The sequence below is a fragment of the Megalobrama amblycephala genome, unplaced genomic scaffold, assembly GCF_018812025.1.
Source record: "Megalobrama amblycephala isolate DHTTF-2021 unplaced genomic scaffold, ASM1881202v1 scaffold199, whole genome shotgun sequence".
NCBI classification, from domain to species: Eukaryota; Metazoa; Chordata; class Actinopteri; order Cypriniformes; family Xenocyprididae; genus Megalobrama; species Megalobrama amblycephala.
In genome coordinates this window covers 426,613-1,418,209 of record NW_025953336.1, presented here as the reverse complement: position 1 = coordinate 1,418,209, position 991,597 = coordinate 426,613, and the positions used below count along the sequence as shown (strand labels likewise).

At 39.0% G+C, this 991,597-nt stretch overlaps 7 protein-coding genes, 1 long non-coding RNA gene and 1 pseudogene across 31 annotated transcripts; 2 read left to right on the top strand and 7 right to left on the bottom strand.

Moving 5' to 3' along the window:
• Positions 1–24,499: 24,499 nt before the first annotated feature.
• Positions 24,500–27,352, bottom strand: LOC125260908. The gene has a single exon (XM_048179411.1). The coding sequence runs from the start codon at positions 27,350–27,352 to the stop codon at positions 24,500–24,502; it is 2,853 nt and encodes a 950-aa protein (XP_048035368.1).
• Positions 27,353–70,569: 43,217 nt separating this feature from the next.
• On the bottom strand, positions 70,570–73,372 carry LOC125260907 (annotated as a pseudogene).
• A 29,159-nt stretch (positions 73,373–102,531) lies between these two features.
• On the top strand, positions 102,532–597,390 carry LOC125260924 (neurexin-3b). Of its 21 annotated transcripts, none has more exons than XR_007183155.1 (25): positions 102,532–103,139; positions 106,386–107,475; positions 114,298–114,315; positions 116,362–116,391; positions 118,281–118,292; positions 214,243–214,544; positions 219,620–219,643; positions 220,923–221,084; positions 262,156–262,594; positions 264,620–265,003; positions 304,665–304,868; positions 307,055–307,081; positions 314,727–314,846; positions 314,957–315,338; positions 318,186–318,376; positions 318,475–318,648; positions 319,138–319,164; positions 320,825–320,944; positions 480,986–481,167; positions 534,187–534,358; positions 553,735–553,824; positions 554,936–555,246; positions 584,082–584,160; positions 592,501–593,117; positions 594,375–594,513. XR_007183155.1 is itself a non-coding variant. In XM_048179441.1 (24 exons), exons 2-24 carry the CDS (start codon positions 106,779–106,781, stop codon positions 595,343–595,345), a joined length of 4,782 nt encoding a protein of 1,593 aa, XP_048035398.1. In that variant the 5' UTR covers positions 102,722–103,139; positions 106,386–106,778; the 3' UTR covers positions 595,346–597,390. The 21 variants fall into 21 exon arrangements, 17 of the variants coding, with proteins under 17 accessions (XP_048035398.1, XP_048035401.1, XP_048035399.1 ...); XR_007183154.1 differs by having other exon boundaries at positions 584,079–584,160; XR_007183156.1 differs by lacking the exon at positions 319,138–319,164.
• LOC125260925 lies at positions 143,493–146,246 on the bottom strand. Of its 2 annotated transcripts, XM_048179449.1 has the most exons (4): positions 145,681–146,246; positions 145,109–145,189; positions 144,820–144,900; positions 143,493–144,080 (listed from the first exon to the last, which is right to left on the bottom strand). In XM_048179449.1, exons 1-4 carry the CDS (start codon positions 145,797–145,799, stop codon positions 143,744–143,746), a joined length of 618 nt encoding a protein of 205 aa, XP_048035406.1. In that variant the 5' UTR covers positions 145,800–146,246; the 3' UTR covers positions 143,493–143,743. The 2 variants fall into 2 exon arrangements, with proteins under 2 accessions (XP_048035406.1, XP_048035407.1); XM_048179450.1 differs by lacking the exon at positions 144,820–144,900 and having other exon boundaries at positions 145,681–146,244.
• A 91,037-nt stretch (positions 597,391–688,427) lies between the features above and the next one.
• LOC125260920 (centrosomal protein of 128 kDa-like) lies at positions 688,428–795,325 on the bottom strand. Of its 2 annotated transcripts, XM_048179424.1 has the most exons (8): positions 794,546–795,325; positions 790,134–790,325; positions 743,218–743,267; positions 703,944–703,967; positions 702,202–702,279; positions 702,009–702,122; positions 690,978–691,086; positions 688,428–688,564 (listed from the first exon to the last, which is right to left on the bottom strand). In XM_048179424.1, exons 3-8 carry the CDS (start codon positions 743,230–743,232, stop codon positions 688,464–688,466), a joined length of 441 nt encoding a protein of 146 aa, XP_048035381.1. In that variant the 5' UTR covers positions 743,233–743,267; positions 790,134–790,325; positions 794,546–795,325; the 3' UTR covers positions 688,428–688,463. The 2 variants fall into 2 exon arrangements, with proteins under 2 accessions (XP_048035381.1, XP_048035382.1); XM_048179425.1 differs by lacking the exon at positions 703,944–703,967 and having other exon boundaries at positions 794,546–795,324.
• A 95,657-nt stretch (positions 795,326–890,982) lies between these two features.
• LOC125260923 lies at positions 890,983–893,185 on the top strand. The gene is made up of 4 exons (XR_007183153.1): positions 890,983–891,094; positions 891,752–891,812; positions 892,123–892,221; positions 892,702–893,185. It is a non-coding gene; the product is annotated as an uncharacterized LOC125260923 (long non-coding RNA).
• A 17,185-nt stretch (positions 893,186–910,370) lies between these two features.
• Positions 910,371–916,265, bottom strand: LOC125260918 (tumor necrosis factor receptor superfamily member 14-like). Its single transcript, XM_048179422.1, has 10 exons — positions 916,114–916,265; positions 914,234–914,792; positions 913,984–914,109; positions 913,720–913,887; positions 913,504–913,591; positions 913,234–913,421; positions 913,048–913,133; positions 912,495–912,535; positions 912,303–912,387; positions 910,371–910,940 (listed from the first exon to the last, which is right to left on the bottom strand). Exons 2-10 carry the CDS (start codon positions 914,415–914,417, stop codon positions 910,893–910,895), a joined length of 1,014 nt encoding a protein of 337 aa, XP_048035379.1. The 5' UTR covers positions 914,418–914,792; positions 916,114–916,265; the 3' UTR covers positions 910,371–910,892.
• A 12,286-nt stretch (positions 916,266–928,551) lies between these two features.
• LOC125260917 (tumor necrosis factor receptor superfamily member 14-like) lies at positions 928,552–940,635 on the bottom strand. 2 transcript variants are annotated; one of them, XM_048179420.1, is made up of 10 exons: positions 937,588–940,635; positions 937,210–937,299; positions 935,012–935,137; positions 934,753–934,908; positions 934,567–934,645; positions 929,678–929,736; positions 929,459–929,584; positions 929,207–929,362; positions 929,006–929,093; positions 928,552–928,911 (listed from the first exon to the last, which is right to left on the bottom strand). In XM_048179420.1, exons 1-10 carry the CDS (start codon positions 937,634–937,636, stop codon positions 928,815–928,817), a joined length of 1,026 nt encoding a protein of 341 aa, XP_048035377.1. In that variant the 5' UTR covers positions 937,637–940,635; the 3' UTR covers positions 928,552–928,814. The 2 variants fall into 2 exon arrangements, with proteins under 2 accessions (XP_048035377.1, XP_048035378.1); XM_048179421.1 differs by lacking the exon at positions 937,588–940,635 and adding an exon at positions 937,407–937,581.
• Positions 940,636–940,939: 304 nt separating this feature from the next.
• On the bottom strand, positions 940,940–943,100 carry LOC125260919 (tumor necrosis factor receptor superfamily member 14-like). The gene is made up of 6 exons (XM_048179423.1): positions 942,891–943,100; positions 942,579–942,707; positions 942,333–942,482; positions 941,626–941,713; positions 941,361–941,543; positions 940,940–941,275 (listed from the first exon to the last, which is right to left on the bottom strand). Exons 1-6 carry the CDS (start codon positions 943,015–943,017, stop codon positions 941,260–941,262), a joined length of 693 nt encoding a protein of 230 aa, XP_048035380.1. The 5' UTR covers positions 943,018–943,100; the 3' UTR covers positions 940,940–941,259.
• Between the last annotated feature and the right edge of the window lie 48,497 nt (positions 943,101–991,597).

Genomic DNA, 991,597 nt, shown 5'->3' with positions numbered 1-991,597 from the left:
TCCTCCTAGGCCGTTACTCCAATTTTCATGAAAATTGAACCAGACATCTTCAGACCATGCTGACAAAAAGTTATGGAATTCAAGTCGATTCCTTAAACCGTTTTCGTAAAACACGCGAACGAATTTTACGTAGTGCTTGCAAAAATAGACATAAGGCTGTATCTGCGCAACGCTTTATCGTATTCAGACCAATCTTGGTACATGTCATCACAAGCATGACCTGAGGCATCATGCAGTGTTTCGGCACAGCGCCACCTACTGGTGCGGAGATATGAAAAATGGCTATTTTTGCTTATAACTTCTGACAGGTTTGTCCAAAATCATAATTTGGTCTCGTTGGATTCGGGGCATCATGCAGAGTCGAATAATATCCAATTTTATATATATTTTATATAATATGGATGTAGTGTCCGTGACGTCACCCATAGAGTTCTGAACAGCAGTTTTGACGCGTAAATGAGGCCATCTTAGCTGCACGTGACCGCACGTCACTCACGGATAACTGAAAATGGGCAAAGAGGCGGGATGTAGTTGGAGCCCATGCGACTTGTTGCTGAAACCACGCCCGCCTAGCATATCTATCTTAGATACTATCTAAAATATTAATAAAGATAACATACCATTAGAAAGTGCTAAAGTTTTACTGTCAATCTACAGTGATTTTTAAGATAACGTTATAACGTTAGATGCTCTAACACCAGTAGGCTAATTAATTTGTGCGGGGTGTGCAAATAACAAAAAATCAACTGGGACTTCATACCTTTAATGAAAAAGAGATCGCGAGATGAATCCAATCCGTTGCACTTGGATAAAATGTCCATTTCAAAACATAAAAAAAATACTTTTTGTTCATGAAAGCGTTAAATCCATGAAATCTTTATATATTATCCATCGTTTGCATTACATATCTAAGGAATGATTTGCTCTCCATCATCGTTCTTCAAGAAAGGATGCAATCTGAGCATCGTTTATAATGTAAAACTCTATACGTACAGTACCAGATATCTGTATAACTCTCAATGTTCTCTCAAACTAATGAGCACGTGTCCAAAGTATAATTTTTCAAAATAGTGCAGCAGTTTTAGTTATAATATCCAAGCAGTGCTGTCGGAGTTGTATATCCTCCTGGTATTGTCATTGTAGTAAATCTCAGGAACAAAACTTTTAGCCAATGCCACGACGATCCAACAACGTGTGTTCCGCATGCGAGCACATGTACACAGACTGACATCTTTTTCAAGTATGCAGCAAGCCATATATTGTATAAAATAATCCAGAACAAAGGCACAAATACGGCTGAGATGCCAAACTCAGCGGCTGGAATTAGCTGAGGTAACATGACGGCTCACAGACAGCAGCGCCAATCCACCTGTCACTCAAGTGACCACGCCCTTAATTATGCAGAACTTTAAGGCTTAATATAATTTAAACGGATGAGTTATAAAAAAATTCACCCCCCTCAGAGTGGTCATGAAAGGCAAAATTAGCAGTATAGACCAAAACACAATTTGAACCAGTGTAAACATGTTTTTTTCTGCTATAAACTTGGCTTTTTTAACATGATGGTCAATGAGATTCTGCTCCCTTTTGCAGCCTGTCCCTAGCGGCCAGTCGATGAATCGCAGTTTAAGTTACTTCCGTATTGGCTTCACGAGAAACTGGGGGAGGTTGCCGCTTGGTCAAGACGAATCGATTGCACCCTATGACGTCATTTTCCGTCATGAAAATTTTTCCGCCATTTTGAATTTTCTGAAAAACCTACTTTTTCGAACTCCTCCTAGGCTGTTACTCCGATTTTCACGAAAATTGAACCAGATCATCTTCAGACCATGTCGACAAAAAGTTATGGAATTCAAGTCGATTCCTCAAACCGTTTTCGTAAAACATGCGAACAAATTTTACGTAGTGCTTGCGAAAATAGATGTAAGGCTGTATCTCCGCAACGCTTTATCATATTCAGACCAAACTTGGTACATGTCATCACAAGCATGACCTGAGACATCATGCAGCGTTTCGGCACAGCGCCACCTACTGGTGCGGAGATATGAAAAATGGCTATTTTTGCTTATAACTTCTGATGGTTTTGTCCGAAAATCATAAATTTGGTCTCGTTGGATTCGGGGCATCATGCCGAGTCGACTGATATCCAATTTTCCCATATTGGCCATTTTGTCCGTCGGCCATTTTGAATTTTGTGCAAAAATGCTGTATTTTATGAACGCATTAGCGTATCTTTATGAAACTCGGTATGGGTCATCAGCACAATGCCCTGAAGGAGCCTGAGAAGTTTCGGCACTGCGCCACCTTGTGGTCAAAAGTTATAACAAAATTTACAAAAATGCTAATAACTTTTGACTATTTTAACCGATTGTAATGAAACTGGTCTCAGTTGATTCCTTGGGTCATGCTGAGAACATAGATATCAAATTTGCCATAGTCAGCTGAACTTCCTGTCCGCCATATTGTTTTTCTTTAAAAACCTACTTTTTCGAACTCCTCCTAGACCGTTGCTCCGATTTTCACCAAAATCGAACCGTATCATCTTCAGACCATGCCGACAAAAAGTTATGGATTTCAAGTAGATACGTCAAACCATTTTCATATACCGGAGCAACGAATTTGAGGCATGATGCAAAACCCAGTCTTGAAGCTGTATCTCTACAATGCTTTGACATATTGACACCAAACTTTGCAAGTATCATTGCCACCTCAATCTGACCATACCACATTAATTTGGTCACAGCGCCACCTATTGTTGGAATGTGATGAACCAGTAAATACTCATTTTTGATCATTATTCAGCTCTTTTGCCTAAAATGATCTCAAAAAGTTTTTAATTACTCACTGTTGCAGGTGGTCTGATGCGCACAGTCATGTTGGCTGGCTTATTGTGCCGCTTTTGTGCTTGGCCCCGTAAATGCTGCTTGCACCAAAAAAAAAAAAAAAACTTTTTCACGATTAATAGTAACCACTGTAAAAGCAGTTCAAAACAATTTGCCTCTTATAACATTAGTGTGACTTTACAAAAATAAAACAACATAGATATAAGAACATAAATATTTTTACAGCATTTAACACATTTTTTTTAACATTATTGAATTTAATATTTTAATTTTCACAAGCTGTTTTTAGCTGTATTTTGAACAATTATTCTGCATTTTAGACTCATTTTAAGCACAAAGTACGTGTATTATTTTATTTTATTTTATATTTATTCATATCTGAGTGTACTTCACCACGTAGCTAAGACGTGTGTGTGGAAATTGCTGCGTTGTGACGGAATTATGTGGACGTTTAAAATTGTGCAAAACATCTCGCACCCTGTTGAGGCCCTGTTATAAAACATACAAAACAGTATGAATAGTTAGTATGTTACTAACCTTGAAACTAACCTTTTTATTTTGATATTTGACGATAATGGCGCTTTGCTCTGTTCCAGATCCAGATTACGTTACTCATGAAGTAGCGGCGCGCGCGCGACCAAGTATAGCTGCACAGCCCCCTCTGTTGGTTAGCATGATCACTATACAATTTCTCCAGCAGGCTGCTGTATGCTCGTCGGGCTTTTTGCAATGTATATGCGGGTTGGTTTGAACTCTATGGTTTGAACGAGCTGTTAAACGGGGACATTTCAGGGGACAGAACACCAAAAACCGGTCTGGTCACCCTATTTTTGAAACAGTTCTGACCAAGTCCAACTCCGCTCCACATTTGGATTGACAGCCGTCACAACCTACTAGTGACCGTGTTTACTCCTTTCTTTTCAACCATTGGATAGAATAAAAAAAAACGGCTGTTGGGATGTTACTTCTGTTGAAGCGCTGGTAGGTGAAAAACTACGCTGTAAACAATAATAAATTTAATGCTTCCTTAAAAAGTCAAAATAACGCATGCACGTTTTCTTAATATTATAATTAAAAACCAACAGACTGATGAAAATGCGGGACATTTTCTCAATATGCGATGTGCGGGACAAGGAGTCAAAATGCTGTGCGGTACAACGCAAAGCGGGACGGGTGGTCACTAGTGTGTGGATCTGTGAATTGTGTGTAGTGTTTTGACAAAATGACCCTTGTTTTTAAAATTGTGCTTAAGCAATCGTAAAAAAAAACTGTAACATACATAGCTTAAGGATCAGAATATCAAAAAACAACATCCCACATAGCAAACAGACTTGGCTCAAATGTGGCCTCATAATGGCACTGCTGGCGTGTTGCCGGCACTGGCATGCATCATGTCAGCCAACCGTGGGCCATGTGTGGCAATGATGGCACTGCATGCATGACGGCAGACAACATTTGGGCCGATTGTGGATGTGAGGTGTGTGGCCCAGATCAGTGTAACGATTATGGGCCATACTCTGTGTACTGCATGCGTGACGGCAGACAACATTTGGGCCGATTGTGGATGAGAGATGTGTGGCCCAGATCAGTGTAACGATTATGGGCCATACTCTGTGTACTGCATGCATGACGGCAGACAACATTTGGGCCGATTGTGGATGTGAGGTGTGTGGCCCAGATCCGTGTAGCGATTATGTGCCATACTCTGTGTACTGGACAATTGTAAGTATTTAGGCCTGCTATATTCAAGGCAAGATTCCTCTCTCCTCTCTCTGAAACAGATGTAATGATTTTAATAATTAATAATATTAATTGACTTATATATATATGAGTCATTTGAAAAAAAAAATTCCAGATTTAAAAATGATACAAACAAAATATGATAACAAAAAATATATTTTCCTAACAAGATAGTTATTTTATATATATATATATATATATATATATATATATATATATATATATATATATATATATTTCCCCTACATAACAGTTTATTTAAAAATATATGTAAAGTTATAGTTACAACTGGGCGGTCAACTATTGTTTATTTTGGCGCGATCTCCACGGTAACACCAGCTTTTCTGGTTGGTGGATGAGGTTCACGTGATGCGTCGGTTGAAATTTCTCCCACTGAAGGTGAAGACGTCTGTCGGACAACAGCTGTTCTAGGTAAGTGAAGTTATGTTGTGTACGACCTAACATTAGATGTTATGTTAGATGTTTTGAATCAATATTTGGCCTTTTGGAAAGAATTGAACTTAAAAAAATTTACAAAAAAGCCGCCAAATGCGGTTAAAACTCGCAGATTATTTTGGTTATTATGATTAATGAATTCCATCACTCGTAACAGCTATCTTTAAAAATAGAATAACAACCCATTTTTGGCGCTTTTTGAAATACATGAAACTCGGATGCCACTTAGTTCTTTATTGAAGAACTGCCCCTTGAACTTGAGAACCCAGATATGAGGATTGACGCGACCGGGGTGAGATAGACCGGCCTGCGGGATGTCCGAGGCGCGGTGCTTCCTGTCCAGTGTGCAGAACAATGTAGCCCACTGTTGTTAAAAAATCACAGCAAAATCAGCAACAGTAATTGACTTTTTTAACTGAAAGTGATTCAAAGGTTGTACAATCAGATTTAATTATATCTAAATCTAATCTCTGACTTTGTGATACCTCCCTGAAATGACTTTTTGCAGGTTGGGATGTCTGTAATCAGGATAGGTCTATGTCTGATGTTTTTGTTTTAGCTAGTAGACATTCTTAAAACAATAAGAAAGCAATTTGTTATTTCGTAAGCATTTTGCATCAGTCATGTAGAATCAAATCTGGAATAATCATTGTGTCACATAAACAAAGACATGTTTTTGGTATTTGTAGGAGGTCATTGTTAGTTTACATTAACCTATGCAATAAGTAACTGTTTAAGACAGACCAGTACATTTTGAAATTAAATGCACTTTTTTTGAGGTGGAAATAAGATGTTATGCTTTGAATGCGTTACATTATCAGTACTTCAACAGTGCATTGGTTACTCTGTTTACACCACAGTTTCCATATCTCAACATTTTTAAGGTTTTTGTTTGCTAAAATGGTCTTATTTGTCATAATACTGTTGTCAAACTCTGACAAGCCAGTTAGTCATTCAATAGTGCCATATTATTGGCAATCATTTCCTGTAAAAAACACCAAAGCAACCTTATTTTTCATTTGTTACCTACATTTATTTACAGTAGATGGATGAATGTTTGTATATGTATTTATTAATTTTGTATTATTATTTTGTCTTTTAGCTGCTGTGAGGAAAAAATTGTCTGACACCACAAGACTAAATAGTCTGCTCCTGATAGAGATGGAATAAGGTCGAGAGCACTTGTGGAGAAATGAGGGGCTGCAGAGCTGTACTTCACTTCCTGAGGACAGTCCTAAATAGGATCACGTTCTCCCTCACACATACAAACATTCTGATGTGTAAATTTGTTTTAAGTATTTTTTTTTTTAATTTGCTCTATATTTGTTGAGAGTAAAATTACATTATAATATCTTTACATTTCAGTGCTAGATTCATTCATATATTCATGAGGTGGTAATAAGATATGCTTTGATTGTACTAAATAAAATAGCCTTCACACAGTTACACAATTCTGAATGTGGTTATTATTATTATTATTATTATTGGCTTGTGCAATATTGTTAAATAAACTAATTTTGAGAATTGAATTTTCTTGTGACTCATTTGTTCACATGGTTTGGGTAAGATTAGGCTGGGTTATGGCTCATTTTTGGGGTTTCTGGTTAAAGGGTGGTGGTGATATGGTTAACATATGGCTGAGAATTGGTACCAATAATAAAACCTGTATTGGCCCACTTCAGGGCCAGTTAAGGGTGATTAACTGGCTGAGATTCGGGCCGGTTATGGCCCATGTGTGACCCCTGTCTTTAATCCAGTTCTGGGCCACTTCAGGGCCGTCATTCTTTGCGGTACTTGGGCCGAGGGAAACGTGATCGTGTGGCCCGGAGCTGGGCCAGAAAACATTTGCTATGTGGGATATGGTTCTGAAACAACATGAGGGTGAAGAAATATACTACAGTATATAATATAAATATAGCCTACTATGTTATAAATATAGTATAAATATGCACTTGACCTTATCAATAAGGAAAGTATATATTTGCAAAAGCCAAACTGTTTTTTAGAACTTTGTTTTATTTCATTGTCTTTTGCTGAACTAGCCCTAACCAACTTCACCAAGATGATCCACCGTGTTGTCTAGCTGATCAACCAGCTATAAACCATAGTGTATGTTTAGAGGACAATGATTTACTAAAAATGGAAAAGTTTTTCCTTTGCTTTTTTCACATTCAGACAACAATGTTGTCAAAATGATCTCGTTCACACAGATCTGTGAAATGACCAAAAATGCTGCTAGGCCAGAAGCTGGCGATGTTACTTTGTAAAGAAACACTACACGCCTATACACTGAACACATAATGAACATGTAACATGTGCATGACATCAACATTTTCACAAATTCACATTTTTGTAGTTTGCACAGAGATGATAATGGGATCGATTTCAAAAGCTTGCACTTTGAGTTACTATTTGCAGGCCCCCAAAACACCATTGTCATGTAAATGAATGGCCAAAGGCATAAAGTTTTCAGTTTTTGTTGAAAACGGTGTCGTGTAAACAGCCCTTTAATCTGAATCAGCTTAATGTTCACCCAAAAATAAAAATTGTGGCATAATTAACTCATGTCATTCCGAACCTGATCAAAATATCTGTGTGTGCGAACAGGTGTAGAAGAATGTGTCGATTGTGCCCCAGGGTCCAGTTCTGCATATCTGCATATGCTTTAAATGAAAACAAAAGCATACTCAACTCCCCCGGATGTATGACAAAAGATGTGTGAAACTGCTCAGGGGTGACAACAGAGAAATGAAAACCATGAAATATTCATGCCTCCCATTTTATCTAATATCACAGGACAATTAGCAGTCTCTCTGCCCACATTGATTTCCTTCAGAACAGAGAGGAAAAACAAATCTGAAAGTCCAGTCATCAGCACAGGAAATGACTCTCTCTATTATGGCCAAAATGGGTGATAGCAAACACTGATACAGTAAACAACATCTGGCATGAAACATTTTAAGACCTATTTTCCTGACAACACTTCAGCTATCCATCGAAAGTTATTGACTTTCAATGTTTGACAAAAGCCAGAACCTCCATGTTGTCTGGTTATTATTTGTTGCCTTTGTATGAGTTTATGCCCTTATGAATGTAAATTAATCTCCTTTTATTATTTTTTTATAACTAAAACAATGCCAACATAAAGTCTTAATTATTCTTAAAAGTACATTATTTTTGTATATATTTATGTGTGCAAATACTTCAAGAAACACTATAAAGTAAGCAATGTATGTTGTTTAAACATTTTTGGCGTAATGGTGACACACATAAACAGCTGATCTTAGCGAAATGGTTTCTGTGCTTGAGGTTAGTAAAAGACCTCCCTCTGTACTCCACCCTCTTCATGTATTCTCTTCCTTGGCTTTGATGTGGAACCTCAAAGAGGGACTTCAAAGCCTCTTCTAAGGAAAGGGAAGAATGTTTATGTGAAGAAAATGTCAATACATGGAGTCCATTGGCACAATCAAATTACTTATCACAACTAATAAGCTTGTGGAGATAGCAGCGCCAGCATTTCATGAACAGGATGATATGATCTGTGTTGCACTCAAGAGCTGATCAGGAATGTTGTTTGCAAAGGATCAGGTGTAAGCTGTGAGATGTGCTGGAGTATTCCAGGGAAGCAAAGGTAAGAAACAGAGAGAGACAGAGATATAACACAGAGAGATTGTGTTGGTTATACTTTTTATTGACCAGCACCTACCCAAGGACGTAGTAAATTAACCAGTACCCATACAACCCAATAAAATAATAAAACTACTAACCCAAACTATATCTGAACTTGCTCTATTACACTGCACATTAGAAAAAAAATACATAATGTAATGCTACATCTGAAGATGTATTTTGGTGCTTGTCTCACTCTTTCTCTTATCTTTCTCGCTTTTAGATGACTCTGCCCTAATTGGACATACGAAGGTGCACACGCTGATTCAAAGGTGCACACGCTGATTTTCCGTCTTTGTCAGTCTTTCTGACTTCTAGCTTCATACCTTGTTCACTTCTTCGGCTGTACAGGTACTGATTCTCTGGTTTGATAATAAGTGTGTTCTATTGTCTAATTTTTAATTTAGATCTTTGTATCACAAAACAAAACTTGGAAGGGGAACATATTATTGGATACCTGCAGTGCTGAGAGTTTAGAATGCTTCCAGATTTATAGATATTCTTGCACACTTCTTAACATATTAACTTAGTAGTGACTTGACTGAGTTTGGTTTCTCATTAGACCAGTGCTAACTTGATTTACATTTCCTGAGAAAACATAATATGGCCTAATATGAAGGTGCTTAAAAATAGTTTGTCAATATAAGCAGTTAAGTTTTTGGTTTTTGTTTTTCTTGAAATATAGCCATTCACCTGTCATAACTAATTTGCTCTTGCCTCCATTCTGCTGATTGATGCTCGCCTGCACTGCACCTGGCTCCGGCACATTTCTTGCGACCTGTCACCTTCTTAAATTTTATTTTCTGTCATTCAAATGATCTTTCTCATCTTATTTGAAACCCACAGAAACCAAAATAATGCAGCCAAGAGTCAGAGGGGTTGGTCTCCCTCCTAAGCACTGACTGTTCTTCTCAATCTGTCAAAAAGAGCTTGTTAAGTCTGCTTATGTCCACCTATAGTTTATATATCTTAGTCAGAATTGTGAAGCCCCTGTTTTATACTTTTTTTTATTCTCGGAAAAAAAGACTAACCAAAGCACTGGATTTGTTGTTGATCAATGGGAGCTTAATGGCTTCATTACTTCTACAACGATTCTACACCCTCTTCATGTGTGGTCTGCATAGGGCAATGACACCATCCCACACCTCTTCACCAATGGTCTGTGAAACTTTCTTCTTCTTCTCCTTTTCTAGACCATTTGCACTTCTGTTGCCAAGAATGCACACATTCAACATCAACCAAAAATATAGAATCAACACAGGTGGACTGAATTATAAAAACGAGGTTTTAGATCAGTTGGTTATGTCCATGTTGAATAGAAAAAATTCAGACAGATTCTCTGTTCTAAAAGCACATTAACTATGGACCACAGTTAAACTATACATGTAAGTACTATAGAAACCTTTCATTATGACAAGTACAAAATAGAATCAAGAGCTTTAAAGCTTAGGCCTCCATGAATTATGGATAAAGCTGCAGTTTTTCTCCTGTGTAAAATCTGTTGAGTTCTAATGATAATTTATTTTAAGTTGCTGGCACTTTTGTTTCAAGTTGTTGGCTTTCAGGGTGAAAAAAAGAGATGACAATACCATAATCTTTAGGAGGCTGATGAAAGAAAACTTTCTGCTAGGGAGCCCTAACGATCTACCTACTGTCAGAATATTTTACAATTTTTTACGATTGCTTACACACAAATATTAAAAGTAACACACAGTTACTGAAACTCTACACTCAAGAAGCAAAACCTCAGCCCAGATCTGCACAACTATAAGCACATTCGCAGCCTCACACTTTTTGCAAAACACCACACACATTGTTTTGCACAACACTAAAAACACTTCTCTACATTAGACACAGAAATCTAACATAATGTCACTTTTTTGCCATTTCAAGACACTGCTTTCCAAAATACCACCCCTATAAACCAATGGATCAAACATGACCGTCAGGTCTGCAGACACTTAGGTGCTTAACTGTAAACTCAACAATCAGGTGCAAGTATTATAAAAAGGCAAAAGGTGAGTTTATGTGTCTTCAACAAAATGGAAGGCAATGTTGCAGTAAGAGGGAGAAGGAGAAACATCATTGGCCACAGAGCTATTTTGAATGTCCCGGGACAATGTGGTGTTAACATCACAATATATGTTGCAATCACGCAGAAGTGGTCCTCCACCATGCCAACTTAGGCCCTTACAACACGGCCCACATATTCACATTTCAGAAAGACTACACAAAATCATCACAGCAGAAGACCAAATGGATGCAGAGCAGATAAGATTCATTGTCATATGGGACAATATAAATTTCCACCTATCTGCTCTGCTCTGGTCCAAAACTGGTTTCATTAGCGTCCACAATTTTCACTCCAATACCTCCTACCATACTGTCCCTTCCTTAAACCCATTGAGGAGGGTTTTTTTTTGTTTGTTTTTGGCATGGAAGGTTTACACTCTCCAGATATGCCTCATTCAAGCCATGGAGAAGGCCTGACCTAATTGATGCAGGGTCTGTGCAAGGATGGATTCACCTTTCAAGAAGATTCTTCCCTCGCTGTCTTGCATGAGAGGACATCACCTGTGATGTGGATGAAGTGTATGGCCAGATCCAGCTAGGCCAGAGATGATGCTTAGGTGTTTTTTATTGCCTAAATTATTACATTATTTGCTAACTGCATTCTTTAAATTGTAATGTTGACATGCATTCTCTGTAAAGCTGCATTGAAATGATATGTATCGTGAAAAGCGCTATACAAATAAATGTGAATTGAATTGAACTGAATTTTCCTCTTTTTTTTCATTTAAAATCATGCTTTTGCTTTGTTTCCACAAATGTTTTTGTTCATGTAATATATTGTATTTAGAATATGTTCTGATTTTCAGTGCAAAATGTAACCTATGGAAAGGCATGGATGTATAGAATGATTTTACAATGTGCTGAGAAATATATATATATATTTTTTTTATCAATGTGCAGTACTGATCTTGTGTGTTTTTGTCAATATATTCATGTACTTTACTCTAACAATATCTCTGAAAAAAATCAAACAGACTATATCATTAGAAAAGTATAAAAGTTACAAGATTGAGCACAGCAGTGTGTAAATGAATCAAACAGAATCAGAATGTATGAACCATGTGTGTTCCATATGGTGTCAAAGTTTGGTTTTGTTAAATTAATGTAAAGTTTTGAATGAAGTGTTTCATTTTGCAAAAGTACTGAGGTGTTCTGCTACTTGTGTGTGTGGATCTGTGAATTGTGTGTAGTGTTTTGACAAAATGAGCCTTGTTTTTAAAATTGTGCTTAAGCAATCGTAAAAAACTGTAACTTATCTCTATATACTGATGTTTTTTGTTGTAAGTCACATATGCATTTCAGCTTAAATTCAATGATTTACTGTCTTTATGTCTTTATGTTATAATATTGATGTAAGCAGTCATAATTTTGCTATTGTTATGCTGTCCCCACATATTTGACTAATACAGGTGATTCCAAAAAAGTCTGCACTAACATTGTCTTCCCATCAAAGGCCGTTCATGCTACACACCATATTGTGAGTCTCTTAACCCTTGTGAAGCATCTTCACAGGTAACCCATGTGAAGCAGACTTTTAAAAAGAGTTCTTATTATGGAAATAACTTTAAAAAATACATGAACTTTACTAAAAGGGATAGTTCACCCAAAAATTAAAATTATCCCATGATTTACCTCAAGCCATCCTAGGTGTATATAAATATCTTCTTTCAGACGAACACAATTAGAGATATATTTAAAAATATCCTTAGTCCTCCAAAGTCCTCTAATGGTTGTGAATGGGAGCCGTGTTTTGAAGTAAAAAATAATGCATCCATCCATAACAAAAAATAGATCCATATGACTCCAGGGGGTTAATAAAGGCCTTCTGAAGAAAATCGATGCGTTTTTGTAAGAAAAATATCCATATTTAAAACTTTATAAATTCAAATAGTAGCTTCCGGTGGACGACCATACGCAGAACGGCAAGTCGATTTGTGGCGGAAGAGTTATCCTTTGACCTGATGCAAAACATAATGACAAATGCGGCCGCACAGAGGATAGAGCAAAACAAATCACCAGTCACGGATTGTAAGTCTAAAACGATAATTTTTAAAGAGAAATTTCAGAGTATTTCGATATAAGATGAGAGGAGCTTAAATTTGTTGCACAGCCTTATTTGTTTGAACCGCGAGAGGCGTCTAAGCTTACAATACTCCTACATTCTGCGTCATACATGTCGTCAGAGGATTACTCATTCTGATTACAGTCGTCTGTCGGAAGCTAGTTATTTGCATTTATAAAGTTTTAAATATGGATATTTTTCTTACAAAAATGCATTGCTTTGCTTCAGAAGGATTCATTTTTTTATGGATGGATGCATTATTTTTGGCTTCAAAATGCAAAAATATGCATTATTTTTGGCTTCAAAACGCCCCCCCCCTCCCCTTCACAAATAAACATTGAAGGACTAAGGATATTTTTAAATATATCTCTGATTGTGTTAGTCTGAAAGAAGATCAGGATGGCTTGACCTAGGATGGGCTTGAGGGTGAGTAAATCATGGAATTATTTTCATTTTTGGGTGAACTATCCCGTTAATTCATTAATCAGAGTTTCTTGTTAGTAAATAGTAATTACTAAAATGTTATAGTAATTACTACAATGCATTACTATAATGCATTAGTAATAGTAATTACTATAATGCATTACTCATTTGTTCTTGTGTAGTTATTTATCAATGACTGAACAGTATTCTAAGGTGTTACCAAAAAAAAATAACTTTAAGTAGATTTTTTACTTTAAGTAGACATTTACTGTATGGTCCAGCTCAAGTGCAATGTTCTAGAGTTAAAAGGCAAAGCAGTACCTTTAACAATGAGGTGAATTGCTCTCTTAATTGAAAGACATGAGCTGCTTTTCAAGGGAGAGACAAAAAAGAATTTCACCATGTTCTTCTGTTGTTTGTAGATGGTTCATCCTATGAGTTCAGGTGAGTGGATGTTAATATTGACTCAGTGTGAGGTGGGGAACTTTGGTGTCAGGGAGATGTGTCAGCAAACACTGGCCAATACATAATCGCCACCAGGCCATAAAACAGGATCAGGACAGGATCAGCATTGATCGGCAGCTTAATCGCAGTGTTCTGAGAGATAGAGATTGTGTGTGTGTGTGTGTGTGTGTGTGTGTGTGTGTGTGTGTGTGTGAGAGAGAGAGAGAGAGAGAGAGAGAGAGAGAGAGAGAGATGCCCCATCAAGTGTAAGTGGGTCATACACTCTGATTTATCTTCTCAAACCCAAAATACACCATACACCATATCATGATACTCCTTGATACAAATAACAGCAGCTCCAGTAACCCCCAATTTAAGTCACACATCAAAAAAAATAGGCCACAGTGGCCGAGTTTTTACACATGCTATTTCTGAATCACTCTCTGCCCTATGATCATGAAGTTTGCCTGCCAAATGACTAAAATACATAGTGACCTGCATGATTCAGGGTTTTTTAATTTATGAAATTTGGCACATGCAGAAACACATTCCCAATCCTGGTATTTGCATGCAAATACCAAGAAAAATTAACCGGCTTATTTAGCTGGTCATAACGTGAGTAATATATAACTTTGCACAGAGTTGGTAAGTTATTCTGTCTTACCAGTCGCATGTTGCCTTATTGTGGTTTTACTTCCTATATCATTGTGATAAAAGTGTTAAAAATACTTATGTAAATTTGGTTGGGTTGCTTAAACCAGTGGTTCTCAACTCATGACCCCAAAATGGCTCACAAGTCTGTAAGCAATGATAATTAATAGTCTAAAATGTGTTTTTCAGCTATTTAATCCTGACAGTCAGGATGGAAAATAAATTTGATCATCAACTTTACATCCTCGAAAAACATGAACAAAACTACATAAAGCAAATGATAATATACGTTGCTTATGCTGGTTATTAATAAAATGGTCTGTTTTTATTTAGCTATGTAATGTTAAAAAGGTTTCATATGCCTATCCAGTTCATAGTAACTATAATAAATGTAAGTTTATATAATTTTAATCTAATTTTATTTACATTTGTACAATAATCAATTTTGGTGATCTGGTTCCTGAATCATAGCCAGTTTAAAAAGGGTTTACATATTTACTTTTGCTGTCTGCTGGTCTGCTAAATGTTCATTTTAAGTGTATTTTTTTGCAAGCACAGATTTTTAATATTCCTGTTCTTTCAGTGCTTCAGAGGTAAAATTTTTGTCCGTGGTAATCAACAACATGCTAAAAATGCAACACATGAACATTAGGTAAATAACCTGATACACATTGCTCTAACAGCTTTGATACCAACTTTGTTGAACTCCTGATTCCCCATTCTACAAAAACTTAAGACAGCATGTATCTTTATGAACCCCAAACCACTAAATAAAAATCCCTGAAATGGAAGAAGCTAGAGTAACTGTGAGGTTTACTTCTTGTTATTATTATTATAGAAGCTCACATACCCATTTCTGAGCATGACCTTTATTTAGGTAATGCTGAGAAATTGGCACAAAGGGATTCATGAGGAAAGGTGCCATCACTAACAGGGACAAGGATTGCTTCTACTGGTTATCATTTGAAGGTCAGTGCTAATTTGAGCTCTTCTGATGGAGGGTGTGTGATGGACAGACTGAGGTAGAGGTATAGTGTGAACAAGAGAGCAGAGTAATTGCAGAAGGCATGTAGAGGTACTGATAAAAAGGATGAAGCCTTTCTCCTCTCGCTGTTGACTTTCATTAGTCCTGTCTTTTCTTAATGCCTCAGCTCTGTCTTTATGACCAGCTGAAGATGAGGTGTTTTGTTAGTCTGGCTATCACCAGACCAAGCTCAATTTAAAATTGAACATTGGTCTGGGGAGTTTGCTATGTATTTCCTACTGCACAAGAGGCGTGATCAACGAGCATTAGTCACGCAATTGGATAGTCCTTCAACCAATCAGATCAACGATCCGGGTGACATACTTTGTAGAGCGATGCGAAAACTCCAGACAGGTTTTTACCGTGTGTCTCAATCAGCTCCCTAATTCAGTAGTCAGGGCACTGATCAGGATAATCAGCCACATTCACTTTCATGATATACTGATTCACGACCTAGGGAACTAGGGAGCTGATTGAGATGCAGGTTTAGTTTGTATTGGTTTGTAGCATTGATCCGTGGTTTGCAGAAGCAGCAATGGCACTGAGCGATTTTTGCAGGTTGTGCAAAAAAAACATGAAAGTGATCGGTATTTACACCCACTCGAGCGATTTGTTTGCTAAATTAAAGAAGTCATTCAGCATCGTCGAGAGGTTAAAAGGCGACTCTGATACTGTTCTGGTTCAGTGTAAATGAACGCGGAATATAGCCGCCCTAAACTACGTCATTGTCATAACAACCAAAAAGAATTCCAGTCAGCTCAGGCGGCGCGAGATTCAAGAAGCAGGGAGAGGAAACAGATAGAGCAAATAATAAAAATATTGTCTACCATCAAGGGGCATTGAAGTAAAAGAGTCCAGGGGTGTATTCTAGAAAGCAGGGTTAACTTACTGTCACATATACCCTGAACTCTCGGTTGATTAACCCAAAACTTGCTTACTCGTGGTATGCTGGTTCCAAAAATGCGTCCGGGAGTAAGTTCAGCCAACCCAGAGTATGTTCCCGGTTAACACACAAGACATTCTCAACAGAGCGACGAATTGATGATTCACCATGAAAACAAACACTAAGAAAAAGCGCACCATTCTACTTCATTCTTCTTCTATTGTTTAATGGCGATTTACATAACCTACTTGGTGCACATCACCACCTATTGGGTGGTTATGCAATCATTTTTTATTCTTAATATTGTTTGATGCTAATTATTAAATAAGATATCACATATATGATATGTATTTTATTATAGAAATTATAGCATAGAAAGTGTCCTGTTATAAAGGATAAAAAGCAGATCCATGTGTGAGATGACAATAAAATACATTCATATATTAGAATTGAATAAACAGTTATATAATGTATAATATAACATTGTGTATATAACTGTAACTATATAACAAATTTAGATACATTAATATAACCATATTGATAATATAACATGCATCTGAATTCCTCTTAAACTAACTAACCCTTTAACATAACCTGCTCCGGAGCAGGTTATGTTCAGAGAGCAAGTTGCTATGGTTACTTACATACCCTAAAAGTTACCTCCGTTTTTGGAACCGAAAGTTGAGGTTATCTGCTTACTTACTCTTAAACATACCCAGGTATGTCACATAACCTGCTTTCTGGAATACCCCTGGAGTACCCCTGTACTCACATCGTGAAGCAAACCACCAAAATAACAGCAGAGAATCGTTCGTGTGTCATCAATCGCCGTTTGTAATCTTCCTATGAAGAGACTGTCGGATCAACGCTCTGCTACATTTCTCTCAGATAAGGTAAATGCTTAACACAATCGGCGTTCACTGTGATTGTGCATTGTTATTTTGGAGTGACGGTCGTGCGAGAGACGGGTAGATCCGATAGAATTTGAAAGCTGCTTGCCGTCGCTTCTCTATTGTCATTGTGTTATACCCATAGACATCTATGGTTATACCCGCCAATAGCGAGAAAGGTTGGATAAGCCAGTCTGTGATTGGTTCCCGCAAAAGTGTAACAGCGCAGCAGAAATGAATGCACGGGTTTCCAGACTGAGTTGCTGAGCGAAATCAAATCGCCGGCAGATCAGGACAGGGTTTACCCAGACTAAGTGTTTTGTGAACCGCATGAGCAAACAGCATTCACACAAACCAAACAGCCTGAACTCTGACATCAAACAGTGTATTTAAGCATTACAGTACAAAATTATATTATGGAAATAAAAACATTATTATATATTTTACATATATTTTCCACTTAAAAACAAATCAGTGCGTTACTTGTTTGTTTGTAATTATTTGTGAAATTTACCAGCAATTTCTGAGTGAAAATTGTTTCAAAAGTAAATTCTACCTTTTTTTAAGTGTAATACTTACTGTTCATACATCATTAAAAAGTATTATGCATTAAAAACAAAGCAAAATTGGGTGCTTTAATGTATTTTACTCTTTTGAGAATGAGTGATTTCTACCTATGGAGCCATATGACATGCAGGGGAAAAAAATAGTAGCTAAATCATGTGCACGCTTTACGTAATTGTTCCCTTGATTTATAAATCGTGCACATTATTTATTTTCGTTCCCTCGATTTACTAAATTGTGTGCATGTTTTACTAAGTCGTGCATGATTTACTTTTTTTTTCCTGTTTGTCATGTGCAGGGCTCAGTATCTACCACAGCATTTTAGACAAACATCTATTTTATTTTTTAGAAATAGTATTTAAAACAAATTTGATTCCTGTCATAATCTGTGTGTTTAGTTTCATTTTCATGTTTTCTCATCAATCACATGTTTCTGTTTGTTCTATTTTCTTGCCACTATCTGTTTCCATGTACATTCATTAACAATCACACCTGTTTGTATTAGCCTGGGTATTTAAGTTCTTCTTTAGTTCTCTGTCATTGTCCGGTATTGTTTGTGTGTGCGTGTTACATACGCTGTTATTGCCTTTGCTGTCTTGGATTATCCTTTGTTTATTAAACTGAACTTTGATTATTATTTATCTTCATCTTCCTTGGACCTAATACATAACAGAATTCCAGACCTGAATATAAAGATGGAATTTGCTGCAGTATTTTCTGCCCTCACCCAGGAAGGACTTTCTTTCATTGAATATTCGTTTCAATTTTGCCAGTTGCCCAGCGGATTACCTTCCATGATGAGACTCTAAAGTCTTTGTTTTGGATAGGGGCATATTACAACCACCTAGTAGACCTCCCAGACATTAAAGGGGACATGGAGGGAAGCTGTCCTCAAATGTCTGGTGAGCATTTACCCCCAACTGGAACTATCTGCCACGCAGCCAAGCCAAGAGCAAGACCCAGCACCCACGCTAAAGCCAGAAGCCACCATATCATCTGTCCCAGTAGGAGTATTGTTAAAGCTGGGCATTGATGAGTGGCTGATTGACTGGTAAAAGGAGATAGAGCTATCCCACCCTGCCCACCCACAAACATATTTTACTCCCAGTTCCTTCCTGTAGAGGTGTATGTTCATCACAGCTGGTCCTGTCTAGCACAAAGCCTCTGTCATTGGCCTATATGGAGATTGTGTTGTCATCACCAATCACACTCAACCTCTCTCTCACCTATTCTTCAACATCCAGCCAGTCCTTCAGCCCTGTCCTCACTGGTTCCTTTCAGCCCCTCATCTTTTACTGACACATTGCTGTGAGTTAAAGCCTCAGGTCCTGCGGTTGCTAGCTTCGGCAAGTAAAGTCCCCCGGCTTCACATCCAGCCACTGATGCCATCACTCCACCACAGCCTATCAACCTGTCGGCTCCCCTTTGGCTCATCCCTCCCTTGTTTCCACCAGAGACCTTTGGCCTTACGGCTTCACTGGGCTCCCTCATCCTGCCGGCTCCACCTTGGTTAGCCGTCACCCTGCCTACATCATGGACCTATGAACCTTCCACTCTTTCCACCCATTCGTCTTCAGCAGGCTCCTAGGTTCTCTGTCACACCGGCTCTACCGCAGTCCTCAGGCACACTGTCATCCTCGTACGCTCATAACCACGGCTCCGCCCAGGTCTCCAGTGCCATTGGAGTCGCTCAGTCCCATCTGGTCTTGGTCTGCTCCCTGGGCTCCACTACCATCGGATCAATTGCTGTCAGTTGTCACCCTGGTGTTGTCAGCCAAGATTCCACCATGGCTTTTTTTTTTTCTTTTTAATCCTAACCCCCGCACACCCAAGTTATGTGCCTGTTCTTATTAAAGTAGGAAGTGTGTCATGATGGAACAGTTTCCTCTAGACAGCCATGCATATCCTCTAAAGCACACAGGTCAACCGTATGCTCAAAGATACTAACATAGTCACTTCTTAAGTGATTCATGTACAGTTTGCACATTGGCACCAAATGATTTCTTACAATACCTGTGCCTGACACTCAGGCTCTGTTCACAGTATCACTTTGTAGGTAGCATGGTAACATCAAACTTTATTTGAATTAACTGCTTTAGAAGGAATCTATGTAGGTAGAACACACACACACACACACAAAAAGCTTAGGCTTGGGACAGAACTTGTATGTGTGAACTCACCCGATTCCTTAAATCCACAACTATTTTAGAGAAATACTAAAGCACACATTTAGTAGATTTTACAGAGGAGGCCGCACACATACATACATATGAGGTGAGAAGCTATGGATATGGAATTACAGTTTTTTACGATTGCTTAAGCACAATTTTAAAAACAAGGCTCATTTTGTCAAAACTACACACAATTCACAGATCCACACACACAAGTAGCAGAACACCTCAGTTATTTTGCAAAATGAAACACTTCATTCAAAACTTTACATTAAAGGGTTAGTTCACCCAAAAATGAAAATTCTGTCATTTATTACTTACCCTCATGCCTTTCCACACCCGTAAGGCCTTCGTTAATCTTCGGAACACAAATTAAGATATTTTAGTTGAAATCCAATGGCTCTGTGAGGCCTTCATAGGGAGCAATGACATTTCCTCTCTCAAGATCCATGAAGGTACTAAAAACATATTTAAATCAGTTTATGTGAGTACAGTGCTTCAATATTAATATTATAAAGTGATGAGAATATTTTTGGAGCGCCAAAAAAAACAAAATAATGACTTATTTAGTGATGGCCGATTTCAAAACAATGCTTCAGGAAGCATTGGAGCACAAATGAATCAGTGTATCGAATCTGCTATTCGGAGTGCCAAAGTCACGTGATTTCAGCCGTTGGCCGTTTGACGCGCGATCTGAATCATGATTCAATACACTGATTCATTGTGCTCCGATGCTTCATGAAGCAGTGTTTTGAAATCGGCCATCACTAAATAAGTCGTTATTTTGGTTTTTTTTGGCGCTACAAAAATATTCTTATCGCTTTATAATATTACAGTTTTTTCTGATTGCTTAAGCACATTTTTTGTAACTACTGGCTATTTTTGCAAAACTCTACACACAAATAAGAAAACCTTTCACCCAATTATCAAAACATTGTAGTTCTCTTGCAAAAGCGAACACAGCTAGATTAACTCTTCACACCTTCGTAAAAATGGTGTTTTCGTATCAAACAGTAAACACAAGCCATCATCTACTAAGCACACAATGTGCCAACTACACACTGATGGTATGAATACAAAACACATCTGGCATTTGCTTTCTCTGTGTACAGATGTCAATTTGAGGTCATACTTTTGTCATAGTGTCATGTAAACATACAAGGATCCAAACTTCAAGTATTGGTGTTTATTCACACTCATCAAAACCAAGACAAAGTCAGAACACAAAATAGTAATTTCACAAAAAAAAGAAAAAAAAAAAAGACAATCAGCCTACATCATGTCGTCTTTCTGGGTCCGGCCACAAAATTTCGTCCACATCGCATGCGATATCCTCCAGTCCAAGGCACCGGGGAAAATATCTCCTTGAATGCCGTATCCAGGCCTGACATGATGCCTGGTCAATATCTCCACATGCCTCCTCCATTGCCTGTAAAAGGGCTACCTGTTGATGAGGATGACGGTCGTACACTTTCCAGCACCAGGCAGAGAAGAACTCCTCGATGGGATTTAAGAATGGAGAGTATGGAGGGAGGTTGAGTGCCATGAAGGATGGGTGGTCTGTAAACCAGTTGCGGACCAAAGCAGCCCTATGGAAACTAACATTGTCCCATATGATGACATATCGGGTATGCTCTGGTCTCTGAACAGTGAGCATGTCATGTAAGGTGTCCAGGAATGCAATAATGTGTGCAGTGTTGTATGGGCCTATGGTTGCATGATGGTGAACAACACCATTTTGGCTTATAGCTGCACACATGGTTATGTTACCACCACGTTGTCCTGGGACATTGATGATGGCACGGTGTCCAATAATGTTCCTGCCACGTCTCCTGGTTTTACTGAGGTTAAAACCGGCCTCATCTACAAAAAGTAGCTCATGTCCCATGGCATCTGCTTCTAGTTCCATCACTCTCTGGACAAGACAAAACAAATGCAACACATCAGGCCCATGCACAGCACTACAGTATGCACTTCCAAATTCAGAACCAATGACACTATAACTTACCTGCACATAGTCATATCGCAGTTGCTTTACAGTTTCTGTGTTTCTCTCGAAAGGAACTCTGTAAATTTGCTTCATTCTTATTCTGTGGCGCGCAAGTACACGACTTAGTGCAGAAATGCTTACACTGTGTATATTTTGAAAGATGGTGTCATTATCAATTATGCGCTGCTGTATTTCGCGCAGTCTTATTGCATTATTGGCAATCACCATGTTCACTATATGGGTCTCTTGCTCTGGAGTGAACATTCTTCCTCTGCCCCCAACATGTGGACGTCTAGCAATTCTGTAAAGTAACAATTTCAGTATTTTTGCATGTATGGTACTGTTGTGTTTCTCATTAGAGTATGGCAGTGCTACAAAGTACTTACCGATTCTCATTTCGAAATGTCCTAATGATGCTTGCCACAGTTGTAGCGGCTTAAATTAGGCTGAACCCGTTGGCCAGCTTCCCTCAGGGTCATCCCATGGTTGATGACATGGTCCACTATTGTAGCTCTGATGTCATCAGTTATTCTATTTCTTACTCTTCTTACCCTTCCTCTTTCCCCTCCTCATCCTCTTCTTGCTCCTTGTCCTCTTCCTCTAACTTCCTCTAACCCTCTTGCTTCTTCACCTCCACGTCCTCTTCCTCCAACTTCTTCACCTCCACATCCTCTCCCTCGGCCTCCTCGGCCTCCTCTGATTCTCACTCTTCTCACTCTTACTGCTCCTTCCATTGTACTCCACACAGACAGCTTACCTGTGGCTTATTTATAGTGCTTAGGCTGATTGCAAAGTGAACTAATTATCTAAAACAGTTTTCACATGTGAAAGTGTGCCAGACAGTTGGCAAAATAGTGTTAATGATAGCCATACATGTGTATAATTTTGCTAGGAGTGTGTTGGAAATTTGGTAATTGAGTGTAAGAAGTGAGTTGTGTTTAAAGTTCTGCAAAAAGAGTGTTGTGCAGTGAATTGTGCCTACAGTTTTGCAAAGTGTGTGTTACAAAATTGCAAACTGAGTGCAAAGCAGTGTTTGTGCTTTTAGTTTTGCAAACTCAGTGAGTGGTTTTGCTATACGTATTAATAGTTTTAGAAATTGTGCTACAAGAATCACGATTAGCGCTTAAGCATTCAGAACTCTGTACTCACACAAATCAAACAACACTTCACCGAGTTTTCATTTTTGGGTGATCTAACCCATTAACTTAACAAAACGTCTCGGGTTACGTCTGTAACCCTGGTTCCCTGAATAAGGGAACGAGACGCTGCGTAAGCGCTTTGGGAACGCCTCTGCGTGTTACGTCTTGAAGCACTCGTGAAATCGAACCAATAGTGTGACGGGACGTCAGAGCGGGTGACGTCACGGACCAGGAAACTATAAAGCACCCTTGAGAACAAAGAACGCCAGCTTCTGAAATAGGGATGAAGCAGACGCTCACAGGCGTGCTGGGAGTATGGCTAAGCTACGCAGCGTCTCGTTCCCTTATTCAGGGAACCAGGGTTACAGACGTAACCCGAGACGTTCCCTTTCATGGGAACATCGACGCTGCGTAAGCGCTTTGGGAACGCTATCCCAACTAGGCCATAAGACCAAATGCATGTCTGTTATCTTTCAGGACGACAATACTGAGGACCCTGGAGTGGAGCCCAAATCAAGGTTATAAAACCTAATAAAGGTATGCTGAGACGACCACCCAGCAGCCTCACATATGTCATTGAGGGGAACCCCCGACACCAAAGCCTTTGAGGCAGCCATACCCCTGGTGGAATGTGCCCGGACAGCCAACGGAGAAGGCTGCCCGGAAGACTCGTAGGCAAGCGAGATGGCCTCGACCACCCACTTACTCATTCTCTGCTTGGACGCCGGACCTCCTTTGTTAGGAGATCCGTAACATACAAATAATTGTTCAGATTTTCGCCACAGGGCAGCTCTGTGGACGTAAGCGTCTAAAGCCCTCACTGGGCAGAGCAGATTTAGTGTTTCCTGATCCGCATTTGCAAAAGGTGGAGGACAAAAGGCCTGCAGCACAATCGGCCCCGGGACACTTGTAGGGACCTTGGGAATATACCCAGGTCTAGGATGCAGAAAAGCTTTGACCATTCCAGGTGCAAAGTCTAGACATGAAGGAGCAACGGATAATGCTTGTAAATCTCCAATTCTTTTGAGAGATGTTATGGCCAGAAGAAATATGGTTTTCAAAGTGAGAAACTTCTCAGACACTTTCTCCAAAGGTTCAAAGGGAGCCGCAGCTAACCCTTCCAACACAATGGCAAGGTCCCAGGACGGAGTTTTTGTGCGTACCACAGGCCTCAGCCTCTGAGTACCACGGAGAAAACGTATGACTAAAGGGTTTCTACCCACAGAAACGCCTTCTATTTTAGCGTGATAAGCAGAAATCGCTGCAATATATACCTTCAATGTAGAAGGGGTTAAACCATCCGAGAATTTTCCCTGGAGAAATTGCAGTACATGACTGATGGAGGAGTGGAACGGATCCACCTGTAGTCGGCTACACCAAGTAGCAAACAGCTTCCACTTATACGCATAAAGTTTTCTCGTGGATGGAGCTCTGGAGTGGAGAATGGTCTCTACAACCTCGGTTGAGAGACCGGATTCTATGAGCTCGGCCCCCTCAGGGGCCAGGCCCACAGTTTCCATATCTCCGGGCGGGGGTGAACTATTGAGCCGCCTGCTTGAGACAGAAGGTCCTGCCTGATCGGAATCTCCATGGGGGAGCCTTCTAAGAGGGATACTAGATCCGTGAACCATATCCGGGTCGGCCAGAACGGGGCTACCAATATTAGACGGACCCCGTCCCGTCGAACCCTCTCCAGAACTCCGGGGAGCAGAGCGATCGGGGGAAAAGCGTACAGACGCAGCCTCGGCCACGTCTGTACCATAGCATCCAGCCCCAGAGGGGCTGGATGGGTCAAAGAATACCACAACGGGCAATGAGACGTCTCTTTCGAGGCAAACAGGTCGACTTCTGCGCGACCGAAATTCTTCCATATCAGCTCCACCACCTCGGGGTGGAGCCTCCATTCCCCGGGCCTCGGCCCCTGCCTCGACAGGATGTCTGCCCCCACATTTTGATGTCCCGGGATATAAGCTGCTCTCAGAGAGAGAAATTTCCCCTGGGACCATAGGAGGATCTGATGTGATAATTTGCACAACTGGCGAGACCTCAGACCCCCCTGATGGTTGATATAGGAGACCACCGACATGTTGTCTGTACGAACTAACACGTGATGGCCCCTCAGGTCTGGGAGGAAGTATTTGAGTGCTCGAAATACCGCCATCATCTCCAGCTGATTTATATGCCAGGAACGATGATGGTCCCCCCAAAGACCCTGAGCTGAGCGACCACTCATGATCGCCCCCCAGCCTGTGAGAGACGCATCCGTCGTTAGCATTTTGCGACGACAAGGAGCCCCCAACACAGGACCTTGGGACAGAAACCAGGGTTTCTTCCATACTGCCAAGGCGCGAAGGCATCGCCGCGTGACCTTGATTGTGCGAAAAGGATTTCCCCTCGGAGAAAACCCCCTGGTTCTGAGCCACCACTGCAACGGTCTCATGTGCAGCAGACCAAAAGGTATCACGTTGGAAGCGGCTGCCATCAGACCTAACAGTTTCTGAAACTGTTTTACAGTGAGTGACTGGCCTAATTTCACCCCTTTCACGGTTGAGAGAATAGAATTCACCCGGGCAGGAGACAGATGTGCCTGCATCGTCGTGGAATTCCAAACTACCCCTAGATAGCTGGTAGTTTGAGCTGGAAGAAGCACACTCTTCTTGGTATTGAGTCTCAACCCTAACCTTCTCATGTGTGACAGAACTACATCTCGATGTTGAACTGCCTGTTGCTCTGATTGAGCCAGAATCAACCAGTCGTCGATATAATTCAGCACGCGGATGCCCTGGAGTCTCAGCGGAGCCAGAGCCGCATCCACGCACTTTGTGAAGGTGCGGGGTGAAAGAGATAGGCCGAACGGAAGAACCTTGTATTGGTAAGCTTCGCCCCCGAAAGCGAACCTGAGGAACTTCCAATGTGAAGGATGGATTGACACATGAAAGTACGCGTCTTTCAGATCTATTGTCACGAACCAGTCCTCGGACCTGATCTGTGTGGTGATCTGTCTGAGTGTAAGCATCTTGAACTTGAGCTTTTGTACTGAGCGATTTAACATGCGTAAATCTAGAATAGGACGCAATCCTCCATCCTTCTTCGGAACTATGAAGTAGCGGCTGTAAAACCCTGACTGTTTGCCGGGAGGAGGAACCCTCTCTATAGCTCCTTTTTGCAAAAGTGTCATAACTTCTTGTTCCATGACCAGAGACTGCTGGGGGCCCACCACTGTAGGGAGGACCCCGTTGAACTGGGGCGGGCGAGACCCGAATTGTATTTTGTAACCCTTTTCTATCATCTGCAGTACCCACTGAGAAATATTGGGAAGACGTTTCCACTCTTCCAGAAATTCTACTAAGGGAACCAACCTCTCGAGGCTGGTCTCTGGTGTTTTTTGAGCACTTGGCTCGACGCCCTGGAGCGGCGCACCGGCAGGGAGGAGTCGAATCAAGCGCTGACCGGCCCTCCTCAGAGGGTCGGTGGGGACCGCTGCGCCCCGTAACGCACGAGACGGCGGGGTTGGCAGAACGGCCCCCTGAGGGCGCCGAAGAGGGGTTAGTATTATAGATTTTAATTTTACAAGACCCTCTCCGGAGGGGGCTGCCCTCAGAAGTCCTGAACCCCTGACGTCAGGACTTCTTCGAAGCCTTCCTCGCGATAATGACAGTCCGCAGATCTGTCTTACCCCTGGAAGGCTTCGCTTGCGTTGCCCTCCCCGGTCCCCAAGATCTTTGCGGGGGAGCACGGGTGGCAACACTTTGTTTCTGTTGCGCTCTATGCGCAGTAGAGGAGCTTGTAGATGGCCGAGGCTGCTCCCGCTCAGCAGCCTCGGCAGAGCGGCGAGGGAGGAACTTTTGGAAGGCCGCCGACTGTCTTTTTGCCTCCTGGAACCTCTCGACGACAGATGTAACGAGTCGCCGAAGAGGCCCAGGGGAGACACAGGTGCATCCAGAAGCACAGACTTATCTCGCTCTTTTATATCTGATAAGTTGAGCCATAAATGTCTCTCCGTGGCCACCAGGGCTGCCATAGAGCGGCCTATTGATTTTGCCGTCTCCTTGGTGGCCCGGAGAGATAAGTCGGTAGCCTTCCTGAGCTCTTGGATAGTTTCAAAAGTCGCCTCGCCACTCTCGTCTATCTCCCCCAGCAGGTCGGCTTGATATGCCTGGAGGATGGCCATAGTGTGGAGACATGAGGCCGCCTGACCTGCTGAGGCATAAGCCCTGCCCACCAGCGCTGATGTTGTACGCAGGGGTCTGGTGGGCAAAGTCGGGGATTTTAGGGACGATGCTGTCTCAGGCGAGAGATAGCTCGCGAGCGTCTCCTCGACCTGAGGCATCGCCCCATAACCGTGCTGTTTACCTCCTACTATATTACTATATAGAGTGGTTTGTGGGTTGTAAACACGAAATTGTGCTGGCTTGTGCCACGATCTCGACACCTCGGTGTGGAGATCATGGAAAAACGGCAATCCCCGGGGCTGAGGCTGTGATCGGGCGGGGAGAAAGCGCTCATCCAGTTTGCTTTTTGTGTTTGCGCTTCTGGTCTTTCTTCTGGCCATTCAATTTTTTTAACTTTGCCACCGCCCGAGTCACAACATCTAAAAGCTCCTCATGAGCTGGAGATGAGGATGGCGGGTCCTCCTCTCCAGCCCCGACGCTCGCTACATCCATCTCCTCGGAGCTGGATAAGTGAAGCGCCGGTGCAGGTGTCTCTACCCTGGGGGAAGAAACCGCAGCGCGTGCTTCCGCAGCCAGGGGAGAGACACTGGGGTCTGGCGGGTGAAGGGCCGAGATAGGGCAGGACCCGTCTCTAGCCCCTCCGCCAGATCCATCTGTGAACCCCAGGACCGAAGCCGCCGCTGTGCCTCGGCAGCAGCGGGACCCGAACCCTGGGGGAACACTCGCCGCGGCGCCCTCTTTATGCTTGTCAAAGAACGCGCGGCGTGAGCGGAGTGTACGGAGCGTCAGTTTTTCACAATGTACACAGACAGCTCCCTCGAGAGCTGCCTGTGCATGCTCCACTCCCAAACAAGCAACGCACATCTCGTGTGTATCCCCGCCCGTGATGAAGCGAGGGCAGGGATGAACGCACTTAACAAACTGTTGCTTGCTTGAACTCGCCATTGTGTCTCACAATATATATATATATATTATATGTGCTTTGGTGACTAAAATACTCTTGTCCTCAGACGAAGAGATATTTTGTTTGCTGTGTAGATATATAAAGGGACAGACAACACCAAATAAGACACACGATAACACAGAGCGCTGCTGAAGACACAGAAGCTGGCGTTCTTTGTTCTCAGGGGTGCTTTATAGTTTCCTGGTCCGTGACGTCACCCGCTCTGACGTCCCGTCACACTATTGGTTCGATTTCACGAGTGCTTCAAGACGTAACACGCAGAGGCGTTCCCAAAGCGCTTACGCAGCGTCGATGTTCCCATGAAAGGGAACCCAACTTTGACACCGTATGGAACACACATGGTTCATATATTCTGATTCTGTTTGATTCATTTACACACTGCTGTGCTCAACCTTAAACACTTGTAACTTTTATACTTTTCTAATGATATAGATTGGGTTTTATTTTTTTCAGAGATATTGTTAGAGTAATGCACATGAATATATTAGCAAAAAAACAAACAAACAAAAAAACACACAAGATCAGTACTGCATATTGATGAAAATATTTATCTCTCACCACATTGTAAAACCATTCAATACATCAATGCCTTTCCAAAGGTTACATTTTGCACTGAAAATCAGAACATATTCTAAATACATTATAGTACACAAACAAAAACTCTTTGGAGACAAAGCAAAAGCATTATTTTAAATAAAAAATAGAAAAAACACCTAAGCATCATCTCTTGGCCTAGCTGGATCTGGCCATAGCACTTCATCCACATCACAGGCGTTGTCCTCTCACGTAAGACAGTGAGGGAAGAATCTTCTTGAATGGCGAATCCATATTTGCACAGGCCCTGCATCAATTAGGTCACACCTTCTCCATGGCTTGAATGAGGCACATAGGGCTGGAGATTGTAAACCTTCCATGCCAAAAAACAAAACTCCTCAGTGGGTTTAAGGGACAGTATATCCATTTGGTCTTCGTCTGTGACGATTTTGTGCAGTCTGTCTAAAATGTCAATATGTGGCCGTGTTGTAAGGGCCTAAGTGGGCATGCTGGTGGAGGACCACATTCTGCGTGATTGCAACATTCATTGTGATGTTACCACCACGTTGTCCCGGGATATTCAAAATAGCTCTGTCTGTGGCCATGCAACATTGCCTTCCATTTTGTTGAAGATACATAAACTCACCTTTTTTCTTTTTATAGTACTTGCACCTGTTTGTTGAGTTTAAAGTTAAGCACCTAAGTGTCTGCACACCTGACGGCTTTGTTTGATCAATTGGTTTATATGGGTGGTATTTTGGACAGCAGTGTCTTGAAATGGCAAAGAAGTGACATTATGTTAGATTTCTGTGTCTAATGTAGAGAAGTGTGTTTAGTGTTGTGCAAAACAATGTGTGTAGTGTTTTGCAAAAAAGTGTGAGTCTGAGAATGTGCTTATAGTTGTGCAAATCTGGGCTAAGGTTTTGCTCCCTGAGTGTAAGGTTTCAGTAACTGTGTGTTATTTTTAATTTTTTGTGTGTAAGCAATCGTAAAAAACTGTAACACTACAATACTACTAAAATACAGAGTTAACATGTTAAATTATGTATGACTTTCCAAATTATGTAATACTTTGAAGTCCACAAACACTTCCTTTTTCCTGTCTTGTCATTAATAGTGTGGGTCTATGTATTAAAAAAAGATAATTAAGAGACACACAAAGGCAACAAGGGGTGGCATAATGGCTTTCCAAACCACAGAGAACAACTCCTGCTAAACAGACATAATGACATCAGAGCAGATATAATGACATATTTATGACACCACTTATTATTCTCACAACTCTGTATGCCACTTACTCTGTTTTTACTGGCACTCAGTGGCTCCCTGCAGCTCCAAACACTGCAAGAACAACTTCGGAGCGACCCTGTGGTGAGCAATGTGCAGCTTTCATTACCAGATCAAGAGTTGTTCTGTCACTGAGGTACATTACCTCACAGAACTTGACAGACACACTCAGAGATTGAAGATAGTTTTGATTGGATCTTAGAGTTTGACCATTTATTACTTACAAAAGCCAATGATATGGGCAGATCTGGCTAGCTCAGAAATGACTCACCTGAATCAATATGTGGCAGAGGCCTGATGAATGCATGATGCAATGACAGGTCAACTAACAGAATGAAGATATTGTGAATTATTAAATTAACCATGAATTATTAAATTAAGTAGTGACAATAGTGAAAATAAGCTTTTGCTCTATATCTCTCCTTTTTATCTTTATATCTTTTTTGTTGTTGTTGAAAAGTCATATTTCTTTGACTGTGTGTTATAATTTCAGTTGATATCAGACATCCTGAAAAACAATGTTAGTGGTATATTGTAATATAATGGAATATTCGTTTTATATAATGAAATATGGAATGGAATATAATACAAAATATATAATGGAATATAATATATAATATATAATGGAAGTAATTTGAAGAAATTAAACAGCTAAAGGTAGATTTTAGGAAAAATAAATCCATGCATCATAAAAAATAAATAAATAAATAAAGCACATTTTCTTCAATAATTTCAACAGAAAAAAAATTATACTGCATATGAGTTTGGAATGACATGAGGGTGAGTAAATAATGTCACAAATACTACTAAAATACACAGATTACTCCATTCTTCTTTGTGACATAGTACTCAAAACATGACTATGAAAATACAAATAAAAATATGTGAGGCAGATACAGAGATGCTCTTCTGAGACACTCTTCATAGCGGCCCAGTTCACATTTGACCACAACCTTACTTATTAGCTGAAGAGACCCTCAATAACACGGCAGGCAAGCAGCTGTTGTTCCGGACAGCAAGGGAGTTAATCAATTAAATGCTGCCCTCAAGAAAAATCTCAAGTGTAAATAGTGTACATTTAGCAATTGTGTATGGGAGCTAATGCAACTATAAACACACCTTCTGTTAAATTCCATTGCACTCTGACTAGTTCCTAGTTCATCATTATAGCAATGCCTTGCATAATCGAAGAACGAACTGGTGTGGCTGGTAAACACCTTCAAAATTCCATTGGTCCGTGGCAATTTTGTGCAATAGGTAGGTGTGGCTCTGAGGCTCTGCCTTCATAGATATGGAATCTTCTCACTTTTGTTCAGTCCATCGAGGTCAGACATCCGCAAGTAAAAACATAAACACACTGGAGAGCTGCTTTATAGTAGAAATTGAAGTTGTAATTCTAATTGAAATGACACTGACACTGGTTTTTTCATGTTTAATACTGTAAATCTGCTTGCTTTAAAGCAATCTATTGTATAAAGTACTTTATAAATAATGATGTAACGACTTGACTGGAGTGCTGAATTGAAGAGCTTGTTCAAACATATTGCTATGAAAAGATTTCAATTTTCTCACTACTGGCATTTTTATTTACAGTACACTGTTATTTACAATAACATTTTACCCCTAAGTGAAATAAAAAAGAACTTCACGGGGAATATATCAGGGCCTTTAGTTTCTTTACAGTGACACGCTTGAGTTTTTGATGCCTCTGGAGTGAGAACGGGTTGTTTAATTCTTTGCTTGTTGTGCAAAATGTGACCTTTGTCACATGAAAAAAAACAAACAAACAAACAAACAAAAAAAAACAGCAAAACTTGACACAACGACATCTTTCTGGATATTAGAACCGCATGCTGTGCCATAGACCAAAAATGTTAAAATAGCATAGATGGAATCCAAGATCATGTCCTTTGTGAAACTTGCTAACCTTATAAGTGACTGACATAACTCATTTAAAACACTGCTAAAGTAGCAACTCTGTCTGAAAATCAAATAACAATACTCACATTAAGACCATGTGAGACTCTCAATTCAGAATTGATCCCCATACAGTATCATGCTGCTATAAGCTAACAGAGGGTTACACTTTATTTTGAAGGTGCCCTTTAGACATTCTGTTGACTAAGTAATGTTGTACCTACATGTCAATTAACTCTCATTTGAGTATCAGCTGAGGCTTCATAAACTAGGGGTAGGGTTAGTAGAATAGCGGGTTAGGCACAGTAGAATAAGTTGACATGTACTGGCAAAGTTACCTATAAAATGTCTGTTGGGGGAGCATCAAAATAAAGTGTTAGTAGATATTAACCAGACAGTCTACTGACACTCTACTAATAGCTATTTAGAGTTAGTTGACATGTAGTTGCAACATTACTTACTGTCACAGTTCCCATCTGCTCTGGACTCCATTTCCCATAATCCTCCATGGCAATCACCTGCACTCACTCCACCACTCAATCATCACTCACACCTGCAAGCCATCCACTCATCACCACTTCTATACTTATGCGCACCACTCACCTCCCTTAGTTGTCTGTTCTCGTTTGTACAAGGGCTTAGTTACTTATTTCTCATTTCTCCTAAGATACGCACTGTCTCCACTCTTGTGTGTTTCCCTCGTCCTCCTGTGGCTTTGTTTATGTGTATGTCTCATGATTACCAGGATTCCTCCATCCAGCTCTACAACCTTCTTCATTCCACGATCTCCACTCCTACAAGACAAAGGACTGTTTCAGTATTCATATTATCATCCGTAAAAGACTCATTCTGCTATCCACTTACCTGCACTACTGTTTTTATCTGCTGTATGTTTAATAAATACCACCTACCTGCCTTCCTGCTGTCTCCCGACTCCTCTGTCCGTAACACTTACTGTATACTCAACAGAATGTCTATAGGGGATGTCTAAACCTAATAGCAATGTGCTACCCTAACAGGCATTAAAAATATATAACACAAAAAAGTATATTTTATTTGCATGAAATATTTTGATACATTTTGGTTGTATTCATACATTTACATTCTGTTCACTATCTTAGTTTAGCTTTTTTCAGAGAGCTCGTCATAATGCATTCTGAAATGGCATTCTCTGCAAAGGATAATACAATGCTGTCTGTCTCATAGGCAGCTCACTAGACATTGTAAAAGAGTTGCTGAATCATATCTTACTAGACTACATTTTATTTTTTAGTAAGGTTATAGGTAATTGGTTTTGTTGCAGGTTTTGTGGTATCGTTAAGTTTATGGGTGCGTTAAGAGGTAAGGAAAGGGTCAACAGTCTGTAATTAGATGGTATTTCTAATATGCGTACAATGTAAAAACATGTGTATGTTCACAATTAGTGCATTGTATCAAATGATTAATTTAAATGTTAGTACATAGTAGTTAAAGAGACTTAATACAAAGTAGGACCCATATTGCAATATATATATATATATATATATATATATATATGTGTGTGTGTGTGTGTGTGTGTGTGTGTGTGTGTGTGTGTGTGTGTGTGTGTGTTCTGTAATTATGTTCCACTACAAAGATATTCACACATTTTCACATAGTTTCCTTCTAGTTGTAAAACTAGTTATTTTTCCTTTTCTTCTCCCTCTGACATCTCTGCCGATCGATTTATCAGTCATAAGTGTTTTATGCCCTGTTTTTGTTCATGTGAATGCCAGTTCACAACCAAAGGGCTGATCTCACAGCTAACTGCCTGAGGTAAGGGATCCCTACTGAGAATTTCTCCATTATGTCTCTCTGAGGAGAAGCTAAGAGAGAATTTATTGCTCTGTGGATGTTTGTTGAAGTCAGTATAGACACTGTGGAAAACTGTGGATATCTGTTGCCGAATTAAACCTAAATCAACATGAAATGTGGAAGATGACTGGTGCACTTGGTGACTATACCTTTTAGCTACAAAGCTCTGTTTTTAAAGGGGATCATTTCTGGACTTTCTGACCACTCACATTTACACATCAAGGATAAATATTTGATTATCAGAAACCACTCACGGTTGTTGTTATAAGGAGAAAGTAGGATAGATGCTGCTATTGCTAAACGTCTCAGGTAAAGCATGTAACCATGGTTCCCTGAGAGGGGAATGAGATGCTGCATCGTGATTACGACACTTTGGGGAATCCCTTCAGCGTAAGCTCTCCTGAAGGCATGTGCAACTAGTCCAATTCTGATTGGTGCAACGTCATCCCATGACGTGTGCCAGCGGAACACAACATGGAAGCTATAAAGGGAGCCAGTAATACAGCTGTTTCAGCCTACTGATCTAAAGCAAGCCACTTTCAGGCATGCAGAAAGTAAGGCAAGGGGACGCAGCATCTCGTTCCCCTCTCAAGGAAACCATGGTTTTATGCGAAACCTGAGACATTCCCTTTTGAGGGAACTCGCTCTGAGTCCTGATTATGACACTTTGGGGAATGAAATACCCACGTCGCTATGCTGACGGTAATGCCTGTCCTGGTGTGAAGCCATGAAGGCACAGCTCAGGACATGAGCATCTGGTACCCCGGCATGGGCGGCAGGTCCAGGCTATAGAACCTAATGAAGGTATGTGGGGAGGACCATTCCACAGCATCACAAATGTCTTAGAGGAATGTACCCAACAATAGAGCTGTAGAAGATGCCATACTTTGTGTGGAATGTGCTTTGAGAGGCAGATGTGAAGGCAGCTCGCGCACCTTGTATGTTTGGTAGCCAGGCAGCCCTTCTTAGGGGGCCCGAAGCATACCAGCAGTTGATTGGATTTTCTCCACTGAAAGGTTTTCCTCACATATATCTCAAGGACCCTGACATGGGCAGAGTAATTGTAGCTTCTCACGATTAGCTGACACTTGAGGAGGATGAAAGGCCTGAAGGACTATTGGCCGGGCCACATTAGTGAGTACTTTAGGCACATAATCCTGTCTCAGGTGCAAAATAGCTTTGACACCACCGAGAGCAAACTCCAAGCAGGAGGGAGCAACTGACAGTGCTTGTAAGTCCCCAACTCTTTTGAGGAATGTAAACGCTAGTAGAAACACCATCTTTAAAGCGATACATTTGTCAGAAGCCATGTCCAATGGCTCAAATGGGTGTCAAGGATAACCCTTCTAAAACTACCGTCAGGTCCCAAGCTGGAATCCTGACTTGAGCCATAGGCCTCATCCTCAGGGTTCCACAGAGGAAACGAGTAACAAGATGGTGTCTCCCCAGAGATGCACCATCTAAAGGCAAATGGAAGGCAGATATGGCCTCCATGTACACCTTGGAGTGGAAAAGCGGTCTTGGAGGAACTCCAGCATTGAAGCCACTGTGCACTTGATTGGGTCATATTGATGCCTCCTACACCATATAGTAAATACTCTCCAATTCAAAGCATAAATTTTCCTTGTGGACAGAGCTCTAGAGTTTAGTATGGTCTCTACTACCTCAATAGAGAGACCTGCATCTAGGAACTGATCCCCCTCAGGGGCCAGACCCACAATTTCCCCATCTCCGGCCGAGGGTGAAATATTGAGCCCCTAGCCTGTGTTAGGAGGTCCCTCCTGACCGGGAATTTCCCATGGGAGGCCGTCCAGGAGGGCTACCAGGTCTGAAAACCAAACTTGGGCCAGCCAGAATGGAGCTAGGACATGGTGGCCTCTGAGGTCTGGGAGAAAATGCCTCAGGGCTAGCAATACAGCTAACATCTCTAGGCAGTTTATGTGCCAAGAGAGATGATGTTTGCTCCACAGACCCCGGGTTGAGCAGCTGCTATGAGCCTCTAATAGTCTCTGAAACTGTTTTACAGTGATGAACTGGCCTAGCTTGATTCTGGACACCATCGCCAAAATCAACTCAATATGTGCGGGAGACAATTGTGCCCACAGTGCCCACATTCATGACCGAGTCCCATATGATTACTAAATATGTCGTCCTCTGGACAGGAAAAAGAATGCTTTTTTTCACATTGATTCTCAACCCCAGGCATTTCAAATGGTGCCGCCATCTCTTAACCCCCTGGGGTCTGAGTGATTCTGGGGCCCTTGAGATGTTTTGACATGCCTTGACATTTGTGCTTATTTCAGCTACTTATAACATACTATTGACCAACATGTAATTTTGCTGTATTCAGCACAAACTCTGCTAACAATAATATGTGAGCAAAATAGATATACATGTTTGCATTTTTTTGAAAATAAAGATTATGCATGGTTAGTAAGATTTGGAGGGAAAAATGTCCTTGCAATAAGGCCATAAAACATATACTGAATAGTTATTCACAAGACTTTTGAGTTATCAAGCTTGTAGAATTTTTATTACACAATTATGTAAAAATTATTCTGAACACTTCAACACAAACAACAATATAATGATTTAAATTTTGTAAGTCCGTTTTTGTGTCAGCACTGCTGTATGTGTGGGAATGTTGATGGCCATGAATATTTATGTGATTCACACCAGAGTAGACAAAAGACACTCCCCCAGTGGCTAATGCCCATCACAAAGTGGAATGCTTTGAGGCAGCCTGAACAAAGATTGTGAGGAGATTTAAAGATTTGGTAACACTTTATTTTAAGGGTCCAGAATAATGCATTAGTTAAGCATTAATTAATGATGAACTTGTTCACAATTATGCATTAGTTAAGCATGGACACAATAGTAATAGTAATTAATGATTAACTTTACACATAGTAAGGCATATTAGCCATTATTTACAAATTATTAAACATTTGAAAGATACACATTTATGCTATAAATAAACAAAAATAACCTAGTAATGTACAGTACACTGTACAGAGTATATACAGTAAATGCCTTTTAGTCATTATCTAAAACTTAATAAACCATATTATTATTATTATTATTATTATTTTATATTATTTTTGTGTAGTGATGTAATTATATTTCTGTGCCATTCTATTAAGTTAACTGAACAATAAACTAGTAATTATGCTTAATTACTGATGATTTTCAGTTATAAATTGCAAAAATATTATAATAAAGACAATTTGACCCCCAAAGTGAAAGGTATATCCACATTAACTATGGCACTTATTGAGTGATATTCAAGTTTATTGACCAGAATAAGCCAATAATTAAGGCTAAACGGCCAATTACTAAGACAATTTTACCCCATATTGTAAAGTAAAAGTTATATCCTCAATTAAGGCACTTACTGAATGGTTATATAAGTATTATAAGTATTATGTGTTATATAAGTATTAATACATAACTTTTACAGACACAAAACATTATTATTATTTTTTTTTTTGTACATTTGGATAAATGGTGAAATATACAACATGGACGTATTGGCAACATTTAAACGTAAATATATTATGCTTTTACAGCAGAAATACTTAAAATATTTATGAATCTTTTATATCATAAAGATATCTGTATAATTTCCCTTTTACCGTTTTATGGATGAATGTTATATCCCTAAACCCAAACATAACCATTTTATAGAGAATATAAAATGAATGTAATGGACATTAATATTTAGGAAAATGACAATTTTAGTAACACTATATTGCATTAAAAGGATATTTTGAGCCACTAAATCCACTCAAACCTCTAAACCTACCCATAACCATTTCTTAAAAATATGTAGTTATAAAGAAAAACATAACAGAAAAGTGTAACTTAATCACAATAACTTCTTTATTAAGAAAATGTCAAAAGCGATACCAGTACTAATCTGAATGACGATGTGTTGCAGTCCTCTCTGGTGATATAATAGTTTTGTATCAGGTACAAGCAGAATTAAGTTATTAATCCACAAAAATGGTATTCCGCTTCACTTCACTTCACTTCACTTCACTTCACGGCGTGTCGCAATCTGTGACGAAGCAGGCGAGAGCCAATGAGCGTTGATATCACTGCCTTAAAACGTGTCATGTCAAGCTTTTTGAGGCGGCAATTTTTGAATTCATAACGATCGCTGGATTTGTTTATGGTCACTGTTGAGGATGGAGATGAAGATCGGTGGATAAAGAATTAAGTTTGGATCTGTTCCTCGCAGTCGTATGGATTATAAAGATGTGGATTAAAGCGGATTAAATTGACGTCTTTTGTGAATTTATGTTGCGTATGTTTTGGTGTATTTTCTAGTCCTGTGTTTGAGAAAATGCCTTTTGTGTCCCATGGCGAACAAAATAAATATTACATGATAAATAATGGTTAGATGATTACAGAAATGTTATTCATTTTAAGGTTTTAAAGTGTAGTTTTGTTTAACGTAATTCTTTGAAATGAGCTTGCAGTGAAAGTCACGAACAGAATAAAAATGGTTTTACATTTAATCATTTTTAGTCAATATTGTACGTTTCAGTGTATAAAAAGTAAATGTACATGTTGTAGAACCACACTTTGCGTAAAAATACATTCTCGTGCGATCACGTTGCAGAGTAACTAAAACCAATAGTGTAAATAAGAACCTATCTCTAGAATAAGGGATCAAATTGCCTTTATTAGTACTGTATTAATGGCAATTTAGCCATAATTATTGGCATATTCTGCTCAATAAACTTGAATATCACTCAATAAGCGCTATGATTAATGAGGATTTAGCTTTCACTTTAGAATAGGGGGTCAAATTGCCTTTATTAGTACTGTATTAATGGCAATTTAGCCATAATTATTGGCTTATTCTCGTTAATAAAATTGAATATCACTCAATAAGTGCCATAATTAATGATGATTTAGCTTTCACTTTAGAATAGGGGGTCAAATTGCCTTTATTAGTACTGTATTAGTGGGAGTTTAGCCTTAATTATTGGCTTATTCTGCTCAATATACTTGAATATCACTCAATAAGTGCCATAATTAATGTGGATATACCTTTCACTTTGGGGGTCAAATTGTCTTTATTATACTATTTTAGCTATTTATTACTGAAAACCATCAGTAATTAAACATAATTACTAGTTTATTGTTCAGTTAACTTAATAGAATGGCACAGAAATATAATTACATCACTACACAAAAATAATATATGGTTTATTGAGTTGACTAAAAGGCGTTTACTGTACATTCAGTTAATTCAGCTAGTATGGTGCACCCAGTGCACAAAAGAAATCCTGCCAATCAGAATCACATCCACAAAAATCACTGCAAATAATGACCAGAAATAGTGACACAGCAATAAATGACAACCCGTATTGAAGTGAAGCCTGTGCAACCCAGCACCAGCCCGCTCCCAAGGAACACTCAGCTCCTGCAAAACACAAAAAAAGAGAAGGGAAAATCACTTTAGAAGACAAACCAAACCAACATAAATAAACAAATAAACAAACAGTCAAAATCAATGTACTAAACAAATATAAACAAAACCAAGAAAACTTGCAATACTCAAACAGACAAATAAGTTTACAAATGAAAATACAAATTAAAGACAAAACAAACAACGTCAACTGAAGACATAACTGAACATTGCATGCCTGGCATTTCCATGGTATAAATTGCTTTTACCATGCACTGCTTTGCAGTGCACACAGCTCCAACAACCAACCATCGCAACATTCCTGCCATCGTAGGTCAGCTCATCTCCTGGAACTGGTACATGGTCACTACTGGTCCGTTTTGGTGCTGCTTTCTGTGACGCGCCACTTTGTGACACATGTGACACAGCAGAGCTCAGTTGTGGTCAAGTTTCACGTGCAGGCAGGAATCGCAGAGTCTGTGGAAACATGTCAACATCAGTCTTCCATGACAGAGTGGACTGCCTGTTGCTTGCCTGCTTGTTTGCCTTGGATCTCTTCCGAACAGGTGCTTGGAAATTTTCATTGTTGCATCTGTAAAGAAAAGAAAAAAAAGCATGAGCATACTGAAAACACAATCAAAGAAACTGTTATTATCATCTCATTATTATCATTATTTCAAAACTGAGTGAAATATATCACAAATATGTTTAGAGAGTATCACATTACAAACGTTTACATTTGAGCATATATACACAAACATTTGTAAGTGACATTGTAAGGCAATATTTCCCATAAGCTAGCCAAAACTAGCTAAAATATAGTCTGAAAATTCATGTGTTTTATATTATCACCATGCACAACAAAGACAACAGTTTTTGTAATGCCATACAGGTACATATACATTTTGAATTGAGATGATGTTTACAGTTACATCTGTAAAATATTACATCTGTGCAGTTACTCATGCTGATAACACAAATCACATATACTTTTGTATTATGACAATGTAAACACAATTACATCTGTAAAATATTACGTATGTGCACTACATACATACATTGTCCAAAGTAAACGGATGGGCAATTAGTGGGTATGGATGCACAATGTATATCTGCTGACAATGGGCCATAGGACAGACATTGGCTGTAGGCTGCGAGTACCTATCTGTTGATGGGGCAAATAGACCGCACGTATTTAGTACATTTCAAACATTTACACCTGTATTCACAAACATCTGTACATTAGGCATAAGGCCCTATTTTAGCATTATCAGCAGTGTCATAGGCTAACCCAAATCGAACATTTATATATAAAAATATAAAGTCTACACAGTATCACATTTTACCATAAGCTAAAATATATTTGCTCTGAATCACATTATATTACCTAAGCAGATATTCGCAAACAAGCTACATTAGGCACAAGTCAGTATTTTAGCTGCAGTGTCATAAGCTAACCAAAACTGAACGAAATATATTACAAATACGTTTAGATATTTGTAAGGGACCTTGTAAAACAATATTTCCCGTAAGATGACAAAAAGCAAGCCCAAACTAGGAAAAATATAGTATGAAAATGCATACCAGTTTTATATTTTCAGAAAAAGAATTATATAACACTAAACGAATTATCCCGAACTATATATCCTCGTCAGTGGTCAATTCGCTGTTCGAAATGCAACCGTTCATCATCTCAATCTTCGTCAGAGGAAAAGGTGAATTCTTCCTCGCTGTCCAGAATCATCTGAAGGGCCTATTTACCGGAGTAGCGTGCCATCCTCAAAATGTGACAAACATTCAGTGAATCGTCTCGGTTACGTATGTAACCCTCGTTCCCTGAAGGAGGGAATGGAGACGTACGTCAGTAGTGACCGGCGAATTGGGGATATTGCTAGAGAACCCTATCAGCTTCGAGTGAACTAAAACAAGCCAATGGAATTGGCGTGCGATATTTGCATAATGCGCACCGCCTCCGACAGGTGTATATAAATAGGAAGCAGATGCAGTCGCACTCTGTTTTTCGCTGAGGAGACAACTGGTGTCCGCACAACAGCGAGGGTACAGAAACTGTGGCGACGAGACGTACGTCTCCGTTCCCTCCTTCAGGGAACGAGGGTTACATACGTAACCGAGACTTTCCCTTTCAGTCGGTCACGTTCGACGTACGTCAGTAGTGACGACGAATTGGGATCCCAACTAAAGCGCCACAGTTACGAAACCCCTTCCAGTGCCCAGCGCAAGCCCTGGCCACCCATCGCACCAACTGGGACGGTGAAGGGTCGAGCTTACGCTGAGAGAGTTTACTGCTGTCTTACCGAATACCCACTAAGTAAACTAAACTACACTGGGGAAGCGAACCCGTAGGGGACGCTGCGGAGGCCACTACCTACCCAATGGGGGAGGAATTTATGTGGAGAAAACACATATGGATTGGCCCGTGGGGCAGTACACATATGGAGTCCCTGGGATGGCTCCACCTGGGTAGGGGGAGACACATCTGACAGGTGACAGCAGAGCTGGCTCTGCTAAGGGAAAGACACGGACTCGCTGTGTCTACCGGCTAGTGGAAGCGAGTACACGGGAAGATACCGGCTCTACACCTAGGCTATAGAATCTAGCGAACGTGTTAGGTGTCGCCCAGCCCGCAGCTCTACAGATATCTGTCAGCGAGGTGCCATGAGCCAACGCCCAGGAAGAGGCCACTCCTCTGGTGGAGTGGGCTCTCAACCCAAGTGGACAAGGCACGCCTTGGGATTCGTACGCCAAGGCGATGGCATCCACTATCCAGTGGGCCATCCTCTGCTTGGAGACAGCCTTTCCCTTCTGCTGGCCTCCGTAACAGACGAAGAGCTGATCTGAGGTCCTGAAGCTTCGCGTTCTGTCCACGTACACACGCAGAGCGCGGACAGGACAGAGCAAAGCTAGGGCTGGGTCTGCCGCCTCCGAGGCAGCGCTTGCAGGTTCACTACCTGATCTCGGAAGGGAGTGGTAGGAACCTTGGGCACATATCCGGGCCGGGGTCTCAGGATGACGTGAGAGTCACCGGGCCCGAACTCTATGCACGATTCGTCGACCGAAAATGCGTGCAGATCCCCTACCCTCTTAAGCGAAGCCGATGCAACCAGGAGGACGGTCTTGAGAGACAGTACTTTTAACTCAACTGACTGCAGAGGCTCGAAGGGATGACCTCGGAGAGATGTAAGAACCAGGGTCAGATCCCAACAGGGTATGGAGGAAGGGCGAGAAGGATTCAGTCTCCTCGCCCCCCTCAGGAACCTGACCATCAGATTGTGTTTCCCCAGGGACTTACCCTCAACTGCATGGTGATGTGCAGCGATAGCGGCAACATACACCTTGAGGGTGGAGGGAGACAGCCTTCGCTCCAAGCCCTCTTGCAGGAAGGAATGCACGGATCTGACCGAGCATGATCGGGGGTCCTCTCGGTGAGAGGAGCACCATTCAACGAATAGGTTCCACTTCAGCGCGTAGAGGCTCCTCGTGGAAGGAGCCTAGCGGAAGTGATGGTGTCTACGACCGCTTGCGGGAGATCACTCAGAACCTCCGCATCCCGTCCAGGGATCACACGTGGAGGTTCCACAGGTCGGGACGCGGGTGCCATAGGGTGCCCCGTCTCTGAGTCAGGAAGTCCTTCCTCAGAGGAATCGGCCAAGGAGGGGCTGTCGTGAGGAGCATCAGGTCCGAAAATCAGGTCCGAGTGGGCCAATACGGAGCCACTAACAAGACCTGCTCCTCATCCTCCCTGACCTTGCACAGGAGCTGTGCGAGAAGGCTCACTGGGGGAAACGCATATTTGCGCAGACCCGGGGGCCAGCTGTGTGCCAGGGCATCCGTGCCGAGCGTGCCGCCGGTCAGGGAATAGAACCACTGGCAGTGGGCAGTTTCTGGGGAGGCAAACAGGTCTACCTGGGCCTCGCCGAAGTGCTGCCAAATCAGCTGGACCGCCTGGGGATGGAGCCGCCATTCGCCCACAAGTGGAGGCTGTCGTGACAGCTCGTCGGCTGCACGGTTGAGCACACCTGGGACATGAATGGCACGAAGCGACCTCAGATGCTTCTGACTCCATAACAAGAGATGGCGGGCGAGTTGCGACATGCGATGGGAGCGTAGACCACCTTGATGGTTGATGTACGCAACGGCAGCAGTGCTGTCCGAGCGGACCAGTACGTGCTTGTCTGACAGCAGCTCCTTGAAGTGGCCCAGTGCAAGACGTACTGCTAGCAACTCCAGGCAATTGATATGCCAATGCAGTTGAGGCCCCGTCCACAGACCCGACACTGCATGCCCGTTGTACGTGGCCCACCATCCGGTGGCAGAGGCATCTGTGGAGACCACAGTGTGCCTGGACACCTGTTCCAGGGGCACTCCTGCCCGCAGGAACGAGGGGTCTGACCACCAGATGAGTGTGCGACGGCAGCTCGGTGTCACAGGGACACGGAGCGTACCGCGCTGCCACACCCATTTCGGGACCCGGCCGCGAAGCCAGTGTTGAAGCGGCCTCATATGGAGCAATCCGAGCGGCGTGACCGCGGCTGCAGATGCCATATGCCCCAGGAGCCTCTGAAAAAGTTTCAGTGGGGCCGCTGTCCTGCGCTTGAACATACTCAGGCAGGTCAACACCGACTGGACGCACTCCTCGGTGAGGCGCGCAGTCCGGGCGACCGAGTCTAGCTCGAGACATCCTTCGCCAGGAGGACAGCAATCTCCGCCCGGAGAACAGGTGCATTGTCCAACGACACCTGAGTGAAGTGGACACCCCTGAAAACCGGGGGACGCCGGGCGAACTGAATCGCATAGCCGAGTCTGATGGTGCGAATGAGCCAGCGGGACGGGCTGGGAAGCGCAGTCCATGCTTCCAGACACCGAGCCAACGGGACCAAAGGCACCACAGACGCACCGGGGGTGGGGCAGCGAGGCAGAGTACGGGGACCCGACTCGGACGGGATGGGAGCGGCCTGGAGTGTGGTCAGACTCTGCGAGTGCGTATGGGAGACGGCGCACAGGGCGTGGCCTGCATCATCACACTGCCACCTGCTGGCGAAAGTGAGAGGGGGCTGACAGGCGCGCCCTCTTGTGACCTGGAGGTTGGGGAAACTGCTCTTTTTGTGAGGAAGTGGGTACCGCTGGTCTCCGGAGAGCCAGCGGCGGCAGCTGGACAGACATACACACAAATTCCCCCCGGCCCTCCTCCGGGGGTGGGAGAGATGATGGGAAACTCTCCCGAAGAGCAGGACCCTTCCCCTCCAGGTCACCCGTCTCAGGATCGAGACTTCCTCGACCGCTTACCACCTGGCTTGGTTGAGACGGGCTGGGCACCACGTCCGCAACCGGCACTCTGCTGCTTGGCTGGTGTAGGCTGCTGCTTTGCCGGCTTAGCAGAGGTGGAGGACAATGCGGACAGGCGCCCTCGGCGACGAGCGGGCTGAGGCTGAGCCGACGGCGGCAGGGTGGAGGCAGCAGCGGACCGACGGGGCATGACGTGTTTGATGGCCTCAGCCTGCTTCTGTGCGGCGGAGAACTGTTGGGCGAAGCTCTCCACCGCGTCGCCGAAAAGGCCGACCGGGGACACGGGGGAGTCCAGGAACCGATGTTTGTCGGTTTCCCTCATGTCCGCCAGGGTCAGCCAGAGGTGGCGCTGCTGGACTACTAACGTAGACATCGCATGACCAACAGAACGTGCTGTCACCTTCGTCGCACGGAGGGCGAGGTCGGTGGCAGCACGCAGCTCCCCAAGCAACTGTTGGTCAAGCCCACCCTGTGGCATTTCCGATAGCGCTTTTGCCTGGTAAACCTGCAAAAGGGCCATGGCATGCAGGGCGGAGGCAGCTTGTCCACAGGCTCTGTAAGCTTTCTCTGTCAGTCCTGACGAGAATTTACAGGCCCGGGACGGGAGACGCGGTTCACCGCGCCAGCCGGTGGCCGTTGGACACAGCTGCATCGCAACGGACCACTCGACTGGGGGAAGCCGATCGTATCCCTTAGCCTCTCCGCCGTCCAGGAAGGTGAAGGCGGATGAGGGTCCAGACTTGGCACGAGCGCTATACGGCGTTCGCCAAAATCTGGTCACCTTATCGTGCACCTCCGGGAAGAAAGGCATTGGAGCGGGACGCTGGGTTTGACCAGCGCGACCCGCTCTGAGGTACCAATCATCCAGCCGAGAAAGCCTGGGACAGGGTGGAGGGTTCCACACGAGCCCGACGCTCTCGACTGCCCGGGAAAGCACAGCTGTCAACTCGGGATCAGACTCGGGCGGCACTACAGTCCCAGAGGGAGGCAGCGGAGCCGAATCCTCATCTCCCGAGGACTCCTGCTCACCTTCCGATGCTGAGATCGACATCTGATCCGCAGCAGGTGCACCAAAGGAAACAGCTGGACAGTCCGTAGAGGGCCCAGCGGAAACCGATGGCAGCACAATGGGTTGCAGTGCTGATGAGGCGGCAGGGGCCCGAGGAGCGGTGCTCGGCGGGGAAGCCCTAACCGTGATCCTCAGATCACCCTGCCTATGCACCGCCGAACCGTCATTCCGACCGGAGCCGGAAAAAATGGCCGAACGGGGCATAGGGGAGGGGACCCCCGCTCCCTGAGATTTCAGGAAGGAGAGTCTCAATCTCAGCACTGCGATAGTCATATTCCCACAGTGGGAACATGAACCATCCACAAAAGCTGCTTCAGCGTGCTGAACGCCCAAACACGTGATGCAGCGATTGTGCCCGTCAGCTGGGACCAGGGAACAACCGCACCCAGTAACGCACAGACGAAATGACATACTGTCAGGGTTCATCTGTGAAGCTCTTTTAGAAAGGGAAGAGTCAGCTCTGTCGTGCTGAAGCACACAGGGAGTGACGCGATGTGTTCGGGTACACCACTCCCCAAACACACCAAGAGGAACCGGCCCAAATCGCAACAAACTGCGTTTTAAATGGGAAATTCACTTTTGCTGTGAAAACAGCAGTTGAGAGCTTTAAGCTCAGGTTCCTCAGGAAGCTCGCGACCTTGCTGTTGTGCCTTGATGCCAACACAAAAAAGACGCTGAATCTTAGGCTCTTTTAGTTTCACTTTAGTGAAGTCTGAAGCAGGACACCAATGTTTGGCTCCAAAGCGAAAGACAGAGTGCGATTGCATCTGCTTCCTATTTATATACACCTGTCGGAGGCGGTGCGCATTATGCAAATATCGCACGCCAATTCCATTGGCTTGTTTTAGTTCACTCGAAGCTGATAGGGCTCTCTAGCGATATCCCCAATTCGTTGGTCACTACTGACGTACGTCGAACGTGACCGACTGAAAGGGAACTGATGTTTTCATGGCATTGACCGAGGGGCATGTGCGATGCATACAAACTATTTGCCATGTGAACGGCGTGGAGGGTGTGGCAGTCTCAGCTCATTACAGATAATGAAGTGAGAAGGAAAAGAAGGAACTTCTCCTTGGTTTCTAATGAATTACATAAAGTGAGAAACTGAGCACCCTCCTCCTCCATTAGGAAGCTTTGAGGAAGCGCATCTCATTAGAGAAGAGTGGATGCGAGTTCAGGGCCTAGCAGACATGTTTTGGAACAGGTGGAAACATGAATAACTCCAAACATTACAGCTTCGGCACAAATGGCAAAGAAAGAGGCCGAATCTCCAAGAAGGAGACATGGTTCTCTTGAAAGACAATCAAGCTAAGAGAAATCAATGGCCTAAAGGCATCATCACAAAAACCTTTCCAGGAGAAAATGTATTAGTTTGGAAAGTTCATGTGGAAATTGTCAAGGATGGAACCAGAAAGACCTTTTCTCAGCCTGTTACAGAAGTGGTTTTGCTTTTTTCTCCAAATACTGATTCCGTTAATTAGTGTGGGCTCTTTAAAGACCCCAAGTGGGGAGTGTCATGCCGCTTGAGGAAAAAAAAGTATTTTTATTTTGTTTCAGCAGTACAGCGTGATCCATTTATCTTTGTAACTATAGTGACGTAATACCAGCGCACATAATGAATCAGGAAGTAGATCGCCATGCAGTAGTCAGTTGCAGCAGTGTGCGCGCTCTACCAGTCATCCTTTTCTCAGGCGATCGCTTTTTCCTCTTCCCTTTTTTTTGCTAAAGCAACGTCTGTGAGTATTTCTTATCATGTAATATTAGGATAGTGCCTATTTTCATCTTTTGTAAGATTTTTGAAACAGCTAATTTAGGTTTATGTTTATCACTGCCGATTGTTTACTAGCTCGATTGCGTTTATCATATAGAGAATACGAACCGACGTCACGCCTCGTTGCATGCCGGGGTGGCGCCGCCATTTTGACAGGATCGCCCTCTATTACTCGTACTGAAATTAATATGGATTCTTGCTTACCTTTTGTTTTGTTTCTGCCATTAAGTGGAACGTTAACATTTTTAATGGTATCGTTTGCAGGGAATAGAAGCTATTTTATCGCATCGCATGATCATTTTATTTATTTATTTTTTTCACTTAAGTTTTGTAGAATTTCGTTTACAATGTTGATCTGTTTACCGTGTCACACGCTGGACGCTCACCGCTGCTTCAGCCATCGTATGAATATCCAAATAAATCTATGTGATCAACACACTGAAAAAAGTCGATCATTTATTTGTTGGAAACGTTTAAATGGTGCTTAAACGAGCATATTGAGTAGGCCTACAACTTGTCATTGTAATTCCCCTTTTCCATGATTACAGATGAGGAGAATCAGAGATTATGGGTCAAATTCAGCGGACAGACGGACACGAACACACTGTATTTTTATATTTATTTTAACAAATGACAACCACACTAAGCAATTTCCTACCTTTATAAAACTGTTATGAAAAAAATGTATAAAATGTTTACATTTTAAGTGATACTGAAAGTTTATATTTTGGTCTCATCCGTTTTTCTGCATGTGCTTTATTTGTAAATAGAATTTGGTATCTTTAGTATCAGTCTAAGTGCATTAAGCGTTTTCTTGAGAGGACATGAGAGGAAACCGTTTAAGATATAAACGTGTTGCGTTCATATTTTGGGCTCATTTGCGTATCTCCACACAGTATGCTTTAATAAATTTGTACAGAACTGTTTGTTTGTCACATGAAGCGTTTTTCTTGTTAAGCATTTGAATGTCCCCGTCAAGTTCTGCTTATTCACGAGCGCAGTGAGAGTCAGACTTGCAAAGGTAATGTTAATTATTAAACCAAACGAAATCAAAACGTTCAAAAACACTTAGCAATGAGATTCTTTTATTGAGTGATAAGCAGTGGGTTTAATCAGTGCAATTATGAATAGATTTGCCATCCGGCGTCTTCTCGTCATCTCCTCGACCTGCTTCCCTTGCTGTTTTTACACGTAGAAAAGGCGAAAAAATGTTTTTCACTGTCTTGTTTTCTCTCAGAACGATGATCTGAGTTACTATCACAATTATCGATGCAGCATTAATGACATACAATGGTGACATTTTTCACAATCATGACAGAAAACAAATTACTGCACTAAACTCACTAATGGAAAGGCTGCGCGATCCTATCAAGATGGCGGATAAACAAAGAAGTTACCCAGAACTCAATGCGGCGTGACGTCAGATTCGTATTCTCTATAGATCACCGCTGTGTAGATAATCCGTGCTGTTTTCTGTGTCACTTTGTATTTGGATTTAATATTAATATATATCTGATTTGTATTGTATTACAGTTTTACAATATTCCCATTAAACTTTATGGAAATTAATCATCTTTGTCCTGGAGTTTTTTGGGAGTGTTTAAGCTGAATGGAGCATAGTCCATGACACATCCCATCAGGGGTGTCAAACTCATTTTCACTGAGCGCTACTTCAGCATTATGGCTGCCCTCAGCCGGTTGGCTGCATGAACATACAGCTGCTTCATGGGGCTCACAGGTGGAGCTCGCTGCCAAGTTTGAGAGAGGTGTTACGGTGTTTCTTGACATCATCGGATCCAGGAGCGAGTGCTCTTCTGGCTGAGAGTCCCCGAGAGCAGGAGGTGGCTATGGAAGAGGAAGAAGGGGCTGAGGTTGCTTCTTTTTCTTCCAAGCTCCCCTGTCCAGCATATGCCGAATTACTGGAGGTTGTGGAGCGCGCCGCCGGCAGGCTGCAGCTGCCGTGGGAGCACATAAGGAAAGAGCCCGCTCGCGGCAGGCTGGACGAACGGTTTCTTTCCGATCACAACCCCGTAATTCCAGTGAGCCTTCCATTCCTTCCGGACCTGCATACTGAGGTTAAGAAGGCATGGAAGAACCCGTATTCGGCCAGAATTCATCTGCATCAGCGGGGTAATTTCGCTGATGTGGAGGGATTGGGCCAGTACATGTATGTGTCGATGCCTCCCATTGACGAGATGTTCGCGAACTATCTCGCCACGGGCAGCGCACCGACACTTAAAGCTCCGGTTCTGCTGTCCAGACCCCTTAAAATGACACCTTGTTTGAACGGCAGAGCACATGCTGCTGCAGGCCAGGCTGGTGCTGCTTTACACACTATGGCGGTGTTACAAGCATACCAGGCTGACCTGCTGAAGGACCTAGATCAGGGGCAAGGTTTGTCCCCTGAAGCGGTGGCTGAGTTGCGCCAGACCACAGATCTCGCTCTCCGGGCCACCAAGCAGACGGCCGGCTCAATTGGTAGATCGATGGCGGCTATGGTGGCCACGGAGAGGCATCTGTGGTTGAACATGGCAGACATCGGGGAGAAAGAGAAGGGCTCTCTCCTCGATGCCCCGGTCTCGCCATCTGAGCTTTTCGGCGGCTCCGTTGAGGCGGTAGTCGGAAAGTTCAGGGAAGCAAGGGCGCGCTCAGCAGCATTTAAGAAATGCATTCCACTCAGGTCCAATTCTGGGCCCAGACAGCCGGGAGGCTCTGGCCCGCCTCAAGCCGAGGCTCAGAGGCAGGGCCAGAGATCCAGTGTTTGCCGCTCGAGCGCCTCCTCCACCACGGAGTAAGTCGCAGAAGCGGCGGGATGCAAAGAGAAGGAGAGGTGATCTAAGAGAGGTAATCGATCGCCGGCGCGATCAGCGCCGCTGATTGATCCCCTCTCTTGGTGAGGGGAATTTTCATTAAAAAATTTCCTTCGCCCCTTCTCTTTGTCCTCCCGGGATACGTTTTTAACTGTGCATGTTCAGGATTAACACCTTTGAACAGTCAGGCCGGTGGCCGGCCTATGATAAAATTTTTTCTGAAGGCCCGCCTTCTGGCTTGATAGTAAAAAGGTTCGGTAGGTTTACAGAACCAGGGATATGACCATGGTTACATACGTAACCTGAGACAATTTACTCAAAATAACAACAATACGGGTTGTCTTAGTTCACAACAATATTGGTTTGAATTTTGATTCTGTTAAGAATCAAGTTTGTAGCAAGGTTTCTGCCAGTTCCTGTTCTCTTTATTGTAAGTCAAATGAGCCAGATTACTGAGACTCTCACCTTTTGTCTTTAATGGCTCTTGGAGCCTGTGTCCCATTCTTTGAATAGTTATGCTGATTGGATTAGGACTTGCAACACTCTAGAGTTTGGGGTGGGTTCCTATACCTGGATACTTCTATTACATTCTTTTTTTAATGTCGTCTACCAGGTACTTTGTCTCCATTTCTAAGCACTACCCCCTAAAATGTATTTAAACTACAATGTACACTGCCTTCCCTGCTGAAAAATCCAGCTAAAACCAACCTAAGCTGGTTGGCTGGTCTTAGCTGGTTTAAGCTGGAAGTAGCTGGTTTTAGCTGGTCTCCCAGCCTGGGTTAGGTGGTGTTCAGCTGGTTTAAGCTGGTCTCCCAACCTCTTAGCAAACCAAAACTCCTCTAAAGCCAGCTATGACCATGCTGGGAGACCAGCTAAAACCAGCCTGACCAGCTTAGGCTGGTTTTAGCTGGATTTTTCAGCAGGGTTAGTTGGACTTGATGACTGCAGCTACCAACAACACATGTTCTCAATAAAGATTCCTGCTGAAGATACTAGCAAGTCTCCTGGTCTTCGCTTCTGAATTTCCAGCAGTCGTCAGATAGCGGATGAACACAATTCCTGAAATATTTACGTGCTATACTGCCTTAACAAATCACAACAAACAAACCGCTCCTGAAGACAAGAAAGAGGATGATGTGTACTACAGGCTCCCTATTTATACTTGGTTGCAGCAGTAGTGACATCAAGGGCTGTCGCCAGCCAATGTCATTGTTGTGTTTGGACATGTGCTTCAGACACCGGCATGCTGACGGCATTCTCCATTAGCATCCTAGGATGCAGTGCAAGTTCCCATTCGAAAGGTAAATTTATGATTTAAAGGAAAAGTATGTGGTTTTTTTTTTTTTTTTTTTTTTTTTTTTTTCTGTAAATGTTATATCTGAATACCTGTGGATAAACAGGCTGGAATAATACACAGGTTTTTGCAGTGAAATACTCTGCACAAATGTGGCACAACTGTTTAGTGAATTTGCCCACACAAGAATTGGTGAAATTATAAAAAATGCGTAACACAAAAGAAGAATATGGCAGAGAAAAAGGAGAGAGAACTAGCTTGACTTGTTCATATTCCAATATGTTATCCACCTCTTTCCCAAAAGTCTATCATGACACTGGAAAATGTATCCAAGCAGATGGTCATATCATGTCCAATATCTGTGGTCCAAACTATTTAAAAGGACACAGACAGAGAGAGAGAGAGAGAGAGAGAGAGAGAGAGAGAGAGAGCTACCTGAGAGAGTGGTCATGCTCCACTTGAGCTCTTAAAATGTAACAATTTTTTAATCTCTAGAAAGAACCAAACTCAACAAAACCTACATTAATTTGAAGATAAAAACAAAGAACCACAGGATAACTGTGAATCAGTTATTTTTTCACAAATTTTTTCACTACATATCGAATATGAGAAACTAAGGAGCAGCAGTACCCTGAGCATCGAAGAGGACAGCAAAACCACACAGAAGAAATCATCTCAACTTCAAACAACAACAAACAGGCAAGACAGTTAACACCTTCAAGTACATTATTTTCAACACTAGAAAATAATTTGATAAGAAAGAGACAAGTAATCTTTGACTAGAGCTAAGTTAGCAACATAGCAGTGAGTGAGTGACAGCAGAGGCAGTTGCAAATGGAGAGAACAGAGGCAGCGCCCCTCCCCCGAACCATCACTTACCCACAGAAGATAAAGACTGCAAAAGACAAGAAAACATATAAACACAATCTACTCAAGAAAAACCCAAAGACTTTAATGGCTGACTATTTTCAAAAAGGAGACAAAAACACCATCACAAATTTACTGCTCTATACAGAACACTGCAATGCTTGGCACACAGTCATCTGCAAATACTACAAAAATTTCAAAAAACACGGCATCTGTAATGGGAGACAAATTCAAATTCATGAAGAAGAAGGAGAAGGAGACACCAGCAAAGCATTTCTGACTGTAAATATATACCACAATGGAACCATAATGTTTCAAGGTAATGAAGTATGTCTTAGCTCTGTCCAGGCAAACTTTAACAGCCTCAAAGCACTGGCAGAGAGTGAGAAACAGACAGAGAAAGCAGACAGCCATGTTAAGCTCAAGAGCTCAGGGGCGGAGCTAGAGGAGGAGGAGCCCATGCTAGACTGTGACACACAGCTGGAGCAGTCGGTCACGCAGATCCGGAGCAGTCTGTCCTTACAGGAGGTGGAACTGGTGGAACTCAGAGAACTGGTACTCTCGCAGACAACATCCAGTGAGCGCATTCAACACCTGGAAAACAAACTCCATCAGCTCACAAGAGAATTTAAAGCTAGTGTTGAGGAGCTGAGAGGAGAAATAAAGCAGCTGCAGCAAGACAGAGAGGCCCTGAACAGTGAGCTGAAAAGTGTCAGAGAGGAGCTGATCTATCGAGAAAGAAAAATGCAAAGCCTGAGAGAACAGACAGAAACCACCTCACAGCCTAGCCCGAATGCCACCCAGACACCAGCAGACCCACCCCTGACTCCTGAGACAAACACACCAACACCACAGACAGACGCTCACACCCAAGATCAAGACAGCACACCTAGTCAAATCCATGCAGAAATAGTTATCTTAATGGACTCAAATGGCAAATTCATAAATGAAAAACAGCTCTTTCCCAACCACAAAACTTTAAAACTTTGGTGCCCAAACACAGAGAGTGCCCTTCAACAACTCGACAAAGAAAAACTTGGTGATCCCAGCCACATCATCATACATGTTGGAACAAATGACCTGAGGACACAACAGGAACGAGTGGCACAGTCAGTTACACAAGTGGCAATTAAAGCGACACAGACTTTCACAACATCAAAAATAATCATCTCCACCATCCTACCCAGAACCGATTTCCACCCCCGCACAATACAGAGAGTCAACACAGACATCTCACGTGGATGTGCTGGATTGCCAAACGTTCATCTGGCACATCACCCTACACTGGACATTCACAATCTCCATGACCATGTCCACCTTCGTAAAGACAATGTGAATGTGTTTGCTAAAAATCTTAAACATGTTGCCCTTGCCAGAACCGCTGGCTGTCCTTCAATGAGTAACAGAGAATCCAACAACTCTCAACCACAGAGACGCTTCATCCCCGCACCAGCACACGGCGTCTTCCCCCCGCATCCAGTCGAGCCGTATACTGCAGCACCCTGGAGACACCGTCAATGGCACCGTCGGCCTGCCCCGCTGTACCCATATCCTGAACTCCAACGCCCACGCTTCCTGCCTCCACACCCACATTCCATACAGGAACATCCTGCACCCCATCACCGTCAGCATCAGCAACACCAGGACCTTGTGCCGCCATACCAGCAGCGGAAGAAACAGCCAAGACCCAGAGAAACCCCAACGATGGGTGACAACACCTCAACAGCGCAGAAGCCATCAGCCCCACAACCAAATGTCCACAGACCCGAGCAGCAGGAGCAGCTGAGCTACGCCACCGCTCTAAAAGGCCCGAACGACACCCACAGCACCAGTCTGAGAGAGATCAAGGACATGCTCAACTTAATCTGCACACGGCTGATGGAGTAGTAGTGAGTAAAAAAAAAAAAAAAAAAATAGCCTATGTATGCTTATAGCCTACATGTATGCACAAAGATTTTCAGCTGGTTCAAGTTGAGTTGGTTCTATTCTAGAGGAATGTTAAAATTGTTTATTGATCACATGAAACCACTGACAATCACACTGTGGAACATCCAGGGAATTAACTCATCAAGTTTTGGATGTAAAGTCAAAACCCTGGATTTTAAGAAAAGTGTTTTAGACATAGACATAATAATATTACAGGAAACATGGCGCAGAACTGATGAGGTCACTCTTTGTCCCCCAGGATATCGGGAAATATCCATATCATCCCAAAAATATGAAAAAATTACACGTGGGAGAGATTCAGGGGGCATCATAATCTGGCACAAGCTTGAAATAGAATATATTCAAATAATCAAAAAAGATAAATCTCATATCTGGCTCAAAATCAATAAGCAGTTTAGTCAAACTACAAAAGATATATTCTTATGTGCTATTTATATTCCTCCCTCTGAATCTCCTTACTATAATGAAAACATCTTTGAGACCCTCCACAATCAAATCAACCACTTCCAGGCCCAGGGAAGTGTGTTAATCTGTGGGGATCTCAATGCAAGAACGGGATCCCTACTCGACTACACCACAGACAACGGGAATAATTATATATTTGGACAGAGCTTTCAACAAAACAACATACATTTTTCAAGGACTAACTCTGATTCCCAAATAAATAAAAGCGGGAGGCTTCTACTTGAGCTCTGCCGAAGCCTCGGTCTGTACCTCGTCAATGGCAGGGTGAGAGGGGATTCTCTTGGGAGATACACCTATAGTTCATTTCATGGTTGCTCAACAGTTGACTACATGATCACAGATTTAGATCTATTCTCTTTCAGAGCCTTCACGGTCAAACCACTAACACCCCTATCAGATCACAGCCAAATTACTGTGTATCTAAAAAGGACAGAAAATACTAACATACATGCACAACCCAGTAAGCTGTATAACATTACAAAAAATTACAGATGGGTCCAAAACATCACAGAAAAATACCTGACTGCATTTGACCACCCCCAAGTGTGCTTATTAATGGATAACTTTATAGAAAATATTTATCCTCATAATGAAGATGGCATAAATATGGCTGTAGAAAACATAAATTACATATTTGATTATTTAGCAACAGTATCTAATCTTAAAACAACTAAGAAATCTCATAAGCAAAAAGAAAAAAATGAAAAATGGTTTGATTTGGATTGTAAAAAAATAAAGAAAAATTTGAGACAGCTTGCAAATCAAAAACACCGACAACCAGACGATTCAGACTTACGTCTTCATTATTGTGAGGAGCTTAAAAAATATAAAAACACACTCAGAAAAAAGAAAGAACAGTACATCCAAAATCAGCTCAAAACTATTGAAGAATCGATCCATTCAAACAGTTTTTGGGACAACTGGAATCTCCTGAATAAAAAGAATCATGAACAAATAACTATTCAAGATGGTGACACATGGAGAAACCACTTTGAACAACTTTATAGCAAATTAAACATGAATATAGAACAAACACAGATATATGAAAAATTAAATCATATAGAAAATATAATTGGCAAATACCAAAATCCACTAGATTACCCAATCACTGAAAAAGAGCTGATGGATAAAATACAGGCCCTGCCAACAAAAAAGGCAAGTGGACCTGACGGCATCCTAAACTAAATGATTAAAAATACAAATCACAAATTCAGATTGGCCATAATGAAACTGTTCAACTTGGTTCTGAGTGTTGGTCATTTCCCTGACACCTGGAATAGAGGACTCATAACGCCCATATTCAAGAGTGGAGACAAATCAGACCCAAACAATTACAGGGGCATCTGTGTGAGCAGTAGTCTGGGGAAGCTGTTCTGCAGTATCATCAACACAAGACTCATACACTTCCTTACAGAGCACAATGTCCTGAGCAAAAGTCAGATTGGATTCTTACCAAATTATAGAACATCAGACCATATTTTCACCCTACACACCCTGATCGACAAATATATTAACCAGAACAAAACCAAAATTTTTGCTTGCTTTGTAGATTTCCAGAAGGCCTTTGATTCAATTTGGCATGAAGGTCTTCTGTCTAAACTTCTAGAATCAGGTATTGGGGGAAAAACATACAACATTATTAAAACAATGTACTCAAACAATCAATGCGCTATTAAAATTGGCAATAAACAAACAGAGTTCTTCACTCAAGGGCGGGGCGTGAGACAGGGCTGCCCACTCTCACCGACCCTCTTCAATATATACATTAATGAATTGGCGAAACAACTAGAACAATCAGCAGCACCTGGCCTCACACTACATGACTCCAACATAAAATTCCTCCTGTATGCAGATGATCTGGTCCTGCTGTCTCCAACAGAAGAGGGTCTACAGCAGAACCTGGACATCCTGCATCAGTTCTGTCAGACCTGGGCCCTGACTATTAACCCTACTAAAACAAAAATTCTAACATTTCAGAAAAGACCTAGATGTCAGGGAAAGAAACACAATTTCACCCTTGGTATGAAAACAATTGATCATGCCACAAGCTACACATACCTCTGGCTGAAAATAAGTGCAACTGGAAAGCTAAATTTGGCCGTGAATTAACTGAAAGAGAAAGCAAGAAGGGCCTTCTATGCCATCAAAAAATCAATCCAAATTGAAATACCAATTAGAATCTGGCTCAAAATATTCCAATCAGTCATAGAACCAATTGCACTATATGGCAGTGAAGTTTGGGGTCCTCTCCTGAACCACGAATTTGACAAATGGGACAAAACCCCAACAGAAGCCCTGCATGCCGAGTTCTGTAAGAGTATCCTGAGAGTACAGAGGAACACACCGAACAACGCATGCAGGGCAGAATTAGGCCAATACCCTCTATTAATCCACATTGAGAAACGAGCCATCAAATTTTGGAAACATCTAAAAATGAGTGACCCCAACTCTTATCATTCTAAAGCCCTTAAAAACCATGAAATGAACATTGAAAAAAGCCCCCTGATTCAGATGGTCCTGAGGCTGCAAAAACAAACTAACACAACTGACAACAGCCAGCCTCAGGACACTGACACTCTCATCCACAGAATTCGGCCCAACCAAATTACAAAAGCACAAAAAGACAATTACCTGACCTATTGGACTGAAACAACAGAAAAACAAAGTAAACTTGAATGTTATTTGGCCCTAAATAGAGACTACACCACAGCAGAATATCTGAGTACAGTGAAAGACTGTAAATTAAGAAGAAAAATGACGAGGTACAGACTCTGACTGTAGAGACGGGCAGATACAGACAGAACTGGCTGCCCAGAGAGAGCCGCATCTGCCCGTACTGTGACCTGGGAGAAGTGGAGACAGAGCAACACTTCCTCACCAGTTGCCCTAACTATGATGAAATCAGAAAGACATTTTATCCAAAATTTGCAATACTTTGCCCTAACTTCATAAAAGTAAACAATAAAACACAACTTCAACATTTATTAGGTGAAAAAAGAGACTGTATCCTACTAGCAGCAAGATACATTGATACCTGTCACAAAAAGAGGGAGGAGTCGACTAATCAGTAATGCGCTCACACAAACACACACAAACACACACACACACACACACACAATTCTAAATTGTTCGATTGATTAATTGTTCTGCTTTTTATGTTTTATGTTTCTATATGTACATATGATTCACTATATGTTGATGATAGAAATGCTTTGGCAATACTTTGTAACAATTGTCATGCCAATAAAGCACTTTGAATTGAATTGAATTGAATTGAGAGAGAGAGAGAGAGAGATGGATACAGAGACCAAGATGGTGCCAAACGGTTTCTGGATCAAACTGTTACGTTGCCCCTTAGAAGGAGGAAAGAGATTACAGTCTGATCTCAAATTATGCAGACAGACCTTGTCCCAAATTGTGTACTTGATGTGCAGTCTTGTGTATTTCATGGATACATGCACGCAAATTTCACATAACTGTAGACTGACATTTGTTTTCAAAAGAGTGTAGCTGCTGTGTGCCCTCGAGGCCCACTTTTGTTGAGTCTGCACTTGTATAGGCACAGTGGCTTTGTCAGTCAGTGTGACAATCACCCTGTTGCCTTTATGCTTACTTTTTATTAAAATCATATGTTTTCATATTAATCAAATCATACAAATATATAAAATATAATACATAAAATATTTATACTTTTTTATAAGATCAGCTTGTAGGCTTCTTTGGGAAGACTAGTCTTACAAGTTAGTCATCTTTTTTCTTTAAGAATGTTTATAACTTTTTAAGTCAGTTACATAAACACGTAAATGGATCTATACCGAAAAGTAAGACTGATTACCCCAACACTGTGTCATGATTACGACACTTTGGGAAAGCCCTTCAGTGTAACCCCTAAATAACTGCTGTTGGTCATACTAGTTCTAAAGACACAGTCTTTACATAATGGCTATGTTTATGCAACTGGCTCCTGCTTACACTGTGTGTTCAACAGAAGTTTCTTATCTCATGGGTTTTTATCTCTCCTCACATTCAATTTTAATACAGTTTTTGCTTGTTAGGCATAGTAAGTCAAATCAAGTTTATTTGTATAGTCCCTTTAACACATACCAGTAGTGCAGAAGATAAAATTTACACCTCCAGCTATTTCAACGCTGCATGTTCTCTAGTCTCCGTACTGTGAAGTCGCTCATGTTGTGGCTCTAATGTTAATGGTAGACTGCACGTCAGGACATATCTTCAGAAAATGTGATCATAGGTTGATAAAAATGTCTAATATTGCAATGTGTAATATAAACTAAGATATTGTAATTTGTTCAGGATTGTTTTTTTTCTTGTCACTAAAAAAGTAACATTCTGCTGTTTGGAGATTGTTGCTATAAAAACTACAGCAGTGCTAATGCATTTAACAGAACATTATGCAGAGGGAACTCTATAATATGAATGTGTGTCAGTGCTAAACTGCTCATTATATCATACAATCAACAAGAAGTATCAATGAATGAAGCCAACTCATTGTGACTGCAAGAGTTTTCACGCATCATTTTATTATATTGGTGTATGTGTTTGCAGAAAAATCATGTAGAAAAGTAAAAATATTCCATAAATTATCTGTCCTGTCTTGCCTGCACTCAAGCGTAACGTGACATTGTGATGTGGGAGCTTCACTGACACAGTCTTCACCCCCATTTGTTGTAGCTCCCAAAAGTTGCTTTTCATTTGCGTAAAAGTTAAACATTTCTCAATTTTGTTGCTAGCTCTCAATTTAAAGTGAATGGGATCATCAGGTTTTGTTTCTGCGTAATGTTGGCGGTGTGAACTGGGCTTAAGTCCACACACAACACACAATACTTTTTTTTGCACAACCACTCACAAAGACTATCGTGTTAGGTCTGGCTATGCAAGACCAGTGAGACAGTAAGTGTTACCCAGCCCAAGTCTTTTAATCTGATCTTATCCTGATTTCCCAGAGGCTTATAAGCCACTGCCCCCCGTCACCTACACACCAACACACAATATCTGATCTTTCAGCAGCACCATGACTTTCTGTCTAATTCCAGTAGTAAGAAAATTAGAGCCATGAACACACTCTTATCTTTTACCTTGCAAAACAGCAATTCACAATGAAATTAATTTCTATTCTAGTTCAGTGTTTAATGGGTAGTGGTGTTATTTAATGTTGATGGTGTTATCAAAAGGCATGATCTGGAATTAGATTTTCCCAAGTGAAGGTGGCCAACAAATGTTAGACAAAGTTCGATTGGTCTATGAGAAACAGGCCAACATTTTAATAGGGCACTCACGCAGATAATTGTAGGATGTTTGAATAATAATGTTAATAAGTAATAATGTAGCTGTTTCTCATGATACTGTAGAGTTGCCTTGCCACCCATCCTCAAATACTAAAGGATCATCCTGTATTGAAAAAAAAAGTATGAGTGATGACTGAAAAGCAGCACTGACATTTGTAAATGGCCAAGGGTCCTATATTTATAGCACTGGGGAAAGATACTTTTAACAGTAATGCGTTAGAAAATTGTGTTAGCAGTAAAGATACATACTGAATTACACGTTGTGGAAATTATGCATGAAAACTTCCAATGAAGTTGGGCTGGAATGCATTTACAAAAATATGCATGGCACAATTGTAACAAATAATTAGCCTCATAGTGCAACTTTTTGAAGGCATTTACCTTAAACTGGTATTGCTATGAAATGTTGCTGCTGTCACTTTTTTTGGCAATCAGTGCTGAGGTGGGAGCTTTCATTACACATGCTGAGAGGTTTTGCCAGCCATCTGATTTTAAGACTGTATGTGGAATAGTACAGGTCTGTTTCTACAAGGGTGCTAAGTAGTAAAACAAGATTAAGAAAGAAACACTTGGCAAAATTGCTTTGACAAGCTTCATATTTTCTTTTTTACCTTGAATAATGACACTCAATTCCAACAGCTGCTGCATTAGCCCTTACAATAGGAGTTCCCAACTAAAGCCTCAGGTGTAGAGGAGGGTAAAGGTGTACAGAAGTTCATCAGTCATCATCTGAAAGCAAGCACAATTGACAGGTTATTGGACAGACCTGGCTTTTACACAGTTTCTACAGTTGACCCATTAGCAGCCACTTACTCTTAGAGAGCTGCCACATTTCTCAAGCTCATACTCAAAGATAAAGACTTGAGCTTCTGGATCTTCACCTACAGCTGTACAGCCTCCTAAAGTGAGGAATGAAGGATTCACCAGCTGACCAGTACCAAAGAAATCCTTCTTAACCTCAACATGCACAAAGTTCTCTCCACATTGTGCTGCAACACCTCGCAATAGCTACACGCATAGATAGATAGATACATACACTCAGCTCAAAAGGCACATCTGGCTGTTGGGATCCTTCTGGCATTACTGGAAAACACCATGTCAGAGGCACGGTGAGACCCTACATTAGTTGTTTGGTATTCCCAAGCTCTTGAAGAAGCTTCTATGGATCAGCCCCAACAGAGCTCATTGTAGGCCTAAAAGATGCTGATGCCTGTGGATATTGGACAGCTTGCTGAGGAGCTAAAACTGGTGGCTTTTGTTGCTGGAATCTTACTGGATCCTGGCCTCGTTGAAAACCTGACCACTATGCCAAACACAAATCAGTTGCTGTAAACAGCAACAATCCAACACAACTGAAAACCACCAGCTCCATTGCTGAAAAACTTTGAAACCTCCAGAATACTTATTGGTTTTCTGATGTGCCTTTTTCAAGAGCAGGAAATTAAAGAGACTCCACCCCTTTTGACAAACTTAATGATTTTCCAGACTTGTTTCATTAAAAGCATTGTACACCCCAAAAGAGTACCTATCCAGGGGCATATTCTTCGTACGTCGCTAACTCACTTAGCTGGATTATGACTGATGGCGATTTGGCTTATGATCTTGGATTGTTCGGTTCTTCGACGCTCATCCTGGACTTGCTGTCATAGCAACAGGTCCGAAAGCTCAAACCTGCTCGGGAGCAGGCTTATTTCATGTAAACAGGATTAGATTGCATCTTTTTAAGCGGAGGTGATGCTTAAAGTCTGTCCCAGCCACTGCTACTTTCCCACAAGAGTACCCTAATGTAAACCAGGGACAATAATAATGATTTAAAAATAAATTTGCAAATAATAGCCTACTATAATGCCGTGTAGTGTCATAATATAGACACCGACAGTTTTACTCTTTGAGAGATTCATTCGTGAGGGAATAATTACGTAATAATTTTTATTGGAGTCTTACACACATGATGTACAGATGTCTATGCCGTACATTCATTTGTGAATTTGAACCGCGACAGATATTATGGGAGTGGCTTGATGAAGCACAGGAGATGCAGATAACTTGATCTTGACCCTTAAGAAACTTTAATTAATGCTGTCAAATATGCTTCAAAGGTAAATTAGTTGCTAATTACAACATTGAAATAAAAAATTGCCTGTACAAATACTAGAAATTGTGAATATAGCCTAAATAATTGGGTAATCATGTAAAAAAAATAGTGCACATTTCATTTATCTATTAATTATCTATTATAACATTTATGTCGTTCTTCTGTCATTTAATCGCTTGGCTGTTTCCTTATAAATGTCTAGAAATTCGTCAAGTTTTTAGTCAGGTGTCTTTTCTCATTCTATGATGTCATTACGTTGCCGTCTTGACTCCAGCCAATCACTGCATTGCTGATCGTGGTTTCGTGTATCAATACATCTGCCCTTTTCATGGAACATGAGAACACGCAGTAATCTTAGACAACTTAATCCAGATATTTTAATCCAATCTGCTAATTCGTTTGAAGAACCAAATTAGCCAGAGTTCAGTTATCACGATTAGAAGATCTGGCATCTGTCAAATCATCTCAGATGTATTAAGCAAGGTACGAAGAATATGCCCCAGGTATACAACCTATCCTATCAAGCAGTGACCCAGCACAGTACACAAAACTTTATTTTACAAAAGTAAACAAACATTGTCTTCAATTCAGACTAATATCACAGTGAACTGCAGTGTTCCAGTGATATGCAAAATAAGTGTTTGGTTTCTAAATATCTCTTGAATGTTCATGCTCTTGGTAGCCAGTAATTTACTACACAATTTGCACTGTACATTGTGGTTGGTACATACTCTGAGAATCTCTGCCTTAATTTGTGTCCCAAATCCATTTTATTGTATGTTGAAATGAGCATCCCATATTCCAGGATGGTCTACTATTTCTGGGGGTATTCAAAGTGCTGATCATCTTGCAGTGTGGAGGAGGATTTTTATATACTTTGTTTCCAAAATACAAACACAAATGCTAAGAACTAAACATGGAGGTGTGCATGAGAGAAATACCCTGAGAGATACCCACACTCACAGGGAAGTTCACGAGTGCATGTCTAAAACTGGAGTGGAACGCAGCCTTTGTACTTGACCACTTGTCTACTTACATGATGTATTTCCTGTATTTGGCTCAAGTGTTCAAGTGGGCGTGAAGACTGCAAGTGTGTGTAGAACTTTTGATTAGCCGATGGAACACACTTATAGTCTTGGAAAAACTGCAAGCGTTTACAGAGGTTTTTTTTTTTTTTTGTTATTATTATTTTTATTTTCAATTCTTTGCATTTTAAAATACACTTCTAAATATCTGTTCAGATGTCGCTATGTAACTAACAGAAGACACAATTTTAAAATTGCTTCAAGTGATAAAAAGCAGTTGCAAATGATAGTTTGGCTGTTTTACTACCAAATTATATGTAATATATAATTTAACTTACAGCCGAATGTTTTTCTTGACATCTCGCGATTTCAGGACATGCGAGTTGCCAAACATAATGCAATGATGGGATACGCTTAGCCTTGAATACCACTCAGAAGTGGTATTAAAGATAGTGTGTGTTTAGTGTGCGTTAAGGGCACTGCACTTGGGCATTTTTAAGACATGGGACAGTCTTGCACACTTACTTCCTGTTGCATGCATGCGCTCTCAAGAGGCCAAGACTGCAAGTGTGGGTATTTGGACAGGGCAATAGCGTTTCATTACTTATAATTAAAAAAAAAAAAAAAAAAAAAAAAAAAAAACTTGAATGCTGAAAAAAGAAAAATACTTCATTCTTGCTGTATGGTCAGACAAAGATAATAAAATTTTGATGTAATGGAAGTGGTGACAGATCTTTTCTTGCATATTGTGAAATACAATCTTGGTTCAATCCATAAGTTGCCATTCATCAGATCTGAATACCAGCTTGCAGTCCATTGTAAGAAAGGTGCAAGGTTGAAGTGGACTAAATGATCGGAGTAGTCACAAGAGAGAAATCTTTTGTTTCACTCATAGATCAAGTAATATATATATATATATATATATATATATATATATATATATATACACATACACACACACATAAGCAGGTTACACAGAACAAAGCTAGACAAGAGACATAGAGACAGAGCGCATTTATGTTAATCTGAAAGCCACGCCCACCGGGGGGAAAACAATCCAACCGTCTCCATTGAGTTTGTATTGCGTGAGGCTGCCTCCTTGTCTTTTCTGACTTATTACAAAAAACAGAACAATGTCTAAAAGCTGCTGTGTGACAAGGTGTACAACAAACTTAAAAAACCCAGAAATAAGTTTTTATAAGCTGTCGACCCCCAAAAACGAATGTTTAAGGACATAAAAGTGGATACAGGCAGTGAGACAGAGAGCAACGGGTCATATTACTATAAGAAATGCATTGGAGGGGAACGTAATCGGCGACAGGTGAAATAATTCTTTGACATGGTAAAAAATAATGAATGGTTTGTTTTTGTTGGTTTATTTAGCATATGTTGTCGCCGAATACGACCCCTCCAGTGTATTTCTTAAAGTAATTATGACCATTTGCGCTCTGTCTCACTGCCTGTATCCACTTTTATGTCCTTAAACATTCATTTTTTGTGATCGACAGCTTATAAAAACTTATTTCTGGGTTTTTTAGCTTGTTAGCTGTGCACCTTGTCACACAGCAGCTTTTAGACATTGTTCTGTTTTTTGTAATAAGTCAGAAAACACAAAGAGGCAGCCTCACGCAATACAAAGTCAATGGAGACGGTTGGATTGTTTTCCCCCCCGGTGGGCGTGGTCTTCAGACTATGACGCGTTGCACTCTGTCTCTATTGGTGACATGAGGGCTACTAATACACAAGACTAATGATAAAACAAGGTACCTGTGAACACAATCAGGACAGTGAACAAATGAGAAAACAGAACTGACAATCACCTGACTTGAACAACCAATGAGAACATAGGTGTGTTTGACATCGGCTGCAGCTGGATGCAACCGATCGGCGAGAGTAGTGGCGTCAAAGAATATACACTAACAAGAAGCAAAACTTACAGTGCGTTCCAAACGGGATATATCGCCCTCCGAAGGGCACTTCGGAGTGAAAATAATCATGGCCGCCATATTGAAGGGTCGTTCCAAACCGAAGTGCTCAAAACTGGCAACTTCAAAGGGCCCTTCGGAATTAAGGATTTCGAAGGGAACAACTGATGGACACTTCGGGCCCCCATGATCCTTTGCACAGGGAAGTTTGACGTCACAGAATGGGTACAGGAGGCTCAGAGTTCGATTAACTATAAAGGTATGTATAATATTTTATACATATTTTAAATATATCATATTTTTCTGTACTACTGTAGCCTAATATTTATATGAGTTAGATTTGGTACATTATTATGGTCAAAACGACTTTCTACTTCAACAAAAATACTTTACAGCTCCCTTTATCAGTCCATTCAAATGTTTAAAATACATAAATACAATATAGCCTACATGCGATAAACCTAAAATAAATAAATAAATAAATAAACTAACGTTAAATAAAGGCCGCAGCTTGCACAATCTACTCCTCTTTGATTGTCTTGTTAAGATGACGCAGAAGTGCGTTCCAAAAGAAGAGATTTTTTGATCCCTTCACCCTTCATCCCTTCGAAGCTCTCACTCCGGAGGGTAAACCCTTTGAAGGGATTAGGGCATAGGGATGAGCCCTTCTGAATGGAACGCAGGGACTATAGAACGTTCCATTGCAACACCGGCGCCTAGCGGCTGCCCTGCGTTTCCGCCATTTTGGGGTGAAAGAGTCGGCAGTCCATTACTTTCTATGGCAATATCAGCTGCTTTGTTAAAAAAAAAAAAAAAAAAAAAAAAAAACGTAGGTTACATTAAAGCTGAAATCCAACCTGAATGATGATAACACAGAATAAAATACTATCACTAGTGATCATCAAATCCTTTTTACAGTTTATTTTACACACTTTGTGTTTTAGTCTTCCACTTTTTTCACAAAACCTTTCTAGAAACCCAGTCAGTTTGGGTTAAAATTCTTTAAAAGGCTTATAATACCAACATATGAAATGAAATTAAGGACATGCATCAGAAAAATTGGGAATGTTGGACAATAAATATATGAATATAACAGCTTGATTTTGCAGTGTTGTCTAATGTCCATTGAAGCAAAGTGTCCAAAAGTGTGAATTATGTGATAATGGATACAGCAATGCATCATGTATTATAAGATCATTATGTTTGTAGCGTGATCCATTAAAACGTACAGCCCATTTCAATTCAGACCTAGATATTATCACTATTACTCCACTAGGTCTAAAATATATTGTTCGCTGCAAACATGATGATCTTAAATTTATTAATTATAAACTTATTATTAATAAATGTGTAAAGTTGCATAAAATGGAAATACTCAAAGTAGGCTAACTACGTTACCTCAGATGGTTGAATGGTTGGATTCCACAACTGGTAAAATAAAACATAAGACAATACAACATTTACTGTAGGAGCCATAGAATTTACTGGTGACTTAATTAAAAAAAAAAAAAAAAAAAAAAACCTATTGCGCTTCTGATTTGGCAGTGAAATTCGCCGATTTTGGGTAAGATGTGAAGGATTCTGGTCCAGTTAGTAATTTTCAGCCCATAACGGCAGCCGCGCTACCGGAGCGCCATATAGTGGCTGTTACCCAAAAAGGATAAAAGTGTCGCCTCTTGGGTTCTAAGCTCAGATGGAAATTAGACAACACTGCAAAATCAAGCTGTTATATTCATATATTTATTGTCCAACATTCAGTTTTTCTGATGCATGTCCTTAATTTAATATGTTGGTATTAATTCAGTGTTTATTATGCTAATACTTAAACTTCAAAGAATTTAACCCAAACTGACTGGGTTTCTAGAGAGCAAGGTTGTGTGAAAAAAAAAAATGGAAGTCTTAAAGTGTGTAAAATAAACTGTAAAAAGGATTTGACGATCACTGGTGATAGTATTTGTATTCTGTGTTGTCATCATTCAGGTTTGATTTCAGCTTTAAATGTACTTTATTAAAGCAGCTGATATTGCCATAGAAAGCGAGTCGGCAGCCCACTAGTTTCACCCCAAAATGGCGGAAACACAGGGCTGCTGCTGGGCGCCGGTGTTTTAATAGAACATTCTATTGACTGTCGCTTCTTGTTATTCTTTGGTGGAAACTAAAGTTTTCAGAATACAAAACACATGATCGTTGTCATGCAGTGAATCCGGCCAATCATGGAACAGCTGTGTCGTCATCAGAACTCGCGCAGCTACTTGAGAAACTGCTGTCTCAAGTCGGACAAAATTTAACCAGCATGCACTGCTTCAACTCAGCCTGCCGATAGGTCTGTGCAGCGCTGTATGAAGTCGAACAATATGGAGCCCTGCACATGACATGCAAGAAGTTGAATCGTGCGCACAATTTACCATTTCATTCCCTCAATTTATAAATCATGCTCATGATTTATAAATAAAGGGAACAAAATAGTAAATTGTGCGCACGTTTTAGTAAATCGAGGGAATGAATAAATCGTGCGCATGATTTAAATAAATATATTTATTTAAATAATAAGATTTAAATAAATTGTGCGCCTACTATTTTTCCCCTGCATGTCATGTCCAGGGCATGTCATGTCCAGAACAAGCCTCATGACACAAGGGGAGCACAAGACAGGAAACCAGGGTTCTAAATTAACACCCGCCAACCCGCAAGTTGACCATGGCAACATACAAAGAGCGTGCTCTGTGTGAAGCAGGCTGTACAAGCATAAAACATAACGCCTCAGCCGAATGCGTAACGTTAGTGTGGTAAATTGCTGAAAATAATGAATGTTGTGTCACTTTAATATTACTTTGTTTTTTTTGTTGTTTGTTTTTTTAAGATACAGATGCTCCAACACCAGTAATTAATTTGTGTGGGGTGTGTAAATAACACGTAAAATCAAACGGGATTTCATACCTTTATAATGAAATGGAGATCGTGAGATGAATCCAATCTGTGGCACTGGGTAAGATATCCATGAGTGTCCATTGAAAAAAAAAAAAAAAAAAAAACACAGTACTTTGTCCACAAAAGTATTAAATCCATGAAATATTGATATTATCCATTGTTTGCATCACATTTCTTCGGAATGCTCTCCATCATCGTTCAAGAAATGATGCAATCTGAGCAGCGTTTATGATGTAAAACTGTATACGTAACGTTATATCTGTATATCTCTCAAATGTTCCCTCAAACCAAACGAGCATGTGTCCAAAGTATAATTTTTCAAAATAGTGCAGTAGTTTTAGTTATAATATCCAAGCAGTGCTGTCAGAGTTTTATATCCTCCTGCTATTGTCATTGTAGTAAATCTCAGGAACAAAACTTTTAGCCAATGCCACGATCCTGACAACGTGTGTTCTGTTTATCTGCATGCAAGCAGAGCTACACAGACGGACATCAGTCTCGACTATAATGCAGCAAGCCATATTTTATAATTGTATAAAATAATCGGGGGAAAAAAAAAAAAAAAAAAAAAAAAAAAAAAAAAAAAAGCACAAATACTACGGCTGAGATGCCAAATTCAGCGGCTGAAATTAGCTGCTGAGGTTACATGATGGCTCACAGACAGCAGCGGCAAACTACCTGTCACTCAAGTGACCACGCCCTTAATTATGCAGAACTTTAAGGCTAAATATAATTTAAATAGATGAGTTATAAAAAAAAAAAAAAAAAAAAAAAAAAAAAAAAATTCAACCCCCTCAGAGTTGTCATGAAGGGCAAAAATTAGCTGTATTAAAACCACAAATTGAACCAGACTGTAAACATTTTTTTCTGCTGTAAACTTGGCCATTTTAACATGGGACTCAATGAGATTCTGCCCTCTTCTGCAGCCTGTCCCTACCCAGATAGCACACGTACGATTGCAAGTCGTCTGTTAAAGATTACTTAATCTGGAAAGCATCTGCTGTTTACAAACATCTGATAGAAGTCTTTAAGATGTCAGTTTTACATACATTCTAAATCATATACATCTTAAAGACATCTTCTGAACATCTATTTGACATCTGATAGGAAATGTCCTATTGCAGATGAGCAAACACTCAAAAAAACAAAACAAAAAAAAACAAAACAAAAAAACACATCTTCCAAACATAAACACATCAAATAGAACATCTCAGAGATGTACGTGTGCCATCAGGAGTAGCGGCCAGTTGATGAATTCGCAGTTTAGGTCACTTCCATATTGGCTTCATGAGAGACTGGAGGAGGTTGCCACTTGGTCACAAAAACCTGATACCAAACACGAGAGATGCCTGAACTTTGCTATGGTTTCCAAGCGGTCAATCATCGCATTTTCGAGAGAGAGTCGTGTTCTGTACACACATAATGATAATTTAGGGGATTCACTCCTGAAACTTACAGTGTGTAGCTACGTGGCTGTGCGCAAACATGGAACAAAAGGAACAGAGGGTGGCTCAGATTCTGATGGCACCTCTGAAAAGGAAGAGCTCTGAAGACATATGATTCAAATGATAGATCAAATGTTTGCACTTTCTTGCCAACAACGTTAAGTGATCAAATGCATTCAGTGGCACTCAATTTCTATCACCAAGAAAAAAAAAAAAAAAAAAAACCCCCCCCCTAGTAGAAATTCTGATTGGCTGCTATTTTAGAAAGTATATAACTGAATCGAATCACTGGACTGACTCACTGTTGTCTTCTGTAGAGCTGCTTATTTGCTGAATTGACTTCAGATCTAATGAAAAGCTGAATGACACTTTAGAGCTGCTTTACAGCAGAATTGAATACATTTTGCATCATTGATCAGTTTAGTCACTGTAAAGCTGCTTTTAAATGGTTTGTAAAAAGTGAATTTAACAAAAATGCATGTTAAAGATTAGGACATAACCACACTAACTATTGGTCAAGTATTACTTCCCATAACAGATGTTCTACAAACTATAATGTAAATTTGCAAGTATGTCAACTCTAACAGTCTACCAAAACTCAAACTTCGTTGACATGTTGCAGAGTTACAAATGAGTCTGGAGTGGACTCAATTTTACGTTGACATCTGCCCAACTTTGCATTTACAGAAGAACTCATTCTCACCTGCATGAGAAACGTTTGAATAGGAAGTCAGGATTTTCAGTGAACAGAGACTTCATTTTGGTTGTGCTTCATTACCTACAAATAGGTCCATACCATTTAACCACACTTTAAAAAAAAAAAAAAAAAAAAAAAAAATCCAGTTCAATTAACTAAACATCAGGCACATAATCGCCAAGTGTCAGTGCAAGCATAAGATCATAGCCATAAATAAAGTATCAAACACTGTCCTCTAGAAAGAACACAAGACATGCCTCAGTATTCATTCCAGTTTTTATTACACTTATTGTAAATCAGAGACTACAATGGGGCCAATTGTTGCTTTCCCTTCTGAAACAAGGCCTTGGAGAGAGGAGGGGAAGAGTTTAGGCACTTATGGTTGCTTTGTACACAGAGGGTGGGAAAAAAAAAAAAAAAAAAAAAAAAAAAAAAAAAAGGATAATAAAAGTAATAATTATATATCTATCCTATCCATCTCCACCTGAATCAGACAGTGCACGTCCTTTCCGGCTGAAGGCCACATGTTGAGTCACAGCACATGCACATCTGGTCATTGTCATCTGCAGAAACCCACCTATAAAAAGGGCAAAGAAACGGTTACTCATTCTGACTACATCTTATCTGCTGGCCACTTATTCCACATACCCATTGGCAAAAGAGCAAGCCTTGTTCTCTGGACTTATGGGGTTTGAAGCCATAACTGCCCTCAAAGAACATGTGATGTATACCTACAAAAAAGGTTTTTAAACTCAAATACATGGGACAAATATTCAGTTTTTACAGAGACAGCACCATTACATACCAAACCACTATTTGCTTGCTGGAATCTGAAAGACTCCAAGCGAAAGTGTAGTTTGTCGTTCTGAACTCGGCGCACAAAACTAGAAGTAGATCCTGTAAGCTTTGCATCAACCAGGCACCTGAGGCAGAAAAAAACACTTAAGGTTCTGGTCACACATGGGAGTTCAATGAGCCAATCCTTACTAACCCATGGTTCTCAATAAAGGAATATCTTGGAGCTGCAGTCACATCAGGGACTGCAGTAGCCACACAACCATCTACAAAGATCCGCAGAGGAACATGGTTGTATTGCCTCACAGAAGCTTCAAGATTCAGGAGTTGCCCTAAGTAGTACTGATTGGATGGCCTCTCAAACATCCAGTCATCTGTAAGGGAGCCAAAGAGAAGACAAAAGGTCAGTGACATTTCACAGCCAGTTTTACAAAGTGCATTTATGTTTTAAAAAAAAAAGGATATATATATATATATATATATATATATACCATCTCATGAGCTTTAGGGAGAACATTAAAACTTCCTCTGCAACTTCTGTAGCAGCAAAGGGAACCCAATTGGGCCTCAAAACACTACTGCTAACATTGTGCAACCTAAACAGGAATAAAACAAGGTTCAGTAACCTGTATTGAAGCCACTTTTTATTAGCATTTCATTCATTCATTCAATTATTAATTTACCTTGAATAGTGGCACTCAATTTGAACAGCTGCTGCATCAGATCTTACAATGGGAGTTCCTACTAAAGCCTCAGGAGTGTACAGGAGGGTGAATTTATACACCAACTCATTACCAGTCATCTGGAATCAGAACATTAAAGGTCCCGTTCTTCGTGATCCCATGTTTCAAACTTTAGTTAGTGTGTAATGTTGTTGTTAGAGTATAAATAAAATCTGTAAAATGTTAAAGCTCAAAGTTCAATGCCAAGCGAGATATTTTATTTAACAGAAGTCGCCTACGTCGAACGGCCAGTTTGGACTACATCCCTCTACTTCTTTAATGACATCACTAAAACAGTTTGACTAACCTCCGCCCACAGGAATACACGAGTTGCGTTTGTAGAGTGTGTTTGTCCCCATGTCGTCGAAACGCTGTTATTTTCATCCTGCAGTCCAATCACCGGGTCTGATTCCGGCTCAAATTGATAGGGTAAAATTAAAGACATGTTTACAATAACACTGAGCGCGTGCATCTCCACGTTATGGTAAGAGGCGTGACTTTTCCGGGCACGGTGCGCTCAGAGCTGTCGAATCACAACACAGGAACCGCTGGCACAATCAGAACTCGTTACGTATTTCTGAAGGAGGGACTTCATAGAACAAGGAAGTCATCAGCCCGTTTTTATGACAGTGGAAACAGCGGTATACAGATAAGTAAATTATGTGAAAAATACTGTGTTTTTTTCCACACGAAACATGAACACATGTTATATTGCACACTATAAACACAATCAAAGCTTCAAAAAACCACGAAAAACGAGACCTTTAAGAACTAGTTTATGCAGTAACCCAGCTTTTACCCTCAATTACTAGTTAACGAGACCCATAAGCAGCCACTTACCATCAGAGAGCTGCCACATGCCTGGAGCTCATACTCAAAGATAAGGACTTGAGCTCCTGGATCCTCTCCAACAGCTGCACAACCTCCTAAAGTGAAGGAGGAAGGATTTACCAGTTGACCAGTCCCAAAGAAATCCTTCTTAACTTCCACATACACAGAGCACTCCCCACATTGTACTGCAATACTCTGAGCAGGGGTAGGTACATGCAACACAAAAGGCACATCTGGCTGTTGGGGTTCTTCTGGAACTACAGGAAAATGCCAGGTCAAAGGTGCCAAAGGAGCCTCCATTAGTTGTTTAGACTGACTACTTCCAGGTTCTTGAAGCTTCCATGGATTTAACCCAGCAGGGCTCATCACAGGTCTCAGCAACCCCAGAGAAGCTGATAACTGCGAAGCTCGGTCAACTTGCTGAGGAGCTAAAACTGGTGATTGTTGTTGTTGGAATCTTAATGGATCCTGGCCTTGTTGAAATCCTGACCATTGTGCTAAACACAAGCCAACTGCAGAAAGCAGCAACAATCCAACACTGATGAAATCCATTAATCCCGTTATCATTAAACCTTGAGAACCACAGAATGTCTGTAGTGCTCCTATACTGTGCCTTCTTTCTAGAACAGGTAAATTGCAGTGGCACCACCCCCTTTTGACAAGCTTAATGGTTCTCCAGACTTGTTGCATTAATCACTTCTTCTGACACAAAGGCTGCATCCGAAACTGCATACTCACTGAGTAGGTACTTAATTTCAATAAGTGCTTACTTAACGAGCGCTAAAAACAAAAAGTTACTATAGGCCTATAGCCTTATCACGTTAAATATGAATGCGATCCAGACATCGGCTGTGTTCCACTCCAGTTTTAGGCTGCGTTCCACTCCAGTTTTAGACACGCACTCGGCAAACTTCCCTAAACACTTCCCCTCGGGGGAATCCCTGCCGCCATTTTGAAGTGCGTTCCACTTCATGAAGTGGACAAGGGAAGTTTATATGAACAGACCCTCGCTCCCTCGATTTTGACTGAGGAAGCGAGTCTACTTCATATGTACACTTTAGGCAGCTATATAACCCACAATGCAACACAATTATGACATCACCGCATATAACGTTTAATTTACTCCACCACAAACAACTCTATGATATATTAATTATTTTTTAAAACACACATATATACATATAGAATGCTGTATTAAACTATTTTTTAAGGGGACAATATAAATAACAAATCAGCTCCATTGCGAATTCCAAGTGATCAAGGGCTTAGGACATTCCAGTTTAGCCCATTGCAAGGGTTCCGCCAGTAGTGGGCACTCGTGCAACGTAAGCAATGACGTACATCCGAGTCAACGAGACCAAGTGAAGTTAGCGAGGAAAGGGCATTTAAAAAGCGAACTGGAATGCAGCCTTAGACACACTCACGAACTTCCCTAAACACTTCCCCTTGGGGGGATCCACGTCGCCATCTTGAAGTGCGTTCCACTGCATGAAGTGGATGAGGGATGTTTATATGGACAGACCCTCGTCCCCTTGATTTTGACCGAGGGAGCGAGTCTACTCCGATGTACACTTCAATTCAATACAATTCAACTTGATTGTGACGTTACAGCAGATCGTGCTTAACTGAAGTGTATGATATACTAATTATATTTAGAAATAATCACATAATAGTGTATAATATACCTGTATTAATTGCTGAGATTTAATCACATAATACATGTAGCTACCTTATGTTCACAGTCAAAGTTTATACTATTGATTTTTTTTTTTTTTTCGTTTGTGTAATTTTATTTTTCTCCAACAGCTCATATACCTATAGGACTTTAATATATTTTCTCTAACAACTTAAATGCAAATAGAATAGTGCATTAAACAAATTCATAAGTACAAAAGGGGTTTAAATAATAAATCAGCCATAGTTAATTCTAAGTGATCAAGAGCTTAGTGCGTTCCGTTTAAACCTTATGCACGAGTTCCGCCAGTAGTGGGCACTCATGCGACGTAAGCAATGACGCACATCCAAGTCCACAAGACAGAGGGAAGTTAGCGAGTTAAGGGCATAAAAATTTGGAGTGGAACGTAGCCATCATCAGCCATGTTGACGTAACAACTTAAAAGATATGAGTCATATGACACAGGTTTAATTCATCTATCTGTAAATATATTAATATTTATTAAACTTGTTCATTTTGTGGTCTTGTTGAAGAAACAGCCGCCAATTTATTTTGTGATTGTAGTATAACCAATAAATTTGTGGTTTAAATTAAGTTCTTATAATTTTAACCCTACTTATCTGACCCCCAGTTTTATCTTTAAAGATATTATTTTTTATTACGAAAACCCAAAATCGTGATCTCTTGAATATGTTGTTATTTTCTTTATTTTATATGCAAATTTTATATGCAAATCCACAAGCAAAAGTGGCTTAAATCTCCTTTATGTTTTCCTCTTTTTCTTGTTAAATTTAACACTCGTTTCATCCCTCAGGCTTATAAATAACAAAAAAAAAAATTCTTTTTATTCATTATGATGAATTATTCAAAGACATTTAACCTTGTGATTGTTTTTTTTTTTCTGTGTATATAATCTCATACTATGATGTACGCAAACCCATGATATTTATGTTTGACAGGTTTGACAGGTTGATCAGTAACTTGACAACCCTACCTAGTACGGTTTTCCTCAGCATTTGCAATGTTTGAACAAAGGAGGCATCGGGGAGCTGCTCGAAGATCTTGCCTTTGGAGAAGACTGTTGATTTTATACTCTAAAAATGTAAGTATCACTACTTAAAAATCAAAATGACCCCAGAATGAATTGCATTGCTAGCCCACCCCAACACTTAAAAAATGCTAACCCTTAAAAAATAATGATAAATGCTGACCATGAATACACACTAGTAAAATGCAGGTGAATACATTTAAATTTTTAGTCAAGCAATGAATTAAAGGTACAATATGTAATATTTTTGCAGTAAAATATCCAAAAACCACTAGGCCACTGTGATATATTTTGTTCACTTGAGTACTTATCCCCAATATCCCAAATGTTCCCAACTATTTGTAAATCGTGAGAAAATTGCAATTTTAACCAAGGCTCTGGGACGTGTGAGGAGTCGCCTGTCAATTGCGTCTTTTAACCGTGTTAACCCTCGGTCTGCCTCAGTTTCCAGTTTTATTTTGAAGAAACCATGGAAACACCAAAGACGCTTTAATATATTACACGTTTTAATAGACAAGGGAACAACTGTTTTGGTATATTTATAGACAGAAAACTAATTGTTGTTATATAGCTCAACACATTTAGTCTTATTGTTTAAATCTAATTTTCTTGATTTTTTTGCGAGTACCATGCTTTACCATGCCTCAGAGAAAAACACTATTTTGTAAAGTAGCTAACATAGCATAATCAGATGCAGCTTTATTTTTAGTAACTAATACAGAATTTTCTCCATTATACATTTTAAAATGAATTGCATGCCATTTATTAACACAAGCCATCCAGCATTTAATAAGATATTCTAAAATCAATCTAGCTTACTTCAGTGTGTCTCTAACAAGTGTTACACGGCAGCCACCGAGCGAACGCTCAGAGTAATGCTATAACAAAATTTTCAACACATTCAAATGTATCTAATATGATAAACAGAGCTGTGTTACCTCATGCTCATGACCGGAATAGCGGAAGCGGCGCCGGCGACTGTGTCATAATAAAAGTTCTGCTGCTCGTGAGGCATGTGTTGCGCAATCGTTCCAGCGGCCTCGTTCAGCTCCCACAACACTCAGTCATGCTCTGCTTCATACTACAGTAATTTTAATATTCGTTAAAAAGTGGAACACACTTCAAAAAAGGGGAAGTGCTTAGGGAAGTTCGCGAGTGCATGTCTAAAAGTGGAGTGGAATGCAGCCCTGGTAAGCAGAAGGTTGCTGGTTTGATCTTCGAGGCCTTCATCACCAGTGTGTCCTTGAGCAAGCCACTTTACTCCAGGTTGCTCCAGGGGAATTGTCCCTGTAATTAGTGCACTTTAAGTCGCACTGGATGAAAGCATCTGCCAAATGCATAAATGTAAATGTGATTTTTGTCCTTGTTAAATCCTTTATCGTTAGTGTCTCGGGCATAAATGCTCAATATAAAGAAGTATAAAGAAATTAAGCTGCTTATTTCTTAAAGTTCACTTTTTCAAGGTACTACTTTAATATAAATGCATACATACATTTCATACAATTTCTATTTGGGGGCATAAAGGGTTAGTTCACCCAAACATATAAATTCAGTTATTATTTACTTGCCTTCACGCTGTTCAATCTCTGTTTTTTTGGGGGGTTTTTTCTGAACACAAAAGGTAATTTTGGTCAAGTTTCTGTTCTTCTGTTCCAGGTTTGCTGGTTTCTGTTCATACAATATCAGTCAATGGACTGACTTCCAGAAGCTTCATGACATTATGTGGTGATACTTTTGATGCTTCTGAAAGGCTCCATTGTATGAACAGAAACCAGCAGAACAAGCTTGACCAAAATCACTTCTATTGGTCTTTTTCTAGATGCTCTCGCTGACTCTTGGCTCACTGAGGATGAAGAGACCACAGCATATATACCACAACAATGTTTTTTTCTCATCACACACTAAAGCCCCTCAATGATAATCCACTGCCATATGAGCTCCTGTGCTGTTGTGTTTTTACAGACTTTGCCAACTGCCAAACAAAAAACACTTACATCTTCTACACTTAAAACAGCTTGAAAAAATGTCCACAGCGTGCTATTAAAGGTCCATGAGTTGCAGCCTTTAATATCCCATCACTGTGGCAAAAATGAATTAGGGAAGTTAATGTGATTTTTGCATTAGCAGATTAGAAACGTCTTTCATGCTCTCATTCCCATATTAGACCACAGCTAAGCCCGAATAGCTTTCTCTTTGTGCTTAACCTCATAATGTCAAGAGGACCAAACTCACTTTGAATGTGGGGGGACATGTCTTTTTTTCCTTAATAAAAAAGTTTGGAAAAGGAGATGAGGAACATCTCATGCTGGTTTGATGTCATATTGCTGTGTGTTTGAGTGCTCAAGTTCAGCAGTGTCCACATTAACTGTCATCTTTTTTGAATGGTAAGTGTTGCTTGAGCTTTTCAGTTAAACCATATGTTTTCCATGGATTCTAGAAAATTCCATATGCATGAAACACAAGTGTCATTGTGGAAAACTGCTCTTGCTTAATTGAAATAAAAGTATTCAAACTAAGCTACTGTCACATATAGTCCAATGGAGACAAAGATGATTATAAAAATAACACAAGGTTTAATAAATAACTCAGAATAGAATGGCAACATGCAAGACAGTGTGCATAGCACAAAGAACTGAGAACTGAAAAGACTGCATACATGGTATACGAGGGTAAAATGACAACCACCTGTGCAAATCAAATCACCATGACAACTGATAAGTGGCGGGAAAACTAGACAAAGGAAACTAATGAAGACACACTAAAAGTACATGAAAATGAAACTAAGAGAAAAATAACTGAATGTCTGTGATATCTACCATGTAAAACTGTGACCTAATTGGTAGAGTTATAGTATGCACTACTCTGCTAGTGATATGAAAGTACACACTTTTTAGTGTGTGGTAAATACCTTTGATATGGCCCCTTGTCACATGCCTATTTATCTTTGCATATAAAAGCTACCATTTAGCCATTTTATAATTTTGCAGCATTATTACTCACTTCATATGTGAAAAGGTTAGATAACTATAACAGAGGTATTTTACATGTGGAACTTATACCACAACAGTCTGTTTTATTTTGTGAAAACTAATGATGTGAAACTACAGTATATCTTGTCTTTTGATGCATGCATGCAAGAACCATTGAGTGGACTTCACAGAAAAATAAATTAAACATGTTTTTGATTGAATGACACCTAGCAGGCAGCTAAAACACTTTAGCAGCCAGCAAGAACACATTATCATTGCCTATTAACCAGTCAGAAGTTAGAAGAATCACTAGGAACTCCTAGTAACTGGTCAAAATACTCCAATAATGAACCAGAACAGCACATCTAACCTTAACTAGGCCTTATAGGTCTAATGAGTGTCTAATGAAAATGGGATAAGCTCTGATCTAATGGAGTCTGATCAGTTCTAATGATATTTGAAGAGGTCTAAAACTAGCCTGATCAGGTCTAATGGGGTCTCATGTGGTTTCATCAAGCCTGACACAGCAACACCGGCTCAACCACTGACAATAGTTTGAGGCAGTACAATTACTGTTTTTTTCTATGCCATTTAGTGAGTTTAATCTGTACAGTATATATCATCACTACTATGCAGCTGTAGCTGCAGTATAGCTGGAAAACAGAATCTGCTTTCTTTTCCATTTTCACTTATTTTTTTTCAGGCACCCAGAGGAGGTCACTGGGTAACTGGGCTGGTTATTGGCCTGTCCAAACACAGGCCAAGTTAGATGAAGCTGAATGCATCAAGTCAACAACTGATTTTGCTCCTGCAAACCAGCACCTGACCTCTGAGCCAATACAACTCTCACAGGGGAACTCTTTAATCATGGCTTTCTTTCTACACTCAGTTCAACAGAGATTAGATGACCAAATCAATTAGGAGCTGAACAAGAATGTGATGGCCAGGAAGAGAGAACATCAGAAAGAATCCTGGTGAATCACACAGCAGATCAAATGCTGCCACCCTCTCACAGAGACCTAATGACTGTGTGACAGAGGGGAGAGAAAAATGTAACTAATACAAATTTTCTCCCTAGTAAACCCTGGTCAGAGAATAAGAAACCATGGCAAGGAAGGAGAGAAACCAAGGTATGTGTTGAACTAAAGATTTTTGCACAAACTATCCTTCAACAAACACCTTCATTTCCTGAAAAGTCTGTATCGCACTGGATAAAATTCCACTGAAAAAAACCTCCATGGTCTACTCCAAGAGAGGCTTGCTTATTTTTTTTATATATATATTTTTAAAAAACATTGCCCTGTCCGAGACTGCAATTACAGACCGGTGGCAAAAAGCCATCCCTCCATGCTTTTCATTAGCTTCACTCTCACCCTCAGTCCCTGCAACTCTAATACACTCACTCGTGGAGACAGGCTTAAGGAAAGCTCTATCTTAGCCTTTGACTGTCGTCCCCTTCCCAGCATTGATTGATCTGTCTTTGGGCAAGCCACGCTAGCTGTACATCCAAATCTAAAAGCAAACATTAACAGCTGTCCTCACCGCCTGGCCCCTTTTCAATGTTGTGCGGCGAGATCATTTGTCACCGGAACAGAGTAATAATGTGTTTGCCGGCACAGGGCAAGGTTGCTTCTGCATACTGCATTATAACAGAGAGAGATTGTTCCCCAGAGACAAGCATGAGAATATAAATGATCAGATCCTGATGATGGTGATGGCTCGGTTCATGATTTTCCCTTCTGGGTTTCTCAGGATGCAATTGTGCTGGACATTTGCTCTATTATATAAAGATGTTTCTTCGAAAGAGGGTGCTTTGTTTTTGTGGCATAATAAAGACGCAAAAGAACCATCTTGGCTTTTGTGGAGATGTTAGCCTGAGGCATTTCACAGTACAGGAGATCTTTCACAAGGATATGATTGAACTTGAGTAATTTGGTCATGCTATTTTCCTTCACTTTCTTTTGCAATTGTGGAGACATTTTTCACTTCACCTCCATTGAATAAACATTTGTGGGACAATGTTGATTACCACAAAAATTTTTATTGCTGCTAACTCCTGACAGATACCGCAGTTTGTGTTTTTATGTGTTAACTCAGTATTACAGGTTTAAAAACTATGGTAACTTTTTATTGTGTTAGCTAATGCTTTTGTCTTGTATTGTGTTAATGATGAACTAAATCCCATGAAAATCATCTTCTGAAGTCTATTGCGTGCTGCTATTGCAGATATATATATTCATACATGCACTCAAAAAAATGAATTGTTGGATTTACTTAAAAAATAAGTGTCAAGTGGTTCCACGCAACAATATTGAGTAATTTGTACAAAAAACTATTTAGTTGAATGAACAAAAGAATTCAAGTAAAGCTGACAAAATTTCTTTGAGTAAATACAAAACATTTGAATGTCACTGTTACATAATATTTATATGTGCAGTTTACTTAATAATGTTATGTTGATTTTATGAATAATCATTTAAATAAATAGAATACAACATATCAGAATGCAGTACCTCACCCCAAAATGCACTCAAAAAATAACTAATTGAACATACTCAATTGAATTGAGCGCAGGAGTTTCATCCTATAAACATGCGTATATGAGCACGCACAGCCTAAACACAGGTGACACCCTTCTGCATGATGGTAACCACAAAATTCAAAAACATTACAGAAACTACTCTAAATGTCCAACATAACTGAACATTAAACACTAACATAAACTAACAACATCTTTCCCTTTACTGAAAAACACATAAAATAACACTTTAATCCTTAAAATTACTCTCCTAATGCAGTCCCTTGCAAAGCATGCTGGGAACTACGGATCCACTGCACAGTTAGTTATGTCAACAATAATGTGTGCGTTTCACACAGCAATGTTAAGTTGACTGAACAAACACTTACTAAGTAAAGCTGACAATACTCAATTTTAGTAGAAACAACACAGTTAAATTACATTCATGTAGTTACATGAGTTTTTGTTAGTAATGTGAACAAGGGTGGTTTGAGTGAAACTAACAACAGTGAAAGTTCATTTTTTTGAGTGTGCGTATAGCTGTGGTTGCAGACACATAGTATACTTGCTCTCGAGTGTTGACAGACTGTTCCAATATGCGGATGGCTTACATACTATACAATACATACAATATTCTTGCAATACCAGAGGCTGTTTCAGGACTGCATTTCTAGGACCACATTTCTAGAACCCTCGTTTTTTGTATGTACTAGCAGTTTATACTTTTAGAGCACTTTTTCAGGAATGATTTAGTTGTTTAATCTTTTAAATTTCTAACAAAGTGCAGTAAACGGTAAAACTGTTTGCTGTAGTGTGTTTATTAGTAGGTTAGTAAATGTAAAAAAAAAAAAAAAAAAAAAGGATAACAAATACCTGTTTACAATATCAATCCCCATAAATGTACTGTTCCCTTTCGAAAGGGAACTCGCGCTGTGTCCCCTAGGGGTTGCTATTGGGAATGCCTCTGGCATGTGTCTGAAGCTTGAGTCTAAACACAACAATGAACTTGGGTGTGTCTCAATCAGCTCCTTAGTTCAGTAGTCAGGACACTATCAGGGAGTCAGCCATTTTAAGGGCTGTCTCAATCGCAAAATCCTTCCAGGGAACTAAAACGTTCGCTCCCTAACAATTCCCGCAATGCATTGTGAAAACCAGGGAGCATCGATGCTCACTATGCTCCCTTAATGGAAGTTCTGAAGCGTGAAACTTAAATCACGTGAGCCAACTCACTACACATAACGATGTGCGATAGGCATTTTTAAAAATACAAACCTTTATTTTATTACATTTCAGCATAAACATACATCACTAGACAGGTAATGAACATAATCTAGCTAACATTTATAATTTATTATATGGCTGAAATTTTGCATGTATAATGTATATTTATCATAATGTACTTTAAATAACATTACAAGTAATGTCAGAAAGATATCAGATCTGCTGTTGTTCATAATACCAGTAGTGATTGTACAATGAGGACGTTGTCACGTTGCCGGTAAATCATAAGTTTCCCAATGTGTAGTGAACCAGCATCCTTTACTGTCCTTACCAGTGCCCGGATTTGTGTACATAATATACTGATTCACGAGATCGGGAGCTAGAGAGCTGATTGAGACACACCCCTTGACATTGGCAGGTGGCAGCCTATGATGTCACCACAGGTGCGACCGTGAGTATAAAAGGACACCTGGAAATAAAGTCATCCTCTTTCTTGTCTTCAGGATACCAGTTTGTTTGAACGTGTGTTTATTCAAGACAAATCTAGGATTATGGCAAGCGATAGCGCTAAGTCTTTCAGGCTATGTGTTCCTCCATGTCAACTTCATCTGATACCAGATGACATGCACCATATGTGTGTTATGCGCATGAGTGAGAAGCATGCATGCTCAGCCCTTGAGGGGGCTGTTTGCGTGCATTTTGAGCACCTTCCTGTAGTGATTAGCAGGCAGGCATGAGGGCAGACACCCACCATTACATCAATAGTCCCCTTTCATCTGCCATAATGGACATAAACTTGCACCTCCAAGAGAAGATCCACAAACAAAGAAATAGATGGACTAGTAGATCAGACTGCAAAGACAATCACCCTGACCATTTGTGCAAGGGAAGAATGATGACATTTGCATGTCACTGAGCAGATTAATCATATCACCATTTTCCCCATTGTTCACCCTAGTCCCTCAGTCCTAAAGGCCCCAGTATACTTCAAACGAAATCGAAGAAAGAACTGATGTGACGTCATTTCGAACAAAACGAAAACGAAGTTCGTTTTGTGTTCTTTTTGGAAGTTCGAAACAGCTTGCCAAAGCGAACTATCAGGAAAAGTTCGCTCCAGCAGCAAAACACCTTTGTACTACCATTGGTCAGTGACGATAACGTAACAGGAGGTGTGCGCTGAGGCTCCGCCTTCATTCACGTGGACCGCGTCTCTGACTCATTTGATCTGTAGGGTTTGTTGAGGTAAGATCTCCGCGGGTGAAAACATGAACAGACTAGATAGCTGCTTTATAGTACAAAATGAAGTTGTGCTTGTAAAAAAAATGAGGCACTAACACTGTTTTTCATGTTTGATACTGTAAAGCTGCTTGATTTTAAGCAATACATTGAATAAAGTGCTATATGAAGACGTGACATGACTGGAGTGCTACTTTGCAGAGCTCGTGCTAACATACCCATGTTGTTATGATTAGACGCTTTTCTTATGCTTTCTATAATAAATGCTTACTGTTTTCTCATTTTTGTTGTGTTTATTTTGTTACTGAGAAGAAAGTGCACGGCACATATTTACATATTCATCTAAACGTTGCTCTTAGCAGTGTGGGCGGTGTCAGATGTTCGTTTACAGTATATCGCTGGTCACGCATTTCGAACTTCATTTTACCCCTAAACGAAGAACGAAAAAGAAGTTCGTTTGAAGTATACCGGAGCCTTAAGACCTGAGGTGTGAACTAACTTCCACTCACCAAACAGGTTTGCCATGTGGCTTGGAGCCACAAAGGACCCATATTGGACACACAATGGCCAAAATGGAGCAAATCTTCTCCATTTCTATTAACAGATCTCTATATATTTAATGAGTGCTGTTTGTGTACATGCAAAATATACAAACTTACCTATTAAGGCATACATGAATGCATAGGTAAAAGTTCAATATAACTCAATGATGTTTGGTCTTTATGTTTTCAGCACGATGCCTAGGTTAATCTGAAATTGGTTAGGAAAGTAAATTATGCATAGGAAAAAACCTTAAGGACATTGTCCTAAACATGAACTTTAAGCTATGCAAATAAACCTCATGCAGTGGCCACCTCTGACAGCATCAGCCAATCAAAACACTGGATCTGAAAGGTGCCAATTTGCATCTCCCTCCTTCTCAGGACAGATTAAAAGGCTTTTCTATGAGACAGAGAATTGTTCCAGTTGGGTTGCTGCAGTTACCTGTTCTGGTTCTAGTCTCCAGTTCCTGTTCCAGTCCTGGTTCAAGGTTCCGGTCCCAAGATATGCTAAGCTAAGTCCAACACTACAGAGTTGTGAAGTTGCTCTCTCAAGACTCTGAAGCTCTAAAGAGAAAAACAAGGAAGTTCTGAAAGATGTGAATTTGAGGAGTTTGAAAACTCCAACGGAGACAACGACTACAAGCTTAGCCCCCCATCTTCAAATTATCTTCTGCACCAACTTCAAAATCCTCTCATCAGAGATCCTCCAGATCTGCATGTTCCAGACTGCCTGGATCTGCACTGACTTCAGAATCTAAAGATCCTTCCATCTGTGTGTTCCAGAGAATAAGGATCATCTGCACAGACATCAGAACCTTCAAGGCTTCTTCTTCTGCGTGTTCCAGGAAAAGGACCTTCTCTGTGCTCCAGGAGTTCAACGTACACAAATACTTTATGTTCAAGGCTGTGAAACGAATTCCAACTCCTTTCTTCCCACTGCAACGCTGCCCAGCTCAACAAGTGGAAGACGTCACTGCTCGGATTCTGCACAACCAGGCAGATATAAATATCACTTACCAAACCTCTTTCTAGAGACCTTGGCATTAGTGTATATTGTCAGTATATGATTATCTAATTTGCATCTTGCATAGCTGATAGTTAATAATAAATAATCTCTCGGTTTATTTGTTGAATTCAGAGTAAGGTTTACCTTATTTCTTCTAGAGAAACTACAGTTTATCTTTCCATAAGATTAACTGCCATAGTAACATCCAACACATTCACTTGCATTTATCAATCTTTATTGCACCTTGTCCATTCAGTAGTTGTTAGTTACTTTTGTCTATCCTTTTGTTAATAAAATACATTTATGACACTTGTGTCTTCCTTGTGTTGATAATAGAGTAAGAGGCTCTACAAGTTAACGATATCTCACAAATCATTCAGATTGCTCAGTTGACGAACTTTCTCCAATTTATACAGGTGCTGGTCATATAATTAGAATATCATCAAAAAGTTGATTTATTTCACTAATTCCATTCAAAAAGTGAAACTTGTATATTATATTCATTCATTACACACAGACTGATATACAAACCCGATTCCAAAAAAGTTGGGACACTGTACAAATTGTGAATAAAAAAGCAATGCAATAATTTACAAATCTTACAAAACTTATATTTTATTCACAATAGAATATAGATAACATATAAAATGTTGAAAGTGAGACATTTTCAAATGTCATGCCAAATATTGGCTCATTTTGGATTTCATGAGAGCTACACATTCCAAAAAAGTTGGGACAGGAAAAGTTAAGAGGCTGGAAAAGTTAAATGTACATATAAGGAATAGCTGGAGGACCAATTTGCAACTTATTAGGTCAAATGGCAACATGATTGGGTATAAAAAGAGCCTCTCAGAGTGGCAGTGTCTTTCAGAAGTCAAGATGGGCAGAGGATCACCAATTCCCCCAATGCTGTGGTGAAAAATAGTGGAGCAATATCAGAAAGGAGTTTCTCAGAGAAAAATTGCAAAGAGTTTGAAGTTATCATCATCTACAGTGCATAATATCATCCAAAGATTCAGAGAATCTGGAACAATTTCTGTGCGTAAGGGTCAAGGCCGGAAAACCATACTGGATGCCCGTGATCTTCGGGCCCTTAGACGGCACTGCATCACATACAGGAATGCTACTGTAATGGAAATCACAACATGGGCTCAGGAATACTTCCAGAAAACATTGTCGGTGAACACAATCCACCGTGCCATTCGCCGTTGCCGGCTAAACCTCTATAGGTCAAAAAAGAAGCCATATCTAAACATGATCCAGAAGCCTAGGCGTTTTCTCTGGGCCAAGGCTCATTTAAAATGCACTGTGGCAAAGTGGAAAACTGTTCTGTGGTCAGACAAATCAAAATTTGAAGTTCTTTTTGGAAAACTGGGACACCATGTCATCCGGACTAAAGAGGACAAGGACAACCCAAGTTGTTATCAGCGTTCAGTTCAGAAGCCTGCATCTCTGATGCTATGGGGTTGCATGAGTGCGTGTGGCATGGGCAGCTTACACATCTGGAAAGGCACCATCAATGCTGAAAGGTATATCCAAGTTCTAGAACAACATATGCTCTCATCCAGACGTCGTTTCTTTCAGGGAAGGCCTTGTATTTTCCAACATGACAATGCCAGACCATATACTGCAACAATTACAACATCATGGCTGCGTAGAAGAAGGATCCGGGTACTGAAATGGCCAGCCTGCAGTCCAGATCTTTCACCCATAGAAAACATTTGGCGCAGCATAAAGAGGAAGATGCGACAAAGAAGACCTAAGACAATTGAGCAACTAGAAGCCTGTATTAGACAAGAATGGGACAACATTCCTATTCCTAAACTTGTGCAACTTGTCTCCTCAGTCCCCAGACGTTTGCAGACTGTTATAAAATGAAGAGGGGATGCCACACAGTGGTAAACATGGCCTTGTCCTAACTTTTTTGAGATGTGTTGATGCCATATTTTTCACTTAAAATGATACATTTTCTCAGTTTAAACATTTGATATGTCATCTATGTTGTATTCTGAATAAAATATTGAAATTTGAAACTTCCAAATCATTGCATTCTGTTTTTATTCACAATTCGTACAGTGTCCCAACTTTTTTTGGAATCAGGTTTGTATTTCAAATGTTTGTTTCTTTTAATTTTGATGATTATAACTAACAACTAAGGAAAATCCCAAATTCAGTATCTCAGAAAATTAGAATATTACTTAAGACCAATACAAAGAAAGGATTTTTAGAAATCTTGGCCAACTGAAAAGTATGAACATGAAAAGTATGAGCATGTACAGCACTCAATACTTAGTTGGGGCTCCTTTTGCCTGAATTACTGCAGCAATGTGGTGCGGCATGGAGTCGATCAGTCTGTGGCACTGCTCAGGTGTTATGAGAGCCCAGGTTGCTCTGATAGTGGCCTTCAGCTCTTCTGCATTCATTGTTGGGTCTGGCATATCACATCTTCCTCTTCACAATACCCAATAGATTTTCTATGGGGTTAAGGTCAGACGAGTTTGCTGGCCAATTAAGAACAGGGATACCATGGTCCTTAAACCAGGTACTGGTAGCTTTGGCACTGTGTGCAGGTGCCAAGTCCTGTTGGAAAATGAAATCTGCATCTCCATAAAGTTGGTCAGCAGCAGGAAGCATGAAGTGCTCTAAAACTTCCTGGTATACGGCTGCGTTGACCTTGGACCTTAGAAAACACAGTGGACCAACACCAGCAGATGACATGGCACCCCAAACCATCACTGACTGTGGAAACTTTACACTGGACCTCAAGCAACGTGGATTGTGTGCCTCTCCTCTCTTCCTCCAGACTCTGGGACCCTGATTTCCAAAGGAAATGCAAAATTTACTTTCATCAGAGAACATAACTTTGGACCACTCAGCAGCAGTCCAGTCCTTTTTGACTTTAGCCCAGGCGAGACGCTTCTGATGCTGTCTGTTGTTCAAGAGTGGCTTGACACGAGGAATGCGACAGCTGAAACCCATGTCTTGCATACATCTGTGCGTAGTGATTCTTGAAGCACTGACTCCAGCTGCAGTCCACTCTTTGTGAATCTCCCCCACATTTTTGAATGGGTTTTGTTTCACAATCCTCTCAAGGGTGCGGTTATCCCTATTGCTTGTACACTTTTTTTCTACCACATCTTTTCCTTCCTTTCGCCTAAGTAATAAGTACTGAGTAATATTAATTAACTACATGTACTTACTATAGAGCTACAATTAGGGTTAGGGTTTGGTTTATGGTTAGTTACCTGTAATTATGCATAATTTACTGTTATTACATAGTAAGTACATGTAGTAAAGTGTAATAAGTCACCTTAAAATAAAGTGTTACCGAATAGCAGCATCATGCTGTATTGATAGCAGTGTTTTTATTTTTTAGCGTTGCTTGGCCTTCTCTCGCTAGGGTGATATTTTTCTGAGGTCTACACTCCCTCAGGGCTCAGTTTGAATATGGAGTGCAAGTTGTAGGCTCTCTGTGGGTGCTCCTTGCAGGATATCCTGAGCTTTTGGGCATTGTTAGGTCTCCTCTCGATTTAGTGAGTTGTCATTTGAGGCCTCCGCTCCTAGAGCTCGGTTATGTTTGCTAAGTTGTTAGGCTCTCTCTGGGCCTCCTTGGCTACTACGGGTGTCGTCTGGCCTCCTCCCGCTAGCAAGAGTTATATTTAGGTCTCCGCACTTCAGGGCTCCACCAGGGTAACAGATTGAGCTGAAGGCTCTCTGTGAGCCTCCTTGCAAGTTTTCCTGAGTGTGTAACATTGCTAGGCCTCCTCTCGATAAGGGAGTTGTTATGCTGAGGCCTCTGCTCCCAGAGCTCGGCGATTATTTGCTAAGTCGTTAGGCTCTCTGTGAGCCTCCTTGGCTAATAAGAGCATCATCAGGCCTCCTCTTGTTTGAGTGTTTTCTTATTAAGGACTCTGCTCTCTGAGCTCCGCAAGGATAGCAGTTTGAGTTGAAGGTTGTCTGTGAGCCTCCCCATATGATATCCTGAGTATGCGATGTTGTTAGGCATCCTCTCGATAGGTGAGTCGTTATGGTGAGGTGTCTGCTCCTAGGGCTTGTTTATTTTTTGGCTAAGTCATCAGGCTCTCTGTGAGCCTCACTGGTTAACGTGAGCATCGTCAGGCCCCCTCTCATTTGATAAAGTTGTTTTATCAAGGCATCCGTTCTCTAGAGCTCTGCCAGGTTAGCATTTTCGGGTCGCAGGCTCCCTGTGAGCCTTCTCGTGGGATATCCTGAGTGTGGAACATTGTTAAGGCCTCCTTCTCGATAAGGGAGCCATTATGATGAGGCCTCCACTCCTAGAGCTTGGCTATTATTGCCAAGTCTATTATTTGCTAAGTTGTCAGGCTCTCTTTGAGCCTCCTTGGCTAATATGAGTGTCGTCAGGCCTCCTCTCATTTTTGAGAGTCACCTTTATTGAGGCCTCTGCTCTCTAGGGTTCTGCCTGGATATCAGTTGCAAGTTGCAGGCTCTCTTTGAGCCTCCTTGCAAGCTTTTCCTGAGTGTGGAGCATCGTTAGGCCTCCTCTCGATAGGAGAGTCATTATGTTGAGACCTCCACTCCTAGAGCTTGGCTATTGTCATCTAAGTCATCAGGCTCTCTATGAGCCTCCTTGGCTAATCTGAGCATCGTTAGGCCACCTCTCGTTTAAGAGAGTTGTTTTATTGAGGCCTCCACTCTCTGAGCTCCGCCAGGTTAACAATTATGAGTTGTAGGCTCTCTTTGAGCCTCCTCGTTGGATATCTTGTGTGTGGTATGTTGTTAAGACCTCTTCTCGATAGGAGAGTCGTTATGCTGAGGCCTCCGCTCCTAGAGCTCAGCTAAGTTGCCAGGCTCTTTGTGAGCCTCTTTGGCTAATATGAGCGTCGTCAGGCTTCTTCTCGTTTGAGAGGTTAACCTTTTTTTTTTTGAGGCCTCTGCTCACTAGAGCTCCGCCTGGATATCAGTTGCGGGTTGTAGGCTCTCTGTGAGCCTCTTTGCAGGTTTTCCTGAGTGTGGATGTTAGGCCTCCTCTTGACAGGAGAGTCGTTATGCTGAGGCCTCTGCTCTTAGAGCTCGGCTTTTATTAAGTTGTCAGGCTCTTTCTGAGCCTCCTTGGCTATTTTGAGCTTTGCCAGGCCTTCTCTCATTTTAGAGAGTTGCCCTCTCTGAGGCTTCCGCTCTCTAGAGCTTTGCTGGTGTAATGACTGAAACAAATCAGACACAATTATTTGTTAGTTCACCAATAGTTTTAAGCTCACTCTGGGATTTGACTGTCCCCATCCCCCCGAGAAGTTTATTGCACTGAGGAATGTGCTTCCACATTGAGAGCAGAGAAGAGACACAGGAAATCTGCATCTTCCCTGCATTTTCCACACAGAACAAAGACGTTACTGCATTAACTCTATAAATGAACAGGCATATTCCCAGGAAATGGTATCTATTATTACTGTGTTGTATTGCAGTCATTGTATTTACATGTTTTATGATTTTCAAGTTATATGACATTTAAGGTAACTTCAATCATGCCATGTTTAGTGTCTATACGTTCGTAGCATGAAGATTTAAATGCTTGTGTATGCGGTATGTCCATACCTGTGCAACACATCAGTATTACAAGAATCTTTAATAGTTCTGATTCAAGAACTCAGCTTGTTAATCTTTCTGGGTTGTAAAAGCCCTGACAGGAGGGGTGTTGCCACCCGGAATTACAACATCTTCATTGGTCGGTCAACAACTGAGAGGTGTGACTTTGACCAGAGGTTAAAAACCAGCGAACAGTGCCACTCCCTCTCTTCTTCCTTGCTTCTGGACAACCAAACAGGTCTCCTTGCAGCCGGCCTCTCTAGGCCCGGCCCGCAAGGCTGGTAGGCCCCCGGCCTACAACACCAGCCATGTGCTCATCACCCAACAGACTGGCAACAACTTCAGATGATAACCTCAAGATTTATCCTCAACCTGCAGATCCAACGCTCCTCAGCCTAAGGGCACATTGCAAGTATCGTACATTTTAATGCTAAACAACAATTAAGTATTGATTTGTAAGACTTACCTTGCTATTGCTAAAAGAAACTGATGAGTCCTTTCCAGATTGTCTTTGACATTTCCTATAGCTCTGGTAACAGTACCTCTTCTGGTTCAACCCTATCATTACTCATTCTTACCTACAGTTCGTATGTGTGTGTGACCTTTGTTGTATGTTATGTGTTTGTTAGTTTAGTTATGTGTTTGTGAGTTAGTTAATAAAGATTGTGCACAATACATGTTTGGTTCTGACTCCGTCTGCTAATAAACTGCCCCTTAAATGATTTAGACCCCAACCTATGCTCTAAGTAGCACGGTGCGATAAGAATGTTATTTTTCCATAACCTGGAAATGAACATTTCTTAGAATTATTAAACAATCAACACTAAGTGTCCCCTGGACAACAGGTTAATTGATTGTAATATTAAGATTAATGTAGCTATATCCAGTAAATCTGATTAACAGATTTACATATTCATAATTAATCATAATTAATAAATAATATTGAGGTATGAATAATTATTAATATTTCCCCTTTGAGTTAATTCGCTACACTGGATATTAGTTACGGGTTGCAGGCTGTCTTTGCCACTAGGAGACCACTGACAGTTGTCATTCACTATTGCATTAATTAGAAAGCCTGGCTTATTAACTGGCTCATTTTTAGGGGTGGGAATCGGAGGGTACCTCACGATACGATACGATCATGATAAATGGCTCACGATAACGATAATATCGCGAGTCAGCGATTCTGCGATAATCGATATATCGCTAGACAATCCTATAATGATACATCGCGATATTGGTCTTAATATGAAAACAAAATGCACGTGAAAAGGTTAAGTGCAGGTTAACGGATAAATCCGATCTTATATGTACATTTAATAGAATTCACGTCACCGAAAGCAAGAAATATGAGGTGCATTTTATTGACCATCAGTTAATTTCAAAATCAAAGACTGCAATAGGAGAGAGCGGCAACAGCACTGGTATAAGGTCTCATTACTTTTAATGAAGATAATTGTGTGTTATGCGTCTGCGACTTACTTTCACTTTCATATGCGGCAGTTTGCGCGTCAGCTTGCTGAAGAGATCTGCGGCGATGTGTGATGCAGTAGCGTTGTCATATCTGACTCTCACATGTTTCAGTTTTAGTATTTTGGGAGAAGTAAAATTTACATATGTAGTTTCAACAACCAGATGCATTTAGACTGAGCATAGACAGTTTTGACTGGAATGCGTCCCAGACCATCTCCTGAAGTGGTTTGAGCGATCGGATTTAAATCCGTCTCAAATGCGTATTTAGGCATTTAGGCATTTAGACCTGGTCTTTTCACGATCGGATAGCTATCCGATCAGAGAAAATGCATGAAGTCACCAGGTGCAAACAGACCCTTTGACGTTCTTCAAGCGCTTAGATATACACGGGAGCGTTCGAAAGCAGGCGTCTATCAGAGGATCCCTAATATATGCTTTCAAACGCTCCCGTGTATATCTAAGCGCTCGGTGAAGAACGTCAAAGATGTCTACGACTGTCACATCAATGGTATAAAAGTGCGTCAAGACTTTGAACTTAAACGTGGCTGGGGCATCTATTTTACTCACACTGCTGTCCGCCATCCTGTTAATAACCTCTTTTTCTTAGGCTAGTTAACTTAAGTTCACGCTTCCCTCATTCATGTGTCGAGCGCCGCCTTGAAGTAGGACGCTTTGAGCAAAGAAATCTATATATAGCGCTTTATTTTTTTTTATTAAAATATCGATATTTGGCGCAGCGATTCGATTCTCGTATCGCACAGAGAAGGATGACGATATATCGCCATATCGATATTTTGTCCCACCCCTACTCATTTTAAAACAAAGTATTTTTCTAAAAAGCCATTGGCTTGGGAACATGAGAGATGTAGCCATATGCAGTTACTAGACTGTCTCATTCTAGAGTTTACTGCTGAGGAGGACTCTAACCTACAAGCCTCCGAAGGACTCCAGAAGCCTCACAAGGATGCAGACTTCTGACTGAGAAGCACCCTATGTGTTTCCACCTTTTTCCTGAATGGGGAAGTCTCATCTGACTCATAGCTTAATTATCCTTTACGTTTACGGTCTCCAGTGTTTCTACTCAAATTAGCATATTTTCCAAGCTGATAATGTAACATTAAACCTATGAAAATGGTTTAAAAAGCACATGGCTCCATAGTACCATCACTTTACAGTGCCTCATCCGTCAAAGTTTAATGAATGCATATGACATGAAGCTGCCCAAAGTTAGCTACACTGAAAACAGATGGGTGGTCATATACTGTACATACAGCTCCCAATTAGGTGAAGTTCAGGGATTTTTGTCCTCAAAATGATAAGAGCTCATATACCTTTTATTTTAACTGAAGTGCTGCAAGCCAAGCACATTTTCTTATGGCATAAAATGAAAGGCATATGGCGTCGTATATAGACTTTCTTTTCAGATTTGCTTGGTGCTAAAAACGCATACTTTCTGGGAATTTCTTCAGTTTATTGGTAGTGTTGTGGCAATCAACAACAGAACATCTTACCTGCACTCATTTTTAATTTTTTAGTTATGTTCAAAAAGTTTGTGTTTAATTAATTAATTCACTCTTTTTACCCCGTTTTAACAATGAATTCCTATGGAGACCAGAACAGGACAGCATCCAAACAGAAGTTAGAATCCATCATGGCGGCACTAATCGTTTGCTCAGGAAAAAGGTAGATACAGTATGAAGTGTGCTGGGGCTGGGTCCGAAAATTGCATAATCTCTTGAGAAGGTACTTATTTTGAATAAGTAATTACTAAAAAGTAAAAGTACATTCTATATAGTATAAGTGTTTGTAGTATGAATATAATCTGTAATATACTACATTTGCCATGCTGTCATTAGCCTATCATGTGATCTACCAGTGTCAGTTGCATTTCTTCACTGCCATATAAAGCCCAAAGTATACTTCGGCTGTCCAAACACCCCGTCCATGTGCAGCCCAAATTTTGAGACCACGTATGTGCAAGCAGGACAGAAGAGTCCACTAGGTGGCAATATGCACAGTACTGAGCACAGTGTGCAGTCGTTGAAGAAGAGTGTGGAAAGAGCAATTCAAAAACAAGACAAGTAAACTTAAAGCGGGAACACACCAAGCTGACGGTCGGCCGTCAGGCAGTTTTTGTTCGTCAGCCGACTAAGTTTTCTCAGTGTGTTCCGCACCGTCGGCTGAAGTTGGTCCTCGTCGGCTTTTTTCAGCTGATTTGAAATGTTGAATCGGCGTCGGAGCTCGTCGGTCTGTCGGGCCATCTGATAATTCTGATTGGCTGTTCAGATACTGCCACCTGCTGGTTCAGAAAGGCATTTCATCTCATGCAGGCACAGAACTGACGTGCTACTTGGCCGTCGGCTGTCTAGCATTGGTTTGGTGTGTCAGGGCGACTTTGGACACAGACGCTGCCGACGTGAGCCAACCCTGCAGTCTGCTTTCATCGCCACTAGTTTGTCGGCGTCGACTTGGTGTGTTCCGGCCTTTAGAATAGCATATCCTTCTCCGTTGTTTCTTGTTCTCTTTGGTGTATCTTCTGAACTATGTTGCAGTGGTGGATGCACTATTTTTCTTCTTTGATCCTGCCCAGCTTATGTCTAGTTGATGACACGATGTCTATTAAATATAGAAAAAAAATTGTACTGCGCATGTGTCGAACTTGGTCATCCACGCGTATCCGTGGTTGAGTATACTGTAAAAAGATGCATGGACATGACTGTGAAGTATACCTGGGCCTTAAATCTTCTCCCACGGCCTTATGGGATAGTAAAGTGTCCATTGTATGCACTCCTCTGAATGTGGATGGAAGTAATACTCTTATACTGTGAATTCAGACATACTTCTTTTGTCACATATAGCTTTTTTTCCTCCCAAGGCATATAACTGTTCCTAGATTTTTTGAGGCCCCATAATTTATTGGTGTGTGTGTATATATATATATATATATATATATATATATATATATATATATATACTTGTTATGCTTTTAGTATGATATTGTACAGCACAGTGGTCAACTACTGTTGTTTTTATTGTGCTTTATAAATAAATTTTGATTTGATTAGATTTTTGCCAACTATATAGTAGTCTAATGTGATTGTCAGTTTTATTTATATAGCACCATTAAACACAACCAGGGTTGACCAATGTACATAATAAAACAGAACACTTAGACAAAACAATATCATTAAAATACAGTGCAATAGGCATGTAGTAAGGGAGTATGCGACCTTTGTATAAATATCTCTATGGTTTCTGCGACACTAGCGGCACCTAGTGGAATTACAAAAATAAAGCATATTTTCAAATAACATTTTAATTCACGCATGGCGGTTCCCCCAACTCAAACATCACTCAAACATACAGCTCTTACGGGTGCTTGTGAAATCATGTCTCAACAGGTAAAAGTAGGCTTTTTTCAATAAAAATACATATTTTGAATACTTTTAGCTGTGTTGCTATGCGTTATGAGTTGGCAATTGAGTAAGGCTAACACTGTCTAAAGGGAACGCTAGCGTCTAGCTTAAAATAAACCAATCTAACGCAGCTGTATCTGCCTCGGGCGCATTTTTGATAGAACTGTTTGAGGCTACTTGGGTAAAGTTGGTTTTATATTCACACATTCGGACATCCGTATTCAATAGCCTTGTTAATCACACTACATTGGACATTCAGTGGACATTCACAAGTAAATATGCCATTAAAACAATACTTGCCTATTTTGATCGACTGGGAAAAATGTTGTAAGTTGACAATCGTTGGTTGTCAATATCATGTCGCTGCTTAAAATTCGCAAACATTAATTTATTGCACATTTATTGGAAAGTCTGAATTTATCAGAAGTCCGAAGTGAGTGCTGTCTACACTGGACACATCAAAGTAAACAGTATAAAGTGGTACATTTGTTTTCTGACCGGGTGCATGATGATGGTGTATGGTATTGAAGCCTAGATGAACACTTTACAGTTGGTTTTATGACTGTAAATTATTCCCTTCAAATGTTATTGAGCTTTAAATTATGGCATATTTATATATGAGCCAATATACAGACTTGGGTAAAGTTGGACTTCTGATAAATTCCGACTTTCCAATAAATGTGCAATAAATTAATGTTTGCGAATTTTAAGCAGCGACATGATATTGACAACCAACGATTGTCAAATTACAACATTTTTCACAGTCGATCAAAATAGGCAAGTATTGTTTTAATGGCATATTTACTTGTGAATGTCCACTGAATGTCCAATGTAGTGTGATTAACAAGGCTATTGAATACGGATGTCCGAATGTGCGAATATAAAACCAACTTTACCCAAGTAATATACAGTAGTGAAAAATAGCCATTTTTACCTATGATTTGACAGTTTATTTGAATAAATATCAAAAATATAAAAGGTGTACATCATAGCTGACACCTAGATGAACACTTTACAGTTGGTTTTATGGCTGCAAATTATTCCCTTCAAAAGTTATTGAAGTTAGAAACGTGCATACCAATGACGAATGTTACTTTAGAGACGGTCCCTAAATTTGCGAATATCAAACGTCCAACGTCAAACCAACTTTATGCCAGCATGCCACGTTCGCTTTGACGTGTTTAAACTTTGAAGGTCTAATCGCAGTGAATGTAGTCAGGTACACAGCGTATTGAATTTAACACTGATGAAAAACGAGGCTGTGATAGACTTACAGCCCAGCTAACAGGGAACTTTCTCAGAACTTTGGCGAACGTTTGCTAGAACGTTCTGGCAATTAAGGATCTCTCAAAGTTATGAACAAAAATTCTTCCAGTAACGTCAGTAGAATGTTTCTTCAATGTTATCTGGTCTTTAACCCTTTGATGCGCAAGCTATGAAAACCCCTTCTAATGCGCAACATGGGTCAAAAATGACCCGTATTCATTTCCTATGTAATTTCAATCATGGCTGAGTGTTTCTTTGCTGAATCTTTGAAAGAAATGTATTTTATCATTCATTTATTTCAGGTATTCCTTAAATATCTTGTTTTGGATTGTCAAAAATCATTATGTTCATTTTTTCTTTCTTACTTTATAAACAAACACAGTTTTTGTATGTCTACATCAATTTTACACACATGGGTCAAAAATGACCCGTATTCATTTCCTATGTTATTTCAATCATAACTGAGTGTTTCTTCGCTGAATCTTTGAAAGAAATGTAATTTGTCATTTATTTATTCCAGGTATTCCTTAAATATCTTGTTTTTGATTTTCACAAATCATAACTTTTGTATTTCTACATCAATTTTACACACATGGGTCAAAAATGACCCATATTAGAAACCTTTGCAAATTTTCGCAAGTAGGAATATATTTACTGCAGACAACTATTCATCCGCCACACATTTCACATCTCAACATGGCTGCTTTTGTATATTTGATGGATGAAAGTCATATTATATTTCATATAATAGGCTATATATTATATTTCATAATCTTTATTTTTTGTCATAAACCAATGCTACTGGTCACCTTTTACATCTATCAGTGTTCCTAAAAAGTAACAGTTTTGAACAAGGTTTCTGTCCAACAGTGAAAATATATAATAAGTGTATTTGAATTAGAATATTTGAATATTCTTGTGCTTTTGATTTTCTTTATCTAGAGTGTTAGCGGCTGGTCCTCAACAGAACTGAGGTGGATGATGACATCACTGTAAAAAAAAGCTGAAAGTATACTTTGCGCACAGTCAAACGCAATTTAAATGTGTATGTGCAGGTTGCACATACACAGTTACAGAAATCTGGTGGAAATTATAAAAAGTTACAAAAATCTGTATGCTGACCCTCACGTACGCATAAAAAGTGAAGTATACTTTGGCCTTTAGAAAGATAATGACACAAAAAAAAATTTCATTCAAAAAGAAAGGAAATATTTAAATAAGGATTTGTTTGAGTAATACCTGGAATAATGAATGATGAAATTAATTTATTGTAATATATGAGATATAGAAAATAATAACTCATTCAGGTCACTTTAGACTCATGTTGTATATGTCCAAAACTGTTACTTTGCAGGAACACTGACAGATTTAAAGGGTGACCAATTGCATTGATTTATGACAAAAAATAAAAAATTATGAAAAATATAGCCTAATATATTAAATATAATAAGACTTACATCCATCAAATATACAAAGGTAGCCTTGTTAAGATGTGAAATGTGTGGCAGATGAACAGTTGTCTGCAGTAAATATGTTCCTACTTGCAAAAATTTGCAAATATTAAAGATTTCTATATGGGTCATTTTTGACCCATGTGTGTAAAATTGATGTAGAAACTGCGTTTGTTTATAAAGTAAGAAATAAAAAATGAACAATTATTTGTAGAAAATCAAAAACAAGATATTTAATGAATACCTGGAATAAATAAATGACAAAATACATTTCTTTCAAAGATTCAGCGAAGAAACACTCAGTCATGACTGAAATACCATAGAAAATGAATACGGGTCATTTTTGACCCATGTGTGTAAAATTGATGTAGACATACAAAAACTGTGTTTGTTTATAAAGTAAAAAAGAAAAAATGAACATAATGATTTTTGACAATCAAAAACAAGATATTTAAGGAATACCTGGAATAAATGAATGATAAAATACATTTCTTTTATAGATTTAGCAAAGAAACACTCAACCATGATTGAAATTACATAGGAAATGAATACGGGTCATTTTTGACCCATGTTGCGCTTTAGAAGGGTAGTGATAGAAAAATGATTTTTATTCAAAAAGTAAGAGAAAAAAAATTAAAATGAGGATTTGTGATGATCAAAAAGAAGTTAATTGAGGAATACCTGGAATACTGAATGATGAAATTAATTTCTTGCAAAGATATAGAAAATAAAAACTCAGCCAGGTCATTTTTGACCCATGTTATGCATCAAAGGGTTAATAATGTTCTCAAAAGGTTAGCACAAAAACGTTATACATTCATTGTTTGTAGAATTTTTTTTTTAAATGTTTTTTTTTTTTTTATTTATTTATTTTTTTATAAATGTTCTCATAATGTTTGGAGTAAACATTCTTAGAAAAACATTCTTGGAACATCCTTTAAACATTTAAAATTACAACTAACTTTAAATGTTCTTTTAAAAGAACATCATTGGAAAGTGGGAAAGTTTTTTCCCATAGTTATAGTTCCTAACTTTACTCTTAAATTTATCTAAAAGTTATGCAAGGTGTTAGAATTAAACACTTTCAAAAGCAATGTTCATGAAGTCACCATATATTGTATTTGATTAATGTTCTCATAATGTTGGCAGAAAACATTCTTTGAACAACATTCTTCAAATGTCCTTTAAATATTGAGGATCACTAACTTTCTGGCTTAAAAATGGCTAAACGTTGGATGCCTACATATCCCCCATGTTTCATGAACACCACTCAGTGTGACCATTAGTGATGACACCTAGGGGGTATTCCAGAAAGCAGGTTATGCGACTTACCTTGGTAAGTTTACTCAGGTGGATAACCTCAAATTTCAGGCTTCCAAAACCTGAGATAACTTTCAGGGTAAGTAGCCATAGCAACCTATTCTCTGACCATAACCTTCTCCAGAGGAGGTTCTGTTGTTCCAGGATTAGTTTACTTGTTTACGTCAGAGGTATTCAGTGCATGAGAGCCCTAGGCTACAGTGGGCATTACAGATTTTGCACTATATATAAACGTTTATTATTATTATTAATTTTGAAACAGTTGTGCACATTTTTTTTCTGGTATTCTTTGATGAATAAGAAGAACAGCATTTATCTGAAATAGAAAGATTTTGTAACATTGTAAATGTTTTTATCACTTTTGATAAAATTGAATGCATCCTTGCTGAATAAAAGTGGGGTGGGGGGTGTGTAGGATAATATTTTATTCTCATTAAGCCATCAAAACAATTAGAGGTATAACTATATCATGCTGTGTGTAATATAATAACCTGCACAGTTTGCCAATGTTAATTTTAATTCATTGGATATTTTTTATCAATGCATATTCATTTTTTTTCAAACTGCTCTTTTGCTGTACCAGAGTGAAAAATAATATTGTAGTAGAGACTGTCTGTCCTGCCTTGAAGACATTCTCTTCATGTGTCAGGAATGTGGCTGTCTTACAAGGTCTCCCAGGGGGCTCCTCCACCTGCCTTGGCTGAAGGATGTTCCTCCTAATTATGACAGAGGTGTCGCAGGCCGCGGGGCTGAGAGCATTAACTTCACACACTGTGGGGAAAAAAAAGAGTCAAGAAACAGTTTCTGTAAGGATGTTCTTCTTTAAATTTGTGTGGTTGGATGGAGGCAGGAGAAATGTCAGGAAAGAAGAAGATTGTGGTGGATTTAGGTGAAAGGTTGGTGAGGCACTTTTTGTGGGACTTTCTCTGATTTGTATAGAGCTACATTTGGACATTTCTAAGTAATTCAAGTAGATGTTCTGGTGGTGACAGGAAGCTTGTTAGACTGACCTACCGTTTACAGTACTAACATGAACCAGTTAATGGGTTCATTTTTGATGAAGCATTAGCAGCTGGGCTTGAAGACAGTTTGGAACTAGTTGAGTGAAATAGTTTTGATTCGCAGCATGTTTTTATGTGTTTCTGTAATGTTTGGGGGTGTTCTAAAAGCAATGTAGTTAGACAAGCTCTGTGGGATAATGAATTGCAGCAGATGGTGTCCTGGAAAGTGTATAGGTGTCTTTGGAGAGGTGTTGTTGAAGAAAGATGAACAATGCTGTCTCTGTATCACTGGAAAAGAAGATCTCCATCTGCACAAGCCTTAAAAAACAAAAGATGTTTCCTTTGCTGACATTCACTCAAAGTTGCCGAGTGCCATGTGTGCTGGTGAGGTGTGAGGCACTTGTATGGAAGTTTGTTAACAAAGCACCAGGAAAGAGCTTGTAAATCATATGGGCTGGGGATGGCTAACCATTCATTTAATTTTGACTTAAGTACTGTACATACAGACTGAGGATGTCATGAAGATGCTTCATCTTCATTAGTTCTGTTTGTAAAGCTTTCCAGAAAGAGGATACAATTTATTGTCCTATTCATTTTTATAGTTACTAATCCCATGTTTTTTAATCCAAAATAAATTTAAAGGGATAGTTCATCCAAAAATGAAAATTCTGTCATTATACTTACCCTCATGTCATTCCAAACCCATAAGACTTTTGTTCATCTTCGGAACACAAATTTCTGACAAACTTTCTGTCCCTCCATAGACAGCTATGCAACTACCACTTTGTCGCTTCAAAAAGTTCATAAAGAGATTGTAAAACTAACCCATATGAATTGAGTTGTTTAGTCCAAATTTTCTGAAGAGACTTGATCACTTTAAGAGATGAACAGATTGAATTTAGGCTTTTATTCACATAAACATGATCAGCGAACATAAACAGAAGCTCAACCGAATCTGCTTGACGTGCGAGAACAAACTTCTTGCGGAAGCTCAAACGTGCTGCGTAACAGATGAGAATGAACCTCATTGGTTCTCGCATACGTCAAGCAAACATGCTTGAGCTTCCGTTTACCACAACTGATGTGTGCAGTGATGAATATTTATATGTGAATATATGCCTAAATATTAACGACGCGCCTATAGACTGAACATGTAATATGCATGTGCATGATGCACCATTTTCAGAAATTCTCATTTTTGCAGTTTACACAGAGAATTTGCACTTTGAAACCAGTTTTCAAAAGTTAGCATTTTCTGGATGCCATTGTCGTGTAAATGAATGGCCAAAACACATAAAAAGCTTTCTGTTTTTAGTTGATAAAGGTGTTGTGTTAATTTAGGATAAATTTGCTAGCCTGTTATTTAATTCTGACTATATTTTATTTATATTATACCTTTTTAAATGATACCATACAAAGATTCTCTGACACTTTCTTAATAATAATAATAATAATAATAATAATAATATTTATTTTGATGTTTATTTGGTAAGAATTATCTATCATATATGGTTAATACTTGCACAAAGCTAAACAGAATATTCCATGCTGGTCAGAAAAAAAGAAAAGAAATAAAACTAATACAAAAATTAAACAAGCACACTTTAGGTTAAACACAAGTTAGAGACATTTGTGATAAAACACTGTTTAAAAAGCAACAGTGCTTTCTGTTGTCAAATGTTATTGGAACAAGTTCATGTGATGAACTAGACCTGTGATTTCCCTGCTAAGACACCTGTGTAAATTTGAGGATAACTGATTTTATAATTTCACTAAAAAACACCTTAGTATGTTACAAGTGTTGTAATGTCTTACTTTGGACCCATATTAATGCTAAAGGTGGCATCTGCTTTTAAATGTTTTTGGATTTAATGCCAGGGCTGTAGAGTACTGAAGATCCCAAAAACTAGGCTATTTACTATTACCGTACTCTGAAGCAAGGCACTTAAAGTTTCTCACCACTGCAAATCATTTTGGTTAAAAGCCCTAATAAATTAAATATTTCATACAGTTACATAATTTAGCGATCATTTGATTTCTTTAAATATGCCCACATCAATTCCCTCCTATTTTCTACTGGTATAAAAAAAGTTTATTATAAGTTTATTTATTAATTTATTATTGTTATTGTTATGTTTTTGTGCGGTGTTTCCTGCGTGCATTTGCATTGTCTTGTATTCCCAGGACTCTCACATTGCCTCATTAAGCCGCGTCAGTGATCTTTTCATTAACTTTTCCATCTAATGAGGCGGTGAGAACTACCTCGTATGTCACTACTACTAGCTTTGATCTGAACGTCAACAGACAGGAGTGAGTAGATTTTTGAGTGATGTAAACAGCAGCAGTACGCATGCTAATGACAGTAATGTGTCAAGTAACGGTCGATCAGTGTCTAGGTTTTTTTTTTTATGAATGTAAATCCCTTTAAACGTAAATGTAAATTATTTTTAGGAAACTGTCAATAATTGTGAGTTTAGTATCTGGGCAGTTCAAAAACTATGTCTATTCAGCACCATGGAGACTTCCCCAAATACTTCCAGTCTTCCAGAAAACTCGACGCTTTTTTCCACACAGCCGCTCACATCCGGGACTTTGGTCATTTCGTGTAAGTGCAGATGATAGATCTCTGAGGAAGTATGATATGAAATTTAGGATTAAAAATGGATATTGACCCATGTAAAGATACCCGAAGGGGATTCCTGACAGAAACCGCCGTATTTGTCTTGATACGTCTTTAAATGGCGTGTTTAATATAAGTAGTAGGCGGAGCCGCGAAGCTCGCGAGCTCAGGACAGGCTCGAGCACCTCAGTCGAGCGGAGGAGAGCGAGCACGGGATGCGCGGATTATCCCACTACACTGGATTTGACCTCAGCATCACTCCATCCGCGCTCCATCACTCACAATGTGGATTTAACGTTTTTTCGAAAAATATTCTTGAATAAATCGGATTCTCTATCGGTGGAGTACAGTCTTCATCATATAAGGTAAAGCAGAACTACTTTAAGAGATTCAGATAGTTTCACAAATGCGTTTAGATATTAACTTACAGCATATAACGTTATATTATATTTCTGCTATTTGTGTATTCATAAACACATTTATTTTCCTTGTATTCTTCCTGAGATAGCTATATTCTTCTAATGCAAATTTGAAGATACATTTTTACAGCATGAAAGAAATAGACACTATTTATTTTATCCTGTAATTCCCATGTCCTAAACATTTCTGAAATAATTAAGGGATGTTTGAGATTTGCTGTCATTGCTTAGAGAGGAGACTGAAGGATACATGCAGCGGTCTGAACATGATCCCCCCCCCCCCCTCTCTCTCTCTCTCTCTCTCTCTCTCTCTCTCTCTCTCCCTTCCCGTCTTAGTTAATAGTGCAAAACTTTCATGGCCCTTATGAATGGTAATTTCATTTTTTCCCCCTCCATGTAGCCTATAAAGATGGTATATAACTCCAGCTTAACACTTTAATAGGCAGGAATATGAAAATACCTTAAACAAACTGATTGACTGGGGCACAATAATACGATTTCATTTTCTTTCTTCAATATATTGCTTATATTTCCAATTTCATGGTTTTTATCTCCCATGTAAATAACGTGTGAAAGATGTATACATCAGAGTGAAGGACAGCAGCCTTCCGATGATATGCTGCCATGTAACTTTTACATAAAGATGGCAAGGTTTGGTAAGTCATTTTACCTGAAAATTTCTTACATGGAACAGGGAAAAAGATGTTTGCCAGAATGTCTGAGCTGATCTATTGGAAAGCTGGAAGGAAATGTGGCCTGTCAAGAAAAACAAAACAAAACAAAACAAAACTGTAAAGCATCATAAAAGTAGTTCATAAGACCGGTGCACTATATTACATTTTTTTGGCCATATGTTAGCTGCATAGCAGTCTTTTTCATTGTGTGGAAAAGACCAGCATCAACATTCTGCTATAAATAACTGCTTTAGTGTTAGGTTTAGTCAGGTTTTGAAAAACAGGAGTGATGACAGAATATTTTTTTGGGTAAACTATTCCTTTAATTGGGAATCCCATCTGAAACAATGTGTGATGAATAATTTCTGTTCCTGAACTCCTGTGCTGCTGCACATTACTGTTACACTGCAGGTTTCTACAGCTTGCATTTGTTGTTCTTTGTGAATGCTTGTCAGGAGGCATTGGATGACTTTTTTGAAATTCAGATTTTGAGATTTTTAAAGACATTTGCTGGAGAAACCCAGCTGAGATTGATACGACATTGGAGAAAGCACATATAGAGACATAATCAGCATATTTATTTGTTGTTTCCTGTACCCCGCATCTTGGCCTTGCTCTCATAAAACATGCTGGAAATGACTGTATATCATTCAAGGCAGATGGAAGACTTTTCCTCTGATAGTTATGTGTAAGCTTTTCATGTTCTTTTGCCTTTTGGGAACCAAATGCAACACTTATTCTGTTTGAGTGAATATTCTATGGATTCCGGAACATATTAAATGGGATGTATTTGCTTATTCTCCAAAATTCTGTACAAATATTTTTTGAACAAGAATCCTCATAGACTGCTAGTTTGGAGAGTTCTGATCAGATCTGTATCATTTGTAACACAATAGTCTGTATTATGTTTGTAATAAATCCTCCGTGTGATTGCTGCCAGACCAATGGCAGTTGTCATGTGCTGTGTGTGACGATCGGGTTTCAGGCCAGCCCGTTTGCAGTAAAGCAAATTTAACAGGAAGTCCTTCTGAAAACCTGTTCTCCATGATGCCTTACCTATTAGTGTGGCATGCATGGTAAATGTCTTGACCGTGGCCTCTGCGTTCTGCTCGGCTCACCCTTTTCACCTTTCTTCTCAAATCTTGTGAAGCGCTCATTCTCTATTGAAACACAGACAAGACCCACTATCGCTCAAGGGATGGTCCACGCATCGGTGTTGGTATCAGTTGCTTTAATTCAATAGCTGGCTGCCAGGGAGAGATTAACTATTCAGGGCAGGTAGTTAAAGGGGCTATTGTGTTGCACTGCTGTGGAACAGCTACGATTGGGGAGGCTTTTGTCTCTTGGGGCGCCATGCCAAAGCAACAGCCAGGGCAGGGAGGGATGGAATTCTACACACACGTACAGTATCTCTCCAACAGACATCTGTCAACTGTCGTAAACAGCAAATATTTGACCATGGCTTTTATGAGTACTTGTATTTGCCAAAATGCAAATGCAGTTTTAAATATGAAATACTGTACAGTTGTGATTGTTTTATTTTTGTTATGAAATAGTTGTGCAAGCTTTATTTTGGTGTAAAAGGCTTTACTATTGGCCCTGTTCAAAAATATCTGTTCAACACACTATCAATATGCATTTTTACTGTGAAGTATGTGTTTTCAAATGGAATTGCTAAAATAATGACAAACTAAAAAGGTTTTCCTATCACTCCATTTGCCATTGGTCAAACAAACACATGAAAGTGACATGAAAAAAAAAAAAAGTTGGACTCAAATGGTTTTCAGGAGAACTTATAATCCTTCTAAAAAACCTTCTTTAATTATGGTCTCTGAACACTAAGGTAAAAAAACAAACAAACAAACAAACAAAAAAAAACTTCACTTTACTGGCTGTGACATCCCTTATTAAAATATAAAGATATATTTTTATGTATAAAGGCCCATTTATAATGTGGAAAAAAAATATTAAGTGTAATATTATAAAGATAATGTTGTTTCACAAAAAAATATGCAAATAGTTTTTTGTCATTGTTCAAAAACTGTCAGTTGAATAAATTAATCATAATTAAACAAAACTTAGACAAACCCTCTCTTTGTCTGAGTAAATATGTAGGTGTAAGGGAATACAAAGGTGCCCACTGCATGGTCACCATGATTTTGCCAAGTAAGGCATGTTCCTGGATCTACATATTTTGTTGATCCTGGAACAGTATTCTTGTCCAAAAATTTAGTCCTAACCCTATCCTAGGGTCTAAACCTATAAACTACCCATAGTACCCCTAAAATCAGAGGGCAATAATATGTGAATAACACTGATGTAGACTGGCTGTAAGCCTAAACTTGACATAAACTGTAAACTTGTCCCTCAAATCAGATGGGTTGATTAAAATGTTGTACTTTTCAACAAAGATGTTGTACTTGGAAAATGTTCATGTTCACTCCTACGGTCTGTGGTATATTTGTCTGTAATGTATATATTGAACCTAATGAAAAGGTCATTTTTTTTCTCTTCACAGATCAGGCAAAAAGGCCCAATGTGGCCATTATCATGTGGCGATATAATAGAATCAGAACCAATATGGAGCATCTCTGTATTAATCCAGGAAGTCGACTCAAGGGAGCATCATCTGTAAAGCCTCTCTAATAGATAAAGTGAAGGTGAGCAGTTGTCCAATTCTAATCTGAAGGCTGTTCGGTCTGTTTGGAATTCATCCTGGTACCCCTGAACAGGATTTGGGATAGCATGTGTCAAGAGCCTCAGTGGCTTCATTTTCTTTGCCCATATGGTTATCACCTAAAGGATTTGATGTTTCTTCAGTGACCTTCATGTAATTTGCCAGAAAATATAACTGAGGAATTTTATTTTGTTCACTACAAGAGGATCCCTTGTAGCATAATTACTGGTTACCATGCCTCCCCTTTGCCGGCCTCATTGTGTAGTATTGCTGCTCAGCACCTTCTTTAGTCTTGGTTTGGGCCTGGAATTCACAGGCTTAGAGGGTCAGTGGGCACGTTACCTTCGCTGGGACGCCAGCACCAGAAGTGACCTCAGCTTTCAATTCAAAACAGCTATATCAGACGCTCTGGTTCTCTACTTTGACGATGGAGGATATTGTGACTTCCTGCTCCTGGGTATTGAGGAAGGCAAGCTAAAGTTGCATTTTAGCGTGGACTGTGCAGAAACCACTATAACCTCCGGCAAAATGGTAAACGACAGTCGCTGGCACTTTGCTACCATCAGCAGGCACAACTTGCGAACAGCATTGGTACTGGATGGAGAATCCCAGATGGATGAAGTGAGACCACAGAGGCAGTTTATGAAGATTGTCAGTGACCTGTATCTCGGAGGTGTGCCTCAAGACATTCGGACAACTGCCCTAACACTACCAGCGGTTAAGGAGATGCCACCGTTTAAGGGGATTATTACAGACCTGGGTTATGGGAATCAGGTTCCAACACGCCTGGGAAGCCAAAAGGTCCGGTTAGAGATGGAAGGCTTGTGTACGGAGAACCCCTGTGAAAATGGAGGCATTTGCAGCATGGCTGACGGTGAAGCTTACTGTGACTGCTCCAAAACAGGATATGTAGGTCGTTACTGCAATGAAGGTAAGGATGATTCTCCTCAAACATTTGCCTTTGATTTTCAACACAAGTCAAGGCAATAGTTGGATGTAGTTTATTTCAGTGAGCTATTTACAAGAAAACCTAAGTAAAAGATTAAAAAATAATAATAATAATAATTAAAAAAAACTCAAGTCAACATGACATGACAAGACATGCTCTGACTCTGAAATGACTTTTTTTTTTTTGCTGATGTCACTTACTGTTAACCATATAGACCATGAAGAAAGCTAACCAATACCGAAATAGCTATGTATTCACTGTTTTATTGAGACTGAAGTCCAGATTCTGTCCATTCTGCAAAAAATGTATTGGTAATGAGTATTTTAGTCTATTTTTCCAGTTAAAATATTTTTGAAAAATCCTTGAAACAAGATACATTTGCTTGAGAAGCAACACTTTTCAGAGAATGTATCTAATACAAGTCTATTTTGTCTTGGCAGATTGACACTGGCAATTTTTTTTCACTTGTTTTAAATAAAAACAAGTGAAACAACATGCCAGAGCAGTAACACCTTGTCTACACCAGATGCGACCGTTGTTGTCTCGCACAGCAACAGCTAAAAGCTGTCTACACTGAACGCGACAAACCGGCCGGACTACATCAGTAATAGAACGGGGAATCCGTTTACTGTTGAGAATTTGTATGTAGACAATAACACTTATTATAATGGGTTCTATTGTCTTTTTGCGTGACGCGCCGCGCCGTTCGCGTCCGGTGTAGACATGGTGTAAGATAAAACACAGTTATATACAAGATTCAACATATGAAATTAAGTCTTAATATCGTATGCAGTGTTGCCTTTCAAGTAAATTTATCTTAATTTTTTTAACTTGTTTTTCAGGAAAAAAAAAAGAAGTAATTTTTGCAGTTCAAAAGTTTTTTTTGATCGCTCATCAAATTTCACTGGAACATTGCATTATGAAAGTTAAATGAGTCTTGAATGCTATGTCATGTTGACTTTCACATTGCCTGTTTGAAATGCTGTTTAATATATAATGTCATTCACCCCACCTCACACACCTCCAATCACCCTTACAAAGTGCATTTTAGCATAATTTCTCTCATTCATCTGTGAAATTATCATTGAAACTGTACTTATTGTACAAATGCTGCTAAGTATAACCTTTTCACTTAACGATGATATATGCAGTGGACCCAAAGAGTATTTAGACACTTTGAATGAATAAAACGTGATTTTTCTTTTAAAGATAGTATACACACACTTTCAAGTGAAACATAAAAAAAACAAACAAACAACAACAACAACAACAAAACAAACAAACAAACAATAAAATAAAAAAAAAAGTTCCCAGGACACCTGTTTGAACATCCAGTAAAATATTTAGAAAAGTGAAGTTAGCAGAAGATGCCAGTTGTTCTAATGCAATGAAATGCATACATTTTTAAGAGTAGTTTAAGTGTCCAGATAGTCTTTGGGGTCAGTAATTCAATTAAAGGTGTTGACTTTCAGTTTTTTTATTACATTTAATAATAATAATAATAATAATAATAATAATGTTTTGATTTTCAGCATTTATTTTGCTTGATATGATAAGTGATTGAGTGACAGTTTATGTCAGCAATGATTTCAATGATGTTACATATATTTTGTTCATTCCAAACCTTTTCAGGGATATCCATCTTTGGTTTTTATTGTTTTATATGATCATTGTTATAGGTAAAATGATACTTTTTTCCATTAAATATCCAGATCCTGCACGTTACAGACAATGGAAGGTACACCACAATTTCAAGAGTTGAATCTTTTGAACTGAGATTAGGATTTCTATTACCTTAAAAGAGCAATTTCTTGATTTTAGACAGTCACTTTCAACTGCACTTTAGTGTTGAGACCTATTTGGGATTACTCTCACTGAAGACTCTCCAGCAGGTTTTAAAATATAAGTCTCAAAACTGATTATACTTTCCGAATGCACACTGAATTGCCAAGAGACTTGGTGCTTTGGTTATGAGAGATTACTCTTTTCGTGTTGTGCCCTGTGTATAGTCTATAATTCCACAAGCATCTCAATTTATTCAGGGCATGGATATAAAGGCATCCAGTCAGGCAGGGAATCAGTAGACCCAAACCTGAATGCCTGACTTATTGCATTTCGTGATCAAACCCAAGCCCTTTAGACTGATCACACCAGCCCTGTGCCTCAGTGCTCCTTTATAAAGATTAAGAGATAGTCCTCAGTGGCAGCGACAGGAGATTAGGCTGTATGATCAGATCACCTTTGGATCAGTAGGGGCGCTCAGGGCTGGAGGGCCAGTGAAGGATGTTTCTGCATCTCTGGCCTTCTGGCGACCAGCAGGCCTAAAAAAGTGCCCTTAATGAGGAGCCAGTCAGCAGCTGCTCAAGGGAAAACTGATGTGATAAATGTAGAGCTAGTGGACCTCTACTCTCAGAGCAAAGGTTTTGCTCAGCCCATCCTATGCTTTGACCGCAGGCATGGCTGTCAGGGCCATCACGGCCTGTCTTGGCTTCATCAGGCCCCAGTCGTGTTCACAGATTATGGACGTGTCTGATAACGGATTGCACTGCTGAGCTGTGGGAGCGTTCTGTAATTAGGGGTGGAACGAAAGAGAAATGGCTAATTCGCTGGTGGGCAATGGGGGCAAATGATGGGCTTAAACTTGGACTGACACGCTCTCAGCACCCCATAGCATGGCTGTGTTTAGGGTCAATTCACTATTTGGGGGAATTCACTAAGAACACATTTATAACATTTATTTGTGTATTCTATCTGTGTTTTTAGCACTCGATTCACTAAAGAAATTATGCAAATCACATAATTGTGCAAACATGGCCAAAAATGAATTCCCTAGTTTGCAAGCCTGTTCTAAGAGCTAATTTGTGGAGGATATAGCAGACTATGCCCATTCTCTTAAAATGTGCTTGATTTTTATTTTTTATTACAGTATATGAAATTGTATATAACATCATATTAAAACTGACTTTTTACCATGACTTCATCATTTAGTTTTGCTACTTTTCAAATTCATTTTATGTATTATTGTTTTACCCTAGTCTCAGTGCCAGACCGTCAGTTGTAGAATATGAAAATCTGTTATAAATTTTTTTAAAACTATACTATTCTAAACAAAGACTCAAGTAAGCATAAACCATTTCAATATTTATTGTGTGAAAATATCTTTTTCAAAAATGATGACAGTTCCATTTGGTAAATACCACTGAACCGTTTGCCCTTGGTAAAGTGTATTCGTTTACTAAGGAGACAAGATACTGATCAAGATACTGTAAATATCACTGAATATTTTATTGTGTGCCATTTTTCCAATCAAGCTGTAATTACTAATATATAAAATAATAATTTTACCAATTATGCAAAAAGTGAAAATATTGTGTGTATTAAAGATACATTAAATTGTACAGTTGCTATAGTGTGAAATAGTAGTAGGTAGGGTGTTAGTAGGACGAAAGGGGCGGCCATTTGATCAAAAAATGTAATTTCCTCCATTTTTAAATTTTTTTATTTAATCCACAGAATAGCTTTTGAGATGTGGTGGAAATGACACTGTGGTGGGAATTTTCATGGGTTTCGAATGAATGAATGAATGAATGAATGAATGAATGAATGAATAGAAACAAACAAGCAAACAAATAAATAAATAATGAGAGTGGGTTAGGACTGCCCTTAGCTGAAGAAACAACATAAGGCATGTTTGTACTAAAAAGAATCAGAATAACTTAATACAGATAATCAAGATGCAATATTTAATCATGTTTGAAACTGGACTGCCGATCTGTTTAGTGAATTCTTATTTTACTGCTGGTGCAATTTAACAAATACAATATGTACCAAAATAACAAATGTGAGCTGAGAAAGTGTTTAATGTTTGCCCTTGGTAACGAACAGAATAGGCAATCTGTCCAACCTGCACTTGTTTTACATGCAAACAGGCAGAAACATGGCAACAGGCTTGCAAAGACCCTCAGAGCATGCAGATGGCACAGGAAAGCAGACCGCATACCTCAGCGTGTATGAAAGTGCTAGACGGGCCACACCACCTCAGCAGGCGCACAACTGCCTGAATTATTATGTAGAAATTGGTTATAAACTGCAGGCAGATTAAAACAGTATGCGTGTAGACGTAAAACACATGTTCAGTCTGCACTGACGATGTGGATCAGAGGGTATCATTGGCAAACTGTGCCACAGCATTTAGTTATTGAGATCACAGAGACCACATTACATACACAAACACTTTATTGTGAATTCCAGCAACAAAATATTAAATCCTGTGATTTTTCTGTGCGTCACATTTTAGATGCATCCATTAGCTTTCCATCTGTTTAATCTCTGTTAGTTTATTTGCAAGACACTGCATTAAAAAGAAGTGTAGTCACTCAGTAATGATGCTTTAATTATTAAGAGACTCAATGAAAAAGAACAATTTTCCTGTGATTAGCTGCACCTTATTTTCTTCACTTACGAGCTGCACATTTTAACCTAGCCTTTTACAAGATAAAAAGCAATTAATGCCGGAAAAAAAGTCAAAACAATCCCTGTGGGCTTAGCTGTGAGGATTAATAAATATACATGGAAATATGACAGTTACTATAATCTTACTACAAAAGTAGGTCAATAAAAAAAAGTGGAAAAGAACTAGTATCCAGATTCAGACACACAGGGCATTTGTGTCTCTTGACCCAATGCAGGCAAATGTTGGGATGAAATGTTTGGGGATGAAAAATAGAGCAAAGGATTAAAGCTGAGCAGCATGTCATCAAGAGGGATATGGTCACGTGAAGGCGATAAACCCTCTTTCTCTCTCTCTCTCTCAAATGCTTCAAGTAACCAGCCAAAGTGACACTGTCTGGAAATCCGATTCTGCACTCTTCTGTGTTTTTATTTAACAGTGGAGGCAGGGGTATTGTTCTAAGAGGCAGCCATTTTGTTGATAAATGAGGCAGTGTTGTAGTCAAGACCAGTTTATTCAAGTCAGAGACCAAGACATGAGTAGGTTGACCAAGTCAAGACTGATACCAGAATAGGGTTGAGTGAGTCTAGTCAAATCAGGTCTAAATGATTCAGACAGTGAAATTATGCTTTCCTCTGGGATGAATCAAGCCTGGTTTTGCGTCAGTGTCATGTGAACCTCTGCAGCTCACACATGGTTTGCTCCAGCCCAGAGATACGATAGCACAGAGCAGATCGTATGCACAGACCACAAAAAGTATTTTTGTTGTAGTACTCATGACTTTAGTCTGAGTCAAGTCAAAAGGCTCCTGAGTCCATGACAAGAACAGGACAATGAAAATATGGTCTTGTACTCAGATTTGTGTACTACAATACTGAAGAAAAGAAAGATAAGCTAGTTAAGAAGTATAGTGGGGCCACCAGCAGCCAGCATCCTAAACACATTATACTGTATGCTGGTCGATTCAACTTTGCAATTAAACTCAGACATGAAACATCAGACTGTCTCTATCGATTAAATTTACCAAAAGTGCTATAAGCCAAGAAACCCAGCGAATCCTAAAAGCTTGACAAGTGTGCCCTAAAAGCCTATTGTAAATGCAATAAGCCAGGCAGACCAGCAATTATTGAAAAAATAAACTGATCATCCTCTGGTTCCAACCCTGAAAGTACGACAGGAAAGAGACAAAACTCTGGAAAACTGACTCAAGCTAACAGATGGAGATATCTGATGTTGTGTGGCCTTCAGAAAATCCATATGATTTTTTTTTCCCAGCCAGAAAGGAAGGAGGGAATGTTAACTAGGGTGCACGTTGTACAATTTATTTATTTTTTTTGCCATGGTTTTGCCTTCTGAGATGGCAAATTTTGTGAATCAAAAAATATTTCTTTCCTCATTTGGTAAAATTATCAGTCTTTGATTGCTTAGTGTGACATGCTCAATGATGGCCGATTAATTTTTTTTTGTCGAATTACCTCTGATGAAGCAGGGACAGGCATGCCATGTTACTTTAAAATGTTTGTGCGACTGCTAACTTGTCTATATGATATTCAACATTTAGCTCAGCTTGCAGTACATGCTGCTCGCAACATCAAGGTTATGGATTTAATTTCCAAGGAATGTTACCAGAGAACTTGTGGTTTTATCTGCAGCTTTAAAAATATATATTTTAGTTATTTCTTTGATTTAAATTGGTTTGTCAGATTTTATTTAATTACTGGTGATTCATATAAGCTTTACGATCTCAAATGTCTGGTTTAAGGTTTTACAGTATGTGATTATTTGGTTGAACTGTGCTGTTCTCCTCTTGCAATCAGTGTGCATTCATTTAAACTGCTTTATTCAGAAACATGAAACAACTTTGGATGATTTGCTTGGATAGCTGTATACACGAGTCTTCATTGAGAGTAATTCTTTGTGTCCACAGCGTGTCCAGAAATCCACAAACCTCACAACCTCGTAAATCCACGTGGTCCACATCGGACAGCTGGTTTAGTAACCTGCTTGGATTTATGGTCTCATCCAGAGTATGTGAGGAACACTGTTGCATTCTGGCACTAGATACAATATTTCTGCAGCAATATTCTCAATGTGATGGAGTGATTTTAAACAATAACGTCAATCTGTTTCTCTCAAAAATGGAACAGATATTATGCACTTTTTGTTCCACAGGATTTTTTTTGTTGTTGTAATAGGCATGCACAGGGACAGTCCTGATCCCTTGCATGACAAACAAGTTTGTTTATATTTCAAAAAAGAAATTTTTGCATGACAGCCTCCATGCAAAGTCAAAGGCGTGTCTAACAGTTGAACTTTCTCTGTCTTCCTTCCCCTTTGTGCCGTCTTCTCAAAAGCTGTCAACAAAACTCCCGGTAAGTGAGTCTTAGGCTGTGCAAACTCAGCACATATTGTATGAACTTGGGTAAAAGCCAGATGAAGAGAATTAAAATAATGTTCTATTCACTTAATAGTCACTTTCACACATAAAGCCATACAATTGCATAAAACAGGACTCCAAATACTTTGTGCATGTACCCCACTTACCCTAGCACACAGTTAATTTAAATGTTTTCCTCTGTTAATAATTTTTCGGTAAGCTGTATCAGTGCATTAATTTAATAAATGTTAAAATGTATTAACATTAATACCAATAATAAAAATAATAAAATTACAAAAAACAAACAAACAAACAAACAAACAAACAAAAAAATTTAAATTTATTAATGAATTACCAAAAAATAATAAAATAAAAATACAGCCACATAAATTATTATGGACATTACTTTTGGCTATGAACTTTAAATTGCACTGAATTATAACTTGCTTGTGTGTAGATTACACTGGTCATTTCCTCCCGGCTTGCAATTCTCCTGACAGACGATCATAGTGTTTGTTGTCATGTTGTACTTCAGCACAGTGCTGGCAGTGAACATAATCCTTGTTTGTTGTGAAATACTCCCACACCTCATTAAGTTGAGCTCATTCCATTTTTACAAGCCAAGGCTCTGTGTCGTGGAGGTGACTATGCATACATAATCTATGCATGCTCTCTAGAAATCCATCAGAGTATTTAAAACAATTAATCAATCACCTATTAATAATCATCAATACCCCTGCTTCTACTAGAAAAATGGGAGAGCACAATTTATTTGGAGCTGAATGCACAAGTTTGCAGATTTTTGTGGCTAAATTGTTATGATAAAAGGAAATGACTTGGACTTACAGCATTAGCTCCTTCAGAACTTTGTGATTGAAAAGTTGGAAAGCTAGCACAATACTTGAATATAAATGTATATTTACACATTTAAATTTCTGGCAAAGGCTGTATGTGTGAAAGTGTCAGATTACACAATCTGCTTATATTACAATAACGTATTACTATTAGGGCTGTCAATTATATAAAAATAACCAAATTGATTACATTATGTTGATTAATCAAAATGAATAATAAAAAAAAAAAAAATCACATACTGTACACTACCATTCAAACGTTTGGGGTCAGTTAAGATTTTTTAATACATTATTCAACAAGGATGCATTAAATTGATCCAAAGTGACAGTAAAGCCTTTCAAATTGTTACAAAAAAGAAAGTATCACAGTTTCCACATTAATATGAAACAGCACAACTGTTTTCAACGTTGATAATAATAAGAAATGTTACAAGCGCACCAATCAGCATATTAGATTATGAAGATATTAGAAGGATCATGTGACACTGAAGACTGGAGTAATGGCTGCTAAGAATTTAGCTTTGTCATCACAGGGATAAATTACAATTAAATTATTAAAATATATATATAATATATATATAAAACAACTGTTTTACATTTTTAATAATGTTTCACAGTAATTATTTATACTTATTTTTGATCAAATAAAATTTGCAGACTTGTTGAGAACAAGAGGCTTCTTTCAAAAACTTAAAAACATCTTACCGTTCTGTGCTCTGTCCAGCTGTTTTGAACAACAGAATGACAAAAATTTGGTTCACATTTAGATTATATTTCAAGTTTAAATGGCTCCAATGGCTGTACAATTCCTTATTCTAGAATTTACATACAGCTCAGTGGGCATGATTAAATACTTTGAATGTTGCAAGTATATATATATATTTTTATTATTGGTATATATATATATATATATATATATATATATATATATATATATTGTACTAAATTAATTGACAGCCCTAATTAATGTTAGCACAGTTGTCCTGGATTAGGGAGTTAGAAATGTTGTTGTCAATTTCTCTTTCTGTATGAAGCTTTTTTTAATTGCTGAAAGCTTCAGCTTTAGTGTGATAGCCATGGTTTGTCTGTCACCAAACTATGAGCGGTCTCAATACCTGAACAGTATTGGTATTGGTGTTCTCAAGTTTTCTTTCTTTCTCTGTCTATCGCTCATTTTCTTCCCCAAGGGTTCGCGCATATGGTGAAGTCTCCACAAGGTATGCTCTATTATTGCACATTTTCCAATGTGTTTACATTGTTTTTGCGACTTCTCTTGCACGTGCATGCAGCTCCCTGCACTGATTGGCTCTGCCCTCGTGACTGCATGATTATTGTCCTCTTGCCTGAATTATGTAATTTCTCTCTGTGATACTGTGGTGAACTGACAGGTTAGGAGTGCGGTTTTCTCAGGGTTGACTCCCCCCATGATGTCATAGCAAGTTACATTCTCTCTCATACGTTAGACTACTGCAGTGCCAACTGACCCATAATGTACAATCACTGATCTGCCCTTCATTTTACTTAGATATCATTCATAGACTTGCAGAATTACTATGCAGTTATAAATAATATATCCCTGAGCTAAACGGAACAGCTCTTTCTAAATGAACCATGCTGAAAGGAAGCAAAAGGGCATATTAATAGAATGATTCCTTTTTAAATAGTTTGAAAGATTTTTCTTTTTAAATGTGTGGTATAGGAAGATCTGCCATGATGGTTTTGTCCCGAATTCTGGGCTTCTACCAACTTTTAAATACTGAAAGAAGGTTCAGAAAATGTTGGTTGTCAACATGTGAAGGTCAAACTAAATATTATAGCTATATAAACATTTATATTATTATTTAATATGAAATATTATATTATAGTTTTTTATAATATTATTTAATATAAATTAAAAGTATTTTGTCTCATTTTGCAGTCCTGTTACTGAAATTAATGTTCAAATACAATTTAAAAATCTGATTTGTGATTTTGTTATATTCTGGGATTAAACCTAAAATTCAAATGCAACTTTAAAAGAAAACACTAAAATCTGTCAGAATGGATAACAGGGTTGCACATAGCATGTTAGCAAATTTAAACTAAATTTAAGGTGTCACTCAGTAGGAGCTTTCTTTCTGCCTAAATGTTGGTTTATAGTTATTAAAAAAAACCAACAAAAAAAAACGTTTGATCTATTTTCTTACAAAAGTTCTGGCAGTGGCAACAAATAGTCAAGTTTGATGAATGTAGTCAACACTACAATTTGTAGAAACAAATAAATGAGATTTATGGAATGAGATTATTTACTTGTCTTCCTGCCATGCTGTTGAAAGGCTCCAAATTGATGTTACTTGTTGGCTGTCATGATTTTAAGCAATGTCCAATAGAAAATAATGTGGTAACAGGGTTGCAGGCAAAATTTGAAGCACAGCTAAATATTATGTTTTTGGTTATTAAAATTTGTCCTTATAAAAATAGACAAATTATGTATAAAAAAAAAGAAAAAGAAAAACTGTATTTTCTCTCTCTCTCTTAAAAAGCCTATTCATGGCAAATCCCACCTACTAATTAAGGTCACTTGGCACAGAAATGTACAATTCTTGGGTGCGTCATGCTTGTGGTGGGTTCTCAGTGGAGATGGACAGCCACTCAGACATGAATCCATTATATGTCCTTCATTCAAGCACTCGTGTCCTGACATGAAAGCCTTTGAACCGGTTAGTCCTTATAGAGAAAGATACATCTAAATATATGAATCAACATATGCCTGTCTTCCAGACCAGAAATACAAAATAGTGCCAAACTCTGTCCCTGAGCATCTGTTAGTTTGAGAAACACTAGCACGTTTTTCCCCCACCTCAGTTCAAGTCATATGGATGGGGTAACAATTATATCCATATTAATTCTGCAATACAGGGAATTCTACGGCAAATCAAGTCAGATAATGCAGTCTGAATGCTCTCATTATTCTAAAGTGCATGTAAATCTGTCCAGAATATGTATGTGTGCACAACTCTCATCCTACAATTTACTGTCCCTGTCTCTCTCTTTCCCACTGTCCTTCTTGTTGACATCACCCTTCCTGTTTGTCTCTGTGGAACCTCTTCAACCAACCCCTATGTAGGCAGAAACAAAGGTATTGCATGCTTTCCCTATTATATTAGTAGGCCTTATTAGCCACTGCAGATTAGCATTACCTTCTGCAGTATATGATAGTTAAGTTAGTGAGTCTTTGGGATACGGGATCTTCTTGTCCAGACAGCCCAGCCATGAATGCTGATTATGAAACCAAGTTTTGCGGTCAAAATAGATGAATCATCTTATTTACGGTGATATGGAGATGTATTGGTGGTGTCTTTCTGGAGCTTGTTGATTTATTTAAATTATGCTTTCCATTTCTAAGTCATATAATGTTGCAGTGTCTCATGTTTCTGAGGTTCTTGTGTTGCTGAGTGCATGAACAGGCTGGATTTTGAAGCTGTGTATCTGTATAAGTATATCATTCAGAGAGGGCTTGTGTTTTGGGCTGAGTCAGTGACTCCAGGGACAGGTTGAGTGTATTACTATGCCACCGCATATTTATGCTTTAAAACCAGAGACGCTGAGACAGAACCTTTCATATAAATTGACCTCTTGGATCTCTTTTCTGTTGTCTTTAACTTTTTCTTCACTTTTAGTTATGACTTTGTGATTTGAGCAAATTCTTGTGGCATTGTGTTGTGTCTACACAATACAAAACAAAACTATTTTTTTCCCTTTAAAATCGATAGATTTCTACACTTTTCTACATGGTCTCCATGTCAAAAATGAAATAAGAATTTAACATTATGATATTAAAAATATACAAAATCATTTAATCAATCAATATTGTCACTAGCACATTGATGGTAAAAAATTCGAAATTGTGGTTTTATATATTTTATTTTAAAATTAAGATGCTAGACGTTCTGACCCCCTAAATCTACAGTTATTAATATTAAGATTTATTTGTGAAATGATTTTGCTGTTCTGAAATAGTTTGCCAATGGATTGCTGTTGAAAATAAAATAGGATTGCATTTTCATTTTACATAAGGGCCCCATTTTAACGATCGAGCGCATGGTCTAAAGCGCTAGCGCAAGTGCACTTAGGATGCGTCTGAATCCACTTTTGCTAGTTTAACAACAGGAAAAATGGTCCCATGCCCAGCGCATGGTCTAAAAGGGTTGTCCCTCTAAATGAATAAATAAATAAATTCTCTAAATGAGTAATGGGTGTGTTTTGGGCGTTATGGCAATAAACCAATCAGATTCTCATCTCCCATTCCCTTTAAAAAACAGTTGTGCTCACGCCATGGCAGATTCGCCATTTACATGGCAGAATTTGTAAGAAATTTGAACGCTTCTCTAGCGAGGAAACAGATCTGCTCATGCGCGAGGTTAAAGTGCGCAAGCAGACTACGGTACAAGCCAGATTCCACCAAAGAATTTTTATCTTTATGCACACAATAATAATCTTTTACATTGTAATCCTTTTATTTTTAATATTTGGCATGTTTGTGTTCTGCTGCGTGTCACTGGCTATGTTTACATGCACCAATTTTCGTCAGTCCGAATGAATCGAATCCGATTGCAGATCTGTTTACCTGTACTCTAAACATTGTAATCTGATTCAAATATTCGTTTATATGTGTTTTATATACATTCCGATCAAAACTTTTGCGCACGCGCTCTGCATATGTGATGTCATATCAATCACACTTGCGGTAACCCGGGTTGCGTCTGTTAACAAATGATGATCATGTATCGACGATAACCAGAGATATTGTCAAAAGCATCAAATCTTGGCAATATTAAGAGGATTTGGTATTTCCAATTAATGTAGGGCTGTTACATTCTTCTAGTCTATTATTATAACTATTAGGTTCGGCTTCTTTTATTATTAAATTAATATTATACTACGTGCTGTGAGGATAATAAAAGATTAGCCTATTAGCTATCTTTGAAAATGTTTTAAACATTTTTTAGGTCTAATATACGATGAATTATAGGCCTATAGCTAATTAAAATTATTAAGAGTGTAGGCTATAATATTTCCTAATACCGCAGTCATCAATGAAAATTAAGTGCAGCTTTACTTAAAGCACCGACTTTAAAAAACCAACCTGTTTAACACAAAATACTATTATTCTCATTTGTTTCACAAGCTTATATGTACTGCCACAAGAGAAATAATGGAATGAATTAAGACAGTTATATACTATAACAGTTATCAGCATATTATGTTGAAATCGTCTCTGAGTTTTGTCACTTTTTACTTTCGCTTTGAATACTGACTTAGGTTGAGACTTTTTCACCAGCATAAGTCTCGCTCAAAGTTTGCACGTTGCTTCTTGTGTAATATCCATTGGCTCCCCTTCAATGTTTTAAAACGGAAAGATTTCCAATATTATTTCCAATATTCCAATAAAGATGTATGCCAACAGACAGTGGCGTATGTATCCCTTCGTACGCCACTGTCTGTTGGCATACATCTTTACAACTAAAGACATGAACGTGAACTTGCGCACTGCATAATGCGTGTCAACATTGCATTGCGCATGTGCCCCAGAGACTTCTGAATACGATTGAGAAAGTAGTCGGATTCAAGCGTTTACAATGGTCATTTTTTGCTGTTGGATCGGAAGAGAAAAGGAATAAACCACCCCTTCCAATCCGATCGAAATTTCATTCGGATTGAGCTCAATCGGATCGATTAAGGTGTTTACATGAACGTTTTTGAATCCGTTTTTGAATGCCAACAATGCACCTGAACACACCCTATTTTCAGACCAACACGCCCATGCTGTTTAAACAACGTAGCACTGTACATGAAAATGATAACTGTGTTGGGCTGAAACTAGCAACAAACATTTGTGCCACATTGCGCCGGGTGTATGAAAGTACAGCTGCAAGCTTACAGCTGATTGGCTAGTCAATATTCTGAGATGACACATCAAGTGTTGTTGTGACACCACTGTAGACACATTTTCTGTCCTCTCTTATTTTCAATAAAAGTGAAAGAAGAGTATATATAGTATAAAGAGACCTAAACATTTACATAAATGAACAAATTATACTTTGCTAGCAACCCCACACATAGCAGATAATGGAAGAGACCGCTAACAGTAACAGTTCTTTTATGTACTGGAGGAGGGAAATGAAATCAGCACCTCACCAACCCTCTACTTATGTTTTAGTGAGATGAGAAGAAGTTATTAGCTTAGGCTAATGGCTGAGGATCAGTGTGCTTGTGCTGGGGATGATGAAATTACTGGTGGCTGAAGGTCATCCAAATGGCTTCTGCTAAGAGCTAATCTAGAGCCTTCACAAGACTGGACTAAAGTCAGAAGTGACTGGGGCTGGGTGGGTTAGCTTGCTACTGCAGTGTGAGAGATATGCTATGCGACTAGCTGTCTTTGAGGAGTGATTAGAAGAGTCAGGAGAAGTTCAGCTCTGGTTTAGATAATCTCTGCTTGGAGCTTTAGAGTTTCTCTCTTTGGCCCCAGTCCTTAGCGCTCACTCTAATTATCCCCTGAAAATTTCTGCCTCTGAACAAAGACTTTCTCATTTTCTCTCTCTCTCTTCCTCTCTGTGCATTTCAGTGCTCTAGATTTCTGGGTGGATTCATCCAAAAATCCCCATCTTGTAGGACTGTGATACATTAGATGCATGCACATGCACACACTTTGAACCATATGTCCCAAAAGACAAGCAGACACTCTGAATTACCTTGTAACAAAATGGTATATCATAGCATATAGTATGCAGTTTACAGTAACATATGGCAATAGTACAGTACCATATGGCAATAGTACTGCCTAAATAGTAGATTGCATAAATAGTAATAGTACATAGTGTACAGTATAATATAATTTGTAGTATACTATGTACTGTATAGTAAACAAAATACAGTTTAGTCTAGGCTGTACTATACTAGGCTGTAACAATTGTTTTGATAGTCAATTAATTTGACAATTATTTCTTTGATAAGCCCATTTTTATTTTCTATATTTTATTTTAAAAAAATAAAATGTTATTCCACATCCTGCCCAATGTTGTCTTCCAAACAAAGTGCAAACTGGCGACTTTTTCCAAATGACTATTAACTGATAATCAAATTCAACAAAATTAACTGATAATCAAATTCATTGTCGATTATTTTGATTATAGATTATTATCAATTAGTTGTTGCAGCCCTTTTATGCAGTGCATAGTAAACAGTGCAGTGTATACAGTGTATAATATATAGTATAGGGACGCACCGGATGTTCGGTAACCGAAATTATTCTGCTGAAAATAGCAAAAAAAAGCACTTTCAGTGTTCGACTGAAGAAGTGAAAAGGCCGAATAAATGGTGTTTTTGATGATACGATTAAATTGCAATCAGAGTGAAAGGCATCATTTATGTTGTTCGGAATACATTGGGGTTATATTTTAAAAAATATGAAACTCACTGACAGAAGGCTACTTTCAATTTCAAATGCTCATGTGTGCTTTGTGAAGAGTTCTTGCTCTGTGTGTGACTCCATTTAAGTGGTTAAATATACTTGCTTTTAAAAATGGTTTTATGATGCAAAATTAATGTAAACACAGTCAGTTATGTTAAGGGATTAAACAGATAGGACAAACCACATCTTATATTTCAAAAGAGATCTATGCACTAGTGTGAATGCAGCTTACTTCCCACTGTTTATGATGTCATCAGTAATAATCAAACAACAGTAAAGATGAGAAAGAGAAAAATCACTCACAGCTCTTAAATGGAAAACGTTCAGATACTCTTAAATACTGAAGGCACTCTTTGTTTATTGCTTGTAATATTGTTTCTTTATTTCTCTTTATTATTTACTTGCTTTTATGTTTTGAAGCTATATTAGTTTATATATTTAAAAATTCCTAACATACAATTGTTTTTATGTAATTTTTTTTTAATTTGTAATTATTTTTAAAAAGTACTTTTAATTACATATGTAATTTAATAAAATTTAAAAAAGAATCGTTTTGGAATCAGACCGTGACTCCCAGAATCGGATCGGAATGTGAGGTGTCTAAAGATTCCCACCCCTTCTACACTACATTCTTTCAGTATAGTTATAGGCTTAATATAGCTATTGAAGAAGGGGGGCTCAAAGATGGCCAAATAAAGATATTATAAACTAATTTATTTATGTTAAGTGAATTGTGCTTTGTTGGTATAATGTCTGCTGGAATGTAAAAAAAAAATTTCAGTGTTAAATATTTTTAAATTATAGTTTTGTAATTTAATTTTTTCTTTTAAAAGCAAGACAAAATAGTAAAAAGCATATTTTGACTTTAATTTATGCAATGGTGAAAAAATTGGCTAAATAGAAAAAAAAAAAAAAAAATGTTGGCCAATTGTTTCATTATATTTGGCTTTAGCCTTGGCCAAGAAAGGGCTTTTCACACTTGAAATAGTTAACCCTGAGTTATTCTAAAAACCAGGTAAATAGAATCCTGGATTATCTTTATTCACGTTTCACACTGCTCATTCTATACCTATACTAAACAGTTAATCCTGGACATTCCTAAACCCTGGGTTAAAGTCCTTATTTGCATATTTGTGGTGTCAGTGTTACTGACTGGACAAACGCAGCACGTGACCTGTTTACATAAAGGCCCTAGCATTACTTATCCTCATTGATGACTGTACTGTCAAGTTTTTTTCTGAATAAACTTTTCAAACTTTAAAGGTAAGAATGACCATTTCTTCTTCACTGCAATTGTCATGTTTTCCATTGCCATTTGACATTTTTCCTATCATAAGCAGAAATGACTGTTTATATACATTGCGTAGTGTTTCCGTGACTGCCCGAAGTGCGTGAATATAAGGCACGCGATTGGTTGTCGGTTGCTAAGCATCTAGTTGTAACATTCTAACACTGCATCATTTCACACTGTACAAGTTTGGCACTGCAATGTGTAGTTAACACTGCAAAAGCAGTGCTAACCCTTTCATAACCCCAGGTAAAAGGCGGTGAAAATTTATGAAAAGCCATACATTTTCATTTTGGTGTATCCCTAATATAGTAGTGTTGAATACAAAAAACACTGAAATTCTATTTATACAAATATTATCAAATTAAATAAAAACTGTGACATATTTCAAGAATTTCTCTCTTTCTCTCTTTTTTACTTTTCTGAACTTATAGTTTTGCTCTAATAATTTCCAAATCAAATTTTGCTAATTTCTATGTTAATATTCAGTAATAATGTAAAGAAAAAATACAAGTAGTAGAAACATCAAGCACTAGAATAACTAGAATAAAGACAAATTCATTTAAAGTTTATTAGTTATCTAACAGAAGCATTGAATATTCAAGTAAAGATTAAGAATTGCAGAAGTGCACAAAGACAACATTATATTAAAAGTAATTACCATAATTAGTTTTACAGTATTTAGCTCAAACAGGAGATGGTTTGAATACAGTGACTGCACTTAGTTGTAGAAAAGTGTCGGTTCTACTGATTCTGTAAAGTGACTGGTATTGTTTTTTTGTTTTTGTTTTTTTTTAAATATCAACTTATGACCGAATCAAGTTTTGACATCCCTAGTAGGGTGACCAGACGTCCCGAAAAATTCGGGACAGTCCCGAAATCTAAACTGTTGTCCCGAATCCCGAATTGTCCCGAAAATTATACTAAAGCAAAATCTTGAGTAGTTATTTTCTGATAAACATTAAAAACTGTCTGCGGAGGTTTGTCCTGCAACCGGCCCCCGCCGGCTGCTCATTGGCTGCAGCATCTTTTTTCTAAGTTCTAAAAAATTACCGTAGGCGGCTAGGGAAAAGACAGGAGTGCTGGAAACAGTGAAAACCTCTGCGAAATATACTGACGTCGGGCCTCCACAACCTAGGTAGGCTATAGCTGTGTGAATTAAAAGTTTTATTGTCTCTATTCATTTATCTAATTAATCTATATGCACAAAGACAATACGACCTTTTTGTCCCATTTTGTTTTAAGCCTTGATGAAGAGAGCGCAAGTTGCTGCAGCCGCGAGGAGGACAGTGATGCACGCGTAAAGGAGTGATTGATTGCTCGCGACACTGTGTACAAAAAAATACTTCAATACACAATTATTTCGTTATTTTCGTTTAAGCTTATTAGCGTTAGGCTATACAGAAAGGTCTGATTAGTTACTTACAACAGTCATTGTTTTGTTTTTTTTCACAATGACATTTGAGTGAATGATTTTAATGTGCTTTTTTTGTGGCAGACTAAAGACTAATGACAGACTGTTGATCTTTGAATAAAAATATGTTTGGTTCAGGTTTGAAATTCATTATCTTTTATTATAGGCTACGCAGTCTAATATCATAGAAGCCCCCCATCCCGTCACCCCAGACCCCCACCCCCCCGTCCGAATTTCAGCCAATCTCATCTGGTCACCCTAATCCCTAGTAAAGTATAGTGTATATAGTAGGGGTGTGACGAGACGGGTATCTCACGAGACGAGACAAGACTCGAGATTGAGTTCACGAGACGAGACGAGACAAGATTTTTACACACTATTTTTAAGAAATTCTCAATGGCGAAATACATGACTAGAAAAAATATTCTGCAGGTGTATTTGAAATGTTTTAACTAATCATCTTATAATGAATGTCATTCAGTTCTACTTTCTGAGTATGAATTATCATATGCAGTAAAAGACAACAGTACTCAAGCACTGTAAAAGGTTTTGCCACTAACTCAACGGACTGACTTCTCTTCTGTATTTCAGTCTCTTCAGACCTTACTGTACATGATTTATGAGCTTCTATAACTTTTGACCTCCTAACTGAACTCCTTTCCACAAACTGATCATAGAAATAAACAGTATAAATAAAAATGTTAACACTTTACAATAAGGTCTCATTTATTAACATTAATGTATTAACCAACATCAACTTACAATGAGCAATATCTCTGCTACAATATTTATTAATCTTTGTTTATGTTAGTTAATAAAAATAGTCATTCATTGTTAGTTCATGATAGTTCACAGTGCATTAACTAATGTTAACAAATGAAACCTTACTGTTTGTGCTTAATAAGATTAAGAGAATTTTATTCTTATCTGTTATTCATTTTTATGGTAACACTTTGCAAGTTGAAACCATAATCGCACCCTCTCAATATTCAAAGTGCAAGTAAGACCAACTTTTTCTTTGATACAGAGTTAAGAGATGGTTACAACTACACTGCCCAGCCTAAAATAGCTTTCATATTGAGATATTTGCATGCATCAGGGAGCCGCTTTCAAAATGCGGGGTATTGAAATCGCGTTTGAATGCGCGCGCGCGTTTACTTTCACTTACAGCGATCGCGCTTACTCTTTAAATATGGAGTGGCGGCGACCGTTATCCAACTTAATTAAGTGTTTTTTTATTTAAACACAAAGCAAAAGGACAGTGGAGGCGTAATGTAAACGTAGCAGTGGCATATTCTTTCCTAATCATCCTAACACTCTGTCATGGCAACATCACGAGACTACTTTTCACCTAGACGAGAAATCTCGTCACACTTTAGTCTCGCGAGATCTCGTGACACGAGATCTCGTCACACCCCTAGTATATAGTATATGTGCGGTATATAGTATATACCATAGTTTGTAGCATGTTTTATCTGTGCTCTCGTGGGGTGTAGTAAGCCATTATGTTTTTCCATATGTTAATTTTTACAGCGATGGCTTTTGGCCCTGTGGACATTAACTAAATTCATCTCTGTCTCATTGTGCTAGTGTGCGTCAGTGGCAGTGCTTATGTAACATGGCTAGCACTCAGAGACACAATATGCCCTTAGCAACCTGTAACATTACAGACACTCATAAACCACAATAAAATAAATAAATAAATAAATAAAATGTATATTGTATTGTGCATTCACACATGGAATGTTTAATTGCACAATGTTATCTCAGCCTCATTTGATGGGGTTGTTTGTGTTTGTGTTTAGTATTTCTAGTTGTGTGTAGCATCAAGTCACATGGCAACACATCAAGCCTTGTAAATGAAGTAGTTTCTCATCATAGACACTGGTTAGAATGGATCAGATGGAGCAGTGTCAGATGTGATCCTCAACACGATTGCTCATTTCAATGGGCTTCTCAATGCACAAATCCAGAGCACATGATACTGTAACACCAACATCCAGACAAATAACGCTCTCATCAGTAAAAACTACAAAGATACCAGTCTCATCCAATCAGTGCATGAAACCACAGATATTCTCTGTTAATAATTGTAACAAAGACATCATTTAGAAAACCAATCCTCTCTTAATAGTTCTTTTGGCATCAGTTCCTCCTACTTCACTTTTGGTCTCTCTAACACTCATTTTTCAGTCTCACTCCTCTCTTGTTTCTCATTTCATCGCCATGCTCTGCTCAGTCACTGTCTTGTCCAGCACTGGGATTTCTCCAGTTATTGATTTCTCGTTCACTCAGCTAATGCACTTTCTCCCTCTCATGAACATCTCTTTAACATCACTCAACTATCAGTCGAATTTTCTTTTCATCCTTTTCCTCTTTTCTCCCTCAGTATTTTTTTTCCTGGTGCATTTGTTTTCTCTTAGTGATTTCATTAGATAAAATTCGAAGTTTGATATCGACTAGCAAGTAGAAAATCATGGTTTGTTGGTTTGTCTTAAAGGTGATAAATTCTAAATTTGTAATTTTGTTTTACAAAAATGTTCTATCCCAATTCAATATGCAGAAACAACTATTAAAGGTGCCCTCGAATGAAAAATTGAACTTATCTTGGCATAGTTAAATAACAAGAGTTCAGTACATGGAAATGACATACAGTGAGTCTCAAACTCCATTGTTTCCTCCTTCTTATATAAATCTCATTTGTTTAAAAGACTGTTACGTAACAGTCGGGGTGTACGCCCCCAATATTTGCATATGCCAGCCCACGTTTCCAACATTATAAAAGGCATTAGACAAGGGCAGCCAGTATTAATGTCTGGATGTGCACAACCAAATCATCAGACTAGGTAAGCAAGCAAGAACAATAGCGAAAAATGGCAGATGGAGCAATAATAACTGACATGATCCATGATAACATGATATTTTTAGTGATATTTGTAAACTGTCTTTCTAAATGTTTCGTTAGCATGTTGCTAATGTACTGTTAAATGTGGTTAAAGTTACCATCGGTTATTACTGTATTCACGGAGACAAGAGAGCCGTCGCTATTTTCATTTTTAAACACTTGCAGTCTGTATAATGCATAAACACAACTTCATTCTTTATAAATCTCTCCAACAGTGTAGCATTACCCGTTAGCCACGGAGCACTGTCAAACTCATTCAAAATCAGAAGTAAACAATATAACAGTATACAATACTCACATAATCTGATGCATGCATGCCGCATGCATGACGAACACTTTGTAAAGATCCATTTTGAGGGTTATATTAGCTGTGTAAACTTTGTTAAGGCACTGTTCAAGGCAAGCGCGAGCTCTGTGGGCGGAGAGCATGGGATTTAAAGGGTTCCGCAGCATAAAATCGGCGCGTTTATAATGATGCCCCAAAATAGGCAGTTAAAAAAATTAATAAAAAAAAATCTATGGGGTATTTTGAGCTGAAACTTCACAGACACATTCAGGGGACACCTTAGACTTATATTACATCTTTTAAAAACATAATCTAGGGCACCTTTAAGTTAATTCCCCTGAAATGTGTGAAAGCGTCTTTGGTTATTCGAGACATTGCCTCAATAGCAGTAAATTTCACTAGCCAATAGCGATCAAGCTATACTTTGGATGGGCCCATGGCCTATATAGAGAGTGGGCCTTTGAAAACTTTCAGCATTATGGCCCAATCCCTTGAAGATGGATCTGGAGGATCCGGAGGATGTAATCTCCTAGAACCCTTTAGATTCTTAATTTTTACCAAAAGAGCAGCCAGCTATCAGAGCCTGATGAGCATTGTTTCTCTGACCTCACTGGAGGAAAAGCATATTTGCGCACCGTCGGCCACTTGTATGCCAACCTCAAGGGGTCTTGTGTCTTTGCATAGAACATTTGGCTGTGAGAATTCTCCGCAAACAGGTGCACCTCTGCCTGCCCAAAAATGTACCAAGTCATCTGTACCATCTTGGGATGCAGCTCCCATTCCCCCAGTACTAGTGAATGCAACCTGACCCCCTTGGCGATTTATGTATGCTACCACCACCGTGTTGTCCATATGAAAGCATTGTGGACTTTTGGTAGAAACAATCGATATGTTGATAAAAAACAGTACAATCCATTGAACGAATTGACCCTTCGCCGGGAGTTTGATTGACAAGCGATCTAACCAATCAGAACGCCGAATCCGCCATTTTGTCCGACAGAGCAGTCAGGAGTTAGAAGATTAACCTCGGTGGACTTAAATTTGAAAAATGGTGTGTATTTACGTCTTTCCGCATTTGAAACAACATTCCTTATCATGTTCATTCATGTTTATTTGATGCTGTAAATTAACAAGTTGGAAGATATGATCGATTCACAACCCGCTTGAGCTGAGGAGCTACAGCAATCTGTCACGACACATTAAAGAGCCACAAAACGGTTTTTATTGTTCGAATTTCTTAAAAAAATTACACCATTTGAAAGCTGGGACTTTGTTTAATATCATAAGTAACCTGCTCTGTCTTGTCTGTTGAAGTGTTGTCAGTGTTTTCTTTGCTCCGCGATGTGTTATTCACTGCGTGTGGCGTGACAGCGCCACGGCTTGTCGGACAAAGCAACAGTCAAAAATTAAACATGGGCGCTACACTGACTAAGGTCTGTTGGATCACTGGATGGGACCTTTGCATGAAAACACTCATGAAGAGAAGCAAACACACAAATTTGCATTTTTGAAGCAAACACAACTTCATGAGTTAATTTGCACTTGAAATTGAAATAAATCTTTTCTTTTCTTCTGAACATGGAAGGTATAGGGGCTGTTGTGTAATCCTCTTCGGCGGCATCATGTCACACTCATTAAAGGATTAGTTCACTTACAAATAACATTTTCTTGATAATTTACTCACCCCCATGTCATCCAAGATGTCCTATGTCCTTCTTTCTTCAGTCGAAAAGAAATGAAGGTTTTTGATGAAAACATTCCAGGATTATTCTCCTTATAGTGGACTTCAATGGCCTCCAAACGGTTGAAGGCTAAAATTACAGTTTCAGTGCAGCTTCAAAGGCTTTAAACGATACCAGACGAGGAATAATGGTCTTATCTAGCGAAATGATTGGTCATTTTCTAAAAAAATGTAAATGTATACGCTTTATATATACAAATGATCGCCTTCCAAGTGCTTCCGCCAAAACCGCACTTTTGTATTCTTCAAAAAGCTTACGCTGTATGTCCTATGCCTTCCCTATGCTACTTACGGAATGAACGCAGCGCCAGTTCCATTTTTTCCGTAAGTAGAATACAGAGGTGGAAGTAATGAATTACAACTACTCACGTTACTGTAATTAAGTAGCTTTTTCGGGTTTTTGTACTTTTTTGAGTACATTTTTAAATCTGTAATTTTACTTGTACTTAAGTACAAATTAAGCTTAGAAATCTACTTTGCTACTTGTACAATCACATTCCGTTACTGAGTATGCCAACAATTTGAATATTCAAACCTTTGACCAGCATATTGGTAGCCAATAAAGAAATCCGAACATAAACGGACCAATGAAAACCCTGATATTTTACCAGCGGCGCGTTCTCATTCTCTCATCTCCCCGACAGCGAGTTTGACACACACCCGCCTCCTCCTGTCACTCACACGTTTCAGTTACAGAGCCTGAATGTCAGTGCGAGATTGCAAGGTATTGCGTACAATTTTAATCATACCCGCAGGTTTCTATGGCGTATATTAATTATAAATGTCGAGAGCGCATTATTGTAACGCGCAGAAAGCGACGCGAGCTCTCAAATATACAAGTGAACTGCCTCTCCTCTCACTCAGATATTGAGTGCGCTTTGTCAAGATTGTGTAGTGTGCAATCGTGAATCTCTCCATGCTCTTAAATTAAACGTTGTCAAAAGTTATCAATCAGAATAATCCTGACCAATGAAAATGCTACAGGAAATCTTATAAGTGTAATGCACCAGAAAGTCTCTCAACAATCAAAGGTGGATCTTTAATTTCTTTACAATGTAAATATATGTTTCAGAATGGGGCATTTGTATGATTTGTACATAAAAATAACCTAGTCTGTGTAACTGCATCACTATATTGTATAGACATTACAGGTCAAACCCCTCTGATGTTATTTTTAAATAAACAACATAATATATGGTTCTTAAAGGGTTAGTTCACAGAACACAAATTAAGATATTTTTGATGAAATCCAAGAACTTTCTGACCCCAGACTGATATGCAATTTCAACTTTCAAGGCCCAGAAATTTAGTAAAGACATAGTTAAAATAGCCCATGTGACTACCAGTGGTTCAACCTTAATTGTTATGAAGTGACAAGAATACTTTTTCTGTGCAAAAAACAAAAATAACAACTTCATTTCAACAATTTCCTTCACTCTCTAATGCTGTTCATGTGAGCACCATGACACATGCGTGTGATGCTGACACAGAATCCGGCCAATAATGAGCTGACGTTCTAATGTAGAACCTGGAAGCGCTGCACTGTGTTTACTAAGTGAACAGCATCAGAGACTGACATGGAAGAGAAGAAATTGTTGAATAAAGTCGTTTTTTTGTTGTTGTTGGTTTTTTTTTGTGCACAAAAAGTATTCTCGTTGCTCCATAACGTTAAGGTTGAACCACTGGAGTCACATGGACTATTTTAACAATGTCTTTACTACCTTTCTGGAATTTGAATGTTGCTGTCTATGGAGGGTCAGAAAGCTCTCTGATTTCATCAAATATATCTTAATTTGTGTTCTGATGTGGAACAACATGAGGGTGAGAAATTAATGACAGAATTTTCATTTTTCGGTGAACTAACCCTTTAACATACACAACATTTTTTGTTCTTATTTTATTACTGGCTGTTTACTTGTATTTTTTGTAAATTTAATTCAGTTTGAAATCAAGCTTTCTTGTGCTGCTTGTGAAGCTAGTGCAACAAAGTTACCCTATTGTAAAGACACATACACAGAGTGAGCAAATATTTATGTGAGATTGGAAACTGTAACTGTGTAATGGAAACTGATCAGTGTTTAAATATGCAAATAAAAGCCTAAATTAAAATCTGTTCATCGTATAAAGCGGATAGGTCTCTTCAGAAGACCTGAATGAGACCGCTCCATTCAAATTGATTACTGCTACGAGGCTTTTGCTTTTTGAAGCTTGACAATAATGATTGCCTTGACAAAATGGATGGACAAAAAAGTTAGATATTAAAATATCTACGGTATACAGTATGTGGTGGTTTCCCCCATGGTATTTAAAATGATACTGAATATTGATGATTTTCAAGGTATTGTATTGAAGTTAGAAATTCCAATATTGTGACCACTAATTCATGCACTTCATCAATAAGGTGAAAGTGCTTTGTTTAAAGTAGCTATTTTCTACTTAGATCTATGATTTGATTGAATATTTTTTGATAATTTATTAAATATCGCCGGCTAATTAGTAATTAGTAATTTTAGTACTTTGAGTAGTTTTTGAGAAGAGTAATTTGTACTTTTACTTGAGTAACTTTTTTGACACACTATTCTTACTTGTAATTGAGTATTATTTCAGCAATGTAACAGTACTTGTACTTAAGTACAAATTTTCAGTACTCTTTCCACCACTGGTAGAATAGGGAAGGCGTAGGACATACAGCGTAAGCTTTTTGAAGAAAACGAAAGTGCGGTTTTGGCGGAAACACTTGGAAAGGCGATCATTTGTCTATATAAAGCATATATATTTACATTTTTTTAGAAAATGACTGATGGTTTTGCTAGATAAGACACTTATTCCTCCTCTGGTATCGTTTAAAGCCTTTGAAGCTGCACTGAAACTGTAATTTTGAACTTCAACCGTTTGGAGGCCATTGAAGTCCACTATAAGGAGAATAATCCTGGAATGTTTTCATCAAAAACCTTAATTTCTTTTTGACTGAAGAAAGAAGGACATGGACATCTTGGATGACATGGGGGTTGAGTAAATTATCAGGAAAATTTTATTTGAAAGTAAACTAATCCTTTGATGTCTGTCCGCACTTATTTTACGTGATATAGTGGTTTCTCATCACAACTGATTTGGTAGTTAGCAAATATAAAAAAAAACAAAAAAACAAAACAAAACAAAAAAAAAACAAGTCTTACAGTGCACAGTTCACATTTTCGTCGAGCTGCATCTCTGACGGATCCGTGACTATCATGTCCCGCCGGCAGCCGAACCACAGACAGTATAGTGTTATTGAATGTGTTTCATGTTATCCTTTATTCATTAATTCTGTTCATTTATGAGTTATGAGTTTATTTCTATTTCGTGCCGATTCACTGATAGTGTGAGGATGTATATGACGTCATGAGCATGTAGTTGAGTGAACTTGAATGTACACACATAGCCTGAATGAAATTGGAGTATTTACATTACCAACACATAATTCAAAACTGTTTTGAAAAGTGTGAGACTGTATGCATATTTGTTAATGTATTTGTATTCATCAATGTTGAAACTGATTTGCGTAAAAACAACGGAGAAGAAGCATCGCATGTGGACGTTTATTTATTTAATATCATTATTTACAGGAGTATTACAATGTTGAACTTTATCATATCGCCGGGATGATAATCCTCCGGTCTAAACTGAATGTGTTTTTCAAAGCAGATGCAGAAGTGAAGTCCTGTCTCTTCACCTGCACAAAACGCATTCAGGCACAGAAGACAGCACCGTCCTTTTTCTTGTTAGGCAACCTGTGGACTCAATGTCCTGACAGGCTGGAGTTTGTGAAATCTCCACAAACGCAGTAATTTACAATGACGGTGATAAATTGAAATACAAAAACTACCAAAAACACACTGACTCACGGCCGCTCCTACTGAATACTGCACTGAGTCAACGCAGAGCCTGGCAAACAACTCCCTCCCGTGACATAAAATGACGCTATGTTAACAAACAAACAAACAAACAAACAAAAAAACGTTTTTTTTACAGTCAAATAAATCTACTAAATGTGTGTCCTGTAAAACATTTTTTAATGTATTAATTTTTCATATGGTATTTTCATACAAGGTTATATATTCATTTCGAAAAAAAAATAAAAAAAATAACCTGCAATATGCTCTTTAATAACTGATTTTGTAGTTTGATTTTTCATGTGAGCTTTTTGTTTTTCTATGCTTCTTCTTTTTTTTTTTGTTTTTTTTAAACCTACATTAAAACCTGTAGACATCACTTTTGGCCACTACTGTAGGTCATGGGCACACCCAAATTGGCATGCTTGAATGCTATAGGCTAGTGAATTTCTTTGTGCATCTCAGCTGGCCCAAAAACATTAGCTCAACCAATGGTATGATTTTGGAGCATGATTAACTGTTTAGCTGGGAAACCTGTTTGAAACATTATTGTTTCAAGTACATTTGGTAATTCTAATGGTGTAGATATTAAATATGTACCTGTAAACTAAAGGATATTTGCTATTTTAGAAAATGATTCTTCAATATGCCAAGAAGTCAAGAAGTCTTTATACACCTGAGAAATTATATGTACACCTACATTTGCTCAACAATTCGCGTCATGTGAGATGTGTACTATATCAATAGGCAAGCCAAAGAGGAGGGCTGAACTGTTGAGCATGCAAATGCACTTGCACTGGCTCCGATATTATGCAGATGAGATGCTAATGAAGGCACTGGCCCACAGTGCACTGCTGCTCAGGGAAGATAATCAAACGCTGATCAGCACACAGCAGAACTCTCATTGGACCCCAATCACCACCTGTGCAGCTCTACAATGTTACATTCCCCTCTCTGCCGTAACCTTTAACACATATGAACAACTCAAGACAAAGGACACATGTTTATGTATGAGGAACAGGATTTGTTTGTTTCATGAATATTGGACAGAAAGTTGTATGCTTATCCCAACCAACTGATTTATCTGATTGGTCAGTTATTTTAAAATTGACATTGACCCGCTGTGGTTCACATTAAAGAGGAACAATGTTTAACATGGCACTGCTTCTTAAAAACAAGTTGCACAGGATATGGGATGCTAAAGAAACAGTGAAACATGTTGTAAATGGCATACTTCTTCCAAAATTAAAAATGTAACAGCTAATTTTCATCAGTTATTTCGTCTATGAAACGTTACATTTCTTACAGATTTCTGCTTGTTTTAAATCAGATACAGATAAAGTAGCACTGTTTTTGAATGCATCAGCGACAGAACAATTAAGTGTGTGAATTAATCCTACCAATGTAGCATCTCTTCGTTAATAGTGAAGCTGTTGGTTCAAAAGCACAAAGAAATATATGCTATGACGGTAACACTTTACAATAAGGTTCATTAGTTAACTACATTAGATAGCATGAACTAATAATGAACTGCACTTATACAGCATTTATTAATCTTTGTTATTATTAATTTCAACATTTACTAATACATTATTAAAATCTTGTTAATTAATGCACTGTGAACTAACATGAACAAACAATGAACAACTGTATTTTCATTAACTAACATTAATGAAGATGAGTAAATACACTAACAAATGTATTGCTCATGGTTAGTTCATGTTAGTTAATACATTAATGTTTAACTAATGAAACTTATTGTAAAGTGTTACCGCTATAACTTTAAGTTTCTAACGTGTTTTCTTATTGGTAAATCACAGGACAGTGTTGACACAATTTCTTGCTCCTGTTTGCAATCTTCATTTTATATATGAGCTAGGGTTAGGCGATGTCCCCTAAATTGGCAGTTGACGATGTTTACAGTAAAACATTGCGATGGACGATGATATTGTCGGGTGGGGTGGGGACGGTATCATTTTAATTATTTTTAATTTAAATACATATAAGTACAAACAAAACAATACATTTAGAGTTTGTAAAATACACACTGATGTAGGCTATATAGAAGAGGCAATAACAATTCTTGCCATTATAATTAGAGGACACGTTTTATTCATATCAGATACACATTGTGTAAGTAACTTTACAGTTTACTTTATTCTTCCCCAGTTCACCGCTTACTTACTTTGGGAGAATTGGATGAATTCACATGTTGTAAATCCAACAGAACCTGCAGCACAAACTAACATGGCGGCGCCCATAACGTGTATAGCTCAACTAACGCGATTATTATAAAGGTGCTCATATTTGACAATCGGAATATCAGATGTTATAGTTAACAAATTTGTGAATATTTTGAATAAAAAAGGAAAACTGAAATAAGAGCAGATCATCAGTCATACAGCGCTGCGGTGTGTGACATGACAAGCAATGACGCGTCACCATGGAAACAATAAAGTGATACGTTCTAAATAACGGTCGCCAGAATATTTTAAACTTGCGTGCGAAAGGGTTATGTCTCTCCATCGTGATGTCAGTCAGCTATCATATGGTCCATCGGCACAACCCTAAAATGAGCTACTGCATGTGCTTAACAGCATCCTCAAAACATCCTCAAAATGTTGCAGGTAAAATGTTCTAGCTTTGATAACGTGTCACATTACAAAAATATTTTGTCATCTCGGGCTCATATTTCATTATATCTCATTTTGTCATCTCAGGCAAAAAATATCCTCATAACATTTTCCTAATGAGGCTTTTTTGTGACATTTTCCTAATGTGGCTTCTTCCTTTTTGTTATTATAGAACATTTTATCAAATGTGTCTTATAAAACATTCCGTCATCTCAGGCCTCAGTGACATCCTCAAAACATTTTTCTAATGTAGCTGTGAGAATGTTCTTACTTTATTATAGTACGTTGTGTCAATGTTTTATTGAGAACATTGTATAATCTGTTATCTCAGCAGCATCCTCAAAACATCCTCAAAATGTTGCAGGAAAAATGTTGTATCTTAGTTTGCATTATTTGAACTAATACATTACATTCAAATGTTTTCTTTAAGACTAAAGCCTGTGCACACACTTAAAGGTGATAGAGAGGATTTTTTCGTCGACTGAGAATCCAAAGACTGTTACTGAGTTTTTGAAATGAGCGCATGCGTAAGAACAACCCCCCTCCTTCACTGCTCATTTCAAAGGAACGCCTCCCAAAACGCGTCCACGAGTATTGGAACACGAGTGTTTACCATCGGCATTCGCTGTGTCGTGTTTTTTGGATTCATTATGTCGGACTCACCACAGGTAACTCATGATCTGCACTTCGTTATTCCTGTCTCCTGACAAAAACATTGCATGCGGCGCCTGTAGAGTGTGGAAAGTTACTGGAGTGCGCAGCCGCGCTCGTCTTTCACAAGGAACGTCATGGCGGTGATTGACAAGCCAGAGGGCCAATCCGCGCACGTCTCTCACAAGGAACGTCACGGCAGTGATTGACAAGCCAGAGGGCCAATCGTTTACGCGATGATCGCGTAAAAGATTGGCTGATGTTTTTAAGGCCCTACCTCGTGCACAGATGATGTATATTAATATTATTACTTTCAGTGCACCTAATAAATAGTCTTTTATCAGTTAGTAAAGACAGTTTCAAGTAATATTGCAAAAATGTATAAATACAAAACATCCTCTTTAGCACCTTTAACGATTGTAAATGGCCGATTATGAATGTAAATTGATACTTATGACTGATCGCTCTCAAACGCGTCCAGTCAGAGCCAGTTGCGTTCAGTCTGCGATTACAGTCGGTGTTCAAATGTAAGTATTGTGTAAGTATGTCCATGCAAATGTCCATGTGTAAGTATTTAAATCGGCTTCAAGTCACAGGAAACAATAGCGTGTATGTTGAGCACAGTCTTAGAATGTTTTAGCTAGTCGTTAAATGTGTGCCCGGCTTAACTTGCAGGGAATGTTAGCCAAAGTTCTGAGAACATTCCCTTCTAGCTTATAAGTTAAAGCTTTAAATTCTACAAGTTTGAATTGAGTTCTAATATAGAATTTACTTTTTAAATTATTGCCTAATCTAACTTATTCAATGTAGAAATTATTTTTTTTCTGTAATATTTACTTCACCACATAAGTTTTATCAGTACATTTGTAAATATCTCATATTATTATTTGTGAATTTTATTAATTTATTTGCATATATTAATCTACTAATTTGTGAATTTGATTATTTTTTGTGAATCTGTTTACATTTATTTGTGAATCTCAATCTATATATTTGGAATAATGCAACAATTCTAACCCCATATTTGAAGTGTGCATGTGATAGACACTGTACTATCTGGTCAAACTAAAGTACTCATATAATTGTAAATGGTGGAAAACAGCTAATGTTATGACTGATGTCATAGGCCACATGCCACAATGATTAATGTTCTTCATTAAATACATTACATATCCTATAATGGGCATTTGCATTGCTCTCTTTCCTAACTCCGTTGTCTAAAGACGTCAGGCAGAAAGCGTTTCAAATAGGACAGTTTTCTAAAGTCAGCCCCTGATACTTTTTTCCTTTTTTTTTTTCTTTTAAAGAGTCTAGTCAGTCACAGTCACAGAGACATGTATATTCAGAAAACAGTGACATATACATATAGACTTATTTTAGTAGTATCTGTCAGGTATAGGGACATTTTTGCTCTCACACCGTGTCTAAACCGGACGCAAACGCAAAAAGACAATAGAGCCCATTGTAATCAGTGATGTTGTCTACACTGAATGCGGCACAATGCAAACAACAAATTTCTGACAGTAAACTGATGCCTCGTTCTATTTATGATGTACTGACATGAAGGCACAAATGCTTTTCAATGGGCGCTTTGTCGCATTCAGTGTAGACAGGTTTTAGCTGTTGCGACACTGGCAACAACACGTTCAGTGGTGTTACAGAAACCTTAAGCAACATCATACAAGGTGTTTAGTACATCAGTATTGACTTCAAGAGTGCTATTGTATTCATATAGCTGTTCTTAAAAAAATATCAATTACAACACATTTCAGACACAAGTTTGGCTAGATTTTTTGTTTATTTTTGCTCTGTCAGCAAAATAGTTTGTTTACAGTGCAGTGCAGGGACACAAAGGGATTCCTTATGTCAAGATATTTTTCTTCTCCTTGTTATTTGTGTGTGTTTGAACATCTCATGCCTGCATGATTGTCCTGCTCTCCTCAGAGGATCAGAGGAACCTGATCATTGCAGTGTGTCATTAGGGCCTGTCACTGTAACCACACCAAACTGTTCCTCCTTGTGGGAGTCCTGACAGAAATTCAAAGCTTCATAATTAGTTTTTGAATGAGAACGGCAGTGGTGTGGAAATATGCTGAGTTAATCATCCTGTCTTATTCTGCTCAATAAAGTGTAGGTTTACTCTGAGTAAGCTAGAGGGAAGGTTTCTTCATCCTCTTGTCCTTGAAGGTTGTTGAAGAGTATAGATTTTTGTAAAAAAGTGAAAAAAAAAAAAAAGCAAATATGTATTTTAATGTTTATGAGAATGGCAGCAGTTGCTTATACACTGGATTTACATAAGTGGTCCAAACAGCTCAGCAGAGTGCAATGAATTATGGAAAATTGTGCACAACAATTATCAAGGAGTGCATTCCAAATGGCATAAATAATGCCTACGCAGAACAATCATGGCAACCTTTTTTTTGCTGCTTCTTTTTTCTTTTTTTTGGACTGGTGTTGGTTTACTAAAAATTAATTTCATCTGTTATTCCATTGAAGAAGTTGTTAAGGTGTTAATCCATTATCCCACAAATGGGCAATCTGAACATGAATAAATAACAAAATCAATTTCTTGTATTTTCCAACACATTAGTCCTCAAATAATATATTTTTTTCTTCAAAATATTACATATATTTTCATGCTGCTAAGTACACATTGCAAAGTTTCAGGAGTGACAATCATATTAAAATGCAGGATTGAATCTAAAATTGCGATGCTTGAAACGGAAAGGATGCTACAGTGACCTGTCATGTCACATTTAAGAGCATCATTTAATGTTTGAATTTCGTGATAAAATGGAGAGAATTTGAAAGCTGGGACTTTCTTTCTTATCACAAGTAACAAAGCACAAAGCTTTGTGTTTATTGGATGAAAGCAGTGCTACAAGTAATGTTAGGGAAAAACCGCAGACCTAGCTTAAACCCTGGGTGATTCATGGGGTCAAACAGGGCCTGCTTTAATGTCGCTATTTTTTTTAAACTGTTAATGCGTTAATGTCGCATTAACTAGCTCTAAATTCAACACAAGAGATTTTCTTCACACACAGTATGGGTTGCAGTCTGAACATGTTTTTCCGCCCCCCTTTTGACTGCGAGGATATAATTGGCCCTTATCATTGGCTGTTTTTAAACAATCGGGTGACTTCTATTGGACCAATACCGCTTTTTGGCCAATACATAGGTGTATCTCTAGTTAATATACCTACTTTAACTACCAAAACCTTTTTACCTTAAAATGTACCGATAACCACCACAATAATACAGGTGGCACAATAGAAAGCCACGCAATGAATCAGAGTTAATCGTAAGCGGCCTGTTCATAAAACATGGCCAATACTCATATACAGACAGTGATCGGGGTCATACATACAAGCACAAAATACCATCAGGGTAACACACAACACTAAACTAATAAGAATAAAAAAATAAAATAAATATAAAGCAATAAAGTAGGGATGTGATTGTGAGAACATTTTCCCACTGGTTAAACGACATGTGACAACACCGGTAATACCGGGGGACGGGGCCTCCACCTCTTTTTTTTTTTTTTTTAAATCGCTTATGAATGCCAGTGTGACCATGTGCATTTTACTTTCACTATCAAATTAGCGGCAATTGCTGGAATAGTGAGTTATTTTTCTTACTGAAAAACAGAACAACAAAACAGTGCAATGACAAACTTGCTTATATTAAGCATAGAACATTTATTAACAAAACAATTAAGAATACACCATGCTAGGCGTAATATAAAATAACAAATAGGCTAACTTACACAACATTTATATAAAAAACTGAAAATCAAACCGTGGAAACTGTGGAACCAAACAAATAAGGAACAGAACATTTACAGTGTCCTCCACAAATACTGGCACCCTTAGTAAATATGAGCAAAGGCGACTGTGAAAATAAATCTGCATTGTTTATCTTTTTGATCTTTCATTCAAAAAATTCACAAAATTCTAACCTTTCATTTAAGTAAAACAATTGAAAATGGGTGGAAAAGCTCATTATGAAATAAATGTTTTTCTCTAGTTCATGTTGGCCACAATTATTGGCACCCAATTATTGCAATGTCCTTTTCCCAAGATAACAGCTCTGAGTCTTCTTCTATAATGCCTGATGAGTTTGGAGAACACCTGAGGAGAGAGAGACCATTCCTCCATACAGAATCTCTCCAGATCCTTCAGATTCCAGCTCCATGTTGGTGCTTCTTCTCTTCAGTTCACTCCACTCATTTTCTTTAGGGTTCAGGTCAGGGAACTGGGATGGCCATGGCAGAAGCTTCATTTCGTGCTCAGTGACACATTTTTGTGTTGGTTTTGATGTTTGTTTTGGATCATTGTCCTGATGGCCGATCCAAGCACTGCCCATTATTGGATTTCTAGCAGAAGTGGTCAGGTTTTGATTTTTTATCTGTTAGTATTTGATAGAATCCATGATGCCATGTATCTGAACAAGATGTCCAGGACCTCCAGCAGAAAAATAGGCCCACATCATTAAAGATCCAGCAGCATATTTAACCGTGGGCATGGGGTACTTTTTTATCCATGTGTGCACCAAACCCATCTGGTGGGTTTGCTGTCAAAAAGCAATTTTTTTTAGTTTCATCTTACCACAGAAGCCGGTCCCATTTGAAGTTTAGTCTTGTCTGACAACTGAATATGCTGGAGTTTGTTTTTGGATGAGCAAAGGATTTTGGATTTTTCTTGAAACCCTCCCGAACAACTTGTGGGGATGTACGTGCTGTTTGGTAATTTTTTTTAGGCTTTCTGAGACTCAAGACTCAACAAATTTCTGCAGTTCTCCAGCTGTGATCCTTGAAGAGTCTTTGGCCATTCAAACTTTCCTCCTCACCGCACATTAGGACAATTTAGACACACATCCTCTTCCAGGCAGATTTGTAACATCTTTAGTTAATTGAAACTTCTTAATTATTTCCCTGATGGTGGAAATGGGGGATTTTCAATGCATTAGCTTTTTTCTTATACCCATTTTCTATTTTGTGAAGCTCAACGATCTTTTGCTGCACATCAGAACTATATTATTTGTTTTTTCTCATTGTGATGAATGATTAAGGGGATTTGGGCTTTGTGTTTACACGTATTTGTACTCCTGTGGAACAGGAAGTCATGGCTGCACAATTTCATGCTCCTAGTCACTGTGCTAAAAAATGTAAATGTGAATGGGAATATACTTCAGAGATATTTTACTCAGAAGAATTTCTAGGGATGCCAATAATTGTGGCAAACATGTATTGGAGAAAAACACTTATTTCATAATGAGCTTTTTCCCTCATTTTCAATTCTTTTCCTTCAATGAAAGGTTAGAATTTTGTGAATTTTTTGAATGAAAGATCAAAAAGATAAACAATGCAGATTTTTTTCACAGCCACCTTTGCTCATATTTACTAAGGGTGCCAATATTTGTGGAGGGCACTGTAAGTTCTTTAGTCAAGAGAAGTGAGTAATTCTCTCTCTTACCTTTGTTCTTTGATTAACATGACACTAAGTTAACAGTAATGGCACTTTAACCCTCTGGAGTCTGAGGCTGATTTTGGGCCCTGGAGAAGTTTTGACATGCTCTGACATTTGTGCTTTTATCAGTTGATTATAAACATATTAATGACAAAAGTGTCATTTACACTGTATTCAGCACAAACTAGGCTACCATAATATGTGAGGAACATGTATGTACATGTTTGTGTTTTTAAAGGAATAATGTTTATGCGTGGTTATTGAAAAAACAAAAAAAAAAAGTAACTGAAACAATACCTCAAAATGCATACTAAATGTTTTTTCACAAGACTTTTGAGAATTGTATATTTTAGTGTAGAGTTTTTGCTTCAAAATGATGTGGAAATGATCCTCCCTACTCTGACACATAAAACATTGTATTGATTTTAAATTTCTAAGACACTTTTGTTTAGCTAGGCCATATGCGAAGAGGTGTGACTCTTCATGAATAATGAAGTGATTTACACCTGGGGAGATTAAGACCCTGCCCCTAATGAGCCGCATAATGAGCCATTCAGTCAGGAATGTGACTGAGTCAACTAAGAAAATGCAAAGACAAGACATATCATTGTTTTTTTTCTTTTTTATTTAAAATAAAGTTAACAATATAATCCACATATAAACTAGGGTCAAAGGCACATTTTGTGTATACAGGCAAATAAAGGTAAGGTTTATAAAAAAAGCCCACTTTTACACCCTATACATAACCTGCTTGATCACATATAGATAATCTTTGCAGCCCAATGGTCAGTGAGAGGTGGTGAACAGAGAATCTGAACAGTCACACATCTGTGTGCCATTTTTGAAAACAGTTCCTTTTCAACTGAAGACACAAGTAAATGTCACATGCCTGGCATTTCCAAGGTGTGTCTTGCCTTTTACCAAGCTGTACTTTGCAAAGCATGCAGTTCCGACGACCAGCGGTGGCATTATTCCTTGCATTTTGAACATTTTGAAGAGACTCTTAGGAGTGTGTTCATCAGCAGGACGCAGCTGTGGTCCAGGTTCCCGTGCAGGTAGGAATCTCAGAGTCTGTGGAACCATGTCAGTGTCATTATCTGTTTTCCATGACAGAGCTGAATGCCTGTTGCTTGTCTGAATGTTTTTCTTGGCCTTTTTTGCAAGGGGTTTTGGAGCACTCTCATTAGGGCTATAGCTGGAGAAAAAAACAGTGAGATGGTTATTACACAAGGAGCTATACTATTTGCATCATCAATAACTAATACTAATATAATGTTTATTATTGTATATATTAACATTACCAAGCACTAATGCTAATATTGTGCACGCATAAGAAAGAAAGCCATACAGACACATATATACATACACTACCGTTCAAAAGTTTGGGATCACTAAGATTTTTAATGTTTTTAAAAGAAGTTTCGTCTGCTCACCAAGGCTACATTTATTTAATTAAAAATACAGTAAAAACAGGAATATTGTGAAATATTATTCCAATTTAAAATAACTGTGTACTATTTAAATATATTTCACAAAGTCATTTATTCTTGTGATGTCAAAGCTGAATATTCACCATCATTACTCCAGTCTTCAGTGTCACATGATCCTTCAGAAATCATTCTAATATGATGATTTGCAGCTCAAGAAACATTTCTGAACAATTGTAAACAATAAATGTCTCTTGAGTAGCAAATCCTCATATTAGAATGATTTCTGAAGGATCATGTGACACTGTAGACTAAATAGTACACAGTTATTTTAAATTGGAATAATATTTCACAATATTACTGTTTTTACTGTATTTTTAATTGAATAAATGTAGCCTTGGTGAGCAGATGAAACTTATTTTAAAAACATAAAAAATCTTAGTGATCCCAAACTTTTGAACGGTAGTGTACATAGGCCTACCATATAGTGGGTGAACATGTACTTACTCTTTCTCATTATCGCCTGTGTTGCTGGGTGCCCTCTTAGTGGGAATTGCAGGTGAATGTGAGAGTGATGGATCCACATTTCTAAAACAAAACAAAAAAACTGTTATTATTAGCATATAAGATACTACTCTCATACCATTACCTATGCATAACGGACAGGAAAGTAACAGGTATACAAGCATGCTGTATATGTCTGTCAACTGGCCATTACCGGACAAAGTGTGCGAATGTGTAAACGTTACAGTCTGCTATATCAGTTTGCACATATAGTGGGTAAACGTGTACTTACTCTTTCTCATTATCGCCTGTGTTGCTGCGTGCCCTCTTAGTGAGAATTGCAGGTGAATGCGAGAGTGATGGATCCACATTTCTAAAACAAAACAAAAAAACTGTTGTTATTATTAGCATATAAGATACTACTCTCATACCATTAGCTATGCATAACTGACAGGAAATTAACAGGTATACAAGCATGCTGTATATGTCTGTCAATTGGCCATTACCGGACAAAGTGTGCGAATGTGTAAACGTTACAGTCTGCTATATCAGTTAGCACATTTAGTGAATAGCAACACGTTCGCGCATTTCACAACCAAGCATATTTTAGCACATTCACGTCTATCATAATATGCTATTCAACTGCATGCAGTTAATCGATCTAACGCGTGTATCCAACGTATCTATGCATATTAATAACAAGTCGAATATCAACAGAAAAGCATTCTATTTATAAGCATTTTTATGAGATAAAGTTATATAGAGTTATATAGATAGGCCTAGATGTAAATATAAGACAAATATATATGTACGCTTATATAGAAAAAACACGTCAAATAATTTAAGTAAAACTAAATCACTTACTCATCAGAAACTGTATCTTCAGCTGGATCAAGTCGCTCTTCAAAATGCAGACGTTCATCGTCAGAGTCGTGTTCTTCTTCCGAGGAAAAAGTGAACTCTTCCTCACTGTCCAGGACCATCTGAAGAGGCTGCTCACCTGAGTAGTGATGCTTTTTAAGACGCTGTTAGGGGCGTTTACAGTTTGCATAGATCGCCTCAGCACATTATCTTATGAATAGAGCGCTCTGCGCGTGGGCGGGCACACATTAAAGATAATTAGGTAAGACAGGAGAAACAGTACCTCTCTTTACTTTTATACTGATTACATAAAGGGAGAATATTTTTTTTAGAATTTATTTGTTTCGTTTAAAAGTAGACACTTAAAGCTTTGCAAAGACATATCTCTCATGTCCATGTAGCATGTATAAGCCGTCTATTTTAGTTACTTTTAGTGACCTTTTAGAATGATGTTTGCAGAGACGGAGATGGCAGGACAGCACACCCTGTATATTTTATTTATTTTTAAAAAGCACAAAGTTTTATTTTGATTGTGAGTGTACACAAAAAAAGAAGACATTCTATAGTTTCATTTGATATATTACTTATGTCTCTATGATAAAAAATGACGGAGTATTTTAAGTCTTTTGCTGCAATGTGAAAAAAAAACTGCAAAACGCGCCGGCGCGTTTTTAGACCTCTGAGTATTTTGAGTCTCTTTCACACTGGTAAGAAAAAAGCCGTGGTGGTATCGCCGGCGATACCTCAGACCTCAGAGTGTTAAAGAATATATAGCTCGGATCTCACGTTGCCGAGGCAGCGCGTAGATTAAGTCTGCAAGAATGAATATACGGCTCGGGTCTTGCGTTTGCCAAGGCTGCGCATAGATCACGTGTCCGTAATTATATATGTATTTATATATTGAGGGATCTGAGTAGATGGGAGTTTCCCTTTCTCTCTTTCCCTAAAATAACTTGCGAATTATTACGAGCTATAACCTTTTAGCCAGAACTGGCTGCATTTAATTTGAGGATTAAATTAAATATTGAATACATTAAATTCTGAAGAATTTAAAAGAAAATAAAGGAGACCGTTCTGCCAACCCTGCCACCTCGTGTGCTTCAGGGCGCAGTGGTTTTCAGTGTTCCTCCAAAAGAGAGGAGGATTGTAGAGCGGTCAGTTCAGATGTCCCCTGCCGGTTTGCCATTTCAGGGCACTGGTCTGACCGTTCATCCAAAGAAAGTGTCGCCACCTGTGCTCCCCCGCAGAAAGCTTGGGGACAGGGACAGGCAACACAGCTGAAGTCTTTTTGAGGTAACACAGATCTGCAGACTGTAATTATCACCAAGAAGGCTTCGAAGAGGTCCTGATGCCAGTGACGCGGGACATTGGAGGACAGCCCCCTCCAGAGAGGGTTGGGTATTAAAATACTTGGTACCCATCCCTCTTTGGGGCTGTTCTGCTAACCCTGCCACCCAGTGTGCATCAGAGCGCAGCGGTCTCCACCGACCCTCCGAGGAGGGCCGGTCATCACTTGATTCGTCTTCTGCCAGTGTGCCGCTTCAGAACGTCGAATCAAGTGCTCAAAAAAACACCAGAGGCCAGTCTCGAGAGACTGGTTCCCTCAGTAGATTTTATGGCAGAATGGAAACTTCTACCGAATATATCGAATTGGGTGCTGCTCATCATAGAAAAGGGTTACAGAATTCAGTTCGGGTCTTGCCCGCCCAGATTCAACGGGGTCCTTCCCACTTCCCACAGCTCTGGTTATGGAACAAGAGGTTATGACGCTCTTGCAAAAAGGAGCTATAGAAAGGGTTCCTCCTCCCAGCAAGCTGTCAGGCTTTTACAGCCGTTACTTCATTGTTCCAAAGAAGGATGGAGGACTACGTCCTATCATAGATTTACATGTGCTAAAACGCTCCATACAAAAGCTCAAATTCAAGATGCTTACACTCAAACAGATTATCCCACAGATCAAGTCCGAGGACTGGTTTGTGGTGATATACCTGAAAGATGCGTACTTTCATGTGTCCGTCCATCCTCATCATAAGAAGTTCCTCAGGTTTGCTTTCGGGGGCGAAGCTTACCAATATGGGCTTCTTTCTTTTGGCCTATCACCCTGCACATTCATGAAGTGCGTGGATGCAGATCTGGCTCCGTTGAGACTCCAGGGCATCTGCGTACTGAATTATATTGATGATTGGTTGATCCTAGCTCAATCAGAGCAACTGGCAGTCCAGCATCGAGATGCTGTTCTGTCCCACATGAAAAGGCTTGGGCTGAGGCTCAATGCCAAAAGAGTGTGCTAATTCCAGCTCAGACTACCACTTATCTAGGTGTAGTCTGGGACTCCACCACGATGCAGGCACATCTGTCCCTCGCTCGTGTGAGTTCCATTCTCGTAGCCGTGAAGGGGGTGAAATTAGGCCAGTCACTCACTGTAAAACAGTTCCAGAAACTGTTGGGTCTGATGGCAGCTGTGTCCAACGTCATACCTTTTGGCCTTCTGCACATGAGACCCTTACAGTGGTGGCTCAGGACCAGGGGGTTTTCTCTGAGGGGAAATCCTTTTCGCATGATCAAAGTCACGGGGCGATGCCTTCGTGCTCTCGTCATGTGGAAAAATCCCTGGTTCCTGTCCCAGGGACCCGTGTTGGGGGCTTCTGGTTATTGTGTAATGCTTACGACAGATGCTTCCCTCATGGGCTGGGGGGCGATCATGAGTGGTCGCTCAGCTCAGGGTGTACACATAAATCGGCTGGAGATGATGGCGGTGTTTCTAGCATTGAAACACTTCCTCCCAGACCTGAGAGACCACCATGTGTTGGTCCGCATGGACAACATGTCAGTGGTCTCATACATAAACCATCAGGGGGGTCTGCGGTCTCGCCAACTATATTACTTGGCCCATCGGTTCCTCCTATGGTCCCAGGGGAAGCTGCTCTCACTGAAGGCAGCTTACATCCCAGGGTATCAAAATGTGGGAGCAGACGCCCTGTTGAGGCAGGGGCCGAGGCCCGGGGAATGGAGACTCCACCCAGAAGTGGTGATTCTCATATGTAAAAATTTCGGTCAAGCGGAAGTCGACCTATTTGCTTTGGGAGAGTCAACCCAGTGTCCACTCTGGTACTCCCTAACACATCCAGCACCTCTGGGTCTGGATGCCATGGTGCAGACATGGCCGAGGCTAAGTCTGTACACATTTCCCCCGTTCGCTCTGCTCCCGGGAGTTCTGGAGAAAATACGCCAGGAAGGGGCCAGCCTGATATTGGTAACCCCATACTGGCCAACCAGAATATGGTTTTCGGACCTAGTGTCCCTCTTACACGGCTCCCCAATGGAGCTTCCTCTCAGACAGGACCTCCTGTCTCAAGCGGGCGGCACGATAATACATCCTTGCCCAGAACTATGGAAGCTATGGGCCTGGCCTCCTGAGGGGGCCAGGTTCATAGATGCTGGTCTCCCAATTGAGGTTGTGGAAACCATCCTTAACTCCAGAGCTCCCTCCATGAGGAAGCTGTAATTCCTATAAATGGAATATATTTGCTACTTGGTGTAGACAAAATAATTCGGACCATGTCCACTCTTCTGTTAGCTTCGTGCTACGATTCCTCCAAGAGAAATTCTCGGAGGGTTTATCTCCTTCAACCTTGAAGGTCTATGTTGCGGCTATCTCAGCCTATCATGCTCCTCTTGAGGGAGATTCCTCAGTAGGACGAGACCCCCTCGTTACACGCTTCCTCCGTGGCACACTGAGGTTGAGGCCTCCGGTGCGTACAAGAACTCCGGCCTGGGACTTGGCCATGGTATTGCAAGGGTTAGCCGAGGCTCCCTTCAAACCACTAGAGGAGGTTCCAGAAAAGTTTCTCACTCTAAAGACTGTCTTCCTACTTGCTATCACTTCTCTGAAGAGGATAGGAGATCTACAAGCACTTTCAGTTGCTCCATCTTATCTCGAATTTGCTCCAGGAATGGTGAAAGCATTCCTTCATGCTAGACCTGGCTATGTGCCAAAGGTCCCCACCAATGTCCCAGGTCCGATTGTACTTCAGGCCTTTTATCCTCCTCCTTTTGAATCTTTGGATCAGGAAAAACTTAATCTGCTCTGCCCAGTGAGGGCTTTGGATGCGTATGTCCACAGAGCTGCCCTGTGGCAAAAATCAGATCAATTATTTGTCTGTTATTGGTCCCATAAGAAAGGGGGCCCAGCATCTAAGCAGAGGATGAGCAAGTGGGTGGTCGAGGCCATCTCACTTGCATATGAAGCGGCAGGACAGCCTTCTCCATTGGCTATCCGCGCCCATTCTACCAGGGGTATGGCGGCATCAAAGGCTTTGATGTCTGGAATTTCCATTGATGATATATGTGATGCAGCTGGATGGTCATGCCAGCACACGTTTATCAGGTTTTACAACCTTGATGGTGGCTCCACTCCGGGGTCGTCTGTCTTGTGAAGCTAACATAAAGCAAGTACTTGACGTTACGGCGTAGTTGGGATTGCGTTCTCAATGCGTCATGACGCAGCGTCGACAGTTCCCACGAAAGGGAACGTCTCAGGTTACAGATGTAACCCTGGTTCCCTGAGTAGGGAACGAGACGCTGCGTCGCCTTGCCGTACCCCCAGCATACTTGCGAGCGCTTACTTCAGACTTATTTCAGAAGCTAGCGTTCTCTGAATCCCGGTATGCTTTATAGTTTCCTGGTCTGTGACGTCACCCGCCTCTGACGTCTCGCTACACGATTGGTTAGATACAAGAGTGCTTCAACGACGTAATCACGCAGAAGGTTCCCAATGCGTCATGACGCAGCGTCTCGTTCCCTACTCAGGGAACCAGGGTTACATCTGTAACCTGAGACGTTTTGGCATAATTTGTGTATGTTATGGTTCGTTCAAGCGTGGAAGACAACTCGATACTGGCGCGCGTTGTGTGTGTTACATAGGCAGGACATTCACAGACTACTCTTTTGTCTTATCATGCTTGAATGGTTTAAAAGCATTTGCATGAATTGGAGCTTGATTATATATCGCAGAAAAACGGATACTGCGTTAATTGTGTAAATTGCGTATTTTTACCGCGTTAAACTGAACAAAATTGCCGCAGTGGGCAAATGATGAAACCTGTGTTGCGACAACCTTGCAACCTACCGTAGCAAGCCTAGAATAAAGATTAACTAAATAACATAAAATGTAACACAAAACATACTCATGTACATTACTGTTAACAAAAATGAATAAGAAATGAAAATATTTATATGTGATGTGTAAGGTGGGGACTGAGAATGGCCTTCTTTTTTACTGTAAATTATATGGTAATTCATAGTTTTTACTTACAAAAACCATAACTTTGACATTATTTTAAAGTAAAATTACATATAATGTGATGTTAAACCATTTACAGTTTTCCACCGTGTATGGTACACTAATTTACAATTAACCAGTTAACATGTTTTTACTATTTTCAACTTCTACATCCTCAACCATCTGATGCTCTTGCTGTGGAAAGCCATTGGAGGGAATATGCCATAGGCATGAACACTCGTGTTTCCATGCACCCATGTTTATGTAGATTTTTAAAATTGACCTGCATTGAATTTATTTGAGAAAATTTCCTTCAGAAAAATGCTACTTCCATCATAGCCATGTGTTGTGTGTGTCTCTGAACATCTGTTCTTAAACCTAATCAATATTCTGCTCAAGCATGACAATGCTTCCATGGCAACTCCAGGCATAACGGCCCTGGGGCCATGACTAGGAAGTGACATTTCAGCAGAGCCTTCAACTCGCATACAGAAACTTTACACACCTAACTGTACATTTATCACACTCTATGTGTGCCTGTGTATGAGTGTGTGTGTGTTACTGTGTCTATGTATATGTGTGTGTGCTTGTGTGACTCTGATTTCACAGATCAGCGGTGAGATCCCGGCACTCCCAATGTTGTGGCCTTCGTGTGTAATTGGCACACTTCATCATGGCCGTAAGTCAGGAGGAATCAGCATCATATTAGACCTCCTCCCCTCGACGGAGTTATGATGTTCATTAGCAAACCCCAGGCACCGCAGAAATCCAATACTGTGTTTATCCACTATATCATGTTATACACTCCTGCATGCTAACAAATTTTTAATACCAACTAATGCCACGATTTTGATTTGTATGAGTCAATTTCTCATGACATATCAGTGCATTGATATATCTATCTCCTTGTCAAATTACCAAATACTGCTAATTTGAGATTGTTACTATGAATGCAATTGCAATCTACATTATCTTAATTTACTGCTATGCACTTGGCTTAACAAGCTTAAAGGTGCTATAGACAATTTCCATCATTTTGCTAACTTCAGCCACACACACCCTCTCCAAACCCCACATAGCCAGCCCAATTTTAGCAAACCCAAACATATTGAGTTAATCTTTTAAAAATACCCCACAAAACCTCTGCATGCTTTTTAATTATTTTTTTTTTTTTTTTTTTATGTTGTTTAATTTTTTTTTAGGTTTTAACAGTAGCAGTAAACATCTACCTCCGGTTTCACAGACAAGGCTTAAGCCTAGTCCCAGACTAAATGCATGTTTGAGCTGTTTTTACTGAAAGCAACTTGCACTGATATATCTTAAAATATGTCAGTGCCATTGTTTTGTCTCAAGATGCACACCAGTAGTGTTTTTTCTAAAGCATGATTATAAAAGCTACTTAAATGTCCTTCTTAAATTGAACTAAGGCTTAATCCTTGCTTAATCTAAGCCCTGTCTGTGAAACCAGGCCTACTAAGTCTACTATGCCAATAAAACAATGAACCTGAGGAAATGTCAGGTAACATGTCCTGTAGCTACAGTAGAATGAGGCAGAGAGTGCTACATCGGAGTTAGGAGCTCAAGGACGTCACCCCTCTGGCAACTGCGGTTTAAGGTTATCAAAAGGGGCCGTGACTCAGCGGCTCCTAAGGAATAATTTCCATCTGAATTGTTCTTAGCCGAGCATGCTGCAGAGAGCAAATGGGTAATTGACATGAAATTTCAAGCATTTTCTGTGTGATATGATATAAATCATCTCAATTTTAAACAATAACAATAAAAAAATGTGCACAGGGGCACCTTCTGTTACAATCCGTGTTGCTGAAGCAGGGATGAGTCATAAACAGACTTCTATGCAAATAGGAACTTTATTCAACAAGGGAACAGAACAGCAAACACGTTTAACCAAACTACAAACAACAAGAACGGACAGGGAGTGCAAGGAGTGAGTCCAACATAAAGGGTGTGTTGATGACGATGGACAGGTGCAGGGAATCCAGGGAGAACGGGAAAGCTGATGAGGGAAGTGAGTTCAGATGAGGAACAGGGAGGAACATGGGAAATGGAGTCCGGGACAGGCGTGGTTGTAACATTACCTCCCCTTCCCCGGTAGGTGCGTCCTCGTGCCCTGGAGACCTACACGCAGGTGCAGGGGGAGGTGCAGACAGGTACGGAGGTCTCCAGGGCGGGTCTAGGAGCTCGAGCAGTCACGGGTCAGGGGCCTCGGGATGCCATGATGGGTCAGGGGCCTCGGGATGCCATGGTGGGTCAGGGGCCGTGGGAGGCTGGAGCGGGCTCGTTGGCGGCTGGAGCTACTGGCTCCTTCCAAAAATCTATGAGCCAGTGATCATAGTCACGCTGGGGAGGTTGAGGACAGCTTTTGCCACACACCGGAGGCTCTGGCAGCTCGGCGACAAGCTTCACTGGAGGCTTGGGCAGCTCAGCGGCAGGCTTCACTGGAGGTTTGGGCCGCTTGGCGGCAGGCTTCACTGGAGGCTTTGCGGCAGGGGCCTCGGGATGCCTCAGCTTAGGGACAGGCAGGACAAAAGGGGCAGACCCACTGGGAGGATACGTGGAGGAAACCGGCTATGGTTGAACTGACCAGGCCGTGTGCTTTTCTGAGGAGACTGGACGAGGAAGACATGTTCGCTTTTGAACTTCTTCAATTTCGAACTTGGAACCATTTAAAAAAAGATGTCCTGCTAAGAGCACGCGCTAAGAGGGGCATCTGGCCAGTTCAACAAATGAGAGAGCTCAGAAAATTCCTCCACGGACCTCTCCAGCAGGCGACTAAGAAGAATCCCATTTGTAGAAGTCCTTTCGGTTTGATCCGTTCTTCTGTTCCAATCCGTGTTGCTGAAGCAGGGATGAGTCAGAAACTGACTTCTACGCAAATAGGAACTTTATTCAAAAAGGGAACAGAACAGCGAACACATTTAACCAAACTACAAACAGCAAGAACGTACAGGGAGTGCAAGGAGTGAGTCCAACATAAAGGGTGTGCTGATGACGATGGACAGGTGCAGGGAATCCAGGGAGAGCGGGAAAGCTGATGAGGGAAGTGAGTTCAGGTGAGGAACAGGGAGGAACATGGGAAATGGAGTCCGGGACAGGTGTGTTTGTAACACCTGCAGGATTTTATCTCAGGGTACGCACAGAACTAGCAACTTTTTTTTTTGCTGTCCGCAAAAAGCGATTAAATCAATTATTGCGTTGGTGGGAACGATCTAATGCTGTACAAATCTCTTTCCTGTTCCCCACTTAGAACATCTGATGCACGTAACTGCACTCTGATGCTTGTGTAGATAGATGCTTTGTGAATTTTTTGTTTTGTTTTTTTTTACGTTATTTCTGAGTGGCTTTGTCCTGAAATGTGTGTATTGTTTTCAGAGAAACGTGATTAACGAAAAACGAATCCTCACTTTCTTTCCAGTCCTGTGAATACTTCACTTTGTATGAACCAAGACCACTACTGTATGGAAGTTCAAGTCCATTTTACTAACATTTTAAATATATAAGCCTGTAGCCTATATTATATTATCATATATTGTCATATAAATAGTATAAAAACAATAAAATAACAGCACAATTTACTTGCCTCAAACAACTCAGTTGATATTATTAGTATTATTATAATTATTGTTTTTGTTGATCCTTTTAATTTATTGCCACAATTTAATATGTGATTTATATTATCAGAAAACTAAACACATTTAGGGTCATCAGGCTTTTATTTGTGCTTAATGGATAAAACAACGGAGCTGCGCACTCAGGTTTATGGCTGCTGTAAATTTTACCTGCCACAGGATGGCACAGTTTTCAACACTCTTGATTTGAAACTTTTTACGGAACGGAAGAAAAGCTTCAAAGTTTTAAGAGGCTTCATTTCTCCATTCCTACTCAATAGTTTTAGGCCTTTTGCAAAAGTTTCAATTGAATTTAACTGTTTTAGAGAGCGTTTACTCATTTGGAGCCCGTTTTTAAACATTAACTATCTGTAATTGTCATTGTTCATGTGTGGAAAAAGTGACAAAACTAAACTAGTTTACTAGTAAAAACTAGTAAAACTATAACTAAAATCAGATTTCTTTTCACCCATATCCCCCTTGCCCACCCATTCATGCACATACACACAAACACACACCTTTATTTATTCTCATTTTCTCTTGCTTTCTTAATATGACATGAGTGTATGCAGATAGATTTTAATAATCAATTTAAAAATTATGTAAACAAATAAAAATGGCATTAATTAGCCCCCTCTCATGGTACATACGGCTGCAGGCGCCACTGCATGTGCACTAGGTATTTTTTTAATCTGATTGAGTCGGCTTCAAAGGTTTACATATTATTTTCATTTTTTAACACATTATTTAAAGGTACACTATGCAACTTTTGGCCACTCTAGTTGTTAAAAAAAAAAAAAAAAACTGCATGCATTTTGCGGAAGCATTTTGGTTGTGCATCGGCTTTGTGTGACTGTACGGATGAATATGGTTCTTTCTGAAAAGAGAGACAGTGAGATTATTCTACTGCTCATAAAATATCCACTACTAGGATTAAGAGATATAACCAGTTTAGATGGTTAACAGACATTTTTTGTTATACTGGTTGAAAGTCTCCTCGTATACGTCCTCAGACTCTGAATAATGTGTGTCCATGTCAACAGTATCAACACCGAAATGAATCAGCAGTCAGGTACAAGCTCTCTAAGTTGTTTACATTCATTATGATTGTAATGTTATGTGCTTTGAGACATGAGGCAGTTTAACACCATCTCTTGTGACGCTTTGCCGAAAACAGCTGTGTTTGTGTGCCTTCATGGTGTTTTGGAGGAGGCGTGGCTTTGAGACGCTCTGAAGGGAGGGTGGGATGTTATGATTTGAAAGCTCACTATTGCTAGCCTCTCCGAAAATGTCCTATTGTACCTTTAATAGACACGGTACTTCCTTGAATTCTAGCACAGCACTACAAAAACCAGTGAAATGGCCCTTCACAATAGATAATGCTTTACAATGAACTCTATTAGAGAGCTACATGTGGTAATGTATCTGTTCAACAAAATACCATACTTAATACCACACCATACATACAAAATACCATACCATACTGTTGAGTAATAAAAACACCATCTCTATGATGCGTTTAAAATGTTTCAAATCCCCCAGTTCTCGCCATCTCCGAAAAGCCAAGCCAATGTTGATTCTTGTTTTATTACAAGCTCTGTTTCGTTCTCTTTTGCCAGCAGACTCTCTTCTGTTCGGCGTCTTTTTTTTTTTTTAAAACTGGTGATTCCCCGGAGTTCAATTATAAGCATCTAAATTATGCTGCTGTGCTGCTCCCATACCATACATGCGTCAAATTAGTCGGAGCAACTTTTTACTATTTACGGATATGACAAAACATGCAAGGGTGAGTGACGTATGTTTGCAATTTACTGTGAAAACCATCCCGTCATGTCTAAAATATAAACACTTATAATAGGTTTATCATAGTGAATCAGGGTAAGACAAAAACATGTTCTGGAAGAAGGATTGATGATGTTTTGACTCATTATTTAAATTTAGTTAATTGTGAACAAAAAAAAAATTACATAGTGTACCTTTAAAGTGACAGTTTTGTCATCATTTACTCAACCTCATGTCATTCCAAACCCATAAGACTTTCATTCAATGAAGAGACTTAATTGTATGATGAACAGATTTAATTTAGGCTTTTACATATAAACATTGATCAACACACATTAAATATGGTAAACAGAAGCTCAAACGTGCATCAAGCAAGCACATTTGAGATACTGCGAGAACCATTGAGGACTTGTTCTTGTGCAACCATGAAGGCTTTTAGTCCAGGTGAGCTATCACTTGGATTATTTACACATTATTATGATGCCAAGTATTAAAAAAATCTATACTTTTGGGAACTACTCTATTTTCTCATTAGTATTTAGTAGTAGACTATGTACAGATATGGAAAGTTTAACCATAGTGATAACTGATCATTTTTTTTACGTTATGGACAATAATAGATATGATTTTTTTTTTTTTTTTTTTTTTTTTTAAAGATATTTTGACAATAAATTGATTAGTACTTTTTAGGGCTGCACAATAATGACAAAAATCATAATTGTCAATTATTCCCTTGAAATTGTAATTGCGATTATTAATTACAATTATCACAATTACATTGAATGATGTTTTGAATGGCTTTGGGATTAGGTAAGGTCCTGTGAGCGTTAACTTCTGGCTCAGTCTTAAATTAATGATGAAGTGCATGTCGCTAACATTAACCGACCCACAATCTGATCCATAGACAAACTTGGAAGTAACCTAGAGGAAAGGCTTTCTTGCCATTTCAACTCAGTAAACTGCAGAGGAGCTTACCTCTTGGGGATCAAGGAGAATGAGAAATCCTTTCTTTTTGACTAGCCAGTCTCGCCTTTGAGCCTCTTTGGCACCTCCGTTGAGATTTTGGTCGAGAGGTTCAAGGAGGCGAGAGCACAGTCTGCTGCCTTCAGGGGGGTTATCCCTTGCAAGGTTGAGTCCACATCCTCGACCTCCTCTTAGCCTTTTGATCAATCTTCAGGAAGTTCCTGGAGACAGGAGCAGATGGCTAGTGTGGCTGCTTATGAAATGCCACCCTGGCAAAAAGAGGAGGCAGGACCTCAGGGAAGAGAGTTACTAGAAAGTGCTCTGAAAGGGTGGCTGAGTAGTAATTCAGCATTTTTTCCCACTCACGACTCCTCTAAGGAGGATTTCTTTGGGTTTAGGTGAGGTCCTGTGAGTGTTAACTTCTGACTGAGTCTTGAATTAATGATGAAGTGCATGTTGCTAAAATTAACCGACCCACAATCTGATCCATAGACAAACCTAGAAATTAGCATTACTTAAGGTAACTGCTTTATGTGTTGATCACGGTGAGATGATGCAACCTCTTGTGAGTTCAGTTTCCTTTATTAGTCACTGGCTCGATAAGGTGAAAGGTCATGGTGAACATGAAAGGTCATGATTACAGCTTTGCGAAGCCACTTAATCTCTTGCCAGTGCATGTAGCACCCATCACTATTGAACAATGACAATTTATCTCCCATCCCTATGTTTGGAGGTAGGGGGATCACTCTTGGAAGCGCTCGACTCTTACATAGTCATCAAAAGAACATTGAGTGAGTGCTTGGGTCAATTAGTGCTTGGGTCATTTATTTACATAAATTTGTAAATATTGTAAAAGTTGATGTAAATAAGTTGATTTCTTTAACTCAGAACTGTGTCACGTTGTTCTCAGTTCATGCCCTGTACTTATTCACCCTCCTTTTCAAGGAGATTAAGTAGTAGGCTTCCCCCTGATATGGGCAGCATTAGTGAAGTTGTAGCCTGGAGGCTAATTGCTCTGGCCCTTTGTAGGCTTCTTTTTTATCGGCCCTCGAAACACCCCTTAGAGTAGAACAGAATGAATGGAATCAAATGGATAACTAATATGATTCATTTGGTTTTGTTTATTCCCTCTCCAATTAATGTTGGAGTTTAAATTAGGGATGTTGTTTCTCTTTGGAAGAAATACTCGTCTTGGTCCCTCCTTGTTATCAGGCCACTGATTGTGGACCTTAGAGTGTGTTTGTAAAGATAAGGTTGAGCTGTTCTTCACAGTCATGACAGGTTCTTAAAGTAGAATATAAGCTCCCCTGTGATCCCATCGGGTTTTGAGTCCGGGTGTTATAGTTTTTATCCATGGTAGTCAGTGCCTTACTCTTGTGTCCCTGAGGCTCCCCCTTGTAAGGGCAGCAATTAAGGTTGTAGCCTGTGGGCTAGTCAGCAGACTCTCTTTCTCATCCCTTAGGGTAGAGTGGGAAGAATGGAACCAGTTCCTCTTTCCCTAGCTTGGAGTAAAGATTGGCTCCCCCTTGGAAGAACGGCAATATTAATACTACTAAACTATTACTGAGGTTGTAAGCATCCCTAAGGAAAAATGTTAACCCTATTATGATGCTGTTCTGGCATTAGCTTAGGATGGAGCAGGGTTAACAGGACTGTGTATACTCAGTTCCGTCTTTCTCCCCATTAACAGTTGGGTTCTGAGGTAGTGCCTCACGTTCCCCTATAGCGGGTATTGTTCATGACTCCAGTGGACCTATGCTCGAAATACCTGGCAAGTATGGCAGTTGGCTTACGGTGTCCCATCTTGTTATAGCAGCACTCAATCGATTAGTGCTTAAGGTCTCTGAGTGGGTCCCCGAGACACAGGGTTGAGCTCTCTCTCCTATAGCTAGGGTAGATAATGTTGTTCTACTTAACAAAACCTGCAGTTTACTGAGTTGAAATGGCAAGAAAGCCTTTCCTCTAGGTTACGCTCCACCAGTCATGCTGAGGGCATTCCCCCATAGCATCAACTCCAGATGCCGTGTCTCCTTCCCCTTCTCAGGAAACCATGGTTACAGTCATAAGATGTTTTTGGTGTCATAACCTTATTTATAAAGGTTACATGGGTAAAAAACGCAGAAAACAATAACCAGGCCTATTTTATTTGATTTATTTATCACTTTTTTTGTGGTTGTGGCTCAACGCTAAGGATTTTTTCTACTGGCCTGGTGGGGCCAAATTTTTACTTGCCTGTCCAAATTTTTCACAGGCCAGTGGGAAAAAAAATATTTTGCGTTGAGCCCTAAGGTGTTTCTGTTTGTGTGTTTTTTCATGACACAGCTGTCATATAATTTATCCTGTGGACATACTGACTGATGTAAACCAACAATACAGAGCAGGAGAAACATAAAACCATCTGATGGTTATAGAATGAGTGGACTTAGAAGCGTAAAAATTACTGTATTGCTTAGACATTCACATTTGTATTCATGATTGTTACTGTTCCTCTTAATAACAGTGCCAGGGTCATTCATACTGTGCTCACTGAGAAATTTTTATGTCTCTTTCATATATATTGTAATATATTGGATGAAAGAAAGAAAGAAAGAAAGAAAGAAAGAAAGAAAAAGAAAAGACAAATTTATCATTTTCTGCAGTGATTCTATTTTTTCTTTATAATTGTGTTATGAATAAATATTGCATGATGTAATGAGCTGACATTTGATTGACTTATGTGATGCTGCTTGTCACATTGGGGGGAAATCCTAAGTGACAGACGCACCAGGTCTTGCCCTCAGGCTCAAAGACCTAAAGTAATTGGAGTTGGTTTAATGGCAGAATGAGGCCATTGTAGTGGAACCATAACCTACTGAACCCAGTGTGGAAGATGAGTACAACCAGCCCCCCAAAAAAAAAGATCTGAACAGATGGAATCCTTCAGCAGAATATTATATATTCCAGAGGGACCATTTTGGAGGTTACACAGATAAATGACTCCATTAGCATGTTTGGTAGAGGTAATAGCTGTGACCTTTTAAGATCACCTTATCATATTTTTAAAAAAGGAGCCTGCTTGAATGACTTTGATACCTTTGACTTTCATCTCACATGAGCTCATGCCATTTTGTGTGCATTATGATGCAGCTTAGAAAGATCTACTGTACACATGTACGCAGCAGGGTTTCCTGCTAAGTGTGTGTTTACATGTATTTGTGCATTAATAAAGTGCTCTGCTTATTAAATAGGTTGAACTCTTAGTAAACATTCATTGTGTGTGCATGATTGCTCGTTGGTAATGCAACACACAGCTGTGTGTTGTGGCAGATTACTGCGTATCTGGAGAGTTGCAGATCTTGAATTTCTCATGTTCATCTGTAATTGAGTCATTCTCTTTGAGCACTCGTGTCTCACTCCAGCAGACAGCCGTCTGAAGGTGACTGTGTGCTAATGGTGGCCAGTATCTATGGCAGCGTCTACTTCCTTCAACAATGCATCATTACAAATGTGGGTTTGAGAAAATGGGTGTGTTTGCAACAAAATGGAATTAGAAGTAAAAATCAAATTAATCAAAATTGAACAATTTTAACACTATTCAAAATATTCAATATCATATGATGCAGCCTTATAGGATACAGTTGTATGTTCACATAGAGTTCACTGTTTGAATGTTCTTATTTATGTTCAAGATTTGAGGTAAATTATCCATTGTCACTTTCACTGTCAAAATAATGCAGAAATGATATTCAAATGCAAATTAAACAATTTTTGCAAAAAATGCACAAGTAAAAGAGAAAATTGAGTTGTCGGTCATGACGTCGCAAAAATAGAAACCATTCCAAAAATAGAATCCCCTTGTTGCTCATTGTGTATCGCTTATTTGGCTGGTTAGGACAAAAGGCTCTGATTATCATGGAAAATATACCTTTTATTATGGGTTGCATCTGGTTACGACAAGGTGTGATTTTTTTCTTTTATTGTGAAATTCGTTTCAGAATCGCCCATCCCTAAATACCAGCTGACTATGATTGGTAATTTTTAAATGTGACTCAGATGGTTGGTGCCACATCCACGGTGTTGACATTGTTATTTGACCTCTGATGCCAGCTATGTAGCTGTTACTGCACTGTGACCCCATGGGATAGTAAAGTGTCCTTTCATTCAGAATGCCAGTGGAAGCAGTAGGTCATTAGCCTTTAAAGGGATAGTTCCAAAAATGAAAAATTCTGTCATCATTTACTCACCCTTGTGCTGTTTCAAAATCGCATGACTTTCTTTCCTCTGTAGAACATAAACAAGATATTTTGAGAAATGTCTGTTTTTTTTTTCCTTTCTCTTTTTGTCGATACAATGGAAGTCGGTTTTAACCAAAATGATTTGGTTACCACTATTCTTCAAAATATCTTCTTTTGTGTTCTACAGAAGAAAGAAAAACGGTAACACTTTATAATAACTGCACACTATGAAGCATTAATTAAGCATTAGTTAATAGTTAATTCATCACTTATAAAGCATTAATAGACATTAGTAAGTGGTTTATAAATACAGCTATAATTGCTTTATTCTTGATTTATAAGCATATCTATAATGTGTTTAATAATTGTATTTTCATACTTTATTAATAATCAATTTATCATTTCTAAATTAAGTATTACATTATTTACAAACCAGTTATATGGGAGTTGTCAGTAGTTCATTTAGTAAGTGTAAGCAAATGATTAATAAACTATTTAAACATTCATTTATACATCTTATTATTTAGACACGTAGTAATAGTTACTTTTCCTACTACTATTCCTACTACAATTCATGATTAATTCAGGTAGTTATAAAACATTTAGAAGTAGTCAGTTAACTATTTTTGTGAGCTCATCTAAAGTGAGGACTGTTTATGCTTTGTAAAGCTTTTATAAATGAGATTTAAAGGTTCAGTGATCTTCTGCACTGCTGTTCTCTAATGTTTTAAAGTTAGTACCGAGGTAGTTTTGACACTAGGAATATGTTAATAAAACATTTATTAACACACTAAGTAACTAATACTATATGTCTAAATAATAAGATGCATAAATGTACATTTAAATATTTTATTAATCATTTACTTACACTTCCTAAATGATCTTATGAACCACTGACAACTCCTAAATAACTGGTTTGTGAATAATGTAATACATAATTTAGAAATGATAAATTGATCATTAATAAAGTATGAAAAAACAATTATTAAACTCATTATAGATATGCTTATAAATCAAGAACAAAGCATTTATAGCTGTATTTATAAATGGCTTACTAATGTCTATTAATGTTTTATAAAAGATGAATTGACTATTTACTAATGCTTAACTAATGCTTCATAGCGTGAGTTATTCTAAAGTGTTACCAGAAAAACATACAATTTTAAAACAAAATGAGGGTGAGTAATTTATCACGTAATTTTCATTTTTTAGTGAACTAAGTACCTAACCTACCTAACTTTTACTGGCAATGTGCTGGTTCAAAAGCTAGACAGGCACTATAAACATTTCTGGGCCAGCAGGGAAATTCATACTGTTAAAAACTGGTCTTTTCAGCATGGTTGAACTGTGTGATACATCTCTTTTGTTCCAAAAATAGTGAGTTCACTGTGCATGGGGCAGTTTTCAGCAGAATGTTCAAGAAAACATGGGTTTAGGCTCCTTTATGTGAATAATGAGGTATTACATGTTTGTGGTTTGAATGTTGCCAGTTTTCCATGCTGGCTTGCTCATTCCCACTGGGGTTATACGGGTCAGTGTTAGACCTGCTTTGGGCTAGCAATGACATCACTGTGTTTTCTGCAGGGAGAACTAGATCTACTGCATAGATAACTCAACACAGATGCAGCTCTCTCTCGATCAACCCAACCCCCCCCAGTCCTTATTCCCCTCTGAATGGTCAAAAGCTTGTCAACCATGTTTCAGTTCCTTTTGTCCATTTTTTAAGCTTATACTCCATGATCTTTACAGTACACACCAGGAGTGAGAATGCTGACATGGACGTATACAGTTTTAACCCCCCTTTTAACCCTTAATTTTCACCCTTGGAAACACATTTAAGTATGCCACGAAAGTACCAAACATTCTAGAAACACATTAAATCATGCAACACTTTGCTAAGTGCTAAAGTATGCGATTAACGCCACAAAACAGGAAGTTGTTGTAACTCAGGCATACAGTGTCCAATCTGCTCCAAACTTCAAGTGTTTGATAATAGTTCTGGTCTGAAGACATCTACATGACAATATTCAGTTGTAGTCAAAGAGCCATCTGCTGGCAGCAGGTAGTGTGCCACATAAAAATGACTTTGCCATATTTTTTCCTAAATTTACCCACTTAAACGTGTATCGCCCACTGTTCACTGTTTTCCTAAGGCCACCAGGTGGCGGTGAGCCTGGGTGCAACAGCCCTTTCAACACTGCTTGCAGCTTTAATTATGATTATTACTATTATTGTTATCAATTCTGTCATGACAACTCTCTAAATATTTGGCATGGTAATGGATATGACCATGTTAATGTATTTGGTCTTGTTGAAATAGATCTGCTACACTGCTGCTGTTATCGCCTGTATATATCTATACACGTGGAGTTGGGGGAGGTGGAGGTTTTCTGAAAGTGTGCTGCAAATTGCTACAGCAAACGCTGACCAGGTATTTTTAAGTTGAGAAGCAAGCTCATTGGCTGCTGATGCAGAAGGAATTGATCAACTGTGTCCTATAGAGAACGTTGTGATTGCTAGCAGATTGAGTTAAGGTCCTATCAGCTTGCGCCATCTAGAGTTTTATGACAGAACTTTGCATTTGCATTTCATGCTCTAGCTTGTTTCCTAACCTAGCTTTCTACTAAACGGAGAATGACATTTAACAACTCGTTAGCTAATGTTGTGCTAGTTTGTTTGGGAGGCTCAAACAAACACTGGAAATACTGTTTCGAAAACACCATGGAGCTACAGTGTTCACACTTTTCTGTGAAAAGAAACCTATGAATGCCTTCATACCTCTCTCTGCATATTATTATTTATTTAAAAATATTATTATTATTATTATTGTTATTTAAATAACATACTTCCCCTTTATGTAGGCGATAATAGTCTGCATTGTGGACTTTACTTTATAAATTCTCTCTGTGCAAGACTACAGTTCTTCTAACCCAAACAAGAGGGTTATAGTGTACATAAAGTTGAACTGCCACATTAGCTGAGACTACAGCCTCAAATTAGCACATGCTAATGCTTAACTAACGAGTGCACACTTTTGTCTAAGCAGCATTGAGCAAATGATAAGTGAACAATAGATTCACATTAATACATTTTCTGCTTGATGGCTTCTGCTGGTGTCTCTTATTCGGCAAAGCACGTTTTCAAACATTCTGTCCTATCTGGTGACATTAAGAAGAAGCTACTCGCTAACTTTTTTTTTTTTTTTTTCTTCATTTGGCTCATGACTGATTTGGCTCATTAAAGAAAGAGAGTGGGAATTAATTAATGTCATTAAATGAGGCATGCTGAACCCTCCACGAGCTGTGAAGTGAAGTGTGGAAGTGGAGAGCAAGAAATGGAAAAATTAAAGAAACTGATGAGTAGATTGTTATTTCCATAATTCTTATCATTATTATTAGTATGATCCCGGCTATGACATTTCTGACTGAACCAATGTTTTTATGTTACAAAATCTCTGTATTATATAAAATGGATAGAGTACTGTATTTTTGGAAATCTACTGTACACTGAAACAGTTTTTTCACTGTGTAGGCATGTGTCAAGATTAGAAATTAGAAGTTAAAGGTCATTTATCTTTCTTTTCTCTGAATATCTCTCTGTCATACTCTTACAGCCTAAAACGCAAAAGACAGCATGTTTTCTTCAACAATTAGTTTGCCTACCTACAGTGAAATCAAAACAGAACACAACTGACCCTTCGCCAGGAGTTTGATTGACAGGCTATCTAACCATTCATAATGCAGAATCCGCCATTTTGTCCGACAAAGCAGTCAGGGTAGTTAGTAAATTAACGTTGGTGGACTTGAACTTGAAAAATGGTGTGTACTGACATTTATTTAATGCTATAAATGAACTAGTAGGAAGAGATGATCGCTTCATGAGCCGCTTAACTCCCTCGGGTCGGCGGTCACGCCGGCGTGATCACCGCGGTTTTTTTCTTACCAGTGTGAAAGAGACTCAAAATACTCTGTCAATGTTGCACATACAATTAAGAGCTATACACCATTTTAATCTGTGGAATATCTTCTTTTATTTGTGTTTTTACAGAGTAAAAACAAAATGTTGTGCTTTTTGTAAAATAAAGAAAACTAACATGATGCATGATCTCTCGTCTCCCTCTGAACGAAGTCCAATCTGATAGTTCTCAGAAAATGAACTGTAACTTAGTGAATACTAATCACAAAAAAATATATACTTGTGTCTAAAAAAACGTTGAAATGTCAAGTTTTAAATCGTGTAAGTCAAATCGAAAACAAACCTTCTGTGTTTATGTAATCTGTATGAAAAGAGAGCCATGTCAGAAGTCCTTGATTCAGCTCATTGTCCGCTAATGCGGCCACGCCCACGGAGGGAGCGCTATTCAGAGGCAAATTCAGTCAATACATGCATTCATCGTCTCAATCGTGTATTTATTGTCTTGAAAACTGTTTTGAATAGCCATAGTTAGCAACCTCTGGCCTCTGTTAGTTCAGTTATTTCCTGGATTGCCTATTCTTCTTTAGCATTGGCATTTGTGGACTAAAAGTGCACAGAGCGCCCTCCGGCTGCAAGTATGAATTGTAAACACAGTATCCAGCATTCACAGTGATGACAATAAATAATGAATAAATACTCCTCTGTATAGAAAATTGACATAAACATGAGAATCCATCAATATTTCTCCAAATGTGCATGCTTTTAAGCTAAAAGCCTATATGAAATGCCATAGAGATAACATAACTGTTCAGACACTTTGTATCATAGAAATGCATTATATTTTAATAATAGAATACCATTATTTTAAATTGTAATAATATTTCACAGTATTGCTGTTTTTTCTGTATGTTTGATTTACATTATGATGAGCTTGAGACATGATCAACAGAGGGTTTTTTCACAGCCTATCTGACTGAAAGGCCTCATTATTTATGCAGGTCATTAGAGCTCTTTATCTGATTCTTTTGTCTTCTCAGGTGAGAATCATCCATTATTCATGATTATTCACGCCTCCACGCATACTGTGTTTCTTGACCAAAGATGTTTTAGAAAATTTAAATCTCTCTATTGTTTTATATGAAGGAGTAGGAATGATAATTTTTACATAATTTTGAAGCAAAAACTCTAATCTACAACCTCCAATACCCAGAAGTCTTGTGAGCACAGATTTAATATATATTTTTAGCTTTATTTCAGTGACTTAAGTTTTTTGTTTTCTCAATAACCACGCATAAACGTTATTCCTTCAAAAATACAAACATGTACATACATGTTCCTTACATATTATTGTAGCCTAGTTTGTGCTGAATACAGTGTAATGACACTTTTTCCATTAATATGTTTATGAACAACTGAAAAAAGCACAAATGTCAGGGCATGTCAAAACTTCTCCAGGCCCCAAATCAGCCTCAGACCCCTGAGGGTTAAACTGAGGCACTACAGCGTTCTGTCATGATACATTAAAGAGTCACAAAATGGTATTTGTTTAAATTTCTTTAAAAATTACAACATTTGAGACTTTGTTTCATATCGGAAGTAACCTGCTCTGTCTTGTCTGTCGACGCATTGTCAGTGTCCTCTCTTTACTCAGCGATGTATTTTTCACTGCGTGAGAACATGATGTGTGGCGTGAGAGCGGCATGGCTTGTCTGACGTGGCACAGTAACTAAAGGAGGAGGGTCTTTGCGAACGGTCAATTACAGCCAATCAGAAAATATTTTATGTTTAAAGTTATGTGAAGTGAAATTTTGGGCCAGTTAGACTCTACTGTAGAATGGGCTACCTAGTGCGATGCAGAAGCAAAATAAATAGATAAATATATAAAAATGTCCCATCTCTCATCACTTGAACAGGAATACTAATAGATAGCTTTCTTCAGGTATTATGTATCTTACACATGTCCCAGCATGCATTATTTCCCATCAGCTATTTTCTTTAATTTCGAAATGTCCACATTATTGAAGTTAAATCCATTATGAGTACTGTTTCATGTTTAAAAGTAGAACTAAAGTAGAACTATAAAGTATTTTGTATTGAATAGGTGAGATTGTTTGCCAAAGTGAAGATTAATAAAAGAAAGAAAGAAAGAAAGAAAGAAAGAAAGAAAGAAAAAAGAAAGAAAGAAAGAAAGAAAGAAAGAAAGAAAGCACTCTGACTTGAACCTGGGGGCAAAGTCACTCAAGAACATCCCCAGCAATTCAGCTGACCTGCTTTCTCGCCTTTCTTTTTTCTCCTTACCCGGAGTGGCATTTCATTTAGTCTCCATCATTCTTCTTTTCTTTTTTGGCCTTGTCCAGGAAGAACTGGGTTTCTCGTCCCCCTCCCTTCCTCTCTTCCTCCCGCTCTCCCTCCCTCTCCCTTCCTCTCTCCCTTCCTCTTTCCCTTCCTCTCTCCCTCCCTCTCTCTCCCTTCCTCTCTCTCCCTTCCTCTCTCCCTCTCTTCCTCTCTACCTGCCTCCCTCTCTCTCTCTCTCTCTCTCTCTCTCTCTCTCTCTCATCTGTTTCTCCACTAACTTTCTCCTGCTCCCTAATCATTAAACCTCTAAGGGAAAATCCACTAAGAATGAATTGCACCTGCTGATAGCGTCATTTATTTACGCACACTGCCTGCATTATTGCACGCGATTCATTAAATGAATTATGCAAATCAGGTAACGGTACAAAAATGCCTCCGAAATCGTGCAGAATCTGTCTGCACGGAAAATTTACCATCTTGCAGACTGATTTTAGATTCTGGTTGCCCCTTTCTACCCAAGAGTTAAAATTAAAACAGAGAGTAACAGAGAGTTCTCTCCTTCTAAATGTTTTTTTTTTTTTTTTCAATGCTAGGTACACACTCTCCATTTTCTTCCTTTTTCCATTTAAAGATGGGTGACAACCAACGTTAAAGTGCAATATATATATATATATATATATATATATATATATATATATATATATATATATATATATATATATATATATATCAATCATCCCTTTGATTCCAGATTCTCTAAAATAAAGTATACAACTACACCATATGCTCCTTTTCATCATTTGATTATTTCACGAAATACTGCTGCCATGATCAATAGAAAACATAAATTCTTTTAAGTAGAACTCCGTTACTACAAGCTTTTGTGACCAGTAATAGAACAGTTAATTGCGCAAAGCAAAGGTTACTGAATTTTGTGAATAAGGCTCAATCTATACTCAGCCTCATTTGCATAGAATGAAGATGTGTTTGCACTTTAATTCTGAAGAAATACAGCAACTGTTTAGCATTTTTTTTCTCTTTCCTGCTATTTTGCTACCCCCTCCATCTGTCTTCGCCTCTCTCTGTCCCCTTTTTCATCTTTCTCTGAGTGATGGGTCAGCTTGTGTTCTGTACACTCACAGGGCTCTCCAGTGACTTGCTCAGAGTTTGCAGTCGACTGTTGATTATAGCTTTCATTTAAGAAATGCAAAGCTTTAAATAAATATAGAAACATGAGATGCGTTTGAAAAAAGAAACAAATCTCCCCTCATGGAAAAAAGGTGGTTATCTGCTTTTAACCAGTTGTAGCTTTGATTAATCACTGTGTTTACCCTCGGCTGTCCTCTCTGTCTTCCCAAGATGCACCACAGCTGGTTTCCGTCGCCTCTGCATGATTCATCCCTTATCTTGGAGAAAGGAAAGGAAAGCATGTGGAACTGTTTGATTCCTTGCTCCTAGAAGGCCTGGTTCTTTTTAAAAGTAGACACATATTTTGTCAATTTCCATTGTAGTGACTCAAAAAACATTATTTATTTTTTCCAGAAATGATACGCAATGTGAAAACATCTATAATACACAAGTGAGCTCTGTCTGTATCAGAAAGGACATGTGTGTTAGTACATGAACAGATATTCGTTTATCCATTAAACTAAGACCCACCTTCTCCTCACCTTTGGAATTTTTTAAAAAAATTTTGTCTTTAGTACCTTTCTGGATCTTGACAGTGGTGATTATATTGCTGTCTATGGACTAGGGCTGCAACAAACGATTATTTTGATAATCGATTAATCTATCGATTATTAGAACGATTAATCGACTAATACGATTATTGCCTGATTAATCAGTAAGCTTTGTTGATTATTCTACTTTAGCAATTAGTTAAAATATTGAGTTATACTGTCTAACTAGTAAATAAAACAAGGAAATCACTTCAGCTTTTGAAAGTGTATTTTTAATGATTTTCAAGCCAACTGATGACCAATATCCTTCAGGTTTTCTTTCCCCCTCAGAAGCATCAATAGTCCAACTGTTACAATGACTGGTACTGTGTTTTTAAGTCTGGGAATTGTAATAACTTTTTAATAACAGTAAAAAATATATGTAATTATGTGGTGTTGTTTTTTTTTAAAAAAATATACACTACCGTTCAAACGTTTGGGGCAGTAAGATTTTGTTAATGTTTTAAAAGAAGATCTTCTGCTCACCAAGCCTGCATTTATTTGATTAAAAATACAAATAAAAAAAAATAATATTGTGAAATATTATTACAATTTAAAACATCTGTTTTCTATTTCGTATACAGTAAAGAATTTATTCCTGGATCAAAGGAATTTTCAGCATCAACTCCAGTCTTCATGTCACATGATCCTTCAGATCACTAATATGATGTTTGATTCAAGAAACATTTATGATTATTATCAATGTTGAAAACAGTTATTTCATTTTTTATGATGCTATGGTGAATAGAAAGTCCAAAAGAACAGCATTTGTCTGAAATCTAAATCTTTTGTAACATTAAACACTACCGTTCAAAAGTTTGGGGTCAGTAAGAATTTTAATTTGATTTTTGGGGAATAGAAATAAATTAATCAATACTTTTATTCACAAGGATGAGTTAAATTGATCAAAATTACAGTAAAGACAATTATAATGTTATAAAATATTCTATTTTAATTAATCACAGGAATAAATTACACTTTACTGTATATTGACTAGAAAAGCGGTTTTAAATTGTAAAAATTTCACAATATTACTGTTTTTTTTTTTTTTAATCAAATAAATGCAGGCTTGGTGAGCAGAAGATACTTCTTTTAAAACATTAAAAAAATCTTATGACCCCAAACTTTTGAACAGTAGTGTGTGTGTGTGTATATATATATATATATATATATATATATATATATATATATATACACACACACACACACACACTATGAATTTATGTCATTAAATGGCATCCTGAGGTAATGTTACATTTTGTGTGATATATTTGTTTGCAAGTTTTATTGAGTTCTTTCTACGGTTAAAACTCTGATTAGATGATTCATTAGAGATGTCATTTGTATCAGAAACTTTTTGATGTTTATTCACGTTTATTTTGCGCTGTAATAGAGAGGAATAGGTTCACATGCCGCTTAGCGATCTGCCGCTCCACGTTAAACAGCGTCACAACCACAGATAGTTTGAATCCCGTAGTAAAATTGACAGAATTTAAAAGCTGAGACTTAGTTTTATATCAAAAGTACCTGATCTGTCTTACTGTCGGACCGTTGTCTGTGTCTTCTTTGCTCTGCGATGCATCTTTCACTGTGTGGGACGTGTGGCATGAGAACAGTGAGTTTGAATGAGAGCTGGTGGCCCTCATGACAGTATTCTGTAGTTATGCTAAACGTTATGTTTGTTATGTTTATGCTATGTTAATTCCCACATTTACGGGTTCGACTTCGTTTGCACTTTACTCCAAACCGCTGACTTCTTTTTTGGATCTGTCCGGGAGGGCTGCATTACAGTATTTCTACAGGCCTCACTGGTTACACCGCGTTATTGAGGCCCTTCAAATAGGTAATATAAGTGGACTATTGACAACAAAAATATTTTCGACAATTTTTTATTGCGTTGTCGATATGTGACTAATCGTTTCAGCCCTACTATGGACCAATCATATACCTCTTGAATTACATCACATTACATGTCTTAATTTGTGTTCCGAAGATGAACAAAGGTCTTATGGTCTTACATTTTTGATTGAACTAACCCTTTAAAACTCATTTCTTCAGAATAGCTTATCTTTTATGATTACTGTGTGCACTCAAATCTAGCACTTTTTGTTTTTGTTATTATAGCTGTCATGTTTGTAATTGTTGATTTCCCCTTATTTATGGTTTATTGGCATTTTTATTTACTGTTATTTATTATTTTAATATTGTTATTGTTGCTACTTCTTAATGTATGGTGACCTTGAGTGATTTGAAAGGTGCATTAAATAAAATGTATTGTTATTATTATTATTAACAGGAGAATTTAAGTATTGAAATATATAGAACATTAAATTCATAACAAGCAATTCACACTTATGATATGTCTAAGTAAAATAAGTTTATTTCAGAAAGACAGGGAAAATAAAGTGGCAGGAGTAGCTGTGTAGTGTGACAAAAATAGGAACTGAGTGGCTGTCAATGTGAACCTTGTATAGCACCACAACATGCTGTATCAGTCATTAATTTAGACAGCTTCATTGATTATAATTGAGCTGGTTCGGTGTGATCTAGTTTTGTTTTGCATTATTCTGGCAGACTGAGTTTGAAAACTTTATGCAGTGAGGACATTATCTCACCCTATCTGCCTTCTGATGTTAGCAGTTTCTGGTTTGAGACCAGACAGTTTAAGGGGCAGGTACAGAGCCAAATCTTCTGGCCCAGAACTGCATTTTCTTTGGGAGAAATGCATAAAGCAGGGCCAAATTGACCACTGGCTCTGGCACTATTACGTATGTTGCAGTGCTCATAAGACATGAATTACCAACTGCATTTTTAACTTTAATATATTTACTTTACATATAAAGTTAAATAGCTTGCAAATAGCCCAAAGAATGTTTGCAAGGCCAGTAGCCAGTTTGCTAAAAGGAACAAAAAATGTTTACAGTAATGCACTTACTGCACCTACTGTAGCAGTCCGGCACCGTGTATGGCACCTTGAAGAAAAACAAAATTTTAAATAATCCATCAGCTGTGGTGTAACCATAAGACCTTAAAAACTATTAGGGCATGAAGTTGGTCTGATAAAACACTTACCAACTTTGTGCAAAGTTATATCAAATTACTCATATCACAGCTATTCAAAGAGCAAATTTTGCTTGGTACTTGCGTGAGAATTTCTGGAAAGGAAATTTAAGACACATGACATAACTTATTTAAAGTTATTGTTCATATAGGGCTGAGTTGTCCTACATGAATTATGTTGGTAATGCATACCTTCAGCAACTAGAAATTCTTCTGCTTAGAAAAGGACAATAAGACAATGTGGACAATTTGTATTTGCTTTAAAGTCACCATGAAATCAAAATGGAAAATTCTTTTTCTTTTTTAAGGAATATTGCTGTTTATTATAAATTATATATCTGTGAACATCATTATTGTTTTTTTAAATGTATTTGCCCTTGTAATCTTTCAAAATCCTTGTAATCTAATCAAAATACCCCATCCCCATAAACGACATCTCTGATGAAGTGTTTATTGGTGGCCTACATTTTTTTCTTGTTTGAGAAGGTGTTTCACTCGTATATACATCACAATAGGGAAGAAAAGACTATTGCAAATTTTGTTTCATGCTGACATTAATATAAATAAAATGCTTTACTTTTCTGCTTTTAAACCCTCTAGAATGCTTGTCTGCTGCATACTTGAATAGATCTTAATTTATATTCAACATAATATTACTTTATTTTTTAATGATTAGGTGCCTAAAGTCATGCAATTTTGAATTCCTCAATAGTTATTCTGTTTTTATACACTTGTTTTGTTCCTACTGGTTGACCTTCACATGTGAAGACATGTCAAATACCAGACTTATTGTTCTCTGGTCCAATGGCAGAACAAAGAACACACTGTGGGAATTTGAACTCTCCAAAAACACCCTCACACTTTGATCTCATCTCAGTTCCCTCACACCTCTGCTGACGCTACAGTCCTGTGGAGTTCACAATCTTTCTCTCTCTGGCATTTTAGGTGTGTTTAATCACAATATATTCCGCCCTAGAGATATTTTGAGAACACATATGCTGTGTTAAGGTATGTGCATTTTTAAAAAGAACTGATATATCTGACATAGATTTCACCATAATATCATCATAATATCATCATATCATATCAAAAGGAATTCAACATCATATCATAAGGAATTCAATTTTCCTTTGATCAACTGAGATAAAAGATTTCAATGTACTATGCATACTATAACTTCCTCTCTTTATCATTTATCGTTTAATTTATTTATTAAAACTATATAATAATTTAAAAATAATATTAAAACTTAGAATTTTATAAAACTAAGCTGCAAAAATTGTTGAAATCTTTTACAACCCCATAACATCAACACATTACTGCACACATGTACACATCAACAATACCTTTTCAATATTCAGCCCACCCAGTAATGATGAGGTTGAAAATATATGTATTTTTTCACTTGAAGAGGTTGGAAATATATGTATTTTTTTTTTTCACTTTATATTTGACATAGCAGAAATCATACAACTTTGTGTTTACTGAAGGCAAAACAAACAAATAAACAAAAAAACTAAATTATGACCATTAACTAACATTAATGGTCATCAGAAAGAAAATTAGGCTATATTGGGTATGTTTTGGGTACAATTGCTATTCAAAGTGTTTGCTTGCTTGCTGAATTGCCGTGCACATATACACATCAACAATACCTTTTCAATATTTCAATATTTAGCCCAGTTATCAGTTATCACTGTAAAGCTAATTTGACACAATCTGCATTGTAAAAAGCACTATATAAATAAAGGTGACTTGAATGAATGAATGAATGAATGAATGAATATCTTGTATATATAAAAGTCAAGTACAAAAAAATCATACTAAGACAATGCTTGAAAGATGTATAATGAAATAAGTCAATTAAATCATTGCTGTATTGTACTGAATTGCCGTATTTGGATTGCTTTGCTTTAACAGCAGAATACTTTTGAAATGTACATCATGTTGAAAGGATGCTTGATTTAATGCATTCTTAGAGTAAAACTCTAAGAGTAAGATGCCCAATCATACTCTTACTTAGAGTAAGAGTATGATTGGGCATCAAAACTCAAACTCTTTCTCTTGTAGTGGTCTCTGCGTGAAACTCCCTTTTCACCCCTACATTCTGATGTTGTCAGGTAGCAGGTGGGAGAAATGTATTTGTGAGCTGAACTCAGCAGCAGGGCTTTGAACAACACAGCGGGCTCTGCCACAAACATCGCCACTAGTTGGGAGGGAAGATCCATTGTTGTGTTTTATTTTCCTTGTCAGAGTTGTGACAGGTGTGTTTATGTATCTGAGGCCGTAGCAATGCGTTCTGACAGACAAACGGGGGTGTTATCTGCTGTTGTCACACCTGATGGTCGCGACCAAGGCAGAGCCCGGTGGGTTTCATAAAATATATTTTCAATCGGCTGTCATGATGGGAGTCTCAGAGAGTGAAGGTTGTAGGATCTAAGTTCAGCTTTACTTGTTTTAATAAAAAAATAAATAAATAAAAATAAATAAATCCAAAGCTTGACAACAGCTAACAAAACAACAACAACAAAAAACAATAAGGCAGGAACCACATCCCAGCAAACATAACATCTAAACAAGGTCTTGACTAAAACAAGAAACAAGTGCTTTAAAATAAGAGCTTTAAAAGAAAAAAAAATACAGGGGCAGATTTTCTATGAATGATTTTCGCATGGTTTCCATGCACAAGTACATAAATACTAATACAGTTTGACATTTGCCTCACATAACCAGCTTCATGTGTGTGGCTTTTTCTGATGTAGCAGACTTGCTCAGTAGCTCACCTGGTTGATCATTGCACTTGCAGTGCAGAGTGCCTGGGTTTGAGTCCCATAAAACACGAAAATGGCACGGTTGCTTCAGAAAATGTATTTTTATCTCACGTTTGCTCAGAGGTGGGTAGAGTATCCAAAAACTGTACTCAAGTACACACTGTACAAGTACTTATAGAAATTAAAAGTAAAAGTGAAAGTAATAATCTTAATAGTTACTTGAGTAAGAATAAAAAATTATCCAATGAAAAAACTACTCAAGTGTGTTTATGTATATGTATATTTATATATAATTAGATATCTTTGCAACAAACACAGAACTCTTTACAAGCATTAGCTATTTCTAAGCATCTGTAGCCCAAATATCATTGCATGTACTTTGCTTTGTATAATAATAACGTATACAGCTATATTTGAAAGAAGAAAGACAGAAAATTCTTTACATGTGCTTGCGCTCATAAACGCTGAACATCTGAACACAAACAATGGTCAATACATTGATGGATCTTCTTCCGTCTGTTCTCTAAAATGTAATCAAATGTATATTTCTACAGCCACGTGTAAACTGGTAGCTTATTTAGTGTATAAATTAAGATATATATCAAAAAAAAGGTAAAACATGTAGTGTAATAATCTGTTTGGTTGTAAAATGTAGGCTGTTGGCTGTAGGCTATGAATTGAAATCAAATGAAATCGATACCTGTGGAATTGTTCACAGACAGCATATGCAGTTCAACTAATAAAGATCTTCATTGCTGGCAAATAGGATGCATTTGCTTTTAATTGACTGTAGGTCCACTGCCACTTTCATCCAACGCTCCAAATTAGAAACTGCTTCAGATGATTCAGTGTGTGCAGTGAACTGAACAAATCATTCAAACTGATTCACAAACCAATTTAGACAGTTTTGCTAAATTGTTTGATCAAGACTTTGAACAGAATCGACTCAAAAGAGTGATTCATTTGTGAATGGGGCATCGTTCATGAAAAAGAGACAGCGCGCTTGGAATAACCTATGCATTTCTTAACATGTAAAGTATTGCATTAAAATGAGGAAAAAAAGAGGAACATCGCCCAATGTAGTGAAGTAAAAGTACAGAATTTTCATTAGAAATGTACTCAAGTTAAAGTAAAAGTACCCACATTTAGAAATACTCAAGTAAATGTAACAAAGTAAATGTACTTTGTTACTACCCACCTCTGCGTTTGCTTTTGTTAAAATTATCAGTTAGGTTTAGGATTTAGTGTAGGTGGTACATTATTGAAATGAGAGGACATGGAAACACTTGATCGGATTTAAAACCGAAATTGGAAAGGACTGCGCATTTGCAATGACGTAGAAATAGCGTAATGATGTATAATGCACGGACAGAGCTGTATTTGTTGCTAAATAAAATGACTGTCATGTTATTTTAAAATTCTACTACCCATTAGTCCTCACTTCATACTCTCATCCACAGACACATTATTTTGGGGCGCAAGAAGGGGTGTTTTTACTGATTAATAAATATAAGCAGCATAGCACAATGGTTCATGTGCTCGTCGTTTCCTAATCAGCACCCGAAATAGATAAATATTAAGTCTGCTCGTTAAAACAAGGAAACAAAGCAATGTAGGAGAATATTACGTGCAAACAGCAGGAAACGCTGTATATTCGTGCAGTGTGCACTTGTCAAGAAATCAATTCTTATTAGAAGCTTGTGTCATATAAACTCACACATCAACCCAATCACTTTATTTAGCATTCATGTAAACACTACAGTCGGATTCATCAGTCCGATTGAAACAAAAGGTGTGCATGTAAACATAGCTAGTGAGGTCTGGCTCCCAAATCAGTGTTCAGCAGGTTTTACTATATTAGAAAAGGACATTTTGGACCTCACAAGCATTGTCAAACCTGTACATGCACACACACACACACACACACACACACACACACACACACACACACACACTGAGGTTTGTTTTGCTATCAAAGTGAGGACATTCCATAGGCGTAATGGTTTTTATACTGTACAAACTGTACATTCTATCCCCCTACACTACCCCTACTCCTAAACCTACCCATCACAGAGAACATTCAGCATTTTTACATTTTAATAAAACATTGTTTAGTATATCTTTAAAGCTATTTTAAATATGAGGACTCATGAAATGTCCTCATATTTCATTTTTACGCCGTAATACCAGTTGTAATACAAATTTGTGTCCTCATAAATCACAAAACACACACACACACACACACACACACACACACACACACACACACACACACAGCTAACGTGAATGAAGTGTGACTTTATCTGATGGCACCTGAAGTGGCCAGTGCCAAGTCTAATCAGCAAGGAGAATTTATTCCACCTTCTCAACACTACAAATTTAGAAAAAGGGAAATGTCGCCCTTATTCTGACAAAGGCATAATTCATTTCAGATTGCTTAAACCAAATTACATTCCACATATTTCAACATACTGTTTGCTGACTGTCTAAGGAAGTGGATTGCCCAATAAAACCTTGATTGTTTTTAAGATGGTTTCAAATTGTGCATATATCATCTATTCAAAATACTGGACATTTATGTGCCTGGAAGTGTGTTTCGCTGAATTGAATGGAAATAAATGCACGTAGTGAGTGCAGAATGCATCAGTAGATTTAACTCAAGGTCATATTTGAGTAACCAGTGCCAATTTTTTTTGCGACCATTTGAGAAGATGAAGCCAATATTAGTGTCGAACATCGCTGCAGAATGAATGTAGATTTAAGTTTAAGTAATTTAGGCATTTGAAAACTTATCAGTGCAAATTAAAATACTAAATATAAATATTATAAAAAAAGTGTAGAAAGATAATTTTTAGTAACGTTTTCTTTTGGGTGCCTGCTTTTTTTCCCTCCCACTGTGCCATTTACATCATGTTTTTGCAGGTGTCTTTCCATACAGGCATTATGCATTGAGGGCATGACACATGATGCATGATATATCAAAATAAGCATTCCATTATTTTTAATCTTTTTTTCCAGTGAGGTAAATTATTGAATATGTAAGGATGGATGGATGGATGGAGAAGCAGACAGAAGAAACGTAAACCAGTAAAAATCATTATCATGATCAAGACATCATCAGACTCTTTTCTGTCTCAGTGTGGTAGCACACTGGTTCACTAGCTTAGCATACAATCATAAATTCATGATTGTGCTGTCAGCAGGGATATGTGACGTGATGCCCAGTCAAACCTTCATCAGTGGATCTGGCTGCATGGCGAGAGGAGTTTCATTGCTCCAAACCCCAAGCAATGCTTCAGTGCCAGAACACATTAGCACTCTGTCATTCATCTTCTGTACCAGCACTGCGCCCATATCAGAGAAGCAGTGTTTTCTGCAAGACTCATCTGTATGCACCAATTGATCTGATTTCAGTTTGATGATCGTACATTAAGCAATGTTTTATCTTAAGACTATTTAAGGGTCAAATCTTAAAACGGTCTCTAATCTTTGTAATGTAAATGAGTAGCAGATCAAGTAGTAGGGTCAAAGTAGGATTAAAAAAAAAAAAAAAAAAAAAAAAAATAAATATATATATATATATATATATATATATATATATATATATATATATATATATATATATATATATATAGAACTGTAATTTTTTTTAAGAAGTCTTTTTTGCTCACCATGGCTTCATTTGATCCAAAATACAGCAAAAACAGTAATATTGTGAAATATTTTTACAATTTAAAATAACTGTTTTCTATTTGAATATATTTTAAAAGTGCAATTTATTTCTGTGTTGGCAAAGCTGAATTTTCAGCATCATTACTCCAGTCTTCAGTGTCACATGATCCTTCAGAAATCATTCTAATATGCCGATTTGCTGCTCAAGAAACATTTATATTATTATTATAAATGTTGAAAACAGTTTTTTTCAGGATTGTTTGATGAATAGAAAGTTCTAAATAACAGCATTTATCTGAAATATAAAGCTTTTGCAACATTATAAATGTCTATATTGTCACTTTTAATCAATTTAATGCATCCTTGCTGAATAAAAGTATTAATTTCTTTCATGTCTTTCAAAAACAAAAAAAAACAAACAAACAAACAAACAAAAAAAAAACTCTTACTGACCCTACATTTTTGAATGGTATAATGTTACAAATACTTTCTATTTCAGATAAATACAAGATTTTTGAATTTCTTTGATTTTAATCACTCGTCTGCTAAACAATTCTGTTTATTTATGGTCCTGATTATTATTCATGACGATTTAAATCACACATGTATACACTGTAAAGTTTCAGGAGTGACAATGACATTTAAATGCAGGGATGAATTCCCTTAAATTATTGTTCTGTGTGTGTACGGAACATGTTTCTTTCCGAAAACTGCGATAATTTACATAGTTGTATCTATAGCAAAGTTTTTCCATCAGTTATTTCCCACAGTTTAACCCGTTTGGTATCCGATAATTTTGACTAAGTAATATTAGCAACCACAGACTCATTATATCCTGCTATTTTAACTTAACCATCGCTGACAGAGGTGCTTGTTTATGTTTGGAAGACTTACTTGCAAATCGCTCTCTTGCATTGTTGCCAAGTCCACTTATTGTAACTGTCTTATTTGGACTTATCTCAAAAAGCTAGCCACTTAATAATGAGAGTTAATAAACTGGTCAGTTGCAGGTCGCCATATTTTGGTCTTTATTCCAAAATACGACATTTGTACTTGTTTAAGTTTAGGCTCATTTTGTTTGCTGTATTATATTAAACCCTGTATATATATATTAAACCCTACGGATTAAGAATGGGATGTCATTAAAGTTCATGTGCATGTAAAGGCAGGTGTCCCAAAACTTTTGGCAATATACTGTATATATACAGCACAGGCTGTACTATTTGAATTCATAATTGGTTGACTGCCCAATTTAAATCTTAAACAGAACGATAACATTTATTAACTGGTTAATGGTCATTTCAAATAAGCATTTCTGTTCAGAACATTTAAACTTGGTTTCTTTTTCATTTTTAGGGGCCAAGCACCGAAGGTGCGTAGGCACCTATTGTAATCGTTAGATTTATTTTTACTTTTGATTCTTCTTCTTCTTCTTCTTCTTCTTCCGCTCTTGAGTCTATGGCAGCCCATAGAACCGTATGGTAAAAAGTTGTGAAATTTGGCACACAATTAGAGGACAGTCTGAACTGTGTCCATAGCAAATTTGGAGTCTCTAACTCAATCCCTCTAGCGCCACCAGCTGTCCAAAGTTGCGCTCATGTTTATGTTAATAACTTTTGAACCATAAGGGTTAGAAACAAAATTATTTTTCCTCTGATTCCTTGGGTCATGACGAATTGAACCCTATGACGTCATTTTCCGGCATGAAAATTTTTCCGCCATTTTTAATTTTCTGAAAAAACTACTTTTTCGAACTCCTCCTAACCGTTACTCTGATTTTCACGAAAATTGAACCAGATCATCTTCAGACCATGCCGACAAAAAGTTATGGAATTCAAGTCGATTCCTCTAACCATTTTCAAAAAACATGCGAACAAATTGTACGTAGTGCTTGCAAAAATAGACGTAAGGCTGTACCTCTGCAACGCTTTATCGTATTCAGACCAAACTTGGTACATGTCATCACAAGCATGACCTAAGGGAACATGCAGCGTTTCGGCACTGCGCCACCTACTGGTGTGGAGATATGAAAAATGGCTCTTTTTGCTTATAACTTCTGATGGGTTTGTCCAAAAATGATAAAATTTGGTCTCGTTGGATTCGGGACCTCATGCCGAATCAAAGTGATATCCAATTCTTTCATATCGGCCATTTTGGACCGTCAGGCATTTTGAATTTTATGCTAAAATGCTGTAATTTACGAACGCAATAGCGTATCGTAATGAAATTCGGTATGCGTCTTTGGCACCATACCCTGACAATACTCAAAAAGTTGTGGTCAAAAGTTATAACAACATTTACAAAAATGCTAATAACTTTTGACAGTATTAACCAATTGTAATGGAACTGGTCTCAGTAGATTCCTTGGGTCATGCTGAGAACATAGATATCAAATTTGCCATAGTTCGGCTGAACTTCCTGTCCGCCATATTGTTTTTCTTTAAAACCTACTTTTTCAAACTCCTCCTAGACCGTTGTTCCAATTTTCAAAAAAATCGAACCGTATCATCTTCAGACCATGCCGACAAAAAGTTATGAATTTCAAGTTGATACGTCAAACCGTTTTCGTATACCGGAGCAAAGAATTTGAGGCATGATGCAAAAACGACTCTTGAACCTGTATCTTCTGCAATGCTTTGATATATTGACACCAAACTTTGCAAGTGTCATTGTCACCTCACTCTGACCATACCACATTAATTTGGTCACAGCGCCACCTATTGGTCGAAAGTGATGAACCAGTAAATCATTTTCAGTAAATCATCAGCTCTTTTGCCTAAAATGATCTTAATTGGTCTTTAATTGCTCACTGTTGCAGTTGGTCTGATGCTCCCAGCCATGTTGGCTGGCTTCTTGTGCCGTTTTTGTGGTTGGCCCCGTAATTGCTGCTTGCAGCTATATTTGTTTATGTACCTGTTAAAATTTCGTTCGTTTCCAGTTTTTGTTCCTTGAACCGGTTCAGAGCCCTTTAATTTAGATTGCACTGTTTGATCTTAAAGGTGCCCTAGAATCAAAAATTGAATTTATATTGGCATAGTTAAATAACAAGAGTTCAGTACATGGAAAAGACATACATTGAGTTTCAAACCCCATTGCTTCCTCCTTCTTATATAAATCTCATTTGTTTAAAAGACTTCCGGAAAACACGCGGATCTCAACATAACACCAACTGTTACGTAACAGTCGGGATCATTAATATGTATGACCCCAATATTTGCATATATGCCAGCCCATGTTCAAGGCATTAGACAAGGAAAGGCAGTATTAACTCCCTGAGGTCTGAAAACGCGCCGGCGTGTTTTGCAGGATTTTTTTCACATTGCAGCAAAACAGACTTAAAATACTCCATCATTTCTTGTCATAGAGACATAAGTAATATATCAATTGAAACTATAGAATGTCTTATTTTATTTGTGTACACTCAGAGTAAAAACACAATGTTGTGCTTTTTGTAAAATAAAGAAAACTAACATGATGCGTGATCTCTCCTCTCCCTCTGAACGAAGTCCAATCTGATAGTTCTCAGAAAATGAATTGTAACTTATGAATACTAATGACAAAAAAAATGACACTTACGTCTAAAGAAACGTTGAAATGTCAGGTTTTAAATCGTGTAAGTCAAATCGAAAACAAACATTCTGTGTTTATGTAATCTGTATGAAAAGAGAGCCATGTCAGAAGTCTGTGATTCAGCTCATTATCCGCTAATGCGGCCACGACCACGGAGCCAGCGCTATTCAGACGCAAATTCAGAGGCAATACATGCATTCATCGTCTCAATCATGTATTTATTGTCTTGAAAAGTGTTTATTTGGATGTTAAAGCAATGGTTAGCGATCTCTAGAAGACATGCCGTTAGTTCCTAGTTCCTTTTCTTCTTTATATGAATTTGTGGCCTAAAGGTGTACAGAGAGCGCCCTCCGGCTGCAAGTATGAATTGAAAAGACCATTCCTGAAATGTCCTCTTCTTCTTTAGAATAATTTGTGGACTAAAGGTTGTACAGAGAGCGCCCTCCGGCTGCAAGTATGAATTGAAAAAACAGTATCCAGCACTCATAGTGATGACAATAAATATTACTTCTCAGTATAGAAAATTGACATAAATATATAAGAATCCATCAATATTTCTCCAAATGTGCATGCTTTTAAGCTAAAAGCCTATATGAAATGCCATTAGAGGTAACATAATTGTTCAGACACTTTGCATCACAGAAATACATTTTATTTTAAAGAATATAATAGAATACCATTATTTTAAATTGTAATAATATTTCACGGTATTGCTGTTTATTGATGAGCTGAGACATTATTACAGAGGTTTTTTTTCACAGCCTACCTGACTGAAAGGCCTCATTAATATGCAAGTCATTTCAGGTCATTATTATGTGATTCTTTTGTCTTCTCAGGTGTAAATGGGCCATTATTCATGCAGATTCACGCCTCCACGCATACTGTGTTTCTTGACAAAAAGTGTCTTACAAAAACTAAATCAATATATTGTTTTATATGAAGGAGTAGGCAGCATAATTTTTACATAATTCTGAAGCAAAAACTCTAGTCTACAACCTCCAATACCCAAAAGTCTTGTGAACACAGATTTAATATACTTTTTTTGGCCTTATTTCAGTGACTTAAGTTTTTTGTTTTTTCAATAACCACGCATAAACATTATTCCTTCAAAAATACAAACATGTACATACATGTTCCTCACATATTATTGTAGCCTAGTTTGTGCTGAATACAGTGTAATGACACTTTTGTCATTTATATGTTTATGAACAACTGAAAAAAGCACAAATGTCAGGGCATGTCAAAACTTCTCCAAGCCCCAAATCAGCCTCAGACTCCAGAGGGTTAAAGGATTAGTCCACTTTTAAATAAACTTTTCCTGATAATTTACTCACCCCCATGTCAGCCAAGATGTCCATGTCTTTCTTTCTTCAGTTGAAAAGAAATTAAAGTTTTTGATGAAAACATTCCAGGATTATTCTCCTTATAGTAGACTTGAATGGGCACCAAACAGTTGAAGGTCATAATTAGTTTCACTGCAGCTTCAAATTGTTCAAAACGATCCCAGATGAGAAATAAGGGTCTTATCTAGTTAAACCATCGCTCATTTTCTGAAAAAAATGTGAAAATTATATAAGTTTTAACCTTAAATGCTCATCTTGAACTAGCTCTCTTCTTCTTCTCCTCTATTAGAATTCCAGCAGTGTAGACACTGCTAAACGTATTACTGCCCTCCACAGGCCAAAGTTTGAACTAATTTTTATATGCAATATGCTAGTTCAATAGTATATAAAAATTGGTTCAAACTTTGGCCTGTGGAGGGCAGTATTACACTTAGCAGTGTCTACACTGCTGGAATTCTAATAGAGGAGAAGAAGAAGAGAGCTAGTTCAAGATGAGCATTTAAGGTTAAAACTTAAATAATTTTCAATTTTTTCAGAAAATGAGTGATGGTTTCACTAGATAAGAACCTTATTTCTCATCTGGGATCATGTTGAACAATTTAAAGCTGCAGTGAAACTAATTTTGACCTTCAACTGTTTGGTTCCCATTGAAGTCTACTATAAGGAGAATAATCCTGGAATGTTTTCATCAAAAACTTTAATTTCTTTTCGACTGAAGAAAGAAAGACATGGACATCTTGGATGACATGGGGTTGAGTAAATTATCAGGAAAAGTTTATTTAAAAGTGGACTAATCCTTTAACGTCTGGATCTGTGCACAGACAAGGTAAGCCAGCAAGAACAACAGCGAAAAATGGCAGATGGAGCAACAATAACTGACATGATCCATGATATCATGATATTTTTAGTGATATTTGTAAATTGTCTTTCTAAATGTTTCATTAGCATGTTGAACTGTTAAATGTGGTTAAAGTTACCATCGTTTCTTACTGTATTCACGGAGACAAGAGAGCCGTTGCTATTTTAATTTTTAAACATGTGCAGTCTGTATAATGCATAAACACAACTTCATTCTTTATAAATCTCTCCAACAGTGTAGAATTAGCCGTTAGCCACAGAGCATAGCCTCAAACTCATACAAAATCAAACGTAAACATCAAAATAAATACTTTACTCACATAATTCGAAGCATGCATACAGCATGCATGACGAACATCCTGTAAAGATCCATTTGAGGAGTTATATTAGCTGTGTGAACTTTGTAAATGCACTGTAATATAGTCGAGAGCTCGTGTGGCAGGGAGCACGTCATTTAAAGGGGCGGCGCTGCCAAAATCAGTGTATAGTTAATGATGCCCCAAAATAGGCAGTTAAAAAAATTAATTAAAAAAAATCTATGGGGTATTTTGAGCTGAAACTTCACAGACACATTCAGGAGACTCCTTAGACTTATATTACATCTTGTGAAAAAGCATTCTTGGGCACCTTTAAAGGAATAGTTCACCCAAAAATGAAAAAAATTGTCATCATTTACTCACCCTCAAGTTATTCCAAACCTTTATGAATTTCTTTTTTTCTGCTGAACACAAAAAATATTTTTTGAGAAATGTTGGTAACCAAAGAATTGATGGACCCCATTGACTTTGAAAACAATCGGTTACCCATATTCTTTCGAAGTATCTTCTTTTGTGTTCAGCAGAAAAAAGTTCATACAGGTTTGGAACAACTTGAGGGTAAAAAAATTAATTCTTGGGTGAACTATCCCTTTAAGACAAATGTAGCTATTTAGTCATTAGCTCTTAAAGTAATGCATAGTTGCCTAATATGATGTTTGTCTTCAAGTGATTCACTAGCAACCTTCAAATTCATGAGCAGAAGTTCTGTTGACACACCATGAATTTCAGTTTATCCTATTATTGGTTGATTCTTAACTTTTTGCCTCATGTAACTAACAGTAAAAATAAGCTTTCATTGACATTTATTTAATATGATTGATTTTATCTGACGTGTACACAGAGGCGCACTGTTTAGTCAGGTTTGTGTTGAAGAGCTGATAAGTCATTTTTTCGTAAAATGTCCTTTTTTAAAAATATATAAATGCAAATATCATCATATGTGTCCAAAATAATGAAGTTTGTTGAGTAAATGATGAGTTGTATTGATACAATTCAATAAATCTGCTGTTTTATTCCAACGGTTACTCCTGGTCAGAGGTTTTCTTAAAAATGTAGCATACAGTTGAGTTTAAATTTTAATGTTACAACACAGAAATATTTAGTAGTGCATAAGTTTTAACTTGGTGCACCTTTATGTCACAACCAGGCTAAGCTAGTGCAGTAAATTTTGATCTTGACACATTGTAGCTATGTTCTTTATATGGTTGACACAGATTTGAATATGTGTCCTCTTTTAGTTTTTCTGCTTTCTCGCCAATAATTTTCTCTTTTGCATCTATCCAATAAAGAAGGAAAAGCCATAAAAATTGTATGCCTTGTGGTGAGGTAAGTGCAGTTTAGTGTGTCTATAAAGCATCTGACATCATGTGTTGGAAATGTTCCTGACATGGAGGAAAAAGCCTTTCTCTCAGCCTCTCTTTCTCTCTCTCTCTCTCTCTCTCTCTCTCTCTCCCTTTCTCTCGCTCATTCACTTTCTGTCTAAATGGAAAGCTGTGTCATTTTCATTAGGAACCTCCTACAACAGATGGATTAAATGCTCTCCCTCCATTTCGCTGCATCACAGCTGGGAAGGCTTTCCAGAGCACTCACTAATTATCTGATGAGACTGAGTCGTTTCCACACTGGCATGCCATCAAAGGCAGTCATGTAGGTAGAACATACTAAGTAAAGAACTTCAGAAATGTCTGTTTTATAACATCAAACATCATGGAAACTCAATATTGGTTTACAAGGAATACAATGTATATTTAGCACCTATATGTTCAGAGCTCTTCGGTATTGACTTAAATGCATATATGAGATCAGCCTTACTCTCGTCTGCAACGAGTAAGATTTAGTAAGGATGTAAGTACATCAGGTGCACAACAGGGGAACTGTCCATGGTGCTGAGCCATGGAGGCATTTCCAGATCAATGCCGCTGTCCTTGGTGCTGAATCAGAGAGCTCTGGAGATCCCTTATACTTTTACCATTTTAGTGCACAGTAATGTATCCATATGTATGGTGTAATCAAGTGCCTGGATTGCAGTTATGGAGTGATGCTGTACAGTTAAAGTAAAACATGCCAAATTGTGGAAGTCTGCAGTATTCTACACAAGCTAGCCTTTAGAAGTGGCCCGCAAGATGGAGATTTATACAGTACATCCCCAGTTTGATCTTAAAAACTGCAAAACTAATGTATATATTTTCAAAACTAGTGGTGGATTGCATGAATGGCGTCGTCAGTCGTCAAAACGTGCAAAAGTCATCTATAATTACACTGATTTTGGGCTCCTCAGACTGCACTTGAATGTTTTTCTTAGGAAATGTTTACTTAAGTCTTCTGCTTTAAAAACAGCTAAATGGAGTGCTTGTCTGAGAGGGTTTTACTTGGCTTTAGCTGTATTTAGCTTTGCGTTAATGTCTCTATGTAGCCTCTCTCACTCACAGGAGGAAGATGGACTTCCTCTAAGGGCTGCACTGGCCTGAATAAGATTCCTCCTCCTGCAGCAGTGGTGCTTCAGATAAATATGGGGTGTGGATGTACTTTCTAGTGACTGCAGTTTGATTCTGTGTCCAATGATGGTTTGACGTGGTGTAATCCTCTTTTCTTGATCTCTCCTCTCCATCTGCTTGATCCCCACACCCAACCCCCATCACTCCCATCCTCTCTTACTTCATCCCCATCTCACCCCATCCGATTACACTGTGAATCCTGTCCCTGTGCTCATCAGTGCCGTACACAGTAATCACTTGACCACAGTCCTAACAGTCCTCCACTTCCCTGTCCACCAGCCAACATTCATAGTGTGTTTGAGTGTTTTGTGGGGTGTGCATTAAAAAAGTAGAGGCCTGGGCCACTCATGTTCTTAATCCCATGAAGATTGTTATTCCTATGTTAATCTCACTGCAGCCCGGCTGGATGACCTCCTTCCTAGCACACATAGGCTACAGCCAAATTCCCGTATTTTGTGAGCATGTACGGAATTACATGATAAACTTACTTCTTCACTGTTGATAAAGTACATTCTTTTGATATGCAGTGGTGTAAATGCATTCCCAGATATTCTACATCTGTAATCTTGGCATTGTCCTTTGACCCATGTGATCTTTGACCTACTGTATGATGTACTAAACAATTGCAAAATGCTTTCACTACCCATTTCTCTGCAATTTGTATTTTTTAAGCTTTTTGATTCTGATGGCTTCTGATTTCCCATGGCCTCATGAGATTGCAAAGAGTCCACTCATTCCACCCTTCAGAATCTCAGCGGTATGTAATTTGGGTACACCGTAAAAAAAAAATCCCAGTAAAATTTACGGTAAAAAAACGGCAGCTGTGGTTGCCAGAACTTTACCGTAAAAAATACAGTAGCAACGTAAAAAAAAAATTGTTAAATTTACGGTAAAATAACGTATTTCATTAACTTATATAATGTTAATTTATCAACCTAATGAAGTACTAATTTCTGTTTTGTACCTTTATAATACACTGACAGTCACCAAACACAATGGTGATAAGAGTCACATGATGAATCAAAGTTCATCACAAGCAGATTTTCCACAAGTTGAGAAGGACAACACTAACATATAGAAGGTGCACACAGTGTCATTCACACACACACTAAACATCATCATGGTAACATGCATTACATTTTAAAAATGCAATAAACATTAATTTAACAACATTAGATGTAACATAAAACCCTAATGTACATAACTGATTAGAAAAAATGAGAAAAACTAAGAAGAAACAGAGTTATTTCAACGAAAATATATCAAATGTGAAGTGTCATGCAGGGAATTGTGGGAATGTAAATTTTACAATGAATTGTTATTTTTCACTTCCAAAAACTGAATTTAACGGTATTTTACTGTAAAATTACATTAAATGTACCATTAGATCTATTACAGTTATTCACCGTATATAGTATGGAAACTTTCTGTAAACCAATTGACAGTTTTTCACCGCAGCATTTTTACAGCCTTTTACTGTTAAAATCATGGTAATTTTTTACAGTGTATTGTTAGCTTAGTATATCATGAATACTGAGAATTTAGACATCCTACTCATTTGACATACTGCTTTTTGCATACTGTTCAACAGGGAAGCAATGTTGCAGTACTTGAGATTAAAGTCTGTCTTGAGCCTGAGTCCAAGACCATATTTTCTTTGTCTTGGTCTTGTCATGGACTTGGGAGCATTTAGTCTTGACTCAGACTCCGCCCTCTTCAGGTCTGTTTTGGCTCGGACTTAACCCTCTTCTGGTCTCTACGTTGACTCAGACTCATCCTGCTCAGATTACAGCCTGTGCTCAAACGAGCTGTTCTCAACTACAGCACTGCATATCAACACTGCGTATTCATGCAACAATAGTTTTTTTTTGTTTGTTTTTTTGTTTGTTTGTTTGTTTTTTTTAAGATTATGGGAAACAGTATATGGACTGGAACAAAAGAGGTCACAATAGTCTACTATTATTACATTATTTACACCTGACTGTACCTGTATCTGGCATGCTAGCATGGAGTCAGTTGCTAGCTTTTGAATTCTTTCGTTTGTCAATCTGTATGCATTTTGTAGCTTTAATTATGCATGTGCTGGAGGAAACAACTTCACATACATCAGTTTTGTAAAATTGGAAATGAAAGGGATGGGGGTGTTACACAGGGCCAGAGGCAAATGGTTCCTTCCGTTAATACTCTGGCAGCTTGCCAGCAGAGTAAACACCAGTGCAGTACGCAGTGATAACCGCAGTGCCTGGGACACAGGAAAGGTGGCGTTTTACATAAAACACATGCCTTGCCTTAAGCAGCACCGCTGAATTCAGGTCAGTTCTCAGCTCGGTTCTCACCTGGAAACATTTGCTAAATGATCAACAGCTGTGCTGTCAATGCTGTTTTTGCAAGATGCCCAGCCAATGTGTGGACATGTACAAATAACGCATTACTCCACACATTTCAGCATTTATATTGCTAATGCACATTTTGCACAAAATTGTGTTAGGCTGTTCCATGGAGATATTCACCTCCCTCGTCCCCTGACTGATGCTGTGGGGGCACTAAGCAGGATTAGAGATGATTGAAATGCTGACGTGAGAGCATCTCTAATGAAGATTTGTCCTCCAGGAAAACAAGGGAAAAGAAGAAAGTTTAAAACAGTCATTCTTAACTGATGCTACCCAGAAACTAACCAAATAGCTAATAGGCTTATCAGCTTTTAAAGGGAGGAGAGAACACTTTGTATGTCTTGTGTTGATTTTAAAGGTCATCTGGTCATCAAATCAAACTCATTACCATTTTGGAGCAAATACACTGGCCACTTGGGAGAAGCTTTGCAGATTAGGAACTGTAGATGCTTATGTGGACATGTTATGTGGCCACAGTTCTCCTGGATTTAGTTTGTCTCAGTTTCATCTGTTTCTTCATGTAATCACAGACGGATTTGATGATGGTGAGATCAGATCACTGTGTGGAGCACCGGCTGTTGTCAGACTCCTTGTATATTCAAAAATCTCACTGGATTATTACAATTAATGGCAAAATGAATGTTTGAAAATGTGAATGGATATTTCCTATTGACACACTACAGCAAAATATATAAATAACTGGCTTAAAACCTTTTTTGGGGGGGGGGGAAAATACTGACATGCCTAAAAATACTGACATGCCTAAGACTTTTGCACAGTACTGTATATATATATATATATATATATATATATATATATATATATATATATATATATACACTGCCCAGCCATTGTCAAGATTCACCAGGGTTAAAATTGTGAAAGAATGGTTCAGAGAGCATGAAGAATAATTTTCACACATGAATTAGCACCTCTGAGTCCAGACCTTAATTTCATTGAAAGTCTTTTGGGATGTGCTGGAGTAGACTTTACAGAGTGCTCACCTCTTGCATTGTCAATACAAGATCTTGACCAAAAATTGCACCTCTTGATGGAAATAGCATCACAACATTTATTCCCATCGAGAAGTGCATCATTTTTTGTCAAGATCTTGTGTTGACATTGTAAGAGGTGAGCACTCTGTGAAGTCTTCTCCAGCACATCCCAAAAACTTACATTGAGGTTAAGGTCAGTGCCAATTCATGTGTGAAAATAATTCCTCCTAACAATTCTTTCACAATTTGAGCCTGATGAATCTTGACATTGGCATCCTGGAATATGCCCATGATACATCTTAATACATGGAGTGTGTAGCTTTTCATTTCTTAAACAACCATCTTTTAGGGTTAAAAGAACCATTACCAAACATATAACATGCTAGAAAAATAATAATTTTCTTTGACTCTTAAGTATTTGCCTATTAAAATCCAACAGCGACTTTTTTTTTGGCCGGGCATATATATATATATATATATATATATATATATATATTAGGGCTGTCAAAATAACACGTTAATTTCGATTAATCCATTCCGTATTGACCTTTGAACCTAATGTCCAATTCGCGACCTAATGACTCATTTGAACAGATTCATTTTAATGAATCATGACAACAACTGATCTGTCCACACGGTCTACAATGAATCATTTACTCGAACAACTCTGAAATGAGAACATAAGTGTGCTTAACCCATTTAGCAAGAGTGGTTAGTAAAATTAGCCTCAATAATCCACAATATTTTCAGGTTATTTAAATGACAATGTGTAGTAAATTTGGCCTACCTATAAAATCAGTTAGTTTAGACTGGAGTGAGGTGAACCCAGAACAAAGCAAGTTGTTGTTAGCTAGGTGCATTCAATTGTATATGGTAGAAAATTATATTATTAGTTAATATAACTTCTAAATGCTACTTTTTAATACTTTTCAGGTTTAGCAAAAAGCATCTTCTCTTACAAAGCTATAAAATTACTTTTTTTTTGCAAAGAGGGCAAGAAAGAAGGTCCTCGCTGACATTCTCTACAGTCATCTTTATGAGCCCATGCACACATAACTGCATTGTGTATCATTATAGACCATTGTCCACACATATATTGTAGTACTGCTCAACATGTTGAAGATTTATTACCGTATTGCTCAAATCCTCATCACTATAACTCACCTCCTAGTCTCAGTGCTCCGATTTCCCCCTAGCAGAGCAAAGAGATAAAACAGAATAGGTTTCTGGGTATGCTCAAAACTGCATATTGTGCATTTTATCCATTCTGTTTTCTCTTTTCAACAGAATGTTTTTGAAGCTGGGGTAGAGAATGAACCAGAGAGAGTGTGATTCAGAGGAAAGAGAAAAAGGCAGCGGGCCTCTGGGGCTGATGGGAATATTCATCTGAATGTTTCAAGTTTGCTGATTAACAAATATTTGACTTTTTTTCCCTCTTTGTCTTTCCTCCTTTGAGGCATTTGCTCAGTCTGTTTGTTCAGGCAAACACTCAGATTAAGACCATGATGGAAATGAACAGGCTCTGGAATATCTTGTATTGGCTCAGTGTGACACAGGGATGGAGACTAAACTAGTTTTCACTAAGGACACTTCATATCCAAAATACAACATTGTGAAACCTACCAAGGAAGTTTTCAGTTTAGAACTTTAGAAAGAAAGGTTTTCTCCAGATGGTTTGTTAAAGGCTTTTATGGTGCATGATCCACTGGATCTATATTCTCTCCCAGGTTTATCAATAAAATATAGTGAGAGAGGCCCCTGGTGAGACAAGTAGATGTCAGTAGCACTCTGTGCGGAGAACTCTTGGCTTTCTCTTATCCTTCTCTGAGAAGGAATTTGGTAAACTTGAGCATGTGTCATAGTAGACGATTATGTGAAAGATGAAAGGAAACCTCTGCAAAAATGGCAGCCATTCTCAGCCTCACTAGGAATGGAATCCAGTGGACAAAAGGTACTTTTGGCCCTAGTTATTATCAAATGCTAATGTGCCTGGACCTACAGTTCACAATTCATTAGCATGATGTACTACAATGTATGTACACAATTGTACACATTAATTGTGCATTAATGTACACTAAAATGTACACAATTCATCAGCATAATGTAAGAAAAAAAATCACTATATTTATTTAAATAATATTTTAATTAAAATGAGCTGTAAATGCCTAGATCCCCTTGGAAACAGACCGGGAAAATGTAAGTCCATTTCATGCTGTTAAGAACCTCCGAAAATCAGTCACTGGTGAAACATCTACTGTAAAATAATGCCATAATGTAAAACATGTTGTGAATGTCATTTCATATTGTCTTTAAATCAGCCAAATGTCAGCGACTTTATAACTCAGTCTCCATTTTTAGCTTCTACATAAAGCATGTAATGATATTAAATAGGACATAAATGGAGCTGGTTGATCATAAAATGTGACCTTAGCAGCGTGCAGTGGCTCTAAATCACTCAATGGTTCTCTGCGTTCAAAGATGAATTTTGAATGGAAATTCTGCTATGGAATAATGAGCTGTTCACTTCCTCTGTGCTCTGCTGCTGTACTGTAACAAGAAGTGGCATTTTCTCAAACTCCTGTCTATATGTTAACTCTGCTGTCAGAAGGACTCACCCTGTGAGCTACCAACAGCTGTTGGCATTGTCTGTGTTTGTGTGGAGGTTTTCTTGAGGTCATATCCTTAGCATTGAGGTCACACACTACTACTCTTTTGCTGGACTTCATTATTATCTTTCAGTGTGTCTCAGTGCACAGTTCTCCAGAGCTCTCTCTTCCTTGGTGTGTAATTGGGTGTGTATGTGTTGGTGAGAAGTGTTGTAGCTATATTTCCTCTTTCAGCCAGTTGAAATTACATTTGATGAGATATCCTGCAGTCTGTCAAACTAAACTCTAAAACAGTTTTTAAGGAATACTTCAAACACACACAAATTAAATTTCTGTTATCGTTGCCCACCCTCAAAAAATAAATAAATAAAAATAAACGCCTTCTCTTTTCCATATTATAAAAGTGGTGGGAATTGGGGCTGTCAAGTTAAAAAATAACAAAATAAAATTATCATAAAACAATTTTTTGAAGACATATGATAGCTTTTTTTTGTGAGGAATTGACCAAAATTTAGTTTATACTGTTATTCACTGAAAAGTGTTTTGTAGCTCACAAATCCACTATGGTACCATTAGACACTGTGCCAGTTCTGACACCATTGATTACACTGTCTGTGTTCCAAAATCTACACTCTAAGGCCGGTTTTACACCACACACATAAACAGAGCGTATTTTTTTTGGCGATTGTTTCGGCGCTGAGTCTATTTTTGCTGCACCGGTCATACTGAATTAAAGCCACAGTGCATTATTCTTGATCAAAACTGACCCAGTTAACATGATTAACACAATCACCATATGACATTCAGCGCTGTGAAAAAAAATAAAATACAAGAAAACATCACTGTAAGGAGTTTTTACCCAAACTTCAAGTGATTAAATCTAGAGGCATATCTTAACTTTAAAATTACTTTTATCATGTAAACTACCTATATACAGCATGCTATATGCATATGTGTGTGGGACAGAGGGGAACATGGACACATCGCAGCAGAGTACGCTGCCCATCATAAATCAAAGCACATGGCAGACAGTGGTTGGAGGAGAACACCAGAAAATGTGAGAGAATGTATGATACTCTTCTTTGCAGTACACTAGCCGCAGTTCAGCTGTGCGTGACAAACGTTACTAGTGTGAAAGCACAATGGGCGCGTGCTGCTCCCGCTCTGCATATGCACAGCTTCTCCGCTGCCTGATTGCACATCCAGTGTGAAACGGGCGTAAGAAAGGCCTGTGCACAATGTACTGTGTTAATATGATTTAATTTTAATTTAATTTTTTTCATAGGTATTTTACTCATATTTTGAATTGCACATTTCACTGGGTTGTGCTTAAGGTTAAGAGAAATGTTCGTAAACTTAACGGAAAAGGTACTGGTACTCTTACAGTGTACATGTAATGTGCAAGCTTACTGACTATACTGTCTAGGCACTTGTGTTCCAAGGCAATGGAACCTCAAATGGAAAAGGAAAAACAGATGCGCTCCAGCTTTCAAGAAAACCTTCTTGGCCTCCCAACCTTACGGCAAAATCACTTGACTCCGCTAGCTGCTCCACATCCACTTCACACCACTCGCATATATTTATTTGATCATTGAACATAAACAGAAGCTCAACTGTACTTACTTGACGCGCATGAACAAACCTCATCGGTTCTCGCAGAAGCTCTAATGTGCTGGCGTAAAACACAAGAATGAACCTCAAGCAAGCATACTTGAGCTTCTGTTTACCAAAATTGAATGATGTAAATATTGTTTGCTGATCAGTGTTTTTTTGTTAATAAAAGCGTAAATTAAATCTGTTCATCATATAAAGCATTTGCGTCTCTTCTGAAGACTTGGATTAAACTGCTCGATTCATATGGATTTATTTTACAATTTCTTCATGAACGTTTTAAAGCGTCAGAATGTTGGGTGAATAGACTTGAGACTGGAGAGACATCTCAGATTTCATTAAAAATGTATTTATTTGTGTTCCGAAGATAAAATAAAGTCTTATGGGTTTTGAACAACACAAGGGTGAGTAAATGATGACATAATTTCCATGTTTCAGTATACTAACTGTTTAAGTGCCTCCTGTCTTTCCGGGCAGCTATTTTGGACATCCTAGAAGACCAAGTCCTATCTACTTGAATGGGGAATCCTGAAATCTCATAAACTGCTGCCGGAACTCACATTTACATAACTTATGTTATTTCAGATCAGCAACAAAATCTGACATGAACTGTCTCATAAATGTCATTTCTTATGTTCAAATAGTGTTAAAAACAAAACAAAAAAAAAACAGTCCTAAGCATGCATCTCAGAATGCTGACTGTTTCTATAGCAACTGGAGCTACTAGCAGCAGCTGCAGTGATGTGATGACTTAACTAATCATATACAGCAATAGGTAGTGAATACTACACTGCTGTCACTTTAATACACAGATCTATTATATACATACAATTTATTTCCTGCTGTTTACATTCATAGACATAACCGTTTGTGTTTATGTGTTTAAAGGTCCTATGCATTCAGCGTGAGACTCACGCAATTGACCCAATTCTCATGCTCTCACGCCACACCCCCATATTCTCACGCAGACTCGTGCAGCAGTGAGGAAAAAAAATCGCGCCGCATGATCTCGCAAAGCAACGCGCAGAGAGACCAGACAGACAGTGTAGTGAGTTTTTTTGTGACAACTGTGAGGGAAATACACAATTTATTCCCATAAACTGTGTAGTCAGCCGTTCTCCCTCCCTTCTGCACCGTGTGAATTGTGAACGCAGGCAGGTCAGTCAGTTACAGGGCGCTCCGTGTCTCCGTCCAGTTTAGGCTAGTAACTAATAGGCGTAATATGCTGTTATATAGTTTATAGGGGTGTGACGAGCAGGACAAAATTGTGACGAGATTTCTCGTCGAGGCGAAAAGTATAGTCTCGTGATGTTGCCATGACAGAGTGTTAGGATGATTAGGAAAGAATATGCCACCGCTACGTTTATATTATGCCTCAACTGTAGTTTTGCTATGTATTTAAATTAAAAAAACATTTAATTCAGTTGTATAACGGTCGCCGCCGCTCCATATTTACAGAGTTACGCGCGATCACGAAAGTGAAAGTAAACGCGAGCGCGCATTCAAACGCGTTTTCAATACCCCGCATTTTGAAAGCGGCTCCCTGATAAATGCAAATATCTCTCAATATGAAAGCTATTTTAGGCTGGGCTGTGTAGTTGTAACCATCTCTTAGCTCTGTATGAAAGAAAAATTTGGTCTTATTTGCACTTTGAATATTAAGAGAGTGCGATTATGGTTGCACTTATTGTAAAGTGTTACCATAAAAACGAATAACAGTTTTCTCTTAATCTTATTAAGTACAAACAATAAGGTTTCATTTGTTAACATTAGTTAATGCACTGTGGACTATCATGAACTAGCAATGAATGACTATTTTTATTAACTAACATTAACAAAGATTAATAAATACTGTAGCAAAGATATTGCTCATTGTTAGTTGATGTTGGTTATTAATACATTAATGTTAATAAATTAAACCTTATTGTAAAGTGTAACCATTTTTATTTATACTGTTTTTATTTCTATGATGTTTGTGGAAAGGAGTTCAGTTAGGAGGTCAAAGGTTGTAGAAGCTCATAAATCATGTACAGTAAGATCTAAGAGACTGAAATCATACAGAAGAGAAGTCAGTCAGTTGAGTTAGTGGCAAAACCTTTTACAGTACTTGAGTATTGTTGTTTTTTTACTGCATATGATGATTCATACTCAGAAAGTAGAACTGAAATTACATTCATTACAAGATGATTAGTTAAAACATTTCAAATACACCTGCAGACTATTTTTTCTAGTCATGTATTTCGCCATCTCGTCTCATCTCGTGAGATACCTGTTTCGTCACACCCCTAATAGTTTATATAGAATTAAGTTAGCATTAGCAGAGTTGTTTGTTTTGCAGCACTGAGCAGTTATTTTACATAACTTTATCATAAAAATACAGTACAAAAGCAAGCCACGCCCCTCCATAAGCCCCTCCCCCGTAACCAAAGCCCCACCCCCAAAATCTCACTCTAAGCTGAACTCAAAAGTTGGCAGCCCTGCTTTTATATATGCCTAAGTGGTCCCTAGTACTGTATCTGAAGTCTCTTTCCCGAAATTCAGCCTTGGTGCAGAATTTCAGCCACTACAAGCCAGTCCCACAATGAGCTTTCCTCAGGACGTGCTGTTTCTGGGTCTGTAGCTTTAAATTGTAATGAGGAGGAGAGAGGCGGGCCAGGTGGAGGGTGGGTGTGGCCTTAACCAGCTTGCAGCCACGGTACCATGCGCTAATGTTGACAGTGGATGTATCGCAATGGCTCGTAGACATGCAGTCGTTCAAGTTTTCAGTTTGACCCAGAATCTGATCCGGATGAAGTTGCAACTCAACGGCTACAGCAGGACATCTCCGAATGGTTAGTTTAAAACATTGTGTCTGGATACGGTACTTTAGTTGGTTTATGTATGCTGTTACAGTTATTATCGTGTAGCTAATGCTAGCCTACATTGTTGGCTCTTCATGTTGCTCTGATTTGCTATTGTATATATATATATATATATATATATATATATATATATATATATAATTATCAGCTATAGACACTAACCAGCGCAACTAAATTAGTCCTCTGCCATTATTACAAATACCTTTTCGGATTGATGCCGTTGTGGAAAATGTGCAACCATGCCAACATCATTTATCTGTTTACATATTTTATATTTCATAAATCTTAAAAGTTTTTACAATCTTTTTACAATTACATCAAGCTCTGCAATCTGGAAATGTGTATATTGCGTGCACCATAACAGCAGAACGGTTTCAAACAACAAAGAAATGTACAACACTCGCATTACAGCGTGTGTATTCACACACACACTTGATGCTGTCTACCTTTACATTAGCGACAGTAACTGGGCTGTATTGGCCCACGTTGAGGAAACAGTGGTCGGTGAAATGTGTGGTGCAGACATACAAAACTATGGGAAGTTGTATCGGCGTATTACCAGAGAAAATAAAATTATTCCTGTTCATTTGTACATCCAAACACTGAGCAACTGCCATGATTAGCTCGTTTACAAGGCATGATGTGTCTCTTGAGGAAAAAAAAAATATTGTGCTTGAATCTCACGGTAGTAGCTCATTTTCTCATGGGCGGGCAAAGCAGAGAAAGGGGAGGTAACCTTTCTCCTTATGACGACATATGGGGAAGAATACAGATTGGGTCGTCTGAGCTTTCATTTTCTCAAACGCGAAGCAAAACACCCAGTGCTCGGTTTACACCCATCGCCTTTTCTAGCCACTGGGGGACCATATGCAGGCTATGGGAACTCCATGTTAATGTAAAAATCCTCATAAAGTGAAATTTTCATGCCATGGGACCTTTAACTTTGTGTGGTTTTGACATAACCTTGTGTGTATATGACAGTTTAAGAGCAATAAGACGTGAAAGAAAACAGATGTTTTGTTACTTTTTGGCAAAATATCCAAGGCACAAGCTGTAAATGCACAGCACTGTTCTGGATAGGGGGCGTAAAGATACATGCACGAAAACAGCATGTTTTTCCTTCCACTCAAAAATTCCCATTTACGACATGGTATAATAAATGATCTGTGGGGTATTTTGAGCTGAAACTTCACAGACACCTGAGACTTATATTACATCTAGTAAAAGTGGCAATTAGGTCCCATTTAAAAGTGAAGCATAATTAAAACATTTCAGTATTAAATTACTTTTGCTGTCTCATTTTGAAGGCTGTGCCTTCTAGAGGTTGCATTTGCCGGCCGCATACATCATTGAGGCTGACTCTTTTCAGAAAAGCAACCATTATAATTCCTTAAAGTAACTTTAGGAATATAGTTATTTACACCTCAAGAGAAATAAGCAGTCAATTTTTACAATGTTCTTTTCTGTATGCTCTCTATACTGTATGCTTTTAAAAATGAGACACCACCTTTTTTTAGTCAACGAAAAGTCATCTACTTATTTCCAAAAAAAGTTGTTCTGTTTGTTTGAGCATTAGAACACCCCAGCACAACAATAGCAAATGGCATGTTTTTGGGGCAGATGTGTTTATCTGACCAGATGGGAAAGTGTTTGGGAAACCTTTCTGAATCAGTGATTAATTTTGGTGATTCTAGCGGCACAGAAATTGACACAATTCACCTTTTATTATTCATGCATACGTACATATATGACAACATACATAAATAAATAAATAAATAAATAAAAGCTCTATAAGATAAAGCATGAGTGAAACAGCATGCATTGAACAAGTGGGCCAAGCAAAAATCTTGTAGGATCTTCTCTAAATCTGAATCTGCTGCACACTATTCTTCATTTCTGTATACTCCTCTAAATTTAGAAACCTGGCTGAGAGAGAGACAAGCCACACAATGCAGGGCTCTTCTGCCATTGTAGAGCCCGGAGGTCACTGCACCCTTTTCAGAAACATGGGGGCAGATACAGCCCACTCCTCATTTGCCATTTGCCTCTTGGAAAGAAGAGGGCAGAGTCACTTGTGAACAGCGTGCTAGTCCTCCAGCACTCCGACCTGAGAACAGCTGTGTGTGTACCTCCATATACATCAAATCATTGGTGCAATCGCTTGTGCATGTGAAATGAATACTAAATGCTAATCTTTTTGTCAGATGATCACAAACATTGCACTTTGACTCTCCATATGTACAATACAAACCACAAAAATAGTGAAGAAAAGTAGAGGTATTCTGCTTGTGCTATAGTAGGACTGTATAGTATATTGTATAACACATTATTTTATTATATATTTTATTTTTTATTATTAAAAGCAGTTTAATATGCTCTGCTGCCTGGATTACTGACTTTGAATGGTCAGTCATGACATTCATTGGTCAAATATTTATAAATAATGACTGTTACTCCTTTGTCATTATCAGATAGCTTGAAATAAATACATATGCCAGGACTGATTTTCTTATACACAATATATATATACAAAAATTATTCAGACGCTAGATATAATTTTATGTTTTTTTTTTATAGCAAAATAGGATAAGCAAAATAAGGTAAACTGTGACATATTATACCCAAAAAATCTTCATACAGTGGACTACCAGTAAAATTGATAAAAATGTGGGACCAGAAATTATTCAGATACTTTGACTTGACCATGTTATTTGACATGATTAAGATTTTTTTTTTTTCTGACACTGTTTAACTCTGAGACCTTGTCATGTTTTATTACCATTTTTATTACCAGAAATTGTTAAAGCACTTTTTTAGTCATAGTCATCATAAAGATCCCTATGAATCCCTTTAGTAAACATGTTTATGGAGAAAAAAACCTCTGAACTTTTCGGTCAGCAGCTGAGATCTATAAAGGGATAATTCAAAAAATGTTTTGACACCTGAAGGAGCATCATACAATAAGATTTCAGCTAGAATATATCATGCAGCACAATAATCATATTTGATGTTTAGCATACATTTATGTTGACTGGATTTTAAGCTAATTAGATTTCACAGTGTTTGAAGATAACCAGCCTAACACAGTAGAAATACTATAGAAACCAATTTATCAACAAAATGTTATTTTGCTGGTTTAAAACTAATTTTTACATTTCATTAAGAAATTATATAGTATGTTTAATAAGCAATGTTCCTGGAGACAGTTTAAGGACCCCCCAATGTAGCTGATTTCAGGTTTTACTATCCGTTTCACTATCCGTACTATCCGTTTTACTATCCGTACTATCCATTTAAGGACCCCCCCAGTGTAGCTGATTTCAGGTTTTACTATCCGTTTTGCCAGCTGTTTGCCACCTGATGTCACCTGTTGGAGTTTGGGTTTCTTGCCGCTGTCGCCATTGGCTTGCTTAGTTGGGGACACTTGACATTTGACTTGACATTTGATATTCAACAGTGCTTTGATCTGCCTGCATTGACACTATTCTTTAAGAGCTGCTGTGCAGCCAATATTATATACCAGTTAATCAATGTAAAGATGCTTTGACACAATCTGCATTGTAAAAAGCGCTATATAAATAAAGGTGACTTGACTTGGGTATATTGGGTTCCAAAAATGTTCCTCTCACACACAAGCTCTTCAGTTCTTATCTTTTACTGAGAAGCACCACTGTCATATTTCCACATCTGCATTAGCGTGCACACATGGACACACACACACACACACACACACACACACACACACATACACACACACACACACACACACACACACACAACACACACACACACACACAGAGAGTGTTGTGGCCATTGGCGACAACTAGTTCCAGCTGGATTCAAAGCTGCTACGATTTGTCTTTGGAAACACAGCTGTAGATTTTTACGATTCTTCTCTTTAACATTCTTTTACATTCTGGCCTTACTGTTTCTCCTTCCCTGTCACTAACTCTCAGACCGTCAGCTATAATAAAATGAAACCTGAAGTGAGCATGAAAGAGTCTGCTGAGCTTTAGTTGTTGGTGTTTGTTGTTTGCTCTGCTCACCCATGTGTGCGGGAATGTTGCAACGTGAATTTGGACACAGTTTTGGATCAACAGCAAACCTGTTTCTGGCCTGCAATTAAAATGCTGTTAAACTGAGCCTGTTGCATCATATAGCATGCATGTTACATAACACCCAGGTTTGGGAATTTTGGGAAAAATCATATTTCCTGGCAGATAAAATGCTAAACACTGCAGTCTTGATATGTCTTTGTACGTTGCTGATGTACACGTTTTTATGCCAAACCTAAACATGGTTTTGCTATGATGTATGATCTTGTTGTTGCAAATTCTTCTGGTTTATATTGTCATCTTTTTGTGGGAAAAAAAAAAAAATATATATATATATTATATATATATATATATATATATATATATATATATATATATATATATATATATATATATATATATATATTTATAAATACATTTGCTATCACAGAAGAATAAGATGCAATTCAGTGATGCAACACTTGTTGGGTTCGTTGCATTTACTTTTCTGATGTAAAAACACACCATCTTAATGTTCAGACTGAAAGCATCAGTATGGTCTGAGCTTCAGTAAAGTGAAATTTTCATTTTTCATGAAAGTTTATTATCTGCATGTGTTTTAAAGCTATATCAGTTTAAACTTATAATTTATCATTTTCTGAGCGCACACATCTGAATCACATGCACAGAAAGCTGGCTATCAGACGGCACATCTCATGAGTAAGAAATTAACTTCTCTTTCATGTTTTATTGGGCTTAAACTGTCAAATACACAGAAGGTTGTCAAAAACACACAATGTTCACATAAACACAGTTGGTTATGTCTGTGAACGTAAACAGCAGGGACAGAAATCACATTATGTTCAAACACCATGTAAAAGTTAATTTTGCATAATAAGTCCCCTTTAAGCTCTTTATTCTTCCATATGTTCCAGAGCAAAGAAAAAAAAAATGTAATTCCTTCCAGCTTTCAGTATATTTATATGTGATGTCGGCAGATAACCGATATGGTTAAATGTGTTTTCTTTACATTCAGCAAAATTCTAACAAAAACAAAAGTGAAGTTTGAAGTTTATCCAGGAAAAAAAGAAGGGAAAAAAAACAAACAAACAAACAAAAAACACTGATTCAAGATTATGTTGTATCTTCTTAAAGATGACCTACTATGTAAAATTCACTTTTACATGGTGTTTGAACAAAGGTGTCAGCAACACAACCATAATGGTAGAAATCCACCTACTCTTTTTTTTAATATTTATTCCCCAAAAATCATAAACAGTGTCTCAAAATGACTCGTTTGCATTTCCTATATTGTGATGTCACAATGTAACAGGGTCCACCCAAAACTGATGACGGAATCTGCCCTATTAGTTAAGAATCATTAGCTCCTCCCCTGAGTGAGCTGTAGTCCATCATGTATGAACATCTAGTTGAAACCAAAGACCTTGAAAGGGACTTTGGTGGAAACACAAGAAAGTCTCAGCTACATGATAAACAATCTTAATTTTCTGTTGTTGACTGTATCAATGAACACAGAACGCATTTTTGCATTCCACTACGCAAATATATAGGATACTATGCAAATATTACTACTAAAGGATACTTTTCCTTTGCTTTTCTATGTAAACGTGCAAGACATAGGGTGCATTCAGGTTGATTGGGACACTTTTTCCCAGTCATCTCAATGGCAAAAAGTGTCCCAATCAACCTGAATTCATCCTATATGTTTGACCTTTGTGCTCGCGTCATTAAACAGCATTCTAAAAATACAGTGCTCAAGTTAAAGAATAGGAGAAAAAACGCAAGGTCCATCTAGAGCCTTCACATAGAAAATAATGGAAAAGCAGGGCAGCAGAATGCAAAAAAAGATAGTTTTTTCTAGCTCCATTATTTTTAATTTTTGATTTCTCCATTCTAAACGTTTTGCCAGTTTTGTGTTCAATAGATATTTTATTTTACTGGCAATTAACACAAACATACTGCACAAAGCTTACAAATGGTCGACTATTTCAAACCAATGCAAAGTTTTAGCGTCATATCTCACAAGAGCACACACCAGAATAAGTGATGTGATTGATGCACAATGCAAGTTAGCTATTATATGGGGCTTTTGTCACAGATTTAAAACATGAAAGGGTGACAAGCTTCCGAATTTGGCTTTAGTCGTGTCCTTGTCAGTACATGGAAGTGTTTGGATGGAAGGAGACAGGACAAAAACAAAGGGGCTGCTAGGATAGACACCGCTCACGTCTCTGCCTCGGTGTTGACAGCAGAGATAATGGCCAATAAGGCAGAGCGCAGTTCTAGATGAGTGATTGGCTCTCAGTACTGTCAGTCATGCTCCAGGGAGCTCTGCTTCACCATCAAGGCCAGGAGGGGGAGGGGTGTGGGGTTGATGGGGTGGGGGTTTGTGTCTGGGGGCAGAGACAGTCAGAGAAGGAGAGCTAGAAGCTGCAGGGAAGGTTTGGTCTGATGCAGTGGCATGAGATGGACTTCTGCATAATCCAGTGTAAATGCATGTTCCATTTGTTGTTTACATGGTTATTCCTAACATCTGAGCATTTCAAGCTCATGTTTGTGAGTCAGCCAGTTCTACTACTTCTACCACAGGCAATGCGCCAAATGACTCTTACCGAGAGCAGGCGGCACTGAATGAGTTGAAAGGAACTGTTCACACAAGATGCATTCTTGCATTCAAAAACAGCTAGAGGAGCAGAGCAGAATGGAACAAAGTATGTGTGTTAAGATGTGCTTTTAACTCTTTTTTAATTTGACAGTTGCAGTAAAAAAAAGACTCAACTGATGATACCATGAAGTAGATGCTGTGCACAAATATTTCTAAAGGCCTGTACACACCGGGACGAATATCGCACGTGTTTATTGCTAGCGTTTTTCGAGACGTTTTTTGTGTTCATACCCAAGCGATTTTCACTGGTGATGTGCAGAGTGGACGTGCAAATTCACTCCCTGACAGTATGTGGCGCTTGTGCTTAACGGTAGTGCAAATAAACGTATTTATGATATATAAATCTTCATTTATGATATATAAAATAAAATGTTAAAGAAGAAAAAAATGCAGATATAAAATGGCACACACATATATATATATATATATATATATATATATATATATATATATATATATATATATATATATATATACTTATGTCTACTTTCTCTTCGTCGTCTTGGTATCAATGTGTGCTCGGCAAGACCGTTTTGTGCTTGAGCACCACCAAGTCGTGTTTTACTGTAACTTCAGGAGCTCCAGGCACGTGAACAAAAGCACCACTCTCATTGGTCAGTCAGTTTTTTACGCGGCACATCAAACCAAAAAAACGAACCCGAGGCGTTTTTTAAAAAATGACGCTTTTACACCTGCCTGTTTTTCGTGTGCACACTCACATTGGCGCCCTTTGTTTAGTCACGAGGTGTTAAATGTCAGTGATAATCGCTCGCGATATTCGTCCCGGTGTGTACAGGCCTTAACAGTAATGCTGTCTTCGAAGTTCAGAGCGATGATCATCCTGCTAGTCCAAGAACTGCTTGCATGGAAGCACATCATTTTCTCCTAAGCTTTTCTTATCAAGGATTATTTATTTATTTGAGGAAATAAATGCCACTGGTCTGATGTTGTAGAGTTAAATTTAGGAATTTTTGCAGGAGGCAGTGACTTCTTTTGCAGCCTGAAATAGCATTGCATTGGTTGCGGACTCTCGTTCTGGTAGAATTTTAATTTGACTTTACAAAATATGCTAGCATTATCAGCCCTCTTGACCTTAAGTATTATTTTACAGCGACACTAAGTGGGAAAACTATGGTTTGGACTGAACATGATACATTATGTAAGAGTGACTACAGATTCATCTTTCGCATGAATTGCTGCTACTACACATTCATGTTTCAACGCTTTCCTACTTTAGAGTATTCTGTTCGAGGTTTGGTCATCACTGAATCCTAAGGATAGTGTGTTAACGGCCTGAAATCGGTAATCGCTTTGCTATCAGTCTTACACCGAGCTTGACCGTCCCTGCATGACACCCAGCTCTCTGCATCACTGCCTCTTTCGATAGGATTAGACTCCAGGGACCCTTGCACACCCCCACCCTTCCCCTGTCAGACGTACGTTCATCATTCACCCTGCAAACCACCACCCCCAACACCTGTCGAATGGCAGAGCTCAGCTGGACAGGTGGGCTGCCTGCCTCTAACCAACCAAATGACAGTGGGGTGATGAGCTATCAGACCGAAATGCTGCACTAAATGAACCACTGCAATAATATGACATCAGAGCTTATCACCATAAAGAGCATCTCTCTGACATTGTTTGTCTGCTTAAAGGGGAAGCATGTATTCTTTTTTTTTTCTTTCAAGTTTCACCCAAAAGTGAAAATCACTGACTCAGTCTCAAATCAATCCAAGCCGGTTTGGCTTTCTTTTATCCATGGAAAAAGAATACCTTTTTATTTTTTAGATTGTGCTTGTTGCTGTTTTCCATTAAATTGCAATGAATGGGCACTAAAGCTTTCAAGCTTCAGAAAAAGAAAAAGTATCATTAAAGGATCCTTAAAGTATAAGTCATTCATAAGACTTGTGCACGTAGTCTTCTCAAGCCACATGATAGCTATTTTTGTGAGAAACAAACTGAAATATCAATATTTTTGGTCCTTCTATGCAACCATGCATTTCTGTACCTCAAGCAGTGTGTTTCAATTCCCAGGGAATGCATAAACTGATTAAATGTATATCTTGAATGCAGTGTAAGTTTATTTGGATAAAAGCATAAACCAGATGCAATGTTATATTGTTGCAAAATGATGATTTAATAAAATTCTGATTATTAACTAGATTTAAAACTAGATTTATGTAGAATATTTTATATATTATATATTATGTTTAATAGAGTATGTCATTTTAAATGCAGACCCCAAAGACCTCCCACCCACAGTTCTCATGTATTCTCACACTAAGTGGAACCCTTCACACAACACCAGAGATGTTACCAGTTTGTTTATGGTTGAATTTGACAGAACAAATCACAGCCAACATCATTTCTTCCTGCCTCTACACATCTCGTTTTGTAGGCTGCATTAGCTGGCAGGTTGTACCATCATCCTTGAGACCTGCCCACTCTCATTCACAGCACACCATTTCTGCACATGACTGATTCTAAGCTCGCTTTTTCCGGTCCTGATTCATCAGCATGTAGGAGGCTTCCAAAATCGCTTCCCACTCTTAAGTTCTGCTCCGGCATTGTCGTGCAGAAATTAGCCTTCTATTTTTAGCCTGATATCTGCAGTGCTTGTGTTAGAGGATGCTGGATGCAGTTTGGAGGCACAGTGGGGCACGTTACACCGCTGGCTGCTGCCACTGCGGATTCTTCACGCCACATTACCGAAGCCAGTAGCGGGCCTGCTTCCTAGATGACTAAATATGAAGTAGCATTAAGGGTGCGAAAACAACCCTCCAACAGACTGAAAACACATCCAGACAAAGAGGACATATAGTGTCTAGATTCAAATGGTGACCCCTTTTGGATGGAAAGTGCATTTTGTACAGATTGCCAATAGATGTATCTGTTGAAGCCACAAGATTTCAGCAATAGCTGAATAACTACAGTGTGCATAATATTTTTAATTTAAATGTATTCCTGTTTAATGTTGTCACGGTACCAACATTTTCAGTAGTCTTACCAATACCAATCAAATTTAGTGGTTCTCAGTAACAATTTCAGTACCAGAGCCAAATTTTATTTGGGACCCGCTGGTAGACGCTGCTTTCAAACGCTCTTGTTCGTGTTTGTTTGAGTGTCAAAGTTGCCTATTTACAGCATGCTTTTACAAGTGTTGAGCACTGTAGCCAATGCTCAACACTTGAATTGAATTAAAGACTTTGAATTAAAGATTTTATCCCATTTTGTCTCATCCATTGGTTATCACTGTCAACCATCTCAGTATCTGATTCAATTGCAAATTTTAATGCAGTTGTCAGTCCAGAAACTTGTATAAAACAATGTAGTTAGCAGCATAAAAACTAAACTTGCATTAAGTTTGTGAATGGGTAATAAACAGAAAGCAAGAGGAGAGCCTCCCTTTATAATAATTAAGGCTGTCAATAGCCCCCTTCATACAGCAATCCTAGTAAATTACCATAAAAATACCAGAATGACTTTACCAGTAAATACACAAATATGCTGTTCACACAAGCAATGGCATACTGGCTTTTTACTGTTAAGAGACCATTCACACATCAGCACCAAAATACCGGTAAATTCTGTGATGTCAGTCATTGGAAATGATCTTTAAATGCTGTGTCATTGTCTTCATTCACTCACATGAGGACAAGCACTTTAGTTTAACTTCTGTTCAATTTGAGTGACAGGCATGAGGTGATTATCAAACAAAATACATTTTTGCTCTTAAAAATACAAGACATGCATAATAGTATCCAACTGCAAAGAAAAGAAGGCTGTGTCTGGCTGGGTCAGAACTGATTTACCAGTATTTTTGGAAAAGGTCCTATTCACACATGATCTTATACAGGTGATTTACCGGTAATTTACCAGTAAAGACTGTATGTGTGAAAGGGGCTAATCTCTAAAGCACAAGAACTCTGAACTCTGAACTCTGAAGCACAAGAACTCTGAACTCACTGAATTCTGCTCTCTCTCAAAAACTTCTGTTATAATAAAAAGCTGCCTCAATTGCACAAACCCGATTCCAAAAAAGTTGGGACACTGTACAAATTGTGAATAAAAGCAGAATGCAATGATGTGGGCATTTCAAATTACAATATTTTATTCAGAATACAACATAGATGACATATCAAATGTTTAAACTGAGAAAATGTATCATTTTAAGGGAAAAATAAGTTAATTTTAAATTTCATGGCATCAACACATCTCAAAAACATTGGGACAAGGCCATGTTTACCACTGTGTGGCATCCCCTCTTCTTTTTAAAACAGTCTGCAAACGTCTGGGGACTGAGGAGACAAGTTGCTCAAGTTTAGGAATAGGAATGTTGTCCAATTCTTGTCTAATACAGGCTTCTAGTTGCTCAATTGTCTTAGGTCTTCTTTGTCGCATCTTCCTCTTTATGATGCGCCAAATGTTTTCTATGGGTGAAAGATCTGGACTGCAGGCTGGCCATTTCAGTACCCAGATCCTTCTTCTACGCAGCCATGATGTTGTAATTGATGCAGTATGTGGTCTGGCATTGTCATGTTGGAAATGGGAGCATATGTCTGGATGGGAGCATATGTTGTTCTAGAACTTGGATATACCTTTCAGCATTGATGGTGCCTTTCCAGATGTGTAAGCTGCCCATGGCACACACACTCATGCAACCCCATACCATCAAAGATGCAGGCTTCTGAACTGAGTGCTGATAACAACTTGGGTTGTCCTCCTTGTCCTCTTTTGTCCGAATGACATGGTGTCCCAGTTTTCCAAAAAGAACTTCAAATTTTCATTCGTCTGACCCCAGAACAGTTTTCCACTTTGCCACAGTCCATTTTAAATGAGCCTTGACCCAGAGAAAACGCCTGCGCTTCTGGATCATGTTTAGATATTGCTTCTTTTTTGACCTATAGAGTTTTAGCCGGCAACGGCGAATGACACGGTGGATTGTGTTCACCGACAATGTTTTCTGGAAGTATTCCTGAGCCCAGGTTGTGATTTCCATTACAGTAGCATTCCTGTATGTGATGTAGTGCCGTCTAAGGGCCCAAAGATCATGGGCATCCAGTATGGTTTTCCGACCTTGACCCTTACGCACAGAGATTGTTCCAGATTCTCTGAATCTTTGGATGATATTATGCACTGTAGATGATGATAACTTCAAACTCTTTGCAATTTTTCTCTGAGAAACTCCTTTCTGATATTGCTCCACTATTTTTCACCACAGCATTGGGGGAATTGGTGATCCTCTGCCCATCTTCACTTCTGAGAGACACTGCCGCTCTGAGAGGCTCTTTTTATACCCAATCATGTTGCCAATTGACCTAATAAGTTTCAAATTGGTCCTCCAGCTGTTCCTTATATGTATATTTAACTTTTCTGGCCTGTCCCAACTTTTTTGTAATGTGTAGCTCTCATGAAATCCAAAATGAGGTAATATTTGGCATGACATTTCAAAATGTCTCACTTTCAACATTTGATATGTTATCTATATTCTATTATGAATAAAATACAAGTTTATGAGATTTGTAAATTAATGCATTCCATTTTTATTCACAATTTGTACAGTGTCCCAACTTTTTTGGAATCGGGTTTGTACAATGAAACTCTTATTTACATTGTGTTTACACCTTGTTGGTTATAATGAAAGGATTCGTGAGCATGCAGCTCGTGTTGAACAAAACAAAACCTTGTGCGTTTTTTTTTTTAGCAGCGTTAAGTGGATTCTGACTTACTGAATTAAACTTACTGAATAGCACCTCTAATTGGTCATTGCATTCACACACTCAACAGATATGATTTTGATTGGCTACAATGCTCAACACTTGTAAAAACATGCTGTAAATAGACAACTTTGACACTCAAACAAACACGAATGAGAGCGTTTGAAAGCGGGTCCCAAATATACCCGGTACTTGGTACTGGTAATTTTTTTTGTTTTTTTTTGTCAAATGTACCGGAAGTACCGGTACATTTGACAACTCTATCCATGTGATGGCAAAGCTAAATATTCAGCAGCCATTACTTCATTCTTTTGTGTTACATGGTATAACAATATCCTCAATAATAATATGCTGATTTGGTGCTCAAAAAACATTTCTTATTTCTTTTTGTGAAACACTTCCACAGTCTGGAAACAAAGCCATTAAAAATCTGGTCACTGTTACATTTTTGTTGAGATGTCAGAGGAAGAAATCAAGCAGCTTATTTTTGGAGTGGAGTTTTTGACACTTTTGTGTCAAAACAAAGGTGAGATTACTGCAAGAGGAAAGGAAGCATGAGAAATGTTGCAAGCTTGATTCAAACTTTCATTAGTCACTAAAGCTTAACAGCTTAGAAACGTGTACTTTCCACTAGGCCACAAATCAAATACACAAGCAATTAATTTGGCCTCAATATTCGAGGTTTGTCAGGGTGAAAGAGCTCTCCTTGGTGGTAGCAGGGTCATCCCTCTGCAAGGAATGGCTTTAGTGCTGCCAAGCCAAATGTCAGAACTGATGCGGATCAGGGACATGAAAACGAGGTAGCTAATTGCCTCCATTGGATTTTAAAATCAAAGCGTGGTACACTGAGTTGCAAATGGAGCTGTAGAGAAATTTAAACTTCCCCAGTGAGTGACAATCAATGTAAAATGAACAGAATGCAAAGCAAGCACTGTTTCTTTCTCTTCCACTTTAGCAGATCATTATTCTATTTCAAATACTGCAGGAATGTGTTGCTCTGGCTAGTGAGAAAATTCAACATTGATTTACTGCATCAATAAGCTGATTGCATCCATTAATTTCAACAGGTAATAAAGCTAAAATTTGCTTTGCCACTCTGTTCTGTAAAACATTGCCATGATTTAAAAAAAAAAAGAAAGAAACTGTTTATGTAGAATAATAGTGTAAATATTTCTGTTTGAAATCACTGTTGTGGAGATTAGTGTTCCTTTTGGCTGTTAACTAATTTACTTTTATTTTTTTTCCCAGCCAGTGTTACAGAACACAGTCTATTATTTAAAACATTTTCAATACATAATATTGTTATATTTTTCATTAAATAAGGAATTGAATGCTTTGCAAATGATTGCATGAACACACCAATGATTAAAAAAAAACAACAAAAAAAAACCTCTAGTTACAGATTTCTATACATTATATACTGTCTAAAATTGCTGATTAATTTGTAAGCCATGATTCCCATCTGCATGCTGACGTATCTCAATGGAAATAACTTGTGTAAGAGCTCTCAGAGTAAGTGACATCGGATCAGGCCCTCTGAAGATAACCCTGATAAGACTGAGTTGAGATGTAACTGTGATACAGCATTGCTGGAGAGACGCTGTCCCTCCTAAAGACCCTGTGAGATCACATGAGATCAGACGTTAATAGAGACTGCTGTGGAAAAACAGCAAGTTACTGATACCTGTGTTGACCCATCAAAGCTGTGGGAAATCTAACATCACCTTATGAGAATATATGAGTGTTTATTTTAGCATCTCTGAGTGCAGTCTGAGCAAATATGAGAGAATTAATTTCCCATAACACCTCCAAATCAATAAGTTATTACTTTTAATATTTATTTTGTGCAACCTTGCATCTCCTGTATGCAGTAATAATTAAATAAAATAATAATACCATTTCCAAGATATTGGGAATCCATTTATGGGCCTATTTGTAATGTACCACCTCAGAGGAAATATCCCTGATGTCTGTTTGTGTGTTTGTTGCTATGTACCTGCAATTTTATAAGGTATTTGTTAGCTTTTTAACTCAGTGAAAGTAGTTTCATGGACCAACAAATTTGACCATGCGACTGATTACTTTATTATGCCACAGAAAGGGGTGAACTAGGGGTGAACTTTATGGAATTGCGCTCTCACTCCAATTTGTCCTGTTTAGTAAATCTAGCCCTTAATGTCAAAAATCAGTCACTGGTGAAAAATGTACTATAATATAATGATTAAAAAAAATGGACTATTGACCTGAATGTTCTTTCACAAAGTTTTTTTAAATTCATAATCAAGGACAGTTTTAACAATTTTTAAAACATTTTAACAATTGTCCAATTTGTCAAGTGATTCAGTATGTTGGATACTGTAGGCAAATTATCTAATATTTGACAGCAATTATGCAAATAAGTGTGTTTGTTTAATGCCATAAGTGCTTGTGAATGTTAACTGTAATTCTCCCTTGTGAAACAATTTAATTTATAATGTTAATTTTTCAGCATTGCAAATAATCTCAGAATATGCAGACTTCATACTTCATTTTGTGGTAATGATCACTAGTCCATTTTTGAATTTGATTGATTGTGCAGCCCTACTTTTGATTTAACAATCCAATATTTGTCAAATTCAGTGACATTCCACTTTATTCAATACATTCTGCATTCTGGGTTGATGACTGAATTCCGTGATTCCCTGTTTTCATAGAGCCCTAGGTTGTGCAGTACAGTGATTTTACTGAAGGTTAAAGGTTATTCTTAGGCTTAATACAAAGGGAGTGTGAATTTGTGGTGACATCCAATCCAAATTTAAAATCTATTATTTAATTGTTCCTTGACATTGATTTGCATATACTTAGGCGTCAAAAAACATCCTTCACAATAAGCTTCTCTTGCCCTCTCCTCTCCATCTCAGTTTTATCTTAAGATTTCTATTTCCTTTTCTTTTCTCTCTCTGTCTCTGTCACTCCCACAACCCTCTCTTACTCCTCTGCTTGCTTCCCATCCTGTTTTCACTTGTTCTCTCTCCTCCCTTTCCTTTCTGTCCCTGTAATTTGCTCAGAGGGGAGCTGACAGTGAGTTCTGATACATCCTTTGGCAAGCTGAAATTCTAGGGGAAGAGAACAGTTAGCATGAAAGAAACAAGCCCTCACAGATTTATGAAGACATTCGCCATTGTTCTTCCTTTACTGCAGGGTAATTTGCAAATAGCAATGTCACACTTCAAATGTTGGATACGGAAACAAGAGTCCTCTGCCAAGAGGCACTAGGATTCAAATCATGAAAAAGAACTAGAGGCCCCATCAGCAAGACATTTGGAGATGGAATGTAAGGAAAAGTTCCAGAAAGGTTGTCTCTTAAAGGGTCATCAAACACATCAATGCAGCACTCTTCAATTCCTTAATTCAGACAAGATGTGAGGTGAAAGCGAAGGGTATTTGGTAAGGTTCTCCAACTTACTGCTTCACCTTAGTGCTCTGACAAAGCTCCCAAAATCCCACTCTGTCTCCCTCTACCTCAGAAAGCCACTTCATGGAAATCTTGGTTTTAACACTGACATAACTTTCTCAGAATGATCATTTGTATTGTTTATTGTAATTGTAATCACTATTGTTTATTGCATCTTTTATATTTATGATGGTTCTTTTTTCTGAATGACTAATTCAATGACTGTTCCACCTCTTGACAAGATCAACATCCCTGTTAATTTCACAGATGTACCCAATCAACATTGAATTACTGAAAACAAATTAACTTTTTTTTGTTTGTTTTTTTGTTTTGTTTTCTTGCTTGTTTTCAGCACGCGAGGAGAATGTGGCGACTTTCCGGGGTTCAGAATACTTCTGCTATGACTTGTCACAGAATCCCATCCAGAGTAGCAGTGATGAGATCACTCTGTCCTTCAAAACTTGGCAACGCAACGGTCTCATCCTCCACACGGGCAAGTCAGCTGACTATGTTAACCTAGCGCTGAAGGACGGCGCCGTTTCATTGGTCATCAACCTGGGCTCAGGGGCCTTCGAGGCTATCGTTGAGCCTGTCAATGGAAAGTTCAATGACAACGCCTGGCATGACATCAAAGTGACACGCAACCTGAGACAGGTAATCACGAGACGACGGCCATTCTTGAGACTACTCACAGCTAGCTGGAGAACTAGTTCATGTTTTAGCTCAAATGTATTGATGTTGCATTTAGTTTGAAATCAGATAATCCTTTTGGAACTGTCTCTACTTAATTAAGACTGAATAAGTAGTTTCCTAGTTTCCTTCTTCTTTTCTTCCTGTGTTTTAAAATCTTGAAGTTTTTTATCTCTGTTACTTGACATGGTTTAACACTTAAAGGGGACATCGGATGCAAAATTCACTTTTACATGGTATTTGAAATTAAATGTGTGTTGGCAATGTGTCTACACAACCACCCTATAACGATAAAAATCCACACAGTGCTTTTTTTTAATCCCCACAAATCATAAGCACTTTGTCAGATCAAGTCATTCTCAGGTTCTTGCCAAAGTGACGTCATTTTGCACAGGCCCCTCCCACGACTCTTGACGGACACTGCCGTTTTAGCATAGACCCGCCCTGAGTGAGCTGTAAACAGTCCGCCATTGTTTTGACGCCGTGCAGGTGTAGACAAGAATGTCTCCTAAACGACTGAGGTGTTTTGTTGTTGAATATAAGAATGAACATAGCAGTCGTCTTTTACTCTCGACAGCTGAGCCGCTAAGGACGCAGTTGATTAATTTTGTTTTTGAAGGGAATACGCCCTCCCGATCTACCTATATGTGTTTATGTTTGCGCGAATCACTTTACACCAGACAGCTTTCTGAACGAGGGACAGTACAAAGCAGGTTTTCCTAAAAAAACTTCAACTCCAGAAGACGTGAGTATAGTTTTTTTTTTCTTTTTTTTTTTTATCTTTGCACATCGCCTTTCCTCATAATGTGCTAGTTTGCAAGTTCCACGACGAATGCAGTTAAAGTTAAAGGCCAGTTCACACAGCACAGATAAACGCCAACAAACACCAACAAACACATCTGTTGGAGTTTGCTGGATCAGGGCGCAGCCTCCGAAATGAGACGCAGCTAGTGTGATACCCCTGTCGGCATCTGTTGCCGTTGGTCGGAGTTTGTTTTCACCTGACTGAACATGTTTAAACAGTGTTTGTTGGGTCGTGGAATGTCTGAGCAGGGTGGTAATATTTTTTAACAAACTCTGACATAATCTTACCTGGCCACGAACTGTTGCCATGACGATGAGGCAAGTCCCTTGCAAAGACTGCTGTTTGATCGTACCGGTGCCTCACACACACACAACAAAGCACTGCAAACGTGTCATCGCAGCTTGTTCGTTATCAAAGTAAAAGTCGACATATGTGTCATTTCTTTTAGAACCTTCTCACCGTAATTCATAACTGCACGTTAATAATGAACAATGCATTAAGGTGATTGTCCTATTACAAACTGTGTACATTTTATGTAAAGTTAACATGGTAACACTACAGTAAGGTTACCTTTGTAGAGGGTTTATAAAGGTGTTGGTTAAAGGTGCCCTCGAATGAAAAATTGAATTTATCTTGGCATAGTTGAATAACAAGAGTTCAGTCATGGAAAAGACGTCAGTGAGTTTCAAACCCCATTGCTTCCTCTTTCTTATGTAAATCTCATTTGTTTAAAAGACTTCCGGAAAACACGTGGATCTCAACTTAACACCGACTGTTACGTAACAGTCGGGATCATTAATATGTACGCCCCCAATATTTGCATATATGCCAGCCCATGTGCGAGCATTAGACAAGGAAAGACTGTATTAACGTCTGGATCTGTGCACAGACAAGGTAAGCAAGCAAGAACAACAGCGAAAAATGGCAGATGGAGCAATAATAACTGACATGATCCATGATAGCATGATATTTTTAGTGATATTTGTAAATTTCTAGCTAAATGTTTCGTTAGCATGTTGTAATTCTGTTAAATGTGGTTAAAGTTACCATCGTTTCTTACTGTATTCACGGAGAAAAGACCAGTCGCTATTTTCATTTTTAAACACTTGCAGTCTGTATAATTCATAAATACAACTTCATTCTTTATAAATCTCTCCAACAGTGTAGCATTAGCCGTTAGCCACAGAGCATAGCCTCAAACTCATAGAGAATCAAATGTAAACATCAAAATATTACAATGATTCGATGTATGCACACAGCATGCATGACGAACATTTAAAGATCCATTTGAGGGTAATTAGCTGTTGAACTTTGTAATGCACTGTAATATAGTCGAGAGCTCGTGTGTCAGGGAGCAGGATTTAAAGGGGCGGCGCACTGAAAAAATCAGTGTATAGTTAATGATGTCCCAAAATAGGCAGTTAAAAAAATTCATTAAAAAAAATCTATGGGGTATTTTGGTGAAACTTCACAGACACATCAGGAGAACCTTAGACTTATATTACATCTTGTGAAAAAGCATTCTTGGGCACCTTTAATGACTAACAAGTAATTTTCAAATGTATTTTAATCGTTTTTGAGCATTTGTAACTGCATAAATAAGAATGGTGAGCTCAATACCTGCCAAATAGTGTTTACAGCCTGTCCACGGAAGATAGGGGTGGGGTGAACAATAGCTCATTATCAGTTAAAGGGACATGCACCAAAATGGCTCGCTGTGAACAGCTGTTTTTGACAAGGTAAAAAGAGTGTTTTTTTTTACACAACCATTAAGAAATTTTAATCAAAGTATGTTATAGACTTTTCATGAAGACCCTAAAGAATCACACCAACTTGTGGAAAATTGGCATCCGATGTCCCATTTAAGAAAACTCAGAAAACTCAAAGCTTGACTTCAAATCCTTTCAGTCTATGCTCTGAAGCTCTACAAGTGTCAGCAAACTTTCAAAGTTTTAGCTTAGAAATCACCTTGAAACTCTTTAGACAGTGGTCGACACTTAGTTTTGATACATTTACACATTGAACGCAGCTACAAATAGCTTTGCAGTGAATCTTAAATACATTTCTTCACTCAAGAGACTATAAGCCTCACTTATAAAGACACACCTAATCATTTTAAATATGAACATACAAGAATTTCAATTTGAAATATGTCCATAAAACTTAAAAAAAAAAAAAAGAGCTTTTAGTTTTAGTTTCAACTGGCCACTTAGGACACAATGTAATACACGCTCATTCTTTTAATGCTATTCCCTTCTGCAAAGTATTTCTAATATTATACAAAAATCATCCTCATCATTGCTCTTAAAATGTTTGAGCAGAATCAAAGATGCTTTACAGTGTGGCCTTCTCATTCCAAACATCCATTTTATTGGACATATTTGTTGTCAATGTTCTTGCCAGTTATGTTGTCAGAACAACGTCTATGGTTTTACACAGCTCATAGTTCATATTGTTTGGCCATTTGATGAAATTATTTTGGTCATCTTACAAATAAAATCAGAAACGGTACTCAGGGAGTAGCATTTTATACATTGCATGTTAACATAATAACTAATGAAAATAAATAGTAATAATTAGGGTATTAAATGTACATATAATAATACTAGAATTATTGTTTTAACATTTAATATTTTTAATAACTTAACAATGTTAGGTAAGTTTTCCTTTTTAAAATAAATAGCCTTTTTAAGTCAGATTTGTTTCTGACTTCCATGTTTCTGAAATCCATGGAATTTTGGATGGAATTGGATAGTATGTGAGTTTTATAAGTGAGGCCCCTAGTGTTCTCTTGTACATGAAGCCTTTGATAAATCAACATCAGTAAGAGTGTTTGTATCTGCTGGCCAGCTGTATGTTCATGGATTCAGTGCGAGTCATCAGTGAGATCATGCTTGATTTGTCTGGCTGACCTTAAACTTCACTGACAGGTGAGGCAGATATATATGGAGTGCAAATATGATGAGGGCTTGACAAGTAAGTGTTTTTTTTTTTTTTTTTTCATGTCACTACTTTGTTCAGACTGGTAAAAGATATAGCACAACCCTCGTGGGATGTTTTCAGACTAGTGTACGAGCTGACAGACTGAAGGATCTCTCTCTCTCTCTCTCTTTCTATATATATATATATATATATATATATATATATATATATATAAATTCATTGTTGCTGTTTTAAAAACTGGTGAGGACAGTAGAGAGAGTGCACTTACATTCTGGTTTTGGTATCACTAAATGGTGCACCCTTTAATCATGAATGTTATTTAGATTATATGTTAAATTATCTGATTTCACTGTCAAGAAAAAAAGTGTTCACTTTTTTTTGTAAATTAATTTTGTAAATGTATTAGAAATGGAAAAATGTAATGTAACTAACTGTTTGACAAAGCAAAGTAGACAAATAGACAAATAGAAAATCAAATATAAACAGTAACATTATAATTAGAGATTATTTTCAAACAATCTCAATACTCAGAGTTAGTGTGTTTTGAAGTTCTTCTTACATAGCGATTTGAGGGAGCAATCATTCTTCCAGATCACTTTGAGGATTAAGTTACAAAATATTTATTTTGATAAACTTTATCTCTGCTTCAGCTACTGTCGGCCCAATTTGTTTGAATTTTGTGTTGCGATTTCATTAGAATCTATAGCGAGCCAAAAATAAATAAATAAATAAATATTACGGACATCGGACAGATTCTTGGAGATGCATTTTCAAAAGTTAAACTATATTTCTCTTGAAATACCAACTTAAAAAGTTAACAATCATGGTGTAATCCTCAAAAAACCCATGACGCAATGGCGTGCAAGACTAAAGGTGTAGAGTGGCTTTTATCATGCTAAGCGTATAACAGCTAAAGGAGAGCACACCATCAGCATGCTAATTAAAGCTCTGCCACTAAAAATTAGTCAACAATCTACCTAACTAATTGTCTAGTCACTTCTTTGATGACTACTCATAAAGTCAACCATCGTGACACATCTCTATTGGCCACTTGTGTGCTCTCATTATATTCCTCCTTTTTTCTCTCATCTTGGGAAGAGACAGTTTTTTGAGACTAACAATATTCATTCATGGGATCATTTTTATTACTAACCTGGTTTCTAACCAAACTAATGTACTAACACCCTGAATCTTCATCATTAATTTCTTTCTCTTTAATTTCGTCCATTTATTAACAACCGTTCTGTTCACTATTGTTTTGATTTCCTTTCTTCCCCCTTCTTCCTGAAAGCACTCAGGCATTGGACACGCTATGGTAAACAAACTACATTGTCTGGTAGATATCATTCTTATTGTCCTTTTTTTGGTTTGCCGTGTGTCCCTCTCCCTTTCTTTCTTTTTCTTTGAGTTTCATTCTAGACACTCTTTTCAAAAAATGAGGAAATGGGTTTGTATTACCAGGACTTTTCACATTTACCCCTTTCCCCCCTTCTCCTCTCAAACTTCCCTCCCTTCTTTTACAGTTTTTTATTTATTTATTTGTTTATTTTTTTATCAGGCTGGCTTTTACGTCCTCACGTTAACGTTACGTAGAGATTCACATCCTCACTGGGACGCTCACAGGAACTAGTAAAGTGTTTTTTTCTCCCCACACCAAGCCTCCACATTTTTTGCGAGGACTGTCGGCAATAACTGACAGAGGATTTCCAAGAATGTCCACAAGGGAAATTTCCACCTTGCAGAGCCTCCCAAAAAGAAACAAACACACAAGAGAAACCTAAGAACTCTGGGAACTCTGGCAGTTGATACCTACATACCACTCATGGCATGTCCTCATCTCCACCATCACATTCAGCCTCATCTATCACCACAACTAACACTACATTCAATTTATCACTCCACTTCCACCAAAGTCCCCTGCGTGTGTATTCTGCATGTTGTTTTCTGTGCCGTGTGTCTTGTTGCATGGCCTTCCTGCTTCTTTTTTTTTTAAGTTCTGCATGGGTGCTTGCTGATTGGCTGTTGTGGCTTTGCTCCTCCCCCTTTCCACTGAACCAATTAATCACTTATCCTTCTCATGTTTATTCAGTATGATCTCTTGAAAAAGGATAAAATTTGATTTTCCCAGTGGTTAATGCCTTCCTTTAATGCATGCATTTTCCAGTTTCGGTATGTGTCTGAATGTGTGTTTATGTGTATGATTGAACATGTGATACAAAGTAGTTTATCCCCCCAAAAGTAAAACAAGTACAAATAATTTGTCCTTGGTTTTAACATTTACTAACCCTAAATTAGTAATATTCCAAACCAGATAAGAATTCATTTTCTTAACCCATCAAAGATGAAGAAAATATTCATCAGCAATATTTTCTTTACCTGTCCCGTGAACCTATACTAAACTATCACCAATAAAGCTTAACCAGACCAATGGACCAGAGGATTAGCAGTAAGCAGCCCATAATGAGGGCAAATCCGAACAGGATAGACAATAACAAACAATAAAATATCTTGAGAAAGGTTATCGCTCAGGTTAAAAACACATCTTCAAATGAGTTTCTAATTTGTTGTCTTTCTATATTGTCATCATTTAACAGGTTACTATATCAGTGGATGGTATACTGACCACCACAGGATACACTCAGGAGGATTACACTATGCTGGGCTCAGATGATTTCTTCTATGTGGGGGGAAGCCCAAGCACCGCCGACTTGCCTGGATCTCCCGTCAGCAATAATTTCATGGGCTGCCTGAAAGAGGTGGGTCCTATAAGATATGCATAATTGTGAGTGCACGAACGCACATATGCACACTGTATAAATGACATCATAAAAAAGCCTTTCGGGATGTTATTGCCTTTATTTTGATACAGAGGCCCTAAAAAGTTTTTGTACTTTATTTCATTTCATTAGACAAGAAAATATCAAACATGGCTTCTGCATGCAAATTATGCTTTTTATAGGTTGAAATTAACTAAACCCTTAGAACTTCAAAAAGATGTATAATTTGTTAAATGTGACCTATTATGCCCCTTTTACAAGTTGTAATATAAGTCTCAGGTGTCCCCAGAAAGTGTCTGTGAAGTTTCAGCTCAAAATACCCCATGGATTTTCTAATTGGATTTTTTTAAAGGTGCTAACGAGGATGTTTTGTTTTATACATTTTTGCAACATTACTTTAAACTGTCTTTACTAACTGATAAAAGACTATTTATTAGGTGCACTGAAAGGAATAATATTAACCCTCTGGAGTCTGAGGCTGATTTGGGGCCTGGAGAAGTTTTGACATGCCCTGACATTTGTGCTTTTTTCAGTTGTTCATAAACATATTAATGGAAAAAGTGTCATTACACTGTATTCAGCACAAACTAGGCTACAATAATATGTGAGGAACTTGTATGTACATGTTTGTGTTTTTGAAGGAATAACATTTATGCGTGGTTATTGAAAAAAAAAAAACTTAAGTCACTGAAATAAGGCCAAAAAAAGTATAGTAAATCTGTGTTTACAATACTTTAGGGTATTGGAGGTTGTAGACTAGAGTTTTTGCTTCAAATTATGTAAAAATTATGCTGCCTACTCCTTCATATAAAACAATATATTGATTTAGTTTTTGTAAGACACTTTTTGCCAAGAAACACAGTATGCGTGGAGGCGTGAATCACCACTGAATAATGGGCCATTCTCACCTGAGAAGACAAAAGAATTGCATAGTAATGAGCTGAAATGACTTGCATATTAATGAGGCATTTCAGTCAGGTAGGCTGTGAAAAAAACCTTCTGTGATGTCTCAAGCTCATCATGATATATGAAACATACAGAAAAATATTATTACAATATAAAGTAATGGTTTTATATTATACTTAAAAATATAATGTATTTCTGTGATGCAAAGAGTCTGAATATAGGCTTTTAGTTTAAAAGCATGCACATTTGGAGAAATATTGGATTCTCATATGCTTATGTCAATTTTCTTTACAGAGGAGTTATATTTATTTAATATTCATTGTCATTACTATGAGCGCTGGGGTTTTCAATTCATACTTGAAGTCGGAGGGCGCTCTCTGTGCATTTTTAGTCCACAAATTCATCTAAAAGAAGAAGAGGCTATTCCATGAATGGAGTTTCCAATTCATACTGCAGCCGGAGGGCGCTAAAGAAACAAAAACTCATCTAAAATTCATCTATAGAAGAAAAGGAAACAAGAACTAACTGCATGTCTTCTAGAGCTCGCTAACCATGACTTTTACATCCAGATAAACACTTTTCAAGACAATAAATACACGATTGAGACGATGAATGCATGTATTGCCTCTGAATTTGCGTCTGAATAGCGCTGGCTCCGTGGGCGTGGCCGCATTAGCAGATAATGAGTTGAATCACGGACTTCTGACATGGCTCTCTTTTCATACAGATTACATAAACACAGAAGGTTTGTTTTCTGTTTGACTTACATGATTTAAAACCTGACATCTTAACGTTTTTTTAGACATAAGTGTAATTTTTCTGTGATTAGTATTCACTAAGTTCATTTTCTGAGAACTATCAGATTGGACTTCGTTCAGAGGGAGAGGAGAGATCACGCATCATGTTAGTTTTCTTTATTTTACAAAAAGCACAACATTTTGTTTTTACTCTGAGTGTATACAAATAAAAGAAGATATTCTATAGTTTCAATTGATATATTACTTATGTCTCTATGACAAAAAATGACGGAGTATTTTAAGTCTGTTTTGCTGCAATGTGAAGAAAAACCTGCAAAACACGCCGGCGCGTTTTCAGACCTCAGAGAGTTAATATACATAATCTGTGCACGAGGTAGGGCCTTAAAAACATCAGCCAATCGTTTACGCGATCATCGCGTAAACGATTGGCCCTCTGGCTTGTCAATCACTGCCATTACGTTCCTTGTGAAAGACGTGCGCGGATTGGCCCTCTGGATTGTCAATCACTGCCATGACGTTACTTGTGCGAGACGTGCGAGACGCGCACGGCTGCGCGCTCCAGTAACTTTCCACACTCTACAGGCGCCGCATGCAATGTTTTTGTCAGGAGACAGGAGTAACAACTGCAGATTATGAGTTACCTGCGGTGAGTCCGACATAATGAATCCACTAACACGACACAGCGAATGCCGGTGGTAAACACTCGTGTTCCAATACTCGTGCACGAGTTTTGGGAGGCGTTCCCTCGAAATGAGCTGTGAAGGAGGGGGGTTGTTCTTATGCATGCGCTCATTTCAAAAACTCACTAACAGTCTTTGGTTTCTCAGTCGACGAAAAGATCCTCTTTAGCACCTTTAACTGCCTATTTTTGGGTGGGAGAAAAAATGTGCTTTTTTGGTGGGTGTACCTTTAAATGCAAATGAGCTTGTGCTCCCGCCCCCAAGCCTGCGATTCCAATACACTAAGGCATAAATAAACAGGAGAAGTTTACACAGCAAATATAACTCAAAATGGATCATTACAAACTGTTTGTGATGCAGCATATCAGATCACGTAGGTATGGCATGTATTTTGTGAATGTTTGCTAATTTTTGATTCTAAATGTGTTTGATAGCTTACTGTATGGCTAATGTGGCTAAAGATACACACTGTTGAAGAGACTCAATAAGAATGGAGATGCGTTTATGAATTATACAGACTTCAAGTGTTTTCGGGTTAAAAATGAAAATGACATGGCTCTGATCTCCATGAATACAGTAAGAAGGTAACTTTAGCCATATTTAACAGTACATTAGCAATGTGTTAAAAAAAAAAAAAAAATTCAGAAAGACAATTCAGAAAGACATCACAAAATATATATGAAATTGGATCATGAACAGTTGGTATCGATCCATCTTTGAGAATCAACTTCTGTGCAAATCCTGTGTGCAAAGCAGTTTGGTGAAAAATGACTTGCACATACTGGTATATTAATTTATTTAGACACATTCCCTTCATAAATAAAATTACACCACTGCATCCTTAGTGGCTCAGATGCCAGGAGTTTATGGAGAGACTCATATGTTTACTATTATAGCCGTTAACAAATCAGTGATAATGTTTACATAGCTGAGACATACAGTATCACAAGCTCAGGGACAGTCATTCTTGAGTGCTGCTGTCCTGCAGAGTTTTGCTCCGACCCAACTCACCTTCCTTCACGTAGCTTTAGTAATCCGGAAGGCATTCAAGTGTGTTTGATCAGGGTGTAGCTAAACAGTGCAGGACAGCTGCACTCCAGGACCAGTTACTGGTATACATGTATACCGTTGTCACTTGCGAAAATCAAAATGGTGGCGCCATGGGTGGAAATATACAGATTAAGGGGCGGTAATATTATAAGATCCCTTTCCTATGTCACAAGGGGAGCGGAAATCTGAACGGCTTATTTTTTCACATACTTGCTGAGAAATGCTAACCAAAACAAAGTCACTTGACTATTTTTATTAACTAACATAAACAAAGATTAATAAATATGTGCTTTTTCATGTATGTTGGTTTCAGTTAATAAATTAGATGGTTAACATTTTTATTTATACTCTTTTTATTTCTAGAGTTTGTGGAAAGGAGCAGTTAGGACAGGGGCTCATAAACATATACAGTAAGGTCTGAAGAATGAAATATACAGAAGAGAAGCACAGTTGAGTTTTGGCAAAACCTTTTACATTGAATTGTCTTTTACTGCAAGATAATTCATACTCAGAAAGAGATCAAATGACATTCATACAAGATATGTTAAAACATTTCAAATACACCCAGAATATTTTTTCTTTAATTTCGCCATTGAGGATTCTAAAAATAGTGTGTAAAAATCTTGTCTCGTCTCGTCTTTGAACTCAATTAGACGTCTCGTCTCATGAGATACCTGTCTCGTCACACCCCTAATGATAGATATCTTGTACTCTCCCAGAAGGAAGCTGTCCATAAAATGTCCTGTACACAAGCTAACTCAGGAACAGCATTATAAATAAATCTTAATCTTAACCACTCCTAATTTCATCCATTTTTACCATGGTAAACAAAGTGAGCCTCGCTTTCTTTCTTTGTGTGTGCCTTTGGGTGGGCAAGTCAAACCCGAGATTGGGACAGTGCGTCTCAAGAGGTTAAAGGGATACTTCAGGATTTAGCATTAAGCTTTGTATTAGTAGAATACAAAGTCTGCCGGCTGGATATTATTTTATGTTTTATTATTACTTTACTTTCGTTTTGTTCTTTGTTTATTTTGAATTAAAGTTTTGTTGAACGTTCGCCTGGTTCCCGCCTCCTTCTTCCCACATTTACGAACTGTGTTACATTGGTGCCGAAACCCGGGAGAAAGGAGGGACATGCTGTCGGAGAGCCCTCGCTGCTGAGGGGGATCGCGGTGCTGCGGAGTTCGGGCAGCGCGGGAGTGTGAAGACCGCGAGAGGCTGCCCGAGGCGGTGGTGCTGGAGCCTAGTGACAGGTGGGACAGAGAGCTCGAGGCCGTGCCCCTGGGACGAGGTGGGGTGGCTGCCATCCAAGAGGGAGCGGAGGAGTCGCCGCCATTCGCCGTGGGCCTGGAGCCTGCTGCCGTCCGCCATAAAGGGGAGGAGCAGGGAACGGGGGACTCGCTGCCGGCTGCCCTCAGTCGGAGGAGCCATCGCCGGCCGCCAGGAGGCGGTCGAGGATCGGGCCGTCCACCGAGTGTCCAGTGCCACCGCATGGCACCGCGAAGAAGAGCCTCTTGGCAGGCTGAGGACCGAGCGGCAGTGTGTCGGGGAACCGGACCAAGAAATTTTTTTTTTTCCTTTCTCCCCTCTCTCGTCCTGTCGCTCCCCTTGGTTCCGTCTCCTTTCTCTCGTCTCGTCTGTCCTTACCCCCAGGTGCTGCGGCCGCCGAGACAGGCCCCGGGGGGAGTAAGCGCAGTCGCGGGAGTACCCCCGGCCTGCGAGGGGCGATGGGGGTATGTGACGAGCAGGGCGGGCGAGAGCCGTGAGGGAACGGCACGAGGCCGGTGACGCGAGTGATAATGAGCATCACCTGCGAGGCGCGCCGGCCTCGAGTCTCTCACGGAGGAGCTCCGGAGGCATAAAAGGAGGAGCGACGTCAGTAAAGGACAAGAGAGGACCAGGCCTGGACATTATTTTATGTTTTATTATGTTTGTGTGGCCGGCAGACGTCCGCGAGGGTCTGCCGGCATTACTTTCGTTTTGTTCTTTGTTTATTTTGAATTAAAGTTTTGTTGAACGTTCGCCGGTTCCCGCCTCCTTTTTCCCACATTTACGAACTGTGTTACAGCAATGTTTATGAAGAAAAATATGCCTGCTTTGCCTGTTGCACAATGATTTTTAATATAACTGTGAAGTAGTGAAGACAGACACTGTGGGTTCTGTAATAGGGTCAAGCGTTCTATTTTATATAAAAATTGAATATGATATAGGAATAGCGAGAGACATGTTTTCGTTTTAAATGTTTTTAACCTCTTTGAACTGTTAAATTGGCATGCAATTGTAAAAATGCTTATTGGTGGTGCTGTGAGATACAATGCAGCAGTCCACGACTATAGCTGTATGTATAGCAAGTGTCACAGATGGAATACAAGAACATTGGAATACACAAGAAAGGATTTTATACACTACATGACTTTAAATCTTGAATAAAAATATGTACCACATTGCTAGGAGATGCATGACAAATGAAAACAAACATGGATGTACAGGAGCTGTCTGCAGTAGTTATTGTAGTGTCTCTTTGTTAGTAACGAAAAAAACAAGTCACGTTTGGATGCACCCTTGGGTCAGTAGATGCAGTGAGTAAGGTCTGTACAGATTACAACTGGATGTTATTAGGAGGTTAGTGGTGTTAAGTAAGTTAACTAGAAGCAAAAAAAAATCAGAGACTGTGCCCATTATACATATATGTGATTTTCTGACACCGACTGCTGAAACTCTGCAGACTGACTCTGACTTTAGGCAACTAGTGCCAACTTGTCCAAGACTGCATATGGGTAAAGGTCATGTAAAGTATAACAGCCTTAAGTCAACAGACTCACAAACTTGACAGAAAAATAGATTTATTTTAACTGCAGGCAAGTTATAGGCTTATTTTCAGTGAAATAAAATAATAATAATAATAATAATAATAATAATAATAATAAAAAAAAATACAATAATAAAACAATCCATTGATTTCTAAAGCCACTTTGGTAATTAAGTTTCCTCTGGTCCTTTCCTCTGCCACAATAATGCAATGTCGTTGAATTATCTTAATTTGGGGGCTTTTCAGAAAATATTAATTGTGATTAATTTTGTAATTAATCAGCATATCATAATTAATAATCTCTTGACAGCCTTAACAAAAAGATTTGATTGCTGTATAATCTTATGTCAGGCGAAGGGCATGTAGCTCAAAACGCCATATGTGTTATAGGTCAGTTAGCGCATTAAATGTTTTAGGGAGAAACAGTGTGCCAACTTTTGGCACTTTTGAATGATTTATATTTTGGACCTGATTCTAATTAAAACAAAATCTTTATTAAAAAATCACTATACTACATAAAAAGAAATCTGATCTGCACGTGTAGAAATCACATGACTACTACTCCACATAGTATGCTTGCCAGACCATATGGTATTCCTCTCTGAGTTACTTCCTGTATTTTTTAATCTTACAGTTATGTGATGCATTTCTTGTCTCAAATTTCTTACAATGTATAAATTTGTGAACTGCCAGTGTTAATTTTTATATATATTTATTTCTATATATATTTATTTTATATTATACAATACAATATGAACCTGTACAAGTGGATGTTTTTTTTTTTTTTTCTTCTCCTTGACCTTTTACTATTCCTGTTGCCTAATCATAGAATAACAAAAAAACACTCTGATGTGCCAAGCCATCAGAACCGAACCAAACCGGAAACTGTTAAAAAGCCGAGGCATGTATTGAACGGTGGGCTAACTGTATTGTTGCATCCCTATTTAGACTCATGGTCTGTATGTACTATGGTGTCTTTTTTTGTTGCTAGAGTTGCCAATTACTGTTTTTATTTACTGACTTTCGCCGTTGGCACCATCATTAGATGTAATTACAAAAAACTGTAGAACCCACTGTAGTCATCAGGGCCAAATAGCTGTTTCATGCAGTAAACATCCTTCCTCTGCTAAAAAGACATTCACGGCTGCTTTCATGGAGTTTACCACCTCCAGAAGTAGATTCCATTAGGAGTTGCCAGCACATTGAAATGCACATACACAAACAGACACTAACATCTCACAGTACCCGACATATACGGGTGGTCTATAATAACCATCATAATGAAAGGTCACCTTGTCTCTGCTGTTTAATCTGCCACTGGTTTCTCCTCTGCTCTCTCTCTCTATCCCCAGTCCAGCTATTAATATCAGTTACGTAGCTGCGGATGCCTGTGTGCCTGTCCCTGCCACATTCTGAGACTCAGTCTGTGCCAACAGTGATGAAAGACTTGCAGAGTTAGAATTACCCAAGGAGTACTAAAAAGGGCAGGCACTTTATTTCAGTTAAAGCTAGGGCGAGTGTAGCAAAGCGTCCTCTGAGATAGGGATCATCCCTCATTTACACACTCCATTTTATGACAATGATGATGAAGGGTCTAAACTTTTTGGCTGAATGTTATATGTGCCACAAAAAATTCTGTGATTCACTGTAAGGCCCATAATACAGAAAAATCCCAACTATAATATTGTATCTTTTTAGCCCCTTCATCTGATTTGTGCCCCCTGAATTTGTCTACTCTACACTCCCAAAAGGCAATCAATTTGAACCCTTTGTAGCCTACGACAACATCGGTATCATTTTTCCTGTTAAATTCAAACATGCTTTCGTGCTTTGGTTGGCGCTGAGCCAGAGATGGACGCGCTCAGTGCTGTTCATATCACAACTATTCAGTGTTTTCAACCACATAAAGTTTATTTTAAGTTTCAGACATTTAAATAGACATTTAATAGGCTACTAGCCAAAAATACTTTTTGTTAAATAATCCTTTCTTCAATTAAAATTTGACGTGTTTTATATCAGCTACACATTGTGTAGTTAACTATGAAGCTTACTCTGTTCTTTTTCCATTTCACAGGTCCCTTACTTAATTAGTGAATTTCGGTGATGTTAATTCAACAGATCCGATTCTCTGAACTGCGGTGGCAACACCCATCATGCAATATAGATCAATTGACATGATATAAAAGACAAAACACATTCAAATATTTGACAGTATGTGCCAATTTATGTTTATGCTGGTTGGTGCCCACACTCCATAACCGAGCGGGCACATAATATCTGAGCCAGAGTAAAGCCATGAGGACACTATATTTGAGAGCACCCAAGTTTTGTGAAAAGATTTGTGCTGCACACTGATGCGCTCTCGCGGTAATGTATTTGACTGATGCGCACGCTACATGTGTTGTTAAAAAGCTGCCATAGAATCTGCTTCAAGTGAACTATAAAAATGAGAAGAAAGTTGCATCTGAAAGCTGCAGTCATTTTTTATTGGTTAAAATAAATGGAGAAAGTCTCATGTTTTTCCATGGGTGCTCAGTGCCTATAATATAGTTGATGATAGGCTATAGTTATGTTACAGGTGCTGCTATAAAGACGAGGCGAGTACGGAAATCCACATCGTAACAGGCTTTGTTAGCAATCCAGGAATATCAAACAGCATAACACACATTAAACAACATCAAGAACGGACAAGGAGTGCAGGGAGTGGGTCCAACTTAAAGGGAGTGCTGACGAGGACAACAGGTGCTGGGAATCTGGGGAGATGGCGGGAAGACTGATGAGGGAAGTGCAGACAGGTGTGCAGAACAGGAGGATTCTGGGAAACGGAGTTCGGGACAGGTGTGGATGTGACAGGATGTGTGCGGGGGTGCAGACGGGTGCGGAGGTTTCCAGGGCGGACCTCGGGCCGTCACAGCGGGTCAGGAGTCCTGGGTGGCAACGGCAGGTCTCCAGCAGGTCTCCAGTCCCACCCACATATTGCCCACCCACAGGTACACTCCCCCCCACAAAAAAAAAATTCTTCGGGAGACTCAGGGGGGGCTGGATGGTGCTCGTGGCATGGTGTGGTCCCGTGGGCTGGGGTGGGCTCGGCTCGGCGTGGAGCAGGCTCGGCTCGGCGTGGCGCGGGCTCGGCGAAGGCTGGACTTAGGTCAAGGGGACTGGGAAAACTCAGGAGACTGGGGCTGCACGGAGGCAGAAAACTCAGAAGACTGGGGCTGCACGGAGGCAGAAAACTCAGGAGACTGTGGTTGCTTGGCGGCCTTCTTTTTCCTCTCAGGCCGTCTGGGCCCAGCGGAGGATCTTACTTCGGCCATTCTGGGGTTTGGGTCCGGCAGGACACTAGGAGAATGCCCACTGGAGGGGTAGGCGGAGGAAAGTGGAGATTGGCGAACTGGCCAGGCCACCTGTGTTTCTGGAGAGACTGGACGAGGATCACACGATTTATCAAGAACTTCCTCAATAACAAACTCAGAAAGAAACAAAATCAGATTAATAGCATCGACTAGGGAAAAATAACAGGCAGGTTCTTTAAAACTTATCCTGTCCTCATCCAACCCCGCCCGAAAACAGGCATTCAAACATGCATCTGGCCAATTCTCTAAATAAGCAAGCTCGACAAATTCCTCCACATACCTCTCCAGCGAACGACCGTCCTGCCGGAACCCACAGAGGCGATCCAAAGCTGTTGATGGCTTGGGAGGTACGGGAGACACAGGGAGGGACCTCAGCAATGAAGAATAAGCCCATCCTCTCTATGTGGAATTCCAGCGGTTTTGGTCCGTTCTTCTGTTACGGGTGCTGCTGTAAAGACGAGGTGAGTACGGAAATCCACAGTGTAACAGGCTTTATTAGCAATCCAGGAATATCAAACAGCATAACACACATTAAACAACATCAAGAACGGACAAGGAGTGCAGGGAGTGAGTCCAACTTAAAGGGAGATTCTGGGAAACGGAGTTCGGGACAGGCGTGGATGTGACAAGTTAACAAGTTTGTGAAAAATTTTTATAAAAAAGGAAAAACGAAATAAAAGTGATACATCTGTCATACAGCGCTATTGTGTGTGTGACAATTCGCCATGGAAATAAGGTGATACATAGAATTTACATATTAGGTTTTCCATATCTCAAATATATGAAGCACAAATCAAGCCACATTTATTTATGAAGTGCTTTAATACAGATTGGTTCAAAGTAGCTTTGCAGTTATAAACAGAAACTTAACTGATAAAGCTGCCAAATTCTTCTGTTACAAAACAATTTCAATTCAATTTCAGCTTTAAAGCAGCTCTACAGAAGACAATACTGTCATTATTCAGCTCAATTTAGTTCAGTGTGGATTCAATTTAGTTCAGCAACAGTATCAATTTTACAAAGTTCATCAGTTATTTATCAATAAACTAAAGCAGCTCTACAGAAGATAGCTCAAGTCAGTTCACTGTTGATTCAGTTCAATAACAGTGCAAAGTTAATTCAATTATGAAACAAGTTCAGTTATTATAAGTAGCTCTACAGAAGATTAAAGCTGAAAAGTGACGCTATTGTCAGTTCGATGTTGATTCAGTTCAGTTCAATAACATTGTAAATGTTGCATAACTCATCCCACACTTGTATTTGCACTATAGCAGGGGTCTCAATTCCTGGAGGGCAACAGCTGTGCACGGTTTGCTCCAACTCTAATCAAACACACCTGATAAAGCTAAACAGGTTCTTTAGGTTCTTCAGAAACTTCCAAGCAGGTGTGAGTTGGAGCTGGTTGGAGCTAAACTGTGCAGAGCTGGTGCCCTCCAGGAATTGAGTTTGAGACCACTGCACTATAGTCATGTATACAGTGGGTACGGAAAGTATTCAGACCCCCTTAATTTTTTCACTCTTTGTTATATTGCAGCCATTTGCTAAAATCATTTAAGTTCATTTTTTTCCTCATTAAATGTACACACAGCACCCCATATTGACAGAAAAACAGAATTGTTGACATTTTTGCAGATTTATTAAAAAAAGAAAAACTGAAATATCACATGGTCCTAAGTATTCAGACCCTTTGCTCAGTATTTAGTATAAGCACCCTTTTGATCTAATACAGCCATGAGTTTTTTTGGGAAAGATGCAACAAGTTTTTCACACCTGGATTTGGGGATCCTCTCCAGTTCTGTCAGGTTGGATGGTAAATGTTGGTGGACAGCCATTTTTAGGTCTCTCCAGAGATGCTCAATTGGCCATTCAAGAACAGTCACAGAGTTGTTGTGAAGCCACTCCTTTGTTATTTTAGCTGTGTGCTTAGGGTCATTGTCTTGTTGGAAGGTAAACCTCATTTGCTCTGACATGCACTGTGAGCTGTAAGGTCTTATATAGACAGGTGTGTGGCTTTCCTAATCAAGTCCAATCAGTATAATCTGTAGCGATTCTGTACAGTTATTAATCAATTTATGGGTTAGATATATGAATATAATAAATCATAAAGCTTTATGATTAATTATGATGCATATACCGACCCAAGGGGGAATTAAACATATATTGTGAATTAATTACAACAAATTATAATCAATTACATATATGATTAGTTCTGGTTTAATAACTATTTAGAGAAACTATTGGTTTGTCCAGCAAACCGTTAGCTCCTCACAGAATATTATCAAAAGGAAGGTTTTTCTCTGGCCACGAGAAAGACTTCCTATTCTAGCATCCAAACGTAAAGCAAGGATAGGATCGAAACATTAAAGTGACCTGGTTTTTGTTGAATGAGCAAAAGAAAAATCGAACATGGATATAATGTATTTAATATATGAAAACTACTAGTACAGAGGTTATACGGCAATACACAGGACAGATACATATATACAGAAGTGAAAGTAAAGAAAGGGAAAGAGAGAAGAGAGGTGGCAAACTTACTAACAGTCCTTTGCTAACAGTCCTTGAGAGCCAGCACAGAAATCAGTTTCATTATCTAAGATTCAGAAAGAGTACTTGCATCAGTTTGCTTGCTGAGTTTCGGTTCAGTGCTGCTGCAGTTCATTGGCTTCTTCCGTTTCCGTCGGAGGGTTTGAACTGAGGACGTGAAAGTTAGATTCGCCGGAGAGATGGTGGTTCCGAAAGAGGAGTGCGATGGAAGCGCGTCGCCGTGACGTCCGGGAGAGACGTGCGTGAGTGGGCGAGGGATGATTCAGGGCAATCGGGAGAACACACAGAAAAGTTGTGTGTTGGTGCTTTTATGGAAAACCAAGCTAACACACCCCGGGTTGGAACGGCCAATAGATGCGTAGCACTGTTTGGCGAGCAAAGTTTCTTTGTCTTGTCTTGTGGCTTGATTTGCATAATTTATGAGGTTGGATCAGAGTACATTTTTCTTTGAAGTGCCATTAAAAATAGCACAATACATTTTACAGGTATGTGAGGTGCATTATCGAATAAGGCGTGAGGGGAGCTTTACATAGACACCAAGCTTGTTATGTAAGAAATGCATATAAAAGAAGTTATGGTTTACAGACAAATTTATCATTAGAAATTACACTAACACAACTACAATCCTAGCTAAGCTTATACAGTGGGGATAGCTATATGCAATTTGACATACAACGGCGGTCACATTTAGCATAATTACATTTTACACATAAGTCTTCAATGCATGTTGGTGTGTCTTTGTGTGTCTGTGTGTGTGTGTGGTGTGTGTGTTGGAATGTGATCTGTCCAATGAGGGGCCCTTTGAGTCCCAAGAGCTAGCAAATGGGGTTCTCTGTTTTACCTCAAAGGGTCCACGGAAGTGTCAAAGGTGCTCGTCTTTCGCAGAACCGGCCGGAGCCGATGTGAGATTTACAACACAGTCCAGCATGTTAAAAGCATTCTGAAGATTCCAGATTTTATTGACTGTCCTGATAAGTGTGCATATGTTACAAATCAAGCACAGCTGGACTCAAATAAAGGTGTAGAACCATCTCAAGGATGATCAGAAGAAATGGATAGCACCTGAGTTAAATATGAGTATCACAGCAAAGGGTCTGAATATTAGGACCATGTGATATTTCAGTTTTTCTTTTTTAATAAATTGCAAAAAGTCAACAATTCTGTGTTTTTCTGTCAATATGGGGTCTGTGTGTACATTAATGAGGAAAAAAATGATCTTAAATGATTTTAGCAAATGGCTGCAATATAACAAAGAGTGAAAAATTTAAGGGGGTCTGAATACTTTCCATACCCACTATATGTTCGGCATTGTTTTTTGTGGTTAACTTCTTCACAGTCTGTTGATTTCCTTAAAGAAGTTGCTTATCTGGGATGAACATGATAATTTCAAGAACCCCCAGCCAAAGATAACATAGCAGAGGTTATTTACATAAAATCTTATGCATGACTTCTGTATTTAGTCTGGTCCTTAACTTATGTATCTTACTCTGGTTTTATTTGAATTACATGAGGTTGACCTTTCACAGTTCATTTTGATTTACGGGGTATTTTGGAGTGAATTTATCTGGCATAACTAATACCACAAAAAATAAACAAACAAAAAAATATCTGACTTAAGCCATTCAGTGGGACCTTTTTTTTAGAAACCAAATAGGTTGTTGAAGAGAGGTGTGCTAGGAAAGGAGCTGACAAGATTACCTATTAGGGATGTACCGATGCATTGCGAGTCGCTTGGAAATCGAGGAAAATATGTGACGATTCAAGTCAGTTGAGATGTTAAACGAATCGCGATACACATTTTAAACAGCAGGAGCACCGTCGCTGATGCTGATAACTGTGACGTCGCTTTACAGGCATGAGGGCAGCAAGCAAGCAGGGCGCCAAGTGTAGCAGCGGTAAGCACTGTTGTTGATAGCGACCCATCCTTATTCAAATGCAGAGTTGGTGCCATTTACAAAGACTGAAAATTAAAGCGTTGAAGTGCAGATACCACAAGATAATGTTAATATACTGTACACTAATAGCATAACAGGCCGCTATATATGCATATAATGCGGGGGAACTGAGCAGATGGGAGAGTCCCTTTCTCTCTTGTTCCTATGATCACGTGCATAGGAACTGTGTGTTTGCAAGCTATGATTTTGGTTCTTTGTTGAAACTGCTCTATATGAAAATGACTATATTCAGCCTTTCGTCCAGACTGTTTTTACTTGGTCTGCATTCATCTTTCCCTGCGATTGCAATCAGTCGTCCTGTCCCTGCAGCTGAAAAACACCCCACAGTCACCACACTGCCACCACCATGCTTCACTGTTGGGACTGTATTGGACAGGTGATGAGCAGTGCCTTATATCTCCACACATACCACTTAGAATTAAGGCCACAATGTTCTATCTTGGTCTCATCAGACCAGATAATCTTATTTCTCACCATCTTGGAGTCCTTCAGGTGTTTTTTAGCAAACTAGCCATCTGAAGGCTTTCATGTGTCTTGCACTGAGGAGAGGCTTCCGTCGGGCCACTCTGCCATAAAACCCCGACTGGTGGAGGGCTGCAGTGATGGTTGACTTTCTGCAACTTTCTCCCATCTCCCGACTGCATCTCTGGAGCTCAGCCACAGTGATCTTTGGGTTCTTCTTTACCTCTCTCACCAAGGCTCTTCTCCCCCGATAGCTCAGTTTGGCTCGGACGACCAGCTCTAGAGAAGGGATTTCTGGTCATCCCAAACGTCTTCCATTTAAGAATTATGGAGGCCACTGTGCTCTTAGGAACCTTAAGTGCAGCAGAAATTTTTTGTATCTCCATGGCCAGATGGTTCTTCACATGTCTTTGTGCCCTTGACAATGACTTATTCAACGATCGTGGGTGCAAGGTTGTAAGCGAATTAACTCAAAGGGGAAATATTAATAATTATTCATAACTCAATATGATTTATTAATTATGATTAATTATGAATATGTAAATCTGTTAATCAGATTTACTGGATATAGCTACATTAATCTTAATATTACAATCAATTAACCTGTTGTCCAGGGAACACTTAGTGTTGATTGTTTAATAATTCTAAGAAATGTTCATTTCCTGATTCAGACAGTGGGCAAGCTAAGTTCTCTGAGCTGGTGCTGCAGGAATCGAGGCATTCCAGTGCCTTGACGGTTGTGTCACCTGTCACCATAAAGTCAGAGACGTTTGCTGGTGGCAAGGTTCAGGTCTTTGGGCTTGCTCAGCAGGTGTCGAGGTATCAGGTGCCTTGACAGTGTGTCACCTGTCATTTGGACACCCGTGAAGCAGGTGGTTGCAGGAAGAGGTTATGGAAGTTGTAGTGTGAAGAGTGTTTAGGACTGATTTGGGATTGATGACAGAATGGAGTCTGAAGTTTGTTGTGTCCCGCTGCTCTTGTGGCAGCGCCGACTTGAGCAGGTCTGAGTGGTGTTGTGTGAGTGGTCAGAAAGTTTGTATTTCTGAGCACTCCTCAGGTAAGTGCTGTTCAGGGAGCTCTCTTACTAGTGTTAGAAGCTCCTACAGGTTTGATGCAGGCATTTCCAGTTGCCCTTGAGCAGCCTCTGGGTGGCTGCTGTGTAATGGACGAGGAGGTTGTTGCTGGAAGTCTCTGAATGTCACTTCATGTGCCATTTCAGGGTTCATCTGAATTAATCCTTCTCCTCCTGCGACTGCAGAGGATTTCAGGAAATGAGCAGGTAAGGGGTCCAGTAGAAGGCTTTGGCTACTGGAGGCTCTCCTGCTGATTCCATGTGGGTGAGAGCGATGTCTCTCCTGCCGTGGTTCTTTCTGCTGCGGGTAAGAGTGTCTCAAGTTCTCTTTGGGTCATGTCAAGTTCATCTTTGGTGTTGTCAAGCTGCTTGGTCAGAGCTTCGGTCCCAGATCTGGACACATCCAGGTGATATTTACAGGCCCTGATTCTGGCGTTCAGAATTTGCTGTTTTTAACAGTGACTCTTTCTGGAAAAAGTTCCTTTTCCTTTTTTTTCCAGGTACTCTCTGGCTGTCTTTTAAGCTGTCAGAGCATTTTGAAGTCTGTGGATTTTCTCCTGTGACTCCACTCTGCCAGGGACATTGTCTCTGTCCCCCCCCCCCCTCCTTTCTAGCTGGTCTATGCAGCTTTTAGCATGTGTCAGCTCCTTGTGAGATCCTGCTATCTGGAATTTGAGGTCGTTTACCTCCTGTTTCAAACATGTGAGGTTGTTGGGCCAGGAAGAAGTTGGCTTCAGCCAGATCTTTTGATCATACCTCGGGTTGGACTAATCTGCCTTTACTTCGCTCCCATCGTTGTCCAGTTGCTTTTGGCTCTGGTGCTGCAAGTGATCAGCAGCCCTGGTTAGGAGGGTGTTCCTCACGACACTTAGCCAGTCCTTTAGTCTGCCATCTGGGCAGTTAGGCTGAGCATTCTGCAACATTTTGGCACACTTGTGGTGAGAGTAAGGGCAAGGGACTAATATAAGATCAAACAGAGTTTGGAGCTGAAGGCACAGTGTGCAGCTAGGTGTATAAAATACAGCTAGGTTAATAAATGACTTAAGATGGTTCTTAATGTCAAATTATTTATCAGAACTTACTGATGGCTCACAACAGGCTCGACCTCTGAATCGAATGGAAGAGAGAAAGGGAGAGGAAGAGGAGAGCTTTCCTATTGGATTGTGTTCATTAGTGGTGCTCAAAATTATGCCATAGCAATCGTTCAGATTACTTTTGTAACTGGCTCATAAAATTGAAGCAACTGTTGTAAATTAACAAAATCAAGAAGAAAAGTATGTCTAGATACATGTGGTCCTATTGGGGAAATTAAACCACACGAGGAGAAAGGAAAATGTAAATAAATCACATAGATGAAGGAAATAATACTAATAAAAACTTAATAGCTGATGGCTATTATGATTACAAATCAATAAAAAGATTTAAAGAAGTGATTAATACAGCAGAATGACCACCAATTGGGAATAGTCAATAGCACTAGTGATTAACAGCCGCAGCATGTTCAGAACCAAACCATTTGTGTTTTGAAGTTTAGTTTAGCGTGCTATTGACAAGTCTCAATAACTCCTAGAATTCTTTAACTAAACAGTTTACATGTAATTAAATTTAGATTTAATTACCCTAGTAAATGCAGATTTAGCTGAACAGTGTTCAGGGAGAAATGCACCTAAGTGCAGATGAAATTAGCTGAGAAGAATTCAAGGTAAGGGAAGTGAAAGGTCAGGAAACCAGGAATGTGGTTAAAGGAATTTGGTTTAGATCAATTCACACTGCATACATACAAGCTGTAGTTAAAGGCTTCAAGTAAATAGTGCTAACCGTTACTATAGTAGTTTAGTTAGCCACCTTAGCTGGAGGGCCGCTAGGTCGCATTAGCTTAGCCTCCCTAGCCTGGTTTGTTTACAATATGATGTCACAAGGTGTCAAGTTAGTACTTCCTTTGACAAGTTGTTGTCATGATAAGCAGTGCATGTCCGAGCAATTCTACAGTTCGTGAAGAATGTCTGTCATTTGAAACGAGTTACGCATCAAGTTAAAATAGAGTGCTTATACTTCAATAATTCAACCTTAAATTCAGTCAGATGCAAAGTATGGTTTGACATTTGTAAATTTTACTCATGTAAAATTCTTCTCTCTACCTGAAACATCTTTTGACTTAATTTAATTTAAAGTCTCGTCTTGTGAATAGATACTGATGTTTCTATTGGCCAATGAAACATAGTATTGATCACCCGGTGGTTATGCTTGTAGATGCAGCTAAAGTTTAGATGAATGAATCTCTCTGACTGTAGTTTCTAAGGCCTTTGCTCTGTAGAAAGGATGCCGACACCTAAATCTACATTCATATAACACTGTACTGAGATTTTTCATCAGAAACAGGTTTAGCAATTCTGCAACTGATATTTCTTCAACCAAAGTAGAATAATTACTGGTACAGTTTACATGCTGCTGAGCTGAGATTCCTTCGTCAAAACAGACTTATGCTCTAATACTGAAATGAGGTTTTCTTCGCTAAAATCAGATTAACTTTACACTTATACCATTTGACCTATTCAAATGTGGCAAGACTCTCTCTGTTACAGCAGAGGTGTCAATTCAAGCTATAGTTTTATCTGCATCTAGCAAGCCAGAACCACCGATCTACATGCGAATCGAACGTTGTGTCAAATGTCATTTCGGAGCTATACATTATTAAACACTCTTTTATTTGGACGGGGGTTTAAGCGAGTGGCGTTAGGCCGTGCTAGCTTAACCAGTTCAATCTAGTGTCATAGTGCCGTAGCTGGAGTTACCATTTCCTTTGACAAGTCGTTGTCATGGAAATCAATGTATCGTGTGCTTTATGCATTATGCTAACAAGGAACCTTTGTAAAAGCTATGTGGAAGGCACTGTGTTTGCAGTTCAAAGTCATTGGGGTCTTGAGAACCCCTTTTGAGGGGCCTTGTGTGTTACAGGCCTTCTGCTTTAGGTCACATGAATGGCATTGTGTGAGGGCAGGTGGTGCTGCCCAAAAAGGTGACTAACTGGTTTAGGAGGGAAAGGTCTTGTTGGTGTTGGTGCTGTGGTCTTCTAAGCTGCAGGCTCTGGCCCCTCCCCCCTTTGTGTAGGGCTGGGGGAGCTTTTGCTGTTGCTGCTGCTGTGAAGTCCATCAGGTTGCAGGTTCCTTGTGTGGTCCATTTGCAGTTGTTCGGACTGTTTCAGTTCTTTTCGGACCACAATGTGTTTGTCTCTCACACTGCTGAATTGTGGAGTCAGTGGTTGACTTTCAGTTCTGCATGCGGATGGCCTTCAAGGGCCTTAGCTTTAGTGTCTCTTTAAATTCAAACAGTTCCTTACGTTCTTTAAATGGAAAAGTTCAACAACTGTCCGAGCTTCCTGAAGAGTGGTGACCTCCCTCAGTTGCTCTACTCTGTCATGGTCCTTGCCTCTGTCCTGTGCCTTCTCACGCTGAGTGGGTTGGTTCTCTGTGGAACTCAGTGATTTGCAGCGTTCGTTCAATTACCTCCTGTTGGAAGCCCATATGAGCATGGGCTAAGGAGAGGATGAAGCTCTTTGTGGCTCAGGCCAGGTGTCCAGTGTCCGCTGGTGCTGCCGATCTCGCTGTCCCTTGCTCTGCTGTTGCAGGTTGTTGACTGCTTTAGCTGAAGGGCAACCATCACATTGTTCCGCTTGGTCTCCAGGGGGTCCTGGATGGCAGGGCTGGATGTCCGGGGCAGACTGACACACTTTGGGGACATGAGAGAGAGGTGGCACAGGCAAATGCAAGTTCGTACAGCTATGTGGGCCATGTAGGGAGTGAATGGCTGAAGTGGGGGAAGCCGATATGAGACTAAGGGGTTTAACTATCTTGGATGACAGCTGTAAGCTGTGTTGACTGATGACGGGGCTGGTACACGTCATTAAACTATTACTCAGAATACTGATGGTTCCTTTCCAGAAATTATCACCTTAAGGTAAATGAATAGAACAAACTGGTAGAAGAGAGAGAGAAAAAAAAAATGAAATAAGAAAAGGGAAAGGAATGAAAGGAAAGAGGTTTTTACCTATTTAGTTTTGCTAGGAAATATGGTTAAGCAGGTGTCACTGGTTCAAGTAATGACCTAATCTCTAGGCTAACAGAGAAACGCCAGATGCCTTGAGGTCAGAGGAAAAGAAACACGGGAACACGGGAGTTTCTAGTCCTTTCCGGAGCCAAAAGTGCACTGGACGGCGGCCGTACTTCATGTACTTGGCACTAAGGAGTGAGGAGGGTAGCTAAGAGATAGACATTAGGATAGTAATAACATATAACTCATTATGCCTCATTAAGGAAACAACAGTTTCTAGAACTACTGTAATCCTATAAAAAGAGGGAAGATGGTGAAATAACAAAAAAAAAAAAAAAAAATAGGGTAAAAACAGAAGATCCTTTTAGCTCTAGGGAACCTAAAGGGAAGGTGAATACCCAAATTGATTTAATTAAATGCTACGTTTAATTAAAACCAACTTGGCCGAATAGAGATATTCAGGCTTAAGCAAAAGAAGAATGAAATAAAATGACACATAGAGGAGGAATAAAGTCGAAATAAAAATGAACTTAGAATTTCCTTATAGATTTAGAAATCTAAAAGGAAAGGTAAATAGACAAAATTGATTTAATTAAATTTTCAAATTTAACTAAATTCAACTTGGCTGCATAGGGATAGTCAGGTGAATGAAGTATTAGAATGAAGTGGAAACAAAATAGAGGGATAGGGTAAAAAAATAAAAATAAATAAAGAGTAAACTTGGAGCTCTAGGAGATTGGAAACTGAACAAATTGATTTTAATTAAATTTAAATTTTATTTAAATTCAACTTGACTGGATAGAGATACTCAGACTTAACACAGTGAGTGACACCACACACACACACACACATGGTTTAAACCAGAGATGGGCGCCTTTGAGGCGTGCCTTGTGAAGCTTCGGACGCCTGTGAATCATTTGTCTTGAACCAGTGATTCGGAGCGTGTGTCGAACTGCTAGTCATGTGATTTCAGTAAACGGGGCTTCATGATGCGTCATAGCGGTTTCAAAGTGATTTGAAATGTCTATGGTTCATCTCTAAGTCCCATGAACCCATGTCTATACCTGATTTGTATATGAAATGTGTTTATCACATTTAAATGACGCATTTGACAACGAGAAGAGACAAATTGTCATGGTATAGTCCAGTTTTCATTAACAAGCTCTACAGTTTACTGAAATATCATGTCTTAACAGAAACCTCATGTTTAAGGATATTAGATGATTCGTTGATCAATTTTAATTGATTACAACTTCAATAAAACATTTGTGAATGGTTTATTAAAGATGTCTCTTTAAGTCGTAGCGCTTACTGTTCTGACTCGCAATTGGCGGTTCAGTGAATCGTTTGTGACTCAATTGATTCATTTGATTCCGAGCTTCACAACGCTTTGTGTTCCCATCAACAGTTCAAATCAAAATCCCTCCTGAAAGGGATCCCAAAGTCTATAAAGTCTTCGGCTTGAATGCTTCACGCTCATACGTGTCTAGGTGCTAGCAGGGTGCTAGTAGCTTTTAGTCGAGAAAAAGGGTTTTAATTTGTAGGGTATACGTGTAGGGTTTCCCTTGAGCTAGGCTACACGCGGTTTGTTGTTTGCACAACAGTCTGTGAGGTGGGTGCTGTTATCAGACTTTCAGAGGTGTCTGTTCTCCACGCTCTGTTGTCATGCGTTGCCAGGAGACCAATGCCAGCCTGCAACACGATCAGAATAGAGCAGAATTCTAACCGTGCTGCAAGCCCGCATTGAGAACTCCAGTGTGGTGATGCATAACTCACAAATCACAACAACACATCACTTCACAGAGAGTGGCGAATTGCTAGTTAGCTAAGCTAGAATTTACACCACAAATTTGTTGCGTGTGTTTCATATGTGCGGTCCAGCGCATTAATATAAATACAGTGACGTAACGAATAGTAAAAAGGCCTTTAATCAGTGAATGGGGAGTCTCGCCCAGAACACCATTACAAACTCTGTAGTGAGATTTCTTCATCACACAGGTAAATTTATGCTGCTTAATCTGGAATTCCGTCATCAGAAAAAGGCTTATGCATTTACCGCTGAAAGTGGGGATTTCTTCGCCCAAGATCAGGGTAGTTTATTTGTTCGTGCTGCTAATCTGAGATTCGATCGTCAGAAAGACTTATGCATTTAAAGCTGAAAGTGGGGGTTTCTTTGCCCAAGTTCAGGTAATTTTTTTCTAATACACTTTGTATGCGCTGCTAATCTGCGATTCCGTCATCAGAAAAGTCTTACACTCGTTTAGCAAATTAAATTATGATTTCTTCGATAATTTCAGGTTAGCTTCTTCGTACAATTTAAATATGCATTATAGCATCAAGGAACGTTCTGCTGTTCAAGGGAATGCGCATTCAAGCCCCAGTTTTGCTGATTTTATCAGAAATTTGTATGTGCATGTATAAGATGTCAATAAAGATTATCAAAACACATGATTGATTACTGGTCCATCTGCAAACAATTGCTTAAAATTATGCCCGCATTCTCCACCAAATATGTAGCGAATTAACTCAAAGGGGAAATATTAATAATTATTCATAACTCAATATGATTTATTAATTATGATTAATTATGAATATGTAAATCTGTTAATCAGATTTACTGGATATAGCTACATTAATCTTAATATTACAATCAATTAACCTGTTGTCCAGGGAACACTTAGTGTTGATTGTTTAATAATTCTAAGAAATGTTCATCTCCAGGTTATGGAAAAATAACATTCTTATTGCACCGTGCTACCTAGAGCATAGGTTCGGGATCTAAATCACTTCAGAGGCAATTTATCAGCAGACGGAGTCAGAACCAAACATGTATTGTGCACAATCTTTATTAACTAACTAACAAACACATAACATACAACAAAGGTCACACACATACGTATTGTAGGTAAGAATGAGTAATGATATAGTTGAACCGGAGGAGATACTGTTACTAGAGCTATAGGAAAAAGTCAAAGACAATCTGGAAAGGAATCATCAGTTTCTTTTAGCCATAGCAAAGGTAAGTCTTACAAATCAATACTAAATCGCTGTTTAGTGTTAAAATGTACGATACTTGCACAATGCCTTTAGGCTGAGGAGCGTTGGATCGGCAGGTTGAGGAGAGATCTTGAGGATTCTGTCTGAAGTTGTTGTCAGTCTTTTCTATGTTTTCTGTGTTGAGCACATGGCTGGGTTGTAGGCCGAGGGGGCAGGCAGTTTATGGCAGTTACCTGTCATAAAACTTAAAAATCATAAAACATGTAAATACAATGCCTGCAATACAACACAGTAATAATAGATACCATTTCCTGGGAATATGCCTGTTCATTTATAGAATTAATGCAGTAACGTCTTTGTTCTGTGTGGAAAATGCAGGGAAGATGCAGATTTCCTGTGTCTCTTCTCTGCTTTCAATGTGGCAGCACATTCCTCGGTGCAATAAACTTGTAATTGAGAACTTCTCGGGGGATGGGGACAGTCAAATCCCAGAGTGAGCTTAAAACTATTGGTGAACTAACAAATAATTGTGTCTGATTTGTCTCAGTCATTACAAAGGGCATGTGGTTATATGATGATGACCCAGTTGGAAGAGATGCTTGTGGGCTATCTCTCCTGGGAGCTCATCATCACTTAAAAAGTCAGCACTCCCCTCCAAGCTGTACAGAGCAACATTCATGCTGGTAGGGAAGGTGTTTCAGTCATCGAGTCATGCTGGTGCTGCTCTGAATACTATGGCAGGTTCACCAAGCTAACCTGCTGGAAAAAAACAAAAAAAACAAAAAAAAAAAACGGCATCCTCACAACACCACTGTTCCTTCCCCACCACCTACAGTGTTTTTGGGGGTTTCCAGAGTCCATCTTAAGCACCCTGAGTGATATTATGCTAGGTCATGAAATTACTTTCCATCACTTTCAAGGAGTTCAAGGTCTTATGGCAACTGTGTCCATGGTGATACCTTTGGGACTTCTGCACGTGAGACCGTTTCAGCTGTGGCTCAGAACCAAGGGATTTCATCTAAAGGCTAATCCCCAGAGGCAAATAAGGGTAAGGGCACATGCCAAATGCTTTGTGCCCTTTCTAAAATCAATGTTTATGGTAAGTGCATGCCCTGAGCACTTTGTGCACTTTCTAAAGTCCATGTTTATGGTAAGGGCATGCGCTGAGTGTTTCATGCCCTTTCTATATGATTGCAACCATGGGTCCCTCTCTAGGAGAGTTTTTCCATTGTTCATGACAATAGACACTTCACTCACTCCCATGACATAGTGGTTCAAAGCAAGGGATTAATCACTTTTAAAATCCATGTTTTTGGTAAGGGTATGCGCAGAGTGCTTCGTACTCTTTCTAAAAATCATGTTTAAGGTAAAGGCACACTAGCCCACCCGCTTCATTCGTGGAGCTAGGAGACTGAGACCACCTGTCAGAATGAAAGTTCTCTCATGGGATTTAGCTGTGGTCCTTGAGGGGCTAGTCAGCAACCCCTTTGAACCACTAAAGTCAGTGCCGGTCAAGCTTCTGACCCTAAAGATGGTTTTCCTTGTGGCTATCTCATCACTAAAGAGGTTTGGGGATTTTCAAGCTCTGTCTGTTTCGCCATCCTGCCATCCCGCATCCTGCATCCTGCTTTTTGCACCCTCACCCTGACTATCTTCCAAAAGTTCCATATTCAACCATACATCCAGTCATCCTCGAAGCCTTCTGTCCTCCGCCATTCACTTCACCGAAGCAGGAGAGACTCCACTTACTGTGTCAAGTTTGTGCTCTTCAGATTTACGTCCACCACAATAGCCAGTGGCGTGAGTCAGAGCACTGAGGGCATGTTCAGGACGTTCTTCAAACAAAATGACCTGATGAGCACACTTGTCACACGTCTATTTATAGCCTCTGACGTGCACATTCTAATAATGTTGTAGTGATTTTGGATTAGCCTCACACAAGCTCACCACAAATGTAGTTATTTATGGTCTTAAATATTTATATTAATATTGAGTCAGATGATTCCTTCCAATATTTCGGGGCACCAGCAAGGAATCTCACCTTTACAATAAAGAACAATCATGGAAGATTGTTGACTGAATTAGAATTTTATAAATTGGAGGAAGTTTATCATCTGACCAATCTGAAGGATTTAGTGAGATTCGGGCGAGCTTGTAGAGCCTCTGATTATCAACACAAGAATGACACAGTTTGCAATAAAAATGAATTTATTAACAAAAAGATAAAGAGTAAAATATCACACTCACTAAATACTACAAAGGAAAATTACTAAACTACTAAGAAAATTGAATCAATAAACAAACAGAAACTACAAACTACAACACAAATGGATGTTTAACAAAATTGAATGCTAACTAGATGAGCAACAGACTGGACAAAGCAATGAATGGGTAATTAGAAGTCTATGGGGGGGAGTCAATTGTGGTCTTTCTGGATGCTGGTATGAAATAGTAAACAAGCATTTACTATGAATACAGATAACGTGTCTAATGTATCTATCTGTGTATGCTGATAAATGGTCTCTACACAAATAGCAATCTCATATAGCAACAACCTAAGGCCAAAGCCAAGGCCTTTGGGAAAAGGTTTGGTTAGCTTATGTTTACGTTTCACTTGGTCAGGTGATCAGTCCACGAATGGGAAACTTCGTCCACTGGTATCCTTCCGTGTGTAGTGGGAGACTGGATTGCTTTCCAGCAGTTGCAGAGCTGCACTAAGTGCTGGAGGTCTTTGTGTAATCCAGAGAACTGTAGGTCAGATGGTGGTCGGTCTGCAGGATCTTCTGTAGGTTGGAGGTACTTAAGTTATGCAGGTCAGGATCCAAAGTCCTCTGCAGAAGCAGTTGGACTGCTGGAAGGTCTGTGCAGTGAAAGGTTTACTCGCAAGAGTATAACCTTGGTCGTGCTTTTGTTCTTCCCTCGTCAGGTCAGAAACTCAGAACAAGGGTTTGTTCACTTGGGAAAGCTTTTATTCCTTCCCGTTGGGTACTAATCCCCACCTTTCCTGCTGTGGTGATGTGATTGAGTCATAGCATTTAAGGTGTCTGCCCATCACACACACATTCTGATCCTGTGAAACTTGTGGCTTTGTCCCAAAATACACAGTTAAATAAAACGGTGTCTTTAAGACCTTGAAAATGCTTTATTCATTTTCCAAACATTTCTTAAAGTCCTTGTGGCAGTGTTCTGTACTCAAAGTCCAAACTTGATGTGAATTGGTTGAGGTATCACATTTTTGTCTCAGTGGGTGCGCTTGCATTGTCTTTTATTCCAGGTGCGGTTTCCACTGTGTGTGCACAGTTTCCTGGATGAGTAAAAAGACGTATAGGACATGTTCCTTGCAATATTCCTGTCCATTTCTGGTGGTGGTTTCAAGCCAGTATGTTTAGAAATTGTCTTTCTCTTGAGGCCTTTCTTTGTTCTTGCTGTGCTCTAGCCAGAACCAGTTTGGTAGCTCTAGGAGTCCATGGCCATTCACACCTCGGACTCAGGCATGGAGGGCTGAGGTGAACAGAGGCAATTCGTGATGAGATTAGCCTTTGATCAATGGGCCGTTGATGTCATCTTTCTTGCCCTGCACCTTTGGCAGTCCTGATTACAATGGTCATTTTGATGGTCCCATCACACCCTGTTATCTTAAGCATGGTGGGACAAAAGGATTCTTGTTTTGACGTGTGAACTTCTGTTGTGAAGCTCTGGTGCCATCATGTCTGCTGTTCACTACAACGTCATCATCAGATAATATTTACGCCAAATTCTTTGGCGTGTTTGCCACACGTTTTCACAACAAAGATGTTTTGCCAATAGCGCTTAATCAAGTGCAGCATCTTGTTCCCACTTTTTCAAGGAACAGGGTTACAGTCAAGTAACCCAAAATGTTTTCAGTCATGGAAAGTTAATTCTGGTCCGCCTCATCTAGAGAAAAACAGAGGATGTATTCCACAGAATGAAGGAGAAAGCTGTACATGTGCATGTATTGTATTTATTGTATTTATTTTACTCTCTCTAAATGTGTACATACAGTTTTGATAACACTTTACAATAAGGTTCATTAGTTAAATACTTTAGTTAACATGAACTAAGTATGAACAATAGTTTTACAGCAATTAGTCTAATTAATGTTAACCCTCTGGGGTCTGAGGATTTTTGGGGCCCTGGAGAAGTTTTGACATGCCCTGACATTTGTGCTTTTTTCAGTTGTTCATAAACATATAAATGACAAAAGTGTCATTACACTGTATTCAGCACAAACTAGGCTACAATAATATGTGAGGAACATGTATGTACATGTTTGTATTTTTGAAGGAATAACGTTTATGTGTGGTTATTGAAAAAACAAAAAAACTTAAGTCACTGAAATAAAGCCAAAAAATATATATTAAATCTGTGTTCACAAGACTTCTGGGTATTGGAGGTTGTAGACTAGAGTTTTTGCTTCAGAATGATGTAAAAATTATGCTGACTACTCCTTCATATAAAACAATAGAGAGATTTAAATTTTGTAAGACACTTTTTGTCAAAAAACACAGTATGCGTGGAGGTGTGAATCATCATGAATAATGGGTGATTCTCACCTGAGAAGACAAAAGAATCGCATAACAATGACCTGAAATGACTTGCATAATAATGAGCTCTTTCAGTCAGGTAGGCTGTGAAAAAACCCTCTGTTGATCATGTCTCAAGCAATCATGGTGTAAATCAAACATACAGAAAAAACAGCAATACTGCAAAATATTATTACAATTTAAAATAATAGCTATTATATACTTTAAAATATAATGTATTTCTGTGATGCAAAGTGTCTGAATAATCATGCTACCTATGTGGCATTTCATATAGCCTTTTAGCTTAAAAGCATGCACATTTTGAGAAATATTGATGGATTCTCATATGTTTATGTCAATTTTCTATACAGAGGAGTAATATTTATTCAATATTTATTGTCATCACTATGAACGCTGGATACTGTGTTTTCAATTCATACTTACAGCCAGAGGGCGCTCTGTACACCTTTAGTCCACAAATTCATCTAAAGAAGGACAACCATGTGACTCACCAGGAACTAACAGAGGCCAAAGATCGCTATAACATCCAGATAAACACTTTTCAAGACAATAAATACACGACTGAGATGATGAATGCATGTATTGACTGAATTTGCGTCTGAATAGCGCTGGCTCCGTGGGCGTGGCCGCATTAGCGGATAATGAGCTGAATCACGGACTTCTGACATGGCTCTCTTTTCATACAGATTACATAAACACAGAATGTTTGTTTTCGATTTGACTTGCACGATTTAAAACCTGACATTTCAATGTTTTTTTAGACAGAAGTCTCATTTTTTTGTGATTAGTATTCACTAAGTTACAGTTCATTTTCTGAGAACTATCAGATTGGACTTCGTTCAGAGGGAGACGAGAGATCACGCATCATGTTAGTTTTCTTTATTTTACAAAAAGCACAACATTTTGTTTTTACTCTGAGTGTACACAAATAAAAGAAGATATTCCACAGATTAAAATGGTGTATAGCTCTTAATTGTATGTGCAACATTGACGGAGTATTTTGAGTCTCTTTCACACTGGTAAGAAAAAAAACCGAGGTGGTATCGCCGGCATGACCGCTGACCCGAGGGAGTTAATGTCAGCATTTACTAATACATTATTGAAATCAAAAGTTGCAATTGTTAATATTACTTTAAAACACTGTGAACTAACATGAACAAACAATGTGTTACATTCACGCCTGTCCTGGACTCCAGTTCCCATGATCCTCCTTGTTTGCACACCTGTTTGCACTTCTCTCATCAGCCTTCCCGCTATTCCTGGATTCCCTGCACCTGTTGTCATCGTCAGCACTCCCTTTAAGTTGGACTCACTCCCTGCACTCCCAGTCCGTTCTTGATGTTATCTGTTCTTTATATACCTGGTTTATGTGTTTGCTGTTCTGCTTACTTGCTTAATAAATGCCCTACGTTTGTGGAAGTCCGTTATCTGCCTAATCCTTGCTTCAGCAACGCATCTGTAACAGAAGAACTGACCTAACCAAAGGACTTCAACAAGCTGGAATATGGGCATTTTCCTTGTCCCTGTGCCCAAAGAGAACTGCCAGCACCTGCCTCCCAGTGAAAAATATGCCTCAGCGGTGGATCGCCTGTGGGGTTTTCGGCAAGACGGTCGCCCGCTGGAGAGGTATGTGGAGGAGTTTTCTGAGCTTGCTTGCTTGGTGAACTGGCCAGATGCCCCGTTAAATGCTTGTTTTCTGGCGGGGCTGGACAAGGACACGATTCGTTTTAGTGAACCTGCATGTTTTTTTTTCCCTAGTCGAGACTATTAATCTGATTCTCTTTCTGAATGGCTCTGATTTTGAGATTGAAGAGGTTAAAAAAGAATTGTGTTCTCCTCGTCCAGTCCCCACAGAAATATGGGCGGCCTGGCCAGTTCGCCAACCGCCAGTTATCTCCACCTACCCCTCCAGTGGGTTTTCCCGGGTGGTCCTGCCTGACCCAAACCCCAAGCCGGCCAAAGAAATCCACTGCTAGGCCCAGACGGCCAAAAAAAGTCTCCAGCGAATTCTGCCTCCAAGCAGCCCCAGTCTCCAGCGTTTTCTGTCTCTGCGCAGCCCAAGTCTCCAGCGAATTCTGCTTCCGGGCAGCCCCAGTCCCCAGAGAATTCTGTCTCAGAGCAACTCAACTCAAGCAACTCAGTTCCCCAGTGAGCGAAGGAAATGGCTGGCTAATAGATTTCTGGACAGAGCCAGCCTTCGCTGAGCCCGCTCCGGCCTTCGCCGAGCCCTAAAAATAGTTGTATTTTTATTAACCCTCAGGGGTCTGAGGATTTTTGGGGCCCTGGAGAAGTTTTGACATGCCCTGACATTTGTGCTTTTTTCAGTTGTTCATAAACATATTAATGACAAAAGTGTCATTACACTGTATTCAGCACAAACTAGGCTACAATAATATGTGAGGAACATGTATGTACATGTTTGTGTTTTTGAAGGAATAACGTTTATGCGTGGTTATTGAAAAAACAAAAAACTTAAGTCACTGAAATAAAGCCAAAAAAATATATTAAAACTGTGTTCACAAGGATTCTGGGTATTGGAGGTTGTAGACTAGAGTTTTTGCTTCAGAATGAAGTAAAAATTATCCTTCCTACTCCTTCATATAAAACAATAGAGAGATTTAAATTTTCTAAGACACTTTTGGTCAAGAAACACAGTATGCATGGAGGCGTGAATCCTCGTGTATAATGGGTGATTCTCACCTGAGAAGACAAAAGAATTGAATAATAATGACCTGAAATGACTTGCATATTAATGAGGCCTTTCAGTCAGGTAGGCTGTGAAAAAACCCTCTGTGATCATGCTGATAACAGGATTAAAGTCCACTCAGGACAAAAAAAACATGATTTTTGTGATCTCATGCATGCACGTATTATTGCACATGATATGAAGAAAATTTTGTATAGGCCTATGTTAAATTACACTACCAGTCAAAAGATTGAACACATTGCCATTATAATGTTTTTAAAAGAAGTCTCAAGTCTCTAACCAAATAATGGTTTTCTATTTTAATATACTTTAAAATATAATGTATTTCTGTGATGCAAAGCGTCTGAACATTCCTACCTCTAGGGCATTTCATATAGGCTACTATATTTGTTATATTATAGAGCCTAAATGTTGATGTGCAGCTGACAAACTATACATCATTAAAAAGATCTAAGACTCAAGCTTCACATTTTGACTCTTAAAATCTTATATTGACCATAATTTCTTAATATGCTTAAAAGCATACACATTTGGAGAAATATTGATGGATTCTCATATGTTTATATCAATTTCTATACAGAGGAGTAATATTTATTATTCTATATTTATTGTCATCATTATGAGCGCTGGATGCTGTGTTTTTAATTCATACTTGAGCCGGAGGGCGCTCTGCCCCTTTTGTCCACAAATGCCTCAGTAAAAGAAGAGGCATATCATGTGACAATCAAGGAACTAACAGAGGCAAGAGATCGCTAAATATGGCTATTCAAAACACTTTTGAAGACAATAAATACACGATTGAGACGATGAATGCATGTATTGACTGAATTTGCGTCTGAATAGCGCTCGCTCTGTGGGCGTGGTCGCATTAGCGGATAATGAGCTGAATCACAGACTTCTGACATGGCTCTCTTTTCATACAGATTACATAAACACAGAAGGTTTGTTTTCGATTTGACTTACATGTTTTAAAACCTGACATCTTAACGTTTTTTTAGACATAAGTGTAATTTTTTTTGTCATTAGTATTCACTAAGTTACAGTTCATTTTCTAAGAACTATCAGATTGGACTTCGTTCAGAGGGAGACGAGAGATCACGCATCATGTTAGTTTTCTTTATTTTACAAAAAGCACAATATTTTGTGTACACAAATGAAAAAAGATATTCCACAGATTAAAATGGTGCATAACTCTTAATTGTATGTGCAACATTGACGGAGTATTTTGAGTCTCTTTCACACTGATAAGAAAAAAAACCACGGTGGTATTTCCGGCGATACCCTCAGACCTCAGAGTGTTAAAAAATCCAGTAACATTTTACAGTAAGGTGTCATTTGTTGAATATATTAACTAACATGAATTACCAATGAGCAATACATTTACTGCAGTATTTATTAATCTTTGTTAATGTTAGTTAATAACGTAGATTATTATAGCATATTTTTATAAATGTGTTAAAAAGTAATTATTGAAAGTGTAAAGATACAAATTATAGCAAATATTAAAATCTTGCTTTTATAATGGCGGGAAACCTCTGTCACTGTTGTACTTAGATTTTTACTTTTTATTTCTGCAGCCTCTTGACCAGACAGACACAGCAGGAGCTGAGCTGAAACAAACCTCCTCCCAAGAAAACAGCATTGGAAGATTTAATTGGGGGGGACTTTTTTGAGATTAGTTCTAAAATTTCAATTTAATTTTGTTATTTGACCCAAGATATTTCAATTTCACAAAGAAATATACAGCAATTTTGTCTTAGAAATAATAATAGCACACTTTTTCAGTTATAATTTGTCTTAAATTTCATTTCGTAAAAAAAAAAAAAAGTGAGAAAATTATATTGTGAAACCAGTACCGTGAATCGTATCACATCGTGAGTTGAGTGAATCGTTACATCCCTATTACCTATTGGATAAAATAGGTAAAGAAAAATTAAAGTATGTACTGACATTGAAGGAGAATTCATATTTAAAGAAAGCAACCATCCAGAACTTCCTATTAACTATCTATAACTCCCAAAAACATCCACAAAAAATCAAGATTACATAAAAAAAACTATTGTACTAAAGAACTATTGTAATCTCGCCCTCCTGGTGCATGCAGGGTAAATTTTGCTGCATGCAAAAAGCAGGAGTTGAAAGCAGAGTTTCAGAGGCTGTTCATATTTTCTTGGCAAATTGTTATTTAGCTGTTTCTGCCCTGAGCGTGATGCACTCATGGCCTTTGTGTGGTCATGTGACTCAGTGGTCATGTGACAGCAGACAGTGGAGAACAGGAAGTCTGGGGTGATGATTATTGGCTCTGGGGCAGCCGCATTGGATTGTGTTTCTTGTGGCCGCCGATGTTGTATGCACATTTGACAACAGGAGTTTCACAATCTCTATGACACCAAGGGCCCTATAATACACCCGGCGCAATGTGTTTGCTAGTTTGCGTCCGGCGCCGTTCGCGTTTTCCCGTTCAGCGCCATGTCCTTAAATTAGTAAATGCATTTGCGCCAGTTAGTGCGCCCATGGGCGTGCTGGTCTAAAAAAGAGGTGTGTTCAGGCGCATTGCTATTTTAAGGAGCTGAAAATAGACTGCGCTATAGACCAACTCAAGCCTGGTTTAAAGTCTAAAGTCAATGGCGCAATATTTTTTTGTTAGAGCGCGTTGGTAGAAACTGCACCTCTGGGCGCGTCCACAGCGGCGTTGATTTGCATTATTAAAAACAAACACAACAGGAGTTTCACAATCTCTATGACACCAAATATGACATTTGTTTTTGCATTGATCATTTTAGAGTTTCTCTGGAGGCAATGGCATTTTGTACTGCATCACACAATAAATATAGGAAATTCAATCTTCAGTTCTCTACATTCATAAATAATTGCAGTTTGCTATTGCTACATGTTCCTTTTTTACAGAAGTTAACGAAAGTGCACCAAGGGCTTTTCAATATTTCTGTTTTAGAGAATGAATTACAGGAAGCATAGAGGGGGAAAAAAGAACTTTGTACAAATGAATCTTAGTTTGAGCTAAACCTGACTTTTAAATAGCATCCCAATAATAAACAGCCTAAACAATGCTAAATATACTGATGAATATACTGACACCAAGAATGATAATAATAACTATGTTAGTGCTGATACGAACAGTCTCTTTATTCCAGGTGTGTACTTCATTCATGTTCTGTGAACATAATTGGAGTGCACATTTTAAAATAGGAAGGATTTTGATGGACTATAAAGGTTGGTTGGTTTTTCAAATCGTTTAAGTCTCTGAGTTGACACCATCTTTGAAAAGACAGTCCAATGATGATATAAGTTTTATTACTTGCTCTCCCTGTCACTTCCCTTTATGCTTGTAAGCTTTCCTCTGAACAGGGTTTCTTTGTTGTGACAACAGATCATTCCTCAAATGGTTTCCTTTTTGAATGATCCATTATGTAAATGTTGCTCATTAGTTATGGCTACAAGCTATCAGCTTCCGCTATTAACACACTTCCGAAGATCCATGCATGCTCTGTAATACATGGACCTTCTTTTCTTTGTTTACAGATGTGACATAACCATACAAAGGCGAATGACGTAAAACTGACACTTCCCACAATATCCAATCTGACAGCTCAAATTATAAATATTTATTATAAGCTTACGGTTATAAGTCAAGAAGATTTGATCACTGATTTTTGTTCACTAAGATCTGTGATGCACTGATTAAAAGGATAGGACTAGTTAATAACAATAACAATTTACTATTAAACTGTATATAATTGTGTGTGTGTGTCTGTGTTACGGTACACAGGAGGCAGACACAGATGTAACAGGTAACGGTTGTTTTATTGACCACAGTAGAGGAGAGGAACACACACAGGTGAGTGAACTGGTTGTAGATAGGTTTGAGCAGGTAGTATGAGGTATAGTTACTGTCCTTTCTATTGCAGGTAGATACACGCTGGAGCTTGGAGATCGCTGGAGAACTTGGGAGCTGACTGAAACACACCCACACAGCAGACGAGGCACACAGAGGGAAGGAGACACGCTGGAGACAGGTGAGTATACGAAGAGGAGTCCTTGAGGTAAGCATAACAGTGAGTATATGCGAACGAGACCGGACATAGAGTGCTGTGTGAGTGTGTGCTTTATGGTGCTGTTGATGAGTGGAGTGATGAGGTGCAGGTGGCGGTGATCAGTACTCTGGAGACAGCGTGCGTTGTGATTGGGTGATGTTGGAACCTGATGTGTCTGTGACAGTACCCCCCCCCTCCACGGCCCGCTCCAGAGGGCCGAGGACCCCGACGCCGTGGTGGTCGTCCTCTTCCCCGCAGTGCCGGTTTCTCAGGGTGACTGTCGTGGAATGTCTGGAGTAAGCTGGGGTCTAAGATGTCGTTCCTTGGGACCCAGGAGCGCTCCTTGGGGCCGTATCCTTCCCAATCCACTAGATATTCCAGCTGACCACCACGACGCCGGGAGTCCAAGATCTCACGAACCTCATACGCGGCTCCGTCCTCCAGGATGAGTGGAAGGGGGGGTTCGGCGGGAGCCACATCAGGTCCTGTGGGAAGAACAGAAGGGTGGTGAGCTTTCAGCAGTGACACGTGGAAAGTGGGGTGTATACGATACCCTTGTGGAAGACGGAGTTGATAGGTGACTGGGTTGACCTGCTTGACAATGGGAATGGGCCAATGAACCTGGGACTCAGCTTTCTGCAGGGCAGACGCAGTCTGATGTCCCGGGTGGATAGCCAAACCATCTGACCAGGCTGGAAGACTGGGGTGTTGGAACGTCGGAGGTCGGCTACCATCCTGCGTCTGCGCAGGGCTCGTTGCAGTTGATGGTGTGCTGAGTCCCAGACCCTCTCGCTCTCTCGGAACCAGTAATCCACTGCCGGAACGTTGGAGGGTTCCCCATCCCAGGGGAACAGTGGGGGTTGGTAGCCGAGTACGCACTGGAACGGTGTGAGCCCTGTAGTTGACTGCCGGAGAGAGTTTTGGGCGTACTCGGCCCAACCCAGGAACTGGTTCCAAGAGTCCTGGTGGTCATGACAGAAGGTACGGAGGAAGCGGCCAATCTCCTGCACTTTCCTTTCCGTCTGCCCGTTCGACTGCGGGTGGTATCCGGAAGTCAGGCTGACGGCCACACCTAGGAGGGAGTAGAACGACTTCCATACTCTGGATATGAACTGGGGTCCTCGGTCGGAGACTATATCTTCTGGTATTCCGAAGTATCTGAAGACTTGGTTGAAGAGTATTTCGGCGGTCTCCATGGCAGTGGGTAATCCTGGAAGTGGAATCAGACGGCATGATTTCGAGAAGCGATCCACAACAACTAGGATGGTGGTATTTCCTTCTGAGACAGGGAGATCAGTAATGAAATCCACTCCTAGGTGTGACCATGGGCGATCTGGAACAGGCAGCGGAAGGAGTTTCCCAGCTGGCAGATGACGAGGAGACTTGGAGATGGCACACTCCTGACAGCCCTGCACGTACCTTCTGACATCTGAAGCCATCCCTGGCCACCAGAAGCGTTCTTTTAGCAACGAGAGGGTTTCATTGACCCCCGGGTGACCAGAGCCAAGCGACGTGTGAGCCGAGTGAATGGTGGGAGTGCGTCGTGTCCGTGGAATGTACAGCAAGCCAGGTGGACAGCCCGGTGGAGGATTCGTGGAGGCATTGGAGGAGGGGATGGTCTCTTCTGACCAGGTAATTGGGCTCACGATGAGAGAGCTCGGGATGATGGGTTCAGGTTCTTCGGTCTTTTCCTCAGGAGCATGGAGACGGGAGAGAGCATCTGCCTTCACGTTTTTGGTACCTGGGCGGTAGGAGATGGTGGAATTAAAGCGGGAGAAGAACATGGCCCAGCGAGCTTGTCTAGGGTTCAGTCTCTTTGCTGACCGAAGATATTCAAGGTTTTTATGGTCTGTCAGTACCAGGAACGCGTGCTTGGCTCCCTCCAGCCAATGCCTCCACTCTTCCAAGGCAAGCTTCACAGCAAGAAGTTCCCTGTCACCGATGGAGTAGTTGACTTCCGCCGGGCTGAACTTGCGGGAGAAGAAGGCGCATGGATGGAGTCTACTTGGGGTCCCCTGCTGCTGCGACAACACCGCTCCCACTCCAGTTGTCGAGGCGTCCACTTCGACGACAAATTGTTTCTCTGGGTCTGGATGTACGAGTAAGGGAGCAGTGGTGAAGGCTTCCTTTAGTTGGTTAAAGGCGTTGGTGGCTGCTGGGTTCCAGGACAGAGACTTGGGCTTATTACGGAGCAGGCTGGTAAGTGGATGGGTGATGGAACTGTAACCTTTGATGAACCGTCTGTAAAAGTTGGAGAATCCGAGGAAGCGCTGGAGTTCTTTTATGGTGGTGGGTTCTGGCCAGTTGGTGATGGACTCCACCTTCCTCTCATCCATCCGGATGCCACTGTGGTCTATGTTGTAACCCAGGAAAGAGACGGAAGATTGGTGGAATGAGCACTTCTCTGCTTTGAGGAACAGGTTGTACTGACGAAGACGGGTGAGGACCTCCGCAACGTGTTGGCGATGTTCGGCCTGGCTCCGGGAGTATATGAGTATGTCGTCGATGTAGACTAGGACAAAGCGGTGGAGAAACTCCCGGAGCACCTCATGTATGAAATCCTGGAATACGGAGGGGCGTTGACCAGTCCATACTGCATAACCAGATATTCGTAGTGGCCAGTAGGGTGATGAAGGCGGTCTTCCACTCGTCCCCTTCACGTATCCGGATGAGGTTGTACGCGCTGCGGAGGTCCAGCTTCGTAAACACAGTGGCACCACGGAGATGTTCCAGGGCCGCTGGGACGAGAGGAAGGGGATACCTGAACTTTACTGTGATTTTGTTGAGTGAGCGATAATCAATGCATGGCCGCAAGCCTCCGTCCTTTTTAGCCACGAAGAAGAAACTGGAAGCAGCAGGGGAAGTAGACGGCCTGATGTAACCTTGGGCGAGGGCTTCCTTGATGTAATCCTCCATGGCCTTCTCCTCCGGGATGGAAAGAGGGTATATCTTACCCTTTGGCACTGGTTCACCCGGAAGCAGGTCGATGGCACAGTCCCATGGCCGGTGTGGAGGCAGCTTGGAAGCCCGTTGCGGGCAGAAGACATCGCTGAAGGGGGCGTAACACTTGGGAATGTCGACGGAGCGTTGTTCGACTGGACTTTCGATGGACGTGGCGCAGAGAGAGAGGTCAGGCGAAGGAGATGGTGGAACAGGAAGTTCAGCCAGACAGCGAGTGAAGCATGTGTCGCCCCACTTCAGGATTTCGCCCGTCTTCCAGGAGATGGTGGGGTTGTGCTGCTCCAACCAGGGGCGCCCCAGAACCACGTCAGCGGTGGAGTCCTCCAGAACCAGCATATGTGCCTCTTCTCGGTGTAGTAAACCAACTTGAAGTGTTACTGGTCCAGCCACGGTGCGGACGAGCTTACGGCTCAGGGGTCTGCCGGTTATTGAGCTGATCTTGTAGATGGTCGGAGACGGAGTGGTCTTGAGACGTAGTTGGCAACAGATGGCGCCGGAGACGAAGTTGCCGGCTGACCCCGAGTCGATGAGCGCGACCACTGAAAGGGAGACAGTAGCGGCAGTAAGATTGACGACAGTAGTGAGTGGTTTCATTTTATGAGTAGCAGGAATAATAGCACTCACCAGGGGTCGTGGCGGTCGTGTGGGGCATGCTGCAATCACATGCCCAGGGTCTCCACAGTAGAGACAGAAATGAAGGGTCAGCCGGCGGCGGCATTCTTCAGAAGATAGACGAGAGTTTTCCACTTCAATGGGTTCTTGGGCTGGTTCTGGAGTGCTGACGGGTTCGGATCGGCAGAGGAGCACGTTGGAGAGGGACTGGTCCTGGTGCTCTTGGATGCACGCTTGCATGCGAGTGGCGCAGCGAATGGAGAGCTGGATGAACTTTTCAAGGCTGATGGAGTCCGCACCCGAGGTTCTAATCCTTGACGATAAGTTGTTATCAGGGCTTGTTCATTCCATCCGCTGAGTGCTGCAAGCGTTCTGAATTGCAAAGCATAATCGTAAATGGACATTGATCCTTGTTTTAAATTATAAAGTTTCTCACCAGCTGAAGAATCCGTGATCAGTTTCCCGAACACCTCCCGGAAGTGGGAAATAAACGCAGAGTAGGATTGGGTTACAGCGCCCCGCTGGGACCAGATGGAGTCGGCCCATTTTAATGCTTTGCCGCTGAGCTGAGAAATGATGAACGCTATCTTGGATGTGTCACTCGGGTACAGGTGCGGCTGCATCTCCAGGACCAGTGTGCATTGCAGCAGGAATCCGCTGCAATCCTCCGCCGATCCTGAGAAGGGCGCCGGTTTGGCCATGGGACTGGCGTACAGTGGTAACGAAGGAGGACTGTTGACATTGTCGGTGGTGTTCGCTGGTGCAGGTGAAGGGACAGTGACTGGAGATGGCGGTGGTGGATTGATGGTTAATGTGCGCCGAAGCGCATCCACAAGTTCCTGAAAGGGATCCGGCTGGCTCATACTGGGTCTGCGGTGTTGGTCCAGTCTTCTGTTACGGTACACAGGAGGCAGACACGGATGTAACAGGTAACGGTTGTTTTATTGACCACAGTAGAGCAGAGGAACACACAGGTGAGTGAACTGGTTGTAGATAGGTTTGAGCAGGTAGTATGAGGTATAGTTACTGTCCTTTCTATTGCAGGTAGATACACGCTGGAGCTTGGAGATCACTGGAGAACTTGGGAGCTGACTGAAACACACCCACACAGCAGACAAGGCACACAGAGGGAAGGAGACACGCTGGAGACAGGTGAGTATACGAAGAGGAGTCCTTGAGGTAAGCATAACAGTGAGTATATGCGAACGAGACCAGACATAGAGTGCTGTGTGAGTGTGTGCTTTATGGTGCTGTTGATGAGTGGAGTGATGAGGTGCAGGTGGCGGTGATCAGTACTCTGGAGACAGCGTGCGTTGTGATTTGGTGATGTTGGAACCTGACGTGTCTGTGACAGTCTGTATATATATATATATATATATATATATATATATATATACACACACACACAACAGATAATTACAGTATGATTACAGTATGTTAACATGGTTGTTTTTAGAAATGTCAGTACTTATACTAAATTCATTATGCAATTTTGTTTATTATATTCTAAAATGCTCTATATTCACAGTTACATTGTAACAACTTTTTTCTCTTCTGAAATATTGGTTTTCTTCATTGACCCATCTCTCCACCTCCCCTCCATCTGTGTCAGTGGCCGCTTCTCCCTACATGTCTACATGTTTCTATTTGTGCACTAATTCCAAGGCCTAATGCAGCAGCCAGATGCCCTATTACACGCTAAGACACTGAGCCCAGATAGGGTCCGCACCCCACTCCCAGTGCCGATCAATACTTTGCAGCCCCCTGCTCACAGAGGGAGAGAGTCAAGACAGAGAGCCTATAGAGTCGTTAAAGGCCAGTTTGATTATAAATGGCACTCTGGGGACAGAGGAGGGCCCCAAGATAAGGTGATAAAACCGAGAGTGTAGCTTTAGATAATGTATCTGAGTCTGTGCACTGCCCTGCCCACACCATCTCTCTACACATTATTTTCCATTATACTGCTATCGATCGGCTACAGGTAATGGCCATTGGAATCATAACCCGAGGCATAACTAGATTCCAGTGCAGGAGAAGTTGATTGGAGGAAAGTAACCGAAGCGCTGAGGAAACGTTTTCTGGGTTTTTGCTTTGAAGAGGGTTTGTGCTTTTGTTTCACCAGGGACCGTAGAAAGAACAGATAAGGTTTATACTACAGTATATATTAACGCTAAAAACTATCTCTCTATTGAGAAAATCAATAGGATTGTTTACTTCTGGAAACCTCCTGCTCTATTGGCACATCTTTGTAACACAGATGATTAGGAAGCGTAGGATAATTGGAATTGATGGTAGTTTGGTGCCATATAAGAGGTAGAAAAAAAATTTGATAATTGTTAGTGTTGCTGAAATAAAGATCTCCTCCCAGAGTTCATCTCTCTCTCTCTCTCTCTCTCTCTCTCTCTCTGAATCACTGCAGTTAGTAGCGCAGGGCACCTGTGTTGATTTACTGTCAAATCTTTCAGGATTATCTGTAATCCTGGAGCTTCAAAATCTGTTTGCTGACAGCTGTGTTCTCTAACAGAACTGCTGTTTGCTGTGCACATAGTGTCCTATATAGCAGTAAGAGCTCTTTCTTTAAGGAGGAAAAGAAAAAGAAAAAAAGCCTTTTAATTTTCCGCTTGAGTGAATTTCAATTTACAGTTCTTCTTGGTTTGTATTGTGTTGTATGGCTATAATGCATAGCTGACTCTATATATAAGTCTTTGCCTTGGTAAATAGGCACAATATCACAGCACATCCTTTGAATGTCTTTTAATGTATTCTAGTGTATCAGGGGATTTTGCTCTTCAATAGCTGTTATTTTTACCAATAGGTCCAGGGCATATACTGTAATTTAAAAACAGGACATTTCTTTTTATGTGAAATGATACTTGTCCCCCCACAAGCATTTTACAAACACATTTACAATATTTCAAATTATGTTGCTTTACCAACATTTTAACATTTAACATTTATTTATTTATTTTTACTATTGATGTATATTTTGATATGCTTGGATAATTATTTACATTATATATATCAGTTACTCCAAAATTCCATGTATTTGGACGTTTAGGTCTTGCATAATGCATAAAGTACTAATATATATATAAGCCCTTTTCTTTTGTGAACTTTACTTAACTTTTTTTTTTTCTTCTAATGACTTCTGGTGTCAAATTTAATTTTTAATGGATTTAGTATTTACTGCTCAGGTTTAGTAACCATAGGTGTAGTTCATATTAACTATGGACATATTTCACTAACATTTGACATACATAAAGCGTCTCAGTACTACAACCTGTTAAATATTTTGCTGAATAAATGTGTATTGTTCTTTAAAATAAATTAATTTGATTTATTGTTTTATAAATTAAATACATTCATATATTGTGTAGCTTAATACATATAAAATAGTATGATGTGAGTGTGTTGTTCAGTGTAATCACATGAAAAAAAGGGACATTTTAGAAGTTGCTCTAGTTTTCAGGTTGTCCAAGATCCAATCACATTTGCCCATAATGTTTTTCTTGAATTCTAGGTGGTCTACAAAAACAACGACATACGACTGGAACTCTCTCGTCTGGCCCGCATTGCAGACCCTAAAATGAAGCTACAAGGGGATGTGGTGTTTAAATGTGAGAATGTCCCCACCTTAGACCCCATCTCCTTTGAGACGCCAGAATCCTTCCTCGGCCTGCCCAAGTGGAACACAAAGCGTGTGGGGTCTATTTCCTTTGACTTTCGCACCTCAGAGCCCAATGGACTAATCCTCTTCACACAAGGTAAGCCCCAGGACAAGAAGGATTCTCGTAGCCAGAGGAGCAACAAAGTGGACTTCTTCGCTGTGGAACTTCTAGATGGAAATCTTTATCTTCTGCTTGACATGGGATCAGGAACGATTAAAGTCAAAGCCACGCAGAGTAAGGTCAATGACGGAGTTTGGCACCACGTGGACATTCAGAGAGATGGAAGATCTGGTGAGTAGATTAATTTTCTTCAGAACTTCAGGGATTTTAAATATAAAGGGTGCTTCTGCACAAAGAAATTGGGTCTGCATGATGCTTAATGATTTTGCTTACTAATATATTGTTTTTTTATGATTTATTTGTGTATTATTATTTTGAAGTTGTTTTCTAAAAGCAATAAGTCTCAAGTCTACTTTATTTATAGAGCCCTTTCCAAAGGACTGTACAGCAACACATCAAACAAGAATAGGAAGAGAAAAAAAAAAAAAAATGGTACTTATAGGTACTTATAGATACAATTAAGTTGTGTTGAGCTAACTTAACAAATTTAAGTTCCATGCACTATTGCTGGTTAGTATGACACATGAACTTAAGTCTCATCATCATTCATTTCATTCATCATTATGTGCAATATATAGAATGAACAAATAAGAAGAGACTGGTGTCAGCGCTGACATTAGTAGAGTTATTACTCACTAGTTGAAGCAACTAACTATTACTACACTATTACTATCCTATAGCTGCACAGCCTAAGCACAAGAGCCACTATTCAGTGCAGTGGTAACCACAACATTCAAAAGCATTACCGAAACTGAACATTAAACACTAACATGTCTTTCCCTTTATTGAAAAACACATAAATATTTAATCTGTAAATTTACTCTCAGATGAACCACCAATTAGTCAACAAAAATGAGGCATGTAATCCCAACACGAATTGATTAAACAAACTTCAGTTTTTAATATATTAGGTGGATTGAACACAATGAAATTAAGATATTACAGAATGTTTAAAATCATGTTACTTTAGCTCATTTTAATTAACCTCTGAACAAGAGGCGAAAATCAAAACAACAGTCTACAAAAACAACATCATACGATTGGTACTTTCTTGTCTGGCCTGCATCGCAGACATTTTTTTGTTTTTTTTGTTTTTTTTGAGTGTAACACCTTTTAGACATTGACAATATTTTTGGAGCTTAAAAACGTTTCTTTGGCAACAGACTGTCCAATTTTTAAAAAGTGTAACTTATGCGAAGTTGTGAAAAGAAGTCTGAATTGGCAACACATTCTCAGTTAAAAGAAGTCAGTAAGCACTTTTATACACAGAGCTGTTATTAGAGTTGATTCCAAATCATTTTCACAGTAGACAAAGAAATGCTCTCTCAAAGACTTAAATAAAAAGTCATTATAAATGTATGGATATGTATAGTATATGGATATATAGTTAATATTATTACTATTAGAAGCTGTTCAGTAGAAGATTAGCAGAATTAGAGCTTTTGGCATTGTGTTGTCAAAAATATCATATCAGAGAACGGACACTTTTCCACATTAAAGTCACAAGAGGGTGGCTCTTATTTTTTGCCTCTGGTCATTTTATACTAAGCAGTCTAAAAGTCTGAGACAACACTGAAAACCTGGGATTTATTTAATTTAAACTTGGAAATGAACAGAAAGCTTTTAGGTTCTGAAACATTTCGATCAAATAAAAGTTATGTTGTAGAATGATGATAAAATATTTTAGATTCTGCACTTTAATAGTTTTTTCCTGACCCTACTGTATATCTATTTAGAGATGGCAATTTGGCTCCTTGTCTGATTAATAGCCGTCATGGAAGTCCCTAGAAACTTGTATTTCTCAGCAACAAAGGGCTGAGGCAGATATATAGACATGTGGGTGTTGAGAGACCAAGAATACTTGCATAATACAGACCAGTGGAAGAACTCAGAATGCCCCCTCAATCTGCCACTACCTCCACACTGGACTATATTGATGTTTCTATTTTGAAATTCCTGCCTGCCTGTATCCTTTAGTGCATCAGTGTGTCAGAACACCTTAACTCACATACATACACAAACATGCACATATCTGTCTATATCTATATTTATTACACTGTTCTCTGGAATACTCTGTATAGTTAGCAGCATTGTGTGGTCAGATATTTTTATAATAAGCATGAAATGTCTCTGCTGCTGCCTTCTTTGGCTGAGCTTATTTTGTCATTTTTGACAGCCTGTTTTTGTTTTGAACAGGTATCATCTCTGTGAACAGCCGTCGGACTCCATTCACCGCAAGCGGAGAGAATGAGATTCTAGACCTGGAGGGTGACCTGTATCTTGGAGGTCTCCCAGACAACCGTGTTGGCCTGGTTCTTCCCACCGAACTGTGGACCGCTATGCTGAACTATGGCTATGTGGGCTGCATCCGTGATCTCTTCATAGATGGACGCAGTAAAGACATTCGTCAGATTGCAGAGGCCCAGAACGGAGTCGGAATCAAGTCGTCCTGCAGCAAAGTAACAGGCAAACAGTGCGACAGCAACCCCTGCAAAAACAACGGAATCTGCAAAGAGGGCTGGAATCGCTTCATCTGTGACTGCACCGGAACCGGATACTGGGAGCGAACCTGTGAGAGAGGTGAGTCATGCCATTGTTGAGAGCAGGGTAGTCTTGCGTAGCCTGAATTTTAGCCTGCCATTTGGCTGTAGGGGGCTTATGGGCTTACCCTCAGAGGCTGAGACTAAGAGTATGGTAGCAAGTGAACAATATAACCTGCAATCTTTAATGTAATGCAATCTGCATGCAATCACATCTACAACATGGCACAAGCTGGTTGGCCTCTGATGATTCTGCAGCCAGTGTGATTGCTTGCTCAAAATTGAAATTGTCTGGTTCAGTGTTCGCTGTAAGCTGGTCCTGCAGTGGACATTCAGAGTTCCTCTGAAACCCTCTACCTCCACCAGCTCTACCTGTCTAGATCTGCTATGGGATTTATGTATGACTATTGATACAGCAGCATACCTTGCATGCTTACAGCAGTGTGTCTGTGTATCTATTGAAAGTCCATATTCGCTCTGCAATAGCAGCAGCAGTGTATCAGATCTATTCCACCAAGACCAAACACATTAACATACATCAACATTAGCATTGACTAAATCTAAATCTATTCAGATAGTTGTCATGATTGAATATTATGTCATTTAACCATAAAATTATCTGAAAGCATAAAATAATCATTATCCATTAATGAGACTGGAAGGAAAATATGCATCATCCATTGAATTTGGAACTGGCACAAGGTGGTCATTGATGCGACTAGTCTCAGAATGCCCAAAAATAAATTGTCTTACTGTTGCTAAGTTAACATTTACAGGTATACATTTGTTAGCAAGTGTCTGTTTAGCAGCAGATGAAAATACACTACACACTTGCCCCTACACCCTTATTCAATATTCCCTACGTTAGTCCACTAATACAGTCCACTTGAAAGAGTGAATGAAAACTAGTGAACAAATTCAGTCACTTAGAGGGGCTGACACTTTTTTTGTAGTTTTTTTGTAGTTGTGCTTGTTGTGTTAATTATAAAACTAAACCAAAAAGCTGACAAGTGTACATTTTTATCCTGTTTGCATAACCAAAATTAAACATTTTAATTAAAAAAAAAAAAGGAACTTAATGTACACCCATATAATTTCTCTCTGAATGCTATCTTCTGGTGAGAATTTATTCAATATAACCCTCATTGTGCATTACAGGGATTCTTTAGCCATTAAGTGTACACTGGTTGTACACTCATTATCGCAATGCATCATGGGGTTGAATGAATACACTCAATAAAGTCTACCATAGTTGCGGACACCAAGACAAATGGCTGTCCCCTCAAATAGTGCACTATATAAAAGTATTGTGGGTTTTGGTATTCAAACAACCACTTTTGGTGGATATGTTTGAGCATGTGGAAACAGTCGTTATATAATATGTAGAATAAAAACTGTTTTGTGCAGTGACCCAAAACATTTTGCACATGCAGGCCACACTAAAAAATAAATGAATTTAAAACAAAATTAAAAAAAATAAATAAATAACCATTTAAACACCATTTTGATATTACAAGGGAAGGATGTTTTCCTTGGTGAATTTGTCAGCTATAACATAGACAAACTGTATGCCATACACTGCCATACTCTGATTAAGCACTACACTTCAAGTAACATTAAAGGGTTCATTTATCTGTTCTGGATATGTACAGTGACTGTTTTAAACAATTTAATGGTATTTTTTGCAGATATCTATATGAAATTCTCAGTACGGTTACTAAGGAAAGGACTGTTTATTGTTTTTGTTGTTGTTGTTGTTGTTGTATATATATATCGTAGTTAACTGGACACATTTATAACTATTGCTCACACTGTTAGTTCATGCACAGACACACTCAGTCAGTCTCCTCTGACATACAGAAGGTTGAATTATGATTATGATAGAAGGTTGAATTATGAAAAAAAAAACAATGTAGTGGACAACAATCAGTGGACACACTCACACAGTTGGGTTGTTACAAATATGTTATTCAGGAGTTTGCTCTACAGGGTAACATAGTTGATATTTTCACTAGTTTTACTCATAATTTCAATGTCAGGCTTTGTCTGGCCAAACAAATGTTATTTTATATTTAATATATAGTTGAATTGAAATCATAGAAATATTTCAAACCATTACATTGTACCCAACATAGTAGACTATTATACTCATTGACAAATGTTACTGTAGAAAAAATGTTGAAATGAATGAGAGGACTTTAACAATTATGTCTTCAAAATGTCTAACACAAACGATTTTTTTAAGGGTGGCTTAAGTGTACCCCAAGATACTCCAAAACCCCTGTAATTAACACATCATAAACATTTCTTGCCAGTATATCCGTCTTTCTCTAGAATGGAGGTTATTTCAGTGTTCAAGAGAATCAAATGATCAATACCATCTCACTTTTCAAGAACACAGTTGCCTAAATTCAAAGCACACAAACCTAAGTTCTTTAGAACAAATGAGGGTTAAGGCTCAATCTCATTGAGATCAGCTTCTCCTACACAACATGCTTTTGGATTTTATATCTGAAATGACAGCTGAGAGAATAGATGAGCCTTTGGCTGTACAGACATTGAGTGGACAGCAGTTTCTGCTTTACAGCTGAGTAGGAGATTTTATATTTTTTGTGTAACATCTCTCGGGAGGTTTAATAGGATTTCTCTTTCACTTCTAGTGACTGTCTCTCTGCGCTTTTCGCTCTGGACTATCCAAAAGTTAAATTGAACAAGGCTTGGAGCAAGAAAATGTTCCCATGGTGTTCAGAATTAGGAGCAAGCTCGCATTAAGTTTTTATGACAGTTTGTAGATAGCTGCTCCTCAGGCTATTTGGGGATGCAATCTTTACCCAGCATGGGTGGATTGCCTCTTTTTTATTCTACAAAGAATTTTCAAGGTTTAGCAGATGGTTCAGGCTCAGTTGTGGAAACCACAGAAGCCACAAAAAAATGATGAACTTCAGATTTTGTATTTATTTTTTAAATCCAGGCAACATAGTAATGTATAATGTAAAAGTTAGCATAAGTAGTATGTTTTTGTTTTTGTTGTTGATGATGTTGTTGTTTTTCACCTATGGACACTTTTGGTTCTGTTGATGTTTAGAAAATAATCACATTTTTACACCCACAGAATAGATAAATTTGTTCACTGACAATGACTAACAGTGGACATGCATTTCACCAAATAATTCTGTAATTGTCATTTTTCTGAACCACAAAGAGTACCACATCTTCTTTGCCCTGCTAATAGCTAAAAAGTTGATATCACTAAACGCAGGGCTCAGGAGAACAGGAAAATTGGTGAAGCAAACCATAAACACAAAAACAGATAACCAGGAGCCAGGGGATCTGAGGATCAGTGCGGAGCTGAGGGCTCGGGAGAGCCAAGGTGGAGCTAGAGGGAGCAAGTGCGATGGAGGAGCCCGGTGGAGCTGAAGGGGTGGTGGGACCACAGCTGCAGGTCCAGAAGTCCACAGTGAAACCAGGGTAATGTCAAACCAAGGCGGAGATGGTAGGACGAGGGACCCCGGTTGAGCCGAAGGGATGATAGGCCACGGTGGAGCCAAGGGAGTGAGCAGCCAACTCCAAAGACTTGGGAGCTCTGGGACCACTGGACTTTGAGCTCTGGGACCACTAGGTCCTTTGCCACCTCACCCACTATGAAGGGGGATCTGCTTAATTGTAGAGTTCCCACTGTATAAACTCACAAAGTGTCCCAAAGCATCAAAGAGCATCAAAGGGCAGTCCTGCTTTGATGCCTTCATTCAGTGTAGCTCTGTAAAAGGCTATTAGTGATCTTTCAGGGTATCGAACCTATGGGAGCAACCCTCCTGGGTGACGAGGAGGAGAGGTACTGTTGGCAGATCCATATGTGTAAGTCTGTTCTTGTGTCAGGGTTAGTTTCCACAAAGGTGAGGATAAAAAAGAGGATCTTGATCAGCACAGAAGATCTTCATTTAAGCTAAACAAACCAAAGTTGATATCACTAAATGTGGGGCTCAGGAGAGCAGGAACATAGGTGAAGCAAACCATAAACAAAACAACAAGAACGGACAAACGTGGCAACAAATGAACAAAGAAAAACAAGCAATGAAACTAAATATCAAGAGCTAAACTAAAAGTGACAATACTGGGTTGGAACGGCATATGGTTGAGTAAATAATGGCACTTTTTTTAAAGGCTTTTACAGAAATCCACAGCACTCTGAAAGCAGTGTGGAAGGGTGGTGCATTAAAAATGCATTGCAATAATGAAGCACAGAAGCAGCGGTTCCTAAATGTAAAGAGGAATCTCTCGGGCAGTGGTTTGCTACAGAGGGAGAGCACGCTGTCTCATCCTGTTAACCTTGCCTGAGTCCTGAAGAGCACTCTATTTTTGAAACACTCGGAGGCCTCTCTGTGCGTGTATGTGTGTGTCTGTGTGCATGTGTGTGTGTGTGTGCGCATGTGCATGTGCGTGTGTGAGTGAGTGTGTGTGTGTGTGTGTGTGTGTGTGTGTGTGTGTGTGTGTGTGTGTGTGTGTGTGTGTGTATGTAGATGTGTTAACATGCCTCTTGCGCTGCTGTCTCCGCCATTCCACCTGCAGTCAAGAACACGCAGTCACATGTTAATGCCAAACCCCCACCGCCTCCTCTCCCAACCACTGGAGCCTCTCTTGTTTAAGGGCCCTGCAGGAATTGTTTTGGGGCTGCTTTGTGAGTCTGTGGCCTGAGGCCGACAGATGTGAACTGGAAGTGTCACACTTGTATTTCCAAGTTCATTTGCTGTGGGCTCAAATAGCGTTTTGCTATAGTATGGTGATAGTTTGACTTTATGAAGGTTTTTAATGTTATAAGGTACTCATACTCCTATTTTCACTGCCATGAGACCTGACTTAATTAATGAATCTCAAATCATAATTTTTGTGACTATTCCATATCTCTCAAGTTTGAAGTCATGACAGTCTTAACAGTCTCTACATTATATGTTAGTGTACTCTTGAAAGTTGACAACATAAGCTTTAGCAGAAAATTTACAGAGAGCAAAAATATTATTTGCTCATCATGAGTATGTCTTAAATTCTTATCCTGTAACATTTTCTCTATAATGAGCAATAGGAAGTATAACAAATCAATGCTCACAGCTATGATGTAAATGAAATGTCTTGTTGCAATAGTAAATAGACCAACAGCAGAAAACTTTTTCACACACATGCTTGGACAGACATTCTCTCCTGATTATTCATTGTACCCCAAAGCTGGATTCATAAAATAGTCATGGTTGGATCAGGGTATGCTTGGTCTGAAAAGAGTAGACAAGTTGCATAATGTTCAATTGAAAATATGCAGAAATATGCATTTAAATGTATATCCCATTCATGTGAATTCATAGAATAAAGTCTGTGTGCAAAATTCAGTTTTATGCTATACTGTTGGAGTATGTAGTCTGGTTTTGTGTGTCAATGTGTGAAAAAAAGTGGTGAACTTATTATCATTCTTATGAATGAAATTCTTAACATTCTTAACATGAAATTCTTCACAGCTGGCAAAGTGGGCTTTTAATAAACTTGGCTATTAGACAGTAGAAAATCAGGGGAAATATTGAAATCGGAGATACCTGACTAGAGAAAACAGCAAAAAAAGGCTGCTGTCTTTTGCCAAATAGGTAGGAAAACGTCTCGGGATACACATGTAACCATGGTTCCCTGAGAAGGGAACGAGACACTGTGTCGTGTGATGGAACTTTAGGGAATGCCTTCAGCATGGCAATGCCTGAAGCACGTGTGCAACTAATCCAACTTGCTGTGCAACTTGGTGCTGCATCATCCTGTGGTTTATGATGGCGTAATGCGGAAGCTACAAAGGGAGCCAGCAACACAGCAGCATCAGCTTCTGATAGACTGAAGCAAGCCACTCCCAGGCATGTAGGAAGTATGGCAAATGGATGCAGCATCTCATTGCCTTCTCAGGGATCCATGGTTACATGCATAACCTGAGATGTTCCCTTTTAAGGTAACTTGCGCTGCATCGTATGACGGGGAAGAAATACCCATTTTGCTATGCTGACAAATGCCTGCCGTAGTGTGAAGCTGCTTAGGCACAACTCAGGACACCTGAGACCCCAGAGTTGCTGACAGGTCCAGGCTATAAAACCTTATAAAGGTGTGGGCGGAGGACCACCCTGCAGCATCAAATACATCTTGGAGGGATGCCCTTGACAGTTAAGCTTTAGATGATGCCATACTCTGTGTGGAATGTGCTCTGACTAGAAGAGGCGAAGGCAGACCGAGTAACTGTAGCTTCTCCTTTTACGTTCACACATTAGGAAGGTGAAAGGAGACTATCCTCCAAAAAAAAAACAAAAAAACAACAACCCTATAGGTCGTTTTTCAACCACCTTATTACGACCTATTTACGTTTTAAAGTCATGCACCCTCTATCTGGTGTAAAATAAATGACAGTGTCGTGTTAACGTCTGTCGTCATGAAATGACGTATTACTGTCGTTACTAATCAAAATGCGTGTTCATTTAAATGCAATGTGTGGACTTTTTACACCATTTGTCCTATTTCCATTTAGCAAAACTCATTTTTTTATTAATGACTACACCCACCCCTAAACCTACCCTCAGTAATTTATAGTGCATATGCACTTTATGAGCACATGCGTTCCCTGGGATCGAAATCACAATTGCATGGTCACATGATTGCATATTGTTTTATATTGCAATGCTCTGCCAATTGAGCTACTCGAAACCCAAAATATGACACAGATAAAAGGGAACAATGCATTAAAATGAAAGTGTCCTGTTGTCGATAGGAGCGCAACTTTAGCAAACACTCATATGGGTCGTATTTCATTAATTAAAATGAAAGAGTCCTGTTGTCGATAGGGGCGCAACTTTAGTAAACGCTCCTATGGGTCGTATTTCAGGAAAGTGACAAACGACCTATATAGGCGTATTGGTTGGAGAACATGTTGGATGAAAGGCCTGAAGGACTATGGGCTGGGCTGCATTAGTTGGTACTTAAGGTATATAACCCAGGCTTTGGTGAAGAATAGCTTTCACCTTACCTGGAGCAAATTCCAGACAAGAGGATTCAACTGACAGAGCCTGTAAATCTAAAAGTGAGCACCAGCAAGAACGCCATTTTTAGAGTAAGAGTCCAAGGACTCAAAGGGTGTCAGGGACAACCCTTCTAGTACCACGTCTAGATCCCATGCCAGGATTCTAACCAGAGCCGCAGGCCTCATCCTCAGAGTACCATGAAGGAAACTTGTTTCCAGGTGATGCTTCCCCAGAGATCCACCACCTAATGGCAAGTGGAAGGCAGATATGTCTGCCAAGTACACCTTAAGTGTGTATGGGGAAAGACCAGCAGAGAAAATATTTGAGAACTTAAGGTTTTTTCAAGAATTGCACTTTCTAGAACAATCTTACAAACTTCAAATTTATCTTAAGGATTTCTAAACTTCTTTCTTATAAAGAATTTTGTGAATCTGGCCCCAGACTTGTAACATCTTCTTATGCCATTCTCAACATATTTTCTGTCCTCTCTATTGTGTGTCTGTGTTCGATAAAAAGGAAAAAAAAAAAAAGTATTTTTTGTTACTTTGAAGTCCAAATATGTACAGGAATCCCTTCAAAAAATGGGAGGATACCTCATGATTGTGTTCTCCATATTTCCACTTTTAGTGTTTCATTTGTTTGTTTTAACTGTGTGATGAGTCAAAATTATTTTGTGTGGTAATTGACAGCAAGCTACAGATGTTTATAGAGCTTATTTTTATTTAACACAGAGAATTCCTTTAAGAAAACCCTGAGGTTAGCAGAAATTGAGCATCAGTAATAGTGATGCTAGTGGAGCACTACTAATAATTCCAATGCGCTCAGTTTGTAAAAATGCTGTTGATTGTACTTATGTTGTATTTAACCTGGAACATTTTTGTATTGATTTAACATGAAAAATATGTTCACATCATTGAGTAATCACAGCAGCATGCTGAGAAATTGCTTTCCCCAGGTTATATAGATATATCTCTGAACTATCAGATTAGATTTGTGTTTATTACTTTGCTCTGATAGCAAATAAGGGCATCCAATGACTAATATTAAAGGTGCCCTCGAATGAAAAATTGAATTTATCTTGCCATAGTTAAATAACAAGAGTTCAGTACATGGAAATGACATACAGTGAGTCTCAAACTCCATTGTTTCCTCCTTCTTATATAAATCTCATTTGTTTAAAAGGCCTCCGACGAACAGGCGAATCTCAACATAACACCGACTGTTACGTAACAGTCGGGGTATACGCCCCCAATATTTGCATATGCCAGCCCACGGTCCCAACATTATCATTATGAAAGGCATTAGACAAGGGCAAAACGTCTGGATCAACGTCTGAATCAACAGACTAGGTAAGCAAGCAAAAACAACAGCGAAAAATGGCAGATGGAGCAATAATAACTGACATGATCCATGATATCATGATATTTTTAGTGATATTTGTAAATTGTCTTTCTAAATGTTTCGTTAGCATGTTGCTAATGTACTGTTAAATGTGGTTAAAGTTACCATCGTTTCTTACTGTATTCACGGAGACAAGAGCCGTCGCTATTTTCATTTTTAAACACTTGCAGTCTGTATAATGCATAAACACAACTTCATTCTTTATAAATCTCTCCAACAGTGTGTAATGTTTGCTTTAGCCACGCAGCATAGCCTCAAACTCATTCAGAATCAATGTAAACAATATAACAGTATACAATACTCACATAATCCGACGCATGCATGCCGCATGCATGACGAACACTTTGTAAAGATCCATTTTGAGGGTTATATTAGCTGTGTAAACTTTGTTAAGGCACTGTTTAAGGCAAGCACGAGCTCTGTGGGCGGAGAGCATGGGATTTAAAGGGGCCACAGCATAAATCGGCGCGTTTATAATGATGCCCCAAAATAGGCAGTTAAAAAAATTAATAAAAAAAAATCTATGGGGTATTTTGAGCTGAAACTTCACAGACACATTCAAGGGACACCTTAGACTTATATTACATCTTTTAAAAACATAATCTAGGGCACCTTTAATGAACAGCATACACTAAACACTACAGCATCTTAAATTATGAATTTAATTATTCGATTAGGCCATGGAAATATGCAAATACCTGCCTTAACAGCTTCTTTATCATTGGGAATAAATTGTGAATTTATTATTGGACATATTAGAAAAAGTTGCTTTTGGAATAGCTGGAAGAGGGAACTTAAGGTAAACCATAAAAAAATGTTTTCACATTTTCTCAGCAAAAATAGCCCTAGTCTCTCTCTCTCTCTCTCTCTCTCTCTCTCTCTCTCTCTCTCTCCCTCTCCCACACACACAAATACACTCTCCTGTGTAAGGAGAGGTGTGAGCATTCGTCTTCTCCTCAGGCTGACAAACACCTTCATTGTGACACTGATCTTAGAAGACATCCACACTGACACTGCAAAGTTTTATCTCTTCCTCTCTGTCTCCTTCACTCCTTTCTTTGTATCACCTATTATTATTCAGTTTTATTATTCAGCTGTAGCATACATCATTAGAAGACAATGTGTGCTGTTGTTTACTTTTAAATGATATAGTTTTTAATAACTATATCTTAAAATACATTACCTCTATAGTTTACCTTAAAGTGGCTATCATTCACTAAGATTGGGTTGCACCTGTTGGTTTTATGTGTTTAATTGCATGTGTTTTAGTGTGTGATTCAATAAAGCAATTTAAAAAAAAAAAAAAAGGTGCTGAATGCAGTTTGCAGGGTGCAATTCCCCATCTTGCAGGGCTGTTCTGAGTTCTAGGTTATGAGGCATGAAACAGACTACCAAGATCTGCTATACTTTATTAAAACTGTGCAGCATCAATCCACCACTGCAATCTAGAATCCTGAATAATAGGGCTGGGTAAAAAAATGTATTGTTTTCTCGATTTTAATTGATTCTCATTTTTACGAACCGATATCGATTCCTAAATCCCAAGAATCAATTAGTCCATCCTGTTTTCAGTTGATGAATAAACAGAACATTGTAGCGCTCCAATAAATCACAATAAACTTTGTGCATTGTTACTTTTGACATGAAACAAAGACTCTGATTTCAAATTCTGTCCATTTTATTGTGAAATTCAAAAAATAAGTACTGTTTTGGCGTCAATGCGAAGCGCGCATGAACTGACCATCTCCTCCACTTTAATACCAGTTACAGCACAAAATAAATATGAATGAACATGTAAAGGTATGTTAAAAGATAGAGTACAACTTACCGAAATCCGTATCATGTCTCATGTAATCACTCAATCAGTGTTTCAACTGCTGAAAGACGTCAATAAAACAGCTTAAAATGTGTCATATTTAAGGAATAAGGAAAACCATATTCAGTGACCACAAACTCGTTAGTCAGCTAGAAAAATTTACTTTAGAGTGGATAATTTTGCTAAATATACACTGTTACATATTCATTATAATGTTTAATGTTCTTCAATATTTAATACACATTTAAATTAATCCGTCAAGTTTTTATGAAGTTTTTATGACAGCCACCATTTAAAATGTTTACATTGGAGTAGAAATATAATTATGTGATTGTAAAGTATTAGTATTGTAACTTTATTATTATAAAAACTTCCTTGAGTGTAATGTAAGTACAAATCAGTTCATTTTAACCTTCAATATTATATACTGTAGTAATGTAGTACCAACTGACTTAATGTTTACAGTAGTTTAGCATTATTTGAGATATTTTTTTTTTCCTTGAGAAAATTTGTCATGTACTGTACCTGATATATATATATATATATATGTACCTGATATATATATATATACAAAGTAATCAATATTAAATCGAACTGAATTGAATCGGAATCTAATCGAATCGAAAGCTGATCATGAAACTTGTGTCAATACCTAGCCCTACTGAATAGACTTAAAAGTCCAATAGACTACACTGTGCATTTTAAAATATGATCAGATAAGAATCCAGTGCATATACTGTAGAATCTAGTTAAACTGGTTTGCAAGTGGTTAGTGAATAAAAACGCTTTTCCACCGTCTAACTGAATGGTACTAAGAACAGTAAGGAACAGTTCCAGTTATATTTCCACTTGTGCTTGGTTTGGCACGGCATGATTACAAACTGCTCCCGGCCCAGAATTCTCAGCACGGTTGGCTAAAATGGTGCTGAACCATGGTGGTAGAATGTGTGTGTGATGTCACCACTCAGGATTGGTCACTTGTCTGTTGCCTGGCTATAGTTTCTCTGTAGCTGGCCAAGGTTGCTATTTAATCAAAGTAAACAAGTTAATAAAAAATAAAATAAATATCTTATTATCCTCCATATCTACATCTCATACTGTCCGTAAATGTCTGTAAACTGTGTTACCAAGGCAATGACTGATGCATTTGTATTACATTCCAAAGAGTTCAGTTATCAGCCCCACAGTGGAAAATGAAACCATATCTGAACCGACTGGGCCAGATTGGCACGGAATGGAATGGTTTAGCAATGAGTAATTTATTTATTTTGTTTATTATTTCATTTAAAAATAAATAAATAAATAAATAAATAAAAATAAAGTGCAATAATGCTATTATTAATTATTTAGTTTTTTATAGTTATTTAAACTATATTTAATGGGTTACACTATGTGCAGTGTGAGCACCAATCCAAATCTCCAAGTGCTCTCATAAGGACAAGAATAAAAAAAAACTTATGTGTACCCCTGGTTATATAAGTAAATCTATCATATGTTAGGGATCTTTAGATATTTTAGTGGAAAACAAGACAAAAATAATTATTACGAAAAGTATTCTTTCCATAAATTGCTGGGGTGGACAGGAGAGGGAGCTTTGCATTGTGACCATTATGTCTGCATAGTATATCGACATTTTTTCTTAAGAAGAGCAAGACACATACTGTTTTCCACAATATGACCTCTTTAAGTCATCGTATTTCATAAAAAAATAATATAAAATTCTAGACCACTAGTCTAGAATAATGATGAAATCTAGCTAACAGCTCAATATTTGGATGCTCATTTATCTTCTATCTGCTGTTCAGGTAGAGCACATGAATAATAGTTCAAAAGACGACCCTTTATTCTAGGTTGACGAATGTGGTAAGATCAGCACAGCAGAGTCTGAGCTGTAAAGCAGAGCTTCTTATTTGAATCAAGGGCAGAGATGCAGTTATCTGGGATGAAAAATGCAAAGGCCAGCACATTTGCAAACAAAAAGCCTAATCTTCATTCACCGCCATTTGGCTTTTGTTCCACATGTCATCTACTATACAAAAATTCTACATAGCGCTAAAAGTGAACAAAGAAGAATAATGAAACTGGTATCTACAATGTTATCGGCTCAATTGTATGCACTTGTCATTGAGGATTTAGATAATAAATCTTTTAGCATTTTTTAAACCTCATGGGGAATAATTCACACTATTGATAATGTTGCCATCATATACACACCATCATGTCTTTTCAAACCCTGATGACACAAAATTGCTATTTCTTGTCCTTCACAACAGCTTTCAAATATCATTTACAATCATGCACATTGAAATACGACATGTGATTTCAGTGTCATCACAATTTACGTTATATCTGGTGCAATGCATTTTGAGTTTGTTTTAATTAAACAGGACCACTTTGACATTTTCAACATTCTCCTTTTGTGTTCCACAATAGAAAGTACACAAACTCAGATATACAGCATGTGCTAGCTTGGGATAGGAATCTGGTTCAAGATTGATTAATGTTTCTTTTTTTTGTAATTTTGAGAAAGAACAAGTAGAGAATGTTTGAAAAACAATTCTTATTCACTTGGCAGCCTTGTCAAATAATCATGAGAACAGAACAGCTTGTGTTTAATTTGTCTGTGAGGCATTTCATGTGGAAAAAAGTGTCTTTCCACTGCAGAAGGTGTTTTTACAGACTTTAATTGTGTCACCATGAATCACACACTCACACGCAATGTTTGATTCTCTTGCACAACAGACAGTCAGTGTCATCTTATTGTCATGACACCAGCAAAGAGTAAGGTGGCTCCAAGAGTGTTATCATGAAAATGTCTGTTGGGGAGCATCAAAATAAAGTGTAAGCAGATATAAGTCAGACAGTCTACTAATACTCTAAAGCCCTATTCGGACGGGATTAGTTTTACGTGGGGAGGTGGGGTAAAGTAATTTTACCTCAGGATGTCTGTAATAATAATTGGCCAATTCGCACGGGACAAGACATCTCAGTAAAACTAGCAGAAGTGGGAGGGGTAACTCGATTTATGCACCGCCGTCACCTCCCTGCCGTCATGTGGGTATACGTTGCTTCCTGATACAATGTGCGAAAACACATATACTCTAAATATATAAACTATAAATAAAAGTTAGGTCCGATTTATTAATTAAATTCTGATTGGATTATGATGGTAATAGGCACTTAGCTAAAGATAAAATTAGTTTTGTGCCTCTGACAATTTTCTTTTTGCTCTGAATGGTATGTAGAAAATACTAGAGGTTCGCCACAGACTTGTCCCACCACCTACAACACATGAATGAATGAAGTGCTTCCATGCTTGAAAAATGCACAGAAAACTACTTTTAAACAGGAAATTATGGAATTTTACCGTACATATTTACAGCAGGTCTATTCGAACGGGATTAGTATTACCTGAGGTAATTTTCCGGACCTTTTTACAGAAGGTAAAAGTCACCGTAATCTTTACTGACATTGTCCGTAATGATTACCGAGATGGCACATTCGGACGGGACTAAAATCGCTGAGAAGCTCTGGTAATAATTACTTTACCCCCACCTCCCCATGTAAAACTAATCCCGTCCGAATAGGGCTTAATACTCCTTATTTATAAATATTAAAATTGTGGCGTGTGTGTGTGTGTGTGTGTGTGTGTGTGTGTGTGTGTGTGTGTGTGTGTGTGTGTGTGTGTGTATTAACTGTTTTTCATGTCGGTCCAACCAAATTGTCATATGCATATACTGTAGCTGTACCACCTGACATGAAAAGTATACCAGCCTACCAATACTTGAAATTAGCAGTTTTTACCAGTATTTGAGATAGATCTACAAACCTTTTCACTCTGCCACAAGGAACAGTTTGGGACCTTTGGATGATGCATTATGTTTACTATTACCTTGTCAATTCATAATAAAAGAGCCATGTTTGCCATTGTGCTACCTTGACATTTGAGAATATACAAATTGCTGGACAAAACTACTGATATTTATAAAATGTGTTTATACGAAAGGTTTTAAACCTAAAATGATGCCATAGTATTTAATTTTTTTATTATTTTTTATTGTTAAGAAACCATTTCAAACAGTTTAAACATTTTAAACTTTGTTCATTTGTTCGGACAGTTGCACCACTTGATATTTTTGGGGTTTAACAAAAGATAAAATTAAATGTATTATTTAAATTTACTAAAAATGAATTTAAACTAAATAGGTTTTATGGAATAAAGTGATATTGTAACGCTTGGAATCAAAACGACAGGGTGGTAGATCCAAATGCAAGCTTTATTAAAAGAGCGTAGTCAAACAGGCAGGAGATCAAACACCAGCAAACAGGATCAGGAAAGGCAAGGCAAAGAGTAGTCTAAAAAACAGGCAAAGGTCAAGGCAGGCAGCAAACAATCATAATCAAGGAAACAGTCCAAAGTCAAAAACACAGGCAAGGCAAGGAACACACAGACAAGGTCAATTACAAGGCGCAATGCAGGGCTAAACAATACTCAGTGTGTAAAGGGTCACTGATACCCCCTTTCCACCAGCACGAACCGGGTGCTAGTTCAGAGCTAGTGCTAGTGCCAGTTCAGAGTTGGTTCAACTGACGAGCCTTCTAAGAACCAGTTTGCCTTTCCACAGGCTAGAGAGCCACCACAGAGCCAGGTCTTGCGTCACTGTATACGTCTCATATTTCACAGCATATTTGAGATGCATCGGCTTCTCGCATAACGATCAGTGCATGACATCAAAGCTCCGCGAGAACGATCCAAAAGCACAAGGAGTCGTATGCTCTACAAACACTCCCGCGGATCCGCGGCACCCGCCGAATCGGTCCGTGCTGCCCCGGTGCATCTCGAACAAGCCTTCTATCAACAATCGCGGATGTTTCACTACTGTTAATGCTCATGGTTTTGCGAACCTACATCGGCATCCAAACACGGCTCGCCGTAATTTGTATATAGACGGAGATTACAAATGAGCTGCTATTAGCTCGATTAGCTGCTATTTCAAACATGGCGGTCACAAGTTTCTTGTTGGTCACGGTAACCCTGCCCCCAGCCCCTGACGCAAGCAGTTCTTACTTCTAGCCCAGCAATGTTTTGGTGCTACTTACGAACCACTTTTCCTGGTTCGGAGCTGGTGCTTTGTGTGTCGAAAGACAAAGAACTGATTTGAAACTAGACTCTGGCTCCGAACCAGCCCTCAAACTGCCTTGGAGGAAAAGGGGTATGATAGCAAACAGGTGTGATTATGTGAATGGTTCCTAGATGGGGAATTGTGGGAAATGTAGTCCAGAGTTATGTGTGACTGTGTGTGCGCCATGAAAAGGTCACAATGGTGAACCGGTGACCTCTGGTGGGGAGTAGAAGGAAACAGCAGGCGCATGATACGTGACAGATATATGTCATGAATTTATTAAATTATTTTAAAAGGAAATAATGCACTTGGACACAAAAATATGCCATTCATGTCATTGACCTATATACACTAACCACATGATTTTTTATTTTTATTTTTTTTGCTTTTATGCTAAAGCAATAACCCCCAAGAAGCCGTGGTGTACAGTGAATTTATAACAGCTAAGGGGTGTTGTTAGGCATGATGTGGAGTGGAATTTATTGCTTTTATAAAATGGTAACCACACAATACAACTATTAAAGCCAAAAAAATATGTATCAATGCAACTTTCATAAAGTAAAATCATTAAAAGCCTTCCTTCCCCTGGAAAAATAGTCACTGGCCATGAACAGCAACAGAAGTTACATATATTACGCCATTAGATGGCGGAAATTATTGTCTTTATGAGCAAGTCACTCAGATGCAAAGACTTTTATATTGAAACTTGTTGTAAACACGGAACAAGACACAAATGACAAATGCTTTGACTAGCACTGTCAGTGTCAACAGGGCATGAGAAAACCCATTAAATGTTAAAAGGACAAGATCACAGTGGACATTCAAACGGATTGTTTATTATGAACATAGGACTGACCTGAAGGAAAATGCTAAATCTGAATGCAGGTAATACACTGGTCACTCGATATTTCTCTCACAATACTCTTCTACATAATGCAGTAAGCTTCAATGAACAAAATCAAAATAGAACAAACATATGTTTACATTACTAAGAGTGGTTGCTAAGACAGACGCAGCAACATACACGCACTCAGTGGCGCATCAACAGAGGGTATGCATTGACGTCACTTTCTCACCAGAACATGCTCTCTCAGCTGGACTGAGTGGCAAAAGAGCCTGCTGCATGACTGGATTTAATAGGGGAAACTGTGAAAACGCAAGTAAAACACAATAACACTAAAGGTTGGGCTCAGTAGTGTTCCTTACAACTTGTCCAAGAAACCTAATCCATGAATATTGACATGAAGCCAGGAATCGTGTTTCTTGACATTTAGATGTGCCTGATTTTGACGCCGGGGAAATACATAACGCAAATCTGCCTGTGAACGCTTTTTATAAATACAATATAGGTCTAAATCCGAGTGATCACTTATATCAGTGTTATATATATTATATATATATCATCATATAGTCTAGTCCTAAAACTTGTATAGTTTTTGTCAGTGTTTATTTAAAAACACCCAATAATGCAGAATATAAGATGGTAAACATTTAATTGATGAATTGTCAATACAATATATAACAATCAGTGTTCGGGAAAGTTACTTTTAAAAGTAATGCATTACAATATTGCGTTACTCCCTAAAAGTAACTAATTGCATTACTTAGTTACTTTTTTTATGAAAAGCAATGCGTTACATTACTTTTGCATTACTTTTTCTCAAGCTGGGCTTGCTTCTTTGTTTTTTAATGACAACAACAACAAAACCTCTATTTTTGTCAAATGTTAAGGCCCTTTCACACCAAAAGTGAAAAGAATAAGCCTCAGGCTGAAGGAAATGCATATTTACGTCTGTACAGTAGAGGGCGCAGCTCAAACAAACCTTTTATCTGGATTAAAGAACAATAAGATACAGGAGAAGGAAGTTCAACACTCTAATGCCAAGTTTACACTACAGGATTTTAAACCCGATTTGCAAGTTGATCGGGGTAAATCAGTGCGTGATCGGCGTTCGCCAATCTTTATGTGTGAACTACTCAACGACACATCAAGGCTCGCTGACGCGTCGCCGACACATCGCAGACTCCAGACAAATATCTAGCATGCTAAATATCTGGAGCTGTCGCCCGACTTGATATCCTGTGGTGTCACGTGTCGCAGAATTGCAAAGGAAAAATAAAGTAAAGAAAGTATTGAGTGGAAAAAAAAAAGTTTTGCAAACAAAAATAATAAATTGCAAAATAAAATAACGTAGTGCAAAAATAAAAATATAATCAATTACAAAAATCAATGACAGCTGTAATCCTATTTTGTCTTTGCCACATATTTTTCATGCTCAAACCTACTAAATCATTTGCAACGCTCATTTTATTCTGCGTTTCAGTCAAGCGTGCGCTCACGATACTGGTTTTCCTTTGCGTTGCACTTTCTGCGCAGTTTTCTTTATGGCACTGGTTTGATGTGGGGGTGGAGTCAAGAAATGGGGGCACACCCCCGAGAAACACGTCATCGGCAGGAGACGCAGATCGCAACAGAACAGATCAAGCATAGAGACAGAGTGCATTTTTGTTAGAATCTGAATCAGTGCCATAAAGATAACCGCGCAGAAAAGTGTAGCGCAATTTATTATTTTATTTTGCAATTTATTATTTTTGTTTGCAAAACGTATTTTTTTCCGCTCAATACTTTATTTTTCCTTTGCAATTCTTTATTTTTGTTTGCAAAACATTTTTTTATTGCTCAATTCTTTTTTTTTTTTTTTTTTTTTGCAAAACTTCATTTTTGTGCAAAACTTTAAGGCATTAATTTGACTCCATAGAAACTTTCTAAAATAACAGTCACTTTAACACTTGCTTAGTAATGACGGCGCAGGAGAAGGCGGCAAAATGCATAATGCTGCTCTCGTCATTTTTCTATTTTTGTTTTGAACCGTTGGTTTTGTTCATAACGGCACTTCGCGTCTATCTGCCGCGAATATAGAACGCTGACCACCCCAGACCACCCTTTTTAAGTGGACTCGGGTGCGCGCCCGAGTTCAGAAGACAGTGGCTGTTTCTTAATATGCGTTCTTAAAGGGAACCCCTGGTGTTAAGACTTGTATGGCTTAATATAACGTAAATGATGTCTCTTACTGAAAAATGTAGTAGAAAACCCATGAAAGATTTGCGTTATTTAAAAAAATCCATGACATATTTGGACCAATTTGGACAATGGGCGGCACCATTTTGTTTGCGTTCTATGTCAATGACATCAAATGGTTGCTCTCGGTGAGCTACTGACACTGTCCTATTGCTATTTTTAACGCAACACAACTCGGAAGATAATATACGATGCCACATTGTGCAACTGGTTGTAATTTTCAGTCGATGAGCCACAAGAAAATCGATGTAAGTCTTTACTGCTTTACTAGCATTAGGAGGAGAAAAGAATGGGAAGTTGTGCAGAATGTGGACGAATAATAAAACGTTCTAAAGATCTGCGTCTTTGTTCTCTTCACAAGCCCTGTTCCCTTTGAGGCTTTTAGAAGACCACAGCTAAAGAGCTTACAGTTGCCAATGGATATAAGTGTATAATGCTTTAACCAAATGCCGCACCTGTCGTGGACACTGACGAAGGTAAGCCTATAAACACATCTCGATTGAGACAGACTGCCTCAAAGCGTGTGTGTACTTTGATGCACAAGATATCTGTGATCGCATAAAACAGTAGCATCTTCTCAGCATGTTTGTGTGTAATGCATTCAGGTGATCAGACGATTTTAACACGTCAATCATACAACAGTATTTTGAATAGCCACAGAGACATTACACAGCTTCGATGTTTTCATCCTCACTAAATTTGCGATCTGGCTCAAATTGAAAAGGCTGATCATGTTTTAAAAGGAACCCTGTGGATATTAAGACCTGTATGCATTACTAGATTACCGTTGGAACAAAACATACATATAAAAAGCCTCAGTCATCAGGGAAAAAGTGAAGAGAACAAAAACGTGGTTCTTTAGGAAGTTTTACTCGTCCACATTCTTCACAACTTCCCATTATTTTCTCCTCTTTTCACTAGTAAAGACTTAACATCGCTTCTCTTGTGGCTCATCAACTGCAAATTACAACCAAAAGCTGCACAATGTGGCATCGTATATTATCTTCCGAGTTGTGTTGCGGTAGAAATAGCAATAGGACAGTGTCAGTAGCTCACCGAGAGCAACCATTTGACGTCATTCGACATAGAATGCAAACAAAATGGCGCTGCCCATTGTCCAAATCGGTCCAAATATGTCATGGATTTTTTAAATAACGTAAATCTTTCATGGGTTTTCTACTGCTACTACTATATTTCAGTAAGAGACATTATTTACGTTATATTAAGCCATACAAGTCTTAACACCCGGGGTTCCCTTTAAGTGGTCTTGCATCCTTGTGTTCTCGCTATATGTCATCATCAACCGTCAAAGTGCAATTCCAATACTCAAGAACGCAAGAACAGAGGACGCATGAAAGTACCTGGATGTGTTCTTGATATCGAGGATGCATCGAATGCAGATTTGAGAGAATCGAACCATTAAAAATCCCAGAAGACGCAGTGGGCGGTCGACATACGGAAGCCTGCAAGCTTTAAAGTTTTCATTCTCACTTATGAGATTCCCGCTACAAGCTCGCAAATACGTGATGACTTGTGAATGTAAACATTTGTCAGTTTGTTTTGCTTAATTTTAATAAAGTGATAACCTGAAGAAAGCCTGCAGTATTTTTATTGGCATATTAAAAATAATCTTAACATTCGACAAAGCATGTGTAGCACAAAGGCTACTCACTTTCATAAATGCACGCGGTAAAAAAAAAATATGTAACATTATATGAAAACAATGTCTATAATAATATGATATAAGTCTTTTAATAGGATATTACATTTGTTTGTGATGTTATGTTGCATTTATTGTGCGTTAGCCGCTACTATAATATGCTGTGACGGTCAAGATCGCAGCACATCTCAATTCTCACAAGGATGCGTTCTGTGTCCTTGCGTCCTTCCGAAGTTCGTTCTTTCAAGGTCGCTTGGCGAGACCGGACTCCGTGAGAATGCAAGTCCATTCTCTGCGTTCTTGGAATTGAGAAATAGCCAGTGTTCACATCATCCAAACATACCGAACTCTGATGTCAATCGAACCCGGGTATGCACCAAAAGTGCTAATGTGAAAGCACCCTAAATCTAATCTAAAGTCATTTTTGCTTGTTAGTATTGTTGAATTAGATCATTGAAGGTCAGCAGCAAAGACATTGTTTAATAAAATGAAATTAAATACATAAAGTTTATTTGTGTAATTTAATATAGTTCATTATTACAGGTTTGCATAAAATTCTGAGATTGCATTTCACTGTTTTATTATTTTGAGGAATACTGAATGTTTTTGTGCAAGTGAGATGAGTAAATGTTCACATTTAGTCTAGAACTACAATAACCAGCATGTTCACACAGCACACACAATGCCTCTGCAGTCTGCACTTACTTCCAGTTTCTCTCAACATGGGGACAGGAGAGCTGTCAATAAATGTGAAAAAGTAACTTGCGTTACTCATTTGAAAAAGTAACTTAGATATTTTGTTGTAAATTGGAAAAGTAATGCTTTGCTTTACTGGTTACTTGAAAAAGTAATTTGATTACATAACTCAAGTTACTTGTAATGCGTTGTAACACTGATAACAATACAATGTATAGAGTATGGTTTTACTCCAAAATCCAACATTTTGACACAAAATGATAACTGCAAATCCACTTTTCTCTGCCTGGAGTCCAGTTATTTCTGTGAATTGCAGCGATCCATTTGCTTCTTTTTTCTGTAGCTTTCTGCAGTCTGTGAAAATATACCTTCGATTTCTTGTCAAATCTATTTGTACAGTCAATCACAAAGCTCTTTCCAGTTTTAGATGTGTTTTGTGTGTTTTTCATGGCATTCACTCTGAAAAACAATGCTGCCACTCAGTCTTTTTGGCACTCAGTGGGCAGTCACCACAGTCACAACGTCCGACAGTGACGTCACGTGCATGCCCTCTATATTTATGTAATGTGGTCAGCTGTATGTTTTCAGGAATTTTACAACGGCTTTGAACATGGCTCAACCAATCAGAATCAAGGACCCGAACTATCCATTTTATAATATTATTTATTTGAATACTGTAAAAACAGTAATATTGTGAACTATTAAACAGTAAACAGCAATATTACAGTTAAAAAACTTTTTTCCATTATAATATATTTTAAAATGTAATTTACTCCTGTGATGACAAAGCTGAATTTTCAGCATTATTACTCCAGTCTTCAGTGTCACATGATCCTTCAGAAATCATTCAATTTAAAAGAATACAGTTCTTTTAAATTGTAATAATAGTTCACAAAATTACTGTATTTTTTTATCAATCAAATGCAACAACTTATTTTAGAAACATTAAAGGTGCCCTAGATTATGTTTTTAAAAGATGTAATATAAGTCTAAGGTGTCCCCTGAATGTGTCTGTGAAGTTTCAGATCAAAATACCCCATAGATTTTTTTTTTATTAATTTTTTTTAACTGCCTATTTTGGGGCATCATTATAAACACGCCAATTTTATGCTGCGGCCCCTTTAAATCCCGTGGTCCACGCCCACAGAGCTCGCGCTTGCCTTGAACAGTGTCTTAACAAAGTTTACACAGCCAATATAACCCTCAAAATGTATCTTTACAAAGTGTCCGTCATGCATGCGGCATGCATGCGTCGGATTATGTGAGTATTGTATACTGTTATATTGTTTACTTCTGATTTTGAATTAGTTTGATAGTGCTCCGTGGCTAACGGGTAATGCTACACTGTTGGAGAGATTTATAAAGAATGAAGTTGTGTTTATGCATTGTACAGACTGCAAGTGTTTAAAAATGAAAATAGCGACGGCACTCTTGTCTCCGTGAATACAGTAATAACCGATGGTAACTTTAACCACATTTAACAGTACATTAGCAACATGCTAACGAAACATTTAGAAAGACAGTTTACAAATATCACTAAAAATATCATGTTATCATGGATCATGTCACTTATTATTGCTCCATCTGCCATTTTTCGCTATTGTTCTTGCTTGCTTACCTAGTCTGATGATTTGGTTGTGCACATCCAGACGTTAATACTGGCTGCCCTTGTCTAATGCCTTTTATAATGTTGGAAACGTGGGCTGGCATATGCAAATATTGGGGGCATACACCCCGACTATTACGTAACAGTCGGTGTTATGTTGAGATTCGCCTGTTCTTCTGAGGTCTTTTGACAAATGAGATTTATATAAGAAGGAGGAAACAATGGAGTTTGAGACTCACTGTATGTCATTTCCATGTACTGAACTCTTGTTATTTAACAATGCCAAGATAAATTCGAGGGCACCTTTAAAAATCTTATTTATTTCACATTTCTGATCTATAGTGACCTATAGTAAACTAAAGTTTCTAAAGGAAGTTTCTAAAGGAAGTTTTTTTTCAGGTTTTGTCGCCAAAATATAACTGTTTAACTGTTTCAACTTTTCGTTTCATTTATTTTTTTTATGTTTTTATTTATTTATTTTTTTAATGTGGTTTGTTAAGATTGCAAATTGAGTTTCTGTGATTCGATTGGCTAGAGTTGGCCAAGTTTCATGCCATCTTAAAAAAGTGGTACAATATGTTGAAAAAAAGTGACTTTTGACACATATACATTGGACAAATGTGAATTTAAAAAATGAGACAGACCATCATCATGAAGACCACGAGACATCATTTAGTCCTTTTTAAGGCTGTTCCTTGGGGACCTCAAAATGGAAATTTTTCAGGTTTGACTGCTGACTGAGTACTATCCTGACACACACATTAGTATTTCTGTTAAGGTAGGGGACTTTCCATTGTTGTTTTTGAATCTTTCTGTATTTTTACAATTTAATTGTAATATGTTTATTATGCTGTTTTCCCCATGACCCCATTTATTCCTCCCTGCAACATAGGTGATAGCATGTTTTACTATTATTTTAAGGACAGCTGTTCAAAATCTGACCCACACATGTACACATGTTCCTTCACATGGCTGAGGAAAAGCAAGTCATGTGGTGAAATTGACAAAGCTCCAGAGCAGAATGTAAAGAGAGAGAGACCGCGAGAGAGAGAGACAGGAGATGTGCATGGCAGGGTTATGGTAACAGACCTTGTATTAAGATTTCTCTCATACCTACACAAACACACTCATGCGTGGACACACTCTCACAAATATCTGCCCTCAGTCAGTCTCTCGCTCTCTATGTCACTCTCTCTCTCTCTCTCTCTCTCTCTCTCATCTTCAAACAGCTCTGGAAGTATTCAAATTCTCTGGCCAGTCTTCTTCTGCCCTCTACTGTTCACAGCCAAGACAGCCAGTGTGTGTTTTTTTTTTTTTTTTTTTTTTTTTTTTTTTTTAATCAATCGGGACTGCATTTTAAAATCACTGTCTTTTATAGTCTTTGGGCATTTTCCATTGGGCTGGTTGTCCACCTAGAAAGTGGACTTCATAGAGTATTTGACCTTCCTAGGTTATGTTCATTTGACCATTCCAATGTGTGTATATTAGACTGGGGAATGAAAAGCATTTCTACACCATGACCTTCAGATTTCTTTGATGCATATTGTTTCTTAAAAGGAGAATGCTTGCGACAATATATATGTGACACCCTGCTAATTTATCCTAATCATGCATGTTTCCAGAAATGTTTGTTGTTTGGAAAAGAACAGAGCATGTTTTAGAATTTACTGTTGTTTGGATGGATGGATGGATGGATGGATGGATGGATGGATGGATGGATGGATGGATGGATGGATGGATGGATGGATTGTAGATATCCATTTGGCTCTGTAAAGCTCTGGATGTGTCACATGACCTGTATTACATGCAGCATGCAGGCGCTACTGTATGCTGCCAATTAGTTCTTGTTTTTTGTCCTTGTTCTTGTTTTATTTGTTTGTCTTATTTTATTTTATAAAATCATTTATATACTATTATAGCTTTTGATAATATTTTGAATTATAATTTAATTGTATTTTTTATATATATTACTTTTATTTTCACTTTAATTTTAGTTTTAAAAGTTTTAGTAATTGGTTGTATGTTTTTGTCATTTTTATTGCTGTTTATATAGATTTTAGTAATTTTCATTTATTAATTTGAGTTAACTAAGTTTTAATTATTTTAGTACTTCAAGTTAAACTAAACAAAAAAAAGAGAAATGTTGTCTTGGCAAATAGCTTAAATTAAATATTTAAAGTTTTTTTTATTATTATTATTCATTTATTAACTGTTTTATATTTATATTTATTTATTTTTCATTATTTATATGTGTTAAGTTATTGTTTTATGTATTGCATGTCCTATGATTATTTATGTATTTTGGTGATTTATGTCTTTTTTTTAAGGGTGTCTTGAAATGATTTAAAGAATAAATTACATATAATTACACAAATTATTAACATACAGTACAATATATGTGACCCGTGCTGGCAAAATGAGTCGGAATGCGCACAGGCTAATTACGAGCTACAGGCAAAACAAGTGAAAAATTTCAGTTTTGGTCAAATTTGATAAAAATTTAGTTAATTAAGCCCTCGTCTAGCGATCCCAATGGTCCAAATAGCAATTAAACATCTAAAAGTATTTTTATTTGTATGTTTTCTGGGAGGAGTACATTTCCTTTGTCCATGAAAAATGCCATTTTTCTCTGGTCAGTTCTCCATGACTGGCTCTTCCTTTCAGCACAAGTTTGGTATCGTTTCAAAGCGCAAGCATTGCAACTTTGTGAATATTCATAGTGAATTCTTGATGGCATGAGTCTGAACAAATGAAATATGATTTTCAAACTCATGCTGGATGTAAACTAAACAATCTTACTCGCACTGACTGACACATCCTGAAGCATGCACACAAAGATGCCTCTCAGACAGAGCTCGATCCCGATATACATTACAGTATTTCAAAATATCTGTCTTGGCAAATATTCACACAAACATTATCTGTTATATCTTAAATGAATGTTTGGTTCCTGTTGGGGAAAAACATCTGATGTGTAACATTATATTACAGTAGGTCTTGTTAATCAAAAATTGTGGTATCATGGAAAAAAAAATGTTGAATCCTATAGATATTTGGTTTTGGCTTGGTGCGTGCCAAATTTGGTGTTATTACCAGGGATTTTAAGGTATAGTTGGTAGGTGAATTTGTTTTGGAACCTTCAGAAGACTTTAACTCAATTTCTCTCAAAATTGACTTTGCTGACTCTATCGACTTCAAACAGGTGTAGCTCATTCATTTTTTTTTTTCTGATTCCAACAAATTGTACATCATATTAAAGTGTTTTTTAAAATAGTTAATGTGAAAATAATACTGTAAGTAATTTTTTATCATAATGATCACATATTTATTTATTTTATATGCATGTATTATGTTCAGGTATTTGCTATTTATCGGTTGTTGAAATACTCCACTGTCACGGAGGAGACTGTCTTTGTATAACCTGTTAACACTGATTGTGCTCTATACAGTGGAGCATCGTAGCACTCATTCTAATAACCTCCCCCTCCCGTCTTCATTGGCAATTTGGTTGGTAATTATGTAAAGTGCTGCTGACTTCCATTTCCAGCAAGCCCTTTTGAAAATGCACATCTCCTCATTACCATTCAAAATGAGCTTTGGAGCTGTTGATATCTCCCCAAAACACATCCAGCTGTGCTGTGCAATATTTGTGTGTGTGTGTGTTTTAGTAGCGCACACACACACACATACACTCAAATCACACACATTTGTGGTGTGGAAGACAGCATCCTAGTGATAGTGTCTGCTCAGTTTGCTTTGAGAAAGGCTGTTTAAGATCAGAGTGAGAGAGCTAGTAGTTCAAGACAGGGGGTTAATAACGCTCTTCATTAATGCTTAGAGCTCCCATGAGGTGTGTAACAGCAACAACAGGGAAGCCAGTTTTCTAATATGTGATGAACGGATCATTATATTTGTGAATTAATGCATACTAATAGAGCTGCTTGAACACAACCCTGTTGTTCTCACACTGTGTCAACATGAACAGAGCTAAATTAGTTATATGTAAGGGATACTGATTTTCCCTGAAGTGTTGGATATTAAATAATAAAAAACCTTTTCACCATTAAATATTTCAGAACTTAAAAAGATAGTAGTTCAAACAAGCCTATGTGTGTATATATATATATATAGTTTAACTAGATTCTACAGTATATGCACTGGATTCTTGTCTGATCATATTTTAAAATGCACAGTGTAGTCTATTGGACCTTCAAGTCTATTCAGTAGGGCTGGGTATTGACACAAGTTTCATGATCAGCTTTCGATTCGATTAGATTCCGATTCAATTCAGCTCGATTTAATATTGATTACTTTGTGTGTGTGTGTGTATATATATATATATATATATATATATATATATATATATATATATATATATATATATATATATATATATATATATATACACAGTGCTGGGTAGTAACAGATTACATGTAATCTGGATTACGTAATCAGATTCCAAAAATCAAGTACTTGTAATTAGAGTAAACTACTTTTTAAAATACTCGTAATCAGACTACAGTTACTTTTTTATGGATTAAATGACTACATATTATTTACACAATGGCAGTAAGTTGTTTACAATTCATTGATTCTCCTAATTTTTCATTTTTTTCGTAATAAACCTGCTGCTTATATACGTTTGTGATTATTTGAGTTTTGGTGAAGGGGAAATATAGATTAAATATATAATAATAATAATAATAATATATGAAATATAGATGAAATATTTGATGTAGCAGTGATATTGCTGTGAATTTCAAGTTTTTCGATATTTGTTTTTGTAATGTTGCTGTTTTCTAAATTTTCTTAATTTTAAGTAAATATGTTTTAAAATCATAAGATGTGATTTTATTCAGTGTTACTATCATCAAACACTAACAGGTACATTAGTGTTAGTATTTTGAAGTATTAACTGTCCATAAATTACACTTTAAAAAGGACATCGGATGCAAAATTCACTTTTACTTGGTCTTTGGACATAAATGTGTGTTGGCAGTGTGTCTACACCACCCTATAATGATAAAAATCCACCTAGTGCTTTTTTTTTTTTTTTTTTTTGAATCCCCACAAATCATAAGCACTTTGTCAGATCAAGCCGTTCACAGATTCTTGGCAAAGTACGTAAATTTGCACAGGCCCCTCCCACGACTCTTGATGGACACTGCCGTTTTAGCATAGACCCACCCTGAGTGAGCTGTAAACAGTCCGCCTTTGTTTCGATGCCGCGCCGGTGTAGACAAGAATGTCTCCAAAGCAACTGAGGCGTTTTTGTTATTGGATATAAGAATGAACATAGCAGTTGTCCTTTACTCTCAACATCTGAGCCACTGAAGACGCAGTGGATTAATTTTGTTTTTGAAGGGAATGCGCCACCAGATCTTCCTATATGCGTTTATGTCTGCGCTAAAAAATTTATGTTTTGCTAAAAAGTTCCTGAAGGATGGATCAGTACCTCCAGAAGACGTGATTAACGTTATACGTTGTAGGTTTTTTTATGAATCTTTGCAAATCGCCTTTCCTAATAATGTGCTAGTTAACAAGTTCCACGATGAATGCGGCTAAAGTTAAAGGCCAGTTCACACCGCCAAATGCCAACAAACACATCTGTTGTAGTCTGTTGGATCAGGAAGCAGCCTCCGAAATGAGACGCAGCTAGTGTGATACCCCTGTCGCCGTCTGTTGCCATTGGTCGGAGTTTGTTTCCACCCAACTGAACATGTTAAATCGCCATTTGTTGGGTCGGGCAATGTCTGTGGTATGATTTTCCAACAAACGACAACAAACTCTGACGTAATCTGACCTGGCCACTAACCTTTGCCATGACGATGAGGCAAGTCCCTTGCAAAGACTGCTGTTTATTCGTGCTGGCGCCTCACGCACATACAACAAAGCATTGCAAACGTGACATTGCAGCTTGTTTATTATCAAAATACAGCCAAACAAACATATGTCGTCATTTCTATTTAGAAGCTTCTCACTGTAATTCATAACTGCATGTTTATAATGAACAATGCATTAAGGTGATTGTCTTATTACAAACTGTGTACATTTTATGTAAAGATAGCATGGTAACACTAAAATAAGGTTTATAAAGGTGTTAGTCAATGACTAACAAGTCATTTTCAAATGTATTTTAATCATTTTTGAGCATTTATAACTGCATAAATAAGAATGTTGAGTTCAATGCAATACCTGCCAAATAGTGTTTATAGCCCACCCATGGAAGATAGGGGTGGGGTAAACAATAGCTCATTATCATTTAAATTTAGGGACATGCACCGAAAGGCTCACTGTGAACAGAGCTGTTTATGACAAGGTAAAAAGGGTGTTTTTTACATAACCATTAAGAAATTGTAATCAAAGTATGTTATAGACTTTTCATGAAGACCCTAAAGAATCATGCTAACTTGTGGAAAATAGAGGGTATGCATCGACATCACTTTCCCGCCGGAACGCGCTCCCTCAGCTGGACTGAGTGGCAAAAGAACCTGCTGCATGACTGGATTTAATAGGGGAAACTGTGAAAACGTGAGTAAATCAAACAATTTCACTAAAGGTTGGGCTCGAAAGTGTTCCTTACAACTTGTCAAATAAACCTAATCCATGGATGCTGACATGCAGCCAGGAGTCGTGTTTCCTGACATTTATATGTGCCTGATTTCGACGCCGGGGAAATACATAAAGCAAATCTGCCTGTGAATATTTTATATAACTACAATATAGGTAGGTTTAAATCCGAGTAATCACTTATATCAATGTTATATATATATATCGTCATATTGTCCAGCCCCTAAAAAAATATAGTTTTTGTCAGAGTTTATTTAAAAACACCCAATTATGCAGAATATAAGATGGTAAATATTTAATTGATGAGTTGTCAACACAATATATAGCAAAACAACATATACGGTATGATTTTAGCTCAAAATCCAACATTTTGACACAAAATGATAACTGCAAATCCATGTTTCTCTGCCTGGAGTCCAGCTGTTTCTGTGAATTGCAGTGATCCATTTGCTTCTTCTTTCTGTAGCTTTCGGCAGTCTTTAAATATATACTTCAGGTTTTGTGTCAAAGCTATTTGTACAGTCAATCACAAAGCTCTTTCCTGTTTTGGATGAGTTTTGTGTGTTTTTCGCTGCATTCACGCTGAAAACCAATGATGCCGCTCAGTCTTTTGCCACTCAGGGGGAGTGACCGCAGTCATAATGGTCGACGGTGACGTCACGTGCATACCCTCTATTGGCATCCGATGTCCCCTTTAAAAAGAATCTGTTGAGGCTCTTGTTGGTGAATAGAATATATTTTTTGGAATATATTGTTTCTTCATATCTGTCAAAAAAGTACAAGATTATCCTACAATATATGTGTACAATATATGTAATTTGTAAAATATGTATATATATATATATATATATATATATATATATATACAGTCCAAAAGTTTGGAACCACTAAGATTTTTAATGTTTTTAAAAGAAGTTTCGTCTGCTCACCAAGCTGTATACAAGGGGCAAGGGGCAAATTTTAAAAATAAAAAGTTATCGCAATTTCTAAAATATACACTGCGTTCCAAATTATTATGCAAGTGACATATCAGTAAGATTTCAGTACAATAAACATTCAGATTTTAGTGTTTCTAAGAAAATGTTTGTTTGTTTATTTATCCATATCTTTTTAGATAACTGGTATCAATCTCAGACAAAATAATTTGCCAGGTCAGTGGAAACCCTACTTAGAGGTTGTTCCACATTATTAAGCAAGTCACAGTTCTCATGCAGTTTCGTCTGCTCACCAAGGCTACATTTATTTAATTAAAAATACAGTAAAAAACAGTAATATTGTGAAATATTATTACAATTTAAAATAACTGTGTACTATTTAAATATATTTGACAAAGTAATTTATTCCTGTGATGCAAAGCTGAATTTTCAGCATCATTACTCCAGTCTTCAGTGTCACATGATCCTTCAGAAATCATTCTAATATGCTGATTTGCTGCTCAATAGACATTTATGATTATTTTCAATGTTGAAAACAGTTGTGTACTTTTTTTTTCAGGATTCCTTGATGAATAGAAAGTTCAAAAGAACAGCATTTATCTGAAATACAAAGCTTCTGTAGCATTATACACTACCGTTCAAAAGTTTGGGGTCAGTAAGAATTTTTATTTAAATTTTTTTGAAAAGAAATTAAAGAAATGAATACTTTTATTCAGCAAGGATGCATTAAATCAATCAAAAGTGGCAGTAAAGACATTTATAATGTTACAAAAGATTAGATTTCAGATAAACACTGTTCTTTTGAACTTTCTATTCATCAAATAATCCTGAAAAAAAATATTGTACACAAATATTTTGTACAATTGTACACATTAAATGTTTCTTGAGCAGCAGATCAGCATATTAGAATGATTTCTGAAGGATCATGTGACACTGAAGACTGGAGTAATGATGCTGAAAATTCAGCTTTGCCATCACAGGAATAAATTACTTTGTGAAATATATTCAAATAGAAAACAGTTATTTTAAATTGAAATAATATTTCACAATATTACTGTTTTTACTGTATTTTTAATTAAATAAATGTAGCCTTGGTGAGCAGACGAAACTTCTTTTAAAAACATTAAAAATCTTAGTGGTTCCAAACTTTTGGACTGTACTATATATATATATATATATATATATATATATATATATATATATATATATATATATATATATATATATATATATATATATATTTATTTCTTGGTTACAATTTAATATATAATTCAATTTAATACAACTTACTACAATTTAAGCTGTATACAAGGGGCAAGGGGCAAATTTTAAAAATAAAAAGTTATCGCAATTTCTAAAATATACACTGCTTTCCAAATTATTATGCAAGTGACATATCAGTAAGATTTCAGTACAATAAACATACAGATTTTAGTGTTTCTAAGAAAATGTTTGTTTGTTTATTTATCCATATCTTTTTAGATAACTGGTATCAATCTCAGACAAAATAATTTGCCAGGTCAGTGGAAACCCTACTTAGAGGTTGTTCCACATTATTAAGCAAGTCACAGTTCTCATGCAATATAGGGAGGAAGAAAGATCTTTCTGAAGATGAAAAGCATGAAATGGTGCAATGTTGTGCAAAAGGCATGAAAACAACTAATATCGTGTGAAAACTGAATGGAGATTATCGAATTATCATAAAATCTGTGAGTGATTTAGAGCACAGTAGAACTCGGTCAGATAAAGGCTTATTAATGAAAGTTCCTGTCAAAAAGCGTACTTGCATTAAAAGGGCAGCTATAAAAAAGCCAGTGTTGAGCAGCAAACAGGTATTTGAAGCTGCTGGTGTCTCTGGAGTCTTGAGAATCTCTCCATGCAGGCTGGCAGTTGTGCGTAAAATTGCATTTCAGCCACCCCTAACCAAACCTCACAAAAAGAAACATTTACAGTGGGTTTAGAAATACATGAAGACTCATTTTTAAATAGTTTTATTTACTGACGAATGCCGTACTACAATGGATGATCTAAATGGATGGATTTCTGGATGGTTGGTGAATGGCCACCACGTTCCAACAAGACTGTGACGTCAGCAAGGAGCTGGCAGGTGATGATTTGTGCTGGATTATTGGGAAGTGAGATGGAGGGTATTTAAATGACTTTTGCAAGATATGTGGAGTTCATAACTGGCCATTTTCAGCTATGGTATAAAAAGGAGGATAGTGCCTTCTGAAATGCAATGCACTATGCACTATTCCCATGCTGCAAAAAAACACCACAGCAATAAAACTGTTTGAAAATGTATTTCTACACCCACTGTAAATGTTTTTCTTTGTGAGGTTTGGTTAGTGGTGGCTAAAATTGCATCTTTACGCACAACTGCCAGCCTTAAGCATGGAGAGCTTCTTAAGACTCCAGAGAGACACCAGCAGCTTCAAATACCTGTTTGCTGCACAACATTTGTTTTATTATAGCTGCCCTTTTAATACAATTATTTTATTTTGTCAGGAACTTTCATTAATAAGCCTTTATTTTACCGAGTTCTGCTGTGCTCTAAATCACTAACAAATCTTATGATAATTTGATAATCTCCATTCAGTTTTGACACAATATTAGTTGTTTTCATGCCTTTTGCACAACTTTGCACCATTTCATGCTTTTCATTTCAGAAAGATCTTTCTTCCTCTCCATATTGCATGAGAACTGTGACTTGCTTAATAATGTGGAACAACCTCTAAGTAGGGTTTCCATTTACCTAAGTAGACCTGGCAAATTATTTTGTCTGAGATTGATACCAGTTATCTAAAAAGACATGGATAAACAAACAAACATTTTCTTAGAAAAACTAAAATCTGAATGTTTATTGTACTGAAATTTTACTGATATGTCACTTGCATAATAATTTGGAATGCAGTGTAAAAACTAGAAGATAACACTTTAGTAAGCTAGCTTGACTGTCTTGAGAGGGTGGCTTATCTGCATTTTCTGTCCAAAGTAGTGTACATTCACCGGCAACTTTATTAGGTGCACCTGTTCAACTGCTCTTTAATGCAAATATCTAATCAGCCAGTCACATGGCAACAACTCAAAGCATGTAGGAATGTAGACATTGATCATCTGAGGTGTGTCTCAATCAGCTCCTTAGCTCCCATGCTTGTGGATCAGTGTATTGTGTTCACAAATTCGGGCACTGGTAAGGACATTAAGGATGCTGGCTCACTACACATTGGGACACTGATGGCTCTATTTCAGCGTCCTCATTGTACAACATCACTACTGGTATTTATGGACAACAACAGAGCTGATATCTTTCTGACATTACTTGTACATTATGATAAATACTTACATTATGATAAATACTTTGCTTGGTACATTTACTTGCAAGATTTCAGCCGTGAAAAATTGTTAGCTAAATTATGTTCATTACCTGTCTATGTATGTTTATGCTGAAATATAATAAAATAATGGTTTGTATTTTTAAAATCATATATCTCGTGTCGTTGAATAGCGATTTGGATTTGGCTCTGTGGGCAAAAATGCCTTGTTGATGTCAGAGGTCAGAGGAAAATGGCCAGACGAGTTTGAGCTGAAAGGCAACAGTAACTCAAATAACCACTTGTTAAAACTGAGGTCTGCAGAAAAGCATCTCTGAATGCAGATGGGCTACAGCAGCAGAAGACCACACCGAGCGCCACTTCTGTCACTTAAGAACAGGAAACTGAGGCTACAGTTCGTACAGGCTCACCAAAATTGGACAATATAAGATTGGAAAAACATTACTGATGAGTCACGAATTCTGCTGCAACATTCAGATGGAAGGGTCAGAATTTGGTGTAATCAACCTGAATCCATGAATCCATTCTGCCCTGTATCAATGGTTCAGGCTGTTGTTGGTGGTGTAAATGCCAAAGTCTACCTGAGTATTGTTGCTGAGCATGTCCATCCCTTTGTCTGACCACAGTGTACCCATCTTCTGATGGCTACTTCCAGAAGATTATCGTGCCATGTCACAAAGCTCAAATCATCTTACACTGGTTTCTTGAACATGACAATGAGTTCACTATGCTCAAATGGCCTCCGTAATGACCAGATTTCAATCCAATAGAGCACCTTTGAGATGTGGTGGAACAGGAGATTCAGAAATCTGCAGCAATTGTGTGATGCTCTTATGTCAATTATGGACCAAAATCTCTGAGGAATGTTTCCAGCACCTTGTTGAATATGCCACAAAATATTAAGGCAGTTCTGAAGGCAAAAGGGGGTCCAACCTGGTACAAGCAAGGTGTATCTAATAAAGTGGCCGGTGAGTGTATATGTATATCCAAAATTTCAACTCCATGACAATGAACTGTTGACTTTTGCATGCTACCCATTCCAGGATGCAAAGTAGGGACATTGCATAATAATAGTAACAATAGTTTTGCAATTCTGTGGTGTTGACACTAGTGCTGCAGAAATCATACTCCTTTACACCTTTCAGTTCAGCCAAAAATGGAAATTCTGTCATCATCTACTTATCCTCTGGTTATTTCAAACCTGTATTATTTTCTTCTGTGAAACACAAAAGAAAACCAGTGGGGTACAAAACATTATTGACATCTTTCAAAATACTTTCTTTTTTTCCACAGAAGAATACAAGGTTTAGACATGAGAGTGAGTAAATGTTGACAGAATTTCACTTTTTTGGGGGTGAACTATCCCTTTTAAATGATATTTAACCAGCAAAATTTCTGTAATGGCTCGTAGCAGATGAACACATTTAGCCTAAAGTACTGATGTTTTAATATTGATAATGTCACATTCCTCTCCTTGTTGCGCCGCCAGCCTGACTAATGTTGTTTAAGGTGTCCTATCACATATTACATGACAGCTGTACATGCGTGTAATGCACATTATTTTCCGCACAATGACTCATGCGTTAAATGCAGACTCCTCCATCATTACACAAAGGCATTCAGTTCTTTTTTCAGCCAAAGGCCCATTCTTCTTTCTTCACCACTAAAACTCAAGGCAGGTATTTCACGGCTGGTTGCCTTTTTTAATCCATTTTCCCCGAATCCCTTCTCAGCTCTGTGCTGTAGCGTTTTGTCCGGTTATAGGGATGAAAATGAGCGACTGTTAAAAATGTTCCTTGAGTGTGTGTGGAGCGCCTCTGTGGTCTGAGCAGGAACTTTGTGTGATAGAGCAGATAGTAAAAAAAAAATAAAATAAACAAGATTAGAATACAATAGATTGTGGATTAGAGGTGACAGTGTTTCATTAAGATCTATCTGTAGTTTTTATACTGTGACAGGTAGGAATATCAGGAAAAAGAAGATTTCAAATTATGCAGTATATTTATTCCACTACAGCACTAGTAAATGAAGATTGGAGGGGTTGTTGTGTATGTCTGTGTGTATGTGCATGTGTGTGTAAGGCATTTACACGGATTTCAAGGGTAAGAATCAAAGCATAAGAATAAAAATAACTTTTACTCATGTCAAATAAAAATAATTTATGAATACATAAGAGAATTTACAAAAAATGTATTTCAATATGTTGTTTTATTCAACAATAATAAATAATAAACAATAAATATAGCTGCAGCTCATTGGGCCAGTGTGCGTTGCTTCTCACGGAAGGACAGACAGAGGACAGGTTTAACTTGGTAGCAAGGAGTCTTTTTTTTTTTTTTTATATAAATAAGGTCATAATTTATTTTTTCACGACAATTTTCCACCCATTTTTGATCCTTAAAATGAAACAATTTTTGTGTTATATAACTTACAATCTATTGTTGAAATTTACTCTGACTTATTTTCATTACAAAAACAATTAAACACATTGATAAGCATGTTTTCACATCAAAACGTTTGTACACCAAGTTGGTGTAAACAACAAATCATTTATTGGAATTTGATATTTTGAACTCAAGTGTGAAAGACTTCATAGAAAAGCACTGTTCCCTTTCGAAAGGGAACTCAACGCTGCGTATAACACGCTAGAGGAACGCCTCCGCGTGAACTGGCAACAGCCCATGATATCATCACAATTCGACCTGATACTGATAGTAAGGGGTGCCCAGATAACATGTCATCCTCTAATCGTCTTCAGGGACTGTCTTGTGTGAAGCACTATCTGGTAAAATGAAATGCACAGAGAGGATTATTAAGTCTGTGGATCCGTGTCCTCGCTATCTGACACTAGATCACACACACGAGCTGTGCGTTCTCTGTCTGGGGAAGGGCACACATGGTAAGTTCTCGAGGGAGCTGCCTATGCAAACTGTGAGTGCCTTCCTTTAAGAATGCTCCGTTGTTCTCTGGGTCTCTTCCCGAGGAAAGAGAGTTCAGCATCTGGTCTTGGTGGTTCGGTCCCACTTATGCTAAGGCAGGGCGGAGACTCAGATCACAGGACTCGCAGATGGAGCGCGGCGGACAGTTTGAGAGGGCGTGACCGCTCACGCTGTTTGGCGGCTCGCGAGAGTGAGCTGCTGGGAGAAGATGCATTGTCTTCTGCATCCTCAGGTCCAGCTGTGAGTGCACTTCCAGCCGAGCAGGAGATGGCTGAGGAGGATAGAGAGAGTGAGTTCACTGAATCCTCTCAGTCACCCGGTCCCACGTACGCTGAGCTGATTATGGAACGCGCTGCCGGTAGACTACAGTTGCCATGGCAGCGCATTAGGAGAGAGACCGCGCGCATTCACAAAGAATGACGATCAGTTTCTCTCTGGCCATAATCCTACAGCTCAAGTGAGCTTTCCATTCCTTCCTGACCTGCATATTGAGGTTGAGGCGGTATGGTAGAACCCAATTCCTAAAAACAAAAAAGAAACCCTTTTTTAGGCTTAATAAGGGTGAAAGACCTTCACGTTTTCCATGGTGTTAGGTCGCCACCCTGTGGCCGCAGGTCGAACTGTTTTAGGTCTGTTTACTATTAAAATACTAATTTCATTTAGACCACTGTTCCCTGTGTAGGGTTTGTGAAAGGAATATGGGTATGTGTCAATGCTTCCGGCTAATAATAATAATAATAATAATAATACATATTATTACTCAGCACTTTTCTTGCAAAAAATTAATTAAGGGAGCAGGACATTGACACTGAAAGCTCAGACTCTGCCATCTAAGCCTCTTATCTCTCTTAGATGGCAGGGCATTCGCAGCAGCGGGTCAAGCTGGTGCTGCTCTGCACACAATGGCTGTGTGGCGGATGCACCAGGCTGAAATGCTGAGTGACTTAGACCAGCGGCATTCAAGACGTGCATGCTGCTAGGTCTGAGTCCTCAACCAGACAGGTTGGGCCTTGCCCGTCTCGACCCAAGGGCCGTGGATGGGACCAGAAGGCTCCGTTCTTCAACCCCAGGCGCCTCTTACTTCAGGCCTGTGGCTGTTGCCTTTGGCTTAGACAGTGAGAAGATCCTTTCAAGCTTGTAAGGGTGGAGGACACCATGTTTCTATGGACGCCACCCTGTGGCCGCAGGTGGAACGGTTACCAGGTCTTGTATCTATATGAAATACTAATGTATTTCTTTAGACCACTGTTCCCTGTGTAGGATATGCTTGGGCATTCATCTAAATTAGGAAGGAAGTTTTATTTTATCTTTGTAAAAATAAAAACGTTTTTTTTTTTATATATATATATATATATATATATATATATATATATATATATATATATATATATATATATAATAGCTGGCCTAGGAATTTTCGGGCAGTCTGCTGTGCATTTCTGCCTTTGGTGCATCACTAGCGCTGGCCTGCTCTCAGTGAGAGTTGTTTGGCCAAGGCCCGCCCCCTCCTGCAGTGGGGTTCTTTAATGCAGTCTGGTGTAGAGGCAGAATAGGCGGTTTAGGCCTTTTTCTTTGCAAATAGAAATATTTACTCTTTGTTTTGGCCCTGCTTTTCAGAAGCTAGTTACTGTTAGACCCTAGCTTAACTCTTCTAAGCCCACTGAACTGACATTCAAGCGTTGGGTTGATCTTGTGTGGCCGTTTCTAGAAAACAGGCCCCCATTCCCCTAGGGCTAGAAACTGTTTCTGTCGTGTTTGGAGTCGCTATGGTATGCCTTCACCCTGTAGCACTCTCAGGGTCATGTGAACCATACTCCTTTGTTAAATACAAGGTTTTATATGAGTCTTTCCCTTATAGCTCTGATTTTTGTCTGCCCTTCACCGTTCAGGTTGAGCAGTATTTGACCTTCGTTTCAGGCTGGTCATTTAGTACGCTCCCTTGTAGCCCGAGCATTGCCACGAGCTGACGCCTGTGTTCGTCTGGAGTAGTTGGCCCAAATGGGCCTACTGCAGGGCATCTGGCGTATGTTGAACTCCCTTCGCTTAGAGGGTAAAAGGTGCTTTTTACTGAGTGCACTGCTTGTGTGCAATGTGTTAGGTTCCAGGCTTAAGTGCTGTTTATTCACTATCTTTGCTATTAGACTTGCTATAGAGCAGTAGGCTTTACATACCTCCCTTCAGTGTTAGTCCCCTCCATGTTGGGCTCCTAGCAGCCAGCATTTGTGCTGTCAGGTAGTGGCCTTAGCAATCCTTAGCAGTCCCCAGTAGTGTTTGCCCCAGTAGTGTTAAGTAGACTTGCCGCTGGTTGTGGCCTCAGCAGGCCCCTGCAGGCGAGTCCCCTATGGGTATTTAGAGCAACGTTTTGCTATCAGGTTGTTGGCCTTAGACGTGCCTCCCTGGAGATGTGCTCCATCAATGTTGCTGCATTTAGCCATGTTGAAGTGGCTGCCAGGTAGCTGGCCATAGCAGGCCACCTTGGAGGCTAGTTCCTAGCAGTATGGGTTCTCTTGTAGAAGCGCGTAGGTTTGCTTTCAGATAGTAGGCCTTAGCAGGCCTCTCTATGGCGAGCCCCCTGGCGCGCATTCCCCTCACGGGGGTCCCCAATTTTTAGAGTGCACGGCCTCCTTAGCACCTTGAAACATAGGTGCTTTGTAGATCCTAGGATTGAGCAGATATACTCCCCTCGATTGCAAGGGTTGATAGCGTTTTGCTGAGTCCTGCTCTCCAGGATGCCCGTCTCTAAGATCCAGTCTGAGTTGGTTACAGCCCTTTCACAGTCCCTCTTTCTGGATGTCTCTTCATGTGACTTCTGCATCGGAGACTCTGTTTCTGTAGAAACAGACAGGTGGTAGGCAGATTAAGTTACTAGTACAGCTAGTAACTGGGTCAGCCTCCCTGGCGGTATTCAGGGTGACCGTGTCCCCTGAGAAGTTCCCTTAGAGGAACCCCTTCTGTTTGAAGTAAAATGTTGTGGAGAAGAGGGCATGCGCCGAGTGCTTCATGACGTTTCTAATTCCATGTGTATGGTAAGAGCATGCGCAGAGTGCTTTGTGCTCTTTTTAAAATCCATATGTGTGGTGAGAGCACACGCTGAATGCTTGTGTGCCCTTTCTAATCTGTTGGTTCCAGGCCTTTGTGCGGCCCCTTTTAGGCCTATAGCTGAGGATTTGACGGCTGGGAGCGCTGTCACTGACAGCCCAGATGTGACCCGTGGACGACAAGGGGATCCCGTGGATGATAAGTGGATGACATGTTATCTGGGCACCCCTTATATACTATCAGGTCACATTGTGATGATGTCATGGGCTGTTGCCGGTCAATATGATATTGTCGAGATTGGATATGTGTTTCAGACACCGGTTCACGCGGAGGCATTCCCCTAGCGTGTTTTACGCAGCATCTCATTGAGCATATTTGAATTGACTTGGTGTGAATAAAGTCCAGTTAAAGTACTCTTTGTGAGGTCCTTCATTTTTATTTATTATTATTTTCATGTGTTTGTTTTCTCCACAGAGGCATCTATCCTAAGCTATGATGGCAGTATGTATATGAAGGTGGTGATGCCGACGGTAATACATACAGAAGCAGAGGATGTGTCTCTGCGGTTTATGTCGCAGCGTGCCTTTGGCCTGTTGATGGCTGCCACATCACGTGAGTCCGCAGACACACTACGACTAGAGCTGGACAGCGGCCGTGTCAAACTAACCGTCAATTTAGGTATTGTATACTGCTATATTTGACATTCTCTCTCTGTACCATTCTCTCTTCCTCAGTCGTCCGTTATTTATTATATTTGCAAGTTACTGGATGTTATCATCTCTCTAACACTACAACTAAACTGTTATTGTTTTGTTGATCTGCATGGATTGCTTCTGTTTGTTTTTCATTCTTTTGCTTTGTCTGCGGGTGATGTGGACAGACGAGCTCTCTCATCACTGTCTCACGTAACCTCTGACCTCATGATCGAAGCAACACATCTGCGCCAGTCATTCTCATACACATGCTCATTGATTTACTTGGATTGGAGAAATAATGGTTTAAAAAGTCAGACTAATTTGATTATTTAAAATCGCATGTAATAAAATCAGCATTTATATTAGGACTGGGTGGTATAGCTACACTCTATTACTCTATCTACTCTATCTGTCTGTCTATATATTTGTCATTATAACAATATATCGTAATAAACAACAAAATTTACCTATATGCATTTGGGTCGAAAAGTCTAAGGAATTATTGTATTTTGCTTTTTTCGAATGATCAACAAAGCAATTTGATTACAAAGTTCTTTGTGAACTTTTTTTTTGGGGGGGGGGGCAATGATCATGTCATGGATGATTCATGATCCATGACAATGAATAATGTCTAACCTCTATCAGCAATTTTACTACTGAGCTTTATATAAGAGAAGATTATTCTAAAATCTCAGTCTTGACACAAGGAGTGGATGCGAAGCCGGCCTGTTGGCACAGACAAGAAATTGAATGACTAAATAAAAAAACATTGTAAAGCCATAGCGTTTATATATTTTTTTAATTAAATACTGTATATTTAAATACTGTATATCACCCAGCCCTAAATGATATGCTTTGGACAGGACTGTCTCTTTGTGATACTTTTATATATTTGTGTCTGCTGTTTTCTTAGGGTAAGTTGGTTTTAACAGATGCATATCTTATGTATAACAATTTTTGTCATGTTATCAGGAATATATGTACCCATTCCCATCCCTCGTTCTTAACGGCATTTATCATGCCTTGTTTAAAGATGGTACTCACCCCTTCAACGGCCTTTAGCCTGCGGCCCTGTAAGCAAACAGCCCGAGACCAGAGCATCCAGCACACCTGCAGCCTGCACACCTGCACAAAACACACACACACACACACACACACACACACACACACACACACACACACACACACACACACACACACACACACACACACACACACACACACAGTCATTTCTACTAACATCCACCCATTTGCACACCATGTCTCAAGAAAGGGCCAGATTATCCATGTCTTAAATATTTTGCAACATCAAAATTAATAGTAAATTCAATAGTAAATTCGATTCATTCAATTAGTTTCAATTTCAATGCTAAAATTTGTCATTTTCCATTCATGCATTTAGCTTAAATCTCAACCAGAACATTCAGTATCCTTTGCACTAGTTTAGTATGTTGTACTAATTGAAATGACTGTCTGTTATTTATTTATTTATTTTATTTTATTTTTTTATGAAGAACATGCTACAAGTTTGTGTGGCGCTGGTGCTTTTTGGACCGAGGCTGTTTGCTCCCACTTTTCTGTTGCGGTTGACGGCACATGATTAAAAATAGCCATATGGATTCCATCCCGGATAACGGTTTCAATTATTGTAAAAAAAAAAAAAAATGTCACATTCTTACAGTTTGTGACCAGTAATTTGGATGATAATTAACAAAAAGAAAGATAAAGAATACCCAGGTTGATGAATCCATTTGGCTTAGAGCAGGCAGCCATTTTAAATGGATTACTATATATATTAAGATCTGGCCTGGATGCTCAAAATGGGAGACAAAAAGAACAATATTTAGATATAGCCGAAATATTTTTGTAGCAATCATCTTTAAGAATGGTTTACTTATAGCTGTGTCTGCATGTTAAACTGGTATAGGAGAAAAGTATTTTAATAATAATAATATAAACATACACATTTAACATAGATACTTTGGATCAAATTGGCAAAAATGAGTTATATAAAAAAATTCAGAATGCTCAAACGGCTGTTGGAAATTGTCCAAAATGGCCGCTGCTTCATGTGCTCGTCCCCGGAAGGTGGTCTTTCTGTTGTTGGATGTCTGCAGCTATATCCTTGAAGGACGCGATTTCATCTGTCACTTGTTCTTCCCCATCTAGACTGTGGCAGGATAAACTGTAACACCAGTAAGTCTTTACTCAGTTTGTTCTACATACTCTTTTCTTACCCTGTTGGATTTTTTTTTTTTTTTTTTTTTTTTTTTAGATGAATGCTATAAGAAACACAGTCCTTAAGGTCCGTTCACACCAATAACGATAACTATAAAGATGACTATAATGATAACTATATTTGCGTTCACACCAACGAACCATAAGCTGTGGTTTCAAAGTCTGTACAACATGTCATTGAACATATTTTTGCTGTTCTTGTTGCATTTACACGGCTTTAACCAGCAGATTTAATCAGCATGCTATGTTTTGAGTATACTCTAATTTTATGTTACACTGTTTGCTAGTCTGGCATAATGATCTCATCTCTGTTAATAAAAAAAAATGTTCAGAAAGAGATCCCAACGTTATATTTCTCTATATCATTAGCGTTATAGCTGTGGTGTGATGTCTGCTATTTTATTTAGAACGATTTTAGGACCATATTTGTACCGTTATTTTTATAGTTATTGTTGTTGGTGTGAAAGCTAATGAAATTATGTGTGGAGTTTATTTCCCATTTCCGGTCAAAGTATTAGCAAATGTTTTAAACAGTGGTGCTAACCTACCCTTCCACTTAAAAGTTTGGACTCAATCTTAGTCATTCTTTATTATCTATCACTTTATTACCATAGTTTAGATAAATTGTAATGTCATCAAAGCTATGGTTTAACACTAATAGAAGTATGGCAAAGAGTTAAATAAATCAAAACTATCTTATATTTTAATTTCTTCAGTCAGCTTCACCGCGTAAAGTTTCTTGAAATTTTAACTTTCAGTTTTAGTGTCTTAAGGTGTTTCTGAAATGGCTCCCACTCACTGAGGCGCTATATAAAATGATGTATACTTGTTAATGTGTTTATTCAGATTTTAATTATATTTAATGATTATGAACACAGCTAGTAATCTGTGAAGCATGACAAACCAAATTAATATTTATTAATATATACAATCAGTGAAACCAAAAAGCTGGCATGGAGGTATGTATAATTACAATATAAAGTCATTATGATTTTAAAGCCTAAGCCTTTAGATAATAGGGTTTTTAAGGATATGAGAAAGATAAATTTATAAAGTCCAAACTTTTGATTGGTAGTGTACATCTTCGTCCATGTTTTATGCTGTTAAATTGTTAATATTTAATGCAGTTTTAAAGATTTTTTTATTGCTCTTCTGGAAAATATAACTGCTCTTACTCATCTAAAAGTCTCTGGTTCCTCATTCTCTTCTTTAGCAGAGATTTGTGAGTTTTTTTGTTTGTTTGATTGTTTGTTTGTTTGTTTTCCTGCTGTGACAATAGAGCAATGTGACAATTTTCTCCATAAAGAAATTAATTTTAATCAAATTAATACAAACCTACCATAAGCTCTGAGGTTTTGTACAAAGTATATATAAACATGTATTGATTTCAGCTTCAACAATTCAGCAATCAGATTATTGTTTACATTGAAACGGTAAAAAAATGTGGCTCAGCTGTGATGGTTTACTTCCATAAAGCGTTGAAAAATGCATAATCAAGTTAGTATTTCTACCCCCTTAATCAATCACTTAATTAGTCAATAGTTTTTATAGCAATCTTTCAAATAAATATTAAATTTTACTGTCTCATTATATATATATATATATATATATATATATATATATATATATATATATATATATTATGTACAATCTTGTACCTTTGACTTTTCTTATTTTCAAAAGCTTTATTTAATTGTATTTATTTATTTTCTAATCAAATGTTGTAACGGTTATTTTTGGAGCTGCTTAGTTTGGTTAATGACATGACACAACTGTTGTTTTCTCTCTCTCTCTCTCTCTCTCTCTCTCTCTCTGTGAAAATTTGAAAAATGCTTCCAGAATCAAGGAAGCAATATGTGGGCAGTCATTGTAGCACTCCACTAAACAACAGTTTGATAGTTTGTGTTCTGTTTGAATCAAAATAGTCTTCCTCAAGGGGTGCCCCCTTGAGTAAGACTATTTTGCTTCAAACATTTGATTGTGGCCTCAGAGCATCAAATCTTTCATTGAATTGCATCCAAATCACAAGACGTCTCGTTGAAGACATTTGTGAACTATTAAAGGATTAGTTCACTTGAGAATTAAAATTTCCTGACAATTTACTCACCCCCCATGTCATCCAAGATGTTTGTCTTTCTCAGTGTTGGGGAGTAGTTAACTACATGTAGCGGCGCTACTAGTTTAACTACATTTTTCAGTAGCTTGTATGTAGTTCAGCTACTTTTAAAACAGTGTAGCTTTTCCAGTAGTTAACTAAATTTTCCAGCAAGTAGCGGTGTAGCATGACCAAAAGCTACTAGCTACTTTCCGTTTTGCGTTCTGACGAGCCTGCTATGCATTGAAGCAGCACAGCGTCTTCAGATCATGAACTAAAATTGTGTGTTACCGCCATCTATTGTTATATCACGCATCTTGCGGCTTTACAGTTCAACAAGAAGAGATCACCTGATGATTATGTGAGGACAGGAGTGGGTTTACACTTCACACAAATCAATTAGTAAAGGTTATGCCTAATTTATAAACAAATGATTAAAACGCTGTCTGTGTCGAAAACTTCAAGCACATACAGGTGAATATAATAGCCTTTTTAAATTGATTGTCCTGCTTTATTCGCAGTCTATATCAAATGTATGCGAACTATTTCATTACAGTGGTGACCCACCATAGTCTAATCTGTCCCATCATAATGAATCTAAGATCACTAACGCTGTGTTTTGCGTCATTGCATTCGTCAAGTTGATCAGAAAACAAAAATGCGAGCCTAGTGCGCTTATCACACAACAAAGGCTGATCTAATAAAATCGGTTGCGCGGGTTTCAGAATGATGTTCACGCAAGAAGCACATGATTCGCGTCTCAAAGCTTCATCACTGCATGTGCTGTGAGTTTAACATGCATTTTTCTGTCCAATTTAAGTTGCATATATTTTATTCTTTCATGGGTGCAGGTCCGGTACCAGAATCAAATCACTGAGGGTGCTCCTGAAATTAGTCAGGATGCTATAGTAAAGTGCAGATGTAATGTGTAAACAACGGCTCCACCATAACAAGAATAGCAATGTACAGTGAGATTTTTTAAGTCATTAATTTTACAAATAATTGGAATAGAATTTTAAAAATATTGAGAATTGAACAAATATTTTTCTTGTTCTGTGCATTGCTTATTGTTATTATTATTATTTAATATTTTTGTCCCATTTTGTGGTTATGGTAGTAATTTTGAGCGTGAAATCCTGCATTTGTATGTACTGTATTTATATCACTTCTGAAACTGCAGAGTGCAATTAATCATCGGTCCTCTTATAGCATGAAAAACAAAACTTGTATTAAAATTCTGAATGTATTATAAAGCGTGCAAAGAGTGCTTCCTTTATAATCACTAAAAACGTCATAACTCAGTTATAGCTGTCTACACTGCACAATAAAGCATGCAAACTCAGTGCTGAATAAAAACTCCTGGCATGTCTTTCCAGTGATTCTAACTAACTTAAACATCCCTGATTGGCCACTGCATTCAAGAGATCAACAGTTGTGTCTTTGATTGGCTATGTTGCTCACCGCTGCAAAATCGTGTTGTAAATAGAAACATTTGAAATTCTCCAGAGCGCAAACACAAATACGCACTGGAGCATTTTCCAAATCTGTTTCGCCAATATGATATTCTTACAGTATCATCTGAGGGTGCTCTTGCTTTTGCTTGCATTTGAGGGTGCTTAGGTGCGTAGAACCGGGCCTGCATTGGTGTGACATTTGTAGCAGTTTTGCACTTGGACAGTCAGAGATAAAGGCTACATTTGTGTATTGTATCTTTTGATATACACAACAAAATAAAACGGTACACTTTGAAATAATAATTGCAGTGCATTGCGTTGTTTTAAACCCCAAACATTTACTTAAACAAACATTCTTCACTAACAGTTAAAAAAATCAAAGTAGTTTCAATGTACCCACATGGAAAAAACCTATATAAACATATATGTTTCAATATAGGTTTTGATATAGGTTTTACATATATGTGACATATATAAAATTGGCCGTTTTCCTATATTATATGTACATATATGTACACATATATGCACACATATGTACACATATATGTACACATATATGTACACATATATGTACACATATATATATATACACATATATGTACATATATGTACACATAATATAGGAAAACGGCCAATTTTATATATGTCACATATATTAAAAACCTATATCAAACCTATATTGAAACATATATGTTTATATAGGTTTTTTCCATGTGGGACCAATTTCACGTGTTCGTGTAGCGGTGTGTTTTCTGCGTTGTGTCGTAATCAAAGACAGACTGCGAAAAATCTTGCCATCAGGTCCTCACTTTATTCTGTATAACACAAATGGCAATATATGAGAACTTGTGCAGCATACAAACAGCATGCGGCAGCAACGCACAACGCTGAGAAAGAGAGATATTAAAAGTAACTTAAGTAAAGAAAAATAATCAACGAAACATCTGAATGTACATCACAGAGGGGTTTTGGATTACAATCATACAAATATATCATGTGAATTCAGCTGTTACATGAAACATGGCCTTAATTGAATCACCGCAAAAACTTTGTGCGACCTACCGCTGTGATGTCTCATGCAGACTGGGAAGCAGCAAAGTGCGTCAACACCCCAAGTCAGCATGGCGGCAGGAAACCCCAAATATGGTCATGGCAAGTGGAATCACAAAATAATTGTCTAAATACATAACTGCTACATTCGCACATACATAAGTTCTTGTATAATTTTTTTTCGTTAATTCTTAGTTTTTGCCTTGATAATAGAAAATATGAGCTAGGCATCATGTATGACAGTCAAAAATGAGATATGAGCTACAAAATGACCAGATCCTGCCATTAGCTATATAGAAGACATATCTTGTATGTATAGGGCATATATATGGATATGAAGAAGCAATACAGGAGACCTATATTTCCTGTATATGCACATATATGCACCTCAATTTTGCCTATATGTGGCATATATACATATATATGCAGTATATATACGCATATATGCAGCATATATATAGCATATATGCAGTATATATGCGCATATATGCAGCATATATATTATCATATATGTGCATATATGCAGCATATATGTACATATACACTGCATATAGGTTTCATATATGCGCATATATCCACATATAGGTTCTTTCCATGTGGGTAGCTAGCTACTTTTTGTTAGTAACTTGTAGTGTAGCTAACTACTTTTTCAGAAGAGTAGCTTGACTGTAGTTTAACTACTTTAATTTATAAGTAGCTTGTAGTTCGTCAAACTACAGTTTCAGAGTAGCTTCCCCAACACTTGTCTTTCTTTCTTCAGTCAAAAAGAAATTAAGGTTTTTGAGGAAAACATTCCAGGATTTTTCTCCATGTAGTGGACTTCAACAGTTACCAGCAGGTTGAAGGTCCAAATTGCAGTTTCAATGCAGCTTCAAAGGGCTCTACTCAATCCCAGCCGAGGCAATAAGTGTCTTATCTAGTGAAATGATCGGTTCATTTTCTAAACAAATACAACAACAACAACAAAAAAACAGTATACTTTTTACCCACAAACGCTCGACTTGCTCTGCGATGCGGCACGCATTACGTAATCACGTTGGAAAGGTCACCATCAAGTCTTTACAAAGCAATCGTGCAAAGACTAAGTCAAATGACCTTTACAAAAAAATGTAAAACAATGATGTTGGATGATTTTGAAGTTGGTGGAGAAAATGAGATGGAGTTTTTCACCCTACCATGGTACTTCTGCCTTCATCACTTGTGACCTTTCCAACATACGTAATGCGTAGTGCATTGCAGAGCAAGTTCAAGACAAGCATTTGTGGCTAAAGAGTATACAATTTTTGTTTTTGTTTTTTTTTTAGAAAATGACTGATCGTTTTGCTAGATAAGACCCTTATTCTTCAGCTGGGATTGTGTAGAGCCCTTTGAAGCTGCACTGAAACTACAATTTGGACCTTCAACCCGTTGGTAACTGTTGAAGTCCACTATATGGAGAAAAATGAATTTTTTCCTCAAAAACCTTAATTTCTTTTCGACTGAAGACAGAAAGACATAAACATTTTGGATGACACGGGGGTGAGTAAATTATCAGGAAATTTTAATTCTGAAGTGAACTAATCCTTTAAGTATGATGGTTTAAATCAAAAGCCTACTTGACATTTAAATGGACGTCAGTCCCAGAAATCTATACATTAAAATAAATATATATATTAAAAAATCATCCAGAAATTACAAACAACTATGATTGTCCCATCAATGAAAATCGTTAGAAAAGTAGCAGGTAGCACCGCATGACCCTGCTGTCAGTTGACAAGTCTGTTGACATGACACAGGGAAGAGTTAAAATAGGACAATTGTAATTTAGATCCATCATACCTGATCGGAACACAAGACTTGGAGCCTGTTTATACAAAGGGATGTATGTTGTTAACATGATAATAATTGAAATATATTTAACACAATTAAATACATTTTACATGATTATATTTATTTAACACAGAGATACCTAATTTATTGAAATAAAAGTAGCAGCACAGGTGTCTGTCTTCAAAACACACACCAAATACGGCTGTGGCTGAAGGGTAAATGTAGACTTTGTATTTGTAGACTTTGACTTTGTATCTCTATAAATGACAGAGAGAGGTAAATTTGTTAAATTAAAGTAATTTGCTGTCTTAGTGTAATTTAATTAGTGTCAAGTGTTACATCACCATCAACCTTAAATGAACTTAAATTAAAAAAAAAAAAAAAAAAAAAAAACCCTTCAGGCCTCTAAACTTCAGGCCATTTAGAGAGTCATCTACTGTATTTAGAGCTTGTTTGAGTCAATTAAAGGTTTTTGTTTGTTAAGCATGTTCTTCAATTAAAACAGAGTGGCTGAAAAGAACATGGTAATTCAGTGCTGATTAACCATTTTAATTCTACAATGCATTTAGAGGGGCAATTTTCCTCATGCGTTGTTGTGTGTTGAAGACTAAAGACTCAATATGAGCAGCCTATGCTAATGGTGCCAATAAATCAGTACAACAATCAGTGCTTTAGACTAATTCTAATCTTTTCTTTATTAGTTAATTTGTATGAGTGCACCCTTAAAAAATTATGTTTGGAGTTGATTACTAGCGTACTAGTATACTTGTTTATATATGCTTCTGTAGAAGCCATATATAGCACATACCGTATAGAGCATATAGCATCACAGATTACTAGCATACTAGTATTACTTAACATTTCTGCAGTATGAATATGATGTTGTACACATACCTCAGCAATACTTTAATTTTGTTTCACGTTTTGGCCTTTTTCTGAGTAACAGCAGTTTAAATAGTTGATTAAATACTAGGAACTGAATTGTTGGCTCTTTCTCAATGTACCACAATTAAAAAATTTTTGTGGTCTATCATCCATATGACAGAAGTTTGACAATGCAAACCAAAAGATTTTTTTTCCCTCACATACGAGTGTGTGACCTTTACACACGGTATGCTTATTAAAATTGTAAGAAGCCAGAAATTTGATTTGCAGTTCTAATGTGTGTAAACTAACTGGCACACATCATTCTCAGGTAAAGGACCAGAGACATTGTATGCTGGCCAGAAAGTGAACGACAATGATTGGCACTCGGTCAGAGTGATGCGCCGTGGTAAAAACCTCAGACTCATGGTGGATGATGATGTGGCAGAAGGTACGAAAGCAGTATAAACTTTACAGACCATAAGCATCTGCCCCCTATATAATGCATTAATCCAACACTTACTAATCACTTTACCAAGACCCTGAACTCTTCTTTCACAGGTCAGATGAATGGTGACCACACTCGGCTGGAGTTCAGTAACATTGAGACCGGAATTCTGACAGAACGGCGCTTTGCCTCTACGGCTCCATCCAACTTCATTGGTCACTTGCAAGGACTGAAATTCAACGGCCTCCTCTACATTGACATGTGCAAGAATGGGGACATCGAATTCTGTGAGCTAAATGCTCGTTTCGGCATGCGTTCCATCGTGGCCGATCCTGTTACCTTCAAGACCAAAGGAAGCTATCTGGGTCTTGCTACGCTCCAGGCATATAGCACCATGCACCTCTTCTTTCAGTTCAAAACCACCTCGGGTGACGGATTCATTCTCTTCAACAGTGGAGATGGGAATGATTTTATTGCAGTGGAGCTTGTCAAAGGGTGAGTGGAAGAAGAGGGTTCAAAGTACAAAATTTCCAGAGTACCCAGTTTTTACTTGCTGTCTATTTTGTTGAGGTTAACAGGTAAGGCTGGGAATCGATCCCATAAAGAATCCATTCTGAGGAGTTGGGAGTAACTCAGGCCGAGGCATGTCCACCGTGACATGGCTAAAAGTGTGTTCATAATCTCAATCTAGATGATCAAACAACTACATAGCCCAGAAGACTTTGAACAGTTAATGTTGAGGAATTTGATTCATCTCAATGATGCAAATCTTTTGAATATGTTCACTGAAAAGATTTGTTCATATTCGTTGGCTGATTAATTAATTGAGTTTTGCTGTAATTTACATCATTACACAAGTAGGTGGAACAGCTAGGAGTGGGTATTTTGTTTCATCTTAGTGAAACAAGACTTTTAAATCTGTCCAACAAACAGATTTGTTCACACCAATAAGTGGCGACCAGTGAGTGAGAGAGTCATAATATTGATGACAAAAAAGATGACCAAAACGCCATAACAGCACTGATTTAAAACACCCAGAACAATTTGTGCCAGGAACTTTTTTTCCCTCTAGACCCGCTGCTGTCTGTGTTTCCATTGCGGTCTAAAGTACCGTGAAGATTAGGCAAATTAGTCCGGTGAGGTAGGACTGCGTGTGACTTTCCAGCTACCGCTGGATTTCATCTTCTGCATATAAGCTTAATAAAGACTGAACCTCATCATCGGTTGATTCAAATTCCATTGTTGATTCGAATAGCAAACAAATCTTACTGCATGCACCACAACAGACTTTTAAAAATGGTGGTTAAAATAAAATGCTGCATGTAGTCAACCAATCTTACTGTTGCGTGAACTCAACCAATCAGCATCTTTAGCACCCAAGTCCCACCCCCAAAAGTTCCTCAAAAGTTCCTCAAATTTGAAAAAGTACTACCTCTCAAGTAGGGACTTTCCAAGGGGGAAATTTTTACCCGGAACTTCATTTAGACCCTGGTCCCTGCAGTCGAAACACACAGAGTCCCTAGTTCCTGGGAAAAGTTCCTGCAGTGGAAATGCAGCTATGGATTTAAAAAACAATTGATCAACATGACTCTTGTGTCTTTGAAACAACAGTTAAAGGTGATAGAGAGGATTTTTTCGTCGACTGAGAATCCAAAGACTGTTACTGAGTTTTTGAAATGAGCACATGCGTAAGAACAACCCCCCTCCTTCACAATACATTTCAAAGGAACGCCTCCCAAAACTCGTTAACACTCGTATTGGAACACGAGTGTTTACCACCTGCATTCGCTGTGTCGTGTTTTTTGGATTCATTATGTCGGACTCACTGCAGGTAACTCATAATCTGCAGTTGTTACTCCTGTCTCCTGACAAAAACATTGCATGCGGCGCCTGTAGAGTGTGGAAAGTTACTGGAGAGCGCAGCCGCGCCTCGTCTCTCAAAAGGAACGCCACGGCAGTGATTGACAAGCCAGAGGGCCAATCCGTGCACGTCTCTCACAAGGAACGTCACGGCAGTGATTGACAAGCCCGAGGGCCAATCGTTTACGCGATGATCGCATAAACGATTGGCTGATGTTTTTAAGGCCCTACCTCGTCGTATATTAATATTTTACAGTGCACCTAATAAATAGTCTTTTATCAGTTAGTAAAGACAGTTTCAAGTAATATTGCAAAAATGTATAAAACAAAACATCCTCTTTAGCACCTTTAAGTGAACACAAGATCACCATGCAAATGTTATATTACAGAGGATTTCACCTTATCTTCCAGAGGGTTCTCAGACTTGTAATATAATATGTCAAAAAATCCTAAAATTGACATTAAAACTGATGAAAAATAACTGAAAACAGAATCGATTCCAAAAAGTTTGAAATCAGCCAACCCCATTAAGATGTACTTTCAGCATAAATACTACTAGAAACAGAGGTCTCAAAATGATATTTATCTATTACTGTTACCACATAGGTTATAATGTTATCCTTAAAATGTAATCATTAGACCAAGTTGTAATGCGGAAAGAATCATCAAAAAGTAAAATTTACCTACATAATCTACATAAAATTAAATTGTCTTAGTTTGTTATCTCTCCTAATTTTCACGATTCAGCAGCAAACATTCTGAAGAAAAATAACTTTGATTTGTTTTGATAATCCTTCATCAAAATGTACTCAATTTTTATGCTAACTTTTTTTTTGTTGATATAAACAGGACTGTGCAGCATAAGAAAATAATGTTGACCCAATAAAATCAAGCCCACTTTGTTTAATCAAATCAAGGTTGGATAAAATCGATTGCCACCCTCCATTATTTCCTGCTAAATATTTCACTTTGTTGTCTTCAGTGTAAGACGCTGTATAAGGCTGACACAATTCTTCCACAACAGACCATTTACCTATAGTAAATATTCTGTTATTAGCACTGCATGCTTAGTATAAAATAAAGTTATATAATAATAATAATAATAATAATAATAATAATAATAATACAACCAAATACTTGCTAGATAGGAGCACATTGGTGAATGTAGAATGGTAAGCCTTTTCAATCCAAATGCTTGATCCACGTCATCTGTGACCTATCCTCTAGCTGAACATAAACCCTCTTCCTCTTTAAAACAAGTGTCCACTCTCATGGTCATCTAATAGAGAGTCTCTCAGTTGATCATCTGAGTTTGCTTCAGTGTGTACTTGGGCTGAGTGTTCTTCAGTGAAGTGCACTTGGATGGATTTGGGACATGGAGCTCAGTGTTTATGTTTGTGTGTGTGTGTGTGTGTGTGTGTGTGTGTGTGTGTGTGTGTGTGTGTGTGTGTGTGTGTGTGTGTGTATGTGTGTGTTTGTCAGGTATATCCACTATGTGTTTGACTTGGGAAATGGGCCGAGTCTTCTGAAGGGGAACAGCGACAGTCCTCTTAACGACAACCAGTGGCACAATGTGGTGATCACTCGAGATGCCAGCAACACACACACGTTAAAGGTGGATGCCAAGTCTGTCAGCCAGGTGGTCAACGGAGCAAAAAATCTGGACCTGAAAGGTCAGCCACACAGATTCGCTTGACATTTTTGATTGTACATTTGACATTTTATATATATCAAAACATGGATTAGCATTATATTGTTTCACTCTTTACAGGTGATCTGTTTGTGGCTGGTTTGGGGCCCAACATGTACCAGAACCTGCCAAAGCTGGTGGTGTCTCGTGAGGGTTTCCAGGGCTGTTTAGCTTCCATGGATCTCAACGGCCGTCTGCCTGACCTCATCAATGATGCTTTGTTTCGCAGCGGGCAGATCGAACGTGGTTGCGAAGGTATATGTGATTCATCACACCTCAGCGTCTACCAATCCCTGACACATTGCAGTTTAAACCATTAAATTCATACCTGATTTAACCACTACACCTGTTATTTTTGTCTTTCTAAATCTTTATATTTTAATTATATTTTAATCAGAAATTTGCAATGTATTGATTGTTTTATTGAACTTCTGTTGTTTTGCTGAGATGCTGAGAGCCTCTGTAACCACTAGATGGCGCCTTAACCAAAGGCCTGTTAACAGCATTTACCAGTAATGTATGATGTAGATCCAGAATCTTTTTATTAAAGACTCGAAAGAGGGACTTTTGTTTAACAGTAGAATAAAATTTAATGATCATCATTATCCTTGCCTTACTAAAATTATCACCCATGTTACTCTCTCATTATCCTTCACACATTTGTCCTCTCTCTTGGCTGACCTTGCTCCACTAACTAACCCTTTTTTAATGTCCAATTCTTTCTGAAATTTCCTGCTAACAAAGTTGGTTTCACCAAAGCTGACCTGCAAGGTAGAGGGTTTGACCTTTTCACCTCATTCACATACACCTGGCTGAAAGTTGCACTGAGCTTAAACATTAATATTTCTCCACAAAACAAATACTAAAATATCGGAACATTATCGATCTATCTATAGATCGCATTAAAATTCTAAAATGTTGTAGCATTTTATACATTTATTTTGTCACTGACCCATTCAGTAGCTGAGGTGAACTAAGAATAAATCCAAACCCTATAAATATCCTCCTTAAAAGAACATTCCAGCTCAAAGCTTCCCACTGAAGGCACATCAAACTCGAGACATTGTCTAGTGTCTTGCTGTTCTACAGCAATTGGCCACAATTCTCTCCCTTACTGAAGCATTTTAATGGATGTTTTGGCAATTACTCATTTATATTGTGTTGAGAGCATCCAAGAGTGGTTCAGTAGGGGAATCATTAGAGGCGGAAACCAGCAAGAGAAAAGAAAGAATTCCTCCTTTGCTTCCTCGACTCAATAAAAGCACTTTCAGCCGGAGATTTGCATACGTCCGCACTCAGGGCTTTGCTCTTGTTTTGAATGCATGTCTTTCTGTTTGGTTTCTTTTGTTGGTGATCTGAGCTGCTGGAATTGACATGTCAATATGGTTTGATTAAATCTGGATAGAGTATAAACAAAATTGTTTACATTCCCCCTGTAATTGTCTATAATGGAGTGTGGAATGTGAACACATTTTGGGGAGTGAACTGTGCATAGATGGTCTATTCACATTGCATAACACTTTTTATTTTTTAGCTGTTTTTTCAGCATTACTGTTTTTGTGTCTTTAAATTGATTTTGTATGGATTTGTCTGTTTGATATGAGATATATCAGAGATATTCTTCACTGCTAAAAAACATTTTCTTAATCAGTTTTTTTTTTTTTTTTCAAACTTGAAACATAACTTCTTTCGACTTATGGCTTTGAGTAAGTTGTATTTCTAGGTTGCTCTGGTACATGTATCATGTTGTATTTTAATGGGGGGAAAAAGATATTTTGCAAAAACTATTTCCATTTCACCATATTTCTGTCATGGTGGGATCAGGCAAGAAAATGAGGCAAGGCGAATCTGATTGCAGATAGGGGCTGTATGTCAGGAGTGGGTAGAAGCCATGCTGCTCTGCAAAACAATAGTAATAACAAACGCCAGTGCCTTATTGAAAGTAATTATACCACACACTGTATTACATACATTCCTAACCCTAGTTAATTATTATTACTCAGTACTTAAATGTATAATTACACTGTAACACCTTAGTATAAAGTGTAACTGATTTACTGTATCTTAGCAATAAATAGATAAATAAAATATTTGCCAATGATGCAAGAAAAAAGTGCAAATACCTCTGCTGCCTAAATAAATTTATCTGGCTTTGGGGGAATTTAAATATTTTTAATCGAGAAACAAGACCAACATACTGATTTTTTTTTTTTTTTTTTTTTTTTTGCTTGTCTGAATGTTTCACTACTACTACAGTGTCATTCAGTATTCAGGACGAATATGATAGCATTAATTTGTTTACCCATCATTGATGCTGACCCGTGAATGACCTTGCATGCATGCTGGTTTTGCTGTGCTGCCTGTGACAGAGATGCCTGTTGAAATCTGTCATTGCTATTGACTCACGCTGTTCCTGTCTCCTCCATGTCAGGGCCCAGCACTACATGCCAGGAGGATTCATGCGCCAACATGGGCGTGTGCATCCAGCAGTGGGAAAACTTCACCTGCGACTGCTCTATGACCTCTTACTCTGGCACCCAGTGCAACGATCGTGAGTGACCTGATTACACTTTTCTTTTGCTGATTGGAACATCGAATGCATTTTGGATATTGCTTTGTCTTTAAGTTAATTGGATTCGGTGGTAGAGGGATGCTTTGAACAAGTTTGGTTATTGGTTGTCAGAAATATCTGATTTTCACGACACGACTTTTGCGGGCAGAAAAATTCACAATAACAATATTACCACAGTATCTGTAGCAATTTTGAATAATCATTTTAACTTCTTTTATTTTATTTATTTATTTTTATTTTTTACATTGAGTTCTGATTGGTTATCGTTAAGACAGCATGCTGTCCAGACTGGAGAACTAAAGTAAAACTATGGCTTTGAATGTGCACAGTGATGTCTAGAATTACTTTGATAATGAAAACAGTTAAAGGTTCAGTAAGCGATTTCAGAGAAATGCTGTTGAAAGTGGATTGGACCAAGCACAACACTTGTAGCCAATCAGCAGTAGTGGGCGTAAACACTCATGATGGGGGAGGAGAGAGAGTGAGCAAGAGGGAGATTTGAAGAAAGACTGTAGAAAGAGAGGTGACTGAGAGACCTTAAAAAAGAGAAAGGGTAATTAGAATATCACTGAAAAAAAAAGGGCTACTATGATCAGGCAAGAGCTTTAGGATCTGCGTTAATATTAGAAAAGCTTTCCAGTGCTGGAGAGACCTAAGCGGGAAGGCCTGAAAATGGAAGCAGAGTTTATGTTGTTTCTGCTCCATACATGAGTAACAATGGCTTTGCTATGTTTCACAGAACCAAGATATGCTGTTGTTTTAATATTAGCTATAGTAACAGGACAGTTTTGAGTATCATTGTTTAATTGGAGCTGGTGTGCTGCTGCTTGTATATACTCTTGTGCACTTTTTTTTTTCTTTTTTCTTCCTTGTCAGTCATTCATCACCTTAGCTTTATTTTTCATGAAGCTTTATTTTGCTTTTATTTTATTTTTATATTATGATAAAGAGACATCCACTCTTGCATTGCGTGTTTGTGCATTTTGGTGGTGAAGCAATGAAGGGAGGGGTGTGTTTGTTTGGGTTGATTTCAAATATCAATGTTTCTCAGAAAGTGCAAGTGCACCTTTAAGTGCAGTTTTGTAGCGCCAAACTCTCACATACCTGTACATAACATTATAATGAGAACACTATTGTAATAACTTGTTCTTTGTGCTTTAGTTTAGCTATGGGAGGAACACATTCTTGACAGGAATTAAACATTCTGACTAGCACGGTCACGTTGACTTTTTTGCGTGCTTTTGTGCAGATGCTTATGTTATTGTGTTTTATCCCAAAATTCTGTAGGTTCAGTCCTTTTTAGTGTTGCTAAATGTCTAATGAACCACTTAATGAGATTTAAACAAGTAGGATCAGTTACTGTCTGTACATCCTTTGTAGTTCCTGGAACAACACTTGGAACATGCAACCAATTATCGCCCTCTATTTTTAAGGGGGTGTGGTTACGGTAAGGGCTGTGACTGGCTAATATAAATATTGCCCTAGGAACAACAATGATGCTGGTTCAGGAAAATGTCCTACTTTTGTAAAAGTGGTTTTGGGTAAGTGAAGGATAGTAGAATGACAGTGAGGAATGTGTGGTGCATCTATTCAGTCAGCAGACAGATTAATAGGCTGTGAGCAGTTGTAATGAGGTGCAGTAAATGTTCAAATGTCAAATTAGCCCAACAGCCTCTCAAACATGGCAAAACATACATAGAAATCCTTCTCCTCTAACTCTGGCTCCCTTTTTTATTTCTTCCTCTCTTTCTCCATTAATGAAGAATAAGCTGGCGTCTGTTTCTTTAATGATGTCTTCCATGTTTAACCTCCGGCAGTTATACGCCGTTTCATCACTCTGACATTTCTAATCATAGAGGCAAATTCAATTTCACCCCTCAAATGGGCTCTTGAGCTTGCAAGACAATTCTATGTAGGGTCACGGCAGTTACAGTGAGTGCCACAGCCTTTTAGGCTCATAATGTTAAAGACACAATCATTCATAAGTGAAAAGTGTGTATTCTTGGAAAAACACATTAATAAGAAATTAAATATATACTTTCTTGCCAGGTGGCAATTGCTGTTTTTAGAGTGTATTTGTATGTGCATATCTATTGTATCCATAATTAAGCTTGGCTAATTCGTCTTTTAATTATCCATACTTAATGAAGCATAATCAAGCTCCTTTGTTCTGGAACAATGAAGAATTATTTTTTGGTGAAATTCTGCACTTCAAAAAAATCTTTGTTTTTGTTTCCTCACTAATTCTCACCTTATTTATTTATTTTTAAAAGAAAAAAAAAATGCCAGTGCAATAAAAAAAAATCTTATTTTTAGATGTATTTTTTACTGGAAAACAAGACAAAAAATATTGATTTGGAAAAAAAGATTTTTCTATGTGGCTCCATTCAGAATTTAATACTAGGATACTACTTTCTGAATACTGAACAATGTACACTGTATACTGCATACTATTTTACATACACTTATTCCACAATTAACATTTTATGCTAAATTAATTCAAATTTGTGTAAAAAAATTCACTTAAATTCCAGACTTTTCCCAAATCTAGACAAGAGTAATGGGTAAACAGAGAGAGGAAAAAAAAAAAAAAAAAAAAAAAAACCTCAGCTGTAATTGTTATTGGTTCATTTGTCACACCGGCGATAGAAGAGTGCATTGCATTGAGAGTCTGTGCAGTGTGCTTTTTAGAATTGTGCATTGTGGCAAATGTAGCAGATCATCTGTATTTTATGCATACAGTATACTGTACCCACTTTACATAATTTAAATATCATAAGTTGGTATAGCTGTATGTTGTATGCTATTCCAAACATATCATATAGATGGCAGCAATGCGCCTGTCAAGCTGACACCAGCGTGCAGTGCAGGATCAAACTGGAACACAATCCCCAGAGCATGCAATCAGTTCTGCTTGTATTTTCATCACTGTCTTCATCTTTTGCCAAACACATGTTCACAGACACATGCACAAACACATGCACACACTCACACACACACCACACGTCAAAAGCTCCTCCTCTCTCTTCTGACATAAACAGTCCAAATTGTAAGTGGGCATGATGTCTTTACTCTGTTTGACATCCAGAAAAACAATGTCACACCATAGCACCGCCAATGACTGGCACGCTCCACAGCAGAACAGGGGCCAGCGATGTTTGTGGCCAGAGAAAGCGCAACCCTGCGTGAGGGTGATTCTAATTAGCGGGTGTAGTTGCCCTGTGTGCTTCTGGGAGAAAGAGCACATGGAGCAGCCTTTAATAACTCAAATCTGACTCAGTCCAACAGACAGACAGCCTAAATTAATCAGGTAGACAGACAGGCAGTGAGAGTGAGAGAGAGCGAAAATTAGAACATTGTGTGTATGGTTAAAAATGGTGGATACGGTCTGTAACCTAGATTTCAGCTGCAGGTTTTAAAGCATTTTGTTGAGAAGCTTTTTTTTTTTTTTCTTTCTTTCTTTTTCCGTGTTCATAAATCCTTCTATTGTGTTACGCTGAAGTCGGAGAGAATAGAAGGTGAATACGGCAGCGTATTCATCACGCTAGCCAAGCAACACAACAGAACGCTCAGCTAAGCTCAGGCAGACATCTCAGCCTCCAGGGCACCATCTTCAGCCAACTCAACACCTATATATGAAGACCACAATATTCCTGCAACACCCTGCATAGCATTTCGCAAACAAAAGTTTATGCTTAGCCACAGTGCGCGTGCTAATAAGCTAAATTTGCTAACAGTGTGTTTCATTCCAAAAGAAATATTAGATTCATTGTTTTGTTCTACAGTGAACTCCTCCCCCTTCCAGCTTTATCATTATCCCAGCTTTTAATTTATCCCAAGGACGTTTGAGCTATAGGCTCAATCCAGAACACTGACCGAGGCAATTACTCAACTTGCGTAATTGAATTAGCACATTCTATCCGCTATTTGCCTGTCTCCTCTCGCAGAGGTCGCAGTTTATTGTTTATGGGTAGTTTCAGAGGCATTCTGCATACACACACTCACATACACAACAAATCATAGAAATATAGGGAGAGTGAATCAGTCGGCATTGTAATCGTTCAGAGCAATTTGCAATGAATCTCATTGTCAGGCTGTAATCCTGCTGACAGTCCAAATGTACTTGATCGATTTCCTTCGAAAAATACTGTTTGCTTTAGTGCTTGTTATTACACAAAATCAAATTCTACAATAATAAACACTCAGTTTAAGAAAAAAAAAAAAAATTCCTCAAACGTATGTTCACATGTTTTATCTCTATATTAACAAATTTGAAATAAAATGGGAACCCTCCTAACAGCTACTGTATAAACACAGTTCTATCCATAAACCACATTTCAGGGTTATTATACTAAAATTACATTTAATTGTAGAAATAATACTACTATTATTACAGTTTGTAATAATAATCAGCAAAAATATTTTTTTTATACTCCTCAGGCACTCATCATAGAGCGGGAGATCTGGTTAAGTGGAATGCTAACAACACTGGATATAAAAGGGATACTCCTCAAAAAAATAAAAAATAAAAAATCGAATCATTCATCCTAAAGCAAGTCCTGATGTATATCACTTTATTTCTTCAGTGGAACATTTTTTTGAAAAATAATCTATCTCTGTGAGTCCATAAAATGCAAGTGGATGGAACTCTCAAAGTTGATGCTTCAAAATCCATGCAAAATGAACATCACGGTAATCCATACGACCCTAGTTGATGAATCAATGTGTTCTGATGTGAAACAGTTGGTCAAAAGCGATGGTTTATAGTTTAAAAGGGCCATCTGATTCATTTGTGATCATGAAACAACAATGGAAGCTCACCTGTGCACTTCCGTTGGCACTCCACGATTGGAACTCTTCATTATAAATTGGGGTCTAGTACATTCAGATGTGAAACCAATAGGAAGGGGAGTGTCTCGCCATTTGGGGTCCATGGAAGTCTAGGGCTCGGGGGCCCGGTCGGTAATCTTGCCCTGCCAGCAAGCTTTAATAATGTGATGTATTTCATTTGTAGATGCTGTGATGGTTTGAGCTATGCTCCCCAGACTCATTTAAGTTTAGACTCAGCATCTGCTGTTGCGCTAAGGTGTGATGGAGATGTCCAACACCTCATTATTCACGATTGAGCTGTGGTTGAGAAACGCCCCTGAAAGAGCTACCCAAGGCCCTCTCTCTCTTCTGCGTCTCAAGCGAAATAAGGGCAACACATTTTTATGGCTGGACATTTATAACCCTCAGCATATGTACCTGAGAGTCCCTCCTCTCCTTCCAGCACATGAATAATGCATTAGGTTCCTACATAAAACATGCCGGTGGAATGCGGGTGAAGGCAAACAGGTGTTCATGTGCCCCTGTTCTCTGGGATCCTGTTCTGGTTCAGTGTCAGTCACAGATGGGAAGGAAACCATGCCAGCTTGCTTCAGTCAAGAGATTTTGCTTTTCTATGGCTATGTTTCTGGAAGAGATCCTCCTCACCACATCGTCATGGAAAAGAGGGCCTCATCTTGCCACAAGGAAATGCAATATTATATCTGAGAGGCACTGCTTTCATGGTGCAGGCAGAAGCTCTTGTGCTTTGATGCTAAATGACAGATAGCGTAGCACTTTGCGGCGAGTGAGGCTTCTTGTTGGGGCTCTAGGGAGAGCAGCGTTACCCCATCAAACAGATGCTATTACACCCACGCGCAAGCTTGCGAGGACGTAGATGTCTCTATTAAAACTAAATGTTTCAGACGTGATGTGTAACAAAGTGCAGACTCACCGTTGATCACTGGAGGAAAGGAATGTTCTTCCCTCTAATGCCGTTGTTCATTTTCTAGTGCCATGATATGGAAAGGATTGTAGGAATAATTCAGCCAAAAATGAACATTCTTTCATTATTTACTCAGTCATGTCATTGAAACCCAGATGCCTTTTATTTATTCACTGAAACACAAAAGTAGAAAATTTTAAAGAATCTTCTCAGACCCCTTTAACATTCAAAATTCATAGTGAACGCATCTGTAAAGAGGACAAAAATACCATACACTGCAAAAAATTATTTGCAAAATTCTTGCAAAAAGACATTATTATTTTTTTCCCCTTGCTCAAAGCTACTGCATGGATTCAGAAGATTTTTAATTCAGCACGCAAGTTGTATGTGCTACTTTTATAATAATTGTTCGGCGTTGTCAGATTTGTGCATCAGTATGTTCGTATGGAAAGATTTTTTTTTTTAAGTTATACTTCTACTGAAAAAAAATAATAAATAACAGATGGGTTTGTAACAACATGGAGGTGAGTAAATAATGACATAATTGTTAGTTTTGTGGATTCTCGAGATGAAGTTCTAGAGGGCTTTAACATTACAGCTCTCGTGGAAGAATGGGAGAGTTCAGAGCACTGCTGATATTCCTGTTTGAAGATTATTTTCTTCATACCGGAAGCCTGACCTCAGCGTTACCTACATTTAGAACAGAGATAACGCTTACAGACGCTCACCTCTAAACCAGCAGACTCAGTGAATGAGACATTTGTGGCTGTGTGTAGAGATAAGAGCAGCTCTGCTGCTGAAAGTCTGCAGAGGCTTGAGAAGAAGGAAAATGATTGAATCAGTCACATTACGAAAATGTAAGAGCGGCGAACATCCATCTGCACTCTACAGCCTCATGACCTTGAAGCAATGAGGAGGTTATTGGTTCTGGTGTTTACAGACAAAAATACTGGCATCCATTAACACAGTTCCTGCATTCCATGGTTCTGCAGAATTTAGTATCGAAGAACTATCTTCCTTTCACTGAGTGTACATTTGAATTGATTTGTGCATGTTGAATTTGAATTGGAGTGACAGGAAATGGAATACTGATTTGCAGTTCAAAAACATTCAACAGAGTCACACAACAAAGAAATTCCATTATTCCAAAACAAGTTTTACGACAAACCATCTATAATTATCATTAGTTTTGATTAGGGCTGGAACGATGCATCAACTTAATCTATACATTTTTAGGGATATGTCACGATTTTCGAATATTCGATTAGTTGATTTAATTAGAAAATCGAATAGATTGTGCGATTATCGTCTTTAACCCTTTCACACGTAAGTTTTAAATATTCTGGCTGACCCCCCCAGCGTGAGTTTTTTGAAGCGACCGTTATTTAGAACGTATCACTTTATGGTTTCCATGGTGACGCGTCATTGCTTTTTATGTGACACACCGCAGCACTGTATGAATGATAATCTGCTTTCATTTAATTTTTCCTTTATTCAAAATATTCATAAATTTGTTGACTATAGCATGAAATATCTAATATTCCGATTGACAAATATGTGCAAGTGGATGTGTTTTGCAGTTTAAACACCTTTATAACGATCATGTTAGTTGAGCCATATGCGTGATGGGCGCCGCCATGTTAGTTTGCGCCGCACAGAGAATCGGATCTGTTGGATTTACAACCCGTGAATTTATCCACTTCTCCCGAAATACATGAAAGTAAGTGAGTCGGTGAACTGGGGAAGAATAGAGTAAGCTTTAAAGTTACTTTCACAATGTGTATCTGATATGAATAAAACGTGTTGTCTAATTATAATGGAAAGGGTTGTTATTTCCGCTTCTATAGACATCATTGTGTATTTTACAAACTCTAAATATATTGTTTTGTTAGTACTCGTGTGTATTTAAATGTCTGAAACCTACAATAAACATTATTTGGTTGAAAACACTGCATATATGTAATATATGAAAAGCGCTGCGCGCGTCCGTCTCTGGTTTAGCGCCAGCCAAAGCGCGCACGCACATTTGAATTTGGCAGTTGATCACGCGATGCACTGAACGTTCTAATCACACCGGTGTGATCGTACGCTCCTGGGGCCAGACAAGACTGATCACACCGGTGTGATCGTACGTGTTAAAGGGTTAAAAAAAATCCCCCGTTTTCGGTGCTGATACGGTGGTGAGATGTTCATGTAACCAGGGGGTGGTGCACGCTGCCAATAACGCACCTAAAAGCTGTCAATCAACTCTCAGACAACAGAAGGACACATTGACTCACACGCACACTGTAGACTTGTGTGGCATATAACAGACATTAAAATTAATGTTCACATAAGTGCCGTCATTAAGGCTTTTCACAATATGTTATAACGCATTTAGGCAGCCTAAAATCATTATGGCTTGAGATAGGCTTGCTGCGATAGTCTGTGTTCCCAGTATTCAGCCACAACACCGGTATCATCACTTGCCCACCACGGCACCACCCCCACTTGCCCACCGGCACCATCGTTTTTATTTTTTATAGTAATAAAAATAATTTATTTCAGTTAGAGAACAGACACTACAGTTGAAAACTAAATGTGTCTACTCAATTTAGCGTGAGCCGAAGGAGAGTCGCAGCACAGAGCAGCAGCAGGAGTCAGATTTCACTTCACTGCACCTATTTCACCTCACTCTTGACTGACAAGACGATGGCGAAAGATTTGGTTTCAAAGCAAAATGAAAAAAACGTCCATTTAAGCGGGTTTGTCATTGTACTGTTTTGTTGTTGTGTTTTTCATTAAAAATAACAATGAACCCAGCATTCATGCAATCGCTGGTCCCAAATTGATGCTAATTTGAGTGAAAGTAAAATGCTCACTTCCGCACGGCCATTCATAATGGTCCACTGGTGCAGATGAGTGTTTTCAGTTCATTCCTATGGAAGCTCAACTTCTATAGGACTTAATTGAAAATTAAATTGAAAATGCTCGCTCTGCTCCACACCATTATGAATGGCCGTGAAAAAAGACTGAAAGCGTGAATGGTCTCTCTCCCTCTCTCTCTCTCCTTTCATGTGTGTGTGTAGCCTATACATGCGTGTGTACATGCGTGTGAGCATGCGGAGGAGGGATGCGATTTTCGAATAATAATCGAATAATTCCCAGCGATCATCAGATATTATTTTTGATTGAAATGCCCATCCCTATTAATTTTATGTTTGTCTCTAATCCCCTGTCATGTTTCACATAAAACAAAACTCTAGAGCAGATGTTAATGGCTAGCATGGCAGCATCGCTTAAAACAGTTGTGTTCATACAGCATTTTGTTTTTCTATGAGCATGACAACGGCATTCTGTAACCGAACTGACACCTGCACATTTTCAGGACTCATAACCGCGTTCTCATCAAACCTGCGCTGAATGAACAGAACTGCACTGGACAAGTCTGCCATGTCATATAATGTGAGAGCCACAGTGAACAGTATAATCATGACGGGTATATACTCATGGAGACGGAGAAATGATCATCTGCAGATCCACCAGAGCTGCAGTGGGTGTGACCTGTGAGGTGTGTACCTCAAACGTACTCTCTGCACTTGGCTACTAGGCCTTTTGGTTGTTTAAAATATCTAATGGATGACCTCATGCCTCGATTGGAATTGCTTATTTAATAATGCAGTTTCAATTGTGATAAAACTTCCTGATGTTATGGATATTGCCATTTTTGATACTGTCGCTGAATGCAGTTGTGAGTCCTGAAAATGTACAGGCTCCTATTAAGCGGCGCTGCCATACTCGGCGTTAGCATCTACTCTAGAGTTGACAGGGGATTATGGATGAACATAAACAGTGCGTAATCAACGTAATCAATTATGTCAACGTGTCGCTCCAGCCCTAATTTAGACTAAAGGATTAGTTCACTTTAAAATGAAAATTAACCCACGATTTACTTACCCTCAAGCCATCCTAGGCATTCTTCTTTCTGATGAACATAATCAGAGTTATACTAATAAATATCCTGACAAGTCCAAGTTTCATAATGGCAGTGAACAGGGCCAACGAGTTTGAAGCTGAAGAAAGTGCCTCCATCCATCATAAACATACTCCACATGTCGCGTCAGTTATGCTTTTTTTGTAAGTTGAATGCGGAAGGCTGTCTGGTGGAAGCTAGATAATTTACTTTCTAGCTTGTTATAAAGTTATAATATCCTAAAGCCCGTCCCGCATGTTGACGGGATTGGATGCAATTTCAAACCTCGTTTTTGAGACTTTGGTTCACTGCAGTTTTAAGAAAATACTCAGCTATGGTGTTCACTGATGAATTTGCACATAGTTTGTCTTAAAGGCACAGTATGTTTTTTTTTTTGTTTTTTTTTCGCCACTAGGGGTCACTAAACTCTTCAAAACAATAACAAAGGTGTAGATTGATGACGCAGTGAATGAGCGTGGACCCATGGAACTTGTTGTCATTATGATGGATCTAATAATGTTTATGGCGAAATAATGTTTATGGATGAGTGAATGCATTCATGTTTTTAACATGACTGTGGTATAAAGCAGGGAGTGGCCGAGAATCGCGGGCGCGATTGCTAATGAGAGACAGATATCAGTGCCACACGTGAGTCCCAGGGGATATAAAGGGATGAGGACATTTCATTCTACCGAACTACTCGCAAAGCTGAAATACTACTAATATAGGTCAGTTTACTTGATGACTTAAAATTGTTAGGTAACGCGGCACTGTTTCACTTGATATTGATATACGATATTGATCCTCGTTTTATTTCTCCTTTTGTCCTAAAGTTTGCTTGCCATGGTCCATAATGTTTGACCGAAACAACAACAACAACAGCATGTCGCTAGACTGCAGCTGTCCCATCTGTTGCCATGGTTACTATGCAGTACAAGGAAACCAGGGATAACGCAGATATTTCATCATTGACAGGCGACAAGTGACAAGGGAGGATCGGGCACTATTTAAAATTGTGAATTTTTTCTGTCTTTACAAATTCTTGGAAATATTTAGGATAATGTAAGTACACAGCTGAACGAAATATATAACACTGTGCAAGTGGTTTTTGGATATTTTAATATAAAAATCTTACATATTGTGCCTTTAAAGCATAGACACGGACATATAAACAACATTAAAAAATTAATTTTCATTAATTCTTCTTTTCTTTAGTTTCTTTAATTCTACTTTCTTAAATTACAATTCTATATCATCTGTTATCTCATTTTAGGAATTGAAGGCATTGGCATTTCAATTCTGAATGGCACGTAACCCTGCTGTTTGATTAATAAACTGAACTCTGCCTTTAAAAAAAATTCTTTTGTTATTTCCACACTGCCTTTACCAGTTTCTAAAATTTCTGGAATCTGGTGTAAGTCTCTAAAGATAGTTGGTAAGATAGTTGAAGAAGTTGTGAAGGTTTTGCATGAAGATCGCGTCACACGCTTTGCATTGATTCTATTGATCGTGGCCGCAGTCCAGAGACGGTATACTTTTTTTTATGTATGTCCATCAGTTCTAGACCTCTCACGAGGATGCTCAAAATATAATTGGCTCTCACATATGAAATAACTTTTGCCACAATGGTTTTAATGAATGTCCCCTCAAGTTTAACAAGTTGCAGATGGTTTGAAATCAATAAGCATCTTCTTATTTCCTCAAGGCCTTTTTTTCTGAACTGATGTACTTAAAATGCATGGACCTGGGGTTTGAGCAGAGAAGGAAAGCAAAATGTTTGTCATTGAAGAGAACATTTTATTATGCCGCTCAATTTCTCAAACTATTTAATGCATTCCTTCTTTTCCTCTAGTGCCAATATATATACAGGTATCAGAAATGTTGAACAGGCTTTGTTGTCCTGCTCTGCTGAGATTTCTGCCTACCTGTACTGTAATAAGCTGTTAAACTACTCAACCAAAAATACTCGGTTACACATAATCCTTAATACTGTGTGCAGAATGTACTGCTATTACCATTTGAGAACATAGAAATGTAATTTAAGTGTCTGGCATCATGAGCATTACGTTTTTAAAGTCAATGCAAGTTTTAAATTGATAGACCAATCAGATTAAACTGGAGACATATTGCAAAGTTCTTTTGCGTTGCTGTTTGTTTGGTTGTTTGTTTTCACCCGAAAAAAAAAAAAAAAAAAAAAAAAAAAAAATGCAAACTTGTCTAAAAAAAAAAAAAAAAAAAAAAAATGTGCTGAACACAATTTGCACATCACTTTTCCCCATCTTGCATCCTGGTTTGAGTGCTGGTTGTGGAGGATGCAGTGGCATTTAGCAGTTTGTCATACTTTACTGAGACTATCCCACCTGTGTATCACATGGTTTCTAGAATTCTGCAATTGTCACTTTTAAGTAAAAATTGTCATTGCACCAATGGACACTGACCAACGGCAACAGGCATTTCATCGGGTTTTGTTGGATCACTGAGTCACCTACCGTGTCTGTTGGTATTGGTTGGTGCTGGTTGGTGCTTGTTTTCCTGCCATGGAATGCATGAGAAGTGACGTATAATCTGGTGATTGTCTGCGATGATCAGCATCTGTCGGTCCAGAATGAACTGGCCTTAAGATCATGCCTATGACAAATGGCTTTATAGCTGTGTGATTCCAACAACCTTATCAGAGCACACTGTGTCTGCTGCTAACAGGTCCAGGAGTGATATTTTCTCAGTTCTCAGAACTTACATTGTTACTAAGCTTGAAATTTGCTTTTTTCCTTCTTTTTTTGTTTCTTATATTTATTTATTTATTTATTTATTTATTTTTTGCTCTACAAGTCATTGTTAAATTGAATCAGTTTCTATTTAGCTGTAGATCATTTATCATGGCAGAATACCTAGAATGAAAGTTTGTTTGAATTTCTCATGTTCTCAGGAAGTTTGAGTTAAGTTTGGGTTATGATGTTTATCAGCTCTGTTCAGTGTCAGATTGAAACCTGGGATTTACAAGAAACTGCTTGAGGCATTTCTGAGTTCCTTAAGATGAACCCTTCAGAGAGAATACATTTATTAGGGCTGGGTTGATAATAACACATCCCATCCAATTATCACAATAAGCTTTGTACTTTGTTACTTTTCATATGAAACCAAGTCTCATCTTCCAACTTACGTAAATTTTATCAGGAAATTCAAACAATTAATACAGTTTTTACGCTCTTTGTGACAGATCACTGTAGCCACATCAGTTCAAGTGGCAGCATGGAGTGCACATGAACAGGGCATTTCTTTCTCTTTACTACTAGGTATGGCACAAAATAAACATAAATGAACATCAGAAGGTATGTTGCAAGAAACAGTACAACATATTGAAACCTAATATGTCTCATGTAATCGCTTAATCTGTGTTTCCACTAATTACTCCGCTTCACGTTGTGGCCGCATTACCACCTCAGGTGTGCATTATTTTCTAATAATTCGCCCCGTCGTCAGTTATTCCTTACATATAAAATAAATACAGTAGCAAATGAATTTGGACTTGTTCATTTTAATTTTTAATCTTATAGTATTGTACCAACTGACTGAGTTTAATTAAAGTTTAAAAGATAAATTGGCATGTACTGTACCTGTATACATGTTCAAACTAATTGAAATCAAATTAAGAGCTAAATAAAGAACTAAATAGAAAAAAAAAAAAGTAATTAAACTGCAGGTGTAACATCATTTGCACATTTTCCCTTCTGTAATCTTTATTAGTGGTTTAATTTCATATGGCTATTTTTTTCTTTATATTAGTTATGTTTTTTCTGTGTTTTCTGAGCTTATCAACTCTTTTCACTCCTGGATGAAATGCCTCTAATAGACTGCAACTCTGTTGTAACCTTTCCAATGAATATAATACTCAGGAAGCAAACTAGGCCACTGATGTCATTTAGATTAAGGCTGAGCCCAAGAATGTTGTTATTGCATTCAGTGGGTGACAAGGGACCCAATTACCAGACAGGACTGATGCCTCCAGGGTCTGCCTTTTGAAATTGTTTCGCATGTATGTGAGAGCGGATGGAGAGCTTTTGACTGGGATAAATACGGGGGTCAAAGACGGCAGGACGCAGTAGTGAAAATGTCCAAGCAATTTACACAAATTTGATCAAATATGAGCCACTTTGTGACATGCCTTGATCATAGAATTTTAAATGGTATTTGGTGAGATAATGGAGTGTTTGGCCCAATAAGTAAGGTGCTTTTTTGTGTTTGTTGATGTAAAAATTATTGTATGCAGTTTTCATAGTAGTCAGTAGTCAGCTTTTCTGTGCTATTATATAGGTGTTAGTTATAAAAGATCACCAAAAAATTAACATTCTGTCATCATTTACTCATCCTCATAGAATTCCATGTCGTGTATGATTTCTTGGAAAACAAAAGGAGATATTTAGCAGACTGTTCAAGCTGTTCTTTTCAATTTGTTAAAAGCATCCAGATCACTGGCTGTCAAGTTCCATAAATGACCAAAATGCACCATAATTCATGTGCACCATAAAGTTCATGTGACTTTATTCCTAGTCATCTGAAGCTGTGCTATAGTTTTATTTGGAACAGACTGAAATTAAAGCCATTATTAAATGATTATCTTCTACTCAGTTGCAGTACTAAAATCTCACATTTTCATATATACAAATACTGTATGCACAGCATTGATGTCAAATGGTATTGGCTTTTGCATTTTGTGACCAATCACAACACAGCAAGTTTGAATATGTGGAAGTGCAAAGAGAAATGAGAGCTACAGTATGGCAAGGTAGTCATTAAGTAGCAGGTAAAGATGTTCAATGAATAACTACTTCAATTCAGGTCTGAATTGAAAAATTTCCTTTGTGCAAATCAAATAGAATTATTTTATTCTTGCAGAGATCATGTTTTAATGGTCAATTGTAATGTATATTTTTTATGTTGCTGCGCATGTATGTACACTGCTGTCTACAAAAACCAACTGCCTTTAAGACAATGAAGTAAAAAGTAAAGGTGTTTTCTTCTTCTTAAAGCTGTATTTTTTCAGAAAACTTGGAATGATTCATAAGAACTTATTTTATGGTGCTTTTCATCCTATTTGGAGCTTGACAGCCCCTGGTTCTTTTTTTTTTTTTTTTTTTATACAAAATTCTGCAGTCAAGTGTATCAAAATCTTAGTTTTTACTAGGGCTGGGTAAAAAATATTCGATTTCTCGATTTTAATCGATTCTCATTTTTACAAACCGATTTTGATTCTTAAATCCCAAGAATCGATTAGTCTAGTCTGTTTTCAGTTGATGAATGAGCAGAATATGTAGCACCTCCCATCCAATAAATCGCAATAATCTTTGTGCTTTGTTACTTTTGATATGAAGCAAAGTCTACAGATTTCAAATGACGTCCATCTTATTATGAGATTCAAAAAATAAATACCGTTTTGGCGCTGTTTAATGTGACGTGAACAGATTGCTGCAGCGCCTCAGTTAAAGAGAAGCGGCAGCACGGAGCGCATGTGAACATCCTCTCCTCCGCTTTAATACCATTTACAGTGCAAAATAAACATGACTAAACATCTGAAGGCATGTTATACAGTACAACTTACCGAAATCCGTGTCATGTCTCCTGTAATAGCTCAATCAAGTGTTTCAACCGCGGAAAGACGTCAATAAAACAGCTTGTAAGCAATGTCACATAACGTCACAATTACCTCAGAAAAAAACATATTCAGTGACCATAAACTCATTAGTCAGCTAGAAAAGTGTACTCTAGAAAGCAACATTCTGATAAATATAGCTATGCACCGTTACATATTCATTATAATTTTTAATGTTCTTCAATATTTAATGCATGTTTAAATATATCAGTTATGACAGCTGCGGTTTAAATGTTTATATTTCAAAAAAACAACAACAAAAAAAAACAAATTGGAGTAGAAATATGATTTTGTAATTCTGAACTTTATTTATAATAAAAACGTCATTGAGTGTAATTTAAGTGTTTGTATATAAATAAGGTAATTTAACCTTCAATATTATTATAGTTAGTACCAACTGACTCCCATGTGTAGTTTACAGCATTAGTTGAGAGATTTTTTTCCTCTAGAAAATTTGCAATATACTTTAACTGAAATACTACATCCAAAATAACCGATATCAAATCAAATCGAATCGAATCGAAATTGAAATCGTAATCGAATCGAATCGAATCGAAAGCATGTGAATAGTAATCTAATCGAATCGTGAAAATTGTGTCAATACCCAGCCATAGTTTTTACCATCAACATCAATTGACAATCAGGTCACATGGCCCTTAGGCTATAAATACAGAAAACATATCAAGCAGTTCCACAAAGCAGCATGTTTCCCTTTCTTTTGTTTCCAGTAAACCTGTTCATCCCATTGACGTCACCATTCTTTAGAATCTTTTGTACAGTTCTTTGGAGTGAAACAAATCTCATCTCTGTCCCAAGGCACTTGCTCTAGGTGGATGTTCTGAATGGCTTTGTCTCTGATCTTTCTCAGCCAATTACACAGATGCTGCATCCTCTCACCGGGGTCTTGGCAACAGCCTCACTCCCCGTCCTGATCATGCTTCGTGATTGGTTTGTCTTTAAATGGGGGGCACTCATAACTGCACCTTCACTGTCACAGGCATCTGGTTTGCTTCCATTCAGTAGCTTTGTGTACTCCCTGTACTTCAACTCAATGCTGTTGTAATCATATATGGTGACAAAAGACTGAGATGTGTACTGGCTGGATGGCAGGGACTGCGGAAGGGTCTTACGAACATGCCAGGTTGGTGCCACACCATCTGTCCTGCTGTTGGCTGTCAGCGTTTGGCTTGCGGTGGTCCCTCATTCGTCAGGCCCTCCCCACTGCAGCAGCACGGCAGGACTTAAGTGGTGCCCTCGGCTGCCCCTCACTCAGCCTGCGAGGCCAGAAATCGGAGTGATTTATTACTCGGTTCATTGTCTAATGGCTGCACTCGGTGAAGACAATGCTGGCTAATGATTCTTGTAAAATTAGCTGAGCCTCACAAGAGGTGAAGAAAGAGATGTGTGTTAGGTTTTGTGTTAGTTTGAGACAGATCTTTCATCCTCACTTTAAAAAGATGATGGAATAAATAAAGGAAATGTCTTTGTTTGGCTCAGCACCATTTGGCATCACACCAACAACCGTTGGGGTTATTTTAGTTTCTCCTGCTGTTTAGATGAAACAAATGGACACTGAAGCTCTGGTTTAATATTGTTATTTTAGTTATGGAGTCAAAAGCTGGCTGTGCACTTTCTGTTGTCCTTTATATGATTGCTGCTTGTCAGATTGTATGATTCATTTTGAGGAGTACTGAACCTGTTTTTGTGCAAGTGAGATTAGTAAAGGCATGCTCACATTTAGTCTAGAACTGCAATAACCAATCTTGTTTACACAGCGCACACAACATCTACTTATAAGTAACTCAGATATTTTGTTGTACATTTAAAAGTAATCCGCTACTTTACTAGTTACTTGGAAAAAGTAATTTGATTATGTAACTTGCGTTACTAGACTGGTTGGTAGTGTAGTTTGAGTTCTATTGTGTTATCGGTACGTAAAATACCAACGTGATCTCATGAGAATACGTGTGTATTTTTACGTAAAGTTTGGTTCTACCACACGTACATTTACATACATTTTCATACACACAAAAAATATTGATATAGCACCAAAATGTAAAAATACTTGCATATTAACAGCAATAAAATGTAAATCATTTAAGTGTGAATGTGTATGAATTCCCATATATTAATATTAAAATTGTGGCATTAATGTTTTAAATCTGTTGTGTCATATCAATACATGTTTTTAGTCGAATTTATTGAATGCAGTTTACTCATCTGCTTAATATGAAATAACATTTCTGTTTTCTGTTTCTGAAATAACTTGTGCTGCAAACTCGTTTCGGGGGATTACATTGTTAAACAAGACTATACTTTGAAACCTTAAATTGAATAAAATGCTCATTGGTTCTCACTTGCTTCATCACAGATTGTGACACGCCGTGTTTCAGTGGATTGACATTTGAAATGAGTGTGTGCCTTTACGGAGAGAAGTTGGATTCATATTTTCATGGATTAATAAGTTAAATTCTGCTCTGTACCCTATAAAAAACTATTGCCACCAGAGAGGACTGCGACTGCAACTCATCATCATTTGAACTACTTTTGACATTTTCGTAATAAATAAATTATTGTGATTACACTTGTTTGTCTGTTATTCTTTTATTTATAACAGTATAGTTTTAAGAAATGGTTATGGGTAGGTTTAGGGGTAGGTGTAGGATTAGTGGATTTTTATATTTTTTACTAAAATTGTCATTTTCCTACACATTTCTGTCCATTATGTTTTATTCTTTTAACATTCTGACATCATCATTGACAGGCGAATCAGACATTATTGATTTCCACACAGTAAAAATATCCCATTAAATTTACTGGAAAAACAAAAAACAAAAAAAAAACTGGCAGCTGTGGTTGCCAGAAATTTCAACAATGTTTGCAAAATGCCTGTATGTTTTACAACTTAAAACCATATATGCATCAAAACTTTTTACAAAAAAAAAATATATTTTTTACTTATTTTACAAAGAAATTGGATGGTGTTTACTTCCAAAAATCATAAATTTGGAATAATTTTATAGTAAAATTGCATATAATACAATGTTAAACCATTTATACTTTTTTACTGTATATGGTAAGGTACTGTAATATACAGTTAACCAATTAACAGGTTTTACTTCTGTAAAAACTACAGACCACTTTGATGTCATAGGAACTGGTATTGTCAAAATTTAGTCAGCTTGTGTAAAGTGCAACCATGGCTGTCATTTTTCCTTTACAAAGAAAAACATTTTACAATCTGCAAATTTGTGGCAAAATCCTATGGTGTGCATTTGTCTTCAGTCAGTTTTTGCTTTACCAGGATCATTCCTATTGTGACTTCTTTGCAAGCGAGTTCTAAAAGATGGAAAGGTGAACAGACGTCTTCAGCTCATAATAATGATTATTTCATGAGCTTAAGGTTTCAATTATCCATTATCATTTCTGCAGAAGGAACACTTAGAGTAATAGAGCTATGTTTAGCCATGCAATGGTTGGTATAATTCTTATGGGAACTTAAATTAAAGTGCATAAACTCCCTTATGACATTTTTCATTTAAAGGGGAGATACAAAAGCTAAGCTATAAGCGTTTGTGTGTTTTGCTTTGAGGGCCCTCCTCAATTTTTGGGGGGAAACGCATCGTTGTCAAAGCGTCTGTGTGTTGTGATAAAGTTTAAATTTTTTATAAGGGATTTGTATTTCCATTTTCCGTGTTGTGTCTATATCCATTCTGCTTGACACATGGGATTCTCCAGGATGTAAGGCGCCTGTACATGATCATGTGAAGTGACTCTCTATCTAGTGGCTTGTGATTGATGTCATCACTGCTATGTGATGTTTGATCTACGATGGCAACAGGACCATATCTTATGAGCCTGATGGGAAGGTGTTGAGCAGCTCTGAGGATAGGACTACAGATTGATGGTGCTGAGGCAGATGAATCATATCAGAAGGGACCATGAGTCCTTGTCAGTTTAGTCAGGAGACCAAAACCAGTACATTTCCCCTCACCACAGATGATTGCAAAGTCCAATACATTCGTCCAGTGAGATGTTGTTTAAGTCTAGGTGTTATAGGTAAATTTGTGGTAAAAGTAAAGCATTTGCACAAAATACTGCTTTAATCTGACATACTCCATATTTACAGTGGTCGCTATATAATTTGACGATAAATTGTCAATACATATGATAAATTGACAGTATATATATATATATATATATATATATATATATATATATATATACTGTAAAAAATGAATGTGATTTTAACTGTAAAATATTGCAAAAAAAAAAAAAAATTGTTAATAGGTTAACAGGAAGTTCCCGTACTATATACAGGGAAAAACTGGAAAGCCTCTTACCAGATATTTTATGTAATTTTACAGTAAAATGCTGTTCATTTTTTACAATTTTTTGAAGTTTCTTAATAGTTTTTGTTATTTGTTACGTATTAGGGTTTTATGTTACATCTTCTGTTGTTTCATGAATGTTTATTGCATTATGTAAGGTGTTGTGGGTTACCATGATGGTGTTTTGCATTTGCGTGAATGACTCTTTGCACCTTCTACATATTAGTATATACTTCAGCTTGTGGAAAAGCTACTTGTGATGAACTATGATTCTTCATGTGGCTTTCTCTTTCACCACCTGCATTATTATGGTGGTTGTCAGTATATGTTAAAGGTACAAAACAGATTATGATAGCAGTGCACACTGTTGAATTTACTGGTTTACATTAAAATTTTCTTGTTTGTAAATTACAATTTTATACTGTAAAATTTAGTTTGTTCTATAAATGTGTTTACAGTTTCTCTGTATTTTTTACAAATATTATTATGGCAACCACAGCTGCCAAAATTATTTTGTGAAAGCAAGTTTTTTTTTTTTTTTAAACTGTCTGTGTGTGTGTGTATATATATATATATATATATATATATATATATATATATATATATATATATATACAGGGCTTGACATTAACACCCGCCAACCCGCCAAATGCCACTTTGGCGGGTTGAATATAATTTCAGCCTACAGCCAAATGAAAAGTAGCCAAGCGCGTCGTATCACAAAATTACAATTCATTCACAATTCTTTATCGATTAACTTGCGGTTATGAAGGTGGATAGGCGGAATCGTGCTAAATGACACAACAGAAGCGCTCGCGTGCATGATTCAGTTCTCCTTGCCCCTGAATACACGCACACACAGATGTCAAAATGCGTTGTGTGGAGTATCTCGCGTGAATACAGTCGGCTATGGCTTACGGCTAAGTGGACGTAAACAGGTGGGTAAAAACTGGATATGTGTCAGTATATGATGTCCATGCATTCAGCAGCCCCCAAATAAATACCCCTCTGTCATTAATGTTAATCAAACATCAAAAAAATGTTAAATACATGTATACATGTATGCTAAATAAACATATCTGATTTTTTTTTTTTTTTTTTTTTTAATTACTATTTGTAATTTGCTTCTTTGTTCTTTTATATAGCCTAACAAAAATAACTGTATACCTCATGTATAGTCTTGATTTGGGTGGTCAATTTGCATTTATAAGTTTGAAAGGGTTTTAAATCTTGTAAATCAAGTAAAATGACTCAAAATCAAGTAATTTAAGCATGCCAGAGTCAACTTTAATCATATAAAATGTAATTTCCCAACAGCAAAATTGTGGCAAGTGAAAATGCTGAGTGGCTAGTAACTTTGGAAAACCACTAGCCACATTGGCTGGTGAGCAAAAAAGTTAACGTCAAGCCCTGTATATATATATATATATATATATATTATTGCCAAAAGTTTTGGGACGCCTGCTGTTACATGCACATGAACTTTAATGAATCCCATTCTTAATCTGTAGGATTTAATATGGAGTTGGCCCACCCTTTGCAGCTATAACAGCTTCAACTCTTCTGGGAAGGCTTTCCACAAGGTTTAGGATTGTGTTTATGGGAATTTCTGACCATTCTTCTAGAAGCGCATTTGTGAGGTCAGGCAGTGATGTTGGCGAGAAGGCCTGGCTCGCAGTCTCTGCTCTAATTCATCCTAGTGTTCTATCGGGTTGAGGTCAGGACTCTGTGCAGACCAGTCAAGTTCCTCCACACCAAACTTGCTCATCCATGTCTTTATGGACCTTGCTTTGTGCATGAAGGGGCCATCCCTAAACTGTTCCCACAAATTTGGGAGCATGAAGCATTAAGAGTTCCTTTCACTGGAATTAAGGGGCCAAGCCCAAACCTTGAAAAACAACCCCACACCATAATCCCCCCTCAACCAAACTTTACACTTGGCACAGTGCAGTCAGGCAAGTACTGTTCTCCTGGCAACCGCCAAACCCAGACTCGTTCATCGGATTGCCAGACAGAGAAGCGTCACTCCAGAGAACACGTCTCCACTGCTCTAGAGTCCAGTGGCGACGTGCTTTACACCACTTCATCCGACGCTTTGCATTGCACTTGGTGATGTAAGGCTTGGATGCAGCTGCTCGGCCATGGAAACCTATTCCATGAAGCTCTCTACGCACTGTTCTTGAGCTAATCTGAAGGCCACACAAAGTTTGGAGGTCTGTAGCTATTGACTCTGCAGAAAGTTGGCGACTTCTGCGCACTGTGTGCCTCAGCATGCTCTGACCCCTCTCTGTGATTTTACGTGGCCTACCACTTCGTGGTTGAGTTGCTATTGTTCCCAATTGCTTCCATTTTGTTATAATACCACTGGAACATTTGACCGTGGAATATTTAGTAGTTAGGACATTTCACAAATTGACTTATTGCATAGGTGGCAACCTATCACGATACCACGCTTGAATTCACTGGGCTCCTGAAAGCGACCCATTCTTTCACAAATGTTTGTAGAAGCAGTCTGCATGTCTAGGTGCTTGATTTTATACACCTGTTGCTATGGACGTGATTGGAACAGCTGAATTCAATGATTTGGAGGGGTGTCCCATTACTTTTGGCAATATAGTGTGTGTGTGTGTGTGTGTGTGTGTGTGTGTGTGTATATATATATATATATATATATATATATATATATATATATATATATATATATATATATATATATATATATATATGTACTATAGTGCCGTAGTTACATTGTAATTACTCAAATAAGTACTGAGTATTATTAATTAGTACTACATGTACTTACTATAGTGTTACACTTAGGGTCAGGGTTTAGTTTGGTTTGGTTTAGTGTTACGGCACTGTAAAATAAAGTGTTAACACCTTACATACTTTACACCTTACACCTTTGCTTTGCACAATCTGTTTTGTACATTTACATATATTACATTTGGCAGACACTGTTATCCAAAGCAACATACATTGCATTCAAGGTACACATTTTACAGGTTCTTGCTTTCCCTGGGAATTGAACCCATTACCTTGGCATTACTAGCACAATGCTCTACTGTCTGAGGTACAGGAAGGCATTGTATAAAGTACTATATAAATAAATGCAACTTAACCTGATAGCACTAGTTCTCTATGACAGAGAGACATCTATACGATGTTGCAAAGCATTTTTCCCTTAGCTGCTAGAGTATACCACTAGTTGACTTTTGATTTCTGCAGTATTAAAAATAGATGGCTAGACCACATCAGAGTTTATTGTCTTTCAATGTTTACAGAGACTGTTGGCAGCAATAAATGAACTCTCGGAGACAAACCAAGGAATAAGTCAAAGAGTAACAAACCATTGCATTCAGTTCCTGTTTGCCACGTGAAGAAAGAAAGAAAGAAAGAAAGAAAGAAAGAAAGAAAGAAAGAAAGAAAGAAAGAAATCACATCTATGTCAGCGTACCCAAATATTATTGCTGTGAAGAGGTCAGGGATAAACAAACCGTATCTTTACACTCGATTGGTGGCTGATTTGTTTGTTGTGGTTTAGTCTGCATTTGTTGGCTTGTGTCCTCAGGGCAGAGGAGAATGTTCTTGGTATTATGCAGACTGTGGTTTTGATTTAATTCACAGCAGGGCTGTCAGACTGATATGTCGGGTACAGGATTTGGGGGTGGGGGGTATGCTGCTCTGGGTTGCGATCACCTCCAAAATAATGAGCTCAGAGTCAGAGATTGAGATGAAGCTAGATGTAGGATGCTTGCCCATTATATCAGTCCTACTAATGTACATTTTTACATTTCTCTGGCATCAGCATATTAGAATCATTTCATATCAGAAGGATCACGTGACACTGAAGACTGGAGTAATGGTGTTACTGTATTTACTGTTTACTGTATATTTGATGAAATACCTTTGATACCTTAAACACACGCACACACACATTATTACTATGTTTTTTGAAAGACATCTAATATACATCAAAGGTATTTGATCAAAAATACAGTAAAAACAACAAAATTCAGAGGGAACATCGGTTCACATCCTTGATCACATATTTGGATCTGCACGTGTGTCATTGTAACGGATGGGACAGGACAACGGAGTTGGAGATTCACGTGCAGGCTTTATTAATATGAGCGTAGTCGTACAGGCAGAGGTAAAACACCAGCAAACAGATACAAGAGGGCAAGGCAAAAGAGTGATACACAGGCAGAGGTCAAGGCAGGCAGCAAACGATCATCATACAAGGAATCAGTCCAGGGTCAAAAACACAGGCTAGGCAGAACAAGGAACAGACGGAAGTACACGGAAAACAAGGCAGAAACAAAGGCTCAATACTCAGCCATGTATGTGTGTTTGAGTGCAGTTTATAAAGGGTCACTGATGGGAAACAGGTATGAGTGCATGATTGGTTCCTAGGTGAGGAATTGTGGGAAATGGAGTCCATATAATGAAAATAGAGCACAGACCCAGGGCACATGTAACAGAGCCCCAGGGCAGGGCAGACAAGGAACTCATGGATGATCTCTGTGGTCGTATCCAGGCAGACAGGAAGTTCATAGCTTACGAGGCTGGGTTCTGGGATCGCGGCAAACTCTGGATTGGACTCATAGGTTGAAGCAGACTCAGGAGAGAACCCATGGGCTGGATCGGGCTCTGGAGCGGGCTCTGGAACGGACTCACGGGCTGGAGTGGGCTCTGGAGCAGACTCACGGGCTGGAGCGGGCTCTGGAGCGGACTCATGGGCTGGAGTGGGCTCTGGGACTGGAGTTGATGTGTGCGTAGCCCACACACACTAAATGGCAGTGGCCATAATGGCCAACGCTGCAATCTCTGAGGGCTCAGTCGTGGCAGCCATCTTGGCTGAGGGCTCTGGAAGCTCTGATGAGATGTGACGAGGCTCTGGAATGGCAGGAAAGTATAGCACAGGGCTAGCAATCCTCAGAACTGGGCATGTTGGTGATTGTGACGAGCCAAGCTCCATGGCCACTGGAGCTTGGCGTGTACTGCAAATCACCAAAACATTTTTAGGGGAGACTTCCTCAACTTCCTACGGAGCCCCTAAAGGGACCTTTGCAAAAATAAAAAAATGACGGAGTATCGCGTGCTCACGAGATACTTTCGCGTGCGCACGAGAAACTTTCGCGTGCTCACGAGAAACTTTCGCGTGCGCACGAGAAACTTTCGCGTGCTCACGAGATACTTTCGCGTGCGCACGAGAAATGTATTGCGTGCGCACGAGATACTTTCGCGTGCGCACAAGAAACTTATGTCGTGCGCACGCGTTACAATTTCCGGTTTGTGTATACTATAACCTACTTCATTTGTGCGTCACTGCCTATGAAGAATGCCAGAGTATGGATGCACATAAACTAATAAAGATCATGAAAATTAAAGAGAAAATGAGAGTGGATGCACATGAACTAATACAGCTGTATTTGCTCAAATCTGGCTTTCTTAGACCAGATCGTCTAGGATGAATCCAGTTAATTATTCGTTTTAATTAAACACGTGCCTTCCTTATATCTAAAGTGCTTTATGTCAATGGCTCTGCTCGCAATAAGCGCTGTTAGAATTGAATGGAGAAAATAAGCATGCCTCTGCCACCTGTAAGGATGCGTTAAATCCGACAAAGTGGTGTTAATAAAGGGCCGTTTGATCTTGTGAAATATGAAATTTTAGTACGCCTACATTGTACAGTTCCAGTACTTTTACATGGGAAAATATAAATATGGCCTACTGCCCCAACGAAATACAAAGTTTCATCATTTTTACTGTACCAATGTTTTTTCATGAACCATTAAACGTGGCATTATGACAGTGCTCACTGAGCCCATTTCCCAGCGCGATTCTTGGATGCCACAAATGGACATAAGTCCTTGAAAAATGACGCACTTCCCTAACGAAAGCCACATTTTGAGCACTTTTTACTGTATCAGCCTTATTTTTTTTTTTTTTTTTTAACTTGGCAAAAAGAACAATGCACACAACTATTCATATCTGGCCGTCACAGAGAATGCTTTAAAGCAGACAGACTTATAAGACCGTGATATAAACTGCCCTACGAAAGCCACATTTCAGCAAATAGATCGTTATTAATTTATGCACATCCATACTCGCATTTTCTGCATAATTTGAGCAAATAGATCTTTATTAATTCATACTCGCATTTTCTTTATAATTTTGAGCAAATAGATCTTTATTAATTCATCCATACTCGCATTTTCTTTATAATTTTGAGCAAATAGATCTTTATTAGTTTATGCATATCCATACTCGCATTTTCTGCATATTTTTGAGCAAACAGATCGTTAATAATTCATGCGCGTCCATACCATCTTCTTCTTTATAATTTTGAGCAAATAGATCTTTATTTAGCCTATTCATGCATACTCGCATTTTCTGCACAATTTTGAGCAAATAGATCGTTATTAATTTATGCACATCCATAGTCGCATTTTCTTCATAATTTTGAGCAAATAGATCATTATTAATTAATTCATAGGCTACTCGCATTTTCAATTTTGAGCAAATATATTTTTATCAATGTAGCCTATGCATATCCATTCTAGCATTTTCTGCATAATTTTGAGCAAATAGATCATTATTAAAGAAGAAAATAGTATGGACACGCGTTAATTATTAAAGATCCATCAAACATATGCAGAAAATGCGAGTATGGATGTGCATAAATTAATAACGATCTATTTGCTGAAATGTGGCTTTCGTAGGGCAGTTTATATCACGGCCTTAAGTCTGTCTGCTTTAAAGCATTCTCTGTGACGGCCGGGATATGAATAGTTGTGTGCATTGTTCTTTTTGCCAAGTTAAAAAAATAAATAAGGCTGATACAGTAAAAAGTGCTCAAAATGTGGCTTTCGTTAGGGAAGTGCGTCATTTTTCAAGGACTTATGTCCATTTGTGGCAACCAAGAATCGCGCTGGGAAATGGGCTCAGTGTGCATAATGCCACGTTTAATGGTTCATGAAAAAACATTGGTACAGTAAAAATGATGAACCTTTATATTTCGTTAGGGCAGTAGGCCATATTTATATTTTCCCATGTAAAAGTACTGGAACTGTAAAATGTAGGCGTACTAAAATTTCATATTTCACAAGATCAAACGGCCCTTTATTAAACCACTTTGTCGGATTTAACGCATCCTTACAGGTGGCAGAGACATGCTTATTTTCTCTATTCAATTCTAACAGCGCTTATTGCGAGCAGAGCCATTGACATAAAGCACTTTAGATATAAGGAAGGCACGTGTTTAATTAAAACGAATAATTAACTGGATTCATCCTAGACGATCTGGTCTAAGAAAGCCAGATTTTGAGCAAATACAGCTGTATTAGTTCATGTGCATCCACTCTCATTTTCTCTTTAATTTTCATGATCTTTATTAGTTGATGTGCATCCATACTCTGGCATTCTTCATAGGCAGTGACGCACAAATGAAGTAGGTTATAGTATACACAAACCGGAAATTGTAACGCGTGCGCACGACATAAGTATCTCGTGCGCACGCAATACATTTCTCGTGCGCACGCGAAAGTTTCTCGTGAGCACGCGAAAGTATCTCGTGAGCACGCGAAAGTATCTCGTGCGCACGCGAAAGTTTCTCGTGAGCACGCGAAAGTATCTCGTGCGCACGCGAAACTCCGTCATTTTTTTATTTTTGCAAAGGTCCCTTTAGGGGCTCCGTAACTTCCCCAACAGTGAAGGAGGAACCAGCTAATAATAGAGCATAGTCCATGTATTGGACAACGGAGTTGGAGATCCACGTGCAGGCTTTATTAATATGAGCGTAGTTGTACAGGCAGAGGTCAAACACCAGCAAACAGATAGAAGAGGGTAAGGCAAAAGAGTGATCCAAAACACAGGCAGAGGTCAAGACAGGCAGCAAATGATCATCATACAAGGAATCAGTCCAGGGTCAAAAACACAGGCTAGGCAGAACAAGGAACAGACGGAAATACACGGGAAAACAAGGCAGAAACAAAGGCTAAACAATACTCAGCCATGTATGTGTGTTTGAGTGCAGTTTATAAAGATTCACTGATGGGAAACAGGTGTGAGTGCATGATTGGTTCCTAGGTGAGGAATTCTGGGAAATGGAGTCCATATAATGAAAATAGAGCACAGACCCAGGGCATATGTAACAGTCATGTCAAATGCATCATTGTTTTCAAATCACTTGTTTTACAGTACATCACTTTTGATGTATCTGCCTGGTCTTACTGTTTATAAGTAGGTATTAGTATGTAACATACATGTGCATGTTAATGTATCATAATAAATAAGCTAATGACATCCAATGTTTTAGATACCAGTAAAATTTAACAATTCTCCATTCCATTTCCGATACCACAGCTAAAACTACTAATATAAATTAAAAGATTATTAAAGACAAGTAAACAGTCATTAATAAAAAAGAAAAAAATATTTAAACCACAAGCAATAGCACAAATAAATAAAAGTGCACATGCTGACAAAGATGAAGACTACTGGTACTCTATACTCTGGAGTGATGAGACCAAGATAAATGTTTTTGGTTGGATTCAAAACTGTATGGTGTCGCAAATGTGAGGAATACAAAGGAAAATGCATGGTGCCTACAGTGAAACATGGTGGTGGCAGTGTTCTTATGTGGGGCTGCATGAGTGCTGCTGGTGTCGGAGAGATGCATTTCATTGATGGCATCATGAATTCACAGATGTACTGCTCTATACTGAAAGATAAGGTGCTACCATCACTCCGACAATGATCCTAAACACACATCAAAGGCCACTGTTGGATTTCTGAAGAAGAATAGGGTGAAAGTGATTCATTGGCTCCTGATCTGAACCCATGCACCTAAGGGAAATTCTGAATAGACAAGTTGAGCATCACTCTCCATCCAGCATCCAGGTTCTACATCAGAACGCTATCTCATTATTGGCCTGCTCCTGTGTCAGCGTCACACGCATGTGTCGTGCTGCTCATGTGAACAGCTTCGGCCAATACTGAGCCGCCATTCAGACGAGGAACCTGGAAGCACTGGACATAAAGAGCATAGCAGAATGACACAGAACAGAAGTTATTGTTGAATTAAGTCGTTATTTTTTTGTTTGTTTGTTTTTGTGCACAAAAAGTATTCTCGTCACTTCATAACATTAAGGTTGAACCACTTTGACTGTTTTAACAATGTCTTTAGTACCTTTCTGGACCTTGAAAGTGTTGGTTAAGTTGCTGTCTATTGAGAAGTCAGACAGCTGTCGGATTTCATCAAATATATCTTAATTTGTGTTCCGAAGATGAACAAAGGTCTTACAGGTGTGGAATGACATGAGGGCGAGTAATTAATGACAGAATTTTCATTTTTGGGTGAACTAACCGTTTAAGGACAACAATTAATTGTGTTCAACCGGTTTACAGCAAAGATGGCACAAAGGATGCTGAAATTAAGAAAACAGACCAAAAAAAAAAAAATCAATAAACAGCAAATATTTTTAAATTAAAAGTTATTAGTATTTGCATCCACATTATTCATTTCACTTATTTTATAATGAAACAAACGGGGAATTTTGAAACACTGTCGAAACGGTGACTAACATAAAACAACCCCCGGGAGCATCTATGAGTTAAGATCACACAAAACTTGTGTTAAATAAAGTGATTAAAAGAATTCAACAACGAAACATCATAAATATAGGCTATGACATACCAAATCAGATCAAGCACATTAAAACATCCTGCGTGACCGTGCAAGTTCTCGTCGCCATTTCCTCAATGTTCCCTTAATTTAGTAAATCTTGTCCACATTGTACTATTTTGTTCACTTGTTTCGATTTAAATAAGGCAACGGATTATTGTAATTTACAACGTAGTCACGATTTAGTAAATTAAGGGAACTATTTAATAAATGGTTTGCACAATGTAGCAAATGAATGAGAGAATGAATTCTATTGTGCACTATTTAACATTACTTAAAATGAGGAAATGAAAACCTGTTCACGTAACATTATTGTTAATTCATGGCCGCAAAATAACAAATATTAAACAAAAAGATCACGATTTAAGTAACCTATTCAATGTTTTAGCCATATATATGTAAAACTTAAAGTTTAAAACTTAAAAAAAAAAACACTATAGGCTATGGCTAACTTTTTATGAAGCTAACTCGTCATTAAGAACACTAAACTTCAAATGTACAGAATTTAATGATGACAACACAATCATCGAATGAAATTACGTTTACTGAATAAATTATAATGTAGTTATATTAATATAATGCAGGTTCTACTGTTGCTTACTTGGCAAGAGCAGGAGTTTGGAGAAGCCCTCCATGATTGCATGTTTTCTTCTTTCCATGCATGTGCAGATTCCTTGCTTCAAGACAGTGTACATTTTACAGGATTTTTTTTTTTTTTTTAATTTGCTTCAAGTACTTTATTAATTCAGGTAAATACCAGTCAAATTTACTTGTCCGTTGGATGTCTAATATTTGCAAGTAAAAATTGAGTATGTGTTTAGATTTTATTTAATATTCTAGAGTTTTCATTTTTATAAGATTATTCTTAGCAAAAGATGCTTGATTTTTCCTGTTTTATTTACTTAGCCATAAAATCATTCTTTACATTATGCATTAATAAACAAAGGAGTCTATATAATCTACATATACATTACTGAGTGGTTCAATATGAGCAGTTTCACTTTGATCCTTCTCTTTTCATCCTGTATCCTAAGAGTGCAGTTGACGGGTTTTTATGCAGTTGAGATGTTGCATTAAAGCTCTTGAAGGGCAATCTGTATATTTTGATTGAAGTCATTGTCCTTCTGTTATATGAAATTGCCACTTGGATTAACAAAACCACACTTTTCCTGAGCTGCTGTGATGATCAAGATAACTCAGGTTTGTTTTGAGATGTGAAAATGGCAATACAGTGTCCCCTAAATTCAGTCCTAAACTACATAAACAATAGCATACTACTTGCATTACATAATTTAGTATTAAATTAAAACACCATAAATCATTTATTAAACAAAACTAACCTGCTAAAATTGAAAACTTAAAGTTTGTAATACATTATACAACTTTTACACAAATGTTTGCTCTGATATGTGGTTTGGCAAATTATTTGCCAGAAGTCAGTCATTGAGATAAAACTTGAAATTGTGAGTTATAAAGTCAGAATTGTGAGATATAAACTTGCAATTCTGACAAATAAAGTCTCAATTCTGAGAAATAAAGTCAGAATGGTGATATAAATTTGCTGATCTGACTTTTTTTCTAAAAATTGCAAGATTGTTTATATCTTGCAATTCTGACTTTTTTCTCACAATTATGACTATTTCTCAGAATTACAAGTTTGTATCTCACAATTCTGACTTTATAATTCACAATTGCGAGTTTATATCTTGCATATCTATGGAAAAAAAAATCAGAAATGCAAGTGAATTGTGAGATAAAAAGTCACAATAACCTTTTGTATTGTTTTTTGTTTCTTTTTTTTATTCCGTGGCAGAAACAAGCTTCCATAGTTTAGTGACTTTTCCTTATTGTGTAAATCTTACATGCAGTAAATCAGGTGTTGTCATATCATTTATCGTGTCTTCAGACCAGTTTCCTGCTGGTGTGGCAAACAATTTGTTGTGGTTTGCTCTGTATTTTTCAAGCTGAATGCATTTTGTGGTTGTATCTGTTTTTCAGACCCCAGAAAAGGAAAGAAAATGGCTTTGACTCTAGTGTGAACTTTTGCAGTAATGGCCGCTTCTGTGCTGCAGTGAAGCAGTTTTAAATTGTAGGAACTTTAATGGGGTGGTCACGGCATACCAGGCTGTTATACACCATAATTTTCACTAAAGCCGCAGGCAGGTGTGTGAGCGAGGTCTAATTATGAACAGGGGGCAAAGCGAACAACTACCTGTCCATTTCTTATCACAATAATGATTATGGATGACATGACCTCAAGTATAAAACTGCTTAGTTATTGAATTTTTCATTTTATTTTTTTTAGAGTGAGATTTAACTAGTTTGACACAAAACAACATTTTAAAAATGGTTCCAAAAAATTAGAACATGAGAAAAAAACAAACAAAAAAAAAAAAAACATGTTTTGTCTGTTACTATCCAATCTAACTGTAAAACAGGTGCATATAAATAAGAAATCATTGTCTTTGTCAGGTTTGGTCGAAGGGATTATGAGGACTCAGTGTGGGCTCAATAGGCCTTATTATAATTCAAAAATACAATAAAACAAGAACCAGAAGTACCCCAAAGGGGAAAACACAGGATCCACTGACACAAGGAAAGGCAAGTCAGGGATGGGCTGGATGCAGTGGGGGACACTAAAACATGCGGGAACATCAGATGACAATCTGGCACAAGACAGAGAACACAGGGATAATAAATAGGGAAGCAAACAAGGAGGATAATGAGGGAGGACAGGTGGGGTAAATGGACTAATAATCAGACATGTTCACACAAACATATCGATATGACACAAGCCTCATGCTACACCAAACACGACAACACAAGAACACCTGGCCACCGAGATCGGAAGTCAGGTGCTCAACAAAAACATACAAGACCTGACAAGAGCAGTGTTGGGTGTACTCTAATTGTATTATTTTTACCCTCAAAAAGGTAAGGAATAACTCATAATATTTTTTCTGTAATTCAATTACATTTACTTCTGATATAATTGCATTTAAAACTTTGTAAACTACAGAACAATTCTATATAAAACAACAGTGGAGTTAACATTAAAATTTAACGTCTAATGTTAAAATGTATGTTTTTAATGTAACCTTGTCTCTTTAAATACTTTGGTCAATTCAAGGCAATTTTATGTTATTTATTTAAAAGAATTAAAAGAGCAGTTTCATGTTTCTCCTTGTATTGTTCAGCTGGTCAAGCCTGATATGGGATTTAAAAAAGTGATTAGTAGCAAGTAATGCAATACTTTTTAGAGAGAGTAATCAATACAGTAATCAAATTACATTGTTGAAGATGTAATTAGTAGCTAGTAATTACTTTTTTTAGAGTAACTTACCCAACACTGAGCACATGGTGAGGGAATGACCACTCAACACTCATACTCACAAAAAAAGACAAAACACGGAGCAGGAATGTCTAGACCCCGACGCTGAACCGAAACCAAAACAGACATGATCCGGACACCATACCCCACACACACAATACCTAACGTAGATGAGAGGACATCACTTGAGCACACTCAAAGCTGTACCCTCACACGAGCACAAGACGGTACATGAGTGTGTAGTGATTTTGGACTAGCCTCACTCGAGGGTGCCACAAATTTAGTGGTTTATGATCTTAAATATTAATATTAATATTTTGTATTAATATTAAGTCAGATGATTCCTTCCAATATTTTCGGGGCACCAGCCAAGTCTCACCTTGACAGTAAAAAACAATCATGGAAGATTGTTGGTTAAATTACAATTATATAAATTGGAGGAAGTTCATCATCTGACCAATCTGAAGGATTTGTGAGATACCGTTAACTTGTAGAGCCTCTTACTGTATTATCAACACAAGGAAGACACAAGTGTAATAAATGGATTTTATTAACAAAAGTATAGACAAGAGTAACTAACAGCTACTGAATATATAAAGTGAAAAAAGTTTAATAAATGCAAGTGAATGAGTAGGATGTTACTATGGCAGTTACTAAAATATTACAAGTTAATTTTATGGAAAGATATAGTTTCTCTAGAAGAAATTCTGATTCTTATTCTGATTTCAACAAATAAACCGAGAGATTATTTGTTATTAACTGATATCAGCTATGCAAAATCTAATGCAAATTAGATAATCATATACTGACAATATACACTAATGCCAAGGTCTCTAGAAAGAGGTTTGGTAAGTGATATTTATGTCTGCCTGGTCGTCCTGAATCCGAGCAGGGATGTCTTCCACTTGTTGAGCTTGGCAGCGTTGCAGTGGGAAGAAAGGAGTTGAAAATCCGTTTCACAGACTTAAACACGAAGTACTTGTGAAAGTTGAACTCCTAGAGTACAGAGAAGGTCCTTTTCCTGGAACGAAGAAGAAGACTTGAAGAAGCCTTGAAGGTTCTGATGTCTCTGCTGACAATCCTTATTCTCTGGAACACGCAGACGGAAGGATCTTAAGATTCTAAAGTCAGTGTAGATCCGGGCAGTCTGGAACACGCAGATCTGGAGGATCTCTGATGAGAGGATTTTGAAGTTGGTACAGAAGATATCTTGAAGATGGGAGGCTAAGCTTGTAGTCGTTGTGCGTTGTCTCCACTGAAGTTTTCAAACTCCCCAAATTCACTTCTTGCAGAACTTCCTTGTTTCTCTCTTTAGAACTTCAGAGTCTTGAGAGAGCAACTTCACAACTCTATAGAGTTGGACTTAGCTTAGCATATCTTGGGACCGGAACCTTGAACCAGGACTGGAACAGGAACTGGAGCCTGGAACCAGAACGGGAAACTGCAGCAACCCAACTGGAACAATTCTCTGTCTCAGAAACAAGTCTTTTAACTCCCTGAGGTCTGAAAACGCGCCGGCGCGTTTTGCAGGATTTTTTTCACATTGCAGCAAAACAGACTTAAAATACTCCGTCATTTCTTGTCATAGAGACATAAGTAATATATCAATTGAAACTATAGAATGTCTTCTTTTATTTGTGTACACTCAGAGTAAAAACACAATATTGTGCTTTTTGTAAAATAAAGAAAACTAACATGATGCGTGATCTCTCCTCTCCCTCTGAACGAAGTGCGGTCCAATCTGATAGTTCTCAGAAAATGAACTGTAACTTATGTTGAATACTAATGACAAAAAAATGACACTTGCATCTAAAGAAACGTTGAAATGTCAGGTTTTAAATCGTGCAAGTCAAATCGAAAACAAACGTTCTGTGTTTATGTAATCTGTATGAAAAGAGAGCCATGTCGTGTGAGTGGAAGTAGGAGAAGTCTGTGATTCAGCTCATTATCCGCTAATGCGGCCACGCCCATGGAGCCAGCGCTATTCAGACGCAAATTCAGAGGCAATACATGCATTCATCGTCTCAATCGTGTATTTATTGTCTTGAAAAGTGTTTATTTGGATGTTAAAGCAATGGTTAGATCATCTGGTTGGAATGAAAGGAAGAGTTGTGTGTCTCTAGAAGAAACCATGTGCCTGAATGATGACCAAGTGATGTAGTGTGGAGAAGAGGAGGGGTAGTTCCAGTTGATAGTTCCTTTCCAGGCAACCCTGAAAGACCTTCTTTATCAAACCAGAGAATGACCTGTGATTGACGAGAGGGTGGACAGGAGGTGGCCTAAAGGTGTACAGATTTGGAATTAGCTTTTGCAATCCCAGGGATTCAGTGACGACAGCTGCAGTCTCAGTATGAACTCTTGAAATTGAGACCATTCCTGAGAGGAAAGAAATGTGAAAACAACCTCAAGTGTTTTTCTATGAATTCTTTAGAATAATTTGTGGACTAAAGGTGTATAGAGAGCGCCCTCCGGCTGCAAGTATGAATTGAAAAAACAGTATCCAGCACTCATAGTGATGACAATAAATATTACTTCTCAGTATAGAAAATTGACATAAATATATAAGAATTCATCAATATTTCTCCAAATGTGCATGCTTTTAAGCTAAAAGCCTATATGAAATGCCATAGAGGTAACATAATTGTTCAGACACTTTGCATCACAGAAATACATTTTATTTTAAAGAATATAATAGAATACCATTATTTTAAATTGTAATAATATTTCACAGTATTGCTGTTTATGATGAGCTGAGACATTATTACAGAGTTTTTTTTCACAGCCTACCTGACTGAAAGGCCTCATTAATATGCAAGTCATTTCAGGTCATTATTATGTGATTCTTTTGTCTTCTCAGGTGCAAATGGCCCATTATTCATGCAGATTCACGCCTCCACGCATACTGTGTTTCTTGACAAAAAGTGTCTTACAAAAACTAAATCAATATATTGTTTTATATGAAGGAGTAGGCATTATAATTTTTACATAATTCTGAAGCAAAAACTCTAGTCTACAACCTCCAATACCCAAAAGTCTTGTGAACACAGATTTAATATACTTTTTTTGGCCTTATTTCAGTGACTTAAGTTTTTTGTTTTTTCAATAACCACGCATAAACATTATTCCTTCAAAAATACAAACATGTACATACATGTTCCTCACATATTATTGTAGCCTAGTTTGTGCTGAATACAGTGTAATGACACTTTTGTCATTTATATGTTTATGAACAACTGAAAAAAGCACAAATGTCAGGGCATGTCAAAACTTCTCCAAGCCCCAAATCAGCCTCAGACTCCAGAGGGTTAACCTGTCCCAAGAGGGAGGGAAAAGCAAATTGGCACCTTTCAGATCCAGTGTTTTGATTGGCTGATGCTGTCAGAGGTGTCCACTGGATGGCCCCCTTCTTGCATGAGGTTCAATTGCATAGCTTAGAGTTCATGTTTAGAACAATGTCCTTAAGGTTTTTCATATGCATAATTAACTTTTCAAACCAATTTCAGATTAACCTAGGCATTGTGCTGAAAACATAAATACCAAACATCGAGTTTTATTGAACTTTTACCTATGCATTAATTTATACCTTAATAGGTAAGTTTGTATATTTTGCATGTACACAAACAGCAGTCATTAAGTAAATAGAGTTCTGTTAATAGAAATGGAGAAGATTTGCTTCATTTTGTCCACTGTGTGTCAGTTTGTGTCCTTTGAGACTTCAAACCACATGGCAAAACCTGTCTGGTGAGTGGAAGTTAGTTCACACCTTGATCTCTGGACTGAGAGACTTGGGTGAACAATGGGGGAAAATTGTGATAGGATTAGCCTGCTTAATGACATGCTAATGTCATCATTCTTCCTTTGAATTGCTTATCTGCTAGCCTATCTATTTCCTTGTTTGCTTCTCTTGGAGGTGCGAGTTTTGGAGTCCTGTGCTTTTCATCATGGCAGATGAGGTGATGAGGGGAGTCTTCCCTCATGTCTGCCTGTGATCACTCAAGTGTTAGGGTTCTGTCACCAAACTAAGAATGTAGACCAGGGGTCCTTTGAGACTGGAGAAGTTTTTCAAGCCACATGGTCATTACAAAACCTGTCAATAATATGTGGTGAGTGGATGCGTGGTTAGAAAAAACAAAAAACTTAGTCACTTAAGGCCAAAAAAAGTATAGTAAACTGTGTTTACAATACTTTAGGGTATTGGAGGTTGTTGAGTTTTTCTCAAAATTATGTAAAAATTATGCTGCCTACTCCTTCATATAAAACAATATATTGATTTAGTTTTTGTGACTTTTTTGCCAAGAAACACAGTATGCGTGGAGGGTGAATCAACTGAATAATGGCCATTCTCACCTGGGACAAAAAATGCATGTAATGATGAAAGACTTGCATATTAGCATTTCAGTCAGGTGCTTGAAAAAACCTTCTGTGATGTCTCAAGCTCACATGATATATGAAACATACAGAAAAATATTATTACAAATAAAGTAATTATAATCTAATAAGTAATTATATGTTTTTATTATCTTTAAAATATAATGTATTCTGTGATGCAAAGAGTCTGAATATAGGCTTTTAGTTTAAAGCATGCACATTTGGAGAAAATGGCTTATCTTATGTCAATTTTCTATACAGAGGAGTTATATTTATGTAATATTAGCATTACTATCTGTTTCCTTCGGAGGGCGCTCTTTGCATTTTTAGTTCACAAATTCTTAAAAGAAGGAGCTATTCCATGAATGGAGTTTCCAATTCATACTGCAGCCGGAGGGCGCTAAAGAAACAAAACTCATCTAAAATTCATCTATAGAAGAAAAGAAAACAGGAACTAACTGCATGTCTTCTAGAGCTCGCTAACCATGACTTTTACATCCAGATAAACACTTTTCAAGACAATAAATACACGATTGAGACGATGAATGCATGTATTGCCTCTGAATTTGCGTCTGAATAGCGCTGGCTCCGTGGGCGTGGCCGCATTAGCAGATAATGAGCTGAATCACGGACTTCTGACATGGCTCTCTTTTCATACAGATTACATAAACACAGAAGGTTTGTTTTCGATTTGACTTACATGATTTAAAACCTGACATCTTAACGTTTTTTTAGACATAAGTGTAATTTTTCTGTGATTAGTATTCACTAAGTTACAGTTCATTTTCTGAGAACTATCAGATTGGACTTGTTCAGAGGGAGAGGAGAAATCACGCATCATGTTAGTTTTCTTTATTTTACAAAAAGCACAACATTTTGTTTTTACTCTGAGTGTATACAAATAAAGAAGATATTCTATAGTTTCAATTTATATATTACTTATGTCTCTATGACAAAAAATGACGGAGTATTTTAAGTCTGTTTTGCTGCAATGTGAAAAAAACCCTGCAAAACGCGCCGGCGCGTTTTCAGACCTCAGAGTGTTAACTCTGGCCCTTAAGGTCCATTCCTGCAGAGTTTTGCTCCAACCTTAATCAAACACACCTGAACAATCTAATGAAAGTCTTCAGGATTACTAGAAAGTTACAGGCAGATAAGTTTGATCAGGGCTGGAGCTAAATTCTGCAGGAAAGTGGACCTCAAGGGCCATAGTTGAGAACCCCTCGTCTATAGGTGCGTTCACGCCATGTTATAATTATTCGTAATTACAAGATTAACAACTTGTAAAAAGTATTCACTTCTTCGTACAATCTCATAATTACAACTTGTAAACTGGGAATTATCTGAGAGCTTCAACTTGTACCACGTGACCCCTGTACCACCTGATCAACATGAACAGCTCCAAGAAGAACATCACGTGTTATCATCTCATAATAGACCTTTATCACACTTCCTGTTTACAGTTAGTGAAGCAGTGTATTCCTACTTCCGGTACTACCGCAACACAATCAAAACTAATGGCTGAATCCTCTCACTGGTGTTACTGCAGCGATCCGGCTGCTCTAATTTTAAACAACGACACCCTTACCTCAGATTTCAATGATTTCCTGACACAATAAAGGAAAGCATGGGTGAGATTGGTACAGCGGGATGAAGGTACTTCTTTTAAAATAATATGCGGCAATATATTTGTGTGTAGTAGGCCTATGTATTTCCAAACTGAGGATGTTTACATCTCATATGTTCTACCTACTGAAATGTTCCTATAAATATATTTCCCTTCCAAATGCGCAGTCTGAATAATAAATTCATTTATTTCCCAACGAAATGTAACCAGTCACGGTCCATTGCTTGTCTTCTCATTAAGTGTTTTCTCTTACTGATCATATTTCATACCTGTTGAATTTACATTTTTATATTAATTTGACTGATAAACACCCTTACGAAAATTAACCATGGTTTCATTATAGTAAAAATGTAGTAACAATGTTTTTTTTTTTTTTTTTTTTTTTTTTTCGTGGATTGTTTACCATTTGTATTACAGTTTTACTACAAATACCATGGTTAAACTAGCGAAACCATTGTTGATTTGTGGTTACTATGGTTTAACTAAAAGTAAACCATGTTTTTTGTTTTTTTTTTTCTTTGGTTTTATTTGTAGTAAAACCATGGTTCATTTTCATAAGAGCAGTATTAAAATTAATGAATGAATGCACAGTAACTGCCTTAAAGAAATTTTATGATCTTATATATTTAATTAATCTTAATCTTAATTAATCAGCACGACTGATTTATATAGAAAGAATTTTGGCATAACATGTGTGAATTGTGTGAAATGATTGTCAATGAAAAATGACAGAATAATGCCATAAAATATTTAATACAAACAAATAAATTTGTTCATTTTGATCTCATTCATCAGGTCTCACACTCACTGCAGAGTCACGGCCATTAGTTTAGACCATAGACTATAAAAAAAGATGAGCACAGGTAGTCTATTATTATTATTATTATTATTATTATTATTATTATTATTATTATTATTTATAGGGGTGTCCTCGACTACGGATTTACATAGTCGAATCCGATTCGAATCAGATCGCCTATATTCGACTGAAAGTCGAATCATAAAGGGGGGGGGGGTGTCTTGAAAAACAGCAGTCCACTAGAGAGCGCGCACGGACTCACTTTGAAAGGTTCGCGCGCTGAACTGTGCACGAGATGGAGCGGGACACGGAAAATGAAGTAAGGCCTGGCTATAGTCATAGGCGTAATTTGCGGGTGGGACGAGTGGGACATGTCCCCACCACTTTTTGAAATGGTCGATATTGTCCCCACCACTTTTTGAAACATCTCGCGGCATCTCGCGGATATCTAATACAAAAGAAACACCTCTAGTTGATTATCAATTTGTGTTAATAATAGGCGATCTGGCGCTGGGATGTGTTGTTTTTGAAATCATGTTGAGTGCTCGTTGTCGCTGTTATCAGAGGCGCAATAATGTTCTCTTGGCGCTCGTGCACACTGCGCAGTGTTCACACGGACGAGCGCTTCAATCTAACGCTTAACTGTTGCAGAGACTCTCTATTCATTACGTTGAATCACAAAACAAAATACACATAAACGTGTCCCTGCTCTTGATATACAATCACTGACGAACATCTTTGGTTTTAATGAGAAAAAAAAAAAAAAAAAAAAAAAAATCATACATGGTTGGATTCGAACCCAGAATCTCTTGCATGCTAAACGAAAATTATGCCTCCAGTCCATTAGGACAATCTATTGTCAATAGCGGATCCACGTATTTATTAACTAATACATACTCTCGAGACATATTGTATTATAGCAGATGTAAGGAAGAAAACTTTTTAAAACAAAGTTACGCCACTGGCTATAGTCTATCTGCGGCTTAAGACAACTTTTATTTTCTTTCACACACAGCACAGAGAAACATCTTATAAACCAACCAAACTGCCTGTCAAGTGATAGACGAAACTGACAATGATTTTATATTTTTAAACAAATGAAAGCCAATCTGGATAAACATTCACAGCCACGATGTACAGAACACTCTCAAAGACATAGAAGAAAATGAATAAAAACATTTTGGATCAATAAACTTTAAAATATATATATATTAATAACTGCAGAAAGGCCACACTTCAGATAGATATATTTCATATGTCGGCAAATCAAATTACATCAGCTAAATTGTCTGTGCGAGCAAGCTTTAACTAATCTACAGCGCAACATTGATGCACCAAAAACCAAAAAAAAAAATGTATTAATTTAATTTAAAAAAATTAGCCTCTCTCTCTCTCTCTCTCTCTCTCTCTATATATATATATATATATATATATATATATATATATATATATATTTGTTTTTTATCAAACAATAATTTACAGAATTGAATTAGAACAGAATATACCGTTCTAATAAATGAAAATAGCCTAATTAAAAAACTGAAATATGATCAAGTCAAACTGTAAAATGCCTGAAGTGCAGGGGAACATATATTCAAAACAGTGATCAATAAATAAATTAAAATTAAAGAAATTATTAAAACAACGAAAGTATAGCTAGAATTGTCAACTTGTCTTTTTAACTGCAGAGACAATGAAGCTAAACTGGAGTGGCAGACTTTTTAGCTAAACATTAACAAAATCCAAAAATCAAATTACAAGCGGCTGAAATAGTTTGAAATCACTTGTAGCTACCCTACCTGATTGAGAGACAAAAATTCAGTCTTTCACACGATCTGCCTGTGTCCTTTTGAGTCTTTTCAAATAGCGCGCTAGTCAGCTCGTTGGCCAGCGGTCCGTGTACCTTCGTATAATTTGTTTTTTTTGTTTTTGTCTTCTAAACGGAAAAACGAAGAAAGCATTCATTTATCACATATTCGACCCTCCTCGTGAGCATAAATAAACAAATCTCGAGTCGTTTTTTTCATATTTTTATTTTCGTTTTAATCACACTTTGTTCTAATCCACCAAAAGGAAAAACAATAAAACCAAAATGGATAAACGGCTTGAATATTCGATTTCTACATGGGCGGGAATAAAACGCCCCTTTCCGCTGATTGGTCAACCAAAGATCAAGCCGCGCCATCAGTTCTCAGCTCCAGAATCAGAGCAGAGCAGAATTGATTCAAGGGTCAAGTCATCTTCATTTATATAGCGCTTCTTACAATACAGATTGTTTCAAAGCAGCTTCACAGTGATAATAGGAAATTAATAGACAGCGTTTGTTTTGGCTTTACAGCAGCTATTAAGTCTATCGAGCTAAAGTTTTTGATTGAATCACTTTCGTTGTAAGAATCAATAATTATTAACTTAAATGACGCTTAAATGACACATTTTTAACTGAAAACAGAACAGAAACAGAAACTTTTAATGCGTCTTGCCATTCATTACGTGTTTAAGGGTAGACTATAACATTTTGAACAATAAAGCCAGAGATGAATATATATTTTTATATTTATTGCCATCTATTACCATCAAAAAATTAATTAGTAAAATAAGCTATATTTAAAATAGCTATATCTTATTAAAGGCATGCCATTTTTAATTTTAAATCTTAAATTTAGTCAATACATTTATATTTTTACATTATTTTGTTTCAACCAAAGGAATCTTGTGCTGCAGAGGTGGCAATGAAGTTGCTTTTAGATGTATTTACACAATTAATGCTGCTTAGAGAGGTCTGTAAATACATTCACACAGCAGAGCAAATACATAATGTAATTACATTAATTTTATGTTTTTATAAAAATGATTTACAAAAATAAATAAATTACAAGATGAAACGAATATAAAATATCGCCAGTAGGTGGCAGCAAGTCACTGTGTTAATGAACGAGTGATTTTATTCAATCGATTCGCTCGAAACGCTGATTCATTCAGTAATGAAAGGCTGTATGGCTGGTGAATCACTCAACCGATTTGTTCAAAGACTCGGATTCATTCACGAATTTACTACTATAGGCTACTCTGTGCACCTAATGTTGCGAGTCGCACAATGATCTGTGACTTTGCTTTAGAAATTTAGCTGGCAGAAAAAATAAAACATTGTTTTGAGGGACATACTCAGTGTTAATGAAATAAACTCGGTGTATTGCTCAAAACAACAGTCAGGACCGCTGATCTGCACTTCACTACAATGTAACATTCCCTCTGCGCTGTTTGTCGTGCATTTTTGGTGCACAGATTTCAAGAGTTGATCAGCTAAATAAAACAGGCGGTGTGCCAATTAGGGGTAGTTGTGACAGCAGATGCAATGTAAATAAATTAATATTTAATATGATAAACTAACTCCACCGCACGCAAATGTATGCGCAGGCAGAAGAAAGCTATGTCTAGTCTGTAGGGTTTGTGTCGAGCCATTCATTAATCTGGTTGTTTGAGGAGAAATAGACCTAGATGAAATGTCCGATACATTCTCTCCGAGCTGTCCAGCGCGCCGCGTTGCTCCAGCAGAGATTTTTAGAGTTGGTCAGCTAAATAAAACAGCGGTGTGCCAAATACATAGGCTAGGAGTAGTTGTGAGAGCAGATGCCACGTAAATTAATATTTAATATGATAAATCTGCCAAATATTAATATTTAAATTCACGCGAATGAATAGCTTATAAGAAAGCTCTGTCTAGGCTCTGCCCCGGCACGGGTTGTGTCGAGCTATTTATTAGTCTGGCTGTTTGATGAGAACTAGATGAAATGTAGTTGCAATAAACTCTGTAATAATCCGTACAAATGTATCGGATATATAGTCTACTGTTGCGCGGAGCTGATTTTGGAGCTGAGAGCTGATGGCGCGGCTTGATCTTTGGTTGACCAATCAGCGGAAGAGGGGCGACATTAAAATCGAATATTCCCGTTTTTCCACATGATAGAAATCGAATATTCAAGCCGTTTATCCATTTTGGTTTTATTGTTTTTCCTTTTGGTGGATTAGAACAAAGTGTGATTAAAACGAAAATAAAAATGTGAAAAAAACGACTCGAGATTTGTTTATTTATGCTCACGAGGAGGGTCGAATATGTGATAAATGAATGCTTTCTTTGTTTTTCCGTTTAGAAGACAAAAACGAAAAAACAAATTATACGAAGGTACACGGACCGCCAGCAGAAGCGCGTGTTTGTCGTTGTTGAGTTCTAGGACAAGAGCTGTTGGCACAACTTGCATACGTTTTTTGATCATCTTTTACCATTTCAAAGTGCATCCAAGTGTACACTTTATCCCAGACATTGTTGAAGATTTAATCCCTGCCGTAAAGATGCTCATCTGCCGGTAACGGATCATGGAAGTGAAACTTAAATCGGTCACAGGTTGGATTTATTCACGCACATTAAAAATATTTATTAAAAGCTTCTTTCTTTTCACATTTTTATTTATAGTATTAACATAATAGGCTGTATATTAACCTATTGGGAAAGAACCGGTATGTCTATGTAAAATCAATCTCTTCTCATAACACCTCTGGGACGATTCGACTGTGAGATTGGTAGTCGAATCAGGCTCCTCCTATCGAAGATTCGAATTGTCGACTATTCAGGGTCACCCCTAATTATTTATAATATAAACCATATTTTTACATTTTGTTATTTACATTTATTGCTTCTTTCAAGGCATTTCAAAGCAATAGGATAAATAAATGAATAGAGATAGACTCTGAACACTGCCAAAAGACTAAAAAATGAAAAGATGCCTCATGTCTCAACACAATAATAATTATGTAAGCCATGACCTCAAGTACAAAACCACTCAGTTTAATTTTTGTAACTAGTCTGCTGTGCAACTTCACTTTTAAAAAGATGTGCACATGGAGACAGAACCACATAAGTGAAAATTAATATTCTCTGTCGATCTGCCATATGTAATGGGACCTTATGTTTTGCACCGTGGCTGTTGACATAGATGATTGCGTGGGCGGCAATGCATTTTCTCTCATAATTACTTTTTGCATATCACTCTTGTCTATTGTCAACTTCAATAAGAGTTCTTGGTGTGTTTGTGTGGATGTGAATACTTGTGAAAGTGAAAAATGTGGCTATCATATGCATTGAAAGCCGAGATGTGACAAATACTCCCTGCTCTCTGTGGCTCATTTTCTGTGTGAAGATCAGATGGACTGTCCACACATAAATAACATATGCTGGGCTCAAGTGCTCATGTGATTGGCACATTGAGTTGGTTTCTCCCTATGGAGCTTGTGCATATAATGTACAGTAGTAGACATGGCTAGAAGCCCCATAGTATTGTATTATAACAACCTCTGAACATACATTTTATAAGTAAAATATCTAGCTTCCGCCAGACCATCCGTATTCAACTAACAAAGAAAGTATAAACTGGCATTGCATTAGTTGAGCTTTTTCCATAAGTTGAATAGGGAAGGTGTAGGACATAGCGTAAGCTTTTTGAACTGCGAGAGTTTTATACTTTCTTCATAAGTTGAATACGGAAGGCGGTCTGGCTGAACTGGTCATAACTATGTAAATATGTGTGTTTTTTTTTTTTGTTTTTTTGTTTTTTACACAAATGCATTGCTTTGCTTCAGAAGGACTTTATTAACCTCCCCGGAGATGTGTGAAGTACATTTATGTTGGATGGATGTGGATGGAAGCACTTTCTTCAGTTCATACTCATTGGTATTGCTCACTGCCATTATAAAGCTATTTATAAATATAAAGGATATTTATTAATATATCTCCGATTGTGTTCATCAGAAGAAGAAACTCATATATGCCTGCGTAGGATGGCTTGAGGGTGGGTCAAGCCTGGGGTAATTTTAATTTGAAAGTGAACTAATCCTTTTAGCAACTTTGTGAATATCAATAATTTAAATGCACTTGTATGTTGTTATGTGGCAATAGTTTTGCAATGCTTTTTTGTCTCAGGGCCTGCAAGCAAAAATGGTGCAAGTTTTATTAATTTCTGTGAATGAGTTCAAACTATCTTTTTTTCCTTGTATTAATTTATTGAAAGATCACTGTGAAACACAAGCTTTGTTTAACTAGATTTTTACTGTATTTTATTTAGGGATGACCCTGAATAGTCGACGATTCGAAGCTTCAATAGGAGGAGCCTGATTCGACTACCAATCTCACAGTCAAATCTTCACAGAGGTGTTATGAGACGAGATATGGGGGTGCTCAATCTGATTTTACATAGACTTACCGGTTTTCTCCCAATAGGTTAATATACAGCATATTATGATAATGCTGTAAATAAAAATGTGAAAAGAAAGAAGCTTTTAATAAATATTTCTAATGTGCGTGAATAAATCCAACCACCCCTGTGACTGTGTTTCACTTTCCATGATCCGTGACCGACAGAGGAGCATCTTGGCGGCAGGGATTAAATCTTTAACAATGTCTGGGATAAGAAAATCTAAAGTGTAGAATTGGATGCACTTTGAAATGGTAAAAGACTATCCAAAAAACATAAGATGCAAGTTGTGCCAACAGCTCATGTCCTACCGCTCAACAACAACAAACACTGCAGCGCGCTTCTGCCGGCCAACGTTTAAGGAGCTGACTAGCGCGCTATTTGAAAAGACTCAAACGGACACAGGCAAATCGTGTGAAAGACTGGATTTTTCTCTCTCAATCAGGTAGGGTACAAGTGATCTCAAAACATTTTAGCCAGTTCTAATTTAATTCTTGGATGCTGTGAATGTTTAGCTAAAAACACTGCCACTCCAGTTTAGCATTTATTGACAATTCTAGCTATACTTTCATTACTTTAATAATTTCTTTAACTTTAATTTATTTATTGATCACTCTGGTTTATCTAATTTAACTATTTGTGGCTAAATGTGTTTTGAATATATGTTCCCCTGCACTTTAGGCATTTTGCACTTGTGACTTGATTATGACTTTCATTTTTTAAAGTATTTTTATTTATTAGAACGGTTTATTCTTTTCTAATTCAATTCTGTAAATCATTTTTTTTTATTGTTTTTCGGTGCATCAATGTTGCGCTGTAGATTAGTTAAAGCTTGCTCGCACAGGCAATTTAGATAATTTAATTTGATTTGCCGACATATGAAATGCATATCTATCTTCAGTGTGGCCTTTCTGCAGTTATATATATATATATATATATATATATATATATATATATATATATATATATATATATATATATATTTAGGTTTATTAATCCAAAATGTTTTTATTCATTTTTTTCTATATCTTTGTGTGGTGTTCTGTACATCGAAAGTTCATCCACATTGCCTTTCATTTTAGTTTAAAAAAGATAAATAGTCATTGTCAGTTTCGTCTATCACTTGTCAGGTAGTTTGGTCGCTTTATTAGAAAATTGTTTCTCTGTGTTGTGTGTGAGGAAAATAAAAATAAAAAGTTGTCGTAATGCCCGGGTATTGCTTCATTTTCCGCATCTCGTGCACAGTTGAGCCGTCTTTCAAAGGTAACTTCTTTGACCCCCCCCCCTCCCCCCCCCCACCACCACCACCATCTTCATCGAATTAGGCGCTCTGATTTGACTATGTAAATCCGTAATCAGGGACACCCCTAATTTTATTTTACAGTAAATAATAAATTCCTTTTTATACATTTTACTTTTAGACTTTTGGATAACATTTTGGAAAATTTCTTAATGGACTTTTTTTTTTTTCTTTTCTTTTCTTTTTTTTTACTGGTTTATTTTCGACAAACTGATTTAATGAAATAATCCACTTTCCAATGCTATGTAAGAGCTGCTCAGCGTGTTTTACTTGTATCTCCATTTGTTCATCCTGGTCTTGTGTCATTCACAAGGGTCTAGTACAGAGAGGATATAAACTGCAAACCGGTAAGCTGCAAACCAACTTTAATTGAGCTCATTGATTGATTAAGAAGGTTTATAGTGGCAATTTTCTGCCTTGGTTAAACAGATGTATCATAATGAAGTAATGTGATGGACTCCCAGTGGCACATTAGTGAAAACGCTGCTAATCTCTGAAAGATGGCAAGAAGAAAGCGTTTTAAAAATAAGCAGGAGGGACACCCTCTTTCCTAGCTCTGGGACACTGAGCTTAGCTCTGTTTTGGTGCTGGAAGTGCAAAGAAAGCACCTAATGCTGTCTGAAAAACTAAATACTGCACTTAGCCAACTTGCTCATGCATATATTCTGCCTAATGACAAATAAAGATCTCTTGTCTGGGCAGTTTGGCATCCTCAGATAACAAGATGAACTCTACTTTCAGGTTATATGGCATGAGACCAATGCCACGTGTTCACTAGAACCACACAGCAATCTCATTTCAATCAAACTACACCATTCCTTGTCCACTTCACATGCACCACTTTCCAAGGTGAACATGTCCTCATTCACAATGACAGATGGAGCAAAGGTACAATTTAAAAGACAAATGATGCCTTCGTTAATGTATGAGTGCTGCCCTAAAGCCCAGTGAAAAATGCAGAGCTCTTAAGACCTGAAATCAGGCTCTGCAAAAAATCAGACAAATCTGAGGTTTGTTTTTTTTTTTTTTTTATTTTATTATTATTATTAAGAAAAGCTGAATGCAGAAGACACGGTTAATCTAGTATGTGATTGTGGAATTATTGTGGATTGTTTGTTGTTGTTGTTGTTGTTAAGAAGTTTATAAAAAAAAAAATAGTTTCTGTAACATTTAGGGCTGGGCGATATATCGCATGCGATTGTCACGCGCATTTCGTCAGTAAAGCCGGTTCCCTGATTACCGCGAAATCGCCATCACCTGCTTTCAAATGGAGCGGCATTTAATAGACAGAGCCGTAGTTCACTGACAAGCTACGCAATATCGCGTTCATATCGAAGGCGATTCATCTGCAATAATGAACGCGATATTGCGTAGATTGTCAGTGAACTACGGCTCTGTCTATTAAATGCCGCTCCATTTGAAAGCAGGTGATGGCGATTTCGCGGTAATCAGGGAACCGGCTTTACTGACGAAATGCGCGTGACAATCGCATGCGATATATCGCCCAGCCCTAGTAACATTACCGATTTTAGCAGAATGATCACACTGCTCTTTATAAATACTCTACTATATATCTCCAAAAATAGTAGTAAAAAAAAAAAAGTTGCATTGCAAGTCAAATGAACTTCTCATTTATGGACTGTTTTTGCTTTTGAGTAAACTAACCCTTCAAATGTTGGTCTGTTCCTCACACAAAGTTATATGATTTGAGAATATAGGGCACCAGTCATATGGAATACTTCTATTGAAATCTTTTCATCATATTTTGGCACTAGCTAGCACATTCACTTGCATAAGCATAAGGCATTTTGTCTCCAGATCTGTGGATTTCTATGGACTAGGGATTGTGCTTGAAGACCCGACTTCAGGTTGGTACAGCAACATATTCTAGGAAAGTTTGTTCGAGGCAACATCTTACAGCTACAAATATAGTTATGACTACTGGAGTGATGTGAAGCAGCAGATTTTTTTAGTCTGCCAATTATCTGTGTAGTGCCTGGTAGAGAATGGTACTAACAACTCCAAGGTCATGATTCATTCCCAGGGAACTCAAACACAAATATTATCATAAACAAGTGCTGTTTAGATACTGTATGACATGATCAAACTGACTGTATCAGTAAGTATTATGAGAGTAAAACTGTTCAACCCCAAGGCTTTTCTCTTTGTTCTCTATTTCGTTTGTATCAGGTCTTACTCTGCAGGTTTATCGCAAATTCAGCATGAAGCCAGAATCATGTTTTGTTAAATAAAGATTTGTTTTCCCTACGGTTAGAGGACGGTTCATAATAACAGCACAAGTACTCCAACAGCTATGAATAATGCCATGATGGCACACTTTTTTTTTCTTTTTTTTTTTTGGTCCTTAAATAACATACCTTACCTCGTACCAATATCTTTTACAGATTCCATTTAGGGAAGCTCTCAGGCCTGGCCTCTTGACTAATTTCCCTCATTAAAATCCTTGTGTTTCAGAGAATTCATGAAAGGATGTAAAATCTTGCTAGTCTTTAAATTTTACCCCCCTGCTGCTCAGAAGGGGGAAAAAAATCCCCTTTGATGTGAGGGAAAGAGGCAGATCCCACAATTTCTATTTAATTATTTTATTTGTTATCTATCTGTGCTTTGTGGTTTTCCTCGCCTTCAGCAATATTAACATGTCAGGGTTTTTTTCAGCATCTGTTGCTGTTCATCCGTATTTGATCTTACAAAATGAAGTTAACGACATTTAATTAAGCTGAGTTGCTCAGTTCAAACATTAATCAGAAAACATTGTTTAGCTACAGTATGTAAGTGATACCAGTACACACATCAACTGTGTGTGTGTGTGTGTGTGTGTGTGTGTGTGTGTGTGTGTGTGTGTGTGTACGTACGTGTGTATGTGTGCACATGCGCATGTTACCCAGCCCTTGTGATTGCGCTGTTCTGTTGTTCTTTTAGATGCAAAATTTATTTGGCTCCTCATTTACATCAGTGATTTTTAACTAGTTTTACTTCTGGATCCAAATTTTGAATTGGACATTAAGTGGCGAAAAGCAACACAAATGTATTTGTATTTTAACAATGAAAAATTATTACCTTTTATATTTGGTTTTGTGCTCTCAGCAGACTATAATTCACTCCACAAAATGTGGTGTTGGTGTGTAAAAAAAACAAACAAACAAAACCATGTTTATCCTGTATTTAGTTGCTCCGTTCTCTTTTTCCTCTGAATATTTTTCTTAAGGATTTCGAGATTGAGGGCATGATATGCAATCTGTCCATGTTGGCATCTGTATAATTTGGTTCTTCCAACTGACAGATGAATTTATGCCAAAACAGAAAAACTGATTAGATGCAGAGCCTTCAGCAAAAGAAGTGTTTTCTAAACAAAATTGACAATATGACCTGAGAATATAGTGCACGAGTCATATGGACCACTTTTATGGATTTTTTTTGTTTTCTTCTTTTTCATTTTTGAAGCTATACTGTCTCCATTCACTTAGCCTAAAGGATAAGGCATTTTGTCTCCATATCTGGGGATAAACCCATTTTCCTATCCTAAGGTGGATGATTATATGGTTAGTTGCATTGTATTATTTACATTCAGCGTTATTTTTACCCTGCTGTCAGTGACCCTATCAGAACAGATCTCATGGATACCAGCTGAAAACCACTACTCCATATCCCACATGGATTACCCATCGTTATGAACCTGACTCTGATAGCGTGCATCAAGCGGCATGGCTGTGATGTGTCCCAGTCATCCCTTTGTAAGCAGTGGCCTTGGGAAGAGCCTGTAGGACAAAAGAAGTTTCTGCTGGTGGGCATCAGTGTTCCTGGCACAGGTATCTCTGGGTGACTGCAAGCCTATTTTCCACATGGCTGATTGAGGTTACAATCCTGCAGAGCTCTCACACAAATGATTGATTTCTCTAAACTCTGCAGTAGAATTGTAATTGTCATGCACGCTGCTTAGCTTTATTATTATCCTCATGTCTGCATAACAAACTCAACCAGGTCGATCAGCTTGTTGGGCTCAGAAAGTACATTATCACTAGAATGCAGACAGAACTGATGTAAGCCTAATGCAAAGACATTAAGTACAAATGCATTGAAGAAAAAAAAAAAACATTGTTCATAAAAGAACTATCAAATTTGTAGGTCAATTGCTTTTCACCAATGTTCTACATTGGGTTCTCATTTTAAATGCAGATTTCTTTTTGGACAAGTCAAGTCACCTATATTTATATAGCGCTTTTTACAATGTAGATTGTGTCAAAGCAGCTTTACATTGATAACTGGTATATATTTTTGGCTGCACAGCAGCTCTTAAAGAATAGTGTCAATGTAGGCAGATCAAAGCACTGTTGAATATCAAATGTCAAGTCAAATGTCAAGTGTTCCCAACTAAGCAAGCCAATGGTATTCAAATCATTCAGTTAACCCACTGAGTTTAACTTGTATTTGTGTTCCATTGATTTTGCTTGCAGCCGTACTGCTCCTATTATATTTAATTCCATTTCCCACAATGCTATATTGTTCACCTTGGAAAACCTCCCAAACTTTATGTACCGCTACATACCATTATTTCCTCTGTCTAGATAATTAGGGAGCTCGAGTCTCTGTGGTGTTGTAGCGGACGATGTGGATGGTTTTGAGCTGTGGCTCTTTATCAGTGTGAAGCAGCCTCAATCAACACATTGCCCTTGCTGTTTATATTGGGCTATCGCCGTGTGCAGGAATACATCAGCACTCCAGAGTTGAAGAGTTCACATATACACTTGGGAATTACCTCTATTTGGTTACCGAGAATGTTCCAACTGCACAATCGGCTAAATTCAACCCTCTTGCTGGCTTTTCAGTTGCAGATGTATGGTCTAAGTATAGGGGTTGGCTTTTAGAACAGGAATGTGAAATACGCCTTATGCAGATGGGTTGCACAAATCAGCATGAAGAGACTGTATAAAAATACAGAGATAATCATGAGCTAATGAAACAGTAATAAATGTGAATTTAATAATTACAATTTTCAGAGCGAGTCAGATTGAAATGTCTGTGAATTTATTTTATAAAATTACATATGTGTAATTTTCAATCATAAAAACATTAAACATAAAACAAATCTAAATTTATTGTATCACTGCATGCTCCATGAAAGAACAAACTTGCTATATATCCATATTGTTGTTGTTGTAAATTTTCCCCCTTACAATATATGATCAAGTTTTAGAGCGATATTCAGCTCTGTTTCCATAGAGAGTCCAAACTGTGGAAAGGTTCAACCTGTTTGGATGCTCATATAAGAGCAGCGTGTTGGTATTGGCAGTGAAATTGCAGAGACAATAGCAGAGAGAGATGTGTGTTCTAATGAACTCTGAAGAGCCCTATTGCTAACACGGTTGCCTTTCCCACCATTTGTTTTCATTTGACAAAGGTCCTCAGTTTGTGTTTGTGTATGCGTGTTTGCTTTCTTAGTTTGCTCTTGTTGAACCTTCGATCACTTCTGTAGAACAGAAAACAAACACTCTTTATTTCCCCAAAGTCCATTTGTTTGAGTGCACCACACTGCAGCAGGCAATCACTACTTCCCCTTTACTGTCATCATATGCATTAGACCTATGGATGGGCCCTTTACTGGATCTTGTGATACTTTCATGTCTATTTTCATGGCTTCGCTCATAAATTATTGAAAGAATACGCAAGAACCAACATACATTTTTTTTTTGAATGTCTAATACAATGGAAAATATCTGTGAGGACACTGTGTGTGCTCTAACAGGGCAGTATGAAAAGGTCAGGTTGTTCCGTCTCTCTAAATGAACAGCTGCACATGGAACCTGACTATGGCTCAGGGCTGTGGAAGTACAGTGTGTCCCAGCAGAACCTGTGGACCTGTGTCAGTTCTCCTTGAGGGATGGCTCTGTTTATACCATTTGACTATAATGTGGGATGCATGCATTTCTTGACTGTAATGGCGCACTCCCCCTTATTTATGTGACAAAGATCTGGTGTGAGTCCTAACAAATGAGGGTGTTGACAATAATGCCATCACTGTCAGCATTATCGTCCCGACTGCCCATAATTCCTCCTGCCACAGTGTGCTTCTGTGAGATCCACATGAGCGACTTTATTGGCATGGCAAGAGCTTGTTCATTTCATGGACGGGAAATCTTTAATTTGACTTGCATTTCCTGTCTGGGCTATTTATCCCTTCTGTCTGTCTGGACACACTTTGCAGCCTCTATCTCCAGATCGATAGCTGATCAACTGTCGACCCTCCTTCCTTGCAGGTCTCTTCTAGGACTCCTACTTTGTGACTGTACCTCAAAAACATTTCCCAATCTAAAAACCATTTGCATTTATGCATTTGGAACACATTTTAATTCAAATATCATATTGTAGAATCTGACAAGCAACATTTGTAATACTCAGAAAAACTGCAGTGTTCACCAGGCTTTAGAGTACATTACATATGAAAGGGATAGTTTACTCAAAAATGAAAAAATTTGTCATCAGTTACTCACCCTTATTTCATTCCAATCCCATAAGACTTCCGTTCAACTTCGCAAATTCCACAAATGAATATATTTTTAATGAAACCCAAGAGATTTCTGTCCTTCCATTGAAAGACCATTACAAAAAAAATTTGCCACTTCAAAACTTTCATAAAGACATTGTAAAAGTAATCTAAATGAATCAAGCGACTTAATCCAGGTCTTCTGAAGAGATTTAATTTAGGATTTTCATATATAAACATTGATTAGCACACATACATAGAACACATCAAATATGGTAAATGGAAGCTCAACCATACTTGCTTGACTCACTCCTTTATTCTTTGAGAGTCAAAACCACAATCTGCTAGCACCATGCTCTGTCAATTAAGCTACAGGGGGAAAAATACCACAGAGATCATGTGTCATTTGAATGTGCAACTTTTTGTGTTGAGCTGAGGCATGTCTGTTTTTCATGTTTGAAGTGAGTTAGAGTTATTAGATAGAGGAAGTAAACAACAGTAAAATATCAACACCTAATCAGCTCCCAGCTGTGAGGTAATTCTACTGCAACCAAGACAGATCATCACATGACATTTTTAATTATTCTATGCCTTGCTTTTATAGCACATATAAAGCTCCTTTGTGTCACATGGCTTATATTGCTGCTCATATCCATCTACCAGACACTGTAATTAGTAGCGATGATGAAGTCTGGTCTGATACAAATATTACAAATCTATGTAGGAAAAAATTTGTAAAGGTTGCTGATAGTTGTATATGCTAAGTAAATTTAGATGTCATATATGGATAATATACAGTCAGCCATTATTGGAAAAAAAAAAAAAAAAAAAAAAAACTGTGATCAGGATTAATCTCAAAGGAGTGAAAGAGTTTATATTGTGATCATGGCCACGTACACACTGCAACTAAATTTGGTTGTCAGTTCACCTTGTAAGGGTACACAGGTAAATGTAGCTCAAATGGAATTATTAATTTTTTTTATTTTTTTTACGACCAAGCAATTATTTTTTTTTTTTTTTCCTCTGTAAAAATATATGGATGGGCTACTGGTAGTTGCTACCACCAGGGACTAATTACTGAAGTTCATCTACCAAACCTTATCACTTTAAATTGCCGCTAGAGTATGGCAAAATTTTAGGCAGAGTATTATATAGAAAGCAATTAATAGTCTTGCATGAATAGAAAGAGTATTAAATATTGACAAGATTACAGATATTAAAAATGTATAAAAATCTGCCTTAATTGGAATGATAATGATGTACTGTCCTTAATAGTTTGGGTCCTATTTAGTACAGATCTTCTGTGACCTTCTGAGTTTTCCTCATAGGTATTTGGTGTTATGAAATTGATTTCAGTCGTAAACCCTCTGATCTTTTTTAAGCATCAGCAGAAAACATTATTATTGTCAGAATTGTCTCATGCTGTTCAGGATGATGGTCGTTATGTCAGTGAGCAGCAGTCATGTCAGGCTGAATTTTGATTCTCTGCAGGTCTCAAGACCCCTGGCCTTTATCTGGGCGTGCGGGTGGGCGGAGAGTGACCTCGCTCAATACGGTATTGATTTCCTCGTTTAGGTTCATAGCTGGAGTCTAACAATGAAGTGGAATGGCTCAAGGCTTCATCTTAATACACAGCCAAAAGACAGAAAATGAAATGGAACTTTGAATGCTGTCAGGGCTCGTGCAGTGGTTATAGTCTGCCGTAAGCCCTTGTTTGCAGCACAAATGGTGTGTTTGATGTCAGGGGACATCACAGTCGAAGACTTTCAGAACTTTGAACAAGAGCTTTCAGTGAATGTTAATTCTACAGACACACATATTTTTGATCGGGAATGCAGTATATTGTTAAAAGTGGTTGTCACATACCAGAATGGAGTCAGACTGAATGCATGTTAAAATAAATGGCTAATAAAGAGCTAATTGACTATTGTTTAACATTATCCAATCATTTTTGCAGCCTAAGTGATGTTAGCCGAAAAGGAAAGTCATTTAATAGAAAGAACACAATGGCTCAGTATTTCAGCACACGTGTCCTAATTGCTACATCACCAGCAGTTTTTTTTTTTCTTTTTTCTTTTCTCCTGTTGAGGTTTCATTACTGCTTTTAGCCTGCCATTTAGTGGAGCCTGTCACTTTTCAGAGTAAAGCCAGTGGGTTGTATGGTGGTTGACATATGTGAATTGCCTTATTAGATGTGTCATACTGCTTTCCATACTTCCAACACATTTATGATGTATATGAAGGTAATACAGTTCATGTGAAACCTGATCATACTTAATGGTGATGATGGTGATGTCACTGATGTATTCTGTATGTTTTGTGTATGGTGTAAGTGGTATTGTGGTTCAAGCTTAAGTCTGATAACTTGAAGGTTGCTTATTTGTGTCCATTGTAAGTGAATTCCAATTTTCTGGGGGATACATAAAGGAGCATTATGTAATATTGAGAGCAAGTGGTTGAAATGGGTACTGTAGTCCAAATTCAAAATATTGGAGAGAGTGTTTTTTCCGCCCCTTCCTCCGCAGACTCGACGCCCACTCGGGTTGCCAGATTTAGGACACACAACGAGATGGTCCTCACTGCAGAAAACGAGATCCAGGGGGTGGGATTGGATCTAGATCCAACTCCTCCCATTTTACATATCCCTTAACCTACCCGTCTCTGTCCCCTGGATCTTGTGAGTTCTGCAGTGAAGGGGCTACTGCACACAACAGGAATGATCGCAATTGACGATGGAAGGCGACAAGCCATACACTGTAAACTGATGAATTGATTTATCCACATTGTAGTGATTTTGGATTAGCCTCACATGATTGTGGTCTTTCTGGATTCTGGTATGGAATAGTAAATAAGCATTTACTATTAATACAGATAACATGTCTAAGGTATCTATCTGTGTATGCTGACCCTAGATAAACAGTCTCTATACAAATAGCAATCTCATATAGCAACAACCTAATGTCAAGGCCTTTGGGACAAGGTTTGTTTAGCTTATATTTTTGTTTCACTTGAAATTAGTCCAGGAATGGGAAACATTGTCCACTGGTATCCTTCCGTGTGCAGTGGGAGACTAGATTGCTTTCCAACAGTTGCAGAGCTGCACTGAGTGCCGGAGGTCTTTGTGTAATCCAGAGAACTGTAGGTCAGATAGTGGTCGGTCCGCAGGATCTTATGTAGGTTGGAGGTACTTGAGTTATGTAGGTCAGGAGCCAAAGTCCTCTGCAGAAGCAGTTGGGCTGCTTGAATGTCTGTGCGGTTTACTCGCAAGAGTATCACCTTGGTTGTGCTGTTGCTCTTCCCTTGTCCGGTCAGAAACTCAGAACGAGGGTTTGTTCACTTGGGAAAGCTTTTATTCCTTCCTGTTGGGGAGGGGATTACAAATCCCCGCCTTTCCTGATGTGGTGATGTGATTTGGTCACAGCATTCCAGGTGTCCGTCCCTTAACACGCCCACCTTTCATCCTGTGGAACTTGTTGTATTGTCCCAAAAATACACAGTTAAATAAAACAATGTCTTTAAGACTTTGGAAATGTTTTATTTATTTTTCAATCCTTTCCCAAAGTCCTTGTGGCAGTGTTGTGAACTCGTAGAGTCCAGACTTGATGTGAATTGGTTGAAGTATCACATTTCTATCTCAATGGGTGTGATTGCATTGGCTTTTATTCCAGGTGCAGTTTCCAGTGAGTGTGCACTGTTTCCTGGATGAGTAACAAGATGTATAGGACAGGTTCCTTACAATATTCCAGTCCATTTTTGTGGTTTCAAGCCAGTATGTATAGAAATTGTCTTTCTTTTGGAGCATTTCTTTGTTCTTGCTGTGCTCAGCCAGAACCGGTTTGGCAGCTCTAGGAGTCCATGGTCATTCACACCTTGGACTCAGGCATGGAGGGCTGAGGTGAACAAAGGCAACTCGTGATGAGATTAGCCTATGATCAATGGGCCGTTTATGTCATCTTTCTGTTCTCAACCTTTGGCAGTCCTGATTACAAAAGTAGTTGTCGTTGAGGGTCCTATCACACTCTTTTGTATTAATCAAAGTGGGACAAAAGGATGTCTGTTGTGAAGCTCTGGTGCCATCATGTCTGCTGTTCACTACAACATTTTAATATGCCATCTGGTTGGGGTGGGCGATATGACTTAGATCACGATATAAGTACGATAATAAAATATATCACAATATAGTTATTTTTACTTTAAATAGTTTTTTTTTTTTTTAATAATTTTTTCCCCATAATTTTCATAACTTCATAATTCTTATCACCATTTTCAATGTCATTTAACAAAATGAATACTAGTCTAAAAAAACTCTTAAACTTAACTGAAGAAAAGTAAACAGTGATAAAGAAAGGACAAAAAAATAAACTACAATACAACAAAAACACAATTGAAATAGACTTACCTGAACTTCAAGCACTAGAAATACTACATAAAATGTATAAAGTAATCAAATGTATAAAAAACAATGCAGTGTTTACTGTGAAAATTAAATATACATTTATTCTTATTAAAGTTACAAAAGCAAACAGTGAGAGATTTTTTTTTTATTAGCATTAATAATGCCAGCAGGTAAATTTGGATGCTGTCCCTTATCAACTGCACCGATTCATTATACTCATGCCTTGTCTTTCTCAACTGTACCTTCACTTAAGACATAAATGGCTCTGTTTACTTGCAAATACATTGTCACTTTGACACAAGGTTATTTTCGTAAACGAAAACTGAAACTAAGACTAAAACTATCAGTTAAAAAACATTTTCGTTAACTGAAATAAAATGTAAAATTCATAATAAATGAAAAACTAAAACTAAACGAAACTAGCAACAGTTATTGAAAAACTAACTGAAATAAAATAATAATTATCAAAAATAAGTATTTGTTTTCGTAATTAATAAGCTCTCATCCCGTGGCGGAAAATCTGACGTGGTTTAAAACCAAACAGGCTGTATAATACATTTACATGTAGATGGCGCTTTATGCATGTGAGATTAGCTGAGGCTGATAGCAACATCAGTTAACTGATAAATATGACAGACATGAATAATGGCAGGGGGTAGGAAACGACAGAGCCCTGTTTGGGACTATTTCGAATTTAATTCCGAAACAGGAAAAAGCAAATGCATTGTCACGCTGAATAATACACTTTGAGGTGTTGAAATGAAGGGGAAAAATCCCACAAACCTTAAAGTACATTTGCAAACCAACCATCGTGAAGAATACAAACTCCTTCATGGCGAAAGATTCGGAAAGGAAGACTACCATCGGTAATGATAAAATCAACCAGGGTCACATACACACACACTCAAAAAGATTTAATCTTTAATATGTATGTTTGTTCATATGCATGTTCATCATGTATTATGTAAATTTAAGGTGCATTTGTTTGGTTCTTTTTTGCATCTCAAACCCTTGTTAATTTTTATCGAGAGTTAACTGTAAACTGTGCAAACATTACATTTTGCTGAAAATAAATGTCTTGCTTTGCTTTCTTTGGTCGACACTGGAAGTGTTCTGTTAGCTGCTAAACTATAATTACTAAAACTATAACTGAAACTAAATGAAATAAAAACTAAATAGAAATGTGTTTGCAAAATAAAAACTAAACTAAAACTAACAAAACCATTCATGAAACTAACTAAAACTAAACTTAAATTTAAAGCAAAATTGAAAACGATATTAAAATAAAAACTAATTTAAAAAAGCAAAACTATAATAACCTTGCTTTGACACATAAATATGTGTATTTAACCGTTGAAGCCCAATTAGTCTGCAAAAAGCACTCAGTTCAGTCCTCATGCACTCTATGAGCTGCGGCTTTATGTCGCACATCTCTCAGACAGCACTGAGAAACAGTCTCTCAGAGAGTGCGCGCATACTGAAATGAGTTGTCTTTCGCTGCTAATTGTGCTTCACCATGCTTCACCTAAAACCAATTGATTTTAAACCACAATGCAAACAAAAAGATGCATGCAATCAATAAGCTTTCTTGACCATGCAGCACAGCAAACGTCACGTGAGCGTAACCGCGATAGAGACAATAGTCCAAAATCTCTACTGGTTTATCATGTCTACCGGTATATCGCCTGACATTCCAACAAAGCAAATAGTAGAATCAAAGAAGAATAACTGGCTGTAACATTGTTTTTTTGGAGAAACAAGTATGTAAACTGAGCATGTTTCTTAAATATCTGCAAACATATTATTGTATTGTTATGCTTTAGTTAAGTCAAAAAAATAACATCATGAGAATGTCAGTTTGTAAACCCGTTGTGTAGGCTGATATCTGTGTATATCTTTTTAACAACTGACAATGCAAGTTCACTTGTAGATTATATTTCATAATTGATGAGCTTCAGTGATTTTGAAGCTTCATAAATAAACATTTTAAACATAATTTAAAAAAAAAAAAAAAAAAAAAAAAAAAAAATTCACTTTAAGAATATTAATGATAATGCTAAATGAATAGCATAACCAGTATACTATGAGATCACATTTCTGGTTTGGTTGATGTTGGGTACTGTTGGGTACAAGACAAAAAGTCTGCACTAAGGAGTGTGCCATCAGCCATTAAACATTGCTGTGCCCTTGAGCAAGACACCTAACCTCAGGTTACTCCAGCATAGCTGAACCTCTGTACTAGAAGTTACTTTGGATAAAAGTGTCTGCTAAATGACTACATACAGAAGTCTACAAATCACCACATCCATGTATTTATCCAAACTATTTCATGGGTCACAAAGTTGCTTTACTGCACCTGCCACTGGCCTTGACTGCCAACGAAAAGACTAAGTCAAATGACAAAGTTGAAAGCATTCTGTAGATTTCAAAAGAGTTCTCGGAAAAGCTGTTATAATGAGTGCAGAAGCATAATAACACCTTTCATAGGCCCAAGTCTGCTGTTTGAACTGAGAATAAACCACCTGTTGTGAGGCACATGGTTTCATATATTCTGAGCTCACGCCATGGCACGAGTGCAGACACATTCACATCTTTTCTTTTTCTTTTTTTTTTCTTCAAGCTTTTTCCAGTGTTTTTATGAGTTCTCAGCTCAGAGCTTGTTAGCTTTGGGCGATAAGCTATGCTCCTTTACTTGCTACATTTGCCATAAATTTACTTGCTTCATTTGCCAAGTGTATTTGAGGTCTGAGGAGGTATCTCTTACAACAATATTCTTCATGAATCTGCTTTAATTTTCTTCTTGAGCTCCTTATTACTTTCACCTTCTCTCTTGATCTGTCAGTGCGACGGACCACTGCATGCAGTCAAACAGGCTTCCATCTTGGGTAAAATGGTGCCAGTGTGGTTTTAAAAGCCCAGCTCTGTTTTAAGCTCATAAAATGTGTTAAAAGATAAAAGATGTTCTAGCCTGAACTTGATTCTGTGGATGGGCACCACCAGGGAATGCACTTAGCCCTGCAAGTCTCTTCACTTCGTTTTACAAACTCTGTTAAATTATTGACCACCCTATATACTCCCATATACACCCATTCTCCAGTAATAGTTTAGGAGTTATGCAGGACAGCCTGGATGATGATGGTGTATTGTGAATAGTGTATCCTGCAATGACCCTTCATCCCCTCCATCAACCACATATCACAAAATGTACGCCTTGTATATTTTATCTCTATTTCTGGTGGGTCTTTTGTAATGGGATTATTCCACAGGATTTCCAGGGATGAGGAATGGCTTTCAGCTTTCAAAGGCATCAAATGCTTGATGGAAGCCACCTGACATGAAAGAGGGTGGGCGGGGGATTGTTTTTTGTGAGTATACCATGGAGATCTGTTTAATATTTGCATTAGCCAGTGTTAGTTGTCACCTTCCTTTCCCTAACCAAAAGAGAGAGGCTGAAAGCATCGCCCACGTAGGTCGATAAAAGCCCATAATTACTCTTCTTTCCATATGCATGAGGCATCTACATGCAAAATGTCAGCGATGCAGGGTCCCCCACACCACCCCTTCAACCACCTACTGCTCCAAACTGAGACAGTACAGGTGAGCAATGCTCATAGTGAGCATTCAAAACTGCTGTCAGAAGATGACGTGTTTAAGGTGCCACTAGGAATTGAAGACACCTTTACATTCAATAAATTTCAAAAGGGTAAAGAAGGGAGTGACTTATTCATTTACAGAACGCAACATCGTCAGTGACCTGTGCTCTTTTAGAATCATTGCTTATTACTCTCAAACATTTTAAGAGGGCTAAGAGCATTTTTCCTGGAACAGACAAAAATGACCCGTTTTTTTTTTTTTTTTTTTCTTTTTTTTTTTTTTTGGTTAATGCACTCATAATGAGTCTGAGGACTAATCACTCTGATTCACTCTGCACTAACCATTCCCAGAGATTCATCATCGAAAACCATGACAGTTCTCATCTCACTAGTAAAATCACCTCTGGTTGAGGTAATCAAAAGAAGCCTGCGAATCACAGAGAGCAAATGGGGCCTTTTCAATTTGCACTTCTTCTGTACCAACGGCATGCCGTAATATTGTATGAGAATGAGGATGGAGTTGCCTCCGGGAAGTGCCAGCCACCCCACTGAGCAGGTGTCTTCGAAACCAGTCTCTCCCTGATAGATTCAGTCATTGATGTTAAACATAGTAACACAGAGGGGATCTTAACTAAGATTAGTTTTTTTCATGAATGTGGGATCCATTACAGAGAAGTTTAACTAGTCCTTTAACTTCAAAGTAAGTGTGGTAATGACCTTTGTCTTTCAAAAATTGATATCTTTCACACAGTATATTATTGCCCCATTGTATCTCTGAAAGTGTCTGGTTGTTCTATTGGCTCTGCATCTCTTCTGCATCTTATTAAATCTTTGGAATGTAAAGCTGGAACTCTGTCCTCAAACCGGTACCTCATCAGGCACAATCTGAACAAACACTAAGATCTAACACTGAGCAATTTTACAGTCTAAAGAGAGGTAATTTTCCTCCAGTGAAGTGCCAGTCAGACTTGACCCAGGTCCAAACTTGTGTGCAGCAGGGAAGTAAATGTGGGTAATTACCATACCCAAGCTTTGGCCGGTATTTCTGTGTCCAAATGCTGTGTTCTCAGTCTGATCCTTCTCTGCAACTTTGAGATTAAGGGTTTATAATGCCATCATTTTCACCAATTATTAAAAGCTCAAAAACTGGCTGTAGTAAAGTGTGACATGTATCTGAGACTGTATTTTGAGCTGTGGCTTTGCACAGCATTGGGTGTCAAAAAAAACAAAACGACAAAAAAAGTAAAAATAGTATTAAAAATAATTTGTGATTATTATCAATGTTGAAATCAATTGTGTACATTTTTTTCAGGATTCTTTGATGAATAGAAAGAAAAAAAAAAAAAAAAAAACAGAATTTATCTGAAATAGAAAGCTTTTGTAACATTATACACCACCGTTCTAAAGTTTGGAGTCAGTAAGATATTTATTTATTTATTTTTATTTTTTATTTCTTTGAAATAAATTAATAATTTTATTCAGCAAGAATGCATTAAATTGATCAAAAGTGACAGTAAAGGACATTTATTATGTTACAAAAGCTTTCTATTTCAGATATATGCTGTTCTTTTGAAGTTTCTATTTATCAAGAATCCTGAAAAAAAATTGTACACAACTGTTTTCAACATCGATAATAATAAGAAATGTTTCTTGAGCAGCAAATGAGCATATTAGAATGATTTCTGAAGGATCAGTTGACACTGAAGACTGGAGTAATAATGCTGAAAATTCAGCTTTGTCATCACAGTAATAAATTGACATTTTTAAATATATTTGAATAGATAACAGTTATTTTAAATTGTAATAATATTTTACAACATTCATGTTTTTGCTGTATTTTTGATCAAATAAATGCAGCCTTGGTGAAAAGAGACTTCTTTTAAAAATATTAAAAAATATTACAGATCCCAAATGTCACAGTTCCCTCGTCTCCTGGACTCCATTTCCCACAATCCTCCTGTTCTCCACACCTGCACTCACTTCCCTCGTCTTCTCCCCATCATCACCGATCATCATCACCTGGACTTCCTCGTTAGCACTCCCTTTATATTGGACTCACTCCCTTCACTCCTTGTTTGTTCTGAATGTTAGTTTATGTGTGTATTGTGTTTGACTCTCCTTTGTGTTATTAAATACTCTGTTTGTGGATATCCGTGTACGGCTCATCTCTCCAGCACCATACACCTGTAACACCAAACTTATATATAGGTGAATTGCAAAATTGCCTTTTACTAAATGAACAATTACTAAACAAATTTAAAGCTGTAAGCAGCGATGAAAGGGCCCTTGCCACCTGGGCTTACCGCCAGCCATAGTCATTTAAGCAGATAAATAGAGAAGCAATATGGCAAAGTCATTTTGATGCACCACAGTTCTGAAGTGAATATTTGCCATGTAGATGTCTTCAGGCCAGGACTATTATCAAACATATGAAGTTTGGAGTAGATAGGACATTGTATGCCTGAGTTACAACAACTTCCTGTTTCGTGGTGTTAATCACACACATTAGTGTTGCATGATTTAACGTGTTTCTAAGCATGTTTGGTACTTTGTGGCATATTGAAATGTGTTTCTGGAATTAGTGAATTACAGTGCAAAGCATGCCATTTCCTGTTGCCAGCAGGTGGCGCTATGACTAACTGAATATTGGCATATAGATGTCTTTAGGCCAGGACTCGTATCACACATGTGAAGTTTGGGGCAGATCGGACACTGTATGCCTGAGTTACAACAGCTTCCTCTTTCATGGCTTAACATCAGACTTTGTCAGGCCGCCACGTACACGCCCTTCAACGAAAACTCAAGATCTTTGCAAGTTAACATCGCTAAGGCCTTAAGATTAGATGGACCAAATATGGTTGTTGATCTGGTTAAATCTCTATGAGGAGTTAATCACAGTGTAAAACATGTAATTTCCTGTTGGCGCTATGACTGTAACTGAACATTGGCATGTAGATGTCTTCATGCCAGGACTCTTATCAAACATGTGAAGTCTGGGGCAGAATGGACACTGCATGCCTGAGTTACAACAACTTCCTGTTTTTATGGCGAAACATCAAACTTTGTCAGGCTGCCATGGACACACCCTTCAGCGATCTTCACAATTTAACGTCACAATTTTAGATCTTCAAAATTTAACATCGCAAAGGCCTTAAAGTACAATGTGTGGAAATGGCAAAAACTGCACAAATTAAAAATATCTCACTTTCTGTCGGGTTTACAGATTTTAGATGGGGACTTTTTTGTAGGTATTGGGCTGTTGCATCTGTCTACCAAATTTCATACTTGTATGTGAAACATAGCGTGAAGGGCTAGCTTAATTTAAATTTTGTAGGTGGTGCTATTGAGCCATTTTGCCAGACCTAATTCTGAAACCCATATCAGACGTAAATTTTCACCACTTCTGATGTGTGTGCAAAGCATAGACTGTAAAAAAAAGATGGACGACGCGACGCCGCTTCCTTCCATTGTATTGAACTGAAGCCAAAATGGGCTGATGAATGGGCGCTGACACGTTACGCAATACGTCAAAAAAAAAAAAAGTTTGGAGCCTGGGCATGCGCAGAAGGAATCGTCAGTGGAGCCGGAGGTGGAGTCGCGATATCAAACTTCCGCCCAGACGACTGCGTCATCATTCATGTATTTTAAATAGACTATAAAAATTATACACAATTTAAAAGTCTACCTATAAAATAATAGGCTATTCTGTTTCTAGAGCAATAATATTTTTGAAACAGCAAATTCAGTAGATAAAATCAATATAATATGCCACTAGAAACAACTCTAAATCGTCAGAAACGGTCCTGCCATTTTAAATCAAGTTCAACTAACGTTACAGGAGATCGATTGCTGTAATTAGAGTAAGCTATCATTAGTTTTGTCCTGCTAATTATTATTTTATACCTATAAAAATAATAAGTAACTGCCAGATAACGATCACCTGCTTTTTCCCGACATGATTAACATTAGGTGCGTTATCTTAACTAATAACATTTATTAATTAGCTTATAACGCCCACATTTGATGTTACAGAAAAAAAGTTCAGTGATCCGTCAGATCCTGTAGGTCGGTTATTACAGTTTACTGCTGAACAACTCATTTTGTTGGTGTTAAATAACAAAGAAATCGAAAATTAACAGTTAATACATCTTCAATCTCCCCTCAAAGTTCCGACAGTCCTCAGACAAGCTGTCAATCAACTTCGAATCATGACGACACGCCCCGTTTTTATAGCATCAAATTGCTAGCTAAAATCTAAATCATCACAAAAACGAACAATTGAATATATATCAGTGTGATAACAACTACCTTAAATGACCAAAACCATCTTTCAGAAAGTCTTATTTGAAGCAGAATTTATTTTTAAGTTTTCACTGAAGCCTCATTCGACTGCATTGAGAGGGCGGGGTTTATGACCTGTACTGCATCCAGCCTCCAGGGGGCGATCAAAGAGCCCGTGGCTTCACTTTTCAGAACGTATGAGACACACCCGGTGCAAAGTTTCATGAATTTTCGAGCATGTTTAGGCCCTCAAAAAATGCAATTCATTTTGGAGAAGAAGAATAATTGACTGAGCAATTACAATAGGGTCCTAACTACAAAATGCTGTTGTTTCAAATAGATATTTATAGATATTTCTAGCTGCTGTGTGCGGGACACACTTAACATCTCAGCAAGGGTCCAAAATAAAAACTCTCCAAGTGCTAAATGTGGGTAAAAATCTGCATGGGCTAGTATACGAAATGGTTTTAGTCTCCAATTGGTGCGATTTTGAAATCTTAAAGTCCCTGTAAAGTCATTTTAAAATATGTGTTCTGAGTTTGTCACACCACAGAAAAATGTGTTATTAACCACCCAGCCAAATTTGAATGATTAAAAAAATCTGCAAGTAAATGAAATAAGTTATCAAAATCTCGAAAAAAATAGGCAGCACTCTCTGTTCTCAAACGCTGGGGGCGTGTCCGCTGTCGGCGCTGAAACCACGCCCACTCGCGAGAGCTGCCGTCTCAACTTACTTGTCTAATGAGTCAAACATACTGATTGCATATAAACAAAAGAATCACGTTAGAGGGTTGCACTTTTTAGTAGAGTTACTGTGGACTACCTACTAATTATAACATAAGCACACACGACAACTTACACTCATTGGGCACGTACTGCCTGGACTGTTGTCGAGTCGACAAATGACGGTTGCCGCGAGACGGGAGGATGAAGGCCGGGACGGGAGAGACTCTGTCCGGCCCCATATATCATCGGTTATCGTCGGGACGGTAAGAAGGCCGAGGCGGGAGGGGGGGCCGAGGTCTGTTCAGTCACATTCACCAAAAACAGCGGATTATCTGTGAATCCCAGCTGTCTGATGAAAGTTTGTAAAATTATCCGGTGTAGAACGATCACTTTAGAATCCTTCATATCATCGTTTTAGGAAATTTAAATAAGGAGACCGAGCATATTGTATATTATAACAACCATGTAATATGCATTTGCGTGACGAAGGCATTACTAGCTAAATGTGGACTGTAATGACACTCGAGATTGAGCGACTGAACCGCTGTAGAGTTAGAGGCGGCGCCACGCTCGGTGCGTCATCGACAGTTATATAGTGTTAGGGGAAGGGGCTATGCTCGGGGGACGATGTGCGTCATCAGACCCCCGTTATAGCTCCGCCCAAAAAATCCTAAACAGAGACTTGGTGAAAAACTATTTTACGCTCTAACTTCACAATTAAGCATTACACAATTCACAGACTTTGTAATGTGTTTTAGCAATACATTTGTAACATTTATAAAGCGTTTAGAAAGAATTCTGAGAATTGACTTTACAGGGACTTTAAGGGCTGTGATTTAATAACATAAATTTATAATCTGACACACTGCATGTTTCAGAGTGAAGCAAAGCACTGAATTGTTTTACACAGGGGCAGCTCAGTCTTTTTTTTATTATTATTATTACTATTGTTGTTGTTGTTGTTGTTGTTAAATACTAATTTTTGCCATACAAGAAAGGGGATGGTTCAGATTTTACTCATTTTTTTGTCCTTAGCTGATCATCACATGCATGATAATTATAATAAAAATATAAAAAATATATTGTAAATTATGGTATGCTTGTCATATATTATGAATATTCAATATATTGCCCAACTCTAGTGATAGTTTGATCATTCCTGAATGGTTTTTCACATGTTTGAGACAGATGGACAAAATGTAAGGTAACCAGAAATGTCTGACCTCAAGTAAAACAATGTTCACAGGTTTTTAATAGATATATTAACAGGTCTTTTAGCATCTTGCATGTTGACGACTTTATGATTGTTAGTCAGAGGTGAAAGCAGGTCATCTGTAATCGTTGCACATGATTCAGAGAGCTCAATTAAAGGTTCAAACAAAGGCGATGACTGTCAGCCTGCTGTGCGTCAAGACCAAGCACAGCCTGTGGTTATTTCCTTGTCTCATCAACAGCTCTCTTTCCCATTCACCTGTGGAGCTCCAAATCAGGAACCTCGTGCAAATGAGCCACAGAATCTTTCAACCTTGAGAACTTATAGTCTATACAGCACACATAACCCATAAATCACAGCACTCTGATTGAGAAAGAGGTGTCAACAGCAGGAGTCTGGGCTGACTGCATCTCTGCTTATGCTGGAAATGGAAACCTCTGGGTATAAGGGGGGGTGGGGGTGAAATTATGAGAGACAAAATCTAGCAGGGTGTTTCCTGCAGTTTGGATGCCTGTCTCACTGTCTCATGTGCTGATTGGGGTTTGACTGAATTAATGTGGGTGTTCATAAAAGGCTCTATATTGGGTATGATTTGATTTGGACAGGCTTTGTTTATCATTCACATCAAGATGTCTAATAGAAATTCAGATAATTACATCTTTCTTTGGAGTATACAAGCATTTTTGGATTATATATACTATGTAGGAAGATGTTCTTTATTAATGCCAGAGGGGATATTCAGAGGAAATTTCAGATGTAAATACAGTATTAATCATTTTGATCAACACAAACCGTGTGCTTTAATTTCAACATACATTTGCTTTTTAATTATATACAGTTTCACACTTGCTTAGTCCTGATTTCAAGCATGGGGCCTGTAATCTTCTACTAAAGCATGTCAGCAAAAATAAAAATAAACAAAACAAAAATAAAAAAACTTAATCTGTATTTTTTCTTGTTTTCCAAAATATATAAATATTCTTAAAGCAAGATAACAATTATAATAAGCAAAATTGAAATGATAAAATATGAAGAGGATATATGAATTTGCAAATATTTTTTTTGTTTTGTTTTGATATATTCTATTTAAAAGGTCTTAAAATCTTATGCAGTTTTGCATCTCAAGTAAATTAATCTTGTTTTACGAAGAACTGAAAAACAATATCAAAACACTGATTAAGGAAAAACATGTTTTGCCATGTGGCCCCTATTTCAGAAATAAGCCTTGTTATCTTAAAAAAAAAATCAACAAGCATATGCAAACTCATCTGGAAATCATTTCTCAACAATTACGCAACCAGTTAATAAAAACGTCACGTGCCATGATCTATAGAGAGAATTGCTAATTACTGTGTAGTGGGACGTGCAGTGCTCTGTATGTGAAGCAGCTATGATGCACTGTGAGCGCTGCAGGCATATTGAAGCACAGTTCATCTCCTTTAGTTTCTCGATTCTCCACATCGGCTGACTGTTGTTCACAGCTCTTGCCTGTTTAAAGCTCTCCCTCCACGACTATGGAGTCATCACAGTCCAGTGGAGACATGTATGTGCTACATTTACACAATAGGCAAAATAAATGGGAACCCATTTGAGACCCCATTATGGCCCTTGTGGGGCTGGTTATTTTCCAGAGAGCTGTTTGTGATGTAATGGCTCTGAATGGAGACAGCTGCGCATTCACAGTAGCTCTACAGCATGTGGATAGTGGCACAATCGATTCAAATCTCTGTTCTTTTCTAGAATGATGCCTGGAGCCGCTCACATTTCACTGTGCAAGTTCTATTGTGTTCGCAACACGATAGGTGAACAATAGGGGTGTGTGGTATGAATTATTTTATCTCACAGAAATTATATATACATATATCAATATACTTTGTGATTTTGATGGCTCGTAATATATTTGTTTTGGTGGCTTAACGTGGGAAATCACTCACATGTGAAGTTTTGCTTTGTTTGCTTGCATTTTTAAAATTAATTGTGGGAACACTTCACAATAAGGTCTCATATGTTAACATTAGTTAATGTATTAACTAACATAAACTAACAATGAGCAATACATTTGTTACAGTATTTACAGCTGTTCATTATTTGTTTGTGTTAGTTCACAGTAATTTTAATAATGTATTAGTATAAGTTGAAATGAACATTAACTAAGATTAATAAATGCTGTAGAAGTATTGTTAAATCTTAGTTCATGTTAACTAAAGTAGTTAACCAATGTTAACTAATGAAACCTTATTGTGAAGTGTTACATTATAGTAATTGTATTTACCCAGCAAATTCAATTTTTACTTGCATGCAGGTGAAATTCAATGAAAAGTAAATGGCTTTAATAACTACGTTTTCTAATTTTTGCATATAATTTGAAGAGTGGTCTTATTTCTGCCTCCTGTTACATTAAAATAAAAATCCAAACCATCCACCACATGACAGAAGTAGCGAGGGGTCATGACATTAATTATTTTATTATTTTAATATGTTCCTTGAGGTTCACTTATAATGTTCTTTGTACAAAAAAATGCATATGCAGAAAAAAAAATATGACCCTTTGTTTGAAATGATCCTTTAATGCTTGTCAGTAAATGGCCACTGTTATGATTGGCTAAAGACATTGCATAGATAACTGTATCAAAGTCCCATCGCTATTGCTTGTGATTAAGTGTTTTGAAAACTTTCCCCATATGAAAGTCATTTACAGACCGAGCATTATGAAATTGTTTACTTACAGTTTGTGATGCAGTTGCTGTCAGATCCATTACAGTTGGCTGCTTCATCTTTCAAAAAAAAGTTTCTTTGCGAACTCTCTGTGCCATATTTACAAAACAATCTGCAGTCAAATGTTCTGAACTCACATATAATCCTCTGATGCTATTCAGGACGCCATTAAATAAACCATCCACTTGTTCCTGATGCTGGGATCATTCTGAAATCCGTACAGAGACGCAAGCAATTTGTTTATTGTTCATTTGTCCTGTTGTCGACCAACTCAAGTGCGTTAAGAGCGTCACAGAAACTGAACATGATCTGTATACTGTATCCAGTGTAGACCACGTCAGTGATTATAGTCTATTTGCTTTTGACACGACACTCGCATCTGGTGTTAACAGGTGTCAGATACTAAGTGACTGAACGATAGTGGGCGGGGCCTATAGTGCAATGATGTATAATTATTCAGCAGGAGGCAGTCTTATGCAATTTGCCCATGTGACGTCACAGATCCTACAATATCCAAAGAGCTTTCTTTTTTTTCTTTTTTTTTTTTTTTTTTTGGGGAGCTTGATTAAATAAATGTTCTGTTTATAATGAGGAGGATGTTTTAAGCAACTTGCAGAATGTTTAATGGTACAAAGACCTCAAGGAAAAATTGATTTCTAATGTTGTGACCCCTTTAATCATATTTTCTTCTTCGTCTGTTTTACTATAATTTACTCTACAGTACATTTCTCTGGGAATTTGATTTGGAGTTTATTCATATCCAACTATCAGTATCACAATTTTTCAACAATGTTTCATTTTCTGAAAACAATGTGGTACTGTACAGTATTATTGTTGTGTTCTGCATACTCATGTATGTATTACACTAGTGTTATGTAGTAAATTTCAAAATTTTCTGAAAGAAAAAAATCTCATTCATTGTATTGAGAGCCATGGTTATATCGATATGTGTTTTTAATGAGTGTTCAGTGTATATTTTATGGTTTAATTAGACTGAATTAGACTATATATGATACAGTTTTTTACAACTGGAAAATGTGCTATAGGTTACAGGAAATGTATTTTAGCAATTGAGAAAAAAATAATATCAATTTGATGTGGGTTAAAAGCATTTTTAAGACATGCATTTACCTTTAGGCTAAAATCATTAGTGCTAAATGAAGAGTGAGAGTTTTAAATTCCCTGTTTTTCATTAAGTTTGGTATTAACAGTATTGGCCACTAACATCTAGTGAAAGACTGATGGCATATAAAATAAGTTATTACGGGAAATGCAAAAGCCGGATGTGTAGCCTCTATGTGTGTGCACACAAGCAGTCGAGTGTGTCTTCACACCTTTATGATGTCCACATCTGTCTCCTCTTGTCTCTTGTTGTAGTCTTTTTTCAAAGGTGGGAATGCAAGCATTCATCCATAAGTGATGTCTGTGATGCATTTTTAATCCTCCAAACACACATTCCTCTTTCAATTGCTTCTGTCAGTTTTGATTTTATGAATCATTCATATTTAATGCTGTTAGCCAAGCTGTAGTATCAGATAGTGGCCACCCTCCTTCACAAACCATACAGCATTAGATCAGTCTATTACAAACACAACGTGAGACTACGGTAAAAATGCTGCCAACAAATCATTACCAGTAAACACAACAGTGGTGGTCGCTGTCCATGGTGCTGAACATTGAAGCAGTCAAAGATCTGATTCACACACAGAGATGAGTTCTGTGTAATTGTTAATGCATACTACTCCTTAAATATAAAGCAGATGTAGTATAGCTTTTAATAAAAGATTTAATTTTTCATTATAATTTACTCACTTTTTATATACACATCACATGGAAACCTTGATTGCAGTGGTCGACCAAAATAATGTAGATATTTGGCTGATATTTGGAATTTTTGTAATTGGCAGCATCAGCACATACAGGACTTTTATTTTGACAGCAATGAAAACGTCAACACCTGTAAATGGTGCTTTCGCGGCAAACTCATTTCATATGACTACATAATGTTAAACAAGACTAAATCCTTAAAATTAATAACATTTCTGTATTCATTTAACCATTATTTATCATGTAAAATTTATTTTGTTTGCTCTGGGGCACAAAAGGCATTTTCTCAGTATAGGCATATGATGTGACTGACATTAGAACCATAAAATACACCAAAAATGCTACATAAATTCACAAAATGATATCATGAATTATTCTTGTTTCTTTATATTTATTTTTATTATTATTACAAATGGCATTACATAAACAGAAACACTGCATAGCATTTAAAAACTTTGGTGTAACTGTGGAACATGAAACAAACACATGTATTTCCTGTATTTAACACTGTACATTAACACTACACTAAAGGTCGGTGTGCCCCTCTGTGCCTTCGCTGTGCGACTGGACCATTGTGAGGTTTTTTTTTTGTTTGTTTGTTTTTTTTTTATTGCAGAAAGAAAGAAGTGTAATAAGGCAATACATAAGCTTAAGAAAATCCAATAGAGCGGAGCACAACAAAATATAAGAGTAAAATGAGGGAGAAAGAAGAAAGAAGAAAAGAAAAAAAAAATTACACATCAGGGTCTTCTAGTTTAAATTTCCTCAATAAGCTAAGTAGTTTTCTTCCTGTTATGCATTTTAACAACCTTAAAGATTTACAGTATAACCAGAATTCTTTTTGAAAGACAGAAAATAATGGTTTTGTCGTAAGGTACTTAAGGCACATTTGTGAATGAAAAATTTACCCAAAATAAGAAAATTATTTAGCAAAAACTGAATATTTATATCTTCCATAATAATACCAAAAATGATACCATTTTTAGAAAACTGAGAATTCACCTTAATAGGAACTTTAAGCCACTCATACATATCAGACCAAAACGCTCTACTAAATATGCATTCAAAGAAAAGATGTACAGTCGTTTCAATGTCAGAATTACAGAAAGTAAAATTATTGTGGTCAATATTAAATCTATGTCTAAGAAATTCTGACGATGGATAGATATCATTACAAATTTTAAAGTGTACTTCCTTGGCTTTGGGAGGTATGGGAAAAGAGAGATATAAAGTTCTTAATTTATGAATGGAGCTCTTGGGAAAAATTTGAGTTACGTTATTTCGGCTGGCTTGATTTGGAAATTTATCTTGGGTTAATAAAGTTCTGATTAATTTATTTGGCAAGCTACTTGTAAAAAAATCTTGGCCATTTATTTTTAAAGATGGTAAATGCAGAGCTTGAGTTAGATTGGGCACGGTGTGACTAACCATCTGTACAAAGGCCTTTGGAATGCAGTTCAACACCATATTAAATTGTTTGTAATCACAATAAAAGTTATATGTTTCACAAAAAAGTTTTGTGATTCATAAAACAACCTTCCTTATCCAACAGGTGAACAGCAGACCAAATACCTCTCTCCTACCATTCTCTCAAAAAGAGTGACTTGTTCCTAAATAAAATATACCTATTATTCCAAATTGGTGAATTGTGGGGGGGAAGTTACGTTTATAAATCAACTTCCAGTATAAAATAACCTGTTTATGAAATTCTGACAGTTTAGGAGGGAGTTTTGGTATTGAAAAATCACAACATAATAAAAATTCTATCCCACCAACATTTTTAAAGATATTCCTAGGAGTGCAAAACCAGAAACTATTGTTATTTATTAGAAAGCTTTTTTTTTTGCCAATTAACCTTGAACGTACCACTCATGCAATCAAAATCTATGGCCTGTAAACCCCCTTCTTTGTAATCTTTCACTATTGTTGCTTTTTTTAATATAATGAGCTTTTCTTTTCCAAATATAGTTGAAGTTCATCTGATTAATTAACTTAATTTTCTTATCAGAAATAGGAAGGGATCCTGCAGGGTAAATGCATCTAGACAATGACTCAACTTTGGTCAATAAAATTCGACCAAATATAGAAATGTCTCTCTGCATCCATCTATCCAATCGTGTCTTACATTCAGCTATTCTATTAGATATATTTAATGCTTCACATTCCACTTTATCTTTGGTAATTACAATCCCAAAATATTTAGTCCTAGATTTAATTGGTACATTGTGAATTTGTGTAAGATGAGATTCTTTCAATGTCATTATTTCACATTTACTTAAATTAAGACACAGACCCGAGGCATTAGACAATTGGCCGTTAGACCGTCAGAACCAGGAGATTTGTTAGAAGATAAAGACTGCAAAGCCTCCTCTAAATCCTGTAATGAAATTTTTGCTTCACAAGTGTCTTTAAATTCCACACTAATTTGTGGAATAAATGGTTTAATATTATCAAAAAAAGCGTCTGCATTAATTTTAGAAAATGTCGATTTATATAAATTACTATAAAATAGAAAAACGTTTCTTGCTATATCCTTTGCGTTGGACGATTCATTGCCATCAATAATTAAAGAACGTATGTTATTTTTTTCCTGTCTACTCTTTTCCAATCCACAGAAGTATGCCGAATTTCTCTCCCCTTCCTCTATCCATTTGGCCCTTGAGCGAATGTAAGCGCCTTTTGCCTTTTGAACATAAACGTTGTCAAGTTTAGATTGTAAAAGTAAAAATTTCGCTCTCTCCGAATCATCAGAATGACTGTTACAGCATTCACTTATTTCTCTTATCAGATTGACTTCTTCTAAATGGGATGTTTTTTTAAGTTTTTTGGCAAAAGAAATAGAAAAATTATAAACTCTAAATTTCAAATATTCCCATTTACTGATATTTGAGGAAAATGAACAATCACCAATAACATCTGCAATAAGAGATTTAATACCCTGACAGAAGGCCTCAGATCTAAGAAGACTGGCGTTAAATTTCCAATATCCCTTATTACGACGCCGTACAGTTTAAATTTACTTTAAACTTAGACTTTAAATTTAAACCAATCATACAGTGATCAGAAAATGGTGCGGGGGATATAAAGCAACCAGAAATATTTTCTTTAACATGACATGAGATAAGCCAAATATCCAATCTTGATTTACTTGTTCCATCTGGTTTTGACCAAGAATACTGACATAAATTGGGGTATAAATCTCTCCAAGGATCAAACAGACCAAATGAACAGCAGAAATTAAATAGTACAGGATTGTAGTGATGAGTATTAAATTTAGAAGGAAAACGGTCCAACCAATCATCCTGAACCATGTTAAAATCCCCTCCTAATATAACATTATCCGTCGAATATGCACGTTTCAGGCCCCTTATCATTTAAGATATTTCCGATATCAATTCCCTATTTTGATGATTATTATTATGACCATATATATATTCCCTATTATAATAAACAGGTCATCAAGAGTAAGAACACATATAAGCAAATGGCCAGTATTGCTGCTTTTGTGTGCAATTATTTTCCCAGGATAATTATGAAACAAAATTGCAACTCCTGCAGAACGATTTTTACCGTGATCAAATAAAATATTGTCCCCCCACTGATTAATCCAAAATTTCTCATCTAAATTACTCGAATGAGTTTCTTGTAACATAAAACAGTGTGCCTTTTTACTTTTGTAAAAAAAAAAGAGAGAGAGCTTTGCGTTTTATATTATCTCTAAGACCCCTAACATTAAAGGATGAAAAACAAAAATCAGTTTTTAAATTGAAAATTTGAACAAAAACAGAGTTAAGAACCAATAAACCTTGCTGTGAAAGTAGTGATTTACGTCCCTAAATAAACATTAAATTGTCCTTCTTATGTCCATTCAGTGTCAGACCGCATACCATTTAAGTAGCAGAAATTCTTTTCCCATTGACGAAGCCATATGGACCCCTGAAATAGGCTTGATGACCTGCTTCTCTTGCCTGCTTTATCTGCGGCCACAGTAGTTCTCTAGCCTCCCTGTCCGCTGGTAAGATGTGCTCGGCGAAGCTGATGTTCAAGTCTGTGCAGACTGAAGAATTCTTTGTAAGGTGCCAGAATTCATCTCTATAATGTCTCATGGTGAACTGGATGATCACCTGTCGGTTGTGCCCTGCCTCCTTCTTTCCCACGCGATGTACTGAATCCACCATACTCTCCAATTTTGTAGACCATTGTGGATTGATCTTCGCCATGATCGCAAGTACCTCGTCCCTTGTTCTTTCTTCAGTTTTCTCTTTTAGGCCCCGGAGCTTGAGATTCCAAACTTCATTTATAACGCTCCAACTCCTGAACCCGCTCCTTCAACTCCGCATTTTCCTTCGTCATCTTAGACATTTCTTTTCCGAGGTTACTGGACGCAGATTTGCAGTCCTTGATCTCTTTTGCGTTAAATTCCATGCCTTTTGACAGTTCTGTGATCATAACCGTGTTCTGCTTAACCCTCTACCGCACGCATTATGATAAATTTATAAAAAAAAATATTTGACTCTTTTTCTTTTCTTAGAATGGCTTAACTTGAAGTGCTGTAAAAAAAAAAAAAAAATTTGGAAAAAAATATTATTTTAAGGTACTTTATGATATGTTGCCGTATGGCAACAACGCGCAATAGTGGAAATAACTTAAAATAAGTGTAAGTGTATATAGTTAATATTTTTCCTCAGAAATGTTGTTTGTATTGAATAAATTGGTGCTATTATAAGCTTTAGCAGTAAATATAAACAACATCTTATACTTATTTTCCAACATCTTGAGCTTTTATTTATGGAATTTATTATTTTGCTGAATAATGCTTTATATTCTTTAAATTTCATTAAATTTTTCGTGAATATTATTTAAATTGCAAATTTAGACAGTTAAAAACAAATTTAATACTGTTCATCATGTATCATAAAACACTGACATAAAACCAAAAACATTGCAGTTCATGAAAATTCAACATTACGCAATCTTATGAGAGGAAGATTATGAACATGAACCCCCCATAATCCTTCACCTTTTTTCTGTATGAAAGTTTTTTCAGAGGTGAGACACATGTACACATCACATTTGGTGCACTTCACCCTAACAATACACTTACATCCACTTGCACCTGCCTTTTTGAGACACTATGGTAGGCCAGTGGTAGGTCTGGGCCAGTATACTGGCTGTGGTGGCAGGTCTCCGATGTTGATTTAATCCATAATATAAATGCCATGGCAGTCCTTGACATACGACTAATCAACATTATATCACTAGCATTAATGTTGTTATTGTTACAGCTTAACAGACTGCAGCTGGCCTTTGCTAGATATCTAATCTATTATAATAATGCCATTCCATTATTGCGCAGTGTTGCCATATGGCAACACAGACATTTTATCGATTTACCAAAAATTAATTTCATAATTTTTTTTTTTTTTTTGAGTGGTGAATATGTTATAACTTACCTGAGATGATGTTAACAATTTTTTTGTGAATGTGACATGGGCGGGTCCTTGTTTGTTACTGACGTTTTAATTTGCTTTCAGCAACTACATACAAGAGACGGCAGTCTGTCAGAAAATTGCGCCACAGAAAAAAATTGCATGTCATGTGACTTAACCAAAGCACATCATTGGCTAACGTCTCGGTTACAAAGGTAACCCTCGTTCCCTGAAGGAGGGAACGGAGACGTACGTCGGACAGACCGACGAATAGGAATCTCGCCAGAGAGGCCAATCTACTTCGAGTGTAACTAAACGAGCCAATGCACATTGGCATGCAATCATCTGCATCAGCTGCTCGCCTCGCAGCGCGGGTATATAATGAGCAGCAGGTGCGTTGCATCTTCAGGTTTTCGCTGAGGAGCCGAACCAAGCAGGCGGCAGCACAGCAGGACAACAACTGTGGCGACGGGACGTACGTCTCCGTTCCCTCCTTCAGGGAACGAGGGTTACCTTTGTAACCGAGACGTTCCCATTCAGTCGGTCACGTTCGACGTACGTCGGACAGACCGACGAATAGGAATCCCTACCAAAGCGCCACAGGAGCTGCCCTCCTCCAGCGCTCTGTTGTAAGCCACCTGAACCCCCTTGCCTGCGGACGGTGGGACAGGGCTAACACACAGAGAGGGTCGATCACTGTTGTTCCCAAACCCATTCAGTGAGACTATTGGATAACGCTGGGAAAGCGTAACCTTTCGTTGAAAGGAACGCTGCGGAAGCCACATCCTTCCCCGAAGGAGTTATGTGGAGAAGTACATATGGACTAACCCTGTAGGGCTGTGCTACATATGGAAGAACTGGGGTGACTCCAACTCGGTAGAGATGGGTTCTCCCAGAGGGAAAGACACGGGCTTCGTTTAGGAGCAACCGTGGAGAAGCCATATGGGATCCCCGTAGGGTCACACATATGGAACCCAGCCTAAATCCGGTTCTCAAGGATTCAACGGAGTATAGGCCTGGCGCCGGACGCTCCGCCACGTCGGCTGCCGAAGGGTAACCGGAGGACTCAACAGGGTCTGCCCGTAGGGACTCTCTGGAGCAAAAAAGCGCACGCAGCGCAGCAAGCCGACACTAAGCCGGGGCCTCTCCGTGCCTCTGACCTGAGGCGAGAACACGGGAGGAGACCGGCTCGACACGAAGGCTATAGTATCTAGCGAACGTGTTAGGTGTCGCCCAGCCCGCAGCTCTACAAATGTCTGTTAGCGAGGCGCCACGAGCCAGCGCCCAGGAAGATGCTACACCTCTCGTGGAGTGAGCATGCAACCTGAGCGGGCAGGGCACGCCCTGAGCTTGGTAAGCCAGGGTGATGGCATCCACTATCCAGTGGGCCATCCTCTGCTTGGAGACAGCCTTTCCCTTCTGCTGGCCTCCGTAACAGACAAAGAGCTGGTCTGAGGTCCTGAAGCTTCGAGTTCTGTCTATGTACAGTCGCAAGGCGCGGACTGGACAGAGCAAAGCCAGGGCTGGGTCTGCCTCCTCCGAGGGCAGCGCTTGCAGGCTCACCACCTGGTCCCTGAAGGGAGTGGTAGGAACCTTGGGCACATAGCCAGGCCGGGGTCTCAGTACCACGTGGCTGTCACCCGGCCCGAACTCTAGGCACGATTCGTCGACCGAAAATGACTGCAGGTCCCCTACCCTCTTGATAGAGGCCAATGCAACCAGCAGCAAAGTCTTCATAGACAGAATCTTTAAATCTGCCGACTGCAAAGGCTCAAAGGGAGCAATCTGGAGTGCTCTTAGCACCAGAGCGAGGTCCCAAGAGGGTATGGAGGGGGGACGAGGAGGATTTAACCGTCTCGCCCCCCTAAGGAACCTGACGACCAGGTCGTGCTGACCAACAGATTTGCCATCTATGTGGTCGTGGTAAGCGGAGATAGCAGCAGAATGGACTTTGAGGGTGGAGGGGGACAGCCTACGCTCCAACCCTTGCTGCAAGAAGGAAAGCACGACACCGATCGAGCATCTTCGGGGGTCTTCTCGGCGAGAAGAGCACCACTCGACGAACAGGTTCCACTTCGAGGCATAGGCACGTCTCGTAGACAATGCACGAGCCGAAGTGATGGTGTTAAGTACCTCGGGGGGTAAGTCACCTAGAACCTCCGCGTCCCGTCCAGGGACCAGACATGGAGTTTCCAGAGGTCTGGACGCGGGTGCCAAAGAGTGCCCCGTCTCTGAGAAAGAAGGTCCTTCCTCAGAGGAATGGGCCAGGGAGGGGCTGTCGCGAGGAGTGAGAGTTCTGGGAACCAGGTCCGGTTGGGCCAGTAGGGCGCAACTAACAAGACCTGCTCCTCGTCCTCCCTGACTTTGCACAGGGTCTGTGCAAGTAGGCTCACTGGGGGAAACGCATATTTGCGCAGGCCCCGGGGCCAGCTGTGTGCCAGTGCATCTGTCCCGAGTGTTCCCCGGTCAGAGAGTAAAACAACTGGCAGTGGGAGGTTTCTGGTGAGGCAAACAGGTCTACCTGAGCCTCTCCGAACTCTCTCCAGATCAGCTGAACCACCTGGGGGTGGAGTCGCCACTCTCCTGGCAGCGCAGCTCGTGATAGCTCGTCGGCCACACGGTTGAGCACACCGGGAACATGAATGGCGCGAAGCGACCTCAGATGCTTCCGACTCCACAGGAGGAGATGGCGGGCGAGTTGCGACATGCGACGGGAGCGTAGACCACCTTGATGGTTGATGTACGCAACGGTCGCAGTGTTGTCCGTACGGACCAGTACATGCTTGCCCCGTAGCAGGCCTTTGAGGCGGCCCAGAGCAAGACGTACTGCCAGCAACTCGAGGCAGTTGATGTGCCAATGCAGATGGGGTCCCGTCCAAACCCCTGACACTGCATGCCCGTTGTACGTGGCACCCCAGCCGGTGGCAGAAGCATCTGTGAACACCACAGCATGCCGGGACACCTGTTCTAGGGGCACTCCTGCCCGGAGAAACAAGGGGTCCGACCACGGACTGAAGGTTCGGCGGCACTCCTGAGTGATTGGCACCCGGAACGTGCCGCGTTGCCACGCCCATCTCGGGACTCGGCCGTGAAGCCAGTGCTGAAGCGGTCTCATATGAAGCAGACCGAGCGGTGTTACAGCCGCAGCAGCCGCCATATGCCCCAGGAGCCTCTGAAAGAACTTCAGTGGGACCGCTGTCCTGCCATTGAATGTATTCAGGCAGTTCAACACCGACCGAGCACGTTCCTCTGTGAGGCGTGCTATCTGCTCGACCGAATCCAACTCCATACCGAGAAAAGAGATCCTCTGCACCGGGGCGAGTTTGCTCTTTTCCCAGTTGACCTGAAGCCCCAACTGGCTGAGGTGTCTGAGCACCAAATCCCTGTGTTCGCACAACTGATCCCGGGACTGTGCTAGAATGAGCCAGTCGTCGAGATAGTTGAGGATGCGAACACCCTGTTCTCTCATGGGAACAAGGGCTCCCTCCACGACTTTGGTGAAGACGCGGGGAGACAGGGCCAGCCCGAAGGGTAGGACTCTGTACTGATATGCCTGACCTTCGAACGCGAACCGCAGGAAAGGCCTGTGCCGCGGAAGGATCGAGACATGAAAGTACGCGTCCTTCAGGTCGATCGCTGCAAACCAATCCCGGGGACGGATGCATTCGAAAATGCGTTTCTGCGTGAGCATCTTGAACGGTAGCTTGTGAAGGCTCCGATTCAAGACTCGCAGATCCAGGATCGGTCGTAACCCGCCGCTTTTCTTGGGTACAATGAAGTAGGGACTGTAGAACCCTGACCTCATATCGGCTGGAGGGACCGGCTCTATCGCATCCTTCGCCAGTAGGACTGCGATCTCCGCACGCAAGACAGGGGCATCGACATCTTTCACTACAGTGAAGTGGACGCCCCTGAACCTGGGGGGACGCCGGGCGAACTGAATCGCGTAGCCGAGCCTGATGGTCCGAATGAGCCAGCGGGACGGACTGGGGAGCGCTAACCAGGCTCCCAGAGACCGCACCAGCGGGACCAGAGGAACCACAGGCGCACCCGCAGCGGGGCAGCGAGGTGGAACGCAGGGACGCGGCCCGGGAGGCTCTCTCTGCGAGGCGGCCCGAAGCGGCGTCACAGTGTGCTGTGCAACACTTACCTGCTTCCACGGGTGGACAGAGGGAGCAGTCGAGGCTTTGACTGCCTGCTGCTCGCTGCTGTCCGCTGGCGACAGAAGAGGGGGATGAGAGTGGTGAGGTTCTTGCCCTCCCACTGCTCTCCGAGCCCTCTTCGGACCCGGAGATAGAGGAAACTGCTCTTTTATTGAGAATTTGGGTACCGCTGGCTGCTGGGCCAGCGGCGGAACAAAAACAGAAGGAAACAAAAGATTCTCCACCCGGCCCTCCTCCGGGGGAAGGAGCGGTGCGGTCACCACCTCCTGTAGAGCAGTCCCCTCCATCTCCGGGTCGCCCGTCCTAGGGCCGCTTGGACTTGGCCTTGCCACCCTTCTTCTTGGGGGGTGGCGGGACGGGCTGGGCGCTCCGACCGCGACCGGCTCCACGGCGCCGCTTAGCTGGAGGCTGCTGCTGCTGGGGCGCGGGAGCGGGGGCGGCCGCAGGGGGGCGCCCTCGGCGACGGGCAGTCTGAGGTGCTGCGGGCGGTGGTGGAGCAGCAGCTGACCGCCTCGGCAGGATGTGACTGATGGCCTCAGACTGCTTTTGTACAGTCGAGAACTGTTGGGCAAAGTTCTCGACCGCGTCGCCGAACAGGCCGGTCTGGGACACGGGGGAATTAAGAAACCTGACCTTGTCGGTATCCCTCATGTCCGCGAGACACAGCCAGAGATGGCGCTCCTGGACCACAAGTGTGGACATCGCACGACCCACTGACCGCGCCGTAACCTTCGTCGCACGAAGCGCGAGGTCCGTCGCGGCACGAAGTTCCTGAAGAACTTGTGGGTCATGACCACCCTCGTGCAGATCCCTCAGTGCCTTGGCCTGATGGACCTGCAACAACGCCATAGCGTGTAGGGCAGAGGCAGCTTCCCCACAGGCCTGGTAAGCCTTGCCGGTAAGATCCGACGAGTGCTTACAGGCCCGGGAAGGGAGAGACGGCTCCCCCGCCAGGTGGAGTTAGGGCACAGTTGCATAGCAACGGCCCGTTCCACAGGGGGTATGCGCGTATAACCCTTCGCTGCCCCGCCGTCAAGGGTGGTGAGGGAGGAGGACCCACCGACACGGTTTCGGGCAGTAAAAGGTGCCGTCCACGTGCCAGTGAGCTCTTCATGCACCTCCGGGAAGAAAGGCACTGGGGTGGGGGGCTGAGAACCAGCCCTTGCCACCCCGAGATACCAATCGTCCAACCTCGAGGGTTCGGGACACGGTGGAGGATTCCACACGAGCCCGACCCTGTTGGCGGCCCGGGAAAGCATAGCCATCATTTCCGGGTCTGAATCGGGCACAGTTGTCACTCCCGAGGGAGGCAGCTGCGCCGAATCGTCATCCCCAGAAGCGTCAGGCTCACCCTCCGATGCAGCGATCGACATCCGGTCGTCTTGGGGAGCTCCGAAGGATACGGATGGTACACACCTCTGGGGTGGTCCACCGCGCTCCCCCGGCAGCTCTACTGGCTGCGGAGTGCAGGAGGGATGAGGGTTCCTAGGGGGTTGGTTCCCCGAAGGAAACGCGCTCACCGTGATCCTCAGGTCACCAGTGCCGCCGCCCGCAGCAACCCTCTGAGGAGGATTGGAACGAGGCAGCGGCACTGGGACTCCGCCCCTTTGCAGGAACTGGAGTCTAGACCGCAACTCCGAGACGGTCATCTTCCCACAATGGGTACATGACTCGTCCACAAACGCCGCCTCAGCGTGCCTTAAGCCCAAGCACGCGATACAGCGTTGGTGACCATCCCGAGGCGCCAGGCAACGACCGCATCCAGCAGCACACAAGTAGAACGACATCTTTAAAAAGACGCGAACTACTCGTGTAAGCTCTTTCAGGGACTAACTCTCTCAGTGCCGAAGCACGCAGGGGAAAGCCGCTGCAGCACAGACAGGGAATGTGCAGCCTGTCGTGTGCACTCTCTTTGCAGACGCTGCTCTTACCAGCTGTAAGAACAGCCTTTTAGCGCTCTTAAAGCGCACCGTCACCAGCCGTGAAAACGGCCTTCACGCTGATACACAGCTTTTTTTGCTCAAATAAAAAAGGCAAAAACGAAAGCAAAGAAGAAAAAATCGGCCCCGCTGCTGTGCTGTTCCTCCTGCACCGGACGAGAAGAGCAGTCAGAGAGAGAGCTGGCTCGTTGAAGTCCGTCTTCAAACACTCGCTCGTAGAAACCACCGTGTTTGCTCAGTAGTTCGGCTCCGAAGCGAAAAGCTGAAGATGCAACGCACCTGCTGCTCATTATATACCCGCGCTGCGAGGCGAGCAGCTGATGCAGATGATTGCATGCCAATGTGCATTGGCTCGTTTAGTTACACTCGAAGTAGATTGGCCTCTCTGGCGAGATTCCTATTCGTCGGTCTGTCCGACGTACGTCGAACGTGACCGACTGAATGGGAAACTAAGGTCTTCTCTTACCAACAAAAAAAAAAAAAACGAGAATGTTCTGTTAAAGAGATAGTGGCAAGGAAATGAACACAAAGTGTATGTTGCCATATGGCAACACTATGCGGTAGAGGGTTAAGTTGCGTCCCAAAACACTCCATCATGGCGGTGAGGTTATTTATCGCGTCGAGAATTACGGCGTTGGAAACCTCAGGTTGGGTGTCCCCTTTTACTCTTTTTTGAGGTACAGGGATTTTAGTAGGTGTAGATTCCATCGGTCTCCTTACACTCACTTTTTGCGTTTCCATCATCTCTTCATTGGCAGGAGCAGCGTAGTCATGAGACAACGGGTGTACACCCAGAGAAGCATCACCTGCAGCAGCTGTTTTTGGTTTCGGCATTTTTTCACACAAAAATATTTAACAAAAACAAGTTCTTCCTTTTTCTTACACCTTCAGCGGTCGAATAACTAAATAAAATAAACAAGAAGGGTAAGTAATGTGAAAATCTGGGACTAAAGATCAGAGACACAGCAAAGTACGTGTGCTCAGTTTCTTAGGTAAAAATTGCACATGATCGCCCTCCCATTTCAAAACTTGAATGCAATGAGTTTGTAAACACAACTTCAGAATTGGGAATTATCACATTTCTGATAGCACGTGAAGGCAGCATTAATGTGCTGAGTAACGTAGCTAATTCCTCCCACCGTGTCCAAATTTAAAATCAGTGCAACACACTTTGCAAAAGGCGTGGGCATTATCACTTCGAGATATGAATTCACTTTGACATAAGAAATTAAAATCTTCGGTTTGCTGGAGCACCACACAAGTCTTCTTCTCCCACTTCTAGCAGTGATGCTTGCCTTGATTCAACTTCCTGCGTCGACTGCGCAGATATCAACAGTGCACCGGGGTTGTAGGTTGCCAGGTTGATGTCACAAATGGGTTGGAATTTGTATGTGTCGATTGCACGAGTAGAATGCGTTTCATACAAAATCTGGCAACTGGACAACCTTGGAATAATATATTTATGTGATTATTCATCATATAACGAGGTTTGGGCCATACATATTATGGAAGTTTCCCTGGAGAAATAGTAAAACGGGAGATGGGTGTGAAATACGGGAGACTCCCGGCAAAAACGTGAGTGTTGACAGGTACTGTATGTTCGTCACAGATTGCGACATGCTGTGTTTTGGGTGGTGTCCATTTGAATGAGAAATGCAAGACAAGATTTTAAGCAATTTATAATTTAAATTCTGCTCTGTGCATTATACAAAACTGTGATATACCTCCAGAGAGGACTGCAAATGCAACACATGGTCATTTGGACTACTTTTGGTACTTTTGACTTTTTTGCAATAAAGAAATTATTACACTTTTCTGTCTTATGTTTTTTTTCTTTTTAAATTGTACATAATTTTAGGATATGATTATGGGTAGGTTTAGAGGTAGGAGTGATTAAGGATTAGTGGCTCAAAATATCTTTTTAAAGCTATACTGTTAATATTAGGGATGTCCAGATCCGATCAGGTGATCGGAAATCGGGCCCGATCACGTGGTTTCAGACTCGATCGGAATCGGACGTTACCTCCCGATCAGGACTCGGTAACACATCTATAGTTATGCGGTGGCACAGAGTTAGACCCTTTTGACTCCACACAGAAACAGCAACGCGTGCGGCATGACAATACTTTGATGCAGAGACGCTATTGGTTAAATGCCGGCCGGCAAAGTAGAACACAGAAGCAGCTGGAAGCGGAAAGCGCGAGTATGTCTGCGGTCTGGAGTAGGCCAGTAGGGTGACCACCTGGCTATTGATCTTTGCAGGACAGTCGATGTGACTTTGTGGGACAATGCGGGACACGTGAGACAGATAAATTTACTACTATTACGCAATGTAAATAGTGATTACACTTGTTGGCAAACTTGGCATATGCGCCGATTAATGTTTCTGCCGGTGGGTTCTATATGTTGCGCTTATGGCAACATTAAATCCTGGAGAGAAGAAAATTCTAGATTCACGGCTGCACATGCAGGAGGACAAAGTCTGAGCGCGCAGATGTAATATCTGAGGAAGAGCGCGGGCGCGTCCAGTTTTGTCAAAGGAAACTGCCTGTGAGCGGAGAGATTGCTCGCGCATTTGATGCGCTCTCGTGATACAATAATGCGCTCTCGACATTTTTCATTATAATAACGCCTAGAACCCGCATTAAATGAACTATAAACGTGAGTAGAATGTCGTGTCTGAACGTCGCAATTTTGTATTGGTTAAAATAAATGGAGAATATCTCGTTTTTCCTTAGGTGCAGTGCAGCTCGACCATTTCCGTGTGTGGCGCTTGATCGCCGCCGTTCGTTGGAAATATTTGCCATCAGAATGGATGATTACATGCTTTAAATCATCGATTTAGGCAGCTTTGAGCAGCTCTTGAGGTTCTTATATCATATGTGAGATGGAATCCTTGCTGGTGTAGTTGTGTTTACCGACTTTGATGAGGCCCGCTCTTATCCCTTTGCGCTGTCCACTCATTTGATGTCCACTCTCTCTATGATTGCATTGGTTATTTTCACAGCTAGAATATGACGGCTGCACAAATAGATTTTTAAATGCCAGTCACAGTTTTTATTATATTTTTACTGTTGTATTGTAATTTCAGGTAAAAAAAAAAAAAAAAAAGAAAAAAAAAAATTACAGACATAAAGAAATGCGGGACACTATTAGTCTTGCGGGACGCGGGACAAAGCTCCCAATTCGGGAGTGTTCCGCAAAATGGCGGTAGTCTGGAGAATAAGGTGAATTAAATAAAAAATAAGGAAATCCTGGATCTGTTTTTTCTCTCTTCTTTATCTTTTTTTATGTATTATACAAGTATCGGATCGGGACTCGGTATCGGTCAAAATCAAATGACTCGGACTCGGACTGGAGGGCAAAAAAAACCTGATCGGGACATCCCTAGTTAATATTGCCATTTTCCTATACATTTCTGTAGATTACGTTTTATATATTCTGTTTTTGTTATGTTCGGATTTGTGGGTAGGGTTAAGGGATATAAAATGTATCTACAAATTGGTAAAAGGGCAATTATACAAATATCTTTATGATATAAATATTCGTAAATATTAGTTTTTTTTTTTAGCTGTAAATATGTAATAATGTTTATGTTTATGTTTAAATGCTGTCAATATGTCCATATTCAGCATCTTTTCAAATGTACAAAAGTGGATGTTTTGTATGTGTAAATACATATTAATACATAAATATTAACCATTCTGCAGTGCCACTTCAATTCAAATTTACACTTGTGAACTGAAGATTTTTTATTTTTTAATTTTAAATTTTAAATTTTGCAAAACCATGATATGCTCTCTCTCTCTCTCTCTCTCTCTCTCTCTCTCTCTCTCTCTCTCTCTCTCTCTCTCTCACACACACACACACACACACACACACACACACGGGTTGGTTTTGCTATCTTAGTGAGGACATTCCATAGGTGTAATGGTTTTTATACTGTACAAAATGTACATTCTTTCCCCCTACACTACCCCTGCTCCTACACCTACCCATCACAGAAAACATTTTGGTAACACCTTCTATGAAGACCATGCTTATAATGATTTATAGCCACATTTATATTTATTTATAAGTAAGTATTACTGTTCTATAAATATATTTATAAAGACTCATTAAGATTTATACTGCATTATAAGAACAGTTAAATATACATTTATATTATTTTTATAATTACTTATAAGCCATGCATTTGCTTTTTCAATGTGCATGCCCATAAGCCATTATACACTGATTTATAAATGATCACAAAATAGTTCCAGAGACACTTGATTGCTGTATCAACAAGTTATTATGTCTTCAATGGCTAAAATTTGCATTAGAGGAATTGAATGGTAATTTTGATTTGTTAAAATCTATATCTCCTCAGCCATTTGCATGGTATTGCTTATAGCAGTTTGGAATTATACTTTAAAAATATTGTTGCAGTGTTTTGCTAGTATGTAACATTAAAAAAAAAAAAAAAAAGATACTTTTGTTCAACTGTTTGTATTAATGAGTTCCTATTTTAAATGTAAAATGAGCACATATCCGTGATTTCTTAACATTTGATTTAGGAAAATTGCATCCTATGTTTTCACTTTACTTAAAGCCAACAATGATGCATTTATAGAGATTAGTAACTATTATTACTCACAATAAGTATTTATAAGAACACAACACGGCTATTAATAACAATATATTCACTAATTTGACAAATAAATCTGAATAAAAAGTCATTTTAACTTTAATATAACATTATAGCAATGCAAGCTGCATCTTTATAAATACATTCATGGAACCATACGATGGGCTAATTAATACTTATAAATCAGTGTATAATGAATTATGAACATGCATTGAAAAGGAAAATGCATGACTTATAAGTAATTATAAAAATAATATAAATGTAACTATAACTGTTCTTATAATGTGGTATAGGTCTTAATAAGTCTTTATAAATAGGTTTATAAAATTGTAATACTTGCTTATAAATAAGTATAAATGGAGCTATGATCCATTATAAGCATGGTCTTCATAGAAAGTGTTACCAACATTTTTAATAAAACATTGTTTAGTATGTTTTTAAAGCTATTTAAAATGCTATTTAAAAAGGTCTTGAAATGTCCTCATATTTCACGTTTATGTCATAATACCAGTGTAATACCCATGTCATTATACAAATTTGTGTCCTCATAAATCACAAACACACACACACACACACACACTCACTCACTCATAGAAACATGATTACAGTATGGATTCTGTCAGAATTAATTTCATCTTTCTTTAACAGTGTCAATTCTATCATATCAGCAAACTGATTCTTATACTATTGTTCTCGCTCACTCTATCATACACAGAGCTTTTTATCAACACCCATTGGCTCTGCCATGTTCCTTCTCTCTCTCTCTGTCTCTCTCTGCATCTGTCATTTTCCCAGTTAAAAGGGCTGTGTGTTAGTAAAGCTAAAATGCAGTGAGCCAAAACCGTAAGGATTAGCAGTGTGGATATAAAGTGTGCTCTGATGATAAAGTGATGTGTTTGTGAGTGTACAGAGCTTGTGATTGCTGGAGATAGTTGCCTTGAAGCCAACTTAAAAGAACCCTTCAAGTGATGTTTACATTGCTCCTTTCTGTACTACTGTTTTCAGAGAGGACACAGTGGATTTTTTTAAACATTTTATAAGCTTCCTGGGTATGTTTTTTTGTTTTTTTTTTTTTTTTTTTTCTTCTGATAATTCTATTGAAATGTGATTCTAGTGGTAAAGCATTGCAAAAAAAAAAAAAAAAAAAAAAAAACCTAAAAAAATAAAGCCAATTACGATTGCTAAATCTGCAGTTTGCTTTGTAAATGTACTTTGTAAATATTAAAGTCAACATGGATGTGAAGCATGAACAGCTCAAAGAGAAATCTCTCTGCCTCTCTGTGAGCTATTCCAGATCACTGATCAGCATCCCAGGTGATTTTAGAACCGTTTTAATAGTTTATTTGATGTTTGTTTATTTACAATTTGATTGAGTCTTTTCACCCACTTTGTTGATTAGGTTCATTCAAGCATTTCAGATTTAGGCAGGATTGTGAGCTGAATCATAAAAATGATTGTAAACTACAATTTAAACTGGCTTAGCTGTGTTATTTTGTTGTTATTCTTTTTGTACACAAGTTATGTTCTGTTCAACTTTTGAGGTGTCTGCAGGATACTTTTTCGTGGTTTAATGACAGAATTTGGTTGCAATTAAATTTTGTCAAAATAATTTTGTACACATAACAAACGAGTTCTTTGAATTTCTGAAATTGTTGAGAGGAGTAGGCACTTACACAACAAACTGTCTCAATCATTCATTCTATAATGCTAAATTCACTGTTTAAAGTATAATTTGAAAATGTAAAATTCCAGTTAAGCAAAACATGGTAGCTGTGTTGTGGGGATTGGTTTCTAAATTGTTCAGGGCAGCGTTTCCCAAAAACATTGTAAGCTTAAGTTGATCGTAGCTCCATTGCCACCAATCAAGCTATGATCAACTTAGGCTTACGATGCTTTTGGGAAACCCTACCCAGTTTGTTTTAGGGCAGGGGTGTCCAAACCTGCTCCTGGTGGGCCACTGTCCTGCAGTGTTTAGCTCTAACATATTATGGTAGCCTAGTTCATGCTGAATATAGTGTAATGACACTTTTGCCAAAAATCCTCAGACCCCAGAGGGTTAAACACTGTGAACACACAAACACAAGTTATTCAAGGCCTTCAGACTCACTAGAAACTTCCAGGCAAGTGTGTTGGAGCTGGTTGGAGCTAAGATCTGTTGGACGCTCCTTCCAGGAGTAGGTTTGGACACCCCTGGTTTAGGGTGTTTATAAGTTAGGCTGTGGACATGGATAAATCAGAAAACATTGGTGTCATCTTACCTAAATAGATATACTGCATAAGATGCTACACATTTCCTTCACAAAAACCTGCACAAAAATGAACAACGTCTTACATACTGACAGACATCACATTTATTGTGCATGAATGCAAATTGAGGGCTGAGAGACTTTTCAGCTGGGAGTCAAAATGAATTGGCAGGATATGGTTTTGCTCTGAGACTCTACTGAGATTGATTTTTATTTAACACCAGTGCTTTAAGCAGTCCTCAAAGCCACAGGAAGAGGGACCCTCACTGCCACCGGTGAAACACACTAATGGCACACTATCTTCAGAGTCAGGAATCAGCTGTTCTCTCTCGTTATGGAAAAAGGCAGGATTGAGTTTTTGTTTGTTCCCAAGAAGACCTAATGAGCCATCTGGAGAAAATGAGCCTTGTTTACAAATGTTATTATAAATATTGTGACTTCTACCAGAAAGAAAGAAAGAAAGAAAGAAAGAAAGAAAGAAAGAAAGAAAGAAAGAAAGAAAAGAAATCTGCAAGCTCTGTTTGAGTGCAGTGAAATCTTAAAAGTGCATGGAAAGGTTGGAGATTTAACCTTCTCTTTTATGGCCTTTTTTTCACTAAGTAAAACCAAATGGATTAGATAGGAGTGATATGCAGTTCAGAAAGGCATTTACACGCAGATGAATAGACTGCTAACTGATTTTTACACCATCAACAGACTAAATTCATGACTGTCTTGAAGATATTGTGTGAAGAGATATGACAGGAGAAAAGAAGAGGGAGATTAGGGGGAAACATGAAGAGAGGAGAGAAAAGGAGAGACATGAGGAGAGAAGGAGAGGCGAGACACAAGGGGAGATGAGACGAGAGGACATGAGGAGAGATATGAGGGGAGTAGAAGAATGAGGAGAGAAGGGGAGAGAAGTGAGGAGGGAAATGAGAGAGGATAGGTGAGGTATACAGACAGGTTAGTAAAAGATAGATATGATTACATGAGATAAGTGTGGAGAGGAGACAAGAGACATGATGGGATGTGAAGAGAAGAGAGGCGTGAGGGAGAGAGAATCAGAGAGATGAGTGGAGGAGAGGAGAGGAGAGGGGAGATAAGTAGAGAATGAGAGGAGAAACATAAGGAGAGGAGATAGAAGTGATATGAGAATAAGAGAAAAGGAAAAAGCATAAGATGTAATGTTGATGTCATGTAATGCTATGTTGGTCTGAAGTACCCATGAAACAGTAGTGAAACAGGTCTGGAGCAATCCTGCAGTGTTAGTCTCATTAAGGCAGACCACATCCTTCCCTCCTGTGAACAAAATGAATTTCTCATTACCAGACTGCTGAAGGTGAATTATGAAGAAGGTTTGGGAGCACGAGGACCATTTAAATGGTTGGGCAGTGAGTAATCATGTGCTTCAGATGTTTTTAATCAATTAGTGAATACCTGACAGTGTTTGCAGGTGTTTTATGGAATTTGTTCTCAAATTAATTTTAAAATCAGAGTTTAACAGACCAAACACATTCCAATTAATAAGTGATAATTATAAATAAATTAGTTCAAGTAATTTAAATCAATCAAGGTTATACTGAGAGGTATATCAGTTTGCAAGCCAAAAATATGCCAAGGTTGTTATATAGAGCTTTGGCAAAATTTTGCATGAACAAAATAAGAAAGCTATTTGAGATGAGATTAGGTTAAAGACACCCGGTTTTTGTGTTGTTGTAAGCGGATTCTTGTTTTCGAGTGACGGGTCACTGTGACCTCATCTGGACTCTCCGTGGAGCTCTGGGCTGCATTCATTTCCTCTCCAGTTCTGTTGCTCATGTTACATGAGCACAATGAGTAAACAAGACTAATCTCCATCACACACACACCGAAAAGAGGCTAAAATCTCTTGTGATGAGCCGCCAAATAGAGGATGTTCATCGATGTTTAGAGTGTGGGAGGTGGCAGATTGAAATTATGAGTTAGATATGTTTTCGGTTTAGTAATTTTACACAATTCAGTTTGGTAAAATCCACATTCAAATAGTTTTCCCATGGAAAAGTCTGTTTTGGGGGTCATTTTCTGTGTCCATGGATTGTGAATTGTTAGGAAGTAACAAATTGTTGGAGTGGAAGTAATAATTGTTCATCACATGTTGAACTCATAATCAAACCAAATGTTTTACAATATGTATATAGTGGGAATATATACCACCAAATTTGGCACAAACCAAGTCAAAACCCATATCTAGGGGGGGGGGGGGGTATGTATACAACTTTTTTTTTTTTCATGATTCCACAATTGTTTCATTACCATTAATGAAATAGACAGCCTATTTATTAAGACCTACTGTACCACACAGATCTAATATGTTACACATCATACTAATGTACACATCGAAAGCGTGCGCACAGAAAGCTGCGTCACAGACAGTGTGAATACTGAATTGAGTTCTCTTTCGTTGCTTCTTGTGCTTGAATGGACAAATTCACACAAAATGCCTATCTTGGTGACTATCTTAGTATCTTAGTAAACACAGTCGTTTATGGCTTAAGTGAACGTAAATAGTTAAGAAATAAAACGCATGTGTACATCAGTATATTGGATCTGTGCAGCTCCTAAAGGGACAGCAGCCTAATATTCCTGCTGTGCTGCTGTCTGTGTTTTAATGCTAATCAAACAAAAAAGACAGAAAAAAATCACTCACTTCTCTTGATTAAATAAATGGCATAATAGGTCCCTTTAATCTATTTTTTTTTTTTCTCTTAAATATTTCAAAATAATAAAAAAAGACCTGCTGTTTGACTGATTTGTTGACAGTGAAAGCATAATTTCATTTTGAAATAATTTTATGAGAAATGTTTGAGTTTCTGTTGAAATGTTTGGATTGTGCTTTGGTGCCTTGGAAAATCTGAGCACTCATTTTAATAAGAAATTGTTTTCTTTCTTAAGTTTTAACAGTTATGGGAGCAATCATACATAAACTTTGTTTCTATATATAACAGCAACATTTATTTCTTGATGAAATCTACATTGGATTTAATGCAACAAATCCATTTGTTGTCTCTGTATGGTGGCATTTTAATTCCATAAAAGATCGGCAAGTATGAAATATTACCCATGAATGAATATACTGTCATAATGTTTTAATGAAAAGTTATATTTGACAAGTAACAGATGTAAATGTGTCTAGGAAAAAATATACTTATATTATGTTTGTTGTTGTTGTTGTTTTTGTTGTTTTTTATTATATTGTGTCTTTTTTTGTTTTTTATTATATTATGAAAACTGAAAACATCTATAGGGATGTTTTTTGTGTTGCTGTTTCTTTTGGAGAGATATTCTGCATTTAAATCTCCCTTTGAAGTTATTATTATGATGTACTATGTGTTCAAGTTAGTTTTGTCATAAAAATGGATGTATCAGACAATTTCATTTTTTTATTATTTATTTATTTTTTTCCTAAATTTTTCTCTTTTCCTCTTACTGACATGCACAGCATTTTCACGATACTGCAAGAAAAGCAAAACATGCACTTTAGGTGTGGATTAATGCTTTATATGTGTATTTTATCATTCTTTGTCATTCTTGTCACCAGGAATGATGTGATGAAATATAGTGGAAATGTAGTTTGATCGTACAAGCCTGTCAGCTTCTAAACGGACTAAATTAGTTGTTTCTCAACTCTTAAATATAATGATACCTCTATGACCTAAAAGCAGCATCTTGTGCTAAAGCCACAACATTTGTTTGCATCTGTATCTGTTTGTATAAGCTCAAGATTGGTGAAACAGTATATGTGAGAATCTCTCTCACCATCACTGTGGGCTTTCAGCCCCATCCGAAACATGTAGCAGATCTCCCAGCTCAGATGACATCCTTATCACCAACCTGCTGCAAGAAATCTGATTCTATCACTGCCTGAAAGGCATCTCTCGCTTTCACCCGGGTTCTCTCACTTTCCTTGCACTCTATTCCTCGCTCTCACATTCTTCTTCGCTCGCTGGCTTCCTCCTGCTGTCGTTTGCAGCTCCCTCTCTCGTGCGTTCTCTCCTCCTCGTGACTCGAAGGCAGCTCACTCCTCTGCAGAGGCAGCCAGCCCTCCTGATTTGCTCGGTGCTGTGGAGCGATTTGCATAGGGCTGGCCCACATCTGAGCAACTCCCGCCTCCTCTTCCACATCCATCCCATCGTCTCCGCTTACTTTCACCTGAGTCAAGCCTCCCCCATCCATCCCCCTTCGCTCCTTTCTCTCTCTTCTCTGCCAGCTTCTGTCTCCATCCTCTCTGCTGGAGAGTCTCTGTTCTGTTTCTCTTTCTTTCTCAGTGAGTGTTGGAGGGGGGGGCTCGGATCTCAGGCAAGACTTTTGGTTCATTAGCTGTGTGAGCAGACACAGTGGTGGAGAGAGCGCCTCTTTGCCTCAGTTGGGGAGAAGAAGGGCAGCACCATTCGGAGTGTGTGGTCGTGAAACAGATGCTCCAAAGCAGTGGCGCAGGTTGCCGGTCGCCACCCGTTGACTTCCTGCATCGCTCTTTCTGCTCCAGAGGTGAGCTGGGTCAACCAGGGATACACGGTGCTCTGATTCTGCCTCTCAGAGGAGCAGCTGATAAATAACATCTGCTGGAACTGAGGAATAACTATTTTTGCAAACTCTCTAAGGGCCCCCATTTCTTCGGCAGCGGAAAAAGAGGATTTTGCTTTGGATTTTCATCAAAGAGAGTGCTTGCGTTCCCTACCATGGGATCTTAACGGACACCAGGTCCTGCTCACCTGTTTCTCTTTCCATTTCACCTGCTGAAAGCTGTCCACTCCTGCAGCAAGGAGGGGGCGATAACCATGCGCCCCCACTCTGAGACCCGATACTCCCTGTGGCTTGCCCGCGTGCTGCCCCTGGCTGTAGGGTGCGTGTTTGGCACCGCATGGGGCTCAAACCCTGATAACACCATCATCCTCTCATCCTCCACGTTCTCACATTCTGAGACCCAGCACCACCATCATCCGGCAGGAGCCCGGCATCACCCGCCACCCGTTGCTATATACCGCTCCCCCGCCCCCCTACGAGGTGGCCATGGTGAGTTTCTCCATTTGTCCACATGCTTAGAGGTGTTTCAGTCAGCTGACTAAAGTCACAGAAACTGAATACTGAGAAAATTGCTGCTTTCCGTCATTTCTTTTACATTCAGTGCAAAAATTTTAAAGTGTGCATAATCCTGAACAATTAGCTTTGCTGGCTAATCAGTTTACTTAGTAAAGAACTTTAAGGTTTCCTTGTTTGCATATCGTGTGAGAGTGTGAATGTTTTCAAGTGTCAGTGCATCCGGGTGTGCATAAATTTATAATTGAAGTGCAAATGGCACTGGTCATTGAGCTTGACTCCATTTATGTAGTTCAGAGAGGTTTTTTTTTTTTTTTTTTTTTCTTTTTTTCCCCTCTACTCCTATCGGCAGTGCTACAGCAGATGGGGGTGACAGGAGGAGAGAGTGTGTGCATCACTAATCTGATTCTGTCAGGTCGTCACCGCTCACACACTCACACACTCACACATTCCAGACCTAATGAGATTCTACCCCTCTGTCCCTGTCCTTCTCTCTCCATCTGTATGTGTATGGATTATGATTTCCGTTGCCCAAAAAGATATAACATTATCTCTGCATAATTTTATGTGTTTTATGGAAGTGTTTCTAAGTTGCCTTGATCTGGGTGTCTTGTGGACTTTTTTTTTTTTTCTTTGACACAAGGGGCATTACATTACTTCTTAGTTTTAGAACGTTTTTAAACATTTTCCTCATCTTTTTGACTTAATGAGCCCCCCTCAAACATTCAGATGGCCCTGGTGGCCACACTTCTTTAAAGTCAACAGACGGATCTGTGACACTGTCTGAAATCCTTGTAGATGTGTCCTGTGTCATCTGATCATGTGCAGATATGGTTTCAGGGTGATGAGGGAAGAACACATTGCACATCATTAGGTTATCATTAGAAACTGAAATAATTAATAATTGAATTATAAAAAGAAAATAGAAGAAAACAAATAGCAGTGGTTGAAAAACATCCTAAAGGAAAATAAGATATGTTTGTAACTAATGTGTAATTTTTCTTTCCAATTTCAATGTTTTCTCGTATCCCGGTTTAATATGCAAAGGCAACTAAAAGTGAATTAGGCTTATTTTTCCAAAAAATTGTTAGCACTCTGGTGCAATAAAAACAATGTGGTGTTTTTATTTATTTATTTATTTATTTATAGTTATTTATTCGCTTTGACTTGTGTGCCTACTAGTGACAAGTGACTAGTTGTCACATATCACATAAAAACTATGCAGCTGAACTGATATAAGTATGTGCACATAAAATAAAAAAAAACTAAACACTTAGGGTTAGTTCACCCAAAAATGAAAATTCTGTCATTTATTACTCACCCTCATGCCGTTCCACACCCATAAAACCTTCGTTAATCTTCGGAATGCAAAGTAAGATATTTTTGTTGAAATCCGATGGCTCCGTGAGGCCTGCATATCCAGTAATGACATTTCCTCTCTCAAGATCCATAAAGGTACTTAAAACGTATTTAAATCAGTTCATGTGAGTACAGTGGTTCAATATTATTATTATAAAGCGACAAGAATATTTTTGGTGCGCCAAAAAAACAAAATAATGACTTATATAGTGATGCCCGATTTCAAAACACTGCTTCAGGTTGCTTCGGAGCATTATGAATCTGCGTGTCAAATCAGCATGTCAAATCAGCGTGTTGAATCAGCGGTTCGGAGCGTCAATCAAAGTCACGTCATTTCAGCAGTTTGGCGGTTTGACACGCGATCCGAATCATGATTCGATACGCTGATTCATAACGCTTCCGAAGCTTCCTGAAGCAGTGTTTTGAAATCGGCCATCACTATGTAAGTCGTTACTTTGGGGGTTTTTTGGCGCACCAAAAATATTTTCGTCACTTTATAATATTAATATTGAACCACTGTACTCACATGAACTAATTTAAATATGTTTTTAGTACATTAATGGATCTTGAGAGAGGAAATGTCATTGCTGGCTATGGAGGCGTCACTGAGCCATCGGATTTCAACAAAAATATCTTAATTTGTGTTCCGAAAATTAACGAAGGTCTTGCGGGTGTGGAACAGCATGAGGGTGAGTAATAAATGACATTATTTTCATTTTTGGGTGAACTAACCCTTTAATGACAAATCTCTTTCTGAAATAAACCAAAACCATAAAACAGAAATTCAAAATTCTTTAGAAAAGGTTTATAAAACACAAAATGACTGCGATATGCAAAACTCTAAACCTTGGTCCGAGCAAGGATAGTCTTTGTGTACATGTGTTTTGAAGAATGGAGGCTTAGATTACTCAGCTGTGTTGGAGATAACTGAAATTCAGTGAAGCAACAGTGATTGGGATTGAGGAAAGGAAACGGTTCTTTCTCTCTTCCTCTTTCACTTCCCTGTTTGAAGACCTCCTCTGTCCTCTGGGATGGGATGCTGAGCTCTGCCAGGGTTGAAAATGAAAAAGACACTGTCAGGAGACAGACCCACTACACATAAACACACACACACAAAAAGAGAAAGGGAGTCACTGGCTGTTCTGTCACTCGCTACCTTTGGAAAGATACAAAGTATACCTCTCTAAAGAGCACAACTTCTATATAGATGGTGCAAAAATAGATAATAAATAAATTAAAATTCTTATTCAGTTTTTGTCTCTGTTTTTCAGTAAAGAAAATATAAACATACCTGTTAAAGTATGTAGTAGCAAAGCAAAGTAGTGAAATTACATCAGTTACTGAGGCTTGAGTTGTCTATTTTTCTCAACCTATACTTTAAGCATAAGTCCAGCAAAATTTTGTGAGTTATGCATAGACTTTAGTTTGTGCTTACAAAACAAACAAAAATAAATAAATAAATAAATAAATAAATAAATAGTTATTATATATATATATATATATATATATATATATATATATATATGCAATTTAACAAGTCAATTAAAGATTATATTTTCTAAAAACAGCTCTTACTTTTCTTACAGTTTTGCATCTCAAGAAAATGTACTGTATGTTGTATTAAAGGGGACCTATTATGCCCCTTTTTACATTATGTAATATAAGTCTCAGATGTCCCCAGAATTCCACCAGAAAGTTTAAGCTCAAAATACCCCACAGATCATTTATCTTGTAAATGCCCATTTTAAGTGTAAGCAAAAACATTCTGTTTTGAGGCATGTTTCTTTAAATGCAAATGAGCTATTGCTCCCCACCCCTGTTTCCAGAAGATGGTGAATCCTGTACAGCTTGTGCCTCTTATACTCTGCCAAAAACTAACAAAACATCTGTTTGGTTTTAATTATCATCTCTATCATGGCCATGCTCACGTGACATTGCAGTTCTTCGTCATCATGAAAGTTAATTATTTGCACACATTTTAAAGCCATAACAGTTTAAACTTCTGATATATGGTTTCTGAGCACACACATCCGAAGCACTCACACTGAAAGCTGACTGTCAGACGGCATGTCCTGTTAGTATTAAACTGATTTCTCTTAAACGTCTTATTGCAGTTAAACTGTCAAATACACACAAGGTTACTGTATGTCAAATATTATATATTCTATAAAAAAAGGAGTGGTTGGATTTTTACCATTATAGGCTGGTTGTTTACACACACTGTGGACACACATCTTGTCATGCATGGTTGCATGATGCAACACACAATGATGAAGTTTGAAGATAAACACAGTCTTTAATAATACTCCACAAGGTAATATAACAGCAGGCAACATTCATAGATGAGACCAGACAATGAATGCTGAAAACACAAAGTACGTAAGTACTAAGGCAAATAAGGTTAATTAAAGATACACAGCTGAACTGAAATAACTATCTGTAACCATGACAAGTAAAGAGTGGTAGGAAATCTAAACAATAGAAAACATAAACAAAATAAAAGTCCATGAAAATGAAACTAAATGACACAACTAATTATCCATTAAACATCTATGATCAAACACCTTAAAGTGTAAAGTGAATTTTGTATTTCCTATTAAAAAAGCCTAGCTGGGGCATACCAAAGGATTGTATTTTTTGTAAGATTTTAATTTTTTTTTTTTGTCTTTTAGAACATGGTCACATGTTGATGTATTCAAAGCTACAAGACAGACTAAAGACTTTTTGTTTTTTGCAGCATCTTTAAGGATGTTTATGTATTTTTAGTAAAAAAAAAATAAAAAAAATATTAATAAAGGAAACTGCACTAGATTGTCTGATTGTCCGTAATTTTAGCCATTTGTATCAGTGAGTCCTGCTGGTATAACCCATGTTTTGTTTTGTTTTGTTTGTTTTGTTTTGTTTTTTACCTTTTTCTTACCTTTTGGTTTCAGTAATATTTTCTATTATATCTTGTTATTATATTGCCTTTTTACAGCTGAAAATATGCAGAAACAAGCTGCTTTGTATTAAACTGGAAGGGCAGTTAAACGCAAACAAACTCCATGATTTGAATTTCTCATTGGGAGACAGAGCACACACTCTCTCTCTCTCTCTCTCTCTCTCTCTCTCTCTCTCTCCATTGCTATACCCTCCATTTTGGCCTTAGACAGCAAATCAATGGCCGCCTTTGTTTTTGCTGCTTAATTATGGAGGTTATTTTAGTTTTTTGCTGTCGTCCTCTCTCCCTAATTCAGTCTTTATCTCAGCATAGACAGACCTGAGCACAGCTGCCCGCCTGCATGATGAGAACGCAGCTAATGAAGAAACACAAGTCAAACCAGGGCTTCCATTTCCTGTCTGTTCATCTCTCTTTCTCTCTCTCTCTCTCTCGCTCTCTCTCATTTAGACCACTACCGTTGGGTAATTCTTGTTTTTGCATCTTGGAAAATAACTGTCAGATAGCGGTTTGGCAGTCACTCATTTCCTTGGACATCAGAGTCATCGCTAACTAATTGTCATTACGATCCCATGTAATTATGCAGATAGAGCTGAAAAGAGAATAGCCAAAAATGTCTCATAATTATCTGAAAAGTGATGTTTATTCATTAGAACACACCCCTGCTGATCACTGCCCCATCCGTGATGCAAATTCTGTCTTGGATGTTCAAAAATCCCTTACACCCTGCAGAAATACGTCCCGCTTCCTACTCTATCCATGCAGCTGATCAAATGCCTTCACATTGAACGCTTTTATGGAAAACTATTTAAGGCTCAGCAAAGAAACTGAGAACTGAAAGATCAGACTAGAGAGCTTTCAAAAACTTTTCTTCTGCTTCAGCTGTGACCTTGTCAGGAACTCATGAGCTTTATTCATGCTAACACTACATTTTCATTGCATCGGTTCAGATAGCAAATACGTTATGCTGCCAGGATTATCCTCGGTGTTGTGACATCAAAAACGTTACATCCTGAAATGCTGTGTTTATATAGTACAGTATTAGATGACATGCCTATAAATCATGGGCAAGTGCATCTGAAAGAAATGAGAGAAATTATACTCGTGTTTGTTTTTAGTAGCACCTAAGGGACTATATGTTATCATTTAAAACTGGCCCATGTCTGAGTAAGGCCATGGGTTGCTGCAGGATCTGGCTTACTGTCCACTTAGGTTAGTAAGAAGTTTGGAGTGAAAGGAGCCATCAGGTGCAGCAAAAATGCAGTTCATATTGTGTGTAGTTCTTGTAATACAAATCCATTTACTTCAAAAGACACAAGATGACTGTCCGCTCATTCATGAATGGTGTGTGTCGTCTCACATAGCCAGACTTTTGAACATCAGTCTGTTCCAAAGAGTCTGTTCCGCATCTTGTCTGCAAATTATTCTGGCCAAGAACCACCCACTTAAAAAGGTAGATCTGAGTGACATGTTCAACCAGCAATGCTCGAAATCGCGACCATTTTGGTCACATATGCACCCTAAATGTAATGTGTGTGACCTTAAAATATATTTTGGAGCATTTGTGCGAGTGCAAATAATTGTTGAGATGCGACCTGTTTTTATTTCTCTAAAAAATATTTGCTAATTACTGTACAGTATGTGCCTGCTGTAAGCTGATACAGTAACCGGCCCACCGTTCTATCACATAACCAATTAAACTTTACGTTCTTAAGTTTAAAGCAGATTTCAGGTCGGTTAATATTAGCCGTCAATCACTCCCTTTCACTGCGCTCCATTGTCACATGACAGGGAGCTAACTAGCGTGCAAAATGTAGGTTGCGCTGATGAGGCTCGTAGCCTCTCAAGGAGAAATCAAAACAAATGAGCACACCACACACAAAGAAACTCAGTTAACGTACTGCGGTAAAATTCAAAATGTGGAGTTTTTATATTTATAACATATGATACAGTTAAGCAACATTACATGACCAATAGAGCTTTCCTGAATACCATCATGATTGAAAATGTGACACTGAATAAACAAATAGTTAAAATTAAATCACTTACATTCTGGATGCAGTATTGACTGTTTTGGCAGCAAAAATAGTTCCAAACAAAGATCACAGCAGAACCATAGCGCATCTTATGGAAACACTTGGCTGTGTTAGTCTGAATGATTCAGTGTTTTGAAAGAATCCGTTGAGTCAAAGATTCAATGGCCTATTCATAAACAACTGCCTCATTCTTGAATGAATCAGCCGTTTGAATGAATTGTTTGAATGAATGACTCAATGACTCACTCATTAAGACCACCTACTGGTGGTTTAGTGTCATGTTTAAAAGTATCATTCTTTCCATCATTTCTTATTTGTATATTAAAAAAAAAAAAAAAAAAAAAAACATAACATTCTCATAACATTATTTAATGCAGTTGTAATTTTTCAGTGTAAATTATGTATTTAATTGGTAACAGCCCTATAGTCTCTTATTATTCTAATTTAATTTATTGATCAAATGTAAGAATTTAAAATGAAAGATGAAGCATACATTTAATAAGATTAGGAAAAAAAAATGCCCTTGGGGTAAATATCACAAATATGCAGATTTAAATATGTCAAAGCTAGATATTGCTTTTGTACTTCTAAATTTAGAGAGTCACGGTTAATTTTCTGGGAATAAAAATGTCTCCATTGTGGGCCAGTTCAACTATCACACATTTTACAACCATGGATTTACATGTAATGGTAATTGATGATTATGTTTGGTCAGTGTATTTGTACTCGAAATTAGGCAGTGTTAATGTTGAAAAAATTTGCCACATTTGCTTTGAGGAAATTGGCAGGAGGAAGATGGGCATCACATATTGTGGAATTGAAAAGCTGAAAGCAGTTTCATACATACAGTATATACTGTATGTACTGAGAAACATGACCATATCATTCACCTTACAACTTAGCAAATGTTTGTATACAAACACTGTTTGATTAAGCCATATGGGAAAAAAAAAAAAAAAAAAAAAAAAAAAATATATATATATATATATATATATATATATATACAGTACAGTCCAAAAGTTTGGAACCACTAAGATTTTTAATGTTTTTAAAAGAAGTTTCATCTGCTCACCAAGGCTACATTTATTTAATTAAAAATACAGTAAAAAACAGTAATATTGTGAAATATTATTACAATTTAAAATAACTGTGTACTATTTAAATATATTTGACAAAGTAATTTATTCCTGTGATGCAAAGCTGAATTTTCAGCATCGTTACTCCAGTCTTCAGTGTCACATGATCCTTCAGAAATCATTCTAATATGCTGATTTGCTGCTCAATAAACATTTATGATTATTTTCAATGTTGAAAACAGTTGTGTACTTTTTTTTCAGGATTCCTTGATGAATAGAAAGTTCAAAAGAACAGCATTTATCTGAAATACAAAGCTTCTGTAGCATTATACACTACCGTTCAAAAGTTTGGGGTCAGTAAGAATTTTTATTTTTATTTTTTTGAAAAGAAATTAAAGAAATGAATACTTTTATTCAGCAAGGATGCATTAAATCAATCAAAAGTGTCAGTAAAGACATTTATAATTAATTTCAGATAAACACTGTTCTTTTGAACTTTCTATTCATCAAATAATCCTGAAAAAAAAAAAAAAAAATTACACAAATATTTTGTACAATTGTACACATTAAATGTTTCTTGAGCAGCAGATCAGCATATTAGAATGATTTCTGAAGGATCATGTGACACTGAAGACTGGAGTAATGATGCTGAAAATTCAGCTTTATCACAGGAATAAATTACTTTGTGAAATATATTCAAATAGAAAACAGTTATTTTAAATTGTAATAATATTTCACAATATGACTGTTTTTTACTGTATTTTTAATTAAATAAATGTAGCCTTGGTGAGCAGACGAAACTTCTTTTAAAAACATAAAAAATCTTAGTGGTTCCAAACTTTTGGACTGTACTGTATATATATATATATATATATATATATATATATATATGTGTGTGTGTGTGTGTGTGTGTGTGTGTGTGTGTGTGTTTGTTTGTTATATATTTCTATTCCATTTAGTTTTTTTAGTATATCAAGTTAAGTTAATCTAAAATGAAAAGGAGAAATGCTTCCTTGGTAACTAGATGAAATAAAATATTTTTATTTATTTATTTATTTATTTTCAGTTAACATATTTTTTTAAGCAACATGTTTTTATGGTTTTAGATTAGATAACTATAATAACATTGGTGGAAATCGATTTTCATTGCAGGTATAAAAAACACTCCAACAGTTAGGAGCCGCTTGACTTCTGCCTGTAGAACAAGTAGTTTTGAGACCCTTGTTTTAAAGATTTGATGCCACAGACCTTGGCAAATTCAGTAACTAGTTCTTCCTTTGAACATTGTAAATAAATACAACCTAGTTTTTGGGTTGACTGATAAAATGCTGTGACAAACTGTGTAGCAGTCAGCAAGTCAGATTGGAACATATTCTTATACATTACACATTTCTTTCCTTTTTTCTGTGCAGTATACATCAGATGATCCATGAACACTCTGTGGGAATGTATTCTGATACCGAGGCTAAGGAGGGTAATAAACTCAAAAGTGTGATATGACCTATTCAGTATAATCACAAGTGATGCCCCATATTTAGTTGATGGTGTTTCTTTTGGTGCTAATTTGGTTGCTAGGTCTGTCAAGTGCATTTAAAATGTTAATTTGTCTTTTGTTACTGATCATTATGACCACTTGTGATATTATTATTATTAGGGCTGCCCCCAACTAAAGATTTTTCTAGCCGACTATTAGTCATTCATTTAAGCCATTAGTCGACTAGTCGCACGTTTATATTAATTTAATTACTTAAATATATACTGAGGAGAATGGTATATATATATATATATATATATATATATATATATATATATATATATATATATATATATATGCAATATAGCCTATTCCATGCTCAAGTGCATGCATAAAGCTTGCTGCAAAGAACCAGAAAAAGTAATGATTATGAATGCATTGGGAAAAAAAATAAATTTGGATGACTAATCACTATGTACGAAATACACTGGTTAAGTGCAGCACCTTTTAAATCTGAGTGTGGAGTTCTGCTATCTGTAGAGTAAAAGATTGATTTAGTTCCTTGATAGCTGCCAATAGAAAACAATATGGTTGTCAATGTGTAGATAATTAGCAAGGGTACACTAGTGTGGTGTTGTGACCATTCTCTGCTCATTAGCTGCCCTGATCGTTAGCTGGTCATTAGAAAAAAACTGTTTCTCATCAGTTTTCTTGAAAGGTGTATTTAAGGTTTACTCTGGCTGAGTAACTTCATAGACCTTTATTGTATTTTCTTGTTCAATATTAAGATGTATTAGGGGTTTTGTGATGAAGCCAGGTTCACACGTGACTTCATTACTGATTTCAAGTGATGTGACTTTATCATGTTCCCCAGCAAGTATTTCCTTCCATCAGACTGTTGGTAATTCTCTCATGTCTACTTGAGGCCTAGCCGAAATGGCTAATACGGTTGCTAAAATGTAGTGTGAAGATATTGAGGTGGGATTTGGTGGGTTCCCACAGGAAACACGAGGCGGGCATCTAAGAGGGGGTGCAAAGCTGCTGTAAAAATAATAAAAATAATGTAGCAACCTCAGAAAGTAACAGTTTCTAAACCAGTAAGCCACTTCTTGGTTGCCATAGAAATGAAGGTTTTACCTATATTGTCCATTAAGGCTTGTAGTCAGGCTTTTGCAAAATATACTTGATTATTTACTTATACTTGAGTAAGTATAGTGTGTATGTGGCTTGTAGTCATGTCTTCAAGGGCTGTCGCTAGGAGGGTGAAAGGTGGTGACATTTCTAGGTGCACCTGGGCCCCACGATTTCAACCCCCACAGATGCCCACATGTGATTTCAAGGGGTCCCGCAGCAACAACCTGCACCGGGGTCCTGGATACCCCAGCTGCAGCACTAATGTCTTGAATCATGCAGTTATCTACTTTGGATAAGAAAGCCCTGAATAAAACTGTAAAATTAATTGAATAATTCAACTCTTATATAGAGTTTAATCAGGCAAAATGTGATTTTATGGAAGTGGAACTATAAGAGTTTATTTAATTCTGATTACTCAACATTATGGAATTTGATTAAATGACTACATGCAGAGAACCTATGAGGATGGATCATAACAAGCTTTAGGATGCCTTCAACATATGGTTGAAACAAACCCTTCATGATTTTTGTGAAATGCAACCCTCTGAGTCCTGCCTGGTATTGTCAGAGTTAACACACTTTTTGAATGCGTTAGATGAACATTACCCCTGCCACAGAATACTGATTGCAATAACGGCCCCAATTAATACATGTCACAGAAGCATTCCTTGTAATTATAGATTTCCATCATGATGGTGGTCTAAATTTAGAGCCAGTGGTGTGGTGAACTAGCTGGACTCAGGGAATCGTGCCCAGCGTGCATTATTAACTGCTCAGAAGTGTTCGAAGAAGAGCAACAAGGAAGGTTAAAGGCCATAGATGAAGATCCCTATTGAGACTGCTCCTCTCTTGACCTTTGCCTATATCCCCTCTAGTGTAACTCTACAGCAGAGGCTAAATGTTGTTCTCTAATTATTCCTCTGTGCTCCACTTGTCATCCAGCCTTCCCCCGGACTACGAAAACCTTACCTTATTCATTCCACTTTCATGGAACCCAGTATTCCACCATGATTTTCTACCTCTGGATGAATTTCTCTCAGAAGCACAGAAATGTAGCTAATGGTTTGTGTTGTACTAAACAAACAACAACAAAAAAGAACACAAAATTAAATTTGTTTCATGGGTTGTTGTTGGACATCATTATTATTTATTCCTCTAGATTGAAAAAATAAAATGTGTAATAAAAACTACAACCTGCACAGCCAAGGCATTTGCATCCTCTTCCATGAACACCATCAATCCTGAAAATGCACTAGCTCTGTGTATTGTCTCACTGTCTTCTACTTTCTTCTATGCTCCAGCTTGTACTTTTCTTAGCAGTTTTAGAACTTTGTGTTGCAGCATCTCTCATGTTAAAGGATTAGTTCACTTTCAAATTAAAATTAGCCCAAGATTTGCTCACCCTCAAGCCATCCTAGGTGTATATGACTTTCTTCTTTCTGATGTACATAATTGGAGAAATATTAATAAATATCCTGACGCATCCGAGCTTTATAATGGCAGTGAACGGACCGATGAGTATGAGCTGAAGAAAGTGCTTCCATCCTCATCCATCCATCATAAATCTCTATTCCACATGCCTCCAGGTGGTTAATGAAGGCCTTCTAAAGTGATGTGTTTGTGTAAAAAAAAACTTTTTCGTAAGTTGAATGTGGAAGGTGTAGGGCATAATGTAAGCTTTGTTATCTGCAAGAGTTTTACACTTTCTTCGTTCGTTGAATACGGAAGGTGGTCTGGCAGAAGCTAGATATTTCACTTCATAACTTGTTTAAATGTGGATTTTTTTTTTATTTTTTTTTACACAAACGCATTGCTTCACTTCAGAAGGCCTTTATTAATCCCTGGAGCACACGTTTATGATGGATGAATGTGGATGGAAGCACTTTCTTCAGCTCATACTCATTGGTCCCATTCACTGCCATTATAAAGCTCGGATGCGTCAGGATATGTATTAATATTTTTCTGATTATGTTCATCAGAAAGAAGAAAGTCCTATACACCTAGGATGGCTTGAAGGTGAGTAAAGCTTGGGATAATTTTCATTTTAAAGTGAACTAATCCTTAAAAGATGAATGGCTTTAGCTGTATTCCTCATTTGTAAGTCACCATTTGAATAAAAACATCTGCTAAATGAATACATGCAAATGTATAAATTAGCAGATCACACTAGCTGTTTTCAAAGTTTTGATGCTAACATCAACATGTGTGCTTTGCAATATCTTGTAAGGATCTCCTCTGTCCATCCACCTTTCTTCTGTTCCATAAAGGAAAACATCTGTCATGATGATTAATTCTGAGGCGTTCTTTGAGAAGAATGTGGTAGCAATAGCATGACAGTCTTGTTAGGGAAGCTGGAGGATTGGGTCATTGTGGAGGTCAGTTTGGGTCGGCACTGTCTCCTCAGTGAGCTCAGCCCAGTGAAGAGGAAACGATTCCAGAGATGGTTCTGGGCTAGGATGTGAGTCACACACTCAAACTGCTGTCTTGTCCGTTTAGCGCTGTGAGCTGTATAATATTATCTGTGACTGACCTCCTCACTAACCACTCCCATCCTTCCATCCATGTCTTCATCCCTTCTTTCTTATGCTCTTTGTATCATAGTGATGGTACACTTGGGTGTTTTTTATTGTTGCCATAAACCTCCTTGTAATCTCTTTTGAGCAGACACATGCAAACAATTCACCCAAATGCCTGCGTATATATTAAACCCCAGACTGGCCCACAAGCCACGTCAATGCATAGCAGGGTTGAGCAAAATTCAGAATTTCAGTTTGTGAGTGTAAATTTAAATTGAATTGGCCAGACACCTCTAAAGATGTTGAACTGGAATTGGAATCAAATGACCAGAAGAATTTAGAAGAAAAAGAAGAATTTACTGAATTTCTTTTCAAAGAAATTTAGCAGCCACAGAGCAAAGGAATTTCAGTGATGAAGCTTTATGACAAAACATATCATTATATCAATTACATCATTCATTTTGACTAATTATGTGCTAAATTAGAATTAGAAGTTCAGAGTTGACGTTCTTTTATCATTTTCCATGAAATTAGTTAATTTAAAGAAAGAAATGAATAAAAATATCTATATGTGACATTTCAAATATTGATACTAAAATATTAATATCATCAGTAACACTTTACAATAACATGTGCTTAAGATGTTGTTTAACATTAGTTTATTCCTTATGTATCATGAACAATGCACGGTACTTTTTTTATTTTTATTTTTTTTGACAAAATATTGTATCAATTAATGTTAATGTTAATTTGTAAATGTGCATTGTTTATTGTTAGTTCATGTTTAAAATGAAAAAAAAAAAAAAAAAAAAACATTTTACTGCCTGTTCACACCAACACTAATGTTCATCACAAAACACACACACACACACACACACACACACACAAAATCATTTTCGGATGCGTTTTTTCATGGAGAAGAAAGGAAATCAAACTATTTTTATTTGTTTTCAGGTAAATATTCAGATAATTTTATTCGCTGTAGTGATAATTAAACAACACCAAATACAGAATACAGAGAGAAGAGAGTCATTTTCAGATTCTTCCTGTGTTATTCATATATAATTATAAATCGGTTAGCAAAACAGTCTGTAAGTGAGCGAACTACCACCAAGTCATAGTTTTATGTAACAGCATCTCTTTGTATGTTACCAAAAGTGCAATTGTAACAATTGGGGTGGGGGGTGACTTTTTTTTTTCCTCGACAGTGCAGTGGAAAAGGGATTAAAATACCCCTCTGTAAAAAAAATAAAAAATAAAAAAAAATACATTGATGCCATGCGAATGCTCATATCGGTCTGAATAGATGCATTAACAGGTGATCATTTAAATTAAAATGATTATTGCTCCAAATATCCATACTGAATATTTGTCTTGATCACTTCGTACCGTGCCCTGGTCTGCTTGAAGCTCGGGCACGGTTGCATTGGACTATTTTTTTGGGGCGCAACTATCATCATTACGACATTACGACAACAGACATCTTCTATTATCTACTACTTTCAATTAATTTAATTAATTTCTAACATCTTCTATTACTACTACTTTTCAATTACTTTAATTAATTTGACTTTATTTGGGTTTATATTGGATCTGGTTCTCACCTTATTGATGAACAGGAATTGTAGTTTGCGAGTAAAGCTGCAAATTCCTCCATCAACTTCAGCTGTCTAATAATAATATTCTGATACGTGCAGCAAAATTAAGTGAAAATCGCTGCGCTGCATAAGTGATCAATCTATTAGGCAGTCTATTAGCGAAAGTGCTTTCCTTCCTGTTTTCTTCCAAACAGAAAGCTGCATCATAATGACGCAAGCGTGCTGCTCCAAACCAGAACATTAAGTGTAATCTGAGTGCAGGCCAGTGGGGGAGTGAGCAGAGGGGACAATCCTGCTTGAGCTTGGTACAAGGCAACCGTGTCTATTGAGATGTCAATTGCCTAAATGATTAAACGGCCCTAAATAAATACTGTAAAGTATTTCTTATTGTGTATTGTCAACCTGCCATTAGTAGCTAGTGAATTTGAAAGGTTTCAGATGGGTTCATCAAAAGGCTTATATGTGCAGTTTATTTTCTCTTTAAGACATGAACGCTGAGTAATCTGGCCTCAGACTGTGAAGGAATTAGTGTTAGGACATTCAGAAGACATGGCGTCACTCCCTGCAATTTCCATGTCACCAAATGCAGTGTGGGAGGGACGATGGCTCTGTGTGCACCCACACAAATCCATAATGACATTTAAATCCAATATTTTGCACACACTTGCATAAACACAATTGGGATCCTTACTGGAACAGAAGAAGCTTTAGTGTATGACAGCCATTCATGTTTAAGAAATGCTCTTGTCTTGCATCTCTTGTGGATCGGTGTGTAGCAGAGCATCTCCGAGTTCTTCAGAATTTTAACAGCTGTAAAGGGACACAAGAGTCTTTTCTTGACTGCTGAGCAAAAGATTGTGGATTCTCTGAAAAATGAATGTTGAGACTTATAAGTACAATTTTTAAAGAGCCAATGTTAGACTACTGAGCTCTCGGAGGAGAATAAAGCATTCAAGGCCTGATCGATGGGCTGGATCCATGATGAGAAGCAAGTATTCTGGAGATCATAGATTATTCTGAGGCATATTGATCTGCCAGTGGTGAGGAGATCACATTTAGACTCACATGAACACAGGTGCGCTCACACATGCTCCCTGAGTAATGGTGGCGATGGCACAGCAGCAGATACAAACAGTTTTAATAAGAGCGGACCTGTTGGAACTGCTGGCATTAATGTAGCTTAGTGTAAGATGTTCTGAAAAGTTGTATGGACTATGTACTGTGTTTCGGTAAATAATGATCTTAAAACTGCTGCTTTTTAGAAGTTAAATAAAATTATAAATAATATAATATAATATAATATAATATAATATAATATAATATAATATAATATAATATAATATAATATAATATAATATAATATAGAAAATGTAAATAAATACATATCATTTATGTTGGGCAGAAACCTTCTATCTCCAAAATTGCTACTTTTCCATTCAGAAAATGGAAAAAAACACTGTATTTTTAAATAATTAAACACTACATTGTTAAAGTGGATATTATGGTTATATATATATATATATATATATATATATAAATTGCATGTTATTTTTTATTTAGTACTTTCCTGACTAAGCTATGTCACATAACAGATGGTTCACAAGACAAACAAAAAAAATAGCTGAATTTATTAAAATGACCTAGTTCAAAAGTTTACATACCCTTGATTCTTATTACTGTGTGTCGTACCTGGATGATCCACGACTGGTTGTTTGTTTTGTGATGGCTGTTCATGAGTCCCTTGTTTGTCCTGAGCAGTTAAACTGCACACCATTCTTCAGAAAAATCCTTCAGGTCCTGCAGATTCTTTGATTTTCCAGCATCTTTTGCAAATTTGAACCCTTTCCAGCAGTGAATGTATGATTTTGAAGTCCATCTTTTCACACTGAAGACAACTGAGGGACTGCAAACATTCTGCAAACATTCACTGATGCTCCAGAAGGAAACACGATGGGGATTTAAATTTTTTGAATTGGATGAACAGGATAAATAGTACTTTTTTTTGTCTTCTGGGAAACATGTAAGCATCTTCTGTAGTTTCCGAAGGGCAATACTAAATGAAAAAAATATGATCTTTAAACAAAATAAGAAAAACTTGCACATCATTTTCTTATTCAAAACTGAAATGACCATCCGATTTCAGAGAAGTGCATTGCATTGTTTTCATCATTGTTTTTCTGTCATTTGGCCAATTTTTTTTTACTGTCTTTAAGACAGTATTGGCTATGACAATAAATAAATGCTAAACACAATAAATGCTAAATACTCTTCTCCGCTCTTTATATACAGGTGCTGGTCATATAATTAGAATATCATCAAAATGTTGATTTATTTCACTAATTCCATTCAAAAAGTGAAACTTGTATATTATATTCATTCATTACACACAGACTGGTATATTTCAAATGTTTATTTCTTTTCATTTTGATGATTATAACTGACAACTAAGGAAAAACCCAAATTCAGTATCTCAGAAAATTAGAATATTATTTAAGACCAATACAAAGAAAGAATTTTTAGAAATCTTGGCCAACTGAAAAGTATGAACATGAAAAGTATGAGCATGTACAGCACTCAATACTTAGTTGGGGCTCCTTTTGCCTGAATTACTGCAGCAATGTGGCGTCGATCAGTCTGTGGCACTGTTCAGGTGTTATGAGAGCCCAGGTTGCTCTGATAGTGTTCTTCAGCTCTTCTGCATTGTTGGGTCTGGCATATCGCATCTTCCTCTTCACAATACCCCACAGATTTTCTATAGGGTTAAGGTCAGCCGAGTTTGCTGGCCAATTAAGAACAGGGATACCATGGTCCTTAAACCAGGTACTGGTAGCTTTGGCACTGTGTGGAGGTGCCAAGTCCTGTTGGAAAATGAAATCTGCATCTCCATAAAGTTGGTCAGCAGCAGGAAGCATGAAGTGCTCTAAAACTTCCTGGCACCAGGTGTCTTCAATATTGAACCTTTTCACAGTATTCTAATTTTCTGAGATACTGAATTTGGGATTTTCCTTAGTTGTCAGTTATAATCATCAAAATTAAAAGAAATAAACATTTGAAATATATCAGTCTGTGTGTAATGAATGAATATAATATACAAGTTTCACTTTTTGAATGGAATTAGTGAAATAAATCAACTTTTTGATGAAATTCTAATTATATGACCAACACCTGTACATAAAACATTAGCCTTTATGTATATCTTTATATGTATCTTGAGTAAAGAAAACACTTTACTTAATCAAACAACCAATTCTTTATTTACCCTTGCACTGCAAACAAGCAGAGACCATCCAAACTGCATGTGGCACTTCATTTACGACAGAGGTGCGTTGAGTCGTGAGGTTTTACAGACAGTTTTTTGAGGATCCAGTGGAATTACGAAGTTTAGTCTCAAGCTCTTTTTAATACTTTTCATTGGTTAAATATTTGCAAAACACACAGACAGACATATAGGGTGACCAGTAGTAATGATTTATGAAAAAATTAAAAATGACAAAATATGGAGATACGAGTTTTACACCTGACAGCGACGATATACTGATGTCAAACTTACTGTATTTCAGTACCAAGTCAATACCAAAACTGTAAAAATTTAACGATACCAGTCTTTCTGCAGTAGTAGTAGTACAGAGTACAGACTCGATTCGGTACCCGCTGATAGGTGGCTGCTTTCAAATCCTCTTGTGCGTACTTGTGCGTGTGTTCTGTGAAAAACATTTGCTGTATGAGGCATTGCTCGACAGCACACAAGTTCTAAAATGCACTTTTTAGTTCAAATGTTTTTGGAGAGACGTTCATGTAAACAAAGTCGGTTATAATGTTAAAGTGCATGTAAACAGACAGCACTGAAAATCTGATATCTGATCTGCCACAGTAATATTCTATTAAAGAACTGGGCTGAAAGAAAATGCTCTGAACTGAGATTCATGACACACAATGGCCATTATGCACACTAAAAATCTTACAATGCTTGTACATCTAAAATATACTCTTATTTCTTTGTACTTGGGAACAGGGGAGGTTTTATTTGTTGGTTAATAAATTGTATTACTCATTACTTGAAAAAGGAATCTGATTATGTACGACCATGTACTGTATATGTGTGTGTGTTCGTCCTCTGCAGTGATGAAAGGGATTTGGATGGGTTTTCTGTAAGTAAATGTGATGCAGTCTGCTTCTGTTTGTCCCACTCTAAGAGCCAACGGCCACTGTCTCTCACAACAGAAGGCTCTCTGTACGTCTATATGGCTTTAAGCACAAACTGAATGCATGCAGAACATGTGCGTGAAAATATGCACACGCAGACGCTCATGCATTGTATGTGTGCACTGTTACACTCAAACCCTCACACACATGCACAGCTAATAGGAAGAGTGATGCATTGCCCCTGACAGATCTTTCCACGCTGTACCAGAATAGCTCCAAACATCTCTGAGCATCTATTCCAATGTTTTCCCAACACGTGCTTTGAATATCATATCAAAAAGCACTCTCTCTCGCACACAACTGAGGAGGGGGTTTGTATTGGACGAGTGGCTCTTTATGCTCATTGAATCCAGATTTGATTCTGAAATCATTCTGCCATGCTAATAGCCACTCAAAACAGGGAGGGTGTATTCTGACTTGGTTATATTTCAGTGAAAACTACCTCAGCTCAGTGCTGTCAAGTCTTTTATTATATGTGCTGTGTAAAAAATCCTATGGCGTGAACAGAAAACAGAAAGCATTGACACCAAACTTTAGTGTAGTAGTAGATTGAAACTCGGCAGCTAATTTGCTAATGCCACAGGTCTGCCATTGTGGACCATAGCATTGTTGTAAACGACTGTGCTTGCATGCAATTTCCAGATGGCCTGTCGCTGGTTTGAAGCTATGCTGGTTTGAAATGTGGGGGCGAGAGAGTGTGAGGGGAAGGGACAGCAAAAGGGGAGACAGTTCATTTGGAACACATGGGCCTATCAGAGCTCAGCGCCTGGCTCACTCTAACCCTGCTAGCAAGAGGGAGTGGGGGGGCATTGTGCCTAAACACCAACTATGATCTCAACTTTGACGTGATGATTTTCAGCGAGGCAGAAGGCGAACGGAACTGCCTGTCACCCACCACACAACTCACAGAAAGCCCACACAGCCTCCTGTTTTGAACATTCTCATCTGAATCTTTTTGGTTTGAAGGTTTTAGGTGAAGTTGAGGGTTGGATATATACTGATCTACTTACCTAATCAATTGCTTAAAGGTGCAGTAAGCAATTTCTAAGAAATTTGAAATCAAGTGAGTCAAACACACCCTTCCCTTCATTTCTCCACCCCCAAAATGCACGAGCACTCAATGCAAGAGAGGATGTCTCTTTCTGTAACGTAGCGGGACTGAGGCAGAGATCATATAAGCTTTTAAATGAGCATTGAAGGCTGGGTCGATCAGGGGCAAACAGGAACTAAGGAACAGGCAGAAACGAGTCAGGGTAACAGTAGACACCGGATATCTTCCAGAACTTACAGGGCATCAGGACAGGCAGCAACGGGTTAAACAGGAACAGGCAAGATCAAACACAGGCAGACAGGGAACAAGGAAACGCTCAGAAATGACCCTGGGTAAGCAAATGCACTGGTGGTGTGAGTGTGAGTCCTTTATAGCTGATAATGACTGCAGCTGGGTATGGTGAAGTGTGGTGTGCAGGGTGTATGTGGCAACAGGTGAAGGTGGATGTCATGTGATTCAGGGGGGATGATGGGAAATGTAGTCCGGAACTGACAGGATTCGTGACACTTTATTATACAGTGCATTCGGAAAGTATTCACAGCACTTCAATTGATGTTCAATTTGTTACAGCCTTATTCCATAATGGATTAAATTCATTATTTTCAAAATTCTACAAACAATACCTCATAAGAACAACGTGAAAGAAGTTGGTTTGAAATCTTTGCAAATTTATTAAAAAAAATAAAATAAATAAACACGTACATAAGTATTCACAGCCTTTGCTCAATACTTTGTTGAAGCACCTTTGGCACCAATTACAGCCTCAAGTCTTTTTGAGGATGATGCTACAAGCTTGGCACACCTATTTTTGGGCAGTTTCTCCCATTCTTCTTTGCAGGACCTCTCAAGCTCCATCAGGTTGGATGGGGAGCATTGGTGCACAGCCAGTTTCAGATCTCTCCAGAGATGTTCAATGTCAGAGATGTTCAAGTCTGGGCTCTGGCTGGGCCACTCAAGGACATTCACAGAGTTGTCCCATAGCCACTTCTTTGCTGGCTGTGTGCTTAGGGTCGTTGTCCTGTTGGAAGATGAACCTTCGCCCCAGTGCTCTCTGGAGCAGGTTTTCATCAAGGATGTCTCTGTACATTACTGCATTCATCTTTCCCTCGATCCAGACTAGTCTCCCAGTTCTTGCCACTGAAAAACATCCACACAGCATGATGCTGCCACCACCATGCTTCACTGTAGGGATGGTATTGGCCATGCGATGAGCGTTGGCTGGTTTCCACCAGACATGACGCTTGCTATTCAGGCCAAAGAGTTCAATCTTTCATCAGACCAGAGAATTTTGTTTATCCTGCTCTGAGAGTCCTTCAGGTGCCTTTTGGCAAACTCCAGGCAGGCTTTCATGTGCCTTTTACTGATTGGTGGAGTGCTGCAGAGATGGTTGTTCTTCGGGAAGGTTCTCCTCTCTCCACAGAGCTCTCTCAGAGTGACCACCGGGTTCTTGGTCACCTCCTTGACTAAGGCCCTTCTCCCCTGATCGCTCAGTTTGGTCGGGCGGTCCGCTCTAGGAAGAGTCCTGGTGGTTCCAAACTTCTTCTATTTACAGATAATGGAGGCCACTGTGCTCATTGGGACCTTCAATGCTGCAGAAATACTTCTGTACCCTTCCTCAGATCTGTGCCTAGATACAATCCTGTCTCGGAGGTCTACAGACAATTGCTTGGACTTCATGGCTTGGTTTGTGTTCTGACATGCACTGTTAACTGTGGGACCTTATATAGACAGGTGTGTGCCTTTCCAAATCATGTCCAATCAACTGAATTTACCACAGGTGGATTCCAATCAAGAAGAAACGTCTCAAGGATGATCAGTGGAAACAGGATGCACCTGAGCTCAATTTTGAGTGTCATGGCAAAGGCTGTGAATACTTATGTACATGTGATTTTTTTTTTGTTTGTTTGTTTGTTTGTTTGTTTTTTATTTTTAATAATTTTGCAAAGATTTCAAACAAACTTCTTTCACTTTGTCATTATGGGGTATTATTTGTAGAATTTTGAGGAAAATAATTAATTTAATCAATTTTGGAATAAGGCAACAAAATGTGGAAAAAGTAAAGTGCTGTGAATACTTTCCAGATGCACTGTAGCTGAATAGCAAAAATAGCTAAATAATGCTTGGCCAAAAATTAAGCTAACTACAAGGAAAAACAAAATATGAACATACAGTACAAAAGAGTATACAAGCAAGAGTTGGTTGTTAGTTGCCAGGAGCACACCACTTTTAACAGTGTTTCTTAGAAATCGTTTACTGCACCTTTAAATAATTGATGGTGGGGAGACACCATGATCCAGAAGTAGTTCATGCCCCAAATGCCTTCTTTCTTTCTTTTTTTTCAACATTGAGAATCAGTTGCATAATGTCTGGTAGTGGGGGACTGTTTTTGCTATCTCCCCTGATATATGGATGTAATAAAAATTCAGGTCCAAATTCTGCCATCTGCTACTGCTTATAGACTTTTAATGGGGAAGTTTATGGTTGACATTCAGTGTTGGTATTTCCTGCACATGAACAAGCAATAATTTAACCCCAGGTTTCTTCAGGGGAATTGTGCCTGCATTAAGTTCATAACACAATTTTGTTGCAAGATTGTCTGAAAGTTGCACAACCGTATTCTACAAGCCCTGGTCATGTGACAATAAATACAGGTTTATTTTGTTTAGCAATTTAGTGCCAGATTAAAATATTAGTACAGTCAGTCCAAAAGTTTGGAACCACTGATTTTTAATGTTTTTAAAAGAAGTTTCGTCTGCTCACCAAGGCTCATTTATTTAATTAAAAATACTAAAAAACAGTAATATTGTGAAATATTATTACAATTTAAAATAACTGTTTTCATGAATATATTTCACAAAGTAATTTATTCCTGTGAGCAATAATTTCAGCACCAACTCCAGTCTTCGGTCACATGATCCTTCAGAAATCTTCTAATATGCTGATCTGCTGCTCAAGAAAATTTAATGTGCAATTGTACAAAATATTTGTGTACAATATTTTTTTTTTCAGGATTATTTGATGAATAGAAAGTTCAAAAGAACAGTGTTTATAACACTTTTGTAAATTTAAATGTCTTTTGCACTTTTGAGATTTAATGCATCCTTGCTTAAAAGTATTAATTTCTTTAATTTCTTTTCAAAAAAATAAAAATAAAAATTCTTACTGACCCCAAACTTTTGAACGGTAGTATAATTACAGAAGCTTTGTATTTCAGATAAATGCTGCTTTTGAACTTTCTATTCTCAAGGAATCCTGGAAAAAGCCCAAATGTTTTCAACATTGAAAATAATCATAAAGCCATGTGACAATAAATACAGGTTTTAATGATTTTGAAGGATTTGACACTAGCTGGAGTAAATGCTGAAAATTAGCTTTGCCAGGAATAAATTACTTTGTCAAATTAAAATATTACACAGTTATTTTAAATTGTAATAATATTTCACAATATTATTGTTTTTTCTGTATTTTTAATTAAATAAATATATATATATATATATATATATATATATATTAGGGGTGTGACGAGACAGGTATCTCACAAGACGAGACGAGACGAGACTCGAGATTGAGTTCATGAGACAAGACAAGATTTTTACACACTATTTTTAAGAATTCCTCAATGGCGAAATACATGACTAGAAAAAATATTCTGCAGGTGTATTTGAAATGTTTTAACTAATCATCTTGTAATGAATGTCATTTCAGTTCTACTTTCTGAGTATGAATTATCATATGCGGTAAAAGACAACAAGTACTGTCTACTCAAGTACTGTAAAAGGTTTTGCCACTAACTCAGACTGACTTCTCTTCTGTATGATTTCAGTCTCTTTAGACCTTGCTGTACATGATTTATGAGCTTCTACAACTTTTGACCTCCTAACTGAACTCCTTTCCACAAACTGATCATAGAAATAAAAAGAGTATAAATAAAAATGTTAACACTTTACAATAAGGTCTCATTTATTAACATTAATGTATTAACCAACATCAACTAACAATGAGCAATATATTTGCTACAGTATTTATTAATCTTTGTTTATGTTAGTTAATAAAAATAGTCATTCATTGTTAGTTCATGATAGTTCACAGTGCATTAACTAATGTTAACAAATGAAACCTTATTCTTTGTGCTTAATAAGATTAAGAGAAAACTCTTATTAATTTTTTATGGTAACACTTTACAATAAGTGCAACCATTATCGCACTCTCTCAATATTCAAAGTGCAAATAAGACCACATTTTTCTTTGATACAGAGCTAAGAGATGGTTACAACTACACTGCCCAGCCTAAGATAGCTTTCATATTGGAAGATATTTGCATTCATCAGGGAGCCGCTTTCAAAATGCGGGGTATTGAAATCGCATTTGAATGCGCCCTTGCGTTTACTTTCACTTTCAGCGATCGCGCGTACTCTGTAAATTTGGAGTGCCGGTGACCGTTATCCAACTGAATTAAATGTTTTTTATTTAAATACAAAGCAAAACGACAGTGGAGACGTAAATGTAAACATAGCGGTGGCATATTCTTTCCTAATCATCCTAACCACTCTGGCATGGCAATATCACGAGACTACTTTTTGCCTCGACGTGAAATCTTGTCACATTTTAGTCTCGCGAGGTCTTGTGACAAACCCGATTCCAAAAAAATTGGGACACTGTACAAATTGTGAATAAAAAAGGAATGCAATAATTTACAAATCTCATAAACTTATATTTTATTCACAATAGAATACAGATAACATAGCAAATGTTGAAAGTGAGACATTTTGAAATGTCATGCCAAATATTGGCTCATTTTGGATTTCATGAGAGCTACACATTCCAAAAAAGTTGGGACAGGTAGCAATAAGAGGCCGGAAAAGTTAAATGTACATATAAGGAACAGCTGGAGGACCAATTTGCAACTTATTAGGTCAATTGGCAACATGATTGGGTATAAAAAGAGCCTCTCAGTGTGGCAGTGTCTCTCAGAAGTCAAGATGGGCAGAGGATCACCAATTCCCCCAATGCTGTGGTGAAAAATAGTGGAGCAATATCAGAAAGGAATTTCTCAGAGAAAAATTGCAAACAGTTTGAAGTTATCATAATCTACAGTGCATAATATCATCCAAAGATTCAGAGAATCTGGAACAATCTCTGTGCGTAAGGGTCAACGCCGGAAAACCATACTGGATGCCCGTGATCTTCGGGCCCTTAGACGGCACTGCATCACATACAGGAATGCTACTGTAATGGAAATCACAACATGGGCTCAGGAATACTTCCAGAAAACATTGTCGGTGAACACAATCCACCGTGTTATTCGCCGTTGCTGGCTAAAACTCTATAGGTCAAAAAAGAGGCCATATCTAAACATGATCCAGAAGCACAGGAGTTTTCTCTGGGCCAAGGCTCATTTAAAATGGACTGTGGCAAAGTGGAAAACTATTCTGTGGTCAGATGAATCAAAATTTGAAGTTCTTTTTGAAAACTGGGATGCCATGTCATCCCGACTAAAGAGGACCAGGACAACCCAAGTTGTTATCAGCGCTCAGTTCAGAAGCCTGCATCTCTGATGGTATGGGGTTGCATGAGTGCGTGTGGCATGGGCAGCTTACACATCTGGAACGGCACCATCAATGCTGAAAGGTATATCCAAGTTCTAGAACAACATATGCTCCCATCCAGACGTCATCTCTTTCAGGGAAGACCTTGCATTTTCCAACATGACAATGCCAGGCCACATACTGCATCAATTACAACATCATGGCTGCATAGAAGAAGGATCCGGGTACTAAAATGGCCAGCCTGCAGTCCAGATCTTTCACCCATAGAAAACATTTGGCACATCATAAAGAGGAAGATGCGACAAAGAAGACCTAAGACAGTTGAGCAACTAGAAGCCTGTATTAGACAAGAATGGGACAACATTCCTATTCCTAAACTTGAGCAACTTGTCTCCTCAGTCCTCAGACGTTTGCAGACTGTTATAAAAAGAAGAGGGGATGCCACACAGTGGTAAACATGGCCTTGTCCCAACTTTTTTGAGATGTGTTGATGCCATGAAATTTAAAGTCAACTTATTTTTCCCTTAAAATGATACATTTTCTCAGTTTAAACATTTGATATGTCATCTATGTTGTATTCTGAATAAAATATTGAAATTTGAAACTTCTAATATATATTTTAAAGAAATTAATACTTTTATTCAGCAAGGATACATTGCATTGAAAAAAAAAAGTGACAGTAAAAACATTTAAAGACATTTCAAAAGATTTCTGTTTTAAATAAATGCTGTTCTTTTGAACTTTCTATTCATCAAAGAACCCTGGAAAAAATGTATCATGCTTTCCACAAAAATATGAATGTTTTCAACATTGATTATATAAATATATATATATATATATATATATATATATATATATATATACATACATACATGTGCATCTCAGTAAATTAGAATGTCATGGAAAAGTTCATTTATTTCAGTAATTCAGCTCAAATTGTGGAACTCTTATATTTAATAAATTAAATGCACACAGACTGAAGTATTTTAAGTCTTTGGTTCTGTTAATTGTAATGATTTTGGCTCTCATTTTACAAAAACCAACCAATTCACTATCTCAATAAATTATAATACTTCATAAGATCAATAAAAAAAGGATATTTTAAACAGAAATGTCAGGCTTCTGAAGAGTATGTTAATTTCTATGCACTCAATACTTGGTTAGGCCTCCTTTTGCATGAATTACTGCATCAATGCGGTGTGGCATGGAGGCAATCAGCCTGTGGCACTGCTCAGGTGTAATGGAAGCAGCTTTGGTACCTTTTGCAGTCTGGGCAGGTGCCAAGTCCTGCTGGAAAATGAAATCAGCGTCTCCATGAAGCTTGTCAGCAGAAGGATGCATGAAGTGCTCTAAAATTTCCTGGTAGATAGCTGTGTTGACTGTGGAAACTTCACAATGGACTTCAAGCAACATGGTTTCTGTGCTTCTCCACTCTTCCTCCAGACTCTGGGACCTTGATTTCGAAATGAAAAGTAAGCTCCATATATGGTGATTTCGGGGAGGAGACAGGGTGGAGATGCACGTACACACAATCTTCCGCTGACTGGGATTTATAAAGGGATTTGTGCGCAGGTTCTGGCGTACGCATGGTTTTATAAATCTGATTTTTTTTTTGTGCGTACGCAGAATCTAGCTTTTGCACGTACGTACACTTTTAGTAGGGATCCTACGCACAGTTTTATAAATGAGACCCCAGTTCTTTTTCTCCTTAGCCAAGGTAAGACGCTTATGATGTTGTCTTTGGTTCAGAAGTGGCTTGGTACATGGAATATGACAGTTGTAGCCCATTTCCTGAAGACGTCTGTGTGCGGTGGCTCTTGATGCACTGACTCAAGCTTCAATCCACTCCTTTTGAAGCTCTCCTAAGTTCTTAAATCGGCTTCGCCTGACAATCTTCTCAAGCCTGCGGCCATTCCTTTCGCTTGTACACCATATATATATATATATGTGTGTGTGTGTGTGTATATATGTGTGTATATATGTGTGTATATATATATATATATATATATATATATATATATATATATATATGGGAGGTGAAAAAAGAAGAAGAGGAGAGCATAGATATAAATCGCCCTTTAAATAGCTAGGGGATCGATTACAAACGCAACGGTGTTTACAATCGATCACCCATTACTCTCGCTTCTTCCTCCTCCCGTCTGTCTGGCTCAGATCCAAATCTGAACGGCTAGGGGTTTTTCCATGCCCTCCCGATCTCAAACGCGGAGATCGGGAGAGAATGGAAAGTCTATGGGAGCTGCAACATTCATGGACAGAAAGGAACCGTTCGTCGAGCCGTCTGTGCGCGGACCCTTTCTTAACATGCCCTCACGGCAGCTGCAGCCCGCCGAAAAGCACTACACTTTTTCCTTCCAGTCAACTTTCCATGAATATGTTTTGGCACAGCATTCTGCGAACAGCCAGCTCTTTCAGCAATGACCCTCTGTGGCTTACCCTCATTGTAAACAGTCTTGATGATTGTCTTCTTGACAACTGTCAAGTCAGCAGACTTCCCCATGACTGCTGTTAGGATTACTGACCTAAATCAAGTATTTATACCCTGAGAATGGTAATTTAATAGAACTTGAAACTAAATATTGTAATAATTTTAGATACTGATTTATTTATTTATTTTTTTTTTTTTTTTTTTTTTTTTGATGAGCAGCAAGCTCTAGAATATATTGAAGTTTTACTTTTTGAATTAAATTACAGAAAAAGAAAAAAAAAAACTTTTTCATGATATTCTAATTTATTGAGATGCACCTGTGTATATATAATTAAGTTAAAATTAAAACAGAAACAACAGGAAATTAGACAGCTTAAATGCGACGTCATGACAGCTACTGCATGTTCATAAACACAACATTCTAACTGATGCATCTAATCATGGCAATACAACAAAGGCTGATAGGGTAAGTATCCAGTCAGCACAATTTAGTCAACTTATTAATGCTGAAGCACAAAATGAATCCAAACCACTGTGGAAGAATTATTGGAGCGGCCATAAATTAATGAGTTAACTTACTTATGTGATTACTCTCCATTATCCTACTATAACATTATTTTTCCTAAACCAGTGCCCACATAGAAAACAAGCATGTACACGCTAATGATAAAAACTTCTTTTTTTTTGTTTTGTTTTTTGAGGGTGCTGTTAATGGGGTTTGGTGCATGTGTAGCAGTAAAACATGTTTCCATTTTCATAAATGAAGTCCAATTAGTATTTGTCTTGTTCCCAATAAATATATCTAAAAAAAATCTAAGAACCTTAATGTAATAAGCCTTTTTGGCACTAAACATGTATTGAATTAGTTTTTTGGCTTTTTTGTGTTTTAAACTTCAAACATTAGATTTACCACGGATATAGCACATCTGTGTATTCTGCTTTGTTTATAGAGCTGTGTCCATTGAAGTTACTTATCACTTTGCTTTCGGGATGTTAAGATTAAAAAAAGTACTAATTATGAAAATATTTTTTAAGTGTTTAAGTGGGTAGTCTGTTCTGCAGCCCTTGTTAAAGATCATTAAATTGATTTTTTCTCTATGACTTATGTCCTTGTGGAAACCTATGCCTTTCATCTCTCTTCTTGAGTTTCTCATTCACTCACTTTTGGGTTTTGGAGAGCAGGGACAGACAGAGGACATAAAATGTCCTCTTCTTAGTTATCCTGCTCCTCACCCCATAGGAAGGATCTTTCACGGCTCAAGACGCCACACTGTCTCCCCTAATGACACTGTCACTCTTGTTCAATGCTGTCTGCCAACTCAGAAACTCAAACCTTCAAGATTCAGACAGGCTAGGGCAGCCCACAGGTTAATATGTCCTCACTGTAGACAACTAATTTTCAGAAACATTATCTTAAAGCCTAAAGGAACGTTACAGATAGCTTCCAGTATAGTAGAGTGTACATGACAACTATAACACATGTAATGGATCAACGTCTGTGTTTATAAACCTATACTTTCCCTCTAAATTTAGGTTAAGGGAGTGTTATGGTTTGCCCAATGATTATTTAGTAGTATTTTTTTTTTCCCTAGCACCAAGAGTTGATCTAGGAACATAGACCAAAAACCATTGCATATACGGTAATTGTCTTTTCCCAGGCAAGCGGGCTGTTTGAAGTTACAGTGTGGTTTAGTGTGTGCTAGAGATGGCTGTTGAAGGGAGGTAGTGATCTGTCTTCATTCTGCGAACAGCAGCAAGGACTCACAGCATGCGATTGGACTTAATGAGTTACGGTATTCCTTAATCAGAGAGTTATTGGATGGTGCGTTGGTGTGCAGAAGAGGTAACCAGTTAAGTGATAATTTTCACACTTGTAAATACTCTTGAAGTGATTTATCTTTTGTCTTTTTGTATTGGTCCTTCCTTCCTTCCTTCCTTCCTTCCTTCCTTCCTGAACATATATTTTACACAAAATATACTTATTCAAAATGCACTAGAAAAACTACATTGAAAATCATTATCTATAATTGTAATTATAAATATATCTACGGACACGAGGGGTTGCTAAGATTTCTATTAATTAGCCAAGTGGGCACAGTTATCATCCAGTGATACTGATGTTTTCAAAAAGCCCAGAAGTCAGCCGATATGACAGTCTGTCATTAGTTCCCTCTTTTTTTTCTGTCGCTATCTACAGTACATATACCCTTGTTCTCAACCCAACAGGTACTCCCTAATGAGACTAGTGAGCCTGCAGGACGTTGTAGGACATTAGAGGAGAATACTGAATACTGACTGCTAAGGGCTGTGTGCTTAAACTGACATGTTCTTTGGGGAATGGCCTCTTAAAGGTGACCACTCCAATGAGGGAATAGGCCCAAGGACACATATGGCACATATAACAGGTCCAATATAACTGTTGCCAGGCCTGAAGGGCACTTGGGAAATACACCAGAAATTGAGAGAGAGAAAGAAAAAGAGGGACCCTTCATCATGATCATCTCATGATCTCATCTTAACAGAAACTAGTACAAATATGAAATATTAAAATATGAATAATTTCCCTTATGCATCTTATCCAGAAAACCCTTTTTGCAGCCTTCACTGTCAAAATCTGTACATTTTTAATTATTGTCACACTCATTCATTTCATTTGCACTCTGTATGTCACTGTTGTCGTCTCCTGTTCCTGTCATCTCACTTCTCAGCTCTTCATTAATTCTTAACATGTTGTCATACTTAAAAAGTTAAATCCAGTATTCAAGTAGGTAAAACATTTGGTTATTGACTGTTCATGTTTTTGAATCATTCATGCATTATGCAGTAGCTTTTAAGCTCATAACATGGAAAAAAAAATGCTTATGATAATTAAGGTATTTTCTTTACTATTTTTCTTTTCTATATGCTATTATTTCAGAAGTATCCTCTGGCCAAGTTCACTGAAACATTAGTTACTCAACTGGAAGAAAATTAACAGGATCATAATGATTTCTATAATTTGATGAAACTGGGCTTTTGATGATGTTTGTGCTGTTGTTGGATATCACTTCCTTGTCATTAAGCAACTTTTGTTAGTTGTGTTGTGAAGTGATTTTCTAAAATCACCCCTGTGTTCTCTTAATTGTGGCAGTTTAAAAAAGGCAAACTAATTCATATATTTTCCATCTTTGAAAAGTCTGAGTTTATAATGGGGACAAATAATGGGGAAAAGAAAATATACTGCATAAGAGGAATGACCTTTTTACATTTTTTTAATAGGCTGTTTTGTAGCTAATCATGAGTGTCTGGCTGCTTGTCCACGAGAGGGGAGTCATAAGCTGATAAAGCTGATAGCTTTAGGGGACAATTTGCATTAGTAATGACAGTTAAACGTGCCATTTGAATCCATAGACACAGTCTTTGACTCCTGGATCACAGGTGTGTGCTTCCATATCTGCATTCATAGCTGCAGGCAGACCTCAATCACTTTACCCCATGTCCCCATTTTACAAAAGGCTTATAAATCATACAGAATGAGTTTTTTGAGAAAGTAAAAATGTGCACAGTTTTTCTGTGATGGGTAGGTTTAGCTGTAGGGTTGGTGTAGGGCGATAGAAAATACGGTTTGTACAGTATAAAAACCATTATGCCTATGGAATGTCCCCACAATTCACAAAAACAAACCTGTGTGTGTGTGTGTATGTGTGTTAATTTTATGGATTTTCTACACGTGGGTTAGGAAGAGTTGTCAAATGCCTTTCATCAGATAGAATTAACTTCTTCAAATGGAGGTAAATTGCACCCTTGGGAGGTTTCAGACAATATTTGAGACATTAGATCAGCTTTTTTTTTTCCTTCATTATCTTTTTTTTTTTAATCTGTATTTTTGTGTTTTCCAGTTTTATATATACAGCAAAAATCATATACTGTGTACATCCGTCTTTAATTTCAACATTTATTCTCCTTATCCAGTCCTATGCAAAGCATACTGGGATCTAGAAATTCACTACCAAATTTCAGTTTTTTTTTATTTCTACTTATCAAGACAATTTCATTACGTTACTACAACTTAGTTTAAAAAAAAAAAAAATGTTTAAAGTACACACAATATTAAGCTAATGTAATGATCAATATTATTATGTTAACAGAACTCAACAAAATAATGTTTGCAACTTAAAAGTTTTAATTAAATCAGTAATTAGAACTTTTAACTTGCAATCATTTATTTAAATTGTGGTGACATGTCTCCTGAAGTACTTTTTAAAGTGTAGGCTCCAGCATCCCCACGACCCTACATAGCAAGTTCCTTATGCAAAACTTAAAAGCGTGTCTCCAACTGCACCCTAACCCTCCCTCAAAAGTGCACTCCAAGACAGCTTTTTAGCAAACTGCCGTGCTTTCTGTCCTCCAGTACACGGTTGAATGACACATTCCTAAATAAAGCCTAATTTGTATACATAGTTTGAGCCTGTCCTCTTGAGTGCACTGCCACTCAGAGCTCCATTCAGAATCCAGAATCCTGATTAAAGCACTGTAGTCCGGAGATACTAGCGCTGATGCTAATCCCCAGCCTCATCCTGCCAATCAAGATAGCGGCCATCCCTGTACGCCAAATGATTTATTGATTTTTTTTCAAGAAGCCAAAATTATTCTTTTATACCTTACCGTCAGTAGAAACATGGGTTTGATGCTGTTCGAAGTGTTTTAGAGCAATCACCTAAAGAAAGAGGAAGAAGAGGGGTTTTTTGTTAGGTTCCAGTCTATTTTATTGTTGTGCCTGAGGAAACTAAATGCAATGTCAAAGCTAATGTAGCGTGAAGTATTTTGTAGGAGAGAATAGAGTTAGACAAGCGCAAAGTAGGAATTAAAAGACAAGCTCAGTCTATTCTCTTGTATCATATGGCTCTAGTAATTGTTTTTGTTATCAAAGTCTTGTCAATTTACTCCCTGTCATATCCATAGTCGAACTAGAGAATTAATTTGGACCCTCAAAACCCATCCTTTAGCCAGCAGTGGCAACCATCTTATGACGAGATGAGCAAACTGTTTTATTTTTTATTTTTATAAGCTAAACAATTTTTGTTTTAAACCTTAATATGAGCAAAAGGATATAGTCTTTATAACCTTTCTCTAGCAGACGTAGTTCTTTGAAGAGGTTAATTGCTTTGTATTACCAAAGTGATATTTTATACCGATGACTGTTTAATTAAAAAGGCCACATGTGAAGGTTTGTCAATGCATATTACAGGTAAGATAAAACAGTTTGGTTCTAGAAAAGTATAATACCAGTCCTTATATTTTATAATATGGTTGAATCCTGTCTTACTGATCCTGACTGCACATGAATTTGTAGCATTTTGCCACAATAAACTGCTATTTGTTAGGAAAAGTAGCATTGGTTTGAAAACAACTGAACTAGAAAAAAATACTAACTTTAGTTAGTTACACCCCCACACAGCTGTGCACATCTGCAGTAGTCCTCAGCTGAGTGGTTTTCTTTGTTCTAGTTTGAAGGCTGTATTTTAATTATATATTTTAATGTATTACTGAGTAAAATATAAACAACAGTAACAAAAATGTCAGACTTGATTTAAAAAAAAAAAAAAGTAAGTGGTTTTGTCAAGTGAAAAAGAAAGTTTTTTTTTTTTTTTTTTTTTTTTTAATAACTGAATAAATCAAGCATTCTGTATTAGTTCAGGCAGACCTTGTAGTCAAGCTCCGCTATCAGCTGACATCAGCTGATTGGCAAATTCCAACCCCACCCATATCAGCTGATCCGATTCCTATGCACTCAATTGGAAACTCTCAAACAGGGCGCATTACTTAAACACAGCTTCAGTCTGTCTGCTTGGCTGCTTCCACTGCATGCTGCTTTGCAATCCACCTCCTCCCCCAGCTCCTCCTTAAACTTGTGTTTAACTTAATCAGTGTCATTCTGTTGTCATTGATGCATGCTCTGTTCTCAATAGGGGGATTTGCGCTGCTCCCCCAGTTTAAAAAATGGGAGGTTGTCCCCAGAAGCTGCTGCTGTTCCCTGTCTTAGCTTTTCATGGAGCTCATGAAAAGGACGGGGAATTTAGAACAGAGCCATACTGCCAAATGTAACTTTAGCAGAATATGCCAATAAAAGTTGTCAAAAAAGTTTGTCTATGGTATTTTTTGACTTAAGTGGTCCTGACTGAACTAGAATATGGTCCACATTAGGTGGTTTTCCCAATGCATTCTTAAAGGGTCTGTATGAATATATAAGACTCTTCATGTATTAATCGCCTTTTGTATTGCCAATGTGTGAACAGTTGGTAACAAAACCTTAAAAAAAAAATAATAATAATAAAATAAAAAAGAGACTTTCCCCAATGTCCTGTAGCCTGTAGAAGCCTGTAGACTGATTTTATATGAAGTACTCAGGTCGGTTTCACCAGAAAAATCTAAAATATGTGACGAACACACTCTCCTGAAAGCCTTTCTTCCTTTCAGTTACACATGAAACAATTGCTTAGTCAGGATAATGCCAAAAGAGCTATTCTGTACTTTAATGTCAATGTGTCATGCTAAACTATAGTCTCAACATACCCAGATCTATAGTCTATAGTCTCCAATATATTTTATAATCAAACTATAATAACAGTGCAATTTGTATTACCTCATCTGTCAACATGATGCCAGTGAATTGCAGAACTGGTGCAAACATATACACATCGCAATAATCAGATGCTTTCTTAAGTGCTGTTTTCTCACCTCTGTCATTTTTGATGTGGGTTTATTTTGTTATTGAGAGGAAAGCATGCAACACATATTTATATATTAGTTTAAATGTGGCTCTCAGCAGTATTTCCAATGTTTTACTTACGAAGAATGAAAAAGAACTTTGTAAGAATATTGTGGCCTTGAATCACATTCAGTCTCTTGTACGTTATGTGCACATTAGTTTGAGCATGAGCAATAAGCTGCTGGATGCAGTTCATTTAACGGCCACCAGTGTTACTAATAACAAGGGTTTCTGAATTCTACATATAGCCCCTTTTAAGATAATATTTCCAAGGTACCATGCCCTAAAAAACACAGTAATACCATATTACATGTTCTTGTGGTGTTTCTATTTAGAGGCAAAAAAACATTCCATACTTGACTCAAAATTGCTCTAGAGATGCAATTCAGTATTAACATGTATTATCATCGCCTCCTATAGATTTGTTCAGGCATTAGTAAAGTGATCCATCTTCCTGTCAGAGGCTGTTAGTCTCTTTGGCTGAGGACTGTCATGAAATCAGCCCTTCTGCTTCACTCCTCCATAAATTTGACTTGTGAGAAAACACTGTGATGTTGACATGCTTTGGCATGACAGTTTGAAATGCAAATTTGAACTTCCCTCAAAGGTATACTTTGTTGTCCTGTTTCCTGAAGTTGTTTGTCTAAAGTATAAACGTTTGCTTGTTTAGTGCGTTACGTTTGTTAATCAACAGCTCTAACAGTTACATGAGTGTCTTTTTGAAAGAATGCTGACATAAAATTGTGCATTGAGGCTTTCTTATTCTGTTTTTAAATAGCTTATTGGTGTTTAGTGAAATATGTGCTGTTGAAAGGTGTTAGATTGCACCTAGATGATTAAAAAAATCTTGTATTTCCCAATAGACTCTATTCTAGAATAATAAAAAAAATCATTCATACTAATGTGGCCATTTCAGCCTGTCTCTTTGTTGTAGTCCATGACTGACTGATGTAAAAAAAGATTAGCTGTTGCAAGTTTAATCTCAATAATAGCAAATCCCATTTGGCCTGTCATATTTTTCAGACTTGGTTCGAAGTAAAGGAGGTATTCCAAAACAGCTCGAGAAACATTTGACTGAAAAAAATGAGTTTGTGCTTCTGAATAAATGTGTTAAGGAAAAGTACACTTTTCATTTGTATTCTTTGAATAGCTCATTGGCATGTGTGTGCTGTAGGCAATAAGGTGTGCTGGCTGAATTGAAGGGATTGTGTTACTTTGCATGGCAGGTGTTTGCTTGTGGCATCTCTCACCTTGTGTTTCGCTAACACATAATGCCAGTTCTTCCACTGCCTTTTATGCAGCTCCTGAAAGCCTCTGTTCTCTGCCTGAAATTTTTCATCAGTTCAGCTAAGCACATCTTCAAAGAAAGTGTAGAGAAAGAAAAAAACGAATCTGGATGTGAATGAGCAAGCAAATACCATGTCATCTATACAAAAGACAGAGAAGGGTTGAAGAAAACTTCTGGTTTCACAATAAAAATGCAACATCTAAGCTTACACGCCCACACATTTAAAAGACATCACTGTTTAGCTGTTAAAGCACTCATCCCAAGGCAAGGTAACAATGCTATCAGGACACAGCAGACAGCCATGGGTGGGATTTCCTATAGATGTCCAAATACAAATAGTCCCAAATTCTTTCTAAATAAAATCATCAAACATCAACATGGCCGATCACCCAAATATGAAAATCTGGTAACACTTTAGATTAGGGAACACTATAGTTACTATATTAGCATGCATGTTACTAGCATACTGGATGTTTATTAGTACTTGTAAAACCAATAGTAATGCCTTTTTCTACATGACCATATTCTACATCCCTTATCCCACCCAATACCTAAACATAACCACTACAATATCAACCTTACTTACTATCAATAAAGAGTAATTAGGAGTTTATTGAGGTAAAACTCCTAGTTAATAGTGAATATGCATTCCCTAATCTAAAGTGTTACCAAAAATCCAGTCATTATTCACTCATTAACCTGTCTTGTAAAACCTGTACAACTAAGATTTAAAGGGGACATCAGATGCAAAATTCACTTTTACATGGTGTTTGGACATAAATGTGTGTTGGCAGTGTGTCTACACAGCCTCCCTATCAATGTTCCCTCTAAGCTGCGCGCGTGCGCGGCCGGGCACTTCTGAAGCCACGGCCGCGCAGAAGAAATAATTGCCGCGCAGAGAACAGACATGAAAATGATTGTAGTATTTTAAATGAGAAATAATTGCAGTGCTCTGGACAACCGCTATATAGTTATTGTCGCTATAGAGTTGGAACCGGTGAATGCGGTTTACAGGTTTCATAGAAAGAGAACAATTGAGCGCGTGTGAGCTGGCTGGCCCTGAGCCAAATCAGTCGCGGTAAGAATATTGTCATGTTTGCAGAATAAATGAAACGAAAAGAAATTGAAATAAAACGTCATGTTTTAATGAAAAGAATAAATGTAGCTTGCAAACATCAGTACCTCATATAGACAGGGAGAGATAACTATAAATGAGTTAACGATTTAGCTATCAGTTTAAATGCTTCAGTTTGTTTTCACTATATAAAATAAAACAAATGGAAGCATTTAATCTGATGTAATACTTATATCAGATAAAGTGAAACTAATAAAAAATTGATCTCACAAGGGATTGTTTAGGGCTCCTTGCCACGAAAGAATCTTAACCTCCTGAAATAAAACTGTCATGTTTTAATGAAAAACATGTGGAATTACACTGTTTAACACCACAGGTGTAGCTTGTAAACTCAAAATACCATATTATATTATTATAAGTACTGTCCTGCAGGAGGACAGAAATTATTTTTTTAATAGAATTTCTTGGTAAAGTTTAAATACAGCAAGAAAAAATTCAAGTTTGTGCTTAATTTGTGGTGGTTTTCAAACATATTATTTAATAAATCACTAAGTTACATCAAGGGTCAAATAAAATAGAAAAGGCACATTCAAGTTAAATGTTACAGTTGCATGATAAAACCATTTTTGTGTGTGTGTGTGTGTGTGTGTGTGTGTGTGTGTGTGTGTGTGTGTGTGTGTGTTTTATTTCATTGTACAGGTCTGATATAAAGTATGTTTTTGCTCAGGTGGCCAAAATGTGCGCTCAACAGAGAAAAGTTTTGCTCAGCGAGAAAAAAAATTAGAGGGAACATTGCTCCCTATAATGATAAAAATCCACCTAGTGCTCTTTTTTTTTTAATCCCCGCAAATCATAAGCACTTTGTCAGATCAAGCCATTCACAGATTCTAGGCAAAGTGACGTAAATTTGCACAGGCCCCTCCCACGACTTTTGACGGACATTGCCATTTTAGCATAGACCCGCCCTGAGTGATCTGTAAACAGCCTGCCATTGTTTCGACGCCGTGCAGGTGTAGACAAAAATGTCTCCAAAGCAACTGAGGCGTTTTGTTATTGGATTGAACATAGCAGTCATCCTTTACTCTCGACATCTGAGCCGCTGAAGATGCAGTGGATTCATTTTGCTTTTGAAGGGAATGCGCCCCCGGATCTACCTCTATGCGTTTATGTCTGCGCTATAAAGTTTATGTTTTGCTAAAGAGTTCCTGAAGGATGGATCAGTACCTCCAGAAGACGTGAGTAAGGTTATAAGTTTTTTTATGAATATTTGCAAATCACCTTTCCTAATAATGTGCTAGTTAGCAAGTTCCACAACGAATGCCACTAAAGTTAAAGGCCAGTTCACACCGCACAGATAAACGGCAACAAACACATCTGTTGGAGTTTTTTGGATCAGGACGCAGCCTCCGAAATGAGACGCAGCTAGTGGGATACCCCTGTCGGCGTCTTGTTGCTGTTGGTCGGAGTTTGTTTTCACCCGACTGAACATGTTTAACCGCCGTTTGTTGGGTTGGGTAATGTCTCAGCAGTGTGGTATGATTTTCCAACAAACGACAACAAACTCTGACATAATCTGACCTGGCCACGAACCGTTGCCATGATGATGAGGCCAAAGACTGCTGTTTGATTGTGCTGGCGCCTGACGCACACACAACAAAGCACTAAAAACATGACATCGCAGCTTGTTCATTATCAAAATAATACAGTCGAACAAACATATATATGTCGTAATTTCTATTTAGAACCTTCTCGCTGTAATTCATACTGCACGTTTATAATGAACAATGCATTGACAAGGTGATTGTCTTATTACAAACTGTGTACATTTTATGTAAATATAGTATGGTAACACTACAATAAGGTTTATATAGGTGTTAGTTAATGACTAACATGACTAACATATGACTAACATATGACCAATAGTGTTTACAGCCCACCCATGGAAGATAGGGGTGGGGTGAACAGTAGCTCATTTTCATTTAAAGGGACATGCACCGAAACGTCTCACTGTGAACAGAGCTGTTTTTGACAAGATAAAAGGGGTGTTTTTTTTTGTTTGTTTTTGTTTTTTACACAACCATTAAGAAATTTTAATCAAAGTATGTTGTAGACTTTTCATGAAGACCCTAAAGAATCATACTAACGTGTGGAAAATTGGCATCCGATGTCCCTTTTAAGAATCTGGCTGCTCTTTTCCATTTAATGACAGCATAGCTTCAAAAGAACTATAAAAGCATGTTTCAAATAGTCCATATGAATTGCCCATCATGTCCCGAATCACCTGAAGCTGTTTGTGTGAGTAACAGACAGAAATCATTGTTCACTGAAAATGTTCCCCTCTATCATAGCTGTCATTCATACTTATTCATACTTGTCACATTGAGAGCAGTCACAAGATAAGCAATGCCAGTGGCAACAAACATTTGTATAAGTACACAAATGAGATTTGAATTTGAGACTAAGTATCAGTTCATATTTATGCTTTGGTTTTCTTGGTTCTTTTGGTCTGGACCAAAAAAGAAAACACATTTAGTCCTGGTTCGCTTAGTGTTATTTTAACTGTCATTTTAACTGTCATTCTGTCCTTTTCAGGGTCGCATCTTGTGACATCACATCCTGTTTTTGGTTTGTTTAGATATCTTTGGTCTGTGTTCCATTCATATTTCAGTCAAATCACACCAGAGTTCTTGTAGGGTCTCGGTCCGCTTGTTTGGTGTGCACCAAAGTTCAGATGGCAGCTTTCATGCTTATTAAAATGAACCGCTCTAATAGAGCAATCACCCCAGAGTTTGTTTTAAATGAACCAAACCTACCAAGTGTGAACATACCCTAAGATTGCTTTTATTGTATGGAAAAGATACTTCCAAGGAAGAAACTCAATAGGCTTTGGAGCAGGGTGAATAAATTGTCAAAATTTTCATTTAACCAGCAAGAATACCTTTGTCGACCAGCTACCCCCACCAGCTGCCCCCCCCCCCCCCCCCCCCCCAATCTTCTGCAAATTATCTCTCAATTCTAAACATCTTTCCCTTCCTTACTTTTATCATCACTGTCACGCGCCATATCAATCTATCAGCTGCTTTTAGGAATTCTGTAAATTATATCTGTTCAGCAGAGACCTCCCATCGATTCTTCTCCACCTCTCATCTGTTTTGCAGACGGGGAGCAGGTCAGCATTCGTGAGACTCGTTAAGCATTTCTCTCTTGTTGATAAGGATTGAAAACAGATAGCAGACAGACTTTTGCAGGCCAGTTCATGGGCTTACAAAGGAGATGAATCACCTGTCCTCGCTTCTCACTTCTTTCTTTTTGTTTACACCTCAGAGTGTCCCAGGAGAGAGTCGAGATAGGCAATGATATCTCAAGGAGGATACTCTGGGATGAGGTTGGATAGCTGTAGCCTGGGGTGAAAATACTGTATGCAGTTCAGTGTTAATTTTGGCAGCCATTTTTGATTTAGTCTTAGTCTTTATCTTCAGACGAAAATGCTCTTTAGGCTTAGTCACATTTTAGTCATTTTTTGTCATTCATATTTTAGTCTAGTTTTAGTTGATGAAAAGTCATCGAATTTTTGTCAAGTTTCAGTCATTACTTTTAGTCAAACTACAGGTACCAACAGGTACCAACATTAATTTTGATAGCTATTTTATATGTAGACAAAATAGTCATAATAATTTTTTCTCTTTAGACCACTTAATTTAATCTTATGAAAAATTGGAATCAAGGTAACAGGCTGTATTGACATTGCACTCTTAGCAGTAGCACTTGTGCAATTCTACATATCCCTTTTCAGTGGTTCTCAAACTTTTAGAGTGTCGTACCCCCTGAGGAATTTTAACATCCTTCTGCGTACCCCCTCTCTTTCCCACTTAGAATGCAGTTACACCTTTTCCATTAAGGGACAATATTTGCCCTCTTAAATCAATGTTTCTAGTGCATTTTTACCTTTATAAATACCTTTTATAAAATAATGCTTTAAAAAAAATCAATAAATACAATGAAGATGAAAACTTCTAGGTTACTATTGTAACCCCCGTTCCCTGAAGAAGGGAACGGAGACGTTACGTCAATACTGACGTAATGGGGTCTCGCTTGGGAGCCCAATCACCTCCAAGTGGTACAAAACGAGCCAATGGGAATTGGCCAGTGAGATTTACATGCCGGACCACACCCCCGGCATCCGGGTATAAATAGGACCGGCCTTACTCACTTCTAATCATATTTTGCTGAGGAGCCGAGCCAGGGCACCCAGCCATTCAGTGGTGACTCAGGGCTATGGCAAGGGGACGTAACATCTCCGTTCCCTCCTTCAGGGAACAGAGGTTACAATAGTAACCTAGACGTTCCCATTCAGTCAGTCACGTTCAACGTTACGTCGATACTGATGTAATGGGGTCCAATGGAAAACGCCATAGCAACTGTGCCACATTACGTGTGTTAGGGAAGCAGATGCTGGCAAGCCGTAGCGTGCCCAAATGCAAGTGCTACCACAGAGTCGTAAACCTCCAGCGTCCTGAGTAAGCCAGAGGAGGTCTTCCATTTTAGTGGGATGGAGAGGACAGGGCGTTACTCAGGGGATGGTCGAAGCTGCTGTTCCTTACCCCTGGGGAAGAGTGCTTTGGGACTCGATTTTCTGCCATGACCAAAACGCCAGGAAAGCATTCCCAGTCCAAAGGAGGGGAAAGCTACGGAGACGTGGGGAAGACACATATGGGGCAGTAATGACCCGAGGGGCAGTAATGCATATGGAAGATCCCTGATATAGGTCCTACCTACAGGGAAGAACTCTATCGCTCAGAGAAAGGGCAGGGCAGAGCCGCCCAGGGAAACCATACCGTGGACAGACACATATGGGATTACCCGAGGAGAATCACATCATATGGACATCTAGCCCAGTATAAGGGTTGACCAACCGGGCATTCACAGGAGTACTGGACCTGGTGTTGGACACCTCCGCTGCGTCTGACTGCCACAGGATGCAGGAGGAACTCCACAGGGTCCACCATGTGGGGAACTGAACTGAGGAGCAGGAAAAGTGCTCGCATTCCCTCATCCAAGGGAAATGGCACAAGCAAGCGAAAACCCATGGCTATCTACGTGTAGACAGCACACGGGAGGACACCGGGTCCACTCTGAGATTATAAAATCTTGCAAATGTGTTTGGTATCGCCCAGCCTGCAGCTCTGCAGATATCTGCTACAGAGGCGCTGTGCCCCAACACCCAGGAGGAAGCAACACCCCGAGTGGAGTGAGCTCGCAACCCAAGGGGGCACGGCTTGTCTTGGGACTGGTACGCCAAGGCGATGGCATCCACTATCCAGTTGGCCAACCTCTGTTTGGAGACAGCCTTTCCCTTCTGCTGACCTCCAAAGCAAAAAAAAAAAAAAAAGAGCTGCTCAGAGCTTCTGAAGCTCTGTGTGCGGTCCACGTAAACGCGCAAGGCATGAACGGGACACATCAACGCTAGGGCCTAGCCCTAGTGTTATGTGTCCCGTTCATGCCTTCCTCCTCCAGGGGAAGTGCTTGCAAGTTCACCACCTGGTCCCAGAAGGGAGTGGTGGGAACTTTGGGCACATATCCAAGCTGGGGTCGCAGGATAACGTGAGAGGAAGCCGGCCTGAATTCTAGGCACGATTCGCTGATGGAAATGCTTGCAGGTCCCCAACCCTCTTAAAGGAAGCGAGCGCAGTCAGGAGCACTGTCTTTAATGACAGATGTTTTAGCTCGACTGACTCAAGGGGCTTGAAAGGAGCTCTCTGTAGACCCGCCAGAGCAACAGAGAGGTCCCAAGAGGGAATGAGGCAAGGCCTAGAAGGGTTTAACCTCCTGGCACCTCTGAGGAACCTGATGATTAGGTCATACTTTTTAGTGACCTGTCGTCGACCACATCGTGATGTGCTGTGATGGTGGCCACATATACCTTCAAGGTGGAGCGGGACAGCCTCTGCTCAAAGCCATCTTGAAGGAAGGAAAGCACAGAGCTGACCAGGCAATTTTGGGGGTCTTCCCGGCCAGTGCATCCGTGTCAAGGGTCCCCTCGGTCAGGGAGTAACTGGCAGTGAGCGGATTCGTGGGAGGCAACAGGTATACCTGTGCGTCCCCGAATGGGCTCCAAGTCAGCTGGACTACCTGGGGATGGAGTCTCTATTCCCCCGGGAACGTGAGCTGTCGTGAAAGCGCGTTGGCTGCACGATTGGTCGCCCGGAATATAAATGTTGCGACATGCGACAAGAGCGTAGACCATCCTGGTGGTTGATGTAGGCTACGGTCAATGTGTTGTCTGTCCGGACCAGTACATGCTTGCTGTGCAGCAGCAGTCGAAACTGGTGTGGGGCAAGGAGTACTGCTAGCAACTTGAGGCAGTTGACATGCCAGTGTCATTGGGGTCCTGTCCAGGAGCCCGACGCAGCATGCCCACTGCATACGGCAGCCCAGCTGGTGGTGGAGGCATCTATTGTGACAACAACATACCTGGAAACTTGTACTAGGGGCACTCCGGCCCATAGAAAAGCAAGGACCGACCATGGGCTGAATGTACAGCGACAACTCAGAGTGATGATCACACGGAGCGTGCCCTGGCGCCATGCCCACCTCAGGACTCTGTTGTGTAGCCAGTGCGGAAGCGGTCTCATATGCAGCAATCTGAGTGGCGTGACTGTGGCTGCGGATGTCATATGCCCCAGGAGCCTCTGAATAACTTCAGTGGAACCACTGTTGTCTGCGAGAACGTATTTAGGCAGTTCAGCACCGACTGTGCATGCTCGCTGGCAAGACGCACAGTCACACTGACCGAGTCCGTCTCCACACTGAGAAAAGGGGTGCTCTGCACAGAGAAGAGCTTGCTCTTTTCCCAGTTGACCCGAAACCCCAGAAGGGCCGCTTACGGAAGCCTGTAAGGGGCCCGATTCAAGACACGCAAATTCAAGACCGGCCATAAACCACTGCTATCTTGGGTACGATGAAGGACGCTTGCTGTATAACCTTCATCTCGGCTGGAGGGACAGGCTTTATTGCATCCTTTGCCAGCTGGAATGCAATCTCCACTCACAGGACAGGGGTGTGCTTGTCTGCCATGAGGCGAACTGAATCACGCAGCCAAGTCTGACTGTCCTAATGGGCCAGCAGGATGTGCTGGGAAGCTCTAGTGAGGCTCCCAAGGTCCGTATAAGTGGCACCAAAGGGACAACAGATGTACCCGTGGGGGGCAGCGAGGGTGCTTGGGCCTAATTCGGGAAGCACAGTGTCCCAAAGTAGAGGCAGTGAGTGTGGTGCACCTGGTTTTATGGGTCCCATGAGGGACTGGCTAGGGAGGCGTGAGGAAGCAGCGTGTCCTTAAATATCCTGCCTGTGGCAAAAAAACGGGCTGGGAAGGAGGAACCAGAGTGTCGCTCACTGCCCACGCACACCCTGCATGGGCAGTGTTCTTGGCGAGATGTTCTTGGCGAGAAGCAGAATGTCTGCTTTTGCAGAATGTCTGCTTCTGCAGAATGTCTGCTCCTACAGAATGTCTGCTTCTGCACTGTCGGGAACTGCTGTGCAATCCCCGCCAGTGTCGCCAAAGAGATCACCTTGTGAGACAGGAGCGTCTAGAAAGTGCACTTTGTTTCCATCTCGCAAGCCAAGCAAGGTTTAGCCAGAGATGGCGTTCCTGGACCACCAAGGTGTACATCGTCTGGCCGAGGGCCCATGCTGCAACTTCTCTCACCCAGAGGGCAAGGTCAGTCAGCATGCACGGGTCCTGCATCAACCCCGGCTCAGAACTACCCTCGTGCGTTGCCTTGGCCAGCAGGATGACCATAACATGCAAGAAGGTGGCGGTCTGTCCAGCAGCACTGTGAGGCTTAACAGCTAGAGCTGTCATCACCTCACAGGCACTGGATGGGAGACACAGGTGATTCCACCAGGTGGCAGCACTTTGCAGGCATTAAATGTACCGCAGTTGCACAGTCCACCTGAGGAACCCCCATGAACCCCCTGACCGCCCTAGAGACAAGGGTAGTGAGAGAGGAAAAACTTTGAACAGATTTTGGCACTAATGTGCCTCCATACTGCCAAAGCTCTTCATGTACTTCCGGGAAGTAAGGCATGGGGGCGGGGCGGGGCGAGGCAATCTTTTATGTCGCGCTCTGAGCCCAGAACCAATCATCCAGCCACATTCGTTCAGAATGAGTCTAAGTGCGCGGCGGCCCGGGAAAGCATGGCTGTCAACTCTGAATCCAATTCAGCACGAGCAAACACCGCTGAAGCAGGAAGCTCAGCTTCATCTTCCTCTCCAGAGAATGATAGCCTTCTCACTGATGCAGCTATCGACATATGATCCTCATCCGGAGATGAAGCTGAGCAGACAAGCAGCAGAACACACAAGCAGCTGGGTTGCAGTGGCAACACGCATTGTCAGCAGGCAGCTCACCAGCACATGACACGCTGAGGAGCGGGAGATCTGCAGGGGTTTTCCCGGCGGAAAGCTCTTGCTGTAACCCTCCGTCTCCCAAAGTGTTGAACAGACCCGTAATTTGTTATTTTAAGGTGGAGGAGAATAAAACGAATGGCAAAACTCAGCATTTTGTTTGAGAGCCACTGCTGCATATCAGCCTACAATTTGGTCGCAGATTTAGTCAGAAAACGAGCAGCGCAATATAGACCAGACTGAATGACACTTTAATTTTAGTAGAAAATATCAAATGAAGATTGCTGAACTCCAGCTTACTGTTTTCAGATCATCCGAGCATGTGTGCTTGGCTGCCAGATTGCAAAGATTAAGCAAAAGCTCTGATTGGGGGTTTAAATTCTGGAAACCTGGCAACCGTAAGCATCAACACTTCGTAAAAACAGTCTGTAATGTTTTGTCTCCTTTATTCGACAAAAACAAAACATGATTTCAAAAGAGTGATTTTGGTAAAGTTTTTAGTCTTTTAGCCACATTTCAGTCTTGTCTTTTTTCATCAATGATTTGCATGTGTTGATTTAGTCACAGTTATCATTTAATGACATTGGTGTCTCTCATCATCTAGTCTTAGTCATGGGAAAAAAGGTCATCAACGAACATTTTTCGTCATAGTTTTCGTTAACGAAATTAACACTGATGCATTTAAAGGGTTAGTTCACCCAAAAATTAAATTTAATTTATTAATTCAATTTAAATAATTTAATAAATTACCCTCATGTTGTTCCACACTTGTAAGACCTTCGTTCATCTTCAGAACATAAATTAAGATATTTTGATGAAATCCAAGAGGTTTATTTTTTTCATCCTCGATTGAAAGCAATGAAATTACCATCATTCAAGGTTCAGAAAAGTTGTAAAAACATTGTTAAAATAGTCAATGTGACTACAGTGGTTCAACCTTAATATTATGAAGTGACGAGAATATTTTTTGTGTGCAATCTAAAAGGGGACATAATGGACCAAGTTTTCAAAGACTGTTCTGTTGTCTGCCCACACCAAGATGTGAAAATGCTGTGCAATGTGGCACAATCACATCAAGAAAAAATAGGTAATGTTTAACTCCCTGAGGTCTGAAAACGCGCCGGCGCATTTTGCAGGATTTTTTTCACATTGCAGCAAAACAGACTTAAAATACTCTGTCATTTCTTGTCATAGAGACATAAGTAATATATCAATTGAAACTATAGAATGTCTTCTTTTATTTGTGTACACTCAGAGTAAAAACACAATGTTGTGCTTTTTGTAAAATAAAGAAAACTAACATGATGCGTGATCTCTCCTCTCCCTCTGAACGAAGTCCAATCTGATAGTTCTCAGAAAATGAACTGTAACTTATGAATACTAATGACAAAAAAAATGACACTTACGTCTAAAGAAACGTTGAAATGTCAGGTTTTAAATCGTGCAAGTCAAATTCAAAAACAAACATTCTGTGTTTATGTAATCTGTATGAAAAGAGAGCCATGTCAGAAGTCTGTGATTCAGCTAATTATCCGCTAATGTGGCCACGCCCACGAAGCCAGCGCTATTCAGAGGCAAATTTAGAGGCAATACATGCATTCATCGTCTCAATCGTGTATTTATTGTCTTGAAAAGTGTTTATTTGGATGTTAAAGCAATGGTTAGCGATCTCTAGAAGATATGCCGTTAGTTCCTAGTTCCTTTTCTTCTTTATATGAATTTGTGGCCTAAAGGTGTACAGAGAGCGCCCTCCGGCTGCAAGTATGAATTGAAAACACCATTCCTGAAATGTCCTCTTCTTCTTTAGAATAATTTGTGGACTAAAGGTGTACAGAGAGCGCCCTTCGGCTGCAAGTATGAATTGAAAACACAGTAACCAGCACTCATAGTGATGACAATAAATATTACTTCTCAAGTATAGAAAATTGACATAAATATATAAGAATCAATCAATATTTCTCCAAATGTGCAAGCTTTTAAGCTAAAAGCCTATATGAAATGCCATAGTGGTAACATAATTGTTCAGACACTTTGCATTACAGAAATACATTATATTTTAAAGAATATAATAGAATACCATTATTTTCAATTGTAATAATATTTCACAGTATTGCTGTTTATGATGAGCTGAGACATTATTACAGAGGGTTTTTTTCACAGCCTACCTGACTGAAAGGCCTCATTAATATGCAAGTCATTTCAGGTCATTATTATGTGATTCTTTTGTCTTCTCAGGTGTAAATGGCCCATTATTCATGCAAATTCACGCCTCCATGCATACTGTGTTTCTTGACAAAAAGTGTCTTACAAAAACTAAATCAATATATTGTTTTATATGAAGGATTAGGCAGCATAATTTTTACATAATTCTGAAGCAAAAACTCTAGTCTACAACCTCCAATACCCAAAAGTCTTGTGAACACAGATTTAATATACTTTTTTTGGCCATATTTCAGTGACTTAAGTTTTTTTGTTTTTTCAATAACCATGCATAAACATTATTCCTTCAAAAATACAAACATGTACATACATGTTCCTCACATATTATTGTAGCCTAGTTTGTGCTGAATACAGTGCAATGACACTTTTGTCATTTATATGTTTATGAACAACTGAAAAAAGCACAAATGTCAGGGCATGTCAAAACTTCTCCAAGCCCCAAATCAGCCTCAGACTCCAGAGGGTTAATATACAGTACTGTGCAAAAGTCTTAGGCACGTCAGTATTTTCAAAAAAAAAAAAAAAAAAAAAAAAAAAGGTTTTAAGCTAATTATTGGTATATTTTGATGTAGTGTGTCAGTAGGAAATATTAGTTCACATTTCCAAATATTCATATTGCCATTAATTGTAATAATCCAGTGAGATTTTTGAATACACAAGGAGTCTGACAACATCTGGTGCTCCACACAGAGATTTGATCTCATCATCAATGAGACTATCATCGAATCTGTCTGTGATTACATGAAGAAACAGAGACAGACTAAATCCAGAAGAACTGTAGCCGTGTCTCCAAGACGCTTGAAGAAACCTTCTTGCAAAGCTACCTGAAAAATGATGCCCAAGTGTACCTGGACAAAAGCTGTTTTAAATGCAAAGGGTGGTCACACCAAATATTGATTTTAAATAAAATCCATTTATGACAGTATTTTTTAAAGCATCCTCACTTTACAGCATTTGTGCCTAAAACTTTTCACAATACTGTATCTTTGCAGGACATTTTTTTCAAGCGTTTTGGAGACGCAGCCACAGTTCTTCTGGATTTAGTTTGTCTAATTTTTATCTGTTTCTTCATGTAATCACAGACAGATTTGATGATGGTGAGATCAGATCTCTGTGTGGAGCACTGGCTATTTACTCCTTTTGTATTCAAAAATCTCACTGGATTATTACAATTAATGGCAAAATGAATGTTTGGAAATGTGAACTGATATTTCAAATTCAAAATATATACAGGTGCTGGTCATATAATTAGAATATCATCAAAAAGTTGATTTATTTCACTAATTCCATTCAAAAAGTGAAACTTGTATATTATTATATTCATTCATTACACACAGACTGATATATTTCAAATGTTTATTTCTTTTAATTTTGATGATTATAACTGACAACTAAGGAAAATCCCAAATTCAGTATCTCAGAAAATTAGAATATAGTGAAAAGGTTCAATATTGAAGACACTCTAATCAGCTAATTAACTCAAAACACCTGCAAAGGCCTTTAAATGGTCTCTCAGTCTAGTTCTGTAGGCTACACAATCATGGGGAAGACTACTGACTTGACAGTGTCCAAAAGACAACCATTGACACCTTGCACAAGGAGGGCAAGACACAAAAGGTCATTGCAAAAGAGGCTGGCTGTTCACAGAGCTCTGTGTCCAAGCACATTAATAGAGAGGCGAAGGGAAGGAAAAGATGTGGTAGAAAAACGTGTACAAGCAATAGGGATAACCGCACCCTGGAGAAGATTGTGAAACAAAACCCATTCAAAAATGTGGGGGAGATTCACAAAGAGTGGACTGCAGCTGGAGTCAGTGCTTCAAGAACCACTACGCACAGACGTATGCAAGACATGGGTTTCAGCTGTCGCATTCCTTGTGTCAAGCCACTCTTGAACAACAGACAGCGTCAGAAGCGTCTCGCCTGGGCTAAAGACAAAAAGGACTAGACTGCTGCTGAGTGGTCCAATGTTATGTTCTCTGATAAAATTTTGCATTTCCTTTGGAAATTAGGGTCCCAGAGTCTGGAGCAAGAGAGGAGAGGCACAAAATCCACGTTGCAGGACTTGGCACCTGCATACAGTGCCAAAGCTACCAGTATCTGGTTTAAGGACCATGGTATCCCTGTTCTTAATTGGCCAGCAAACTCGCCTGACCTTAACCCCATAGTAAATCTATGGGGTATTGTGAAGAAGAAGATGCGATATGCCAGACCCAACAATGCAGAAGAGCTGAAGGCCACTATCAGAGCAACCTGGGCTCTCATAACACCTGAGCAGTGCCACAGACTGATCGACTCCATGCCGCATTGCTGCAGTAATTCAGGCAAAAGGAGCCCCAACTAAGTATTTGAGTGCTGTACATGCTCATACTTTTCATATTCATACTTTTCAGTTGGCCAAGATTTCTAAAAATTGGTCTTAAGTAATATTCTAATTTTCTGAGATACTGAATTTGGGATTTTCCTTAGTTGTCAGTTATAATCATCAAAATTAAAAGAAATAAACATTTAAAATATATCACTTCTGTGTGTAATGAATGAATATAATAACCAAGTTTCACTTTTTGAATGGAATTAGTGAAATAAATCAACTTTTTGATGATATTCTAATTATATGATCAGCACCTGTAAATAACTGGCTAAATAAAACATTTTTTGGGGGGTGAAAATACTGACATGCCTAAGACTTTTGCACAGTACTGTATACTTATGAGAAGTAAGATTTTGGACCAACAAAGTTTTACAGTATTATCTTTGTAATGTTGCATAAATACAAAGTTCTGTCATGAAACTCTAGATGGTGCAGGGTGATAGCTCCTTAACTCAATCTGCTTGCAATCACATCATTCCCTATGGGGGACACCTGATTGGTTCCCTCTGTATCAGTGGGCAAGGAGCTTGCTGCTTAACTTTCAAATTATTTGTTAGCATTTGCTGTTGCAGTTGCAGCACACTTTCAGAAACCCCCCACCTTCCCCAGCTCCACCTGTATAGATCTGCTATATTCGTACAGCAGCAGCATGTCTTACTTGCTCACAGCAGCATTGTGTATTAGCAGTTTGTGCATTGGCAGCAGAAAGTCCTGTACTTACAACAAATTTGTATTGGCCTGCTCTGGTCACGTGAGCAGCATTATGGATGCGTGTGATGCTGACGCAGGAGCCGGCCAATACTGAGCCACATCGCACAGCAATTTCACATTTTGGTGTGGCCAGACAACAGACCAGTCTTTGAAAACTTGGTTAGGACACGGTTTAAGGTCAGTTTCTGTGTTCATCTGTGTATACATGGATTCATGTTCATGTGTGGGGTCCACCGTGTCCCCTTTTACATGTTAGGTGATGATTGTGTTTATTCAGGACACACACCAGCCTATAAATCATTCACAGAGGGTTGAATAGAGGTAGAGGCCATGTCCCTCGATTTCTGCCCGTGTCCTCCTGCCACAGATCAGAGTTTGTGGAAATTCACTCACTCTCACCCTGCAACAAATTCATCATCTCCCTGAGTGCTCTTGGATAAATAGAGGACGCTCAAGTGCCCCTAGGTTTGTTAAATTGCACATGTTCAGCAAGAAGGCATCAAAGCGTGTGGACAGAACAGGACTTGTGGAGATCATACAGAAAAAGTTCAAGCCGCAGCTTCACAGCCTCACCGAGAACATTAATACAGCCTGTTTTTAACCAGAGTAATAATTCTTGTTCTTGACAGGTCTTGTGGGTGCATTACTCATAAAAATATGTTTTTTTTTTTTTTCTCCTCTATAATGAATACAGTAATCGGCCGCCATGTTTTCATACCTGTATATTGTTTAAATAACCTTCATTTTTTAATATGGAGTGACATAGTTACTGCAACCTTTTTTGGATCAAGAAAATTATTTTCTCCTGTAATGGCAGCCTTGGTATTGAAATGCCACTCTTGTTTTTTTTTTTTTTTTTTTTTTAAACCTCTGGTTTTTCTCACCACATATTATGTTTACAATGTTTTATTAGCTGTAAATATCCTAACAGCATCAACACGGCTGAGCAAACTGTGTCCTAGCATGACAGACAGTGCTGACAGAGCCACGCACTTATGTAAGATCGAAAAGCTCTAGAAAAAAATAGCGTCATTGTTCAGCTTAAATAAGTTACGTATTGATCCATTCCGTTGTAAAAATAATTAGTTGTTAATTTAGTTCATTTATTTATTCAGCGGCTCTGGAGAAAACAGTGATGTCATCGTTTAGCATGCAATGGTTTTAATGCAGGCAGATCAAAAACATTGTTGGATATCAAGTGTCCCCAACTACGAAAGCCAGAGGCGACAGTGGCAAGGAACCCAACTTTAACAGGTGACAAAAACAGAGAAAAAAACCTTGGTGGAAAACCAGGCACAGTCGGGGCCCAGTTCTCCTCTGGCCAACAAATGAACAGTGCGTGATTATGATTCAAGCATCATTACTGGTCAGAAGTCAGATTGGGGTCAGAACAGTCAAAATATTTAAGCCAGTTGCATCTGGTTGAAGATTGGATTCATCGCACCAGTATGGTGATGGGTTTGTTGAGATGTGTTTTTAGTCTAGATTTAAACCGACAGTGTGTCTGCTTCACTAACAATGCTAGGAAGACTGTTCTAAAGTTTAGGTGCAAAATAGGAACAGGATCTGATTTTGATATTCTAGGTATTATCAACTGGCCAGAGTTTTGAGATTGCAATAGGCATGAAGGACTATAATGCGTTAAGAGCTCATTTAAGTACTGGGGAGCTAAACCATTTAGTGCTTTGTAAGCAATTAGCAAGATTTTAAAATGTATACAATGTTTAATTGGGAGCCAATGCAGTGTTGACAGAACGAGGCTAATATGGTCATAATTCCCGTTTCTAGTAAGAACTCTAGCTGCTGCGTTTTGGACCAGCCGAAGGATTTTTAATAAGCGTGCAGGGCAACCACCCAGTAGAGCATTACAATAATCTAACCTTGAGCTCATGAACGCATGAACTAACTGTCCCGAATTTATCATTGAGAGCATATGTCGTAGTTTATATATATTTTTAAGATGGAAGAATACTGTTACAGTTGTAGCTCCAGGGAAGACACGGAAGGCAGGTTCAAGGAAGATAACGTAGTTTAATCACAAGGAATAAGCAAGTAGCATAAACACATGTAACATACAACAATACTGGACCCTAGACTGAAGACAGGGGGGAACTTAAATACACAATACCAATGACAAATAGCTGTGGGTGTAATCAGTGTCCATGGTGAGTGATGAGTGGCGGGAACAGAACACAAAGGAGCACGTGACAGTCAATGACAACCAGGACGAGACGGTGTATGTAACATTAGCTCCCCCCTCCAGCAAGGCGCGTCCTCCCGCCGTGGAGGAACATCATAGGGGTGGCCGGAGGGGGCTCTGGAGGTGGACGGAGTGATGAAGGGAGGATGACGATCCCCTGGCGGTGTAGGTGGATGACCACTGGCACAGACCCAGAGCTCCCCAGATCCAACAGTCCACGGCCGAGTAGATGAAGGGCGGAGTCCAGATGCTGTAGAGCGGACTGACGGCATCTGGGGGACGACCGGAGGAGACTCGGCAGGTGGATTCTGGGGCGCAGACGGAGAGCTGGTGAACTCCCGTGACGTCGCTGGCCTAGGAGACCACGGCGATGTACAGGCGACGATCAGCGGAGGTGGAGCTGGAGATCCCGAGTGCTGCGGTGACGTCGGCTCGATGAGGACAGAGGCGACTCCGAGGGGAAGGAGGAGCCCTCTGTAGCCGAAGGGGTGGAGGGACGGAGTGTTAACGACGTCTCGTAAGTCCGTTGCGGAAGAGGAGGGACGAGTGACCAAGGGGGAGCCGGCCGGACGAGGGAGACTGGAGGAGCCTGTCAGTCGGAGGGTTTCTGGCGGAACCGTAGATGGGTGGAGCCTGGACGGAGCCAGCAGGTCGACGGGCCGAGATGGAGCGACGAGGCGGCTGGAGGTGAAGCCAACGGAACCTCTGGCCTACGTGCTGCTGGTGGGAGTATGACCTGCGGCTCGACGTCACAAGGGTTCCCCAGAGACAGCCGCAGGGCAGATGATATCCAGCAGCGATGTTGTAGGAGGACTGGCTGAGCGAGGTGTTAACTGCATTGGTAGAGAATCTGTAAATAATACACAGTTCATAGTATTGTCTCTGTTAAGTAACGAAGATGAACATGACGGGTGGGTTTGGGTGGGAGTCGACTCATCGCTAAAGTCAATCAGCCAGTCCTCCCTCTCCGTAGTAGTTTCTCCCTCATCCGCAGATTTCGTGGGCTCACACCCCTGGTCAGACGTCAGGTGGAGTTCCACTTCCTGGGCGCGGGTCACCTCTGTCCTCGGGGGTCTTGGGATTTGGCTGACCTGTAGCTGCCGGTGGTAACTCTCTGTCTGCAGGGCGCTCGCACGAGTACTCCGCGGTCCGTGGGGAGGATACAGGCTCTGGGTCTGGCTGTGCTCTGGATCGTGGACGAACACTCTCCAGACACCTGATGGTATATTCCATCCAGTTGAGTCCGGAGGTGTCTGGGAGGTCCACGGGACAATGGTAGTTGGCCCCGATCCAGTACAACGACTTCAGGGTTTCGTCATCGTAGGGGCAGGCGAGTGCAACACTGATGAATTTTTTCATGAACAGACAAAAATCGTGGCTCTCCTGAGCCACAAACGCAAACATGTCGCTATGATCCATTTTCGGTTACGGTCCGGTATTCTGTTACAATTGTAGCTCCAGGGAAAACGAGGAAGGCAGGTTCAAGGAAGATAACATAGTTTAATCACAAGGAATAGGCAAGTAGCATAAACACATGTAACATACAACAATACCGGACGCTAGACTGAAGACAGGGGTGAACTTAAATACACAATACCAATGACAAACAGCTGTGGGTGTAATCAGTGTCCATGGTGAGTGATGAGCAGCGGGAACAGAACACAAAGGAGCACGTGACAGTCAATGACAACCAGGACGAGACAGTGTATGTAACAAATACGGTTTTACAGATGTTAGAAATGTGAATTTCAAATGAAAGATTGGTATCAAAGAAGCACACCCAGGTTCCTAACTGACGACGAAGACTTAGACAAAGACAAGTGTTAGAGTATTCAGTTATCAAGAACTATAATTAGAATCTCTGTTTTTTCTGAATTCCGTAGTAGGAGTGTAATGTCAAGATTCTTATCCGGTTCAGTGTATTCATTGATGGCAGATTTCCATGGCAACGGCATAAGTTTCTCTATTGATATTGATTTTATTCAACAGTTCAATAAATAAGTTAATATTGTGTTATATTTTAGACACAATATTTTCTATTTTTGCTCAAATTTTCCCATGATTACCTGTAAGGTCAGAGCAGAACTGTTGTGCATCTCCGAACAACACACAGAGGTGTTTCATTTCTGAATGTATCCGCATTTTGAACAAATTAATGGGGTGAACAAATGATTCAATGGCCCATTCATAAAGAGAGCCATTTACTTAATTCCTGAATGAATCAGCGTTTTAATTAATTAATTGGGTGAACCAACAAGTCAATGGTCCATTCATAAAGAGAGCCATTTACTTTCATTTACATTTACATTCCTGAATAGGGTTGGCAATTATAAGAAATTTTCCGGTTCTGATTCTGGTTCTGCTTAACGATTCTGGTTCCGATTCCGGTTCAATTAAAATGATTAAACAACCAATAAAAAATAGTAGTAAGGGAAAAAATGCACAATACTCAACTCAAACAGTCCTTTTTGTGATTATTATATTTGTAAAATGAGTTTAACAGAAGGCTAATCTCAACAAATTCGCTACACATTACTTTACAATAAGGTTCATTAGTTAACATTAGTTAACTACATTAACATGAACTAATAATGAACTGCATTTCTACAGCATTTATTAATCTTTGTTAATGTTAATTTCAACATTTACTGATACATTAAAATGAAGAGTTATATTTGTTAACATTACTTAATGTGTGATTTGTGATTAATTAGATTAGTTAATCGGCACATAATGTAATCACTTGACAGCCCCATATATACGGTAAAAAGTTTGGACACATTACTATTTTTAATGTTTTCTGTATTTTGGTTTATTTTTAATCTCTTATGCTCATCAAGCCTGAATTTATTTGATCAAAAATACAGAAAAAAACAGTAATATTGTGAAATATTATTAGAATTTAAAATAATAGTTTTCTATTTTAATATTCTTTAAAATATAGTTTATTTCTGTGATGCAAAGTTGAATGTCTTCAGTGTCACATTATCCTTCAGAAATCATTCTGATATGCTGATTTGATACCCAGTTTATAAAAAATAAAAATAAAAAAAACAACAACTTTACTTTCATTTGAAAATGTATTAATTTGTTGATGTACATTTTAGAATATAAAATTAAGATATTTTTTGAATAAAGTCAGAAGTTTTAATTGGCACTTTGGCACCAGTTAAGACCGCATGTGTTCCAAATAAGCCCATATCATGATTGATTCACAAAATATGCAAATTTATTGATTTTAAAGGAATAGTTTGGAAATTATTCCATTATAACTCACCCTCAAGCCATCCTAGGTGTATATGACTATCTTCTTTCAGACGAACATAATCGGAGATATATTTAAAAATATGCTTAGTCCTCCAAGGTTTATAATGGTTGTGAGTGGTAATCCAAATTCTGAAGTAAAAAAATTGCATCCATCCAAAAAAAAAAAAAAAAAAAAAAAAACATATGACTCCAGGGGGTTAATAAAGGTGTTCTGAAGTGAATTGATGTGTTTGTGTGAGACAAGTATCCTTATTTAAAACTTTATAAAGTAAAATAACAAGCTTCCAGAGTGACAGCCATACGCATTTTGACGTACGTCCAAAAAGCGTTAACTTCCGCAATGTAGTACACAATGCCATGACGTGGCAACAAATTACTATTAAAAATGTATCTATCACTGAATCATTCATTATAAGCTCACTTGAGGGTGAGTAAATCATGGGATAATTTTCATTTTTGGGTGAACTAACATTTTGGAACAACTCCCATACTCTGGACTCTCCTAGTGGGCCCCCCATGCCCGGAGTATGGAGCCTCAAAGTTTGTAATTAGAGGGATTCCTCACTGAAACACATAAGTTGGGCTTAAATGGTTCCACGGTGAGTAATGGTGAAAAAATACAATGTTTTCCTTTAAAAATGTAAGATATATTTACAAAGATAAAAATTATTTAAGTAAAATGTGTACTAAGCATCATAGTAATTTTCAGTGTGAAAATTGAACATTGAGAAATGTTTAAAAAAATTCATTCAATGTTAGCTTGTGTTGGTTATAGTTTGCATGTGTTTTGTGGTACTGTACCATTTAAGCCCATCTTTTTAAAAAAAAAGTTAATTTCTGAAAATAATCTGCTCTACAAAAGCAGAGTTGAAAGTGGCCTTAAAGAGTTGAAGCTGGCCTTAAAGGGTACATTGGCTTAATGGGTACACTTAGCCTATATCTTTACCATTATGTTTATAGTCATCATTCTTGGTGTTAACGGGCCTTAATTCTAGTGTAACTGTTATGCAATGTATACAGTATACAATGATAATTGTATCAAACAGTGGTATGCTAGATTGTTTATGATGTTGCATATTTAATTTACTTAGTGTTGTTTAGCTATTATCTTAAAAACATACGATGCATTGGAGGGAACCTAATGGTTAATATTGCTTCTGGTTCATTTGTCAACCTGGCAACAGGAGCCTATTGAATTGTGGGATACAATGAGCTTTAGCTGTGTTCTGCGCAGATTGACAATTATAGTAGTTCATCCAGGTATTTCCTATACACAGAAAATTCACATACTGCACATAGTATACATACTGCATACTGCTTTTCTTAAATAGTAGATAGTATGCCATTGTGATCATAAAGTTTCAATGATCAAGTTTCATATGTGAACAACTCTTGTGCCACTTTTATTGGATTGATTTTCACATATCTGTTTTACCATTACCTGTATGTATCATAGTATACAGTGCATAGTCTTTCTTTTTTCTAGATAACATATTCATATGGCATATACGTAATGAAGTTATTTCTTTATACCAGCCTTCTGTACCTATTTTTCTCAAGCACACAGTCTGTTCAGTGCTGGAAGGCATCGGAATGCCAAGCAGCAGCAGTGTCTCCCCCGAGATGACTGAATTATGAATGAGACTTCACTTGCAGCCATCTTTGGATGGGTTATTCTCTCTAATGGTGCGTCCTCTGTCTCCAAGGGTCACCATGTATTCTGATGCACCAACACACCTCTACTGCAATGTTTTAGGTCCATGGTACCTTATAAATGTGTGTTTGGGCGATGTGATGGTGTTTCTGATTGAGCTATAGAATTACTTTAGATTTACACTTTTGTGGAATTTATTCAAATATTTTCAAAATTCAAAATTTTTATGTAAACCTTGGTATTCAGCTTGTGTCTATTCTTCCTTTGTAACTCTTTCTTTTTAATGCTTATTGATTGAATCTCGGGAAAGGCCATATTTCACACCACCATCAAAAGGACAAAAATAAGAAATTATATTTTGCATGAAGAAAATGTAGCCTTTAAGATTATATATATATAATGACATGGGTATGACATGGGTATGACATATGTATTACAAGGAGAGGGTGACTTATGAGGACATTACCTCATGTCCCCATTATTCAAAAGGCTTATAAATCATACAGAATGAGTTTTTGTGAGAAAGTAAAAATGTGCACAGTTTTCTGTGATGGGTAGGTTAAGGTGTACGGGGAGTGTAGAGTGATAGAAAATATGGTTTGTACAGTATAAAAACAAACGTGTGTGTGTGTGTGTGTGTGTGTGTGTAATAAGCACATTTCTCTTCCCAACTGTCTGAAGCCTACTGTCATCTCATTTCTGTTATATATTATTATTTTTGTGTATAATATATTATATAATTGTTAACTACATCATGGTAGCAGTTGTACATAATTTCAATAATGGGTGTCCAATCAATAAATATATGTATCATGTTGTAGATACAGGCTGACTCTACATCGTGACACTGCTTATTTAAAGCAGGACATTGCCAAAGGCCATTCAGTGTCACGTGAAAGCAGCAACTCTCATTGAAAAGATCACTTTCAGAGATCGTGTTTAGCATGTTTAGCTATACTTGTGAGGACCAAATGTCCCCACAAGGATAGTAAAACTTGAGATTCCCTGCTTTGTAGGGACTTTTTGCTGATCCTCGCATAGGAAAATTGATTAATAAACACAATAAAATGTGGTGTGTGTGTGTGTGTGTGTGTGTGTGTGTGTGTGTGTGTGTGTGTGTGTGTGTGTGTGTGTGTGCGTGCGTGCGTGCGTGTGTGTGTGTGTGAATTGGGCTGCACTTGGGCTTGTCTGACTTTAAAGAAGTCTTTGAGCAAACCTTTGTGCTGCTGCAGATTTGGTGCAGGCAAGCAGGCAGCCTTCATGGAGCTCTTAATCTTTTGTTCACACACACACACACAAATACACACACAGAACTTCCTCTTTTTGTTGGACTGATAGCAAATCAAGCTGTTCTTGAAATGCTCTGAGGTTCTCTCTTCTTTGATTTAACTAGTTGGGGGTTAACTGTCAATGGCTCTGTTCCAAAACCTAGTAAGCTGCCTTACTGTCTGTTGCTTTCTATGGCAGCATCTTAACTGAAATGCAGGGGTGGAAAGAGCATTTATATCATGATGTATGAAAAAAAAAAAAAAAAATTAAATCAGTCAAAAGGCCTTAAAAACCACTGAGCAAGCTGTTGTTGCACATAAAATATCAATGTTCAGAACAGTGCAAAGAATGAAAAACCTTTAAAAAACTCATATGAGAGTTCAGCATCACACATCAGAGATGGGTTAAAAAAGAGAGATTAAAAACAGCCTTTGGAAAATATTACTCTGTTGTTTTGGAATCTGTTGATAGTGTAAGGGAAAAGATGTTTCACAGGCTTTAATCTGCAAACTGTTTAAACCTCAAATAGAACTAGAGCATATATATATATATATATATATATATATATATATATATATATATATATATATATATATATATATATATATATATATATATATATATATATATAAATATATTGGCTGGTGGTTAAACCTCCCCACCCAAAAATCACATGCACTACTCACACACCTCTTTCTGAGGAATTAAAACCAACCAACCATCTCTGTCAAAACAAATTTTTAATTTATTTGCTAAGATTTAAACTGCCAGACTTAAGAGAAGGCTATTTTCATAATCAATGGCAAAATATTATTATAAATTAGGTTAGTGGATAATTCAGCAGCCAAAGTTATTCTAGAAAAATCATGAGTGCACAATAATTTTATAAAAATCTGCTGCTTGCTGCTGACTTTGTACGGACAGTTGACTTTGCAGGGACAGATGCAAAATCCAAACATGTAACCAATGTGTGTGCTAATGAATCTATGCTTTCATGTGTTGTTTACATGTTTGCCTTCATAATGAGAGGGATGTTTTTTTTTCTGACTCCGTGTCATGCATTCACAGAGATTAAACTTTCGAATTGATAGTTGGCATGGGATATGAGCCAAGAGACCGCTCCACCAACTACACTGGCAGAAGTGCACTTTCTTCCTAAAGCAAGACATGTTAGGCTTGCTTTGTTACACATCTACACTCTTAACCTTGGCTGCATTGTGCAGAACCACACTTTTAATCAAAGAGAGTGCAGTCTGATGGAATGATAGGTGAATAGAGAATGTCAAGATTTCAAATGCATATAGGGCGGTAAAGCCAGATGTATTTTCGTCTTTTACTTTTGTCTGTCTTTTACAATTATTTTTTGTAAAATCCAGGCAGACTGTGCAACATCAACAGTTGTTATTGTCAGATCCTAACTTTTGGTCATGGCCAATTTTATGCCATCAGTCCATGTCACATACTGACATCCAGTGCAAATAAAAACAAACCCTTCATTTGCCAGTAGTTTCTCCTCCTGTAATCCAAGCTGGGGCTAACAAATTGATTGGTTGTAGTTTGTGCATTGTCAGCCCCATTTGGTCCTCCCATAAGACTACACTTTTCCACATGGACTGTTTGGTAATAGTTCACTATATAGTCTGCACGAGTACTGTCTTGGCGAAATGGTGCATTGAGGGTGCATAATGACCACAAAGAGAGTGCTTGTGAAGGCTACAAGACCATATCAAGTGCATTATTTGAGGCTATGTAATTTTTGCTGTGTTACTACTGGTTCTTTACTTGAATTTTGTAGAAATAGTGGCTGTTTTGCTTTACATTAAGTTAAAACGTTGACAAGGAACTAATTTTGTATCAGATGTAAAAAGTATTTGTGTATTTGGTTAAGACTGTAACTAAAGTCCTCTTTTAACTGAATCATGGAAATGCTAAAAAGCACAGATGCAGCACCCAGTTAAAGCAATATTTAGTCCAGCATGTTTGTTAACAGCATGTTCTTAGTTACCTTTATGTGTCAAACATAAAAAAAGGCTTTTCCGCACACACTTTATTTTTGTGTATCAGTATATTGAACTGAAAATGTTTGCCGCACATCACCCTTTATCAGCGCATTTCTGTAATGAAGTTTTTTAATGAAGTTTTCACCGGCCTGAAATTCCATTAAGGAGACAGAAACTGTGGTGCGTATTTCTCCAGAAGATGCAATTTGCCCATAATGAATTCATGCATAAAACACCAGACTTTCAAAGGCTTTCAGTATTCATTAAAAACAGTCCATTTGTGGCATAATTATAATCTCTCTACTTTTAGCCTTTTTCTTAACGCCAATGCCTAAATGCAAAACACTCCCTCACTCTATCAATGCTGCAAGTAACTCTCAGCCTAACCGCCAATTCGGCACCATTTAAATTAACGTGTGCAATCGCTTAAAGCCCTGATGCGATTAAATTTGGTAAATAGCTTTTTTTTGTGTGTCAGGCATTCGCTAAGCCTACTCGTGCAAGGTCCATTAGAAACCTACTGTTGTAAGGACTGAATGGTGTCTCTTGTTACTTAGCAAATCCACTGAGTGGGATAATTGGCTCCCTGGGGTGCAGTGTGGATGCAGTATTTCATGGCATCCCACAGCACTAAGAAGACATGGTATGTGAGGACAACTCCCTGAAGACTGAGCTCAGATCTGTGTCCATCCTCACGAGTACTACGATTGGAGACAGTGAAGAATTCTGTGTGAGATCCTGTGGTTTATTTCCCCATGGGTCAGGATTTTACTCTGTGCCTAAAGCATTTAATTTATCTAATAAAATAGAGTGTTGACCTAACGTAGACATATTAGATTGGTACAAGGTAGGTTGACCCAGCACAAGTCTGATATGTATGCGATGCATTCTCTTTCATCTCACTCCCATATGTCTCTCTATCTCCTGGGACTCAACCCCATCCGCTTGGCATGATGTCTCTTCCCTTTAAGGAATATCAACCAGCTGGGTCCTCAAGCCCAGATGTGCAAATGAGATGTTACAGTCTTAATAACAAATGAATGGTGGAGAAAACGCCAACGATGGCAATAAAACTACCCGTGCACCTGCGGTCTTGTTCCTTCTGCACAATGCCCAAAAACTGCACAAACATGTTCATTCCTCCTTGATCTCAATTGCTTTGTTCAAAAACCTATTAAGCTGCCTACAGAGGCAACATTTTAAGACTGTTCCAAAAGATAGGCATTTCTATGAATGTATCTCTGAAGGGAACTGACTCTCTGAAAAGTTTCAATGGCATTTTCTTTTCGTCCTACATTTGTGTTAATGCCTATGCTGCTTACAGTGGTATATATATAAGCGCAACACTGCTTTGTGTACCACTGTATTTATGCTTTTTCTGTAAGTGTCACCTACTGTCAGAGAGTTCATTTGCATTGTCATTCAGCCTGTCTGCCATTTTTGTTCAAACCAATTATATATGTAATACCTAATAATTTCTGATTTCTGACTAATTTTATACATTTTTTGTTTGTTTTTGTCAACACTTGTATTATTTGAATTGTAAAGTTGTTTAAATTGTCATTTTTACAGTCATTTTACAGTTGTTAGGATGTTAAAGAGCTTGGCACAGGCTATTTAAGACAGGATTGACTTTGACTCCATAACAAATGCTAGACTAAGACTAACAAACTGCGTGTGGCACTTCGTTCACAATGGAGGCAGGTGGCATTGTGAGGTTTGACTGACAGTTTGACTATCCAATGGAGATAAAAGGTTCAGTCACAAGGTCTTTTTAATATGTTTCATTGGCTAAATATTTGCAAAACCCACTGATTTATGAAAAAAATGTCAAAATATTGAGATTACAAGGTTTCTGCCTGATATTTAAAATTTTTTGTTAATTAATAATGATAATGAAAACATTGTATGCGAGCATTGGCACATGCCTAGAATTCCTATGCATACATCCGACCCTGCCTGGAATAGATTTCAGAAGATTTTGATTTTTTAATAGTTCTAGACCTCAGAGACCTGGACATAATTGATTGCATGCTTGTCCAGACATTAGTAAATGGTTCTGATTTGAGAGGGGTAATTACTGTGATTCAAAGGAACTTTTTGGAGTTTTGCCACTCTTTTTATCTTATGCTATGGGTGTGATATGAAAGCATAATGATCCTACTTCTTGAAAGGGCAACGTCCAGCTTATTTTCTTTGCCCTTTTGTGTTTGTCAAATTACACTTGGAAAAGGTTGTTTGATTTTATTTATCTGCCTGCTTTTGTTCTCTAGTTGCAGGTTCATGTATATTGGATGAGGATTGCAAGTCTTTTTTTTTTCTTTTTCTTTTTTTTTTTTTTTTGGGCAACTTAAAGCTCTTCCCTGTATAGAACCCTGTTTAAGAGGCTTGAGGGCCAAGCATTGATCCCAGAGCTCAGCTCAAGCACTGGACACTCCAGCCAAGGTCTAAGAGTCACCATGAAAATCAGGTCACTAAAACTTGCATAAAAAGACGTTGACTTGTTGGAGGTTTCACAGCGATCTCAGGCCAACTTCTAATAAATTCTGCATGAACCACAATGATAAAACAAGGGCCTGATCCTAGACCAGCGTACCATCTGAATCATTCACTATAGGGTTCTTAAAATCCATCATGTTATCTGTAAAGCTGAGGATTTATCTATATGTATTTTATAAAAGCAATTATAGTTCTGGAATACTGATATTCAGTATTCAGATTTCCCTGAATACTTAAACACTACATGCATTTTACAGTAATCTAACAAATTACAAGAAATAAGACAAATAAAACAAACAATCAGTACTGAACTGTATAAACTTTGTGTCACGGGTGCACAAGAACAAGATGCAAAAGATCCAATTGCAGCATTTATTTGGGCAATCCACAATCGTAAATCCAAAACAGGCGAGGGGTCAAAATCCAGATAATCCAGATAATCCAGTCCACAAAACAACAAGCCAGAGAAACAAAACAGAGCACGTAACAAATACAACAAACCACAACCAAGGACAGACACAACTGAGTATAAGTAGACAGACACTAATGATGAAACACAAAACAGCTGAGTGCAATGAGTGGGAAAATGAGTCCAGGGGTGAGTATGGGAATTGTAGTCCAAGGGGTGAAAACAAGAGTCCAGGATGGAGTGCCCTCTAGTGGCTGACTAGGGCACTCTCACTAGTGATCATGACACTTTGTCTTCATGTTCAATTGTAGTAAAGCTACTAAAATTATCCAGCCAAGGCCAGTGAATGGTTTTCTTTTCCTTGTCAATACTGTTCTTCGATAAATATTAACAACATAATAGCCTTTTAGAGTGCATTTACACTGTAAAATCTAATGCACAGATCTGATATTTTGACACATTCAATTTTATGTCTACCATCTGTTTATATTTGCTGAAGACAAACTGACTGTATTTACATTAATACTTTGCCAAGACAGGCATTTTGACCACTCAAGCTTGTAGCTGCATTATCGTAAACTCTTCGTAAGCTTTTTTGCTGTCTGCTGCCTTTTAGTCAGACAGCCCTTGGGTACTGACTTGAGTTGGAATTCTGTACTAACAATACTGCTTAAAGACAGATATTGGTACTTTTCGCATCATACCATTAACAGCTGGATGTTGCATTGTAAATTAATCTGCTGATCCCTCACACATCTTATTCCTTCCTGCAGCTGGAGCAACGTACATCTTTGGAAAGGGTGGAGGACTTATCACGTACACATGGCCCAATAATGAGAGGCCCAGCACTCGAACCGATAGATTGGCGGTTGGCTTCAGCACCACTATCAAGGACGGGATTCTGGTCCGCATTGACAGCGCCCCCAGACTAGGAGACTACATCATGCTCCATATCGTAAGTCCAGTCTCGCATAATGTTTAGCAGTTATAATGGGTAGCAGAGAGGCCATTATACTATAGAGCTGACTATCACCACTGCCACACTACATTATACACACTGAGAAAGTGTGAATAAATTGCCGAGCAATTTGATCACTACATAAACTGTGTATCTAATATTTTTGTTTAATCTAAGCAATTACGTGATAAGCCAATTAATTAACTGAATTAAAAGCACATACCCATATTTGTTGAGAAGAGCTCTCAAATGAAGATATTTCAAAGATATTATATTCTTGTGACAGATGAATACACTGAATATATATTACAAATTGTGTCATTAGAAGTCTAGTCCACAAATTTACATGAATGCTGTCATGAATTGTCTTGTTCACTGTTGAGGTGAATTATAACTAGATACATTCTTTATAATAAGATCTTGCTTTTGGTTTATTATTGTGACCTCAAAGACAACAAAGTCAGGCGGTAATGTCATATTGCTGGAATCCACAGAAGTGTTTATAGAGGATTCTGCTGATGCAAGAAAATGGTGATAATGTCTGAAAGAAAGCCAGACATCAACAGATTGAAAGTCTTTTTCTCTTTAATGTCTCTGTGGAGAGGTAATGTGCTTGCACACCATCTGTTCCATGAAACAGCAACCAAGACATCTCAATTTTGAGAGGAAGTGAGAGAAGTCACTAAGATAAGAGACATGTTTTTGACCCCCTGAGAACGGATGGCCCTCATGGTGTGATTCGAGTTGAAATGCTGCTGTTGAATTAGTAAGACATCTGCTAAAGCAGTGGTTCTCAACTGGTTTGAGAACTGAACATCAAATGATGCCCCAATACCGTTCTAAAACATAATGCATATGTAAATTAGTTTGGGTTGAAATCTTTTCTTTTCCCAATTTTCTCTTTCCTTTTAAAAGTTGTTAAGCCTATTTATTTTACTATCATAAAAGCTAAAAGGGTGATGCATTTTAATTTTGCATTTGGGAGCAATTCAACTAATTAAAAAGAAAAGTAGTAAAACTACCAACTTAACTGTATTTTTTTTTAAATAGTGTGACGGTTTATATGTTCAAAACAATATGGATTCACAGATTCATTTTAGCCCCTGTGTGGAACTTATATCTTTAGCAAAATATTAAATTCAGCTGTTTATCACTATGTTTTTGATTATTTTCAGATTAGGGTGTTTCTAGTTTTATTACTTTAGTTAGTGAAAATGTACTGAATTTTATCGATTAACTCTATAACCCTTATTTGGATCCTTATTGATTTTGTTCCAGATAAATATTTATTTTAAACATAAATAATGTTATCAGATATTTATTTTTTATTTATCTGATATTTTATATTTAAAAGATATTGCCCCTTAAATTGTCCCAATGTCGATATCTACTTTATCTTGGAGAGTTACTAATTGTAGTTTAAAAGATTCAAAGTAGCTTTTCCAACATTGGCATTTATCATTGTTGTGTACCTAGCAGATCTATGGCCCATTTTTGAATCCTGACCCACCACTGTGCTGAAGGTTAGAGTGACCCTCTACACATGCTTGTTTGTGAAGTGTATGTTGTTTTGAGTCTTGAGATCGATTCTAAGTTCATCCAAGTGGAAATTATAATCGGGTTATCGTAGCTCATACTGTTTTCCAGCCCAAATGATGAAGAAACTGCCTAATAACATCTTCAAATCCCACTCAACAACGCACAGCAGGAAAGACAACACTCAATATCCCATCAATTCAGTTAGAAGGGATTCTGATTGGACCAGAACTATGAGCCTATGTGAACCATGAGACTACACACACATCTAGACACACAAACACACTCTAAAGATTAACAACATCCCACTGTGAGGCTTCAGTGCAAATTAACTTACTGGCTTTAGACTGAGAAGATGTGGGAAACAACATAGTGAGCTTTCTTTGTCAGCTAATTCCTCTAACCAAACAACGGTATCTCAGTTGAATGATCATTGGAGCATTGAGATTAATCTTTTACCTGTTGAATTCACAGCCTGGATATTACAGGAAGTCACGGTGATGATGCAAATAAGTTTTTCTTTCTTTCTTTCTTTCTTTCTTTCTTTCTTTCTTTCTTTCTTTCTTTCTTTCTTTCTTTCTTTTTGTGCTTTAGCCAAGAACAAATTGTGAAGTTTTGGGAGTTGAGGCTACGTTTATTTGCAGGACTGAATCCCCATTTTGTGTTTGTATGGAATTAAGCAGTTTTTTTCCCCCCTTTAACCAGTATTTTGTACCATTTGTCAGTAATATAGCTTTTTTTTTTTAATCAGGACTTGTTTTCAGAGAATATATCTTGAATTAAATTTCAAATTCTCACCCTATTTGCAGATCTTTTTGTTGTTGTTGTTGTTACAATCATTACAACATTTTGGTGTCTTTTAGGTTTAAACAAAAAATGTGGATGGAAATAGTTTTTATTTTACACCAAACTAACATTAACAATCAGTCATGCAGCAATTAGTTATTTAGTAAAACACAGTGAGTTTTGTATATGCTCTGTTAGCTGCTTCTTGTAAACAACATGCACACTATTGATCAAAATGTGTGGGTTGCCCCGAGACAGGAGGGCTGGAACAACTAAAGTTAGTTAAAAAAGTGAGGCAGATCAAAATTTGCACTTACAGATTTTATTTGAATTTGGTTGTCTGAACCTTTTTTGAGGAATAAATAAATAACTGATAATTTCTGCGTACAGAAATATGACAGAAGAATGACAGTCATATTTAGCTGCAGTGAGTATGTGACCTTCATTTTTTTGTTTCCCATATTTTCCTGTGCAATTACTCAATCAATATTCTCCCTAAACAAAGCGAGGGTGGTGTTGCTTATTGTTAGAGTCAGGATTTTAATTTACTCGTATTCCCTACTTTTTCATTGCCAGATCTCAGAGGAAAATCAAGTCTTAATGAGTTGTTCCATTGCTGGGGTAATGAGGTGTTGAAAGAGATTAAATTCCAAGTCAATTTATCAGTTTCTGTAAACAGGAATATTATCAAATATCTGATTTCAATCTGATTTATTTTAGAATAGAGCATTTTTGACACCACATTAGCTGCCATTACTGTGCGGTACGAGTCCCAGTACCCTCCCAGAGGGTATTAATATATTAATATTAATATAATATCAATATTATTGATACTGTTATCAATTGATACTATATTTTTTTAACATTTTAGGAGTAAAATGTACATATGTGGTTTCAACAACCATATGCATTTACACTTGTCCAGTTTCATTTGAAATGCTTCTCAAATTGCCTTCTGAGGTGGTTTGAGAGATCCGTCTCCAAAGAGTTTTGGAGGGCATTTACACCTGGTCTGTTCATGTTTGGATAGATATCAGATGTAAACAGGATGTAAAAAGAGATTCATTGTGCAGTGTAGACAACTTCATTGATTATAATGGAACTTTGTGAGATTGTGATGAACAGAGATGAGTGACAGCTTTTTAGTAATTACAAAGGGAGTGGCCTTTGAGGCACTTTCTAGGCTAATTAATTCAGAATTTGAATAAAAGTTTTGTTTTTTATGCTGCTAAGAGGGCCAATGTCCAATTACATGCTGCAGAGTTTCGGAAGTGACATCCACATATAAATGTGATTGTCTCTCAAAATTGCAATGATTGGCATAGTGATAACAGGACAAACATATCTCAAAATTGATACGCATTAAGATATGTAAATTGAGTCTAATAGATTAAAAGAAAAATATTAGATTTTCTTATCAATATTTTTGAAAATCTATTCCAATCATTTGTAAAAAAAAAAAAATAAAACTAAAAAAAAAAAATAATAATAATAATGACTTGTAAATAATCTTAAATGTCTCACTGTACATTGCTATTCTTGTTATGGTGGAGCAGTTGCTTACATCTGCACATTACTAGAGCACCCTCACTAATTTCAGAAGTACCCTCAATGATTTGATTCTGGAACTGGGCCTGTGAGGTACTCTCAACATGGCACAAAAAGTTGCCCAAAAAAAAAAAAAGAATGTGTTGGCAGGGTTTCTAAAAACATTGTCTATCAACTGATAGTTAAAGGTTGAGTAAGTAATTTTTCAAAAACACTGTTTGGAAGTTAGTCGGGCCAACACCAACAACAAACATGTAACCAATCAGCATTAGGGGGTGAATAATGGTCGAGGAGACAGAATGAGCAAGAGGGAGATTTGAAAAAAAAAAAGAAAAACGCAGAAAGAGAGATGAGACAATACAAAAGAGCTCAAAAGAATATCATTGGAATGAAGGTTTATGACTGGGCAAGCACTTTATGACCCATGTTAATATTAGAAAAGCTTTCCAGTGCTGGAGAAAGCTAATCGGGAAAACCTGAAAACAGACGCAGAGGCTGCTTTGATATCACTTCACATGTGAGTAACACTGGGTTTGAGTGTCATTGATTGTCTGGAGCTGCTGTGCTTTTGGCGACTAACAAGAAACTCTTGTTTGTTTTTACTCTTGTGTACTGAAGGGTTATTTTTGTGCTTCCTTGTCGTTCATTCATCATCTGCGCTTTTTTTTTCCGCAAAGCATTTTGGTGTGCGTCAGCTGTGAAAAGCAGACATCCACTCTTGCATTGCATGTGTAACAGTGTTCAGATAGTGAGAGTTGTGCAGGTAAACCACTGCGCAGTGAGGCCAGCTAGAGAATACAGTGTTTAGCATCATTGTTAGTGCACTGGCCTCGCATGCCAGCAGTGAAAGGGCCAGGGTTCGAGACAGACTTGGAGCAGAGTGGTTAGGATTGGAGGGTGAGTTTTGGAGGCGGAGCAATGAAGAGAGGGGTGAGTTTGTTTGGGTTGATTTCAGATATCAACAATGTCCAGCAATGTTTTTGAAAAACTACTTACCCCACCTTTAAAGCCTCTGTGTTATGTAACATTATTTGAATATTATTCAACAGCTCCCAACAGGGGCTGACTGCCCATGCTCACCAGCCAAACCCTGACCTCTTGTTTCCGAATAATAGTGAATGTTTTCCTGGAGGGGTTAATGGACAATAATCACAACCCTTTTACCAGTGAGATGACATGGACACAGAGAACTCTACAGCACGAGTAATCAGCATATGTACAGAGGAACACTGAGCTTTTAACATATCTCAGAGACACAATGAACCTTTTTTAACTGTCTGATCTTGTCCACTTTAATTCAAACTTTAGATGTGACAAAACAGGTAAAAGTGAAAGATACTGAACAGAGAGCAGCTGAAAAAGTGAAGTCAGACAAACGGTACTCCATCTAAATGTATCACCTTGAAAAAAGTGATATTCTCTCTCACTCTCACCTGCCAGTGTATTTCAGTATTTGATGATTTCTGCTGTGAAAAACTGCTTTTCCATGTGTTTGAGAAGAAACCACTCTCTGTGTGTTTTACACATTGAAGAGAATAAAGGAAGTGGATAATATTGTTGTCTTGTGAAAGGAAATACAGAGGGTATTGTGGTCCTGATAGCCATTGTTTGCGGGTAAGGCTTATTATAACGTACATCTATACATTAACTTCTGGATTGTTTATGATCATGTCTGGATAGGTTGGCTTTATTTCAGTACTGCAAAGTTTGCTTCTAAGAAACTGTTTTTTCTAAGAATCTATTCTTAAGAACTTTTCTCTAAAACTCTACAGGAATATCCTTAATAAATTTAAGCAAATATATCTGTTAGTTCTAGTCCTCTAATCTGATCGACCAATCAGCATTCCAACAGTACTGTGATTTGTGTGTGTTTGTTGCATTCCAGACCTGAGTGTATGTGAGTAGTGCAGAATGAAAACGGGGGCTGTCATTCAAACAGTGTCATTTATCCACAGCTGTTTTTTGTTCTTCCTGGCAATTGCTTTATTAAATGTTATTTTCATAATAATACTGTAGAAAGATTAATATTTTTATTTTATTTTAGATTATTTTAATTAATCTTATTTTATCGACTTGCTGCCCAAGTTAATGCCGAAAAACTGGCGGATACCATATTAATGTAGTATGATTGTAGTATGGGTGGTTGGGGGGTGGTTTTAAAGGAATTAAATAATTATTAAGTATTAAAAGGATTAAGGGAATAAATAAAGGTAAAAAATTTTAAAATAAGTTCTACTGCAGCTGTGAAGTAATCAACTGAAACTATTTGCAAATAATATTTTATTTTAAAATATGCACACATTCACTCTTACTCTTACTCTTACTCTCACTTCATTCATATCTGATATGTCAAAAACTCAAAATGTTTCTTGTCTTGTCACATTCAGTTATGAGTTACATGAATCAAATATAAATTATACCATATTTTACATTCAAAACAGTTATGCAATTTCTCATCAGGCCATCTCACTCATTTTGACTTTGATGAGCACTGTTAGACAGCTGAGACAGAGCAACCTTTTAAAAACTTTTAAAACTTGTTGTCATCCAAATACAAACAGAGCTGTGCAAAATGCTATACTCTACATTGCATACAGTTATATGTATCATAACTTCTACATTTAAAATGTATGATGAACGATTACTATACAAAGAGTCAAAAGCACATATTAGCCCTACCTAATGCAGAGGAAGCTGCCTCTTTTCCGAGTTGCGTAGATGTTGATAGTGGAAGAATCAGAGTTAGAGCTTTCTCTCCATTAGTTGTGGCTTTATTTTAAAAAATGATGAATAAATATCCATTTAGTTTAGTTAGCCTGCTATTTAGCATAAGCCTCAACTGTAGTGGGAACAGAACGAGAATACATAAGACAAATAAAATGAGAAAATTTACAATCACAATTTTTTACAACCAATTAACAGATTTTTACTGTAGGATTTTTTAAAGTGTATTATTGTGGAAACTATGGCTACTTTTACTATTTTTATTGGAAAATATTGTAATTATGAGATAATTACTGAAACCATTTACTATACAATCAAAGCATTATCTTTGTCCAAATATCTTTTAACAGCTTGATAACATATTGATCTTGAGTTAAGCAACAGCTATAAAAATTTACATAAACAAGAGACATTTGCCAGCTCCTTGAGACCTGAAACTCTTTGCAAGTGTGTCATGGAAATTCCAGAACCCAGAATCTGACACTCCAAACATGTGCGAGTGGTGAGGAGAGATGTGGCCTGTCAATCATATGCTAGAGCCCTGACGGCTGCTAAAATCAATGCAAACACTCAGAATGAAGAGAGTAGAGTGAGAAAGGAAAGAAAGATTGGATAAAGACAGACAAGTGGTGGCATTTAATCAGCTGTTTTCCATGGATCTGCATGGCCACACCTTTCCAACCTTGATGTATATTTCATGGATTAAGTTAAAAAAGGAAACACAACAGTCTTGTTTTCAGTCTTTGACATCTTTTCTATCTGGGATAAGCATGTTTTTCCTCTGATTGTTTCTTGTTCATAGCTCAGTGTGAGATGGTATACTGTGACTGTGTTTGCGGATGTGTATGCATGAGTATTGGTGTGTGTATGGGAGGGCAAGAGTCAAAACGGATGCAGATAGTTTATGCAGAAGAGGGAAAAAAATATTTAATATGACCTTGAAGAAATTCAGTACTACTTGTGTGTATTTTTTATTTATTTGTGTATTATTTTTTTCTTTCATCCATCTTTCCAAAACAAGCTTAGTGGCTTTTAATAAATCGATATCAAAACTGAAATAAAACTGACTCTCACTCACAAATTGATTTAATTTCAGTATCAAATCAGCTTCTTTTACCTTGTATAATTATTTTTCCCATTATATTCTATACTAACTAAACTAAATGGACACTTGACATTTGATATTCAATAGTATTCTTGACATTTATTCAACAGTGCTTTGATCTGCCTGCATTGACACTATTATTTAAGAGCTGCTGAGCAGCCAAATTATGTACCAGTTATCAATGTAAAGCTGCTTTGACACAATCTGCATTGTAAAAAGCGCTATATAAATAAAGGTGACTTGACTTGACTATTCAGAACAACTTTTTTTCCAGCTAATGAATGATAAAAACATTGACAGTCAATCAGAATCCGTCCTGCTTTAAAGAGCTTGAGCATTTAAAGCGGTAAACTATCACAAAACTCATGCTTAGAATAGACAGAACAATATGATCTGCTGGTGTGGACGCTATAGTTATCTTCATAGTTATCTATATAGTTATCGTTCTGGGTGTGAATGGGCATTTATAGTACTTCAACTGAAATGTAATTAGATTACAGTAACTAATTACTTTGTGATCCATTACACTGCTCTCAACCATCAAAAAAAGTGTCAAAGAGCTTGTTCATGTGATAAACCTCAAAAGTTCGAAAAATAAATCATTTAGAAGAAGAGAAAAAAGCCATATTGTCAGCAGGGAGAGAGATGGACTCCCAATGAATGTATTCATTTAGGATTAAGCACCTGCTGTTCTAGAACAGCAAGAAGTTTCTTTCTTTCTTTCCAACAAAATGAAGCAGAGAAAACTGGCAAAGCAAATGCTTTGGAGTTCAGTTGAAAACATCATAAAGGTTGTCCTTTTAATTTTGTCCTCATCTTCTAGACAAATCTTACCATTTTAAAACATAACAGACTTTCTCGGGTGTAAAATTCAGAATGTCATCTTTGTGGCAAGAACTTTTTCTGAACCACAGTACACTGTGCACCGTACATTTTTATCATTTAAATCTTAAAGTACTAAGCAGGCTATCAATGTTTATTTTAGACATTTTTGGTTTGGTTGGTCTCTATGGACTATGATATCATATTATTTTAAATAATTGGTTTCTAGTTTCCAAACTTTTCATATCAAATGAGTAACACAGAGAAGCTTTTGAACATTGAAGAGTAAGCAAAAGAAATTAGGAAATTACTGGTAAATATACTTAGACCATTTCTGTGTTTTTCCTCAGAGACGTGTAACAGACTCTTCACCATAGATCACATAAGAAAACTAGGAAAGGGTGTCAATGCCAATGCTTTGAATAAAACATCTATACTCTTCGATACCAAGTGTGTGGGAGAGGAGAAATTAAAGCTTATGCATTAATTCTGGTGGGAAGTATCATCCATTAATTTATTCATATCCAATCATAGCGCATGTTGTATTTAAAGATGACTGAACTGAAGGATGTGGATATTTGTCATTGTTTCGGTGTACTTCGAAATGTACATGATAATTCTGTGAGAAGAATGTCTGCATATATTTCGTAAAATAGAACTGCCAAAGTTAACCCATTAACTTCTGAGAATGATTATATAACTGATTATAATGATTGTATAACACTAATAAATTCAATTAACACTCATTTAAAGATCATTCAAATATTTATTCAATTCATTTAAAGATTTAATTCAATTTAATGTCATAATGCATTCATTTTGTTCTATGTGTTTTTATGAATCAAATCTAATCATTTTTTGCAACAATAAAGTTATTTGCTGTCTTTTTGTAAGATTAAACTATTAACTATTACAGTTAATATAAAACAAGTATGAAACACACAAAAAATAACAGCATACACATTTGGAACAACATGAGAGTCAGTAAATCAGAAATTTTAGGTGTTTTTTCGGTCCCACTTTATATTAAGTGGCCTTAACTACTATGTACTTACATCAAAAACTAAGTACAATGTACTTATTGGGTTCATATTGAATTACAAAACACTTTTGCTGCTATTGAGGTGGATACGGGTAAGGTTAGGGAAAGCTTTGGTGGTATGGGTAGGTTTAAGGGTAGGGGTAAGGTGTAAGAGATGGGTCAACAGTGTAATTATAAATGTAATTACAGAAATTAATTACAGATGTAATTACATGCAGGTGTTTTTAAAATATAAGTACAATGTAAAAACATGTATGTACACAATAAGTGCATTGTATCAAATGATTAATTTAAATGTAAGTACACAGTAGTTAAGGCCACTTAATATAAAGTGGGTCCGTTTTTTCCCCTGCAGTTAAGTGAGTGGAATTTGCTGTCGTAAATATACCACAGGGGATAGCTGTACAAAACAAAACATTTGTTGACAAGCTAAATGATTTCAAAAGCCAGGAATAACCATGTTGACTGATATGGTGTGTAATGTTACAACCATAACAAAAAGAATGTTTAGTTTTGCTGAAATAAACATTTTCACATATAAATTAGGGCTTTTCACACTTGAAATAGGTAACCATGGGTCATTGTAAACCACGGGTAATCCTTGTAAGGTCAATTTAGCTCAAAGAGAATTATTAAATAATTTATAGGGAATTTTGAAAGAGTCACTTATTTTACGATCGGGTAAATGAATCGTCCAAGCGTTCATTTGAACGGGCCGCAACACCAACTCTGCAGCGGATATGAATATCCAAACTATATTGAAAACACTATTTATTAGCATGGTAACCTAGATCGGCAGCTTATGACATTAAATTCGTAAGCACATAACACAAGACACTTCTCTTTAAAATATAAATGAGACTGTATTGATTATTCTAACACATAAACACACGACACATTCACTCAAGTTGCAGAAAGAAAGAGAGGAAAGAAAGACTTTTAAGAGAGTGAAATGATGAAATCCCAAGTTTCTAGCAATGTATGCACTTCATAAGACCTGATCTGAACGAACCATCAATCATTAATTTAACCCTTCTATCGCTTCTTATGCAGGGTTATTAGACTTTATATCAATGCACCAGTTCAGCTAGAATCTGGAGATATACTTGCATCTGTTGTTTGTGTTTTTAAATGGGGATTCCCTTTGTCGGCGTCTTTGGCTTGGAGAAGGGGTTCCCGGATTCATCTTTTCATGTCTGGATTGACGTTTTCTTGGGAAACCAATCACATGGGTGTGTTGGTGGATGAGTGGAGTCTCCCTTGTGGCTGAAGTTTTTTCAAAGACTGTAGAGTCGTTTATTAAACTTTGCGGCAAAACTTAACTTAGAATACAAGACTCTTAACAGAAAAGAAAGGAAACTAAGTAAAAGAAAGAAAAGTAAGTGACACAAGAATATTTAGATGTCTTGAATGAAGCCTTTTGTTCTTAACCCATTTTCATCTCCCAAATCTGTCTTTGTCGTCTTCTTGTCTTGTCTCGTTTTTGTCTTCCTATCTTTGTCTCGTCTGATTCTTTGTTCGTGTCCTGAATTTTTAAACTGAGGTGTTTGTTCAACCTCTTTGAGGAGTTCTGACCAATTAGGTATTGTCTTTGATTCAGAGGTGACTTTTCTCCTCCTCTCACCATAAATTACATGTTATCACCTGGTCTCTTAACTTTCCTGCTCTTAGCAGAGAGTACAAAGAGTACAGTTTAGACATGATTTCTATGAAAGGAATGCGATACATTTTACACAGATTTCATTCAAGCCAATATTTGAATTATGAACAGAGATTTACACTCATATGAAACAAGGCACACTTTCAATCAACCATTCAATAGTTATAGCAATTACATGAGTTGTGAGTGTTTTAAGCATAACTGGTCACATGTATAGGTTGCAAACATGATATAGAATTGTGCAACTGAACGATGTTTGATTACAAGTCCATCTAGAAATGTTTTGGAATGATTTGATGTAGTTATAAATAATATATAATATATAAAAATATATATAAAAACTGTCTGTGTGGGTTTTCCTGTGGATTTCAACTCTGTTTCACTCAGAGGTCACTCAGAATAAGAAGGTCTGTCTTATTTCTCTGTTTCAGAAGATCAAAAGACTCTGGCATTAACCCATGGTTTTCCTTAGCTAGGAAGCGTGCATGGCCATAAAGTACTTAGCTGGGGGGTTCCTTGACTAAATGGCATCCCAAATGGAATATCCTCTGATTAAGGTTCCTGAGTGTTGATTCAGAATTCTATGGAATATTCTGTTTGAACGAATCATCTACAACAGGGGTTCTCAAACTTTTTTCCCAGTGGGCCGCACAGTGGTCCAAGTGCAAGTCTCATGGTCCGCATATAATTTACATATGACGTCACCAATGCAAACCAATCAGATTTAATGTTATGGTATTAGCAGATAATACTATTATTATACCAAGATGTTGCACATAATAAATGACAAATAAAAACTAACTTACTGACATTAGCTTTACAATAATAATCAGTAATGCTCAATGAACACACAAACTGTATATACAATCACTTTAAGTTGATATTTAATTCTGTATGACTTTATGACTCTCTTTAACATCATCGCAATAGTCACCAAACAATCACATAAATGCCTTAATAAGCAAATGTTACTTATTGTCTTTTTACAAACAACACTGAGCGCACTGTAGGCTAATTATAATGACGATATCAAGCATTCTGTCATGTCGCAATCCCTCGTGCATCATTGGATCCGCGCGCGCGCGCAGAGTTGGGCTCATCCAGTCGCGGGTGCGCTGATGCGGTTATTTTACTGATTTAAAATACATCAAACAAACACATCGAATTCACAGTTCAGTCTTTTGAAATTGTAGGTTTTGCTTGTCAAGTACTTTACTACAGAGCAAACAGGAAGGCTGCCCATCTCGCTCATTAGGCCTAACAGCAAACTGATTCCATTCTTCTTACCTTTACTGCTGATGTTGCGACTCTTCTTGTTTGCATGTGTTCCTTCATTTTATCTTCCACATTTAGTTTTTCTCCTTTAATAACAAATTTGACCATTTTGAGGCTTAAATTTACAAAATTAATGGCTACTGTTTGAATTCTTCCTAAGTGCGCACTTGTTTCGTTAACTACATTGCCTGATGTCTGAAAATAATAAATGCTCACCAAAATTATTTTATATGACAAATAAAGCATTATAGCTCATTTATATTTTTTTTAATTCACTTTAATTTAAATTTTAAAACAAAAATAAATTGTATGCTAATTTTTTTTTTATTATTATTATTATTGTGGTCGGCATATCGCGGGCCGCATTTACATTTGTGCCGGGCCGCAGGTTGAGAACCACTACTCCACACCCATTCAAACGCTTACTGTGCGTGAAGTGTCGCGTCGCGCGACTCGCGCCCATCTACAAGATTCATTTGTGTCTGGTTCACCCTGTCACAGATCCCTTGTTCCCCAGACTCCATTTCCCATATTCCTCCCGTTTCCACACCTGCACTCACTTCCCTCGTCTTCTCCCCATCAGCACTCATCATCTTCACCTGGACTCAATCATCATCACTGCCTTTATAATGAACTCACTTCCTTCACTCCCGGTCCGTTCTCTGTTGTGTTATGTTTGTGTTTGGTGTTCCCTGCCTTTGGTTTATTAAAGTAATTCATGTTATTGTGGAAATCCGTGTCTGCCTCATCTCCACACCAGCAACCGTAACAGAAGAATGGACCTTTAAACTTCTGGATTTCCACAAAAAAAATGGATTCATTCATTGTCTCCCAGGCTCCAACTTCTCCCATGCCTCCCACACCAATGACGGCTGCAGAGAGACTCATCGGGCTTCTGCAGTTTGGACTTTCACTGGAGAGGTATGTGGAGGAGTTCATTGAGCTAGCTTATTTGACTAACTGGCCAGACGCTCATTTGATCGCCCTGTTTCTGGACGGGCTGAATGACAACACTATCCGTTTAGATGAACCTGACTATCGTTTTTCCTTAAACTAAACTATCAATTTAATTTTGTGTTTAAATGACTCCAAATTCCTTGTTGAAGAGGTTCAGGATAAGTGTTTGTCCCGTCCAGTCCCTCCAGAAACGCGGTTGGCCAGGCCAGTTAGTCAGCCTCTGTCTTCCTCCGCATACCCCTCCAGTGAACTCCTTATCTGTTCTACGCTGGACCCACACTCCTCCGCTGGGTCCAGAAAGCGGAGGAGGAAGAAAGCAGCCCCAGCCTTTCACGAACCTGCCGCTCCAGCCCTCTCCGAGGAAGCTCCAGCCTCACACGAGCCGCCAAGTGATGCGGCTTGGTTGATAGACTTTTGGTCCGAGCCCATAGCTCCAGTCTCCGCCGAGCCAGTATCTCCAGTCTCAGCCGCCGAGCCAGTATCTCCAGTCTCAGCCGCCGAGCCAGTATCTCCAGTCTCAGCCGCCGAGCCAGCCGCTCCAGCCGCCGCCGAGCCAGCCGCTCCAGCCGCCGCCGAGCCAGCCGCTCCAGCCGCCGCCGAGCCAGCCGCTCCAGCCGCCGCCGAGCCAGCCGCTCCAGCCGCCGCCGAGCCAGCCGCTCCAGCCGCCGCCGAGCCAGCCGCTCCAGCCGCCGCCGAGCCAGCCGCTCCAGCCGCCGCCGAGCCAGCCGCTCCAGCCTGTCACGAGCCCGCTCCAGCCTGTCACGAGCCCGCTCCAGCTATAAACTTTGAACTTTGTGTTTCCCCGCTGGTCTCCAGCCCTAAAACTGTGTTCCCTCCCTGCCTCCCTCTCCCACCTCCTCTCATTTGTGTCCACACTTCACCTCCACCTCAAGCCTCCTCGACCAGGACTCCAACTCGGTCCTCTGGTCGATTACCTCCACCTTGGCTCCAACCTCCCTCGTCTCCACCATGGCCCATCAGTCCACCAGTCTCACCAGACTCCATCCTTCCTCCGGTCGCACATTGGTCCCTCATCAGCCTGCCCTCACCTCAGGACTGCACTCCTCCGTCTCCGCTCCGTCCCTCCGTCCCTCGGTTTCTGTTGGCCTCTTCACTCCCTCCTGTGCTCCCTTTGTTGTTTGTCGTCCTGTCTCTACTGCGGCCTTCTGGAGCCCCGCCTGCGCTTCGGTCGGCGGAGCCGCTGGTTCCGCCATCTCCCGTCGGACCTTCAGCGCCGCCTGGGCTCGACGGCATTACGGCTTCGCCTGAAGCTCTGGACCCGCCATGGCAGCCCGCTGCACCTGACCCTCCATGGCTCATGGACCCGCCCTGGAGACCTCCACTCCAGTCCACTCCTCTCCCTGCACCGGCATGAGGTCTCCAGGGTGCCCACCCCCCTCCCGGTTGTTCCATCTACGGGGTAATGTCACAGATCCCTTGTTCCCCAGACTCCATTTCCCATATTCCTCCTGTTTCCACACCTGCACTCACTTCCCTCGTCTTCTCCCCATCAGCACTCATCATCTTCACCTGGACTCAATCATCATCACTGCCTTTATAATGGACTCACTCCCTTCACTCCCGGTCCGTTCTCTGTGTTATGTTTGTGTTTGGTGTTCCCTGCCTTTGGTTTATTAAAGTAATTCATGCTATTGTGGAAATCCGTGTCTGCCTCATCTCCACACCAGCAATCGTAACACACCCTCAAATCCTACATCCTGTGTTATCTTGCTTCACGTTTCACATTGCTCATAATTTACATGGTGGTTAACAATTAATCCTGGCTATTCATAGGCTGCCATTTCATACAGTACATTCTTATTCTTATTTGCATTGTCAGTTGTTACTGATTGAGCGAATGCTGCATGTGACTTGTTGACATTTTTCCCCTCAAACGCTGAAATTACTGTTTATACAATGCACTGTGTTTCCTGTGACTGTCCAAAGCACATGAATATGCTATTAATGCTATGGGTTGTCAGTTGCTAAGCATCTAGTCATAACATTCTAACACCACATGGTTTCAGACTGTTCAAGTTTGGCACCTGTAATGCAGGGTTAAAATAGCTTTCATAACCCTGGGTAGAAAGCAGTGCTAACTCTGCTTTTAATTTTCCCCGCTTCTAAAAGTGTGAAACATTCCTTTACCCAGGGTTAAAAGCGGGTTTAAATGTGTATGTGTGTAATCAAATGTTGGTCACACAATAGGCCACATTGCACATAATATACAATAGACAGTATATACTATTACAAGCTAGCAGAGAAAGGTTTGTAAGGTTGCAAATTTTCAAAGTTTACATGCCATGAGATGTATTTATTTGCATGCTATCCTGAGATGGGACTGTTAGATGAATTTTGGTATCCTGCACAAAATTCCTGTACAAAACGCTGGAAGATTAGGAATGACACCATGCCATCTTTAATAACACTGGCAGGGAGGTCCACTCAGCTCAGATGTACTTTTTTTCCTGTTAGCCAAGAATCGACTACAACCAACATCAAGACAGTATAAACCTCACTTGTCATTTTCACTTTCACAGCTCTTTTTAGATTCCTCCTTAAATGTTCTCTTCAGTCTCTTAGCCATAATGTCCATACTGATAATACTCCTTTGCTAAAGCTATGTTGGTGGGATGTATTGTGTGGTGTTCTGCCATAAAGCATTCCACCCTTTTTGTGGAATTTCGTACACGCTCACCAAACTTACTCTGATACTCCCAGAACAGATATTTGGGGGAGCATGGGAAAAGAAATAGAAGCAATTCGCCTTATCTGAAGTCAGTGTACCATCAGAATGATATTGAGACCTATATTTCAAGGTAAAAAGAAAAATTGCATACAGTTGCTTTAATATATTGCAACATTTAACTTAACATTTAACATGCAAAGAAAGTAATGTCTTCAAGTAGGGCTGGGCAATATGTAAAAATATCTCATAGATAATCACCTTGAAAAATATTGCAATATCCGATTTTATCATCTACCTGAGTGCTACACAACAAATGTATCATTTTTTTATTCAGCCATCTTTCTGTACAGTACGTTCCTGGAGTTCTCTCATACACAGATCTCCTCATTGATTTTGACAGTTAAGTGCAGTGCCAAGAAATAATCTTGACATCTTAGAGTGTCATTCAACTAAATTCCCTGTGCAATGCATTCTGGGCCCAAGCAGCAGCCGTCAGTCACTCCACACGACTTTGCACATACCTGCCATACGTGCCTGAGAGCTTCTCTTAAAATTCACTGGAGTACCATCAACATAGGACTCATTAAGGCCCACAGTCCACTCAGAGCTTTCAGTACCTTCATGTCTCCACAGACTAGTGGAAGAACTGCCTGTCACAGTTGCTTCTATTCTCTTCTGTAGGGCTGTGTTTGCCTTGAAGAGGCTTTTGTGTATTGTCTAACTGTAGGCTGACATAAGCCCTGTGGATGTAGCCTTTGAGATGCTACAAACAGACGGTATGGCAGGGGCTGGAGGAGGTTAATGTTGATCAGAACAGGTTTGTATGTGTTTTGTGAGGGGGTTTCTGGGTCCACTAAGGGACAAACGTGACCTATGTGACTAGATTCTCTTTCTCAGACAGAGAATCTGTTAACTAAAAATCAGTTCTTAATCAGTATTTTTGTTTTGTTCTTCTGTGTACAAAAAAAAAAAAAAAAAAAAAATCTTCAAAAGCAAGTTCCATTTAATTGAAAAGCAAAATATTTCCGAGTCATGTGAGATGTGAGGAATTCGTTTTCCCATGGGGTAGAAAAACTTCTACAAAGCATTCATTTATGGAGAAGGGGGGAAAACAATGTTTCTGTCATCTTTATTAACACATTTTTCAAATCATCCATGTAGCAATAAGCCTCACACTTTTTTTCTTATAGAGGCGTGAGATCAAGATATCACAACTGTGCATGTGTGATCACTCCTTTTTTCCTATTTTTAACTGCATTAGAAAGGAGAATTATTCAGTATTGTCTATAATAACCCCAGTTATAAAGCATTTCTGTATATAGCAAGAAATTATCATTCTAAAGGCATATGCTCTTTCTTTTAAAAAAAAAAAAAAAATACTAACAACTGATACCACGCAGCATGTACAGCAAACAGAGCACAATGGAGATATCAGAGAAGGATGTCTTTAAAGTAAATGTATCTAATTAACAGAATATTAAACAAATTAAATATAGACCCCTTAAAAGTTTGTAAACATTGCAACGTTTCCTGGTGGGCGGGGCTTAGCTGGAGGCAAAAAGAGATGCTGGACTCGATGTTGACAAGCGTAAGCTTAAGCTAGCATGTTTTAGGAGGGATTTATTAAACATAGATGCAGAAGAAGGATCAGAACTGTCCGAATATGTACAGTCACTGACTCTGCGGGACCGTGACAGCTATTTTTGTAAATTAACTTAAGTTTTGGATATTTCCTAGACAACATATGAATTACTTTCGGGTGGTTCAGGGAATTTTGTCAAGGCTTATTGTCTAATGTAACCTAACGCTGGGCTAACTATGATTATGGCTAGCAATGTGGATTATTTTAAGAGACCATTCAAAGGATGGCACACACATCTATCGCTGTATGTTTGTTTAACATTTAAGCTAGCTAGTGCGCTGAAAGTTGGCGACTTTTCACCTATAAAACAGAAACTTGCTGATTTGTACTAGATAAAACCAACACACCATTACATATGCATCGATTATTTTACCTGATATGAAGTGTGCACTGCAAATACCAGTATTATTTATGATCGTCTCCGTCCAGTCTGTACGCCGTATTGCTTTCAACCACAATTATCTTTTTGATTTCTGTGAAGGAAAAGGATGTCTGCCGGGATCTGGTAAAACTTTAGTTTTGAACCAAAATTCCTGTTCCTTCTATTCTGGCAGCCAAAAACACAACAAGACGACATTTTAAAGTCAAAACCTCAAACTTTTAGCGCGCCCGCTATTAGTTCTTTTTTATGTTTTGCCTCCAGCTAGAGCGGTGACGTCACAGTGACGTAGGCGATTAAGGGGTCTATTCAGCGAGAGAGAACTTCTGTTGCGTGCTCTTGATTGCTGATCGTTCACTCAGCACACACATCATTTGGATTGAAACTAAATCGTACGTGCAAGTAAAAACATGAACTGTTACATGATTTACGTATAATGCGTGGTTCCCTACATTATTACAGGAAGGCAGTACAGTAATCAAGTTTTTTTTTTAAACATTTTTTTTTAAGCGCATGCCTAGAAAGCTGCCTCTCAGAGTGCGCAAATAACCTATTAAATCAACTTATCTTTCATGTCTTGCGCTTGAACTGACAAATTCATGCAAAATTATGTCAAAAAGCCCGTATAGGCAAGTATCCTTGTGAAATATAGCCGGTTATGTCTTAAGTGAATGTAAACAGTAAACAGTAAAAAGAAAATGCATATGTAACAGTATGTTGTATACGTGCAGTTCTTAAAGTGACAGCAGCTACATCTACTGTTGTCTTTGTTTTAAGTCTAACAATGAAAACAAAGAGAAAATCAATCACTGCTCGTGACTGAAAGACTTTTGTAACTTTAATAATGATTTATCTAAATTTATTTTATACATTGAAGTCTATGCAGTATTATTTTACATTTGATTACTTTATTCAATTTCTGTACCTGAAAATTGTGATATTTCACTGGTATCTCATTGAGCCCTGCTGGAGCAGCTCTAAATATCCAAAGTGCTATTGAATTAAAGATAAAATATGATAGAGCAAAAATATGAACAGTGAAAGGAATAGTAGCTTCTACAATACATTTAACAGGCATAATGTACTATGTAATGGCATAATGTAAGCATGAAAATAACTGAAGGTAATATTAATGCAGTGAAAATACAAGTTGGTGTACTCAATATTGGCATGTGCTAAAAATTAAAGTATTATATCAAACTCGTTCTGTAAAAAGTGGTATTGGTGCATCCCTAGTGCACACATATGTGTTATTCTGTGAAATAATCACATGATTTGCACTTGCTGCTACAACGGTTACAGTTATATGTAGGGTTAGGGTTATGGGTCATTGCAGAACTCCAAATAAACAGTGTGTGAATATTTCATGACATATTGATCGAGGGTTCCTATAAAAAAAGTGTTTCTACTCACTGAATTTGAAATGTGTTCAGCTTTATTTAGGGAATTACGAAAAGAAATGACAATAATCTTTTTAAAAATCATCTGTCACATATACATATGAAGGTGCTTTTAACTGTGTAGGCCTACAGTAGAACAGTTGACCCACTCGGTCGCTCTTTGATGCTCTCTGATCTTCTGGCTTCATAGTCGTTGGATGGCTGGAGATATGTGTGTGCTTCTAATATGCAAGTCAAGTTTCTAAGACAGCTTGTTTTTCAAATGTCCAGCACACCAAAGAACTAGGTCACTCACAATGATCGTACTGTAATGCTATTCCAAACAAGGAGACAGGCGACCTAGATTCGACTCGCTATTTATCCTGCCATTTTACCTATTTTCATTCTCTCTCTTTTTTCCTATTGGAAAGATCCTTCTTAATCCATCTCACGGAGAGAACATATGGCTGGTTGGCCACATGTCACATCCTGTCTCCTCTGATGCAGAGCCAGGGGGTGTTTTTTTTTTTTTTTTTTTTTTTTAGGGTGGACTGCATTAAAAATTGTTCTAGGCTGTTTCACAGCATGGGGTCCTTCCATATTGCAAATAGTCAACCGTTTGTTTGTTTTTATCTTTAGATGGTTTCTGTCTGTTACCTTGGATTTTAATCATTGCTTTATTTGGGATTCGTTTTCATCTTTTGCCATTGATCATTGCTAAAAACTAGAAGAGGATTCATTGATTAGTGAGAGACATATTGGCAATGCTCATCAACGCAGCAGGGAAGGCAGTTACACGCAGAGCAAGATGAGGTCTTCATAAGGTAATGGTCTCTTACAGTGAAAACGTATTTGATGTGGGCATGCTCTAGAGACTCTGATATGAGAAATAAACGTGCATTAGTGTGCTATGACCCAAGACAAAGAGACCACCACAAATCACAGGAGGACTTCTCCATGAAAGATTTCTCATCTTGTTTAGACAGCAAGGAACCATTTATCTCGAAGACTGGTTTTCACAGCACTTTCACCATTACATTACTGCCCTTTTCTAAGATTTGTTTATTTCACTGGAGTTTAATTCAGATTAGTGCTGGCCAGACTGCTGCCTGTGTCTGCAGTCTTTTGATGCTTTGGCAAGCAAATCTGGGACTGTTGGGGAGTGTGAAAAGGCTCCGTTTTGTGCCTCATCAGCACGCCTGACGTCTTACTAAGACTCCATAGCTGGAAAACATTCTTACAATGCAACGGCAGGTTTCAGGTACTCTCCTGCCAAGGATCAGTCTCATTTTTGGACTGAAAATTTGCTGTACTCTGCTGAAAAGGCTATTTTAGACCGTATGAATTTCTATGCTAGGTCAAGAAAGTTTCATGTTGGTCTTGATGGGTTACCTGCTAGACAAGCATCAAACCCAAACTAACCAGCATATGTTGCTCTGTGCTTTCTGAAAGAACCTCAGATACTTTGATCTCTTGAGATACAAAAAATCCAAATGCAATGTATTAAATAAAATACAGGCATCTGTCTTCACACCCCTGCAAAGTGAAGATGCAAGAAAGCTTCTTTCTCTCCTCTCCTTCATTTGTTCCTTTTCCCCCACTTCCTTCCCTTAACTCAGTTCACTCAAAATGGTTTTATGTAAAATACAATGTTACGTGTGAATGCAAGTGATTTTCACGTTTGGTATCATTTGATTTGTCTCAATGTGACTGATACAATGGTCTCATAGAAGCAGACTAAATTATACCGTTTTGTTTCGAATATAAATCTGTTTGTTTTTTTTTTTCTTGGAAATACATCTGAAAAAATAAAATGGGGTTGTCTTATATTCAGGGTCTTGACCAGGGGTGGCTAACATCTGTCCTGGACATCCACAAGTCCTACAGAGTTCAGCTCCAACCCTAATCAAACACACCTGCACAAGGTAATCAAGGTAATGAAGGGTTGCTAGAAAGCTATAGGCAGGAGAATTTTTTATCAGTGTTGGAGCTATTCTCTGCAGGACTGAGGCTAAGGAGTGCCAAATACGTGTAAAACGAGTGTGCCCCCCAGGACTGATAAACAGGGTGGAGGCATCAAACATTAAGCAGCCAAGAAATACAGTGTGTCAGAGTGTAATGTTAGAAGATGGCGAGCCCAAAAATGCTAACAGTCAAAGAAAAGCTTACTGTGGTCCTAAAAGAAAAAGGGATGTCATAAAATAAAGATAAAGAGTTTAGGGATATTTTGCCTACTAAAGAGGATGTGCCCTTTCCCGGGTCTTTTTTATTTATTTTTTTTTTCTTATTCCCCAACAGGGTGTGAACCCCCCAGGTCTAAGACCCTAATTAATACAAATTCCAATTGGTACAGTAGTTCAAGTCTCCATTTGGAGAAAGTTCTGATTACAGGCTGCAAAAGTCTCAGGGATTCTGTAGCCAGATGGCCGTGTAGTTTTGAGTGTATCCCATATCTTCCGCATATCTTTCTGATGTCAGCTATGCACTTTTTACTCTTTTGCATTTGATGTTTTGTATTGGTTATCTCCGAAATTGATTGATTATGTCATTGGCATAATCTACCTCTACCTGACTAATAAATTGTCTAAAAATGTATTGATTAATGCAGCTTGTCTATCTTATTACTTTGAGTAATGATCAAGGATGGAGCATGACTTTTGTTTACAAAGTCTAATGCATTATCAGCTATCCACGTTTGTGCTCGGCTAACATGGGAGTTTACAACATACAAAACAAACTTCTTTTTTTTCCTCTGCGTTTTTATTATTACAGTAGAGTGGAGCTCTATCTGTATTGTAATAGGATGTGTAGTGAACAGCACATTCTAGGGCCCAGTTTATGACCGGGCCCCTCTCTGTCGTAACAGCGGACAAAGGTTTGCTACATTTTGATTGGATCTTGGTGGCCTAACACAAACAAACTGTCCAACGCCATCAGATAAAGATATAAGGACAACATCCAGACCTCTCTTAGAGGGCAAGAAGAAGACCTCTTGTACCAAGCCTGACAAGGACGGGACTTCTCATTGGTCCACAGGCAGTTTCTGCCCTTCACCCATCTAGAGACTACCTCCTAAGGTTGGCCTCAGACCCGCCATAAAAATACCTCAGGACCTTAGCAGCAATGGGTGAAACAAAGAGAGATCACAAAAATCCATCCAAATCCATTCAAAACTATGTTTGAAAACCTTGGAACTGATTCAAACTACACATCTATTTCATACTTGTTCACAGAAATAAGTATTCTCAGTGACAGCTATTTGTAGTGCAACATCTGATACAAATTCAGCTGTTAATGTACAATTGAATGACAGTTCAATCTTTTTCCATCATGTTTAGTCTCTATTTGTTTAGAATATTGCCAAAGGTATTCTGGTGGTGGTTTGGAAAGTGAGAAATGCATTGGTAAACTTTAAAGACACTGTAAAGACTTTCAACTTTGTGCTTTATGCAAATGAGTTCCACAGGAGAAAGAAGGGTGGGTCACACTCTGTGTGTCCCCTCTGATGCCAGCAGCCAATCACAGCACTCGAATGGAGAAGCGCCAAATTGCAATCTCCTCCTCATCGGAAAGGGATAAAGGTACCCTTTCAATAGACACTCCTTGTTCTGAGTCCTGGCTTGCGAAGCTGAGACACAACAGATACATCGTTCTGAGTCTGTCCTGCCCGAGGATAGACATTAACAGATACACCGTTCTGAGTCTGTCCTGCACGGGGACAGACATTAACAGACACAACACCGTTCTGAGCCTCTGGTCCATCCGGAAGAGACAACAACAGATCCCATGATCTGAGTCTACAGCTTGTGAGGCAGCAACAGAGACGACCACGTTCTAAGCCTCCAGCTTGTGCTGAAAGAGACATCAACAAACACTACGTTCAGAGTTTCCGTCCAGCAAGACAGTGACAACATCTGCAACAAGGTTAAGCTCAGGAGAGCAAACCTTCACTCCAAGGTACCTTCGTCTGCGTGTTCCAGATTGTTAAGGACCTTCTGCACCTACACCAGGGCCTCATCTGTGTGTTCCAGATTTTAGGACCCTTTGGAGCTCCAGGAGATCAGCATCCCACAGAGCTTCGTGTTCAAGACTGTTGAAACAGATTCTGGCTCCTCTCCCCACTGCACTGTCACCCAGCACAACCAGTGGAAGACATCACCGTCATCGGACTCGACCAAGTGGAACGTAAATATCACTTAACCAAACCTCTTTCCAGAGACCTTGGCATTGTTGTATATTATCAGTATATAATTTCCTAATTTCTATTAGATGTAATATAGCTGATGTTAGTTAATAACAAATAATCTTTTGTTTATTTGTTTCGTGCATAATAAGGTTCTCCACCTTATTATTTTCAGAGAAACAGTTTATCTTTCGATAAGATATCGTAACTCTTCCATAGCCACACCCAACTTAATCACTTGTATTCTATGTAGCTTATACACTTTATTCCTTTATCATTCATGGTATTCATTTAGTAGTTGTGTTAGTTATTCTTGTTTATCTTTTTGTTAATAAAATGTATTTTATTACACATGTGTCTTCCTTGTGCTGATAATACAGAAGAGGTTCTAGCAAGTTAGCAATCTCACCAATCTTTCAGATAAATCAGCTGACCACTTTACATTAATTCTAAATGAATGAAAGCCCCTGTTGGGAGTGTTCTCATACTGCCAAGGTAACAGACCTTTACTGGTGCCCTGAACTAGGGAAAAAGGGGAAAGTGGTCGTCTGATGTACTCATAACCACACCTTAAGAGACGTGTGATCCAAAAATCACAATGTCAGCGGTGACATGAGTACCAATCCCTAGTTTACTTTGTGTCCTTTGATGGACAAAGTAAAAATCACTACAGATGTTAAAATGCTAGTCCGCGCTAACTAGTTGAAGTATTCTCTCTGTAAACTTTATAATGTCAAACAATGGTATAGCCATTTTTCTTTGTTAATAGTTATGACGAAAAAGTCTGTACACATCTGGCCTAAATGTTTATCTTATGTTAGAGGTTTTCAGCTTCGCTTGGCATTCTGAGTTCCCACAGGTGCACTTACATAAAGTATTACATTGACACTGCTATCACATCTTATTAATAACTAAGGTGACACTTACCATATAGAAATGTCGTACTCCAGTCGTGATTGTGAATCAGTTTCTGGTTGATCGACTACTTCAGACGTTTCATCGTTGGACTCGGGCTTGAATTGATACAGTAAAATCAATGCTATCTTTTCTGTCCATACATTGTATACAATGTCTTGTGAATTGATAGCTGTCATTCAGTTATGGAAATGGGTGCGCGGTGCGTGCAGTAGACCAATCACAAAGGATTGGGCCATCTGACCAATCAGAGCAGTGTAGGCTCACGGAAAGGAGGGGTTTAGAGAGACTGATTCTTTGAACTGCTTCTAACGAATCGTTTACAAAAGGTGAAATTAAATATATATTATGAGAAAACGAAAGTGTTTTTTGACCTTGCATGCATGTAAACCTGTTGTAGGAGGCTCCCAAAACAATTGTTTACAAAAGGTGAAATTAAATATATATTATGAGAAAACGAAAGTGTTTTTTGACCTTGCATGCATGTAAACCTGTTGTAGGAGGCTCCCAAAACAATATTAGGAACCTTAAAAAAGGCATAATAGGGGCACTTTAATATATTTTAGCCCTCTAGAAATGTTTGCTTTATGAGTCATGACAATAAACTAGTAACTGTCTGCTCTCAAACAAGACCACACTTATGCTTGTGATGCAAAGGCTTCATGAACTGTATCTATTTTAGTTTGGGTTTGCCAGGTTTGACAATCCATGTTTTCCACATAGTTGTCCATGGGAAAATACTTTTCATAGTCTTCTTAATATTTTTATTCATATGCACCAATGTTTCAGTTCATGTTTATATTTATTTATTTTTGGATTGTGGCATAAACAGATCAAAAAAGTAAAAATTAATTTATTGAAACACAATACATTTCAAAAACAGTTTAAACTGATTCACTCAAATTAATTAAACTTACTTGTTGAAAGTGAAAGTGAAAAGTGAAAGTGACATGTGAAGGCCAAGTAACCCATACTCGGATTGTGTCCTCTGCATTTAACCCATCCTAGTTAGTGCACACACATTAGGACATTACTTGTTACTCTTTTGTTGATATATAGGAAATTTGAGGTGAGAGAAAAATAAATAAATAAATAAATAAATAAATAAATAAAAACTTTTTGGTCATTGTATTGAAGTGAAGGAATTGCTTGAAGTCTAACTTCCATTTATTTTTCCTTTCTTTTTGATTTGCCCGTCACTGCCTCTACATACCATACCATACTTTTCTGTAGTAGCAGGTTGTCTCTAGAATCACTCCAGATTTACTCTTAATATTTATTTGATATTCTTCATTTAATTTTCAGGAGTAGGTGATGGTAAATCTATTTCCCTTTCGATATTTCACTCGTACTGCGTATGGGGGAAAAGTCTCCCTTTTTCCCCGCCACTGAAGCCTTTTCAATAACGCAGTGTAACTGCACCGTCATTGGTTCACTCATAGACAAGTTGTTGAACCAATGGCGGCGCGGCTCAGCTGCGCGGCCTATGAGAAGAGAGCGCGTGCACATTCCCGCCAAAAGTGCTATATAAGCGAGCGAATCGCCATAGGCCATCAGTCCTTTCTCCTTCAGCGACGACTGAACTTCTCTTCGCTGATCCTCGCCGAAGCCTGCTCGCCGGGAAAGAAGCTCGCCGCCTGAGAAGACGCTTCGCCGCCGTTGACAAGGCCCTGCAGCGGACCCAGCCGACTCGCCGGATCCCCGCAGCGCCCGCGCCCTCGCCGACTGCCGCCTTCGCCTTAATGTCTATCCCCGCCTCTTCATTTTGCTCGCTGGATCTGAAAGACGCTTACTTTCACATCCAGATAGCCCCCCATCACAGGCGATTCTTGAGATTCGCATTCGAGGGTGTGGCTTATCAGTACACGGTCCTCCCCTTCGGGCTCTCCCTGGCCCCCCGCACTTTCACGGTGTGCATGAATGCGGCTCTTTCCCCTCTGAGACAGATGGGAATACGAGTTTTGAATTACCTCGACGACTGGCTCATCCTGGCCAGCTCGCGTTCGGAACTAGAACACCACAGATCCATGCTCCTCAGCCACTTACAGTGCCTGGGTCTCAGGGTCAACCTAGCCAAGAGCTCACTACTCCCCACCCAACGAATTTCGTTCCTGGGTGCAGTGTTCGACTCGGTCCGCATGACAGCCGTAGTCTCACCAGAGCGCGCTCTGGCTATTCAGCAGCTCGCGGCTTCCGTCAAGAACAAGGCCTACCTCCCTCTGAAGCTCTTCCAGAGGTTGCTAGGGCTCATGGCTTCTGCCTCCCCAGTGCTCCAGCTCGGCCTGCTTCGCATGCGGCCCCTGCAGTTCTGGCTGAAAACCCGGGTCCCTCCTTACGCTTGGCGTCACGGGCGCCTTCGCCTCAAGGTCAATCAGGCCTGTTTGATGGCTCTGAAACCTTGGATGAACCCTACGTGGTTCACTCTAGGAGTACCCCTACAGGCAGTAACACGAAGGACGGTTCTCTCGACAGACGCATCCAACTCAGGTTGGGGTGCCCTGTGCGAGGGCAGCCCGGCTTTCGGCTCGTGGACACACGAGGAAAGCCACCTTCACATCAACTGCCTCGAATTATTGGCAGTGATACGAGCCTTCCAAGCCTTCCATTCTCGTCTGACGGATCGCCACGTCCTAGTCCAATCGGACAATATGACAGTGGTCTCATATATAAATCGCCAGGGGGTCTTTCGTCCAGCCGCTTATGCGCTCTGGCGAAACGCCTTCTGGAATGGGCTTCCCCAAGTGTTCGCTCACTCAAAGCGACTCATATACCTGGGAAAAGCAATCTGGGAGCAGACATGCTGTCTCGGAACAACATCCCCTTGGACGGGTGGATGCTCCACCCCCAGACTGTTCAAACCATATGGGAGTTCTTCGGGAAAGCAGAGGTGGACCTCTTTGCCTCAGGAGACAACTCTCATTGCCCAACTTATTTCTCCAAGAAGGACGACGCATTGGCCCACATCTGGCCCAATACCCTTCTTTACGCCTTTCCTCCGATCGCCCTGATCCCTCAGGTCATCAGACGGATCAGAGAGGACAGACACAAAGTTCTGTTGGTGGCCCCACTCTGGAGGAGCCAGGTTTGGACCTCGGAGCTGTTTCGGCTTTCCACGAAAGCCCCATGGCCAATTCCCCTGAGACGGGATCTCCTCTCTCAGGCGAACAGAACAATCTGGCACCCACAGCCAGAGCTTTGGGCTCTACATCTGTGATCCTCGACGGGAGCCGTCTGACCTCCCCAGGAATGTGCTAGATACCATTTCACAGGCAAGAGCTCCGTCCACGAGACGTCTCTACGCCCAGAAGTGGTTGGTCTTTGCTAGCTGGTGTTCTACACGCAGCATAGACCCGGAGGAATGCGGAGTATCTTCCATACTAACTTTCCTCCAAGAGCCACTGGACTCGGGGCGAGCCCCTTCCACGCTCAAGGTTTACGTAACAGCCATTGCAGCGTTTCACTCGCCCATTGCTGGACAATCTGTAGGGCGGAACGACTTGATTATTAAGTTTCTGAGGGGTTCTAGGCGATTGCATCCTCCTCGTCCCCTCACCGTTCCTCCCTGGGACCTCTCTTTGGTCCTCAGGGCTCTTAAAGGTCCTCCTTTTGAGCCATTAAGTCTAGCAGGCCTCAAGCCCTTAACGTTTAAAACCGCTCTGCTACTTGCATTGGCATCAGTTAAACGCGTTGGCGATCTGCAGGCACTCTCTGTGAGCCCTGCATGCCTTGAATTCGGGCCTAACGACTCTACGGTCGTGCTTAAACCCAGGGTTGGCTACGTTCCCAAGGTGCTCTCTACGGCGTTCAGAGCACAAGTGATCTCACTCTCTGCGCTCCCCCGTTCATCGGACGAGCCAGAGCTAGAATCACTATGCCCCGTTAGGGCTTTGCGCGTCTACATCGAGCGATCACAGCCCTTCCGGGAATCTGATCAGCTATTCGTTTGTTTTGGTGGCCGCACCAAAGGGTCTCCGGTCTCGAAACAGCGTCTATCACGATGGATCGTTGACGCCATAGCCCTTTCTTACTCCTCTGCAGGCGCTACATGCCCCATTGGAGTTAGAGCCCATTCCACTAGAGGCATGGCTTCATCATGGGCCTGGTCCAGTGGAGTCTCTATCAAAGACATTTGTGAGGCGGCCGGCTGGTCCTCGCCGTCCACTTTCGTCAGATTCTACCAGTTGGACGTTCCGACCTTGCATGCTCGGGTCCTTTCAGTGTAAAATTGCGGCCCCTTAATATTCCGCTTTTTGCACATCACAAACTCAGGAATTCTCTCCTCCGTAGTGTAACAGGGTACGACGGCTTCGGCCTTCACTTGTCCTCGGCCCCTTCTGCCGCCTGCTCAAGTTCTGTCGTTCCCCAGCCGTGGCACGGCGCGGTTGAATTCGTTCCCCCATACTCAGTACGAGTGAAATATCGAAAGGGAACGTACTCGGTTACTAACGTAACCTCGGTTACTTGCCGTGCCACGAGGCTGCGGCTTAGGTCGTCGCTTCAGTCGATATGGCCTGATGGCCTATGGCGATTCGCTCGCTTATATAGCACATTACCCCGCCCCTTTTTGGCGGGATGTGCACGCGCTCTCTTTCTAGGCCGCGCAGCTGAGCCGCGCCGCCATGGTTCAACAACTTGTCTATGAGTGAACCAATAACGGGAGTACACTGGTTATTGAAAAGGCTTTTCCCCCATACGCAGTACTCGTTCCATATCTCAGGGAACCGAGGTTACCGTAGTAACCGAGTACATTATGCTTTCTGCCAGAAAAGAAGGCAAAACTTAGAGCTCTAACATCTGTTTCTATGGCAACTCAAAGATATCTGTCCATCATCTGAGCTTGCTGAACTTTACACAGCATTTGTAACAAGCCGTAGGTTATTGGTTTAGGGTGGATTATGCATCCACTTTGTTTATACTTATTTTTGTAGGCTCCACCTCAGGATCACTACTGCAGACTTGAGTTCCAAATGACATAATTGGCAACAACCATTTCTGAGATATTTTGGCTTCTTTTTTCTACACTGGAAGGAAGTGGAAATGTGTTGTCCATTTTTTTTTTTTTTTTTTTTTTTTTTTTTTTTTTTTTTTTTTTCTTTCTTTCTTTCTTTTGCTGTCTATGCTCAAAAACATATTACTCCTGAAAGAAAACAGCTAAAACCAGCATAAGCTGGTCTGGTCTTGTCTTGTCTGGTTTGCTGGCTTTAGTGAAGTTTTGGGCACTTGTCAGCTGGTTAGACTAGCTTGCCTCCTAGCTAAACCAGCTGTACCAGTTAGCATATCTACAACTTCCATATTATTGTGTGACTTACAATAGTTTGAGTCTTACAGTAGTATGCTTCCAAAATCCATTATAACTACAATATATAGCAAATGTCTGCTTTAAATGCTTTACTGGACTGTTTACTCCTCATTTGAAAAAAAGAAGAAAAAAAAAGGAAAAAAAAGAAACAAGAATTGATTTCTGTCTGATCAATTTATTTAGTACAGTTTTAACTCAAGACCAAATTGAAATTACTTTAATTGGTAAGCACATTTAAATTAAATATTAAGGATTCCAATTTGATTGTGAATTTGATTGTGAAGCTGTTTAAATCCCTAATAGACTTTCATAGCACTGTACTACCCAGTGAATTTCCCATTTACTTTTTACTTTTTCTTTTTTAAATGAAACCTGTCTGAGCAGGACTGTTTCTTGTTTTAAACATAAATGTAACAAAATGTCGTAAGGTTTATGCTTAAAACAATTCAATGAGAAAAATAAACTTTATTCAAGTTAATATTTTCTTATTGTACATATTTTATCTATAGTAGTTTATCCTGTTTAAAAATGTTTAGATATGTTTACTGAAAAACAAGTATCCCATTGTCACGATCCCTGTGTTGTCTTGTGTTTTGTAGGACTTTTATGTTGAAGTGTTATCTTGGTTTTATTTGTTTCAATCTTTATTTCCTGTGTTTTGGTTCCTGTTTTGCCTCATACCTTGTGTGTCATTATAGTTACCCTCATTAGTTACCATGACATCATATCACCAACACCTGTCCCTTATCAGCCCATTGTTAATGTCTATTTAAACCTTTACGCTTCAGTTGTTGTTGGTTGGTTGTTGCTCTTGTGAGTGTGTTCTTGCCGTTGCTCTCGTCTGCTGTCTGTGGATTACTCCTGTTTATGGATTACCTTTTTATTATTAAACATTGGTGCTTGCATTTGGATTCTCACTCTGTCTCATGTCTGCGCAATCATAACACCCATGAAGCAGCCTTGTGTGTCAAAATCCAGTTGCTCTTAGAGACTGTTCCAAATATTACACTCAGGTCCCAGCCACAGTAAAGATTATAACCTCTTAGCATATCATTTTTTTTTATATAACAGTTCTCATTTTTGTTGTTCTTTATTATCCTTTAGTCAGCATGCTATATAATACAGAAGTGCCTACAATGCTGTTAGCTTTGAAAGTGACCGGGTTGTTGACATTACAGTGATTGATTTGTATTGAGAGAGACAGAGACAATGGCCATGTCAACTAAAATCTCACTGAAGGTCATGACTGCTCTATTGCTGTGGCCCTCTTCTCAGTAGGAAGCCAAATCATAGTCTATTCACACTTAAGTGTGTTACAGGCAGCTCATAAATCATTGCTGCATACATGGCTTGATTTGTTGAGAGGGTAATTGAAATTACTGCTATGTCCCTAGAGAATGCAGAGGGCATCAGTGTGTTAGTTATACTTCAGAGAAGCTGTAATGCAGAATCTAGTGTTTCCTTATCATCCGTGGAGGTGCTGGCCCCTTACTGAACCTTATAGGAGCACAGCAGAAAATTTAGGAGCACACCTTAAATTGACCTGCAGCGCAGTTATTCACATTTCCCCCCGATTTTGGCTGTATTACTGACAAATGCCTTGGTAATAAATAGATTTAACTTACAGAAATTACAATGTGCAGTTTTATTTTAAGTTTTCAAGGCTCCAGATTAACATTTGTGGACAGCATTATCAATCATAATGACTAGGCTAAATAATAATTCAAAAGCAAAACGATTGAAAATATATACTAGGGAGTGGAAATGGCAGCCACATACTGGTTACAATGGTAATTTAATGTATGTTTTTATTTTTAAATAAGTGTGAGTTTTCCTACATATTGAAACTTTTAGTTTTATAAATGGGGGTAATCTATGAAGGATGAACAAATAATGTTTTGGTCATCACATTAAAAATAACATTTAAATATAATAATATTAGTGTTTTGAAGTGCTGGGAAAAGATGTGTGAAGTACTTGAAAGCATTTTACTATTCCTGCCAAAATTCCATGGTTACAGTTGTTGTTATACTACATTACATGGAAAATGTTGTTCATTTGTGGACTGAAAGCCCTCTATAAATTGTTCATTCATGCACAATGTTTCATGTTTCCACGTCAGCGCTGTTAGATCTTAAATCTATGGTTAATAACGGAGAACTCTGTGCCCAATTTGAATGCTTCTCACTAACGTTAGATCTCGCAGCGATGTTTATAATTCTGTGGCGAATTCAAATGTTCAAACAGTGTCACGTGATCAAGATCAGCTCACGCTGCACTGTTATTGGTCTGTGAAGCACAAATGAGTAGCGCAGTTTTGTTCCGCTTTCTTCACTGACGTTGGTCCAAACTGATAAACGGTCCGTAAAGCACAAATAAGTAGTGAAAGTTTCGTTCTGCTTTCATTAAGTTTGCCATTTGATGTTGGCCAACATTATGGTGGTCGCGCCAGAGCGAGTGCTAACAAAATTTTGATCGCACTGGCAGGAAAAATGGTTGCAAAATGCGACCATTTAGTCACAGTCTGGAGCCCTGGCAGGAAAGAATCTGCAGTCATTATCTCATAGTGTCTTTAAGCAAGAAAAAGATGAAAGTAATACTCTGGTTAGCTTTGCAGCATGCTAAAAATTAGAAACATTTCCAGGAGTCTTCCTGTTTGCATGCAGAGGGAACAACAGGCAGTGCAAGGTAAATATTTAATAACTCTGACCCAGAGAAAAAAAAAAAAAGATCAAAGTGAAGATTGGGTGTTTGACTTTGAGCAAAGAGTGAGTCAAAGCCGTTACTCTCCACAATCAGTTTGCATCTGCTCCTCTTTTCCTCATGCAAAGATCTAGAGGCTAATTTTGGGTGACACTCCTATAAGGCATGTAATATATATCCTATAAATTACATTTATTTAAGCAAATAAGACTGTTTTCACACTGAAGTGAAAGTGCCTTCAAATGCCATTTTTGTAGAGTCTCTATTATAAGAAATGAAGGATTGCATATTGCCGTCAACATTTAGACTCTGCATAAATCTTTCTTTGTCCGTCTCCATTCTTTTAGGGGTTGATTTAATGAAGGCCTAGTATGAATATGTATTGACATTTTTTCTCCTTAGCATGACTCAGAGTATATGGTATGGAGTATCTGCCTAGCAGCACTTCTCCTGAAATTAGTAATACAGATATCACACAGACTGTTTGAGGCTGAGGAAGTTTGAGAAAGTGTATAATGAATGGAGAGGGAATTAGTTTCACATAATTTATTACTTAATTAGCTTATTGCTAGCATATATTCAAAAAGACATGCATCATTACACTTTATTACAAACTTAAACATAATTTTCCCAAATTAATGTGCAAATTATAGTTGTTTTGAAATGTTACACTTATCTTTTATCTGTGAATTTTAACAGGGAAAAAAAATATATTTTTCTGCCTCAAAATATTTTTTTTTTTATTATGTAAATTCTTTATATTTGTACACAGAAATGTACAACTTCTATGGTCACCTCAGAAGGATGATGGTCACGTATGGCATAACCTGATATTGCTGAGTTCAACATGTTCCTGGGTCAACATTTTTGTTGATCCTGGAACAACATTCAAATCAACCAATCAGATTTGAGGGACAAGTTTACAGATTATGTCAAGTTTAGGCTTAAAATTATGAATTGGTGCTTCTAAATCAAGTGTTATTCATCTATCATTTCCCTCTGATTTTTGGAATAACTTTTGGGTAGGGTTAAGTTTAGGGGTAGGAATAGGGTTAAGACTAAATTTTCAGACTAGAATGTTGTCCCAGGATCAACAAAATATGTTGACCCAGGAACGCATCTAACTCAGCAATATCAGGACGTGCGTCATGTATGATAGGGATTTAATCTCTGTTTATAAGTGTTTAAACTAACAGTGTCAACTCTCCCCTGTCTCGACTATTTCTTCTTTTCTTTAAAGGGTGAATGAGCTAAATTTTGAAAGAATAAAATATAGATTAATATGGCATTCAAAAATATATTGAAATCTATTGTTGGTGTGCGTTATGTAGTGTCTCTGCTTTGAGACACATTTATACTCATTATCAACGTTTATGCAAATGTCTCTGCTTCAAATATTCAGAAATGTTTCTATTCCATTCACGCTGTAATATTAATGTTGGAATTAACTGTGCAGGAGGGTCTTGACAGGGTCATCACTTTCCCTAATGATGGGGACCCTCTAGACTTCCAAATGCTACAAATGTTCCCTGCCACCCTCCAAATATCACAAAATCACTCTAGTGTTTCACGGCCGACTGGCAGAGAAGGCCCTGATTCAGACGAGAGGCCATTAATCTCATTCAATCGATTCATCCCCTGCATGTGCCGTGATATCGTTTTGATGAGCCCTAACCTCATGCTAAATTTAGCCCTTAGGTCATGTAGATAGCCTATGTAAATCTATACACAAAGGTTAGTTATGTATTTGATACTGGATGCCCTCATCAAAGGTCACATGGTTGTTTCCACAAAGAAAATATATTTCCTTATATATGAACGATCAGTATGATTTACTGTATACTGAAAATATAAAGAATAATATATTGTGTTAATATATTACAACATATTGAATAAGGAATTGCTGCTTTTCATGTATTGAAAAATATGACAATATAATTACTTGTTATATTTCTGTAATTCCTTATATATGAACGATCATTATATTAAATTATTTAATGTATATTGAAAATATAGAGAGTTATATATTGTGTTAATATTTTTTGATAAAAATATCTGAACATAAGCCAACACCATTGACATTTTACAAAAAAAAAAAAAAAATTATTCAGTGTCTGAATTGTAAATGTGTTAAGGGTAAGGGTAAAGCAAATAGAGGGTATGCACATGACGTCGCCATCAACCGTTATGACTGCAGGTACACCCACTGAGTGGCAAAAGACTGAGTGGCACCATTGGTTTTCAGTGTGAATGCCGCGAAAAACACACAAAACACATCCAAAACGCGAAAGAGCTTTGCGATTGACTGTACAAATAGCTTTGACACAAAATCTGAGTTATATTTTTTACAGACTGCCAAAAGCTACAGAAAAAAAACAAACAAATGGATCACTGCAATTCACAGAAACAACTGGACTCCAGGCAGAGAAACATTGATTTGCAGTTATCATTTTGTGTCAAAACATTGGATTTTGGGGTAAAATCATACCTTATATATTGTATTGTTATATATTGTGTTCAACTCATCAATTAAATATTTACCATCTTATATTCTGCATTATTGGGTGTTTTTAAACACTGACAAAAACTAAACAAGTTTTAGGGCTGGACGATATGACAATATATATATAACATTGATATAAGTGATCACTCCTATTTAGATCTATATAAATACATATAAATGTCAGGAACATAAACACGATTCCTGGCTGCATGTTAATATCCATGGATTTGGTTTCTTTGACATGTTATAAGGAACACTTTCGAGCCCAACCTTTAGTGTAATTGCTTGTTTTACTCGCGTTTTACTCGCGTCATGCAGCAGGTTCTTTTGCCACTCAGTCCAGCTGAGGGAGCGTGTTCTGGCGGGAAAGTAACATCAATGCATACACTTTATAGTTAAAGTTATAAATATAAGGTATTGCCATCACACATACATTACTGGAAAGATAATTAGCACTCACAGAACATTTCTTAGTCAATCAAATTCAAAGAACGGAACTATCTGTTGTTTATATTGTAGTGATTTTTACTCCATTCACCTGTGACGTAGTGATTTTTGATCATGTGTCACTTAAGGTGTGGTTATGAGTGTATCAGATGACCCCTCCCCCTTTTGTAATACGGGGCACCAGTTAAGAATAGGCTACTATCTTAACAATTTAAGAACACTCCAAAAGAGCTGTTCAATAATTCAGAATTAATATAAAATGGAGGGAGTCGGTCAACTGATTTATCTGAAGGATTTGTGAGTCTGGTCAACTAGTAGAATCTTTGATCATCAACACAAGGAAGACACAGTTATAATAAAATCAATGAAATTTATTAACAATAAACATGCAAGAGTAAATACCACAACGATTAATAATAATGAATATGCACTTCTAAAAGATAGTAAAATAATAATCAAAGGAGAATACTGAATTAAATCAAAGAAACAAATAAATGAAGTGAACACAGAATGGATAAATGCAATGCTGTTGAACTGAATGTAGGATGGAAGAGAATCGTATGGGAATGCTTATGGGAGCCACCTACTGGCTCTGGTAAAATGGTGATAAATAATTGCTTATTTATCATTCAACAAATAATATCCCTATTATTTGTAACAAACTGACCTCAAATAACTGTTATCTAAACAGGTTAGAAAAACATATGCTGCATGTATAAACTAATGCCAAGGTCCCTAGAGAAGAGGTTTGGTAAGTTTATATTTACGTTCCACACAGTCGGGTGATCAATCCGGTAGCAGAGACGTCTTCCACTGATGATGCAGGCTGCGTGCAGTGGGAGGGCGCGGAGTTGCGATCCAGTAAGTCGTGCCACGCTGGGCTGGAGGATGCTGAACTTCGGTTGCACCAAGAGGGTCCTTTAGGATGGACTGGGCAGCTGGGTCAGATGAATCTTCACAGGTTCCTTTGCAGGCTGGCTGCGTCGCTGAGGAGCCGTGTGGTAACAGCAATGTCTGCCGATGCAGAGGTCCCTTGTGGACTGGGCTGCCCTGCTGTAGGAGCCGTAAGAGTCAGATGAAGTCCCTCAACGCTGGGGCCCTTTTGCAGCTAGAGTGCAGCTGGAAGCAATGAAAAAGGTTTTGTAGTTTCTTTCCTCGTCAAGTCAGAAACTCAGGACGTGGAGTGTCTGTTAATGTCTCCTTCCCCGTCGAGTTGGAAATGCAGAACAAGGGTGTGTCTACCCAGGGGACATATTTATCCCTTTTTGATGAGGAGGGGATTGAAATGTGGCGCCTTGCCGATCCTGGAGTGTAATTGGCTACTGTTATCTGAAGGAGCCCCGGTGTTGCCCACCCTAGTGTGGAACTCATTTGCATAGCATAAAGTACAGTGTTAAATTAGTGTCTTTAACATTTTACCCATGCATTATTTCTTTACCAAACCTCTTTCAAATTATTAAAGGCATCGTAGGGAACAGATAGACACCAAACACGATATGAAATGGTTAAATCATCGTCCATGCATCTGTTTATCTGTTAACAGGTCTGTCCCATGACCTGTTGGTTTAGCAGTCAGTAACCATTAACATAAACTGTGCTTTGCATGAAGATGGAGTGGATGTGAAGCAGTTTAGATCAAATTAAGGCCTCCAAACATAGGTATGAATGGATTTAGATAGATCTCTGTGGCCTTTCTTTATTTCAGTCACTGCTGCTCCAACCAGGAGGTCCTGAAGGAATTGCCTAAACCTTAGGAATGAGTTTGGTGGTTAGAGTCAATGTGTCGTCCAATGAGAAGTCCTCTCCTTGGTTTTGGTGGGTGCAGAAGGTCCCCCTTCCTGTTCTGGAAGAGGTGTCTGGTAGTTGTCCCAACATCTTATCTGATGTTGCTGAACATTTGTTTATGTTCATTCACCAAAGATCCAATCACGGTGTGGCACATCTTCTTACACACCAGCAGTTAGAGAGGGGCCCTGTCATAAACTGGTCCCTGGAATGCCATCTTGACTGGTGTTCACAACAATATGTATCCTTTTTTTGTATGTGTGGTTTTGGTTGTTTCTACACTTTTTTCCCTATTAATGTAATGTTAGTATTTTAAATTTCAGTTTTAAAGTTATTGATGAATCATGATTTGTTCATGAAAACGTTTGTATGCAGATCTTACACACAAATTATGCACAGTTATTGAATGACAACCACTGACCTTATGTGAGATTGGTCTGGCGTCTGTTATTATTTCAAAGTACCTATGATAATTCTGTAATAGAACACAATGGAACTTTTTGAACACTTTCAGACAGCAGCTTTTTTTCCAGTATGTTTGACATCAGATTTTGGTTGGTGTATGCTATTTTTTTCTAGTGCACACCAAGAAAGATTGGATTGCTTTCAGTCCAGAATTATTTGCTGAAAGGAAAATATATTGATTACAGTTAATTTGCCTATTATAGCATAATGCATTGTTCATTGCTGCTTGTCTCTGCAGAAATTACCTTTGGCCAGCTTGCATTTTTTGCATTCTTTGTACCTGTGGCAGGTCGACACAAGTGCTGATCTGTGTATGTCAAGATTTTGTAATAAAATAATTTAATTACAAAAAAAGGGGAGGGAGGGGGGGATTTTGAAATCAGTAACTATTCCTGAGTTGTTATCTAGCTACAGTGGTCAACAACTGTCACTAGAACTGCACTAGAATGCTGATGTTGCAAACGTCCCACAGTTCTGAGCCAAATGATTCAATGTGAATGCAGAACTGCAGGGGGGAATCAAACTGTGTTTCGGACAAAGCAATTGAAAAGACTCTAATTATAACATAAACATTTGCTGTAAAAAGATTGAAGGCTATTGTTTGCCCTCTGTTTTGTTTTCACTGATGATGCTGGATGCATATGGTTCAGTCCCTTGCCAAGGGATCAAGGTACTGTGCTCCTGTCTGCAGGCTGCCTCAGCGATAGAGGCTTTCTGGGAGTGATTTGATGCCTGGGGCTGATTTTTTTGTTGGAGCCATTGATCGGAGGGACAGAATTGGATTGTGTAGCTTATTACTGGTGTCAGTGAACATTACATGGGGGAGAGATAGAGCCCTTCTTCATCGGTTCAGGCTCCTGCTGCAACTCAAATTACTTTTATCACTCTTGGCTACCCTGGTACCACCCACGGTGGAGAAACACCAGACATTATGCTCTCTGTCGCAGTGAAATTCTGCAATAACTTTCTAAATGTTTGCCGCCACCTGTGAGACATCAGGTATTATATTAGAGAAAGCGCAACATTCAACAAGTATCAGAATGAAAAAAGCAATATAAGGGGTCCTATCATACACCCAGCGCAATGTGGCACCAGGCGCGACGCAAGAGTTTTTTGCTAGTTTCAGCCTGACGCAGTTATCATTTTCACATCCTGCACCACATTGTTTAAATAGCAAATGCATCTTCACCCATTTGTGTGCCCATGGGCATGTTGGTCTGAAAACGAGGTGTGTTCAGGTGCATTGTTGTCACGTTGCTATTAATTAAATGTTTATTTATACACTTATTAACATTTGTATAGTCTTACCCATAGATATATATACATAGATGCTTCATTAGCGGCTGTTTCTATGGGCTGCTATACGTAACCCATCCGCCATATTGGAACGGACAAAGCCAATCCATGAACATTCAAGAGCCATGTGTCTGCAACCTTAGTTAGACACAGGTATGAATATCAATATCTGCAATATACTTCAGCAGATGATTTTGCTAAACTAACAAATAAAACAAGATGTAGGAGTTAGCTAACACAACATTAAAAAGTAAAATTAAAAACATTACATAATACCATAGTAAAAACCTGTAATATTGAGTTAATACATAAAAACACAAACCAACACATTCTCACCTGTGAAAGGTCCCATTTCCTCTGGAATTTAAATCTTGACGGTTTCACAGCCAGAATCTGTGCAATGTTGTGGCATCATTGATTCTTACTGTGAGTGCTGACACACTGACTGCTTCAATATGGCAGGCATGCCGATGTGTCGGTCGAATGTGGCATTTACATATACATATCTATGGTCTTACCTAGGATTTTTTTTTTTCTTCATGGAGCTCACCACAAGGCTTCTGTGTAAAGGATGCAATATAGGCTGCCTTAATTTGGCAAAACAAGGTATCCAAGGAGGCAGCATAATTACATTTCTTTCCTTTTTGTCTAGAGTGTGCTTATGATGGTTTAAAATGCTGCCTCAGTAGTCAGCTCTCTAGGTTTTAAAACTGAGCAAATGTTGCTTCCGGTAGAGACAGAATCGGTGAGCTAGACAGAGATGCCGGTCTTCAGAGAAATTTGTACTGAAGCTTCCTGACTCACTTCTATTTGTTATCATTTCTGCCCTCACCATGGAAACTGTCTGAACTAGGATATAATAATCAGATGGTCCTGCCCATCCAGCTGTTACTTTATAGGAATTTGCAAAGTTGTGCCATGCAAAGTGCAGCTACAATCAGAGAGCTTAAACAGACTCTTAGATCAGATTACTATACTGCACTGCTTTTCTTGAGTCCAATGAAGAGTGCAAACAGCGCATATTAATGCATCGTTCTTCAGCTTTTGGTCTACCTTCACTAAATTAACATTCATGATACACCTCTCATTAAAATCATCCAATGCACCTCCACGTTAATTGTCAATTGCCCTCATCGGCAGGTCTTAGGTTACATTCACTGAAAGTGGAGCATGCTGGGAGTCTTGGGAAGCCCTCAGAAAACATTGAGGAACAGTGAAAGCTGAAGCATGTGGTGGCAGCACATCCATGTATTTATTTACTTTCCCTTTTGTTTGAAAAATGTCTTCCTTCGTGCCATGCCTTGAGGACAGGTAATTACACCTTCAAGAGTCCTGGTGGGGATTAAAACAAATGACATAAGAAAGGAAATGCACTCCATTGAGTCTGGCATGCCTTGAAACCCTTTTGTGATGGCTATGTGAACATGAATTTGTAACAGTGAAACTGACTTTGCGGATAGTGCCAGTAGACTGTTCAAAAGAAAACAAGGAATGTTGTTTTAAGCCGGGGACACACTTGTAACACTTATGAATGTAAATTGATACTTATGACTGATCGCGCTCAAACGCATCCAGTCAGAGCCACTTGCGTTCCGTCGGCGATTACAGTAAGTGTTCAAATTCCGTGTGTAAGTACTTAAATCTGCTTTAGTCGCAGGAAACAATCACTGTGTGTTGAGCTCAGTCTTAGAATGTTTTAGCTAGTCATTAAATGTGTGCCCGGCTTTAGTTCTCCATCAGGGAGTTATGAAGAGTCCCCAAATGAGAACCATATGGGATACATATGTGATATGTTTGTGAATTTGCAGTAGGTCGGTACGAAGCACATTAGTCATCGTTATGTGCATGCCCCACATTCCTGTTGGCAGCTCATTCTTATCAGCTGGATTTAAAAAATGCACCAGTCTTGGCATCCAAATCCATTTGTGTGCTCTCATTGAAAGCATCTTTGAGGAGGTTTCTAAAAGTGGATCACTTTAACATGCAAATGTTTCCTGTTAATTAAGCTAGCACCTTCATCCTTTTTAGGGATGCTTGATACCATTTTTTGTCTGATACCAATACCGCAGTCTTGAGTATCTGCAGATACAGATGCCAGTCCAAAACCAGTACTGTTTTTTATTAATCATTTTAGAAATTGACATGTGAAGGCCAAGTATGGTAACCCATACTCGGAATTTATCCTCTGCATTTAACCCATCCAAGTTAGTGCACACATATTAGGAGTAAGTAGTGAACACACACACTACAAACCTTGGACACACCCACCTGGAGCAGTGGGCAGCCATTTTTGCTGTGGCGCCCAGGGAGCGATTGGGGATTAATGTGCCTTGACTACAAAATAATTCATTATAAATAATAAGAAATACACACACACACACACACACACACACACAAACACACACACACATATATATTCAAATGCAGAGTGGCACAAAAGCATTTATGTGCATCCCGGTACCACAATTATGCAAACAACATGGAGTCACGGCCCGCCTCTCTACACAATAAAAAGTTCATAGGAGTTAGAGAACAAAGAGAAGAGATACTGTGTGCATCAGCGCAACAAAGTGTATTGCATCTGTCCAAAAATTTACTGAGCCTTTTTCATCAGAGTTTTAAATTCAATTTACTGTGTAAATCACAAGTTTTATTAAGTCCTATACGCCACTGGTCTAATCTAACAGATACCTTGTAATCGATTACCACGCCATTCAGAATCACCAATAAACTCCAAAATACACAAAAATACAGTCCTTTTAAAACCTTTATTTTCAGATTATGTATAATGTCCGTGTACTTTTGCGTCCATTCGTTTTTCCTTTTTTAAACAAGAAATGAAATATGGAAAATACGGTTTCTTTGTTTTATATTTTAACACTGATGAATAGAATTAGCAGATACAAGCTAATTTTCTTTATGCAAGATTATTTTGTTAAAAATTAAATATAAATGATATACAACTTATTTAATATGTAAAAATGCTAAATTTAATTTAGTGTTTTGTGTCATACACACAGACGCTAAAACGCCCTCTAGTGCCTTTTCCTCTGACGTCAATAGAATGACTCACTTCAAGAGCCTGCCTAAATTCAATTCAATTCAATTCACATTTATTTGTATAGCGCTTTTCACGATACATATCATTTCAAAGCAGCTTTACAGAGAATGCATGTCAACATTACAATTTAAAGAATGCAGTTAGCAAATAATGTAATAATTTAGGCAATTAATTTACAATCACTGTTAGCAGTTTAACTGAACGTAGAAGCAATGAGCTCCTGAAAAATGAATTACATTAACAATAATTAGGATATAGAAATTGTGCAATGTGCATGTTGATCCAGATGATTGCGTCTTCTGAAGTCCTCCCAGGAGTTGGCGCTGTCTCTTCATAGGTGTTGGTCATCTGAGGTCTTCTTAAGAGGCTGGATCCAAACTGAAGCTGAAGTCCTCTCTAGTCACCTCGGGACGGGTGTCCCAAGGCAAAACAGAAAAGCAAATGGAGAATAATTAGCATAGCTGCTGTTCATAACATTAAGCAAAGATAGTCATGTGCAATTGATCTGATATGAGATGCATTATGTGAATGCTTGGCTAAAGAGATGTGTCTTTAATCTAGATTTAACCTAGGTGAGCGAGTCTGAGCCCCGAACATTATCAGGAAGGCTATTCCAGAGTTTCGGAGCCAAATGTGAAAATGCTCTCCCTCCTTTAGTGGACTTAGCTATCCTAGGTACAAGTCTAGAGTTTTGTGATCTTAAAGAGCGTGAAGGATTGTTGGGTGATAGAAGATCGGTTAAGTACACAGGAGCTAAACCATTTAGAGCCTTATAGGTCATTAGCAATACTTTATAATCAATACGGAACTTAATAGGTAACTAGTGTAGAGATGATAAAATTGGTGTTATATGATCATATTTTCTTGACCTGGTAAGAACTCTAGCAGCTGCATTTTGTACTAATTGTAACTTATTTATTGAGGAAGCAGGACAACCAGCTAATAATGCATTACAGTAATCTAGTCGAGACGTCATGAAAGCATGAACTAACTTTTCTGCATCAGAAATAGATAACATATTCCGAATCTTAGCAATGTTTCTGAGGTGGAAGAAGGCTGTTTTTGTAACATATGAAATATGATTTTCAAAGGACAAGTTGCTGTCTAATATAACACCCAGGTCTTTAACTGTCGATGATGGAGTAACAGTACATCCTTCTAAATGCAGATTGTAGTCTGAGAGATTCTGTGTACAGGTTTTTGGCCCAATAAGTAATACTTCAGTCTTATCTGAATTTAATAGAAGAAAATTACTAGTCATCCAATGTTTTACTTCTTTAATACATTCTGTCAGATTGGATAATTTAGAGATTTCATCTGGTTGTGTTGAAATATATAACTGAGTATCATCGGCATAGCAGTGGAAACTAATTCCATGTTTTCTTATAATATTGCCGAGTGACAGCATGTAGATTGAAAATAGCATAGGGCCTAACACTGATCCTTGCGGCACTCCATAGTTTACTATCGTGATCTTAGATTTTTCCCCGTTTATATAAACAAAATTGTGAAGGTCTGATAGGTACGATCTAAACCACCGCAATGCCTGGCCCTGAATACCAGTGTAATTTTGTAGTAGATCTAGGAGTATTTTATGATCTATAGTGTCGAACGCAGCACTAAGATCAAGTAACACTAGTATTGAGACACAGCCCTGGTCAGAAGCTAGAAGTAAGTCGTTTGTAATTTTAACGAGCGCAGTTTCTGTGCTATGATGAGATCTGAATCCTGACTGAAATTTTTCATAGATAACGTTTTTTTGCAAGAAGGAGCATAATTGGACCGACACTACTTTTTCTAGTATTTTAGACATAAATTGAAGATTTGAGATGGGTCTGTAATTTGCTAATACGTTTGGATCTAATTGTGGTTTCTTAATGAGAGGCTTAATAACTGCTAGCTTGAACAGTTGTGGGACATGACCTAGAGATAAAGACGAGTTGATAATATTGAGAAGAGGCTCTTCTGCTACAGGTAACAATTCTTTCAGTAGTTTAGTGGGTATTGGATCTAGTAAACATGTTGTTGGTTTAGACGCAGTGATAAGTTTATTTAGCTCTTCCTTTCCTATAGTTGTAAAGCACTGCAACTGTTCTTGAGGGGCGATAATTGAGGCTGAATCATAAAAATCTGTTAAAGGTTGTACATTTACAATTGTATTTCTGATACTTTCGATTTTCTCAGTAAAGAAATTCATAAAGTCATCACTACTAAATTGTAATGAAATGTTTTGTTCTGGTGATGTCTGTTTATTTGTTAATCTAGCCACTGTACTAAACAAGAACCGTGGATTGTTTTGGTTATTTTCTATGAATTTGCGGAGATGCTCGGCCCTGGCTACTTTTAGAGTCTTTTTATAATGAGACGAACTTTCTTTCCACGCGATTCTGAAGACCTCTAAACAAGTTTGTCTCCATTTGCGTTCTAGATTGCGAGTTTCTTTTTTGATAGCGCGAGTAATACTGTTGTACCAAGGTACAGTATTTTTCTCTCTAACCTTGTTTAATCTCATCGGTGCAACAGTATCTAATGTACTAGTGAAAATGGTGCACATGCTGCTAGTCATTTTCTCGAGATCATTTGTGTGTTTAGGTACGATGAGCAGCTGAGACAGATCAGGCAGGTTATTTGTGAATTTATCTATAGTTGTCAAGTCAAGTCAAGTCAAATTTATTTATATAGCGCTTTTTACAATTGGTAATTGTTTCAAAGCAGCTTTACATATAAGAAGCACAGAAAAAAGAGAAGTGGTTAAAAATAAGCTGTACAAGCAAGCGTGGTAATATGTAACATATACAAGATGGTGCTACATTAAGCCAATGTCGGCTGACTCCCAGGGGTGGAAAAAACCCCCTAGGAGAAAAACCCAGCGTGCTAACACTGGGAAAAAAGTCCTAGGAGGGAAAAAAAAACCCTTGTAAGATATATATAATATATGTAAATGGATATGGAGATCAAAATCTGAATTATACATTTTTATTATAGAGATTAAAAATAGATTATATATAAATATATGTAAGCGGATACGGAGATTTAAAAATAGATGCAGCCAGAACTCGATCTGTAGGCCCTTTGTCTCCTGGGCTACGTTGTAGTCAGGTCCAGACACAGGTTCTCCATCTGATCTGGATCCAGCACCCGGCAAACCTCAGGATAAGCAGAGAGACTGATATTAGCGTAGATGCCATTCTTATTCTGATGTACAGGTATATCTAGTGTTATAGGAAATGTTCTCGGTTCCGGCCGACCTAATTATTGCAGCGTAACAATCCTTTAACGGATTTGAAAAAATGTTAATGTATTGATAATGTGTTATGTGTATGCAAGAGCAAAGAGATGTGTTTTTAGTCTAGATTTAAACTGACAGAGTGTGTCTGCTTCCCGAACAATGCTAGGAAGATTGTTCCAGAGTTTAGGTGCTAAATAGGAAAAGGATCTGCCGCCTTCAGTTGATTTTGATATTCTGGGTATTATCAACTGGCCTGAATTCTGAGATCGCAATAGACGTGAAGGACTATAATGCACCAAGAGCTCGCTTAGATATTGGGGAGCTAAACCATTTAGAGCTTTATAAGTAAGTAGCAAGATTTTAAAATCTATACGATGTTTAATAGGGAGCCAATGTAATGTTGACAGAACTGGGCTAATATGGTCATACTTTCTGGTTCTAGTAAGAACTCTAGCTGCCGCATTTTGGACCAACTGTAGTCTGTTTAAAAGCCGAGCAGAACAACCACCCAGTAGAGCGTTACAGTAATCTAGTCTTGAGGTCATGAATGCATGAACCAACTGTTCCGCATTTGTCATTGAGAGCATATGTCGTAATTTAGATATATTTTTTAGATGGAAGAAGGCGGTTTTACAGATACTAGAAACATGACTTTCAAATGAAAGATTGGTATCAAAGAGCACACCCAGGTTTCTAACTGAGGACGAAGATTTAATGGAGCACCCGTCAAGTGTTAGAGAGTATTCAAGGTTTTTTCGTGAGGAAGTTTTTGGTCCAAAGATTAGGATATCAGTTTTTTCTGAATTTAATAATAAGAAATTTCTTGTCATCCAGTTTTTAATGTCAGCTATGCATTCTGTTAGTTTTGTGAATTTGTAGGTTTCGTCAGGGCGCGAGGAAATATAGAGCTGAGTATCGTCAGCGTAGCAGTGAAAACTAACACCATGCTTCCTAATTATCTCTCCTAAGGGAGATAATACAGAGTGAAAAGTACAGAGTGAAAAGCAACGGTCCTAGTACTGAGCCTTGTGGTACTCCATATTGAACTTGTGATCGATACGACATCTCTTCATTAACTACTACAGACTGATAACGGTCAGATAAGTATGATTTGAACCATGCCAAAGCAATTCCACTAATGCCAACATAGTTTTCAAGTCTTTTTAAAAGAATGTTGTGATCGATAGTGTCAAAAGCAGCACTGAGATCTAATAACACTAATAGAGAAATACAGCCACGATCGGATGATAAGAGTAGATCGTTTGTAACTCTAACGAGAGCAGTCTCAGTACTATGGTATGGTCTAAATCCTGACTGGAAATCCTTACAGATTCCATTTCTTTCTAAAAAGGAGCACAGTTGTGTTGAAACTGCCTTTTCTAGTATCTTTGACAGAAAAGGTAGATTCGAGATTGGCCTGTAATTTACTAAATCTCTCGGATCTAGTTGAGGTTTTTTAATAAGAGGTTTAATAATAGCCTGCTTAAAAGTTTTTGGCACGTATCCTAGTGTTAAAGATGAATTAATTATATCAAGAAGTGGACCTACGACCTCTGGAAGCATTTCTTTCAGTAGTTTAGTCGGCATTGGGTCTAACATACATGTTGTTGATTTTGATGATTTGATAAGTTTAGATAATTCTTCCTCTCCTATAGCGGTGAATGATTCTAGTTTTACCTCAGGGACACTACAGTGCACTGTCTGAAGCGAAACTGTAGACGGTTGCATGTTTATAAATTCAATTTCAACAGCATCAATATCAATTCCATGCGACAGTATTAGATCTAAGTTATGATTACGACAATGAGTGGGTCCTGACACGTGTTGTCTAACTCCAATAGAGTTTAAAATGTCTGCAAATTCCAATCCAAATGCGTCTTTATTATTATCTACATGGATATTAAAATCACCAACAACAAGGACTTTATCCGCAGCCAGTACTAACTCTGATAGAAAATCAGCAAATTCTTTGATAAAGTCAGTATGGTGCCCTGGTGGCCTGTATACAGTAGCCAGCACAAATGTCAACTTACATAATGTTACATAAAGCACCATCACTTCAAAGGAATTATATTTGAAATTCTTTTGAATGATTCTGAATATATTACTATAAATTACAGCAACACCTCCCCCTTTGCCTTTCTGTCGAGGATTGTGTTGATAGTCATAACCTTGAGGACTAGACTCATTTAAAATAATGTAATCGTCTGGTTTTAGCCAGGTTTCTATCTAACACAGCAAGTTTAGTTTATTGTCTGTGATAATTTCATTTACAATAAGTGCTTTTGAAGAAATAGATCTAATATTCAGTAACCCAAGCTTTATCATTTGTTTATCTGATTTATCTGTGATTTTCATTTTTTGAACATCAATTAAATTTTTACCCTTAAAAGGTTTCGGAAGTTTTTTGTATTTACTAGTTCGAGGTACAGACACAGTCTCTATGTGATAATATCTAGGTGAAAGAGTTTCTATGTGCTGTGAATTATCTGAGTTCTGTGACGTGAGGCGGTTAGCAGACGGTCGGTTTAGCCAGTTTGTCTGCGTCCTGATCTGGGCCCTGGTTTGTCATGTTTCAGCTCTAAGACTATTTGCCAAATTTCTAGATAGAAGAGCAGCACCATCCCGGGAGGGATGAATACCATCTCTTTTCAACAGATCAGGTCTGCCCCAAAAGCTTTTCCAATTGTCTATGAAACCTATATTATTCTGCGGACACCACTTAGACAGCCAGCCATTGAGTGATGATAACCTGCTAACTATCTCATCACTCCGACGAACAGGAAGAGGGCCAGAACAAATTACTTCTGCTGACATTGAATTTGCGAGTTCACACACCTCTTTAATGTTAATTTTAGTGATCTCCGACTGGCGAAGTCGAACATCATTTGTGCGACGTGGATAATGATTTTAGAATATTTACATTTAGCATTAGCCAGCACTTTTAAATTTGCTTTGATGTCAGGTGCTCTGGCCCCGGCAAACATGTGACTATGGTGGCTGGTGTCTCTATTTTCACGTTCCGTGTAATAGAATCGCCAATAACTAGGGCACTTTCAACAGGATTCTCAGTGGGTGCGTCACTGAGTGGGGAGAACCTGTTTGATATTCTAATCGGAACGGAAGAGTGGTGTTTGTTCTTGCCACTATGCCGCCTCACAGTCACCCAGTTAGCCTGCTGCGTGGCTTCTACAACCGGAACCGAATGTGCAGTGTTTACTAGGCTAGTCGCATCCAAAGCAGTATCTAAGGCCCTTTCATTATCACTATCCTCAATTAAAGTTTGGATGCGTGTCTCTAATTCTGAGATTCTCTCTGTCAGCCTGACAATATCCCTGCATTTATCACATGTGTAAGTCTCACTGCTGACAGAAAGAGCTAAGCTGTACATGTTGCATTTAATACACATGATAATCATCGGACATGACTGACCGTGTTTTTGTAGAGTAGTCTGACTCCCCTCGCCGTCCGAAAAACTGCATCGCACACGGGACTCGCTAGCTGGATGTCTCGGTCGCTTGCAGGTGCCTGGGGCAAGGGTGATGTGCGGGACGCTGTACCTCACGGTGGATCTATGAATGCCGGGCAGCAAAGTCTCCACAGCTTCCCGATCTGGCGAGGACAGATCAGAATAACATACATCGGATAAATCCGCCATTAGATCGACAAGGAAGGTTAGTTTAGAGGAAAAAAAAAAAAATAGACGGTAGCTAGCAGGCTAGCGGGCTATGGCTGACACTAGGTGATTGTCGGGAGAATTGTTCTGCCTAGTCGATATTGCGGAGCAATTTGACAAATATCATCAGTATGCAGTACGCATGTTACAAGGTAGTGATCAGAGACGTCATCACTTTGCGGTAGAATTTCTATATCGGTTGGATTGATTCCATGTGATATAATTAAATCTAGTGTATGATTAAAACGGTGAGTGGGTCCAGTGACGTTTTGTTTGACCCCAAATGAGTTTAGTAAATCAGTAAACGCAAGCCCCTAACGTATCATTTGTATTGTCAACATGAATGTTAAAATCTCCAACAATCAGCGCTTTATCAACGTTGATCAATAGGTCTGAGAGAAAGTCTGAAAACTCTTTTAGGAAATCAGCATAAGGCCCTGGAGGTCTATAAACGGTAGCTAGAGCAAGAGATAGTAGCGACTTTTTACTTATATCTGAGAGTGTAATATTTAGCATAAGAATTTCAAATGAATTAAACCTATAGTTTGTTCTCTGAGTAACATTAAGATTACCTCTATAGATTGTTGCAACACCACCGCCACGGCCAATCAGACAGCATTTATTTTTATAACAGTAGCCAGGTGGACAAGACTCATTAAGACCGAAATAATCATTTGGTTTAAGCCATGTTTCAGTAAGGCAAATTTAAATCAAGACTATTATCTGTGATCATTTCATTTATAATAACCCGCCTTAGGTGTCAGTGATCTAATGTTTAGTAGCCCTAGATTTAGAAATTGTTTTTGTTCAGTAATTTTGCGAATTTCTGGTTTGATCATGATCAGATTTTTTCTAGATCCTTTATTTTTATTGTTAGACCTCACTATTCGGGGAATAGACACAGTTTCTATAGACTGTACTACACTCACATTTCTATCAATTAAGTGGGCAGAACACAGACTGTGATTTGAGGTTTGACTTACTAGTCATACGGTGCGAAGCATCTTGGAGATGTTCTCCGACAGAAGATCAGCTCCGATTCTGCTGGGGTGCAGGCCATCAGCACGGAAGAGCCTAGGACGCTCCCAGAAAAGATTCCAGTTATTTATAAAGAGCAGCTTCTGTTCATTACACCAAGACATCAACCATTCATTTAAAGCAAATAATCTATTGAACCTTTCATGTCCTCGTCGGTACGGTCGGAAGCGGTCCGGACACGATGATCCTCGTCGCGGGCGATGTGGCTCGTACCGTCTCGATCAGGCTCCTGAAGTCCTGCTTCAGCACCTCCGTCTGCCGCAGCCTGGTGTTCGTTCACCCCCGCGTGCAGCACTACAGCTCCGATGGTCTCAGCAGCGTTAGAGGATCGCGGGAACCTGCACAGCGACATCGAGAACACGAGCACCAGGAAAACAGTGACTGCGCACCTTACCTTTGGCTGTGGTAGCGTGGACGTGGCGGACAATGGAGTCTCCGATGACCACGGCGTTGCGTTCCGCCTCGCGAAGAGGGGAGAAGCGGTTACGTGTCGAGACCTCGAAGATCGGGGGCGGCGGAGGAGGAGAGGTCCTGGTCCGAGGCCTGGCTCGCGTCTTCCGCTGCTGAAGCACCCAAGGTCCCTGGTGAGACGGCGCCGGAGTGAACGAGGGCTGGGATGAACGCGTTCTGGGAGCTCGGGCCCTGTGCAGAGAAACACACGGTGTAGAGGAAGCAGGAGTGTTAATATCGCGCTGTAAACTTACCGAGGAGCGGTGAGCGTCAGCACGGGAAGTTTCCAGCCCTGTCTGCCGCTCGCGTAGCTCGGCCTGCTTCTCGAGAAGGGTCCGGATCTGTCGCTCCACGTCCTCCAGTTCCAACTGCACCGCATGCAGCTCAAACGTGTCCTCACCTGCACACAAAGGTAGAGAAGCATCCGATGCACTCGCCATTAGAATAGATGAACAGTAATATAGTGAGAGAAGAGTACAAACGCTAGTGTGCCACGCCGCTATTGCTAACGGGCTAAAGCTAATAGCGAATGTTCGGGAAGTCAGATAAAACTAGCGATATCAAGGTAATCCGAGTGTTTTTTATATAAAATATTGTTGGGGATGTGTTCCCCCGCCGAAAAAGAAAGAGTGATATGTTATAAGTTTGATTTTAAGAGACAAAAACAAGCAATTAGGAATCAGCTCGACGGAGCTCTAGCTCAAACAGTGCGGCAGCAACAAACATGTGTTTGATTGAGTTTAAGTGACACTGATTAATTTTCATTTGTTAAATTACTATTACTATTATTATTATTTTTACATTTATATTTTAACCTAAACATTACATTTCTCAACCTTATAGCCACTTGTTTAGTGCTCTAACAATTATCGAGTTCCCGCTTGTGGTCTCAATCCTGTCATTTTGCTTTTTACTCTGTTTTATATGAATAAAGGCCAAAACGAATATAAATTACTGTGACTTTTAATTATAGTCTTATAGTCTGGCTCTGTTAGGTGTTTTATATTGTTTTATATTGAAAAATTATTTGGGATTAGGAGTCACTTTATAGCTATGCTATGCTGTTCAAATTGAAAATACACCAACATTTGTTATGATGACAAAATTATACCCCAATATGTGATTTTCATGAAGACAAAATTCCCATGCCCCATCCCTCCTCAGTGGAGGTGTGACATGAAATATTTCTCAATTCTCATTGAAAGCAATGCGTTACAGCCGCGCCACTGGACATTAACGCTTTACGTGGCATAATCTACTAAAACAACAACCATTTTCTTGTCATCAACAGCATCTGCTAAGACAACGGCAACGTAAACAAAGTGGAAGGACAATATTTTAATGTTAAGCGTTTATAACAGTTTTCTATAGCCTAACGCTGAACATTGAAAACGTGTTGCCTTCATATTCTGCCTGACCTGCTTGTCTGCATATCTTCATTGGTCATTTAATATCAGTGTCTTAATGCATTAAGCGTTTTCTTCATAACTGTGTTTTATTTTCAAGGAAAATGCTTAACGTGTTATTGTGTTCATAGTGGGCTGCTTATAAGGTGAAGTGAATTTGCTCCTCCAATATCACCCACATTAAGCCACATTAAGCATTTTTCATGTTAAGCACTTAGAATGTTGTTTGCCACCAGTATAGCACTCTCTTGGAGGTGTGGCAGTATCGGACCCCTCGAGTGAGAATGGGGTGGAAATCAAGTCAAGTATTATCATGTTTCAGAGACTTGGCTCTTGAAAGAGTGGGAGAAACAGCAATTTTACAAAAGGAGACTTGTAAATTGACATTTCTTCGACTTTAATATGTCCTTTTTTAATTTTGGTTGTAAAGATGCAAAACATAATAAACAAAAATCTGAAAAGAAGTCAATATTTATTTTGTGAACATGAAATTTGTGTATTCGGTTTTAATTTAAATTTTGGTATTCACCATAGCATGTAAAAATACAACAACCGTTCGTTTTTTGTTTTTCTTGACGTGGTTTAAAAACAAAAAAGGAATGGATGCAAAAGTACACGGACCGTATAATAATGGGAAAATTGTCTTGTAGAGTGTTTTATCATGCTAACATGTAAATGAATGAGACATGCTGTTTGAAGATGCTGAATGGAAAATGACACACACATATATATATATATATATATATATATATATATATATATATATATATATATATATATATATATATTATTTTACTTTAATTTGTCCTTTTTTGAGCCTGAGAGTAACAACCATGGGTAACGCACAGTATCGAATTTGGATCAGTCTTATCTAACCAATACCTGATCCATCAAAAAGGTTTCAGACAAATATCGATACTCAGTATCAGATCAGTGCATCCCTAATCCTTTTACGCTAAGTTAAATCGGCCGTTTGGTGTTGCTAGACTGACAAGATTGGGTTGTTTCTATTCCAGGAAGAAGGCAAGGTGGGTGTAACGTTCAACATCGGTACAGTGGACATCAGTGTCAAAGAGATGACTACAGAAGTCAACGATGGAAAATATCATGTGGTGCGCTTCACAAGGAATGGGGGAAACGCCACCTTACAGGTGGACAACTGGCCGATCAACGAACACTTTCCATCAGGTAACACCTGCTTATTAACCACAGTGAAGTTTCTTAAAGGGAAGCTAGTTTTTAATGTTAAATCCACTGGATACCACATGCTCTCAAGAAAATCAAGGGTTGTAAGGCAAGGAACAACATAATTTTCATGCCAAATTAATTTATAATCTGCATTTTTCAAGGCATGTGAATTTTCAGAAATGGGAACAGGTGTTCATAATTATAACACTGATCTCCATTCTGCTGAGGGAAAGGCACAGAGAAAGAAGAGAAATGACACTGCAAAGAAGAAAGCAAATGCCACTTAACTCGATTGACTTGGCTTGCGTTACTTTCTTAATTGTCCTCTGTAACATTCATATGTGGAAGTAATCAAGCCTGGGCACCTGGCCTATGCACAATGGCAGGCCAAGCCGTTGCCTTTGTCCCCGCGATTAGCACCATGACATCTGGCCAGCTGCTTTTGAGAGGTTTTGAAAGGCAGAGGAAAAGAGCAGGGCACAGGTTTAAGGCAGTATTGTGGCAGCTACAGCAGCTGTGAGAGAATGAGCCCCAGACCTCTGTATATCTGTGACTCTCAGACTTAGGAAGCCAGTAATGATGGATGAATACAAATGAGTTCATCAAATGCAGCAGAGGTTTGTTATAGAGGCTCAAGCTACATGGAGAAATAGGGCGTGCTGAAATACTGCCCTCAAACGCTATCGAAAAAAAACCTCTCAAAAACCCTTCACACTCAATTAATTTGGGTTCTGTGTCCTCCACTTTGATGTCTCTGTTGCTTCGGCACCCTCCGTGGGATATCTGGCCCCTGCACTTCTCGTCCAATTAGAGAGCAGCTCTCGTCAGGGTTACTCAAACTGTATTCAATAGCAGGTCTTTCTAAAGAGAGATAACCTTAAAATGGCCAATATGCAGGCAGAGGGGACAGGCAGAAGGACATAGGCTAATGCTGCAACAACATTAGCTCACTATTCAAGCTGGATCTGTTATGGACACTGACAAAGAGCCAGAGATAGCATGCCATTTCCCTAACAGACTATTAGCCACACTTATATATAACACCTGAAATGTCCTAAATGGCCAAACTCAATACATGTAATTTGTGTACATGTATAAATAAGCCTGCACAGCGGCTGAAGGTGTGTAGTGGCTTCTGCTGAAGCTCTTGCATCATTCAGTCTCAAATTAGTCTGAGACATGATGTAATGATATAATGATGTAGTCTATGTGAAACATTCATTCAGTAGACATTCCTTGTGGCAGTAGCAGTATTTTAAATGATGGGATATTTTTACACAGAATTGAGGATCTCTACAGAATCGCTTTGAGATATGGTGTTTACTTTGTATATTTTCATAACCTTGTTGATATAAGAATGTTCAATGAACAATACAGTATATCAAACAAGATATAAACGAGGATAGATCACCATATTAACAAGACTTGTCAAACAGAAAAACACCCTGCAAGGAACAATAGTCTAATAGTCTAAGTCTGATAGTCTTTCAATCAATTTGCCTTTAATACATCTGTCTGTTGGTGTGTTTGTTCCTTCCATCCATGATACATCTATCCTTCTGATAAGCTAGCTAGTATGCTACATTGTTAGCATCACTATGATGTATGTCTAATTCACCCTGCATTTATTATCCACTTGTCCAGTTTATCTAAATACCATGACATAAAAAAAAAATCATTCTAAATATACAGTGGGTACGGAAAGTATTCAGACCCCCTCAAATTTTTCACTCTTTGTTATATTGCAGCCATTTGCTAAAATCATTTAAGTTCTTTTTTTTTCCTCATTAATGTACACACAGCACCCCATATTTACAGAAAAACACAGAATTGTTGACATTTTTGCAGATTTATTAAAAAAGAAAAACTGAAATATCACATGGTCCTAAGTATTCAGACTCTTTGCTGTGACACTCATATATTTAACTCATATATGTAACTCAGGTGCTGTCCATTTCTTCTGATCATCCTTGAGATGGTTCTACACCTTCATTTGAGTCCATCTGTGTTTGATTATACTGATTGGACTTGATTAGGAAAGCCACACACCTGTCTATATAAGACCTTACAGTTCACCATGCATGTCAGAGCAAATGAGAATCATGAGGTCAAAGGAACTGCCTGAAGAGCTCAGAGACAGAATTGTGGTAAGGCACAGATCTGGCCAAGGTCACAAAAAAAAAAATCTGCTGCACTTAAGGTTCCTAAGAGCACAGTGGCCTCCATAATCCTTAAATGGAAGACGTTTGGGACGACCAGAACCCTTCCTAGAGCTGGTCGTCCGGCCAAACTGAGCTATCTGGGGCGAAGAGCCTTGGTGAGAGAGGTAAAGAAGAACCCAAAGATCACTGTGGCTGAGCTCCAGAGATGCAGTCGGGAGATGGGAGAAAGTTGTAGAAAGTCAACCATCACTGCAGCCCTCCACCAGTCAGGGCTTTATGGCAGAGTGGCCCGACGGAAGCCTCTCCTCAGTGCAAGACACATAAAAGCCCGCATGGAGTTTGCTAAAAAATACCTGAAGGACTCCAAGATGGTGAGAAATAAGATTCTCTGGTCTGATGAGACCAAGATAGAACTTTTTGGCCTTAATTCTAAGCGGTATGTGTGGAGAAAACCAGGCACTGCTCATCACCTGTCCAATACAGTCCCAACAGTGAAGCATGGTGGTGGCAGCATCATGCTGTGGGGATGTTTTTCAGCTGCAGGGACAGGACGACTGGTTGCAATCGAGGGAAAGATGAATGCGGCCAAGTACAGGGATATCCTGGACGAAAACCTTCTCCAGAGTGCTCAGGACCTCAGACTGGGCCGAAGGTTTACCTTCCAACAAGACAATGACCCTAAGCACACAGCTAAAATAACGAAGGAGTGGCTTCACAACAACTCCGTGACTGTTCTTGAATGGCCCAGCCAGAGCCCTGACTTAAACCCAATTGAGCATCTCTGGAGAGACCTAAAAATGGCTGTCCACCAACGTTTACCATCCAACCTGACAGAACTGGAGAGGATCTGCAAGGAGGAATGGCAGAGGATGCCCAAATCCAGGTGTGAAAAACTTGTTGCATCTTTCCCAAAAAGACTCATGGCTGTATTAGATCAAAACGGTGCTTCTACTAAATACTGAGCAAAGGGTCTGAATACTTAGGACCATGTGGTATTTCAGTTTTTCTTTTTTAATAAATCTGCAAAAATGTCAACAATTCTGTGTTTTTCTGTCAATATGGGGTGCTGTGTGTACATTAATGAGGGAAAAAAAAAATGAACTTGGTAACACTTTAGAATAACTCACGCTATGAAGCATTAGTTAAGCATTAGTAAATAGTTAATTCATCATTTATAAAACATTAATAGACATTAGTAAGCCATTTATAAATACAGCTATAAATGCTTTGTTCTTGATTTATAAGCATATCTATAATGTGTTTAATAATTGTATTTTCATACTTTATTAATGATCAATTTATCATTTCTAAATTATGTATTACATTATTCACAAACCAGTAATTTAGGAGTTGTCAGTGGTTCATAAGATCATTTAGGAAGTGTAAGTAAATGATTAATAAAATATTTAAATGTACATTTATGCATCTTATTATTTAGACATATAGTATTAGTTACTCAGTGTGTTAATAAATGCTTTATTAACATATTCCTAGTGTCAAAACTACCTCAGTACTAACTTTAAAACATTAGAGAACAGCAGTGCAGAAGATCACTGAACCTTTAAATCTCATTTATAAAAGCTTTACAAAGCATAAATAGTCCTCACTTTAGATGAGCTCACAAAAATAGTTAACTGACTACTTCTAAATGTTTTATAACTACCTGAATTAATCATGAATTGCAGTAGGAATATGTGTTAATAAAACATTTACTAACACACTAAGTAACTATTACTATGTGTCTAAATAATAAGATGTATAAATGAATGTTTAAATAGTTTATTAATCATTTACTTACACTTACTAAATGAACTACTGACAACTCCTAAATAACTGGTTTGTAAATAATGTAATACTTAATTTAGAAATGATAAATTGATTATTAATAAAGTATGAAAATACAATTATTAAACACATTATAGATATGCTTATAAATCAAGAATAAAGCAATTATAGCTGTATTTATAAACTACTTACTAATGTCTATTAATGCTTTATAAGTGATGAAATAACTATTAACTAATGCTTAACTAATGCTTCATAGTGTGCAGTTATTATAAAGTGTTACCATGAACTTAAATGATTTTAGCAAATGGCTGCAATATAACAAAGAGTGAAAAAATTAAGGGGGTCTGAATACTTTCCGTACCAACTGTATATATTTTTTTGTAAATAAATAAATTATAATAATAAACATTTGGAAAGTCCAGGAATGTCATTGTCAAAATGAATCATCAACTTGAGTGTACTGTATTGCTGGATACATTTAGTTGAGTACCATAAGATTTTAGTTATTCCATTCAGTTATTCCATAAATAATAAAAAATGCATATTGTACAAAGTGTACAGACTGAAAAAGTTATTTATTTATTTGTTTCTCTCATTATTTCAAAAACTTTGGGTGAAATTAACCACCTCTCATCTGCAGTGGAATTCTGTTTAAAAAAAAAAAAAAAAGTTAACAACAACTAAGTTGTGCTGATAGATCAAGACCTATTGCTCCCCTGAATTTAATCAATAATGTTATATATTGGCCTCAATTAAACCCCACAGCTTTGAATCAGACAAGTACTCAATATTAAAAGGCCAATACATTTTTCTCAGAATTTCATGAAAGCTTTGCCTCTGATTTAGTCTTTTTGTGGAGCTCCTTGACTCCCTCCAGCCATCATTCAATTGCAGATTTTGTAATTCTCTGTCTCTTTTTTATACACATTATCACAGTTAACAAATTTAATATTGCACTTTTGTCACATAGAAATGCATTTTGGCAGTAAAGCACTGATTTTCATGCCGTTTAGTAAATAATGCTATTAAATTCTGTCATCATTTACTCACTCTCATGTCGTTCCAAACCTGTATGACTTCCTCTCTTCTGTAAAACACGAAAGATATTCGAAAGAATGTTGTCAACCAAACCGTTTTGGTTAGACTACCCTTGACTCCAATTATTTTCTTTTTTATGTTACACAGAAAGACAGTAATTCATGTTTATAATGACATTAGGGTGAGTAAATGATGACATTTTGGGTTGAACTACCCCTTTATAACAATAAGATTTTTAAAGAGTAAACACCTTATTTATGTAAGACACTGATATCTATCTTTCATGATGCTCTTATTGAAATAACATTTTACTTCAATTAAAATTCATAAGAACTATTAAAAATATCATAAATCATATTTAAAGAAAAGAAAAAAATCTTTGTCCTTATTTCATGGGATCCAGGCTTTAAAGCTGTTTTGTTAAATTATCCTTTAAAGGGACAGTTCACCCAAAAATGAAAATTTGATGTTTATCTGCTTACCCCCAGGGCAACCAAGATGTAGCTGACTTTGTTTCTTCAGTAGAACACAAATGATTTTTAACTCCAACCGCTGCCGTCTGTCAGCTGTATAATGCATGTCAATGGGAATTCCATCTATAAGAGTCAAAAAAATATGCACAGATAAATCCAAATGAAACCCTGCGGCTCGTGACGACACATTGATGTCCTAAGACACGAAACGATCGGTTTGTGTGAGAAATCGAACAGTATTTTCGCGCTTTGCTTCAATGAGTGCGAGAGATCACATCCGTTGTCAGAGCGCGTTCAGACCTCACTAACCAGATGCGCAGGGCAGTTGGACATAGTGGTGTTTTAGAGGTAAAAATAATTATATAAATACTGTTCGGTTTCTCGCACAAACCGATCGTTCCGTGTCTTAGGACATCAATGTGTCGTCACGAGCCACAGGGTTTCATTTGGATTTGTCTGTGCATATTTTTTTGACTCTTATAGATGGAATTCCCATTGACATGCATTATACAGCTGACAGACAGCAACGGTTGGAGTTAAAAATCATCATTTGTGTTCTACTGAAGAAACAAAATCACCTACATTTTGGATGCCCTGGGGGTAAGCAAATAATATAATGTAATTTTTAAAATTTTTAAATTTTATAATTTAATATAAGTAGGCCTAATAATAGAAGCATTTTTAATAAATATATTTCTGCCAAAACACCATATTTCTTCACTCTTAGTAGCTGCAAGGTAAATTACTATAAAGGTGGTGGTGTTGGATTGACAAGCTTGTAGTTGTGTGTATTGGCGTTTTCCAATTTACCTCATTTACATGGTCGTGGCTGTTTTCAGCTAGATTCACCACCGAACCTGTAATGTTCCCATATCACACTACTGTTTTAAACAGAATTCTGAGACAAATCTGAATGGATCAAGGCACCAAGCGATTTGCGCTGGTTATCACTTCATAGGGCGGCAGTGCATGTTCGTCAGCGGTGAGCAGGTATTTGCCTTTTGCAGTTTCCCATGCGCTCCAATTAAAAACAAAAAACAGTGCGGGGGGGGGTGGGGGGCTCTCTCTTACTTTGGCCTGTCAATTCAGAAGACAAACCAATGGGCTGCTGTCACTGCGTGATTCACCAGTCCATGGCAAAAAAATAAATAAATAAATATTTATCGACCCCAAAGTGCTTTGGCCCACCGGGAAAATGCCCGGTATGCCCGATTACCAGTCCAGCCCTGCACATTATACACATACACACATTGAAACACTTGTAATATGCAGGACATTCAATGTTTTTAATTTGACAATTATTGATTTCAGTTCCTCTATTAAAGGCTGTGCCATCTCTTGAGTAATTACAAGCTAGGATTCAGACTCATCGACTGAATAGCACTTGAAATGCTTCACGCCAGTGATGCTTTGCGGTCTTGCCTCGCTCAATATCTGTTACCAGATCCACACAGCTGTGTTGCCATTGCATGGTGTTAGAATATCCAGGGTACCCATGATCACTGAGCTTATTCATATGTTTTAATCAAGCGTGATGGGCAAAGCAATTTTCGTTGCACACTGAATGCAAGGCAAAAAGAAGAAATTTAACATTTAATTTTCCCAGCCAGCATTTTTTTTTTTTTTAAGTTGCCAGTCAGTGGCAGCATTTTTTATTGTTTTCACAAAACTTTCATGGCCCAGTATATTTTGTTGTATGGATATCTAAACATACAATATATCAAAAGAGAGAGCAGAGCCTCTAAACAGCAACAACAACAACAAACTTTTTTTTAATTTTTTTATTCATTCTTAATCGCAGTCAGTGGTTAATCATGTCTTTAAAACAGTGTTAAGGTGCTGTAAACGTGCTGTATACTACTACATGAAATCAGGACAACAGTGTTTAATTAAAAGATTTTTTACAGGTCACTCATACACACTGCAGAGTTTACTTGAGTGAGATTAGCATTTTCCATCCATGTGATTTCAGAATAATATTCTTCAATTGCTGGCATTGCAGGGTTGAAAACATGCCTTCAGTGGATGGACTATGGCCATTGTTTGTCTTTTTACTCTGAAGAAACAGATGGCAGAAGAGCTAATTGAAGGGCAGCAACAGGCTCAAGCTCTCCTGGGAGAAGTTGGGAACTTTTTCCCTTCTTCAGTATCTCCATTACCTTTCCATCAGGGCAGACTATCAGTAATCCCTTGATTGTACAGTATATTTAAAAGGTGATGCTGCAATTGATGCTTTACTACTTGTCGGTATTTTTAAATGTAATCTTCCTCACACTAAAGACACAATATTAAAAACAAATTGATAAATCATTCTTATAAATGATCAGTGAGAACATGCCAGTTATGTATCTGTAATTGTAAAAACTGAGGAAGAACATTTAATAGATCCTTCTAGACATCTTCATCACTATTATGAGTACTGCATTCTCTGAACAAATGACAGGCAATATTTTAACACATTTCTTCTTTGAATTTTCAGTTTACATCATTGTCTTTTGTTTAACCGAATATTTGTCACATTCATGATCAGGCGACTGAAGTTTTTTTGAGTTTTTTCTCATAAATAATGTGAAGAAATTTACACACATATACCTCACACATTGGTTCACCTTTTCTTTTTAAACTGGAAAAATTAAATAGTTCAAAAAACAATTATTTGTATATGTATAACAATTTTCCCATAATAATAAACATAATGGGTATTATTGTTATTTGTTGATGTGCAACCTGTACATATCTGTTAACATTTAGGGAGTAAACAGGGCTCTAAACTATCATATGAGAGCAGTGGCACAAACTGTACGGATGGTGGTACCAGCACCTGATTTGGTAGTACCGGGGGAGGGAGAGGGGACAGAAAATAATAATAATAACATTATTACAATTGTATCTCACAAATAAGTGCAGTTGCTAATAATATTACATAAGTTGTCTTATTGAAATGGATATTTGACAGTAGAGCACTGAGTTTGAGTTGGAATACAGATGTAAAATAACAGTAACCTCAAAGAAGTGTAAAAAAAAACACATTGGTAACACTTTATAATAACGTTCAGTTATAAGTCATTTATGAATTATTAGTTAATGATTAACAAATCATTTACAAAACATGAATAAACATTTATAAATGATTGATAAGTGATATACTAATATTTTAGGAATGTTTTATAAATTCAGTTATAAGTCATTTATAAATTATTTGTTAATTATGAACAAATCATTTACAAAACATGGCTATACGTTCATAAATGATTAATAAATGATATGTTAACATTTTATGAATGTTTTATTAGTTCAGTTATGAGACACTTATAAGTTATTAGTTAATGATGAACAAATCATTTACAAAACATTACAATATACGTTCATACATGATTAACAAGTGTTATGCTAACAATTTACAAATGTGTTGTAAGTTATCTTAAATAAATCAAACAGATCATTATGGTTTATAAGTTATTAGTCAAGACATTATTTATAACTTATAATAACTGAAGTATTTATGACAAAATTGTTTTAGTATCATTATCTCAATAAACAATTGTCAATCATGAACAAATGAAGAACAAACCATTAGTAAATGCTCAGTATATGATTTATTGATGAAGTTGTAAGCTGGTCTGTGTTCAAAAGCACAAACATGCAGGTATGCTAAAGCACTATTTTTAAGAAGAGTAATTTATTTGTTTTGAAGTGGATAAACATTTATAAATGCCTTACAGTCAGGTGATTCCAGTGGATTATATTAAGTCCTTTCACTCATCAGCACAGACTTGTGTTTTGTGTGGAGTGTGTGGGGTCTAGTGATGAAGTCAACCTCTGATCCAGATTTACCTTTCACTGAAGCTCACATCAGGTGCACAGAGTTAAACACTCCATGTGTGTCAGAGAAGACAGCTGTCTATACCCTCACCAGTCAGCACTTACACTGCTGTACACACTACAAAGTGTTCAACATCTGTTATAGATGATGTGTAAACGCATGAATAAATCATTTACAAAGCTTTCTGCATCCCCTATTCTAAAGTGTAAACTACTCATCACTTATAAATGTGTTACACATCATTTGCAGATGTTCCTGTTACATTATCATCTCACTCCATCACTTTACCCAAGCCTAAAATGTACATTATTTAAAAAATAAAAAAAAATAAAAAAATCAACACTCTGCCACCGTTTAACCAGCACTTAATCATTACATTTTTATCTTGCTTTTCATGGAACAGCTCCTCACCATAACATGAAAATGCAACATAAACTGATAATAAACGTAGTCCATTATTTCGGGCATTATTTTGAAGTCTTCAGACGTCGTACGATGCCATCGTGTGAGGAACAGATTCTTATAACGTGATATAACCATTATACATTAATAATCGTATCAATCCGCCGTTTCATAACTTTCAAATTAAAATTGGCGCGTCTGCGGCAGTAACGTCAAACCTCGCTCCTTATTGGCTGTCACATGTGATTTGCGACTACCATAGAGTGTTTGTGACATGCCGAATTTGAGTTGCTGTGTTGAGTTAGATCAGCGCGATGCTTAAAAGGATGGAAATGCAGATCAGAGGAATGTTTTCAGCGATTAAACACTTTAATTTCATTCTGTTACTCACACAAAATTATGATTTGCTGTCATTTCGCTGGTAATGTAGCACACGCGTCGTTTTGTCTGTTCTGTATACTGCTTTTTGTAATGTTTTAAATAAATTATTGTGACTAACGTGCATTTATCTGCCTGTTACACTAATGTTACGTATATTGTCAAAATGGTTATGCTTAAGGTAATAGGGTGGAGTAGGGAGCTTAAAATTATACTTTTTATACAACAGTATATCAACTAAGATAACAGTCACTGTAAATATATCTGTATTGCGTTTTTATTTTTGTGAAGTGGCTAAAAAGTGGTCATGTTTAGGTATAAGGGGTGAGTTAGGGGCTCAAAGTAAAATATAGTATATAGTAATAGTAAAATATATTTGCATAAAATATCATATTTTTTATATAAAAATATATAATTTAAATATCGGGATTCGTATAGATTTTTATATCCTGTAACTGAAAGATATACTTTGCATATGGCAAATAAATGGTAAATTTACAAATTGCAGTTTGTACATAATTTATAAAGAAGGTCTGCAAATGATATGTAACACATTTATAAGTGATGAATAGTTTACACTTTAGAATAGGGTATGCAGAAAGTGCTATAAATGACTTGTATACATATACAAATAATTTGTAACAGGTAAGAAAGGTCTACAAATGATATGTAAGACATTTATAAGTGATAAATAGTTTACACTTTAGAATAGGGTATGCAGAAAGTGTTATAAATTACTTGTATACATATACATATAATTTATAACAGGTAAGAAAGGTCTATAAATGATATGTAACACATTTACAAGTGAAGAATAGTTTACACTTTAGAATAGGGGATGCAGAAAGCTTTGTAAATGATTTATTCATGCGTTTACACATCATCTATAACAGGTGTTTGAACACTTTGTAGTGTGTACAGCAGTGTAAGTGCTGACTGGTGAGGGTATAGAGAGCTGTCTTCTCTGACACACATGGAGTGTTTAACTCTGTGCACCTGATGTGAGCTTCAGTGAAAGGTAAATCTGGATCAGAGGTTGACTTCATCACTAGACCCCATACACTCCACACAAAACACAAGTCTGTGCTGATGAGTGAAAGGATTTAATATAATCGACTAGAATCACCTGACTGTAAGGTATTTATAAACGTTTATCCACTTAAAAACAAATAAATTACTCTTCTTAAAAATAGTGCTTTAACATACCTGCATGTTTGTGCTTTTGAACACAGACCAGCTTACAACTTCATCAATAAATCATATACTGATCATTTACTAATGATAATTTACTAATAATCATTAACTAATAAATTATAAATGACTTATAGCCAAATTAATAAAACATTCATAAAATGTTAGTATATCACTTATTAATCATATATGAATGTATATTCATGTTTTGTAAATGATTTGTTGAACATTATATAATAATTTATAAATGACCTATAACGGAATTAATAAAGCATTCATAAAATATTAACATATCACTTATCAATCATTTATAAACATATAATCATGTTTTGTAAATGATTAGTTCACCATTAACTAATAATTTACAAGTGACTTATAACTGAACATTATTATAAAGTGTTACCCACACTTTGTATTTGCTTATTAAATTTCACCATTGTAGATCATTGTAGATGTTGTTTACATTTGTAGATCATGGTAACCACAAGTAAAACCATCCATAGCTCATCAGTCTGACTGTAAAAAAATAACATTATGGCTTAGTTATGAAACTAGGGTATTTGTTATGAAAAACAGTACCCTAAACAAAGTATGAATATAAATGCAGAAAAAAACAACTAAAAACTGCCACTTCTTAAAAATTATTGTAATGTTCCATTACTCCTGTAATACATTTAATACAATAATACATGACTATATTAAAGGAGTCATGAATTGAGAAATCAGCTTTTCCTTGAGCTTTTGATATATAAGAGGTCATCATACTATAAGAATATCCTGTAAGTTTCAGAACTGAAAACTTCCTTGTTAGTCCAATAAAAGCTTTTATTGACACCAGGCCCATCGAACGCCTCCGCAGAAGAAATCAACGCCTACTTCATCATTGCAACGTTAGCTCCGCCCACTGGTGTGTTAATGAAGAGAGGAGAGAATAGCGATACAGGGAAAGAATAACATTACCTTTCAAAGGATCCTAATGCTAGGAATATGGTTATTTATTTTCAACAATGTGAATGTCTCAGTTTTATTTATTTGTATTCACGATTTCACTGTTGATCCTTTGATAAATCAATCGCATTTCAGCAAATAGACTTTTACAATATGGACTCGACAGTAATGCCACAACATGCAAGTAACTGTGTTCATTTTAATGCCTGATTTGATAAGTAGCCTAATGATTTATGTACAGTCAAATGTTCTTTGTCAATGTGTCAGAGTAAATCAAACCAGTGACTATGGTCAATTTCACATTGTTTCTCTTAGTAGGATGAAAATAATCTGTTATTTAAACAGTGATTAAATGATATAAAGAAAGCAATCAAAGAACGTTCCCTTTACAATTGCTGGAGCTGTCAATCAAACATTGAGTTGCAATGATGAGATCACTGCTTTCATGCACTCAACAACATGTCTGTGATTGTCTACTGTGTTCTAATGCCATAGATATTAATGTAATGCAACACTTTTCATGATTAGTTAAACTTGAGAGATGTAATAGTAAAAACGTGCTAAAAATGTTTTTGAGAGAGTACTACTTGGCTATTTCAGATGAAAGATGAAGACTCACAGCATACACGCTCCTTAAAACAGAGCGTTCAGATAAGAGGGCTAAAATCAGGGTAGTAAAAATGCCTTTTATTTCTAAATTATGATGATTTTTTATATAAAAAGTATACTAACATTATAAGTGCACCCCAGGAACATTATAAAACAATAAAACAATGCAGTTCATGACCTCTTTAATATAATAACATTCAATATGATGTAATATCATGATTACAATTAGTGAAGCTACAATAAATCCATGGTAAATGTTGTGGTTTGTGGATTAAAAAGCCTTCTGACTGGATCATTCATGGTGCAGTGCTCCTGTTTTCCATGTTAATGTTGTTGAGAATGTCACTGCTTTTATGGCTTTAAACTAGTTTATATCACAGATATAAACAATTCAAGTGATTCAAGTCCTTCTCACTAGATCTCGCACCGCCGTTGTTGTACCGAAATTTTACTCCCTGTGACTCTCCTGCTTCTGATTGTTTCATTTAGTGGGGAGGCTGCAACCTGAGTGGTCCCAATTTCTAAAATCCTCTGTGTTTTAAAAACTAAACAATAAGCTTATATTCAAGCATAGCATCATTGTGTCAAAGTGGGTTTTCCTTCCACAGATGCATTATTATCCAGTTAGTTAGCAGCACTGGGGCCAGTTGCATAAATATAGCCATTATGTTAAAACTGTGTCTTAAGAAGTAGTCTGACCAACTAGCAGTTAGTTAGGGGTAATCAGTCTTACATTTCAGAATCAAATTAGACCTATGTATCTGACTTAAAAATATATATATATATATATATATATATATATATATATATATATATATATATATATATATATATATATATATATATATAAATGGAAGACTAACTAGCAGTTTATGCATCTGGCCTCTGGTGTTGATAAGGAATCTTGCTTGTGGATATAGTGAGATCCACAAGATGAACAATACCTTTATGAATAATAGCAGATGATAAAAGAAAAGCAAGACACATTGTCACTTTTTTCAGTGTGCTAGCAGTATAAACATTAAAAAATAACCCTATGTTTTAGGTTTAACTGGTTAGACTGGTTAACTTGTAACTACACCATCTCATTCCAAAATGCATCTATCAACAGTTCAAATCATGTACATGCATGGGTCTTGTAGCTGAGGAACTGCCTTTGAGATGACTGAGAATGCTAACAGATAGCTTTTTCCAGACATGAAATGTTGATAAGCTGTGTCCTCGCCTTATCTAGACCAACATGGAAACATCTATCATCATCATCAGACTATCATATGACCAAATATATATTTGTTCACTGGAAGCAATGCAGCATTGAGCAGATGAGTAACATACACAGATATCTATGATCTGTTGATGAGCAGCAATAGAAAATGCATAGCAAATACCTACATCACATTGAGACAAATCACATTGTTGAACAGAGGAACAAAATCTTATCTGCACTGTTACTGGCACAAATCTGGAGATATAGGTTAAAAAAAGAGCCACACAGTCTCCTGTGTCCCCAAGAGAACAGTGGCGAGAGAACTTTCTTTAGCCATTCAGTGGAGACAAAGATACATCCTATGAACAGCACAGCACCTCCAAACAGAACACACATTATTCTGACATGTGTCCAGAGAGACCCTCATAGCCAAGTTTAGATTGTGTTCCAATGAGGAACAGAAACTTCTCACTTCTTCACCATGGGCCATGATGAACTGGCAACAGAGCTTGTTCGCACATTGTTTGTATGCTTTTAGCATCTGCTGACGGCCCCCTACCACAAATCTCTGGCACTTAAAGAGGACTTACTGACACCACGCCAACATTTGTTTTGACTAAAGCGGTGCCATCTGAAGGGGGTGATTCAGATACTGTTCTAGCGGGAAACCTACAAAATGTGCTGATGGAGAGGAGGAAACAGACACCATTGGCTTGTTAGACATTTCTCACAGATTAGAGCTCTTCTGTTACTCATATATATATATATATATATATATATATATATATATATATATATATATATATATATATATGTATATTGTTTGTGGGGTGTAGTTTTGTAAAGATTTGGCCTATTAAACAATGGGTTGTCCACAAGCTGCTGTATGACCATTGTGCATCTGAGGAGATTACTACAGAGGAATTCTCTCTCTAACAAGGTTGGCTTTTGATATATATATATATATATATATATATATATATATATATATATATAAAAGAACATTTACTAAATGACTAAAAACTAAATGATTTTTTTATTATTGAGATTTTTTGTATTTTGTATTTGACAATATTTTCGTAAAAATTAAGCTCTAACCCCTTAGCATTCCTGTCAAATTTGCCTAAAACGCATAAAAAAGGCATACCCAAAGTAAATTGCATGCTTTTCTTGAACCATGTGGAGTTTACAGTTACATGAAAAAGAATCTGAATCTGTGAAATTGCAAAATCTGTGAAAATGTGAATAATTTTAACAAAATAAGAGAGATCATACAAAATGCATGCTATTTTTTATTCTGTTCTGAGTAAGACATTTAACATTAGAAATGTTTACATATAGTCCACAAAAAAAAAAAAAAGAAAAAAAAAAAAAGAAAGCTGAATTTATTAAAATAACCCCTTTCAAAAGTTTGGGAACCATTGGTTCTTAATAATGTGTGTGGTTATCTGGACAATCTACGACTGTTTTTTTGTTTTGTGATGGTTGTTCATGAGTCCCTTGTTTGTCCTGAGCAGTTTAACTGAGCACTGTTCTTCAGAAAAATCATCCAGGTCCTGCAATTCTTCAGTTTTCCAGCATCTTTTGCATATTTGAACCCTTTCCAGCAGTGACTGTATGATTTTGAGATCCATCTTTTCACACTGAGGACAATTGAGGGACTCAAACACAACTATTAAAAAAGGTTCAAACATTCACTGATGCTCCAGAAGGAAACACGATGCATTAAGACCCGTGTAGCATCTAGACCAATCAGACACACAATTATTCATTATATTTAATGAATTATCCAGAAACTCACTCTATCAAAGTTCTGTGAACCCATCCCCCTAAAACTGCAACTAGCATCCCAAACGTAGCTAACACACAGGCAGAACTAGGTGTCCTGTTACAGGACACAGGAAAACTGATAAGAACCTTTTACAATCAGAAAGAATTTTGCAGAATTTTGAATTTTGAAGGACAAATAAACCCTCTTAATCCTATATATTCTATATATAATCACTTGAGATATGTATAAACATTTATCCAATTTTCCCATCTCATGACTTTCCTTTTATAGGCTTTATTCTATGTATTAATTCTCTCTTTTGAAATATTTTGGTATTAATGTTCCAGAGTTGCAAATTTATAGTTAACTGAAATCACATGGGTAGCATGTGTGGTATCTACGGACTCCAACTTTCGTTTCCTATTTGGTAATTTATGTTACATGTTACTAACTCTGTGACACATTAGTATTATGAGAATCTAGAAGGTTCTTCTCTCATTCATCCAATCCAGTGTTTTATGCTAATATCCTGCCAAAGGACAAAGACTCATAAAGTTCCCTCCAAGGGGACAACTCCTTATTAACTCAGACACCTCAAGAGGGTGTGATCTTCACCCCTTAAAATCACTGATCACCAGATCAAACCTCTCTTCTTCTTTTTTCCTGTACTGAAAATGTTGATGTGAAGATGATGCTAAGAAGCTAGAAGCTTCTAAGGAACCCCAAGCTTGTGCCAAGCTTTGGCCTAGACCTTCTATTCACCAAAAATCCTCTGAATCCAACTGGTTCTCTTTCATCAAGACAATATCAGCAAAGATTCAACAGGAGCCTCCACAAATTGCATCCAGACAGTTTTAATTCAAATTGGAGAGACATACTAATATCAAACTTAGTCTCATTATTTGATACACTGAGTATCCTTACCCCTTTTAAAGAAGGGCCTGTTAAAACTGAACTGATGGTTTGCTCAAGGCTGTTGATCTGCTGAATTTCAAACAATGCTGTAACTTCATGCTTCCTGTACTCTGCTTTAGCTCTCTCTTTCCCTTGGTAAACTGTATGCATGTATGTGTGTGAATGGTAGAGTAGTTAAGTGTTTAGTCTAGTTAATAGTCCCTATTCATGCAGATCCTGACTACATGTTCTGAGTAGTACTGTACAATAAGATTGTTATTTCCTATAACCTGGAAATGAACATTTATTTGAATTAATAAACAATTAACACTGTGTGTTCATTGGACAATAGGTTAATTGGTTGTAATATTAATTTTATTACATTAAGTTAATTTTATTAACTGATCCAAATATTTATAATTTATAAGACGTCACACCAGTTTGTTCTTTGATTTCACTTGAAGTATATCAGGGCTTTAAGTAGGGTGGTGTTGAGTATAGCCAGACTATAGCGATTCTCATTGAACATTTTCTGGAGGTTAGAAAGCTCTGCAAAGATCATCATAATATGTATTCACATTAACATGAGAAATAGTGAGTTCTGGCAAAGCATCTGTTTTCTAAAATGAATGTCCAAACCCTCAAGCTCTTCTGGATCTCTCTAGCATGTAGGCCTCCATCCAGGAAAGCCACTCCAGCCCCAGGCTTGCATGCGCTGCCCGTCTGGATCAAAGGCATCGGCAGCCCTGGAAGCTACTTATTACCCCCCACCCTCACCCCTTTACCTCACCCACATCCCCCCTGCTCAGCCAGCAGTAACCAGCTCACTTTGAAGCCCATTTTTTGCCTATGTAAAAAGTAAAGCACAAGAATAGCAGGGCCTTGAATCGCCACTGGCCACGTCCATTTCACATCCCTGTCACTGTAGAACCTTTGTGTTTCTGAATAGCCCTCCTATTCTATGCACCTTTTTTCTTTTTCTGAACTTCTAAGAATGTATGCTTTGACTGAGCACTCAGTAGCTTTAGCTAAGTGAGATGTGTTGAGTAACTTTGCTCTTTTGAAATCCTTTTTGCATTTTTTCTCTTCGGCTGTAGTGTTAGTTCTTTCTTTCTTTCTTTCTTTCTTTCTTTCTTTCTTTCTTTCTTTCTTTCTTTCTTTCTTTCTTTCTTTCTTTCTTTCTTTCTTTTCTCCCATTACAACATCTTCAGAGAATTGCTGTAAAGTATATTTTATCCCAAGCTAGATATATGAGGAAATGCATAGGAACTCAAATGAAACTTCTGTCATCATATACTTACTATCATGTTGTGTTTGATGAATGTTCATGCTGCTCTTTTTTCATACATTGAGACTGAGTGGGTACAGATTCTGTTGAGTTTTTAAAATGACAAAAAAGCACCATAAAAATATTACAAAAATGCTCCAAATGACTTTTTATTTAACTTATTATTGTACTATAGTTTAGAGCATGGAAAAGAATAGCATGAACATTCTTCGGAATATACCTGTTCACTGAAGAAAGAAAATCAAATGGGTTTGAACTACATGATGACAGGGGTGAACTATTCCTGTAATAATATTCCCTGTTATATTGGGATTGGTAACACCTTATTTCAGTGGTCCACTTTAGACATTCTACTAACTGTAAGTAACTTTGCAACTACATGCCAACTAACTCATTAGAGTATCAGTAGACTGTCTGCTTAATATCTTTTAACGCTTTATTTTGATGCACTCCGACAAACATTCTACTGACTATAAGTAACTTTGCAATTACGTAAAATTGTTCTACTAAGAAAAACATACCATTTCATTCATTATGGCCAACTTTTATTCAACAAGTGCTTGAAATATTAAAGCTCCAACATTTATTTATTATTTCAATTAACTGGTTGACATTTTTCCAACATTTCATGAACTGGTTGCAGCATGAGTTTAGAGCAGCTGGGCATGACATAAGCACACCAAAGATGGCAGATGTTAGATTGCCTCTTACAGCACTAACACTTCATTTAAGTCAGAGAAAGAAATATAACAAAGTCCAAATAATGGCAGAATATTCAAGCGGCACAGTGCCTCTGAGGGCTTCCAGGGACCCTGCAGCAGCAGGCCTCACACCATGCTATAATGATCTCATCTGTATGCAGTGCCTTCCTCAAATCTGTGTCATCACAAGCCTTATTTCCCAGCAGGTTTAGAGCTTCTACACATTATCTCTTTTCATTTATGTCACTCTCTCTTTCTCATTCACTGCTTCTCTCTCTTTCTCTTACAAATAGTTTGTAAAGTGTTCCTTGGCCCCTTGAAATGTAACAGCATGTGATGTCCAGTGGGAAAAGAGTTACACCTCATTTTAAGGATTGCTGAGCAGGAGATCACCTGTTACAGAGGCTCAGTGAGAATACTGTTTGAAATGAATTGCTTGTATGTGTCTCACTTTAACAGGTTGTCTATATGTTGTCACAAAGTCTGAATGTGATGCGTGATTCTTGTTCCAAATAATTATATGTGTTAAACTGTTTATGAGTTGGTTATTTGATAAAAGTGCTTTATAATCTTACAACTGAATTTAACGTTACAAATGAAACCTAAACAAAACCTAAATAATTTTAAACACGGCTAAACCTTCTTAAACAGTGTATAAATGTGCAATGTGCTAAGATGTCTTTCAAACTTTTAAACTTTAAAGGCAACAGCGACATTGAGCGTTATCAAATGGCTAATAAGAAAATCCCGTTCAAATATACCCGGCCGGTCGAAGATTGGCTACATGAGAAAGGTAACCCTCACAAGACCCTCAGTGTTTTTTTTTTTTTTTTTCGTTGATTTTAATTTGCGTTCATATGCTCCTTGTCATGCCGTTTCGTTATATTTTTGTCCAACCAGGTCTGATCAGTCTTTGCTTAGCCTTTTGCCACTAATTAACCTAAAATGTTCATAATTTACTTCCCTTCCCATTATGTAATATTTTCATTGAGTATTTTTTATTTTTTATTTTTTTTATGTGAATTGTGATCCTCTTTTGTTATTTCCATCAGATCATTGACCAGTTAAAGGGACTGGTAACCAAGAATAACACTGCATAAGTTCATAGTTCCTAGACTCCAACTAAACTAGAACTCAATACAAGTCATGATCTTAGTTTTTTTTTTTTTACTTTTCATTGGAATGATCTTCCATAGCTCTAGTGGTAGTGTTTGAATAGGCCAAAAACCCAACCCTTAATGCAGTACGTTTCTTAAGACAACTAATTGGCGCTGAAATAATAGTGAAACGCCACTTTGCTGACTCAAGTGCTAACACAGTTTTATGTTTGAAGCCGGTGATGAAATCGACCGACACCTCTTCACAGTTTCATTCAAAAACAGGATGAAAGGGCAGGGTGACCATTTATCAAATTTACCATTAAAGTCCTCTGGATTATTAAATGCGTTTAAAGGTCATTGCCTAAACTACATAAGATTATTATAAAGTCCCTTTAACACTGTCTAAAGCCACTTTGAAATCCCATTAGTGGTTCTACATGCATGAATCAACATGATATTCCTTTGAAATGTATGAGATGAGCTTTCTTCCTTTGCCCACTGTAATATAGAATTGTAAATGTGTAATAGCTTTAATTGGCCTGCATTTCTATTTCTAACCATATGAAAAGCCATTTGGAATTTGCCCCAAAACATTTGCATGAGAAGCAACTCACAGTGAAGACAATAAAGAACTGCTGTAAAAAAAAAAAAAAAAAAAAAATGCTAATTTTTATTTTTAATGCAATGCTTGGATTTTAAAGCTCAAGTGTTAACAATAAAGTTAATCAATTAGCTAAATATAAAAATACAATAAGTGACATAAACCATCCTAACTGTGTCTTCCTTCACTGGTCTTCCCCTCAGGTCGTCAGCTGACCATTTTTAACACCCAAGCCACCATCTCAATAGGCGGTAATGACCGCAAGCGGCCATATCAAGGCCAGCTCTCTGGTCTCTATTATAATGGCCTGAAGGTTCTCAACATGGCAGCTGAAGGTCATGTTAACATCAAGATAAATGGCAGTGTGAGACTGGTAGGCGATGTACCTACCAGCAGAAGCCCCTCACGCACCACCACCTCCATGCCCCCGGAGATGTCCACCACCTTCATTGAGACCACCACCACACTGTCAACCACCACTACCCGCAAGCAGCGCTCACCACCCACCATTCAGGTAGGAATCAGGATTGTTAGATTTTCTCCATTTATTCTCCTTGAACTAGGGCTGTAGCTTGAGTTCACGGAGCCTGTGGACAATATTATAGAACTAGCCAAATACACAATTTTTTTTGTGCATTTATGTCTCCATGTATCCACTTGATGTCACATGCCACAACTTGGTACCATAAATTCTTAGACTTAAGAAATGAGGAGACCTCAGTTCTCGTGCCTAAACCTTTAACTACTGTCCTCTTAGTATTAAAGGCGAAGTATATAAGATATTTTTATGTTAAAATGCATTCTCTTAACCAAGTTTATTGTTCATTGACCACTATTAATTTTGCATTCATGGTTTATCTTCGCCAAAAGTGTAAACATTGAGCCCCCCCCCCCCCCCCCCCCCCCCACCCATTTAAACATTGAGAATACATGCATTACATGGGAAAAGAAATTTAGCTTCAGCTGCAGGAGTGCAAGACAAATTTTGCTGCATTTAGACCTTCAAAGATTAAACAGGTCATGAACATTTTTTTCATGAACATTTTTTTTTTTTTTTTCATTTTTGCAGCCCAGCTGAGGGGAAGATTATTAGTGAATAACATCTTAAATGTTGGTATGATCCTTACACAAAGCTATCATTTTGTTTTAGAAAATACTGAATCTATGTTTGATCATTGTATGCAACTTTTTGTCCGTTTTGGAGCTTGCCGTTATAAATCACCCATCCAGTTTTGGAAAAGAGTTCAGTTCTACCTAATATCTCATTTTATGTTTCTTAGAAGAAAAAAAAATAAGGGGTTGGAACGATATAATGGTGAGTGTCTGATGACAATCTTCCCTAGGGGTGATCATAGCATCTCTGTCTGTATGTGCTGTTCAGATGCCTTGTGCATTCTGTTGACTACCAGAATGATTTCTTTAACACATTCTGACGTGAGGCCAATGAATGTCTGATTGTGCTGACCATTTTATTGATGCTAGAGGAAAAATTGAAGCAGCAGTCTTCGTATTAAAGCCATAACTCTCCCTAGGGCATCGCTCAGCGACAGGCAAAGAAGACTTATTCTCTCCTCACCCTTAAACAGATCAACCAGAATAAACCTCTCATAGCGCTGATAACCTCTGGCAACCCACCCATTGATAAGAGCCTTCAAACTCACATCAGCGAGCGCCGACTGCAGCGTGACTTCATCAGTACGGTGGCAACCACATTTTTTGTGGATTCCATGTTCTCTCTTGATAAGTACTCCAGTTTCCCCCACAATCCCTTCAAACTCGGGTTAGGTGAACATGCAGTAGGTGTGAGTGAGAGTGTGAATTTGTGTGCCTGTCTGTGTGTTTTAGCCCTGCAATGTACTGGCCACCTGTCCAGGGTGTTTTCCTGCTTTTGGCCAGAGATGCTGGGATAGGATCCAACACTCCCACGACCCTACATAGCAGAAGCAATATAGAGAATCAATGAATGGATGGATATTAATACAGTCTGTACTTTCACCATGTAAGGCATGCTCCTGAATTAACATCCTTGTTACTCCTGGAATGGGGTATCTATAAGACACTCTCACATTAATAGCAAAATTACAGATCCGGGTTTCAGCCACAAACATCCTTAATACTGTATAGTAAGTCAAAATACATCTAGAACAATGTTCTCTCTCCAGCAAGATCTCCATTTTGAGTGTGTTGTAAGTATATATATATATATTTTTAAGAATAGCTCTCCCAGGTCAATTTTCAGGGTCTCAGGCAGTTTGATTCATGCTGTGCCCACAAATTAATTTTCCATAGGTCTCACTTTTAGTACTCCCTTGCTGCCTGTCAGCATAGACAGCAAAAGAAGTACCTGTAGAAGCTGACAGGTTTTCCATCCCCTGTGGGTCCCAGGCTGTGATTGATGTTGGGTTGTTCTGAGTGGTTTGGGGTCCAGCGCCTGCACTATTTTAGCACAGCCCTTTGACTCCCCACCCTTGCAGGCCACCCCAGGGTCCTGAGAAGTAAGAGGTGTGCGATCATATTTTATCCATAGACGGAGTAAGCTGATCCAGGCAGGGGCAGTAGAGCAATCTCACACTTAATTAATGATGGGACTCCTGAGACAGTAGTTGCCTCACACTTGATCTCTGGTAGAGGAGGGGGACTCTAGTGAGGGTGTGCATCCATTCGTCTCCAGCGAGGGCTGTTCACTGTGCCCCGGGCTGCTGTCTGTTCAATGATGCTTCTACACACTAGGGAACAACAGAAACAAGAGGCATTATAGCAGTGCTGACATAACTGAAGAGCACACTGAGCAGATACACACACAACCAGACATTGTCTAGTAGTGGTAGCTGTTTTTTCAGAGTAGGTGCAATCAGCGCCCTTGACGGAGCCATAATAGGAGCATCAATATGAATAGCTGCAAGCAGTTGTGCAGCATACTCTGTTTTTGTAGAAGTAGTTAGGTTTTAAGCATTTTACTCAACCTGGATGTCTCAGGGACACACTTACCTGAAAGTAGAGGGCACATTCCCTCTGTTAGCTCTACTTCATCATGGTTCTTGTCCTGCAAATCTAGTGCATTAGCTCACTTGTGACACATGACCCCTTGTCAGGAGTGAACATCAATGCTGCTTTGGTACTGAGGTGTGAGTTTTTTTTTTCGGCACCCATGTTAACAGATGAGAGCATTCACACCGCCCGCAGAGGCTGCGCGGCAGCGCGTAGCAGGAGCAGAGCAGAAGCAGCAGTGCCGCGGTCGTTTCGGCGCTGGGTCTTTTTTTGCTGCGCTGCTAACGCACAATTGAAGTGAAAGACCTTTGATGGACAAAATAAATATGATTTCACACAAAAAGTGCTCAAAATGCACAGAGTAATCATATCTAGTCTGTTTTAACAAGAATTGCAGCATATCAGGAAAGAAAATTAATATTAAAAAATATTTATAGAAGATTTACTCATTTAAACTTTTTTTTATTATTCAGTTTGGGTTAAAGTATGGTGTATTAAAAAACAAAAAATCTAAAGTAAACTAGCCAGAAAATATGAGATATAAACATTATTTTAGTTATTACACAGATAGCTATATAGGCTCTAGCATACCCAAATCAAACCCGAGTTTGCTGGCTTTTTCGCTGAGTTTGCTGTCTTGTAGACGTGCACGCAGCAGATGATGTAAAACACAAAGCTTACCTCATTCGTGTGCAGTAATGGATAACACAAGGCTTTTATTTATTTATTTTTATTTATTTTACGTTTATTTGCGAGTGTTGTACACTTCCCCATGTTAACAAACTTTCAAAACTAACAAGTTTATAAATGTCCAACTTATAAAAACAAATTTATAGCTGTCTTTGTAAAGAAATGCTCACTTTATATGCAGCTTGGAGCCGCTGCTGTGACGCTGTACAAACGCTTCCAGTGTGAATACTCGCGCATCTCTGCAGCTGCAGTTCACGCTCATGTGCCGCTGACACTTGCGGTGTGAAATCACCGTGAGGGCACATACTGTATAGACTAGAGAAAGCTCTGATGGAGCATTTGATGGATAGTAAAGAGCAAGATCCATCTTTGGGATGTGGAAACAGGGAGTACAGTGAATTGGATTGCTGAAAGCTCTACTGAACCTGCTTCTCTGAGATCCTCATCCATCAATGGATGTCTATGTCTGAGTTTGTTAAAGCAAAAGTTGCAAACATCAGAAAGCCACACCTTGTGTTTTGTTATCTTTGTAGCACACTGTTCTCATTGAAATCAGTGGATTTGTGGGATTCTATGACACAGCGTAATCTCTGGCATGTAGGCACCCTTGATCATTGCAATCGGACACCTGCAGACAGTTATGAAACACATGATGGTCTTTATCTGGTGTTGCATTATGCCAGATTCCAGCTCTAAGCATTCAATTTGTTTAGCTGTTTACGTCACCTATCATCATCCGCCTCCAAAGTGAATGACTAATTCCAGTGATTTCAGCTACATGCTGTTTTAACGATGTGTGAGTCACGGCTAAACCTGCAAGCCTCACCAGCATTAGATGCGTTAGATGACTACTCCATCACCACTGCATCAAATACATGCCTGTTGAGGATGTAGTCATTATCTGATTGTGCAAGTCTTGCACTTACAGGAGAGTAGCACTGGGAATTTTCATTTTCAGAATGGAAGACTGCGACTTACACTTAATTACTATAGTTAATGTAGCTGGCTGGATACGGCCTGATTGTTTGCTGTTTAAGTGTGGGCGAGAAAAGGGAAAGAAAGAAAGATGGAAAAAAGCAAAAGAGAGGCAAATTGTTGAGTATATAATGATGAAGGAGATGGAAAAAAGAGGAAAATAATGTGAAAATAGAAACAAAGCATACTCACACACTCTCTCACAGATGTATTTTGGGGTTGTCCAGTGTCAAGCCAGTGGCTCAGCTATTTTTCTAAATAGTGTAGCTTTTTCTGTAACAAGCTTTGTTCCAGCTCTGCCATGAGCTAATTCAAACATGCTTGCCTAAACAATCCACTCTGTATCTTTTTAAAGTCAGAGAATCTGTTTAAATTCTAGTGAATCCATTGGGACGGTTCATGTAAAACGAACAGATTTTTAAAAATGGTTCAGCAAATTGAGCTCTTGTATGGCATTGTTTTTTTTTTTTGGAATATTTTATTAAATGGTATCATCTACAATCATGTTAACTCATATTGAATTTAATGTAATAATATTGTTGGATAATTATGTATTTTAAAAGATATTGTTCCTGTAATTTCAACTTCAACTTTTATTTATTTATATAGCACATTTATATATAGCACAATGTGGTTGCCCAAAGTGCTTCACAGTAATAATTAAAACATATAAAAAGATTTCTCATGCCTAGCAAATGAAGGCATGGCTATACACTCTTAGACACACACCCTCACATAACTATACAGTCAGATCAGTATAGAAGAAAATGAAAAAGAGAAAAAAGTTCTATGTAGTTAAAAACTTCAGTGTAGTTAGCTAATATTTTAGTAGCTAATAGTGAAGCTACATACTTTTTAAAACAATTGTTTACTGTTGTTTAATTATAAATCTGTGACTTAACACACATTTTAGTTTTTTCAGAATTAGTCTTTTGTTTGACACTCAATATTGACTCCCATCATCAAATGGGATCATCAAGCCCCACAAAATGCTGAATCGGAATTTGAATAGGAATGACAGGCATATTTGTATCCCCGCCCACAGACAGTCGAATTGACAGTTATTGTAAGGGTAGGTTTATCACATTGTATTGTATTATGTCTACTCTTTAAACAGCATTATGGTAAAAATGGAACACTATGGCTTTCTTACCTGTAAGCAATGGCATTTTGCTTCCGAAGGGTTGGGCGGAACTGACAGAACGGCAGTTTCTTTTCGTTTTTTTTCCCCTCCGTTTGGCCTAAAACACTGTTTTTGTGGTCATCCAGTTTGAAATGTTAACTACAAACACAGAGGTTTTTCAGATTATCCTTTGCGGTGTTCTCTCCATATTTCTTTGCAGCCTTTAGCCAGTGCCTACAACGCACTGGATCCTTCACTAGAAACTGAGAATAACTCACTCCTGCTAAACGTTTACTCTTTGAATTCTTGTACAAGGGAACAATACAAGTCAATCACATTTTGACTAAAATTTTGCGAAGAAGTATTATATTTTATGCAATATAATATACATACTGTATGTTTTCAGTGGTGTATAAAACCCTACACATAATGAACCATTACGTTTTTATTACCTTAGAATGAGCCATTTCTATCTACATACACCGCCATTTTGTGCCGGCATGTTTCATCACTATGTTGGTCTTCTTCTTCGATGGTGTTTTTAAAAGCAGCTTACATTGTCACTACGTTGAATACATGTGAAGACGAAGTAATAGTAGTAGTAATCATCTGGCTTATTAGAAGCAGAGGCCGTTCTTTGTTAGAAGTAAGAAGAAACCTCATTGCTTGACTGGCTACACTCTGCTGTCTCAGATGACTACATCTTTGTCCTGTGTTGGCCACCGTAGCTTCTCTATGTACTTCGAAAGGAAGGGGTGAGCGGTGGACTGAGCAATTCACAACCTCACCGCTAAATGCCACTAAAATGTACACACTGCACCTTTAAGTTTTGCCGCAAAATTCATCACCGATTCTACAGTCTTTGTCAGCCTCAAAACTTCAAACTTCAAACAGGGAGACTCCACATCCATTCATCCACCGTGATTGGCTTCCCAAAAAAAACTACGATGAGACAACAAATCTAAGAATCTGGGAAATCCCTCTCAAGCAAGGACCACAAGGGGAATCCCCATTCAAAGACACCAACAACACATGCAAGTAATGCCTCTTTGATGAACTGGTGCATTGATATAAAATTTAATAACCCTGCGTAAGAAACAATAGAAGGGTTAGATTAATGATTGATGGCTCATTCAGGTCAGGTTTTACAAAGTGCATACATTGCTAACTTGGGATTTCATCTTTTCAATCTCTTAAAACACATTCTTTTCTCACTTTCTTTCTTTCTGCAACTCATATGAATGTGTGTGTGCATGTATTTGTGTTAGATCTTAGTTTTATGTGTTAGAACAAAACTGGATAATTAATTTGCTCGGTCGTAAAATAAGTGACTTATTCCCTATAAATTACTTAATAATTCCCTTTGAGCTAAATTGACCTGTTTCCCTTACATCACTATGCTTTTTGAAGAGCTGCAGTATGTACATGGCCAAAGAATACTGAGTTGTAAACTGTGAATTGGCATAAATTATGCTAAGATTATAGCTGGTACTTTACACAGGTACATTAGATCAGTTTAATGGCCCATGAATTTGCCTGCATGATGAAACCCTATAGTGGGGGTTTCACAGACAACTTCCACTTCAGAGCATTCTCATTCCTCTGTGATTCTTGTGCCATTTTATGATCTCAGGATGTAGCTGGTTCATAGGAACTCATTCCCACTACAAAACCCGTTTGTTGTCCCTGAAGCCAGAACCTCACTGCTCTATGCCTCTGCAGTGGCTGCCTGCAGATAGGCTCAGTGCGCGTGTACATTAGTATCATGTAAAGGTCAGCAGCAACAAGGTACTTGTTTGCGTGGCAATTTCACTTCACTCTCCTTTCCTCATGCTGCACACAGAGAGATCTATCATGGTGCCTTGTGGTGGCTTGGTGGTCCCAATTATGTGAAGGTGGCAGATTGTTGGGGGGGCTTCTAGGGTGAAGGGCTCATTAGAAACAAGCATGCATGCAGGTGATGTAGGTGAACATGTGGCCTAGTGAAGCTGCAATCCCCTGCTCTGCATGAGTGTACACAACCGCTTCAATCTATCTCAGCTCCCCTGACACATTAATGACATTAATGAAAGATGTTACAAAAACAAATACTGACCCACAACACGAAGTCCAGTATAACAGTTTGTGTATAATGTATTGTGGAAGCTACTTTGATACTGTAGTTTTTCAAACTTTTAATTAAAGTTGTTAACTGTCAAGCTACCCTTTTATAAATGTAATCTAAACTAGAATCTACTAATAAAAAGTATAATTTGAACCTGGTCGTTCACATCTCCGAGTTGAAAAAAATCTCAAGAAATGGGCATGTAAAGCTGTGGAAAAGTGGGAGAGTAGAAGGTGGGAAAAAGGGAGACAACAACCAATAAAACACAGACCTACAACACACTCATTACACAGACATGAATATTAAAATATGACCACGGAGAAAAAACACAAACAGTTTTAAAAATATAACCCTATATGACAAGAAAAACCCCCAAGAACAAGGGAGAAACACATTTGAAAGTTATGAATCATATTTTCATTTAATTTACAAGCACTACAGTCAAAGGGCACGTGTCAGTTTAAAACAGAAAGAATAAAGGCATAGTTACTTTTGTCCGTTGTTCTTTGAAATTTGAATCATTGTCTTCTGTGTATCAGAATAATTCCAAATGTCATTGCGTTCATGATCAGACGTACGGCTGTATCAATGTCCTTATTTGCACATTTATTTCAGTTGAAGAATATGTGATTAAATATATGCCTATACATGGTACAGGTTCATGTTTAGAGCACTAGAGTATGTGAAATATGTCCATAAAAACTTACTCCAGTCCAGTGTTGGGGAAAGTTACTTTTAAAAGTAATGCATTACAATATTGCGTTACTCCCTAAAAAAGTAACTAAATGCGTTACTTCTTTACTTTTTATGAAAAGTAATGCGTTATATTACTTTTGCGTTACTTTTTCTCACCGGGGCTGGGCTTGCTTGTTTGTTTTTTAATAACAACAAAAAAAGTTATATTTTTTGGCAAAAAGGCCCTTTCACACCAAAAGTGAAATGAATAAGCCTCAGGCTGAAGGAAATGCATATTTACACCTGTACAGTAGAGGGCGCAGCTCAAACAAACCTTTCAGCTGTGCTGCCATTCTGGATTAAAGAAGAATAGATACAGGAGAAGGAAGTTCTAGTTCTTATTTCTAAATCTAATCTAAAGTATTTTTGCTTATTAATTGGTTGAATTAGGTATATTGAAGGTCAGCAGTAAAGACATTGGTTAATAATTTAGATTAAATACATAAAGTATATTTGTGTAATTTAATATAGTTTATTATTACAGGTTTGCAGAAATTCTGAGATTGCATTTCACTGTTTTTATTCATTTTGAGGAATACTGAATGTTTTCGTGCAACTGAGATGAGTAAATGCATGTTCACATTTAGTCTAAAACTACAATAACCATCATGCTTACACAGCGCACACAACATCCTCTGCACTTTGTTTCTCTCAATATGGGGACAGGAGATCTGTCAGTCATTAACTGTGAAAAGTAACTTGCGTTACTTATTTGAAAAAGTAACTTAGATATTTTGTTGTAAATTGAAAAAGTAATGCGTTACTTTACTAGTTACTTGAAAAAGTAATCTGATTACGTAACTCAAGTTACTTGTAATGCGTTACCCCCCAACACTGCTCCAGTCTGCATATGATTTTTGATCCGCGTCATGAGCATTGTTAAACTCATCTCGGCGTTCCTCACAGAAACCGTTCTCATGCACGCTCCGCATGTTGTTACATGTTGTTTGAATTCTCTGCTGTAATGCGATCTAATACAGCAGAGTGAAAGAGTTAAAAGAGTTCATTCTCATGAATAAATGCAGAGAAGCACTTAGAACTGGAGGACGTAGAATCGTGCCTCTCCAGCTCCAGCAGCCAATCACACGCTCCGGAGGCACACTTCTACATCAGATTCCATGATTTCCGTAGATTCTGCTTCAACAAATGCTTTTCAACCCGGAAGAATGAAATTGCTCAGAAAAATTAAAAAAAAAAACACATTTCCACTTGATGTGTTGATTAAATTAATGTTTAAATTTAGTGTTTTCAGTGATGTGCAGCCTCCACATATCTGTTCACATCTCAGAAATGTGTTTTGGGGGTTTCATGACCCTTTAATATTTATTTATAAAGCTGTTCCTGAGCAGTACAACCCAAAAGTTTGCTTGTGGACAGCTTTCTGGGAGACAGCAGGCTATACAAAGACAACTTACCACTGTGACACGTTTTGCAAGTTGGTTCCTATCGATCAGCTTGATCATCCATATTTTCAGAATCTGTGTGTTTACAAATGCTTTAGAAGGTTTGAAAGCTAAAGCTCGCAATTACGGTTAGGGGCGTTACATTTATGACACACGCTTGAGCTTTTAGGCCAATCACAATGCACTGTGTCAGCTGGCCAATCAGAGCACTCTGAGCTTTTTCGGAAGGATGGGCTTTGTAGAAATCAGTGCGTTTCAGACAGAATGGGAATTTAATGGGCAATAATATACAATATGGGCATTTTTTTTTTACATTTTTTTTATCATTAATATTGACAAGTGTCCGTCAGTTTTAGTATGGGCCTTTTTGTGGCCTCAGTTGGAGTAGATGTGATTGGCAGCCGTGGAAGGATGAATCTCACATTGTGCTCTTTGAAAGCCCCTTTGAGCTCTGACTCCCTGCAAGATCAGTATTCAAATCAGCACTGCTCACATTTAGCCACTCTAGCCAGTGAGACGATGACAGCAAGTATATAAGCAAAGGGTAAACACACTGCCATCTCTTTCTGATGCTGTAATGAACCTCAAGAGTGATTTATTATCTGAACGCAGCTGCTGTCTGGACAATGGTTCGGAAACTTGCGGATGTCAGCTTCAATCAGTTAATGGAAGAGAGAGTTTTTTTCAACTAAAAGAGCATTTACGTTCATGTTTGGATTTACAGGTTGTGTAGGAAGATTAGATTTTGGTTGAAAAATTATGGCTCTAAAAACAAGACTAGCATGGTCTACTTATATGATTTGAAAATTGAAAATTTCATTGATTGGAAAAGAGCATTTCAGACATTCTGCATTTTCTTGTCTTTTGTGTCCCTGAAAAGAAAGTGATATAGGTTTAGAATGATATGAGGTTGAGTAAATAGTAAACTATTCATTTGAAGTCATCTCTACAATGACTTTAGCAGTTGATTTTTTCTGAGTGTTCCACATCTTCTCGTCCTTCTATTTTGTGTCTCAAATCTCAAATTTATTATCTAGAGTTCAGTGTCAGCAGAGAAATCTGTCCAATCTCTTCTTCTGGGATAACGGACTTCTCTATAATCCTTGTGAATCACAATCCTCTGTGTCCTCTGCCCCTCTCGGCCCTTTCTCTGTCCTGTGGGTCTCCGTCCAGACTTCCCTTTGCATCTCTATTACACACAGAGCCACACACAGTAACTGGATGCTTCATTTTTTCCCGTCCTGATCTAGGGCTGTAATTGAAACATCCTGTTGGGCTCGTGTCGCTCTCTAATTTTAGACAGCGGAGTCTCAGCGCGACAAGGGTAGTTTCTGTAGGACTGTTTGTCACCACTTCTCTGATGACCTTGCACACTGCGGCAGGGGAGTGATTAAAGATCAAGGCCAAAGACCATTTCCTTTGCCCTGGAAGATAAATGGCCCTGTTTGAAACTGCCTGCAACGACTTGGAACAATTAGAGTGTGCTGAGGGGATGCAGGCGTGTACTGTGTATGAAAGAAGGTACACAAATACACTTAAAATCAATTTTATTTTTCTTTCACTTTTGCACTCCACTACCTAGGTGGAATTAATGATATCCTGGTCATGTTATTAAACAATGAACATGAGTGCACAAGCATTGCACAACACAGTGTCATTACAATTATTTTACATTTTTGGCAAATTGATATGAAGTTGTACAACTTAATTTATATTTTTTCATGTGTAACAGCATTAGAAAATATTCTGTTTGCCTAAGGGGTAAGAAAATAAGCTACAATATATTTTGCTGTTTTGTTTCTTATGTTTTTATGGAGTGGAATTTCATGAATTCCCCCACCTAGAGTAGTACTATGGAAACTGCAAGTATTATTTTTCTCTGGCTCTTCCATCCAGAAAATAGAAAATAATGTTGACTTTAGAAGACGAATGCATCATGACCACACTCCACAAATATCAATTATTAGATCTTATCCAGGCAAAAAAATATGTTTAGGGTTGAGGAATGAAGAATGAATTCTGCAATGCCCCTGATTTATTTTCATTTATTTACTTTTATCAAGTGCACACTGTTTCGTTGGAACCAGAGAACATTGTTTAGGCTCCTCAAGGATACGATACAATGCTTCATCATGTCTACTATGCAGTGTTATATATTCCAAACTCCTGTAGGACACTCAGTGAAGGTGACATTAGCCAGAACAACAATGCATATCATTCTGATCTTGCTTTTTCTTCTGACCGTCCCAGAAGACAGGTTTGAGCAGAAAGAATTGTGGCAGGCCTTTGACAGGGATACAGCCTGATGCCATTGATTCTTTGTAATACAAGCTTTTCTTGTGTCCGTCTGTCAAAGCCAAGATCTGACATGATAATGCAGATCAGAAGTGACCCGATCGAAACAAGTGCTTCCGGCGCTGAGATCGCTATCTTGTTGAGAATTACAGAGCAGTAGAGTGAGAATGGATATTTGTTTCTGAAAGTTTTCAGATTGTAGAGGTAAAAGTGAACATTTGAAACAGATGCTCTGTAGCCTGAATGAGTCGAGGAAACGAGGCACAAGAGTGTCTGTCTATTCACAATGCTATATCCTCCACCCACTCATCATCCTGGGCTTTGGCTTCTAGTAGACACAGGCATTAAAGAAATAGCTGAATATTGTTGACGCACTGATGACACTGTACTCACCAGGGTGCTCCTATTACAGGCCATTACAGCTATTGACATAACCTCTTTGCCATGGCGTTACACAAACTCTATCACTTCGGCACCGCTCCGAACATTCTAGAACACCTTGAGTCTAGTCCCTCACGACTTCATCAGCTCTGCGAGAGAATGGGGAAATGCATGGAGAATGATTTCCACACAAGAAAGGGAATATTCTGCTCCCAAAATAAGTTTTTGTATGGCATGGAGATTTTGTGACAAAATTGGATTAGCCAGCTGTGAAATCGTTTTTTGTAAAATATGCCAGCTAGGGACTGTAGATTTGATGTTCACTGCGAAAACAGACTCATCATTGTCAAACATGCTGTAAATTCTGTGTAACTCCCTGACACCTTCCCATTTCATTTCCGTTTTGTAAGAATTTTGTTGTAAATGTGAGCAATGCAGATGTTGTCTGGAGGTAGTCTGAACTAAGTTTGCCTCATGCCCATGAAGCGTTCCCTTTACATTTGAATGCAAAACTCTGCAGGTTCACTTTCTTTTGACATTGTCTAATTATTCCAAATGTGCATTAGAACATGTAATGACATTGGGACTATTTATATCTTATGTTATAGTATAATCAATTCAATTCAATTCACATTTATTTGTAGAGCACTTTTCACGATACATATTCGTTTCAAAGCAGCTTTACAGAGAACAACATTACAATTTAAAGAATGCAGTTAGCAAATAATGTAATAATTTAGGCAATTAATTTACAATCACTGTTAGCAGTTTACCTGAAGGTAGAAGCAATGAGCTCCTGGAAAAATGAATTACATATTAAAAATAATTAGGATATATAGAAATTTGGGAATGTGCATGTTGATCCGGATGATTGCGTCTTCTGAAGTCCTCGCAGGAGTTGGCGCCGTCTCTTCATAGGTGTTGGTCATCTGAGGTCTTCTTAAGAGGCTGGATCCAAACTGAAGCTGATGTCCTCTCTAGACGGGTGTCCCGAGGTAAAACAGAAAAGCAAATGGAGAATAATTTGTGTAACTGCTGTTCATAACATTAAGCAAAGACAGTCATATGCAATTGATCTGGTATGAGATGCATTATGTGAATGCTTGGCTAAAGAGATGCGTCTTTAATCTAGATTTAAACTGGGTGAGCGAGTCTGAGCCCCTAACATTATCAGGAAGGCTATTCCAGAGTTTCGGAGCCAAATGTGAAAATGCTCTCCCTCCTTTAGTGCACTTAGATATCCTAGGTACAACCAGAAGTCTAGAGTTTTGTGATCTTAAAGAGCGTGTGTTACAACAGAGACACGGAGGCAGACGTAAAAGCAATACAGGTAGGTTTATTGTTGAAACAGCAGAGCAAATGGTTATGGAGCAGTGAATAAGCAGTTCTTGAAAGATGAAGAGAGTGTGATACTGTCCTTATGATGTGTTTCAGATGCGGATGGAGTTCGGCGTTGGAGGATGATGGTGGAGACACTCACACACACAGGCAGGTAGGCACACGAGGAGAACAGGAGACGAAGGAGATGGAGGAGACGACTGGAACAGGTAAGTATGGCGTTTGGAGTCCTTAAGGTAAGCATACATAGGTTGTAGTGCAAACGAGACCGGACAGTGAGTGTGTGTGAGTGTGGGGTTTAAATGCTGGTGGTGATGATGGTGTTGATGGTCTTCAGGTGGCGGTGATTAGTACGCTGGTGATTGAGTGCGTGGGTAAGGGAGTGAGGTGGAACCTGACGTGTCTGTGACAGTACCCCCCCTCCCACGGCCCGCTCCTGAGGGCCGAGGACCCCGACGTCGTGGTGGTTGTCCTCTAGGGCATGGGGCAGGTCTGTCCGGGTGGTTGGTGTGGAAAGTCTGTAACAGATTAGGATCAAGGATATCATTCTTGGGGACCCATGAGCGTTCCTTGGGGCCGTAGCCTTCCCAATCAACCAGGTATTCCAGTTGACCACCACGGTGCCGGGAATCCAGAATCTTGTGAACTACGTATGCAGTGCCATCATCCAGGATGAGTGGAAGGGGGGGCTCGACGGCTGCCACGTCAGGTTCTGTGGAGGGAAGAACAGAAGGGTGGTGAGGCTTTAGTAGTGATACGTGGAATGTGGGATGAATTCTACTGTACTGTGCTTGAAGTTGGAGACGGTAAGTGACGGGGTTGATCTGTCGGACGATGGTGAACGGGCCAATGAAGCGGGGACTCAGCTTCTTGCAGGGCAGAAGCATCCTGATGTCCCTGGTGGACAGCCAGACCTTCTGCCCCGGTTGGTAGACTGGAGCGTCGGAGCGCCGAAGGTCAGCTGTCATTTTGCGTCTGCGCAGGGCTCTCTGCAGTTGGTGGTGAGCCGAGTCCCAAACCCTCTCGCTCTCCCGGAACCAGTAGTCGACTGCTGGAACGTTGGAGGGTTACCCATCAGACTCGGGGAGATCAGTGACAAAGTCCACTCCCAGGTGTGACCAGGGTCTCTCAGGAACGGGCAGAGGATTGAGCTTGCCGGTGGGAAGATGGCGTGGGCTCTTGGAGATGGCGCACTCCCTGCAGCCCTGCACGTACCTTCTGACGTCGTTGGCCATGTTGGGCCACCAGAAGCGTTGTTTGAGCAACGAGAGGGTCTCATTGACCCCCGGGTGGCCAGTGCCAAGTAAAGAGTGAGCATTGTGCAGAAGTGGAGTGCGTCGTGCCCGTGTGACGTATTGCAAGCCTTGGGGGCAACCCGGCGGAGTGCGTGAGGAGGCATTGGAGGAGGGTATGGTTTCTTCAGACCACTGGATGGGGCTTACGAAGACTGACTCTGGGAGAATGGTATCTGGGGTTTCAGGCTTTTCGTCTGGGGCATGGAGACGAGACAGGGCATCAGCTTTCGTGTTCTTTGAACCAGGGCGGTAGGATATGGAGAAATTGAATCTTGAGAAGAACATGGCCCAGCGAGCTTGGCGAGGGTTGAGTCTCTTGGCAGCCTTTAGATACTCAAGGTTCTTATGATCAGTGAGAACTTGGAATGGGTGGTTAGCCCCCTCCAACCAATGCCTCCACTCTTCAAGGGCAAGCTTGACGGCCAGGAGTTCGCGGTCACCGATGTCGTAGTTGACCTCCGCCGGGTTGAGCTTGCGGGAGAAGAAGGCACATGGATGGAATCTACTTGGTGTCCCCTGCTGCTGAGAGAGGACCGCTCCCACTCCGGTGGTGGAGGCGTCCACTTCCACGACGAAAGGTAGGTCAGGGTTAGGGTGGACGAGGAGGGAGTATTCGTAGTGGCCGGTGGGCGTGACGAAGGCGGTCTTCCACTCGTCCCCCTCACGTATCCGGATGAGGTTATACGCGCTGCGGAGGTCCAACTTGGTGAACACAGTGGCACCGCGGAGATGTTCCAGGGCCGCTGGGACGAGGGGAAGTGGGTAGCGGAACTTGACTGTGATTTTGTTCAGGGCACGGTAATCTATGCAGGGCCGCAAGCCTCCGTCCTTCTTAGCCACAAAAAAGAAACTTGAAGCAGCAGGGGAAGTAGATGGGCGGATGTAACCTTGACTAAGGGCCTCTTTGATGTATTCCTCCATGGCCTTCTCCTCCGGTAATGACAGGGGGTAGATGCGTCCCCTGGGCACTGGCTCACCCGGTAACAGATCGATGGCACAGTCCCATGGCCGGTGTGGAGGTAGCTTGGAGGCGCGTTGCGGGCAGAAGACGTCACTGAAGGGGCCGTAGTCCGGGGGAACATCCACGGAGCGCTTCTCTACAGGGCTTTCGATGGACGTGGCATTGATGGAGAGAGTCTTGGAGAGTGGAGAGTTCGGAACAGGAAGTACCGGGAAGCAGTCGAGGAAGCAGTGGTCGCCCCACTTCAGGACTTCGCCCGTGCGCCAGGAGATGGTGGGATTGTGTTGCTCAAGCCAGGGGCGCCCTAGAACCACGTCAGCGGTGGACTCCTCCAGAACCAGCAGATGAATGTCTTCAGTATGAAGAATTCCCACACGAAGTTGAAGTGGTCCCACACAGTGACGGATGGTCTTACGGCTCAGGGGTTTGCCCGTGATGGAGTGGATTTGATAGTTAGTCGGAGACAGGGAGGTCTTGAGCTTGAGTTGTCGACAGAGGGCGCCGGAGATGAAGTTTCCTGCTGACCCTGAGTCGAGGAGCGCCACCACTGGAACAGAGGCATTTGCAGCAGTAAGGTTTACAATAGTAGTGAGTGGTTTCATTTTCTGAATGGAGGGAATTATCGCACTCACCACGGGCCGAGGAGGACGGATTGGGCATGCGGAGATGACATGCCCCGGAGATCCACAATACAGGCATAAATTCAGGGTCAGCCTTCTCTGTCTTTCCGTTGTTGTGAGACGTGAATGGTCAACTTGCATAGGCTCGCTGGCTGGTTCTGGAGAGCTGACGGGTTCGGACCGACGGAGGAGGATGTTGGAGAGTGACTGGCCCTGGTGCTCGAGGAGACACGACTGCATACGAGAACCCACGCGGATGGCGAGTTGGATGAAGCGTTCGAGTCCTATGGAGTCCTCGTATGCAGCGAGATGCAGCCGCACATTAGGCTCCAGTCCTTGACGAAAGGTGGTGATGAGGGCTTGTTCATTCCATCCGCTGGTGGCGGCTAGCGTTCTAAACTGCAAGGCATATTCGTTGACAGAGTTATTTCCTTGTTTTAGATTATAAAGTTTCTCACCAGTCGATGAATCCGAGAGAGGTTTTCCGAAGACCTCACGGAAGTGAGAGACGAATGCCAGATATGATTTCACCACAGAGCCTTTCTGAGTCCACAGCGAATCAGCCCATTGGAGGGCCTTACCTTGCAGTTGTGAGATGAACGCGATTTTAGCCGTGTCGGTAGGGTAGAGGTGCGGCTGCATCTCCAGGACCAGTTCGCATTGGAGAAGAAATCCGCTGCATTCCTCTGCCGATCCTGAGTAGGGCGCCGGTTTGGCCATGGGACTGGCGGTGAACGCTGGTGAAGGAGCGGTGACGGTGGGTGCGGAAGCTGCAGCGTTGATGGAAGACGGTGAGGGTGGTTGTGGGGTGAGTGTGCTCGGCGCAATGCGTCCATGAGCTCTTGAAAAGGGTCGTTGGTGCTCATGCTGTTGACTGTTGGTATGGTCCGGTCTTCTGTTACAACAGAGACACGGAGGCAGACGTAAAAGCAATACAGGTAGGTTTATTGTTGAAACAGCAGAGCAAATGGTTATGGAGCAGTGAATAAGCAGTTCTTGAAAGATGAAGAGAGTGTGATACTGTCCTTATGATGTGTTTCAGATGCGGATGGAGTTCGGCGTTGGAGGATGATGGTGGAGACACTCACACACACAGGCAGGTAGGCACACGAGGAGAACAGGAGACGAAGGAGATGGAGGAGACGACTGGAACAGGTAAGTATGGCGTTTGGAGTCCTTAAGGTAAGCATACATAGGTTGTAGTGCAAACGAGACCGGACAGTGAGTGTGTGTGAGTGTGGGGTTTAAATGCTGGTGGTGATGATGGTGTTGATGGTCTTCAGGTGGCGGTGATTAGTACGCTGGTGATTGAGTGCGTGGGTAAGGGAGTGAGGTGGAACCTGACGTGTCTGTGACAGCGTGAAGGATTGTAGGGCAATAGAAGATTGGTTAAGTACACAGGAGCTAAACCATTTAGAGCCTTATAGGTCATTAGCAATACTTTATAATCGATATGGAACTTAATGGGTAACCAGTTTAGAGATGATAAAATTGGTGATATATGATCATATTTTCTTGACCTGGTAAGAACTCTAGCAGCTGCATTTTGTACTAATTGTAGCTTATTTATTGAGGAAGCAGGACAACCAGCTAATAAACCATTACAGTAATCTAGTCGAGATGTCATGAAAGCATGAACTAACTTTTCTGCAAATAGATAACATATTCCGTATCTTAGCAATGTTTCTGAGGTGGAAGAAGGCTGTTTTTGTAACATATGAAATATGGTTTTCAAAGGACAAGTTGCTGTCTAATATAACACCCAGGTCTTTAACTGTCGAGGATGGAGTAGTACATCCTTCTAAATGCAGATTGTAGTCTGAAAGATTCTGTGTACAGGTTTTTGGTCCAATAAGTAATACTTCAGTCTTATCTGAATTTAATAGAAGAAAATTATTAGCCATCCAATGTTTTACTTCTTCAACACACTCTGTCAAATTGGATAATTTAGAGATTTCATCTGGTTGTGTTGAAATATATCATCGGCATAGCAGTGGAAACTAATTCCACGTTTTCTTATAATATTGCAGAGTGGCAGCATGTATATTGAAAATAGCAGAGGGCCTAACACAGATCCTTGCAGCACTCCATAGTTTACTATCGTTATCTTAGATTTTTCCCTGTTTAAATAAACAAAATTGTGACCGTCTGATAGGTCTGATAGGTCTAATACGACCTAAACCACCATAATGCCTGGCCTTGTATACCAGTATAATTTTGTAGTCGGTCTAGTATTTTATGATCTATAGTGTCAAACGCAGCACTGAGATCAAGTAATACTAGTATTGAGATACAGCCTTGGTCAGAAGCTAGAAGTAAGTCGTTTGTAATTTTAACGAGCGCAGTTTCTGTGCTATGATGAGATCTGAATCCTGACTGAAATTTTTCATAGATAGCGTTTTTTTGCAAGAAGGAGCACAATTGGACCGACACCACTTTTTCTAGTATTTTGGACATAAATTGAAGATTTGAAATGGGTCTGTAATTTGCCAATACATTTGGATCTAATTGTTGGCGTGACCACCGCGTTTTTTTTCTAACCAGTGTGAAAGAGACTCAAAATACTCTGATAATGTTGCACATACAATTAAGAGCTATACACCATTTTAATCTGTGGAATATCTTCTTTTATTTGTGTACACTCAGAGTAAAAACAAAATGTTGTGCTTTTTGTAAAATAAAGAAAACTAACATGATGCGTGATCTCTCGTCTCCCTCTGAACGAACTCCAATCTGATAGTTCTCAGAAAATGAACTGTAACTTAGTGAATACTAATCACAAAAAAATTAGACGTATGTCTAAAAAAATGTTGAAATGTCAGGTTTTAAATCGTGTAAGTCAAATCGAAAACAAATATTCTCTGTTTATGTAATCTGTATGAAAAGAGAGCCATGTCAGAAATCCGTGATTCAGCTCATTATCCGCTAATGCGGCCACGCCCACGGAGCCAGCGCTATTCAGAGGCAAATACTGAGGCAATGCATGCATTAATCGCCTCAATCGTGTATTTATTGTCTTGAAAAGTGTTTATCTGGATGATATAGCGATCTCTGGCCTCTGTTAGTTCCTGGAGAGTCACATGGTTGTCCTTCTTTAGATTAATTTGTGGACTAAAGGTGCACAGAGCGCCCTCCGGCTGCAAGTATGAATTGAAAACACAGTATCCAGCGCTCATAGTGATGACAATAAATATTACTCCTGTGTATAGAAAATTGACATAAACATGAGAATCCATCAATATTTCTCAAAACGTGCATGCTTTTAAGCTAAAAGCCTATATGAAATGCCATAGAGGTAACATAATTGTTCAGACACTTTGCATCACAGAAATACATTATATTTTAAAGAATATAATAAAATACCATTATTTTAAATTGTAATAATATTTCACAGTGTTGCTGTTTTTTCTGTATGTTTGATATACACCATGAGCTTGAGACATGATCAATGTCTCACAGGTTTTTTCACAGCCTACCTGACTGAAAGGCCTCATTATTATGCAAGTCATTTCAGGTCATTATTATGCGATTATTTTGTCTTCTCATGTGAGAATCACCCATTATTCATGATTATTCATGCCTCCACGCATACTGTGTTTCTTGACAAAAAGTGTCTTACAAAATTTAAATCTCTCTATTGTTTTATATGAAGGAGTAGGCAGAATAATTTTTACATCATTCTGAAGCAAAAACTCTAGTCTACAACCTCCAATACCCAGAAGTCTTGTGAACACAGATTTAATATATAATTTTTGGCTTTATTTCAGTGACTGAAGTTTTTTGTTTTTTCAATAACCACGCATAAACGTTATTCCTTCAAAAACACAAACATGTACATACATGTTCCTCACATATTATTGTAGTCTAGTTTGTGCTGAATACAGTGTAATGACACTTTTTCCATTAATATGTTTATGAACAACTGAAAAAAGCACAAATGTCAGGGCATGTCAAAACTTCTCCAGGGCCCCAAAAATCCTCAGTAATCCTCACCCCTGAGGGTTAATAACTGCTAGCTTTAACAAAATAACTAGGTCTTGGGACATGACCTAGAGATAAAGACAAGTTGATAATATTGAGAAGAGGCTTTTCTGCTACAGGTAACAATTCTTTCAGTAGTTTAGTGGGGTATTCGATCTAATAAACATGTTGTTGGTTTAGATGCAGTGTCATTATTATTCAATTCTTTTGTCTTCTAAGAATCACCCATTTTATTTAGCTCTTAGAAAATTTAAATTCCTATTGTTTTATATGTCCTATAGCAAAAACTTGTCTACAACCTCCAATACCCAGAAATGCACTGCATAAACATTATTCCTTCAAAAACACAAACAACTGTTCTTGAGGGGCGATAATTGAGGCTGAATCATAAAACTCTCCAGAGGGTTAAAGGTTGTACATTTACAATTGTATTTCTGTAACTTTCGATTTTCTCAGTAAAGAAATTCATAAAGTCATCACTACTAAACTGCAATGAAATGTTTTGTTCTGGTGATGTCTGTTTATTTGTTAATCTAGCCACTGTACTAAACAAGAACCTTGGATTGTTTTGGTTATTATCTATAAGTTTGCGGAGATGCTCGGCCCAGGCTGCTTTTAGAGTCTTTCTATAACGGGACGAGCTGTCTTTCCACGCAATTCTGAAGACCTCCAAACGAGTTTGTCTCCATTTGTGTTCTAGATTACAAGTTTCTCTTTTGATAGCATGAAGTAATACTGTTGTACCAAGGTACAGTATTTTTCTCTCTAACCTTTTTAAATCTCATTGGTGCAACAGTACTAGTGCTAGTGCAATGTACTAGTGAAAATGGTGCACATGCTGCTAGTCATTTTCTCGAGATCATTTGTGTGTTTAGGTACGGTGAGCAGCTGAGACAGATCAGGCAGTTTATTTGTGAATTTATCTATAGTTGTCGGGAGAATTGTTCAGCCTAGTCGATATTGTGGCGCAATTTGACAAATATCATCATGGCAGTAGGCAAGTTACAAGGTAGTGATCAGAGACATCATCACTTTGCAGTAGAATTTCTATATCGGTAGGATTGATTCCATGTGATATAATTAAATCTAGTGTATGAGTAAAACGATGAGTGGGTCCAGTGACGTTTTGTTTGACCCCAAAGGAGTTTAGTAAATCTGTAAACGCAGCCCCTAATGCAAAAATCTCCAACAATCAGCGCTTTATCAACGTTGACCAATAGGTCTGAGAGAAAGTCTGCAAACTCTTTTAGGAAATCAGCATAAGGCCCTGGAGGTCTATAAACGGTAGCCAAAGCAATAGATAATAGCGACTTTTTACTTATATCTGAGAGTGTAACATTTAGCATAAGAATTTCAAATGAATTAAATCTGTAGTTTGTTTTTTGAGTAACGTTAAGAATATCTTTATAGATTGTTGCTACACCACCGCCTCAGCCAATCAGACAGCATTTATTTTTATAACAGTAGCCAGGTGGACAAGACTCATTAAGACCGAAATAATCATTTGGTTTAAGCCATGTTTCAGTAAGGCAAATTACATCAAGACTATTATCTGTGATCATTTTATTTATAATTACCGCCTTAGGTGTAAGTGATCTAATGTTTAGTAGCCCTAGCTTTAGAAATTGTTTTTTTTTTTTTTTCAGTAATTTTGTGAATTTCTGGTTTGATCACGATCAGATTTTTTCTAGATCCTTTATTTTTATTGTTAAACCTCACTATTCAGGGAATAGACACAGTTTCTATAGACTGCACTACACTCACATTTCTATCAATTAAGTGGGCAGAACACAGACTGTGATTAGAGGTTTGACTTACTATTCATATGGTGTGAAGCGTCTTGGAGATGTTCTCTGACAGAAGATCAGCTTCGATACTGTTGGGGTGCAGGCCATCAGCACGGAAGAGCCTAGGTCGCTCCCAGAAAAGATTCCAATTATTTATAAAGAGCAGCTTCTGTTCATTACACCAAGACATTAAACATTCATTTAAAGCAAATAATCTATTGAACCTTTCATGTCCTCGTCGGTACGTTGGAAGCGGTCCGGACACAATGATCCTCGTTGTGGGTGATGTGGCTCGCACTGTCTCGATCAGGCTCCTGAAGTCCTGCTTCAGCACCTCCGTCCAGGGGCGGACTGGCCATCTGTGTGATCTGGAAAATCACAGAACGGCCGGTACTTCAGGACGGCCGGCAGGCCGGCCCACCACCCGTCACGCACGCAGTCATCACCTGTTTTTTTCCCCCACTAATCTGTTTCACACTCCAGTACTGTAGGTGGCAGCAATGCACCTTTAAGTTGGATGCCAGCTGCACTGGCCGTGGCCGCCAAGTTAGGAAAAGAAGAAGTGGAAGAGTAGGAAGAAACCAACAGCAAAGACGTTAGATAGAAGATGCATAGAAACAAACAAACAATATGCATAACGCGGCCGCTGGTAAAAAACGGAAAGAAAAGGGTGGGGCTGAGAAGGCGAGAGAAAAAAATTGCGGAATTTAGATACTGAAGCCGCTATATGAGTATTCAAGTTAATCTAGAATAATATGCTTTTAACACAACATCTAGTCAACATCAGTGCTATGCTATAATTTGGATGGTATAGTATCATGAGCCACAATTAAAGTCTTGTGACACTCATGCCAGGCGTTATTGTTGTTGTTGTTGTCGAGTTTCCGCGCGCCGATTGCTTTGGGCCGGGCCTAGTCAAAGTCCAGGGCCGTTTTTTAGTCCCAGTCCGTCCCTGCCTCCGTCTGCCGCAGCCTGGTGTCGTTCACCCCTGTGTGCAGCACTACAGCTCCGATGTTCTCAGCGCCATTCAGGATCGCGGGTACCTGTACAGCAACATCGAGAACACGAGCACCAGGAAAACAGTGACTGCGCACCTTACCTTTGGCTGTGGTAGCGTGGACGTGACGGACGATGGAGTCTCCAATGATCACGGCATCGCATTCTGCCTCGCGAAGAGGGGAGAAGCGGTACCTCGTCAGGACCTCGAAGACCGGGGGCAGCGGAGAAGGAGAGGTCCTGGTCCGAGGCCTAGCTCACGTCTTCCGCTGCTGAAGAACCCAAGGTCCCTGGTGAGACAGCGCCGGAGTGAATGAGGGCTGGGATGAACGCGTTTTGGGTGCTCGGGCCCTGTGCAGAGAAACACACAGCACAGAGGAAACAGGAGTGTTAATATCGCGCTGCAAACTTACCGTGGATTGGTGAGCGTCAGCACGGGATGTTTCCAGTGCTGTTTGCCGCTCACGTAGCTTGGCCTGCTTCTCGAGAAGGGTCTGGATCTGTCATTCCATGGCCTCCAGTTCCAACTGCACTGCATGTAGCTCAAATGTGTCCTCACCTGCACACAAAGGTAGAGAAACATCCGATACACTCGCCATTAGAATAGATGAACAATAATATAGTGAGAGAAGAGTACAAATGCTAGTGTGACCACGCCGCTACTGCTAGCGGGCTAAAGCTAGTAGCGAACCCTGACAGCAACATAGTGTCGGGCCAGATCTGGCCCACATCTGGTCCACGTGTAATCCACATGTACCAGATGTGGGCCGGATCTGGGCAACACTATCTGGCCCACATCTGGTACATTAATGTTCGGGAAGTTGGATAAAAACTAGCGATATCAAGGCAATCCGAGTGTTTTTTATATAAAATAATGTTGGGGATGTGTTACCCCACCGTAAAAGAAAGAGTGATAGGTTATAAGTTTGATTTTAAGAGACAAAAACAAGCAATTAGGAATCAGCTTGACAGAGCTCTAGCTCAAACAGTGCGACTGCAACAAACAGGAAGTGACGTATCATGTGACAACAACACCAACTAGTGCTGCATTTCTAGCACTAGTATTATTAGTATTAATAATAGTATTAATAATAGTATTAATAATAGTATTAATAATATAAAATAATAGTATTATTTTATTTTATTATTTTATTTATATATGAATTATTACTCAATACCAATACTCACCATAATGTCTTGAAACTTGTGACGATGAATACCTGTATTCTCTTGGGAATGCATCCACATTTGAATTCTCCATTCCAACGGTTTTCCTCAGGAGCATTTTGCACACACGTATACAGTTTTTTGGATGTAGGACGTTTTCATGTTTTCACGTTCAGATTGACTGAACACAATGAAATATGTTCGGTGAATATACATTTTTAATTTTAAGTGAAGTCCTTAAGCATTGATTACCACAATTTTTTTTTTATAGTGTTGAGTAGTATTTTCTTTGGATAGATTTACTCCTACTCAAGTAATTATTAACATTATTATTTTACTTCTACTTGAGTAATTATTTCCATACAGTAAGTATGAGTACTTTTATGATGGACAGAGTTGCTGCATCTGTTTTAAATCAATGACTTATGACGTTACCATTCCAGTTAGGTTGCAGATGTCTGTTCTGCTAGCTAAACTGTAAACTTACACATTAACTCAAAATTGTTTTTAATCAATTATTGTTAAGTGTTCTCCTTAGCCAATCTGGAATTGGCTTTGTATTGCTCTCATATTTTAGCTGTGGTCACAGACAGTAGATGGGACATTAGTGGCATCTCTATGGGGCTCTAGCAGAAAACTATTTCAGAGCTGTTATGGTCTGGTCTGGACTAGCCTGTCCTCTGACACCACTTCTGCAGCTGGTCATGCACAAACACATCTGTCAAGTCTCTTCTGTCTTTTCACACTCCGGGAAACTGTAGTGAACAGCAGTGAGGAATTGTAGGGGGTCAGGACCCTCTGGTCTTGAGGAGGTCCATCAATGCCACATCTTCTGGTAATGTGACTGCAGCACGTCTATATTACAGTAACTGTCACTTGGCTGGATCAGTCTGCTGTTATCCAGCACCATTATAACAGCACCATGACAGTTTATTTGAGAATGAATTTCCATGCTGGTCCTGGCTGATCTGCAAACCTGCAAAACATAGCAGGTGAAGCTCACTGATCAGCACAATCATCTGCTGAAAAAAAGTTTTTTTTTTAAATAAATACTGGTCAAACACTAGCCCTAACATCAGACCGAAATCAGTTATTTTTGACACAAAAGATGTCACCTTAAATTCCTACCTTAAATTCTAGCCTTATGTGCTTGAACACACTGCAAAAACTACAGCTGACAGCCAACTAGCATTTGCATTCTGCAGGAAATAATCGTCTATATCAGCAGGTATCAATAGTCTATATTCATCTTTCAAAAAGGGAAATGAAACTAGGAATGCCGATATGCAAACTGTAAACAAAGCAGCGCTTGCTTGACATTTTGAAAATAAATCATGCTGATCACTTTCATCATTCCAGGCTGCTCATGTTGTTATGAAAGTATTAGCGTATTGGAATGCTCATGTAAGATGATGTAAAATTTGAACAGTCTTCTGTCTGTGCCGTCTTGACTTCATCGCTTTCATCACTTTAGCTTTTATTCTTGTGCACTGACTCATTCGCTTAAATGAACAGCCAATCAAAGTGACCTTCTCTCACCAACGGCCCTGACACCAATTCAACATGCTGAATCGGGTGAACTCCCATTGACGTGAGCCCGACTAGAGCTGATGCATATTACACACTGCAAAACCAAGCACGACAGACGCTCACCGACAGCCAACCATCGGCTTGGTGTGTCATGGCCATAAAACAACTCAAACTTAATCATAAACCTTATCTTTACATAGTTTTACGAAAACTCACCCAACCTCCAACCCTAAATTCTAACCACTACTCCCAATAGTCCTTCTAGTCCAAACTACCAATCTCTATGATCAATCCAGATCCTGAGGCCAGATTCATGAAACATTCTTAAGAATAAAATTCTTCTTGACTGCTATATTATGGAAGCCCCAAAACTCATGGTAGGGAAAAAAAGAAAACTTGGTGGTGAGGGGGAAAAAAAGAAAACTTATCTCAAACAGAACATAATGATGACCGTGACAATGTCGTAATAATGAGATATGTCGAAATAACGACTTATGTCTAAATAACAACTTATTTCGTAATAACAAGTTAATATCTCAAAATAACTTAATGGGCCCTATAATACACCCGGCGCAATGCGACGCAAGGCGCAGCGCAAGTGTGTTTGCTAGTTTGCGTCCGGCGCCGTTCGCGTTTTCCCGTTCAGCGCCACGTCCTTAAATTAGTAAATGCATTTGCGCCAGTTAGTGCGCCCATGGGCGTGCTGGTCTAAAAAAGAGGTGTGTTCAGGCGCATTGCCGGCGCATTGCTATTTTAAGGAGCTGAAAATATACTGCGCCATAGACCAACTCAAACCTGGTCTAAAGTCTAAAGTCAATGGCGCAATATTTTTTTGTTAGAGCGTGTTGGTAGAAACTGCGCCTCTGTCCACAGTGCGCGTTGACTTTGCTTATTACACACAGGGATGCGCATCACACAAACATGCCAAATATTAAAAACAAATGGATTACAGTGTAAAAGAATATTATTGTGTAGGCTACATAAATATAAAAATGTAATGATGAATAGTCATTGCGTATATTAGAATTAGGCTACCTATTTTCAATTCAGCCTATTACTACTTATAATGATGAACGAAATTGGCTAATTAATTGAAAAATCGTGCCAATACACACACATATATATTAACTGACTCATCGCGTGTACGCCATGTAAATAGCAATCCGCCATGGCCCGAGCGCATCTCGCTCTTAAAGGGAATGGAAGATGACACTCTGATTGGTTTATTGAATGTTACGCCCATTACTCATTAAGAGAATAGGGACAACCCATTTCAAAAATGCGCCCCGGCGCACGGACCGTTTTTCCGTCGTTAATATAGCAAAAGTGGATTTGGACACGCCCTGAGTGCACCTGCGCCGTGCGCTTTACACTTTGCGTTTAGATCGTTAAAATAGGGCCCTTTATCTCAAAATAACGACTTAATATCTCAAAATAACGAGATAAGTTTTCTTTTTTATTTCCGCCCCACCATAAGTTTTCCTTTTCTTTTCTTTTTTTTTTCCACCATGCGGTTCAGGGCTTCCATACTATATTTTTCTTGTTTTCTAACTTACACAATAAAGTTACATATTTTGTATTCCCAAAAATGTTTTTCAAGAATGTTCTTATCTTTTTTTTCTTAAGATTGTTCTAAAGACAAATATTTTCAATTTCTGAAATTAATGTTCTTAAAAATTATCATAAATAATCTCTTAAAGATAGGATAACCTCCAACTGGTCTTAAAATCCAAAAGTTGTTCAATGAATTTATTGGCTTATTTCAAATATTTTACAGATATGAGTACCTGAGTAATCTGAAGTGACACCAATGATCGATAATGTTAACAATGATCAGCCATGAATATGCGTGATCTGACTTTTTGCTGAAATAGCAAAGCCTGTTTTCTTGTTTTAAAAAAATAAAATAAAATAATTCCTTAAGAAAATATTTGTGAAGTTCTTAAGAATTTCTGACAAATATTCTTACAACCTTTTAGAATTTATCTTAAGAAATGTCTTAACTTCTTAAGAAAATTTTCATGAATCCAGCCCCAGATCCAGTCCCAGTGTTTTGATTAGAATGCAAAGTTCAGAAACTTAAGCCTAATTCTTACCCTAAAATATAATTGATTGGTATTAATGTAATCCCACCATGGATATATCACATTAAGATGATAAGATGACGGGGACTCTCGCATACCAGCATCCCAAACAATATATTTTGGTGGTCAGTTATTGTGGTAGCCTATTTTTAGCAGCCTGGACTTACTGCCTTACTTATTTAAATGATTGTATACTCTATCAATGAAGAGAGTTTAAGATAATAATCTGTGCTAATTCCATTGAAAGTGTCTCTCACTCCAACTATGAGCACATTTCTACAAATGTACTTCTCCAGACAACATCCTCTCCCTAGTACATAGGTGCTCCTCCAAGGCTCCAGCCAAATTCTGTTTCATTAGCCTGTCAAACTCAATAATAGTTAAAGCTTGTCCTCTCACCCGGCACTGCAAACTCAATCAGTGCTATGATTTCATAACCCTTGCTTTGTGACAGGGCTTATTTTATAGAGGCACCGATCCACTCTGATTAACAGGCTGTGCGTGCATGTAGGGTGAAATACAACACTGCCAGAGTGTCTGGGCTGGGAGAGAGCGAGAAGGTGGGAACAAGTGTGTTCATATATCAGAATTGTGGGATAGAGGAAGGTGCTGATGGGCCAGCAGAAGGCAAGCGTCCAGAGACAGTGAATATCTGTGACAGCCCTCGAGAAGCTGGAGATGGTAGACGATGTATGAAGAGTCAGCCACCATAAATAAACCCAAATAGAAAAACAAACCTGACATTTCAGTCCCCAGTCTGCTGCCCTTGAGAAATAGAGGATACAAGTAAAATATAACTGCTTGCTCCATGATCCTTTTTGTGTTGGTAGATTTGGCTTCACTTAAATGTTTGTTCTGTTTGTTTTGTCTTCACATGCCTCTGGCTGATCCAGCAGACAACGGATGACATTGTGTCCTCCGCAGAATGTTCCAGCGATGACGAGGATCTGGAGGAGTGTGACGGGGGACACACAGGTGGGATGGGTGTGTTATGGTTGTGCTTGCTTAAACTTGGTCTCTCACTCTCTTATATTTGAGTTCTCCCTCTCAAAGCATCACCCCATGAGAACCCAGTGTAACTTCAAAAGTGGCACTAAAAGCCATTTTGTTCAAGCTCAAAGAGAAAAGGAATCAAAAGAATATATCTATTGAGATATTCAGTGGTCCCAGAAAGTATTTGGATGCTTTAAGTCACATTAAATGTCTGTATGTTGAATTGATTTGAATATAAAATATCAAAGCAAATGGCATCTGCAAACAAATGATGCTAGATCTTTTCTTAGGACAAACTTCTCTTTTTTACTGCTTTTTTTGTGATAACTTTTAAGAAAAAGTCACTTAAATCCAACACATTAACTGTAGGCATGTTCTACTAACATCTCAGAAAGTCTATGTTATTTATTTGCATTTAATTGAGGCTGTCATTAAAATGTTTGTATGATACATGAAATGCTGATTAATTATCAAATGAATCACTGTGAATTGCATATATTAATGTTGTAGGCAGATATATATTGCATAAATAAATATATAAATATTTGCTCCCAAGTTATGATATTTTAGAGAAATTACATTATTGTGGCAGATGAAAGAACAAAAGAATGTATTTGAACAAAGATAAATGTGTTCAGTTTTTAAAAATTTTTTTTCTGTGTATGTGTACTAAATTTTACCAAACTAACTTTAAATTGACAGTCTTAGTTTATTTCAGACTGTATATCTATTGTTTTGTCATTTTGAAAAACATTACTGTTTGCTTGAAAAGTGTTATTCTTTAAATATATGTTACTTGCTTTGATATTTTGTAATCTATTGTGCAGTGACATTCATACATTTTAAGGTGTGACTTAAGTGTCTAAATACTTTTCGGGACCACTGTTGTATTGAATCCAGAATAGTCTGTGGACTGATTTCTCTGAATTTTTTCAAATGATATCATAATGGAATGAAAAGGGTCAGGAAGCATTGGTCTGTTTCAGAGTTACACTTGATTATGGGGCCGAACGTCACTAACATGGTTCTGTGTTTATACTAATTTTGTCCTCTCAGCAATTAACAGAGAGCCAAACTTTACAAAAAAGTACAAAATTAGTATCAAACTCCATGTAGTTCACTCTGATGCTTCAAAATGTATCAGTCCTGTACACAATGGATTTCTTGCAGTGAGTGTGTGTGTGTGTGTGTGTGTGTGTGTGTGTCTTTAACAGATGATACATTTTGAGATGTTTACAAATCAAATGAGAATAATGCTTTCAGCATAGAGATTTCTGATGTGTATCGGACTAACTGCAACAGAAACAACTCCTCCTTCCTGTTTGTTCCTTTGTTTCCTCACATTGAAGGCTTGCCTTAAAACATCTAATAGAGAACAGATATCTTCGAATTTCTGTGCTCACCTTTCTCCACATATAGTTTCAGTTTCCTCAAGGTTAAACAAACATTTTGCGCAGTATGAGTTTAACATATTAATTGATATGGTTTTGAAGAACTTGGGATTCACTATATCAAACTTCTACTGTCAGCCATCACAGTACATGAAACCCTGTTGATTATAGTGCTTACAAGGCCATTATGAATGCAAGGATAGTTTAGTTTATAAAAGTTCAGTGGTCTGCCTGCTGCCCTGTGATCACTGTGATTTTACCAAGTAAGAAATGTTCCTGGATCAACATATTTTGTTTATCCTGGAACAAAATGATTGTCCGAAAATTTAGGCCTAACCCTATCCCTACCCCTAAACTTAACCCTGCCCATAACTTATCCCTAAAATCAGAGAGAAATGATGGGTGAATAGTACTGATGTAGAAGCACCTAACCCTGGTTGTAAGCCTAAACTTGACATTACAATCAGATTTTATGGACAAGTTTACAGTTAATGTTGTTCCAGTGTATTTGGTAAAATCACATTCACCCTCCTGTATTGGTAACTCTCAAACGAAGGTGGACATGATTTCACCAAGTACAACATGTTCCTGGACTGATATTTTGGAACAACATTCCAACCAACCAATCAGATTTGAGGGATAAGTTTGCAGTTTGTCAAGATAAGGCTTACAGCCAGGGTTAGGTAACTTCTACATCAGTGTTATTTCCTGCTGATTTTAGGGATAAATTATGGATAGGGTTATGTTTAAGGTTAGGGATACGGTTAGGACTACATTTTCAGACAAGAATGTTGTTCCTGGATCAACAAAATATGTTGTGAACATATAAATATGAACAAGTCTTACTTGGCAAAATCATAGTGACCCTCAACCAAAAGGCCTTTAATTGCTTCAAAATGCCTTTGGAACACTAATTAAGGGCCTTGAATTTACCTCAAACTACACCCTGCATTAAACAAAGCATATGCCCTGCTTTGACCAGTTTTTTTAACCTCCCACTCCCAAATACACCAATTAAAACCGTGTATTGTTTGTTTGTATTTTCACTATCTATTGAGTCATAAAAACAACCTCTAGCAAAAGCAATGTTTTGTTATCATCGTTTTTAAAATGTGTCATACCTGTTTACCTGGCAGGCTAGGATCCATATGGTCCGTCATTACCTTTGACTTTACAGATGGCCCCTATTTATTTGTTTGTTAATTTTACAGCACATTTCTCTCAAACTTGCAAGGTCACTCTGCTCATTATACAAAGATTTACTCTGTGCAAGTTTTAAAACCTGATGGCAGACAGTTGTGCTTCAGATGAATTCTCCCTATCTCCATTAAATCTAATACCAGCCCCAAGTCCTCTCAAATTCAGTGGCAACAGGAAGTATGCTAAGGGACAGTTCCAGTGTTACCTTTCATCTTTTCTCATCTGACATTCGATATGAGTACACTTAGCCACAAACCACCACACTCATACAATTTCATGTTGACACAGAAATTCACATCATCAGTCTGACCTTCGCTTCAGGTTTCGTGGACAGTTTGCATGATACTTTTCTGTTCTGTTTCTGTTTTGGTTGAACCTTTTTTTTCATGTAGAAAAACATCTTCCTACTGTATCCGCTCTTTGACATTACATTCATGTGGTTTTGGTTTATTTGTTGTATTTTCCAACCTTTTTTCTTTTTTTTCCCCCCTTTTGGGGGGCTTTTTCTTTGATGTCCTCATCCTTCCATTTTCCAGGATTAAAGTTGATCCTCTTGTTTCATCTCATCTTTTGCCGCATGGAATTTTGGTGGTTGAAAAAAAAAAAAAAAACTTAATGATTCTCTTCCTCATTTTTGTTATGTTTTATGCCATTAGGTTTAAAAATAAACATTCCCACATACTATACAACAGGAAATAAAAGGCAACAAAATCTTTTCTTGCCATCATATATTTTATTTATTATTTTTGCCTTGTTTAGGCAACCCCATTCTGTCTCAAGAAAGTTGTGTGTGAAAGAATGACCCCCCACCCCCACCACCATCCCTGATCTCATCTTTATTTCTGTGCCTTTCTGCATAGACATGTCTGTTTGAATGCAGATGGCATAAAAAGACTTTTATTGCCACAAAGTATATCTGTTTTTCTATTCTATTTGTTGCTACTGATCAGTCGCGTTTGTGGCATGCATTGATTGCAAACTAACCAATCCCCAGTGGGAGATCTCCATCATGACCCTTGCATGGAATTTATTGGCTCCATCTTGCGTGCTTCTCCACCCATGAGTTTGCTAACTGGCTGACCGTGTGTGCTGACGTGCATATCATCTGTCTATGTACTGATGTCTTTGTCTTGAGTGTTCTGTCTGTTTGATGTCTTGCTGATGTCGTTTCTTGTATTTTTGCACAGTGTTCTGTGAAACTATTGAACACTTTTGAACTGATGGGAATTCCACAAAAAGGCAAATGAAACATTTATGTAATGAACAGGGGTTACAATGGAATTACATGGTGAAACCTAAAATCTTGTGGCGATTCTAATGTTCTAGGCAAGGCTTGTCATGACATAATGATAAATGATAAAAAAAAATTTTTTTGTTTTTTAAATGGAGCATAATAGCCAGGGCTTGTCTGAATGTTTAAATGAAAACAGTGTATAGAAATCAACTCAGGCTCATTGGAAAAACATTCCTGTGGCAACATTTCTGCAACTATATTGCATTGCTTCTTCCACTTCTCACTACACATTCAAAGTGAATTATCCAGTGAGTGACATAATCATGTTTTATGTAGTTGTATGTGAAACAGATGAATGTAAATGTACGCTGGTGTACGTATCGTGGCAGTTTGGAAATTAAATATCCGGTGAGTGGCTCTACAAGATTAAGGACATGAAACTGACCCTAAACCCTAAACTTAACCAACAGTTTTAACAAAAGCAGACATGAGGTAAAAACACATTTGCTGAAGCAACCATCATAACTTGTGTTTCACGGAACTCGTACTCAATGTCAGAAAAGCAATACATATAAAACTGATTATGTAATGCAAATGTCTAAATGTATTAGTTTACAGATCATGCAATTTCATAATAGTATTGTGCAAGAAACCATGTAAAGTCTTTAGAGTAGAGGCACATTTTTACATTGAGCCTATGTTGATAGAAATTATAGTTCTCTCCACATATTAGACTGGGATAGAAACATATTTTAACTTCCACAATTCAGCATTAAGGTATCCAATAAATAATGACATTCATGTTCTGACTAAATTATAGGAGTGAACTTTGCCTAAAGACTAGGGGGGGGGAGGGTGTTAGTGAGGCCAGCAGGGGGTGCTCACCCTGTGGTCTGTGTGGGTCCTAACACCCCAGTATAGTGATGGAGACACTATACTGTCAAAAAGCACCGTCCTTCGGATGAGACGTTAAACCGAGGTCCTGACTCTCTGTGGTCATTAAAAATCCCAGGATGTCCTTCGAAAAGAGTAGGGGTGTAACCCCGAAATCCTGGCCAAATTTGCCCATTGGCCTCTGTCCATCATGGCCTTCTAATCATCCCCATACACTGATTGGCTTCATCACTCTGTCTCCTCTCCACCCATAAGCTGGTGTGCGGTGGGCGTTCTGGCGCAATATGGCTGCCGTCGTATCATCCAGGTGGATGCTTCACATTGGTGGTGGTTGAGGAAATTCCACCTTCAATATGTAAAGCGCTTTGAGTGCCCAGAAAAGCGCTATATAAATGTAAGAAATTATTAATTAATTATTATCACTTCGAATCAGTTAAAGGTTGTTTAGTTGACACATTTAGCTTAATGGCCATACAACAAATTGTGTAACAAGCAGTGGTCACATGCCTCTGGCTGAGGATACCAGTTTAACACTTTGGGTCACATAGAGATATTATGAAATATATGAAGAAGTAGCAGCAATCTGTGACACTCCAAGCCAAAATATCCCTTAGAGAGACACTTATGCCCGGTTCAGACTACACAATTTTAACCCGATTTTGCCATGATCTGCTTGACGTAGGGTGTCGTGGGGATTTGTAAATGACAATGGACGTCGGGACGCAAGATTCGATCATTTCAGCTAGTGTAGTGTGTCATAGTGGACGACAACTGATGCCACGTCTTGCATGGCTTCACGACGTTACGACAGAAAGACTAGCATGTTTAATTTTTTTCAGTCTTCCACGACGAGTTCCGTCACATGTAACACTGGCCAATAGGAGTGCAGAAGCCCTTCCTACATGCTTTCAAACATGCCAAAACGAAAGAGAGACAATGGTATCGTTACTGCTAGGTGGAATGACACAACAAGATTTTAGTAGTCAAAATCGTATAATCTGACACAGTGACTATCGTAACCAACAAAAATATTGTGTAGTCTGAACCTGGCATTAAAAAGACAAACAAGAGGAAACAAAACTCCAGACATCCCTACTGGGAAGGCCAAACTAAATGACCCCACACTAAGCCCCAGCTTAAAAACATAAATTACGAAAAGTAATTACAAAAAGTATGATAAAAAAAAAAACAGTTGTAATCATTATTAAATTAGTTGACTGCCAATTTATGAGCACTACTGTGTTTACTGTTTACACAATTTAAAATCTAAATTCATACATCATTAACTGTAATCAAGGAGGGCGGAGCTCAGCACTGGGTCATTTGCCCAATCCAAGTGCAATTTGATACTTTAAGGAAGTATCATAAAGGTCATTTTTTGGATCTCAAAATGCCCTGCTGCTGTAAAAACAACCCCTCAGCAGTTACTCAGCCTTCTCATTTTTCACGTTTTTCAGTTCTCATACTGCTGATGAGTTATCAGAGGCTGAGGTGAGAAAACCACAATAGTCGCAGGCAGGGCACAATGCATGGCTGACACAAAAGGATTTGACTGTGGTGTGCTTTCTGAACCAAGGGGGTCAGCTCACACATACTCTTTTTTTTTTAGTGGATGAGGCAGGTTTAGCCCCACACACCTGCGGCATTCATCGCTGTTTGGCTAGACTCAGCGAATACAAGATGGTCATGGAGTTTAGGCACGGATATCTGTTCCAAGGCTGCTTGGATTTGGTTGGGGGCACAAGAGAGAGAGCACTACTGTGAATGTCAGCTGTTATGGTTATTTTGCATCCCCTCCGCTCTAAAATATCTGAAATTCTATGGTGGCGACGTTTTTAGAGAGCATTAACAGCTGAGAAAGAGGGTGGCCCTTCGCATTTGTTTACAAGAATTAATTCCTGTAAGAAAATGCAGAGAATGCTACAATCTAGCTCAGCTGGAGGCTTAATGCAGTGTGGAAGTGTCTGCTATGTAATGGAGCATAGCCCAAAGAACATTTCCTCCTATCTCTGCTCTGCAAAACAAATACAGTCCCCCTAAGACAAGCACAAAATGTTTGTGCTGAATTAAAACACTATGAAAATTATCATTGCTTGTTGAAGTGCTAATGTTAGATTAAAGTATTTACTGAGACATGTCGGGGTCCTCTGTGGCACTGTCTTTGTGCATTTGGTTTTAGTAGATGCCTTCATCTTGATTGAATCTGATGTAGCTAATAAATTCACCCATTTAGCTCAGGACACACTAGGGAATCCAGTGAAACTTGATAAACAAAGCTGTGATAAGGCAACCTTTTTGCTAATTGCTATACTAGTTTCAATTGTTAAACTAATTTATATTAGGTTTTCATAGGTTTAATAAAAATTGTCCACTTGTTTTCAGTCATTAAATTGTATGCCACCCTGCTCACCAGATAATCATTAACGGTATCAACCATTGAAAAACCCATGCTGCTCATCCACATAAGATAATAATCTCTCTCATGTCCTACATACAAACAAAACATGTTTCATCACAGAGATGTTTTCTGTCTTCTGTCTTGTAAGAATGCTACTTTGTGGAATTCCCAGTCTTTGCTGTCATTTATGTTGAGCGAACGGCTGTTGGTTATGCAATGATTTCTGCAGAATATTTATGTTCTTAATTGGGTTAATGCATTCAGAATGAATGTTATGTTCAAATGGTCAAAAGATCAATGAGGTCTTTATCTCCATATTTAGATTGACATTTGGTTGGTTCACCTGTTTTATTCGATTTTGTATCCCACAGCCTTTAGCCCATGGGTTTCTCAATATCTTGTAACCCTGTTCTCAGCCCTCCTGATCCCAGCTTGCAGTGCTGTGATTCTACTTACCCTAAATGCAACTTGTTAAAAAGCATGATTTCACCTTACAGTTAAAATCTGAGAGAAAAAAAAAAAAAGAAGAAAAAGTGATTTTCCTCCTTTTCCTGAAATACATCCCTGCTTTGTGCTGTCAAGCTACTAACAAGAGATTTACAAAAGAAAACTAATAATGGTATTATTAGTTGTGAAGGTGGTGACGGTACATTGTCCCTCCTCTGTTTGGCTTCACTATGTGCTTTCTGATTATTTTAATTTTGATAGTGTGAGAGAATTTTAATTTCAGTTATTCCTATATGTTTTTATTGCTTTTTTTGTTTATACATGTATACATATATATTGTCTGGTTTGTGTATATTTATATATGTATTTATATTTATATGTGTATATTTATATATGTTCTATATTGATTCTTGTTTAGTTTTTTCTTGATTAGCTTGATCAGTTTGAGAACTTTGATACAGCCAGACGTATTTATATATACACATAATTTTTATCAAGCAGAAAAAGAACAAAATGCTAATAATTCCTCACCACTATCTACTCCAAACATTCAAAGTCAGTTAAAATTTTGGTCATAATTTTTCCCAGTGGAAATCTGACTTCTGAATTGTTGAAATCTAAATTCCGAAATTGAAACTTAATTGGACAGAAGTTGCAGCTTAGGGTCTGTATGAGTGTCAGTCTTGAGAGTTCTATATGATCTGGTAGATGGGCATGTATATGCTCATTGTTTGTATATCCCCATCCCTTCCTTACAGCCCAAAGCTCTATTGCCGCCCGACCGCTTCGTACCGCCCTTACATGGACATGGCAACTGACGTACACGTTCACTTCCATCTATGTCATTTCCTACCTAGTCTGTTCATAGGCCCCTCCCTCCTTCCCTCCCTCCTCTCCTCCCTCCTCTCTCTCCCTCCCTCCTCTTTCTCTCTCTCTCTCTCTCTCTCTCTCTCTCTCTCGACCCTCCCTATCTCCTTTTAGCAATGGTACAGTATGTACAGTCATTATATCGTTTAAGAATTCATGTTAAAAAAAGAACAAAGAAAATATGTATCTGTAGATACTTCAAAGCAAAATTATCTTTAAAAAGAAAATGTACAGTTTTCTTTTGTAGAGAAAATGATTTATTTATCAAAAGAAAGAACAAATGAGCAGAATGGTGAAGTTATTTTTCATGTCATGGTGTGAATGTATGTGTCGTTGCCTCCCTGTATCATCTTGTCTAAGAAAAAATAATATATATAAAATTAGAGGATAAATTGATTGCATAATTAAATTTTTACAGATTAACCATACTTATCCCCAAGCATTCTTACACAACTTTCTTTTGTAAATTTTTTTCTTCCTGCCAAAATCATGCGGGCAATTTGTTGATGTAAGTCACAGAACTGTTGGTATGCTTCCACCTTTTGATGAATTGTTTAATAGGCTTATTATTTTCTCTTTTTTATGTGCTTACTACTCTCTTTTTGACTCTGTACATTTGGTTTGCGAATGTTTCTAGTGCTTTGCTCTAACCATTAACCAGTTGTTTGCATTGCTTTTCATTTTTCTTTCCTCTCCTTTTAATTTCATTTGGTCTGTTGTTTAAGACCTGTGTTGCCTTATAGTGCCCTATGTTTGTAATCAGCAAAGCCACCTTGGCGTAAGTTTGAACAGATTCAATCAACATCTGGATGTATCCCTTGTAACAATAAAAAAGGACAGGACAAATTTCTGTGTAAATATTGGCTTTATTCAGTAAATCATTCAAAAATCCATTAATCAAATGAGCTTAATGCAAAAGTTTACTTAAGAATGGGTTTTACATTCTGTTTTTTCATGAAACCCAATGTGTGTATGTAATGTTTTCAACAATTAAAATGTCATCCTCAACTTGAGCGATAAGAAACGTATAACCTATAGTATGACATGAAGTGTTCACATATGAGAAGAAACATTCAGGTGTTGTTGAACTGTCATGCGACCTGTGCCATTGTGGCAATTTCATAAGAACTGTCAAAAGGCAATTGGCTTTCATCTCAAGTGTGACAGACTTGAAAGTGAAAAGTAATTAAGTGATTTTCTCTACAGTCTTGATAAGCCGCTCAGAAAATTAGAAATCTCAGTACAATAATGGTATTTTTTGGGAGTGTTCCATATATTACACTCTTCGTTGGTCTTAGGTTCATTGATCAAACAGGATGCTTAGACATAAATTTCCTAAATGAATTCACAACGTGAGCAGTCACGCAAAACGGATCGGCTCAGTTTTGTACTCTCACCTCTCTACACATCTCAAGATGTAACAAAATTAAAGACTATGTTCACTAGTTTCACTTGTTTCAGGTGCTCTAAGTTGCAGGGGCGCAACAATTGCGCAATAGGTGTTCTATGTAGAGGTCAGTTAAATATGCCAAAAAGAAAGCTCAAGACCCTGCATGTCCCTACAAGCCTTTTGATACATTTACCTCGCATTTTCACATTTCTGTTCTTTTTTTCTGTTCTTTCTTGATTGTTTTAACCATTGATTTTGATGGGTGTTTTTTGTCATGTTTCTTTCCAAATATTCTTGCTCTGCTTTAATTGGTTATGTTTGCAAGCAGCCAAAATATGAATGGACACTAATTTCCTTTCTTCTTCTTCTTCCCAGGAGGGGAGTTAGTCATCCCTGTTCTAGTTGAGGATCCCATAGACATCCCCCCTATTTCCACTCGAGCCCCTTTCATCCCCCTTCCCCCGACCCTTCACCCCGTCCTCACCATTATTAAGACCACCAAAGAGTCCCTGTCAATTGCCACCGAGGCGGGGGTACCTTGCTTGTCGGACCAAGGCAGCGATGATTGTGATGATGATGATGATGATGATGATGGTGATGATGATGATGGTGATGGCTTGGTGATATCGGGGTTTGGCTCTGGGGAGGCCTTCGACTCTAGCCTCCCCCCTACTGACGATGAAGATTTTTACACCACCTTCTCCCTGGTAACAGATAAGATCTTGACCACGTCGACTTACGAAGGTGGCTACAAAGCTCTCGCACCCAAGTGGGAAGTAAAGGACTTTAAACCTAGCAAGGCCTCTGAGGTGGGCAGGACTACGGCCATCCCGCCTCTGCCTGACCTCAGGAGCTCAGCAGTGTCACCCGTCACACCCGAGACCGCTCCTAAAATCCCAGCCGGGAAAATGAACAACCGTGAGATCAAACCCCAACCGGACATAGTGCTGCTACCACTCCCCACATCTTTCGACATGGACGGCACCAAACCAAGGGGGCCGTACATCACCCAGCCCATGTTGCGCACCATCCCCAGTGCCCTGCCCACCCAGCCAGGTATCAGGAGAGTGCCCCCTGGTGCCTCAGAGGTAATACGTGAGTCCAGCAGCACCACGGGCATGGTGGTTGGTATTGTCTCTGCTGCCGCCCTATGCATCCTCATCCTTCTCTATGCCATGTACAAATACAGGAACAGGGACGAGGGCTCCTATCAGGTAGATGAAACACGGAACTACATTAGCAATTCGGCACAGAATAATGGCACGGTAGTAAAAGACAAGCAGTCCAGCACTAAGAGTGCCAGCAACAAGAGACCCAAAGACAAGGACAAGGAATACTATGTTTAAAACAAAATCCAAATGACAAAAAACAGAGACAGAACAACATCTGAAAGAAAAAAAAAACTTGAACAGGAAACAGTGATTTTACACAAAAAGTCCTTTAAAAACTCAAACTCATTGAGTCATAATGAACCCATTTCCAAGTTCTGTGATTTGAAGCACACTTAAGCATACGGTAAGTGTAGGGAGAAGGCAAATAGGACTCTGAGGACCTTGATACCTTATTTTCTGTCTGGTTGTGGGACAATGCCAGTGTAAAATATCTCATTGTTACATTGTTATCCCTCAAGTGACTTTCTAAGGTACAAAATCATTGGTGTAAAAAAAAAAGAAAAAAGAGGAAAGGAAAAAAAAAAAAAGCAACCCTTGTCCATTGTAACCTTGTACAAATCAACGATGATCATGGGTAAGGGTCATGATTTTGGGTATGCATGTGATGTGTGTGATGTAGTACTGATATCTTTGCAAAGAGGAGAACTAGAGGATGTTTTGAAGATGCAAAGTGGGAAATTTTGCCATAAAACAGTACTTTTCTAACCCAAGCAGGAGAAGAAATGTTTCATTAAACATTTTATTATTATTATTATTATTATTATTAACATGCTCATTTTTCCTTTGTTTCTGCTTTTATTTCTCATCCTTTTCTCTTCCAGTGTCTTTCAAGTGCTAACTTGCTTTAATATTCATATTCTGATTGAGCTCTGCCATGTATAAACTGATTCATCTGAAAAGCATCCATCTATTACAAATGGAAAACAAGACATTCTACATTAAATTCCAGATTCCCCTTTCAGTTTTGACTTCTTAAGTCATTTGCTACACACATGCCTCAAATATGGAGCAACTGTGAGCAAAGCAATGTGTTGTCTGAAGGAGCGCTGAAATATGATTTGCGGAAGACAAATTCATTGTGAATGAGTGTATATTTCATGTTGTCACAGTCAACTGTGTCAAACAATAAATATGTTTACATATTTTATTACATCATAGATGTGGTACTTTGTAGCTCATTATTGTACATAACAGTTGATTTCAGATTAAATTTTCATACTCTGTACTAATTGAACAAACATCTAGTTTACTGTAGCTCATATAGTGTCCAAATGTCCAAATGTCTGAGCCCACATTGAAAATCTAACATTCAAAACGTAATATAAGTACGATATGATGTAACAGTGAAGAAGAAATAGTTAAGGTTCTGCATTAATTTCTAAGTTGCTAATTAATGAGCTACTTTGTCCAATTCCAAATCCGACAAAGGGTCCGATTTTCTTGCTTCTATTGATGTACACAAATTATGCTGGATAACATGGATGAGCTGGTCAAACTTGTGGAGTCCATGCTGTTATCAGTAAAGCAAAAGGGGGACATACCAAAAGCTAAGACAAGTAACTCTTGTCAACTCTTGACTAATTCTAACGTTTTTACTCAAATTACCTATGATGTATTTTATGACAAAAAAAAACAAACAGATGCAGCACAGATGCATTTTAACTCTGTGGTCTCAGGGGTTTGGACCCCACGCTATATGCATAAAGTGTTATGAAAATGATATTCTGTCTTGATGGTGTTACTGAGTCAGATGTGTGAGAAGACGTCAACTGGTAGAAAACACCCTCCGCATAATCAAGGCTCCATGTTACTGGTTATTTTACAACTGGTTCTTGTATTTATTTAAACAAGATTACAAGAGCTCATATAATAAAGGTGGATGATAGATTGGATTCATACTGCCACCACATTTCCGGAGTTCATTATTGTTGGTTGTTTGTTTGTTTGTTTGTTTGTTTTTGTTTTTGTCTGTGTCTCATTCTGTGTATTTATTATGTTCACCATGTTGCACTGTGTTGTGAAATTATTACCATTCATGTTGGCAATTGTTGGAATTCCTCATCTTTTGCTCATGTATATTCATTCTTTGTTTTTTCATCACATCACAGCACTAAGATTTGTCTGCAGTCATTTTGATTTTGTATTTTTTCAGTTCATCAGTTATTGTTTTCACTCTTGATAGCTATATCCAGCAATAAAATGTTCCCAGTTGTTTTCAATGCTAGTGTGAAATTTTCTGTTTCTTATCCCACATTTCTGACACACCACTGTTGTAATTAGGTAATTTGCGATGTTATTAACCAGAGTTTGAGTAAATATTTAGCAGCTTTGTCATGAGCCATCAGAAATTGTTAATGTGATTCCAAGTTTTTTAAAAATTGTGCTTATTAGTTGAATTCCTGGAGAGATATCCTACCTAAAATCTTGAGAAGAGATCTATCAATCTTTTGTTGTTACCATGAAAACAGAAATCACATCGAAAGAGCTCAGCAGTGACCGCCAACTCCCATAAAGCATTGCGAATGACACACTTGTGTTGAGAATGTGTGTCTTTATGTTTGAAAATTTTGCAAAAACCTTAAATATGTTGTATGTGGTCAATAGTTTTGTATTAGACCATAATTTCTGATTCAATTACACCATTTGCAATGCTTCATGAGTAGTGAGTAATGTGTCTCGCACTATAATTCATAATCATATCTTGTTCTTTCTTAATTCATGTCTTGATTCTTAAATACATTTATGATTGCAATATTTATGGTTGAATAAATTGTAGAATTTCTACATACTGAAAAAATCCTATGGAGAAAACAAATGGCAAATAAGGCAGCTAAAAAGTGGATACTGTTTCCTGTCAGAGCAGAGCTTCTATAATTATAAAGGTAGTAGTATCATAAAACTGACTTTGGTCATTGAGAGAAGAGTAAAAAGTAGTGATCTCTCTGCATTAACAGGTTAAGTAACTTTAATTCCATTACTCATACCACAGGTCAGCCCAATAGTCAGTAATACAATCAGTGTCTATATTAGAGATTCAAGGTCTATTGTAAGCCTACGTGACTTTGAAAAAAAAAGAAGAAAAAAAAAAAAAACATTAACAGATTGCACACTATCATTTAGAAGTCTAAAACTTTCCAAGTGGAAATGCGGCATTGGACAATTATATTCTTCTTCCTTTCATTATCTCCTGATTCATTTGACAGTCCCTCTGCATTATTAAATGATACATGGCTGGTGCATCATGTGAACTCAGTTATATCTGATCAGTGTTGTGGCTAATGTTGATGAATGAAATGAGAGCATGCAATCATCTTTCCTCATCATACTGCAGCTGGAGCCCAAATGGAGCATTTGATGAGCTCTCTTCGGCACTAATAAACGTCCGTTTCACAAGCGCTGGCCAAATTGGGGAAGTCTGCAATTATGAGCACTAAGCAATGACATTTCAGGCTGATGAGTTTAACTAGAGAAATAGTTCATCCCCAGAATGTAAATACTGTTATTTAATCACCCTCGTGTTGTTCCAAACCTTAGTGCTGCTATTTTTTTTATGTGATACATAAATACATTTGACGAGCACTATAGTGTATATTTCAATTGTTGTAAACGCATATGATAGTAGGACTGGACATTTTTGTCATTTTTTTTCTTTTGGGTTTATTAATATACTATTAATATAATCACTATTCATGGAAAAAAATTTTATGTAATTTTGAGTGTTTTAGTAGCTGTTTAAGCTGTGTGAGATGAATCTAGAGTGGATAATCAGAAGTAAACTGAATCGCTTGTTAGCAGGTTAATTAACTCTAAAATGGTAACCAATCACATCCTATATCTGATTAATCTGATTATATATACAAATATATACGACATAAACATAATATTACAACTTACATTGGCACAAAAGGATGAAAATGCACAAGTGAACTTGACCATAGTCAGAATGTTTAACTCCAGTTTTGGATGTGCTCGTCCTGTAACGAGCGAAAACACAAGCAATGAAAGCACAAAGAATTTACAACATTCAGTTACTCTTTATTTCAACTGTTCCCTTCAGACATTCTGCTGACTACAGGTAACGTTGCATCTACATGTCAGCTTACTCTCAGAGTGTAAGTTGAGTATTAGTAGACTGTTAGGGGTAGGGGTAGTAGAATAAGGGGTTAGGAATAGTAGATTAATTTGACATTTACAAAGTTACTGAAAAGTTGCAGAATGTCTGTTGGGGAGCATCAGTGTAATTGGCAGATATTAAGCAGACAGTCTTATTCTAATGAGAGTTAGATGACTTGTAGGTGCAACTTATTAATAGAGTAGATAATTAATAGGAATGTCTAAAGAGGACCATTAAAATAAAGTGTTACCCAACATTATTACAATAGTGTTCTAAGATTGGGTAAAAATTTCACATACAAAACTGCAACAATTTCCATACCTCAATTCTCAAATGATTAAAAATTGTAATAAAAGGAAAGGTGATGTGACACAGTGGTAAACATAGCTCTGTCCCAACTTTTCTGGAGTGTGTTGCAGCCATCAAAATCAAAATTTGTTAATACTTAGAAAAGATTTCCAGTGTTTTCACTGAACAACTTTATTGTACTTTGTTTCTACTTTTGTCAGTTAAATAGAGGTTAACAATCCAATTAACAAATCACAGATTCATGATTTTATTGCATTTTACAAAATGTCCCAACTTTTCTGGAAATGGGGTTTGTATTAATTTTCCATAAATATGCCTATGTTAAGTACATCATTCATAAATCAGAGTTCGTATAACAGGTACACCTGTCATGTCACTGTTATTTTTCTGCATAGACCACGCTGTTTTTCCCTTCATTGCTTGAAAAACAAATCCTCGTCTCCCAAAAATGTCTTATTTCCCTCATGAGGATGTGTTAGAGAAAAAGCGAGGAGCAGAATGACTCCAAGTCATCATCAGAATCATAACGATGCTTGTTCTGTATGGGCAGACGCCATTAGTGGAATATGTATTGAGACAATCGATTGTTTTTGGAGACTAATGCTGTCTTTTGCATGAACGATTGGCCACCGATGTGATAATAGTTTACGTATAGCCTCCAAGCGATTGCCTTTGGAGGCCAATTGCTGTCTGAATCAATCATCAATATAGTAGTATTGTTTACAATAGCCTAGCGATGTAGCATCTGTTTATATGTATGGATACATTATATGTATGATTGTTCTATGAACGACAATCATACTTTCCGTGTATGGAGACAAAAACTGTTTAAAGGTTGTAAAAAGGTCTCTCTTTTTCTTTCTTTCTTTCTTTTGTATACAGCTAGGTTTTGTGTAAATTTAGTAATGAAAACACTAAAATCATGTGCACAGATTTAACAGGGTTTTTTTATATATATATATATATATATTTTTTTTTTTTTTTTTTTTTTGAAAAAGGCTAGTGGAGAAAAAACCTTGCAGGAACCAATTTTTTTGATATTTCATTCCTCAAACATGAAACATAACTTCTTAAGACTTGTGGCTTTGGGCCCAGTATATTTCTAGCTTTCGCAGGCATCTTTATCATTATTATTTTGTTAATGATAAAAAGGTGGTATGCAAAAAAACATTTTCATTCCATTCAAACTTCAACTTCAGTCTAACTTTTTATTTTATTTATTTATTTATTTTTGTAATATTATTTCATAATAAATATTTAGAAATGGAAATGGAATGAACAGACTTGTTTATTCGTTTTTCCATTTATTTTATCAAACAAAAAATGAGATTTTGGCTCAATTTCTAATGTTTTGTTCTTGGTTTACAAATCGGTTTAAATCGCTTTGATATTTCACTCGCACATGTGGGCAGCGCTGAAACGGCCCTTTCATCTTTTGTCTTCGGTATGGCCTTAATTCTGTCATGCAGAATAAGAGTCGGTACCGCACACTGTCAAATCTCACTTTAATAAGCATTTGTCACCACATGAACCACAACTCACTGACATTTGAAGCAGAAATATGTTGCTGGGTACATAATTAGTGCTGCTGCGAAGCTTTGCCTCTAACAACACTTGAGAGATGGCAAGCCGTACAGTAGCCATACAGGCCTATGCTGACACAGAGTTTGGTGTATGAAATATTAACGTATGATTTTTGTAGTAGATCCTAGCTGTGTTTCCGTCTCCCACTGATACATGCAAATGAAAATAGCTGCGTCTCTCTGGCTGAAAGTAAATATTTTTTTCTGTATTAAAATATTTACTTTTGGATATTAATCCAGAAGACCTTGCTTAGCTGGTTCAGGTGTGCTTATTGAGTTGGAGCTAACCTTTGCAGGACATTGACCCTCCAGGAGCAAAACACCCCTGACGGGCCCATTCACATTAATTGAAAGGTATTTATCAACGCCACTGAACCACTGCAGAGATTCTCCTCAGATCACAATTCATATATTGCTATTTTTATTGAATGTATTTCTAATCCAAAGTAAACTATTAACACAACATTATATATATATATATATATATATATATATATATATATATATATAAACAACTATTTACACTGTATTCTAGTCTGTAACTTTAACAGTACAGCTCCTATTCATGGCCTATAATACGGTTACTCTCCAGCCTGCTAATTTTGCCAGGTATTCAGTAGCCTACAAGTTCACTGATTCAATTATCTGTTTTTTCTATCGCATTGTTTTCGTGTGAAATGAGTACACAACGCTTACATTCATACTTTTAAATTTCACAATTATTTATTCAGGTCTCTCTCTCTCTCTCTCTCTCTCTCTCTCTCTCTCTCTCTCTCTCTCTCTCTCTCTCTCTCTCTCACACACACACACACACACACACACACCTATAGTGACCATTTTATAAAATGTGTGGGAAATGTTACGTTATCATGGTCATGATTATTATTAATGTTTACATCCTTGTTGCTCATAAAGTAATTATACGGTAATGTTACGTTTATTCAAAGAGACCTATTTTCAAAGAATTTATCAAAGGGACACATTTTTTAATCAAAGGACCTACTTCAAAAATCATACGTCTTAAATATAGAAATAACATAGGCTATAATACACCAAACTCTGTGTCAGCATACTGTATGGCTTGCAATCTCTCAAGTGTCGTACTCGTGTCACAGCAGCACTAATTATGTTTCCAGTAACATAATTCTTCAAATGTCAGTGAGTGTTGGTTCGCGTGGCGACAAAATAGCCGTAGTTTTGTTTAGTTCTCCGGTCCGGATGCCAGGCTGTCCTACCACTAACCAATCAGTCATTTTTAAGATAATTCATTGATGTCACTTCTGAATGGCTTCTTGAGTTCTTGGGACTGCTCTGTGTGATTATAGCTTTGTGTAACAGATAAGTTGTAACTGTGTGGCTTCAAAAGCCCATGCTAGTGTCCTATAGACCAGGGGTTCCCAAACACATTCCTGGAGCCTCCCCAACACTGCATGTTTTCCATATCTTCTTAATCAAGCACACCTGATTCAGATCAACAGCTCCAAGACCTAAAATGGGTGTGTCAGACAAAGGAGACATACAAAATGTGCAGTGTGGGAAGGCTCCAGGAATGTGTTTGGGAACCCCTGCTATAGACCATGGGTTTTCAAACTTTTTAATGTCAAGGGACATTAAATTAATTAATGAACCATTCATTTTAATATAATGAGTGGAAAAAAGATACACTGTTAACTTGAGCACTGTTAACTTGAGAAACATTTTCAACATTTTCACTTTTTATAAGAAATATAATTCCAAAGCATTGATCATTGTAAGTTTTTGAGGTTTTTGTAAAGTATTACATAGTAATAACTCAAGTGTTACATCCTACATGAAAAGTGCTCAAGTGCTACATCCTTCTGAAAGAACTAATAATTATTTGGATCAGTATTCTAAAGTGAATATCACAATAACTCCCCAGTAATGACTGAAGTCTTTGTAAGCTTTTGAGGTTTTTGTAAGGTTTTGGATAGTAATTTATTTCTGTTTAATTTGGTAACACTTGAATCATTACTATTGGGTTACGATTATCTTTTCTTTAGAATTCTGATCCAAATAATTAGTAATTCCTTTAGATTTATGTAGTAACACTTGAGTCATTGCTATCCAAAACCTTACAAAAAAACTTCAAAAGCTTACAATGATTTCAGTCATTACTAGAGAGTATTCATGCTTTTCACTTTAGAATACTGATACAAATAATTAGTAATTCCTTCTGAAGGATTTTGTAATACTTGGGTCATTACTAGTGGGTTACCATGATCTTCACTTTAGAATTAATTATACATTATGCATTATTCTCATTAATTATGAACCTGTATATAGTAGTCGGTATAGTATAGTAGAGGTATGAAAAAATAGTAGTTACTTACAATATTAGCTAATAGTAAACTACCTCATTCAGAGTTCTTGTTTGCTAATTGTAGTTACTAGAATGTTAATTTGTGTTACTCTTTTGTTCCTGTGTAGTTATTCATTAATGATAGAACAGTAAAGTGTAACCCAATTTTGTCTTGTCTAGAAGAAGAAAAAAAAAAACCTTGCAATTCCAATCCCCTGTTCCCCATGTTCAGACAAGCATTATCTGGGAACAAGCTAATCAAAGCTAACAGCTAAAATATGGAACTGACCTAGAAAAAGGTCGAAACATGAACTGGGATATTTACCACCCCTAGCTTTTGAGATAACCAGCAGTTACTGGATGATTTTATTGCATACAGATGCTAAACTGAAGGGATATTTCACTCAAAAATGAGAAAAAAAACAACAACAAAAAAAAACTTGGATGTTTTTTTTTGCCTGTGTGGAACATAAAATGGGATATTTAGAAGAATACAAAAACTCCATTATGATTCATATATACCAGCAAAACAAATGTACACATTACAGTTTCCCACCTTTTTGCTTTAATCATTTGAGAATGTTTCCAAGAGCATTTTGAGACCATTTGTGTTCAATATCACAAATTTGTTTATTTTATTAGTGACCTATAGAAACATCTATTATTTTCTTCCATCTTTTTGAATTCTAAATTTTTCAGTGTGATCTTAGATTCTACTGTGTTAATGCAGTAGATTGTCATAAAAATATAGACTAAATTTGCATCTTGGCATCGTCCCTTTTTCTTTCATGAAACAATAAAAAGAGTGAAAGGGATGTGGAGAAGATGGAGAAAAATATAGCAATTCAAGGACTTGCCTTGGCACAGCTCTGGAACTGACAGTGATGTATTTTGTCCGGGAGGCTGGGATTTTGCATTCTGTAGTGTGATTGGATCCAATGAGAATCCCAATGAAGCTGCGAGCATTGCAGCTGAACACTCCCCTGGTGCTGAAATCAGTCCCTGTTGATTTCGTCTCAGGCGACGGAAATGCATTATCACAGCAGGAGCCCACTGTAATAATGTATCCACCCACCCACCAGCATCAGCCTTTATACAGCTGCTATACAGCTACAAGCACAGCACAGTACTCTATATCAATCTAACTACATGAACAATATGGAGATCTTTCAAAATAAAGGTTTGAGTACAACTGTTACAGCAGAATAAGGAGTTTATTTGTTTGAGTCTGAGTATGCATGTTTGTGTACAAAGGAAAAAAAAGACTGAAGTCTCTGGGATAGTCCCAGTTGAGTGAGCCAAAACTGACAACTGGAACGACCTAAATACAGTGAGCAAATCTAAAGACACAGTGAGAGGCCGTTTTATCATTCATGCTTTAGTGACTTGAATATGACTCCACTGTATGTCGCTGAATCATATTTGAATACATTTGGTTAAACTTTCTTTTCAACCAGCATCCACTCAGTGTTGCAATTCTTCCATAGCATGAAGGATGGGGACAATGGTTGATATTAGCCTGACATGAAAATCAAAAATATAAAAAAATATTTGGGCACTCTCTTCTAATGAACAAGTTTAATAGCACTTTTATTTCAGCTACACCGATTAACTATCAGGTACATAAAATCAGGCATGCTGCCATGTAGTCTCCTTAGACATATCTGGTAGAATATGATCCTTATTAGTTCCAGCAGGCAACTGTACACCAAGTCCATCACATACATTAAGAAGCATGCATACCACCGTCTTCCTCGTGAGCACTATTCTGACCTAAAATGACAAATGGGACACTCTAGAGTCGTGGATATACATACACGGCAGCCATTGTAGGTCCGCAAGACTGCAAGTACACATAAAGGGCAAGAAGGGCAAGAAGAAGACCCAAGTACCAGGCCCAGGAAGGAGAGGACTTCTCATTGGTCCACATACTCAAAGGAACATTGTCAAAGGTATTCTGGTGGTGTTTTAGGAAGTTAATAAGGCATAGGTAAAAACTTTAAAGACACTGTTCTGTGTGCTTTAGACTATGCAAATGAGTTCCATGGGGAGAAAGCAGGGTGGGCCACATTCTGACGTCAACAGCAAATCAAAGAAGTAAAATGGAAAAACATCTCATCCTCATCAGAAAAAGATAAAGGTATGCTTTTAGCAGATGCTCCTCATTTTGAATCTCCGTCCAGAGAGACAATAACAGAAATACAACCACATTCTGAGTCTCCAGCTTGCAAGGGAATAGGACGCTAACAGACATGATGAGTATCCGGTCTGTGAAGGGCATGAAGAAAGGTAACTTTTAACTGTTCTGAAAGTTTATCTAAAGAGTGATTACAGTGAGTGACGTTGATTACAGCGGCCAAAGAAAAACTAATTTTAAAAAGTTAAGGGTCAAGAGCCCAATTAAAGCAAACACTATATAACAATAAAACATCAATATCGAAACCTCTGTTAATTCTCGATAAGAACCTCTGTAGACATATGACATAAATAAAGTCAAACTGGTTTTGAAGTGAATCTGGTAATGATGTGTTTAATCATCCTCTGCTGAGATCTTGAGAGATTTAATGTCTTTTATCTTCGTTGATTTCATCTAATGTACAATTTTGGCCACAATTTGGCCGTCCTGAGACAAATTTTGTAAATCCTAAAAGATTCCTCTGATCCTAGGCCAAAATCTGAAGTCTTTGTTTGCTAGTTTGACATGCTCACCGACAACCGATTAATGACCATTACAATAAAATTTTACTCCCAATGAAATTCTGGCAATGTTCTAATTAGAAGATTAAAAACACAGTCCTGCAGTGTGACTTCTACGACAACGTCAAATCAAAAACCAAAAGTAGCACAGAACCTGATGAGGAAATTAGGGAAACAACAAAAACCACCATTTGCTCACATCTTATTTTTTTCCACCCATTTTCTCTTTTTAAGAAATGCCATGATCAAAATGAACAGCAAGTGTTCATCACTAATGCTCATTCACTTAATCATCTCATTAACTTCAGCACTTGTTGTGTTATTTTAACACTCTATAGTTTGGACACATATAACACATCACTGTGGTTTTAAAAAGGTTTAAAGATGTAAGATGAAAAAACAGTGAATGTTTTTTTTTTTTTAAATAATAAACTAAATTAATTTACAGCAACAAACTGAAGAAAAACAGCAGTTTACTGTAAAATAAAGAAAAAGAAACCAATGCACTGTAAAAACCTAACAGTCAAATTTATGAAACACGAAAATAACGAAACACGTTAATTTAACTGAATTATAAGTGAAAGTTAATTGAAAAAAGTTATGCAAGTCAATAACTGATAAGGAGAGTAAATGTTGAACTGAAGTGTTATTTTATGTTTTAGCACAAGATATAGGCTAGAGATCTGTTTAGTGTTTATTGTTCTGTTGGGATTTAACATGTTTCTGTTGTCTGAGTTTTGTGGGGTACTTCAGTTGTGCTGAAGAGTAGAGCCTGCGCTTCAATCCAGGATGAGCAGAAAAACACTGATGTTATGCTGTATGTTGTTTTATTTAAAGTTAGTAACTGTGTAGTTGCTGATGCATGCAGTGATTATCTCTTTGCTAAGTACATTAGCACATGCATGTGTGCTATTGCTATGAATGCACCAAATATAAATTTTGTTCCTTTTTTTCCCCTTTGTAATTGTAGCATGTGCAAATATAAGATTATATAAACCATAAAGTCATAACCAGAGGGTTAAAGTTTTTTTTTTTTTTTTTTTTTTTTAATAAAATTAAAATACTGATTTGTTTTCTATAAAATTTACTTTAACATTTTGTATTTTGAAGTGATTTCATTGCTAGTACTAAACAATATTTATCTCTAAATTATGCACCATTTTTTTCTAAAAAATATATACATTTTATAGAGGTCATATGCACTGACATCAATTTCCCACTGGAACATGCATTCCTCAGTCGGACTGAGTGGAAAAACATCCTGCAAACTGGCTGGCTGTAGTAGGGAAAACACAACAAAAATGGGAGTAAACAAACTATTACCTGCCTAAATTAAACACAGTTCGACTCGAGACAACTTACCCTAAAACATGTAGCCAGGAATCGGGTTTCCAGACATTTATATGTACCTGATTTATAAAAAGCCTAAAGGTATAAAAAAGCTATAATAATATAGCTTTAATAGCTACATCTAAATACAGAGGATCACTTATATCATTGTTGTATAGATCTGGACATTGTTGCCCAGACCTAAAACATGTTAAAGCACTACAGGCATTATGCATTATGACTTTGTTTTTTTACTATTGCAGTATTTAATTTGAAAATAGAGCATTTTAAATACAATGAATGAAGGCAGATTATTGCTGGAAATAAGGAAAATCAAATGTAATTCCATGGTGTAACCACCTGTATAACCCTAATGTAAATATAAGCAACTGGGGATTGCCCAACCCTGTAATTTCAGGCATAATTACTTTTATTAGGTTTTGCATTTGTATAAATATTTAAAAATTATCAAAGTCATTTGTCAAAATGTAGTTTTTTTTTTTTGTTTTTTTTTTCTTTGGCTAACACTTTATTTTGATGTGCCCTTTTGAATATTCTGTTGACTAACTGTGCGACTACATGTCAACTAAATAGAGTATTAGTAGACTGTCTGCTTAATATCTGCTCTTTATTGTGATTGTCACCCAACAGAAATTCTACTGACTATGAACTTTGCAAGTACATCAACTTATTATAACCTTATAACAGTCTACTAATAGTCTAACACTCTAACGAGAGTTAGTAGACATGTAGATGAAAAGTTGCTTAAAGCCAACAGAAACCCCTTTTTTATGTTGAAGTATCAGGTTTTTGCATTGATTAGTCAAACTAGAACATAGCAACCAAAATAGAACAAGGTACTGTTCTGTTTCTATTTGCTGCATGGACTTTTTTATGAGTTTTTTTTTCCAACTGCTTACACACAAATTCCTTATTTGTCACACAATTTCTGAATCCTGACACTTAAACAACAGAACCACACACCAAATCTGCAAAACCATACACCTATTCTCAGCCTTCGACTCAGTTTTCAAATACATACAACTTTTTGCAAAACACAACACACAATTCTCTAAGTAACACACAAAAATATAACAGGGAGTATCTTGATTTCCTTTTTCAAACACAGTTATTGTTTCTGTCCAACTACACATGGTTGATGTATTTCTTTTCTTTTGTACTACTGTAATACTGTATTCACAACCACAAATGCTTACATTAAAAAAATAAATAGTTTGGTTTCAATCTTGCTTTCGTGTTGCTTTCGTGTTGCTTTCCGTGTGTAACTGGCCTAATTCTGGCTACTGCCCAGTCTGCGTTGTGTGATAGAAGACAAGGAGACAACTGGAAGTGCTGCTGCTGCGGTGGAGTTTATTCTGGCTCTCTGGATGGATTAAAGAGCAGAGTATGAGAGATACAGCCTGTCTGTGATTTTTACCTCCTCTCAGCGCGCTCAACGCGGTCTCAGCAAACAGTACAGTGATAACAAAATGCACAAAACACACTCAAAAAAATGAATAATGGCATAATTTAAAGTTATGTATTTACAGCCTTCTGACTTTATTTAAATAATATATTTTTTTTTAATTATATGTAGTCAAAATGCTTAGAATCAATGTAAATGTGTTAACTGTGAAAACTATTCAATTTAATCTGTTAAATGTTATGTGTATGGTATAAATATAAGTAGCTGTGGAACAAGCCAGATCCAATTAGTTAAGCAGTATGAGATTTGATCGCATGCCATTTTCCGGAAATTGAATCGTTTACAACCGGAAGTTAAGTCGATCCAACAGGTTGCGGTATTGCATACCTGCAAAGAGCAGCAACAGAAGAGTCATCATTCACATCTCTTCAACATCGAGAACAGATTGCAAGGTAAATTACATCTATATTCATCCTATTCATTTTGTTACATGTTACATGTGTATGTAAAATGTGGTATTAGTATTGTTGATGTTATACTACTATTATTGTGATTTGTCATATTTCTGTTTAGTCCATAAAAACTAATTTCAACTGCTTAACTTTTTTTTCAGAATTACACGTATTACGAAAAATATGTAATTTTATTTTTTGAGTTACAGTATTTCACAATTGCTAAAACACATTTCTTGAAACCATCACTCATTTTCTCAAAACATTAAACACAAATCCAATCTTCAAACTAATTTCACAAAACCTCTGACTCTTATGGCAAAATCAAACAAAGCTTTCAGATCATACACACCTTAAACAATATATAAACACTACAGATCATTCATTAGACACTACATTAAAAAATGGAAAACACAACATCCAGAACATGAGGTTACAGAAAAAAAGTATATTGTAACACAGTAAACACATTTTGCCATTACATAAAATGTATAGAAATCACAAGTAATGTGAATTTAAAGTATACTGTATGTACTGCAAGTACAGTATTATATTCAATATTATATAGTATTGAATGTCTTTATATTCAATACTTACATACTGAAAACATACAGCAGTCTAAATGCAAATGACTAAAAGGTCAAAGAAAACTCTAAATGAAAAGCATGATACAGTACACACACACACACACACACACACACACACAAAAAAACAAAGTTCAGAGTCAGTGAGAGATTCATTCTGCTTCAGCATCACGTCTTCATGTGGGGTCCGGCCTAAATCAAGTTAAGTCACCTTTATTTCAATTGCAATTTATACTACACAGATACTAGTCTAGTCTAGTCTAGTCTAATATAGTATAATATAGTATAGTATAGTATAGTATAGTATAGTATAGTATAGTATAGTATAGTCAAAGCAGCTTTACAGTGATAACAGCTACATGATGATCAGTAATGCAAAGAGGGTTCATTTTGGCTGTACAGCTCTAAAAGAAAATAGTGTCATTGTTCAGCTGAAGTCAGTTCAGTGTTGATTCACTTACATTGTAAAGACCATCAATTATTATGTAAATTACTGTAATTATTTTCCTCTATAAAGCAGTTCTGCAGAAAACAGTGATGTCATCATCTAGGCTAGCTTAGTTCAGTTCTCATCCTATAATGTCAGTACTGTCAGATCAATAATATTGTTGAATATTATTGAATATTGTTGAGGACATTTTCCACATCACAGGCAATGTCGTCTCTTGCCAGGCAAAGGGAAAAACCTGTGCCGGATCCAGCCTTGACAGCCTTGTCTCCACACCCCTTGCTCTTTCTCCTCATCATCCTCTTACACATACTCTTCCTCCTCTACTTTTCAGATTGTTTCCATTTATTGTTGGTATCATCATTCAGCACCTGTGTCACCTGTGCACTCTGAACTGACCTATATTTTATACAGTTGATTTGATCACATTAGAAATAAGTGTGAATAATTTTGAGTCATTGTGTTTAAAGGATGACAACTGTGTTGTAGTTGTGTTTAACTTTTGCCACATGTATTTACCATTTTGCAACACAGTGCAAAATGTGTTTTAGTGAGTAAGAATGTGTTTAGAGTTTTGCAAAAAGAGTGGATGAGATTTGCAAACAGTGTCTTAACTACCTGAACTTGTTTAAGGTTTTGCCTACAAAGTGACTGATTCGACAAATGGGTTTAGGCCACTGAGCATTGGGTTCAGTGAATGGGGTTTAGTGTTTTAGCAATTGTGAAATGCTGTAATATAAATTTCCATATTTTCCTAAAAATGTTTTCTGAGAAATTACGCACGTGTATTTGGTAATCCGACAGCAAACAGTTGTTACACGTGAGGTAACTTGGGAACACTCTCTTCAATTTTTTTGAGTGTTTTGTGCAAGAGTGACGATGTAAAGGTATATGGCTACAGAAAAATATTAGAGCCACTTCTACAAGACCTTTGTGATTTGGAAGAACATGGTGTGTTCATCACAAAACTTGGCAGGTTTGTCAAAGGAACGGTCCATAGTGTTGTAGCAGATAATTTGGGAGTCCACGGATTGGCTGGTTTTGTGGAGAGCTTTTCCGGACAGTATGTTTGTCGATTTTGTACCGCTCAGAAAAAAGAAATTCAGATGAAGGACGTTCAGTAAGATGATTTTTTTGCTGCGAACAAAAGAACTGCACGAAGCACATGTAAAGTCTGCAAACGAAACTGACAAGTTGCTTTGGAGTAAAAAGAGCTTGTGTTTTGACAGAAAATCTCCACCACTTTCCTGTTTGCACAGGCTACCCCCCAGACATCGTCCACGATTTATTTGAGGGTATTGTTCCTCATGAACTGGCAATAGGTATCACTGTGTTGAAAATCCAGGTTCCCCATCCACCCCAAAGGCTATCGAGCCAGCCAAACCAAGATTCATCTCTCTTTGGCTCTGGGATGGATTCCCTCATGTGATTGATGATGTTCGTGATGTTGTCTGAATTGTCTGGAATGTAAAAACAACAAGATACATCCAACATTCGGCAAACTCCTCCCCTTTCCGAGGTGAGAATATCCAAAACTAGTCTGTTCTGAATGACTGCTTCTCTCATTTTCTTCAATTCATCTGAAATGATTCCTAATGCGTGGGCGGTATCATTCTCCAATGATAAAACCTGCCATTCTAAGCCATTGATCTTATTCAAAGCAATTGTGGTCCCTACTCCAGTAAAGAAACCTGCCAAAGACCATCCTACATTTTCCCATAGTGTTGTCCATGGACTAGAGATCTTGTATCCCTTATATCGATCGGGCATATTATTTACATTTCGTTTCTTTCGATGTGGTATAATTTTGTTATCGGTATCAATATTCTTTCTGGTCATTACTGTAGTTCCCATAGAAAGCAATGCTGGATAACAGCATTCATGCCAATTTCCCTCATCTAAATGATAGTACGCCATTCCTCCACAGGTCCAAATCATTCCTGGGGCACTATCGAGGGATGAGAACGGGCATTCAAAACTTTCCATAGTTTGATTATGATACTTAATGCTACAGTTATTTTTATTCATAGCTGTTTGATTTACTGTTATGGTATTCTTACAATCTGACGTTCCTACATAATGCTTGCCTTTATTTGAACAAATACACAAATCTGCGTGATGTGATTGCACATGAAAAGCTGGTCCCTCAAATGGAAGACCTGTATATGAGCAGTTAAAGTCTTTGAGAGAGGATGTTACAGTTTTATTAGCTCGTAGATTATCCGTCATCTGTACTATAATAGACATTTGTCGTGGCATGTCACATTTATTTTTCTCAAGATGTACTATTTCTGAGGTTATTGGGTACGTTTTCCATGCTGAATGTAGTTGCATACAAATCCAACATTCTCCGTCTATCTCATTCTTTAAAGCACCTCGTTGTAAAAGCGCTAATGCACATGCGTAATTTCCTTCACATCTGGCTTTAGCTGCCCTAACTTTCTTAATAGCATCACTCAAATCTTTTGCTGTCTTTTGCTGACATATCCGGTAATAAATCATTAGAAGTTGGGGATAACCCTGTTATCACGTCCTTAATTGTCATGTCTGCTTCCTGTTGAATTACTTTAATACGAACTTCCTGGTAACCATCTTTACCTGTTCTAGCCCATCCACAGTAATATGTTCCTGCATCAGAAGGCTGTACGTTAGGTATTGTAATATTCAGTACCAATGAACGCCTTTTTTTTCCATCTCTCCATACTACTCCTATCTGGTCCACTAACTTTGCGTTTGCTTTGAATCGTCCTTTAATTCCCCACTCATCTGGTCCAACATACGCTTTTATCTCTGACCAACTACATGACCCAGTACAAAGGTATAGACCGCTACCATACAGATTTCGTATCAATTTTGAATTAAGGCCCATCGCCCCCAGATGAGCAGATATAGGGTCACACACAAAGCTTTCATCCCTTCCTTGTCTTAAAGTTACTACAAGTGGGTTGGTATATGGTAGATTTCTTGACCTTAATTCTCTTTTATGAGGAATTGTGTCATTGTGTTTGATTTTCTCTACTCCCTTCAAAAAGATCACTGACACAATTATTGCTGTTATTGTCACGAGGATACATGTTGTTCCTCTTAGCCCACACATACCTTGCCATCTAAATGGATGCCAAGGCCTCTGTACTGATTCTACTCTTCTAGACATAAGAATTTAAAATGGGCTTCAATTAATGATTTCCAAACTTTATCTATCTTATACACAATCAATTTTCCCTCCGGATGCGCTTCTTTTGGTTTGATTATATGTACTAGAGCAGTATTTGGAGGCCTTGCTAGTAATCTGTCCTGCAATAAGTGCCACGTATCTCTTGCATTAATCGGTGGACATGCATATATTGTAATTCTACCAAGGATGACGTTTTCAATGGGTAACTCAAAGTTAGATAATGTTTCAGATGCTATTTCAACCCACGTTTCTCCTTGTACTATTGTCCACTCATGCAACAGGTCCAATAAAGACATTAATTTGCTTCTTGTTTATACACTTCGAATGTTCCGTATTTTAATGTGAACAGATATAGCACAGTTCTGTTTGGAAATGGTCTCTCAAGAATTATCTCTTCCAATCTTGGTTCTTCCTCTAGGGAGCGCTTAGCTAAGTGAACAATATTTTCGTTGAACGCTGCAACAGCTTCTGCAACTGAACACTGTGTAAACCCCTCTAGAGGTAGTATATCCATTAATAAAATTTGGCCCTTAGTGCATACAGGGGTGTGTAAGGAGTTAACACTGTTTGGCTCAATGGGCCATCTATCTTCCAGCTTTGGCTAACCCCCACCTCACTATTAGAGGTAGTTCCTTCCTCAGCTTAACCAGTGTTTTGCTCCTCCCTGTTAGGCAGTAAGGTGAATCCCCTTTTGAGATTCTATTCTAAATTGGAGCTTGCCTGCTCTCCTGGAGGACAGTGCTTTATTCTCGATGCGTGTATCCACTGTGGTTGGTAGTCTGTCAGAACTTCTGTCCTCGTTACAGCGATCACCGTAGCAGGTCCAAGATACCTTGGCTCTCCCACCTTCGTCGGTTTCAAGCTTTTGATCAGCACACTCTCTCCTGGAACAAAAGGGTGAGTAGGCTTTTCTGAGGGAAGAGGAAGACACAGAGAAACATCAGCACATATAGAATTCAGCTTCTCGATGAGGGAAGTTACGTAGTCCTCCTGTATCACCTCCAGATCACCTAGGGAAGTAATGCCTGCGCGGCCTTTGACCCATGGGGTCGGGAAAGGCCTACCCATTAGTATTTCAAACGGCGATAATTTAGTAGTGGAAGATGGAGTCATTCTTATTTCTGTCAATACCATGGGTAGTAAATCTAGCCATTTCTTTCCGGTATCTATGCAGGCTTTCGTGAGCCGCCTTTTTATCGTTTGATGAAGACGTTCGATGTTTGAGGAAGATTGTGGGTGAAAGGGGATGTGAAACTGCCAGGCAATTGATAATGCCTTGGCCAAGAGCTGCGTTACCTTTGACATAAATGGCGTCCCATTATCACTTTCAATAGTGGTAGGTATACCAAATCAAGGAATTATTTCTTTGGTTAGAATCTTTACCACAGTTTTAGCATCTTCTTTTGCACATGGAAATGCTTCTGGCCACTTTGAAAATCGGTCCACAATTACCAAAAGATTTCAGATTACCTATTGGCGGCATGTGTGTAAAGTCAATCTGCACATTCTGAAACGGTGCTTGCGGATGCGGCAGTGCATCATGTTTAACTGGTCTGTGCTGATTTACTTTTGCGCATGTAAGACATGCATCTAACACGAGCTTCGCAGTTTTGTGTACATCTGCAATACAATACAATTGATTGATTACTTGTACTACTTTTGCACAGCTTGTATGTGACAGACCATGGTAGTGCCTGATGAGGATTATTAATCCTAACTTTGGAAGCGCTATTCTTCCCTTTTCGTCTCTCAAGATCCCATCTTTATCTGGGGCACATCCGTGTTTTCCCCAATGCTCCAAGTCAGCCTGTGTTGGTTGACTCTGCAGGATCTTAATGTCAATGTCAGGTTGACGCATAGTTATATGCGTAGCCATAGTTACCTGACTCTGATTACCCACAACAAATGTCGATTTGATTTGGGCCTTTGCCGCTTCCTTGGCGGCTTCGTCTGCGTTTCGGTTTCCCACCGCTTGTTCGTCATTCCCTACCGTGTGACTTTTTACCTTTACTATGGCCACTTCGGAGGGTAACTGTACTGCCTTAGTCAATTGTCCTATTAGGTTAGAGTGAGCTATGGGTTTGCCATCTGCTGTTTTAAAGTCTCTAGCTTCCCAGGTTTTAGCAAAATGATGCACCACCCCCCATGCATACTTTGAATCAGTGTAAATAGTTACACGTTTTCCTGCCATCAGTTCACATGCTCGAATTAATGCTACTAATTCAGCAGCTTGGGCCGAATTATAATCCAAGGCGAAAGCCTCTATTACCTCTCCAGTGTCTGACACCACAGCATAGCCACAAAGGTAGACGCCATCAGAGGGTTTTGAACATGACCCATCAATATAAATATTCTCCCCCCATCCAGGGGCGTATCCAAAAGATCGGCCCTGGAAGAACATGAGGAAGTCATTTCAATGATACAATCATGATCTGTCACATTATCTACCATGTCAGCCATACCTAGAACGCCTAATAGCGCAGGGTTGATGGATGCTGTTGGCTTAATAGTGAGGTTTTTAGTAGCCAGCAGGATTGCCTCATAGCCTGAGCGTCGTTGCGCTGTCATATGCTGTGTTTGCATATTATGTAAAATAGCTCCTACCCGATGAGAGGTATAAAGGATCAGCGGATGCGATAAAACCATTCTTTCTGCCATCTGTACAACCAGAGCAGCCGCAGCCACAGCACGAAGACATGCTGGCATACCTGATGCTATATTATCTAGTTTCTTAGATTGGTATGCTAATGTTCTATACGTGGAGCCATGCTGTTGCAACAGGACGCCAAGAGCCACCCCTTCCGCCTCGCGGACATGCAAATGAAAATCTCGAGAATAGTCTGGAAGGCCCAACGCGGGTGCCGTAGTGATGGCTTGTTTCAAGGCAGTAAAATGTAGCTCTGCCTCATCAGTCCATTTCAAAAAAGTACTTGGGGAGCTTTGTGGTCAATCAGGTTTCGCAAATGCCTATCATGTATGGCACAATCAGGTATCCAGGATCTACAATAGTTCACTAACCCCAGAAAACTTTGAAGCTGCTGTACAGTTCGAGGGGACTTCATTTTTCTGATCATCTGGACCCTATCAGTCGAGATAGCTCTCAAACCTGGCATTATGATGTGTCCCAAGTATGTCACCTTAGACTTGACCCACTGAAGCTTTTCTCTTGAGGCCTTGAATCCAGCTTGGGCGAGCACATTGCAGACGATGGAGGCCTTTTCACAGTCCTCTTTTGTCTCCCCGGAAACCAGGATGTCATCTGCGTATTGAAGCACACAAACTGTAGAAGGCAAATCAGTCATTTTAGCTAAAGTTCTTTGCACTGCTGCCGAGAAAACGGCGGGCAATCAATGAAACCCTGAGCAAGGTGTGTCCACGTCAGCTGTTTACCCTGAAATGTAAAAGCTAAAATGGGCTGAGTATCTGGATGTACAGGTACAGAGAAGAATGCTGCGCAAAGATCAATAACCGTGAAATATTTGTGCGTACACGGAATAGGTTAACAACAGTTGGAATGTCAGGGACGATCGGTGCCAACGGTGTTATCAATTGATTTATAGCTCTTAAGTCTTGGGTCAAGCGCCAGGTTTTTCCATCGGCCTTGACCACTGGATTCACAGGTGTATTGTACGGCGAATGTATTGGTACGAGGACACCCTGCTGGACAAAATTATCAATTAATGGTTTGATACCAAGTTCTTTGTCTTTATACAAAGGATACTGTTTAATATAGACTGGTTTGTTAGTCTTCAATTTAGCTTTATAAGGTTCCATGTCTATGAAACCTGTGTCGTCTTTGTATTGTGACCACAATGATGGGTTAATCATGTGATGTACCATCTCAGGTGTGTCAGGCTGTGGTGAGGCAGACTGTGGTTCACTGGGCTCTTCCCATGTAGGCAAAGGATTCACTGAGACCTGCAAACTAGACTGGAAGGAAAACACAACTTGTTTATCAGTAAATTTAATATCCATGTTGAGTCTGTGCATGATATCGCGTCCCAGCAGATTGATTGGGGCGTTTGGGATTATGGTAAATTTATGGAAAAATGGTTTAATTCCAGGAGCTCTTACTTCCAAAGGAGGCGTTACGGGGCATGCAATGTCAGTTCCTGATATACCCACAGAGTTAACTACTTTATTAGAAATTGGACCCTCATAGTGTGTGGAGGTCATTGATGTCACATCTGCTCCAGAATCCAAAAGGAACGTTTGTGGCTGACCATGCACCATCAATGTAATATAAGGTAAATCTTCACTATGATTTGAAAACGTTAAAGTCATCATTGATAGATCGGAACTGACAGAACTCTGTGGGCAACCCTATTGGTTATTGCGCCACGTGGTAGGATACGTGGCTTCTGGTTTATTTCTCTGTTGCTGTGGCTTTGCCCATGGCTTCATCTTTTGTTGACCTTTCCATGCCCTACAATCACGGCGTACATGGCCCTCTCGCCCACAATAATAACAAACTATTACTGAATTTCTTTGTTGGGCTGAGGGTTGTCTTACTTCTGCTTTTTGGTCATGAACTTTCACTTGAGGCCTCTGCTCTGCAAACATTGCGGTCTCAGTTTTAACTGTGAAACCTCCAGACGAGTCTAGTTCCCTAATTTGCTGTCCCAATGCATCTATTTCCATATTGAACAGTGTAACACAGTTAAGTTCGTAGTGGGGGAAGGAAGAGGACAGGGTCGACGAGCAACTGCTGACTGAGACTTTTATTAGCTTTCAACAAAGTTCAACAGAAAGACTGTGCAGCGCACAACAACGAAAATAAACAATCCACAATGGGCTTCACTCCAGGTTCGGTATACACCATCCACAAAGGGCTTCACTCCAGGTTTGGTATACACAATCCACAAGGGCTTCACTCCAGATAACTCGACACGACTCAGTCAGCAGTTCCCCTCTCTCTCACACACTCCTGCTTCTCACGGCGTTTTATCCTGTCTCCGCGCCAATCACTGGAATGAGAAACAGGTGTTCGTGATTTGTATTCAACCCACTCACTTACCACGCGTCTCCCGCTATTCTCTCCGGTTGCAGACCTTGCTGAACCACGCCCCCCTCGCCACATACCCCCACCGCCCGACTCAGGCCGGGGAGCCGTCCGGCCTGCAGCCTCCACGAGGTGGGCCGGGCGGACGAGACCTGGGAAGAGGGACAGGTCTAGAGAGAGAGGGGGACAAAAGAGAGGGAGAGAGAGAGGCAGCTGGAAGGGGCTCGCCGACCCCTTGGCACGCCACCATGTGGTCCTGTAAAAAAAGGCTGTAGAGCCAGATACCAACGAGTGATCCGCGCGTTGGTATCCTTCATGCGATGGAGCCACTGCAGGGGAGCGTGGTCCGAACAGAGAGTGAATTCCCGACCCAGGAGATAATAGCGGAGGGTGAGGACAGCCCACCTGATAGCCAAACACTCTTTTTCTACGGTACTGTACTTAGCCTCTCTCTTAGAGAGCTTACGGCTAATGTACAGTACCGGCCGCTCCTCACCCTCTACCTCCTGAGACAGGACAGCACCCAGCCCTCTGTCCGACGCGTCAGTCTGCAACAGAAAAGGGAGAGAAAAGTCAGGAGAGTGAAGCAATGGCCCGCCACATAGAGCAGCCTTCACCTGGGTAAAGGCCTGCTGGCACAGCTCCGTCCACTGGACCGTATCTGGAGCATCCTTTTTAAAAAAAGGCTGTAGAGCCAGATACCAACGAGTGATCCGCGCGTTGGTATCCTTCATGCGATGGAGCCACTGCAGGGGAGCGTGGTCCGAACAGAGAGTGAATTCCCGTCCCAGGAGATAATAGCGGAGGGTGAGGACAGCCCACCTGATAGCCAAACACTCTTTTTCTACGGTACTGTACTTAGCCTCTCTCTTAGAGAGCTTACGGCTAATGTACAGTACCGGCCGCTCCTCACCCTCTACCTCCTGGGACAGGACAGCACCCAGCCCTCTGTCCGACGCGTCAGTCTGCAACAGAAAAGGGAGAGAAAAGTCAGGAGAGTGAAGCAATGGCCCGCCACATAGAGCAGCCTTCACCTGGGTAAAGGCCTGCTGGCACAGCTCCGTCCACTGGACCGTATCTGGAGCATCCTTTTTAGTTAGATCAGTCAACGAGCTGGTGAGGGCCGAATAATTAGGTACAAACCTTCTATAATATCCCGCCAGCCCGAGGAACTGTCTAACCTCCTTTTTGGTCTTGGGGCGCGGACAGGTCGCAATCGCTGCTGTCTTGTCAATTTGGGGACGCACCTGCCCATGCCCCAAGTGGAAGCCCAGATACCTTACCTCCACGCGCCCAATTGCACACTTCTTCGGGTTGGCCGTGAGCCCGGCTCCCCTCAGCGATCTCAGGACGGCCCTCACATGCTGCATATGCCGCTCCCAATCATTACTATAGATAATAATATCATCTAGATAGGCAGCGGCATACGCAGCATGGGACCGGAGAATCTTATCCATGAGTCGCTGAAAGGTAGCCGGCGCCCCGAACAGCCCGAACGGAAGCGTAACGAATTGGTGTAATCCAAACGGCGTCGTGAAAGCTGTCTTTTCTTTGGATAAAGGCGACAAGGGGATCTGCCAGTACCCTTTCGTTAAGTCCAGTGTCGAATAAAATCGAGCCGCACCTAGCCGGTCAAGCAATTCGTCCACCCGCGGCATTGGATACGCGTCGAATTTCGACACTGCATTCACCCTGCGATAGTCCACGCAGAAACGGACCGAGCCGTCGGTCTTGGGGACCAAAACTATCGGGCTCGCCCAGTTACTGCTGGACTCTTCTATTACTCCCATTTTCAGCATTGCTTCTAATTCGTCCTGAACTACCTTTTTTTTGTGTTCAGGTAACCTGTACGGCCGGCTGCGAACAACCACGCCCGGCTCCGTCTCGACGTGGTGCTGAATGAGGTTGGTACGTCCCGGCAGGGGAGAAAACACGTCTGCAAATTCTGTTTGCAATTTCGATAAATCAGTGAGCTGGGAGGGCGAGAGGTGATCTCCTCCCGGGACCAGAGCGAAGGATTGCGTTTTTATATTCGCCTCTGGCCCGAGATCATCCTCTCCGCTAATCACCGTCGCCAGCATCACTGATTCTGCCTCATTCCATTTTTTCAGGAGGTTGAGGTGATAAATTTGACGTGCCCCCCTCCTGTCGGACCGTACCACCTCATAATCGAGCTCGCCCACTTGCCGTGTGACCTCAAAGGGTCCTTGCCACTTTGCAAGTAATTTCGAATTTGAAGTAGGGAGCAATACAAGCACTTTCTCTCCCGGTGCAAATTTGCGTAAATTAGACCGTCTGTTATACAGTTGGCTCTGTCTGTGCTGGGCTTGTAACAAATTCTCCATTGATAGCCGCCCCAAAGTGTGGAGTTTTGTTCTCAAGTCCAGCACATACTGAATTTCGTTCTTGGCTTGAGATGGTCCGTCCTCCCAAGCCTCCCTCAGGACATCCAGCACCCCACGGGGCTGGCGTCCAAAGAGAAGCTCGAAGGGGGAAAACCCCGTGGAGGCTTGCGGGACTTCTCGCACTGCGAATAACAGAGGTTCTAACCACTTATCCCAATTTTTGGCGTCCTCTTGAACGAACTTACGAATCATGGATTTAAGCGTGCGATTAAAACGTTCGACCAGCCCGTCCGTTTGTGGGTGAAAGACGCTGGTACGAACCGATTTAATGCCCAATAATTCGTACAGTTTGCGTAATGTGCGTGACATAAACACCGTGCCTTGATCAGTGAGGATTTCTTTTGGAATCCCCACCCGGGAGATTAAACGAAACAGTGCATCCGCAACACTCTTAGCGGAAATGTTGCGGAGAGCCACTGCTTCAGGATATCGCGTTGCATAATCAACAATGACTAATGCAAAGCGATGTCCTCTGGCTGATCGTTCTAATGGCCCGATGAGGTCCATACCAATTCTCTCGAAGGGAACCTCTATTAATGGAAGTGGGCGCAATGGCGCTTTTGGGGTGGCCGGTGGGTTTACCAACTGGCACTCACGACAAGACGCGCACCACCTGCGTACATTCTCGTGAATGCCCGGCCAGAAAAACCGGGTCATGAGACGATTTAGTGTCGCCGCCTGTCCCAAATGCCCTGCCATCGGATTAGAATGAGCCGCGTGGAAAAGCATTTCCCTGCGGCTCTTTGGCACTAACAACTGGGTTGTATCTTCTTTTGTTTGAGTGTCTTGGGTCACTCGATACAACCTATCTTTTATGACCGCGAAATATGGATAAACAAGCGGACGTCCAGGCTGGAGAGGCTGACCATCAATTACGCAGACCCTTTCAAACGCATGCTTTAGCGTCTCATCGTGAGACTGCTCCAGGGGGAAATCATCGCGTTCCGGAAGAATTAGTCTTCCGGCTTCACTCAGTTCCCCTGCAGCAGAGCTCTCCGGTCTCTGATCAGTCTCTCCTACCTGCACGCGCGCCTGTTTACCCCGCGTTTCTTTCCCCCAAGAGGCATCCGAGCATAAACATCCCAACAATTGTTTGAACGCAGGCCAATCCGTTCCCAAAATTATCGGATGCCGGAGGTGCGGGTTAACTGCCACCTCAACACTATGCTTTTGTCCCCTAAATTTAATGATGACGGGCAAAAGAGGATATCTCACCACATCCCCGTGCACGCACCGAACCCCAACCATGCGGCCTGTATCCAACGCCCCAGATGAAATCAGGCTTTGATGAACAGAGGTTTGGTTGCAGCCCGAGTCCACCAAAGCCTGATAGGTACCCCCCTTGATACTCACAGGTATTTGGTACCCGCCAGCTTGACCAGGGGCGGCCTGTGGATCGTCGGGGACCCGGATCATTGTCCCGACCTCCATAACCGGACATTTATCCACAAAATGATCCGGATCCCCACACCGCCAACAGGCCGGCCCAGACCTGCCCGCCGCTCCAGTGGCAGAGAGTGGGCTGAATGGTTGGCGCGGAGAAAGGGGAGAAGCAGGAGTGGGGTCCGTCCCGGCAGCAGAGAATCCCGCCCCCCTGGGCGGGGCTCTGGGTCCGTAGGAAGGTGCCTGTCCAGTTCCGCCCCGCCCTCGGGGCGGAACACGAGGTGGGCCGGGCGGACGAGACCTGGGAAGAGGGACAGGTCTAGAGAGAGAGGGGGACAAAAGAGATGGAGAGAGAGGCAGCTGGAAGGGGTTCGCCGCCCCCTTGGCACGCCACCATGTGGTCCTCCACCAATTGGATGGCTGAGTCCAGCGACGTGGGGCGGTGGCACTGGACCCACTCGGCAGTTTTTTTCGGGAGCCGAGTGATGAACTGCTCCAGCACCACGCGATCGATGACCAGGTCCACGTCGCTTCCCTCAGCCAGCAACCATTTGCGGCACGAGTCCCGGAGCTGTTGGGCCATCATAAAGGGCCGGCCGGACTCACCCAGGTCGAGGGAGCGGAAGCGCTGTCGGTGCTGCTCCGGGGTCCGACCGACCCGCTGGATGATGGCCCGCCGTAGGTCGTCATAGACCAGGAGGTTCTGGACTGGGAGCTGCTGTGCCGCCACCTGCGCTTCTCCTGAGAGGAGCGGGACCAGCCTCATAGACCACTGGTCCCGCGGCCATAAACACGCTTCGGCGGATCTTTCGAAGAGCTCAAGAAAAACTTCTGGGTCGTCCAGTGGGCCCATCTTGTTGAGGGGCAGGTGGACAGGCACAGCTGGCTGCTCGATGGGCTGCCGGGGAACCTCCCGGTCAATCCAGCTCCGGAACGCCTCACGGTCCTCCTGCTGGGTCTGTAAGATGGCTTGAAAGCAGCGCTCTTGGTCGCTTCGTAGCTCCAGCAGGGCCTGTTGTTGTTCGCGGTGCAGGACCGCGAGGGACGCGATGATGTCCGCAAATGGGGTGGAGGACGATGCTTGCATGGCGACGTGCTCCCATCTTCCTTCCCGGGTTTCGGCACCAGTGTAACACAGTTAAGTTCGTAGTGGGGGAAGGAAGAGGACAGGGTCGACGAGCAACTGCTGACTGAGACTTTTATTAGCTTTCAACAAAGTTCAACAGAAAGACTGTGCAGCGCACAACAACGAAAATAAACAATCCACAACGGGCTTCACTCCAGGTTCGGTATACACCATCCACAAAGGGCTTCACTCCAGGTTTGGTATACACAATCCACAAGGGCTTCACTCCAGATAACTCGACACGACTCAGTCAGCAGTTCCCCTCTCTCTCACACACTCCTGCTTCTCACGGCGTTTTATCCTGTCTCCGCGCCAATCACTGGAATGAGAAACAGGTGTTCGTGATTTGTATTCAACCCACTCACTTACCACGCGTCTCCCGCTATTCTCTCCGGTTGCAGACCTCGCTGAACCACGCCCCCCTCGCCACAAACAGATTAGTTGTTGTAATTCTGATCAGTTGGGCTTGTTTGCTTTGCATATTGTTCAAGAAAGTATTTGTGAACAAAGCCTTCATTTCATTATTTATTGGAAGTTTGGATTCTTCCACCCATGCCTTCTTAAACCGCATGTAAAAGTCTGAAGCAGACTCTCTCGGCTTCTGCTTAGTATTAGCAGCAAAGGATAAATCTTGCCTTGCACCTATGCGCTTGTCTAAGAAAGCTCTTAGCTCTTTGAAAAAGATATCGTGATTTTCAGGCTCTTCCCAGAAATAAACATGGGGTGAGGCAGCTGTGCCCGAGCCGGTTGGTTTATCATTGTCACGTTTTAGAGTTGGACATTCATCCATTAACAATGCCTCAGTGACATCTTCTTGCAATGTTCTCAACAAAACTGCTCTGTAATCTGCCCCTGTAAGGTGAGCATATTTTGTATGCGTTTGCAGAACAGTCACAAATTTACTAGGATTCTGAGGAGAAGGCAGGCTTTTGCATATTGACTCCATATCAGACATTTTTAATGGTTTCATAGATATTGCATTTCCAGCTCTAAGCCACACCATTGCATTCTGACTGGGCGCCTCAGTTTCGCTTCCCCTTTTTACAACTTTCGAATCATTCTGCAACTTTTTTGGTTTTATCACAGAAGGTGCAGATGGTTCAATACCCATACAATAGGGTGGGGGATTTTCTGCTACGAGTGCTTTTTTCTGGGCTACATAAGCAGCTATCTGTCTCTTTTCTGGCCCCTAATCCCAAATTTTCTTTATTTATAATCCCATTGCGGGTCCCCCCATCCCTCCTTCACTAAACGTTTAGCCAATTGCATATTTTCTTCTGTAAACGAACTCTCTCGGGGTATGATACTTCAATTTGTGGTTTCATTTGTTCTGACCACCCTGCCATATTACTGACATATGGTTCAGTGTAAAATCCCTGATTGTTTCTAAACATGAATTCAACTGGCGTTTCATTAAGTAGTGGTCTAGAAACTGAACCCCCCCATCTTCCACTTCAATGTGTTAATAATTGATTTCAGCGTTAGTAAGCGTGCGCAAATTTCTGTACTCAACTGCCCAACCTTCAACCGCTTTACATGTATCGTATCTGTGACATGGGTGATGGTCCTATGTTAGGCTCACACAAGACTTTTCGTCCTGATTGCCTCTATATTCACCTTCTTTTGTTTGGGTGTTTTTAATCTAATTTTGGGCTCTCGCCAAATTAGTCCGGCTCTCGCCAAACTGAATTCGGGTCGCCCCTAAAACACCTTCTTTTTTATGTCACGATATATCAACATGCAATAGCGACTGAAATTATTTTCATGCTCAATTTCTGAACCTCAATTGCTTTACATGTATCGTATTTGTGACGTGGGTGATGGTCCTAGGTTAGGCTCACACAAGACTTTTCGTCCTGATCACCTCTATATCACCTTCTTTTTTTTGGGTGTTTTAATCTAATTTTGGGCTCTCGCCAAATTAGTCCGGCTCTCGCCAAACTGAATTCGGGTCGCCCCTAAAACACCTTCTTTTTTTTTTTTTTTATGTCACAATATATCAACATGCAATAGCAATTGAAATTATTTTCATCAATATGAAATATTAAAAGTTTTTTTTTTAATGAACTAATATACGCCGCCGTGATCCGAAGTACAGTGTGATCAGTACTGCACTTCCAACCACCCTAAGTTAATAGCTTAATCAAAGCTACTGTTGCCAGCCGTAGTGTAACAACAATGGAAAATAAATTCCACGAACAATTGGTGATTCAACCCAATCACTCTTACGCTAATAGTTAATTAAAACTACTGTTGCCAGCCATAGTGTAACAACAATGGATATATTCCACTAGCTACTAGTGATTACAAAAAAAACCTCTCGTATTTCCACGAGATGTTATAATAGGATCCTACAGCGGTAAGTGCATACTTCATTTAAGAAATATCCAAAAAACACTTACCCCCTTTTCCGTAGGTCCTCCGATCCCTGGCGCGCTTTTCTCTTTTCCCAGTTCTTCAGGGAGAATCCCCCCGTTTCGCGGACGAGCCCCCAAACTGTCAGATAAAATAATTTGAAGATCAAATATTTAGAGAAAATGTTTTAGGTTGAGCAATTCGGCACAGAAAAGCAGGTACCAGGATGCCAAAAAATGAGACAGACTCAGAGTGCAGTTCAATCATTTGGCACACACTTTATTGTCCAGAGTTGCATTATATAATTAAAATATAAGAAGTGAAACTAGCAGTTCAGTGACTGAAGTACATAAAAGGAATATAAGGTCACTCATTACTATGACGTGAGGCCTGCATCTCTTTAAGGTGTACAGAGAAAGATCACATGATGAAAAGGGCACAGGATGTTTCTAGAATCTCACAATGAATTAAAACTGAGGTAACGCAGGGCTGTTTCACTGGGCACTCATATTAAATTGCATTTGAGTGTTAAAGTTGCAGACTGCTATTCTATTAGTCTGTTGACTGTAAGCTAGATCAACAGTATGATATTCTAACATTCCATCGTGTTGAGCTCATGCATAACATCAATTCTCTCGTGTACTTTTGCTCACCTGTCTATTAATGTGCCAGAGCGGCTCTGTCAAGTCGAAGTTCGTCGCAAAGCTGTCCCATTTCATAAATGCCATGCTGATGTTCATCCTCGCTCCAATTCTCTTATTCCAGTTTGCTCGCCATGTTCCATAGTGTTGGATGAAACGGCGTACCACTAGACATTACGCAGCTGTCAATATGTTTTCACGGTTACAATCAAAGACTATAGAATAACACAAGACGTGTCACTCTTTATTGTTGAATGGGAGAAAGTGTAACTTGCAATATGGCTGTATATGTCCCGCCTTCTAAATAAGAGCCAATAGTCGATTGGTAAAGCCACCGCGTCATTGCGTTGCCATTAGAAGCTTCGGTTTCTATAGAAACAGTCAGACGCGCGCCTCCGAAATGAGGCACGAGACGCGCATATTGGTATGCCCTTCGGAGAATTTGATGTTCCCCATTCAAAGAGATAGGAGTGCCACTTGCACGCCCGAGAGGCATTTCAAGATGGCCGCCGAGTGAAATGTCTCGTCTTAAAGGGACTTTTGTTACTATGCAGTACAAGAAGACCGGGATAAGGCAGTATTGCAGTTATTATTGGGTATTTTAAATTTGTGACTTTCTCTGAATATTCAAATCTTGGTAACATTTAGGATAATGTATGTACCAATTTACATAAAGTGTTCAATGGGGGTTCAATGCAAGTCTCTGAAGCTGCAAAGTCATTTCTTCTTTGTACTTTGTTGTTTAACCCTTGTGCATTGTTCAAATTTACTACCCTTTCGTTATGTTCGTGGATGAAAACATCCACTAAATTAAACTGCTGTAAACATGTATCAGATAAATATTTTTTTTTCACATTTTTTTGCATAAATCTGTTAATCAACCTCAGTCCTGATCAAAACTACTAAATGTTTGAAAAAAACATTTACTGTTTTATTGCCAAGTTTATGAAGTGATGTCACTGATTTGGGAAAAAAAAAACACACAAAATTACTTATTTTTAATATAAAAAATGATTGTGGACTGGATTTTTTTTTTACCTTTTATCACAGTCTTGGACATGTGAAAGATTAGTAACAACATTGATTTTGATGCATTGTTAGTTTTTGTGCAGCATCAGATTTTAATTTTTTCTCCCTCATTTACTGTTCGTGGCTGTTTTTGCCCCATTGACTTCCATTATAATGACATTTTTTGATTGCAAAGCCATGACACCATATAATCATGCATTCTTGATTGATGGTGGTTTTCCCTGTTGGGAAGAGGTAAAATTTCTCATTTTTACAGTTGATTACCAGGTGGCACCATTAACCCTTTATATAGGCTTGTGCAAAAAAAATGCTTAGTTTCTGGCTTTTATATGGAGTTATATGGAGTATAACGGTATATTATAGTATGTGTGTGCGTGTGAGAGAGAGAGTAAGACCTTTGCACACTTACCTTGATGCGTCTGAGAAAATCTAAATATGCACCTCAGCTCTCAGAACTACATGGAGTAAACAAAAACAAAGTAAGTGTATTTATGCACCTGCTGCCTTTTGATGGTGAGAAGTACAGACTAAACAAAAACAAGGTAAGTGGATTTAAACACTTGCATGCCATCCTGCTCCGTGACTCCAGGGCCGACGCATTAAGGCAGGAACACACCAAGCCAACGTCAACGAACTAGTCGGCAGGGTCTGGGTCCAAAGTTGCCGTGCCAAGTAGCATGTCCGTTCTGCGCCTGCATAAAATGAAATGCCTTTCCATACCAGTAGGTGGCAGTAGCTGAACAGCCAATCAGAATGATCAGATGGCCCAACGGACAACGAGCTCCGACGCCAATTCAACATGTCGAATCGGCCAAAAAAAGCTGACGAGGACTTCAGCACAACTTCACAGTGAGGAACACACTGAGAAAACTTAGTCGGCCAAGGAACAAAAACTGCCCGACAGCCGACTGTCGGCTTGGTGTGTTCCTGCCTTTATGCGATCACAAGGGTCCAGAACATGGATTCTGTGTTCAATCTGTTTTTTACAGATTTACAGTTTCATACAGATTATGATTGATCTCATTGTCAGCATGACCAACCTCCATGGGCGCAGCACCTTGAGAAACTGCACTTTGGAAACTGCACAGTTGTTGCACTTTGGTTTCATAATAAATTATGTTCATAAATCTGATGCAGACTAGATTTTTTACAGAAAAAAATGGAAAAGTGTATCACTGAAGGATTTTAAGGTTTTAAACTGGCTTTACCATCAAGAAAAGACAAGCATTTCACACATAGGCCATCCATACTTCTCACCATCAAAATGCAGCAGGTGCATAAATACGCTTACTTTGTTTTTGTTTACTCCATGTAATTCTGAGAGCTGAGGTGCATATTTTGATTTTATTCAGACGCATCAAGGTAAGTGCGTAAAGGTCTTACTCTCTCTCTCTCACACACACACACACACTATAATATACCATTATACTCCATATAAAAGCCAGAAACTAAGCTTTTATTTTTGCACAAGCCTATCTAAAGGGTTAATGGTGCCACCTGGTGATCAACTGTAAAAATGAGAAATTTTACATCTTCCCAACAGGGAAAACCACCATCAATCAAGAATGCATGGCTTTGCAATCAAAAAATGTCGTTATAATGGAAGTCAATGGGGCAAAAACAGCCACGAACAGTAAATGAGGGAGAAAAAATTAAAATCTGATGCTGCACAAAAACTAACAATGCATCAAAACCAATGTTGTTACTAATCTTTCACATGTCCAAGACTGTGATAAAAGGTAAAAAAAAATCCAGTCCACAATCACTTTTTATATTGAAAATAAGTAATTTTGTGTGTTTTTTTTCCCCCCCAAATCAGTGACATCATTTCATAAACTTGGCAATAAAAGAGTAAAAATCCTGGATTTTTTTCAAACATTTAGTAGTTTTGATCAGGACTGAGGTTGATTAACACATTTATGCAAAAAAAAAAAATGAAAAAAAATATTTATCTGATACATTTTTACAGCAGTTTAATTTAGTGGATGTTTTCATCCACGAACATAACGAAAGGGTAGTAAATTTGCCCACAGTGTATTTTTGAGGTTTTGAAAATTTTCAAAGCATTTTCCCAAAATATGTATCAAAAAATAAGATTTGTCACCAAAAATGATTCCATTTGCTGAAACACAGAGAAAGTTGTGGCCAAATTAAGACTCAAAAACACACCATAGTGGATGAAAATATCCCCAACAACACATAAGGGTTAACATGCCATGACACAGACAGCAGCAAGCCTGCTGTAAGTTAAGATCAAATGCGTGGATCCCCTATAACAGCACTTCTACCAGAAAGACTCGGGAAGCAAAGAAATACGATGAATGAGATTTATTTGACAGTAATGAATGAATAATCAATGATGAATGATTAAGTTCTTTGGCGTAGGCCCCGTCCATATGCACAATCCGGAGGGTAGCAGACGTTAGCTGGTCCTGCCTTTAGATGAAGGCAGGGGCGGAGCCTACCCCAAAAGAACTGTATGAAAGGAAATACGCACCAGTTGGAGGATTCCGTTGATGGCGTTCCTAAATATTACCAAAGAGAAAGAGATGATGAATGCGCAGACATTGAAAATGTTGAATCATTAAAGAGAAAAATCATTATGCCTTAGCTCTAATGATGTGAAGATTCAGAGTAGGTCGTAACCTTACCACGTTAGGCCGAGCATGAAAGGCCACGTAGGCCGTAACCTTGCCACGTTAGGCCGAGCATGAAAGGCCGCGTAGGCCGTAACCTTGCCACGTTAGGCCAAGCATGAAGCCGCGTAGGCCGTAACCTTGCCACGTTAGGCCGAGCATGAAAGCTAAAAGACATAGAATACAGTGGGAGAAGCCCGAGAGGCCAGCGTGACGAGCCGCGTAGGTCGTGTATGATAGCCACGATAAGCAAACGTGAGGAGAAGACAGAGTAGATGCCCTGAAAAGCGATATAGATGCAGATAGTAAGATAGAACTGCCACCATTAAGAGTGTCTCTTGACAGTACACTTACCATAGTTGATTTAATTATAGGATTTTAGTAGGGGTGACCCTGAATAGTCGACGATTCGAATCTTCGATAGGAGGAGCCTGATTCGACTACCAATCTCACAGTCGAATCGTCGCAGAGGTGTTATGAGACCAGATATGGGGGCGCTCAATATCTGATTTTACATAGACATACTGGTTCTTTCCCATTAGGTTAATATACAGCCTATTATGTTAATACTATAAATAAAAATGTGAAAAGAAAGAAGCTTTTAATAAATATTTTTAATGTGCGTGAATAAATACAACCTGTGACCGATTTAAGTTTCACTTCTATGATCCGTGACCGGCAGATGAGCATCTTTACGGCAGGGATTAAATCTTCAACAATGTCTGGGATAAAGTGTACAATTGGATGCACTTTGAAATGGTAAAAGATGATCAAAAAAACGTATGATGCAAGTTGTGCCAACAGCTCATGTCCTAGAACTCAACAACAACAAACACTGCGGCGCGCTTCTGCCGGCCAACGAGCTGACTATAACGCGCTATTTGAAAAGACTCAAAAGGACACCGGCAGATCGCGTGAAAGACTGGATTTTTGTCTCTCAGTCAGGTAGGGTAGCTACAAGTGATTTCAAACTATTTCAGCCGGATGTAATGTGATTTTTGGATTCTGTTAATGTTTAGCTAAAAAGACTGCCACTCCAGTTTAGCGTTTATTGTCTCTGCAGTTAAAAAGGCAAGTTGACAATTCTAGCTTTCGTTATTTTAATAATATATTTAATTTTAATTTATTTATTGATCACTCTGGGTTACCTAATTTAACTATTTCTGGCTTGTGTTTTGAATATAGGCCTATGTTCCCCTTCACTTCATGCTTTTTGCAGTTTGACTTGATCATATTTCATTTTTTTAAATAGGCTATTTTCATTTATTAGAAAGGTATATTCTGTTCTAATTCAATTCTGTAAATTAATGTTTGATAAAAAAAATATATTTTTTAAATTCAATTAATTATTATTTTTTTTTTTTTTTTTTTTTTTGGTGCATCAATGTTGCGCTGTAGATTAGTTAAAGCTTGCTCGCAAAGACAATTTAGCCGATGTAATTTGATTTGCCGACATATGAAATGTATGGCCTTTCTGCAGTTATTATTTAAAGTTTATTGATCCAAAATGTTTTTATTCGTTTTCTTCTATATCTTTGAGAGTGTTCTGCACATCGTGGCTGTGAATGTTTATCCGCATTGCCTTTCATTTGTTTAAAAAAGAAAAAATCATTGTCAGTTTCGTCTATCACTTGACAGGCAGTTTGGTCGGTTTATTAGAAAGATGTTTCTCTGTGCTGTGTGTGAAAGAAAATAAAAGTTGTCTTAAGCCGCGGGTAGACTACAGCCAGGCCTTACTTCATTTTCCGTGTCCCGCTCCATCTCGTGCACAGTTCAGCGCGCGAACCTTTCAAAGTCCGTGCGCACTCCCCCCAATTATGATTCGACTATCAGTCGAATATAGGCTATCGGATTCGAATCGGATTCGATTATGTAAATCCATAGTCGAGGACACCCCTAGATTTTAGAAATGCTGTAACCTTACCTGATTCTTTAAGAAATAACTTGGCAATCCTAGATTCATCATAATTGTACATTGGTAATGTGAATGTGTTTAAATGCTGATGATCAGAATTAGGCATGTTAGTCTGAGACATTAGAGACTAAGTATGTGGACCATGTTCCATAGATTTAGTGGTTTGATCATGAGTATATGGAAGTCATAGCGAGTGATATTGAATCATATGAAAACACCACCACCAGTAGTTTGCCTAAGGAACGTACCTTTGATTTTACTTGAGAGCGCTTGCTGAGCATTTCTGATGGTTTGAGCATCACATCTTATGTAGGATTCATATGCTGAAGAAGACCATCTGCCCAGGAGTTTGATTGAGGATGGAGGAATCCCTCGTTCGGCTGCCGTAGTAGCCGCGCCGATCCTAAATGAATGTCCGGTATACAGATGAGTTGGTAGCTTGCAATTCTGTAGAACAGTCACTAGATGGGTTCTAAACCAGTCTCTTGATATAGGAGATCTGTTGGGAAGTATAAAAAGTGCAGAATTGTACGAAGTGCAGGGACGAGCTTTGAGATAACAAACCATGGATTTGAAGGGGCAGTAATTATTGTTAATCCTTGATATGGTTACAGTTAGACCGGAGCTTAAGACGTCGGTCTTCGAATGCTTCAGTAAAATGGTATAGTAATTGGGTGAAAAGCTTAAATCAGAGAACGTCAAGTCTCGAGTAGGATCAAATTTATTGGATTCTGTAGTGAATTCGCCTGGGCGCAAAAAACCATAAAAAGCTGTAAGAAACATGGCTTCTAAGAGAAGGTTAATATAAGCGGAAAATGAGCCGTGACGCAGGTAATCAACTAACCTTTCTAATATAGGCATAGTGATAGGGAGGCGTTGGTCGGGAATTCTATGCGCTGCTTTCGTAAAGCCTTTAAGTAATAGCCGTATAGAAGGAAATGAGAAAAAACTGGGAAAAACAGGATCGTGAAGTCTGGCATGAAATTGAATACCAGCGAGCAGTTTACGTATAGTAGGGATCTTCAAGTTGCGTGAATGAAAGTGGTGAACTAGAAAGGCGCAAACTGTAGGAACTAAAATCGGAAATAGACAAATCTTATACGCACAGCAAAACATGATAAACGAGAACCAAGCATGGGTGTAAGCTTTAAGGGTAGAAGTGGCAAGGCCCTTAGTCATATAATATTCAGCTGAAGTAATCAGATTATTAAACGAAGTGTTTAGTCCAGAAGAATTTCTGAAAACGTCGGGCACGGTGTTGGATCCGCGTTGGCCGCTGGGCAGAGATGTCTGAAAGCCTGAAAACGAAAGCGAGAGAGTGAGTCAGCAATTCCATTAAAATGTCCAGGAATATGGACAGCTTTAATGATAAAACTATGAATCACCGACTGCCAAATAATTCTCCTTATGACTGACATGATTTCCGGACGGGGAGATCTTCCTTTATTTATTATAGCGACAGCTGCTTCATTATCGCAAAACATAGTAATGCGTTTACGAGACCAAGCTGAACCCCAGAGAACGCTAGCTACCGCGATAGGATATAGTTCGTAGAGCACGGAAGAAGCGGAGCCTGAATCGAGAGTTGAAAACTGCACTGGCCATGTTTCTGCAAACCAGGAACCTTGAAAATATCCCCCAAAACCTATAGAAGGAGCGGCGTCAGTAAATAGATCCATAGCTATAGACGATTCTGAAACGTTGTTATAGAAGAATGAAATGCCGTTCCAGCTGTTAAGCAGTTCGTTCCAGAACCTGAGATCAGACACGCACCCTGCGTCTAAGACGACAGTATCGCTTAAGTTGACCACAGAGTGAGCTAGAATAAGCAGACGGGAAATAAATGCTCTCCCTTGCGGAATAATGCTCATAGCAAAGTTAAAGTTCCCGAGGAGAGAGAGCATGTCACGTTTAGAGACGGAACGCGAAGAGATAAAAGATTGAGTGAATTCTCGAATTCTGATAAGTTTCTCGTCAGGCAGAGAAGCTTGCATCTTGACTGAATCAAGTAAAATGCCGAGAAACTCCAGAGAGGTAGATGGACCTAGAGTTTTCTCTTTAGAAAGAGGAACACCAACGTCGGTGAAGATCTGTTTTAGCGTTTCTAAAATAGATGTTTGATGAGACGGGAAATCGATCAGTAGAAAATCATCGAGCAAATGCAAGACAAATGGAAGCTTGCACACATTCAAAAGAATCCAACATAGAGCTTCTGAAATGCAATTGAAGATATGCAGACTGCTCTTACACCCAAATGTGAGCCTGACAGCGAAATAAAATTTTGAATCCCATTTGACGCCAAAGAGGGGCCAATCTGATGGGTGAATAGGTATGATTTTAAAGGCATCCGTGATATCAGCCTTGGCGAGCCAGGCGCCGTGGCCTGCGAGCTTAATTAGTTGAATGGCGTTATCAACTGAAGCGTAGTAGAGAGAAAAAGGTTCTGAAGGGATGCATTCGTTGACGCTTGCAATCGTATTAGAATGAGGCGAAGACATATCAAATATTAAACGCTTTTTCCCGGAGTATTTACGAGTAGCAATGCCCAGGGAATTTACGCGAAAGGGAGAAAAAGGAGGAGAAGAGAATGGTCCGATAACGTATCCTTTATTGACTTCTTTCTCGAGCAAAACAGAAACCACGTCTGGTTCGGATAATGCCGATTGCAAGTTTTTTGCGACATATGAGGTGGAGAGAGGAGAAAGGCTGCCTACCCGAAACCCTTGGGAAAGCCCAGTGATTAAATAATCTACGAATAGGGAATCGGGATGAGAAGAGAGAAGATCGGAGAGATTTTGAATGTCAATAGGAGTAGAAGGATGTCCTTTCAGAATCGTTTCTGAGGAATGGGTTTCTTTAGGTTCGTAGCTCTCAGACGTCTTGGACAGACGTATTTTGGGTGTGGATCCTTGCAGATACTACAAACGTGTGAAAATTTACATTTAGAAAATGTACAGACAGCTTCATTAAAATTATTACAGAGAGGAATGCCATTGAAAATTTCAATAGGGCGACCTTTAACATCAACATTAGCGCTTACTGTTTCAGCACCGCGGACAGCACTCGTGGCGTTACTAACGAGAACCTTAGGACAGAAAGATGCAGCATGTCCATGAGAGCTGCATACTGAGCATGTCAGAGTTTTTTGGCCACCAAAGTGACGAATCAACAGTTCTGTGTCAGTAATAGACCAGTCTAGCCTCGTGTTGGAAAGCGTGATGAAGGAAGCCGATTTTGCAGAGAAAGATCTGTGGTATTCGTAGAATAAAGTTCCTCCATATCTTTGATTCAGATCTGCCATCATGGCTAGGTAGAGATCGAATTCTTCCCGGCGATCGGGAAAAGCTTGGCAGAGGACGTCTCTGTAAATGCCGAAGGCGATGACGAATTCAGAGAATGAGAGATTGTTTTGTAATCTGGGATCGGATGACTTTAAGAAAACTGCCACGTCGCCGCAGTCCACCATTTTGCGATCAGCCGCGTGTGAGGGAAGCAGCAAGGTAGCTAAATTAATGTCCTTACCTTGAATGATGTTTGAACGTAGCAGAGGAGATACGGAAACTGCTGCCGGTGCAATGAAGCGCCTACCGAAAGTTTGCGCTGGCACAGCAGTAGAGAGGTTGAACTGCGTAGACGTAGATGGTCCTAATCCATGATTCTGAGCCGTAGGAAGAGCCGCTGTAGTCGTAGCGAAGGATGTGGAAGGAACAGCTTGGAATTCGCATGGATCGAACAGTGAAATACCGGCCGAGGAGGCGCCAGGAGGACAGCCGGGAGCGCATAAAGCAGATGCGCTTTCTAAATTTTTTAACCTGGAATCTAGGCTTTTAACAGTCTCTGAAAGGCCATGGATGGCCTGGATAAGTTGGCTGTTAGGATCTATCGATTTTTGAGGAGGAGACGAAGGAATAGCCGCAGAAGATTTGGGTCTTTTAGCAGCTCTGGGAGACGCCGACTTGGCTGTACGTTTCTTACCAGCTAGCTTGGGCTGAGCAGACAGTGTTGGAGATGTCGGAAGGGGATCCGCAGGTGTAGCTGAAGAGCTGCCCAGGGTATTAGAAGCCAAAAGAATCAGATCGTCTCTCGACAGGTTGCTGGTGAGAGGAATGCCTTGGGCCTCTAGTGAGCTAATAATTCTTTCTGAAGGCCACTGAACCCACGGATAGTCGCGACTCTGGATACGAGAGCTGCGCCGTACAGCCGTTGGAGAGGGCGCAACTACATCTTCTTCTGAGTCTGTAAGATCAAAATCAACAATTGATTTTTGTGTCATTGTAGTTAGCGGATGAAACGCGAACACGTTAATGCCGACGTAGGTATCTGCGAACATAATAGTAGGTGGGACCGGAACTTATATACTCAGTGACGTGTAGTAATTGGTTAGATAATGAGCAATGACGTGCATTAGAGTCTTCCGGGTAGAACTTCCGCTAAACGCTCCCATTTCTCAAAGTCCGGACCCGGAGGGAATTCAATCTGGACCCGCCTCCATTTCGTATTTCAACAGCAGTAATTGTGTGTAAGGGATTAAAAGTCTGGATTTCCTACTTTGATAAACGCATGTCAAATCATTTGTTTAGTGTTTTATGTCTTTTTGGCGGCCCGTGATATGCCGACCACAATAAAAAAGTAATATATTGTGTCATGCATCATCGAACATCAGCGTCACTGTGCTTCGTAGGCTACTCTGCACCTGCCTGGTCATAAGCATTTCACTGTGCTCATTGTGCCTCTTCTGTGCAGGGCACTTCCGAGTAACTTATCTCTTTACTAAGGTATTGAATGACGATGCTCGTGGTGTTATACTTTTGCAAAGGTTTGCTAGCTCCAGCCAGGTTCAGCCAGCTAAGGTTAGCTAGTAGAGCATTATCAAGCAAAGCACTTCCCTTTTGCAAGGGCATTGTACGTCAAGGTTTCTCAATCTTTATCTGCCCCATGTATTAAGTATTCTTGTACTTATGTCATGCTGATCTGGTTAATTTCTTTGGGGGTTCTTTTAGCAGGTTCTGACAATTGGACAAACTTTTCTCTGCTTGGTTCTATCTAGCAGTGAGCGGGAGTCACACCTAAGCATATTGAATGAGTCTTTCCTATAGAAAATATATATACCTTTTCATTATTTACTTAAAATAATTTAAATGCTCATTCACTCATAATAATCAAGTTGTGTCAATTTTTGCTTGCTAGCTATTACCGGTGGTGTCATTGTTTTCTACTTTATCTTCAGCTTTGGTCTTCACACATGCATACCTTTCATATCACTGGCTTATCGTGACCTTTAATCGGTATTCATAATGGGCCTTTCACGGGGGGGTGCATATTAGTGCATATTAGTAAAGGCAGGAGCAGGAAAAAAAAACTGTTCAGTGTTCTGGGGAGACCTTTAGGAGACCTTTTCACCAGCATCTGAATCAAATAAGGAAGAAAGATAAGAGACAGAATTAAAGCAACATTCATTTTTATGACAAGCTTCCAAATGTTTTTCCAGTATAGACAGAGGAGGGTAAACCCATCACCATCACAAGGTGACAAGTGACAACAATACAAAAACGTGCCAAGATACAATCCTATGCAATACAATGACATATTTTGACCTAAAAGGCTACTGTTTCCTAAAAGTGACACATTTACACCCCTGTTGACAATCCACCAATGTTCAAAATCAATCAAACTTCATCTTAGACAAATGTGGTCTTACATAACTAGTTTTCTTACCTTCAGGTTTCTTCTTGAACTTGTATTTCTTGTTGGAGCGTACAGCATTGAGGAGAACCTTCTCTTGCACTACATAAGTGTAGAAGTCCTTGCAGCTGAATGTGAAGTTGCTCTTCACCTGGATTTCTGATTTGATGAGGTTTACCGAACATCTGTTCCTTGTGTCCGTCCAGCATCCTGTCATCAGTGAAAAGACCCTCTCCACCGAAGCATTGGTGATTGGTACACTCAAGAGGAAAGAAGCTAATGCTGTCATGTTTGGTGTATGTGTGCTTGAGTAAGGTGGCCCACTTCTCCACGACTGGAGCTCCAGACTGCATGATGGCCTGTTGGTGTGGCAGAATGACACAATACTCATCATATAGCGCATCCATGTCCAAATTCTTGCTAAGCTGCAGGACCTCTACAGCTTCACAGAGATGGGAGAAATTGAATGGGCTCTTTAGTGCCAGGCTAGCCACTTTCTTCTGGTAGTTGGAGTCTGAGAAGTCATAGCGCTGCTCCAGGTAGGTGAGAGAGGACTGGTAGAAGTTGCACATGTCCTCTCTGAGCACAGCTGCCTGTCTGTCTGGAAACTGCTGGAGGAGTACACCCGTCTAGGCCCCAAAGAAACCATCACTCTGTCGTTGCTGTAGCTTGGTTTTTAGGGTGAACATCATATCGTAGAGCTCACAGACAGTCCCATCTTCTCGCTCCAGCACCAGCACAGTGTCATGGAAAATCTTAAGCGCATTGCTGAGGAAGGACAGGTAAACCTAAAAGAAGTAAGGAGAGTCAATAATCCTGTGTGCTGGCACTGTTTGCATTATCATCATTTCTCTAATCCCTGTTTCATGTAATAATATTTAGATTAAAAAAAAAAGTTGAGTGCAATTAAAATTAATTACCTGTAGATCAAGGGGGTTGCCCTCACCATCCTGGTCATCCTTGAACAGCTGCCATAGTGACTTTGGGCACTGGTCCTCTCCCAATGAGAGAAAGTAGGTCTTGATAGGAGCCCAGCTGTCGTGAAGCCTCTTCACTGCAGGCCACAAGCTCAGCCATCTTGTGGGCACATGTCTAAGCAGGGACTGGTACTCTATCTCCACAAAGGTGTGAATTGACTTAAGTTCCTCAATGCGTTTGGCAGATGAGAAGTGGCTAAAGGTCTTGTTGACGACATTTTCGATGTTGATATTTAGCCGATCTCCTGCGTATTTTGCACTGTTGTGAATGATGTGGGCCACACAGTTTGCCTTCAAAATGCAATTGTTGTTCTCTTTCAGTTTCTGGAAGACAGAGTTGTATCTCCCGTAATTCAGACTAGCTTTGTCAGCAGAATACGCAGATATCATGTCTAGTCCCAGTCCGTTTTCCTCCAGCTTGATGACTATCTGGTTGTGGATCGCGGCAGATGTTTCATCACTGTCATCATAGAAATCAAGGACCTTCGTCTGTACTCTGTACAAGTCTGGCGTCCAGTAACGCACTGACAGTGGGAAGAGCTTGGTGGTCCTATGATTGGAGGCATCTGAAGCCACTGAGAAGAATGGTGTGTGGGCTGTGGAGACACACACACAGATGGGATGAACTTAAAAGAGATTCTCTAAAAACAGATTATTATAAAAAATACAAGATACTGCTTTACTGTTTTGATCATTATTGATTTTATATAAATATTATCTATAGAAATATTTATACCTTTTCAAAAATTATAGTTGCTTTTGTTTGTTTGGGAGATAAACGAATAGTGAAATGTTGCTCACAATCATGTAAGGATACACAGAGCCTGGTTTCACGAAGGCATGGATGAGCAGCATTATGTTAGTTAATGTTAGCTACTGATGCAATTTCAGTGAACTGAAGGAAAAGTTGACTTTTAACATACCAGTAGAAGAAGATGATTAGCTAACATTAGCTAGCTAACGTTAGACAAATAGCTAACACACAACAATGTTACATTCATGAACATAACTTTAACTTTACCTTTGGTTGTTGCCTCTCGTTGCTCATTCAGTGGTCTTCTGAGGACTTTTAAGCAATCTTCGACGGAGACAGGGGCAAGCACATCCGTGACAATGGCTTCTGCCTTCGTCCAACCACAGGCCATCCTCTTGGCAATGTCCGAGTCCGGATAAATCGTTGGGGCTAGCTTTGTGCCACAATCTCCTGCTCGATATGATGTAGCGTGTTGGACAGTGTGATACACACTCGTCACCTCTGCAGCAGTCACTTTGTCAGCTAGAATGTCGTTTTTAGGTCGGAGGAAAGCATCCATTGATTTGGATGTCTCTTTCTGTTGGACACGTTTCTTGTGAGTCTCTGTGAGTCTGTGTCGTTTGACATCGTATTCCCCTCCATGTCCGATTGAGAAGGATGTTTTGCAAAGGTCACAAAAAGCCCTCTCGGTATCCCCCTCAACACCTTTCAGCCACAAATATTCATTTTCCCAGTTTTTATTGTAGCCACACCTTCTCTTTTTAATTGATGATGGCGGTGCCTCAGACTTTTTTCGAATTGGAAAGCGCGCATCTAAAAGTTCCTTCCCATTGTGTCTGGTATGCACGTGCGTGCGCTGTCATGACAACCATGAAAAAGTTGACGACAACCTAGTCATCAGTTCAACTGAGGGGTGGGTGTGGCAACAGTAGCGTGCTGAACTGTCAAGTAATGTTCGTTTGACTGCCTGGGGCTCGAGGATATAGAGCGACCAACTTTTTTTTTTTTTTTTTTTTTTGAGCAAGCATTGATTATGTGTGACACGGTCTCAATTTGCGGGACGCATGAATTGGGCTTCAAACGCTGTGCGCGCACGCGCTACGCGGGATGGGTGGTCACCCTACCCTATACTCACTTGGGGTCAAGCGAACTGCTAACTCTATGGACCATGGTCCTCATATGCAGTCTTCTAGTATCACAGACTAACGTGTCTTTCTGACCATTAGCATTAAATCAGTATTCACATCACTGGTATTCTTTTGTGTTTAATGTTTATAACAAGCATTGGGTGAGGTTACAGCTTATCATAAAATCCTATATTTAAATCTTCTGTGGTAAGTATACTATTGAGATAAACTACCCGTAACGGCATCAGTTTCTATTCATCTATATGGCTTGCTTTATTCAGCTCATCAGGGCATCTCATTCATCCACCCTGTCTTCCCCGCATCTTATATGATCTACATGGCAAGGTTATATGCTGGTCTATCAGCCTAATTGGCTTTCATGCTCGACCTTATGTGGCAATATTACGGCCTATGCGGCAATCTTCACATCCTTAAAGCTATGGCAGAACGAAAAGCTATTATATTATTCTTTCTGTTAATGATTCAACATTCATTAAGTCTGTGCATTCATCACCTCTTTCTTTTTGGTAATATTTAGGAACGCATTCAAAGAATCCTTCGACTGGTGCGCATTTTCTTAATTCTCAGTTCTTTTGGGGGTAGGCTCCGCCCCTGCCTTCATCTTAAGGCAGGATCTGCAAACGTCTGCTACCCTCTGAATTGTACTATGGACGGGGCCTACACCAAAGAACTTTACATTTTCATTGATATTTACATTCATACTGTTGAATAAATCGTATTCAAACGTTTCTTTGCTTCCCGAGTCTTTCTGGTAGAACTGGAATTTAATACATTTGTTTCCATTTCTTGTAGGGGTCTTGGTACCAGAGAATGAGCTTGCTTGGCAAGTGTTGTTAGATCTAAAGGAAATTGTGGAATTAGCTGTGGCACCTGTTCATACTGATGAGACAGTTGCCTATCTTGATGTGAAGGTGTCTGAACACAGACAGAGACTACTCGAGCTTAACCCAGACATAAAGCTTTTACCCAAACACCACTATCTTGAACATTATGCACACCTAATTAGGTGTTTTGGGCCACTTGTATGTCTATGGACAATGCGGTTCAAAGCTAAACATAGCTTCTTTTTTTTTTAAACAAGTTGCTCGACACACAAACAATTTTAGCAATATTGCACTCACATTGGCAGTGAAACACCAGCAATTCATCAGTTACCACATACATTCCTCTAGTCTCAGTACATCTGATTTGGTAGTTACAAATGTCTCCACAGTGCAAGTTGATGTGTTGAATAAAGAAGTTGTATTGGCTCTCAGGCAGAAGTATTCAGATATCAGTGAAGTTAATCTTGCAAAAAGTTTCACTGCAAGCGGAATAAACTACCACAATGGAATGATTGTTGCATGTGGTTCAACTTCTGGAATGCCTGAATTTGCAGAAGTTCTCCAAATGTGCATAAGGGGAGATGAGCTAAGTTTCATTGTTCGTTTATTGTGTGCTTGGTATCAGGACCACTTGAGAGCCTTTGAGTTGACTTCTTCACCAGGGAAAAAAGTTGCCCTGGTTCATCTTGAGGAACTGGCAGATTTTTATCCACTTGTGGCCTACACAGTTGGTTCCAAACATTTGGTAATCCTAACATCGTTGTTAAAGGTAAGATTTGTATGTACTTTCAGTGCTTTGAAAAAAGAAAAAAAAATGTTTAGTGACTTTACCATGTAAACTTTTTATTTATTATATTTCCTACCCTTTTTTGGGCCTGCCTTGTAGATCAATAAAGCAGGATGACAGCACCAGTTATCTTCAGAGTCCTTTTTGGATGTGAAGATGATGCACGAAAACTAACCATTTCATCCGGAATGCTGACATCTGTGGATCACTTGGCTCTTGAAATTAGTCTTTGGAGTAACCGAGCCATTTAGGCTTCAATACAAAGATGCAGAGTTTGGAAACAAATTTATGAACCTCTCATCAATTTCAGACATTCAAGATCGCAGTACTTTGAAAGTAGTATACTTGCCTTGTGAGTATACCAGCTCTGTAATACCTCCAGCTCCACCCACTACAGATACCTTCTCCACAATCCTAGTGACTCACAATCCTAGTGACCTTTCCACCAGCACGAACCAGGTGCTAGTTCAGAGCTAGTGCTAGTGCCAGTTCGGAGTTGGTTCAAGTGACGAGCCTTCTAAGAACCGGTTTGCCTTTCCACAGGCTAGAGAGCAGCACAGAGCCAGGTCACTGTATACGTCTCATATTTCGCAGCAAAGCTAGCGCCGCAGCGCCAAACACAAATACACCAGGCTCGTTTGAGATGCATCGGCTTCTCGCAAAGCGATCGGCACATGACATCAAAGCTCCACGAGAACGATCCAAAAGTACAAGGAGTCGTATGCTCTACAAACGCTCCCGAGGACCCACAGCACCCGCCAAATCGGTCCGCGCTGCTCCGATGCATCTCGAACAAGCCTTCTATCAACAATCGCGGATGTTTCACTACTGTTGATGCTCATGGCTTTGCGAACCTACATTGGCATCCAAACACGGCTCGTCGTAATTTGTATATAGACGGAGATTACGATCGAGCTGCTATTAGCTCGATTAGCTGCTATTTCAAAAATGGCGGTCACAAGTTTCTTGTTGGTCACGGTAACCCTGCCCCCAGCCCCTGAAGCAAGCGGTTCTTACTTCTAGCCCAGCAATGTTTTGGTGCTACTTACGAACCACTTTTTCTGGTTCGGAGCTGGTGCTTTGTGTGTCGAAATACAAAGAACTGATTTGAAACTAGACTCTGGCTCCGAACCAGCACTCAAACTGCCTTGGTGGAAAAGGGGTATACCAGCTCCTCGCAGCAAGAACCAAATGATGCGGCATCTGTTAGCTCCTGTAGCAGCAACGATTCCGTTCTGTTGTCATCTCCTGAGTCCCCGTCTTGCACTTGGCCTAAGGTCTTTGGGTCGCTTTTCATATTGTGCTGAGATACAGCTTCAGAATGGAAATGATGAATTCCATGCAAATGGAACTCTGCTATCTCTTACCCCAAAACTCAGATCCGATATACTTGAAGGCCTTGTGAAAGAAATAATTAAGTACACAGCGTATCCAAAGGATGATCAATTTGAGAAAGTAGCTGAGGCCCTAATACAAACCCATCCATGTTTGCGTGAGAAAGGAACACGCACTGGGTGGCAGAGATGGGCACTCAAGTTAGGGACTCGGACTCGAGTCGCACTTGAGTCGCATTTTTACAGACTTCAGACTCGGACACGGACTCGACCTGAAATGACTTCAGACTTGACTCGACTCGGCACAAAAGACTCGGAATATTTTAAAAACGACTCTTCTTTAAGTCTTAAAAAAAACCTCTAAGTCTTTTACCCTTAACTACATATAATAAAGAATTTGTGTTGTTTAAATAGTTTTATAATATCTGCGTCACATATAGGCTATTTCCTTATGTGTTATGGTAGATCGGACTCTTGTCATAGAATTTGATTACGTATGTGCGTGCGCATAAACTCCGAAATGTCTTAAGAGTCCCATGAAACATGATGGGAGCCACCATGCCATATGTTCTTTCATTTGTTTATTATCACGTCAGATCAGCTAGATGCACAGAATTTGGAAAAAAACAATTAAAGACACCGGAACAACATCATCAAATTTTATGAGACATCGCATCCACAAGGTTAGTCACATTAACTCACGCAGCTAGCTATTATACTGTGGTGTAGCTGCATGGCTAATTTGAATTGCCAGCCTGTTAAAATATGAACAAAAAAAATCTAGACTTTAAATCTAGCACTACATTTTATTAATCTTTTCGTATTATATGCAGCTTTTCTCTTTCTTACAGTTTTTTACAATCTTTAGGACACATTTCTCAATACTTAGGCCACTTTTTCAAAACTCTTCACACAGTTCTCCTAACCAACTTTCAGCTTGGCAAAGCAGTTCGTTTCACATTCAAAATGCACTACAACTATCAAAACACTTTATTCAGGTCTCAAATCAACTCATTCTTCCAGAACACTAGCAAAGTTTGACAGCCAACAAACACACTTTGTCACCCACAAAACAATGACCTAAAAAACACTAACAACATGTAGCATTATACAATGTTTTCTTGTGTAAACACATCTCTGTTTATAATTCACTGCAATATATGTTACTGGAATGAATCAGACATGATGCAGAATTCGTCAATATTTTCTCTCTCTTACTCTAACAATAGATGCCACTGTAGAGTGTTGCAGATTTGGCTGCACTCTCTGACCAGCCTCTCTCATTGAGAGACCATGATTTACAGTTTTTCCTCAATCGATTTGGTACATTTCTCCAAACTCAGGTAACAGCTCTCAAAACAGTTAACACAGCAAACTAAACACACTCTTATGCTGGCAAAACCGTTAAGTATTCACTGCACAATGAAACACAGCATTTTATTCTAGTAATGCATTTATTAAAATTCAATATTAACATCAAAACTAAAAGTGTGTTCTCTGTTGATTTTATAACAAATTCAGCTGAAGATACACAAAGAAATAAATGAAAATACATGTTTTTCATTAAGTTCTTTAATGAGGAGTTCAGGTGTATAACAATAAGTTGTCACCCCACACACACAAAAATATATATATTATGCAAATAAGTACATAGGTAAATAAAAAAAATAAAGTGATAAATTTACTGCATTCATTGAATCAATTTTATTGATCATGCCTCTCAATTACATCTGGCCAGAGAATTTCATCAACATCACAGAAAATATTTTCACGAGTCATGCATCGTGGGAAAAAAAACGTCTTGAATGCTGAATCCATCCTTGACATGCTTGTGCCCCAATATCTCCACAGGCCTCTTCCATCACTTGAAGAAGACTTACTTGGTTGTAAGGGTTGCGATCATGTACTTTCCATCTCCAAGAGGAGAAGAATTCCTCAATTGGATTCAGGAAAGGAGAATATGGTGGAAGAAACACCATCCTGAATTGTGGGTGATTCTCAAACCACTCTCGCACTAGTGCTGAATGGTGGAATTGGACATTGTCCCAAACAACTACAAAATTCCGCACCATTTGCTCCTGATCACCCTGCGGAAAGAGGATTTCATTGAGGAGGTTTAAAAAATGTAGGAGCCTTGCTGTGTTGTATGGTCCCAAGACACCATTGTGTGCCACAACACCAGTTGTAGAAATTGCTGCACAGAGAGTGATGTTGCCTCCTCGTTGTCCAGGGACATTGACTGTAGCACGATGGCCAATCACATTTCTCCCTCTTCTCCTTTTTTTTTGAAGATTGAAGCCTGCTTCATCAATATACAGGTACTCATAATGAGTTGCACTGCTATCCAACTCCAAGATTCTCTAGAGTAAAAAGAACACAAGGTAAAATATAGTAAATTTGTGTTTTACAGTAATGGCATTGATTGCAGTCAATACTACTGTGAAATTGTTGCTAAAGATTGAGTTCACACTTTGAAGCAGCAGTATACATAGATATGCCTAAATCTTTTCACATATAGTAGCATGGAATAGTTTATGGACACATACTTAAAATTCAGGAAAAATATATCTTTGAGTTGACAGTAAAATTGCAGTAATCGGGTTGCACATACTTGAACAAACTGGAATCGCAACTCCTTCACTCTAATGGAGTTCCTCTCAAAGGGCACTTTGTATACTTGCTTCATTTAGATAGCATTTCTTCTTAGAACACGGTCAATTGTGGAGAGACTGCATTGGTGGATATTGTGGAACAGTTGATTGTCCTGTGTTATTCTTTGCTGAATTTCTTTGAGGCGGAGGGTGTTGTTCTGGACCACCATGTCAACAATGGCATGCTCTTGTTCAACTGAAAAAAGTCTTGTTCGTCCACCTGAATGTTCTCTAACTTCAATTCTGAAAAAGGTTTGGACAAGCAGGAACATTTACTGTAGCGATCTAGACCTATGTCAAACAAGACTACATGGACTCTCATTGTAAAAGTAGAATGATATAGTTACTTACCGGTTTTCCCTCTGAAATGTACGGATAATTGAAGCCACTGTGGATCTGTTTATATTGGCTGAACTCTCTGGCCAGCTTCTCTCAGTGAGAGACCATGATTTATGACATGGTCAATAAGTGTGGCTCTGATTTCATTTGAAACACGCGTGTACCCTACCCTCATTCTATCTCTCCTCCCTCCTCTTACACCTTGGCCTCCTCTTCCTCCCTGTCCACCTCTTCTTATATTTTCTCTTTCCACTATACCATTGCCCTCCAATCTATCCATCTCTTCAATCTCTTCTCCTCTTCCTACATCCTCAGCTCTTCAGCTCTTCCTCCTACATCTTCAGCTCTTCCTTCTCTTTCTCTTTCTCTATCTCCTCTTCCTCTTCTCCCTCTACCCTGGCCACCACCTCTCACTCTTAAACCTCTTCTGTTTCCACTGCTCATACTTCTTTTTTTTGTCTTACTGTATCTCCTCATTTGTCTTCTTTGTTCTTCTTCTCTTCCCCTTTTGTAGTTGTTGTAATTACGTAAGACAGCTGTGTGAACAATTAGGAAATTGGCTTTTTCTGTGTTGAGTGGATTACTAACTCATCAGATAACAATTTGCCGTTAATTGAAGACACAAGGTGTGCAACTGACTATTTTACAATTCACAGAGTTTTGTTTGCTGTGCTTTGAAAATGGTACAAAAATGCTTGTGATCTTTGTGAAGAACAATGAAAAAGTTACAAATGTTTTTCCTGATATATTAAAGATTTGGTTGGCTGTATGAACTGCTGTGATGAAATTTGGGATTTTTGTGCACAGTGTTTTGAGAAAATTATGCTTTTGATTTGTGATTTGTATGAAATGAAGGAGAATTTACTATCTGTTTAGGACAATTACAAAGTGTACTGATCACTGTGTTAACTGTTTTGAGAGCTGTTACCTGAGTTTGGAGAAATGTACCAAATCGATTGAGAAAAACTGTACTACATGATCAATTACAGTAGCTCTGATCTCATCTGAGACTGTACAGCTCTTGATCTTCCTCTTCTTCTTCTTCTTCTTCTTCTTCTTCTTCCACCACGCATACGTATTCCTCGCCCCTTCCCAGCCACTCTTCTTCCTCTTTCAGCCACTTCTCTATTTCTGGCGGGGTCATGTTTACATCACAATACAAAACTATTCAGCAGTTGTCTCCTTTTGTAATGAAACTGAAAGAGTAACACCTGTGTAGATGTTCATCTACAATGAGAATCAGCTGTGGCTGGTCCAATTGTCCAATTGTTTTTATAGAATTTAATTTTAAGATTTAAAATATATTTCATTAAAATATTACTGTAGAAATGTAGCAAATTGCTGTCTTACTCAGTTTTGTATTATGTTATTGTTTTGAACATAAGTTTAACAGTTTTGAAAACAGTATGTAAGCATGTGCAAATTGGCCTGTACATACAAAGAGTTTTGGCAGTTGTTGTGTCTGAGTGAGAAAAGAATTCATGAAATTTGAGAGATGTAGTCATTGAATGCATTTTGTGCCAAAGCAATGATAACTGATCCTCAGTTTAGCCCACATAGACTTCTGTTGTGCTCACTGTGTGAAGAGTTTTGCAAAAGTTACCTAAGTATTGAGAAATGTGTCCTAGCTTCTGTAAAAAACTGTAATGTGTGTCCATAAGAGAGAGAGATATAAAGAGATGTTAATCAATTTATTACTTAAAGCTCATATTTTAACGTATCATAATCCGCATGTGTAGAGTTCCCTTTCGATACTTCACTCGTACTGCGTATGGGGAAAAGTCTCCCTTTTTCCCCGTCACTGAAGCCTTTTTCAATAACGCAGTGTAACTGCACCGTCATTGGTTCACTCATGAGAAGTTGTTGAACCAATGACGGCGCGGCATAGCTGCGCGGCCTATGGCGACAAAGCGCGCGAATATTCCCGCCGAAAGGGGCGTGGTTTAGTGCTATATAAGCCGGCGTTTCGCCATAGGATTTCAGTCCTTTCTCCTTCAGCGACGACTACACATCTCTTTGCTGATCTCCGTGCTGAAGCCGAAGAAGCTCGCCGCCTGGAAGAAGCAGCTCTCGCCGCCATTGAAGAGGCCCCGCAGCGGACCCAGCTGAGCCGCCGGACGACGACAGCGTCGGCGCCCTCGTGGACTTCTGCCCCGAGCGCCGTCTTCTAGACGCCCGCCGCCTGCTTCCTGTTCCGGCCGCCGTCTCAGCCGTCTCCTGCCGCCATCCGGCACCCCCTTTGAGAGCATTTTCCTCGCGGTTCAATACTGCTCTACGAGCATTTTCCTAGCGGATTCGTCCGCTCTAAAAGAGCTTCCGCTGCCCTCGCCGCTCTAAAAGAGCCCCCCAATCGCCGTTTTCATGGCGCTGGCGTTGTTTCAAATGCCGCGTCACTTCTGTGACACCTGCAGAGCCCCTCTGCAGGACAACGATGGACACGAGGAGTGCGTTGGATGCCTGGGTAAGCCCCATGCGGAAGCCGCGCTCACCGACGCCTCATGCCCGCACTGCGAGTGCATGAGTCTGGCCTCTCTGCGCTCGCGGGTTGCTTTCTTTACTGGAGGCAGTCCCGCCGCTCGCGCCCTCCCGTCCCCTTCCCGCCGCGAGCCTGCGAGGAAGAGACAGCGGGGTAGAGCGACCCAGCGCCCGGAGTTGAGCGAGCTCACGTCGGCCCAGCCCCCGCGTGCCTCGCCCTCTCCCACCAGAGAGCAGTCGCCCGTCAGATTTTCTCACCCTGAGCAGCGTCCCTCAGCAGATGCAAGTGACCTCGTCTCATTCGGTGGATCGGATGAAGAGCCGCTAGACGACTCCATGTCTCTCGCGGCTTCTGAAGCAGAAGGCTGGGCTGGCGAGTCGGACGACCCCGCCCCCCCGCCTCCGCTGGAGCCCATTCAACACGGCTCGGGTATGGACGCCGAACTTTTCCGCGTTCTCTCAAAAGCTGTGGAAGAGCTAGAGCTGGATGAGCCACCTGGATGAGTGGTTCCTGCCGGGAAGACGCCAGGCCCCTCGCCAACGTGCTGCCCCGTTCTTCCCCGAGGTACACGAGGAGCTGACAAAGTCATGGCGCGCCCCCTACTCTGCCCGCCTGCACACCACGCAACGTTCAGCCCTCACGACTGTGGATGGCACTGAAGAAAAGGGTTACGAGCACCTGCCGCCCCTGGATGAAGCAGTGGCAGCTCACCTCTGTCCTCCCGCGGCTGTGGGCTGGAAAACAAAGAGGGCCCTTCCTTCAAAGCCCTGCAGGACTACCTCCACCCTGGCTTCGCGAGCCTACGCCTCCGCAGGCCAAGCTGCCTCGCGCTCCACACCATGGCCATATTTCAAGTGTTTCAAGCCAAGCTTCTCCGCTCAATGGACGAGTCCGGCTTTGATGCACCCGCCTTCAGGGACCTCCGCAGCGCCACTGACCTAGCCCTGCGAGCCACGAAGGCCACAGCCCAGGCCATTGGAAGGTCCATGGCCAGCCTGGTGGTTTTAGAGCGCCACTTATGGCTCAACTTGACCGAGATCAAGGACGCAGATAAGATGGCCTTTTTAGATGCCCCTGTCTCGCCTTCCGGTCTCTTTGGGCCAGCAGTAGAGGGTTTCACCGAGCGATTCACCGCAGCGCAGAAGTCGTCTCAGGCCATGAGACACTTCCTGCCGAAACGCTCCAGCTCCGCATCTGCTTCAAGCCGACCCAGGCCTGCGCCGGCTCAGCAGAGCAGCACCCCCAAAGGAGCACCGCCAGCGCTCTCGCTCTGCCAAACGCTCCTTCCCGAGACGCCAGGGACCCCGGCCCAAGATTGCGCTGGACCCTGTAACGCCTAAGTCATCCTGATCTAAGAGGAAGGAAGAGGACGGGGGAATGTCTCGCTGCGGCCGGACCACCCCCAAAGCTCCTTTGTGCAGTTTCCCCTCCGCCTCGTTCACATCCGGGCGTGGGAATGATGCTCAGTGTTGCAGATGGGCCCACAAATGTTGCGTCCACACAAACCACTGTTCTCACGGCGAACACATTTTTACCTTTTCTAATAAAGGGCAAATTTCCTCTTCCACTCCCCTCGGTGTACAGCCCCCCCCTCAGGCGGGCCGTCAGCCGATGTCATTCAACCTCTTGCCACCCGGGTCGAGGCTTGGCGGGCCATCCCTGGGCTGTCGAAGTGGGTTCTAGGGATCGTAAGTCAGGGCTACTCGCTCCAGTTCGCCCGAAGACCCCCACGCTTTGGCGGGGTGCTTCAAACTTCGGTGATTTCGGACGACGCTCACGTTCTCCGAACCAAAGTCTTGGCGCTGCTCAGGAAAGGGGCTATAGAAATAGTCTCTCCTCCAGAGAGCGAGTCGGGCTTTTACAGCCGTTACTTTCTGGTCCCCAAGAAAGATGGCGGTCTCAGACCCATCTTAGACCTCAGGATCTTGAACCGCTCCCTCATGAGACGGAAGTTCAAGATGCTGACGCTGAAACAGATCCTCGCACAAATTTGTCACGAGGACTGGTTCTGCTCACTGGATCTGAAGGACGCTTACTTTCACATCCAGATAGCCCCCCACCACAGGCAATTCTTGAGATTCGCCTTCGAGGGTGTGGCTTACCAATACACGGTCCTACCCTTCGGGCTGTCCCTGGCTCCTCGCACTTTTACCAAGTGCATGAATGCGGCTCTTTCCCCACTCAGACAGATGGGAATCCGTGTTCTGAATTATCTCGACGATTGGCTCATTCTGGCCCACTCGCGAGCAGAGCTAGAACTTCACAGATCTGTGCTCCTCAGCCATCTAAAATGCCTGGGACTCAGGGTCAACCTGTCCAAGAGCTCGCTGCTTCCCAGCCAACATATTTCGTTCCTGGGAGCGGTTTTCGACTCTGTCCGCATGACGGCAGTAGTCTCGCCAGAGCGCACTCTGGCCATTCAGCAGCTCGCGGCTTCCGTCACAAACAAAGCCTACCTTCCTCTGAAGCTCTTCCAGAGGTTATTATGGCTGATGGCTTCCGCCTCCCCAGTTCTACAGCTCGGCCTTCTTCGGATGCGGCCTCTGCAGTACTGGCTGAAGTTTCGGGTCCCCCCCCACGCCTGGCGGCATGGCCGCTTCTGTTTCAAGGTCAATCAGGCCTGTCTATCAGCCCTGAAGCCTTGGTTGAACCCCGAGTGGTTCAAGCGTGGCATACCCCTTCAGGCGGCGTCGCGAAGGACGGTGCTCCCGACAGACGCATCCAACTCGGGTTGGGGCGCTCTTTGCGAGGGCAGACCGGCCTTCGGCTCGTGGTCACACGAGGAGAGCCATCTTCATATCAACTGCCTCGAGATGCTGGCAGTGATACGTGCCCTTCACTTCTTTCAGGCTCACCTGACGGGACGCCACGTCCTAGTCCAATCGGACAGCATGACAGTGGTGTCGTACATAAATCACCAGGGAGGTCTTTCGTCCAGCCGCTTATGCACGCTGGCGAAGCGTCTTCTGGAATGGGCTCTACCCAGGTTTCTATCGCTCAGGGCGACACACATTCCTGGAAAAAACAATCTGGGAGCAGACATGCTGTCTCGGAGCAATGTCCCCTCAGACGAGTGGACGCTCCACCCCCAGACGGTGGATTCTTCGGGAAGGCAGAGGTCGACCTCTTCGCCTCAGAAGACAATTCTCATTGCCCAACTTATTTCTCGAAGAAGGACGACGCGCTGGCCCACCATTGGCCCAGCACCCTTCTTTACGCGTTTCCCCCGATCGCTCTGATTCCTCAGGTTATCAGACGAATCAGGGAAGACAAGCACAGAGTCCTCCTGGTGGCCCCGCTCTGGAGGAGCCAGGTTTGGTCCTCAGAGCTGTTCAGGCTCTCCACGAGAGCCCCGTGGCCCATTCCTCTGAGACGGGACCTCCTCTCTCAGGCGAACAGGACGATTTGGCACCCACAGCCAGAACTTTGGGCTCTGCACTTATGGTCCCTCGACGGGAGCCAGTTAACCTCCCCGGGGACGTGCTGAACACCATCTCTCAGGCGAGAGCTCCGTCTACGAGACTTCTCTATGCCCAGAAATGGTCGATCTCCGATACTGTCCTTTCTCCAAGAGCGTTTGAATTCAGGGCGAGCCCCTTCAACGCTCAAAGTTTACGTAGCAGCCATCGCAGCGTTTCACTCTCCTATCGCTGGCCAGTCGGTGAGGAGAAACGGCCTAGTGGTCCGTTTCTTGAGGGGTGCTAGGCGATTGAATCCTCCTCGCCCCCTCACTGTTCCCACCTGGGACCTATCTATGGTCTTTAGGGCTCTCAAAGGACCTCCCTTTGAGCCGCTGTGCTCAGCTGACCTCAGGCCCCTGACGCTTAAGACCGCTCTGCTACTGGCTTTAGCATCGGTAAAACGTGTCGGCAATCTGCAGGCCCTCTCTGTGAGCCCTGCTTGCCTTGAGTTTGGGCCCAACGACTCTAAAGTCGTATTGAAACCCAGGCATGGCTACATCCCCAAGGTGCTCTCGACCCCGTTCAGAGCACAGGTCATCTCCCTCTCTGCGCTCCCTGTCTCGTCAGAGGAGCAAGAGCTGGAGTTGCTCTGCCCCGTTAGGGCATTGAAAACTTACGTAGAGCGATCACAGCCTTTTCGGCTATCGGATCAGCTCTTTGTTTGCTTTGGTGGCCGCACCAAAGGGTCTCCGGTCTCAAAGCAACGCCTCTCGCGTTGGATTGTCGACGCCATAGCTCTTTGTTACTCCTCCATGGGCTTGGAATGCCCCATAGGAGTTAGAGCTCACTCCACTAGAGGAATGGCCTCTTCTTGGGCCTGGTCCAGTGGAGTTTCTATCAAAGACATCTGTGAGGCGGCCGGCTGGTTCTCGCTGTCCACCTTTGTCAGATTTTACCAGTTGGATGTTCCGACTTTACAAGCTCGGGTCCTTTCGGTGTGATGCAGCGGCCTCTTCGAGCTCCGCCTCAAACCGGTTCAGGAGTGATCTCCTCTTGTAGTGTAACTAAGGGTTCGACGGCTTCGGCCTTCTTACTAGTTTCGCAGTACTCATTCCGTATCTCAGGGAACCGAGGTTACGTTAGTAACCGAGTACGTTTTCTATCGACATTTTTAAACATTCCGAGGTTTGTTATTTTCTGATAATGACTGTTGTCAATAACAATGAAGCTGTATAACAAACCGTGACTCACTGGCGCCATCTTGCGTCCACTTAGCGACTATTGAAAATGACTACTCGTGTTGCCAAGACGACTGTTTTGTACATTGCAATGGATTATAAAGTAACAAGCTGGATGTACATTATCCCTTACATTATGAGAATTATGATTATGAGAATTTTTTTTTTTTTTTTTTAATGACTCGAGACTCGACTCGGACTCATGACAAAAGACTCCAGACTTGACTCAGACTCCAATGATAAAGACTTCAGACTTGACTCGGACTCCAATGATAAAGACTTCAGACTTGACTCGGACTCCAGCTTAAAGACTTAAGACTTGACTCGGACTCCAGATAAAAGACTCGTGAACATCTCTGCTGGGTGGTGTGGATGGAAGCACTACATTAAAATCAAGATGATGAACTTCCGCACCAAACTCGGCCGAGCTGGACACCCAGAAGTCACCGTCAACTCGCTTAAAAACAAGCAGAAAGGTCAGGGGAAGCCAGGTTAATTTCTGTCCAAAACATCCAAGTGGTGAAACCACAGAGAGCCTGGAGGTGGAAAGGGTTGCTCTATTGAGTGAGATTAAAAAAAAAGAATAACGAGAGGGTGATTAAGGAAAAGATGCATCGGACCTTCTCATACCGGCGACAAGAAATTCTTCAGGAACCAATGATAATAGAGGTCCGAAATCGATGGCCTGCACTGTTTCAAATTGGAGAAGCAAGTGTAGGAAATTATTTGTTTCAAATACAGATGCAAATTCATAGTTGCTAAAATTGTTTAAAGTGAACTAGATTTTGTTCGTTTGGGTTTTTTAATGTGTGTTTTCAGGTGAACTTGGAGTTTATGCGCATCACTACTGTTCCTCTGATCTCCAAGTTTATTGGTCAGCTTGACAAATGCTCTGATGATCTGGTAAAGGTTTTCCGTCACAAGGGAGGATGTGCAGGACAAAAAATCCATACCATAATGGCACTGACAGCTCAAGTAAGTGTGTTTTTAATGTATTATACATTCCATTGATTACTCTTCCTTGACAGGACTTCAGAAACCCCCATCACTCTTGTTCAAACGGAGATATATGTTCCTCCATTGACAGTCGACACAACTACCACTTAGATTCTTCAAAAAGTTTATAAATATTGTTTATAAATATTAGAGCATAAACTATAGGAATTGAAATGTTTAGTCCAAATTTCTATAGAGACTTGTTTGCTTTATAAGATAAACATTGAATTTAAAGGGTTAGTTCACCTAAAAATTCTGTCATTAATTACTCTCCCTCATGTCGTTCCACACCTGTAAGACCTTCGTTCAACTTCAGAACACAAATTAAGATATTTTAGTTGAAATCCGATGGCTCCGTGAGGCCTCCATAGGGAGCAATGACATTTCCTCTCTCAAGATCCATAAAGGTACTAAAAACACATTTAAATCAGTTCATGTAAGTACATTGGTTCAATATTATATTATAAAGCGACGAGAATATTTTTGGTGTGCCAAAAAAAAAAAAAAAAAAAAAGACTTGTAAGCTTTGGAGCGTTATGAATCAGTGTGTCAAATCAGCTGTTCAGAGCACCACAGACACGTGATTTCAGCAGTTTGGCTGTTTGACACGATCTGAATCATGATTCAACACAAAAGATTCATAACGCTCCAAAGCTTCCTGAAGCAGTGTTTTGAAATCGGGCATCACTAAATAAGTCGTTATTTTGTTTTTTTTACCACAACAAAAATATTCTCGTCACTTTATAATATTAATATTGAACCACTGTACTATTGATGTTAATATTGAACCACTGTACATTAATGGATCTTGAGAGAGGAAATGTCATTGCTGGCTATGAAGGCTTCAGTGAGCAATCGGATTTCAACAAAAATATCTTAATTTGTGTTCTGAAGATTACGGAAGGTCTTCCGGGTGTGAAACGGCATGAGGGTAAGTAATAAATGACAGAATTTTCATTTTTGGGTGAACTAACCCTTTAAGCTTTTACTTATATTTTAAAATTCATAAATTAAAGCAAATTAAATTGAAGCAAAAATTTAAAACGTGTATTAATACATGCTTGATGTGCAAGAAAAACTTCCTTTAATGTGTGTTAGACAGCACATTTGAGCGTCCTCGTGTTGTCAAAATGGACTAAACCGCTGTCATTAGTTTTACAATCTCTTTATGCAAACTTTGGAGTTTTAAAGTGGTAATTGCATAGTGTCAATGGATAGAATTCTTTCAAATCCCATTTAAAATGCCCACATTTGTGACTCTACCTGGGAAACCCATCTAAAGTAAAAAAAAAAAAAAAATTAAAGAATGTTGAAATGTGAAAATATAACCTTGATGTGTTAAATATTGACTGAGTAAGGTCATGTCATAAATTGAAATTATAGTGAAATTAATAAGTTAAGTCAAACTTTGATCGTTACCTCAGAATTAGAATTTTACACTTCAGCTTGGATTTCACAGACAGGGTGACACTTGTGTTCTGAAGAAGAACATTATGATCTCATTTAAAATCTCTGTTTAGAATAAGTCAAAGTATTTTCTGGGGTTAAACATGCTTTAAAATTCAGCCTTACTTAAATATTTTTTTATTTAATTTAATTTTAATTATTTTATGCTTGTTTGAGAATGAAGACAAACGTCAAGCGTGACTGTGTTCTGAGGTGTCTGAGCGTGTATCTCAATGAAGACTTGGAGACACTCATCAAAGAATATGTGGTAAGTGTATGTCTGGCTACACACAATCCATGTGCACTATGTGAACATTTATATGTAAGGGATAATGTACAGGCATACGGCTGTTATTGCAGATTAATTATTGTTTCGCAATAACGGCTGTATGCCGGTACATTATCCCGCTTATTACACAGCTATTTACCTCATAATTAAGTTATTGAACAAGAAATATTGTTTTGAAATATTTTATTAGCACATTTTTAATGAATGCATACCTTCGGCGAGGTAAACTTGTTTACTTTCTTCTTTACTTTTGTTTTCACGGTAAGACACAACGTTTACATGACACGAACACGCAATTTGGTTTAATTATTTGTAAATATAATATCAAACATGCTTTTAAAAGACATTTATTTTTTGTGAAATGTTATACTGTGCCTGTCAAAATGATTTGCAGAATCTGGGTTATCGTGTGTTATTAGTTCAGAGCGGTTGTTATCGGTGAATAACACACCCAATGAGAATCAAGCATTCCAGAAGGCCGTGTAATAAATATAAATAAATAAATATGTATTTATTATTTTGAAATATATTATAAATATATTACACGACGATCAGAAATGTTTGTTTTGACTGACGCAGTTTAACAAATTAAATATAAACATGCTTAATTTATAATGTGTATGAGTGTAACGATGGCAGACTCAGGCAGGGGATCCAAATGCAGCGTTTTATTAAAGGTAGACGTGGTCGTCCAGGCAGGGTCAAAACAGGAACAAACGGGAACAGTAAGGAACAGGCAGAGTCGTAGTCAGGGTACAGGCAGTAGATCAAGGCAGGCAGTAATGGATTTTAGCCCCGATCGCCGACAGGTAAACGGACAAATGAATCAGGCAAGGTGCTCGTTCATCAATCACAGACAGACAAATGCCGACGAGTAACAGATATTTGGCAAAATATCTGTGTCGGCGAAAACAGTGTGGAGACTGAAAACTCACGATCAGATGGTGTGAATGACCACAATATCAGAGTCCTTTATAAACATTACAATTTTATCATACAGAAGCAAAGCACAAACATTTGCTTGACCATCAACAGCAGCACATTGAATGATTTTGCTGCAGCTGGGTGTGGTGATTAGTGAGGAGTGTGTGCATATTCTTCTTTTCTTTATGGCTGCAAATAGCGCACAGGGAATGTGCTTCTTGCAACATTTTTAATAATAATTCCACCGGTTCTCAATCAGCTCTCTAGTGTGGAGTGAACATTCACTTTCATTATATACTGTGACTGGCTAGGGAGCTGAGGGAGTCTCACGTGAGAACTCTGGTCTTGCGCGCGTTGTTTCCTTGTCATGTCTCGCGTGTTTGGTTGTGAAACGTAGTTTGCGTGCCAGACAGAGTGGGCGATTCTTCCTATTGTAAAGTCATGCAGTGTGAAAACTTCTGTGTAGTACAGTATGAACATAGCCGACTGAATGCTGGCCAGGGCAGTGTGAGTGACAGGAGCAGACGGTGGGTCGTAAACGGGAATCGGCAAGATTACAATGAGTGTTTACAAATGATTATCAGGTTTGTGGGTGTGGTGATTAGTGAGGAGTGTGTGCTGGCTTTTTAAGTTGGTGTGGAGTGAACATGTGACTGTCAGGGAGGAATTGTGGGAAGTTTAGAACTGATCGTTAAGGTGTTTAAATTATTATCAGGTTTGTCTTTTTTAAGTCATATCTTGTTTTAGAACTGAAAGGAAATGGGGTTTTCTTTTTCATGTTTTCTTTGAACATTGCTTGGTGTACAGAGGCATTGTTATGCTGGGATAAAAATGGCCCTTCCCAAAGTTTTGCTATAAAATAAGAAGTTCGCAATTCTATAGAATATTATGTATTGTAACATTAAGTTCTGTGCTCATGGAAATGACTATAGTCAAACTTTTTTTTTTTTTTTTTTTTTTCTCCATATATGTATAAAATGCAGAGAGAGATGGAGAGTATATGAAAGTTTGAAAACGTGTCTTTAATATGTTTGCCTGGTGTCATAACTCATTGTCTTTGTTTCTTCTCCAGGACTGTGAAAGTGAAGAGGCCGAATCTGGGATTGCACAGACAACAATGGGCATCTATGTTATTCGGGGCGAGGGGGCTGATCCCGGAGATGATCCTGCAGACGTTGGTGTGGTTCCCAAAGGTTTGGCAGTCCTCCAAAACCTGCAGAGCATCACACATGGATGTGTGATGCTTTTGGGACTAATTTATGCCCTTAATCTTAATTACCAAAAAGACCTCAAATGCACATTTGAAGCATTCCAGAAACTTTTCATGGAGCTGGATTCAGCCAAGCTTTCACCCAAAGTCCAGGCACTCAAGATTAAGATGCTTCAGTACTCCCCAAGTAGGGTTTGAGTTTTCTATTTACCTGAGTGAACATTGTTTACCTCAAGTTTAACATGCATGCAAGTTGTAACATGCATGCAAGTAAGTGTGCTAGTCCTGAGTATCTGGATTTTTGGCAAGTTTTGAAGTTCCTGTATGATGGATGTTTATGTATGCCCAACATGTAAACATGCTTGCCCTAACAATATGCCCTAACCAATCAGCCAACTTTTTGTGACTCCGTTTAAAAAAATGCATGTCAGATTTTTAAAATTGTCAGGTGTGATAAAACTGTTTTATACTGTTTTGAAAGGGTTCTTAAGACATTTATATATATATATATATATATATATATATATATATATATTATATATGTATATACCTTTGATACTATGGTGGTGCACTCATACTCAGACTTTTTCTTGACTGCCACCATTTCACTTCAAATTTCACAGATTTGTCCAAATGTTAGTAATACTGTTGTCATTGGCTCATATGTAACTTGATTTTTCTGTTTACACAAGTGCCCAAAGACAATGATTGGAACTACAGTGTTAAAAGTGGTGGTGCATTTAAGCTTGTTGTAATATGTAATATGTCTTACACATTTGAATCACAAAGTTTATTACTTGAGGTAAAAATATATAATCCAAATGGATGGAAATTTTATATGCAATCAAAATACATAAATCTTAATTGTTAGAGACAAATATTTTTTTGAGTGCATATGAATGACATTAAGTGCAAAATTAATCGTTACAAACATTCAAAATAAACTCCTGCAGCTAGTTTTCAATCAATTATAAATTGGAAAAAGAACAAATTAATACAAAATGAATACATTGGAAAATAAGAACAAATGTAAATCGTACCTAAATGGATTAAAGAGCAGAGTATGAGAAATACAGTTTGTCTGTGATTTTTACCTGCACAAATTAAAGGCAGTTTTTTAATTCGTTAAAATCACCACGTTCTGTTGGCGCGCACACACATACTCAAACCATTGTACTCGGTAATAAACTATTAAATCCAATCCAATCATACGTAAAACATTTCTTAATACATTTATAACACTGTGAACAATTATATTAATGCATATTATTGACTTAATTAAACTTTTAGAACTTTTATATTGAGAGAGCAACGCTAACCGCTTACCTCCTCTCAGCGCGCTCAACGCGGTCTGATGACACAGCGCGGGCTGAACGGAAATGACGTCACCATGAAACAGAAATATAAAACTTTTTCCAAAAATAGCAAAAATAAGATGCAAAACAAAATGATGAGGTTTTCGTGGACAAATTAATACTAAGTAAATAAATAAAAATTGAAAGACAGGATGATTAGTGAAATACATTAATATTACAAGTACATACTCATGAACATCCGTCACACGTGCATTTTTCAACATCTCTCTGCCAATTACTTTCAGTCTTGTACAGAAATGTACATAGGAGCTCATGAAAGAAGAGCTTTAGGTTTTGAATAACTGTGTATACATATGATATATCCAAAAATAGAATATTATGGCAAAGGTGTTTGCAACGTAAGGCAATGTTTGTTTTTGAGATATGTTTGTGATATTTTGACTTTAAAAGTCATAATTATGAGATAAAAAGTCGAAATGATGACTTACTAAATCGAAATTATGACTTACTATGTCACTCTGTCGTGTCGGGTCGCATCAGATCAATGAGCATCAAGTCATAATTTTGACATAGTTATGATAAAAAGTCGAAATTATGACATACTAAGTCAAAATTTTAACATACAGTACTATGACTTTTAAAGTCATAATTATGATAAAAAGTCAAAATTATAACATACTAAGTCGAAATGATTACATAACTAAGTCAAAATTATGACTTGCTGCTCATTGATCTGATGCAACCCGCACTGTAAAAAGTGAATATGGGTGTAAGTTGGATTGCTATAACTGTTTTATTCGAATTTCTTTGTCAAGTCAAGTCACCTTTATTTATATAGCGCTTTTTATAATGCAGATTGTGTCAAAGCAGCTTTACATTGATAACTGGTACATAATTTGGCTGCACAGCAGCTCTTAAATAATAGTGTCAATGCAGGCAGATCAGAAGCACTGTTGAATAAATGTCAAGAATACTATTGAATATCAAATGTCAAGTGTCCCCAACTAAGCAAGCCAAAGGCAACAGCGGCAAGGAACCCAAAATCCATCAGGTGACATCAGGTGGCAAACAAGTGGCAAATAGGTGTTAAAATGGAGAAAAAAAAAACCTTGGGAGAAACCAGGCTTAGTCGGGGGGCCAGTTCTCCTCTGGCGAACAGTGCTTTGTTACAATCAGGTTGCTATCATAAGTCTGATAGGATCGCAACAATCAAAGTATTTATTTCAGTTCCATCCAGTTGAGGATTGTATTCATCACGCCGGTATGGACGGTCTGTTGAGGAACTGTGGCACTGGCTGTCGTGTTGATGATGTCTTCACAATGGATGATCTAGTTGACTCGATCTCTGCTGATACTTCAGGGCTGCGTTGTGGTCGTGTCAAGGCGCAGGTCCTTGGTCTCAGCTGGATACGGCCCAGATCCAGTTGACTACAGTAAACCTCGGGATAAACAGAAAGACTAATATTAGCGTAGATGCCATTCTTTTTCTGATGTAACGAGTACATCTGGTGTTATAGGAAGTGTTCCCGGTTCCGGCTGACCTAATTTATGCAGCCTAATAATCCTTTAATGGATTTGAAAATATAAATTGATAATGTGTTATGTGTATGCCAGGTTAAAGAGATGTGTTTTTAGTCTAGATTTAAACTGACAGAGTGTGTCTGCTTCCCGAACAATGCTAGGAAGATTGTTCCAGAGTTTAGGTGCCAAATAGGAGAAGGATCTACCGCCTGCAGTTGATTTTGATATTCTAGGTATTATCAGCTGGCCTGAATTCTGAGATCGCAAAAAACGTGAAGGACTGTAATGTATTAAGAGCTCACTTAGGTACTGGGGAGCTAAACCATTTAGTGATTTGTAAGTAATTAGCAAGATTTTAAAATCTATACGATGTTTAACAGGAAGCCAATGCAGTGATGACAGAACTGGGCTAATATGGTCATACTTCCTAGTACTAGTAAGAACTCTAGCTGCTGCATTTTGTACGAGCTGTAGTTTATTTATCAAGCGGGAGGAACAACCACCCAGTAGAGCGTTACAGTAATCTAGCCTTGAGGTCATGAACGCATGAACTAACTGTTCTGCATTCTTCATTGAGAGCATATGTCATAGTTTAGATATATTTTTCAGATGGAAGAATGCAGTTTTACAGATGCTAGTAACTTGGCCTTCAAATGAAAGATTGGTATCAAAGAGCACACCTCTTTGTCTTCCTGCTTTCCAAATTGTAATGCATTATTGTACACTCTTTCAACTTAAACACAGAAATTCACAACTACTCAAATGTCTCACTTTCAGCCAACGTATAATTTCAATTTAAGGACCCCACGTCAGACGTTTTTTCTGACGTCATGACGCACGAGCCTGTCCTGAAAATTTTGAGTGGACCGCCATCCCCCCCCCCCCATGAACATGTGTTTTATTTTTTTATGAGTTAATTAACGTAGTTTGTGAACATGAATACTAACAAAATCATGAGTAACCGAATTTTTTAATTTGCGCGGCCTTACGTTTACAGTATACAGGTTAGCGCAAACTGAATATTTTCTATACAAGATGTTCAGTTTTGACCTTGGGAGTATGTTTATAAATCATTTAAAAATAAATACCTCCTTTACTGTGTATGCAGCGCGTGATATTTGAAATGCTGCGGGCGGGACGCTCGAGGCTGAGGGGATTCTCGCATTACAATTACTGAGTTTAGTTTTTAAAGTAATGTTTGTCAGTTCTTTTATTTGTCTTTGTCACGTTTGTTTTAATGTATTTAGTTTGGACCTTGGGAGTAAGTTTATAAATCGTTAAAATAAATGCCGTGTATGCAGCGCGTGATATTTAAAATGCTGTGGGCAGGAAGTGCGCGGGGAGTGGGAGAAAACATTCATGTCGAGGCTGAGGGAATTCTCGCATTATAATATTGAGATTAGTTTTTAAAGTAATGTTTGTCTGTTCTTTTATTTGTCTGGGTCACGTCAGTTCTGCCTCTGCGTTATTGCGTCGTGAAGCACATGTGTAAACTGTCCAATAGCGTGACGGAACGTCATAGGTGGGTGAAGTCACAGATCCAAGCTATAGAACCTGACAATGGTGTGAGGTGAGGACCACCCTGCTGCATTGCAAATGTCCTGCAGGGAGACCCCAGAGATCAAAGCTTTAGAAGTAGCCATACTCCTGCTTGAATGAGCTCGGACAGCCAAAGGAGCATCTAACGCCCGAACAGGGCAGAGCAGATTGAGTTTTTTCCTGATCTGGAGTAAACAATGGTGAATGGCAGAAAGCCTGCAGCATAATAGGACATGCAATATTAGTAGGAACCTTGGGCATGTAACCTGGTCTTGGGTGAAGAAAGGCTTTAACCATGCCTGGAGCAAATTCCAGACATGATGGAGCAACCGAAAGGGCCTGTAAGTCTCCAAATCTCTGAAGAGACGAAATGGCCAGAAGAAAGGTTAAAAACCTGGAGTGAGGAACTTTTCAGGAACCTCTTCCAAGGGTTTGAAAGGAGCCAGGGTCAGACCCTCTAGTTAGTACAATGGCTAGCTCCCAAGCCAGTGTTCTCATGCGCTGAACAGGCCCTAGCCTCAACGTGCCACAAAGAAATCATGTAACCAACGGATTCCTCCCAACAGATGTAAGAGGATAATCCAGTGGAGAAGTGTTCTTTCAAGAACTCAAAGTGCAAACAGCCGGGTCTAAATGTCGTTCTTCACACCATGAAGAAAATAATCTCCACTTAATGCCGTACAATCTCCTCGTGGAAGGAGCTCTGGATTGGAGAATGGTCTCCACCACCTCAGTGGAGAATCCAGAATCTATGAGCTGAGCCCCCTCAGGGGCCAGGGGCCAAGCCCCACAGCTTCCACAACTCCGGGTGAGGGTGCAATATCGTACCTCCTGCCTGACTGGAATCTCCAGTCAGAAGGGACACCAAGTCTAGAAGGGACACCAAGTCCGAAAACCATATTCTGGTTGGCCAGAATAGGGCTATAAGCAACAGCCGAAACCTATCCCGGCAAACCCTCTCCAGAACTCCTGGGAGCAGAGCGATCGGGGGAAATGCGTACAGACGCCACCACGGCCATGTCTGTACCATAGCATCCAGCCCCAGCGGAGCTGGATGAGTGAGGGAGAACCATAACTGACAATAAGTTGTTTCCCGAGATGCAAACCGGTCTACTTCTGCACAACCGAAAAAGGAGCTCCACAACCTCGGGGTGGAGTCTCCACTCCCCGGGCCTCGCCCCCTGCCTCGACAGGACGTCTGTTCCCTGATTCTGAGACCAAGGAATCTAAGCTGCCCTCAGAGAGAGCAGCTTCCCCTGGGCCCAGAGGAGGATCTGATGGGCCAGCTTGCATAGGTGACGTGACCTCAGACCCCCCTGATGGTTGATATAAGAGACCACCGACGTGTTGTCAATATGGACCAACACGTGATGGCCCCTCAGGTCTGGGAGGAAGTGTTTGAGAGCTCAAAACACCGCCATCATTTCCAGACGATTTATGTGCCAGGAAAGTAGATGGTCCTGCTACAGACCCCGAGCTGAGCGACCACTCATGTTCACTCCCCAACCCGTGAGGGAAGCATCCATCGTTAGTATTACACGATGACAAGGAGCTTCCCAACACACGCCCTTGGGAGAGGGAACCAAGGCTTTTTTAACATGACTAAGGCACAAAGGCATCGCCGCGTGACTTTGATCATGCGAAAACGATTTCTCCTCAGGGAGAACCCCTTGGTCCTGAGCAACCACTGTAAAGGTCTCAATGTACAGTAGGCCAAAAGGTATCACGTTGGACGCTGCTGCCATGAGACCTAACAGTCTCTGAAACTGTTTTACAGTGAGTGACTGGCCTAGTTTTACCGCATTCACAGCTGAGAGAACTGAAGCATATGTGCAGGCAAAAGCTGAGCCCGCATGTTTTTCTAGTCCCACACCACGCCTAGAAAAGTGGTCGTCTGAGATGGGATGAGCACACTCTTTTTGGCGTTGAGCCTGAACCCCAACCTTCTCATATGGGCAAGAACTACATCTCGATGTTGAACCGCCATGCTCTCAGATTGAGCTAGAATCAACCAATCGTCTATATAATTTAGTATGCAAATGCCCTGGAGTCTCAGAGGAGCCAGTGCTGCATCCACACACTTCGTGAAGGTGCGGGGAGATACAGTGCCTTGCAAAAGTATTCACACATACTGAACTTTTCCACATTTTGACACGTTACAACCACAAACAAAAATTTATTTTATTGGGATTTTATGTGATGGACCAACACAAAGTGGCACATAATTGTGAAGTAGAAGGAATATGATAAATGGTGTCCAAAATTTTTTACAAATAAATATCTGAAAAGTGTGGCGTGCATTTGTATTCAGCCCCTGAGTCAATACTTTGTAGAACCACCTTTCGCTGCAATTACAGATGCAAGTCTTTTGAGGTGTCTCTACCAGCTTTGCACATCTAGAGAGTGAAATTTTTGCCCGTTCTTCTCTGCAAAAGGGTTAGGATTGGATTGAGAGCGTCTGTGAACAGTCTCGCCACAGATTTTCAATTGAATTTAGGTCTGGACTTTGACAGGGCCATTCCAACACATGAATATGCTTTGATCTAATCCATTCCATTGTAGCTCTGGCTGTATGTTTAGGGCCGTTGTCCTGCTGGAAGGTGAACCTCTGCCCCAGTCTCAAGTCTTTTGCAGACTCTAACAGGTTTTCATCTAAGATTGCCCTGTATTTGACTCCATCCATCTTCCTATCAACTCTGATAAGCTTCCCTGCCCCTGCTGAAGAAAAGCATCCCCACAACATGATACTGCCACCACCATGTTTCACAGTGGGGATGTTGTGTTCAGGGTGATGTGTAGTGTTAGGTTTCCGCCACACATAGCATTTTACATTTAGGCCAAAAAGTTCAATTTTGGTCTCATATGACTAGAGCACCTTCTTCCACATGTTTGCTGTGTCCCCCACATGGCTTGTTGCAAACTGCAAAAAGGGACTTCTTATGGCTTTCTTTCAACAATGGCTTTCTTCTTGCCACTCTTCCATAAAGGCCAGATTTGTGGAGTACATGACTAATAGTTGTCCTGTGGACAGATTCTCCCACCTGAGCCGTGGATCTCTGCAGCTCCTCCAGTGTTACCATGGGCCTCTTGGCTGCTTCTCTGATTAATGCTCCCCTTGCCCGGCCTGTCAGTTTAGGTGGACGGCCATGTCTTGGTAGGTTTGCATTTGTGCCATACTCTTTCCACTTTTGGATTATGGATTGTACAGTGCTCCGTGAGATGTTCAATGCTTGGGATATTGATTTATAACCTAACTCTGCTTTAAACTTCTCCACAACTTTATCCCTGACCTGTCCGGTGTGTTCTTTGGTCTTCATTATGCTGTTTGTTCACTACTGTTCTCTTACAAACCTCTGAGAGCTCCACAGAACAGCTGTATTTATATTTAGATTAAATTACACACAGGTGGACTCTATATACTAATTAGGTGACTTTTCAAGGCAATTGGTTCCTCTGGATGTTAGTTAGGGGCATCAGAGTAAAGGGGGCTGAATACAAATGCACGCCACACTTTTCAGATATTTGTAAAAAAATTTGGACACCATTTATCATTTTCCTTCCACTTCACAATTATGTGTCACTTTGTGTTGGTCTATCACATAAAATCCCAATAAAATACATTATTGTTTGTGGCTGTAACGTGTCAAAATGTGGAAAAGTTCAGTGGGTATGAATACTTTTGCACGGCACTGTAAACCTAGGCTGAACGGAAGAACCCGATATTGGTATGCTTCGCCCCTGAAAGCAAACCTCAGGAACTTCCTGTGTTGAGGATGGATAGATACATGGAAGTATGTGTCCTTGAGATCGATCGTCACAAACCAATCCTTGAACTGGATTTGTGACACAATCTGTTTGAGTGTAAGCATATTGAACTTCAATTTCTGCACTGTGTGATTCAGAACACGCAGATCTAAGATGGGATGCAACCCTCCATCCTTCTTTGGAACAATGAAGTATCGGCTATAAAACCCTGAAAGCTTGTTGGTCGGGGACACCTGTTCTATAGCCCCTTTTTTCAAGAAAGTCAGAACTTTTTGTTTCATAACCAGAGACTGCTCTGGGTTTACTATAGTAGATAGAACCCCATTGAATCTGGGTTCCCTGAACTGTATTCTTTAACCCTTTTCTATAATATGCAGCACCCATTGAGATATATTGGGCAGATATTTCCATTCCGCCAGAAAATCTACTAAGGGAACTCTGGTGTTGGTTGTGCGATCAGACCAGTGCCCTGAAACGGTGAAGTGGCAGGAAGCAACTGAACTGACCGCTCCACGACCCTCCTCGGAGGATTGCTGGAGGCCTCTATGCCCTGAAGCACACGAGGTGGCAGGGTTGGCAGAACGGCCCCCTGAGGGCACCGAAGAGAAGTGGGCACTGTGTAATGAGGTGAACTCCGTTTCTCCCCAGAGGGGACCACCCTCAGAAGCTTGACACCACTGGTGTTAGGACTTCTTCGTCGAAGACTTCCTGGAGTTATTGACAGTCCTCAGATCTGCCCTTTTCTCCAGAGCCTTCGGTTGCGGTTGAGACCCCCAATCACCTTGTTTTTGTGGCGGAGCCCGAGTGGCGACGCTGAGCTTTTGTAGAGCTCTGTGAGAGGAGCTGGTACTCGGCTGAGGCTGCTCCCGCCCAACAGCCTCAGAGACATGAAATCGGTGAGGAAGTATTTTCTGGAAAGCCGCTGCTTGCTTCTTTGCCTCCTGAAACCTGTCGACAACAGCTTGTGACAGCGTCACTGAACAGGCGAAAGCGGGGCATTTAAAAGGAAGCTCTTATCTTTCTCCTTTACTCCAGAAAGATTTAGCCATAAATGCCTCTCAGTGGCCACCAGGGCTGCCATAGAATGGCCGACTGACTTGGCCATCTCCTTAGTGGCCCTGAGAGACAGATCTGTGGCATGACGCAGTTCGCGAAGTGCGTCAGCGGTAACTTCTCCACCCTCATCAATCTCTTTGAGCAGGTCAGCCTGGTATGCTTGCATGATAGCCATGGTGTGCAAGCATGCCGCGGCTTGAACTGATGCAGAGTACGCTTTGCCCACCAGTGCTGAAGTGGTCTTTAGAGGCTTGGTGGGAAGTGTCAGGGATTTAAGTGACGATGCAGCCTCAGGGGAGAGGTAGCTCGCGAGCGTCTCTTCACCCCTGGGGATCGCCGTATAGCCATAGTGTTTCAGCCTCCTTCAGCTTCTAACAAGAATGTTAGAATTGTTAGAAGTGTGAGGGCTGAAAACACGATATGATGCAGGCTTATTCCATGACCTCGACACCTCAGTGTGGAGGTCGGGAAAGAATGGCAATCCCCGACATGGAGGCTGTGATCTGGATGGTAAAAATCTTTCATCCAGCAAACTTTTAGATCTTTCCTCTTGTTTCTCGGCTGGCCAGTTGATATTCAATTTGGCAACAGCACGAGTCACAACCTCCATAAGCTTCTTATATGTAGGTGTGTGAGGTGCCGAGTCCTCAGGATCGATACTCACAATATCCACCTCCTCAGAGCTGGACATGTGAAGTTCCGGTGCCTCACCCCAGAGTAGCGATTAATCAGTTATTAATCAATTTATGGGTGGAATATGAATATAATAATTCATAAAGCTTTATGAATTATTATGCACATACCAACCCAAGGGGGAATTAACCATATATGGTGAATTAATTACAATGACTTGTAATCAATTATATATATGATTAGTCCTGGTTTAATAATTATTTAGAGAAACTGTTCGTTTGTCCGGCAAACTATAGCTCCTCAGAATGTTGTAGGGACTCGTTCGACAGACGTTACCAAATGGCTTTATCAGCCAGAGGCATGATTGAACAAAGCTTCATTTGGTCCAAAAGATCAATTTCCTGACAGGAAACACCTAGCCTTAACAGAAGTGATGACGTGACTTCTTTTAACAAAGGACTCTGTCTAAAGGACTTCTTAGCTCATCAGCAATAAACTAATCAGAACCTATCACGTGGGTCTGATCACATTAAATCTATTGATTCTCTCACAAAACCCTCTTGTATTATCGGACGGAACAGGAAAACACCCATCAACGGATTTAAAGACGAATCTGTCCTATCTATACCTCCTTTGTGTTGAGCAATCCATTTTGACCCGGTCACTTGTGACTCCGGTCGCTGTTCAATGACTTTTTGCTTACAGACTCAATCTTGAATTTCAAATGGACCATCATTAAGAGATCATTTTAAACTATATACAGAATAATACATGCCATGATGTAATTACTAACATGTCTATTCAATGTATTCAATATGTGGGTTTTCTTCAAATGCATTATTGTAATCATTGTTTTAATTAGGTCAGTCTAGTAATATGTGGGTAAGAAGTGTGTCATGTTTGAGTTCTAAATGCAGAATTTATAGTTCTCTGTAATTCTGTGTGAATGAAATATTGAAATTTGGTACCAGAAAAATATTAAGAAACGTTATAAAGTTGTTAATAAAACAGGAGAATGTTCCACAGATATCACGCGATGTGATCAATAGACAATAGACGAGGCGTGTCTAATCTCCGTAGCAACGTCTCATTGGAGGATCGCATCTGAAGGATGGAGCCAAATTGCTCCTTTAAAACTATGCTTTCCCAATAGCTGGTAGTCAGAAATCGGTCAAAGGTCGGTCAGAAGTCGGACTGAAGCACAGTCGTTGAAGCCCAGTAGCCGAAGCACCGCTACTTTGACCACGGCGGAAAAGTCGCATGGGTCATTAAGAACTGATTGACCGGGGCTGATTTTCCATCTAACAGTCGCCGACTTCATCCACGAGCCGCGCAGCTGACCATTCAACAGCCGTCACATCCAGACTCCAAAACACTCTGTGAAACATCTGACCAAAGTCTCCAAAGAAGAAAACTGCTCAGAACAGCGCGTTTCACCAGCCGGCAACCACTTTAAAGCTTCCGCGCAACCCACGAAGGGCTTTCCCGAGAAGACATCACCTGAAAGACAGCCAATCCAGAACGGGGCTCCGCTGCACACGAGTCGCAGAACAACCCGATTACCTCAGCTGTCAGAGCAAACGCAGGTACAAGCAAACTTCTCTCTCTTGCTGGAAACTGGTGAAACTCCTTTAAACCTAAAGAATCAAGCCAAAGCTCTGCTTTTGTGATTTTCCTCAGGTTGCGATGTTTAGTTAGTATTTGGGACTTTCTTCATAACTCATATCAACTCCATGAATATGTGTGTGTGTGTGTGTGTGCGTATGAATGTGTGTGTGTGTTTAGCCTTAGTTTCCTGTAACCATTAGAAGTAGTCAATAAAGCTTGTTTTGATTTTCACATATACGAGTTTCTTGTGCTGTGTATCAAATTACTGTCTTAAACTCAAAGATAAGTTACCTCTTGCTTATAATAATATAATAATTTTAATCATAATAATCATAATAAAATATTGTTACTGTTGGCCGCAGAATAATATTTTATCCAGAATTGGTAAAATACTTTAACCTCAGTTTTCGCTGGACGAATAATTGATGAAGTGTTAAATATTAATTCTGAATCATTTACAGTGAATCGTTTACAGTTGATTCAATTCTTATTCCCTGTAACACTTAAATTGAGCTAATAAATGACCTAAGGTCCTTACAATGTTATTAAAAGGAAGGTCTGTTCTCTGGCCAAGAGAAAGACTTCCTATTCTAGCATCCAAATGTAAAGCAAGGATATAGGATCGAAACGTTAAAGTGACCGGGTTTTTGTTGAAATGAGCAAGTGAACAAAAAGCATGGATATGATGTGTTTAATATACGGAACGGGTAATACAAAGGTTATACGGATAAATGTACACAAGTAGATACAGATACATACAGAGTGAAAGTAAAAGTCAGAAAGAGAGATGATCAAAGAATGGCCAATTCCAACAGATAACCTTGAAGAGCCAGCAAGGAAACCCAGTATTTAAACAAATTTCAGAGAAATTATAATACTTGCTTATGGTTCAAGTCGGGGTGCTGCAGAGTTTCAATGCGCCTGGCTTGGTTGGTCCTTTCCGAGAGGGTTTCTCCGGCAGGGTTTTCAAACGAGGTTCAACTGGAAGTAAGATGACTGGAAGATAAAAAAGAGAGTCCGTCTCTACGGCAGGAACTTGTGCAGGAAAACTTGTGCCCAAAAGACACGTGTCGTGGTGTTTTAAAGACAACAGACCAGAACGCCTTCTTGATAACGTCCTCCAATGATAGCGTTGCAATTTGGCTGTTTTCCACATCCCTTTGTCCTGTCTCCCGGATTAAATGTCAAATCGGTGCATTTTCTTCATAGTACTATTAAACATTGAACGATGCATTTGACAGAAATGTAACGTACATGAGTGAATAGCTCGGACTCACAGCTTTACGGAGAGATCAAACTCGACAGGTGTCGCTCATCACATAAAGAAGATACACTTTATAATCTACTACTATCGTTTAACATGAAAACTAACCTACTACAGTCAATTCTACGATTCTACACTAGTAACACATACATGCAACAAGCACTACAATGGCAGATACATTCATATTTGCAGGTATAATATTTGTGCGTACAGTCTTTTATGTAGGTCTTTTGTATGTGTGTGTGTGTCTGTGGGTGCGTGCGTGTATTTTCATTTTTATGACCGTTTGGAATTCGGGCCTGTCTCCTAGAAACCCGATCCGTGGTGTTTGCATCTCCTTTGAAGTCGCAGAGGAGAGGTTTGGGACTTATCGAAATAGTCATAAAAAGGAGTCTCGTGATCCATTAGTGTCTGCCGGGCCGGAATCGATGTAAGATTTACAAACCAAAGTTTCCGTGAATTGAGACTTAAACACAGTTTATGGTGGGACCTGCTCATCCTTGAGACTGTGCAGACCCTACACTAGGGGGAAGAAACCGCAGAGCATGCTACCACCTGGGAAAAGGCACTGGACCTGGCAGGTGAGGGCAGAGAAAGGGCGATGCCCGTCTCTAACCCCTCTGCCAGATCCATCTGCGAACCCCATGATCTGAGCCGCTGCTCTGCCTCAGCAGAAACAGGACCAAACCACAAGAAACGTGAGCCGAAGCACCCTCCTCGAAGAGCGCCCGACGGGAGCGGAGAGTTCTGTGCTCACAAGCAATGCTCACAAGCAACCCCCTCGAGGACTGCCTGGGCATGCTCCACTCCCAAAAAAACAACGCAGAGCTCGTGTGTATTCCCACCCGTGATGTAACGAGGGCAGGTAGAAGCACACCATCTGAACTGCTGTCTGCTCGCCTTAATGATTATATATATTGTGTGACAGACAACAATAACTATGACAAGGACAGATACACAGAGCGTTTGCTGAAGACACAGAAGATAGCGTTCTTTGTTCTGGGAATGCTTTATAGTTTCCTGGTCTGTGACATCACCTGCCTATGACATTCCGTCATGCTATTAGACAGTTTACACGTGCTTCACGACACAATCATGCAGAGGCATTCCCACCATGTCCCGACGCAGCTCGAGTTCCCATGAAAGGGAACAACGGAGCTGCGTACTCGGGTTTATGGCTGCTGTAAATTTTGCCTGCCACAAGATGGCACTGTTTTCGACACTCTTAATGCTCTGAAACTTTTTGCAAAACATTCAGAGATATAGAAATATTTAAGAGGCTTCATTTCTCCATCCCTAGGCTACTCAATAGTTTTAGGCCTTTTGCAAATGTTTCAATCAAGTTTAGCTGTTTTAGAGAGCGTTTAAACATTTTGAGCCTGTAAACATTTACTATCTGAAATGTCATTTTTCATGTGTGGAAAAAGCAACGAAACTAAACTATCCAACCAGATTTCTTTTCACCCATATACCTCACGCCCACCCATGCACGCACATAAACACATTTGACTTTACAACACACAAACGCACACCTTAATTTATTCTCATTAGGGCCCGAGCACCGATGGTGTGAGGAACCTATTATAATTGCTTGGTCAATTATTCTTTCTCTCCAAAATGAATCACATTTTTGAGGGCCTAAACATGCTCGAAAACTCATGAAACTTTGCACACGCATCAGAAGTGGTGAAAATTTACATCTAATATGGGTTTCAGAATTAGGTGTGGCAAAATGGCTCGATAGTGCCACCTACAAAATTTCAATTAAGGGCCCTTCATGCTACGTTTCACGTACAGGTATGAAATTCGGTAGACAGATGTAACAGTACCTACAAAAAAGATACCTACAATACCTACAAAAAAGACTGACTAGAATATTGTAAAAAGGTTCAATACTGAAGATACCTGGTGCCACACTCTAATCAGCTAATTAACTCAAAACACCTGCAAAGGTCTTTAAATGGTCTCTCAGTCTAGTTCTGTAGGCTACACAATCACGGGGAAGACTGCTGACTTGACAGTTGTCCAAAAGATGACCATTGACACCTTGCACAAGGAGGGCAAGACACAAAAGGTCATTGCAAAAGAGGCTGGCTGTTCACAGAGCTCTATGTCCAAGTACATTAATAGAGAGGCGAAGGGAAGGAAAAGATGTGGTAGAAAAAAGTGTACAAGCAATAGGGATAACCACACCCTGGAGAGGATTGTGAAACAAAACCCATTCAAAAATGTTGGGGAGATTCACAAAGAGTGGACTGCAGCTGGAGTCAGTGCTTCAAGAACCACTACGCATAGACGTATGCAAGACATGGGTTTCAGCTGTCGCATTTCTTGTGTCAAGCCACTCTTGAACAACAGACAGCGTCAGAAGCATCTCACCTGGGCTAAAGACAAAAAGGACTGGACTGCTGCTGAGTGGTCCAAAGTTATGTTCTCTGATGAAAGTAAATTTTGCATTTCCTTTGGAAATCAGGGTCCCAGAGTCTGGAGGAAGAGAGGAGAGGCACACAATCCACGTTGCTTGAGGTCCAGTGTAAAGTTTCCACAGTCAGTGATGGTTTGGGGTGCCATGTCATCTGCTGGTGTTGGTTGACTGTGTTTTCTGAGGTCCAAGGTCAACGCAGCCTTATACCAGGAAGTTTTAGAGCACTTCATGCTTCCTGCTGCTGACCAACCTTATGGAGATGCAGATTTCATTTTCCAACAGGACTTGGCACCTGCACACAGTGCCAAAGCTACCAGTACCTGGTTTAAGGACCATGGTATCCCTGTTCTTAATTGGCCAGCAAACTTGCCTGACCTTAACCTCATAGAAAATCTATGGGGTATTGTGAAGAGGAAGATGCGATATGCCAGATCCAACAATGCAGAAGAGCTGAAGGCCACTATCAGAGCAACCTAGGCTCTCATAACACCTGAGCAGTGCCACAGACTGATAGACTCCATGCCACACCGCATTGCTGCAGTAATTCAGGCAAAAGGAGCCCCAACTAAGTATTGAGTGCTGTACATGCTCATACTTTTCATGTTCATACTTTTCAGTAGGTCAAGATTTCTAAAAATCCTTTCTTTGTATTCTGAGATACTGAATTTGGGATTTTCCTTAGTTGTCAGTTATAATCATCAAAATTAAAAGAAATAAACATTTGAAATATATCAGTCTGTGTGTAATCAATGAATATAATATACAAGTTTCACTTTTTTAATGGAATTAGTAAAATAAATCAACTTTTTGATGATATTCTAATTATATGACCAGCACCTGTATGATATAACCATGACATTGGTCCGAGGTTTGGAGTTGTTTAATGAAAGCTGCCACCTCATACAGCCACATCCGTGTTGTTCTTTCTGCGCCAAAGCTTGTTAGGGCCCGAGCACCAAAGCTGCGAGGACCGTATTTTAAGTACTCAGCCAATTATTCTTCTCCGAAATGAATCGCATTTTTGAGGGCCTAAACATGCTCAAAAACTCATTAAACTTTGCACACACGTCAGAAGTGGTGAAAATTTACATCTGATATGGGTTTCAGAATTAGGTGTGGCAAAATGACTCGATAGCACCAACTAAAAAATTTCAATTAAGTGCCCTTGGCGCTACGTTTCATGTACAGATATGAAATTCAGTAGACACATGTAACAGCCCAATCCCTACAAAAAAGCCCCTGGGTGCAAAATCTGTATAACCCAACAGGAAGTCAGATATTTTGAATTTTCTCTGAAAAATTTTGGCAGTTTTTGCCATTTCCACATGTTGTACTTTAGCGAACTCCTCCTAGAGCTTTAATCAGATCAACATCATATTTAGTCAGTCTAATCTAAAGGCCTTTGAGACGTTAAATTGTGAAGATCTTGAGTTTTTGCTGAAGGCCGTGTCCGTGGCGGCCTGGCAAAGTTTGATGTTTCGCCATGAAACAGGAAGTTGTTGTAATTCGGGCATACAATGTCCGATCTGTCCGAAACTTCACATGTTTTATTACAGTCCTGACCTGAAGACATCTACATGGCAATATTTAGTTATAGTCATAGCGCCACCTGCAGGCAACAGGAAATTACATGTTTTACACTTCTCATAAAGATTTAACCAGATCAACATCATATTTGGTCAGACTAATCTAAAGGCCTTAGCGATATTAAACTGCAAAGATCTTGAGTTTTCGTTGAAGGGCGTGTCCGTGGCAATTGACAAAGTCTGATGTTTCACCACAAAAGGGGAATCACATTTTTGAGAGCCTAAACATGCTCGAAAACTTATGAAACTTTGTAGATGCATCAGAAGTGGTGAAAAATTACGTCTGATATGGGTTTCAGAATTAGATGTGGCGAAAATGGCTCGATAGCACCACATACAAAATTTCAATTAAGTGCCCTTGATGCTAGATTTCACGTACAAGTATGAAATCCGGTACACACATCTAACAGCCTAATACCTACCAACAGGAAGTCAGAGATTTTGAATTAACTTTGCAAAATTTGTGCAATTTTTGCCATTTCCAGACATTGTACTTTAACAAACTCCATTTAATCAGATCAAGGTCATATTTGGTTAGTCTAATCTAAAGGCCTTTGCAATGTTATATTGCGAAGATCAAGAGTTTTCACTGAAGTTTTCACTGTCCGTGGCAGCCTGACAGAGTTCAATGTTTCGCCATGAAACAGGAAGTTGTTGTAACTCATGTAAGGTCTGCACAGGATCAAAAATTAGCAGGCCAACTATAAACTGTGTTTAAGTTTTAACTCCTTGAACTTTTGTTTGTAAATCTCACATTGGCTCCGGCCTGGCGGACATTAACAGCCCACTTGACACATTTTATGGCCGTATAGATGGATTCCCGACTCTCTCCCTTGTGACATCAAATGATCGTGGTCAACTCGGATTGAATTACTGCAAGCCATGTGACTGCATTAACCCTCTGGAGTCTGAGGCTGATTTGGGGCTAGGAGAAGTTTTGATATGCCCTGACATTTGTGCTTTTTTCAGTTGTTCATAAACATATAAATGACAAAAGTGTCATTACACTGTATTCAGCACAAACTAGGCTACAATAATATGTGAGGAACATGTATGTACATGTTTGTATTTTTGAAGGAATAATGTTTATGCGTGGTTATTGAAAAAAACAAAAAACTTAAGTCACTGAAATAAGGCCAAAAAAAGTATATTAAATCTGTGTTCACAAGACTTTTGGGTATTGGAGGTTGTAGACTAGAGTTTTTGCTTCAGAATTATGTAAAAATTATGCTGCCTACTCCTTCATATAAAACAATATATTGATTTAGTTTTTGTAAGACACTTTTTGTCAAGAAACACAGTATGCGTGGAGGCGTGAATCTGCATGAATAATGGGCCATTTACACCTGAGAAGACAAAAGAATCACATAATAATGACCTGAAATGACTTGCATATTAATGAGGCCTTTCAGTCAGGTAGGCTGTGAAAAAAAACCTCTGTAATAATGTCTCAGCTCATCATAAACAGCAATACTGTGAAATATTATTACAATTTAAAATAATGGTATTCTGTTATATTCTTTAAAATAAAATGTATTTCTGTGATGCAAAGTGTCTGAACAATTATGTTACCTCTATGGCATTTCATATAGGCTTTTAGCTTAAAAGCATGCACACTTGGAGAAATATTGATGGATTCTTATATATTTATGTCAATTTTCTATACTGAGAAGTAATATTTATTGTCATCACTATGAGTGCTGGATACTGTTTTTTCAATTCATACTTGCAGCCGGAGGGCGCTCTCTGTACACCTTTAGGCCACAAATTCATATAAAGAAGAAAAGGAACTAGAAACTAACGGCATGTCTTCTAGAGATCGCTAACCATTGCTTTAACATCCAAATAAACACTTTTCAAGACAATAAATACACGATTGAGACGAATGCATGTATTGCCTCTGAATTTGTGTCTGAATAGCGCTGGCTCCGTGGGCGTGGCCGCATTAGCGGATAATGAGCTGAATCACAGACTTCTGACATGGCTCTCTTTTCATACAGATTACATAAACACAGAATGTTTGTTTTCGATTTGACTTGCACGATTTAAAACCTGACAATTTCAACGTTTCTTTAGACGTAAGTGTCATTTTTTTTGTCATTAGTATTCATAAGTTACAGTTCATTTTCTGAGAACTATCAGATTGGACTTCGTTCAGAGGGAGAGGAGAGATCACGCATCATGTTAGTTTTCTTTATTTTACAAAAAGCACAACATTGTGTTTTTACTCTGAGTGTACACAAATAAAAGAAGACATTCTATAGTTTCAATTGATATATTACTTATGTCTCTATGACAAGAAATGACGGAGTATTTTAAGTCTGTTTTGCTGCAATGTGAAAAAAATCCTGCAAAACGCGCCGGCGCATTTTCAGACCTCAGGGAGTTAAAGATGACAAACTCCAATACATGTACACACACACAGAGACACACACACAAACACACATGGAGATTGTATGTACAAAATATGACTGTGCCAAAGTATACCTGTCGTTGTATTTCAAGGGCATGTATGTATCCCTAGTGTATAAGCTTAGCTATGACTGTAGTGGTGTTAGTTTTATTCTAAACGATAAAATTCTAGTATAAACTGTATCTTCCCTTTTATGTTTTTGCCACCTGACAAGTTTGGTTTCTTTGTTAAGCTCTCTTTATGCCTTATTCGACAATGTATGTCACATTACTGTAAAATGAATTGTTCTATTTTTAATGGTACTTCGGAGAAAATACACTCCGAATCTGACACTTCATAATTCATGCAAATGAAGTCATAAATGGAGACAAAGAAAAAGTTTGCCCGCCAAGATTGCACCCCTATCATTGGCTGTTTCACCCAAGGAGGTGTGTTGGCTTGTTTTTCCATAAAAGACAACCACACGCATTTTTCCTTTGTCTCTCGATTGTCTCTGAATTGTCCCTCACCCTCTCACGCACGTCTCTCCCACATGTCTCGGCAACCACGCTTCCATCACACGCTCTCCTTCATCGGGACGACCATCTTCTTGGCACAAGTTTTTCTTTTGTCAAGCCTTCGTCATCCTAGGAGACGGACTCTCTCTTCTTTATTTTCCGGTTATCTTACTTTCAAGTTAAACCTTGCTTTGGAAAACCCGCCAGAGAACGCCCTCTTGAAAAGGACCAATCGCTCCAAGCCAAGCGCGCTGAAACTCTACGGAAAGGCAGTAACTACAGCACTCTGAACTTATGCAAGTAACAACCTTTTAAAATTTGTGTAAAACTGAGTTTCCTTGCTGGCTCTCAAAGGTTAACTGTTTGTAATTTGCCACTCCTTTGATCACCTGTTTTCTTTACTTTCGTTTTCCATATATGTGTATTCTTAGTGTATATTTAGCCTATGTATTCGTAGTTATATATAATAAATACATTACATTCTTGCTCGATTGTTTCTGCTGCTCATTCAGAATACCAAGTCACTTCTGCGTTTCGTTTCTGCAACACTGCTTTACGCTTTGATGCTATAATAGGAATTTATTCTCGTGGCCAGAGAATAATTTTTTTTTCATAATAGTCTATGAGAAAACCCATAGTTTGCTGGACAAGCTAGGATAGTTTTTCTGAAACAACTATTAAACTAGAACTAATCATATAGGTAATTAATTACAATCCGTTGTAATTAATTCACAATATATGTGCATAATTCCCTCTTTGGGTGATCTATATTATAATTAGTCATAATGCAATATGATTTATTATATTCATATATTTCAGCCATGAATTGATTAAATACCTGTGAGACATTACACTCGGGCATACAATGTCGGATCTGCCCCAAACTTCACGTTTTATTAGAGTCCTGGCCTGAAGACATCTACATGGCAATATTCAGTTACAGTCATAGTGCACCTGTGGGTAACAGGAAATGACATGTTTTACACTGTGATTAACTCCTCATAGACATTTAAACAGAACCACATCATATATGGTCAGTCTAATCTTGATGCCTTAGCCATGTTAAATTGCAAAGATCTTGAGTTTTCTTTGAAGGGCGTGTACGTGGTGGCCTGACAAAGTCTGATGTTTCGTCATGAAACAGGAAGTTGTTGTAACTCAGGCATACAATGTCCGATCTGCCCCAAACTTCACGTGTGTGATAAAAGTCCTGGCCTGAAGACATCTATATGCCAATATTCAGTTCATAGCACCACCTGCTGGCAACAGAAAATGGCATGCTTTACACTGTAATTCACTCCCAAAAACACATTTCAATATGCACCACCTGTTGGCAGCAGGAAGTGTGGCACTTTGAAATGACTTTGTCATATTTCCATTGTATTTACTCACTCACATGCATGTAGCTCACTGTTCACTGTTTTCCTGAGGCCAATGGGTGATGGTGAGCCCGTGTGCGAGGGCCCTTTCATCATTGCTTGCAGCTTTAATTCTTTCTTAAAATCAATTCAAAAGCGTGTTTGCTCAGAGCTATGCCGTTCCGCTAATAAGGCAAGAATTTCATCATTAGTAAAACCACGTTTAAAATATTATTTATAGTGTTCACAATTCATCCTGTCGTGTCGAGTCGCGTCAGATCAATGAGCAGCAAGTCATAAATTCAATTTAGTTATGACATAATTTCAATTTTTAAAGTCACAATTTTGATTTTTTAATCTCATAATTTCGACATAGTATGTCAATTTCGACTTGGTAAGTCATAATTTCGATTTAGTAAATTTCGATTTAGTAAGTCATAATTTTGACTTTTTATCATAATTATGACTTTTAAAGTTTTTTCTTATGTGGCGGAAATGGGCTTCCATAGATTTGTGCGTAAAGTTTTGGGGAAAAAAAAAAAAAAAAAAGGCAAACAAAAAAAATGTGTAAGCAGCTGAAAAAAACTGTAACAAGAGAGATATGCTGCTTATAAATAGGCCAACGTTTAAGAGTGAAAGTATGGTGTTAAATTCCCCCCAATAGTATTGAGGTCACAGATCAAAAAATAATAAGCGTGAATCAAAAATTTAAAAACACATGTAAAAATATATAGCACAAACTTAAAAAAATAATGCAAAATGATCAGAATGGCAAAGAATGTGGTCACGGATCAAAATATAATAAGCGTGAATCGAAAACTTAAAGCATGAATCAAAACTTGTGTTAATGTATTCTTAAAAGTTATTTTTCTTGCTTTCATTACTCTGTACTTTGTGCTCTCTTCTTTCCATGTTCCGTTCTTGCTTTTCCAAATGTTGCAGTTCAAGTTTCATGTAAATTAGGCCAGGCTTAAGCGTCGCTATTGGTCCACTAGTTCTAGATTAACATCTCCTCCTCTAGCCACTCAATTGAAGAGAGGGAGATGACATCACTTCAATGCGACTCATTGCTACTGATGCTCACACTCATATACAGGGGAAGATAACCATCACAGCTGGCAATTTCCGATCTGGGGTAAAATCTTTCTGTGGCAGTACACCATTATACTGTATGTGCCTGCAACTTGACCAGTCACTGCTATATACGTCAATCTTTTATTGTTAAATTCACCATCGTAACGACAACTTGTCACAGTTATGTCTGACGAATCCATCACTGTTATATTCACTTTTAATGCACATACCACTGGACCTGGCACTGCGAAATGCAACTGCCACTATGCAGCGGCCTCACAACGTCACTCTTATGTGTGCCTAGGCTTGTCTATACCTGTTATATTACAGTTAGATATTTTTAGTATTCATACAATAATAATAATAATATATGCTTGCTTGTTGTCTCTTCAATTCCTGTTTTTTGCACAAGAGAATATAACATATGAAACCTACCTTACTAATATATTTGCTCATGAATTACAGTAAAAGTAAGATATGCCATCACAATTGTTTAGATCATTGAATATTGCTCGTAATTGTAAACTGCCTGCATATTTTGTCATGTATTGTTTTCCTGTAAACAGATTTATAGATTTTGTCTTCCATGTACAGTATGTCATTGACAAGGCTGTTGGTTTATGAATTATATCACATTTTAGCACTGAGATTATAAAATTATAAAGTTAAGCGTGTTAAGAGTTAAGAGAGTTTTCCCCAATATTACAGTGAATACAAATGTTTATTGAGCTGTTGCATAAATCAATATAGCAATAAGTTAAATTTGAGTGTGTTTTGCACTATTTTGATGAAAGGAGTATCAAACAAAGCCACAGCAGAACAGCGTTACTCATCTCTGAGCAACACAGCAGTATTTCGTTAATGAATTCCTGATTTGAATGAGACCTTTAAATGAATGACTCACTCGTAAAGACAGTAACTTGCTGTCACCTACTGGCCATTTACATTCATATTTCTATAACATGGATGGGCAATGTCGGTCCTGGAGTGCAGAGTTTAGCTTCAACCCTAATCAAACACACCTGAACTAGCTAATTAGTTTCTTCAGGATTATTAATACTCTAGACGGGTGATTATTATTATTTTTTTTTTTAATCGGGGTTGGAGCTAAACTCTGCAGGACAGCAGCACTCCAGAACTGATGTTGCCTATCCCTGATCTATAATTTTGTATCCACCTGGTTTCTGTACCATCTCCTCTGTAACACTATTGTAGTCAACGCAGAAATGATACATTCAGTCTTAGAATTAATTTACCAGGTTCCCTTTCGAAAGGGAACTTCAACTCTGCGCTGATTGCGCTTTGGGGAACGTCACGTGACCCAGGTGTCTGAGAGCAACTATCCAACAACTCCAATCCCTATTGGCCGGCGACAGCCTATGACGTCATACGGCGCGACCCGGATGTATAAAGGGAGCGCCTGGAGAGACCTGTCCTGTTCTGTCTGATTACGACTATACCAACTCCGGTAGGGTTTTTTTTATATGCCTTAACGTTCAAGAGGATGTGTTTATTCGTGTCCCTGGGTTTGACACTTATATTCACTTTTTCTGGGTGTTTTTCTGTCTGGAGAGGAGCGAGCATACACAGTGCTTGAGGGCGCTGTCTGTGTTTGTCTGTTGTTTACTGTGAGCATCTCCCTTTTCGGGACGCTCCGTTCTCGTTTGACACTCTTCCCGAGGGAAGAGGTGTCTGCATCTGTGCCTTATGGTACTGGCCCCGTTTGCTGAGGCAATACGGTGGCTGCGATCATAGGGCTCGCAGATGAGTTCGTTGGGAAGTTTGAGAAAGTTGTCTCTCTCTCTCTCGGCTTCCCTGCGGCTGACGGGGATGACTGGGTGACGATGACGTTTCTGTTTGACGTCATCGCGTCCAGCGCGAGCACTCTTCTGGCTGTGTGCGGAGCTGCTGTGTGTTTGGGACGCGCTTCTCGGCGGGCTGCAGCTGCCGTGAGAGCGCGTTAAGAAAGGGGCTGCGCGCGGATGGCTCGACGAGTGGTTCCTTTCTGTCCATTAATGCAGCGGTTTCCATGACTTTCCATTCCCTTCTGATCTCCTCGTTTGAGATCGGGAGGGCATGGAAAAACCCCTAGCCGTCCAGATTTGTATCTGAACCCAGACAGACGGGAGGAGGAAGAAGCAAGAGTGAGGTGGGTGATCGATTGTAAACACTGTTGCGTTTGTAATCGATTCCCCAGCTACATAGGGCGATTTATATCTACCCTCTCCTCTTCTTCTTCCGCCTCCTGTGTGTGTATATATATATATATATATATATATATATATATATATATATATATATGTATGTTTATATGCATATGTATATATATATATATAAACATATTCATGCTCAGATGCTTCTGGTCAGACTGATGGCTGGGCCCATAGTGATTATTCATGTCAGCCCGCTGTTTCTGTTTGATAGTAAGAGGATCTTTTAGGCTTAAAAGAGCCTTGGATTCCATCCTTTTTATGTAAAAAAAGGAGCATTAGGAGTCTTTGGTCTTTGAGCCGCAGGGGGGTCTATATTTTATGTGTTTAAAATAAGACCTTATTTTCCTGTATAGTTTTCTGGGCATGCAGTCAGGAAAAAGTAGGGGTTTTTGGGCAAACTGAAGTTGATAGGCTGGCTAGTGTGCAGGCCACAAAATGGCTGCCTCTTAGCCGTCTGTTGTTTAGAAGTAGCTTAACTCGTCACTTCAGTTATTATGCATGTTTAGGTCGGCCTTAATTGGCCGCCTGACATTGTTTGCTTGTGAGCTTCGCTTTCTTTCTCTTTCCATGAGATTTGAAGGTGAAGCCCAGGCTTCACTAGGCTTGTGGCCCTGTAAGAAGGCCCGTAGCTTAGCGGCCAGGCTAAAGCTAGGTTAGGTGTGTTATTTGCGTATAACCCTATGTATACTATCCCTTGTCAGGTTGTATAGTTCCTAGTTCTGGTCTCCTCCCGAGGGAGTATGTCAGGCCGTATGCCCATTATCCCCTTGCTATGTAGGTGCAATTGTTGAGTTTAAACAGCTAGGTTGTAGACTGTTTTTTAGACTCCCTGATGCTGTTATCTCAGGTGGTAGGCCCTTATCTTTGCGTAGATAACTCATGCTGTGTGTGCAAGGCCCCACTTTCTAGAACTGTTATGCTAGGGAAAATGGGTTTTTTCCTCTGAGCCACTTGTTTCTCTAATCAAGTTTGAGTTGACGTTGCTAGGGTTTAGCATTCATCCTCTATGGCTCAGTACAGATATGAGAATCTGTATGGAGAGAATTATTTTCCTCTTTGAAAACAGCATATACATCAAAGCGCTGCATTGCTTTGAAGTTCTAGACTTTTGCCCTACATCGTATGTGAGCTTACTTATGCTGCCACAGGTTAGCACCTGTTCCCATAATAGCAGGCTTTTTTATGTAGCCGCTATGGGAGACACTGGTGACCTATATTCCCCATTAGTAGGTTTATTGGTGTTAGTGAGTGCATCACCTGTTGGATTGCATACTCAGGGTAGTATAGAACCACTTTTTGAGAAAAGCTGGTTTGTATTAGCTCCCTTTTTGTGATCTTAACAGCTATTATTGCTATATTGCATATAACTTTGATTGTAGGCTCTTATGGTTAATTAGCCTCCTTCTAGTTAGCAATTGTTTTTATAACAAGTGCTGTTAGCTGATCATAGTTTGCTCACATAGTTTACAGCATTTCACGGGCTGAAGCCACGTGTCATTAGAATGGTAGGCCCCAACAGGCCCCTTTTCTAGTTCACATGCTGGCACAGTCTGTGTTTCATTTCAACAGTTGCTGAACGCCACTTGTCGCTGAGATTGTAGGCCCCACTAGGCCTCCTTTTTAGTTGATTTGTTGGCAGGATGCTTTGAAAAAAACCTGACCACCTTAAAAGGCCACGCCCCACCTCGACGGATAGGCCCTAATCAGGCCTGTTCACGTTGGGTGGCAGCGTTCTATGTATTTCTTCTGAGGAAGTTTCAATGTTAAATACATGGCTTTTGGGTGGACTGGTTATGGCAGCCGCTTGCTGATGCCATATGTTTACTAAGGTAGGCCTCTTCTCGGCCTCTGGTGTAGCATTCGGAGTTCAGCTGCGTACTCTTCTCGCTGTGAGAATTTATGGTGCTTTTCCGAGTACTTGAGTGGCTAGCCACTCAGGATGTATGCTGTGGTTAAACCTTACTGAGGTTTGGTTTGAACTGCATCCGTCTCCCTGAGCCTGATCTTACGCTAGTTGAGCTAATAGCCACCTAGAGGTCTAAGGTGGATCTATTCATGCTCCTAGAAATGGCCACTGGATTTATGCCATATGTCTAAAGGTTGCTAGGCCCTATGGGCCGCCCTTTTTCAACATAGTGGTATATGTTGATGTGTATTTCTCTCTGAGAACCTTTATATACACTTCTGGTTGGCCAGGTGCCCAGATGATATTTAACCTCCTTGGTGTTGGTTATTTATCGTTCTTCGGTGCCTAAGAACACTGCCACGAGCTGATGCCCACGTGTCTGTTGAGGTGATAGGCCCGCACGGGCCTTCCTCGACTATGTGTCGGCGTATGTCGACTATGTGTCGGCGTAAGGTGCTTTTACTGAGTACACTGCTCGTTGGATTGTGTTGGGTAGATTATCATACGGGCGCTTTGCAGTCTCCCATGCTGCCGTTGAAGTTGCCTGTCTGCTGCAGCCAGGCAGGTGTTCAGGGTGGCCCATTCAGGCCACTTTTTGAATATACTTCTGTTTCACATATAGTTACTTATCATGCTGTAGGCTCCTCTTTGGCCTCCATGAGTACGTGCCCATTGCATGGTCTACCTGTTAGGTGAGCTTTGTACTTCCCCTTTGGGGTTATGTTGTAATAGTGCTTAGCTCCCTAAGCTGATCATGGTGGTAGGCCTTATCAGGCCTCCTCCTAAGATTCAGCCCCAGGCTGGTTTGTGCTCCCCTGTATCAGGGTTCTCTAGCGCACAGCCTCCTCAGTGCGTTAATTAAGCACTGAGTAGATCCTAGGATGAGTGGATTATCTCCCCTCAATAGGAGGGTTCATAGCACTCAGCTGAGTTCTGCTCTCCAGGATGCCCATCTCTACGCGTGGGTCTGAGTTGCTTCTGCCTTTCTGCAGTCACTCTTACCTGCTCTCTTCTATGAAGAATGCGTTATGGAGATTCTGTACTCAGACAGGGTTGGCCAAGAACTAAGTTTGTCCTATGACAGACCAGGTCGGCCTCCCTGGTGGCATTAGGGGTAACTTCGTTCCCCTCTAGTGACTGGACGGGGTTCCCTTTGGTTCCCTGGCCTCATTCCCTTAAAGAAACCACTTTGTCTGTGGAAAAGTTGGTTTCAGATGCCTCTAGCGGCCTTAGTAGGCCTTCTATCTCTGGAAGGCCTCTGTTGGCTCAGCTTGGGCTGTTGGCCATAGGGAATGCTGTCACTGACAGCCTGGTGTGACCCGAGGGTGAGTTGCTAAGCGTTTCCTTCGAAACTGCTTGACGTTTGTCAGCCATATTATTTGGCATGCACTCTCCTCAAGCATGGCGGCGTGGGTATATCGTTCCCCAAAGCGCAATCAGCGCAGAGTTGAAGTTTCCTTTCGAAAGGGAACGTCTCAGGTTACGTATGTAACCATGGTTCCCTGAGAACAGGGAACGAGACTCTGCGCTTTCCTGCCATGCTTCGGGTTGCCTGCCTGCAGAACAGTCCCTCAAGACGATAGATGTCTTCTGTCTCTCCAGGCGCTCCCTTTATACGTCCGGGTCGCGCCGTATGACGTCATAGGCTGTCGCCGGCCAATAGGGATTGGAGTTGTTGGATAGTTGCTCTCAGACACCTGGGTCATGTGACGTTCCCCAAAGCGCAATCAGCGCAGAGTCTCGTTCCCTGTTCTCAGGGAACCATGGTTACATACGTAAACTGAGACGTTACCTATAATCGTTTAAGAACAACAATTAAGAAATATATTAGCTACAGTAGCCTTAGCACATTAGCATCATGAGCCAAGTAATATTTTAACACCAAATACCATATACCATACCACATTATGAACATAAAGATTAACAATCATAACAAGCCTGCACATTAAAAGAGTATCTCATGTTTCTCAAAAAGAGGAATTATTTGTCCATAGTTCAGATAACTTTACAGCTTGAAAGTCCTTGTAAAGTTTCAAATTAAACGGTTATCTTCCCCTGTATGAGTGTGAGCATCAGTATCCATGAGTCGCATTGAAGTGATGTCATCTCCCTCTCTTCGATTGATTGGCTAATGGAGGAGCTGTCAATAGTCTGGGCCAATAGTGTGGACCAATAGTGAAGCTTAAGCCTGGCCTAATTTATATGAAACTCAAACTGCAACATTTGGAATAGCAAGAACGGAACATGGAAAGAGCAAAGAGAAAAACAGCACAAGTGTACAAAAGAGTAAAATATGAGCAGAAAATGTAAGAGAGCACAAAGTAGAGAGTAATAAAAGCAAGGAAAACAACTTTTAAGAACACAAACACAAGTTTAAGATTTGTGCAATATCATTTTTAATGTGTTTAAAGTTTTGATTCATGCTTGTTATTTTTTTAAATGCGCTTTTAATTTTTTCTATGTTCTTTGCCATTCTGATCATTTTGCATTTTTTTGTGCTATATACTGTAAGTTTGTGCTATATATTTTTACATGTGTTTTTACATTTTTGAGTCATGCTTATTATTTTTTGATATGTGACCGCAATACTATTGGCAGGAATTTAACCCCATATAAAGTACTGTTCTATACATTTAACAAACATAGTAGTTAGTAGATTTTATACACATATGCTCACACAACCTCTAGTCTTGGACCAGACTGAATTGTCTTTCAAATGCGAATCCACCTATAGATTGCCCTCTGCATTAAACAGGGAGGAGCTATGTTTTGCACTAAAGACATTAAGGAATCAATCACTGTATGTCCCACATTAATTCAGTTTTTTTTTTTTTTTTTTTAATTATTATGAGTGTGTTGTATGTCGCAAAGTGAGAGAACACTCCCACTTTCTACACCTTTTTTAAAGGCTTGAATGACCACCACTAAATTAAAAGGAAACAAGATATTATTTTCTATTTCATTCTGCAAATGTTGTAACTTTATAGTTTTGAATGCAATAATATGTCCTGTGCACTCAATTTTGCATTCTTGAGGCAAATGATTATAAAGGAGTTTTGTAGCTGTATGGTTATCATATTTTAATTTGTTTTACATTCATTCAAATATGAGTCTCGTATATTCAGATTCAGACTTAGAAGTTTAAAAAAAAAATCATTCACTACATTAATCAAAAGGTATAAAATACAAAAATATATCAAGCAAGACACTGTAATTTAGCACAGAATTGATATATAAATTGATGCATAAAAACTTAAATAGTAGGAAAAAAACTCATTTTATGTTACTAAGGAAATATTACAACATTAAATATTCAAAATGAGATATTTTAAAAATATATTCAGTAGAATAATATAGATTAGTTTTCTTTAATACCACATAGGTTTATCATATTCTAATCATCTGATGAAAATATCTGACAATGAGTTAAGGGTTAAATCAAAGTTATTGATACATTAAAAACAAAGACATACAGAAACAAAGCTAAGCACTACTTGATCAGTATAATTAACTGTAACCAGACTGTCGTACAGGCACTAAATAGGACCTGTGTAATGACACAGTATTAGTGTTTGTATAGTGCACTCATGTTCTACATTGAAGTAATCTGATCAGTCAAAACATAAGGGATCTGGTGGGAATCAGAGGTATTCATGAGTTTTTATCGTGAGTTTGTCATTACTGCCAAAAGTTTCCAGCTGTAGAGAACAGCACTACATGCTTGTGTGTTCAGAGCTTGCTCCATTGATGGTAGAAAAGTGCTCTTGGGTCAGACTGGATTCCATATCTTGGACTGCAAGAGGTTTCTGTGGCGCTTTAAACAGAAAACAAAAGAAACCTGGATGTAAGCGCAGAGACAGGTATTGATATGGCACGACAAACAGTGGGGCTATGTTTATATACATTAGAATATTAGTATACAGAACACAGCCATATTCTGAAAAAGCCACATCCATCATTCAGGCATATTGCGCCTTTCTAAAAGGGGTTTTACTCTGAACTAGTTCAGATACACTGAAAACTATAATAATCTTTCAATGACTTTCATCCAGCATTTATCATCATATTTAGGTAATTTTGCTAGGCAACACCTAACCATATATAACGCATCTTGATTATTTGCTTATTCTGAAAATGAGCATCAAATTTTTCCAGGGGTGGCAAACTCCGGTCCTGGAGAGCCACAGTCCTGCAGAATTCAGCTCCAACCCTGATAAAAACTCACCTGCCTGTAGCTTTCTAGTAACCCTTCAGACCTTGATTAGCTTGTTCAGGTATGTTTGATTAGGGTTGGAGCTCTGCAGGACTGTGGCTCTTGAGGACCGACGTTCATTACATTTGACCGACCCCTGTTTTAGACTGTTGGAGAAGACAGGATTGATATGTTCTATCCTAACAATTATTGCTATTAAGCATTTTGCATTAGTTGCAGTAGTTTGTGAAACAGACACAGTCTTTATGCTAAAATAGCTAGGTGATATGCATTATTAATTTGAGCAACTTAAGCAGCTAGCAGACAGTTGGTTATACCAGTCTGTTTGGTCCCTGTTAGTCATACACTAACACTAAGAAGATGAAGATTCCTTTCGTTTTAAATGTTTCCTTTGTTTGCCTAAAGGCTGCCATGTCACCGCCTTCAAAAACTCTCCATCCAAGTCCTTTCAGAAACATGTTTTAGGAATAATCTTGTCAAATAAACACAATGTAGAAATCTTTCTTTTCTAGTATAATTTCGACTTTAAAAAGAGCTTTGTAACTATTAAACAATAATTTCAATGCATTCAAGGTAGTTGTATGCTAGCATGTCGGATGGAGCATCACTGACTAGCTTAAACCACCATGATGGCACAGCGTGCATTCAATAATACAATGCAACAATAATAAAACATTGCATTGACATAAAATTTTTTAATTTACTTTTGATACTTAAATACTTTTAAAAGCAAGTACTTATGTACTTATACTTAAGTAAAAATCTGTCTTTACAACTTGTAACAGTAGTATTTCACCAGTAGTACCAGTCATCTATACTTTCAGTCCACATCTGCTCTTTAGCAGGTCAGGTCTTCCAAACATTAAAACTTGTTATCATAAATGTATCTATATTTACATAGATCTTTGAGTGTAGAAAGAACAAAATGCATGTTGTTGCCCCTTAACCTGCAATGTACCGCCGGTGAGCAATTGTTTTTTTATATGAATTTTTCAATTCATCTTCATATACTGTTTCTGAAGTGAACCTTAAGATTGGACCTCGGATATCTGTTTTCCAATCAATACATTATAGAGGGGAAAAAGCATAAAAAAGCCAACATTTGGAATCTTGTTTGTAATCATTTTAATCAGGTAAACCAGGGGTTCTCAACTCTGGCCCTTGAGGTCAAATTTCCTGCAAAGTTTAGCTCCAACCATAATGAAACACATCTGAAAAAGCTAATCAAGGTCTAATCAAGGCAGATAAGTGAGGTTAATCAAGGTGGGAACTAAACACTGTGTGAAAGTGGACCTCGAGGGCCAGAGTTGAGAACCCCTGCAGTAAACTCTGGGAAAATCCAGCTCACACTACAGGACTGTTAGACTACCTGAATTGCTGTGGTGCTCACGCTTGCACAACATGGTTTCTTATCTGTTGCTGTCTTGTCATAGCAGTGTGCAGACTACACAACACTAATGAGGTGCACAAACTACAAGACATTTGGTCAAGAGGCAGTTCCAACCAAGAGCGAAAAAAAAAAAAAACATTTCCTCTCATAAATTCAAGCAAGAAATTCATGCAAGTGATTTTTCCGTTTATACTATCTGTACTGTGTTTGGTTGGATTAGTTCCACCTTGTCCTTGCATTGCACACACTAAAAGATCATGTGGTGATAATATCAAACAGGTAGCATCTGGGACTGTGTCTGTCTGGGATGGCAAAATCCATCCAAAAGTTGTGTATTGTGAGCTTGCCTTAAGCGAATGCATTCAAACTGTCCAAATGAAAGGAAATTAGGACTTTGTAGTCTAGGACTTTGTGGTCTAACAATATTCAAATTATTTAAGAAAATGAGTAATTAAAACAATCTGATATAATATTTAAAAGCTATCATTTAGGCCTAAACCATAAATTATCAGACTAGTGTTTTTGTCTATCATTTTTTAGCAACAATCACAGAACATGAATTTTACAACTTTTAACTGCAACATGCAGGAGTCCCACAAATGGGTCCAGTGCTCTTGTACTCACAGGTATGGGTAGACAGAGAGGATCTAGTCAGAAAGTTGCTCTGACTGAGCAGAGATGATGTGAGACCAGTCAGCTGGAGACTCCGACAGGTAGCATCCAACTTCTCATCCTACAATTTACAGCAAGAGATCAGTCTAAGCGATTGAAGAGTTAAGTCTAAGATTTAAAGCTGTAAAGTCACCATCTCTGTTTGAAACCTGCAATTGCAGTTATATGCGGAATTATTATCATTACGTGCGTTGTGCATCGGCATGGCTCGTCAGTGCAGATGAATCTAATGTTTGGTGTCAGTCGGTGTCATCGGTGTGGATACTGTACTTCGGAAACACAGATTCTACGTCTTGGAAGTATGACCAAAATAAGAATTTTCACTGGAAAATGTTATCTGAACAAGTAACATGTCTGCCACTTTTGTTCTGACGAACTGAGGAAAAAAGCATTAGGCCTACAATAAACCGTGCTGCCAATCGTGATTAAATCTAACGATCGCTTAGCTTGGATCATGTCAAACTGTGCAAATTATTAGTATTGTTATACTTTGTTCTCAAATTGTTAATGTTAACAACATCAGCATTGCATGAATATGTGTATTTAGTGTGTATTAGCGTTACCTGTAGATTTCAATTTCTGTAGATTTCAATTTCACTCCGCAGTCTGACATCTTTTGCTTTTGACTATGGGTGAATCTCCAGTTGTCACTGATGATTGTCATTTCGATCTTTCTGGATTACCATAAATATGATAAGTTTAATTATTTCAGCTGCTGTGAGAAAAGGCTATAAATGATCTGCTACAAGCAGCATCCTCATATGATGTGACGTAATGACGCAAAGACAAACGGCTACATACTTGAATTTTCCACGGAAACCCACCAGTACCGCTCTTATTATAAAACATTATTACAAGCTTACCGTTGTGAATCGAGCTAAGGTAAGGAGATAGTTTTGAACACAGGCTGGTTATGTACTTGCTCAAAAATTGATTTTGGATCATTTTTAACCAAAAAAAGTTACGGGCTGCAGCTTTAAGATCCAATCTTAAACAGTAGGAAAAGTGACTTGGACTGTTCCCTCTAATTTTGTTGTTGCTGAGTGGATCAATTTCTAATGAGTAAACCATTCTTTATAGAGAAATTCTATAAAAATTAATAACCATAAATTATTTTGTCCTATAATGACAAAGCTCAATTAACTGGCAATATTGTGACAATAGTCAAGTCACCTTTATTTATATAGTACTTTATACAATATATTGATTCAAAGCAGCTTTACAGTAATACTCAAGATAATTAATGATCAATGATGCAAACAGAATTCAATTCTGCTGTAGCTCTAAAAGACATTGTTCAGTAGAAGTCATTTCAGTGTTTATTCAGTTCTATAACTGTGTAAAGTTAGTGACGTATGGCGGGGTGTCCAAACTTTTTTAAAAGGGGGCCAGATTCGATGTTGTGGACATAGCTGGGGGCCGGTTCCTTTTTTATATATATATATATATATATATATATATATATATATATATATATATATATATATATATATATATACAGGTTTTGTTTCTTGACAAAAACCAAAGATTTGACAAAAGCTTCGCTGACAGTAGAGTAGCTTGAGATAGGACACAGATGTAAATTTAATGCACAAACAATATCTGTAAAACTTTTAACAACCTCGTTTTTTAAAGGGTCATGAAACCCCAAAACACTTTTTTTGAGATGTTAACAGATATGTATAGGCTGCACATCATTGAAAACACTAAAGGTACTCATTAATGTTATTCATAAGTGAAATATAGTTATTTTTGCTTTTTTCAGAGCGATTTCTGTCTTCCGGTTTGAAAAGCTGAGTCGGAGCAACGTCACAAAATCTGACGTAATCGTGTACTTTCGGCCCAAGTATGGGCATGGTCGAATATGCTGACGTAGACCGTTTCGAGCGATTCTCGATATATATTCATGACATAAAGCTCATTTAATCCAATCACTGCGCTGTAGTATGCATAAGATTATAATTGCGGTATTATGCATGAGGAAGTATCACTTCTCTCGCCTCGGTCTATTGTCATTCAGAGACATATCGTTGGTGTTCGTTTCCTCAGTGCTACAACACAATGTGTTTTCCTGAGACATGACCAGAGCAGAGGTTTGTGTGCATGTGGATTGTTTTGCTGTAATCTACCAGCACAAATGGAAAATATGTTCGCGTGAGATCGCATTACAGCAGAGAATTCAAATGTCACAAAAGTGCGGCTCATTGACCTCTGCCTGCTCTAGCTGCATTCAAACACGCGAGCCGTAGGCTATGTTTCCCTCAGCACAGCAGTACATGAGTGTTGTTTGTATTTTGCCCACGATGCAGTCAGAGCTGGAGTTTGAATACGAACACATGAAAAATATGACTGTTATGATATACACGCGGAGCGCGCATATGATCAGTTTCAGCGCAGAGCTCCACTTTGTGTTTAGCAACACTAGCCACGAGGCACATAGCTCATACAGAATAAAGTATCTGTGTTTAAAGTTTTTATTTCACACATTCTCCTGCACCAAACATTAACCAGCACGGTATAGTTATGCACCCATATTTCATCAAGTCTTCTTCAAATGAATTATATGTGCAAACTGGACACTGATACAGTGGTGTAACCTATCTGAACGCGACGACATGCTTATTTTAATAGACAAAAGACTGATTTTGAGAATGCAGTGCTCGTAAACGTAATCAAAGTAGCCTATTATTAGCCCTATTAAATACAAACCCGATTCCCAAAAAGTTGGTACACTGTACAAATTGTGAATAAAAAAGGAATGCAATAATTTACAAATATCATAAACTTATATTTTATTCACAATAGAATATAGATAACATATCAAATGTTGAAAGTGAGACATTTTGAAATGTCATGCCAAATATTGGCTCATTTTGGATTTCAGGAGAGCTACACATTCCAAAAAAGTTGGGACAGGTCGGAAAAGTTAAATGTACATATAAGGAACATCTGGAGGACCAATTTGCAACTTATTAGGTCAATTGGCAACATGATTGGGTATAAAAAGAGCCTCTCAGAGTGGCAGCGTCTCTCAGAAGTCAAGAGAGGCAGAGGATCACTAATTCCCCCAATGCTGCAGCGAAAAATAGTGGAGCAATATCAGAAAGGAGTTTCTCAGAGAAAAATTGCAAAGAGTTTGAAGTTATCATCATCAACAGTGCATAATATCATCCAAAGATTCAGAGAATCTCTGTGCGTAAGGGTCAAGGCCAGAAAACCATACTGGATGCCTGTGATCTTCGGGCCCTTAGATGGCACTGCATCATATACAGGAATGCTACTGTAATGGAAATCACAACATGGGCTCAGGAAAACTTCCAGAAAACATTGTTGGTGAACACAATCCACCGTGCCATTCGCCGTTGCCAGCTAAAATTCTATAGGTCAAAAAAGAAGCCATATCTAAACATGATCCAGAAGCTCAGGCATTTTCTCTGGGCCAAGGCTCATTTAAAATGGACTGTGGCAAAGTGGAAAAATGTTCTGTGGTCAGAGGAATCAAAATTTGAAGTTCTTTTTGGAAAACTGGGACGGCATGACATCCGGACTAAAGAGGACAAGGACAACCCAAGTTGTTATCAGCGCTCAGTTCAGAAGCCTGCATCTCTGATGGTATGGGGTTGCATGAGTGCATGTGGCATGGGCAGCTTACACATCTGAAAAGGCACCATCAATGCTGAAAGGTATATCCAAGTTCTAGAACAACATATGCTCCCATCCAGACGTCGTTTCTTTCAGGGAAGACCTTGCATTTTCCAACATGACAATGCCAGGCCACATACTGCATCAATTACAACATCATGGCTGCGTAGAAGAAGCATCCGGGTACTGAAATGGCCAGCCTGCAGTCCAGATCTTTCACCCATAGAAAACATTTGGCGCATCATAAAGAGGAAGATGCGACAATGAAGACCTAAGACAGTTGAGCAACTAGAAGCCTGTATTAGACAAGAATGGGATAACATTCCTATTCCTAAACTTGAGCAACTTGTCTCCTCAGTCCCCAGACGTTTGCAGACTGTTATAAAAAGAAGAGGGGATGCCACACAGTGGTAAACATGGCCTTGTCCCAACTTTTTTGAGATGTGTTGATGCCATGAAATTTAAAATCAACTTATTTTTCCCTTAAAATGATGCATTTTCTCAGTTTAAACATTTGATATGTCATCTATGTTGTATTCTGAATAAAATATTGAAATTTGAAACTTCCACATCATTGCATTCTGTTTTTATTCACAATTTGTACAGTGTCCCAACATTTTTGGAATCGGGTTTGTATTTTTTCGCATTTCTCCCTTGTGCTTGGGAGTTTGTTATCATTTTCTCCGTGCTCATATATTAATATTCATTATTCTGTATAATGAGAGTGTTCTATGTCTGTGCTTCATTGGTTGTTCTCTCCCCTCTTCTCCCCCTCTACACTCCCACTTTTCCAGAGCTTTACACGCCCATTTTAACAGACTTTTTTGAGCTTTGAGGTGTGAACGACCAGGGTAAAATGGGGGTTTCATGACCCTTTAAAGCATGAAATTTAAATATTATTACTGAATCGGAACACTATTCTTATTTAAATTAACAAGTACTCTATTTAGATCACTGCAGGTAAAACCACACATGGCACCTCACTACATGGTAAAAAGTAAAATTATTGTTTCTATATCTAGAATGGATTTATGGTATTTAGTCTATAAATACATTTAATATAAATACAAACTGCAAATTTATGAAAAAAAAATTGTCTGTAATATGGCCTCTGGTGTGGAGGAACTTGACTGGCCTGCACGAGTCCTGACCTCAACCCGATAGAACACCTTTGGGATGAATTAGAGCGGAGACTGCGAGCCAGGCCTTCTCACCAACATCAGTGCCTGACCTCACAAATGCGCTTCTAGAAGAATGGTCAAAAATTCCCATAAACACACTCCTAAACCTTGTGGAAAGCCTTCCCAGAAGAGCTGAGACTGTTATAGCTGCAAAGGGTGGGTCAACTCCATATTAAACCCTATGGATTAAGAATGGGATGTCATTATAGTTCATGTGCACGTAAAGGCAGGTGTCCCAAAACCTTTGGTAATATAGTGTACCACGGTTACAGTTAGTTACCATAGTAAATCCATGATAAAAGTTGGTGAATTGTTGGTTGAAAAGTATTCTAACTGGATGTTTCTCCTGATTTGCACATTAGTGTTGTTGATTAATTCAGCACTGATTCAGCTGGCTTTAAACAAAATTAATGAGAGATTTGCAGCTTGTACCGGATACCTCTACGCCAAACTCAAACACTTCTCACTGGCTGTTTAGTGATCGTGTGATCGAGACACTCAACAAGTAAACACATTTGTGAGCCGCACGCTGCGCAGTGCACACAAGCGCTGTTTTGTTCCGCTTTTGGCACGTTAATATTTCCCTGGCCTAAAATCTAGTACTGCCACCTTGTGCCGACATTGTGAAACTGCACGATTTATAAATTATGCATGGCAGGCCACATATAATATATTTTAATAGACAAGCTGCGGGCAGTTTGAAATTCATCCCCGGGCCGCATTTGGCCCGCGGGCCATACTTTGGACACACCTGACGTATGGAATGAGTTCAATTCAGCTATAAAGCAGCTCCGGAGAAAACAGTGATGTTATCATCCAGCACAGCTCAGTTCTCATCCAATATTGTCAATGCATTCAGTCAATAATATTGCAGAATATCAAGTGTGCCCAACTAAGCAAGCCAAAGGCGACAATGGCAAGGAACTCAAACTCTATCAGGTAACAAAAACTTGGGAGAAACCAGGCTCAGTCGGGGGACCAGTCCTCCTCTGGCCAAACAACAAAAACACTCTAGCTTGTGTGATACTGCTTAAATTTATATATAGACAATATTTAAGCTAACTGGTACCATGGTAATAGCTCATTTATACTGGTAATTTATTAAAGGGATAGTTCACCCAAAAATGAAAATTATCCCATGATTTACTCATCCTCAAGCCATCCTAGGTGTATATGACTATCTTCTTTCAGAAAATCACAATCTGAGATATATTTAAATATATCCTTAGTCCTCCAAGGTTTATAATGGTTGTGAATGGGGGGCAGCGTTTTGAAGCCAAAAATAATGCTCCCTCTGAACGAACTCCAATCTGATAGTTCTCAGAAAATGAACTGTAACTTAGTGAATACTAATGACAAAAAAATTAAACTTATGTCTAAAGAAACATTGAAATGTCAGGTTTTAAATTGTGCAAGTCAAATCGAAAACAAACATTTTGTGTTTATGTAATCTGTATGAAAAGAGAACAATGTCAGAAGTCAGTGATTCAGCTCATTATCCGCTAATGCGGCCACGCCCACAGAAAGAGCGCTATTCAGAGGCAAATTCAGAAGCAATACATGCATTCATCGTCTCAATCGTGTATTTATTATCTTGAAAAGTGTTTATTTGGATGTTAAAGCCATGGTTAGCGAGCTTTAGAAGACATGCAGTTAGTTCCTGGTTCTTCTTCTTCTTTATATGAATTTGTGGCCCTTAGGTGCACAGAGAGCGCCTTCCGGCTGCAAGTATGAATTAAAAACACAGTATCCAGCACTCATAGTGATATTATATAGAATAAATATTGAATAAATATTACTCCTCTGTATAGAAATTTGACATAAACATATAAGAATCCATCAATATTTCTCCAAATGTGCATTCTTTTAAGCTAAAAGCCTATATGAAATGCCATAGAGGTAACATAATTGTTCAGACACTTTGCATCACAGAAATACATTTTATTTTAAAGAATATAATAGAATACCATTATTTTAAATTGTAATAATATTTCACAGTATTGCTGTTTATGATGAGCTGAGACATTATTACAGAGGGTTTTTTCACACCCTACCTGACTGAAAGGCCTCATTAATATGCAAGTCATTTCAGGTCATTATTATGTGATTCTTTTGTCTTCTCAGGTGTAAATGGCCCATTATTCATGCAGATTCACGCCTCCACGCATACTGTGTTTCTTGACAAAAAGTGACTTACAAAAACTAAATCAATATATTGTTTTATATGAAGGAGTAGGCAGCATAATTTTTACATAATTCTGAAGCAAAAACTCTAGTCTACAACCTCCAATACCCAGAAGTCTTATGAACACAGATTTAATATACTTTTTTGGCCTTATTTCAGTGACTTAAGTTTTTTTGTTTTTTCAATAACCACGCATAAACGTTATTCCTTCAAAAACACAAACATGTACATACATGTTCCTCACATATTATGGTAGCCTAGTTTGTGTTGAATACAGTGTAATGACACTTATGTCATTAATGTGTTCATGAACAAATGAAAAAAGCACAAATGTCAGGGCATGTCAAAACTTCTCCAGGCCCCAAATCAGCCTCAGACTCCAGAGGGTTAAATTATCACTATTAAATGGATCAATGATCATCTTCGTCGTTCATCTCATCATCAATCTCCAACTCATCCTCTTCTCCCTCATCATCATCACTGACAACACCAGCAGCAAACAGGACGATGAGAGATGGTGGCATAATTGGTTCACAAGACCAGACAGGCTCCAAAATCCCTTCGTCTCTTCTCCCACCGCTGACCTCGTCATAAGGTTTACTCCACCAGAAGGTAGGCTCAACTCCACCAGAAGGTAGGCTCAACAAACTTGTAACAGGCCACTCTATTGTTCACCTGCTGAAAGTGGGGGAAAAGTGAGTCTTGGCAGGGGGGCAGGCGAGAAAAATCGACTCTTAACTTAATGCTGAGGGTCTCTTCTTCTCCCACAATCTTCTTGAGCATCTTGCTCCTGACCTGGTTGACTGATGTCTCACGTGCTTGACTGTACATCATGCACGTGAAGACTTCCAGCTCCCCTTGCCTTTGAAGTCTCTGGTACAGTCCTCACCACTAACTACATAGTAGCCAAGCAGGATGCTGCAGTACAGTTGTCCAAGAGAGGTGGCCAGCTCCGTGACATTGGCCAGTTGACAGTGGCTGCCCATGCCATTGTCAAGGAAGATGAAGAGGTTGATTGTGTCAGCATGATGCAGAAGGATGAAGATGATGTCGGTGTCCTGGGCCCTCACTACAGCCAACTTGAAGCCCAGCTTGATGGTATGATGCAGGTAGAGCATGTCCTGCTGTCAGAATATGAAAAAGTGGGTTCATTTCTCTTTGTATGTTGTGTGGTTCATGAGTTATAATTTTTTTTGCCATTTGCGATGACATCGCTTCAAGATGGCTGCTAAACGAACCCTATGGGACAATAATTGACCTTGGCAACATCAAAAATTCTTAACTAGACACCATTAGGGTCCCAAAAAAATCAAGATTCAAAAAAATGCCAAAGGGGTACAATGGGAACCTATTTCTCCTGCTAGACTAATCCTTTGACCTGACGCAACGTAATGATAAACGTGGAGGCGCAGAGGATAGAGCAAAACAAATCACCAGTTACGGATTATAAGTCTAAAATGATAATTTTTAAAAATAAATGTCGGAGGATTTCGATATAAGAGAGGAGGAGCTAAAATTTGTTGCACAGCCCTATTTGTTTGAACCGCAAGAGGCGTCTAAGCTTAAAGGGTTAGTTTATTACTTACCCTCATGCCGTTCCACACCCATAAGACCTTCGTTAATCTTCGGAACACAAATTAAGATATTTTAGTTGAAATCCGATTAGGGCTGTGACGGTGGCAAATTTTTACTACCGCGGTGGTAAATCACCAACAACCGGCAGTGTTGTGGTGGTGGGGTCCGAAGGGGGGGCCGGGTTTGTTTACACACACACACACATATATATATATATTGTGTTAGACTTGCTTTTCGCCATCATTTTGATGGACAGGATCGTAAAAAAAAATCCATCATAATCAATATTACCTGTCATTTTAATTTTTATATTTTAATGATAAGACATTTTATTCACGAACTTACAGGATAAGCAAATAGGCATAGGCTTGCATTTATTTATACTATGAAAAGAAAGTTGATCAAAGACAAGCTGCGTCACTTTCAGTTTTCATCTTGAACTCTTGTCACGGATTGTGAGTGAATGCAATCATCCTTTCCTCTTTACTACTGTACAGAACGAAATAAACATGAATGAAAATAAAAAAATATGTAAAGATACAGTAGCTTACCGAAATCTGTATTCACGTCAGTCAGTCAATGTTGCCAACAATGTCACCTAACATTATACCTCAGAAAAGCCATTCGTTGACCATAAACTTATAGTCAGCAAGAAAAATAAAAAAACTTAAGTAAACATGCATAAGTAACTTAATCATCATACAATTTACTTAAACTGGGTGCTCGTCTGTGTGTAATCAAGCGCATCATTTTCATTTTATTCTGGAGACTGAACTCGCGCTCTGCTGCCACACTGGAGTGCACTCACCACCTACTGGACAGGGGTGGGAATTACAATAAGCTTACATAAAAACTACATAATCTGTCACAATGACGGACGGGCTGCAGATTTTTTCCGTCACTGCTAAACAAATTCCATCAAAGACGGAAAATTTTCAGTTAACGCGATCTCTGAGATATATAAATTTATTTATAAATATAAAATTTATTTATAAAATTTATTTATAATTTATAAATATACAGCTTTCCTGTAGCTCAATGGTTAGAGCATGGCACTAGCAATGGCAAGGTCATGGGTTCGATCCCAGGGATTGCACATACTCGGATACAAATGTATAGCATAATGCAATGTAAGTCGCTTTGGATAAAAGCGTCTGCCAAATGCATAAATGTAAATGTAAAATATAAATATATATTATATATGACGTCACACTACTGCCGGTGACACTCCACGACCGCGGTGGCAACTTCACCACCGCGGTGGCGCGGTTGTCATGCCTACCGTCACAGCCCTAAATCCGATGGCTCCGTGAGGCCTGCATAGGGAGCAATGACACTTCCTCGCTCAAGATCCATAAAGGTACTAAAAACATATTTAAATCAGTTCATGTGAGTACAGTAGTTCAATATTAATATTATAAAGCGTTGAGAATATTTTTGGAGTGCCAAAAAAAACCAAAATAACGACTTATTTAGCGATGGCCGTTCAAAACACTGCTTCAGGAAGCATTGGAGCACAAATTAATCAGTTTATCGAATCTGCTGTTCGGAGCGCCAAAGTCACGTGAATTCAGCCATTGGCAGTTTGACACGCAATCTGAATCATGATTCGATACAATGATTAATTTGTGCTCCGAATCTTCCTGAAGCATTGTTTTGAAATCGGCCATCACTAAATAAGTCGTTATTCTGTTTTTGTTTTTTGGCGCACCAAAAATATTCTCGTCGCTTTATAATATTAATATTGAACCACTGTACTCACATGAACTGATTTAAATATGTTTTTAGTACCTTTATGGATCTTGAGAGAGGAAGTGTCATTGCTCCCTATGGAGGCCTCGGATTTCAACTAAAATATCTTAATTTGTTTCAAAGATTAAAGAAGGTTTTTACGGGTGTGGAACGGCATGAGGGTAAGTAATGAATGACAGAATTTTCATTTTTGGGTGAACTAACCCTTTAAAATACTCCTACATCCTGCATCATAAATTGCTTCAAAGGATTGCTCATTTGGTGCAAGTCGACTTGCGCATTTCTATGCACGGTCGTCCGCCGGAAGCTAGTTATTTGAATTTATGAAGTTTTAAATATGGATATTTTTCTTACAAAATGCATTGCTTTGCTTCAGATAATGTTTATTAACCCACTGAAGTCGTATGGATTACTTTTATTATAGATGGATGCATTATTTTTGGCTTCAAAACATGGCCCCCTATTCACAACTATTATAAACCTTGAAGGACTAAGGATATTTTTAAATATATCTCCAATTGTTTTCGTCTGAAAGAAGATAGTCATATACACCTAGGATGGCTTGAGGTGGAGTAAATCATGGGATAATGTTCATTTTTGGGTGAACTATCCCTTTAAGTCCATGGCATGAGCACTGTGTTTCCATACCCTGTATTCCTGAATCCTCCTCTTGGATTCCTCAAGCTGATGCTGGAGGTCCCCAACTATCTCCTTATATTTGGCATAACGTTGTTCCATCATTTCTCTCTGCCTCTGTGACTCCTGAAACCACATAAGCCAACCAAGATATCTGCCTCAGAGGAAAGTCAAATCTTGACCAAATCATCACCTATGATCCAACCTCAAAATCCTTGAAGTTTTCCAGCAGACTGAGTTTCTCAGGAACTGACTCCAGATGATCCAAGGCCAGCCTTGTACTCTGAAAAAAAAGAATGGTGTTGTTAACCCTAGAAATAATCTGCAGTTTATATTCATTTCATCTTAGTTCTACCCTATTGCTGTGAGTCAACTGAATGAGTGCATCTCCCAGAAGAGGCAAGGGTCAATTCTTGTCACCAGCGTGTTGTTGTGCCAAGCAGTAATGATGGAAATAGATGGAACTGTGAGTAAAGGCTGAAGGTTTTCAGGAGCTAATTAAATGTCCATCAGCCAGCCGTAGCACATAATGATGATTGATGTGGTAGGTGTCAGATAGCTTATTTTTCAAACTGTATAAATACTGCTGAGTCGATACAGGCGTCAATACTTTTAACAAATGATTTGTAGTAATGATTTGTAATTCAGACATTTAACAGAAATCGTTATGCTTTTGCAAATAGTGTACCAAGGTGTGGAACATTTCAGAAATTTGGTTTGTGATAATTTTCAAAAAAAAAGTTTAATAAAAAAAGCAACATTTTGAGCAAAAAGCTGAGAAAATCACACGCTTTTGACAAAGACTACATCTGGATCGGATTCAGAATGATGATCAAAACATAGACAGTAGATTGAGTCCATCAACACCCCCAAAGCTTCTATAGCTCATCCTTGGTCAACGTTTCAATCAGTAACATTAAGCAGTTTTGATTTATATGCTGTTTAATGTTGGTGATTGCGTTTTTTTACATATGCATATGATTACATATGATATCACTTGTTTCTGCATCTTCTTCGGATGCGTTTTGATCAGGAGATTCAGTACTCTTTCAGAAGATGTGTGATAGCGTCCCCTAGCGTATTACAATGAAAACATGGAAAGCCAGAAAATCTCATTAATGGCAGGGAAGTGTTTGCTCATAAAAGACTAGATAGCTCGTCAATGGCAGGGAAAGTGTTAAGCACCCTTTGTAAGTTGTTTTGGATAGGAGTCTATCAAGCTTGGCACATCCTGACTTGAGAATATTTTCCCACTCTTTTTTTGCAAAAATGTTCCAGATCTGTTAAACTGCGAGGGCATCTCTTGTGCATGGCCCTCTTCAGGTCCCCCACAGATTTTCTATATGATTCAGGTCTTGACTCTATCTGGGCAAATGCCCCAATGCCAATTATTTCTAAGGGTCCCCCTTTTCAGTTCTTTCCCTTAGCGCAAAGTGTAAGTTATGATGATCGTGAATATTCAAACCATTCTCTAGGCTTTTTACAGTGCGCTTAACCCTGGGTTATCGTCGTTCTAAACACTACTAGCCAGTTTATGTGCGACACCTGTGGCCAGCCATGTGCTTCGAGGATCGGCCTCTATTCACATCGTTAGGACGCACCAACAACAATTGTGACAAGATCTGTCGACAGCTCAGGCCAACACTATTTCTGAGCTTGATGATTAGTTCAATTTTTACATTTTTATGCTTTTCAGTGGCATTGCATATGTTTTCATTTTTACATTAAATATGCCAAAGTTCTGATATGATTGATCTTTGTTTTAATGAAACAACACAGGAATTCAAAGATGGAATTCAAACTCCTTTTACAGCATCTTAGAAAGAAAAACCACAGACATTTAAAGGACAAAAACATCCGTCTGGAACATCTGTATAAGCCATCAATTAAAAACAGTGCAAGTGGAAAATGACAGATTTATTAAAACACTATGGGGGCGTTCCTTACCATTTCAAGATCTACAACTCGGCCCTGAAAAAAAAAAAAAAAAGAGAGAAACAGAAATAATTTTGACTGGACACAGGAAGTTTCGTTTCAGAGATTCCTAGCAATTTTTATTCCACCAGTCAAAAGCAGCATCTGGGAAAATCTTAGGCCAAGTGTAATTACTGACGCTGTGTCCTATTTTCTGGCAGTATGCTGCTGGTTTCTTCTGAGTCCCATTCAGGGGACTGATTCATAATGGACGTAGGATAGCAGGTGCATCTGTAGCACTGTAGATGTTCCAGATCCCAGTGGGTTTGGTTTGAAAGCATGCAGACAACCAAGGGTAAGATGATGTTATTACATGGCTGCCACATGCAGGACAACTGACGTGCATGCAGGATTACATAAAGGTTAAGATTGTAACCACTACATTTACATTCATTTGGCAGACGCTTTTATCCAAAGCTACTTACAAGTGAGGAATACAACAAGTGAGTCATCATGACGAGGCAAATAGACACAAGAAGTGCTCACAATACAAGTTTTAGGCAGTGCTCAGAGTATCATAAACTACAATAGAGAGGGAATAAAAACTAACTACACTAACTACAGAGGACAAAGTGTGTGTGTGTGTGTGTGTGTGTGTGTGTGTGTGTGTGTGTGTGTGTGTGTGTGTACTTGTCTACCTATCTAACAGGGGACATTGGTGTCGTAACACATTCACGAACAGGGGACCACCGAGCAAAGAGGGGACATTTTTCAGGTCCCCACTTGGTCATGCTTTAAATCATGTTAAAATCAAGTAAAAAACACTCTGGTGAATTTTTTTTTTCATTTTTTACCAAGTGGGGACCTACAGGTGTGTGTGTGTTTAAGCCCATACTCAGCAGCACCCCTGTAGGCTGGAGCAGGAACTGCAGTGGCCCATAAACACACGTCATTCACACTCCTTCTATTTGAATGGCTTGCTGTCCTAGAGAGGGTCTGAGACTGTAAGCTGCCGTTTAACAGGCTGCTTAAGGAACTGATTCTTGAGATACAGAACAAAACATTGTTTAGAAGGTAGTTGTTATTATTTAATACATTACTTTTTTATTTGCTGTATACTGTGTTTACTGACATTATATACTTTATTATTGATTCTATTATATACTACAAAAAATCTATCAAAAAATATCAGGTGAAGATTCAAAATTTTATATCAGCTGATTTAATCAACTTATGCGAACTGAATGTCTTTTTTTACACAGGCACTTTAGTTGAACCAACTGAAGATTTTTAATAAAACAGTCAACCTAAAATTTTGAACTTTGACCTTGACTTAGAAGTCTTTTAAGTGTGTTTTAAGTGTCTGGGTTTGTATGGATAGCATTATTATTATATATTATATTTAGTTATATGGAGTACAACAGTAAACAGTAAGTATGAACAGTATGAAATATTGATAATTGCACTTTACCATCTAACAGGGGACCAGTGTCCTTTTGTGTAGTGAAATCACTACTGCACATGCAAATGCTGCTGCTGCTTAACTTTAGCATGAACACTTTTGCTTGTGTGGAGATGGGCATTGAATGATGAATAAAAATAATAACATCTAAATTAACATATTTTGTTCAAGTCAAAAATATTATTTAACATTAATGAACCAAACTAAATACATCAGTTTATACCAACAAAACTAAGTTTTGTTTTAAATCAAGAAGAAATTGCTCTTTAAAGGTCCCGTTTTACGTGGTTTTTTGAAGCTTTGATTGTGTTTATAGTGTGCAATATAACATGTGTTCATGTTTCGCGTGTAAAAAAACACAGTATTTTTCACATAATTTACTTATCTGTATACCGCTGTTTCCACTGTCATAAAAACGGGCTGATGACTTCCTTGTTTTATGAAGTCCCTCCTTCAGAAATACGTAACGAGTTCTGATTGTGCCAGCGGTTCCTGTGTTGTGATTCGACAGCAGCTTAGCGCTCCTTGCCCGGAAAGGTCACGCCTCTTACCATAACGTGGAGATGCACGTGCTTACCCTATCAATTTGAGCCGGAATCAGACCCGGTGATTGGACTGCGGGATGAAAATAACAGCGTTTCGACGACATGGCGACAAACACACTCTACAAACGCAACTCTTGTGTATTCCTGTGGGCGGAGGTTAGTCAAAAAACTGTTTTAGTGATGTCATTAAAGAAGGAAGTAGAGGAATGTAGTCCAAACTGGCCGTTCGATGTAGGCGACTTCTGTTAAATAAAATATCTTGCCTGGCATTGAACTTTGAGCTTTAAAATTTTACAGATTTTATTTATACTCTAACAACAACATTACACACTAACTAAAGTTTGAAACATGGGATCACGAAGAAACGGGACCTTTAAGGTAACAATTGCAGGTCATCACTTTATACAGTGAATATTGATTTGATTAAACAAAATTCCTTTAGTCCCCCTGTTAGATGGTAAATTGCCAGATCTGTTTGGTTGCTTTGCCATTTCTTACCATCACAAACACACTGTAAAGATTTTGGAGGTCAGATCTCAAAATCTTATGTTGACTTGCCACAAAATTGTCAGTTATCTCAATTAAATTATGTGAACAATGTCGTTTAACACTGGCACATTAGTTGAACTAACTGAAGTTTTTTCAATGCAACAATCAACATAAAACTGAGTTCTGACCTTTTTTTTTATGGCAAGAACTGGTGTTTTATTTTTATTATGAATATTACTGTTACAATCAGAGCTAATCAGATTACAAAATATTGCTAAATGTAAAGGCAACCAAACAGGTGTCAAACATTACCATCTAACAGGGGACCAGTGTCCTTTTGTGTAATGATATTACTATAGCATGCACGTTGCTGCTGCTTATCTTTACCATGTACACTTTAAAATGGGCACGGAACGGTGAATAAAAAAATATGGTAACCTGTTATTGGCAAATTAACTAATTTTGTTAAGTCAGTTATTAAAATTTGCTGAACCAACCTGAATACATTAATTTATAACAACAAAACCAAGTTTTATTGGTTAAATCAAGCAGAAATAGCTCTTTAATATAACAATTGCAGGTGATCACTTTATACAGTGAATATTGATATGATTAAACAAAATGCCTTTGGACCCCTGTTAGATTGTAAATTGTAAATTGATCTGTTTCATTGCTTTGGCATTTTATGCCATCACAAATACTCTGTAAAGATTTTGGAGTTCAGATTTCAACATTTTTTTGATAATTGAAATATATGAAGTATGGATGTTCATTTTGGATGTTTTTTTCCTGACTGACAGCCGATGCCTTTTAACTGACCATTATCTGTTGAACCGAAAAGCTTAGAAGGTTAAATTAGAATTAAATTATAATGGATAAGTGTCTGTGACCCATTAAAATACCATAAGTTTAGTGTTACATGTGCAAACAGCAGCATAAAGCAGCACATTTTATCTTTCTTTTTTTATAAAATAGCATATTGTTTGGTGTTCATTTGTAAATGATACATATTTTACATTTCTGAATGTTAAAATAACATTCACAACTTATCTTTTTTTTCCTCTTAAAAAAGTAGCATATTACTTTAAAAATTACTTTTTTTCAATGAAATCAACATAAAACTGAGTTTTGATCCAAAATAAAGGCAAGGATATAAAGGTTGTAAAGGCAACCAAACAGGTGTTGCACTTTACCATCTAACAGGGGACCAGTGTCCTTTTGTGTAGTGAAATCACTATAACATGCACGTGCTGCTGCTTCTGAACTTTACCATGTACACTTTAACTTGTGTGGAATTGGGCATAGAATTATGAATAAAAAATGATAACCTAAAAAGGTAAACTAACTCATTTTGTTCAAGTCAAAATATTATTTAACAACAATAAACCAACTGTGGTCAATAAATGTACATACATCAGTATATACCAACAAAACAAAGTTTTATGGGTTAAATCAAGCAGAAATAACACTTTAAGGTAACAATTGCAGGTCATCCCTTTATATAATGAACAGTCATTCTGTTAAACAAATTGACTCTGTCAAGGTGCGTTCACACCGGACGCGAATGAAGCGGTAAACGCGAGTGATTTACATGTTAAGTCAATGCAAAGACGCGAATTGACATCCTGCGGCGCGAATGACGCGGCGCGAATGAGCGATTCGGGCGTTTGCGCGCTTAACGCGTGATTCGCGCAAATCGCAAGTTGAAAAATCTGAACTTTGGCGAATTTCCGCGTCCGCGTTAACCAATCAGGAACTTGCTCTAGTAGTGACGTGAAGTAGCGAGTGTCATGATCACCAGTGAGAGTGCCCTATCAGCCACTAGAGGGCACTCCATCCCGGACTCTTATTTCCACCTGTTTCATACACTACATATCCCATAACACACTGCCTGGACTCGTCATCACTTCATTGCACCCAGCTGGACTGTATTATGTTATTAGTGTCTGTCTATTTATACTGAGTTGTGTCTGTCCTTGGTTGTGGTTCGTTGTTTAATGTTACGTGCACTTTAGTTCTCTGGCTTTCTGTTTTATGGACTGTTTTTGTGGAGTTTTACCTTTGCCCGTGTCTTGGATTATGTGTTTGGAGTTCCCTTTAATAAACATCGCGCACTTGGATCTTAACATCTTGTTTCTGTGTGCAGCCGTGACAGCGAGCTGAGGCAGAAATTCGAAACAACAATGGAGGACAAAATCATTGTCGCTGTACATCTTCATACATTTATAGAAACAGAAATAAAAAGGATCGTGTTTGAAAGAAAGTGAGTGAGGAGGTCGGACAATCTGATAAGTTGTAAAAAACGGTCTTTACTCAATTTGAGCTATATATATATACATATTAAGACTACAAGCCAACTAAAGACGACCAATTGAGCTTATTCGCTGTAATTTACAATTATTTCCCCACTGACAAGTTGTGTATATTCAGAGGAAGTGTGCAGAAAGCAGTGGGAGAGTCTGGGACACATAAAGGAGCGGGAGAGGCCCTCTCATGACGTGAATTCGCGTCTGTTGTGAAAGGATTTTCACGCGCGAATGAAGCGAGCAAACTCAAAATGTTCAAGTGTCCAACTACGCGCGAATAGCGCGATTTATTTGCGCAAGTCGCGTCTGGTGTGAACGCAGCATCAGAGTCCCCTGTTAGATGGTAAAGTGCGATGGTTGCTTTGTCATTTCTTGCCATCACAAACACACTGTAAATATTTTGGAGGTCAGGGGCCATATTCACAAAACATCTTAAGGCTAAAAGTAGCTCCTAACTTGCATATTTGGGAGAAACTCTTAAAAATAATGGGTGTGTCAGTCCTAATTTTAGGAGTCCTACATTTTTGCTCTAAGAGTATTTCACAAATTATTTTATCGCTAAAACTAGCTCCTAAATCTCTGAAACGTTAGAAGTAGTCAAGAGGACTCCTAAATCACTAAGACCAAATCACGAGCAGTCCTAATCCACCCAAAGACACTGAACACCATTGAGGCAATAGCGATAGAGCCTTGGGTGCTGAACCTTCATTAATGCAATATATTTTGATTTATATATTTGAATCTACAACGAGATGGCAAAAAAAAAAAAAAAAAAACTTTAACAAATAAATAAATATTTGGTTTTGATGAGTTCACACTTACAAATGATTGAATAGAGTAATAAAATATATAATAAGCATATTTGGTGTACTGTCCAAGCAAGGGGATTGAGGGCTTCGAAGTTCTCTAAACCCAGAGTCCTCCCCGTATCCCCAGCCGAGAGTGAGGAACGGGGTGGCGGAGGGATGCAAAAAAATGACGAAGTAACTACAGGCAAGTCGGCTCTTGTCTGTGTATATATTCCTCCTCTCAAGCTGATTAGAAAGACCGTTTGCATGTGTTCCTCCCAAACTTTGTTTATAAAACATAAAATTTGTCACTTGAATTCTGCATTCTCTTGAGATGAAGACATCCAAGAGGGGGACAATTAACTGTATATACTAGCTTAAATAGTGACACTTAGTCTACATTTTAAAACCTTTATGGCAACAATATGGCAAAATTTTATTTTAACTATGGCAACATTTTTATTAAAAAATATTGATATGAATAGGGTAACATTTGTATTTTAAAACCTTTATTTTAATATGGAACCATGGCACCTTATTCTACAATATTCCTATGATTAAATCGTGACTCCTCCCCCATCAGCCAATCACTGTGTTTACTCCATAGCAAGAGGTCAACCCTGCCCTTACTCTTAGCTTAAGACTTCAGTCTATTCCTTAGTAAAAGTTGGTCTCAGCAGCTTTGTGAATAGGTTTTAAGAGAAAACTCTTAGCTAAGGACTTTTACTGCTATTTAGGAGAACTCTTAGTGGTAAGATAAAATGTTTTGTGAATACGGCCCCAGATCTCCAAATTTTATATTGACTTGCTGCATTGCTGCAAAATTGTCAGTTGGCTCAATTAACTTTTAGTTTCAGATCAACTTTAAAATTTTAATTTAAGTTGAGCCAACTGTTTAAGACTTAGTCAAGTCAAGTCAAATTTATTTATATAGCGCTTTTTACAATTGGTAAATGTTTCAAAGCAGCTTTACATATTAGGAGCACAGAAAAAGAGAAATGGTTAAAAATAAGCTGTACAAGCAAGCGTGGTAATATGTAATATATACAAGATGGTGCTACATTAAGCCAATGTCGGCTGACTCCCAGGGGTGGAAAAAAAAACCCTAGGAGAAAAACCCAGCGTGCTAGCACTGGGAAAAAAGTCATAGGAGGGAAAAAACCCCTTGGAAGATATATATAATATATGTAAATGGATATGGAGATCAAAATCTGAATTATACATTTTTATTATGGAGATTAAAAATAGATTATATATAAATATATGTAAGCGGATACGGAGATTTAAAAATCTGAATTATAGATGCAGCCAGAACTGGATCTGTAGGCCCATTGTCTCCTGGGCTACGTTGTAGTCAGGTCCAGACACAGGTTCTCCATCTGATCTGGATACGGCCTGGATCCAGCACCCGGCAAACCTCAGGATAAGCAGAGAGACTGATATTAGCGTAGATGTCATTCTTATTCTGATGTACAGGTATATCTAGTGTTATAGGAAATGTTCTCGGTTCCGGCCGACCTAATTATTGCAGCGTAACAATCCTTTAACGGATTTGAAAAATGTTAATGTATTGACAATGTGTTATGTGTATGCAAGAGCAAAGAGATGTGTTTTTAGTCTAGATTTAAACTGACAGAGTGTGTCTGCTTCCCGAACAATGCTAGGAAGATTGTTCCAGAGTTTAGGTGCTAAATAGGAAAAGGATCTGCCGCCTTCAGTTGATTTTGATATTCTGGGTATTATCAACTGGCCTGAATTCTGAGATCGCAATAGACGTGAAGGACTATAATGCACCAAGAGCTCGCTTAGATATTGGGGAGCTAAACCATTTAGAGCTTTATAAGTAAGTAGCAAGATTTTAAAGTCTATACGATGTTTAATAGGGAGCCAATGTAATGTTGACAGAACTGGGCTAATATGGTCATACTTTCTGGTTCTAGTAAGAACTCTAGCTGCCGCATTTTGGACCAACTGTAGTCTGTTTAAAAGCCGAGCAGAACAACCACCCAGTAGAGCGTTACAGTAATCTAGTCTTGAGGTCATGAATGCATGAACCAACTGTTCCGCATTTGTCATTGAGAGCATATGTCGTAATTTAGATATATTTTTTAGATGGAAGAAGACTTAGATGCAATAATCAACATAAAATTTAGAATTTCGATTTTTAAACAGTAGGCTTTATGTATTGTCTGGTTTTATGACAACTAGATTAAATATTATCAGAATATCACTGAGGACATGAGTACATTATCACTGATGTTCAGCAACATCTAATTGTTTTGATAGTATTTTGATAGATAATTTTTTAGATTCTGAAAATATATATCAATATGATATTACTAAAGAAATATAGCAAATTGATGTCTTATTTAATGTAATATTATGTTCGGGTTTGAACTTAAGTTGAACAGTTTTGAAAAAAAGCATGTCCGTATAGACAAGGCCTAATATTAATACTTGCCCAACCGCCAAATGAGAGTAAAAATTGGTGTTGGCGAGCATATAAAACGGTGTCACATGCCAGTTGGCTGGTAGCATGAATTCTAACAAAGCATGAACATGAACAAACATAAACAACGATTGGGACAGTTGACGGGTCAGCGCTGCATCATCAAGAGAGTTTAAACCTTGACCATTTAAATATTCAAGTGCAGGAAGGCACAAAAGGGAGCTCATTTCGTGAGCCGAGAGGAAAGTTTTGTGTGCGGAAACAAGCGCATGCCCAAAAATCAACATCTCTTGACAGCCCACAAATATTTAACTGAGCTGTCTTGCATGACATTTTGCTCTTAAGTGGACAGATTAATAAAACAATATGTCAAAAAATAGCGAGTATCCCAGTAAACATAGTTGGTTAGGTCTTGATACACAGTATCAGTATATTAGATCCATGCATTGTCTGTGTTTTTAATGTTAATCAAACAACAAAGGCAAAAGAAAATTATCCCTCTCTTCTGTTGACTGAATAACTTTTGTAACTTTAATAAGTATTCATTAATAAGGATGTTTAATTTACAGTGAAGTCTATGCAGTGTTATATTACATTTCCTTACTTTATTTAATTCCTGTATCTGAAAACTACTGTTAGACCTACCTGAAAAAACCTGAAAATGACGATTCATTTTATTTGTATCATTTGGATAATAATTTTATTACTGACTGTTTACTTGCCTTTAATAATGTTTTACATTTAAATCAGTTAGGCTTGTGGTTTTAGATGTGGTCTTGAAATTGAAATAGAGAATTTTGAATCTTCACTGGTATCTAAAATGTTGGTGTCATAACTGCTTGTTTTGGCAAAAACAGATTCATGGCCAGAAAAAAAAACAAACAAACAAAAAAAAAAAACATTTATGGTTAGAACATTTTCTTAAGTCACTGTCTATACACAAGGGGAAACCTAGGAGGAACAATTTTGCTGTAACATCATGTAAAAAATTGCAGTGAATTCTGAACAGCAGAAAAAAGCAAACAAATATTGTATAATGCCTGTTGATAGTGTTTTATGAGTGACAAAGTGTGTTTGTTGGGTGAAACCTTTGCTAGTGTTCTTGAAAAATGACTTGATTTGAGAAATTAATTATGTGTTTTGGTAGTTTTAGTGCATTTTGAATATGAAATTAATTGCTGTGAAGCTAAAAAGTTGGTTTGATGTACTGGGTGAATAAGACACTACACTATTTAATCTCTATAATAAAAATGTATAATTCAGTTTTGTTATATCATTTACATATATTATATATATCTTCCAAGGGGTTTTTTCCCTCCTATGCTTTTTTCCCAGTGTTAGCACGCTGGGTTTTTCTCCTAGGGGGTTTTTTCCACCCCTGGGAGTAAGCCGACATTGGCTTAATGTAGCACCATCTTGTATATGTTACATATTACCACGCTTGTTTGTACAGCTTATTTTTAACCACTTCCCTTTTTTCTGTGCTTCTAATATGTAAAGCTGCTTTGAAACAATTACCAATTGTAAAAGCGCTATATAAATAAATTTGATTGACTACAAATTCTGTAGTGTTACAGTGCTGCATAAATGGCAGGTTTCAAGGTTTTTTATGAAAAGCAGACATGATAGCATAGATCATTTTTGAAAAAGCTCCAAATCAACTTAAATTTTTGGATACAGTGAGAAATTCACACAGACAAAACTAAAAACTTAATGAGTCAAACAAACTCTTTTTGTTTAAGAGACCATTTAAAACTGTAGTCTAAAAATTGAATGATTTGGCCATAACTCATTATCCTTGATATTTTAACATAGGTAATTTCATGTGTATTCAGGATTGGGTTTGGACTGTGTAGAGTGCACTACCCCTGCTGCCCCAGCTACCCCCACTACCCTGCTGCCCCAGCTACCCCCACTACCCCGCTTTATATTTCAATACACTAAGGCTTCAAAAAGGCCAGTTTATCACAGGTGAGGTACAGACAAACGAGCTCACTAACTACCAATACTGTTACCAATGTCTAAGAATCTGTGGATCAAATAAACAAGAGAAGATGCTGGGATTTACCCAAATTAAATTAAAACAGTTTTTACCACCACTAGGACACATTTCTTTCAGCTTCACAACAGTTAATCTCACATTCAAAATGCACTAAAACTACTAAAATACTTAATTTATGTGTCAAATCATGTCATTCTTCACAAAACTAGAAAAGGTTTTCCCCCAACAAATACACTTTGTCACTTTGTCAAAAAACAGGAGCATTACACAATGTTTTCTTTTGTAAAATTTCTTTACAAAACAAGAATGACACTGTTTACTGTTTATAATTCACTGCAGTTTGTTACATGACAAATAACTTTTTGTCCTGTAACATACAATTCATTTCTCACTTAGACACAAACATCACCAAAGCTTCATGTTCTATACAGGCCAATTTACACTAAACATTGAGAAATGCATCCTAGTGTGGGTAAACTGTTTTTTAATTTAAATTGGGCACCTATTATGCCCCTTTTTACAAGATGTAATATTGGTCTTGGGTGTCCCCAGAATGTATTTGTGAAGTTTCAGCACAAAATACCCACAGTTAATTTATTATAACCATTTGAAAATGTAATTTTGGGGGCCTGTTTTAAAAAGAGCTGTTTTGGTGTGTACCACCTTAAATATAAATTAGCTGCATATCCCCGCCCTGCCTTTGGATGAGGGCGTAACTTGCATACCTATGGCAATAAACTGTCGGTAGAAGCAGAATGGCTGAGAGTGAGAGACCCGCTGTTTTGTATGGCATTCAGCCATACATGTTTGAACCGGAATCAGACCCAGATGATGAAGAGACTCCGGCAGAAGAAACACAATTGAGAATGGAGCAGGACGTCTCTGAATGGTTATTTGATACATTTATGTACTTATAGAGTTTTAATCGCGTCCCCTTTGCAATTATGGACGTGCAACACACACACACACACACTGTGTGATAACGTTCGCGCAATTTTTTGAAACTACAAACACAGTGATAACGTTTGGTAAGTAAACATACACAGTTTTTAATACAATATCTTTAAAAAATATATATATACGTGTGGATACACACTATACAAACAAGGTTTAAATTATATACACAGACATTCTACGACGACGACAACAACTTTAGACGCATTTGTTATTGAATTGGCTGACATCGACTGAAATGACTATTTGCTCACAAAACATTAAATACACTTACTTCTTCTGGAGGTGACGTTGGATCGCGAACAGTAGGCAACGATCCACACTTGAGGATTAACTTTGAAGCAAGACCTGCTTTGAATTGACCCTCCTTCTCAAAACAGTCAGTCAAAAAATGATTCGCGCAAACATAAACGTATTTTGGAATTTTGAGTGGCGCCTTTCCTTCGTACATAAAAACCATCCACTGCGTTTTCAGTGGCTCTGATGTCGGAAGTAAGTGAAAACTACTATGTTCATTATTACATCCCACAACAGAACACTTATGTTTCTTAGGAGACATTACCGGCTGTCGTTGAAACAATGGAGGATGGTTGACAGATCACCGAGGTCGGGGTCTATGCCAAAACCAGATTGTCAATCAAACCACGTGGGTGGGGCTTAGCGCAATTCTACGTCACAGTGAGAGCAATCTTAGAACAGGGCGTTCTGAGACAGTGCTTATGAATTATTGAGATTGTAAAAAAAACCACTGGGTGGATTTTTCTCATTCTAGGGTGGTTTTGCTCACACACTGCCAACACACATTTATGGTCAAACACCATGTAAAAGTGAATTTTGCATAATAGGTGCCCTTTAAATTGGGTAAATCCCAGAATCTTCTCTAGTTTATTTTGAAGTTCCACAGATTCTTAGACATTGGTAACAGTATTTGTAGTTAGTAAGCTCTTTTGGCCTGCACCTCACCTGTGACAAAACTGGTTTTTGAAGCCTATTGAAATGTAAATTATCAGCGGGGGTTGTGCCACAAGCTCAATTCTAAATACACATGAAATTACGTATGTGTTACGGTACACAGGAGTCAGACACAGATGTAAACAGGTAATGGTTGTTTATTGACACCAGTTGAGCAGAATGCAGTGAACAGGTAAGCAGTGATGAATAAGTAGATGGATGTATGAGTTGAATGGAGATAGTTACTGTCCTTTCCTTTTCAGATATGGATATCCGTGAACATGCTGGAGCTGGAGATTGCTGGAGACGGGTAGAGCACTCACACACAGGAGACGAGACACACAGAGGGAAGGAGACACGCTGGAGACAAGTAAGTATGGAGCGGGGAGTCCTTGAGGTAAGCATTAACGTGAGTATCTGCAAACGAGACCGGACATGGAGTGCTATGTGTGTGTGTGCTCTTTGTAGTGCTGTTGATTGGTGCAATGATGAGGTGCAGGTGGCGGTGATCAGTACTCTGGGGATGGAGTGCGCTGTGATTGGTGGATGTTGGAACCTGACGTGTCTGTGACAGTACCCCCCCCCCTCCACGGCCCGCTCCTGAGGGCCGAGGACCCCGACGCCGTGGTGGTCGTCCTCTTCCCTGCGGTGCCGGTCTATCAGGGTGACTGTCGTGGAAAGTTTGAAGTAGGTTGGGATCAAGGATGTCGTTTCTTGGAACCCAGGAGCGTTCCTCAGGGCCATAGCCTTCCCAATCGACCAAGTACTCCAGCTGACCACCACGACGCCGGGAGTCCAAGATCTCGCGGACCTCGTATGCTGCACTGTCTTCCAGGATGAGTGGAAGGGGGGGTTCGGCGGGAGTCACGTCAGGTCCTGTGGAGAGAACAGAAGGGTGATAAGGCTTGAGGAGTGAGACGTGGAAAGTTGGGTGAATACGATACCCTTGTGGAAGTTGGAGTTGGTATGTGACCGGGTTGATCTGCTTGACAATGGGAAATGGGCCAATGAACCTGGGACTCAGCTTCTTGCAGGGCAGACGCAGTCTGATGTCCCGTGTCGACAGCCATACCTTCTGTCCGGGCTGGAAGACGGGTGTTGGAGCGCCGCAGGTCCGCTGTCATCCTGCGTCTGCGCAGGGCTCGTTGCAACTGGTGGTGAGCTGAGTCCCAGACCCTCTCGCTCTCTCGGAACCAGTAATCCACTGCCGGAACGTTAGATGGTTCCCCGGTCCAGGGGAACAGTGGGGGTTGGTAGCCGAGTACGCACTGGAATGGAGTGAGTCCTGTAGTCGACTGCCGGAGAGAGTTCTGGGCGTACTCTGCCCATCCCAAAAACTGGTTCCAAGAGTCCTGGTGGTCATGACAGAAGGTACGGAGGAAGCGGCCGATCTCCTGGACCTTCCTTTCCGTCTGCCTGTTCGACTGCGGATGGTACCCCGATGTTAGGCTGACGGCCACACCTAGGAGTGAGTGGAAGGCTTTCCATACTCTAGAGATGAATTGGGGTCCTCTGTCCGATACAATGTCCTCTGGTATTCCGAAATAGGTTGGTTGAAGAGCATTTCTGCCGTTTCCATGGCAGTGGGCAATCTTCTTAGTGGAATGAGACGGCAAGATTTGGAGAAACGATCTATGATGACTAGGATGCAGGTATTTCCATCAGAAGCAGGAAGGTCTGTTATGAAATCCACCCCTAGGTGTGACCAAGGTTGGTTGGGAACGGGCAGAGGAAGGAGTTTCCCAGCTGGCAGATGACGTGGACTTTTGGAGATGGCGCACTCCCGACAGCCCTGCACGTACCTTCTGACATCGGCTGCCATCCCTGGCCACCAGAAGCGTTCTTTCAGCAACGAGAGGGTTTCATTGACCCCCGGGTGACCAGTGCCTAGTGACGTGTGAGCTGAGTGGATGGTTGGAGTGCGTCGTGTCCGGCTGATGTAAAGCAAGCCAGGTGGACAGCCCGGTGGAGGGTTCGTGGAGGCATTGGAGGAGGGAATGGTCTCTTCTGACCAAGTGATGGGGCTTACAATGAGTGAGCTCGGGATGATTGGCTCAGGTTCTTCCGTTTTCTCTTCAGGAGCATGGAGACGGGAGAAAGCATCCGCTTTTATATTCTTTGAACCAGGTCAATAGGAAATGGTGTAGTTGAACCGAGAGAAGAACATGGCCCAACGAGCTTGTCTTGGATTCAACCTTTTGGCAGCACGGATATATTCTAGGTTTTTATGATCTGTAAGGACCAGGAACGCATGTTTGGCTCCCTCCAGCCAATGCCTCCACTCTTCCAGAGCAAGCTTCACAGCGAGGAGTTGCCTGTCACCGATGTCGTAGTTGACTTCCGCCGGGCTGAGCTTGCGGGAGAAGGCGGCGCATGGATGGAGTCTACTTGGCGTCCCCTGCTGCTGTGACAACACCGCTCCCACTCCGGTGGTAGAGGCGTCCACCTCTACGATGAAGGGCAGCTCTGGAAAGGGTCAGGCTGGCTCATACTGGGTCTGCGGTGTTGGTCCGGTCTTCTTTTACGGTACACAGGAGTCAGACACAGATGTAAACAGGTAATGGTTGTTTATTGACACCAGTTGAGCAGAATGCAGTGAACAGGTAAGCAGTGATGAATAAGTAGATGGATGTATGAGTTGAATGGAGATAGTTACTGTCCTTTCCTTTTCAGATATGGATATCCGTGAACACGCTGTAGCTGGAGATCGCTGGAGACGGGTAGAGCACTCACACACAGGAGACGAGGCACACAGAGGGAAGGAGACACGCTGGAGACAAGTAAGTATGGAGCGGGGAGTCCTTGAGGAGTCCTTGAGTGCGCTGTGATTGGTGGATGTTGGAACCTGACGTGTCTGTGACAGTATGTTAGAATATCAAGGATAATAATGAGCTATGGCCAAATCATCCAATCTTTAGACCACGATTTTAAATAATATCTTAAACAAAAAGAGTTTGTTTAACTCATTAAGTCAGCATTTTCACTAGCCATAATTTTGCTGTTGGGAAATTACATTTTATATGATTAAAGTTGACTTTGGCATGCTAAAATTACTTGATTTTGAAACCCTTTCAAACTTTCAAATGCAGATTAACCACCTAAATCAAGACTAGGCGTACATGGTATATCAGCTGGTATGTACGGGTGGGCAAGGGGTGGGTAATATGACCATAATATGATAAATTTTATAATTGTAGAAGTTATTTTTATTAGGCTCTACAAAAAAGAACTAATAAGCAATTTAGCAAATTACAAATACAAAAGTAAATTAAATAGCCTAAACTCTTTTTTCAGATACAGTAGGTTTATTTAATATTTATTTATCTTCTGTTGTTTGATTAACATTAATGACATACAAGTATTTAATTGGGCTGCTGAATGCATGTACATAATATACTGACACATATCCATACTCCGACATTTTGACATCTGTGTGTGCGTGTATTTGACTACTCTGGTCTTACCCGCCACAGCTGAAATCTACCCGCATTTGGCGGGTGGCGGGTTAATGTCAAGCCCTGGTTCTAGCAATTGTTAAAAAAAAACTATAATGGTCACAGACACATATCTATTATAATTTAATTCTAATATAACATTCTAATCTTGTCAGTTAATGGATAATAATTGGGTAACAAGCATCACCGGGGGGGGGATTGCAAAATGAACATCCATACTTCATATATTTCAATTAAGTCAACATAACATTTTGAGATCTGACCTCCAAAATCTTTACAGTGCATTTGTGACAAATCAGCCAAACAGGTGTCGCAGTTTACCATCTAACAGGGGACTCTGACAGTCATTTTGAGATTCACAGAATAACTATTCACTATATAAAGTGGTAATATGTTTGAACAGAAAGGCCTTAAAAACTGCTAGATCTGCCTATTTTTCAATACTTTTAGAAGAAAATAAACATAACCCTAGGTATTTATTTGATACAGTGGCTAAATTAACAATAAATAAAGCTTCAACTTCTGATGTTCCCAAAGAGCATAGCAGTAATGACTTTATGAACTTCTTTACTTGCAAGAATGATAATATTAGAGAGAAAATTATAACCATGCAACCGTCTACTACAGTATTGTGTCAGACAGTGCATTGTAGTGTCCCTGAAGAAAAATTCAATTCATTTTCTGCTTTATGAGAGGAAGAATTGTCTAAACTTGTTAAATCATCAAAATCAACAACATGTGTGTTAGACCCTATACCGACTAAGCTATTGAAAGAGATGCTTCCAGAGGTCATAGATCCTCTTCTTAATATTGTTAATTCATCTTTATCACTAGGATACGTACCAAAAACTTTTAAGCTGACTGTTATTAAACCTCTTATTAAAAAACCACAACTTGATCCTAGAGAATTAGTCAATGACAGGCCGATTTCAAATCTCACTTTTCTGTTAAAAATACTAGAAAAGGCAGTTTCATCACAACTATGTTCCCTTTTAGAAAGAAATAGTATCTGTGAGGATTTCCAGTCAGGATTTAGACTGTACAATAGTACTGAGACTGCTCTCATGTAGGGAAAACACCCTAGGAAGTAAAATTAGCTCAAATTAAATATTTATAGGGAATTATAAAGAGTTGTTTAGATTACGACCGAGCAACTGATTCGTCCAGCGTTCATTTGCTCGAGCCGTAATAAGCTCTTGTAACGGATATAAATATCCAACACTCGTGAAAACCCTGATTAAAGCAGGTAGCTTGATCACAGTTTAAGACATTAAATCATAAAGCACATAATACAAGACACTTTCTTTTAAAATCTACAAGAGATTTTATTTATTCTAACACAAACTAATCTAACACAAAGGCACGCACATACACACACACACACACACACACACATTCATACGCGTTGCAGTAAGAAGGAAATGAGAGAGAAAGATCTCTCTTTTGAAAGAGAGAGAGAGAGAGAGAGGAGAGAGAGAGTGATCTGATTAACCGAATTCCTATCAATGCATTTCAAAGACCAGAACGAACCATGAATCATTCATTTAAATGCACCAGTTCAGTTTTCATCTGGAGGTACTTGCTTGCGTTGACTTAAAGGTGAATTTCCCTCGTCGTGCAGAGGAGGGTTTCCCAAGTCGATGATTGGTCCAGATCAGGTCCGTGTGGGACAATGAAACGAAGTCTCTTTGTCGCTGGAGTTGAAGCGGCAAAAGTCGTTGGTTGAACTTTGCGGCGAAACTAAGGACATAAGACTTTCAGCGGTAAAGGAAAATTAAGTAAAGAAAAGAAAAGTGAGTGAAGGTCGGATGGCTTGAATGAGCGGCTTGTCTGTTCTTCTTGTCACTCCATTGTTCTTGGTACTTGTCTTGGCTTCTTTTCCCAGAACAGAACCAACTCCCTGTTCGTTTACTAACCAACTTCTCCCCCTCACTATCTTGCAATATGATCATTTAAACTTAGTTGTTTGTCACACCTCTGAGGAGTCCTGGCCAATCAGACATTGTCCTGTTTCAAGCGGGCCTTCCTCTGCCCCCAATAAAACATAAGTGTTACATCCTGTTTCTGCTTCAGCAGAGTGTCATTTTAACATAATTTCTATTAAATGGAATACAATACATTTTAAACAGATTTCATTCAAGTCAGGATATAGGAAAGGGGGAAAGAATCAAATTAAGTCCAAATAAGGCATACTTTCAGCCATTCAGTCAAGAGTTAAAACATTTACATGAATTGTGAGTGTTCTAAAGCCTAACTGTTTACAGGTAGTACTTGTGGACACATAATGCAAAATGTATGTAGTTAAAAGATGTTTGATAAGTACGTTAAAATTGTTGGAACAATTTTGAAGCAGTTTATTTGTTCAACAGTCTCTTTGGCTTTCCTGTGAAGTAAGGAAACAAAAGGGTCTGGATTGTCTCTCTGTCTTCTTGGGTGACCCTTTGGTATGTCGCTTCTTCTACTATCAGGAAGCATGTGTCGTAAAAGTAATCAGCCTGGCTTTATCTGCAGACGGGCCGGAGCCGGAACCTCAATTCTGAATTAGAATTATGTTTTGAAAGAATCATCTGAATGATTCATTTGTCTGGTTCGTCCACAGTTCCTACACTCATTAGAGTTACTAATGATTTGCTCTTATCATCAGATCGTGGTTGTATCTCTCTATTAGTGTTGGATCTTAGTGCTGCATTTGACACTATTGATCACAATATTCTTCTAAATAGACTTGAAAGCTATGTTGGCATTAGTGGAATTGCATTGGCATGGTTCAATTCATACTTATCTGACCGTTATCAGTTTGTAGTAGTAAACGATGAGATGCCATATCAATCACAAGTTAAATATGGAGTACCGCAAGGCTCAGTACTAGGACCGTTGCTTTTCAGTCTGTACATGCTACCCTTGGGAGATATCATTAGGAAGCATGGCGTTAGTTTTCATTGTTACGCTGATGATACTCAGCTCTATATTTCTTCACGCCCTGACAAAACTTACCAATTCGCTAAATTAACAGAATGTATAGCTGATATAAAAAACTGGATGACCAGTAATTTCCTACTACTAAATTCAGAAAAAACAGAGATTCTAATTTTTGGACCGAAAACTACTTCACGCAATAACCTAGAATACTGTCTAACACTTGATGGCTGCTCTGTTAAGTCTTCGTCATCAGTTAGGAACCTGGGTGTGCTCTTTGATACCAATCTTTCATTTGAAGGCCATGTTACTAGCATCTGCAAAACCGCATTCTTCTATCTTAAAAATATATCTAAACTACGACATATGCTCTCAATGAAAAACGCAGAACAGTTAGTTCATGCGTTCATGACCTCAAGGCTAGATTACTGTAACGCTCTACTGGGTGGTTGTTCCTCCCGCTTGATAAATAAACTACAGTTCGTACAAAATGCAGCAGCTAGAGTTCTTACTAGAACTAGGAAGTATGACCATATTAGCCCAGTTCTGCCATCACTGCATTGGCTTCCTGTTAAACATCGTGTAGATTTTAAAATCTTGCTAATCACTTACAAAGCACTAAATGGTTTAGCTCCCCAGTACCTGAGTGAGCTCTTAAATCATTATAATCCTTCATGTTTATTGCGATCTCAGAATTCAGGCCAGCTGATAATACCTAGAATATCAAAATCAACCGCAGGCGGTAGATCCTTCTCCTATTTAGCACCCAAACTCTGGAACGATCTTCCTAGCATTGTTCGGGATGCAGACACACTCTGTCAGTTTAAATCTAGACTAAAAACACATCTCTTTAACCTGGCATACACATAACACATTATCAATTTATATTTTCAAATCCGTTAAAGGATTATTAGGCTGCATAAATTAGGTCAGCCGGAACTGGGAACACTTCCTATAACACCAGATGTACTCGTTACATCAGAAAAAGAATGGCATCTACGCTAATACTAGTCTTTCTGTTTATCCCGAGGTTTACTGTAGTCAACCGGATCCGGGCCGTATCCAGCTGAGACCAAGGACCTGCGCCTTGACACGACCACAACGCAGCCCTGAAGTATCAGCAGAGATCGAGTCAACTAGATTATCCATTGTGAAGACATCATCAACACGACAGCCAGTGCCACAGTTCCTCAACAAACCGACCATACCGGCGTGATGAATACGATCCTCAATTGGACACGACCACAACGCAGCCCTGAAGTATCAGCAGAGATCGAGTCAACTAGATCATCCATTGTGAAGTCCTCATCGACATGACAGCCAGTAGCACAGTTCCTCAACAAACCGTCCAACTGGCGTGATGAATACGATCCTCAACTGGATGGAACTGAAATAAATACTTTGATTGTTGCAATCCTATCAGACTTATGATAGCAACCTGATTCGTAACAAAGCACTGTTCGCCAGAGGAGAACTGGCCCCCCGACTAAGCCTGGTTTCTCCCAAGTTTTTTTTTTTTTTCTCCATTTTAACACCTATTTGCCACTTGTTTGCCACCTGATGTCACCTGTTGGAGTTTGGGTTCCTTGCCGCTGTCGACTTTGGCTTGCTTAGTTGGGGACACTTGACATTTGACTTGACATTTGATATTCAACAGTTTTCTTGACATTTATTCAACAGTGCTTTGATCTGCCTGCATTGACACTATTCTTGAAGAGCTGCTGTGCAGCAAAAATTATGTACCTGTTATCAATGTAAAGCTGCTTTGACACAATCTGCATTGTAAAAAGCGTTATATAAATAGAGGTGACTTGACTTGACTTGACTCTGATGCCAGCAGCCAATCACCGCACTCGAATGAAGAAGCACCAAAATGCAATCTCCTCCTCATCGGAAAGGGATAAAGGTACCCTTTCAACAGACACTCCTTGTTCTGAGTCTCCCATCGGGTGAGACACAACAGATACACGGTTCTGGGTCCCAACTCTGTAAGGAGTGAGACATTAACAGATATTGTTCTGAGTCTCCCATCGGGTGAGACATAACAGATATACCGTTCTGAGTCCCGGCTTGCGAAGGGAGAAGACATAACAGATATACTGTTCTGAGCCTCTGGTCCATCCAGAAAAGACAACAACAGATCCCGTGATCTGAGCCTACAGCTTGTGAGGCAGCAATAGAGATGACCACGTTCTGAGCCTCTAGCTTGTGAGGAAAGAGACATCAACAAACACTACGTTCAGAGTTTCCGTCCAGCGAGACAGTAACGACATCTGCAAAAGGTTAAGCTCAGGAGAGCAAACCTTCACTTCAAGGTACCTTCGTCTGCGTGTTCCAGATTGTTAAGGACCTTCTGCACCTATACCAGGGCCTTATCTGCGTGTTCCAGATTTTAGGACCCTTTGGTGCTCCAGGAGATCAGCATCCCACAGAACTTCATGTTCAAGACTGTTGAAACAGATTCTGGCTCCTCTCCCCACTGCATTGTCACCCAGCACAACCAGTAGAAGACGTCATTGTCATTGGACTCAACCAAGTGGAATGTAAATATCACTTATCCAAACCTCTTTCCAGAGACCTTGGCATTGTTGTATTTTATCAGTATATAATTTCCTAATTTACGTTAGATGTAATATAGCTGATGTTAGTTAATAACAAATAATCTCTCGTTTATTTGTTTGGTGCATAATAAGGTTCTCCACCTTATTATTTTTAGAGAAACAGTTTATCTTTCCCTAAGATAACGTAACTCTTCCATAGCCACACTCAACATAATCACTTGTATTCTACGTATCTTATGCACTTTATTCTTTTATCATTCATGGTATTCATTTAGTAGTTGTGTTAGTTATTCTTGTTTATCTTTTTGTTAATAAAATTTATTTTATTACTGTAATGATACAAGATATCCAGGACACAAGAGGGCGCTGTTGTATAATGGAGGTTCATAGACTAGTAGTGGGCTGTGTGGATGTATTTGGTTAATGGATTAAAGCATTACAGTCTAGCATCCGATGGAGTAAGTCTCATTCACATTACATGGTGTCAGAACGGACAAATCCTCGCCAAAATGGAAGCACTAAAAGCACCAGACCCACTGAGATTGGATGGAAATATCGCAGACAATTGGAAGAAATGGAAACAAAAATTCGAACTTTACATGACCGCTACAGGCATTGAAGGAAAAGCTCAAAAAGTACAAAGCAGCACGTTACTACACGTCATCGGGGATGAGGCTCTAGAAATTTACAACACTTTTGAATTCACGCAGCAGGAGGACAGATTAAAACTCAAGGTACTACTAGACAAATTCGAGGAACATTTTACCCCACACAGGAATGTAACGTTTGAGAGACATGTGTTCAACACACGTGTTCAGGCTCCCGGTGAAAACATAGACCAGTTCGTTACTGATTTAAGAACAAAGGCCAGGTCATGTGAGTACGGAGATTTATGTGACAGTCTAATAAAAGACCGAATAGTCGTGGGAATAAGGGATGACCAAATAAGAGCCAAGTTGTTGAGAACAATGGATTTAGATCTGCCCAAGGCTGTGTCTATATGTCGCGCTGCGGAGGCGAGCCGCACGCAAATGGACAAATTGCAAACAGCACAAGCCGAGTGCGCTGTCAATGAAGTTAAAAGGGAGCGTGCAAAAAAATCTCAAATGTCATGTGTCACGTCACGCAGGCAAAACATGATACAGGACTGTAAATACTGTGGCAGAGACCACCAGAGGCGGAAATGTCCCGCCTATGGAGAAAAATGAATCACTTTTCAAGCAAGTGCATGTCCAAAACATTGTCATATGCAACAAAAAAGCCAATACACATGGTAGAAGAACATTCTGACTCAGATTCAGAAGAAATGTTTATAGACACATGGTAAAATCAAATTATGGCGAAGACTGGAAAGTAGACCTCATAATAAATGACAGGAAAATAAGATTTAAAATAGACACAGGAGCGCAATGCAATATCATACCAGAATCAATCCACAGACAGACTGGTGCACAACTTGGGAAGTCTAAAGCAAAGTTAGTGACTTATGGAGGGCAATGTTTAAAGCCAATAGGAAAATGCCTGTTGCTGACAGAATACAAAAAAAGATTCCATCATGTTGAATTCCAAGTTATAAATCAGAGTGCAACACCACTGCTAGGACTAACAACCTGTGTTCGCCTTGGGCTCATAAAACGCATCAGTGAGGTAAAGACATGGCCAAGTCAAGACATACAGGAGAAGTATGCAGATGTATTTGATGGACTGGGCTGTTTTGAAGGAGAACAGCACATCAAGATTAGAGCGGACGCACAACCCATCATCCATGCTCCAAGAAAGGTCCCCGTGGCCTTGAGAGACAAAGTAAAGGCAGAACTTAGAAGAATGGAAAACCTGGACGTCATTGAAAAAGTAACAGAACCCAGGCAGTGGGTAAGCAGCATGGTCACGGTATGGCAACCAGAAAAACAGAAGATCCGGATATGCATGGACCCCAAGGACTTGAATGCTGCTATCGAAAGGGAACACTACCCCATGATGACAATCGAAGAAGTGATGGCTCGGATGGCAGGAGCTAAAGTGTTCAGCACACTAGATGCTCAATGTGGATACTGGCAGGTCAAGTTGGATAAAAAAAAGTTCAGAGCTGTGCACTTTTAACACCCCATTCGGTCGCTACGCATACAAAAGGCTACCCTTCGGAATAAATACAGCTGGAGAAATATTTCAAAGACTCATGACTGAAATGTTCGAGGACATGGAAGGAGTAGAGGTAATAGTTGACGACATCCTTGTATGGGGGGAAAACGAAGAGCAGCACAACCAGAGGCTGAAAAGGGTGCTGGAGCGAATGAGAGAAAAGAACATAAAACTCAACTCAGGAAAATGCACATTCACTGCACAAGAAGTCAAATACATGGGACACATCCTAACAGCTGAAGGAATTAAGCCAGACCCCGAGAAAGTAGAGGCAGTCAGGAAAATGCAAAAACCCACTAACAAGACTGAGTTACAGATATATTTAGGGATGGTAACATACCTAGGGAAGTTCATACCGCAGCTATCCACCGTAACTGCCCCACTCCGCATCCTGTTAGAGAAGACCACAGAATGGAGCTGGATGGAGGAACAAGACAAGAGTTTTGAGAAGCTGCAAAAGATGGTCACAGAAGCTCCAGTACTAAAATACTACGACGCATCAAAACCAGTTAAACTGAGCACGGATGCCTCCAGTTGTGGAATAGGAGCTGTGCTTTTTCAAGATGAGTGTCCCATAGCTTACGCATCAAAAGCCTTTACCGACACACAAAAAAGATATGCACAAATAGAAAAGGAGTTGGCCGCCATCATGTTTGGATGCGACAAGTTCTACCAGTATCTGTTCGGATGGGAGTTCGAAGTTGAAACAGACCACAAACCTTTGGAACCATAATGAAAAAACCATTGGCCGAGACCCCACTAAGACTTCAGAAAATGCTCCTCAGGCTCCAGAAATACAACATGACTGTGAAATACAAAAAAGGAAAGGAACTTTACGTGGCTGATGCCCTGAGCAGAAACTTTCTAAAGGACACAGACGAAAATGAAGATAAAGATGATATACAAGTGTGTGCAGTGATGTGTTTACCCATAGCAGCCGCCAGACTCCAGGAAATACTCACAGAAACTGAGAAGGATTCAACCCTCACAGCAGTAAAAAAGTTCATCCTCCAGGGCTGGCCAGATAAAAGATCAGAAACACCGGACGAGACCAAAGTGTACTGGGACTACAAGAGTGAAATGACAGTAGAAGATGGGCTGATATTCAAAGGCAACAAATTAGTGATACCAAACACCCTGAGAAGGATGATGCTGAAAAAAGTGCACTCCAGCCACCAAGGGATCGAAAAAACGAGGAGACTAGCAAGAGATGTAATATTCTGGCCGGGGATGCAAGCTCAGATAGCTGACACAGTCTCAAGATGTGCTATATGCAACACTTACAGAAAGCAGAATAGAAAGGAGCCCATGATTGGACATGACATACCGGAAAGGCCATGGCAAAAAGTAGCTACTGATATTTTCGAACTCGATGGAGAACACTATCTCGTCCTGATTGACTACTATTCGAACTTTATCGAATTAAGCAAGCTAAACACCATAACAAGCCAAGCAGTCATAAAAATCTGCAAACAGCAGTTCTCCCGGCATGGCATACTCGATGAAGTTTGCTCTGACAACGGCACACAGTATTCCTCCACCGAATTTAGGACGTTCAGTGAAGAGTACGGATTCAATCATGTCACATCATCTCCCACATACCCCCAATCCATCGGGAAAGCTGAAAAGGGAGTACAGATAGCAAAAAGCCTTCTCAAGAAAGCCAAGGCTGACAAACGAGACCCTCACCTCGCACTCCTGGACTATCGAAATACCCCCCTGGATGGACTACCCTCACCTGCACAGCTGCTTATGGGCCGCAGAACAAAGACAAGACTGCCCACAACACAAGCACTGCTCCAACCTAGAACAATAGAAGGGGTGCAGGATAGAATGAAGGTCAACCAAGACAGAGAGAAACACTACTATGACAGAGGATCACGCGTGCTGCCAGCCCTTAGCCCAGGAGACACCGTGAGGTTAAGGGAGGGCAAGCAGTGGAGACCGGCTAAAGTAGTAAAACCAACACCTGAGCCACGGTCATACCTAGTGGAAGCAGATGGACAGCAATACAGGCGAAATAGAAGAGAGCTCATCAAAACAGAGGAAGACACCCCAGCATGTACAGAGGGGAAAGAAGAGAACACTGAGAAAAAAGAAAGACGATACACATTCAGAAAACCCAAACCAAAAGAAAGACTGAACTTGTAACAGAGAGAATGAACTTAACTGAAATACAAATACTTGAGAACAGGTTTAACTCATAACATTTGTTATCCCCTTACAGGTTACCTATGAACGTTCTTACTTAAATAATGCCTTCCTGAATGTTTCATTTATAAACGTTTTTCCTATACAGGAGGTAGTTACAGAAAGCATCCTGACTTTTAAATGCTGCCATTTTAAGTTCAACCTTATGCAGTACTGTTGCCCTATATCTCTGTTAAATCACTTTAGAAAAGGGGAGATGTAATGATACAAGATATCCAGGACACAAGAGGGCACTGTTGTATAATGGAGGTTCATAGACTAGTAGTGGGCTGTGTGGATGTATTTGGTTAATGGATTAAAGCATTACAGTCTAGCATCCGATGGAGTAAGTCTCATTCACATTACAATTACACTTGTGTCTTCCTTGTGCTGATAATACAGAAGAGGTTCTACAAGTTAGCAATATTACCAATCTTTCAGATAAATCAGCTGACCACTTTACATTAATTCTAAATGAATGAAAGCCCCTGTTGGGAGTGTTCTCATACTGTGTTCTCATACTGGGGGGGGGAACGTGTGATCCAAAAATCACAACGTCAGCGGTGACGTGAGTACCAATCCCTATTTTACTTCGCGTCCTTGAATGGACAAAGTAAAAATCACTACATAATCATCGTACAGATTTTAAAATCTTGCTAATTACTTACAAAGAACTTAATGGTTTAGCTCCCCAGTACCTAAGCGAGCTCTTAAATCATTATAATCCTTCACGTTTATTGTGATCTCAGAATTCAGGCCAGCTGATAATACCTAGAATATCAAAATCAACCGTAGGCGGTAGATCCTTCTCCTATTTGGCACCCAAACTCTGGAACAATCTTCCTAGCATTGTTCGGGAAGCAGACACAATCTGTCAGTTTAAATCTAGACTAAAAACACATCTCTTGGCTCACCTGGCATACACATAACACATTATCAATTTATATTTTCAAATCCGTTAAAGGATTATTAGGCTGCATAAATTAGGTCAGCCGGAACCGGGAACACTTCCTATAACACCAGATGTACTTGTTACATCAGAAAAAGAATGGCATCTACGCTAATATTAGTCTTTCTGTTTATCCCGAGGTTTACCGTAGTCAACTGGATCCGGGCCGTATCCAGCTGAGACCAAGGACCTGTGCCGTGACACGACCACAACGCAGCCCTGAAGTTCAGCAGAGATCGAGTCGATTAGATCATCCATTGTGAAGACATCATCAACACGACAGCCAGTGCCACAGTTCCTCAACAGACCGACCATACCGGCGTGATGAATACGATCCTCAACTGGACACGACCACAACGCAGCCCTGAAGTATCAGCAGAGATCGAGTCAACTAGATCATCCATTGTGAAGGCCTCATCGACACGACAGCCAGTGCCACAGTTCCTCAACAAACCGTCCACACCGGCGTGATGAATACGATCCTCAATTGGACACGACCACAACGCAGCCCTGAAGTATCAGCAGAGATCGAGTCAACTAGATCATCCACTGTGAAGGCCTCATCGACACGACAGCCAGTAGCACAGTTCCTCAACAAACCGTCCATACCAGCGTGATGAATACGATCCTCAACTGGATGGAACTGAAATAAATACTTTGATTGTTGCGATCCTATCAGACTTATGATAGCAACCTGGGGCCGTATTCACAAAACATTTTATCTTACCACTAAGAGTTCTCCTAAATAGCAGTAAAAGTTCTTAGCTAAGAGTTTTCTCTTAAAACCTATTCACAAAGCTGCTGAGACAAACTTTTACTAAGGAATAGACTGAAGTCTTAAGCTAAGAGTAAGGGCGGGGTTGACCTCGTTGCTATGGAGTATACACACAGTGATTGGCTGATGGGGGAGGAGTCAGCGAATTTAATCATAGGAATATTGTAGAATGAGGTGTCATGTTTCCATATTAAAATAAAGGTTTTAAAATACAAATGTTGCCCTATTTCAAATAAATATTTTTTAATAAAAATGTTGCCATAGTCAAAATAAAATGTTGCCATATTGTTGCCATAAAGGTTTTAAAATGTAGGCTAAGTGTCACTAATTAAACTAGTATATACAGTTAATTGTCCACCTCTTGGATGTCTTCCATGTCAAGGGAATGCAGAATTCAAGCGACAAATTATATTATATTATTTTATATATATATATATATATATATATATATATATATATATATATATATATATATATTTTTTTTTACCCTATTCAATCATTTGTAAGTGTGAATTCATGAAAACCACTGCCACAGGTAATTGGACAATATTTATTTATTTGTTAAAGATTTATTTTTGGCGTCTCATCGTAGATTCAGATCTATAAATCAAAATGTATTGCATTTATGAAGAAAAGGTTCAGCACCCAAGGCTCTATCGCTATTGCCTCAATGGTGTTCAGTGTCTTTAGGTGGATTAGGACTGTTTGTGATTTGGTCTTAGTGACTTAGGAGTCCTCTTGACTACTCCTAATGTTTCACCAGATTTAGGAGCTAGTTTTAACGCTAAAATGCTTTGTGAAGTACTCTTAGAGCAAAAATGTAGGACTCCTAAAATTAGGACTGACACGCCCATTATTTTTAAGAGTTTCTCCTAAATCGGCAAGTTAGGAGCTACTTTTAGCCTTAACATGTTTTGTGAATATGGCCCCTGATTCGTAACAAAGCACTGTTCGCCAGAGGAGAACTGGCCCCCCGACTAAGCCTGGTTTCTCCCAAGGTTTTTTTTCTCCATTTAACACCTATTTGCCACTTGTTTGCCACCTGATGTCACCTGTTGGAGTTTGGGTTCCTTGCCGCTGTCGCCTTTGGCTTGCTTAGTTGGGGACACTTGACATTTGACTTGACATTTGATATTCAACAGTATTCTTGACATTTATTCAACAGTGCTTTGATCTGCCTGCATTGACACTATTCTTTAAGAATTATGTACCAGTTATCAATGTAAAGCTGCTTTGACACAATCTGCATTGTAAAAAGCACTATATAAATAAAGGTGACTTGACTTGACAATGTTTTGGTCTAGTTTGTCAACGCCATTCATTTCATTATTGTATTCCACAATGCATGCTGGTTTTTGCTTTGCAACTTTTTCTTGGTGGCCTCTCTGCCAAACCTCAACACGTTCCATGTTGTTCTGATGGAATGTTGTAACCATTTTCACTGTTTGTTTGTCTCTCCATGCCAAGACCATCACATTTTCGTTGTGACGCATGATTGTTTCCCCAATCCTAAGGTCAGCATTTCTGACATCTTGAATGACCAGCGGTTCACCTCTGTTTTTTCTAATTGTACCACATACATGGGTTTTCACATCAAGTAGGCGCTCACAGTTGTACAGTTGTATAGGTTGTCCATAAACAATCTGTAGCCATGACCTGCTAGGCGATCAAGAAGAGAGACATCCGTGTCTCCCAGGGTAGCGCTTTCCCCACAATAGGGCTTCATGTTAAAACAGTAGCCTGTATGAGAATCACAAGAGATGTAGGATTTTACTCCATATTTGATGGGTTTCTGGGGATTGTACACCCTGAAAGCTAGGCGCCCACGCCACATAAACATCCCCTCATCAATGCAAATGTTTGACTTGGCTGATACATTTCGCGGAATTTGGACACAAGGTGATCCAAGACAGGGCGGATTTTGTACAGCCTGTCAGTACAATTGTCTGGCCTTGTTGTATTATCATTGAAGTGAAGAAATTTCCATATGATTTCAAACCTGTTGCGAGGCATGACCTTGTTGAAGTAGGGGGTAGCTAACATGTCATCCTGTACACCAGTACATTTCAAGTTCAGGCTTTTATGAATGATACCAGTGAGAAAAAGGAGTCCCATGAAAGTTTTCATTTCTGAAACTGTGACAGGCTTCCATGCATGACATTTAGCATGTTTTGAAGTGTCATCCATAGCCTGAATACACTGATCTGCATACAGGTTGGTCTGATCAACAATGTTCTGAATCAGTACATCAGAAATGAACAACTCAGTAAAGTCTACCGGCTGTTCTGACTCAAGAGCAGCAGCATCACCAATAGGCCCAGGATTCTCAGTGAAGGGAATGTTTTTTGGCTGCCAGTTAATTTCATGCCACTCAGGATCATCAGGTTCAGTATCTTCAGCTGGATGGTTCACAGTGGCCCTTGTTAGGTCACAACAGGCTATTTGTTATAACTTTGATTATGGCTTACAGCTTATGAAAACCTTTTCACAATATTCTAATTTAGAATTTGGGGTTTACATAAGCTGTAAGCCATAATCATCAACATTATAACAAATAAAGGCTTGAAATATCTCACTTTGCATGTAATGAGTCAATATAATATATTAGTTTCACCTTTTAAGTTAAATTACTGAAATAAATGAACTTTTGCATGATATTCTAATTTTTCGAGTTTCACCTGTAAATACATATTACAATGTTGTAAATGTGCACAAAGAGAGAAACAATTTGGCCATTACATGCTCATATTTATGCACACAGCCACACATAAATACATGCACACTCACAACACAAATATTATAGTGGTATATATATATATATATATATATATATATATATATATATATATATATATATATATATATATATAAAATGAATATGTAATGTTTATGAATATGTAAATATGTAAATCTGTTAATCAGATTTACTGGATATAGCTATAATATTACAATCAATTAACCTGTTGTCCAGGGAACAATCCGTGTTGATTGTTTAATAATTCTAAGAAATGTTCATTTCCAGGTTATGGAAAAATAACATTCTTATCGCACCGTGCTACTTAGAGCATAGGTTCGGGATCTAAATCACTTCAGAGGCAATTTATCAGCAGACAGAGTCAGAACCAAACATGTATTGTGCACAATCTTTATTAACTAAATCACAAACACATAACTAAACTAACAAACACATAACATACAACAAAGGTCACACACACATACGTATTGTAGGTAAATGAATGAGTAATGATATAGTTGAACCGGAGGAGGTACTGTTACTAGAGCTATAGGAAAAAGTCAAAGACAGTCTGGAAAGGAATCATCAGTTTCTTCCGCAATTGCAAAGGTAAGTCTTACAAATTAATACTAAATCGCTGTTTAGTGTTAAAATGTACGATACTTGCAAGATGCCCTTAGGCTGAGGAGCATCGGCTCTGCCATCTGAGGAGAGATCTTGAGGATTCAGTCCGAAGTTGTTGCCAGTCTTTTCATGTTGGATGATGAGCACATGGCTAGTTTGTAGGCCGAGGGCGGCAGGCCTTGCAGGCCGGCTGCAAGGAGACCCGTTCGGTCGTCCTCTTAAGGTTGATGCAGCCAATGAAGGTGTTGTATTTCCAGGTGACAACACACCTCCTGTCAGGGCTTTAATGACCAAGAAAGATTAACAAGCTGAGTTCCTGAATAAGAACTATTAAAGAGTCTTGTAATACTGATGTGTTGCACAGGTATGGACATAACATAAATTACCAAATAGGAATCGAAAGTTGGAGTCTGTAGATACCAAACATGCTACCCATGTGATTCCAGTTAACTATACATTGCAGCTCTGGAATATTAATACCAAACTAGTTCAAAAGAGAAAATGAATACACAGAATAAAGCCCATGAAAAAAAAGTCATGAGATGGGAAACTTGGATACATGTTTATACATTTCCCAATTGGTTATATAGAGAATACATAGAATTAAAGGTGGTACAGAGGATGTTTTGTTTTATACATTTTTGCAATATTACTTGAAACTGTCTTTACTAACTGATAAAAGATTTATATTTATTAGGTGCACTGAAAGGAATATTATTAATATACATCATCTGTGCATGAGGTAGGGCCTTAAAAACATCAGCCAATCGTTTACGCGATGATCACGAAACGATGGCCCTCTGGCTTGTCAATCACTGCCATTGTGAGAGACGTGCGCGGATTGGCCCTCTGGCTTGTCAATCACTGCCATGACATTCCTTGTGAGAGACGCGTGGCTGTGCGCTCTAGTAACTTTCCACACTCTACAGGCGCTGCATGCAATGTTTTTGTCAGGAGACAGGAGTAACAACTGCAGATTATGAGTTACCTGCGGTGAGTCCGACATAATGAATTCAGTGTGTGCGTGGCTTAATGATTGTAAGGCCGATTATGAATGTAAATTGATACTTATGACTGATCGCGCTCAAACGCGTCCAGTCAGAGCCAGTTGCGTTCAGTCTGAGATTACAGTCGGTGTTCAAATTCCATGTGAAAGAATATATATCTGCTTCAGGAGCAGGAAACAATCGCTGTATGTTGAGCACAGTCAGAATGTTTTAGCTAGTCGTTAAATGTGTGCCCGGCTTAATAACACAGCGAATGCCGGTGGTAAACAAACACTCGTGCATGAGTTTTGGGAGGCGTTCACTTGAAATGAGCTGTGAAGGAGGGGGTTGTTCTTCCGCATGCGCTCATTTAAAAAACTCAGTCAACGAAAACATCCTCTGTACCACCTTTAAGAGAGTTTATTTGTCCTTCTCAGAAAGAATGAGTCACTAGTCTCTATAGCATTCTTTCTGATCATAAAAGTACCATATATCTGTAACAGGACACCTAGTTGTGCCTGTGTGCTAGCTACATTTGGGATGTTGGTTGCAGTTTTAGGGGGATGGGTTCACAGAGCTTTGATAGAGTAAGTTTATGGGTAATTCCTTAAATATAATGAGTAATTTTGTGTGCCTGATTAGTCCAGATGCTACATATATATATATATATATATATATATATATTATCCAACATTGTGCATTACATGTGCATAGAACACTTTATCATATATTTTCTTATCTTGTCTTACCTCTACGCGTTCTGCCACCTGGGAACGACGAATGAGATCTTGGCTTTGAATGCGTCCACTCACTGTCCAAAGTATCACAGTCTGAACTGTCACTGTCCACTCTTCGACACACAGGTGAACTTTGTCTTTGTCCAGATCAACGGGTGAACAATCTATCTGCTGCTCGTCCATGACTAGAACTTTCTGTGACAACATGTGCATCTCTCTCACTGACTACTTTGTCCCGATCGGATTCAGAATGATCAAATAAGGAGTGATCGGACTCCGAGTCCATCAACACCTCCAGTACTTGATTGCTCGATTGCTCCTGTCTGCCTCTCTGCCTCGCTGCTCAGTGTTTTGTATCTCCGTATAGCTTTGTTTTCTCTTACTTTTATTGAATCTCGTACTTTTTGTTGCTTATATTATCATTACTTTATATATATATATACACTATTGCCCACCACATTAATCTGACGTCGCCAGCTTGTAATCTTTGTAATCTAAATCGCTGTTACAACGCGTTTGCATCTCGCTAGCTTGTTTAACTTGTCATCAGTCTCACACGCTTCTCTTCCAACGCGTTCATCAAACAGCTGTGGCAACTCGGATCAGTCTACAAACACGGTGAGTTATGTCATCCTTTCCCAGTGTTATATCGTGTTCCATCTGTCACATGTTTAGCATAGCCCTCTCTGTCAGCGATGAGGGATTTACATGTCATAAATGTAGGGACAATAGTCAGGCTGACAGAGAGAATCTCAGAATTAGAGACACGCATCCAAACTTTAATCGAGGATAGTAAGAATGCAGGGGCTTCAGATACTGTTTTGGATGCGACTAGCTTAGTGAACTCTGTACATTGTTCGGTTCCGGCTGTAGAGCCCGCGCAGCAGGGCACTTGGGTAACGGTGAGGCGGCCTAGCCGCGGAAAACACCACTCTTCCGTTCCATTAAGAACATCAAACAGGTTCTCCCCACTCAGTGACGCACCCACTGAGAATCCTGTTGAAAGTGCCCTAGTAATTGGCGATTCTATTACACGGAACGTGAAAATAGAGACACCAGCCACCATAGTCACATGTTTGCCGGGAGCCAGAGCACCTGACATCAAAGCAAATTTAAAAGTGCTGGCGAATGCTAATCGTAAATATTCTAAAATTATTATTCACGTCGGCACAAACGATGTTCGACTTCGCCAGTCGGAGATCACTAAAATTAACATTAAAGAGGTGTGTGAACTCGCAAGTACAATGTCAGGAGAAGTAATTTGCTCTGGTCCCCTTCCTGTTCGTCGGAGTGATGAAGATAGTTAGCAGATTATCATCACTCAATGGCTGGCTGTCTAAGTGGTGTCCGCAGAATAATATAGGTTTCATAGATAATTGGAAAAGTTTTTGGGGCAGACCTGACCTGTTGAAAAGAGATGGTATTCATCCCTCCCGGGATGGTGCTGCTCTTCTCTCTAGTAATATGGCACATAGTCTTAGAGCTGAAACATGACAAACTACGGCCCAGGTCAGGAAGCAGACAGACTGGCTAAACCGACCGTCTGCTAGCTGCCTCACGTTACAGAAGTCAGATAAATCCCAACACATAGAAACTCTTACACCTAGATATTATCACATAGAGACTGTGTCTGTACCCCGAAATTAATAAAAACAAAAAACTTCCATAACCCATGTTAATGGAAAAAAATTTGGTTACACTTTATTTTAATGTGTCCCTATTACAGTGTAATTATACATTTAAGTACTGAGTAATAATAATTAACTACATGTACTTACTATAGGGTTAGGGTAATTAGGGGTTGATTTATAGTCAGTTACATGTAATTATGCCTAATTTATAGTTAATAAATAGTAAATACATGTAACAAGGTGTAACAAGGACACATTAAAATAAAGTGTTACCAAAAATTTAATTGATGTTCAACAAATAAAAAATCGAGATAATAATGATAAACAAATGATAAAGCTTGGATTGTTAAATATTAGATCACTTTCTTCAAAAGCACTTATTGTAAATGATATTATCACAGACAATAATCTAGATGTGCTGTGTTTGACAGAAACCTGGCTAAAACCGGACGATTACATTACTTTAAATGAGTCTAGCCCTCAAGGTTATGATTATCGACACAATCCTTCGACAGAAAGGCAAAGGGGGAGGTGTTGCTGTAATTTATAGTAATATTTACAGTATTAGTCAAAAGTCTTTCAAATATAATTCCTTCGAAGTGATGGTGCTTTAACGTAACATTATGTAAGTTGACATTTGTGTTGGCTACTGTATACAGGCCACCAGGACACCATACAGACTTTATTAAAGAATTTGCTGATTTTCTATCAGAGTTAGTACTAGCTGCAGATAAAGTCCTTGTTGTTGGTGATTTTAATATCCATGTAGATAATAAAAAAGACTCATTGGGATTGGCATTTATGGACATTCTAAATTCTATTGGTGTTAGACAACACGTGTCAGGACCCACTCATTGTCGTAATCATACTTTAGATCTAATATTGTCACATGGAATCGATATTGACGCCGTTGAAATTCTGCAGCAGAGTGACGACATCTCAGATCATTATCTAGTCTCGTGTATACTACATTTAGTTAAAGAGGCTAAACTGCCTCCCTGCCATAAATATGGTAGAACCATCACTTCTACCACTAAAGATCGCTTTATAAATAACCTTCCTGATCAGTTTCATCGCCTTAGCATACCAGACAGCTTAGAAGACCTCGATGTTGTAACAGAAACTATTGCCTCTGTCTTTTCCAGCACATTAGATTCAGTCGCTTCCTTTACGTTTAAAAAAGATTAAGGAATTTAATCCAATGCCATGGTACAATGAGCACACTCGGGCCCTAAAAACTGCAGCCAGAAAAATGGAGCGTAGCTGGAAGAAAACAAAACTATTAGTATTTCGCATTTCGTGGAGAGAGAAAATGATTGAGTACAGAAAGGCCTTAAAAACTGCCAGATCTGCCTATTTTTCAAAACTCTTAGAAGAAAATAAACACAACCCTAGGTATTTATTTGATACAGTGGCTAAATTAACAAGAAATACAGCTTCAACTTCTGATGTTCCCAAAGAGCACAGCAGTAATGACTTTATGAACTTCTTTACTTGCAAGATTGATAATATTAGAGACAAAATTATAACCATGCAACCGTCTACTACAGTATCGTGTCAGACATTGCATTGTAGTGTCCCTGAGGAAAAATTCATTTCATTTACTGCTTTAGGAGAGGAAGAATTGTCTAAACTTGTTAAATCATCAAAATCAACAACATGTATGTTAGACCCTGTACCAACTAAGCTATTGAAAGAGATGCTTCCAGAAGTCATAGATCCCCTTCTTAATATTGTTAATTCATCTTTGTCATTAGGATACGTACCAAAAACTTTTAAGCTGGCTATTATTAAACCTCTTATTAAAAAACCACAACTAGATCCTAAAGAATTAGTCAATTACAGGCCGTTCTCAAATCTTACTTTTCTGTCAAAAATACTAGAAAAGGCAGTTTCATCGCAACTATGTTCCTTTTTAGAAAGAAATAATATCTGTGAGGATTTCCAGTCGGGATTTAGACCGTACCATAGTACTGAGACTGCTCTCATTAGAGTTACTAATGATTTGCTCTTATCATCAGATCGTGGTTGTATCTCTCTATTAGTGTTACTGGATCTTAGTGCTGCATTTGACACTATCGATCACAATATTCTCTTAAATAGACTTGAAAATTATGTTGGCATTAGTGGAATTGCATTGGCATGGTTCAAATCATACTTATCTGACCGTTATCAGTTTGTAGTAGTAAACGATGAGATATCATATCGATCACAAGTTAAATATGGAGTACCGCAAGGCTCAGTACTAGGACCATTGCTTTTCACTCTGTACATGCTACCCTTGGGAGATATCATTAGGAAGCATGGTGTTAGTTTTCATTGTTACGCTGATGATACTCAGCTCTATATTTCTTCACGCCCTGACGAAACTTACCAATTCACAAAATTAACAGAATGCATAGCTGATATAAAAAAACTGGTTGACCAGTAATTTCCTACTACTAAATTCAGAAAAAAACAGAGATTGTAATTTTTGGACCAAAAACTTCTTCACATAATAACCTAGAATACTGTCTAACACTTGATGGCTGCTCTGTTAAGTCTTCGTCGTCAGCTAGGAACCTGGGTGTGCTCTTTGATACCAATCTTTCATTTGAAGGCCATGTTACTAGCATCTGTAAAACCGCTTTCTTCCATCTTAAAAATATATCTAAACTACGACATATGCTCTCAATGAAGAATGCAGAACAGTTAGTTCATGCGTTCATGACCTCAAGGTTAGATTACTGTAACGCTCTACTGGGTGGTTGTTCCTCCCGCTTGATAAATAAACTACAGCTCGTACAAAATGCAGCAGCTAGAGTCCTTACTAGAACTAGGAAGTATGACCATATTAGCCCAGTTCTGTCATCACTGCATTGGCTTCCTGTTAAACATCGTATAGATTTTAAAATCTTGTTAATTACTTACAAAGCACTAAATGGTTTAGCTCCCCAGTACCTAAGCGAGCTCCTAATGCATTATAGTCCTTCACGTTTATTGCGATCTCAGAATTCAGGCCAGCTGATAATACCTAGAATATCAAAATCAACTGCAGGCGGTAGATCCTTCTCCTATTTGGCACCTAAACTGTGGAACAATCTTCCTAGCATTGTTCGGGATGCAGACACACTCTGTCAGTTTAAATCTAGACTAAAAACGCATCTCTTTAACCTGGCATACACATAACACATTATATATTTATATTTTCAAATCCATTAAAGGATTATTAGGCTGCATAAATTAGGTCAGCCGGAACCGGGAACACTTCCTATAACACCAGATGTACTTGTTACATCAGAAAAAGAATGGCATCTACGCTAATATTAGTCTTTCTGTTTATCCCGAGGTTTACTGTAGTCAACCGGATTCGGGGCCGTTTCCAGATGAGACAGAGGACCGGTGCCTTGACACGACCACAACGCAGCCCTGTATCAGCAGAGATCGAGTCGACTAGATCATCCATTGTGAAGACATCATCAACACGACAGCCAGTGCCACAGTTTCCTCAAAATTATAATCACGATTATTAATCATGTTTATTCTATCAAAAGAGTAATGTAACTATGGCTATTTTGCAAGTTCTTTACCAACCTACACTTCACCCAAAAGGCCTGTAGGTGGCACAAAGACTTAAATTTAACCAACTATGATAACTTCGTTAGATGGTAAATCAATACAAAACATGGTTTTGGTGAGCGCTTTGTAATATGTATTCACATTATATTTTAAAGCAACACAATTCGTTTGCAATAAGACAAACCAGATTCAAATTGCCCGGCAAATTCGTAAAGCAAAGAAAAATCATTGAAAAAATAGCTGATCAACATTATGAAAACTGGTAAAACCTTTAGGAACTTCAAAAGATAAAACAGCGAAATTCCTAATATTACTTCCAATATTTCCAAATTATGTTCATTTTCATAGAGCGGGACAATATCGTGACGATTATTTAAAATCAATCGAGAGAAGCAGATATGGTTATCGTGATAAAATACGATTAATCGTGCAGCCCTAATTTAATTTAATTTGACTTGACATTTGATATTCAACAGTATCCTTGACATTTATTCAACAGTGCTTTTGATCTGCCTGCATTGACACTATTCTTTAAAAGGAAAAAATATATACCAATTATCAATGTAAAGCTGCTTTGAAACAATCTGCATTGTAAAAAGCGCTATATAAATGAAGGTGACTTGACTTGACTTGATCAGCCGTATACCTCTTCATTTGTCCGTCAGATATTTTGACCTACATTCTCGCTACTCCGTTCATGTTTGAGCCGATCGCAGTCGGTTTCTTTGATCAAAAAGTTCCGTACTCTTTCAGAGCATGCGCATGGGTCTTCCTTACCGTATACCACCTAAAACACGGATACCCGGAAAATTCCGTGTTTGGCGGGGAAGCGTTTTTTAATAAAACCCGGAAAATTCCGTGTTTGGCGGGGAAAGAGTTAAAAGAAAATTTTGTATGTCATTTTGTTTCTTCAAAATGACCAGAAACACTGGTCCCCTCTTGGCCAGTATAGAGTGATAGTCCCCTGTTAGGCGTGTATGTGTGTGTGTGTGTGTTCCTGGTAAACCTTATGTTGTGGGGTTAACCCTATGTAATGTCCCCACAAGGATGGCAATACCAGAAATCTTTGTCCTAGTGGGGACATTTTTGGTACCCCTGAGGGAAACAGCTTATAAATCAAACTAAATGATGTTTTTTGCCAATGTAAAAAAAGCAGAAAGTTTTCTGTGATGGGTAGGTGTAGGGTTAGGTGATATAATATACAGTTTGTACAGTATGAAAATCATTGTTTCTATGGAAAGTGCACATAAAACATGGAAACCCAATGTGTGTGTGTGTATGTGTGTGTGTGTGTGTGTGTGTGTGTGTGTGTGTGTGTGTGTGTGTGTGTGTGTGTACGTATGTATCTAAGGTTCTGTTTACACTTCATATTAAGATACGCTTTGGTCGATCGGATCACAAATAAACAACACTAAATACAAGAGTAAACGGGGTCTAAAATGTTTTGAATTGTCCACTTTTGACCATTTCCAGAGGCAGTCGAAAACGCATTTATGGTCAAATGTGTTCAAACAGCCACAAAAGAACACCTACTCTCTTCCTACTTACCTTACGCGTAAGCATTATGGGAAGTAGGCTAGACCGATTTAAACCTTGTCAGCTGAAGACCCAAGTTTAGTTTGAAGACAAAACATATCAAGCACAATGTACTCTCAGCATTCCTGATTTCTAATGCGCACTCACCACGTTTAGTGTGGTCTTGTGGCTGTCAGAGCAGAAACAAAAGCTGATGCTCTCAGTTTGTTTTTCCATTGTCTCCGGGCACATTCATATGTAAATTTCACACACTTATTTAATCTATTAGATTAAAAAAAAAAAAAAAATTATATATATATATATATATATATATATATATATATATATATATATATATATATATATATATATATATATATATATATTCACTCACCCATAGACCGTCCCCTTTGAAGAAATCAGGACAGAAGTGGTTGAAAGTGAACAAAAGACACAGATTAAAACACCAGGTGTTAACTGGTATATGTCTCCCTCATCTACTTGTAATCTGATCGACCAAAACACAAATTACACACCAGGTGTAAACAGGGCCTAAGAGTGCAATATTCATACAAACTCTTTTACACTGACCTGAAGATTTCTCATCTCTTCTTCTTTCTTGCGACCATTTTCAAGAAGACCTGGAAGACAATATTAATAATTGATATTGAAAAGTCATCAAATAAATCATTCAATAATGGTCTTATCTAGCAAAACGATCGGTCATTTTTGAAAAAAATGTAAATGTATATGCTTTATATAAACAATTGATCGCCTTCCAAGTGGTTTTTCGAAAATGACCGATCGTTTTCGCTAGATAAGACCCTTATTAATTGTCTGGTATTGTTTAAAGCCCTTTGAAGCTGCACTGAAACTAATTTTGACCTTCAACCATTTGGAGGCCATTGAAGTCCACTATAGAAGAATAATCCTGGAATGTTTTCATCAAAAACCTTAATTTCTTTTCGACTCAATAAAGAAGGACATGGACATCTTGGATGACATGGGGGTGAGTAAATTATCAGGAAAAATTTTTTTTGAAAGTGAACTAATCCATTAAGTCCTGTAAGTTGTGAGGTGGGGCCTCCTTGGATCGAACTTGTTTGTTCAGCACATTCCACAGATGCTTGATTGGATTGAGATCTGGGGAATTTGGAGGCCAAGTCAACACCTCAAACTTGTTGTTGTGCTCCTCAAACCATTCCTGTACCATTTTTTGCTTTGTGGCAGGGCGCATTATCATGCTGAAAGAGGTCACAGCCACCAGGGAATACTGTTTCCATGAAAGGGTCTACATCAGGGCTCGTCAACTGGCGGCCCGCCAATCATATTCATCTGGCCCGCAGCACCCCAATCTCCCTCCTCCTCTTTTCTTGGCGGTGCAGCTAAATTTGGTTAGATACGTGGCCGCAGTTGCGCATTATATTATGTGTTCCGTATTTCTGTTGACGGAACCAGCGATATCAGTCATTCGTGAATTAATCATTCTTCTGTCTCGATTCTTTTCTGTGAATTGGCTAAACGCGCTTGCATAACAATCTGAATAGATTTGGATTCATTCGGACCACTCTGTCACTGAATCATCTGAGGTGATTTCTCGGTCAGACAAATACAGAACAAATAGCGCTGTTTTCATGTTTTTCACTAGTTTACTTTGAACTACGCAGCACGGCCCAGTGGATAACGGAACGAAAGCTTAAAGGAGCTGCATTTATTCCCAGTAATTATTAATTATTAATTATTATTATTATTCCATCATTATTAAACAGCGTTGTGACATCTAGTGAGAAATGCTTCAATTCGACACACACCTCTCATATACAAACTACAAATCACTTGATGATTAAACTAGTTTTAAATCGAATGAAACAGCCTCAACATTCCCAACAAGACTGATGAGGAAAACAGGAGAAATGTACCATGAATGAAGATAAGAATTTTAAATCCCAAAATCATCCACACAAACTTTTACCATGAATAAACTATAGTAAATTACCATGGTTTGTGGAAATATTTATATTGAAAACTATGTTATAGCCATTTATATTGCAATATATTTATTAGGTGGGTAGGGGAATATATAATTCATGTCTTTGTTAAGGTGTATTTCACCTGTGTTTAGGTGTTTTTATTGACTTATATAACATATCATAATATAATATCATTTGACAGTGGTAGTGAGTAGCCATGTATGGTCTTACATCACAGTTGTCTTCACCCCAACACCCCCCCTAAACTAATATATATACACACACACACACAAATTGGCCCTACATATACATATATATATATATATATATATAGAAGATGGGTCGTGCATGGATGCTTCCAGCATGACAATGACCCAAAACATACCACCAAGAAAACAAAGTGTATGTGTGTGTGTGTGTGTGTGGCTCAAGAAGCAAATTAAGGTCATGGAGTGGCCTAGCCAGATCACCAGACTTGTGGAGGGAGCTGAAACATTGAAGGGTGTACTCACACTAGATGATCTGAACCATGCCCGAGTGTGTTTGACCCACAAAGTCTGGTTCGTTTGACTACTGTGATTGCTCCGTACCGTGCCCGGGTGCAGTTCGTTTAACCTTCCCTGGCCTGCTTGGAAGAAGTGGGCCAGAGCACGGTTAATTAATTTAAAGGTGCCCTAGAATTAAATATTGAATTTATATTGGCATAGTTGAATAACAAGAGTTCAGTACATGGAAAAGACATACACTGAGTTTCAAACTCCATTGTTTCCTCCTTCTTATATAAATCTCATTTGTTTAAAAGACCTCCGAATAACAGGCGAATCTCAACTTAACACCGACTGTTACGTAACAGTCGGGGTGTACGCTCCCAATATTTGCATATGCCAGCCCATGTTCAAGCCATTAGACAAGGGCAGAACGTCTGGATGTGCACAGCTGAATCATCAGACTAGGTAAGCAAGCAAGAACAATAGTGAAAAATGGCAGATGGAGCAATAATAACTGACATGATCCATGATAACATGATATTTTTAGTGATATTTGTGAATTGTCTTTCTAAATGTTTTGTTAGCATTTTGCTAATGTACTGTTAAATGTGGTTTAAGTTACCATAGTTTCTTACTGTATTCACGGAGACAAGAGAGCCATCACTATTTTCATTTTTAAACACTTGCAGTCTGTATAATGCATAAACACAACTTCATTCTTTGTAAATCTCTCCAACAGTGTGTAATGTTAGCTTTAGCCACACAGCATAGCCTCAAACTCATTCAGAATCAAATGTAATGCATCCAAATAAATACTATACTTACATGATCCGATGTATGCAAGCAGCATGCATGACGAACATCTTGTAAAGATCCATTTTGAGGGTTATATTAGCTGTGTAAACTGTGTTTATGCTGTTCAAGGCAAGCACAAGCTCTGGGGGAGGGGGAGCACGAGAATTAAAGGGGCCGCAACCTATATATCGGTGCATAGTTAATGATGCCCCAAAATAGGCATTTAAAAAAATTAATTAAAAAAAATCTATGGGGTTTTTGAGCTGAAACTTCACAAACACATTCAGGGGACACCTTAGACTTATATTACATCTTTTAAAAAGACGTTCTAGGGCACCTTTAATGTTGCAGTCCGTAAGTTTTGCCTCTTTGTCACCATCTCTGTTTGAAACCTGCAATTGCAGTTGTTTGCGGAATTATCATCTTTACACGGGTTGTGCCTCGGCGCGACTCCTCAGCGCGGATGAATCTAACGTTTGCTGTCAGTCACCACAATGGTGTGGATACTGTACTGCGGAATCACAGATTGTAGTCTTAAAGTATGACCAAAGTAAGAATTTTCATCGAAAAATGTAAATTGAACAAGTAACATGTCTGCCACTTTTGTTCTGACCAGCTGAGGGGAAAAAAAGCATTACAGTAAATCGCGCTGCCAATGGTGATTAAATCTAACGGTTGCTTAGCTTGGATCACGTCAAACTGTGCAATTATTATTATTGTTACACTTTGTTCTCAAATTGTTAAATGTTAACAACATCAGCATTATGCAGATTTAGTGTGTATTAGCATTACCTGTAGATTTCAATTTCTGTACAGTCTAATCTCTAACGTTAATTTGTCATACCATACAATCCGCCATCAAAATGATACGTTTTTAATTATTGCAGCTGCTGTGAGAAAAGGCTATAAATGATCCGCTTCACATGCGATATAGCCTACTAGCTGGGACTATTTCTTTATGTAAACAGATGTGACGCAATGACACAAAGACAAACGGCGACATGCTTGAATTTCCCACGAAAACCCACCAGTACCACCCGAATTATAAAACATTATTACAAGCTTACCATTTTGAATTGGGCTAAGGTAAGGAGATAGTTTTAAACACTGGCTGGTTAATGTACTGGGTCAAAAATTGATTTTGGATAATTTTTAACCAAAAAAGTTACGGACAGCAGCTTTAATTAAATTAAGAATATTTACGTTTATAATGAGTTTGGTTCTCAACTTATTGATCAACAGGAATTGTAGTTTGTGAGTAAAGCTGAAAATTCCCCATCAACATCAGATGCCTCCGTAATAATTTTCTGATACGTGCAGCATAATCAGGTGAAAATCGCTGCACGCATAAATGATAAATCTATTAGGCAGTCTATTAGCGAAAGTGCTTTTCTTTCTGTTTTCTTCACAACATTAAGTTGCATCGTAAATGACATAAGTGTGTTCCAGCCTGAAATGTTAAGTGCAATGTGTGTGCAGACCAGCGGGGGAGTGAGGGAAATCACGCCAGGGCATGGTACAAGGAAACTGTGCCTAGTGTAAGTACACCCTGAGTTGCCAAGCGACAGCTAAAAACCTTAAATATTGAGAGAGGGTCTGTAAAGAGGAGTGGACCAAAATCCCCCCAGAGATGTGTACAAACTTGGTGACCAACTACAAGAAACGTCTTACCTCTGTGCTTGCCAAAAAGGGTTTCTCCACCAAGTACTAAGTCATGTTTTGCTTGGTGATCAAATACTTATTTCACTCACTGAAATGCAAATCATTTTATAAACATTTATACAATGTGTTTTTTCTGAATTTTTTGGTTGATTTTCTGTCTCTATCCATTAAAATGAACCTACTATAAACTGTTGATTTGAACTGTTGTCACACGCAGTTGGCGTAGTGAACGCAGAGCAGGCTTCCTGTTCCGTGTTTCCGTTTCCAGCTCCTGTGTCAGCATTACGTGCATGCAGGGTGCGATTTGTGAAAAAAACAGAGGGTGGGATGATTTGAAAAGTTTCACATGTGCATTTTAAGACGTTTTAAGGGCAACAAATTGGATAACAATAGCTTTAAATCCATGTCAACAAATACATACATGCATGCACAGTTTTGAGGCAGCTTTATTCGCATGTTTGGTAATTTCATGACTTCATTTACCTCAGAATAATGATGGTGCGTGCCCGTAGTTTCTTTTGCGCTTTATTTAAGCTATAATAAAGTAATTTGCATTGCGCGCAGACGCATTTGCGTGAGCAATTCTTGAGTGCACTCTGCGAGCACAGTAGGTTATAACGGCTGATTGGAGTTTTACTGACATAGCCTGACAACATCTCATCTGACCGCAATTCACTGTTGTTCAACTGAAGCTCCCTCATTGTCACCTGCACCTTTTCTGCACTTGTTTGACTAGCGCCTGGCGCTGAGGTGAGGTTGCGTGACTGAAAAGTGTCCGTTTGTTGTGGTCATAAAGAGACAGCTCTATATAAACACAGCGTTTCACTTTGCAATGTTTTAAAAAATATTTTTAATTTTGGTATTTTATATGCTCTGTTGGTGGTTTGTGGAGTAGCATCACCCGGGGGCGATATATTTTTTTACAAATTGCACACTGCATACATGCGTCGTGCTGCTCACCTGTACAGTGTCAGCCCGTACTGAGCCGGCTTTTGGACGTAAACACAGAAGCCTGCACTGCGTTCTAGTGTTGGGCGATATGCTCAATTTTCATATTGTCCAATCGTCAGCCTGTTTGATCGGCGATACACGATATTATCGTGCGCTCGTGCAGTTACATAGGCTATGCAGTGCGCATTTTGACTGAACATTTCAAGAAAGAGTCGGAGTTTGTGACTGTGAGAAAAGCTTGTGCTGTCTGAGTGCGCTAGTCTATCACACATGCACTTCAATAATCCCAAAGAAGGAAAGTTAATGTGTTTACATGCCGTGAGAAACTGGGGTAAGGGGCAAAAAAAATCTAGCTGTGTCAATCAGTTTATGATGTTAAACGGATAATGAAAGTGAAAGCAAAACTTTTGGCATCTGTTGCTACATTAAAGGCGCATTCTCTCAGAGACGACAAGATGAATCTACCTCAGTGCTGACAATGGTATTCTATATCTTAGTTTACTGGCTTAATATTTCTCTTATAGGCTATTTCTCGCTGACCATAGCCTACATTAATGACAGTGAAAAATGAGAAGAATCAATATTTCTTGTTAAACGACATTTTTTTAAGGCGTTGTTTGAAGCTGCTTTTGATTTTCACAGACAGCAGATTTGCTGTGTTCGAACCTAAAGACTGTTAGCTAAGCCTATAGCCTATAATTTTAGTGATAATATAAATAATAATAATTTGTAATTGTATTGTTATTAGTGTTATTAATGTCATTAAATATTTTGTGAATATGCTATGGAAACAAAAAATGCTGGCAAACAGAAATGCCGTTTTCATCTTGGCTTAAACAAGAATGATGCGTCTCTTTTATAACAAGCACGATTGCCTTGCAATTCAGTTTTGATGTGGAATGTAGTTTTGTAGTATGTTTTAAAAATGGTTTTCATTGAGGAATCTTCAATATGCACGTGTTGGTGTCGCAAGTGTGATTATGTGGTGATGTCATTATAAAATTAGGCAAGGCAGATGAATTGTAGGTCCTAATGTTTATTTAATAATAATAATAATAATAATAATAATAATAATAGCCCTATGATAGTAACAATAATACTAATAATATAGATTAATGGGAAAATGACCCATTATCATCTTGATATCATCAAAGGCATCAGCCCTCAGCGAAATGTCTGACTATCATCGATACACAATACTATCGTCTATTGGCACAACCCTACTGCATTCACTACGTCAACTGCATATGACAACAGTTCAAATTGTTTAATAAAGTCGTTATTTTTGTTTTGTTTTTGTGCACAAAAAGTATTGTCGTCACTCCGTAACATTAAGGTTGAACCACTGTAGTCACGTTGACTATTTTAACGTGGTCTTTAATACCTTTCTGGACCTCAAAAGGTGCAATGATGTTGCTGCCTATGTGTGGTTCAGAAACCCTCAGATTTCATCAAAAAAATCTAAATTTGTGTTCCGAAGATGAACGAAGGTCTTACGGGTCTGGGACGACATGAGGGTAAGTACTTAAAGGGATAGTTCATCTTCTTTCAGACAAACACAATCAAAGACATTTAATATCCTTGCTCTCCAAAGATATATAATGGTAGAGAATGGGGGACCTGTTTTGAAGACAAAAATAAATGCATCCATCCATCATAAATATAATCCATACAGCTCCAGGGGGCTAATAAAGGCCTTCTGAAGTGAAGCGATGAGTTTTTGTAAGAAAAATATCCATATTTAAAGGGGACCTATTATGCAAAATTCACTTTTGCATGGTGTTTGGACATAAATGTGTGTTGGCAGTGTGTGTACACAACCACCCCATAATGGTAAAAATCCAACCATTCCTTTTTTTTTTAATCCCTATGAATTATAGGCAGTGACTCAGAGCAAGCCGTTTGCAGGTTCCTGGCAATGTGACGTCACATTAGCCACAGGCCCCGTCCATGAATGTTGACAGACACTGCCTTTTTAACATAGAACCGCCCTGAGCAAGTTCACAGCGAGTTGTACATTGTCTGCCATTTCTGCACTGACAAAAATGTCTCCCAAGTGTTTTAGGTGTTCTGTAGATGGATAGATTAATCCACATAGCTCTCTCAATTTACTCCCTAAATCTGAGCCACTGAAGACAAGGTGGATTAATTTTGTTTTCAAAGAAAATGCTCCCTCAACTTCACCTCAATTCGTTTATGTCTGCGCGAATCATTTCACACCGGACTGCTTTGTGAACGAATTTCAATACAAAGGGACAATACAAAACAGAGCTTGTGCTAAAAATTTGTTACTCAAGGATAGATCAGTAAACTGTTTGTGATCCAGCTTACAGTCTCCAGAGTGATACTGGATACGGCAGTAATGAAGGTGAGAGCACTTTATTACAGTTCATCGGAGTTGATTTATGGATATAAAGTTTACCAGTTTATTAAGCACCACCCGAAAAGGTGGTCTTTATATATTTGTTTACTGTTAGTTGTAAAGAGTGTTTCTGTGTACTTCACTATGTATGTTGATGATAATGCAAGGGAGAGAGAGAGAGGAGAGAGAGAGAGAGAGAGAGAGAGAGAGAGAGAGAGTTTATGGATAATATTTTAATGCACACTTGCACTGTGTTTTATTAAGCTCCTACAGAGATTTTCTAGAGTGAAAACAAACGCTTCATATTTTGTGTGAAGTACAATAAATGTTATAAAATTCATCGGTAAACACACTTGTACTAATATAGTGGATAAAAACAAGAAAACAATATAAGTTATAACCATAATTAAAGCTGCAAGCAGCGATGAAAGGGCCCTCGCACCTGGGCTCACTGCCACCCGTTGGCCTTAGGTAAACAGTGGGCTACATGCATGTAAGCGAATAAATACAAGGGAGATATGGCAAAGTCATTTCAAAGTGCCACACTTCCTGCTGCCAACAGGTGGCGCTTTGAATGTAACTGAATATTGCCATGTAGATGACTTCAGGCTAGGACTGTTATCAAACATGTGAAGTTTGGAGCAGATCAGACATTGTATGCCTGAGTTACAACTTCCTGTTTCGTGGCATTAATCGCATACATTAGCACTTAGCCAAGTGTTGCATGATTTAACATGTTTCTAATATGTTTGGATATTCGTGGCATATTGAAATGTGTTTCTGGGAGTGAATTACAGTGTAAAGCATGCCATTTCCTGTTGCCAGCAGGTGGCTCTATGACTAACTAAATATTGGCATATAGATGTCTTTATGCCAGGACTCTTATCACACATGTGAAGTTTGGGGCAGATCGGACATTGTATGCCCGAGTTACAACAGCTTCATCGTTCAGGGCGAAATATCAGACTTTGTCAGGCCGCCATGGACACACCGTTTAACGAAAAATTTAGATCTTCGCAATTTAACATAGCTAAGGCCTTAAGATTAGACTGACCAAATATGATGTGGTTCTGTTTAAATGTCTATGAGGAGTTAATCACAGTGTAAAACATGTCATTTCTTGTTGCCCGCAGGTGGCACTATGCCTATAACTACATATTCCCATGTAGATGTCTTCAGGCCAGGATTCTAATAAAACATGTGAAGTTTGGGGCAGATCGTACATTGTATGCCCGAGTTACAACAACTTCCTGTTTCATGGCAAAACATCGAATTTTGTCAGGCCACCATGGACACGCCCATGGACACGACCAAATATGACCTTGATCCGATTAAAGCTCTGAGAGGAGTTCGCTAAAGTAGAACGTGTGGAAATGGCAAAAACTGCCAAAATTTTGTAGAGAAAATTCAAAATATCTGACTTCCTGTTGGGTTTACAGATTTTGCACCCAGTAATTTTTTTGTAGGTATTGGGATGTTACATCTGTCTACCGAATTTCATACCTGTAAGGGAAACGTAGCACGAAGGGCACTTAAAGGAAATTTTGTAGGTGGCGCTATTGAGCCATTTTGCCACACCTAATTCTAAAACCCATATCAGACGTACATTTTCACCACTTCTGACGCATGTGCAAAGGATCATGAGTTTTCGAGCATGTTTAAGCCCTCAAAAATGCGATTCATTTCGGAGAAGAAGAATAAATATAGCTGTGAGCAGTGATGGTGGGCCCAAGCCCGGTGGCACTGCCACCCCGGTGGATTCAGGGCAACTGTGCACAGCGGGCAATAGGCATTTAAAATGGTTAAACATCAAAGGACTATGTCAAATTCACTCCACATTTACTGCACTACAAGGTGGCACTATAGAGCCCCTCCTCCGTGCCCATTTTCAAAGGACTACATGTGTATGTTTTAACATTATTCTGATGAAGTTTGAAGCAAATCGGGTAAAAATAACAGGGTGATCTCAATGTATGCTGAAAGTGACACACTTTCTACTGCCAGTTGGTGGTGCTATAACTTTGAATCACAATAGTCACATCCATGTGATCAGCCTTGCAGAATGAACACAGTGTCGAAGAGTCATCAAAATCAATTAATGTATGCAGAAGTTATAACACTTTGTTTCCCTTTATGTGCCATAAATTTGTTGCTTCGCCACGGCCAAACCGTTTGAGATATTCAAAATCCGTTTGCAATTAAACAACTTCAATGTATTAGCACCAAGTTAAAAAATTTTGCTGTAAATTGTATAAACCCTGTAGGAGTAGTAGTATAAAATTAATAGCCTGTTTTTTCAAAAAATTAACATTCAGACCAAATTGGCTGACTTCCTGTTGGTCGGAGCTAATGAATGTAAATTAGAAAATTGTCCGGCTTGATGAGAACAATATGTGTACCGAGTTTGGTGACTGTAGGAAAAACTTACCCCCCCACTTTTGTCAAAAGGTGGCGCTACTGAGCCCCTGCACCATGCTCATGTCTATGGCTTTGTCCATGTCTACTGGTTGACAATATTGATGTGTGTGTTGTAGCGAAAATTAACTCAAAGGGGAAATATTAATAATTATTCATAACTCATTATGATTATTAATTATGATTAATTATGAATATGCAAATCCGTTAATCAGATGAACTGGACGTAGCTACATTAAAATTAACATTACAATCAGTTAACCTGTTCGTCCAGTGAACGCTCAGTGTTGATTGTTTATTAATTCTAAGAAATGTCAATTTCCAAGTTATGGAAAAATAATATTTCTTATTGTACTGTACTACTCAGAGCACGTAGTCCGGATCTATCACTTAAGAGGCAATTCATTAGCAGACGGAGTCAGAACCAAACGTGTATTGTGCACAATCTTTATTAACTAACTCACAAACACATAACTAAACTAACAAACACATAACATAACATACATAAAGGGTCACACACACACACACACACACACACACACACACACACACACACACGCAAGTCAGAATGAGTAATGATAGTGTTGAACCGGAAGAGATGCTGTTACTAGAGCTACATGAAATGTCAAAGGCAATCTGGAAAGGAATCATCAGTTTCTTCAGCAATAGCAAGGTAAGTCTTACAAATTAATACTAACTCGCTGTTTAGTGTTAAAATGTACGATACTTGCAAGATGCCCTTAGGCTGAGGAGCATCGGCTCTGCCATCTGAGGAGAGATCTTGGGTGATTCAGTCCGAAGTTATTGCCAGTTTTTCCATGTTGGATGAGGAGCACATGGCTCGTTTGTAGGCCGAGGCCTACAGGCCTTGCAGGCCTGGCCTAGGCCGGCCGCAAGGAGATCGATTCGGTCGTTCAGAAGCAAGGAGAAAAAAAAGGGGAGTGGCACTGTTCGTTGGTTTTTAACCTCTGGTCAAAGTCACACCTCTCAGTTGTTGACCGGACCAATGAAAATGTTGTAATTCTGGGTGGCAACACCCCTCCTGTCAGGGCTTTTACAACCCAGAAAGATTAACAAGCTGAGTTCTTGAATCAGAACTATTAAAGATTCTTTTAATACTGATGTGTTGCACAGGTATGGATGTACCGCATACACAAGCATTTAAATCTTCCCGCTACGAACGTATAGACACTAAACATGGCATGATTGAAGTTACCGTGCAGGTCATAACATTTAACAATCATCAAACATGTAAATACAATGAGTACAATACAACATCAGTAATAATGGATACCATTTCCTGAGAAGGATTTATTTATAGCACAGTCTGTCTATACATTAATGCCATAGAGTCTGTGTTCTGTGTGGAAAATGCAGGGAAGATGCAGATTTTCTGTGTCTCTACTCTGTTCTCCATGCGGCAACCGCATTCCTCGGTGCAATAAACTTGTAACTGAAAACTTCCCGGGGGATGGGGACAGACTCCAGAGTGAGCTTAAAACTATTGGTTAACTAACCAATAATTGTGTCTGATTTGCCTCAGTCATTACAGTGTCGAGTTTCATACAATTTGAAGCATGTTAAAAGCCTCAAAAACACTCAAGAATATTATTAAAGTTTGATGTGTTGCCATGGCAACAATATTTAAAATATCAAAAATCCTGTCACAGGTCTACATCTGCTGTGTATTGACATTGCACTGATGAAGTTTGAAGCAAATCAGGTAAAAATAACAGAGTGAACTCAATGCATTTTGAAAGTGGCACACTTCTTGCTGCCAGTTGGTGGCGCTATAACTTTGACTCACAATAGTCACATCCATGTGATCAGACTCCTATAACCAACACACAGCTGAAGTTTCATAAACATCAATCAGTGTATTCAGACATTATAACACATTTCCTGTTTCTCTTTTCTCGCCATAAATTCGTTGCCTCGCCACGGCCAAACCGTTCGAGATGTAAAAAATCCGCTGGAAATTTTTCATTATCAGTGTCTTGACTTCATGCTGACCGAGTTTGGTGGTGATCGGATTAATTGCCTAGGAGGAGTATATCAAATTCCAGAGCATGCATTTTTCAAACAACCCTTAATAGCTGACTTCCTGTTGGGGTGGCGTTTAACTTAGAGCATGAAAGTTGTTCGGCCTGATGAGGTCTATATGTGTACCGAGTTTCATACTAATACATGCAAGTGTGTTCAATATATGGACGAAGTTTTCGGACTTTTTTCAAGGGGGCGCTCTCGAGCCCCCCTGCCACGCCCGGGTACCAGCTTCTGCCCGGGTACCAGCTTCTGCCCGGCCCCGATGGCCGCAGATTCCAATGTGTGTGGCAACTGTGCACAGCAGGCAATAGGCAGTTAAAACGGTTAAACATCGAAGGACTATGTCAAATTCACTCTACATTTACTGCACTATAAGGTGGTGCTATTGAGCCCCTCTTCCCTGCCCGATTCTAAGGCTTTGCCCATGTCTACTGGCTAACAATCCTGATGTGTGTGTTGAGTTTCAAACAATTTGAAGCATGCTAAGAGTCTCAAAAGCATCCAAAACAAATATTAAACTTTGATGAGTTGCCAAGGCAACTGTGTTTGAGATATCACAATTCTTTTCAAAGGTCTACTGTACATCTGCCATGTTTTGACATTATTCAAATGAAGTTTGAAGCAAATCAGGTAAAAATAAGATGGTGATCTCAAAAGCATGCTGAAAGTAACACATTTCCTGTTGCCAGTTGGTGGCGCTATAACTTTGACTCACAATAGTCACATCCATGTAATCAGCCTTGTACAACGAAGACACAGCCGAAGTTTCATCAAAATCGGTTAAAGTATGCAGAAGTTATAACACTTTGTTTCCCTTTTCCTGCTATAAATTCGTTGCCTCACCATAGCCAAACCGTTTGAGATATCCAAAATCCGTTTGCAATTAAACAACTTCAATGTGTTAGCACCAAGTAAAAAAAGTTTGGTGTAAATTGTATAAACCCTGTTGGAGTAGTAGTATTAAATTCAAAGCCTGTTTTTTCAAAAAATTTACATTCAAACCAAAATAGCTGACTTCCTGTTGGTTGGAGCTAATGAATGTAAATTAGAAAATTGTCCGGCTTGATGAGGACAATATGTGTACCGAGTTTGGTGACTGTAGGAAAAACTACCCCCCCACTTTTGTCAAAAGGTGGCGCTACTGAGCCCCTCCACCACGCCCATTTCTATGGCTTTGTCCATGTCTACTGGTTGACAATATTAATGTGTGTGTCGAGTTTCATGCAATTTGAAGGATGTTAAGAGCCTCAAAAACACTCAAGAATATTATTTAAGTTTGATCTGTTGCCATGGCAACAATATTTAAAATATCAAGAATCCTGTCACAGGTCTACATCTGCTGTGTATTGACATTACACTGATGAAGTTTGAAGCAAATCAGGTAAACATAACAGAGTGAACTCAATGCATTTTGAAAGTGACACACTTCTTGCTGCCAGTTGGTGGCGCTATAACTTTGACTCACAATAGTCACATCCATGTGATCAGACTCCTATAACGAACACACCGCTGAAGTTTCATAAACATCAATGTATGCAGAAGTTATAACACACTTCCTGTTTCCCTTTTCTCACCATAAATTCGTTGCCTCGCCACGGCCAAATCGTTCGAGATATCAAAAATCCGCTGGCAATTTTTCATCATCAATGTCTTGACTTCATGCTGACCGAGTTTGGTGGTGATCGGATTAATCGCCTAGGAGGAGTATATCAAATTCCAGAGCATGTGTTTTTCAAACAACCGTAATAGCTTACTTCCTGTTGAGGTGACGTATAACTTAGAGTACGAAAGTTGTTTGGCCCGATGATGTCTATATGTGTACTGAGTTTTATACTTATATGTGCAAGCGTGTTTGATATATAGACCAAAATTTCGGACCCTGTTCAAGGGGGCGCTGTCGAGCCCTCCTGCCACGCCCGGGTACCAGCTTCTGCCCGGCCCTGATGGCCGCGGGTTCCAATGTATGGGCAAAGTTTCATGAGTTTTCGAGCATGGTAAGGGCCCCAAAAATGCCCGAATAGTCGGAAAAAAATAATAATAAATATAGCTGCGAGCAGCGATGACGGGCCAAAGCCCGGTGGCACCGCAACCCCTGTGGCTTCAGGGCAACTGTGCATGGCGGGCAATGGGCATTTAAAACAGTTAAGCATAAAAGGACTGTCAAATTCACTCCACATTTACTGCACTACAAGGTAGCGCCATAGAGCCCCTCCTCCCTGCCCGTTTCTAAGGCTTTGCCCATGTCTACTGGCTAACAATCCTGATGTGCGTGTAGAGTTTCAAACAATTTGAAGCATGCTAAGAGTCTCAAAAGCATTCAAAACCAATATAAAAGTTTGACGCGTTGCCAAGGCAACTGTGTTTGAGATATCACAATTCTTTTCAAAGGTCTACATCTGACATGTTTTGACATTATTTAAATGAAGTTTGAAGCAAATAGGGTAAACATAAGATGGTGATCTCAAAGCATGATGAAAGTAACACATTTCCTGCTGCCAGTTGGTGGCGCTATAACTTTGACTCACAATAGTCACATGTATGTGATCAGCCTTGTAGAACGAAGACACAGCCGAAGATTCATCAAAATCAATTAATGTATGCAGAAGTTATAACACTTTGTTTCCCTTTTCTTGCTATTAATTCGTTGCCTCGCCACGGCCAAACCATTTGAGATATCCAAAATCCGTTTGCAATTAAACAACTTCAATGTATTAGCACCAAGTAAAAAAAGTTTGGTGTAAATTGTATAAACCCTGTTGGAGTAGTAGTATTAAATTCAAAGCCTGTTTTTTCAAAAAATTAACATTCAAACCAAAATAGCTGACTTCCTGTTGGTTGGAGCTAATGAATGTAAATTAGAAAATTGTCCGGCTTGATGAGAACAATATGTGTACCGAGTTTGGTGACTGTAGGAAAAACTAACCCCCCCACTTTTGTCAAAAGGTGGCGCTACTGAGCCCCTCCACCACGCCCACTTCTATGGCTTTGTCCATGTCTACTGGTTGACAATATTGATGTGTGTATCGAGTTTCATGCAATTTGAAGGATGTTAAGAGCCTCAAAAACACTCAAGAATATTATTAAAGTTTGATGTGTTGCCATGGCAACAATATTTAAAATATCAAGAATCCTGTCACAGGTCTACATCTGCTGTGTATTGCCATTACACTGATGAAGTTTGAAGCAAATCAGGTAAACATAACAGAGTGAACTCAATGCATTTTGAAAGTGACACACTTCTTGCTGCCAGTTGGTGGCGCTATAACTTTGACTCACAATATGTCACGGAATAATAAGGCGGATGCAGATGCAAGTACAATCTCATTTATTGAGCTTCACTCCAGACAGGAAAAACACAAGACACAATGGGTTGGCAGCAGGAGAGTGGTGATCACAGGGACTTCGATGGGCCGTGAAGCAGATGAGATGAGATGGTGAAACGGGTCCGTGGTAGTGCAGATCAGTGGAAGTCTGGGGTGAGTGTAATCCAGCGTGGGTGCGTGAGAACAGGAACACGAAGACACGAAGAACTCCAATCACAGGCAAACTCACGAGGAACACGAGGGGAAAACACACGCGGGACTCCAAACAACGATCTGACAACAAGAGACGAAAGACAGGGCATTAAGTAGGCTGAAGGTAATGAGAAACAGCTGCCGCTGATCAGACAATCAGCGGCGACGCCCACACGAACAGATTACGTGACAAACCACACGCACACCAGACAACAGAATGAGACAGCGGATCAGCAACCGTGACAGTACCCCCCCTCCTAAGAACGCCTCACGGCGTTCCCAGGAGCACCTACCTGTCGATTGTAATCATCGATAAGGGTGTGATCCAGAATGTCCCTAGCAGGAACCCAACTTCTCTCCTCCGGACCGTAACCTTCCCAGTCCACCAAGTACTGGAATCCGCGTCCCTCCTTCTCGAGTCCAGAATACGATTAACCGAATAAGCGGGTTCCCCGTCTACGAGTCGCGGTGGTGGGGGAACCGGGGTCGGCGGATTAAAGTGTGAATGAAACACAGGTTTAATTTTGGACACATGGAAAGCGGGATGAATTCTCCTGTACGCTGGAGGAAGTTTGAGGCGGACTGCCACCGGGCTAATGATCTTGGTGACAGGAAATGGGCCAATAAATTTAGGAGCAAGTTTATTAGAGACGGAGCGGAGAGGAATGTTCTTGGTAGAAAGCCACACTTTTTGACCCACGACGTATACGGGAGGCCTCGACCGGTGGCGATCGGTCTTAGCCTTGGTGCGCGCCCCACCTGGAGTAGAGTCTCGCGGGCTCTACTCCAGGTGCGGCGGCACCTCTGGACGAAGGCGTGAGCGGAGGGGACCGCGACTTCGGACTCCATACTGGGAAAAATAGGTGGCTGGTAACCTAAACTACATTTGAACGGCGAGAGGCCCGTGGAAGACACTGGTAACGAATTATGTGCGTACTCAATCATAGAGAGTTGTTGGCTCCAGGAGGAAGGATTCTTGGAGACCAAACATCGCAACGCTCTTTCCAGATCTTGGTTGGCTCTCTCGGTTTGACCATTGCTCTGAGGATGAAACCCCGAGGAAAGACTGACCGTCGCCCCCAGCAACTTACAAAATTCTTGCCAAAATTTGGACACAAATTGGGGACCCCTGTCGGAGACCACATCCATCGGGAGGCCATGTAACCGAAAGACCTGGTCTACGACAGTTACCGCTGTCTCCTTAGCAGAGGGTAATTTGGGCAAAGGGATGAAATGAGTCGCCTTCGAGAATCGGTCCACTACGGTCAAAACGACCGTGTTACCCTGGGAGGGTGGGAGGGCGGTGACAAAATCTAGCGAAATGTGGGACCAGGGTCTCGAAGGGACAGACAGCGGTTGGAGTAACCCATCTGGAGGTCGATTGGAAGTCTTACCAGTGGCGCAAACCGAGCAAGCCAAAACAAAACTGCGAACGTCACAAGCCATGGCAGGCCACCAGAATCGTTGCTTGACCAGAAAAATGGTACGATGAACCCCTGGATGACAAGCCACGTTGGAACAATGCCCCCACTTGATAACATTGGACCTTAACTCCTCCGGCACAAACAACCGATTCGGTGGACACCCGGTCGGAGGCGTTACCCCTTCTAAGGCCGATTTGACCTTCGACTCGATCTCCCATGTCAGAGTGGAGACCACTAATGTCTCGGGAAAAATGCACTCGGGAGTAGACGGGCGTTCGGATGGATCAAAAATACGAGATAAAGAATCGGGTTTGATGTTTTTTGAACCCGGGCGGTACGAGAGAGAAAAGTCAAAACGTCCGAAAAAGAGTGCCCACCGAGCCTGCCTGGAGTTGAGTCTTTTGGCAGATCTGATATATTCTAAGTTCTTGTGATCAGTCCAAACGATAAAAGGTACCCCCGAACCTTCCAACCAATGACGCCATTCTTCCAACGCTAACTTGACTGCCAGCAACTCTGTTACCAATGTCGTAATTGCGTTCGGCTGGGGATAAGCGATGAGAATAAAACGCGCAAGGGTGTATCTTATCGTCTGTGGAAGAACGCTGAGATAGAACTGCACCTACCCCCACCTCTGACGCATCGACCTCCACCACGAACTGACGTGTGGAATCAGGGGCAATCAGAATGGGAGCCGAAACAAAGCGGCCTTTCAGTTTGGAGAACGCAGCCTGGGCTGCGTCGGACCACCTGAACGGCGTTCTGGGGGAGGTCAAGGCGGTCAGAGGCGCGGCTAGTTGGCTGAAATTGCGAATAAAACGCCGGTAGAAATTGGCAAACCCCAGGAACCTCTGTAGGGCCTTACGGGAATCTGGAGTTGGCCAATCCACCACAGCCTTAACCTTGTCAGGGTCCATGCAAACTCCCACAGACGAGACGATGTACCCTAAAAAAGAAACAGACTGTGCATGAAAATCGCATTTCTCCGCCTTGACAAAAAGCCCATTCTCTAGCAGTCGTTGAAGCACTCGCCTGACATGTTGAACATGTTCCTGGAGAGACGAGGAAAAAATCAATATGTCGTCCAGGTAGACATATATGAACTGGTCAACCATATCTCTCAACACGTCATTGACGAGTGCTTGGAAGACCGCCGGGGAGTTGGACAGCCCGAAGGGCATGACCAAGTATTCAAAATGCCCCCTAGGGGTGTTGAAGGCGGTCTTCCATTCATCCCCCTTCCTGATGCGGACCAAATGATAAGCGTTACGTAAATCCAGTTTCGTGAAAACGGATGCTCCCTGCAACCTCTCGAAGGCTGAAGACATCAACGGCAAAGGGTATGTATTCTTTACCGTGATGTTATTCAGCCCTCGGTAGTCAATACAAGGTCGCAAGGAACCATCCTTCTTCCCCACAAAAAAGAACCCCGCCCCCGCTGGAGAAGAGGAAGGACGGATGAACCCTGCTGCTAGAGAATCAGAAATGTATTTCTCCATGGCCTCCCTCTCAGGAACAGAAAGAGAGTATAACTTGCCTTTAGGCGGAGACTTACCGGGCACTAAATCTATAGCACAGTCATAGGGACGATGCGGAGGGAGAGAAGCAGCCCGGGACTTACTGAACACCTCCTTCAGGTCCAGGTACTCCACAGGCACGTTTGACAAATCCGCTGCCTTCTCCTGTAACACAGAAACAGAAACAGACGGACAAGCAGACAAGACAAGACAAGACTCATGACACTGAGTGCTCCATTCCCGGATAGTGTGCTGTCGCCAGTCCACCCTGGGATTGTGCTGGGTAAGCCACGGGTGTCCGAGAACAATGGGTGCTAGTGGTGAGTCCATGAGAAGAAAATGAATGCGTTCAGTGTGGTTGCCGGAAGTGACCATGGTTATCTTCTCGGTGGAGAACGAAATGTCCGGGAGACTCTGGCCGTTGAGTGCATTGACAGTAATCTGTTTGGTGAGTGGAACAGTGGATAAATGAAGCTTGAGTGCAAACTGAGTGTCCATTAAATTACCTTCTGCTCCTGAATCCAGCAAGGCTTGACAGGTGACTGAGTGATTGGCCCATCTAAGTCTTACCGGAAGGAGAGTGGATGGAGAGGACTTTTCCGCGGAGATCCCGCCCGATAGTAGCCTCGTCTTTACTACCGGGCTCGGTCTTTTACCGGGCACGCATTCAGGAAGTGCCCGGAACCACCGCAGTAAATACACAGTCCTTGGGACCTCCGCCGCTCTCTCTCCTCCCGGGAAAGCCGAGCTCTCCCAACCTGCATGGGCTCCGGATCGAAAGCGGGGCTGACCGTGTCTCTCACGCCGCCTGTCAGAACCTCCGAGCCCCTAGCTCCACCGTCCGGCCGGGAGAGGCGCTCTAAACGATTGAGCCGGGAATCCACCCGTAACGCCAGTTCGATGAGGCCGTTGAGACCCGGTGGTAGGTCCAAAGCGTAGATCTCTTTGTGGACACGGTCAGCCAGCCCATGCAGGAAGACGTCCCACTACGCCTCCTCGTTCCATCGGCACTCCGCCGCGAGGGTGCGGAACTCAATGGAATACTCGGCCACAGTGCGACGACCCTGTTTGAGTTCCGTGAGTTGGCGAGCCGCTTCCTTTCCCGCGACCGCACGGTCGAAGACCCTCTTCATTTCCGCGGCGAGTGCCTGGAACGAGGAACAGCAAGGATCCCGGTTCTCCCACACCGCCGTTCCCCATAAGGCTGCCTGTCCCGTGAGCAGGGTGAGCACGAATGCCACCTTGGTCTCCTCTCTCTCAAAGGTGCGAGGCTGAAGAGAGAAATGCATGGAACAACGATTAAGAAAGGCTCTGCAGAAATTCGGCTCACCCGAGTATGGTTGAGGGACAGGCAGTCGAGGCTCAGGATGGTCTCCTCGATCCGGTGGTGAGGGGGGAACCGGCGGCGCGGGTGGCGCAGTGGGATTGCGTAGTTCTTGTAGCTGCTGAGAGAGCTCGGACACCTGTGTCACCAGGGCTTGTACAGCCCGGCCGGTGGATGAGATACTCTCCTGCTGCTGATCCATCCTTGAAATACTGTGGTTGATGAATTCAGTCAGCGCCGCTGAACTTGCTGCATCCATGATGGTCAGATCGTTCTGTCACGGAATAATAAGGCGGATGCAGATGCAAGTACAATCTCATTTATTGAGCTTCACTCCAGACAGGAAAAACACAAGACACAATGGGTTGGCAGCAGGAGAGTGGTGATCACAGGGACTTCGATGGGCCGTGAAGCAGATGAGATGAGATGGTGAAACGGGTCCGTGGTAGTGCAGATCAGTGGAAGTCCGGGGTGAGTGTAATCCAGCGTGGGTGCGTGAGAACAGGAACACGAAGACACGAAGAACTCCAATCACAGGCAAACTCACGAGGAACACGAGGGGAAAACACACGCGGGACTCCAAACAACGATCTGACAACAAGAGACGAAAGACAGGGCATTAAGTAGGCTGAAGGTAATGAGAAACAGCTGCCCACACGAACAGATTACGTGACAAACCACACGCACACCAGACAACAGAATGAGACAGCGGATCAGCAACCGTGACACAATAGTCACATCCATGTGATCAGACTCCTATAACGAACACACATCTGAAGTTTCATAAACATCAATCAATGTATGCAGAAGTTATAACACACTTCCTGTTTCCCTTTTCTCGCCATAAATTCGTTGCCTCGCCACGGCCAAACCGTTCGAGATATCAAAAATCCGCTGGCAATTTTTCATCATCAATGTCTTGACTTCATGCTGACCGAGTTTGGTGGTGATCGGATTAATCGCCTAGGAGGAGTATATCAAATTCCAGAGCATGTGTTTTTCAAACAACCCGTAATAGCTTACTTCCTGTTGAGGTGACATATAACTTAGAGTACGAAAGTTGTTTGGCCCGATGAGGTCTATATGTGTACTGAGTTTTATACTTATATGTGCAAGCGTGTTTGATATATAGACCAAAATTTCGGACCCTGTTCAAGGGGGCACTGTCGAGCCCTCCTGCCACGCCCGGGTACCAGCTTCTGCCCGGCCCTGATGGCCGCGGGTTCCAATGTATGTGCAAAGTTTCATGAGTTTTCGAGCATGGTAAGGGCCCCAAAAATGCCCGAATAGTCGGGAAAAAAAAATAATAATAATAAATATAGCTGCGAGCAGCGATGACGGGCCAAAGCCCGGTGGCACCGCCACCCCGGTGGCTTCAGGTCAGCTGTGCACGGCGGGCAATGTGCATTTAAAACGATTAAACATAAAAGGACTATGTCAATTTCAAACCACATTTACTGCAGCGGCTGATGCTCCTATGATGACAAACCACAAAAGCCACATGCATGAGATCGTTTAAATTTAGATGACTTTCATGTCACAGAATGTTATAAGTCTATTTCAAATGAGTGCAGAATATCATCATAATCTGAAATGTCTGGGTTTTTTCTCATTGCGAGTTCAGGCTGCATGATTTTAGCCCCGATTTTAGCTCGCAGACAGGTTTTGTGAAATCGCAGACAAATGCCCGAAATCACAGGCAAATTAGTGCTCTGTTATGCGAGTGCTCTGTCACAGTCTCTCCAACTATTTCCTCCTCCATATTCTTCTTTTATTTTTCTTGTTTTCGCTGCAAATCAGCACACAGGCCATTCGTATTGCAAGCTTCTTGCGGGTTACCGTTTTTAATAATAAACCCAGTCTCACTTGAGAACTCCGGTCTTGCATACGTGATATTGTGTTGTTTCCTTGTCACATCTCCCGTGTGTTTGGTTGTGACACGTAGTTTGAGTGCCAGACAGATGTGTCGGCGATTCTTCCTATTCTAAATTCATGCAGTGTGAAACCTTCTGTCGCCGATCCATCATGCATTTTGAACACAACAGCGACTGAATCGAAAGCGAAAGTAATGCAGTGTGAAAAGGACAGTGACCAGACTACTTTGAAAATCATGCAGTCTGAAGTCGGCTTCAGACAACCCCTATAAAAATTCTAGACCAAATTATATACTGTTATTTGTGCAAACTCCACAATGCTCTGAAATAACTAATCCAGCCATAATGTGAATGTCTGTGATTGCTGATGTTGTATAATCCTCACACTTCTATTCATGTGTTTTTTGACCTCCATGAGCTGTTGTTTGTGCACCAATCTTATGCACCAAAAGCATGCATTCATTTAATTTTAATATGTGTGGTATAAGATAAAAAATAAAATGGAAAAATAATAAATAATAAATAGAGCCAAATCACAGAACCTCCAAAGACAATTTTAATGTCAGTCTCAGGTATTAATAAGGTTCATGTCTTGAATTTTCTGCTCACTTATGCAAGTTTATTTTAAACAGCCACTTTCATAATCATGTGAAATTTTACTGAAACAGGGTTTTTTAATAAATTTGAATTATATCAGTAAATAAATAATTCAAAAATTCTCATTGTAATTGTCAAAAAATAAATAACTCAATATTTAGAAAAAAATAAGACTGTAAAGCACACATATGCATACACAGAGAGAGAAAAAGATATATATAGACAGTGTGACACACACATAGACCCACACACAGACAAAAAATGTTTGGTCTGAATGGAATAAACTCCCTAGAAGTAGTAGTTTAAAATTCAGAGCCTGTTTAGTCAAAAAATCCACATTCAAACCAAAATAGCAGACTTCCTGTTGGTCGGAGCTAATGACTGTAAATTAGAAAATTATCCGGCTTAATGAGAACAATAAGTGTACCGAGTTTGGTGACTGTAGGTTAAACTAACCCCCCCACTTTTGTCAAAAGGTGGCGCTATAGAGGCCCTGCTCCCCGCCCGTTTCTACGGTTTTGCCCATGTCTGCTGGTTGATATCTCTGATGTGTGCATTGAGTTTCATGCAATTTGAAGCATGTTAAGAGTCTCAAAAGCTTCCAAAACTAATATTAAAGTTTGATGCGTTGCCATGGCAACAGTGTTTGTGATATCACTATTCTTTTCAAAGGTCTACATTCACCATGTCTTGACATTATTCTGGTGAAGTTTGAAGCAAATTGGATAAAAATAAGATGGTGATCTCAAAGCATTTTGAAAGTGACACACTTCTTGCTATCAGTTGGTGGCGCTATAACTTTGACTCACAATAGTCACATCCATGTGATCGGACTACTACAACCAACACACTCGTGAAGTTTCATAAAGATCAATCAATGTATGCAGAAGTTATAACACACTTCCTGTTTCCCTTTTCTCGCCATAAATTTGTTGCCTCGCCACAGCCAAACCATTCGAGATATCAAAAATCTGCTGGCAATTTTTCATCATCAATGTCTTTACTGCATGCTGACCGAGTTTGGTGGTGATCGGATGTATCGCCTAGGAGGAGTATATCAAATTCCAGAGCATGCGTTTTTCAAACAACCCATAATAGCTGACTTCCTGTTGAGGTGACATATAACTTTGAGTAAGAAAGTTGTTCGGCCCGATGAGGTCTATATGTGTACCGAGTTTTAGACTTATATGTGCAAGCGTGTTTGATATATGGACCAAGTTTTCGGGCGCAATTCAAGGGGGCGCTGTCGAGCCCCCCTGGCACGCCCGGGTACCAGCTTCTGTCCGGCTGTCATGGCCGCGGGTTCTGACCCGTGTGCAAAATTTCAAGAGTTTTTGAGCATGTTAAGGGCCCCAAAAACCCCAAAAACTTAGAAAAAAAAATAAAAAAATAATAATAAATATAGCTGCGAGCAGCGATGACGGGCCAAAGCCCGGTGGCACCGCCACCCTGGTGGCTTCAGGTCAACTGTGCACAGTGGGCAATGGGCATTTAAAACGGTTAAACATAAAAGTACTATGTCAATATCACACCACATTTACTGCAGCAGCTTTTACTTCAAACTTCAGCCATGTTTTTAGTGTTTTTGGTCCAAACAGCATATTATTAACTTTTAACCATTTCAACTACCAGAAGACTGCTATTACACTACAATTGTCCACTATAGATCAAGTTTTAGAATAACAAATATTTTCGTACATATATTTCCCTCTCAGCTTGCCTCCTTTAAGATGACAAATACATGATTTTTTTTTTTTTTACTCCTACTGCTACTACCTTATTAAATTTATACACATATTTCTTTCAAACCATATTAAGGCTATGCACTATAAGTAAATGTTGTGTTATACCAAACTATTATTTTAACATTGATTATATCATAATATTTACAAATAAATAACTACACACAAAATATTGCATTGTACCCTAAACAATGCAGTTTTATTTTCCAAGTTTTAAAGTTCATTAAAACTCATACAATGAAAACATAGAATCAATCCACTTTAATCAGTGCCTAACACAGCTATTTTGTCATTCGAACTTAAAAAAAACAAAAACAAAGACTAACAGTTTTCTTATCTTTTTACTGATCTGAAGTATAGTACCTTCATTTTGAATTCATCCAGGTTCAATTACTAAACATACAATCGTAATTTAATTTAAATCAAACAATGAGTGCAAAATATCATCCTAATCTGCCATGTCTGTGTTTTTTCTCAGACAAACCCTAAAAAAATTCTAGAGCAAATTACATACTGTTATTTGTGCAAACTCCACCGTGCTCTGAGAAATCTAATTTAGCCTTAATGCGAATGTCTGTGATTGCTGATGTTGTATCCACCTTATTCCAACGCCCCACGACGCTTTGCACGAATTATGGGAGTAATTTCCGTTAAACTGTAAACAGTCAGTGATAGATACTATGATCTTTTTAAACTGGGTACAATAAGATGACATTATTCTACTCACCCTTCAACCAATGAACAATAAATGGACATTTAAAAGTGTGAAAGCATCAACAACGTAATTTCAACAAGCCATGTAAAGGTGTGATTTTTTCCACAGCAGCAACAGATGGGTTGAACATATGCTATAGTGATATATATATGCATTATGTAATACATTGCCTTAATAAAAAAGGTATATATATAGGTACTATTTCAAAGTGATTTCCATTTTAATAAATTGTATTTACCTGTGAAACAACCCTGGAAAGAGACGTGAGGCTTTGAGGAGATTCTTTGTGCATTCCAGTGAATTATTAATGGGATGTATTGTAAATTATATAGAGAGAACAGACCACAAATGTATAGTATATGCTGTCCTTTTTCATACTATTACAGCAGTATGCAAAGAGACAAAATAAAATATTCTGGAGAATAGAAAGCAGCTGCTGAAAAGAGCTCTTGCCATAGATATTTTTGTTATAACATATTACAATACCAAGCGTTATGTCATTCTCATGATGTCTGAAAATAAAACATGAAAGAAATTGACAGCTGATTCAGTCAAGCTGATAGATAAGCTTTAATTGTAGGGCAACCATATGATTTGAAACGATAAGTTTCAGTTTTTTTGAATGGAAGTTCACCAAACCGGAAGTGGAACCCGTAATTTGAAACGCAGTAGGCTAGTCAGGAATAAGGCTAGTCAATAATCCTCACACTTTATGTTTTTGACCTCCCTGAGCTGTTGTTTGTGCCCCAATCTTATGCACCAAAAGCATGCTTTTGCAGTGTGTTTTTATATTTGAATTAACCCTAATTATCAAATTAATAATGTAATAATATGTTGTCAGTGGCCTACAAATGAACTGGCCTGATTAGCTGCTTCAGATGTGTTTGAGTAAGGGTTGGGAATAAACTCTTAAGCACAGTGAGTCTGCAATAAAAGGGTTAAATAACTGGCTGTAAAACTCTCTCTGTCTCTCACTTTCACTCACTCACACACACACACACACACACACACACACACACACACACACACACACACACGCACACACACACGCACACACACACGCACACACACACACACACACACACACACACAGAGGGTGGGGGTAGGGGGACTGAGACCCTACATCTAAGAGAGCTTAAGAAAAATCCACATTTAAACCAAAATATCTGACTTCCTGTTGGTCAGAGCTAATGACTGTAAATGAGAAAGTTGTCCAGTTTAATGAGAACAATAAGTTTGGTGACTGTAGGTTAAACTAAACCCCCCACTTTTGACAAAAGGTGGCGCTGCAGAGCCCCTGCTCACCGCCCGTTTCTAAGGCTTTGTCCATATCTACTGTATGACAATAATGATATGTGTGTCGAGTTTCATCCAATTTGAAGCATGTTAACGGCTTCAAAAACGCCCAAGAATATTATAAAAGTTTGACGTGTTGCCAAGGCAACTATGTTTGAGATATCACAATTCTTTTCAAAGGTCTACATCTGCCATGTTTTGACATTATTGTGGTGAAGTTTGAAGCAAATCGGATAAAAATAAGATGGTGATCTCAAAGCATTTTGAAAGTGACACGCTTCCTGCTGCCAGTTGGTGGCAGTATAACTTTGACTCACAATAGTCACATCCATGTGATCGGACTATTACAACCAACACACTTGTGAAGTTTCATAAAGATCAATCAATGTATGCAGAAGTTATAACACATTTCCTGTTTCCCTTTTCTCGCCATAAATTCGTTGCCTCGCCACAGCCAAACCGTTCGAGATATCAAAAATCCGCTGGCAATTTTTCATCATCAATGTCTTGACTTCATGCTGACCGAGTTTGGTGGTGATCGGATTAATTGCCTAGGAGGAGTATATCAAATTCCAGAGCATGCGTTTTTCAAACAACCCATAATAGCTGACTTCCTGTTGAGGTGACGTATAACTTAGAGTACGAAAGTTGTTCGGCCTGATAAAGTCTATATGTGTACCGAGTTTTATACTTGTATGTGCAAGCGTGTTTGATATATAGACCACATTTTCTGACTCAATTCAAGGGGACGCTGTCGAGCCCCTCTGCCACGCCCGGATACCAGCTTTTCTCCGGCTGTAATGGCCGCGGGTTCTGACCCGTGTGCAAAATTTCAAGAGTTTTTGAGCATGTTAAGGGCCCCAAAAACCCCAAAAACTTAGAAAAAAAAAAAATAATAAATATAGCTGCGAGCAGCGATGACGGGCCAAAGCCCGGTGGCACCGCCACCCCTGTGGCTTCAGGGCAACTGTGCATGGCGGGCAATGGGCATTTAAAACAGTTAAGCATAAAAGCACTGTCAAATTCACTCCACATTTACTGCACTACAAGGTAGCGCTATAGAGCCCCTCCTCCCTGCCCGTTTCTAAGGCTTTGCCCATGTCTACTGGCTAACAATCCTGATGTGTGTGTGGAGTTTCAAACAATTTGAAGCATGCTAAGAGTCTCAAAAGCATTCAAAACTAATATAAAAGTTTGATGCGTTGCCAAGGCAACTGTGTTTGAGATATCACAATTCTTTTCAAAGGTCTACATCTGACATGTTTTGACATTATTTAAATGAAGTTTGAAGCAAATAGGGTAAACATAAGATGGTGATCTCAAAGCATGCTGAAAGTAACACATTTCCTGCTGCCAGTTGGTGGCGCTATAACTTTGACTCACAATAGTCACATCTATGTGATCAGCCTTGTAGAACCAAGACACAGCCGAAGATTCATCAAAATCAATTAATGTATGCAGAAGTTATAACACTTTGTTTCCCTTTTCTTGCTATTAATTCGTTGCCTCGCCACGGCCAAACCATTTGAGATATCCAAAATCCATTTGCAATTAAACAACTTCAATGTATTAGCACCAAGTAAAAAAAGTTTGGTGTAAATTGTATAAACCCTGTTGGAGTAGTAGTATTAAATTCAAAGCCTGTTTTTTCAAAAAAATAACATTCAAACCAAAATAGCTGACTTCCTGTTGGTTGGAGCTAATGAATGTAAATTAGAAAATTGTCCGGCTTGATGAGAACAATATGTGTACTGAGTTTGGTGACTGTAGGAAAAACTAACCCCCCCACTTTTGTCAAAAGGTGGCGCTACTGAGCCCCTCCACCACGCCCATTTCTATGGCTTTGTCCATGTCTACTGGTTGACAATATTGATGTGTGTATCGAGTTTCATGCAATTTGAAGGATGTTAAGAGCCTCAAAAACACTCAAGAATATTATTAAAGTTTGATGTGTTGCCATGGCAACAATATTTAAAATATCAAGAATCCTGTCACAGGTCTACATCTGCTGTGTATTGACATTACACTGATGAAGTTTGAAGCAAATCAGGTAGACATAACAGAGTGAACTCAATGCATTTTGAAAGTGACACACTTCTTGCTGCCAGTTGGTGGCGCTATAACTTTGACTCACAATAGTCACATCCATGTGATCAGACTCCTATAACGAACACACCGCTGAAGTTTCATAAACATCAATCAATGTATGCAGAAGTTATAACACACTTCCTGTTTCCCTTTTCTCGCCATAAATTCGTTGCCTCGCCACGGCCAAACCGTTCGAGATATCAAAAATCCGCTGGCAATTTTTCATCATCAATGTCTTGACTTCATGGTGACCGAGTTTGGTGGTGATCGGATTAATCGCCTAGGAGGAGTATATCAAATTCCAGAGCATGTGTTTTTCAAACAACCCGTAATAGCTTACTTCCTGTTGAGGTAACGTATAACTTAGAGTACGAAAGTTGTTTGGCCCGATGATGTCTATATGTGTACTGAGTTTTATACTTATATGTGCAAGCGTGTTTGATATATAGACCAAAATTTCGGACCCTGTTCAAGGGGGCGCTGTCGAGCCCTCCTGCCACGCCCGGGTACCAGCTTCTGCCCGGCCCTGATGGCCGCGGGTTCCAATGTATGTGCAAAGTTTCATGAGTTTTCGAGCATGGTAAGGGCCCCAAAAATGCCCGAATAGTCGGAAAAAAAAAAAAATAATAATAATAATCCTAAAGAAAACAATAGGGCCTTCAGCCCCTTGGGCTTTGGCCCTAATAATCCTAAAGAAAACAAAAGGGCCTTCAGCCCCTTACAGGGCTTTGGCCCTAATAATAATAATCCTAAAGAAAACAATAGGGCCTTCAGCCCCTTACAGGGCTTTGGCCCTAATAATAATCCTAAAGAAAACAATAGGGCCTTCAGCCCCTTGGGCTTTGGCCCTAATAATAATCCTAAAGAAAACAATAGGGCCTTCAGCCCCTTACAGGGCTTTGGCCCTAATAATCCTAAAGAAAACAATAGGGCCTTCAGCCCCTTACAGGGCTTTGGCCCTAATAATAATAATAATAATCCTAAAGAAAACAATAGGGCCTTCAGCCCCTTACAGGGCTTTGGCCCTAATAATCCTAAAGAAAACAATAGGGCCTTCAGCCCCTTACAGGGCTTTGGCCCTAATAATCCTAAAGAAAACAATAGGGCCTTCAGCCCCTTACAGGGCTTTGGCCCTAATAATCCTAAAGAAAACAATAGGGCCTTCAGCCCCTTACAGGGCTTTGGCCCTAATAATTAAAGCTGCAAGCAGCGATGAAAGGGCCCTCGCACCCGGGCTCACCGCCACCCATTGGCCTTAGGAAAACAGTGAAAAGTGGGCGACATGCATGTAAGCGAGTGAATACAGGAGAATTATGCCAAAGTCATTTCGAAATGCCACACTTCCTGTGGCCAACAGGTGGCGCTTTGACCATCACTGAATATTGCCATGTTGATGTCTTCAGGCAAGGACTATCATCGAACATGTGAAGTTTGAAACAGATCGGACATTGTATGAGTTATGAGTTACAACAACTTCCTGTTTCTTTCGTGGCGTTATTTGCAAACATTAGCACTCAGCCAAGTGTTGCATAATTTAATGTGTTTCTAGCATATTTGGTACTTCGTGGCATAATGAAACGTGAATCTGGTAGTGAATTACAGTGTAAAGCATGCCATTTCCTGTTGCCAGCAGGTGGCGCTATGGCTAACTGAATATTGTCATATAGATGTCTTTAGGCCAGGACTCTTATCACACATGTGAAGTTTGGAGCAGATCGGACATTGTATGCTTGAGTTACAACAGCTTCATCATTCATGGCGAAACATCAGAATTTGTCAGTCCACCACAGACATGCCCTTCAACGAAAACTCAAGATCTTTGATATTTAACATCTCAAAGGCCTTTAGATTAGACTGACCAAATATGATGTTGATCTGATTAAAGCTCTAGGAGGAGTTCGTTAATGTACAACATGTGGAAATGGCAAAAACTGCCAAAATTTTGTAGAGAAAATTCAAAATATCTCACTTCCTGTTGGGTTTACAAACTTTGCACCCAGAGGCTTTTTTGAAGGTATTGGGCTGTTACATCTGTCTACCGAATTTCATAACTGTACGTGAAACATAGCACGAAGGGCGCTTAATTGAAATTTTGTAGGTGGCGCTATCGAGCCATTTTGCCACACCTAATTCTGAAACCCATATCAGATGTAAATTTTCACCACTTCTGACGCGTGTGCAAAGTTTCATGAGTTTTTGAGAACGTTTAGGCCCTCAAAATTGTGATTCATTTTGGAGAAGAAGAATAAGTGGCTGAGCAATTCCAATAGGGTCCTCACACCATCGGTGCTCGGGCCCTAATAATCCTAAAGAAAACAATAGGGCCTTCAGCCCCTTGGGCTTTGGCCCTAATAATAATCCTAAAGAAAACAATAGGGCCTTCAGCCCCTTGGGCTTTGGCCCTAATAATAATAATCCTAAAGAAAACAATAGGGCCTTCGGCCCCTTGGGCTTTGGCCCTAATAATAATAATAATAATCCTAAAGAAAACAATAGGGCCTTCAGCCGTTGGCTTTGGCCCTAATAATAATCCTAAAGAAAACAATAGGGCCTTCAGCCCCTTGGGCTTTGGCCCTAATAATAATAATAATCCTTAGAAGAATAAGAGGGCCCTTCGCCATTTCATTGGCTTGGGCCCTAATAATCCTTAGAAGAACAAGAGGGCCCTTCGCCATTTCATTGGCTTGGGCCCTAAATAATCCTTAGGGGATCAAGAGGGTCCTGCGCGAATTTTCGCTTGGGCCCTAATAAGAAACGGAGCAATTCCAATAGGGTCCTCACACCATCGGTGCTCGGGCCCTAATAAACGGAGCAATTCCAATAGGGTCTTCACACCATCGATGCTTGGGCCATAATAATCCTAAAGAAAACAAAAGGGCCTTCAGCCCTTTACAGGGCTTTGGCCCTAATAAATAATCCTAAAGAAAACAAAAGATTTTGATGAATTTAGATGAATTTCATGTCATAAGTCATTTTCAGATGAGTGCAGAATATCATTCTAATCTGCCATATCTATGTTTTTCTCAGACAACCTCCATAAAAATTCCAGAGCAAATTATATACTGTTATTTGTTTAAACACCACAGTGCTCTGAGAAATCTAATCCAGTCTAATGTGAATGTCTGTGATTGCTGATGTTGTATAATCCTAACACTTCTCTTCATGTGTTTTTAGACCTCCTTGAACTATCGTTTGTGCACCAATCTTACGCACCAAAAGCATGCTTTCAGTTAATTTCAATATGTGTGGTATAAGATGAAAATAATAAATAAAAAATTAATTAATAGAGCCAAATCACAGAATTTAATATCAGTCTCAGGTAGTCTCAGGTAGTAGTAAGGTACATGTCTAGATTTTTCTGCTCACTTATGCAAGATTATTTTAAACAGCCACTTTTATAAAATCAAGTGAATTTTACTTAAATAGTGATTTTTTAATAAATTTGAATTATATCAATAAATAATTAATTTAAAGTCATGCGTTGTACATAATGTTTGCAAACACAGCACGACTTTCTATAACACCCATGTCGAGAAAACACACACTATCCTTTGTAAAAACAAAACAAAACAAAACAAAGATTTAAGTCTTGTATGTTGTAAATCAAATGACATTTGAAAAGTAGTCCTGTCCAAATAGTGATATAATGTCATGGTTCAATTTCAAATGAGTGTGAAGTTATCATTTGCAGTTCAATATTTCTATAAGTTCATCAAAAAATGGGTAAACACACACACATACACACGCAGGTTTGTATTTCTGTCTTGGTGAGGACATTGCATAGACTTCCGTTGATTTTAAATCAGGTCAATGATATTTTCTATCACCTAACCCAATCCCTACTCCTAAACCAGTCAAATGTCCTCACTAGTGGGTTGTGAAAGTATTCCACAAAATAAGTGAGGACATTTGGTCCTCACAAGTATAGTCAAAACAAGTACAGAGAGGGACACAGACAGAGACCCACACACACACACACACACACACACACACACACTCTCACACACACAACAAGAGTCAGACTGAGGGAGTAAGGAGGGAGTGAGGGGCGAGGGGGAGGTGGAGGGGGGGTACCACAGAGAGGGAGAGAGAGGGTGAAAAAATTCACATTCAAACCAAAATATTGGACTTCCTGTTGGTCAGAGCTAATGACTTTAAATTAGAAAGTTGTCCGGCTTAATGAGATCAATGTGTGTACCGAGTTAGGTGACTGTAGGTTAAGCTAACCCCCCACTTTTTTCAAAAGGTGGCGCTATAAAGGCCCTCCTTCCTGCCCGTTTTTGAGGCTTTGCCCATGTCTACTGGATGACAATCCTGACATATCAGTCGAGTTTCTTGCAATTTGAAGCATGCTAAGTGTCTCAAACCCATCCAAAACAAATATTGAAGTTTGATCTATTGCTATGGCAACAGTGTTTGAAAAATATTAAAAATCTTTTTACAGGTCTTCATTCGTTATGTCTTCACATTATTCTAATGAAGTTTGAAGCAAATTCGGTAAAAATTAGAGGGTGATCTTAAAGCATTTTGAAAATAACACACTTCCTGCTGCCAGTTGATGGCGCTATAACTTTGATTCACAATAGTCACCTCCATGTGATCGGCTTCCTTCAATAAGCACACAGCTGAAGTTTCATAAACATCAATCAATCAATGTATGCAGAGGTTATAACACATTATAACACATTTCCTGTTTACCTTTTCTCGCCATAAATTTGTTGCCTCGCCACGATCAACCCGTTTGAGATATCAAAAATCCGCTCGCAATTTTACATCCTCAATGTCTTGACTTCATTCTGACTGAGTTTGGTGGTGATCGGATTAATCGCCTAGGAGGAGTATATCAAATTCCAGAGCGTGCGTTTTTCAAACAACCCATAATAGCCGACTTCCTGTTGAGCCGGTGGATAACTTGGAGCATGAAAGTTGTTCAGCCCAATGAGGTCTATATGAGTACAGAGTTTCATACAAATACATGCAAGTGTGTTTGATATATGGACCAAGTTTTAGGACACCATTCAAGGGGGCACTATCGAGCCCCCCACCACGCCCAGGTCCCATCCTTTGCGGCATCCTAATGGCCGCAGATTCCAATGTGTGTGCCAATTTTCAAGAGTTTTTGAGCACGTTAAGGCCCCCAAAAAGCCCCGGATGACGGAAAAAACAACAACAATTCTCCTTAGAAAAACAAAAGGGCCCGTTCGCCATTCCAATAGGGTCCTCACACCATCGATGCTTGGGCCCTAATAAACGGAGCAATTCCAATAGGGTCCTCACACCATCAGGTGCTCTGGGCCCTAATAATAATAATCCTAAAGAAAACAAAAAGGGCTTTACAGGGCTAAAGGGCTCTTACAGGGCTTTGGCCCTAATAAGGTCCTCACACCATCGGTGCTCGGGCCCTAATTAAACTAAACTATACCTGTTCTATCTCCATGCAGCATATATTCGCAGTTTCTGTGTCCTGACTGACTTCTGACACTGGAGAAACGAGCTCTTGAAGCTCCGCCCTCTTAGACCAAGCGCAGCAGCTCATTTGCATTTAAAGGGCACACACAGAAATGGCGTGTTTTTGCTCAACCCCAAAAAGTGGCAATTTTAACATGCTATAAAATATTATCTGTGGGGTATTTTGAGCTAAAACTTCACATACACACTCTGGGGACATCAGACTTATTTTACATCTTGTAAAAGGGGCATAATAGGTCCCCTTTAAAACTTTATAATCTAAAATAACTAGCTTATACAGATGGCACTCAACCAGAATGTGTTTTTTGTTGCCGCGGGTACCATCGCGGTTTGTGAAATTCATTTCTGCTCTTGACCGCTAAGTGGTGCTATAACCATAGATTTTCAGGTTATGGAGTGGACGTATCACAGCTCATTTTCACGAGCAGCAGTCAACTGCACCATGTGGAGATTTAAAAAAAAAATACTATCAATACGATTTTTAAAAATCACATGCCCACAACGTAGTAAATGTAAGCATGCGTGTATACATTTGCTGTTTAGAATGAATTCAAGTCAAGTCATCTTCATATATATATAACGCTTTTCACAATACAGATTGTTACACAGCAGCTTCACAGTGATAATAAGAAAAATTTATTGACAGACTGTTTTGGCATTTCAGCAGCTCTAAGAAAATATTATTATCGAGCTAAAGTAGGTTTTTGATTTAATCACTTCAGTTGTATAAATTGTTAATTATTAACTTAGGGGCCACTTAAATGACACCTTTTCTACTGAAAACCAAAGACCTTTAATGCATACTTGCCGTTCATTTACGTGTTTAGTCTATAGGTTTGAGCGTTTAAATGTGTATGTGTGCAGATGCTTGGTCTTTTTTACAAAGTGATATTGCCAAATTTCTGGTCCGCATAATGCAGCAAATTGACACTTAAGGGCTGCGTTTTTGTTGTGTCTAAGCGCAGGACCTTCATCTCAACTGGATACGGCCTCTGGCAGACTACAGCAAACCTCGGGATAAACAGAGAGAGAGACTAATATTAGCGTAGACGCCATTCTTCTTATGATGTAGCGAGTACATCAGGTGTTATGGGAAGTGTTCCCGGTTCTGGCTGACCTAATTTATGCATCCTAACAATTTACATGATTTGAATTATAGAAGTAGATAGTAGGGCTGGGCGATATATCGCATGCGATTCTCACGCGCATTTCGTCAGTAAAGCCGGTTCCCCGATTACCGCTAAATCGCCATCACCTGCTTTAAAATGGAGCGCCTTTTAATAGACAGAGCCGTAATTCACGGACAAGCCACGCAAAATCGCGTTCAGTATCGAAGATGAATCGACTTCGATAATGAACCCGATTTTGCGTGGCTTGTCTGTAAACTACGGCTCTGTCTATTAAATGGCGCTCCATTTTAAAGCAGGTGATGGCGATTTAGCGGTAATCAGGGAACCGGCTTTACTGACGAAATGCGCGTGAGAATCGCATGCGATATATCGCCCAGCCCTAGTAGATAGTGTGTTATGTGTATGCCAGGTTAAAGAGATGTGTTTTTAGTCTAGATTAAAACTGACAGAGTTTGTCTGCTTCCCAAACAATGCTAGGAAGACTGTTCCAAAATGTAGGTGCTAAAAACAAAAAGGATCTACTTTACTTGTAATATGACTAGCAGCTAATCATGTGTTGCTAATGTTACACACACCGTTCCTGTTCTTCATCTCAGAGTGAGACAGCTGCCTTCTGACAATCAGTATCCTTAGAAACGCTTTGAACAACTCAGAACGTCAGTGGAGAAAGGCATATAGTTCATCATAACATCGTAATAGACTCGCTATATTGCTAAATCTAGACAATTTTTCATATCAACAGAAAATATACCAGGACAACCTGGCTTCTCTCGAGACTTTCCTGATTCAGAGCATCTTAAAGCATATTAAAAACACTACATAGACATATAAACAACATTAAAAACTAGATTTTCGCCACAGGGGTCTTTAACAAGTTTAGACAATTCTTCCTCTCTTATAGCAGCGAATGAATGGAATTTTTCCTCAGGGATACTACAATACACTGTCTGACGCGATACTGTAGACGGTTGCATGGTTATAATTTTCTCTCTAATATTGTCAATCTTGCAAGTAAAGAAGTTCAAAAAGTCATTACTGCTGTGCTGTTTGGAAACATCAGAAGTTGAAACTTTATTTCTCATTAATTTAGCCACTGTATCAAATAAATACTTAGGGTTGTGTCTATTTTCTTCTAAAAGATTTGAAAAATAAGCAGATCTAGCAGTTGTTAAGGCCTTTCTGTACTCAATCATTCTCTCTAGTTTTGATTCATTCCTGCTGCACTCCATTTTTCTGGCTGCTCTCTTAAGGGCCCGAGTGTGCTCGTTGGACCACGGCGTTGGACTAATTTCCTTAATCTTCTTTAAGCACACAGGAGCAACTGAGTCTAGAGTGCTGGAAAAGAGAGAGTCAATAGTTTCTGCCTTGGCTAAATGTAGTATACACGAGACTAGATAATGATCAGAGATGTCATTGCTCTGCTGCAGAATTTCAACGGCATCAATATCGATTCCGTATGACAATATTAGTTCTAAATTATGATTACGACGATGAGTGGATCCTGACATGTGTTGTCTAACTCCAATAGAGTTTAGAATGTCTGTAAATGCTAATCCCAATGTGTCTTTTTCATTATCTACATGGATATTAAAATCACCAACAATAAGGACTTTATCCGCAGCCAGTACTAACTCTGATAGAAAATTAGCAAAATCTTTGATAAAGTCTGTATGGTGCCCTGGTGGCCTGTATATAGTAGCCAGCACAAATGTCAAATAGAATTTGTCACTTACATTACATAATGTTACATAAAGCACCATCACTTCAAAGAAACTATATTTGAAAGACTTTTGAGTAATACTGAAGATATTACTATAAAATACAGCAACACATACCCCTTTGCCTTTCCAACGCGGTTAGTGTTGATAATAGTAACCTTGAAGGCTACACTCATTTAAAGTAATGTAATTGTCTGGTTTTAGCCAGGTTTATCACAGCAGGTATCACAGCAAATCTAGATTATTGTCTGTGATATTATCATTTACAATAAGTGCTTTTGAAGAAAGGGATCTAATATTCAGCTTTATAGTTTGTTTATCAGTATTATCTCTGTATTTTATTTGTTGAACATCAATTAAATTTTTACCCTTAAATGGGTTTGGAAGTTTTTTGTATTTACCAATTTGAGGTACAGACACAGTCTCTATGTGATAATATCTAGGTGAAAGATTCTCTATGTGTTGCAACTTAACTGACTTCTGTGACGTGAGACAGCTAGAATACAAAATCTTATTCTTATGACATTTTACGTTTGTACTGCCAAATAAGTTGCTGTGTACAAATATAACAGTGCAAAATAATAATAGTTCAGGCAACAAGGTAAGAACATAAGTTTTTATTTTCGTCTCTCGCCGACACGCTGGATCTCTTTCAGCAGGTTTCTTTGTCTCTCTTGCTAATATGCGATTTACACCTTTTGTCCTGCACCCCCACCATGAAGCTACCAAATTCTCCCAACCCCCATATCTGAGCATCTGAGGCTGACTAAAAACAAGAGAAGTCGCAAAAGAACAATTCAGACTTAAAATGCTAGACATTAGCCTAATATTTTAAAGAGTATAGATAATGAAGAAATTAGCCTAAAACATTTACATGTCATAGTATTTTTGTCATAAATGTTTATTAATTGTTGATACATTAGATTTCCCCACTGTGGAGAAGGCTCTGTGTGATGTTTTGGAAGAGGATATACTAATTGACGAAATAGCTGGTGCGATTGCTGCCTTGAAAACAGGCAAGGCCCCAGGTCCTGATGGTTTCCCATCTGACTTGTATAAAGCATTCTCCAAATTATTATGTCCGTTGTTGCTTTCCCCCCAAGACTGTAGATCTTTTCGTCCAATATCACTTTTAAACTGTGATTACAAGATACTAGCAAAAATATCATCTATTCGGCTTGACAAAACTAAGCATAAAGTAATTTCACCTGATCAAACTGGTTTTGTTCGAGACAGACACTCTTTTTTTTTAATATTCAACATCTTTTTAATATTTTGTACTCACCTCACTCCAGTAATGCTGAAGTCGTGGTCTCACTGGATGCTGAGAAAGCGTTTGACCACATCGAGTGCAACTATTTGATAAATGTTTTGGAGAGGTTTGGGTTTGGTTTAAAATTCATCTCTTGGATAAAACTTCTTTATGCCACTCCCAAAGCATCTGTACGCTCAAATAATATTATTTCAGATTCTTTTCCATTGTGTCGGGGCACAAGGCAGGGGTGTCCCCTTTCCCCCTTTTTATTTGCCATTGCCATTGAACCCTTGGCAATTGCACTACGTGCTGACTCAGAGGTGAAGGGTATTTTCCGTGATGGTCTAGAACAGAAGGTTTCTTTATATGCTGACGATCTTATTTTATTTATATCCAACCCTCTAGTGTCAATTCCTCGAGTACTTTTAATATTGGACTTATTTAGTACTTTTTCGGGTTATAAGCTGAATTTTTCTAAGAGTGAATTATTTGCAGTGAATTCTGCCACATTAAGTATTTCATATTCAAATTTCCAATTCAGAGTTGTCAGTAATCAATTTAGGTATTTGGGTGTCCAAGTGACACGTAGACATACTGACTTATTTAAAGCCAGTTTTAGTCCGTTATTAGATCTAACAAAATCTTTGTTTCTATCATGGAAACCCCTTCCTCTCTCACTGATGTAAATGTAAATGTGGTTAAAATGAACATTCTTCCCAAATTCTTGTATTTATTTCAATGTTTGCCCATATTTATTCCCAAGTCATTTTTCTCCTGTTTGGAAAAAACTATCTCTTCTTTTATTTGGAATAATAAGCCTAGGCAAATAAGTCTAAAGCATCTTATTAAGGAGGTGGGAGGTTTGGCATTGCCTAACTTTCAGACGTACTACTGGGCAGCCAACTTTAGAAACTTATTGTACTGGGTACAACATGATTTGCAATCATGTAAACCCCTCTGGGTCGAAATAGAGGCTTTATGTTGTTCCCCAGCCACATTAACATCTTTGCTCTGTTCACCTATACCCTCTACCCATAGCATCCTGATTAAGAATCCAATTGTTAATCATTCTCTGAGGATTTGGACTCAGTTTTGCAGCGTTCTAAAGCTGAAGTGTCCTTCTTCAGTTGCACCCATTGCCAGTAATGTTTCCTTTCCACCCTCACTTTTTGATGGAGCTTTCAATATTTGCAAGTCACATGGTCTTGTCACGATTGACCAACTATTTATAGATAATAATTTTGCTTCGTTTGACCAACTTAAAAAAAAAAAAAAATTCTCTTGCCTAATTCACACTTGTTCCGGTATTTTCAAGCTCGGAGCTTTGCCTGTAAACATTTTCCAGACTTCCCCTCCGCCCCTCCTAGTGGTGTCTTGGAGTGTATTTTAGACCAGCATAGATGAATAAGGGGGGCTATCTCAAAGATTTACAGTACCATAAATAACAAACAAACTCCATCTAGTAGGCCATTAAAATCTCTCTGGGAGGGGGACTTGAGTATTATTTTAGAAAATGAAACTTGGGATTTAATTTTAAAAAGGATACATACTTCTTCAGTTAGCTCTAGACATAAGCTTATCCAATTTAAGGTGGTACATCGTATTCATTGGTCTAAGGTGCAACTCTGTAAAATATTTCCTGATGTTGACCCCTCCTGTCCACGCTGCAGTGTAGAGCCAGCCTCTCTGTTTCATTCATTTTGGGCTTGTTCTAAGTTATTAAGGTTTTGGGGAAGAATTTTTAGATGTTTTTCAGACATTTTTACCACAGTAATAGACCCCAACCCTTTAACAGCTTTATTTGGGATTCTTCCGGATAATGTTAAACTGACAACTTTAGAGATGGATAATATTGCACTTTGTACACTGTTGGCTAGAAGATTTGCCATCTCCTCCAACCTATCGTCAGTGGGTTTTTGACCTACTTTTTGCCCTTAAACTTGAAAACATTACATTTGAAATTAGAATGAAACCCGATCTTTTCAAAAAATCTTGGAGCCCGTTCTTAGATTATTTTAAGGAGACAAGCTCTGTCTAAAAAATGTTTATTTTTATTTATTTTGCCCCCTTCTTTGTTTATTTAGATGATTATATGTGTATATGCGTATATTATACTGTGATTGTTTAAATGTATGTGAGCATTTACTTTGCTTGTTCATTTTTTGTTTTTTTTTTACTTTGTTTTTTTTTCACTTGCTTAACTCTGTAATATTTTAATGCTTGTACTGTGCCTTGAGATGTTTCTTTTAAAAAAAAAAAAAAATAATAATAATAATAATAAAATAACAATAAAAAAACCCTTTGTTTATATATGCTTATATGCCTGAGTCACTTGCAATAAATTTGATTGCAATAAATAACTTAATAGCAAAAAAAAAGTTTATTAATTGTTAAATATTTCATTATTCAATGATTGAACAATTCAAACAGAATCTGATGCATTGCTTGATAAGATTTAGCCTACTCCATTTTACTATGCCAGCTTTTCCCAAACAAAACGAAATGGTACAGACCCACTCATGTTCTTTGTCACCAGGCTGCAGACACTTCACACATTCGCCATGAACAACATTTTCAACCCAATAATTAGCCTAAATTAGCCAAGTCGTGTTTTAAAAAAAGCTTTGTGGATAACGAACCCTTAAAGTTAATATACATATAATATATATATATATATATATATATATATATATATATATATATATATATATATATATATATATATATATATATATATATATACACACATGGCCAACATTTGACTCTCGAGTTAGGAGTAGGAAAGACATATATTTTTTTTTTTTTTTGCAGGTACAAAACGTCTTTTTGTACCTGCATCAGCAAATTAGTTTTAAGCAATCAGAAGTTTTAAGCAAACAAGTTTAAGTTGCTTGTTGTTTGTTTACTCATTTATTTAATAATTCACTTTATTTTATTATCACGTGAAATGACGCAGACTATATGTGAATCAGTGTCCATCATTTTGCGAGCACCTGGTGATAAAGAAAAGTCGCAATATTGAAAATATTTCCATTTTAAAGGTGAGCCAGTTGATATCACACAAACAGTGTGCAAATTTTGCATGAGAGTTATGAGGGTGAAGAAGTCTCACACGCCAGTCAATTATTCACTACAGAACAGTAGCGGCTTCTGGCCATAAATATAGGTAAGGCAGATTCCGGGTCTTCGCACTAGTTTATGATAACCATTTTGTAAGCTTTAAATTCTAATCGGTGAACACATCAGACACACTTTTGGCAGAATTCGAATGTCCTTGCGTTGTTCAACCTGAGGGTGGCGCTCTAATGACGATTGACAGACTTTAGTACACACAACACACAGAATCTTAGAATTGTAGTATTTATTGCTTCCGAACTTTTGTTTTAGAATATTGTTTTAGAATAGTTATGTAGGAATTCGAGGGAGGAAAAAAGTCACGTCTATTTTCAGAACAAACATAAACAACAGAACTACTATAAAAGCTATTAACATGAGCACGTTTAAATTTAAAGGATTTATAATCTCATTAATTTGATACGCCACTCCACATAGGAAGAACAGACATGCCAAACAGTTACTGACCTGATGCAGACACATATCTGAAGTGGACTGATATCATCTTGGTCTGGAGCAAGGTGTACGTGAGGTGTGTTTACTTAACGTGGAAATAAGTGGGGCAGCCAGAAAACTGCCCCAATGGCTCTCTATGGGTGTGTCTCAATCAGTTCCCTAGCTCCCGAGCTCGTGAATCAGTATATTGTGTACACGAATTCGGGCACTGATAAGGACAGTGAAGGACGCTGATTCACTACACATTGGGACACTTACGACTTTATTTCTGGTGGTGACAACGTCCTCATTGAACAACAACATTGTACAACAACAGCAGAGATTATATCTTTCTGATATTACTTGTAATGTTATTTAAAGTACATTATGATTAATTATTTGCTTGGTACATATACGTGCAACATTTCAGCCGTGAATAAATTATAAATGTTTGCTAGATTATGTTCATTACCTGTCTAGCGATGTATGTTTATGCTCAAATATAATAAAGTAATGGTTTGTATTTTTAAAAACATCTATCGCGTATCGTTATGTGTAGTGAGTTGGCTCACAAGATTCAAGTTTCGTGCTTCAGAACTTCCGTTAAGGGAGCATAGTGAGCATCGATGCTCCCTGGTTTTCACGGTGCACTGTGGGACTTTTTAGAGAGCAAACGTTTCAGTGCCCTGGAAGGATTCTGCGATTGAGACAGCCCTTAAAATGGCCAACTCCCTGTTCAGTGCGGTGACTACTGAACTAGTGAGCTGATTAAGACACACCCTATGAGAGGGTGCTGCAGTTCCATTTTTCACCACATATTTACATAGGAAAGTTGTGTGGCACGTGACCCCACTTAGTATCATGAATAAATGCCTGCCGAATCCGTGTGCTACATTTTAATATATCCTGCTCACTTTACGACTTAAAATAGTCTAGAAAATCTGAAAAATATTTGCTTGCAGAATGCTGAACACATCTTATAATTTATTATTAATTCAGTGAATATAGCGGTATATGTTAGGATGAATATTTTGGTGAGGCTCTGCCCCCACTTGTCCATACAGATGAGCTGCGGCTGCTACAGAAACTGAAAGTAAAAACTGACTGTGCTTTTGGCATCTGTTGAAGCATTAACGGCGCATATTCTCTTAGAGACGATGAAGTTTATTCTCTTAAAGTCCCCGTGGAACCGGAAGCTGCAAACGACTTTTCTCCAGTGTTGTGACGTATTTCCAAGTGAAACGGAATATTGAATAGAGGTCAGGGTTTTACTTTAGCACTCCTCCTCTCCATCTCTCGCTCATAGCAGACTAATGGATGGAGGGGAGTGGTTTAAGCATTTTCAACCCAAGCCGTTAAACTGACGTCATCAGAGAAGGAACGCCATTCTAGACCGTAAGCATTTTTTTAGATTTTGATTAAAGATTACCACGACAAACATTTTTTTTCTGTGTATTTAACTTGCACGGATTAATTGCTCACCACAAGACTAGTAATATACAAAGTAAATAGGGTCAATTTTGATTTCATGACAACTTTAATATATCTCTTGTGGTCCATAGTGAGAAAAAAATTAGTATTTTTCATGAATCGAAAAGCATTTAGCGTTAAACAAGTTGTTTTTTAAATGAGGAGTAAGCTACAGTATCTAACTAATCTTTTATTATCCTCACTCACAGCGCATTGGTTATGCTGTGATGCGCTATGATATTGCAGAGCAAATGAATTGCAATATTAATTTAATAATAAAAGTAGCATAATAATAAGAAGAATAATTTAATAGCCCTGCGTGCCCGTCCGCTATACGCCACTGTGAGGGGGTAAGCGGTGTTCAGGCACGGCATCAAAACGATTACCTGTTTTATCCAAATCCACATGCATGGACGTTCAATGTTCAGTACTGCAATGTCTCCTGTCTCATGCGGTTTCTCATGTGTTTTTTAGTTGGTGGAAGCAAGAAACGTTTACTAGACTGTGTGGATTAGCTTCGGCTCTCTGAGCAGTGGCCGCGTTTTTTGTGACCATGGGCGGTGCACGTGTGTATGCGCTGAATGCGTCTTTCCGCGCTCACGTGCAAAGGAGTATCTTTGAAAGGCTTGTGCGCTCAATTGTGCACTAGACGGAGCAGTAACCGGGAAATGATGTATACCCGGCCTTAACTGCTCCAAACTGTAGTGGACTGGAGCTGATGGCTCACATTGGGAAAAATATTGGGGGGGGGGCCCTCTTGCCCCCCTAATGTCGCCCATGTATATATATATATATATATATATATATATATATATATATATATATATATATATATATATATATATATATATATATATATATATATATATATATATATATATATATATATATATATATATATATAAAAATGTAAATCCAGTCTGTTGGATAATATTTGAAGAGTTTGGTTCCAAAACGCAATAACTCCATTTTGATTAATTTGAGTAAAAAGGTGCTCTTTACCAAGAAAGTGGCAAGATGAAAACCACTATTTTCGGTTTCAAACATTCACATAGCATATTTTGGTTATAAAAACATTAAAAATTCAAATCTACATTTTGATTTTAAAAAGTTTATTATAAAAATTATTTTTTTTTCCCAAAATGCAATAAATCCATTACAATTTTTTTTCAAAATGCAATTAATCCATCAATATAAAAGTTATTTTTCAAATTGAAAATACTCAAGAAAGTAAGTTGATTCACATATATGACAGAGTCTAAACTTTGCCAATATTTATCTTATATACAGGCATTTTACTAAAAATACATTCAGGCGTTGCTCCCAAAATGAATTCAACGGGTCATCTTGTTAATGTTATAAATTATTTGTCATTACCAATTAAAGAGTATCTGGCGCCACCGCACGGTTAATTAAACACATTAGCCGAGTACATAGGTATTAAAAACGGCTTTTTAAAAAAGCCTTCAATGTTTACAGTGGGTGGAATGGTGCACTGTGATTGGTTAAGCGGATATATCGTGTTCTGCAGAAAAAGAAGACTGGCGTTTGTTGCGTTTTGGAAAGAAAGGGAGAAAACATAACAGAATAACACGACGGATATCGCATTTTGCGCAAAATTAATGACTTTTCAATACCGACCAGATACAATACTGATTTTGGAGGAAACTCAATTTTTTTGAAAATGGCTTTTATCGCGTTTTGGAACCAAACTCTTCATTTGTTGCTTGGTGTGAAATGGAAATATATGCTAATTTTATAGCCTGTAACTTCGCAATAATAATAATCAGCTCATTGCACATAATTTGTTGAGGAAATTTCTGGCACTGACTGTGAGATATGATGTTTTGTGGTATATTTTTTATGTTTATTAAAGTGCAAGAGGGCCATTCAAATCTTGATCAGAGATCGCGCTGCATTTTGTGGAAAACAGCAGATTTTTTTGCTAATAACACAGTTTATGTTTTATGGGGAAAACCTAACACAACATAAAATAATTATTTATAATAAAACTCAACTGAAATTTTCACTGTAATACATCTTTTTGAATTCGTTCTGAATTATAGACCAAAGCACTTTCATATTATTAACGTCTTTAATGAGGTTACTGCATCATCTTAATTTTACATTGCAGATACAGGGAATACAAACACTGATCTCTCTATTCAAACCTGCAATAATTCATAAGTTTAATTGTCCCAGGACTTTATGTAGACCCGTGTTGAAAAGGCCAATTTACAGAGCCCCGCGCTGACATGCGGGAAAAAAAAAAAAAACTGCATGCTTTAGGCCAGTGGTTCCCAAACTGGGGGTACGTGAGGTGACAAAAGGGGGTACGTGAACAAAATGCTGAGTAGTTAATTTAATTCTACCTTAAAATAATATTAAAATCGAGCATATATTTCTAACTGCCAAAATGTCGTAAATCCAGTAAATTTAGTCAAATGACCTCATTATTTGCAGTCAAAAATGACTGTATCCACACAAGCAGCATGCATATGACAGATTGCGTGCAGTCTTGCTGCCTTAAATCGTGCTAAATTACTGTCGTTCTCGACAATGCACCTTTGTAAAAGTGGGGATTCAGCACATACTCGCATGAAGAACAAATAGACACAGATAATGGATTAATTTCGATTTAAGACTCTAACTTTCTCCGATACAAAAACATACCTTGTGTGAGTTCTTGTATTTAATGATGATAATGAGCAAGAACGCAATTGTTCCCAAATATCCACATGATTGCAAGCGTGACATTATTATACAACAGGCCAAAAAATAAAACGTACATTTTAAACACAGTACTGTCAGTATTTACTCTATTTTGCAATGAAATAATAGTTCTGACGAAAACCACAGCAGAACCACAACACACGTCTGTGTTTCGCGAACAATTCTGCGGCTTTGAACGAATCGCGAGAGTCAATGATTCATTCACAGTCACTTGCTTTGTTACTGATGAATGACTCAATGACTCACTCATAAAAACAGTGACTTGCTGCCACCTACTGGCAGTTTTAGTTTAATATTTAAAAGTTTTACTTAGTTTTACCATCATTGCATATTTCTCTATTGAACATTATTTATTTTATAAAGTTATTCATAAAGCTAAAAAAAATTTGGAAACTCTGGAAAATCAACTGGAAAATCAATTTAGGGGGCAAATATTGTCGCTTAATGGTAAAGGTGTGACTGCAGTTGAAGTGGAAGAGAGGGGGTACACAGAAGGATGGTAATCCCTTCAGGGGGTACTCCAAGCTAAAAAGTTTGGGAACCACTGTTTTAGGCTATTAATCATTCGAAACATGCAATTTTTTATTGGGTTATTTCTTCCCTGTGTTTTAACTTGCACTGTAGTTAAATTGTGGCTACCTTTTAGAACTTTTTTTTTTTTTTTTTTTTCTTCATTTTTCAAATCATAAGAACGAATTAATAGCCTAACAATGTTCTCACATTTTTAGTAGGTCACAAAGAATCATTTTAATAAAAAGTGATCAACAGGTCCTTAATTCATTTACAAAGGAACTATTTAATAAAAAGTGATCATCAATTTCTTAATTTATGGACACTTTATTTTTCTGCATGTTATGCGCAGAGCTCTGTTTTGTACAGGAATAAATGTTTCAATGTGCATGCCTGACCTGTTGAAATACATCAGTGAATTATTAAATGTAGTTTCAAGCGTTTGTCTGCCGTCACTGTAATATTTCACTGTAACAATAGGCTATTCAAATAGCTGAAACATATGCCAAGATTAAATGTAATATAATTATAATTATTATTATTATTATTATTATTATTATTATTACTACCAGTAATTTATTTCATTATTTTATCTTCATTTAAAAGTACAAATGTCACAGCAGCCTTACACAATGGTGCAAACCGCACCTTTGCGCTGTCATGTGGTAATTTCGCGACAAGTGTCACATGTCACTGGGTTGCATTTAACGCTGCGGCCTCGAATGTGGTTGCCATTGCCGGAAATGACTGCCAGTATAAAGTCAGCTAGTATATACAGTACAGCTTATGCAGCAGAATAATGGGATATGATTTCACATTACTACCTGTGCTGAAGTGTCAGGCCCAATAAGTTCTGATCTAGTTATCACTTTTCTCTAAGGTGAGTTAGTACCTCTTTTCTCTGATTGGATGTCTTTGAGGAGCCGATCCTGCAGGGTAATGCGGTTCAGGAGGCTCTTCAGTTCTGAGTCTTGCTTTGCTTCAGTGCTTTCATCTGCTCCTTGTGCTGCTGCAGTGTCCTCCTTAACCTCCTCTCACTGGATTCACGCTCATGCACCTCCTCGCACAGCCACTGGAGCTTTGTCTGAACAAACACAGAACACAATAAATATACACATCTGCAACACAATAATATGTATTCACAAGAAATGTAAGAACTTATGAAATAGGAGTGTGTCTCTGCAACTTCCTTATGATACACATCACGACTCATGATATAATAACTACTTGTCATAAAAACAAACCCTCTGGTCCTCTTCGGTCAAAAATGCCCAAAAAATTTATATTTTGAAATTTATTTATTTTTTTGCTTCATCGGAATGGGTGGACACTTGGTGACTATTGTCGCATTAGCTATGTGAACACTCAAAAAAATCATAGACATGATTCGGATATGTTAATGGGTTGGGAAAAAAATAGTCACACTTGGCTTCTTCACAGTCAAAAATGGCTGAGATATGAAATGAATGTGAAATACAAAAAAAAAAAATGAAAACTCTTTTGGTGGTACAAACTACAAATCAGCAACTGTGCAGAAAAAAGTGCACAGCAATGAAGCGGTGACACTTTAAAATGTCAAGAGTGCAAAATAGACACATCCACACATGGCACTAATCTACCTTTAAAAAACTGGATTTTAAATGCCTTGGGCCCTATTTTAATGATCTAAGCGCATGGTCTGAAGTGCATGGCGCGGGTGCACGTAGGGCATGTCTGAATCCTCTTTTGCTAGTTTAATGTTGGAAAAAATGGTTGGCGCATGGTCCAAAAGGGTTGTACCTAGTCTCTTAATGAGTCATGGGTGTGTTGTGGTGTAACGTGCAATAAACCAATCAGAGTCTCATCTCCTATTCCCTTTAAAAGACAGGTGCGCTTGCACCATAGCAGATTCACTATTTACATGGCGGAATTTGCAAGCAGAAAGACTGAATGCTTCTCCAGAAACTAATCCTTTTATTTTTAATATTTAAAAATGTTTGTGTGCTGCAGTGTGTCCCTGTGTGTGCAACAAGCAGAGTGTACATGTGTTGTGCACCCACCTACAGGCACATATTACTAACACGCCCTTTAAATAAATAAAAACAAATTATAAAAAATAAAAAAATACTGCACCATTGACTTTAGACCAGGTTTTTGTTGGTCAGTGTTTTTCATTTGCTTTAAAATAGCAATGCAACTGAACACACCTCATTTTCAGACCAGCACGCCCATGGGCGGACAGATGGGTGCGAGTGCATTTGCTGTTTAAACAACCTGGGTGCTGGACATGAAAATGATAACTGTGTCGGGCTGAAACTATAAAAAAACACTTGCGTCGTGCCTGGCGTTGCATTACGCTGAGTGCATGATAGGGCCCCTTGACTCTATTTTAACATGGAATACTGTTTTAATTGAAAAATAATTTTAAAATATATTGTATTGGTGTATTATTTTCAATGGGGAAAATATCTAATAAACATTGTATAAATATTGCATAGTATCATAAAATCAGTGCTGTCACGATTCCTCGATTAAATTTATAGTACTCAGTTTACACATGTAGAGTAATCGGCAAAATACTGGAAGAGGCAATTTCCACGGACGAGAATCCATGAACTGCATTATTAGACCGTTTTCTAAGGCTGCACGATATTTTAAAACCATTTAAAACCATACTATAGCCTAGTGCTATTGTGAATTCACAAAGGATGCAATTCAATTGAATAAATATATGCCCTGCAGATTTAATATATATGCATGTAACAAAGTTTGTAGATAAGGAAGGAGGAGGCAGGAACCGGCGGACGTTAAACATAACTAATTCAAAATAAACAAATACAAAACGAAAGTAATGCCGGCAGACCCTCGCGGACGTCTGCCGGCCACACAAATATAATAAAACATAAAATAATATCCAGGCCTGGTCCTCTCTCGTCCTTCTCTGTCGTCGCTCCTCGTTTTATGCTTCCGGAGCTCCTCCTTGAGAGACTCAAGGTCGGTGCGCCTCGCAGGTGGAGCTCATTATCTCTCGCGTCACCGGCCTCGCGCCATTCCCTCACGGCTCACACCCGCCCTGCTTGCCACAATGCGTTTTAATAATATACATGCGTGTAGGTTACGTGTGTCTCAGAGCGGCTCTGTTCACAGTAAATGCTGCTCCACACGAACTGTTATCATTTACATCTGGGAAGCGTCTCAAACTCCATCTCTGCATGCTGCGAGTTTGGGTTGCTAATAACATTCATCTGGGAACGCAATGTGTGCCATTTCATCAGATTTGTTAGGTAAATTATTTATAAACCTACGCCAACACAAGAGAATACATCAATGTTTTTAAACATGTTCATCGCGATTTCAAAATAAAAGTTTAATCCCTCTCTCTGAGTTTGCATGTTTTGATGTCCACATGCCGAGCTTGAAGTGGAAAAATAAAAGATGTTCTTGTTCAAGAAATTGCAGTGGCTGTAGCATTTTTATCGTAAAGAAGTGGCTAAATATTAAAGATTAAGTAAACATTTGAATTAAATATCATTTGGTCATTATTAAACAAGAATTTGATCTGCTGTAAAGTGTAACAACACCAGGCCGATGGCTCCCTCTGCAGGCATTTGTTATAATACATGATGTACATACCATGATTGTTTATATTATGTATATTATGTATTTTAACAGTGTTGTTCAATAAAACTATATAATTACTTGCTTTTGGTACTTTATTTGAACCAAATATTATTGCCTCATTTTTGTAAAATATGTATTTTAAGTCATTTTAAAGGCTTACCACAAAAATATCCAATTACTTGATTAATCGTCAAAATAATTGTCCGATTACTCGATTACCAAAATAATCATTAGTGACAGCCTTGCATAAAATACCTTCACATTTTTAAAATAATAATCAAAAAATATTATTGAACAAAAATATATTAAATTGGTTTTCCTGAAAAACAAAAGTTACATTTCAAGGCTTTGGTCATTTTTGACCGTGAAGGAGCCAAGTGTGACCCCAAAACGAAGAGGACCAGAGGTTTAAGAATGTATGCTTATTAAGATTACCTGTGTGATTAATTCAACTGTATGAAATATGATCAACAACTATTATAAAGATAAAAATACTATTTTTAATCAATATAAAATTAAACTGGAATTAAAATGTTGTAGTAAATGCATTAAATATTCATTACAACTCAATAAAATTCAATAAAAATGATTTATTGTAGCTTTCATATTTTCAATCAATGTTGGATGGTCTCATGTTAATGTCTCAAGTCTGACTTCCCCTCCACTACCCAATTAGACAGGGTGTTAAACAGGGTGTCTGAATGACATGTATAACAGCCAACACCAGCATTTTCCTATAAATTGTCATTGTAGACAGAAGGAACAATTAATTGGGCTGTTATACGGGATAATATCTATAACTAATGCTGAAACAAAATTAAAGCTAAACTTTTTTTTTTTTTTTTTTTTTTACTAATTTTACAAATATACACAGAAACAAGTTTTATAATTCTATTGGCAGAACTATATCGACCCTGATGCACACAAACATTAATTAAATGTTAATATTAAATCATAAATATTTATATTTAATAATAAATTAAAATGGATTTATAAAAAATATGACTGTACTCAGAGTATGACTGTATTAGCACTTCAGTACTCAGAAAAACCACAAACTGCCCACTAACAAGACTTTAAAGACCCCATGAAATCAACATTTGTGGCATGTGAATTAGCTTTAAAATCATCTATTAGCATACTCCTAATGTCCGCAGCATTGACTTCTAGCAGCTGTACACAACTGTAAAACTTACAGTTTTTCATTCATTAAAATGGACCAAAAATTCTCCATGAACTCTACATTTTTGTCTAATAAAATGCTCTCTAGAATGAGAATGTCCCTCCATTTACTGTCTAGAAATAGCAAGTGGCAAACAATGTTTTACAACTGTGATGTACACTAAATGCTAAAGCAGGGCCTTTGATAATGTATCATTTTTCAATAAAACATATGTCAAGACAGGAAGGAAAACTCTGCTTGTCATTGCTTGTCTGCAAGCCATTTCATGGGGTCTTTAAATGTGTTGATGTATACATCAGACACACCACTACAAACAAAAAGCAACAACCAACTACACATGCATTTAAATGTGTTAAAATACACATTTTGGAAATAAAACCTGATAAAACATGACATTAAATCCCTGAGAGCTGGCGGATGTTTCCATCAGTCTATCTGAGACAGTAAAAAACAACAGCTGTGTTAAGATGAATGACATCAGCTAGAGAAATGATCATCAAAAGACGGGCTCAACAATATACCTTAACCTCAGCAAGCCAGCGATGGGAATCCTTTTGCATTCCTGGAGTCAGGGTAATGGCCTACAACACAAAATACACACGTGGCATTATGTTATGTTAGCTGTTTTGCTATACAAATTATGCATGAAAGCCATAAAACCAGAAACTCCCATATAATGAGACATTATGTAAAATTGCACATCTCTAAGGAGATTGAGAAGGAAAAATATTCTGAATTTTTCAGGGTGAGCTTTTTCTGATGCATTCTAAGATGGTGACAGTCTACTGGAGGATCATAAACTTCCCAGATCTTGGGTTCCATGGGAAAACCCCACCGCACAGATGAATCACTTTGCGAAACAAAAATAAGCAGATTTACAAATTTCTCATTTACAGCGATGTTGTACACCTCCAGAACGAGCGATCACAGGAGGGGGCTCTGTCACCTTTATAAAAAAAAAATAATAATAAAAAAAAGGCAAGTATGTGGAGGTGTTCCCTCGACAGCTCACACCTGTCACTATCAACAACGTTTGAACATCGCCATGCTGCTTTAGACTGCTGACATAAACACATGATGGGGGAAGGAGGCCATTTTGTCACTTTTTTTTTTAAATCAACGGGGGCTGCCAGCAGAAGATAAAAAGGTGTGAACGGTGCAAAGGAATGCTAAAGACTGGAACATGGACGTTGACAGCTCGAGCTGAGAGCAAAGAAAAGTGTACTTAAAAAAGCTTTGAGAAACAAGTACAGACAACCTGCAAGAAGCAGGGAGTGACTTCACAACTCAGAGAGGAGACTTCTGTTCATGTGGGGGGGGGGACACTTAGCATTAGCACTATCAGAGCTCATCTTTATTAATATATACACACAAAATTGGATCTTCAGTGGTTCTTTGGGGTAGGTGAGGTGCTATATAGCACCACTGCCATACAAAGAAACCATTAAGTCCATGTATAGTTCTTTAAAGGTTCTCTAACTCTCTTAACTCGATCAATCACAACACACTAGTCTAGCCGACCAATCAAGAGCACATTCCGGGTCAAGAACGCTGTTGTCTGTGCTGCCGCTTTGCACCTGGACTATTTTTATGTTTTTGCTACATATTTTTCCACTGTTCTGTTTGGATTATTTTTGTCAGTATTTTGTCTGGATTACTCAATTTCTCACTATTGATCTTTGAACTGGACTATTGTCATTATCAAACTCCTGTTGTCTATGAGCCTGATACCCTTCCGTGCATTTGGACTAATCATAGATTGTCGTCCATGCCCAGACAAGCACCCGCCGGCAATAATATACATCGCTCTTTAATTTATCTCACTGATGCCCAGCAACGTACTGTAACTTGAATTCCCTGCATCGTCATTTTGCGCTTCTGAACTGTCGATCAATATCGGACAAAGCCCCTTATCTCAATGAAATTATCAATGACAATAAGCTTGACATTTTTCTTCTCACTGAAACTTGGCAAGTTCCAGATGATTTTCTGCAGTTGAATCTTCTTGCACCTGAGGGATATAAGTATCTGTCCAGACCTCGTCTGCATGGTAAAGGGGGTGGTCTCGCTGTCATTTACCAGGACAATCTCTGACTCACGCAACTTAATTTTCATGATGCCAATTCATTTGAATATATGGTATTGAAGGCTGACTCTCTTATAATTATTTGGCTCTATCGTCCTCCTAAAGCCCTGTCCAACTTTTTTTCTGAACTCAGTGAACTGTTAACCCTTGCCTGTTCATTGTCATTTCCCATTCTCCTGCTTGGTGACTTCAATATTCATGCCGATACTGTTTGCTCTAACACTAATCAATTAATGTCTGTTTTTGAATGTTTTAATCTGACTCAGCATGTTCATTTTCCTACCCATACTCGTGGTCATATCCTTGATCTGATATGTACATCAAGGGTTGATATCTGTTCCATCTCTTCTTCGACACTGGTATCTCTGATCACAAACTTCTTGATTTTAGCTTAAGTCTGCCTATGCATAAAACTTAAAACTGTTATTTCATACCACAATCTGAAAGCTATTGATACTGCATCATTCTGTAGCTCTATTGTTTCTTCGAACCTTTCAGATGTCTTTGATATTTCTTCTCCCTCCATGATATTATCTAATTATCACTCCATAATTTCTGAAATCTTACAGCAGCATGCTCCTATTAAGAGGAGAAGTGTCCCACTCTTCTCCTTGTATTCCCCTGAGCTCCATATTCTCAAGGCTACTGGCAGACGGCTTGAGCGTCTCTACAGAAAAAAAAACGGTCTTACTGTACATTATTTAGCCTTTCTTGATCATCTCAAAAAGTACAAATCTGCTCTCATGTCAGCTCGCTCTAGTTTTGTCTCTGCCACAATTAATAAATCAAGTAACAGGCCAAAAGCATTATTCAATAAAATAAATAAGCTTGCTAAACCTCCACCTCAAGACTCCCTAGCTTCTAATGAGCTTTGCTGTTCTTTTATGGATTATTTGCTTGAAAAGACTGATGCTGTCCACCAATGCTTCTCTGCTGATACAAAGCTCAACTATCCACCAAATCTATCCAGTCAAACTCTGTCTTGTTTTTCTTTGACAACCCCATCTTCTGTCTCTAAGTTAATCTTGAAATCCAACTCTTCTTCCTGTCAACTTGATCCTACTCCAACTTCTCTCCTGAAACTTTGCCATTCTTCCATCTCTGCACCTATCTCTCACTTCATCAATACATCTCTTACCACTGCTTCAGTTCCTCTGCCACTCAAAACTGCTGCAGTTACCCGTTCTCAAGAAACCCAACCTCGACCCCTCTGTTCTATCTAATTATCGTCCTATTTCAAATTTACCCTTCATAGCTAAATTACTGGAAAGCACTGTTGCCTCCCAACTCCAGTCTTTTCTAGTTGAAAATAATCTCTTCGATCCCTTTCAATCTGGTTTTCGGCCCCTCCATAGTACTGTGTAGGGCATTGCTCGACAGAACTTACCAATGACTTTATCAATGAACAGCATGATTGAACAAAGCTTCATTTGGTCCAAAAGATCCATTTCCTGACAGGAAACGCCTAGCCTTAACAGAAGTGATGACGTGACTTCTTTTAACAAAGGACTCTGTCTAAAGGACTTCTTAGCTCATCAGCAATAAACTAATCAGAACCCATCACATGGATTTGATCACATTAAATCTATTGATTCTCTCACAAAACCCTCTTGTATTATCGGACGGAACAGGAAAATACCCATCAACGGATTTAAAGACGAATCTGTCCTATCAATACCTCCCTTGTGTTGACCGTCCATCGTGACCCGGTCACTCGTGACTCCGGTCAAAGTTTAAACTATGCTTAAGGACTCAATCTTGAATCTCAAAAGGGACAATTGTCGATTACTTAACGTATTAACTATATACAGAATAATACATGCCATGATGTAATTACTAACATGTCTATTCAATGTATTCAATATGTGGGTTTTCTTCAAATGCATTATTGTAATCATTGTTTTAATTAGGTCAGTCTAGTAATATGTGTGTACGAAGTGTGTCATGTTTGAGCTCTAAATGCAGAATTTATAATTCTGTGTAATTCTGTGTGAATGAAACATTGAAATTCAGTATCAGGAAAATATTAAGAAACTTTATAAAGTTGTTAATAAAACAGGAGAATGTTCTGCAGATATCACACGATGTGATCAATAGACAATAGACGAGGCGTGTCTAATCTCCGTAGCAACGTCTCATTGGAGGATCGCTCCCTTAAAACTATGCTGTCCGAACAAGCTAATGTCAGAAGCTGGAAGTCCGAAGTCAGTCAGAAGTCGGTCAGAGATCGCTCGAAATCGGTCAGAAGCCGGACTGAAGCACCGCTACTTTGACCACGGCGGAAAAGTCGCATGGGTCATTGATAACTGATTGACCGGGGCTGATTTTCCATCTAACACCCGACTTCAACCACGAGCTGCGCCGCTGATCATTCGACAGCCGTCACATCCAGACTCCAAAACACTTCGTGAAATATCTGACCAAAGTCTCCCAAGAAGAGAGCCGCTCAAGCCAGACGCTCAGCCAGCAGCATCCTTCAAAGCTTCCGCGCAACCCACAGGGCTTTCCCGAGAAGACGTCACCTGAAAGACAGCCAATCCAGAACGGGATTCCGCTGTACACGAGTCACGGAACAACCCGATTACCTCAGCTGTCACAGCAAACGCAGGTACAAGCAAACTTCTCTCTCTCTTGCTGGAAACTGGTGAAACTCCTTTAAACCTAAAGAATCAAGCCAAAGCTCTGCTTTTGTGATTTTCCTCAGGTTATGAGTTAAGTTAGCACTGAACTTGGGACTTTTCATAACTCATCAACTCCGCGAATGTGTGTGCATGTATGTATGTGTGTGTGTGTGTGTGTGTGTGTGTTTAGCCTTAGTTTCCTGTAATCATCAGAAGTAGTCAATAAATCTTGTTTTGATTTTCACATATACGAGTTTCTTGTGCTGTGTGTCAAATTACTGCCTTAAACGTAAAAGATCAAGTTACCTCTTGCTTATAATATAATAATTACAATAATAACAATAATCATAATAAAATATTGTTACTGTTGGCCGCAGAATAATATTTTATCCAGAATTGGTAAAATACTCTAACCTCAATTTTCGCTGGACGAATAATTGATGAAGTGTTAAATATTAATCCTGAATCATTTACAGTGAATCATTTACAGTTGATTCAATTCTTATTCCCTGTAACAATTAAATTGAGCTAATAAATAGGCTAAGTCCTTACAACTGAAACTGCACTTGTAAAGGTAGTGAATGATCTACTGCTTTCTGGTGACTCTGGTTCTGTCTATACTTCTGCTACTTGACCTCAGCTCTGCCTTCGATACAGTCTCCCATGAATTACTTGTTTCTCATCTCTGATTTGGGTATTTCTGGTTCTGCTCTTTCTTGGTTTTCTTCCTATCTCTCTGACAGACAATTTTACACCTCAGTTAAGGACTTTCGATTACCTACTGTCCCCCTGAAGCAAGGTGTTCCCCAGGGATCCGTTCTCGGGCCTTTATTATTTATAATTTACATCATACCACTTGGTCAGATTTTACAACGTCATGGTCTCAACTATCATTTTTACGCTGATGACATTCAATTATACTCAATCTGTACACCTACTCTACCTCCCCAAACAGACAAAATCGCTGCTTGTGTGAAAGACATAAAAGACTGGCTTAATTCAAATTTTCTGAAACTCAACATGGACAAAACTGAGATTATTTTCATTGGAACTCCTTCACTTACCAGCAATATTTCTACCAATTTCACCTGTTCTCACGTCAAAACATCCAATACTTTTAAAAATTTAGGTGTAATCATTGACTCCACCCTTTCCTTTCAGTTTCATATTACCTCTATTACCAAATCTGCATTCTTTCATCTACATCACATTGCTCAACTCTGTCCCTTCATCAGTACCAAAGATGCTGAAACTGTCATCCATGCATTTGTCTCATCATGCCTTGATTACTGTAATGCCCTTTTCAATGGTCTACCTGCCAGCTCCATTTCCAGATTACAATACATTCAAAACTCTGCTGCTAGAATACTCACCCATACCAAGTGTTCTGCTCACATCACCCCAGTTTTGTATGATCTCCACTGGCTTCCAGTTGCCTACCGTATTAAATTCAAAATTCTCCGGCTCAATTTTAAATCTTTGCATGGCTTGGCTTCCCCTTATCTTTGTAATATGCTCGTCCCCTACACTCCGATTCGCTCACTATGTTCCTCTGACTCTGGCCTTCTCGTTGTCCCTCGGCATCGCCTCTCTTCAATGGGGGGCAGATCATTCAGTACTATTGCACCCAAACTCTGGAATTCTCTCCCCCGCTCACTCTGTGGTGTTAATAATATCTCTGAATTTAAATCATTACTAAAACTCACCTGTTTTCTGAATGTTATACCTCCTGATTTAATTAATTGTTTAAATTGCATTATTACTAATATTTCTCTGAATGTTATGTTACGTCTCTTAAGTCCTGTTTTGTATTTTTGAACTTGACTATTTTTCTGTACACTTCCCTGTCCATTATTGTTTCTCATCACTGTCTACTCCTATTATCTCTTCCTTGTTTTACACTGTAAAGCGTCCTTGAGCTCTGGAAAGGGGCTGAATAATAAAACGTATTATTATTATCTTAGTCTCTTAGTTTAGTTGGGGAAAAGGTTAAAAAATTACATTAAAATACACTGTAAAAAAAAAACAACAACAACAACAACAACAGTAAAATGCATGGAAGAACAGGGTGCCAAACGTTTACCTTTAATGAAATAACAGTTAAAGATAGTTAAAAAAGAAATGGTCAATGACAGGCAGAAGTGTCTGCCAAACAAAAACTAAAATTAAGGTAAAATGTCCTAATTTTTAATGTTTTACAAGAAACAGTAACTTTACAAGTATTTCCTGGATTAATACTGTGAAACATTCTCTGTAAAACTCTTGCGGTTAACCATTAGCTCACAAGAGCACACATGCATGAGCTAATGTAACTGCAGCATATCACTGCAGCATAACATCAACATTTCTTCTTCTTGTGGACTGAAGCACAGACTCTACTCTTCAGCACAATGGTAACCTCAAATAAAAATGGTGCTAAATAGTACTAAAAGTGGTTCATTTGCTTGTAATCATGTGCTATACAGCACCTATCTTTAAAGGTTCTATACACCACCTTTGTCAAATGGTGCTATGTAGAACCATAAGAGTCTCATGTGGGGGCTCTGGAATATTTCCGTATAGGGGGCCTTGGGGGCAAAATGGTTGAGAACCACATTATCTTCAGGAAATACACTGTACACTAGGGCTGCACGGTTATGACAAAAATCATAACTGTCGATTATTCCCTTGAAATTGTAATTGCGATTATTAATGACGATTATCACAATTTACATTGAATGATGTTTTGAATAGCTTTATATCATTGTTTGGACGAATAATCATGTTTTGCTTGGTCTGTTCAAAGTCACGCTGGATTTTCTCCTCAGCGTAAGGTTGAGAGGTCCATCTATCACTCTTTTCCATGTTTGTAGAGTTAGTTTGTGGAGTAAATATATAGGCTGGTGTTGTCACAATACTGGAATTTCTAACTTCGATATGATAAAAAACAATGTGTATACTATCATATATTATATTACACACAGCACAAGGAAGCTTGATTTCAAATGGTAAATTGAATTTAAAAAAGACAAGTAAACAGTAATAAAATAAGAACAAATGAACAAATTACTAACTATAGCACAAATACAATAGAATAAAGATAGAAATTAAATAGACTGCTTTCTATTTTCAGGTAGGTCTAACTGTAGTAATCAGGTAAGAAACTGAATAAAAAAACAAAGATAGGCTAATCAAATGTAAAATAACATTGAATAATCTTCATTATAAAAATTAAATACAGATTAATCAATTAAAGTTACAGAAGTTAATCAGTCAAGAGCAGTAAGTGATTTTCTCTTTGTCTTTTGATTAACAATAACAACATAGAGAGCGTCACGTTTATTCGGCTACTGTCCCTTTAAGACCTGACGAACGCACGGACACATCCGTCCTGAACTGTTTTACATTAATACTCACCAAGATGGGCATTGTGATATTGTTTCTGACTGAGTGTATTTGACCATTAATAAACCGCGAAAAGGAGGTTATTTTGGCACTTGTATGTCAAAGGCGACTTTATTATGTGTCTGCGCTGTGAATGAGAGGAGGCTCGTGCATCTCAACTCGCTGTCAGAGAGGAGAGCAAGCACGCGCAGCTGGTATCGGTGTATCGATACTGCAAAAAGGAGTATTGGTATCGTTTCAGATATTTCAGTATCGATACATATCGAAATATCAATATTTTTGACAACACTAGGCTGTGTACACGGCTTTTTAAAAATGGCGGGTCCTGGTGTTTCCCATCAGCGTACACCTACGTCACTGGTAGCTTCTTTTATGCTGGGTTAGACCCTTATTCTGAAGTAGTCGTGATTCGCCTCTCACAACGTAACATGCTCAAAACACGCAGAATAATGTAAGTGGATATTTTTCCTTGTAATCGCACCTTTGAACGATTATGAAATCGTGGCATCCGTAATTGTAATCGCGATTAGAAATTCGATTAATTGTGCAGCCCTACTGTACACTGTAAAAAATAAAATAAATAACATTTTTTTTCAGGTTGTTTTATTTTAAATTGTTGTCAAAACTCTGTGAAACCATCTCTAAATGAACAACTCTGCTGTTATTTTATGTATTATGACATTAATGAAAAATTACAGTAATTCACATTTTTTTATTCCGAAAAAAATACTGTATTTGTTTACAGTATTTTTCTGTTTTCCTAAATTCCATACAAATCTATATAAAATTACAAAAATAATCTGTAATTAATACAATAATAAAAACAGATTATAAAATTGTCAAATGACTGGCAGCAACAGGTGCCAAACTGCACCAAAAAATTAAAGTAAAATCTCCTTATTTAAATGAGCTGTCTCATGACTGGCAGCAACATAATATTAAACACTAACAGATCTCTAGATCTCAGCATCTTCACTTATTACATTTGACTATTTCTCTCATATGAAACTTCTTAATGAGAATTAAAAGAGGTTTAGATGTTGATGTTTTATTGAAAAGAATAATGTTTAAAGTCACCATTATGTAGGTAAGTGTTTGCTTTAGTTGGGCTCTTGACCCTTCACTTTTTAACATTAGTTTTTCTCTGGCTGCTGTACTTGTGTTTTTCTTAGCACATTTGTTACAGCAAAAGTTGCTAGAAAAATTCTGATCAGATGATGTTGTTTACTTATTGATGATTATACAATCATCATCTCATGTCCTGATTCATTGATCTCATCCATAGTCTAGTCTCTAATTCATTATATAGAAAAACGCTTAAAGCTGTGTCTTTTAGACTCACACAAACATCGAGAATCAGCATATGAACCTCACAAATGGTGACAATCAACAAAAAGCTTTTTTTGTGACTTCAGTAGCTTGTTTTGTGACATTCAGAATTGATCTGAATATTTTTTGACTGTCACCATTGTTGAGATTCATACACTGAATCTTGAATTTTGTGTGAGTGTACATGATCCTGTCCAAATAATTTCTGCATAATGACTTAAACCTGAGGTCTGAAGGTATCGCCTGCGATACCACCGTGGTTTTTTTCTTATCAGTGTGAAAGAGACTCAAAATACTCCGTCAATGTTGCACATACAATTAAGAGTTATACACCATTTTAATCTGTGGAATATCTTCTTTCATTTGTGTACACTCAGAGTAAAAACAAAATGTTGTGCTTTTTGTAAAATAAAGAAAACTAACATGATGCGTGATCTCTCGTCTCCCTCTGAACGAAGTCCAATCTGATAGTTCTTAGAAAATGAACTGTAACTTAGTGAATACTAATGACAAAAAAATTACACTTATGTCTAAAAAAACGTTAAGATGTCAGGTTTTAAATCGTGTAAGTCAAATCGAAAACAAACCTTCTGTGTTTATGTAATCTGTATGAAAAGAGAGCCATGTCAGAAGTCTGTGATTCAGCTCATTATCCGCTAATGCGGCCACACCCACGGAGCCAGCGCTATTCAGACGTAAATTCAGAGGCAATACATGCATTCATCGTCTCAATCGTGTATTTATTGTCTTGAAAAGTGTTTTGAATAGCCATATTTAGCGATCTCTTGCCTCTGTTAGTTCCTTGATTGTCAATGATTTGCCTCTTCTTTTACTGAGGCATTTGTGGACAAAAGGGGCAGAGTGCCCTCCGGCTGAAGTATGAATTAAAAACAAGCATCCAGCGCTCATAATAATGAAATAAATATAGAATAATACTATTACTCCTCTGTATAGAAAATTGATATAAACATATGAGAATCCATAAATTTCTCCAAATGTGTATGCTTTTAAGCATATTAAGAAATTATGGTCAATATAAGATTTTAAGAGTCAAAATGTGAAGCTTGAGTTTTAGATCTTTTTAATGATGTATAGTTTGTCAACTGCACATCAACATTTAAGCCTATAATATAACAAATATAGTAGCCTATATGAAATGCCCTAGAGGTAGGAATGTTCAGACGCTTTGCATCACAGAAATCATTATATTTTAAAGATATTAAAATAGAAAACCATTATTTGGTTAGAGACTTGAGACTTCTTTTAAAAACATTATAATGGCAATTTTCAATCTTTGACTGGTAGTGTAATTTAACATACGCCTATACACAATTTTCTTCATATCATGTGCAATAATACGTGCATGCATGAGATCACAAAAATCATGTTTTTTTTTGTCCTGAGTGGACTTTAATCCTGTTATCAGCATGATCACAGAGGGTTTTTTCACAGCCTACCTGACTGAAAGGCTATTAATATGCAAGTCATTTCAGGTCTATTATTCAATTCTTTTGTCTTCTCAGGTGAGAATCACCCATTATACATGAGGATTCACGCCCCCATGCATACTGTGTTTCTTGACCAAAAGTGTCTTAGAAAATTTAAATCTCTCTATTGTTTTATATGAAGGAGTAGGCAGCATAATTTTTACATAATTCTGAAGCAAAAACTCTAGTCTACAACCTCCAATACCCAGAAGTCTTATGAACACAGATTTAATATACTTTTTTTGCCTTATTTCAGTGACTTAGTTTTTTGTTTTTTCAATAACCACGCATAAACATTATTCCTTCAAAAATACAAACATGTACGTACATTTCCTCACATATTATTGTAGCCTAGTTTGTGCTGAATACAGTGTAATGACACTTTTGTCATTTATATGTTTATGAACAACTGAAAAAAGCACAAATGTCAGGGCATGTCAAAACTTCTCCAAGCCCCAAATCAGCCTCAGACTCCAGAGGGTTAAACCTTTGAAAATATCAAATCAGGACAGGATTTTATGCAGTATAATAGGGGTACAAACAAGTGAAATTAATCAATCCAAATACTATATTCAGAGCAGGGTTTCCGTTGTCCGGTAATTACCGGACATTGGCCGGGAAAAAAATTAAATGTCCGACAAAATGAAATCTCTCCGGTCAGATTAAAACTGCCTAATAATCCCGGCCCCGCCCCCCTAACACAATCTGAATCGACCGTTTGAAAGTTTTTAAACAACATCGCATGTTGCTTTTCAAATAAAGCGCACGCCTAACGGCTATAATATAGACCTAAACCACGAACTATTGAGAGACGTTTCAAATATGGCCAGGCCCAGGCAGACTAGCCTTAAAAGTTTTTTTCAGAGGCCAGACGCGAAGGAGGATACTGAATCAGGAACGCCTGAAGCCTCAGATGTCCAGAGCCAGACAGCTCCGCCACCACCGGAGAAAAAGCCGAAGTGTAGGGCGTATCGGTCGGAATGGAGTGACAAGTTCCCATGGCTAAGATGTGAGGTAGTTAATGGTAACGGAAAAATTTTCTGTTCGCGCTGCGAAAAGGCAGGACGACGCAACGGATTCACAAGAGGGTCGAATAATTTGAGAATGTCTGCTCTCATTGAACATAGTCAGAGCAATGACCATGTTAAAACCATAGTAAAAAACAATTGGTTGATTGACGCCAATCGGACGTTCATGTTTTTTTTTTCGTCTATTTGAAAGTTAGGCTAATAAACATGTTGCATATACGGCCTGATTATGTCATTTTTTAAGTTACATAAACTGCTTTCAGTTTTCCTCAACTTGACTAATTAAGAGGCGATATTTGACCGGCATATCATCAAAATGTCCGGAAAACGAAACCTCTGCCGGTCACTTTGACCGGCACCATTTTTTTCTAGCGGAAACTCTGATTCAGAGATTAGACTCTGAATGAGATCAGTGAATCAGGTCACTCCATGATGACTGAATCATCATCAATAAGTAACCAACTTCAACAAGCCAGAATTTCTCTTGCATCTTTTGCTACAACAAATATGCTTTAGAAACACACAGCGACAGCAGCTAGAGAAAAAAATATGTTAAAAAGTCAAGGGTCAAGAGACCAACTAAATCAAACACTGACCTCTATAACTGTGACTTCAAACTTTATTATTTTCAATAAAACATCAACATCTAAACCTCTGTTAATTCTCATTAAGAAGTTTTGTATGAGAGAAAGATGCTGAGATCTAGAGAGGTCTATTAATGTTTCATATTCTGTTGCTGCCAGTTATGTGTTTTTAGCTTTTAAATAAGGATAAAGAATTTTTTTTTTTTTTTTTTACAGTGAAGGTGTTTGATCATAATAACTCAGGAAATAATTGTAAAATAACAATGTGTTTAGGGCTGTGACGGTATGGGATTTTTCTTACCGCGGTGAAGACGCAACATATCACCGTGGTTTGGCGGTTAATCGCAACCCCCCTCCCCCGACCTCCGTGGAAATATAATGACTTAAGAACGCATGCAGCTTGTAAATGAACATGGAAATAATGCAGTCGGTCTTCTTTATTATTTAAACGGAAAATTATATTAACAATAATAAAATAAAATTACATTTGTTTCAACTTTGTTTTTTCGATGTCTTTTGAGTTTAATAGGAAATATGGAACAGTTTTTCACCATTTAACAGCAAATTACCATTACTATTATTTAACTTAACAAGGCTACATTTACAACAACATTTTAAAGTGGAACATAAAAGATGCTTTTTTTTTCTTATTTGGGGTTTTTCAAAGTGCAACATAAGGGAACATCAGGAACATCATTCTTAAACTACTGGGCCGCTTAAGTGAATCGGCAAGTCCTGCTGCTTTATTTTTTGGTCTTGAAGTTAACTTAGAATTTAGACAGGCTAAAATATATTGTTAGACCAAAAATATCTTATCAATTAATTAAGTAATAAAGACATGTAATAAAGTAATAAAGAAATTTAATAAAAACAGAAAGACGTCTATTGCTTCAGCCTTATTCAAAGGCCGTAGAAACATGGATTCATTCCTCATGACAGCTGAAACAACTTAAAATAGGTCTTCCGTCATTTTTGGCGATAGCCTACAGATTAGTGCAAGACTACAAATGGACTACTTTTTTAAAATTTTATTTTATATTTACGCTCACAATAACAACAACACCTTGTAGGCTACTTTTGTAAAATAGATTAAATAAAAACAGGGTGCGCTTTCAGCTGTCTCTCTGCAAGAATCTTTCTGAAACGTCTCAAAAATTAATTTAAACTCTGCGAATAACTGTACCTAAAAGAAAGAAACATCTCCATTTGATAAGAAATTTGTAGGTCTGTATTAAATAAGAGGCAATCTATCCGCTGGAATGTGTTGTTTCTGAAATCATGGCCAGTGCTCGTTGCGGCTGTTATCCGTTCTCTTGGCGCTCCTTTGGTAAATCAGCCTAAATATTTATTCCTGCCGGTATTTTAGTCTGCGATATCAAAATCACTAAACATTATATAGGCCTATCATATAGGCTAGGCTATAATATTATTCGATAATAACATCAAATAAATAAATGCAATGATAATTCACCACATGATTCACTGTTAAATCAGTTTTTGTAAACTGTGAGGCAGATGGACTCAGGTGCACAACAAATTTTAACACATGACATCACTGCTTGTGGGAGGGGCCCCATCTCATTCTTTGCGGTACGCCACTGGATATAGGCTATATATAAAAGCTGTTTTAAAGCATTTGCTGTATGGATTAAAAAATAGGCTAGTAAATATATTCATATATCAGACAAAATTGCGTTGCAGCAAATCCTTTAAATTTTAAGGTAGGCCTATTCAGAACAGAGCAACATAATTATCAGAATATATAAGCAGCTATACGATTATAGGACAAAGTTTTACATATATGCATGCCATTATAAGTTGTGTTTTATTTTTTTAATTGTATCAAATTATAAAATAAAACGCAAATTTTAATCGGGCCTGTTTTAGGCCTTTCCTTATTTTTATATTTTAGACATCCATCAATTATGGTTATGAAAAAAAAAAAAATGACTGGCCATCTCCTCATTGAATGTGCCTTTAGAGAGAAATGCACGGATTACATAATGAAAGAGTTTCTATTTTCGATTTGAATTATTTCGTTTTAAAGTAGTAATTTAAAGCTTTCTATATATATTCGTCATGCCTGTGTGAAGCGCCCCTGTTCAAGCCAGAGACGGCAGAAAAGCACAACGTTTTGTTGATATTGTGAGTGTACACGAACAAAAGTAGACCTTTACAGTTTGGAATGACGTATTACTCTTACCTTTACGAGCAAAAATGAATGCCTATTTTAAGATGTTTCCACTGTTAAAAAAAAATGCAAGAGATCTCGCTAACGCCTCCATGTCCTGCAGAGCCCGCTTCAGCTTCACTCCGTACAAACGATTGGATATGCGTCTAAGAGCGCACATTTATTTAGGTTAAACATTTAAACTAACATTGTGATATGCTTGAACTGTTTTATATCTATAGATTATATTTTAGACAAGTCCTTATGATTTGAGAAGGCTAAATTTATTAAAACATAGGCTATGATCAACTCATTGTCTGCCGCTGGCCGCTTGGCCATTAGCCTACTTAAAAAAAAAAAAAAAAACTTACATTTAACTAACAAAAAAATGCTCCAAACGTTTTTGTAAATTAATTTTATAAAGAAAATAAACGAAATATAACCATTTTTACATTACATACAAAACTGAACTATTTTAATAGCTGAAACAGTAGTATATAAGCTGTTTTGGGAGAAGGGAAAAAAAAGACTGGATAGGGCCTATATTGAGGCCCGTGCAGGGCGCTAATCTACTTCATCCAACGCTGTTTTGTTCTCTGTTATTTTCATCTGTGAGCATGCTCTTGATATATGCATTTCACAATTTTGTTGAGTTTAAAACGTTTGACAAATTCGTTCTGCTCTTGCTGTTCGTTCGGCAGATACCCCCCACCACCTTGCAAAAAAAAAAAAAAAAAAAAAAAAAAAACACAGAGGAAATACTGCAGACGCTGCCGGGACGGAAGACAGTAAATTGGCAAACAATGACAAATTGTTTATACTTCATATAACACACCATATGCATTCCTGTAACTTTCACTAGCAAATAATAAAAAGGAAAAAAAAAAGAGTGCGGTGATGACGGTGATGACCTAAACACCGCGGTCGACATCTTATTACCGCGGTTATGCGGTAATGTGGTTATCGTCACAGCCCTAAATGTGTTCAGCTTATTTATGGAGATTTTACTTTAATTTGATGTTGTTTGTTTGCCAGTCGTTGCTGCCAGTCATTTGACCATTTTATCATATAACTGTTTTGTTATTTTATTAACTACACATTATTTTTCTAATTTTAAATACATTTGTATATAATTTAGGAAAACAGAAAATACTGTATAAAAATTGTGAATTACTGTAATTTGTCATAATACTTAAAATAACAACGGAGTAGTTAATTTAGTTTTACTTAGTTTTGACTACAATTTATTTAGTTATTTTTTTTTGTTTTGTTTTGTTTTTTTTACACAGTGTACAGTGTATTTCCTGAAGATAACATGGTTCTCAACATTTTTGCCCTCAAGGCCCCCCATAAGGAAATATTCCAGGGCCCCCACATGAGACTCAGTTCATTTCTCTGAGAGAAATGGTTCTACATAGCACCATTTGACAAATGTGTTGTTACTGTATAGAAACTTTAAAAATAGGTGCTATATAGCACTTAAAGGTGCTAAAGAGATTCTTTTTGACGACTGAGTTTTTGAAATGAGCGCATGGGTAAGAACAACCCCCCTCCTTCACAGCTCATTTAGAGGGAACGCCTCCCAAAACTTGTGCACGAGTATCGGAACACGAGTGTTTACCACCGGCATTCGCTGTGTTATTAAGCCGGGCACACATTTAATGACTAGCTAAAACATTCTGACCATGCTCAAAATACAGCGATTGTTTCCTGCTCCTGAAGCAGATTTATATACTTTCATTATATAAGTGTGTGCGCGACCTAAAGCCGTGGATTCATTATGTCGGACTCACCGCAGGTAACTCATAATCTGCAGTTGTTACTCCTGTCTCCTGACAAAAACATTGCATGCAGCGCCTGTGGAGTGTGGAAAGTTACTGGAGCGTGCAGCTGTGTGTCTCTCACATGGATCGTCATGGCAGTGATTGACAAGCCAGAGGGCCAATCCGCGCACGTCTCTCTCAAGGAACGTCATGGCAGTGATTGACAAGCCAGAGGGCCAATCGTTTACACGATGATCGCGTAAACGATTGGCTGATGTTTTTAAGGCCCTACCTCGTGCACAGATGATGTATATTAATATTATTACTTTCAGTGCACCTAATAAATAGTCTTTTATCAGTAAAGACAGTTTCAAGTAATATTGCAAAAATGTATAAAACAAAACATCCTCTTTAGCACCTTTAAAGTGGTTCCCCTATGATTTCAAGCCAATGAACCACTTTTAGTGCTATTTAGCACCACTTTTGTTTAGAGTGAAGATAAATCAAACAAGGTTTGATTTGTAGCTCTTTAAAATTGATTTGTAATCTTTAAGTAAAATAATTTATTGTTCAGGAGGAACACCAGTCAATTAGAAACTGCCATTAAGTTAAGGGTCAATAGCAGAGAACTATGGCACCACTGACATCATAGGGCACATGCCAACATGGCGTTTGTAGTAGAGATGCACCGATTGGTCGGCCAAGGATCGGAATCGGCCGATTTTCCTCATGATTGGCCCGGATCGGTGATCGGCCGATCAGTCTCACTTCTTACCGATTCCGAGCCGATCCGTTTTGTTACCAGCGGCACAGGCAATAACGTCAAATGCGCGTTCTCGCTCTCTTCTCTGTCAAGGTGAAGTGACACACATTTGCGCGGGCGCCTCTTCTCTCTCACTCACCTCATTCGCTCTGGTTAAATAGTGCTTACTAATTCCTGCAGGTTTACACCGAAAGCACGCGCACCACTGATCTATATTAGTGAAGCGAACAAGCTACGCTCAGTCTCAAACAGAGATAGAAGTCAAACAGACTCACAAGCAATGTTCCCACTGTTGCCAACTATTTTCAAAGGAAAGTATCTAAAGCCTGCCCAAAAAGTCGCTAAATGTCGCTAGATGACGTCATGCGTAAATTAGCATATTCGTGACGTCATCACGTCTGTTGCATTCTGCCACCTAATGTGTTTTCTCTCCTAATCCGTGCTCACATACTGTATTTTAATACAATATAATATAATATAGCCGAATGTCAAATAAAGCTGTTGTCATTTCCTATATATATATATATATATATATATATATATATATATATATATATATATATATATATATATATGTTTATTTTGTTTATTTATTAAATGTTTATTTTTTTGTCCGGCAACAGAACGAGTATGATATAATGAATGACATTTTTATATATTTGTAAATTACACAAATTCAGAGAGTTCAGAAACTGGATGAACTAAGGCTCTGTGATAGTGAGTAATATAAGTGATAAACACGCAAGAAAAATGGAAATCAAAACCATCAAACTAAATTCTTTAATTATAAAACAAAGGATCAGAAATAGTGTTTGGTCCGTGCAACACTGTGTGCTCATGTGTAGCTCGCTCATTCACGTCTGTCAGCGTGCACTCGTGCACAGAAAGGGAGAGAGGTGTGACGGCAGCGGGAAAGCAAGTGCTGGTGACATTTGAAAAGTTACTGAGGTTTGTCCAAAAAGTCGCTAGATTTGTCGCTAGGCGCTTTTTTGAAAAATAGTCGCTAAAGGGGTCTGAAAAGTCGCTAAATCTAGCGACAAAGTTGCTAAGTTGGCAACACTGAATGTTCCCTCTAAGCTGCGCGCGTACACGGCCATGCAGAAAGAATAAATGCCGCGCAGAGAACAGACATGAAATCATGTGTGGGAAAATCCATTTGATTGTAGTTTAAATGAGAAATAATTGCAGTGCTCTGGTCAACCGCTATAGAGTTATTGTCGCTATAGAGTTAGAATGCGGTTTACAGATTTTATAGAAAGAGAACGATGTGAGCGCGTGTGAGCAGGCCTGAGCCAAATCAGTCGTGGTAAGCAGAGGCGCCGTTGGCACGGGGGACAGGGGGGTCAGGACCCCCGCAGTTTTGAAAAGATAGAAGTCGACCCCCGCACTTTTGATAAGGGCTGCTTCAATTAGTCACACTATATCATCTTTTAGCTTAGGATATTTTCTTTCAAATGGTCTGAAATTTTCTTTCAGACCATTTTCACGTTTCTGTGAGCTTCCGTTTGTAAATAATCAGCTGTTTTGTCGCGGATGTGAACAGGAAATGCGCTCTCGAACGGAGAAACACATGATCTCCAAACCATCGATCAAAGCGTGCTAATGTTTTAGGACAGGTCGATGGTATATAAATCATGCCCGAACGTTAGCGTTTGTCAATCAAGCCAAACCGTCCATTCAGAAACCAAGAGATTTGACACTTAAGGTAAGGAGGCTGATCTCTCAGGTTGACGCGCGAGCTGGCTTGACTGAAGTTTTCGTGAGGATTTATAGTTTATGGACTGTTTTGATTTCGGTAATTACATCTTGAAAGGCAAAAGCATTGATGGCATCTATAAAAGAGATATCTGAAATAGAAACGAAAGTGATATTGCCTCATCCAGTGGAGGACGCACGAGAGGAGATCTGTGCGTTTAACTGGTATGTGTATACTGTAATACTTAATTTGCAATGCTTATTAGTGGAGTGCACTTTGATCGTGAAAGTGAAAGTGCCTTTTGCGGTCGCATCGCGGTGCTCCCGTGTTCCCGATGTGAACGTGAGCTCCAGTCCATTACAATTTAGAGCAGTTAAGGCCCGGGTATACTTCATTTCCCGCGTTCCGTTCAGTCTCGTGCGCGCCTTTCAGAGAAACTCCTTTGCCCATGAGCACGGAAAGACCATGGGAAAGACGCGTTCCTTATGTGCACTGCCCGTTGTCATTTGTCATAACAAAACCTTGAAATTCTACATATGGCACATTTATGTTCGCAAACAAAAACAAATACTCAACAACAAATATTTGAGCAAAATGTATATTTTAGTCAGAATTATTGCGCTCCGTCTGTTTGGCGCGCATGCGCACGGCAGTGCTCGTTCACGGAAGTTTGTGCTTCCGCTCCTGTCTCCTGGACAGCAAAATGGAAATATTTTCTCGACTTTCTAACATTTACAGATGGAGAAAATGTCTGTAAAATGTAAGTTATGCACTGAGGAAATTATTGGATGTCACTTTAGCTTAAAGATTATAAACAGAGACGTTTCCACCAATCGCTGCACAAGTTAAGGTTACGTATGATGACGAAAGCACGTTAGTGCTAGCCCTCCCGGAACCCATAGAGATTGCATTGCAGTGCCTGCAGTTTGAAAAAAAAAGTTTTTTGAATAGAAGTCTATGGGAGCACTCTGGGCAAATCTTGGCCAGACTGAAATCGCCCAAAAAAGAGGCGGTATTCCACAGAGAGCGTGACTCAATGCTGATTGGACTATAGCCTATATCCAGAGGCAGAACAAACAGCCTAGCAGTGACAGCTAGTGTAAAACTGTGGTTGAAAAAAAATCTGTCCCTTTCTCACTTTGGTGGTGCGTCGTCCTATTGCCCTAATGAAGAAACCGCCCCTGGTTAAATAGCTAAGAAAGTGAACCCATGTTGTGTGTAACGGTCAGTGTTGGGGTAGTAACTCAAAAAATGCAATTAGTTACTAGTTACTTCTGTAAATTGTAATGAGATTACTTTACTAGTTACTGCATTTGAAAAGTAACTTCACTACTTATTACTTTACTTTTTCTTAATTTACCGTGTAGATACATGGACAAACATCATAGCCCTATCATCACTTAATCTTTCTGCATAGAGTTTATTGTATAAATATTGAACCATATGAAAGAACAATAACCCCGTCTGCACAAAGAAATATGCCTCACCGTAAACAACAGAAATAAAGAAGGCTATGGTGGGGTCATTTTAAAATGGTGTCAACACACAAGTTTCAAAACACAGGCTTTGAATCGCTAATTCAAAAGTGAAAGTATAATGCTCATGGACGCACGGGCATTCATAACGGCACCGCGCCAGTGGACACGCACGGTTATGAACGACCGTGAATGCATTTTAATGATGGGTTCATTAATGATGAGTTTATTATTATTCTTATTAAAAAAACAACAACAACAAAACAATACAATCAATGACAAACTCGCTTAAATAGGTGCTCAGTCAAAGGTGAGGCGAAATGGGCAAAGTTAGGTGCGACTCTCGTTCAGCCCTCTTTGAATTGAGCAGACGCGTTCAGTTCTGTAACTGAATGGTCACATGCAAAATAAAGAAATAAAATATTAAGTTTTGTTAACCAAATTTAGATTTTTTTATTTGAATATTATTTAGTCTATTTGTTTGATTTGTAATGATTTAATTATAATTTAATTAATTGCTTGTCATCAACTTGCAATTCCCTTGCGAACCCCCGTTTGGGAAACCCTGTTTTTTTAGAACATTATTTACATTCATTCTGGCGACGCGTCATGCAGCCAAGCTACAGGTATCGCGTTTATTTTGTTTTTCCTTTTAAAAATATTCACACTTGTTAACTAGGCTATATCATGAATTATATGATATTTTCCGATTGTCATATATGTGGAAGTGAATGCGTTTTGTTTAAACACCTATAATGATCATGTTAGTTGATAAAACAGAGTATCTGTCGCAGGCCCGGTACTAGGCTTGTTGGACTAGGGGGGCAATCACAAATTTTGGTAGGGCAGCACATATTTTTTTTTTCTTCTTCTTCTTCTTCTTCTTCTTCTTCTTCCGCTCTTGAAGTCTATGGCAGCCCACAGAACCGCTTGCGGGAAAGTTATGAAATTTGGCACACAGTTAGAGGACAGTCTGAGCTATGTCCGTAGCAAATTTGGAGTCTCTAACTCAATCCCTCTAGCGCCACCAGCTGTCCAAAGTTGCACTTATGTTTATGTTAATAACTTTTGAACCATAAGGGCTAGAAACAAAATTCTTTTTTCGAATGCACCCTATGACGTCATTTTCCGTCATGAAAATTTTTCCGCCATTTTGAATTTTCTGAAAAACTTACTTTTTCAAACTCCTCCTAGGCCGTTACTCCAATTTTCACGAAAATTGAACCAGATCATCTTCAGACCATGCCGACAAAAAGTTATGGAATTCAAGTTGATTCCTCAAACTGTTTTCGAAAAACACGCAAACGAATTGTATGTAGTGCTTGCGAAAATAGACATAAGGCTGTATCTCCGCAACGCTTTATCGTATTCAGACCAAACTTGGTACATGTCATCACAAGCATGACTTGAGGCAACATGCAGCGTTTCGGCACAGTGCCACCTAGTGGTGCGGAGATATGAAAAATTGATATTTTTGCGTATAACTTCTGATGGGTTTGTCCAAAAATCAAAAATTTGGACTCGTTGGATTCGGGGCATCATGTCGAGTCCCCCAATTTTCCCGTATCAGACATTTTGGCTGTCGGCCATTTTGAATTTTGTGCTAAAATGCTGTATTTTACGAACGCATTGGCGTATCTTTACAAAATTTGGTATGGGTCATCAGCACAATGCCCTGAAGGAGTCTAAGAAGTTTCGGACCAGCGCCACCTCGTGGTCAAAAGTTATAATAAAATTTACAAAAATGCTAATAACTTTTGTCTATATTAACCGATTGTAATGAAACTGGTCTCAGTAGATTCCGTGAGTCATGCTGAGAACATTGATATCAAATTTGCCATAGTTAGCTGAACTTCCTGTCCGCTGTATTGTTTTTCTTTAAAAACCTACTTTTTCGAACTCCTCCTAGACCGTTGCTCTGATTTTCACCAAAATTGAACCGTATCATCTTCAGACCATGCCGACAAAAAGTTATGGATTTCAAGTCGATAAGTCAAACCGTTTTCGTATACCGGAGCAAAGAATTTGAGGCATGATGCAAAAATTACTCTTGAAGCTGTATCTCTACAATGCTTTGACATATTCAGACCAAACTTGGTACCTGTCATTGTCACAAGCATGACCTGAGGCAACATGCAGCGTTTCGGCGCAGCGCCACCTACTGGTGCGGAGATATGAAAAATGGCTATTTTTGCTTATAACTTCTGACACATGGGTTTGGCCGTTTGAACTTAATGGCAAAAGAAATACTGCTTCATGTCCGATTCTTTTAAGAAGCCCATAGGTTCATGAACTATACTAACACATGAACTATATACTATATGAGCATAAAGCAAATACTGGCTAAACTAGCTATGTACATCATTTGTTTTACTTTTACTATTTCACAGAACAAGTCTTCTGCTTCTCATGGCAAAAAGGTCTACAAATTTCTCCATATCCAAGTTGTTAGTAATTGTTTTTTCATGGGCCAAAATGACTAAGTTCTCTTTCTCTTATGTAGCATTGTGCGTCTGAAAGGAGTTAGAATCCTTGCCAGCGTAGAGAAGGACCTCTCACATGACGCAGAGGACACTCCAATCACTAAAGCTGTTACATACAATCTATGCAACTCAGGAAATGCTTCCTTGTACCCCTGCATGTGTTTGCACATTGCTGAAAGGTCGGATTTAGTGGAAAACTGTCTCAGCAACATGGGTTTGGCAATACACATTTCATTTCTGAGACCCTCTCTTTCACTACCAGCAAGAAGCTGGAGTGGGCTGAGCGTACCCAAATCTAGAAAAGATGCAGACTGTGGGAGAAGTGAGTTTACCGCCTTTATCAATTCAAGATTCTTTACTGAGAATCTACTTTACATCTCAGCAATAGCTCTGTCCAGAATATGCAGCAATGATCTTTTCAGGGGCATACTTGGATCATTAGAGGAATCTAAATCAGTGTGACCAACAGAGGTGAGGACAACGCTGTCTGACAGGTGTTTGTTAACTGTTCTTTTTCTTTTTTGGCCAGGGATATCTGCTGTCATTTCAAACTGATCCCATGATGGATCTGCTCGCATGTCTTTTAAAGCCTGCAAGCAAGCACTGATGACTTCACTTGCTGTACACAGATTTACAGTGTTACCTTGCAACATAGCATTTGCAGGTTTTAAGACTCCAAGTATTTTCACAAGGAAATGGCCAATGTCAAAGAAGTTATGTGTTCTAATCTGCACCATCAAACCAGATGCTTCTGTTCTGATATCCATTGGTGCAGTACTACTGTGTGAAACTTCAGAGAGAATGGCCAAAATATCCTCTTTATTGTCTACAAGGCACTTTGTCACATCATAGTGGCTTGTCCACCTAATTTCCAGCAGCCTTTTAAGGCAAGGGACATCATAGTTGTGTATGACATACTGGCGATGGAAAAGTGAGTGAAGTGCTGAAGACAAATCAAAAAATTTTCTTGCACAAGTTTCTGCTTGAATGGCATGCACCACTGCTAAGTGAAGCTGGTGGTTGTAGCAGTGTATGTACGGTATTTCTCTACCAAGTTTCTTTTGAATCAGAGCTTGCACCCCACCTCTGATACCACTCATGACAGAGGCACCATCATAGCACTGACTGATGATCTTGTCAGTACCATAGCCTTGATCATCTAGGGCTGTAAGAATTTGTGAGGTAATGTACTGTGCATCCAACTGTTTAAGATCAAGAAGGCCAATCAGGTGTTCCTCTGGAACTGAGTTACACACAAACCTTATCATTAATGACAGGTTCTCCACATTACACCTATCTCGAGTTCCGTCACTTTTTATACAGAATTCTGGTCTGTCTGCGCTTTCATATTGTCGTTTTACCTCATTCAGCACACACTGTGCTAAAGTGTCAATTATTTCATTTTGCATGTGGTTAGAAGTGTATTTAGCATTTTGAGGTATACTTCTTGCAATTTCGGCCAATTTTGTGTCTTTGTTCAAGGTATACTCAAAAAGTTTAAGGAAAAGCCCAGTGCTATGATCTGCATTGTTAGATTCACAAAGGGTCCCTTCAGAACTCCCACGAAATGCAAGCTCGTTGACAGAAAGGAACCGCACAACTTCAGCCAATGACTTGACATAATAGCGGTTTTTCTCCACATGTGATTGCCCTAATAGACTGGATATAGTTTCACCACTGGCCTTTCTGCTCTCATACTCAGCCCATGATTTTGCAGCAAGTATGTGTCCATGGCAGGATGCATGCTTTTGAAACCCCTTATCTTTCTCCAGTGCTGACTTCCAATTTGTGTATCCACGACGAGTGAAAACGAGGTCTTTGTCATTTCCCATTCCAAATATGCGACAAGGGAAACAAAAGCATGCATCCAGCTTCACAGAATATTCCAGCCAAGGCCTTGAATGATACCAGCCTGAATTAAAAGATCTGGCAATGCTACCAAACATGCGTTTTGGGTAAGAGTTTAACACTGGCTGTGTTGGTACAGTATCTTTCAGCCCATAGCTAACGTCATCGACCCATTCATTTTGCGCACGCGCAGGCTGCACACTAGCGATCGGTTCAGACGTGCTTGAAGTCGGAGAACCTTCTAAATGAGATTCAGCAGGCACAGCTGTAGCATGACGCAAGCTGTGCTCCGATTCCGAAGAAGCAGCCCCTACGCTATCAGTGCTTTCTGCAGGTTTTTTTAGAGGTATTAAAAATTTTCGCATGGTCACGAGTGAAGAAAAGAGTGAATGACAGATGGTGTGCTAGCTAGCCTAGCTAAGCTAGCACAGATTTGAAGCAAGCTGTGCACTTCAATCAGGCAGAACAAAAAAATAAATAAAACGAAATAAGCAAATAAAGATGTATTCTGAGATTTATTTAAGAAGCTGTATACAATAAGAATAAATGAGAACAAGAGAGAGTACGCTATCTGAGAGCGGCTGCTAATGAGAGCTCCAGAGAGAATATCCAAGAGCGATCAAACCGTTATGACAAATATAAATGCGTCGCGATGGTTAATTGGTCGAACTGACCAATTACAATTTAGTAGGCTCGAGCTCCATTTCCTGATTGGCTAAACATTCTGTTTAAAAAAAAACGACTGAGTTTCAAAAAATGCAGTGTCATTTATTCACTTTTTTTTTTTTAGTCTTTGTCAGAGCCATTGAAAAACAAACAGTTTATTTATTTATTTATTTATTTATTTGCTTATTTATTTATGGTTTATTTATTTATTTATGCTAAAAGGTCACCTTTATTTTTTATAGTTTTATATATTTTATTGTTTGGTCAAATAAACTAACGTCTAACGTCATATTTAAATTTGTCATAACGGGATGGATATATAGGCTACAATTGCTTTTACAATGCATAATGCTGATGTGACCAATTTTGTATTTATGCATAAACAAAAAAGAAAATGTAATTATAATAGGCCTAGTTGGTAATAATGTAGTATTTTATTAAAATATATTTAAAACGTTGCATCCTCTTTTGCAAAGCACATGCGTTTTAAGTTTCTTTTTCAGTTTTTATTGTAAATGCATGAATGGGAAAATAAAGAAAATGTTTTATAAAATAGGCCTATATTGTACATAATAATGTAGTGTTTTATGTAAATACATTTCTCTTATCATATATTAATAAAACGTTGCGTCGCGTGTCTTTTGCAAAGCACTTGCATTCGATCTTTCTTTTTCGGTTTTTACTGAAAGAACATGCATGAATGAGAAAATAAAGTGCGGGATGTGTTTTATGTTAAAAAGATTTATTTTTTTTATCTCAATGTGTCGCTTACTGACACTTCGCATTCGCAAAGCCTACGGCATGTGATCTCGAATTCAGGTCTGTCTTTATTTGCGAATTGCATTTGTCAGATAGGCCTACACTGCACACAGTATTATTTCAAAATATCCGTCTTTCTTTGCGAGCATTCGCGTATGCATACAAGGAAATAAATCTGTTGTGTTAATCTGTGAATTAGGTCTTAATATAGCTAATTATTATTAAGCCTGATATATGCACTGTTAATTTAATTATAGCTTCTTTCTTATAGTCACTTATACTGTTTGTTATTCGCATCTTTGTTCTTTTTTTTAACAAAAAGAACTATATTTTGAGTAATAGGCTAATTATAATTAATAAAGGTTTGGAGGAAAATGCATCGTGATTCATCAAGAACCGCCTTGTGGCTAACAATTATAGGCCTAATTTGTACTGGCTATTGCTTAGTAGTCTATGTGAATTATTTATGGACATAATGTACGAATTATTCATTGTTATGGAAATTACTGAGGAAAATGTTCGCTGACAGCTATCTCAGCATGCAGAAAATATGACGGCTCATCGTGATATTTTTTAGGCTACTTGCTTGAAGATTAGGTGTGCACTGACGTGTTTTCTGATTAATGTTCGTTACTTCCCAGTTCGCATGTTTTTGGATTTTAAGTCCATTTTTATGAGATTAAATATCATTATAAACATAATATTCACTTTTTTTTTCTGTGAATAAAGTGGCCTATCCTTAATCAATAGATAAGATGTTTTTAATGTTTATGTAGGCCTATTGATTTTTATTGTTGGCTGCACATTTTTGGGGGGGCACAAGGAAATTCTGGGGGGGCAATGCCCCCGTTCATNTTCTTCTTCTTCCACTTTTTTTTCTGCGCGCTACTCCTCCCGCAGTTTTTGTCCTAGACCCATGAATGAGGTGTCAAATCGACCGGCTCATTGAGGAGAGGTGTGCTATGACTTTTATAAGCGATCGGACCAACGATGTTCGCACAGCGGACGAAAAAGCGGCCAAAAAAGTCCCATTGACTTACATTGAAAAATTCAAATTCACGAACATTCCGTCTCTCTCAACTGTCACTTTCTCACACACACTCACACACGCAGGCCCTTAGAAGCCTTTCTCTCTCAGACACAGACACTCATTTTCTTCCACTTTTATTTCTGCGCGCTACTCCTCCCGCAGCGTTTGTCCTAGACCCATGAATGAGGTGTCAAATCGACCGGCTCATTGAGGAGAGGTGTGCTATGACTTTTATAAGCGATCGGACCAACGATGTTCGCACAGGGGGCGAAAAAGCGGCCAAAAAAGTCCATTGACTTTCAATGGCGGAATCTTCAGAAATTTGAATTTCAACTGTCACTTTCTCACACACACTCACACACGCAGGCCCTTAGAAGCCTTTCTCTCTCAGTCACAGACACTCATTTTCTTCCACTTTTATTTCTGCGCGCTACTCCTCCCGCAGCGTTTGTCCTAGACCCACAAATGAGGTGTCAAATCGACCGGCTTATTGAGGAGTGGTGTGCTATGACTTTTATAAGCGATCGGGTGTACGATGTTCGTCCAGCGGGCGAAAAAGTAGCGAAAAAATCCCATAGACTTTGCATTGCGACAAATTTTGACGAGTCATAGCTCCTAACGAGGATTTCGTAGAAACATGTAATTTACCACGTTTGAAGAGGCTGACAGCCTCTGTCAGACCATATCTCAAAATAGGGTCTAAGTTGTACCCCTGGGGCACAGGGGCTGCCCAAAGTTGCCCCATAGACATACTATGGTGAAGCCGTGCCCATGAAACAGTGTGTTTTTCCTACTATGGGAAATTACATAGGGATTTTGTATTGAACATAACTCTGGATCACAATGTCATAGAGACAAGGGGGTGGGCCCATTTTACTCAGGCAACCAATCAGTCTCTCAGGATTATTGTGAAGCAATCAAGCCACGCCCTAGCAACCATATAGAGCACCATAGCAACAAGTTCCATAGACTTCCATTGAAAAAGATCAAATGAATATCTTTGGATAGAAGTGTCATAGAAATATGAGGTTGGGCTCATTTGACTCGGGGCATCAAACGGCCAATCACGAATCACCTTCAAGACTTCATAGCCACGCCATAGCAACCATTTAGAGCACCCTAGCAACCCAAAGCATAGAGGGATTTCTTCAAATCTGAATATCATAGAGGCATGGGGGTTGGTTTATATCATTCATACTGGCAAGCAGCCTTTGGTGTATCATCATTGGTAGCTGCCAAGCCACTCCCTAGCAACCAAACAGAGTACCCTAGCAACCGTTTTGCAACACCTATATCTCTGCGTCAGAACATCGTACAGACATGAGGGTTGGTTTATATTGTCAAGCAGCCTTTGTAGTTTCATCATTGGTAGCTGCCAAACCACTCCCTAGCAACCAAACAGAGTACCCTAGCAACCGTTTAGCGAGATCTCTATCTCTGCATCAGAGCATCGTAAAGACATGGCGGTTGGCTCTTTTGACTCATGCTAGCAAACTGGACTTCCAACATGCTACACATGCTAGCAGTGAATAGCTATATGCTAATAGTGATTAGCTAAGTGCTAAAGTGGGCTGAGAACATGCCAGGAACTCTATAGAAACTCCATAGTAACTATCTGTTACAACTACCAACCACCTAGTAACACCATAGCAACCACCCAGGTTACCATAGCAACCACCTAGCAACCATCCAGAAAACCCTGGACCAACCAATTACAGCACCCTAGCAACCGAGCGGCGAATTTTGCCACTGCAAGCACCATTCACATTTTCTTCAGGAAATGTACATTCTAGTATTGTAATTACTATTCACCTGAACAAAACTTTGGCGCGTAACTCGTCCCGCACCGTTTGTCGTAGACCCACGAATGAGGTGTCAAATCGACCGGCTTATTGAGGAGAGGTGTGCTATGACTTTTCTAAGCGATCGGGTGTACGATGTTCGCACAGCGTACGAAAAAACGTCTGTAAAAACTCCCATAGACTTAACATGGGGGCCAAATCTGTGAGATCATATCTTTGGTTTAGAAGGTCATAGAGACTTGGGGCTGGGCTCTTTTGATTCAGCCAGCCAATAAGTAGTGACACAGCAACTTCATAGCCACGCCCTAGCAACCAATTACAGCACCCTAGCAACCGGGTGCCGAATTTTGCCACTGCAAGCACCATTCACATTTTCTTCAGGAAATGTACATTCTAGTTATTATTATTATTCTTCTTACTTGAATTTCCAAGACTAACTCCTCCTAGAGCTTTAACTCCACAAACTCCAAACTCGGACTAGACCTTCAAACTGTTCTGACTTAGTGTGCTATATCTTTTCAGACTGATCCGACTTACGGTTTTCCTAAAAATGCTGATTAAACCTGGAAAAAACTCCCATTGACTTTCATTGAACTGCCTTGGCTGATCTGAACATTCCGTCCAACTGTCAAAATTCAAATTCAAACGCACAGACTCAATTTAACTGCCATTCCTATTTCTAAGCCATTTAAACTCATTCAAACTCATTCAAACTCATTCTATCTATCTATCTATCTATCTATCTATCTATCTATCTATCTATCTATCTATCAAACTAAATCTATCTATCTATCTATCTATCAAACTTAATCTATCTATCTATCTAACTCATTCAAACTCATCTATCTATCTATCTATCTATCTATCTATCTATCTATCTATCTATCAAACTAAATCTATCTATCTATCTATCTATCTATGTATCTATCAAACTAAATCTATCTATCTATCTATCTATCAAACTTTATCTATCTATCTATCTATCTATCTATCTATCTATCTATCTATCTATCTATCTAACTCATTCAAACTCATGTATCTATCTATCTATCTATCACTGGTAGCTGCCAAGTCACTCCCTAGCAACCAAACAGAGTACCCTAGCAACCATTTTGGAAAATCTATATCTCTGCATCAGAACATCGTACAGACATGGGGGTTGGTTTGTATTGTCAAGCAGCCTTTGGAGTATCATCATTGGTAGCTGCCAAGCCACTCCCTAGCAACAAACAGAGTACCCTAGCAACCGTATTGCAAAATCTATATCTCTGCATCAGAACATCGTACAGACATGGGGGTTGGTTTATATTGTCAAGCAGCCTTTGGAGTATCATCATTGGTAGCTGCCAAGCCACTCCCTAACAACCAAACAGAGTACCCTAGCAACCGTTTTGCAAAATCTATATCTCTGCATCAGAACATCGTACAGACATGTTGGTTGGTTTATATTGTCAAGTAGCCTTTGGAGTATCATCATTGGTAGCTGCCAAGCAACTCCCTAGCAACCAAACAGAGTACCCTAGCAACCGTTTTGCAAATTCTATATCTCTGCATCAGAACATCGTACAGACATGGGGGTTGTTTTATATTGTCAAGCAGCCTCTGGAGTATCATCATTGGTAGCTGCCAAGCCACTCCCTAGCAACCAAACAGAGTACCCTAGCAACCGTTTTGCAAAATCTATATCTCTGCATCAGAACATCTAGCAATCTGGACTTCCAACATGCTACACATGCTAACAGTGAATAGCTACATGCTAATAGTGATTAGCTAAGTGTTAAACTGGGCTAAGAACATGCTAACAACTCTATAAAAACTTGATAGTAACCATCTGTGACAACTACTAACCACTTAGCAACATCATAGCAACCACCCAGGTTACCATAGCAACTGCCTAACAACCACCCTGAGTACCCTAGAAACCGCATAGCAACACCCTAGCAACCACCCCAAGTACCCTAGCAACCGCATAGCAACACCATAGCAACCACCCTGAGTAGCCTAGCAACCGCATAGCAAAATCTTAGCAACCACCCCGAGTACCCTAGCAACTGCATAGCAACACCCTAGCAACCACCCCAAGTACCCTAGCAACCGCATAGCAACACCATAGCAACCACCCCGAGTAGCCTAGCAACCGCATAGCAACATCTTAGCAACCACCCCGAGTACCCTAGCAACCGTATAACAACACCCTAGCAACCACCCCAAGTACCCTAGCAACCACCCAGAACACCTTAGCAACCGCATAGCAACACTTTAGCAACCACCCTGAGTACCCTAGCAACTGCATAGCAACACCCTAGCAACCATGGAGATTACCCTAGCAACCACATAGCAACACCCTAGCAACCACTCAGAACACCTTAGCAACCGTATAGCAACCACTCTGAGAACCCTAGCAACCGCATAGCAACACCCTAGCAACCACCCTGAGTACCCTAGCAACTGCATAGCAACACCATAACAACCACCCTGAGTACCCTAGCAACCGCATAGCAACACCCTAGCAACCACCCCAAATACCCTTTGGAGTATCATCACTGGTAGCTGCCAAGCCACTCCCTAGCAACCAGAGTACCCTAGCAACCGTATTGCAAAATCTATATCTCTGCATCAGAACATCGTAAAGACATGGGGGTTGGTTTATATTGTCAAGGAGCCTTTGGAGTATCATCACTGGTAGCTGCCAAGCCACTCCCTAGCAACCAAATAGAGTACCCTAGCAACCATATTGCAAAATCTATATCTCTGCATCAGAACATCGTAAAGACATGGGGGTTGGTTTATATTGTCAAGGAGCCTTTGGAGTATCATCACTGGTAGCTGCCAAGCCACTCCCTAGCAACCAAACAGAGTACCCTAGCAACCGTTTTGCAAAATCTATATCTCTGCATCAGAACATCGTACAGACATGGGGGTTGGTTTATATTGTCAAGCAGCCTTTGGAGTATCATCATTGGTAGCTGCCAAGCCACTCCCTAGCAACCAAACAGAGTACCCTAGCAACCGTTTTGCAAGATCTATATCTCTGCATCAGAACATCGTAGAGACATGGCGGTTGGCTATTTTGACTCATGCTAGCAATCTGGACTTTCAACATGCTAGCAGTGAATAGCTACATGCTAATAGTGATTAGCTAAGTGCTAAAGTGGGCTAAGATCATGCTAATAACTCTATAAAAACTCCATAGTATCCATCTGTGACAACTATCTATCTATCTATCTACTAAACTTAAACTTTCAAACTTCAAACTTTTAAAACTTTTTCAAGCCAACTTAAAGTTTGTCTTGACGAACTTTTTTATCTAGTTCATGCATGTATCTTTATCAAAATGTCAATAACTTTAAGCAGTACTGTGCTACGTGGATATTTACATTCCGTGATATAAAAAAAATCAAGCAATAAATGAGTCATTTTATATCGTCACATCGTCATAGCGCTCAGCCCTAGCTGACAGTACTAAAACATAACAAAACACAGTAACAGAATATGTAATCGCGATTAGCATCTCACTTTAATGCACTATATCTACATATAACAGCAGAAAAAGTAACGTTATATTACCTTCTGCCGTTTGCAATATGTCCGTTAGCCACTGGTAAATGTCTTGTGCTTGTATTCACTTTTTTCGTTCTCAGTTGACATCCCACAACCCATATTCTCACAAAATAAGAATTTTGCAGTCAGATGCAAAATAATCCATGTAAAAGCCATTACTAGTTCACCGAACGAAGCAGTAACGTCACTGCAGATCAGAAGCGGAACAACAACCGCCGCGACACACTCCAATGGAACGGATGCATGTTCAAACAGAAGGCGCGCGCAGTTGTCATTGGCCAGATTCCTGGATGACTTTCAGATTAACCAATCATGCTCAAAGAAACTCGGAGAGATAACAAAGAGTGCTGCAACATAGAAAAAAAACAAAACAAAATTAAAAAAACAAAGATTGCAAATGTGTATATTTAATTTTTATTTGTAGGCTGTACATTTAATTAATTGGTCAAATGGTGTTTTCACATATGCTTACAGGGTTAGTTGCTTCTGTGCTATTCACTATTCACTTTTCATTTTCTTATGAATTTGGGGTTAGGGGAAGAGTATGTGTACATGTATGTCTATACTTGTCTATAATTGTTTGTCTATAATTGTGTCTATACATTTACATTCACATGACCAATAATGACCCTTTTGCATTTTAACAAATCCCTGCTTTAGAACCACTCTTATGCCTAAATGCAGCTGTCCACAACTGTGACATTTTCTGTATTTGCCCCTTTAAACTGCAGTGTCCACTGTCCATAGTAACACTCATTGTAAACACTGCAACAATTGCCGACAACTTACAACATTTGTCTGCAGACTTTTATTTAAAGGTGACGTAGAACGTCTTTTTAAAAGATGTAATATAAGTCTAAGGTGTCCCACATATTGTGCCTTTAACTGGTTGCAAGTTGTTAATTTACAGATATTGTTTGTAATTTTACATGAATGTGTATGTAATTTAAGAAAACAGAAAAATACTGTGTAAATAATACAATAATTTTCCCGTATTAAAAACTGAAAATTGCTGTAATTTGTCATTAACGATATAATTCGTACAATAATAGCCAAGTTGTTAATTTACAGATATTGTTTGTAATTTTACATGGATTTGTATGTAATTTAAGAAAACAGAAAAAATACTGTATAAATAATACAGTAATTTCCCATAATAAAAAATGAGAATTACTGTAAGTTGTTAATTTACAGATGTTGTTTGTAATTTTACATGAATTTGTATGTAATTTAAGAAAACAGAAAAAAATACTGTATAAATAATAAGGTAATTTTCCCATATTAAAAACTGAGAATTACTGTAATTTGTCATTAATGATATAATCCAAAAAATAATAGTCAAATTATTAATTTACAGATATTGTTTGTAATTTTACATGAATTTGTATGTAATTTAAGAAAACAGAAAAATACTGTATAAAAAAATAGTTATTTTCCTGTATAAAAACTGAGAATTACTGTAATTTGTCATTAATGATATAATCCATGAAATTACAGTCAAATTGTTAATTTACAGATATTGTTTGTAATTTTACATAGTTTTAAACATAATTTAAAATTACAGAAAAATACTTAAAAAATTTAGAGTAATTTTCCATAAAATTAGGATTTTTTTAGTTTGGTCTCATTAATAAAAAAAATTGTTTTTGCTATTATATTACTCATTATTAAAGAACATATATAATATTACTGATGCTACCACCTTGTCATTAAGGAATGTAGTTCAACTAATGACTTTTTTGAAAAATGGGGTTTCAATTTATTCCAAGGTGTCATTGTTACAGTGTATTTATACATTTAAGTACTGAGTAATATTAAGTAACTACTTGTACTTACTATAGGGTTAGGTTTGATTTAGGGTTAGTTTCATGTAATTATGCATAATTTATAGTTACATGTAGTAGTTACTATAGTAACTACACTTAACATGTAACAAGGGCACTATGAAAATAAAGTGTTACCAATAATGATATAAGTGAAATATATAAGTAGATTAATTGACTCTGAATGAATGCAATTTTCAATAATTTATTTGTCCATCATCAATTATTCCTTATTAAGCACACTGTCCAACACATATTTAACACATTTATTTTAAAAGGTTCATTAGCATTAGGGAGCAACAATAACTTAAGATAAAGGGTAAATATGTAGAAAAGAAAATAGTTCTGTACAGGCTCATCAATCTGTGCCGCAGGTTTTATTTATAGGGTTGCTCACCACAAAAAGAAGATAATCCCCTTAGATTTGTGTATCAGTAGCATGGAGCACCTCTTCAATGGAGGAAGACCGCCAAGGGACCAAACGGGCCTCACAGGCCTCTCAGTAGCTTGCGTCTTAGTAGGGTACAACCACGTTCCCCTCTGAGATGGGGCATGGAGAGCAGAATATTGCACACACAGTGTGAGAACAGTGTGTTCTTCAAGGGGATTGTGGGAGAATGTGTGTGCATTGAGATGAGTTTGGGGCGTCAAACAGCCGTGCTGGCTTTTTCAGTTAAGAATTTGGTGAATCAACTCGCGCCTGGTTTGTTAGCTGTGTCTGTCATAATAATAATGTGAATAACGACAATAGCAAAAGTGCATCACTATTTGTTCTCGTTGTAAAGAACTGACCAGGGACAGGAACAACGAGACTTGCTTAATCGCTCAATGGGAAGTGAGCTAGTGTGTAGCTTTTTGACAAAGACTGACAGACGTGTAAGCACCCCTCTGTTTTCAGATGCCCAAGAGATTGTGCTACAAAAGAACCTAAAGATGTCCAGGTTAGGAAACAAACAACATCATGACCACACCTCCCCTTCCTTAGCTGGCTCCCAGTGTTGGCAGGAGCCGTCGTTGGGCACTCTACCCCATGCCTCGCACAGTAGGGGTCAACGTTAAGAGGGGCTGGGTACAGCACGAATAAATGCGCCTCTCAGTGTCGGCTGCCAATCACCTTTGTGTGCTGATTATCGATAGCCTGAAAGGTCGTTAAGGGGATTTACATCACATTTTGCACCACTTCCGCAGTCTTCTCAAGAAACGTGTGCAGCCTTCGCAATATTTTACTGTCATCAAGTTGAGTTTCACCCACAGCTCAAAACCTATTCATTTGCACTGCATAACGAATTGCGATTTGAGCACAATGCTTAAAAAAGTACTGGGCCCATAAAATGTTTCTCTTAAAGGGTAGCATTGTGAAAAATCTTGATTTCATTGATATTTTGGAATAAAAAATCAGCATCAACTTTCAGCAGGCATGAAAACGGGTCAGGGGTGAAAAAGGTGAGAAGGATATTACCCCTCTAGGGGGTCTGGGGGAAAAAAAATATTCCATATTTGAAAGCATCAATCTGATGCATTTTGAGATGCTTTTTTTGCCAACCTGGAGAGAGCTGGAGAAACTTCAGCCATGAGTCAAAAATTATTATGGCCTCCTTACTAAGTATTATGAAGGGGGATCTCTTTTTAATGATAGGCTTTATGCATCTGTCAATCATCCCACCTTGCTATTCGGAGGAAGAACCTAGCGCTATGATTGGTTGAACTCTTCTTCTTTTGCTGTTGCTTGATTTGAGGACTGCGCGTGCACAGAGGCGTCACCAGGTTTTTGCGTAGTTTAGAGTGACAAATCGTACCAGCATATTTTGAAGTCAAAATGCATATCCGCTATGCAAATTGCGTACAGGTTGGCAGGTCTGCTTATTGGTAGAACGGTGGACCACTTTAACTTCCTTGTCAGTCCCCTCACCTCAAAATCTACCTCCTCAAAAACGGTAGTGTTAGCTAATAATTTTCCACCGGAGCTTTAGCTAGCTGGCTAACGTTGCGTTCTCTCCTGCTGTGTTCAGTGACTCAATTCATCAAGCTGTAGTTAACGTTATCTAAGTCAACAGAGCTCCTGGGTAACTTAACTTAGATATACCAGAAAATATTAAAATTATTGAAACTATCCAGGGCCGGATTGGGACTCATTTTCAGCCCTGGAGTTTCATGCCTTAGACTGGCCCACTTTAATTCATGACTGACTATATTAAAATAATGTAATTAAAACCTCAGTATATAAGTCTGCAATAGTGCACTGTTCTCTACAACTTTGTAAATAATTGTATTTTTTCAAAAATATCTCCAAATACCCATGATAGTACAAATGATAGTACAAAAAATGCTAAAATTTGATATAGAGTTATTTTTATAGTTATAATAATGATTTTATAATGTGAACCATTGATTAATTCACTAGTCATGTGGCTGTAGTTAAAATTTCATGTTATTTTAATTTTAATTTAATTAAGTGTTTGCTTTCCAGTAGATGGCAGTAATCGTCCACTAAATCCAGACACATTTTTCAAGTCTATCACTATGAATTAAATTTAGAAATGTAGATCTTTATTAAAGTGGATTTAACATAAAATTTTGCTATTTTATATAAATGTATATACTTAAATTATTACAAATTGAGACAAATAAATAAAACAAAATACCATAAATCCTACAAAATTGCACAACTTTACAGTAAAATATTAAAGTAGGCCATTACGTTTGTTTAAAAAAAAGTTACATGTTACAAAATCACATTTTACTATCTGGTTAAGCTAGTTGGACAGAAAAATGAATATTGTTGGCCAATGTGTAATAGCATAGCAAGCAACATAACATAAGTGACAGGCCATATTTTATTATTTGCCTACTATTATTACGATATGAGTAAGCTGCATACATGCCTTTATCTTTTGCATGTTTTCCCCTCTTCCTTTTTATTTATTTACGTTACTTAAATCGGCCTCCGGTGGCTTAGACCTTTTGTCTTACCATAATTTAGTGTTGATTTAGAACTTGTCCCGCTGTCCCTACAGACGTCACCTCATCCCTTCTTCTCGTATACTTTTGAGTGAGTTGTCTTCTCCGAGCGCACACTCCGAGTCCCTCCAGACCAGGTTAATTTACCCACCGAGTGACACAATAATCATTGATGTTGCGTGCAAATGAGCGGTAAAGACCCGATCGCGCATTCGTTTGTTTGTTTTTTCTTGCCCCGTGCCGCCCTGGGCCATCCAGGCCTAAATCCGTCAATGAATGTTTTTTAGGAAAAAGTTAGGCTACTCAGCTTAGTACATTTGGCCGCGTCCACAGTTTCTAGAGCATCCATATTTCAACCCAGTGCCATGACAACACCGGCCCTCGCGGCCAAATAAACTGATCGGCCCACCGGGAATTCTCCCGGTGCTCCAGATTAGCCAATCCGGGCCTGAAACCATCACTCACCAAATTCAGTCAGGTAAATCGCCGAGGCCAGGAGTGCTTTCAGCTTCTGATGGTGGTCTGCACTGGTGATGCAAGGCCCTTCGCGTTAATATTTCCATGCACTCGCGCTCTCTTCTGGCACGTGCACATGTTCGCAATTCACTGAATATGAATACCCCTCCCCCCAAAAAATTTCTCATCGAATCTACACGATTCACGTAGGTCACCTATTTTGGTTTCAAAACGGCAAATTTTGCCAAAAGGTGAGGGATTTTCATATACGTTTCAGAACTCCAAACTTCCTCACAAATCCAAGACCTTTCTTTGAAACTAACCTAAAACATGTCTTGTTACAACCATGTCACAATCAATAATACATAAACATCACTCACATTTGATTGACACCTATTTAGGGTTCAGCCACTTGGCCCATGCAGTCATGGTGAGGTAATAAGGAGGAAGTAAGGAGGACGTTTATTGAATGTATTTCCTGGTTAAAGGTGCCCTAGAATCAAAAATTGAATTTACCTCAGCATAGTTGAATAACAAGAGTTCAGTACATGGAAATGACATACAGTGAGTCTCAAACACCATTGTTTCCTCCTTCTTATAATAATCTCATTTGTTTAAAAGACCTCCGAAGAACAGGCGAATCTCAACATAACACCGACTGTTACGTAACAGTCGGGATCATTAATATGTACACCCCCAATATTTGCATATGCCAGCCCATGTTCAAGACATTAGACAAGGGCAGCCAGTATTAACGTCTGGATGTGCACAGCTGAATCATCAGACTAGGTAAGCAAGCAAGAACAATAGTGAAAAATGGCAGATGGAGCAATAATAACTGACATGATCCATGATAACATGATATTTTTAGTGATATTTGTAAATTGTCTTTCTAAATGTTTCATTAGCATGTTGCTAATGTACTGTTAATTGTGGTTAAAGACAATAGAGACAAGACTGTCGTTATTTTCATTTTTTAAACACTTGCAGTCTGTATAATTCACAAACACATCTTCATTCTTTATAAATCTCTCCAACAGTGTGTAATGTTAGTTTTAGCCACAGAGCATACTATCAAACTCATTCAGAATCAAATGTAAACATCCAAATAAACACTGTACTTATGCGATTAGACATGCTGCATGACGAACACTTTGTAAAGATTCATTTTGAGGGTTATATTAGCTGTGTGAACTTTGTTTACGCTGTTTAAGGCAAGCGTGTGCTCCAGGGGTGGGGAGCATGAGAATTTAAAGGGGCCTCAGCATGAATCGGCACATATTTAATGATGCCCCAAAATAGGCAGTTAAAAAAATGAATAAAAAAAAAAATCTATGGGGTATTTTGAGCTGAAACTTCACAGACACATTCAGGGGACACCTTTTTTTTTTAAATGAAACTTTCATTTATACTAGATTCCCTACATGTAAAGTAAAACATTTCAAAAGGTTTTTTTTTTTTTAATTTGTTGATTAGAGCGTACAGCTAATGAAAGTCCAAAATCCAGTATCTCAAAATATTAGAATATTTACATTTGAGTTTCATTAAATGACCATCCCTACAGCATAAATTCTGGGTATCTCTTGTTCTTTGAAACCACACTAATGGGGAAGACTGCTGACTTGGCATTGGTCCAGGAGACAATCATTGACACCCTCCACAAAGAGAGTAAGTCACAGATGGTCATTCCTGAATGTGGTGGCTGTTTACAGAGTGATGTATCAAAGCATATTAAATGCAAAGTTGACTAGAAGGAAGAAATTGGGTAGGCAAAGTTGCACAAGCAACAGGGATGACCGCAAGCTTGAGAATACTGTCAAGTAAAACCTATTCAAACACTTGGGAGAGCTTCACAATGAGTCGAATGAAGCTGGAGTCAGCGCATCAAGAGTCACCACACTCAGACATCTTCAGGAAAAGGACTACCAAGCCACTTCTGAAACAGAAAAAACGTCAGAAGCATCTTACCTGGGCTAAGGAGAAAAAGAACTGGACAGTGAACAGTGGTCGAAAGTCCTCTTTTCAGATAAAAGTAAATTTTGCATTTCATGTTGAAATCATGGTCCCAGAGTCTGAAGGAAGACTGGAGAGGCACAGAATCCAAGCTGCTTGAAGTCTAGTGGGAAGTTTCTGATGTCAGTAATGATTTGGGGGGGCCGTGACGTCTGCTGGTGTTGGTCCATTGTGTTTTATCAAGTGCAAAGTCAATGCAGCCATCTTCCAGGAGATTTTGGAGCACTTTATGCTTCCATCTGCTGACAAGCTTTATGGAGATGCTGATTTCCTTTTCCAGCAGGACTTTAGCACCTGCCCACAGTGGAAAAACCACTTCCAAGTGGTTTGCTGACCATGATATTACTGTGCTTTATTGGCCAGCCAACATGCCTGACCCTGAATCTATGGGATATTTTCAAGAGAAAGATGAGAAACAGTCGATCCAACAATATACAGATGATCTGAAGGCTCAGTAGTGCCTCAGCAGTGCCAAAGGCTGATCACTTCCATGCCACACTTCACTGATGCTGTAATTTGTGCTAGGAGCAAGTCATTTGCTGTATTATGTGCTGCCGACCAAGTATTGAGTTTACAAATGAACATACTTTAAAGAACTTGAACTTTTCTGTTTTGAAAATCCATTTTTTGATTGATCTTAGGAAATATTCTAATATTTTGAGATACTGGATTTTGGACTTTCATGAGCTGTACGCTCTAATCATCAAAATTAAAAAAAAAAAAAAACTTTTGAAATGTTTTACTTTACATGTAGGGAATCTAGAATATATGAAAGTTTCATTTTTAAAAATAATTTACAATAAAAAAATGAACTTTTTCACAATATTCTAATTATATGACCAGCACCTGTATATTACATCTTTTGAAAACACGTTCAAAAAGCAACTTTTAAGGGGTAGCACTTTAACAAACCCATGTTACATTTTCTACCAGGGTTATTTTCTACATGTCATTATGTCCTTTTGGAAATTGTAATTTTGTCTGGTATATTTTGCAGATGTGGCTTAACCAAGCCAAGCCAAGCCAAGCCAAAAAAAAAAAAAAAAAAAAATCTATATTTTAAAGGCATTGTTCACTCCAACATGAAAATTCTGTCATAATTTACTAATAATTTACATAATTCCTCAAACCTATATAACTTACTTTCTTTTGTTCAACATAAAGATATTCTGAGAAATGTAAAAGTTTACATACCCCTTGCAGAATCTGCAAAATGTTAATTATTTTAATAAAATAAGAGGGATCATACAAAATGCATGTTAATTTTTATTTAGTACTGTCCTGAATAAGATATTTTAGATAAAAGGTTTTTATACATAGTCCATACAAGACAAAAAATTAGCAGCATCTTTTGCATATTTGAACACTTTACAGCAGTGACTGTATGATTTTGAGATCCATTACAAGTATTACAAAAGGTTCAACCATTCACTGATGGTTCAGAAGGAAACATGATGCATTAGGAACCGGGGGTGTAAACTTTATGAATTTGAAGATCAAGGTAAATTTGACTTAATTTGTCTTCTGGGAGACACGTAAGTATCTTCTGTAGTTTCCGAAGGGCAGTGCTAGTATCATTTACATTTTATCGATACCGATACTGATACTGCTTATCAATACCGGAACTAATCGATACTACTATCTATAATTTGGTGCAAAAAGACATGATGTGAAAAGATGTTGAAAATTTAAAGTTTTTACTTATGAATTTTAGTACTGCAGTTTACAAATGCCTTTAAGCAAACAGGAAAAGGCACATAACAAAGCACAATTTTAAAATAAAAAGGCCCTTCAAAGAGAGGGTGTCACATGTCTGTCTGTTCTTGCACCATGTTCTGTTTGTCACATGTTCTCCTTTGTTCAGTTTCCCACCTTTAGTTTGTTTCCTTGGTTACTCATTTGATTAGTGTCTTTAGTTCAGCTGTGTCTCATTTCTTAGTCTCGTTAACTCCTGTTTGCTGTGTTCATAAGCCCTCAGTTTCTGTCTGTTCTTGGTCCAGTCACTGTTAACCTGATGTTTGATTTATCATTAAACCTTTGTGTTCTATTTGAAACCTGCTCTCCTGCCTTCTTCCTCCTATGGTCACATACCGTGACAGATGACTGGACCTCAACAAAATACCACCATTCTGGATGACGACTGCCTGTGGGGTCTGAGGCAGAATGGCTGCCCATTGGAGAGGTATGTGGAGGAGTTTCGGGTGAGCTGGCCTGACGCCTCTCTTGTTGTGTGTTTTCGCTTGGGCCTGGATGAGGATACTATTCGCTATAGCGAACCTGCTTATTTTTTCTCTCTAGTCGAGTCTATCAATCTCATTCTCTATTTAAATGGTTCTAATTTTGAAGTTGAAGAAGTTAAAGAAAGAAAGTATCTTTCTCATCCAGTCCCATCGAGGACACACATGGCGTCAGCAGCTCACCCAAAGCCAGTTCCCTCCAATGGATCCGTCCATTTCTGTCCATCCCAGAGCCTCTTCGCAAGATGGCCGCCCTCCCAGAGCCTCGTCGCAAGATGGCTGCCGCTATGCCTAGGCCCTCGGTCAAGATGGCTGCCGCCACGCCTGAGTCCTCACCAGAATCTGTGGAGGAACAATGGCTGATTGACTTCTGGTCAGAACTTGTACTAGCCCCTGAATCCGTTCCAGTGTCTTCTCCAGCCCCTGAATCCGCTCCAGTCCTTGAACTCAGCCCAGTGCATGCTTCTATACCAGAGAGCATTGTAGTGCCCCTAATAACACTAGCAATTGTGTGTGTTTGGGCCACCCACACAACGGCTCCTGCCCCTGAGCACAGATGGCTCTGGTCCCCGAGTCCGCTTCAGACTCAGCTCCCCTCCCCGAGTCCGCTCCAGACTCGGCTCCTGTCCCCGAGTCCCCTGGCTCCTTCCAAGGAATTTTTTTTAGCAACTTTTACACAAGTCAAATACAATGTTTTCTTTGAAGCCTCTTTGAAACCATGTATCTCTGGAGTCCTGAAAGAGAGGATCGATTCCTCTTGTGGTTCTTCTTCCACCAAAGCTGAAACTTTAAGTTCAGGAAAAATCTCCTCCTTAATCTTCTTCTCTTCCTCATTCAAATCTTCTTCTCTTGACTTTTGACGATAAACAGAAGGAAAAAATGAGGAAAATCTCATCCATTACATGTTTCATAAATCCGACGGACTTGATTACAGTCCGACTACACAATTCCTCTGGGCTTTTCCACTCATCACAATTTTTAAAGTCCATTATCCTTGTGCATCCAGCTTTTGCCATTGCTTTCTGAAGGCTTTTTGAATTAAGCACCTTTACTTGAAGTAATGGATCATTAAAAAAAAGAGGTTCTTCGTTGATCCAGGATTCAGAATAAGACAGGTCTCTCTTCACTTGAAAATCTGAAGTCCATGTTCCCAACATTGTTTTATAAAAAGCAGATGTGCCTTTTAAGTCCATTTCTGTTAAATTAATTAAAAACAAATGTAAATCATTTTTAAAAAACATCAACTTTGTGCAACAGGGTTTTAGCGGTATCAGTCCAGCACCTGTTTGAGTACTGCAACTTTTGTGCTGCCTGCAGCCTGAAAGTCTTAATTCTGATTTTGATATCTATTAATCCCTGTCCACCTTCATTTACTGGTAAAAAAAGAATAGCTGTTTTAGTCCAGTGTTGTCCAGTCCAAAAAAAAATTCACTAATCTTCTTTGTAATTCATGAACGATATCATCTGGTGGGTCCAGGACATTGATTTTGTGCCACAGTGCCGAAGCTGCTAGATTATTTGTGACCAAAACTCCTCCCCTATAGGATAGCTGTGGTAGCACCCATGACCATTTAGACAACCGGCTACACATCTTCTCCACCATTCCTTCCCAATTTTTCATCTTAAATGTTTCAGTCCCTAAATAAACCTATAAACATTTCAACCCCTCTTGACTCCACTTAACACCAACTGGGAGCACTGGTGGATTATTATTAACCATTTGTCCACAATAAAAACCTTCACACTTTTCCCAGTTCACTCTTGCTGTTGATGCATTTTCATAGATTTTCAAAGTTCTTTTAATACAGACACATCTCTCAGCTCCTTAATAAAAATTGAAACATCATCAGCATATGCAACAAACTTAATAGGCCTTTCAACAGAAACCCCTTGTAATGTTTTCTTTAACTTACAAAGTAGGGGTTCAATGGCCAATGAATACAACATCCCTGATAACGGGAAACCCTGTCTAATTCTTCTCAACACTGGAATAGGCCGACTAAGCCCACCTCTCACTTTCAAAATTGCAGAAGCATCATTGTACATTTTAATCCATAAAATAAAACTTCGACCAACCCCAAAAGCTTCAAGCGTTTTAAACAAATAAAAATGACTAACTCTAGCAAACGCTTTTTCTTGATCGATTGCAAAAATGCCAACTTTTTCACCATTCAAACTTGCAATGTATATTATGTCTCTTACAAGAAACAGATTGTCCACTATTGTTCTGTTAGGGATACAATATGTTTGATATTCATGAGTCAGTGCATAAAACAGCCACAGGTCTGTTGTGAACACCAGTCAAGATGGCATTCCAGGGACCAGTTTACGACAGGGCCCCTCCCTAACTGCTGGTGTGTAGGAAGATGTGCCACACCGTGATTGGATCTTTGGTGAATGAACATTAATAAATGTTCAGCAACATCAGATAAGATGTTGGGACAACTACCAGACACCTCTTCCAGAACAGGAAGGGGGGCCTTCTGCACCCACCAAAACCAAGGAGAAGACTTCTCATTGGACGACACATTGACTCTAACCATTAAACTCATTCCTAAGGTTTAGGCAAGGACTGCCATAAAAATTCCTTCAGGACCTCCTGGATGGAGCAGCAGAGACTGAAATAAATAGAGGCCACAGAGATCTATCTAAATCCATTCATACCTATGTTTGGAGGCCTTAATTTGATCTAAACTGCATCACATCCACTCCATCTTCATGCAAAGCACAGTTTATGTTAATGGTTACTGACTGCTAAAACAACAGGTCATGGGACAGACCTGTTGACAGATAAACAAATGCATGGATGATGATTTAACCATTTCATATCGTGTTTGGTGTCTATCTGTTCCCTACGATGCCTTTAATAATTTGAAAGAGGTTTGGTAAAGAAATAATGCATGGGTAAAATGTTAAAGACACTATTTTAACACTGTACTTTATGCTATGCAAATGAGTTCCACACTAGGGTGGGCAACACCGGGGCTGCTTCAGATAACAGTAGCCAATCACACTCCAGGATCGGCAAGGCACCACATTTCAATCTCCTCCTCATCAGAAAGGGATAAATATGTCCCCTGGGTAGACACACCCTTGTTCTGCGTTTCCAACTCGACGGGGAAGGAGACATTAACAGACACTCCACGTCCTGAGTTTCTGACCTGACGAGGAAAGAAACTACAAGACGGTTAAGGTGAAGCTTTTGCGAGCAAAACCCTTTTTATTGCTTCCAGCTGCACTCTAGCTGCAAAAGGGCCCCAGCATTGAGGGACTTCATCTGACCCTTACCGCTCCTACAGCAGCGCAGCCCAGTCCGCAAAGGACCTCTGCATCGGCAGACATTGCCTGTACCACACGGCTCCTCAGCGACGCAGCCAGCCTGCAAAGGAACCTGTGAAGATTCATCTGACCCAGCTGCCCAGTCCATCCTAAAGGACCTTCTTGGCGCAACCGAAGTTCAGCATCCTCCAGCCCAGTGTGGCACGACTACTGGATCGCAACTCCGCGCCCTCCCACTGCACGCAGCCTGCATCATCAGTGGAAGACGTCTCCGCTACCGGACTGATCACCCGACTGTGTGGAACGTAAATATAAACTTACCAAACCTCTTTTCTAGAGACCTTGGCATTAGTTTATACATGCAGCATATGTTTTTCTAACCTGTTTAGATAACAGTTATTTGAGGTCAGTTTGTTACAAATAATAGGGATATTATTTGTTGAATGATAAATAAGCAATTATTTATCACCATTTTACCAGAGCCATTAGGTGGCTTCCATAAGAAGCATTCCCATACACTTCTCTTCCATTCTACATTCAGTTCAACAGCATTGCATTTATCCATTCTGTGTTCACTTCATTTATTTGTTTCTTTAATTTAATACAGAATTCTCCTTTGATTATTATTTTACTATCTCTTAGAAGTGCATATTCATTATTTCATTATTAATCGTTGTGGTATTTACTCTTGCATGTTTATTGTTAATAAATTTAATTGATTTTATTATAACTGTGTCTTCCTTGTGTTGATGATCAAAGATTCTACTAGTTGACCAGACTCACCAATCCTTCAGATAAATCAGTTGACCGACTCCCTCCATTTTATATTGATTCTGAATTATTGAACAGCCCTTTTGGAGTGTTCTTAAATTGTTAAGATAGTATTCTTAACTGGTGCCCCGTATTACAAAAGGTGGAGGGGTCATCTGATACACTCATAACCACACCTTAAGTGACACATGATCAAAAATCACTACGTCACAGGTGAATGGAGTAAAAATCACTACAGGTTTTCAGCGTACCAAGATCACCTTTTTTGGGTAATAAAGAAAAAAACGCTCTTTTACAACTAGTAGGCAATTCATTTTTTGATAACAATAATTAAAAACTTCATAAAAGTTACGTGACGACAATGTGATACCAATGTGGATACAAAAGGTATCACATTGGACGCAGCTGCCATCAGACCTAACAGTCTCTGAAACTGTTTCACAGTGAGTGACTGGCCTAGCTTCAGCTTGTTTACGGCTGTGAGAATCGCCTCTATGCGAGCCGGAGATAGACGTGCTTGCATCTGAGCTGGAGATAGTACACTTTTCTTTGCGTTTAGCCGTAACCCCAGACACTTCATGTGGGCGAGAACAGCATCTCAATGCTGAACCACCAACTTCTTTGACTGTGCCAGGATGAGCCAGTCATCTATGTAATTCAACACATGGATGCCCTGGAGTCGCAACGGAGCCAAAGCTGCATCCATGCATTTTGTGAAGGTGCAGGGTGATAAAGCTAGGCCGAAGGGAAGAACCCGATATTAGTACGCTTCGCCCCTGAAAGCAAACCTCAGGAACTTTCTGTGTTGAGGAAGGATGGATATATGAAAGTATCCGTCTTTCAGATCTATCATGACAAACCAGTCCTCGGACCTGATTTGTTACACAATTTGTTTCAGAGTTAGCATTCTGAACTTGAGCTTCTTGACAGAGCGATTTAGTAGGCGCAGATCTAGAATAGGACGCAACCCTCCATCCTTTTTCGGAACTATGAAGTACCGACTGTAAAACCCCGACTTCCTGCTGGGAGAAGGAACCCTTTCTATAGCGTCTTTTCGCAAGAGAGTCTGTACTTCTTGTTCCATAACCAGAGCCTGCTCGGGGCTCACCTCGGTAAACAAAACCCCATTGAACCTGGTTGGTCGCAACCCAAACTGAATTCTGTACCCAAATTCTACTGTGTGCAGGTATCATTGAGATATGTTTGACAGAAGTTTCCATGCTGCCAAAAAATCAGGGAATCAGTCTGTGACCAGCCCGGTGCCCTGAAACGGCGAACCGGCAGGGAGCAACTGAACTGGCCACTTTTGAGTGGAGCGAACATCCCGGCTCCACTACGTTGCCGGGTGGACACTGAGATATGTGTTTGCTGAGAACCGCTGCACCCTGAAGCACACGAGGTGGCAGGGTTGGCAGAACAGCCCCCTGAGGGCACCGAGGGGAGATAATTGTAATTAGGTGGGAACCGGCTCGCCCCGGAGGGGACTGCCCTCAAAAGAGACCGACACCACTGACGTCAGGACTTCTTTCCCGAAGCCTTCCGCTGGATGATGACAGTCCTCAGGAAGGATCCTTGGAAGGCTTCAGTTGTGAGCGCTGCCCCTCCCCCCATTCTCTCTGTGGGGGAGCACGGGAAGCAACGCTCACTTTCTGTTGCGCCCTGTGCGAGGAGCTCGTACTCAGCTGGGGCTGCTCCCACCCAGCAGCCACTGAAACCTGAGAGCAATAGGGAAGAAACTTTCGGAACGCCACCGTCTACTTCTTGGCTTCCTGAAACCTCAACGACTGTATTTACTGAGTCGCCAAAGAGGCCAGGCGGCCAAAGCGGGGCATCCAAAGGGAAGGATCTGTCTCATTCCTTCAAATCAGTGAGGTTGAGCCACAAGTGCCTCTCCGTAGCTACCATAGACCGCCCAATTGACTTGGTGGTCTCCTTGGTAGCGTGGAGAGACAGATCTGTAGCTCAGTGAACGCCTTGCGACTAACTTCCCCACCCTCATCAAGGTCTTTGAGCAGGTCGGCTTGGTATGCTTGTAGAATAGACATTGTGTGCAAGCATGCAGCCACCTGACCTGCTGCCGAGTACGCTTTACCCACTAAAGCGAAGGATGTTCTGAATGGCTTTGTGTGTAGAATGGCTTTTAGGGAAGATTCAGACTCAGGGGAGAGATAGCTTGCTAGCGTCTCTTCCACCCGAGGCATCTCCCCATAACCATGCCTTTTTAGTCCCATGAAGTTACTGTAATTAGATATTTGGGGACTAAAGACCCAATAGGAGGCGGGTCTATTCCACGACCTTGACACCTTGGTATGGAGGTCGGAAAAAAAGGCAAGCCCTGGTGTGGAGGTTGTGATCGGGATGGAAGGAAGCGCTCATCTAACAGACTGGACTGACAGGCTTCCTGCTTTTCAGCTGGCCACCTTATGTTCAATCTGGCAACAGCTCTAGTTACAACCTCCACTAGCTTCTCATAAGCTTGTGTGTGAGGTGGTGAGTCCTCAACTTCCCAAGGATCGATGCTAACAATGTCTAGTTCCTCAGAACTAGATCGCTGCAGCACCGGCGCTTCACCAGGGGCAGAGGAAACCGTAGAGTGACAGTCTTTTGTATCTTAAATCACAGAAGCCAAAAACTTTTTCCCAAACACCCTTCACAATGAGTTTACTCACAAAGCTTTGATCCTTTAGAAAATCCACCATGGCCTTGTTCATCCTGGATGTGGATACAATATTTTCAAATCCTGTTTGTTCTCCAATTGCCACAAGCACGTCCTGGACCATCACACCGGCGTCCGGCACACACCTGACTCCATGGCGGAGCGGAGACCTCCATCCCAGCCCTCCGCCACGAGGCCAAAAACTTTTACCTGGTGACTATTACTCTTCAAAACCACTAATATATTCTAAGTAAAACTTTTAACTCTACATAAACAATTAGAAAGAAGAAAAACTAAATAAATAAATAAACGAGAATAGTAAGAAAACTACCCCCAGAAATGCTCCTCTCACTCCTGAGATGCTCACATTCCCCAAACTCCCAGCATGCACCAAGAGAGAGAGAGAGAGAGTTTTCAACACACTTTATTTAAATCATAACAAATTCATCAGAACAAATCTTATCAAAAAAAAAAAAAAAAAGTACAGAAGTACAAAAGACTAAAAAAATTATTGCAATAAGGTAGTAAAGATCAGCACTTCTTCTACAACTTTACAAATAGCTTCATTAAAACACCATTTTATAAAACTTAAAATCAAGCATAACCCCTAGCTTTTACCAGATTTTTAAAAACAATAACCACATGTTGTCCTTCTCTATCCTCTACTTTATTTTTCCTGGTTACGTAAACAGCAAATTTGGACTGTCCAATTAAAAAATTCAACAATTGACTTTTTATTCTTTGCGCCACACTATACCTGGGGCCAAGAATAAAAATCTCAGAAAAAAACTCTCCCCAAAATTCATGAAAAGGACATCAAGAACACAAAACAAATCATACAATCTTGAACATTCTAAAAAACAGTGAAAAACTGTCTCCCTCATTTTACAAAAAGGACAATCACTTGATATATTATGATTAATAACACTCACAAAAGCATTTACAGCAACTGTGCCATGCAAAACTCTCCACTGAATATCACCTGTGCGCTTTTCAATTGGTGGTTTATATAAAACTCTCCAGACAGGTTTAACTTCACCATCACTTCACTATGTTCTTCTTCTGTGAGTTTCTGTTTAAAAATGCCCAGAAATTTTTCCACTTGCCGTACCGACCGCACACCTAAATGTGAGGCCAAGGACTGAGCATTATTTAAACCAGGTCCAGCAACATCCAACAAATGATGCAGTTTTAATGTCTTAGTGGAAACTAAGCAATGAAGCAGTCCAGGTGTAGCTTCATAAGTAACATCAAGCCGAGCTCCATGTACAAGAGGTTCCTCCAAAAGCCAGTACAACGGGGATGTCACCTCCAACCTCCGCTTTTCAAGTAAGTCCCAAACTTTAAAAAGTCCCTTATAAAAAGGAGTAAGTCCGTTGCACTGCAGCTTGCTCGAGTCCATCAAAAACAGAGCAGAGTTCAAACCCAGTCTCCCAGCTTGATTAAAAATAACATCTGCCACTTTTCTCCAGACTAAATCCTCAGGTCCTGTGAGGTACCTTTGAATAAAAAGAAGTCGAAAAGCTGCCCCTCTTCTGGGCAAATGGATAAGTCCTTGTCCTCCTTCATCCCTGGATAAAAAAAGTATGCTCTGAGGTATCCAATGAAAGGTGCTCCAAAAAAAGTCGACCAAAGTGGCTTGAATTTTACTCAAAAGTCCATTCAGAGGATCAACGCAGGCCAAACGGTGCCATAAAGCCGAAGCCACCAGGTTATTAATTATTATAACCCTCCCTCTAAAAGACATTTTTGGCAAAAGCCATTTCCATTTTTCCAGTCGCCCTTTTACCTTTTCTAGAACTCCTTCCCAGTTTTTGCTTAACACAGAATCATTGCCAATATATATTCCTAAATATTTTAACCCATCCCTTTTCCAGGATAAACCACCTGGTAGTTTAGGAAGACCATGGGACCATTTACCACTTGCTATGGCTTCACTTTTTGACCACTTGACCTTGGCAGAGGAAATTATACCAAAATTATTAAAAATCTCTTTTAGAAGATCAATGTCACTTTGCCCTTTAACCAGAACAGTAATATCATCCGCATAAGCAGACAGCTTAAAATTTGCTCCAGATCAAGGTATGGTCCAACCTTGAATGCTTCCTCTGATCTTTACCAATAAAGGTTCAATGGCAAGAGCATCTAACATTCCAGAAAGTGCACAACCTTGTCGAATACCTCTCTGAATTTTAAAAGGAGCACTCAGACTACCATTAATTTTCAGTACACTCTCAACATCCTGGTACAAAACCCTAATCATAGCAATAAAACCAGAGCTGAACCCGAACTCCTCTAACGTACGCCAGAGATAACTGTGCTCAACCCGGTCAAATGCCTTTTCCTGATCTAGAGAAATGAGACCAGGTCTATGTCCAATAGTCTAGAGACTTCCAAAATATCTCGAATTAAATAAATATTATCAAAAATAGACCTGTTAGGCACACAGTAAGTTTGATCATGATGAATGACCTGTCCAACTACCTTCCTCAACCTAATGGCCAAAGCTTTAGAAAAGAGCTTTAAATCAGAGCACAAAAGTGAAACAGGGCGCCAGTTCTTTATTTCCTTTATATCACCTTTCTTGGGTAACAGGGTAATGACTGCCCTCCTGCAGCTCAAAGGTAGCAACCCTCCGGCCAGACTATCATTGAGCACTAGTGTTGTCACGGTACCAAAATTCCAGTAGTCGGTACCGATACCATTAAAATTTTACGATTATTGGTACCAATTTCGGTTCCACAGCAAAATCTGTTGGAACTATTTTATTATATAGCCAATTTTAAAAACATTAAATATGATTTGGAGCATGTGTGTATGTTTGTGTGTGTATAGGCTGCCTCAATGAAATAAATTTTGAAATATAAAATAAATAAAAAAATAAAAAAATAAATGCTCAAACATCCATTTTGTACTGTTGAAAAAATGAGCATATGCTGGTATGTAGCTCGTATGCTGGTTTGAGCTAGTGTATGCTGGTCAAGTGCTGGTCCATGCTGGTCCTAAACTGGTCCTGGACCAGCATAATCCAGCTCAAACCAGCATACCAGCTTCAAAACCTACCTTACCAGCAGAGATGTATAAAGTACTAGAGACCCAGACTTGAGTAAAAGTACAAGTGCTCTATCAAAAAAGTGACTTGAGTAAAAGTTGAAGTGCTCTTTAAGCACCACACTTAAGTAGAAGTACTAAAGTATTCGAAATTTTTTGTACTTAAGTATTGCAAGTAGTTTATTTTAAAATTTACTACTCAAGTACTGAAAGTAAAAGTACAAGTATTGAGTGCGTGAAGACCACTTGAGATGCAGACAAGTTGAGATGCTTTGTTTGTTGTCAGCACTTTGATTTCATTACCAAAAAGTTTATTTTGACTAATAGTTCTACCATATACAATTGAATAAAATTAACAGCTAGCTAACAACAACTTGCTTTGCACTTTTTTTCTGTTTTCACCTCACTCCAGTCTAAACTAGGCTAAACTACCGCTCTTACTAAAAAAAAAAAAAATGGGGTAAGCACACTTAAATTCTCATTTCAAGAGGTGTTCTAAGTAAATGATTTGTTTGTAACACTTTATAATATGGTTTGATTTGTTAACATTACATTAGTTAATGTATTAGACTAATAACCAACATGAACTAACCATGATCAATACATTTGTTACTGTATTTATTAATCTTTGTTAATCTTAGTTAATAAAAATACAGCTGTTCATTGTTTGTATATGTTACTTCACAGTGCACATTAACTATGTAAACAAATAGAGAGCAATTTGAGAGCAAGACAGCGCTCGTGTTGTTTTAGTGAAGTTCCTAAACGTAATTTAGGGAGGAGCGAGCCCATCTAATCTTCCAATCAACAGCCAGAGTATATAAGCAGCTGCTTACCTCTCTTCAGTCTCAGCTGTTTCAGCATCCGGTAGTACCGTACTGAACGATGTCCGACACCACGGAAATTCCACCATCCCCCTTCAGACGACGAACTTTCCCCGTGACACCAACAGTCACATCTCGCGTAAGATCGGATCTCACAGATCCAAACACGGATGCTCTTTCTGAGCGCTCATACAGACCACGCTGCGGATAACCACTCTCTCCTCCACGCTCAGGATCGCCCGTTTAACTGCGCCTCATCAGTCTTCTTCACAGACTTCATCTCTTCATTCTACCGCCGTTAATACACTGATTCTACCCATTTCAAAAGGTCCGCCAACAGCCTACGTCAAGTCCTCTCCAGCTCTGGAATTAATTTCTCCCGCAGATCATCAAAAGCTAAACTCTACGATCTTCTTTAGTTCTAACAACAGTTCCAGGATGCCAACAAACACTTCAGCATCATAAAAGCAAGACTCAGAAGTTTCTCTTCCGACCTGATGTCCTGAACATAAACATTTACAGCACGCTAATCCATAGTCCGTTGCCGCCGCACGCACTTCCTCGTCCGCCGTTTTTTCCGCCCGATCAACAACAGCGGCCGCAAAAACAGTCCCGCTTTTCCAGCTCTTCCCATACGCAGCTCCACTCCTCAGGCAAGAACTATCCAAACTTACTCCTGTCTACCGCACTTTACTTCCTTCTATGGATTATGAAATTAAGCCTCTTGAATCTTGAAGCTTTTAAAAATAAATAAATAAATTTACAGCAGCCATAAACCAGCCAGTGCAGCTAAAGAATATAGATGTACAGCTCAGTCATTCCATTAAGCAAATAAAAGCCTGGCAATGTTAAACGTGTAGTTTTCTGATAATATAATTTCCATACTAATGTGTTGCAATAAATTAAATATAACAATAATAATAATACTAACAGAGTTTGATGCAAGTAAATCATGCTCTAATTATGATAGGGTTCTATACTGTCTTTATGGCAGAATGTACGATCATGTAATATAATATATAGATTAGTAAATGGACTTTAAATTCCATAAACCTGTAGAGTAGTGGTCTGGGTTCAACATTCTGAAATGCACAGCATTCATGTGACTGGAAAGATAGTTGAGACGTCCTTCATTTATCACCGCTCCTCTGAAAACATGCATTCATTATAATTGAGCCGTGTATTCGATATGAGATTTGAAGCTTCAGTTTCATATGTAACATCACTAATTCCTTCTGCTTTTTCAGTTCTTTTTCAATCTTCTTCATGATAAACCCATGCGCCAGGATGCCCTCGCAGATGGTTACTTCTCGCTCACCCAGAAAGCGGATCCTAGCGTGAGGCTGCCTCCGCTAGTCGTCCCTCACCCTCTATCCGTTTACAACTTGCCTCATTCCTCTCCTCCCTTCTGTTCCCCGCTTGCCAGCCCATTCTCTCGCAACAGCAGTCCCTCTTCCTCCTTTGGAGCAGTCATTTTTATATCTACCTCAAGCTTTGCAGCTAAGTGAGCAGCCTCTCTCTTCTTCAATCATTATTTCCCGGTTAGTTAGTGAAATGGACACCATCCAGACAATTTCCAAACAGTTCTTTTTTCAGGCCTGACAGAACATTTCAGCCGCAGTCTGGAAAGTATACCTGACTCCAGCTTGATCTGCAATAACTTATCCGATATAGGACCCGATATAGTGGAAGGCCTCATCAAAAAGAACTAGATTCCGGATTCATGATCCGTCCCTTTTGATTCTCCACCTTATTCCGCATAAGCCCAATTGGAGTAACCAAATTAGATGAATTCTCCACCACCACAACATAGACCAAGCAATCATTCTCATAAACCTGTATCCCATAGTAGTAACAGCCAATCTGTGGGGTTCCGAAATGTTAATTGCCCCTTAGAATTTCCGCCTGTTACCAGTTCATCATCATAGATGAACATATCCCAGGTCACCAAAATAAAATCACAGATGTTTTATCTTCTTTTTCAAATTTAGAACATTGGCTCTTGAAGCAGACTCCAATCAACTTCAATTCCTCCTGATTCAGAACTCTCATTCGTCTGGTCCATTTCCTCAAGACATCTTCATACCACATCCTCAAATACCATACTGCAAGCCGTTTCTCCCAGAACACTCCAATCCTACTGGACAGCTTGGAGTTCCTTCCTTCCACAGAGCTTTCCAGGAGTTTTCCCTCCTTTCAATATCCTTCATCTCTTACCTCCATCATACCAATTTAATTCAGGAACAATCAAAATCTACCTCAGTGGCATACATTGCTCTCCAAGTTCATCCATGGCCAACAGTGCCCCGACTCTTCAAGTCCCCAGATATCCCTCCTCATCAGAGGTTTACAAAACCAATCCCCCTCAGCCAAACACCAGACAACCTTTTAACCATCCATTTTTCTTATCTTTCTGCATAGGTGCAGCCATCACAGCAGCCCAGAGGGGCCTATCCGAACACCAAATTAAAATGATCGGTCGATGCCACGCCTTTAAAACAACATATGTTCGATCAGTTCTACATCACAAACACTAGCATCTTTCTGAGTCTGGACCGCTTCTCCCTACTATTTTTGCATCTCCCCGCTTACCAAGCCCCGCAGGGCTCATATTCATCTGGATGCAGTGAGAGCTCTCCCTTTTCGTATGTGTGTTAGCTACCACTCCTGGAGTGGGCTTTCCCATTCGAATTGCTGTGTGGGCTCCCCGTCCAGATACTGTGCAGGCTCTCCCGTTCGACTTGCAGTGTGGGCTCTCCCGTTCGACTTGCAGAGTGAGCTTCCAGTTTATTTTATCGGGGGCTCTCTCCTTCGAAACGCAGTGGGAGCTCTCCCGGTCGAATCGCAGTGTGAGCTTCCGTTCAGGCACCGTGGGGGCTCTCCCTTTCTGAATCGCAGTGTGATTCTTCATGTTCTTAACCATGGAGGCTCTCCCGTTCGGATCGCAGTGTGGGCCCTCCTATCTGAACAAGCGGACTGGAGGTACCAAGGATCGTATGTCCCATAAGGATCGCAGTGGGCCCTCATGTCCTTATGTGATCCAAACCACCTTGGAAGGACGGTAGCTCTGCGTTTTATCTATATACCGTAGGCTCCCTTTTTCTGCGGCAGGCAGGTTCGCTCTGGATATCAGTGGCCCGTTTTCCCTTTAGGGACGAGGACCTCCTTCCCCTCTGTTGGCAGCTGGGGGCCCCATGTACTTCTGAATTCATGGGCCCCCATGTTGCAGACGTTGCGGCGGGACGTTCTCCAACCACGTACTCAAACCTCCAGTCCCAAAAAACACTCCCGCAGGAGTAATTTTAGAAGTCACTGCCGCAGCAGTGCAGCGGCGAGATGCATCCTAGTCAAACTCACACAGCAGCAATAAACGCAAGCTCCCGACAGAGTTCTTTAAATAATAATTTTGCCGCAGCAGAAGCCTGCTCATAGCTCCACATGGTGGACATAGTAGGGCAACGCGTTCCAGCCCAGATCCCACAGGAGCCTCATTAAATATCACTGCTGCAGCAGTGTTCATTCATGACTTCAGGCCAATTAATCGCAACCTCCTTGTGTTCCGGCATAGGAAACACTAATGCCACTCGACACCTCAACTCTATTCTTCATATCGCTTTAATCTTTTGCTCCTTTTGGGGGGGGTAACAAGCATTAAGTATCTGAGTATCCCATATACTTTAAATCCTTAAGCATTTTCAACCATGCTAAATCCAACTTGCTGTCCCAAATTTATTCTGCAATTTTTGGGGGGTGTATCAGAGCTCGAGTTGAAGATGCTTCATCGAGCCCCTCCTCAGTGGACAGCAAGCCAAATTAGCTAACCTAATACCCTAAAGATTATATGGGCAAACGAACTCGTTAAGTGAAGTTCCTAAACGTAATTTAGGGAGGAGCGAGCCCATCTAATCTTCCAATCAACAGCCAGAGTATATAAGCAGCTGCTTACCTCTCTTCAGTCTCAGCTGTTTCAGCATCCCTCCACCTCCCCAAACTCCACCTTCATTTCAGGTACCTTGCCCTATATAATCATATCCTATATTTATTCACTGGGGGGGTGTATCAGAGCTCGAGTTGAAGATGCTTCATCGAGCCCCTCCTCAGTGGACAGCAAGCCAAATTAGCTAACCTAATACCCTAAAGATTATATGGGCAAACGAACTCGTTAAAGACGGTGAATGCGCGCGCGCGGCCGGGACTCGCTCGCTCGCGCTCTCCCTCTCTCGCTGCTCGTATATGCGCCCTGACTAGGGTTGGTCTCCTTCCTCACTCTCACAGCCACGATCACTTGAAGTTGAAGGGGTGAAAGGTAGTGGTTTTTGGTTCGTCTTTGGTTGATCTTTTTAGCTGATCAAAAGGCAGAACCCAGCTAACAAAAAAAGGTCCCCAGAACGTCCCCTGAATGGCCTCTGTGAACGTCCCCCGAACGTCCATGTGTAGGGTCCTCTGGCTGTCCCGGGGACGTCCGCAAAGACGTCCTCCGGACGTTCACGGGGACGTTCACAGGACGTTCAGCGGCCATTCGGGACGTTTAGGGGACTTTCGATTAAGTCCTCTTATTGTCTTTTTATTTTACTTCTAGGTTAACAAAAGAACACAAACACGTTGTAAGGAGAAAAATACATTTATTTATTTATTTATAATAAATTATCAGTTTCATAATTGTTGTGCTCTTTCCGTGTGTGTGTGTGTTATGCAGTTGTGCAAGCGCGTCTCTCGTTGTCAGCTGTGGTAGTCCGATGGCAGTTTTTTCGATGGCTTCTAACCTAAAACGACAAAATGAACACATTCAATAATGTTTCAGGTATCGTTTGTCTATTAACAATGACAATTTGGATTCGTGAGACCAAGATTAGCGCACATTTGAAGATAGGCCGTAACGGTCAGCCGCGACGGACAACAACTTCAGCAAACGTTTGTAAATGTAATCTTGTCATATAATTTAAACTTTACAAGATAAACAGTGGTTATGGTAGCTAATGTCTGCTAAACTAAAATTTAAAATACCTTTTCGACCGACGAAAGAGAAAACTCAAGGCCTCATCTGAGAAAATCACCGGCAGGACCGTTAACTCTCGACGCAGCTGAGCGTTGCCATGGATACATGCGCGTAACCTAAAGAATGACGTCACTCGATCGTCACTTGCTTGTATCTCACAGTGTGGCTATATTACACTTTTTGCCACATGCTATACCTTTCTTAAGTGTAAAAAGTAAAGTAATTTTTTTTATTAGTAACTCTTCTTTAATAAAACCATGTTTGACAGGTATTTATGGGTATAGGAATTGTCTTACCTGTGTTATTTTCCAGTTTCTTTGCCAGCAAAATGCTTTTCCATTCTTCATCTTTTCTTTGGCTGCATTCATTGAAGTCAATAACATTATTTTAGAGCTCCATGGGATTAAATTTTCTTCATGCATGTGAATACATAATAAATTGTATAGGCTATCTTATATTCAGTAGCCTACTATTGGGGGGCATCATGATTTTGATGTTTAAAATGATAACTGCTGAAAGCACACATGATCTGATGACATCTTTAATTAGTTAGTAGGTTGAAGTTACTCCATTATTTTTTCCCATAGGCTAACATGAAAGTTGTTCATTTTTAATATTTACTTCATTTTACAATGAATGGGTCATTCTACAGAAAAGTCCACTTTTCTGTCCCTTTACAGAAATATTACACTTAAACACTTTAGGATTACAATTTTTTTTATATTTTAATATGAAACAATATTTGAACAATTAAACCTTCTTGCGCATCAATGTGGCAATATTTGTTTTTTAATTATAATAATTCCAAACACCACAGAAGTGCTCGTCCCCACAGTCATGTGGGAAAGTGCTTTATTTTGAGCTCAGAAACAGGGTTTAAATACAATAATGTATGCATAACTGTCAAATATATTATGTAAATGACATTAAAAAAAACAAATGCTGAATAAATATTATAAAATATATATATAAAAAAAACCTGGTGTTGTGTCACTGGTGTTACCTTTAACAAAAATCTCTTATTTTGAAATAAAAATCACCCTGTTGACATCAATTGACTACCTTCTTCCTATTTCCTGAAGATCCATGAAGAAAGACACATGGAAAGTCCACTATCTCTTTTCAGTTATCAGAAATTTTAATTAGAAAATCATAATTTCATATGAAGCTTTTAGTTGAAGTCACTGGTGTGACCTACTTTATTATTAGGGAATTTTAAAAAACTAGAATACAAATGGATTAAACTACTTAATTTAGTGAATATACCATGATTGACAACATGTGGATTGATACCTTGCAGCAGCCATAAAATGCATTTTTCATGAAAAATGTCACTGGTGTTACTGTCAGTTGTTTATAGAAAAAAACTTTATTCAAATTTATTTAGTTATTTTGCATAAAATAGCACTAAATAATGTGATTCTAACTTTTTTTCCCCGTTGTTAATCCTCCTTCAGATATGGCTCATATGGCTAAATTGAGGGTATTTGGCTAAACCGAGAAGCTGAGAAGCAGCGACTTTACGGACAGCGTATTTTACAGACATTTTTAAAATGTTGTTTATGATCTTTTACTGACTGCTTTCACTAAGTGTCAATGAAAAGTCTTTGATTGTATAAAAAAATTTAAAAATTTAGTCTCCTCTACTTGATTATAGTTGAAGAATAAGTATGCTATCTTTGGTCCTATGTATCTGTCACTGGTGATTCATTGTGTCACTGGTGTTACTGTTTTTTGTCTGTCTCATTAAATAAAATGTGTCATATGTGACATGATAATAATTTTACATTCATTGAATTCTGCTACACTCAAGAATTAAGATGTAAAGGATTGCATTACTTGTTTATAACTGTTTTTCAAATATTTTCATTGTTATAGCAAATACATGCATAATTAAATTAGCATAATTCAATCACTTTTAACTAAACTGATTAAAAAAAAAAAAAATTCATTATCTTTTTTTCTGTAACTCTGACTGCATGTGCTGAAAAAAATTGAGAAATATCATTTCATAATTTTTTTTAAAATGCCAGAGAAGTATGGTAACACCAGTGACAAAAAAATGGTACATGCTGTCTTTAAATGCACAAAATAATAATAATAAAAAAAATCATAAAGCTGTCATTTGTATTCATAAAGTCAATGTTTAATATAATAATGTGGTCTAAGATTAAACGTTAGAAAAAGAAATACATTTTAAGACATTTTGTCATACCAAAAGTGGACTTTTCTGTAGAATGACCCGAATTCAAATAGACCTACTATTTTAACTTGAAGTAAAACCATAATATCAACCTGCACAACAAAACAATCATGGTTTCTGTAAATCCATTATCATGTTTAAAGGGATTTTTAAGGAACACAACCGCCTTTAAATCCAGTAGGTTTAGTTTAATTTGCCCTTTGTCTGAGTTTCAAGGTGTCAGGTCTGTTGATAAAAGGCAACGCTGTTTTTTTTTTTTTTTTTACAAGTGTTGTTATGGAAATACCAGATGAGGGACGTCAGTAGGACCTTCGCAAACTGGCAAGGACTTGAATGTCCTCCGAACGTCCGTTAGCGAACGTTCAAAGCGGACCAAACGCGGACGTCCCCCAGCGAACGTTAAAAAGCGGACCAAACGCGGACGTCCCCCGAACGTCCGGCAGCGAACGTTAAAAAGCGGACCAAACGCGGACGTCCCCCGAACGTCCGCCAGCGAACGTTAAAAAGCGGACCAAACGCGGACGTCCTCCGAACGTCCGTCAGCGAACGTTACGAAGCGGACCTCCTGCGACCTTAACGGACGTTCACAACGTCCGGGGGACGTCCCTTGTTTGCTGGGTAAACGTCGACGCGAGTCTGCTCCAGCTAAGTTACAAAAACATGACAACAGAACCTACAACTAACGCTAATTTGGTTCATACTTTTAAATTACATGCACTATCATATAAAAAACATCAAATTGATAAAGTTTGACATTTAAACACTTACCGCTGTCTGAATCCACCGAATGGGACCACGTAGATCAGAGAGCTCTGATGACGCTCTGATGACGCTGCCGCAGTTGCCACTCAAAAAAGTAAAAAAAGACGGCATTCACAGTAGTTTCTTGTAAAAGCCCCGCGCCTGCATTATTTTCACAGTAAAAGTCTAAATACGGTATTATATTGTGAATTATCACAGTTAAAGCCTGTGAAGTGGTAATAATGTAATTAACTGTGAAATATTACAGTTATATCTTGTGAAATCCTGGAAAAATTTTACAGTGTAATTTCAAAGAACAGACTTTCAAAAATAATCTCCCAAAGTTTCGTAGTCCAGATAATTGAGTAAAGGTATTTAAATGGCTATTAAATTTGACATGGTTTTACTAAATTCGCTGGAAATGAACTTCTCAACTCCTCTCGTCACTTATGAGCATTTCCCAGTATCCCCTGAAACGTCATTATCTCTGCTCTACAAATATGGTGTTACACGTTGTATAGAACCAATCAAAAAGCTTAGAAATGTAAACATACTGACCTAAATGCTGATTTTTAACAATGGGAAGCCCCGTTTCGACTGACAGGCACGCGATCGGTCCAGCCATCCTCCTGTCAGACTAGCGCGCCTTATAAAATAAAACTCCCATTTGCGTGTCTCTCTTTAAAAGCCAATAAAAATTGAATCCATATAGGTAGCACAAAAATTCTTTTTGCATACAAAACCAAAGACTTTAAACTTTCATATCAAGCCTCCAACATGCTTCTGTTGTTGTTTTCACCCTCTAATGAGTCTGAGTAATATGCGTTTACAACAAAAATAGCACAGCAGCTAACTGAATACAAGTATGTATATTTCACATGCTCATAACTTCATGAAAAATGCACAGATCATAAAAATGGCACATCAATATTTAAAGCAGACTCTCAAGATTAAAACGAATCCAAAATCAATATAATATATTGCGTTGATCACAAGATATTACTCACGAAATTATTTAACATACTTGGCTAAAAACATGTCTCTCATCTCTCCGGGATGCAGTGTATCCAATGTTCCCGGACCCATCCATGTTTGTTTTCCAACGTGGAATAACACATAATAGATATCATTTTAAAGCTTAGAATCTCATCTTTTTAATGCATCTAACCATTTTGAAAAACTCCTAAGGAGTGCTGAGAAGCACCTCTAAACCGGAGTTTACCGCCCGTTGGCGCCACCTGGCTGCGGAAAAAATTAACAACAGTTTTTCAAACTATTCTTTATGCTATCACCACGAAATTTGAACCAGATGCAGCACACATATAGGAGAGCATCACCAAAAAAAGAATTTTTTAGCGATCTTATTGTGTTCCTGAGTTATTCCATGTCAAATAAAAAAAAGAAAAATTATTTTAAAAAAAGTATATATATTTGTGTCTTTTATCAGCTGTTTCTCAGCAAGACAATTTCCAAATGTAATGTAATTTATATTTTCTTAAAATTTAAAATGTTTTCTATCAAATGATACCTACCTTTTGACTCTCCTTGCTAGAGTTTTGGAGTTATGAGTCTTTACTTTTGTGTGTGTCGCTCAGGAAAAAAAAAAAAAAAAAAAAAACTAAAAAAGCCTTCAGGTCTTAAAGTGTTAATTCAAATAAATACTTTCAAATAATTTGAGCTTCAGCCTGGTTTAGCATTTATATATATAAAAATGTCTTTGGTCATATTAAGCTGTAAAATAAATAGTTTATCCCTTTTAATGCAATGGATTTTGAAAGATATCAACAAAAAAAAAAACGGGCAAAAAACTTTAAAAGCATTTTTCTCAGGTTTTCAATTTGAAAAAGAGGGCAGACGACCATAATTCAAATGGGTATATCTTTAAAACTATTCAAGGTATGACTTTGACTAGGATATCATTTTAAAGCTTATTGTCTCATCTTTCCACTGATACCAAAATCTCAATTTTGAAATTTGGGTCACTGTGACTCATTTTGCTGGATCAGGTCACATATGGTTAAATATATAATATTTTTAATATAGTATTTAATAAGAATTGACTGCACATTTTTATTACTTTCTTGTAGGGAGATTTATCCTCCACCTTGTGAACAGGTCTCCCTCTTTCCCAATCATGAGGATAGTTGAATATCTAAGAAGAGTTCTTTCTTCTTCAACCTTCAACTTTCAACTACTCAATGATCAAGATCATCACTGTGTGTTTCAACAGCTGAAAACGTGCTACGTTGAGCGCCAGTCGTCATCCTAACATCAAGCTCCACTCGTCATCACGACGGTAATCCCCAAAACTCCAACAGAACAAAAATTTTTCTAAATCTTAAACAATAACAATGATTCATTTTTAACAGTAGGCATATTTTAAAATCCATAGTTTGATAGCATATTTAAATTCATGACATTTCAACAGCTAGTAATAATAATAATACATTTCTATTGTAAGAACAGCTATTGTGGTGATGCGAGTTACGTTGTCACAGGTGAAGATAATGAGGAAATTAAATTGCTACATTATGAGACACAATTGTTCTGATCCTTCAAAAGTGGACAAAAAAGCATATTCAAGACAAGGGGGTAAAATGACAATCAAAATAAATCTATTTCGACTGTCACTTGAAGTGAAATGTGAAATGTGTTGCGGTATTACATGAATGCTCACGTACTATGCGTTGATCATTACAACCAATCGCACTGTTGAGCTCAGAAGGCAATAACCAATCAGATGAGTTTAGATTAGTTACCGGTGAAGAAATTTTTTTTTACTGATATCGAGGGAGTTTTTGTCACTTTCGCGCCATGTGCTCAGTCAGTGACGCAGGACTTTCTGAGGGGAATTTCAGTCAGTGTGTGACGCACTCTAAATAGGCTACTGCGCGTGGAAAAGTGCAGATACAATGCAAGTAAGATATTAAATTATAATCCTTTAGTCTTTTATGCTATTAAAATAACAATGTCTTGATTTTCTCATGCATAAAATGTAACTAATTAATAAACGTTCTTCTCTGTGCGGTATACAACCTTTTCCTCCCCACACAAAAACGCTTAATGTACTTTTTTAATCGACATTATTACAATATCACGAGTAAAAATCGACATTAATGATGTTTTACAGTTAAAAGGCAAAAAGTTGCTGTCATGCATGTAGATGAAGTATGCATCATCTTTTGTCAAATTCTTACATGTAATCAATAACTAAATTAAATGAGTAACAAGACAAAATAACTGCCAAAAAAAATAGCTGATGAATTAACTATCAAAATTCATCTTTGCAATGCTGAGGAAATGGATGCATCTGAAATATCATTGTTTAATGCAGCTCACAGGGGATCAACAATGACTTAATTAATAGCTAATTAATAAAGTACATAAATAATGCTTTGTTTTAAACATAAAACGTTGAATATTTATTTTAAATTCAAAATTTCTAACAATACTTTAAATGTGAAATTAAAACCGCCACTAGGTGGCAGCAAGTCACCTTTATTGAGTGAGTCATTGAGATTCAACAGATTCAATTTGGCTTGTTCATTCAGGAACGAAGCGTTAATGTACAGCGAGTCATCAACCGATTCGTTCTGATAGACTGACAGACAGATAGTACAAGTTATTTATATATAATTGTATGTTACACTAACAGCCTCAATGATTCTTTTTTTTTATTATTAGTGAGCATATTTTAAAATCTTAATCATAACATAGCAACAACTCGTAATAATAATATTGTAAGACTGGTGATGTCACAGTTACCAGGTGAAGGTGATGAGGAAATTAAATTGCTACATTTGAAGACACAATTGCACTGCTTCCTCCAAAATGGGAAGAAGAAAAAAAAATCAGAGGTCTTGAAGGTACGGTTACAATTGAAGTGAAATGTGAAAATAATTTTAAATGTGGCATTCAAGATTCATACTTTTTTTTGTGTGTGTTAAGCATTACAACCAATCACACACATCTCTGTTGAGCTCCGGATGCAATAACCAATCAGATGCGTTTAGATTAGTTACCGGTGAAGAAAAAAAAAGCTAATATCGCGAGAGTTTTTGTCGCGTTCGCACCATGTGCTCAGTCAGTGACGCAGGTCTTTCTGAGCAGAGTTTTTGTGTGACGCACTCTGAAAACTGAATGCAGGTAAGATGCAAGTAGGCTAAGCTATTACAATTATTACAATATCACGAGTAACATTACGATATTATTGATGTTTAATGATGATTAATGATGTTATGAGGCAAAAGGTTGCTGTCATTACAGCTTCAACCTTTGTGGGAAAGTTGTCTGCTAGACGCATCATCATTTTTGTCAAATTCTTACATTTAATCAATAAATTAAATGAGTAACAAGACAAAATAACTGACGAAAAATAGCTGACGAGTTAACTATCAAAATTCATCTTTGCAATGCTAAGGATCAGATGCATCTGAAATATCATTGTTTAATGCTGCACACAGGGGATCAACAATGACTTAATTAACAGCTAATTAATAAAGGGCATAAATAATGTTTTGTTTTAAAACGTTGAATATATATTTGTTTATTTTATTTTAAATTCAAAATTGATACTACTTTAAATGTGAAATTAAAACCGCCACTAGGTGGCAGCAAGTCACCTTTATCGAGTGAGTCATTGAGATTCAACAGATTAATTTGGCTTGTTCATTCAGGAACGAAGCTTTAATGTACAGCGAGTCATCAACCAATTCGTTCTGATAGATGTATAGAATAGAATATTATTTCATTACTGGATGCATCAGTGTTCTTGAAATAATTTCTTGAATAAATGATTTAATGACAAATACATTTCAGTCACTTGTCGCCGCCTGCCGACGAAACAATGTAATCCGTAAATGCATGGATTTCTTAAAAGGTATACCTTTATATGGTATACCAGATTATAATTTACTCTATTTTGATCACTACTGTATACATAACTGTTAATATCCGAACTATAAAGTTTTATGTTAATATTTTTGCGGTGATTTCAATATAAGTAAAACTTAAATGAGACTTTGAAACTTTGTGGTTGAAAACACTGTATGTGCAGCCGTTTTATACCTATACATGACAACTTTTCTATCAAGTCAAACTTTGAGGTTGATCAACATGCAAGGAAACCGATGGTGCAACGCAACTTGATATTCTCTAACAATAATAATAATAATAATAATATAATGAAAGTAAAACATTTAAGGCTGTTTATAGCACAAAAAAAAAGATTGTATCACATGGTAATTGTATGGGGGGAAAGGTGTAAATGATAATATGTGTATATTTTTTATGAAAAAAAAAAAAATATGTATATATATGTAATGTCTGTACATCGATTGTGTGTATGTGTATATATATATATATATATATATATATATATATATATATATATATATATATATATATATATATATATATATATATAACAAACAACTTGTCTTTGAGGTGTGGCCATCTGTGTCCCTCTGGCGTGATGAGGCCCTGCTCGAGTGGAGTTTGGAACTCAGACCTGCTGCCAAATACTGAATACATCAAAAACTGCAGATAGGATGTAAGTAAGATATTAACTTATAATAGCTTTGTTTTTCATGCTACTAAAATAACAGTGTCTTTATTTTCTGATGTGTAAAAACCAATTAACTTATTCATAAATGGTTCTTGACTTGGCATGCATGATACAACATTTAATGTATTCTTTTAATCGATATTAATCATTACAATATCATGATCAACAATCAGAAATAATGTTTTTTTATTATTATTATTATTATTATTATTATTATTATTATTTCAGCCCTACTCTATAATGATTGAATTCCATTTTTTCATATATGTAATTTGATATACTTTGTGTAAACTATTTTGATTTGGTTAAATGTAACTATTTGACAAAGTTTGGTAATCATAAGAATTGCCCTTTATACAGGAAAATTTGCCCTTGACAATCAATAACCTAAATTGGACTTTTAAATGGCACCTGTTTTCACCAGGTCTTCGTTTCGTTTTGGTTAAGTTGACAAATTATTAAAAAAAAAGAGAAAGTTTCAAATACTCTTTTAAAAAAAAAAAAAAAAAAAAAAAAAAAAAGTGTATGTACATCCCAGCAAACAAGGGACGTCCCCCGGACGTTGTGAACGTCCGTTAAGGTCCGCGTTTGGTCCGCTTTGTAACGTTCGCTGACGGACGTTCGGGGGACGTCCGCGTTTGGTCCGCTTTTTAACGTCCGCTGGCGGACGTTCGGGGGACGTCCGCGTTTGGTCCGCTTTTTAACGTTCGCTGGCAGACGTTCGCCGGACGTTCGGGGGACGTCCGCGTTTGGTCCGCTTTGTAACGTTCGCTGACGGACGTTCGGAGGACATTCAAGTCCTTGCCAGTTTGCGAAAGTCCTACTGACGTCCCTCATCTGGTATTTCCATAACAACACTTGTAAAAAAAAACAGCGTTGCCTTTTATCAACAGACCTTACACCTTGAAACTCAGACAAAGGGCAAATGAAACTAAACCTACTGGATTTAAAGGAGGTTGTGTTCCTTAAAAATCCCTTTAAACATGATAATGGATTTACAGAAACCATGATTGTTTTGTTGTGCAGGTTGATATTATGGTTTTACTTCAAGTAAAAATAGTAGTTGAATTCGGGTCATTCTACAGAAAAGTCCACTTTTGGTATGACAAAATGTCTTAAAATGTATTTCTTTTTCTAACGTTTAAACTTAGACCACATTATTATATTACACATTGACTTTATGAATACAAATGACAGCTTTATGATTTATTATTATTATTATTATTATTTTGTGCATTTAAAGACAGCATGTACCATTTTTTTGTCACTGGTGTTACCATACTTCTCTGGCATTTTAAACATTTTTATGAAATGACATTTCTCAATTTTTTTTCAGCACATGCAGTCAGAGTTACAGAAAAAAAGATAATGAAAAAAATAAGGAGATTATGTGTTTTTTTTTTTTTCAATCAGGTTAGTTAAAAGTGATTGAATTATGCTAATTTAATTATGCATGTATTTGCTATAACAATGGAAATATTTGAAAAACAGTTATAAACAAGTAATGCAATCCTTTACATCTTAATTCTTGAGTTTAGCAGAATTCAATGAATGTAAAAGTATTATCATGTCACATATGACACATTTTATTTAATGAGACAGACAAAAAACAGTAACAACAGTGACACAATGAATCACCAGTGACCAGTGTTGGGGAAAGTTACTTTTAAAAGTAATGCATTACAATATTGCGTTACTCCCTAAAAAAGTAACTAATTACGTTACTTCGTTACTTTTTATGAAAAGTAATGCGTTACTTTACTTTTGCGTTACTTTTTCTCACCGGGGCTGGGCTTGCTTGTTTGTTTGTTTTTTAATAACAACAAAAAAGTTCTATTTTTGGCAAAAAAGGCCCTTTCACACCAAAAGTGAAATCAATAAGCCTCAGGCTGAAGGAAAAGCATATTTACACCTGTACAGTAGAGGGCGCAGCTCAAACAAACCTTTCAGATGTGCTGCCGTTCTGGATTTAAGAAGAATAGGATACAGGAGAAGGAAGTTCTAGTTCTTATTTCTAAATCTAATCTAAAGTATTTCTGCTTATTAGTATGGCTGAATTAGATATATTGAAGGTCAGCAGCAGAGACATTGGTTAATAATTGAGATTAAATACATAAGGTATATTTGTGTAATTTAATATAGTGAATTATTACAGGTTTGCAAAAATTCTGAGATTGCATTTCACTGTTTTTATTCATTTTGAGGAATACTGAATGTTTTTGTGCAAGTGAGATGAGTAAATGCATGTTCACATTTAGTCTAGAACTACAATAACCATCATGCTTACACAGCGCACACAATATCTCTGCACTTTATTTCTCACAACATGGGGACAACATGTCAGTCAATAAATGTGAAAAAGTAACTTGCGTTACTCATTTGAAAAAGTAACTTAGATATTTTGTTGTAAATTGAAAAAGTAATGCGTTACTTTACTAGTTACTTGAAAAAGTAATCTGATTACGTAACTCAAGTTACTTGTAATGCGTTACCCCCAACACTGCCAGTGACAGATACATACACTCTAAAAAATGCTGGGTTGTTTCAACCCAAGTTTGGGTAAAAAATGGACAAACCCAACCATTGGGTTAAATTTTTAAATGCATTTTGTAACCCAACGGTTGGGTTTGTCCATATTTGACCCAAATTTGGGTTGAAACAACCCAGCATTTTTTAGAGTGTAGGACCAAAGATAGCCTACTTATTCTTCAACTATAATCAAGGAGAGGAGAAAATTTTTTATACAATCAAAGACTTTTCATTGACACTTAGTGAAAGCAGTCAGTAAAAGATCATAAACAACATTTTAAAAATGTCTGTAAAATACGCTGTCCGTAAAGTCGCTGCTTCTCAGCTTCTCAGTTTAGCCAAATACCCTCAATTTAGCCATATCTGACCAAAGGAGGATTAACAATAGGAAAAAAAGTTAGAATCACATTATTTAGTGCTATTTTATGCAAAATAACTAAATAAATAGCTTTGAATAAAGTTTTTTTTTTTTCTATAAACAACACCAGTGACAGTAACACCAGTGACATTTTTCATGAAAAATGCATTTTATGGCTGCTGCAAGGTATCAATCCACATGTTGTCAATCATGGTATATTCACTAAATTAAGTAGTTTAATCCATTTGTATTCTAGTTTTTTAAAATTCCCTAATAATAAAGTAGGTCACACCAGTGACTTCAACTAAAAGCTTTATATGAAATTATGATTTTCTAATTAAAATTTCTGATAACTGAAAAGAGATAGTGGACTTTCCATGTGTCTTTCTTCATGGATCTTCAGGAAATAGGAAGAAGGTAGTCAACTTGATGTCAACAGTGTGATTTTTATTTCAAAATAAGAGATTTTTGTTAAAGGTAACACCAGTGACACAACACCAGGGTTTTTTTTATATATATATATTTTATAATATTTATTCAGCATTTGTTTTTGTTTTTTTTATGTCATTTACATAATATATTTGACAGTTATGCATACATTATTGTATTTAAACCCTGTTTCTGAGCTCAAAATAAAGCACTTTCCCACATGACTGTGGGGACGAGCACTTCTGTGCTGTTTGGAATTTTTATAATTAAAAAACAAATACTGCCACATTGATGCGCAAGAAGGTTTAATTGTTCAAATATTGTTTCATATTAAAATATAAAAAAAAATTGTTTTCAATATAAAAAAGTGTTTTCAAGTGTAATATTTCTGTAAAGGGACAGAAAAGTTGACTTTTCTGTAGAATGACCCATTCATTGTAAAATGAAGTAAATATTAAAAATGAACAACTTTCATGTTAGCCTATGGGAAAAAATAATGGAGTAACTTCAAGTCAAATTTATTTATATAGCGCTTTTACAATTGGTAATTGTTTCAAAGCAGCTTTACATATTAGAAGCACAGAAAAAAAGGGAAGTGGTTAAAAATAAGCTGTACAAACAAGCGTGGTAATATGTAACATATACAAGATGGTGCTACATTAAGCCAATGTCGGCTGACTCCCAGGGGTGGAAAAAACCCCCTAGGAGAAAACCCAGCGTGGGAAAAAAGTCCTAGGAGGGAAAAAACCCCTTGGAAGATATATATAATATATGTAAATGGATATGGAGATCAAAATCTGAATTATACATTTTTATTATAGAGATTAAAAATAGATTATATATATATATTTGTAAGCGGATACGGGGATTTAAAAATCTATGCAGCCAGAACTGGATCTGTAGGCCCATTGTCTCCTGGGCTGCGTTGTAGTCAGGTCCAGACACAGGTTCTCCATCTGATCTGGATACGGCCTGGATCCAGCACCCGGAAAACCTCGGATAAGCAGAGAGACAGATATTAGCGTAGATGCCATTCTTATTCTGATGTACAGGTATATCTAGTGTTATAGGAAATGTTCTCGGTTCCGGCCGACCTAATTATTGCAGCGTAACAATCCTTTAACGGATTTGAAAAATGTTAATGTATTGATAATGTGTTATGTGTATGCAAGAGCAAAGAGATGTGTTTTTAGTCTAGATTTAAACTGACAGAGTGTGTCTGCTTCCCGAACAATGCTAGGAAGATTGTTCCAGAGTTTAGGTGCTAAATAGGAAAAGGATCTGCCGCCTTCAGTTGATTTTGATATTCTGGGTATTATCAACTGGCCTGAATTCTGAGATTGCAATAAACGTGAAGGACTATAATGCATTAAGAGCTCACTTAGGTACTGGGGAGCTAAACCATTTAGTGCTTTATAAGTAAGTAGCAAGATTTTAAAATCTATACGATGTTTAATAGGGAGCCAATGTAATGTTGACAGAACTGGGCTAATATGGTCATACTTTCTGGTTCTAGTAAGAACTCTAGCTGCCGCATTTTGGACCAACTGTAGTCTGTTTAAAAGCCGAGCAGAACAACCACCCAGTAGAGCGTTACAATAATCTAGTCTTGAGGTCATGAATGCATGAATCAACTGTTCCGCATTTGTCATTGAGAGCATATGTCGTAATTTAGATATATTTTTAGATGGAAGAAGGCGGTTTTACAGATACTAGAAACATGACTTTCAAATGAAAGATTGGTATCGAAGAGCACACCCAAGTTCCTAACTGAGGACGAAGATTTAATGGAGCACCCGTCAAGTGTTAGAGAGTATTCAAGGTTTTTTCGTGAGGAAGTTTTTGGTCCAAAGATTAGGATATCAGTTTTTTCTGAATTTAATAATAAGAAATTTCTTGTCATCCAGTTTTTAATGTCAGCTATGCATTCTGTTAGTTTTGTGAATTTGTAGGTTTCGTCAGGGCGCGAGGAAATATAGAGCTGAGTATCGTCAGCGTAGCAGTGAAAACTAACACCATGCTTCCTAATTATCTCTCCTAAGGGCAGCATGTACAGAGTGAAAAGCAACGGTCCTAGTACTGAGCCTTGTGGTACTCCATACTGAACCTGTGATCGATACGACATCTCTTCATTAATTATTACAGACTGATAACGGTCAGATAAGTACGATTTGAACCATGCCAAAGCAATTCCACTAATGCCAATATAGTTTTCAAGTCTTTTTAAAAGAATGTTGTGATCGATAGTGTCAAAAGCAGCACTGAGATCTAATAACACTAATAGAGAAATACAGCCACGATCGGATGATAAGAGTAGATCGTTTGTAACTCTAACGAGAGCAGTCTCAGTACTATGGTACGGTCTAAATCCTGACTGGAAATCCTCACAGATTCCATTTCTTTCTAAAAAGGAACACAGTTGTGATGAAACTGCCTTTTCTAGTATCTTTGACAGAAAAGGTAGATTCGAGATTGGCCTGTAATTTACTAAATCTCTCGGATCTAGTTGAGGTTTTTTAATAAGAGGTTTAATAATAGCCTGCTTAAAGGTTTTGGCACGTATCCTAGTGTTAACGATGAATTAATTATATCAAGAAGTGGACCTACGACCTCTGGAAGCATTTCTTTCAGTAGTTTAGTCGCCATTGGGTCTAACATACATGTCGTTGATTTTGATGATTTGATAAGTTTAGATAATTCTTCCTCTCCTATAGCGGCGAATGATTCTAGTTTTACCTCAGGGACACTACAGTGCACTGTCTGAAGCGAAACTGTAGACGGTTGCGTGTTTTTAATTTTCTCTCTAATATTATCAATCTTGCAAGTAAAGAAGTTCATAAAGTCATTACTGCTGTGCTCTATGGAAACGTCAGCAGTTGAATCTCTGTTTCTAGTTAATTTAGCCACTGTGTCAAATAAATACCTAGGATTATGTTTGTTTTCTATTAAGAGATTTGAAAAATAAGTAGATCTAGCATTTCTTATAGCCGTTCTGTACTCAATCATTTTTTCTTTCCACGAAAGGCGAAAAACTTCTAGTTTTGTTTTCTTCCAACTACGTTCAGCTTTTCTAACAGCTCGTTTTAGAGCCCGAGTGTGCTCATCATACCACGGCGTTGGATTAGTTTCCTTAATCTTCTTTAGACGTAAAGGAGCGACTGCATCTAATGTGCTGGAAAAGAGAGAGCCAATAGTTTCTGTTGCAGCATCGAGTTCTTCTAAGTTGTCAGGTATACTAAGGCGATGAAACTGCTCGGGGAGATTATTTATAAAGCAATCTTTAGTGGTAGACGTGATGGTTCTACAATATTTATGGCTGGGTGGTGGTTTTGTAGCCTTGGCTAATTGTATTATACACGAGACTAAATAATGATCTGATATATCATCGCTCTGCGGTAGGATTTCAACAGCATCAATATCAATTCCATGCGACAGTATTAGATCTAAGGTATGATTACGACAATGAGTGGGTCCTGACACGTGTTGTCTAACTCCAATAGAGTTTAAAATGTCTGCAAATGCCAATCCAAATGCGTCTTTATTATTATCTACATGGATATTAAAATCACCAACAACAAGGACTTTATCCGCAGCCAGTACTAACTCTGATAGAAAATCAGCAATTCTTTGATAAAGTCAGTATGGTGCCCTGGTGGCCTGTATACAGTAGCCAGCACAAATGTCAACTTACATAATGTTACATAAAGCACCATCACTTCAAAGGAATTATATTTGAAATTCTTTTGAATGATTCTGAATATATTACTATAAATTACAGCAACACCTCCCCCTTTGCCTTTCTGTCGAGGATTGTGTCGATAATCATAACCTTGAGGACTAGATTCATTTAAAGTAATGTAATCATCTGGTTTTAGCCAGGTTTCTGTCAAACACAGCAAGTCTAGTTTATTGTCTGTGATAATTTCATTTACAATAAGTGCTTTTGAAGAAATAGATCTAATATTCAGTAACCCAAGCTTTATCATTTGTTTATCTGATTTATCTGTGATTTTTCATTTTTTGAACATCAATTACATTTTTACCCTTAAAAGGTTTCGGAAGTTTTTTGTATTTACTAGTTCGAGGTACAGACACAGTCTCTATGTGATAATATCTAGGTGAAAGAGTTTCTATGTGCTGTGAATTATCTGAGTTCTGTGACGTGAGGCGGCTAGCAGACGGTCGGTTTAGCCAGTTTGTCTGCGTCCTGATCTGGGCCCTGGTTTGTCATGGTTTAGCTCTAAGACTATTTGCCAAATTTCTAGATAGAAGAGCAGCACCATCCCGGGAGGGATGAATACCATCTCTTTTCAACAGATCAGGTCTGCCCCAAAAGCTTTTCCAATTGTCTATGAAACCTATATTATTCTGCGGACACCACTTAGACAGCCAGCCATTGAGTGATGATAACCTGCTAACTATCTCATCACTCCGACGAACAGGAAGAGGGCCAGAACAAATTACTTCTGCTGACATTGAATTTGCGAACTTCAACCTACTAACTAATTAAAGATGTCATCAGATCATGTGTGCTTTCAGCAGTTATCATTTTAAACATCAAAATCATGATGCCCCCCAACAGTAGGCTACTGAATAAGATGTGGGATAATATAAGAATGGGACATTTTATCCAAGTCATCTCAATGGTAAAAAGTGTCCCAATCACCCTGAACTGGAGCTCTAAAATAATGTTATTGACTTCAACTGATGAATGCAGCCAAAGAAAAGATGAAGAATGGAAAAGCACTTTGCTGGCAAAGAAATTGGAAAATAACACAGGTAAGACAATTCCTATACCCATAAATACCTGTCAAACATGGTTTTATTAAAGAAAAGTTATTTTAAAAAAATTACTTTAATTTTTACACATAAGAAAGGTATAGCATGTGGCAAAAAGTGTAATATAGCCACACTGTGAGATACAAGCAAGTGACGATCGAGTGACGTCATTCTTTAGGTTACGCGCATGTATCCATGGCAACGCTCGGCTGCGTCGACAGTTAACGGTCCTGCCGGTGATTTTCTCAGATGAGGCCTTGAGTTTTCTCTTTCGTCGGTCGAAAAGGTATTTTAAATTTTAGTTTAGCAGACATTAGCTACCATAACCACTGTTTATCTTGTAAAGTTTAAATTATATGACAAGATTACATTTACAAACGTTTGCTGAAGTTGTTGTCCGTCGCGGCTGACCGTTACGGCCTATCTTTAAATGTACGCTAATCTTGGTCTCACGAATCCAAATTGTCAGTAACAAATGTTTCTTAATAGACAAACGATACCTGAAACATTATTGAATGTGTTCATTTGTCGTTTTAGGTTAGAAGCCATCGAAAAAAACTGCCATCGGACTACCACAGCTGACAACGAGAGACGCGCGTGCACAACTGCATAATACACACACACACGGAAAGAGCACAACAATTATGAAACTGCTCATTTATTATAAATAAATAAATGTATTTTTCTCCTTACAACGTGTTTGTGTTCTTTTGTTAACCTAGAAGTAAAATAAAAAACAATAAGAGGACTTAATCGAAAGTCCCCTAAACGTCCCGAATGGCCGCTGAACGTCCTGTGAACGTCCCCGTGAATGTCCGGAGGACGTCTTTGCGGACGTCCCCGGGACAGCTAGAGGACCCTACACATGGACGTTCGGGGACGTTGGGGACCTTTTTTGTTAGCTGGATAATTTACTCTATTTTGATCACTACTGTATACATAACTGTTAATGAACTATAAAGTTTTATGTTAATATTGCGGTGATTTCCCAGATAGCAAACTGACATAGAATCAACGTAGAAACGACGTTTCTCGTGACATCGAAACGATGTTGATCTCCGACGTTGATCCGGCATCAGTTTGCTCATCGGGGTAATGTTGAATCAACGTCAGACACTCCATTCAAATCTAACGGAAAATCGACGCAATTGGTTTGGTTACCGAACGTTGAAACGATGTTGATTTTCGGATGGTTGAAACGACATTGTAGAATCAACACATATTCAACATAAAATCGATCTAATTGGTTTGCTTACCTAACGTCGAAACGATGTTGATTTCAGCTGAGTGAAACGACGTTGTAGATCAACACGAATTCAACATGAAATCGATCTAACTGGTTTGCTTACCCAACGTTGATGTTGATTTCATTTGGGTGAAACAACTCTATACACAGTTAACACATTTTCTACTTATTTTAAAAATCTCAAACACTTAATACTAAAAGATAAGCCTGTTTACAAAATAATCACACATCACATTCAGTTAACATTGCTTTAATATTTACAAAATACAGTTACAAATAGCCTACATCGTTAGAGCATACAAACCTTCTATACAAGACTAACATAGAAAAGGCATTTACTCTCAAATACACACAAAGAGGTATACAAGTTAATTATTAGCTATTATAAATAGTCTCAAGCTACAAATTAAAACCAATATTTACTCAAGTATAAAACTGGTCATGTTCTTTTGTACCAAATGTGTTATTTTTATTGGAGCACAAAAGGAGATGTAAGGCAGAACATCAAGAGACTGACAGCCTGAGTCAGAATTCACTATCACTGCTTCTTTTCTAACTGTGACTGAGACTTTATGACTCTCTCCTTTTGTGTTCAACAAAAATAAAGACATATGGATCAGTAGATGATTTATAAAAAAATCTTACCCTTAAAAATGGAGGACAGAAGAATATAGACGATGAATTGGTTTTCCTGTGCAATTAAAATGTAAGTTCCTTGCTCTTGTAACAGGAATGTAAACTCATCAGGGGTGAAAAGGGTGACAAAGATGTAACCCACAATTTCAATACAATGGACAATAAAATATATATTTTTAATTACTTTTTTAATTTCAAGGTTTATGAATATTTAAATTTATTTCATAATTATTATTGACATTTATATCAAAATTAAAATATTTCATCTTTATCTAAATGTAAACCAGTGTCAATTCATGAAGTGCCCCAATGATTTAACGGATTCACTCCTGTAATTGGATAAATGCGAATGTCACTCCTGAAAATTTGCAGTGCAGGTGGTTCTCTAGCAGCGTAAAAATAAAACTGAGTACAGAAAGCAATGTGCATATTTATTATAATATTGCTCATTTATTATAAGTCTATAGCCCCCATCTGTTAGAATAGCGACTCAATTATGCACATGCTGTATTATATCTAGCATTATTGTAGTGAAACTGAGCAACTGACAGTGGAAGGAGTAGACAATATTTCAGTGAAGTCATCAAAATGTTTTAGGAGTTGAAAACTTAGTTCCTTTCTCTCTCAAAAACACAACAGTTACACCTTTTAAATTTCAGAGTGTCTATTTACATAAAGTGCAAATAGCGTCCCTTGTTGGCAAACGCTATTTACACTAGCTTTTGGGCCACTCAAGTTTTAAAAAAGAAGCACAGAAGGCAACGTCTTCAGTGACACAGCAGTAGCGAGTAGGGAGTTCTGGCTTTTGATGCAGGTTCAAATCTGCCTTTTGCTAAGCTCACATTTATTTTCAATAAAAATGAAAATAATGTTCTAAAAGAGGAAATAAGCTGCAAATGAGTGTTTAATAATATTAAAAGTGTTTATTGGGTAGGGTTAGGAGAAGGTGTAGGGAGGGTTTATTCTACCAATAAGGCAGCATCCATTTAATCATTTTAATAAATACAATCATTTACACTCTATATTATTGCATCCTGTTAATGTACAAAAATACTGAGGTGCAAATAGTATCTGCCAATATTAAGTAGGCCTATAGATAGCATCTATTTACTCTTATTGCAAAGAATTGATACTTTACATGGTGTAAATAGAATCTATCACTATTTTCACCTAGTGTAAGAAAATGTGCTATTGTCACTTAGTGCAAATAGCCGCTGCCTTTAATTTTTTTTCATTGCAGGTGCACTAAACCTATTCTACAAATCACAAATTAAGAAATTCATAGGCTCAATTTTTTTGTAGATCAGTAAAACTTAGTAAAACTTGGCCAATCATGCACATTTCTTGGTGTATGATTTTGTGAATCACCTACACTGTTTGGCTATTCTCATGTGGTAACATTAAAGAAATATTAAGTGCTAGCTACAAAAAACAAACAAACAAACAAAAACAGTTCGTAATAAAAAAAACATCATACATAAAAGAGACTTGTATCCCTTTAATATAGACTAAAATACTGAATGTCAAATAGTAGCATTTATAATAAATATTTAGCTACTGTTCATTTCTTGCCAAAACCATACTTCTGCAGTGCATGGTAATTTCAGGGTGGTGCGGTGTTGATTACTGATTGATTAATAATGACAAGATCAGATTGTCAGATTGTATATCTTTACATTTTGAATATATTTGTTAAAATTTGAATTCATGTTAATAAAAAAGATACTGCAAAGTGTGACATCATATCAGGACTGTTACAGTGTCTGAAGAACACGGCTTAAATGTGAGCATATGAATTTCTTAATTTGTGAAATAGGATTTGTGCACCCCCAATGAAGAATTTGAAAAGGTATAGCTGTTTTTGTAACTGTAGAAAAAAAGTTTGCAACTTTTAAAAATCCTTTCAAATTTTTTAATAAATAAATAATTTACTGATGTATGACTATTCTTTAAAATTAGAAATCCCACTGTCACATGTGCTCAGTTTTGCTATAATAATACCCTCACAGAACATGGTAATAATCAGCCATCCATTTAAAAGCAGAGGTCTTTGTGGTGAACTGTTGGTACATCTGTCCAGGCCAACATCTGATGTCCTGATGCCTTCAACTGGGGATCCCTGAGAACCTGCAATAGAAATAGTACAGATCAAAATCATACATCATACATACCCATTACAAAGTATCTCATCTGGTAACACAAATTATCATTCCAGGTTTAGTTTAAGTTTAGCTCAATATACAATATTTGTGGCATGATAATGCCCAAAAGAAATTAATTCAATTCGCCCTTCTGAATATTCCTCTAACGTGGCATTTTGTGAGAAGACCAATGACCTTGTCACGTCTTCTTTTACATTGTAATTTTCATATAAGAGAAATAATTAATGCAAAATATGAAACATCCATGCATTTACAAACCTCATTTGGATAAATACAATGGTGGAAAACTTGAATCAGTGATACACAGGAAAGCCTGTCAGTGATGTGCTGTAAAGTAAAAGGAAAGACACGAATAACACTGTAAAACTGTGTTTTCATAGTGGGTCCTTTTATAATAAAGTCATTATATTATGTTTTTAAAAGATCTTGTTAATTTTGTTTAATAATATGAACAATATTAATAGTAGTAATAGTAGTAGTATATATAAATGCTAGAAAAATTTCACCATGAGCTGTTTGCATGTAAATGAACATAATGGGAACAGAAAGTAAAAAACAGCTCCATCTGAAACTTTTCAATCAAATCAAAGGAGTACAAGCTCCTGTTCTAAAATTATAGTACACAAGACACACAAATGAGAGGTACAGTCTCTCCCTAATCTTACAAAATAACAACCATCCTGACAAACACATGTTGTATGAAGACTAGAGTTGGAATAAAACACCCCTCCTAATCCTCATATAAAGTATTTCCCCTCCTCAAGTCCATATTGTCCTTTCATCTTCAGGAAGCCATCTTTCAGCCTCCATGCAGTGGTTGGGTAGAGCTACATTAGGTTAGGACAGCCTTAAGAAGTTATTTCATGTGACTCATAGAAATTATGTCAGTTATGTTATATGGGTAGGGATAGGTATCGTTATACTTCTAACGGTATTGCTACTGTTAATTATTGATCGGGTACTTCAACGGTATTCTTATTGGTTCTTTTTATTATATACAAATTAAGAACATAATTAACATTGCTTTATAGATTAAATCAACTGAATATAAAATACATTAAATCTCTCAAGATCTCAGCAGAGGAGGATTAAACAACTCTAAACAACAACTAACACCGTGTCTACACCAGACATGACTTTTTTTGTGTCGCGCCTCAACAGCTAAAAGCTGACCGACTGTTGCAAAGCACTTGGTCTACGTCAAAAATAGAACGGGAAACCAGGAATTTGTTGTGTTGCGTCACTCCTCATCCAGTGTAGACAAAATCACAGATTATAACGGGTTCTATTATTAAACATGCTGAGAAGATGTTACTGTTTATGTGATCACAGATATCCCGTGCATCACAGCACACATGAGCTTTGAAGCAGTCTGTCTCAATCGAGATGTGTTATAGGCTGCCCACAATATGCGCGGCAATATCCATCGGCAACTGTAACAGATTTTAGATTTTTGAATTTCATCTTGGGATTTCAAACAGAAACCAGATTTTTCTTACCCCCCCAATTTCTAGATATTTGGAATATAAACAATACGAAAATATTAAATAAGAAAATCATTTTTTGTAGTGCAGTACATTTTTAAATATATCTCCGATTGTGTTTGTCTAAAAGAAGAAAGTCATATACATCTAGGATGGCTTGAGGGTGAGTAAATCATGGGATAATTTTCATTTTTGGGTGAACTAACCCTTTAAGGTCTTTTTTTTTATCTTTGGTTGATTTCATCTAAGGCTGTGGCTGGAAGTTTTACACTTTTTCTGTTGTTGTTTCTTTCCTTCAGTAATTCTGCTCGTTAACAGCAGGACTGGTTTACGTCACGTGACAAGCATTGATAATGACACAAGAGTGGGTAACTTTTGTCCACCTCGTCTATAGGCAAGGACTAAAATAGAGAAATTTCATATGAATTAATATTGATTCTGGAATAAAAATGTTTTTTTTTTTTTAAATCATAAACAAATTGCGATAGGTGAAACGATTTTTTTCCCCCAGCCCTAACATCTATATAGCAATAATGAATAGTGCGTGTAATTTCTCCAGTACCGACGGCAGAACCAATATTGTTCAAGCTTATCGATACTCTGGTCTTTCAGAATTTAGCCCCGGGGCCTGTTTAATACCATGTTTCGGTACCCATCCCTACATATGGGTGAGTTCATAAGGATGAAAGCTTGAGTCAGTCTCTTGATTTGTGACTGTGCAGCTATTGTGAAACTCACCATCTTCATGTATCAAGTGTGAATGGCATCTTGTCCTGAAGAATCACAGCTCCAAATGCTAGAGATTACATCTCATCTGGTAACAAGAGCATAGTACAGCCATATCTGTAAGAACTGTAATGATATCTTTACCCCCTAATATTGCATTGATGATATAAATTCAAACATATTAGAGGCTAAGAGTATGAGCAATGAGTAAGCTGCCCAGATTTCTGTCGAAAATAACTTACTTGCCTAAAGTTGTCGACCCCCTGGACCACAATCAGCATTTATAAGTAAAAAGTATTTAAGAATATATCATTAAAAAATGCATGCACGTATACAAATAAATAAATACCTTTGAGTGGAACAGTATGGCGTCTGTCACTGGCAAACATAACTACAAATAGACAGAGAAATACAATAAAATAGATTAATGACCATGATATCCTGTCATCATAATAGTTAAATAAATGATTATAACTACAAGCATTATAACATTATACTTGTCACGTATGTTACCTCTTTTAGCTGATTATTTAGCCTACAGGCCTTTCAAAGACAACCTCACTGAAACAACCTGGGGTTAATGATTTTAAAATGTGAGACTTCTTTCAAAGACATGTAAAACTCTTACAGACCCACAACTTTTCAACAGTAGTGTAGTGAATGATTGAGGTTTTGCTTACTATAGTCATCTGGTTCATGGCCTTTGACAGGAGGTCGCTCAGCTCTGCTGGGGTGCAGGAGGCCATCCTCATGGAAGGATCTAGGAACACAACATGCAATTTGTCACAGAGCCAACCACATTTATTACAGGTTTATTACAAGGAACCAAGCTAGAGCAGAGGTGGAAAGAATAAAATTCATAATATTAAAAAATAATTTCTTAAGTTAACAGAATTTATATTTTTAGTATTAGAATTCACTATTGTACATACAGCGTCACTTACGTTTGGATGTCAAAGCCTTCTTAACTAATGCATTAAAAATAATTTTACAAAAGAAAACTGCAGATGCATGGTGATATCGGTAAAATATATTGTGAAATAAATGCATTTTAAAGTATTTAATGAGCTTTCTCAGTTCACCTGTGTTTCCTCCAGAAATGCTGCAAACTTTGGAATTTACCCTTTGTTGGAGGGGGTTTTCTGTCGTCCCTGAAATTACAGAACAATTTTTATCAATATTTGTTTACCATTAGATCAAACCGTGTTTGAAATAGTTTCAGCTAATATTCGCGCTCATGTAAATGACGTCACCGATTAACGGTACAGCAAGCGCATACTTTTAGGTTAAATAAATAAGTTTACCATCATTCATTGATAATATGCCAAAAAAACGTTAACAAAGCTATCAAAACATCTCATCTACACATAAAGATGAGATTAAAAGCCCAAACTTTCATTAAACAAGGGCTCAAAATATAGAGTTAGCCAACCGCTTCTGAAAACGGTTGAGATGCTAACGGACTTTTTCAAAGACACTAAATCATTTCTTTTAAGTAAATATTCAACAGAAGTGTGTCAGTTACACTTAAGAAAAGTGTCAGGAACAGTTTTATATATTATGTGTGTGATTTTGTGGACTAAACTTACCTAAAATCAGTGAAAACAACAGCGAGACGGAGGCTTGCTGCTTGACGTTTCCCCGTTTCCATGGCAACTCAGATCCGCTACAGCATTTGAAAGCGATTCGAACGTTCAACGCGCACGCGCATTAAAACACGTCACAGTCATGCAGCATTTACAAACATAAACATATAGAATTATAACATTACATACAATTATTAAATCATGAATTTAAAATGCATTTTGTAGTTCTATCGACCCATTGTGCAAAATGAGAAAGTGAAACTTTAAAAGAACTTATTTGTATTTTTGGAAAACGTGCTTGGAGTATTTTTATACCAACACTTTACTTTTGTTATATATAAAGCCAGTTTTTTGTGCTTTTCAGATTCCCTTTAACTGTAAAAAAATAAATAAAATAAATGTACAATATATTAGATTTTTTCATGTCCACTACAATGGGCACCAGGACGGAAGCAACAACAACAACAAAAAACATATTTTAACCATACAGTATTATGAGCTAGAGTTCAAACACAGTATGTGAACTAGCGTTGAAGACTTTGAACTTAACACATATACTGAAACAATGAGCAATGGCAATCAGAATGAAAAAATGTAAGATAGGATGGAGTCTCAAAAAACATTTTGATTCTTTTTGTTGGTCGAGTGGGTGAATTGAAGTATATGTACTTGCTGGTTTTGATAAATATGTGTTTGTGTGATTGATTGCATATAGCATCCAGGCATCAGTGTGTGTGTGTGTGTGTGTGTGTGTGTGTTGCTTTGTGTACACTCATAGTCATTTCACATTCGTTGTTTCACAATATTGTCTCTTGTTAAAAACTATACATAACATGATTCATGAATAGGCTATATTTTTTAAATATATATTTTACATATGTACACAGGCCTATTTATGCATGTAACATGAAGATCAATTTTTAAGCTTTATGTTCTATGCATTTTTACATTTTTAAAATATAAACTGTATACACACACACACACACACACATACACACACATATATATATATATATATATATATATATATATATATATATATATATATATATATATATATATATATCTGGAAAAAATTAAGAGACCACTTAATATTGATTTCTGAACTTGGAGTGGTCTCTTAATTTTTTCCAGAGCTGTATATATATATATATATATATATATATATATATATATATATATATATATATATATATATATATGAAGACTTCAGATGCAAAAGCCTCTAAGTGCCATCTGAAATTTTCTTCTAAAATGAGCATTTTTATCAAGCTTATATGTTTATGTTCAGTTATTTCACTTTAATGGCAATGAAAAGGACCTATTAATTGCCATTCAAGTGAAATTACTGAACCTACGAGCTTGATAAAAATTTCAGACGGTACTTAGAGGCTTTTGCATCTTAAGTCTTCATATTAACAGTGTTTCACATATATGTTGCATTCATGGTTTTCATTAACGCTCCTTCTCGTGTGTTTATGACCTGCCGATACCGTTTGAGCAATCTTCGGTAGGCTATGCTTTCATTTAATTTTAAAATGGATGCATCGGACAAGAAATCACGGAAATATTGAGGACTGCTCATTTTATCAGTGTCAGAGTAAGAGCCTGCTAGATTTTGCTGCTCATTTATGTGGATTTATTATAAATAACCACTGCTATAAACTTGTTTAATTTACTTAAATAGGGTTTTTATAACGAATTAAAATTATATCAGTACATAAGTCAAAAGACATGCACGTCCTAATGCACGCAATGTCCGATTCCTCTAACCAAGTTTCAACATATATTAGACGTTATAGATTTCGATCATATGCGTCGGTGTAGCTATCTGTTGATGAAACAACCTCATTTCGACATTGAATCGATGTCATATTTTCGACGTAATAACGTTCTGATGTACCGATCAAATAGTGAACGTTGAATCAACATTGAAATTTGATCGGCGACTGATACTGATCTTTACAACCAAAAATAAACGTTGAATCGACGTCCGTTTGCTATCTGGGTAGCCAAAACTGTAATGTGTGTTTGGCAAAACTAACTAAAATAAAATAAAATTATAGATTAAATGTCCTTAGTTTTCGTCTTTGTCAATGTCTTTCATAGAGCAAACGTTCAGCTGCATTTCATTTCCCTGCGTCTCTCACTCACGCGTCTCTCACATACTCGCGCGCGCACAGCCCCTCCCCTCCGTGCACACCGCGCGCGCCTCCATGAGAACGAGTGTTGGAAGCAAGTTCGCGAAAGGTTGGTATCTCGTGAAAACCTTTACACCAGTGGCGAGGCCAGAAATCTTCAAGTGGGTGGACCTTGCTGAAATAGGGTGGACCTCTGTTTTTTGTCATATATATAGCTTGTTGTTTATTTACTCACTTCATTTTATTATCACGGGAAATGATGTGGATGATATGTAAATCAGTGTCCATCATTTTGCGAGCAATAAAGAAAAATGCAATATTGAAAATATTTCCATTTTAAACCATGAAGATGAGCCAGGATATCACACAACCAATGTGCAAACTTGAGAGTCTCAAACTCCAGTCAATTATTCACTACAGAAACAAAGTATAAACTGACTGAGTTTTTGGCATCCGACGCTGCAATAACGGCACATATTCTCTTAGAGATGAGAGATGAATCTAATTTATTTTCTTTATATTTCTCTTGTGGCCCATAGTGAGAAAAAAATGAGGAGCTATCTAACTAATATTTTATTGTCCTCGCAGCACGTCTGTTATGCGGTGATGCGATATTATCGCGGGGCAAATGAATTGCAATATTAATTTAATAATAAAAGTAGCATGATAATAAGAAAAATAATTTAATAGCCCTGCATGCCCATCCACTATATGCCACTGTGAAGGAATAAACAGCAATCGGACACGGCATCAAATCAATGAACTTTTTTATCCAAATCCACGCACAGACCGTTCAGTGTTTAGTAGTGCAATGTCCGAGTCTCTCTTGTAGCAAGAAACATTTACTAGACCGTGGACTAGCTTTGACTCCCTGAACAGTGTCCGCGCAGCCGAATTTTTATGACCATGGACGGTGCACGTGTGCGTGCATCCGAACGCGTCTTTCCGAGCTCATGGGCAAAGTTGAAAGGCCCGCGCGCTCATGAGCAAAGGAGTATCTTAGAAAGATTTGCGCGCTCAACTGTGAGCGAGACGGAGGGGAACGTGGGAAAAGTATACCTGGGCCTTTACCGCTCCAAATCAGAGGACTGGAGCTGACGGATCATATCGGGAATAACATGGGGGGCATTTGCTTGTTTGGAGAGTTACTGTCATATTGGTGTGGGGAAGGACACAATACTGAACCAAAGCTCGATTTAATTTCATTGTCATTAGCCTACTTCATTTTTTTAAATTGTTTACACATAGGTGACTACATAGAATGAATTGTTACTGTAGAATAAATAGGCTAATCACAGTAAAAATTAAAACAAACCGGCACACATAGGCTATTATAAGCGCGACTCATGGACGGTGACGCACGCTGCATAGAAACAGCTGCTGCCGCGACTCTGGAAAGCTGAGTTTACCGGCGCGATATAAAAACATATCATGTTATATGTACTTTTAATAATACATTTTTCAAATCATATATAGGCCTTCGCAACAGATATGACTATTTCCAGACCAAAGTAGTGTCTGGAAATAAAATGAAATATTCTGGCACCTTTGATTGGGTGGGCCAGCCATCAATCTGGGTGGGCCAGTGCCGCCCTGGCCCTTCTGTAGCCTCGCCACTGCTTTACACAATCACACATTAAAAAGTGGTATAAAAATATTTTTAATTCTGAATATAATTGTGTCAGTGTGTTAATGTCGACCTGAGAAGCGATTGCTACTTTAGAAAGTTAACTAGACGCAAGTTTGAGGTAAAATGCACTTGGGTTGTCGATGTCAAAACACTATTTAAGCTGCGATTCAAGTAAGGAATAATTGACGACGGGCCGTTGAATTATTAGAGGGGTTTAGGGGAGTGGTTGGTAGGGGAGTGCCCTTTTTTTTAGGTCAGAGCAACTGCCCCTCAAAATTCCTGTGCACGTCCCTGCTGACAGTGATCTCTTTATGGGTTATGTGATTGTTGTCATATTTCTAAAAATATATATATAAAAAAACAATTTTAGTATTGTATTAAAGTAAAAATGATTGATAAGCACGTCTTTCGAATGGAAAAAATAACAAGTACTTCTTTGGGTGTACTCGTTTGCACTTTTTCACTCCTCCCCTAATTACTGCCACCTACTCTCGTCTACATTTCAGGTGAGGCAAGGTGCATCCCAAACGAGCCTATACGGTCTGTGTACAATTTACACAAGTCAACCAAACTTGTAACCCTAGTGTGTTCTGGATATTTTAATCCAAAATCTTACATATTGTGCCTTTAACTGTTAGTTTCACTTGCATTTTTGCTGCCTGGAAAAGTCCCTATAGGCTACCTAACTGAAACCAAAAAAGATCACAGATTAACCAACCAATCCATCAAAACATATGTAAGTCGTCACCCTTAGATATCTGCCTAAATCAAAATGACGCCTCGAGGTAATCTGTTATATAATTTTATATGCCTATTTGTGTTCAAACGGCCAATTTATTGTTGTATTTCAGCAAAACGTTGAATGAGTAGCCTACTTTGAAAAGTGACAACAGACGTTTTAAAAATATGCAAAACCTTTTTCAAGAACTGCGTCAAACGTCATTATTTCTACTCTAAATAATGCTAACGAAACAATGTCACACGGACATCAACAGCTGCTATACCCATGTACAATCAACGAATTAGACATTCTCAGCACAAAAGGTCTCACCTAAAGTGATCCGAATTTGAATCACATGAAGAAACAGGTTAATCTTCTTGGCCGCCTTTCCCAAATGGACTTGTTTACAGTCAAGAGTAGGCTTGTTCTAGACTAGTGTTTCTCAACGGGGGCGTTGAGAGAACAACGGGGGGCGTTAGAAGCAAGATTTTTAAAAGGGGGGCGTTCAGGTGTTCTTGGGGGGCGTTCACGAGTTTACACCAAAGATCCAGGAAAGACAAGATTAAACTTGTAATTACTTGCAAAAGAATTGCCTACAACATTCTAAAATCTGCCAGTTCAACGCAACATGTAAGCTAGGCTATGTATCGTATCTTTTGCAACGATTATTTTTTCCAGTCATAGACCAGCGCTCAAGCGCTGGCAAGAATTCACGTGCACAAAAATGTGTTTCGCGCTGCAATCCGGTGGTGGCTTGAATCCAGCGCTGAACCAGCGGAGGAATGGAAAGTTGACAAGCCATTAAAAAAGTATTGACTTAAGAACCACTTATATTTTCAAATATTTTCAATACATCATGTTCCCATTCACTCCAGTGACGAATTTTAAAATGAATGAAACTAAATTCTATTTATAATGGTAAAACTTTTACATTTTTAATGCCTAATGCCAAAATGCTTTCTTTGTTCACAAAATAATTTACTGGGCAGTGGGCATTATTGTTAACTCGCAAGACTGTAAGGAGAAAATGATAGTTTGATGGATAATTAATTTAAATATATTCTGTAGGCTAATTTCGCCGTCACATCTGAGCGCAAAACGCTGCTTGGATAATTTAGTTAAAAATAATTAATAATACAATAATAATTTAATCTAATTGTTCATATGTGTGTCACAGAACCCTTGTTTCCCTGGACTTCAATTCCCAAGATCCTCCTGTTCTCCACACCTGCACTCACTTCCCTCGTCAGCTCCTCATCAGCACTCATCACCTGCACCTGGACTCTATTGTCAGCACTCCCCATATATTGCACTCACTCCCTTCACTCCTCGTCCGTTCTCTGTTTGTGTTAGTGTTTTGTATGGTGTTCTCTGCCTTCGTTTATATTAAAGTATTGAATGTATTGTGGAAATCCGTATCTGCCTCATCTCTACACCAGCAAACGTAACAGAAGAACGGACCCAAAAACGTTGGATTTCCACAAAGGAAAGATGGAGACTTTCCCTGGCTCCCTGGCTCGTGCTCCTCCTATGCCTCTCATCCATCTGTCTACCGGCGATCGTCTCATCGGGCTCTTGCAGGTTGGTCGTTCGCTGGAGAGGTATGTGGAGGAGTTCGTTGAGCTTGCTTATTTGTCTGACTGGCCTGAAGCATATTTGATCTCCCTGTTTCTGGATGGATTGGATGACGACACTATCCGTTTTGATGAACCAGATTATCGTTTCTCCTTAAGCGAAACTATCAATTTAATTTTGTGTTTAAATGGCTCCAAATTCTTCGTGGACACGGTTCAGGATAAGTGTTGTCGTCCAGTCCATCCAGAAACACGGTTGGCCGGGCCAGTCAGTCAACCTCCGGCTTCCTCCGCATACCCCTCCAGCGAACTCCCTGCCTGCCCCATGCTGGACCCACATTCCTCTACTGGGCCCAGTAAGCGGAGGAGGAGGAAGAAAGCGGCTCCAGTCTCTCCAGAGCCGGCTCCAGTCTCTCCAGAGCCGGCTCCAGTCTCTCCAGAGCCGGCTCCAGTCTCTCCAGAGCCGGCTCCAGTCTCTCCAGAGCCGGCTCCAGTCTCTCCAGAGCCGGCTCCAGTCTCTCCAGAGCCGGCTCCAGTCTCTCCAGAGCCGGCTCCAGTCTCTCCAGAGCCGGCTCCAGTCTCTCCAGAGCCGGCTCCAGTCTCTCCAGAGCCGGCTCCAGTCTCTCCAGAGCCGGCTCCAGTCTCTCCAGAGCCGGCTCCAGTCTCTCCAGAGCCGGCTCCAGTCTCTCCAGAGCCGGCTCCAGTCTCTCCAGAGCCGGCTCCAGTCTCTCCAGAGCCGGCTCCAGTCTCTCCAGAGCCGGCTCCAGTCTCTCCAGAGCCGGCTCCAGTCTCTCCAGAGCCGGCTCCAGTCTCTCCAGAGCCCGCTCCAGTCTCTCCAGAGCCCGCTCCAGTCTCTCCAGAGCCCGCTCCAGTCCCCACAGAGCCAGCTCCAGTGCCTGTGGGGATTTTAATTGTATTTGAGGGGATGAACGAACCCTCTGCTCCAGCCGCCGCCTACAAGCCCGCCGCTCCAGCCGCCGCCGCCGAGCCCGCCGCTCCAGCCGCCGCCGCCGAGCCCGCCGCTCCAGCCGCCGCCGCCGAGCCCGCCGCTCCAGCCGCCGCCGCCGAGCCCGCCGCTCCAGCCGCCGCCGCCGAGCCCTCAGCTCCAGCCTCTGCCGAGCCAGTCGCTCCCATTATGAACTTTGTAAAGACTGTTCTCCCTCCCTGCCTCCCTCTCCCGCCTCCTCCCATTTATGTATACACTGAACCTTCACCTCTAGCCCCCTCGCCCAGATCTCCACCTCGGACCTCTGGGCGATTACCGTCACCCCGGCTCCAACCTCCCTCTGCTCCACCGTTGTCCATCAGGCCACTAGTCTCACCAGTCTCCATCCTGCCTCCGCTCACACCTTGGTCCCTCGTCTGCCTGCCTTCCCCTCTGGACTGCACTCCTCCGTCTCCGCTCCGTCCCTCCGTCCCTCAGTTCCAGTTGGCCTCCTCACTCCCCCGGTGTTCACTTTGTTGTCTGTCATCCTTGTTCTACTGCGGCCTTCTGGAGCCCCGGCTACGCTTCGGTCGGCGGAGCCTTCGGTTCCGCCATCACCCGCCAGTCCTTCAGCGACGCCTGGGCTCAACGCCTCGAAGGCTTCGGCTCCTGACCCGCCATGGCTGCCCGCTGCACCTGACCCGCCATGGCTGCCCGCTGCACCTGACCCGCCATGGCTGCCCGCTGCACCTGACCCGCCATGTATGCCCGCTGCATGTCTGCCCGCTGCACCTGACCCGCCATGGCTGCCCGCTGCACCTGACCCGCCATGGCTGCCTTCAGCTCCTGACCCGCCATGGCTGCCTTCAGCCCCTGACCCGCCATGGCTGCCCGCTGCACCTGACCCGCCATGGCTGCCTTCAGCTCCTGACCCGCCATGGCTGCCTTCAGCCCCTGACCCGCCATGGCTGCCTTCAGCCCCTGACCTGCCATGGCTTTTGAACCTGCCCTGGAGACCTCCACTCCAGTTTGCTCCTCCCCCTGCACCAGCTTGAGGTCTCCAGGGCGCCCGCCCCCCTCCCGGTTGTTTCATCTACGGCGCGAGGACGCGCCTACCGGGAGGGGGGGGGTAATGTCACAGAACCCTTGTTTCCCTGGACTTCAATTCCCAAGATCCTCCTGTTCTCCACACCTGCACTCACTTCCCTCGTCAGCTCCTCATCAGCACTCATCACCTGCACCTGGACTCTATTGTCAGCACTCCCCATATATTGCACTCACTCCCTTCACTCCTCGTCCGTTCTCTGTTTGTGTTAGTGTTTTGTATGGTGTTCTCTGCCTTCGTTTATATTAAAGTATTGAATGTATTGTGGAAATCCGTATCTGCCTCATCTCTACACCAGCAAACGTAACAATGTGTTTATTCTTGTTAGAAGATTTTTTTATTTTTTATTTTACTGATTATGGACACAAATTAATCATGACGAACCAAATAAATTTGAATTGAATTAATTATACCATTGATGATAACAAGCTGATACCAAGGTATTTAAGCCTATAATTATAACATAATTTTTCATGAAAAATCATGATTTTATTTATTTTTTTCGAAAGTAAAATTAATGTAAGCAGCTTCTTGCAATACTCTCCTAAATGCGTAATAAAACCTAAGTGCACACCATAGACTGTAAAAAAAAAGTGCACACATTAGCGCTGAAATGACCGTACAGCCCATACTCTGAGTGGCATGGAAGAGAGTCGGAAGTTGATTTGTTGCCCCTACGAGTTTATAATAGCATATTTTAACTATATTTTCAAATGGATAAAAAAAAAACCCTGTCAAATTGTTTTTAAATGCTGTCTTTATTAACTATGTTTTAAAGATGTCAATAAACAGTCTCATATGTCTATTTATTTTTAATATAGGCCTACTATATTTATTAATTTATTGTTCTATTTTATTTAGCATTTTTGCATTTAACATGAATAATCAAACATTTAACATAAAACAAATATTGCACAACCATTTTAAATGTCTACTCATTTGTCCTTTTTTAAATCTTTTATTAATTTACATTTTTATGTTTTAATTAAACTGATTTATGCTATTCCTTATTCTTTCGGTTTATAAGGTGTCACAATCTTACATTCCTATTCTTCCATTCATAATATGCGCGTTAGGGTGATGGAAACCATTTATTAGCATACTGATGGTGTGTAGTGACCATTTGTGCATAAAACACCATGGTATTATGCAATAGGCCCAACAAAGTCTGACAAACAGCCCTCGACATAGAAATCAGATGTTTAAACTCGTATTTTGTGCGCGACCGCGTTCATGTGGAGGCTGCCAGTGTATGGGCATATAGCTACGCGTTTAACCAGTATTTCATCAGTTCTTCTGCGTCTCCTCACAGCATTTTAATAAAACGATATCCAACAACACAAATAGCTCTCTCTTTAGTCACAAATTCCCTTCATAATGCAAAGCATGCGACGTGCACGCTAAAGTTTCAGAAAACATCGTCATTGAAGTTTATATGTCTATAATTTATGTAATTATATAATTTATATGTATTCTTTATATCACAAAATATATTTGACTTAATTGATTAACAAAGCGAAAGAAAAAACTGTGCCCAATAGTAGCCTATATACTGCTGAGTCTGATTCATTTTTGTGAGGCGCGGCGCTCCACAAACAAGTTCAAGGAAAGGAAACAGATATGGCAAAAAGCGCATCCTGTTTTCTTTATTTTGCAAAAGCACAATGTTCTGTTTTTAGTGTGAGTGTATAAAAGTAAACTTCGCAGTATCGAATAATGTCTTACTCATATCTGTAAATTACGGAGTAGCCTAAGTCTATTTAAGTTGTTTCTGCTGGTATAAGGAAACAGTTGAAGTGATCGCGCCGGCGCCTCGAGTGCGCACTCAACTTATTCATTGCAAACTTGACATGGCAGACTGTTCATTATCAAAATAAAATACCGCCAAAACATATAAAAATTACACTGCTCATTTTACATAGCCTACTCAATAGTATCCTATCTGTGCCGTTCAGCGTGACCACCGCTGAAACTGGTCCTGACAAACACATTTTTGCTCATGTGAAGAGGATGATTTTTTTTCGTTGATATTGAAACGGGAGTGAAGTACAAATCCTGTTTGACATAATAAATAAAAGTACAGCATCCACATAAATTGCTAATATGGAAACATTTGAATTCGTGCCGAACGAGAGGCTGCTTGAGAACACCGGTTTTTACTTTCAGTTTCGCCTCAAATTAATTCGTTTGGGTTTGTTTATAGCTACTTAGGCTATAAGTTTTTATTCTTGTTCAATATAAGTATATTATATATTTTATGTATATTATATATTTTAGTATTCTTATGCTTGGTTTGACTTGGTTTGGTCGCGTCAATTAAAAAATGTCGTTCTTTAAAAAAAAATTGACAGCCACTGCTTTATATGTTGCGTAGGCCTATGTGTCGGAAAACACAAAACACGGCATGGACCACTTTTGGTCTTATGAGAGGGGGATCCCCCAAATGAGGTGCCGGATCAGATTTCGGAGGTTTCGGCTTGTCCCGGCACAACTTAAGGTCTGCCTGCCACTGTTCAGTCAAATCAAATCTGTTATTTGGCTTTCAGTGACATGCTTTTTAATTATGAAAGCTGCAATCCGTAACTTTTGGAGCTCTAGCGGTAAATAAACTAAACTGCAGGTGTCTTCCTACTGCAGGTACTGTACTCCGCAGCGGTGCCGACTCGAACCAGTCTAATAGTCCCAAAATAAACTCTTATTAGGTGTGTAGTAGTGATTCAGGATAAGACAAAAACACAGTTTGGAAAATGGATTCATGATGTTAGCTACTCACCGATTAGGCCTATATAAATTTGGTAGCCTACATTTTAAATACAAAAAAGTTACGGATTTAATATTACTAATAATAATAATAAGAAGAAGAAGAAAACACAGATGTGAATTATACACATTATTATTATTAATACAGAATAATTATCAGCATACTTTCAATAAAGACATTTATCCTTTTTGTGTTTGTGTGTGTGTTTGGGGGGCGGTAAAGGACCTGGATAATGGATAGGGGGCGCTGGCCCAAAAAAGGTTGAGAACCACTGTTCTAGACTCATCGGCGCAGCGCAGGATAGAGAGAGACCGACACAAGTATCCGCTTGTTAAGTCGTGACGTAAGGAACGCCATTTCCGGGTCCAAGCCTCGACTCGTTTCACTTGAGAATGCCATCGACGGCCGTTTATGAGCGCTATTTATTCATATTAAACATCAATCATTTTAAAAAGTTAAACATTTTAAATACTTACAGTCTACACAACAGTCTCCGTGCTCACAGACATTAATATTTTAACGATTTATAAAAGATGAATCATTGTCTGGCCATCTGGAATTTTGGTATGGAGATAAAGGTTATGATTATACTTTTTTTGTAGTATTACACCACATCGTGTGTGTATTAGCACCATTTGTTGTTTTCTTATGGTATGAAATAGAGCGTTAGGACCCGGAAGCGCTGCCGCGTGACGTCAGACTTAACAACCGAATAGGTCTCTGCAGAACAAAAGAGGGGCGTCTCCCAATTTTGGGGTGTTTTCTAAGTGAGAGAGGTGTTAACGATCCAGCCAAAAAAGTACGGAAGCCGGGATAGGCGTTTTTTTTTTTTAAAGTACGGAAGCCTGAAGGTCATTCATTACTTTTTTTTTCTTGTTTTCTTATGATCACAACTACTTTTTTAATGTTTAGATCCCGAGAACAGTGGCGGAGCCAGGATTTTTCATAGGGGTGGCCAGGCAGGGGCCAGCAACCAGTCCGGGGTGGCACCGAAATATTCATAATTTCAACATAAAAATGAGTCTGACTATAATGTACTGGACTGTGATTACAACACAACTGAATACAGTTAATTTGTACTTAATTGTAATTAAGATAGTGAATTAGATCATGGAATGCTGAGTGAATATGACCTTTTTTTTTGTTTGTTTTGTTGTAATCATTCCTCACTTGCAGGCATATTAATAAAGGGGCTCATACTATAGCTTCAACTTGTTCAGTCAGTTCTGGTTCTCAAAACCCCCAATAGCTTGTTCTCCATTGTTGCATCTCCATGGATGAGACATGCAGATAACTACATACTGTAGTTCAAAGATTATTCAACCTTCATTTAATTTTATGTATAATCAATGAACCTCAACAATTCTGAGTTTGTCTGTTTCAAAAAGTAACCAAAAAAGTAAACACTAAATGTTTAACTTTCTATATTGTCAAAATAAATAATTGCAACAGTTCTATCATACCTAAATTAAACTCAGTACAAAGAAAAAAAAATTTTTTCTCTTTTGAATTCCCATTTGCTGACAAGGAAGCAGAAATCAACAGCACATAAATGCCAGAATGTAAAATTAATTATGCATTTAAATGTGATATTTTGTTTGTACTTTATAAATTAACAAAATTAGCATCTTCTATTACAAATGCACAGTTCTCACATTTATTTATGCATTAAAAATTACATATCGGCTTGTGCCTTATATTGTGATCTCACATAGGCAGAATATTTTAGTCCAGAGACATGTGACGCATATATATCTCAAATAGGCCTACATACATGCACAGTTTTTAATAGATGACAGAACTACGACGTTGCATGCTCGTAGTTTCTTTTGCGCTTTATTTATAGTGATAATATAGAGCGCATCATATTTGTGCGTGATTGAAAAGTGCGCCGTCTTGCAACCCACCAGTTGAGAAATATTTACGTAAGCTATAATGTTATTGTTCGCTGTTCACTGCTGTTCTGCTGAAGCTCATTCCGCACCTGTATCATTTCCGCACGTGTTTGACTTGCGCCTGGCGCTGAGGCGAAGTTGGAGTGCGCGTCTGAAAAGTCTCCCGTTTTTTTGTGGTCTTAAAGAGACGGTTCTGCGTTTAAATAAACGCAATTCTTGTCATCAAAAAAAGTAGACAGAAACAGCAGTTGTGAGCGGGGTGGCCAAAGGGGTGGCCAAGCTTAGGCCAAGGGTGGCCACGGCCACCCCTGGCCACCCCCTGGCTCCGCCCCTGCCCGAGAAACAATTATGTCGAGACAATGAAAAATGAATAAAATATTGCTGCATGCTTGACTTCCGTAACAGGGAAACTATGCGTTTTTCCCGAGTGCCTGCCTATATATGGAAACATTTTACTATAATACATTCATTTATTTTGAAGAGTATGAACTATTTCACAGGACCTGTAGCTTATAGCTCGAGAGGGCGAAATATATGATTTATTAAAGTTTTATTAGCCTACTCCGTTTTTTTATTACTATTTATTTATTTTATTTTATTATTATTTTTTTTTGCATAAACTAGCCTACAAATTATAATGACACGGGATGTAATTTTGTCACAATATGGCTATATATTTTACATAGACAAATAGTCATTTATCTGAACTTATCCAATCGGCGTCATTTGGTTGGAACATAGACTGTAAAAAAATATGGACGTAGCGTCCGTGACGTCACCCATAGAGTTCTGAACAGCAGTTTTGAAGCGAAAATGAGGACGCGGCCATCTTAGCTGCGCGTCACCGCACGTCACTCCCGGATAACTGAAAATGGGCAAAGAGGCGGGGAGGTGGTTTGAGCTGATGTGATTGGTTGCTGAAACCACGCCCGCCTAGCTCGACGTGACCACGTTAGCAAGCAAAGGAGCTATCTATACTATCTAAATTATTAATAAAGATAAGTTTTAACATCAGAAAGTTCTAAAGGTTTACTGTCAATTTACGGTGTTTTTTTTAAGATATAGATGCTCCAACACCAGTAATTTGTGTTGGGTGTGCAAATAACAACATGGAACATCAAATGGGACTTCATACCTTTATAATAGAGATCGCGAGATGAATCCAATCCCAGGTAGCCAGCGGAATCGGGCCAATTGCGGCTGAGTGTCGGCTCACTCGGCTGTGTACTGGCACCGGCATGCCAGAAGTGAGCCAGCTCTGGCCCAGTAATGGTTGCCAGATTTGGCCAGGCTTGGTTGTGTGGATCTGGCCCGATTGTGGTTGACAAATGGCACATTAGGCACATTCGCCCCACTATAGGCCATAAGTGCTGGCCTCATTTTGCGTACGATATTGCCATTACAAACCTGGAGAAGGTTAGGTTGTGTATTGAGAGTGGATAGATCAGGGCCTGGGACATGGGGTCTAAGAACTTTTCAAAGTGGGTCATGTTTTAACTATGTAGCAAACTGATCTGCATTTGTCATGAAATTACTTAAATGCAATATATTTTAATATAACATAATACATAATTACAACTTATTTATTGTTTTAAAAACATATATATTATGTTCTGGCCTCTCCCTATTAATGTTTGTTATTTTATTCCATTAGTATTTTAATTTATATAATTAAATAATTACCAAATTCAGTAAATTTTAATGTATTAAACAAAACTTATTTATTGTTTTTAAAAAAATATATGGCCTCTCCCTGTTAATGTTTGTTATTTTATTGTATTAGTATTTTAATTTTATATAATTAAATAATAATCAAATTCAGTAATGGATTAAAATTAATTTTAATGGATTAAACAATCAAAATATACAAACAAAAAAGAATGAAGAAATCACCAAAGTCAATATATAGTTTTTAAAGCTGTATAAACGTTTTGCCACATTCTCTTTTTTGTTTAATCTATTAAAATTAACTGAATTTGGTAATTATTTTTATTCATAAATTCACACAATCAGTGACTGTCCCAGCTAACAATGTTTTTAGGGACGGCACCCAAAATTATCAATTAATTCACTCCATAATCAGTATGTAATATAATGCTTCAAATCTACAATGTAAATGCTGCGTGACTTTTACGTGTTTTAATGCGTGCGTGCGCGTGATCATTCGAGTCGCATTTGAACTGGAGCGGAGAAAGTTACCATGGAAACGGTGCGGCACCTCTCAACTGACAAGCAGCGAACACCGTCTCTCACTGTTGTTTTCACTACTTTCAGGTAAGTTTAGTCCCTAAAATTACACAAATAGTACATACAAATATTCTTGACTCTTTCTTTAATGTAAATGACTGGCTTTCGTTGAATATTTACTTTATAGAAAATGGTTTAGTGTCTTTGAAAAAGTCCGTTAGCATCTCAGCCATTAGGTTAGCTATAGAAGTTAAGTATAGACATGAACTCGTTTATGTAAGTTTGGGCTTTTAATCATATATCTTATGTGTATATGAGAGATTTTGATAGATTTGTAAAGGTTTTGCTGGTAAGCTAATTAATTTAACCTAAAAGTATGCACTGTACCGTTAATCGGTGACGTCACGTACATGGAGAGTGTAAATGGGCTGAAACTACTGTATTTCAAACACGTTTTGATATTTCATGGTAAACATTTCCAAACACGAAACTATCTCAAACTTGTTTGATCTTTCATGGTAAAATAGCTTTTACGTCCAAACATAAGTGACAGTATGAGCATTACTGAATAAGTAATATTAAACCTAAAAGTTTAAATTCTGTTATCTTAAGACTTTGTGTGTATATTCTGTATATTATTCTTTTTCTTTTCTGCATTTCACCTCTGCTATAGTTTATTTATAATGAGCATGCCATTGTTTACTAAATATTGTTGGCTCTGTGACAAATTGTTCATGTTCCCAGATTTTTCCATGCTGATGGCAGTGCAGTTGGACATCTTTAGACATTGTGAACAATGTGACTGGTAAGTGATACCTCAAACATACACTACCATTCAAAAGTTTAGGGTCAGATTTGTAATGTATTTGAAAGAAAGCTTTTATGCCCACCACTGCTGCATTTATTTAAATTAAAATACAGTAAAAAATAATATTGTGAAATTACAATTTTAAAATTCAGGTCTTAAAAAGCCTTAAAGTCCCTGTAAAGTCAATTCTGAGAATTGTTTCTAAACACATTATAAATGTTACAAATGTATTGCTGAAACACATTACAAAGACTGTGAACTATGTAGTACTGAATTGTGAAGTTAGAGCATTTTATATTTTTTTCAGGATTTTTTGGGGGGGCTTGATGATGCACTGGAGCCCCTGAGCATTTGTCAGCGCCTACATCTGTCGACAACAGCCTGCAGTATGTGCCCACCAATGAGTGTAAGTTGCCTTGTGTGCTTATGTTATAAGTAGTCCACAGTAACTCTACCAAATTTTGCCACCCCCTAACGTGATTATTTTATTTATATCCATCAGTATAGCTGTAATGCTAAGATACTGATGACACTAAATCAATTTTAAAGTTTTTTATCCAAAGTGAACTTTAAAGTCCTTGTATAAGTTTTTACGTTGTTACATGCCAAGGAACCTTGGCGGGCATACCATTAAAACCCCAACTGACCAACAATGATATCAATGATTGTGTAATCCTTAGAACTCAGTTTTGGATGGGTTCTAGAGGGCATGCTGCGGATCTGCACAGTATCTGCTTGTTTATATTTTTGAGTACTGCCAATATACATAGACCAGTCATCACGTGAAAATAACAGATCCAATCCTAAAATCCTGAAAGAAAATAAATAAAAAGAATAGACTTGTGTTTCTATTTCCCTAATCTTTGATTTTGTTTTTCCAAAACAGGAAGCCTGCTGAAGAAGACAGAGGACTGAGACAACACATGCACTTGAACACAAATACACACCCTATACATCTGAGGTTTTTTTTTCTTCATGTGTAATTTTAATGTTTGCTTTTGTATGTTTTAAACACTCAATTTTCAATGCATATTTTGAAATGAAATAAAAGCTCAATTTGAATTAGTTAATTGTTTTCATTTTGGGAAACATGGCTATAGGCCCTACGGAAGAACATGGTACTGTTTTCTGTGGTATATTGCTCAATGATTTTACATGGGTTTCACATTAAATTACAGGTGTACATGGGGTGTAACATACATGTTTGTCTAAGCTCATCTAAAATATGAGTTGAAGCACCTGCAAAGAGGATTTGTGACTGTCACAAATAGTTTAGAGCCAATCACTGTAAAGCACTACACCTACAGTACAAAAGTGTGACACTTAAAGCCTCTGAAAAAAGCTTCCATTCTGCAGTTCAACTTCTTGAAATGAAAAATATTTGCATAGTAAGTTTATTATATATATATATATATATATATATATATATATATATATATATATATATATATATTCTTCTTTAAGTCTTTAAAAATATATTTGAGTAGTTTTTGATAACCAATTAATTACATGAACTACTTGTCTTAATACTTATACGTACATATAGGTCTACTTAATTTAACAAACAAGCTAATATTGCTTTGGTAAAATGTTTTTTTTTTTGTAGTTCTTATTAATTAAATAGATGTAGTTATGTATTTCATATACATTTCCCTTTGGAACCCAGACCTGTGCCAGGACCGGCTAATTGGCCCTATTCCGGCAGTGTTGGCTCAGTTTCGGCACCCGGACTCGCGCCAGAACCGGCTAATTGTACAATTTATGCCGGCGTGATTGTGGCCCTATGCCGGCAGTGTCGGCTCAGTTTCGGCACCCGGACTCGCGCCAGAACCGGCTAATTGTACAATTTATGCCGGCATGATTGTGGCCCTATGCCGGCAGTGTCGGCTCAGTTTCGGCACCCGGACTCGGGCCAGTGTACTCGGGCCGATTCTGGCGCGTCATTTATTCCCGTGTTTCACACGAGTCCGGCAACCGCATCTGGGCCGAGTTATTTCTTCTGGCTTGCCGGTTCTGGGCCATTATTGGCCCACATCTTTTTGGCTACCTGGGATCTGTGGCACTTGGGTAAAATATAAATGTCCATTGCAAAACAAAAAAAAACATTTCACATTTCTTCTGAATGATCTGCTCTCTGTCATCGTTCTTCAAGAAAGGATGCAATCTGAGCAGCGATCGTATCTAAAAAACAAATGAGCCTGTGTCCAAAGTATATTTTTTTCAAAATAGTGCAGCAGTTTTAGTTATAATATCCAAGCAGTGCTGTCAGAGTTGTATATCCTCCTGGTATTGTCATTGTAGTAACTTAAATCTCGCAATCAAAACTTTCAGCCAATGCCACGATCCAACAACGTGTGTTATGTGTCTCTTCCCCGTGCACGCACACAGACACACATCAGTCTCGAATATTATGCAGCAAGCCATATTTTACAATTGTATAAAATAATCGAGAAAAAAAGCACAAAAACGGCTGAGATGCCAAATTCAGCGGCAGCTGAGGTAACATGACGCCTCACAGACAGCAGCGCAATCTACCTGTCACTCAAGTGGCCACGCCCTTAATTATGCAGAACTTTAAGGCTTAATATAATTTAAACGGATAAGTTATAAAAAAAAATTCACCCCCTCAGAGTTGTCATGAAGGGCAAAAATAGCAGTATAGACCAAAACCACAATTTGAACCAACTTGTAAACGTGTTTTTTTCTGCTATAAACTTGGCCAATTTAACATGGGACTCTATGAGATTCTGCTCTCTTTTGGAGCCTGTCCCTAGCGGCCAGTCGATGAATCGCAGTTTAAGTTACTTCCGTATTGGCTTCACGAGAGAAAGGGGGAGGTTGCCGCTTGGGTTGGACATGGGGTGAAAAAATACTATAGTAATTGATAGTAAATAGTGTTTTTGAACCAGTAAATTGTAGTATACTGTATATTATAGCCTAGTATTTACAACACTTTGTTAATGAATGCTACAGCATAGGCTGTAGTACTTTAGTTTTTACTACAGTAAACTGCGTGTATTGTAAAGAAAACTTAGTACAGTATTGGGTAACGTAATTTGTGTATATTACTATAGTTGTTATATTACCACAGCAATAGCCTATAGAATTACCACAACAAATTAATTCAAGTATGGTTCAAAAACACTAGGCTATAGTATTTACTATAATACTACTGTATTTTTTCACCTCTTCACCTTTTTCACCTCAAATAGTTTCTTAAGGCTAGATCGCCGCCTTGTGTACAAGTCTTGTTTAATAATTGACGCTCTTCAATATGAATAACGCTGAAGATCACAGGCACGCGATCAACAGCCCATTTTATTTAATCTCTCGCATGCCAAATTTCACGTGCCTAGTGTAAACCTTCGTCATAAAAGCTATATAGTATTATATATATTATATATAATATTAAAATGCCATAACCACTGCACTAACAGACAAGCAGAGAGAATACGTAGGCTAGACAGTGCTTGTGATATAATTAACTTTAATTTTAAGTGTAATTGTTTTTTATAGGCTATCAACCACACAGAAACACATGACTGCCTCAGCGTATATTGTATAAGTATAAGCTTTATATGCATTAATGAGACTACTTACTGACCTTGTAAGCTTTAAAAAAAACGTGTTAACCTGAAATGATGACTCTGAAGACTTTAAACTTTATAATCATTTTATTGACTACAGACACTGTAGCCACAACCTAATGGCAAAACTAAAACAAATCAAGTGACTAACACATCAAATAGAATAGCGAATGTTATCTAATAATAGTTATCGCTAGAAGTGAGTGGAAGATTGCTTGGAGCTTTTTACAATGAGCTAGCAAGCATATTCACACAAAAGAAACGTTAAACAACTGTTAAACAACTTAAACAATACACTTACTGTACATTCATATACAATACATATATCTTATTGTTTTTCCGGAAATCTCCCACTCGATTTGAGCAAATCAGGTAAAGAGGTTGAAAAACACCTATTCCCGTGTGACAACACCCCAAAGTTGGGAACCGCCCCTTTTTGTTCCGCAGAGACCTCCTTCTCAGAAATAACGCTGATCGACAGAACACGTTTATTTTTAGAATACATTACAATCAGTCCAAAAGAGATGATGACAACTCGCACACCTACGAACTGCACTTCTTTGAGTGCCTGTTTAACCTTTTGCTTGAAGGATGTTCGTTTCGGCGCAATCATAGTTCAATGAATTAAAGCCAGTCAGCTGCAGAAAAGTAGCATAACTTTTTTTTTCATGTATTTAGAAGGTGGGACCCACTTTGATACAGTAAAGGTGCGTTCACGCGGCCTTGTAATTCCAGTAGTTACGAGATTCTAGCTTGTAAAAAGCGTTCACGTCCTCGTAGAGATCGTAGTTACAGCTTGTAAGCTGGGAGTTTTCTGAAAGCTCCCAGATGTACCACGTGGCCACTATACCACCTGACCACTGTAGATTAATGTAGGCGTTGATAGTGGTGCCATGGAAACGCATAATTCCCAGTCCAAGGACCAAAAGGACGTGAACAGCTCTGAATATTCGGTTGTTAAGTCTGACGTCACGCGGCAGCGCTTCCGGGTCCTAACGCTCTATCTCATACCACAAGAAAACAACAAATGGTGCTAATATACATACACGATGTGGTGTAATACTACAAAAAAAATATATAATTATAACCTTTATCTCCATACCAAAATTCCAGATGGCCAGACAATGATTCATCTTTTATAAATCATTAAAATATTAATATCTGTGATGCTGTGAGCACGGAGACTGTTGTGTAGACTGTAAGTATTTAAAATGTTTAACTTTTTTAAATGATTGATGTTTAATATTAATAAATAGCGCTCATAAACGGCCGTCGATGGCATTCTCAAGTGAAACAAGTCGAGGCTTGGACCAGGAAACGGCGTTCTTTACGTCACGACTTAACAAGTGGATAATGTCATGTGTTGTCATTTCAAGATACCGGTAAATACAAGGTGACGTGAACGCAGCATTACAATAGTTGGTTTCAATACAGGTGAGAGTCACTGTGAATTCATTTATATCGAATGGAAAAAGAGCCTAGTTGCTAGGGGGATGTCACGGTAGTGGAGGCAGGAGGCCCCTCCTCCATGCCCGAGGCCCTAGGCAACTGCCTGCTCTGCCTATAGGTAGCGCCGGCCCTGGTTGTGGGTTTATTTTAAAAAATGATGAATAAATATCCATTTAGTTTAGTTAGCCTGCTATTTAGCATAAGCCTAAACTATAGCGGGAACAGAAGGAGAAGAGAGTCCTCTTGTGTGAATTCTATCATTTATTTTTATTGTAGGCCTATTCAGCTCCCACAAAATCATAAGTGTCTCTTCTGGGGGGCAGTGCCAATTCTGGTTTCATCCCATGGCAGATGGCATTACAGTAGACAGATTCATCACAGAGCTGAGACAAAAAAGAAAAAAGTAAGTTTGGCCCAAGTGAGAATGACATGCTTAGAGATAAGCTTGTGTTTAGCATAACAAACCCTTCTCTCAAAGAAAGATTGCTCTGTGAAAATGTTTTAACATTACACAGAGCTACTGAAATATGCAGGGCAACCCAGTTAGCTAAAACATAGATACACTCAAATAAATGCCATAGAAAAAGCAGCAGAACAGAGAAAACCAGGTGCAAGAAATAAAAGCTGTTAGAAACCAGCAAAACAAAACTGTCGCAGATGTGGAAAGAGCCATGAGCCACACCAATGCCCAGCCTTTAGAGCAGTGTGTCATAAGTGCGGCAAAAGCAAGCACTTTTCCAAGGTATGCCGCTCTGTCAATCGCAATGATAGCAGAGCGAAGACAGTACATAGCATAATGGATGAAACAGATTCAATGTACATTGGCACTTTAAGAAGCACTCAAGTGCACGAGATTGAACAGATAAAGGAGAGTTCATGCTACACAACAGCCATCATCCGAGGCATGGAGATAAAACTAGACACAGGTGCAGAGGCAAATTTCTACCTCTATCTGTTGTCCAGAAGTTCCCTGGTCCAGTCAAGCCACAGCCTACATCAACGGTGTTAGTAGCATTCAGGGAAACACGCTCCACCCCAAAAGGTGCTGTGTCACTGAAATGCAAGACCGACAAAGCTACAGCCAGATTATAGTTCTATGTTTCTGATCAATCAGATATGCCGATTCTGGGCAGAGCAGCATGTGAGGAGCTGCAGCTTGTGAAGAGGATCAAGCTGCTTGCAAAAAGTCAGCGTCAACTAAAGAAGAGCTGGTCAAGATGCATCCATCAGTCTTCACTGGGTTAGGTGAGTTTCCAGGAGTCCATCATATACATGTTGACCCGACATTCATGCCTGTGATCCATGGATGCAGAAATATTCCACTGTCTGTTCGAGACAAGCTGAAAGACACACTTCAAGATCTTGTGCACAGAGGTGTTATATCCCCTGTAACAGAACCCACAGAATGGGTAAACAGCCTCGTTATAACAGAAAAGAAGAATGGTACACTGAGGGTATGTTTGGTTCCTCGTGACCTGAACAAAGTGATAATGCCAGCACTATTCCATTCCCACTCCCGAAGATGTGTGCAGTAACCTGGCAGGAAAGTCTATCTTCACTATTCTCGACGAAAAAGACAGTTACTGGCAGATCAAGTTGGACGAACCATCCTCAAAACTATGCACTTTTAATTCACCATGGGGCAGATATTGTTTTCTGAGAGTCCCATTCGCCATCAAGTCAGCAAGTGAGGTGTTCCAGCAGAAGAACTGCGAAACTTTTGGTGACATACAAGGAGTACACATCATCGCCAATGACATGATCATCGCTGCCTCAACAGAGCAGGAGCATGATGAAATCCAGTTATAAAACCAATTGCACTATATGGCAGTGAAGTTCGGGGTCCTCTCCTGAACCACAAATTTGACAAATGGGACAAAACCCCAACAGAAGCCCTGCATGCCGAGTTCTGTAAGAGTATCCTGAGAGTTCAGAGGAACACACTGAACAATGCATGCAGGGCAGAATTAGGCCAATACCCTCTATTAATCCACATTGAGAAATGAGCCATCAAATTTTGAAAACATCTAAAAACGAGTAACCCAACTCTTGTTATTCTATAGCCATTAAAAACCATGAAATGAACATTGAAAAAAAAAAAACCCTGATTCAGATGGTCCTGAGGCTACAAAAACAAACTAACATGACTAACAACAGCCAGCCTCAGACACTGACACCCTCATCCACAGAATTCGGCCCAACCAAATTACAAAAGCACAAAAAGAAAATTACCTGACCTATTGGACTGAAACAACAGAAAAACAAAGTAAGCTTGAATGTTATTTGGCCCTAAATAGAGACTACACCACAGCAGAATATCTGAGTACAGTGAAAGACTGTAAATTAAGAAGAAGAATGACGAGGTACAGACTGAGCAGTCACATGCTGACTGTAGAGATGGGCAGATACAGACAGAACTGTCTGCTCAGAGCCCGTACTCTGACCTGGGAGAAGTGGAGACAGAGCAACACTGCCCTAACTATGAGGAAATCAGAAAGACATTTTATCCAAAATTTGAAATACTTTGCCCCAACTTCATAAAAGTAAACAATAAAACACAACTTCAACATTTATTAGGTGAAAAAAAAGAGATTATTGTATCCTACTAGCAGCAAGATACATTAACTGTCACAAAATAAGGGAGGAGTCAACTATTCAGTAATGTGCTCCCACACAAACACAGAATTCTAAAATGTTCATATTCTAAATTTTGATTGATTAATTGTTCTGCTTTTTATGTTTCTATATGTACATGTGATTATGTGATTCATTGTATGTTGATGATAGAAATGCTTTGGCAATACTTTGTAACAATTGTCATGCCAATAAAGTACACTTTGAATTGAATTGAAAAATTGATTATGTTATGGGCACGTGATATGGCAGTATCTTAAAAAAAAAGAAGAAAGAAACAAGAAGGGGAACAGTAAGCTCAAAATATTCTCAAAGAAATTTGAAGGGACTATTGATGTTTACAGAGAACACTTGTGAATAAATATTTAGTATGGTGTTCTGGTTAGTTAGTCAAATGTTTAATTAAAGTTTCTGTTTGATATTGAATATGTGTATGAGTAGATTTGACTGAAACAGTTTGAATGCAAGTTACATATCTTAAGTTTTGATAAAAAGGGGGATGTGGTAGATTTGGTTCGACACACTCTGTGTTTGATTAAAGGATTAGTTCACTTTTTTCCTGATAATTTTCTCACCCCCATGTCATCCAAGATGTTCATGTCATTCTATCAAGGTTTTTGATGAAAACATTCCAGGATCCAGTTCCATTTTTTCCATAAGTAGTATAGGGAAGGTGTAGGACAGTCAAAATAATGTTATAATGACCAAATAGCACAACCAGAAACAACTGTTCATACTTACATGTGAAAGGTAATTCCCCGATATGTGGTTTGGATTGTGCGACGGTTTGTAAAATCTCAAAACAGCCAGGCATCTTTTCTTCAGTCCACTTATGAGAGTTATGGCAAGTTGCCCCGCACAATATCATTGACGTGCGATCCAGCGGCTAGGGCGTCAGCGTGACATATAGGCTACCGCGAGAGCAATTGGAGACCATACAACTCCTTGTGCTTTTTAAAAAAAAATATATATATATATATATATATATATATTGAATCAATCATATTTATCAATTTTACTTTAGCCAGGGGATGAAAACAAGTAAAAGAAAAGGGGGAAAAAAGAAGAATAAAAGAAAAGAACCTATGCTTACATACATTAATACATTTAAGCTTTGTTGTTTATCAGATTAGAAATAGATTTTAGGTTTATTGTTTGATAGCAAAATAACTTTATAATCACCATATTTACATTTATGTATACTAAACTTTGCCAACAAAAGTAACAAATTAACCAAATTATATTCCTTATGGAATGACATGTCGTAAGAAAAAAACTGGGCATAATATGATCTCTAACAAACGAGCAGAAATCTAACCAAAGAGTGGATGAATAAGGACAACTCCAAAACAATGAAAAAACATTTATGTATGTCGACCACAAAAAGTACAAAGCATGTCAATATCACAGTTAAATCTGTTTACAAGGAAATATTTACTGGGGTAATATTTATAGGTCTGTATAAAAATGAGTTTGAAAGAAATTTCTTTTACTTTATTTGTTATTATTTATGAGGTAATTTTCAAATTGTGTGCCATATCAAACCATCAACACGGCTATTCCAGAAAGTTATAATAGGATATACTAGTTGTTTTTTTTAAAGAATTGTTTAATCCAGTTAACTTTAAAAGTATAATTAAGAGTGGTAAAATCTAAAAAGTTCAGGCCTCCATTCCCAGTATTCATCCCCATTTCTTAATATAATGGGTTTTATTTTTCCATAAAAAATTGAAAAGCATATTATCAATAGCCTACATTAAATAGCCTATATTAAAAACATTTTTTGTTGACTGCTAAGGAGAAAGCTGCATAGGTGAGTCTTGAGATGCCCTCTGCTTTTGTAACCAATACTCTCCCCCTCAAAGATAAGTCTCTTAATAGCACTGATTTAACGTTCTTTTTCTTTTTTTTGTCTTATCAGAAAAGTTTAGGTCACACCTTCATCCTTTACAATCTTTATACCTAAATAAGTGACTTCATTTTTTATAGGGATACCACAAAAAGATAGCAGATCACACTGCTTAAGAGACATCAATTCACACTTATTAATATTCAAGTGAAGACCAGAAGCTTTAGAGAATATATGGATAATATTAATACCTTTGGTTCCCTTTCGATACTTCACTCGTACTGCGTATGGGGAAAGGTCTCCTTTTTCCCCGTTACTGAAGCCTTTTTCAATAACGCAGTGTAACTGCATCGTCATTGGTTCACTCATAGACAAGTTGTTGAACCAATGACGGCGCGGCATAGCTGCGCGACCTATGGCGACAGAGCGCGTGAATATTCCCGCCGAAATGGGTGGGGTTTAGGGCTATATAAGCGGGCGTTTCGCCATAGGATTTCAGTTCTCTCTCCTTCAGCGACGACTTCACATCGCTCCTCGCTGATCTCCGGCTGAAGCCTTCGCCGCCTGGAAGAAGCTCGCCTGGAAAGAAGCTCTCGCCGCCGTCGAAGAGGCTCCCGCAGCGGACTGCTGAGCTCGCCGAGGAAGAAGCGCCGGCGCCCTCGTCGACTGCCGCCTCGAGCGCCGTCTCGAGCCGCCCGCTTCCCGCTTCCGGCCGCCTGCCAGCCCGTCTCCTGCCGCCATCCGGCGCGCCTAAAAGAGCGATTTTCCCGCGGTTTATTGCCGCTCTAAAAGAGCTTTCCAACAGCGGTTTTCACTGCTCTAGCGGCCCTCGCCGCTCTAAAAGAGCCCCTCAAACGCCGTTTTCACGGCGGCGGCGTTGTTACAAATGCCGCGCCACTCGTTCCTTCCTTCGCCGGAGCCCATTGACTGCAAGCCGGGTATGGATGCCGAGCTCTTCCGCATCCTTTCGAAAGCAGTAGAGGTTTTGGACCTCGAATGGGCTCTGCCAGAGGAGCCATCACGGAACAGGCTCGATGAGTGGTTCCTGCCGGGTTCCCGCCAGGCCCCTTGTCAACGCGCCGCACCGTTTTTCCCAGAGGTTCACAACGAGCTGACGAAGTCATGGCGCGCCCCGTATTCTGCCCGCCTATGTACTACGCATTATTCAGCTCTCACCTCTGTGGATGGCTCTGAAGAGAAGGGTTACGAGCATTTACCGCCCCTGGACGAAGCGGTGGCGGCTCACCTCTGTCCCCCCACGGCTGTGGGTTGGAAAACTAAGAAGGCCCTTCCATCCAAGCCCTGCAGGACCACTTCTGCCCTGGCTGGCAGAGCATATACGTCCGCGGGCCAGGCTGCCTCAGCGCTGCACGCCATGGCTATTCTCCAGGTGTTTCAAGCGAAGCTCCTCCGTTCTCTGGATGAGTCCGGCGTCGATGCACCTGCCTTCCGTGACCTCCGCAGCGCCACTGACTTAGCCCTGCGTGCCACAAAGGCCACAGCTCAGGCCATTGGACGATCCATGGCCAGCCTGGTCGTGCTTGAGCGCCATTTGTGGCTCAACCTGACCGAGATTAAGGAGATGGACAAGACGGCCTTTTTGGATGCCCCGGTCTCTCCTTCTGGTCTCTTCGGGCCAGCAGTAGAGAGCTTTATGGAGCGTTTTACTGCAGCACAAAAGTCATCTCAGGCTATGCGACACTTCCTGCCTAAACGCCCTAGCTCCACGTCTGCTTCCAGCCGCCCCAAGTCTGTGCCGGCTCAGCAGAACAAAACTGCCCCCTCTACCTCTCAGGCAGCACCACCCAAGGAACAGCGCCATCGTAAGCGCTCCTCCTTCCCGAGGCAATGTCAGGGACCCCGGCCTAAGATTACGCTGGACCCGACGCCTCCTAAGCCCTCCTGATATTTCAGGAAGGAAGAGGATGGGGCAAAGTCTCGCCACGGCCGGACCAACCCAAAAGCTCTTTCGTTCCACCCCCCTCCGCCTCGTTCAGCTCCGGGCGTGGGAGATATGTTCAGTGTTGTACTAACTGGGCCCAGTGCTGCGTCCATGCAAAACGCTATTCTTATGGCGAACACTATGAATATTCTACCTTCTCTAAGAAAGAGCGAAGTTCCTCTTCCACTCTCCCCGGTGCACGGGCCCCCGATTGGCGGCCCGTCACCCGATACCATTCAGCCCCTTGTCACGCGGGCCGAGGCCTGGCAGGCCATCCCCGGAGTGTCAAGCTGGGTTCTGGGAACCATAAGTCGAGGCTACTCGCTTCAGTTCGCCCGAAGGCCCCCGCGCTTCAGCGGGGTGCTTCAGACTTCAGTCAACACGGACGACGTTCATGTCCTCCGAGCTGAAGTCATGTCTCTTCTGAGGAAAGGAGCTATAGAAATAGTCTCCCCTCAGAGAGCAATTCGGGGTTCTACAGCCGTTATTTTCTAGTTCCCAAAAAAGATGGCGGTCTCAGACCCATCTTAGATCTCAGGCTCTTGAACCTCTCCCCCATGAGACGGAAGTTCAAGATGCTAACGCTGAAGCAGATCCTCGCGCAGGTTTGCCCCGGGGACTGGTTCTGCTCGCTGGACCTGAAAGATGCATACTTTCACATCCAGATAGCCCCCCATCACAGGCGATTCTTGAGATTCGCGTTCGAGGGTGTGGCTTACCAATATATGGTCCTTCCATTCGGACTGTCCCTAGCTCCTCGCACTTTTACCAAGTGCATGAACGCGGCGCTTTCCCCACTGAGACAGATGGGAATCCGGGTTCTCAATTACCTCGACGACTGGCTCATCCTAGCCCAGTCACGAGCCGAGCTGGAGCATCACAGATCCGTGTTACTCAGCCACTTGGAGTGCCTGGGTCTCAGGGTCAACTTTGCCAAGAGCTCACTGCTCCCCAGCCAGCGTATAACGTTCCTGGGTGCAGTTTTCGACTCAGTCCGTATGACGGCTGTAGTATCTCCAGAGCGCGCTCTGGCCATTCAGCAGCTCGCGGCATCGGTCAGGAACAGAGCCTATTTCCCTCTGAAGTTTTTCCAGAGGATGCTAGGGCTGATGGCTTCCGCCTCCCCGGTTCTGCAGCTCGGCCTTCTTCGGATGCGGCCTCTGCAGTACTGGTTGAAGTTCCGGGTCCCTCCTCACGCCTGGTGGCACGGCCGCCTGCGTCTCAGGGTCAATCAGGCCTGTTTGGCGGCTCTGAAACCCTGGATGAACCCTGTATGGTTCAGCCAAGGGGTACCCCTACAGGCGGTGTCCAGAAGGACGGTGCTCTCAACGGATGCGTCCAACACAGGTTGGGGCGCTCTTTGCGAGGGCAGACCGGCCTTCGGCTCGTGGTCTCACGAGGAATGCCATCTGCACATCAACTGCGTCGAGATGTTGGCAGTGATTCGAGCCCTTCATGCGTTCCAGGCACACCTGACAGGGCGCCACGTCTTAGTCCAGTCGGACAGCATGACAGTGGTGTCATACATAAATCACCAGGGCGGTCTTTCGTCCAGCCGCTTATGCGCTCTGGCGAAGCGTCTTCTGGAATGGGCATCACCGAGGTTTCAGTCGCTCAGGGCGACTCACATACCCGGGAGAACAAACTTGGGAGCAGACATGCTATCTCGGAGCAATGTCCCCTCAGACGAGTGGATGCTCCACCCCCAGACGGTTCTCATGATCTGGGAGTTCTTCGGAAAGGCAGAGGTAGACCTCTTCGCTTCAGAAGGCAACTCTCACTGCCCAATTTATTTCTCGAAGGAGGAAGATGCGCTGGCCCATGTCTGGCCCAGCACCCTCCTTTACGCTTTTCCCCCGATCGCTCTGATCCCACAGGTCATCAGACGAATCAGGGAAGACAAGCACAGAGTCCTCCTGGTGGCCCCGCTCTGGAGGAGCCAAGTTTGGTCCTCAGAGCTGTTCAGGCTTTCCACAAAAGCTCCGTGGCCGATCCCCCTGAGACAGGACCTCCTCTCTCAGGCGAACAGGACGATTTGGCATCCCCAGCCAGAACTCTGGGCTCTGCACCTCTGGTCCCTCGACGGGCGCCTGCTAACCTCCCCGGGGACATGCTGAATACCATTTCTCAGGCGAGAGCTCCGTCCACGAGACGCCTCTACGCCCAGAAATGGTCGGTCTTTGTTGACTGGTGTTCTACACGCAACATAGACCCAGTGGAGTGTGACGTATCTCCGATACTGTCTTTTCTCCAGGAGCGTTTGAATCTGGGTCGCACCCCTTCAACGCTCAAAGTTTACGTAGCAGCCATTGCAGCGTTTCACGCTCCTATCGCTGGCCAGTCAGTGGGACGAAACAACCTTGTGGTGCGTTTCTTGAGAGGTTCTAGGCGATTAAATCCTCCTCGTCCTCTCACTGTTCCCACCTGGGACCTCTCTTTGGTCCTCAGAGCTCTTAAAGGGCCTCCCTTTGAGCCACTGCGTTCAGCTGACCTCAGGCCCCTGACACTCAAAACCGCTCTGCTACTTGCACTAGCATCGGTTAAGCGAGTTGGTGACTTGCAGGCCCTCTCCGTGAGCCCTGCATGCCTTGAGTTCGGGCCCAACGACTCCGAAGTCGTTTTGAAACCTAGGCATGGCTATGTCCCTAAGGTGCTCTCGACTCCATTCAGAGCACAGGTTATTTCCCTCTCAGCGCTTCCTCCCTCGTCGGACGAGCAAGAGTTGGAACTACTCTGCCCTGTCAGGGCATTAAGGACCTACGTTGATCGATCACAGCCTTTTCGGCAATCTGATCAGCTCTTTATCTGCTTTGGTGGCCGCACCAAGGGGTCTTCGGTCTCAAAGCAACGTCTTTCGCGTTGGATAGTCGACGCTATTGCTCTTTGTTACTCCTCTATGGGCCTCGACTGCCCCATAGGAGTTAGAGCTCACTCTACTAGAGGAATGGCTTCCTCTTGGGCCTGGTCTAGTGGAGTTTCGATTAAAGACATCTGTGAGGCGGCCGGCTGGTCCTCGCCGTCCACTTTTGTCAGATTTTATCATTTGGACGTCCCGACTTTACAAGCTCGGGTCCTCTCGGTATGATCCAGCGGCCTCTATCGAGCTCCGCTTCATGCCACTCTGGGAGTTAACTCCCTTTTTGTAGTGTAACGAGGGTTCGACGGCTCCGGCCTTCTCACTTGTCCTCTGGTTCCCTCACGGTGCCCAAGACAAGTCCAGTCGTTCCCTGCTGTGGCACGGCGCGGTTGAATTCGTTCCCCATACGCAGTACGAGTGAAGTATCGAAAGGGAACGTACTCGGTTACTAACGTAACCTCGGTTCCCTGAGATACGGAACGAGTACTGCGTTACATGCCGTGCCACGAGGCTGCGGCTTCAGTGTCGTCGCTTCAGTCGAATGACCTGAAATCCTATGGCGAAACGCCCGCTTATATAGCCCTAAACCCCGCCCATTTCGGAGGGAATATTCGCGCGCTCTGTCGCCATAGGTCGCGCAGCTATGCCGCGCCGTCATTGGTTCAACAACTTGTCTATGAGTGAACCAATGATGATGCAGTTACACTGCGTTATTGAAAAAGGCTTCAGTAACGGGGAAAAAGGAGACCTTTCCCCATACGCAGTACTCGTTCCGTATCTCAGGGAACCGAGGTTACGTTAGTAACCGAGTACGGTATTTCTCATACACTATCAAAAAAAGAGTACCCTAGTATAATCTGCTAATTGGCTAATGGTGATGATGTTGACAGCAACTGTAATTCCTCTTAAAGTGCTCTGTCAACAAGTAGTTGTGAACAGAGTAAGAATAGGTAGGAAAAAATAGGGCAGATCCCTGTCTGATACCACAATTAAGATTGGGGTGAGGTGCCAGCATGCAGTTTAATTGAACAATTATTAAAGTATAAAGTTTTAATTGTTTTCAAGAAATAGTTACAGAAACCATTTTTTTTAAAGTGCAGAAAAAATAAAATAAATGTTCAAGAGTATCAAATGCAAAGTCTAAAAAAAGAATGAAGCTCTTATCTGAATATAAGTGGGGATAAAACTAAATGAATATTAATTGAAATATGCCTGTTGCTCATGAAGGCTACAGTTTTATAATCAATATTAAGCAAACAAATTGTGCGCCAATTATTTAAAAATAAAGTGTCTTATTTTGGCTTGGGTATTAAGGTAATTAAGCCTTGCGTAAGCTTTCTAATTTCTATACTCTGAGAAAAAAGTTTTTAGAGAAAAGCAGCAAGTTCTTCAGAGAAAGATATATAAAATTCTTAAGTTAATCCATCCACACCAGGGGATTTATTTAACTTAAGTACCTTAATAGCTCTTAAAACAGATGTGTTAAAAACAACACATATCTTAACACACCCATGTGTCTAGTTAAGGACAACACATACTTTTAACTCAACCGTGTTATTCCTGGGGCCCTTTCAATAAGGAGGATAAACCAACTCTGAGTTAAAACTTGAACTCTGAGTTGACTTACCCTGAAATGGGAAACTGAGTTTTCAGTTTCAGAACAGTTGAATTCAGTTAGTTCAATCAACTCTGAGTAGGTTGACTTGGAGTTAAGCGCGTGCACCATGACTATGAAAAGCCATCATCAATGACGCTCCAATATTACGATTCACCATGGCAACAGCACGTGACAAAAAGACGTCCACATACTTCTGAGTCAATGCAAGTTTAATTCCTATCACTGTTATAATATCAAAGGTGAAAACTGGCAGAACAGTAAGTTATTGAACTAATATTCATTTTCATGGTATCCCACATGCAAAAAAAGGAAGAAAAAAATAATAATTTAAGTGCATTTTTATTTTTTTATTTTGCAAATTATGTTCTATTTACCATGTAGGCTAAAAGTAGCAGTTCTTTGCAATAAGTGTAAATAGTAATTAGATGCTATTTATATTTTATACTGGCAGATACATACTTTTTGCACCTCAGTATTGTAAATTAACAGGATGCAATAATAACAGAGTGTAAACTACTTAAACACTCATTATTACACACTCATAAGGCCATTTACTTCCACTTTTTCTTCATTTTTATTGAAAATAAATGTCTTTCTGATGTGATGGGAAAAGGGAGAAGAGTGAGCTCGGCGAAAGGCAAACTGGAACCAGATCAATCACGTCACAAGCTAGTTTTACGCACCCAACACGCCACTGCTTACACCACTGAAACCATTAATCACATGGGTTGTTTTTAACTTTGTGTGATATTGGTGGGCGGGGCCACTGTAAATTTGCACTTAGTAATAGACACTCCGAATAATCTTGTTTGCATTGAGATTATTTGTATTACCACACTGGCAGATATTGTAATTTTACTTAAGTAAAGTGCACTTAATTTAGATCCCCCCAGGAAACAAGACTAAATATCTTATATCATTTTCTTATTTAGAAAATCCATCTTGATTTAAGAATTTTTAGATATTTGTACTTGAAATAGGACAAAAATATACTCAGTAAGAAAAGCAATTTTGCAGCGTGAATGAATGAACTACTTAAACATCACTTGCACTTTAAAAAGGGGGAGTAGATCGAAAGAAACTCTAGGTTTACCGAAGAAAACCTGCTCCTGACCAGGTTAGGTTCACAGACTAAGTTACCATGCAACTGACTCTGAGTATAAGTTACCTCTCTTTCAGAAATGGGCTTGACTTAACCTGCTTTCTCGGGTTTGACATACCTCCCATTCTGAAACGGAAAACCCAGAGTTTCCCTCATTTCAGGATTAACATACTCAGAGTTCTCACTTAACCTCCTTTCTGAAATGGGCCTCTGCTCATTTTCTATTATATTTACACAATTTGTGTCAATTATGTACACAAAATGACACAAAACGTGTCACAAAAAATAATTAATTCAGCTTTCCTTTGTTTTAAGTTGGCCTAATGCCCTAGACTTTTCCTACATAAAAGTTACAGAGAGCTCAATAAACTTTGACTTTGAGTGAACAGCACTTCTCATGTTTGTGTCATTCTTGGTCCATGGTACCAGTCTTCTACTCTGCTCTGGAGGTCCATAATTTGATCTAACAGTATTTAAAAAATGTAATGCACTAGGTGCCAATGTAATTTAAATGCATAATTTTCAGTGTTTGTATTTCCTCTGTGCGTTTCTATTAATTATGCATTTATTTAGTTCAAGTGAGATGAGTAAAGTTGCATAATCTGTTGCATAAATCATTATCTGTCTCAGCAAAAAACGTATTTTACTATTAGTAAAAAAAAAAAAAAAAAAAAAACGTACCTAGGCTAGCTATATTGAACTGTTTGTGCTACAGTTAAAAATTAATCACAATCTTTTCACAGCCCTTGTTTTTAATCTAAAAAGATAACTGATGCAAAGAAATCGAAAAATATGTAGTGATCATATTGATGGAGCAGTTGAGCAGGTAGGCCTAAGTGAAAATATGCACAGAATTGAGAAAATAGTATTTATGGAAATAAATTTATCACAGGGCAAACGTGTGAATGTTCACAAGGCATTTTATGCAGGCAACTCTAAACGTAGTTGTATATTTACAGGCATTATTGTCATTGTATATGCTTATGCACCATGAGTTTGTTAATCTAACCCATGCATGCATGCATTTAAATGCCATTGGCTCATGTGATTGTACTATATATCTTAGTTGTATTTTAATGGATATAACAGATTCTATAAACAACTATAAGATATCATTTTCGGGTTTCTCCGGCACTTTGCAGCAGAATAAAGCGAAACCGGAAGTGTATATGCATACACTTGCTGATCGAAAAACCAACATGGCTGCCACGTGCAACTAGTCCATTGAATAAGTCTGAATGAAAACCTACTCGTAAAGTAAGATCTGGGGGATCGAACCTTCCAACACGCAAAGTGAATCGCGCATGTGATTGGACAAAAAAGGAGTGTTCGACATCGGCTGAATTATTAGAACTCTTAAGTTGTCAGAATAGTAGCTCCATGAAAAATATTAAGAATAAAATTCAGAGTACATGTTCAAATTGTGATCCAATGTGTATCACTTGTGTACTCCAATGCAATACCTAAGCTGTTCTGGAGTGGGAAAAGAAATATAAAATTAGACTAAAGACCAGATCTTAGATAGCATACAAAAGGCACTTTACTACAAGACAACAACAATACACGGAACAGTTATTTAGGTGAAGTAAAATCTTGCAAATGACAAAAGGAAAGTAATAAAAGTAAAGTCTTCTTTCCTATTTCTTTTTAATTACAGAAATTTAAGAAATAAGTAGTGTAGTGTAGTAGTGAATTCACTTGAGTTTGATAGTCTATTATGATACACACTGTTTTCCTAAACCTAAGACAAAAGTAAAAACTCAGAATGACACATTCCAGAATATTATGTTTATAGATTATAATTACCAAATGTATGTGTTTAGCTTTAAAGTTATTGTTGTTAATAATCGTGAAAATGAAATGAAATAAAATTGCAACTCTGATGGTGTATAATTTGCTCCCCGATGGAGACCCAGGTTCGCCCACATTGCGGGGCGAGTAGGACCTGGGTAGAGGGGTTACACAGTACACACTTGACTTTAGTGTTTTGAGCTAAATACGTTGCTGAATAGCCTACTTTTGCTTTGTCATGATCACTTTCAGCTTCCGTTTCCATCCCAGAGAAAGCGAGATCTTTTGTCTGTATTCTACAGAGAGAAAAGAGAGATGATGAGCATCGTCTGCTATGTAATTATTTATTAATTTTTCTCCTCCTCTTCCTTCTTGCATGACTCATTTGTAACTAATAAAAAAAAGACAATAACATTTTATTTACACACAATATAAGCTCCCAGACATTATTAAAGGAACAACTTTCAATTCTTTATACACCTCTTTATCTATTTTAAAGGTGCCCTAGAATTGAAAATTGAATTTACCTAGAAATAGTTAAATAATTATAGTTCAGTTCATGGAAATGACATACAGTGAGTCTCAAACACCATTGTTTCCTCCTTCTTATGTAAATTTGATTTGTGCAAAAGACCTCTGAAGAACAGGCGAATCTCAACATAACACCGACTGTGACGCAACAGTCGGGATCATTAATATGTACGCCCCCAACTTTTACATATGCCAGCCCATGTTCAAGGCATCAGACAAGGGGAGCCAGTATTAACGTCTGGAGCAGCACAGCCGAATCAACAGACTTTATGCAGGTAAGCAAGCAAGGACAATAGTGAAAAATGGCAGATGGAGCAATAATAACTGACATGATCCATGATATCATGATATTTTTAGTGATATTTGTAAATTGTCTTTCTAAATGTTTCGTTAGCATGTTGCTAATGTACTGTTAAATGTGGTTAAAGTTACCATTGTTTCTTATTGTATTCACGGAGACAAGAGCCATCGCTATTTTCATTATTAAGCACTTGCAGTCTGTATAATTCATAAACACATCTTCATTCTTTATAAATCTCTCCAACAGTGTGTAATGTTAGCTTTAGCCACGGAGCATAGCCTCAAACTCATTCAGAATCAAATGTAAACATCCAAATTAATACCATACATACATGATCTGATATGCTGCATGACGAACACTTTGTAAAGATCCATTTTGAGGGTTATATAAGCTGTGTGAACTTTGTTTATGCAATGTATTATAGAGTTGCGAGCTTGGGGGGCGGGGAGCGCGAGCATTTAAAGGGGACACGCACAGAATCGGCGCATTTTTAATTATGCCCCAAAATAGGCAGTTAAAAAGCTAAAAAAAAATCTATGGGGTATTTTAAGCTGAAACTTCACAGACACATTTAGGGGACACCTTAGACTTATATTACATCTTGTGAAAAAGCATTCTATGGCACCTTTAAGATAAAAAGAGACTTTAATATTTTTGTATAACCTTTTTGTTAAGTTTGTCTGATAGATCATATTGAAGTACTCAAGCAAACATAGCGGTAATAATACATTCAATAAGGCAAAATCAGGTTCTTTTATTGACTTTAGTGGCTATATTAATTTTATTTTAACTAGCAAAAAAACAAACAAAAAAACATCTTTGATACCTGTTGTGAAGCCTGTTCTGAATGTGATTTGAAGAATGGTCTAGAAGGTTGCAAGGTTGTAGAAGTTACAGGGTTTACAATATCACTGAAAATGAAAAACAAAACCAATTTCATTTGAAATTTTTCTTCATACAACTTGAAATTTTTTATACTGTAAAAATGAGCTCCTAATGATCCATCAATGGCTCTTACCTATTTCTAGGTATAAGAGAAGTCGCATATTCTGGTAATGTCTGTAAAAAATAATGATTTTTTTTTATATACTTACTATCCACATTTAAAAGATAGCCATTATCAGAACATTATAAAAAAATTAATATGTAAGATGTTTGCATGGTTTTCACAAATTTCTGTATTTTGTTTTCTGTACTCATATTTTAAAGGGTAATTTCTGCTGCTAGGCCACGTGATGTGTGTTTAAAAGAATCTGTGCTGTAACTCTTTTGGCCATACAGAAATGATGCATTGTTTAAAATAAACTTCAGCTATTCATTTCCATTATTTGGAACCATGATAACAAATTATGGGTGCTACACACAAACATATTATCATATCGTGACTGGGAGGTTCAAGATTCTGAAGTTCTGAACACCGAATAAATGCAAAAGGTATACTGCGCTCTTTTATCTCTCATGTAAAATTTGATTCCCCGTGATATAACCCCTTTAATGCACTGAATTGTAGTTTTTGTTACATATTTATATTTAAATATTATGGTCATGCACACAGCTTAATTTTTACTTACTGGTTCACAATCACATTGACCCTCTGGCATTGGTCTCTCTTCCACAGAGAAATTAGTCTCTGGTATTGGTATTGTATAACTTGTATCTAAAACATACAAAAGGATATTAACTCTTGTATAACACACACACACACACACAATATATATATATATATATATATACTGTAAAAATAAGTAAAGTTTTACCTCTGTCAGGGGTTTGTCTTTTCTGTTTTAATTTGATCCCAACAGCAGTCACCAAAACACCAATAATGACTCCAACAATGACTCCAAGACTGACTCCAACAATGGTACTAACTGGACTTGACTTCTCACATTCCACATCAGATGACATTGTTCCTGGTTTTATTTCTTTAGAGCCTTCAACCTCACATCTTTAAATGTCAGCAATGTTAGAATATCTGGTCGTAGTGGAATCATTTTTCAACATTTGTGAATCTTGTGTTAATCACTCACTTTGAATGTGGTCGACAGGTAGTGAAAGAGCCATTAGAGTAAGTGCCTTCTGCACAGTTACCACAATCAGTATCAGTAAATGATGTGCCTGCAATATATTAAAATAACGACTGACTTAATGAGAGTCTTTCATTACAAGTAGTACTGGTATATTTTTAAAGCTAGCTGCCCTTCCACTTTGTGGCCATTGTTCCTCTCAGTTCTAAAATACCTCACCTGCTTGTCTGATATATTGTCCAGGGCGACATTCAGAGTGTTTCTCAGCGAATCTACAGCTTGTACATCTACAGTCTTTCTTTTGCTCAATGCAGTAGAATCCTTCCAATGGCTCACAAACAGTATCTGTAGAGCGTGTACAAATTTCCTTTACTCTTAGTCCTTGTTCTGTGAAAAACATAAAACACTTACTTATGTAAATAAATGTAATTTGTAAGAAAACATTTCAGTATTTCAAGTCTGTATTTTGGAGTACATACTCACCTGCATCACAAACAGAGCAGGGAAAGCATTTATCTAACCCATTGGGCTCATCAGTGTAAGTTGATGCAGAACATGGAACACAAGTTGTACTTGTATCTTCAGTACAGTGCCAATGAACACGGTTTCCTTCAAATGTAAAACAAATATATATGTATTTTTTTCTAAAGGAGACACTTCATGGAAGTATTACACTGAAAAACATAGGTTCTCTGGGTCACACTGAACTGCTGCTAAACAATATATACTGTACCTGGTGCACACATGGGACAGCATTCTCCATTTATCTCATATTCAGCACGAGCACATGCACTGAAACACTGTTTGAAATTCAAAGCAGCAATAAATAACACAATCACAAAACTGATCATGTTAACATAAGGTGCAAGAGAGGTTGATTTGAAAGCAGAGACAAATGTCTCATCTCCAGACTTCATAAACTCAGTAATGGTTTCAACACATTAGATAAAAGTACTGGATCGTTGGACATATTGGTCTTCTCTGCACCGAGCAAAGCCGTCAAGCTCTGCAGGTTCAAACCTGAGAGCAGGGTGTCCAGAAAGAAGTTAGGGAATCAAACCACAGAGAAATCATCTGTGAATGCTGGTTGAGGTTCAGTTTTCCAACATGGATGGTTGAGGTAATTAATATGAAGCCCTTTAGATTTCCTCATCAGTTGTTTATGTCTTCAGGTTTGCTGGTAGAACATTCTGATTCCTGGAGACCAAGATTAAATTTCTTTCAATATCAGTTCACACACTGCATGTCTCCACTTGGAAATCATTGAGCAGGAAGTTGATTTATGTATAGACCTGAAATGACAAAATGAGAAGTGCTGCTTTAAAGGTGCACAAAGTGTACATGTTTACATTTGGATCTTAATAATTTATTTTGGAACTTAATCATTTTCCTAAACAATGGTTATGATGACCTAAACCCAGAATTATTATGTTACATTTATGCATTTGGCAGATGCTTTAATCCAAAGTGTCTTACATTGGTATACATTTTATAACTTCATGCATTGTATCAAACCCATGACCTGGTACCAGGCCCTATAGTGTTAGAGCTACAGGAAGAGTGTTTGTATAAAAAACAGATCCATATAACACCATACATACATAAGATTTGAAGCAGGGCTTCATTCCAGGACAAAATAACAACCAGGGGGTATTTCAGAAAGCAAGGTTAACTTAGCTTCACATATACCATGAACTCTTGGTTGATTAAACCATATCTTGCTTACTCTGGGTATGCCAGTTCCAAAAAACATAACCAGGACATTGAGTCAATCCACTGTTATATGTTGCTTGTTCCTGGACATTTGTTTTATTTCCTGTTTCCTGTCATGTCTGCCACATTATTTAGTCCTTTGTAGTTTTCTTGTTTGATTTGTTCCCTGATATCCCCAGGCGTGTCTTTTTAAGTCTATTACCCTGTTTGTATATCAATCACAGTGTTTCTTGTGTTCATGGTTAGGTCTTCTTGTTCTATGCTGTATGTTGGTGAATTTTCTCAGTTTTATTTATTGTGGATTTATTCCATTCATTTTGATGTCGCATAACCTGCTTTCCATGTAAAGGTGTTACCTGTTGTACCTTTATCGGTTGCTGTTTTTCCACTTGAATTTCAAATTTGTAATACATTTTTATTATTATTATTATATGATCCGAGGTAAGTTTCACAATGTAATGTCTGATCAGTGCAGAACGTTAGGCTCATGGCTGACAGTGTTTCACAATCGCCACAGAATTAGTCAATCTTGCCCTGACTAATGAATTTGGTCTCAATAAAGTGCAACATATGTCAGTGAAATGCTTTCACTTTCACTTGTACTTAATCTTTTTTTATTTATTTTTTTATTGCTGCCCTTGTTTTATGCAGCCTAACATGTTTTATTATCAAACTTTATGTAGTGTAGGCTATTTACATTTTATAATCTTACTTTTATATTCCTTTTATAAAGTATCGTGAATGCACTTTTCGAGATATAAAAAACCTCTGTTGCTATCAACATGTCGGCACACACAACAGTGTATGGGCTACAGTCAAGTAACATCAAGTACCGTCACGACTACGAAAACCTACTAACTCGAACGTATAGGCTACCAGTCAAAAAACACAAGTTCTTACCGCTGAAGTTAATTTGGAGAGGGTTTTTTTTTTTTTTTTTTTTTTGGATGAATATCATTCTTGACTTCCGTCTTCTTGTACGGTAGTACTGTGATTGCTCCAAGATATCCCAATAGAATCCAATAGAATGCTGCCACCTATAGGCTTTCTTTATAGGATGAGCAAATTTGTAATAAACAATTATAGGCTAATTTTTTTCTGATCAAAGTCAAGTTTCACAATAGCCTACGCATTAATGTTTGATTAGTGCAGAATGTTAGTATTTAACTATTTAACGATATATATATATATATATATATATATATATATATATATATATATATATAGTTAGCTTTTATTGCATCGACTAATGAAAACAAACATGGGAATTTAAATATAGGCTATAAATATGTCTATGTTCTCAGACATACTCTGGTGGATTACCAGCAGTCGAACATTCTTCTAAAATGTGCTGTTTAATAAAGAAAGATCTCAGCTCATAGAAATGGTTAAGGCTAGTATAAAACGGTAAAACTTTAAAGAACTTGCTGAACAATAATTCAATAGTGACCACTGCTTTATTAGAATATCTTAAGAAAACATGTTTATTTAGTAGTAGCCTAGGCTATTTAATTTTTTCCCCTTCCCTTGCTTCTTCAACGCTTCACACTCCTCAGGTGGCGGAAATGCACCACAGCTGATTTTCCAGCAGAAATCCCGCCCTGGAGCCGATTCTAAAGATTTCATTGGCCATGTCAATGATTGCGTACACCAAACATTGATCCCTAAACCTACCCGTCACTGTAACACAAAGGGCGGGATTTCCGCTGAACTGGTTTGGGGGAAAAATCACGCGTAGCCTATGGATGCTTCTCAATTCTTATTTGTGCATCCTCGTTTCCTTTCCTTGCTTCCTTTCCTCACGTCTTAGCTCCACCCCTTCAGGATGCGAGGGAAGGACGCAAGGAAAATATGCGAGGAGGTAGGAATTGAATCAAGTGTAGGGTAGACCAGGTACAGTTGGTACACTTTTTGCTTTCACCGTTACCACACCAAAATTATGGGACTGAAAAGAAGTTAAACGAAGTGATTTTTCATATGACATTTCTTTTACTTGTCTACTAAAATATTATTAATAATTAACATCCATAAGTAGGTCATATTTTTCACAATTAGCTCATAAACACAAGAAGCTTTTTTGTTCCAACTGTACCCATGTCGAAAACAGGTACAGTTGAAACAGTACCCTAGTACAGTTGAGACACCCATCCGGAATGCTGTAAAGCTGCCTAAGCAATTCACTACAAATGTAAAATACCTTTAAAAATGAGAATTTAACAGTTTTTATTTCCATTTAGTATTTTATTTTATTATTTTGTTTAGTTAAAAGTAGTCCATTTGTAAAACATTGTGCAGTAATGGCAAACAGTGCTACAATATTTAATTTTAGGCCATAAATTAATATTAACAGTTGAAAAGTTGAGTAACAGTAAAAAACATTGAACAATTGCAAACAGCAATAATAAAACAGATGAACTCTATTAATTTTAATAGATTAATAGATCTTAATAGAACTTACATCGTGCAACTAAACTGCATGGGCCGCAATAGGATTCTATGGTGTGGGTATGTGTCTCAACTGTACCCCGCTGACCACCTGGAACATTTCTCTAGATTTTACGATGACCTTGTATGACACAAAGTCATGCAATATGTCAGTGTTTAGAGCACAAAATAAGGTTTACGAAAATGTAAGTTAACTTTAACAGTCATGTAAGGATGAGAAGCTATTCAATGTGGAAGCGACGTGGTGAAGTGAAAAAATTACCTTAGAAAAAAACTTTCGCCGATATCTTCGGACTGGAGAAGCGCATGTACTTCAAATTTCACACGATTGAAGAGGGCGATAATATGCATGTGCTAAGAAAATTTCACAGATCAGACTTGTTGCAAACGCAAGTTATTTAAGGTGTTTCAACTGTACCCTATAACCAACTGTACCTGGTCTACCCTAATGATATCCTCGCTCCCTTTAGCGTCACTTCAAAGCGTCATCAGCTGCACTCCAGGGATCTCTCCATATGTTATTAAAGTTTGGTTATTTAAAAAAATTATAATAAATATTAATAAAGCAAGATGCCCCGTTGAAATATTTGAGGTATAAAGTTAATTTAAATTTAAATTATTGTGAGAGATATAAAGGGGAGGAGAATTTATGCGTGCGTCACGTTTCTCAACGAGAAAGACTTCCGCAAAGGATGCACCTGTGTATCCCAGTGCCCAAGGAAGTCGACCGGAAGTTGAAGTCGGCCGCGTGCCGCCATCTTGTAGCAGAACTTCACTTGCGTTAGCATCCCATTGACTCCCATTCATATTGGCGTCACTTTGACAGCGAATAACTTTACATCTGAGGCGTTTAAAGACTCAATTTGTCCATTATTTATTTCTAAAGATACACGACAATGTATAAAGGGCTCCATTACCTTCTATGTTACATTATGGCCCCGTAGAAACAGTTTTTGTAAAAATAGGCTAACGATTGCGTCATAACCACTCGACTCTCTGTCGCACAGTAGAGAAATTACCGTACAGACAGGAGGAGAAGCTCGCAGGCAATAGTATGCATTAACTTAATATGGCGTACTGGCCTTACATTTTAAAATACTATACAAACTAATTAATCAGAATACTTACTCCTGCTCACTCACGCCAAAGAACTCCCCGCTCAAGCTCGCCGTCTCTGCAAGATTAACGATGGCAGTTTGCACGCACAGCTACTAGAAGATTTACATCTGTCAGACAGGCTGCTGACGTCATCAAGCTTAGTTTGAGTCTGCGCGTCAGAAACGGAAGTGCTAAAAATCGCTAAAAATGGGCTTCACTTGTCTCAATTGAGTTCCAATGGGGTCGCTGTGTCCATTTCTTTTATTGCCTATTTTTACAAAAACTGTTTCTACGGGGCCATAATGTAACATAGAAGGTAATGGAGCCCTTTATACATTGTCGTGTATCTTTAGAAATAAATAATGGACAAATGGAGTCTCAGATGTAAAGTTATTCACTGTCAAAGTGACGCCAAAATGAATGGGAGTCAATGGGATGCTAAAGCAAGTGAAGTTCTGCTACAAGATGGCAGCACGCGGCCGACTTCAACTTCCGGTCGACTTCCTTGGGCACTGGTTCCTCACCTCCTCGCGGTGCAATTAGAGAATTGAGATGTCCTTCAAGATGGCTGAGCTCGATCGTTTTCCGGGTCATAGGATGGAGGACGGAGGAGCGAGGAGACGAGGAGGGATATTGAGAAGCACCCTATATATACATACTAAAATAAAGTAAAATATTCACATCTAGCATCAGATGACATAGTTCCTGCTTTTATTTGTTTACGACCCATACTCTGACATCTGTGGATATGCAACAGTGTGAAGTTAGCACATCCAGAATGATTAGAATGGGAATTTAATGTAGCAATGTCAGATTACTCACATTGTATGTGGCTGACAAGCTGTGAAAGTGCCATCAGAGAAAGTGCCATTTGTGCAGACTCCACATACAGTATCTGTGCTTTCTGTTCCTGTAAAGACATTACAACACTGAGTTAACTGTTTTTTTGTTTGTTTGTTTGTTTGTTTGTTTGTTTGTTTGTTTTTCATGTTCCTCACCTCAAATTCCGTTTAAGATCAGGGCTTTTTACACTATTCCAGGGGTATTAAGTATTCAGAACTAGAATATAGCAGTGAGTTGTTTAGCATTTAACCTTATGTTTACTCGAGTTTAAGAACGACCTATGTGTAAACACAACACCTAGGGTCATGTTATTATAAATTTGGTAAAACTTCACAATAATTTGTTATCATAATTTAGTGCATCACAAATCAGTGAATAAAATAAACAAGTAAAAAAAAAAAAAAAGTGCTTCCTTTGTAAGATTTTGTTACCAAAATCTTCTACTAACAAGTCAACCAAGATCCATTAGTGCTTCCTAAAGAGCGCAGCTAGCCATGTGTGATTTGAGAGATCTAAATTTTATAATTTCATACTATTTCTACAGAGATTGCATGAGCAATAAGACAGTAGCATGTTGCTCTAATTCAGTCTCTTTGAAAGAACTCAAGCACAGTCAGTTGTTTAGCTTGATTTGTGTTCTCATCTCCCTGTCCTGATATGCAATAATGTGATGTGTATTTGCCAAAGATTTGTACATTGGTAACATCTACACTAAAAATGTGAACATCAATACCTCTTTGTTGGATGAATCCCGGCTATATCACAGGCTGAGCAGGGAAAACATTTTTCAATACCATTAGGCTCATCAGTGTATGTGAATTCACTGCAGGGTTCACAAGTTGTGCTGGTATCCACCGTACAATGCCAAAAAACATGGTTACCTTAAAAAAAGTATAGGCTATGTGATAAAAAGAAGTTAATTGTTACTTTGGAAACTTTGCTATGAAAATTTTACTTATTGCTATGTCAAGACATTTTGCAATTCTCCTGGTAAATAATACTTTCTGGAATAAAAACTAAAAGGATTTTCTTTTGTTATCGTGAACTCTTCAAAATGTTTTTCCATACCAGGTGCGCACATGGGGCAACACTGTCCGTTTATCTCATATTCAGCATGGGCACAGACACAATAACCCAGTTCTATGTATGCAAAGGTTATAGCAACATTAAAAAATATAGTCAACAAAATCTGCATTTTTATAAAGATATGAAAAGGTTCAGCTCAATGTGTCTGTGCAGAGCTGTTGGTGGATTTAATTTTCCCATCAGACTTCAGAAACACTTCTGTTTTGTGTTGAATTTGGCAGGTTCTGAAAAAAAAAATCAAGAAAGGACCCAAGTATAGCAGAGATTTCAGCAAAAAGGGTTAATAAATCTGACACACACAACCAAAAGTTTTGAACTGACAACTGGAGTTTATTAATATAATTTTCTCTTGTTGTGAAAGCCATTTAGCATTGACTTTTAGTTTTCATTACTTCTAAAGTTTTCACACGCTTTCAAATAACTGTTAGCAAGATGTTTCTGGCATACATTTCCTCCTGTGTTCTCACAATTTGTGAATAGTTTAGGATGGAGAGAAAAAATAACAGCACATACTCGATTTGTGATGTTATGATTGTTCAGTGAGACTGTCTTGCTCACAACCTCTGCATTCAGTTCCAAGTCCACACCCAGGGATGGGCAGTATTTATGATACATGTATTTCAAATACATATTTCAAATACAAAATAGTATTTTGTAATTTGTATTTGATAGGGTTGATGAAAATGGCTTTGTATTTTGTATCAAAATACTTTAGATTTTTGTATTTTTGTAGTTTTAAAATACTGTAAAATACTTTGTAAGAAGTCTACATGATGACATCATAAAAATGCGGCCTCTGATTGGTGCCTACTTAGTAGTTTGCCCAGACTTGAGTTCACAACAGATGTTAAGTTTTGGTGTTCGTTTTAGCCTAGGCTAATTAGTTTTCCAATTTACATAATGTTCTTGAAAACTATTATACCGAGCAGCAGCCCCCTATATTTATGATTAACAATCAATTGATTAATTAGTTAGAAACTAGTTGCTATGAACACAGGTGCCATCAGTTGTCTTCTTGTGAATGACTTGTTTGTCACTGAGTCAGTGTTGCTGATGCAAAGTAGGCCCTTCATTACCAAACACCAAGTAACTAAATTAGGATACGATTATGGGTCATTCACAAACAAGTGTTAATGTTAAACATTAAACTGTTGGTTACTTTAAAACTAACCTTTATCTGGGAGATCACAGGGATGTGTGAATATTTGATCTGTTAAAGCCACAATATGTACATTTTCACTGATAGAGGTTGCTTATTCAGTCGCTTATCCTTGATTTTGTGGAATCATGGGATGCTGAACGAGACTGCTGGAGAGATTGCTAATGAGAGACGAGCACGACACATCTCGAGAGCAGCGGAACTTTTATTATGCCACAGTCGCCGCTTCTGCTTTTTTTGGTCTAGCATATGTGGGGTAACGCAGCGCTGTTTATCATATTAGATACATTTGTGTGTTGGAAGTTGTTATAAATGCTACTCCCTGCATTCGCTTGGCAGCTGCTATGATAAACTTTTTGCACACTGCAGTAAGCTAGATCAATATTAGTCATGGTAAAACATGATACTCGTGGTAAATCAAGAAAACGAGATTTAAACAAGATTAGTTTTTAGTCAATGAATTAATCCAAACAGTTCCTCATCTGTCTAATAAAACATATAATATGTTTTAATAGACAGCCCGTGTCCTGGTTAAAATCCCACTTATTTCTCTGGATTTAAACATTCTTGGAATTTAATCATTCTTGGAAACATTTGGGATAATGTAAGTACACAAGTCAACAAAATATATAACATTGTTCTAGTGGTTTTGGATATTTGAATCCAAAAATCCTACTGTACATATTGTGCCTTTAACTGGCTGCATATGTTAGATGTATTGCATGACTCAGGCAGAGAAAAGCTGTTGCTATCAAACATTGTTTACTTAATCAGCTGAGTCAGTGTAATGGTGAAGGGATAGATCAAATAGGCCAATTGATGGAATGTCGGCGAAGAAATTTAATGCTTCCCTGTAAAAGTATTTTTTAGTATTTTTAAAATACAAAAATACAGTAGTTTATTTTGATACATGGTGTGGCTGCTGTATTTTGTAGTTTATTTTGATACACTTAAAATTAAAGTATTTGGTATTTTATTTTAAAATACATTTTGCTGCATTTTAGCCCAACCCTGCTCACACTCAAGAACACTATGTTCAGATGAAGTCATTTATTTTCAATATCATCCCCTTGGAATTATAAGGTTCTATCTGACATTTTTGTCAAAATTTAGTTATTCACATATTCTTATTCTGTGACAACTTATTTACATTATGTGATTTTTTTTATTTTATTTTTTTTTCAGTTTTTTTGTTGTTGTTGTTGTATACATTTTGGGACTTTTTATTTAGAAAACAAAAAGGTTCCACAAAGCCAAACGGAATGCAAAAACTCAATATCTCAAAACTGCTCAAAATGCAGGAACCTTATAATTCCAAGGGGACGATATATTCACTTAATAAATTTCTATAAGTGCAGTCAAATGAGCTCATTAAATGTTAAAGATGCCACAGTATGCCAGTGTAACGATGGCAGACTCAGGCAGGGGATCCAAATGCAGCGTTTTAGTAAAGGTAGACGTGGTCGTACAGGCAGGGTCAAAACAGGAACAAATGGGAACAGTAAGGAACAGGCAGAGTCGTAGTCAGGGTACAGGCAGTAGATCAAGGCAGGCAGCAATGGGTCGTAAACGGGAATCAGGCAAGATCAATCACAGACAGGCAAACAGGATACAAGGAAACGCTCAGAAATGTAACACAAGTGAAAACAAGACTTCGCGATCAGGAGGTGTGTGTGTGAGTCATTTATAGTCCAGATAACAAGCTTCAGGTGTATGTGGCAGATGATGATTGGAGTGGAGTGTGTGCATGTGACTGGCAGGGAGGATTATGGGAAATGAAGTCTGGGAACTGACAGGAACAGATGGTGATCATGACATAATGCCCCCCTCCCGGAAGGCGCGTCCTCGCGACGTAAGCGGAACAGCTTGGGAAGGGGGGTGGTTGCATTGGAGACTGGTATGCGGACAGGAACAGGGTCCCCAATGCAGGTTCCAGGAACTCAGGCCACCATGGCGGGTCAGGTGCCACGGGCAGCCATGGTGGGTCAGGTGCCACGGGCAGCCATGGCGGGTCAGGTGCCACAGATAGCCAGGACCGAGCGGAGGTGCCAGGAATCCACGGCGGGTCAGGTGGCTCGGGCAGCCACGGCAGGTCAGGTGGCTTGGGTAGCCGCGGCAGGTCAGGTGGCTCGGGCCGCCACGGCAGGTCAGGTGGCTTGGGTAGCCGCGGCAGGTCAGGTGGCTTGGGCAGCCACGGCAGGTCAGGTGGTTTGAGCAGCCACGGCAGGACAGAGTCCATAGATGACCCCAGCGGGTCAGAGTCCATTAGTGGCCATACTAAATTGCAGACCAAAGGTGGCCATAACAGTTCAAAGGCCCATGACGGCAGTGGTCGGGCAAGGTCCCCACCCACAAGCTCCCCACCCTCAGGTATACTGCCCCCCCCAAAAAAAAGTTCTTGGGGATTTCAACGGGGTCCGTTGCGGGCTCGTGGGCAAGGAGTTCGGGTGGCTCTGGCAGGGCAAGGCGTTTGGGCGGCGCCGGCAGGGCAAGACGCTTGAGTGGCGCTGGCAGAGCAAGGAGCTTAGGCGACGCTGGCAGGGCTAGGAGCTTGGGCGGCGCTGGCAGAGCGAGGAGCTCGAGTGGCGCCGGCAGGGCAAGGAGCTCAGGTGGCGCCAGCAGGGCAAGACGCTTGGGCACAGCAAGAAAGACCTCTGGAGTGGTCTCTGGGCCCACAGCGGGCTCTGGGAAGGCCTCCGATCCCTGAAGAATAAAGGAAGCCTTCTTCCTCCTCCTCCTCCTCCTCTTCCGAGGGTGAGGCGATGGTTCACCGGTTGGAGCGGGTTCTGGAGCGGACTCAATGGCTGGAATGCCCCCTACATCCTTGAGCACCGCAGGGGCGGCCACCCGTGGGCACTGGCAAAGCAGCCATTTTGTCCATCGCCTCCAGGGCGCTTGAGTGCATTGCAACCGGCGAACTTGACTGCGTTGCAACCGGCGAACTTAAGTGCGTTGCAATCGGCGAATATGAGTCCATAGCAACCGGCGAACTTGAGAGCGTTGCAACAGACGAACTTGAGTGCTCGTGCTGAAATCAGCGGTGGATCAGCCACACTGGAGTGCAGCGCTCTCCGCTCCCGGACAGAAAAAAAACCCAGTCGAAAAATGATTACATGCGGAATCTTTTTTGCAGCTGTCCATCAAGTCCTGTTTCCCAGCATTATATGGCACTTTTTTTTTTTTCTCAGCACAAACACATTTGTTCGTTTAAGTATATTCCTACTATAAATAAAAACAAACAGTACTTCATTGTGCGTCCTTGTATTGTACATAATTTTGCCTGCACTGTAAACCTGAATAAGTTGGGCTAACTCAAAAATTTGAGGTAATCAGTTACATCATTTTTTTGAGCTATGATGTTCCTAATTTTAAGTAAGCAGAACTATCAAGTTTTGAGTTTGTAGTACTCATGCATGTTAATTGCTCCTAACTTGAAGTACTGAGTTAGCTAACTCATACACTTTGAAAGCAATTAACGTAAAATTTAGTTAATTAACTTTTTTTTATTTTGAGTTCTTGCAAATCAAATTAGTTATTTACTTTATTGTAAATCCTAATAGGAAAATAAAATAAAAAAATGCTAACTTACTAATTTGTTAAAATGTTAACAGTAGCATTGCACAGCACTACTGAATGAGTACAGCAACTTAAACCATGTAACTTACCTGCACTAATACCAAGCCACATGCGGCACTTGTCACTATGATGGTAACTCTCCAAAAACCCACATTACAGAAACTATTTTAAATTAGCATAACAAAACATTAATCTCTACTAAATCTCCATTATCCATTAATCTTGCACAAAAAACATTATATAACACTTAATTTTAGCATTTACTCTCCCTTTCGAGTGCCATGGGCTGGGAAATAGAAATCCCAGCGCCGTTTTAGTTAAACTTATGTTAGTCTAAATTAAAAGAAATTAGTTCATGCAACTCAAAATGATGAAATAATTCAGTTTACTTAAAATATGTCAGTGATGTGAACTGAAAAGAAAAAGAAATTTCTAAATACTCATAACAGTTCATTTAACTGAACTAATTTGTTCAATTTAAGTTTGTCCTACACAAACCAATTAAGTATTTTGAGAGTTAGGGTTTACAGTGTTAATGCCAACAGTATACATTTTAGCACAATGTGTATTTTATGAGAATTTTAATATTTCATCCACATTTCCTTTTAATAAATACAGTGGCATGAAAAAGTATGTGAACCCCTTGCAGAATCTGTGAAAATGAGAATTATTTTAATAAAATAAGAGGGATAATAAAAAATGCATGTTATTTTTTGTTTAGTACTGTCCTGAGTAAGATATTTTACATAAAAGATGTTTGCATTTAGTTCACAAGACAAAACAATAGCTGAATTTATTAAAATAACCACATTCATAAGTATGTGAACCATTGATTCTCAATGTGGTTGCCTGATGATCCACGACTGTTTTTATGTTTTGTGATGGTTGTTCATGAGTCTCTTGTTTGTCCTGAGCAGTTAAACTGAGCTCTGTTCTTCTGAAAAATCCTCCAGCTCCTGCAGATTCATCAGTTTTCAAGCATTTTTGCATATTTGAACCCTTTCCAGCAGTGACTGTATGATTTTGAGATCAGTGTTTTCACACTGAGGACAATTGAGGGACTCAAACACAGCTATTAAAAAAGGTTCAAACATTCACTGATGCTCCAGAAGGAAACACGATCACAAAACAAAAAAACAGTCGTGGATCATCAGGTAACCACACACAGTATTGAGAATCAATGGTTCACATACTTATGAATGTGGTTATTTTAATAAATTCAGCTATTGTTTTGTCTTGTGAACTAAATGCAAACATCTTTTATGTAAAATATCTTACTCAGGACAGTACTAAACAAAAAATAACATGCATTTTTTATTATCCCTCTTATTTTATTAAAATAATTCTCATTTTCACAGATTCTGCAAGGGGTTCACATACTTTTTCATTCCACTGTATATTTTACACTCGGTACACAAATTGGTTCAGGACCTCAAGGACAAATATGTCCCTGTTGAAACCCAAGTCACCTCTATTTCTGTAGCACTTTATACAATACGGTATAATTCAATGCAGCTTTACAAAACTAACAAATTCAAATTCCAACAAGCCAATAGTGTCATTATTCAGCTCAAGTCAGTACAGTGTTGATTCAATTCAGTTTAATAACTGTGAAAATTCATCAATTGTACATACATACTGTATACACTGTACAGTGCATTTGTGCACATATATGTTTGAGTGCCATGACAAACTCCTGATACTCCACTGCACATTGAACAAGCAAAAGACACAATATAGTACTGTTTCACATTTTTCACATTCGTGTGTTGTTTGATGTATATATGGCTAATCATTTGATGGTTTGAGTGTAGAATTACTATGCAAAAACACAATTTTAGAAGAGTTAAAATAGTTTTGAATAAAGTGTGGAGAAATGGAGCCATAGTTCAGAAATAGTTCAGAAATTGTGTGTAAGCAATTTAAAAAAAAAACTGTAAAAAGCATTAAAGTCCCCCGTAGTCAATTATTTTATCCCTTAAAACTCATCTTTGATTACCAAAATTACATAATTAAAAAAAAAATTAAAGTGAAAAAATGTCTTCATGCCTTAAAATAGCTTGAATGTAACTCTACACCCTTGCCTCATTTAACATACACGGATCAATGAATATGCAAATTAGCCCTGCCTCTACTCGCTTGCGCCAACTCGGAGAGTATACTGTTGCTGTAGTGATGAGCAATGTGTTGTTTGTGTTGTGGATATTTAAGAAAAAAGCTTGCTTCACTTCGTATATTCAGTTTAACAGCTGTGCAACTGAACTGCTAACATATTTTCTGACGCTTAAATTGTGTTTTAAATTATGAATTGGTAAAACGCCTTTGCAAAATGGCATTCGTTTGGACTTTCTCAGTAAAACAGACAGTATCAAGAGAACAAGCAGCCGTTTTCCTCTGTGAACATGCGCTAAATGGATGTTTGACAATTTTGTTGCTTTTTGGAGTTTTCTGAAAAAACATTCAGATGAAATCCTGCAGGCGCCCGTGCCTTCTCCGTACATGAAATAAATGCGCATCCTTGAATGAGCGCGGATTTCCAGCGTATTTACTTGAACTTATCAGGTATCTGTATCTATGGTTATCTAATATCTATGGTTTTATCCATTCCAGAGGCGGCCAAGATCAGAATTTATAATGGACTGAATAGCTCTCAGAACTTGACTTGCGATTCCACACTGACTGACATATGCAAATGAATCACAGTCACACCCACACGCTCAGAGCAATATTGTTTTAGTTATGTTTTATAGTATTCAAATATTTTGAAGGACAAAAACATGAACTTTACTGGCTTTACTTCAAGTGAACTGTCACTTTACTTTGGCGCGAGCTGCTATGCGCTCGCACACTTGGCACAGCCCTTGCGACAGTTCTGTCATTAATTAATATGAATATGATTAACCTTTTGCTTGACTACGTTATCAAACAGATAATAATGTGTTGCTATTACACAAACCATGTTCCTGTTCTTCATCTCAGAGTCAATCAGACAGCTGCCTTCTAACAATCAGTGTCCTTACAAACGCTTTGAACAACTCAGAATGTGGAAAAGGCAAATAGTTCATCATAACATCGTAATAGACTCGCTATATTGCTAAATCTACAAAATTTTTCATATCAGCAGAAAATATACTGGGATAACCTGGCTTCTCTCGAGACTTTCCTGCTTCAGAGCAGTCATAGTTAATGATATGCTAAAGCCCGCCGGCACGTTGTTGTGATTGGTTACAAGGTAGTCTGTGACGTCACAAACACCACCGATTTCGCACCGTGGGTTTTAGACTGTCTTTGGTTTAATCAGCAATGGTGTTGACTTATGAATTTGCATATGGTTTGTCTTAAAGCATATTAAAAACACTACATAGACATAGAAACAACATTAAAAACTTGATTTTCACCACAGGGGGTCTTTAACACTTGTTGAATGCCCACATTCAGTATCAGATGACATTGATCCTGGTTTTATTTCTTGAAGTCCCTCAGTCTCACATCTGTAAATTTAAAAAAAAGTTAGCAATATTAGAATTTGTAGTCTTTTATAAAAGAATCTTTTAAACACTTAAACAATCTATGGTAATCACTTACTTTGAATGTGGTTGACAGGTAGTGAAAGTGCCATTAGAGTAAGTGCCTTCTGCACAGTTACCACAATCAGTATCAGTAAATGCTGTTCCTGTAAGAATATTAAGACAATGACTATTTTAATAAGAGTATAGCATTACAAGTACTACTTGTGTCTGTCAACATGTTTAACAAAACTAATAATGGCCACTACACCTTACCCACCTGCTTGTCTGATATATTGTCCAGGATCACATTCAGAGTGTTTGACAGCGAATCTACAGCTGCCTTTATTTTGCTCAATGCAGTAGAATCCTTCCAGTGGCTCACAAACAGTATCTGTAGAGTGTGTGCAGTTTCTCTTTACTCTTAGTCCTTGTTCTATGAAAAACATAAAACATTTTCTTAAATACATAATTGTAATATGCTAGAACACATTTCTGTATTTCAAGTCTTTATTTTGGAGTACATACTCACGGTCATCACAAACAGAGCAGGGAAAGCATTTATCTAACCCACTGGGTTCATCAATGTAAGTTAATGCAGAACATGGAACACAAGTTGTACTTGTATCTTCAGTACAATGCCAACGAACATGGTTTCCTACAAATGTTTTAAAAAAAAATTAAGAATTACAATAAAAAACATAGGTTCTCTGGGTCACACTGAACTGCTGCTAAACAATATATACTGTACCTGGTGCACACATGGGGCAGCATTCTCCGTTTATCTCATACTCAGCAGGAGCACATGCCCTGAAACACAGTTTAAAATTCAAAGTAGTAACAATTAATAAAACAATCCCAAAACTGATCATGTTTACATAAGGTGCAAGAGAGGTTGATTTGAAAGCAGAGGCAAATGTTTCTTCTCCAGACTTCATAAACTCTTCTTCAACAAATTAGATAAAGTACTGGATTGTAAGACGCATTGGTTTTCTCTGGACAGAGTGATGCCGTCAGGCTCTGTAGGTTTAAACTTGAGAGCAGGGAGTCCAGAAAGAAGAAGCAGCAAACCACAGAGAAATCATCTGTGTATGCTAGTAGAGGGTCAGTTCATCAACATGGATGGTTGAGGTAATTAATATGAAGCACTTTAGATTTCCTCATGAGTTGTTTTGGTCTTCAGGTTTGTTGGTAGAACATTCTGATTCCTGGAGACCAAGATTAAATTTCTTTCAATATCAGTTCACACATTGCATGTCTCCACTTGAAATAGTTGAGCAGGTAGTTGATTTATATCTGAAATGACAAAATGACAGCATTGCTTTGGTGCACAAAGCAGGCGCTGAGCCATACATTTTAAACATTCGGGGGGCTTAGCCCAAATCTATTTTGTCCAATGACAATTTCAGAATTTTCCGTTAATAGCTTTACTGTTATGAAAGGAACTTTGTAGTAGTATGCTGGAGTAAAGTTTATAAAATGTACATTATTTCCCACAGGAATTTGCCCCCTCAGAAGAAAATTTTGCACATTTTAAGGTTAAATGCATCAATTTGGTGCACTTTTAGAACTCAAAACTGAGAGCTTAAGCCCATGTACAGTGTACACATTGAACAAAGTAACAGCATTGACTTGTATCTGGACATTAAAGAGGGCTCAAACATCTTTTTAGTTGTGATATAGAGTCTACATTACATTGACACTGGTGTTTTAGGATGCCAAAAAATTATTAGGCCTATATTATAAAATGATTTATGCCTTTATAATTATTAAAAAAAGCACTGTAAAATAAATTAAAATTTTATAAGTAATTACTTTACAATAGAGTATAGGGAAATTACAATACTTTTGTACTAATTTCTTCACATGCAAGAGATAAACCCTAGAGCTTTTATTTTGATCACCAGCTGATCGCGTGAGCAAATGTGTGCACTTCTCTTTAAAACACGCAGCACAAACCCATATCACGGTTTCAATTTTAGTTTGATGGCAAAATACAACGTTAGAGACCATTTAGGCTATGTATGTTTTAAATTTTCGGTTCATTATTAAACAATGGCGGCATATGGTAATTAATGGGAACACTGAATGAATGTTTAGCTGACAAATGTGCTAAAGTTGTTACATCAGTTGTTATATCATAACAAAAACCCTTCAACCGGAACGAACGAGAGTCTCGAGGCCTGTCGCTGCTCTGAGTGAGTGACAGGAGGCGTGGCTCTGTACAACTGCGGTGTGCGTGAACTCGCTGTCGGAGAAGTCGCAGAGGACTTTACCCGGCAGTCAAAGGCCCTGCCCCAAATGGCACGCTTCATATGCACTTTCGGTCTTGTGGACTTACAATGGCCGCTGCGTATAATGCATATTGAGAAGCAGCCATAGTAGTAATGGAAGGACTACAAATAATACATTTCAGGCAGTTCAAGTTGGATAGAAAGACCTTTGGCTTATACTTTGTAACCTAAAGTAAAATTACAATCCAAAAAAGGATAATATAGGCCCATTAAATTACACTGCTCTGTACATAAACTCTTTCCTTCAGTGATTCTGCTTGTTATCCACAGGTGTCATGACTAACGGCCATTCATCACTTTTAGAGTTAACCTACTTTAATTCACTACAACACTACTTCAGTTTTACTTTTACACAGTGTAACACTGCTGGGTTTTTTTCCTGTGATTTATTTGTAAACATGAATTGAATCCCTGGAATGTTTGTCATATATGCCAGCTAAAGTTTATTTATTCGTTTAAGGTTGGTACTAATATGGTGCGCTACCTCCACAATGAGACAAGCCAGGATCCACATGTCTTGGTGCTTGGAGACAAAGTCTCACAAGTTTTCATCATTTTCAATGGAGAGGCAGTTGAAAAGGAGACCTTACTTCAAGCATTGGATGTATGCTTCAAAATGTTTTACATCTATGACATAAACTACCCAACGCCCTCTGCTCCCATTTGGGAGTTCTTGCAGCATGCAGTCTATAATATTCCTGGAGGAGTTCCTTCTACACATTGCCGCCTCTTAAAAAACTTTGTATTCAATGTTACTGATCATCAGTAGATCCAATAGCCAAAACACACATCAATGTGTTTATAACACAATGCATATGGTGTACACTGTAGCCTTTTATTAAGGATATGTTTATTTCTTGAAGTATTATAAAGGTATGTCCTTGGTGTGCACATTTGTGTAGTTTTTGAATTGGTATACTGAATGTGCACATTTGTGATTTTAATTTGTATACCGTATGTGCACAAATGTTTAGATTGTATATTTCTGTACTGTATGTGCACATCTGTGTTTTAAATGTGTATTATATATGCACCTATGTAGGTTTTGAATCGGTAAACCGTATGTGCACATTTGTTTTGAATTTGTACGCCGTATGTGCACATTTGTTTTGAATTTGTATACCGTATGTGCAGTTTTTTTTTGTATACCGTATGTGCACTTTTGTTATGAACTGGAATACTGTATGTGCACTTTTTTATGAATTGGAATACTGTATGTGCACATTTTTTATGAATTGGAATACTGTATGTGCACATTTGATATTAATTGGAATACTGTATGTGAACATTTGATATTAATTGGAATACTGTATGTGCACATTTGTTACGAACTGGAATACTGTATGTGCACTTTTTTTTCTTTTTTGTATACCATATGTGCACATTTGTTTTGGATTGGAATGGAATACTGTATGTACACATTTGTTATGAATTGGAATACTGTATGTGCACATTTGTTTTGAATTTGTATACCGTATGTGCACTTTTTTTGTATACCATATGTGCACATTTGTTATAAATATTTGTACTGTATGTGGATATTTGTGTTTTAAATTTAACATGTATTTTAATTTATGTATATTGTATGTGTACATTTGTTTTGGATTTAATGTGTATTTTGAATGTGCTTCGACATTTATTTGTCATGTGTTCAACAAGTTTACTTTTTTTGAATTCAATATATGCAAATAATTGTGCATATTTATATTAAATATTAGGCTCACCAATATTGAGTACATTTGTCACCTGTTTTTAAAACAGATTTATTGTTTTTCTACTTGAATAAACAGTCTGTATTTGAAAACAGTGTATTTTATTCATTAAAATAATCTCATGAAAAAAAGTAAATAGTTAACCCAACTGCTTTTTAACCCAACCATTGGGTTAAAAATAACCCACAGTTAGGAAGGTGCTATGTTAACCCATAGTTGGTTTACTTGTTGGGTTATTTTTTATTCAACATTTTTAAGTGATAAATGGATAAAGCAGTTGAATCTCCCTCAACACACCCAAAGCTAATTAATAATGACAGCAGTATACATATAATTTGGAATTGCTTTGCTTATAAAAATAATGAACCATCAAACCTTGCCAAGCATCTGTCACTTGCTTATCCTGACTTACAAGACAAGATCGACAGGTCAGTGTGTCATTCAAACGATCTAATTTAGACATTTATATCAACGCATGTACATAAGATCATATCGTTTGGATAACATGAAAGCTCCAGCGTGCGTTTGAACCAATGCTGGTTAGATCTCATAATATTTGCACTTAGGTTTAGGTAGTTCTTACAGTAGTATTCAGGTACAGAGATGCTAGTTAAAGAATTTAAATAAAGTAATCAAATGTAAAATAACACCGGATAGTCACTGTTAATACATTAAATAGGTAATTCCTTACAATTAATTTAAACTTACAAACGTTATTTAGTTACAGAGAGCAGCATGTATTTTAGGCACGTGCAATGACGCATACTATTAAACTATATAAATTCACGTAGACATAACCTACTGTGTGAATTTTGACAATTCTGTGTGTATTTGACCGTTTAAGGTAAAACTACTAAATTTGGAATGCGCAAGCTCTATACAGGCGGCTTGTGTGTGCATCATTTGTTGGTTTAGCGCAAAGAAACCATCTCTCAAAGAGCTCCCAAGTACGTTACTACTGAATGATAAAATCACTTGGATGTTCAAATTGGCAAGGTTTACGTGTGCAAGTGATTTCCATCAGTTGTCCGAAACGCACACGAGAGTGTTGTATTGCAGGGCGCATATGTACTTAAAGTGCTCTATTTTCATGCACTAATTTTGTACTTAATATACTAAAGATTCTAATTTAGTACTTCTTAAGATAATCTTAAGAACATATTAGTGTACTCAACCGTGCTATTTTAAAACACCATGAAATATGAACTAAAATGTGCTTTTAATATACTATCTCTATATTTAAAAATGTATTTAGTTAACACTTGTAATATACTATGGGTTCAAGTGTGCTATAAGTGGTAACCAATTACTGATTTGATGTGATAATCTGTGTTGATTAATTTACTAATAAAAATTTGCTGTAATTTCCCGCTTTGTAAAGTGATACCCGAGCCAAAATTTAGACCCTGTATGGTATCGATTTAATACTGATATTATATTAGATTGTGGTACCGTACCAAAGCCAAAACTGTGGTATCGACCCATCCTATACTGTACACATTTGACATCTTTTACACGGCTGCCATCTTCTATTTGAATCTCATTTCTGGCTTTACAACTTAGGAAAAATTACAACAATACTGAATAAATAACAGAAATTCAAACAGGACATAACAAAATAATACTTCACCTACTCTGTTTTCTTGCAATTCAGCCCAGAAGAAGAAAACCCAAAAGTGCAGTTCCCACATACTGTATCTGATGTCTTTGTCCCTGTAATCAGACACAGAGTGAAAAAAAGAATCATGAATGAACCTTAAAATGTAGGAAGATTTAGAAAGGGGGAAATGTAAATTATTTTAAGCATTGAGAATCAATACCTAGTGTTTTTGTTTCTTGTCCTGGTGCACAAACACTGTGTTTTACAGCACGAAGGCACTGTAAGTTTGAGTACTCAGTGCAGTGATATCCATCAAGTACATCACAGATGGTGTCTCTTGTAGTAGTGCAGTTATTCAGAATGTAAAGACCTTGACCTAAAACAGCATAATTAGCAACACTTTTTTATATGAGCAATAATGCCAAAATGACTTTCTTTCTTTTTCTTCAAGGTAAAAGAAACAAAAAATATAAACTTACTTTCATTACAGTGTTTGCATGGGAAGCATTTATGAAGGCTACTGAGTTCACTCATGAATGTTCCTGGAATGCAGGGTTTGCAGACGGTACTCAAATCGGCACTGCAGTCATAGAGTACCATTGTCCCTACAAACAACAAATAAATAACAAACAAGAATAAGATGTGTAAGAAATTGTAGTCTGCCTCGACCCAGATTCCACTGCAAAGTATATTTTACAATGAGTCCATCACCAAAATGGCTTAATTATCATATAGAACAAAAAAAGTCAACAGTTATGTTGTTTCTGCACCATTTGGGATGATCACACCCTGAACAAATGGTGATCAATTGTAGAATGGTAATGGGTGTGGGACAGTGGGAACCATCTCAGACAATGGGGTGTGTTATAACTTCATTAACATACAGACCACAGCTGGTAAAACATGAGAAATTACATTTACATGAAGAGTGGTAAACTGTAAACAGGATAAAAGACTTGAGATTTAGATGGTTTGGGTTCATTCCGACGCCTACAAGTGCTACATGTACTTTGTCACTGCTTTGGTGCATCTCGAATAAACTTCTTCATCAAGGTCTTCAATGTCCTCATCATTTTTTCTTACAGATGACTAAGGAACAATTCAAGGATCTCCTGGGGCCTCAAGTATAAAACTTTAGATTTAATCCTAAAAGTGTGTGCACACATAAAAGCCAGATTTTCCATACACACAAAAGTTTTCAGATTAATAAAACCACGAGTATGCCAGAACCTGTGCAAAATACCCTTTACAAAACCCAGTCAGCTGAAGATTGTGCGTACATGAATCTCTGCCCTGTCTCATCCCCGAAATAACCATATACGGAGCTTACAATGCCTAGTTTACTATGCATTACATCATCTGCATATCATTTCCATGCATATTCATATACACCATGTTTAACGGTACAAGACAAAATATGACTATAAATGCCATCACATTACTTTGCTAAAAATCATTCACTATCCTTTTTACAAATCAAACAAAAAGTATTTTTAATTTTTTAATTGTTTTATACAAATTTATGCAATTTTGCCTATAAGGTAAACATAGCCTATATTTTAGGATGTTTATATGTTTTTAATTGAAACAGATAGGCGGTATGATTATTGTATGACTCAGTGCGTCACTGAGTTCAAAATAAAACATGCATATCTTACCATTTCCTTCCAAATCTATCCTTCAAATACAATGGCATTTTTCATAATATTGGGAAGACCAAGAAATGGGTTATCTATAGGCTACTGTCTGTCTGTGCACGACACCAGCAGCACACCTGTGTTCAGCAGAGGTTGTACAGTAGCTACTAGTAGTCGGACGATCACCGAGGGATTCCTTCATTGTGTGTCATTATGTTGCTAAGCTATCTGCTTTTAAGTGCACATCAGTGATCATTATTCGCATGAAAATATTTTCTCAGAACATGAGTTTTGCCATTTAGAACACAAGCAGAATTATAAAATAAATAGATAACAGATAAAACATAAATAGATGTATAGGTCTCTCCTCCTGAGTAGACTATCCCAAAGTGACTCTCCTTATCAAAGGGCCTATGTGATGACATTTTTGCTTTATATTTATATGAAGACTTCAGATGCAAAAGCCTCTAAGTGCTGTCTGAAATCTTCTTCTAAAATGAGCATTTTTATCAAGCTTGTATGTTTAGGTTCAGTAATTTCACTTTAATTGCAATTAATAGGTCATTTTCATTGCCATTAATGTGAAATAACTGAACATAAATATACGAGCTTGATAAAAATGCTCATTTTAGAAGAAAATTTCAGATGGCATTTAGAGGCTTTTGCATCTGAAGTCCTCATATATATATATCTACAGTTGTGCAGATGGTATCGGTGGAGATGAGCTGTATACGTTAAGGGATAGTACCATCACACAATAGCCGGGGACATAAGGAAAGTGTGACTTGCACACAGATATTTCTGTAAAAATGTTAGATATGTAGGCTATTTTCTATTATTCTGGTTATGAGTGCATCATACTTGTGTTGGGAGAAAGAATTTAGTATGCATGTGGAGTTTAATCGTTTATTTGGCAATATTTTGCATAATGCAAGATCACAAAACAAATAGAAAAAACTTGCTCTGTAGTGTTTCTCACTGTACGATTGTGCTTTGTATTACTAACACTTATATTTAGACGTAATGGTCTGTTAACTTACCTATACTACACAGTGGGCAACATTCTCCATCAGCAGTTTTATATTCACTTGGACCACAAGTATTTCCAAGTGCGAGAAAAGAACAAAAACCTGCGAAGACAAATAAGTTTACACACTGCTGAACCATCCAACTCTTCATAGGATATATATTTTTAAAACGTTTATTAAAGAATAATCAAAGAAAACACTTGTTAAACCTATGCCAGGTCACTGCTGTCTTGTTTTACAATGTCCATTACTCGTAGCCTATATCCGATCGTGATCAGGTAAGTTAACAGAGATACTCTTGGCCCTCGCAATTGTTTTTGTTATTGTTGTTAAGCGTTTCCATTATGATCAGTTGATTTTCTGACAACCGAGTTTCGGTCATCGCCTTACCAGATATGTAAAAGAGAATCGTCACTTTCATATTCACTCCTTCCACCATTTTGTCTTTTCCTTATGACGACCCCTGCGTCTCAATCAGCTCCATAGCTCCCTAGGTCGTGAATCAGTATATCATGTAAATTAATGTGGCTGATTCCCTGATCAGTGCCCTGAATACTGAACTAGGGAGCTGATTGAGACGCACCCGACATTTAGGCTAATGCTCTCGCTGGCAGACCGAAACTAGATAACTTATTTGGAGATTTTTCTACTCTTTAGAGCAAAGCTGTAGAAGTTTCAGAGTCATTAATATCACTGAAAATGAAGAACAACACAATGAATTTCATTTGAGTACTGTAATATGCAGCTCCTAATGATCCTTCAGTGGCTCTTACCTACTATTTCTGGTTATAAAAAAGTCATAGAGTCTGGTGATGTCTGTTAAAAGTAAAGTGAAGATAATTTTATTAAAATACTCAATATCCACATTTGAAACTTAGCATCAGAATATTATACTCATATAACACTCATATTTTAAAGAGTCATTTGGGTTTAAAGTTCGCAAAGCATGCATTACAGTGTGCATGCATTAAATCTGTGCTGTAACTGTTTTGGCATACTGAAATGCATTGAACACTAAACAAATGCAAAAGGTAATGCTTTTATCTTTATATATATATATATATATATAGTTGTGCGTAGAGTGATGAATCACAATGAAACACAAGTTGCATGGTGATGCTTTAGAGTGGTGTCTTTTAAAAAATATAATAATAAATGCATCTCGACCACAGTCAAGCATGGAGGAATTGGTTTCATTGTGTGGGGAGCCTTTTTAGCTGCTGGTATTGGTGAGCTGCTGCACTGTGAAGAGTCATTTAATTCTTCGGAGTACAGGAGAATATTGCAGAATGGCTTGCTTCCCTCAAATGAAAAGGTGTTATTTAAAGATGAATGATCAGATGTTATTTTTCAACAAGACAATGTTTCTGCCCCATTTGCAATGACAACCAATAAATGGCTTGTGAACAAGTCCATCAGGCTCATGTTTTGGCCTGATCGGAGTCCAGATTTGAACCCTATAGTGAATATTTGGTCTCACGATTTTCAACTACTCATGAACTGTTTGAAACCATCAACATTGAGTGGAACAACACTAACTCTTCTTCCTGTAAAACGCTGTCCACAAGTTGAGGAAGGCCATTCCATCCTAAGTTGCTTTATCTACAGTATGCAATTCTTGCTAATTTCATGACCAGAGAGAGACCACTAAATATTTTGCCATTTTTAGCTTGATCCTTTTCTTTTTTTCCCCGCAGCAGTGTATACTTATAATTAAATAATATTTAATAATCTTACTTTTGCCAGAGGGTTTCTGTTTTAATTTGCAATATATTTTGAGCCCAACAACAGCAGTAACCAAAACACCAATGATTACAACGACTCCAATGATGATACTAACTGGAACTGACTTTCCACATTCCACATTAGATGACATTGTTCCTGGTTTTATTTCTTTAAGGCCTTTAGTCTCACATCTGTAAATGTGAGCAATGTTAGAATATCTGGTCATCCTGGAATAAATTTGTAACACTTGTGAATCTCCATTAATCACTCACGTTGAATGTGATTGACAGGTTGTGAAAGACGCATTAGAGTAAGTGCCTTCAGTACATTTACCACAATCAGTATCAGTAAATGCTGTTCCTGTAAGGATATTAAAATAATGACCGACTTATTGAGAGTCTAGCATTACAAGTACCATTGTTATTGTCCAAGTAAAGCTTTTTTAAAGCTAGTTTTCCTTTCCTTCTATTGCCATTGTTCCTCTCTGTACAAAAAACAAAAACCCACCTGCTTGTCTGATATAATTTCCAGGGTGACATTCAGAGTGTTTCACAGCAAATCTACAGTGCCTTTGTTTTGCTTAAAGGGGTCATATAATGCCACTTTTAAAATACCCCATATATAATTTTTTCATAGCATGTTAAATTTGTCACTTTTTGAGGGTGAGCAGAAACGCTTCGTTTTTGTGTGTGTCCCTTTAAATGCAAATGAGCTGCTGCTCTCAAGAAGAGGGCGGAGTTTCAAGAGCTCCTGTTAGCCAGTATGAGGTCTCTGCAGAACAAAAGTGGGCGTTTCTGTATTTGTGGGTGTTTTCAAACTGGTGGGTGTTTATATATCATGCAATGAAAACGATCCCCTTCACCTGACCCCACCCCTAAACCCTACCCACACTCTGACGAGGACAAATCAGGTAACGCTCTCAAAAATGCCCCTCTGTTAATGGCCTCGCCCATCAATCATTAATGTCCTGCAGAGACGTGTACTCACTGATTACCTCAAGTAAAAAATGCCAGACACCAATTACCTCACTGAAAATGCCAGAAACATAGTCAAACCATAACCATAGTCGGACAATGATGAAGAGACTCAAGAAGTGACAATGTGATGCAGCAGGATGTTTCTGAATGGTTAGATGATTAATCTATGTAGCTGATGTGGAGTTAGCCTATCTTAAAGTCACTGATTAGCATATTCTGTCATGATGATCTATAAATCGCTCGAGTGGGAACTGTTTAGTTATAAACAGATATAGTTTAGTTTATAATTACGGTTATAAATTATGTTGTCATCTTGCTTTTATGACATGCTATTGTATTTGTGTTACTTTATTGCAATAACATGGCCTCACCCCTTTGTTGCGTGATTTCAGGGGCAGGGTTTATGTAAATTTTAGGGTTAGTAATGTCACTAACCGGGAAGAAGCTCATTGTAGTCCCTACCTGCCATTTGCTGTAGTCCTTAAACAAAGAATTATTAAAAGAAAATACCTCCCTTTGCTTTAAACTTTGAGCATCCTAATTTTGCAGATGTAGTTTATGCTCTAACAGCAACATTACACACTATCTAAAGTAATAAAAGTGAAATCATAATCAACCACCCCTTTAACAGGATTGCAGTCCTGATCCTTGGTCAGCTTGCTGGTCATAGCAGAGGGAAGTTATCCGTTGGGGTAATATTTGTTTCGTATTTAGAGGCAGATGTACGAATATAAAATGGAATAAAATTAGATAAAAATAGAAGAACATATAGATATTAAAAAATAATAGGGTATTTAAAAAAAGAATAGCAGAGATAATACACAGAGATATATTTACAAAAATGTTATCCCTTACAAAAAAAGAGGTTTATTCAAGTGTACTATTGGTATACTTCTTTTAAGCTAAGAATGTATACTTACAGTGTACTTTTTATGTAATTCTCAGAAATATATTTAAAATTACACTTAAGAATACTTGACTTATACTGACAGAAAATCTATAATTATACTTAATCTTTTGACCAAGATATACTAAAAAAGTATAATGAAGTATATGCTTGTTTATTCTTTTGATTGAGTAGCCATGTTAATTTTTTTTCCACATAGTTTTACATACTGTATCATAATTGTACATGTTTTGGCATCCAATACAATAGATTTTTTTTTTTGAAAATATTGATTTATAAAGAAATCAGATTTGGTTTTCAATGAAACTGGTTAAGAATAAACTTTGTCATAAATACAGAACATTTTTTTGATATTACAATATTGTTAATACATAATATTTTATATATAGAAACATTAAACATATGAAATATTATTAAATGATAAAATACATTTTTAGTTGTCATCCACCAACATTAGATCTGGACGAACCTGAAATATTAAAGTAGTATAAAAATTCCATTAATCAGGCAAATGTAAATTATAACATGATGAGAGAAAGGTGTCAAAGCCTTACCTCGTCCCTGATGAGCGTTTGACTTTGTGTTTGATAAACTGGATTAATGAGACTCCAATAATAACAACAACAATGATCACAACACCAGTTATAATTCCAATGAGATCTGGAGTAAAATATTCACATCTAGCATCAGATGACATAGTTCCTGCTTTTATTTGTTTACGACCCATACTCTGGCATCTGTGGATATGCAACAGTGTGAAGTTAGCACATCCAGAATGATTAGAATGGGAATTTAATGTAGCAATGTCAGATTACTCACATTGTATATGGCTGACAAGCTGCAAAAGTGCCATCAGAGTAAGTGCCATTTGTGCAGACTCCACATACAGTATCTGTGCTTTCTGTTCCTGTAAAGACATTAAGACACTCTTTGAAGGTGAACTGTTTTTTTATTTTTTTCATTTTACACCTCAAATTCAGTTTAAGATCAGGGATTTTTACACTATTCCAGGAGTATTAAGTATTCAGTGTAGTACTAGAATATAGCAGTGAGTTGTTTAGCATTTAACCTTATGTTTACTCAAGGTTAAGAATGACCTAACACAACACCTAGGGTCATGTTATTATAAATTTGGTAAAACTTCACAATAATTTGTTATCATAATTTAGTGCATCACAAACCTGTGAATAAAATAAACAAGTTAAAAAAATGTGTCCTTTGAAATATTTTGTTACCAAAATCTTCCACTAACAAGTCAACCAAGATCTATTAGTGCTTCCTAAAGAGTGCAGCTAGCCTACGTTTGGTGTGATCTGAGAGATCTAAATTATATAATTTCATACTATTTCTACAGCGATTGCATGAGTAATAAGGCAGTAGCATGTTGCTCTAATTCAGTCTCATAACATTGAAAGAACTCAGTCATCTGTCAAGCTTATTAAGTAATTTGTGTTCTCATCTCTCTGTTCTGATATGAATACCACTTGCTTTGGTAAAATCTACACTAAAAATGTGAACATCAATACCTCTTTGTTGGATGAATTCTCCAGGTTTACATTGAGAATGTTTAACAGCTGATCTACAGCTGCCCTTTTCTTGGGTCACACAGAAGAATCCGTCTACTGGTTCACAAACTGTGTCTGATAATGGTGTACAGGCCTTCTGTGTCTTTAAACCTTCAAACAAAAACAGTTGTTTTTCTAAAGACTGACACTGAAGAATGAAACATGTGATTCTGGCTAGCCAGAACTGTCATGCTGCTTAATGCTTACCGGCTGTATCACAGGCTGAGCAGGGAAAACATTTTTCAATACCATTAGGCTCATCAGTGTATGTGAATTCACTGCAGGGTTCACAAGTTGTGCTGGTATCCACAGTGCAATGCCAAAAAACATGGTTACCTTAAAAAAAAAGCATTGGCTATGTGATAAAAAGAAGTTCATTTTTACATTGGAAACTTTGCTATGAAAATTTTACTTATTGCTATGTCAAGACATTTTGCAATTCTAAACAATACTTTCTGGAATAAAAACTAAAAGGATTTTCTTTTATTATCGTGAACTCTTCAAAATGTTTTTCCATACCAGGTGCGCACATGGGGCAACATTGTCCGTTTATCTCATATTCAGCATGAGCACAGACACAATAACCCAGTTCTATGTATGCAAAGGTAATAGCGACATTAAAAAATATAGTCAACAAAATCTGCATTTTTATAAAGATATGAAAAGGTTCAGCTCAATGTGTCTGTGCAGAGCTGTTGGTGGATTTAATTTTCCCATCAGACTTCAGAAACACTTTTGGTGATATAACAATAATTAAATTTTAGTGTGTGGATGTCTTCAGGGCACTTATCAAATGTGAAAAGTTTGAGGCATTGTATGCTTGAGTTACAACAACTTCCTCTTTCATGACAATAATATGCTTTATATCATGCTTTAGCACTCAGCTAAGTGTTGCTAGCATGTTTTAGAATGTTTGTAGCATGTTTAGCACTCAATTTTAGTATGTTGCTAATGCATCACAGCTGTGTTAATCACAACACTTCCTGTTGCCAATGGGTGGTGCTATTACTATATTTGAATATTGTCATGTAGATGTGATCAGGGCAGGAATCTTCTCAAACGTGAAATATTCTTGAGTTACAACAACTTCCTGTTTCGTGGCATTAATCACATATATTAGCACAGCCAAGTGTTGCATGATTTATCGTGTTTCTAACTTGTTTGGTACTTCGTGGCATATTAAAATGTGTTTCAGGGAGTGAATTAAAGCATGCCATTTCCTGTTGCCAACAGGTGGTGCTATGACTAACTGAATATTTGCATGTAAATGCAATCCAGCTGCAGACCCCCAGATACAGACACAGTAGTTTATACTTCAAAGATATAGGCTACAACTATACGCCATTTTTATTTAAAAAATAATAATAATAATAATAATAATTAATTAATGTGTGTTGTAAAGTGTTTCCCATTTGACTATATGTGAGAGTATTACAGGGAGTGCAGAATTATTAGGCAAGTTGATTTTCTGATCATATTTTTTTCCCAAGCACATTTTACCAATTCCAATCCACATCAATCTTAATAACTACTATTAATATTGTTTTTAATCATTTATAAGTGATATATAATTGTTCATGAAGGCTGGAAATGAAAAATGCCTTTATATTCAGGTGTGCAGAATTATTAGGCAAGTTTTCTTTTACAGGCAAAATGAGCCAAAAAAGAGATTTAACTCAGACTGAAAAGTCAAAAATTATTAAATACTCATGAGAAGGACGCAATACTAATGCAATACTAGAAATTGCAAAGTTAAAGCATGACCAAGGGACAGCAAAATGCTCATTGGGTCAGCGGGGTCAGACAAAAACAGGTGGAAAAGAAAAGACACGTTAACTGCAAAATAATTAAGAATTATGTGTGAAACCATCAGGAACCCTTTAGTCTCCAGCGCCACCATTTTCCAGAACTGCAACCTACCTGGAGTCTCCAGAAGTGCAAGGTCTCAGGATCTCAGAGACTTAGGTTAGCTAAAGAATCCTAAAAAATGACCCGCACTTGATAAGAATCACAAGCTGAAGTGTTATAAAATACATGAAGACTGGGTTTTTATAGGCCTTATAAACGACAGCTTGAGAGTGACTCCTGAAGGACCAGCACCACATCCTCTTGTACCACTGTTTGAAGAATTTATCTTCCAGAATCTGGCAGTAAGTTTTGGAAGATCATTTTTAGTCCATCTCTGCAAGACAGACATTTCAGGATAAGAGATGGACTAAAAGTGAACTCAAACACCTTACTGCCAGATTCTGGATAAATTCTTCAAACAGTGGTACAGAGGATGTGGTGCTGGTCCATCAGGAGTCATTCTCAAGCTGTCTGTCTATAAGCCCTATTAAAACCCAGTCTTCATGTATTTTATACACTTCAGCTTGTGATTCTTATCAAGTGCAGGTCATTTTTTAGGATTCTTTAGCTAACCTAAGTCTCTGAGATCCTAACACCTTGCACTTCTGGAGACTCCAGGTAGGTTGCAGCTCTGGAAAATGGTGGCGCTGGAGACTAAAGGGTTCCTGATGGTTTCACACTTAATTCTTCACCTTAATTCTTAATTATTTTGCAGTTAACATGTGTCTTTTCTTTTCCACCTGTTTTTGTCTGACCCCGCTGACCCAATGAGCATTTTGCTGTCCCTTGGTCATGCTTTAACTTTGCAATTTCTAGTATTGCATTAGTATTGCGTCCTTCTCATGAGTATTTAATAATTTTTGACTTTTCAGTCTGAGTTAAATCTCTTTTTTGGCTCATTTTGCCTGTAAAAGAAAACTTGCCTAATAATTCTGCACACCTGAATATAAGGCATTTTTCATTTCCAGCCTTCATGAACAATTATATATCACTTATAAATGATTAAAAACAATATTAATAGTAGTTATTAAGATTGATGTGGATTGGAATTGGTAAAATGTGCTTGGGAAAAAAATATGATCAGAAAATCAACTTGCCTAATAATTCTGCACTCCCTGTATTTCCTCCACGTTCCAAATAATACTTAACGACAGTTTGAGAAGATTTAATGTTAATGGATACAAACACTTTAGTTAATTGTTTACTTCAATGATACTACAACTATACACGGTTTTTTTTTTGTATTAATTCAAACTTATTAATACATGTGTAACATGTAGTGTTTCCCATTTGACTGTATAAATTTGATCATATTATATATCCTTCATGTTCAAATTGTTACAAATAATACTTAGATTATGTAACGTAGGCTATTTAATGTCAAATAAAAATAACCATTTAAAAAAAGCCTTGAACAAGTAAAACGTGTGTTTCTCTGTATGAAAACAAATAGGATATTTAAAAAAAACATTTCTAAAATAATAGGTTTAAAACATATTTAAACTGCTCATAATAAAATAAAAATAAGCAAACCACAAATAATCATCTTAAAACACTTAAAAATGATAATATCATGGCATTTCTGCAGAAAACAAACTCTTTTAATCCCTGAAAATGAACTGAATAAGTTTTGTTAATTAATATTTATTTAATATTAACACGATAAATATCTTTGACAAATGCAAAAACATATATATATATCTTTAATGGTAAAATGTGAAAGACGTGAACAGATTCAATAGCAGATAAACATTTAATATAAATATATAAATATAAATTCGTTCACCACATCATGACAGAAATATCATACACTCACCGTATACACCTTCTGTTGTTAAATGTCTCATTGGCTTAAATGCACGTTTCACTTGTTCAAGGATTGCAATGATTAAACACATGTAGGCCTATATTTTGACATTAAATGCCCATACCTCCATGTCTTTATACTATTTGTCACAAGTTCACAACATGAACATACATACGGAAATAATATCATACAGTTAAGGGAGACAGAGTGCTCTTTGATACCAATCTTTCATTTGAAGGCCATGTTAGTAGCATCTGTAAAAACGCATTCTTCCATCTTAAAAATATATCTAAACTACGGCATATGCTCTCAATGAAGAATGCAGAACAGTTAGTTCATGCATTCATGACCTCGAGGTTAGATTACTGTAACGCTCTACTGGGTGGTTGTTCCGCTCGCTTGATAAATAAACTACAGCTCGTACAAAATGCAGCAGCTAGAGTTCTTACTAGAACTAGGAAGTATGACCATATTAGCCCAGTTCTGTCATCACTGCATTGGCTTCCTGTTAAACATCGTATAGATTTTAAAATCTTGTTAATTACTTACAAAGCACTAAATGGTTTAGACCCCCAGTACCTAAGCGAGCTCTTAATGCATTATAGTTCTTCACGTTTATTGCGATCTCAGAAGACCGAGGACCGGCGCCTTGATACGACCACAACGCAGCCCTGAAGTATCAGCAGAGATCGAGTCGACTAGATCATCCATTGTGAAGGCCTCATCGACACGACAGCCAGTGCCACAGTTTCCTCAAAATTATAATCACGATTATTAATTACGTTTATTCTATCAAAAAGAGTAATGTAATTATGGCTATTTTGCAAGTTCTTTACCAACCTACAATTCACCCAAAAGGCCTGTAGGTGGCACAACGACTTAATTTAACCAACTATGATAACTTGGTTAGATGGTAAATCAATACAAAACATGGTTTAGGTGAGCGCTTTGTAATATGTATTCACATTAGATTTTAAAGCAACAAAATTCGTTTGCAATAAGACAAACCATATTCAAATTGCCCGGCAAATTTGTAAAGCAAAGAACAATCATTTCTAGCTGATCAACATTATGAAAACTGGTGAAACCTTTAGGAACTTCAAAAGATAAAACAGCGAAACTCCTAATATTACTTCCAATATTTCCAAATTATGTTCATTTTCATAGAGTGGGCCAATATCGTGACGATTATTTAAAATCAATCGGGAGAAGCAGATATCGTTATCGTGATTAAAATACGATTAATCGTGCAGCCCTAATTTAATTTAATTTGACTTGACATTTGATATTCAACAGTATTCTTGACATTTATTCAACAGTGCTTTTGATCTGCCTGCATTGACACTATTCTTTAAAAGGAAAATTATATACCAATTATCAATGTAAAGCTGCTTTGACACAATCTGCATTGTAAAAAGCGCTATATAAATAAGGGTGACTTGACTTGACTTGACTTGACATTTTACTATATGGTTCCACATTTATTAATATATTTTTTAAATTATATGGTTAAAAGTATTTTTTACAGTTTATACAAATTAGTTCATGCCTTATGGTCTAACAAAACATAGTTTGTATTATCCATTAACATGGTAATAAAAAATCATCTTTGCACATTGTTGTGGAAATTTTAATTTTTCATATGCTTTTTACCTGTATTCTTATGAAATATGATGCTTATGGAACATGGTATGATGTTGGCTTAAGTGGTAATGTTTAACATAGTGTTAACATAGATGTTAGAAATAGAAAGAGCAAGATATGGTATGGGGAAATGCAAGATGTATGTTAAAAACATGTCTGTGCTAACAATGTGGGAAAGTTACAGCCACTAAGGGATGTTCCAAATATAGTAAAAGGACAGAGGCTTCGGCCTTGGAGGTTAGAGATATAAAAGTGAGGGGAAGCTTTCGCTCTGGGTCTTACACTCTGCAGCTACTTGTGTTTCTGTATGACCTGTCTGACCTTTCTTGCAAGAAATAAAAGCTTTAAAGACAATTGGACGTGTTTGTCTCTTATGCAGTAGAGTCGGAGTTGATTTTGTTTGCCACAACAATTTGGTGTCAGGAAGTGGGATTCCATGGATGTGCCTTTTGAACCCGAGAGCGGACGGTGACTGATCATCCTGGACTTAATAGTAGTCTCAGCCCTACCCAGAATAGATTAAGGGATGAGGGGCCGACCGCCAGGGTCCAGAGGGGGACACCACTGGAATCAGAAAACGAACCCAGGTGGCTACACGACTCTCTGGTAAGAGATAAATTTAAATTTTATGGGGAATTAAGACTAAGTGTGATTTGGTAAAATTTGGAAGATTAGGAAACAGGAAAAATTGAAAAATTTGTGATTTAAGTGATTTAAATATGAGTTTATGTGGGTAAAATAAGTTTTTGAATAGAAAAAGTGAAAAAAAAAAGAGGGGAATTTATGATTTGAAAATTATAATTAGGAAACAGGACAAACCATTGTGGCGACTCTGACTGACTCTGTGGTCGTGGTCAGGGGGTTTTGGGAATTGAGGTCGGCTGCTGTAGAAAATTTCCGGGGAGAAATTTTGAGCTGTACTAGGTGAGCTGGAGCAATCTGTGGGAAAGGAAATCCCGAGAGGCAGATCGCGCCAGGCTTTATGACGTATCTTTTTTTAACATCATAAAAAAGAAGCAGTGCGATCAAGAGGTTCCTAAAACTGACTACGTTTGGGTAGTAAGAGCGCTTTCCAAGGTGGAAGATTTGCAATCGGCGATACCTGTTACCGATTTTGGAGTAAACAATCGGCGATACCTGTTACCGATTTTGGGGTAATAAATCTAGGCTGGATCACACTGAAACAAATTTTGGGATTGAGCCCAACTACAGACGAGGTTGTTGTAGTTTATAAATTTGTGAAGGTGTGACAGTCTGAGCGCTCGAGTCTATAGTGATCTGAGCAGTGAGGCTCAACCCGTCCAATTTTGGGATAAAAATTGGATCTGGAGGAGACGTCCACCAGATTATTAGGTGCGCGCCGAAAGGAAAGCCACGGGAGTCAGAAAAGGAGAACCAAAATGGGGAATCCCAGAGCAAGCTTGCAAAAAGTGTGTGTCTAGGGGACATTGATAAATTAAGTATCATGATTTCCCAGCAGAAGGGACATTAAGTGTAACTCGGCTCACAATGATAAAAGCTGATGTAGAGGCAGGAAATCAGGTGAAAGCAGGCTGCTGGAAAAGAAAACGTGTGTGTAAACTGCGCTCAGACAGTGAACTGCTGGTTGCAGGAAGCAGAAAAGAGAGAGCGGAGAGCTCTGCAGAAACAGTTAGTGCAACCGGTAGAGGAGGAAGTGCAGGATAAAGAAAAAAACCTGAAGAAAAACAGAAAAAAATATAAAACACGATAAAAATGAAGGAAAAGTTAGTTAAGTATTGTGATTTCCCAGAAGAGGGAACGTTGAGTGGTCATAAGACTTGAAGTTGAAGAGAACTGCGATTTGGTGATGTTGTGTTTGTGTGAGCTCGGTGTGTGTGTGTGAAATGTAAGCAGACTAGAGATTGTAGGCTAGAGGAAGCAGACAGAAGAAGAAAGAATTGGCATGTAGGGAAGAAGAAAGAATTGGCATGTAGGGAAGGAGGATAGAATGTAACTTACAAAAAAGTTTTGTTTAGTCATCCATTAAATGGATGCATGACATTAGATGTCTAGAGAACTACAATTTATATAAGAATGATTGAAGGAGAAAGCAGCTATAAGGCTGTCAGTCCAACCAAGTAGTAGAAATATGGTTAAAATAATATTGTGGTTCTGCAAAACAGTAGAAACCATATTGATGATATGTTTTGCATCTGAAAACTAACTTATTGATAGTGAGATAAGTGGCTATGATGAAGGGAAATATAGCAGGAGAAAATTAATTTTATGAAAGTGAAAATGAAAAATTCTAAAAGAATGTTTCACTTTGGGAAAAAAAAGGTTGAACAGTCTCAAGTATGTTTTTATGTGATCAGCGCATCGCTATCACAATGTAAAATGACTAAAATGATTTTGGACCTTTAATGTCTAAATGTTTGGTTTTTGATGATCAAAAGTGAAATGGCGGGAAAAATGAGGTTGCCAGTTGTATCAGAAACTCAACCTGACTGGAAATTTGTAACCTCTAATTTCCATGATGTGTGAGTAAAAGACAAATATAAACAGTTGTTTATTTGAAAATGAATGTCAATTCTGGCAAAGTCTTGAGCTGGCCCAGAGTTAAAAGACAGTAAGTAAAGTTTGATGTTAAAAGTTATAAAAAGCAGAGGACCAGTCCTGAAACCCTCAGTCTCTCTCACTCAAAGTCAGCTAAAAGCTGCTATCTGAGCTTGTGTCATAAGTGATAAGCTATTTATAGTGAAGCACAGTGTCTAAGTTGAAAATCATGGACACAGAGATGTTAAAAGAAATGATTGCCATAAAGAGGGCCATTTGTTGTTAAATGTGTCAAAGTAAAACTTAATGAGAGTAAAGATGTCTTTAAAATGGTAATACAGACCTTGAATGATAGAAGTGACTATTTTGATGAATTTTTTCTATGACCAGTAACTTTTTGTCTGATCTTTGTCACCACCATGTGCAGGGCCGATGGCTCCGGTTACAGATGTGACAGAACATTACACTGAATGGACAGTGAGAATTAAATTCACTGAGAACAATCTCAGCATGGATATGTTGCTGCTGAGAGAATGCACAGTCTAATGGTTTTAGTGATTAAATACTGCTGTTATTAACCTGTCTCCATGTGTTAACACTATTAGGCAGTCCAATGGCTCTGGTGGCTCTTGAATGCAACTTCCCTAAGCTCCAGAAAACACCTGATTTTGGTGAAGAAAACTGTCAAAGATCTGGAATGGGAAAGAGCGGGTACCAGTGTGCACGAGGTGATTTCTCAAAGACGGGTAAGATCCTCTTTGGCCAGACGAGGACAACCTAAGGCAAGGGGTCACGCCGCCACTGGGCATCTACCCTGATGGGAGGTGTTTATGTGAGATGGGTATGAGAGATGAGCAGGATGTCTGTGAGGCCAGCAGCATCATGAAGGGGGGATGACCTGTGAGAAGGACAGCAGTCTGACCCAAAAATGCTCCTCTATACCACTCACCAGAAACCGCGTTCCTGAGAGGGCTTGTTTTTCATTGTGACAAGCAACTATGCCAGGGGACAAGACCCTGAGGGAAAAGAGTATTGATATAAAGCTGATGGGAATGAGCTTTCAAGAGCCGACTGAGAACATGAGGTGATTGTCCGTAAGTTCTGGGGAGACCAGAGTAAAATTTAGTAACATGATGTTGGTTGCCCTGTTGGCAAGAACTGTATAGAAGTTTAGGATTCAGCAGGATGATGAATCCCTGAATTCATGAGGCTGTGTGATTTTGAACTAATGTGTTTCTATCATAGTTTTTACTCCTGCAGGTCATTAGACATGGCAGAGGATAATTCCAAGGCAATGGTGGTGTTAAAGATGAAGACTGATTTTGCAGATTCAAGAGAAAGTTAAGTGCATTCAGCATTTAAACTAAAGATACCCTCAGAAAATGCAACTGGCATAACATATTTTAGATGGTGGTAATGTTTTCTTTATTTGAAAGTTAAAACATTTACATTTGACCAAGGGTTATGTATAGTAATTTGATGTTAAATTCGGTCTAAGTTACAGTCTTGAGAGGCTGCTGAATTGATTATTTGTGCAGTAAGAGAGAGAGACGGCTGGGGTAGGGGCAAGGACACTCTGTCTGTCTGTTATCAGTCTGCTAAAGTTTAAACAAAACAAAGCAATGAGACTGGAACCAAAACAACCCAGCTGACTTTTGTGAAAAAGAATTATAATGAACAGAGATGTTTTGAGACTGAATAAAAGATCATGTAAGAAACTAAGTAAAGATCTACAGAAAAAATGGGAAGTTTAAAGATATGCTTTCAGAATTAACACCAAAAGCAACTTTGAAAGTGAGCAGTTTATAGTCATGTGTGTCTAGTGTGAATGAGTGTTTTATCATTACAGATGGGTTAAGTGAAACGAGAAATTTGGAGAAGCAGATATTTTGATTGAATCTGATGAAAAGACGATACAGAACATGGGACGAGCGTTAAGTGGATTGTTCATCCAGCTCTGTCTACTAATGGTAATTATGACTACTTTTGTCATTTATGATATTGATTTGAATTACTCTCTGGATCAGTAAGTTTAAGTATTTATGGAAAATTGGAATTGTGAAATTGAAGATTGCCGTCCACGAGTTAAAACCCCTTGTCTAAAATTCAACTTGGGGTCTGAATTTAAACACTGTCAGTTATGTGTGATCACAATGTAAAATGTAGACTTGACGGCAGAGAAACAGTGACACACTGGCAGTAAACAAAATTATCCAGAGAGCCCAGTAACCTTCATAGAACGAAGGATGACGAGAAGAAACATCATTGTTGTTTGACTATCCTTGATCAAGTCTGTACACCATGACTTGACCTGCTAGATAAACCATTTGATAACTGTGAGGACGTGTTGTTTGTAGATGGCTCTGTCTTCAGAGACAAAACAACAGGCTGGAATAGCGAAGGATAAGTTGTGACCATGGAATGTGAAGTGTTGGTTTCAGGGCTACTGTCCTCTATTTGGCATAAGCAGATGAGTTTTGACCCTCACTGGAGGGGGTAGACTGATTGAAAGAATTGTAATATCAATTGAAAAACAGAGTAAAGACAAATCATTCAACAGTAAACAATTGCGCTTCAGAAGTACACCAAGCATTGGCTGAGGTACCTGCTAAATTTTGAGCTAAACATAAGAATAAAGTGGTCCGGTTTGTCAGAAAAGTGTGTTGAGACTGCAGACTGGAGTCTCAAGAAAAGAGTGACAATGTGAGTTATAGTGAGAATTTAGGAGCTTTTATGACAGAATACAAGGGAGAAGTCAAGGTGGAAAGAATTGTGATTATCTATAAAAGTGCTCATTATTAGTTTGGGGTAGAAGACGATCTTTGAGGTGCTGTGGTTTGAATTTCTGTTTGTGCCTAAACTAATAAAAAAAGGTTTCTGTTTCTTTAGGAAGTGCTGGAGCAGACACAGGAGATTGTGTGTAATCAGTTATCTGAAAATAACCATGATTTTTCTAACTCCTTACAGAGCATGTTCAGAGACAGAGAAAGCTGGAGAAAATCTGGTTGAAGAATTAAAGATGGTGTTTAGTTTAGTGTTGATGGCAAATGTTGTTTAGGGAAACATGTCTCCAACCACTATGATCAATTGATGATGAACAATGCATCAAAAAAGGGGGATGGTAACTAACGAATGTATGGCTGAAAATATGCCTGAAAATTTTAAATTAGGTTGGAAGAGCCCATTTTTGGGAATAGAAGGGGCTAAACAATGAGTGGCATCAACAGAATTGTGTGAACATGACATGTTGAACTATTGCAAAGAAATGTTTTCTATCCTGTCTAAAGTTTGTGTACAGGTGAAATCAGCTCAAGGAATTCCAAATCACCACTAAGGCTGGACAATGACATTGTGGGCTACAAAATGGATCTGTTCTAATAAGATGTCATAGAACCTAAATTTGCATGCTATATGTCTGTAAAATGAAGGATTTCTATGATTGGGTGATGTATCTGAATTTGTTGTTTGTATGAAGATCAGAAATGAAGAGAATAAATGTGACGTAAGAACTTAAATTTACTGTATACGATACTTTAAGATGAATATGGATGATTAGTGGTTAATCCTCAAAGAATGTGATAGTAAAATGTGACTGAGGTATTTGACTTCATGGTAAAGCCCATTCTTTATCTATCCTATTTAGCTTGCTAAAACACAGGGTCTATCCCCACAGAAAAAGCCTTAAGCATTTTCTAACTTTCTTCACAAATTTAAGAGTGTGATGCGAAATGAAGTAGAAGTAATCATTAGTTATCAATGAATGACAAGAAGAGGGAATTGTTGTGGAAATTTTAATTTTTCATATGCTTTTTACCTGTATTCTTATTAAATATGATGCTTATGGAACATGGTATGATGTTGGCTTAAGTGGTAATGTTTAACATAGTGTTAACATAGATGTTAGAAATAGAAAGAGCAAGATATGGTATGGGGAAATGCAAGATGTATGTTAAAAACATGTCTGTGCTAACAATGTGGGAAAGTTACAGCCACTAAGGGATGTTCCAAATATAGTAAAAGGACAGAGGCTTCGGCCTTGGAGGTTAGAGATATAAAAGTGAGGGGAAGCTTTCGCTCTGGGTCTTACACTCTGCAGCTACTTGTGTTTCTGTATGACCTGTCTGACCTTTCTTGCAAGAAATAAAAGCTTTAAAGACAATTGGACGTGTTTGTCTCTTATGCAGTAGAGTCGGAGTTGATTTTGTTTGCCACAACACACATCATGACATCTTATGCATATAGGAACAGAAACATGGCTTTATTTAAAAGTATTGTTGTTAAATATTGTAGACATCGATCCGATCAAAATCCGTGTAAAAACAACTTATATTTAACAAAAGAAATTGACATGTATGGGTAGCGCAGATATGACAGTTAAGCCCCGCCCCTCACTTCCGTTCTGTGGCTGCGGTTCTGAAACTGCTAGTGCTGTGGGTCTGCAGCTGGATATGTCTCTGTAAATGACATAAGGCCAGGTTGGACATTGTATGCCTGACTTATTTATCTCAAGGGCACTTTTTTCCCCTAATCTTATTAAATATATGCTTTATCTTTCATTTTAAATCCTTAAATTTGATCAATGAATTTAATTTGAATAATAAGACATTATAGGGCTGTAACCAATTGCTGCTCGATTGCTGCTCGATTGCTCCTGCCTGCCTCTCTGCCTCGCTGCTCAGTGTTTTGTATCTCCGTATAGCTTTGTTTTCTCTTACTTTTATTGAATCTCGTACTTTTTGTTGCTTATATTATCATTACTTTATATATATATACTATTGCCCACCACATTAATCTGACGTCGCCAGCTTGTAATCTTTGAATCTAAATCGCTGATACAACGCGTTTGCATCTCGCTAGCTTGTTTAACTTGTCATCAGTCTCGCGCGCTCCTCTTCCAACGCGTTCATCAAACAGCTGTGGCAACTCGGATCAGTCTACAAACACGGTGAGTTATGTCATCCTTTCCCAGTGTTATATCGTGTTCCATCTGTCACATGTTTAGCATAGCCCTCTCTGTCAGCGACGAGGGATTTACATGTCATAAACGTAGGGAAATAGTCAGGCTGACAGAGAGAATCTCAGAATTAGAGACACGCATCCAAACTTTAATCGAGGATAGTAAGAATGCAGGGGCTTCAGATACTGTTTTGGATGCGACTAGCTTAGTGAACTCTGTACATTGTTCGGTTCCGGCTGTAGAGCCCGCGCAGCAGGGCACTTGGGTAACGGTGAGGCGGCCTAGTCGCGGAAAACACCACTCTTCCGTTCCATTAAGAACATCAAACAGGTTCTCCCCACTCAGTGACGCACCCACTGAGAATCCTGTTGAAAGTGCCCTAGTAATTGGTGATTCTATTACACGGAACGTGAAAATAGAGACACCAGCCACCATAGTCACATGTTTGCCGGGAGCCAGAGCACCTGACATCAAAGCAAATTATAAGTGCTGGCTAATGCTAATCGTAAATACTCAAAAATTATTATTCACGTCGGCACAAATGATGTTCGACTTCGCCAGTCGGAGATCACTAAAATTAACATTAAAGAGGTGTGTGAACTCGCAAGTACAATGTCAGGAGAAGTAATTTGCTCTGGTCCCCTTCCTGTTCGTCGGAGTGATGAGACAGTTAGTAGATTATCATCACTCAATGGCTGGCTGTCTAAGTGGTGTCCACAGAATAATATAGGTTTCATAGATACTTGGAAAAGTTTTTGGGGCAGACCTGACCTGTTGAAAAGAGATGGTATTCATCCTTCCCGGGATGGTGCTGCTCTTCTCTCTAGTAATATGGCACATAGTCTTAGAGCTGAAACATGACAAACTACGGCCCAGGTCAGGAAGCAGACAGACTGGCTAAACCGACCGTCTGCTAGCTGCCTCACGTTACAGAAGTCAGATAAATCCCAACACATAGAAACTCTTACACCTAGACATTATCACATAGAGACTGTGTCTGTACCCCGAATTAATAAAAACAAAAAACTTCCAAACCCATTTAATGGAAAAAATTTAATTGATGTTCAACAAATAAAAAATCGAGATAATAATGATAAACAAATGATAAAGCTTGGATTGTTAAATATTAGATCACTTTCTTCAAAAGCACTTATTGTAAATGATATTATCACAGACAATAATCTAGATGTGCTGTGTTTGACAGAAACCTGGCTAAAACCGGACGATTACACTACTTTAAATGAGTCCAGCCCTCAAGGTTATGATTATCGACACAATCCTCGACAGAAAGGCAAAGGGGGAGGTGTTGCTGTAATTTATAGTAATATTTACAGTATTAGTCAAAAGTCTTTCAAATATAATTCCTTCGAAGTGATGGTGCTTTACGTAACATTATGTAAGCTGACATTTGTGCTGGCTACTGTATACAGGCCACCAGGACACCATACAGACTTTATTAAAGAATTTGCTGATTTTCTATCAGAGTTAGTACTAGCTGCAGATAAAGTCCTTGTTGTTGGTGATTTTAATATCCATGTAGATAATAAAAAAGACTCATTGGGATTGGCATTTACAGACATTCTAAACTCTATTGGTGTTAGACAACACGTGTCGGGACCCACTCATTGTCGTAATCATACTTTAGATCTAATATTGTCACATGGAATCGATATTGATGCTGTTGAAATTCTGCAGCAGAGTGACGACATCTCAGATCATTATCTAGTCTCGTGTATATTACATTTGGTGAAAGTGGCTAAACTGCCTCCCCGCCATAAATATGGTAGAACCATCACTTCTACCACTAAAGATCGCTTTATAAATAATCTTCCTGATCAGTTTCATCGCCTTAGCATACCAGACAGCTTAGAAGACCTCGATGTTGCAACAGAAACTATTGCCTCTGTCTTTTCCAGCACATTAGATTCAGTTGCTCCTTTGCATTTAAAAAAGATTAAGGAATTTAATCCAATACCATGGTACAATGAGCACACTCGGGCCCTAAAAACTGCAGCCAGAAAAATGGAGCGTAGCTGGAAGAAAACAAAACTAGAAGTATTTCGCATTTCGTGGAGAGAGAAAATGATTGAGTACAGAAAGGCCTTAAAAACTGCTAGATCTGCCTATTTTTCAAAACTCTTAGAAGAAAATAAACACAACCCTAGGTATTTGTTTGATACAGTGGCTAAATTAACAAGAAATAAAGCTTCAACTTCTGATGTTTCCAAAGAGCACAGCAGTAATGACTTTATGAACTTCTTTACTTGCAACATTGATAATATTAGAGAGAAAATTATAACCATGCAACCGTCTACTACAGTATCATGTCAGGCCTTGCATTGTAGTGTCCCTGAGGAAAAATTCATTTCATTTAATGCTTTAGGAGAGGAAGAATTGTCTAAATTTGTTAAATCATCAAAATCAACAACATGTATGTTAGACCCTATACCAACTAAGCTATTGAAAGAGATGCTTCCAGAAGTCATAGATCCCCTTCTTAATATTGTTAATTCATCTTTGTCATTAGGATACGTACCAAAAACTTTTAAGCTATTATTAAACCTATTATTAAAAAACCACAACTAGATCCTAAAGAATTAGTCAATTATAGGCCAATCTCAAATCTTACTTTTCTGTCAAGTTCTGTGCAGTTTCATTGCAACTATGTTCCTTTTTAGAAAGAAATAATATCTGTGAGGATTTCCAGTCAGGATTTAGACCATACGATAGTACTGAGACTGCTCTCGTCAGAGTTACTAATGATTTGCTCTTATCATCAGATCGTGGTTGTATCTCTCTATTAGTGTTACTGGATCTTAGTGCTGCATTTGACACTATTGATCACAATATTCTCTTAAATAGACTTGAAAACTATGTTGGCATTAGTGGAATTGCATTGGCATGGTTCAAATCATACTTATCTGACCGTTATCAGTTTGTAGTAGTAAATGATGAGATGTCATATCGATCACAAGTTAAATATGGAGTACCGCAAGGCTCAGTACTAGGACCGTTGCTTTTCACTCTGTACATGCTACCCTTGGGAGATATCATTAGGAAGCATGGCGTTAGTTTTCATTGTTACGCTGATGATACTCAGCTCTATATTTCTTCGCGCCCTGACGAAACTTACTAATTCACAAAATTAACAGAATGTATAGCTGATATAAAAAACTGGATGACCAGTAATTCCCTACTACTAAATTCAGAAAAAACAGAGATTCTAATTTTTGGACCGAAAACTTCTTCACGTAATAACCTAGAATATTGTCTAACACTTGATGGCTGCTCTGTTAAGTCTTTGTCGTCAGCTAGGAACCTGGGTGTGCTCTTTGATACCAATCTTTCATTTGAAGGCCATGTTAGTACCATCTGTAAAAACGCATTCTTCCATCTTAAAAATATATCTAAACTACGGCATATGCTCTCAATGAAGAATGCAGAACAGTTAGTTCATGCGTTCATGACCTCGAGGTTAGATTACTGTAACGCTCTACTGGGTGGTTTTTCCGCTCGCTTGATAAATAAACTACAGCTCGTACAAAATGCAGCAGCTAGAGTTCTTACTAGAGCTAGGAAGTATGACCATATTAGCCCAGTTCTGTCGTCACTGCATTGGCTTCCTGTTAAACATCGTATAGATTTTAAAATCTTGTTAATTACTTACAAAGCACTAAATGGTTTAGCCCCCCAGTACCTAAGCAAGCTCTTAATGCATTATAGTCCTTCACGTTTATTGCGATCTCAGAATTCAGGCCAGCTGATAATACCTAGAATATCAAAATCAACCGCAGGTGGTAGATCCTTCTCCTATTTGGCACCTAAACTGTGGAACAATCTTCCTAGCATTGTTCGGGATGCAGACACACTCTGTCAGTTTAAATCTAGACTAAAAACGCATCTCTTTAACCTGGCATACACATAACACATTATAAATTTATATTTTCAAATCCGTTAAAGGATTATTAGGCTACATAAATTAGTTCAGCCGGAACCGGGAACACTTCCTATAACACCAGATGTACTCGTTACATCAGAAAAAGAATGGCATCTACGCTAATATTAGTCTTTCTGTTTATCCCGAGGTTTACCGTAGTCAACCGGATTCGGGCCGTATCCAGATGAGACCGAGGACCGGCGCCTTGATACGACCACAACGCAGGCCTGAAGTATCAGCAGAGATCGAGTCGACTAGATCATCCATTGTGAAGGCCTCATGGACACGACAGCCAGTGCCACAGTTTCCTCAAAATTATAATCACGATTATTAATTACGTTTATTCTATCAAAAAGAGTAATGTAATTATGGCTATTTTGCAAGTTCTTTACCAACCTACAATTCACCCAAAAGGCCTGTAGGTGGCACAACGACTTAATTTAACCAACTATGATAACTTGGTTAGATGGTAAATCAATACAAAACATGGTTTTGGTGAGCGCTTTGTAATATGTATTCACATTAGATTTTAAAGCAACAAAATTCGTTTGAAATAAGACAAACCAGATTCAAATTGCCTGGCAAATTTGTAAAGCAAAGAACAATCATTTCTAGCTGATCAACATTATGAAAACTGGTGAAACCTTTAGGAACTTCAAAAGATAAAACAGCGAAACTCCTAATATTACTTCCAATATTTCCAAATTATGTTCATTTTCATAGAGTGGGCCAATATCGTGACGATTATTTAAAATCAATCGGGAGAAGCAGATATCGTTATCGTGATTAAAATACGATTAATCGTGCAGCCCTAATTTAATTTAATTTGACTTGACATTTGATATTCAACAGTATTCTTGACATTTATTCAACAGTGCTTTTGATCTGCCTGCATTGACACTATTCTTTAAAAGGAAAATTATATACCAATTATCAATGTAAAGCTGCTTTGACACAATCTGCATTGTAAAAAGCGCTATATAAATAAGAGTGACTTGACTTGACTTGACTTGACCAATTAAAGTAAATCATATACACTCTGAAAAATTACAACTGCATTAAATAATGTTATGATATTGTTTTAAATATTTTTTGAAAATAAAAATAAGAAATGTTGGGGGGAAAATTATAAACATGAAACTAAATCGGCAGTATGTGGTGGCAATTGACCGTCTTAATGAGCGAGTCATTGAGTCATTCATTCAAATGGCTGACTCATTCAATAATGAAACACAGTTGAGTGCTACCGTGAGATGCGCTACGGTTCTGCTGTAATCTATGTTTGGAACTATTTTTGCTGCTGAAACAGAACAAAAACACTCAATATTGCATCTAAAATGTAAGTGACTAAACTTGTTTATGGAACTGTAGTATGAAATCAGTGTCATATTTTCAATCGTGATGGTATTCCGGAAGACAGCACTCTTGGTCGTGTGATGTTGTTTAACTGTATCATATGTAATAAATTTATATTTATTAAAGTATCCTGGATGACCTACTTCCAGCGGCCTCTGCATCCTCATGGAACACGCTGATGACGTGATGTCTGAGCGAGCAGGGTGAGAGGAGGTATGGAAATACATAGGTTGACAGTAAGGTAGGACATCCTATCATTGCATTCAGACTGAACATATTTTGGCCCTAGCACATGCAAAGCGCCAAATGCAAGTAAAAATTGGTGCTTGGGAGTATATGAAACGGTGTAAGAGTTCTGAGAACATGAACTTGAATAAATGTGAATGACACTCAGGACAGTTGATGGGGCAGTGCTGCATCGTCATGAAAGTTTGAACCTTGCCAATTTAAATATGTAAGCACAAGAAGATGCGAAAGGGAACTCAACTCAATTCACTTTATTCCCTATCGATACGATTCACTCGTATTACATCATATTTGACGCTTTGGGAAAACTAATTTTTCTTCGAAATACTGAAGCCTCATTGAATCATGCAGTGAAACTATGGTGCTGCAGCCCACTAAAATGGGCGGGGCTATCCGTCTATATGAGCGGGCAAATCTCGCCATAGGCTTCAGAATCTTTCTCATTCAGCGTGAAGATCCTCTCCTCGCTGGACTCTGAGACAAGATTGAAGAAGAAGCCTTTTTAACCGCCAAACCCAGACTAGTCCATCAGATTGCCAGACAAGAGAAGCGTGATTTGTCACTCCAAAGAACACGTCTCAGCATGCTTTACACCACAGCATCCAACGCTTTACATTGCACTTGGTGATGTAAGACTTGGATGCAGCTGCTAGGCCATGGAAACCCATTCCATGAAGCTCTCTACCCACTGTTCTTGAGCTAATCTGAACGCCACACGAAGGTTGGAGGTCTGTAGCAACTGACTCTGCAGAAAGTTGGTGACTTTGATGAAGTATTTTATCCATTCTATAGAAAACAATTGTAGAACTTGTTTGCTTACTTTAAAAGCTAGAAGTGTTGTGAGGCCTCTTGGCCTATGTAACTGTAAGGGTCAAACAAGTTTACTTGGCCACTGAGCATATTTTGTTGGTAATTTTCCACCAGACAACAGGTGGCTGTAAATGAACATGACCATTGTTAAGTGTGTCATATGAAGGCATCTTGCCTCTGGGGTGTATTGACTGGTTTGATACAATGTTTCATTTGGCTCATGGGAAAAGGGTTGACCATCAAATTGGCAGAAGGCCCATGAGAAATGAAGTCAAAAGATGTACAGTAGCTGGAAGCTGGTTACCCTTATTAAGAAAATTCTCTTACATAAGCAACACCTGCAATTATATTAGTGAAATGACTATGGCAGAAAGGTCAGGGAGTACATGGGAAGGAGGTGTGGGAGAAGAGCCCCCATAGATGATATCATGGAAAATAACTGTAAGGGTGAATATTTCCAGCCAATGATATTACTTTGGTGTGTTTTTAAGAGATAAGAAAAATGTTTAAAAATTTTCCCCCGGCTAAGAGAGCCTCAGATGCGGAGCTGGCATCTCACTTTGTTGCTTGACAATAAAGTTAAATACTTCTGAGACCTGGAACTTCGACTCTGTGAGTTTTTCTTTGAGACCAGATCTGAAGGGACAAAGAGACATCGAATCTGCCACAACATAATTGGCGAGCCTTGAGCCAGGAGCCAGGAAGAGGTCGGGGTGGAACTGCGGTGGGTGTGCTGGCATGAGGCTTCACAAAACAAAGGCGCTATACAAATGAGGTAAGTAATTTTGCTTATATTTGTTTTGTGTGGCCCCTTGTGAGCTAATGCCTGTGTGGTGACTGCCTAAGACTTCACCAAAATGAACCAAAACTAAATTGAAATTAATCAAATTTAAAATAGGTGATTGAAATAATTGATTGAATTGATTAAAATGAAAGGAGAAGTAACTTCCAGGTCCCAGGGGTAGCGCATGCATGTATATAAGCGTTGTTTGGTAATTGTTTGTTCCCTTTCAGTCGGTCACGTTCGACGTACGTCAGTAGTGACCGACGAATTGGGATATCGCTTAGAGAGCCCTATCAGCTTCGTGTGAACTAAAACAAGCCAATGGAATTGGCGTGCGATATTTGCATAATGCGCACCGCCCCCGACAGGTGTATATAAATAGGAAGCAGATGCAATCGCACTCTGTCTTTCGCTTCGGAGCCAAACACTGGTGTCCTGCTTCAGAAAAAGACTTTTTTTTCAAAGTGAAACTAAAACTGCCTCAGAAGAGGATCAACAGCGCTGTTTTGTGTTGGCAGTCAAGGCACTTCAGCGAGGTCGCGAGCTTCCGGGGAGCCTGAGCTTAAAGCTCTCAACTGCTGTTTTAACAGCAACCCTCAAATCTCCACAACTAAAAGATTAGAGTGTGTTGCGATTTGGGCCGGTTTCCCCGGTGTGTGTCAGGGAGTGGTGTACCTGCACACATCGCGTCACTCCCTGTGTGCTTCAGCACGAGTGAGCTGACTGTTCCCCTTCTAAAAGAGCTTTACAGACGAACCCTGACAGTATGTCATTTCGTCTGTGCGTTACTGGGTGCGGTCGTTCCCTGGTCCCTGCTGATGGGCACAACCGCTGCATCTCGTGTTTGGGCGTTCAGCACGCAGAAGCAGCTTTTGTGGATGGTTCATGTTTCCATTGCGGGAATATGACTATCGCGGTGCTGAGGTCTAGACTCTCCTTCCTGAAGTCTCAGGAAGCGGGGGTCCCCTCCCCTATGCCCCGTTCGACCGTTTTTTCCGGCCCCGGTCGGAATGACGGTTCGGCGGCGTATAGGAAGGGTGACTTGAGGATCACGGTCAGGGCTTCCCCGCCGAGCACCGCTCCGCGGGCCCCTGCCGCCTCACCAGCACCACAACCCATCGTGCCGCCGTTGGTTTCCGCTGGGCCCTCTACGGACTGTCCAGCCGTTACCTTTGGTGCGCCTGCAGCGGAGCAGATGTCGATCTCTGCATCGTCTCACCGAGGCGCGCATCCAGTCGGTGTTGAACTGCCTGAGCTCACTCAAGCGCAGGACAGTGGCCCCACTGAAAGATTTTCAGAGGCTCCTGGGGCATATGGCATCTGCAGCCGCGGTCACGCCGCTCGGATTGCTCCATATGAGGCCGCTTCAACACTGGCTCCACGGCCGGGTCCCGAGATGGGCGTGGCAGCGCGGCACGCTCCGTGTCCCCGTGACACCGACCTGCCGTCGCACCCTTGTCCGGTGGTCGGACCCTTCGTTCCTGCGGGCCGGAGTACCCCTCGAACAAGTGTCCAGGCATGCTGTGGTCTCCACAGATGCCTCTGCCACGGGATGGGGGGCCACATACAACGGGCATGCAGTATCGGGCCTTTGGACGGGGCCTCAGCTGCATTGGCATATCAATTGCCTCGAGTTGCTTGCAGTACGTCTTGCTCTGGCCCACTTCAAGGAGCTGCTGTCAGACAAGCACGTACTGGTCCGCTCGGACAGTACTGCGGCCGTTGCGTACATCAACCGTCAAGGTGGTCTACGCTCCCGTCGCATGTCGCAACTCGCCCGCCATCTCTTGTTGTGGAGTCAGAAGCATCTGAGGTCCCTTCGGGCCACTCATGTCCCAGGTGTGCTCAACCGTGCAGCCGACGAGCTCTCACGGCAGCCTCCACTTGCGGGCGAGTGGCGGCTCCACCCCCAGGCAGTTCAGCTGATTTGGCAGCATTTCGGCGAGGCCCAGGTAGACCTGTTTGCCTCCCCAGAAACTGCCCACTGACAGTGGTTCTATTCCCTGACCGGCGGCACGCTCGGCACGGATGCCCTGGCACACAGCTGGCCCCAGGGTCTGTGCCCACTACTGGCCCACTCGGACCTGGTTCTCGGACCTCATGCTCCTCGCGACAGCCCCTCCCTGGCCGATTCCTCTGAGGAAGGACCTCCTGACTCAGAGACGGGGCACCCTATGGCACCCGCGTCCCGACCTGTGGAACCTCCACGTGTGGTCCCTGGACGGGATGTGGAGGTTCTGAGTGATCTCCCGCAATCGGTCGTAGACACCATCACTTCCGCTAGAGCTCCTTCCACTAGGAGCCTCTACGCGCTGAAGTGGAACCTGTTTGTCGAATGGTGCGCCTCTCGCCAAGAGGACCCCCGATTATGCTCGGTCAGATCCGTGCTTTCCTTCCTGCAAGAAGGGTTGGAGCGAAGGCTGTCTCCCTCCACCCTGAAGGTGTATGTTGCCGCTATCGCTGCACATCACCACGCAGTTGAGGGTAAGTCCCTGGGGAAACACGATCTGATCGTCAGGTTCCTGAGGGGGATCTGACCCTGGTTCTCTCAGCTCTCCGGGGTCATCCCTTTGAGCCCTTGCGATCAGTCGACCTGAAAGTAATGTCTCTGAAAACGGTCCTTCTGGTCGCATTGGCTTCCCTTAAGAGGGTAGGGGACCTGCATGCATTTTCGGTCGACGAAGCGTGCTTAGAGTTCGGGCCCGGTGATTCTCACGTCATCCTGAGACCCCGGCCTGGATATGTGCCCAAGGTTCCTACCACTCCCTTCAGAGATCAGGTAGTGAACCTGCAAGCGCTGCCTTCGGAGGAGGCAGACCCAGCCCTAGCTTTGCTCTGTCCCGTCCGCGCTTTGCGTGTGTACATGGACAGAACGCGAAGTTTCAGGACCTCAGATCAGCTCTTTGTCTGTTACGGAGGCCAGCAGAAGGGAAAGGCTGTCTCCAAGCAGAGGATGGCCCACTGGATAGTGGATGCCATCGCCTTGGCGTACGAATCCCAGGGTGTGCCTTGCCCGCTCGGGTTGAGAGCCCACTCCACTAGAGGGGTGGACTCTTCCTGGGCGCTGGCTCATGGCGCCTCGCTGACAGATATCTGTAGAGCTGCGGGCTGGGCGACACCTAACACGTTTGCTAGATTCTATAGCCTTCGTGTAGAGCCGGTATCTTCCCGTGTACTCGCTTCCACTAGCCGGTAGACGCGTTGAACCCGCTCTAAGTGTCGGCTTGCAATGCCATTCCCGCCCCCTGGGCCGGATGCGTGCATATTTTGACTCCAGTTGTGTTCCCCGCTTGGCGAACCCTGTCGAGTTCCTCCGCCTCCCCCTTCGGCTCGGACATTGCGGAGTGTCTGATGCCAGGCCTACATCCGTCGCTGACGCTGTCTGTTGGCTGGGGCCCATATGTCGTGACTCCTCTACGTGAGCGGTCCCATATGTGTAATTATCCACGGTTTAAAACTCCCTACGGCGAGTCCGTGTCTTTCCCTTAGCAGAGACAGCTCTGCTGTCACCTGTCAGATGAGTCTCCCCCTACCCAGGTGGAGCCATCCCAGGGACTCTATATGCGTACTGCCCCCCGGGCCAGTCCATATGTGTATTCTCCACGTAAACTCCTCCCCCTTGGGTAGGTAGTGGCCTCCGCAGCGTCCCCTACGGGTTCGCTTTCCCAGTGTAGTCTAGTTTACTTAGTGGGTATTAGGTAAAACAGCAGTAAACTCCTTGGCGTGAGCTCGCCCCCTTCTCCATTCCTCCGGTGCTATGGGCGGATAGAGCTCGCGTTGAGCACTGGAAGGGGTTTCGTAACTGTGGCGCTTTAGTTGGGATCCCAATTCGTCGGTCACTACTGACGTACGTCGAACGTGACCGACTGAAAGGGAACGTCTCGGTTACGTATGTAACCCTCGTTCCCTGAAGGAGGGAACGGAGACGTACGTCCCGTCGCCACAGTTTCTGTACCCTCGCTGATGTGCGGACACCAGTTGTCTCCTCAACGAAAAACAGAGTGCGATTGCATCTGCTTCCTATTTATATACACCTGTCGGGGCGGTGCGCATTATGCAAATATCGCACGCCAATTCCATTGGCTTGTTTTAGTTCACACGAAGCTGATAGGGCTCTCTAAGCGATATCCCAATTCGTCGGTCACTACTGACGTACGTCTCCGTTCCCTCCTTCAGGGAACGAGGGTTACATACGTAACCGAGAAGTTTTTTTCTGAGCAAAAATTAAATATTAGTTTTTACCATGATTTACAGAAGACACACTAAAATTGTTATTCAGTGTAGCAATCTTGATTTAAAATCTATGAAAAATCTATGCCATATTAAAGACTAATTACTTTTACCCCAAATGCTAATTACTTGTAATTTACATTTTAAACATTGCCACTATCCTAGGTTTTGCCCATTCATCAGCAAGAATGTTTTACTCATTTAAAATGCAATAAAATTTAGTATGCTCGATTATTCTTTTATATATTTTGATACGTACAGGTTAGAGTATGTTGTTTAAATTTTTACATAAGTATAAGTGTTACACTGAATGACAATGGAACATTATTTCACCCACATTTTGACATTTTATTATTCCAAAACTTATTTGAAACCTTAAAAGTAGACATTTCACGTGTATTTAATGTGTTTCTAGGTATATAAAATCACTTTTGTAAATTTCTATTGATTTGGACTAAATGTCTTTGACCGTTAAAGGCACAGTATGTAGTATTTTTGTTGCTAGAGGTCGCCTATTCAAAACAAAGGCGTAGTTTGATGACACAGAGTTTGAGCGCGGATTCTTGGGAGATGTTGTCTTCACCTCACAGCCGGTAGAAAAGAATCGGGATAGGACTCGAGCAGAAATCATGTTTATGGATGAGATTATTAATGTTACTGTAGTGTGAAGCAGAGCAGAGCAAGTGATGTGGGAGCTGAACAAGGTTGCTGGAGTGATTGCTAATGAGAGTCGAGCGTGATACATGGCACAGAGATCTGTGGAACTTTTATTATTCTGCAGTCGCTGCTTCTGCTTCTTCTGGTCAAGCATATGAGGTAACACAGAGCTGTTTATCATATTAAATGTATTTGAGTTGCTGCAGAGCGTTCACTTGTTGCACACTGCAGTAAGCTAGATCGATATTAGAATATCATTAAAAACTAATATGACATAACCTAATATGCTTATATGAATTATCAGTAAGACAGGTATTTAGACTTAGATTGTGGAAGGCCATGAAGGAGAACTGGAGTTGGCATTGCGCGCTATCAGATGACACGAGTACCACAATGGGTTGTTTTCTGAGGTTTATTGGGTCTAATCACATATAAATAACAGTTGCATGCCCAGTCTATTCCCTGCTATATGCATTTGCCTAAAACTTTGACCTTTTACAACTTTTTGAAGTAGCCTATTAAAATCATTCAGATATCACAAGCTGTATTGTATGGTAAAGAAGAAAGAGATATAAGCACATCAAGTTACAGGAAGAAGTCAGCAGATGCATATAGAACACATGAGGATGAAAGGGAAATGGAGGCATCAAGCCATGGGGGAGTCAATAAAAGTGTAACGGCCGGTCGGTCGCTCCGGCCGGTCTAAAAAAGACGAGCACTTTGGCACTTTTGTGGACCTGCTGAGGTTAAACAGAGAACCCCATTTCCTAGCTCTTGGGACATCAAAGGGCCCCTCATGTGGATTAAGTGCCAGACCAGCCAAATTCCAACACACAGAAACCCAACACACACACACAAACATGCTTAGAGATTGCATGCACAGTTATTCTCAAAATATGACTGTGCCAAAATGTACCCGTCGTGTATGTCAAGTGCATGTATGTATCCCGAGTGTTTAAACTTAGTTTAAATGACTGTAGTTGTGCTAGTGTCATTTCTAACGATTACATTTGACTGTGAACTATAACATCTTTTATATGCTTTTCTTACATGGCAAGATTAGTTTCATTTTAAAGCTCTTTGTAAGCCTCATTCAACAATGTATGTCACATAACTGTAAAATGCATTGTTCTATTTTTAATGGTACTGTGAAGAAAGTACTACCCAATCTGATACCTCATAAATTATGCAAATCAAGCCACAAGACAAGACAAAGGAAGTTTTGCCCGCCAAATAGGGCACCCTGACCATTGGTTGCTTCAACCAAGGAGGCATGTTGACTTGCTTCTCCATAAAAGACAAGCACAAAATTTTTTTTCCTGTGTCTCCCGATTGTCTCTCGATTACCTCTGCGTTGTCCATCGCCTCTGTGCACAGACGTCTCAGGTGACCGTGCTCCCATCACACGCACACCCTTTCTTTCGGGACCACCATCTCTGGCGAAACTAACTTTCAAGTCCTCAGTCCTCAGTTCAAACCTTCCCGCAGAAACAGAAGAAGCCAACGAACTGCAGCTGCACTTCCGAAACTCAGCATGCAACTGATGCAAGTACCGTTTCTCAGTCTTAGATAATGAAACTGATTTCTGTGCTGGCTCTCAAGGACTGTTAGTAAGTTTTGCTACTTGTCTTCTCTCTTTTCCTGCTCTTGTGTGTATCCTCTGTGTATATTTAGACGTATAACCTGTAAGGACCTTAGGTCATTTATTAGCTCAATTTAATTGTTACAGGGAATAAGAATTGAATCAACTGTAAATGATTCACTGTGAATGATTCAGAATTAATATTTAACACTTCGTCAATTATTCGTCCAGCGAAAATTGAGGTTAGAGTATTTTACCAATTCTGGATAAAATATTATTCTGTGGCCAACAGTAACAATATTTTATTATGATTATTATTCTTATTATTGTAATTATTATATTATTATAAGCAAGAGGTAACTTGATCTTTTAAGTTTAAGACAGTAATTTGATACACAGCACAAGAAACTCATACATGTGAAAATCAAAACAAGGTTTATTGACTACTTCTAATGATTACAAGAAACTAAGGCTAAACACACACACACACACACACACACACATACATACATACATGCACACACATTCGCGGAGTTGATATGAGTCATGAAAAGTCCCAAGTTCAGTGCTAACTTAACTCATAACCTGAGGAAAATCACAAAAGCAGAGCTTTGGCTTGATTCTTTAGGTTTAAAGGAGTTTCACCAGTTTCCAGCAAGAGAGAGAGAAGTTTGCTTGTACCTGCGTTTGCTCTGACAGCTGAGGTAATCGGGTTGTTCCGTGACTCGTGTACAGCGGAATCCCGTTCTGGATTGGCTGTCTTTCAGGTGACGTCTTCTCGGGAAAGCCCTGTGGGTTGCGCGGAAGCTTTGAAGGATGTTGCTGGCTGGTACAACTGTTCTGAGCGTCTGGCTTGAGCGGCTCTCTTCTTGGGAGACTTTGGTCAGATATTTCACGGAGTGTTTTGGAGTCTGGATGTGACGGCTGTTGAATGATCAGCGGCGCAGCTCGTGGTTGAAGTCGGCGACTGTTAGATGGAAAATCAGTCCCGGTCAATCAGTTCTCAATGACCCATGCGACTTTCCCGCCGTGGTCAAAGTAGCGGTGCTTCGGCTACCGGGCTTCCACGACTGTGCTTCAGTCCGACTTCTGACCGATTTCTGACCGATTTCGAGCGATTTCTGACCTATTTCTGACTTTAGCTTGTTCGGACAGCATAGTTTTAAAGGAGCAATTTTGGCTCCATCCTTCAGATGCGATCCTCCAATGAGACGTTGCTACGGAGATTAGACACGCCTCGTCTATTGTCTATTGATCACATCGCGTGATATCTGCAGAACATTCTCCTGTTTTATTAACAACTTTATAAAGTTTCTTAATATTTTCCTGATACTGAATTTCAATGTTTCATTCACACAGAATTACAGAGTATTATAAACTCTGTATTTAGAGCTCAAACATGACACACTTCTTCCACACATATTACTAGACTGACCTAATTAAAAACAATGATTACAAGAGAAAGAAAATGCATACGGGAATACAAACATATAATGCATTGACTCCAACATGTTAGTAATCCCATCATATCATGCGTTATTCTAGATATAGTTAATATTTTAACAGATAAACAATTGTCCCTTTTTGAGATTCAAGATTGAGTCCTTAAGCATAGTTTACACTTTGACCGGAGTCACGAGTGACCGGGTCAGGATGGATTGCTCAATACAAGGGAGGTATTGATAGGACAGATTCGTCTTTAAATCCGTTGATGGGTGTTTTCCTGTTCCGTCCGATAATACAAGAGGGTTTTGTGAGAGAATCAATAGATTTAATGTGATCAGATCCACGTGATGGGTTCTGATTAGTTTATTGCTGATGAGCTAAGAAGTCCTTTAGACAGAGTCCTTTGTTAAAAGAAGTCACGTCATCACTTCTGTTAAGGCTAGGTGTTTCCTGTCAGGAAATGGATCTTTTGGACCAAATGAAGCTTTGTTCAATCATGTTGTTCATTGATAAAGTCATTGGTAAAATCTGTCGAGCGATGCCCTACAAACCTCTGTAGTAGTAGTTTTCATATATTAAACACATTATATCCATGCTCGATTGTTCTGCTGCTCATTCACTAAAACCCAGGTCACGTTAACGTTTTTTCAATCTGGCACCATTACACTTTACGCTTTGATGCTAGAATAGGAGTTTATTCTCTTGGCCAGAGAATAACCTTCCTTTTATAATAGTCTGTGAAAACTAACAGTTTGCTGGACAAACTTGGATAGTTTCTCTAAACAACTATTAAGCTAGAACTGATCATATATATAATGGATTATAATTCGTTGTAATTGATTCACATATATGTGCATAATTCCCTCTTGGGTCGATATATGCATCATAATTAATCATAAGGCTTTATGATTTATTATATTCATATATCTCACCTATAAATTGATTAAATACCTGTATGATTTGCTACAAAAGAGATACCAAGGCCGTACAAAGAAAACCTAAAGAAAAGAGAGACATCTAATTAAAGTCTGTCCGATATAACGGAGTTAGAGTGAGACATAGGAAGGACTGATAAATGGATAAAAATGGAAGTAAGCCCTGAGAAAAGAGCTGGCAAAAATGGATTTCAGAGAAAGCTAAAGACAGACAATCAAAGGTTAAAATACAACGGAGGACCACCAAAGAGTTAAGTAAATGATTGTTAGCTAATGTATACTGGTTAGAAGATTTAGGGAAAAGATGTAGAGAAAACAATTATCAAATGAGTACATAAAAGAGTAACTCCATGAGCCCTGTATGACAAAAACTGAATTTCATTCAATTTACAATGTTTTGGACCTCTCCAAGTCAGGGGTTTTTGTTTTTCGGTTGGCCTGGTTGAGTTTCGGTGAGTTGAGTTTTGCCAGCGGTTTCTTGTTAGAGGTGGTATATTGAGCTGATGGAAAGGTTTGGTTTGCCAGGCTGTGTTGTCGGTCTGGTTGGATGTTTTGAACAGTGGTGAAAATTTTATCTTTCTTGCTGTCCAAAAGGCGAACAATGTCAGTCTTTTGTGTTTTAGACTTGTTTAGCCAACACTGATTTTTCACTTCGGCTTGATGGATTGACTGTGGACAGTTGGAGGTGTTCGGTGAGGGTTTACATTTTTGACTTTGGATGAGGACATTGAGCTTGTGAAAATTTAGGAAAGGACCCAGAACTTGAAAAGAAGAGGCTAAATGACACAAAAGGGGCAGAAGGTCCTGTTAATTCTATAATATAACAATAGGCCCACAAGGGGCAGGAATGCAGGTTGAAAAAACTTAAGTTTTGAATTCCAAATTAAATTCCACATGACACTTTGTATGTAGAGGATGCCACTTAAAATATTTAGGTACAATGATGAAATGAGCATTAAAAAAAAGTAAATTAGAAGCCATAAACAAACCTCTAAAAAACTGTATTCAAAAACAGCTGAAGTACAGTACTAAGAGAAATGGAAAAACAAGTACATATGTAGGATTGAAGAAAAGAGCTAAACTAGTTAGAATTAAAAGTAGGCCAACTGAACAATTACCAAGAAAACTCCAACAAAAATGGATAAGTAACCCTGAAAGAAAATAATAATATTGCATAAACGTTAGTTGACCGGTCCATAGGGAATTAAATTAATAAGCAGGCCTGCTGACAGGGATTGATCTGGAGGATTGCACAAACTGGTGGCCACCAAAAACATTGGAGTTTTCTCCTTAGTATAAGTGCTTTGTGCAGTTCCCTGAGGAAATTCAAATAACTGACAGAAAAGATTATAGAAATATCTGTGTAGCAAAGTTCGTTATTTAGGAAGGAAGAGGACAGGGTCGGCTTGACTACTGACTGCTTTATTGAACACAAAATAAACAAAAAGTGTGCAGACAGGCACAAGACAGTCAAATGTCATAACACAAAATCACTCCCACAGACAAGGTGTCAGACATCCAGCAGATCAGCAGTCAGTAGTCCTTCTCTCTCTCTTGCACTCCTGTTTCTCCTGGCGTTATATACTCTCTCCACACCAATTACTGAAACAAGAGACAGGTGTTCGTCATTTGCATTTACTTCGCTATTTTCTCTCTCCCGCAGACTTGGCTGAACCACACCCCCCTTGCCACATACCCCACCGCCCGACTCAGGCCGGGGAGCCATCCGGCCTGCAGCCCCCCCCCCTATCCCATTTCTGGAGAGGAAATCGGCCATCTGATGTGGACCACCTTAAAAGGCTGTAAAGCTAGATACCAACGAGTGATCCGCGCATTGGTATCCTTCATGCGGTGGAGCCACTGCAGGGGCGCATGGTCTGAACAGAGGGTGAATTCCCGTCCCAGGAGATAATAGTGGAGGGTGAGGACGGCCCACCTGATGGCAAGACACTCCTTTTCCATGGTGCTGTACTTAGCCTCTCTCTTCGAAGCTTCCGAGTAATGTACAGCATCGGCCGTTCCTCCCCCTCTATCTCCTGGGACAGAACAGCACCCAGCCCCCTGTCCAACGCGTCTGTCTGCAACAGAAATGGGAGAGAAAAATCAGGAGAGTGTAATAGCGGCCCACCACATAAAGCAGTCTTCACTTGGGTAAAGGCCTGCTGGCACGGCTCCGTCCACTGGACCGTATCTGCGTCTCCTTTTTAGTGAGATCAGTCAAAGGGCTGGTGAGGTCCAAATAATTAGGAACAAACCTAATATCCCGGCCCCAGACTGTCTCACCTCCTTTTTGGTCTTGGGACGCGGACAGGTCGCAACTGCTGCCGTCTTATCAATTTGGGGACGCACCTGCCCTTTAAGTCCAGCGTCAAATAGAACCGAGCCGTACCGAGCCGATCAAGCAGTTCGTCCACCCGTGGCATTGGATACGCGTCGAATTTCGACACAGCATTCACCTTGCGATAATCCACACAGAACCGAACCGAGCCGTCCGTTTTTGGAACTAAAACTATCGGGCTCGCCCAGTTACTGTTGGATTCTTCTATTACCCCCATGTCAAGCATTGCCCCTAATTCTGCCTGAACCACTTTTTTCTTGTGTTCAGGCAAGCAATGCGGCCGGCTGCGAACTACCACGCCCAGCTCTGTCTCGATATGGTGCTGAAACAGATTAGTACGGCCAGGTAGGGGTGAGAACACGTCCGCAAACTCTGCTTGTAATTTAGTGAGGTCAGTGAGCTGGGAGGGCGAGAGATGATCTCCTCCGGGGGCCAGTGCGAGAGATTGTGTCTTGGTATTCGCCTCTGGCCCAAGATCATCCTCTCCACCAATCACCGTCGCCAGCATCACTGCCTCTGCCTCATTCCACTTTTTGAGGAGATTGAGGTGATATATTTGACATGCCCCCCTCCTATCAGACCGTATTACCTCATAATCGAGATCTCCAATTTGCCGTGTGACCTCAAGTGGTCCTTGCCACTTTGCCAATAATTTAGAGCTTGACGTTGGGAGCAATACAAGCACTTTCTCTCCCGGTGCAAATTTTCGCAAGTTAGTCCCCCTGTTATACAGCCGGCTCTGTCTGTCCTGGGCTTGTAACAAATTCTCCGTTGACAGCCGCCCCAAAGCGTGGAGTTTTGTTCTCAAGTCTATTACATACTGAATTTTGTTCTTACTTTGAGATGGTCCGTCCTCCCAAGTTTCTCATAGGACATCCAGAACCCCGCGGGGCTGACGTCCGTAGAGAAGCTCGAAGGGGGAAAACCCGGTGGAGGCTTGCGGGACTTCTCGCACAGCGAACAAGAGGGGTTCTAACCACTTATCCCAATTTTTGGCGTCTTCCTGAACGAATTTATGAATGATGGTTTTAAGTGTGCGATTAACACTCTGAGGTCTGAGGTATTGCCGGCGATACCACCGCGGTTTTTTTCTTACCAGTGTGAAAGAGACTCAAAATACTCTGTCAATGTTGCACATACAATTAAGAGTTATACACCATTTTAATCTGTTGAATATCTTCTTTTATTTGTGTACACTCAGAGTAAAAACAAAATGTTGTGCTTTTTGCAAAATAAAGAAAACTAACATGATGCGTGATCTCTCGTCTCCCTCTGAACAAAGTCCAATCTGATAGTTCTCAGAAAATGAACTGTAACTTAGTAAATACTAATCACAAAAAAATTAGACTTATGTCTAAAAAAACGTTGAAATGTCAGGTTTTAAATCGTGTAAGTCAAATCGAAAACAAACATTCTGTGTTTATGTAATCTGTATGAAAAGAGAGCCATGTCAGAAGTCCGAGATTCAGCTCATTACCCGCTAACGCGGCCACGCCCACGGAGCCAGCGCTATTCAGACGTAAATTCAGTCAATACATGCATACATTGTCTCAATAGTGTATTTATTGTCTTGAAAAGTGTTTTGAATAGCCATAGTTAGCGATCTCTGGCCTCTGTTAGTTCGGTTAGTTCCTGGATTGCCTATTCTTCTTTAGTGCTCAGGCATTTGTGGACTAAAGGTGCACAGAGCGCCCTCCGGCTGCAAGTATGAATTGAAAACACAGTATCCAGCACTCATAGTAATGACAATAAATCCTGAATAAATATACTCTGTATAGAAAATTGACATAAACATATGAGAATCCATCAATATTTCTCCAAATGTGCATGCTTTTAAGCTAAAAGCCAATTTGAAATGCCATAGAGGTAACATAATTGTTCAGACACTTTGCATCACAGAAATACATTATATTTTAAAGAATATAATAGAATACCATTATTTTAAATTGTAATAATATTTCACAGTATTGCTGTTTTTCTGTATGTTTGATTTACACCATCATGAGCTTTGAGACATGATCAAAGAGGGGGTTTTCACAGCTTACCTGTCTGAAAGAGCTCATTATTTATGCAGCTCATTAGAGCTCTTTATGCGATTCTTTTGTCTTCTCAGGTGAGAATCACCCATTATTCATGATGATTCACGCCTCCACGCATACTGTGTTTCTTGACCAAAGATGTTTTCGAAAATTTAAATCTCTCTATTGTTTTATATGAAGGAGTAGGAAGGATAATTTTTACATAATTTTGAAGCAAAAACTCTACAATCTCCAATACCCAGAAGTCTTGTGAACACAGATTTAATATTATTTTTTTTGGCCTTATTTCAGTGACTTAAGTTTTTTGTTTTTCAATAACCACGCATAAACGTTATTCCTTCAAAAACACAAACATGTACATACATGTTCCTCACATATTATGGTAGCCTAGTTTGTGCTGAATACAGTGTAATGACACTTGTGTCATTAATATGTTTATGAACAACTGAAAAAAGCACAAATGTCAGGGCATGTCAAAACTTCTCCAGGCCCCAAATCAGCCTCAGACTCCAGAGGGTTAAGACGTTCGACCAGCCCGTCAGTTTGTGGGTGAAAGACGCTGGTACGGATCGTTTTAATGCCCAATAATTCGTAAAGTTTGTGTAATGTACGTGACATAAATGCCATGCCTTGATCGGTGAGGATTTCTTTTGGAATCCCCACCCGGGAGATTAGACTAAACAGTGCGTCCGCAACACTTTTACCGGAAATGCTGCGGAGGGCCACTGCTTTAGGATATCGTGTTGCATAATCCACAATGACTAATGCAAAGCGATGTCCTCTAGCTGATCGCTCTAATGGCCCGAAGAGGTCCATACCAATTCTCTCGAAGGGGACCTGCATTAATGGAAGGGGGCGCAAAGGCGCTTTTGGGGTGGCTGGTGGATTCACCAACTGACATTTACGACAAGATGCGCACCACCTGCGCACGTTCTCGTGAATGCCCGGCCAAAAGAATCAGGTCATGAGGCGATTTAGTGTTGTTGCCTGTCCTAAGTGTCCAGCCATTGGATTAGAATGAGCCGCTTGGAAAAGCATTTCCCTGCGGCTCCTTGGAACTACCAACTGGGTTGCATCTTCTTTTGTCTGGGTGTCTTGGGTCACCCGATACAACCTATTTTTTATAACTGCAAAATATGGATAGGTAAGCGCACGTCCAGGCTGGAGAGGCTGACCGTCGATGATTTGGACCTGTTCAAATGCATGTTTCAGCTTCTCATCCTGAGACTGCTCCAGGGGAATGTCATCGCGCTCCGAGAGAATTATTCTCTCGATTTCACTCTGTTCCCCTGAAGCAGTACTCAGTGGTCCCTGATCAGTCTCGCCCGCCTGTACCTGCGCGTCCCCATCCATCGCATTTTTCCCCCAAGAGGTATCCGTGCATAAATAACCCAACAATTCAGAAAACGCTGGCCAATTCGTCCCCAAAATTAACGGATGCCAGAAGTGCGGATTAACTGCCACCTCAACACTATGCTTTTGGCCCCGGAATTGGATAATGACCGGCACTACAGGATATGCCACCACATCCCCGTGCACACATCGCACTTAACCACGTGGCTTGTATCCAATGCCCCAGATGAAATCAGGCTAGTGTTGTCACGGTACCAAAATTCCAGTAGTCGGTACCGATACCATGAAAATTTTACGGTTCTCGGTACCAATTTCGGTACCACAGTAAAATCTATTGGAACTATTTTACTATTTTATATACCCTATTTTAAAAAAAGTAAATATGATTTGGAGTGTGTGTGTTTGTGTGTGTATATATAGGCTACCTCAATGAAATAAATTTTGAAATATAAAAAAAATAAATAAATAATGAAATGCTCAAACATCCATTGTGTACTGTTGAAAAAACCAGCATATGCTGGTAAGGTAGGTTTTGAAGCTGTATGCTGGTCAAATGCTGGTCCTAAACTGGTCCTGGACCAGCATAAACCAGCTCAAACCAGCATACCAGCTTCAAAACCTACTTTACCAGCATATGCTCATTTTTTCAACAGGGTAACAGATGTGCGTGTTTATTTTAACTATTCCGTCAGAGAAACAACACACTACAGCCTGGAAAACTATTAAATAAATATCGGTAAATAATGGTAACCTAAATAATAAGAAAGTTAAATATTATTTCAAAAAGCATTCGTTTTTTATTTCCACACAAAGACGCGTCATATATAGCCAAAGTCCCGTTATTACTTTGATATAGCCGCTTTGCGCTTTGAGAGGGATGTGGGACACGAGCAGGAAAGAGACCATTTCTCTTAATAATATCTTCGTTATCTCCTGATGTTACAAACAACTGACACTTGTTGTAAAAGGTCTGAAGAGCGTGTTTTATCCTCCGCAGGGGCAAGACATTCAGGCTATGTTTGATTTAGCGCTGCCAGAGAAAACGAAAGTAAAAATCACTGGTGTGTGAAACGCACTATACAAATAAACTTGACGCGCCTTATAAAGTCTAATAACAAGCACAAACTCTGTTAAATAGAAACTGATGTGCAAGCAAAAAGGTTTCTGTCCTACAGTGTTTTTTCTACTTTACCACAGTAAATAATGCAAATAGCCGAATGCGAATGAAAGAAACGTTATAATCCCCTGCATGAGTGAAGATTTGGGAAAAGAAACAGATTCCATGTTCAGTGGAATAACTAATGGAATATTGTTAAATTCTCTGCTGATCAGGTGACCAGATCGCGATTCGGAAAACAGAATACGAAGCTTAAATGTATGGACTCACGCACCTCTCTTATTCGGCATTAACCAAAATGTTTCCATGGCTGCGATGTCACATTTAATTGCTAACCTATTATTTCTTCTGTAAACAAAGCTTTGTGCTTCACTCGTGTCATATTCAAGTAAATACTGGCACAGCCCTATCAGTGGGTACCGAATATACCCGGATTCTCGGTACTACCGGTGCTACAGAAATACTGGTATCGTCACATTTTCAAAATTTCAGTACCGACTTGGTACCGAAGTACCAGTACGTTTGACAACACTAAATCAGGCTTTGATGGATCGAGGTTTGGTTACATCCTGAATCCACCAAAGCCTGATAGGTATCCCCCTTGATACTCATATCTCCTCAGGTATTTGGTACCAACCAGCTTGACCAGGGGCAGCCCGGACCATTGCCCTAACCTCGGCCGGACGCGCCGGAGGATGGCCCTTTTCAGGTCATCGAAGACCAGGAGATTCTGCACCGGAAGCTGCTGTGCCGCTACCTGGGACTCCCCGGAGAGCAATGGGACCAGGCGCATCGGCCACTGGTCCCTCGGCCAGCAAGATACCTCGGCCGTCTTTTGAAAGAGATCCAGAAACGCCTCCAGGTCCTCAGGTCCCATTTTATTGAGTGGTAGGTGGGTGGGCACAGCTCGATGTTCCATGGCTCCCGGTCGAACCTCCCGGTCAATCCAGCTACGGAACCTCTCACGGTCCTCCTGCTGGACTTGGATGACGGCCTGGAAGCGCCTCTCTTGATCTTGCCTTAAGTCCAGCAGGGCCTTGTGCTGTTCCTGTTGCATGACCGCGAGGGTGCTGATAATCTCCGCAAATGGCGCTCCGGAGGACGATTGCATGGCGGCGGCTTCCGTCTTCCTTCCCGGGTTTCGGCACCAGTGTAGCAAAATTCGTTATTTAGGAAGGAAAAGGACAGGGTCAGCTTGACTACTGACTGCTTTATTGTACACAAAATAAACAAAAAGTGTGCATACAGGCACAAGACGGTCAAATGTCATAACACAAAATCACTCCCACAGATGAGGTGTCAGACATCCAGCAGATCAGCAGTCAAGTCAAGTCACCTTTATTTATATAGCGCTTTTTACAATGCAGATTGTGTCAAAGCAGCTTTACATTGATAAATGGTACATAATTTGGCTGCACAGCAGCTCTTAAATAATAGTGTCAATGCAGGCAGATCAGAAGCACTGTTGAATAAATGTCAAGAATACTATTGAATATCAAATGTCAAGTGTCCCCAACTAAGCAAGCCAAAGGCGACAGCGGCAAGGAACCCAAACTCCATCAGGTGACATCAGGTGGCAAACAAGTGGCAAATAGGTGTTAAAATGGAGAAAAAAAAAACCTTGGAGAAACCAGGCTTAGTCAGGGGGCCAGTTCTCCTCTGGCGAACAGTGCTTTGTTACAATCAGGTTGCTATCATAAGTCTGATAGGATCGCAACAATCAAAGTATTTATTTCAGTTCCATCCAGTTGAGGATCGTATTCATCACGCCGGTATGGACAGTCTGTTGAGGAACTGTGCTACTGGCTGTCGTGTCGATGAGGTCTTCACAATGGATGATCCAGTTGACTCGATCTCTGCTGATACTTCAGGGCTGCGTTGTGGTCGTGTCCAGTAGAGGATCGTATTCATCACGCCGGTATGGACGGTCTGTTGAGGAACTGTGGCACTGGCTGTTGTGTTGATGATGTCTTCACAATGGATGATCTAGTTGACTCGATCTCTGCTGATACTTCAGGGCTGCGTTGTGGTCGTGTCAAGGCGCAGGTCCTTGGTCTCAGCTGGATACGGCCCAGATCCGGTTGACTACGGTAAACCTCGGGATAAACATAAAGACTAATATTAGCGTAGATGCCATTCTTTTTCTGATGTAACGAGTACATCTGGTTTTATAGGAAGTGTTCCCGGCTGACCTAATTTATGCAGCCTAATAATCCTTTAACGTATTTGAAAATATAAATTGATAATGTGTTATGTGTATGCCAGGTTAAAGAGATATGTTTTTAGTCTAGATTTAAACTGACAGAGTGTGTCTGCATCCCGAACAATGCTAGGAAGATTGTTCCAGAGTTTAGGTGCCAAATAGGAGAAGGATCGCCTGCAGTTGATTTTGATATTCTAGGTATTATCAGCTGGCCTGAATTCTGAGATCGCAATAAATGTGAAGGACTATAATGTATTAAGAGCTCACTTAGGTACTGGGGGCTAAACCATTTAGTGCTTTGTAAGTAATTAGCAAGATTTTAAAATCTATACGATGTTTAACAGGAAGCCAATGCAGTGATGACAGAACTGGGCTAATATGGTCATACTTCCTAGTTCTAGTAAGAACTCTAGCTGCTGCATTTTGTACAAGCTGTAGTTTATTTATCAAGCGGGAGGAACAACCACCCAGTAGAGCGTTACAGTAATCTAGCCTTGAGGTCATGAACGCATGAACTAACTGTTCTGCATTCTTCGTTGAGAGCATATGTCGTAGTTTAGATATATTTTTCAGATGGAAGAATGCAGTTTTACAGATGCTAGTAACATGGCCTTCAAATGAAAGATTGGTATCAAAGAGCACACCCAGGTTCCTAGCTGACGACGAAGACTTAACAGAGCAGCCATCAAGTGTTAGACAGTATTCTAGATTATTGTGTGAAGAAGTTTTCGGTCCAAAAATTAGAATCTCTGTTTTTCCTGAATTTAGTAGTAGGAAATTACTGGTCATCCAGTTTTTTATATCAGCTATACATTCTGTTAATTTAGCGAATTGGTGATTTTCGTCAGGGCGCGAAGAAATATAGAGCTGAGTATCATCAGCGTAACAATGAAAACTAATGCCATGCTTCCTAATGATATCTCCCAAGGGTAGCATGTACAGAGTAAAAAGCAACGGTCCCAGTACTGAGCCTTGTGGTACTCCATATTTAACTTGTGATTGATATGACATCTCATTGTTTACTACTACAAACTGATAACGGTCAGATAAGTATGATTTGAACCATGCCAATGCAATGCCACTAATGCCAACACAATTTTCGAGTCTGTTTAGAAGAATATTGTGATCAATAGTGTCAAATGCAGCACTAAGATCCAGTAACACTAATAGAGAGATACAACCACGATCTGATGATAAGAGCAAATCATTAGTAACTCTAATGAGAGCAGTCTCAGTACTATGGTATGGTCTAAATCCTGACTGGAAATCTTCACAGATACTATTTCTTTCCAAACATAGTTGTGATGAAACTGCCTTTTCTAGTATTTTTGACAGAAAAGTGAGATTTGAGATCGGCCTGTAATTGACTAATTCTCTAGGATCAAGTTGTGGTTTTTTAATAAGAGGTTTAATAACAGCCAGCTTAAACGTTTTTGGTACATATCCTAGTGATAAAGATGAATTAACAATATTAAGAAGAGGATCTATGACCTCTAGAAGCATCTCTTTCAATAGCTTAGTCGGTATAGGGTCTAACATACATGTGGATGATTTTGATGATTTAACAAGTTTAGACAATTCTTCCTCTCCTAAAGCAGTAAATGAATTGAATTTTTCTTTAGGGACACTACAATGCACTGTCTGACACAAGACTGTAGTAGACGGTTGCATGGTTATAATTTTTTTCTCTAATATTATCAATCTTGCAAGTAAAGAAGTTCATAAAGTCAATACTGCTGTGCTCTTTGGAAACATCAGAAGTTGAAGCTTTATTTCTTGTTAATTTAGCCACTGTATCAAATAAATACCTAGGGCAGTCAGTAGTCCTTCTCTCTCTCTCGCACTCCTGTTTCTCCTGGCGTTATATACTCTCTCCACACCAATTACTGAAACAAGAGACAGGTGTTCGTCGTTTTCATTTAACCCACTCACTCACCGCTCGTCTCCTGACTCTCTCTCCCGCTGCAGACTTCGCTGAACCACGCCCCCCTTGCCACAATCTGATAAAAGAAAATAGAGATATAGATGTGGGGTTTATAACTATTACTGACACTGACATGTCATATGAAGACACCTGAAATTTGTATCTTGTTATCCTTGGGAGACAGTTTGAAATTTGATCCATTGCAGAGATTCTAAGATTTTTGGATTGTGTTACTCAGTGGTCCCTGATCAGTCTCGCCCGCCTGTACCTTCGCGTCCCCATCCATCGCATTTTTTCCCCAAGAGGTATCCATGCATAAATAACCCAACAATTCAGAAAACGCTGGCCAATTCGTCCCCAAAATTAACGGATGCCGGAAGTGCGGATTAACTGCCACCTCAACACTATGCTTTTGGCCCCGGAATTGGATAATGACCGGCACTACAGGATAAGCCACCACATCCCCGTGCACACATCGCACTTAACCAAGCGGCTTGTATCCAATGCCCCGGATGAAATCAGGCTAGTGTTGTCACGGTACCAAAATTCCAGTAGTCGGTACCGATACCATGAAAATTTTACGGTTCTTGGTACCAATTTCGGTACCACAGTAAAATCTATTGGAACTATTTTACTATTTTATATAGCCTATTTTAAAAACATTAAATATGATTTGGAGTGTGTGTGTTTGTGTGTGTATATAATAACTTTTGAACCGTAAGGGCTAGAAACAAAATTCTTTTTTCTTCTGATTCCTTGGGTCAAGCCGAATGCACCATATGACCCATTTTCTATCATGAAAATTTTTTCGCCATTTTGAATTTTCTGAAAAACATACTTTTTTGAACTCCTCCTAGGCCATTACTCCGATTTTCATGAAAATTGAACCAGATCATCTTCAGACCATGCCGACAAAAAGTTATGGTATTCAAGTCGATTCCTCAAACAGTTTTCGAAAAACACGCGAACAAATTTAATGTTGCGCTTGTGAAAATAGATGTAAGGCTGTATCTCTGTAACGCTTTATTGTATTCTAACCAAACTTGGTACATGTCATGACCTGAGGCATCATGCAGTGTTTCGGCGCAGCGCCACCTACTGGTACGGAGATATGAAAAATGGCTATTTTTGCTTATAACTTCTGATGGATTAGTCCAAAAATCATAAATTTGGTCTCGTTAGATTCAGGGCAAAATGCCGAGTCGAATGATATCAATTTTTACATATCAGCCATTTTGGCCGTCGGCCATTTTGAATTTTGTGCTAAAATGCTGTAATTTACGAACGCATTAGCGTATCGTTACAAAACTCGGTATGCGTCTTTGGCACCATGTCCTTACAATAATCAAAAAGTTTTGATGCAGCGCCTCCTTGTGGTCAAAAGTTATAACAAAATTTACAAAAATGCTAATAACTTTTGACTATATTAACCGATTGTAATGAAACTGGTCTCAGTAGATTCCTTGGGTCATGCTGAGAACATAGATATCAAATTTGACATAGTCGGCTGAACTTCCTGTCCGCCATATTGTTTTTCTTTAAAAACCTACTTTTTCGAACTCCTCCTAGACCAGGGATGGACAACTCCGGTCCTGGAGGGCCAGTATCCAGCAGAGTTTAGCTCCAACCCTAATCAAACACACCTGAACCAGCTAATCAAGGTCTTTAGGATTAGTAGAAAGTTATAGGCAAGTGAGTTTTTATCAGGGATGGAGATAAACTCTGCAGGACACTGGCCCTCCAGGACCGGAGTTGTCCATCCCTGTCCTAGACCGTTGCTCCAATTTTCACCAAAATCGAACCGTATCATCTTCAGAAAATGCCAACAAAAAGTTATGGATTTCAGTTTGATATATCAAACGGTTTTCATATACCGGAGCAACGATTTTGAGGCATGATGCAAAACTCACTCTTTAAGCTTTATCTCTGCAATGCTTTGACATATTGACACCAAACTTTGCAAGTGTCATTGTGACCTCACTCTGACCATACCACAACAATTTGAACACAGCGCCACCTATTGGTCAAAAGTGATAACCCAGTAAATCCTCATTTTTGATCATTTTTCAGCTCATTTGCCTAGAATGATTACCACAACAATTTGGACACAGCACCACCTATTAGTCGAAAGGGATGAACCAGTAAATCCTCATTTTTGATCATTTTTCAGCTCATTTGCCTAGAATGATCTTAATAGGTCTTTAATTGCTCACTGTTGCAGTTGGTCTGATGCTCACAGCCATGTTGGCTGGCTTATTGTGCCGTTTTTGTGCTTGGCCCCGTAATTGCTGCTTGCAGCTATATTTATTATTATTTTTCAAATTATTATACTTATATTATACCATATGAATGAGAGGGGACGACAGGTCATTATCCGTGTTATGAGGTAATGCAACCAGATTTAAAGGGAAATGACAAAAATGTTTTCTTAAATTTCTTTTATTACTATATTCATTAATTTACTCATCATTACTTTGGAGTTGTAATGTGTACTTACTAACCTACTGAAAAGTCCAATGGAACTCAAAAGAAGAAAGGATCGACGAGCACATCAGTGCTTGGCAGCTTGGGCAGACTCTGCTGGTGGTTTAAAAACCCGCTGTCAGCCCCAACACCAGACAGTGCCCTAGGAAGAACCAGGGTTCCTCTGGCAATGGTAGAGCAGCCCAGATAATGCTCCAGACCACCAGAAGTGCCTGAGAGTTCCTCTGACACCATGGGAAAACCAGTGCACCAAAATTAATAATCTTATATTAACCATAATGAGTTTAATCACTGATATATTCTACATAACCGTGACAACCATGGACAAGGCCACAATATTCCACGCACATGCTTTAACACAAATTGTTGATTTCTTTTTGATTTTGTTGACCCCCTAGAGTGTTTAGTTAGGGTGGCAGAGCCTTTTACACTTCCCTAGTAAAAATTGTGGGCAGTGATGTTTGACTCTGACCTCTTCTGGAGTGCAGGCACATGAGGCAGCCGTTTGGTAGTGAAAAGGAGGACCACTTTTGATCCTGACACAGAAGATGAGAGGGCTGACTTGTGGGGTTGCACTCTGGGAAAAGGTAAATGGAAGTGGGAATGAAGAGATTCCTAGAGGGGGGATATGATGGAATATTTTATCCATTCTATAGAAAACAATTGTAGAATTTGTTTGCTTACTATAAAAGCTAGAAGCGTTGTGAGGCCTCTTGGCCTATGTAACTGTAAGGGTCAAACAATTTTACTTGGCCACTGAGCATATTTTGTTGGTAAATTTCCACCAGACAACAGGTGGCTGTCAAATGAACAAGACCATTGTTAAGTGTGTCATATGAAGGCATCTTGCCTCTGGGGTGTATTGACTGGTTTGATACAATGTTTCACTTGGCCCATGGGAAAAGGGTTGACCATCAAATTGGCAGAAGGCCCATGAGAAATGAAGTCAAAAGATGTACAGTAGCTGGAAGCTGGCCACCCTTACTAAGAAAATTCTCTTACATAAGCAACACCTGCAATTATATTAGTGAAATGACTATGGCAGAAAGGTCAGGGAGTACATGGGAAGGAGGTGTGGGAGAAGAGCCCCTGTAGATGATATCATGGAAAATAACTGTAAGGGTGAATATTACCAGCCAATGATATTACTTTGGTGTGTTTTTAAAAGATAAGAAAAAGGTATAAAACTGTGCCCTGGCTAAGAGAGCCTCAGATGCGGAGCTGGCATCTCACTTTGTTGCTTGACACTAAAGTTAAATACTTCTGAGACCTGGAACTTCGACTCTGTGAGTTTTTCTACGAGACCAGATCTGAAGGGACAAAGAGACATCGAATCTGCCACAACAACTTCTGCACACTGTGCGCCTCAGCATATGCTGACCCCGCTCTGTGATTTTACGTAGCCTACCAGTTTATGGTTGAATTGCTGTTGTTCCTAATTGCTTCCACTTTGTTATAATACCACTAACAGTTGACTATGGAATATTTAGTATTGAGGAAATTTCAAGAATGGACTTATTGCACAGGTGGCAACCTATCAAGGTATCACACTTGAATTCACTGAGCTCCTGAGAGCAACCCATTCTTTCACAAATGTTTGTAGAAGCAGTCTGCATGCCTAGATGCTTGATTTTACATACATGTGGCCATGGAAGTGATTGGAACACCTGAATTCAGTGATTTGGAGGGGTGTCCCAATACTTTTGGCAATATAGTGTATGTATATATATTCTTTAGTTTTTATTTACCATGCTGTTAATGTTGTACTTAACGTATTTGATAGGAAATGAACAGCGACACAATAAGAGGTTCTGAAATTGCTGTTAATTGTGTGATCACTTTGCTTATAGAAGGTTGTGACAGACCTAAATCATCACTGCTGCATAGTTGCATTTTTCTAGTTGCCAAATCTGTTAGTGATTACATCAATTTCTGGTGCTATGGCATTTTTGTGCTGTGTCGGAGATTTTAGCGTGTCTCTAATAACAATGGCCACAAACATGATCCCTGCATGACCTAATATGTAGTGTCTTATTAACTCAATGTCATATATTGTGTGCAACACATATCTTCTCCCGCTTCACGTTTCGTCCATTTTCTCCACTGCTAAAGAAACTCTTAAGCCTCTTAAAAGTCCTCTTCTGTACTCCTAACAATTTTGGACCTTAAGACCTCTTTTAAGGGTTAAGATACTTTCTGAATTACTTTTTCCTTAACTAGGATTTTTTTCTTTAATTTTAAGAGGAAACACCGATTTTTCTAAGAATTTTCTTGGAATTTTGTCGTTAGGAGCAACTCTTTGCATTAAAGGGCTAGTTCACCCAAAAATGAAATTTCTGTCAATAAGTACTCACCCTCATGTCATCCCAAACCTGTAAGACCTTCATTCATCTTCAGAACACAAATTAAGAATATTTTTGATGAAATCCAAGGGTATCTGAAACCACACATAGGCAGCAACGTTATTGCACCGTTTGAGGTCCAGAAAGGTATTCAAGACATCCTTCAAATAGTCCACGTGACTACAGTGGTTCAACCCTAATGTTATGAAGCGACGAGAATACTTTTTGTGCGCAAAAAACAAAACTAAAATAACGACTTTATTTAAGAATTTGAACTGTTGATGTAGTGAACGCAGTGCAGACTTCGCTCCTGCACTTGTCTGCCTTGTTGATTTGTTCATTATGCAGTGAGTTGATCTGGGAAGCACCGTGACATACTGATTGTTTGATTGTTGGCTCCTGTCTGATTGCTCGATTGCTCCTGTCTGCCTCTCTGCCTCGCTGCTCAGTGTTTTGTATCTCCGTATAGCTTTGTTTTCTCTTACTTTTATTGAATCTCGTACTTTTTGTTGCTTATATTATCATTACTTTATATATATACTATTGCCCACCACATTAATCTGACGTCGCCAGCTTGTAATCTTTGAATCTAAATCGCTGTTACAACGCGTTTGCATCTCGCTAGCTTGTTTAACTTGTCATCAGTCTCGCGCGCTTCTCTTCCAACGCGTTCATCAAACAGCTGTGGCAACTCGGATCAGTCTACAAACACGGTGAGTTATGTCATCCTTTCCCAGTGTTATATCGTGTTCCATCTGTCACATGTTTAGCATAGCCCTCTCTGTCAGCGATGAGGGATTTACATGTCATAAATGTAGGGAAATAGTCAGGCTGACAGAGAGAATCTCAGAATTAGAGACACGCATCCAAACTTTAATCGAGGATAGTAAGAATGCAGGGGCTTCAGATACTGTTTTGGATGCGACTAGCTTAGTGAACTCTGTACATTGTTCGGTTCCGGCTGTAGAGCCCGTGCAGCAAGGGCACTTGGGTAACGGTGAGGCGGCCTAGTCGCGGAAAACACCACTCTTCCGTTCCATTAAGAACATCAAACAGGTTCTCCCCACTCAGTGACGCACCCACTGAGAATCCTGTTGAAAGTGCCCTAGTAATTGGTGATTCTATTACACGGAACGTGAAAATAGAGACACCAGCCACCATAGTCACATGTTTGCCGGGAGCCAGAGCACCTGACATCAAAGCAAATTTAAAAGTGCTGGCTAATGCTAATCGTAAATACTCTAAAATTATTATTCACGTCGGCACAAATGATGTTCGACTTCGCCAGTCGGAGATCACTAAAATTAACATTAAAGAGGTGTGTGAACTCGCAAGTACAATGTCAGGAGAAGTAATTTGCTCTGGTCCCCTTCCTGTTCGTCGGAGTGATGAGATAGTTAGCAGATTATCATCACTCAATGGCTGGCTGTCTAAGTGGTGTCCGCAGAATAATATAGGTTTCATAGATAATTGGAAAAGTTTTTGGGGCAGACCTGACCTGTTGAAAAGAGATGGTATTCATCCTCCCGGGATGGTGCTGCTCTTCTCTCTAGTAATATGGCACATAGTCTTAGAGCTGAAACATGACAAACTACGGCCCAGGTCAGGAAGCAGACAGACTGGCTAAACCGACCGTCTGCTAGCTGCCTCACGTTACAGAAGTCAGATAAATCCCAACACATAGAAACTCTTGCACCTAGATATTATCAAATAGAGACTGTGTCTGTACCCCGAATTAATAAAAACAAAAAACTTCCAAACCCATTTAATGGAAAAAATTTAATTGATGTTCAACAAATAAAAAATCGAGATAATAATGATAAACAAATGATAAAGCTTGGATTGTTAAATATTAGATCACTTTCTTCAAAAGCACTTATTGTAAATGATATTATCACAGACAATAATCTAGATGTGCTGTGTTTGACAGAAACCTGGCTAAAACCGGACGATTATATTACTTTAAATGAGTCTAGCCCTCAAGGTTATGATTATCGACACAATCCTCGACAGAAAGGCAAAGGGGGAGGTGTTGCTGTAATTTATAGTAATATTTACAGTATTAGTCAAAAGTCTTTCAAATATAATTCCTTCGAAGTGATGGTGCTTTACGTAACATTATGTAAGTTGACATTTGTGTTGGCTACTGTATACAGGCCACCAGGACACCATACAGACTTTATCAAAGAATTTGCTGATTTTCTATCAGAGTTAGTACTAGCTGCAGATAAAGTCCTTGTTGTTGGTGATTTTAATATCCATGTAGATAATAAAAAAGACTCATTGGGATTGGCATTTACAGACATTCTAAATTCTATTGGTGTTAGACAACACGTGTCAGGACCCACTCATTGTCGTAATCATACTTTAGATCTAATATTGTCACATGGAATCGATATTGACGCCGTTGAAATTCTGCAGCAGAGTGACGACATCTCAGATCATTATCTAGTCTCGTGTATACTACATTTAGTCAAAGAGGCTAAACTGCCTCCCTGCCATAAATATGGTAGAACCATCACTTCTACCACTAAAGATCGCTTTATAAATAATCTTCCTGATCAGTTTCATCACCTTAGCATACCAGACAGCTTAGAAGACCTCGATGTTGCAACAGAAACTATTGCCTCTGTCTTTTCCAGCACATTAGATTCAGTCGCTCCTTTGCGTTTAAAAAAGATTAAGGAATTTAATCCAACACCATGGTACAGTGAGCAGACTCGGGCCCTAAAAACTGCAGCCAGAAAAATGGAGCGTAGCTGGAAGAAAACAAAACTAGAAGTATTTCGCATTTCGTGGAGAGAGAAAATGATTGAGTACAGAAAGGCCTTAAAAACTGCCAGATCTGCCTATTTTTCAAAACTCTTAGAAGAAAATAAACACAACCCTAGGTATTTATTTGATACAGTGGCTAAATTAACAAGAAATAAAGCTTCAACTTCTGATGTTCCCAAAGAGCACAGCAGTAATGACTTTATGAACTTCTTTACTTGCAAGATTGATAATATTAGAGAGAAAATTATAACCATGCAACCGTCTACTACAGTATCGTGTCAGACATTGCATTGTAGTGTCCCTGAGGAAAAATTCATTTCATTTACTGCTTTAGGAGAGGAAGAATTGTCTAAACTTGTTAAATCATCAAAATCAACAACATGTATGTTAGACCCTGTACCAACTAAGCTATTGAAAGAGATGCTTCCAGAAGTCATAGATCCCCTTCTTAATATTGTTAATTCATCTTTGTCATTAGGATACGTACCAAAAACTTTTAAGCTGGCTATTATTAAACCTCTTATTAAAAAACCACAACTTGATCCTAAAGAATTAGTCAATTACAGGCCGATCTCAAATCTTACTTTTCTGTCAAAAATACTAGAAAAGGCAGTTTCATCGCAACTATGTTCCTTTTTAGAAAGAAATAATATCTGTGAGGATTTCCAGTCAGGATTTAGACCGTGCCATAGTACTGAGACTGCTCTCATTAGAGTTACTAATGATTTGCTCTTATCATCAGATCGTGGTTGTATCTCTCTATTAGTGTTACTGGATCTTAGTGCTGCATTTGACACTATTGATCACAATATTCTTCTAAACAGACTCGAAAATTATGTTGGCATTAGTGGAATTGCATTGGCATGGTTCAAATCATACTTATCTGACCGTTATCAGTTTGTAGTAGTAAACGATGAGATATCATATCGATCACAAGTTAAATATGGAGTACCGCAAGGCTCAGTACTAGGACCATTGCTTTTCACTCTGTACATGCTACCCTTGGGAGATATCATTAGGAAGCATGGCGTTAGTTTTCATTGTTACGCTGATGATACTCAGCTCTATATTTCTTCACGCCCTGACGAAACTTACCAATTCACAAAATTAACAGAATGCATAGCTGATATAAAAAACTGGATGACCAGTAATTTCCTACTACTAAATTCAGAAAAAACAGAGATTCTAATTTTTGGACCAAAAACTTCTTCACGTAATAACCTAGAATATTGTCTAACACTTGATGGCTGCTCTGTTAAGTCTTCGTCGTCAGTTAGGAACCTGGGTGTGCTCTTTGATACCAATCTTTCATTTGAAGGCCATGTTACTAGCATCTGTAAAACCGCTTTCTTCCATCTTAAAAATATATCTAAACTACGACATATGCTCTCAATGAAGAATGCAGAACAGTTAGTTCATGCGTTCATGACCTCAAGGTTAGACTACTGTAACGCTCTACTGGGTGGTTGTTCCTCCCGCTTGATAAATAAACTACAGCTCGTACAAAATGCAGCAGCTAGAGTTCTTACTAGAACTAGGAAGTATGACCATATTAGCCCAGTTCTGTCGTCACTGCATTGGCTTCCTGTTAAACATCGTATAGATTTTAAAATCTTGCTAATTACTTACAAAGCACTAAATGGTTTAGCCCCCCAGTACCTAAGCGAGCTCTTAATGCATTATAGTCCTTCACGTTTATTGCGATCTCAGAATTCAGGCCAGCTGATAATACCTAGAATATCGAAATCAACTGCAGGTGGTAGATCCTTCTCCTATTTGGCACCTAAACTGTGGAACAACCTTCCTAGCATTGTTCGGGATGCAGACACACTCTGTCAGTTTAAATCTAGACTAAAAACGCATCTCTTTAACCTGGCATACACATAACACATTAT

Excerpts from the sequence above, each read along its gene's own strand:
- LOC125260908 (XM_048179411.1), bottom strand. The coding sequence starts at position 27,352 with ATGCCTCAGGTCGAGGAGACGCTCGCGAGCTATCTCTCGCCTGAGACA.
- LOC125260924 (XM_048179430.1), top strand. The coding sequence starts at position 106,779 with ATGCCTCCCCTTTGCCGGCCTCATTGTGTAGTATTGCTGCTCAGCACC. Across the intron at positions 319,165-320,824 it reads CACCAAAGCTGACCTGCAAG|GGCCCAGCACTACATGCCAG; the intron begins GTAGAGGGTTTG and ends CCTCCATGTCAG. Across the intron at positions 584,161-594,374 it reads GTGTGACGGGGGACACACAG|GAGGGGAGTTAGTCATCCCT; the intron begins GTGGGATGGGTG and ends TCTTCTTCCCAG.
- LOC125260925 (XM_048179449.1), bottom strand. The coding sequence starts at position 145,799 with ATGGTCCTGGACAGTGAGGAAGAGTTCACTTTTTCCTCGGAAGAAGAA. Across the intron at positions 145,190-145,680 it reads GAAGATACAGTTTCTGATGA|AAATGTGGATCCATCACTCT; the intron begins GTAAGTGATTTA and ends GTTTTGTTTTAG. Across the intron at positions 144,901-145,108 it reads ACAGGCGATAATGAGAAAGA|AAATGTGGATCCATCACTCT; the intron begins GTAAGTACACGT and ends GTTTTGTTTTAG.
- LOC125260920 (XM_048179424.1), bottom strand. Across the intron at positions 702,123-702,201 it reads AAAACTTCAAGGATTTTGAG|GAGTCACAGAGGCAGAGAGA; the intron begins GTTGGATCATAG and ends ATGTGGTTTCAG. Across the intron at positions 691,087-702,008 it reads GGAGGATTCAGGAATACAGG|GATGAGAAGTTGGATGCTAC; the intron begins GTATGGAAACAC and ends TGTAAATTGTAG.
- LOC125260918 (XM_048179422.1), bottom strand. The coding sequence starts at position 914,417 with ATGAAGTCTGGAGATGAGACATTTGTCTCTGCTTTCAAATCAACCTCT. Across the intron at positions 912,536-913,047 it reads GTCAATGTGATTGTGAACCA|ACATTACCAGAATATGCGAC; the intron begins GTAAGTAAAAAT and ends TATTTTTTACAG. Across the intron at positions 912,388-912,494 it reads TCTCTTATACCTAGAAATAG|TGATATTGTAAACCCTGTAA; the intron begins GTAAGAGCCATT and ends TTTCATTTTCAG.
- LOC125260917 (XM_048179420.1), bottom strand. The coding sequence starts at position 937,636 with ATGGTGGAAGGAGTGAATATGAAAGTGACGATTCTCTTTTACATATCT. Across the intron at positions 929,363-929,458 it reads CTGCTCTGTTTGTGATGACC|AACAAGGACTAAGAGTAAAG; the intron begins GTGAGTATGTAC and ends TGTTTTTCATAG. Across the intron at positions 928,912-929,005 it reads ACCTGTCAACCACATTCAAA|ATGTGAGACTGAGGGACTTC; the intron begins GTAAGTGATTAC and ends TTAAATTTACAG.
- LOC125260919 (XM_048179423.1), bottom strand. The coding sequence starts at position 943,017 with ATGCAGATTTTGTTGACTATATTTTTTAATGTCGCTATTACCTTTGCA. Across the intron at positions 942,708-942,890 it reads TTGCCCCATGTGCGCACCTG|GTAACCATGTTTTTTGGCAT; the intron begins GTATGGAAAAAC and ends TTTTTTTTTAAG. Across the intron at positions 942,483-942,578 it reads CTCAGCCTGTGATACAGCCG|GTTTAAAGACACAGAAGGCC; the intron begins GTAAGCATTAAG and ends TTTTGTTTGAAG.